The sequence below is a fragment of the Equus przewalskii genome, chromosome 3 (genome assembly GCF_037783145.1).
Source record: "Equus przewalskii isolate Varuska chromosome 3, EquPr2, whole genome shotgun sequence".
In the NCBI taxonomy this organism is placed as follows: domain Eukaryota; kingdom Metazoa; phylum Chordata; class Mammalia; order Perissodactyla; family Equidae; genus Equus; species Equus przewalskii.
The window spans coordinates 114,821,431-115,950,682 of NC_091833.1; the positions used below are offsets into that span (position 1 = coordinate 114,821,431).

Genomic DNA, 1,129,252 nt, shown 5'->3' on the forward strand with positions numbered 1-1,129,252 from the left:
AAAATCATCTAAGATGCCGAAGTAATTGTATCATTAAAGGAAACAAATTGCCATAGATAGCTAGAATCATGCTCTAGACATGTAAACTTTTAGTATCTTGCACTCTTGGGGAACTTAGGAATTTAAAAAATTGGGATTTTTTTCCCCTAATTAAATGCATGTTCATTATATAAAATTTGGAAATACAGAAAAGCACAAAGAAAATAAAAATCACAATTTCGCCACCCAGAGAGAACTTTTCTCATATTCTGACATTTTCTTCTATAAAATAAACGTGTCCCCATTTTACAAGTAAGTACATTGAAGCTTAGAAAGTTGAAGTGTTTATCCCAGGTCACAATCAGAAGAGAACTGAATCCAGGTTCGCCTGATTCCAGAGTCTTTGTTCTCGAGCACTACACTGTGTCTTCTCCTTCTAGATACCTGTTTGTATTCATCCTTGGCATCCTTGGAGAGAAATATTAGAAAACTCCATCAATTAAAAAATTGGGGAGGGTGTACATTTATTCACTAAAATATGCACATATTTAATCATTGGTTATTTAAATAAAAACTAAACCTTTTGAAAGGAGTATTACATGGGAGGTAGGAGACAGGAATTCAGCAGTGTTCTTCCTGCCAGTCCTGGCTCTGCCAGCTTCCCTGATGTGTTGCGCTACATGACGGAAGTCATCTCCTGGAGTCCTGTACATTCATACCATTTGCATGATGTCTCACTTTGACATTGACTATTGGAAAGTTTAGAACATAAAAAGCACTAAATTAGGGGGCTGGCCCCATGGCTGAGCACTTGGGTTTGCGAGTTCTGCTTCAGCGGCCCAGGGTTTCACCGGTTCAGATCCCATGTGCAGACATGGCATCGCTCATCGGGCCATGCTGAGGCGGCATCCCACAGAGCAGAGGCAGAAGGACCTACAACTAGAATATACAACTATGTGCTGGGGGGCTTTGGGGAAAAGAGGAAAAAACAGAAGAAAAAAAGAAGATTGGCAACAGTTGTTAGCTCAGGTGCCAATCTTTAAAAAAAACTAAATTGGAGTGCATTAATTCTGATATTATTTTTTGGACAGGCACCCCCCACCAATGGCAAAAATCTAAATTATGGCTGCAGATGAAGTTATGAAAAAAGAAACCATATTTTTATTTCCACGTATATAATTTAAAAATCTCAAAAGAAGGAAGTCACCAAAAGTGATTTTCCTTTACCAATGAGAAAATGTTTCTTTTTCAGATGCCTCAGGCTCCATCCAGGTAGCGCTGGATTCAGTCCTGCCAACGGTGCCAAAAACACAAAATTTTACCTCCTGTAACGTCGAAGGGGACACTTCGATTCAGACTAATTTTTAAAAAGTCTAGTTTCATGTAACATCTCACTCAGATTTTATTGTGCCTACATTTTTCAGGTCCTGTACTTTTTGACGAGATGAAAAAATCTTTATCCTTTGATTTTAGCGTTCATAAAATAATGTGTTTTAGAGGCTTCTCGCAGTCTCCAGCGTTACTGGAGAAATCCCCCTTGAGGGAGGGAGGATGCCTGGAGGCAGTCCCTGCTGGGAGGGACAGCTGGGCTCTCTCTGCAGCGCTGTCCTGGCGACTACAAGCCGGCCTCCCTGTCATTGCCCTCATTGGTCCCACTTAGAGATCCTCTTTCTACCTGAAACTATTTTTTAATCCAACAAAGGACTTCTCAGTGCCTGAGATATAATAGGCATTCAAGTAACACTTATTTTCAGAAAATGAGAATGGGATTATATTTATGTATTAATCCAACAAATTTATTGAGCACCAATTACATGCTTGGCACCATGCTGGCTGAGAGGGATGATAAGCCAAGGGTCCCTGCCTCCCCGGGCCTTTGTCTCACTGGGCACAGAGAACCAAGCAGACAGTCACAAAGCACTGGGTCCGAGGCAGGGACGGGGCACATGCAGGCTGCTGTGGGGCACAAAGAGCACGTCCACAAACCTGGGCAGAAGGTGCGTTAGAGTTTGTGGCATTCTTCCTCAGAAGCAATCTCTCTTAAGAAACAATCTGAATGTGCTGCTATTTCATGATTAAAGAGCTCTTCTGTAATCTGATTAGAAGCCTGTTAGGAAGTAACCAACAGCAGATTATCTATCTTCTAGTTAGTTGTAACATCTCCAGCATGAGGTAATATAATTTGAGAGAACATGGGTGACTTTGCAGCTGAAAGTAATGCCAGCCTCATCAATCTCTGAATCTTTGTGCTCAGAGACCTGCTTGACACACGGGTCAAGGCCGACGAGGGATTTTGGTTCTATCTGGGTAACTGCCAACAGGTCAAAATCAGCTGAACATACAAGTTCGTTCTCCCTCTAGTGAACGGAAGGGCTGGCAGCGCTCCTAATGGAGGCTGCTCGCTTGGTGAAGGCACCCAGCGTACTGCCCGTTTCCCTTTGAAGCCTCCCCACCGCAGAAGAACCCAGTGGGCCTGTGCTGCTTTTAGTTTGAGGCACAAAGAAAACAAAGCTGTATTTGCCAGTGATTTACTACTTCACTTTGGCCTGACAAACAGGGTGGAGGGAAGGAGAATTGTAGAGGATAAGGAGAGTGGAAGCTGGAAGTCACATTTTTACTCCCCTCGTTGTTAACGGTTGTATGGTTTGATAAGTACAGTATTATAACAAAGCGTATTCAAGCTGTGGAAGTTAGAAAAGGAATTTTAATCAACCTTTGTTGGCTTCAAAGGGAACACACTTTAGAAAACAAAATCATGTCATCAAAAGATATTTTGACATTCTTATGACCAACCAAGTCATCTGCCTAGAGTGGGGTTTCCACCACTCTTTAAAGGTATTTAGCACCCCAAAACAGATCGCTCTCCATATGATCCACTTAAGCTTAGGGGTGGGAGAATACTTTTAATCCTAAATCTGCACATCTCAAAATTCAACCTAAGATTAATAAAACCAAGCTCCTAGCTCCAAAAACATCAAAGGAAACTGAAAACGTTCATCACTGATTAAGGAGAGAGACCTACCAGGTATTTCTTTCTTACATTAACACAAGGAGTAACAGACGTTTTAATATTTGATAGAGTAAAATCATATGCATAACAAGGGTCCTATTGCTAAGATCCAAAAATATCTCGCTGAAAACAAAAGGCTGTGGACAGTCCGCAGTCATCACTCCATAGATTGTGCACCTGGCAAAACACACAATACAATCATCGTTTTGTTTTCACTGGAAAACAAAATTTCATTTTTTGTCAAGATGAATGCTTTTCTTTAGTGGATCCGAGAAAACGTCTCATTAGAATTGACGATTGTCCTTGAGCCAGAAACAAACATGTAACGGTTAAGCAGACTGAGCCTCCTTTCACTGAGAAAGGAAAGATGAAGGAACTTCAGCTCCTGTTCCTATTTATCATTTCTCCTGTTTCCTGGATATTTTTTATTATCCCAGAAGCTAGTGCTACTTACATACAAAACAATTTTAATCTAAAAGGGAATCAGTGAGCCTTGAATTGAGACAGTGACTCAGGACTACACAGTTTAATAAATTCGAAGGGGGTTTAATAATTAGCTTAATGCACAGGAATTTTTTTGGTACCCTGCCCATCTGTTAAACTCTCCTCCATATGGAAAAGGAACAGTTCTCCTCAGTATCAGGTTACTGAAATTATGGAATTGCTCAGATATAAAAAGGCTTTTGACAGCGTTTTATGAGTCCGGTACATTAAATCACCCTCCGTTGGTTTCTCTAGACGTATTTTCCTTCGCCCCACATAACACTGACTGCTGACCCAATTTTGTGCTCCGCACTAATTTGGAAACTGAAAAATTATGAGATAAATACAAAATGTAGTTCCATCCTAAATATCATTGGCCTTTTACGGAATAGTAACAAATGGAGAATAAAAGTTAATGGATAGAATTCGCCAAGATTGAAGACATTCTGCTCACTCTTCTCATTCGCATCAAGAGGGGAGAAAGGCTTTGGCCTCCCTGATCTTCTGCTTCACGCCTCTGCAGGACAGAGTGAGGCCAGCATGATGGCGCTTCAGGGACTCTAAGCGCTGGTTGAGCAGTTCTGTCTTATCCACCTTCTCTTCCATGTCCCGAAGGAGTGACTCCTTGCCCAGAAGCCCACACTTCTGATTCAGCTTGATGTTGTCAGTCCGCAGGTTGTCCCGGACTTGCTTAATCTTGGTCAAGAGGTCCCTCCTCAGGGCCACCCGAGCTTCAATTTCCAAAAGTTTTGACTTTTTGTATGAATTTTCTATATCCACAAAGTGTAACTTTTCCTTCACATGGGTTATGATTTGCACATTGTTGGTCACCTTGTTGCGCAATTTTAAAAGCTCCTCATTTCGCTCCTCCACTTTCTCATTGAAAGTCTGGTTCTCAATCTTAAGCTGTTCAAAATCGATGAGGAGAAGCCCCTCGGTCATGTCCTCCTGGGCCCTCATCCTGGTTTCAAAATGCACCAAGCTCTGCTTCAGTTGCACGTTTTCCAGCCTCACAGCACTCATCTCCTTCTCCTTCTTAGCCTCCAACGCCTGGATCTGCTCCACTTCTCGCAGAGCGGCCTGGCGACCACCCTTCATCCAACAGCTGCCCATGGCCTGCATCACCACCTGCTTCTTGAGCGCCTGGAAGCGCTGCCATTCCTTCTCCACCCTGGCGAGCTTCTCCTTGCATTGCTGCTTCAGCTGCTCCAGCTCCTGGTGATACCAGTCCAGGTCGTCTGCCTGTTGCTTCTTCAGCTCCTCCAGCAAGGCCAGATAGCGTATGTATGCTTGCTCTTTCTCGGGGGCTTCAGGCTCCATGCCCTTGTCGGGCAGCTCGGCTGCATCCAGGCCCTTCTTCTTGCGCAGCGCCTCGAAGATCTTGTGCTGCAGGTAGACGTTGTAGCGCTGGTAGCGGCTCCGCTCCACCGTCAGGGAGCGGTACTGCTCCAGGAGCTCCGAGCGCAGCTGCTGCTCCTGCAGCTTCTGCACCTCCTCAGTCCACTCATAATCCTCATCCCCGAGCTCCTCCAGACCTCTCAGCTCTTCCTCGCTTTTCCCCCGGCGTCCTTCCGCGTCCTCGCCCTGGCTCTCCTCGCCCTCTTCCTCCCGCTCCCGTTCCTCCGGCTCAGCGTCCCGGGCTGGCGCAGCCTCTGCCTGTCTTCCCGTGGTGGACGGCGCCAGAGAGACCTGCGACGGGGCTTCCTTCCTCCTCCTCCGTTCCGGCGCCCTCTCCTCCTTCTCCTCGTCCTCGTCCTCCTCGTCCTCGTCCTCCTCCTTCTCCTCCTCCTTTTCCTCTACCTCCTCGGGTTCCTCGGGCCCGCCTTTGGACTCCGGCTTGTCTGGCTCCTCAGGCCCGGCCTCGGCTGGCTCCCCTGGCTCCGCCTCGGCCGACCCCTCCGGCTCTCGGGGCCCCTCCTCGCCCGCAGCGGCGGCGGCCGCCAGCCCTTCCCGGGTCTCGGCGGGCTCGGCGGGCTCGGCCGGCTCATCGGGCCCGGCCGCGGCGGCTCCTCTCTCCGAAGGCTCCACATCCTCCGGCTGCGGCTCCGACTCCGCGGCGTCCGCGGGTTCGGGCGGGGACTGGGGGCCAGAGCTGGCCTTGATGCCGGACAGTCTCGAGGCCAGGCTCGTCACATCTTCGAAGTCCCCCTCCGGGTCCACACTGTGCTCGGAGTGGCCGTTCATCTCCCTCCGGTTCGGCCAGCACCAGGGACTGCGGCCTACGGCTGTTAGGTTTCCAGGGGCAACCAGGGGCGCGCGCGGTGGGCCAGGCGATTGGCCAGGCGTCAGCCCGACGCCCTGCCCCTTCTCCCCGCCTCCCGGTAAGAGCAGGCCAATGGGCGGCCGCGAGTGGACGACGGGCGGCGTTGATTGGAGGAGGGCGAAGGCTTGCGCCGCGAGGGGCGTGGCGCGCCCGCCGCGCCCGCTTTTCGCCCGCTTCCAAGCGCCGGGTCTGGGGCGGGGCCTCCAGGAGGCGCTGGCCCCACGGGCGGCCGGCGCGAGGGGCGCGCAGGCGCAGAGCGGCGGGCCGGGCCCCCGCGCGGGGGCGCGCGCGGGGCGCCTGCGCGATGCGGCGGGGCGACGGCGGCGGCGGCGGCGGCCGGGCCGGGCCCGAGGGCGCCTGCGTGCTGAGGCGGGACGCGGCCCGCCTGGCCGGCTCCGGCGGCGCCTGGGCGGGGCGGCGCGGTGGCGGCGGGCGCGGCGGCGGGCGCGGCGGCGGCCGGCGGTTGCCCGAGCGCGGCGGCGGGCCGGGGCGGCGGCGCGCTGTCGGCGGCGGCGGCGGCGGGCCCGGGCGGCGGGCGGGGGAAGATGGCGGAGCTCGGTAAGAAGTACTGCGTGTACTGCCTGGCCGAGGTGAGCCCGCTGCGCTTCCGCTGCACCGAGTGCCAGGACATCGAACTGTGCCCCGAGTGCTTCTCGGCCGGCGCCGAGATCGGCCACCACCGCCGCTACCACGGCTACCAGCTGGTGGACGGCGGGCGCTTCACGCTGTGGGGGCCCGAGGCCGAGGGCGGCTGGACCAGCCGCGAGGAGCAGCTGCTGCTGGACGCCATCGAGCAGTTCGGCTTCGGAAACTGGGTGAGCGGCCACGGCGGCTCTGCGCGGCCGGCGGGAGGGCCGCCCGGGGCTGCGTGCCCTCGTCGGTGAGGGCGAACGCGACCTGCACCTGCTCGCTCGGGCGCTGCACGGAGGGCCGGTGGGGCGGGGACTGTGAGCACTCCCGGTGTGTGCACGGGAAACCGAGCGCAGAGAGGGTAAGCTGCATGCCAAGGTCACACAGCCAGGAAGTAGCAAAGCGGGGGGTTGCACTGTGGCCTTCTGACAGCACAGCCGTTTTCCTAACCTTTAGGAGTACCTGAAATAGGTGGTTGCTGAGTGCAGACTTTGGCAAGACCGGCCTTACCTGAGCAGGAGTTGGCAGACATAGGCGGGGCAGCAGACTTGACCCGGAGCACTGAGGAAGCAGGTGGTTTTGCGTGGAGAGCGCGATGGTGAAGGCCAGACCAGCTTCACACGCCCTGCGCTTCTCTCGCCGTCTCTGATGCTTCCTCTGTGCTCAGGGCCGCTTGCTCGGTGGTGTTGCCTGTGCGTGTGCCCTGTGTCCCCTGCCAGGGACTTGTTTATCCTGGGGTCCCCACAACAGCCAGGACGTTGTCAGAGGCCTACTCAGTACCAAACAGGGGAGCGTGAACCAGGATGCATTGTCCTGGGCTTGCTCGCTCTCTCCATCAGAAGGTTTCTGCAGAGACGTTGATCTGAGAAGAGAAGGTGGGAGCTGGCCTGGTTACTTGGCCAGAGCGGGACAGTGTGCAGGGCTCCTGGAGGGAGGAGCGCGCTCGCCCTCTCCACCCTGAAGGGGAAGCTTTCATCTGCGTTAGAGGGGAAAACCTGGCCGTGTTCTGGTCCTTAACCACCAGAGATATGTGGCACCTCCAGGCATTATGAAAAGTAGGGAGAAGAGACAGGACCCCAGCTCCCTGATCTTTCCAGACCCTTCCACATGATGGTCCCCTACTCCCTGGACCTGTCTGTCATCGTGCTGCCACTTCTCTGGCAGCACTGCCTTCCCGCTGGGCTTACTGGTGGAAGACATTCCACACCTCTCCCCTCGGTCCCAAAGCGGTCCTGCTTTTATTTCCTTTTGCTTTCCTTTCCATAAAGTGAACCAGTCTTCAGGAATCAGGACCCATTCCGCAGCCCTGAGATCTTGATTCTCCCAGCTCCTTAGGGACCCAGCTCCCCTCGTGCCAGCATCGTGATCACCACCCTCCAGAAACCTCCATCTCACTTTGTCCCACAATGCTGTTCACTGGTGTGTACTGAGCATCTGCTCTGATGGTGAAGGACTCTGAAGGAAAGAAAGGCTTCGCCCTTGTCTTTAAGGGGCTTAAAGTGTTGTAATCATTTGGTCCTGAGCCTGCAGCTCTTCCCTGAGCTCCAGCCGTCAGTGTCAAACCTCTGCCTGACGTCCTCACTGCTCACCTTACGGACGTCTCCACTCTAGTGACCCAGATCTCTCGTCGCCTCACGCAGTCACTGAGGCCGCAAACTAAGAGCTATCCTCAGGTTCTTCCAGGTTCAGTCAGCAGCAGCCCTATCTTCCAGATCTTTCCAGATCTTAACTGCTTCTCACAACCTTAGTCCAGGCTGATGTTTATCTCTTGCTTTGACCACTTCTGGAGCCTCCCACCTGGTCTTGCTGCCTCATTCCTGTGCCCTGCAGCCCATTCCGTCCACCATAGTCACAGTGGTCTTTGAAGACACCTCACGTCGCATTGGCCTTCAGTGGCTCCCAGGTCTACTTAGATTAAAACTTCCCGGCCTGCAGGGCCTTACCGTGTTGACTGACTGAGGGGATCGCAGCTGCTACGCCCTTGATCATTTTTCATCTCTTCTGCCTAGAGTGCTCTTCCCCCCAGATTGTGGCTCGTGCCTGGCCTTTGTATGTACATAGCAGTACCCCAGAGACATTTCCCTTCCCCGCTGCACTCTGACAGCACTTATCTCTATGGGAGCAGCTAAAGGTAGCCGACGTGGACCGCGGGCGTTGCCGCGCGCCAGGCACTGTGTGACCTCCTCGTGCATTTCTCCTGAAATCCTCCCAGCAGCCCTGTGCAGCAGGTTTTGAACTGAATAGTTTGACTTCAGAGTTTGTGCTCCTAGCTGCACTGTCTACACTGCCTTCCGGGCAGCACTGTGAAAAATACACCAGAAACAAGCCCGGGGACTAAAATGTGTAGTGCGTTGGAAGAAGCATGGGGCTGGAAGGGGGCATTCTCTAAAGCCGGACTTTTCAAACTTTGCTGTGCATGTGACTCCCCTGGGGAGCTTGTTACATGCAGGTTCCAACTCAAAGCAGTCAGCACGCAGCTCTGTGAGGATGGGGCTGGAGGAGGGGCCTGGGCCTGGGCCTGGGCGCGGGGGACCTTCTTGCTGAGCGGTGGTGGGTCCGGGAGGCTAAAAGCCTGCGCGCTGAGCACACCTGGGGCACTGCCGGGCGCGCTGTGAGCGGGCGGCTCTCTGGCTCTCGAGCCGTGCTCTCGGGCTGGCTGCTCTGCCCCCTGGACTGCCGGTGCTTCATCGGAGGCTCTTCTGCAGCTCTGAGACGTGCAGACTCCAAATGCGTGCACACAGCGCTGTCCCACGTCTGCCATATGTAGCATGTGCCAGTTCTGGACGAGGCTCTTCCCATACGTATCTCCTGTGCTCGCCACAGCAGCCCCGTGGGGCAGGCTCTTAGTTTACAGCTGAAGAACAGCGACTCAGAACTTAAAGTACTTGTCCAGGCTGCCCCGGCCTTTCACGTCGTAAAGGCAGGGTTTAGATGCAGGCCTGTCTGGTTCCCAAGTCTGGGCCTTCACCTCTCGGTGTAAGAGCATTAACTGTTGAGGCTCAGAGCCTGGGAGCTTATTGCTGCAGCTGAAGGTGTGGCTGGGCTGCAAGGGCTTTTGGGAGGAGCTGAGTCCTGACTGGTTCAGCGGGCGGTTAGAGTGTGGGAGGGGAACGGGGAAGGTGCCGGTGCGCACAGGAGCCGGGTTTCCCAGGTTGGGTATGGAGCTTAGAGAAGGGCGGTCTGCGCATCGGGGACAGTGCTGTGGAGGAAGCTGAGACTGTTCATTCTAGTTTCTCAGATGGCACGTGCAACCTGTGACCTCAGGGTTGTACTGCTTTGTGTGGGGTTTGTGGGGAGGGAGCAATTTCAGGAGCCCTGGGGGAGAGGCTGTTGCTGAAGTGTGGGGCTGTTTGCTCACATTTTGTCCCAGGGCTCAGGCATGGGGACCGATGGGGTTGGACGTGTCTGAGGGATACTAACAGTGAGGCCAGGAGGGTTTGGGGACAAGCAGTGTGGCCAGGCTGCATGCCCATGTGTTTGATGATGAGCAGCAGAGAGGGTGAGTGGGAGATGCCTGTGATATGAGGCCAGGGTAGGGCTGGCAGGCGGACAGTGACCCACAGAGTCATATCACCAGGGCTATTGAGAGCCTCGAAGCAGCTCGTTACGTGGTGGGCGCTGTGCAGATCAGTTGGAAGATGCAGATCCTGCTGGAGCGCAGACGCAGACGTAGACACACAGGTGAAATGCTTTATGACCATTAGAGACTGTGGTACGTGAGCCCTGCGTCTGTTGGTTGGTTTTGCCGGAGGAGATGAACAGTTTGAGGAAGACCCGAGTCCTTGGCAGATGGTGGTGAGGATGACTTCTGGGGGAAGGAAGCTTCCAACTAGCTTTGGAGGTAGATGTCGAAGAAAGTGCGTGCGGTTCCCTGTGGACTGTGCGGGGCCTTGTGTGTGGGTACGCACATTCAGGCGAGTTACTGGAGGCAGGTGGCATGCCGTGAATACAGAGGTCTGCTTCTGTAGCTGATAGACATCCAGAAGGCTGGGTAATACCAGATAAGTAGTACGCATTGCATTGTGCATTCATTCACTGATGCATTCATTCACCCAGACCCGTTATATGTCAGCCCCTGTGTCAGAGGCACAGAATGTCCCTCAGCATGTGGTTTGTGGTGAAAACATGGATAGAGTGAGACAGCTGCCTAACCGTGTATGGTGTTATATAGTCACGTGGAGTGCAGGACCTCCTGGTGTGGGACGGTCACGTGGAGCGCAGGGCCTCCTGGCGCAGGACGGTCATGTGGAGCTCGGGGCCTCCTGGTATGGGACGGTCACGTGGAACGCCAGGCCTTCTTGGGTGGAAAGGAGAGGAGAAGGCTTTCCGGGTGGAAGGATAGTGTGGCTAAGGGAGGTTTTTCACGTTGGAGGAGTCTGGTGTGTTCAGGAGCCGGGCAAAAGCCAGCTTGCCCGAAGTGGAGCATTTGGGTTGGGGGCAGGTGGGTAAGGTTGTGTGGGGTCACATTTTGAAGAGCCTTGAGCACCAGGCCATGAGGACATAATGGGATTTTGAACTGGTTCTGACTCAGTGGGCGCTGAGTGCGCGCCGACTGCCGGCCCGAAGCTGGGTGGATGCTTTGACATCCTCTCTCAGTCCTCCGCGCGCCCCCAGCCCCTCGTTTACCAGTGAGGAGGCGGCTTTGGGTGATGAAGGAACATGGCCGAGCTGGAATTGGGCCCAGGTCTTCTGACTCCATGCCTAGGACCATCTACTTCATTGCTTTCCTGACTGCGTGGCAGAATCAGCCGAGGGTTCCCAGGGACGCCACCCTGGGCCCTCTGAGTCGGCCTCTCTCTGGGTGAGTCCTGGAAGTAGTATTTACAGGAAGATTCCCGGGGAGTTGTGATGCAGTGGGTCCCCGGAGCCGCGTTTGGGGGCCGTGAGAACTGTCCCCTTCTCACCAAGGCAGGAGTCTCCTCTGTGTGGTGGTGGGTCTTCCCGGGAATAGTCGGTCCCATGAGCGTCCTGACAGCGTGGTGTTTTGGAATTGCCATCAAGGATGGGGTGGAGGAGGGAAAGCCTGGATAGAGCAGCCAGCTAGCATGAATGGGGTTCTGCAGAGCAGGGGTTCTCAAACTTCGGATCAGAGCACCCACGGGTCTGTTCAAACACAGGTCATGCCACCCACCACCCCGGGTTCTGAGTCAGTAGGTCTGGAGTGAGGCCTGAGAATGTGCATTTCTGACAGCTTCCCAGGGGGCACTGATGCTTCTGGCCCAGGGACCCCGCTTTAAGCACTGCTCATGTAGAGTAGGGCCTGCCACTCTAAAAACTGTTGAAATTTTTATTGTGGTAAAATACACATAACATCAAATTTACCACCTTAACCGTTTTTAAGAGTCCAGTTCAGTGGCATGAAGCACATTCACATTATTCTCCACCCGTCACCACCATCCATCTCCGGAACTTTTTCATCTTCCCAAAGAGAAACCCTGTCCCCATTAAACAACTCCCCGATCCCCTCCCCAGCCCCTGGCACCTGCTGTCCTGCTGTGTGTCTCTATGGATTCGATTACTCTAGGGACCTCCTATAAGTGAAACTCTACAGTGTCCTTTTGTGACCGGCTTATTTCTGAGCATGACATCCTCAGGGTTCGTCCGTGTGGTGGCGTGTGACAGGATTTCCTTCCTTTCTGGGGCTGAATGGTGCCCGTGTCTGTCTGTGTACCCTCCCACCCGCTGCTGTGCGCTGGCATGCCCCCGCTGGCTGTTGTGGACGTTGCTGCAGGAGCACAGGGGTGAGCATATCTGTGGGAGTGGCCGCTGTCAGCTCTCCTGGGGAAATGCCTAGAGGGGAGTTGCTGGGTCTGATTCTGTGGAGTTTTCGGAGGCCCGCTGTGCTGTTCTCCACAGCCAGGGGCTAGCTTTTCACAGCTCTTGCACAGGCAGCATTATCTGACCTGAGAAGCCGTAGTGGCCTCGGGGGGCGAGTCCCAGCTGCTGAAGTGTGAAGCGGGAGATCTCTGCGTGTGAAGCGGGAGATGTCTGCGCGAGTGTAGAGAGGAGGAGAGGGAGCCTAGGACTGAGGCTTACGGAGTTCCGTCTACACAAACCCAACTAACGGGAGCAGTGGCCAAGGGGAATAGGGCCCCTGGAATGGCCGAGGACCTGGAAGGACAGACAAAAAGCCAGCATTAGTCATTGCCCTCTCGTGTCAGTGGTGGCACCGAGGACCAGTGTGTTCTGCAGCAGAGGGCTCGGCTGGTGAGTGGGAAGGAACAGGGCAGGCAGGAGAGAGGGTGTGGATGCGGGGCGGGGCCGCCCAGGGCCAGCAGGTGTGCAGAGTCCGCCCGGCCCCTGCAGGGCAGGCAGGCTGTTCTCTCCACTTTGAAGATGACAGAAGGAGGCTAGAAGAGGAGTGAATGTACCCAAGGGCCCACCATGTGAGTGAGCTGGGGTTCCAGCCCAGGTGGGCTGTGCGAAGCCTGCCCCGGGAAGCCTGGGCCCGTGGGTCTCGAAGGCCAGTGTCTGAGGAGGCACCCTGAGGTGGTGGTGTTGGTGTGAGCGCTGGGGTCATGACAGCAGTGCAGAATGAGAGGCCGAGGGCCGAAGAAGGAGCAGGTGGATCTGTCAGGCCCGGGAGCCTGCGTCCAAAGCCCGTGTTTAGAATATTGGAGATGGTGTAAGGGGCGACTAGGAGATACATTGGGTCTGTCACAGCGCCGTCCCCTGGGAGGCCATGTGCCCAAGGGGGCTGGTGTGGACCCGCCCGGCTCTCCTACTCACATGGCTCTCACTTGCTCCTCACAGTGAGCTTTTGAGGTGGCCAGTGACAGGTCAGACGAGATTGTGCCCAGCTGGTGTGTGTCATGGAACTCACAAGAGACAGGCCCATCCCCTGGCGTGTTCAGTCAGCAGACCTCGCCTGAGCACCCTTAGGGGACCGGGCTGAAGTGAGCCACACAGGCTCCTTCCCGGGCCTGTGTCTGACGGCCTGGCAGGCACCCTGCACCTGCTTCCTCTTCTGCCCGGGCCCAGGCGCAGGCCCAAGACGCCCCGCACTCCTGCGCCCCTTACCTCCTCCTTTCCTTTGGGCCGGGATGATTTCTGCTTGCGTTTAGGGCACAGCATGTCCCTTGGATTCCTTGTTCCCTCCTGGCCCTGCAGGCCTCTGCTCCCCCTCTGCTGCCTTAGGGGCTGCCGCTGTGTCCCCTGCTGCTCCTGGGCTCTCGCCTCACAGGGCGGCCCTGCCCTTAGGCCCAGCTTCCCCGGGAGCAGGTTCATTTGGTGGGCCTTTGGGTTGCTTCTGTCCCTTTGGAGCTTCTTCCCTTGAAGAAAAAGGAAGCTGGAGCCCAGGCTCCCTCGGGAGACGCAGCATGTGCCCCTCCCCGCAAGCCTGGCTCCCCAGCACCTGGGGATAAAGCTCTGCCCCCGGGCCTCGGCCGGCCTCGTGCTTCACCATCCAGGTGCTGCTGGTCGAGACAGGATGTGACAGGGTGATTGCAGTGGCATTCAGAAGGCTCCAAAGCGAACCCACCAGCCTGCACAGGAAGGAGGTTTTGTGAAGCTGAAGATAGTAGTTGTTTTCGTGAAGGTTCTAGTTTGTACAAGTTACTTCTCTGCACAGGGAAGAAGTAGGTACCAGAGTGTCCCTCACACGGATCCAGAGGTTAGAGTTGAGCCAGCCGAGTGAGAGACACGGCCGCGCTTCTGTGATGCGCTTGGTCTAGAAAGGAGAGTGGAAGCCCCATGTGCTGGCCTTGCCCTGCCTTTTAAAGGCTCAGGAAGCTTCTGGGGGCAAAGACTCCTCTCTGTGTGCTGCATCACTGCCCCGCGAGAGGCAGTGTGGTGACAGGGCCGTGCGCACTGGGGTGAGACTGCCTGCCTTGGAAAGGGCTCAGCCTCCCCTGGCCTGTGCCCTCGGGGCAGCTGAGCCTAAAGTTTATTCTCCTCCTCTGTCAGATGTGCGAATTGATAGGAGGATGAAATGAGATGTTATCTGTAAGAGTGCTTACATGTTAACTGTTACCATGATGATGATTCAGATTTTTATTTTATCCTGACAAAGAAGAGGGATTTTACCCCTTTAAGAGGAGTGATTACAGATTAAGAAGCAGAAGTTGAAAGCTAGTAAGTGAGCCAGCATCTGAACCCAGCCCGGGGCTCACTGAAGGCTTCCTGGAGGAGATGGCCTGGGTCTTGAGGGATAAAAACAAGTTGTGGAAGTGAAGCTCACAGCTTCTTAGTAGTCCTAATTGCCACCGTTGGTGGAGTGCAAACTGTGCCTGACACCGGCCTGAGCACGCTACATGTCACCTCGTTTCATCCTCGTCACCGTCCTGCGAGGTCGGCAGCGTTACTCCCTCCATAATCCAGGTGAGGAGACCGAGGCACAGAGAGCTGAAGGAATTTGTCCAAGTTCCACAGCTAATAAGGGGTGGAGCCAGAGTGGAGCCCCGAAGCCTGGCCCCAGAGTCCGAGCAGGTAGAGAAAGGGGCGTTTCCAGCAGGTGGGTGGTGTCTGGCTGGGGCCGAGGACAGATCTGAAAGGGCCTTGCAAAGCACACTGAGGAGTTTGGCTGACCCTGACGTTGTGCTGCCCAGACCTTCAGAGTCCGCAGACCAGTCCTAGTGAAAGGAAGTGTTTCGAAAGCTGACATAGAGGTGCTGACTCCGAGTTTGCCAAGTAAGGGTATTCATGTGTCTAAAGATCCAGTTAATAATCTGTCACCATTTCACGAAAAGAAAGGTTATCTCATTGCTCCCCAGATAGGAAGGACATTATCTTGGGATGACGGCCCCTCCTTTAAATGGAAAATTTAGCTTTCAGGAAAACCCCTACGTCTCATGTTTTTCGATCTCACCCTTGATCATGAGCCAGCCGTGTCTGAGAGGCGGTGGATTCGCCGATGGGAGCCTCTAAAGGGTTGTCCTCTGCGGGAGTGACCCCACTGGGGTTGCGTTTGTCTGGAGGTGAGTGGCAGAGCAGCCAGCAGGAGTGTGCGAGCCCGAGCATGGGGAGAGAAACCCTGTGTGAGCTCCATAGGCGGGAGCTGGCTGACCCGCACTGCCAACAGTTTCTCAGGACTCCTCTCTTCCTTTCCTTGCTCAGGTCCTGGAGGCCATCAAGAGTGAGCCATGAACAGGCCAGAAAGAGGCTAGACCAGCCCTAGAACCCAGTGGAGGCATCACTCACTGGCTTGCTTACTGGCTGCTGGAGAGGCAGCATCCTGACCTGAGTCTGGGATCTGGGAAAGTAGACCTGTCGGGCCCAGTTCCGTGTCTTAAAGGCACGTTCTCCTTTATTCTTTTTTATTTTTGTTTTTTCAGATTGGCCCTGAGCGAAATCTGTTGCCAATCTTTTTTTTTCCTTCTGCTCAAAGCCCCCCAGTACATAGTTGTATATCCTAGTTGGCTCTGCTCTGTGGGATGCCGCCTCAGCCTGGCTTGATGAGCGGTGCTAGGTCTGCGCCCAGGATCTGAACTGGCGAGACCCTGGGCCGCCAAAACGGAGCGCACAAACTTAACCACTCGGCCACAGGGCTGGTCTCTCCTTTGTTTTTCAAAGGACTTTAAGGAGGCAGCATACCTATCTCTCCTTATCTTTTCCCAAAGATGGGAGTTTTGTTTTGTTTTTTTTTAAAATGTAAGCATAAAGGAAGAAAAACCTGGAATTCTGTTTCCACAGACTTTGGGCTACTGACCATGTGTTACGTGTGCTGTGGTGGGGAAAAACCAGTTTCAGTATACAGCTGTGTTCCTTGTTTGATTTTAGTTGTGCTTGAGTTGAACTTTCTCTCCAAATCTTGTGCCCTAAACCCCTTTGTGTTGCTTCTGCCTGCCCACCCATCCACCCCACCTATCCATCCATCCACCCACCCATCCATCCAGCCAGCCAGCCAGCCTTCTGTCCGTCTATCCATCCATCCTTCTGTTCATCCATCTCTTCATCCATCCATCCATCCTTCAGTCCATCCATCCATTTGTCCATCCACCTGTCCATCCATCTGGATTAAGCAAAACTTTGACCTTGAACATAGGAGAGAACGAACTGCCCTGCCAGTCACTCTGCTGCTGTCATATGTGATGCTGTAATGCAGTGACAGGACAGTTCTTTCACTGGCAGAAGGTAGGCAAGTCTCGCGTGACCACTGACCTGTGAAGATTGGAGAAAACATTTAGAATGTGACGGGCAGAATGCTGGCATGTGGCAGGAGTTCAGGAGCTGTTGCTGTTTTTAATCAACTTTTTGAACATGTTCCTTTCTATATAATTTAGCTTCGCTGAACCTGTCTGCCCTCTGTGGACTCTTGTTAGAATCAGAGAGCTATGTCACTGCTTTCGTTTAGACTGCTTGGTATGACCCTTTCTCTCAGTTTCAAAGTCCTTGAGAATTAGGGTCTCATGTGTTTTCCTGGGCTTTTCTCACTGATCATTCAACTAATATGGTGGCCCTGAGGAACGATTCTCTTTCAGCAGGAGCTGACAGTCACTGGCTCTTCTAGCGATGGCCTTTGAGCTGTCCTTAGGCAGTGGCTCGGGTTGATTGATGATGGGGGGGTGACAAGGCTCCTCTGATTTGTGGCTTGATAAATACCCACAACCTGGGTCCAGCTGAGAGCCAGAGCCCCTCTTTGTTACCTAAAGAGGACCCGGACGACCGAGGTGGCAGCGCAGTGCCCACACTGGCTGACCTGCCTGCCTGGCCCTGAGAGTGAACGAGCATGTGGCCACGGAACACTGAGCGGGGAGGGTGGAGGCTCCGTGCGCTGGCCCACTGCTCCAAGCCTGCCTTGCTGCCTCCGTCCTCTGCTTTCTGTTCCAGAGTGCTGAAGCTGACGGAAATGAATAAAAACACCAACAAACAGATCAATATCAGTTTGATCAGATGCAACTCTATTACTCAGAATCCTTCCAGGATTTAAATTTTATCTAAAATGTGGTGCACTGAGCAGCTGAAGCTTTACAGAGGGCAGGTTGCTGAGGTTCTGGTGAACAGCAGACCTTTGTTGGGAGGGCAGCTGGCGCTCCCTGTGCACTCGCCGGGGAGGCTCTCACTGCAGGTCTTCTAACTGGGCCAGGGATGGGGCCAAGGCCTGGGGCCCAAATTCCTAACCATGCAACCGTGGGTTTGCAACCTAGCCCCTTCGAGCCTCTGGAGAAGCGGCCGCCCGCTCCCCCGCCTGGGAGGCTGCCCGAGACTTGACTGAATCTGTATCGGCTGTGGCCTTGGACAGGGCATTGGTGGCGGGTGCAGATGCCATTGTGCAAGGCTCGCAGTGCCTCTGGCTGCCCGCCCTGCGCTGGAAGCTCAGACTAGGCGCGGGTGGGCCATTTCCGCTCTCCAGACACCTGGTGAGCACGTCCTTTCCTCCCGAAAGGGCCATGTCGGAGACGGTATTTTTCCAGCATAGCTCATCGGGGGCTTCCTGGCCGCAAGGTGGGGTGTGTGGAAGAGCATTACTGCTCCCCAGCGCCTCACTGGCTGTCCGTGGGGGCTGCTGTTGGGCCCCTCACTTAGAGCCCACCCCAGTGTGAAAAGCCTTCCCACATGCATTTTGATTGTGCTCTGGGCAGATGTCGGGGCAGGGGGCAGACTCCTGCTCCTTCCCTGGAAGGGACTCGAGGCTCAGAGACGGGAAGTGGCGAGCCTGGGCCACCTGGAGTGGCAGCTGATGCTGAGGACAGTTGTGACTTGGTTTTGTTCTGGATTTTTTTGGACAAAATGCTTCCTGGGGAAATAAAATGAAAAGATTTGATGCTCATAGTAATTTTTTAAAGAAGAAATCATGTAAATAACTCATCCCCATAAGATGAGAATCTAGTTTTAGTTCTAATCTTCCCTTTTCTCTTTGCGGTTCTCAGAAAGAGGCCTCGCTTTTTGGTCCCAGCATTGCCTTCTTGGGTCTCGTGCTGTTAACCCCGTCCTCAGCACTCCGGCACCTCTGGGAAGCACACATCTGCTCCGTGCGCCCGAGATGAAGCCCGGTGTGCAGGGCTGGTCACTGCTTCCCTCCCCCAGTGCCCAGTTGGTTATTAGAATGGATTGGCTCCTTTCATAGGTTCCAGTTTGGCCTTCGGGGGTGCAGAGGCCATCCCGATCGGGCAGGGGTGAGCGTTGCTGGGGCAGAAGGCAGCTTGTGCTGCGCCCTGGCAGCTGCCAGAGGCCGAGAGCAGAGTGAAGGGGCGAGTGGAAGCTGGGGGTGGGGTGCTGAGTGGCTGCTGGTGAATGAGTGCGCATTTCAGGCATTACTTTCTGAAGTGGCTTTAGCGGTTGACTTGAAGGAAGAGGCCTCTCGGCAGAAGGAAAGGATTGAGGGAGTTGTACAATTTCCTCCCGTTAATAACCCTCGTGTTCACGTTACCTTGTAGGAGTGAGCGCTTGTAGCCCGTGGCAGATTTTCAGCTAGCTCCCTAACTGTGGAGGCCGTCATAAATGAAGTCCCCCCACCCCTTAAAAGGCGCTTTCCTAGTCATCTGCCTGGCCACCTAGGAAAGGGACAGGCCGAGGCCCTTTCTGTGTGGGGAGGCAGGCAGCACGGTAGACAGGGGTCTCTCCTGTAGTTAGGAGACCTGGGCTGTGAACTCCGATGACTCTCCTGTCTGTGAATGGAGAGGTTGGACTGCGCTCTGTGGCCCTGCCCACCTGTGTCCCGTTACACTCAGACAGACAGCCGCCCCCAGTCCCAGGTTTGTGGTGGTACAAAATGGCCAATACCAGGCGGACTCTGCTCGTCCTATTTAAGGAACGAGGAGAACAAAGTCCAGACCTCAGACATCGGTTCTGGTCTCAGCTGCGCCGCCAGCTCATGCCATGACCCCAGCGAGTTTGCACCTCTCTGGATCTTCGCTTTCTCATGTACAGAATCACCGAAGGTTCCTTCTAGCATTGACATCCAGGTGATAAACCCAGCCCAAGAGAACATGCCATCGAGTGTCTTAGGAGGGGGGTAATGATGTCTATAGGAGGTAGTCCGCGTAAACCTTTGCAGAAATAGTAAGGGAATTTGCCTGACCCTGAGTGTGACACTCTGACTTTGGAAATAACTTCTGACCGTTGTCGTTGTAGGAAGATATGGCTGCTCACGTTGGGGCTTCCCGGACTCCCCAGGAAGTGATGGAGCATTATGTAAGCATGTACATCCACGGAAACCTGGGGAAAGCCTGCATCCCTGACACCATCCCCAATCGGGTGACAGACCACACCTGCCCCAGTGGAGGCCCCCTCTCTCCCAGCCTCACTACCCCCTTGCCTCCCCTAGACATCTCGGTGGCCGAGCAGCAGCAGCTGGGCTACATGCCGCTGCGGGACGACTATGAGATCGAGTATGACCAGGACGCCGAGACGCTCATCAGCGGGCTCTCGGTGAACTACGACGATGACGACGTGGAGATCGAGCTGAAACGTGCCCACGTGGACATGTACGTGCGGAAGCTCAAGGAGAGGCAGAGGCGGAAGAACATCGCCCGTGACTACAACCTGGTGCCGGCCTTTCTGGGGAAGGACAAGAAGGAGAAGGAGAAGACGGCCAAGCGCAAGATCACCAAGGAGGAGAAGGAGCTGCGGCTGAAGCTGAGGCCGCTCTACCAGTTCATGTCCTGTAAGGAGTTTGATGACTTGTTTGAAAACATGCACAAAGAGAAGATGCTGCGGGCAAAAATCAGAGAATTGCAGAGGTACCGGCGCAACGGAATCACGAAGATGGAAGAGTCGGCAGAGTACGAGGCGGCCAGGCATAAGCGCGAGAAGCGGAAGGAGAACAAAACCACCGCGGGCTCCAAGAGGGGGAAGGAGGACGGCAAAGAGAGCGAGTTTGCCGCCATCGAGAACCTTCCTGGCTTTGAGCTCTTGTCGGACCGCGAGAAGGTACTCTGCAGCTCTTTAAATTTGAGTCCCGCTCGCTATGTGACTGTGAAGACCATTATCATTAAAGACCACCTCCAGAAGCGACAAGGGATTCCCTCCAAAAGTCGCCTTCCGAGTTATCTGGACAAAGTCCTCAAGAAAAGGATTCTGACCTTCCTCACGGAAAGCGGCTGGATATCCAGGGATGCTTCCTGAAGCCGAGTCTCCCTGAAGCTGGAATGATGCTAAAACAGCTTGTGAGCCAAAAGGACTTGGGGGGCGGGGGGACAGGAAATGCTTTTTTTCCCTATTATTGCTCTTTTTAAAACAAATTTGGGTTCCCTTTTTAGGATATAAATTCTCTTCATGGTCCTCTGAAAGAAGCAATAGTAACAATCTTATATTGGATCGTGGGGGAAACAAATATGTGTGTATTTTAACTTAGTTCTAAAGGTAATTCTTTAAGATGACGATTTGCCCTTATGTGTTCAGTTGGGAGAATATTATGAGATTGGCTATTTCCTTCTCTGAGTTTCTTCCCTTTGGTACACAACAATTGTGCTGTGGGTAAAAGGAACAACTTTCCCTGCTGGGCCTGCCAGCTGCCAGCTTTCCCCTGTGACACAAGCTCTAGCTGGTTGCCGGGGGTCCCCTGGGGACACAGCCAAAACACGTGGCACTTTAGATGGGGGCCGGGCAGGGCAGGTGGGAAGTGAGGCCCAGGGACAGGGTGTCTTCCTTAGGAAATTTAGAGGAAGAAGCCGGTGCTGAGCAGTGACCGGATGAGCCTCCCCTCGCTGTCGGCAGGAGGGGAGTCTGCGCCCTCGCCTCATTTCCTGTGGGCAGAGCCCGCTGGCTCGCTTTGGGAAAGAGCAGTGCCCGGCAGGCTCCCTGGCGTCCCAAGGGGTGCTCTGGGGGGACACAGGAAGACTAGCATAGACTGCCAGAACCCTGAGCCAGCTCTCCTAGGGGGGCTGCTTCTCACTGCTGATTACTTGCAGTACATTTTTTTGGGAAGAACGTTTTAGAAAGTTCAAGGCTGAGAGCTGTGAGATCTGGCATTAGCTGCCTCCGGCATTTTCATCACAGTTGCAAGTACCTTTTTCACTGAACTCTGACCATGCTAGCCTGGCTAAGCGTCTGTCTTCAGGTGGTGTCGCGCTCTGCAGACCAGCCAGGGAGAGCAGGTGGCTCCTGAGCAGGCTCCCGCAGAGCAGAAGGGAGGGGCCTCGAGGCCGTGCGCTGCTCTCTGGCTCACGTCTTGGACGTCTCGGCCGTGGCTTCTGCCCAGCCCTACCCAGAAGTTTTTCCAGGGGCCCTGTTTCACGGACGTACACGGTACCTTCCTTCTGGAACTTGAGGAAGTCCTTTGTCTTCCGGCTGCCCAGGGTTCTCCTGTCCGAGACCCTGCTTAGAGTCGGCGGAGTGACCGCAGACCCAGCGCTCCATGCCCCCAGGAGCTAGTCCTGCTGCTCCTGTCCCCACAGCCACCAAGAGACTGTTTACCTCCCAGTGTTGGGGCTTGAAGTTACATTAAAGCGAAGTTATTTGAAAGGAAAAAAACCTCATTGTTTCCAAGGATGACTTACTTACGGTGCCTTTTCTTTTTACATCCTTCTGTCCCCTTGGGTAGACTTTTCAGCATTAAACATTTCAAATACGTTGTATATGGCTTTAGTTGTAAAATACATTGCATGCTGGCAGAGAAGCGCTCCCCGTTAACTCAGCCTGGGACTTCTCTCTGACAATAGACAATTGTGAGCAGTGGTACTACTCCTGAGGGCCGCCTCCACATTGTCCCCTGCAGGACAACTACGGCTGACAGAGCGCCGCTGCTGTCTACCACTGAGCAGTGAGGGAGATGGTGCTAAGTTTTTACAGGTATCTTAGCCAGTGCTGCTCACCTGGGGCTCCTGGACCAGCAGCGCCAGCATGCCCCGCGCACCGGCTGGCAGCGCCCTTGGGCCTCCCCCAGTCCTCCAGAAGCTCGGGGGCGGGGCTGGGGGAGCTGTTTCCACAGGCCTTCCGAGACTGGACGCGAGCTGCAGTCGGAGAGCCACTGGCGTCAGCTCCTCGGAATGAAATCACCACCGATTTTCTACATCAGATTCCTAGTTTGGTGAGGTTTTAAATTTAGTCTTATTTTTATATAAAATGATTGCCAGACTTTCATTAAGCTTAAGAAGCAAAAGGTCCCTGTAAATGTGCGTGGCTCAGGCCAAGAGCTGTCAAATGAAAACCTTTGTGCTTAAGCAGGTTTTTAGTATGTATATCTTTTTGATGGTATGAAGAATTTATTTAGGCTTGACTGTTTAAAACACCATAATGAATGTATAATTAATTTATGTTAAAGTATTAACACTTTGTTACAAGGGAAAGGTAATCTTATGCTCAGTTGCCTCGTACCCATCAATTCCAGCTGTTAGGGTCACATTAGCTCTTACCTCTGCTGTTAGCTCAGAGCCTTTACATTTCTGCATTTAATTCTCATGATAAGTTAGTCACCAGAATCTCATGGAATTAGGTCTTTTCGAAATTAAAACTGTAACTTTGTGTCAAGTTCGGTAATTCAGCTATTCAAAATAATGCTCTCTGGATGGCCCACATTCCAGGAATGTATTAAACCGAAACTGACCACCGCTGTTACTCCCCTTTTACACATTAAACAAGTTGAGAACAAAACAGCGTCGCGCTTGCTTCTTACCACCTGCCCCTCGAGCCTTGGACGACTTCTCAGAGCCACGTATGGTGTGAGCCAGCTTTCAAAAACAGGATGGGGACAGCGTGCGATGTCTTAGCTGAGCACTTTGGTGTCAAACCAGTTTCCCCTCTAAACTATTAGCTAAAACTGCCTTCTGTTAAGCAGAAAACGTTTCACGCCAGCCCTCCTTCCCGGAAAGAGCGCCAGGCCCAGAGAACGGTGTGTCGTCCTGGCGCTGGGCTGCGCAGGTCTATCGACTGTGTATGCTGGACAGCGTATCCAGGATGCAGTCAGCAAAACCCAAAACTTGACCAGAGTGCAGTTAACAGGCCTAATTTCCAGCATAAGTGTGAACAATGTTTTCCTACTGGCGGTGACTGAGACTGCAGTAAAGCAGTCACTGCCACATGCCGCTGCCCTGTCTCGGCCTTAGGGCCTTTTAGCAGCTGCGGCTCGGCTCTGGCTGAAGTGGGAGGGGACTGCATACTGCCAGAAAGTAGTGTGAACTCAGCCCTCAGCCTAGACGATGGCGGGGGGGGGGGGGGGGGGCGGGGGGCGGGAAATGCTCTCCTCGCAGCTGCACAGTACAGAAGCAGAACTGTGGGTCCCGGTCGGCCGTTTCCTCAGTATACTATGCTGCCTTTAGTTCTGGGTATGTCTTTCACCAAATAGTCTAAGGCAGCTTCAAGGAGAATCCAAGGAATGGATTCACGAGTACTGACCTTCGATCCTAGAGGCCCCGCTCGGAAGCAAAGGCAGTGGAAGGCGGCTTTTCCCTCGTGTCTAACAGATACCTCACCACTCACCTTCCCCCGACGCACCCGAGGGAGGGAGGTCACGCGCGTGCAGGAGCTGGCTTCTGCAGGCGCCTGTGTGCTTGCTGCAGCTCCTGAGGGGCTGCGGTCCCCTCCATGGTCTGTGGGCAGACACTTCTGCCCGCGGAGGCCCCATCAGAGGCCAGCCTGCGAGTGCACTAGAGGGAGGCCGCTGTCCCTTCTGGCATGGAAGCTGACGCGTGCTGCCTGTGCGTGTCAAGTACACAGCTTCGGGATCTGAGCAGAGAACAGGAAAGCTTTCACGCTCTCCTCAGTACGCATCTCCACCGAAGTACACAAAGGAGGTACCAGGATGTAGGAAAATAAACATGAGGGCTTTAATCCTCTTAAATAAAATTTAAAAATTAAACATTTAACATTTAAATTATACCAAGCGTGCAGTCCTCAGATTTTGAGAAAGTCCATCTCACTAGGGAAAATACCTTCAGGTCATCAGTAACTAGTTGAGTATAGATTTAAACATTTCTACAAATATGTGAACATGACAAGGCAAAAGTAACTGATTTTGTCAAAGTCAGTTACTGGCAAAATAAGGAGGTGAGAACTGTTAAGGTTCATGTCCTCATTTCACATCTCAAAGAAAAGCCAGAAGTTGATCATTTCTAGCAGCTAGCTAGTAACTAATTAATTGTAAATGAACTCACATATGTTCTCCACCAAGGGGGGCACCATCAAATCTTTCTGAGCAAGGTTTACACGCGCGCCTTTCCTTCGATGGATGAGCTGTGACGGGCCCAGGGTCCCGGAAACCCGCATGCTACCGGGAGACAGAGACACAGGCTGCAGCTGGGCGCAGCCAGCCAGCCAAACGGCAGGCTTCCCGAAGACCTTTCCTTCATTTCAGACGCTCAGACGTCAGCAGTCTGAGCAGGTACAGCATTATTCATGATACTCGAGGGTCCGGCAGTGTCCCGTCGGCCTGTCCTGCAAGCGTGTGGAACTATTCGACGTGTACTGAAAATCAACGAACAGACTCCCGAATTAAGAGTTCATTAACGCAACTGTGCAACTGGCTTATTTTCTGTTTATCCCACTGGTTACTACAGCTTTCCCAAAAGGTTTCGGAGGAGGTCACATATTCACAGACAAGAAAGGACGAACCAGCCTTTAAGCGTTATAGCAAGAGATTACCAAAAACCCACTAGAACCCTGCAGAGGCGGCTACGCTTCCTTCACCACCCCCACCAGGGCGGGTCTCAGGGTGCGCCCGTGCAGCTTGTACCCCACTTTGTTAACTAGCGCCACCGTGCCCGGCTCTTTCCCCTCCACCGGGGTGTGGAACAAGGCCTCGTGTTCGTAAGGGTCGAACTTGGCCCCCAGCGGGTTCAGCCTGAGCAAGCCGTGCTTCGTGAACACCTTCTGGATCTGGACCTCGGTCATCACGAGCCCCTCGTAGAGGTTCTTCAGGTGAGGGTTGTCATCTTTAATCTCTTCTTTGGGAACACACTGTGTTGCCTTCTCCAAAATGTCTGCAACCTCTAACAAGTCCTTGCAGAAGCCCTGGATGCCTAAATGAAGGTAAAGAAGAGCATCACTCGCATTCCATGTCAACTGCGGGAGGCACTTCAGAAGCGGACGCCCTGCGTACTTTGTGCACAGGCTGTTTAATGGTAACTTTTCAAATCATTCGTTCACCCTAGAATTTCAACAGATTCAAACAAAAAACTTGTGACAAGAATAATTAGGTATGAAAACAGGCAGCTGAAAATGTGCAGAACCGCCTCACACAGCAACCCTGCTCCAGCCTGAGAAACTGCAAACTCAGGAGAGCGCGTCATCCCCGCGGATGTGACGGCTACCCGGCGGAAGCCGGCAGGCTGCAGGAGGGGGCGCAGCCGCGGCACGGGAGCCACCGAGCACGGAGCCTGGGGCCCATCCCCGGCTGTTACTTAACTGCTGTGGGATCTTGGTCAATCTCGCTGGGTCTCAGCTCCTTCAGTTATAAAGCGAGGATCACGACAGCACCTGACACACGGTGTGGTTATGATCGAAAGGTTATACACCTTCGAGTGCCCGGCACACCGTGAGTACTCAATAAATGCCAGCAGTTATTAGGCACTGGGGGGTAAGTTGCTAAGACACACCCCAAGCCTTAACTTTAACCTGCGTTATCCTCAGTCCAACAGAAGAAATAACGTACTAGAAAGTCATTCAAAATTCAAGGCAGTGTATTACAAAATTTAGAGGGTTTGAGGCTTCAGGAAAACGCTTTAGATGCTGAACGGAAGTGAGGGATGACAAGCGCTCGAGCTGGCGTCTGTGCCCCAGGCCCCAGCAGCGCAGCAAGTACTGTCTCAAGGGCGCTAGCGGGGCCTCATTGAGTCTTCACAAGTTTCAAAGACTCCACTTTGCAGGAGGCAACGCTTGTTTACAACTTTACTCCCTTTCACGATATTTTGACCCTCCTGAAATTAAAAAATTTCAACCTATCCAATAAAAACATGAGCATCTACTATGGGTTAACACTGGTGCCAGTTGCTAGGGAACTGTCTGCTCCTCATGGAGTGTAAGTCATCAATGTCTAATCACACAAGTGACAACACAATTACAAATCACACACTTAGGTGAAGGAGCATTTGTGAACGCGGAGAGGACTGTACACCATGTGTTTATAAGGGCCTTCGCTTAGACGGGAGAGCCAGGGAAGGGTTCTGGGAACCAAGGCCTGAAGAGTTAGGAGCTATCCAAGCATTCAAGCAACAGAGGGGCAGGCAGGCCACAGGGAAGAGGCAGACCCACAGAGTAGCTGAGGGTTCTAGATGGGGCAGTGGAAATGGGTGAAGGTGGGATGTGTCAAACTGTCCTTTAAAATCACTTTGGCCTGGGGTGTGGGGCAGGGATGCAAGAGCTGAAGCTGGCTTGGACCCGCGTGGCAGCAGCAGAGGGAAGTGGATGAAGGAAGAGATCAGCCACTCACCACTCACTGGATGGTATGGATGTGGGGCTGAGCGAGACAAAAGGATAACTTCAGATTACTGACCTAAGCACCTGGGTGGATAACAGGTATCCCTTACTAAAATGAGTAGAGAGGAAGCAATTAAGTTTCAAATACCTGTGAGACATCCAGGTAAAGATGCCAAGTAAATAATAGGACGTGTGGGACTAGAACTCCGAAGAGATGTCTGAGCTGAAAAGAGAACCTGGGTATGGACGCCATTTAGACCCATCAGAGAGGGCAAATCATCTGGGAGCACAGCGAGGAGAGGGGAGGCCTGGCCCCGAGCCCTCAAGCACCCAGATATTTGGAGGTCAGACAGACAAGGAGCCAACGAGGGCATTACCAGAAAGAGGCAGAAAACCCGGAGTTGAGGTGATAGCATCCAGGAACCAAAAGTGTTTCAAGATGTTTGTTATCTGTGTTGAATGTGGCGGCTTCACAAGATGTACACCTTGGTTCCCACTTGGCCACAGACCCAGTTCGTCCTTGTGCAAAGTATTTACCCCCGCCCGGTGAGCCTCAGGGTCTTCACTATAACTCGGGGCAATAATGCCCGCCTGACAGTTCCCTAAGTACTCAAATGGTAGCCTTATGTTTAGTAAACAACACAAGCAGAGATGGAGTCAGGAGCACTGGCCTTGGCGCCGGTGCCGTTAGCTACTAGCTTTGTGATGAGAGACAAGTCATTTAAGCCTCAATGATCTTGACTGTAAAATGGGAAGCACAGTGACAAATATATCCAAAGGCGACAATGCTGACAGCGTTTTCGGAGATCTTAAGTGATGTCACTGTTATTGCTGGTATGGCTTAGGAAGTGAGCAGAGAGGCTGACCTGCTAGAAGTGTCTGCAGGTTCACACCTTCATGTGGAAGACCGTGTGAAGAGCAGTGAACACGCTCCTCACCGAGAGAATTACGCTAACCAGCCTCAATGCTAGTCACGACGCAATTCTGGCTCCTTACAGACAACTGTGCCGCTGACCCATCTTAAAAACTGGAGGAATGCAGCCAGCGGGCTCGCGCTGCCCACCTGCTCCATCCTGCTGTTTGATAATCACGTTCGCACCCCACCCCCACCTTCCCCGCCCGGTATTTTTCCAGGATCAACATCATATAACATTTAAAGTTACCATATAATTTTGCCTCCTCCACCAATTTTTGGCTCCTCTGCCGCAAGTTCTCAGTATCTGCCAGAGCTCGCTTATATTTTTCCTAAAAAAAAAAGAAACAAAACATAGGAAAGCAAATCTGACATAAACTCCAAGCCAAAATACAAGTAACATCTGTTATTTTGGACTACAGACAGTGCAGCTTAATACGGAGAAATAAGTTACAACTGTGTCACTATTTCCAACAAGTAGGGAATAAGATGTCAAGGTGTCACATATTTATACAGCCCCAAGGCCATCCTTACTCAAGCACACAGCCACGGAAAGGACAAGAAAACATTTCTACTTTCTCGTGGTTCTGATGGTCTCGTCACCCCTCAGGGAAGGACCATTCATTTCCTCAGCAGAATTTCCAACTTGAGGGAAGCCTAGAGCCCTAGGAGGGGCTGACCCACCTCGGTTCCTACCCCGAGAAGTTGAGAACAGCGAGCCTGGGTCAACAGTCCAGGCCTCTATCCCATCAGATAGAGAAAAGCCCATCAACGAACTTCTGCTCTTTTTCACGTTGCCCAGATGTAGCTCAGTTCAAACACTTATTGTGTAATAATCATCTGAATTCTGGTACTTTCCTCATTTCTCACACTGCTTTTCCTGTAATCGCACTCATCTGAGCATTTCTATTTTTAACTAAATTACTCCGGGGGGGGGGGTGCTCCACACTCCACCTGTCTCCCAGGTGATTACAGTGCAGTGCTGAGAGCAAGGCCTCCAAGACTCAAACCCTAGCTCTGCCGCTCAGCGGCTAGATGACCTTAAGAAGTTTACTCAACCTCTCTGGGCCTCAGTTGCTTCATCAACAGGGAGATTAACAGCTGGCTCACTGGGCTGTCGTGAGGATTACTACAGATGAAGAGGTCAGAACAGTGCCAGCACAGAGTGAGGGTTTGACGGTGCCGTTCTTAAGTCCTCACAGAATTTGACTTGTGCCACCTACGCTTTTTCACACAGAGTAACCATCCGCGTCACTACTCCTACCTCCGCACGAGCCAGCATCACATAACCACACCCCTGGCCCCAACCCTTGACCTTCCCTAAGGCCCAGCTTAAACAGCCACACGGAGCGGTCCTCATCTACAAAGACCACTGCAAGTCTTAATTCAATATACAGTGTAGTGCGTAGAGATGATTCCCATGACAGAACCTGAGCCACACACGATTTGGGTTCTACTCCCTTCTTCAGCAGTAATTTGCTATATGACCCAACCATAATCCTTAGACAAACGACTGAATTCCTCTGGCCTCGGTCTCTGTTGTCAATAAAGCACGGAGGCTGGACAGACAGCCTCCAAAGAACCTGGAGTTCACCACACGTTTCCCCACTCGAGCCTGTGCGGCCTTACCATCGTCTCCTTCAGCTGCTCCTCTAACCTGACCTTCTCTTCCATGAGCATCTTCTCTGTAGAGGGAGGATCTGTCTTCTGTTCGTTGTGACCCACATCCTCTTCCAAGTTCTGGCCATTGTTCTTTTGTTTAGTTGCTGTGCACAAGAGCCGGGGAGATGGCCTGAAGAAAAGCCCACATGCAAGAAATTAAGACTATGTGTGTTTTTCCTTGTTAAAGTCAGATGGATGATATTAGAAATCTGAGACAACTTAAAACTATTTGCTATTGGCTCGTGAGGGAGAAAGGATTTATCTTAGTCTAGTAAGGGCAAATTGTATACAACGTGTAGAAGCTGTTTATTCATAGAAAATCTTCTGCAATACACGCCTAAACGATCGTCAGCGTACCAAGGCTACAGAACTAACCTCCTCTCCTCGCCATTCTGAACTCCTGCCTCTGAGATACGGGCATCCAGACCCCACCACATCTTTATGGAGTAGCTCCTATTAAAGGCGAGGCCCCGGGCCGATGCTGATTACACAGACCCACCCAGCAGAGATCTCGCCCACGGGGTACTTACCATCATGCAAAACAGATATCTACACACAGAAAGCTATATTCTTGGGTTTAAAAGCAATAGAGAGGAACCGTGCTCTGGGAGGCTCAGCGCAGGTTTCCAGCTTTGGGGAAATGGAAGACCCTGAAGGCTGTGGCAGAGGGGCTCTGCAGGACAGGCAGGAGTTACTCCTAAGGAGTCAGGAGTGGGCCAGACAGACCCACCCGGGAAGAGGGAACTGCCTGGCAAAGGTGTGGAGGTAGAAAACCACGGGGGTATGTCCAGGGGAAACACAGCGAGGACCAAAGCTAACCCTGGAAGTGACTGACAATATTATCTGATCTGATCCCCACGTGGAAAAGGTTAGGCGATAAGCCCAAGGTCGCAAAGCCATTACTGAATGATAGAATAGTCTTATTTCTTCACCAGGGCCAGTGGAGCTCTTCTTAACTATGTCATCGTCCAATCTGAAAATAAACTGTGCTTACTTTTCTTCCCAGATTAAAGAAAAGTGCCTCGAGGAACAGAAGAGCTCTTAGTACGCAGAGTGCACGCACAAGGGTGCTCATGGCAGCACCGTCCAGTGACAGCCGGAAACAGAATGCTCAGCAGCAAGGACGTAATGACTGAATGAGCTGTTGCTTCTGTCGTCTGAAATATTGTGCAGCTACCAAAAGAACGTGTGAACTGTCATCTCCCGGCTACACTACAAGTGTGCTGTGCAGCAGGAAACGCAGTTTAGAGAAACATGAAACATGACCCCATTTTTGTCAAGACAAACCAAACCAGAAACCCTGTCACCAGTCTTGGGCCTGTGGAGAGGAGCAGCGGAGCCACCAGTGTGATGCTGCAGGGGTGGGGAGCAATAGCTGTCCACTGTATTTTTATTTCGGTGACTTAAAAAAGGCGAGTAAGGTAAACACGGAGCGTGCTGTCGTGACCCGTCTTCCTTCCCCGTCGTCCTGACACAGCCTGCCCGCAGACCCCTTTCCCAAGCGCAGCCAGCAGAGCGCTGGGCAGCAGCACAAGCGTGGAGAGGGACGCACCAGGGCCGGGGCGGGAAACTGAGTCTCAGAGAGCTGGGCTCTTCCAAGAGCGAGGACCACCATTCAGCTCTCCTGCCTCCCCCACCGGAGCCTCCTTCCGCGAAACCAGTTCTCAGAGGCAGAAATTAATGCTGACTTGGGGATCACTTTCCCGGGAACCAATTCCAGATACAAACCCCCAAACTACTCGAGCGAAAAGTTTCTTCACTCAGGTATTCCGGGCGGTCCCTGCTCTGTACCCGGATCTCCCTGCACGTAACTTCCCAGGCTGCGATCACACCTCGCCCCGCGTCACCGCCCGGCGCCCCTCCACGCGGCCAGCGACCCCTGCAGGCAGAGACCGGCCTGCCAGCTCCGCGCGCCGGCGGCCCGAGCGGCTGCTCCGCATTAACTCGGCTCGGGGCAGCTCCTCCAACAGAGCAGAGGCTGGGTCCCGCCCCACCGACGCAGGAGGAGGCCTTCCGAAGAGGGGGAGCCGCGGGCTCGAGAGAAGACAGCAGACGGACACGGGGAGCGGAGCGGGCCGGCCGGGAACTCGGCTCCAGCAGGCTGTCCGCGCCGACGGCCCGCGCCCGGCGCCCGGCCCCCGCTTCCCGCCCGCGCCCGCGGCAGCGCGGCCCCGCTCCCTCGGACCCCGGCCCCGCCGCAGAGCGGCCCCGCCGCACAGCAGCCCCGCAGGGCAGCCCGGGCGGTGGTGCACGCCCCGCCGGGAACTGCCGCCCACGACGCCCGCTCCGGGGAGCCCAGGAGGCCCGGGGCGGCCTCGCCGAGTCGGAGCGGGAGGCGGCGGGCCCGGCAGCGGCACCGAGGACCGCGCCCCTTCTCAGCCGAGGCGCCGGGCGCCCTCACCTCAGAGACAACGCCAAGGCCGGGAGGCTGCGCCGCGCCAACCTCACGCACCGAACCGCCATGACTGCCGCCGCCGCCGGCCCTGCGCACGCACCGGGCATGCGCAGATGCCGCTGCAACCCCCTCCCCGCGACCGGGGCACAGGCCACGGCGCAGACTCTGTGGCTGCCTTCCCGCCCAACTGCTTTCCCTCAGCCAATCCGCCACCTCCTCTCTTCTAATGGACAGACAATAGTCACCAATAATTGCGGGCCATGGCGGAGCGCTTTCCCCAACCCTCGGTGGGCGGGGTCTGAAGCCTTTTGGAGACCCAGAAGGTGAGGTGAAAGGGGAAGGGGACAGTGGGAGGAGACTGCCCGTGGGCGGGGCGTGGTCAAGTGAGGGACCAATGGGGAGTGAGCATGGGGCGGGGCGGGACGCCGGAAGTGCGGGTGTTCGGCGCCTGCAGGACTTGGCGGCCGGTTTCCAGTAGAACGTGTCTTCACGTTTCGGGCCGCCGTTGGCTCCAGGAGTCGGCTTGGGTCCGGGCAGGCGTTTGTCCCGTCCTCCGTCACGGCCCCGGCTCCTGGGACTGCGCTGGTTCAGTGCACCTGGGCCGAGGGCAGAGCACGGGGGCGCGCTTGTGCAGGTCCTTTAGGAGACGGCGGTCAGCGGCCTCTGGGAGGCTCCGCCCTGGGCTGGCTGCCCTGCGGCGGCGACGGACGGGGAGGAGGAGCAAGGCGGTGGTTGGGGGCTCCAACAAAAAAACACCCCGGAAGAAAATGGGACAAAACGTTAGCAGTGTTGATGTTGGGTGCTGGGAATGTGGGTGCTTGTTGGTTTTGCTTGCACTTTTCTATCCCCTTCAGTTTGCTCTGAATAAAACACAGAACAACAAAATGAGAGCAGCACCTAGGAAGACTTTAGGGACCAAGCTAAAGCTCACAAATACAAACGTATTCTTTATATGACGAAGGTCAGCGATAGTATATCACGTGGCACGAAGAAGCCGAGGCGCTGGAAGAGGAGCTGCCATTTGTTCTTATGTCCCGTGGCTTCTGTCCCTCCAGCGAGGGGCCCCGAGGAGCTCTGGTCTGGCTCCTGCTTCAACTGTTTGGCCTGCAGTCCTCACCACCAAGATGGAGGGCTGGAGCCTGTGGGCTCCCCAAGATCCCAGGGCTGGAGCCTGTGGTCTCCCCAAGATGCCGGGGCTGGAGCCTGTGGTCTCCCCAAGATCCCAGGGCTGGAGCCTGTGGGCTCCCCAAGATGGAGGGCTGGAGCCTGTGGTCTCCCCAAGATCCCAGGGCTGGAGCCTGTGGTCTCCCCAAGATGCCGGGGCTGGAGCCTGTGGTCTCCCCAAGATCCCGGGGCTGGAGCCTGTGGGCTCCCCACGATCCCATGGCTGGAGCTTGTGGCCCCTCAAGTGGAGTGCTGCCTACCTATCACACTTGTGAGGACCACACCTCTGTTCTTTCTCTTTGCTCCCCTTAACAGGATTTGTAATGTTGAATGAACACCTGCTCTGTGCCAGGCCCTGTGCCACCTGCAGGAGGAGGCAAACAGCCAAATCCAGAATGTGGGATGTTATACCAGACAAATGGCCTAGTTTATTCATTAACGAAGGGCCTCGAGAAAAAAAGAAAGGACGACTGTTTGAGAATAAAACTGCTTAAAAGACAGGACCAAATGGAGTGTGTGGACCTTATTTGGATCAGACAGAACAGACCAGCTGTCAAAAAGACATTTGTGAAAGGGGGAGGAAATTTGAATATAAGCAGTATTAGATGATAATAAGGAGTTATTGATACTTTTATTAGGGAGAGATAATGGCCTGGTGGTTAGGTAAAATGTTCTAATTGTTTAGAGGTGCAAATGGAAGTATTTACAGTAAATTGCCACAGGGTCTGGAATTTGCTTTATAAATGCTCTGGTAAAAAAAAAAATGAGGATAGGAGAAAAATAAGTGGCAAAATGTTGATAGTGGTTGAAACTGGATGATAAATACTGTGGGAGTTACGGATATTTTCTTCTGTATATGTTTGAAAATTTCTGTAATAAAATTTAAAGTAGTGTCATATTCCTCATTGGCTGTGACCTGGAGCCAGTCACTTAATTACTGTCGCCCTTGATCTGGTCACCTGTAAAACTGGGATCATATCATTTATTGTGAGATTTAAGACGTACAAATATTCCTTTCCTAACCATTCTTGGGGCTCAGAGGGAATCAGATGGGCATCCTGCTGTAAATGGCTCAGGGTGCAGCATGAAGACAGTCAACAGAGAGTTATAGCCTCTGTGTCCCGAGACAGAGACAGACACTGGTCCTGGCAGTGGTGATGCCACCCTTGGGACGCTCAACCACCAGCCTGGAGGCCATGCCCTGGATCCCTGAGGAAACGATGGGCTTGCCCTGAACAGAGGCCTGCTGTGCTGCCACCTCGTGGCCATATTGAGAACTGCTCCAAAGGGAGCTGGGGCTGGGCGTGCAGAGGTGTCATTTTGCCACCGCTCTTTGGAGCCTGCTCGGGTAGTTCCCTGAGGTCTGCAACTTCATCACCTCAGTGCGCATCATCTCCACATGGAGAAGAAGCTGCCTGTATGGGAAGACTCCTGGATCATCCTGCAGAACGCACTTCTGGCAAAGGGCATGGGTGGCCGGTGCAGGGGGTACGGGAAGAACAAGCTAAATAGCACGTGCTGCCCCCAACAAGGATGGAGTGGCATTCGAAAAGGAAGACATCCTCGGGAGAAGGTCGTGCAGATAGCTCGACAGCATGTCAGCGTGGGTGAGATGCTGAGTGCCGGCCGTTTCCGGGCTCTGTGGATCCTCTCGCAGGTCAGCCCACAGTGTGGTGGGTGAGGAGAGGACAGGGCCAGCCAGGTTAGGTGACTTGCTCAAGGTCACACAGGTGGGAAAAGGCAGAACTTTTGCATATTTTTCCCAACTAACCTCAGCTTCCATGTGACTGTCAGGGCTGAAGCCAGAACCTGAGTCTGTCTACTCCAGTGTTGGCTGCTTCCGCGAGCTGCATCATCATCATCATCATTATTATTATCATCGTTCTCAGCAGGGCCATGGATTTTCATCCTTTTATCCAACTCTGAAATAACAAATTTAAAAAATATACATAGGTCTGATGGGTGTGGTAGACAGAATTCTAACGATGGGCCCGGAGAGACCCGCTCTCTGGTTATTCAGCCACACCAGGTGCTGGCCGGAAGGGACGTTGCAGATGTAATTAAGGTCCCGAGCCAGCTGATCGTAGTGGAGATTGTCTGGTGGGCTTGACCTTGGTGAGCCCTTTCAAAGCAGCGAGTTCCCTCCAGCAGGAAAAGTCAGCTTCAAAGCAGGAGAAAGACTCGGGTCACCACTGCTGGTGTGACGATGAGGGGTCGTGTGAGAAGGCGCGCAGCGGCCTCTAGAGGCGGAGAGTGGCCCCCAGCTGACCACCAGCATGGACTGAGGACCGAGGACCTGCTCTTGCAAGGAGCTGGACTCCACTAGCAACCTGAAGGAGCCCCCAGATAGGGGCCCAGCCCGGCCAGCACCTCGATTGTGGCCTCGTGGACCCGGAGGGGAGAACCCAGTCTAATCACTAAGCCACTTAAGAACCCCGAGAGCAGGCGTTACCTCCATTCTCTCCATTTTCTTTTATCTTTATTTGGGATATCAGGACTGAACGGATTCATCATAACCTTGTTGCCGTTCTCACCATCGTGGCTCATTCGCAGCCCCTTTCGTTAGTTTGTTTCAGTGCAGCAGGAGACACCCCTGAGCCCCCCGCCCGGAGGAAACTGGGGTTCCCAGGTAAGAGGCGTACCTGGAAGAGGGACCTGACGACCCAGCAGCAAATTTTGCCGCCATCCTCCCTAGCCCTCCGGCCCCAAAGCGGAAAGGTATTCTTGGTAAGAAAATGCCACCAGAAGGGGCCACAGACATCTGAGTTGAAATAACTTTCTGCAAAAAGAGCCACATCAGTTGTATGGGGAAGAAGCGAACGCAACATTAGTGGACGGCCATTTCCCCGAGGACATCTGGAGGATGGCTATAGCTGTCTGGAACCAGTGGACTCAGGAGTAGCTCTGGTGCCCGCCGTGGGCATGGCCCTCTCTCCCCGCAGAGGTGGGCATGAGGGTGGCCTTGACCTGCCCAAAGGACAGAGGAGGTGAGAGGAGGCAGTGAACTCCTGGAATCCCGAGCAGAACTTCTTAAAAACCCCATGGGCATGAGAGAGAATTGGAATCCAAGGCCGATGAAATTGTTCATCACAAGCCCACTGTGATTTGAACTCTCCTGTGTGTTGGTCGAATCAGTCATCAGCCAGAAAAAAGTCAGAACTGTGAAAAGCAGGAGGTGAGGATTGGCGGGAGAGACAGTTCCTCATTATAAAAATGATGGATGCTTGTTACAGAAATACTGGAAAATGTAAATGGGATAATGGAGGAAGCTTTGCCTCCGCCACCTGAGTTCCTTTCTCTCGTCCCTGTTAGGAAGCTGGGTGCCTCCACTCTCTGTCTCCCCTCGACTCTGTCCTTGGATTGATCGCAAACCCAGAACTGGAGCCAGAGGCATCTTGAGGTGACAGCTGTGACTCAATGGGACCTTGGTGAGCAGAGAGAAGTGGGCCTCTCTGAATCTTGGTCTCTTCCCCTGTATCATGAGGCTAATGATGCTTACGTTACTGTGAAAAGCACGTGGCTCTGTCGCACATTCCCCAGATGGTGAGCAGCATCCGCCACAGCGGCTGCGATCAGTGAGGGCACGCAGGAGGTGGGTGCCGTGACGGACACGGGGTGTGGGGCACCTTCTTGTGAGCAGTGCCGGAGGGCAGAGGGGCTCCCGGCAGCTCTGGCTGAAGCTGGGGTGCTTAAGAACCTGCCGATCCACTGCCCCTTCTCCTGCCACTGGTAGTCTGGGGCAGCTGTCAGGAAACACGGATGCTGAGTCAGGGCCCACACAGGATGGCCATGGGAGCAGAGATGCACCTGCCGCTGCTCTTGTTCCCGAGCCCTCCTGGATCAGAGAATCAAAACGATAGTAGCTTAAACCAGAGAAGTTTATTTCCCCCATAGGCAAAGGTCCAGGGGCAGGCACTCCATGGCTCTCATGGTAGCTTGGTGGTCCCAGGTCCTCAGGGGCCCAGGCTCCTTCCCACTCACTGCTCTGCCTTCCCCAGGGCCCAGCCCTTGCCCTCACAGTGAGGATGGAGCTCCTGACATCACAGCAACATCCCAAACAGCAGGCCAGAGGAGTTGGGGGAAAGGAAAGGCCACTCAGCAGCATTCTCTTAAGGAGGTTCCCAGGGTGCCAGCTAACATATCAGCGTATATCCTATTGATGAAAACTTAGTTCAAGGCCACACCTAGCTGCAGAGGACTCTAGGAAATGTAGTCTTTATTTCTCATGATCCACTTCCGCTAAAAATTTTCCTCTGGCAGACGGAGGAGTAAAGATGTTTGGGGACGCCAGCAACAGCTCTGCCCAGGGTCTTCCACGACCCTCCACTTACTCTGGCTGTTGGGGGACCCCACCTCCCCTGACCTCCCAAGGGCTGGATCAAACCCCTCCTGCATGCCAGGCCGTCACTTCCTGGTCTCCGTGCATGCTCAGAGCAGCCCGTGAGGCGGGTTCGTCTGTTTACTCACTAGACCTCCATCTTCTAGGCTCTGCTCGGCTGCCTGTGCTCACCCTCCCCCCACCCCGTCCACCCGCTGCACGTTATTCCTGCTTCTCCACCTCGTTTTCCACGGGCCTCCCCTGAGGAGGACGGAAGGTCCGGGAGGGCAGCAGAGGGCGTGTTTGATGCGCTATTGATCTCAACAGCCCGCGACAGCCCGGCGCTCAGTGCAGGCCCCGCGGTCACGTGGTGGGGGGCATAGGGAGGGCCTCTTGGGAGTCCGAGTAGGAAAGTCCCCACCACGACCCAGTCTCGTCCCCTCCGTGACACCATAAGTTGCAGCTGCTTCCCGATTCCACTGCTTTTCCCTCAGGGGTGGAAACCTGGAGAACGCTTTCTCTAAAGGGAGTTTTCAAAACTGGAGATTTTCCTTTCAAGAGCAACAAAGCCAGTGTCCCAAGGCAGCAGCTCGCACATCAGAGTCTGTCTGGGCCAGGCCCCGGACGGGGGGGTGGGGAGCCCGCCCGCCACCGGCTTACCCGCCCTCCTGCCGGCCAGGCCGTCTGTATCCCAGGAGCCCCGCTTTGTGCTTTGTAGACAGCCAGTCTGAGCTCCACTTAGGGAACCAGAGCATCCTCAGTGCAAAGCAAATGCATTTCGGTCCAGATGCCGTTTCTCAAAAACCGGGTTTGAGTGCCGGCCCGGTGGCGCAGCAGTTAAGTGCACACATTCTGTTTCTCGGCGGCCCGGGGTTCGCCAGTTCGGATCCCGGGTGTGGACATGGCACCACTTGACAAAAACCATACTGTGGTAGGCGTCCCACGTATAAAGTGGAGGAAGATGGGCACGGATGTTAGCTCAGGGCCAGTCTTCCTCAGCAAAAAGAGGAGGATTGGCAGCAGTTAGCTCAGGGCTAATCTTCCTCAAAAAAAAAACAAAACCAAAAACTGGGTTTGAAAAACATGCATAATGTTTGAAAGCGTTTTTTAGGACGGCTCAGTGCCAGCGAGTGGTGGCAGTGGTGGCTGGGGGCAGGGAATGTCAGTGGCCTGTTCTCCACCCAGACAGCAGCTGTCCATGCTGAGGGTCCCTATGTGCCAGGGGCTCTTCCAGGGTGTCACATAACCTTCACTCACTGAATCCCGCAGCCACCGTGGTGGTTTCATCTTGTTTTGTCGTCGTTCTGCGTTTTTTTGGGACCCAGGCTTACACAGAATCCCATTCTTTTGGCAACCATGATTGGTCCATGGCCTGGGCGTGTGACCCAGGCAGGGCCCATCAGATCATTCCCTGGAAATGCTGTCTGCAGCCAGGGGCAGCAGCCGTGTCCCTGCCAGGGTCCACGTGCTGGGAGACGGGTCCCTGGAGCCTGTGTTCCCTGCCCCCACCCCTCCCCAGAGGAACCTGCTGTGGCCCGAAGACCAGCAGAGGCATGGGGAGATGGCGGGTGGGGAACACAGGACTGAGCGTCGAGTCCCCGTGCCAGTGCCTCAATCCTCACTCTGGCCGCCCTTTCTTCCCTCCTGGGGCCCTTCAGCATCCGTCCCAGCGCTGGAAACCAGCTGCAGATGAGCTCCCTTTGCTCAAGTTGGCTTGAGTTGGTCTTCTGTCACTTACAGCTGAGGTCCTCACTAAAGTCCTTCCAACAATCACACCTGAGGCAGGCGTCGTGGCCACCCCAGCGGACAGATAAGCGAGCATGCGGTGGGCCCACTCTCTCACACTCTGGACCTCATGCTCTTTCAGTCCACACTGTCCCACCTCCCGTGCGATACATCATCACACCCACAGTGTGACGATTTCCCCACAACCCCACCAGAGTCTTCGGGGGCCCTGGGGCCTAAGCCAGAGGTTGCACCGTTGTAGGCGCAGAGCTTGGGCTGGCCCCCGCCACGGCGCCACCCACTGCCCCCCGCTGCGCATCACGCCAGCAGGAGGGCGCTCAAGCAGATGCGCGAGTGGCTGAGCACGGTGCGCAACGAGAGAGATCAGAACACCACAAACGCAGCCCGAGTCAGGGCACTGCCTGTGGCCTGCTTCCTGGAATCCTCACAGTTGTCTCGTCAATGTGATCATAGCGGCTTCAGCAACGGCAGTGGCACTAAGGAGAGAGGAGCTCCACCCCTCTCCTGCTTTCCTCGCTTGCCAGCCTCGCGTGCCAGGCCTGGCCTGGTCACTCCTGATCTTGGCCCGCAGCATCTCTGTAAGTTGGGGCTCGTTCTGTCCTGCGGACCAGGGATAGAGCATCCGAGAGCTCAAGGGGAAGAGGTGGGGAGAGAACGGCATCTGTCGGCCTGGTGCTCAGGGCTGTAGAGAGACCAGTCGCGTGAGGGTCAGGGTCAAATCCACCTCACTACCAAAAAAATTATTATTAATTATTTTTTGAGGAAGATCAGCCCTGAGCTAACATCTGCTGCCAATCCTCCTCTTTTTGCTGAGGAAGACTGGCCCTGAGCTAACATCCATGCCCATCTTCCTCTACTTTATATGTGGGACGCCTGCCACAGCATGGCTTGATGAGCGGCGCCATGTCTGCAACGGGGATCCGAACCAGCAGACCCTGGGCTGCCATAGTGGAACGTGTGCACTTAACTGCTGCGCCACCGGGCCGGCCCATAAAAAAAAATTATTTTGATTACACAAGCAGTCAATGAACACCTTCTTGTAAAAACCCAAGTAATGCAGAATGAAAGTCTGTGTGCCCGAAACAGTCAACTACTTTTAAAGGTTGTTATGTACCCTTCCAGATGTGTTCCTAGCCATTTCCATAAGTACAACACTATGTATGTATGTGTGTGTCTATCGAGATAGATGATAGGTAGATAAATAAATAGATTTGGTTTTATGAAAATGAGTTCATCATATTATTTCTATGTTCTACAATTGCATTTAAAAAAAACTTATTTCTGTGCCAGTAAATATATTCTTTTGGTGGTGTATGGTTAAGATTCGGGGCTCTCACTGCTGCGGCCCTGGTTCGTTTCCTGGTCAGGGAACCACACCTCCCATCTGTCGGTTGTCACACCGTGGTGACTGTGTGTTGCTGTGATGCTGAAGGCTGTGCCCCTGGGAGTTCAAATACCAGCAGATCACGCATGGTGGACCGATTTCAGCAGAGCTTCCACACTAGACAGACTAGCAGGACCTGGCCACTTCAGAAAAAAATTGGCCATGAAAACCCTGCAAATAGCAGAAGAGCATTTTCTGACACAGCACTGCAAGGTGAAAGGATGGAGCAAAGAAAGACTGGGCAGGGTTCCCCTCTGCTGTCCACAGGGCGCCGGGAGTCGGAGTCCACTCGAGGGCACTGACCACACAAAGCCTAGGCATTACTTGAGTTTGGTTTCTTCTGTGAATGGGCTGTCCCATTACCTCTCACGTTGGCTGTTGACACGTAGAGAGTCTTCTTGTGTTCACGTGTTGATCTTATATCTAGACGCCTCATGTTGTATACATGGGCTAAAGATGGCGCCATATTGGCTCTGGCTTGGTTACTGCTTCATAGCAGCCTGAGTCTGTTAGCTCAACGCCTACTGGCACCAAACTCAAATTTTTACACATCCAGTTGCCTTAAATATATGCCAAATAGCCATATTTTTAGCCATGAGAGCCTGCTGCTTTGCACACCTGACATCTGTGAGCTGTAGAAAAGATGAACTCTGGGCCTACAGGAGATCGCAGGTGGTGGCTGCCCTTCAGAGTTCTCTGGCCCAGACATTCCCCTCATGCTGCTGAGCGACATTACTGATTCCTCTGGGGGGGTCCCTCCCCTGGGGAGTCTGTAGTCACTGGAAGGTTTTGTGCTGTGAGGGACCCCCCTTCCCCCAATCCATACCTGTCAAAAGGTAGCCCTAAGGATGATCACCCTGTGCTCCTGCCACCTTGTGGTCATCTCTTTTTCCTTAACTAGCCCTGAAATCCTCAACCTTATGACAACTCACTGAACTCTTTATTATTTAGAATTTTTTTCAGTTGCTTAACTTTATTTTCAAGTAACTGTATGGTCAGCTACGACTTCTCTATTGTTCCTTTCCGTTATTTATATCTCATTTGGTTTTCCTGTCATATTGCATTTGCCTTGACTTGATTAATGTTGAATTTCCTCCGTGATGGTGGGCATTCTATCCTTGTTTCTGGCTTTAACGAGGTTGCTTTGAAAGCTTTGCTACAGGCTCCTGGTATGTAAGGGTGCCCTGGTCCAAACATATTCAGGACACATTCACGGCTATGACCTGACACCAAACCACCACTATATCTCATTGGATGAGTGCATCAAACGCCAAAGTCTCCCCCAACTTCCACATGTGACAACTGCCCCCACTCCCAATCTATGCCCCAAGAAAGCAGCTCAAGTTGTCCTGCAAAAATCACAGGTCAGATCATGGCTCTCCCTTGCTCAGAAGCTGCCAGTGTGGGCCAACCCTGATGGCCTTGTGGTTCAAGTTCTGTGCGCTCCACTTCAGCAGCCCGGGTTCAGTTCCCGGGCACGGAACCACACCACTCGTCTGTCAGCAGCCATGCTGCGGCAGTGGCTCACACAGAAGAACTAGAAGGATGTACAACTAGAATATACAACTATGTACTGGGGCTTTGGGGAAGAAAAGAAAAGAGAGAGAGGAAGATTGGCAACAGATGTTAGCTCAGGGCAAATCTTTCTCTGCAAAACCCCCAAAAAACGAAAAGCCCCCCCGCTGGTAGCTTTGCCTCACACTGAGGATAAAATCCAGATTCCTCTGACTAAGGACTCAACCACATGGCTGTGTGTTGCTGTGATGCTGAAAGCTGTACCACTGGTGTCCCACTGGGGTTCTTGGAGGTGGATGCTGAGATGGAGTTTGGGATGCGTGCTGTTATTAAGGATTGTCCACTGCGAAGGGAGGGGAACTGGAGCAAGTTTACACGGAGGGAGGAGTTAAAATGACAAAGCTCCCACCCGCCTGGGGAGAGAAAAGAGCTCTGGAGTGAAGACTGCCCGTCAGCGTCCCTCGTGAGACTGGGCTGCCTGGCCTCTGCCTCCCGCCTCACTCGGCCACCAGGTTCCAGCTGCTTTGGAAAGAGCGTGCTGACCGTGCAGCTGGGGCAATTACAGGCTCCCTGTTATTCCATACATTTCACTGTTCCCTCCTAGATTTAATTCCTTCTTGCTGGAGTGTGATAGCAGTCTCTTGCCTGAGGTCTGTGGGTAGTACCCTCTTTGGATGTCTGAGAATGGCTTTCCTTCACCCCTCCCCTGGAATGCCAATTTAACTTCATCTAAAACTCTAGATCAGAGGTTGGCAAAAGTGTCCTATAAAGGGCAGAGGTAACTATTTCAGTCTTTTCAGGCCTTGTGGTCTCTGTCACAGTTGCTCAGCTCCGCTGTGACAGCACAAGAACATCCAGAGACAATACCTAAACGGGTGACGTGCTGTGTCCCAATAAAGCTTTATTTACAAAACAGGTGGAGGGCCGATTTGGCCCACGGCCGTATTTTGCTGCCCCTCACTCTGTATTTTAGTTACTTTTTCTCTGATGCCTGCTTCTAGGCTGTGTCCTGGGTCCTGGTGGAGCTGCGCTTGTCACAGGCTGCTGGACATTCGCGCTAACTCACTGCTGGAACTTGGCATCTGCTCTTCATTCCTGGAACCCAGATGCTTTCCCTGCACACTTTCGGTTGTGTAAGAAGCACACATGCTTAGTTGTCAGTATTCTGTGTGTCTGCAACAGGAGGGTGCTTCCCACAGCTGCTCCATGTGTCACCTTCATGGGAAGTCCCACCAGCTGTCTCTTTTCTAGTGTGGTTGGAGCACAGAGAACAAAGAAGACTTGAGGTCCAAGGGGGAGGTGAGGGCTGGACAGGTTGGCCAGCAGGCAGTGGGGATGGCGCCCATCTGTGATTCTGATGCCCCACGCGGGTGCTGGCCCTTTGGGAGTCCTGCTGGGGCTGTCTGGACGGCCGTGCAGGTCAGTGTGACTATCCCAAAACCTGCCAAAATGCATCAAGGGCCTCACAGGTGTGCATTTCCGCTTTCTGAAGTACACGGAGGAAATGCTCAGAAGCTGGTCGAAAATACTCCTCAGAGCGCTGTTAGTTACAGCCAAGATTTGAAGCAGCCAGCTATCACAAGGCAGGCCTGGGAGGCCGTTCGATGACACAGAAGTCCCTTGAAATGATATTGTGTAAATGTGGGGGTGAAACATTGTTCCTCCACTGTGCTTTCAATACGTAAAACGTCCTGGGGGAAAAGACACCAAGAAGTTCTCAGTGGTCACCTGGGGGTAGTGGGATTAGGGGCAAATTTTATTTTCGTCTTTGGACTTCTCTTTTGTCCATTTTTTAAAATAGTGGACATATACTAAGCTTTTAAGAAGTTGATCTTTCTTTTCTTTTTTTTTTTTGAGGAAGGTTAGCCCTGAGCTAACATCAGCGGCCAATCCTCCTCTTTTTGCTGAGGAAGACTGGCCCTGAGCTAACATCCATGTCCATCTTCCTCTACTTTATATGTGGGACGCCTGCCACAGCATGGTGTGCCAAGCGGTGCCATGTCTGCACCTGGGATCTGAACCGGCGAACCCCGGGCCACCAAGAAGCGGAATGTGCGAACCTAACCGCTGTGCTGCCAGGCCGGCCCCTATCTAACTTTATTTTTAAATTAAAGGTTATTTTAATACGTAATACATACACATTCTAAGAAGTAATTCAAACTGTATAAAACTACGCTTGGCAAACAGTTCCTCTCCTCTGCCATCTCCCCATCGCCTCCCGGCGTGGCCGCCCCTGTCGTTCCCCGTGGGTGCCAGTGGGGCTGTTTATACACGGCCAGGCAGCACGTGTACACAACACCTACTCACCGCCCTAATGTCGGATTTTATTCACACTCTTCTGCTCCTCATTTTCTTCCATGTAACATACACGCTTCGAGCCCATCCGCGTCAGCGCACACGGATCTACTCCAGCCTTTTCAGTGGCTCGGTGGCGGGCTGTTATCTGCGTGTAGTCATGAATGGTTTAATCTGACCCCCGAAGGAGGGCATCTGAACTGTTTCTAATCTTTTGAACAATTATTAATATTGTCATATGTACACATCTAAATTACAAGATGATATAATATCGTTGTAATTACTTCTAACAATCCAGAATGTATAAAAGACAAGAAAGAGAAGCCCATTGCATGGGGGGACGCGATCTTTCCGTTAACAATTCTGGGTGAACTGGGCATTCACATGGGAAAAACGTATTGCGACCTGTGCCTCCCACGAGGCATGAAAATCCATTCCCTGTGGATTGCAGATCTAAGTGTGAAAGGTGAAAAAAACCGGGCTTTTAGAGGTAAAGATTTCCTGAAACAGTGCTCAAGAAGTGCTAACCATAAAATGAGAAATTGGTCACCGGGACTGTATTGAAAATAGGAACGTGGTCCGTCCAAAGCTGCCGTCGACAGGCTGTAAAGGAAAGCCCTGTGGCAGTTCTCAGAGTCCATGTCGTGCCCCTCGCTTGAACTGGGTTCTCTGTAGCGGTCCTGAGGCCCACTGCGCTTGGCTGAGGCCCGCCTGGCCCTGAGCTTCAAGTTTCCTTCCAGCTCCAGTAAACTTTTTAGCAATTCTGGATAATCGCCTCTCCGGTGCTGCTGCATCCAATTCTAAGAGAGGAAATAAATTCATCTGAGAAAAAGCTTGCTCGCAATAGAAGGTGACGCTAGCACGTGGTAAAGACTCCGGGCGGGCTCGCCCTTCAGAGCCCACCCCAGGAAGTCACACCTGGGTCAACAAGGCGCCTGGCGGGGACGTGGGAGCAGGCTCCCACACCGAGCTGCTCGTCAGGCCAGGTCTCCGGCCGGCTGCTCCCCAAGGTGGGCGGCCACTGTCCCGGGCACACTGAAGGGGTCGTCCTCGCCCAGTGTGCAGAGCTGTGTGCGGCTCAGCAGTGACTGCAGCGGGCAGAAAGGGAAGAAACGTGGCAGGTGTCTGCTCCCTGCCGGCCCCTGGCCTTCAGCCCCCTCCTTTGCCCCAGCCTGGTGAGGATGACCACCCTCGCTTTCAGACAAGGAAGAGGACGCTCCTGTGGGTGAAGCGATGTGCCCAGCATACTGGTCAGATAATTGATGCTTGCTGCCACCCTAGACAGGCGCCTAGGTCTTCACACACCATGCAGGGGTAGTTCCTGCTCATGCCCATGTCCCAGGAGTTGGGGCTCTTCTCCCCCCATCATCCAGCAGCCCAGGACAGAGGGTCTGCCTTCTTGCGGTAGCACTGTCTGGGACACGTGGCCTCTGAGGGGAAGAGGCTCCCTTGGGAGGAGCACAGTCTCCTGGGCAGCCTGACCACGTCCCCACTCCGACTGTCTGGAGCCCAGGGCTGGCTGACTGTCCCTGTCCCCCCAGGTGTGGCGGCGGCCTTTGGACTTGGTGGCATCCCCCAGTAGACCGGGAGCTCCTTGAGGGCAGAGACGCCGTGCTCGTCTTCTCTCCTCAGCACCTAGAATCCTGCCAGCTGGGGAGGACTCCAAGAAAGACAGGGTGTGGCCCAGGGAGCAGAGGCATGGAAAGTTGGAGGAGCTTACGAGGGTAGTCAGGGGGCAGCTATACGGACCCAGTGTCAGCTGCCTCAGGGGCTTGGTTCGCTGCTGCTGGAGGCGATGTTCATCAGCCTGCCACCGCGAGGCTACCTCCGCCTCCCCCGTCTCTGCTCTGTCACTCCTGTCACTGCCCACCATGTCCTTCACGGGCCCCAGGGGAGCCTCAGGTTTCTCTGACTCGTATCTCCACGGCTCTGCTGCTCGCCTGCACACCGGGGGCTCCCACCCCAAGGGGCCCCTTCTAAATGTGTGTGTGTGTGTGTGTGTGTGTGTGTATCTCGCTGTGTGTCTGTCTCTATGAGTGTATCTGTTTGTACCTCTGCGTATCTGTGCGTCCGTGTGTGTCTGTGCATGTATCTGTGTGTCTGTATGTGTGTGTCTCTGTATGTGTGTGCGTGTGGCCTGGCTCTGGGAGCCTCAGTTCCGGTGTTATTTTACTTTTCGAATATAACAGACGACTGATTCCCTCTGTGGCTTTTGCTGCCCCTTTTCCGCCCCAGAACCCTTGCCCGGCAGTTCTCCTGCTGGGCTTTTACTCTGTCTGAGTTCCGCCCCCGCTCCGGCAGTGTGAGCGAGTCCTAACATGGGCCTGACAGTTGATTGTGAACCTGCGGCGTGGAAATCTCAAGTCCACCCCAAAGCACCCCAGAGTTGCCTCGTCTGGGGCCATCCGGGTCGCCGGCATTTTCACCCTGTTCCCTGACGGAGCAGACAGGGTTGAGTCAGGCTGCTCGGAGACCCCCGTCCTCACCTCCCTCCCCCGGGAGACAGGGTGAGTTCCCCGGAGACTCAGATCGGAAATTCATGGGGAACTTTCCACTTTCTTTTTTTTTTCTTCTTTTTCCTATTTCTACTAACTTCTTAGACAGTCGGTGAGAGCCCAGTGCACAGTCCTAAGGATTTTTGAAAGTTAGACACATCTGGGCTGAGCAATTCCACTCCTTGGTATGCACCCAAACAATTAAAAGCAAAGAGCGAAGAGATGTTTGTGACTCATGTTCGTAACAGCAGTATTTCTAACAGCCAAAAGGTGGGAACGCCCCAAATGTCCACTGATGGAGGCACAGATAAGCACAATGCAGCATATACAGGCAATGGAATATTAGTCAGCCTTACAGAGGAAGAAAATTCTGGCACAGGCTACAACACGGATGAAATTGAAAACATTATGCTCAGTGAAATAAGCCAGGCGACAAAAGGACAGATTCTGTATGATTCCACTTATAGGAAATACCCAGAATAGGCAGATCCACGGAGACAGAGAGTAGAACAGTAGTTACCAGGGGCCAAGGGGAGAGGGATTGTTTATGGGGACAGAGTTTCTGTTTGGAAAGGTTCTGGAGATGAGGGTGGCAATGGGTGCACAACAACGTGAAGGTGCTTAACGCCACTGAACGGTACACTTAGAGCAGCAAATTTTATACACATTATAAATTTCATATATGTATTTTACCACAACTTAAAAAATTAATAATGTAAAAAAAAAAAGCGCCTGGAATCGGTTTGGGAAAGTTTTGCTGGAAGCAGGAATGGACGTGCTGAGGAAAATCCTGGCTGAATATCAGGAATGGAAGCCCATCAACCCTCTTGCAGCCTCTCGCACAGGCAACTTTAATCTCTTCTGTGGATTAAAACACACAAGACCAACACATTAAATACTTCTCGCAAAAACCAGATGGATACATTCTATGGTCCGTTTACACTGTAAATCCACAATTGAGATGAGAAAGAAGGGGTCAGCCCGGTGGTGCAGCGGTTGAGTGTGCACGTTCTGCTTCAGCGGCCTGGGGTTCACAGGTTCGGATCCCAGGTGCAGACATGGCACCACTTGGCACCCATGCTGTGGTAGGCGTCCCACATATAAAGTAGAGGAAGATGGGCACAGATGTGAGCTCAGGGCCAGTCTTCCTCAGCAAAAAGAGGAGGATTGGCGACAGATGTTAGCTCAGGGCTGATCTTCCTCAAAAAAAAAAAAAAACGATGAGAACTAAATCAATTCTGGAAGCTTGAACAGGTGTTATGAATTAAATTGTGTTCCCTCAAAAGTCATATGTTGGAGTCTTAGCCCCAGTACTTCCGAATGTGGCCTTATTTGGAGAGAGGGTCTTGACAGACGAATCAAGTTACAGTGAGGTCATCAGGGTGGGCCGAATCCACTATGACCATGTCCTCATAAAAAGGGGAAGTTTGGGGATAGACAGACGGACAGGGAGAACGCCATGTGAAGATGGAGGCAGACATCCGGGTGATGCTTCCACGAGGCAAGGAATGCCAAAGACGGCCCGCAAACCCCCAGACGCTGGGAGAGAGGCAGGGAGCAGACTCTCCCTCAGAGCCTCGGAAGGGACCAGCCCTGCTGGCCCCTCGATCTCAGACTTCCAGCGTCCAGAACTGTGAGAGGATGGACTTCAACCGTCTAAGCCCCTGGTCTGTGGTGCTTTCTTATGGCCGACCCAGGAAACTAACACGAGCGGTTTAAGACGACAGACAGCGTTTCTCCCCTCTGTGTCTGTGTTCACACTTCCCTCTTCCGAGGACACAAGTCCTGTCGGATGAGAGCCCACTGTGCTGCATTCTGATCTCAGCATAACTAATGATGTCTGCAGAGCCCTCGCTCCCCAGTAAGGTCAGTGACAGGCCCTGGGAGTTAGGGCTTCAGCATGTCTTTTGAGGGGACACAATTCAACCCATAACAGCCTGCCCTCCGGCCCCTCCCCCCGAAATTCATGTCCTTCCCGTGTGCAAAATGCATTCACGCTATCCCAATGTCCCCCAAAGGTGGAACATCCCAGCATCAGCTCGAAACCCCAAATCTCACCTAAATACTGTGAGTCAAAGCCTCGATGTCTGCTCCCCTCTGTCCTAGGCCGGGCACGGGGGAGGCGCCGCGCGAGCGTCCAGGAGAAGACAGCACCCACGCCGACTCCAGGTGCCGACTTCTGCGCGTGCCCTGCTCCCCGCGCAAAGGAGAACAGTGATCACTACCACAACCGTTTATTCACTCACCAGCTGTTTACTGCACACCCACTGCGGGCCGGCCCTGGGGACCCTGCCGTGCATCCATCACACAGAACCCCTGAGTCTGGTGGGGAAGAATAAGACATAAACACGTAATCAGCATAAAATGCGATCCTTGGCTTCTTCTGTCACGGTGCTTGTCTCCTAAATCAATCCAAAAAATGCACAAGATTGCATTCTGTAAAACAAAGCAAAACGGTTTCTACTGACTTTCGTTGCTTCTTCCTGAGACTTCACGTCTCTAGACAGACCTGAAAAGTGTTTTTCACTCAAAGGTTGAGATTCTGATTTCACTGATTTTCTCTATGGTTTTCTGTTTTCTATTTCATTGATTTCCACTCTGATTTTTTTTTTTTTGAGCAAGATTAGCCCTGAGCTGACATCTGCCACCAATCCTCCTCCTTTTGCTGAGGAAGACTGGCCCTGAGCTAACATCTGTGCCCATCTTCCTCTATTTTATATGTGGGACGCCCACCACAGCATGGCTTGCCAAGCAATGCCATGTCCGCACCCGGGATCCGAATCAGCGAGGCCTGGGCTGCCGAAGTGGAACGTGTGCACTTAACCGCCGCGCCACCAGGCCAGCCTCTCCACTCTGATTTTTATTTCTGTTCTTCTGCTTATTTTGAGTTTCATTTGTTTCTTTTTTTCTTCCTGCTTTTTCTCCCCAAATCTCCCCAGTACATAGTTGTATATTCTTAGTTGTGGGTCCTTCTAGTTGTGGCATGTGGGACGCCGCCTCAGCGTGGCCTGATGAGCAGTGCCATATCCGTGCCTGGGATCTGAACCAGCGAAACCCTGGGCCGCTGTGGTGGAGCCCACGAACTTAACCACTTGGCCCCGGGGCTGGCCCCTCATTTGTTCTTATATTTCTAGTTTCTTATGATGGAAGCTGAAGTCAATAATTTACCTTTCTTTCTTTCTCTAAAAGATTTTTAAAAACCAGCTTTATTGAGCTATAATTCATACCATACAAGTCACTCCTTTACGCGATTCAGTGGTTTTAGTATATTCACAGATGTGTACAACCGCCACTGCAATTAGTTCAGAACATGATCATCACCCCAAAAAGAAACCCGCGCCCATAAGCTGTCATTCCCCATTTCCCCCCTCCCCCAGCCCCTGGCAACACTAACCGACTTTTTGTCTCTGTAGACTTCCCTATTCTGGACACTTCTTATAAACGGAATCATATAATATGAGTCTTTCGTGACTGGCTTCTTTCCCTTAGCATAATGTTTTAAAGGTTCATCCATATCATAGTGCGTATCAGTATTTCATCCTTTTATATGGCTGAATAATATTCTCTAATCTTCCATTGTTGGATGTAGCCCATTTTGTTTATCCATTCATCAGTCAATGGACATTTGCGTTGTTTCCACTTTTTGCTATTATGAACAATGCTGCTATAAACACTCGCCTGCACATTTTTATGTGGACTTACGTTTTCATTTCTCTTGGGTACATACCTAGGAGTGGAATTGCTAGGTCATACGGTAATGCTATGTTTAACTGTTGAGGAACAGGCTTCAAGGGGCAGCTGAAAGGTCAGCCACGGGGTGCACTCCCCCTCGAGGGGCCTGTGATGGGAAGGAGAAAGGAGGCGGGGTCTCCGGGTAGGGGACGGCTTGTTGTCCTATGGAGAGTTCACACTGAGGCTGGCACAGAAGGGTCCTTCCGAACCCTCACCTCTCAGGGGCAGAAGCTGAACCATCTCCTGCCCCACTGGGTGGAGCTGAACTGGGGTGGCCTGGGCCACGCCTGGAGGGAGGAGCTGGTGTGGGTGGGATGAGGGGCCACTGGTGAGTTGGATTGAGATCAGCAGGCCCACAAGGTTGGGTGGAGAGAGAAAAGAGGCCCCGAGGAGGATGACCTGGGCGGACAGGTGACTCCCAGGGGGCTCACAAGGAGGGCTGTGCTGGGCCCGTCCTCAGGCTCCAGGGCAGGCTCTCCATCGTCCCTCAGGAAGACGCTCCCCGTAGGGAGCTCACCCTTCTGCCTTCCAAAACCTCAGGGCACTGCTCAGGAGCTGCCCAGAGCAACAGCTCACACGGCAGCCACCGAGGCTGTTTGAAAGCACGGGCCGGTACGTGTCATGTCTTCATCTTTTTTTTTTTTTTTAAAATTGGCCCTGAGCCAACGTCTGTTGCCAATCTTCCTCTTTCTTTTTTCCCTTCTCCCCAAGCCCCCCAGTACATAGTTGTGGATTCTAGTTGCAGGTCCTTCTGGCTGTGCTCTGTGGGACGCCGCCTCAACATGGCTTGATGAGCGATGCTAGGTCTGCGCCAAGGATCCGAAGAGATGAACCCCTGGGCCGCTGAAGCAGAGCACCCAAACTTAACCACTCGGCCACGGGGCGGCCTGTCTTCCATCTTTTCAGTGCTGCCCCTACAGCTCCTGCAGCGACCCCTGTTCTGAGCCTCCCCTTTCCTCTCCAGATGCCTGGTCCTCACTGGGGACCTTCCCTCTCCTTGCCCTCAAGGATCACGCCAAACCTCTCAGCCCTTATCATGAGCTGTGAATGCCCAGAGAGCTGGTAGAAGGTTATTTTCCGGGCTGGCTGTGAGGGTGTTTCTGGAAGAGACCAGCAGTCACGTCAGCGCACCGAGAGCAGACCCGCTGGCCGGGTGGGGGGGGAAGGGCGACTGTGCTCTCTGACAGCGCTAGCTGAGACTCCGTGTCCTCCCGCCCTCGGAAGTCACGGCTCCTGGTTCTCCAGCCTTCAGATTCAGACCAGGATGTGCACCAGCTGGCCCCTGGTTCTCAGGCTTTTGGACTTAGACTGAATGACACCACCAGCTTCCCGGGGTCTCCGGCTTGCAGATGGCAGATGATGGGACTTCTTGGCCCCGTAACCCCATGAGCCGATTCCTACCATAAATCTCCTCTGATCTACATCCACACACACCCTATGGGCTCCACTTCTCTGAGAATCCTGCCTAACACGCACCTGGACCCCTGCTTCTGGGCTGGGCGTTGCCCGCAGCACCTGGCCCCAAGCTGATGACAGGACTGGCCGGAAAGTCCCACCCGCCTCCAGGGCATCTTACACACAGGACTCGGGGTGCAGGCATCCCCTTGGTGCCTTGGGTCGCCGGCCAGGATGCCCGGCCCTCTGTGGCCAGCCTCTTCTGCCCCGTTTGTAAAGGGGGCTCAGGCGAGATGCTGACAGCATCCAACACACCAGGACGCCTGTGGGGGACGGTCTCCCGCTGGCAGGACCTGGACGTGCAGATGGTGTGAAAGTAGCTCATGAGCAGGGGCTGTGTGCACAAGCCTCCAGTGAGGGCAAGTCCTCGGAGGCACCGTGCAAGTGGAAAGTGCTGGGGGGCACCGAGGCGTGGGCGAGGAGTCAGGGGACCCAGTTCCAGGCCGGCCCTGTCCCTAACTCGCTATGTGACAAGAAAGAGGTCTGTTTCTCTCTGGGCCTCAGTTTCCTGTGCTCTAAAACAGCCCTGGATTACATGGTGGCTGGGGCCCATTTCGGCTCTTGACAACACGTGAGCCCCAAGCACAGTGGGGCAGACGCGCCCCCACTGCCCTCCTCAGGCCTCGGTCCTACGGAGCAGCTGTCCCGTGGGCTGGCACGGTTCTGGGCCTCTGTTCTCCCAAACCGTCTACTCAGCCCAGCCTGGGAGCTCTGCCGGGCCCGGCATATGATGTCACCTCTTCCACTGAGGACGGGGCTCCTCCAGCACGTGCCACCAGCCTCCCTCCCTCTCCTCTCTGGGGAAGAGAGCTGATACGGGAGGTCTGCCAGCAGGGACCCCACATGCTTCTCTTGGCCCCGTGATGAAAGACGTCTGCCCACTCGGGGGGGGGGGGGGCAGGGGCTCAGTGTCAGGAGAGCCACCGGCCCGCAGATAATGGCCACATTCTCCAAAACCAACTGCCACAGCAATAAAGGGAGTTCTTTGGTTTCCCATCTGCCATGTCATTTTCCTGGTCCCTCCCCTTGTTGAGAACACAGGAGAGGAGCTATCGGCTGGGCCCGCAAACATCTGATGAGAAGGGTCCTTCTCACCACCCCAGATCGCTCGTCACTGACAAAGCTCGCATCCCTAGCATGGCTGGCCCCAGGTACCCCTGACCTCTGGTCTCTACTCCCTGCCTGCCCCCCGAGTCCCCACCAGCACAGTGAGCATCTTGCAGACCCTCTGTTCTCTAGAGACTCAGCCTGGAACATTCCCTCCTCCTTCTTGAACCACCCAGCCCAAGTTACCTTGGCCTGGCTAATAGCTATCTTTCAACTCAGGTCCCAACCTGGCTGTCACCTCCTCCAGGAAGCATTCCTGGATTGCCCAAGCTGCTTTAAGTGTCTCTTCTGTGCCTTTTTCCATCTGGGCCCTGGCCACACAGGGAGGTCTTTGCTGTTGTCTTAGCTGAGGACGTGGGCTGTGCTTGACTTCTCTCAGGGCTGTTGAGCGGAACAGAATGACCCAGAGCTGGCAGCTGCCCTGGCAGTCCTGAAGGAACTGTTTTTCCCTCCTGTCCTTCCCCCGTCACTGCCCCCTCCTTGTCCCTTCCTTCCTCGTCCGGTTCATTTTGTCTTCCTTCACTCTGTTGATTCCCTCACGTGCTGGGATACTGACAGAGCTGCAAAGGGGCCTCCTTGGGAGGCTGATGCCCCCCCTCCACGTCCAGCCTTCTCTCTGGGCCGCGCCTGCCTTCAGTTCCCCACGTCAGCCTTAGTTTATAGACAAGTCAGGCCAGATTGCCAGGTGTCTGGCCCCGTCTGGAAGCTAGCGGTTTGCTTTGAGTGATAAATGGGCTCAAGGGGGCTCGGCCCCGAGCCAGCACACCCGGTCAGTCCCGGGCCGCCTCGCTGGTTTCCCCAATTCTGCAGAGTTCAGCCAGGAGAAATGATTTAAATAAGTTCCTCCCAATTTTCCTTTGTTCCTGGAAACATCTCGCTCATGCTGTTCATGTTTTGAAAAATCACTGCAACAAATGGCATTCAGAACCCTCCTCTGCTGGGGACGACGGAATTCTTCTGTCCCTGTGTTTTTATTCCTGCCAGCAGGGAAGGCATCTGCGGCAGATAAATACCCACCACGAGTGAGTGGAGCCTTTGGAATTCGTCTTCGGAAAGCCAAGGAGGAGCAGGCGTTCTGACTGCTTTGTGCAATCGGAGGAAATATTCGTACCCCTGGGCTCAGGAGTGTTTTGAGTGAAAAATGTGAACGTTTATGTCCCCAGAATCCTGCCTCTCTCCAGGACCCCGAGTTCAGGGGCCAGGATGTTCCCCTGTGCCACAAAGCCCCTCAGCAGGGAAGCCCACTGTGGCAGAAACGAAACCAAAGACACCTGAGCCACAGCCACAGAAAAGCAGCCAAGCGCGTCCCGCAGCCCCACCAGGGAATTGTCTCTGTTAGACAGGGCACACGGCAGGAGACGGTTCTCTACAGGCAGAATGTGAGACAGTTTACATAGCAGAATTCTAACTCTGTAGAAAATCGTCTAACGAGGTGGAGCCACAACCTTTCACAAGCTGCTCGAGGCGTGGAGCAGAGGGTGCGTCCTTCTGTAAGCCCCAGGGCCCCGGCATGTCGCCCTGTGCCGGCCCGACTTCCAGCCTCCTGCACTCGTGTCTCTGCCAGGCCCGCCCAGGGGCTTCCACGCACACAGTGGCTGCAGGCGCCTGGGAAGTGGCCCAAGCTGGGGTGGCCCTGAACCGGTGCCCACGCCCAGTGAACAGACGTGCGACGGGGCCGAGGAGGCGGTAAGATGCCCTGCTCCATTCTCAGAGCGCCCACAGTCCATGCGTGAGACCGCTGGAAAAGTGACTCATACATAAGAACCCTCCCCAGGACACCCTCCACGGAGGCATCCATCGCGTGCAGGGCCAGCCCTTTCTGTGGTTCAACACCCCCTCACCCCTCCAACCCCAGACCACAGGCTCCTTGAGGCCACCGACTCGGTCTCATTCCCTGCGTGTCCCAAAACCCAGCACAGCCCCCGGAAGGTGCACACGGATGAGGGTCGAGTCGAGCTGACTTAATGAGAGCTGGCGTCCACACAGTCAGGGAGGCGGGCTGCCTGCCCTGGCAAGGGCACCCTCTGGGTGTGCAGCCAGGAGCCGGGACCCAGTGGAGCTCCTGAAGCGCCGCCGAGGTTGAGGGCCTTGAGGGAGAAGCAGGGAGGGGAGCTCCAGCCAGGGGCATCCGGCTCCTCTCTGTCCGCTCGGTAACCCCAGCCGGGTTCCCTCACTGCCATCGGAGGTGCACCCCGGGCTTTGTTCCCTGCAGAAGCTTCTCTGGGATGCCTGCAGCAGGGGTGAGGGCGTGAGTGTTGGAATTTGATGGACCCAAGTTTCAACCCACCCCCACCCTCTGGCACATTGCTTCCCCGCACTGAGGGTCCACTTCCTCACCTAAAAGCACAGGGGACACCACCAGCCCCACAGCGTGCTGTGTTGGTTCAGGGAGATGGCACGTTGACAGCACTGCACAGGGCTCAGAGCAAGTGCTCAATGCTAGCAGTGGTCACAGTTGCAGGTACTGGCCCTGAAGGGCCGTGTTTGGGGGTGAAGCCGCAGACACACTGCTCCAGAAACGTGCGCCCTCTGAGAAGTTTGGGCGCTGGCCTCTGATCCCGACCCTCCCGCTGGCATCTCTGGGCTCTGTAGGATGAAGCGTTGCAATCTCAAATGCTTCACCTGCCAGGTGTAAGACTCTGGGGCGTGGTGGGGTCTGTGGCCACCAGAATGGAGCCTGTGACCCTGTCGAAAGGCAAGACTGATAAGCAGCCTGTCGGTACTGATACCACCACACCAGCTGTCCGAACGACCAAATACTTCCATCCTGGTTGGTGAGAAGCTGATGCCCTGGCCACCATGGCCCCTGTCCTGGGACCCCTGGGAGCTCTGCAGGATTCAGCACCTGCAGGGCCAGCCTGGGGCTGGCCAGGGCCTCTGGGACCTGTGTCCATTCTGATTGGTCGGTGCAGGGGCTGTACCAATTATAAGTATTTTCTATTTCACCCCTGACTAAAGATGCTCAAATTGACACAGATGTAAAACCATGGTGCCGACTCCGTGAAACGCCTTCGGCTTGACCTGCCGCAGCTGGGCCCTCCAGTGTCGGGGCAGGGGACATGGACGATGGGGCTTGGACTCCCAGCCCCATCCTGGCCAGGGGCTGGGAGTGTAAGCACATCCCTTCTCCCCACGATGCCTCTTCCTCATTCTTGGGGGCAGCAGTCGAGGCTCCAAGCTCCTCCCTCCAACCTTTGTCACTGAGGCCACTCGGGTCATCTCTAGAGCTTATCCCCCCAAAGTTGTGACCAGGCTTCCCCCAGATTGCCGCTCTACATCCAGACCCCAAAAAGGAGGGTAACCATCCACGCGACCCTCTTCTCCACCCCTCCCTCCCCACCAACAGCCCACCTCCCGGTGGACCCACCTCCAGCCTCGAACACGATAAGCAGCGTATAACGCTCTGGTTTGCTCTCTGTGTGGAACGCTCACTGCTTTTGCTTGGGTGCCTTACTCATCCTCTAAGCTTTGGCTCTGGCACCACCCCCTCCAGGAAGCCTCTCTTGACAAGCCCCATATGGCTCAGGTGCCTGCTGGGCCTCCACAGACCGCGTGCTTCTCCCCATCACAACCTCGTCAACCTTTATCAATGTTGTCTTGCTGCATTTCTGTTTCTACTGGACTGAGCTTCTTGAGGATGGCTCCCAGCACAGAGGAGGTGCTTAGGGGTAAACGCTTGTGGAGAGAACGGTTGGTGGACAGAAGGATGGAGGGGTGGAGGGACATATGGGTGGATGGATGATGGTGGATGGATGGGTGGACAGAGGGATGCATAGATGAATGCATGGCCGTATGGATAAATGGATGGAAGGATGCTTGAACCCGGCAGGGTTTGCTGGCAAGTTTTTGGGGGAACACGCTCTCTCCAACCTCAGGTTTACACTGTAAAGCATTCTATGCCTCCCTTACCTCTGCTCCTCTCTTCTTTTGAATGTCTGAGTCACGGTCTCTTGGGGGCTTCCTGGCTGCCCCCAGTCCTCCTCACCATTTTCCCTGGAGGCCTCAGGGCTCTTATGCCCACTCGACTCCTCTGTAGGCCCGGCATTCTCAGGGTGGGCAAGTAGGTCTACCGCCAGACTCCTGCCACCCTTCCAGCTCTGAAATCGGGCAACTTATTGAGTCTGCGGAGACGTTACAGGTGGTCAGAAGCCTGGCCTGGTTAGTTTATTTGAAGTAGGCTCTGTCCCTTCCTAACTGTATGGCATTGGACAAACTGCTTAACCGCTCTGAGCATCAGTTTCCTCATCTGTAGCATGGAGTTATCTTGAGGTTGTATGAGAGAAGGGTGCAAGCACAGACCATAGTGATGTGTCAGAGATGCTGTTCCCATGGCAGACGGAGAGGGGGCTGTTCTAAAGTGGGGTCTTTCCTCTGGAAAGTTCCGCTTCTGCCGATCTTCCCAGGGCTGCAGTTGAGTGGTCCCCAGATGTGGGGCACGTCAGGCTCTCTGCCTCAGTGATGGAGAGGACAATTGCATGCAATGATCATTCGGATTGTTCCAGCCCTTAGCTTTTATTCTCTGAGGGTTAGCAGCTGTGGAGTGTGACCCAGGCTCATTTCACAAATGGCGGTAATCAGGGCCCAGAGGCGCTGCAGCCCGGAGAGGAAGGCACTCCTCAAGGAGGGAAGCGAACCCACGTGGATCAGTCCTTCAGAGAGCTGAAGTCAGGCCCGGACGCCGAGGGCCGGGAGATGCTGAGGGACCCGGCAGGGCCTCCCACCCACAGCGTGCATGGCGATCTGTCAACGTGGCGGCTCCCTACAGTAGCCCTGTTGTAAGCAAATGGCGTGTCTGCCACATTTGGGGACCGCGGGATTGGGTTCCTGGGGCCTTTGCTTATTATGGGCTGTGGTTGAGCCTGGGGGCGGGGGAGAGGAGGCGATGGGCCTGTGAGATCGCTCATCAGGTCTCGGGGTGGAGTGAGCTGGCCGAAGCAGGAGCGAGGCCCAGAAGGAGAAAAGAAGGAAGTACGATGACGCGAGGCTGAGGAGCAGACGGGCCGTCCAGTACCCGCTCCAGTGTCTTGTGGGGCAAGGTGCCTGGGTAGACGGGAGGTGGGCGTGGTCACCGGGTCTGAGCAGACATCCCCTCAGCAGGAAAGTCAGGAATGAGTTTAGCTCCAAGTCCGAAAACCTGACTACCAGAGACTTGGAACAGTTAGGAGTTTACATTCCTTCTGCAAGGAACATAACAAGATGTCCAGAGGGAGTGGCCCCCGGCCTGGAGTCGGCTGCCGCATGACGCTGCCATGGCCGAGGCTGCTGTGTCTCGGACATCACATGCACGTCCCAGGCAGGAAGATGGAGGACTGGAAAGGGCCTTTTTCCTCACGTGGTCCTTGCTTTTGTGGTGAGGAAGGGAAGCTCCGCCCAGCAGACTTCCCTTTACCTCTCATTGGTTACCACCAGGTCATATGCCCACCCTTTGACCAATCGCAGGCCAGGAGAATGGGGTGCCAGGACGGCCGTGGACCAATCACGACTCACCCCTTTCCCGCGGAGGACTTACCTAGCCCCAGAGTCAGAAGGCTGCGCGTGCGGCCCAGGCCTCGGGGCGTGGAGGGCAGGGCAGGGTCAGCGTGGTGGCCGCGGTGGGGGCGAAGGCGGTGCAAAGGCCGTGCACGCGTGACCTTGCTTAAGGAGGAGCCAGTTCCTGTCCCTTGTAAAGACGGAGGAACGAGACTGGGGCGATGCAGTCCCGCATCCAGGGTCACACCCGCAGAGGCTCGCTGCAGGCTGCCGCTGTCCCCGCCTGCTCACGTTCCCCTTGCAGATGCTCCAGCCGAGACCCTGGGCACGGAGGGATCCCGGCTGCCAGGTTACTTAGGCAACCCCCGCCGGATGCCAAGGCACTTTGAACCAGGTGGCATCCTTGGCTTGCATACCTCCAGTGATGGGGAGCTCTCCACCTATCCAGGCCTGACGGCTCTTGCCAGGCAGTGTGGGCACAGGGAGGACCTCTCAGTTCCTGGGGGTGACTGGAAGGCAAACAGACAGTGAAAACCCAGCCAGGAAAGTTCTAGTCACCATCCATGCTCTGGTGTATAGAGAAAGAGCTTAGAACAATGCGGCCTGGGAGCCCCATGCAGGGATCAGGGGTTCGACTTGTCCGGCCCTGGCTCTGCTTTCAAGCTGTTATCTGGGAAATCGCTTCAGTCCTCCCCCACTCCCAAGCTTGTCCTTGTCCCCATGGCTGTGAGGGATGACTCAGATCCAAGAAGGTCCTCAGAAAGTCTTTCTCTCTCTCTTTCTCTGTTAAAGCTATAAAAATACTTAACAAAAATACCTTGAGAGTTTCCAGGGCCGGCACTGAGCTGCCAAGAAAACGGCAGACTCTGGAAAACAAACAGTTGGCAGTGATCCTTGGGCCCAGCTTAGGGGGACCGAGGAAAGATTCACCCTCTGTCTCCCTCCGACTCCCCCCAGAGTCAGAACCCGGCTCCCAGGAAGGTCCCACAAGGCCGTTCTCAGTGGGTACTAGGTGCAGAAGCTGGTCACTCCCTGCCACCCTCCCAAGGTCGGGGAGAAAGGCTGCTGCTCTGCTGGGGAGAAATGACACCAGGGGAAACTCATTTTTTCCAGACCCTGGGCCCACATGTGTGCTGTTCCCAAGGTCTGATTGCAGGGGCAAAAACGGCTGCTGGTGGGTGAAGGAGGTGACAGAAAGGTGAGCAGAGGCCAACAGGATGTTGGAGAGCAGGAAGGAACCTGAGAGCCCTTGGCTGGCTCACCGTGCATGGGAGCCCTGGGCGGCAGCATGGTCCCTGCTGGTCCTTTAAGGCCAGTGGGGTCACCTTCCTCCTCTACTTTCCGCCTCCCGCCCCCTCCTCCCTCCAGCCCACAGTGGGAGGTTGAGAGCAGTGTTCTGGAGCCAGGGGCTCTGCCGGCCAGCTCTAGTCTGCCCCTTACTCCCTGAGCCTCATGTCCTCATCTCCAGGAGCTCGGCCAGATTATGCTGCTGTGACAGACGGCTCCCCAACCCCAGGGGCTTGAAGCAAAGGCTTATTTCATGCTCAAATCCCATGCCCTTCATGGACCAGCTGAGAGCTCTGCCAGAAGTCTTTCTCATCTGGTGTCTGAGGCTGGGTTCCCCCAAAGCTGGCCTCAAGATAAAGCTCTGCATGCAGGCAGTTTATTTGGGGCACAATCCCGGGAGGTGCTAGTAGGAGAGTGAAGTTGAGAGGGAGGGAGGTTGCATTATATGGAGCAGGCGACCCCTGTGGGCAATGGGCTCCATCGCATGGGGGGACCCTGGGAAATGGTGTAGAACCACCCACCGTCCCCCTGCCAGCCCCGGGGCAGGGTTGTCCCGCCAAGGGCAAGGATGCTGGGGATAGTCCCGTCCAGCACTGGCTGGGGCTGACCCTGAGATGGCAGCTCCCTGCACTTCACCTGCCTGGCACAGAAACACAGGCCAAGCCCCCAGAGACAGAGTTGGGGCTCATGGAAGGAAGCCCAGCATCTGTGTGCAAGGCCGGCCCTGCTGAGGAGCTGGAGGCTGGGCACCAGCTGTGCCCATGCTGCTCCGGAACCCAGGCGGGTGGGGAGGCCTCTCTCAGAACTGCTGCCAGGGATCTCCCAGGAGGAAAAGAGGACGAGAGCTCACGCACTGCTGTTAGAGCTTCCACTGGAAGCGACCATGCTACTTGCGCTCATATTTCACTGGCCGGCAGGTCCCTGAATTCTCCAAGGAGGGCATGATAATCCTCGCATGGGGAGGGGAGGCTGGGGGAGGAGAAGGAGGGTTCTGTTCACCGTGATCACAAGGGAGAGAGCCTGTAGCTTAAGGGTCTGACAGCAAGTAGGAGCTAAGTCATGTGGGTTTCTTTCCTTTTGCATTAATCCGGCAGACGTTTCTGAGCCCGTCTGAGGGACCAGGCACGGAGCAGGTGCCGGTTCCTGCCCTCCCTGAGCTCCTTCTGGAGAAGGTGGGCCATGGAGCAGATCATTGCAGGGCCGCGGGACGAGCTGGGTCTGAGGTTTATCCTCTGGAATCCCATGGGGAGGAGCCTCGATGGTCCTCCCAGAGGAGGGATGTTGGGGGGCCTTTGTAGGATGGCTACGAGCTCTTCCAGTAGAGAAGGGGGTCAGCCTTCCTTGTGAAGGGAAATGCTGTCTGACAACTCACGGATGTCTAGAACTTTGCAATTTACAGCAGTGTTTCACCTATGTAATTTCGTTTAAATGTCGAAACAGATCTTTCTGGTAAATATTACTATCCCCATCTTACAGATGGGTAAGACTGAGTTCAGAGGGTAGGTCAGTTTCCTGTGACACAGTTAGAGGGTAAATTAGGGTCTCATGTTCTCCAACAAGTGTCTTCTACAAGGGGTATCTCTGCCCGTGAGTAGCTGTGTGACTCGGCCCATGTCACCTGTTCCCTCTGAGCTTCAGGTTCTATCTGCAAATGGGGGCAGAAATCTTCCGCCGGACCTGGCCCACCAGGTTGTGCACCTGGAAGTCAGAAACGGAGTGTGGACCGGAAGGGCCTCTGCCAGCGTCCAGGCTGCTGTGGTCACGCCTGCCTTGGTCAGCTCGGGCTGCCACAACAAAGGGCCACAGGCTGGGAGCTTGGGCAGCACGAGTTGCTTTTCTCTCAGTTCTGGGGACCGGGAGTCCAAGGTCAGGGTGCCAGCATGGTCGGGTCCTGTGAGGCTGTCCTCCTGACCGAAGGATGGCCGCCCTCTCACTGCGTCCTCGTGTCTTAGAGCGCGCATCCTGCTGGCTCCTCTCTTCCCATAAGGACACTCGAACCATCCTGGGGCCCCCCCCCATGACCTCACGACCTAATGACCTGCCCAAGGCCCCACCTCCATACACCATCCCATTGGGGTGAGGACGTCAACACATGAATTTGGGGGGACACAAACATTCAGTCGCAGCAGACCCCTTTTCTTTCTGGGCTCAGCGCCGAGCGCCAGCGTGCTGGGAGCCCTGCCGGCCTGCGGCCGTCGTTGGTTGACCTGAACCACACGCTGCTCTGCTTCCTCTGCTGGTGGGAAGCTGTGTGGTTCATTGGTCACCGGTGACGGGCCGAGGGGCAGAGAGTCAGAGCTGGGAGCCTGCTGTGCGGACATGGGGAACTATGGGGGGTGCAGCTTCTGGGGTCACCAGGACGTCTCCAGCGTGGTCTGCCTGTCTGTCCACTTCTGTCCAGCCTCACGGCCGCTATCCTGCTCATCCCGGATGGCTCCCACCTACCTCAGTCTCCTCTCTAACCCGCCTTCCCTGTGATGGCCAGAGGTGTCTTTCTAAAAGGCAGATGTGACCTTGGCCCTCGCCTGCCTACACCCTGCCACGCCTCCCCGCTGCCTCTAGGGTGCAATGCCTCTGCCCAAGGCGGGTGACGGGCTGCGGGCCTGGCCTCCTTCTCTCGAGCTCACCTCTTCCCTGCCTTACTCCCTGCAAGTCAGGCGATGGATGGCTTTCCGCTCTGGACGCTGCCCTGCTCTGGACCCCATCTGAAAACTCGTCTCCTCCCCCCGACCTCTGTCTCAGGGCCGCCCGACCTCTGTCTCAGGGCCGCCCGGCGGCCTCCCTGCCTGGCTGGCTCAGGGCCCTCTGGGTGCTGGCTCTTGTGTGTCCTGCATGCCCAGGAGAGATGACATGAGACGGAGGGCTTCAGAGCTGGGCTGCCTGGGTTCAAATTCCAGCTCTGCTGCAACCCAGCCAGACGTCAGCAAGGTCTTAACATCCCCGCTCCTCAGCTTCTGCCTCTGTAAAAAGGAGATGGGCCTCGTCCCCATCTGATGGGGGGGGTTGTGGGGATTAAGAGAGATGACGATGCATACGAGGGCCTGGGCACCCACGCGTGAGCGGAGTGTGGCCTCGCGTGGTCGATCAAGGAACGTTCGTAGTCACTTGGCATGTCTAGTTCCTACAGACCTTGAGCTCGCAGAGGCAAGGCTGTGACTCATCTATTCCCATGGTGTCGCTGGAGCTGGGGCCCAGGATGTGTGTGCAGAACGAATAGGAAACCATGTTGTCCACACTGCAGCGTCGTCGTGGCTGCCTTGGGGAGGAGGATGCCCTGTGTGAAGACACCCACTTCCTTTCCGCTCCCCTGTCGAAGTACTTTTGATGACGACTTTATTTTGCCTAAAGGACTAGCAACTAGTGATTTATGTGCAGAGCCTTTGCTGGGGTTCCCCAGCCCGGTCTCTCCTGGGTCAGTCCTGTGCTGACAATGGTCCCCCTAATCTTCCTCCTGTCTCCCTGCCCCCTCCCCTTCCTCCCATCCTCCCTTCCTTACACATTTATTTAAGCCCCTGGTTTTGGTGTTAGGAGTTCAGGGTTCAGGGGTGAATGAGCTGCCGCCCTGTCCTTGTGTTAGGGTCCTAGGGGTCGGTCCCGCTCGCCCCACTGCAGCCCCAGCGGTGGTGTGATGACCCAGGGGTGGGAGGAGCTGGAGACTGAAAAGGTGAGAGGCAGTCAGGAGGCAGACGGCCGGCCTGTGGATGAGGAGGCGCAGCTGTGAACGGGCCCCAGAGGCCCCGGGGTCGGGCCAAGTTCATTTCTTTCTGGTTGGACAGTGAGCGGAATCTCATCGACACCCCCTCGGCATCTCTAGAGTGGGCTAATATGCGCCTCCCGGGGTCGTTCTGAAGACCAGATAAACTGGCTGTGTCAGACCTCTGCGAGGACAGAGTACGGAACGAACTGCGATCTAGGGGTCCTGCCTTCCACGTAAGTGAAATCTGCTTGTTTAAGCATTTTTTTAAATCGCAAAACCAAAATATGTGCGTCGAAAAAAGTCGAGCCACATGCAAGCTGATAAAATAAAATATGAAAGGTTTCTCCCTGAATCCAAGATTCACTGCTGCTAACAGTGTATGTGCTGTAAATGCAGAAACATCTAGAAGGTCAGAAGGCCCAGGCCAGAGAGGCGGGGCGTGGCCTAGTTTGGCTGTGCTCCCGGCTGTGTGTTCTTGGCAAGTTACAGGCGCTCTCGGAACCTCGGTTTCACCAAGTTTACAACGGGCTGAGATCGTCTCTCCCTGACCGCATTTGCTCGGGGATTAAACGATTACCAGGCATGGCCTGATCGCAAGCAATGTCTGCTTGTTCCACGACCGTGGTTTCAAAGCCAGGGGACGTGTTTATCTGAACAATGGTGACTGGTGACTAGTGCTTTGCAAAGGCCAAAAAAATCTTGACGCCTGTCGTGATTCCAAGAACCATTTTCGAGGCGGACAAGCTGTGCTGGGCTTCTCTGCTGTGTTTGCTGAAGTCACTGAATGCGTCCCATTCAATGTGTTTCAAGCCATGCTTTCCAGGTTTTTAAAAAAGTTGTGGTAAAATACATATAACGTAAAACCATCTTAGCCATTGTTAAATGCACAGTCCTGGGGCATTGAGTACGTTCACATTGTTGGGCAACCATCACGACCGTCCGTCTCCAGAACTCTCCCATCTTTCCAAACTGAAACTCTGTGCCCATTAAACGACTCCCCATTCCTCCTCCGGCCCCTGGTAACTGCTGGTCTGTGTCTGTCTCTGTGAATCTGACTGCTCTGGGGAGCTCATATACGTGGAATCATACAGGATTTGTCCTTTTGTGCTTGCTTATTTCACTGAGCGTGATGTCCTCAAGGTTCATCCATGTTGTAGCAGGTGTCAGAATGTCCTTCCTTTTTAAGATTGAATGCCATTCTGTTGTACAGATGGACCGCATTGCATTCATCCATCCATCCATTGCTGGGCGTGTGGTTGCTTCCGCCTCTTGGCCACTGTGCACAGTGCTGCTATGGGAGAGTGGATATTGGTTCTGGTCCCTGATTTCCCTTCTTTTAGATATATACCCATCCGGGTTTTTAAAGCATCTTTTAGCTCAGGTATTGTGTATAAAGAGATGAGGAGGATGGGTTCCTGTTCTCAAGGAGCTGCAGTCTGGAGGGAGTGCCGGAAGTGGACAGGAAATGCCCTGGGTGTGGGGGCCGCCAGCACATTCCACGACAAGCGCCTTGCCTTCTACCACACGCTCACATCTGCTGTTTCGTCCCTCACTCCTGGGAGCTGAGCAGCCACTGTGAATGCCAGCTCTGTCCACAGGAGGGAACCGAGTCGTGGAACTGGCTGCCTTGGCTGAGGTCACCTGGGTGGTTAGCCGTGGAGCTAGTGCCAGAATTCAGGTCTGCGGAGCCCAATCCACTGAACTGTTCTCAAAAATCCCCTGTGGGCCGGCCTAGTGGCTTAGCGGTTAAGTGTGCATGTCCTGCTTCAGCGCCCAGGGTTCGCTGGTTCGGATCTCAGGTGCGCACATGGCACTGCTTGGCACATCATGCTGTGGTAGGCGTCCCACACATAAAGTAGAGGAAGATGGGCACAGATGTTAGCTCAGGGCTAATCTTCCTCGCAAAAAGAGGAGGATTGGCAGCAGATGTTAGCTCAGGGCTAATCTTCCACAGAAAAAACAAAAACAAAAGAAAGAGAACTCAAAAATCCCCCATGTAGCTAGTTTTTGACATATTTGGCTGCAGTTGCAGGTGACAGAAACCCAGCTCACACTAGCTCCAGTCGAGAGGGAGTTGATGGCTCGTGTAATTAGGAAGCCCAGGTGTTGGGCTTGCTCCGGGCTCGGCTGAGTCTGGGCCCACGGGAGCTATCTCTGTTTCTCTCTCCACCTGCTGGGCCTGCTCTCCCCCGGGCCCTGGCTTCATTTTGCAGGCCTTCCATGCAGCTGGGGGAGCTGAGCGCCAGCAACCCAGGCTTCCGTGGTCCTCAGAACTCCAAGCCCAGAGCAAGAGAGCTCCCCTACCCGTCCTGGGCCCAGGCAGCCAGTCTTTGGACACCCTCTCTCTGGCCCAGTTTGGTGCCCAGGCCCAGGCTGGAGCCCGTTATGGGGCAAGAAGACAGAGATTGGATTGGCGGGTCCAGCCCCATGAAGGGCAGCCCAGCGGGACCCAGGAGCAAGGGAGGAGGAGCAGGTGGGCAGGAAAGGGTGTCCCCACTGGCAGGGAGAGCTTTGACGGCAGAGCCCAGACGAGAATGGAAACCAAGTGAAAAACGCAGAAGTCTACCCTGGGCAGCAGAGGCCCCAAAGGCTGTTCGTCTTCATTGTAGGTGAACCCACTCTGCCAACAGATTGCGGTAAAACTAGCCATCCTTTCCAGCACCTTGCTAGTTTCTCATCCAAAGGGGTGTCTGCATGGAAACCTTTCACGTTTTTTGGTACAATATTTTAACTTTTCTTCTTCAGCATCGGGTACAGACTTCTGCCAACCTCCTCCCGAGCAGAAGGGCCTCCCAGCTCCTTTCCTGAGCATCACACGCAGGCTGTGCTGGCCACATTCATCCCAGCAAACGTGCTGCCCGGGCCCCGAGCCAGAGGCCTGGACAGGGCTGCTGGTCCGTGCGCAGCCTCCCACGCTCACCTCTGACGTGGAGACCAGTGTCCACACTTTCCTGGGTGAGGTTGAAATAGAACAACGCCAACAAGAGCACTTTACAACCTAGGAAGACAAAGGAAAAGTGGAGGAATGAAATCATCTTTTCCTTTTCTCTCGCGCACTCTTCAGCAGGGAGTCAGGACCCCCAGGGTCTCCGGGGCTGAGACTTCAGCAGAGCTGCTGGCTGGCAGGCGCTTTCCTCAGCTTCTGCAAAAGCTTAAACTCATCAGAGAGACGATTCTGGCCTGGGTGGTGGCAGCAGCGATGGGGGATGGGTGAGGGAGGTCTGATTTGGGGATAGCATGTTAGGGTTTCGATGGCTCAGGGCGGGGAGTGAGGCAGAACCTGGGTGGGCGATGGTGCCGTGGGGAGGGGGAAACCAGTGCAGGGCAGGGAACAGACTTGCCTTTCTGCCAGAGCTGGATGCCTGTGGGAGGCCAAGGGGACCGTCTGATCTACAAGCCCCTCTGTTTTATTTCTGGGGCTCTCGGACATTTCTAGTCCTTGCCCCACTTCTTTTGGGGGGCTCAGGAACCTCACTTCTGTTCCTGCCACCCCACCTCCAATCTTCTCCATTTCCCAAATAGATTTTAAGCTCCAATTAGGTACCCGGCTCTGTCTTAGGTGCTGGGGATACAGCCGCAAAAGCCCGGCCACGTGGTGCTCACATCCCAGTGCAAAGTGAGAGCGAACTGCAGTGAAAGCGAGTGAGCACATTGTGTCGTGTGTGAGAAGATGCAGGGAACGTGGAGGGGAGGGGGCTCTGAGGCCCCACCGAGAGGGGCTGTCAGAAAGAGAGGAGGTGCGGGAGCTGGCCGTCTGGGGAGGAGGGTTCCAGGAGGAGGACGGGCGGTGGGAGACAGGAAGGGGCGGCCAGACCACACAGAGCTTCTGCCTTTTCTCCGAGTGGAACAGGGACCATGGCATCTTTAAAAAAATTTTAACAGCTTTATTGAGATAAAATTCTCCTATCGTATAATCCCCTCATTTAATAGACAATTAAATAGATTTTAGTATTCACGGAGTTGTGCAGCCATCACCAAAGTCAACTTTAGGAAATTTTCATCACGTAAAAACCCTGTACCCTTTAGCCGCCACCCCATCCCTCCCACCACGCCACCCCCGCCCTAAGCACCCACTCGTCTACTTTCTGTCTCTATAGATTTGCCTTTTCTGGACATTTCGCGTGAAAGGAATCACACAATATGTGGCCTTTGGTGACCTACTTCTTTCACTTAGCATCACATTCTCAAGTTTCACCCATGTTGTAGCATGTGTCAGTGCTTCCTTCCTTTTTATGGCTGAATAATATTCCATTCTGTTCATGGATTCATCCATCGATGGGCACTTGGGTTATTCCCACCACGTGGCTATTGTAAATAGTGCTGCTGTGAACATGCGGGTACAAATCATTGTGTGGACATGTGTTTTCATTCATGGCATCATGTTGAGTGGAGGAGAGACGTGATCTGGGTCACATCAGTGGTTCTTGTTAAAGTTCATATTGTCATCACTTTGGTGGAGGAGAAATAGCAAGTGTTGGCCCTAAACTGGAAAACAGAGCTGAGGCAGCCACCGTGCTTGGAAGAGCGTGCCTTCAAGTTCTGCACACACTCGCCGTGTGCGCTCGGGCACACTCGACCCGTGCCGAGTCCTCCCTCTCTCCTTCTATGTTTAACTTTGAAATAGTTTTAGAAGAACTGAACATTAACATCACCTAATGTTAACATCGAGTCTCATTTTTAGAATAATTATTTAAAAAATTAAATCAGTAACTCAAATACATAGTGCAGAATTCAAAGTGCACCAGAGGTGTGCACCGAGAAGTCCGTCGCCCTCGCAGCCTGCCCTCAGCCCCGGATGTCTTCCTGGGGGCACTGCGGTCAGTATCAGGTCTCTGTCCCATCCTGCGGTCACCCACCCAGCACCTCTTGCTGTTGCCTAGAATAGGGCTGAATTCCAGGTAAACAGTGAATACTTTTTAGTATAAGTATGTCCCAAATAAGGTATGGGACATACTTACACTAAAAAATTATTTGCTCTTTAATCTGAAATTCAAATTTAACTGGACGTCCTGTATTTTTATTTGCTAAAACTAGCAGCCCTGCTGAGGAGAGCAAGGCCGTGAGCGAGATTCGGCCTCGAGAATAGAAGAGTGGATCACTTGCAAGGGCTGGCGTAGGTCAGCTGCTTCCAGGCTGCAGCTGTGTTCCTGACCATGGATGTGCGGGTTATTTTATTCATATCTAGCAAACCGGTTCTACTTAGCTCATCTTATTTTCCATTCGTTCATTCATTTGTTCAGCCCAGGGCACCCCCTGTGTGCTGGCCGCAGGAAAGGCGGATGACGGGCTGGCACCTGCGCTTCCCAAGGTGCTGGGAGAACAGGGAACAGCAGCCCCTCCCCCGCACGGCCTGCACGGTTTTCCCCTGGAACATCAGCCCCGTGAGACGCCGGCCCGTGTGCCCCAGTCACTGCTGTCTGGCCAGTGCCTGGAGCAGGGTGTAGGACACGGCAAGCTTTCACCCAATATTTTTTAAGTGAATGGCTCTGAACATGTGTACCAAGCATTAACAATTCCGCGTGAGACAGCTTGGCGATGGGCAATGTCATTACAGTTAAAGCGCCCCTTTCTTGGGTAATTTTGTAGGAAATCCTTGCAGGGAAATGGGTTTCTGCTAGATTGCATCTTTCAATTATTGCCTATGACAACAGCTCCCTTTCCCTTGTCGTTTTATCAAAGAACGTTGTCTGCTGTGCCTGGGGTTCCAGAATCTCTCCCAGGCAGATGCGCTGTTGTGGGGACCCCTGTAAGCTCTGTGCCCCTGGCTTCTCCCCTCTCTCCCTCCCAAGGTTCGGCGGTCTCCTGCGAGTTTGGGTCCTGGAGCCTAGAGGAAGCCCTTGCCTCAGCTCTGTGAGGTGTGCGGGTCGTAGAGAAAGGCAGGGTGGAGAGGGGAAGCTGGAGTGACCTTTGCACATGCACCGAGTGTGTGACACGGTGGATATGGGACTCTGCTCCCGCATGCGGAAGATGCACAGCTGTGCGCACAGGACGAGATCACGGAGACGGAGGGCCAACCCTGAGCAGGTGCGTGAGCATCAGCTCCAGGCTGACCCACTCTCCTTAGCCAGGTGCCCGCCCCGCACTGAGTGCTCTGCTCACCTGGCGTGTCCTCAGCTGGCACGTGGCCATGCATGTGTCACCTTGCGGTGCGCGCACGAGGGGGAGTGTTTGGGGGAGATGAGAATTTGGCAGGAATGCGGCCAAGTGGGATTTTTATAGGGTATCTCTTGCTTTGGGGCCCCTGCCTGCACCTTCTGCCCACCAGCGAGCTTCCATCCCGGGCCCATCTCCCCCCAGCTGGTGCCCGCCTCCTCCAGACCCGGGGCCAGGAGCCAGTCCTCCTGGAGCTTCAGTTAAAGCAGCAGTTTCCAGCTGGCAGCCAGCCTGGGCCCGGCAAGGTTTTCATCTGGGAGGGTGGCTGCTGTTCCCGCAGAAAAGCCCACGACGAGCTCAAGGGGTGCTCCCAGTCTCGCTTCAGAGGGAGGGAGCCCCGCTCAGACACCAACTCGCTGGTCCTCACGACTCTGTACCCGGACACAGAGGCACAGGGGCACCTGTTGTCAGTCCAGCTTCCCTGACTTTGGGAACTCTCTCGCCCTTCCTTGTCCCTCCAGCGAGGCTGTCAATCCAGGAACCATGACTTCCCTACCACAGAGTGGGCACAAGACCCCGATAGGCAGGGCAGAGTGCCCTGTACCCCTGCATGCAGTGACTGGGCCAAGGCTGGGGGCAGGACCGAAGCAGGACCCAGTGTCCCTGTGCTAAGATGTGGCTATTGAGGCTCAGAGAGGTTAAGTGACCTGCCTTAAGGCACACAGCTGAACTAGAACCAGGGAGTCCCCCACGGCTGTGGCACCCACAGGGGAAGGGCAGGAGGCTGAACCCTGGGGCCACGAGCAGGGAGGGAGGCTTGGTGGTGTTCTGACCCTGACCTGAGAAGGACCCTGGGGGTGGGAGATGGGGGGGTGGCAGTGGGACCTCCAAACAAAGCCAGAACCTTCAGTCAGAGACGGAGGCGGCTGTGCAGCTCCTGACCTGCCGCCAGAGGCTCTGGCCCCCGGGCTGCACTGGGATTGCTGGAGAGGAGTGAGGGCCTGAGGCCTGCTGGGTCCCTGGCCAGGACCACATGCCCGCACAGAGGGAAGAGCCCATGGAGGGGGGCACAGCAGAAGACAGCGAGGCCACCCTGCCCTGCCCATGCGAGGAGAAGGGCTCCAAGAGCAGCAGCGTGGCGGCCGCAGCAGGGCGCTGGGCCAGGCCCAGGATGTCCCAGCCGGGTGGGGGTGGGCTGTGGTGGGCCTGGGAGCGTGTGGGGAAGACAGGGTGTGTGTGTGCATCTGTGTGTGTGTGTATATGTGTGTGCATATGTGCGAGTCTGTATATGTGTGAGTGTGTGTAGTGTGTGCAGTGTGCAAGTGTGTAGCATGTATATGTGTGCATGTGTGAGTGTATGTGTACACATGTACGTGTGAGTGTGTGCATCCGTGTGTGTATATATGTGTGTGCATATGCACAGCTTGTGTGTGTGCGAGTGTGTGTATACATGTATATGTGTGTGAGTGTATGTGTGCCTATGTGCGAGTGTGTATGTATGCATCCATGTGTGCATGTGTGTGAGTGTGTGTGTACATGTGCATATGAGTGTGAGTTGCATGTGATGTGAGTGTGTGTGGACGTGTGTCCTCTCGGGACTGGGACTTGTGCAGGTGGCAAAGATGGAGGCGCTGACAGGGCGGGGCTGTGGGGGAGCTCCTCCAGAAGTAATGATGGGCGGGCAGCGGGGGGGAAACTGAGGCAGGCTTCAGGCAAACGCCAGTGTTAGGGTCTTGCTGATGCTGACACAGAGGGGCAGGTGAGGAAAGGGAGGAGAGGGGAGCCAGTCAGCAGAGAGAGGAGTCTAGCCCTGGCGGGCACTGTGGGGAGCTCTAGAGATAAAAGGCCCTCCAGGGTGGCGACAGGTTGGGTGGAAATGGTCGGTCCTTCTGTCCCAGCCTGGACCGTCCTTGAACGTGGGCTGCCCTTGGAAGGGCGTGGCCTTGGGTGCAGTGCCCTCTGCAGCTGAGGCCTCCCCTGGGGAGTGAAGGCCATCTGCCCCTGCCCTGATGGGGAGTCTGGGAGGTGCAGCTCCATCCCACCCTATGGGGTTGCTTCCCAAGGTGTAGTTCTTGAAACCCCACCCTCTGGCCATGTCAGAACATCCACATATGCCCCCAGTCCCCTCCCAAGGGCCTGTCTTCCTCCCAGGGAGTGTCCCAAGTGCCCGCGGGTGTCGAGCGGGGGCAGTGCCCAGCATAGCTGAGGCCTGTCTTGGGGCTCTGACTGTGACAAACAAGGTTGCCATTATATGCAGCAAAATGAAACCTGACTGAAGCAGATTTTGGTGCCCAGAAGCAGGACACCCTAAGGAACAAAACCAAAAATGTGGACTTGTCTGAATGGAAAAGGGAGGCGGGGGGATGTTTGGGCAGACTCCTTGCAGGTTGGAGAGCTGTGCCCCATGTTATGCGGTGGTGAAATATTTTATCAAACTGTCCTGTGCTGGCCTTCAGAACAGGACCACGTGCTGCCTGGGGTTGTATTGTGAAGAAAAGGCTCAGAATATTGGCATGCACTGGCTCCTTGGGGCTTTCAGGAAACTCCTACAGAGAGATGTGAACTGAGACTAGAGCCAGCCAGTCTCCAAGGAGAGACGGAGGAGAGCAAGGCTGTGCGGGAGAGGCCGTGCTGGCGGTCCGTGCTGACCACGCGCCCTACAGCTCGGGGCCTTCCAGAGCTGGACGAGTTGATGCTTTTCTACCCGACACTGAAACTGCTGTGCGCAGCCGTCGGGGGAGCGGGGGGGCCGGGAGTGTGGGAGGAAATGGGTCTGACGCCCCAGCCCTTTGCCAGATCTCTTGAGAGGACCCCCCAGTGACAATCCAGTTGAGGGTGGTGTTTCCCTCTGGAACTTGGTGTCCTCAATAACCTCAAGACAGATGGGGCAATGGGCAGAGCACAGGTGGGAGACCCTCAGGTCTGCAGGCTTTGAGCCTAAGCTTAGACAAGAATGTCGACTGAGGACACGTGCACATGGGATGGACGGGGAGCTTTCTAGATTTTTGAGGGAATTAGATGGCTAAGGAAGCCCTGGACCTGTCCGTTCACCCCTAAGGCCATCCCCAGGCTCCTCGAGTCGCACGAGCGGGAGGTGGGCCAGGAAGGGGCTGGCCCCAGGCATGAACAGTATGCTTTCCAATGCCCGACTCAGAGGTGCCGTGGACACTCAGGGACCAGCAGACTCCCCTCCCCATGGAGAACTGGACCAGGGCTGTGGAGGACGCTGGACAATGGGACGTCTCCCGGGGCAAATGGGGGTGGCCAGATTGCTAACCAAGGAAGTATTCCTGCTCAGGCTTGGCAGGTGCCATGGGCCGTGTGGGCTTCCTGTTCTGCCGTGTTCCAGCTGGGCTGGTGTTGTGATGGTCACGTCCCACACGCTCTGGTTAGACTGAGTGTCTTGTGGCGCAGCTTCCCTCGCAAGCCCGTGCTCTGCCCTGCCTTTGTTCCTTTTCCGTGGTTACTCCATCTGCCTGGAATGTCTTCTGACTCTCCTCTCGTCCTTATCCTTCACGGCTCAGTCCACATGCCACCACCTCCCAGAAGCCTTCTCTAACTCCTCAGGGCTTCCTCGGAGCTCTGGGTCCACCTCCAACCAAGTAATTATTGTACTATGTTGTTGTTATGTATCAGTCAGCTATTGCTGCAATAATGCTGTGTAACAAATTACCCCCCAAATTTGGTGGCTTATTACAGGAAGCACTGATTTTCTCACTCAGGGGTCTTCAGGGTGGCTGCAGCAAGTCTGGCGAAGGCTTTGGGTCAGCAGGGTTTGGTTCCTGGCCTTGGGTTGGTTTCAGATCTCCACATGTCTCATTCCGGTGGCCAGGCTCCTGGTGGATCACCAGAGCACAAGAGGCTGAGATCACAGTGCAGGTGCACTTAGGGCCTCTGCTTGCACCATGTCCTCTGACACACCATCGTGTGGGGCAGAGGAGCGTCCTCCACACACGCTGTCCATGTTGTCTCCTCCACTGGGCTGTGAGCTTCCCATGGCCTATGTCTGTGTCTTGCATGGCCCCAGCACCAGGGAAGAGGGGGTGCTCAGATCGTTGAAGAAGTGGACCCGCCCCCGGGGCCGCCTGCCCCCGCCCCACCCCGCTGCCGCAGGCATGCATTTAATTAGTGCCGTCTCTTCCCGGTGTCTTGGTTGCTGCTTGTCCCCCTGCACTAACTGCCCTTCCAATCCATCTGGAAAGTGAATTCCCTCTCCAATGGGGAAGGAGACCCTGCGCTGGTGGCGCCGTGCACCTAGCAGGTGCACCATCAAGGGTGGCCAGCGGAAAGCCAGCCTGGGAGGTAAGACGCCGTCTAGCAGCAGTGCGGCGCGCATGCGCCTGGAGGGCACTCAGCGGGCGTCCCTTCCCTTCCCTCTGTTTGGTGCCCTCCCGCCCCCCCCGCCCCCCCGCCCGAACCCCTCATAGGCCTCCTGTCTTCCTCTTCCTTCTCTGCCCCCGCCTGTCGGGTGGACGCCGCCTGCCTTTTTTTGAGCGCATTGTGCCTCCTGAATGCCAAGAGGCTTGGGGAACGAGGTTGCCAAAAATGCAGCCTTGAAACCGGAGATGTTTTTTCAAGAGGAAGAGAATTTTAAAATCCCGGAGTAGGAGTTTTGTTCCAAGGAGAAAGTGAATACCAGATCTTCCTGTGGGACTCTGCTTCTCTCCAGCTCCCCGTTTTGAAATGAGTTTAAAAGGGAAATTCGTAGGGGCCTTAACCGGACGCGTTTTGACCTGCAGCTTTTGCCCTCTTGGCTGCTCTCCTCTGTGCCTTAGCTCATACTTTTCCCTTTCTGGAAAAGGCCTTTCCCTGCTCCACTGCCCCCCAACTCAGCCTTCAGTGCTCAGTGCAAATGCCTCCTCCTCCATGAAGCCTGCCTGGTGTCTTCAGCCTCCCCCTGTACTCTGTGCTCATGCAGTGAGGGGTAGGTGAATGAACCTGGACTCAGAATCAGATAACCCTGGGTTCAAATGCAGGCCCTGCCAGCTGTGGGAGCTGGAACCGGTCCCCCAGCACCCCTGGGCCTGTTTCCCACCTGCACAATGCGGGTGGTAAGGGCAGCACTTAGCTTAGGGGTGACAGGGAGAGTCAAAGAGCATCTCTCCCCAGAGAGCCAGGCCCCCATAGGTGGTGGGAACCATTGCTCCCCCGTCACTGTCCCTGGGCTTCTATAGAAGCCTCTAAACTTGCATGCCCTGTGCAACCTGCTCAGGCCGAGAGGACTCTTGCAGTGTGCTCACCTCGGGGTCCTGGCTGGCTCCCTGCATCGCAGCCACCAGCACAGGCAGGGCAGTTTCTGGCCTCTGCCACATGGCCGGGGTCTAAGATCCGCCCGTGGTTCCCGGAGACCCTGGCAAAGTCCGACCTTTCTCTCTTTCTGAGCCCTCAGAGCTGTAGGACTTTTCAGCTTACTTCGTTACACACAGACAGGGATGGTCATCCGGTAAAGGCTTTATTTAAATTAATGTAGCCTAAAAAGATGGAACGTCACTTATCAGCCTCAGCAGCTGTGAGACAAGACAGCCTGAAAGCTAGTGACCTGGTCACTGGGTTTCCAGAATTACAGAAACATTTTGCTGATCAGTGTAGAGATTTCTTCCTTCCTAGAGGAGCAGACAATTTTGGCAAGGTCAGACCCGGGGTGCCACTCTCTTCTAACGCGTGGGGAGGCAGCAGGCTGAAGGGGGAAGCAGCAGGATAAGGTTGAAAAAGCCTGGTCTGGTATCTGTCTGAATTCCTGCTGTGCCCCTGACCAGCTGGGGGCCCATTCATGCCCCAGGCCGCTCATCTGGGAAAAGAGAATAATCTCTCCTTCAGAGGGGGCTGTGTGGATCAGCCGAGATGGTGTGGGGACCTGACCGGCCCACAGTGGGAGCTCAGAGGGTGCCAGAGCCCTCCTAGGCCCCTAAAATGTAAATTTCAGTAGGTGATTGTCTTGGTCAAAATCTCGTGACTTTAAGAATAATGTCAGGGGCCGGCCAGGTGGCACAGCGGTTAAGTTCGCACATTTCACTTTGGCGGCCCAGGGTTCTCCGGTTCAGATCCCGGGTGTGGACATGGCACCACTCGGCACACCATGCTGTGGCAGGTGTCCCACATATAAAGCAGAGGAAGATGGGCACGGATGTTAGCTCAGGGCCAGTCTTCCTCAGCAAAAAGAGGAGGGTTGGCAGCAGATGGTAGCTCAGGGCTAATCTTCCTAAAAAAAAAAAAAACAACAGTCAACTCACAACTCAGAACCACCGCACGAGAGCTTTCCTGGCGATAGCCTTGGTGCTTCTCTGTGCGGCAGAAACCTTCACGCCGTGCTTGCCGTTCCTCACGTAGAAGATGGAAAAGATGTGTACTCAGGGTCAAGAATAATCAGGATTGGTTTTAAAAAAACAAAGAAGAATGTCAACATTCTTGTCCTTGGCCTTCAAGTCCCTCCAGGGTCTGACGCCTGCTGTGTTCTTGCTGTGCCCTTTGGGGTCCCCACTCAAGAGGGCGTGGGTGACTCTTGGAGTTCTAGCCTACGCTCCACCTCCTCTCGAATCTCCGTCTCCAGACACACTCCCTGGTCCCTGTCTTGGCACCTCTGCTCGTTGGCAGACGGGCCCGAGTTCAGACTCTCCTCTGCATCATCAGGGTTATAAGAGGTGAGGAACAGAATCCACTCCGGCTGATTTAAGCAGAAGAAGAATTTGCTAAACAGGAGAGTGAGTCACATGGAATGGCTGGAGAATGAGTCTGGGAGGCAGTCGGAGCACATTTGGCTGAAAGTAACAGCAAACCCAGCTCAGAATGACTGAAACAAGGAGGAAATTCACAGCTCCCTGGAACAGGCTGAAGCCCAAAGGCAGGGCAGCCCCAGGGGCGTTAATTCAAGGGCTCCGTGATGGGCGCCTAGGACCCAGGTTTTCCACCTCTCTGCTCTGCTGGAGCATCATGTCCACACACAGAGGAGAGCCTGTCTCTCCCTGTGAGTCAGGATTAGAATCAGGATTAGGGTTAGGGTTAGGATCAGTCATTACTGGGATTAAGGGAATTTCCCAGTATCCCCTGGGCAGCCCTCTCCTCACTCTCATTGGCCAGATGGACATCACATGCCTACACATCAACCAATCATTGGCAGGGATATGGACTGATCAGATGGCTTGTCTGTAGCAGGTGGGATGGCAGATTGGTGCCACCCCTTTGGAAACAGGATGGCATGACCTCCTACAGGTGGGCATTCACGTGCCTGATGACAGAGCAGTTCCGTTGGCACAGCAAGAGCCACGTGGCACAGTGTTCAGAGCAGCTCTTGGCTTGCTCGCAGAGCCTGGAAACCACCCCAGTGCCTATTAGCCAGAGAGGAGAAGAGTCAACCATGGGATATTCACCCTGTGGAATGCTATGCAGCAGGCAAAAGGAAGCGCTCAGCTCTGCTCAACTGAATGGATCATCTTAACGAGATGGGGTAAGAGAGAAGGCAGGTCTAGAAGATTATGGAGTAAATAAGCGTGTATACTTCCTACAGATCTGAAAACAAGTGAAGGACGTGCCTTTTGGTAATGCGTGTGGATGGCAAGTCTACCTATGCAGGAAATCGAGGGAGCGACGCAGCTGGATCCAGACCGGGTTACCCTGGGGTGAGGGGGGCGCTGGTCTTTCATTTTATGTTTGTAAAATGGAGCTACCCGTCCTGGCCATGGGGTTGTGAGGATGCAGTGAGGAAGGAGGGTGAGGGACGTGGGGCGGAGCTGGCGACTGCAGTGTCCCCTCTGTCCCTCCGTTCTGGGTTGGGCCAGACTCTCAGAGCTCCCCTTCCTGACACTCCACTGTCTGTGATCCCCACCCCTTTGAGGAGTCGTGATGCCTCCTCGCTCTCTCCTCCGTGTCAGCTCTCAGAGGCCTTCCGGCTGGGCCTCCATCCATCCGCCCTGCCTCTCCCACAGGGCTCCCTCCAGCCACACAGGACCCATCTGCCTGGAGGGGCCTCCCTCCCTCCAGTTGACAACCCCCTACTCATCCTCAAGGCCCAGCTCAAAGACCTTGTTCTCTGTGACGTCATCAGTGACTGCGCAGAGGCCTGAAGGGGGTTGGAGCAAAGCCTGGAGTGCTGGTGGGAGTGGATTCCTGGTAGAGGGGACAGCAGGTACAAAGGCTCTGATGCAGGGTGTGCCAGCAGTGTTTCTGGAACAGCAAGGAGGCCAGTGTGGCCAGAGCAGAGGGGCCGAGGGGGAGGGCGGGGGAGGGGCTCACGGGATGAGGTCTGAGTGGCGCAGGTCAAGGCCTCTTGTAAGGAGGCGGCTTGGGCTCTGCCTGCAATGTGGGGAGGCTCTGACCTTGGGTTCTAAGGGACCCCTTTGGCTGCTGACTCGAGAACAGGCTGTCAGTGGCAGTTAGGAGGCCAGGATGAGGTCAAGCCCCAGGTCTGTCAATCATGGCCCCAGGCCCTCTCCAGTGTCATCTCTTGCCTCGTCCCTGCTTGTCCCTCAGTGTCTCCACACGCGTCTCCCGCTGCACCCCAGTGAGGCCCACCCAGTGGGACGTCTCCCCTTCCTTCCTCATCTATTGACCTGGTGAACTTCAGCCTTCGAGACCCGAGCTGTGCCCCTTCCCCAGTGAAGCCTCTCTGGGCTCCTTTGCCTCTCAATGGCATGCTCACCACTCCCTCCTCTCGGTGTTCCAGAACCTTCCATGTCCCCCCACCGCTGTGTGGACCATGATTGAACACTTCCCACGCCAGGTCCCATTTGACCCTGAAACAGTCACACAAGGTAGGTGCCAACACTGTCCCTGTTTTACATATGGGAGAACCGAGGCTCAGAGAGAGGGTCAGGCCACCTGCCGAGGAGCCACAGCCCACGGGGGCCAGGGCCCCAGTCCACCAGTGGACTGCATCCCTGCCCTCCACCCACCAGATGCCAGTAGCACTCCCACCACCAGGGTTATGAAAACCAAAACTGTCTCCAGGGGCCGGCCTGTTGGCACAGCGGTTAAGTTCACATGTTCCACTTCAGCGGCCTGGGGTTCAGCAATTGGTATCTTGGGCGTGGACCTAGCACCACTCATCAAGCCATGCTGTGGCAGGCGTCCCACAAATAAACTAGAAGAAGATGGGCGCGGATGTTAGCTCAGGGCCAGTCTTCCTCAGCAAAAAGAGGAGGATTGACAGCAATTAGCTCAGGGCTAATCTTCCTCAAAAAAAACCAAAACAACAAAACCTGTCTCCAGAAATGGCCAGGTGTCCTCTGGGGAACAAGACAGCCCCTCGCTGAGGACCGGTGTCCAGGAACATCAGCTCCGCGGAGGCAGGGAGACTGGTCCGTTTTGTTCACTGTGGTGTCCACCCCTGCCCCCGCCACCCTCAGACAGGGCCTGGAATGCAGGAGGCGCTAAATAAATACTTGCTGTGTGAATTGGATGCTTCCTAGATGAGATGCAGGCACGTGCCAGGTCCCTGCGGCAGGTCACGTTGTTCCCATCTCGCAGGTGAGGAAAACGAGGCTCGGGGAGGGGAGCGACTCCCAGAGGCATGAGTGGATGGAAGGCGCCGGGGGCCGGCCACGCCGTGCGGCCGCAGTGTTGTGGGTGTCCCAGTGCCGGCTGAGGCGGCAGTCAGCCATGCCAGGCGGGGGGTGGGCCACGGGATCAGGCGAAGTCATGAAGAGTGGACGAGTGAGTCTTATCTTGGTTCCCTAGCAGACAAATGGTGGCAGATGGCAAAGTTCAGCAAAGTTAATGGGAAGAAGCCGCATCCAAATATTATTCAGCCGCGAGAAAGGACATCCTGTCATTTGTGACGACAGGGACGGACCTTGAGGGCATTGCGCTGAGTGAGATAAGCCAGACTGAGAGAGACAAATGCCGCATGATGTCACTTACATGTGAAATCTAAAAGAGTCACTCACAGGAGCAAAGAGTAGAAAGCTGGGTGCGGGGGGCTGGGGGCGGGGAAACAGGGACAGGTGGGTCAAAGGGTACGGGCTCCAGCCGTAGGGTGAGTAAGTTCTGAGGGGCGATGCAGAGCACGGGGACGATGGTTGATAACTCTGTACTGTTCAACTGAAATCTGCCGAGACAGAACTTAAACGTTCTCACAAAAACAGATAAATATGTGAGACGGTGGATCTGCTAATTAACCAGGTGGGGGGAATCCTTTCATGATGCACGCGTGTATCAGGTCATCACGACGTGCACTTTAAGTATCCTAGTGTTGTCAATTACACCTGAATCAAGCTGGAAAAAATCCACCCCACATCAAACTGGAGAATTTTGTGGGGAGGGCTGGTGTGGAAACCAGGGGGGCGGGGTGGCCTGGCCTGCAGAGGCAGGGCCCAGGCGACATCGCTGGCCTGTCTTGCTACAAACCCTCGCACCCGGTCTGGGTGCACTGAGCTGTGCTGCACCACAGACCAGGCGGGCTGCCGCGGGGACCGGGCGTTGATTGACGGCCCAGGAGACAGGCTGCAGTCAATCTGAATCGGCTCAGGGCCTGATTTGAGATCCAGATCCTGGCTAAACAGAAAATTAATATGAATTTCCTATTTTGCTATTCTCGCAGACCCATCGGGGTCTCTCCCAGCAGGGCGGGGGCTGCAGGCTTCTGGGGAGGATGCCCACCTGTCGGTGCCCCGCCCCCGCAGCCTTGGGCCAGGACTGAGGGCGCCCAGGGAAACGCCTCCTCCCTTTGGATATGTCACCTGCAGGGAAACAACAGAATAGGCCGCCTAAGCGACTGGTGCCAGCCTCCCCCAGCGAAGGGAAGATGGGGACTTCCAAAAACAGGGCATCCTGAGTCACCCCTCCGATATCGCTGCATTTCCAAGCATCCGAAGGCTGCCTTTGAACCTTTGAGGGGAGCACAGGCAGAGCAGGAGGTGCAGGGGGACCCCAGGGGCCACCCGACCTGTGATGAAGGCGTGGGAAGCGCCTGTCGGAGGAGGCTCGGGGACCTGCTCATCTCAGGGTCGCCCATCTGCTGCCATCACCGCAGAACCCAGAGTGTGGCGCCGGGTCTCCACCTCCATCCTCATCCTCCAACTCTTCGTCACTCAGCCCCACGCAGAATGACCGGGCCACTCCTGCTCTCCGTAGCCTTCAGTGGCTCCCTGTTGCCACCGTTCACTGTTGTGAAGCTCTAAGGCATGGGCTTCAGGCGTCGGATCCTGGCTCAGTGGATGTCTTAGCTGAGAGCCCTGGACGAGTTTCTTAGCCTCTTTGTGCCTTGGTTTCCTCCGTAAACCGCGTAACTGCTGGCCAGCCAGGCGCAGTGCTGGGGCTCCGGCGGGGTTGCTGACAGCTGCTGCGGGGAGAGCGGTGGCTGGCCCGCCATCTGTTGCTGCCTTGTCTCTGGGGTGGCACCTCCTTCCGGCTCCAGCACTTTATTTATGGCCGACCAGAGGGCCTTGCTAAATCCTTTCTGGACTTGGCTCCATCTGTCAGCCTCTCCTGACTGCGCTGATCACGGCCTCATCGCTCTCCTGTCCTCCCGCCGCCCCGCCTGCCTTTTCCAGCCTTTCCGGGGAGGGCGGGGCGCACGACGGGAAGGGAAGTCATTTTTATTAATGGTTGTGATGACAGTGACTTCTTCAGCACTCACTGCACATCTTTTATGCATCATCCGTTTCACCCCCCAACAGTTCTACAAGGAGGGCACAAGGGCACCCATCCCCATTTACAGTGCAGGAACAGAGAGGCTGAGAGGGCCACCTGATGTCACACAGCGGGGAGTCAGCGGAGGGCTGGGATGTGAACCCAGGCAGCCTGGCTCTGGAGTCTGTGTTCCTCAGCCTCCACCTTGCTGCTTGGCCACTGTGTTATTACCAGATAGGGGACAAGGCAAGGTCACAGGAAGGCAAAGTCCTCTGCCCAGTCAGTCAGTCATTCAACAAGTGTTTCCCAGACCCTAAGCACTGGGGGCACAGAGATGCTAACTGTCAATAACGTTTTCTGGGCACCCATTCAGTTAATCTTCTCAAGTAAAATGCATACAAGTCAGGTGCTATTATTAACCCTGTTTTACAAATAAGGAACAGGCACAGGGGCGTTAAGCGACTGCGTAAGGTCACACAGCGCATAAGTGGGTAAAACAAGGTTTGTTTGGGCCCAGCTGTCCCGGCCTTAGAGATGCTCAGAGCCTAGTTGGGGAGATGAAAGGAGTCTGGCTGTCACCACACAGTGCTGGAGGATCCCGAGGGAGCCCTGGGGAATCGGAACCTGGGCAGGAGGCTGACAGGCAGACGTGTGGGGAGCGGCCCTCCCTGGAGGTGGGGTGGGGAGCTCTGTGTGCAGAGGCCTGAGGGTGCCCAGTCTCCACCAGCCCCCCACTCACCCGGCAGACATGCCCCACTGCTGCTGTGCTGGCCTCTGGGGACACGGTGTGAACGGGCTTGGCTGTTGCCCCGGGGGGGCACTGAGTCCTCCATCCCGGGGGCCACCTGGTTCCCGGGTGGGGTGGGCCAGGAGCCAGGACCCTTGCTCCTGGGGACACGAATGCCTTGACGGTGGAGCCTGGGACTGAGGTCAAGAGGTGGCCGAGGCTGCGATGGTCTCAGCCCGGCACCTCCTCCAGGCCAGGGGCTTTCCCATGATTTCATTTCTGCTGCTCCAGCCTCCAAGGATTCACTGCCTCTATTACCTCGTCTGATAGGATTTAGATTTCCCGTTGGAGGCCTTGTTTCATGGATCCATTTAAAAGTCGTCCTTAAAAGATTTCTACATTCGCCTCCCCTCATTATCATCTATACATTTCCAGGGCTCTGGGCTGAAGAAAAAGGCCGGGAAGAGGAGTTCACAACTGGGGGGAAGTGTTTATGGAGGGGCACAGTGAGGGGGTCTGTGGATGTGGAGGGACAGAGTTTTTGGGACTTCTGCCTCCCATGTGCTGTGTGACTCTGGGCACATAACTTAACCTCTCTGTGTATCAGGGCTCAGGGTTGGAGAAACCTATGGGTGTGGGGAAGACTGTTGGCCCCACTATACAAAAACGTCCAACTCCTCTGTGCCTGAGAAGCTGTTAGTTTTTATCCATTGGGATCACATTAGTGGAACCTCTCCATCTGTCCTGTCCTCTGTCACCACTGACCCTGCTCCCTAGCTCAGCCCCTTGGTACAGGACAGTGCTTTGCTGGTTGTCGCACACATTCCCCTGGGAACACAGGACGCTGGGCCCACGACGACAGCTTCAGGGGCACAAGGGAACTTTTTGGGGTGGTGGAAATGCGCTCTATCCTGAAGGTGGTGGTGGCTACGTGGCTGTAGGCTTTTATTAAGACTTAGAAGTGTACCCTGCAAAGGGCGAGTTTCACTGAACACACGTTAGACCTCAACTAAAAATATGCAGCCACAAAAGTCTTGCACATATTTATTAGGTTTACTTGTGGATAGTTAATATTTCTGTTGGTATTATATGTGGCATCTTTTTAAAATTATCCTTTCTGTTTGTTGCTGATGTACAGAAATGTGATTGATTTTACTACACAGAGCTTAAGTCCAAAAACCGTTCTGAATTCTCCTAGTACTTCTAATGATTTGATTGTAGATCTCTTTGGGGTTTTCTATGTAGATATGTGGTTTGTGAACGAGACACTTTAGTACCCTCTTACACTTTTATTTCTTTTTCTTGCCTTATTGCACTAGCTGGGATCTCTAGGGCGGTGTTAGACAGAAGCGGAGCGAATGCCTTCTTGTCTTGACCCCTGTTGGAGGGGATGCTTCTGAAGGTTTCATCCAGGAGGTGTTACATTTGTTGTCGGCTTTCGGTAGATATACTTTTTGAAGTTAAGAAAAATGTCTTTCCATTCCTTGTTTGCTGAAAGTTTTTGTTCTGTTTCGTTTAACATTGTGGTTGCTGAGTTTTTACCAGAATCTTTTCTTCCTTTAGTCTGAAAATGTGTGAATCACGCTTAGGAATCTCCAATGTCATGTCACCCTTGCATTCCCAGGATAAACCCATCTTGGTCCTGATGTATTTACATTTCACTTGTACGTTTACTTTATGTATATGGCTGGATGCTGCTTGCTAATATTTTGTTCAGGACTTTTCCATCTTTTTTTTCTTCTTTTTTTTGAGGAAGTTTAGCCCTGAGCTAACTACTGCCAGTCCTCCTCTTTTTGCTAAGGAAGACTGGCCCTGAGCTAACATCCATGCCCATCTTCCTCTACCTATTCTGAGACACCTGCCACAGCATGGCGTGCCAAGTGGTGCCATGTCTGCACCCAGGATCCAAACCATTGAACCCTGGGCCGCCGAGAAGCAGAACATGTGCACTTAACCACTGCGACACCAGGCTGGCCCAGGACTTTTCCGTCTTTGTGAGTGAGGTAAGCTATAATTTCTCATGCAGTCTGTCTCTGGTTTCGGCATCAGTGCTACACCAGTCTCACAGGATGCAAGAGTTTGGATAAAATTAGAAAGATCCAGGCTTGGAGCTTTCTTTAGGAGGAAGTGTTGACTCACATGTCTTATTTTAAACTGTGGGGCTCTTCAAGTTTTTAATTTCTTCCTCAGTAACTTCAATTATTATAGTTATTTTTAAGAATTTGTCTCATTTCAAAATGTATCGTCACTAACGTGATAATAACGTCTCATCATGTTATTTTATCAGCATTTTAATCTGTAATATATCTATAGTCATACTCGTTCTTTATTCCAAATACTGTCAATTTATGAATCCTTTTTTCCTTGATCATTCCTGCAGAGATTAGTACACACATTTCATTAGCCGTCCCAGTGAACAAACTTTGGCTTTGTTGAATGTTTCTATGGTTTCTTTGTTTTCTGTTTCATTCATTTATCCTCTTCTTTCTACTTTCTTTGGGTTTATTTAGTTGTTATTTTTATATCTTAAGTGATGCAGGGGTGCAGGTGACGCAGGTGGTGCAGGGGGTGCAGGTGGTGCAGGTGACGCAGGTGACGCAGGTGACGCAGGGGGTGCAGAGGGGTGCAGGGGGTGCAGAGGGTGCAGGGGGTGCAGGTGGTGCAGGGGGTGCAGGGGGTGCAGGGGTGAAGGTGATGCAGGTGGTGCAGGTGACGCAGGGGGTGCAGGGGGTGCAGGTGGTGCAGAGGGTGCAGGGGGTGCCGGGGGTGCAGGGGGTGAAGGTGATGCAGGTGGCGCAGGTGACGCAGGGGGTGCAGGGGTTGCAGGGGGTGCAGGTGGTGCAGAGGGTGCAGGGGGTGCAAGGGGTGAAGGTGATGCAGGTGGTGCAGGTGGTGCAGGTGGCGAAGGTGATGCAGGTGGCGCAGGTGGCGCAGGTGATGCAGGTGGCGCAGGTGGTGCAGGTGGTGCAGGTCCTGCCGGGGCCTTTCAGAGGCCTCGATGGCGGTGTATTTGTTTTGTTTTGTGTCTTGTCTGGATCAGCGCAACACTGGGCAGGAGCAAGTTCCGGAATTATGCTGTACATCGTTTGTGTACCTTTTAAAAACACAAAACAACTCTCTGTTTTCTTCATGGACACGAAACTAGTGAAAGTGAAAACGCCGGATGGTTATGTGCCAGCGTCCCCGTGGTTGTCGCTCCGGGAGAGGCAGGGAGGACAGGCCCTGGCAGGAGTGTGAAGGAGGCCAGGTGTGCCGGGGTTTATTTCTTATAGTAAAACGATCTCAAGCAATGACTGCAAGGAACTACGAGAACTTAAGAACTGTAGGCACTTTCTTCAAGGAGGAAAAGCGATCGTTTGTTAATTCTGAAAGGCGCCTTCCCAGCTGTGCGCTGTCCTGCTCTGCCTGTGATGGAAAATTCACACAACTTTGTGGGAGCTGCACAAACGGGAAATGAAGAAGAGATCAGGACCAGGGCCGAGAGTCGCCCCTGAAACGCACACGGCAGGTCCCGAGAAGCTGGACGGGCGGCCGCGCCCCGGCTTTTAGGAGGCCGAATTAAGACGAGCTTTTGGAAGGAATTTGTCACTCTTCCTCGAGAACCTTCCTATTTGGCTTAGGAATTCCACTTTGGGGAATTAACGGAGGAAAAAAAATTCGGACAAGGAAATAAACAGGCGAGAAGATGTTTATCAAAATCGTTTGCAACAGTAAAAACTGGAAAACTATGGAGTATAATAAATGTTATCATACATTTACATGCTAGAAGATTAGGTATTGTTTTAACAAAAATGGTGGTAATGAAAAATTTTAATAAGATAGGAAAACACTTCTGCTTACATTTTAAGAGAAAAAAAGCAAAATGCAGAATTATTCAGACCATATGATACATGTGTGGAAAAAACAAATTAAAAACATCCAGAAGGAATAGACCAAAATGTTATCAGAGAAATCTCCAACTGGAAATAGTCTGTATATTTCCCAATATAGGATATTCTAGATCTAATTTAAGACAAGGGAAACCCTGCCACGGGTGGCCTGGTAACGAAACAGCGCGAGGTAGCGCGTAGGCAGCTAGGTGACGTTCTGATCCCACTGGAGCCACGAGATGCCCCTGTTGGTGGGTACTGTTATTGTCCCCATTCACAGATGAGGACACTGAGGCCCACAGGAGGGCGATGGCTCACCCAAGGTCACACCCCTGCTAAGTGGCAGAGCTGGGGCCCAAGCCCAGTGTCAGGGGGAGAGGGCCGTCAGGTGACCTGTCCCCACCCTGGAGCCCCGATTCTCCTGGACCGGCCACTCCCGCTGGTCCCGGGGTCTGCCTGCTGGGGGAGGACTTTCTCCCACTTCCCACAGTCTACCTTGTCCTGATGAGTCTCTTGTCTCAGTCTCCAACCCTCCTGCTCCCGTCTTTGCTGCCCCCGAGGGAGCCCTGGGTCGTCACTGCTGTGGGAGTCCCCTCTGCCTCCCTGTGTGGACACACCTGGCTCCCCCTCCACCCCAACACAGCCCGTGGTCCAGGAGGAAGGTGCCGGCCTTTCCCCACCCTCCCGTCATCCTCCATCCTTTGGCAGTTTGGGACAAGAGAGCCTTGTCTGGCCCCAGTGCTTCTATAGCACAAAGACCTATGCTGTGGCAGCCCTGAGCTCCCCAGGGGCAGGCATGTGGCTCGCTCCACGTTGAGGGGGGATCCTTACTCCCATTTGACAGGTGAAGAAACTGAGGACCCGCCCTTCCCCACGAGGGCTCTCCAGTCCCCAGCCCGTCTCCTCTGCTGGGCAGCCCCCGCTGGTCCTTCAGGGCTCCGCAAGCGGCTCAGAGGTCACTCCCTCCTCACCAGGCAGCCGATCTGCTTTCCCGGCCTCCCAGAATCCGAGGTGCCTCCCTCTCGTCTCGTCACCTGGCTGTGGTCCTGGCGTGCGCCTCCTGCACCTGTCTGTGTCAGCACCCGCCGAGATGGGGCCCAGTGTGGAGGGGGAGCGATGGATGAGGTACCACCTGGGACTCCTTCCCCGACAGCCTTCCCTGCGGGCAGGGACTCCTCCCGGGCTCCTTCTGGCGGACACCGTGACCACAGCGCGTGTCACTGCAGGGCAGGAGCGCAGCCCACGCGCCACTGCGTCCACGTGGAGGGAACGCAGGTGCCGAGGCTCTGAAGGCTTAACCAGGAAAACACAGGACTCCCAGCTCACTTCGAATTTCAGAAAACAAAGAATTACGACTTTCAGTAGAAGGATGTCCCACGTTAGATTTGGGATATAGTTATACTAAAGAATTATTCTTTGCTTGCCTGAAACTCAAATTTACCCAGACATCCTGTGCTTGATTTGGCAGCCCTGCGCCGGCCTCGCTCCCCAGCCCTCCTTCACGCCCCCGGGAGCAGCTGATTCCCAGACGAGCCTGGGAGGAGGGAACAGCCGCAGCCTCTCCTCTCTTCCTCTTGAAAGGTGGCGTGTGGGGCTGGGGCCGAGCGCCCGACAGCCAGTGTCCAAATCCCGGCCGGGCCGCCTGCCGTGACCCCGGGCACCCTCCTTACCCTCTCCACCTCGCTGTACTTAGCTGTTGGAGCTAGGAGCCTAAACCCTGCTTCCAGCTCTCAACTGGGCTGTTTACTGACCTGCGCGTCTGCATCCCACGCCATCATGGGCTCTGTGAGGGCCGGGACTGTGTTCTCTGCCACCACATCCCCAACCAGGGCCAGGCACACAGGGGCCCTTAAGAACATGTGTACACCCACAGGAACCCTGTGACAGTTAATGTTATGTGTCCACTCTGCTGGGCCACAGTGCCCATATATTCAGTCAAACACCGGTCTAGATGTCACTTTGAAGATGTTTTTTGGATGAGAATAACATTTTAGTCAGTGGACTCTGAGTAAAGCAGATGACCCTCCATAATGTGGGTGGTCCTCACTCAAGCAGTTGAAGGCTTTAGCGAAAAAACCTGAGATCTGAGGCCGGCCCGGTGGCACAGTAGTTAAGTTTGCGTGCTCCGCTTCAGTGGCCTGGGGTTCACTGGTTCTGATCCCAGGCATGGACCTATGCGTCGCTTATCAAGCCATACTGTGGCAGGCGTCTCACGTATAAAGTAGAGGAAGGTGGGCAGGGATGTTAGCTCAGGGCCAATTTTCCTCAAAAAAACCCCCAACAAAACCTGAGGTCACCGGAGGAAGAGGGAATTCTGCCAACAGTCAGCCTTTGGACTGGAGCTTCAGCATCAGCTCTTCCCTGGGTCTGCAGCCTGCTGGCTTGCCCTACAGATTTTGGACTTGCCCGCCCCCACGGTTGCACAAGCCAATTCCTTGCCGTAGATCCCCCCTCTCTCTGTGCGCACACATGCACACACACACTTCCTGTTGGCTCTGTTTCTCTGGAGAACCCCGACTGCTACAGGCCTCTTTGAGGGCCGGATCCGAGAACCGCCCATCACCTCTGTTGGGATGTAAGTCCTGCGTCTCCCCTGCATATGCTCGTTCTGGAAGCCCAGGTCCTGGCTTCCCACGCCAGAAGAGCATGTGGGCCATCCTCGTGCTGGACGTGCAGGGTGTGGGCCGCTGGTCTGCCTCCCGGGGACATTTCTCTGCTGCCCGGCAGGAGATCCACCTCAATATTGGAAAGTCTTTTCTTGCTTTCAAACTGCGTGTTCATCTGTCAGCCTTGCACCGGGTCTTACCCTGTGGATCAGCCCCGAGTGGTATTTCTTAGTGCTCGTGTTTCTACGCTCCCCGTCCCTTGGTTCTGACACCCTCTACCCTCTCTGGCTGTCTAGATCTGGTTTTTCTAATCTCCCTTCATAAATCAAAACCCCTGGCTATTAATCATATTTGTCTCTCGGAGGGGGTTTTTTACTGCTTTCATGTGGGTAACGATGCTTATCCCCTTTTCCTAACCCAAATGGAGATTGATTATCTTCCTCGTCTGTGGGGAGATAAGAATCTTTGTGCCGTGCGCTCGGGCGGGGCCGCCCGGGATTGAGGGCTCAGTCAGGAGTCTGGCTGCCAACATCCAGCTCCCAGTGTCCTTGGCCAACCAGTGACCTCGTGTGTCAGGGTCTGAGCTCATCCAGAATTGTGGGAACCCCACATGGGCGTGGCAGTGGACGTGGCATGTCCCCGTCACAGAGGCCCATGTCGTGTCCATGGTCACGGTCTGCTCGTGGCTGCATGCTGCTGCCCTTGGAGGCATTCTGGACCTTTCTGATTCCTGACTATGGAGAAGAAGGCAGCTTCTCCAGGTGGGGGAAGAACCTTGGGACACGGCCAGCATCCATCTGGGGGGGAGGCAGGGCCAGTGTGGGGGGGCTTGGTGTCTGTGCACAGGGACCTCCAAGGGCCACGTTCCACCCTCTATGTGTCACACTCAGCCTGGCTCTCTGCACCCACCGGCACCCCTGGCCCCACCCCTCCCCCCCCACAGCCCGCACTGTGCACTGCCCTGGGCTGCTGTGTAGACCGATTAGTTGACGTCCATGTGTACTCACTGAGGACGCCAGCGCACAGCGGGACACAAGCTTGTTAGAGGAACGGATGGTGAATGGCTGGGCTGTGCTGACTGTTAACGCTCTGGTGTGTGAGTTGAGCTTCCTTGAGCAGGAATGGCATGGAAATTGGCTGAGCCGTGGAGACCCGGCGTGTGCTGGGTGGGGGGCCAGTGTCAGACAAACAGAGTGGACACTGGTTAAAGTGACAAGGACAGATTTTAATCAGTAACATCTACTGCAGTCGGGAAGAGCCCAGCATGCCCGGGACTCCACTTCCATTCGTGCACAGGTGACTGGCGTTTTCAAGGGAGAGAAATGGAGGAAGGAGGTGGGGGCTCAGTGAAACCAGGGAGGTGAAAATTAACAAACAACCAAAAAGGGGGGGTCAGTCCATGAGACACCCGTCTGGGTTGGCCTCCTGGTGCTTTTGGAGTTTGGCTCCTCCCCTCCCACAGAGACCAGCAGACAATACCACCTTCAGGTGTGGCTGGAACAAGCAGTCAGTTCTTTTGCAGCCTGAGCTTCTCAGTTGGGCACTTTCACAGGGACTGGGGTCACCTAGGGATGTGGCCTTGAGCTCTTAGGAGCTGTGTTAGTGTTTGCTCAAGTCCTTATGGGCCTAGTTGAGAAGGACTCAGAGGAGGCTGTCTCGAGTTGGGGAGCAGAGGGGATCTTTGTCACTGGCCAGATCAGGGCTTGGGACTGAGCCACGGTGGAGGAGGGGGCTTCTGTAGGCAGCAGAGTCCGTCTTTGTCTCGATCCCCAGGGGCTGCCATGCACTGGACCAAATGTCAAAGATGGAGCCCTAAGAGGCCTTGGGGTTGGCTAAACACACAGGGGGGACACAGCCACCTGCAATGGGCTGAATTGTCTCCCCCAAATACGTATGTTGGAGCCCCAACCCCCAATGTGAGTGTATGTGGAGCCGGGGCCTTTGTGGGGGTGACAAAGGTTAAACGAGGTCGTGAGGGTAGAACCCCCATCCCGTAGGGTTAGTGCCCTTACAAGAAGAGAGCACAGCTCCCTCTCTCTCCACCTCGTGGGTCACGGCGAGAAGGCGGTCGTCTGCAGGCCAGGAAGAGGGCCCTCCCCAGAGCCCCACCCTGCTGGCAACTTGACCTCGGACTCACGGCCTCCAGGACGGTGGAGAATAAATTTCTGTAGTCTAAGCCCTGGTCTGTGATGTTTGTTACGACAGGCTGAGCTGGCTACGACAGTGACTAAAAAGCAAACTGACAGGAAGGAAAAAGGCAAGAATCCGAAATTGGCCAGATGCAGGAGCTCCAGCTGTATTTCCCCCTGACAAGGAAACCCCTGCAGAACGTTTCCTTCTGCCAAATGGTGGTGTGTCTCCAGATGCTGCTTCCTGCTGTTCTGAGCCGCTGAAAGATGATGGGGAAACTGGAGACGCCAGGATGGATGTCTCACACGAGGCCCCGGCATCCACCCGCACGCCGAGTTCTGGCCACGGCGACGTGCCCCAGAGCTGCAAGGAGAGGCTGCTCAGAACCCAGCGGGGTGGGGATGATGGTCATTGAACAGCTGCTCCAGAAACTGGCCCCCGGTCTTAGCCACACGATTCCGTGGGCCTCCCTGGAAGCGGCTTGAGCAGGGCTGTCATCCCACCCTGGGCAAAGCGTGGACACTGTCTATAAATCTGAGACAAATCCTCAGACCCCCTCGTTTCTTCCCATCCTGCAGTGCCTTCACCCTCGGGACAGGTCCTGTTGAGCTGCCTGTGTCTGTCGTCTCCCGTGCTGGCAGCAGCTTGGGGGAAGCGAGACTTGTGGGATGCTCAAGGCTGCTGTGATTTCTCCTGGGACGAAGTGTCCAGTGCAGAGGAGGCCAGCAGCCTCTCTTCCTTGTTCCTGTGGTCACCAGGGTCACAGAGGGTGCCTTAGTGTCCTTGGGCTGGAGAAACAAGTCACCACAAACTGAGTGCCTTAAACCAACAGGCATTTGTCCTCCCACAGCTCAGGAGGCCAGAGGTGGGACATCGAGGGGTTGACAGGGTTGGTTCCTTCCAGAAACTCTGAGGGAGAATCTCTTCCAGGCTCCCTCTCAGTTTCCAGCAGTTTCCAGCCATCCTGGGTGTCCCTGGGCTTGTGGCCGCGTCCCTCCAGTCTCTGCCTCCATCCTCACGTGGCCTCTTCTCTGTGTCTCAAATCTCCCCCTTTCTCTTATGAGGACACCAGTCACTGGTTTAGGGCCCGCCTTAAACTCAGGATGCCCTCTGCTCAAGATCACTAACTCAGTTGCATCCGTGAAGAGCCTGTTTCCAAAGGTCATAGGTTCCAGGGTTAGGACGTGGGCCCATCCTTTGGGGGCCACCATTTAACCCACTCCAGAGTGGGTTGACTGAAAAGGGACTAATGAAGGCTCTGTTTATAGAGACATACTGGGATGAGGGGACCACCAGGCAGGTGAGGCACCAGGCAGCAGGGAGCCGTCTGCCCCTTGGCCTGCAGGGGCCGGGGTAGGAGGCTGGGACCAGAGCAGCTGGTGGCTGTGGCCACAACACAAGGGCCGCCCCTCGCCCACCCGGCAGGAGCTGAGGCCGTTGAGAGAGGAGTGCGGTGACTGTGACCCACAGCCCGTTGCGGGAGGGGGTGGAGTAAATCCCCCACCTGGCTATCCTCCCTCCAATCCCCCATTGCTTGAGCCCACCCAGAAGCCAGTGGGCAGGGGAGGCGGGGATGGGGTCCTTGGAGGAGGTCCGGTCCCCGTGCACAGGACAGGGCAGAAAGGAGGCTGAGGGGCAACTGGGGACCAACTGGCAGAGGCTTAGAGTAAAGTGGGACAGTGAAGGGGGAGAGCTCACCACTGCCACTGCCCTTGTCCTTACCTGTCAGGTGACCTCCTCTCCCTTTCTCCCCCTCCCACCTCCTTTCCTCTCCTCCCCCTTCCCTCCCCCTCCTCCCTCCCTCTCTCCTTTCTTTCAATAACCACATCTGAACATCAGGATAAGGAGATGAATTGACACCACTACCAACCTTGGTGGCCCCCTGACCCACAGGTATAACCGACAAGTGATCAACGATGAGCCAGATGTGTAAGGGCTGGAGGGATGTCTGTGGGTGGCGGCAGGCTCCCACACCCACCACAGGGCTGTCTGCGCTGAGTTCTGACGGTGAGGAGGTGTCCGCTAGCAAGAAGGGGCAGGAGGTAGGACTGGGGTGTGTTCTGGACCCAGAGGGGAGCTGCCCCGCCAGGGCCAGAAGCAGGAAACCAAAGAGCCTGTTCCTCCCGCTCAGCGAGGCGAGTTCACCCGCCCAGCGCCTCCCGCACCCTCCCCCGTGCTCTCCGAGGTCCATGGACTGCAGGCAGATGTGCAACCACAGGCCTTCTGAGGCTGGACTGCAGGTTGGAAGGGGGGAGTGGTGGGGGTGAGCTGGGGAGGTAGCCAGGGATGGGGTAACTGTTGGAAGAAGGTTCTGGAAGGGAAGTTGGAAATGATCTTGTCCAGCTCCCACAGCTGCAGTCTGCCAGCAAGCCTGGTGCCGGGGAGGCAGTGGCTGGGTCGTGTTCACACCAAGGGACGAGAGACCACCTCTGTGCTCCCAGCCCACGTCTCCTCCTAATGTCCGAATAAAACTCAGGCCGTGAAGTGTTTGCTAGAGCCCTTTCTCATAACAAGGAGCTGGAATGTCCCGCTCAACTGACCCACGGATGCTGGCCATATGGGGAAGCCTTTACCCCCAGATTTCATTTTAAATCACAGAAGTGGTGCATGCCTGTCGTAAGGAAGGCAAACATTAGGTGGGTGCAGAGGGAAAGCCCCCTGTCCCCCGTGCCACCCCAGCGGTGACCGCTCTGGACAGCTTGTCAAGTCTCTCCGATTGTGGGGAATGCATAAATAGACTGAAATGCATCTCTGTTCCAGAAGTGGGCTGCTTGCACCTCGTGCCTCGCCCCCGCTCTCTCGCTGGCTCTGGCTCTGCCCTGGGCCTTCGCTCTGGCCAGCCTGCGCCATGCCACCTCGCCGTGGGGCCAGGAGCCAACCACCATCTGCGCCTGGCCCTCCACTCATGTCCCAAGGAGAATGTGGAGAGACATTCGATGCTGCAATGACTGTTTAGTACACACATGCTTGTGCCTCCTGCGAGCCTCTCAACCACGTATTTTTCTAGAAGTGGAACCGCAAGGTCACAGAGGTCACATATTGAAAGCTTTGGTTGAGATCGCCTAAGGACCCTCCAGGTAGGGTTCCACCACACTTTCACAGCTCCTAATGTTGGCAAACCTTTTAAATTCGCGTTGTCTGAGGAGTGAAGGCCATTGCTCTGGATACAACACAGCGTGGTGGTGATAGCCCGGAGGCCGTTCCTGTGGCCTGGCTGCCCCTTACTCCCTCAGCCCCTGATTCTCTGCATGTCCTCAGCCACCTGGAGAGGGGCTTATCCTCGGCTCCCAGCCCACGACCCCTGGTCCCTGCAAGGCCTCTCTCGTGTCTGTTGTCTATTTATTCCTCTCTGTCCCCATTCCCCACTCTCATTCCTGCCCCTCCCAGACCGCTAGTCTAGGTGTTTAATGCGTGTCTTTGCTTTTATAAAGTGTGTGTCCATCTTTTCTGGGCATGGATTTCAAGCAAACTTTTCGCTGAAGAATAACGTACATATAGAAAGTGCACAGATCGTAAGGGCACAGCCAGGAGGATTTCCGGCACATTTACTAACCTGTATAATCAGCACCCAGATCAAGAAAAAGAAGGACCCAGGGTCCCGTTGTTCGCCTCCATGTTCTGCAGAGTCTGCTGTGTGGGCTGTTCCTGGTTTGGGCTGTCCGGCCTGGCGCTTACAGCTTACGCCTACCACACTTACAGCTGTGGCTTTGATGAACACACATACGTGTGTGTGAGCTGAATTCATGTAAATGAGGGTGTGATATACAGCTTACAGTTTCCGCTAAGTTGTGTGTTTTTAAAGCTTTGTCCCTATTCTCTGTGCACTGTGGAAATAAAGCACTCCCACCCCCACTGGAAAGGCAGGGGCCGTGTCCTCGGCGCTGCTGGAGCAGGGCCTCGGCCACCGTCCCCTGCGTTTGGCAGAGACTCAGAGGCAGACAGAGGAGTGGGTGCACTTCAAAGAGGAGAAAAGGGGGCGCAGGGGGGCCCTGACGGGGGCTGGGGGCCTGGGGAGGGTGGGTCCCAGGTGACTGTGAGGGGGCGGGCCTGGCTCTGTCAGGTTGGTCTGAGGTGGCCGTGGGGACAGAAATTGGGGACGCTGTCGGTTACTGCTGGAGTCCTGACTGTTGGTACGGGTTATCGTTTGGCTCCTAGAGTGTCGCTGGAGACAGGGTCCGACCCCCTGCATGTCCGACTGACCCCACCAGCTTCCTGGGCGGCCGCTGCGGATAAGGTCTGGTCTCATGGGCAGGCTGCTGCTGGCAGTGGGTCAGAGTGCTATTTCTGTTTTTGTACCTGATTATGTTGTTTGCAAACAAGTTGGGTTTTATTTCTTCTTTGTAAAACGTGTATGCTATTCATTCTTTGCTTTTTTTTTTTTTCCTTTTTTCCACGCTGGCTTGGTGTGCTAGTAAAAGGTAGAAGAGAAGTGGTGAGAACAGACATTTTTGCCTTTTTCCCTATCTCGTGGGGTATATATTTATTCTTTCACCATTAAGTATGTTGTCAGTTGTAGGAGTTTGTTTTTCTTTTAAAATTTTTTCAAGGTAAAATTGGTATATAACATCAGTTTCAAGTGTACAACAGTGTAATTCAGTATTTGTATACACTACAAAGCGATCACCACAAGACGTCTAGTTAGCATCCATCACCATACGATTGGCCGCCTTCACTCATTTCCACCAGCTTGCGTTCCCTCCCACCCACAGCGCGCGTGGCTCCCTTTCCTCCACAGCCTCGCCAACACTTATTATTTCTTGTCTTTTTGACAACAGTTATCCTGAGGTGTGAGGTGCTGTCTCGTAGTGGTGTTGATTTGCATTTCCTTGATGATTAGTGATGTTGAGCATCTTTTCATGTACCTGTTGGCTATCTGTGTGTCTTCTTTGGAAAAATGTGTATTCAGATCCTCTGCCCATCTTTTAATCGGATTTTTTTTTTTTTGCTATTGGGTTGAGTTCTTTATGTATTTTGGGTATTAACCCCTTATCAAATATACGCAATTATTTTCTCCCGTTCGGTAGGTTGCCTTTTCATTTTGTTTATGTCAAGGAGCTTGCCACCTGTTTTCTTCAAGGAGTTTCATGTCTTACATTCACATTTTTAATCCATTTTGAGTTAATTTTTGTGTACGGTGTAAGATAGGGGTCCAGTTTCATTCTTTTGCATGTGGCTGTCCAGTTTTTCCAACACCATATATTGAATAGACTGTCCTTTCCCCATTGTATATTCTTGGCTCCTTTGTTGTAAATTAATTGCCCATATACGTGTGGGTCTATTTCTGGGCTCACTATTCTGTTCCATTGGTCTATGTGTCTGTTTTTATGCCAACATCATACTGTTTTGACTACTACAGCATAATTTGAAATCTGGGAGTGTGATACCTCTGGCTTTGTTCTTCTTTCTCAAGATTGCTTTGGCTGTTTGAGGTCTTTTGTGGTTCCATATAAATTTTAGAATTATTTGTTCTAGTTCTATGAAAAATGTCATTGGAATTTTGAAAGGGATTGCGTTGAATCTGTAGATTGCTTTGGGTAGTATGGACATTTTAATAATGTGAGTTCTTCCAATCTATGAGCACGAAATCTCTTTTCATTTCTTTGTGTCTTCTTCAATTTCTTTCATCAACGTCTTATAGTTTTCAGTGCACAGGTCTTCCATCTCCTTGGTTGAATTTATTCCTAGGTATTTTATTCTTTTTGGTGCAGTTGTAAATGGAATTGTTTTCTTAATTTCTCTTTATGATAATTCGTTATTAGTGTATAGAAATGCAACAGATTTCTGTACGTTGATTTTGTTTTCTGCGACTTTACTGGATTCATTTATTAGTTCTGGCAGTTTTTTGGTGGGGTCTTTAGGTTTTTCCATATACAGTATCATGTCGTCTGCAAATAGTGAGAGTTTCACTCCTTCCTTTCCAATTTGGATGCCTTTTATTTCTTTTTCTTGCCTAATTGCTCTGGCTGGGACTTACAGTACTATGTTGAATACAAGTGGCGAGAATGGGTGTCCTTGTCTTGTTCCTGATCTTAGAGGAAAAGCTTTCGGCTTTTCACCATCCAGTATGACGTTAGCTGTACTAACATCGTACATATATGGCCATGGCTCATATATGGCCTTTATTATGTTGACGTAATAATAAATAAATAAGACCCACTTTGCTGAGAGTTTTATCATAAATGGATGTTGGATTTTGTCAAATGCTTTTCCTGCGTCTGTTGAGATGGTCATATGATTTTTATCCTTCGTTTTGTTAATGTGGCGTGTCGTGTTGATTGATCTGAGTTCTGTTGTCGTGTGTGGACTGGCTGTCGTCTGTTTGTGCATCCAGTCTCTCAAAGTCCTCTCTGCTGCTTCTCCCTGCTGCATCGTACTCTGTGGTCTAATGCACCATGCGCCCCAGGGAGCGAGTCTCCATGTCACCTCCCACTCCCACCACTGCAAACAGCGCTGTGAGGAGCAGGCTCACGCCGTCCCCTCGTGGTCCAGTGTGAGAGTTGCTTTGGCCCATGGCACCAGGGTTGGGCTGCTGGTCACAGCGTAGCCCCTTGGCTGCTTGGAATGATGCGGAGGTCCCAGTGGCTCCAGCAGCAAGTCCCCCTCAGAGCCCCCGTGCCCACGCCACAGGTGCTGGACACAGCGTTTCCCAGCGTCGGAGCTGGAGCCCCAAGAGGAGGCCAAAGACTATCAGGATTCCAGAGAGAGGCATCAGCAGCTGGGCCAGACTCGTGGGAACACGGCCTCACCTCCAGGGAGGGACCCTGGTGTAGCAGGTGTGTTCATTTGGCCCTGATGTCAATTGACACGCATGTCACAGCTGTCTGCAGCTGTCTCTATGTTTCTAGTTTGACCCTCCTGCTTGTTTTAGCCAGGGTTGTGGAGGCGGTGCGGGGGGAGAGGGGCGCGGTTTGCTGTGCCAAAGTTAGCGAGTTTTCTGTGCCCAAGTGGACACCATGCAGGGTGGTGGGGCTCGAGCCACTTGGCTGGCCGCCTTCCCCAGACGGCTGTCCACCAGGCAAGGGCACCACCAGCAGCGCCTGGGGAGCTGTGGGGCTGTGGGAGAGGGGAGTACCCCTGTGCAGGTGGCTCGCAGCCCTCAGAGAGCAGGCGAGAGAGGCAGGGAGCGTTAAGTAAGGTGGCCATGGTGGGTCTGGGCTGCCGGCAGCCCAGGAAGGAGCAGACCACGGAGCACAGGTGGGCGAGTCCGTGTGAGCCGGACAGAAACCTTCGTCGGGGCGCACCCACACCTGGCCCTGGCCTCATGGAGGACGGGGGTGGAGGGCTCACCTGTGAGTTGACTGACTCTCTTTGGTCCACGTTTCTTGATACCGACAGTCCGGGCGTTGGGGGAGTCCTCGGGCGTGCTCTCCTTCCTGCTCCACCTGGACCAGCGACCCAGGAAGGCGAACCGACTCTGCAGACCCAGACTTTCCCCACGTGGGCTGTTCTGAGTCCAGGCTGGAAGCAGGGCTCCCTCGTGGCTCTCACCAGGCCATTCCTTCCAACCCAGCATCATCGATCATCAATGACTGAGCTGATATTTTGTTTCCTATCTGCCAACTCCTTTGTCTTCTTTCTCATTTGGCTTGGAACCAGGGTAAGGAAGTCGGCTGCTGCTTGTTTGGCCCCCAATGCCCACAGCCTCCCAGAATATGCTAGGAGTCTGGACTTAACCCAAAGGTAATGGGAAGACATCAAAAGATTCCCCCTCCCCGCCCCAAATGTTTATTTTAAACATTTAAAACCTATAGAAAGATTGAAAGAATAGAGCAATGTAAATCTGTGCTGTTCCCTGGGTCCACCGGTGGTTAACATTTAGCCACAGCTGCACGCGCTCTCTCTCTCTCTCTCTGTATACACACGCACACATGAAAAGACCAGCCTCGTTGAGCAAGAGGGAATTCTCCGGAAGACTGCCCTCAGACTCCATCCGCACCATCGACTCTCCTGGGTCTCCAGCCTGCAGGCTCATGCTGCAGATTTTGGATTTGCCAGCCTCCATAATCCCGTGAGCCATAATATATATATATATACCCACACGGGACATGTATACACAGAATATCTATACAGAATATATGTCTCACACACTCTCCCTCCGACTTGTTCGTTTGCTGAGCCATTTGGGAGTAAGTTGCATACGTCATGCTGCTTCACTCCTAGATGCTTTAGCCTGCATCTCCTAGGAACAAGGATGTTTTCCTACACAACCACAGCCTAACGGTATTAGTCAGGGTTATATCGATATGAAGAGACCTCCTCCCAGCAGCTTACATATCCGTCCACAGTCCTTGCCTGGATCAGTGACTACAGTGATGGTTGCAAAATGGTGATTTCCTAATTATATTATTCTGTCTCCATTCAATAGTAACCATTACTCTGAAAATAGTTTTTTTCTCCCCCACCCCACACTCAATGTATGGATTCTTTTTTCCCCCAATGTACTATAATCCATCATTGTCATTATTCTTTTTAATGTTCAACTTATCCCAGAGTTGGCCACTGGGAGCCCCTCCTGTCCTTTTGACATCTCTCCATCATTTTGAATTCTTCATTAGCTAGTCTTTGTCACACCAGCAAGATGTTGGAGATCCACACTATACCTTCTTTGCCCCAGATCTGGAACCAGCCATTTGTCCTAGGAGCTCTGGTTCCTTTTAGAGGATGTTTTTAGAAACTAGGATCTGGCTATTAGGTGAACTCATTTATCAGAAGTTTTTAAGCTGCAATGATTGATCCGTTATTGATGGATTCCTTCTTTCCCACACTAAGCAGTGGAATGGAGCACATAGATGAGTCATTCCCAACAGCTATTTCTATCAGGCTGTGACCTGGGGAATAACACTCTCTCTCCCAGGAATTCTTCTTCCTGACAGCAGATCTCCTGTCCTGGCAGGGATGTTGCTGGATTAAACACAGTCGAGTCGTTCATCGTTTTCCCGTCTACCCTGCTGCTGTCCCAGCAAGCAGAGACTCTCCTTGGTTAGGCTGATGTTTTCTTTTGTGACACCACACTTGGGGCCCCTGGATTGAGTCTGGAGACTTCCAGGACTCCAGACCACATGGCCGCCTTGTCTCTGTCCCTGGGCAGGTCACCTCCCCCTTACTGGGGGGAGGGGGTTTGTGTGAGCCAAGTTTTCTGGAAACCCTGGGAAGGAACAAGTCTCTCTTGGACATGGGTTGAACAGGTCTTGTTTCCAAGTTCTAAGACCCCGTTCCTGACTCACCTGGGCCAGAGAAAGCATTTTAAAAGGGAAAGAACTGGAACAGGAAGAGGCAGGATTTGAAATGAGATGGCCTGGCTCCCCACCTCCCCCTGCTCTCTGTGCCGCATCCTTCAAGCCTCTCACAGGTCTGCCCTTGTAGACCCAGCATGAGGAAGCATCAGGGCTCTTGAGGCAGAAATATTTGTGTTCAAAGTGTCAGCTTGCACCTCACTGACTGTGCAACCCTGGGCAGGCTGTCCATGCTCGCCGAGCCTGCTTCTCCTTCTCATGCTGCTGACGGTGGTCCTCACGCTGCAGGCTTAGTGTGAGTGTTAAAAGCGAGGATAATTCGGAAAGTGCTTCCCTAGACTCTCGCACATGGCTTGTAATTAATAAATAGTGGCTATAAATATTACTAATGGAATAATTAATATGAACCCGAAAGTGCTCTAAAATTATGAGGAGTTGATAATTTAAAAAGAAAGGTCAAGGAAATTATGACTTTATTATCAATGCTGGCATGAAGAAAAATCTGACCCCCAGCCCTCACCTGGGGCCTGAGCCCTGCCCATTGTCACTTCATCATAGAAGGATCGTGGTGAACTGTTTCCTAGAAGGGTGAGGGGGACTAACCCTCCCACCAAGGACAACTAGAAAATGCCACAATGTCAACAATGGGGCAGGAACTTGGGGAGGACACAGGCTCAGGGAGGGGAGCAGAGCATCCTGGAGTGCGCTTTCTGAGATGCCGAGTTGTGCCTTGTTAGCTTCACATGGCGAGGGGACAAGAGCTGGAGTCCAGGGCCCTAATCAGCTGAAAAATGTCCCCAAAGGTATCGGGTCCTAGTCTCTGTAACCTGAGAAAGTTACCATCCATGGTAAGGGGACTTTGCAGATGCGAGATAGTTCTAAGCAGTAACACGTGCCCTTCTAGGAGGGAGGCAGAGGGAGCAGACACAGACAGGGTGAAGGCAGTGTGACTATGGAAGCATGATGTTGGCTGTTGGCTTTGAAGATGGAGGATGGTGCCATGAGCCAAAGGATGTGGGAAGCTGCTAGAAGCTAGAAAAGACAAGGAAACGGACACTCCCCTGGAGCCTCCGGAGGGAGTGCAACCCTGACAGCAACTTGACTTTGTCCCAGTGAAACCGATTTCAGACTTCCGGCCTCTAGAATCGTAAAAAATAAATGCTTGTTGTTTTGAGCCACCGAGTTTGTGGTAATTTGTTACAGCAGCCACAGGAAACTAATATAAGGGCCACCAGGGGAACCTGACCTGGTAAATCTGCGTTGTTTTAAGTTAGGACTCAAAGGGCTGCACCTTATTGGTGAGGGTGAACCAGAAGTAGATGGACATGGGCAGACCCTGCACTTTAGCTTCACATGATCTTAATCCCCAACATTGTGGTGAGATCGTCCTGGGTGGCTGGTGCCCTGGACAAGCTGCAGACACAAATGTGAGTCCTTTCTGGACAGACATAACATCATCCTAAACCTCGATTTTGTAAATACAGCATTCAGACACAATAACAGATTAGTAGGCACATAAGGAGACAAGGCAATATGAAAAAAAACCTACAGAAACAACAGACTGTAGGAACAGACCTACAGGGAATCCAGATAAAGGAGTTATCAGATGAGAGCTTTAAAATAACTATGTTTTCTATGTTCAAAGAGATAAAAAACAGGATTGAGAATTTCAGTAAAGAGGTGGAAACTATAAAAAAAGAGCTAACTGGAAATGACAGAACTCAAAAGTACAATAAATGAAATTAGGAACCGAAAGGATGACTTCAACAGCAGACTGAAGACAGCTGCGGAGGGAATTGGTGACTCTGAAGAAGCGTCAAAAGAAAACAACCAGAATGAGGCACAGAGTCAAAGGACAGAACACTCCTGAAAGAGGGTAGGAAACATAGAAGATAGGGTACTGTTGGAAATCTGTCATATGTATAGTTGGAATTCCAGAAGAAAAGGAAAGAAATGGGGCAGGAGCAATATTTGAAGCACTGCGATAGCAAAATGCCACAGACTCGGTGGCTCAAGCAGGAGAAATTATTTTCTCTTGGTTCTGGAGGCTGGAAGTCCAAGATCAAGGTGCTGGCAGGGTTGGTTTCTCCTGAGGCCTCTCTCCCTGTCTTGCAGACAGTTGCCTTCTCACTGTGTCCTCATGCAGCTGCTGTCTTTGTCCTGATCTCCTCTTGGACACCAGCCATATTGGATCAGGGCCCACCCTAACAGCCTCATTTTAACTTAATTGTCTCTTTAAAGGTCCTGTCTCCAAATACAGTCACATTTGGAGGTCCTGGGGTTAGAGCTTCAACATCAGAATTTTTTTTGACAACAGGGATAATTCAGCTCATAACAAAGACAGTACACCATAGATTCAGGAATCTCTATGAACCCCAAGCAGGATAAGTAAAAGAAAACCACATCTCTCTACCCTATGGTAAAACTGCCAACACTGCAGACTCTGGGCTGGAGAAGGTGTGGTTCAGCTGCCGGACAGCAGAGGAGTTGGCTGGGTCTTCTAGACTGGAGCCAGTCTGGAGTCTTTGGGCAAGCAGCAGAAGCCCTCTGGAGGGCAGGCGGGCAGAGCCAGCAGCACAGGTGGCAGAAGTGGGGGCTGGGCTGCAGGCGAACTGTGGAGAGAGCCGGGGCTGGGTGAGCACTCTCTGGAGTTAGACGAGTCACTCAGGGCTGCAGAGAGCGGATCAGTGGTTTCCCAGGGATAAGAGGGGCTGGGAGGAGGGAGAGACACAGAGTATGCAGAGTCCAAACTTACCGATTTTACACCTTAAATAAGTACAGTCTGTCATCTGTCAATTATACCGCAGTAAGTGTTTAGGGACGCTGGCTTGGATGGCAAATCTACAAAGCAGAGGAAGGAGGTGGGTGACATACAAATCAGGATAGGGAGTTACCTTCTGGTAGGGGCTGTCCTGGGAGGAGGGCCTGGCGTGGAGAGGGGGCTTCCGGAGGTCTTGGCTCTGACCTATTTCTTGACTGGGCAGTGGTTACTTTGTGTTTACTTTGAGTGTTTACTTTGTGATAAATTGTTGATAAATTGTTCAATAAATTATCCAGTTAGTGATCAATTATTCTTCAAAAAAGGAAAAAGTAAGGGCCTGGTGTTGGAATAGAGATGTCCGTGTTCGATTCCCTTCTCAGCTGCTCCCTGAGTGGGGACCTGGGCGCTGCAAGCGACCCCTGGCAGCGCTGCACCCCTCCACCCCCCGAGTTAGACACTGAAGTCGGGAAGAATGTGACCTGAGAACAGAGGAGGGCAGCTGAATTAGCCTCACCCAAATGAGGGCCTGATGCGCGGTGGGGAGCCAGGGTCTCAGTGCCACGGCGGGTCACGCGGAGCAGCGTGGGCATCCCCCTGAGGGGCAGTGGTGTCCGAGGTCAGGGGTGCTGGCCCTGGAGAGGGTGCTGCCCAGTCAGGTGGATGCGTTTAGTGGCTGAGAACGATGGGAAGTGGGCAAGTGAGAAGGGAGGTGACCTTCTGAACGCCACTGAACTTCTCCGAGCTTCAGCGTCCTCGTCTTTAAAGTGAGGATAATGAAAGTTACAGCACAGATAAGGGACCATATGTCTCCGTGGCCTGAGACAGCCCTGGCTTATGTGTGTGTTGATATTGCTTGCTTTCATCTCAACAGTGTCCCTGTTTGGTTCGGACAATAAATTTCACAGTCATCCTAGTCATAGGGGCTTTGTGGAGACTAGCAATGCGATGTGTGCCAAGTGTCTTGCACAGCGCCTTCCATGCAGTTAGTGCTCAACTGATGGAGGCTTCCGAGCCGTCGAACTGCCTCCTGGCCCGTTCCCTGAAGGCAGGCCTGGGCTCCTAACCTGGTCCCCTTTCTTCTCAAAAATAGCTTCCCAACTACGAGACATTTTCATTCAGAGACATGAGGCTGACAAATGATCTTTCGTGGACACTTGCATTTTAAGAGCTTAAAGCATTTTGAAAATTCCCAGAAGAACCGCCCATTCATCTATTCATGGATCCACCCCATCATCCATATCCAACAGGTGTCTGTGCATTAAAACACCCATCCCACAAAGTCCACTTATTTTAACACCTGTCCATGCATCCATCTGTCTAACAAATACCCATGCATTCATCCATCTACCTATCTATTCGTTTATACGTCTGTTTGACAAATATCCATCCATTCTAATATCCATCCACCCACCTGCCCACCCATCCACCCATCCACCCATCTGTCCATCCACCCACCCACCAACCCAGCCATCCAGTTCTCAGACTCTTCTCATATTAATCTATGCTTTTTATCTTGCATTGTTATCTAGTCTCGAAGCATTTACTTCCTATAAACACAGGCCCTCACATGTCTATCTTCATCCTCGGTCCCTCCCTCAACTCCAGTCTTGTGTGTCCAGCTGCCTATGTGACCTTCCCTCTTGGATGTATAATAGATACCCAGCCTTACCGTATCTAAACACAAACTTCTGCCCTTTGCCCCCACACTGCTCCTCCCTCTTTTTTTCCATCTTAGTTGATCTTAGTCCTTTCAGCTGCTCAGACTGAAAGTCCTGGGGTAATCCTTGAGTCGGATCTTCCTCTCATGTCCCACATCCAGTGTGTCAGCACAGCCTGTTCACTGTACCATCCGGACGTATCCAGAATACCTCTTCTAGTCTTTCCTTTCCCTCCATCTTGCATCCTGATTCAAGCCATCACCCTCTGACACCTGGATCACGGAAACAGCCTCCTGTCTGGTCTCCCTGCCTCCACCCTTGCCTCCCATGGTCTATTTTCAACTGAGCGGCCAGAGTGACCTTTTTAAAACTTTAGGTCAGATCGTGTTGCCCCACAGTCAAAGACCTCCAGTGGCTCCCACTTCACTCAGACTTTGCCTTCCTGCTTCCTCTCTGATTGCATCTCTGACTCCTCTTCTCCTGGCTCACTTGTTCTCGCCACCCTGGCCTCTTTGCTGTTCTTAGAAACCACCAGAAATGCTCCTTCCTCAGGGCCTTTGCACTGGCTGTTTCCTCTGCCTAGAATGCTCTTTCCTGGAATATCCACATGGCTTCTCCTCTCAGCTCTTTGAGGTTTTTGTCAAATGCTCTTTCTTAGTGAGGACGGTACCTTTTGGAGTGTTTAAAATTGCATCTTGCTTGAGCTGTGGTCCTCTGGAAAGCAGAGTCTGAGGCTAGGATTCAGATAGGATTAATGCTGCGTTTGGGAGGTGTAAGCCCAGGGTGCTGAGGACGAGGAGAAGGGAACCACTGTCACCAGTTTCACAGTGAATTGTGATGCACAGGAGGCCGCTCAGTGACCATGTTTGCGTGGCACACAGGAATTCTCCAGAAAGTTTTCGGGAAGGAGTCATATTTTGGAAGAGTCCATGGGTGGGAGCGTGGAGGGGAGACGTATCCGCTGACCTCTCTCTCATCCCATTTCTCATCGGTCAGGGTTCACACCCAGGGAGCTGATTCCCTCATGGGTCCACACTGTTTCATCCAGCCCCTTGCTGGCCGTTCGGGGAGCCAGATCCCAGCTCCGGGTGTGATATCTTCTCCATCCGGAAAGTGCAGGGGCCTGGGGACAGGTGGGTGCCGACCGAGAGAGAGGGGTGAGGCGGCCAGGAGACCGGGCAGCGGCCAGGGTCTGGTCAGACACCCTCTCCCGCTGCCTTGCTCCCTTCCCTACCTTGTTTTCTCCTTGGAACTCAGTGCCCAACATACTCCAGAGTTTTATTTATTTCTCTGTTTATTTTCTCCCTCCCTCCACTAGAAAATAAGCTCAAGAGGGTGGGAATTAGTGCTGGTCACTGCTTATTCCCAGTGGTTCCAGTGGTGCTGCTCCGTAATGGGTTCTCAATAAATGTTTGTTGAATGAAAGAACGAAAGAGGTTGCTCTTTCATTGGCCCAAATAGATTCTCTTTTGAGCGGTCGTTTTAATGCCTAGGGTTACATTTTTTCTCTGGGTTTTATACCGTTTCTTGTCTCTGGGCAGTGGATAATATTTACTTAACCACATCATTGCAAATGCTGTGTATCAGATTCTGTGTTTTAGACTCGACTTCTAGACGAAGCACACAGGGCTTCATGGGGATTAGAGGACAGAATGGAGGGTTTAATCCAGGTGTCGTGAGATAAATAGATGTGGGGGTGGGGAGGCAACATCTGGAAGCATCAACACGCCACTGTTCTCCGTGCTGGGCTGGGGGTGGATGGCGCGTCAGCTTCTCACTTTGTGTCCCTCAACTGTCGGGGTTCTTCTTCGCAACAAACATGAATTACTTCTACATTAAAAATTTTCTTTCTACCTTTAAAAAAAGTCCAACTTGAGGATCTGGAAAAATGACCCTGAGTTCCAAGTCCAGGCCAGGCGCTGAGTCCGAGGCTACAGGGGGCCCTGGGCAGAGTGGCCACACTGCCCCTCTCAGGGCCTGGGCGTCCTGGCCCAGGGACGCCGGCTGGAGCCAGAGCTCTGGTTCCCTCGGGAAGAGGCATCTTGGAGGCCGGCTTCTTTCCAGTTTGCCTGGGCTGACCACTGGCCGGCCTCTCCACCATGCCTGAGGCTCCTGCAGAGGGTGCTGGGCCGGGGGCTAACACAGGGTCGGAGAACGTGGCACGTAGACAGTTCAGGACGTCTGCTCAGGAGGAGCTGGCATATGTTTATTGCACCGGCACCGGGAGGGTGGTGAGATGTGCTAATCAGGAGTTCGGGCTCTGCCATCAGCCGTGCATACGGCCTTGGACAAGTCACTTCCCTCATTTGTTCATTCATTCATTCCTCATTCCTTGAGGGTCTGTTTTGCACTGAGCCCTGAGCATGATGAATAAGTCGTGGCCACTGCCCTCAGGGAGCTCATAGGCTAGTAGGAGAGACAGCCACACAAATGGGCCATGGTAAGAGTCATTCATTCGATGCTTGTCTCCCACAGAGCAGGCAATGTGTAGGTGCTGTTCTAGAGGGGAGGGGCCCAGAGTCCCACACTTGAGGATCAGGGCAGGCTTCCTGGAGGAGGTGGCACCTGAGCTGAGTCTTCGAAGCCTTAGCCAGGCAAATGGCAGAGGAGGGGAGTGGGGTAGGGGGGTCAGGAGGTGTTCCAGAAGCAGATGGGAGGCTGAGTATGGGGTGACTTTATCACTGGTGAGAGAAAGTGGGAAGGGAGAGGGCAAATAGACATGTGGAAAAACCGGCCCATGGTGGGGCTCAGCACATGGAACCCCAACCCCTGGTGGGAGAGTTGGGGCTGGGGTGGGGTCTCTGACCTTGATCTTGCCCTATGGACGACCTCGATGAGGTAGGCAGGACCCCTCCATCCATGAGAACAGCCAACAGTGCTCGCAATCATCACAGGCCGTCCCATAAGCCGTGCCACATAAACCTCACGAAACCCCCTGAGGCAGCGTTACGTGTCAGCGCCTGACTCTCAGGGAAATCCGGGACTCTGTGCTTCACGAGGAGAACCTTCCAGGACTCTGTGGTCCGTGAGGAGGACCTCGAGCGTGACAGGTGACGCGTGAGTGACGGGGGCAGCGGGAGGGAGAGGCGGCGGGCGCGGAGAGCCATGACGGCTGGACTGATGGAGGGAGGGAGGGACCGACCTGTAAGTCAGCAGACTGGCAGGAACGAGTCCTACAAGACGTTGGGAGATTTCCTCAAAGTTTGGTCAAAATCCTTGGATTTTAAATGTCAGGCCAAAGGTATTCCAACCAATTGAAAAAATTTTTAAACATTTAAAATGTGCATAAAAAGTGAGAAAATAACTAAAAAGCGCAATGCACCCACCATCGACACAGTGTATGTTTTCAGATTTCTGTCTCTCCAAAGCAAACAGGTGACTTGAACGTGGCCGACACAGAATGGGTGCTAAGCCGTTCTCCCCACTCCTTCCCTCACCGGAAGTCACCAGTGTCCCCAGGTTGCTGATGTCATTCCCACGAGGTTTGGTACTTACATTACACTGCACTGTTGTCTGTAAGGATACATAGTGTCATCCCGTATTTACATAAAGGGTTGCACTCTCATTCCTTTAGCGACTTGCTCAGCTCACGGCGCGCGATGTTTGTGGAGACTGACCTGTGTTGATGCACGTGGATCCGTGCAGTCATTTCAACCATGTTCTCCAGGAGGGGGCCATCATTTCTCCCATCCCCTGCGAGGAGGGGCCTTGCTCTCCTTCCATACTATCCCACACTGTGTTACTTTGCTATTGCTGCATAACAGATTACCACACTTGGCAGCTTAAAACACCACTTTGTTCTCTCACGGTTTCCACAGGTCAGGGGGCTGCAGGGGGCTCCACTGGACTCTCTGCTCCAGGTCCCAGTGACATCTCGAGTGGCCACACCTCAGACCTCCTGTTGCATGAGGCTAAGCCTTTTCATGATCGTTTAAGCCATTTTGAGTTGAGAGGTAAGAATTTGCTGTGATGGCAGCCTTAGCCCGCAAAGCCTGGATTGCAGAGCGGTTGGGAGCCCCAGCCGTGGGCACGCGGCCAGCAGGGAGTGGCCCACATTTGGACTGCAGCCTAAAGCTCAAGGCTCACCCTTGCTGAGCGAAGGGCAGTGCGTCGGTGTCCTGGGGCTGCTGTAACAGGGACCCTGAACGGCTGGCTGATACACGGAAATAGAGCCCGTTCCAGTTCTGGAGGCTGCAAGTCTGAGCTGAGGGCCCTGCAGGGTTAGTTCCTCATGAGGCTCTGAGGGAGTCTGCTCCACGCCTCTCTCCCCTGGCTTCTGGGGGTTTGCTGGCAATCTCTGGTGTTCTTTGGCTTCTAGAAGCATCACCTCCATCTCTGCCTCCATCTTTACTTGGTGTTCTCCTCGTGTGTGAGTCTGTCTTCAAATTTCCCCTTTTATGAGGACACCAGTCATATTGCATTAGGGCCCATTCTGCTCAGGCATGACCTCATCTTGACTAATTACTCCTGCAACAATATTTCCAAATAAGGCCCTGTTCTGAGGCCCTGGGGGTTAGGACTTCAGTGTATGAATTTTGGGAGGCCACAGTTTAACCCATCACAGGCAGTTATTGTTATTAACCTCGCGGCTCCATTAGCATTTCCTCCCCAGCACGCCAGTCCCCGTCGGAAAGGGGAACGAGGATCCTTGGTGCCGGGACGAGAGAGCTCAGAGGAGGGAGGGGGAAGGGAAGGGGAGGCCCAGCCCCGGCCCTACGGTTAACTGTGCCTGGAGCCACTTGGCCGGTAGCTCAGCTTGCTCATCTGTAAACGGGAGTCCCTGGCTGCCCCCTCATCCCCAGGGGGCCCCACAGGTCCCCTCACGGCGAATGGGCTTTGCAACCGGACTAGTGCTGGCTGCTGGGAACTTACTCCGAATTGGAAGCTGCCGGACAGGGCCTGGCCATGGAGCAGTCCAGGCCTGTGCCACAAAGACAAACATGGCTGATGTCCAGAGTTTACCAGGGAGCTGAAACCGGAGCGTCTCTGGTGGGTTCTGTTTCGGGTTAATCGTCGGTGCATTTCACCGCCCGGAGCGGTTCTGAGAATCACCGCGTGAGAGATGATCAGGAAGGCAGGGCGCCAAGCCCGGGTTCCCGCTCTGAATAAAGTCGCTGAACTCTCTCTGAAGTCTCTTCAAAGGTTTCCAGAAACAGAGTCTGGTCCGCTTGCTAAGCAGACCAGAAAGAACTTCCGTAGCTGCCCCTCCGTGGACGTGCTTGCCGGGGCTGCCCGGCCGGGCTTTCTCAGCGGCCTCATCTATGAATCATGAAGCACAAAGCACATTAAACAGCCCTGAGGTTTTAACACATCTGGGGCAGCGTGTTGGACTCAGAACATGGCTTCCCGATGTCCAGTTGCTAATAGTGTGAGGGATTCAGGGCTAGAGGACGAAGTGATGTTCGGCCTGTGGAGGGCGTGTCCATCCGTCCCCGGTGCTTCCTTCTCGGTTTACTCCGGGAACTGGAGCGTTAGGTGGCAGCCTTCTCTCCGCATCTGCTTCTGTGCACTTCCCTCACGTGTAAACGCGTGCAGGGTTTAGAGTTGGACAGGCCTGAGTTCCCATCTCAGATCTGCTGTGCGACTTTGGACGAGTCACTCAACCTCTCATCTCTCACCTGTGAAGTGTGACATTTGGACAGCGTCATTCAGGGCGTTAGGAGATGAAGCCAGGTACAGGTGACAATGCCTGGCACAGAGACGGCGCCCAGAAATGGCCAGCCCTCCCGGGAAGGCTGGAAACCACGCTCTTAGAACAAACTTAGAAGTTTGACTTCCTCCCGATGCTCCCTTCCATTCTCTACCCGAAACTAGCCTTCGGTCGGTGTTACCACTTGGGAAAATAGTGGCCATTCTCCAGGAAAGCCTACTTTTGGCGAGTCCCTCTGTATTCGTTTCCTGTGACTGTGTAAGAAAGTACCACAGACCCAGGGCTTACATGGCAGAAGTGAATTTTCTCACAGTTCTGGAGGCTGGACGTCCCAGATCAAGGTGCGGGCAGGGTTGGTTTCTCCTGAGGCCTCTCTCCTTCATTTGGAGATGGCCGTGTCCTCCCTGTGTCCTCACCTGGTCATCCCTCCACGTGTGTCTGTGTTGTAATCTCCTCTTCTTACAAGGACGCCAGACAGATTGGATCAGAGCCCACCCTGATGACCTCATTTTACCTTCATCAGCTCTTTAAAGGCCAGTCTCCAAGGACAGTTTCCTTCTGAGGCGCTGGAGTTAGGAACTGAGAGTGTAAATTTTGCAGGGACACAATTCAGCCCATAACTCCTTCCCCTCTGGAAGCTGTAGTTTGTGGGGTTGTAAAATGACAGAAGAGTTGTATCCATGTCCTCAGGGTGTCATGAGGACCAAATGCAATCCTTGTCTTGTACCTCTAGTGCCTGGGAAAGGGCACACTCTCCCCAGCGTGCAGGCCATTGTCTGTTCGACACCCTCAGATCCCTTCACTGCCCATCCCGCCCTGCTCCGGGCCCAGAAGTCACCTCTACAGATGTGCCACCCAGGCAGTTGGCCTCTGCGTTCCTGTTGGGTCCAGCCAACGGGAGGCACCAGCAGGAGAATTGATGGCGGGGCCAGAGAGAGGCCGGGGTATTTCTCCCTTTGCTTCCTTCCTGCCTGGACTTGGTTCAGCAAGCGGCTGTGCCCTCCTCCTGGGGCCACAGCTCCTGCCCTGAGGCCCTTCCCTCAGCTTCAGATTGCACTGTTCCCCACTGGCAGCCCCGCCCTTCAGCCCTTCAGACCCAGGAGTGGCGACATCTCCTGCCCTTGACCCTGGAGAGCCACACCTTCCCTTGCGGCTTCCTCAGACCCAGCCCACGCCTGTGCAGAAGCCCGTTCACTGAGCCCCCATCCTTAGCCCTCTGAGTGAGGCACCCACACAGCGGCTCGCAGATCTTTCCAGAATGCTGGATGATTCTGGCATTACCCAGTGCCTAGCTTAGAGAGGAAGGGTTTAGCAAATGTTCCCTGAATCAAATTTATGATCTTCAAAGGGGCCAAAGCCCTTGGAGTAGGCCCAAAGTTATATGATTATTCATATAAAAGTGCGAAGTTATATGATTATTCATATATTATTCATCCAGGGAGTCTTGGAATCGCTGCCAGCGTAAGCTCCCTGGCTTTCGGGGGCCTCATTTGTTTTTGTAATGAAAGCAAGTGCCCTTTCACGTCCTGGCCTGTTTTCTTTCCCCCTCATTTTCTGTATCACCAAACTGAATGAGGAGGGCGGGGGAGAGGGCGCCTGAGGGGAAGTAAGAAAGCCTGGGAACCGGGGGAGGGCAGGCGAGTCCAGGTCTGTGTCCCAGGAGGCTGCGGTTGGGGGGACCGTGCTCGGCTCCTCCTGGCACGGCCCCAGGGGCTGACGCTTCTTGGAGAGAAGAGGTGCCAGCTAGTAATCACACAGTCGAGTCACAGAATCACCTGCCAGTCCACCAGCTGGGCAGCCGCAAGCGGGTGCTTTCTGAAGGGCAATAGGGGCGGAACCCTCTCTGTCTCAAGATCCCACAGCGACTCCCAGGCCCATAGAGCAAGATCTGAAGCCCTTCAGAGCTCTGCCCCCACCCCGTTTCCAGCCTCAGGCCGGCCGTGCAGTTGCCCTGCCCACTGCGCTGCAGATCCCCCCTGAATTATTTATAGCTTCCTAAATTTATTATGCTGATCCACACCTCCGTGCCTTTGCCCGTCCTGTGCCCTTAGCCTGGGATGCTGTCACTTGTAATTAAAAATAATCTCGACATAAAAGCGTCAAGGGTGGAAAGAAAGAAAAGCTCACTCCTGTGTGAGCCAGTGAGAGCTTTTGCAGAGAAGCTGCTGGTCCTGGGACCCGAGTTCCAGAACAAGGGACAATGCCTGGCTATTTTTGGCCGTGGCCCCACTCCCTTCTGCCACGGACCCAGCTGCCTTCGTGGTGGTCCAGACACTGGGTAGGAACCTCTGGCTTTGGAGTCAGACAGATGTGGGATCCAATCCCAGCTCTGCCACTTGCTAGCCAGGGGGCCTGGGCAGGTTCCTCTGGGAGCCTCAGTTTCTTCATCTGTGAAATGGGATGACAATGCTTGTCACCCAAGACCGAAGGCAGTGATGCATGTAGAGGGCGGCAAGTGGGCTGGCACATGGGACATGCTCAGAAACGGTCCTGGCTGTGATTTTAGGGCTGGGGCTCGGGGTGGATCTGGACCCTGGTACCCATGTGGGGGCAGGTTTGGGGTGGGGACTTGATTTATAAAGTCATGGTAGTAGGATCCTTGAACCAGAAGCTGGGCTGTGAACTAATGACCAGCCACCTAGCATGGATTCCAGGCTCCTCAAATCCCCCCAGATTTGGAGGACGGTCTGTTCCCATCTGTTCCCAGAGCCTGTGATAGGGCTGGGCTTGCAGGCAGTGACCAGCGAGGCCCAGGCTGAGCTCAGGTCTGCAAGCATCTATGAGCCTGTTCTGCGCTGGATGCTGGGACACAAAGGGGATAACTCCCAGGCTCCTCCCTGGACAGCTCTCAGTCCAGTGGAGGATGCTGACGTGCAGACACTGACAACACAGAGCGATGGGGCCTGCGGGAGGCTGCAGGAGGATGGGGGACCACCACCCTCCTGAGAGTGTGGGTCGTTAGGGCAGGCTTCCTGGAGGAGGCGATGTTGAACAAGCATCAGTTTAAAAGGAGGGTAGGCAGGAATTAGCCTGGGCGGAGGGGCAGAGGAATGAGCGCAGAGGAATTGCCTGAAAACTAGGGGAGGATGTGGGGGTGGTGGGAGAAGAGGGGTGGGAATGGCGAGCAGTTGGTGTCAGGCAGATCACTTCCTTTTGCCCATATGACTTCCAGGTGGGCAAACCAGAGAGAGAGCAGTGGTCTCCAGCGAGAGGGGAGGTGTCCCGAGGCCACCCATGGTCAGCGCAGCCTGAGAGTGGAAGCCAAGCAAGGCCCAACTCAAACCTCAGAGAAAAGACGGTCCCTTAGCCGCCTTGGCTGCCAAAACAAAACGCCACAGACGGGCGCTTAAACAGCAGACATTTATTTCTCACAGTTCTGATGTTGGGAAGTCCAAGATCAAGGTGCCAGTAGTTTCTGTGTCTGCCGAGTGCTCTCTCCCGGGCTTTGTCGATGGTCGCCTTCTCGCTGTGTCCTCACGCGGCCGAGGGAGAGAGGACTCTGGGGTCTCTTCTCCTCATAGGGGCACAAATCCCATCCAGGGGGGCCCCTCTCACGGCCTCATTTAACCTAGTCACCCAGAGGCCCCTCCTCTGAATACCATCCCCCTGGGACTTAGGGCTTCAGCGTACCAGCGCATCACAATTCAGCCCGTGACAGAAAGGAAGACCCAGCTTCTAGCCCCTGTGTCTTCAGGCCTCAGAGCACCTGAAATCGGCTTTCTTGTGTATGTGAAATTCGCTGATTTTACCAAATGCGATCAGCCGCTGGACACTCTTGGCCTCAGCTCCCCCCCTTTCTGTGCCTGTCACCTTGCTGTAGGAATGAGGGCAATGGTACACCGCAGAAGATCTGTGCTTTGGAGAGGATAAAACACCCTCTAAATGGGCATTATTGTTATTTTTATTACAGGCATCAGAGCAAAACCACCCGTTTGAAAGAGCTAATTTAGTTAGATCAGGCGTAAGTGCCACTTGAGTTGAAAACTCGTTCTCCTTTGCGATATTTTCTTTTGGATATAAATCAAGAGAAGGGCTTTTAAAACATTTTTAGCACAAGTGTATTTCAATCATATGGTCAGTCACCTCCTCGCATGCTCCCCTGACGGGATCGCCGTGTGATTACTGAAATCAACTTGCTTTGACAGCCTGCCATATTTGATTTCATCCATTTGAAGAGGGAGACTTTAAAATCCCCCACGACTCTGCACAGAAAATCAGATGTCCTGCAGAGGGGTGGAAGGTTCCATGGTAGACCTGACCTCTGTGTGGAATTGGAAACCACTCTCGTAGTTTCACGTGGGGCTCCATGAAACTTCCCTCTCCTTTCTCGTTTCCCTCCCCCAAATGGCTTCTCCCATCATACATGTGCTGGAAATTCCAGCATTTAACATGCGGCTCTCAAATCCTCCTGTTAAAGTTAAACATCCCTGGGAGGCAAAACAGCTTAATAAAAGACTAGTAAACAAGCCACACAGCTGCTGACATTCCCTGAGCCGTGGCAGACATCACTAATCGATCAGGTGCAGTTTCCATTAAGCCTTGATCTCGAGGGATGAGCTCCAGGTGGCCGGCCCCAGAGGATCAGAATCACCATGTGGGTGGGCACTGTGAGCCGTCTAAGCCCGAATCCATGATGGGGATGAAGACGAGGATAAGAAAGATAGGAAAGAAGATGAAGGCGGTGAGAATCCACTGCGTTTAAAAAAATTTGTAGTAAAACACACATCACATAAAATGTGCCCTCTTAACCATTTGTAAGTGTGTAGTGCAATAGCAGTAAGTGCACTCACATCGTCGTGCAGCCTTCACCTCCGTCCGTCTCCGGAGCTCTGTTCGTCTCGCAAATCTGAGACTCTTTCCCCATTAAACAATAACTCCCCATTTTCCCCCTCTCCAGCCCCTGGCCCCCACCATTCTACTGTCTGCCTCTATGAATTTGACTACTCTAGGGACCTCATATAAGTGGAATCATACAGTATTTGTCCTATGGGACTGGTTTATTTCACTGAGCACAACGTTCTCCAGGTTCACCCATGTCGTAGCATGTGTCAGAATTTCCTTCCTTTTCTAAGGCTGAATAATATTCCATTGTGTGGTGGACTACATCTTGTTCATCTATACATCCATCGATGGACGCTTGGTCCATTATGGTTTTATGCTTTATTTTTCACTCCTTACAAAGCTCCCTTAGGTTACATTTAGTCCCACAACAGCCTATTGGGTCGCTATTAGGAGTAACAGTGGTTGGGTTTTGATGCTATTAAATAGTCAGGGACCCAGAAATGCACAATTCTGGCCTTGCCAAGCCCTTCTCCTCCTCTTGGGGCTCCTGAGGGAGCTGTGCCCGCTTCATCATTGTGACACAAACGCCCAACGCCAGAATGTGGGATCCCCATAAATGCTGGGGTAGTGCACGTGTCTCGGCTTCAAGGACCCTGAGAGACCTTCTTCGTCTTGAACCTGTGTCTTGGACTCACCACCTATGGATGGCCGCTGGAGAAAGAAGTGGACACGGGGAAGCCAAGTCATGAGCCATTTGTCCACTGGCCTCTAAGAGCAGAATCCAGGTAGATTTTCATGAAATTGATGCTCTGGGTGCCGCCCACCTGTCCACATGGCCCAGTCACCTGTCAGGGCCGTGACTACCTGTGGGGAGTGGTTGGAGGGGCTGAGCAGAGGAGAACATCCCTTCCTGCACAGTGGACATGACAGGGAGCCGGAGGCTCATCCTTGAGAGCGTGGGCTGAGATTCCGAGATGTTCCGTGACTTCGTGAAAATCATGCAACAAGTAAGAGATTGAGCGGCGGGGGGAATCATTCCGTTCTCAGCGTGGATTAGCTCGTCCCTGAGCAGGGCACAGGGCCCAGGGCACAAGGCTGCGGGGCATGGGCGGTTGGTTGATCAGAGGAGGAAGAGAGGCCTGACAGACATGAGGTGGGCTCCAGGAACTGGGGAGAGCCAGGAGCAGGGGGTGGCTGGGGGGGAGGTGAAGGTGGCTGCGAGAGGTAGAATAGTGGCCCCCAAGGATGTCCACTCTCTAGTCCCCGGACCTTGTGAATATTTGTCTCCGATGGCAAAAGGGACTTTGCTGATTTGAAAAAGTTAAAGATGGAGATGGAGAGATGATCCTGGAATAGCCAGGTGGCCCAAGGTAATCACAAGGGTCCTTATGAGAAGGAGGCGGGAGGTCTGAGAAGGAGATGCGACGATGAAAGCAGAGGCCAGAGACAGGGAGATTGGAAGGTGCCAGGCTTCCGGCTTTGAGGATGGGTGAAGGGGCCACAAGCCAAGGAATGCAGGCAGCCTCTAGAAGCTGGAAGAGGCTGGGAAGTGGATTCTTCTCTAGAGCTTCCAAAAGGACCTGCCAACAGCTTGATTTTGGATTTCTGGCTTCCAGAACTGAGAGAGAATAAATTTTGTTGTTTACCCAGTTTGGGGTAATTTGTTAAGGCTGCCCTAGGAATCCAGAACAACTGACACTTATGAGCTGGTCCCCAGTCACCACCCTGATGTCTGAACAGGAGGATCTCTCTCACCTGTCGAGTCGGGGTTGCCAGTGTCCCTCTGATGTCTGGATTCTGTGAACTTTCTCTAAAATCAGGCAAACACAGTGCAGACGGACGGCAAGGGAAGCTGTGACTCTTAGCAAAGGTGCGGGGTTTCCTGAAGCCGGGGAGCTGCTTCGGTCACAAGCAAGTGGCAAAGGAGAGCCTGGTGGTGGACGAAAAGCAACGGAAGAACAAGGAATCGGCAAGATGAGCACGAGGCTCCCGAAAAGAATGACCTGCTATGGCGAAGCCCCAAGGTGTGCTCGAGAAGGAGCCCTCCGTCTGGTTCTCTCCTTCGGGGTCCTCAGAGAAACAGAAGCAGCAGGAGAGATGGAGAGACGTGACGTCCTGTGAGCCCCTGCCTCGTAACAGGTCTCGTTCTAGGTGTCGGCTCCTGCGATCGCGGGCGCTGAGAGGTCCTGCAGTCTGCTGTCTGAAGCTGGAGACCCGGCGAGGCGGGTGGTGAAGGCTCTAGTCTGGGTCTGAAGGCGGGAGAACCAGGGGCATCCTGAGCTTCTTGCACTACTGTTTCACCCTTGTGTGCCCAGCCGCTAACAGAGGTGGCACAGTGAAGACCCTCAAGAAACGGTAGTTGAACGAATGAATGATGAAAGCCCGACACACATTTCTTTCTTTAAACCAGTTTTATTGAGGTACAGTTTACACACCGCAAAATCCACCCATTTTACATGTACCATTCACTGATTTTTGGTGCATTTATAGATTTGTGCAGCCAGCCCTCAATCCCGCTTTAGAACGTAGCCATCACCCCAGCCTGTGCCCATTTGCAGCCCACTCCCACCCCCAGCCCCACCCCCAGCCCTGGGCAGCCACCACTCTGCTTTCTGTTTCAATACATTTGCCTTTCCTGCACATTTCAAATAAAGGGAATCATACAACATGTAGCATTTTGAGTCTGGCTTTCTTCCACTTGGCATGATGTTTTTGAGCTTTGTCCGTATTGTAGCATGCATCAGTTATTCTTTCCTTTTTATTGATAAATAGCACTTTTTTGCGTGCATCTGCCACCTTTTGTTTATCCGTTCCCCAGTTGATGGACATCTGGATTGTTTCCAGTTTGGGGCTATTACGGATGATAGTGCTATGAACATCGACACACGTGACCGTGGGGGCGTATGTTTTCTTTCTCTTGGGTGGGTTCCTTGGAGTGGAATTGCTCTCACATCCCCGTGAGGTGGGCACTGTTATTGTCATTGCTGCTTTACAGATGAGCGGAGTAAGGCTCCGGGGCACTGAGTGTGTCATGCAGAGTTTTATGTGAACTTTTTAAGAAACTAGCAACTTTTTTCCAAAGCAGCTGTGCCGTTCATTGTACATTCCACCCCAGCCACGTATGCAGTTCTAGATTCTCCATATCTTTCTCACATCTGTCTTTTTTATTAGAGTCAGTTTAGTGGGTGTGTAGTAGAATCTCATGGTGGTTTTAATTTGCATTTCCCTAATGACTAATGATATCGAATGTCTTTTTATTTGCGTATTTGCATACACTCTTTGGTGGAATGTCTATTCAATTCTTTTGCTCATGTTTAAATTGCTTGCTTTATTTTTTTTGGTGTTCTTCTTAAGTTCGAGAGTTCTTTATATATTCCGGACACAAGCCTATCCTTTCCCCAATTGAATTGTCTCGGCACCTTTGTCAAAAATTAATTACTCATAGACATAAGGGTTCGTTTCTGCACTCTTAATTCTGTTCCATTGATCTATAAATCTCTCCTTCCACGAATGCCCCAATGTCTTAATTACTGAGGCTTAATAGTAAGTTTAAAATCAGGTAGTATTGGTCTTCCAACTTTGTTCTCTTTAAAAATTGTTTTGGTCATTCTAAACCTTTTGCATTTCCATGTAAAATTTAGGATCAGCTTAGAAATTTCTGCAAAAAACCCTAGTGAGAATTTGGTGGGGATTGCATTGTATTTGTAGCTTAGTTTGTGGAGAACTGCCCTCTTGATGATGTTGTGTCTCCCAATCCACGAACTGGGATGTTTCTCCATTTGTTTAGAGCATCTTTCATTTCTCTCAGCAGAGTTTGGTAGATGTCATTGCAGGTCTTGCACTTCTTTTGTTAACTTTATTCCTAAGCATTTTGTTTCTTTTGATGCTATTATGAATGAAATGGTTTTCTTAATTTCGTTTTTGGATTGTTTGTTGCTGGTATATAGAAATACAATTGATTTTTGTATATTGATCTTGTCTTGTGCAGACTTCCTAAGCTTGACTATTAGTTCTAATAGTGTTTTTATGGATCCCTGGGGATTTCCTACATAAAGGATCGTGTCGTCTGTGAATAAAGATAGTTTAATGTCTTCATTCTGAATCTGAATGCTTTTGACTATTTATGTTGCTTTATTGCTCTGGTTAGAACCTCCAGGAAAATGTTGAATAAAAGTGGTGAGAGCAGAAATTCTTGCCTTGTTTCTGATCTTAAAGGGGAAAACATTCAGTTGTGTTTTTTTTTTCCCCCGGTAAGTATGATGTTAGCTGTGGAGTTATAGAGATGTCCTTTATCAGCTTCAAGAGGTTCCTTCTATTTCTAGTTGGTCGAGAGTTTTTATCATCAATGGGCGCTGGATTTTTCCAAATGCTTTTTCTGCAGGATAATCATGTGATTTTACCCCCTTTGTTCTGTTAATATGGAGTATTACACTAATTGATATTTGGATGTTCAACTAACCCTGCATTCCTAGGATAAATCCCACTGGGTCATGGTACAGAATCCTTTTTACATGTTGTGGGACTCAGTTTGCTGATATTTTATGAAGAATTTTTGTATGAATTTAATGAGGGATAAACTGAGGAACAAATGAATTGGGAAGCGTTCCCTCCTCCATTTTCTGAAAGAATTTGTGAAGGACTGGTATTATTTCTTCTTTAAATATTTGGTGGAATTATCCAGTGAAGCCTTGTGGGTCTGGGCTTTTCTTGTGGGAAGATTTTAAGTTATTAACTCAGTTTCTTTGTTACAGCCCCATTCAGATTTTATGTTTCATCTTGAGTCAGTTCTGGAACTTGTGTATTTCTAGGACTGTGTCCCTTTCTCCAAGTTGTTTAATTTGTTAGCATTAAGCTGTTTGTAGTATTTCTTTATAATCTGTTTAACTTCTACATGGTTGGTAATGATGCCCCCTTTCCCATGCTTGATTTTGGTAATTTAGTGTCTTTTCTCTGACTTTTCTTTGTCTGTCTAGTTAAACGTTTGTCAATTTTGTTAATGTTTAAAGAACCAGCTTTTGGCTTCTTTGATTTTCTCGCTGTTTTTCGGTTTTCTATTTCCTTGATTGCTCTGCTCATCTTTCTTGTTTCCTTTCTTCTGTTTTTGGTTTAGTTTACTCTTCTGTTTCTAGCCTCTTTAGGTAGAAGCTTACGTTATTTAAGACCTATCTTTTTTCTGACAAGGTATCTAAAGCTATAAATTCCCCTTTAAGCACTGCTTTTGCCACTTGCCATCCGTTTTCATATATTGTGGGGATTTTTCATCCATTTCACAACATTTTCTAAGTCTCTTGTGATTTCTTCTTTGACCCTTGAGTTATTTAGAAGTGTATTATTCAGGTTGGAAATATTTTGGGCTTTCACCAATCCTTCTATTGTTAATACCTAACTTAATTCCATTGTGGTCAGAGATCACACTTCACATGATTTCAGTCTTTTTACATTTATCGAGACTCATGTTAGGGCTCATTTCACGGCCTACCATGTGGTCCATTGTGGAGAATGCTCTAGGTGTGCTTGGAAAGAACATGTGTCCTGAAGTCCTGGGGTCAGTTGGATTCTGTTGGTCAATAGTGTATTCAAGTCTATACCCTTGCTGATTTTGAAAATCTAGTTTTTCAGTCAATTATTGAGTGAGATATTGACATCTCCAGCTATTATTGTTGAATTCTCTATTTTTCCTTTCACTTCTGTTAGCTTTTGCTTCATGTATTTTGGCTCTGTTATGAGGGATGTATACATTTATAATTTTTGCATCTTCCCAATATAGTGACCCTTTTATCGTGATGAAGTGTCCCTCTTTGTCTCTGGTAATATTTCCTGTCTTAGAATTTATTTTGTTTGATATTAAAATAATCACCTCCAGCTCTCTTATGGTTCTTGTTTTTATGGTATATTATTGTTCCATCTTTTTACTTTCAACCTATTTTTATTTTGAATCTAAGATAAGTCTCTTATAGATAATACGTAGTTATAACTTGCTATTTATCCTGTCTGACAATCTCTGCCTTTTGACTGAGATATTTAGACTATTCACATTTAATGTAACTTGTATTACATTTCATTACTTTGGCCATTTTTCTGTTTTCTCTATTTCTCCTGTTTTTTTTTTTTTGTTGCTGTTGCTATTGTCTGGTCCTCTGTTCCTCCTTTATTGCTTTCTTTTGTGTTAAATAAATATTTTTAGTGTTCCATTTTAATTCCTTTTTAAAAAATCATATATTTTGAATTATTTTCTTAGTGGTTTCTCTAGGGACTACAAAATACATTTTAATTTGTCACAATCTACTTCAGATTGATACTAACTTACTTGCAATCAAATGTGGAAACTCTGTTCCAGTATAACTTTATTCTTTCCCTTTCTTCGTGCTACGATTGTCACACATATATTGTCTTTTCAAGAATTTAAGAGAGTATTTATAGAGTATTTTATATTAACCCTCATATTTACCATTTCTAGGGCTTTTTATTTCTTCTGTGGATGTCAGTTACCATCTGGCATCATTTCCTTTCAGCCAGAGGGACTTCCTTTGGTATTTCTCGTCAGGCAAGTCTGCTAGCAATGAATTCTATCAATCCATATTTATCTGGGGACATCTTTATTTCATCTGCATTTTTGGAGGATGTTTTTGCTGGATGTAGAATTCTTGGTGGCAGTTTTTATTCTTTTGGTGCTTAGAATATTTCATTGCACTGCCTTCCGTCCTTTTTTCTGATGAAAAGGCAGCTGTTAGTCATATGTTCCCCAGCATATGATGAGTTGGTTTTCTTTGCTTCCTTCATGATTTTCTCTGTCTTTCAACAGCTCGATTATGGTGTGTCTACGTGCATATCTCTCTATATTCAATCAACTTGAGGTTTGTTGAGTTTTTTGGATGTTTAAAGTTTTCATCATTCTTGGAAACTTCTTGGCCATTATTCCTCAAGTATTTTTTCAGCCCCTGTCTCTCCTCTTCTCTGAGACTCACATCATGTACAGGTTGGTGTGCTTGGTGTTTTCCTACAGGTCTTTGAGGCTCTCTTCATTTTTCTTCAATTTTTTCTCTCTGTTCTTCAAGTTCACTGTTTCTTCTGCTATCTCAAATCTGCTGTTGAGCCTGTCTAGTGAAGTTTCCTCATTATTGCATTCTTCGAGTCCAGAATTTCCATTTGGTTCTTTTATCTTATTTCCTCCTCCTTATTGAGACTCTGTTTACTGATTTACTATTGTCACATTTTCTTTTAATTCCTTGATCATATTTATAATAGCTGCCTTGAAGTCTTTCACTACAAAATCCTGCTTCTGGAGACCTCCAAAGACAGCTCACCCCTCACCCCCGAGTGTGGGCCATATTTTCCTGTTGCTTTGCATTTCTCATGAGAATTTTTTGTTGAAAACTGGACATTTTAGGTTACATACTGTATCAACTCTGGATTTCGATTTCCCCCAGGAGGTTGTTGCTATTTCTTTGCTTGTTCATTTGGTTGGTTGTTTAGTAACCTGTCTGTGCTAAATCTCTGAAATCTGTTCCCCTTGCTGTGTGCAGCTGCTGATGCTGCTTTTTTATTTAACTTCTAATTTGTATTTTTAAGCCTGGCTTTTGTGTCCCTGTGTCTGCATAGTTTAGAATTCAGTCCTTATTTGATCAGAGGTCTTTCTGAAATGCCTTGAGCTAATAAGCCTTCTGTCCTCAGAGTCCTGTGTGTGGGTAGAGGAGCATCTTCAAAATTCCGGCATTTTCAAGTCTGCCTTGCCTTTGCTTTTTACTAGGCCTCTCGTGTTTTGTGCGTGCGCACGCACGGCCTTAGCATCAGCCGCGAGCCTGTGGCTGGCTTGGGCTCTTTTCAGAGGCACACGGCCAGTCTTATTCTACACAGTGTCCAAGGCGGTCATTTCCATTGACTGTGCCATGAGGCATGGGCATCGCCCACTGTTCCAAACTGTGTGGTTTGCTTCCCCAGTGGCATTGCAGCTGCTTGTCCCCATGGCCTGCCCCACCCCGCAGAATCTCTGAGTCCCCCCAGCCGGGAGGTGTGGGAGCAGCCCTGGGTCAGAACGCTGCAGACTCCCCGTTTCTACCCGAAATTCAGCCGTTTTCAAGCATAAACACTTCTCAGATTGTTGCATGCTCTCGGATGATTTCCAGAGTGTGGAAATGGTTGTTTTTGTCAATTTATGCAGTTTCATAATTGATTTTTTGAGAGAGGATTTGCCAACCTCTTCACTTGGCGAAAAGTGGAAGTTCTGCCTCCCTGAAGTGGTTTTCCGACTGCGAATGTTGTGGGCCAAGTTCAGGGTCCTTGGAAGGATGGGGGTAGGGAAGAAGTGGCTGGATGGGAGGCTATAAAGGTTGGCTGGGGTGGATGAGACCTCATTTAGCAGAGGAGGAAAACGGCAGTGCCCACGGGGGAAGGGATCTCCAGAGTTCTCAGAGCTCAGGCAGAGAGCTGACACTGCAACCTGGATCTCCTGACTCCCAGTCCAGTGCTCTTTCCCTTCCACCAAATTGCTGTTCACTTCAGCAGTTGCAGTTTAGAAGTCTGAATCTCTAGGAGTTTTCAATGCAGTGATTCCATCTATCCATCCACCCATCCATCCACCTATCCATCCATCCATCCACCTATCCATCCATCCATCCACCCACCCACCCATCCATCCATCCTTCCATCCATCCATCCATCCTTCCATCCATCCATCCTTCCATCCATCCATTTATCCTTCCATCCTTCCATCCATCCTTCCATCCATCCATCCTTCCATCCACCCATCTATCCATCCATCCATCCATCCACCTATCCTTCCATCTATTTATCCTTTCATCCATCCATCCATCCGTCCTTCCATCCATCCATCTATCCACCTATCCTTCCATCCATCCATCCAACCTTTCATCCATCCATCCATACGTCCTTCCATCCATCCATCGATCCATCCATTCATCCACCTATCCTTCCATCCATCCATCTATCCTTCCATCCACCCATCTATCCATCCATCCGTCCTTCCATCCACCCATCTATCCATCCATCCATCCACCTATCCTTCCATCCAACCATCCATCCATCCATCCATCCATCCATCCAGCCAGCCTTCCATCCATCCATCCATCCACCCATCCATCCATCCATCTAGCCTTCCATCCACCCGTCTATCCATCTACCTATCCTTCCATCCATCCATCCATCCATTCATCCATCCATCCATCCACCCATCCATTCATCCATCCATTCTTCCACCCATCCACCCACCCACCCACCCATCCATTCATCCATCCATCCATCCATCCTTCCACCCATCCATCCTTCCATCCACCCATTCATCCTTCCATCCAGCCTTCCATCCATCCATCCATCCATGCATCCTTCCATCCACCCAACTATCCATCTATCTATCCATCCACCTATCCTTCCATCCATCCATCCTTTCATCCATCCATCCTTTCATCCATCCATCCATCCATCCTTCTATCCATCCATCCCTCCTTCCATCCATCCATCCATCCATCCATCCATCCACCTGTCCTTCCATCCACCCATCTATCCATCCATCCATCCATCTATCCACCTATCCTTCCATCCATCCATCCATCCATCCTCCATCCACTCCTCCCTCCATCCAACTATCCATCCACCCACCCATCCCTCCTTCCAGCCTTCCATCCATCCATCCATCCATCCATCCATCCTGAGTGCCTACTGTGTGCCCAGTACTGTGCTGGACCATCAGGATAAGTGGAGAACAAAAACTGACATAGTCTCAGCGTCATGACCCTTAGTCTCAGAGTGGGGACAGTAGCCTCAGGAGAGGGCCTTGCAAGACTCACTTTGAAGAAGCATCCCATACTCTGTCAGTCTTGATTAAGGCAGGAGCCCTTTCCAGGGAAAACAGTGGCTTTTAGTTAACCTCCAACCTGAAATCCCTCAAACTATGATTTTCAACCAAAATTTATTTGTGTAAAGTTTTATTTGTGAAAAAAATTGTAAGTTTACCAAGCATTTAAATAGAAAATCAATTTCATATCCAATAGTTTGGTAGCAAAAATTTTGATTTCTGAAATGAATCTTAAAGGCAAGAATACAGTGAGTTCTCTTTCCAAATGTTTATTAAAATTGAAAGCTGTGAAAACCTGTCCTCCAGACAGATCTATAATCGTGAGGCCCTCGGCCTTACACGGAGAGAGCATTGTGGAGCCACACTTAAATGCTCGCTAACTGCTTTTGGCTGCCTATGAGATCCCAAGGAACTGTATAGAAACTGAAAAATTCAAGAAAAAAACCTGAATACCTTGTCTATGTGACAACAAGTAATCGGATATTTGGAAACAAAGATTTTGGACTAAATCTTGAGTCATCCTCTGGAAATTTCTAAACACAACCTCAGAGGAAACAATGGTGTGACGACCCATTTTATCTCCTCCTCCTCCGTGTTTTTTCCTGGGTGATCTCATTCAGTGGTCGTGCCCAAATCTGTGTCTCAGGCCCTCACGCTCTCCTGGTCACCATTTTCAGAGGCCTCCAAAGCCTCCTTGCCAGTGTGACAGTGACGAGTTGGGCTCGCCAGATGTCCACGTGCTCCCACAGTGCCAGCCTCCCTTGCAGACAGGTTGAGGCCATGAACCTGGGCTCTGGCCAATGGGGTGTGAGTGATGGAGGGGCTCCGAGGTCTGACCCCTGCAAAACATCCCATGTGGTTTTCTGGCTCTCTCTTCCTGCCACTGTGATCTTGGAGGCCACGTGTTCCAGAGGACAGGGCTACCAGAGGGAGGAGAGTTGCCTGACCTGCGTCAGCTTTGTGAATGAACGAAATGTACCTTTCTTGGGTCACCCCACTGAGATTTGGGGCTCATTTGTTACTGCAGCCCAGCCCAGCCTAGCCCAGCCTGACTGGTACCTCCAGGGTGTCCCACAGACACCTGTGAGGCAACATGTCCAATGCGTCACCTCCTTCAGATTTGTCCCTTCACTAGAGAAGCGGTGTCACTGTTCTTCCAAATACCTCCGAGTCTCTTTTGACTCCTCCCTCTTTCTCACCTGGCGCAACCACAGGATCTGGGGACCCGCCTCCATTTCCTCCTCTCCACCCCTCCCCACTGCTCTTGTTCAGATCTCGTCATCTCACCTGGACCAAGGCCATGGCCCCCCAGCTGGCCTCCCTGCCTCTCTTCCGAGCTCCAGCTTTCAGAAGCTGCCAGAATTAACTTTCTGAGACACAAATCTGATCACATCACTCTTTTTCTTGAAAACCCGAGAAGGCTCTCTTTGACCTCCGAAGGCACAAACCTGTACCCTCTGGGCCTGCTTTCTCCTCCAGTCTTAGAGCCACCGCTCTGTCCTGCGCAGCCGGGCCGTTCACCACTCCCTGTGGGGACCGTGTCCCCGTCATTCCTTTGTCCTGTGTGTGCTGCACTCTCTGTTTTACTCCAGCCGCCTCCCGACTCATCTTTCAAGACCTGCTCAAATGTGTGTTTCTCTGACGCCAACGCCTTAGGCAGAATAAATCCTTCCCTCTTTTTCTCCGGCCGTACTCAGCACGCATTTCCACAACGGCCCGTGTTCTCCAGGGTGTTCGTGCGGTTAAGCAGAAGTAAAGGACTACGGGGTCGAAAGTTGGGGGAAAAACGGAATTAATCAAAGTCAAACAGATTTCTAAATTGCAGAACTTTTCAGCCCTTAACATGCAAGTGTCACTCGATTCTCTGAGAGAGAAGATGGAGTTGGAGCATTTCCTGAATCCCAGGGCCGTTCTGGAGAGTGCCTCCTGGGCTCGTGCACCGTGGAAGGTCTAGTGTCGGCCACCCTCTCGTTCTACAGACAGGGCGACGGGGACGGGCCCAGAGCTCGCGGCTAGTGAACAGCCGGGCCGAGACGGCTGCAAGACAACACTGCTGGAGACAGAGAAGCGTGCTCACAGGGGTGGCCGCTGGCAGAGGGTGGCACCTCCCGTCAGGGCCACCTGCCACCCAGCATCTGCGCAGCTCACTGCCCAGCCCCGGCCTTGGGAAATGCTTCCCTGATGAGTGGCTTCGCATTGTACCCCAGCCTGGGCGTCTGGGGGATTGGACGGGACACTTCAGAGTGGACGGTCATGGACCATTGGTCATTACGTAGATGCCAGGGGACTTCCTCTGGGTTATCCTGTCATTGTCCCACATGAAGGCCTTTTCTGCAGCACGTGCCGATCAGCACGTTCTGGGTGCCCTTCTGAGCCTTTGACACACACTCATTTATCTGCACGACCACCTTCGATACAAGGCCGTTACCGTCCTCACTGAACACATGAGGAGACTGAGGCACAAGGACGTTTGGTGACTTACCCAGGGACCTGCAGGGCCAGGACCTGAGTTCAGGCTCCAGCCTCACTCTTGACTGCCACTGTGAGCTTGTTTTCTCCCGGCCAACACTGATGACACACAAGTGTGATGAGCGCTTTCAAATACAGAGCAGCCACCTCCGCTGCGGGTGCTGTTAATGCCCTCTCAACCACTTCTGAATCAGTTATTAGTGCCCTTGTCCTGAAGATCTGCCACTCTCCAGCTGTGTGAGCCCAGGCAGGTTACTTAGCCTCTCTGGGCCTCAGATCCCTTGAGGCAATCAACAAGTACCGATCCCTCCCCCAATTCCAGTGCACCCCTGCCAACCTGTGTGGAGCCCGGGGGGTGGTGGGGGGACTTGCCTTCAGTCATGAGAGCAAGACTGAGGAGGAGCCAGGCCCACCCAGGGATGGTCTCTGGTTGGTTGTACCTCACTCCTGGTCCAGCCCTCTGCCCCTCTGCCCTGCCCGCCAGAGTGACCAAGCCAGCTCTGGCCCCAGATGGACTGACAGGGAGTCCCCACACCCAAGGCCCATGTGGGCCACTTTCCCAGACCTCCCCTGGGGCCCCAGGAGATGCCCATGGGCTGTACTGCTCTGAGGAGCTGAGGGTTCCCTTCTAAGCCACGTTCCAACCCCGTAAGAAAGGGGCATCTGGGGCAGTGTGGAGAGGGAATCACCCCCCCCCCCAGCCTGCACTGGTCAGAGCAGGTCACTGTCCCCAGAGTGCTTTGCGTGCAGACAGGGAGAGGTGGGGAGCCATGGGGCTTGGGCAGGCCTGGCTCAGGCCCCGCTGCCCGCACTCTCCTGCTGCTTGGGTTGGCAGGTCACTGTCATGCTGGGATCCTCGGTCTCCCCGGGCGTCAATGGAGTTGAGGATCCTTCCAGGCCCACAGGGTGGGGAGGACTGAGGCACATGGAAGCCTAGGCAAGGGGCCTGGCACGGAGGAGCCACCCGGGCCCACCCTACCCCTTGGAGCGCACAGTGCCCGGGCAAGCACATGTTCTTCAGCTGGATGCTCGGGGTCACGGCTCGCTGCCCCTTGCTTCTAGTGGAAATGGGCGAGCCCCTCGGCCTTTTTCGTGCCGTGCCTCAGTTTCTTCTTTGTGAAAAGGCGATGCTGATGGAGCCCATCCCCCAGTCATGGCGGGGGCAGGCAAGCTAACCCTGCAAAGTGCCTGGGGCAGAGTTGGTACAACGGGCCCCGGGCAGGCATTGCATCTCTGCTGCCACGCTGCCATGTCATTGACCACCTGTCCCCATCACTGGTGCTGATCTTCCTGAGCCCGGGCGCTGGTTCTGGTCATCACCCCGTCCCCTGACACTGCAGTGGATGCTCAAGGGCTGGGGAGCCTGAGTCTTGCTGGCCCTGCCCGCCCTGCCCTGCATCCTGCCTCCGGGAAGCTCTTCCTCCAGCTCCTCAAACGCCCCCTGTGCTGTCTTCCTCCAGGTCGTTGCACGTGCTGGGTCCTCTGCCGGGAGCACCCTTCCTGGTTGCTCCATCTGTTCATGCTTCTGGATGTTGGTCGGATTCGTTCCCTGCTCCGTCCTCGGGGCCTAGAACCACGCCAGGCACGTGGAAGATGCCCGGTAACATTTGATGGAGGAAGACAGGAACCCACGCGTGGGCAGTGCATTAACTGTGCAGGGTCTGCGATTAGAGAGGACCCAGGTGGCCGGGAATGGTTGATCGTCATCTGGTCTCTGCCTGGCGGGGGCCTCCTGCTCGTCGGCCTCTCACACACGGAGCTTGGCCGGCCCACAGTGGCAGTGCTCCAGGGATGGAGAGCCCCGCCTCCACCAAAAAGCAACCGCAACAACCACCCCCTCCACCCCTTTAAAACGCGCCACCCAAAGATCTGCCTGCCGACACCTGCCTCCCTGTCTCCCTGCCTCTTTGGATGGGAGCAGACGGCCCCTGGCTGTCCCACTGCGGCGCCTTTCTTCCTCCTCTGTCTGGACACGTTTCCCTTCAGCCTCCGTATCAGACTTGTGCTCCTGCCCGAGTTAATGTCCCCACTGCCTTGCTCCGTTCCCCTTGACAACCTGATAATGAGATGAAGTGCTTGATCCTTCTCCTCAAACCCTCCTCGAACCCGTGTCACTTGCTGGCAGTCATCAGACTTCTCTGCACGTCCCCGCAGCCCCCTGGCCCCTCGAGCAGGGACAGAACTTCTTAGACTCGCTGGAGGCTGAGCCGGGGTGGCTGAGGGAGCACTGGGGGCCCCCCTCAGTGGAGCCTGGCACCCCAACAGCCTGTCCCCTCAGCTTCCCTCCTGCCAGGTGCTTGGCATCTCTTCTGTGGAATCCTTATGAAAAGCTGTGCCAGGGCGGTGGCTCACGGCTGGCTGCACATTCGAGTCACCTGGGGAGCTTAGAGACCACCGGACTCTGCCCGCAGAGGCAGAGAGTCAGGAACGGGCTTGGGCATCGGGGTTTTTCCAGTTCCCCACGATTCCAGTGTGCAGCGTGGGCCTAGACCGCTGGGTTGGCAGGGCACTTCTCAAACTTGGGGCTGGACCATCCAGAGGGCAGGTTAGAGCACAGATCCCGGGGCCTCCCCACAGCTTCGGGTTCAGAAGGCCTGGGGTGGGCCCAGGAAGCAGCATTTCTAAGCAGTTCCCATTAGTGCTCATGCTGCTGGTCCAGGGACAACTCGTTGAGAAGCACCGAGTCAGGGCAGTGATGGTCTCATTTTACAGTGGAGGCAATTTAAGAAAGAGAGAGGTGAGGTGTCTCTGTGAGGACACTCGGCTGGGACATGGGGACGTGGGCCATTGAATCCTCTGGGTAAATTACTGAAACCCTGTGTGCCTTTACCTTCCCCATCTTTAAATTGGGGACAATAGTATCTACCCTCCATAGGGGCTATATAGGGGCTATGTAGATGTCACGAGGTTCGGTGAGTTCTTCCAACTAGAACAGTGCGTGGCTCCGAGCAGGCGCTCAACAAGTTGTAATCTTGGTGATTACTGTCACCTGGAAGGACCCGGTGAAGGGCCTCCCCTCTGAGCAGTCTTCCTCCCTCAGCCCCAGACGTCGCTCCCCCTTCCTTAGGCCCCCTGGCACCTCTCTCGGAGCACCTGCTTCGCTGATGTCGCTGTTTGCCTGCGTGCCTCCCCCGGCAGACTGTGAGCTCTCCGGGAGCAGGGCCCAGGTCTGTTTCGGCCTGGAGCCCAGTGCCCTGCAGGGAGCCGGGAAGGAGGAGGCGATGGGAGGATGGCTGGGGCTGTCTCCCTGTCTTAGGATCTGAGTGTTGCAGATAATCAGGTGTTGCAGACCCTGAGGGTGTTGAATGTTACGTGATGCACCCCGAGGGCCGGATGCTGGATCCAAGGTGTTGCAGACCCTGAGGGTGTTGAATATTACGTGATGCACCCCGAGGGCCGGATGCTGGATCCAAGGTGTTGCAGACCCTGAGGGTGTTGAATATTACGTGATGCACCCCGAGGGCCGGATGCTGGATCCAAGGTGTTGCAGACCCTGAGGGTGTTGAATATTACGTGATGCACCCCGAGGGCCGGATGCTGGATCCAAGGTGTTGCAGACCCTGAGGGTGTTGAATATTACGTGATGCACCCCGAGGGCCGGATGCTGGATCCAAGGTGTTGCAGACCCTGAGGGTGTTGAATATTACGTGATGCACCCCGAGGGCCGGATGCTGGATCCAAGGTGTTGCAGACCCTGAGGGTGTTGAATATTACGTGATGCACCCCGAGGGCCGGATGCTGGATGCAAGGTGTTGCAGACCCTGAGGGTGTTGAATATTACGTGATGCACCCCGAGGGCCGGATGCTGGATGCAAGGTGTTGCAGACCCTGAGGGTGTTGAATATTACGTGATGCACCCCGAGGGCCGGATGCTGGATCCAAGGTGTTGCAGACCCTGAGGGTGTTGAATATTACGTGATGCACCCCGAGGGCCGGATGCTGGATCCAAGGTGTTGCAGACCCTGAGGGTGTTGAATATTACGTGATGCACCCCGAGGGCCGGATGCTGGATGCAAGGTGTTGCAGACCCTGAGGGTGTTGAATGTTACGTGATGCACCCCGAGGGCCGGATGCTGGATGCAAGGTGTTGCAGACCCTGAGGGTGTTGAATGTTACGTGATGCACCCCGAGGGCCGGATGCTGGATCCAAGGTGTTGCAGACCCTGAGGGTGTTGAATGTTACGTGATGCACCCCGAGGGCCGGATGCTGGATCCAAGGTGTTGCAGACCCTGAGGGTGTTGAATGTTACGTGATGCACCCCGAGGGCCGGATGCTGGATGCAAGGTGTTGCAGACCCTGAGGGTGTTGAATGTTACGTGATGCACCCCGAGGGCCGGATGCTGGATGCAAGGTGTTGCAGACCCTGAGGGTGTTGAATGTTACGTGATGCACCCCGAGGGCCGGATGCTGGATGCAAGGTGTTGCAGACCCTGAGGGTGTTGAATGTTACGTGATGCACCCCGAGGGCCGGATGCTGGATGCAAGGTGTTGCAGACCCTGAGGGTGTTGAATGTTACGTGATGCACCCCGAGGGCCGGATGCTGGATCCAAGGTGTTGCAGACCCTGAGGGTGTTGAATGTTACGTGATGCACCCCGAGGGCCGGACGCTGAATCCAAGCATCGCTCAGGCCGGCCTTGCAGCGCCCACAGCGGCCCCACGAGCATTGCCTCCAGCGGCCTTCACGCCTGACGCCTGCTGAGCCGTGGGCTGCCTGGGGGGGCACAGCCGGCACCGCCTCTGTGGTCTCCGGAGGGTGGCAGACAGGATGCCTCATTGCAACCAGCAATCCCTTGCTTTCTACACGTCCCCATGTCTCTCTCTTGCACCCGCGTCCCGGAGTCCCTGATGTGGATCACTAAGGAGGGTGAGCACAGCGGGGAGGGAGGGCCCAGAGGTGGGCTTCCCTCCGTTCTCCCCTCCTGCGTGTGCCCGGCCACCACGGCCTCTCTCTGGACCTGGACAGGAGGCTCCAGAGTAGCTTCTTGCACCTGTCCTCGCAGCGGCCAGCGTGATGGCTGTAGAAATGCTGCTGGTCTCACTCCCCTGCTTAAAACCCTCCAGCGACTTCGCATCCATCCGTGAATACAAATCAAGCCCAGCGCCTTCCGTCCCTGAACACGCCGCTCTGGCTGGGATGCTCGCTCACGGCTCCTCCCTCTGCTGGGTTGGCTCTGCCCGCCACACCCACGGCCGCTGCTCCGAGTAAGCTGACCCCTCAGGGACCCCTTCATCTCCAGCGGATGACGCCTATTTTCTGGGGTATTTGCTACTGTCTGCAGTGAGTTTCCTTGGGATCTGTCTGTCCGCGATGGGACGGAAGCTCCTCACCAGCACAGGGGCTTGTCTGTCCCCTTCATCGATTTGCCCCTGTGTCCAGCAACGTTTGTGAACCGAGTGATCTGGGGGAGTCACCACGTCTCTGAGCTTTGGATTCAGAGAAGGGACAAGTCAATCCTGCTCTTCTGAAAGCCTTGCAGCCTCATTAGGGCAGAGGCTGATTGTTCTGGAAAAAGCACTGGTGAGGCGTCCCACCACTTGCATTCCAGGTCTGGACCCTCCCCCCCGGTTTGTCGTGGACCTTAACCAAGTCACTGTCGACGTGCGCCTCAGTCTGAGCCTGGGGTGGCGGTGGGGATGTGCTCCTATGTGCTCCCTGCCTGGCTGAGCCGCTCCTTGAGCCTGGGAGGAGCAACGTGCCCGAATGCCTTAGTGCCCTACACACACAGGTGACAAGGAACCTGGGGGGGTGGAGGGAGCGCCATCCTGGGGCCAGGAAGCCTGAGCTGGAGTCTGGCCTCTGACGCGTTCTGGCCGGCTGAACTTGGCTGGTCACCGCTCTGAGTCTGTTTCCTCGACTGTAAAATGGGGACAGTCTTACCCACCTCACAGCCTGGTGGTAAGAATGACATAAGATAGCCTGCTACGTCACCCCCAGGAGCAGAGACCCTGTCTTCTTTTCCAGGATGCACCCAGCCCCTAAGAAAGTGCCTGCACGGACAGGTGCTCAATGCTGTGTCACGGTCAGTTTTCTTGAGGATAGCACTTTGAGGCTTTCTTCTGTTAAAGCCAAGGAACACGGGAACCGGCCTTGGAGACCTGGGAGCCCCTTCCGGCACAGCTGGGGAGATGGGGACTCAGAGAGTTGGAAAGGCCTGTGGGATGTGTGTCCGAGCAGGGACAGCCCCGTCCCTCTTCTAACTGCCAGGCAGCGTCTTTCCCGCCAGCTGGTCTGTGGCGTAGGCTGGTTGGTCAGCCTCTTTCTGGGCCCCCGCTTTGCCTCATCTCCCCTCCCATTAGCCCTGCACTGACCCCGTGTTCTCTGCTCCCTGTTCTAGACGAGATGTTCCCCCTGCTGCCGGCTGCTCCGTCCCTCTCTGCCCCTGGGCCTGAGCTGGAGCTTTAGAATCTGACAGGTTGGGAATTTACACCAGGGAGGGGGTGAGGGCACATTCCAAGGGAGGAGACTTCTCAGATATCCAGGCCCCCGCCCCGTATCCCCCAGCACTGGGCACAGGGCAGCCCTGGTGACCGCTGTCTGTTATTGGATATGACTTGTGGTTGAGCCTGGGGTGGGGGGCGGGGCAAGCAAGTAGGAGAAGACAGGGTGCTGGGAGCTTCAACTCTTTGGGGGCTGGAGGGAACCCCCACTCTCTCTTTTTCCTGAAAGTTCGAGACTTTCCTCCTCTGCCTGTTAGGTTCGCTCTCTCTGGAGCAAGGAGACCCAGCTGGGAGGCAGATGTGACAGGGACCTGAGCCTGAAGATTTTCACCTAATGCAGGGGCCTCTGGGGGAAGGATGGGGGCAGGGTGATCCCCAGCCTGGCAGAGGATGACGCAAAGCTGACTCTGACCCTGGCCTTGCCTCGGAGAAGCTCCGGCTCCTGTCTATTTTCCCTGGGGCCAATGGGGAGCACAGGGTGGGTGCTCAACGAACTGATATCGAAATCTGTGGTAGCCTGTGACCTTGGGTGGGGGCTTTCTGTGCTCTGAGCCTCGGTTTCCACACTGTTCACTGTGGCCTGCCATGTGGGACCTGGGTGGGACATCACCCCCTACTCTTTCCCTCTGGATGCTCCATCCACCCAGGTGTCTGTCCTCCTGTTCAGGGGCTGCCCCCTTGGTGGCCCCTGGGGTTGGGACATAAAGCCACTGTCTGCAAGTCCTGAAGCCTAGCCACAGGCTTGGCTGCAAGGACCAGGTTCGGCTGGGGGCACCTCGGGGCCTTTGCTCTGCCCTCCTGCTGCCTAGAAGGCCCCTTCCTGGATCTTCGTGGCACTGTGTTCTGTCTCTTCTGTCACCTCTTCAGAGGCCCCTACAGGAGAAGCCGTCCCCACTTACCGTCTGCCCAAATGGTGGCTCTCTGGGGTTATTTTGTCTATGCAGGTGTCCACATGGGTATGGGCTGTCTCGCTCATCAGACTGTCAGCTCCAGGGCCTGGCACCTGGCACTTGTTCACCCCTCTGTGCCTGGAACAGTGGCTGGCCCCCAGTAGGTGCTCAGTCAATACAGGAAGAAAGGAAGAGAGGAAGGAAAGAGGGCGGGAGAGGAGGGAGGGCGCAGGGGGGGAACAGGAAGGGAGGAAAGGGCTCTGTGGCCATGGAGGGTGGGGACCTTCCCCGGGACCTGGCCCCTGGGCCCTGAGCCTTTGGCGCTCGCGCGGCGGGCGCGGGGCCGGCCGGCAGGTGGCGGTGCGTCCTCAGCCGCGCGGCGGCGGCGGCGGAGCGGCGAGTCCCCTCCTCCCGCCGGCTCCCTCCCCTCGCCGGCTCCTTTCTCTGCGCTCTCGCTCGCGCTCCCCAGCGCCCTCCCGCTCTCCCGGCCGCGGTCTCGCTCGCCCGCGCCGCCCCGCCGCCGCCCCTCGGCGACCATGGCGCACCGGGGATCCCCGCGCGCCCCGAAGGGCCCCGGCCTCGCCGCCGGAGCCCCGAGCCCCGGGGCGCCGCCGCCGCCGCTCTCGCCGCGCTCGCGGCCGCTCCTGCTGCTGCTGCTGCTGCTGCTGGTCGCCTGCGGGGCGGCGGGGCGCTCCCCCGAGCCCGGGCGCCTGGGTCCCCGCGTCCGGCTGGTCCGGGCGATGCCGAGCCCGCCCGCGGGGCGCGCGCTGCCCGGCCGCGGCGAAGACGGACAGGCGCGCGGCGCGGAGCCCGGCGCTCCGGTTCCCGGTCCCGCTCCCGGTCCCGGCGAGAACGGCGCCCCTGCCGCGGGCCAGAGGCGCTGGGCGCGGGCGGCGCCGGTGGCCGGAGCGGCTTCGCGGGCGCAGGTCTCGCTCATCAGCACGTCGTTCGTGCTCAAGGGGGACGCGACGCACAACCAGGCGATGGTGCACTGGACGGGCGAGAACAGCAGCGTAAGTGACCTCCGCGCGCCCCCCGCGGCCCCTGGCCCGGACTCCTGGGAGCCCCCCCACTTCTGGACCTCTCCGGGGTCACCCCGAGCGTTCTCGGCCACTTGGGGACGCGAGTCACCTCGGCGGCGCCCCTACTGGCCTCTGGCCACCGTTTACTTGGGGAGAGGTCCCTGGATATGTGAGCGCCCTGCCTCACATCGGAGGACATTCCCACCGATTTCCGGGACCCTGAGCCACCTCAGGGGCGCCCCCACTGGCCTCCAGATCCCAGGTTACGGGTTGGGGGATCTCCAGAGGCTTTGGAACCCTGGCCACTTTGGGGCGCCTCCAGGCCCTTTAGGATTACCCCCAACTCGGTGTTGCGCCTTGATCGCCTTCAGACTCCACCCGGTCCGCTCAGCTTGGGAGTTTGTCTCCAGGACCCCCTCCACCCTGGTCTGCCCCGGACCCAGCTCGTGGCAGGTCCGCGTCTGATTCTGGAGCCACCCCTCTCCCCGGATTCTCCTAGGGTGACCGGCGCCTATCTTGAGGTGCCGCCGCCTGGCGCACCTGGATGCGCCGGGATCTGCGTATTCACTGAGTTGGGCGCCACGCCGCGCTCCGGACCCGCGAGCGGCGAACTCCCTGCCCTCCCTCCTCCTTCCCCGCGACTTTGGCCTCGTTCCAGCTGGGAGCTCGACCCCGACTCCCCCCTGCCCGGCAAGGCCACTTCTTTTCGGGTCCTCCGGCGCCTCCTTCCACCAGCGCTGTGGTTCCTACCCCTCCGAGATCCCGCTCCATCCTTTTCGGTGGTCCATCCCCGGGGCATGGGGATACCCTCATATTCTTCCCCTGGGGTGCCTCAGCCTCGCTTCCCTCCCTCCCCCCGCCCCCCGCCTGATCAGATGACCGGTGGTCATGCTGGGGTCACCTCCAGGCAGCCCTAGGCGGGTCATCTCCAGTTTCAGGAGGGGGAGTGCTGTAGGGAGGTGACAGTTGTGTGTGCGTGTGGGGACGGGCTGTGTTGGGAAAAGAGATGGGAATCTGCCCTCCCTCCCTTCCATCAGTGTCTGCTCCCTGTGCAATGGCTGACCCCTGGCTGTTCTCCTTGACCACTGCTCCCCAAAGTCCTGAGAAAGCAGCGGAGGGCCGGAGCCCCTGCATCCATTGGGAGAGGAGGGGCGGGCATCCAGCACTTCCCTAGCCAGAAAAGGGGTGTACCTGGGGCTGGGTGACACTGTCTAGCCCTGCTGGGGTCCTCTGAGGTGGGGGAGTCTTCTGGAGAAGGGAGAGATGGTGGATGGACATGTCAGGGTAGGGTGGGCACTGGATGGGCGTGATTTGTCCAGAGCCCACTGCCCTGCCGGCCCCCTCCCCAACCAGCTGGGGGCTGCTGGGGTGCAGATGCCAAGCCTCAGGTCTCTGGTCATTTCTGCCATCTCCAGTCACACTAGAGCCCGGGGCGGGGGGCCAGGGATGGAGCTGACTCCCTGGTCAGTCGGGGCACGGAGGGGGTGCTTTACAGAAGGCAGCAAGGAGCCCCTCCCTAGGAGAGCACTGGGGGCCATCCCCGTCTGCATCTTGAGAGAGGGGTCAGACCCCAGAGGTGCAGCTGGGCCCAGTGCTTCAGTACCCCCCCATCCTCCTGAGCAAAGCGTGTCCCATAGCTTATAACTGCAGCTGTAACTCAGGGCCCGAAACCCAGGAACCCGTAACTCAAGGAACAAGCGCTGAAAATCAATTTTGTGGAGCCAGAATATCTAAACCAAGCCCCCACCCCACCTCCACCTGCTGAGGGTGTTGATCCAGCAGCTTACTCCAGTCCCTTTGTCATTTTAGCTTCATGAGGGGAGGTAGGGGTGAAAAAAGGGAGAGAGAGACACTGAGAGGTGGGACCAGCCTCCGAGGTGGGGCCAGTGTCTTCAGGACTCCCGGACACCCCACCCACTCGCCTCATTCTGAGCTCAGCTTCCTTGGAGGGAGTGAGCCGGGAGCATGGGCCAGCAGGGCTGGGGCCCTGGGGGGTCTGTCAGAGGAGCCCACCTGGCTTTGCTCCTTGGAGGCGGTGGCTGGGTTGAGCGACTGGCTGGGCTTGTATCCTGACTGCTGGCAGGTGAATGCTAGGAGAGGGGACTTGGGAGTGGGGCATGGGAGGGGTGCTGGCCTCTCTTTAGCGGGGGTAGGAAGTCCAGAACTGGAGCGGAACTTTGGGAGGTGCCTCTCTCCTCTGGCCACGGGGAGATGGGAGGGCAGAGATGACTTGTGGGAACCAGGGCGTGGCCTGGCACCTAGCAGACACTTAGGAGGTGGAGCCAGAAGGACCTCATTACTGTTAGTGAGGGTCAGCGTCTGTGGGGTGAAGGGAAGGCAGATAGCATAGGAGTGCTGACCCAGGCACTTGGCTTAAACCCCTTCCCACTCCTACTCCGCCCCCTCCCCCCCCCCCCCCCCACTATTCTCTGGAATGGGAAGTCGAGGGAGGCTGGAGTTCTCTCTGGAGACACAGAGCATCCTTGGGCTTGGGAAGCGGGTGGTGCTTTAGGAGTTTCACCTTGCCTGGGGAAACTCAAGAGGAGTGAAAGCTGGAACCGGGCGCTCAGTAAAACCTTTTTCTAACAGTTATTTCTCAGTGCTCGACGCATGGGTGGCACTGTGTCTCGGCACACCAAGTGTCTTAGAAATGCGCTTTGCTCCCTCTGTTCTCAGCCGGCAGCCACAGGGCCAAAGATTTTAGCCAGGATTCTGCACTTGGTTTCACCTTCGCTTGAAAGCACCGTCTTTGAAAGCTACAACCAGAAAGAAACTCACTTGAGGCCAATTTGCTGAGTGGAGTCTTTTAAAATTTTTATCTCATTTCATCTGCCCAGGTAGAGAAACCCAAGAAACTTCGCTCTGCAGATGTGGTCAACGTGAGCAGAGAAAGCGTTTGCCTTACCCTGTCAGGTGTTTTCAAAATTAAAAAAAGCATTGGATGAGAGGGATAGACTTTTTTGAATGGTATTTTAGGCATCCGCAGAAAGGAATCGTGGGATTCAGGCGGGTTCCGAGACAAGCCCGTGTGGCCGCAGCCCTGGGAACATCTGTGCATCTTCCCTCCGAGGCTTGATTTCTTCCCGCTCCCGGGGAGATGTGGAAGGGGCCTCCTAGGAAGTTCAAACACTGCCTTTCTGTCTGCCGTTTCGCTGTAGAAACAAATTGTTAGGTGCGAAATTAATGTTTCACTGAAACCAACCGGCGTCACCTTTGATGGATCCAGAGCGGGTTCTGCGCCTTCCGAGCCGCGCTCAGAAGCAGGGGTGTGATCTGAAGGGGATCAATAGCACAGAGCGCTGGGCTCTGCTTCCGGGGTCGCGGTTTCAAGTGACCCCAATGGGACTGCGGTGTGCCCAGCCCCAATTTTACCGTTGGTGGCAAGTTGCGGTTTATTATGCTTATTTTAAGCACAGCTCACCTGTGCTCCTCCCCCCACGGCGCTTGAACTTCAGCTTTGATGCCTTAGTGGACTTGACCGTGAGCTTCCACCGGGCAGCCTTGTCGCTATTCATCAGCAGATCGCCTCTCTCCCCTCCCCTCCCTACCCCTCCCGCTCCGTCTCTGCTCTGTGCTGTGTCTGCAAGGTTGGGGATGTCCAGGCGAGTGGTTGGCAGGGGTAATTCTGAGCCGATTCTCCACCTTCTCTGCTCCGGGGTCTTGAGGAACCTGCTATTTGTGCATATCTTGCACCCAGAGAGCCAGGCTCCGCATCGGAAGTCTGGAGCTGCTGAAGGTGGGAACTGAGTCGTGACACCTGGCAGATGTCAGGCTCCTGGAAGGCAGGTGCATGAGCTTCCGGGGTCCCATAACACAGGGCCTGAGATGGGTGGGGCGCAGACACAGACACGGATGTCCTCGAAGGTCTGGGGGCTGGAGTCCAAGATCCAGGTGTCGTTAGGTTCTTCCTCTTGAGGCCTCTCTCCTTGGCTCGTAGGTGGCCGTCATCTCCCTGGGTCCTCACATGGTCTTCTTCTCCCTGTGTCTGTGTCCTGATCTCCTCCTCTTTGAGGACACTAGTCATGTTGAATCGGGGCTCACCCCAGTGAGCTCATCTTACCTTAACCCCTTTTTAAAAACCAGTCTCCGAATACAGTCACATTCTGAGGTCCTGGGCTTAGGACTTCAACATGTGGTTTTTTTGGGGGAGGGCTCAATTCAGCCCATAACAGCAGGGAAGTGGTCTCAGTTACCTTTGTGTCCCCGAGCTCAGAGTAGTCCTGTGGGGAGAGAAGGATGGACACGAACAGCTAAGATAGGTGAGCACTCTCTGCCCCAGTGGGGAAATCGGGAAGACTGCATGGAAGAGGGGGTATCAGGGTGGGTCTATAGAATGAGCAAGGGGAGCATATGGGAGACGGGGAGGAATTCCAGGGGGCAGGAACAGCTTGAGAGAAGTCTGGGAGATGGGAATCTGAAAGTGCATATGTGTCGTATAAGGAGACAGTGACTGCATTGTGTGTGGAGAGAAATCAGAACAAAGAAGTTTGGAAAAAACTGGTTGAAGTCGGCTCCTCATGGATCCCAAACATGAGGCTGGAGAGCCCAACGTGGCAGTATGGGGTGGTGGTTATTAACGCCTAAGCCTTGGAGCCCGCTTGTCTGGGTGTGTGTCCTGGCCCTGCTCTTTGCCGGCTCTGAGATCCTGGACAAATTGACTCAGCGCTCTGGCCTTGGTGTCTTGGAACTGGGGGAGTGAAGGCTCCTAGGTTGGTTGTGCAGGTTAAGTAGGATAATCCACGTAAAGTGCTTAGACGGGAGCCAGGCCCATGTCAAGAGCTCAGTGAATGCTATCAGGGTCGGGCCTGAGTTTCAGCGAGCGCCCCAGGGGCAGTGTGCAGGGGGGGGTTGGTGAGGGGCTGCAGAGGTGAGACCTCAGATGGAGGCTCGGAGAGGAGGCTGTGATGATGGCCAGGCCCGGATCAGGACCCTGGAGGGGGCAGTGGGACAGGAGAGTGGGTCTGAGAGAAGATTCCATGCGGGGCGGGCAGGCCGTGGCCGCCCCTGCCTGGCGGGCCTCTCTCTTTCCCGCGTGGCTCACGGCCAGCCTCCGGCGGCGCGGAGACCGTGAGGCCTCTTACAAAGCACTTCAGGTTCTTGAGTGAACCGGTCCAAATCTGGCGACGGAGCAGATTTGTAGCCTTGCGTCTGACGGCTGTGGTTTCGTGATGACAGCTCCGTTCCACTCTCGGAGGCGAGCCTGGTGGCCCCAGCCCCCCGGGCTCTTGTGTTTAAGTCTGCTGAACTTCCCGTGTGATATTCTGGAATTCCACACCGTGGGGGCCTCCCGGCATGTTGGTGGCGGGGGGAACTGGCCTGGAGAGAGGGGTCTGGTTCTCGGGTGGCTGAGCTGTGACTGGTCAGTGTCTAGATGGGGGGCATCCACCCAGAGGAAGTACCTCTCTGTCCTGGCAGCTTCCACCAGCGGCCACCCAGAGGGGACAGAGGCAGACAGAGGTCAAGGGATGCGGTGATCAGTGCTGAGTACCTGTCATGTTTGCTGGCAGGAAGCTGGCTGTGCAAGCCTGTCGGGGACCCTGGGCTTGGCAGCTGGATCGAGAATGATGAGAGAGCGAGGGAAGCCTGCGCTGTGGGACAGGTGACAGTGAGTGGAGATGTGCGCTGGGCGGGCAGAGTCAGGGAACGTCCTGGTGTGCCAGCCGGAGGCCTCAGGCTCAGGGGGACGCCTGTCCTGTGCCGAGGGGCACCCAGGGTCTTCTGCATTCTCTCTGTGCTGGGGGCACCACATGAAGGCCTCACATTAGCCCTCAAATCAGCTGCTGTCTAGAGGGTCTGGGGAGCCAGTGATGGCGCTGGGGATCCAGTGACAAGCAAAATCAGTCACGGCTCCTGCCCTGGTGAAACCTTTGATCTGGACTGGACTTCATGACAGAGTGTCTTGGTGCTATGTGAATCCAGAGGTCGGGGAGGACTTCCTGGAGGAGGTGATGTTCAAGCAGCTCTGAAGGGTGACTGGAGTCGGTGTCACCTGGGCTGAGGAGGGGGTTGGGATGGTGAGAGCATTAACGCCTAGGGAAAGGCACGGGGTTCTGAAAAGCCCAGAGCACCATGGGCACAGAAAGGACACACCCTCAGTCAAGAAGCCTGGCAGAAGGCATAGAAACAGCCCCGTTAATAAAGTTCCTGAGCACGTTGGCACAGGTCTACTTTTACTTTAATAAAGTGGCTATTTAATTTGTAGCCGCACGAGGGTTCCTGAGAGTATTTTAAAGAGGTCATAAATTAACTTCATTCTTCTGCACGCCCCTTCAGACTCGAACGCGGCCCTGTGCGTGCACAGGCCTCCTGAAGAGTGGCCAGTATTTTAATTCTGATTGTATTACTATTTGTGAGAGGCAGGCCGAGACTCTCGACATGACGCCAGGGAGTACAGAGTTGGAGCAATTAGAAAATAAGCCGGGCTCGTGCCGCGGGTCCCTGTGCCCTTCCCCGTGTAGGAAAACACGACAGGGAGCTGGAAAATTGCCTTCCATTTGGGGGCTTCCTCATTTGTGTTTTTTCAGCCTCCAAAGAGTGAGTTATGTATAGATTCTTACGAACGGCCCATCCGCCCTCCCCCTCCTGCTCCCGAGTTTGCACCGGTGCTTTGTGGAGTGGGGAGAAGCCGGGCTGCGGCCACTCTTCCCGGCCATCCTCCCCCCACCCCGCTTTGGAAGGCCAGGGGACCCTGCTCTCATCGCTGGGGCGGCAAGGCCTCCATCCACGGCCTGTGTGCGGGTCTCTTCAAACAGCCTGCTTTCGCTATGGCGGTCCTTCGAAAGCCTCATCCTGAGTGTGAGCTTGGATTCCATGCATAAAAGAAATGCTTTGTAAACACAAAACTCATCCCCTATGGATGAGACTGCTGGCTTGCACGCGGAGACTTTCCTAGAGGCCCCACCACCCCCACCCCTGCTCCTCCGGTTCTGCCTCGTGGCTGGGGGGGCGGGTTGTGGTGCCTGCACCGCCCACCCCTCGCCACTGCAGGTTCCCGCAGGTGCAGACAGACCCTGACCTGCTCGCGGGGTTGTAAACTTAGGTGACTGCCCTCAGCCTCCCCGTGAAGCTGCGACGACAGACTGACTGACATACAGCCCGTTGAGAACAGCAACAAAACCCTTTCTGCTGAAGCCCCACTATTTGGGGACACTTCACAGAGCACATATTGTGCTCATCATCTTTATGTCGATTAAGCTCCCTTTGTCGTTTTAAACCTTTAATAGGGACGCTAGAACGTGAGCTCTCACTGGAGAACTGAAAAAAAATTTAACTCCGATGTTCTTTTGAGGCGGAAAAGTTCCTTCTCATTTTGCATCTCTGCAGCAGTTACTGTTTGCACAGAAAATTACAATCATTTAATTAGTTTCTTCTCACACCAGCTCGAAGATCTTAAAATAACGGCACTCTCTTTCCTTAGTAATTTTCCCGCAAAAGCAGATAATTTCCTGCAATGTTGAGCTCAACTCCAGCAGGGCACGTGGGTTGCAGGGTGCCATTTCCTGATGCTCAGAGATAAATTAAGTTCAAATTAAAGTAAGAAAAGAGCCGGGCCGAGTGTGGCTGCTTCTATTCAGATCAATTTTAATTCAGAAGGCCTGCTGTGTGAGTGTCTGTGCCCTGGTATTTCTGAAGTGCCAGGAATAGAGATAGCATCTCTCAGGCCTCAGCGACAAGACAGCGGGGTCACCTCGCTGCCTCTGCTTCTGGGGTCATTTTATCTTATAATAACAACTGCTCATCATTTACATAGTGCTCCTGATTAGTAACAGTAACGTTCATCATCACAGCCCCCATTGACGTGCCCATTGCTGTGTCAAGCACATCCATGCGTTATCTCGTTTGGTCCTGGAAACTGCGCAAGGTGGTACGATCTTATATTCACTTTACAGATAAGTCAGGTTCGCAGCGTCGAGCGGACTTGCCTGAAGTCACGCAGCTAATAAGAGATGGGGTTCGAACTCCTTCACTCTTGAGTGCTTTTTTTTTTTTAGTGCAAGAAATATTGTTATTCCTTTTTCTTTATTATTATTGTTTAATTGGGGTAAAATGCAAATAGCATAAAATTTATCATCTTAACCATTTTTAAGTGTACACTTCAGTGGCATTAAGCACACTCATCTTGTTGTGCAGCTGTCGCCACCATCCGTCTCCAGAACTTTTTCGTCTTCTCAAATGGACACTGTCCCCATTAAACAACAACTCTCCATCCCACCTCCCCCAGCCCCTGGCCCCCGCCATCCTACTTTCTGCTTCTAAAAAGGTGATGACTCTGCGGACCTCATGTAAGTGGAGTCGTGCAGTATCTGTCTTTTTGTGACTGCCTTATTTCACTGAGCATAATGTCCTGGAAGTCCGTCCGTGTTGTGGCACGTGTCAGAACGTCCTTCCTTTGTAAGGCCGAGTACTGTTCCGATGTGTGGACGCATCACATTTTCTTGGTCCATCTGTGCAACGAGGGATGCTGGGCTGCTCCCGCCTCTCGGCTGTTGTGAGCAACGCAGTTGTGAACACGTGCAGGGTGCGCAGATGTCGTTCAAGCCCCTGCTTTCAGTTCTTTGGGGCGCATCCCCTGGAGCGGGGTTGCTGGATCGCCTGGGGATTCTCTGTTAATCTTCTGATTGAGCCTGAGGTTTTAACCACAGCAGAGATCGCTCTTGTGTCTGCCTCGAGTTTTGCCTGCTTGCTGGTTGGTTGCGCGGTTGCAATCCCCAAAGAAACCCCCGCCCCGTGTTTTTGGAGGAGAAATACTCACGGCGTTAAAGGGGGTCCTGTAGGTGGAGAGGACACAGCAGCGAGTCCGTGCAGTGGGAGTGGCTCTGGTTTGTTTTTTCTTCTGATAACCCCGGGATTCTGCCATGTGTGACCCAAGAGAGGGGGCTGTGCTCGGAGCCCTGGAAATCCAGACCCGCCAACGTTGGAAAGTCGGAAGTGGGCTGCGGGACCCGATGTCCGGCTGGGGGTGGGATCAGACTCCTCCGGGAGGTGCCATCTGGGAGCGGCCACTTTCCTAAGGTCAGCAGCTTGCATTTCAAGTTCCAGCACCTTTCGCCTCCTCCCTGCTTTGCGGCTCTTTTCCCCATTGACCACCTCATTGACCTGTTAAGTAATTCAATTTTCACTCCGTAAAAATAAAGCACTCAATAAAAAATCCTGTGTTTTTCTCAATTTATTCCCATCAATACCACTTAACCCATCCAAGTTTATTCTCTGATTTATCATTTGACCGTTGAGTGCGGCTTCAGGGTGTTTATTTTGATCCCCGCAGCTGCCCTCCGTCCGTGATTTGTGGCGGCTGCTGTCTGCCTCGCTCGGGGGCAGGCACTGCGGGCCACCAGGACGCACACAGAGGGGTTTCCAGGCTCTGAGACCCCCAACCTGGCACAGGGGTTCTTGGCTCTCTCTGTGGCAAACACTTCCCTCCCACCCCAAGTCAGGAGAAGCCCATGGAACTTTCTCAGAATGTAGTTTTTATAATGAACATAGAATAAAATATATAGGGTTAAAAGGAAATCAATTCTATGGCAATCAAGTTATGAAAATACGAAAACTAATTTCTCTAGAAAGACATCAACGAGAGGCAGCAGCCGGCGTGGTAACTGACAGTTTTGAAGTTGTGACGAGCGTAAACGACATTTCGAGATCAGCAACAACTGTGACGTGCCACGGAAATAGCTGTGGTTCCTGTCGGTGACAAAGCCCCAGGCCCTGGTGACACCATTGTGACTTGTCGCTTACTTTATGATGGAAGGAAATGCCCAGTTGCAGTTGGGGCTGGTGTAAAGAAAGAGGTCATTGTTTTCCATCCAGCTTCTTGGGCCCCTGAATTCTGTGGTCCTCAGGAGCCGGCAGAAGGAATCGCAGGCATGTGGAAATGATGATAATTCGATGTAGCATATGGCTCGTGGGAAAGAGAAGGGACGGACAGACCCCGTGGGAATGATTCTCTGCCGCCCCTGCCCCCCATACCCCCAGCCCCTGCTCCCAGCGTCCTGTCTCCCCCAGACCCTTGCCCTTCCTTCACCTTCACAAGCCCCTAAGGGTATGGATTCCAGGGGATGGGGGCGTTTGTCCATCTGTCCTCCCCTGTCCCCAGTGCCTGGTGCTTAGTAGATGCTCAGTGAACATTTGACAACTTATGGAATGAGTAGGATAGGAAGTGACCGTGGGTTGAAGGGCAGTCAGAGCTCAGAGGCCCAGCCACTTCCCTCTCTGCTGAGGAATCTGGGAAAGACCAGAGCATGGTCACCCCTGTCAGTCACGGTCAGCAATTAGTCCCCACCCCTGTGCAAAGAGGATCACAATGCCTTCTCTGCAGAGCTGGGAGCCGCTGGAGTCTCGAGATCTGCTTCCTGCCCGAGAGGAGGCAGACAGAGGGACAGCAGTCCAGAAGCTTCTGACTCATGGTGGTGGCTGTGCAGCTGGCCCTGGTGCCCCCATGCATCCCGCTGGCCAGGCCCCTGCCCCTCGGCCCCAGTGGGTTTGCCAGGAGCCAGGGCGCGCGGTGGTGAGAAAGCACCAGTTCCAGAATTAAGTGGGGGCTTTTAAATAGCATCCCTGGCCCCAGCCTCATTTCACTTACAAAAAACAAAACAGAAAAGGCAAGAGATGGTTTGGTCTGCTTTTCAACACAGACAGACGACTCTGGGCTGGTTTAGACACGAGGACCTTTCAGGGAGAGCAGCTGGGGAGAGCCGGGAAGTCGGGGTCTGGAGAAAGGGTCCTTCTGGACATGATTTGCCCGCTTCTTCATCCATCGTCAAAGCCCCCTGAGCATGTCCTGTGGCCAGCCTCCCAGAGGAGAGACCAGGCTCCGGCAGGTCCCGGAGACCCCTTGGGAGGGAGCCCCCCCAAACCGCCGTTGTCCGTGTCGCCTTGGTTCCATGTCCATGAATGTCTTTTCTTCACAGTCCCATGAGCATGTTCCCTTTAAAAAGATGGAAAAGGTGCTGTTTTGGGGCTGGGGCCATGGTGTTGCGGGCTCCCCTTACGCCCACTCCTGCCCAAGAGGGTGAGCTGGCCCTCGGGGTTCCCCCTGCGCCTCCAGGGCTGCTGATGTGCCGGTGTGAGGGCCCGGGCTGCACAGGGAGCTCTGATCTGGGGCGTGTGCCCTGGGCCTGCTGTGCCTCGGTTTCCTGATCCCCAAAGGGGCTGCCAGCACCTGCCCCTCCCCCCTCATCAAAGGGAGGGTGCAGGGGCGCCTGGCACGGAGGGCGGACGCCCTGCCTCAGTCCCCACGGCCGCAGAGGTGGTCTGCCGGGCAGCTCCTGCCGTGCCGGGGAGATGGCAGTGGGGACCGGAGCTTGCCCCCTCTCTTTAGGGGAATTTTACGTGGTTCCGTTTTCTCCTCATTTCCTGAATAGTTTGCTAAAGTGGAGCAGAGCCCAGCAGCGTTTTGTGAAACGTTCGGCTCCGAGAGTCCACTTTTAGAGAAAGTATTTCTCGCTGACATCTGGTTTTTCACAAGTTTCCTGATGTGAATAATGGCCTGGAATGCTCACCTCTTGAGATCGAGTCAGACTTTCTTTCCGTCTCGCCTGAGGCTGAGCAGAGGCCTGGGCGGTCACGAGAAAATCGCAAACCTGCGGTCTTTCGGGGCTGGTCTAGCGGGACAGGGGCTTCGGGGCTCTCTCCCCAGAACCCCACCTCCGGCAGCTTGCCTGAACCGTCCCCAGGGCCCTCCCTGGCACAGAAAAAGCAGGGAGGACGAGCCCTGGACGCTGAGGTGGCCCCTCCCTGCCTGGCCGCCTCCCTGCTCTGGGAGGGGGAGGAGGAAGACTTGGCTGGGTTGGGCGCTGGTCACCTTGACCTCCGAGCTGGGAGAAGGGAGGGGGCTGGGGGCCGTCCATGTGGCATGTTGGGGAAGGAAGCAAATTGCCCTCAGTTCTCCAGGCTGCTCCAGATTCCTGCTTTCCAGAGCGTTTCCAAATGACCTCTCAGCGACACTGTCCACTGAGAGATTCGGGGAATGACTGCAGGGCAGGGCTTGGCAGAGGGACTGGAGGCAGGCTGGTCTTCTGCTCTGCCCCTCCCTGCGCCTCTGCAGACACATTTCCTGCGCCCCCTCCCCGTGGGCCAGGCTTCGTTGTAGGCACACTGGGCACGGAGAAGCAGAAGGCCCGCCCGGCCTGCCCGGCGCCCTCGGCCTCTCCGGGAGATGGGCAGGGACACCAGCGATGGGAGTGTGGTGGGCACAGCCGGGGAGGGGGCAGCACAGGGGCCCTGGGAATGGGGCATTTGCGTTTAGGAATGCTCTGAAGCCCTCGTCTTGGGACAAGGCTCTCCAGCTTCTAGCACGAGACCCCTGCCCTGCTCCCTCCATCCCCGAGGCTGCTCCCCTGGATGGCTATGCCATGTCAGCACAGCCATCAGACACTGACCCAACGTCCTCCAGCTTCACATTCCTTCTGCAGGAAGCCCCAGTGCACTGCCCGTCCATGTGCTGGGCACCTGTCGCCTGACCGGGGCAGAGGCCTGCCTGCCACCCGCATGCCGTGTGGAGTTCGTGCAGACATGATTCCCTGAGCCCTCGCGGCTCCCCAGCAGGACTTGCTGCGGCTGGTTTAAGGACGAGAGGCTGTGGCTCTCTCCTCTTCCGCCTCAGTCTAGGTCCCAGCAGGGCCCCAGGGCTGCTTGATCTCGCCCTGTGTCTCCCTCCAGGTCCCCAGAGTTTGTTGTGGGCTCATCAGTGCCCTCTCTCTCGTCCCATAGCTGAGCCTGCAGCCCTGCCCCAGTCTGGGGTCTTGTGAGCGCTGAGAGGGGCTCTGAGAGGCCGGCTGGGTGTGTGAGGCCTCCTGGCTCCCCTGCCCTGGCTTCCGAAGGGCAGAGTGTAGAGGTGGCCCTATCTTCCCCATCTGTCCCCAACACAGACAGCCGGCCCCCGCCTAACCCCGGGACCCCAGCCTGCCCCATGCCACTCTCACACCCCTCCTCATACCCACAACCCTCCAGTGGGGCGTCCGTTCTGCTCTGCCACCTCCTAGCTGCGTGTGGCCCCGGCCACCTGCTAAGCTCTCAGAATTTCGTCTCTCTCTTTCTTAGGGCGGTAATGAGACCACCCCTGGCCTTGCCGTGACTGAAAGCGCCTGCATGTAACAGGCTTGGCTCGGTGCTGGCAGCCCGCTTCTGCTCAGGGGGCCCCTGCTCACTCCGCCACCCTCCCCATCCTTTAGGGGTGTGTTCCCTCGCCCAGGTCTCGCTGACCTCCCTCTCCAAGGCCTCTGACTCCCTCCCACCTTCTGGGCTCAGCTGGCCCACCCTGGGGTGTTCTCTGGGGTGGGAGAGCTGGGAGCCTGTGCTGAGCATCGGGCCAGATGCCCCTCTCTGTAGGAAACCCTGGGCCTCATCTGCTGGAACGCACCTGCCGGGAAGTCAGAGTGGGGAGGCCGTGTGGCCGGCACGTGTGCTGAAACGTGCCCCTCCTGGGGGACATTCTCGGCGGGCTCACCCCGGTACCTGTGTGCTTGGAGAAGTGGAGGCAGCGCTCCCTAACTGTGGCGGCCAGGCTTCCCCCTGGCTGACAGGCAGGCCCTGACCCCTAAGCTTGGATCGGCCTCAGGCTGGTGTTCCCTGTGTGAGGCCAGGAGTCACCGGGCCGAATGCCAGGATGACCCCGCTCCTCAATGGGAGTCTGTGAGTTTTTGTTGACACCCACGGGGTCTTGGCCCAAATTTGCATTTGCCCCAGAGGGCGGTTCAGCGAGATGTCTTGTGTAGTTGATTTGTTTGTTTGACAGTGAGTCACTGAGAACCTGCTCCAGCCGGACCCTCTGCCAGGTGGAAGCGGTGACGTGGTCCAGACCAAACAGGGTGCCTGCCCAGTGAGGGGGGCAGACAATCACCCAGGGACACCAGGGCAGCAGCAGGTGGGAGGGACGCTGTGAAGGAATGCACAGGTGATGGGGTCTCTAACTGGGGTGGGGGAAGCCAGGCCTGTGTGGCCCAGCGGTCAGGGAGGGTCCCTGGAGGAGGGGTGGCATTTCCCGTGTCATCTGGAGGGTGACCTCGGGCTGTGCTTGTAGGGCTGCAGCCGGGCAGCGCTCAGGGCCAGTGCCCAGGCTGGCCTCATCCTCCGTGCTTGTCCACCACTTCCTCTGTTGGCTGGGCACCCACGTCCTGCTCTGGACATGGGAGGGCCTGGCATGGTGGCTCTGTGGCTCACGGCTGCCTGGGCCCTCCCAGTCAAGTCCTCCCCTGTAAGAAGGGGGTACACGGTGCCCCTCCCAGCACACCGTCGTGGCTGTGGGGTGAGGATTCCAGTCAAGTGCTGGTTACCACGCCTGGCACCCACTGCACGTCAGCCCCTCTTATGACAGGAAGGGGGCCCAGGGGTCCACCGCCCGCCGCCCCATGTCTGTCATCCCTGAGCCTACGAGAGGGAGGCTTTGGGGAGGCGGAGGGGGTGGTGGTCAGCTGGCTGCCAGCACCTTGGTGCCCACGGGGCTCTTCCGGGAGCTCCGTCTGCTCCTCAGGACGTCTGAATGTTTAGAGCAGGGCTGAGTCAGGCCTCGCACTCGCCTGTGTGAGAGAGTCACCTGTCTGTGCTTTTCCTTAAGTCAGTAAATTCTGCCTTTGGGTCCCATCCTCCTGCAGGGTGAAACCTTCGCCCTGAGCCTCCCCGCCTGGAGAAATTTGGGAGAGCTTCCCGGAGGTGGAGGCAGGAAAAGGAGAGGAGGACGGAGGACATCCAGGTGGCGGGAACAACGGCAGGGCGACGACCAGGCCTGGGGGCGGCTCGCGAGCGTGGGAACGGGCGGGTCCACAGGTGGGAAGGTCGCTTGCCTGGCGTTTGTTATGGGGCCTTTTAAAAGGCATGGATCGTCCACTTGAAACTCAGCCAGGTGCGTCCCTGTCCCAGCCGACCATCGAGAGGGAAGCGGGCGTGACGAGGCGGAGGGGGCGCCAGTGAGTGGCTGAGACTGTCAGCTAATCCTTAATCCCCTTTCTTCTCGCTCCACCTGGAAGAAAATGTAATGGCAGCTTTTTTGTAGTGGTGCAAGTAGACAATGAATGTTATCTGGTGTCTGTTTCTGCCTAATTCTATCAAAAATGTTCCCAGTCGCTCGTGTGGGTAAAGCCCCTCAGCGGCCTGAGTTGCAGAGCTCCGGTGCCCTCAGTGCGGGAGGAGGGGTTCTTGTGGACAGAAAAGACGGGGCCCAGTGCAGGGGCCTCCAGGAGAGACACCTCCTGGGGTTCCTGTCTCCTGGAAGCTGGCTCCTCTCACACAGCCCTCAGGGGTGTTCCTCTCTCCCCAGCGCCTACTGGGTGCCCCCTGGCTGTGTTCTGGCCAGTCAGTCAGATCTCTCTGGTTGGGTGAAGGTTACTTGAGGGTGGGGTGCGTGATCCCATTCCTTGCCTTTCCCATAGCTCCTGTGATGCTGTGCAGAGGGGGCGTGTTAAGCAGGACTCTTGGTTACAAGTCACAGAAACCTGACTCCAACCAGCTTAAGTGAAAAACTGGAATCATAGGCTCACAGAACCAGAAAGTCTAGGGTGCTGACTTCAGGCATGGCTGGCACCAGGCTTGGTCCCTCAGTCTCTGTCTGGATTCTGCTTCCCGGGGTGTTGGTGTCCTTTTCCTACAGCCCTCCCGGGTCAGGAATCCATGGGAAACGGAGGCCGAAGATGGCTACTGCCTGCCAGGGCTTCTCAACAGAGGTCCAGAGCTGAGACCCAGCAGCCTCTGTGGGTCATGTGCCTACCCTGAGCCCGTCCTCTTGGCCAGAGGGCTGAAATGCTCTGATTGCCAGGCCAGACCTCCGTGCCCAGCCCTGGTCCCATGCGGCCTGAGCCTGAGCGGGAGCCAGTTGTGGGCAGGACCCTCCAGAAGGCAGTGCGGGGACTTGGAAGAGGGCTGAGCGGCGACCTTGAATGTCTCCTGGCTTTGTCATCAGAGGGTGACCCTGTGGGAGAACGCCTGCCCCCCTCCCCCCACGGCCCTGGGCTCCCCCAGGGGGTCACTTCTGGGGCTGTATGATTTCTGTTGGAAAAGGTGGCAGAGCCATTGCCGTTCTTGCTGGCAAGGCCAGACCAGCTCCCTCACTTCTGCTTTTTATGGTTTGCCCTCTGGTGAAGCCAGTCGGCTGGGCTGCTCGGCTCTGTGCGGGGCCAAGTCCACATCCACACGCTCACGGGTGGAGGAGGCCCCTGGCCTGCGGCCCCCGCTGCATCACACCCCTGGCCTGCGGCCCCAGCTGCATCGCACCCCTGGCCTGCGGCCCCCGCTGCATCATACCCCTGGCCTGCGGCCTCCGCTGCATCGCACCCCTGGCCTGTGGCTGTCCTCTGCAGGTGCCTGTGCTGTCCATTGGTCAGCATGCCCTGTGGATTCACTGGGACGAGGCTGGCGGATGGAGCTTTGTGGTGACAGGTCCTGGGGTGAGGTGCAGGGGGTGGTGGACGCTGCCCCAGCAAGGTGAGCATCTCCTGGGACACCGAGGTCTTTGTGCCCTGGACATGGACCACAGGACGGCCCGGGCAGGGCTGGTGACAGCCCTGTCAGGTGGTGACGGGGACCGAGGTGGTCAGGAGTGGGGCAGTGACTGTGTGCTTGTCCCGGCCTGGACTCGAGGCTCCCATGGTCTCGCTCGTTAGCCGTGATTTGAATCTTTCGGTGCCTTTAAGCCAAAATCTCAACCCAAAGATTGAGAACCTCTGAGTTGGATCAGGGAACGGGGGTGTTTCGAGGACTCTGGGAGCCTGGCGACTGCGTTTCGCAGACGAGGAAACAGCCTGGGAGGGTGAGTGGTTTGAGCAGGGTCCAAGGCTGGGAACTTGCTGGGGTCTGCACATTCTCAGGCTGGGGCCCTTCCTGGTAGAGATGACCCAGCCATGGCTGGGATCTCCAGGCAGTGGGGTGCAGGACAGGCGTCCCGGGGCTTTTATTCCTGCCTCTAACTCTCGGCCGTGAAGTCCCTGCAGCAGGGGCACGGGCCGCGCCTGGACGCCCTCTGCAGGGTGACCGCGAGTCCACGTCAGTGCCTTTGCCTCCGGGCTGCCACCCTGGGTGTCTGGCAGGACTCGCAGGAGAAGGTGAATCACAGACGGTCCCCTCCTGCCTCCCCAGGAGGAAGCCAGCCCTGCTCACGGCTCCTTCTGCCGAAAGCACAGCTGCTGGGTGGGAAGGCTCTCCAGGTGGATCCTTTCAGCAGACACCATGTGGGCACCTACTGTGTGCAGGATGGCTGCCAAGGAGGAGTCTCAGAGCTTCCAGGGCGCGCGGAGGTCACCGCGTCCCAGCTGGGATTCCCTCCAGCAGTGGGAGGCTCACCCCCTTCCTGAGACAGCACATTCCAGCATGTCTGGTCTCTGCAGAGAGTGGCTGAGGTCAGCAGTGAGTTGAGGTTGTGGCAAGAAGACGATGCTGCCAGCAGAGCGAGTCATCCGATGGGCGTGGAGGATGCCTGTGCTTGCTGGTGGGCTCCCAGGCCCGAGTCTGTTCTACTTGTGAAGGTCGGGGAATTTGGGGGTGGCGCCAAGTGCTGCTGAGTGGCCCCAGCTTTGCCCCCATTTGATGGCAAAGCCTGGAAAGCAGAGATGAGGGAGAGATCAGCTCGCCTTGTCTTTGTGAATGGTGAGCACTGCCACCCAGCCCAGCACTGGTCCACCTGGGGGCCAGCGATGGGGGGCCGTGGGGTGGGTCCTACGGCTGGGGCCCATTCACTCAAGGCTGCTGTGACAAATCGCCGCAAACTTGGTGGCTGAAAACAACACAGATGTATTCTCCTGCGGTTCTGGAGGTCAGGGGTCCAAAGTTGTGTCACTGGCTGAAGTCAAGGTGTTGCAGGGCTGGTTCCTTCTGGAGGCTCCAGGGGAGCATCTGTTTCCTGGTCTTTTCCAGCTTCTAGGTGCTGTCTGCATTCCTTGGCTCCTGGCCCCTTCCTTGCATCACCGCAGTCTCTGCACTGTCATCGCATCTCTATCTCCTTCTCTGACTCCGTCCGGCACTCCGTGGCTCATGGTTGCATCACCCCAAGCTCTGCTTCCATCATCACATGGCTTCCCCCTACGTCAGGTCTCCCTCTGCCTGCCTCTGTCTAAGGGCCCTTGCGATTACATTGGGCCCACCCGGGGAGTCCAGGATAACCTCCCCATCTTAGTCACATCTGCAAAGTCCCTTATAAGGTAACACATGCACAGATTGTGGGCGTTAGGACGTGGGCATCTTTGGGGGGCTATCAGCCTGCCACTGCCCTCTTCTCTCCCCCACTCCCCCAGCCTTCATGCTGCAGCCCTTACCCACCGTTCTCAGGTCCCTCCCCTCCTCTTCTTTCTCTGGCCTTTGCACCTGCGGTCCCCTCTGCCTGGCCTCCCCTGCTCTGCCCCACCCCAGCCCCCCACAAGGCCACACAGGAGACCGAAGTGTTCTGCCCTCGCTCGTCTTCCCGGAACAGCACAATTAATTAGTTTGCCTGATGCTGGGGCTCTTGGTCCCTCCTTCTGTATGTAGACCTGCTTGGTGGCTCCATGGGACAGATGGCCCGTATCAGCAGACTCTGAGTCTGGGTGCTTTTACTTAGGACGAAGGTTTTTAAGCCACTTGGAGGCATAATTTGGCCAACTTTGAACGATATCAAATCAGCAGGTAGTTATTGAGCATCTAGAATGGAAGGTGGTCCCCAGGGTGGGGGCAGAGCGTGGCCTCCACACCCATGACAAAGGCCGCTCAGGGCCTGCGGCTTCTGCTCCCGAGTTACTTATTATTTAGTTGCGTGTGGGTGTGTGTGACAACAATGCATAAACGAATGAAAAGGAAAAATACCCAACGGTTAAATAATGAGCAAGAAAAGAGGCCCCGAGGAAGGCTGGTTGGGTGGGTAGCTCTGGGCTGGGGCAGCTGGGAGCTCGTCGGCAGGGTTTCCCGGGGCCAGGGTCTTGAATGGGTCCCTATTGTTTTAGGATGGCGAGGGTTGAGGGATTCAGGGATGGTTGAAATCTCTGGAGAGGGGACAGCTAGGCCAAGATGGGGTCATGGTGAAGGGGTCCCAGGCCTGCCTCTCGCACTGGTTAGCTAAGTGATGTTGGGCACATCTTCGCAGCTCTTGGTGGCCTGGCTTCCCCGGGTGCGTGTGAGTGGATGGCCGTGTGGGCCAAGCTGCTGGACGGGCGGCCGGTCAGGAGGGCCCCTCCAGAGGCGGAGTTCATCTTTGGAGGTTTGTGAGCCATTTGACTTGGCTGAAATAGAAAATCGGAATAAACAATTAAAGAAACCCCAAATAAGGAGATTCTGTGCTCCTAATTGCACTTGGCCGGCTCGCCTCCCATTCGGCCAGGTGTTACCTCCCATTTGCGCTCCTTAAATGGATTCTAACCGCTTTCTTCTCCTCCATCACTCCAAGAATGGCCTCGGTAGCCAAAAAGGAAATTACTTTCAGGTGGAAGCCTATTTTTACCGAGGTGGAGACCCAACTGTTAATTACCTAGAAATCACATGAGGATTTTTAGCCTGAAAAAGTTTTTTTCTTGGGTTCAACTTTTCATAGATATTAATTATAGATATCAGCTTCAGCCCAGTGAAATAATGCCTCTCCCTAGAGATTAAACACATTTAAAACACTGTGCCTTGTTAAACATAGTGCATGTTCTTTTTCTCTGTTTCTTCTCGGTGTTTGCGATGGAAATATGAGACTGGGGAATTTAAAAATGATTTGATACCTTTTCTGTATTTAACTGAGTGTTGATTTCATACTCCGTGTGTGTGTTTAATTCTCTGCAGCCCGTGGGAATTTGATGATAAAGGTCAAGAAGGCAATGCTTTGATATTGTGAATATTAATCCCAATAGGAAAGTCATGGCTCATCTGTCAGACGGGTCCGTCCACCATGTTCATGTCCGTGAGAAACCATCCTGGGCTCCCCTGTGCCCCTGGGATGAAATCCACTTACCTGCCCACCACACCTGCACCATCTCCCCTCCCGCTGCTCTCTGCCGCGCCGTGTTCACTCGGTTTCTGGAACGTGCCAGGCCCTGCCTGCCTCGGAGCCTGTGTCGAGGCGATTCCCTCTGCCTGGAATGAGTGGCTGGGTCCTTCTCACTTTGGGGACCTCCTTGGTAAAGGCTTCACGGTCCCTCTCTTAAGTGTGTCCTCATTCTTTTCTCTGCCTGCGCCTCTTGTTTCCTTAATTATGTTACACAGTTTGTATTTGGTTTATCTTTTCATCTGTTTGTCTGCGTGTGTGCATGTGCGTGTCTGTTTTCTGTCTCTATCAGAAATAGTAGCTTCCCAAAGACAGGGATGGTGTCAGGTGGTGTCACGTGGGACAGCCAGATGCCAGAGTCCTGCAGATCCTGGGTTCTCTTATTTGGCTTTAGCGTGTCTGCTGCCTGGTGTAATTGGGCTGGGCTGAGGCCTGGGCACCTGGATGATTGCAGCGTGAGAATGCTGTCACGGGCTGGGAATTTGGAGGGAACTTGGGGGGCCCTACAGGGCAGACGGGCCGGCTGTGGAGGCAGGAGCTGCCCCCCCCACAGCAGCTGCCCCAGCCCAGGTCCTCGTGTGACCACACTGTGCGCACAGCGGCACCTCCCGTCCGTGGGAAAATAGAGGGGGTTTGGCTCAGTCGATTCAAGAAGCCAGAGGCTCGTGGACTGGATTTCAGTCCTAGATCCATTGGACGTAGTCACAGGTTAGGACACCAGGCGCCACAGGCTGCGCAGAGCAGCGGGCTGTGTGTTGCCGGAACGGAGCAGAGGCTGTGGACTCCGAGGCCCGGCTTCTTCCCACCTGCCTTGGCTGCAGTGCCGACGGGGGGAGGCCGCCCTGCAGCGAAGGAGAGCCTGCTCCGTGCAGTGGGTTCGCCCAGCAACTGAGGCAGAGACCAAGGCTTGGGGACGATAGGTGACCCGGCCACGCTCTCTCGGTGTGTGGCGTTGGTTATGGCGCGGCCTCCCGCGTTCGGGGATGCAGTATTGGGAACGGGGCCTCGTCTGACTCATCTCTGCACACTAATACCTAATTTAAGGCCTGGTGCATAGTAGGACCTCAGGAAATAACTGAAGAAAAGAAATGAGTGGATGAAGGAGTGGCAGAGGGACAGGAAGAGGCCTGTTTTCAGAATTCCTAGACCCAAGTGGGGCCACGGGCGTGTCCTGGGCAGGCCAAGACTTCGCTGTCCCTTCCAACTGGTTTCCTGGGAGGATCTGTTCAGTGTTCACTTTGATGGGTGGGATCGAATCAGGCAAGGGTGGGTTGCTGCCTGCTCGGAGGGGGTGGGGCCGATGGATGCTCCCCAGGTCTGGAAAGTCCCTGAGTCACGCGCTCGCTGGCCCCTGCTCGCGTGGAGGGGCCTCGCTGGGCTGGTCCCCAGGTGCTGCTCTGTTTGCAGGCTCTTTCGCACGTGCTCGCTTGGTCGCTGTGCCATGGGAAGCGATGAGGGGTGAGTCGGTGTGAAATATCCCACAAACTGTTTCAGCACGCTGCGCTGCACGTTTAGTTTCTTTTATGTTTCCAAGTTGCTATAGAAAGTAAATGATTAATTAAGCAGCACCCACACAGGATTTTTAAAAAGGAAGGATTTTTTCAAAACAAAGCAATGGCCCAATGATTCGTCAGAGAGAGGGAAGAAAGCTTTAATAAGCAGAATGCTGTTTAATAAATCACAATTACTTATGTGGGCAAAAGCATCAGCTCTGTGGAGGCGTCCAATTAAACCTCTAATCACATTGACTTTCTCCTTCACACTTGCAGGGCAGGCTACACGCCCTGGGGTCACAGATGTCCCCAAGTCCTCACCGGCAAATATTTCACCCCTTTTGTTTTTCATTTTCCCTGAGTTGCTGAACTGATGTCCCTGAGGAGTGGTTCCCGGACTTTGGTGTGTACCAGATTCTCCGGGGGAGCTTGTCCCCCCTCAGCTGTCCTGCAAGGACTCCGTGGTGGGCCCGGCGCTTGCATTTTGAATAAGCTCTCCAGGTGTCTGATGGTGGGAGAGCAGCGCGAGCAGAGGAATCAGAGAAGCCGATAGTGTCTCCCCGTGTGTCTGGGTTACCCTTGACCTTCCAGGTCCAGGTGTGCGAGGGCATGAATTGGATCGGAGGGTAGGCGAGAATCACCCAGTTCTCTGAGCTGTGTGAGCCATTGTGAGGTGGAGCGATGTCGGTGCACCAGTGCTTTGGCAAAACTCATGGGGCATCTACTGCGCACCAGGCCTGCGTGGGCACGTGGGACACAGGGAGAGACACAAGCCCTGCCGTCCAGAACCGCCCAGTCCAGTGAACAGACAGATAAGTAAACACCCACCAGGCAGCTGGAGTAGGAGCAGGCAGCTCGTTCTGGATGGGAGTCCGGGCAGGCTTCCTGGAGGAGGAGCTGCTTCACTGAGACTTGGGGAATTAACTCGAAGTACATTAAATTAAGCATATTTGTATCGCGTATCCTGTGACCGTCTGGGCCCGTGCTGGGTGGTGGCACTTCAGTGATGATCACGTCAGACAGATTCCAGCCTTCGTGAGGCTTATCTTTTAGCAGAGGAGACAGACACAAACCCCAAAAACAGTAAAATAAGTTCAGATAGTGATCAGTGCTATGGAGAACGTCAAACAAATAGTTCCCTGCAGGGGGCAGGGCAGTCGGGCGGCTGAGGAGCCTGTGATGCGACCAGGGCTGAGCTGGGAGTGAGTGTGGCTGGTCCGGGGACAGAAGGATGGGCAGTGCCACATGACCCAGCAGGCTCACTCTGAGGTTTGTATTCGTACTCAAGAGAAATGAAAACCTAAGTCCTAACAAAAACTTGTACAGGGATGTTCGTAGCAGCTTTTTCACAATAGCTCAAAGTGGAAGCAACACCCTGTCCGTCAGCTGATGCGTGGATAAGCAACATACGGTCCATCCGCACGATGGAGTGTTATTCAGCCATAGAAAGGAATGGAGCACTGACGCACGCTACAATGTGGACGAGCTTTGAAAACATGATGCCAAGTGAAAGAAGCGGGACACAAAAGACCCCATGGTGTGTGGTTCCATTTGTGTGAAATGTCCAGAAGAGGCAAATCCGTCAAGACAGAAAGCAGATTAGTGGTTGCCAGGGGCTGGGGGAGACCCAGGCACGGAGGGCTGATAGCCAGGGGCTATGAGGTGTCCTTCTGAGGTGATGAAATGAATGTGGTGATGTTTGCACAACTCTGTGAATGTACCAAGAACCATTGAATTGTACACTTTAAATAGATGCATTGTATGGTGTGTGAATTTGATCGCAATAGAGCTGTTAAAAAAAGAAGGGTGGTCTGGCTGGAGCAGAGGGCGGGGAGGGGGAAGGAAGCCGTGCGCTGCGGTTCGGGGGAGCGGTGGGGGGAGAGGAGGTGAGGAAGGGCACCCAGGCAGTGGCTGGAATGCTGGAGCACCAGGAGGGGTGTCTGTGGCTCGGGTGCTGGAAGCAGGTGTGGGCAGGGGGCGATCGTGGGTGTGGATCTGCACAGGTGGGCGGGGCAGTCCTGGCAGGTGTGGTCTCGCGAGGGTGGCCCAGGGGCAGGCCCAGGGAGGTTTTCTGCAGAGGGACCAAGTGGAGGTTGGAAGCCGTCCCTCCTCTCTGGCCACTCCGCCTGGCCGAGTTTGCTAGTTACGCTGCAGGGCTGCCTTCTGTCTCCTATTCGGGCAGGCCCCAGCGGGCAGTGGAGGGGGCTCCTCTTCGTGGGCCCTGCTCCCTAATGGGACCCCGGAAGGCCAAACGTCCTAGACTTCCAGAGCGCTGAATTGACCAAGATTTGTACTTTATTAAAAACGAACCTCTAACCAAACAGCACAAAACCCAGAGTCGTGTTCTGACTAAAGGCGTAACCCGTGTCATTTTTTAACCTTGCAAGAAGGTCTAAGAAAAAAGAAACCTAAAATTACCGATAATTCCATACCTCAGAGATAGCAGTGTCCAACCTTTGGGTCATTCTCTTCCCATTTTTCTTCTGTGCAGAGGTTGGAACCCTGCGATACAGTTTGTAGTTCTCTGTGCACTCAACCTCATATTGCCTAGCATTTTCCTCTGTCAGTGAAAATCCTTTGAAAACTACAGGTGACTGTACTGTCATTTCTTTATCATTTTCCTATTGCTGTATCCTTGAAGGATGCTCATTTTTTTATCATAATTGATCCTGTTGACGCACATTCACCAGTCAGCACCCTTGGATGTAACTCTCTGTCCCTGTGTCTGATGGTTTCCTAGGACACATTTGCTGAAAGAGTCACCAGGTCAAAGGTCACAAACCTTGAACACACTAGCTGCCTAATTATGCAGATGTTTTCCAGAAAGATGTGCTGACGTGTCCCAGAATCACAGTGTGGCTAGTGTGTTGCACGGCCCTTCTGGTCCCTTCCTGGGAAGGCCTGGGCTTGGGAAGGGCTTCTTGAAGGGTGTGTGGCCTGCTAATGGCCCACTCTGGAATGTAAGGGGGGGATCAGCTGTGCAAAGTCTCGACGGCTGGAACGTAGGCACCTTTATCTGGGGAAGGCGAGGGAGCCCAGGGTCCACAGCCAAGATGCCCCCCAGGGGATCGAAAGATCAGGGGAACTGGGCCCCTCGCTTCTCCCTGCCCAGCATCCCTGCTCAACCTCCAGCCTCACGTGCGTGGGGCCTGCTGACCGCGGCCTCGGGCTCCTGTGGGGCCTGGATCTGCACAGTTGCTTCCTCATGTGGGCTAGGCTGCTCAGCTGTGGCCGGCATTCATTAGAGGCCGTTCTTTGGGGAACTGAAGCCAGCCCAGAAATGTTTGCCTGTGATCTCATAGCAGCTGCGGCCACCTAACCCCTCACCCCCTCACTGCCAGAGTTTTATTGGAAGATTAAAAAAGAAAACCAGGAATCTTTGCTTAATGAAGGCTTTGGCCCAGCTGAGCCTGCACGCTGCTGTCGTCCCTGTTGTGGAGGGTTCCGAGCGCCGGGCAGCGAGCCGCCTGGCTCCATTCAGGACTGACTTATATGTCACCCGTTGGTCAGCACAGGAGGATGTGGGTTACCGTCAGGGTTCCCGGGGCCCCGGGACACACGTGCCCACGCGGCCCGCCCCGGGTGCACGAGGCTGCCGCGTCTTACCTGCTGGCTCAAGCAGGCTGCGGTCACTCTGTGTCCTGGGAGGTCGGTGGTTCTGGGGGACCGAAGGGCTCCCCTGTGTGGGTCCTGGTTTCCACGGGTAACTCAACTCAGTTTCACGGTCAATAAGAGGCAGGTGGATTGTTGTTGGCCGTGAGCCCATCACCTCTGCCCCAGCGCTCGTACCTGCCGGCTAGGGAAGGGGGAGGCTGGGGTGCAGTGGTGGCCTGGGCTTCTGCGTGTCTGATGCCAGCTGTGACCTCGGACAGGACAAGCTCTTTAACTGGCAGGCTCCTGCTTGAAACGCTTGCTGGAGCGAAGGTCGGGATCCTCCAAGAGGGGGCTTGGTGCGAGGAGCGGAGAGAGTCTGCCCTCAGCCCAGCCTGTGCAGACGACCCCTGCGAGGGTGCTAGGACCGTGGGCGTCCGCAGGGGGAGGGACTTGAGCTGCTGCTGCAGGGGCTGCTGGGAGGCGCCCAAGGAAGGAGGTAGACCAGGACTCCAGGGGTGACGGGGGTGGCCTGGCAGAGCTGGGGCTCTTGCCCCACCCCCACAGACACTCACCCAGTGCTTTACTGCCCCAGGTCTGTGCTGGGGCTTTACCTGAAGGAACCCAACCAATCCTCACAGCCATCCTACGAGGCAGGTGTTGCTCTCACCCATTTGCAGATAGAAGAGCCAAGGCACAGAGGAGTAAAGTAACTTGCCCCGGGTCACACAGCTTGGTGGCCACCCCTGGAATGTGAACCTGGCCACCTCACTCTGGAGTTCCTGTTCTTAACCGTGTGTGGGGTGGGTAAGTCTCTGGGCCTCTGTTTTCTCATCGGTTCCATGGGATTGCTGGTGCCTTCCAGGCACAGAGTAGGAACTCAATGGCTGTTTGATCTTATTATGGTTAATTGTATCAGCATATTGATAGAGATGTGCCAAGACAGTGTGGCTGCCACAGGAGCTGGGATCCCTGGGCGGGGGTGGTGGGGGGTCGGTAAGGCTGCCGAGGCCTCGTGCAGTGATCTCCAGGGCCCCCCAGGCACCCCGGCAGGAAGCGGATTCAGACCCTCCTGCTGGGAGGATGGACGGAGGCTCCGGAGCAGCTCGGCTCTGGCCAGGTGGTCCTGGAACCTCGCAGGATTCAGCCCTGGGGGCACCCCAGGATCCTGGCTGTGCGGGCGGGAGGCAGGGCTGACAGCATCTAATTTTCTCCTCTGAATCTGCCTCCTGCAGGCTAGTCCTCCTCGCATGTGGAGGCAAAGGCACCATTAAACAGGGGACATGGAGTCACTTTTTAATCATTTGTGATTAGTGGAAGGGGTGGGCGTGGCGTGGGGCTGTGACCACAGATGGAGGGAAGCTGCATCAGCAGGCATGAGCTGCTGGCTTTTCTGGCCTGAAAAACCTTGCCTTTGGGCCTTTGGCTTGGTCAGCTCTTTCTTCTGCCCACGCCGCGTGATCGTGGTGGGCCGTGGCTGGGGGAGGCGGAAGCGAGAAATCGGGAGGGGCTGAGGTCATCCCGTGTGTCCCTCCCTTCTCCTTCCAGGATGACCCTGAGGCTGTGGTCCTGTCCCGCCAGCTTGTGGGGGGCCGGGCGGCTCATGGAGCGCCCTGAGCTTCGTTGCCCGTCATGTTCACCAAGGGTGTTTTATCTCGGGCAGGACATTTGACCACCTCACTTTGGTGCTTCCCTTAAATGAGGGTACACAGACCAGTCTCCCCTCCACCTTATGGGGAGGGGTGTATGAATTCTGCATTCCACAGAACGCTTCAAAGAGAGGGAGGGAGGGAGGGAGGGAGGGAAAGAGAGAATATGATCCAGTTATACAAAATGTGTTGGCAGACTCCTCTTTGTCCTTCAGAACCCTAATGAGGTATTGCCTCCTCTGTGAAGCCTTTTCTGATTCCCGTGGACAGAGTTACTCACACCAGTTGCTCACACCAGTGCTTTGCTGACACACGTTTTTGTCACTGATGGGCCCTACCCAACCATTGTTATGGTTCCTTGACATCTGTGTCTACCTTGCTGGACGGGAACTCTGGATAGCAGGGACTGAGACATCTTCATCTTTGTGTGTTGCACACGTGGCGCTGCTCTTGGCTCAGAACCGGCCCCGGCCACGGTTAAAGTGAAAGGAACGCTGACAACAGCATTGGGCCACATACAAAGCATGGCGGGAATGTTGTATCATCTCCTTGAACTCTTCCTCTGGCTTCTCCTCTCTCAGTTGTTGGAAGCGGTGTGGCCTGGCCAGCCCGGGAGTCGTTGGGGTGGGACCGTGCGTGTGCTGGCAAGGTCCAGTCCTGGCAAGGGGCAGAAATGGGGTGCCCCTTGGACCCCTTATTATCCGGGAACAGCTGGGTTGGCAGCCTTGGCTTCTGCTCCCGCACGTGGTTGCAAGCAGCTGGGGGCTGGGGGGGCTGGGGCAGTGCAGACGTCTCTCCTCATGAGCTCTCAGGGCTTCTCTGTGTGTTCTTTGCCCGGGGACCAGTCTGAGCTTCCTCCCAGCGTGGTGGCCTCAGAGCAGTGGGATTGTTTATGTGGTACCCTGGGCTCCAGCGCGGGGCTCCTGCAGAGAAGGGGAGACCCCGTGGCCTTGATGTGGCCTCGGAAGTCATGGGGCATCACTTCCATCACCAACCTGTCAGAAGCCTGTCCGGGTTCAAAGGGAGGGAGCATGGACCACACCTATCCATGGGAGCAAAGTCCCAGAATCAGAGGCTGTGTTTTGGAACGACCATGGTGAGAAATCATGGTTGTGACCGGTCCAAACCACTGGCACCACCTCCACAGCCCGGGACCCCTGACGCTTCCGTAATGGCTCCATTTTGCTGGGACGGTCCGAAGCCACAATGTCACTGTTTATGGAGTATGTCCTGCGTCAGGCACCGTGCATGCATGACCGTCCCCGCTCCGCAGCCCCGGGAGGCCACACCACTCACCCGATCATGTCCGAGGCGCAGGGGGCGCCACGTGGCCGAGATCACAAAGCCCAAGGGGCGGAGCCTGGATCTGAACACAGGCCCATCTGACCATAAGCCTGGCCTTGCTCGGCCCCGACATGTCCCCCCAGCAAAGGGGTCCAGGGTAAGAGGAGACGGAGCCATGTGGAAGGCAGCACACGCCCCATCACTCCTGGCCTGGGCCGTCGTGTTTGCTGAAGGGTTTAGTCTGACGTCTGTGTCAGGCCCGGGAGGGAAGTTTATGACGGGATTTGTTCCGAACAGGTGGAGGGCACCATTCCGCAGGGACACTGCCTGCCTGCTCGATGCCGTGCAAGATAACGAAAGGCCATGGCCCTTCCCCCGAGACCCACTAATCCAGACCGCCATCTGTCCCCACTGTCACAGGCCACCTCCTGCCCGGAGTCACCAGTCAGGCTCTGACACAGCGGCTTCGCCGTGGGAGGGGGTCTTGCGGTCAGGAGTTCACGGCCAGGCCCTGCTCTGATTCCGGGGCTGGCACACCTGCTCCACATCTTGGGGGGGCCTCCCGGGGGAGTCAGGGAGGGGCTGTTTCTGTTTGGTTTTCTCGCTTCTGAGTCTCCTTATTGCCCAGATCTCAAGCGTCCTGACTGAGTGACTCGCTGTTCGCCAGCAAGTCAGTTCATGGACTCGTCGGGCGGGAGCTGGGAGAGCCGGGTGTCACGGACGGTGGACAGCGTCACCGTGGGCAGTGACCGCCGGCTGTGATGAGCGTGCCCTCGCATTACACACACACAGCCCACTGCCCATGCACATGCTCACGCCCTCTCAGGATACCGGCCAGCAGGTCTCTGTGTCATCTTGAGCAGTCATGAGATGTGACCGGGACACCGGCTGTGGCTCTCCTGCCCCTTGACCTTTAGACAAGATCTGCTCAAATGCCGAGTGCGCCCGCTGTGCAGTCCGAAGCCCTCCCGGGATGCCTGTGCACGTCCGTCCCCCTCTTGGTAGCATGGCCCCCGGTGCAGAATTCCTGCCAGCCTGTCGCCCCAGGAGCTGGGCCAGCCTCCCAGGGTCTGGTGCTGCTTCCCCCCACCCCCTCCTTCCTCTCCCTCCTCGGTCTTGTCCCTGGGCCTCGACAGCAATACCACAGACCCTCTCGTGTCCCTGTGCAGAGTGCCTCACCCACCCCTTCTGGCACTGTGGCATCTTGCCCCATATTCCAAAACCTCCTGGTCCAGGGATTTGCTCCAAGGAAGACGGTTCCCTGCCTCGAGGCAGCGATGGCTCAGCGGGGCAGGGAGCATGTTGGGGAGGGTGTGAGGTTTCGTTTCCTCCTTCTCTGGGGCCCACAGTCCAGCGGGGAGGTAGGGTGACAGAGGGCACTGGAGACGACCAGGACGTGGGCAGAGGAGGAGGGGAGCTGACAAGTTGACATTTATGGGTCAGTGTATTGGTTTGCAGGGGCCGCCATGATGAAATACCAGGGACTGGGGCCTTAAAAAGCAAAGATGTGTTCTCCCAGCCCTGGAGGCTGGACGGACGTCCCAGATTCAGGAGTGGGCGGGGCTGGTTCCTCTGAGCCTCTCTCCTTGGCTTGCAGATGGCCGTCCTCTCCCTGTGTCCCCAGCTGGTCGTCCCATTATGCGTGTCTTCTTATAAGGCCACCAGTCAAATTGTGTTAGAACCACCTGTATGATCTCATTGTGCGTTACTCACCTCTTTAAATACCCAAAGTAACAATGCAGAAGCGGACTGTCTTGCTGAAGGGGCCAGGCAGCGTCTGGTGGAGACACGGAGCGGGATAGGGTCATTCCTTCTAGGGGGGAGAATCTGGAAGCCTTCATGGTGGAGGTGGCCTTTGTACCTTAAAAATGAGCAGAATTCCCACGATTCGGGTGGTCAGCAGAGAAGGCATTCTGGGCCAAGGGCTCAGCCTGGGCGACAATGAGGACATGCCCGTGTGGGGCACTGGGGATGGGGAGAGACCCAGGCCAGCAGAGTGTGGGCGTGCAGGGTTCTGTGGGGTGGGGTGTGGCTGGACCGTGGAGGGCTGAGGTGCCTGGTCCTCTGCAGCCGCTCCTCACAGGGCGTCTGTGGACCCACAGTGCCAGTAGCCCCTGGGAGCTATTGGAGGTGGGATGCTCGGCCGTCCCAGACCTGCCCCTGACGAGGCCCCGTGTCTGGCAGGCACGGAGAAGTCTGAGAAGCAGTGTGTAGGTGACGGGGCCGCAGACGGCCGTGCGGTGGGTGGTGAGAGGGTTCACTGTCCTGCACGGCCCTGACGCACAGAGCGGAGGGGGGTGAGAGGGCAGAGGCTGCAGGACTTTGGGGGACCATGGGGGCTGTGCGGATAGCCTGGGGGGCAGGAAGGAGGTCTGGGCTCCAGTGGGACTGGTGAGGAGGAGGAAGGGACTGTGGGAAAGCCGTGCCAGCAGTGGAGAGGCAGGCAGGACACCGGGGATGCTGCTGAGGTCTGAGCCAGCGCAGGTCCCATCCTCTGGTGAGCTCCTCTCTGGGTGCCGCCCAGACCCCGGGGGGCCCTGGGGCCCGGCGCTCGGACACCGGAGAGTGCTAGTTAGCCAGCGAGGCGTGGCATGCCGGCCTCATTATGTCACTCCCCATGGCAGCCCAGGACTGCGGATTTATTCTTTTCATCATCTCTACAGCCCCCCGGGGTTCTGGTCTCGAGCTCTTAATTTGCTTCCCCACCAAGCCTCGTGGTCCGTGACCTTTAGACTCCCGCTCTGCTCCGACATTTCAATCCGAGCCCTGGGCGGTGGGGCTTTGCATAATGTTGGGGCGGGGGGGGGGGGGGGGGCTCCTGCCTGCGCCAGCTGCTGCCATTTCTGTGGGAGGTGCCATGCTGTGTAGACCCCTGCCCTGCCTCCATCCCACCGGGGGGCACTGTGGGTCCCCCATCTGTAGCAGGGACACCTTGGGTGAGCCCGGGGTGCTCAGCTCATTTCCACTTAACGGGCTCTCAGGCACCAGTGGGGGACTGGGCCCTGGGCATCAAGGTCAAGGCTGGGCAAGGCCCTGGGGAGCACCGAGTCCCACGGGGACACTGCCGCATGGCCTTGGGGAGCAGAAACGGCGGTAACAGTCACCAAAGCTCGTCGCCGCTCTGCCAGGTGCCGCTCTGGTGCTTTTCATGGTCCAGGTCGGTGCGTCTTCATGACAGCCCTGCGAGGTCAGCACTGTTGTCATCGTCACCTGTTTACAGATGGGGAGGCTGGGGAGCTGAGAGTGTGGCCTCCATCCGAGGTCACACGTCTGGAGAGGGACAGGCGCAGGCTTTGAACCCAGGAGCCTGACTTTAGGCCTGCACACTTCGCCACTGCTCCCTGGTGGAGGCGCAGGCTTGCGACAGGGGTGGCCCCACCCTGGGAGCCGAGAGGCCTTCCCCCCGGGCCCGCAGGACGGGAGGCACCCCAGGCAGTAGGAAGCATGTGGCAAAGGTCCAGGAATGTGCTGGAGCGGGGAGAGGTGAGACCCGCTGGAGAGCTGGAGGGACAGGCCTCAAGCTGGCACGCCTGCGGTTGACTTGGGGCTTAATCTGCAGAAGCCACGAAGGGAGGGGAGCCCTGTGAGTGCATTCGGGGTGACCATGGCTGAGTCTTCTGGCCGTCACTGAGCACCGCACCTGGTGCGTGGTGGACGGAACCTCTCCGTGCATCACCTGTGACCTCCACCGACCCCCACGCCAGCCTGGTAAGGATGTTAGGTCACTTGCACCCACAGGCTGGGGCTCTGGGCGCCAGTAAGGTGTGTAGCCCGCTGGGTTCAGAGTGTGAGCACCCCGCCTGCCATGGGGGTGGGTGCACAAGGTGGGGGCTCGGAGGAAGACTTGGGAATGAGGCTGGTGGTTGCTTCTCAAACAAGGCATCATAAAGTCCCCACACTGTCACATGTGCCACACGTGTAACACACTGTCCTGGCCCCTTCTTAGCCCCAGTTTACTCATCTGTAAAATAGGCTGTTGGACCCGAGGGGCAGGGTGGAAAGAGGCGGTGGAGGGCCACACTGCCCACTCGAGCCTGTGCCGTGGCCGCGTGCTTTCAGTAGGGGGGCCTGTGCACCTGCTGTCCTGGGCGCAGGGAAGGGAGAGCCGGGATAACAGACTGGGCACTCCTGCTGAGCCCCAGCCTTGCGGCCCTGTCTCCCCAGGTGCTGGGGTTCTGGGGATGGGGACTCAGATTTCCAGCAAGAAGGATGACCTAGGATCTGGACTGTCACCAGCGGCAGGTTCGTCCGTCACCCTTAAATGTGTTGATTCCTTTGCTAACTTGACCTGCTTTCCCTCTGCCCGGGCCGAGGGCGGCAGCGCTGGCTTCCCTGGTGCAGGGACGTGGTCTTCCCCGCTCCCTCCGCCAGCCGGCCTGTTTTGCTGCTGCAGAAAGGGAGGCCCCGAGTTCCCCAAGCTGACAGCCATTGTCAATTTATTGGTCTGTTTCTTAGGAAGAAAGCGTGACTCTGAGTCATGGCCTGTGCTGTTGCGGGCTGCTGGTCCGAGGACTCCCAGCGCTTCTGCCCGGGGGCCTCTCCTGGGTGTCCCCAGGTGGGGATGCGGCTGAGGGGGCTTAGACAACTCGCCGCCCCCGGGGCCTCTGAAGCTTGGGGGAGACCCCAGCTTCACCCTCCAGCCATGGGCTCCTGGTGGCCACCTGGGCCATTGTCCTTTATGATCTGTCCTCTGGGTGCCTCCTGAGCCCTCAGGGGCAGGGTCCCGGTCTGGTTCTCACGGTGCCTGGCGCAGTAGGAGCTCAATTCACGCTCCTTGAACTCTGCTGCACTCACGTCCCGTCTGTGCGGCCTGCGCCCTCTCCAGCAACCGATAAAGGGCTGCCCAGACTCTGGCCCTGGAGGCAGCCTGCACAGGGCAGCCCCAGGTCAGGTGACAAGCTCAGGGGCAGTGGCTGCTCTGGGCGGGGCTGGGGCAGGCCTTGCAAGGAGACGGGTGTAGGCGGGAGCTGGAGGCTCCTTGAGGGGATGCTGGGAGTTTGGCCTGGGCTGGGCAGAGCAGGGCGGCCGAGCACAGGGTGGGAGCTGGGTGGCCGAGTGCTGGGGGCCGGGCTCCTCCGGCAGAGCCTCATGTGTGTCCCCACTCTGCTGCCCGCTGCCTCCCTCCTGTACTTCGCTCTCAGAGCTTCCGTGTCCTGCCTGCGGGTTCCGTTCCACAGCAGGGCAGGTGGGAGGAGGGCATCCGTCCTGGGGACACCAGCCACCACGCCGGCTGGGGACAGGGTGCCCGTGTGTTCACGTGCCTGGCATGATTCGCGCCTCTCCCGCATGGGGCCGGGCCATCCTGGTGCCAGGGCTGTCTGCTGCGTTCTCGGCGGGGGAGGGGCCCAAGTGTCTTCTCTGCCGGGGTCCTTCCTCCTTGCGGATGCTTCGGTAACCCTCAGAGCAGACCTCTGGGGAGGAACTGCACGAGGCTCTCGCTTTTCAGAAGAAGCGGGGAGGCTCAGAGAGGAGTGGCCACTTGCCCACCCTCACAGAGCGTCCAGTCATGGTCCCCTTGACCTCGAGGCCTGAGTCTTGGCTCCGGACCAGCAGCATTTCTGCAGGAGCCGTCTCGGGTGCTGTGAACACAGGGCGGGTGGATGGGAGCCCCTCGCTGGGGGCAGTTGGGTTTGGGGAGCTAGGCCCCTGGGGGGCAGCTTCCTGGGCAGGGTGGCCTGAGCCCCTGGGAGCCCCCAGTGCCACTGGGACCCATTCTGATGCTTGAGTGGCCGATGGGAGGCCAGGCCCTGACTGGTCGTGGGGACTGACCGTGCCCCTTGGGGTCCGTCACGGCCATGTGGATGAGCACTCTCTGGGTGGAGACGCTTGGAGGGGCCGGCCCAGATCCACCATAGGTGGGATGCCTCCTGTCTGCGTTCCGAGGGCAGCTTCCCACGGTAGGCCAGTCCTGTGCCTCCATGTTGCTAGCGCTGAAGCTGAACTTGCAGACAGGTGTGAGCACCTGTGAGGCGTCAGCTGTAAGTCCTGCCAGCCCTGAGGGAGCAGCCGCCGTTCAGTCTTCACTGAGCATTTCCCGTGTGCAGGCCCCGTTGTAAGTGCTGATGATGCAGCAGAAACCAAAAACTCTCCCAGCATCCTAGTGGGCCTACTGCCATACAGAAACGGTGAACACACACCTGGGAACACTCATGCACGCGTCCATCCACCCGTGTGAGGGCGCGCAGTGTGCAAGGAGAAAATACGATGGGAGGGTAGGAGCATGAAATGTCTGGCTGATGTCTTAGGCAGGGTGGCCAGAGGAGGTCTCACTGTAGGGGTGACTTCTGAGAAATTCTGGGAGAGAGGTGAGGGAATGAGCCAGGTAGGTGTTTGGGGCCCGAGCATCCCAGGCAGGGAGAAGAGCAGGTGCAAAGGCCCTGAGGCAGGATTGTGTCACTGTGTGAGGACCAGCAGAGTACCAGTTGGTGGAAGGGGAGTGACCGAGGGGCTGAGACGATAGGAGATGAGGCCAGGAGGAGGTAAGGGGAACAGATGGTGTGGGTGAGGGGGGCGTTGGAGCTCATGTTCTCAGCCCCCTCGAGCTGTCGCCCAGCAGGTGGTCATTGTGAACAGCTCGAGAACCGTGGTTTTAACTTTTTAACTCAGTCTCCCGTCTCACAGGAGTGAGAAGCAGCTGTTATTTCCTAGATGGAGACCCCGAGCCTTGGGGGAGTCCGAGGGCTCCCCTGGGAGCGCGTGGGGGCAGTGCTGTCGTTCAGCCGGCCTGACGACCCTGGGTCTGTGACTGGCCCCTCGCTTGCTGGTGGCTGTTTTCACTCACCGGCAGGAGCACAGGAGGAGTATGGGGCCTCGAGTCCAGCCAGGAACGGAGACAGAAATGTGGGGTTTCTGATGAGCGGCAGATAACGCGGGCGGTTTCCATCTTCTTTAGTAAATCCAACTTTAATGAAATTGATTGCAGTAAAAGTAGATGGCTTTTCCAGGGCCCAGTGAAAGCACATAGTCCAGAGGGACTCCCGCTTAAAACAATCTTTATCTTATCAGAAAAAAAGGCCTCGTTCTCCGGTGGCTTCCCGGTCACGCCTGCAGAGCTCTTCTTCGGAAGAGCCCCAACTGTCGGGCGTCCTTGGCGAGCCCCGTGTTCCCCTGAGACGCCCCGCACACATCGGCTCAGTAGAGCCGCGGACAGGGAGCAGCTGGGGTGGAGCCCGAGGCCCGGGACTGGGTCTGACTCGGGCATTTCATAGTTTTCTGTTTCCACTGATTTCTTCAGCAATTTCATTGAGCACCTCCTGTGGGCAGGGTCGTGCTGGGCGCCCCGGAAGCCGCTGTGAGGAGGACAGACACGATTGTCTGTCCTGAGCATCCACCTCATGCATCAGTCTCCCTGAGCCTCTGCGGTCCTATCCGTAACGTGGGAGGAATGGCAGCAGCTCGGGCACTGGGAGAGTTCTCCTTGGACATGGGTCATGTGTAAGGAAGTGCTGCGGGACCAGCAGAGTGCCGGCCTGAGGGTGGGACGTCCCTCTTTCTCCTCCACGCGCCGTCACGGATGTGCCGCAGAGCTGGATTGCTCTAAGTTTGGCACCAGCATCCACCTGAAATGTGGTCATTTTTGCCTCTTCTGCTTCTAAATTAGAGAATAGCAAGGAAGCGCTCAGGAGCTTTAAAGATCCGAGTGGACTGCCGGCCAAGGGTGGTGGTGAATGTCTGTCGTCTGAAACATGGACGCGTTTTCTCTCATCATCAGCGCTCTTCCCGATGCACCGGTGACAGAGACAGGATTCCGTTCACCTCGAGGTGGGAAGGAAGGGTGATGTCTGCAGAAGCAAAATGAGGTCATTGTACTGCGGCTGTTCAGTGAACTGGAGGTGCTCGGAAGAGCAGACGAGGGTTTCATTAACTTTGGACGCTGGTGCTTGAGGAGACCCGGCTTCCTGAGAGGAGCGGTGGAGGTGGAGGAGGGTCTGTGAGCATCCCGGGGACTCGGGTACCGAAGAGGCTTAGATGGGGCCGACGATGTTCTCTGCTGCGCGTAAAGCCAAATCCAGACTGAGGCCATCTTTTTAAAAAAAATATCAGTATGTAGCCACGCTGCTGTGAGGTTTCATAGGCCCACGTGGGAAGACAGCCGGGTGCCCAGGAGGCTTCCTGTCCTGTGGTTCTTGTGGCCACTGAGTGGTGCTGTCCGCCCAGAACAGCTTGGTTGCTCTCAGGAGGGAGGGAACTGTGTGTCTGTGTGTGGTTGTGTCTGTGTGTGTCTGTGTGTCTGTGTGTCTGTGTTTCCATGTGTCTGTGTGGCTGAGTTTCCTCCTCTAGCTCCACAGGCCGACGCCCGCCACTCGTCGCCACCTCCTCCTCTTGGGCCTTCTCCTGGCGGGTCGCCCACCCCAGCTCCTGCAGTGTGGAGCTGTATGCCGTGTCCTTGTTGGGTGCACCAGGGAGCGGGACACAGTTCATTCCTTTCCTGGGCAGGGGCCTTGTCACTCTCTCCACCTTGGTGGCCCTTCCCGTGCTCACTGGAGAGTCTCGCCTGATGGATGTCATGTCCCCCCTTTCCTTCCTCTCCTCTGTCCCTGCCCCCAGTTTTCTGTGCTCAGCCTGGTGCGGTCAGGGTAAGGGACCCTTTCTCTTCCCCACCTGCAGGCGCCCGACAAGGACACAGTGGCAAATTCTGGGCTTCTGCAGAGGGGACTGGATGTGGCTGTGGCCTGAGGTGCCCCCACCTTCTTTCAGCAAGGGAGCCCTGCCAGGAATGGCTGCCCTGCTGACCACGGGCCTCACTGGACCCTCAGGGCCCTGACAGGCCATCCTGTGACCCTCCCAAACTGCATTCTCTTCCTGCCCCTCTCCTGACCGTTTTCCTGGAGGGCTTCAGTTTCCCATTTTGAATCTTCCGGACCCGGTGCCTCCCCCAGACGCATGTTGGCCCCAGGCAGCCGTCCTGCGGGCTGGCCCTTCGTGACTCTCCCAGTTACAGCTTCTGACTGTGAGCCTGGGACCTGGTGAAGGGACGTGAAGAGGACGGAGGTGCCATGGGAGGGACCTTCTGGGGGCTGGGGCCGCGCCTGACCAGCCTCGGGCAGGACCGACCTCGGCAGCGGGTCAGGCCCTTTGTGGCGTTTCCTTCCCCTGAAGCAGAAGCTGAGGTTCCGGGTGAGCAGTCCCAGAGGCCACCTCGCCCTTTGGGTGTTAGCAAAGGCAACAGGCGAGGAAAGAAACAACCCTTTGATTTCTTTGTCTTTGAACATAAAAGCCCGAGAATTTGCCAAGGAGGGCATACGCCGCATGCCGCCCTGCTCCGGCTCCCGGAACTGCTTTGGGCAGATGGGCCCTGTCCTGGCAGGTCGGCCCGGGGTCGCTGTAGGGGTTTTCCGGCTGTGGGCAGGATGGAGTGCTGGTGGGCAGAAGGGAGTCCAGGCTTCACGCTGTGGATGTGGGTTCTGGTCTCAGTGCCCGCCCCTCCACCCTCTGAGGTGGGGGGACTAGACAGGAGGCCTGACCTCACTGAGCCTCTGCCTGGGGCTGTGATAGCAACCCCCGTGCCATAGGGTGGTCGTGACATGCAGACGATGGCGTCATGGTGAGCTTGATGGAAGAGCCAAGAGCAACGTAGTGGGTGTGCGCCAGGCTCATTCAGGTGCCCACGTACATCGTGGGCTGGTGGGGATGAGCCTCCCGCGTCCTTGGGAACCGGCTCTGGTCGCCCAGTGCTGGGCCCCGGACCGCAGCGCTAGCGTTTCACCTGCTCTGGAGGAAGGCAGGCAGGAAGGAGAGGGGGACACCAGCGAGCTTCCTTCTAATCAGGTTTTACTTCTGCAAAAAATGTTTTACCAGCAAATTACGGCGAGGAGCCCTTCCTGGGGATTCGTAATTTGTTTGATACGTAATGCGCTGCCATCCACGGTGTCAGCTGGAATGAAAGATAAACTCTAATTTGCTGGGGAGCACGGAGGCTGGAGTGATGGTAATTAGAAGTGATTATCTGCTCTTGATTCTGCCAAATCATGCTCCCTTCCCGCTGTCGGGGTGGAGTGGAGTGGAGGTTGGACGCGTTGGGCCTGCTCTGGCCTTGCCACCTGACCAGCTGGGTCCATCCTGTTCTTGTTTCCGGGGCTGGGTTGTGCTGGATCACAGCGGTGCTGTCTTTTTAAGGGGTCTCCCCTTCCCAGCCCTGGACCCTGTTAGAATCCTGAAACCAATAAACTTCTCCCTGAAGAGGCTGCGAGAATGACCACACAGTAGCCACGAGAGCCCTGGGCACCGTGCTGTTCACAGACAGAGTCTGGCACGGATGCGCAGGTATGAGACCCAGCCTGACCTCAGTTGAGGTGGACAGATAACACACAGGATGCCCAGTTACATTTGAATTTCAGATACACAACGAATAATTTTTTAGTGTAAGTTATGTCCGATGTAGTGTTTCGGATGTACTTATACTAGAAAAATTGTTGTGTATGTGAACTCCAAATTCAAATATTGCATGGGACATGCTTATCCTAAGAAACGGTCCGAGGGGCCGGCCTGGTGGAGTAGTGGTTAAATTGACGTGCTCTGCTTCGGGTCCAGGGTTTGAAGGCTCCTATCCTGGGCCCGGACCTATGGACCGCTCATCAAGCCATGCTGAGATGGCGTCCCACATCAAAAATAGAGGAGGGTTGGCATAGGTGTTAACTCAGTGACAATCCTCCTCAAGTAAAAAGAGGAAGATTGGCAACAGATGTTAGCTCAGGGCCAATCTTCCTGGAAGGAAGGAAGGGAGGGAGGGAGGGAGGGAGGAAGAAAGGAAGGAAGGAAGGAACTGTCTGAATACTCTGTTGTTTATCTGAAATTCGGATTTAACTGTGGGTCCTGTATTTTTATTTGTTAAATCTCAGTCTACCCTTAGCATCCTTGGACCGTGGCTCTTTGCCTATCGGCCCTGGGTCTCTGCCTCTCCTCCTTGTGGTGGGGATGGTACTCCTGGTTGCCTTCACTGCCCAGGGTGGCTGGAAGCAGAGAGGCAATGTGAGCCCGGCTCCCAATGCCCATGTGCTCCCACTTGCCCTTCATGAGCCCTCGTCGACTTTGGAGCTCTCTCCAGAAGTCCCCATTTCACACTGTGAGGGAGGTAGAGAGGACGTGTTGGGCTTGGCTGCTGGGCCGAGGTCACCCAGTTTTGTAAGGTCCTGGCTTCTGCCCTTTGTCCAGGCCTTGCTACTCCCTGTGTCCCCTATTGGACCCTAGCCACTGCTGTGGAGAAGGGACCAGACAATGGCCCAGGAGCCAGGCCCTGGTTGCCATCTGGTCCACGCTATGTGGTCCTGGACAGGCCATCTTTATGCCCACTTTCCTCACCTTAAAATGGGAGCAAGGGGCTGGCCTGGGTTCCTCTCATCCGCTCAGACATCTTGAGCCACTCTCCCACGTCAGGCACTGTGACGGGCTCTGGGGACATGGTGGTGACCCCCCAGACACCTCCCTCCCTGCCCTGCTGGAGCGAATGTTCTGGTCAGAGGAGGCGGTTCATGGAAACAGAGAATTCAGAGGAGACTGAAAGCCACAGAGCTTGTGCTGCTCCCGTCTTCCCCCGTCACCCTGGTCTTTATCTTCTGCTCGTCTTGGAGGCGGCTCTCGGAATGCTGCGACTCCCCTGCCCAGGTGCTGAGGAGTAAATGCCTGGGCATGGATGGGCCAACGGAACTCTCTCTGTGTGTCCGGTAGTTTGGGCCGCCCACCCTGGGCCGTGTGGTTCTTTGGTTGACTGTGCTGAGGGCCTTCTCTGTGCCAGGTGTCAGGGATGCCAACACGGGCAGAGGACCTCTAGCTGCGACCAAGTGCAGCTTCACGGCGGTGGCACCAGGGCGAGCTGCCATGTGGTTGACGAGGAAGTCCCCTCTCTGATGTCTCTCCGGGCTATTCCATCCCTTAGTGGGCTTCAGCCTCCCCAACCACCCTGGCCGCCACATGGGTTTAGCTGGGCTCCCTGCTGCCCTCCGTGGGCAGCCAGTCAGGCTCGGCCCTGTGGAGGCTGCTGTGTGAGGGGTGCCTGGATGTCCGCTCTGGAACCTCAGGGTCCCATTGCTTCTGAGTCAGCCCCTGGATCTCCAGCCCGACCTGCGTCATCCATCCTTCGGGCCCCAGCTCCACCTTCCTCTTTACCTTTGCCAGCCACTGGGCTTTCACGTCCCCCGTTCTCTCTTCCTAGAGTGAATTTCTCCATCTCCATCCTGTTTCCAAAACCAGCGCATACTTCAGGACCCAGCGCGGACGTCGGCTCTTGGCTGAAGCTTTGCCCGGGCCCAGCCTCCAGCCAAAATGCCTCTCCCATCCCCCAGACTCCACTGCCCACCACTCCGCCCCAGAATTTGAGCGGGCACTTTATTGATCTTGTACCAGACTTAAGTGTGAACGTGTCCCTGTGCCCGCGCCTTGTCAGCCCCACATCACATAGCCCAGGGCTTGGTGTCTGGAACATACTGGGCGAACGGGATGCTCCCAGGGAGCCTGGCAGCAGGCTGGCCAGGGACGTTGGCCCTGCTCCTGTTGGTGCATCGTCCGCCGGAGTTCCCTGCCGTCCGTTTGCAGCTCTGGCCCTGTATCTGTTCCCCAGGGGTTTTCTTTCACCGTGAGGGGCTGAGGGTCAGGCTGCCAGGGCCCCACCAGCACGCTCACTCTCCCATACAAATTCTGGGGGTTGTACTCTGGGTTATTGCATGGAATGTCCTGGTCTCACCAGCACTGAGGTTGCTCTCTGAGCTATAGAGGTCAGTAGGGGCTGGATTTTGGTCTTAGGTCTTGGATTTTGGGCAAAGTTCGAGCTAGAGGTGAGGCCTCTAGCCTGACCATCTTCCTCCCTGTTAGGCCTTGCTGGAGAACTGGGGTTCAGAGAAAGGGCTCCCCAAGACCACCCCAAGTTCGGTGACACACTAGGAGGACTGAGCAGCGATTTATGGCAGCGAAGGATCTAAAGCCGAGGCAGAAGGTGCAGGGGCGGCGTCTGGAGGAAACCAGACACGAGCTCCCGAGCGCCCCCTCCCAGGGGAGGCACACGGGACGTGCTCACTTCCTCCTGCATCTGATATGACAACACGTGTGGAGTGTTGTCCACCAGGCAAGCCCATTAGAGACTCAGTGCCCAGGGTGTTTTCTGGGGGCTGGTCACGTGGGCACCTTCTCTCTGGCACTTTCCCAAATTCCAGACTCCCGCCAGGAGAGTGGGTGTTGGCACAGTCCACATGGTAGGCCCGTGAGCTGAGCTCATCAGTTGGGGTGCTGGAACCCTCCTGACCTCAAGTTCCTGGACGCTGTCCAGTCCGTGCCAGCCTCTCTCTCTCAGGGAGCAGGCGGCCGGCTGTGCTGACACTCCTGAAGGAGCAGAGCAGACCTTGCGCCCGCTCCTCCGTCTCCCGTGCACAATGCACTCCCCTTTCACTGGCACGTAGGCGGCCTGGCTGGAGGTGGCCATCTGGTGGAACTGGAGTGGACTAGGGGGCCAGGAGGCCCCAGGCCAGAAGGAAAATACTCGCCTTCTGAATGGTCACCTCCCTGCCCTGTGGAGTCACCTCTGCCAGCTGCCTCCGTTCATCCCTCACTCACTCCTGCCTTTCCCTCATGGAACGGAACGGGAAGGAGAGTTCGTATTTCCGAAGCAGTCCGGGAGGGACGGCTCTGCCAGGGAGTGGGCACCGTCTTCCCTGCCTTCCAGAACCTGCCGTCCTCCACCTCCTGCTAGCCCTTCGTTCTTGGAGCCGAGAATGCCCAGCGCGGCCACGACGCCTCCTCAGCGTGGAAGGAGTACAGGCTGAGCGTTCTCCGAGCGCAGGCGCTGGTTTATCTCCAGGGTCATTCTGGAGGGTCATGTGCAAAGGCTTTAAGCTGCGGCCTCATCTTTCCCCGCCGAGGCTGGTCTACTGCTTTATCACGATGCTGTTCCTCCAGGAGCTGATGCCATCCCGTCGGGTGTGATGTGGCTGCTGTCCCGCCCCGCCCCCTTGGCTGCCCGCCGCTGCATATTAAGTGTAGGGTGCCCGCAGGCCTGCCAAGGCCCTTTCCAGGCCCGTGCGTTCTCAGGGGTGATGAAAAGAGAAGCAGGCAGCGCGAATTGGGCCTTGGCACCACGCCCCTGGTTCTGAGCACTTGGGGCCCCGCTGAGCCCCTGGGAAGCCTGCTAGCCCCACAGACCCGCCTTGAGCTGCTGCCCCTGCGCCCCCACCCACATCCACCCCGGCCCCCTCCTGCCTCCCCAAACTCTTGTCTAAACGATTAGGGGAAATCCTTTTCAGACAATAAGGAAAAGGCAGTTGCAGCCCCAACAGGCTTCTCCACTCGTTTTTGTTCTGCCGCACGGAAGGTTCCAGAATGTTGGTGAGGGAACCGCCGTGCCTTAGTATTCAAGTCAGTGAGGCTGGGACGCTGAGGCCTGCCCACCCAGCCCGCCCTCGGCCTCTCCTTGCCCAAGTGCGTTGGAGGGTGCAGGAAGCAGCCATGGGAACCCAAGGTGGCCACCCACCCTGGGCCCTGGGAGCTTGGGCCCAGCAGGTGTGGACGGGGATGGAGGGCGCGAGGGCCTGTGCCCTGGAGAACCCGAGGGTGTGTGGGCGCTGGGAGCAGGGCGAGGAGGTCCCATCTTCCCCTTCCTCTGGAATTCTGCAGGAGCCTGGAAGCAAGTCCCTTCTGGTCCCAGTCGTCACCCCACCCTTCCAGCTGGCAGACTGCATAGATGGGTCTCCTTGATCAGAAAAGGGCTGAATCGTGGCAGCGCCTCCCCGGGCGATGGGAGAGTGCTTGGCATGGCTGGCCCAGCACTCGGTGAACGTGCCGATTCTTGTCACTGTGTGTCGGAGGCGGCCCGGTGTTCCTCTGGGCCAGCCTCAGGACAGGTGTGGGGTTTGCTGTGGAACAAATCCGTTAGCCCCGCCTGGCTCATTTCCCTCTGAACTGACTCAAGCTCCAGACTCAGAAAGACCCGGATCCAGCTCTGGCCATCACCCTATCGCGGGCGTGGCTTATTCCCTGGGGCCTCTGTTTGCCCATCTGTAAAGTGGGAGCGATGGTAGTGCCGCCGTGCAGCTGGGGCAGGATTCCACACGTGCACAGAATGCTCAGAGAGCTCCTGGCTGCGATGCAGTGAGAGTCAGCTGTTGTTGTTGGTGGTATTATTATTTTCTCCCACCCCCAGCACCCTGGGGCAAGACCTGTTGTGGGGCTGGAGTGAGTGACTGACCCTGTGCTGAGTGGAGACATATGTCCCAGCAGGGAGTTGAGGAGCCTGGGTGCAGCCTCTGTGGTGGGTGAGGCCTGAAGGGTGGGCAGGATCACCCTGCTTTACGCATGAGGAAACTGATGATCAGAGACAGTGAGTAACTTGTCCAGGGTCACAGAGCTGGGCTCCCAGTGCTCAGGATGAAATGAGATGATGCACACAGCATCGTCTGACAGTGTTCGGCACCCAGAGGGTGTGCTCAGCGGATAGTGAATAAATGGATGAGCAAACTGTTATTACCAGTTATTGCCTCCGTGGCTGTGTGACAGCTCCCCGATTTAGCCATCGTGCATGGTGTGTATGAAATAATGTAGTTAAGATCCCCAAAAGCCACTGACTCCGAGACGGGCTCAGACTTTCCCGGCTGTGACTGGGCAAAGGGTGGCCCAGAACGGCCTCTTCTTCTGTTTTGGAAACCATTTGCAACCCCTGTCAGTTTAATGGAAACCAAAGATCTGGTTCTGGCTTTCATGTGGGCCCGAACGTTTTCTCTGCATGGGACCGTGGGGACAGTTACCATGTCACAGTGGGGAGAGGTGCTGGAGCCAGGGCTCCGAGGTTACCCTGCAGTGCCAGCCCCAGCCTGTCAGGGGCAAGGCCTGAGGCTGTGCGAGGCCGGAAGGCTAGCTCTGACCAGGCAGCCGTGTGGGGCAGATGGAGGGGCCGGGGAGGCGGCCGCAGGTCCAGGCCCTGGTGGGGTGGGGTTCAGCTTGGAAGCGACCCAGCACTGAGAGGAAGGTCCCTTGGGACCCACGAGGAGCTCAGAGAGTCTTGAGGCAACCCTGCCATCTTCATGGTTCTGTGGCCCCCAGAACCCTCCTTTCTGAGGGTCTCCCCAAATCCCAGAGACTTGGGAGCCCTGCCATCCCACCACGGCCTCTCCCACGGGTGGGTATTTTCCTTTCATTGCTCTGGAAGATGCACCCAAAGGCCACCAGGTTGCTGGATTTGGTGGCATAAAAGGGACGAGGCGCTATTCTTTGAACTCCGGCTTTTGGTGCCTCTGGGGAACCCTGGAACTCGATGGGCTGAGGGATGGAGGATGGGCTGGCCTGGAGAGGGCGCCGTCTCTTGAAGGCGGTCCGTTGGATCCAGAAATACATGACTTAATTCGGAAAAGAGGGCAGACTGAGGATGCCCACCGAGCTCCCCAGAGCAGGGCCCGTCAGCGCATGGAACCCGTTACGGGGACCTGGGAGGCTCCCGCAGGGAAGGGAGTCTGCTGTGTTTCTGGGGACGGGGACTTGAGACCCCCAGCGAGGGGGCAGGGAGTGGATTACGATGCTTTAGTGGCATGAGCCGGTCTGCCTGGTAGAACTTTCTGGCTCCCGAGTTCGCTGGTGCCCGGAGCCCGGCCAGGATGTGGGAAGACGCCAAGCGTGGGCTCGGAGCCCGGCCCTGACCCCAGGCCCTGATCCCCCCTCCCAGGCGTAGAGCCTCCCGGCTTTGGCCAAGAACAAGGACCTCACTTAGAGATTCACGTGGAGCCGCTGGGGGCTCAGGGGAGGGTGGGGGCTTCAGGTCCCTCATCGTAAGCAGACTCGTTTTTAAAAAAGGCTTTGGAAAATCAACCTGTAAATGCACTCTGATCCCTAGTCGTGTGCTCAGCACAGGCCACTAAACATCAGGTCAGGGTCTCATTCAGTCCTCAGGCTAAATGAGGACTAAAGGTGCAAGAGGTGACCCACTTACTGATGAGGGAGCCGAGGTTCTGAGAGGCGGAGTCCTCAGTCAGGGTCACACAAGCTGAACCGTCCATATTACACGGACGTCAGGAAGGGCTGGGGCAATCAGGGAGGGCTTCCTGGAGCCCCCAGGGTGCGCAGTACAGATAAAGACCCTGCTCTCCGGGTGCAGTGTTACCACAAACACCAGACGTGGGAGAATGCCTGCCTGGTACTTCCTCGTGCCGGGTGGGGTGCTGGGAGCAACGGGAGTAGTTGCTCGCCTGTTTTCACAGTAGCCCAGCCCGACAGGAACTGTTACTGTCCGCATTTACAGATTGGGAAACTGAGGCTCCCCTGCCCAGACATGCAGGTGGTAAGTGGTGGAGCAGGACTTGAACTCGGGATGTGATGAGGGCGTCTTCCCCGGCTGTGGAAGATGTGCAGAGAGTTGAAGGGTCCTCGCCATCCTCGGAGCTGTGATTCTTGAGTGGAACCACCACCAGCATGTCAGGGAAAAGCCCTTGTCCCAGGGCCAGGGCCCTCCTGCCAGCTGTAGTTCCCTAGCTCCTGAGGGACTGGGGCATCAGCCACAGCACCCAGTGGTCCTCTAAGGAAATGCCAGTGTCTGGCAGTGGTCATAGTTGAGGGGTTGCCCATGGGCCAGGCAGGGGATTTAAATGAGTGAAGAGCACCAAGGGGAGAACAATAGAGAGTGCTGGGGAGTGGGGCAAATGAGAGAACACACCCCACCTGGAGGTATTCCAACCTAAATTTAAGACCCAGCATCGGCCAAACAAAACCCAACAGGGGCCAGGTTTGGCCTGCAGGGCCTGGTTTGTGACCTCTGACTGTCGGGGAGACCTCTGTCCCTGGAAGACCCCCGTTAGGGCCTTGTGCTGGGAGGGGGGTGGGGAGAATGTGTTGAAAGCAGGACACTGGGCCCCAGTTTGGCCACAGTAGTTTTGCATCTGAGCTGTCCACAGGGAGGCCAGGCCTCGGATGTGGGGGCCTGACTCCCAGTCCTGGGGCCCGGTAGCCTGCTCTTAGCACCTGGAGTGTTAGCTGAGGCCCAAGACGCTGACCCCGCCCTGGTCTCCTAAACGTGGCTCGGGTGCTCCAGCTCGCTGGATGGAATGCTGTCCTGGGTTTGGGTGAAAGCGGTCGGTTTGTGCCCTGGGCCTCCTTGTGGTTCCCCCAGCGTGCGTGTCACCTGCTGCCTGGTTCTGTTGGTCAGAAAGGCATCGTGCAAATCCCTGGGTATCCGGGGATTCCCTGAAACTCACTGTAAGAGGCACCGAGCAACCCGTCAGCGATTCCACACTGTGAGGTCTCAGTCTTGGGCGAGTACCGATAGCAGCCACAGCAACAGCCACACAGGAAATGCCGGGATAAAGTGCCGGAAGGTTCCATGTCCGCATCCTCCGTGCCACAGCACGCACCCGGGTTGCAGGGTACCCGACCACATCCATGCAGGAAGCCCCCACCCCCTCTTGTCCTCTTTTCCTAATTGGAACTACATTCTTGTATCTAATCTGTAGGTTTCAGGGTTCAGAGGTTGAAGGTCACATGGCACCACCCCGCTCACCAGCTCTTCCCTGCTCCTCTTTGGCACTATGACCAGATACTTATGAGTTCCTCCAGAATGTCATTAGGAAATGACCCCACAGGCCCGTCAGTGGCTCTAAGCTGAAGCGGGGGTGCCTGGGGACGGGGCTGTTCAGGCGGCAAGGGGTGACGGTGGCGCTCAGCAGCGTAAGGGCCGGGGCTGGCCAGGCGGCGGGGGGAGCCTGTGACTCTGCCATTCGAGATCCCTGTGGAGCGCCCCGCCTCCCTACGAGATGCCCGCAGTGCGGTGTTACCCCGTCCCCTGATGTCGGCGTGTGGTGTTGTGCATGGAGTGTCCACGTGGCCACGGTGATGAGCGTCCAGTGCTCTTTCTGTTCCCACCAGCAGTGCTGTCCACCTCCCACCCCTTCCCAGGCAGGCCCTCCCATCCTCTGGGCTCTGCCCACTTGCCTCCTCCTCCAGGGAGGCTGCTCTGATCTCCCCTCGGCTGATCCTCCTCTGCCTTCCCTGGGGTAGCCTCAGGTGCTCGGGAGGTGTGTGCGAAGGAGCAGAGGCAGGAGCCTGCTCCAGCCCGGGGTCCTGGGTGAGGGCAGTGGGGGGCCCACTCTGCCCCTGCCTCCGGGTTTGCGCGTGCCCGTTGACCTCTGAGAGCCCCTGTCCCTGGGGGAGCCACGGCCAGGCCGAGCCCTGCGTGCGGAGGTGGGGCTTCTTGGCGGCGTTTCCCGGCGGAGGGATGCGCCCGCTGAGCGTCCCACGCCACCAGCATGGCTCTGTTGTCAGCACTTTTGCATTTCTTGGAAACTTCACCGTTTCTGGGTAATGACATCATTATCTGGTTTTCAGTGGACTACTTAGAAAACTATTGCAATGAATGAACAATGCAATATTTGCACCCAAACGTTCCTTTAAAATATGATGAAAACCATTTCTTCAGCACTTGAGCGCTTGGCCGGCCCTGAACGGCGTCGTGGACAGAGCGGAGGGGCAGGAGGCAGTCCGCGAGGGGACGTTTCCTATGTTTCCTCTGGAGGATGGGGGACGTGGACACAGAGGGTGGACCAGCGGGGGCTGCCTGGCTGCTCTCTCTGGACGGCCGTGCGCCCAGGCCCGGGGTGCTGGAGGCACAAGCGAGGGCTGGCCTGGAGGGAGCGCGTCCGTCTGGCCTTGCCACCTACCGCCGAAGGGTCGTGGCCAAGTTTCCTCCCTCGCTGGGCCTTGGTCTCCAGTGTCCTCATCTCAAAATGGGGGACGCCAGCGACGTCAGCGGGGAGCTCACCTGAGGACTGTTTCCGGGTCAGCTGTGCTTTGAAGCCCTTCTAGAGTCTCTTCTCCTAACTGGAATCCAGATCCCAGGAGGGCGTGATGCCGTCTTGGCCCCCAGGCCCCCACTCCATCGCCACAAAGCCAAACTCCTCAGTCCACGTGCTACATGAAGAGGCCCCCCTAGGGAATGGGGGGCGCTGGGGGCAGTATAAGGAGACCCCGGATGTGAGCCCCGGCTCTCAAGTACCTGGGAGGCCATGGGCTGCGTGCTCAGATGCCAGCTCAGCTGGTCACTGTGTGTGCCGCAGGCCCCTGAGCCTCCCCAAGCCAGGGCTGCTCGTCTGTTAATCTGGGTGACCCCGTGACCGCACGGGTCTTGGTAGGGCTGGATGGCGAGATAGGGCGTGGAGGAGGTTTTGCCAGTTGGAGAGCGTTCTGCCCTGTGAGTTGGTGATGGACAGGGCAGTGTGGGCCAGTGGGATGGATTCAGACTTTATAATCGCCACACCAGGGGTGTGGCCTAGCTGTGTGACTTTGAACAGGTGCCTTAACCTCTCTGGGCCTTCATTCTTGATTTGTGAAAAAGAGGATGATGACCTTTCCTTGGTGCTTTCTAATGAGAATTAAAGACTGCATCCTGAAGGCCTGGCATGCGAAAAACATTTTTTAAATGGTGGTAATTATCAATATCGCTAGCTCTGTGACCTCAGCTGGGCCCCTGGCTTGTCTCCTTCTCAGTTTTCTCGTCTGATAAAGGACAGGACTGGAGCAGCCGATTTTTAAAGGTCCCCGTCTTCTGTTTCATTTTATTCCTCTCTCCACGGGTATGAGTCTCGGTAGTATTTATAACATTGGAAGCCTTACACTTCCGTCAGATCTTGTGAAAACCCTCCGTCACCTTGAGAGATACGGGGGCTCCTCTCACGGTCTCAGGGGAGGGGCTGGCCTCTGTGTCGGGTGGGACCCCTGAGAGCGTGTGTCTGGGACAGGAGGGGTGATGGCAGGGGGCCGGCAGGTCTAGCCACATCCTTCCGCGACGCCCCGCCCCTATTTTCATCGTGGGTGGCTCTGGCAGCAGTGGGCAGGATCCTGAGGTTTATCAGTCAGGACACCTGGATATGCTGCATGACAAACGGCCCCAGATCTCAGTGGTGTAGCAGCCTTTTATTATTACCACTCACGGTCGTTTGGGTTCCCTGGGCCGCCGGCACAGCCCTCGCCTGGCTGTGGTCAGGTGGTGGTGGGGCTGGGCCGTCCGCCTCTTTGCTCAGGTCTTGGGTCTCTGGGCCTGAGCGGACGCGGCTGTGGTGGTCTCTGGTGTGGTCGGCCTCCTTGCAGGCAGCGGCCCCGAGAGCACGTGTCACGTGTTCCTGGAGACAAACAGGGGGAGCCACCGGCCTCTGAGGGCCAGGAGCCAGACCCGGGCAGTGTCCCTCCAGCTGCCGTCGGAGAAGTCACAAGCTGGCCGGGGTCCAAGGGTGGGACCAGGTCTCTCCTCCTGCTGGGAGGAGGGTCAGGATTCCTGGCTTCCTTGCTCCTCCACAGGCGCCGTTTGTGACGGCCTAGCGCATTCCGGGCCCGGTCGGAGGGCTGGTCACCTTATGGAAGCTGCGAAGCATCAGGAGGCAGGTGCTGCTACGGCCCCATCTACAGACTGGAATAGAGGCGGAGGCTGGGACTCGCTCCAGCCCGCAGGGGCCCACGGTCCCTCCTCCATAAGGACCAGGCTCGTGAGGGACGTTTGTGGCCCATCCTGGGAGGCCTTCAGCAGGCTCAGCACGACATCCCATGTGGGGAGGGGCAAAGGCGTGGGGCCGGCCACCACGGCCACCGCCGGGCCTCTGGGCGAGGGCTTGCCTCCCGGAGCTGCTTGTCCGTGATTGAAGCGGCCCCGTCCCTCAAGGGGGTCGCGCCAGCGCTCCTGGTGCAGCGTAACACGTGCTGGCCGCCTCCGGAGACCATCGTGGTGAGTATTAATAAAAACCACATGCCTCTTCGTGTGTTTCCATAGAGACTTCCCGAGGTTTATGTCCGCGAGACACATCTTTGGATTCTGTGGAATAATCGTCTTCAAACGTCCCCATAGTCTGCAGGCTCCCGGCCGAGCGGATGCCGAGGACGTCCGCACGAAATGGGGATGGGAGGGGCGCAGCCGCGGGGTCCTTCACGCACTCAGGGAGCGCGAGGTGTTGGGGTGGAGAGCCGGACTGCAGGCCTCTGGGCGCGGGGCTGTCGCCTCCCCAGGTGGGGCTGGTTAGGAGTGGATGAGGGTCTGCCCGGCACAGTGGGGTTCCTTCTGCTTTGCTGCCATAGAAGAGAAGCTTTCGCTGACGGCGAAAACAACGGGGCCTTTTAATGCACACTCACTGCCTGGACCGCCTCGGCCCGGGCAGGCTGGCCAGTGGGCCGAGAGTGGGGCCACAGGCTGCATGAGACACTGGTGGGGATGCTGGGGCGGGGTCAGGAGAGCAGAGTTCTCGCCTCTGCTTTGCCACAAGAAGACTGAGTGACACAGGATGAGACAGCTCTTTGGATCTCAGTCTCTTCATCTGTAAAATGGGTGCATTAGGGTGATGTCCTTTCCCTTACAGATGACGGAAGCCCAGTTCAAGCTAAGAAAAAAAACGAAAAAGAAAAACATTGCATGATGGAAAATTCTAGGGGTAGAACTCTAGCTTCAGGCATGGCTTGATCCAGGGGCTTAAACAAGGTCTTCTGAGCTCTCTTCTTTTGTTGTGCTCTGTCTCTGGGCTCTGCTAAGTGAAGGAACAAATCCTGGAGGAATTTGTTTTGTGAAGAGTCATCATAAAATTTTCCTAGGGTATTGAACAGACAGGAGTGTGTGTGTGTGTGTGTGTGTGTGTGTGAAGGACATATACACACCTCTGTTAACAGCATGGAGGGTGGCTGGGGGCCGGAATTACTTTCCCTTGTCTGCTGGTTAGAGGATCTCGCCTCATGGCTACAGGAGGTGTCACCTGAGTCATAACGTGCTGTTCTCAGGACCAGGGGGGTTATAACAGGAGAGAGAAAAAATTTCTGAACCAGAATGAGCAGGTGCTGAGCTGGGCTCTGGTACTTTCTCAGCGTCTGTGCCTCTGGGTGGAGACCTTCTGCTCTGAGCCTCATGTCCTCTTCTGTAAGTGAGTGTGACAGTGTCTATGGTGCCTTGATGGGCAGTTGTGGTGCCTGGGTGTGGCAAGTGCTCCTAGAACGTTACGTCTCTCCCTGGCGTCCTTCAGAGCTCTCTTGGGCCCTTTGGCATCAGTTTCCAGCTGCCTCTTGGCCACCCGATTGGAATTCAGTTCAGCCCCTTGCCCTGGGGAGCAGTTGGCCACTGGTGGTTTACCTGGTTAGGAGTGTATTTGTCCCACACTAGATAATGTCTGGGGTGAGCCAGCCAGTGCTAGGGTGGCAGCTTCTGTCCCAGGGCCTTCCTGTGCTGCTGTCCTCAACATGTGGTTTCATCCTTAGGTTTACAAGATGGCTGCCACACCTCCAGGCATCACGTTGCATTCCAGGCAGGAAGGAGGGGATAGGGAAGTGAGGAACAAAGGGAAGCCTCTAGAGAGCCTAGCTCTTTTAAAAAGCTGTCGCAGAAGCCCCACCCGGTGACTTCCGCTTATGTCTCGTTGCTCAGAACTGGGTCGCATGGCCACTCCTAGAGCCGTGGTGTTTCGGAGGCCTGTATCTCAGCAGCATCTCCCCTCCCAGGACAGAATCGGGTTAGGCTGGTAAGGAGGAAGGGGAGGGCGGGTCCTAGGTAGCCCACATTCTGGGGGCAGAGAATGTATTTATCAAACGGGTCCCATGGGGCCAGGCCCTGTGTCACATATTGTGCTTGTCATCTCGCTCTAGGGTCAGAGAAGAGGCAGGGAAGGTCACAGGTCACCTGTCTCCCCGCCCCCACAGCACCATCCCCCTCCAAGACTCAAGACCACCTTTCAGAGCTGAGACCCTTGCTCCTGTGACGGCCATGGGCCCTGGGGCCATGGGTGGGGCCAACTCAACCAGCACTGATGGGGCCCCTGGCAAGCGGTGGTGTCCATGGCAGGCCCTGTGGGGGTGCAGCCGTGGTGCCCCTCCTGAGGTCAGGCCGGCCCTGCAGACCCCGAGCTCTGCATTGCACTGGCTGTGTGAGCCTGAAATCTTTGGGGCTCAGTTTCCCCATCTGTGCCATGGGAAGGACTTGGGGGGTGTGTGCAAATTAGCTGTCAGCAGTAGGCCTCTGACTTGGGGCGTGAGGCTGCGCTCTGTGCAGGGCTGCAGTCCTGAGCTCCCACGCTCTGCGCTCGGCCGTGAAGGCCCCGTCGCTGGCTCCTTCTGCAGCAAGTTGCTGCCGAGGTGGAGCTGGGCTCCCGGGTGCAGGCTCATTGTTGTGGGATGGAACAGGCAAAGGAGGAAGAGAGGTGACAGGAGCTGGAGGAAGGCCCCACCCAAGTCCCCTTGAGACGCCCAGCAGCAAGGAGAGGATGGGGGCTGTGGCCCCTGGGGAAGGCCCGGTTCCTCCGAGCCCACGGGGGTCACACCCAGCTTCCGTCACGGGCATGTGGGCCCTCGAGGCTGAGGACATCGTCACCTGCCACTGTTGTCTGGACGGGCAGGCTGGCCGACGTGTGGCTGGTGGAAGCGCCACCAGGAAGCGAGAAGGGCGTCCCTGAGTCCCAGGCCAGGCCGCTGGGTGAGCCTTCCCTGTCGGGGGCCTCTGATTCCTTTGAGAACTCGCCACAAGCGGCAGCTCCCTCTCGCATTCTGGCCACAGCATCAGGGGTCCAGGACGGGGCGAGGCCCAGTGATGGGCCCGTGACTCCAGGGCAAGCCTGGGTTACAGGGTATGTCCAGACCCCCTCCTACACTCGGACAGAAGCTGTCAAGGTCATGAAGGTCTTCCAAGCAGCACAGCTGGGCCAGAGACCAAGTGTCCGTAGGTGGGAACGCGCCTCTCGCCATTGCTTCTAATGGTGAACGGCTGGAAATGACTGAGTGGCTCCCGCAGGGGCTGGTTAAGAAGTGACGTCCGTGCACCCGCTAGTCCAGCACAGGCAACGTTCTGCCCCAGGGAGCGGGCCTCAGCATGGTGCTGAGCCTGAAGCCACTGCATGGCATCAGGTTTAGTTTGGTTCTAGGTAGATAAAATCATGTCAAGCTTGTGCGTGAGTGTGTGTGAGTGTGAGCATGTGTGTATGAATGTGTGAGCATCTGAGTGTCCGTGTATGAGTGTGAGTGTGAGCATGTGTGTGTGAGTGTGTGTGAGAGTATGTGCCATTAGCCCCTCCAAACATCACGTTCCTTGGGAAAGGAACCCCATAAGCTGCTCTGCGTGAAAAAGGGTTCCTGGTCACTCAGGTGTGGGGTTGGCGTCCTGTGGCCCCTTTGGGATGAGCACTGGCCACTCAAGGCCCTGAGAAGTCCTGCGAAGAAACAGCTTGCCTCACCCTAACACACTGTGTCCCAAGCTCATGTGACAGTGGGACCCTTTTCCAGTCCCCAGCCCGTTCCCTCTGGTGGAACGTACCCTGAGAAGTCCTGGCACCGTGTCTGCTCTGCCCACAGACACTTACTGACCCCTTTGCTGGGCGCTGTGCCCGTCCTGGGGAGACCAGTGGTGACCAAGACAGACGCAGCCCAGGCCGCACAGAGCTCCAGGCAGCTGATGAGTTACGGCCGTGGTCTGGCAGAGTGGAGGGCTGCGAGGGCCCGAGCCCCGTCACTGCGCCTCTGTTATGGTACAGAAGTGCAGAGGGTGGCAGGAAAGCTTGCCAGGCCACCAGTTCTCAAAGTGGGGTTCCCTGGGCCAGCAGCAGCCTTCGCATCACCTGGGAACCTGCTGGGAGTGCAGATTCTTGGGCCCTGCCTCTGGCCTGCTGAATCAGAAACTCTGGGTTGGAGGTGAGCAGTGATGTGTTTCCACTGCCCTCAGGGGGTGCTGACGCTCCTGGAGTTTGAGAACCACTGCTCTGCAGGAGGCTGGGCTGGCCAGGTGAGGCAGGAGGGCAGGAGGGGCAAGGGCCTTCTGGGCAGAGGGTGCTGCCGAGCAAAGGCCCTGAGGTAGGAAAGGATGGGGAGCTGGGAGACAGGAAGTGTTGGGGAAGTGGTGCAGGGGTTGCTGGCTGGGGCGGGGCGGAGCTCTCGGGGCTGTGGCCCCCAGAACATGCATCTCCTGTAAAACGTCCCATCGGAGGCGGGTCAGGAGGATGCTCCTCATCCTCCTTGTCTTCAATGTTCCTGTGTAGGTGGACTGTTTTCATCGCGCTGGGATGATGGGCGTGAACAAGGACACTGCAGGAACGAGTGTTTCTCCCCAGCTAAACTCCAAATAGATGAGATTTCTAAAAATTATCAGACAGAAATCTCCAGCCGGCGTGGTTTCTCAAGGGTGGCCATCCGAAATAGTTTCTGTATTTCGTTTGGAAATATTTGAAACAGAGGAGTGGAAAATGCCCCGGGCAGATGGCAGGGCGGCCTGGCGTTATCTCTGCTTCCCAGATGGAGGCTCAGGAGGCCGCGTGGCTGGTCCCGGTGCAGCGCCAGCGTTCTGGGTGGAGGCCCCAGCCTGGACCCCCTGCACTGCCCAGATTCAGCCCCTGCCCACCGGGCTCAGCCCGCCTAGGCTGGGTGTTCTCTAGCCTAGAGGCATCTGGGAGACCAAGGTGTCAGGACAATTAGGCGTTTAAATAGCAAAGCCTCTGGCCTTCTTGGGCTGTGAGCTTTCCTGAGCAGCCTCTTGGCAGCCCCAAATCCAACTCCGTGGTCCCAGGAGCCCTCCCACCAAGGATTGCGGTAGACACCCAGGCCCTGGGGGGAGGAGCAACCCTAGGGTGGCTCTGGGGTGCAGGCCCTAAGTTCCATCCTGTGTCCTGCCTTCTGCCGGCCCCTGGAAGTGACCTGTTCAGTGTGCACTGGGCAGGGGCACCTGCTGTCCTGTCCCCACCGGGGGTCTGAGGCTCATCCCAGAGCAGGTAGGGACCCTTTTCCTGCAGGGCCGCTGGCCCTTGGGCTCACGAGGCCCATGTTTCCTGTGTTCTGTTGTTCTAAGGGAGTGTGTTGAGCCCCCAATGAGTGCTGGAGGCCGAGGAAGCCAGGCAAGGCACGAGCACTCTTGTCCAGGGGACAGACGACATGACAGGTCACAGCAGGGCACAAGCCAGGGGCTTCAGGGGGCCTTCAAGGACGCTGGAAGGAGGTGACACTGGAGCTGGGCTGTGGAGGCAGTGCTATAGGGTGACGGGGCTCAGCTCCTGAGACCCAATGAGGCAGTGCTGGGAGGGGGCCCCTCTGTGCTGGAAGGAGCCCGCGCCCCGAACTGCCCGTTACAGGCATCCCTGGATGGCGGGCGTCAGCCCCTCCCGCAGCCTGGTGCTGTTTCCTTGTGACCCAGGCCCAGGCGGCTTTGTCTCCAGGGTGAGCCTTGGGACGGACAGCGGCTGGGCCTGGGGCGTTCTGGGCCCTCAGCTCCAGATGCCCAGAGCCAGCACGGGCTCCACAGGCTTGGAGCAGTGACTGGGCCCCTTGGACCTCAGCTTCTGCAAAGTGGAGACAACAATTATAGAGACTTGGTGGCATTGTTGAGGGCAGCTGTTTGCGTCTCAGATTTCCAGCACGCACCCTCGGGGGGCCTTCTTAGAATGCAGGCTCTGACTCGGGGTCGGCTCCCTGGGGATCTGATGCCACTTGTCTGCAGGACAAGTGTGGGTAACAGGGCTTAGCGTGGGGTGGGAAGACGTCTGCCTGGGACTCGGTGGGCGTGTATGAGCGTGCAAATGTGCGTGTGTGTGTGTGAACACCCCCGGGCAGGTCGTGCTCTCTCCCTGGGCCTTGGCCTCCCCTCGCCCAGAGGCCACAGTCTCCCACCTCCTCGTGGTCCAGGCGGGCCTTGGGCGTGTCAGGAAAACGCCAGAGCAGGTGTGCGGCAAATAGCACCCAAGTGTGGTCCCGAGGTGGCCCCTGAGGTGGTAGTTTGCAGCCTCTGGGCAGGAGCTCTCAGCTGTGGGGTATATCTGTTCATTCATTCATTCATTGAACACCCACCAACGCGAGGCTGAATTAAAAGCTGGATCAGAAGTGGATCGTGCCCTCCAGCGTGGAGTCCTCTTGGGGGGAGAGGGACAAGGCGTGAAGACCCCAGAACCTCTGATTCGAAGAGAACGTGGTCACGGCATGAATAGGGAGAGTTTCGGCGGCTGAGAAAGGGGAGACGGCCCCGCTGCGGGGGGAAGCCTTCCTCCCAGCTGAATCCTGCAGAGCGGTCGGAGCTGCGGGTGGCGGGAGAGATGGGAGGCCCAGGAGGAGCAGACGCTCAGTTTGGTGGGAGAGCGTGGGGGGGGGGGTCAGTCTGGGCGGAAGAGGGGGTGAGTCCAGGTCATAGTGGGGGTCTGGGCAGGTCAGGGGCTGGGTGGCGACTGGAGGCTGCTCCATTCAGAGCTGGAAAGCCTGGACCTTCGCCGGGGACTGATTTCTGTCCCGTGCGGCTCCCCTCGGCCGCAGAGACCAGGGCTCCCGAGATTCCAGGCCGTGGGTTTGGGGCACGTTGGGCTCTGCTCAGTGGGGCTGTCCTTTGGAGAGACTCGGCTCAAAAACACCCAGACCGGGGAGCAGACACCCCACCCCTGCAGGAGAATTCCCGATAACGTGTGTGGACGCCCTGCGCTCCACAAGGGGAGCCCCCCCACTCCTCAGGGCTGGGCTGTGCCCCGGGACCTCCTCTCAGGGGACCGTGTGGGAGGGGAAGAGAGAGGAACTTTCCAGTGGAGACGCCTGGCCAGCACGACCTCGGCCAGGGGTCAAGGTCAACATCACGGTGAGGGGTCATGTGGACGGCAGGTGCTCTTGACGTGACGGGGGAGAAGACATTCACCTCTGCGGTCCTCCTCAGAGAACCAGGACCTCAATCCAGTCACGAGAACATCAGACGGACCCCAACTGAGGGACGCTCCACAGAACACCTGAGGGGGATTCCTCAGAAACCGCCAAGGTCACGAAAAACCAGGAGAGGCTGAGAAACTGTCACCACCCGAGGGGCCTGAGGAGGCCGAATGTAACGTGGTGTTCTGGACGGAGCCGGGGACAGAAAAAGGCACTGGGTAGAAATGGTGACGTCTGAATAAGGTGTGGCGTTTGGATCATAGTAATGTGGTGACGTCCTGTAGTCTCGCAAGATGTTGGCAGTCGGAGAGACGGCGTGTGGGATGTACGGGAATTCTCTATACTATCTTTGCAACTTTCCTTTAAATCTAAAATGATTCTAACGTGAAGAGTTTATTGAAGACAAACAGCCCCAATCCATCCCTTTTCACGCTTGGTGCAAGGATGCAGCAAAAACATCTGCACTGCCCGCTCCCCCAACACAGAGTTCCCCGGACCACATTGTCGGTGGGGCCAAAGCTGAGGACCCCTGTTCCAGAAGGACGCACGCAGGCAGACTTCCGGTCTTGGCTGGGAAGTACCTCTCTGGGTGCTGACATTCCACGCCAGCAACTGGATCTGTCTAGCAGACTTCCGCTTTGCCCGCACTTATAGCAAGCTTAGGGGAAAAGATGATACCGACGCTACCACTTACTGAGTGCTTAACGTGCGGCAGGCCCATGGTAGATGGCCTCGCCTCGTCCTCACACCACCTCAGTGGGGCAGGTGCTGTGATGATTATGCTCATTGTACAGATGGAGAAACTGAGGCACAGAGAGATGAAGTGAGTTGCTTGAAGTCACACAGCTAGCAAGAGGCAAGCTTTGAACCTGGGCCGTCTGGTTCTAGAAGCTGTGGTTGTGCCCAGTGTGCCTGCTGACCTTTCCTGCAGGGACCCCCACGGTTTCGAATAACTGTAGGCAGATGCCACTTCACAGGGCTGTGCGCCTGCAGGGGGGCAGAGGGAAGGGCTGTGCCGTGGGAACAAGCCACGGAAGTGCCCGACTGGCCCCCCAGGCTGTGCCTTCCCTGGGAGATGCTCAGTGCTGCTCCCCAGATGCTGCCTGGGCTCCGCGCTGCCTCTCCGCATTGGTGGGCCGAGCGCGGGCACCAGCCCCGGCCACTCGTTCCATTGCCCTGCGGACGTGGGTGTCCTGGGTGCCATGGAGACAGCCTGGGTCTGTCGCCCGTCACAGGCAGCAGCATCATTAATTCACGGCTCCGGGGCATTCGCTGGTGGTTTGAGAAGCTCGGGGAGCTCAGCCCTGGAATAGAGCAGTTTTGATGGTTGCCATCTGGGGACCTTCCGGGCAGGAGGGGGAGCGGGATAACGTCAGAACGTGCGAGTCATCGGCACTCTCGCTCAGCCCTGGAGGCGGGCAGCTGGCCAGAGGACAGCACCGTGTGCTCGGGTGGAGGAGCGCTGTCCCCATTCGCTTACACACGGCCGTCACCTACCGGCAGGACGGACCCAGAGGTGGGGCCGCGCGTCCCGGGCCCGGGGCACCCAGCAGGCAGAACCACATCCGGAAGTGGGAGGAGGGTCGGTTTGCTCAGCACTGTCCAGAGAGCGGGCCTCCGAGCCAGGGAGGCCGGGCGGCGTCCTGCTCCCCTCCTGACCGGGAGGGGGTGTGCCCTTGGAGGTCTCTTAACCGCCCTCAGCTTCAGGTTTGTCACTGCCAAAGGAGGTGACAGTCAGGGAAGCGGTCATGTTGGGAGGTCCTGTGAGGTGCCAGGTGCTCTGCACTCTGTGTGGGTCACCCTCCCTCGCCTCACCTAAACCCACACACACGCCCTTCCCTGCGCTGCTCGCGCCCTGGGAGGCGGCTGCGCTTGCTCACCTGGGCCCCTGGGAGGAGAGGGAGGACGGGTATTCATTCCCGAGACACCCTCCCTGCTGGCCGTGGTGACTGTTCACTCCAGTCCTCTGGCCACAGCTCCGCTGGGTGGCCCTCTCCCACGGCCGCAGTTCCGGCCCCTCCAGGGCCTACTGCTCGGGCCTCCTGCCCCTTCAGTGCTGGGGTGGTGATGGCCGCTGGCTCTGGTGCTTCCGTGGCCCCTGCTGCTCACCTGGCCGCCCCCCTCCATGACTCCTCCTGGTGCTCAGTCCTCTTCTCTTACCCCCTTGATGAGGCCTGTGCTGCCCTGTGTGCACCGGGCTGATGCAGATGTGGATCTTGTTTCATCTTCACAACGTCCATGCAAAAGCACTGTGGTCACCTATTTCGTAGATGTGGACCCTGAGGTCTGGGTGTTCTGTTCCTTGCACAGGCTTTGAACAGAGGCTGCCGCTGGGATGTCCTCAGAGCCGTGTCCGCGCCCGCGGGTGGAGGTGCTTCACAAGGCTCACCGCGGGTGGAGGTTCTCAGAAGGTGGATGCTGCCATGCACTCCTCCGGGAAGCGGGGGCCTTCTCTGTGACCGGCGCCATCCCTGCCCTTGGTCCTGGGGTGGCCCTGTGTTCTTGGTGCTGCCCCTCCCAGAAGCCCACCTGCTCCTTGGGCCCCGCCCAGGCCTGTCTGTCTTTGAGGTCGAAGTTCACCCTGCATCTGGATTACATGCCTGGGTCAGGCCCGGCCTCTGAGCTCCCACAGCCTCTGTCTCTGCCTCCCTCCACTGTCGCAGCCCTGATCACAGCACTATGCGCGCTGCCTCCCAACTTGTCTGGCACCCCTTATACGGGCACCCTTGGAGGAGGTGTAGGCGGCACCATCCAGCCCAGGCTGGGCCCTGGGTGGGCTCCCTTGGTTGATCCAGAGCGTGGCCTCCCCAGCAGGGGAGCCCGGGGCTGGCTCTATATCTCTGCGTCCGTGGCGGGTTTCCCGGGGTTGGCGGCTGCATGCCCTTCCCGCCCTCCGAGGGGCTGGCCTCAGGGGGACCCCCGCTCAGGTCGGCCCTGTGATGCCTGACTCACCCCGGGGCCCCGCTGGCCGGGTCCAGGGGACACGGAGCTTCCTGGCTTGGCTCTGCCGCCAGACCCTCCTCCTTGGTGAGCACTCTTGTGCTCCGATTCGGTCAGCACTGCCTGCCCTCCCAGCGCGGCCTGTGCTCTGGGCAGAGAGGAGAGGCTGTCACGAAGGGCGTCCTTTGGATTGGGGAGATGGGTCCTTGGTGGCTCCCAGTCTTTCAGCAGCATTTTCTGAGCTGAGATTCAGGGAACAGCAGGTCTGGGGTCTCCCAGCAGGGGTTGGGAAAGGGAAGAGGAGGGGCTGGGTCAGTGTCCCTTAGCCTCAGCTTGCGCAGCAGCCTTTAAAGGCTCTGACAAGTCCTGTATGAAGAAATTGATTAACAGAATGTTCCCAAACTGACTTGATCATGGAATCCTGGTTTTTTGCTTTTTCTTTCTCTCAGGGCACCTATTAACATCTATAGGACACGACAGTTTGGGAAAAGCTGCCTTATAGAATAAAGGCCTAACTTACCTTCCCTGCCCATCCCCCGCTGCATGTGCCTGGCACCATGGCAGGTGCTGGGACCCGCTGGGGCTGTCTTGCATTCTGTCCCCTTATGATCTCACATAATTGGTGAACGGGACCTGCTCTGTCTAATGTCGTAGTTTGAAGGGGGGGGGGTGCGTGATCCAGCCCATGACGGGCCGTGGCGGCTGGCGAGTCCCGTGGGGAGGACTTCAGCTGGTGGAATTTGGAGGTCCCTCAAAGGGAAGGGACCTGGCTCCCGGGGCAGCTCAGGCAGGGCCATCGATGAGCCGTGTCTGGCTTTCGGGCCCAGGCCGACTTCCTGAGCAAACGTGCTGTGTGTGCGCCCCGGCCACGCGGCCACGGCCTCAGGGAGTGTTCATCGAATGCAGATCACGTGCAGAGATTTATTGTCTTGTCCTGCTGTCACCCCTCCCTGCTCCACATCCCAGATTTATGAAACATATGGATCTTCTCTTTAAACAATCCCTCAACAGCTCTGACTTGCAAATTAGTTCCTTGAATCATCGGCTGTATATATTCTGCATTTAATAAATTCTGCATTTAATGAATTCAGTTATTAAGGAAGTGGCAATTGATTATTCACTTACAGCAGACCAGCACCAGGCTCCTCAGCAAACTGCCTGAGACCCTGGGGTGAGAAACAAGAAAAGGAAGGAAACACCCGGTGACCAGCCTTTCAGCAGGGTTCCCCAGTGGTGACAGAGGGCACAGAGGCTGTGCTCAGGCCGGGATCCCGTGGGCGCGGCCCCGGACTTGTCCTGACGTTGTAAAGAAATTGGCCAACCAGGCAACCCAGATCCTTTTCATTTGATTTGTGTGGATTGAAGAGAATTTGCATTATGTATGAAATGCAATTTGCATTCCATTCCAGGAAAAACCCAAACAATATTGATAAATACATTTTCTGTGTGTACAGAATAGATTAGAGCAAGATATAGGGGTCCTTGGAGGGGAGGTGGATGTGAAGAAATTAGCTGTATAAGACGGTCTTAATGCCGTGGGAAGAAGTTGGTGAAAACTCCAGGAGGCCCAGCAGAAATGCTGGATCTGATTGCACCTTCCCCCTCTCCAGCCAGCCAGTCTGTCTCCAGCATTCAGGGGATATCTCAAAGGCTGCCTCCTCCAAGAAGCTCTCCTGATTTCCCTCTCTTCCTTTTGAAACTATACCCTACTGTCGTCTTTAGAAAGAGTGGCAGGATGTTACTTTCCTTCCTTCTAATCATTCGTTCATTCTTCCATCCATCCATCTGCTCATCCACCCATCCTGTTCATTCATCCATCTGTCCATCCATCCGTCATCTGTCCACTACCTCTTTCTCTGTCCGTCTCTCTGTCTATGATCCATCCGTCCACCACTCATCATCCATCCACCTACCCACCCATCCATCCATTCATCCATCCATCACCCACTCGTCCACCCACCCATCTGTCTGTCCGTCTGTCCATCCATCCATCCATCCATCCATCCATCCATCCATCCGTGCTACCATCTATCCTACCACCCATCTATGCACTCATGCACCCATCCATCTACTCATCCATCCATCTGTCTTACCATCCATCCACCCATCCGTATGTCTACGGTGCCTACTCCTGTGGCCACTGTCTAGGCAGTGGGATAGAGGAAAACAACATAGACACAGGTCCCTGTCTTCTCAGAGCTTCCTGTCTGGTATGAAGGACACAAAACAAGAATCAAACCCACAGATAGGATTCCAGGCAACTGGTAGGGGTGGTTTTAGTAAGGAAATAAATACAAGGTGATAGGCTGGATGGTGACTGGGGCATTTTGGAGGGGTGGTCAAGGAAGGTCTCTGAGGAGGAGGCTGGGCACGTGCGGCCATCCTTCTGAGGGTTCTCAAGGGGCACCACTGGGCACATTGGGGCGGTGACCTGCAGGATGCCCCTCAGTAGCTGTGGCCACAGGAGCTGATGGCTGCAGCTCAGCATGTCCCTCCCGTGGGTGGACTGGCCAAGCGCGAGTCAGCAGAGGGATGGAGAGAGCAAATGAGAGACGGTCTGGCCGCCCGCTCTGTGCGCTCAGGCCAAGGCTGGGGGAGATCAGCAGTGGGGCGGGAGCCGCCCCGGTACTGTGGCTGTGGGGAGGAGCCCTCTTGGATCCCTTGGCCAAGAAGAAGGCTCTGGATTGTCCTCAGCCTGTCAGTTTGGAATATCTTCCCTCCCCGAGGGCTGCCCCTGGAGGCCACGCTGTGTGGAGGAAGCATGGCCTGCCTCCAGCCCCTCCATTCCCTGACTGGTGACCGGGGACGTGTTCTGGAACCTTCCTGAACTTCAGCGTCCCTGTCAGTGAGATGATCCAGGGATTCTGATGGTGGATCAGGCGTGCGTCCTCCCCATGGCTCCTCCTCTGCCTGCCCCAGCCCAGCCGTGGGCCTCTTCTGCCCCGATGCTCAGCCCTATGGGCCATTGCTCTGGCCGGTCCTGCAACCTGGCCTTCCTGTGCAGGCTTCCTGGGACACCCCCTCCCAGTAAGCGAGAAAGTGATTACCACCCCCCCCCCCCAGCCTGAAATAGGGGCCATAGCGGGGCTCCCTGCTCCTGCTCCACAGCAGCCAGTCACTGATGGTCCTCCTTGTTCTGCTAGAGATGGTCCTCCTGCAGCCAGGTGCCCCTCTGTGCCCAGGGGCTGTCTCCTCAAAGGAGGTGTGCCAAGCTGTTGGAGGGCGGTGTTGGCAGACCAGGAGAGGGGCGAGCAGGGGACCCCCGGCCATCTGCGGGGTAACTTGCCCCTCCCTGGGCTTCGGGGTCTTCACCCCTAAGATGGCGAATGAGGAGCCTCACGTACAGGGACTCTGGAGGGCGTGCCGAGCCCCGGTTCATGTGTCTGTGTGACTCCTGCATGAGGTAGCCAGATAGGACTGCACAATGCCCCCATTTCACAGGTGCGGAGCTTGAGGCCCAGCCCATGCGGCTTGCAGGCGGGAGAGCTGTGCTCAGAACCCGGGCTTCCTGCTGCCGGGCCCTGGGGGGCTTCCCCGGAGACCCCTGAGGCTTAGTGGTCGCCGTTCACTTTTGCATTTCCCACATGTCAGTGCGGACGTGACCTCTACCTGCAGGGACATCCAGGACTAGGGTCTGGGGCCTGGTTCCTGGGCCCCTGAGGGTGAGACAGAAGGGCCTTTTTCCCACCCTGCTCCCATCCTAGGAGACTTGGCTGCCTGGACATCCTCGTCCCACGGGGGCAGAGCTGGCTCCCCACTGTGCATTTGGGGTCTTGTTCTGCCTGCCAGCCAGGATTTGGGGCACTGCTTTCCTCGCCCAGGCTGTGTCTGGGGAGGTGAAGGCAGTCAGACGTGCCTTCGGACCTGGGGACCCCACCCGGGGTCTTGGGGAGGTCTCTGTGGAGCTCAGCCAGCCGACGTGGGGTTGTCGTCCGGGTTGGCGGCGCCCCAGGAGGCACTGTCGCTGGAGCCTTTGCCCCTTGATTCCAGGGACTCGTCCTAACAGTTCACACCCTGACCTGCTGTTCCCAGAGCTCTGCAGAGGGCAGAACGGGGCCTGGGAACCAGACATTCCGGACCCAGGGTTGGAGCGGATCGAGTCACATCACCCCAGTGAGCCTCGGTCTCCTTATCCTTGAAGTGGGCGCAAGAACCCCGAGGGGGCAAGTGCGTGTGTGGGAAGCACCCAGACTGTTCTGTGCGCTCAGCATGAGCCGCGTCAGCGGTCAGAGAAGTGCCCGTCGTCTTTGCAGTGAGGTGGCCTTTGGGGTAACAGCGGGAGAAGTGGGGCCAGGAATCGGGAGCCCGGGGACTGACTGTGAGGCCCTGGGGAGCCACGTCCCCTCCCTGGCCACTGCATCCTCACCTGTGGGAAGCTGGGCACAGAGGGGTGGGCAGGACCCTGCGAGGAAAGCACTTGTCCTCTTGTTCCGTGTTAGAAGTTGGGCCGGATGCCGACCCTGGGGTTCGTCATCCTCCCCTCGGTCCTGAGCTGCTGTGTGTGTGACCTCAGCGTGGAGTTCACGTGGATACCCCTAGTCTCGAAGATTCTCCCACGTTTGGCCAAGGAGGCTTGTGGACAGCCAGGGTCACTAAATCCGTCTTCTCCACTAACTGGGCTTCCAGGCAGCATGGCCCAGGGCTGCCCAGCAAGTCCAGTAAGTGTCCTGGGGCTGCCACTTGTCAGGCCCCTCCCCTGTGCTGGGGTCCTCGGGCTGGCAAGATCCACACTGGACACCCACCTCACCGTGTCCCCAAACCAGGGCTGGACGGGGCCAGGGCTGGACAGGGGGCCTCGTGATCAGGTTCCACCTGGCCATTGAGGCAGGACGTCCATCGAGCCTGCCGGGGACTCCTGGACCTTGTTCTTTTTCATCCACACTGTTGGCAGGGATGTCAGTGAGCTGCAGAGAGCGTCATTCGTGCACTCATTCATTCATTCTCTGTACATGACCTGAGGACCATTATGTACCAGGTCTAAAGCAGGGTCCTTGGGGGCTCCAGGTTGGTGGAGGACAGACAAGTAACAGACAGACCACCCAGGGTAACCAGCTGAGATGAAGAGACGCGATGGAGGCTGTGGGACCCGGATTGGAGTGGGGATATCCCCTGCCCAGGGACCGGTGTTGGAGGTGACCTCAAGCTGCCATTGTTGCTGGTGAGCAGGGGTTTCTGTAGCAGAGAAAGAGGGAGCAGCCCGGCTCCACGTGCGGCCCATGTCCTGTGGTGCCTCGACACCCAGCCGTCTGGGGAGTGAGGGGTTGGATGCGCTGACCCATGGCCCCCGCCCTCTCACCTTGTCCAGGGCCATGGGGTGTGCGACTGTGCAGGTGTGGGTGCCGGGCCCCCAGCTGGCCCTGGCCTCCAGTGTCCCCCAGAGCACGAGCTGCTGCCGCTGTCACCTGGATCATGTCTTCATCTCTGGCGGCGTCTCCTGCTGACCGGCTGTGCAGAGAGTGGAGCGCAGGCAGCCCTCCTCCCTGGGAAAGTGGCACACTTTGTGCTTACAGATGGCGAGGGTGCCCTCGCTGGTGACTGGGGGCAGCAGGCTGTGGCCCATGTGACTTTGGGTTCTGTTGGGAGGTGTGTGCATTTCTTGGGGCGGCCGTAACAAATTACCACCAACTGGGGGCTTAAAGCAAGAGACACGTGCTCTCCCACAGGCTGGAGGCCAGAAGTCTGGAATCAAGGTGTGGGTGGGCCGTGCTCCCTCCGGAGGCTCCAGGGGAGGGTGCTTCCTTCCTCTCCCAGCTCCTGGGGGCCCCAGGCGTCCCTGGGCTTGTGGCCACATCCCCCCAGTCTCTGCCTCCACCCTCACCCAGCCTCCTCTCCTGTCTTTCCTCTTCTCTGTCACTTACTAGGATACTTGTCCATTGGATTTATGGTCCACCCGGGGGATCCAGGATGATCTCACCCGGAAATCCCTAATCACATCTGCCAAGACTCCTTTTCCAAATAAGGTCCTGGACATTGCAGGGTCCGAGTGTTAGGACCTGGACATACGTCGTTGGGGCTGCCATTTGCCCACTCCAGGGCCTCATTTCCTCCCCGCCAGGGTGGGGGCTGCTTCTGTTCTGTCTTTGCACCCCCCAAGTTCAGCCCAGGACCAGGGCCAAGGCTGCACCTGTATGGAAAACAGACTCCTCCCCCTCCTCCTCCTGCCCCTCCTCCTCCCTTTCCTCCCTCTCCTCCTCTACCTCCCTTTTCTCCTCCTCTTTCTTCTCCCCCTCCCCCCCCTCCCCCTTCCTCCTTTTCCTCCTCCTCTAGCCCCAACTTCCACGGGACTGTGGTCTCAGGGGGCCCACCCTGCATACTCCCCTTTACTGGAGCCCTGTGCCTTGCTCATCTGAGGGTCCTGCTGCAGCATTGCTGAGGGGGGGGTTCCTGCCATCGACCAGTTGGGTCTCCCTTGCCCCCAAGTGTGAGCTCTCCTGGGCTCCCGCTGTCTCATGGCTGCGGAGGAGCTGGGGGCCTGGCCTGGGTGGGGCGGCTGGTGGCTCACTGTCCTCAGTGGAAGACGGGGGGAGACTCTGAGCCCCTCGGCTGGTGTCTGCCGGCCTTCCTGCCCGAGGTCTGGCCTCGCTCGTGGGAATGGCAGTGAGTGAAGCCGGGGCTGGACCTCCCCTCCTCCCACCTCCTTCCTTCTGTAGGAAGCCTCAGTTCAGCACCTTCCGTGTGGGCACCTCGTGCCCTGAGCTTTCTCAGTAGCATCGCAGGCCGCCTCCTGGGATGTGTCTAAGGATGACTTAGAAATGGTGATTCCTACCCAAAGCAGCGTTAGGACTCTTTTCTGTCTCCACAGCCAGTCAGCCGTGATGCATGCATTCACTCAACAAACACTCACTGTGCACCGGTTGTATGCCAGGCCCTGGCCTGGTTTCCCAGGGTTGGAGATGAACCAGACCTGCCCCTCAGCAGGTCTCAATCCTGTCCCTGCGAGGCCAGCTTGGATGCCACCTCCCCCAGGAGGCCTTCTCTGATTGCCCAGGACCTCTGGGAACGCTGGATCTCAATTAAGACACTGGTCTTGTTCTGCCTCAGTTTGTGCAATATTTCTATGTAAACCTGAAACGCTGGAGCCGGGCTGTCTGCACGCAAGTCCCAGGTGGCAGGCACCAGGCAAGGTCACGACCTGTTCCGAACCTCACTCTCCCCTGCAGACAGTGGCTTGTCACCATGGCCGGCTTGCCAGGTGTCCTGAAGAGTCGGTGGCCCGGCTGCCCTGGGGAAGGCTGGTGCCCCCACAAAGCACTTAACGGTTTCTCAATAAATGTGTGCTGAACGAATGAATGAATGACACAGGCTCCTGCTTCCCAAATCAGCTGGAAAATTATTACCACAGGGCGAAGAGAGCGGCTGTTAGGACTGAGCGGGTTTTCCTTTCCCTTACGCATTTTAAATTTCGTTGTTCTTCTAGTTTACGCAGCGGCTAACGTTTTCCCTCTTTTCACCTAAGAGTGGTGTATAAAGTTCATGGATGTATATTTTCAATTCTTTGCACAAAACACCTGCTGAATCAAGGGCAGAGCCTGGGTCCTCGGAGAAGCCCCCAGTGGTGGTGGGGCTGACGACCAGCCAGCTCTGAGGGTCCGTTTCCCCAGCGGGAGCCCAGGGGGGCAATGCTTCCCTGGGCCTGGTCTTGGCAGCCCCTTGGCCCTGGCCCGTGGCTGGCACTTGTTGGATAAAGGAAGGGGAGACTGAATGGATGGAAGGTCAGCTTGTCCTGGGCCCTGGGGGCCGTCCGTCCGTCATCAGTAAGGAGCGAGAAGAGCAGGTGCTGCTGGTGAAGGTTGGCACCTGCGACAGCTCCACAGGTGGGCGACCTTTATGCTCACCACCTGCCTCGGGCGAGTCTGAGCCAGCTGGTGCCAGCCGTGGGGAGAAGGGGCTTTTCAGGAGGCATCCTCGTCATCTACACAGCCTGAAGCATGAACTGAGTAATGGGCCTGGCCCCCTAGAGTGTCCCAAGTCGAGCCTCCTGTTCCACAGGGCTTCTCCCGCTGTGGGGCGCCCATGGCCTTGGGGTCCCCTCGATGGGGCTGAATTCCCTGCATCTCTGAAGGGAGCTATAAATGGGGCTGACCCAGTGCCAGCTTGGTGTCCTTTAGCAACACCCTAGTGGACCCTGCACATGTGTAAAGGATGCTTTCTTCAGTTTTTACACCCCTACCTTAGTGCGGAGCTTGTGGGGGAGCTGGTGAAGCTCACTATTCAGGAAGGAGACGGTAATTTGTTCAGATAGACAGCTCCCGATCGGCCGCGTAACAGCCTGTCTGTCACTCTCCCCTTCCCGCCCTCCCACCAGCAGTGGTGGCTGAAGAAGTGAATTAGAGGCCTCGGCACCAAGGGCACGCAGGGCCACGTGTTATTGTTGCTGGTAGGAAGAGTGATGGCTGAGGGCCCATGTCAGGGACATCCTTGCTGCCAGTCAGTGGGGCTGTGCAGTGAATGAGCCCAGTGCTGGACTCAGGGCCTCCCCCATGGAGGATGGGGGACCGGCTGTGAGTGAAGGAAGCTTAGAAGGTGGAGGAAGCACAAAGGAGGTGCCAACCCAGCCTGGGGGGTGGAGGAGGATCGAGAAAGGCTCCCAGGAGGAAGTGATGCTGGAGCTGAGTCTTAAAGCATGTGCAGAGGGTAGCACACCCATGGGCTCCCCAGGCTCAGAGGGTAGCGTGAGGCAAGGCCTGGAGGAGACCCCAGCCTGGGGTGTGGGGCGGGGCAGTTGATTGCTGAGTTAGAGGCCAGTGGGGGAGGAAGGGTGGATGAGGCCAATAATCAGGGCATTTTAAGATCCAGGGGTGATCAGTGAGGGACAGGGAAGGAGGGGCGTGGCAGGATTGAGGTGAGGATGCTAGGGAGAGGCTGAGTACAGGGACCCTGGCAGAGACGAGGAGTCCTGGCCTGGCGGGGAGACTTTTGGAAGCAAAGAGGTCGGAAGGGAGCTGCGGTTGATTCAGCATCCAGGTTCTGGAGCCCCGCCCGTACCAGGCCGTGTATCGGGCTTGGTGAGAGCCCCGAGGGCTGCTGGCCTTGTGGAGCTGGTGTCCGAGGCCTTGGCCAAGGACCGGATGACACCAGGATGCTGGCGGTGTCCTGGGAGGACGGCCCTGTTATTCTCTGAAACAGCGAAGGTCCTGAGGAGGCGGGATAGGCGAGTGGCCAGTGGCAGAGGGAGCTGTGGGGACCGTGCAAGGGGCCTGGACGCGCTGCCGCTGCGGGGGGTTGCCCCACGGCGTGCCAGCCTGATGGCGGGTGTAGTGGGTTGAATGATGAGTTCCCGTCCTCGGCCCCTGGACCCATGAATGTGGGCTGCTTTGGAACTGGGTCTTTGCAGAGTGATCGAGTTCAGGATCTCAGGATGAGATCACTCTGGATTATCCGCCTGGGCCCTTCATCCCCTGTCGGGTGTCCTTAGACGAGAAAGGAGAGGGAGATATGAGATGCGGAGACACACAGGGAGAGGCCCATGTGAGGATGGAGGCAGAGACTGGAGTGATGCAGCCACGAGCCAAGCAAATGCCAGAGGTTGCTGGGGACCAGCAGCGGGGAGGCCAGAGGCCTGGGACGGCCTCCCTCACGGCCCCCGGAAGGAACCAACCTGCCGGCACCTGGATGTCGGCTCGTGACGCTGATGTCAGACTCCTGCCCTCCAGAACTGGGAGGAAAATAAGTTTGTGTTGTTCCAAGCCACCCGGTTTGTGGTAATTTGTACGAAAGCCCCAGGGGACTAATATAATGTGGATTTTAAATCTGATAGTCTCATCCAGAGACGTCTGTGGTGCTTGGGGACCCCACCTGCCCATGGCAGTCGCAGAGCAGGCTGCCCGGGAGCCAAGGGTGCTTTCGTGTGGGTGGGGGCACCGTGCAAGCACACCGTGTCCCAGAAATAATTGTGGCTCCCTCCTGGCACGTTCACCCTTACACGGTCAGCTGAGCGGGTGTCGTCTGAACTCCAGCAGGAGGGGCGGCTGGAAGCCACCTGTGCGGGTCCCTCTGTCTGCATCGCATGATGCCACGTGATTACAACGTGGCCTGGCGTCCGGTCCCCTCCAGCGTGGGACCCCGATCCCGCCCTCCCTCCCTCTGACCCACATCTCGGTGGTCCTGCCCACTCACTCACAGTTTCCAGCCCCACATCTCTTCGCCGTTGGATGTTTTTAAAGTCAAGTCTAGGGACTAATTGTTGCTAAGAAAATTGTTGCCTAGAACACTTAACCTAAAATTAAAATGTGCCTTTCCACTAAAAAAAGATCCTTCCTGGATCCAGCAGTTCTTAAAGCCACTGTCGAGGAGGTGAAGACCGGAATAGAGATTCGGTTTTCTTTCTGTGAAGCGTTTTACCAAATGCAAAATGAGGAGAAAGAAATTTCAGGACCTAAAAGACGTCAAGGAAAAAAAGACTTTCTTTGCTGGGTTAAAACCGTACACCCCACTGGGGAATGAAGATCATGGTGAGAAGCCCAGCCCCTCTGCGCCGGCCATGCCCGCCCAGCCCAGCCGCCGTCCTGTTAACCCAGGGAGGACCAGAGGGCTGTTTATAATAATTATGTCCTCTCCAGTGTCCGTTCATTCGTTCCCCAGTCCATTCATTCGTTGATGCCTGTGCCCTGACACTATCGTACGCACTGGGCAGCCACAGAGACTGAAGCACCGTTCTTGCTGAGGGAACTGGGCGTTTCCATGACGACAACAGGCTGAACCCGGAAGGATGAGACTTTGGTAGGAAGTGCTGTAATGGAGGTGGGCGGCACCCTAACAGCATCCTGGCTGGCCTCCCTGCTCCTGCCCTGGCCCCTTCCTTCTACTCTGCACTCAGCAGCCAAAGGGATCCTGTGACAACATCATCCTGTGCTCTGAGGGCATCACTCCTCTGCTCTGAGCCCTCCCTGGACTCCCAAGCCCTGTCAGAGAAAGAGTCACATGATCCCAGTGGACCACAAGGCCCTCCAGCATCCAGTCCGCGTTTCTCTTCGATCTCATCTCTTGTTCCTCTCCGTCCCAGCCACACTGGCCTCCTCACTGCTGCTTCTTGAGTCCGCCAGGCATGATCCAGCCTCAGGCCTTTGCACGTGCTGTTCCCCCAGGCTGAACACCCTTCCTCAGATGGCTGCACGCCTCCCCTCCTCCACCTGCTTCAGGTCTATGCTTTAAGGTCACATTCTCAGCCTTTAAGGTCACCACAGTGCCTTCTGTGCTCCTCCCCGGTGGTTTGACTCCAGAGCCCTTGTTTACTTTACGGGGTCGTCTCCTGTATCTCGGGGGTCCCACCCCACCCCCCTGCCCGGAACGCAGACTCCACGAGGGCAGGCCTGCTGGTTTGTGTGCTGCGGCTTCCTCCGTGCCTGGGCCAGGGCTTGGCGTGTGGTAGGTGCCGAATAAGTGATTGCATGATGGTTGCTGAGGTCTTGAAGGGTGAATGTGGGTGTCCCGGCGGGATAAGAGCTGGGAGAACGGGGGGGCTGGGCCCTGGTGGGGCCTGAGGGTGCAGACTCAGGTCAAGGGGGGCGGTGGGCCCTGGGTGTTCGCTGAGGAGTCTTCACCTTACCCAGAGGCAGCAGGGAGGGCAATAAGATTGGCACGTGGGAAGCGTGTGTGTGTATACACACGTGTGGACGTGCTCATGCATGAGATAATATGGACAGGGCTGGATGGGGGGGCTGTGACAATTTGCCAAAGTGGTCTTGGCTGCCTTTTATTAACCATTAAGCACCGTTTCTTATTGCCGGTGCAAGTCCATTTTAAAGGACTCTGTTCTCGTTACCAAGAGTAAAGAGTATTAAAAGCCTGCGGTGAGCTGAGAGGTAGGATGTCAGCAATAAAAAGAGGGGCAATCCTTGCCTCGCTGTATTTAAACACTTCAGATGCTACATTTCATCCGGTCTGAAGACTCCCTTAGAGGCCCTGTAGGTTACATCGTTATTTTATTCACCACGAAGGAATGTCATTGATTATAAGCCACATTCCAGTTCCAAACATGTTAAAATGTGAAAAAAAAAATTCAGGTCTTAGACTCAATAAAATACCGTAATAATGGAATGTTCGGATATACGGTATAGCGTGCCAGTTTCTTTTCATAAAAGCATCCCGTCAAATTTATGTTCTGCAGAACCCAGCGAAACAAGCTGGGACGAGCCATAAATCCCTCGGCACGGGCGGGAGCAGGCTTCCTGGGAGGTGAGCCTTCTGGCACATTCCACAGAGCTGGCTTGCGCAGGGTCTCACAGGGAGGAGCGGGGCCCCCATCGGTGTGGACCAGGGCTTGGGGATTTCCAGGGGATGGACAATTTAAGGAGTGATACCATGCCATCAGATCCTGTGCTTAGGGGCGTAAGCCGAACTCCCCTGGAGGTGGGAAGGAATGCTCCAGGAGAAGCCTGCAGAAGTTTCCAGAGCATTTCTGCTCCCACTTTCCCCACTGGCCCAGGCTCTCCAGAACCCCCTTTGCTCTGTAATCATTTCTGTTCACCCCTGAGGGCTGGTATTTCCTACACAGGGAGGCTGGGACCAAGGTGGCAGAGTGCAGGTGTGGGGGGTGCCATGTGGCACAGAGCCGGGGAGCCGAGGCTCCGGAGTCCCATCCAGGGAGGCGGGACAAGCTGTGTTCCCAGTGTCGTCCTAACTGGCTTTTAGACCCGGGGCTTTGGGAAGTGGAGAGGAGGTTATTTAAAATGGCATCTGGCTAGCAGCTTCCGATGTAATCTCCCAGGAATGTTCAGGAAGACACAAAACAGACACAAATGGGAACAATGATAACAAAGACCAAGGGACAGAATTACCTGGATCTGGGAGACTCGAGCTTTCAGGGAGAGGCTGGCTGGTGGATGGAGGGAGAAAATGAGCGCCCTTGGCCTGGTGTGACCTGCCTCCCGCCTTGTCCTGCCCCGCCTCAGGAACCCGCATCGGAACCCAGCTGAGAACTGCGTATCTGTGGTCCCATCTCTACCCCATTGTGGTTCGCTTCCCCTGGAAGCGGACCTGAGACGGGGACCGTCCTTTATTTAGGGGGATGGGGAATGAGCGGGGGGCCGTGCCCGCAGTGTGCACTGTAGAGCCCGTCTCCACCATGGACACTGGGGGCTCTGTCCCTCTGGGGACTCGGAGACAGTGTGGACAGGCGTTGGCCTTCTCATGCGTGTCCGGTCAGCAGCCTTCAGCGTTGGGGGGACGCCCAGGGGACGTGAGTGGGACATCAGCGCCCTGTTCGTCTGTCTTTGCGTCTTCACCGAGAGACGTGTGGACGCACAAACTTTGACAGTGTGAGACGTAGTTTGTGAATGTCACATCTTGCTAATACTGTCATAACTGAGTCTCGAACAGCTGGGAGCCACCTGGCCTCCTGGACCCCCACTTAGCCATCTGTGAAATGGGGAGATTAAATCCGATATTGACCGTGGCTGTGCTGTGTGAAGTGGAGAGGGCTTCGTGCAAATGGCAGGGCTGTGCACGTGGAAAAGGGGGTGTCAGCCCCCCGAGGATTCCTCTCTCACCTGCCACTGTATGCCAGGCTGCAGGGGGCTGCCGGGCAGAACCAGGGGTGTATCACCCTTGAGGGGCAAAGCGAGGGGAGCTGAGAGGCTCAGAAGCCACCAACAAGACACGGGGGTGGGGGTGGGGCAAAGTTCTCCGACTAAAATGTTCTCCCTGGCATCGAATTGGAAGTCAGGCTGTCCTGGCTGTTCCAGGGCTCCTGTGTGGACCACAAGGGAGTAGGCAGCAGTCCATCAAAGGGTTAAGAATGCAGCTTTGGAACCTGACATCTGGGGGCAAAATCTGGCTCTGTCACTTGGAAGCTGTGTGACCTTGGGCACGGTCCCAGCCTCTCTGAGCCTCAGTGTCCCGTTTGTGAGCAGAGCTCGGGCACGTGACTGTTCCAGTGCCCCAGCTGGTTGGGAAGATTGGATGTATTTAGTGCCCTGAGTGCTTGGTCACCGGTAAGCTCAGTGCCTGGGGTAGGGGGGAAGGGACCTCGTGGAAGTGCTCTGGTCTCCCCTGCTCGCAAGCCTGTCCTCAAACAGGCCCCTCTCAGGCTGCACAGACCCCCAGCCCCGACATCTCGGACGCTGTGTTTTAATATCCTACATTCCAGGTTTCCAGACAAAAGGGATCTTTCTCTCCCGCCCTGCGGCCCGGCTTTTATTAACCCGCAGTCTTCCCCGCCGTGACCTTTCGCCCGCTCCCTCGTCTCTTGCTGGCGTCCAGTTGCTGCCCAGTCGGCCTGAAAACAGCTTGATTACTTGGTGCCCTTTCCCGCAGGCGGTGGCTGTGAAATGCTGAACCTCAGGGACACGGTTCTGAATTGTTGGAATGTGGTTCCACTTCGCTTACCTGTCGTGGGGGAGGCAGGGCCGTTCCTTCGTTCACTCACTCATTCGTGCGTTCTAAAACTTTGCGTGTGGAGCCTGCTCTGTATGACACACATCATTGTCCTCCGGAGTGAGCAGTGCCTCGCGCACTGGACCCGTCCCTGCTGTGCCTTCGACGTCACGCTCACCTCCTCCCAGAGCGCGGCTCCCCGTCTCTGAAGTGGGGGCGCTGCCTCGGTTTCTCGGGGTTGCTGGGTGTTGGAATGAGACAATGATGTACACGTGCCTGATGCGCGGGGCGTGCTCGGTGAACCCCAGCCGCCCAAGGGGACCCCTTCAGGGCCAACACTGTTTCTTTTAGTGATTTTTGATGAGAATCTTTCCAAAATGCGTCACGTGATTTTCTGGGAGTGATGGGCAGCCTCGTCGGTTGCCGAGTGTGTCTGGTGGACCCGCCGTGTCGGGTGGCGGTTTCTCAGCTGCAGGGTGAGGACGGGGTCTCCGGTGTGTGGGTTCTTGTGAGCATTCAGTGGGCAGCGTGACCTGGGACCCAGCAGGTGCCTGGGACACAAATCACAGCGGATGATTCTTTCTCCGTGGCTCAGGGTCTGTATGAAGAGCACAAGGACCGGGATGTCAGGATAAGGGACTCTGCAGACGGGTCGGACCACAGGGCACTTTTTGACCAAAAGGATCCAAATAAAGCTGAACGGTGAATTTATCAGCAGCCATTTATTGAACAACCGCGGTGTGTTAGGCACCGTACTGGGCATTGGAGGTGCCGGAGCCCCCGGGTTTCCGCTCCGCGATACTGGCGGCTGACTGGGCTGCAGAGAGGCTGCTCTGTGGAAGCCGCACGCCCCGGACTGCCAGGCATCGGGTCCTCATGGGCGCAGTTTACAGATCCTCTCTCCCTTGGAGTTAAGTGTCAGGCTCTCCTGTCACTTCCCGTGCTGTTCAGGTAAATGCCTCTGGAATTTCTCCCCCTCGCCGTCCTGTGCTTCTGTCTCCTGTGGTCTAGAAACCTGGATTGCTAACCTTACAGGGTTTCGAGCAAACGAAGAGGAAATAGGCTCCGAGTGAGGGATTGAGGAGTTCTCCAGGGGTGAGGTGCATAAGCTCAGCTCGGCTGTGGAATATTGTGATGTGCACTGTGACAGAAATTGGGCTTCCATCCAGGGTCTGCTACTGCGTCCTGTCTCATTCATTCACTCATCAAACTTGCATTGAGCACCCTATACAGGAATGGAAGATCAGGTGCGTCTAGACGAGCGGCCAAACCCGTGGTTTGGAGAGTGTAGGCGCCACCTTGAAACCCCCCATTAGGGAGAAACAGGTCTGCTCACATCGCACCACTGAGGGAGTTTCTGTCCGTTACCGGAAGTTACCACTGTGGCTCCGTGTGAGCTGAGCCGTGACTGTTCCAGGGTCTCTTCCAGCTGCTGGACCCTCTTGAACCTTCTACTGCTCCTCAGAGGCAAATCCTGCTTTGCAAGGCTGTGTGGAGAATTTTCTAGAATGCTGCTGAAGTGTCCTAGGCCACTGGAAAGGCTGTTGCTGCCCTCCCCGGCTTCACGAGGCCGCCTGGCTGTGCCGAGTGCGGGAGGCCCTGGAGCCCAGGGGCCTGGGACCCACATCTGACACTGCCCGTCGGGCAGACGCAGGCGAGGGTGAGTCCCCAGCTCCAGCTGGGAGCCGAGTCCTCCCCCCGACCAGAGGGGCTTCGTGTTCTGTTGGGCACAGTTCACCCCCCACACCAGTCACTTCCGACTTGCTCGTGTTTCTCAAAGCCGGCTCCTCCATGCCAGCCCCCTGGGCTCGAGGTGGACGAGGCCCCTGCATCCGGTGGGGAGCTCCTGCCTCAGGCTTCCTGCTGGTTCCTGGCCTCGCCTCCCTCTGGGGCCCAGAGACACGCCAGGGGGGAAACGGGGGGCTTGGTCCTCGCCCACAGAGCTTACTCTGCACCCAAGGAAACCACTTCCCTGCCTGGAACCTCCCAGCCCCCTGACTCCGGATGAAGTCCGGGCTCCTGAACACGGCGGGGAAGGTGCCAGAGCTGACCTCATCTCCGTCTACCTCCCCTCCGGAACTTTCTCTCCAGCCCCGCCCAGCAGAGGAGAAGAGCTTTCATTCACTGTGTGCCAGACACTGTTCTCAGTATTGACGTGTGTGGGTGTGTTCAATCCTCATACTATCCCCATGGGGAAACTGAGGCACGGAGAGGTGGAATACCCACCCAAGGTCACCCAGCCTGTCGGAGGCAGGGCTGGGATTGGAAGTGAAGCCACGTGGCTTTGAGTCCCGTGACTTCTGGGTTGCACTGTCCAGACCCGAGTGACCACGTGCCTGGGCCCGGCGTTGAGTCTTACATACCTTAGCCAGGTTAACGGCTCCTCCTCCAGACCCGGCTCAGATGTCCTCTCCTTCTCTGCCCCCCTAGGCCTGGCGAAGGCCTCCCTGGGCTCCCTCACTGTGCGGAGGGCGGGTGGTGGGGTGGATGGGGATGAGTGGTCGGCGCCTGGGTGGGTGGAGGCCTTCATTTGCTTCCAAAAACTCAGCTTAAGCTTGGCTGCCATGAGGAGGTTTCTGTAACCCTGGCCGAAAGGGTTGTCATCACCCCCAGCACAAGGCAGCTGACACGCACGTGGGTGTGCGGGTGGGCCCTGCCCCCCACAGGTAGGTTGTAAATGAAGAAGACAAAAAAACAGCCCCAAAAAGGTAACCAGGAGTCTCACGGAGAACGTGGAGTCCGAGGACCTGAAATGCCTGTTGGGTTTTGGAATTCCTGGGGTGAGCCATGGTCTCGTTATCTGTCTGTGGAAACTGTTGACTTGCTCGAAGGTCAGAGGGAGAGACCGCTAGATTAAATTAGAGGAGTGGATCCCTGCCTGCGCTCCGGCCTCTCCGCTCAGTGCTGAGCTTCTGGAAGCAAAATGCTCCCATCTGCTGTCTACCCGCTCCCCGCCCCCTCCCACCGGGAGGCGGTGTGGGGCTGGGCCTGGCCGTGCACAGAGTCAGGGCCCATCCTGGGGGACCCTGCTGCCCGGTCTCCTACCCGCCATGCCTCGCGGCCTTCTCGCACCAGGAAGAAATCCTGTCCCAGAGTAGAGTTTGTCCTCTGAGATGTCCTTCTCTGTAGAAGATGGCTCTTGATCTGGAGGCTGGCTGTGAGCAGAGCTGTCTCACTGAGACCCCCACCCTGCCGAGCGCTCCCCCTGCCCTCAGGTTCTAGTGTCATCCCGCTTCGCCAGGAGGGGACTGAGTCTGGGGAGGGAAAGCAGCTGTGCCTGCGGGCACCAGGACGTAAGTGCTCCGGGCAGGACGTGACTGCAGGCGCCTGACCCCATCGTGGCTGCGACTTCCCTGAACTCACGTGGCGGTACGAGCCAGCCCTCACGCCCTTGGTCATACTTGTTCTCATGGCCGCCTGGGAGAGCCGCACAGGCCTGGTTTACAGGTGAGCAGCTGAGGCTCCCTAAGCCTGAAGGTGGCAGGTGGCTCTCTCCTGCTCAGGGCCGCTCTCTCCCCTGTGGCCTCAGAGCTCTCACACCCTCCTCTGAGCACCTGCATCCCCCCAGAGGCACTGACTGCGGCCCCAAAGCAATCAAGCTCCCTTGTGGTGACTCAGGTTAGCATCTTGGTGGGCATCGCGGCTGCCCTGGCTCCAGGGGCTGCAGGCATGTCATCCTCTGGGCCAGGTCTGCAGCCGGGTGGCCTGTCCTGGGAAGCTCTGCGCCCACTTGCCACCCTGGCAGCCCCTCCCGCGGAGCGACCTGTAAGGTGCTTCCTCGGGGCCGCTGTCCTGGTCTGTGTCCTGGGGCTCTGGACCCCACAGTGGCTGGGAGCCTCTAGCACTCAGAAACGTTCTTCAGCTCTAGAGTTTCTGGAATGGGGCTGTGAAAGGCAGCCCCCACCCACTGGAGCTGCTGTGCGCAGGAACGTGTTAGCACAACTGGGTTAACTCATTTATTCCTCACCGTGGGCTGGAGGGCCCCATCACCATGCTCATGTGACGGATGAAGAAACCAAGCCTCAAGGAGCTTCTGCAACTCATTGAACGTTGTGCAGACATGGTGGAGCTGGGTTCCCACCCAGGAGCCCTGGGGCCGGCGCCCTTGGCCACAGCGCTGTCCTGCCTCTTCCAGGTGCCTGTCTTCCTCATCTGCAGCCCCGAGCTGCATCCTGGGCTGGGCGGGAGCGTGGCCTGCCAGCCGTGAATGACTCCCCGTGGCTCGGAGGCTCGCCACAGCCCTCGCGCCATGAGCAGCCTGGGGTCTAAGCGCTTTGCCAATACTGGTATTTATCTGGTTGGAATTAATTCCCTGAACACGACGGGGTCTTCATCATCATAAACTTCTCAGGCATCACGCTGGCTGTGCATCTGTTTTAAAGAGAGAGAGGCCAGGACTATCGCTGTGCCCCAAGCGAGCTGTTCATGAGGAAGGCGATTTCCAAGTGGTGCCAACCACCCAGGGTCCCCTCAGCCCTGGCTCTCCACAGATCTAGTCTGCAGGACAGTGTTTGGAAGAGGGCGAGGTGCTGGGTTGACAGCATCCGAGGCTGCAGAGCACGGCTGTTTCACAGAGGCGGGGACGTCCTCCGTCCTTCCTTCAACAGGCATTCTCGAGTGTCTCTGCTGTGCGGGCCCGGCGTTCACATTCCTGCCAGCTGAAAGGACCCCTGTGGCCGTTGGGGTGGTGCGGTATCCTTTCTGTAAATGCAGGGGTCAGTTTCATTCAGCTGTGACCCATAATGGCTCAAAGTGCAGTTTGGTGGCTCGTCCCTGATCCTGGTTCACTAGGGTGGCTGCGTGAGAAACCAAGACCACCAGTTCGAGGGCATCTGCACTGCCAAGGGTGATGAGGGCGTTCTCCGTTGTCCAGCACGGGAAATGCAGGTTGGGGCTGTCCAGCGCCTGCATCCCAGGGAGCCACACCTGGAGGAGGGTGGAATAGATGCCGAGGGAGCCATATCTGTGGATACGGACCTGCTGCTTTTCGAGAACAGATGAAGGGAGCGTGCTGCGTGCTCAAACACCTGTTGTGGGTAACGTCTGTATTTATAGTTAACAGGACAAACTAAAAATAAAAATTTGGTTAAAAAATGTCTAGTTCTGCCTCCCCACCCCCACCAATGTTAGTTCGCCGTTTTGCATTCTTGCAGCTCTCAGCTCAAACGTGCGGTTTCTGCCTGGGGGACCGTGCAGTTACAGCCATACTCCCGACAGACCTTAGCTTTCAAACCTCAACCTTCCTCTCTGAACACGGGCTGGACTCAGGTCGGACGGCTGTCCCTGCAGCGTCTGGCACCTTTGGGACATTGCTGGTCCCATGAAGTTATCAGTCTGGAATTCAGGCCTCTCTCTTTCTTTTTGGGTGGTGTCACTGGTATTCCCTAAGGACAAAGACCTCAAGACGCAGGCAGAGAGCAGGTGGTGCACCTGGCCACACCCTCTGCTGCCGTTTCATCTCCGCACCCACAGGAAAATGGGGACTCCACGTGCACAAGGTCACCCTTTTATTCCGTGTCACTTTAGGATGGGGGACTATGACCCTAGGAGGTGAAAACATATCTTTACAAATGACTGTATTCCTAAGAGGTGAAGATGGAAGGACTGGGCCAAAGTCAGCCTTTGGAAAATTCCAGAGCTTGGGAACTGTGGTTGACATCTCCAGAATTTATGTGAAAGAGTATCTTTATGCTTAGTTAAGCTGTGGTATGATGGGCATTTGGGGACCCCGTCTTTTACTTCTTGAAGCAGGATAACACCATTATCTTCCTTTCATTGCCTCTCTTTTGTCCTAGGTGGGAGGAAATGCTGCTTGTAATTCTGGGAGGGCTGCCGTTGAGCGTGACATTTGGGTCTGATTCGACGTGGCAGTATGTCTGGGAGCATCCAGGGGTGTGTTAGGAGGGCAGATGCTGGCATCCAGTCCAACTTGAATAAGTCACTCAACCTCTCGGTGCCTCGGTTTCCCGTTTTGTAAAATGCAGGGATGACAGGTACCGACTGTGTACCACTGTGCTGAGAAATGAATGATTTAACCGAGTGCAGCGCTCAGCCCAGCTCCTGGCACCAGGAAGGGCTCACGAAGTATCATTAGCAGGCACGCAGCGGACGTCGACAAGAGCTATGTGGATGAATTGGCCGTCGCTAAGTGATCAAGGCCCTTCCTCCCATCTCCCGAAGGGCCTGGTTGCGAGAGCTTACTTAGTTCAGTGTGAACCCAGAATGGCTGTCTACACCACAAGTGCGAGCCGCCCCGTTGAAATGCGCCCCGTCCAGAAGATCTCCACGTTTCGATGCGCAGCCCTGTGGACGGAGCAACGTCACGAAGCCCAGCAGAGAAGCCCGGAGCCCATCAGCGTTCTACACGCTGCACAAGACTATTTTTACTTGTCAGTCTCGCTGACGGAGTCGGAGCACAGGGGTCACTCTCGTGACAGCCTGCGCCCTGCTCTTGAGATGCAGCTGCTGTTTCGGCGAGAAATCATTATCGTTCTGGCGGACCGTTTCGCCTGTCTCTGCTTGTCAGCCGAGTGCTGGCTGGCATGTTTGCAAACCTCTCTGATTTCTTTGCAGCCCATCTCCCCCCCTCCTCTTGTGAGATTTGGGTGTCATTTAACTCGCAAAGGCCTGAATTCAGCGCCTGCCCACTGGAAGCCTCTGTGCCCCCTTCCTGTCCCCTGCCGTCCCCACAGCCTCCGAGGACAAGGGCTTTCTCTGGGGTCTTTCCAGCCTCTGGCCTCCAGGCTGCTTGTTGGTCTGGTTGTCTCGCTCTTAGTCTAGAGCCGAATGAGACCGTCCCCTCCTCTCTTCCAGACAGACCCACTGCTGGGCACGCTTATTTCCTGCCACCCAGTTCTTGCAAACCTGGAGGATTTGCCAGCCTCCTTGGGCCGTTTGTGTGGGCAGAGTGGCCAGACCGTGGTGCTGGCAGCCTGGTGGGTCCCTGGTGGGTGCCTGGCAGGTTCTACTGTTGGGAATAATTGTGTGGTTCCTCCCTCGGCTCACCTCTCGTCCCCTCCCTTCTGGCTCGTGTACTTATCATGGCCGTGACCTCTGAGGTTTCAGTGCCGTCACTTAGGGGCTCAGGCATTTGCTTCCTCCTTATTCCTTTCCTTCCCGGAAGTTGGTGCAGAGGATCCCTGTCCTCGAGGACGCACCGTGACTTGGTGGCCGGTGTCCACTCCAGGCCGAGCCAGCACGTTCCCACTGCTGCAGAGTCTCCCACACCCACCCCTGATGGTGCCTTCTCCCTCTGCCCAGGGGCTCCCGTCAGCAGGGTAGCCAGACCAGGCCCCACCTTCGCTCCCCACTCACTCTCATCACGGATCTGGTTTCACTACTCGGTCCCTCCCACGTCACTCAGCCCCTGACCACCTTCATGGCTCCGTGCCCAGGCCTGGCCGATGGCTCAGAGATGGCGGTCGTTGCCAACAGGTAGATGTTATCACCGCAGGCTGTGGCTGCATCTACTCTGGTGGGGGGCGGAGGGGACCTTTGCCTCCCAATGCATGTTTGAACATCAATCTGCAATTATTCACGCACTTTCTGGAGGGCTTAGAGTGACCCCAGAACCATGGGCACGTTTACGAAGCAGAGTCTACCCTGCCACCCCTTTTAAACAGTAGATCACCCTATGATATGTGGGTAGGAATAGCAAGGTCTGAATGCAGAAGCCCATATAATACCTTGTTAATTCTGAATGCAAAGAACTTGGGATCTCAGGGTGTAAATTAGCTCGGTTCGCGTTATTGGATTGTCGGTGCCGTATACTATTTTGACTTAATGAGCCTGGGGCTGTATATCACAGAGATCGCCATGGCAGCCTGCATCTGAGAGTCTATTCTTGGCTCCTCCACTAATTACGGGGTGAGCCAGGGCAAAAGCTGGCGGTTGAGGGCAGGGGTGCTGGTCTGTGGGCAGTGCCAGTGATGTCAGTGGCTTGGGCCCCCAGATTGGAGGCGTTTTGGTCCCCAGTGTACAGAAGAGGAAACTGAGGCTAAGAGAGATGAACTAATCCCACTGCCAGGCTCGCCCAGCATCAGGTGGTGGAGTCGGGGTCACATGCAGCTGAGTCTGTCCCAGGGCCTCTGTTCCCGGCCCCTGGCTGCGCTGGCCCGGTCTTCATCGCAAACAAAGTGGGCCTGACCCTGCCAGGACAGGCAAGAGGGAGGGAGGGTTGAAACACCTGGGCGGAAAGTCAAGGTAAGATTTCAGTCACTGACTCATGCATTCATTCATTCCCTCACTCATTTGTTCACTCACTCATTCATTCATTTGCTCACTCCTGCATTCCTTCACTCACTCAGTCACTCATTCATTCATTTGGAACGTGGAGCATCCACTGTGTTCCAGGTGCTGTTCTAGGACACGGTGATGAAGGTGACAAGGTCCCTGCCTCTTTGGCTTTGTGTCCTAGGAGAGAGATGGCTGCTGAACAAGGGCAGGGATGATACCACGTCAGGCAGCTGTGGGTTGTTAGGAGTGTGAATGCAGACGCCCAATGGGAGCGGGTCGGGGAGGAAGTGGAGTGAGGACGTGGAGACGGCGGTGGAGACAGTGCTTTTCTGGGTCTGCTATGAGGGGGAGCAGAGAGTGGGTGTTAGCTGGAAGGGGAAGGGGGACAGAATGCCTGGCACTTAGTGGGCCCTCAGTAAACGTCTGTGTATTGAATGGATGAATGGGGGGTTTGTTGAGTGAACGAGTGGAGGGCACTGTCTTAGTCTGTTCAGGCTGCATAACAAAATACCATGGGCCAGATGGCTTATAAACAACAGCAATTCATTTGCTCACAGTTCTGGAGGCTGCAAGTCTGAGGCCGTGGTGCCAGCATGGCTGGGTTCTGATGAGGACCCTCTTCTGGGTTGCAGACGACTGACTTCTCTTTGTGCCCTCACATGGTGAGAAAGAGGTGAGCTGGCTTTCTGGCCTCTTCTTATAAAAGCAGTAATTCGTGAGGGCTCCATCCTCATGACCTGATTACCGCCCCAAGGCCCCACCTCCTAACACCATCACATTGGGGATGAGATTTCAACATAGGAATTTGAGGGGGACACAAACATTCAGACCAGAACGGGCATGATGAATGAATGAATGGAGGGCATGTTGAATGAATGAACGGAGGCTGTGTGGAATGACTGCTGGAGGCCATGAGGAATGAATGCTGCAGGCCATGGGGAATGAATGCTGGAGGCCATGGGGGATGAATGCTGGAGGCCATGGGGGATGAATGCTGGAGGCCATGAGGAATGAATGCTGGAGGCCATGGGGAATGAATGCTGGAGGCCATGAGGAATGAATGCTGGAGGCCATGGGGAATGAATGCTGGAGGCCATGAGGAATGAATGCTGGAGGCCATGGGGAATGAATGCTGGAGGCCATGAGGAATGAATGCTGGAGGCCATGGGGAATGAATGCTGGAGGCCATGAGGAATGAATGCTGGAGGCCATGGGGGATGAATGCTGGAGGCTGTGCGTGGAATGAATGCTGGAGGCCATGGGGAATGAATGCTGGAGGCTGTGTGTGGAATGAATGCTGGAGGCCATGAGGAATGAATGCTGGAGGCCATGAGGAATGAATACTGGAGGCCATGGGGGATGAATGCTGGAGGCTGTGTGGAATGAATGCTGGAGGCCATGGGGGATGAATGCTGGAGGCCATTGGGGGATGAATGCATGGAGCCCGTGTGGAATGAGTGCATGGAGGCTGAGTGGAATGAATGCATGGAGCCCGTGTGGCATGAATGCATGGAGGCCATGTGGAATGAATGCTGGAGGCCATGGGGAATGAATGCATGGAGGCCATGTGGAATGAATGAATGGGCGGCACTGTGAAGCTGTGCCACATAGTCTCAGGTGGCAGGTGGAGGGGCTGGAAGGATGATCCAAGTTCCCTCCCTCCTGGATGGGGCGTCTCTTGGGCATTCGCTCAGGGAAGGATCCCTACCCTCGAGTCATTTCGTTGGGCTGTTGCCTGGACTTGCAGAGTGGCTTCTTTTCCTCTCGGCCACGCCCATCTGTGGGTCCATGCTGGGTCAAAGGCCATGTTTGAAGCCCAGGGGCTCAGGCGGGTGATGTCCACCCATCTTTCTCTCCAGGGTTTGTCCACCAGACGGAGGTGGTGACACTGGGTGTTGGGACGTCAGTCTGGCTGGAGCATCCAGGTTGGGAGGGGGGAGGTGGGAGAGGCTGGCAGGGCTGGAATGTGGGGAACCTTGAGGCCAGTCTTGGCCTCTGTCAGTACTGGGGAGCCAGTGAAGGCCGTGGGCCACTGAAGCGAGAGCTTTGCCCTGTGGAGTTCATCCTTTGGCCTCAGGCATCTGATTTTGTAGGATCCTCGCTGGCGGCCCCGATGGGGGTCACCAGAGGTGGGGACATGTGGTGCTGCTGACTGAGCTGGGGAGACCCGAGGGTGCAATTTCGGGCATCTCAGAGTCAAATGGGTGCCATGCATAGTCCTGCCGGGTGGTCTGTGCACAGCTACAGGAAGGGGGCAGGCCAGCACCCCGTAACTCAAGCCTGAGGCCTCTGGGCCCAGCTGTTTTCATCTGGGACGAGGCAGGAGGGGGTCATGGCCAAGGGCCGACCTCCGATTTCCCCAGAGAATTGTTTCCTTTGGCAGGTAGCATGAAGGGGAGGAGCACTGGCGTGGGTCAGACGTCCTGCATCTAGGTCCCAGCCCCCCTGCACACTGGCCGGGTGACCTTGCACACCCTCAGCCGCTCCCTGAGTCTCCGTTTCCATGCCTGTAGGACGGGGTGGTTGTGTTTCGAGGATGGAGGGAGGTAAGGTGTGCACGGCATTCAGTGCTGCACCTGCAGCCGTGGGTGCTCGAGACGGCTGTGCTCCCTCCATGGAAACCCAGTTGCTCTCGCTGAGTGGACTTGGGAGGCTCCAGGTTGTCACCTGGCAGGTGGATGATGGTCATTTTATCTTGTGGTGGGAGGGTAGGGACCACGTTTGATGCAGAGTTTTCAGAGGTGGAACCACTGAAGGGTCACGTCTTCCAAATGCAGAATCTGGGGTCCAGAGAGTGCCGTGCCTTGTGAGGTCGCGTGCCTTGTGAGGTCGCACGGTGCATTTGTGGCAAAGATGGTTCTAGAACCCAGGTCCTCTGGTTCCCGGCTGCGTTGGTCTGTGAGGCTGCTGTAACAAATTACCACAAACTTAGTGTCTTAAAACAAGAATTTCTTCTCTCATGGTCGGGGGGCCAGAAGTCCCAAGTCAGGGTGTGGGCAGGGCTGCCTCCCTCCCGAGGCTCCAGTGGAGGCTCCTTCCTGCCTCTCCCAGCATCTGGGGGCTCCAGGCATCCCTGGGCTTGTGGCCGCGTCCCCTAGTCTCTCGTTTGTTGTCACACGGCCTTCTCCTCCTGTCTTCTCTGTGTGTCTCTTATTAGGACACTTGTCATCAGATTTAGTGCCCACTTGGATAATCCGGGATGATCTCACCTTGAGATCCTTAACTAAAGTCTTAATATCTGCAAAGATCCGTTGTCCAAATACGGTCACATCGCAGGGTCTGGGTATTAGGACGTGGATGTATCTTTTGGGGGCCACCATCAGCCTTCCTCACCGGCCACCACCTCATTCACCCTCCGAGAGCTCCATGGAGGGCCTGGCTGTGGGTGGTGGTTGATGCTAGTTTTCTGTCGAGGGCACAGTTCTGGAGCAGTCCGTCCTTCCCGGCGCTTTCTCCGAGTTCTGCAGCTGGCCCTCTGGGGCCCTGCAAGCAGGCTACGTGGGGGGAGGGCGCGAAGCAGCTGAGGCCTGGAGGGTGATTGGTGATGGGTGGGGGCTGTGCTTGGGTGAGGGGGGCACTCACCTGGGGGCTTGGTCCTTCCTTCCTCAGGGGGAGACCAGACCCACAGCAGAGCCTTCCAGAGCATTCTGAACATGAGTCAAATCCCTTTTTCTTTGGGTCTGGCTCAGGCTGCAGAGTCCCAAGGGGGCTGGGAGCACGTGGGCCTCTGGCTATTAAAGCCGAGCTGAGAGCAAATTAAAGATTCTCCCTCAGAGGTGGCGAGTGTCTCAGAGGTGCCGCGCGGTCCTGATTTAGGAGCCTGGGTGGCGTGGGCGGCACTCGCGGGACCCAGACCTGAGGGTTCTGGTGCTGGGACCGGCTCCACCATCAATCGTGCCATGAGCAGGTGCCCTTGTTGGTGCCCTGCCAAGAGCCAGCTGCCCCATCGGAGGTCCTCCTCCTGTCTCCCGTCCGTCCACCCTCGCCACCGCCTCTCCAACCATGATGAGCTTGTAGTCAGTTTCCTGGGGTGACCAGCTGGGTCACCCAGGCCTGTGTTTGTCCTCGCTCCATGACGCAGACCTTTGGTCTCCTGTCTGAAGGGCGGCAGCATTGGGTGGCCTCCCCGGGAGGCATGGGGACGGGAGACACTGCAGGAGGGAACAGGCCCCGTGTGAGCAGCAGAACCAGCCTGGGCCGGGACCAGGCGAGGCAGCCCGCTCGCTCAGGCCTGGCCAGGAAGGCAGGTGCTGCGGGGAACAGAGGGGTAGGGGGCAAGAGACAGGAGATGGCCTGGAGGGCCCTCCGAGATGCCTGAGGTTTGAGATGCACCCTCTGCCAAGATGGGTTCTTTTCTTCTCCCGTGGGGCCCCAGGGCTGGACAGGACAAAGGGTGACAGGCTGGCCTGGCTAGGAGCTGGGGCTGGTTCCAGGGCTAGAAGGGGGCATGGCCACCACTGGTCCCGGGCCAGCCCCGACACTGTCCTGGCGGAGGACCCAGGCCCACAGAGGGCTTGCTCATGCAAAGGTCCCAGACAGAGTTGGGACTCGAACTCAAGTCTCTTGCCTTCTGAGCTGGCACGTGTTCACGGGCCTCGGGTGACCAGAACAGGCGGGCCTGGGCGGAGCAGATGATAATTTGGGGAGACTGGGAGGGGCCTTGGGTCCCAGACTGTACACACTAGGCTTTGCTTTTCAGGCACTTGGAGCCATGAGAGGCTGAGAGGGGAGAGTGTTCGGAGCAAGCTCGGGGAACTTGGCGGCTGGAAATAGGTCTGATTGAAGAGAGACTGCTCAGTGCGGGCGGGAAATGGAGTCAGGGGGCCTGCTTGCTTGAGGCAGCTGTGCCCTGGCCTGGGGGCTGCCTCCTCCAGTAAGCCTTCCCCTCTCTGCTCTGGTCACTGCCTTCTGTGCTCACTTCATCTGCACACTCCCTGAGGGCAGGAATTGGAGTCTCCTTGGCAGTTTCGTGCCTTGCCCAGCAGTGGCTTCAAAGCCTCCTCAACGACTGGCCACCTAGAAGAAGGGGAAAATTCCAGATGAGAAAAAACAAAGACCCCCTGAAAGAAGTGCAGGCTGTGGATGCGAGGCCAGGGACCATCAGGCCTCAGTGGCTGATCGGACACCCTGGGTAGCGTAGGCTGTCCAAGAGGCTCTGAGGCTCCTGGGCAGCTAGACCTTGACCCTTCCAGATACTTCTCTTGGTGAACTCCCTAGTGGGTTCTCAGGCTGGCATTCTTGCCCAGAAAGGGAAAAGTCAGGAATGGAGACTGTTTCTCAGCTGGAAGCTGGTGTCAGGAAGGTGGGGGCAGGGGGCACATGGTCCTTGGACGGGTGGGGAGCTACAAACCTTTTCTCTCTGGGGTTTTCCTGCTGCCGTGAAGGGTGGAGCAGGCACCCCTAATTCATGCCCACTTGCATTGAGCGGGAGAGAGAACATGCAGGCTCGGAGGCAGGAGAAAGTCTGATTTACGGGTTTAGAGTTCATCCAATAGATTGTTCCTCTCTCTCTCTTTTTAAGAAAGATACTACAATAGTAGTATTGACTGTCTTTAATTTGGCACTTGATTGAGAGGAAAAACAATAATTTCTCAGGAAGTCGGGAGTATGGATGCGGTGCGGCGGCTGGAGGCCGGGCTCCGTCCCCGGGAATCCAGGGGCGGCGGACGTGGCAGCTTTGTCTAACATGGTTTCCCTGTGATGGCTTGGCTCTTCTTGAACGCGGTTTCTTGTTTGGAGGGAAGTATTCCACTGGCCGCGTCGGAGCCCCATCAGATGCCTCCCCGAGCCTCTCCAAGGGCTGTGCCCGCTGCTCTGGCCGCGCGGGGGTGGAGAGGGGGCTGGCTCACTAAGCCGGCTCAGGCAGGCAGGGGGCCTTTGTGGAAACCAGTTCAGGCCGTTGGGCTCCATCTGCCGATTTCAGACAGCCGTCTCTGGAGTTCTGATTCAGCGCTCAAAAATTCAGAAGTGCAGTGTATTAATGAACGAGTTAATCCGCGGCAAACCTCGATGAATTCACCAGAATTGTCTCTCACGTTCTCAAGCCGGGCACCTGGAGGAAAAGGCCGGCTGGACCGTGAGAACTGGAACCCTCTGCCTCTGGCAGGGGGATGCCGCCTCCACCTGCGTGCTGGGGTCTGTGAGCAGGGCCCTCCCCCCGCCCCGCTGGGCCTTGGCTCCATTGCCACCGCCCTCCCCCCTGTTGCTTTCGAGACTCCTTTTGTTTGGGAGACAACTGGAGGCAGAGAAGGGGTAAGGGGGTCTGTCTCTGTCAGCTGGGGCTGCTGTGACAGAATCCCATAGAGCCAGGGCTTAAACCACAGACAGTTGTTTCTCACAGTTCTGGAGGCTGGACGTCCAGGATCAAGGTGCCGGCCAACTCTGTTGCTGGTGAGGGCTCTCTTCCTGACGTGCACACGGCCGCCTTCTGGCTGTGTGCTCACATGGCAGAGAGAGAGAGCTCTTCCTCTTATAAAGGCCTCAGTCCAGTGGGTTAGGGCCTGCCCCTAATGACCTCATTTAACCTCAGTTACCTCCTACAGTCACATTGAGGGTCAGGTCTTCAACATATGAATTTTTGGGGGACACAGTTCAGTCCGTAGCAGAGTGGTTGGCATGAGCCCTTCTTGCTTGAGGTGGCTGCTGCCCAGCCCAGGTGCCACCTCCTCCAGGAAGGCTTCCCTTCCCTCCTCTGGGTCTCCAGGGTGCCCTGTGCTGTCCTGGGTCGTGGCCGTCTGTGTCCACTTTATTGGTCATTTACTCCTTTACCCTCTGGGCTTGGCACTAAGGTTACACTTTGGGGGGCTAACAATGGGCAAACACCCTCCACCCGGTGTGGGTGATAGAGCAGTGGTTCCCATCCGGGGAGCCCAGGTACAGTTTGGGGAGGATTGCTGGAGATTTTAGGTGCTTTCAGGATTAGTGATCCAACTGATCTGATTCTGTGACTCTCTGGACACGCTTTGAGGTTCCATCCCTCTGGGCCTTTGTCTCTCTGCCTGGAATGCCCTCCTTCCCCTCTCTTTGGCTTGGTGTCTCCTCCTCCGGGAAGCCTTCCGGAGTGCATGGCTCCAGAGCCCACCGTGCTGTCTTCAGTGCCTTGCAGGCAATGCCTGGCGCTCGTCCCCATTGTTGTTTCCTGCCTGCCACCGAGTGGGGTGCTCAATAAATATTTGCTGATGGGCTGGAGCTCCCCCCACGCCTGGTGCAGTGCCTGACACCTAGCGGGCACTCAATAAATCTTTGATGAATTGAATTCCTTGAAGTCAAAAGGCGGATCAGCAGCCACTGCCGTAAAGACTGAGCCGCAGTTAATAAAGCCCTCCCAGACCTGGGACATTAGTAAAATACCACAATTTATGTAAAGCTTTTCATTATAACTCTGCCGGGACTTTCCTCCCGTATTAGCATTTTTCAGACTCTCTTATCAGCGGCACTTCAAGGATAAAAGCCGTGAGCTGCAGAAGGCGGTTGTGGGAGAACAAACACGGGCTATTTGCACATCCCCAATAGAGATGGAAGTCGGGGCACATGGCCATCCTCCCCAGATGCTGCGGGGCTGCGCCTGCTCCGGCCTGCGAAGGACCCTTAGCGCATTCCTCGTCGCCCTTGTTCCCTGGAGCCACCCTGACTGCGCTGGGGGAGAAGGACAAGGCTCCCCTTCCGATCGCCAGAAAAGCAGCCATCAGAGTCAGCCCGACGCCCCTGAGAGCCTGGGGGAGGGCACGGGGGTGGGGTGGGGGCTGCCTGTGCCCCCGAGGGGCTCTGCACCAGGCCGAGGTGGGGCCTGTAGGCAGCTGCATGACCCTGGGCTGGTGGGAAGCAAAGGCTGACCCCAGGGGAGGCGGGTCAACTCCATCCCAGCCCAGCCTTCTTACCTGCATCTCTGGGATTTGGTGGGAATCACTGGGGACCCTCGCAAGGCTTTCATCGCCAGCCGTCCCCGGGAACAAGATTAGCAGGAGCACAGACCCGCGGCCGGGGAGCCAGCACCAAGACTTAACCCTCTCCCCAGACCCCGCCAGCGACAGTCTTCTTACCGTTCTGCTGTCGTTAGAATAATCGTAGATGCTCCCTGCAGAAAACCAGGAAGCACGGACTCTCACCAAGAGCGAGCAGTTATCTTTCGGTCCCAGTACGCTGAGGCCACCACTCTTAACACCTGGGCACCCCGCCCTTCCAGTCCTTTGCTATCGGTGTTTGGGTGAGAGGGGGCATGTCACATTTTGCTGCCAAATGGGTTTTGGCTCCAAACTTGGGCCAGACTTCTAGGTTGTCAAAGGACTTCTGACGCTGGGCTGATGGTGACGGGCTGGGGCCGGCCCCGCCTTGCAGGCCGTGCTAGGTGGCGTGGCTCACACACCGAGAGCTCCTGGCCAGGCCTGCCCCGTGGGACCTGCTCACGTGTATTGGCGAGGGGGAGAGTGTGACACGCCACTGCCATTGTTTCCAACCTTCCTTGAACCCGGTTGTTCTTGAGAGCCTGGGCTCCTGCTCTGTACAATGTCCACGCTTGTCTTATGAGCCTGAGAGTCGTCCTACCCGTGCCCAGACGGGGAGCAAAGTGGGCAGAGGAGGAGAGGTCCATGCTCCCACGCGTCCTCAGCGAGCCACCTACCCTCTCCGAGCCTCGGTTTCCCCATTTGTGAGGCGGAGCTGAGAGCCTCTACTTGGGAAGGCTGTCGTCAGAGTTGCATGCGGGGCAGCCGCGTGCGTGGCAGGCCCACGGAAGGGCCCCCTTGGGTGGGGCTCACTGCCCTTTGTTTCCCATTAGTCAGGGTGACCGGCGATGGCTGCTGTCACAAACACGCCTCGGTGTGTTGACGCAGCAACCGTTGGCTGTGCGCGCACGTGGGGTGGGCCGTGACCAGCAGCCTGGACCCCTTCTGTCTCGTGGCCCCGCCGTCTTGTATCTTTAACTTTAGCCATCGGGACGGGGCGGGGCCTCACCTGGATGTTCCCCGCCACCCCTGGGTGCTGTGTGCCGGGTCACATGGTCCCGCTTCCCTGCAGGTCCATCTCTCACTGCCGGGGGACCCCTCTTCCTCTTCTCCACCCTGCTGACAGGTGGGCCCAGCGGGGCCAAGGGCCAGGCCTGGAGCGGGGGACTTGGCTGCGGGCCTCCGTTCACATCTCAGTTTCCTCATCTATCAACTGGGTCGTCTAGCGGCGCTCACCTCCCTGGGTCGGTGGGGTCTCCTCATTGACTCTCTCCTCGCCCAGCCCCTGTGCTGCCCCACCCCGTGCCTACTTCCTGCGGGGACCATTGGGCTCTGAGCTCCTGGAGGACAGGGTGTGCCTTCCACGCCTCTGGGGTCCCCTGAGCCTTGCATGGGCTTTTTAGCATCGTTGATGGAAGCTTACTGCCTGGAGGCCCTTGGGGGTCCCCCAGTCCATACACCCACTGGCCAGATGGGGAAACTGAGGCCTGGAAAGGAAAACGACTTGCTGCAAACCACGGTGACTCAGTGGGAGGATGGAGACTTGAACCCATGTCTGTGGACTCCCAGGCCAGTGCTCCCCCCGTGCTGTGATGTGTGCGTGTGCGTGTGTGTGCTGGGGAGTGGAGGGCAGGGGCTGGCTCTCTGAGTTGACTTGTGACTGAAGCGACTGTGTGGGACAGCATTCATTCGTTCATTTGGATGAATGCATGAAGGCCAAGGGCCTGCTCTGGCCCCACGGTGCTGAAGAGACGACGAGGGACAAGGCAGACCCGGCCTGCTTGGCAGGGGACACCACATTAAAGATCTGATTGTGCAGTTAGTTATTTAGTGTCACCAACCACGAGCACTGCTGGAAAGGTGCACAGGTACGAGGAGACTGTTCCCCCTGGGGGTCAGGGAGGGCCTGTCTGAGGCGGTGACGTTTTAGCAGAGATCCACAGCATAGACAGGAGACGGCCGAGTGAATGTGGGAGGTGGGGGAGTGTTCCAGGCAGAGGGCACAGCATATGCAAAGGTCCTGAGGTGGGAACGACCCTGGCTGTTCAGGGCGGAGGTGGCTGGGACACAAATAGAGTAGGGTGAGGGGCTCGGATGGGGAGGGGAAGGGGATGCAGAGCCTGGGGGCCACGTAGCCTGGGAGAGGGGTTTTGAGCAAAAGCAGCTGGAAGCCAGGAGAGGGTTTAAAGCAGGATGGGCTGTGGTCAGACTTGCTTTTCATAGGATCCCTCTGGCTGCAGGGTGCAGAGCGGGTGAAATGGAACGTGGGAGGGAGCCCAATCCTGGGCATGAGGCAGCCGCTGCTGTCCAGCCAGTGCTGGTGCTTGGGCTGGCCTGCAGCCTGGGGGTCTGGGGAGAGGGGGCTGGGGTTGAGAGTCCTGGGGACTGGGGATGGGCTGGAGGGCGCCATGAGGGAGGGGCTTCCAGAACGACTCCCAGGTTTCTCACTGGACGCTGGGTACATGGTGGTGCCTCTCCTGGGAAAGAAGAGCCAGGTTTGAGGCCCTGGGCTCCTGGGGATCCGGGCCAGTGTTCTTTGCACGGCAGCGGAAACGCCCCAGCATGAGCGTCAGTGGTCAGTGGACTGAGCCCTGAAGGAGTACGAGCTGGTATGTCACAGAGTCTCCGGGGAGGCAGAAACAAAGGAGCGTGACTGAGATGCTGAGGGTCCTGTGTCCCCATCATCGTCACGTGTCACACGTGGGGTGTGAGTCCCACCAGAGCTCAGAGGAAGCAACCTTAAATTGCGTCTTTCTGACGAGGAAGCTGATAGGCAGAGAGGAAGGCTGCGTGGGTCATCCAGGGTCATGTAACATGAGGGGGACAAGCCCTCAACCCTCAACACGTCCGCACAAAGTTGGGGACGTGTCCACGCTGGTCTCACAGGGCCAAGGAAAGGGGGCAGGAGATGGCACGTGGGGAGAGGGTGCTCACCATGGTGGGGTGGGCTTGGGAGGACGTCCCCTGGGGCTGGGACTTTCATGGAAAACCGGACCAACTTTGCAGGCTGAGTGAGGCCTGGGGCTCAGCCTTCTCAGCTCCCGGTGTGTGCCAGGTCCACTGATCTCCTGCAGAGACAAGGGAGCCGAGTCCCCTCTTTGTGGCAAATGCGCCAGGTCCCCTCCCTCTCGCATCTCCCATCAACTCAGCACCTAAGCGCTGGGATAGAAAAACCGAGGGGGCCGTGTGGGCGCCAGGATTACAGACAGACTCCCCAGGGGGAGTCAGTGTGTCTTCAGGGTGCGCGGGAGAGAAGGGTTGTGTGTGTTCGTGCTTCTCCTTATTTATTTTCTCTCACATTTGATGCAGATCGTAAAGGGAGAGGGGAGCTGGGCCTCCGATAAAATGAGCTGATGAAAGGAGGGGTTTGGGACTTTGGTACCATCTGTCTGGTGCCCAGTGGAGTCTTGCTGGCCTGGCCAGAGTTGGGAAGGGCTGGGTGGGGGTCCTGGGCCTGCAGTCTCCAATTCTTCCTGAAGAAGCTATCCTGGGGCCATCAAGGGAGATGGAGGTGCTGTAGAACCCACGCCTGGCCACGAAATTCGGCAGCATGCTGAGTTTTTTTTTCAGAAGACACTTATTAATTAAAAAAGAAAAATAGTGCATAATCATTGGAAAAGAGAAAAGCAGAAAGAAGGAGGAGTCCCATGGTTACTGCAAGCAGAGGCCACTGGCGGGTTATCCTTGGTGAATTTCCTTTCAGTCTTTTTTCTTTTTAGGAGTCTGTGGCTTTAAAAACGATGGTTGAGGTTTTCCTGACCACACACATTTGTGTCCTGGTTTATTTTTCACTTAGCTTGATATCATACCTGTTCCCCGCAGTCTTCCACAGTCCTTGCGGGTACTGCGTTTCATGGCGGTCTAAATTCACTTTGAGTGGATATTCCCAAATTTATTCAGCTGTTCCTTTGCTGTTGATGATTTTCAGTTCTCTGTGAGTAGGGATAGACCATTTTTGGGGTTTAGGATTCTTTCCTCAGGAGAGATTGCTGGAGGTGGAACCACTTGTCAGAGGCGGTGACATGTTGGGGGGGGTCTCTGTAAAGCTAGCCACTTGCTTCCTTAGGGCTCTGCCCAGGGGACAGATGTCCCCCCAGGCCGCTGGGGGCAGCCGCCACACAGGACTCCCAGCCCTGCTTACAGGAGCGACAGGGAATGGCACTCTCTGAGTGACCACTGGGCCTGGGACGCGATACTGTCTGTGGCTGAGAAGGACAGGCTGGGCGCATCTCTCGACACGGGCTCATTTCCAGCAGACGTCTCATGAGCAGTTCCGGTGCTAACCTTTTAGTCAGGTCTTAGCCATGCTGAGGGCCTGGCCCCCTGGGGTCTTTCCTTCCTTCCTTCCAGGTGTGTCAGCCTAGCCTGATTATTGCTGCTCACTTTCCACATCACCGTTGTCCCTGCTCTCTCAAACTCTCCACGGCACAGTGCACAGTCCTGCCTTTCTGTCGGGCCCCACTGTCGTCACATCCGCTCGTCCGTGAGGAAGGTTGGCTGCGGTTAATTTCAGTTCTCACTAACCGAGAGGTTCTGAGCATTGCACACACACATATACACATGCATATGCACACATGTGCACACACATGTCATTGACATGTGGCAACTAGCAATGATCCGACGGAGGCTGTTGGGGTGTGGGAAGGGGTGATGGGGCAGGAGGACTTGTGTGGGCAGATATGGGGTGAGGGTTCTTACAGAGGGAGAATCTGGAGTGAAGGCCTGTGAGGGGCTGACAGATGTGAGAACTGAGTGTCCTCTGGAGTAAGCGGGCGGGGGGCTGGGAGCTGCAGGGGTGGAGGGACGAGGAGGCGGGAGCAGGGTTGGGACCAGACTGGAAGGGCCTCGGATGCCAAGGGCAGGGGTTGAATTTTATCCCATAGGGAATGGGGAGCCCTTGATGGTTTCTGGACAGAGCTGTCTCTGAATTCAACTGCAGATGTCAGAGAAGCTATCAGTGAGCTCTCTGGTCTGATTCGATTTCATGTCCCGGAAGTTCATGTGAAAAATAAAACCCTCACCCTGTTTCTTTGTTAATTATCCTCTAAAACCACTGTGGTTCTTTGAGCTTCCCGGCGGTCTGGATTCCGGATGAATGGGAGTCGCTTTGGTTTTGAATCCTTGAGCTGTCCTGGACCATGCTGTTTGCACATGAACCTGGTCAGGGCTAGAACCGGGTCCCTCGCCCCCAGGATGGAGACCCAGGGCTACCACTGAGGCCTTCTGGAGAGCTTCAGATCGTCTTGTGGCCTGTGACAGAGCGCAGGGAGCACCTTTGTCAGGGAGCACCGTCACCCCACCCTCAGCAGTGGAGGGGCGCAGGGTCTGGAGCTGGGAGGGGAGAGTCCTTTCTGCCCTCTGGGCCCAGCCGGCACCTCCCTCGGGGAAAGCTTCCGGCTGGCTCTTCCCTCCTCTTCCCCCTTCCTTCTCCTGCTGCCTCCCTACCCCGTCTCTTCCTCCTGTCCTTTGTCCTCCCTTTCCCTCCCTCTCTTTCTTTTTCCTCTCCTCCTTCCTCCCATCTCTCCCTCTCTGGGGGTGATTAACCACAATTTAAAGTTAAGTGTAGAATGGGTGAGCTCTCCTGCTGCCCCTCCTCTCTCCTCTCCCCCACATTCTTCCCCCCTCCTCTCCTCCTCTCTCACCCTCTCTCCTCCTGCCCCTCAGAGACACCATTATGGCCGCCCGCACAATGAGCTGATTGTGAAGCCAGCCCGGCTGAAAGCCCAGGAACATGGCGGAGGCCTGGCTTCCATGAATAATCAGCCTCCCAGCCAGGGCCGCCCGGGCAGCAACCTGAGCTGGGGCGGCCGGCCGGGCGGTTTGCGCTGGGGCTTTGTCTGAGGATGAAGAGCCCCTGGCCGGGCGCCACGTTGCCTTGGCAGTGGGGGTGGAGCCGAGGCAGCCTGTGGCCAGATGCCCAGCAGAGGCGCAGCCGCCTGGCCTCGGGGGGTCAGGAGGGGCTGGGCGCCCTCCATCAGGGATCTTTGGGGGCAAGTGTGGACGGGAGCTGGACTGATGCTCGCGTGTTAAAGTCTGCCTGCTCAGGCCCCATGAGTGAGGGCGCCCAGAGAGCAGCTGGTTACATGCTGTCAGCAGGGTGACAGTGTAGACAGGACAATGCCATCATCCTGCTGGGGGGCACACCCACCATTCGAGTGAACACTTTCCGGGACGGAGCCTCAGTTTCCTCACTTGTCAAGTGGGCATCCTGACACGTCCCCAACTGGGTTGTGGTGCGACCAGCCAGGATGATGGATGCAAGGTGCCCAGCGCACAGCAGGTGCTGCACGACAAGACTTTAAGGCAGAGATGACAAGCCTCCCATGGCCAGCGGGCTCCCGGCTTGCTGATGGAGTATGTCTGAGCCCCATGGGCACGGCCCCTCAGGCATCCGCACCAGGGAATTGGAACCCAGCACCCAGCCCTGCAGCTGCAGTGACGTCTGCTGGCCAGCCCCAGGCCGACTTTTTGCCAGGCCTCCTGGGGGGTTGCTCCCTCCTACGTGCCCGCCACCTCCCCAGGCCCCCAGGAATCCCTTGCAGGGCCCTATGCTCTCATAGGGTCTAAGAGCCAGAAGTCTCTTTTCCTGCGTGTTGTTAGTGGGGTTTATGAGCCAAGATTGGGCTCACTGGTGGCCTCTTCTCCAAAGGCCCTGAAGGAGGGCTCCCGAGGGCCCTGGGGTCATGGTCTGAATCACAGAGAGGGTCCTGGGATCCTGCACGGACCCCCTCTTTTGCCCCCTGGGGACGCTGCACTGATGGAAAGGTGGTGGTTACTGGCATGGACCTTGGGCTGGTGACAGAATCTTTCTGAGCCTCAGTTTCCCCACCTGTGAAATGGGAATCAGTATCATGCCACTCAGGGCTGTGGGCAAGAGTTAAGGAGTTCCTATCTGCAGACGCCAGCCCTGGCCAGGCCACTCCCTGCAGGTCAGCAGCAGAAAACAGCTACCTCTCTGTAGAAAGGAGAGCCGCCCCCATGTGCCTGCAGCCGGCTTCTCTTTTGTCACTGGTAGCCCCTGTCTGTCAGGGACAAGCGGGGCTTGGCTGCCTCCACTTCTCAGTCCCGGCTGGGTAAAGTCCACCTGCCTGGCCTGGTGTCCGAGGTGCCCGGGTCCAGCTTTGTGGCCAGCGCCTCCCCGGACGTCAGCATCCTCAGGGCTCTGGATTTGCACGTGCAGCTGACCCTCTGGGGCAACCCCGCTCCATCAGCTTCTGCCTTCAAGGCTCAGCTCTCTTCCTCTGGGGCTCTGGGGGGTTGTCCCACTCCCTGGATGCCCGTGGGCTCCCTCTCTGGGCCTCTGCTTTGCACTCAGTGGAGATGCTCTGCTTCCTGGAGAGCGGAGGCCCTGTCTCAGTCACCCTGGCCCCCCCAGTGCCTGTCACGGGGTCCCGCGCTGCGCTCAGCCGCTGTGGGAGGAATCGGTGAATGACCCCCAGAGCCGGGCTGGCAGGAGCAGCCAGGCGGCCCTCTCTCCTGCCTCGGTGCGGCCCTGTTCGCTGCATGAATGCTGCTTTTGTGCTTGTCCTGCTGCCCCTGCCCGCTCCTGGCCCCTCAGCCGCCCCGTCCCCTCCCGGGGACATTACTGGGTGGGAGCTCTGGCTTGGGGTCAGGGGCCTGACTCTGCTCCTGCTGCCGCCCAACGGCCCTGGGACCCTGGGCAAGCCGCTGCCCCTTTCTGAGTGGTGGGCGGGGTGGGGGGTGCTAAGTGACTTGAGGTCCCTTCTGGCTCTGGTGTTCATGGGCCCGTTTCCCCAGGTCCATGTCTGGGCTTCTGGAGGATTAGAGTCTAGGGTTCGAATCCAGCAGCAGGAGAGCTTCCGAGAAGGGGACTTAGAGGCATTCTGTGACCCCACGAGCTGGGCCGCCTGGACGCAGGCCAGTCTAAGGAGCACCTTGGGACCCCAGTGCTGCTCAGGGCCCTACCTGGCCCCACACTTCAGAGGGCCCAGCTCTGGCTTCCCGAGGGCCGACCCTCTCTGAGGCCCAGAGAGTCTGCGGGGCCAAGGAAACGAGCCTCCTGGAGGTGGTGTCTCCCTTCCAGGCCACATTCCCGATACCTGGGACCCTGTGATTCTTTGCCCAAATGGCCCAAGCTTGCTTTCAGGGCCTGGGAAACCTCTTCTCTAGGTCTGTCCTCCCAGAGTGGACTATGGGGCCAGTGCGTGCACCCCGAAGGGCTGGCCAAGGGGTCCACATGCGTGCGTGCAAGGTCCCCGGGGTCCGGAGTGGGACTGTGGCAGGAAGACAAGGGGGCCATTTGCCGGCATCCATTTGTCCTCGAATCCTGGGCTCTGCCTGTGTTAGGGGGAGGCAGGGGTGAGTTCTGGGCATGGAGGGGCTCCAGCAGGGATGAATGAGGAAGGCGTCCGCAGTGATGTGGGGGTCATGGGGAAGGAGGGAGGAGGCCAACCCGCTGGGACGCAGGGGAACTGGGCCCGTGTCTTCATTAACCAGAGACTGAGTTGGGGCCAGAAGCAAACGTCTGTGAGCTGCAGAAGCCGGGCCCCAGCTCTGTCCCCCTCGCTGTGTGGACCCTGGCCCTGCATCCAGCCCCTGCCGCGAGGCTCCGGAGGAATCAGGCTGCGGTACGGCTTCTGCAGCCTGCCTCCCTTCACACGAGTGTGTGTTCTCCTCCGGGATGGGCTGGGTGGGAAGAGAATTAAAAATGACCCAGCGTCGCAGAGTTGTGCAATTGAGGATTAGTGGGGCATGAGCTGGAAGCCGCACAAAAGGGCCCCTGCCCTCCCCCCCCCCCACCCCGCGTCCCCAGCCCCCTAGCTCAGCGCAGAAAGCCCCGAATGGTGGTGAGAGGGATCTGGGAGGGAAGCAGACAAGAGAGCAGGAAGAATTGACAGTGCGGTGGGGAATTCACTCCCCGGTGGCTGCAGAGATGAATAGGGACACTTTGCAAAGTGGGCGGCCGGCCGAGGGTGGGGGCTGCCTGGCAGCTGGAAGCCAGGCGAGGGGGAGGCTGGGCTGTGCGTCTGAGCGGATGGCAGGCTGTGCCCTAATGAGGAATTGGTGTTGCCAATCAGGCCTGGCCCACCACGCAGCTGCCGGGCCGCGGATCCCAATCAACTCGCTGCTGCCTTTTTTCCCTCTAGAGATGTTCACCTCGGCTGGCTCTCCCTCTCAGCGGTGCTGAGTTCCTTTCGGTGTGGATTGCATGGCCCTGAATAAATCTCTCCGAGACCATCTGGCCTGGAACATCAAAGAACAGCTGGAGATAACTTTTTTCCCTTCCTTTTAAAACAAGGCAAAGGCACCCACATGTGTGTCTGTGAAGTGAGAGCGTGTTAGATCCTGGAGAATTTTCTGCTCGGTTGATTTCGTTGTGCTTTCTTCTTAAAGGCGTATAGGAGAGGTGCTGGGGGTCTTAGACAACCCTCATGGTCTAATCATCTGAAAACAGGAGATGGGAAGCGACATTTGGGGCTTCTGTTCGAGGCGGCCCCTCCCTCCAGCATCCCATCGCATTCTTCTGGGCCCGGTGGGCAGGTCCAGCTGCCTGTGGTGCGTTTCTGTTGCCTAGGACTCAAGGCACACCCATCCCTGAGCTCTCTGTGTGTCCCGTCTCACCACCCAGCCAGGCACACGGGCCAGAGAGTTGGTGTTGACATTGCCTTGTCCTTCTCCCGGAGCCCCCAGACACCCACCCTGGCCTGACTCCTGCACCCTCTGAGCTGAGGCCAGCGTGTCGGGCTTGGGCAGCAAGGTGGATCCTGGAGACCCCACTGAGCTGGAAGGGTAGGAGCTGGGGCCTGATGGTGCTGGCTTTTCTTGTGGAAGCTGATAAGACTGCTAAAGGCTGGCAGAATCAGGACAAGAGAGAATGACTTGCCCTTCACTGGACCCGTGGATGGAGAGATGGAGAAGGCATTGGCTCACCCTTCGGAGCCACTGATAAACTCCAAAACGAGTGCTCCTGGTTGAGCAGGAGCTGCGCTGGATTCTTGGGGTGAGGGTGCAGCGAGGGCATAGTCACTGCCCTGAGAGCTTCCTGGAGGAGGGGACCCAGGAGTGGGAAGACTGGAGGGAGGAGAGGGTCCTCTGCAAGGGATGGAGCAGGAAGCACCTGGGTGGAAAGTGGGGGCACCTTTCCCGAGGCAGGCCCTGGCTGGGTCACCCCTGGGTCCCAACACGTAGCCCAGAGCCCGGCATTCGGTGTCCTTCCCCTCTCCTCATTCATTCATTCTACAAATGTTTGTTTACTACCTATCACGAGCCAGGCGTCAAAAATACAGCAGCTGTCAAAGCAGAACCCCGCCCCCATGGACCCTACATTCTGGAGCGGGAGTCAGGAAGGAAGTGCTGAATGCGCCATCCTTAGTATTCGCCCAGGGGGTGGGGGGGCCGTGGAGACAGGTGGCTAACACACCTGTGTGAATGAATGAGTGAGTGAGAGAATGGGCCACGGATCAACGTGGCACAAGGTTCTCGGAGCTGGTCTCTGCACCAGAGGGCCGAGTCAGGGGCTCCGAGGCCAGGCTGACGCCTGAGTTGTGGTCCCAGGCCATGGCGGGGATACTCGCTGGCCTGGCCTGGGGAGCAGTGTGGACAGAGAATGCCGGCCCCTCCTCCGCACTGGACAAAGGCCTGGGCTGGCCCTGGCTGCCAGGGGCAGGCCGAAATCCTGCCAGCTGCCTCCGCCACCCGGTCTGAGGGTCGTGACTCCTCTGGGCTCCAGAGGAGAGCACCTTTCCTGAATCACCACCAAAAGGAGGTGAAAATGAGCAGTTTTCCTTCTTTTTGCATTAGCTGTGCTGACCTCCCAAATCGTCTGTCACCCTGCGCGTTTCTGGATTGCGTTCTCGCTGATCTGAGAGGATGTGGTTAACATTCATAATTCTTTTTCCTGCTGATTCTCTCGGACGAGCCCAGTATACTGTCAGTGGCTGTGGTACGTCTCCTCGCCTCCATCGCTGGCCTCTCCCCTCTCCACTGCAGTGGGCGGGCAGGCCAACCGTCTACACCAGCAGCCCATCTTTCCCGGCTCAGCACTTAATTACGTGGCATTTTGTCCCATTCCCTATTTCTCGTCTCCAAGGCCCTATTGCGGGCACCATCCCGTATCCCTGGTATTCGTGAGGCAGACATTTGCAGGGTACCAGATGGAGACGGGGGTCTGTCATGGTCCCAGCCCTCAAAGAGCTTGCACGTTGCTGGAGAAAAGACACAGAAATGACTAATCGCTGTGCAGTGGCTCCCATCTCACTCAGAAAAGCCAGGTTCATTTCCGGGGCCTCCGAGATCTGCACCACCCCTTGTCCCCACCTCCCCTCCTATTCTGACTTGCTCCACCGTGCAGGCCTCCTGGCTGTGCTTCGGTCTTGCTGGGAACACTCCTGCCTCAGGCCCTTTGCACTTGTCATTTCGTCCCCCAAACGCCCTACCTGCAGCCTAACATCTGCCTGGCTCTCTGCTCCCCCTTCGGGCCCTGCACAGCCCTCACTTCTCAGCGAGGTCTCCCTGGCCTCCTTACTTGAAATTGCAGCCTTGGGCCTGCCCCACATGCTCTGTGCCCATCCCAGGTTTTAGTGTTCCCCCTGGCATTTACACGGGCAGACATAACCACGTCCTATTTATCTGTTTACTGTCTGTCTCCCCCAGTAAGTGTAAGCTCGTTTTGTCCATCTTGTTCTCTATTGTATCTGCACCTTCTAGAACAGTGCCTGGCACATGGTAGGCAATCAATGAAAACGTGTGTGTGTGTGTGCCTGTATGTGTGCATGTGTGCCTATATGTGTGCGTGTGTGCCTGTCTGTGTGACTGATTGTGTGTGTGTGCCTGTCTGTGTGCCTGTATGTGTGTGTGTGCCTATATGTGTGTGTGTGCCTGTATGTGTGTGTGCACGCTTATATGTGTGCATGTGTGTGCGTGCCTATATGTGTGTGTATGCCTGTATGTGTGCATGTGTGCCTATGTGTGTGTGTGTGCCTGTCTGTGCGTGCGCCTGTATGTGTGTGTTCACCTGTATGTGTGCGTGTGTGCCTGTATGTGTGTGTATGTGTGCCTGTACGTGTGTGTGCCTGTATGTTTGCATGTGTGCGCCTGTATGTGTACGTGTGTGCCTGTATGTGTGCGTGTGTGCCTGTATGTATGTGTGCCTGTATGTGTGTGTGCACCTGTATGTGTGCGTGTGTGCCTGTATGTGTGTGTCTGTATGTGTGCATGTGTGCACCTGTATGTGTGCGTGTGTGCCTGTATGTGTGCCTGTATGTGTGTGTCTGTATGTGTGCATGTGTGCGCCTGTATGTGTACGTGTGCACCTGTATGTGTGCGTGTGTGCCTGTATGTGTGCGTGTGTATGTGTGCCTGTATGTGTGTGTGCACCTGTATGTGTGCGTGTGTGCCTGTATCCTTTGAAACACCACAACAGGGATATTGAACAGCATTCTGTGGCTTTGATAAACGTAAGAACATCGTCTGATTAGCACTTGAGTCTCCCTCAGCGTGCGTTAATAGCTTCAGTCTGCACGTCCCTCGCTGTGTGAGGGCCCAGCCAGGCGCGGATTTCCTGCTCAAACCTCTGTGGTCGGGGGCATCCCTGGACCTGGTGCCACGTTCGTGACGGAATGTTAACATGGCCCATACTCCCGGCCACTCCTCCCCGTGCACAGAACCCAGCTCAGACAGGATAATAAAAAGCAAATCTAATTTGATTTTCCAAAATTAGTGCCCCCTGGAGGACCTGTTCCAGAAGGAGCGGGCGCAGGGTCGGGGGAAGACAGGCGCAGCGCGGGAAGAGAATTCCCCCGGGAAACGCAATTTCCAGATCAACGAGGCATCTCCAACTTCATTAAGTAAAAGACGGCAACTTTTAATTGTGGGGAGCTCAGGTTCCAGGCAGTTGTCCGTGGGTCTTCTCTGTTGGCAACGGTGACATCTTTTATGCTTTCTCCAGTTCTTCCTCTTCCACGAAGAAAGCAGCGGCGTCACTTTTTGTTGCTTCCTAATTCCTTGGTGCCTCTTTCCGGGTCTTGAAATGCACTCCTTGTGCATTGGCACCAGACTAGATGTGATCAGATTCTCTTGGCCACTTCTTGTTTTTCTTCTTTGTGTTTGTTTGGTTTTGTTTTTTCATCCAAGCTGGGTGATCTAATGCCACTGCCGTGTTTAATGAGACTTTTTAAAGGAAGAGTTCACTTCGGCATTTGGGGTGGCCTCGGTACCCCACAGACTTGGGAACTGAGGGTTTATGGTGCTGAGTCCAGCTAGTCCTTTAGTCTCCGAGGTGCCCACTGGCCTGCTCCCTGTTTCTGGGCCTCGAATGGGGCCAGCACACAGTAGGTGCTTAGCCATCATTGGCTGAATCACGGATGAAGGAAAATACTGTCTCAAACCAGCCAGAGCGCCAGGCACAACCTCAGCAGGTTCCTGTCCAGCTGCCACAGGACTTACCGTCCAGGTGAGTGACGGTGACATTCGCTGTGGGACCCGTCATGAGAGTCCTGAGAGGAGGAGGCTGGAGTCAGGAGGGTGATGGGGTCACCACAGCTGAGCGCTCTGGGCTCGCCAGGCCTGTACGCATGTGATGTCGTGGCATTCTCCCAGGAACTCCAGGAGGTAAATGCAGCTGTCAGCCTCAGCTTGCACATGGAAAACCAACACACAGTTTCTTTCTGAGACTTCATATCGTTCATTGTTCACCAGATACTGATCCAGTGCCTACTGTGTGCCAGGTGTGGCCCCAGTGCTGGAGAGAGCAGCAAAGAGCAAAGGCCAGACTGTGACGGTTTTGTTCTTTTGGCCATATGTTCTCCTCTGGAGGTAGGGGACACAGAGGAAAAACGGAGGCAAATAGAGAAACAATAGCTGAAAGGAGGATCCGTCAGACTCCAAACCCTCTTTCTGGTTAGGAATAGGGTAGGTTACGGTCGATGCACTGGGGAGAGAAGACGCCCTTCCTCCGTCCCTCCATTCTTCCCTCTCTCCCTCTCTCCTCCCTTTCTTCCTTCATGCATTGATTCACACACATCCATTTTGCATCTCTCCTAGGGGCTGGAGGCAACAGAGTTGGTGGAGGAGAGGTGGACTATGGGGGGATGGGCGGCCCTCCTTTCTCCCATCCATCCAGTGTGTTCGTTGAACAAGTGTTTCTTGAGGCCAAGCTGTCACACGGGCCTCGTTCCTGTCCTCCAGGATTGTGCAGGCCACGTGGAAGACGTGGCCCGTGAGTGCTTGATAAATGCTGCCCCTCTTAGCTGTCTTTTCTTCTTCAAAGAGCTGGACCTTTGGTGGTGCAGATAGAGCAGTGAGCCTGGGAGGGGAGCAGGGCTGCAATTCTCGTGGGTGGCACCGGGGAGCAGGAGCTCGGAGCAGGCCTGTGGCTGCGGTCTGCGGAGGACAGGGAGGTCCCCGGCTGCAGCAAGGACTCCAGCTGCAAACGAAACATGGCCCATGGCTTCTTAGGAAGAAACTCTGGGTGAAACAGCAGGTTTCAGCGGTCTTGGGGCGGGGATGTCCTGCAGCCGAGGCATCCTGCTGGACAAGCCTTGGGTTCCTGCCCCTGGGAATGCTCCTGGCTAGGTAATGTCACCCTCCTGGTGGCATGGCAGTCACTTCTTAAGCAGGCTGACTTACGGGTCTTTCTTGGACCCATTTCTACTTTGATCTTTTCTTTTCTCTGCACATTCTTCTGATGGAGTACAATCCCGCTAAGGAGGGATGCTGGGCCCATCTGAAAATAGATGCGGCCAGGCCCTCAGCCGGCCGCCCACACACTCTCACTGCTGGGGGCCCTGCCTTCCTCTCTGTTCCCTGCATTCGCACAGCAGGTGGTGGATGAAGCTGGGGCTGCGTTCCTGACGCTCCCCATCCTCTCAGGAGCTTAGCACAATAGAGGTTTCTTTCTGGCTCATGTAAATGGCCCAGAGTGGGTGTTCAGCTGGTGGCTTCCACAGGTGGTTCAGGGCCCCAGGCTCCATCCAACCCGCAGGTCCTGGGGTCCTTCTCAATGCATTTGTGAGGCACAAAGATGGACGGGGGTGAGGCTGAGGCAGGGAGTCCAGCTGGAGCCTGTGTGTGACAAATGATGACAAGGAAGTTCCCGTCACCCTGTGTGCTCATGCACGCCCCCTGTTTCAGGATGGCAGAGTGGCTGGTGCAGGGCCTCCTGGGGACACATTGGTCCCTCCCTGGTATGGTCACTCCCCACAGTGACTCACATTCCCAGGTTTGCCTTGAAGTTCGGAGAGGCTGGTGGCCCGGTCCCTTGGCACCCTGCTCCAGCCCTGTCACTGTCAAACGCTCCCTGAGTCTGAGTGACATTAATCAGCCAGCTGATGGCACGTGGGGCAGGGAGCAGGAGTTGTGGGTGTGAGTGGGGGACACGGACCCACTGGCCTGGGCTCTGCCCTCTGGGAGCCACAGTTGGCTGGCTGGGCCGGGGCTGTGTGCCCAGGGGCTGTGGGCTGTGGGGCAGGGGTGCCCATCGCTGTCAGCCTGGAGGGAGATGCTGGGCTTGTCGACTGTCTGGTGGGGGAAGGAGAGGGAGGCATCTCCGGTGAAGGCCACGGTGCTGGCTTCTGGGACGGATGGGCTGGCGGTGGGCTCGGCTCTGAGGGAGAGTGCCAGAAGCGGGGGAAGGGGAGAGGAGGGGAGGAGGGCGGCTTTGGCCGTCCTGCTGAGTCTGAGGGAGCAGGGACATGCCGTGACCGCTGTGTCCCGTTCTGGAGATGACGTAGTTGGAGCAGAGTGGGTTCAGGGCAGAAGGGCTGGATGTGGGCATTTGACCCTGTTGCCTGAGAAACACTCCAAGGACTGTGGCTCCTAGCCCACAGGAGGGGGCTCCCGGGGCTGGGGGCACACATGGGAGTCACCTTGTGGGAGGTGGGTAAGACGTGTCCTGTGCTGGCCTGGGGCCAGATGGGTGGTTCCTGCGACAGCTCTCTGCTCACCGCAATGTGCAGAGCTGCTGGGAGGTCGTGGCAGGCCTTGTCCCTGGAGGGGTGAGGCACGGAGGCAAGCAACAAGTGACCGCTTGTGGGGTCAGTGGGACAGCAGGCAAGAGAGCTTGTAGGGGACGCCTAAGATGGGGCGGGGGCTGGGCTGGGGGGCTCCCCAATGCCCAGCACCTGGAGTTAGTTCTTTGCGAAAGAAGGAGGTTGCGCTCTCCAGCGGCTCGGAGGTGTGTTGGCGCCTGGGAGAGTCTGAAAGGTCACGCTGTCCCACTCTTGGCTTTCCTGACACAGCCCAGTTCTCGGGGGTCTGCTGCTCTGGGGAGACTGAGGCTCGGTGTCAGACCAGAGAGTCCCGGGAAGGGCAGAGAAGCCGGGCTCACCAAGGGGGAGGTGACGTCAGCGGCGCAGCCACCCCTCCCCCCCAAACCACTGTCAGGGCCGGACAAAGGCAGCACTGTGCCTGGGAAGGAGGCTCGAGGCTCCGGGAGGGGATTCCGGAAGATTCCGTGCACAACTCTCCTCTCCTTCACTTTCAGGCAGTCTGGAAGTTTCTCTCATAGCTAATTCATCCAGAAAAGAAGAAAGACAGCCCCCCGGATGTGCATGACTTCCTGTGCATGCTCACGCTACTCCCGGGTAAACCCAGGGTGGGGACAGCCTTCCCTCCTCTTACAGACGAGGAAATGAAGGCTCCAGAGCGAAATGCCTGCCCTGGCCACCCGGGGGCTAGGACCCAGGCTGCGCCACCAGGCTCTGCCTGACTTCTCCCTCTGTGCCAAGCTGTTCATTGTTTCTGCATTTTCCTTGGAGGGAAACGGCTGAGGGCGGGGGCTGCCAGCTGTTCTGTAAACATGGGGGAGGAGAAGAGAGCTTCAGCCCCGGGGGCTGCAGGGGCAGGCAAGAAGCTGTGCACAGGGCGTGGCTGTGTGTGTACGTGTGTGCATGTGCAGGTGAGAAGCTGTGCACAGGGTATGGCTATGTGCATGTGTGTGCATGTGCAGGTGAGAAGCCGTGCACAGGGCATGGCTGTGTGTGCGTGTGTGTACATGTGCAGGCGAGAAGCCATGCACAGGGTGTGGCTGTGTGCATGTGTGTTCATGTGTGTCTGTGCATCGGTAGTGGGGGGCTCTGCCTTTTTCTTTATTCCCAGGCCCTCTTTGGCCTCTTAGGCCCCTCTGTCCATGCAGCTGGTACAGCTAGGCCGTGTGGACCTGGCTGCAGGTCAGGGTGTGGGGGTGTTCCCCACCCAGGATGCTTCCTCAGCCACCCTCTCAGACCCCCTCGCGGGCCCAGAGCCCCCACCCAGGATGGTGGTGAAAGCTTGGCACCCTGTGCCCCGCCTATCCTCTCCCCTCCTCTGTGCCGGCTCACCTGGTGACCTCAGGCTCTGCCTGAGCAGCTTCCCCTCCTGTCAGCGTCTCTGGTCACCTTCCCGGGGCGGGAGAGGGCTCTTCTGACCCACATGCTTGGGGTTAAAGAGGTTAAGCCTGCCCATCTGAGGCAGGGAAGCCGGCCCCTGGTTGGGCCTGGTTCAGCATTTGGGGCAGGCGCTGCTCCTCTCTTGTGCACCAGGTTGGTCCTTGTGGGAACCCTACCCCCTTCTTGGGTTTCTAGAATAACGTCAGCCTGGCCTGTCACGGGGAGCATTGGTGAGTTGGTGACTTACTCAGGAGGGGCGTGCTCTTGGGTTGTATGTTGCAGGCACACCAGCAACCCTGGGGGGCTGTTGGCATCTCGGTTCCTAAAGGGGTCTGTCGGCTGCTCCGCCTCGGCAGCCTCGGCTCCTTGCCGCCCCCAGCACATCTCGTCCTCACGCCCCCCACCCCCCCACCCCCCGCCCTCCTCTCTCTGCTCTTCCTTCTGCCTCTCCAGCAGAAACCCGGCCTGGTCCACAAAGAGGAGCTCCGTCCACACGTGCCCGTGGTGTTACGCCTCCCATGCCAAGGGCTCCTGTCCCCCCAGATTCCTCCCGAGTCCTGGGGTCCGCTGTTCACATGGCTGTTTGCTCCTCCTCCTTACACGAGGCTCACCTGGTGGTTTCCTCCATCATGGGGCTTTTCTGGAGCAGCCTGCGAATCCTCCTTCCCTCTGCCACCCTCTGTCCATCCCGGCCCTGCACGCTGGACTGTGGGTGTCTGGGTCCAGCGCCCTGCCAGCCTGGAGGCCCTTGATGGCACACTTGCTGGCACTGGTGGGGGCTAAAGGACTGGGCACGCTCTGGTGCACAGCCGCACCTCCTTGGCCAGTGGGTGTTGATCTCCTGTGTGCTGACGTGGAGCAGCCCCAGAGAGGTCAATGACGCACCCCAGGTCGCCTAGCGAATAGGAGGCCCCTGGGGATGGAGGTTAGGGCTCTGACTCTGGCTTGTCTCCTAGCAATGGGGACTCAGGGATTCAGAGCACTCTTTATGCAGCTGGAAACCACGCGGGAGCCGCCACCCTCGGGGCGGCCGAAGGTGGGGCCTTCCCCTCGCGTGATGTTGTTCCACTCAGGAGCTGGCTTGGACTTCACAGTGATACCAGGACAGAGACAGGGGCTTGTTTCCTGAAGCCTTTGAAGTGGGAGCCCTCCACGCAGGCGTGGCTTCGGCTTGCTGCTAAAAGTTTTGAGCTATTTTTCCCGTTTTTAGTTCTTCTGAAATGGAGCTGCAAAGCAGCGGGGACTGAATTCAGTTCACTCCCTGGAGATGAGGCCTCTCCTCTCAGCTCAGGGAGAGGGGTCCTGGGGGCAGTCAGCCCGCCCGCTTGCAGCTCGTAGTCCAGGCTGCACAACCTGGCCATGAGCATCACCATGTCCGAGCTCGGCAGGCACCAGGCAGGCCTTTCCGTGTCCCCGCCTGTTCCCTCTGGGCAGCTCTGCAGGCCACGAGGTCACTCCCACAGAGCAGAGGAGGGCACTGGCTTCGGGGAGGGGGCCGAATTGTTGAAGATCATGGCATTTAGGAATGGTGGGATTGGGGGCTGGCCTGGTGGTGCAGCAGTTAGGTTCGCACGTTCCACTTTGGCAGCGGGGGATTCGCTGGTTTGGATCCCGGGTGCGGACATGGCACCGCTTGGCAAGCCATGCTGTGGTAGGCATCCCACATATAAAGTAGGAGAAGATGGGCATGGGTGTTAGCTCAGGGCCAGTCTTCCTCAGCAGAAAGAAGAGGATTGGCATCAGTTAGCTAAGGGCTAATCTTCCTCAAAAAAAAAAGAAAAGAAATGGTGGGATTGGAACTCAAAACCAATGAATTTTCCACTCTTTGCAGGGAGGAAGGCTTCCTAGAGAAGGTTAGAGGATGGGAGGTTAGACGACGGGTCGATCTGGGGAACTTAGAGCTGGGGAGAAAGGCCTTGAGGAACAGGGGCGGCATTGAGGACCACCAGAGGCAGGGGGCTGGAGATATCCCCGTGTGAAGAGCTGATGGCTGGGCCTTGGCTCGCAGGGCGCCTGTACCATTATGTTGGGTCTCCTCAGCATCTCATGGATTGGGTACCACTGTCATCCCCATTTTAGAGATGAGGGAACCGAGTCACAGAGAGGTTAAGCAGTTGTTGGAGGTCACACAGCTACTAAGTGGTGGACGGAGATTGGAACCCTCGCCGCTGGCTCCAGAGCCTGGTGGGTCGGCTTGGCTGGAGCAGCGGGGTCTGGCTGCGTGAGTGCAGGCAGTGTTTTTTGCAGCGTAGCCCTTCCTCCTGACTTGATGAGCAGGCCGTGAGTTGGGGAGCAACAAGGAAGGGCCCCAGGTGTCCTTCCAGGGCCAGGTTACTTCCTGTTCCTGCTGCCAGAGCATAGGGTGGGTCCCTGGGGAAGGCACGCCTCTCCAGGCCTTAGCTGCCCATTAACAAAACGGGATGTCAGGATGAAACGTGGGTTCTGAAGCTCGGGGCTCCTTGTCAGGACTTCCAGGGTGCCACCGACGTTTGATTGGAATTTCAGTTGGAAAGTCGTTAGACTGTTTAAACGCTAATGAAGATGTGTGCACCCAGCCTGAGCCCTGGGGCCCGGACACCTTCCCCGGCTGGTGGCCTACCTTTTTTGAACAGGGACCACGTGTGAAAGTGCCCCAGCATTGGGTATGCGTGCATCTGAGCCCCGCGAGCATGTCGCGCTGCACACTCACAGATGGTAGAATTCAGGCCTGTGTGCGCCTCCGGGGGGCGGGTTCTGCAGGGGACACACCCTTCCTGTCTGGACCTGGATTCCCCTGTAGGCATATCAGGGCGCCCCGACTGATCTCTCAGGCAGCCCCGCCCACAGTGATTGGCTGTTGAAATGGACATTATTAAATACATTTGCATACTAATAAGGCACAGCTTCTGTCTGCTTTAAGAGTTGGCTTTTGCAAAAGATTTCGTTCTGCACGTCGTTTGTGGACCCCTGGGCCAGGAGTCCTGCGAGGGCCCCCCACCTGAGCAGTTCCTGTTCCAGAAACGCAGAGACATGGGCCCTGGGGCCCCCTGGGCCTCCTGCTCACTTGCAGGGTTGGGAGGGGGGGTCTCCCATGGCCTTCACCTTCGATGTGAGTTTGTCCTGCCCCGATCTGTGAAGATTTTAGGCTGCAAAGATGGATTTTTAACAGGAAACCCTGACAAATCTACAACGAGAAGACGTGAATGGACCTACTGCTATGACTCAGTCATGCTGCTCAGTGTCTCCAGAGCGACAGCTCAGCGTGAGCTCGTGGGATGTGCCAGCCCTGGGCAGGGTTTAAGAAAGGTGGTATTGAGGTTGATTGACAAGCAAGAAATAGCACATATTTGACGTGTACAGTCTGATAACTGACATCTGTGTGCCCCATGAAACATCACCACAGTGGGGAACGTGTTCGTCAGCCCCCTGGTTTCCTCGTGCCTCCCATCATCCCTCACCTGCCCCCGTAACCACCGTTCCTGCCACCAGGGACCAGTTGCCCTCCCCGACTCTGCTGTCAGCGGCATCACACGGGGTGCATGCTCCTGTCTTCCTCGTCTACTCAGCACGGTTATTTTGAGATTGATCCGTGTTGTCACATGTATCGGTCAACCATCTGTCCCTTCCACCCTGCTATCTGTTGATCGATTTGCCATTGATGGACATTTGGTTTGTTTCCAGTTTTTGGCTATTACAGATACAGCTGCTATGAACATTCCATACCAGTCTTTTTGGGGACATATGCTTTCATTTCTCTCCGGTAAATATGTAGGAGTACAATGGCTGAATCATGTCTAACTTTTGAAAAAACCACCAGACTGTTGTACTGTCTTACATGGCTACCAACAATGAAAATGAGTGAGAGTTTCAGTTCCTCTCCATCCTCACCAGCACTTGGTGTGGTGCATCTTTTTAACTTTCACCATTCTAATCAGTGTGTGGTGCTATCTCACTGTGGTTTAGATTTGCATTTCCCTCATGACTGATGACGTCCAGCATCTCTTTTTGTGCTCACTGGCCATGCCTATGTCTGTCTTCTTTGGGGAAGTGTCTGTTAGAACCCCGTGTCCATTCTTTAAGTTATTGCTTTTGTCCTTGTTCCTGTGTTCTGAGAGTCCTTTATACATGCAGGATGCAAGGCCTTTATCATATATATATGATTTGCAAATATTTTCTCGCCATCTGTGGCTTGTCTTTTTAAAAAGTTCTCTTTATAGTGTCTTTTGAAGAGCAGAAGTGTTTAAATTTGACCAAGTGCAACTTATCAATTTTGTCTTTTTTGCGTTGTGCTTTTGGTGGCATAGCTAAGAAGCCTGTCCCCAAGCTCAGGCTCTGATCAGGACTCAGCTGGGTACTGAGAAATGCCTGCTCTGGCCTGTTCGTTTTGGTCCTGCTCCGCACCATACCTGGCTGCCCATGCAGACTTCCCCTGGGATGGGGGAGAATGAACCCTCAGACGCCCTCTGCCCTTCGCTCCCTTGGCCCCTTCTGTCCTCTATCTCACCCCTCCTCCTCTTCCTCCCGCCTGCACCTGCCTCAGGTGTCACATGCTCCCCAGCAAGGGCCACCGCCCCTGGAGTTTGTCCTCCTGCCTGTGCCACGAGGAGGGCGTTTGTGGGGCCGGGTTATGCAGAGGGGGTCCCCACCCTCGCCGCAGCCTGTGGCCTGGCCGATGGGGTCTTCTCGTTTCCATGCAGTGTCTGTCTTTAGTCCTTCGCAGGAAGAACTTGCTGTAACTGAGCTTGTGTCCCTGGGTGTTGGGGCTCCCAAGATCGCCCCAAATCCTTGGGCCCACCTGGGAGACTCCAGAACCTTCGTGTCTGTGGGAGCCACGGAAAGGTCAGCCAGAGGCCACGGCTCGGGTCTGATGGGGCCTCGCAGAGTTGGCCCGGCCCCGGCCATGAGTTGTAGCTCCCCGAGGAGAGTGATGGCTGTGAGCAACTCCCTCCTTGGCCAGGAGCCTCCCCGCCAGATGTCCTGGAAAGTTCCAGATGCATGGGGACCTGGTGGAAATGGATGCTGCTGAGAGTCGCCCGCTCTCCACATGAAAACACGTGACCTCCAGAAAGGAGGCCTGTGGAGCCCCGAGCTCCAGGAGGGAACAGACGGAAAGTTTTTGTGGGGCGGCCGTCAAGCGTGACCGACATGAGCTCACAGCCGTGTGCCGCCTCCGTTCTCCCCGCGAGCGGGGCGTCTCTGCCGGGTTTGCTGGGAAGTTCAGGGAAGCCACGTGTGGGGAAGGAGGCACCGTGGGATCTGGAGTTGGCTTAATGGTGCCCCCCAAAGTCATGCCCACCTGGGACCTGTGACTGTGACCTTAGCCAGAAATAGAGCCTTTGCAGGTGTCGTGTAGTTGAGAGAATGTCCAGCTGGAGTAGGGTGGCCCCAAGCCAATGCCTGGTGTCTTTACAAAGGAGGGGAGGTCGGAGACACAGAGGAGGCCGTGTGAAGATGGGGGCAGAGACTGGGGCAAGGCGGCCACAAGGCCAGGGACCCCTGCAGCCCCCAGACACTGAAGAGGCAGGAAGGACCCTCCCCTGGAGCCCCGGAGGGAGGCCAGCCCCACCCCCTCCTTGATTCAGACTTCTGGCCTCCAGACTGGGGGAGGGGAAATCTTGGTTGTTTTAAGTGCCCTGGTTTGTGGTGTTTTGGCCCGACAGCCCCCGGACACTAAGACTGTGCTAAAGCCAGGCTCGCAGCAGCCACGTCTTGCCTGCATGTCCCTGTGCAGGTGGCCTCCTGTTTCTGAGCCTCTGTTTTCTAAAATTGGGATGGTGACACCAGCCCTGTGCAGATGCTGAGAGACTCAAATAAGCTGACACAGGCACAGTTGGTGCTCAGCCAGCACCAGTCGCCCCTCCTCCCGGACTTTCCTGAGTTTGTGGGGGACGAGGACTATTCGACAGAACAGAAAGCTGTGGAACGGGCCTCCTACTGTGTGCTGCAGCCTTCGCTGAGCACGCCCCACTTGGCTCGCGCCGTCCAGGCCCTGTGAGGCGGCTGCTCTGCGGATCAGGGCCTTTGTCTTCAGCGTGAAGCGCGTTCTGCGTAACTGGGCATCGGGAGACTTCCAGCGCCAGGAGAGGTCCCAGGCGTCTCCAGGCCTCGGGCCCAGCCAGAGTCAGCTGAGCTCTAGAGACCGTGTCCAGCTGGGCCCCGGGGCTGCCGACCCTCCCAGGTCTCGGGAACGGGACGCCCAGCTGGCGGAGGCCTGCCGGGCGTGAGGGGCCTCCCGGCCGCCTCCCGGGGTGCTGCGGTGGCCAGGCTGCCCTGTGTCTGTGGAGCCCTACTGTGCGCAGGGCCTGGGCTTTGAGAGGATAGGACAGTTAATTTCACTGAAGCAAATGGGCTGCCTTGATGGTGGACTCAGTCTCTGATGCGTTAATCGAGCACCAAGGTGTGGGGAAACGATGGGACTCCACAGATGGTTCAGCTAAATGTGCTCTGTGGCCGATCTGGGGTGGGGGGGGGGTGCTCGTACTTCTTTCATTCAGCTGCTAGAAAACCATGGAGGCCCCTACTGTGGGCCAGGCCGTGGGGATGCAAAGGCCTGGTCTTGGCCATTCTTTTCTAACAGCCTCACCACTGGCCTTGCTGCCTCTAGTGTCCCTGACAGTCACGCCGCTCCGAGTGACATCTCCAAAGATGCATCTGATGAGGTCACTGCTTTGCTCCACAGCCTTTCGTGGCTACCCAGGGCTGGGGGATCCAGTGCAAGCCCAGTCTTGCTTTCATGACATCTCCCCCTCAGCCCCTCCGAGGCGCCAGGTGCCCTGGCCGATCCCCACATGCCTCCCTTTGAGGTGCCGTCCCCGTAGCCTGCAAGGCCCTTCTTTTCCTCCTCAGTCCAGCAAACTTCAGCGGGTCTTTCCAGACCTGGCTGCAGCATCGCCTCCTCTCTGGGGCACCCTGGGCCCTCCCACACAGCTGGGTCCGCTCCCCGGGGCCCCAGCAGTGAGTCCACACACCTGTCACCCGGGCCGGCTGTGGGTCTCTGAGTCCTCGCCTGCCCCACCGACCTGGACCTCTGCTGCGGACTCAATGTCTGTGGGGGCCCCCGACACCCCACATTCATGTGTGGATGAATCTTGATGACTGATGACTTAATCCCCAATGTGATGGCATTTGGAGGGGGGCCCTCGGGAGATGATTAGGTCATGAGGGTGGAGCCCCCACGAATGGGGTTAGTGTCCTTGTAAAAGAGACCCCAGACAGCTCCCTGCCCCTTCCTCCCCGTGAGGACACGGTGAGAAGGCTGGCTATGAGGAAGCAGGTCCCCGCCAGACTCTGGATGAGCCAGCACCTTGGTTGGACGTCCAGCCTCCGGAACTGTGAGAAATAAACGTCTGTCGTTTAAGCCCCAGTGATGGTGTCTTTGTCACAGCAGCTGGGATGGACGAAGACGCCTCCTTGGGAGCAGGAGCAGCATTTCACCTCCTCCAGACCCCAGAGCCGGCCGCCCTGGGCTCAACGCTGCCTCTGCCAGCCCCTGGCGGTGTGACCCTGGGCAGCTCGGTCTCCCCATTTGTGAGCACGGCCACGTTGTTTTGAGGGCTCCTGAGATCGTTCGTGTCAGGGACCCGACGTGTGGTAGGTGCTCAATATTTGCGTGTTCCTGTTTTCATTCGTGTTACCACATCCTGGGCTCTGGCCAAGTAGACACGTGGAATGAGCTGAATGAGTCAAAGCAGTGCGTGCTGGCTACCTGTCTGCTCTGCGTCAGGCCAGCGCTGCTGCTGCCGGGGGAGGGAGGGACGTGACCTGCCCCTGACTTACAGGAGCCCAGGGTCTGGGGACGGAGCCAGATGAAGAGGTTGGTGACTCCAAGGTGGCACAGTGCCTCTCTCACCTTGTCACTTTGCCCATGCCTCCTTCCTTCCAGGAGGACCCTTCCCCTACATCTCCCACGGTAATTTTTATAGGTGCAGCCCAAAGGCCACCTCTCCCAGGAAGCCTTTCTTTCTCCCTAGTGAGGACTCTCTCTCTCCTCTGGAGGCCCTTGGCTCTTCATGTCCCTTAGGTCCCGCAGCTGCTTCTGTCCTCTGTTCCAGTTATTCCTGCCCATAGTTTCTCTGCCCCAAAACTTGCTGCAGGCTTTGTGTCTCCACAAAGGGGACTAGGTTGGGAATCCATCCACCCATCCATACATCCATCCATCTGTCACTTCATCCATCCATCCGTCTATCCATCATCCGTCCATCCATCCATCCATCCATCCATCCTTCCTTCCATCCACCCTTCCATCATCCATTCACCTGTCCATCCATCCATTCACCTGTCCATCCATCCATTCACCTGTCCATCCATCTTTCACTTCATCCATCCATCTATCATCCATCCATCCTTCTGTTCTTCCACCCATTCTTCCATCCATCCATCCGTCCATCATCCTTTCATCTTTCCTCCCTTCCTTCTTTCCTTCATTCCTTCATTCCTCCATCCACTCAAACAGCAACTACTTATTGAGCATCTCCAGTGCTAAGTGTCTTGGATACAGAAAAGATACAGAAAACAACATTCAGTAAACTTTTGTCAAGCACCTGCTATATGCCAGTGTAGCCCCAGCCCCAAGCACAAAGTGTCTGGGATAAATATGGAAATGTAAACTACAGGCTTAGGACACTACCTAGTAATTGCTCTGGAAGAGCTGGCGTCGTTAGTACTTGCAACACGACCCTGGACAAGTTACCCTACCTTCCTGAGCCTTTACATGGATGAAATGAGATAACGAATATGAAGAGCTTAGCTTAGACAATGTTAACTCTTATTATTAGCTATTAAAGATGACAGGGTGAATTATGGGAGAGCGCTGAAATATTCTGTTCGTACAAGAAATAATGGGGACCAAAAGGCAGCTTTCTTGTGCAGTTCCCGGCCATTCTGAAGGTGTTACGGGAAGCCCCAGCCCCCAGCCCCCCGCAGAGGAATCCCAGCTGAGTAAGAGGGCACCCACCTCCTGTGGAAGGAGGCGAGACCTCAGGGCTGGTGATGCCCCTGACTCCTGAGCCTTTGAATGAGGGAATTTGGGTCTCTTCCAGCTTCCATTTTCATCACTAGAACCAGCTCTCCCTGAGGCACACAGACTTCTGCGAGCCTTTTGCGCGAGCCCCAGGGGTCAGGAGGTTGCACGGAGACCCCTTGTCATTCTCCCTGGGCAGCCACGGAGTCAGAGGCCCTTAGGGGCACCAGAGCAAAGCTTCAGGGTACTCAGTGCCCTGGGGAAACTGTGTTTACAGATCAGATCAACAGCCTCATTCAACAAATGTTAGCACACCTACTATGTGCCTGGTGCAGTGCTGGGGGCTGGGGATCCAGCAGTGACAAAGCTGCTTGTGGCAGCAGTAACATACGGAGTACTGGATGCACGGGGGCTGGGGAGCTCGGAAGAGGGGTCCAGCCTGTGGACAAGGGAGGACCTCCAAACTGAGATCTGATGGATGAATAGGAGTTGGCAGGGGCAGGTGGGAGCAGGAAAGGGTCCCCCTGGTGGGGGTGGGGGAGCAGCACGCAGGGAAGGCTGGGTGTGCTTGCATAGGGCGTGTCTACACAGACCTGTGTCTTATTCCGAGCCTGGGTGGTGACTGGTATTGGGGACGCGGGCGGCAGCGTGCTGCGTGGTGTCCATGTGTCCAGGCGGGCCTACTCTGTGCAGGCCCGAATGTGGACCAGCATTTTTGCCCCTGCCTGGTTGCCCCGCAGCCCCGCTTTGGGCTCCCTCCGCATCAGCCCTTCCTCTCCTGGTGGGTGAGTGTGGGGTGCCTCTCTGGGTCTGCCTGTCTCCCTGACACGCTGCGGGACCGTGGCTTCTTCACCCCTGTTTCCAGGGATGAGGGTTAGGACTTGGAGGCCCGTCTCCCCTTTGTCTTAAACCAGCTAGAAGGCAGTGAAATGTGCATTTTATCTGTATCCTTTCTGGGCTGCCAGGTGCACCCTTCTGAAGGCGAGAAGGGGCTCTCACAGTCATGGGACCATCACCCGCCCACCCCTCCGCCATTCAGCTGCTTAAACTGACCTACAGAAATGCAAGAACCCGGTGGGGCCCTGGGGGAAGTGCTGAGCGAGTGCCTGGGTGTATGGGGGGACTGGGTCCCCGGTCCACATGTCGAAGCCTTAACGCCAGGACCTCAGCATGTGACCTTATTTGAAGATCAGGTCTTCGTGGAGGTAATCAAGTCAAAACGAGGTCATTAGGGTGGGCCCCATCCAATCTGACTGGTGTCCTTACGAGAAGAGGGGACTAGGACACCGACGCACAAAGGGACGACCATGTGAGGACCCAGGGAGAGGAGGGTCGTCTGCACGCCAAGGGGAGGGGCCTCAGAAGGAACCAGCCCACCCATACCTGGACCTGGGACTCCCAACCTCCGGAACTCTGAGAGAATGCGTTTCTGTCGTTGAAGCCCCCTGGTCTATGGGACTTGGTTCCAGCAGTTCTGCAGACTAATACACCAGGCCCCCCAGCCATGCTGTCTGGTGACAGTGGGGCCAGAGCCACAGTTTACCTGGGACTGAGGTGGGACCTGCCAGGAGCAGCTGACTTTAATGCTGCGTAACTGTGCGCCGGCCTCTCGTCTAAGAGCCTAACCGTGATTCTCTCTATCTTCCATTGGAGAAACTGAGGCACAGAGAAGTTGAGTCACTTGCCTAAGGCTACCCAGCCGGTAGACAGGGGAGCTAGGATTAGAGCCCGCTGCCCCAGGTTCTGCCCTGCTGCCCTCCACCTCACCCACACTGCTGAGTCCAAGATGGCCTGGCCCTCAGAGCAGGCCTGGTCTGATATCCTCACACGGATGCGTGGACGAGACCCTTCTTGGGTGGGTCTGGGGCTTCCCCTCCCCTCCTTTTGTGCTGTGATGAGGTGTGAAGTGTTCCAGGGAGTGCCCGAGAGCCCCCTCGCCTTCAGGACGGTGCTCTGCGACCTGTGAGTGACACAGGTGGAGCTCAACATCTGGTCCCACACAAGCTCTGGGCGGAGGAGGATGCAGGTACCTGGTGGAGAAGGGGGTCCCCGCACACGTGGCGTGTGTCCCGCATCCGCCCATTGGCCCGGATCAAGCCATCTTGCTGCCGGCCACAACCCGGTGCTCGTTACTGCTGTCTGCACACACGCAGGGCTGCACGCGGTCACCTGTCTGGGGTGATGGAGGCCGTGGTGGTGCTCAGAGTGCAGGTCCTGGCTGTCCAGCATGACTCTGCTGTCTTTCAGCTTCTCCCCATCTCAGCCCTTACAGGAAATTAACCCTCTGTCCCCACCCGAGTCGTTGATGTTTTGGGACCTTGGGCTTCAGTTGTTTGGAACTTTTGTGTCTGTAGAAAGTCCAGGAGCCTCGGTTGGCATAGACACCCAGCGAATCCAAATGCAGAAGTTGGGGAACCAGCCACTCATTCAGCAAGAATGTATGGAGTGCCTACTGTGTGCCGGACACTGCTAGGCTCTGGGAACCCAGCAACGAATGAATCGGAAACCCCTGCCCTGCCGGGGCTGGTGTTCTGGGGGGGAGGCAGGGTGTCAACAGACAAGCGTAAAAAATATGTAGTTAGTGACATGGCGAGTGCCTGAAGGGAATTCTGGAAGGAGTGGGGTGGACAGGTTGGGGGGGCGTGAGCACAGGCGGGGGGGCGTGAGCACAGGTGAGGGATGTGAGGACAGGTGGGGGGGGATCCTGAGGACAGGCAGAGGGCAGCAGGTGGGGGTCCAGCAGGCGGCCATGGGCCTGGAGGGCAGGAGGGCATTCAGGTGGCGCTGTGAATACTGCTTTCCTACCCAGGGTCTTAATTTGGGATGCAGCTCACACTGCACGTGGGAAGGAGCCTCCTGAGAAGACTCCACAGGCTGCATGGGCCCCCTGTGAGGGTGGCAGAGTCAGGACTCGAACCCAGATCTGCCGGGGCCCAGGCCAGAGCTGGAGGGGCAGGGGTGGGGTGCTTTCTCCTAGCGTCTTGCAACTGCAGACGGCAGGTGGGGACAGACCCAGCTGTCTCTCACCGGTGGCCGACTCTTCGCTGTGGCCTGCCTCCCAAGGCTGCTGGCCCCGGGGCTGGGGAAGGCTTTCGTGCTGTAGTCGTTGCTTGGGGTTAGGATTTCCTGGGGGTCCAAGAGTGCGTGTGGGGGCCTGGTGGTAGCCGTGAAGACAGCACAGAGCCTCTGTCAGATTTCTGGGGCCCGGGGTTCCTTTCCTGCTCCCCTAGTTGGCTCGCTGGGTGTGATGGTCAAGATCTGCCCGGCACAGGCCCCCTCGCCCCCCACACCCCTCCTTGGCCTTACTGTAGAGTCAGTTTCAGCCAGGAGAAGGTTTTTTGGGGCTGGCCTTGAAGCTGGCAGCGGAACTAGAGAAGGTGATGGCACAGCACAGTGAGGGCAAGAAGCTTCCAGCACAGGCCTGAGGCAGGAGCAGTGAACATGTGTTCAGAGAAGTGTCCGGACTGTTGGGTGTGAAGAATGCTGGGAGGACAAGGAGGCCGGTGCTGTGCCAGACGTAACAGCAGCAGCACCGAGACCCGTTTATTCCGTGCCCACTGTGTGCCACACGTGGCCGGTCACTTAGATTATAGTTTTTGTTTGGTCCTCAAGTGATCCTCTCAGGAGTTTCATCTGCGTTTTATAGACAGGGAAACTGAGGCTTGGGGAGGTAGGTCACTGAGGGCCGTGCGGCTAGGAGGTGACTAAGCCCTGCCCTGTGGTCTCCTGGTTCCTGGGTGCTGGTGCTCAAAGGGCTGTTGGGTGTTGACCCCTCACAGGATCAGGGCAGTGCTGGTGTCCAAGACTCGGTGGGAAGCCCTGGCCTGCCCTCGGGCTCACAGACCTCTCATTCAAGCGCCAGGGCCTGGTGTCGCTCACCACGGGCACGCACCGGGCAGTCAGACGTGCGTGGAACAGCCCCAGCTCTGCTGCTCGCCGCTGTGTGAGGGCACACAAGTCATCTCGGCTCTTTAGTGCCCGGTTTGGTCTAAAATGTAGGTGGAATCTACCATTTGGGTTGAGAAGGGTCAAATGAGATGAACCATTTGTTCAGTAACTGGTTCGTGACTAGTGCTTGCTCAGTGGCTGCGATTATTAAGCTGTTCCTGCAGAGCCCTCATCCATGGCCTGACCACTCTTTGTTATTGAGGTAGAATTTACATACCGTGAAATGGACCCTTCAGGTGCACGATACTATGGATCTGGACAAACGTATATAGTCCCGTCAACACCACCGCAGCCAAGATGGAGAACAATTCTATCGCCCCCTCAATCTCCTGTGTCCCTTTGTAGTCAGTCTCTTTCTCTCTCCACCCCCTGGCAATCACTGGTTTGGTTTTGTCCTGATGGTTTTGCCTTTTCCAGAATGCCGTGTAAGTGATGCCATGGTTATGTGTATGATTATAGTATGTAGCCCTTTGTGTCTGGCTTCTTTCCCCAGCACGCCGTGTAAGTGATGCCATGGTTATGTGTATGATTATAGTATGTAGCCCTTTGTGTCTGGCTTCTTTCCCCAGCACGCCGTGTAAGTGATGCCATGGTTATGTGTATGATTATAGTATGTAGCCCTTTGTGTCTGGCTTCTTTCCCCAGCACGTGCATTTCCGATGCATCCGGTTGTGACACCTGTCGGTTGTCTCTTCCTTTTATTGCTGAGTGGTATTCCATCGAATGGACAGACCAGTTTGTGCTTTTCTCTCCACCATTTGGGTTGTTTTTAGTTTTTTATTATGTATCTTGTGATTTTTGGTTGACTCCTAGACATTGTGTACAGCCTAGAGGTAGGCGGTACTGTGCCTGGAAACGGGCCTGCCTCCTCTTTTATCAGGCCGCTGGTGGGGAGGCACCTGTCCTCTGAGCTATGAATTGAGCTGGGTTTGGGTTTTGGGTTTGCCTTTGAGCTGAGTTTCCAAATCAAGCGAGCTTCTGCCCTTCTGCTCCACGGGAGGCTTCTGTCCTCCCCGAGCTTGCCTTAAGACACCTGTGTGACCATTGGACAGGTGTACCACCCCGGTCAAACACCCCACCTGGCACTGCCCCCCGGGCAGACCAAACTGTGGCTTAAGGACCAAACTGGACCCTCTGACTTGTCTTACTTGGCACGCACAGCATTTTCCAGCATTTAAAAAGCACGAAATTTAACATAAAAATCTAGAAGTCTGGCTTCTCTTGAAAAATCAAAGTTTTGAGAACACTGGTCCTGCGTTACCACACGTTGATGATGGGCCTGTGCTCTCGGCTTTGCTGCAGGCCTCCCCACTCCCTACTGCCTCCCCCCACCCTGCTTCTCCTTTCTGTTGTCTTTCTGGTTCTCGCAGGTGGTTGAGTTTTTGGTGTCAGATACCGAATGGTCTTCAGTGCACTCTTTTTAAAAAGGTAGGGAAATATATGCATCACTGGAAAATAGATTTCCACCCCACTGGTTAGAATTAAAGTGTCGATCAAAGCTTGTTAGAGAACGAACTGCAGGGAGCCCTCTTTCCGTACGCGTGGTGGCTCCAGGAGAGGCTCCCCTTTCCTGATTCCCTTTGCGCCCGTTTGGCGCACTGCACAGGTGATGGCGCACCTCTGCCATCCAGAGCTGTGGTTTTCGGGGTGAACGCTGGATCCCCACAGAGGAGGGGGCTTCTGCTCGTGTCTGGAAACAGCGAACATGGAGACGGCTGGGCGTTTCACCTCCGCCCGAGGTGTGCGGTCTCACCTCCTGGGAAATCCGCAGCTGACAGTTTGTTTAGAGGACGCGGCTTTCCGAGCCGGCTGCCAGATGGCTGGAGCGCCAGCTGACGTCCGCCAGACGGCCGCTGGGGGATTAGGAAACACAAACACGTCCGCACGTTTGGAGGAGCTGCTGTTTCCGGGCGGCTTTGCTGATGTGGGCCAGAGTCCCCCTGAGCTCCACGGCGGTGGGGCCCCCGTGTCACTGCCACTCGCTCATGGAGGGCTGGGAAAGGTCGCGGCGGACGGATAGAGTGCTGTTCTGTCACTCCAGTTTCACCTGGAGAAAGCGCCTGGTCCTTGCTGTTCCTTCATAGCCGCGAACGCAACAGAGACCAGACACTGGTCCTCAGCGGCAGGGCTGGACGCGGGCGCACAGGCCAGGAGTGGGAGCAGAGGAGGCTGAGGGCGAAGAAGCTGGTACGATGGACTTGGGGCTGGCGCGCCAGAGGGCAGTGTGCCAAGGGGCAGCCGAGAGATGGGGAGGCACGGAGCTGAGAAGGCGCTGGGCAGTGCAGAGGTCTGGGAGCCCCTCTGAGGCGGCCCTGCAAGGCGAGCCCACGGGCCAGGCCTTCTCATAACTGGCCTCGACTGGGAGTAATTCTGATCACGTCGCTTATCTGCTTAAACTGTGGCTTTCCGTCACCTACAGAGTAAAGCTCCCGTCCCCTGGAATGGCCCGCCCGGCCCGGCCCCTCTCCCTGCTGCCCTGTCCCTGAGCCCGTCGCTCCCTCCTCTGTCCGTGGCCTTGGCACCTGCTGTTCCCTCTGGATGACGTGTTCCCTTCCCTTCCTCTTTGCACCTCGCCTCACTGATCCGCAGGCCCCAGCTCCTGTCTGCTGAGGCCTCGCCCCCACCTTCTTGCTCTCGCGGCGTCGGAGTCGGTGATGTGCCCGGCTGCCAGGGTGGGCCGTGTCTGGTTCATCCAGCTCTGTGCCTGTGAGGGCTCATTGAAGGGCTAACACGGAGAGGAAGTTAGAAACGCAGGAGGAGGGGGCGGGATGCCCTGGGAGAGGCTTGTGCAGCCCCTCGGCCCCGCCCCAGTCTGCACGTCCTCTTGGCAGAGATTTCCTTCTCAGGAGAACTCGTGCTTTGGATCCAGATGGCGGCGGACCTGGCCTGACTTTCAGATAAGGTGCTCAGAGGAGCAACTGGGACTCCAGTGCCCTCTGCAGGGAGCGCCACGGGCTCCGAGGGCGCTGACCAGCTGCGGCAGTCACCCCCCCCCAACCCTGTGGCCGCCTCCCACCCTCACTCCACCCTAGGGGCCGAGGGCACAGTTGCTCTGGAAATCTGCCACGACGTTGAGGACTCCTCTGCCTTTTTTCCACAATGTTCTGGTGGTTCTAGTTCCCATAACTGTGTTTGCTGAGTTGTAACATGTAGGAAAAGTCTTTATAGATTTTGCATTATTGCACAATTGTCACTTAGCATCATGTCGAATATTGATAGTGTATTCATAACTGCCTCCTTCCAGAATAGCTTTAGGCAGTTTACTTATGTATTTATATTTAACTAAAATAACAAATAGTTGAGGGAAGCAGAATAAAGGGCACATAATGGTAAGAAAAGAATAAAACTAAATGTAAGATGAGCTTCCTAGCAGCCAAAGCAGAAAGGGAAACTGGATTGGTTATAACAGTCCTGGGACCCATAGATAAAGCTGTTGTTGTTTGAAGGACTGTACTCTTGATCTAGATATGCACCACACATCCTGTGGGACTGAGGTTTACCAGGGACCCACTGTGTACCACGTGCATTCCCTATGTCCTGTCATCTGAGGCTCATACCTCCTTGTGTGAGGTATCTCCCATGGCAGTCTCCTGTTTTGCAGATGGGGTGCTCCAGTCTCAGAGAAGTGGGTGCTTGGACCCCACAGCCAGCAGCTGGTGGGGTGGGGATTCAAACCCAGGCAGTCTGTCTTCGAAGCCCACCTTCTCTCCACAAAGCCAGGCTTCCCCGACAGGGTCCCTGTGAGATGGCTTTGGGTTTGCTGTGCTCCATCTCCCACCCGGTGTCACTGCAATGACGGCCTGTCACAAGGCCTATGGGGGTGAGGCAGGAAGCTGCAGGGGGCCTGGGCGGGACTGCAGGGCCCAGCGATTCAGAAGTACGGCAGCCTCCTGGGGTGGGTGGGCAGGACTCATAAACACATCTAGCGGGGCCCTGGCAGGTGGGGGAGGGAGGGCTGTGTGCCAGTGTCACCACCCCCGCTCAGCTGTCATGAGAGGCTGTCAGCTTGGAGCCTCAGGGGAGCCCTTGACAAGTGGATCTTGATTCACCTCCCCCCTCCTTCTCTCCGTCCCTCCCTCTCCCCTCCGTTCTCTCCCTCTCTCTCTTCCTCTTCTTCCCTCCCTCTCTCTCTCTCCCTTTCTCTCTCTCTCCCTTTCTCTCTCTCTCTCTCCCTCTTTCTCGCTCTCTTGACAAATCATAATTACAGTGAATAAGGAGAGGAGAGTGACAGGCTGGCCCTGGGCCCGTCCTCTGGGCCCTCCAGCCTGGGTGCCCAGGACACCGGGCGGGTGGCTGGTTCATTTCTGGGGTCTCCCTTCTCCCCTAAAAAACAAGCCCAATTGAGTTTCATTTGCTTTTAAAGGCAGCCTGAAAGCGAGGGCGTAGGGTGGGGACATTGGGGGTTAAAAAGGCACAAAACTTGTCATGTGTGAATGACAAGTGCAAGAGCTGTCACTTTCCTCTTAAACAGAAGGGTGGTTTTGTCACTTTCCTAGGCCCAGGCCTTTGTCCCTGTTCTTCAGTGGCCAGGCGCTGGGGTCCCTCTCCGGGGTTTGAATGTGGCTCTGCTGAGCTTCCTGGCCCGGGGGCGGGGGTTCAATCTCTCGGAAGGTGGGAGAGGGACAGGATGCGCTCTGGCTGCATCAGAGGAAGCAGGTGGGCTCTGGCAGAGCGTGGGGTGGCCGCACAGGTGTGGCTCCTGGGACCCTGTCACCCATCTGGGGGGCGGGCGGGCGTTAGCTCCACTTACAGAGGAGCTGGCACAGGATGTCCCTGGGACGAAGGCCGTCGATGGGTGGAGGATGGGGGCACGGGGAGTAGCAGGGGATTCAGGTGTGACACCTACCAGTCAGGTGGCCCGCTTCACCTCCGTGAGCTCCAGTGTCCCCATCCGTAAAACAGGACTTGTCACTGTTGTGAGGTTTAAGATTAGATGATGTGGCGAAAACACCTCTCATGGTACCCAGCCCCCAGGAAATGAATGAATGAATGAATGAACGAATGAGTGAAGGCAGGCAGGAAGGAAGAGCTGAAGAAATCATGTGTCCTCCATTTCTCGGGACGGGAAATCCTGGGACTCCTGTTGGCCTCACGTATCTGCAGGGCTCTCGAGGGGCCTCTGCTGGGCGCCCCGAGGGCCGAAGTGAGGCTGACGGGGACAGCTCCCGTGAACAAGATTTCAGGTTTTAACTGTATGGATGTGGCCCGGGCTTTCCCAGGGAGAGTGTGAGGTCCCTGTTCCTGGGGGCATGCAAACGGTTCTGGAAGGTGGCTGGGCAGGGCTTTTCCAGGTACATTCCTTCTGGGATCAGGGGATCGAGTGAGCTCGGTTTCCTCCCAGCCTGAGCTCTGGGGCTTCTCCCGGCGCTTCCCTGCTCCCCAGGCACAGATATGTGGATGTGCTGCCGTGCCACCGTCACATTCTGCAGGCATCCACTGATCGCCTGCTGGGTGCCAGGCTGCCCTCAGGGGGCTCACCCTGCGGGTGGCAGATAAGAGTGGGAGCCCCACCGCCCCGGAGTAGAGGGCGTGAGAGTGAGCAGGGAGTGCTTCTCAGAGGAGGCAGCTTTGATAGCCAAATAGACTTCATAGGCTGGGGAAGCAGGGAAGGGTGTTGTGCATAGAGGGATCAGCACCTGCTGAGGCTCAGAGGCAGGTGCTGAGTATCTGTGTTCTGGAGCTCCTGGTGCGGGCCTGGGCTGAGTCACGAGATAAACAGTAGGAGCTGGAGGCTTCAGGAAGCTTAGGGCCACACGACTGGGGGCCTCAGACAAGGGGGTCTTGTCCCGAAGGCAGGAGTGTGTCACGGGGGTCCGGAGCAGGGGTGTCAAGTCCGCTTCAGAGCGCTTCCTGAGCAGAGCCCGGCAAAGACCTCCTTGTCTCAGTTTCCTCACCTGCACAATAGGGACAGCAGGATCCCATTGATGTGAGACTCAGGGAGCCCAGAGCCGGTGGCTATCGATTTCCCTCCCTTCCGCATGCCTGAGCTTGAAACATCACGGCCGCTGACCCGGCTGCGTGGGCTGACCGTGTGCGGGTCTGTTTTCTTCAGCAAACCTGTCACCTGCAGGAGCGTCAGAGTCTCTTTGTCGAGGTCCCTTTGGATCTGCTGTCAATCACCTGAGTGGCATTGAGGCTCAGAGGGCCCGCCGCCCTGAGCTGGGTGCAGATGTGGCCTCCCCGCCCGGCCCTGGCTCCCGCAGCTCTGAGACGCCATGTGGGTGGCTGAATGGGGCCTGCTTTGCCTCTGGTGGGAGTGGAGGGGCTGAGTAAGGGGGTGCAGATGCCAGGCTGGGCCATTGGGCTCCTGGGCCTGCTCCCCTCAGCACTCGAGGCTTCAGAGCTGGGTGCCCACAGACACTGCTGTGCCCCGTTACTCTTGTCACCACGGCCTCCTCCTCAGGGGCTGAAGCATCAAACCTTCACCGGACACAAGGACTGGCCCCTGGTGGCGAGCCCCTCTGCCATGGGGGGCTGGGATTGGGGCTCTTGTGGTGGTCGTTTCTGCCTGAAACACAGAAATCACGGTTCTCAGCATCCGGCAGCTGCTTTCCAGACAGTGAAGGTCGGCGACACAGCGCACGTGAGCCTGTGCCTTCTGGAACTGAGAGCCGGACAGCGACCACGGGCCATCATGCAGCCCCCTCCACTTGAGTTTTACAAATAAAGAAACTGAGGCACAAGGGGGCGAGAGTGAGGCCTCCTGCATGCGGGACTCCAGATGCCCTGCACTTATGCTGCCTTGTCTAGTCCTAGGAAACCCCTCAGGGAGGAATTATTCTCTCCACTACCCCGGGGAGGAAGCTGAGTGCAGGCCCCTCAGCTGGGGGACCCCTGCCCTCCACTCTCCACCGCCCCGAGGCCTGACCCCAGCTTTATTCATTTTTCCCACCAGCCGCTTCTAGACCCTCACACTGTGGTACCCTGGCAGATCAGGGGTCACATGGGGCCAGGAGCCCACAGTGATGAGACTGATGTCCTTGTCACTCTTGTCACCCTCCCAGCCTGGGACAGTGGGAGACTGAGGTGCCGTCCCACTGGGCCTGGCCAGAGGCCAGCCGACCTTCCGTGGGCCCAGTGTCAGGGGACAGGAAGGCCAGCTTGCGGAAGGGCAGGGTGGCTGGGGGTCAGGGAGGGGCTGGCGTGGGGCCAGCACGCCCTCGCTGTGAAGGGCCCCATTGATGGGCGGCCGGCCGGCAGTCAGGATGCAGCGGCCTTCCTGCTGTCCCCTGGTCCCCCGCTGTCGAGGGGCCTCCGGGCCTCCGCCCTGCTCACAGCTGCTTGGCAAGTGTTCCCGGGCTGCGTCATCTCGACACGCAGCCAGCAATTCCCTGTCCCGTTATGATCGGCGTCGCTTGAGAGCTGGGGCCCGCGGAGCTGGTGCTGCACCGAGCGCGAGTTTCCTAGGGCTGCGCCACCAAGTGCCACAACTGGGGTCTTAAGACAACAGAAGTCCATGCTCTCACGGTTCCAGAGGCCGCAAGTCTGAGACCCAGGTGCCAGAGGCTGGCCCTCCCTCTGAGGCTCCGGGAGAGCATCCTTCTGCCTCTTCCAGCTCTGGCGGTCCTGGCGGTCCGTGGCATGCCTTGTCTTGTAGCTGCGTCGTGGCCTCCTCCCTGTGGCTGTGTCGAGATCCCCTCTCCTTTCTCCTGTGAGACACCAGTCATTGGCTTTAGGGCCCACCCTAATCCAGTGTGGCCTCCTCTTCCCTTGATCACATCTGCAAAGACCCTATTTCCAAACAAGGTCACGCTCTGGGGTGCCAGGTGGACGTGAGTGGTGGTGCAGGTCCCACCCCTCCCTCGGCATCCTGGCCCAGGCCCAGCTTCATCGCTCTTCCTGCTGCCCCAGAACCCTTCCTGCTCTGAACCACCTGAGTTCTCTGCCTCCTCCCGCCTTCGCCCGTGCGCGCCTCCCCGACGTCGTCTCTCTCTCGTGTCGGCCCGTTGCAACCTCTCCCGCTCTTCAAGGCTCAGGCTCCATGTAGCCTCCTCCTCGAAGTCTCCTTCCTTCCCAGGCACGTGAGCTCCACCTTGTGTGGGCTCGTCTCCCCTGGACCACAGGCGCCTGAGGCAGGGGCTCCGCCACGGTGTCCTCAGTGACTTCCTTCTCCGATACGAGGCTTTGACGTATGGTCATCGTTGAGTCCCATGGCCACCCTAGGAGGCAGGTGCACTAGCAGTCCCACTTCACAGGTGAAGAGACGGAGGCTCTGAGAGGTTAAGGCACTTGCCCAAGGCTTCGTGGGCAAGTGGCTTCCCCATGCTTCCCCCGTGCATGGGAAGACTTCCCAGCTTCCAAGGCTGGCATGGAGGCTCAGATCTCCTCCTGTACAGGCTTGTTCAGTGGTGATCCCTGCGAGCTGTCCCAGGGCCGGCCCTCGGCAGAGTGTCCAGGGTTGGTTCATTCATTCAGAAATCGCTTCTTGAGCCCCTCCCGTGTGCTCTGCATCAGGGACCCAGCAGGCAGCAGGCGCCCCTGCCCTCGAGGACTTCCCGTCGTGAAGACAGGGTGACGAACTCCTTATGGTTATCCACACTGTGAAGGGCACTGGTTTTGCCACTGACTTCTTCTGTGGCCTTGGCCAAGGGCAGCCCTCTTAGGCCTCAATTTCCCCACATATAGCTAGCCGATCTCTACAGGCCCTCCCAGCCTGAGAAGGAGCCTTCTGTGTCCGGCAGCCTGGCTTGCTCAGCATACCCTCAGTGAGCGTGGGGTGGGGGGTCCTGAGTCCTGAGTCCTGAGAGGCCTGGACGGACCACCCTTGGCCAACCACAGCTGGTCAGGTGGGGTGCGTTCTCCCTGAGTCCCAGGCAGCCTCGGGCACAAAGGCCCTGTTGGAGTGGAGCGGCTCTGGGCGCCCTCCTGGCCTGTGTGCCGCCGGGGAAGAATGGGGAGGCTCTTTCCAGGTCCTGTGACTCAGAGGTCCCGCGCAGGGGCACCGGGTCGAGCTCCGCCACTCAATAGGGGCTTTGAGAGGCTGGCAGAGCTGGCCTGCGGCGGCCGGGCGTGGAGGGGCCAGTCCTCCGGCCGCCCACACAGGGAAAGCAGGGTCAGCGCTTGGCTACCTGGGGAGACCCACCAGGGCTGGAGCTGAGGGAGCCAGGAGGGCTTCAGGCAGGGCCGCAGACCGGAAAGACCACTCCTCCCCCACTGAGGGCGGCCCATGCCAGGCACACTGAGCCCCGGGAGGACCGGCCAGCGTCTGCGGGGCTGGATGTGTGTGCAGCAGAGGGTCTTCTGCACCCCTGGACACGAGGCCCCCCGAACACGCAGCAGCGTCTGGGAGTTCAGCCTGCGGGAGGGGCCCAATTCACACTGGGTTTTCTTTAGTGAAAACTTTCCACCCAGATTCTTGTGTCCAACTCATTTCAGGCGAGCAGCCCGAAAAAGAGCGTGTGAGTTTCTTGTGGCTGCGGTAACAAATGACCACAAACGTAGTGACTATGAACAAGACAGATCTATTCTCTTCTGGTTCTAGAGGCCGGAGGTATGAGATGAGTGCTATGGGCTCCGATAAAGGTGTGGCAGGGCCGCTTCCTCCTGGAGGCTCAGGGAGGATCCATTCTCTTCCTTTTCCAGCTTCTAGAGGCCACGCACGTTCCTGACCCCTTCCTCACAGCACTCCAGCCCCCTGCCTCCCCGCCACACGGCCGGTTTCCTCCTTGGTGGTCAGGTCTGCCTCCGCCTGGCTCTCGTAAGGGCCCTTGTGATTGCACTGGGCCCACCTGGTCAATCCAGCAGCGTCCACCTTCTCAAGGTCCTTGACTTATCTGCAAAATCCTTTTTGCCACGTAGGGTGAGATATTCACAGGTCTAGGGGATTGGGACGTGGACAGCTTTGGGGGGCCGTTTGTCAGCTGACCACAGAGAGCCTCCTGGCCAGTTCCAGGTCAGGGAAGCTCTGCCAGAGGCGTGGACGTTCTCCCTGGAGGACGGGACTCCAGTCGAGCTGCCATTCCACGTGTCCGCCACCACTCGCACCCCCGGCCTGTGGGGCGTCCGTGTTGGAATGTCTGGTCCTACGCCATCTTGCCGAGGGGGAGACAGCAGGTAGTGTCCCAGCCAGGCCTTGTACCCGGGTCTCCTGGCTCCCTCTACTTGGCCTAGTGCCCACGAATTTGGAAACGAAATGAGAATTTAGAAATACAATGTAGAATTTGGATGTGAAAATAAAGCTGCCCTGTTAGCCATCTGCGCCCTGTGCTGCAGTCACGCCCTGCCTACGTTGGAGCCCTGCCCCTGCCCCGAGAAGCAATTCCCTTTGTCCCGTGTTATTGAGGAAAGAGAGTCAGAGGGAAGGAATGTTCTGGAGACCTCCTGGTAAGCCCACACCAGCCAGGGTGCTCGCACACGCCCTCACCAGGGCTCCCTTACCGTGTTTATTCTGCAAGTGTGGACTCAGAGGGCATGATGGATGCGCAGACCCCGTGCAGGGGAGTCCGTGCCTGGCGTATTCCAGGGACAGGAGAGGCCAGGGGCTGGATGGTGGGGGACAGGGTGGAGGAGGGGTGAAGAGGGGCCAGATCACACGGTGGGGATTCACCCACACGGAGGCTTCTGGATTTCATTCTGCTTGGTCTGGAAACCGCGGGGGTGGGGGGGGGTCAGCATAAAAGTCATGTGACATGAGCCTTATTACCCTCCCCAAGCCTTGGGCTTGAGAATGTTCTTCAGGCAGAACAGGAGTGGGCCAGGGTCTTGCTTTTGAAGCCCTAGCTGCCCAGGGCCGGGGGCTGGTTGGGTGATGCTGGGAGCTGGGGCCAGGGGTGCCCAGTGGGGGCCAGGCTGCTTGTATAAACCGCAGTGTGGGTCTTTGTGAAGCTGGGGAGTGGCAGAACCGACAGGTAAGGGAGGTGGGGACCAGGGGACTCTGGGAGAGGGTCAGTCCAAGCACAGGTGGGAGGAGGGGCCTTTGGAGCCAGAGCAAGTCAGGGATGGATTTAGAAACCGAGCGGCATAGGGGAGGGAGGGCCCGCCCTTTCAGATCCTCTAAAGCAGCACTTCTCAGATTTTCATCCGCCCACAGTCCCCTGGGATCTTGTTAAAATGCAGGTTCTGATTCAGTGGGTCCGGTGGAGCCAGAGACTGTTTCTAACGAGCTCCCTGCTGATGGTGAAGCTGGCCTGTGGAGCGGTGTGAGAGGCAGAGGGTCAAATGGCTTAAATCCTTCACCTGGTGTAAACCTCCAGACCCCTGCTGGGTGGACGTTGGGAGCCCCATGTGACAGAGGAGGACACTGAGGCTCCCAGAGGGGAAGTGAGTTGCCTGGGACTCACAGGAACTGGGGGTAGGGGCTTCAACGAGTGGCGCATCACCCATGTCCACCCTCCACCAGGCCGTCCTGAGGGTGGGTGCCTGCCCAAGTCGCCCAGGGTGACCAAGTGTCCCAGGGCCAGGTGGGAAGCCCAGCAAAGGCTCCTCCCTGGCAGGGGTGCAGCCTCTTGGTGAACGAGCATCTGCAGGCTTAGCATGCGCAGGAGAAGAGAGAGGAGGACCCGCATCTGATGAGCACCCACTATGTGCAGCGCTGTATGCGTTCCCGCCATGGTCCTCGTTACAGGAACAGCATCTTGCTCTCAGCTCCTTCAGCACCCAGCGCACAGTCAGAGCTCAGGACAGGCCTGTCTCGCTGACGTGGGTGTCTCCCCACCAGGCCCCAGATGGCCAGGAGCGCCTGCTGGACGTGGTGGGAGCCGGCAACCCTGTCCAGATGCCTCCCTCGCCTCTTGGCTTCTCTGGGGTGATCAGCTCCCCGTGAGGCAGTGCCACGTGGGTGCCCGCAGCCTGCTGCAGATGGGTGGTCTTCCCAGGGAGATGCTGGTGCCCACGGTGGGGCGAGGCAGCCAGTGCCATGCGAAACCTGCCTCCATTTGGGCTCAAGGTGACAGCGTAGGAGCCTCAAGCAATCGGCTTCCCCTCCAGCCCAGGCCCGGATGCTGGAAAACACGTCTGCGATGTGCCATGGCTCTCCAGGCGGGCACCTGAGGCGGATTGGAGCCCACAAAGGGTCTAGAAGGATGGAGGCAGTGGAGAAGTCACTCATGGGTGGTCCCAGAATAGAACCCCCATCAGAACGTGGAGTTGGAAACACCACACCTAGTCAGCCCGCCCTCCGCTCCCCTGCTGTCTGTGGATCGTGGCCCTGCCTTTGCTGGAGCACCGGCTGGCCCTGGGAGAGTGGGGAGGTGGGGGCCAGGCTCAGAGAGAAGGGGCTTCGGTTCTGAGGCACTAGGTTCAAGCCCAGCTGTGCCTTTTACTGTCCGTGCCCGTGGACCAGACTTGGCATCCGCATCAGGAAAGGGGAGAGAGCCAGACGCAGGCGGCAGCGTGGCACCGGTGGTGAAATGACGTGACCCACGTGGGGAGCTGGGCAGTGGGCGTTACTCACACGGTGGTCGTCATGCCAGGATGGGAAGCAGAGGGCATGAGCCTGTCCCACGGCCTCCCCCAGCCTGGGACCCTGCCAGGGGCTCCTGTTCCCGACTTGCCTTGGGTTTAGAAGGCGCAGCCAGGCCAGGACCTGGGGCCCACACCTGCCTCTGGATCGGGTGTCAGCTCCCTCTGCCCCAGGGGTGGAGTTAATTTACTATCTGGGTCCCCACCCTCTGCCTCTTCTTTGATCTGATACGGCTCTCAGCCAGGCCTGCAGGGCCCTGCTCCAGTTACCAGCTCATTTGCTACAGGTGTTAAGTGAGTTCCTCTGTGCGATGCCAGCTTTCCTGAGTTGCCGGGGCCTCCACACGCTGGCTGGTGCTCCAGCCCTGGGTGGGAAGTCCTCCTCTGCTCTGTTGTGGGGCTGCTGGCACCCCTGGCCCAGTGTCTGCATGGGAGGCACTCCCCGGACTGCGCAGGGCCTGGTGCATCAGGGCCCCTGACTGTGCCCACACTTACCTGAGACCCGGGTCCAGCCCCACCTCTCAGCCCTCCCCTGCGGCCCAGGTTTCCCCACCAGGGGCTCCAAGCTGGCTATTTCAGACCATCGGAACGTGACGAGGATGCAGCTTGTGGATGAAGTACCTTCGGCGTGAAGTTGTACCCTGTAGTCAGTGCTTCTTTCTGTTAAAGCGTCTCCTTGCTGAGCTGGGCTGGGGGAGGGGGCTGAGGAAACTGCTCTCCAGCCTGAAACTGACAGAGGAGCCAGCTCCCCGCCTCATGGGGCAGAAATGGTGGGATTGGTCTTTGGTCTCCTGTCCCCTGTCTCTGCCCCTTTGGTTCACAGCCAACGGAGCTTCCTAAAACCAGAGCTGATGACATAGCCCAGCTCCAACACCTTCTGTGGCTCCCCCTTGTCTTTGGACTGACATCTAAGTCCCCCATCATTCTATTCCTGCCAGACCCCCACCCAGGGCTGACCTGGGTGAGGCATCTGGGGCACAGGGTCTGGGGACGTCCTCACTCAGGTTTCTGCGGGCGCAGGGATGGTGCCTGGGGGAGGCTTTCCTTAAACCTGGTGCCCTAGCTGCCTCACTTCCCCCCCCCCCCCAGTCCTGGCCCTGCTCCTTCCCCTACCCCCTCCACAGCCGCCCTGGGGTTCCTTGCACGCCCAGCCTTCCTCTGTGCTGGCTCCTTCACCTGGAACCCCCTCCTCCCCTTTCCCTTAGCCAATCACGACCCCTGCTGCTGATTCCCCGGGCCCCACCGGCCTCCCACAGCCCTCAGGTGCCCCTGTCAGCCCCTCATCTCACCCTCGAATTCCTTGTTCAGTGTCGGTCAAACCCTTGAGACCGTGAGCTTTGTGAAGGCCAGGCCTCAGCTGCTGTGTTTATTGCTGTGTCCCAGGCCTAGCCCAGAGCCTGGCATCTAGTAGGTGGTCAAGAAATATGTGTTGGATGGATGAGTGGGTGGATGAAAGGATGGGTGGGTAGATGGGTGGGTAGATGGATGGATGGGTGGGTAGATGGATGGATGGGTGGATGGATGGAGGCATGGGTGGATGGATGGAGGTATAGCTGGATGGATGGATCAGTGGATGGATGGATGGATGGATGGATGAGTGGTTGGAAGGTTGGATGGGTGGGTGGATGGATGGGTGGGCAGATGAGTGGATGTATGGTGGGTGGGTGGGTGAATGGATGGATGGGTGGGCGGAATGAATGGAGGTATGGTGGGTGGGTGGATGGATGGATGGATGGGTGGGTGGATGGATGGGTGGATGGATGGAGGGGTAGGTGGATGGATGGATCAGTGGATGGATGGATGGGTGGATGGATGAGTGGTTGGAAGGTTGGGTGGGTGGGTGGATGGATGGATGGGTGGGTAGATGGATGGATGGGTGGGCGGAATGAGTGGATGGATGGGCAGAATGAGTGGATGTATGGTGGGTGGGTGAATGGATGGATGGGTGGATGGATGGAGGGGTAGGTGGACGGATGGATGAGAGGATGGAAGGATGGGTGGGTGGGTAGATGGATGGAGGGGGTGGATGGGTGAATGAGTGACAGCCTCATGGCTAAGCATTTATTTATGGGTAATTGGAAGCCTTTTGCAGATGCACATGAGTCCTGGGCTCAGCCAGGTAGGGTGACCTGGACCTTGTTGCAGGAGGCCACGTGGCCCAGGGCCACAACCAAGGGATTCAAAACTGAGGAGATGTGGTCAAGGCACTGGGACACAGAGCAGAGTTGGATGGGGTGCCTTCCCTCTTGGAGCTCACTGTCCACTGTGGGAGGTGGGACAGAAACAGACCCACTGTGATCAGGTAGTGATGGTGGCATGGATGAAGCTCCCTGGGACACAGAGAAGGAGGGACCCATTCTTCTGGAAGAGGTGACATTTGAGCAGGCCCTGTAGGATGAGTAGGTCTTGGCCAGTGGAGCTGGCAGGGGTGGGAATTCTTGACAGAGGGAGCAGCATGGGTGGAGCATTTTCTGGGAATAGAGGGAAGTGCTCTATGGCTGGAGGTTAGGAGCATGGGGGTGGCACAGGAGGGAATAAAGCTCAGGAGTTGCACTGAGATGCAATCCGCTAGGCCAGAGACTTTGAGCTTGATCTTGGTGGCAGTGGGGAGCCATGGAGGGTTTTACACAGACAGCACCTTCATCCCTTCAGCTCTGATTCTGCAGCACCCAGCCCAGAGCTGGTAAATAGTGGCAACGTCAGATCCAAGTTCATGCTTGAAATTCCAAAATTCCTGGAAATTCTTTTCTAAGACCACCCCCCTCCCCCAGCAGTTCTCATTTCTATCCTCTTTGAGTTTTAGCCCCTGGAAGTTCCAACAACAGGGCAAGAGATGTCTTGTTTTCAGTGGTCTTTGTGCAGGTCTCCACTTAGTCTGGGAAAGAAAAAAAAGACGTGTTTTTGTTCTGCATGCTCCCTCGGGAGCGAGGGAATCTGGGAGGGGCGAGCCTGCTTTGATAACCCAAACATTCCGCAGAGAACTGAAACATGGGAGAGGAATTCCTCCTCCGGGCTCCACACACCCCAAACCTGCCGAGAGCCGCGTTCCCGGGGGACGCGCTTTCTCCCCCGCGTCGGCCCCCTCTCTGCCTTCCTCCTGTTGGCACCTCCTCCCTGTCCTCCTGCATGCAGGAGGCTGGCTGTTTCAGGACGGCGACAGTGTCATGCCGGAGGCACCCAAGGCAGACTTTCTAGGACTGTTTGTCACCGGCCATCGTCCTTAAACACAGGCAGCGGCCCCTCCTGCTTTCTGAGCCCACCCGGCTCTCGGGCCTGGCGTGAGCCCATTTCACATACCAGGAGGCTGAGGCTCAGAGAGGGGAGCCTCGCTCGGGTTCCCAGCTGGGAGGGCCCAGCCGGGCGGCTCTTCTGCAGCAAGTCCAGATGCCTGCTGTGGTGGAGGGGCCTGCGCTGGGGACCTGGGCTGCTGGGGTCTAGGGGCCGACCTGGCTCCTGTCTCAGCTCTGCCCCCTCCTGGCTGGGGTTGGCGACTGCGCCTGGCTTTCTCGCTTGTGACCTGGGGCGGAGATAACTGATATCAGCGACTTCTCCCCTGGGCTGTGCAGGGGGGTCCACTTTGTAACCCAGAGTCTCAGACGGGTGACAGTTGCCTGTTCCGTGTCCCAGTTTGTGCTGTCCTCCGAGGGTGCACACAGCCGGTCTCTGAAGCTGAAGGCGCCCCCGTCCGGGAGGGACAGACTCACCCACCTCCGCAGGGGAGAGACTTGAAGAGCTCGAGGGGGCGTCTTTTTGTGAATTCCCTTGCTCTGTTGATGGAAGGGAGGGGACAGTGTATCCCACGGGTGGTTTAGGGACACTCATTGGCATCGACTGGGTGGGGGGCTCCCCCGGGGGAGGTGTGAGCCTGCCTCCCTCTGACGGCTGTGCTCCCCAGGGAGGCCCTGACCTCTGGTAGTCCTCCGTCAGCAGGGGCGGGGCTTGCAGGGCCTTGCAGGTGCTGACGGGGAGGGACGTGTCCGGCGGGTCTGGAATGTGCAGTCTGGTGGCAGAGAGACACTAAGCAAATAATTGCACAGGTAACTGGAGACAATGGTGGGTAGTGCTATGGGGGGGGAAGGGGCTGGGGCTGGACGGGCAAGCTTGCCTGGGAAGGTGACCTTCGCCCTGACCCTGACCTACGTCGGGCAGAGCCGGGAGGGGCATTTGGGGCAGCGGGACCTCAGGTGCGGAGACCCTGCAGGCCAGCGTGAAGCCTGGCTCCTTGGAGGAACAGGCAGGAGGCCAGGGGCTGTGAGGGGTGGTGGGCAGCCCACGCGCCTTCCGGCCACAGGCAGGGGCTTGGACTTTGAAGGCAGTGGGGAGCCCTGAAGGGCTGTAGGGGCAGGGCTGGCTTGGCACCCTGCTGCAACGTGGGGACTCATTGCCGGAGTCTAAAACCCGGTAGAAGCTCAGGGGCCTGGCGCCCTCCGCCGGCATGGGCGGCAAAGTCCACCCTCCTTAGCAGGGTTTGCGTGGCCGCCCGTCAGCTGGCCCCGCAGCCATCTCTCCCACCCTCCCCTCCAGTGGCTCTGGGCTCCTTTGAGTTTCCAGAGCAAGCATAGTCTCTCCCGTGTCTGCATTTGCATATGCTGTTCCCCGGCTGGGAACACCCTTCCCTGACCTGTGAGCTCAGCGCTCACCTCCTGACCCCTCTGCCCCTCGGTGGGGTCAGGTTTGAGGGTCCTTGCAGATGTTCTGCAGCTGCCTTTGCACCCCCATCACCTTGTAATCAGATCCTTGCTGGGTTTTGAGCTCACGAGCTATAGCACAGAGCCTGGCACCTAGCAGGTGCACCATGCATGATGGCTGATGGAATGAATGAATGAATGAATGAATGAACATCATCCTGTGCTGTCTGACCCATCCATAACAAAGCTCATGGACTAAGAGGTCTTCTGTTTCAAGTCCCTCTGTACTGGTGGGGAAACTGAGGCCCAGAGTCATCCAGCAGGGCTGAGGTGGGGCCAGATGAGAGGCTCTGGGACTCCAGGTCCAGTGCTCCTTCCGTAGCACTCTCCTGCTCCCCCTCCCCCTGCTGCCGTCTCCATCCCTCAGATAGCACATAAAATGTTAATGTGCTCATTTATTCTTTAAAAATTAATTTAAAAATATTTTATGCGCCGCCTCAATCACAGTTGGAAACCACTTAATTAATCCCAAGTGGCAGGACAGCAGACAGCTGCCGTAATTGCTCACGATTCCTCCCGCCCGCACCGCCTGCTTCGAAGCCACCATTCCTGGGTGTGGAAGCCACCGTTCCCGGGTGTGGAAGGCTCCATGAGCAAAACCGGCAGCCGTGGTCCACAGCACCTCTGAAGGTGCGTGGCTGGCGCTGGGGCCGCGAAGCCGTCACTCACCAGCAGCCGTTTGTCTCCATGAGAAACACGCGGAAACCCAGCACGGCCTCAGCAGGCTTTCTGCAGGGCGGCCTGCCAGTGACGCCCGCAACACCCTTGGCTTGTTATGAAGTGAATAATTCAGTGCATTAAGTGCATTCACAATGTTGTGCAATCACCACCTCTATCTAGTTCCAGAAGGTTCTCATCTCCCCAAAAGGAGACCCCATGTGCATCCAGCAGTCACTTCCCCTGTCTCCTTTGCTGTGGACTGAATTGCGTCCCCCCAGTTCATCTGCTGAAGCCCTAACTCACAGGGGATGGGGTTTGGAGGTGGGGCCTTTGAGAGAGAATTAGTTCAGACGAGGTCGTGAGGGTGCGGCCCCCAGTATGGGATTAGTGTCCTCATAAGAAGAGGAAGAGACACTCCCCCTGGACATTCCGTGTACGTGGAGCGATACAGTGTGTGGCCTTTTGTGACCGGCTGCTTTCCCTGGACATCACGTCCTCACGGTTCCCCCACCTTGTTGCTGTGTGTCAGGACTCCATTCCTTTTTAAGGCTGAGTAATATTCCATCATGTGGATGTGCCACATGCTGCTTGTCCACTCATCCACTGGTGGCATTTGGGCTGTTTACAGCTTTTGGCTACTGTGATGCAGCTTTTTTCTTTAAACAAAGAAGAGAACGAAGTCAGAGAATTTAGTGACCCATCCAAGGTCAGTGGCCGAGCTGGGATCCATCTCCTGCGTGTGACTGAGCTGGTGTGCCTGCCACCACGTGGCGCCGTCCTCTGAGCCTTTCCGTTCTTGTCATCAGTGAGCTCACAGGCTTTGTCAGCTCCTGCTGTATCCTCGCCGGGCACTGTGGTGGCTGAGAGGGGGCGTGTGGTCTCTGGGGCTGCGGGCCTGTGGCGGGTGGAGCCCAAGGCGGGGGACTGAGCACATTGGCCAAGGGGGTGGATGCCGGAATGGATGGCCTTGAGAAAGTACTGGATATCTTGGAACCTCAGTTTCCCAAACTGTAAAATAGGACTGGAGCCTGTTCTCACAGGGGTGGCGTGGGGGGTCCGTAAAACAGTGAGAGCTTCGTGTGGCTCCTGTGCGGAGGGTGTGTCTCTAACCGTCAGCTTCTGTGACGCCTGTTTGGGAAGCCGAGAGCTGGGTTTGTGGTCTGTGAGGCTGGCAGTTGTGCGTCGTTCCCAGCTGGGGCTGGGCCCAGTGGGTCTGACACTGAGTCTGGGGTGTCCCGGATGAGTGCATGATGGCTCAGGTCCTGAAGAGTGAGAGCCGCTCCAGCTCTTGCTGAGGGAGCCCGGGACCCGGGGAGGCCTGGGAGCCATGGGGACATGCGCGGGTCTGGCCTGTGGGCCGGGCCCTGTGAGCTCCGGCCCCGAGGGTCTGTGCCTGTTTCCTCTTTAGAGTTGCCAAGCCGAGGCTCTGGGGGTGACCCGCCAGCGCCACACGGCCGGGGCGGAAGACCCGAGATTCTGCTCTCCTGCTCCTCCTCCACATGGTCTCGAACCCAGAGCCCATGGGCTGAGATGCCCACTCCTTGCTCCACTGCCCCTCCTTTGGAAGGACCCCCGCTTTCAGGGCTGCAGAGTCATTTCAAAAACTAAAAAACAAAGGACCCACTGAGGGGTCTCGGGTGGGTGTTCTGGCAGCTCAGACATGGGTGTTGACCGCCCAGCTCCGGCCCAGGCAGCCACATCCTGAGAGCCACTGGGCAGACTTCTAGTCAAGGCCTGACTGTGCACCAGGCACAGGCCTGGGGGCCGGCAGTGTGGCCGAGCAGAGGGAGTGGGGCCTGGGGTTACTGAGCGGCCAGTGGAAACCCTGATCAGAATACGAACTCCTGCTCGTGGGCGCCTGGTCTCTGCCCGGGCCTCACACGGGTTCTCTCACTGAACCCACACCACGTCCCCCAGAGGCAGGGGGCAGAGTTCTGCTGGCTGGGCAGGCAAAGGGCCTGTGAAGGGTCCCGGGGCTAGGAGGGCAGAGCTGGGATCTGGGGACCAAGTAGGGCCAGGGAAAGGGAGATGGCCGTCTCCATCTGGGGGATCGGGGAGGCCTTGTCCCTTCATGGACTCAGTGTCCACCATGGTCCGGGCCAGCTGGTGCTGGGAGCAGAGTGGTCACTGCCCTCAGGGGGGCCGACAGCAGTGATGGGGAGGTGCCTTTCCCTGTGATGCTCTCTCCCATCCTGTCCTTCTGTCCGTGGAAAGCTTCCTGGGTTCACCGTCTGAGTGGCCTCTCCCCTCAGCAGAGCCCCGCTTCCCATCCCTGTGGTCCAGTGTCTGAGCATCGCTATGATTTTCAAAAGACTTTCTCCAGGCTAGGGATGGGCAGGGCCGAGTGATCATCTTTCAAAAGTGTGTCCCGAAGCTTTTGTTTCAGGTGACCCAGCCTCCAGGGGGCGCTTCCTGTTCCGTTGGCAGGGCGCTTCCACCGTCTGTGGACAGGCTGTCGCACAGGGCCCCACGCTTGGCAGGGCCTTGTGGTCAGAGGAGCCCCGTGCTTAGGGGGGCCCGCATGTGGTCCATTGCTGCTGGTGCCATCTTGAATTTCTTAATTATTTTTTAACAAGGGGCCCCATATTTTCATTTTGCATTTGGCCTCAAAAATTACATGGCTGTCCCTGGCTGAATCCAGTGGGGGAACATGACCGCCTCCATCTCTTTTGTCTTCATTTAGTAAACAAGAGCTGAACGCCGAGTGGTGGTCTTTGGTGGGGACGCACGGAGGGGCTGTCACGAAGGCCACAATGTGTCCCGTTGCCCTCTGAGACAGCGGTCCAAGGCGAGGGGTCCAGGGCCCTGCCCGCTGGGCGTTCCTGAGCCCGGTGCCTGGAAGCAGGCCATTCAAGTCTTTTCTCCTTCTCCCTTTCCCAGGCTGCCCCCCTTCAGGATTTCCAAAGCCAGGGTAATGAAGTGTCCCCTATAAAGTTTCCTGTAAAATAATCTGCCTTGAAGAATGGCCCAGGTGGGTAATTGGCGCTGGCGTGGGCAGTCATCCTGATGGTCGTCAGGCCTCGGAGCCGTGAGCGGGGCGTGGAGCTAATTGAATGTCTTCAGCTGTAAATTGCAGTCGCCAAGGTGGAAAGAAGAGGCAGTTACCTTGAAGGTGGCGATGCCTGCCTCCTTGGGAGCTGGCCCAGGTCTTGGCCGGGGCCGTGTGCAAAAGGGGATAGTGAGGAAGGAACAGAATGACCTTTGCGAGCCCCCATGCATGCGACCCTCTTCCAGCCATGTGACTGTGCCCTTAGGACAAAGTGACACAGAGCTGAGAAAGCCGGGAGTCCGGGCAGGGATCAGCCGGCCAATACGCCGCCCAGGCTTGCCCTTGGGTCTGACTGCAACCCCCACACACATGCCCACCCGCCCTCAGGAACCCGGAGGGTGGGTCGACGGCGGGCTCTGGGGGGGGCTCCCGCAGGCCTGGCAGCTCCTGCATGGCAGGATGTGTGACCCACGGACTTGGCAGCTGGAGGGTCTAGTTTTGGCTCCCGGCGTGTCCACTCTCTCAGCTGGGTGGCACTAGGTGAAGCAGGTGACACGTGTGGCCTCAGCCTCTATGCATATGGGGCAGATGTCGTGGTCCGGGTACCTGGCACCAGGTGGGTGTGACGTGGTGTGGCCTGCGCAGTGTTGCACCTGGCGAGTGCGGGCTGTCAGGGAGGGGGTCTCCTCTGGGCTGCTTGCCCACCCTGGAGAAAGACTTGGTCTGCAGAGTGGCAGGCGGCAGAATACTGGGAGTGAGCGCTCTGGCCCCAGCCGTGAAGGCCAGCGTGGCTCTTTCTCTTTGAGGGACCCTGGGTGCGTTCTCAACCTGCCTGCCTGTTCCCCTCTCCCCGGAAAAGAGGGCCAATAATGATAGTAATAAGGCCAAAATCCTAGGGTTGTGAGAGGATTCAGTGAGTTAACACGCAGCACAGAGTCAGCATCCGGGACCGAGGCTGAGCGCCTCTTCACACAGCCCCTCGCTTTGCCAGCTGTGCCCCACGAGGGGCAGACAGGTCTCGTTAGGGGAGCCCAAGGTTTCCAGGTCCAGTGACTGGTCCCAGGCCTGTAGCTGGGAAGTGGCCCTTCCAGGATGCTCCCAGTGCCTTCTGTGACATCCAGGGTGCTCCCAGTGCCCTCTGTGACATCCAGGGTGCTCCCAGTGCCCTCTGTGACATCCAGGGTGCTCCCAGTGCCTTCTGTGACATCCAGGATGCTCCCAGTGCCTTCTGTGACATCCAGGGTGCTCCCAGTGCCTTCTGTGACATCCAGGATGCTCCCAGTGCCCTCTGTGACATCCAGGGTGTCCCCTCTCCCAGTGCCTTCTGTGACATCCAGGGTGCTCCCAGTGCCTTCTGTGACATCCAGGGTGCTCCCAGTGCCCTCTGTGACATCCAGGGTGCTCCCAGTGCCCTCTGTGACATCCAGGGTGCTCCCAGTGCCCTCTGTGACATCCAGGGTGCTCCCAGTGCCCTCTGTGATATCCAGGGTCCTCCCAGGGGCCCTCCGTGATGTCCAGGGTGCTCCCAGGGGCCCTCTGTGATGTCCAGGGTGCTCCCTGTGCCCTCTGTGACGTCCAGGGTTCTCCCAGGGCCCTCTGTGATGTCCAGGGTCCTCCTCGGGGCCCTCTGTGACGTCCAGAGTGCTCCTAGGGGCCCTCTGTGATGTCCAGGTGTGATGTGTCTTTCCCAGCCACTGGGGAGGACTTAGGGAGCCTCTGGGCAGCCGTCCACGGTGTTCATTTCCCTGGGCCTGCCAGTGAAGACTGCCATGGAGGGTTGGGCACAGTGTGGTTTGGAGGCGGGGTCCTGACGCCCCCTGCCCTGTCCAGCAGGTAAAGGCAGCTGCCCGTGTCCACAGTGGTTTGGGCTCAGTCAACGATCGGGCAAGTGCCATTGCTCCGGCCCGGCCCCAGCCCAGGGCCTGGGGTCTGAGTCTCAGTAAGCTCCCTCTGCTGAGCCCCGAGTCATCGGGCCCTCCGAGTAGACACTGAGCATCCTCCAGTGGACGTAGTACAAGGAGGGCCACGGGCCCCCAGGAGGCTGGGCCTCACTTCTCCCATGGAACCTTCTAGAAATGGAGGAAAACAAGGCGACCTGCCCAGCACCCCCTGCTGGTGGAAAGGGAGGTTAGACAGAGTCAGGGTCAGCGTGCTGTCTGATACAGCAGTAGCCGGTCTCTGGTCCCCTGGGGGCCAGAGCAGCTCTGGTGGAGGCACAGGCTGGCAGTGCCCCCTCCCTCGGGGAGGACCCCAGAGACAGGTGTCCCCAACTCTCCTTGCACGGGGAGAGGGAAGAGCAGTTTGAGTGGTGTCTGCCACCCAGTGGGCAGAGGGGGAAGTATGGGGAGGGGGCAGAAACGCGCCTTGCTCATGGAGCCCTTTCCAGACAGGGCAGGGGGGAAGAGCAGGCACTGTGCCAGACGGATCAGTGGGTTCAGGTGTAGAAGTGAGGCTGAAATGGCAAAGCTAACAAGACGTCCTTCCACCTGTGCCCGGCCCCCCACATCCTGCCTCCTGGTCCATCCTCACAAACAGGATTCAGGCTTTGGGATGCTTTGCGGGAGGAGCTCCGCTGAACTGGAGGTGGGCCCGGGATTCTGGGGGGGTCGAGGGGTTGCAAGCTTTCTGCTGTGCCTTCCAGCTCTGGGGGCTGCCCAGACCCCCCAACAGGCCGACACCGGGGGAGGTAGGTGGCACCGTGGCCCTCCTTCTTGGGACCCCTCCAGGCTGCTCTTGGGTCTTGGGGGCCTGGAGCCCCAGCCTGTCCTTCCTGTGGTTGGCAGGAGAGTGGGCTGTGCGCCGTGGCTTTCCTCCAGGGATCTGGATGGATTCGATGGGGCTGGGTGGGGATTTTGTCTGTGATACAAATGTCACTCAGACCATACTGGGACCTGATTTTCAGAGGAAAGCTTGGAAGCTGTAGAAGCGTGTTCCAGAGAGCAGAGACCGTGGCATTTATTTCTGCTTGGAATCTGTTTTGAAACCTCAAAACTTCATAATATGCGACACAGGAAGGTTGAGTGCTGTTCTCATAAGACCAATATAAAGTAAAAAACACAGATTAGACACGATTTCAGGATAGCGGAACTTTGTCATTCTGCCGTTGTTGGAAGGGGCTGTGGGAGCTTTTTGCCAACAGCCCCATCAATTGACCACAGCTCCTGGTGACGGGTGGTGACTTGGGTTTCCTGACAGCCCCTCTAGTGCTCTGTCCAGGATTATTTGATGGAAATAGCTGACAACATGCTCCAGCAATGCTGCTGGCTAGCTGCATGACCTTAGGCAAGTCCCAAGACCTCTCCAAGCCTCAGTTTCCCCTCTGTGAGATGCAATGACTCTAAAAACCTCTGACCGTGGTGTCTCTTTTCTGCTTTAGACCTTTGAGTGATGGCTTTTTGCTCCTGGGGTGGAGCCTGAGCTCTCTGATAAAGCCTACAAGACCTTTGGCGACCAGGGTCCAGCTGCAGACCCAGCCTTCTCCGAGAGCCCGTGCTTCCATTTCTGGAGTGTCTCCATGTTCCCCATCCTCTCTTGTCTCCGCGTTTTCACTCTGGTTGGTCCCTCTGCCTGAAACACTTTCTTCCTCTCCTGCCATCTCTTCTCTGGCCAATTGCTTCTCTTTCTTCCCGGTCAGCCCAGCTAAAGGTTTATCCTTTCTGTTGGTTTTCTCAAAGAACCAACTTTTGGTTTCATTGATTTTCTCCATTGTTTTCCTGCCATCTATTTCATTTATTTCTTCTCTCATCTTTATTATTTCCTTCCTTCTATTTATTTTGAGTTTGATTTGGTCTTCTTTGTCTAAATTCTTGAGGTGGAGCATAGGTGATTAATTTTAGATTTTTCTTCCTTTCTAATACAAGCATTTAAAGCTATAAATTTCCCTGTTCATGCTGCTTTGGCTGTGTCCCATACATAATGATATGTTGTGTTTCATTTTCATTCAGTCCAACATCTTTTCTAATTTGCCTTGTGATTTCTCCTTTGTTCTGTGGGTTATTTGGAAATGTGTTGTTAATTTTTCAAATATTTGAGAGTTTCCCAAATTTCTTTCTGTTGTGATTTCTAATTTAGTTCCTTCGTGGTCAAAGAACATATTTTGTATGATTTCAACCCTTTTATACGTGTTGAGACTTATTTTACAGCCTAGCATGTGATCCGTCCTGGAGAATGTTCCATGTGCCCTGGAGGAGAGTGTTTCCTGCTGTTGTTGGATGAAGGGTCCTATAAAGGTTAATGAGGTCAGGTTGGTTGATAATGCTGCTCAGGCATTCTATATCCTTGCTGATGTTCCATCTCGTTGTTCTAGCCGTTACTGAGAGTGGAGTATGGAAACTCTAACTGTAATTGTTGCACTTTTTCTCCTTTCACTTCTGTCAGTTTTGCTTTATGTATTTTGGGGCTGTGTTGCCAGGTGCTTATTCATTTTTACTTGTCATCTTCCTGAAGGATTGACCCTCCTTCTCTTCGTTCAGCCTTACTTCAATATCCCTTGTCCTGGGAGGTCTTCCCAGATCTCACATGGCACTGGGTTCCCTGCCGCTCGTTTCTATGACTGCTTGTATTTTTTCCATCATAACAGTCATCAAATTTTATTATAATTGCTTGAAACTTCCATTGATGGTGCGCTTCCCCTGGGCCATGCCTTGTGCCAAGGTGTCAAGGACGTGATGGTGAATAAGAATAAAAAGCACCTACTGTGTGCCAGCCATTCTGCTGGGCTTTCTGTAGACCTGTTTCAGCCTCACGATGATGTAATGAAGCAGGGGTTTCCACAGCCCTTTGTAGACGAGCAACTCAAGTTTCAGGGGGCTTTAGCAGTTTGCCCAGAGTCACACAGCACTTAAACACAGAGCTAAAAAACTCACCTGGATGGTTCCCAATCCCATGCTCATTTCCGCTCCTCCCTTCTCCCCTGAGAATTGAGGAACGCCACTCCCATACTGTGGTTTGTGTGGACACTTTCCTCCCAGATCAAAAGCACCATGTGTTTAATAAAATGGAGATGAAAAATTATGTAGTAACTATATTTTAAGGCAAATTAACCTTGATAAGATCCTTAATGTCACGTATGAGAGTATTTTCCCTTAGTAATGCATTAAAACTGTCAAACCCGATATGATCGCACAATTAATGAGATTACACATGATGTAAATTTCAATTCATTATTGCAGCGTCTGTGCTAATAGACTCGCGATTAACACCCGCAAACACGCCAGTTCAAAAGGACAGCTCTTTGTGAATCGCGTGAAATGAACAGCCAGAGACAACCGCAGTTTTGACTAAGCAAAGTGAGGGTGATTTCTGCCATCGTCTGGTGATTTACTAAGATCAGCTGTAAAGAGGGAGTCCACTGAGAGGGTGCTTCGCGTGGGGCCGAGGAGCCTGAGGAGCTGACAGACACGAGCCATCGTGCGGACGCGTCCGCGGGTCACCCTTCTGGGGTTCCTGGGCAGATGGCGCACCCTGAACCTCACGTCCCTCCAGCGCCTCCTTCTTGCAACACCGCTGGCTTTCTCACAAGAATTATGAAATTGGAGCTCCTTCAGAGAAAGCGTGTTGTGTGGGGAAATTCTGTGAACGTCAGGAGTAACAAAAATAGCCCGTTTCTTGAGTTCTTACGCTGCGTCAGGCACCGTGATGAGAGGCTTGTCACGCATTCATTTATTTAACCCCCTCAGTAGCCTGCCTCCTGCCATCAAAGCCCGCTTTACAGATGGTGACGCTGAGGTCTCCAGATGCTAAGTAACTGGACCAAGACCAGGTGGCTAACTGGGATCGGATTCTAAGCCCATCGTTTTCGGGAGGCGAGCCGTCCTTGTGTGGAAGGCCTCACACTGTGGGAAACGCCTTTGGATATGATGCTAGCATGCTCCTTGGTTACAGGCAGATAGTATGGAGATGCGCCCCCACACCACGTATATGGCATTTATCAGCCGCTACAAAGGGGAACCCAACCTTGTGGAACACCTGTCTCACGCGCCAGCTACGGAGTTCAGTGCTTGAAAGACATTTGCACACTCAGTTCTTACCATAAGTGTTATGCACGCGAGGAAGCTGAGGCGGGGGGCGGCACGGCTGAGGGGATTGCCGGGATTGGAGAGAGTCCCGTCTCTTTGTGGGTGTCTCAGGATTTCTATTTTAAACGTCTTGACTGGGGACCTTTGCAAGCCCACTGCACGTCTCTTTGCCTGCCCCATGTGCATTTTGTAAACCCGTTTTCCTTTCCTTCGATGCCTTGGCAGCAGCGTCGCGCGTATCCTTCCCTCCCTGCCTCCGGGAGCATTTCCTGAGCCGCTGCTTCTCACAGGACCCTGAAGAGATGAGTTGTGGACGGAGGTGTGGGGCCACGCCACGGGGGAGGAGTGGATTCTCCTGGGGCCCAGGAGGGCTGGGGAGGGGCAGACAAGGCCTCGCGATGCAGGAGGAGGGCGTAACTGAGTGAGTCTGGCCCCCAGGAAGCTGGTCCCTGGGTGGACAGCAGCGGCGGCCGAGTCAAGGTGTGGGGCCTCCCAGAGACTGCAGCTGGCTCCGCGGGGCTGAGCTGACACAGGCTTTATTTCCATTGACCCAGGCGGGCAGGGCGGGGTGGTAGAAGGAGCATTAAGGTGGGATTCAGAAGGCAAGCTCCTTTGCCTGCGCCCACCCTGAGTCTCTCCCAAATGAGGGCTTGGACGGGGAGTAGACCTCGGGCCAGATGGACAGGGGGCTCGCTCCTCGGGCAGCTTTGGGAACACATCCGCGCCCCGGCCTGGCCTTTCAGTAACATTCCTGGGTGGACCCAGCAGACTGTCAGTGGGAACCCGAAGGCCAGACACCCAGGAGGCAGGCGGGGATAGGGCCTGTGCCCACAGGGCCTGGTCCACTGGGAGGCTGGGCTACAGAGACAGTCACCAAGGCCACGCGGCCCCCTTTCCTCCTGCCTTACTGGTATAATACCATCGGCCACAGTTGCGTTTTTAATTGGCTCTGAATAATTCACTGCTATTAATTGCTACTGTGATCGCTCATCTGCCTGTTGGAGTCTGGCCCACTTTGAAGTGTACCCAGGGGTTGGCTCCCTCACCTGCTCTTCCCAGCTTCTGTTTCTCGCTCTCCGCTGAGCACTAGGGGCACAAAGAGTGGGGCTGGAGGGCTGGGCCCGCCCAGGACTGCCTGTGGTCCAAATGGGGGTGTCCTAGGCTGGTGTTTACAAATTGGGGTGCCCGTATTGTTTTGCTGTGCTTGCTGTAACATGTTGCCCTGCCCCTTGGACCAGGCTGCCAGCAAGGGTGGGTGGGCCCAACCACGCTGACCCCTGCCCCCGTGGCTGGCCCCCGCTGCCCCCACCCGCCCTCAGCCTCTCGCAGCCCCTTGCCCTTTGGCTGGGGGAGAAGCCCCCTGCTGCTCAGTCACCAACACCCACAGTGTAACTGTCCGCACAGGATGACATATTTACTGTTTCCTGACGGATCTTCATAAAACAGCGTGACAGCCGCCTGCTGAGTGTCACCTGGTGATCAGCCGGTGTTCTGGGTTATCGTCTTGTTAATCACGTCGACTGTGGACTGCTTCCTCCCCCCGCCCCCCGAGCTGGCACTGCCCTCTCTCTGCTTTCCTTCCATCTCTGTCTGTCTGTCTTCCATCATGTTCTCCAGCCCTGCTTCCCTTTGTCACTTCCTCTCCATCGCTCTCTCTTTCTTCTCTTTCTTTCTTCTCTCTTCTTTCCTACTCACTTTGGCTTATCTGTCTCTTCTCTTATCTCTGTCTGTCTGTCTGTCTGTCTTGTTAAAAGGGTTCTGGACAACCGTTCTCTGGGCTGGACCCTTGCTGAGTGAGCTTCTGTGGGGCCACAGAGGAGGGGCCAGCTCATGTCCTCTGAAAGGTCACAGAGGCCCCTGTCCATCCTTCCGTCCATCTTCTCACCTACCCTCTCTCCCACCCATCATGCACCATCCCCCCACCCACCCGCACTTCCTGAGCCTGCTGTGCTCTGGGTGCTGGGGACACAGCGGTGGACGAGTCAGATGGAGTCAGTTACTTCCTTTGCGTGGTCCCTGAAGCCCCCGTGTCCATGTTTCACAATCCTGGGCGCTGTCAATTGTGAGGTGTTCTGTGCAGCTCTGTCTCCCTCACCGCGTCGTGAGCACTCGCAGAGCCTGGGCCGGATCCTGTGTGTGTCCTCGCCCCCAGCACCAAGCGCAGAGGCACCTGGCGTGTCACAGGCTTTGATAAATTCTAGCTCGAGTGAATGAGCGAGGCAAGGATCTGGTCCCGCTGCTCGGTTTCACAAGTGAGGATGTGAGCTCAGCGTGTGGTGGGCCTCAGCCAGGGCCTCACAGCAGGTTTGGGATGGGCCCAGGACTCGCCCCCTGAATCCCATTCTGGTGCTTTCCTCGCATCTTGCTCTCTCTTTCATTGTGCACTGGGGGTGGGTGTGTACTGTGTGTTGTGGGGGCGCTTTGCTTGGGCTTGGTTTCTGGAGAGAAAGCCGGTGGGCGGAGCTCCTGGGAGGAGCCTGCGGTGGGACTCTGGGGGGTGGGCAGGGAGGCAGCCCCGGGCTCCTGGGCTCTGCCCTGGTGCCCAGCTCAGCCGTGCATGTGGTTTGGTGAGGCTGGGACAGGTGAGCTCACATGGTGGCACGGCCCCACAGGCCACCTTGAAGACTCCCGGCTGCCCCAGTTGGAGTCGGGAAGGGAAGTCTCAGGGATCTGTTGACACGAGAGAAGGCCAACATCCTCGCAGGCCAGGGGCTCCGCGTGTTTCAAAGACAGAGCTTTGGTGAAGGCGGGGCCTTTGTCTTGGGGGTGTGGGGGGCTCACAGGCTGATCACCTGTAGGTGCTGAACCTGGGGCCACGGCTCCTCGCAGGCTTCCAGCTCCCAGGACAGGGCAGGGAAGCCATCGCTATGCCATCCTGTTCCAGACTGGGGAACGGCGGGCTCTCCTGCTCCAGCAGTTTGTCTGAATCCATCCTGCCCTGATTCTAGACTTCCTTACCCAGCACATGACAGAGGGACTGTTCCTGGAGTCTGGAGTGGGGCGGAGGGGGTGGGATGATCGTGAGAGGCGGGAGCAAGGGACCCAGAGGGTGCCACAGCAGCTGGGTGGGCATTTGGGTCATCTGAGCAGGGAAGTTCCCACAGGTGTATTGGTGCAGAACGAGAAGGGGCTGAGCGACCACCGGCTAGGACAGTGAGGTGGGGAGTCTCAGAGCAGGTACCCACTGCACGGGGGCTGGAACAAGGAGGGCCACAGGGCTTTTCACGGGGCCCAGAGGGGATCCCACAGGCAGCCTGGGCCCCAGGTGGGACCTCCAAGTCAGCCATTAGGAGGGCGTGGTGTCCCCGCTGGGCCGACAGGCAGCTTGGGGTTGGGGGCTCAGCCTGGTGTGCAGATCCCTGTGCTTCGGGTCTGGAGGGGTCTGGGAGTGGGGCATGCAGTGGGGTCTGCCCCGACCATCCGCTGCCCAGCACGAGACCCTGCTCAGTAGTTGTTGAGGACTGAGGAGCAGAAGGTGGGCAGTGAGGGCGCAGCCCAGCTCCGTGCCGGGCCTCCCTGCCCTGGGCTGCCCCCGCCCTGAGAGTCTGCTCTTTACCGCGATCATACTGGTGAAACCAGGCCTGGGTGGCTTTGGGAGGGCAGGCTGCTGCGCTGTGTCCCCCGGGGGCCATGATTGTCGGGGACCCGTGGAGCTGGCAGGGGGTGGGGTCAGGCTGGGGCTTGGTGTTTCCTCTGCTTTGGGCAGTTTAAGTTATTTTAACCGCTATTTTAACAGAACTTTCGGCAATGAATTTTTTATGAGCAGGGAGGCCTGGCGGCTGCGAGGTCTCCTTGGGAAGGCCTCGTGATTGCACCAGATCAATATTTAAAACCCGGCCAAGCCCCTCACCGCGGCCTGGGAAACCACATCACGCTCGCTGCTGGCGGCCCATTCACGTGCGCCCCCCGGCCCTCCCTCTGTCCACTTCTGGAATCTCCAGCTCCAAGTGGCCATGTCTCCACTTTGCAGGTGGAAACACGGTTCTAGGCACAGCTTTGTGGGGAGTTACTAGTGCGAGCAGAGGCCCGTGTTCTGTTTTACTCTCTGCACGGCTGCCCCCCGCCCCCCCCAGTGGCCTTGCAGGGACCTTCAGTGGAGCCCCGATCCCCACCCAGCCTGCCCGGATCCAGAGACCCCAGGCACCAGAGGGCAAAGCCTGCCTCCTGCCCCAGGCCTGGCTGCAGAGGGGAGAGCCCATCAGCTTGGGGCAGGAGGAGGCGGCCAGAGGACATGCCCCTCTTGATGGAGGGCAAACCTTGACCGTCCCACCCGTGGCAAGCAGGACCTGATTTCCATCCGGGGAACCTCCACAGAGGCATCCGCATCCAGGGCATTTTTACAAACCACAGCAGGGAGGAAACTGCACTGATTAAATAAGAATGCGTGCCTAACCTGGGTTGAAAAGCGAGTGAGAGGGAGCGAGCGAGGTTGTGAGACCCAGGGGGCTGGGTCCCCACATGTGTGGAACCCCAAGGTCAGAGTGGAAAATCCGACCAAGAAAACAGGCGAGTGCCGGGCTGGACCTCACTAACCGGCCAAGCTACTGGCTTACTCTTCTTACGTCTCGGGGAGGTTGATCAAGGACGCTGTGGTGTGTCTCATAGATCCTGCAATGCAATGTGGCTTTGTGTTTTGTTTATCCCAATCTCATCTTTTGTTTCCAAACAATATCACGTGATAGAAAAGCACCCACACACAGAAAAAAACCCCACGTTTTACTGACAATGCTCAATCTGGTCTATTTATCCATCCAGCTAATGAAGTTTTCACTCGTTTGCATAATTCCAGAATTGTGGAAGGAACCCTGGGCTCATCGGGAGGACCCCGAGCCGGGGCCCCAGCTCTTCGCTCTCCCCTCTCCTCCTCCTCAGCCTGACTTTCCAGTTAACGCCTTCGTGCCCCTCTGGGTTTGTGGGGTCCCCAGTCCTTCCCCAACCTCAGGACCTTCCTTCTGACTTAGGACGATCTTAGAACATCTTTGGACAAATAGCTCTGACACACAGTCTGTACCTATCAGGGGAGGCTTACAGCTGTGACAAAAAGCTCCCCAAAGTTAACACTAGAAATGTTTATTCTTTTTCGTTCATGCATGAACCAGACTGGGTGGTCCTGGTGGGGTGGATCTCCTACAGGCGGTGACGTGGGGACCCGGGCGCCTGCACCTGGCGGCTCGGCCGTCTCCTCCGGCCTCGGAGCCCTTCTTTTCCCTGCTGTATGGGAGCAGGGCCCACAGGGCTGTGGAGCTTTGTCATAGGGAGTGGACGAGCCCAAGGAGGGCCGCTGTGAAACCCACGGGCTGGCCCCCAGAGCTCAGGGAGCCTCAGGCTAAATGTGGAAAATATGAACGCCAAGGTGGGTGAAAAGCTCCTTCCTGGCCTGTCTGCCCCGGGGGCTCGACTTGACCTCAGAGGCACTGGAAATGCCGCCTTAGGAGGTGGCCTTTAGTGAACACTGGGCATTTCTCAGTTCCCTGTCAGCTGTTCTTGTGTGCGTGAGACCAAGAAATCAAGGGACTGCCAGGCTTCCCGGCTGACATGCCAGACATTTCACATGCATCACCTCATCTGATCTTTCCAACCGACTGGGAAGAAGCAATTCTGAGCCCATTTGTAGAGAGGAGGGAACTGGGGCGAGGGCTGGAGCTGGCCTGGACCCTGCCCCGACCCCCGTCTGCCCCGGGTCTGGCGGGAGCCCTTGCTGGCCCAGAGGCTGCCGCTGAGCTCCCTCCGTGCGTGATCCTGGGCCTTCCTTTGTCCCCTCCAGCTGGGGGGATGTCTCCAGCTGTTTCTCTACTGCCTGCCCCTGGGACTTGGGAAGGTGCCAGCTCAAATCTGCTTTCAAGGCTCACCTTTGCTCTTTTATTTGAAAAATCTAATTAAAAAATAGGAAACATGACCATATTGATGTGACTACTGGTTCCTAATGCTAGACGGGAAAATTTCCATTGTGCAGTTGTCCCCCCTTATCTGGAAGGGTAGGTTCCAAGACCCCTGGTGATACTGAAACCACGGAGAGTACGGGCCCCTATCTGTATAGACGATGTTTTTTCCTATGTGTACAAACCTGTGATAAAGTTTAATTTATAAATTAGGCACAATAAGAGATTAACAGCAATAACTAGTAATAAAATAGAGCAATTATAACAACGTTTGGTAGTCAAAGTTGCGTGAACGTGGTCTCTCTCTCTCAAAATATCGTACTGCACGTCCTCACGTCCTCTGGTGCTGTGAGATGAGAGAATGTGCGCGTGACGAGATGAAGTGAGGGGAATGACGCAGGCATCGTGACGTAACGTAATTCAGCCCTTGATTGACCATGGTGACTGACACCGCAATCAGGGGGACAACTGTATGTGAAGGGAGAGAGTGGGGGACCAACCCGTGTCCTGGAAGCTTGTCTGACTTCAGCTGATGGTGACGTTTGCTCAGAGGTCCCTGAGTCGGTCGTTGAGAGTCTGGCTGCCGCCAACCCCGGGGAGGAGGGACAGTTGGTAATGAACTGAACACAAGGAGGAGCTTCAGGTTTAATAACCGCTGACTCGACAGTGCTGAGTGAGTGATAACTTTGTCCTTTCAAGGTGACTTAACCTTTCCGAGACGTGGGTTCTTAGGGAGATGACAAGAGAGAAGACACGCTCGGCTGGGGGAAAGCGGAGAGAAATAAACATCCTTTTTTGGTTTGGAACCAGAGGCTCACTGTTCGGTCCCTTAGCTCCAGGCCTGGCCGGGGGGAGGCGGGGGACTCCTGTTGCAGTCGTGGGCAGCCCCTTGGCCTGCTCCCTGGGCCTGCTCTGCTCCTGGGGGTGGGCACGGGCCTTCCGCGGACTGTGCTGTCTGCATGCATCGAGTTCAGACAGAATCTAACAGGAATGTGGCTCCTCTGCTTAGGGACCATTGAGAGGGGGGTCCTGGGGATTCTGCTTGCCCTGCACAAACTTCCTACGGAGAACACTTGTGTACCCCCGTTCCCAAGGAGGAGAGCAGGCAGGACAGGTTCCCGAGCAGCTCATAGGGAACACACCAGCTCTCACGGGTGCGGGATCTGTGCTTGGGAAGGTCCCAGAGACGAAGTTTTCTCAACATCAGTGCGATTTCAGATCCGCTGGGAGTGCACGGTAGTAGCGTGGGGAGGAGGCCGATTGGTGAGACCTGGTTAAGGTGAGGGGTCACCAGTTGACATTTACAGAGCGCCTGCTGCCTGCCAGGCACTTGGTTTCCGTTCTTGCTAATCCTTACAAGAGCCTCTGGGTTGATATTAGTATTACCGTTAACCCCATTTTACAGAAGAAGGCGTTGAGGCTCAGAGGGGTTAACTGTCCCAAGGTCACAATCCTGAGGGGCTGGCGTCATTTGTGGTTATAATTACTCCCATTGCACAGAAGAGTAGATTGAAGCACAGAGAGTAACGGGTTTGCCAGTTCCACCCCTCATAAGCTCCTGGGGCTGTGCCCCTTACTCTTTATGAGGTTGATTCTCGATTTAATTTTAAACTATTTACTTTCCAGCCTTTAACCATATGCATTGACTCACGCCCCCCAAGAGGCCCCTGTGTTTGTTAAGTTATAGATGTAGATCTCAGCGTGAGCGTGCAGCGGTGAGCGTGAAGACAGTGAAATTAATTTCTCTAAAGGAATTTCTGTAATGTATCAAGGTTTACTTCATGGCCCAGTATATGGCCGATTTTTGTGAATATCCCATGGGCAATAGAAAAGACAGTTTAATTTGCCTTATGTTGTAAGATAACACTATGTTTTAAGTAATATCGTTTAGGTCTTTAGGTATTTTTCCTTTTCTTCATCTGTCGAGAACTGAGACCAGGAAGTTAAAAGTCCCACTGCTAAGGCATGTCTGTGTCTCCTTGCTTCATCTCTTGTGGTTTCTGCTTCCTGCCTCTTGATGCTGTGTTATTTGGTGACAAAATATTCATAACTCTTGTTCCTTCCTTGTGAATCACACACGTTAGCATCTTGCAATGCACTTAGCGTGCCGACCACGTGCCAGGCCCTGGGCTTCATGCTTATTTTCTGCATATAGAAGCAGTAGGGGTCCATGGCAGAACATTTGGAAAATGCATAAACATGCACAAAATAAAGTAAAATGGACACATCTGTGTCTTGGCACCGTTGTCACAATCCTACAAGGCAGGTGACATCAGGTGCAGGCGCCTCCTTTCATTATAAGGAGGAGGAGGCATCTGAGACCCAGAGAGGGGAAGTGGCTTTTCAGAGCTCAGGAGCCTAGAAGTGGCAGTGCTGTCGTGGCCCCGGAGCTTGAGAGGGTCTTTCTCTCAGGACTGTGCAGGTTTAAGCATCAGAGGTCCAGGACTGGGGTGCCCCCATCCGAACGAGGCCCTGACTCGGGAGGGACCTGGCTGTGTTCTCTGACAGTCTCTCTGTCCTCCGTGTAGAGGGTGACTTCACTGTCACGCCAGGACTCCACACGGCAGGTCAGTGCAGGACGGGGGCCGCAAAGCCGTGGCCCGAAGACCCCGTCCGGACCGCAGCGCTGCTGTCTGCCACCCTGTGTGCTTCAAACATTTGAGAATGAGATACTTTATCAGTCTGCCGGGGCTGCTATGGCAAAGTGCCACAGACTGGCGGCTTAGACAGCGGGCGATTCATCCTCTCACCGTTCTGGAGGTGGGAGGTCTGAGATCAAGGTGTGGCAGGGCTGGTGTCCTCTGAGGGCCATGAGGGCGGGAGCCGTTCCAGCCTCTCCTCACCGTCTTCTCTCCGTGTCTCTGTGCATTGTCGTCCCTCTGTGCGTGTCTCTTTCTTGTCGCACGGCTGCCTCTTTTTTATAGACATGTCAGATTGGATCAGGGCCCGCCCTCTGTCAGGATGACCTCTTCGCTAATCACACCCGCGACAGCTTGCGTCCAAATAAGGTCACATTCTGAGGGGCTGCGCACTAGTGAAATTCAAACATACGAATTTTCAACCCATAATAGTTACCAATCTTTAAAAAGTGGGAGCTGTTGCTTCAGAATCCAAACTTTAGGTTTCTCTTGAAAAACTGGAAGCCACTCTGGGCTTCATCTCAGAGCCGTCACTGGTCCCAAGACCCGGCCACCTTGCCCGTGGTGTCTTCCTGCCCCTCCATGCATCACTCTTTGGGACCTTTGGGGATAGGTTGAAGGCACAGGCTCTGGGGTCCACCAGATCTGGATTTGAGTCCCAGCTGACCCATGTCACAGCTGGGCAACCTTGAACACGTCCCAGAACTCCCAGAGGCTGCTTGCTGCGTCAGTCACGTTCACAGAATCTCCGCTCACGAAGTTGTGATGGGGACACAGGAGCTCCTGCTGGGGGAGCGTGGAACTTGACAGAGCACCGCACGCACTCAGTGGCACCGTTATCATTGATAATCATAGTATGTCCCGTCCCAGGGTGCGGAGGGAGAATCAGAGCATCGAGCTCAGACTCAAGACACTCCGCTGAAGAGTCCCCTTTGGCAAACGCACAGGTTGACACTCCTGTCCCGAGATATTTACCCGCCAACCGCCCGCGCTCGCCAGCGCCAAGTTCACAAGGCCGGGTGGTTTATTTTTAGGACGAGCCGCTCAGGAAGTGTGCTCAGGGAAGCTGGTGTTTGTTTAATTGGCTTTGTGTGAGTGGGGCCGTGGCAGGATCTAAAAATACCCAGGCTGAGTTCCCCGTCTGCGCTCCGCATCGAGAGGACCCATCGAGTCTCTGAGGGCCCGCGCCGGATTCCAACAGCGGGCAGCAAATGCGTTCCTAGGCTGCCCTTTGCCGCCGCTGCTGGAGCGGCGTTCAGGGAGAATGAACTTATTTTCCCACTGAATGTGCTCCATTCGATGGCTGTAGGCGTTAATGTGGCTGGGACTAAAATCAGGTCAACAGGATTGAGAATAAATAGCGCTTTAACCTGAAGAATACAAATGGGCTACTAAGGGGCCAGCCTTGGCCGAGAGGCAGCTCTTCTGAGGTCAAGATGGTGTCCCCAAGAGACTCCTACCGCAGGAGGTGACACAGGAACAAGCGAAGAGACCAACCTGGGGGCAGGGAGGGTTTGCTATCGTCCCATCACTGGGAAAGGAGCCAGCAATAATACAAATTGCAAGAGTGGTAGTCACAGTACCGTCGTTTCAAGAGCTTAGCCTGTAACAACCAGTGTATTAAAACTATTACAGGCATTATTTTAATTAATCCTCACAGTATTTTATTATTGTAACTAGTGCCCCATGAGGCAGATAATCATCTTTTTAATATTCCTGCCATCGATCGGATATTAAACACCATCGATCTGCCTACTCTTTGCCCGACACAATACGGGGCATTATTTTTCCTGCATTAGCTTACGCAATTCTCATATTATTATATTGTTGCCTTGGTAACGTTACTTCCATTTTACAGCTGAGGGAACTGAGGATCAGAGAGGTGAGATGACGTGGCCCAAATTCCCAGCAGGACGTGGCAGGGACAGGATTCCGGCCCTGCCTGACATGAGCCCCCATGCGTCTCCTGGGGGGTCCTGTGCGGCACCCCTTCCCCTGCAAGCTCTGCTCCAGCCCGGGGCGGCTCTCACTCCGAGTCCCAGCCCCGGCCTCCTGAAGCCCTGCAGACTATGCAGGACTGTGACTGTGGTTGCCCCGCCCTGGCTCCTTTGATCCTTCAGGGCATCCTCCTGGAGACCCGGGGAGGGCAAGCACAGCGCCGAAGGGCCCTGGGCATGGTCTGACCGGGCCAAGAGGAGCAGGACCGTTCCCTCCCTCGGCCCGGCATCATCCCTCTGGAGCCACAGGGAGTCCGTTGGACTGTCTGATGCCTGACATTCTCTCACGCCCACAGCAAGGCCATGCAACCCTGCCCTGGCCCACGGCCAGCACTGGGACCTGGTTGACATTATCCTCATGGGTCAGCTGTGGCTCCAGCTTGCCTGGATGATGGGGCTCGAGAGGGGCATGTGGCACATTTGCTGCTGTCTTCCTCTGGTGTGATGGGCATGGGCCCTCTGTGTCCTCCGAGGGCCTGACAGACGGCCTGAAGGCTCATGGGGGCAGTGTGGTGGGGTCTTTCTTATGGAAGAGCTGCCCACATCCTGGAGGGCCCGTGTCACCAGCTGGTGCAGGCCACAGTGGAGGAGCAATGCAGCAGTGTCCCTTTTGTTTATGATGTGACCTGCAGCCCCGTGGGAAGGGATCCTGCCACTTGGCGATTGGGTGGTAGGTGTCAGACCACAGGATATGGAAACTTACCACGTCTGATGTGTCGAGCGAGACTTTAGCCAAAGGCTCTCCAAGGCTCCATATCGCAAGGATGCGGTCAGGCCCCCATAGGTGTCTGTAGACAGTGGGTGTCAGGAGTGGGAACACACTCTCCCCTCTGAAACTGAACAGTGAGGCTGCGTTTCATGAATTGTTTGTGGGTTATAAAAACAGCAAAAAGAAGAAAGACAGTAAAAGTCTTTGAGGGTCTACAATATGCCAGACTCTGTTCCAGAGATATTGTCATCTCCATTTTAGGATGAGGAATTTGAGGCTCAGAGAAGTTAAGGGGTTCACCCAAGGTCACCCAGCCAACAAGCAATAAGTGGATGAACAGGCCAGTGAATGAGGTTCCAAAGCTGGGATCTGAACTCAGGTGTGCTGAGCCACATATGCTGTGTTCATTCTGGGATTTGCCTCTGATTGCCAAGCGGTAGATACAGGGATGGCACAGTCCCCGTGGACAGGAATCCACAATAATACTGCGCCCGTTTCGTTAATCTCCTGGTGTCTTTTGGCTTCTTCACTCTAAGGCGGCACTTGGTGTAACGGATTTTTCTGGGACTCCCGTGTTGCGCGAGGTGCAGTGTGATGAACACAGGTGGCAGAGCTGAGGGGAGAGAGCTGTGCCCGAGCGGTCCTGGCACAGGCCATGCACAGGGCCTGTGGGTGTGGTTCCGAGGACTCTGGCATCTCTGACTCTGTGTGTCTGACAGCCGCTCAGCCCCTGGTCCCCTGACTCACTCTTGGGGTCAGGATATGTTCTCGATGAATCCATGTTGGCGTCTACTGGTGTTGCTCTCAGAAGCTGTTTTAAATTGGTTCCATTATTTTGCTGGAATTGATGCTAAACTTGCTAGACTATTCTTTCTGGATTCAGATGTTTCCTCTCTTTAAAAAAAAAAATGGGGACATTTACCTCTCTCAGGCCCCTGGGAGCACTGGGAGCATGTGACGCAGCCAGAGTCAGCCAGACGCGTGGGAGTCCCACATGAGCCTCCAGTCGTCTGGTTTTGGACTGAGATCCCCGAGGCTCAGTTTCCCTGTCTGTGGAGTGGGTACGACAGCAACTCCCTCAGGGGGTGGTTGCTGGGAGCTCAGTGAGTAACTCTGGGGAAGCGAGGGCTCGTATGCACGGGTTCTCCCCCACCGTGCCCCTCTTCCCACGTGGTTCATCATGGCTCTGCATGCTGCCCTAGCCTGTCGGGGTGAGTCCTGTGTCCCTGGAGGCTGATGGTCCTCGACAGTCATTGCTTACCCGTCCTGCTGGGAGACCTTGGCCCCAGGCGGATGGAAGTTGGGGACATCCGGGAGTCATGCTTGCTCCCTAGACTCCTCCTGGTCCGTCCTTCATGCCTCTTCTTGCTCTCGGGGCTGTTAAATGTCCTCTGGTTTGGAGATGAGCGCAGATCTTGGCCCCCCCTCCCCGTTCTGTTTGCCTGTCTCTTCCCCTGGTCCCAGCCTGGGGCTCCGTGCCCATCTCTTCTCCCCTTTGCAGCTCAGAGCTTGCCGGATGGCTTCCTCGCAGCCACATGGGCTTTAGGAAACCTCTTCCGTTTCATTCCCCCTAGCGTTTGTATCAGACTTCAGGGTGGCCTCACCCCCTCCCCACCCGCCCCACACAGTCCCCACCAGTAGCTTCATTATTATAGTGGGCAAAATACACAATTTGGAGGTGACTCCATTATGCCTGATTGTACCACATGGATGCCACAGAGAGTTTAAAAACGATGAGCGCTTATGAGTTTCCTCTTGGAAATGTTGTCAACACAAAGACCTCGGAAATGAGCCTGTGTCTCCGGTGGCTGCCGCCCCCGTTGCCGTCCTCCTCAGCCAGCAGCAGAGCGGCGAGGCTCTGGGCTGAAAGGGGCGCCTACTGCTGTTCCCCAAGCAGCCGCGCCTCCTCGGGAGCGCGCTCGGGCCCTGCGGGCAGAGCGCATTGGCCACCCCATGCGCCTGGACGGTGTGACCGCAGCGGGGGCCCCGCCTGTTAGCAGAGTCCCAGGGAATCAGTGACTGTGAATCACGTGATTTATGACGGGCAAAATAGAGCCTGCCTGCCCGGCTCCCAGACAGCAGGGCCATCCCGTGTGGAGGGGGCCCGGTTAGGGCGCTGGGCCACTGCGGGCCCTGGTGAGACTTCCAGCAGACTGAGCTGCGTATGCGGCGGAGGAAGGACAGGGGAGCCCAGGACGAAGGCCAGCGAGCGAGGACCTTGCTTTAGAGCCCAGGCTGCAGACTTCGGGCCCCTCAGGCTCCCAGGCTCCTGGGGCTTCTGCTGGTAACCCCGCAGGCCGGGCCTGGGGCAGAGCCCAAGCCAGCTTGGCCCCACCCCGGGGCAGGGGAGAGGGGGGACAGGCTCCAGTCCTCTCTTGGTCCTGTACTTTCTCACCTTCTGAGACGTGGGGGTGGGGCTAAAAGGACTGTGACCTTGGAGTCAGGAAGCCTGGGTTGGAGTCCTCACCCCTGGGACCCACTCTGTGTTCTTGGGTCGGGGAGACAGAGCGTGGAAGGGCAGAGGGAACAGCCTGTGCAAAGGCAGGCAGCTATGAGAGAACAAGATGGCAAGATGTGATTCGAGGCGGAACAGACTCGTGTCCCAACTGTGGGTACCTGTGGGCCTGATAGTCGCCCCCTCTGATGCTGTTGCAGCCTGGTGGGCTAAGGAGAGCTGGCGTTCTAATCGGGGAGCTCATGGCTTGTTGAGACATGGGTGTCCCGTGCGCTAGAGCCCTGATGTGCCGCGTCCCTCTTCACCCGGGTGGATCATCTTCCCGGCTGAGTAGATCAGAGACACTGGCTGCCGGCCCTGGAGAAGCCGCAATCAGCGTCTTTTGCTTTATTTGGCTTTTCGCGATGGGACAGTTGACAGACCCTCACGGAGCTGGGTCTATGTGTTCAACACCCATCCAGCCACTGGACCGGCGCCCAGGCTTCGGGAGCGAGCTTGTCTGTGCTGGCGTCTGAGACCAGGCCCAGGGAGAGCGCCCTGCCCCGAGGAGCTGCGGCTCCAGGTGGAGGCGGACCACGGAGGCTGACCTCGCCCGTGGTGTGGGCACTGCCGACCGCAGCCATCTGCTGCTGGCTCCCCACTGCCTGGCCAGGACATCCGAGCCCCCTGGCCTGGACTTCAAAACTCTGTGCTAGCCTCATCTTCTGCCCCTGAAGCCCCCACACTAAGCCTCTGCTAGGGACCTTCCTGAGGTTCTCCTAACACGTCGGGACTTTCCGTGACTCCCTGTAAACGCACTTCTCCCTCTGCCCCAACTCCTCATCCTGCCTGTTCCACCAGCAGACCTTGGTGGCTACCTGCAGGTGGGCTCTGGCATCAGAGAGATCTGAGAACAAATGCCAACTCTGCTAATTAGGGACGTGACCTTGAGGAAGACACCCAGTCCCCTGGGGCTCAGTTTCTCCATCTGTGAAATGGGAATAATGACAGTATCCACTACCTCATAGGGTTGCTGTGAGAAGTAAGTGGGACAAAGCATTTATAGCCCTTAGTACAACGCAAAGGGCTCAGTAGGTGTTAGCGGTTGCCATCATCATCATCATCATCACCCCCATCACCATTATCACCACTACGATTGTTATCACCACCACCATCATCACCATCACCACCACATCATCACCATCACCGCCACCATAACCATTATCATCACCATCATCATCATCACCACCATCACCATTATCACCACTACCATTGTTATCACCACCACCACCATCACCACCACCATTACGATTATCATCACCATCATCACCATCACTACCACCGTCCCCACATCATCACCACCACCACCATCACCATCACTGCCGCCATAACCATTATCATCACCATCATCATCATCATCACCACGTCATCACCACCCGCACCACCATCATCACCATCACTACCACCATCACCGCATCATCACCACCACCGCCAGCATCCGCCTAGCTTGGAGAGCCGTATGCACAGGCCGGGCCTTACAGTCCGGGTCCAGCCCGGGTCCTTCGGCACTAGGTACCTCCTCCACCCTCACTAGCCAGAGCGGAGCAGAGTCCATTTCTGGGCATCTTTCTTTCCATGTGGGAATGTGCCAGGCCGTCTTTGGATAAGGAATGCACCTGTCTTCATGGTGACACTCTGTTCTTGTTTCCCTCAATGTGATAAAGCAATGTGACTGACTGTTTCTCTCTGGGCTGGATCCAGAGTCCTTGTCAACAAGGCGTGCTGTCAGGTGGCTGCTGGGCGGGGGAGTGTCTGCCACAGCAGGTGCTCTGTCTCCTGAGCTGTCTCCTCCTCCTGCTGGGGCCACGCATGGGATTTGGCACAGGTCAGCCCAGGGGAAGGACTCTCGGCAATCACATTTGCTCTCCCTTTGAGAATGGTCTTGTTTGATTCCTTCTACAAAACAGAACGAAAGTCGGGGCGGTGAACTGACGGTGGCCCACGCACCTGTGCCAGCCCCTGTGTGGCGACTGCGTGTGCCTGTCCATCAGACCTGCAGTGACTGCGAGGGCCAGCGTTGTTCACTCCATTTTACAGAAGAGAAACCGCAGACTCGGGGCTCCGGAACCTCAGCTGACGTTGCACAGTGTGTGAGTGACAGACAGGGTTCAGAGAGCACTCACGCATCCCGAGCTCCTGCTGCCCTCTAGCTCCCATGAACAAGGAGGGTGCAAGAGCCCCCCCGGAGCCAGCTGGCCTGGTTCAAGCCCCAGCCATGCCACATCCTAGCCGCACGCCTCACCATCTGTCTGGGCTCCGAGATCTCGGCAGTGGCGTGGGTCAGGCTCGCCCTGCCTCAGGGAGTTGCTCTCAGGCCTAAACCTGGAACTTGGTACCGTCGGCTGTGATTGGTGCTGTCGCAGCAGAGGGGAGAGGTGAGTGGGAAGCTGGCAGCAGGGCTTCACCAGCTGGGACAGAAGCGGTGAGCGGCCCTGGAGGGAGAAGGGGCCTGAGAGGTTGGCGTCTGAAAGTATGGCCCTGGCTGGAGTGTGGAGGCCGGGGAAGGCGGGCCCGGGGGGCCGTGAGAGGCTCCGGCTTGATGCCTTGGGCAGAACGGGCAGGAAGTGGGGGGTGAGCACGTCAGGGGATCACAGGACTCCGTGGTAACTTGGCGTGGGGGCAGGGTCGGGTGTGTGTCGGAGGAGCCCTGGACTTTTCTTTGGGGCTCCCTGATGGAGGGGTTGCAGCCTGAGAGGGCGGTCTGGACAGGGGCTAGGTTTGGGGTGTCTGGTGCCATCAGGAGTTCCCTTTGAACGTGGCAGTTAGTGGCTTTCCAACATTCTGAAGGTCCGGAACCATTTCTCCTCAAGGATCTCAAGCAGCACCCCGAGACATAAAGCAGACTGGCCGAATCCCCTGGGGGGCATGCAGTGAGAGACGCCGCCCCACAGCCCACCCTGGCGAACTGGGGCTGGGGCAGAAGCCCAGGCGCCCCGGGGTCGAGGGGGAAGCCCTGTGGGCAGCCTTGTGCCCGGGGCCCACGTGCCTGCTCCTTATTAACACGTGGCAGCCAGGGCTGCTGGGGAGCAAACGACAAGTGCGCCATTCCACTGGGACTCCCCGGGAGAGACAGCCAGTCACCTCCTTCACAGAGCGTCACGTGCGTTCACAGCCACCCCCTTGTCTGCCTTACTTGGCAGCCACCACAGATGCCACTGCCAGGGCTGTCCCCACACCCGCCATCAGACAAAACGACGCCCACGGAACAAACCCGGGCGTCAGTGTGGTTTGCCATCTGCAGGGGTGAGGCGCGGGCTCTCTGTTCCTTGTCACTTGTCACCATGACACGCACCAGCGCGGACGCACGTCTGTGCCAGAGACACACGGAGAGGGTCAGAGGGTCGGGCTGCGCGGGCTCCTCCGAGCATCCTGCACCCTCGTCCTCCTCGGCCTCTCCTGTCCTTCTGTGGATGCCGAAGAAAGGAGGGGAGGCTTCCTGTGTTTCTCTCTCTCCTTCCCTTCCTTCCTCGCCTCCTCTCCCCTCCCCACTCCCTTCCCTCTCCCCTCTTCTACCCCCCTTCCCCTCCCCTCCCCATGCTCATCCTCTCCCCTCTCCTCACCCCCCTCCCCTCCTCTCCCCCTCCTCCTCCCTCCCTCTCCCTTCCTGCCTCCTTCTCCCCCCCCCCTTCCTCCTTGTCTCTGAGAGACCTTCCCTGCCCCTCACCCTGTCTCCTCCGTGGCGTTTGTCCCCATCACTGGCCTGTGTGCTCGCCCGTCTGTGCTTGTTGTGACTCTCCACAGGGTCGGCTCCGTGGGGCGGGGAGCGTCTGTCTGTCCACTGCTGTGTCCCAGCACAGAGCTGGGTGCAGCCGGCCCTCAGGAGATGCTGTTGACGACAGTCTCCTTCCTTCATCTGTTCATTTGTTCTCTGAGCACGTACTGGGCACCCACCCCTGAGAGGCCATGGTGGGCAGCCCTCGGGCGAGCCCTCGGATCTCTTTCTATAGTTGAGGAAACCGTGGCTCAGGCTGTTGGGAGACGAGGGGAGGACCCGGCTCGTTCGTGGACAGGTTAATGCAGAGCCTCGCCTGGCTGGAGGGAAGGACTTAAAGTCACAGGGCAATCTTAGAGGCAGGGATGTAGTTTGTGCGTTGAGCTCCCTAACCAGCTGCCCCAGGAGCAGGAGGCAGTCCCTTTCCTAGCAGCAATGGATGTTAAAGAGCCCCAGGGTCACCGTGGAGTACAGTCTCCCCAAAGGGGAGCCATGTGACATGGCCCAGCAATGACAGTACCACCTCAGGCTGCATTAACAGGAGTATAGGATCTACAGCAAAGGAGGTGATAGTCCGTTGTACTTTGCAATGACCTGACCAAACCTTGAATACTCTGAGTGAGGTCATGCTTTAAGAGGGGTGGTAACAGTCTTCCGTGTGTCCGGAGCACAGTGGCCAGAATGGAGAACTGGAAAATTTACAGTTGAACACAGCAGTGAAGTGCAGAGTATTGGACTTTGACAGCCCGGGCTTGAGTTTCTGCTCTGCCACTTACTAGCTGTGTGAACTTGGGCAAGTTCCTTAACCTCTCTGAGCCTCAAGTTTGTCATCTGTAAAATGAGAATGATCTTATCTGTGCTGCAGAGTTCTTGGGAGAATTAAACATTAGCCTTTGTCAAGGTGGCTGACACAGTAACAGTGGCCAGGACACAGTAGAAAATGGTCCTTCCTGGGCATGCCCTCAGAGGGGACCCCCACTGCCCTTCTCGCTTTGGGGGCTGGTTGTTCAGGCCGACCACGGGCCGAGTCTGCGATCCGCTGGCAGGCCCGGGTGTGGCACGTGCTCAGGATTCGGCGTTGGCTCCGACACTCGCTGGGAAATTGCTTATTATGGGGCTGTAAGAGTGTGCATTGAATTCACGCAGTTTATTTTTAAATAAATTTGGGGGAGTGGGAAAACAAAAAGAGACGATTTAAAAAGAACATTCTGCAAGCATAATGAAGGGCTTGGCAGGGACCCAATCCTGACCCCAAAGCCCAGCTCTGGAGCCACCCCGCCCGCCCCGGCCCTCCCACGCCGCCTGGGCTGTGTGTCAGCTGGAGTTTCAGCTTTGCCTCTGAATGGCTGCGTGTCCCGTGGCCCTAAATGTGCGGCTCTGGGCTGCAGGACAACCTGCGGGGTGTGGAGAGCAGCTCAAATACCCGCAGGATCCTTCCTTCTGCAAAGGGCTTGGGAGGTTACATGTCCCGGTTCACATGGGGGAGGGGCGTGCAGGGGGATGCTCTCTAAAGCAGGGGCCGGGCCTCCCGGGGAAGATTTTGGACTCAGCTTCAGGGCTCCATCCTGCTGACGCCCTCGGGGCTGCCCCACTGAGGACCACCCCTTGGCTCTTAGTGACTGGTCAAGTCATATCCCCCAGGTGGTTTGGAAAATGGAGCAACTTTTAAGGATGAAGTTGGCCAAGTTCAAGTGAATCTTTCTCTCCGAGCTTCAGTTTCCTCATCTATAAAATGGGGATAATAATAATGATAATAATTGACAGGAGACCTGGGAGAATGTTGGAAAGCCTCGCACACCCACCGTCCAGGTCGCTTCTCGGCTCAGGGGTGGCGTCTGCTGTGTGCCTGGTCCGAGTGGGGCGCCCAGGATGTTCAGGCTGGATCCGCCTTTCAGTTTAGCCTGTTCAGCCCCCAGGATGGGGCTGGGAAAGACTGTGCCCAGAGAGGGTGTAAGCCTTCCTTGAGGTCACCAGCTTCTAAGGCCTGAGCTGGCCGGGGAGTCCCTGACCTCTGTTCACGGCACCAAAAGGGCCGAGAAACGCATAGGATTTCTGCAGCTTTTTCTTCCATTTTGGTGGTTGAGCCTGGGCAGAGGGACGGGGCGTCAGGTCCCTGCCGTGCCGGCTCTGAGTGCACGGGTCGATGCTGAGCAAGGAGGAGAAGGCAAGAAGTTTGCATCCAGAGGACAGACCGTCCATCTGGGATCTTCATCCTTACGGTTCTCCACAATTAGTTGTAATGAAGCTGAGAATAGAATTAACTTGAGTCAAACTATTTAAAATTAGGGTCCTGGGCAGCTTGGCTGACTAATTTTTTATTGATAAATTATACATCGACACTAACAAAGCTTTTTGAAAAAGAAATAAGGTCGTCTGTCCTCGTGACTCGGCTCTTCTCCTCTGTGCGCGGCCCCCTGCAGCACATGTGCAGACCCAGGCCCTGCGGTTAGACACCTGGGCCTCCTCCTGCCTGTCCATTTTCTCAGCGCCTGCCCCCCCACGCTGCTCCACAGCCCCAGCAATGGTCATGATATGCCCCGACCTCTGCGATAGTTCTCTGTGAAGCCGCCGTACTCCATTTGCTGGTCCCTCTGGCTGGACCCTGGGGTGGCCTCCTTTTCTGCTCCGTTTTACGCAAAGATGAGTCCCTGCCTTTGTGCACGCTGGCCCATGGCCTCCTCTGCTCATTGTCCCATGCCTTGTTCTTTCTTCCTCGGTCCACCTGCCTGGTGCGGCCCCCGCCTGGTCCCCTAAGCAGCTGCTGCTGCTCCTCCGAGCCTCTCCCAAGGGGTCCCACCTCCTGGAACCTGCCCTGGACCTCCGTCTGCCTTGGGGGCCTCCGCTGGGCCTCGTGGCATAGGAGTCACCCCCATCTTTCTCCCTCCCGGCTCCGAGGGCTCCTGGAGGGCAGGGCCCGAGGTTTCTCCAGCATCAAGTAGGGGCCGGGTGTGTCGAAGGTTTGCAGAGTGCTTCGTGCCCAGAGTCGGGCAGGGGGGCTCGTCCAGAGGTACATGGAGCTCCCTTTTGACGCTTTTGCGGCGTTTCTGCAGAGGTTTGCAGGGGGTCGTGCCCACGTATGAAGCAACTGCAGGTTCTGAGGCATGAGGGTCCCTGTGCTGGGTCTGGAGAGGGTGCCCCTTCCCGCCGTGGTGGGTAGACGCTGGCCAGATTCTGAGGCCACCAAGGCCCCGTCCTGGCACCTGCCTGTGCCGGGCGTGGGGGCCGACGCTCACTGTCCCGAGCTGGAGCCTATCTAAAAAGGCTCTTCTCTGTCCTCCTCAAGAAGCTCACGACACTTCCTTGGTTTCCATGGCGACGGTGGCTTCCCATTCCGCCTGCTCTTCAGTGGGATTATAAATTCATTATTTCATACTTAGGTCTTGCATTCCACTTGTTCTGGTTCCAGATTCTGACATCTTGGTAGCACTCTATTCATTTACTATCTGATGAAAAAACATCACTGGAGTTGGAGCCCGGTCATTTCCTTCCCGGAGCCCAGCGATGGCTGCATTCTCGGAGGAGCTGGCACACCTCAGGGTGCGGGTTGGGAGCTGGAGCTCCCGGAGGGGCATGTGCGCAGGGGGCCTCGGGTTTTAATCACCTGTGGATGAACGGAGCTGCCGTGTCGTCACCTCCACACGGACCCCGGGGCCTCGGGAGGTGGGCTGGAGCCATCAGCGCACAGTGGGTCCCAGTCCCGGCTCATCACTTGGCAGCTGCAGCCTCTTGGACAAGCCGAGGCAGCGTCTGAGCCTCAGTTTCCTCACCTTTGGAAGAAAGTCTACTTTGCAGGGCTGTGGAAAGGACTGGAGAACGTGCGGGCAGGGCCCTAGCACAGGGGCGGCCTCTAAGGGGCGTGTTGCACGGCAGCTGCTGAACTGATTTATGGCCTGATTTTCTCGTAGGAAGCCCCCCTACGCCCTCCTGGAGTTTCTACGCCCCGGCCGTGGGTTTCTCGACCTTGGCCCCCGTGGACATTTTGGACCAGATCTTTTTCTGTCCTGGCTGTGGTAGCCGGCCTGTGCATTGTGGGGTATCTAGCAGCATTGCCGGCCTCTTCCCGCTAGACACCAATAACGACAATCGAAAAAGTCCCCAGTCGTTGCAAATGCCCCCTGTTTGAGAACCACTACCCTGGCCTCCGGGGGCCCACCCTGAGGAATGTCTGCGTGAGACCCTCTCCGTGACCCTCTGGCTTCTCCTGCTGCCACGCAGACTGTCCATTCCGCATTCCAGCCACGTGTGCTGCTCAGTAATAATCGACGTGTCTGCCATGTCTCCAGGGAACAAGAATGTCTGTGCGCAGTCTTCCTGTGGACGTGCGCTTGCATTTCTCCTGGATAGATACCCAGGAGTGGGAGGGCTGGGCTGCAGGATAAGTGCATGTTTAACTTTATAAGCAAATTTTTTCCAAAGCAGCTGCACCATTTTCATTCCCTCCACGAGGTGAGTGCTAGTTGCTCTTCATCCTCGTCAGCACTTGATACTGTCAACTTTAAGATTTTAGCCATCCTAATAAGCGTGCTCTATCTTGTGATGTAATTTGCATTTCTCTAACAGCTAATGCCATTGAGCATCTTTTCATGTGCTTATTTGACATGAGTATCTTTTCTTTCGTAAAGTGAATGTTCAAGTTTTTTGGCCATTTTTATTGCATTGATATCTTTGTATTATGGAATTGTTACAGACTTTTATATGTTCTGGATTCAAATCCTTTGTTGGATATATTTCGCAAACATTTTTCTCCCAGTCTGTGGCTTCTCTTTGCCATTTGAGCAGAAGTGTTTAGTATTGATGAAGTCCAATTCATCCGTATATATATTGTGCCCCATGCTTTTATGTCTTATCTAAGATTCTTTGACCAACCCAAAGTACAAAGATTTTCTTCCTTCTTTTCTTCTATGAGTTTTATAGTTTTAGAGTTGACATTTAGGTCTAGGATCCATTTTGAGTTGAGTTTTAAAGCACCATAATGATTAATTTTAAAGGAAAAGAAAGAGATCTGGGGAATTTCTTGGCAGAGGGATGGGTTGGGCCATCAAGTGTGGCATGGACATAATCTTAACCGAGCTGAGGGAAGAAGAAAGAGAGGCAGTGCAAGGCTGAGCTCTCGCTGCCTCAGTCTGAACGTGGCCGGCTCGCTTTAGTCGGATCCTCCCATTGCAATGGGGCTTGGCTGCCACGTTGGCAGCAGCGATGGGACGCCTCCCAGAGCCCTGGGCGTTGGTTTTCCAGATGAAGGAGGTCCTGCCCTGCCCCCTTTCTACCCCTTCATTCACACCGTCTGTCCAAATTCACCCCTGGCCATACCCGGCCCAGAGCCTGCTGAACCAAGGCCGGTGTCTCAGTGGCCGTCAAGGGCTGAGGCCCGTAATCACTGAGAAGCCCACACATTTGCAGGAAGTATTCCGAGGCGGTCCCTGCAGTGCTGGGTCAGCTCCCTGACAGGGACACAGGCTCGGGTCATGCGGTGTCACCCCAACTCTGCAGCTGCCTCCTGTTCCCACCTGCGTCTCTGCCTGGGTGGATGTGCTGGGGGAGGAAAGGCCTTGAGCTGTGACACCCCAACCACAGCTCACCTCTGTGGAGGGGACTTTGCATTTGGTTGCAGATGAAAATCCCAGATCTGGAGTGGGATTGGAGCGATCCTCAGCAGGAAACGTCTGACCTCATCCGTCCATCACTGGGGCCCCCGGCAGAGGGATGAGGAGGGGAGATGGGCAGGATAAGCCATAGCCATCTCCTCTGGCTCGGGCCTGCAGGAACCCCTGCCACATTCCGTCTAGATTGTCCCCAGGTGCCTGCTTGCATGCTCCCGGTGATGAGGAGCTCGCTGCTCTGATCAAGGGGAAACTGAGTCTCAGGTGGAAGGTCTATGGCTTTTCCTACCCCTGATTCATGCGTGGGGATGCAGAATGATTGCATACGGGTGTCGGCATTTATATCACTGTCTCATTCAGATGATAAATGGAAAATTCCAGAAACATCAAGGCCATCTCCAAGGGCTCTTATCTCAGGGCTTGAAAACTCTCGCATTTTCACCTCCTGTATTGCGTGAGGGATCTGTTTCCCGGGTCTGGCAGCATCGCGGGGCCATTGACAGGGCACCGCTGTGGGATTCTGAAGCCAGGTCTCTCCAGGGCCAGCCTGTGAACAAGTGGCAAGCGTGAGTTTGTTTGCACGGAGGAACGGCTCAGGTCAGGCTGGGCTGCCCAGAAACAGCCGGGGCCTCCGGCAGGAGTGGTCAGAGCAGGCGGACCAAAACCACACACATGAAACCGTGTATGCCGTGCTGCAAGAAACATCCCCCGCCCAAGATCCCTTGGAAATAACCACGAGGACCACGGGCTGCCGGAACCATCCGCAGAGGGCGGACGGGAACAAATGTGTCTGATTTTGAGTCGGGGAGACCTGGCCCCTCCGTCCAGCTCATTCAAGCCCCTTTCTCTGTCATCAGCTGCTTGTTGTCTGTGTGCACATGACTTAACTTCTCTGAGCATCAGCTGTAAATGGGGATATAGTACCTAATCTCAGCGTTGTTATGAAGATTAAAGCAGGTGAAGGCTTATAGCTTAGAAAGTTCCAGATCAGTGCTTATGATGTAAACACACAAGCTGGGGGATCTCAGCTTTACTACGAGCGCAGTCGGAGACAGCTGACCCTCGTCTCTGGCCCCCTTGAAGCCCAGACGTCCGGATAGAGCTGTGTAAGTGCGCACAGCTGAGACAAACACGACCTCTTCTGTCACAGAGTTTTCCTCCATGTTGTAACTACAAAGCGTGCTTATTCTAGAAAAACCTGCAAGTGTGCAAAACAGAAAGGAAAACATTTCCCTACACCCAGAGGGCACAATGTTGACACTCAGACACATTTCCGTCTGGCTCCTTTTCTGCGCGTGTGTCTGTGTATATGCCCGTGCCTGTGTGGGTTCGTATGTTGGGGTGTGTGTGTAATATTTACAGGAAAGAGACCAGGAGCGACCTTCCAGGTCAGTTTACCAGGTGTCGGCTGCTCATCCGCTGGGCACTGGCCCAGCCCCAGGGCAGGGGGTGTGAACACGGGTTCGAGTCAGGGTTGTTGCCTTCAAAGACTTTAGTCTCATGGAGGAAACAGACAGACACACACAGATTTTCAGTGTGCAGGCAGGACCTGCTGTGGATAGAATTTCAAATTTTTTGTGTCATATTGCGTCATGAGTATTTTCTCGGATCGTTGTTTGTCTTTTTCGCACGGTTTGTGTTTGCTGATTGAGTCGAACGGCTGTGCTGCAGTTTTTGGAACCATTCACCCACAGGCGTCATTTCTGGCTTGTTGTTATGAGTAACTAGTGCCAAGACGAGCACAGAGCTCCAGCTCCGAATGTTGACACGCAGATGTGTTAGCCCAGCCCCAGAACTGGGGACAATGATGGGGTGACAGATTGGATTGTCTGCCAAGGCTCGGATTCCAGTGGAAGGTGGAATCTCATAAAGCCACGTGGCTGTGGTCTCAGCTGGGTCTGAACAGACATTTATCACTTCAGCTTCCCATCTGAAAGCCGGGACCACATCGTGATGCATGTTGAAACAGCTCTGCCAAATTTGCCCCATCATTAACTTTCAATCACTGTTAATTTTAGACGGGGCTCTTAATTCAAGTGTTCTGTCTTTGTCAAGTTGATGGAGTTGGGCCTGTTTTTAGCGCGGCTGCGATGGTGGCAGGGCGCCCCTTCAGCCAGGACAGAAGAATGCCCTCCGCCACAGCTGGTACTGAGATGCCAGGCTTGTGATTTAGCTAAAGCGTCTCAGGGAAGTTACTTGTGGAGCTTGATTTGACAGGTCTGTTTTCTAACAAGTCATTCCTGTGAAGGGAGCGTCCCCTCTCGTAGGCTTAAGGCACGATTCAGCCATGTTTGGGTCCCAGCAGAATCGCTCCCATCCCCATCCTTTGGAGGAAGACACAGTGACTTCACCCCGGCGAGAGCTCGTAAAGGAGAGTTCAAAAATAGAGATCTTGGTTTTTGTCCAGGAACCCATCCCTTCTGCCATTTTCTTCTCTCCACACAAGTTACAAATATACCCCAGTTTTCATGATGAAGGATGTATATTTTTTTCCTCTGCTTTGACCTAGAATTCCTTAGACTAACCCGAAATATTTAGAGAAGCCAGCGTCACGTTTATTTACTGCAGGTATGTTTATATCAAATACAAATGCGGGAAGGTGGTAACTCTTCATGGCCGTGAAAGTGAAACCAATTTGGTTGATGAAAGTAACCTTGCACGAATCTGTCGAAATTTACTGGCTCGCCTCTCTCCTGGCTAATGTTTGCTCCTGGAGGTGTCCATTCAGATAATTTAATGCACCTTTCTGGGGTGCCTTCCCTTCCCCACTGCGCAGAGAGCACCTGTGTGCCGGCTTTGCCCATGGCCCCCCGCGCTGCCGCTGGTCCCCACCGCCCCCTGCAGCCCGCTCCCCACTCACATGCGCACCGGCAGCTGAGAGTTAAGCCCGTCTGGCCCACCCAAGCTTGCGCCTGTTCTGTGACGGCCTCAGTTAGAGGAACGCTCACCGTTCTCTTCTTGTCCGTTGTCCACCGTGGATGCAGGTTAATTCTCGACATTTTTCATTGACCCCGGCTGAGACAGGCAGCAAAGGAGAGCCTCTTATCAGATCCCTCACGTCTCCAGTGGCATCCATAGCCCATCCTCGTCTAGTCAGTGTGATCAGTGTGTCGATCACACCCATTTAAAACAGACGTGTACAAGCGTCCTGGAATTCTGTTGCCCTCTGGACGCCGTGCCTGCGAGGGTGGCTGACGATACTGGGTGGGAGGGAAGCAGATTTGAGAAGGGGCCAGCTCTCCGTGTGGACTTGCTTTGAAAACAAGGATTCTTTCAGAAAGCCCGCTTGGCTGTGGTTCACTGCCCGGTTTATCGGTTTGCAGCGAGTCACCAGGAGCGGCCTCGTGAGCCGTGGGCAGGAAGAGGGAGGTCAGGATTGTGTCTATAGGGTGGCCGTGGGGAGCGGGCGCAGCATGTGCGGTCCCACCAGGCACAGCTGGGACTGACGGGTGGAAGCTCAGGGAGACAGGTTCAGCTGAACACGAGGAGGGGCTTTGTAAGGTGGGGAGCACCCCGTCACGTGAGGCATGCAAGCTGAAAGGCCGCTTCGCTGGGGTGCTGCAATATAGTGACGTGTGAATGAGGCTTCACCGTACGCAGGAGAGATTTACGCGGCGTAAGCTCCCCTCTGAACATTCTCCCCACAGTCGGCACGCAGATATTACTGGTGTCCCATTTTACAGAGGAGGTGTCCCAGGCTTCGAGAGAGGGGCAGCTTGCCAAAGCCGCTGAGCTAGAATGGGGCAGAACCTTCCAGATCCTGAGTTTTTCTGGGCTCTTTTTCTAAGCAGAGGCTGGGCCTCACTGGGAATGCGTCCCTTTGTTTGTAGGACTCGTGCTAAGACCTCTGTGAAAGTCCCCCGTTCCTTTAGGCTGCGGAATGCTTAGAAAACACGGTGAAGACAGCTGCAGAAATTTGCTTTTTAGAAATCGCCAAATGTTATTTTAAAAACACTTTTCTTAAAATACTTCATCTCAGACGTTCAAAGCATGACTGTGAAGATGTGTTTCTTCCTGGGCCCTGGCCGGCCTCCCTGTCTGCCGGCTGCATCCTGCCTTCCGGGGCCCAGAGCCCGGCTGGGGACAGGATTAGGAGAGGCGGGACATCTGAGTCACAGGCCCCTGAAGATTTCCAAATCCCGGCCACGTCCAGGAAAGTTGTGAGTGCCCTCGAGGCTCAGGGAAGTGGTTTCCGAAGACCGCCTCGGCCGCGGCTGCTCCATGTGGGAAAGCCCAGGTAAGGCCACTGGAGGCCGCCGTCGCTGTTCTCAAAGACATCTGCCATGCCAGCCTGGGATCTGGGGCTCAACCTGAGCCTCCACGCGACCCTGGCTCTGTCTGAGGAGAATGGCTGCCCACGGACGTGGATCCTGCCCCGAGCCCCCACTGCTTTTTGGCTTTACCTAGCACTCAGAGGGGCCGGGCATCTGTTGTCGGCCTGGTTTTGTACAGCAGCTGAAGTCGCTGAGAGTCATCAACACTCTCACAGATGTCGCCTATCCTGTTGCAGTCGCCTTTGTGAGGTAGTGAGCTCCCCGTCACTGGACTCCTGCATGGTCGTGGGGCTGTGGGGGGGAAATGGAGGTGGGGGATTCTGCATTCAGAGATGCTGGGTGTTTTTCAAAGTGGGGAGGGGCCATGACAGGAGCATCCGGTGACCCTGGAGGCTGGAAGAGGACGTCGGTCTCGTTCCCACCCTCCCCGACTCGGACACCAAGGAGAGCAGCCTGACCTGTGGTGAGCAGGCCCCTGACAGCTCTCTGCTTCCTTTAAACACAGCGAGGGCGGCCTAGGCCCTGGCTCATCTCAGGCAAATCGCGCGTGGTAGGAGAGAATGAACTGTCTTCACTGTGTTTGTTTGGTGGTGACCTTCTGTGAGACTTCCGTGTAGGTGAGGCTCGCCTTTGCATTTGTGGAAATGATGCGAAAGTTTCCTATTTAAGTAAAAGAAGTGGGTTAGTTAAAAAAACTTAATAACGTACCCTCCTGATGGGTGAGTCTGGTGCAGATTTGAAGGTGGTCCCTGAACGATCAGATAATGGGTTTCTTGAGCCTTTTGGCTGCTGGACGCTGACAATGACAAGACAGCCTGGCGGAGGCTGGTGAGTGAGTGGGGTCTGGATGCGGAAGGAAAGGCTCCTCCGGCTGCTCCCCCACTGTCTTTCTTATTCAAAGTATGGTTTAAATCTTCTTTTTGAAAGAATGTCCCAGAACAGTGGACATTGCTAATTCCAAGCCTCCTCATATGTCCCCAGGCAGGGGCAGGGTCATTCCTGCCCCCTTCTGCCGTGACAGCCATGCAGTCAGCAGTGATGATGAGGAGCAACCCCCCGACTGCCCCATCCCCTCCCGATGCCAGACCTGTGCCGGCACTGAGGCTCCGTGGGTGGGCATGAAGCCCGCCCTCGAGGAGGCTCCGGGGAGAAAACAGACAGATGCACCAGGGGCGGGGACGCTAGGGAGGGGGTGGCCCAGGTCAGAAGACAGAGCCCTTGGGAAGGTCTGAGACAGGAGAAGCTCGGGGCCTCTGGAGGACCCTGAAGGGCGGGTGGTGTCACTGGGCTGGGTGGGGTGGGGTTGGCAGGCATTTTAGGGTGAGGAGTAGGGTGAGCTAGGTCCCAAAGCAGGGCCAAGCTGAGGGTGCCTGGAGCTGAGTGGGGGAGTGATGGGGGGTTCATAGTCCCGCACGTCTTGACCTCCAGTGAGGGGATCTGGCAGCAGGCGACACTGATAGTGTTTGCATCTGGGAGTGGCAGCGTCCTCCTTCTCATCTGCCTTTATGTAGCAGCCCCAGTTACAAAGTGAGTTCCCAAGTGACACCTCTGGGCTGTCTGCAGATTCAGTGGCCCAGTGCTGCACAGAGCCCAGGACTCTATAGTGGCCCCGAGACTGGTCAAGACCACCAAGACCAGTTTGAAACGGATTTCTGCCTGCCCTGCCAGGGAAATGGAGGGACTTATTGGCCCCATAGACAGACAGGGCCCCAGACTGGTCTGGAAACCCTGAAATGGGGTGTAAAATCATGCACAGGCGCCCATATGTTTAAAGATGTCCTGAGATTCCTAACAGGGTCCCCCCGGAGGAAATGCGAAGTCCCTGTCCCGGGTGAGGGAGGGGCCTCCATCTGCATTTGAGAACCTGCGTGCAAGGGGACTTGTGGGGACAGGTGGCAGGTCCTGAGTGCAGGGCGGGTGCTGCCCAGGGTCGAGGCGGGAGGAAGGGCTGGGCTGTGGTGCTGGTGGCGGCGGCTGCAGGGCCCGCGTCTCCCATAGACATGGGGCTCTATGCCAGGGCCCATAAGACATTTAGGGACCCACGAAAAGGGTTTTAATTGCCTTTAAAATCAGAAGAAAAACAATTTTTTAGGTTAAGAAAATCTTTTGGTATGTAATGTGAATATATTTATTTTTACACCAACGCAGCTGTAAAATATAATTTTTAACATTTTTATGTGAAGGAAGGGGCCACAAAGCCCCAAATGCCTCAATCCCCCAGAAGTCCTCTTGCACCCGGCTGGCTGAGAGGAGCTGATTCTGGATACAGGGACACGATGTCATTGTTGGCCTCCCCACCGGCTTTCCTTAGAAGACGAATTAGCCTCTGCAGGTCTCAGATGGCCCCGGGTGGCTTCTTGCCGAGCTGGCATCTGAGCCACCAGGCCCCCTGCCTTCCTGACAGTCCTGAGACAGGCCTTCGGGGTGATGAGCCCATCTGGACGCCGTAAGGCCGAGGGGCACATTTTGGGGACCGCTGTGGCCAAGATCTCAGCCTTCCCAGGGCATGCAGCCAAGGGCTTCCGCCTCCCTCACCTGCCCCGTCCTTGTCCCGGCACCCTCTTCTGATGTGACAGCATCGTTTCCAAAGAGAGATTCTTGGAAGTAGTGACCACGTGTCTTTCTAGCTGGGGACTGGTCGGGAGGAGAAGGCGGGCGCTGCAGCCCGGGGCAGATTTCTGTTTTAACAACAGGATCAGCCATTTCCACCCACCCCCAGGAGCCGCCCGGGCACTCTTTAAGTCAGAGAAACCCAGCAGCAACATCACGGCTGATCCGAGTGCCTTTTATTGCCATAAATAGACCTGAAAAATGCCAGCTCTTCCAGGTAGAAGCACAAGGGCATCGCTGTGAATAGAAAGGGTAAAAAAAAAAAAAGAATCTTGTAATTTCATTAATAATGTTACAGTGACTGTTTAAAAAGAGTGATGGGTGAAATTAAAATTCAATCAGGTTATGAGGAATGGAGAGTAAATAATATTTCCAGAGGACAGCTGGGGTGGAAAAGTCTACCAAGACCCACACATTAAAATATACATTATCCCTTAAACAGATTTGATGTAAAAATGCCATTTTCCACAGATCAGTAATGTTCCCACATTTATTTTCTGCTGACTGGTTTTGATTCATAGGGGTCCTTTCAAAGCTTCGTTCTCAACCCTCTTTTTTTAAACACTGGGTTTCATGCGTGTGGACGGCGCCTGATGGATGGAGGGCGGGCTCGCCCCTGCTCTCTGCTCCCGCACCAGCTGAGGCAGGAGCCCCAAAGTTCCTGGGCGGAACTTGGGGAGCGAGTGAGTAGGCCACACTCCTGATTGCACCTTCCTGCTGGGGCCAGCTCATTGTGTGAACGAGTGCCGGGGGCAGAGGGTGTCCAGCTGTGGAGTCGAGCCGTCCCCGTGGAGACCAAGCCCTGCCAGGTCACAGCTGTGTCACTGCCAACAGGCTGAGCTTCAGTGTCCTCATTAGACGATGGGCACGTGCCTGTCTCAGTGTCCTGGGGCTGCCATAATGAAGCACCACAAACGGTGGTTCAAACAACAGACATTTACCCTCTCACAGTCCCGGAGGCCGGGAGTCTGAGATCAGGGCGTCAGCACGGCTGGTGCCTCCTGAGGCTCCGAGGGACAATCTGTTCCAGGCCTCTCCCCCAGCTTCTGGGGATTCACGGGCCGCCCTTGGTGTTCTTGGCTTGTAGAAACATACCCCGACCTCGGCCTCCGTCTGCACATGGCGTTCTCCCTGTGTACCGGCTCTCCTTCTTTTCTTTATAGGCACTCTTGTCATTGCGTTTGGGGCCCACTCACACACTGCAGGATGATCTCATCTCAAGATCCTTCATTACGTCTGCAGAGGCCCTTTTCCCAAATAAGGTCACGTTCACAGTTTCCAGGACATACTTTAGGGGGCTGCATTCAACTCACTGCAGCCAGGGTCTCTGGGGACCCAGGGGGGCACCAACCTTGCCTGGAAATGGGCAGAGGGTTTGGGAAGTCTTCCCAGACAGACGTGCCTGCGATGGGTCCCTGGGAGGAGAGGGGATGAGCCCAGGGAGGGGAGGAGGACAGGGGAGGCCAAGGATGTTACCGGAACGACAAGCTGCGGGTGGAGTAGAGGTAGAGCGGGATAAAGGCAAAGAACTACAGGTGTGAGGGGGCGGGGCCTGGTCAAGGTGAGCAGCTGTCCATCATGCCTGATTGGAACGTCCTGTACGCATTCATTCGTCCATTCATTCTTTCCCCTAACCCTGCCCAATGCTGCCGAGAACGCCAGCAGGGAGACCGGCCTGGGTCCGAGTGCACCGAGGAGTCAGGGCGCCCCTGGCCCGAGTGGGAGGCTCTGCACTCCTGCCCAGCCGGCTCCTCCGAGCCCGAGTAAGTGCCGTGGTTTAAGGCCTTGCACATAAATCCTTCTTGATGTAGCTTTTGTCTGGACGAGGGCTCTCAGAGGAGCGGTGATACATGGCCTCGCCGCGACCTGAAATCAGAGCTGTAAGACATCCTGTGGTCGGGTGGAGGGCCTAAGGGGCCCTCTCCGCATCTCAGTGAGCTCACCGTGAGCTCGGCCGGCAGCCGGCGGGACGGGAGCTGCGCCACCCTGGCAGCCCCTCGCGTGCCTGAGCCACAGGCTGTCTCCTGGGGCTGCACTCACGAAGGCCGAGGAAAGCCTGGCAGCGCGGAGTGTCCGGTGCTGAACATGTGACTCTGTCGGCCGCTGGCCAGCGCTGGGGTCCACCAGCCCCGGGCGTCCGTTGCGAGGGAGGCAGCTCTGAGCCTGTAGATTGGGCATCTCCAGGGCAGAAGCTCGGATGGGAGTTTGTTGCAGAGGGAAGCATGCAGCCCCATGCATCGTGCAGACCTGGGATGCAGGGGGCACCAGCCTCCTTTTTCCTAGCCCGTCCTCTGGAGGCCACTCCACTGAGGCCCAGGCCGGCGTTTGGAGCCAGACTGCTGAGCTTGAGGCCTAGCCCTACCTCTTCTGAGCTGTGTGACCCGGGGCAAGTAACTTCCCTCTCTGTGCCTCGATGTCCTCATCTGCAAAATGGGGACAAAACTAGTCCCAGGGACTAGGCTGTGGGGAGGATTAAATGAGATAATGTCCATCAAGTGCTTCGCTGGGGCCCTGGACAGAGTCGATCAGTATGAGTTTAATGAGACGGTGATGATAAACCGGAGATTTTCATGGCTTAGGCACACAGGTGACACATTTCACACCTGCCCACATCCTGTGGATTCTGTGGGCCAGAATTTAGTGTCAAAGCCACTCCTACCTGCGAGGGGGGGCTGGGCCAGCTGCACGAAGGAAAAGGGTTTTGGTGACACGTGTGCCTCTGCAGGTTTCTGCATTTCGACTGCTGAATGACAAGAGTTTCCCCAGTGTGGACACCACGGGGCCAGGACAGTACTTAGGCCCCTGCAGGACCCTACTTGTGGGACACTGCACTTTACTGGCCTCTCCCAGGGAGAAAGGGCCATGGCCACTAGTGGGTGGGGTCATGGGTTCAAGGCCATGGTTCATGTGAGTTGATCTCTTTCTCACTTCCTTTGTTCTGTTCTATTTCTTAAGGTCCTGGCCCATTTCTGGTCCCCATGGGCCCAGGACTCCTGGGCAGGACCTTCCCACCATGCGGAGGGCGCCTGTCGTTGCTGCTCTGATGGGCGTTGCTGGTGGGCCTTGGTCTCCGTCCACACAGCTGGCTGGAGATCCGGCTGGAGCGTGGCTGCGTCCCGGGGCCCCTCTGGGCGGGAGAGAGGCAGGCGGAGGCTCGCATGGTCTCCAACCATTTTTCCTTTTGCACCTGGTTGATGTGTCTCTCAAGTCTTTCTCTTATTATAACTTTTTATTTTAAAATAATCACAAGAAGTTACAGAAATAGCACCGAGCTCCACATGTCCCTCCCCCACCTTCCTCCCGTACTTGACACGGCGGCAGCATGTTGTCAGAACCAGGCAGCTGACAGCAGCCCGCTTTGGCAGAGGCCGCCCCGTCGGGGTTAAAGCTGGCTCGCAGATCCGAACGCCATCGCTCCCCATTGGCCAGCATCCTTTATGCACCTTCAATGTTGTTCCTCCCGGAAGAAGGAGTTGTGGGTGCCCTCCCACCCCAGATCCTTATCAGAAACCCTCCTTCCTCTCCCCCAGCCACCTCAACACCATCTTGGAGTTGCTTTGTTTTCTGGCAAAAGCTTCTGAAACAAGGGGCCGTTGGTGGCCTCATGCCTTCTGCCTTCACAGAAAGCAGCGGGAGTCCTCCCTTCCCGCGTCCTCCCACCCTCCCTGCTCCTGGAGCTGCAGCCTCTCCCTCCTCTCTTCCCTGTGTGCGGTGGGAGGTGGGAGGAGGGTGCACAGTTGCCACCAGCGAGATGGAGCCATGGCCGACTCGAGACTCGCTGGGTGGCCCCGACTTCTGTTCCTGCCGCTGGACTCCTGCCGGGCCCCCAGCTGCCAAAACAGAATGGCCAGATGAGGTCACGGCTTTGTGGGGAGAAAGGGATCCTATCTGAGGCCTGGGTGACTCAGAGCGTGGCGTGGCATCACCGAGGGCGGCTTGCCTGTTTCTCTCCGGCCAACAGCCGCAGCTCGCCTCTCACTCCACTTATGGAGGAGGGAAGGGACTGTCATTTGTCAAGCCCTCCTCGGTGTCAGGCAGGGTGCCAGGCTCTCTGCACATCTTATACTTCATCACCCCAGCCACTCGGGGACGTGTGACCATTCTCCTCCAGGGCTGCAGACGAGCAGGTGATGCTGGAGTGAGGAGGGACACAACAAAGCAATGAGGGGTCACATGCAGGCCAGGCCGCCTCCAAGGCTGTGCACCTTCCCCTGCAGTGAGCCTCCCCCTGGTGCTGGGCATCAGGGCAGAGCAGGGGGTGAGGGGACGGGGCCCAGCCCCAAAGGCATAATGCTGGAGCTCATCCTGCTGCGGGAAAAGCAGGCGAGATCAAGAGCCAGCATCTGGGCTGGAGACATCCTGGAAGGCTTCCTGAAGGAGGTGCATCCATGCTGACCCTGTAAGAAGGTCCATACCTGGGTGGGTAGAGAGGTGCAGGGGTCTGTGCCAGGGGAGAAAGGAGGACGGGCACAGAGGTGGGCAGGCATGCGCATGGTGGTGAGTAGGTGGGGTTGACCATTTATGCATTTAATCATTTAACAGACTTCTCACAGAGTATGTCAGCATACACGATAGCATCTCAGCTGGACCGCTGCACACAGTGGTGCTCGCCTGTGTCACTGGCAAGTACGGCCCACCCGTGAGATGCAGAGAGCAGTGGTTCATAGAGACAGGACAGGCCAAGGCCAACCCTGCCCCAACCTGAAAACCAGCCCTCGCTGTACCCCGTTCTTGCCTAGCCCTTAACCCCAACCCTAACCCCAACTCCAACAATAGCTGGTCCTGTGCTTAACCCTAACCCTACTCCACTCCTAACCCTAACCCTGACCCTAACCCTGAGTGGCGTGCTCACTGTGGGCACACTGAACTCATTTCATCTTTACTCCAGCCCTGGAAGCCCACATCATCAACCCATGTCACAGATGGGGACACTGAGGCCCCGAGAGGCTGAGCCCGGGAGCACACAGCTGGTACACTGCAGAGCCACGATGCAGACAGACGGGCTTCAGGAGCGTGGCCGTACCCTGTGGAGTCCTCCCGGCTCTGCAGGGCTCGGGGACACTGCGTCAGGAGGAGGGTCTGGCGGGGCCAGGCTCTCTGCTCTGCGGGAGGTTCCGTGGCAGGGAAGCGTCCTATGCTGACGGCAGCTGTCGCCAGTACTTTCTCGGCTACTTGGGGGTGAGAACCTCCAGGCAGGCTCCCCAAGCGTGTGGGGACCCCGCCAGTTCGGAGAATCAGGAGCGTTCGTGGAGTGGGGGAGAGGGTGGGTGAGGCTCCGGGGCGAGGCGAGGGCGGCCAGCAGCCCTGGTGTCTGCCAGGCGGCGGAGGGATTGACTGAGGCCTGCTCCATGTGGCCTAGCACTTGCCGTGGCTTCTGAGCCTGAGAGGATGCCCCCTTCCCCTCGGCGGGGGGTCTTCAGCAGAGAAACAGGATTCCTCTCCCCGGTAAATAAATGCAGGATCAATTTCTCTTAAATAGAGTCGATTTCTTCCGAGAGGCTGCAGCTCGGGCGAGGGTGCCCAGTGCTGAGCCCGGCTGCCTCCTGGGACCCCTCCTCTTGCTCAGGCTGTTGCTCTAGAAAGAGCCAAGGGGTCAACGGGCTTGTGACTTTGTTGGCTGTCGTGCATTCACCCCACAGTGGGTGCATCATTGACACCCCCACCAGCAGCGTGTCCAGGGATCCCAGAAAGAGGCTCCTTGCAAGTGAGTTCCGTTCCTGCCCACCCTGCCTGCAGCCCTTCTCCGTCCTGGTCCAGGCTTTATCCCCTGATCGCATCCTTCTGAGTACGGGCAGAGTGACACCAGGCCCACTTGTCGGGTGGGAGGTCTGCATCCCTAAGGTGTGGCCCCCTGAGAACAGCCCCTCCTGCCGAGTCCTGAGTCCCCCCCAGGACAGATGAGGCCTCCAGGGCTCAGAGAGGCCAAGGGACACGGTGACATGAGGCACGTCTAAGACGCAAGGCGGGGGGCTGCCTACGGGCTTCACCAGAGGGAAGCCCGCAAGTGGCCATCTCATGATGCGCTCCGGCCAGGCCAAGGCCGCCATCCCCAGCATCCTCCAGGAGGGACGTCCAGCACCAACTCCCGGGGGAGGGAGGTTGTCCCAATGTCCCTCACCTTCTCTCACCCCAAGCCCGCACGGAGAAACCACGTCCATCCTAGGGCAAGGTCATGGGCCCCGTTACATTTAACTAGGCGTGTCCAGTTCCCTGTGGCCGAGGGGAGCGTCCCTGAGAACGGGCAGTGCTGGGCCTCTCACACTCTCGAAGGAGACACTGCCGGCTTCACGATTCGCTGTGAATCTTTGGGGGATTTTTATTTTCAGTCAACAAAATCGAACCGATCCCCTCCAGGGTTCCTGATAATCAGGCCCTCCCCCGGGACAGCACTTCACACTTTCTAAGTCCTTTGACACCCACTCTCCAACGTGCCGTCACCTTTCAGTGAGGTTACAGTGGATGGAGCTGGGGCTTTTGTGCCCACTTTTTTAGGTGAGTAAACTGAGACTCAAGGGAACAGAGAATTTGCTCGAGCAGCGGGGCATGACCAGCCGTGGGGCAGGAGACACAAGCCGAGACCTTCTGCAACCTGAGGGATGCCCTGCTGGGGCCCGGCAGGAGCCCCCCGGCCTCCCCGTGCATCTCAGTTTCTCTGGATCAGGATGTGAGATGCCGTGGTTAGATCGGGAGGCACAGCCAGGAGGTGCCTTCTCACCGCTCGGTGGAGAAAGCATCCTTCTGTGTGGGTGTGCTCCACAGTCTCCCCTCGTCTCGTCTGTGAAGGTCCCCGACTGTGGGTGCCTCCCACCTGTCTGTATATGAATGTGTGTTTGCAGACAGCAAAACACGTGCCGACGCCTTGGCAGAGCTCCTCTGAGCATCCTGGAAGCCTATGTGCAGAGGGAGTGTCATCATCTACAGTGGGTGCCCGTGGGTGCTGGGGCCCTGGCTGCCTCCTCTCTGTGGATCCTCATTCCTGGCATGTTGAGAGATTAGACTGTTTGTTGAATGAATACTCAAAGTCACCATGAAGCTTCTTATTCTCTCTCTCTTTTTTTACCTCCCTTTTCTCTGTCTAACACTTGATTCCTGGTTTGTTTTACTCATTCCCACATCCAAGGCTCACCATGTACAAGCTGTATGACCTTGGGGCCGTTGTGTTATCTCCCTGATCCTCAGTCTGTTCATCTGTGTAATGGGGACAGTTGGTGTCTGTAAAGTGTGGAGTGGGTGGTGTGTAAGCATTTGCTGTTATCACTGTATCACTGAAGGTTTTGGTGAAAGGCCCCTGGCCTGCCTCCCAGCTGCAGCATCTCTCCTGTGGGGTCAGTGCATCGTGGTGCAGAGAGAGCGTTGGTTCCTGGAGGTGTCTTGTGGGGCACAGTATTGAAGTTCTCTCGGCTTTAGCATCTCTATCTGTCAGGTGGGGTAACAATAGGAGCTGCCTCTTAGGGTTCCTGGACATATAAAGAACGCTGGTGTCATAAACCACGCGACCCAGAGCCCAGCACGGCAGTCTCCAGGCTGACGTTGGTGAGTGTTGGCCGTGAGCGTGTGGGTCACTTCTCGGTTGCAGCTAAGTCCTTCATCCTTGTCCTCAGAGAGGGAGCTGGCTATCATCCCCTCGTTGTGGATCAGGAAGCTGAGGGGCATCGAGCTTGGAGGGTCTGACCCCAAAGCAGAGGGGTCCTTCCCGCTGCCAACTGCAGAGTCAGGGGTGCCGGCTGGGGCTCCCCCAGGGTGACCCCTCCCAGGTGGCTCCTTGTCCCAGCTCCGGGCAAGCTGGACCCCGGGACCCTGGCCTTGGAGCCCAGACTCTCATTCAGCTTAGTGGGCAGGGTGGCACCCGGAGACCGATTCCGTCCCCTGCACGAAGAACGGACGATGCGTCCTCTTGATGGAAGAGGGTGTCTTGTGAATGGCTGGCAGAGCAGGGCGGGGCCTGCCCAGGGCACTTACCTCTGCCTGGCTTCGTGGCCTTAATCGTTGTTCTTTGGGGCGAGGCCACCTGCATTTCTTTCAACACGTGGTGGCGTGCTCACTGTACAGCGCTGGGACCTAAAACAGGACACAATTTCCTCCCCAAAGGGCTTGCTGTCTAGTGGTGGAAACAGACTCTGCCAGCTGCACTGGGGTGCAGGAAGTGCAGGGTCTGAGGGAGTATGGTGGGGGCACCGAACCCAGGGGAGGGCTCTGGGAGACCTCCTGGAGGTGGTGTCAGCTGGACTGAGATCTGAAGGTTGAGTAGGAATTAGCCAAGGACTTAGGGGTGAGGGGCAGGGAAGAGGGTCCCGAAATGAGGAAGAGCTTGTGCGAAGGCCCAGAGTGGCCAGAGCTCACACCAGCGGGGGGTGGGCATGAGTGAGACCCTCGCCCGGAAGGGAGTGGGCCTGCCCAGTCATTGTCCACAGCGGCAGAACTAGGACATGCAGGCAGAAGTTACTGGAGGACAGAGCTCAGCCCCCGGAAGGACCCGAGCGCCGCTTTAGCAGATGAGCTCCCTGTCTCTCGAGGTGTGCGAGCAGAGCCCAGATGGCAGGTGCTTGATGAGGATATTGGGCTGAGGATTCCATCCTGGACGGGGCCAGATTAAACAGACGTTGAGGTTTCTTCCGGCTGTCACACTCTGGCTCCTCGAAATCCCCTCTGGGAGCAGCGAGACTATAAAATATAAATCAATAGGTTAAAAATATACTTGTCTCCTGTGCGTTCGGGCCCTGTCATTCTGCCTGCCTGCCTTCCTCCATCATCAGAGGATTCCGGCTTGACTCGGGTGGCCTGAGAGCCTTGCAGGAGAAAATCGCTTTGTTCCCGAGCGAGGCGAGGCCATCACGCCTCCACTGATGAGGTCTCGAGTTTTTATAATCGTCGCTGCCTCTAAAATGCACCCCATCTCGTCTCGGTTGACATCCCGCCCCATATCTTCCCTGCTTTAATTGCCAGGGTGAGAAAGATCGGCCAAACTGTGTCTGCAGCAGCCGCGCCCTCGAGGACCTGGAGGAGAGGTTCTGCTGGCATGAAGGAACCAAATTTAGGGATGGCCAGTGTGGTGACCCCAAATTAACCAGGCTAATGGCTCTGAAGGGGGCGTTCCCATTTTACCTCCCAGGGTTCCCATGGCAACGGGAGCATTAGGAGCCGCTAACAGGGCCTGGCAGTGAGTGAAATGGAGTTTGATGTACACGGAAGCACCGTGGCTGGTGGAGTCGTTGGGGGTGAGGCTCTTTTTCCCTCCGGGCTGGCGAATCTCTGTTTCCTTTTGTTGTTGTTCATACGTTTGTTTTGAAGAACTTTTGGGGGCTCTTAAACACGTTTATTTTCATTTTTGTAGACAGTTGCTTTTTCTGCCAGACATGCAAGGAAACAGCTCTGCAAAGTGGGGCCCGCCGCGTGCAGAGAATAGTTTAACAACAAAAAAAAGCGCGTGCGCCGTCGTTGACTTATGGACCACCTCTAGCTGGCCCAGCTGTTCTCGAGCATCTTTCCAACCCACTGTCATTGGCTCTGCCATCAGCCGCCCCTCTGAGGAAAGCAATGGCAGCACGTACTTGTGGGGTCTGCTCTTGTCTTGGGGGCGGCCTGAGCAGAGGCTTCTCATTGGGCTGTTCTCAAAGGCGCCATTGGAGACAAAGCAAAGCGCCATCTTTGGAAGCCTTGCTGATGGAGTCTGTACTCACCCCGGGACCACCGCCTCACTGTGCCTTTGACCACAGTTTGAGATTGTCCAGGGCTGAGTCTGAATTGTCCCCGCTGCATGGCAGCTGCTGGGTGGACCTCACAGGATTGGGACGTTCCCAAAGTCAGTCTGAAGAGTAGAAGCGAGTTTTCAGAACAGAACAAGCCCCATCTCTGGATTCTGGTGCGAGGTGGCTGGAGCCTCCCGGGGTGCCAACCGGGAGAGGCCCTGGGCCCTGATACTTGGGAGACCCTGAATCCTGGGGGCCGGGCGTGTGTCCTTATATTCCTCTTCGAGCACCTTGAAACCCACTGACTTCTGCCTCTTTCTTCCTATTGCCATCACAGGTGATCTTGATCCTGACGAAGTATTACCACGCAGACATGGGGAAGGTTCTGGAAAGTTCTCTGTGGCGGTAAGTCAGCCCGAGGGTGGGCTTTTCTCCTCACACACCTGCGCGTCTCCCAGGTCTGAGGCTGAGATCCAGATGCCAGCTGGAGCAGCCCCTGCAAGTTGGTGAACTTTTTTTGGCTGAAAAATGCACCCAGGAGAAGCTGAAAGCACATTAAGAGTTTCCTCGGTGGGTGCGGGCGGTGCCAGAGGGCTGACAGCGATGGGAAAGCATCTTGGCTTTCTTTTCCTTTTTCTTTTCTTTTCTTTCTGTTTTCCCCCCTCCCGCTTCTCTTTCCCGGAGGGAGGAAGAGGGTTTGCGTGTGAATTCAGGTCAGTGCACAATTTCCCTTGGCCTGTGCTCTGCGCTTCAGACGCAGCTCCGGTGCACCCGGTGCGCCGACCGCTCTCATTGTTCAGCCTTTCTCTTTCTTCCTGGCCCAGCCGCAGAGCTTGGAAATAACCAGCCGCAGACGACGGGAATCTCTCTTTATACGGGAAATGTGAACTCAGCCCAAGGACGCTAGCCAGCCACTTTGATGTTTTAAGTGAGGTGGGCGAGAAGGAGGGCTTGAGAAATCCTCTCGGTTATTGTCGTTCGGTATTTCCATCTGCTCACCCCGGAAGGGAAAGAGGGAAAGGTCCCAGCGTCTTGGGCTGGGGGCCCGAGATTTGCTCAGGCAAGGATTGTTTCCTCCAAGCCCCACTTGCCACTCCACGTTTTCTGGGCGTTGAACCATTTTGATTTCTAAGTTATGTTTCTCAAGTAATAATTAATTCATTTTTCTATTTGAAATCCATAAGAAACTCCGAGACCTGCTGATCAGGACTCCCAATCTGTGGGCAACCACCTTGAGTTGATTTATTTTTGGCTTTGCTTTTGGTGACAGGGCTTGAGGTTCCCTCTCTTGGTTCTTGTTGAGGGATTTCCGCCATGCTTGGGAGGCTGTGGACATGGCGTCTTCAGCTGGGTCCTTTCTTTGCTGTGTAAGGAAGAGTGTTGCCTTGCGGTCAGCCAGCTTGGTCACCATGGTGCTAATGACACCAGGGTTGGGGACGGAGCCCCTCATGCCGCCCTGGGTTTTTCTTACCCCTCCGACAAAAGCACCTGTCCCAGCCAGCCCCTCTTAGCTGTGGATTTGCCTCCCAGTTCCTTCCAGCCTGATTTCTAGTTCCTTCCAGTCTCAGGAGAAGGGGTCAGCCACAGGCCATATCCCTACAAAGGGAACTGAGGCTCTCGGCCAGGACTCCCCCATGACTGTGTCTTGGTAGACGGTAAGCTCGTGCCTTGAAGCAGGTCTTCCACCAAGGAGGCTAGGAGGGTTGCTCTCAAAAATGCCACTCCAGGCTTGGAGAAGGCCATTCGTAGTTCGGGGCGAAAGTGGAAAATGGCGTGAGTGTTGCAGTCCAGGGAAATGTCCTCAGCTGCTCCCTGAGGATTTACGTTCTGGGTCTCACGGTGAGGAAGGGCCAGCCCATGGGGGACACCCCCTCTTGCTGGGTGGCTGGTCCAAGGATGGGTCCCCTTGGCTACAAAGTGGACGGAGGCACCTGTGTTCTCTTCCTCTAAGCAGACATCCTCAGCCACCTCGCTTGCCCCAACCCCTGAGTGTCAGGTGAGCCCCAAAGGGCCAGCCATCCTGGGTAGCACTCGCTGACCTGTCCAGAATGCCAGCCTTCCTCCATTCCCCACAGTGTCTCCACGTAGCTGGAGAGGAGGACATGAGGATCTTTATATACGAAGGACCTGGTCTAGTCTTGCTTACAGGGACACAGTGGAGGGTGTAGTTAAAATTTGCTGGGGGTCCTCGTCGGGGTGGGGATGGGATTGGGGTGGGACTGACCTGGGCCAGCCCCATGGCCGGGGATGAGCACTCCTTGTGGGCGGGCTCCAGACTCAGAATTCCTCAGAAGCAGGGGGAGAAGCCCAGAGGCCAAACCGCCTACTTCAGAGCTGCTGTGAGGGGGCTCCTTCTCCCCAGAGCCTCAGGCTCCTTCTCTGAAAGGTGGGGACAACGTCCCCTGGAGAGGGAGGTTGTGAGGACCCTATGGTTTGCCATGTGAACAGTGCACGGTCTAAAGTTTTGTTTTTCTTGAAAGCAAATCCACAGATTTTAATTTTCTACTCTCTCATCACTGTCTCTGTGTCCAGACGTTTTCTCTCTGTTATCAAAAATGCCTGCAGATCTTTAGTCATTTCCAGAAAGCTCACCCCACCCCACGCGGGGCACGATTACTGCCTTTGTTCATCGCCTCTTCATGATGTGGACGTGTTTCTGTCCTTGGACGGTGTCTCGCCGTGCATCCTGCCTCTCGCATACCCCGCGCTCCCAGGTCTCTGTGTTGCGCCGGGGTCTGCATCATCATTTTTTTATGGCTGTGTGCTAGCCCCCAAGTTGATTCATTCTCATACTTAGACGTGATGCCACTAAAAAATTTAGGCATGTAGTTTTCCTCTCCATTTTGTTCCCTGGGCTGAGTCTTGGGGGGGGTCGCGTTCCTGAGCCCGGGAGCGTGAGTGGATTTATGGCTGCGGGGCTGCTGTGCCAGGTTCTCTCTCGGGAGGAGTATAAGCCCCACCTGGGCCCACGCCCTGCGGCCTGGCCGGCCGGCTTTCCATCTTACAGCTTTCCCACAGCTTCCTAATCTCAGGGCCCAGAAGGACGGGGGTGTCCTTGTCATCTGCATCCTGTTGGTTCCTAGTGAGAGGGAGCAGTTTCCGTGTTTAATTACTCATCACGTTTTCTCTTGAGAGCATTTTGTCCTCTCTGTTTGGGGAGTGGCGTGACTGTTGTTTAGAAGCCATTGGTCTTTTGTTGGGATGCCACCCACCTCCGCCTGCCGCGTAAGGCGCACGTGGGCGGGAGGGTGGCAGTGCCCGCCTGGAGAACATGGGTTAAATGGGGTTATTAAACATGCACACTGAACGTGCACTGAACCTCCCAAGAATTCTCCTGTGTAATCGCAATAAATACATTTTTAATGACAAGTATAGTATTTACATTCTGGAAATAGCTCTCTGAAATCTAAGCAGAATGCATTTTTAATTGTGCTGCATTTCATGAGCCACACGTTCTCGGCATCTCCCTCCCAGCTTTGAGGATGCGACCCTCTGACCGTTTCTTCTGGGTCAGGGGTGTTCTCTGCTCGGCCTCTGGGACCCTTGGAATTAGTGAGAGAGGCGGTGGAGAGGGGATGAGCCCCTTCCCGCTGGGAAAATCCCTCATTGGCATCAGGGGTTGGAAGTGCATGGAGCAGGTCCTGCACCCACCGCCCCTCCCGGAGCCTCCCGGGACCAGTAGGAACCAGAAGAGCAACTCACTCAGACCGCCCACCCTGCCCTTGCCTGCACGTCCAGTCTGTGCCAGTGTCCTGGGGCTGCTCGAACAAATGACCGCAGGCTACGGGCTTGTAACAACAGGAGTTGATTCTCTCGTGGTCCTGGAGGCTGGGAGTCTGAAATCAAGGTGTGGGCCGGGCTGCACTCCCTCTGAGGGTTCCAGGGCAGCATCCTCCTGCCTCTTCCAGCTTCTGGTGGTGGGGGGACATTCCCTGTGGCCGCATCGCTTCAGTCTCTGTCTCCACCTTCCCATGGCCTTCTCCTGTGTGTCTGTCCTCTGTTTGCTCCTTATAAGGATGCGTATCACTGGACTCAGGGCCCACCTGGGCAATCCAGGATGGTCTCTAACTTAATTACATCCACCAAGACCCCTTTCCACATAGGGTCACGCTCACGGTCTCTGGGGGTCAGAACATAGGCAGATCTTTTTGTCATCGCCATTCAGCTCACTGCCCAGTCCCTTAGCAAACTCTGCTGATGATACCACCCGGATCCGATTTCCTAACGGCTCTCGAGTCTGTTCCTGTCTCCCCATGCCCCCAGCCGGGCTCCCTGTCTGCCTCCCCATCCTTGGTCCTCAGTGGGGCCCCAGCAGCCTTTCCCAGCTCACCCCCCGCAGCCCCGTGCTCCTCTCCCAAGCCTCACTCCTTACAAGGCTCCGGGGACTGGAGACACCCACGCCTGCATTTCGTCCCGCTCTCTCTTCCTCGCTAGCTCCTCGTGGCTGACACCCGTGATCTTGAGCCTCCTGTCCAAGCCCAGGTGGGGGGAGTTCAGTGGGCAAAGCCAGGAGCTGCTGTGACAAGTCAGAAGAACGCGGGCGCTGGTGGCGTCTCTGAACAGTTCATGTGCAATTTGTGTCTGCTCCATGGTAGAGCCGTAACGATTTTAAGGCAAAGATAAATAGTGTTTGAAATGCGAAAATTAAGAACGAAATGATCTGTAAATGTCCCCTCTGCTTCCACCTCTGTCTTGCAGGAGGATGTCACTGGGTTCTTCCCTGGTCCAGGACACTCACTGCCAGGTGCTGGGGAAATCCAGACAGATCCAGTGACCCACAGGAGCCCAGGGGTTCTCAGGATGCCAGACTTTCAGTCTGAAATCCGGCACCAACTCTTTTTCCATTATCGCCCCAGCCCCTCCGGCCTTTTTAGACCTTGTTTTCCTAAGAGCTGCTCTGCCCATAATTGTATTTCTAAGTTCTGTATGTGGCATGTGCTTCATAGATAAAGCTTAAGATTTTTCACGCCCCTCAAGAACCAATTTTCACCCCCTTGAGGGCAATCTTGTCCCCAGTTGAAGATCCATATCTTTAAGAAGGGCCTCTCCCACCCACAGGTGCCTGTGAATCACGGGGGTCTGGTGACAATTCAGATGCTGCTCCCCAGGTCTGGGGCAGGTCTAAGACCCCGCATTTTTAACAAGGTCCAGGTGACGCTGCTGTTGCTGGTCCGGGGAGCACGCTTTGAGTGGGACTGAACGACGCCTGACGTCTGTGTCCCACCCCAGAGCCTCGCGTCCACTGGTCTGGGAGACAGCCGGGACACAGCTTCACGAGCTGCAGGGTGCTGCCAGCCGGCCGGGGCTGGGGTCCTGAGATGGGGTCCCATTTGATGTCTCCACAGCTGGATCCCAAATGGCCAGTGAGGCTCGGCTGCCTCATAAATGCTCTAAAAATGGTGAAAGCAAGCCATGGAGGGTTGAGCAGCCTGCACGCGTAGATGGCAGTGTCCTCAGCGGGAGGCAGCGAGAGTCTCTTGGCGAGCTCTTACAAACCGCGGCGGCTGGGGCTGCCTCGGAAGACGTGGGCTCAGTGTGGGATTTCTCCCAAGGCCCGTGGCGAGAGCAGCCGGTGAGGAGGGCTGAGTCAGAGCACTGTCTCAGACTTCCCTGGGGTCCAGTCCCCTGGCTGGCATTTCTGACAGGCTCCCCGGTGCTGCCCAGCTGCTGGTCCAGGGACCACACTGTGAGAGCCAGGAGTTGGGCTGGTTAGCAGTGAGGCTTCCCAGGGCACTTGGAATAACATCCAAGCCACACCCCCTGCAAAGAGGCTGTACCCTCTGGCTCCTACCCCGCCCCCATCCCAGCTCCTGCCACTTCCCGCCTCCTCTCCAGCCACACCGACCTGCTGGCTGAACCTTGGCCGTGCCCAGCTCTGTCCATGTGGGGCTGGGCCTGTGTGTCTGCCCTCCTGGAGTGCCCGTGGCCTTGACCTCAGGTTCTGGTTCCGTGGGGATGTTCGGTCTCAGCATAGACCTCTTTTCCTCAAAGAGGCCACTCCACCACTCAGTGCAAAGTGACCCCGTGGCGTTCTTGACCGCACCTCTGGTTGAGCGTGGGAGTTCTTGCGTGTGGTTTCCCCTGCACCCAGGACACACTCTGATTGAGGACGGGGATCTGTCAGGTCTGCCACGATGATCGCTCCTGCCTGGAACCCAGCACAGATCTGGCACAGGAGGTGGTGTTGGGCCCTGGATGGACGGATGGATAGACAGATGGACATACAGATGGGCAGATAGATGCACAGATGGACACATGACAGATGGATTGATGGATGGATGGATGGATGGAAGTATGGCGGTGTGCTTCTTGGGAAACTCCGCTGAGATCTGACCCTTTCCATCTATGGAGCCATCCTGGGGGATGTGTGGAGGCCAGGAGCATGGAGGTGGCTGTGATGCTGTCAGAACAGGAGGGTCTGGGAGCGTTCTGAGCCGGAGAGAAAGCTGACCTTAGTCCACTTTTCCATGCCCTGCCTCTCTCTGCCGTGATGCAGTCCCTGGGACTGTCTGCGACCCCACACTGAGCATGACTGTCAGGCAAAACAGATTTGAAGTGGCAGCCTCAGTCCCACAGCCCAGTCGGCGCTGTGCCTGTACCACCTCTGAACCAGGACGGCATGAAAGCCACACCAGCCCCACCGTTCCATCCGCACATATGACCTCGGGCAGGACCTTCAGCCAGGGCAACCTCGGAGTATTGGGGGTGGGGTGGGTCACAGGTTTCCCTCAGAGTGTCTGGGGGGATCCCATCCCTTCTGTTGGGGTTGGGGTGGGGTCTCTGCTTTGATCATGACATCTTCAACACATACAGGAAGTACAGAATGTAGTCGATGCCTAGGTACCCGGATGTCCGAGACAAGCTAGGGCTCACCGGATAATCCAAGCACCTCCTCCCTTCCCGCCCTTTTGCGGTCATGTTGGGGTCGTTTGATCAGTTTGGGCCAGTGGATGGTGAGCAGGGATAATGTGAGTTAAGCCACTGGAATTTAGGGCTTCGGCTGTCACCACAGCAGAGCCTAGTCTAGCCCAACACGGCTCTCCAGCTGCCACAGCTTCTGGACAAGCCCAGCTCTCTCCCGACTCCCATCCTCCCCACCCCAGCTGTCACTACCCAGCAGTAAGCACCCCAAGTATGCCTGATATGTTAAGTACACATGTGTGTCTATCTACAATCAGTATTTTCTGGTGTTTAGCGTGTTTTAAACATTGATGCAAATGGCACCAGGCTGCCTTTGGGAACTGGATTCATCCTCCCACTTTGCTTTGCTCGTTTATCCACAGAGCGCACGGAAGCTGCTGGATTCACGCATTCTCCTGCTGCGGGAGCGCCAGGGTCTGTATCCCCCAGATTTGGCTGTTCGCGTCAGGGCTGCAGGAGCATCCGCACCTGTGTCTCCAGCTTCCTCTTTCTCTCCCTATCGCCAGTGTCTCTCGAGTGACTCGTGCTCCAGATCTTTGGCGTCATCAGACTTTCCATGTCTGCAGCCAAGTGGACGTGAGCGTGTAGCTCAGTGCTGTTTTCTTTTGCATTTTCATGATTCCTCACAAGACTGAACATACTTTCCTTTGTTTATTGACCGTTCAGCTCTTCTCTTGCTGGAATTTCCCCATTCATATCTTGTGCTCGTCTTTCTCTGTTGGGTTGGTTAGCTATCTCTTAAACCCTGCCTCTCCATCGTGAAGAGCTTGTCCTCTCTAGGACCCTTCATTTGAAGACACATGTCCTCCAGATGGGTCTCGAGCTCCTACCACATGCCATTCATTCTTTCCCAGCACCTTCTAAGAATGGTTCTTCCTAAGAATGTTTTTTATGCCTCAAAGTGTGATTCTTAGAAGAGTATTTCTGTAGGAAGGTGTATCAGTCAGCCATTGTGACAATAATGCCGTGTAACAGCCACCCCCAAACTCGATGGCATACACAACACCCTGGTTCTCACCCCTCTGCTCGGCTGTGGTTTGGTGGCCCTGGGATGGGCTGGGCTGGGCAGCTGCACTTCAGGCTGTAGGGTGGTGGCCTGGGTCTGCTCCATGTGTGTTTGTTCTGGGGCCCAGACCCCACGGGGCAGAGCCCACCAGGACGCGTTCTTCTCATGCACAACAGCAGAGCTCCAGAGCCAAGCCCAACCACACAAGCACGTTTAGGGCTTCTGCTCACTTTGCACCTGCTAGAATTCCGTCCGCCAAAGCAAGGCACACGGTGGAGCCCGACACCAGTGGGGTTGGGGGTAGAGTCGGGGGGGTTGGGGGAGGGGGTGAACGTTTGCTGAATGACAGTTGAATGGATCACAGCTGGTCATAGGTGTTTCCAGAAAATGCATGTTTTGGAGTCATGTAAGTTTGGTAAACATACTGAGACTGAGAAAACCGATCAGGTTTCTTTGCAGAAGGACTTACTGGGGCCCTAACACACCAGCGCACATCGCTCCTCTCCGGGAGAAGCTTGTGTGCGTTCTCCATCTTGGCTGAGGCCATCATCTTTCATGTTTATTTTATTTAAATTTTACTTCATTTTAAATTTTGATTTAATTTTTGTTTGCTTAATTTAATTTTATTTATAACTTCTTTCTTTTTTAAAAAGAAGCCCCTAAGCTAACAATGGTTGCCAATCTTTTTTTTTTCTCCTGCTTTTTCTCCCCCAATCCCCCCAGACATAGTTGTATACTATTTAGTTGTAGGTCCTTCTAGTTGTGGCATGTGGGATGCCGCCTCAGCGTGGCCTGCTGAATGGTGTCGTCTGCGCCCGGGATCCGTACTGGCGAAACCTTGGGCCGCCAAACCAGAGCGCGAGAACTTAACCACTCAGCCACCAGGCTGGCCCCTATTTATAACTTTTAATATTGAAGTATGTTTATTTTTGTTCCACTGAGCATTTCCTGGGATTGGTTCTCCATGCAACAAACTTTGGGAAACTCTCTTTTGTACACTTTGTATTCCAGCGGAGCTGGCATTTGAGATTTTCAGATTGCTTCTGTTTGCCTATGATGTTGCTGGGTTCTCCACCACTCTATTTAACATCAGATTTGGGTCTATGTTGCTATCGTGTCTCCCTCTCTCTCCACTTTTTAATATGTGGAATTTCAGTGTTGTGTGCTGCAAATGTGGCGTGTGAGGAATTTGAGCCATCAGACCAAGGCCATGCACAGCCCCTCTGGACATTCACTAATGTAAAGAAGCATCAAGTCCTTCTCCATGGAGGCGATGACCACACAGGTGGGGATGTCCGAACAGCTCAACCGTCCTGAGGGTGAGACGGACAGAGCCCAGCCGTGTGCAGAGCGTTTCATGAGCCAAGGGGCAGCCCCAGTGGGTGCATCACAGCGTGCCCCTCAGTGGCCCGAACGTCAGGACCAACAGAGGACTGTTGTGCTAATAGGGGTCTTATAGCTGGAAAATGCCGAGGGCTCACAGCCGCACTTCCCAGATGGAAATGGAAGAGACGACATGCTTTGCCCTCTGGCGGCCCAGCAAGAGCGGGGACTTGAGAGAGAAAGTCCCCGACCGTCATGAGCTTTTCCCGTAGGCTGTTGCAGGCGCTGGGGCTCCTCTGTGGGCCAGGCTGCTGCGTGGTCCGTGCACCACAGATCTGGGTTTCAGTTCTGGCTTGGTAACTTCCCTGCTCCGTGACCTCCCAGGCCTCGTCCGCGCAACGAGCCTGAGCACACACCTCGCAGGTTGTTGTGAAGATGACAACAGACGATGCCTGTAAAACGCTCGGCGCTTAGTAGGTGTCAGAGGTCCGCTTCCACTTCCTTCCTCAGCCCATTACCTTAAAGCGTCCGGCTGGCTTCTCCCCAGCCGCCGCCTCCCTCCACGGCCAGCCTCACTCTGTGTTTGCTTTAACATCGCATGGAGATCTGAGTTTGATTTAAACAAGACTTGGAGCAGACGGGGATCGAGAGAGGCGCTGACTTAAAAGCTTCCGGGGTTTGAGTCTATCCAATAAATAATTCAATTTGAAGCAACAGTTTGACGGGGTCAGGCTCTGAGGCCTTGAGGGGCCTGGGAAACGCTGGGGGATGAGATCTGGGCTGCTGGGAGGTCACAGGCAGTTTGAGGACATCTCTCAGTGTCCCCAGCCCCCAAGCCTCTTCTCCCTCCATCTTGACTCCAATACCTGCCCTTCCTCAGGTCCTGGCTCCCTCTGTCCCGTGCTCCAAGGACCGCTTCCTGTCGCTGCAGCGACTTTCTTCTCTGCCCACTCACCTTCCTCCCTTTCCCCCTTCCCTTTCCCCTTCCCGTCTTCCCTCAGTCTCTCCCACTCATCCATCCACCCATCCACCTCCTAGCTATCCACTCATCCATCCATCCATCTACCCATCCATCCATTCCCTATCCACCCATTCATCAGCTATCATCCATCCATTATCCATTTATTCATCCATCCACCTATCCATCCATCCACCATCCATCCCCTAGCCACCCATTCGTCATTCGTCATCCATCCATCCATCCATCATCCATCCATCCATCCACCTATCCATCTATCCGCTCATCCATCCATCCATCCATCCCCCATCCATCCATCCCCCAGCCACCCATTCATCATTCATCATCCATCCATCCATCATCCATCATCCATCCATCTATCCACCTATGCATCCATCCATCTGAGCTCCATCCATCCATCTAGGCTCTGGGTTTGAGTAAACTATGATAAATGACCCCCAAGTCTCGGAGTTTAGTAAGAGGTACAGATAAGCAAATGACCTATGATGATGGCACGTAATCCACACTGTGATGGGGCTGAGAGAACCAGGGAAGCACTAGCCAGCCCCTCTCTGGTGAGCAGAGGAAGTGGTAGTCAGGGAAGACTTTCTGGAAGAAGATCCAGCCCTGGTCCTCCGGCATCACAGAGTCCCTCTCTTCCAGGGCATCTCTCCCTACCCAGTACCTTTTGTGTTGCTATGGCTACAGTGGCTTCTCTGATGTGCTCGTCTTCACCACCCCCAGCATCCGTCCCACAAAGCTTTGTCAAATCCATGTGCAGAGATACCAAGAACCCTTCTGTAACCCAAGGCTGCATTGCAGAAGCACAGCTGCTGACCTTGGCAGGTGGTGGGCGCATCCTGGCTTCACCGTCCTCGTCAGGCCACGGTCCTGGCTTCCTGTGTGGGACACCCCCCCAGGGAGCAAAGTCCCACCTCCACTCACACACGTGCTGTGTGCCGCCTGTGGTTCCCTGCATCCTGCTCCTCCGACCCCATTGCTGCAGGCCGGAAAGTCCACCCCGAGGCTCTGGAGGAGTTCTCAGGTAGAAACTGACCCGAGCAGAGAGTCCTCGGGCTCCTGGCTCTTCCAAACAGCCCTGGCGGCTTCCGCCCTGAGCGGAGCGTTTGTTCTGAATTCAGCTTCTGCCTGTTTGCAGGGGGATCTGGTTTCTCTCGCAGAGATGATGCCGGCCCAGCCCACGCAGGCAACCCTGGGCATTCTGACAGCACGGCTTCCCATCCATATCATCATCTCAGATGCTTTTTTGAGAAATGGGAGACAGATGCCCAGTGGGGAGGGCAGCCTGTGAATTTAGAGGTGATGGTCTGATGCTCAGGCCTGCATTTAGCTGAGAACCAAATTGTTGGTTCTTCGGACACTACAGTTCTGCCCCGACCCCGCCATTGGCAGGGGATCCCCTTGTGGGCCTCTGTACCCCCCGGTCCTCGGCAGCAGTCCCCAAAACAGGAAGACGTAAAGCGCATTAACCCTTTTTAGAGATGTTCTTGATAAGGGCATTGCTAAACTCCTCTCCAGAAAATTCTCCCTAAAACACACCTTCTTTTTAAAAACTGTATTACATGAGGGGGCTGGCCCCGTGGCCGAGTGGTTAAGTTCTCGGCGCTGCGCTGCAGGCGGCCCAGTGTTTCGTTGGTTCGAATCCTGGGTGCGGACATGGCACTGCTCATCAAACCATGCTGAGGCAGCGTCCCACATGCCACAACTAGAAGGACCCACAACGAAGGATATACAACTATGTATCGGGGGCTTTGGGGAGAAAAAGGAAAAAAATAAAATCTTTAAAACAAAACAAAACAAAAAAACTATATTACATGAGTATCATAGAAATTTTGGAAACTATGAAATAAATGAGGTGTAAAAGCACCCCCCCATGCTAACCCACCTTATGAGATCACCACTGTTAGTGTTCGGGAGGAATATTCTCACCAGTCTTTTTATGATGCAAATAAATACATGTTTTATAAATACTGGATCCCAATTTAATATTATGTGTTCAACATTTTCCTATGCGCCCAAGTATTTTCAAACCACTATTTTCAGCGGCCGCCTCATGCGCTCTCGCTGGAGGAGGTGTTATTTATTTAACCCAGTCCTTGTTTCAGACATCCGTGTCATTTTCGGTTTTCGCTGATGTGAAGGAAGCCGTGCTGAACGGCCTTGTATGTACGTTGCCCCCTCTCTGATCGTTTTCTCAGGATACATTCTGGAGCACAGACCTTTTCTCTTGTGCATCAGCTTCCCGGGCATCTAGATCTCGAGGTGTGTGGAGGGTTTGTCTCTGAGCCTGTCACTGATGGTGCTGGGGAGCGGGGAAGTTACAGAGCCACTCAGGCAAGAGGAAAGGAGATAAATGCGAGGAGATCCACCTCCTCTCCTGGTGCGAGTCACCTGCAGCTAAGGGAGAGACTGCGGCTGCAGGATGGGGGTGCACCCGCTGTTGTATGAATCCCGGGAGTGGATGGAGGCCTCCGCCATTGACCACCCCCAGCCCGTCGTTTACAGTGGCTTCCAGAGGTCCTGCCATGTGTCAGGCGTGCTCCAGACATCAGAGATTCAGAATGAACAGAACCCGGGCACTTGCCATTCCCGATTGTGCCAACCTGTGGGAGAAGAGAGAATCTAAGACGGCGCCCTACGATGTGTGCGCTGTGAGGCACGGCTGAGCCGCTGAGGGTGTGGTGCCCTGGCCTACCCCAGGGCATGCTGGGACAGGGTCCTGTAAGAGGAACCTTGGAAATGGGTTCTGAAGGATGAATAGAAGTTCACCAGGCTGAGAAGAGCAGGTGGAGCAAGGGAAGGCAATCTAGGCAATGGGAGCAGTGGGGCAGTGGTACAGAGGCCGGGAAATGCCCAGGGTTGGGAGAAGCCCATCGTCAGCAGTCAGGCTGGGACACAGGGTGCGTTCATTTTCTCTGGCTGCTGAAACAATTCACCACAAACTTAGTGGCTTAAGACAACACGAAATTATTAGCGCTTCGTTCTGGAGGGCGGAAGTCTGTTGTGGGTCCCACAGGCTAAGTCAAGGTGTGGACAGGCCGGGTTCCTTTCCTGAGACTCTGGGCAAGTTCTGCTCCTGGCCTTTTCCAGGTTCGGGAGCCGCCTGCTTTCCTTGGCTCGTGGCCCCTCCTCCGTCTTCAAGGCCAGCAGTGTTGCTTCTCCTGCCTCTTCTTTTGTCTTCCGTCTCTTTCTCTGACCACAGTTTGGAAAAGCTCCCCCTTTTAAGGACCCTTGAGGTTAAACTGGGTTCGTTCAGATAATCCAGGATAATATTCCATGTCACAGTTCTTAACTTGCTCACATCAGCCAAGTCCCCTTTTCCCGTAGGTGACACATGAACAAGCCCCGGGCTTTGGGATGTGGCCACGTTTGTGGGTCCGCTATTCTGTTGACCATGCAGAGCCTGAAGGCTTCCAGAGATGGTGGCCTTTAGTTTGTTGCCGTGTCTTTGGTCAATTGAAGGCCTGACCGGGGTGCCAAGATCGAACACGAGATGTTAAGACACTTTTTCAGATAGTCGAATTCCGTAAGCGTTTCTTGAGACGCCTCTTTGTGCTGACACTTTGCCAGGTCTTAGGATTGGCCATGAATGAGATGCCAACCTTGTCAGAGAGGAAGAGACTGATGGGGACCCACATCTGGTGCTGAGGAACCCAAAGGAGAGGGAAATTGGGCATTTCAGGGGAGGTGATGTCTGAACTGGGCTTTGAAGGATGAATAGGAGTTTTCCAGGCAGACAAGCAGGGAAAAGCATTCTAGACGGAGGAAACATTATGTGCAGAAGCACAGATGCATGAACCAGCTGGTGTGGGAGGAATCCTGAGAAGCTTGGAGTGGCTAAAATGTGAGGTGGACAGAGGATGGTGGGAGAGTGCTGGTGAGTCCAGCCGGAGTTGGACCAAGGAGGCTTTGTGTGTCAGCCCAGGAGGATCGAACTCTGTCCTATAGGCCGTGGGGAGCTATGCTTGGGTTTATGGATCAAGCAAGCACATGGCTGAGCGTGCGGAGGGAACAGTGAGGACGCAATCCCAGGGTGTTGGGAGGCACAATTTAGGCCAACGGGCAAAGCGGAGCGTGGAGGGGGGAAGAGCTACCCACAGGCTGCTTGGCGGCCTCGTTCCTCCTCGCCCCCAGGATCCACTGAGAGCAGAGTCCCATCCCCTGTGGCTCCTGGGAGGGGCTGAGTCTGGGGGACCCCAAATGTTACATTCTCCCCGATTCATGTCCTGTGCCCCTCCCGTCTTCCCTGCCGCCTCGGAAGACTCGAGCTGGGTCTCCTGCCCTTCGCGGTCAGGTCCCACTCCACCCTGGAGACTGGCGGCATTTTAATACAGCTCCCCGCGTGGGAGACGCACGGGAAAGCTGTCTTTGTTTTCTATCGGGTAATAAACCTCGCCTGAGTGTGCTTTGAAGCATGGAGCCATAAACCTGTTTACGGGGCCAGCAGCACCCAGGAGGCACCACGACTGAGCGCCACCGAGGGTCCCCGCGGCTGGTCGTCAGCCGGTGCGGTCCCCTGAGCCCCGGTTCCTCGCTGCAGAAGTGGGCTGCGGCCGGGATGCCGTCTTCTCTTGGTGAAGTTCGCTAGGCACAGGGGACCAAGACGCGTAGCTGTTTTTATTGTGCTATGAATGTTATTTTGGGGTAAAAACTATGGTTTGTTATATTTGGGAGAATTATAGGCACCTACTCTGGGTGTCCCAGCTCTGCCATTTATTTTATTTATTTATTTTTTGGTGAGGAAGATTGGCCCTGAGGTAATGTCCATGCCCATCTTCCTCTATTTTATGTGGGATGCCACCACTGCATGGCTTGACAAGTGGTACTAGGTCCGCACCGGGGATATGAACCTGTGAACCCCAGGCCGCCAAAGCGCACGAACTTAGCCACTAGGCCACCAGGCCGATGACCCCTAGCTCTGCTATTTATGGGTGACCTGAGGGAAGTCCCTCGCTGTTTCTGAGCCCGTTTGCCCTCCTGAGAAGGGGCCTGTTCCTCCCAGAGCTCTGCAGAGGAGGGGCAACAGGACTGGGGGGCGCTGTGCGAGGAGCCTGCTCTTCTCGGGTGTGACCTCCGTCACTGCTCCTGACCTCTGCTCCCTGTGGTCCCTGCCCTCAGGCCACTCCCAGTCCTGGAGGACTCAGAGAACACTGGCCCTTGCAGTTCAGTGGGAGTGAGCGGGAGCAGACCCCGGAGCCAGCCTTGGGGCAGAGGCGCCAGTGGAGAAGGGCCCTGGGGAAGGATGGGGGCTCGGGGGCTCTGGGGCTCGGTGCATCTGCAGCTGAGAGCACAGGCACGTCGGAATAAGTGAGTAGGGGGTTGGAAGGACCCCGGAGAAGCTGAGCTTAGGGCAGTTTCACATAGTCAGACATGTATGAAGCACGTACTGGGTGCTCTGCGGGCGCCATCAGCGGAAGCCCTTACCCCTCTGAGACATTGTCGCTCCTCCCTTCCGTCCTTCAGCAAGTTTCCCTGAGCACTGGGCCATCCCAGCTTCCCTCCTAGACCTGGGGATTCAGCGTCGAAGGAGAGAGACCCGGCCGCTGCTCCCTGGGGCTGACGTTCTAGCGGAGCGATGCCAGCATGGTGACAGGGGGGCTGTCCCTCGTGGGGGGAGTGCCTGGGAGTGCCCCGAGGGAGCAGAGCTGGACTAGGGTTAGCCTGGCTGCCCGGGACCTCAGAGTGGACCCCAGTGAGTGGAAGATTTCAGACAGAACGGGACCCGTGCAAAGTCCTGGGGGGCGGGGGGGAGGCTGAGACACAGAGTGTGCTGGACGTTGAGTGCGCGGCGGGGCGCAGAGGCCAGCAGGGGCTGGGATCTGGGACTCCACCCAGGGATGACCTTTCTGCGGTGGAGTCTCTCATGGGGACTGGTGGCCGTGGACACCGCGCGTATCGGAGACTGTGTGAGCCTTGTTGGGGAGGAGGTGCAGGGCCCAGGTGCCAGAGAAAGAGAGGCCTCTGAGGCCACGCGTGAGCATCTGTGGGAGGGTGCAGGGGGGTCAGAGTCACGTGGTCCTGGGGCCTCTTCTCAGACCCCGTCTGTCATCTGTTGTACCCCACCACCCAAACAGAGCTGAAGTGGGTCTGCGGCCCGAGCCACCCGCCCACCAGGGGAGGGGCTGGCTCCCGGCATGCCTTTAGCATCACTGCTGTCAGCCTCGCTCTCCTCCTGGACAGGGAGCGTCAGGCCGGTTCCAGTTCCCTTGAGCTTGGGGGCCCTACCTCTGCTCTGCCCCTTCCCTGGCTCGCGCGGTATTCAAGATCCTGCCGGGCCCCATGCAGGCTGTTGGCTGAAGGCGTGTGGGGGGCGCTGGGGCCCTGTGCCACCTTGTCACGTGTTTCCCAAGAGATCGCCTGTTCTCACAGCTACTCCATCACTTTCTCTCTTTTCCTGAAGACAGCACAAGAAGGGGCTGAGAGCGCCGGCCTTCAGACTGGAGATGAGTTCCAGTCCTGGTTCTGTCTCTTTAGCTGTGTGGCCTCAGGGCAGTCATTTCCCCTCTCTGAGCCCAGGTTACCCCATCTGTAAAATGGGGATAGTAGTATGGCCTGGGTTGTTGGGTCCAGTGAGGTGATGGGTGGAACATGCAACCCAGCGCCTGGCTCACAGGAGCATCAGGAGGCGTGGGCTGTGACATCATCGTCATCCCTCTACAGCAGCGTCGTTGCCCTTGGTGACGCGGAGTGGCGGGGGTGGACCACCGAATCGGGCCTGCGTCCTCTGTGCAGCGAATGTGGTCTCCACAGCATCTCTCCGCACTGGACACTGGAGACAGCCGAGTGACTCTGCCACAGTCCCGGCCCTCGAGGGGTCCGGAGGCTCTGTCACCATCTCCTGTCCCCACCTGGATGATGGTCGGTGCTGCCCTCGTCTCTCTCCTGGGTGACGTGCCAGGCTCCAATTAGTCAGAGGTCAGCTTAACGCCACCTCCTCAGAGCCACCATCCCTGACTGCCCACCTCAGGTAGCCCTTCCCGCTGGACGCCACACTACCGGCTATCAGCTCTTTGCTGCATTTATCATCATCTCTCAGGATTTAAATGCATTCTTTGTAATGATGCTACTTTGGTGAAATTTTCGTTTCTAAACATTAGTATAGTTTTCTAAGATATGACTTGTCTGTCCACGCCGTTAGGCCACAGGCTCAAGGGAGCAGCATCCTTGCCTGTGTGGTTCGTTCTTGTGTCCCAGTGCCTAGAACAGTGCCTGGCACACAGTAGGTCTTCTTGTGGGGTTGAAAGCGGAGAGACTGGAGGTTTTGTCGGGCTGGCCTGTGAGCCGCTCTGGGGGGCAGGTCTGCTTCCTGCCTGGGACGAGCACCCCGCTCACCCGGCACCCGGCGTGACTTCCGGCAGAGTCGGTGCTCAGGGAGGCCCAGGCTGCCTGGTGGGCATCTCAGGGGGTGTAAGACTTTCTTCAGCTCCCTGGATTCTGGAGCTTTAGGAACAGTGGTGTGCTGGTAAATGTTTAACAAGCAGCACGCCAGGAAAAAGCCCTGCTTTGTAGTGCTTGCCAGCGTCTGTGGTGTAAACCCTCCCACTGTGGCCAATTTCAAGCCCCCACCATGAGAGCGGGGAGGAGCTGTGCCCCATCAGCTCCAGCCAGCTGAGGTGAGCTGGTGCCTGCTGCCGCCCGCACACCATTGTTTAGGAAGATTCCAGAGTCCTCCAGCCTCCTAGGAGTTTGCAGGTCTACGAACAGCGGCTGGGAGGATGCTGCTGGCCCAGCAGAGCAGACGGCACGTTGCCGGCTTTTCCCAGGAACCTTGGCTCTCGGTAGCCCTGGCTCCCCCGTTTCTCCTGGTTGGGTGTGAGGAGGAGGTCGTGGGGGCAGACTGGGCCTCTGGTTCCTCTGAACATGGGGTAATAATTGCATCTCTTTTCCAAAAACCCTTTGACAGCGAGAGTGCCAAGGATGAGTTGGGGTTGGAGAGCTCCCTGCCTTCAGGACATCCGGGACATCCAGGCCTGTGCGCCATGCGACCCCGGGATGTCCCTTTGCCTCTCGGCCTCGCTGTCTTTGTCTGCCCAGTGTGGATGCTAGCTCTGCCTCTTGGCTGTAAAATCCTCGTCTACACAGCCCTCTGAACTAAGTGGGGAGACAGAGGCCCGGAAAGGCCTATCGCTCCCACCTCCTGGAGGCATGGATACTCTCCCAGGAGAGCTGTCCGGGGCGCTGTTTCCCCATGGGGAGTGTGGCATCAGCAGGAGGGTGGAACAGACCCGCCGTCCCCTGACCTTGGCCCCGTTTGTGGGCTGGCTTAGGGCCTGGCTGCTGGGGGATACGTGGGCAGGTGAAGTTGAGACCCGTGGGGCGGGATTCCCAGGGCTGCCGTGACCCTCTCCTGCCTCCTTCCTTCATTCACATGCCAGAGTGTCAGATTCTTCTAAACTAAAACCGCCTGGAGTCCACACGGTGATGCAAGAGCCTTGCATTTTCAATTTTTCCCCATGCCCCCCATCCCTGTCCCTCGGTGGCTGTGGAGTGGCCGTTGGCTGCGGAGTCCCGCAGGACTGGCCTGAGTGGCCTCAGCTTCTCTCCATCTCCATCAGCATCGGTGACATTTAAACCAGACAGCCTGTGGGAGGCGCCTCTCTCCCTTTCAGCTGTGCGTCTTTCCTACTCTCATCCCTCCCTGGGGCAAGGTCCACCTGAGAAACTGGTCTGGGAGTGGGGACACTCTCTCTTACTTTGTGCCACTCCCATTGCCCTGAATAGATGGCTCCCTGATCCGTAACTCCTCCCGATCGGGAGCCTGGCTCCACAGGGATTCCGGCCCCTTCCTGGGCTTGGGGAGGAATCAGAAAGAAACACCCTAGGCTTCTGAGGCATGAAATGGTCGCCACGACCTGGCCTGGGCCCGCAGCGGTCCAGCAGGGACTCAAGCCATAGAGGTCCTGCTGGTGGCCCGTGGGCCAGGCCCCATCTCAGGCCTGTTTGGATTGGCCAGAAGAGGACTTTAAAACAGTGTCACTGAGCTGTCAGCATTCAGGAATCTCTCGATCTCCCATGAGCTGCCGGGGGTCCTGACCTCTGGAGGAATGGAAGGGAGGGGGGGCCGTGGTCCGCATTCTCCCGGGGCCACCACGCTGCCCCCTAGAAAGGGCCTGGGTTTGACCATTGTCCACGACCCCTGGGCCCTGGGGCTGTTTGTGCTGTGTCCCTATCTAGTCCACCCTCTTCCCGTTACAGAAGGGAAACTGAGGCACGGACAGGGGGTGGTCCAGCCCTGTAGGGTCAGGCCCGGCGCCTAGGCCTCCAGAGGGGGAGCCCCTTGGCCCTTTCCCCATGGCCTCGGGAACAGAGACTTTTGTGGTTTCAGTCTCCACAGCTTGTCAGTCGTCTCGTCTTCTCCCCGAGGGAGAATCTCGCTGCGGCCTCTGCCGGGTGCAGACCCAGTACGGACGGTTGAGGGCCAGGGCATGTGCGAATCTTAGCGACAACCCTCTGGGTTGAGGTCTGCTGTTCCCGAGACGTCTTTTCCCACATTTGCAAGCAAACAGCTCGCTCCTGAGGCTGGCTGGTGGCCCTGAGCCGGGTGGAGAGCCCGGATGGCTGCGCTGGCCTGACTGGCCAGGGGTCGCATCTAGCTCCTGAAGGGAACTTCGCAGCACACACCGCTTCCCCGAGGGGAGCTTGTGTTTGCAAAGTGCCATGATGCCACTTTCTGGAGGGAAAACTCGGAAATACTTCATCAGCGAAGGCAAGATTCCTCGTGTCTCCTTTTTCACTCTCTCCTCTTTCTCTCCCTCCCTCCATTACCCCGCTCCTCCTTCCCTCTAGCCCCCACCCCGTGTCTCTCAGATTCTCCCAGTCAGCTCAGAATTTAGATTTGACTCAGCAGGCAGGCGATGATGGGACGATCCAGGACAGGCCGCCTGTGGTCACCTGACCAACAGTCTCTTTCAGGCCAATCTGGTGACCTCAGGCCATGTGGGCGGTGGGCCTGGGCCGGTTTCCAGTGTTCTCCGAGCTGCAGGAGGCCGCAGAGGGTCGGTTCAGGGAGGAGGCTGGCATCAGCTTGAAGGGCTGACAAATGTTGGGCAGCGTGGGTGTGCCAGCCCCGGGGGCTCGGACGCGGTGACCTCACTAACCTTCCCACAGATCCCGTAGGAGGGGGCCTGTTATCCACACTATACTCACAGGGCAACTGGGGCTCAGAGTTGTTCACTAACTTGCCCAAGGGCACACAGCTATGAGTGGCAAAGCCAGGCTGGGACGTGCCCTTCCTCAGGACCTGCGCTCTCTCTGCTCTGCTGCGTGCCTCCCAAGAGTCGCTGTCTGCTCCAGAAATGTCCCATCATGCCGAATCAGGCCCAGCCCCCAATGACAGTGGGGACACAATGAATCTGGGGGGTTTCAGAGCAACAGGGCAATGCGGGCAGCCTTCCTGGGGCGGGCCGTGGAAGCTGGGCATCTGGACAAGGAAGGTCTCCGTGGTGACAGGAGCTGGGGAGGTGGGGCCATTCCTGGGCCCAGCGTGATCCGTGTAATGAGCCTCTGATACTGGCTGCCTCCAGCATGGCCTCCCCAGCTAGAGCCTGGCTTTGGAGAGTTCTAGATGTCCTGAGGACAATTCCAGCACAGTCCAAGTCTCGAGGGGAGTGTTACGGGTGACCATATCGTGTAGGGTGTATGAGGCTCTACTGAGGGGCCTCTTGCTCAGGCCTGAGTGATCGAATGGGGCTGTGCTTCTCCCCATCCCTTGCGTTGGAGCCAGACCCTAAATGCAATCTAGCTTGGGCTGGGGGCCTGAACCCCACAGCAGGGTTCCCTCTCTGGGCCACAGAGGTTTGGCACGTCCATGAGTGTGCTGGGCTGGGTGTCTCTAACGTCCCGTCCTCACCAGGGTTTGAGGATCCGTAAGTGAGTGAAGCAGAAAGAAGGTGACGTGAGGCGGGGTCCTGGCCTCCTGCCCACTCTGCCCACCCCGCCCCCCGAGCTCCTGTGGGGGCCGGTTGGGCCAGAGCACCCTAGTTGGGAAGGTGGGGGTGGGCAGGAGCTGGATTGCGCCCACGATTCAGGGACTGGGCGATGCTGCCTTTGACAGCTGACCATCGTGGGCGGTACAGATGCTGGCAGAGAGGGACAAGCGTTCACTCACGGAGGGTCTGCTTGGAGGGCTGTTTGGGGAGGAAAGCTGTGCACAGCAGGCCCAGGCCAGGTGTGACTGTGGGTCCCCAGGATGCAGCCCATCCGGCCATGGCTCCACCCAGGCCTGGAGGGTGCGCTCGCCTGCACAGCATCCCTGAGGAGGCAGGAGACACTAGCAGAACCCATTCGCTTCATTCACTGGGGGATGGAGTGGCCGTATTTTATACCTAGGAGGCCCAGCGTGGCTTGGACTTCTCACAAACATCTGACCCCGTGGAGACGTCCAGCCTGGATGGTCCTGCCCTCGAAGGGCAGACCAGAGGGAGGTTTAGGCTGAAGATGACGTCACACAGAGCCGGTGTCCACTAATTCATCTGATAAACACTCGCAGAGCCCCGTTCTAAGCGGGCTCTGTCCCAGGAGATGGGAAGACAGTGAGGACCTGCCCTCCTGGAGTTCACAGTACACCAGAGGGGACAGACCACAAACGAGATAAACAGGTGACATCAAGAGAGTGTCCCACAGTGCCAGCGGCTAATGGAGAGACAGAGAAGCCAGGAGCAGGGGTGGAGGTGTCGGGCGGGGACCAAACCTGACCTGACCTCCCTGGGAGGGACGTGGGGGCAAAGTTCTGCAGGGAGGAGCGAGCCTCCGAGAGGACTGGGTGGCGGCAATGGAGACAGACTGGGGAAGAGGAGCGGGGCAGGACCCCAGTGAGTGCCTACTGCACTAGTCCGAGTGAGCCAGGGGCTGGTTTCTAAGTGCTTCCACTCCAGGAGTTGTTTTTGGGGTTGCTGGGGCCATTTCACAGGTGTGGAGACTGAGGCTGAAACAGAATGTGAGGGCTTGCCCGTTTCATCACGCCTGCCTTGGCAGGGTTGGGATTGGCCTGGCCCTGACTTGGGGCTTTGCACAAAGCCGTCTGTGCAGATGTGAGGGTGTGCACAAAGCGATGTGCCAGCCGTCCACCAAGGCCTAGAGGTCTGGGGAAGATGGTGACGTGATGAGCATCCGCGGGAGCGAGCGTGCGCTTCCCTGATGCCCTCTGTTCCCTGGTGGAGACCTCGGCGGGCGGGGCCCCCGCGGCTGGGCCTCCCAGCCCCCGCAGGGTCTCCCACGGCTTCAGCATCAGCAGTCAGCTAATTTTCCCACCCTCCAGTTTTCTAATCCAAAAGGAATTTGATGAGGGAGATGATAAGAAAAACAGCAGCTGAGAGCAGTGGAGCCACCCGGGGAAAGTCAACCGGCCAGGTCCGACCGCAAAGTCTCAGCGTCTTCGGGGCACGATCGGCATGAAGGAAGCAGCCAGAGCACATTTTCAGAGCCAGGCTGCAGGTGCCGGAAGAGAGACCGGTGTCTAAGGAGAGCCCCCTCCCTGACTGCACGTGCATCGAGCTGGCCCGTCCCGCACGTCATCATCAGTCCCGCGAGGACCCTGGAATGTGGGGATTGTCCCATTTAGGAATGGGGAAACTGAGGCAGAAGCCGTGGAATGGTGGACTCAGGACTTGAACTCCGGCCTCAGGTGCAGCGAGTGTGAGGATCAGGAGCACAGGCCTCGGAGCCTCATCCTGCCTGGGCTGGACTCCTGGCTCCATCGCTTGCTGGCTGTGTGACTTTGGGCCAGTTACTGAACCTCTCTGTTTTCTGTTTCTGCCTCAGGGAAATGGAATGATAATGGTGCCTGCCTCATGGTGGCTGTGGAGGGCGAGGAGTGAAGCCAGGCGGAGCTCTGGGGAGGAACTGGGCCGGGGCAGGTGGGAAACCCTCCTTGGTGACCAGTGGTCGCTGCCCTTGTTCCCGTGGTGCTCACGTGGGCTTGGGAAGCTGCCAGGCTCCCCTCCCAGCATGAGGGGTATGATTTGAATTTCATGCCTGGAGGTAAAAGAGAGAGTCCAGGGAGAGGAGCGAGCAGGCTGCTTGGGTCTTCCTGGACCCGGGACTCAAGCTGTCTGCCTGGACTACTGTTCCAGGTGTTTTGGAAGAGCCCGAGTTTGCATAAATTACGTCTTCTCATTTGGTTCGATGTTCCTACCAATATGTCACTTTTCTTCTAAGAAAAGTCTCAAACGAACAGGAAACAACCAAATCCCTCTCCACCGCCAGACCCGTTTACCCTCGATTTGATGGGAAAGCATGAGGGCCCGTTTGCGGGGTTTCTGGAGGATCTGGGGCCTCTAAGTCGCTACGGCATCTGGAGGGCACCGAGTACCTGCCTGGTGAGGGACGGTGTCCATCCTCCTGGGCGGCCCGGGAGGAAGCTGCCTCGCTCATTGGGGCAGAGCGCTGCCTCTTAACCCTAACCCTAACCCGGGGGATCCAGGCACCGCGGTGTCTGTGTGGGCTCTTGGGAGGGGGAGGAGGGTGATAACATAAGAGAGGGAGGCCTCGCGTGTGGCCGAGCGCCTGGTGGAGGGGTGGGGTGCACGGAGCTGGGACTAGGTCCCCAGGCCCAGGCTGGCGCTGGAGCTGGAGCTGTGGGGTCATGGCCAGGTGTGCTCCACGGCCTGCCCGTCACGGGCGATCACCATGCATGGGCGTGTTGGATGGGCTTACGTGTGGTCCAGCCTGCACTGGGTCAGTGGGAGCAGTGGGTCCCAGGCCTGGGAGCGGGGTGGGCAGAGGGAAAGGATGTGTGGAGACCCCGCCCCTCCTGCTGCAGTCGCTGTGGGCAGGGGAAGCTGGACAAGCTCCCGGCCGGAGGGTCTGGGATAACGTCTCAGCTCTGCCTGGGTGGGCCCCTGGTTGTGTGTGACTAGTGACGTCCCAGGAACCTATGACCTGGCACACAGCGCCAGCAGGTGTCCCCCTTGGGCCAGGGCAGGGGCCAGAGCTCCGTCCTGCCCCAGAGCAGTGAGCCTCGGGCCCCAGGTGGGGACACCTGCTGGTGGACCGGCAGCCTCTAGGGCCATTCCTAGAGGCCGTGGCCCACGCACAGGCCATCAGAGGCAAGCACCTGTGTTTTGGAATCTGACAACGAGCTGCCTTCCTGCGGCCGTGTCCGGGCCCTCAGGTCGGTGGGTGGGCACGATTGCCCACTCCTTGCCATCCTAATCTTGGGCAGGGCTGACCGGTGGGCCCACGCCTGCCCAGCCAACAGGTGCCAGCAATGAGGAGTCCAGAAACTCAGGCCAAGCAGGCCTGTCTTCCTGGGGCATTGGCCGGGGCCCAGGACACTTGCCTGAGAGCTCAGGCGCAGCTTCTCGCAAAAGAGCTCCCCCTCGGCTCCTGCCAGCCCAGGCCTGGGCACTTCTCTTGTTCCAGAGGAATTCGTCTGAGGGTGACCACCAGGCCTCACCAGGCCAGGACTCGTGTGAAATACATGTGTGTGTGTGTCCCACAAAAGTTTGAGCACCTCCTGTGTGCTGGCCCTGTGCCAGGCATGAGACACAGAGGGGTCACGTCCTGTGGCTGTCCCCAAAGGACCCCTGCTGTGCCAGGGAGACGGATGATGACAGCATAGCATGAGAGGAACCACAGCGGGTGCCTGAACTAGGCCGAGAGCCCCCAGGAGGGCTGCCCGCAGGAGGGGCCCCGGGCGGCCAGGGGTCGGGGGCAGGCGCCACGGCAGCTCCCGGGAGTGAGCACACAGCACACTCCATCCGGAGAGCCTGCGTTTATTCAGTCCTTGCACAGCCCGATTCTTCGGGGAACCCTGCGATGGGCTTTGCTGGTCCCAGCAGACCGAGGGATGCTGGTTTCTGGGGAAGAGGCTCTGGATGTCTCCTTGAATTGTCTCAACATCCCCACAAGCAGGTATGGTCACGCCTATTCTACAGATCAGGAGACGGAGGCTCCGACAGGTGAAGGGACCTGCTCCCCCTCGCACACGCTGCTCCACAGCCCCCGGCACCCGCTCCAGACCCCTGGGCTGTCCCAGTGGGCTCTTACCCCTCACGTTGTCTCCTCATTTAGAGCACAGCACAGGCCTTCCTCCCGCCTATTCCCAGGGTGGCCAAGAATCTGGAGTGCAAGGAGGGGTCCCCACAACGGGCAGAGGCATTGGAAGGATTGCTCTGAAGCCCCAGCACCCCTTGGAGATGTTGTCAAAGCCCCAGCCTCCTCCCCAAAATGGTCCACAGACACTCATACCTTTGGGACCAGCCTCAGAAACCCCGGTGGAGAAGCTCTGGCCTGAGCAAGTGACGGTAGCTGTGGATCAGGCCCCGTTCCCCAGCTGTTTGACAAGACGGATCGGCCCCCATCGGTAACAGCCCCTCTCAGCTACCCTCTGCCCCCACCATTGCTTCCCCCGGCCAGGACCCCAGCCTAGCTCACAGCTGGGCTATTCATCACGGGGGCACCAAGGCCACTGCCGGCTGCCCCACCACCCCATCAGCAACATCGCAGCGATGAGACTAAGGGGCGGTCGGCTGGGATGGGTGGCACACATCAGTTTGTTCCAGTCCATCAGAGGCGCTCGCAGGAGTACAGCCGCGTGGCATAGTCGTTAGGACAGAGCTCTGTGGGGTCGTCAGGACTTCAGCTCGGCTCTTCCCAGCCTCCCCACCCGGAGCCTCACTTTCTCACCTGTGGGGGGGATGGGGAGAGCGCCCACCTCGTAGGGTCCCTGTGGGATTCAAGGAGATAAGGGCCTCCTGGGGGACATGGGTCTCTGGTGGTCATGATCACGCGTGCTCTCCAGCGCGGAAGGGTGTCACTTTCCACATGTGCCGCTGGCAGTGTTCCACAGCACCGCACAGCTCGGCTGCCTCCCAGCTCTTGCACCAGAAGTTGGGCCCCATGACGCACTGGTCCGTGCCCAGCAACGGGGTCCTGGGGGCGTGGCAGGCACCCATCTTCATGCACAGGGCCTCGGGGTCCATCATTTCCATGAGGCTCTCCACGAGCACGGGCTCGTACTCGGTGACAAAGCGTTTGCACTGGATCATGTAGGTCAGCGGCAGGATGCTACAGCCGCCCTGGAAGGCCATCAGGATGTTGCGCTTGGTGCTCTTACGCTCCAGGTTGCGGGCAGACACGCCGAACAGCCTCTTGCACCCATTGCAGAAGCTGACCCTGTTTTCCTGGCCCAGCACTGGGGATGGCACGGTTGCCAGGTCCTCGTGGACTGCCCGGGCCCGCCTCTGGCTCCTGCACAGCCGGATGGCCTTGCATACCTTTTCTGGGGCGACACTGGCCACGAGCTGCACCAAGGAGGGGCTGTAGGTGTCCACCAGGATGACGCACTGCTGGACTATGGGAGCCGGCATCTTCGAACACACACGCTCCAGGGTGTGTCTGATCACGGTCTCCGTGCTGTTGGATTCCAGCCACTGGTCCAGCTCCTGGACCACTTCCAGACACACCTCACAGGTCAGGCCGGATTTCATCTGGATCTCGCTCTTCTTCCTTGGGGACACCGGCTCCAGGGAGGGGATGTCATCGTGCCCAGCTGCCGTGTGAGCCAGGAGGGCGGGTTCCCTCAGCTCCTCACAGAAGCCCCGCTTCCTGCAGATCTCCTTCGGGGGGGCGAGCCTCAGCGTCTGCTCAGTGGGGGCAAAAAACTGGCGGATGTAGTTCTTGCAGAGGAGGGCCAGGCCCGGCCCCAGGGACTCACACTGCTCCTGTGTGATCGTTTCTGCCAAGTGGGACAGGTTGGACCCAACAGCAACCTGGAGCTGGGTGACCAGCTGGACACAGTCCTGGCACACAGCGTCCCCTGCAATCTGTGGAGGGTGGAAGCTGAGGGGCCCATTGGCCATGAATGGGGCCACCACTTCAGATATGTCCTCCTCCGAGAGCGGCCCCGGGCTGGCCGGGTGCCTTGGTAGCGGCTGGCAGAGGGTGAGCGCGGCACACAGCTGTGCTGGGGCCCCGCCAAGCATGCTCAGGATGATAGAGTGATGGGCGTCCACCATCCCCTTGCATTGGGCTGAAGACGCCTGGCTGGGGAGCCACTCACAGGTCTTTATCATCAAGGCCAGGATGTCGGTCTCTGTGGCGTCGGGGTTCAGCCCATGGCTGGAGGCAGCAGCCACGTCCAGGCACACGTCGCAGGGCAGGGTCTTGGCAGTGGGCTTGCTCCAGATGGCACTTTGGCAGTGCCCCACGGCCCCGCACCTTGTTGCTGCCTGCAGGTCCTGACACCACACTGCTGGACCCTTTGCACACTCCTGGGGGACAGAGACGGGGCTGGTCAGGGTGGCGCCCAGGAAGCCGAGCAGGGGAAGCAGGGCCAGGAGCATGCTGCCTGGTGCCTCAGTGCTCCGATGTGCCTGTCAGCCTGGCTGCTGCTATAAACCCCGCATGCTCGCCTGGCCCTGAGCCTTTGCACCAGGGTGCCCCACCCTGGGCCGCCTCCCGGCCTGACTCATAACCTGGCTCCACACACAACACAAGCCTCCGCTCTGGGTCCTTTGGCTTCCTTGCCTCTGCTCTCGAGTGCCCTCTGCCTACTGCACCATTCCTCCCTCCTCCCTGGAGACACTCGTCTTGCAAAACCCAGCTTGTATTTGAAGGAAGCGCAAGGCAAAGACCCATTTCCTGGGAAGTCCTCCTGCCCGCCTCCAGGGCTCACTGACCCTCCTGACTTGTTGGCCTGGCTGGGTCCCCTCCTAGAATATGAGACCCTGGCGGAATTTCTGCCGCCCTCTGGGAGGTACGTAAATACATTCTATCCTGTTTTGCTAGCAGATTAAGTGAATTTAATGACTAGCCAACCGCTGAAGCTGCTGTTTTCTGCATTGGCCTTACAGTGGGTGCCTGGCGGGCTCTGCTCCTGCCTCTGGCCCTGGCCGGCTGTGCCATCTTGGGGCGGTGGCTTTGTGGAGCGTCCTGTCTTCATCTGGGATGAGAGCACCCATCCACCTTCCAGGACAAGCCGCCTACGGGAAAGCCACTAGCAAATGGTTCCTGGGCCCAGTTTCTTCCTTCTGGAAGCTTGGCCAAGCCTGGGCTGGTCCACAGTCACTATGAAGGTGTGGGTTGAAAGTACACATACGTGAAAGGGTTTGTTTCATTCTGGTGTCATTTGTTATCTTATTTTTCTTCCTTTGTTTTCAGAAGAGCTCTCAGGCACGACCGGCAGGATCAGCGCTGGACAGGTGCACATGGCTGTCCAGAGTTGGATCCTGCTCATGAAATAGAGAATTCTGGAGCTGGCCCGCCTTTGGCCTGATTTCCCAGGGGTGGGTGGGTCAGGGGCCCTGTGGTAGGGGGCTCCCCCTGGGCTGCCTGCATGCCTTGCTGGGTGTGAGCCCCTCAGGTGGTGCCCTCGCTCCGATTCGGGGCTCTGAGCGCTCAGCGGGAACATTCTGCACCCCCAGCTCTGTGGGCCGGGCGTCCTGGCCTGAGGCTGCAGCAGCCTCGGTGGAGGAATGTGGACAGGGCTGTGCATGCGCCTTCCGTCTGGGGTGCTGGGCTGGGGACAGCATGTGGAAACACGGGATTTGCTCAGCTCTTCCCCCCGCTCCCAAAGACCGTGCTTCCTTGGGGCCAGAGGAGGGGACGGCCCTGGGGCTGAAGTGAGACTGGACTCTCAGCTGTGGGGATGGCAGTCAGCCGGCTCCTGGACCGCAGTCGCAAAGGTGGGGCTGGAGACGTGGGCGCCCTAATCTAGATTTGCCGGGGGCAGGCAGGTGTGGGTTCATTTCAACACACTTTCTGTCCGCCTGCTCTTCATTCCTGATATTGTGGAGCAACCACTCTCATCCTACGGGGACTGGGGACGCAGGGCTGAGCAGGCAGAAGGCCATGGCCGTGGCGTGAACGGGCCTGTGCCAGCGCCCCGGCCGGGCAGCCCTGGCCCCCTGCTCGCCCCTCACCATCCAGCCCCACGTCGCTGCCTTGATCTCCTTCCACCAATGCTGTGCTTCCCAGAGGCCCAGAACATTCTCCTCATCTTTCCACCCCTCGGCCTAGCGCAGTGCCCCACTGGTGAAATACTGAATGTGTTTTTTCTTTAAAAAAGAATTTGGAGCCTTTTCTTCAGTACTTTCTAATTTTTGACTTTTTATTGAAATATTTCATGTACGCAGGAAAAGGCACAAATTATAAATGTTCAGCTCAATGAAGCTCTGCTGACTGAGCCAGCACCCAGACCACGCGGGACAGCCACAGTGCCGGGCAGTCGCCCCCGGGCCCCGCCCCTGCCTGGCAACCGCGACCCTGACTATTTTGTGTCTAACTCTTTGGCGCAACATTATGTCTGTGAGATGCGTCCACGCTGCGGTGTGGGTCGGGCATTCTCGTTTCTCTGTGGATTCCACTAGGGGAATTTGCCCCAGTGTATTCATCTATTCTTTGTGCTGGGCACTGGAGTCGTTTCCCGTTTGGGGCCAGTGTGGCCGATGCTGCCCTGAGTGTGTCCGTGCAGGTCTCAGGATGCAGGTGTCTCCCGTCTCTGTTTCATCCAGGGGCGGAATTGCTCGGCGTGCCGTGCAGGTGTCCGGTGGAGACCGACAGACGGTTTCCCACCCTCAGCCGTGTTGGGGAGTTCTGGCTGCTCCACATCTGTTTTGTTTGAGGGGATTACATTTTATTTTGATATAATTTCAAACTTAGAGAACAGTTGAAACAACAGTGTGGAGGACGCCTGCCTGACCTTTATTCAGATACCTTTGTCCCATTTGCTTTGTGGTCCTCCCGCTCCTGCCCCCCTCCTTTCCTCTCATCTGTCCATCTGTCCACACTCAGGCACATTTACATATGCTTTCTTCCTGATCTGTTGAGAGGCAGTTGGAGACATCGTGTCCCTATTCAGTGTGTATTTCCTAAGGCCAAGGACATTCTCTCGGATGATCACAGTGCATTTGTCAACATCAAGAGCTGTAATGTTGACACCGTACGATCGTCTCACCCACAGCCCCGGTTCTGACTTCACAGCGGCCCCAGGGCTGCCCTGTGTTGTGTTTCACTTTCCAGGCCAAGCTCCCACCCAGGATCGCACGCTGCGCGCACCCACATGGCTCCGGACCCGCTCGTCTGTCTTTGTGACGCCGAGTGCAGGCCGTTCTTTGGTGGACGGCCCTCACCTTGGGTCTTTCTGGGGTCTCCTCATGGTGAGGTGCAGTCATGTGTTTTGCAGGAAGTCCTCCAAGGTGCTCTCGTGTCCTTCTTGGTGCGCCGTATCAGGACGGTGTGGGGTCAGCCCAGGAGTGCGGATCTGGGGTCCCCTGCTGAGGGTCTGCCTGTTTCCTCCTCTGGGAAGTTCCTGTTTTCTCCGCGTAATTAATAAGTACTATTTAGAAAGGCACTTTGACAATATGCAAGTATTCTGGCCTCATCAGATGTTCACTCGCTCCTTTTAGCATCCGCTGATCATTTGGTAACCCGTTTCCTTCTGTATTTATTAGTTGGCATTCTTCTGTAAAATAGAGCTTTCTCTCCCTCCCTCCCTCCCTTCTTCCTTCCTTCCTTTCTATCAATGTGGATTCAGGAACTTTTATTTTATTTAGTAGGTTATAATCCACTGCTACCAATTGTCTTGATGCTTAAATTGTTCCAGACCTGCCCAGTGGGAGCCCCTTCGGGCTGCGCTTGGGTCCCGCTATTCTTCTGTACTTTCTGCCACAAGATTTGCTGCAGGCTCATCTTGTGCTTTCCTGAACCAGCCCTGGAATCAGCCTTCTCTCCAAGGAAAACGGTATTTAGAAACCAAGATCCGAACACCAGCTGTGCCCATGGTTACTGTGGTGTCGTTCCTTCTGGGCTGTCTTGGTGAACAGAGCAGTGAAATGTCCCCTCGTTGTATCAGGGGCTAAAGGAGGAGGACGTGGACACAGAACAGAAACAAACGTGTGCAGACACACAGACATGTGTGCACGTGGAGCCTGTCCATCCGTCCATCCGTCTTCATAAGACTATGAGTTCACACTGATACTTCCAACACCTCAGAAAACATTCTAGTTTTTTCCCTTTCCGTGTTTATAACTCCCCTGCCCAACAGTGAGGAGCCTGGCTCCCATGATTCTTAATCTATTTACTGATTTGCAGAACCCTAAAATACAGAGATAGTTTCAGAAATGCTAACTCCTACCACTGTGAAAGCAAAACCTGGTCACCAGACTTCTGTGTTTGCATATATGCCTCTTTATTCTATTGAGATAAAATTTACACATAGCCAAATGCACACGTCTTGGCAAACATGTGAACTTGTGTAAACCACACCCCATCCACATGCGGGAGGTTCCCGGTTGCTCCCCATCGCTGTCTGATTTTCTTTCACTGTAGATTAATTTGGCCTGGTTTTGAACCTGATGTCAGTGGACTCGAGCAGTCTGTTCTCCTGTGTCGGCAGCTTCCGCTAGACTGTACGAGGTCCATCCATGCTGTGGCTGTCGCTGCCTTGTGCCTTCACTGCTGGGTACTGTTCTGTTGTGTGACCATGTTGCAGTCATTCACCCACTGTGGCTGTCACTGGGCAGCTTTCACTTGGGGTTGTTCAGATATTGCTGCTCTGTACTTTCTGGGTGAGGTTGTACGCTGGGCAGAATGTGTTCCTGTTCAGTGGACGCCTGGGGAGGGATTGCTGGGCATGTGGTCTGTAGGCACTGAGCAGATGCCCCAAAAGACTTTTCTAAAGTGGTGGCACCAGGTACTGTCACCCAACAGCTTTGCTCCACGTTGCTCTGATTTCGATCCTATAGAAAATGCTGGAAATGATATGATAAACATTCACTCACTGGCCACAATTTAACAAATGGCAGTGTTTGCTGTATTTTTTATATATTCCATTTGTTTAAAAGTTTATCTGGAAATTATTTACATTTTCTTCCCAAGTAAAGACAAGCCCGGCCACAATGGGATTAAGGAGGCTGATTTGTGGGTGGGACCCTCACCTGGAGCCCGGGACCTGGGAGGGGAAGCAGAGGAGATGGGCACAGAGCTTGCTTATCGCTCGCTTCTAGGGGGCCTAGCTTTCAGAGGGAATCAGGAAGTTTTTGAGGCCCTTTGAGGGGAGGACAGGAAATACTCTCCTCCCGTCTCTCCGTGCTTTGCCTGCCCTCTCGCCTCCACTTCATCATCAGGCCCCTTGGGCCCCTGCCGGCCGGGTGGGAAGGAGCTGCCCCTGTGTGCACAGTGGCTCTCACTCACTCTTCTTCCCACGCAGGGTGACAGAGACGTCCAGCCCCAGCCCTGTGGGACTTGCCTGCCAGGTTCTGAGGGTCTGACCACGGAAACTCTGGCTTCTTGTCCTTCCAACCCGTCCGCTGTGGCCATGCCTGGCGCTGCCCCTGCCCACTCCCAGGGCTGCCTCTCTTCCTCTCTGCCCTCCGTCCTCATCTGGCTGACACTCCCATCCCCTGCCCAGGACCCACCTGCACCGTCCGGCCACGATGGGACCCTAGGGTGGGATTCACACCGTGACTCATTTCACACGTGCTGCTGTGGCTTCTGCGTGAGCTGGGGCTCATCAGGGAAGAAGACAGACGAGCAGTGGATATTCCCCTCCAGGGACAGACTGTGAACGTGTGGATACCAAGTGGTCATTCTAACACCGAGGGAAAGGAGCTGCCTGGAGTAAAAGGAGAGAGAAGGGCTAAGAGGGGGTGGGGAGGTGGGCGCGCTTGCAGCTGGGTGGCCTGTGCAGCCCCTCTGTGAAGGTGACCTGGGTGCAGCCCTTGGATAAAATGGGTGCCTAGGGAAGGCACCCCAGGAGGGAGGCACGGCCGGGGGCAAAGGCCCTGGTGGGGGGTGCATGCTGCCCTTGATGCAGGGCGAGGAGGGCAGGCAGGCATGAGCCCCCATGAAAGTGATAGCCCTCCTGAACCCCCTAGATGAGGCGTTGGTTGCTTCTGAGAAGGCTGACGTCAGACTTATTGAAGTACCATCTTTGTGAGGTCTGGGAGAGGGGCGGCCCAGGTGAGGGTCATGGCCCAGGTGTGGGGCATGGAGAGGCAGCTCAAGGCTGGTGTCAAGGCCTACTCCAGGAGAGCACCCCGGCCCACCAGAAAGCCCCCAGAAGGCGGAGCGCAGGCCCTGCAGCCAGGCCTGGGCTCTGCAGCGCGGAAGCTGAGTGTGGCCTGGCAGAGCTGGCAGCCAGTGGAGGCGACCAGGACGAGGTGAGGCCTGTCAGGGAGCTGTGTGGGAGGCCTCACTCCTACCTGAGCCAACAGGTGTGTGTCGCATGGGTGAGCCGGGCAGAGCTAAGGGACAGGAGCAGGGATGGTGGGATTCCTGAGCAGGGCTGAGATGAGGGGGATGCTGGGAGCGCCCTATCAGAGCATGTTCCCAGCACGGGGTTGGTGGGACTGGATTTCACCAAGCCCCAGGTAGGAGCTGGACCGGCGAGTCGGCTGAACCCAGGTTAGCATGGTCCACCCTCCTCCCATGGACAGGAGACACTTGTGCTCCCTGAGGGATGGAGTCGGGGCGTTTGCAGGGAGTTAGAGGCTGCAGGGGGCCTTGCTGTTTCCCAGATGAGCACTATGTATGAGGCAGACGGGGCCCCTCCTTATTCCCCCAGGGTCCCCCTGGCATCTCCCACTCCGGCTGAACCTGATGCCCCCACCTGGGCCTGGCCGGCCTCGGAGGTCAACCTTGAGGTCTTGGTTTCTACTGATGGCCTCCTCGTTTCACCATGACAGTAGAGGAAAGAGACCCTGCCCCCAGCCGACCAAGCCAGCGCCCGGCCTCGGCAGGTGCAGCTGGTGCTGGTGGAATGCTGAATGGAGGGATGCATGCATTTCCTGGGGCTGCGGCAACAAATGAGCACGCCGAGGCTTCAGACACAGACAGCTCTCCCACAGTGTGGAGGCTGGAGCCTGAGATCGAGGAGTCAGCAGGGCCCAGCTCCCTCCGGAGGCTCTGGGGAGGGTCCTTCCTCGTCTCTTCTGCTCCTGATGGTTCCAGGCGTTCCTTAGCTTGTGGCTGCGTCACTCCAGTCTCTGCCTCTGTCGTCACACTATCTTCTCCCCGTGTATCTGTGTTCAAATTTCCATCTCATTATAGGGACATTAGGCATTGGATTTGGGCTCACCCTAATCCAGTGTGGCCTCATCTTAACTAGTTCCATCTGGAAGACGCTATTTCTGAAGTAAGGTTGTGTTTGCAGGTACCAGGCGTCCAGACTTCAACTTGTCTGTTAGGGAGCATCGTTCATTCCACGCACAATGGGAGGGCTCTGGGCACTGACCTTGACCTTAAATGCCGGCTGTGCTTTGGATCCAGCCTTGCGCTGGGCAGCCTGGCGGCAGACAGCCCACCCTCTGCGTGGACAGCATCTGGGGTTCGGGGCGGCACCTGGGTGTCGGTGGAGCACCTGCGACACGCCAGCCCCTGGACACTGTTTGTGAAGCTCTTCTTGGCACATGGCAAGTCTTGCAGGGTCGGAGCTCAGCTCCGGGACACACAGGCCTGAGAGGTGGGGACTTTGGAAGGCTGAGCCTAGTTCCTCAGTCCCTACAGCCCCAAAGCCTTGGGAGGCCCTGAGCCTTCCAGCCACAGGGCCCGAGGCACTGAGCAGCCCAGTCTTCAGACTGCGAAGGTGGGGAGCCCCAGGGTGGGTGGGGCACAAAGACTGGGGACTGGAGATGCTCAGGGGGTGAGACACAGGTCTCTGGGACCCTGGGGTCCAGGGTCTTAGACACACACACCTCCAAGCCCAGAGGGCTTCACTCAGGGTCTCAGGACGCTGATGTCGCCCGAGTGTCTCCCGCGTGCCCAGCAGCTCGGGACGGTCCTGTGCTGCCTTCCTCCTGAGTCCGAGGTCCCTCCCACACTGCTGGGCGCGCCCGCCTCCCTGGGCCCGGTGCAGCTCCAGGACCAGCTTAACATAACATGCCCCCCACCGCCGGCCTCCTCCACACCCGAGGCTGTCTGTGGGAAGCACCCGTGACAGCTGGCGGGCCGCACCTGCAGGTAAACTAGGTTGTCTCGTCCCCGCGGGCGGAGGGAGGTGGCAGGTGACCCGGGCAGAGTCCTCCTTGCTCTGGGGAAGAGGGAAGATAAGGAGACTGACAGCAGGTGGCCTGGGCCTTGTTTGTTCTGCTGTACCTTCCTGCGAATATTCAGCGGTCACTTATTGAGCGCCTACTCTGTGCTGAGCGGCTACTCTGTGCTGAGCGCCTACTCTGTGCTGAGCACCATGCCAGGTTCTGGGGATATTTGAGTTAACAAAACGGACAGAAGCCCCATGCTCCTGGAACTTGTGGGAGGAAGCAGAAATTAAACAACAAATATAACAAATAATTAGGTGCTGTAAACTGGAAAAAGTGAGTGAGGGGAAGAGAAATTACATAGGCGGGGGTTCAGGAGTGGGGTGGTCAGGGAAGGCCTCAATGACAACAATATTTGAGCAAAAACTTAGAGAAGGTAGAGGGGAGAGCCAGGTGGGTGTCTGGGGGAAGTGTGCCCCAAGCAGAGGGAGCAGCCTGTGCAAAGGTCCTGAGGAGGCGGGTGCAGTAGCAGCAAGGAGGCCAGGGTGGGAGCGGGGAGAGCTGGTCAGAAGGGGTTAGAGGCCACTTCAGGGACCCAGGTGAGAGGCGATGGGGGCCTGAGTGGCAGGGCTGGGAGGCTGGCCGTGGGTTCTGCATCTGTTTCAAGTTAGAGCCAACAGGATGTGCTGGGGTTTGAATGTGGGATGTGAGAGAGGAGTCAGGGACACACCAAGTGTTTGACCTGAGCAACTGGGAAGTGGCCAGGAGGAGGGGTGGGAGCAGGCAGACCTGTCAAGCTGTTGTTGTGACATCCAGGTGAAGGCAGCTGTCTGATCTGGGGAATGGCGAGGGAGACGGAAGAGGGACGCTGACAAGCAGGCCATCGCCGTGGGTGCTGAGAGAGAGGGAGGGGATGAGGGAAGCCCAGGCTTGTGCCATGGGGCCCCCAGCCCTCCTCCCAGGAGCAGAGGAGTGGGGTTGGGGAGGGCGAATGGTGGCCTCAGAATGGGGGTGAGCAGGCTGAGAGCCTCGGGGACTGGGCAGCTTCCACTGCAGACACTTATTCTCCTTCAGTCCTGGAGGCTGGGGGTCCGAGATAAAGACGTGGGCAGGGCTGGCTCCTTCTGAGGCTCTGAGGGGGAATCTGTCCCAGCCTCTCCCCTGGCTTCTGGGGGTCCGCTGGTGTCCTTGGTGTTCCTTGGCCTGTAGACGCATCACCCCGATCTCTGCTCCATCTTCACTCGGCGTCTCCCTGTGTCTCTGTGTCCAACTTTCTCCTTTCTAAAGGATGCCAGTCACACTGGATTAAAGGCCCACGCTGCCCCACGATGACCTCATCTTAACTAATTACGCCTGCAACTGCCGTGTTTCTAAGGCCACATCCTGAGGGACTGGGGGTTAGGGCCTCAGCGTCTGTATTTTGGGGGCATACACTCACCCCTTCGCAGTCATCCTTGCTGAGCATTTGTGGACACTGAGGTGCCTGCTGGGGATGCTGTAAGACTGTTCTGATGCACTCAGAATGCTGGCTCGTCCCCCTGGGGGTGTGCGGAGGGGCTCAAGGTCTGACAGCATCTTGATCCTCCGCTGGCCACGGCCACCGCCTCGTCCTCATGACCGAGGTCCCCCCCGTTTCAGCCCCGCCTCTCACCCCACACCTGGTGCTAATGACCCACCCACAGGTGTGCGGAGGGTCCACCTGTGCCAGGTTCTGTGTGAGACCCCCGCATGCCCATGGACTCCTCACCGTGGCCCTCAGGGAGGCACTGTCCCTGTCGCCTTTCAGGGTGAGCTCCGGGCGGTCACAGAGCTCGTGGCAGTTGGGGCCAGGGTTCGGACCAGCTGCCCTCTGAGTCCCCATGCCCTGCGGCTTTGGCTCTCTGGGGACGGTTTACCCTCCCCTCCCTCCACACCCTGTGGTCTCTGGGCCCTGCGGGAGCCCAGGGAGCGGGGACTGTGGTGGCCTCGTTCTGCTGTGAGGAGACCGGGGCCGAGTGCCCCTGGGCACGAGCCCCACTGTTCCCGACGCAGACCGTGTTCTCCTTCCTCCATCTGCAAGGCTCTCGGTGGGCAGCGGGGAGCCGTGGGCACCGCTGGAGCACAAAAGGGCCTTGCTCGGGTGGGGCTGGGCAGGCAGGCTTGGCTCGCCTGGAGGGTTGAAGCCGGCTGGGGATAGAGTCCCGCCCACCAGGGCACGGCCAGAGGAGCTGTCCTTGGAGGGGAGGCGAGCTGCCATTCGCCACTGGCCAAAGGGCCACTAGCCACTGTCCCTACCCCTCCCAGGGAGCTCCTGATTGCCCTCGCAACATGGCTTACTCCATATGCACCCACGAAGGGGACGGCATCGTGGGTTGGGTTCCCCAGAAGGGGACTTCGAGTCGAGGCATGAGAGCAGGTGGTTTGTGAGGCCAAGGAGACACTGAGGGGCGTGGGGCCGTTACTCCAGGAGGGGGAGGCAGCCAGCACAGTGCCTGTAATGAGGGGTTACCACCATGGGGCCGAGCTCAATCCCCTGAGCATTTGTCCCCCTACTCCTGCCTGCCATTGGTAAAGGGACAGGCCGCCCCTCCCACAGTATTCTGAGAATCTGGCTGTCAGGACTGGACAGTGAGTGACCAGGGCTCGTCACTGCATGGTGCTTGCAGCAGAGTGACCGACCTCAGCTGTCTGTCCTGAAGTCCTGATCTCATCAGTCCTCGGAGGGGGCGACATCCCTCGCTCTGAGAAGGATGCAATGAGAGTGCGGAGTGGGGCGAGTGGGCGGGGGGCATGCAGCCCACCCAGCTCGGGGTCACCCCCCCTGCCAAGAGGCCGGCAGCCTGCTCCTTCAGCGCCGTGGGAGGTTTCCTTTCATCTGGGGAGACTGAGGTGGGGGTCTCTGAATCAGCCAGGGTGCCTGGATGGATGGGCCGTGGGCCCCTGGGCTGGACAGGGCTCATTTTCGGGGCCTAATGTCACCGGGGCTCTGGCTCATGGGACTGACTGCGTGGTGGGTTGTCCTCCCTTTTATTGGTCGCTTACCACATGCAGGGTCCTGTTGCTACCTGCTCACCATTTAAATACCATCACTGCTTCTGCAGGACCTTCTGGGTACCTGGGTACCTTCTGTGATTCTGGGGCAGTATCACAGTATCCATTCTCACCCATTTCACAGATGAGAAGACTGAGGCTCGGAGAGGTCAAACCACTGTCCTCAAGTTAGGCAAGTGTGCGTACAGCCATTGTCTTAGTTCCTGTCACTTCTCTTTGTTAATCCCATCCTGGAAAGTGTTCTGTTTTCCATGGAGTGGATAGACACACAGTTCACAAATAAATCAATCCACATATTGGGAACGTGGACTTCAAAACATGGCAATCAGAGCCAGCATCTGGGGTCCTCCCGGCTCTGCAGCAGGGGTAGGGGGACAGGATCAGGACAGGAACCCCGGCTCCTGCCACCTGCCGGGAGCGTGCTGCGGCCCCTCAGAGATGAATCCCAGTGGTAAAAAATCGCAACTCTGAAGCAGTTCAAACCAGGAGAAACAATGTAACTGACCCCCCTACATCCAGGGATATTAGACAGATGTTAACATCTTGCATGTGTGTTTCAGATTTTTGAAAGAAGTGAAACATCACAGATACAGCAGAGGCATTTCCTCCCTCCCTCCTTCCCGCTCCCTCCCATGACGTGACCTCCACACTCACACTGATGTTATCCATTCTCATCCACATTTTCACAGTTTTGCCACATCTGTCTGTGTCTGTAAACAATGGACCTCATTGTGCGGTGCACTTTAAACCTACGTGAATGGTTCTGTACTGGACGTGTCTGTTTGCGGCTTGCTTTTCTGCACTCAATGTTGTGTTTATGAACTGGATCCCTGTGATTGGGGGAGTTCCACTGTATGGATAACTCCCAGTTTACCCCCATCCCTTCCCAGGGACACTATGTGTTTTGCTCCCCCACTTTTTTGCGGTTGTGGCCAGTCCCACAGCCAACAGCCACGTACAATCTCCTGGTGTATGTGCATGAGCCCGCCAGGGGCTCAGGTGTGCCCCTCTGCAAGCGGAACTGCTGTTGGAGCCCGGAGCATCTTCTGAGCCACTAGCTGTGGCCAAGGCATGCCCCAGAGTCCTGTGTCAGCCGGGTAGAGAGAAGGATGGGACTTCAAGTTCATGTTCTCAAAGGAAGATTTTTGTCTGTCTGTCTCCCTCCCTGCTCCCCGGGCACCTTCACAACAGCACAGTGTAGAATTCACACAGACTGATCAGGGGACAGATCCTTGCTTTGCCACCCACTTTGGGTGAACCGGGGCAAGTTACCCCATGACGTTGTGCCTCTGTCTCCTGCCTACAGACGGGGTGAGGATTCCCCTTGGCACGGTTGCTGTGCCCCTGAGTTTTGCTAATGGGTGACGCCCGTGGCATAGTGTTCAGTAAATGTTGGGCGCTGTCATTTGTTCGTTCATTGATTCATCCATCTATTCATGAAGCCTTTAGTAGTCACATGGGGGGCTGGCTCCCCTGGGACCCTCTGCAGCCTCGCCCGCGTCCTCTTCCTCATCCCCTTCCTCAGCTGGCCCTGCAGGTCAGGCTTCTCAGAGGAGGATGCTGTGTTATCTCCAGTCTTTGGCTTGGAAAATCGCTCTGGTTTCCCAGGAATCCGACGGCCGCCTCCCTGAGGAGCTTCCCCAGCCAGACATGCCTCCACCCAGGGTCCCGATGGGAGCGGGGGCCCTCTGCCCCAGAGGGAAGTTCATGAGAAAGGCCCTTGGGGCCAGGGAGGGAGGGGCCGGAACTGCGGAAACATCTGGAAATTCTTGGTCCTTGAAATTGTTAAACAAATACCACTTGCTCTCCTCCTTAGCCTTCAAACAACCCGAAGAAGGGGGCCCACGGGACGCTTGGGGCAGCCGCGCGTTCCAGTTCACAGCAAGGCTTCTCTGGTGATGGAGGGTCCCGCGGTGGATGTGGGCACGGCCTGCAGGGCCCGCGGGATCTGGGCTCTAATTCTCGTTCTGTGCACTGGCTGTGACCCCAGGCCTGTCTGCCCCTCCCCAGGCCTCAGTTTCCCCATCTGTGTCTGGGGGATTTGGTGAGAGGGTCTTCTCTGACTCATGAGGTCCACCTGGTGCAGTGGGCTCCCCGGTGTCATGCTGATCGGTGCTGCCCCCTGGTTGAGGGGAGGCATTCAGAAACCAGAGGAAACCTGTCCCCCGCCGCTGGGCTGGGGGGCGCCTCAGCCCCGCTCCCTTTCCCGGAACCCTGCGGCTCCTGGCAGTGGTCAGCTTCGGGAAGGAGCCTCTGGGGGAGACCTCGTCCTCTTTGTGCTTGTTCTGGAGCAGCTGGTCAACCGAACCTGCACACCAAGCTCTCCCACCAGGGGAGGGCCCCCCAAGACTCCAACCCGTTGCCCAATCTGGAAGCCCCTCACCCCGCTGCGTGGTGTGCACCACAGCTGTAAGGTCTTTGCTCAGTGATCCAGTCCACGGCTGCTTCTCCCCTGACGCGTGTGTCCCGGGCACCAGGGCTGTCCTGTCTTGTGTCCAGCACCTGGAGGGGACCCGGCATGTGGGAGGTGTTCATCAGCCCCACAATGAGGGAGTGAATGAATGAAGGACGAAGAAGTGATTGAGTGAATGACTGAATGAGTGAGTGACTGAATGAGTCAGGGAGTAAGTGAATGAGTGATAGAGTGAATGACTGAATGAGTGAGTGAGTGAATGAGTGAGGGAGTGAGTGAATGAGTGAGGGAGTGAATGACTGAATGAGTGAGTGAGTGAATGACTGAATGAGTAAGTGAGGGAGGGAGTGAATGAGTGAGGGAGTGAATGAGTGAGGGAGTGAATGAGTGAATGAGTGAGTGAATGAATGAAGTGACCTGAGGACCAGACTGGGCTCTTCAGCAGACGAGACAGTTGTACTTGGCTCCAGGGAGGCCCTGTCACAAATCAGCTGATCCAAGCCGCTGCCCACACTCAGCCTCAGTTTCCCCGCTGTGGGCAGGGGAGGTAGTCTCCACGTTCCACCCACTCGACATGTGACGGGTGTTTGCAGGGCACTCCTGCACGTGGCCCAGTGCCTGTGCTGGGTGTCCCAGCCCTCCGTGCTACCCCTCGCCCCCATGGAATAGGTGCTGCCGGTGCGCACAGAGCAGGAAGAAGAGCTCGGTGGTCTGGACGGATGAGGGGTGCACACAGCTGCTAGGTACCCAGCTGGGTTAGGAAGAGCCTGGCCTGTCGCTGCAGGGAGTGTGGACTTCATCCCCAGGGCAGTGGGAGCCACGGAGGGGCTGAGAGCAGGGGCATGTCCAGTGGCCCTGGCAGTCCCAGACCCCCCTGCTGCGGGAATGAAAGGGCCAGACTGAGGCAGGAAGCCCAGAGTGGTACTGGAGGTGGTCCGGGTGGAGGCCGGGGCCGTGGACCAGCAGGCAGCAGGCAGCAGGCAGCAAGCAGCAAGCTGCAAGCAGCAAGCAGCAAGCAGCAAGCTGGGCTGTGGACGGTCTGTGCTTGGGCCCTTCACTCTTCGTGACGGGAGGGCCTGCCACACAGCCTGAAGGCCTCGCTGGGTGTCTCAAGGGGGATGTGGATATGTGCATGTGACAGCGAGAGAGACTGAGAATTGGTGGCAGTCTCCCCTCCCCCGAGGGGGCTGGCTTTGCATGGAGCCATCCTAAGAAGCTCTGAGCTTTGCGAGCTCCGCAGATAAGACAGGTGAGGGCCCCAGTGGGTGCCCAGCGGTCCTGCCAGCCTGCAGGCGAGGTGGGCCTCCCCATTGTGCTCAGCAGGGGACAGGAGCGGGAGGCCATGAGGTCCGGGCTATCTGCCCCTGCCGGCTTGTCCCAGCTCACTCTCCCTCTGTCTGTCTCTTCCTTCCTCCCTTCCCTGGCTGTGTGACCTCAGGAGAACCCCTCGTCCCTCTGAGCTTCAACGGAGAAGAGCACGGCTGGGAAAATAAGACAGTAGACTAGACTAGGTAGGAAGCTGACACAGACCTGGCAGAGACCAGCACAGGTTCCTGTGTGCTCCCCGGGGTGGCCCTACTGCCCTCGCCACAGTCCCAGGCTGCGTAAGATTATTACCCCCCATTACAGGAGAGGAAATGAGGTCCAGGGAAGTTAAGGGACTTTCTCAAAAGCCCCCAGAGAGCTAGGAAGTGGCGGGGCAGAATTGCCGCCTGCCTCCTGACCCGGGCTCCCGGCCTCTCAGGAAGCCGTGGGTGCCATCCCCTCCCCGCCCCGTGCTCAGGGCAGCCGGGTGGGCTGTTATCAAGGCCTTTGTGGCGCTGGCCCTCACTTTGTCTTCAGTCAGTGGGCCGGTGTGCCTCCTTGCAGGTGTCTGTGGGAGACCCGAGCCTGGCCTGTCAGCAGGGCAACGATGCCCTCCGCAGGGGTGGGTGATGCCCCTCCACACATGGGCCGGCTCGGCTTCAGGCCAGCTCGCTCACTGCCCTGGGCCCAGAGTCCCGTCAGCCTGACCAACTGGTTTTGATCTGTTGTCTGGCTAAACCGGTTCCTCCTGCATCTTAGTTATCGGGAGTCCTGGGAATTGGGACCTAAAGGGCGTTTCCCAGGAGGGACAGCAAAGGGAGATGCTCTGTCTCCTGTTCGGCACTGAGGCTCACGGCGTCTAAAAGGAGCCCGGTCCACAACAGTTTCTGCCCAGAGCTGTCCCGGGTGGGAGTTTGTGACCATCCGTCCCAGCATGTCCCTGTGGACACGTAGCTGCCCTCAGTGGCAGCTGGGCCGTTGAGTATGTGTTTCCCGTCAGCCCACGCTCCCACTCCTTCAGACTGGCATGTGCCACCTCCGTTTACTCTCCCAAGGAGCAGCCCGGACTGACGGGCGGGGTGGTTAACTAGCAGCCCCATTCTCCCCCACAGGGCTGAGAACATTCCAGGCCTGCCGGTGGGGGTTTGGGGCAGGGCTTCAGGGAGGGGAAAGTCCCAGCCTCTAGATACCAGAGTGGGCAGCAGCGTGGATGGCATGGGGGATCCTGGGGGGTCTCTCCTTCCTTTCTTTGGAGAGAAGAGGCTTACCGAGGCAGCAGTGGGAAGGTCCCACTACCAAATGCTGTGTGACCTCCCACAGATGACTCAGCCTCTCTGGGCCTCCCATCCTGGCCTTGGAGGAGCTGGGGGGAAGGAGCCCCCTGCAGGCCCCCGCCAGCTCGGCAGTCTGCTCAACCCTCAGGAACCCACCCCTCTCCTCCTCCTCCCCTGCGTGGACCATGATGCCAGGTTACAGCCCAGGTGCCCTGGGCAGCGCCCCGCCCTCCTGCCTCCCCTCCATCGCAAAGTCAGTCCCTCCTTCCTCCCCTTGGTCTCTGAGTTGGGAATTAAGGTCGACAGCAGGGTTGGTTCCTTCTGAGGCCTCTCTCGTGGCGTGTAGACAGCCGAGTCCTCCCTGCGTCCTCACCTGTCGTCCCTCTGTGCGTGTGTGTCCTGATCTCCGCTTCTTGTAAGGACACCAGTCAGATGGGGTCAGGGCCCAGCCTAGAAGACCTTAATCGCCTCTTGAGAGACCCTATCTCTAGTTACAGTTACACTGTGAGGTGCTGGGGGTCAGGACTTAAACATATGGATTTCAGGGTTGGGGGACACAATTCGGCCGTGACAGGAGCTCGCTGGTATGTGTGAGGTGAACGAATGAATGGATGAATGAGTCAAGTTATGCAAATAAGACGCCCCCGCTCTACTCTGGCATCCGGATGCGCCAGAGAGCTGGTCTCTGTTTTGTATTCCAGACAAGCTGCAAACCTTCCTGTGTGTGCGTTCTTTTCCACGCGTTCCCCACCCATAAGCGGTTGGGGGGGGCCTCCTTCTGAGGAGGAGAGAGCGCTCCGTGGCGGAGCCAGGAGCTGGGGGACGGTGGTGTTCTTCCCCCTAGAATGAGGTTTCTGTGACGCTCGGCTCCATCCCTACCGGGGACACTAAGGGGAACAGGAAGGGGACTTCTGGGCAAGTGCATGGGTTTTGGCTCCTGCGCCTAGAGGACTTGGGGAGCTGGCGTTTGCGGGGTGGGGGCCTTCGCTCTGCTGAAGCTGCGTCCCTGCCACCCTGCCAGCTTCCCGGCGTCATCGCACATGGTTGAGCCCTGCGCCGCTCTGGCTCCTGGGGGCCCTGGAAGGGTGTGGGCCCTGGGTGGGGTGGGGAGGTGGGCGTGAGGGCTGAGCTGGAGACTGACAGCCACATCCCATGCCCCACAGGTGCTGGCCTTCCTGTCCATCCCTGCTCCTTGAGTCCCCTCCCTCGGCCTGGCTCCCAGTAGGGGTTCCTCAGTGTAACACAGAGTGGGGCCGCAGGGCGCTTTCCCACCCTCCGGCCCCTTTGACGGGTTTCTCATCCCGAGCTCCATTCTCAGCCTGGACTCCAGCCTCAGCTCTTGGCAGGCGCCATTGGCGTTGGGCCCGGTGGCTTACTCTGGACAGGATGGGGGCCAGGCCTGGAGGCGAGGCTGGCCGCACGTGGGAAGGGACCCCATTGCCCAGCCCCAGTGGCTCTCGGCCTGGGAGCGGTAACCTGGTGGCCGGGCCATGGCAAGAAGACAGACGTGGGCCTTGGGCGGCCAGTTCATGCAGGGACCACCCCAAATGCGGTTCCCTTTGGTGTCTGCACCCAATTGCTCAGCTTTCTCGGTCTCCAGGGGAGAGGCCAGAAAGAAAGGGCAACGGGGAGGTGCTGGTGTCTGAGTTTCAAGCTGCTGTGTTGGGGCCGTGGGCCAGGCCTCTGCAGAGGTCAGCTGGGCTGCAGGGGGCCGGAGCTGAGGCGGGGTCCCACGAGGGGTCCTGGAGCAGGTCTCTGGCCTGCAGATGCCGGGGGGGGGGGTGGTCTTGGTGAAGGGTACACTCAAATGAACCTGTGATGGACCTGGGAGAGTGGATGCCCTGCTCCCCTTGGGCCACCGTGGGTGGACGGCACTTCTGAGAAAAATTGGAAGAAGGGAAGAACTTTCAAGGAAGAGAGACACGAGCCGAGCCTGTGTGAAGGCAGGAGTCCCACAGGAGCATTGCTGGGCAGGGCATGTGGGGCCGAGGGTGGTGAGGGAGGACCCTGTGCTGTGGGTCCTGGGGAGACATTGAATGTTGTTGAGCACGGGAGGGCGTGTCAGCGGTGCGGGGTGTTGGACAGGTCCAGTGTGATGCGTTAGCCTTGGGGTTCCCCAGCTGTGCTTCCTGGAGCCCTTTGGGGCCCTGAGCTGAGGGAGATGCGGGAAGCTGGCTGAATTCATGCTCTCCCCAGCGTCTCTTTTGTCCCCTTCCCCAGGCCAAGCAGCTCACTTTCATTTGTTTCATTTCTGAAGCAAGTGCTTCTGGGTAAGACTTTATTTTGGACAAAAGGCCTTGCTGTTTAAAAGTTGTTAAAAGCCTTTCATAGCCGAGAACATACAGTGGAGAAAGGACTATCTCTTCAATAGATGGTGTGGGGAAAACCGGACAGCCACACACAAAAGAACGAAATGGGACACTATTGTACGCCTTAGACAAAAATTAACTCAAATGGATCAAAGATGTGAATGTAAGACCTGAAACCATAAAACTCCTAGAAGAAAACATACACAGTAATCTCCTTGACGTGAGACTTGGCTACGATTTTTTGGATTTGACACCAAAAGCCCAGGCAACAAAAGCAAAAATAAGCAACTGCGACTACGTCAGACTAAAAAGCTTCTGCACAGCAAAGGAAATAATCAACAAGATGAAAAGACAACCTACCAAATGGGAGGACATATTTTCAAATGATATCTGATAAGGGGTTAACATCCAAAATATATAAAGAACTCATACAACTCAATAGCAAAAAGACGAATGATGCAATTAAAAAATAAGTGGAGGATCTGAATAGACATTTCTCCAAAGAAGACACACAGACGGCCCACAGGTCCATGAAAAGATGCTCAATGTCACTAACCATCAGAGAAACACAAATGAAAACCACAGTGAGATATCACCTCACCCCTGTTAGAGTGGCTATTATAAAAAGGACAAGAAAGGACAAGTGTTGGCGAGGACGTTGAGGAAAGGGAACCCTGTGCACTGACGGTGGGAATGCAAACTGGCGCAGCCACTGTGGAGAACAGTATGGAGGCTCCTCAAAAAATGAGAAATAGAACTACCACGGGATCCAGCAATTCCACTTCCGGGTATTTACCCGAAGGGGATGAAAACACTAATTCAAAAAGATATATGGACCCCCATGTTCACTGCAGCATTATTCACAATAGGCAAGATATGGAAACAACCTAAGTGTCCGTTGGTAGATGATGGATAAAGAAGATGTGGTACACACACAGACACACATGCCTGCACACAATAGAATATTACTCAGCCATAAAAAAGAAGGACATCTTGCTATTTGCAACAACATGGATGGACTTTGAGGGCATTATGCTAAGTGAGTAAGTCAGACAGAGAAAGATGCTGTGTGATCTCACTTATATGTGGAATCTAAAAAAGCACAAAAGCGGCTGGCCCAGTGGCGTAGTGGTTAAGTTTGCATGCTCCACTTTGGTGGCTCAGGGTCTGCAGATTTGGATCCCAAGCATGGACCTACACACTGCTCATCAAGCCATGCTGTGGAGGCATCCCACATACAAAATAGAGGAAGATTGCCACAAATGTTAGCTCAGGGCCCATCTTCCTCAACAGCAAACAAAAAAGCACAAAATACTGAGCTCATATGTACAGAGAACAGATGGGTGGTTGCTAGAAGCTGGGGGTGGAGGATGGGCAAAATGGGTAAAAGGTCTCAAAAGATACAAATGTCTAATTATAAAATAAAGAAGTCCTGGGATGTAAGGTACAGCAGGGTGACTATAGTTAATAATACTGTGCTGTATATTTGAAAGTTGCTAGGAGAGTAGATCTTAAAAATCCTCATCACAGGAAAAAATTGTAATTATGTGTGGTGACCGATGTTAACCTGCCTTATTGTAGTGATCACTTTGCAATATATACAAGTATTGAACCATTATGTTGTACTCCTGAAACTAATACAATATTATATGTCAAGTATATCTCAATAAAAAAGTAATGTTTACTATTATTATTATTTTTTTGAGGCAGATTAGCCCTGAGCTGACATCCGTGCCCATCTTCCTCTACTTTATAGGTGGGATGCCTGCCACAGCATGGCTTGATTAGCGGTGCCACATCCGCCCCCGGGATCTGAACTGGTGAACCCCGGGCCGCCGAAGCAGAACGTGTGCACTTAACCGCTGCACCACTGGGCCGGCCCCTAAGTAATATTTTTAAAATGTAACAATGCAGAACTATGTAGGTGTGTAAGAAATGTCAAGGTCTCTCTCGCTCACCTCTCTTCCCGGTACTGATTCCCACTGCTACCTGCTCGGAACGCATCCCTCCAGACGTTATTCTGCACACGTCAACACTGACACGTGTGTGTACACATTGTTTTGTTCTGACAGTGAGATCATATTATGTGGTGAGCACAGTGGCATACAGCTCTGCCTCATTTTATCAAACAGGCCTCATTTTATCATGCAGGCTGCATAGTGTCCCTCCCCCGCCCCCAGCCCCCCATAAAAAACCTTTGCACAAGTGAGACTGATGTGGCATGTTTGATTTTCATTTATTCATTCATCAAATGTGACCTGAGCATCCTTCCTCCAAGGCTTGGACTGGGTGATGCTGGGGACTCAGATGACCCAACAAGGCCATGGCCTCAGAGGAGCCCCCTGTCCTGGGGGAGCAGGGCTCAGGGCTGGGCATGGGGAGTGGCACCATGAGCAGAGTAGTGGGCCTTGCCCGGAGTCAAGGGGGTCTTCTTGGTGGAGGAGATGCTTCCCCAAAGTGCTCCAGGATGAACAGGAGTTGGCCTTTGGGAGCAGAAAGAAGGGGCATAACCGGCCGAGGGACCCACGTGTGCAAAGGCGTGGAGACGGACAGAACAGCCTGCCAGTGGGAGGAGTCGGGCTCCGGCCTGGGGGAGGGCAGGGTCCGAGTGGGGCATCAGTAGTGGGTGTACAGCTGGGTCAGCGGAAGTCCTGGAGCCTCTAAGGCACGCAGCGAAGCCCTGGAACCTTCCCCAATGCGGCTCCCACGCTGGGCAGCGCGCTCCTGTTTGGCAAGTGGATGCCTTCCAGAGTCACACTTTGAAAGGCACAGTGTAGACAGTGCGGGTGTTGGACTTGGCCAGCCACACAGGTTCTGATCTGATCCCGCCTGAGCCCCGAGCTCACGATGACCATGCAGTGAGTGACACTGGGTCCCTGGGAACAAGGCGGTCACCTCTCCGTGCTCTGAGTCCCCCAGGGCGGCTGTCCTGCCCCATCCTGGAATGTCTGGCTTGCCGCTCCCTATGATCTCAGAATCTCTGGGAGGACTTCCCGGCATGGCGTCAAGTGTCCCACCTCTAGACAAGCCTCCCCAGGGCCAGCCACTCTCCTGTCACCCCCTGGGGCAGTGGAGGGGGGAGGACAGAGCTGGGGTGTTCAGGGACGTGGCCTGGTTGGGCTCAGGGGCCTTGGAGCTTGTATGATGCCAACTTGGTCACATCAAGGGCACTAGCCAGTGGCCGTCCCCTTGGGGAGACATACCCGGGCAGGTGGCCTCTGCCCCCAGTTGGCAGGGACAGAGAGGGGCGAGCAGCTAGGAGAACTGGGAATGTTGGTGGAGTGGGCAGAGGGGAGAGCACGTCCTCCGTCTGTGTCAGTGCCACCACTCGGGACCTCCCCTGCAGAACCTGGTGCCTTCACTGTCTCAGCTGGTGGCCGAGGGTCGTTGAGTGTGGACATGATTCTGTGGGGTGCCAGGTACGGTGCCTGGCACTCCTCTACCTTGTCAGGTGTGACCCAGCAGCCCTGCAGATACCCCGCTGGGTACTCAGTGAGATTGGGGGAGGAAGGTCTGAGCAGCTGGATGGGTGCGAGTGCCCCATTCACCAGGCAGCAGAATCCCAGGCTGGCCCCATGGGAGCTGAGCAGTGGCATCTCGAGGTCCCCATGTGGAGGGATGCAGTGACTTGAGCCCAAGAGGACCTGTCCCCGCAACCACCATCATCCTGCAGCTCCACAGCTCATGAGGGATGTTGGCACACAGTCTCGGCCGGATGCTCACAGGTGAGAAGCTGGGTGTAGGTGCCCAACTCTGAGATAGGGACAGACGCTCAAGAGGGACTGTGTCTTCTCAAGGTCAGGAGAGGCAGGGCCACCGTGAGGCCTGCCCATTCCAGCCCCAGGCCAGGCTGGCCTTGCGCTCCAGCCCCTCCAGGAGCGCGAGGCCCCCAGAACCCTGCCAGCAGCAGCGCCCTCCAGGCCTGGGTCTAAGGAGTCTTGCTTTCTCCTCCTTGAGTTCTGATACAGCAGGCTGACATCAGAGGACACTGATCACACCCTCAGCCATGTGTCCCAGCCCGGGGCTGCCTGCCGGCTCGCTGAGCAGGAGCCTTCTCCCCTGAGACCTTTCTATGAGAGTGAGGACCATTTTTCTTTCCATGACCAGCTGTTGGGAGTCTGGGGCTGTCCCAGCCTGCTCCCCGGGGCCTTCCAGCTGTACCACCAGTTCCCAGAACCTGCATCGCAGGAGGCTAAGCCACAGGCGTCTCTGTGCAGGTGTTTTCAGGAAGGTCCAACACACGTACGATTTGTACCCTAGGCAGATTTATTAAATTGCATCATATTATCTGTATTTATAGACGGAAAGACACAGACACAGACATACCCAGAGACTCACACAGACACGCCGGGCAGGGCACCAGCCTTTGGAACCAGCTCACCTCTCTCCTGACCGGCCCTTGCCCTCAGCTCTCGGGGCATCTGGCCTCGGAGAAGTGGGAGAGATTCCCAAGGAAGGATGAATCTGTCCGAACAGTCATGTCGACGTTCCTGCAGCCTCCTTGCCCACCACCCTCCCACATCCATGTTCAGCCGCACGGGTAAAGACTTACCCCCACCCACCTGCCCTTCACTCGGTAGTCGGCACAGAGCAGCTGACCCAGCAGAACCCTGAGCCAGAGGACTGAGGTCTGCGGGCCAGAGACCGTCCGTCCCCCAGCTCATCGTGGGGCACTCGCCTGGCCTGAGTTGCAGGCGGGAGTGGGTCCCTGCACCCAGCAGGGGTCAAGCACATGCCTTAGTTCATAGGACACGCTCAGCAGAAGCGTCTTATGCTGGTCACTGTAGATACTCTAGGCCCACTTGTGTGGAACCTTCCAGTTTAGGAAGCATGCTCTCATATCCGTTCTCCAGTTGTGGCTTGACTGCCATCTTTGATTGGAAATGTACCCTTTGGAGGCCAACTGTTTGGTTTCAAGGGTTTTTCCTGAGACCCATCTGCACCCCTGACCTAGTGAGCACAATGGCAGCCGCTCTGCATTGGGCCCTCCTGAGTCAGGCTCATCTGTAAGTTCACTTACTTCTGTAAGTGAGCCTTTTCTCCGATCCATCCAACGGTCATTCATTCATTCAACAAATGTCTGCTATGGTCTGCTGTGTGCCAGGCACTGTGCTGGGCACTGGAAACAAATTAGATGCATGGTTATTGCCCCCATTTTACCGAAGGGGCAACTGAGGCTCAGAGATGCTCCCTTGCATGTCCAGGAGGGTGGAAGGAAGGGCTGCTGGCTCCAGCATTTGCTGTCTGCTATGCAGCTGTGCTGAGCCACATGACTATCCTCTCTCAGAAAGCCTGCCCTCCCCCAACCTGGGTGACACACCCTCCTCGGGTCCCCAGAAGACAGCCTGGGTGGGTGGTGACACTTAGCGCTCTGGATCCTGCTTCTCGTTGGCTCTGCCTCCCCCACCACCCGGTGAAGCCTTCCCCTACCACCCAGTGAGGTCCAATTAATCTCAGGCCCCCAGAGGGGTGAGGCAGAGGCCGGGCGTTCCAGGGGACTGAATGCACTGAGCTCTGCTCGGCCAGGACCCCCCGGTGCGCCAGCCAGCAGACCCCAGCTTGTGGCGTGGGCAGCCTGGAGGGTCCCCGTGCACATGTCTGAGGCCCAGGCATTTGGGTGCCAGCCCCACCCTCTGGAGCTGCCGCATGGTGGAAAAGCCCCTTGAAGTTGCGGCATTAAGCTTCGCATAAAGGGTCCTGCTGCTATCAAATTACACACGACCTCGAAAGCATTTCTCCCTTTTTGGCTTTAACAAGCCCTGTCGTGCCGCCACATCCAGAGCCACTTGGCGGCTCTCTGGGCAGCTTAGACCACTCGGTGACTTTCCATGTCAACCGTGGAACGACCGCGGGCTCGTCTGAATGACATGCGGAGAGCTGTGTAATCGAGATTTGGGAAGATGAGTTTCTGTAGGTGGGGATTTGCTGGGGAGGGGAAGACGCCACGGCTGGCTGTTCAGACCTGGCGAGTAACTCCATGCGTTCCCCAGTCTCTGTCCAGCCAGATGTTGCGTTTTGACATCAGCGGCCGCGACCCCGCTGTGAACTCCCCGTTGCCCTCTCGAGGGCTAGGAGGATGGGACCATGGGACGGGGCCTTCAGTATCCGTGGCAAAGTTTGTTACTTAAATTTTTCATGGTTCCACGCTTGAGAAAAGGCACCACGTTTCAGCTAAGGTTTTGGTTTCTCTGCCTCCTCCTCTCCGCCTCCCTTCTGGCCGCCTCCCGCCGGGGCGGTGTCAGAAACACCCAGGCTGAAGGCAAATGTGAAGTTTGCCAGAAACTTCCTCAAAAAGCCCTGCCAGAAATGTCCAAAGAAACGAGAGACAAGGTGGCTGCCAGGCCCCAGGAAGTGGCCAGTCAGTCAGCGATGCAGTTTTTTCCCCCAAATTAAAGTATTCATCGTTTCCGGGTCCTTAATAAAATAGTGTCTGCCTCTGGTTCTCTCCCTACGGTAAAGGGACCTGCTTCCATGTCTGAATGGGAAGGAAGCTGGTCAGGAGCCCCAGCCCCTCGAGCCAGCCCCACCACCTCCTCCCTTCCTCTCCAGGTCTGCCCTGGCACCCCGCCTCTCTCCGCCCTGCTCCCGCCTCGCCTGCAGGTGGCTGAGCTTCCTCTCGGCCTCTGGGCTGGTGGCCTGGCCACACCAGTCCTTCCCTGTGCGAGGACCACAGACTCTCTGATCGGTGGGGAAAGTTAGAACGTCCCCTAGTGATGTATGCTCACTAATTCATGAGCCTCTGCGCTAGGGGTTTACATGCGTGATAAAATCCAGCCCCAAATAGAAGTTTTTGAAGGTGAGATAAAAAGTGAAATGGGGTTCTGATATTTCTGCGTGCCCAGAGGATGGGTGACGACCTCGCTGGTGGAGGAGCAAGCTCAGCAATGAGATGTCTGCTCAGGTCCTTCCCCACTTCTCTCGTCCCCTGGGGACAGAGCCACAGTGCTGGGCAGGGCATCCTGGGGCATCGCCTCTAGCCCTGCTTAACTCTCTGAACTCTGCTACCCCAGGTGTGGTCTGAGAATGAGCGGCGTCCTCGGTATTCTGGAGCCTTCTTTCTGGCCCTCGTCGGTGCCAGGTTAGGGGAGGCTGCTTCCGAGCTCCCTCTGGATGTGGTCAAATATACGTAAAAGTTACCGTCTGAACCATTTTTTGAAGTTGACTGTTCAGTGACATGAAGCACACTCACATTGCTGGGCCGCCGTCCCCACCATCCATCTCCAGAGCATTTTCATCTTCCCTAACTGAAACCCTGTCCCCATTAAAAATCTCCCCATCCCGTCTCCCCCAGCCCCTGGCGTCCACCATTCTACCGTCTCTCTGTGAATTTGACTCCACTAGGACCTCATAGGGGTGGAATCATACAGAATTTGTCCTTTTGTGACCGGCTTATTTCACTGAGCACAATGTCCTCAAGGTTCTTCCAGGTTGTAGCATGTGTCAGAACGTTCTTCCTTTTTCAGGCTGAGTAATAGTCCATTGCAGGGATGGACCACATTTCCTTTATCCATCCATCCATCAATGGACATTTGTGTCGCTTCCGTGTTTCAGCTGTTGTTGATAATGGTGCTGTAAGCATGGGTGTACAAGCTTTCAATTATTTTGGGTATATTCCCAGAAATGGAATTGCTGGATCATGTGGTAATGCCATCATTAATGTTTTGAGGACATCCATGCTGTTTTCCACAGTGGCTGTGCCATTTTATATCCCCAGGAACAGTGCACATGGGTTCCAGTTTCTCCGCATCCTCACCAGCATTGTTAGTTTCTGGGTTTTTGACAGAAGCCGTCCTCATGGGTGCGAGGTGGTGTCTCGTTGTGGTTTTGATTCGCATTTCCCTGATGATTAGTGATGCTGAGTGTCTTTTCATGCACCTCCTGGCCATTTGTGTATCTTTTTTTGGAGAAATGTCGATTCAAGTCTTTTGCCCATTTTTGAACCGGGTTGTTTCCAGTTGTTGGAGCCCTGCACGTTATAGTTTATGAAAGGACTTCTGCATCCTCAGATTATGTGCACAGTGGACAGGGCAGGAGATCCTGATTCCATTTCACAGGTGAGGATGCTGAACCAGGAGCCGAAGCACCTTGCTTGGGGCCACACACCCAGGTAAGCACCTTCCTCACATGCGCTGGGCCTGAACTCCCCCTGTCTCAGCTGAGCGAGAGCTGAGGGGCCAGTGGCCCTCTGTCCTCTTTATGAACAGGAGGGCCAGGGCTTGTCCCACCAGGCTGAGGGGCGGAGCGTTGCTGCGACTCGGTGGCAGGTGTTATCAGTTTGTCTCATTATAACAGATCGGTCGGATGGTCAACACCACCAAACACGTCCTCAAACGAGGACTAGCCAGAGCTGTCGTACGGGGCCGTGCTAACCCGCCGTGGTTCCGGTGTAGATCCCCGCCCGTCAACCCGCGAATTAGATGCCCGGAGGCTGGGCTGTGGGAGCGGCTGAGGGAAGACCCGTGAGGGGCCGTGGCTGGGCGGGAGCTTTAAGGTTGAACCCAAATGCCCTGCGTTCACATGCTGACTACTGCTTGCTAATGTGGGCCCTCCCCAGCCTCAGTTTCCCCATCTGTGAAGTGAGGGCTCACAAGCTCTCAGTGAAGAGGGTTTGCATGAGGACGGAATGCGATAATCAAGGCAAGGCCACTTGTCAGCACAGGGAGGGGGAATCTACATTTGGTGGATGTGAGCTGCTTTCTCTGTATCCCGATGCTTTGGGAGCATCAGGAAACGGCAAGGTGGAGTGCAAAGAGGGGGTTTCGGAATGAGGAAACTGTACCAGTTAGCTTGTGCTGTGTAACAACCACCCCCCAATAGGGAAGCTTTACACAAAAACTGTTTCTTTGGCCGGCCTGTGGGTCAGCACTTTGGGCCGGGCTCAGCTAGATGGCTCTTCTGCATGTCTCGTCCAGGCTGAGCTCACTCACAGCGTGCAGTCAGTGGCTGGTCAGCTAGGCAGCTCTGCTCCTGGGCCAGAGGCCTCTCAAAGACCAGAAAGCAGGTGGAGAACTAGACCAGGCCTTTCCATGTGAGGCCACAATGTCACACTGCAGAGGCGCGGGCACAGGGCAGGGAGAACGTGTGGCCATTTTCCATCCCATCTCTGTGGGTTTGACTCCTGCCTCAGCGCTGATGTGAATATGTTACCTTTTTTAAAGCATTTGTTTTTTGTGTGTAAATGTGAGGATAGTAACATGCTTCTAGCCAGAGCCCCGATGGCCATGACAGAGCCCGGCACTGGGTTCGTGCACAGGAGGTCGTCAGTTCTGCTCACCACTGATCCGTGGCCAGGCTCTGGGCCAGGGGCTGGAGGTCTGAAAGGGGCAGGGAGGGTCCATCTCGTCCTTCCTCCTGAGAGAAGAGGGACCGTGAGCGAGGAGAAACTACTCTGAGAGGTGTCCAGCAGAGACACAGGCATCTGAGTGGGCGCCAGTGAGAACATTCCAGAACATTGTTGAGCTCACTCCTCTCCCTTGGAGGTGGGGGGCGGGATCATGAAGAGGGGTTGGGTTTTAATGTTGGTCCTTTATAGAGATGGAGTGGAAATGGGCGTCCTGAGAAGGGCTCCGTGAAGCGGTGAAATGAAGGTCGCCTGGTCTCCAGGAGGAGGGAAGTGATGCGTCCTCAGCACCCATGTGTTCCCAGAAGGCGTGTGCGGGAGTGAGGTCGACCAGTTAGCGCTTCTGCGGGCTTTTCCCTTCCAGCACCTCCCAGCTGGGCTTCTTGCTGGACACATCCAGTCGGACTTTCCCCAGCCTGGTGGCGTGAGCTGAGGTCTCGTCACTTCCATCCGCCCGCTGCCCTGTGGACACGGCTGGCGTCCGACAGGCACCACATCAGACTTAGCTGTCTCTGGTCCCAAAGCTCCGAGGAATAAAACTGAACCTTCAAGAAGAGTCAGGGAGAGGATGTCCGGGCGACACCCGCAGAGCATCTGGACCTGTGCCCGCTGCTGGTCCTGGCTCCTGCCTGACTGTGAACCCACCGGAAGGGGAAGGGAGCTGGCGTCTGTTGAGGCTGCACCAGGCCAATCACTTACGTTCCTGAGCCTCAGTTTCTCCATCTGTAGAACAGGGAGAAGGGCAGCACAGCAATCTAGAGACAGGCTTTGGGAGGCAGGTAGGGGGACTGCGAACGCTGGCGTGTGTCCCATGCTTCTCACGGGCTGCGCAGCAGGTCAGGACCCCTGATGCGCAGGAAACCCAAAGAGAATAGGCAGATCGCTCACACTCCGAATCGTGCGTGTCGACTCGATCAAAATCCTGGGTCCCTCCCTCCCATGCTCATGACCTCACGGAGGAGGCCAGGCACCTTCTCAGCAGGTGCATGACTCTGATCTGCTTTTGGAGTGCCCTCTGCTGCTCGGTGGGTGGAGTCCAGTGACCCCAGGACCCAGCTCTGGGTCTGGCACACAGGAGGAGCTAAATGAATGCAGGGAGGGCAGCTGGTCCCCATGCCTACTACGTGTAGCGCATGGGAGGTGCCCGGTAAGCAGCTGTGGGCTGAAGGAATAGTGATTGCACAGACCCGGTGCTCACAATGTGCTCCTCACAGAGTCCTCACGACAGCCCTCCACGGAGGTCCCACTGTCTTTGTCACCAGTACACCCCATTGAATGGGTGTGGAAATGGAGTCCCTGACAGCGTGGGACCCTGGGAGCGAGGGGCAGAGGCAGGTGCCGGGCAGCCGGCGACCCCAAAGCCCAGTGCTGACTGCCGTGCTGGGGCCTCTCTGAGCGAACGGCTGCAGGAGTAAACGCGGGCTCTGACCAGTCCCACGGGAAGAGGATTTGCTCACAGCCTGTTGTCAATACAAAGAAAACAGAGCTCTGACGTCAGAGAGACCCCGTTCCGCCCGCACATGTTCCAGCTGTTTGACCCTGGGGTGGGAGGCGATGGCTGCTTGGCTTCTCTGGGGCTTAACTTCCAAATTTTGAAAAGGGAATTTAAAGAGGAGACCCCAGGGCTGGCCCTGTGGCGTAGTGGTTAAGTTTGAAGTGCTCTGCTTCGTTGGCTCAGGTTTGGACCCCATCGAGGACCTGCACCACTTGTCTGCCATGCTGTGGTGGTGACCCACATATAAAGTGGAGGAAGATTAGCACAGATGTTAGCTCAGGGCTAATCTTCCTCAGGAAAAAAAAAAAGGAGATCCCAGAGTACAGTAGGTGCTTAATAAATGTTACCTTCCCATAGTAGGGGTGTGAGTTTTGTCTGTTGGATCTCCCTGGATGGAGGGCCCTGGCTCAAGGGCCTCTGGGGACAAACCCAGATCCACTCATAAAAGGCCTTGCTGTTCTCCTCGTCCTGTTAAAATAACAGACGTTGGAGGCTGGCAAAGCAATTTGTTGTTTAACTTTGGGAAAAAATTAGATGAGTGATTTCCGCTTATTGAATCTGGAAATGGGGAGGATGGTTGGGCGGCTTGGGGAGATGGAAGTGCTGTGGTCCCATCACCACTTCGGAGCTCAGCGCGGTGCATACAAATGGCCCTGATTAACTTTTCAGCAGAGCCTGGCACCGCCTGCATACTGATGTGCACTGACTGGCACAAAATCGTTTTCCCGGTTGTCACACTGGGAGCCTAGAGACTGCGGTAGATACTGGGATGTGGGGTGGCTGGTGATTCCCAACAGGCAGCCCTGAGCCCCCATGCTGGTGGGCCGTGGGCTGTGGGATTGAGAAATGACAAGTGTCTTATGTCTTTCTTTGGCTTTTGGAACCAACTGTGAACCACAGAATTAATTAATTCCATCATCTACTTAAGAAGCATGCTCTGAGCTTCCACTCTGGGCCAAAAGTGAGCTAAGAGCTGGAGATGCCTCAGTGAATGGGACACATCCCTACTATCCAGGACTTTCCAGTAGTCTGGAGGAGCAAAACAGACCCAGACAGCTTCATTGTCGTGCTATATCATAGTGCTGGGACCCAACCCACAGAACCTGCCCCACGACCCATGGGTGAGCGGCTCACTAGCTGGGGGAGTCAGAGAAGGCTCCATGGGAGTGGGACAGGTGGGGTCCTTTGTGATGGACGTTGAGGGATGAATAAGAGTTAAACAGGAAGGAAAAGAGGGCACTACAGGAGAGGGCGCGGCCTGAGCGCAGGGTGCCCTGAGGGACTGTGGTGTATTCCGGGAAATGGGAGAAGCGTGTGGGCGAAGAGTTGGTTAGATGGGGTGGTGGAAGAGGCCTCGAATGCCATGTGAACGACCAGCTCAGGCGGAGTCCTTCGTGCGGGGGGAGCCCCGGCAGGATGTGAGTAGAGGAGCGCGTGGTCAGATCTGTCGTCTCGGAAGGTGGGTGTTGCCTCAAGAATGCATTATTTTAGGATGTTTGCACCCATTCAGTGGTGGAGAGGGGCAGGACTGGGGGGCCCTGCACTCCTGGGAACCCCAAGAAACAGTGCACTGTGACCATTTCCGTAGAAATCAATGGAAAATAGCATGAAGGGCCACCCTAAATGTACACAGTGATCCAGGCTTTCCGGACTCCGGCCCTATCGAACGTGCGGCTGTGCGCCCTGCCCGCGAGTAGGTCCTGGCCCCGAGCGGGGGGACCCCGAGAGTGTGAATGGGGGGTGCTGGCAGCCGGTTCCTTCCTCTAGAAGCCGCCCACTCCAGCCACGGGTCCCACAGCCCGCCGGGCCTCCCTGGCCTGCCTTACTCCCAGCTTTTCCCCAGGACCTGGGTGCCCCAGTGGAGTTACCCCTCCCCCCCGCTCGGTAGAAGGACTGAAAGTGCCCCCTTGCAGGACTTTGTGAGGGCAACATGAGGCCAGCTGTCGGTTTTGCCCAGGGCCCAGTAACACCTGGGTGATATGGGGGAGAGGAGAGACATCTGTGGACCCCGAGCAGGAAGGCGGCCACTGTGGGAGCCCCTCTGCTCAGCCGGAATGTTCTCCTGCCTGCAGCCCCGTAGATGCCCCGGCGTAGATATTTCGTCTCGGTGGCTGCGAGCCCCTTTGCCCTGCTAATGCTCTTTCTTTTACCTTCAGTGGAACCGTACAAACCTCCCAGCTCTCTTCACCGGGTAAGATCTGTGGTGTTCTGGCCTCGCTGTTCACTGTGTGTAACCCGGTCTGGGGAGGGCGTGCGGTGAGAGGGGACACTTCCCCATACCAGGCCCGGGGCCAGCCGAGGCCGGGCGGGGCTCAGCGGTACTGGCGTGTTCCCGTTTCTGCTGATTTTGATGTTTATGGTCACACCTCTGCCATCCTGGGCGGTGTGCTGCAGATAGGCATTCACTTTTTTTGCAAGTTTGTTTTTTTTCTCCTTTATAAAAAATAGAGTCTTAACGAAAAATGTAGAAAATGATGAAGAGAAAAAGATTTACACGTAATCCCACTCGCCAAGGATAAAGGGCTTCACCCCTTCTAATAGTGGGGCATGTTTAAATCAGGCTGATATGTAATCTCTGTGGACAAAAGTAGGAAACACGTCAGGCAGGAAGCGTGACGCGTTAGGAGCAACCGAAGGCACAGGGTCCCCCCATGACGGTCCTGAGAGGCGAGTCCTCTGCTATTCCCGTTTTGCACACGAAGGGACTGGGATTCAGAAAGGCCGAGGAACTCCTGCAAGAGCAACAGGCCGGGGGCAGAGCCAGGGCTGGAACACAGGCAGGCAGATGGCAGGGCCCAGGTGGATAGAAATTTTTTAAGAAATGGCTGCAATCTCACATCTCAAAGACTGCCACCGTCAAGATGGGGTGTCTTCCTCCAGATGTTTTCCATGCAAAGGGATACAAAGCCAGACATTCGCTCAGGGTGGTTAACCACTCTACCAACCAGCCCAAACTCGAGGTGTCTTCCTGGCCTTGTCGCTGTCTGATGGGGCCTCTGGGGTGGGTGCAGTGTCGGGCTCTACTCCCCACGGTCATTCAGGGGCCCAGGCTCCTTCCATCTGTGGCTCTGCCCTCCTCCAGGTCCTCTGTGTCCTGGGGACGGGGGAGGGGGAGGGATTTCACGTGGGAGGGTTCTATGGCCAGTCCAGGGTGGCACCCATCCTACTGCCCACGTTCCAGGCCAGGACTGAGTCACATGTCTGCACCTCATGCAAAGGAGTCTGGGAAATGTAGTCCAGTAGTGTGGTGGGTGGGAGGGCACAGCTCAGTGAACAGTTTAGAGAAATTGCGTCTTCTCTCACACACCCACCCATGTACCTACGCCACCTACTTCCAGATTTTAAGTCATGTCTGTAAAGTCCCTCTGGCTGCGGGTGGACAGCAGGTTGGAGGGCAAGTCTGAAGCATAGGGGTCTTCCTCTGGGAGGCTGTCACCTTGGATCAGGTTGGGAGCTGGTGAGGCCTGAACCAGGGGAGCAGGGAGCAGAGAGCAGAGAAGGGTGACATTCACGACCTGTTTAGGAGGCAGAACCAGTGGGCCACCCATTAGATACGGAGTAAGGGGAAGGGAGATTCCTGGTGGGCTCCTGGATTTCTAGCCTGGGCAATTCCTGAGGTTCCGCCCTAGGAGCAGGCTGTGGTCCTGGGGGGCAGGGGCCCCTGGGAGGGCTTAGGAGCCTGGCTTGTTCGCAGTGTGCCTGGACCTGGCTCTGACGGAGAGGAGCTGAGCAGTGAGGGGAGGCACACTGCGGCTGTTCTGTTTGGAGACACGTGGGCCTTGTGTATGTGGGTGCCAGTGGCTCCCTGGCTTGGAGTGAGCAGCCCACACAGGGCAGAGGGATGACACGGGAGTCCCTGCCCTGGCCAGCCCAAACTTGGTCCAGATGCTTGGTGGCTGTGGCCCCCTGGCCACAGCAGGTCACACAGTCCCCAGGTGTCCAGGCAACCTGTGCGGTCAACGAGGCCTGCGTGCTGCTGTTTGAAGCTGCCAGATGTGGCTGAGTGACATGTCACCCTTGGCCCCCCACAGTGCCACCTTCATCCAAGTGGACCTTGCCAGGGATGGCAGCAGTGGACTGGAATTTTCCCCGAGGCCCCCATTTGGATGTGTCCCCATTCAGATGTGTCGTTCTTTTTCCTCAGGCTCCTAAGATGAGGTGACCCCCATACCCTGGAGCCTTTCCCAGCTCTGGGATCCTTCTGCCACTTTCCTGAGGGACTTTCTACCACTTTCCGCTGGTGGGGCCCTGGGGTGCTCAAGCCCGTGGCCCCCATCACTGGAGATGGCTACAGTGTTCGTTAGGAGTGGGCTCCTCTCCAAGTGGCGGTCTCTGCCGTCCTGGCTTCAGAAGCGAGGTCCGTGCCCTCTGCCCTGAGAAGCCGCACCCAGCAGTGAGGATGGCAGCCACGCCCACCTACCCCTGCCCAGCTCCCACACCTGTGTCCATCTCAACTGTCCCTTGCAGGGCATGGTTCCTTGTGCCCAGATAACTCTGCCACTGTCTTGTGAACATGCTCTGGCTCTGTTTCTCCCCTAATCACTGATCACAAGCCTCCTGTGTGAATAGCCCAGGTCCAAGTGGAACTCCCCGCCCTCCTTCCAGCTACAGAGCTGCCTCTATTAACTCAGCCTCGGGTTGCAACCTTGTTTGTGGTGACCAAGTTCTGCGACTGTGTCGTGCTGGCCTTACTGTCCCACAGCCTCCAAAGCCTTTTGTGCGTGGCTGTCACTAAGCTCTTGCATCTCCCTCATCTCGCGCTTCAGTCAGTCCTATATCCCCAGGACCAGCCCAGGGCCTGGAAAATAGCAGGTGCTTGAGAACGATTTTAGAAGGCTGCTCTGAAAAAGATGTTTGTATAGGCGTCAAGGGTCAGAGTTACCCTCTGCCCACGTGACAGTCAGAGTGGCCTCCAGTTCTGGATGCGGGGGGCACTTGGGAAAGGTGAGGTGGATGCATTAATGCGTGAAGTGAATGAGTGAATGCTCTGGTCCTCACACAGTGCAGGAGCAGGAACTTCGTCATCTCTGCCAGTTGAAAGGCACTCCCTGGTCCCAGGTGGTTGTTTCGGGTTCTAATTGTGTCTTCTGCCCTGACAGATTCTCACTGCCGGCACTGTGGGGTAGATAAGATAACTGACAGGCAAGGCTGTTCCTGGACACTCAGGGGTTTGGGTCTTGACATTTGATTGATCTTTCCCGTCCCGTTAGAAGCACCAAATCTGGTGTCAGGCAGACCTGCATTCGAATCCCCACCTCACCATCTGGTGGCTGTGTGACCTTGGGCAAGTTATTTAACTGCTCTGAACTACGATGTATTCATTTGGAAAAAAGGGAAAATAAACCGCCTTCATTTAGAGTTGAAGAGTTGTTCTGAGGGAAGACATGAGTGATACCAATGAAGTGCTCAGCAGAGTCTGACAACAAATGTTAGACGCGGCAATGATGTCAGTGGTGACGAGGGTGGTGATGCTGGTGATGAGGACGGTGATGATGGTGATGAGGATGGTGGTGGTGATGAGAATGATGGTGATGCTGGTGATGAGGACGGTGATGCGCTGGTGATGAGGATGGTGGTGGTGGTGAGAATGATGGTGATGAGGGTGGTGATGAGAATGATGGTGCTGATGAGGATGGTGACAATAATGAAGGTCATGGCAAGGGGACTGAAAATAGAATGATAGAGACAGAGATCACGTGATTAATCTCATGGACAAGGATTGTTTCTCCAAGAAGTTCAGTGCCCTGAGCGCCCACAGTTGGCGTGGCGCACGCCCTGATTCCAGCTGTGTGGCTCATTTCTCTCCCCTCGGGCTCCCTGGCTGACTTAGAGCAGGAGGTGATATATCAGAAGAGGAAGGAGTCCTGTTTATCCAGACAGATCCTGCTCTCAAAAATTCCTGTCTAGTCTGAAGCTTTCTTCCTCCTGCGGAGGGCTGCCAAGTCCCTGGCCGACTGGTCCCCGGTCCTGGCTCTACGCGTCTCTTGGGGGGCTGAGAAAATATGAGCCTGGACCCCAGCCCCAGAGATTCTGATTCAGTTGCGCTGCAGTGGGGCCCCTGTGTCTGTTTACGAAGCTCCCCAGGTGGCTCCAGCCTGTAGCCAAGGCTGAGATCCCTGTAAGAAATTTCATTCCTCGTCATCGCAGGCTGTTCAAAACAGTCTCCCGCCTGGCATGCGGCGGGAAAGTGAGACCAGTGGCACAGCTAGAGTTTGTCCTCACGTTCAGCCGTACTGAAAAGAGAGAAGAGAGGAGGTCAGAGTCACAAAGGAACAGGACAAATGTACTGAAGTCATAAGACCGGGGGTCCCATTTTCCCCAGGCAGACTCATGGCCAAAGGAAAAAGTTTACTTCTCCTCCTTGAGACTTACCACCTCTTTTCCCCAATTCAATGGGGCTCAGATTGGCTAAGGAAGCTGCTCAGGGTCACACAGCAAGTCACTGTAGCTAGCCATCCATCTACCTACCCATCCATCCATCTATCCATCCTGCTATACATCCACCCACTCATTCAACCACCCATCCACCCATCCATCTATACTCCCATCCATCCATCTATCCCCCTATCCTCCACTCATCCTCCCACCCACCCTTCCACCCATCCATCCATTCGCCTGACCAGCCACCCAGCCATCTATCATCCATCCATCCATACCCCTATCCATGCATCCGTCTCCCCCATCCCTCCCTCTAGTCCATCCACCCATTCATGCATGCATCCATCCACACATCTACTGATCCATCCATACATTTATCCACCCATCCATTCATCCATCCATCCATACATCCACCATCCATCCATCCATCCATCCTCTCATTCATCCATCTTCCCATCCATCCATGCATTCAGCATATGTCTATTCTCCCATTCTCCCAACCATCCATACCTCTACCCAACCAACCATCCTCCCATCCATCCACTTTCCCACTCCAGCCTTGTTATAGGAGAACAAAATAAAGAAGAAAAGTTCTAGAGTGAGTGGGAGGCACTCTGTGTTCCAGCCCCTAAGGGCATCCCATTCATTGGCACATGCGCTCTATACTAACCCCTGGACAAGGCAGTGTTGGGATTTAAAAGGAGACTGAGACAGGGCACAGCCATCAGGGAGCTTACAGCTGTGGGCTGGGAAAGGGCAGACATCTACTGACAGGCGCAGAGTAGGTGGCGTCATGGTTGTTAGAGAGATGGAGAGCAGGAGGCATCCAGGCAGGGACCCAGGGAGGAGCGAGGCTGGGAGCAGACAGCCTCGGGGAGAGCCGCTCGCTCCTCAGGGCTGTGGCTCTAGGCACAAGCCCCGACTTCCCTGGGCCTCAGTTTCCTTGACCACATGCAGAGGTGCTGCCTCATACCTCCCTGGGGCCATCATGTGGATGGAAGTCCGTCCCTGGGGAATTCGGAGAGGGCGTGATTATTTTAGATGCTGACTAAGTGGCAGCTGAGTTTTTAAAGTAATTCTGCCTGTGTAAATCTCAGGGGTCACCATGGGTAGGTGGCATTTGAGCTAAGTTCTGAGATGTTTGCAGGAGGGCGATCTGGAAGGGACAGTGCGCAGGAGAGAGAAGACGAAGGGTTTGCGGTTGTCCCAAGTCCCGAGGGCGGCGGAGCAGAGGGCAGGTGGGGTGAGGCTGGACAGGTGCGTGGGTATCCATGGTGGCCTTGGCTGCGTGGGGGGAGGTTGGCTCTGCCTGGGGCTAAGGAAAGCCACAGGCTGCTTTAGGGGGGAGACACTTGTAATGGTTCAGGGAGAGATGCCTGGGGGGCACACACGGGGGCCCTGAGGCGGGAGGAGGGGCTTTCGGAAGAACCCAGGGCTGAACGTTTGAACAAAGAGCCCTGGCCGCGGAGCTCACATGCCGGCGCTGGGAACGGGCCAATGGAACAAGAACTACTTCCTGTTCACCCAGGTGGCCTCGCAGCTTCATCCCCGGAGCCCAGGACAGAGCTTGGCCCCGAGTGAGGTCTCCCTAAGCATTTCGCACATGAAGATATGAGCTGTCAGAGTGATGGGCGTAGGAAGCAGGTGACAGAGGGCGGGAGGAATGACCAGAGGTGCTGTTTCAGATGGGGCCTCTCCGAGGAGGAACAATTTGAGCTGAACCCCAAATGCGGGAGGAGGCCAGCCCCGAAGGATCAAAGGGAAGAGGTTTCCAGGCAGAGGGAGCAGCTGGGGCAAAGGCTGGGGGGCTCGGGACATCGTTCTGTGGCTCCAGACCTGGGTCCCACAGGGACAGCTGAGCTCGGAGGGGCCCCTCTGCCCTGTGTCCATCGAGCATCCTTCCCGCCAGCTCCCATCTCTCCCACTCCCCTCACCCTCCTGCACCCCCTGATCCATTTTGAGATTCCACAGAACACACTTCGGATTCCAGAGACAATTCTGTACCTTCCCCCGTCACCAGGAGAGCCTCCCTCCCTGTGATGACCTTTTCAATTAAAGCCCCGGACGCTCCCTGGGCTCCATGTATGACTCACGAGAAGACCCTGCAGACCCATGGCTGATGTCCAGGCCCTGGTTTGTTCTCAGTGGCACTTGTAAATGGTAGGACGGTCACCTTCATTCTGGGGAAGGGGAAGCTGTGCTCCCTGGGGAGGCTTAGTGGCTGCCCCCTGCCCCCTGCCCATCACACAGCAAGCTGACCAGGACCCTAAGGGGAGGTCAGGGGGTCCCATCCCCCACAGGCGGCTCCTGGGAGAAGGCGGTTCCTGGTGCAGGTGCGTGTAGACAGGCGGGTCTGCCGTGCTGCTGGCCCAGGCTGGCGACCCGGCTCCTTCCTCCGGGTCTGCAATCACATCTTGCTTCTCAGGTGCTGTTTGAGAAATGTGCCATTTCACATGCCCAGGTGGGATGACCTCTAATGGTGGCCTTTGCTGACATCAGTTGTGTTGGTCAAGGTCCAAGCAGTCGCAGCCCCAGCCCAAGCCCAGCGGGTGGGATCGCGCCTCTGGAGGAAGGCAGGGCGTCCGGTTCAGACCTCCTTGTTCACCAGCTCCTGGACCCTGCTGTCTCTGAGCTTCGGTTTCCTCCTGTACGGAGCAGGGTTGTGATCCCACCCTGGGTTACTGTGACACCAGCAGGTCTCCCGGGACATACAGGGATGTTCCTACCTCCAGCTCTGTACCATCCTAGGCTGGCTGCTGGAGGTGCAGAGGGGCCTCAGACTACGGGGGACAGACAGACCCAGAGACAGTGCCAGGACAGACGGAAGGGCGGGGGACCTCCCCCACCTGCTGGCTTGGGGACGGTTTGGGGAAGGTGTTGGGAGGAGGTAGTGGCTGAGTGGGAATTTGCGGGGAGGAAGGTAGAGGAGTGGGGGGCTGAGCAGGGTGGGTCCCCTCCTCAGGGGATGAAGGGACATGGAGCCTCCAGAGAGCCCACCACTGGCCAGGGGTCAGGCGCTGGGGTGCAGGTGGCAAGGAGGGAGGCCGGGTCAAGACAGGTTTGGAATGAGATGGTTGCTGCCTTCCGGGAGGGGGCTGCGAAGGAGCGGACTAGACCCTCCCCTCCCACCCCTCACCCCCAATCACGTTCTTTCACTTCCACCAGCTTCTAGAAGGACGCGGGAGGGGACTCACAAGCAGGGTGCCGTGTGGAGAGACAGCGCCCAGACACGTCTCCCCGCAGGTCCTATTAAGAATGTTTTCTGGGACTGGTCACCGCCGGGGCGGCCTCATTAGGTGTGGAATTAACGTCCCCCTGGGAGGCTCCCGCACCCCAGAACCTGCTTGGATTGTGGGGTTGGGCAGATTAACTGCACAGAACTTCATCCTCTTGGCTTGTGAAGAGGAGTGTGCACCTGAGTGGGGCCGCCGTGTTAATAAGAAAAGAACTCTTAATCCTCGAGGCCATTATTGTCAATTATGTATCTTATTTCTTTGATTCCATTCACAAAAGTGGCATGAGCCCCTGGCGTGTGTGGTTTTGTTTGCCAGACGAGGCAGAACTTGCTAGAGTAAATCCTTTAGGTTCGCGATGCCAGCCAACCTTTGTTCTGGACATTGATTATTAATTTTTGATGTTAAAGCGTCAAAAGAAGGAATGTTATTAGGAATGCAAGTGCTAATGAGTAAACATGAAAACTGCCTCCAGAACAAATATCCCATCAATCAAACATCGACAATATGTGTCTGCTTAAATCGAATGTGAGGGATTGGGTCAACAGTCAACAGCCTCCGGTGGAGGACCTGCCGTGTGCTGGGGACCAGCTTGCATCCCGAGAGGCAGGGGACAGTGTGTGTCCCCAAGGAGCCCAGAGGCCAGGGGGCTGGCTCAGATACCAAAAGGGACAGTGCTGTCCAACACAGGACTGATGGGCCCAGGAGGTACACATCGTAAGGGAGAGCCTGCCTCAGCCTGGGATGGCTCCAGAAGATGGGGTTCAACCCCTGGGCTCAAGTAGGGCTGGAGTGGCAGCTGCTCCAGATAGGGCCAGCAGCAGGTGCAAAGGTTCAGAAGCAGGATGCCCATGGAATCTTCTAGAACCTTGGTAGGCAGAAATCTAAAGGTCATAGTATGAGGGTCCTGGTGGGATGAAGCTGGAAACCCAAGATGAGATCAGGTCACAAAGGGCCCTGAATGCACACACATGTGTACATGCACACCCTCACACACACACACACACACACTCACCTGGCTCCCGGCTCAGACTGGGCACTGCAGTTCAGGGACTGGCCCAGGCCTTCAGCAAACAGCTTGTCCAGTGATGGACTCTTCCACACCACTCAGAGAGAAGGTCAGACAAGGGTCAGCTCTGAAAACACTCATCAGAAGGACGGACCGGATCCCCGGGCCTGGGGGCCACCGCCATCTTGGCATCCTTGACCCCGCCTCAGGCAGGGCTTCAGCCAAGGACCCAGTCCCCCTGGCTGGGGTCAGGGGCTTCCCGCTGCTGCCTGGGAGAGTAAATAAGGCAATGCAGAAGGTGCCGTGGCCGGTGCCACAAGGAGGAACAAGCGGGGGCTAAGGGCAGGCTCTGGTGACGTCCAGTCGGTTCTCCTTCCTGAGGGTCTCTGCAGGCTGCGGGTCAGCCCGAGAAAGAGAGAATAGGAGAAGACAGGTGGGCGGCTAGGTAGATGGATGTGGATATGAATATAGATTCAGATGTAGATACGGTTATAGGCACAGGCACAGGCTTTGGTTAACAGGTTTACTTTGAGGACATGGCCCACGCCATGGCGGGGTTAGCAAGTCAGAAATCTGGGGGCAGGCCTGTAGGCCCTCAGGCAGGAGCTCATGCTGCAGTCCTGAGCAGAACTGCTTCTCTGGGAAACGTCAGTGTTTGCTCTTAACTTCAGAGGATTGGCTGAGGTCCCCAAGATTATTGAGCTTAATCTCCCTCACTTAAAGTCGACTCATCACCGTGTCAACCATGGCTACAAAATACCTTTGATCGAATCACCGGGACGCTGGCCTGGCCCCGTTAACACTCTCCCTCCCAACCAAGCCAGGGGATGGGGGCCTTTCTGAAAAGCAGAATGGGAAATGTCCCAGCGAAGCCAAAATGTCGGGCGGCAGCACCCCAGTCGCCAGGGCTGGCCGCTCCTCTGCCCGTGCATCCTGCCTCTGCTGTATTTGTTCTCACAGCAGAGCTCCATGGAGCCTGGCCCCGTGCTCCCACTGCACTCCGTTTTCCCCATGACCCTGCCGTGGTTAGCATCTATTCCCGGCTGCTGGCCTGTTGTCTGCGTCCCTTTCTGGAAGGGCAGGCCTTTCTCACATAGCCAGCTCAGAAAGTCTATCTTAGAGCCGGGTCAGGGAAATGCACACTGCTCCCTTGGCATCCGAGAAAATACCCTGAGATGCTGTGAAAATATCTGTCTTTTTAGTCACCCTCAGAACCCAGGGCCCAGATGGGGACCTAGCTGGTGCTCTGACGTCCCCATCCCAAGGCCTTGTGGGCAACAGTGACCAGGATGGATTGGAAACGGCCCTCAGGGTCCCCTCCGGGTGTAGGTCTGGGTCCGAGGCAGCACTGGTATTCGGGTGCGAGTCTCTATAGGAGATACGGCCTTGATGTGGGGGGGGGGGTGGAGCTGCTGTCAGGGGTGCTTAAGTCTGTGGGAAAATAGAGCGGATGCCCTGGGGCAGAGGCCTCTGCAGAAAGAAGGGTCTGTGGGTAGAGGCAGGTGTCAGCAGCAGGTGACAGGGCCACTGGGCCAGGCCTGGGTGTCCTGTTGGATCCTTTCTGTTTCCTCTCCCCCGGTCACCAGTGCTGTTCAGACCTCCTTCCCTGCTAAGAACCACTTTGCTGTTGTACCAGAGAGAAAAGTAGCCCCCCAAATTCATGTCCCCCCAGAAGTCCCAGGTATGACCGGATTTGGAAATGGGGTCTCTGCTGATATAATTAAGATGAGGTCACACTGGAGTAGGCTGAACCCTAATCCCATGACTGGTGTCCTTACAAGAAGAGGAGGGACATAGGGGAGAAGGCTGTGTGACAGTGGAGGCAGCTTGGACTGATGTGTCTACAAACCAAGGATGCCAGGCACGCCAGCAGCCCCCAGGAGCTGGCAGAGGCAGGAAGGACCCCCTGGAGTCTCCGGGGGAGCGTGGCCTGCCCACACTTCTCTCGGACTCCTGGCCTCCAGACTGGGAGAAGCAAACCCGTGTGTGTGAAGCCCCGGGCTGTGGCCCTGGCCGCAGCAGTCCCGACACCAATCTGCTTGTCGTAGGAGCCGAGCTGTCACGGGCACTTCCTCCCGGCGTCTGCACCTTGCTGGAAGCTCAGTTTCTCACCAACGTTCCTTATTGAATAAGACTGTACTAATGCCCGTGGTGCCGAGCCCCTGACCCAGGGGCCGGGGGAGGCAGAGGGCCAGCCTGGCCTGCTTCTCCTCAATGACATCGACCGCCCTCAACACCCCCAGCCCCGTCATTGTTAGGATGCTGTGCCGGAGTTTGTCCCCCGAGAATCTGCCGGAGCGGGACTTGCAAAGTGCGTGCTGGTGTGTGCCGGTGGAGGGCTGCTCCCTTCACCGGGTCTGCATCGCGTGGCCGGGGCCCGCCACATCACATTGGGTCGGTGTTGGTACCAGCGTACCTGGCAAGCTGAGTGGTGCCCGACCTTTGCAAGGAGGTCTCAGAAATGGGGCGTCTTGGTTGGACCTAGTGTTCGGTATTCTCGCGGCGGGGGTCTGGCTTGCTCCGTGTTGAATGGAAGACACCACCTCGCTTGTGCTGTGTAATGGAATCAGAAGTTGCCTCGGGAGTAGTGGAGGGATAGGATGCTTAAACCACGCCAGCAGTGAAGCAGATGCCGGGGAGGTGGGCGGGAGGCTGCTCCCGCATCGGGGGCTCTGCCCTGGCCCAGACCTTCCTGGGAAAGGCGGGCTGGACCCAGGCTGCAGACTTCAACCTCAGTTTCTCCTCCTCCACTGAGCGCTTTCCCGGAACCGTGCGGCTCGGCAGCTGAGAGAGCGATTTCATCAGGGGCGTGGAGGCTGGAAGTGAAGGGCCGGTGTTTGGTAAGGCTGTTGGCCTGTTGTCCGGGTGTGGTGGTGCTGGCCGTAGGCGGTGAGGCCTGGAAGGAAGATTGAGGTCGTGTTAGGAGAGGCCTGCATTCCAGTCTAGGGAGGTGGAGTTGATCCTGAGGTGTGGTGGGAAGTATGCAAGCTGGGGAGGGACAGGAATGGTCAGGTGGGCCCCCCGAGAGTGGCGGGGTGAGAGGACGTGGGTGGCTGGGGCCTAGGGAGGAGGCAGCAGCTGTGACCTGGTGACAAGCTCTGAGGCCGGGGCAGAGGAGTGGAAGGCGTGAGGGTCTTCTGGGTTTGCTGATCTCAGCCCTGGGGATTGAAGGAGGAGGAGCCTCAGAGGGCTCTTGCTCGTCCTGGGTGAGTGGGTGCTGCCAGCCAGTCACGGGGGCCACAGGAGGGACCCCATGACGATGGGCTCATAACAGCACGGACTTGCCACTTAGCAGGTGTGAAATCAGGTAACCCGGCAAGAGGACCAGGGACGGGAGGAAGCAGACCCACCGCCTACCCTGAGGTCCTGCCCTCCCAGTCCCCCTCTCTCCCTCCTGTAGCAGAGCTCCGCTGTGGGCGTCTGGGAGCAGAAAGAGCCGGTTTGAGTCCTGGAGCTGCCGTCGAGTCCTGGTTAGGGCTCTGCGGGCTGCCACCCAGACGCTGACTCCAGTTGACTTCAGCAGAGCGAGATCCATTGTGGGAAGTCAGACTCCTCCCGAACCCGAGAGCAGAAGGCGGTGGTGGGCGAGCGTCAGGAAGCACGGAGCTGGGTTGGACCTGTCCATTCTCTCTCCTTCTCTCTCTCCCTCATCAAAGGCTGCTCCTCTCTGCTTCCCTTTGGGGAATTCTCTCTTCTCCTGCAGCCCCCGCAGCCAGGCTGAATGCCTGCCCCATGGACGTGCATCAACCTGGCAGCCTGGGACCGTGAGTCCGTATCACGGTCTAGTCCAGCGACCCGCTCAGCCACCTTCTCCAGACCTAACTCCGAATTCCTAGGAGGGAGAATCCAATGGACTCACCCACGGTCAGTGTCTGTGCCTGGCCCAGCCGGCTGTGGCCAGATGGGCGGGGTCCTGTAGCTTGTGCTCACTCAGCTGGAGCCGCAGGAGGGGAACGGAGAAGATTGCTTGTGTCTCAGTGGTACTTGGGCATGGTCCGTAAGAGCTCTGAGCCTCAGCTTCCTGTCCGTGGGACACGGGGACGGGTGCCTAGGCCCCTCTCGCGCGTGGAGGGTGTGAAATGAGATATTCTGTCAAAGCCCCAACACAGGGGACAGCACTCCCAGTGCCCCGCAGGTTTGTCTCTGTTTTCTGTCGCAGTCCTTACAGTGTGCTGTCCCAGCGGCAAATACAGCCCGGGGACTCGAGTCAGGATGGCCCATCTCGGCCCCCCACTAATTTGCCCTGTGGCCTCAGGGCAGCCTGCTGACTTCTTAGGGCCTCTTGTGCCCCTTGAAATTACCTGAGCTGCCCTGCTGCCTCTCAACAGCCTTAGAAGGGTCCACCGAAATAGGGTTGCAAAGCACCCCGCATATAGTAGGTCTCTGATGTAGATATATATACTTTTTTCTTTTTTAAATAAGCCAGTGAATGAGAACTAAGAAATTTTCGGTAACGTTTTCAACTAAGGTAAATATGAAAATAACTTTTGAGATCAAGCCTCAGCAGAATTTTTTCCACCTGGGTTCTTAGAATTTGGGGACTTTGAGATAATCTAAGTTGGACCTTTTGTTTATAGGAGGTGGGGCTGACGCGGAGGAGAGTGGGAAAGCCACATGTATGGAGCAGTCACCGTGCGCCAGGCCCAGGCCAGCGCTGGCCCTCACAGCTTCTCTCTTAGGGGCTCACAGCACCCCCGGTGAGCGTTACCTGGTCCCCAGACTTTTTTTGGGAAACTGAAGCCAAAACGGTTGAAGTTGTGCCGACTTAGGAAGTAGAAGATCTGGAACTCAAAACCCAGGCTCCTCCGTATCTCCAAATGTTATTTTCCAACTGATTTTTTCAAGCATCTAAATGCTTTTACCTTTCTTTGCTTTCCTGGCGTTTCCTAGAGAACACAGTGCTGTGAAAACCAGCACGTGATGAGGGGCATCCTGAAGTTATCCTCCCCAGAGGCCCGGGAACCCAGGCCGCCCGCAGCCCGCTGCTGCCTGGAATGCATTTTCCGAGGGGATAGATTTAGTGTGTTGGGAATTACGTCTCCATCCTCCCGATGCAGGGCCGCTGTGTCTATCCTCCGGCTCACGCCACGTTTCTGGAGTCGGGGGACCAAAGTGACCCTTGCTGAGTTTATCTTCCTCCTATTTATGAATTCTCTTCCTAATGGAGCCGAGGTGGCAGCTGGGCAGGATTAGGGCTGTTGTGCCGGGGGTAGGGCTGCTGTCTCGGGGGAAGCCATGGGTCAGCAAGATTTGTGGAGCAGAAAGCCCGGGCCCCTGAGGACATAGAAGGCTTTGGCTGGAGAGCTGCCGCTGACGTGGAAATCGCCGGGCTTAGTCCTGCACGCTCCCTTCCCTGTGGGGCTTCGTCTCCTTTTCCCTCCTCCACGCTGACCTTATTTAAGGGGGAAAAACAACATGAGCCTAGCCTTCAGTGAGAGAGTCCTGAGCTGGAAGGGGTGCCGCAGGCTAACTGTCACCCCGAGAGCCACCTTCTCAGCGTTAGACCCTGTCCCTCTGGCCGTCCCCTCTTCCTTTCTCACCCCTCTGTTTGCGTCTGTGTGTGTGTGTGTGTGTGTGTGTGTGTGTTGCCTGGCGCTCCTGCTGGAAGGGGATCCTCCCCTCCCCGAGTGTCAGGATCTGGCTGGCTGGTTCCCGCAGGGACTCAAAGTTGGTGCTCAAGGGGTGTTTGTTGAATGAATGAGTGAATGAGCGATGAAGGATTCTGATCCCCAGGTCTGACCTTTCTGCGCACATGGGCCCCTCTGAGAGTCCCCCAGAAACCTGTGCACAGTCCCACTGTTTCCTTCATAGTGCCTCCCGGCCCTCCTGAGGCTGCCTGTGGCCCGTGGTCTCCAGATGAGATTGGCACACCCTTTTGTCACCATGGACAGCTGTGTCCTGCTGCCCCACGGACTCAGGGTATCGGGAGCATGGCTGCTTTGGGCAGGACAGGCTCCAGGCAGAGGACCTGGGACACCCCAGCCGGGGCCCCTAGAAGCTGCCGCTTGGCTTCTCCGTCATCCAGGGTCCTGCTTTGGCCCTTCTGAGGTCACTCTGCCCACAGCAGGCTGGCTCTGCGGCCTCTCACCTGCCCGAGGCCCCCTGTCTGGCTCGCGAGCCCCTGGGCAGCACCCTCTTCCAGCATGCTCTCTCGGTATTTTTCCTCATGGTGGAAAACACCAGATGAGAAACCGAGGCCACGGGGCCATAGTGTGAACCCAGCAGAGGGCAGGAGCTGAGGCACAGGTGGGCACCCAGGGCTGGCTACCCCTGGAAGGACAGCTTCCACAGGCCAGCTTGTGAGACTGAGGGAGACAGAAGAAGCATCTAGAAGGGAGCCTACCCTGGGCTCAGGGGCAGCCGGACAACGTTGGACCCAGAGGAGGGAGGAAGGGATGCACGGGGGAGGGTGCCGGGTTGAAGGCCGGGAACCAGGATGGACAGAGGAGGGGGTGGCTCAGAGCCTCTCAGGACGGCTTCACAGGCCCTGGGTTTGCGGTCCCAGAGTTCCTCTTTGCAGCTTGCCCCAGGCGAATTCCTTAAACAAAGGGAGTCAGCGAGGGCCCAGCTGGCCCCTAGCCATGTCACCACTGCCTGCATCACTGTCACCCCCACCAGCGTGGCCCCCATCAGAGAGAGAGAGCTGGGTGCCAGGCACTGCGACTACTGTCACTTCACCCTCCTCATGGCCTGGACCCCATCCACGGGGAGAAACCTCTCTTAATTTCCCACGAATTGTTGGAGCTCCTCATACCCATAAGAGCGGCAACTCCAGCTTTCCTGGGGCTTTGTCAAATGTTCTCCCCTTCGGTGGGAAGGAGCCCGGCCCGGTGGCCAGTCCACCTAGCCACCCTGCTCTCACTGGCCCATGCCTGTCCTGCAGGCTGCCCTTTGGCCAGCGAGGCTCCGACAGCTGGGTGCAGAGGGTCTTCCAGCCTCAGCTGCACACTAGGCTGGACTTCGCCTCCTCCTCCCAGACCCCTGACCCCGGGCAGGGTCACCAGGCTGGAGTCCCCTTTCCCACAAGGAGGTCCCATTCAGGGCCCTTGATGCCCACACCCGCCAGGGGACCTGAGACAGAACTGTCTCCTCCTGGCCTAGCCGAGAACCTCCTGACAACTTTGAGCCCTGTGTCAATGTCCTGGGGCCGGCGTGACAAGTTACTGCAAACTGGGCACTTAAAACAGCAGATTTCTTCTCTCGGAGCGTGGAGCCCAGAAGTCTGAAATCGGGGAGTGGGTGGGGCCAGGTTCCCCCCAGAGGCTCCAGGGGAGGGTCCGTCCTTGCTTCTTCCTGCTTCTGGGGGCTCCAGGCGTCCCTGGGCTTGTGGCCACATAGGCCTCAGTCTGCCTCTGTCTTCACGTGTCCTCTCCCTGTGTGTCTGTGTCTGGTCTCCCCTTCTGTCTCTCATAAGGACACCTGCCGTTGGAATGAAGGCCCACTCAGATAATCCAGGATGATCTCACTTTGAGATCCTCACTTGCTTACGTCTGCAAAGGCCTTTTTCCAATAGGGTTGCCTTCGCAGGTTCCCGGGGTTCGGATGCGGACGTATCTTGGAAGGTCACGATTCAACCCACTGCAGACCCTGAAGGGAAGGGGCCGAGGGTGCTCTCTGTTGGGTGCTCTCTGTCTCCTGCCTCCCCAAGGTCCAGCTCGGAGGGCACAAAGCCCCACGGCCCTCAGGTGTGTGTGGGGGGGTGAGTCACCCTCCACATGTGTGCACAGGGGCCCCTCGTGACCGCCCCCTGAACCAAGGGGCCTGACATCGAGAAGCTGCAGGAGCCTCATCTCTTGAGCATAGACTGAGTTCTGCTCCCCAGGCTCTCTGTGACATTTGCCCGCTCTCCTCAGTCATCAGAAGGACCTTCAGCTGTGGGCCGAGCCACCCCATCTTACAGGGGAGGAGGTGGCCCTGGAAAAGCAGTGACTTGCCCAGGATTCCCGCTGGGGAGGCGGAGCGTGGCCTTGAACCTGGAGCCACGGCCCTTGTCCGGGCTACCCTGAGACTCACCTCCAGCACCCACACCTCGTGGGCTGTAATCTCAGTTGCACAGGAAAACGTGAGAATCGAGCCATTCAAATTCCCTCCTCTTCACCCGTGCTGGAGCACAGGCCTCATCCTCGGCCTCTGCCCTTCCCGCTGTCTGGGGATCCCCCGCATGTGGGAGACCGCGTGCGAATACTACCGGCTTCCCATAGCCTCACGGATGGGATAGACCCGCCCATTGCAGGAGCTCAGAGCACCTCGGTGGGGCTCAGCTCCCCGGCCCTGACCCCATGCTCCTCACCGTCTGCTTCTCTGCGCCTCCTCCTCTCAGTTAAGCCCTGGTGGCGACAGCAGCGAGTGGTTCTGGCTGTGCGTTCCCTGCGCCTTAATCAGGGGTCACTGCGATTACTGTTGTTCCCAGGCTTAGTGGTGAGTCCAGCCGCTGTGTTCTTTAAAAAAATTCCTTTTTATGATTTTACTAGTAATACATGTCCGTTGTATGAAATTTATATAATACCCCCCAAAGACCAGTAAAGACAAGTGAATTGCCGCTGGACATAAGCTCTTTCAGTTAACATCGACTGTTTACATCCAATACCCTCAAACGCAACATGCATGTACCTGTGTCTACATGCACACATATGTACACACGCACGCATTGACAGACATGTGTGCATGAGTGTGTTTCCACAGTTGAGATCTTATTCCAAATGCAGTTTTGTATCCTGCTTCTTCCCGTGTGATGACAGACTTTCCGTACTCTGCCCGCTGAGGCTGATCCACACTGCCACCATGGGCTCTGCTGCCCCCCGTGCCTGATGCCGGGCTGGTTTCCATTCTTCACTCCTGTAGGCGACCCCCTGCCGAGGGGCTTAGTCTCTCGGGTCTCCATGACAAAACCCCACAGACGGGGATCTTAAACCGCAGACATTATCTCTACAGTTTGGAGGCTGGACGTCCAAGGTCCAGGTGGCAGGTGGTGGCTCTGGTGAGGACCGTCTCACTCGGGAGTGGAGCTGGGCTGCCGCATGCGAGTGTCTGGGGATCGCAGACCGCATGCCCAGGCCTGGCTCGCCCCTCTGCGCCCAGGAGAGCAGTTGTGAACAGTGCTGTTTTCTCCTGGTCCCTCGGGCTGGGCTGGTTGTGGCGAGGAGGAAATGAAGGAAGAGCCAGAGCCGGCCCGCCCGCCTTGAAATGGAAGCGGCTTGGAGGCCCTGCGTGGGCTCTTGGACGTAACTCCCGCCTCAGCACCGTGACCTTCCTTGCCCTCACGAGATGCTGGGCAAGGCGGAACCTGCCAGAACTCTGTCTCCCCTGGGAGCTGCGTCACTTCAGGCTCTGAATTCAGGTCTTGGGATCTGCTTGGACTAAAGGGGGACGCAGCAGAAAGCAGGGACGTGGGAGCGAGCAGGGCTGGGTTCGAATCCTCGCCCACCTGCTTCCAGCTGTGGGGCCCCGCACCAGTCTGCGTGCTTTTGTGGGACTCAGTTTCATCCCCTGCAAAGCGGGGCAGTGGCATCTTGCTCACAGGGGTGTCTGAGTGCCCCGTGGGGGACGCCCAGCACATGCTTTGGGCTCGGTCGGTGTTACCTCTTCTCCTCTTCACACGCAAACTCACTGCCCCCATACTCGTGTCTTTTAAAGATGATCTCCCCCAAGTCGGGGGTGGGGCTGGCAGTCAGCGGAGGCCTGGGGAGGGGGTTCCATGTTGGCGCCGCCCCCTGTGACCGGCTTCCCAGCGGGGCAGGCGTGGCGGGTGGGGCAGGTCTGTTGCGCTGTGGCCCCTCCAGCTTGCTCTGAGGCTGTCCCCTCCAGCGACCCCTTCCTCCCCCGGTGCCCTCCCCTGCTCCAGCTTTCCCCGGGGATGTGCTCACCGGCCCTGGACGGCCGGGCTCAGAGCCTAAGCCCTGAGCACCCGGGGGCCTGGGCAAGTCCCTGCCCCTCTGAACCTCAGGATCTTCATCTGTAGAGCAGGATTAATCCCGACGGCCCTGCCTTCCTCATAGGGGAGCTGGTGTGTGTGGACGCGTCCCGTGGGCTGGAAAGTGGGGGACACCTGGTGACCACATGGTGCACCCATCCTGCAGGGGGCTCCCACTTCCAGGGCCAATGAAGGAAACGCCGGCTTCTGCAGGACGGTGGATGCTGCTGGCAATACCGTTCACTGAGCACCTTGTCTGTGCCAAGCACCGTGCCGATGTGATCACGTTTTACCCTTGGCGACAGCCCCTTGAGGAGTTGGAGAAGGGCACTTTTGTGGCTGTGAACCTAGGCCACACCAAGCCCTAAAGGGTGCCACCTCCCTTCAGCCTCCAAGAAATCTCATAAGGCTGTGATGGAGTCCCCATTGTACAGCGGGGAACTCGAGGCTCAGAGAGGGTGAGTGACTTGCCCAAGGTCACACAGCTGTCTAATGGCAGAACTAGGATTCAAATCACAGTCAGCCTGGCTCGAGCATGGTGCTGGTCCTGGGACCCCAGGCTGCTTGCTCAGGTCGGGCCGTTAATGATGCGAAATGGCCTTCCCTCGAGGACTTCTGAGTGCAGTCGACCAGCAAACGCAGTAACTCCACATCCAAAACAAACAAAACAGTGGAGCCTGCCCTGGCTGTGCTTGGAGTGGAGAGAGCTCGGAGCCCACGCCCCAGGCGCCGGGCCTTGCGGCCAGTCCACAGCGGTTTGGGAAGCTCCCATCTCATGAATCACACACGATCGCACGGGGCGAACCCTGCAGGCTTGAGCCAACAAAAGCAGAAAATGAGAAACACATGCTCGTGGAAGTCGGGAGGACGCCGTGGGCCGGGAGCCGTGGTAGCCAGCACGGGGCCCTGCAGGGCAGCATCCAGGCTGCCTTTCAAACGTCCCGCTTAATCCACGGAGCCGAGGCAGACCTGGGTGCGTGTCTCTGCCCCGACCAGCTGCCGTCCCTTGGCAGCCCTCCCACTTCCTCTGGGCCTCGATTTCCTCAGCCGTCAAGTGGGAACAGCGGTCCTCGCCCAGAGCCTTGTTGTGGGGTCAAGTGTTGTTCCCAGCACGAAGGACAGTTCCCTCCTCGCCCACCCCAAGCCCGAGTGCTCGCTGTTCATCATGGAAGTAAGTGGCTGTCCCGAGGCCCATCAGCTCACAGGGTCTCATAGCTGGGCGGGTCTGCTAGACCACAGACATCAGCCACCTCATTGTGCAGACAGGGAAACTGAGGCACGGGAGGGAGGGGAGCAGCCTCAAACCACATGGCCTCTCATCTCTGCAGTCCTGATATGTGGGAAACGTGAGCTCGTTGCTCTCAGTTTCCTTATTCCATCTGAGCCGCACGACAACCCTGTGAAGGAGTTCCACACCAAGGGACATTGCCCCACGTGCTGGGGGAGACACTGAGACCCAGAGAGCTCAGGTGCTTTACCCGGGGTCACCCAGAAAATCAGGGCATGACGGATTCAGAACTTTGATTGTAAAACAGCTGGCGTAGCAGCTGGCACATAACAGGTCCTCTGTAGCTGTGGCTCCCTTTACCATCCCCAACACATCCAACGAGCACCGTCATCACCATGACGGTCATCACCATTGTCAAAACCACTACCGCCGCCATCATCACCATCACCATCATCACCATCACCATTACCATCATCATCATTACCGCCATCACCATCACCACCATCATCACCATCATCACCATCACAATCACCACCATCATCACCATCATCATCATCATCACCATCACCACTACCATCACCATCACCACCATCATCACCATCATCACCATCATCATCATCATCACCATCACCGCCATCACCATCACCACCATCATCACCATCATCACCATCACAATCACCACCATCATCACCATCATCATCATCATCACCATCATCACCATCATCACCACCATCATCATCATCACCATCACCACCATCATCACCATCATCATCATCATCACCATCACCACTACCATCACCATCACCACCATCACCATCACCACCATCATCACCATCATCACCATCACCGCCATCACCATCACCACCATCATCACCATCATCACCATCACCGCCATCACCATCACCACCATCATCACCATCATCACCATCACAATCATCACCATCATCATCATCATCACCATCACCACCATCATCACCATCATCACCATCACAATCACCACCATCATCGCCATCATCATCATCATCACCATCACCACTACCATCACCATCACCACCATCACCACCATCACCATCACCACCATCATCACCATCATCATCATCATCACCATCACCGTCATTACCATCACCATCATCACCATCACCATCATCACCATCACCGTCATCACCATCACCACCATCACCATCACCGTCATCACCATCACCACCATCACCATCACCGTCATCACCATCATCACCACCATCATCATCACCACTACCATCACCATCACCACCATCACCACCATCACCATCACCACCATCATCACCATCATCACCATCACCGCCATCACCATCACCACCATCATCACCATCATCACCATCACCATCATCACCATCATCATCATCATCACCATCACCACCATCACCATCACCACCATCATCACCATCATCATCATCATCACCATCACCATCATCACCATCACCATCATCACCACTACCATCATCATCATCACCATCACCGTCATTACCATCACCATCATCACCATCACCATCATCACCATCACCGTCATCACCATCACCACCATCACCATCACCGTCATCACCATCATCACCACCATCATCATCATCACCATCGCCATCACCACCATCATCACCATCATCATCATCATCACCATCACCACTACCATCACCATCACCACCATCACCATCACCACCATCATCACCATCATCACCATCACCGCCATCACCATCACCACCATCACCATCACAATCACCACCATCATCACCATCATCATCATCATCACCATCACCACCATCATCACCATCATCACCATCACAATCACCACCATCATCGCCATCATCATCATCATCACCATCACCACTACCATCACCATCACCACCATCACCACCATCACCATCACCACCATCATCACCATCATCATCATCATCACCATCACCATCATCACCATCACCATCATCACCACTACCATCATCATCATCACCATCACCGTCATTACCATCACCATCATCACCATCACCGTCATCACCATCACCACCATCACCATCACCGTCATCACCACTACCATCATCATGATCACCATAATCATTATCACCATCACCAGCGCCAGCACCACCATCACCATCACTGTCACTACCGTTGCCATCGTCATCATCACTACCATCATCACCATCACCATTATCACCGTTACCATCACCACCATCACCATAATCATCATCACCATCATCATCACCACCATCACCATCATCATCAGCAGCAGCAGCAGCAGCAGCAGCATTGTCCTAGCAGTCTCCCTTTACTAAGCACTCACCCTGTGCTAATTCTTTCATGTGTGTTATTTCATTGAATACTCACAGAGAAGCCCTTTGAAGCAGGTTATCTTATTATCTTGTATTCTCTACATTTTGCAGACGAGGAAACTGAGGCGCAGAGGGGCTAAGTGACTTGTGAGGGCTACCCAGCTGGTTAGACGTGGGATTGGGTTGGAGTGGAGAGCTGCAGTCCTGGCCACAGCGTGGCATGGCCTCTGGTAGGCACGTGGGGCCCAGCCGGCCAGGTCTTCAGGGTATCAGGTTCATTGTTCATCTCCTCATCCACTCACTCATTCGTTCATCCATCCATCCGCTCACTCATTCATTCATTAGCCTGTTCCTTCGTTTGTTCACGCAGGCCTCCTACTGGCCAGGAGCCATGCTGAGCACTGAGCATAAGCTCTCCAGGAGGACCTGGTTGGGGCTGGTGGTGAGGCATGAGGCCGGGCCTAGTTCTTGAGAACCTTGGAGCCCAGGTGGATGGCAGTGGCGGGAGGGGAGTGTGTGGGTGTGTGAGGGAGCTGAGAACATTGCAGGGCACTGTGGATGGTGTAACTACTGCTTGGCTGGGACGAGAAGGGCCGGGGCCTAAATGAACGAGAGGTCCGTCACCAGGAGAGGGCTGCTGGGGAGGGTGACCTTGAGCTGACCTCGAAAGAAGATGGGACTTGAGGCAGGAGAGAGGAACCCCGGCCAGCGAAGGGGGTTGGGTCCATGCCCCTTGCAGCTCAGGGCTTTGCGACTTTCAGGGCACCCCCACTGGTTGTCACCATCCCCACAGGACTGAGAAGCTCCTGGAAGGCAGGCCCACGTCTATCCTTTTCCTGTGTCCTGGCCACCTGCCCCGGCCTGGCAGACCGAAGTGTTGGAAAGGGACAGGGGGTGAGGCCTGGCCACAGAGGGAGTGCGCCAGACTCGGAGGGACTTGAGAAGAGCACGTCAGCTCTGAAGTCTCACAGAGGAGAGTGCGTGGGGGAGGGAATTTGGAGCTTTCTGGAGAATGTTCCGGAAGGTTCTTCTTGTGCCTTAAGAAGTCCGTTGCAAGCAGGGAGGGAGGAGGCAGAAGAACAGGGCCCTCTTCGTGCCAGCCTGGCTGCCCATCTCTGCATCCTCAGTCACAAAACCCTCCCAGGAAGCTTGCGAAGAGCATCCTCCCCTTTCTGTTGCTCAGATACAAGACCAGCAGACCCGAGAAGGAGACACTTGCCCCGTTGCAGGGGGCAAGGATTCCCACCTTGGGTCTGACTCTAAGGCCCAGGTGCTTCCCACCACACCCGGCACCCAGGAATTAGAACTTTCTGGAAAGCTGCTGGATCCCGCCCACCCCTTCCCTGACCTCCACTCGGGGGGCGAGCCAGTGGCACTTTGCACGCAGGCTATAAAATTAGCAACTTAATTTTGGTTGTCAAGTAATCAGTTGAGGGAAAACCATTTTCAGGGGGTTCGCTTTCTTACAAGCCAGCATGATAAAAATAAAGAGGAAGGCCGAGCCGCGGGGAGAAAGGGCGTTTTCTCAGTTTATAACGGGACTCATTCTCCGTGGGCCACACTTGGAAAGGCCAGAGCCCCTGAGAGGAGCTAGGCTGTGCGGCTGCACAAGGAGAGCTCCCCCCGATGCCAGCCCTGGTGCAAGCCAAGTCGAGGGCCGGCTGTCCTGCTATCCTTCCTGCCAGGAGTAAAGACTGACCCTGTGAGACTCATCGCCAGGCTGGGTCCCAGCCAAGGGTCGTGAAAATCACGCGGTCACCTCCGAAGAACCCCACAACTCAGATTTCTCCATCAGCTGTACTCCTTGTCCCCGCCGTGTGTGTGCGCTCGCTCTGTGCGGGCCCTCAGCGGGCAACTGACACATTTCCTCCTTGCATGGCCCCAGTGCAGGTGCTCTCATGACCCCACTGCACAGGTGGGGAACTGAGGACCAGGGGCAGGGTCAGGGGGCCCCAGGTCACGCACGGCCTAGTGGGAGAGCCAGGTCCCGACCCCATGCCATCCTCTTTCCAGAAAGTTTATTGCCGTGAAATACCGAAGCCAGAGGGCCACCAGGAACTTTGTGAAAAAGGCGGATAACTGTACACAGCTGGGACAGTTTTAAGAGATGATTTTCTGCGATGGTTCATCTCCTGCCGTTTGACCCAGCCCTGCTTTCGGGGCCCCTCTGCGCGGCATCATCAGTGCAGCCCCATTTCAAATGGCTGCACTTCCCTGGGGGTGGGGACATGCGTGGAGTCCTGGAAGGGAAGATTGGGGCTCCCTGTCAGCTTTCCCACGCCTGAGCTGACATAATGACAGAGGTGAGATGTGGCGATTCTCCGTGACTCGGTGACCCAGGCCCCCACCTTGACTGATGTGTCATGTGGGCGTCACGACCCCGGGTCACAGGCGAGGGGGAGGCGCAGGTGCTCTGTCCACTGCTGGCCTCTGTAAACCGGCGCTGGGGACACACTGCGTTCTGCTTCCTGATGACCCTGGGAGCCAAAGGGTGGAGATCCCGCTCCTTCCCTGTTCCGGAAGGGGTGTTCAAGGCACGGGCAGAGCCGCATAGAAGAGCCTGCCCCCATCTGGGGGTGGCCACAAGACTTGGCTGGAGTGGGCAGGTGACTGGCCATGTGCATGCGCCACCTGCCCACTGACCCCTGAGGTCTTTGCACAGAGGAAGTGAAATAACGTGGACACGGCATGTGCCAGACAGCGCAGGCCTTGTTCAGCACAGAGCGCCTGCCAGGAGCTCGAATGCAGACGTGATCGCACGCTGGTCCTCGCTTGGGTGGGGCCTTGGAAGGCAGCATGTTCCTGTGAAGGGACAAGTGCCCGGGGAACGGGAAGCGGAGGCCCGTCCACCCCGAGCGAGCAGGCGGCGTGTGCAGCTAGGCTGGGAGTGGCTTCCTGGGGGACAGCTCCCTGGCCGGGGTCCCGCAGGCTGAGGAAAGGACACAGGCAAGGATAGGACAGGTGCTGTCAGGAGAGGGGGCAGCAGAACAGGGACAGAGAGCAGGGATGAGGCACAGGGCGAGTGTGCAAGTGTGACTGTGCACGAATGTGTGCATGCAGATGTGTGAGTGTGAGCATGTGTGCATGAGTGTGTATGCACGTGTGGCTCCAGGAGCCGCCTGTCTGCAGTGTGCACTGTGGGGGCAGATGGGGGAGAGTGGGACCCCGCAGGCTCCGGTGGCTCGGTGGGGAGGTGTGCCCGGGGCCATGAGGAGCCGTGGAGGGCGCTTGAGCAGGGCAGGACACAGGCAGACTGGCTCCCCCGGACACGCTGGGGGCTGCAGGCAGGGGAGGCTCCAGGGCTGCGACTGCAGGGGGCACGGCTAGGAGGCCAGCCCTCGGGGGAGTCTGGGCAGGAGTGGGGGCTCCGGGCAGGCAGAACGGGAGAGATAAGGGGCATGCGGCAGGCAGAATGGGGACCTGGCCCGCTGGGGTTAGGGGACAGGGGCGGGGGACAGGCTGGGGGGGCTGGGGGCTGTTCTCCAAGATGGGAACACAGACGCGGGGGGCTTTGTCACCCTCCCTTCTTTCACAAACCCCACTAAGAAGCCCCCCGAGAGACCCTCCCCTGAACTGTCCCCCGTCTGCCTTCTCTTCCCTTTGAACGTTGGGAAGAAAACACAGAGGGTAATTAAATCTCTGCTGGCCGGGTCAGGGTGCAGCGAGGCTGACAGAGGACGGAGAGGCCCCAGCCGCACAGGTAAGCACACACGTGGGCAGTGGCCATGCAGGGGGCAACACACAGGGGCAGGCAGGGAGGTGCAGGGGCAGCACACAGGTACAGACAGGGCCGTGCAGGGGCAGCATGCAGGCACAGACAGGGAGGTGCAGGGGGCAGCCTAGGGTGAGAGGGGAGCTAGCCGCCAGTGCTTGGTGTGATCCTGGTTTTCAGGTCATGTTACTCAATCACTTGTTCATTAGGCAAATAGTCCTGAATGTCCAGGGTGTGCCAAGCACTGTGCGGGGCCCTGGGCGGGACAAGATGGACATGACCCCTGACCTCTTGGTGCTTTCATTCCAGCCACTAGTACTTCCTCCCCATAGTCCCCCGTCACCCCCTACCCCAGCGTGCACCACTCCCCCTGTCCTCACCTTGGGCTCCTTCGCCTCCTGAGGGCTCTGCTCAGCCTGCAGGTGGGGCGGGAGAGGTGCCAGAGGTCGTCCTGGGGAAGCCCCCCACCCAAGTGGACGGGACCTGGGGGCACACCCAGCCTGCTAGCTCCCGGGCGTGCTGTGTGCCGTCTTCCCAAGGCCCCGCAGGCCTGAGCCGCTCTGCCCGCAGCTGGGACATACCCTTCCCGTGTCCCTGCTTCCTGCTCCTCTGCGGGCGCCTCCTGGGATCGCCTCCCAAAGAAGCTTCCCACACTCGAGTCCTCGTCTGCTTCTGGGGTCCCAGCCTCAGACTCGGGGAGACAGGCTGTGTTCAAGTAAAGAAATGGAAACAGAAGGTACAGGTGGTGCTGAGGGAACACCGAGCTTGTGACAGAGACGAGCTGACTTTCCCATGGAGTCTCTCCAAGGCCTGGGGAGGGACTTCTGGGCTGAGCTGGGGTCCTCGGTGTGTCCTGGTGACGCAGGGAAGACCTGGCAGCTGGAGGACAGTGGTGGAGGTGGAGGGAGGGGGTCCCCGGTGAGGGCAGGGGTGGGAGGCCCCCGTGTCCTCCCGTGGACCACCCGTGGGCTTCCACGGGCACAGGAACATGCAGGAGGCAGCCTAGGATGGGTGGGGAGCCAGCCGTGGGCCACCAAGGGCTTCAGTTGGAGGCGCCAAAGAGCCTCCAGCCTCAATGCTCGGCGTCCACCCTGTGGCAGCCTGGGCAGAATGAAACCCAGGACAAACCCTCAGGGTCCCTCAGGCCTGACTCCAGCGGTTAGCTGGGGGCTTTGGTCTTCCAGGGAACTCTGTCTAAACTCCCGCAGGCCCTGCCCACGTCTGACCTGCGCCTGACCTGCCCGGGAGCTTTGCGTCAGGTCAGCTCTTGGGACCCTCGTCTCCTCGTGCGAATACTGGGAAAGTCACCGCATCTTTCTCAGGGGTGCTGAGGTCGGTGCCCATAGGGGGACTGCCCTCCTCCCACCCCTGCATCAGGCGTCTGTCTCCGCAGGTGTCATCTACACCCTGTGTGGCTTCTCCTGCAGGGTCTGCCCACTCCCCAACCCGGCCCCGGCCCCGGGTGCCCCTCGCAGACCCCAGCCCTGCAGCTACAGCCTGGCTCCGTTCTCGTGCTGGTTGCTCAGTTGCAGCTGATCTTCTTGGTATTTTTGTCTTTCTTGGAGGGAAAGGCATAAGCAGGGACGCGTCGGTGGGGATGGTGTTGGTCGTTCGCGAGAGCACGGTTCCCTTGAGTTGTCGCCCCATGTGCTGCAGGACGTGGAGCCTGGGGTGGGACTTGGGTGTTGTGTGATGAGCGGGCTTTTGGGCAAAGGCAGGAGTGGTTGGGACCAAAAATGAGCCTCGTGTGGCCATGGCTTGTGCACTGTCCTCGGAGCCCGAGAGGCCCATTTGGACCCAGGCGAGGCGGGAGACTCCTCTGTGCCCAGTGTCGCCATCTGGAAAGGGCATGAAGACCTTCCTTCCCTGACTCTCGGTTGGTCTCATTGCAGCTCTGTGCCTCGAGACGGAAGGAATCTGGGGGCGAGTTTCCCTTCTTCCTCTCTCTCTTTTTAGAGCACGTCTCGACCAGGGAGATCCTCCCCCACTAAGGTACAACTAAGTTTCTCAGATTAGCTACTCCCCTGACAGCAGGGTGAGTGATTATCTTAATCTCCACTGTGATTACATCGGAAGAGCCGTCGCCCCTGACCTCCCAGGGAGGAGGCGTGGACTGCAGCGTGAGCACGGGGTCCAAGGAGCCTGGAATTGTACACCTCATCTGTGGATGCAAGATGGACGCGGGCCCAGGGTACTTCGTGTGTCCTTGCTCCGTCCCTCACGAGGCAGCCTGGGGTGGCTGGGGTTGACATCCTCCCAGTTCACAGGTGGCCATTGGAAGTGCAGAAATGGCGTCTAGGCTGTCTCTGGCTCTCGAGGTCTATGTGTCCATCGAGACAAGGCACATGTGAGGCGAACCAGACGGGCTTACTGGGGAAAGAGTTCTTGGGAGGCCAGAGCAAGGCCTCACGGGGCTCAGCAGACCGTACCTAGCCCACTGTCTGAGATTGACTTCTCCCTGGTGGCGAAGAGGATGCTGTGGTCATGGTGATCCCCATGGGGCTGATGATTCTGAACCCTGAGCTGGGCAGTGATTTCTGTTCTCAGAGGGATAATTTGTGTGGATGCAAAAGAAGGCCATCAAAAGGTGGAGAGGGGACGTTCCAGGGTGTGGCCAGAATGGCTGCTACTGTTTCCTAGAAGGGGCTGCAGGGGACTGGATTGGTCTGTCTGTGGCCATCACCCCAGGCAGGCTTTGAGGTCCCTCTTTTGTCCTGGCCCCCATCACCTCATCCCTCCCTATGACTCCCACTCTCAGATCTGTCTCCCCTCTGGCCTGTGACTCCCTGAGGCCAGGGAGCCCACTCCAGGTGCAGAGAAGGGAAGCGACCTGTCCAGGGTCACATGGCCACATGTGGTACCGATAGAAGCTGAAGCTGGGTCTCATGACTCTCCGTTTACTGATAGGACCTTTGTGTTGGAAAAACGCTGTGCGAGGAGAAAGGGAGGCTGGCCTTGCACACTGAGGCACGCCTTTGACACACTTCACTGTGAGATCCATCTCATCTGCCATGGGCATCAGGGGAGAAAAGAATATTATAAAACCATTAGGGTGTTGTTGATGCATGGGAAGTGCGGCCTATTTAAATGCTATTTCATTTTTTTTTAAGAATCTGGCTACTCCTTTATCTCTCAGTGCATTTATTGGACAAGTTCCACCAGATTTCATGTTTTAAAATTAAATAGCCGAGCAGAGAGACACTGCCAATAATAGCATCCTGGCACTTAGAGCAGAGGCACAGCTCCCTGCTTGTGAGCCCAGACTCATCTGAGCAGTGGGGATTCAAGAAATAATAATAAATTAAAACATGTAGATAGAGAGAGAGATCTCTCTCCATATATATAGAGAGATGGATAAATATATCTCGCTACCTACGTATAATGTATGTTTATATCTTTGTCATCTTTTCAGAAGCCTCAAATAGGAAAATTGTTACTTAGAGTAGGGAAAATCCAAACTCAAAGGGACAAAAACCACACATACATACGTCACCCATATTCATGGCCTTGGAATTCCTGGCCTCAAAGAAAGTGGTGAGGCTACGTGCTTAGAAAGAAGGTAACAGAGGGGTTTTTTGGGTACAAATTTTAGTATCTCCTGGAAATACACAGTTGATATTCACCTCAACTTGAAGCTGGTCCATGCAGACCCTTAGCCCCACCTCCAGGGAGATGAGATGGAGATGGAGATGGAGACGGACGCACAGATGGAACCGGAGCTGGAGCTAGAGATGGAGGTGGAGATAGACACGGCTGGAGGGAGAGATACAACTGGAGATTCAGATACAGATACACCTACGGATACAGTAGCAGATGGAGACGGAGACACAGGGAGAGACGCGGTACAGACGGAGATGGATGCAGGTGCAGATACAGGTGGAGACGGAGACACAGGGAGAGACACGGTACAGACGGAGATGGATGCAGGTGCAGATACAGGTGGAGACGGAGACACAGGGAGAGACACGGTACAGACGGAGATGGATGCAGGTGCAGATACAGGTGGAGGCGGAGGTGGTTGTAACTATAGATTCAGACAGAAACGCTGTGTGTTCCCCAGTGGCCAACGCAGGCCCAGCCCAGAATGGATGCGCACACAGCGTGCATTGACCTAAGCAGACTGGCCTGGCCCCCCCGCTTGCTGGATATCACGTTTCAATATTTCTTGTTTAAAACTTCACCAAGAGCCACAGGCTGGAGGCCAGGTGTCAGCGGCTTCTCAGTTGGCAGCAGGGGGTGGTTCTGAGGCCCAAGCTCGTTCTAGGGTCCTGGAAGAGAACATCTTCCTCTGCAGCCCCTCCCTCTCTGACTCGGAACCATGTGGTGCACCCCTGCTCCCCAGACCAGGGGCAGAGAGGAGGAGCTGGCACTGCTCCCAGCTCCCACCACTGGCCTCGCCCCTCACAGGCTCACCCCTGGTCCTGCCTAGCTCATGTCGCTGCTCTCTGTATGGTAGGGGCGAGGGGTGGGCGCCGCGTTGCAGTGCGGCCTCTGTCCTGACGCACGGCCTAAGCCCTCTGGCACTCAGCCGTCAGGAGGGGGTTGGGAATGACACGTGGGGCTTCTGACTCCTGCTTGAGGCTCTTCCACTCGCATCTGCGGTGGCCGTGGATGTGCCTTTGCCGAAAGGCGCCGGCGTGCAGGACTCGGGCTGTTTCCAAGTGGCTGCGATGCTCGGCTCAGAACTCCTCTGGTTCGTGTGACTTTGCTGGGGTCAGAGAGGGGAGGGCGTGGAGATGTATTCAGTGTCTATTGGGTGCTGGGCTTGCACTGGCTCCTTTGGTATCTATCAATTCATTTCATCTTAGTAATAATCCTCAAGTATTGTTCGTTTTATAAACTGGGAAACCAAACTGAGTCAGGGTAAGTGGCTGCTGGCCTCATTCAGTTAATGAGTGGCTGTGCTGGGATTTGTACGCACACCCATCTACCTCCTGGCCCCAGGGCTGGCCACCTGTGCAGGCGCCTGGGCCCCACACTCAGATGGGCTCCGAGCTTGCTAACTGCTCTCCTGTCGCCGTCATAAAATTCCTGATAAGTTTGAACAAGGGGCCGGGCGTTTTCTTTTTGCCCTGGGCCCTGTACCTTGCAGCCAGTCCTGCCTGGACAGTCCTGCCTGTGATATTTCTCTCACAACTTGCCACCTCCTTGCTCTGGTCTAGCTGGGGCCCGACCGTCAAGGCTGAGGAGAGGCCAGTGATGGGAAGGGAAGCTCAGAGCCGTCTGATGGCCGGGTGGCCAGTTTCTCCTGCAAACCTGTCATGCACTTCCCCTTCTAGAAGTGGAAACATCCCACCCCAGAGCCAGTCAAAGGACAAGAACCCCACCCTCTCACCTGAAGCAAAGTAGACAGGGTTCAAAAAGACAGGAATCTGGGGTAAAAGTGGGACTGGGAATCGTGAGTGTGAACCCATGGCAGAAACTCGGGGAATCAAACGTGCCAAGAAAGACTAATATCCCGGGGCCTTCGAGGGGAGAGGTGGACGGTCCGGTTTCCTCTCCCTGAGAGCTCCTTCACTTACAAAGGGGGTGCGAGCGTGAGAGGGAAGTGCTGCTTTCTGGGAGGGAGTGGTACTGGGGATGTGGTCCAGCATGGCCGCCCAAGGGCCACTGAGGGAAAGGAGGGGAGGGCTGCCATCTGTCTCTCGCCTGCTGGGTGCCGGCCCTGGGCTGGGCCTATCCACAGGGGTCTCATCAAATCGTCTTGTCAATGCAAATAATCCATAATCAATCTATAGATGAAAATTGGGGTGAGTTTATTCTGAGCTAAATGTGAGGACCAAAGCCCAGGGCCTTCCTTCCCCAAGGAAGAAAGGGCACCAAAGAAGTGGGGTATACAGGGTGGTTATATACCCTCAAAGAGGACGTTTCACATATGATTGGAATGTCCCTTTTACCATAGTCGGGAGGCTGCTCTGTCGGCACAGCGATTGATGGACACATGAGGTAGGCCTGCTGTGTCGGGGGACACAGCAGGGTGGCAGGTCTGTTGTCTCCAGCTGGGCGGTTACAGGTGGGCGCAGCAATCAATTCCTAGCCTAGGGAGAGATGCTCATCCTTAAGGAAATGCTAACTTGGGGGACGTTGCACCTTTATCTTAAGGCCATTTGTTCTTGTCTTTGGGACATAGCAAATGCTTAAGCAGATATACAATGCATGCTCAAAGGTCGGGCCCTTTTGGAAAAACAAAGTCAGGCTGAATTAGGTTTATACCAACTGGCTTCCTCCCATACTCCAATATATCCTATTGCTTGCCATTTCTATTTGTCAGTCTCATCAGCCCCAGAAACAGGCCATATCACCCCCTGTCCCCATGAAGACAGCGTGGTCCACTGAACACCAGGAAGGGCCAGCCGCGCGCTCATGCTGGATTCCAGCCTGGCCTCTTCTCTTCAGGAGCCTCAGCTCCCCCTGTCCCTCTGTGGGTCTGACCCTGCAGGCACCGCTGACCCCAGAATCTCCCCTCCCACCTTGTGCTAGTCCCAAGGGCAGCTCCTGGCCCCAAAGGGCTCCTGGGCCCGCTGTTCTCCTCCCCTGCTTGCTTAACTGACCCCCCATGGCCAGTGCTCCACTCCACGCCCCACACCCGCCACCTGGGGCGTCCTGGCCCACCCCGTGAGACTCGAATGGTCGGTGTAGACCAGCCTGCCTTGCTGGGGTTGGGAGAGGAAGAAAAAGCCCCACACAGAAGCAGTCAGCCCCAGGGCTTGCCCTGGTGAGGACACTCAAATGAGCAGCATCTCTCCCTGCGGGCAGGACAGCGAGGGTTCAGCTGTAGCCCTGGAGCGAGGCTCCATGAGGTAGGAGCCCGGCTCTGCTGTGCGACCTTCGTGAGTCAATACCTTCCAGAGCCTCAGTTTTCTCATAGGGAAAATGGGGGTGACTAGAGCGCCGTCCTCCTAGAGCCAGAGTGAAGGTTAGGGGGTGGCACACAGACCACACTTAGACCAGAGCCTGCCACGGGACAGGACCCATGCCTGAGTCCTCTGTGCCTCCGTTTCCCCATCTGTGGAATAGGCGGGACAGCACCCGCCTCCCCGAGTCGTCGAGAGGACGCCGGGGGGGCGCAGCACGGCCATGCAGCGCCCTGGCCGGGTTCAATCTGCGCTCCCAGCCAGGTGTTAATTTGGGATGGGAGGCTGCTGGAAGCCAGCAGGGCAGTCGGGGACGGCCCGGGATCTGCGGCTGCTGACTGCCACAGCATCTTACTTGCATGAATCCCAGGAAGCAGGTGTGGGAAAAGGAACTTTTTTTAATGAGACTAAACCGCCGCCATCAAAGCGCGGGGGATGCGACGCTCTGGACTTAATGAGGCACAAACCTGTCAGCAGCGGAGGCTGTTTCTGCGGGAGGCGTTTGACATCAGCTCCGTCTGACATGGTTGTATTTGCTTTGTTGCGGGGGAGTTAACTCCCTGTTTCCCACGACAGTGGATTTGTATTTCTCCACTTAGAAGTTTCCAACAGCTACAGATAGAATAGCTTTATCTGTCTGTCCATCCATCCATCCATCCATCCATGCACTCATCAGCTGACCTTACTGAGCTCTTACTCTGTCACGGCAGCAAGAGGAACAGTGGAGAAGATGAGCCCCTGGCTGTGTGGCCTTGGGTTGGCCATTTCCCCTCTCTGAGCCTCAGTGCTCCTACCTCTAAAGGCTGAGTCCTTATATCTGACCTCATAGGGCCATTGGAAGCGTGAATTAAAATAGTTAAAGTGCATGGTCTGTGCATTGAGTTGGAGCCCAGTAAACATCCCTGAGACTTGGGGTGGTCAGGGAGGACTTCCTGGAGGCAGCAGAGCCTGAAACAGATCTTAGGAGATAAACAGATGCTCGTCCCCAACATCCGGTTACAAAACAAAACAAACAAATGAAACAAAGCAGTTTAGGTAAGTGCCATGAGTTTAAAACATTAACCTACATGTATAAAGGCTCTTGGAATATTTCCTCCAAGATTAGCTGGTTTTGACTGGATTCCTTGAGCCAATGAGCACCAGAATCTAATGGTCAAAAGAAACCCCAGTGATAATTGGCTGACGTTGTGACCGTTAGAATTAAATACTGTGTGTTTCTGAGCATTTGCGGCTTAGTCAAGAATTATGGCATTTTAGACCCAAAATTTATTTAACTTTAGGATTAGACTTTTACTGTACACTAGTGAAAGTGGATAAAATTCTCTTAAAGTTTATGTTGAAGGATAACTGTTCAAGAATAGTAGAAATTGCTAAAAATAGAACTGAAACCAAAGAAAGGGAACTTGTTTAGAAGCGATTAAACTTACTCCGGGGCTGGCCCGGTGGTGCAGTGGTTAAGTTTGTGCGCTCTGCTTCAGCAGCCCAGGCTTCTCAGGTTCAGATCCCGGGTGAGGACCTAACACTGCTCATCGAGCCACGCTGTGGTGGCGTCCCACATAAAATAGAGGAAGATTGGCACAGATGTGAGCTCAGGGCCAATCTTCCTCACACACACACACAAAAACCTTACCCTGGGGTTGACATCCTCAAACCTAAGGGGCAGAAAGAGACAAGTCTCTCAGTGAGTGTGCGAGCTCCACTGCACAGGCTCAGCGACACTCACACCCTGAGAGACACGAGGATTACTCATGAGGAAGGTAGTTTTTCAAGTCAGTGGGAAAAAGATGTCACTGACCCATTTGGTGCCTCCAATGGGGAAAACAATTAAGCTGTGCCCTATCTTTGCTGAAGGACTAGGCGGGGACGCACGGTTGGGACTTTGGGTTGAAGCCACGTGCCAAAATAAATTTCAGACACTTCAAAGGAATAAAAGTTAAAAAAAATCCAAATATTGTAACAAAAGGTAGGAGAATGTATACAATCATTTAAGCAGGACAGGAAACCCAGAATTTATAAGAGAAAATGTGGACACATTTGATATATAAAACATAAATGTGTGTAAGGCAGAAACGCTGTAAACTAAAACCAACAGATGAAATGGGTTGATGAGGAATTAACACATCTGCCAAGGACAGGATTAATACCAAGTGATAACCATCTCTGAGATGTTTCCAGAAAGCTCTGAGAGCAGAAGGATGCAAAGAAGAGAGGAGCAGAGCTGAGGAGGTGGGCGCATGCTCACTGAATAGCAGATCCCAAAACCAGTTAACTGGTGGGAGACGCTCGGCCCCCACCACCAGGAGGACGCAAAGCTTTGCCACTTTCTACTCACCCACCACAGACACACAAATCCGAGAGAGAGAGTCTCTTCTCAGTGAGCTCCGGCAAAGGGTCTGAGTGGGCAGGGGAGCATCCCTGAGTGCTCCTGGCGTGGAGAGCCCGCTAGCGACATCCACCGAGGGGAAGAGACACCTGTCTTCAGTCCCATCCTGCTGTCTCTCCGGGAGCAGGAAAGGCAGTGGCATTTGAGGTGCTATTGGCGGGGACTTTTCTTAAATCCAGCACTGCTGATAGTGACAAAAACAAACACGGATGCAATGGGGAGCAAGGTGGATGCCAGTGGATGGGGTGCCTCGGGGGAGCACATCCATGCCTGGGACCCTTGGGCAGGCACAGGGGGACACTCTCAGTCGACGTGGAGGGGTTTCATGTTGCATTATTAAGTGAGAAAAACAGAGAGCCTCACGGTGTTTACATTTGTGTGAGCATGTAGGTGAGCTCGCAGGAAGACCTAGGGGCGTCCTGGCCGGGAGGCTTGGTTCCAATGTCTGGGAGCGGGTGGAGGGAATTTCTGCATAGGGGCAGGGGGTACTGAATTTTATAAAGCATGTATAAAGAGGGAGGGGCGTAAAGGGGGGATGCTGGTCCCCACTGCCCAGCTCGCCTGCAGTGCACTCACATCAAGGTGCTGAGGTTTCAAACTGTTTACACCTCTGGTCTCATCTGTGTTTGCGTCACTCGGGCTTCTGCAGTGCACAAGTGTGATCTGTATAATGCAAAGTAAAAGAACAAAGCTGCTTTCATTGCATGAAGAAAATGGCTGTATCATGTGTTAGAGCTCTGAGAGAGACCCAAAGGATCAAAGTTGAACCCAATATTGACAAAAAGGGACAGAGAATATCATAGAAAGAAAATAAAGTGGACTAGGAAAGACCGAGCTCAAGTATAGTAGGAGTGACCGGAAGTCTGGACGTGACCCTTCGGGAAACCACGATCACTGGGAAGAGCGTCTCGTGGGAAGTGCGCGTCATACCATGAGCAGGGCAGTGAAGGAGCGGGGGGCCACGGCGGACACGCCGAATACGCGCAATAACACGTCACAGGTCACCGTTATTTTCTGTGGAGACAGCTCACGTCCAGGCCCAGACAGGAGGTGGGCACCTGCTTGAAGCATGTGGAACAGAGAATTGGTTACAGGCGATGGGTGGGGCCGCGAGCCGCCAAGGACAGTGAGGCGGCCCAGTGATGAGGACGGTGGGGCACGCTCCGCCTCTGGAACAGAGGGACGAAGGGCGGTGGCTGCGGCCCTGCAGCTCAGGAGCAGAATCAGGGCATGCCTGTCCCTTGGGAGCTGGAGCCACAGCCTACGCCAGAGACACAACTGGACGCAGAGGGGAGAGGGCGAGACACCCCGCTGCCCACTTCCTCCAGCCTCCAGCCTCCCCTAGCCCTGGAGCCTCCGAGCCCGACTGGGGGTCGCTGGCAGCAGGCCTGGGACAGGCGGCCCGGGATGGGGTGGGGCTCCCAAGCTCGGAGCAGGGATGGTCTGGGGGAAGCAGCCAGGAAGCTCCCAGAGGCCCATGAGCCTGCAGGCGGGGAGGCGCTGCACGTAGCAGGAGGGGAGGAGAGGGCGCGTGGGGAGGGGGGCGAGAGCGCTGGCCTCCTGGCTGGGACCCCCGGGGCTCTGGGGAGAAGGCTCCGCCCGGTTCAGCCTCCTGGGGACAGCAGCTGAGGCCTGCACGGGACAGACTGTCCCAGGAGGGAGCCGGGCAGGCAGGCACTGATCTAGCGCATGGGGAGGGGGGGCCCTGGCAGTCCAGCCTCGCCTCCCAACCGCAAACCCCGGCGAGGCAGCCGCCACCACTTCAGGGACCGCAGAATTACATGTCTCTCAAAACGCCCCTTTCTTGTTCTTTTTTCTTTTTCAATTGCCATGACTAGAATATCCCGGTTTATCTTCTGTTTCACCCCTGACGGTCGCTGCGGTGCCTCTGATGTTTAAATGCCATGTTTATTTGCCTTCTTAGTGGGGAGGTGAGGTCTGAAGAAAGCGTGGAGATGTCGTGTGACGTGGTTTCAGCCAGGGTGTTGCTGTGTCTGCCGTCGCTGATGGAAACTGACCTGGACGCAGAGGCCTCTCACTCCCCTGGGGTCGCAGGACCCCACCAGGTGTGGGAATGACGGGGGAGGTCATGGGCGGTCGAGTCCGACAGACCTGGGTCCACCTGCCTCTCCACCTGCTCACGGGGTTCTCAGCAAGTCACTTCAGCCCTCGGAGCCGTGCCTTTCTAGTCTCTAAAACAGACCCTACGAGGTCACAGTAGGACCGCAGTGTGTGGGACGTGACTTCTATAAATGGTTTTGCTGTGGACCAGTGGGAGTGCCAGCCACAACCTCCTGGCCAACGGCTGGCAGAGCCCCCATGGCCCACCCTGCTGGGATGGTGCTGCTGGTGGAAGCGCTTCCAGACCTGGGAGCACAGCCTCAGCTTTGTTCTAGCAGGGGGGTGTGGACGACGGGTCCCTTCTCCCTTCACAGGGCCTGCAGTTTAGGAAGTCCACTTGGAGCCCGGCCAGGACACTTGGCTCTGAGGCTGCCAGAGCTGGGCTGCTGGCCCCGTCAGGCTAGTGACCCTGGGCACAGGGAAGCTGGCTCACAGCTGGGTGCTGGGGAGCCCAAGCGAGATGCAGTGTAGGGGGAGCCAGGCCCTGCTGGTGGGATGAGACTCCTCAGCCCCCGCTGACCCCCACGTGCCTCCGAGGAGATGGATCCCGGCCTGACCCCACGTCCTGCAGCCCTCGATCCCCGCCTGCCCTGGCTGCTCAGCCCCGTGGTTGGAACAATCAATTCTGCATGCTTGCTGAATGACGCGCCTGCTCTGGGAATGCGTCCCTCATAATTTTCAAGCGCTTAAAGGCATCTTGTCATTATTTAACTCTCAAATGGGAGTCTTAAGAATTGGAGAAATATGTTCTGCCAATTTCTCCTCACTTTGGTTTCCTTGCCCGGAGACCGAAGTGCGCTGTTATTACGGGGTGCCCGTTGGGGGCGGGGGGTATGATGAGGCCATGCAGAGACTGCATTAAGGTGGTGGGAATGCGGGCTGTCTCCTCACCATGTTTTTACTGTCATTTATTGCCATTATGGAAATTGTTTGGGCATCCTTCGTTTCGGCAAACTTTCACTGACTGTCTGCTCGGCCTGGAAGCGAGGGACACAGAGTTGGGGCCACAGTCTTGCAGCTTTCACAGCATTGCAGGGGCCGGGGGGACAGACCCACAAGAAGCAGGTTGTAGCTGGTGTCTGCGGCTGGGCCCAAAGTGAGCCCAATAAATCAACAAAATGCATGCATAATGTCAGAGAGCAATATGTATTATGGATAAAAGTCGAACAGAATAAGGGAAAGAGACTTATGGGGGAGGGGCTATTTCAGCCAGAGTGGCTCAGGACGTTCTCTTCAATGAGGCAACATTTGGACAAAGCCTGGAATGCAGTGACAATTTTATCCTTGTGGGTGTCTGGGAAGGAGAACAGCATGTGCAAAGGCCCTGAGGTGGGACTCCACACTCAGGTTGCTTTTCCTAGACCACATGGACAGTGCTTAATTCTTTAAGCAATGATGTGTGACAACACATATGCAGTATTGCCAACCACGGAAACCACCCAAACCTTGGTGTCCAGAGTTTTTATTGGGGGTCAGCCATGTAGCCTTGAGGCTGACCTTAGTCTCCAGCCCCTCCAGAAGGAAAGCTGACCTGCTGCCCAAGACTCCCACCATAAATCATGTTGTTAGCATAGATTATCTGGCTAGCCCAAGGCCCCAGGAAACAAACACACTCTTTTTTTTTTTTTTTTTTTTGCTGAGGAAGATTTGCCCTGAGCTGATGTCTATGCCAATCTTCCTTTATTTTGGATGTGGGTCACTGCCACAGCATGGCTGCTGACAAGTGGCGTAGGTCTGTGCCCAGGAACCAAACCCGGACCACCAAAGTGGAGCATGCGGAACTTAACCACTTGGCCGCAGGGCCAGCCCCAACAAAGACACTCTTAACAGGCAGGACCTGCCAGGGACTCAGAGATGACCTTCCAGGACCAACCTTTGGTCAAGGATCCAAGCTTTCTTTGGCATGTGCAGGGTGTGGACAACCCAGACCTGCTGGGTTAACCCTTTACTGCACAGCAGCCAAACACCTTCTGCTTCAAGGTGGGCCAGGCAGGGAGCAGAGGAGGGGGCAGGCACTGGCTGCATCCCCGGCCAGGCGCTGTGCTGGGAGGTCCCTGTTTGCCACTTCATTTAACCCTGTGACGACCCTGGGTGGAAGGCATGTCCCCATTGTTCAGAAGGGATGTCTGAGGTCTAGTGAGCTGAGTGCCCATCTCAAAGTCACATGGCCTGTGGCATCAGCCTGGCCCAGTGCCCTCTCCACGTGGGCCTGACAGAGGCCACGGCTGCAGACTGCTCTCTTGGAATGTTGCTGTAACCACGGAGGCCTCTGCAGGAGATCGCCTTTTGGGGAGATGTGGCCCTCCCCAGGGCTTGCCACCTGCTTGGCCTAGAAAGGCCCTGGGGTAGGTCAGAGAGCTCTGCAGGGAATGCTCTGCTGTGTGGCCTTGGCTCAGCCACTCACCTTCTCGGAGCCATTGCCTCAGCCCGCAGGACCCCCTCTGTCAGTGTGCCTGGGGCAGTGGGCTCAGTGGGGTGTGTCAGGTGGACGTGGAGCTGCCTCCTCTGCGGGTTGACAGCTGGACCCCTGGATGCCTGTCTGTCCCGCCGGCTCCCAGGGGCTGTGGGGACGGATGCTGCTGCTGCAGACTGTGTGTGCTCTGCAGACATGGCCCTCATTTATTGTTTGCTTATAATCTCCAAAAACATTCCCCCGCTGCATTTCCAAGAAGCCTCTGGCCCTCGAAGGCGTGAGGGGTTCGGTTCTGTTTGCCCATAGGCCAGAGTGGGGATGATCTAACATCTGCCTTGCAGCTGTCTGCCTGAGACTGCTTGGAGGAGCCTGGATAAGAAACACTGTCCTTGGGGCCAGCAGACCTCAGTCAAAGCCACTCCCTCGGCCGCTCAGCTGCTGTGTGACCTCGAGCAAGTGACTGCCCTTCTCTGGCCCTGTGTCTTACTCACGGGAGGGATGTGGTGGAGGCCCAGAGGTCTCGAGGGTCCTCTTGGCTCTCATGTGGGGCTGGGTGCTGAGAGCTCACGTGGGGCATCAGCAATAGTGTCTGGGTGAGAACCGAGTCATTCATTCATTCGTTCATTCATTCATGCATGCACTCATTCAAGCAACATTTCCTGTCACTCACTTCATACGGGCCTTTGGGCCCAAAAGCTGGGCAGACCCAGTCCTGGCCTTCAAGGAGCTCTCTGCTGCATCAAGGGAACAGAAATCCTCTTCTGGTGGGACAGGTGTCACAGGGGGCTGTGGGCGTGCAGAGGGGGAGCGGGAGACCCACGTGGGGAGTGGGCAGGGTCGGTGGGTGTCTTGCGTCTGGTCTCCCCTTCCGTGAGTGAGGCCCTGCCGTGGGTGAGTGAGGCTGTCCTCTCTGAGCCCCGCTTCCCTCTTACGCAGAATGGGACTGACGACACGCACTGCCGGTGGGCTTCCCCAGGCCTGCCCGCTGCCAGCGGTTGCTGCGGACTCTGGCTTTATCCCGAAGGTCTAGGGGCGCATCGGAGGCTGTTGAGAGGGTGACTGGCATGATTTGGAAAAGAGGAAACTAGCGTAGGTTGAAGGAACAGAGAGAGCCTTGGGCCTCTGGCTCACTCCCTTCCGCAGGTTTCATCAGCGTGGAAAACACAGGCTTTGCGGGCGCGCCCCGGGAAGTCCTTGTTCTCCTCCTAGGACGGGCCCCACACAAGCATGATTGTGGGAGGAGGGCGCCTCCCGGGAGGACTGCGTGCCCCCTTGAAGGACCTGGGACACGCTTCTCTCTGGCTCCCAGCCAAACAGTGAAGGGCAGATTCCCAGTTCGTGCGGGCCCTTGGCCTTCTTGTCTGGGTGGTCCTGGCTCGCTGTTGACCCCACCCCCACTGTCACATTTGCAGGTACAGACTGGGGGAGTCTCCCCTCACCCCCTGCTGCCCGGGAAGTGGCCGCTGCTGTGGAGTGGGGGCCACATGTGAGGGGGTGAAGTGCACGGGCTGGGAGCCGGGCTGCTGGGGCTCACTCAGCTCCTCCACCTCCGGCTTCGCCTCTCTGTGCCTCAGTCTCCTCCTCTGGAAAACGGGGTGCTGGTCCTTACCTTGTAGGGGTGTTGGGAGGATTAAGTGAGCCAATCCATGCAAAGCACTTAGGATGGGACTTGACTCATGGGGAAATAATGATGGTGAGTTATTAACGTTATTTATTATTATTTTTGCCACCTGATATCACAGAGAAACAAGTTAACTCTCACAGATAGTGACTGAGTTGTCCAAGGTCCAAAATCTGAAGAGGATGGAGGCAGCCGCAAGCCCAGATCGCCCACCTTCAGCCGAGGGCGGGTCTCACGGGGCCTCCTGCTGGTGGAGGAGAGGCCGGGCGTCTGGAGGGACCCAGGTGCAGGGCGGAGAGGCTGTCGTGAAGGACACTGGAAACGGGAAGCTGTAGGTCACTGACTTTTCAGTTTTGTCATTGAATCAACCTTTGTCTTGTGTTCCAGGAGCATTCTGCCATTAAAATTGCCGCCTGGGTATCCGCCGTCTCATAACGCAGAGCATTTCTTGGAGGTTCCTGAGACGGGGCTCTCGGTGTTCGTCGTGTCTTATTTCCTGCCTGGTCTCTGTGCTTTGTACTGGCAGACTCCTCTGAACATTTTAAAATAGAATTCCCTTCCTGATCGCCCAGATCTCGTCTGCTGATGTCTCTTTACGCTTTTCCTCTTCTTTAAAAACGTTCAATATATCATTTGGCCCGCCTTTGGCAGAGACTGGATATAGTCAACAGTGACTCAAAAAAATCAATTTAGAGTGTCAGATTCTGTAATCTGGGAATTGGCATAGAAAAATGTTATCATTTTGTGCCAGGACCCCCTAAGAATAAATGAGGACCTTCGTTTTTAAAATAGTGAGTTGTAAGAGTTTCTCGGATCTAAGAATACATTTTTTAAAAGCCAGGCAGAAGCTTCGAGCTTCCCGGAGGAGCCCAGCTTCTGCGACTTAACCGTATAGGAATGATCCAGGATGTGTTAAAGTAACGAAAATGTTGTTTGTGAAGGGCAGAGGGGTTTGTAATTGCAATAGATGGAAAAAAAAGTGCATTTCCAAAATGCCCAGCACATAGTAGGCCCTCGATGTTTGTAGAAAGGCTTTAAAGAATTTCAGCCTAACAAATGATCCATCCACAATGCCGCATGCACCGGATGGAATAGTGCACAGCAAGCGGGAAACGCCAACCGTTCGGTGATGAAATCAGAACCAAGTTGGTGCACAGGTTGTAACCGCAGTGCTGTCAGCGTGTTCACGTACGGACGGGGCTGGACAGGCGCGGAGGGGAAAGGGCCCGGCCGATGGCTGAAGTAGAAGCTTCTTTTCTTCTTGTCACTGTTGTAGGTGTTAGCGCTTCTTGTTCTGTTATTTATTAATGATTCCAAGAAGAGTCGAGGATGCGTAGGCACATCCAGAAGGAAATTTTATTGTATGGGGATTGCTACATTTCAGGAATTTGCCTCAGGAGAGATCCCAGGCCTAACCTGGCCCAGCCCCGAAGCAGCTTTGAGGCCAAGCCTCGGCCCTGACCTTGTGGCTCACACGCCCCCGGCCCCGGCTCTCTTCCAGTTCCCCTGCCCCCTCCGCTCCTGCCCGGGATGCCCAGCCGCCCTCTTCTGCCCCGAGGCGGCTGCTCCCCAGGAAGCTCTGCAGAGCTGCGTCATCTGGTCCGCAGCTGGTCTGTTTGTGTTGTTGTTTGTGTTACTCTGTTTGGGTCCTTCCTACTTGAAATGACGCTTCTGGGCTGTAGAGGGGCCTGCCTGGCATCCTCCCAGATTGGTTAGTTCCCTGGGGGAGCGTGTGCATCAGTGTGCCTCACCCTGGGCAGCGGGAGAAGGAAGTTGCACGTGGGCAGGGCCCGTTCCTGCGCACTGACTGGCCTGTCCCATCCGTAGGAGGTGCTTGTGTGTCCTTCCCGATAGAATCCACAGCAATGTGCGCTGCTTCCTCCGGCCCCTCCGCTCCCCCACTGCATCGGGATCACCAGAGACTCACCTCCACCTGGGCATAAACCCAACCTGGCTCTGCTGACCTCCCATCAGATACAATTTCCCCAATTAACCCAGAAGACACAGCTGCGTCCCGGCTGGGCCCTGGGCTGCTTCTCAGTGAGCTACAACAGGGTGTCAAGTGCACTGGTGGCCTCTGGCCTGTAGCCTGAGGAAACTCTGGGGTCACTGATGCCTGCCCCCCCTGCCCTTGCCACTGCTAATGGCCCAGCCATCTCCTGGCTGGGGGCACAGGCTGGGAGCAGCTCAGTCACCCACCTCGGCCCTTGGAAGTGTGCCCGGCTGAGAGCTTGCAGAGCAACTGTGCAAGTGAGGACCTGCTGGAGGCTGATGCGGCCCCATGTGCCAGGGTGAGCAGCAGGCAGCTCTGCCCGCTCCAGTGAGCCCTGCCCCTGCCAGGAGAGTGACCAGGGGCACTTCCAGGAACATGGGCCTTATTTAGCCCTGATGGCTATAAACCGATTCTACAGACCCCACCAGCTGGAAAAAGAGCCAGTGCCAAGGTGCTGCCTAGTGCCATTTGAAAACCTCCAGAAATAAAATAAGCTAGAGCCACAGTGCCCCCTCCTCTCCATAGAGCCGGAAGCTGGTAGACGGTGCACAGTTTAGAACCCCGTCAGACGCAGGGGAGGTCCTTTATGAGGCTGGGCAAGTGACTTTATCTGCTGGAGCCTCAGTTTCCTCATCGGCACAGCGAGAGCCGTTGGTTGGGATAGAGATCAGATAAGCTGACCCACGAAGGCTCTTCACCCTGAGCCTGCGGGAGCGGGGCGCAGCGGCCCAGTCGTGGCGGAGGCTGCTGTGTCTCAGGGTGTCTGCCCTGGGCTCCCTCGTCTGGTTCTGGGCCTTGGCCCCTCTGTCACCTCTGCCTGGAACTAGGCCCCGTTCCTTCACTGCAGCCGCATGGAGCAACGGGCTTCCCAGCCAGATCTCGGGGCACTTCCTGAACACCCGCGCCGTTTGTCCCATGCCCTCTTCCTCCTCCTTCCCCTCCCAGCTCCTTCAGCTCCTCCTGAGGCTCCACAGATCCCCAGGCACACTGAGGGGCTTCTCCTGTGATGCTCAGGTAGCACCTTCCTGAGGCTCCGTGGAAGCTCCTAGACCATTCCACAGGCTGCATGGGAGCTCCTAGCACCTTCCCCAGGCTCCAGAGGCTCCCTGGGAGCTCCTAAAGCTGTCCCCAGATTCTGAGCACTCATCCCTGGGCTGCGTCTCTGTGGTCCATTTGCTTGCTTCTGCTTTCGCACACTGGGTCTGAGCTCCCCAAAGGCGGCACCCTGTCCTTTCCACACCAGATGTGGCCGGAGCATGGCTCACTCTGAGTGGACACTGACACCGCCCAGAACAGGGTCTTGCCAGCCCCCCGCGGAGCTGCTTTACCCCTGTCCTGCTGGCCATGAGGAGGTCTTGGCAGGGTAGTGCCTGGCAGGGCCGGCGGCACGGCTCGCCCTGCACACAGCCTGCACGCACAGGTGCTCAGGACAGGTTTGGTGAAAGGAACTCTTGAACTGAAGGAGTTCACTTGTCTCGGGAATTTTTAAAAATAGTGCAGGAATCATTAGAAAGGACCGGATCCTCGTCATGAAGTAGACGGGATGCGGCTGGCCAGGAGCCAGCGCGAGCAGGCGCACCCTGTGATCTGCCTTGCGGTACCATCTGGTCACGGGTCGTGCACCAATTTCTGTCCCTAAGGGGTGGGGAGAGCTGCCGGCAGGGGTGCTGGGGCAACTGCTGGGACCAGAGCCTGCCTGGCCAGCACGTTAGAGACCGTTGCCCACCAGACCCTGCAAGAGTGAGAAACGGAGTCAGAAAGTCCAGACTCGCGGGGTGGGTGCCATGCCACCGACCTCCATGGACAGTGATGCACCGCTTGGGGGACAGCCTGGGGTACCGCAGAAAAGACAGACTTGGAACCTGACAGCCGGGCTTAAAATGAGTTTTCTGTAGTTGTGGTGTGATCCTGAGCAAGTCACTTAATACTCCTCGAGACTCGGTTTCCTCCTCTGTCGAGCGGGAAGGCAAACTCCTGTTCCAATGTGATCGTCCTGGCTCAGTGAGTCCGTGCTCTCCACCCCAAGCATGGTGTCCAGCGCATGGTGAGCACGAGTTTTTATTAATCCCCACCCCCAGGCCTTTCACGTTGGGAGGAGACCGCCCTCTCGGATCCTGCCCCAGCTGCTCCAGGATATTGGGGTGACTGGCTGGCATCCTCCTCCATTGCCGTCGTGTGTGCCCTTGAGGCCATGGCTGTGATTTCTCCCCTCAGCTCACCCACCCAGCTGGCGCCCAACTCCCCACTCACACTCAGAATCCCAAGCCACGTTCCAGAATGTCCTGGAATGCTGATCGGCCCTAGAAGTGCCCCTGCCGCCCTAACTCTTTTCCTCGCTGATCCCGAAAAGGATTATCAGACAGTCCGGGCAGCAGATCAAAGCCTCCTCTTTCCAGGCCCCACGGAGTCATCGGTTCCTGAGAACAAGAGTGGTCCTTGTGTGGTGTCTGCTCAGCATCCGTTCCTTCTCCTGTCACATCGCAGACGTCACGTGCGGCTGGAATCCCGCCAAAGCTCAGAACCTCTTCAGCTGGAAAACACGTCTTTAACATCTCCTTCTCTGGTGGGAGAACCCAAGGTGGGCGCCAGGAGACCGGAGTTCAAGTCCCCACTCTGCCATCGGATCCCCATAGGACTCTAGACAAGTCCCTTTCCTAGCCAGGCCTCAGTTTCCCCGTGCGTAAAGTGCAGATGGTAATTCTGACCCTCTGGAGTGTCGGCGGGGGTTTGCTCAGGATGCTCTGCAAACTATCAGGTGCAGAACAAGTGCTGGTCCTCAGAATCGTAATCATTCAGGTGCATAAGGTGTGTCCACACACAGCCGCACCTTGGACCAGAGACACGTCCACGGCTAGCGGTGTGACCTCAGCGCCCCTCAGGCGGCACAGTGATGCAGAGACCGCTACGCCGTCTTCATCTCATTAGCCCCTTTACAGATGAAGGAACAGAGTCTCACGGAGGCCCGGCCTTGCCTAGGACACACACTTGCAGGTGGCACAGCCACGCAGGTGGGCGCTGCCTTTGACACCTGTGGGCTTTCAAGGTAGCCAGTGGGAAGCGGGTGGGATGCGGGCCCCTCTGCACGAGGGGAGGGGACAGGAGCTGAACGTATGTCGCTGCCAATGAAATAATTATATAGAGTATGAAAATGGCTTAATTAAATCATTTTTAAAAAGTGAATATGTACAAACACTCAGCAGTTAAGCAGCCGATGTACAAATAGCAATTTTCCAACTGCGCTGCCTTCCATGTTTCTATCTGCCCGTTTTTAGACTCCGGCTTTTTGTTTTTAATTTGAATAAGTGTAGATTGGAGTGATCACTCTCTGAGTGCTGGATGCTGTTAGAAGAACTTACAGATGGTGAGGATGCTGAGCGCTGTGAAGGTCGGGGCGGGGGCACAGACGAGCCGCTCAGGGGCTACTGTTTCCCTCCACCCCCTCCTCCCTCCTACCTCCCTCCTCCTTTCCACTTCCCTCTTTCCCTCCCTCCTCCCTCCTTTCCTCCTCCCTCCTTCCCTTCTCCGTCCTCCCTTCTTCCCTCCCTCCTCCTTCCCTCTGGACACCCTGGCCTCTCGCAGGAACGTTGACGCTGTGCTGAGATGAGAGGGGAGTTTCTCCTCGGCAGGCAGGTCCAGGGCTCACTTGGTGCTTAGACATAATCAAATCCAATTTCCACATTTTCTGGGGAAACTGCTGCCCAGAGAGGGAAAGCTGTTCACTTGAGGTCACTCAGCCTCTGGGTCTGGAACCCAGAGCCTCTCTGTAGGAATCCAACAAGCATTTATTGAGGACTAGCTGTGTGCCTGGCTGTGGATCCTTGGATGATCTTGGTGGCTGCTGTCCTCACTCCGACCAGGTGACCTGTACCGGCTTCAGGAGGAGGTGGCGTCAGATTCAGGGGTGGAAACCCGGGGCCGTGGGGAGATTTGAACAAGAATCAGGAACGTAAGGCGCCTGATTCAGTTCGTCCTTGTATAGAACAGGTGCTCAGTAAATGCCGTGGCCTGTAGTGGGTTGAAGAGGGTCCCCCCGAAATCTGTGTCCACCAGAACCTCAGAAGATGACCTTTTTTGGATATGCAGTTTTGCAGATGTAATTAGTTAAAGATTGAGATGAAGTTGTTCTGGATTTAAGGTGGGCCCTGATCTGATGACTGCTGTCCTGATGGGCACATGTGGAGGAGGCCGTGTGATGATGGAGGCAGAGGTTGGGCGAGGCGGCCACAAGCCCAGGGACACCTGGGGCCCCCAGGAGCTGGAAGAGGCAGGAAGGACCCTCCCCAGAGCCTCCAGAGGGGCCCGGGCCACTGACCTCTCGGTGTGGACTCGGCCTCCAGGACTGGAAGAGTGAGCGCCTGCAGTCCGAAGCCCCGGTCTGCAGAGCTTGCTGCAGCCGCCCTGGGAACCCAGCTCAGGACTCCAGCCTCACCCAGCCAGCCTTGATTTCTCCCTGCCGGGTGCCAGCATTACCTGGTCTGTGGGGTCCTGCTACTTACGAGGCACTGCAAATACACAGGAAGTAGTCAGCACGGTTTTTTTTAAAATGTTCTTTAAAGGAAAGAGCTTTTGGAGTTTAAAATAACGATCAGCTGAGAAGCAAGACAGTGTGACATGGCGACATCACGTAAACCTCATTCTCTCTCCTCGTGCGGGAGTTCTGGGGTCCTTCCCACCCACCCCCTTTCTCCCTCGGCGTCCATGCCCACAGTGCCAGGCCAAGAGCTGCCTGCTAGAATCAGGTCCATTCCCCTGACCTTCGCTGCCCCCCGCCTGCAGGTGTTTTAACCACGATGCTGGGTTGACCTCTCTCAGAGGCTCAAGCTTGGTGAGTGCACAACAGAGTTGACCATACTCCCGGGGAAGAGACAAGACCATCCGTCCAGTCTCCCCTGGGGCCGCTGGATTTGTAGCAGAAATGTCGCACATTCTGAAGAGCGAGGTGCTCACCTTAGTCCCTCCCTCAGACACACAGGGAGAACCAGAGACCGCATGAAACCATCAGTGGTTTTCCAGTTTTGTTTCTTGGAATGAATCTTCATAATACAGATATATCATCACTGCTAGACTTATTCATTTATTTGAATTTAGGAAACAGTGGCCTGAGGAAATAATGAGATGAAACATAGACATTTACGTGGCCCACCAGGAAAACGAGGTCCAGCAAAACGTTTCCTGAGAACCGGCCTCTGAGAGCCAGATCCACGGCTCACAAGGGATGCTGGGAGGCCAAGTGACAGGCAGGGCAAGTGCAGGTTAGGGGTGTGCGGCCAGCCTTGTCCATGGATGGGGGCTCCAGGGACCCCTGACTCCCACCTCTGATGCCTCAGAGGGGAAACGGATGCCCTCACCCTGAGTTGGCGCCTGGGGAGCTCAGTACATCAGTAGCAGCGAGGGGGCCCAGACCCACTGACCGCCGGCCCCTGGCTCCAGCGAGCCTGACTCATGGCAGCCTCACAGGGTCACATGGTTCCTCTGACTGCTGCCAGGTGAGCTGGTGACACAGGGGACAATGTGCGGCTCCGAACTCGCCCATCTTCGAGCCCCGCCTCGTCCCAGGCTTAGTGGGTGCCGGGTGAGCGAGCCTCACTGAGGCACCGTCCTGTCTCCCAGCCCGACCCTCCACCTCCCCATGCTGTGCCCCCCTGAGCAGCATCACCCTGTTCTCCAGGTCACGTGGCGTCACCCCCTCTCGCCCCTCAGCCCAACATCTTGCCCATCCCCGAGTGGTGCTGATTCCACCTGCGGGCATGTGTCCTGCCCTTCCTTCCTGCTCCTCTCACTGCCACGCCCATCCACCTCGGTCCCCTGTCCCACCTGCAGTCACAGAAGTTTCCTAAAATAGCAGCGATGGCAAGCTCCTACGGCATGTGCTTTGACTCCGGCACCGTCTAACGCCGCCATGCCATCACTCGGCTAATCCGCTGAGACGGCACTTTCCAGATGAGGACACAGGCCTGTCCCTGCACAACCTGCTTACCCTCTTTAGAGGCCGCCCACGGCCTCAGCCTGTGTCCACGCCAGCGAGTCCATGAGAAATAGGACGTGAGCCATGCGTAGAAATGTTCATTAAAAAGTAGAAGGAAACAGTTGACATGAAAAGACCTGGAGGAACCTTAAACACATGTTACTAAGTGACAGACGCCAGTCTGAGAAGGCCACACACTATATGATTTCAGTGTATGACATTCTGGAAAAGGCCGAACTATGGAGAGAGCAAAAAGAGCCGTGGTCACCCAGGGTGGGGTTGGGGGAGCCGGTGGGGGATGACTAGATGGAGCACAGAGGAGTCCTAGGGAGTGAAACTGCTCTGTGCGAGGCTGGCATGGTGGGCGCACGTTGGCACCCATTTGTCCAAACCCACAGCATGTGCACCCCCAGGAGGGAACCCTAATGGAAACTGTGGACTTCGGCGGTAATGACATGTCCGTGTGGGTTCATCACTGGTAACAAATGTACCATCAGGAGGGGGATGCAGATGTGGGGGATGTGTGCGTGCGTGGGGACTGGGGCTATATGGGAAATCTCTGTACCTTCCTCTCAATTCTTCTGTGAACCTAAAACTGATCTAAAAAAATATTAATTATAAAAAGAAACAGATGAAATTAATCTTAATAGATTTCACTTAACTAAGTATATCCAAAGTACTATGTCAACATGTAACCAATATAAAATTGTAATGAAGTATCTTACATCCGTTTTTATACCCTAAGTCTTTGAGATGGGTATAGGTTTTACCTTCCAGCCCATCTCAGTTTGGACGACTTCGCCACGTTCCCAGTGATCCGCAGCCTCCCGCGCCGAGCGGGTGCTGGACTGCAGAGCAGGCCCCATCTCTCTGTAGCTCAGGGACCCTCAGGCCCCGCCCCTGCCCACCTCCCCACCTCTGGGCCTGTCATCTCTCTCGGCCCCCTGCAGCCCTCCTGCTGCCCTCTGCTCCCGTTGCACCTGGCACCTGGCTCACGTGCCCACCTGGGGAAGGCAGAAGGACACCCCCAGAGATATCAGGTCCTAACCCTGGAGCCTGGGAGGAAGTCACCGTACAAGGCAAAGGGGCCTCTGCAGATGTGGTTACGTTAGGGATTTGAAATGGATGGTCCTGGATGGGTACTCAGAAGGGTCCCTGCAGGAGGGAGCCCGAGGGAGATCTGCCTGCAGGTGAGGACATGCGACGGATGATGGAAGCAGACATTGGAGGGATGCACATTGAAGATGGAGGAGGGGCCGCAAGCCAAGGAGCGCAGGAGGCCGCTAGAAGCTGGAGAAGCCAAGGAAATGGCTTTTTCCTAGAGCTCCCAGAGGTGCAGACACCTTGATTTTAGCCCATGAGACCCATTTCACCCTTTGACCTCCAGAACCATATGATAGTAACTTTGTCTCATTTTAAGCTACTAATTTGCAACAGCACAGGAAACTGACACCACTCCCAGATGGAGTCCACCCAGCCGGCATCAGCGTCCCTCCCCTCTGAGCCTGTAACCCACTGGGAGCCCCGAGGCCAGGCGGGAGATGAGGAGGGCCCGGCTGAAGACGGGTGGAGATGCTGGGACGGACTGTGAACGACTGGGGAGGGACAGTCAGCGAGAGGGGTGCTGGATTAGACCGGCGGCGGGGGCAGTGTGGGGCGGGGGAGCCGAGGACGTCCCCTTAGTCTCCCAGGGCTCTCTGGACATGTCCCTTGGTGTCATTGCTTACCTGGAATTATCTGTCTGCTTGCTCTCTCTCACCAGCCAGCCTGTCATCCCCACGGGCAGGACGGCGTCTGTCCTGCTCACCGTGGGATCCCCACCCTCTGTGAAGTGGCTGGCTCATAGAAGGTCCTCAGTAAACACACGTGGCATGAAAGAATTTGAACGAATGAAGGAACTTGAACTCCCGGTCCTTAGTGTGGGGCTTAAAGCATAAAAGAGCTGAAGAAATATTGAAGGAAGCAGTGAATGAGTGGATGAATGAACTGGTGTTCCCAGTCCCTGGCAGGAGGCTGGGAACTTGGGGCGAATGGATATTTGAAGGGTTGGATTTGCACTGTCCTGCAGGGTGAGGGTTTTTGATGCCTCGATGGCTGCTAAAGCAGTGGCAGGACTTTGGTTTAAACAGATCCCTCCTTCGCTCTCCCCAGAGAAGAAGGGAGGGCCATCCTCAGGGCCTTTGCACATGCTGTTCCCTCTACTTGGACCACTGTATTAGTTTCCCAGGGCTGCCCTAACAAAGGACCACAAACTGGCTGGCTTAAAACAATGGAAAGTTATTGTCCACAGTCTGGAGGCTGGAAGTTCAGGGTCAAAGTGCCAGCAGGGTTAGTTCTTCCTAGAGGACCTGAGGGACACTGTGTTCCAGGCCTCTCTCCTAGCTTCCAGTCGTGGCCCGAAATCCTTAGCGTCTCTTGTCTGTCTCTGTTGCCACATGGCGTTCTCCCTGTGTCTGTGTCTAAATTTCCCACTTCTTATGGCACCAGTCACTGGATAAGGGCCAACTCTACTCCTGTATGACCTCGTCTTAACTTGATGACGTCTGCAAAGACTCTATTTGCAAATAAGGTCACATTCTCAGGTTCTGGGCAGACATGAATTTGAGGGGACATTACTCAACCTGGTACAGATGGCTTCCCCCAGCCAGGCACTCAGCACTCGCTCTTCCTTCCTGTCTCTGCCCCAAGGTCCCTGTGTCCCAGGGGCCTTCCCGGCCCCTCTCTCTGAGACAGCAGTCCCACGGCCCCGCCAGACCCCTGCACTGTGGATTCTTCCCGCCCTGTCGCACCTGACGCTGTGACATTGGTGCTTGTTTGTCTGTCCCTCTTCCCACCTTGCCCCACTACAACGGGGCCCCTGGGCAGCAGGGCTGTGGTGGATGCGCTCGCTGCTGCGGGCCCACACCGGTAAGTGGCCTCGGGTGCGAGATGTGAGCAGGCTCCTCTAGCCACAGGGACACACACACATATACACGCACACACGGAGCTGGCAAACACAGCCATCTGTTTCTGAGGGGCTCTGGAATTTCCTGGGGCGCTGGATCGATCCTCTGCTAATGGGCCTCTGGCTCCCTCCTTCCCAAAGAAAATCAATTCTCTGCGGTTTGGAGAGTAAGTGCTGCCCTAATTATACCTCCTGGGCTCCTTGGCTCGCTCCAGCAGGTCCTCCCCGGGGAGGCCCAGGGCAGTCTGAGGCCCAGAGGGTCCTCTCCTGCCACCTGGGGAGGGGCTGCTGGACTCCCCGGGGATCCGGGGGCAGGGGTTGCCCTCTGCCCTGGCCCAGGAGGGACCTTGTGACCCTGAGGCTTGGGAGGGACCCAACCTCTGGGGACACATGGCCTCTGAACCCCGAGGCGATAAACAGGGGGAAGATAGGGAGGCTCTAGGCGAGCCCTGGGACCCGAGCATCTCTGGAACGCCGCACTTCGGATTCAGGATGCGAGGGACAGTGCTGCCCGAGGACCTGGCCATCCCTCCCACTTGCAGCTGGGCGCACTCTGCAATCCCAGCACATTTTCACGGGGTGATAATAGGGAGCGTTGGTTTCAGGGTCACGAGGCCTCTAAGCTTCCACATGGAGTTAATTCCACGTCCTGGTGTAGCCACTGCTTCCAAACCACAGATGTAAAGTGGCCCTGAGGACTTCTCTCCTGTCCTTGCTGCTGGGCTGGTGGCTTTAGAGCTCAGAGAGCCCTCAGAGATCCTAGCCTGCACCCTCCCGGTGTAGACCAGGAAAGGGTGTCCCAGGCAGGGAGGGACTGGCCCGGGTCATCCTGTGCGGTGAGCAGGTCTCCCGACGTTGAGCCTGGGGGTGGCCCTCAGAGCCAACACAGGGCCTGGGGTCCCATTTCCAGCAGCGCCTTGAGCTCCGGTACCTGCCGGGTCCCCTGCATCCTGTGGGCACACGTGGTCAGGTGCGGCTCCCTGGAGGAGTTCAGGGTCCGGAGTGGGAAACGGACAAGCGGACAGGCCACCATGGGGCCTGGGCACAGTGGGCGGACATTCTGTAGAGCACACCGGACGCCACCTCTGCAGGGGACGGGCCAGCGTCCACATCCTGATTCGGCCACTTGCTGGCTGACGGATTGAAAGCTGGAATTTGTCTCCTCTGAGCCTCTTCCTCATCCTCTGGTCATCTGCCAGACAGACGTGGTGACATAGTCTGTCAGAGTTTTGCAGGGAATCAGAGACACAGGGACCTAGAGGTGCCGGCACGTATGAGGCCCCCTCCTAAACATGAGACCAGCTACAGCACAGCTAATACACGTGTGGACAGGGCGGGACGCCGAGGATGGGGCTCCATGGGGAGACTGGCTGGCATTCACAGTCAGAGGACCTGACTCCACATCGGGGCTCCAGCCCTGAGCGCATGCTCAGTGTCCCCCAGGGAGCCCTGGTCCCCTCCCCTGCCACCTGGGGTGCACTGCTCCCGGGCGGGAGAGGACTCCACGTCTCCATGTGAGGGTGCCTGGGGCTCTGTGCCCACACTCACGCGTGGCCTGTGCTGGATCCGTGGGCTCCTGGAGGGGCATGTCGCTGACAGCTGTCGTCCTGTTCCCCCAGGTCGTCGGACTTCGGGACGACCTACACCAAGCTCACCCTGCAGCCTGGCGTCACCACCGTCATCGACAACTTCTACATTTGCCCGACCAACAAGAGAAAGGTACGTGCTGTGCGGCCGGTTCAGGCTTTCACCCTTCCCAGGTCCACGCACCGTGTTGATGAACGTGTTTTAAAGGACCAGCTGGGCCTTTGGCGAAAGACTCTGCCCGCTCATCAGGGTGCATGTGTCCTCCCCGCCCTGGAGGCGGCATCCGTGGGGGGCAGAGCAGGAGGAGTCAGGGGCACCGTAGAGGGGAGGAAGACTCTGGTGCTGTGCCCTTGGAAGGCAGAGATGAGCAGGCCCCATCTTCTGCAGGCCTTTTTGTTTATCTGGTTTTGATTTGCCTTTGATTTTTCCTGAGCTTTACTTTGCTTTCTTGGTCTGAGCGTGTCTCCTAACTGTGCTGTCCACTGGCTGCCGAACAGGGAACTTTGTCGCTTTGAGGCTACCACCACTCCCGCCAGGCTCCATGGGAGGACCCGTCTGCAAGCCCGTGGTCGCCCCTGGCCACCCTGTGGCCCCAGAACGAGGTCAGAGGGGGTGCCCAGGCAGAGCCGTCCTGCCTTCTCCACTCCATCCAGAGAAGCAGTTCAGTGCTTCAGAAAGGGACTCGGGCAGAGCAGGTTCCTCACGAGAAATGGGATGCAGCCCTATCTTGCACAGCGAACTGTGACATTGGGAGTTAGATCCCAGAGCCTGGTGCGGGCTTGGCGCGAGGCCGGCCCACAGGCACCGAGAGTTCCTCTGGGGACTCTAAAGGAAAGGTTGGAGCAGCGCAGAGCCCGTGGAACCCTCTGTAAACCAGGGAGCGTCTTGGAGAGGGGGTTGGCGATGCCCGACGGCAGGACAAGGGGCACTCGAGGGCCTGATGGCTCTGCTGAGGGCAGACAACGGGCTCAGGGAGTCGGTGTGTGCGTGTGCTGGCAGGTTCTGCGAAGACCAAGGGCCTGTCGCAGAGGGTGATGGCCGCAGGGACTGGGGTGGGCAGTGCCGCTCACCAGGCCTGTCCAGGTAACCTCAGGGGCACTTTTTAATGGGATGTCGTCTTTCTAAAGGGTGTCCCCCTTTCCCCGACTTGTACTGCTGTGATAGCTTCCTGATGACAGAGTTGGAATGCAGAGGTGGGGAGGGCTGCTGGTGTGTGGAGATGGGGGACCTTCCCCTGGGGACGCCAGTGCCCGCCTGGAGGGGAAGGACTTGGGAACGCAGGGAGGGAGTGTGGCAGTCCCTGCGGCTTCCTGGACCCCACCCTGGGGCTTCACACGTGTGATCGCTCTCCGTTCCACAGGGCCAGGGAAGGAGATCTTGTTATCCCATTTTCCAGGGCAGAAGACTGAGGCGGGGAGGTGAGAGAATCACAAGGCTGGTGGAGGGAGGCCTGGATTCGAACCCAGCTCCACGTGGCCCAGAGCCGAGGGTCCTTCCTATGGAGGAGTGAGAGCGAGTGTGAGGGAGTGAACCCCCCGCCACACACACAGCATCCACACCTCAGCCCCGCTGCTCCCCGAGCTGTCCCCCTCCCGCGTCAGGCTCTGCTCCATCCTGGTCGTCGCCCCAGCCAGGGGTTGGCAAGGAGACGGAGCTGGAGTGGAACCCTCGCTCTGCCGTGATCTCCACGCCTTCCACGGGTGCCACCCACCCTCTGAGCCACAGCGTTCTGTTCTGTGGGGAGCAAGTGAATGGCCAAGCAGTGCCCCTGGCCCAGGGCCTGGCACAGCAGCGTGAGCAGAGCACGGAGGCCCTCGTTGCTGGGAGGCCTGAATGCTTGGAGGGGCGCAAGGACGGACCTCTAGTCTCCCTGCCCACTGCCACCATTCTCCAGGGAGTTTCTATGATTCTAACTCGAGACAAGGGCTGGTCACTGGGGCCTGGTGCTGACCCAGGCAAGAGGCCCCTCTGTCAACCCCAGGCTCCACCCAGCAGTGGACAGAGGAGGCTGTGCCATCCCCTGATTTCTGTCTGTCCAGCCAGCCTGGTGCTGGTGGCCTTCCCCTGGCTGCTGTTCACTCCAGGCAAACTGTCCCTGTGAGGAGACCCCAGGATGTGATGGTGGTTCTGGGGTCAGCCCCACAGGCCGCGGCAGCTTCTGGAAATGCAAAGGGCAGAGGCGGCGGCGGCAGTCACAGGACTGGGAATTTCTGGGGCTGTGAGTTCAGGGCCGGCTTCGCACAGAGGCTGGCTGGACAGTGGTGAGGGCAGACAGACCCAGCTCCTGCATGGAGCAGCCTGGGACACGTGCTCCCCTCCTCAGAGCCTCGGTTTCCTGCCTGTAAAGGGGTAGGAGGGCTAATGAGAGATGCAAGTAATGGGCAGGGGCTCAGCAAAGGGGTTTCCATGGGGCAGGGGCTTCTGGGGAGAATAAAGGGCCCAGGAGCCAGGCGTCAGCGTCCGCCACCTTGGGGCCGGGGCAGACGGAGTGCTGGGGGGCGCTTGGTGGAGCCTCCTCTGCAGGCAGTGCTGGGAGGGGAAGCAGGCAGGGAGAATCTGCATCTTTAAAGACAGAGAGGACCACCTGATGGGCAAAGGCCTGTGAGAGGTGATTTGACAATTTGGACGTTTAGCCTGGAAATATCACTGAGGGGAGAAGACGGGGTGTGGTAGGGGCCGGCGTTAGAGGACTGGAAGGAGTGAATGAATGAATGAATGAGTGCCACCACAGCAGCAGGTCCTGCTGAATGAATGCTGTTGCCGCCTCGCCCAGCTGATCCCCAGATGTCCGGTGCAGCTGGGAGAACAGGGGCAGAGGGCCCGAGGCCGCGCTGGGCGGTGAGCCCCCACCCCACCTGGATGGGGCCTGGGTGCGCCTGGCGCTCAGGGCTCCTGCCTGGGGTTGCTCAGGGCACCCTGCATTTGCAGGGGTACCTGGGGGACAGCGCCTGGGCTGCGGAGCCCCAGCTCTGCCATAACCCCCAGTGAGGGGACGTGAGGGAGGTCCTGGGTGTCCACCTGTAACTGAGGGTGACGACTGAGGGGAGACTTGACAGCTAAGTGCCGACTGCAGTTCACTTGTAGCTGCCACTTAGGGTAGAATAGTGGCTCCCAGAGGTCCCCCTTCCCCATCCCTGGAACCTATGAATTGTCACCTATGTGGCAAAAGGGACTTCACAGCTGTGATTAAGTTAAGGATCTTGAGACCAAGAGATGATCCTGGATTCTCCGGGTGGGCCCCAGGTGCTCCCAGGGTCCGGGGCAGCAGAGGGCGGGGCCGAGAGTGTGGCAGCTGGGAGGGCCCGGGAAGGGGAAGGACGTCGGGGACGCAGCGGGTTGGGCGTGAGGGCAGCCTGGAGGCTGACCCCTCTGTTTCTCTTGCTGGAGCATCGGGGGCTCAGCCTGGGTCTGGATCTGGCTCCGCAGCTCACTTGCTCTGCGATTTTGCCCGAGTTCTGAACTGGTGACCAGCACCCGCGCGGCCCCCCAGGCCTGTGTGCACCTCTCTGTGTGGAGAGAACAAGTTCAGTGTTAGTGAGAAGAACAAGGGGGCGATTCGTTCTCCAACTGACAAGGCAGCCGACCCTTCAGGGCAACGCTCCCGGCGGCCTGAGCTTCTGCCTCTGGAGAAGGAAACGCCACCTCCTCTGTCTGAAGAGGTGGGACAGGCGCTGAGTGGGGCTGGGGACAGATCCCGCTCCCTGGAGGGCAGGACCCACTGGAGGCTCCTGATGATGGCGGGTCAGGGAGGCCGAGGCAAGCAGAGGCCTGAGATCCGGGCTGCAGGCTCCACCACTCACCAGCAGGACAACCGTGGCCATTGCTTCAGCTCCCCGTGCCTCAGTTTCCTCGTCTGTAAAGTAGGGTCCTAACAGTTGAATGAGGATTGCATGACTTGACGCCCGTGCACTACTTAGAACAGGGCCTGGGACACCGTGAGGCTGTGCCCCCAGAGCTGGCCCTGCAGCAGAGGCCTCCGTGGGTGGGGGCTTGCTTTGATTTGGTTTTAAATGCATTTAGAGGCAGACAAGTCACTGTTACAGAAAAAAAACTGATATAAGACCATGTCACGCAAGGAACGGGGAAGCCATGGGGGCTGGTGAAGGTGGAGGCAGGACTCGGGGCCACGGGCTGGTCTTCAGACTTTGGAAGGGTGGTCCTAGGGAGCAGGGAGCAGCCCAGGCAGACCGCTCGGCAGAGACCGTTATTTCATTCCGCTCCATCTCCTCAACCGTGCACTGCCCTCAGCACTCGGCCGGTACTCGAGAAACATGCGTGCGGTGGGCTGGGGAGGGGGTGCGACCCTTCAGGGCAAGAGATTTCCATTTAATATAAAGCAAACGTGTCCTTCCATTGTTGCATCAATATATGCAGTCGTTCCTGATTCCTGGGTCCCCCTCTGGTGATCATTCACGATGTGCACGCCCTGGGCCAGAACGTCGATCATATCCATTTATTTGGGGGGAGGTGGGTTTGCATCATCACCTCCATTACCCAGATGAGAAGACAGAGGCTCAGGGAAGCTGGAAGATTCATCCAAGGTCCTCCAGCTGGTAGGCAGCAGAGTGTTCACTGATGCAAATAAATATATCGAGTGTCTCTCTGCCCTTGGCATTGGGCAAGGATTCGAACCCGGGTCTGCCAGACGCTGGAGCACCCTCTGTCATACCCTGAGCTCACCAGGCAGCCCCCCAGCAAAGTTCTAGGGAGCAGGTGGGGCTCCCCATGTCTATGCCAGCACAGCCCAGCCCACTTCACCGGAGGTTGGAAATCCATGGCTCTTTAATGTGCTATGGCTGCACTAGGCCCCGTCTGACCACAGCTGGGCTGGGCAGGATCTCATCTGGGCAGACTGTGTTTCTTCTTCAGTCCTCAGTTTCCCTATCGTAAGATGAGGAGGTTGAACTGGAGCTTCTCCAAAGCCCCTTCTAGCTCGGACATTCTGGACTCCTCTGGCCCCCTCCCAGCAGAGGAGCAGCACCTGGGGAATGAGATGCGTGTGAGCAGAAGCCAGACTCCCCTGTCTCGTGTTGTGCCTCGGCTTTCTCCCCTCGAGAAGGCAAGTCCACTTGATCTCCAAGCTCCCTGGCACCACCGATGCCCATCCACTTGGCAGCCGCGGATCGGGGCCCTACAGAAGCTGGCAGCTGCACGCTCGCTGCTGGGGAGAAAGAACTCTTCAATCTCACAGACAATAAATTGGGATTAAGCACCTACTATGTTCCGGGGTCCCTTACTGGGCACTGGGATGCAGAGGTGAAGTGGACAAACCACTCCAGCCTTCTAGAACCTTTGAGGGTCTGGTGGAGCCCTGAGAAACTGAACCTCTCCTGCTGCATTTTGGTGGGAGGAATAAGAAAAGAGGATGTAGTCGGCCTCCAGGAGAGGATTCACCGGGGCTGCGTCTGATCTGGGAAAAGATGGGCCCTCATTTGCAGGGGTGTCTGCATGAGTGTGTGCCCGGCGGGTCCACCTCCCCTGTTATCGGGTAATGGACAGGCTTTGCAGGAAGACGTGAAGACTATTAGGAGTTCATTTAGCAATAATTACAGGCCAAGCAGCACTTTATAGCTTCTTAAGAGACCACTTTGCAACCTGTCTTACAAAATGAATTCCCTTTCATTTTTGTCTCTCCTGCGGTACAATCAGAGCTCCCAGCCTTCTTGCCCATGGGCAGGGCATTGTACTATTGTCATGGCATGACCCGAGACCCCAGGGCCCTGACAGTCCCCAAACATCCCCGTAGGCCTTCCGTGCTGTCTGCAATTCCTACGTGAGCTTTGGATCAGAGCACCTCTCTGACTTGACCGTGAAAACACCACGTACCGGGAGAGGGTGTGAAAGCGTGGCCCGGGGGAGCTGGCCCGGGCATGGAATTGCTTTCAAGTGTCGTGGTTAATATTAAAAGTTCATGTGAATTTTCATTTTACTTCATGATACATCAGCGTTGGTTTGAATACTAAAATCCACACACACATACACTCACTGAAGCACATTTTCAACAAAAAGCCTTTGTCAACCTGCTGACCCACGGAACGCTCCCATTTTAAGCCCCATGAGCTGCTGGCTCTGCCACCACCATGGACGCTCCAGGGCGCAGGACTCCTCATTGGAGAGGCACAGGGCAAGATCTCCATCAGTTAACCTATTCCTTCATTCTGCTCGCTCACCCAAGACGTTTTGAGCAATCGCCATGAGCCAAACGCTCAGGATGGCGAAATGAACCAAACCAAAATCTTGCCTTCGAGAAGCTCCAAGTGTCACAGAGAGCGAGACATCCTCTTGGAAGAGGCCGCTCTGACTGTGATGACGACCGGTCCAAGTTCCCAAAGACCCTTTATTAATCAGGCTCTGTACTAGGAGCTTCGCGTGTGTTGTCTCTAATCCTTGCAACGCCCCTGCAAGGTGAGGGTCCGTGTGCCGTCTCATGTACGGGTGACAGGAAGAGAGGCCCAGAAAGGTCCAGTTGCTTCCCTAAAGCCACACGGCCAGGGTCAGCCAAGCCAGGATTTGTGCCCAGGCCCAAGCGACCCATCATCACGGCCCTTTCTACTGCCCCTGACCCCTTTGAGCAGCTCTGTACCGACACGGAGTGGCCTGTCCTCAGGGTCACCACAGCCTCCCCCCTCCGGTGGGTGGGAAACCGAAAGGAGAGGGCACAGGCCTGGGAGCCGAGTTCAAATCCAGGTGCTGCATTTAGCCAAGCTCTCTGGACCTCACAACCCTGGCCGGGAAGACGGGAGCCCCTACCTCCTGCCTGGGCTGCCCCATGTGGGCGCCTGTGTCCTGCAGCAAAGGGAGACCCGGGCTCCGTAATTATTCCACAGCCTGTGCCACGTCTGCCTCCTCGGGACTCTCACAGTGTTTCCGGAAAGACAAAAGGACGCACTTTGTTCTGCCCTTTGTCTCTGGATGTTTTTCTCCTCCATGTGTGTAGTTCAGCCCTTCTTGCTTTGATCTCAGATTTGGCTCCAGGTGCTCTCTCTGTCTCCACCTCTCCTCCACTCAATTACCCACCTTCTATCCTATAGACCTGGTCTCCAACCCTGACCCGTCTTCCTGCTGCAGAGGCCCCGCCCCTCCCTGGCATGGAGACCACCCCCTCCCTGCTGCCGAGGCCCCGCCCCCTCCCCTCCAGCAGCTGACCTCTTGGCCCACCCCTGTCTGCTTCCCTCATCTGGGCCCAGGCAGCACATGGTGGTGGTCGGCCCTCAGGAGGGAGCTGAGGTTAGCCCAGGTCCCATGCACGTGGCCACCGCAGACCCCCTTCTGTGCTCAGAAAGCCTGGGCGGGGCGGTCTCTGGCCACGCCAGTCCAGATGGAGAGCCTGCGGTGGTCTTGCTGCCGGCTGCGTCCTGCGGGATCCCCTAACGCCCTCGTCGAGGAGCCTGGGAGCCTGGGGTCTGCTCGTGTGCTAAAATGTGTTCTGGGCAGCGGGAGTGAGTTCTGGCTGTTTCTCCTCGTGCTGAAATGCTTATGGGGCCCTGTTCCGTTTTGCTTTGGAATCATTCCTCCAAGTGCTGACCGGCGTTCCCTGCTCCCAGGCCCCAGCGTCTGACAAAGAACGTGTGGTGAGGAAGGGGCCGAGGGACAGTGGGGAGAACTGGGCCTTGAGGGGGTCGGGTCCCCGAGTCCCTCCCTCCTGGCTCTCTGAGGTGTAAGATGGAGGTTAGATGCGAGGATGCTGAGCAGCACCGGCCCTGGTGGCTGAGATGAAGCGTCAGTGTTATGAGCACCAAAGGGGGCCAGTGCCTCCGTGCCCCTGAGCCAGGCCCAGGGCATATGACATTCAGGACACAGTCCTGGCATGCAACTGGGACTCTAAGAGGACCAAACCCGCCCACTGCATGTCTTTCCCAGGGCATGCTGTTCCCGGTGAGCCTGAGCCATGCTGGGGAAAACAAACCCGTCCTTTTCACCACCCTGGGAGGACTCGCTCTCTCCCTGTGTTTGGGGAATGGGTTTGAGGTGCACATTTAACTCCAGGAGGTGAGCCGAAGGGTCCCCACGCCTGGTCTGGGGCTGCTGCAGACCTGGCCACACCTGCATCTGCGGCCTTCCGAGGTACAGGGGCGTGGGCACCGGGGTGTGGCACCTTCACACACGGTGCTCACGCTCAGGATGCCTCGCCGGCCCAGGACCTAGGCTGAGGCGGGGGCTGCCACCTATATGAGAAACCCTCAGCCAGGCCTCTGACACACCCTCGTGGTGTGCGCTCCACTGGCGTAAGGGGAGGCCGGGCGCAGCAGGGCCATTCCCCGGCGTGGAGGTGGACAGCTCTTGCTGATTTTCATTTCTGCTGTGGGTTTTTGACTACCAGGGAGCACTCACGGTGAAGCACAGTTGCAAACTGAGGTCTTCTCGAGTGATGTTCTCCAGGCAAGATGCGTGCAGGCCACCAGCGGGGGGGTCCCAGCCCTCCCTGGGAGAGGCGAGCCTGAGTGGGCTGTTCTCATGGGAGGTGGGCTCGTGCAGTCCCCCGGATGAGATCAGATGTGCAGGTTGGCTTGTCTTTTAAGAAAGCCCTTTTGCTTGGTGGGGAGACTGGCGTGGACTGAGGGAGAGCCACTCTCCTTCCATCTATCACCCATCCACTCATTCATGCAGCCATACTGATCCCACGGCATCTGTGCCACTCCAACACCTGTGAGGTGGCGTCCAAGGGAGAGAGGATGAGTCTGCACCTGGTGGGCGGGGACACAGGGAGGGCAGGACAGGACTGGAACATTGTGTGAGTAGATGATGCCCCAGCCTTCTGGCATGAGCAGCGGGTGAACAAGGGTGCTGTTCTGTGAGAAGGGGACTGTGGAGAGGCAGCCGGCCTCAGGGGGAGCATGAAGGGCCCAGGACGGGATATGTGTGTCCACCGGCCTGGGGCATCCAGGGGCAGCACCTTGGGGTGGCCTGGCTGGAGCAGGAGGCAGCGGTGGGGTCTGGCGGTATGGAGGAGCCACGTGGGCCTGCTGCCATTCTGATCCCGTGGGACAGGCTCTCAGAGAGTCCCCTCAGCCCGGGACAGGCCCCCCGGCCTCTGTCCTGCTCTGGAGTTCTCTGGTCAGCCATGGCACACAAGAGGAGGCAGACGGGGTGGGTTCTCGAGTCCCCTGCTGGGGGAGGGAGCGCCCCAGCTCCCTGAGAATAAAGCCAGGGCCCGTGGACACCCCTGTTGCCCCCGGCCTCCCCCACCCCTCCGGCCAGGCTCGGCACTCAGGGCTGTCAGTTACCAGCCTGGTAACCTGCCTGGTGGGAAGACAGGCTGAGAGGAGCCTTCGGGGGCTGGGAAACAGACCTTGGGCTAAACGGGCCTCCCCCTCGAGTCAGCCGTGTGCTCCACTTCCCTGGCAGGCTGGGCAGCATCTCCCGTCCAGGAGAAAAGTGGCTCAGTTGGGTCTACAGCCTTTCTGTCTCAGAAACAGACTGAGCCCCTTAAAGCTCCAGCCTAACGCACGGGAAATACTCCCTCATAAAGCAATAGGTGATTGTAGGAGAAAGGAGAGCAAGGCAGCAGTCCTGGCTGCTCGGAAAATGTGTCTCCTGGGCCTCTGCCGCCAGAACCAAGGAAACGTGGAGGGGAAGAGACTGGATTTACTCTCCCTTCTGAAGACAGTGTGGAATCTTACACCCCGAGACCACAACCAAAAAGCAAGTACAAGTGGAAAGGCCACCCTGCATCTCAGGGGCCGCCCACCTGTGGGGACTCCAGTCCTGTTCCTGCAGGGTCCCTGGGATGACCTGATGACACCTACTGCGTGTCAGACACTGTGGTCGGTGCTCTGCACATATGGATGTCCGTCCATTGGGGCTGGAGGGAGTGAGGGGCAGAGAGGCCAGGCTGGGCAGGGCCCTGAGACCACAGAGAGCCACCCTAGGGCACAAGCAGCAGCCCCAGGCAGTGAGGACAGGCACCTCGTCAGAGACCAGAGGCTTAGGAACCAGCGAGGGGCTGGGGTGGTGAGCGGGCTCGGGACCCATGTCTGTCTGGGGCTCACACCCTGTTCACTGCAGCCCACTCCTCTGTCCTCTGCAGGCCCTGGGAAGCCCTGGCATTTGCTGGGACCTGCCTGCCCTCCCTTGACCCATAATTAAACCCTTCGCAGGCTGTCTCCAGGGCGAACCAGGGTGTGCCTCCTCCATCCAGAACCCCCTTTGCCCCATCACAACAATGCGGGGAGGTGGGTGGTCCCCATCCTGCAGAGCTCAGACACGTTGAGGGGCTTGGTCTCGGCCCCCAGGCTGGCTCGTGATAGAGTGGAGCTCAAACCCAGCCCCAAGTCCCTGTCCGTTTTGCTTTTTCTCCCCCGGCCCTGGCTGCCTGCAGGGGCTCACTCAGCTGTATCACCAGCCTGCCCACAGGGAGGGCCTGGTGCTGGGGGGGCTCCTAGGTCTTCACATCTGGACCACCCACCTCCCGGCCATCATGGCCCCATCTCAGTATGAAATGTGGCCTCCGTCTTGGTGACCAAGCCCAGGCTGCTCCATATGCGGTAAATAATGAATGGTGCTGTGCTTTGGGCCAGAGAGCAGGAGACGGGTTTATTTCCCTGGTGCCTGAGGGCAGCTGAGGGGACCCACACGTGCAGGGTGACCACGTCACGTGGCACTGAAGGTCAGCAGCTGTGTCCTGTGTAGCCGCTGATGGAGGGCGAAGGAGCCTGGGGGCGGGGCCTCTGCCTCCTGGACGGGGACGCTGCCCCAGCCTCCTGAAAAGCGGCCCCTTCTTGTTCCCCACAGCATAGCCCCCTTGGCTTCCCCAGTAAGTGAGAATTGGGATTTAAGAAAACTTCTGACAAGCTGTTTGCCGCAGCCTGAATTTCATTCCTCTTCCCTTCAAAGACAAGGCCTTAGAAAATAGTGGCAGATGATGTGTTTGTCCCTTGTGCAGTGGGGGCTCCCATGAAGCTGGAAGGACCACAGCCAGGTAAAAGCAGCTTAAATTTGAAATGATGTCCGCAGTGGAGGACCAGCGGACCCCCGAAGAGCCTCTGCCACTTTTTTTTTTTTTGCATTAGCATCTGTTCTCTTTCCCACGGCCTCCACCCCAAGGCTGCAGAATCCACTCCTGCCGTGTCTGTGTAAGCTGGTCTTAGCCAGGCCTTTGATGTGGATGGTGCCACGTCCCCACGGGTGCACAGGCAGGAACCCAGGTGTCGGCTCAGCTCTGCCCTCTTCCTCGCCCTCCAGATCCCGCCTATCGCGGACTCCTGCGAGTGCCCTGGACCTCTCTCCGTCTCCTCTGCCTCCCTATCCGAGCTGCCCTTCCTCTCGCCCGGCTCACCCCAGCGGGCTCCTCACCAACACCGGCTCCCTCCATCCCTAACCTGCCTCCCTCGGCTTTCAGAGCCAGCTCTGCGTGGTCCGCCCAGCCTTCTGCTGTTCTCAGCGTGAAGTCCAGGCTGTCTGCTGCGGCCCGGCCCCCTCCCCAGCCCCATCTCAGCCCTGCAGGCCCGTGCCTGCTGACCACTGGCCGTCAGAGTCGGTGCTCCCTTCCAGCCCAGGCCCTTCCCTGTGTCCCCCGGGACACACCGCCCTGCCTCCCAAAGGCACTTAGGACAGACGGTGCCTCTCCAGCTGTGGTTGGCCACAGAATGGCCCCCAAAGACGTCCACAATCCGCAGAACCTGTGAATATGTCCCCTCGCGTGGCAAAGGGGGCCGTGTAGATGTGATTACGCTAAGATCTTAAGATGGGAGATCATCCTGGATTATCCATTGTCCAGTGTAGTCACAGTAATCTCTGTAAGAGGGAGACAGGAGGGTCGGAGAAGGCCGTGTGAGGATGGGGGAGGCGGTTGGAGAGACAGCGAAGGACGGGAGAGAGAGAGGGAGGGAGACTGGAAGGGGCTACTCTGCGGGCTTTGAAGGTGGAAGGGGCCGTGAGCCGAGGAGCGTGGGCGCCTCTGGAAGCTGGAACAGGCAAGACTGGAATCTCCCCGGAGCCTTCAGAAGGAAGCAGCCCAGCCAAGACCTTGACCTCAGCCAGGAGGCTGGTTTTAGCCCTTCAGCCCTGCAGAACTGAGAGAGAATAAATGTGTGTGGTTTGAAGCCCTGAAGTTTGCAGTAATCTACCACAGCCACCACAGGAAGCTCACGCCCTCCCTGAGGCACCCAGGGTCGCAGAGACGGCGGGGACCCGAGAATGCACGGCGTCTGTGGCTCTGGAGAGCCAGCCACCATCGGGTTCCTCCGAGGCCCGGGTCGCCGCTTGCTTGTTTGGTCCCATCCACAGCCAGAAAAACGCCTAGGGCTGGAGGGCCTCTCCTCGGAACGGAACTCTGCAGCGTGAGGGCCTGGCCCCGCACAGTGGGGCGGGCGTGTGCTGGGGGGTGACAGCCCTCCACTCGTGACAGTGACGGCACAGTAGTGCTGGCTCCGGCAGCGAGCGCTTACAGTGGCCCCGGGAGTGGAAGGTGGGGCTCACAGCGCGGCCGCCTGGTACCGCCTCTCCAGTGTCGCAGCGGTGGAGACGCGGGTCCAGAATGAGGCAGAATCGGCACTGGGGGAAATCTCTGGAGCCCTCAGAGCCTTGTTGGTAAAATGGGCGCCCTGGGCACGGGGCTTCTGTGAAGGTTGAGCGAGATGTCCCGTCCACAGTGCTGGGCACTGAGCCATTGACGAATCTGTGACGAGTGTCATCGCTGCTGACGTTACTGATCCCCATCCCACTGAACCCACAGGGGTCCTCGTCCTGCAGGGGAGCTGCCTGAGGCTCGGAGAGATGGCTGGGGCGGTGCGGGCTGTGTGGTGGGTCCGGGCCCCCACCCTGCACTGTGCCCACCCTGTAGCCCTGGCTCTTTGGGGGCTTGTGGCTGGTGAGGCAGAGGGAAGCCCCAGAAAGTGCTTTGTACGTATATTCACAGCATGTGTACGTCACCCAACTTTGGCAGTTGTATTCTTCAATTTAAAAAGGTGCTGATGGTGCCCCCTCCTCCCCTCGTATACACGTTCCCCAATATCCAGGAATTTGGCAAGTCAGATGGCTTATCCCAGAGGTGTGGCTGTCCATACCAGGAGAGATCATCGGATATTAGGGAAAGCCTAAGTCAAGGGGCAGTATCGTCTCGTGTGCTTACGGGAGTTAGCAGGGACGCTGGGACGCGCCACTTCGCCTCCCTCTGAATTAGAGTTTGGTTGAAAACAGGTTTATCTCCATCTACCTCCTCCAGCCAGTTGGAGGTCATGGGAAGGACTTGGGGGCCATGTTAGTGCTGTGGAAATGAGCGGCCTGATGGATCAGTGGTGGCAGTCTTGGGTGTCAGGGGGATAGAGTGGCAGCCCCCATGTCACATAGCGGCTGTCTGTACGTGACCTTGGAAGGGCCTTCCATTTCTAGTGTTCTCTGTTCTAGTTGTTTTCCTTTGACAAACCAAGTAAATACCTGGCGTCACCCCCCACCCCCACTCTGTTAGTCAGGACTCATTTGATTACAAGTAATATGAAACCACTCAAACAAGAAGAGTAATACATTGGTTTATGTAACTGGGGAGACTAGGGGATAGATCTTCCTTCAGGCACAGCTTGATCCAGGACCTCCAATAGTGACATCAGGACTCAGTCTCTCTTTCCCTCCATCTCTCAGTTCTGCTCTCCTCGGGCTTGGCTTCAGTTTCAGGCCCATTTTTGCTGTTTGGTGGAAAAGATGACCTCTGGCAGCTCCAGATACACATGATCCTCCGCACCTTCAGAGCAGCAAGGTCCAATTCCCGACGGTTTCAGCACAGGTCCCAGGGAAGACTCCCTTTGGCCAGGCTGGGGTCGTGTGCCCTGTTCCTAAAGCAGTCAGTGTGGCCAGCGTGAGCTGACGCTCTGATTGGCAAGCCTGGTCCCGTGTCCTCTGAGGGTCAGAGTCGGCCCCCACAATTGAATGGAGTGAGGGGAGGATGGTTCCCCACACCAGGCAACAAGGTTCCAAGAGCAACAGCGGGCGGACAAAAGCAGGAGCCGCCTGCAGGCTGCGTGCACCAGCGTGCACAGGGACGCCATCAGCTGATGCTGCTACTGTTGTCTCTTCTAACTCTACTGTTGACAAATAACAAGATCCTCCCTTACTTTAGAAGGTTTTTCTTTGAATCTCAAACTCCGTCTCCCTGCCTGTTTCAACTCAGTAGCTAGTGTATCTTTTTAGCCTGAAAGGAGGGCCTCGCAGCCCCCAGCTTTCTGTGGAGGTGCCCTGCCCTGACAGAGTTCCGGATGGGGCCCCAGAGGGCTGTGGGGAGCTTTGGGGGAGGAGCTGGGGGGTTCCCGTGCCAGAAGGTCCTGGACCAGGCCAGCCCTGGGGCGTTGATAATCTGCCGGTCACTGGTCCCTTCCGGCCGTGGGGTGAGCTTTGGCAGGCACTGGGCCCCTCTGAGACCCTGCCTCCTCACTGGGGTGCAGGCACTCTGCACAGGAAGGAAAATATGCAGTAATGCCTATGAAGGGCCCAGGATCGCCCGAGTGTGCAGTAGGTACTCAATTAATGCCTGTTCCATCTGTGCCGCCCACAGCCCGCTGCATGCACAGAGCTCTTCTTCAGTGCGTGGCTCACTGATTCTCTCCCCATCGGGTGGGGGTCCTTGAGGGCCAGCACCACGTCTTATTCATGTGTGCCCCCAAGGCCCACCCAGGGCGACCACATTACGGCCCCGGGCACTGACTAGAACGGACCGCACCAGCTCACAGCGCCAGGGGGCACGTGAAAGCCGGCCCGGATAGGGGGCTGGGCCTGGGCGGGGAGGGAGATGAGCTCTCATATTCGTTCCCAAAGGCTGGACTGAATACGATGGAGCTCATACGTGAAGCCCCCGGTGGACAGTTGGGGCAGGGCTGGGGGAGGGCAGGTGGCCATGGGGCCCGGCAGCTCCTCCTTGCACCTCGGGAGCCGGCGCGTCTTTGTTCCTTGTGTGTGTTTTATTTCACGCAGCGGAGGCTGAGAATGTTTGAGCACCAACCACGGCCTCCCTGGCTGTGAACCGCCGCAGACTGTGCCGTGGGGAGCCCTCTCCCCGGGCCAGGGTGCCTGAGGGCAGGTGGGGACCCGAGTTCCGGGCCTCCTGCTACCCCATCCTGGCCTGTCCAGCTGCTCTCTGGGCCTCAGCTGCTGCACCAGCAACAGGAAGTGTGGCCCTCCCGCAGCTCCGAGGCCCTCCCGCACCGCTGTCACTGGCTGTGGTCAAAGTACAGCGGGTGGCAGCCAGGGGCCTTGGTGGCAATCGACAGAAACCAAAGCAGGCCAGCAGCAGCAGCGGGGTCTTTACTGGAAAGATGTCAGGTAGGATCAAGAATGACCAGAAGGCGTCTGGCAAAGGCAGGAGGCAGGGGACCGCAAGCTGCTCCTGCCCGGCCAGCCTCGCGTTTGTTCCCACCTGGGGCTGTGAATCAGGCTGCACTCTGCTTTCCTGTGGCCTCTCTTCTGTTTAGAGCAACTTTTTCAAGATTGCGCTTTGTGGATTGTGCAAACAGGTCCAGTGACTGCCGGTGACTTGGCCCCCCTCTCCAGCTACTTCATTCCTGGGAGTTTTGGTCACCGCATTATTGCTTTTAGCTTGCCATGCAAGATACGCTGGATGGAGCTTTAAAAATGTGGTTGAAATTCTCAAGGGAAAATAACCTCGGTATCACCGGTCTGAATCTCTCAGCGCATCCTCCCCTCCTGCCTGCCCCAACTGAAAGCATTGCTTTTATAAATGGGACTCTGTCTTGGGACAAAGCTCGGAGGGGCCCGTCCTCCCTGCCTGGCTCCGCAGGTGTGGACCGATCCCCTACTCCCACTCGACATTCACCCCTTCGTGCTACCAATACAAATAAGGGCCCTCCTAGAGTCCCGCCGTTGCGAGTCTCAAAGTCCTGGAGAGAAGACAGATGAGAAAACGCCTGGTCCTAACACAGGGGGTCGTGCGTGCCGGGCCACAGCCGCCGAGGTCTGTGACAAGCAGAGAGGCCCGGCGCTGAGGCCGCTGCCCGCCAGGGCTCCCCATGGGCTGGGGGCTGGGTGGGCTTGCCGGCCTGCATCGGCCTCAGGCATGAACTCCACTCCCTTCCCCAGACCTTCTCTGAGCTTTTCATCAGATGCCTTTTCTGTTGTTTAAAAAAATTGATCAGTGCCTCCTGGGCCGGGTCCTGGTTTGTGAAAGAAGACTGTGATTAGGTATATGAATAAATTGTAATACACAAATAATACCACCGTGTAATTACTCGGGTATAAGAGAATAATTACACGGGTGATTATGCTCCGTAATCGTCTGGGCTGCACGCTCCGCAGACTGTCGCTTTCTTAATGGCTGCGGGCTCGATGACTGCTCCTCACAGCCCATAAATAGACACCTAAGGACTGGCCACGGCGTGAATCCTAATTGTCATGTAATTAGAGAGCAATTAGAGAGTTATTTGTCCCATATAAATTAGCCCGTTCTGTGTCCTCTGAAGTCCTGCTGTACTTTTAACAAGACGTGGTCGCCTCCCTCTCTTTGGGGAAAGGAACGCCTGCTCTCCTGAGAGCCAGGCCCCTGCGGGATGGGGCAGGTGGCCTTGCCGCGGGTCCTCAGCAGCGTGTGCCATATCACTGTTCTTTCCCCGCTGTTGTGTGAAAGATAAAGATCCCCAGGAAGGCGTCTTTGCACCCCCCGCCCCTGGCGCTTTCACCAAGGCAGAGGGTGATCCTGTGCTGACAGCTCTACCCGGATGGGGGGGCGGCCAGAGCGGGGGCTTCTCTGGGGGACGACACTGATTCCTCAGACAAAACAGTGTCAGCCCTGCCCAGAGCTCCCACAGGTTCCCTCTAAACTGACTGTGTAGACAGAGCGTCCATACTGCCAGAGACAGAGAGACCAGGCTAGGAACTGAGACCTTGCACCAAGTGGAGAGCTCAGGAAACAGAGCCCCCTGCCCACCTGCAGGACGCTGGGAGACCCCCATCCAGGCCTCTCCACAAAGGCCCACCACTCCTGGGGCGACATGCTGGCTCTCCCTTCACACCTGCCCGCCTCCCCCTCCAACACCCCAACCTCTGCATGCGCGCAGTCTCCAGGCGGGAAGGGAGGCCGGGCACCACCACGGGGAGATGCCGTCCTGCGACGTGCAGTCCCTGTAGAAGCACGGTCGTTGTGCGTGGAAGATGGGCTTTAGGAGAAAGAACTGCGATGAAACGCAGCTCCCCGGGAGAAGGCAGAGCTAGGAAGGGAGCTGGTCGGATCAAAGAACACCTGTAGGACAAGAGAAACGTCAGTGACAGAACCGGAGGGATTTTGGAGTATGAAAGAACAGAATGAACTTGGCAGGAAAGATGAGTCAGTGATGTGGAGGATAAACTTAGCAAGTTCTCACAAAGGAAGAGGCCCTAGCAAAAGGATGGCGGGAAGACGGAAGATGCCAGGCAGGGGAGGAGAGAGCACCCGCCCGAGGACCACCGGCGCTTCCAGACAAGGATCCAGGGCGGCCAGAGCAGAAGTGGTCATGCAAGGGCGGGGGCGAGTCCTTCAGTGAAACAAAAGCCTTTGTCACGCCTATCCTCACACTCTGGATTTTTCCTTTAACTATGAAGGAAAAGAATAACGTAATTTTTCTGAAAAAGGAAAATTATTTACAAAAATCTCTCCATTACAGACATGTTTTCAGTATAAATTTCAAAATAATAAGCGAGACTTCAGCATCTGCAGATAAGTGCGGGAAAGACAGGATCTCAGGATTTCGAGCCCGACTCGAAATCAGCCGGCGTTATAGGTTTCGGGCACCAAGAGGCGTCCTCGGGAGCAGAGCCTCCTAACTGATGCAGCCGGTGCCTGTCTGGGGAGGAAATGCCTGGAGGGGATATTCTGGCCGCAGGTAGATGGGTTAAGGAGTGCAGTGCTGGGGAGGCAGAGCAGGTCTGTGGAGAAGCAGACGGGAGGACCCAGCCAGGCGAACGCCAGATTCAGCTAAAAGTGTTGTTGTTTTTGTAAAATGGATTGTTGTGTAAAATGGATAGAAACCAAGTGCACATGTCTAAAATATACTTATTTTGGAAAGGAAAGCTGTCGTCCAAAATCTGGTTAATATTATCGAAGGCTGTAACGTTGGGAAAGGGGAGGAAGAAGACAAAGGTGGGGAGAGGAGAAGCTTGAGGACTCCTCTCCTGACATGGAGGGAAGTCAGAAGAGGCCACCTCAGTCCTTACTTTAGTGATCGGAAAAATATAAGTTGGAGATATTTTTTAGGAACTTTAAGTAACCTGTAGTTGAATCCAGTCCGGAGGTCCCTGGCCCACATCGCTGGAGAAGATGAAACGGTCATGTGGCCAGAGACACGAACACGCGAAACACAGACACGTACGAAGAGAAGTTCATAGAACGAAGTCGTAAGTACGAGACACGGAGCGCTCATGACCGTGAGGGTGGCGTCGACTCCACACCCTTCATCTCCTAAAGGAGACTCCACCTCCTGGGGAGGGAGGGACCAGGGACGAAGGGCGCCAAAGGGGGAACCACATCTGCTGTAGCATCTTCCGGGGTCTCACCTGATGTCTCCTGGTGCTGAGGACTGAGTGCCGGGGCCCCGAAAGTGCTGCATAGACCGTAAACTGTGAAAGTTGTTTGTCATCGTGGAAGAATAGGGCCACGTGGCCGGATGGGTACATCGGTGAATGACGCTGTGATATTATTTGAGGGACTAGAAGGGACCCACCCCCCCACCATGTCCTCTCCAGGCTGACCCACCCGACCCACCCCCCTCTCGGGGAACGTCTTTCCTAGGAGGTGACTTTGGTGCTAGGAATTGCACCATTAAGGTTTTAAGTCGTAAAGTAAATTGAGCAAACGCCCTTGAAGTGGTCAGAGGTGGAGGATTTGAAATATGTAGAGGCAGGAAGATGAAAAAGACCCCTGTCATCCTCAGGGCACTTTTTTAAGGGCAAATTATTAAACGTTAGTGAAACATCTAAGAAGATGCGGGTAAATGAAGCATATGCTGTGTTAATGGGTGGGGAACAAACCACTGAGCAGAGAAGTCGATTCTTCTCAATCCGTCTACAGACAACGCAGCTCTGCATTAAACGCCAGCGGATTTGGGGTTGTTTTGTTTTGTTTGAACTTGATGAGCTTCCTTGAAAATTTATATCAAAGAGCAAAGGACCGAGAATAGCTAAAACCCTCCTGAAGAGCAAGCCTTCCTGACCCGGAACACATCAAGAATGAGTTCACGACTGGCATCCTTGGGCAAACAAAGGGACCCGTGGGACGGCGACTTGCGCGCGGGGACAGGCCCAGGTGACACGGAGACGGGAAAGGGAGGGACTAACATGGTGCCAGGGCAATGGCGAGTCACGTGAAAAAACGCACCTGAAGCCCTTCCCTCACGGCACAGCCATCCGTTCCTGACGGATTGAACACTCACATGTGCAAGGCAAACCCGGAAAACTGTTGGGAGCCGGAGCCGGAGAAGGCCTGCGAGAACTGTTCTGAGGGAGAGTTTCCTCAGCAGGCGACCATCAGACTTGCAGAGGAGAGGGCACAGCTTGCACTGCTTGTGGATGCCTCAGGGCTCTTTCCACACCCGGCAGAGACACGAAGACCTAAGTCCAGTGCCAGGGAGAGATTTGCAGAGAGAGTTGTGGGAGCCCCGAGGAAGGACAGCTGCCTAAGAGACGAGCCGAGTGGGCTGAGCGGGCGCCCCAGGGAGGCAGGGGGCGCAGCAGTGCTCCCGAAGGGAAGGGCGTGCAGCAAAACACATGGTGTGAGGGATGGTGTGAGGGACTGGGGTGAGGGATGGGGTGAGGGACTGGGGTGAGGGATGGGGTGAGGGACTGGGGTGAGGGATGGGGTGAGGGATGGTGTGAGGGGATGGGGTGAGGGATGGGGTGAGGGATGGGGTGAGGGATGGTGTGAGGGATGGAGTGAGGGACTCGGGTGAGGGACTCGGGTGAGGGATGGGGTGAGGGATGGGGTGAGGGATGGGGTGAGGGATGGTGTGAGGGGCTGGGGTGAGGGATGGGGTGAGGGATGGAGTGAGGGACTCGGGTGAGGGACTCGGGTGAGGGATGGGGTGAGGGACTGGGGTGAGGGGTGGGGTGAGGGATGGTGTGAGGGATGGGGTGAGGGATGGGGTGAGGGATGGTGTGAGGGATGGTGTGGGGGATGGGGTGAGAGATGGGGTGAGGGATGGGGTGAGGGATGGGGTGAGGGATGGTGTGGGGGATGGGGTGAGGGATGGTGTGGGGGATGGGGTGAGGGATGGGGTGAGGGATGGTGTGAGGGATGGTGTGAGGGACTGGGGTGAGGGATGGTGTGAGGGGCTGGGGTGAGGGATGGGGTGAGGGATGGGGTGAGGGATGGGGTGAGGGATGGTGTGAGGGGATGGGGTGAGGGATGGAGTGAGGGACTCGGGTGAGGGACTCGGGTGAGGGATGGGGTGAGGGACTGGGGTGAGGGGTGGGGTGAGGGATGGTGTGAGGGATGGGGTGAGGGATGGTGTGAGGGATGGTGTGGGGGATGGGGTGAGAGATGGGGTGAGGGATGGGGTGAGGGATGGGGTGAGGGATGGTGTGGGGGATGGGGTGAGGGATGGTGTGGGGGATGGGGTGAGGGATGGGGTGAGGGATGGTGTGAGGGATGGTGTGAGGGACTGGGGTGAGGGATGGTGTGAGGGGCTGGGTTGAGGTGCGGTGTGAGGAACTGGTGTGCAGGCACTGGTGTGGGGTGACACAAGCTGAGTTATGGGGGAGCTGAGGTGCTGAGGCTCGGGTACAATGTGCAGAAGTCGTCACGGTCAATGACTGCCCGCATCCGCCACTCGGACTGACCACCTCTAGCACCCAGTGGGGACAGGAGCAGCACCGTGCAGCTCGTGTCCTTGTTTAGGCCTCTCCTGGAAACGGGATTTCAGACATAAAATACACAGGTGACCTGCCAGGACCCAGTCAGGGTAAACACTCCCTGTGTATGAAAGTGATGGTAATTGCATGAGACGGATCATTCCAGAACCTCCGGCTGTGTGAGTGGGTCGCTATTAAACTGTCTCGTTTTAATGGCCACTTTCCGCAGGAGCCGTTAGGTGCAATCCCCTTCAAAATTGTCTGTGAATGACTTAGAGCGGGCGGCATTCTGATGGCACTTTCCAGCAGGGGCTTGGTCCAAAGCACCCCCAGCCACAACTCCCTGCCCACCGCGTGAGCCTGCAGGGCCCAGAGCACACACGCCAGGCCCCTCAGCCCGTGCAGGCAAGTGAGGGATGAGGCTCTGAAGATGAGTTATTCGGGGTGCCTCGGCCAATCTCTCCACCCACTGCCAACAACTATTTACTGCTGGAGATGGAGAGGGAAGAAAGCAGACGCCACCCTCGCTCTCATTCTCCTGAGGGAAACTGACCTTGAATCAAATACACGCATTGAGTTGTAAACCCTGGTGGGTGGAGGAAATGTACTGGGTGTTGGAGAGCTCTGCTCTAGGAGAGGGTCGTGGGGAGTTTCCCTGCAAAAGTGGCACTTGAGCCTGCATCTGAAGGTAGGAGTTACATGAGTGAAAAGGTGGGGAGGGAACAGCAGGTGCAAAGGTCCTGAGGCTGAGAGACCTGGAGAAAGGCCAGTGTGGTGGCAGACAGCTGAGGCAGAGCCCTCTGGGGAAACTGGTCAAAGGGAATAGATGAGAAAGTTTCATAATTAGCACAGCAGTTGCTCACCACTAAAGCGTGTTTCTGACATGGTTAAGGGGTCCTGGAAACAGTCTGTATGTTACACACTCCCCTGATGTCTTAACAATCATTGACTCCTGAGAGAGAAATCTGAAGAGGAGACCAAGGCCCAGACCTACGCTGAAGGGAAATCTACACAAAGTCCAGGTTTCACAGGGAAAGAGTAAAGTTCAAGAACATGTAGTCACGCAACTGGGTTCCAGAATCTGCTGTCCACCCATCTATCTACCCACCCACCCACCCGCCCAACCACCCATCCATCATCCATCCATCCATCCATCCACCCACCCACCCACCCCTCCATCCATCCACCCACCCCCCCTCCATCCACCCCCCTCTCCATCCACCCACCCTCCATCCATCCACCCCTCTGTCCACCCAACAATCCTTCCACTCACCCACCCACCCATCCACCTGCTCAACCACCCATCCACCCACCCATCCACCCACTCAACCACCTTCCATCCATCCATCCACCCACCCATCCATCCATCCATCCACCCACCCACCCATCCACCCACTCAACCACCCACCCATTAACACAGCATATGCTTCATTTACCCGCATCTTCTTAGATGTTTCACTAACGTTTGATAATTTGCCTTTAAAAAAGTGTCCTGAGGATGACAGGGGTCTTTTTCATCTTCCTGCCTCTACATATTTCAAATCCTCCACCTCTGACCACTTCAAGGGCGTTTGCTCAATTTACTTTACGACTTAAAACCTTAATGGTGCAATTCCCAGCACCAAAGTCACCTCCTAGGAAAGACGTTCCCCGAGAGGGGGGTGGGCCGGGTGGGTCAGCCTGGAGAGGACATGGTGGGGGTGGATCCCTTCTAGTCCCTCAAATAATATCACAGCGTCATTCACCGATGTACCCATCCGGCCACGTGGCCCTATTCTTCCACGATGACAAACAACTTTCACAGTTTACGGTCTATGCAGCACTTTCGGGGCCCCGGCACTCAGTCCTCAGCACCAGGAGACATCAGGTGAGACCCCGGAAGATGCTACAGCAGATGTGGTTCCCCCTTTGGCGCCCTTCGTCCCTGGTCCCTCCCTCCCCAGGAGGTGGAGTCTCCTTTAGGAGATGAAGGGTGTGGAGTCGACGCCACCCTCACGGTCATGAGCGCTCCGTGTCTCGTACTTACGACTTCGTTCTATGAACTTCTCTTCGTACGTGTCTGTGTTTCGCGTGTTCGTGTCTCTGGCCACATGACCGTTTCATCTTCTCCAGCGATGTGGGCCAGGGACCTCCGGACTGGATTCAACTACAGGTTACTTAAAGTTCCTAAAAAATATCTCCAACTTATATTTTTCCGATCACTGAAGTAAGGACTGAGGTGGCCTCTTCTGACTTCCCTCCATGTCAGGAGAGGAGTCCTCAAGCTTCTCCTCTCCCCACCTTTGTCTTCTTCCTCCCCTTTCCCAACATTACAGCCTTCGATAATATTAACCAGATTTTGGACGACAGCTTTCCTTTCCAAAATAAGTATATTTTAGACATGTGCACTTGGTTTCTATCCATTTTACACAACAATCCATTTTACAAAAACAACAACACTTTTAGCTGAATCTGGCGATCGCCTGGCTGGGTCCTCCCGTCTGCTTCTCCGCAGACCTGCTCTGCCTCCCCAGCACTGCACTCCTTAACCCATCTCCCTGCGGCCATCCATCATACACCCATCCATCCACCTATCATCTATCCACCCACCCACCCACCCACTCAACCACCCATCCATCCTTCTCCCCATCCATCCATCCATCCCTCACTTCACCCACTTCCCCTCCATCGAGGCACTCTTTGCTCAGCAGAGAGACAAGTGTGCAAACATCACATAGGAGGAGGGCAGTTGTTGTCCCAGTGCAAATGCCTCTGGTGGGGACACAGAGGAGGGGGCAGTTTAATCTTCCTTGTCTGTAGGGGAAAGGGATTGTGTGAAAGGCTTTCCAGAAAGAGGATAACTTATGAGGGTTGTGAAGGGTCAGTAGGAGGCTGAGAAGAAGAGGGACTCGGTGTCCCATGGAGGACACTGCTTGTGCAAAGCCTCTGAGGTGCGAGCGCTCGGCGTGGGTCTGGCTGGCCGTGGGTGGGGCGGCAGCAGTGAGTAGGTGAGAATGGTCTGTCATTGGCTTCTCACTTGTTCATGAGTGACTGGTGCTTCTGGAGGGCTTCAGGGACTTGGAACATCTGTAGATTAAACTGATCAATCCTCACCGTCACCGAATTCGTTCATTATTTCAATCAATCAATTGATCCTTCTTCCCAGAAAGAGCCCGAGGTCTTTCCATCTTCCTTCCTCTTACAATGATCTTGGGGCGGGGTGGGGGGGGATGCAAATTTCTTCTCCTGTCTGAGCCTCAGTTACTGTCAGTTGGGGGTGGGGGCACTGTTCTGGCTTCTAGCTATTGTCAGATCCAAATGATAAAGAGATGAGAACAGGCTTTGAAGACAGTGCGTGCTTTACAGACTTACAGTGTCCTAACGAGCAAGGACTGTTCTCTTTATCACACTTATTAAGTAGACAGAGATTAATAACCAGGCACAGAGACTAAGAATTGTATTAACTGCTCTGGGCTAGTGTACATTCTGTTATCATAGTGGTAATCATTTGTTCACCCCATGAATACTTACCCAGTGCTGCTTCTGTGTCACGCCCCTTTAAAAGGGTCGGTCCTCGTATGTCTGAGCCATTTGAGGCAGCCTACTTTGCAAATGCCTCTGGGAAAAGCATGCAGGGTACCCGCGGGACCTCTGAAGGACACAGTGGTCGGAGCTGAGACTCAGCGTGTGGGATGCTTCCCGGGGAAGCGCTGGATCTGGGAGCACAGAGGCTGGTGCCTCGGTGAAGAGCCACTCCTGTCTATCACTGTCTAAGCGCTTTGTATCCATTAGCACATTTCATGGTCCACACCCGTTCTGCAGGCGAGGAAAATGAGGCTCAGAGAGGCAGGGTAACTTTCCTGCAGACACAGAGGAGGTAGGAAACCGAGCTGGGTCCAGCCAGATCCATCCCATGGCAAAGGCTTCCGGGTTGTTTGCAGCATTAGAGCAGGAGGGGGTGTGTGGGGGGACTGCCCTCCACCTCCCCAGGGCTGCCTTCTTCAGCCAGCCAAGGCCACCAAAAACACGGAAATGGGAGAGGGGTGGATTAACAGCTGCATTTGGGAAACACTTCCTTTAGGCTGGCTCTCCCAACCCTGGCACTGGCGACACTGGGGCTGGGAGGGTCTGTGCTGCAGGAAGGGGCTGTACTGGGCATTGGGGGTGTTCAGCAGCATCCCTGGCCTCCACCCCACAGGTTCCAGCACCACCCCCCCCAGTTGTGACAACCGAAATGTCTCCAAACATTGCCAAGTGTCCCCTGGGGGCCAAACCACCCCCAGTTGGAACCTCTGCTTTAGACTGAGGAAGACCCAGATGGATCCCAGTCAACAAAGGAAGAACCAGCTCTCAGACCAGAGCTACAGCGGGGATCCCAGCTCCCTTGGGCTGGGCCGTGACCTTGGGCGTTTGACAATGCAATGTGGGCACGAGCTTACCTAAGTGTGGCAGCCCCTGTGCCTGCACTCATCACACTGTCAGCTAGGGGCTGCATGGGCATTGGGGCCCTCCCTTGGCACCTTAGGACTGGCTCGCACACCCACTCAGATTCCGGAGGGGAGTCCTCTGGGCCCCACGCCTCATCCTGGGGCCTCTGGCTTCCTGCCTGCCCCCAGAGCCCATCCCCTGAGATCCCTGGGTTACCCCTGGCCCCCCGACCTGGGCAGATCCCACGGTCCCCTTCCGTGCTCCTCTGACCCACCCTGCCCTCAGCCTTTGATCAGCAGTGTCGCTGCCCCACATCCAGACATCGGTTGTCCTGGTCTCTCTGTATGTTTGGGACCGTTTCTTCCTCTGTGTCTTCTGCTCTTCTGGTAGCACTGTGGGCAAGTGAGCCTCTGGGGCCCTCACTCTCCCGGGCAGGGCCTCCCCCTTCTCCCCCGCTGAGCACCGCTCTGCCCTCCTCCAGCGGGCCCCTCCTCCCAGAGGGCCTGTGGTCCCTGTGCCAACGCGGTGCCCCCAGCTCCCAGCTCTCTGTACAGGAGCCCGTCCTGCAGCCCTGTGAGCTCCGCACAGACCCAGCCAGCCCTGCTTTATCTCTGACCCCGGTGAGAGTGTCGAGGGCTTGGCCCAGCGCTGTGAAGCCAGACTGAAGCCACTGCAGGAGATCGACAAGGCGGGGAACCTTGAAAGGGGCAGATGGAGGGCAGGGCATGCCCAGAGGATGCCAGAGCCCTCACAGCCAAGGAGCCATGCAGGACTTCATGGAGGCCAGGCCCTGAGTGGTGGTGGGCACCCTGGGATGGGCAGAGGCCCTGAGGATGGCATCAGAGAAGGCCGGGTTGGGTGATCGCCACCTGCACTGGGCACTGCAGTTTCCTGAGCAGCTCCCCTGGCTGGGGTCAAGGGGCCGCAGGAGGTGGCACAGTACGAAGGGCCTGGGTTCGACTCCAGCATGTGATCTTGGATAAGTTTCTGTGCCTCAGTTTTCTTATCTGTAAAATGGGGTGACAGTAGTTCCCCGCCCCCCCCCCCCCGAGCTTGTATGAGATGAATGGGCTGCCCCGCAAGGGCTGAGCCCAGCGGCTGGTACTCAGAGACCTCCCACAAATATCCATCGCCACGTCTCTGGTGAGGAGCCATGACCCATGGCCACCCTGAAGGCTGGGAGGAATTCTGGGGACACGTAATGGTCCCCCCCCTTGCAGCTTAGAAGCACAGGAAAAATACTGGCAGCCGAGCCCACCAAAATGGCTTGTAATTGCCTTTATTGGTCTGTTTGTTCTGTTTCACTCCTCCCTGTCTGAGGGGGCCGGGCGGGGTCCTGCAGACCATCGGCTTTGGCCGTCTTTATTTACTCGGCTCGTATAAAGAGCCATGAAGGACACACCAGGGGTGCTGCAGGGGCCTGCAAGTGGAGAGGGATGAATTGGTTTCCACCCGAGAGGTAATTTCTGAGGAATTCTCTGGTGGAGGCAGGGTGGCAGGTGGCAGGAAGAAGGCAGAGCCCGCTGGTGGACTTCCCTCCCCGATGGCCTGGCTGGCGGCTCAGTCTCCCAGCTATAAGGAGATTGCAGAGCGTATTCCGGGAGCGAAGGTGAGACGTGTGGGCGGCATCTGAGACGGTGCTGGACACACCTCGAGCACCCAGATCCTGGGTTCCTCCCCGGCCCCGTCCCCGGTCCTGCCCAGTTCAGGGGATGGGGGCACAGCTGGGCTCTGCGCGTGTGCAGCTGGACCAAAGCTGCGCCTGGAACCCTTGGCTGCTGTCTTCTCACAGCTCTTGCACAAGTCTGCTCAGAGGGGGCAGAAATATTTGCATGGCGTTCCATTCTTCTTTGGGCCTTGGTCCTTTTGAGACGTACACGTGGTCCCCATTAGCATGTTGATAGTCTGTGAGATTTGGACCCTTCCTTCCCTCTGGGTGGAGGCTGGTGCACATTAAAATGCAGCCTTGGCAGCTGGAGAAACCGAGGTTTGCCAAGAAGATGGAAGTGGAGCACTCCTGTTAGTGGCTGCGAGAAGTGGCACACAGTTAGCTTTGGGGTCAGTAGCTAGTAAGTGGCGGTGGTGCTGTGGGTACCCAGACTCTCTGCTTCTACATGCAGCCTTCTTCCCAGCCTAACCCATGAGCAACTTGAATGTCACCTCCTCCCCAAAGCCTTCCCAGATTGCCTCAGGCCGTTCGAGCCGCGTCCCCCAGACCTTGCCCAGGGCAGGTGGTTTAAGACGTGCCTCCTGACCAACAGCTGGTGTCCAGTCAGTGTTTCCTCTGGGCTCCCACAGGGCTTCTCCACGGTGATGTAGGCCCAGAGGGGGCCTGGGCCACTTTGTTCAAGCCCATCCTGTTTTCACATAGTCACGCAGGGCCACCTGCATGGGAACTAGAGCACCTCGTGGCCCCTGAATCTGAGGTCCAGGTGGGCCTGCAGGCCAGGGGGAAGCCAGGGCTGAGTCCGCACACACAGAGCTCATAGCGTTAGGTTCCTTCCTTCCTTCATCTGACACCTATTTCCAGAGGACTCTCTTGCTCTGCACCAAGCCCTGTGGTGGGTACTGGAGACTTAGCCCCTACCCGGTGGCGTTGACAACCTAGTGTGGGAGCAGGCATTGAGGGAATAATCATCCAATTAATTACAATTAGCTATTGGTTTTAATTAGTTATCACTCACTATTAATTGTACTCAATTACTCCTGTGATAGTATTGGGAGAGGGGGTCAGGGTCTTCTGAAAGGGTCTAACAAAGCACTTGATCCTGTCTAGCAGCTGTGGGGGAGAGAGGGCTGCTCTGAGAAGGTGGTACATGAGCTGTCATCAATAGCATGTACAAAGGTCCTGGGGCCAGAGAGGAGGTGATAGACTGGCATGAGACTGGGAGGACAGCTGAAGCTGTGGTGGTGATAGGGAGTTTATTTTTACTCAAGAATAGGAGTCGGCAAACTTTTTCTGTAGAGGGCCAGGTAGTAAGGGCTTTGTGGGCCACATGCTGTCTCTGCTGCATATTTTCCTCTGTTTTTTGTTTTGTTTTGTGCTGTTTTAATATATAACCTATAGTAATTTCCCGTCACTGCTGTAACAGACTACCCCCAGCTAGGCCGCTTCAACAACAGGACATTTATTCTCTCGCGATTCTGGAGGCCAGCAGTCTGAAATCACGGTGTTGGCAGGGCCAGGCTCTCTCGCTCAGGGCTCCAGGGGAGGAGACTTCCCGCCTCTTCCTGCTTCTGGTCGTGTCAGCAGACCTTGGCTTGCGGCCATATCGCTCCGCTCTCTGCCTCTGTCCTCACAAGGGCTTCTCCTCCTCTGTGTCTGTGTCCAAATCCGCCTCTTATAAGGACACAGTCCTGGGATTTAGGGCCCACCCTACTCCAGTGTGACCCCATCTTGACTAGTCACACCTGTAAAGACTCTATTTCCAAATCAGGTCACATTCTGAGGTTGCAGAAAGGGCGTGAGTTTGGGGGACACTATTCAACCCCATACATAGCCCTTTAAAAGCATGAGAAGAATCCTGAGTTCCCCAGCCGTGCAAAACCAGGCCGCAGGCGAGCGTCATCTTCCTTCTGCATGCAGTCTGCCCACCTCTGGTCCAGAGTAACGGGACGTGGCGGGGCAGGCCTCCCTTCTGTGCTGACAGGGTGCTGGGCATGAGGCTGTGGGGGCCCACGCAGGGTGAGCTCTGATGTGCACGACCCCTCCTCGGCCCCTCTATTCAGGGATGGTGCAGACAGCTGCTGTGTGCCACCCAGGCCAGCGCTTGCCCTTAGGCTTGGAATATGGCAGTCAACACCGTGGACAACAGCCCCTCCAGGAGCCTTCGTCCTGTGTTTCCATTTTACTCACAGGAAAACTGAGTCTCAGGGCCATCAGTGACCTGCCTGGAGCAAGCCTGGCACAGCAGCTGGTGCAGGGGGTGACTGGGGCTGGCCCAGGTGCGTCTCTCACTGAAGTCTGTGCGCCCGGGTCCCCTCCACCTGGCGCCGCGTCCTCATCAGCCAGAATGTTTTCCGTTCTCCTGCTGAGCAAAGTCTTGTGGGGGATTATTTCCTCTGCAACTAGGGCTCTTCCCCTTCTGCTGGGGGCGCATCCCTGCTGACCGAGATGAGGCGCACGCGCCCAGGACTCTGGGGTTGGGGAGGGAGCCCCCTTCCTAAGAGGACTCTCCTTGAATAGACGCCACCTGCCTCTGCTTACATACTTCCCCCGATGGAGGACTCAGTGCCTCTCCCTCGCACGGCTGGGAGCTCAGTGCCGCAGGTTGCAGTGTGCACGGAGCGAGCTCTTTCCCTCTCCCCCACGAGCACAGACTCAGGCTTGTTTATCTGATGTGCGGGCTGGTGTTCTTGGATCCAAAACGGCCTCGTCATTTATTTAACTGTTGCCAATGCAGACGGCCTTGTTGCTTTTGACTATCGCTAAGCAACACAAGTGGGAACAATTTGGCTAAAATGTAAACAACCTAATTCCAGCGAAATGGTACTTGTTAGAAATTACTTTATGAAACGTAAAATGTCAGGTTAATTTATTTGATAACATGTTTCTCCTTTGCTTTCTTCCAAGTTGGGTGTTTTTTCATTAGCACAAAAGCAGCCTGGCAGAGAGGCTGCACAAGATGTTAGCTCAGCTCAGAGGATGCTTCTGAGTGGGGGTGGAGAGACCGTCATGTCCCTGCTTCGCTGAGAACTCGGTGACCGGACAGGGTCCTGTCCGGGGTGGGCCGTGGGGCTGCAGACCCAGTTTCAGGTTTCTGCCCTCCTCCTGTCCGGCTGGGGTCGGGGGGCGTTGGACAAGTCCCACACTGGAGGCACTTGCCCATCCGTGAAACGGGGAGCATCCTGCCCACTTCTCGGGGCAGCTCAAGGATGAAAAGGGACCAGTGTACGGAGAACCACACGGTGCGGCTCCTTAAGCAGAGTCAGGGCTCGGCAAGTGCTTGCCTTAAAAATTTGTTTTTGCTTTTGTGGATTACTAGCTTTTGCAGGGTAGGAACAATGGTTTTTCATTCCTGGGCCTGGGGAACATGGAGCCATCCTTAGCGTGAAGGAGGTGCTCAGCGAATCCCGCTGAGCGAGTGAACGCGGCGCTCACCGGAGCACTGTGGAAAAACCGCCAGACGTCAGAAACACGGTGCCCATGCGCAGAGCCCTCGCTGGTCTCGCGGGCGTTTCCTCAGTGATCAAACCACACCCCTGCTGACCCTCACAGCCCCGTCACTCCAGGAGTCCAAGGAGGGGCTCTGCCACATCGGCGTGACGGTGCACAGCCTCCTCAAGGATGCCCCAGCCCCGGTCACCTCCCCCTGCCTCTGGACTGATGCCCCATGGCAATGAGCCACATGCCACGTGCAGAGCCCTCTCTGGGGTCCTCCCAGGCAGGGGCACCCACACTTAAATGGCCGGGTGCTGCTGGTGGTGCCTTCTCTCACCCCCTCATGTCTCCACCATTCAGATAAGAAAGCCAGGGCTCAGAGAGGTGAGGTGACTGGCCGAAAGGCACACAGCTAGAAAGTGGCAGAGCCACAGAGAAGCTCATAGACATTTTCCATCTGTGCAAGCCCCCATCAAGGGAAAGGTTTAACCCCTCCACTGCCCCACCCAAGATGAAATAGTCTCCCTCCCATTGACACTCCCCCAACCCGCCCACTCAAGGGGTCCAGGGACTCCCTGGGGGTCAGAGCTGAAAAAGGCTTATGTATCACCAAGAGAAGTAGGGCTCTCTGGGAACAGTAGCTCTGTGAGGGCTCCAGTTGGTGACAAAGCAGAGCCAAGGTGGAGACACAGCCATCTGAGGGTCAGAGGAAGGAACCCCACACAGGGGGAGGGAAAGCGTTGCCGGGCAGAGCCGCTTGGGTGAGTGAGAGAGATGGAGCAGGCGCCAGACCAGCGAGGGCAGCGGGGAGCGGCCCAGGCCTGGCAGGTGTGCATGACTCCCAAGCGTGGCTGGGGCTCGGGGTGCGTGCCAGGACCGCCAGCTCCTCCTGGCTCCCACACCCTGCCCGCCAGCTCTGGCCCCAAGCAGGGGTTATGGTGAGCTGAGTGCCTGGGCCCCGATTCCTGGACCCTGTCACCGCCAACTCCATTTCAAGATAGAATCCCCTCTTCAATCTCCCTCTTGAGGCTGGCATGGCCAACTCTTGCAGCCAACTCCAGTTCCTGGTTCCCAGGTCCTGCCCGTGTCTTTCTCATCCATCTCCCGCTTCACATCTTGGGGGATGCACTGTCCGGAGGATGCAGAGCTGCCCCGTGCCCATCAGCCCCTGCCGGCAGCTGCCTCTCCCGGCCCCCACACCTCACTGTAAACGCCGGGACGCTGCCATTCCACCTGCCCCGAGAACAGCCTCGTTAAAGGATGTCACTCACCACTGTATGACATGAGGGCCCTCCGTGGGTTCCTCTGGAGAGGAGAAGGGCCTTCATTCTGCAGAACGGCTGTGCGTGGCCGGGGCTGGAGGGGACCAGCCCAGGAGACAGTGTCGCAGGTCTTCTCTGTTTTCTCTCACCGCCCTCGGGTTTGGCGCTGGTCCTGGGAGTCTCTCCTCAGCTCTCTCCGGGTCACCAGAGGATGTCCAAGCCTTGCCCCTCGAGTGGCTCCTGAGGCCCTGAGGACTGGCTCCCAAGACACTCTCCAGCCCCTCGATCCTCACTCCGTCGGGCTCCAGCCCCACCAGTGTCCTCATGGTTCCAGAGCCATCCTTCTCTTTCTGCTCCATCCTTCCCATGGGCTCCCCTCCCACCTGTCTCCTGCCCTCGGCCTGGCAGGCTCCCGCCTCACCTCCTCCAGGAAGCCTCCCTCTTGCCAGGACATTCGGGACCCTGAGGCCTGTGGCCTGTCTGTGGATCGGCCTCCCCTTGGAGAGTAGATGCGCGAATAGATGGGGAAGCAAGCATTTACCCTGTCCCTGCGTCTGTCGTGGTGGCCGAGGTACCGCGCCCCCGCAGCACTGCCGGCTCATAGGTATAGTCCCGGTGGGGAGAAAAAGAAAGCAGGGGGCGGGAGTGGTAGCGGGCGGGGGGAGTCTGCCGGCCGCAGACCCACCCATGGTTTGGGGTTAGGACCCCGTGTCGGTGTCCTGGGGCTGCCCTATACCCCACCACTCACTGGGGCCCTAAAACGGCAGACGTGTGCTCTCAGTTCTTGAGGCCAGAGGTCCGAAACCCAGGTGTGGGCGGGCCGTGCTGCTCTGGGGCTCTTGGGTTGGGGGGAGGGGGTCCTCCCGCTTCTCCCGGCTCCTGCGGTCTTGCTGGCCGTCCTTGGCTTCCTTGACTTACAGAAGCGTCACCCTGACCCCTGCCTTCCTCTTCCCGTGGCGTCTCGCTGTGGCCATGTCTGTGCCCAAACCCCACTTTGGATGGGGACACCAGTTGTGTTAGGGCCCACCCTGGTGACTCCCCTTTAACTCGGTCGCCTCTGTAAAGACCCTGTCTCCACAGAAGGTCCGTCCTGAGGTACGGGGGCTAGACTCCCATGTGTGAATTCGGGCCCACCACTCAGAGTGTCACAGTCCCAGGGTGCAGTCTTCCCACTTCACATTTGAGGAAACCAGACCTCTGGGAGACGAGGGGGCTGCCTGCGCTGGCCAGGGGACGTGGCACTGAGCGGGGGGCAAGCACAGCCCCGCCCGCCTCTGTCCTGTGCTCGTTCCCAGCAGGCCGCACAGAGTGCCTCGTAGCAGGGCAGCCCGGGCCACGGCAACTATTGTGGTGAGTGTCGCAAACATTGTATTCTGGAAGAAGATGTAAGTGGTCCCAACAATTAAGAGAAAAATGCCCCAATTTTCTGACGCTTGTCTGGCCAACTTCGGGTGCTGCTTGCCTGAGTTATAGTCGATGAGCTCACGTGTCCCCAGCCTTAATTGTGAGAGGGGACCTTCGGGAGTGGCCCCTGGGCTCCCTCTGGCGAGACGCGGTGCACCGGCAGCTTGTCGAAATTAATTTCCCCTCCTCTGTGCTCCTGCTCCCGTCACTGTGGTGCCTTATCTGTTAGCTGCCCCAGTCCGAGGTGCTCAGAGGGAGGGGGAGCAGGGGCCGCCTGACACTGCTGGATTCCGGGGGGACTCCACTCGCTCAGGCCGCATTTGTTTCCCCTGACTGAGAATCGATGAGACATGATTTTAAAAATAAATAACTGGTCCCTGAAGAAGTGCTGTTTCCAAGCAGCTCCCTGGACTGCCCCCGCGACGGAACTCCCACCCTCCTCCTCGCTGACAGACAGGCGGGAGGCTTGCCCTGCCCTCGGGATAATGGCTGTGTCTGCCTCCTCATCAAGGCCATGATGGTGGTGATGGAGATGACAGTGTTGTGATGATGATGATGAAGATGAAGAAGAGGATGAGGGAATTGTGGTAATGAGGAAGAAGATGATGGAGATGACGAGAAAGAAGATGATGATAGGATGTTAGGATGATGAAGATAGAAGAAGATGATGGTAGTGCTGCTGCTGCTGAAGATGAAGCTGATGGTGTGACGATGATGAAGACCGAGATGGCCATCGGTCATCCTTTCTGAGTCTCTACTGGGGGCCACCTAACACTCCCATCTTTACCATCACTTTACTGATGAGGAAACTGACCAGCAGAGGTTGCCCAGCGGGTAGGGCTGGAGTAGTTCACACCAGCTGCTGTAGTAGACAAACAGCCAAATCATTAACACAACACAAGATCACTTCTCCCCTGGGAGCCCAAGGCCTGCTGGCAGCTCTGCTCCATCCTGGGGAAGGTGCTTGGTTCTTTGCTCCCTGAGTCATGAAGTGATGTGCATGCTCTTGCTCCCAGTCAGTTGTCTGGAGCCAGTCACATGGGCCACTCCCCTCCAGGAGACTGGGACACGTAGGGGGACATGGGTGTCTGGCGAGCGCTGACTTTCTCTGCCACCAGCTAGGAAGTGCCTGAGCTGAGATTCAGACACAGCACACGGGACTTCAACACCCATATTTGTTTTTCAATTTTTTTAGGGTTTTAAGTTTTGTAACAGTTTCGGATTTACAGAAGAATCATAGAGATGGTATAGGGGGTTCCTCCGTGCCTCACGGCCATGTTCCCCTCTTAGTAATATGTTGCATTAGTGTGGGACATTTGTCACAAATAAGGAACCAGTACTGATGCATTTCTGTTAACTGAACTCCATCCTGAATTCAGATTTCCTTGGTTTTTACCAAATGTCCTTATTCTGTTCCAGGATCCCCCCAGGACGCCGCATCACATTTAGTTGTCACATCCCCGTAGGCTTCTGCAGAGTGTGACAGCTCCTCCGACTTCCCTTGTTTTTGATGCCCTTGCTATTTCTGAGGAGTACTGGTTAGGTGTTTTTCAGAATGTCCCTCAGGATTTGTCTGACGCTTTCCTAGTGTCAGACTTGGGGTTATGGATTCTGGGGAGAAAGATCACAGAGGTAAGGTGCCTTTCTCATCCCCTCGTAGTGAAGGTAGGTACTGGACACGACCTCTCACTGTGGATGTCGACCTGGATCACCTGCTGAAGTGCTGTTTGTCAGGTTTCTCCACTGGAAAGTGACGTTTTCCCCTCCCTTTCCATGCTGCCCTCTTTCGAAGGAAGTCACGATGGGCAGCCACACGTGAGCAGTGGGAGGTACGGCCTCTGCCTTGAGGGCAGAGTGTCTAAATAAATTATTTAGAATTCTTCTTCACAAGAGATTTGTGTCTTCTCTCATTTATTTATTTATTCACTCATTTGTTTATATGCGGATGGACGCATGGGTATTTATTTTATCCTTTGGGTTATAATCCAGTACTGTTTTGTTTGTTTTCTTGCTCTCATGGTCCAGCTTTGGTCCCGGGAGCTCTTTCAGTTGGCGCCTGTCCTTTGACATGCTCCACAGTGTGACTTTAATTTCATTTTGAGCACGTCCTCCCTTTCTGGTGTCACAGATGCTCCAGGCGCCTTCTGCGTTCCCTCCCCAGTCCTGGAATCGGCCGTTTCTCAAGGAGCCCCAGACCCTCCTGCTGAAGACCGACGTTAGAAACCAAGATCAGAGCACTGGGCAGCACTCATGATTTTCCCACCGTACCAGCGGGTCCCAAACTTTCCCTGCTGGTGGGGCCGCTAGTGTCCCAGTGGCTTTTCACGGCATGCCTAGACTGAAACAAACACGCAAAACGAAACCCAGAAAACCTGAAGCTTCTACTTAGAACTAAAGTTCTAGTTAGGTCCAAACAACTTCATAAGTATATGTGTCCTGATCACGTAGCAATCATTTAGAATAATACACACAAATTGAAAGAAAGAATAACATTTTGTTCTGTTCCTCACCGTACCTCCCGGTGGGACACGTGGGCCTGTGGGCACTGCGCGCCTTCTCAGACCCGGAATCGCATCCCAGTCAGATGCCACCGCTCTCCTGTCCTGTCCCACGTTGATTTTCCTTTTTATCACAGCACCCGCCAGAAATGCCAACTTTGCAAAGATACGGTGTCATCGAAAGGGACTTGGCACGATCTAATGTGGAAACTGTGAACAACCCCCAGGTGGAACTTGGTGCGGCATCCAAAAGATGCTGGACGTCACTGTTTCCCTCGAAAACCTAAAATAGCCCACTGCGTTCCTGTGAGTTCACTGTGGCACCCTAGGGTGCCTCGGCCCACAGTCTGGGAACCATGGCACTGGACAGTGGAAGTCTTCTGCTGTGACAAGGGGCGGGGGAAATTCTGACAGTGGCTAATGTGGCTCATGTCTGCCCACAGGGCTCAAGGACAAGCAGCACCCAGACTTTGCAAACCCCTCCCAGGCTTGTTTAGACGGCTCTCTGGGGGGTCGTATGGGGATGGCTCATGAAGGCCGGGCTCCGCCGTGGCTCAGAGCCCACACCTCCTGCATCTTGGATGTATGTGGGCTGTGGCACCCCGCCGTCCCGTGGGGGACCTTGTGTTTCTCGTCGGTGTCTGCGTCTGTAGCTCCAGCATGGGCAGAGGAGCCCTGGTGGCTGCCCAGGTCCCAGAGTGTTTTTGAGGACAGCACTGTCCCTGCCCCCAACACCCCCTGGCTGCCCCGCAGGTGACAGTGATTACAGGAGGAGGAAGGGGTCTCGAGGCCTGTATCTGGGCTCAGCACGTGCGGGGTGGGTGGCCCCTTTCCACAAGCTGCCTGAGCATCCACCCAAGAAAGGAGCAGGCTGGGGCACGGATGGGGACACGCCCCTTGTGTGGTCCTTTGTGGTGTGCAGGGCTCACAGCGGGCCAGGGACCGGGCCAGCTTCAGAGTGATTCTTCAATGTCCCCAGAACTGGCATCTGGGAGAAACAGCAGAGGGACAAAGGTACACGAAGGCCGGGCATCTTTGGTGCTTTCTGGGCTGACTTCCACCTGCCCGTCTTCCAGCAGGTGTGACTGTCCCTTCTGGAGGGTGGGGGTGTCCAGGCTCCCCTGCGCTGGGAGGCGGCTTCTCCTGGCCAACTTGGACCTGAGGGGCCACGGCCTTCAGATGCTTCCAGAGGGAAGAGGCCGATTGGGAGGCCTGGCTAGAGCTGGGGTCCGCCTTTGGTGCCACCCACCCTGCCTACCACCCAGGAGGATGATGTCATGCCCTGAGCTGTCCCCTGCCTCAGTGGTGTCTGTGAGCCTCAGACTGGAGCCCATAACTGACCAGCGTGCTTGCGCCCAGCACCCTCCCCACCCCAACCCTGGGCGGGCACTATCCTTCACCCCCACCGCCCATCTGGGTACGTCCTCACCTCTTCTCCTCTGCCTGCTCTGCATTGGTCCTCAAGACCCCATCCTAGGCCACCCCTCCTTTCTCCCTCTTAGGGACCTCAACCCCACAGATCCCCGCCTCCAGGCACCTCTGACCCCAAGCTCCACAGAGCCCGTCCTGTGGGTCTTCTCCTCCAGGATGTCCCACAAAGCTCACCCTGCCCCCGCCCTGGTGTTTTGGAGTGGGGCCAGAACTCCCTTTTCTCCATCAGACCTCCTCTCAGAATATGGCGTTACCACCCACCCAGTCACCTGAGCTGGCATTCTTGACCTCAGCCCAGACACCCCTTGCTCCCACTTCCATGGCTAAGGATGGCCCACCCTAGGGACCATGTCTCCAGCATGTCCCCCATCTCCCAGCCTCTACCCAGCAGTTCCTCTCCCTGCCTGCAGCCACGGGGACTGGTCCCCAGGGCCCCCAGCACTTTCGCCTCCTCTTTGCTTCAAGCACAGCCCGAGAGGCAGGCCAGCCGAAATGGAATTCCTCAGCCTTTGGCACATGCCAGCCTTATGGGTCTGTCCTCATCTTCCTGGGATGTTTCTGTTGTCTGATGTGCTGAGCATGTGGACAGATAGCGTGAATCTTTGCCACCATGTAAATGAGTCAATAGCAAGTGGCCTGATGCAGAGCCCTACGGCATGGCTCCTTCATTTAGCACCTCCAGCTTGAGCCTGGGGTAGCGGCAGAGCCGGAGGCCATCGAGGGAAGTGAGTGTCACTGCGAAGGGCTGGGAGCTGGGAGAGGGCCAGTGTGGAGTCCTTGGTCAGGGCTGGGCTCTGCCACTTTGTAACTGAGTGACCTTGGGCAAGGTGGCCACATAGTTCCTCAGAGCCTTAGTTTACTTCTCTGCAGAATGGGCAGAAGGAAAACAAGATAGGTGAGTGGCATGGTACATGTATTCAACCCACAGGGACTCAAGTGGTGCCCATGGGTGGGGGGGGATGTGAGAGCAAATGTGGCGTGCAGGGGTTCTGCCCAGCACCGTGGCAGGGACAGGTGCCCCAGGGCGTGGACAAGCTGCCCTCAGAGCCTCTCCTGGGGTCACTGTCCCTCTGGGGTCCCCACTCTGCTGAGCGTGAGGCAGGAGCTTAAAGAACCGGTGCTGTAAGGTTGTTTATACAAAAGAAGCTTTATTTTCTTCTGTCACTGCACGCATCACCTCGTGTCTGTGCGTGCACATATACAGTGTTATACGGTCTGTGACACCTGCACATGCGTGTTATAGACAGATATGATACACCATTTGTAGAACTTGCATGTCTCGCGCACATACAACACTACGCTGCCCTTTCGTGGATATTTGTAAAGGCTCTCAGGGTCATTTTGACTGTCTCGAGCCCACCCCGTGGGGCGTGAGGACTCACTCCACGCCTGGCTATGGCCGGGGGAAGCAGGCGGTACAGGACAGAGGCTTGAAAACTGCAAGGTGCCATCTAACTGCCCTCAGCCCAAACAAATTGTCCTTTCTGAGCCTCTGGATGGAGGTGGCTGCCCTGGAACTTCATTCTCTACCCTGAGGGATGCAGCTCTTAGAGACAATCGGGGTGATCTGTTAGTGGGGGACAAGGTGCTTTGTCCTCCAGCTCTGCTGGGCAGGGGCCAGAGCAAACAGCCTGTTTCCAAGAGAGAGGAGCGCAATCCACTGCAGCAGGAGATGAGCCCAGGCCGCCCCGCACCCCCGACCCCATCCCATCCTGGCTCCACATGCTAATTGTTTGGGCTAGGGTGTTATTGATAGAGCAGAGAAGCAGCCGGGAAATTCATTATTTTGGGTTTTGATGGCTGCAGAGGAGATGGCAGTGAGTAATGGATTAGAAGGCAGCCTGCATCTGTGGAGCCCCGATTTATGGGCCCATAAAGCATCAGCTGGTGGGGCCCGGGGACAGGTGGGTGTCCCCACAACGTGCGGGAGTCCTGGACCATCTCCAGGCATGGCCAGCGTGCTCTCGTCAGGCCATCCTGAGACTCAGATCCTTCAACATTGCCACTGGAGGCCACTCCAGCACCCTGCCTGTCCCCAGTCAATAGGGGTGCAGACCTGGTCCCGTCCTCTGAGACCGCCCTTCTGTGCAGGCCGGGACACCACCTGAAAGCCAGCGGGCCCTGCATGTCCTCCACAGTTTACTGTTTTTAGGGGGAAGTGAATTTGTTCCCATGAGCCTCCCACACTGCCCTGTGGATCAGCCTCCCTTTACTGAGGCTAGGGAGGGAGGTGGGGGCCCAGGGATGCAGGATGGGGAGGGCACTCAGAGGCACGTGACTGGGACAGTGGCTTCCTGGCACTGATTTAGTCCCCTTTCCTCTGTGCCAGACCTCATCTGCCGTGCCGCCACCCCAAACCTCCTGGTCTCCAGGAAGCCCCAGCTTTCTTCCAGAAGGGGAGGTTTTCGTCACTGCAGGAAGCCACAGTCCAGCATTCAAATAAGTGCAGCATGGCCGGGGGGGCGGAGGGACAATGACATGAAACAAAATTCCTGCCAGGTATTATTTTGAGTAAACCATGCAGTGAGTTTATTTGCACTGTGAAAGGGCTGGCTGGGCAGAGCGACCGTGTCCGCTGGCTGCAGGCTGTCCCTCTTTCATCCCGAGGCAGCCCAGGAAGACTTCAGAGGCGAGGCCTGGCACTGCTCTCCGTGGGAATCTGCACTTGCGGCTTTAATGAGAATCTTGTCACGGTGTCCCCGTCTCCCAAGCTGGAGCATTCTGTATTTATTAAAATAATGAATCGTGTGACCGCAGCCCCCAGCCCCAGATATCTCTTATGCCAGTGTTTGTTCAAGAGCAGATAATGGCAACGAGCTTTTCTGTATTTGCTTGTTTGGTTTTTCAGCAAATGATCTCTGAGCATTGCCTCTGGGCCAAGCCTGGAGCTGGGGGCTGCGACACGGCGCTGGGCCAGAGAGGCCGCGTGAGAGGCGGATCAGGGCCGAGGTCTCTGCTGGCTGGAGAAGCCTTGAAAGGCTGCCTTTAAGATGGACCAGGAAGGAGGAGACTGTGCCAGGTTGGGGGTGAGGGAAGGGCACCCCAGGCGTGCAGGGCAGGGGCAGAGGCGCCAGGTGGGAAACAACATGGCAGCTCGCCGGCCCAGCCTGGACGGACCTTCTGCTCAGCTCCAGTGTTTGCTGGCTGCGGCTCTGGGCCTGGCCTGGTGGAGGTGGATGGGCTGGACTCTGGGATGGATGAGATGAGACAGGAGACACTGGGACCCATCAGGGCTGTCTGCTGTGATTTGGAAGGAGGAAAGAAAGAGGCGGTGCTGGGGGAGCACAGAGGAGGGTGGGTCAAGGAAGGCTTCTTGGAGGAGGTGACAGGGAATGGGAAGAGATGGTCAGAGTGACTGAGCAACAGGTGGGGTGGTGTCTGTGCCAGCAGGACACGTCATGGGGAAAAGGGCCTGAGGCAGGCCGCTTCAAACCCTCAGCCCCCAAGCGTATCTCGGCATTAGATGATGAGCATCACCCGGTGTTAATAACGGTGATTGTCATCAGTAATGGCAAGGGACAAATATATCCTGTCAACAAGTCCAGCTGGTTGGCTTCCTGGGACCTGCCAAGCCCTGCGTGGTGATGGAGCTGATACTTACTGCTCTTTGGAAGGCCCCATGGGTCCTCAGCCTTACTCACTCAGGGCCGTGAGCTGGCTGCCATCAGGCACTGGACATGGCCCAGGCCCCAGTGGGAAGGACTCGGCAGTCTGTATCTTACATGTTCAGATGCAGATCTCAGTATGTGTCACTGCTGGGCTGCGAACCCTGCCGTGGCTCCCCACTGCACCCACTGCACCCACTGCGCCCACTGCGCCCCACCTCAAGCCCTGCTGCCTCTGGAGCCCCACCCCCCCACCCTCTGAGTTCCAGTCTCTGTTCTTCAGTCCCACCTTGATGGGATCAGGCCTGTGCAGGGGCCAGGAGCCCTGCATCCTCCCTTCTCTTAGCTTCCTCTTCACATCTTGAACTATCCTTTCAGAAAGAACCACTTCCTCCAGGCAGCCTTCTGGAGCCCGACCAGACCGGGCCTCCTCTCCGGGCCCTGTGTGCTCTTTCCTGGGCCACCCTCGTGTCCCGTCTCTTGATGGGACAATGAGACTCTTTTCTGTGCCCTCTCCAGCCCGTTTCTCCCCGAGGGCAGGATCTGTGTTGGTCCGATTCAGTCTGTACCCAGTCCTTGCTGGTGCCTGGAGCCTAAGTACATGTCCATCAGTGACTGTGGCTGCACGGGTGGATGGCAGGGGGGCCAGGGCATCCCCCCGATGCTGGCAGAGGGAAAGCCCGAGCAGTGTCCCCCGACAGCCCCGAGCTGGGAGTGGACACCCCCTCCTCCCTCTGTGCAGCAAACTCACTGAAAAGTATTGCATTTTTAACGTTTCTAACAAATCGCTAAAAAACATACTGAACCCCTTTGGAAGACTTTTAAACAGGCTCGAAATTTTGTTTCCAATATTTTAAGGTCTGCACGTTTGAGAGATCTCATAAGCAAAACACATCATTTCATAACATTGGAAATATTGCCAAACACCCGTTTTCAAAGTTCTCCCTCCGCAGCCTAAGTCTGTCTGGAAAGGAGAGATTGTCTCACTTCTTATTAAAGCAGCTCGCGATTCGAAAGGACGAGTGGCACGTGTTGATTCTTCTTGAAAACATGAGCTGAGTAGCACACGAGTGATAACAGGCCGCCTTCAGTTCCCATTTGGAACTTGTGTGTTTCGGTAAAAGAAAAAATGCATAATTCATCTTCAAATTCAACAGCTCTCGAAAGCACGTCGTTTATGAGACAATCATCCAGCTTCAGCGAGTTCGCGAGGTCTCCACGGCCGTGCCCCATCGTTACCGAAGCCTTCCGCAGAGGGGTGTTGTCTTTATAAAGCTGACCACTCCAGGGACACCCCTTGGCAGGGAAATGTCTACCGGCCACAGCGGCAAGACCTTGGTTACTGCGTGTGACGAGGCAGGTAGAGGGCGGGTGCAAGTGTCAAGCCAGTTATTAAGAAAAAGGGAAGCCAGTTTCTCCCTTATTTCTCAGACCAAACAGAAGCAGAAACAGAGCTCTTCCAGTTTTGCCCTGCACCCCACCCCGAGCTTTAAGGACTTAGAGGACAAAGGAAAGTCCACGCAAAGCGTCAGACGGGAGTTCCTGCCGGGCTGCAAGGAGCTCGGGCTCTTTAGGGCAAACAGGTTTCTGGTGGTTCCAGGCTTCTGAACCCTGAGCTTGCGTGGTGCCCACATGCGTAGGTTGAACCTGAAACTGCTGTCCTGGAGCCCGAGGCCAGGCGCCCCCTGCTCACCGCGTCCCTGCCTCCTGGCTGCTCTGGGAAAGTGGCAGGCCTGCTCCTGCCCTCCCACCCACCCTGCCAGGCGCTCTGTCCCAGACGTCCCCGGGCCCCGCGCCCGGCCCTCTCCCTGTCTTCCCGCATGTCACCTTCTCAGAAAGCTGTCTTCGTGGCACCCTGCCCTCCCCAGGTTGCTCCAGCCCTTCTCCCTCGCTTTCTTTTCTTTATTTTGGAAATCATCTTTTTTGTGTGTTGACCTGTTCTCAGCCGGCTTTCCCTCCCGAGGGCCCAGCTCCGTCCTGTGTTCTCCCCAGTGACAGGACTCACCCTGCGGCTCTTGGCTTCCCCATGGCAGAGAAGGGGCTGCGGGAAGAGGGGCCCTCCCGGAACGACAGCGTGAGTTTGTGGGTTCAGAGCCAAATGCGAACTTTACTCAGAGAGCTGTGAGCTGTTTGTATCCGGGTCTTCAAGTGGGAGATGAAATTCTGCTCCAACACCCCTGCCCCCTGCTGGAATCGCTCCGACAGTTGTTGCCATTTCTGACACCTGCAAGTTGATGCCAGGGCAGGGCCCCAGATGGGACCATGCCTCATCAAAGGGGAGGGGCAGGGAAGAGGGAGAGGAGGAGAGGGGAGTGAGGGAGGGAGGCAGGCCACTTACTGAGGAAGCAGAGCGCCCCATTCCCCCGGGGCAGGGCTTTTGAAGGTCAGCCCACATCAGCAAGAGACCCTGTAGCCTCCTGGGCTGGATCCACGGAGACAGCTGTGACCGTGTGAAAGATGCAGCATGCCATGCCGGCATTGGTTGTCCTCAAGGATGCCCTGAGTGTCTGATCCCGTCCTAATAGACTTTCTTGTCTGCTAGCCCGTCTCATCTTCACATCCTCCCCTTCTCTGGTGGAGAACGGCCATCTCCAGACTGTGGAGAGCTCTCTTCCTAGCCTGGGCTGACCCGCCGTGCATGTTCCAGGTGCTTGAGAGTCCTGCCGTCTGACCTGCAAGCCAAGGAGACAGCGAGATGAGTCAGGGTTCTCCACTGCGACGTCACGTGGTCAGGGTGCTGGGGCTGCAGGTGGGAGACCCAGGGGTCTGCTGGAGACCACGGGAGAGGGAGGTGGTCCCTCGGGTCGGCTTCAGTCTCTCTCTTGTTAAGTGAAGAGTCTATGAGAAGATCTCCTTGCACCTCTGCCATCCCAGTGCTGTGCCAGCACAGTCCATAGGAGGATCATGTGAGCCACACGTGTAATTTCAAAGTTTCCAATGGCTGCAGTCGGAAAGTAAGGAGGAACAGTGTCGTTATTTGATTTGATTTGATTTTTTTAAAGATTGGCGCCTGAGCCAACGTCTGTTGCCCATCATCTTGTTTTCCCTTCTTCCTCTTCTCCCCAAAACCCCCCAGCACATAGCTGCATATTCTAGTTGTGGGTCCTTCTGCCTCTGATCTGTGGGACGCCGCCTCAGCATGGCCTGATGAGCGGTGCCATGTCCGCATGTGGGATCTGAACCAGTGAAACCCTGGGCCGCTGAAGTGGAGCTCGCAAACCCAACCCCTCGGCCACAGGGCCGGCCCCTGAAGTTGATTTTAATAGAATATTTTATTTAAGGCAATATTATCATGTCAAGAGAAAACTGAGGTAACAATTACCAGTGAGATCCTTTACACTCTTTTTCACGCTGTGTCTTTGAAATCCAGTTTATATTTTGTTCTTACAGCACGTCTCAATCCAGCCACTAAATTCTCATTGGAAGTACTTCACCTATGTTGAGAGTTCATGAAATTTACAGTTGAAAATGTGGACTCATGCCCAAGTTGTTCCAAAGATACGAAAGTTTTCCAGTAACCGAATCAAGCATCGGTTTTGAAAATTAAATTTAAATTAATTAAAATTAAATTAAAATTGTGGTTCCTCAGTCACACTGGCGCATTTCAAGCGCTCAGCTCGCAGTCCCCGCATTGGCCAGCACCGTCCTGGCTCCTGTGTATCCACGGTCTTAGCGTGTTTACACACTGTGACGGGGAGGTGAACCCCTGCTGCCCTCCTGTTCTCTCTCCAAGTTGAATCCAGCAGAAGCGCCTGTCTGACCCAGGAGGCGTTGATGGTCCAGGGTTCAGAGGGGCGAGGAAGGTAAATTCCCCGTGTTTCTGTCTCTGCTCAGTAATCTCACAAATGAATGATCTCAGTTCATAATTAAGAAATTAGTTTTTCGAAAAGCTCCATTGGCTTGTGAATTGATGAAGTTGAGACTGTCACATTTCTGGGGGGGAGTTGCATCTCAGTGAACAAACAAGATTTTAATGACGGTCTCGCAGCTGTGTGTCAGGATGTGGCGAGCTGGGGAGGACAAGGATGAGCTCCACATCAGAGTATTCTCCCTAGAGAGAGGATTGTTGTTCTTTTTGGAGGAAGATTAGCCCTGAGCTAACTACTGCCAATCTTCCTTTTTTTTGCTGAGGAAGACTAGCCCTGAGCTAACATCCGTGCCCATCTTCCTCTACTTTATATGTGGGACGCCTGCCACAGAATGGCTTTTGCCAAGTGGTGCCATGTCTGCACCCGGGATCCGAACCAGCGAACCCCTGGTCACCAAGAAGCGGAATGTGTGCACTTAACTGCTGCAACACCAGGCCGGTCCCTAGAGAGAGGATTAATCAGCACCAGAGGGCCATCCACACCGCAGCCTTCCCTTTCTGACCAAGGCCACGCGCTCGGCTAAAATGCTATGGCGGCAAAGACAGACTGCATTTCCCGGGCCCCTGGGTCCTCAGGAGGGACTGGGTCCTCCATGCAGTAATAAGTCAGTAGGGATCTAGCAATGAGTAATTTCATCCTAAAATATGAACTTACTTCCAGTGAGCCTTTTTTGAAGACCTTTTTAAAAAATGAGTTGATTCCATCAGCTAATACTAGCATCTCCTTGGATTTGGCAAAAGAAGGCAGTGGGGAAGGGCCAGTCAGGTAAGAACAGCCACTGAGTGCCTGCAGGGTGCCGACCCCTGTGGGACCGAGCAGGGGTCGGATTCAGCCTTGGGTGCGTCTTGCTACAGAGGTGACGTTTGTGCTGGGTGTTGAGGGATGAGTAGGAGCTGGCCGGAAGAAGATGTGAAGAGCTTGTGTTCAAAGGCCTGCTTATTTGGGGAGTGGTGACAGAGGGGCACATTTGTAGGATCTGGTTGTGGAGGGGTGGAGAGAGAGAGAGCAAAATCTGGAAAATGAAGCTACTGTCAGAGAGGAAGTTCCTGGAAGACCAAGGTAAGGAGTTGAGGCTCTGTCATGGAGAGTGAGAAGCTGCCAACTCAAGTGGCTACAGGGGCCTGGCAGGTGATGCATCCATGCTGTGGGTCCGGCTTAGGGCACTAGCTGGGCTCGTGGCATTGGAGCGTGCATGCCCCGCTGGGGAGGCAGCAGCTGCTCAGTTCTGTTCAATTCTTACCATCTGGGAATGGGGTCCGGTTGCCACAGTCTTCTGAGATTTCCAGAGAAATTAGAAGTATGGCTGTTCATGTGAAATTTCACAATTGTTGAAACCCCACGGGGGCAGATGTGGTCTTCTGGCAGCCTGTTGGCCCTCTGTCAGAGTCCAGCAAGGCGAGGCTCAGGCAGGGTCAGGCTCCTGCCTTAGAGAGAGCTCGTCTCGGCTGTTGCCGTGAGAAGGCTCAGGTGGAGGGAGTGAACTGCAGGTGGGTCCAGGTGACAGATCGTTGTGTTTGTCCAGAGCAGAAAGGGGAGAGAGAAGGGGACAGGTGAAAGTAAGGAGGACAGGGTGCCTCAAGCTGGGGCACCTTACATCTCCTGGCATTAGCTTTCTGGTGGGCGGACACGTAAAGTCAGGTGGGCAGACAGGTGAGGTCAGGTGGGCAGACAGGTAAAGTCAGGTGGGCAGACAGGTGAAGTTAGGTGGGCAGACAGGTGAAGTCAGGTGGGCAGACAGGTGAGGTCAGGTGGGCAGACAGGTGAGGTCAGGTGGGCAGACAGATGAAGTCAGGTGGACAGACAGGTGAGTTCAGGTGGGCAGACAGGTGAGGTCAGGTGGGCAGACAGGTGAGGTCAGGTGGGCAGACAGGTGAGGTCAAGTGGGCAGACAGGTGAAGGGGCTTTTGACCTACAGTACTTTGAAAGTTTTTCTAGTAAACTGCCAGCCCCTGTGAATTATGACCAAATTATCTATCACAATTACTTCCAGTTAATTTGTCCTGCTAAGCTGGAGCCGGCTGATGGATTTTCTTCATTTGCATCATATGCTCGAGAGACTGTTTCACTCCTCTCTATGGAGTGTGTCCAAAGGCAGACAGCCAAGTGAGCGCCAGCTGCCTCAGAGCTGGGGGCCAGCTGGGTTCCAGCTCCAGCCCCGTGACGGGCTGATTACCTTGGGCAAGACCTGTAACCTCTCTGGGTCTCAGCTTCCCCCTCTATAAAATGGCACGAGTGGGATACCTGGTCTCAAAATTTCTGCAGTTCTGGAATTCTGCTCCATTTCATACCTCCTGCAGCATGTTGGTGATCTACACGTCACGTTTCTGATCGCTGGAGGTAAGCCCACCCCAGCCCTAGGGGAACTTCTCGCTGCTCCTCAAGTCCAGCTGGGAGCGTGTGTGATGGTGCTTTGGGACTGACTTTCTGCCATTCCATCCCCACACAAGTCTCTCCATCTCTCCCAGGCTGGAGAGACAAAATGAATGTATGAACGAAGGAATGCATGGATGGGTCCACAGTGGTCATTTCATTGCAGTGTTTATGGAGTCTGAGCGTGTCCACATGTCCCTTCCCAGCTACCCCCAAGGCAAACCCACCAACCCCTTAGCTCACGCCACACGGGGCTCCCCCAGACTCCAGACTGTACCACGTGCTTTTGTGTCCCCTCAGTGAGGAATTCTTTGGCTCTCCCCTTACTTTTCCTATGAATAATGGTGCATGGTGGTTCTCATGTTTACTTGTATTATTACGATTATTTTTATTTTATCTTATCGTGGTGACCATGCACTGAGCACCTGCATTATTCTTTGCACTTGGCCAGGCCACACCCACACCTGCACCCACACACATATATGGTGTCATTATGTTCTCGCAGCGTCTGGGAGTGGGCGTTATCCCCACGGTCTGGCTGAGCACACTGAGACCCGGAGAACTTCTGTTCCCAACAACCAATCTGGGAGGAGCTGGAATTAGGGCACTGGTCTTGGTTCTTTCAACTTACTCCAGCTGCTCCCTTGGGTCATGCTCGTCTTTTGGGACCTGCCCCAAGTATTGCCAGGGCCACATGGCCAGGAGGACACTGGTCAGGCTCCTCATTATGTCGTCTACATCACGTTGGCCTCAATCAAAGGCACTTCTGATGAGCAGTTGTCCTGCTCTGGGCCTGAGTGAAGCACTGAATATGCAGAGACAAATGAGGCGTAGCCTGTGTTGGGAGCTCGCCTTCTAGTGGGGGAGACAAACACATGCATATCTGGGACCCCCAGAAGCTGGAGATACAAAGAGTCAGGATTGCATCCAACTGGAGGGATCCAGGAAGGCTTCCTGGGAGAGGAGGCAACTGCGCTCATAGTTAGGAGCTGCGTATGATTTGTTCATGCAGGAGCTGAGCCGGGGAGAGGGCATGAGCAGAGGCAGGCAGGTGGAACGTGCAATTAGATGTGTGTGCTTATGAAAGTATGTAAACGGGTGTTTGGCTAAACCAATTTACCCTCTGGGCTGTGTGGCCAAAACCCAGGCCGGATGCACATCTTTCCAATTCTTGACATGTAGGCCGAACTTGTCATTTTCTAAACAAATAGACAGAGCAACACCTTTTTAGCTGATAGAAATCACTTTGCACAGTTATCGACTTTTTTACAAAATTATTTCTTAGTCTTTTTTAATTTCCCCCGTAGAAAGTCTCAAGGAGGACCTGATGGTTTGTACTCTCTGCCCCTTTGGGAGCTGTTCGGGGCAGCAGGAGACATCCCCGCACAGCCGTGGGGCTTGGGGAGATGTGGGGAGAGCTGCGACAGTGTCTGGGGCGGGGAGCCAAGCGTGGCGAGGGTTGAATTCTGACTTCCTGAGCAGGGAGCGCTCCTCACGTTGTGCGGAAGTTAGAGATCTGCGGGCCACAACGTGGACCTGCGTTTAGGGTTTAGGAGGGGCAGAACAGCGAGGGTGGAGGACCCTGACAGCAGCTCCCTGAAGAGCGCCCCCAGATCACATGCAGCTTTGTTCCGGGTTCTATAGTCGCTGTTTTATCCTCAAATCCTCGAAACAACCTTTCAAGGAAGACAGGTCACCATCTCACAGACAGGGAAACTGAGGCTCAGAGAAGAGAGGTGATTTGCCCCAGTTTACCCAGCGAGAGAGGGTGGACCTGAGAATCGAACCCAGATCTGTCTAACAGAAAAGACTTTTGGCCTTCTTATGTCCTTAATTTTTTTAAAGAGTTACAGTAAGTATTTTTAAGGAAAAAGAGAAAAATACATTAAAACAATGTACAGTAAAATAAATTCTAATACAAATTCTAATAACCATATGAAAAGATGTTCAGCCTCTTGATGAAAAGCAAACGAAACAACTAGATGCCCCTTTTACTTCTTACATTGGCAAAAAGCTGAGAGAACAGCAGTAAGAGTCTGGGGGGGACACAAGGGAACAGGGACTCTGGTAGTTCGTGGGTCTGTTCACCTGCTGCATGTGTTGCTAATGACTTAGTGTTGGAACAAAGCCGGTGCCCTTTCCATCAAAGACCATAGCAGACCCTGTGCTAAAGAAAACCAAGGCCTCTGTCGTCTCCTCGGCTGCCCTGAAGTTGGGGCTGGAGGAGACTCCCCTGTCAAAGTGAGGGAGCCTGCCTGATGGTGGCCGGGCCTGTTCATTTGAGACCCAGCAAAACCCCCAGGCTGGGAGCCCCCACCCACACCAGGGCGTGGGCTGTCCTGGGCGCTGTCCGTGGTGCTGACCCAACTAATCCTCTCTGGCCACTTGGTTGGGACCCTTGGGAGCTCCAGCCAGGCCCCCCGTGCCCAGATGGACTCCTGCTGCCAGAACCCTGCCCAGAATCTGCGTCCTGGACTCCCGCCTCTGAGTAATGCTTGCTCACTGTCAGAGACTCAAACCTGGAAAATACTGTTCCTCACCTGGGAATCCCCCCCAGTAATGGTCTCTGGTAATGTTCTGATATATTTCCTTCTTGTCTTTTTTCTGTGAATCTTTATGATATAGTTGAGATGCTTTTATACTCTGAGTTTTCATCATATAAATATTTCCCCACGTTATTAAGAACGCTTTGCAAGCATCTTTTTAATGCCTTCAAGTAGCGTGTGATTTAGATGAGGATGAGGTAGCCATTTTTGCAGTTAGCTACCATTTATTGGAGCTGTACTGTGTTCTCAGCATGACATTAAGGTATTTACAGACATTCATTCTAATCCGCAAAAGAACTTCGAGATGAAGGCGTTATTAGCCCCAATTTTACAGATGTTGAAATTGATGCTCAGAGAGAGTAAGTAATTTGCCCGAGACCACACAGCTCAGTAAGGGGCAGAGAGAGTTTTGAGTTAGTGGATGTCTGAGGGCAAATACCAGGATCTTGCCCTTGCACCACACTGACCCCTGCAGTCCTTAGATGAAACGGCCGAGTAAACTGTGCGTATCTCACAATTCGCTTACCCGTCAGTAGGGAGCTGGACATCTTGATGGTTTTACGTTGTCAAACAGAAGGTTGTTAAAGATGAAAGAGTCACAGCAGATTGAGATTGGGAGACCCCTGGGGCACAGTTGATGTCTTCAACCGCCCCCTCTAGGGGTATGCCACGTCCAGCAGGAGAACACGCAGCCTCTAGAACACCGCCTTCCGCTGAAAACCCACTTCCTCGGCCCGTCAGCTCCATCAGCAACTATAGCCGTGGCTTTAGCCAAGGAGCAGTGTGAGTGGCCCAGCCGATCACGGCTCCCCACATCCCACGTCACTGTCCCCCTGCTGCTGGGCTCCCCTTGGACCAGGTCTCCACCCACCCTGGGCTCATTGTTGAATATGGGGCTGTGGCTTCAGGACCTGGCACACAGTAGGTGCTCAATACATGTTTGCTGACGTGAAGACAATTGGCTCCAGGTTCCTTAGGAAGCTGGTAAACTTACTCCAACTCCAGAAAATTCTCCAGAAACGGTTCTGCCCAGATCAGGCTGGGACAGCAGCTGTCTGTGTGGGAAGATGCAGGGACTGCAGAAAACCCCAGCACCCCGTCCCTCGTCGTTCTGACGCCTCCTCAGGCACTTCCTCGTGCTCGAGACTCTTCCTTTCCTCCTGATCTGAGAGGTGCCCTGGAGCGCTTGCCTTCGCGAGAGGGCAGCATCACGGACGGTTTGCTCTGGATAAGACATCAGGTCATGTATCCCAACCTCCCTCTCCCTTCTCTAGAGACTTAAACTAAACAGATTAAAACAAGGGACTTAATTTGCGCAAGTCACCCAACTGCGTAACAGCCAAGCAGGGCTACAAGCCGGCCTTCACCCCCAGATCCGGTCTCTCTGCACCCCAGGAGGCCCAAGTGCGGTCCATTTCGTTCTCAGCCCTGGCGCGGCACAGAGAACGTGGGTTCTGGGGTCGGGAGACCCAATTCTGCCTCCACTGTGCTGTGTCTCATGTGCAGCTCTTAGCGCTCATCATCTTCACCTTTTCATCAGTAAAATAGGATTAGTAAGACCTGCTCCAGACGCTAGACACTTGGGACTGCGATAGTGTCTGGGGACACATCTGACGTAAGCATCTTCATCTTCTTTGTTCGCAACCCATGTGCTGCCTCCTACCTTGGTGTCTGTCATATGGCAGGTGTTCCAGAAATGCCGGGGGAGTAAACTGTCATTATTAATCGGAATGAATAAGTGTCACTGCTAAGAAAGAACGGGAATTCCTTGTTGTCGGCAACAAGAGACGGGGAGGAGATGGGAATTGCAGTGACCCCTGAGTGCAGCCCGGAGGGGCTGGGAGAGTTAGGTGTCCTGGAGGCACGTCTCCTGACGCCGCAGCTGGGTCTGTGTCCAGCCAGGACTTGTGTCCAGTCACACTTTAGAAACCGAAAGAGTACATTTAAGAAAAAGATGCTGCCATGCCATGGTGGGCTGAAAGAGAGAAACCTAACAGACATTCTCTCCTAGACGAGAACTTAGACTCTCTCTAGTGTCACCCCTCCAACTTACAGGAGGCAAAACAGGTCTCGAAAATGTAAGGGACTCGCCCCAGGTGATACAATGACAGAAATGGGGGAAATTCAGATTTTGCTAGTGACAAGTCAGTCTCTCTGCCAGTCTCGGTCCAGGGAACGAGTTGCCTCCACGGTAGATACAAAAGGCGCCGATGAGACCCTGCGCCTGCCTCCCCTCCCAGGACAGGCTGAAAGCAAGGCTGGGCTCGGCGGGGGGAGCGTACCCAGCCTGGGCAGGTTTGCAGGCAGAGCTCCAAGAGCATCGTAATTCTGAGCCCTCGACAGACTGTGTGAGATTTCCACAGTGAAATAAATGCTGCCATTACCCAGTTGAACTGAGAATATCGATTTCATTAGCCTAATTATGTGGGCTCTGTTTATAGACTCTGATGCTAGGCGCCAAGGGATGTCAAAATAAGGAGAGCACGTCGCAAAACACGAAGGGAGGTGCAACTCGTGTGGTAAACATCTTGTTGTGATGCTTGGTGCCACTTTGTGTCTCAGTGTGCCCACACGGAGAGGGAGAGAAATGACAGCATTCTCGTCTGACTTGTAATAGGTCCCCAAAATGGTTTTGTTTGATGAACGAGAAGAAGAGAGGGAGGGAGGAAAGGAAAGATGTGAGAATATAAAACTGAGGAAGGTAATTTCTCCTTTGGGCTGTATTTTCTTCAGTAGAAAATAGACATAATGGGCTGTGAAGGCTGCTGCGTCTCCCTGACGCACCTCCCGATGTGGGGGCGCCGGTTCTCGCAGGAAGCAGGAGAGTTTGGCCGAATGGTTCCCCCCTCGTGTGGTCTGCATTCCCGCCCCAGCACCTCAAAGCCCGCGGACTTCAAAGCAGGGGGCTGGCCGGGCCTATGGGAGAACAGCACTGATCCCTGCAGCCCCCGAGACAGAAGAGCATCGCGAGGCCACCTCTCCGGCCCCCGTGGAGACCAGGGGCAGCCCTGCTGCCCGAGGCGAATGGTTTCTCCCCTCTTTCTGTGTGCCCCGTGTCCCCGCGCTACAGAACCCCAGACAGAATCCAGGAATCCCAGGGTTCTGTTTCTTCCCCGTCCTGCAGGTACTGTAGACACAATTTACAGATTATGGTCATTAAGTTGTTCCTTTTCCATCGTCTATCTTCATGTTCAGGAATCAACTGCAGCCTGTTGGTTGTTTCACAGCTGTAGTTGCTCCAGTTGCTCAGACAGCCTCCCACGCGGTCGCTTTCTCGCCGCGGTTTGTCCGTGTCCTCTCCCCATCCTCAGCTGCTCGGCTGCCTCTCTTGTCACCTAGAGCACATCTTAAGGACCGTTTTGAGGATGAGTGTCGGGGCAGGACAGTGACAAGGTACGGTGACAGAAATGGGACAAAGCCAGGTTTTTCCGACTTTGGGTGTCAGCCTTGCCTCCTGGGATTTCTTTAAGGGGCTCGGCCACAGTTGGGTGACAGCGTGACTGAGCACACGGTTTTGGCGTCTCCCCCTTTGCTCTCGAGCCTCTGAAGTGGGTGCTCTGTTTGGTTAATTTTGGGCGTGATAGGGGTGCCTTCGCCAAGCTGACGGTTCGTTCCCTCTGCCTGGCGTTCTCCCCCCGCGGGCACGGGGCTTTGCCAGGACGGGACAGGACTGACCTTCTTGGGACATGTGGACCTGCTCATCTACAGGCGTCGCTCTTCATCCCTGGTGACCCCTGGGCTGCAGCTGTCCTGGCGCCTTCCTCCTTGCGGACTCCTACACCTCTGAGCATGGATGCCTGGGCTCTGCTCTTTAAGGCCATTCTTTTCCTCTGTAAATTATATTTATCTGTCTTCTTCACTGCCCCCTGGGAGAGTTTCACGGCATTTCTGTCACAGCCCTGATTCCTTCTCTGCGTTTAAATTCTGCCTTTCGATGCCTCCCCTCTGTGACCATTTTAATTCTCCTCTTGCTGCGAGATTTCCCCTTCAGGCTTCTCTCTCTAAAGCCCGTATCTTCTTACATCCCACCCAGGGTGCCAGCCAGAAGTTTCCTTACGTTTTATTTGGGTCCTTTTCAGAGAGAATGTCTTTCCCTCGATCATCAGGGTAATGTCCCTTCCAGCTCGGCTGTGGTCTTTCACAAGCACCGTGCTGGGTTTTTCTTTTCTTTTTCCATTTACCCATCTTTGACAAAGGAGACCGCTGCCCGCAGCCGATGGAGGTGTGGGTTTTCTTGGCCCTGCTGCTGTCCGCTCAGGTTCTCAGCTGCTCCCCTCCCCATGACCCCGGCAGGATGGTCTCAGCAGGTGGGGCTCGCCCACGTGGCATGCGCAGCTCTGCCGGACGGACGGGTCAGCACCTCGTCCTTGAGGGATCCCTCCCTCTCTGGTCTCAGAGAATCCGTGAGAAGTTAACAAACCCAGCTGCTCTGCCCCTGGGGCTGCAAAGGGCCCCTTACCAGAGTCCCCCACCCCTCCTGTCACATGCCCATGGAGGGGCTTTGTCACTGAAGAGATGTAGCAAGAGCGAGTCTGCTGGGAGGTGCCTGGAGCCCCGCTCAGGTCTCGTCTAAGCAGCCCCCACAGGAGCAGAGTGGCCACCTCGTTGCTGATGGGAATGCATTTGACAACGTCTTAGTGTTCCGAGGCCCCGTCCACACAGGCTGTGAAAGCCGCCACAGAGCGCGGCTCCACGCCCACGGAGGCCGATCATGGCGCCGGGTCCACGGCGCCGGATGATGTCAAAGGGGTTCACAGCACGGGGTGGTGTTTTCCCGACCGTGGCAGCCCCTGGGGCTGCCGCGGAGATGGAGACCCAGGGACGGTCGCACCTACGAAAGAGCCAGCCGGGGCTGGAAGTCGAGCGCCTCGTTCTTGGCGCTTGCTCTTTTCCCTGCAAAAAAACACGGGAAACAAGACCAGCGTCGCCCGTCAGCCTGGCTCTGCTCGTTGTTTCATGCTGTTCCACAGACAATTGCAGGCAGTTAAGAAGTCCCAGAGCCTCTCCTTTACGCACAGTGTCATGCTCCCATCACGGCGATGACAGGGAAGACTAGAACCAGGCGCGGCCCGCTGGCATCCAGAAAGCCTATCTGGCAGTATTTGAGCCCAAAATGCAGCAGTCTGCTTTGATTCCCCATGGTGGCTGTCAGTGTTCGTGGAGTCGGGGGAGGCTGGGAACTCAGGGAGCCCTGGGCCCACAGGGTTAGCACCGTGCCATGGAGGGTGAAGGACACAGCAGTGTAGCAAGATGGACTCGCATGCGATTTGGCTCTGCTGTGTGACCTTGGGCAAGTCACTTCACCTCTCTGTGCCTCAGATTCCTTGTCTGTAAAATGTGACTGATGGTGGTTGCTACCTCACAGGGTTGTGGTGGGAATTCTATTGGGCAATCCCTTAGAACAAAGCCCCAACACCTCAAGCACTGCATGTATAAAGCCAGTACAGTGTTATTAGGATAAATCGTAGAAATCACTGTTCAGAACCCAAAGCGGGGGTGGGAGTCTCTTCCCCAGTTATGCTGGGCACAGAGTAGGGCCTCCTTTACCCCCCACCATGTGGCCCCACTGTTTTCCCCCTGCAAGAACCACAACGCACACCCCACCCCCATTCCTCCATGGGCCGCTCTGCTGATGTCCCAAAGCTGGTCTGGGTTAGAAGAGGAGGAGGAGTGAGGGTTTTTAGGTAGTCATTGGGCCACAGCCTCATCACCACCTGCTCCGCGGCTCTGTGACCTTGGGCTGAGGCTGGGTCTCCTCTCCTGACAAGCGAGGACCATGGCGCCTAAGAGGCCAGGTTGCTCCAGTCATTCAGCCCACAAACAAACGTGCCAGCTCCTTCCTGGGGACACAGGGAGACAAGCCAGCAAGAGCTCCACCCCTGGAGTTTCGGCTCTCTTGGAGCATTATTGTCAGGGTTAGGATTGCCCCTGACAAAGGGCCGGCCTGGAGCAGGTGCTCATCCACAGGTGGTGGGTTGATGAAGCCCAAGGATGTTGCCCGTGGACCCCGCGATGCCTCGACTGTCTCCATTGGGCACCCCACTCTGGTGCTCCTAGGAGGAGAGACCTTGGGGGCGGCTGCAGGCTGGGCTCCTGCGTGTTTGCCTGTCTCCCCATCACTTTGAAAACATGGAGTGGCCGATCTGTCCCGCCGCCCCTCCCCGCTGCAGGGGCTCTCAGGCGGGCGCTGTGTCAGCCGTGGCCCCCACCCCAGCCGCCCAGCTGGGGCTCCTTCGAGCAGGGCTGGCCCCGTGCTGAGAGCGCCGCCCGCACCCCTCTTAGGGTGCCGTATGCCCACCCCCCACCTATCCACAGGGAGACGGGGCAGAGAGTTTTTTTAAAGAAAATTTGTCTTCTCGGTAGCAACAACAAGAAAGATGGATCGCTTTTCTGTAACAACAGAATGCACTTCATCGGGCCTTTAAAACCAATTTCTTTAACCGTAAAAAGTGGCCCCCAGGATTTGTCCGAGCCCTTGGGGAAGGAATGTCTCTATCCGTCTGACAGCCCGCTGTGTCCTTCGTCCTCTGTCTCGGGTCCCCAGAGAGAGAAGAGCGGGCAGGAGAGTGAGAACCGGGCGTCCGCGTCTCAACACGAACGCCGCTGGTCAACGAGGCCATCTCCTGCGTGGGCGGACCCCTGCTTCTCTCAGCGGCCAACTGTCCTCAGGTCCCGTTTCCCAGGTGTTGCGTTGGAGACGGCTTTGGGCACAGCTGGCCTCGGGCTTGGTGACAGTGATGGAACACCACCGCTGGTTTGTTTTCACTGGAAGGAGAGGCTGTATTTTCACCTGGGCTTGGAGCAGCGGCCTCTCGCACGTACAGTTTCTGTGTGTCGCCCGGGGTCGCTGGGCTCGGGGAGCAGGCCTGGGGTCCGCCGCGGCCCCTGCTCGGGTGAGGACCACCTGAAGGCCGAGCTGGTGTGAAAGGAGCTGCAGCTGGAAGCTGCTTGGAATCGTTAATGGTGCCCCGAGGACAGAGGCTGCGTCCGTGGTTGGAGGCCCCCTCGACCGCAGCAAAACCCGGGGACCTGTGGGGCTCGCCTCGTCACAGACACACGGCAGCAACGGGGGTTTCGAAGTTTCTGTTGTCCATCTTGGAAAGCGGGGGTGTCCATGCCTTCCGGGAAAAGCTAGTCGGGGCTCCTGTCCTGGAGGAGGACTGACCTGTCTGTTTGTCCATCTGTTCATCCGTTCACGGCGCTGCGTGTTGGACGCTCAGTCATGCAGCCGAGACCTTTGTGGGGCGTTGCGTTTTTGCCTTCGTTTTGTTCTGTCCCTTTTCTCTTGAGCACAGAGGAGCTGGCTGCTACCTCAGCCCAGGTTGGGACACTTCACAGAGGACGTGGAAATGGAGTTGGTTTTCTACAGGTCGCCGGTAATTCAGAGCAAAGTGGATAAGCATTGTGGGCCCAGGGAACAGCACGTGCAAAGGCACAGAGGACTGAAACAGTGTTTGGGAGATGGTGAGCCTCCCCGTGAGCCTGGTGCACCGTGGGTGTGGGGTGGAGCCGTCGGCAGGGTGGGGTGAGATCGTGAGGGCCCCGAATGCCACGTCAAAGAGTCCGGGCTCCTCTTGGTAGGAGCCCACAAACGCCATCTGGGAGGCCAGTTAGGAGGCCATTGCAGTAGCCCAGGGGTGAAATACGACTTGACAGTGAAGACGGAGAGATTGAGAGAGACCGAGGGCACGGAGCACACGGTGGCTGTTGTGTTAGCAGTAACAACACTAGCCGTGAGGGCAATAAGAGCCGACCTTTACGACTGTGTGCCCTTGCGATAAGCACCCTTCTCAGCACTTGCATGAAATGATACTCATGGTGAGCTTTGCGGTGGGAACTATTCTTATCCTCATTCTACAGATGAGGAAACTGAGGCTCAGAGAGGTTAAGTATCATGGCTAAGGTCACACAGCTGGAAAAATGGCAGAGCCCAGACTCTCTGGATTCATTTGCTGTCTAGACCACCACAAATACGGAGATTCGGCAGATCTGTGCCTGAACCGGGGCTGAGTAACGAGGCTGCTGGAGGATCAGGGAGACACGGGAGGGAGAGGGCTGGAGGCGGCATCTGTAAAGGAACACGGGAGGGGGAGTGGCTGGGTACCTCTGCTCAAGGGCGCATCTCTTCAACATGAGCAGAATGAGAAGAAGAAACGACGTGGGGCTTGAGGACCCTGCCGGGAGTCAGCCTCGCTTATTAGGGAAAAAACATTAAACCGAAAACATGACCGTCTCCAGCGATTTGTCCCAACATTAAATAATGACTAATTTGAATTTAAATCTGTGGCGGAAAATTATGCTCGGATCCCTTCTTCTGGAAAGGATCCTGGGTGTTTGATTACTGAATGAGTCATGCATATTCATAGCCTCGTCTTAATCTTGCCAATTGGATTCTCTTTGTTATTCACCAACTTTCAGAAGGAAAGGCCTTGTGAAAACTGAAGGGAGCTGGGGAGCATTGGGTCATCTCCCAGGGACACAGGGAAAGGACTCCCCCAGGGCGAGAAGGAACACTGGCTGGGGAGTCCAGAGACCTACTTCTCTCCGGAGCTGGCGGGGGGACGTCGGCACGTTGTGAAGCATTTTCATACGCTTTGTCACGTCGGATCCACACGAAACACTGTGGAGGAAAGAGGAGGACAAAAGTCACCATTCGTGGAAACCGAGGCCCAGAGAGAAACTGGCGAGGTCACACCACTCAGAGCAAAGGGGGCTGAGCTCAGCATCGCCTCGTCCCAGGGTCCCCTCGCTGCCCCTGGAGACCGCTGTTCCTTGTAAGATTCGCAGATACCGCTAGACTCCCCTGAGGTGCTGGGCACGGGACGGTGGTGGCCTGACTGCTGGTACAGAGGCCCGCGGCGAATGTTTGTGGAGGTGCGTTGAGTGGATTTTAAGTGGGTTCTAAACCTCCATTTCCCCACCTGCAAGGAGGGGATGGCCCAGATGGACTGTATCCACACCCTTTTCCATCCTGGTTTGGGAGCAGACAGCCAGCCTAAGCTGAGCGGCAGCCAGTTGGCATTTGGCTTCATATTTGTTTACTGTTTGTAGAGCGCACTGTGGAAGGCAGAGTGACGGCCCCAAAGAAGCGCATGTCCCGATCCCTGGAACCCGCCATGTGTTACCTGACACGGCAGGAGGGTGATCCCAGGTGACCCTGGGGCCAGTCCCATCACGGGGGTTGTTGAAGCGGGGAACCACTCTGGACCTCTGTGACCAGGAGACGTGACTTTGTCAGAGCGGCAGAGACGTGCAACACTGCTGGCTTGGGGACGGAGGAGGGCCACGAGCCAGGGAGTGCAGGCAGCCTCTAGAAGCCGGGAAAGGCCAGGACACGGGTTCTCCCCGTGCTGTCCAGAAGGAGCAGGACCCTGCAGACACACTGGTTTTAGCCCAGTGAGACCCCTGTGGGACTTGTGACCTCCAGAAGTATACGATAATAAACTTGTCTTGTTTTGAGCCCCTCGGTTTGTGGTGATCGGTTATGGAAGCAGAAGAAAACTAATGCAGCCCTGTAGTTTTGTCGCAGTTAGCTATCTTCACTTTAAATGTAGTAAATACCTTCTTTGCAGCCTGCTGGCAGATTGAAATCAAGAAATAGGTTTGCAGAGGGGCCAGCCAGGTGGCGTAGTGGTTAAGTTTGCTCACTCTGCTTTGGCAGCCTGGGTTCATGGGTTTGGATCCCTGGTGCGGACCTACACCACTCGTCAGCCACGCTGTGGTGGCATCCCACATATAAAGTGGAGGAAGATTGGCACAGCTTAGCTCAGAGCTACTCTTCCTCAGCAAAAAAAAAACAAAGTAGGTTTGCAGAAATGGTGTCAGCATGGCCATGGTCTCTGACCCCCGGTGTGCTCGGTGATGTGTCATGTCCACGTGCCCCCCCCCCTCAGCTGGGGAAACTGAAGCTCAAAGAGCCCCCAGGTGCACGTGTGAAGCCAGGACTGGACCAGGCCCTCTGGGTCCACACCCCACCCTTTCTGTCCTTCCTCCATCCTTCTCCTTCCAATGGCTCTCCCACCGCCTACCTTCTCTTTCTCCTCTCTGCCTCTTCCCAGCCCCTCTCAAGTTTCTTCCCACCCTCCCCCTTCCTGTCTCCCCCTTCCTTCCTAACACTTGGGCCTTTCCACAGCCCGAGGCTTCAAACCATCCCAACCCGTCAGAGCATCCTCCCAGTTAGAGCTAGGCCTGCAAAGCGGGAGCAGAGGCTCGCAGGACCTGTGAGCACCCAGAGTCCCTGAGCTGGGACAGGCTGTCTCCCTCCAAGGCCGGCGGCTGCTCTGCTCCATCTGGCGGTCCAGCGGGGAGCCTGTGGGGAGACTGTGGAAGGTTTTTGGGGAGTTCAGCATGGCTCAAGGGGCCCGAGTTCAGCCTGCCCCATTAAAAGGGAGACTTGAGCTCCTGCGAGGGGAGAAGCAGACACTCGGCCTGAGGTGCTGGGGCTGCTGTGGGGCTGCCCATGCAGCCTGGTCAGCCCCGGCCACTCTGTCAGGCTCTTGCCCGCAGCCCTTTGGACGTCTGGCCCAAGAGGATTAAGGATGAATGTGGGGGACGGGGTTACCTTTGGAGGAAAACTTCCAGGCCCCACCCCGCCCTGTGGGGCTTTCTGGAGCAGCCCGGGGCGCTGATGAAACCCCGGAGACCTCCCACCTGGGCGCCTGCCAAGCAGATGGACGGATGGGTGAGTTTCCCGCAGATGCCCGCTGTCCTTCCTGGACGTGTCTGTGTTTATCTGGGGCGCTTGTGAACAGAGATTCTGTTCCTCTGTGCTTCTGTGTCAGCCCCCCGGGGACATTCAAGCCAGTCTCAAAGGACTGTGTGGGGCCATCTCCGCCGACGGACAGGAAACGCCAGTGGGCCGGGGATGAGAAGAAAGTCCCCTTTTCAACCGGCAAAGCAACCAGAAAACCGCATTCCTGCTGGGGCTTTTAAGCGCCGCATGCAGCCTTGAGCTTCTCCCTTTATGGTTGAAAGAGATCAGCGTCTGGTTCAGAGCCCTCCGCAAGGCCGGCTCCCTTCTCGGGGCGCCGCTGTTCACAGCAGCCCTTCCTGCTCGTTAGTTTTGTGGGCTCCGCCAACGCCACCTTCATCCCACAGTTGCTGCACAAATGATTATTTTTTTAAAAAACAGTGCAGGCTGCGCCGGATGCGCTGGTGGATTTGGAGCCGCACAGGTCACTTCTGCAGATGACTTGCAAGCCCTGGGACCACAGCAGTGAACTCGGGGTCCCCAGCCTGGGTGTCCTCACGCATAAAGTGGGAGAAGGGGGGAAGGTGTTACGTGTGCCCAGCCGCACCCACCCCTCCTTTCCTTCTGGCCACGGGGAACACTGCGCCCCCAGCCCCTCACGGCAGGTGTGGCCACGTGGCAGAGGAAGTGGGAGGCTCCCTTCGAGGCTGGGACCCTGAGAAGCCCAGCTGCAAATCTGCAGTCTGCCTCCCATCTCGACAACCGAGGAGGTCACGGGCTCCAGGGCGCAGAGCCTCTGTCCGCCTGGCTCCCTGCGTGTCGGGGTGGAGCAGAGCGCTGGCCAGCCCACTGCAGACAAATGGCGTGAGTGAGACATCGACTGTGTGTGTCAGGTTGTTGGAGCTGTGGGGTGAATTTGCAGCAAAACCTAGCCTAAGCCTTCTAAAATATAATCCCTATTTCATAATATTGTGAGGTTTGTTGAATGGATGAATGAGTGACATAAGTCACCGAGCAGAATGTCTGGCTCCTGGTAGATATACAACAAATGCTAGTAATTTCCCTGCTTGAAAGGAAATGGCAGTGAGGGGCTGCCTGGGTTATCCACCACTGCTTCAGAAAGCACCCTGAAACTTACTGGCTTAAAACACCAATTTATCGTTATCTCATATGTACTGTGGTTGACCGGACTCAGCGGGGAGGCTCTTGCCTGGTCTCCCACATGGTTGTGGTCGGATGCTGGCTGGGCTGCTGTCATGTGAAGGCTTGGCTGGGCTGGTCGTCCAAGTGGTCACTCAGTTGATGCTGGCAGTTGGCTGAGGGCTTGGCTGGGGCTCCGCTGGAGCATCTATCTGCCTACATGTGGCCTCTGCATGTGACTTGGGCGTCACGGTGGCTGGGTTCTAAGAGGGAGCATCGCAAGAAGTCCAGATAAAAGTGCAAGGCTTCTTACGACTGAGCCTCAGAGGTCCCAGAACGTCACTTCTGCTGCATTTCTGTGGCAAGGAAGTCACCGAGACCAGCCCAGAATAGGGGAGGGGAAATAGACTCTCCACTTAGTGGGGAACATTCCAGAAAAGCAGAGGAGATGGGAGATATGGCTGCCATCCTCGCGGAAAATGCCTATAATCAAAGGGCAGGAATACCTGTTGAAGTCACAGCGAATGGCCTCTTCATCGGGGGGCCATACGAGAACTCAGGTATCCTGGGCTCTGGGCCCTCCCTTCCCTTGTCCCCACCCTTTCGCCCTCCACATGTCGGCTCTGCCGTCTCCATGCCTGGCCAAGCCTCAGCGGCCCTCTAAAGACCGGCTCAGCTCCAGGTGACGCTGCTGCTGCTCAGAGCCCTGGCCCAAGCGTGGGCGCCTGGGAGCCGGGGTGGCCCCGGGCAGACAATGAAAAGCGAGAGCAGATGCTGCAGGAACAGGCACGGATGCTGTTTGCCAATTAGTTCAGGAGCGCGGCAGCCGAGCAGTTGTAACTTATTTTACAGAAATTGTCCAATTTTAAGTGAATGATTTTGCCATTATTGTTAGACGCGTCGACTCCAACGATGCCTCTGTCCCTCTCGGGAGCCTGTGCAGAGGAAGGTGCGATCGGAGACTCGTTGCTCATAAACCAAGCGCTCTCGTTGTGGGAACAGACCACGTGGGCGTTGACTGGCCTGCGTCCTGACAGTCTCCACTTGGAGGCCGATCTGAGTTCACTTATTCAGCATCTCTCGAGCTTGTGTGTCTGCCAGGACCGGGCAATATCTGCTGATACCAAAATAAAGACACTCAGCTCCTGCCTTCAAAATGTCCCCGGTCTCTAGGGAAATAAAACAAGAATGCAGAGAGAGGTGATTTGTATCAAGAGCAGGGGTGCTGGACCCCAGCCCAGCGCGGACACCACCAGCACGTTAGCCTCTGAGCCTCAGTTTCCCGTCTCTAAACAGGGACGGTTGTCTACCTGGGTGGCTGGGGAAGTTTCTCTCTCACACATGCTTGTCACCTGCCGCAGTGTCTGCACGTGGCCTTGAGTGGGAGTAAACGTGGATGCATTTTCAGAAATCACGGAACAGGTGGAGGCCTGCCCTTCTCTCTCAGTCCACGCGCCAGCCGACTGCCGAGGAAGGCAGAGGTCTTGGTTGCCTTGAAGCCCCAGGCTGGGCCTTCTTTCCTCACGTGGCTCAGCCCGGCCTGCTTCCAGAAGGGGCTCTGGGGGGGTCGAGAAATCAGAGATGAGTGGCGTGGGATGTAACTGACCTCCCTTTGGCAGGAAATAGACCTACCTGGGGTGGCATCCTGGGTCCACGATCAGAGGCTCCGTGACTTTGGGCAGGTTACTCTCCTCCACTCTCTCCTCCCTCCCTCTCTCCCTCCCTTGCTTCAGCGTCAATGTGCAGAGTGCTCTCGGTGTGCCAGGCACGGGAAGAGGATAAAGATGACCTCTGACCCCAGGAGCTTTCATTACATAGAGAGAGACAAATGAGGACCTCGAGAATGCCTCCCACAAGACACAAAGGAAGCCCCTGATTTGGGGTGTTGGGGTTCCTTCCTCGGCCCTGGCCCTGCACGGGGATTGGAGCTAGAGTTCTGAGTGTCTAAGAGTGTGTGCCTGGGACCCGACGTTCACTCAACGCTTATCACTGGGCAAGGGCTGCAACGGCCGTGTGCCTCCATTTCCCCATCTGCAAAACCAGGACAATGACACTGGCAATGTCACTGAGCTGATATGAGGATTAAGGACTCTATGAATGGGACCAGATCAACACCTCTGACACCAAGTGCGTGCATCTTCTCCACCGCCACCCCTCAGCTCCCCAGTGCCATCCCGCAGCTCTCCACCGCCACCCCTCAGCTCTCCACCCCTCAGCCCTCCACCACCACCTCTCAGCCCTCCACCGCCACCCCTTAGCTCTCCACCGCCACCCCCAGCTCTCCACCCCTCAGCTCTCCACCCCTCAGCCCTCCACTGCCACCTCTCAGCCCTCCACCGCCACCCCTTAGCTCTCCACCGCCACCCCCAGCTCTCCACCCCTCAGCTCTCCACCCCTCAGCCCTCCACCGCCACCCCTTAGCTCTCCACCGCCACCCCTCAGCTCTCCACCCCTCAGCTCTCCACCCCTCAGCCCTCCACCACCACCCCTTAGCTCTCCACCGCCACCCCTCAGCTCTCCACCCCTCAGCTCTCCACCCCTCAGCCCTCCACCGCCACCCCTCAGCTCTCCACCCCTCAGCCCTCCACCCCTCAGCCCTCCACTGCCACCCCTCAGCCCTCCACCGCCACCCCTCAGCTCTCCACCACTTCAATTCAGTTCCGAGACTATCTGCCCGAGTCAGCGTCAGACCCCACAGGGGCGGGCTCAGTCCCACAAAACTGCCCCCACTTCAGGCGCCAGTCACAGGCCCGGGTTGTCACCTGTGCTTCTCACAGATGGGCTATAGATGCAGAGGTTCCCACAGCCCTCCCTGGTTTGGTCATTTCCTGGAATGACTCACAGAGTCAGGACTGCACTTGACCGACTATTACATTTATTATAAAGGGTCGAGTCGGGAACAGCCAGATGGACGAGCCGCACAGGGAAGGCATGTGGGCGGCGTCAGGAGCTTCCACACCCTCTCTAAGGGCACCGTCCTCTCCGCACCTCAATGTCCCCCAACCCCAAAGCTCTTGAGACCCGTTGTTTAGAGGTTTTATGGGGTTTCATTGCATAGGCATGACTGACTAAATCCTTGGTCGTTGGTGGTTGAACTTGAGCTCCAGCCCTCTCTCCTCCTGGAGGAAGGGGCCTGGGGCCGAAAGCTCCACCCTCTAAGCATGCCCTAGTCTTTCTGGGGACCAGCCCCCATCCTGAAGCTGTCTCAGGGCCCCCAGCCACCAGCCGTCTCAACAGCATACAAAAGACACTCTTATCTCTCTAGAGAGTCCAAGGGTTTTAGGAGCTGTGTGCCAGGAGCCAGGGACAAGGACCACATCTGTATTTCTCGTTATGCCACAGCGGACGAATGCCCTCTGCACGGGGCCTGGCACCTGCTGCTGAGCATCCACCCCACTCGCTGCCGTGCCTCTGCTCTTCCTCCTTTCTTCCTTGTCCCCTCTGGCGGGCGTGGTGCTGTTTCTCTAGGACTCGTGCCCTCGCAGGTGTGCACGGAGCACTTCCTGGGGGCAGGCAGCGCGCCACACCCGGGTCTTCCACGGTGGGCCAGCTCGCCAGTCATTGCCCTCAAGGGGGTCACGGTCTGCGTTCCCCTGGGCCTGTGGGGGCCTGGAAATGCCCAGCAGCTGCCCCCTCCTTCTCCTGCACCACACGTTCCTGCTGCAGAAACTGGCAGTTGTTCAGGAAGCCAGCACTCTCACAAATGAGGTTTTAATTGGCGTGAGGCAGTGTTCCTCCTCGCAGATTCGACTCGGTGGCACGTGGCACCTTTGATGGGGTTGAAGAGACTGAATAGCTCCGTATCGGAGTAAGCAGGCGTAAGAATATGAAAGCATGGATCTGTGAGCCTCGCACAGACATGTGCACCATAAGAAGTTCAAGTCTTCCTTCAGGCTGGACAAGAGGATGTCGGCTCCGGGGAGACGCGTGCTGGCCGGCGTAGCTGGCGTGGCGGATGCCTGGTTAGCATCAGCTCTCCGTGAACTCTCCGTGAAAACGAGAGCTGCGTTTTCTGGTTGACGCACAGACAGCATGCTTTTGACTCGTGTTGCTTTTTATAGGGACTTGCCAGACCTGCGTGTCAGATTCTGTCTGCAAAGGGCCCTTGGCTGCCAAGACTCAGTTCTTTGACTCAGGGAAAATGATGTTTAATTAGCAGGCTCAAAAAGATACCCAATTCTGACTAAATTGGGCTGGAAGAACGTGTTCTTTCAAATGTTGGCTCCTCTGCTGAAACCCATTTCCCTCCCCCTTAGAGAAGCTTGTTAACTTTTTTAAGTGTAATTTTAAAAGGATGTTCTAGGAGGAATCCTCGTTCTTTAGGAAATCAACTGAAAGACAGGCTTGCTTCAGCACCTCGCAGCTCACTGGGGAGGGAGGTGCCTGCATCGGGGGTTGCAGGCTGTGGTGGGTTTTGCTGAGGCCCACCGGGTCCCGGCGCTGTGCTGGTCTCTGCTGTCCGCACTCACTCGATCCGGTGTTCTGGGAGCCCAGCCTCCACCCAGGTTTGGCTAATGCTGTTGGAAGCATGGCCTGCCTGCCTCCATCGAGCCCTCTTTTGGTTTAGGGAAGGCTGAAGAAGGCCCCCTCGGGGCTGGAGCGAGGAAGACTACATTCTCAGAAGGTACCCAGGAAGGAACCATGGCCTCCAGCCTTCATGGAAAGAGCCCCCGAGTCACTGTCCCCTCCCTCGGTCTACCGGGCACCACCTGGCGCCATGCACCACCCCCTGGCAGCTGAGTAGACAGGTGTGGGGCGGAGAGGCCGGCCAGCAGCTGCCCATGGCGGATCGGCAGGGAGTCACCAGCTAAGTGAAGAGACCCAGTGAGCAGCCATATGCAGGTGGCAGGGCCTCACAAGACACCTGGGGATTTTAGAAGAGTTAGGGGCTCAGCTTTTAACCCAGCAGGAAATCCCAACAGGAGACCCAGAGGAGCCATGACACCTGTCACACAGTGTGGGGCCCTGATCCCTCCACCACAATAAAACGAGTCTGACAATGAAGGGAGATAGAAAGACTGTTGCAATGGGGGAGGGGCTGCCCCCATGCGGGGGGGCTCTGGCTGTGAGATCTGGAGCTTCTCGAAGGGCTTCCTTTTCTGGGAGGAGTGAACACGTGGGAAGGCCTGGAATGGGGAGAGCGAGCAGGCAGTGTCCGCCTTGCTCAGCTGATTCTCAGGAGGGCCCTGAAGGTGGCCTCTGTGTCTCAGGGTTTGCTGACCCCAGGCGAGTCACAGGTCAGCCACGGAGGGGAGAGAAGCCCGCCTGGAGTCGGCCAAGACACATCATCGGCATTTTGTCCAGCCTGGTCACTGGAGTCACAGTTTAACCTTTTATAAGCAAAGAGCAGGAGCTTGGGGGCCTGGGTCTGGCCTGTCCCAAGTCAACAAGGGGTTCTCTAAGTCACATGGTCACATGGGCAGGGGCTCTTGTAGTGACTCAGCTGGGGCACAAGGGTAGGGACTTAACTGTTGGTGTTTCCAGGAGCCCGGGCTCACATGCAGTTCAACACTGTCGCCCTGGAGGAGGCCGTGGCCACTGCTGTCCTGGCTCATGGTCAAGCTGGGTCCTTGGTCCAAAGGGAGAGAGGTGCATTCTCACCTGAGGCTGCCACCGATACAGGCGCCATCCGTCCAGACCCCTCCTGAGTTCTCTGTGTCTGCAAGGAGGGGCCTTCTAAGGGGCTCACCTGGCAGCCAGTCCAATAAGACCACAGAAGGGGCCCTGGGTCCGAGACGCCCTCTGCATCGGCTCCTCCCCAGATCAATCTGGGAACTGATCAGTGTCGGGCCGACTGGAACCAAGCCTGGTCCAAACCCGATGGGCAGCAGATGCCCAGTGCTGGGCGAGGAAAGCACCTACTGTGTGCAAGGCGCGGCCGGCTGGTGGAGGGGTGGGGAGAAGCGTTGTGGAGGGTGAGAGGCCGACAGGAGCTAAGATTCCCCTCACTTCTGCTTTTCGGGCACTGAAAACTTCTTCCTGCCAAGCTTGCTTAAGGTCTGGCCATGAAAACCCATGCGGTGGGTTCTTCTACCAGACGCGATACTCTTAAACTTCTCCGAAGTGAGTGTGGAAGCCACAGCAAGTCCGCCCAGATGGTGACAGCCTTGGGAGGGATGGGGGACGGGGCTGCATTCTTCCCAAGCCATGCTGATGTTGCCCAGCCCTGTGTCCCACAGTTACCGTGTCATTGCTGCAGCACGTCGAACCCCCCCGACGTGGGCGGCCACAGCCCTCTTGTTGGTTTTGGCGTTGCCCAGCAGCGATGCTCTTGCAGGTGGCGGGACTGAAGCGATGGCTCTTGAGGAAGGCAGCCAGGAGAAGTGGGGCAAGGAGAGGCTGCTTACCCCAGGGGAGCCCTGCTGAGACCGTCCTCCAGGAACACAGGCTGTTAAGTCAAGAGGGGACGAAACCTTGCAGAGCAATTCTCACGGCCGCCCTGGCAGCCTTGGGGTCTGGCTCATCCCAGGCCCTCACAGCTCTTGAGTGGCTGAGCAGAGTCAGCCGGACTCCAGGATGTACCCCCTTAGCCTTCAGCCACTGCCTCCCCAGGCAGCCGGGGCTGGGAGGGGACTGGGGTGGCCTCCAAGTGGTACATGTGAGGATGGAAGGACCACTGTCCCTGTGCCAGGCATGGAGCAAAGTACTCGCCACAGGTGATTCCTCGGAAATGGCCCCATCCTCACCCCAGCCTGCGACCTTGTGGCTCTTGGGGGACGGGTCCATCTGGAGGAGGTGCTGTCAGGCACCAGGCGGAGACAGGTGTGCTGCTGGGGTCTCCACTGGCAAAGTGGATAACTCCTTCCCCCACACCATGCACCACGAGGGCCCCAGGACTGGCTTCCTCTGTTGCTCCTGCTTCTGTGCCAGGCTGCCCCGCCCATGGCACACGGCTCCATTTGGAATCTCTCGCTGTGATTCTCGGAGCAGAGCATCACGGAGATGAGAGGCCGGGCGGGTCCTGGAGGGAGTGGGCCCCTTGCTCTACACCTTAGACGTTATTCTGAGAACAGCGGTGAGAGCCAGGGAAGGCTTTCTGAATGCATGAATGTATGAGGGTTCCTGTGTAACCTTCTTTCTTTACTGTTTCTTATTTGATTGCATGTTGTTTAGTTGCCAGTTGCTGCTATGACAAATTAATACAAACTTGGTGGCTCAAAACACCGGAAATCTGTTTTCCCACAGTGCTGGGGGTCAGAGTCTGAAAGGGGTTTCACGGAGCAGAGGTCAAGGTGTCTGCAGGGCCGCGCTCCTGCTGGGGCTCTGGGGAGAGTCTGTTCCTCGCTTTCCCCGCTTCTAGATCAGTGCTTGGCTTGTGGCTCCTTCCCCGTCTTCAAAACCAGCAGCGAAGCCCCTTCAGTCTGCCCCCTGGCTCAGAGCCTCCACTTCCCTCCTCACATGTCCTTTTCTCCCTCTGACCGTCACGCCTCCCTCTTATAAGAGCCCTTGTGATTACATCAGGCCCACCCGGGTCATCCAGGATGATTTCCATCTCGAGATCTTTAATTTAATCACACCTGCACATCCCCTTAGGCCATGTAAAGTAACACAGTCACCAGTTCGAGGATTAGCCATGGCCACCTTTGGGGCGTGATTACTTTCCATCAGTAGGAGCTTGCTCTTTGACGTGGTGTGTGGTGCGCCATCCTGAATTTCCCCTAAGTGCCCGAAAAAACTATGTGTTCTCCAGTTGTTGATTAGAATAGAATGCCCCAAACATGTCCTTGGTCAAGCTTGTCAAAACTGTGGTTCAGACCATCTATATTCTCACCAATTTTTGTCTGCTTGATTATTAGCTGTTGAGAAAGGTGTTAAAATTTCTACACTGAATGCAGGCTTGTGAATTTTTTGCTCATAGTTCTGTCAATTTTTGGTTTATTGATTGTGAGGCTACATTCTGTTACAAGATTAGAGTCCTATATATTGTTATATCTTTCTCGTAAGTTGAGCCTTTTATCATAAAATTAGCAGACTTTCCTCCACCTAGCAATGGGTGTGCCTCTTGCCTGTATGACTGTTGTGTGTGTGTGCTTTTTTCCTTTCCCGGGATGAGGTGAAGATGGGCAGGTTTCCTTCCGTGTCGTGGTTTTCTCTCTGGTTCCCTTTCCCAGCACAGACGTGGCCCTCAGGCTCTCAGCTTTAGACGGACTTCTTATTAGTCTTCCTTTCTTGGCTTGGTCTCCTGACCCCCACCTCTCAAGCAGCCTCCAAACAGAGATCTAAGATCTTCCGCTGTATTAGAATTAGTTTCAGCCATGAATGACATAAAAACCCAAAGCAGAGGGACTTAAGGTAGAGAAGTTCATTAGTTTATTTCTCTCTTATGACCAGTAAATCTGGAGGTGGTCCGTGCGGGGCTGGCTTGATGCTCCTCAGCATGAGGGATCCAGGTTTCTTCTTTATGCTTCACTCTACATGGCTTCTGTTTCCAAGGTCCCTCACAGCCCAGAATGACTGCTGCTGTACCAGCCATTGTGTGTATATTCCAGTTATTGAGAAGGAGAAAGGAGGTGAAGAACAGTGTGCTGTCGTTTTTAAGGACACTTCCCAGTTGCTTCACACAGTACTTACGTTCACATACTTGGACCAAACTTGGTCACCCAAGTTTCAGGGGCATCTTAGAAGTGTAGTCTCTATTCTGTGTGGTCATATGTCCAGCTGAAAATTGAGGATGCCACTGCCAAGAAGAGGAGGATGGCTGCTGGGGGACGACTTTGGAGCCTCCACTCTAGGATGTGGTGGACGTGCTGAGGGGCAGCCCGTCAGAGCTGGCCCACTGCTCTGGATTTCCATGACCACTTTGGGTTTTGACTAGAAAGATTCCTATTTCCTTGCCAGCTCAACAAGGCCCTTTAAAATATTTCAAGATGCATTTAATCATTTAGTCAAGCTTCGTTGTTGTTTCAGGAGAAGGATGTCAACGTTATTTAGTCCGCCATCTTCCCGTGAAAGGATGTCTCCGCAGGTGGAGGACGCGCCGTGTCACACCCGCCTCTGCTCTCCGTGTGGTCCCAGCCCTCACGCGTTCGTCAGGCACATGTTCTTGTGGACGAAAATAATCCATAACCAACCTATAAATGAAAATTTGGGAGAGTTTATTCTGAGCTGTAATCTGAGGACCATGGCCTGGGGCCTTTCTTCCCGAAGGAAGAAAGGGCACCAAAGAAGTGAGGTATACAGAGTGGTTATATACCCCCATACAGGACATTTCACATATGATTGAAATGTCCCTCCCACAATAGTCACAAGATTGCACAGCGCTTGAGGGACACAGCAGGTAGTGGGTCTACTCTCTCAGAGGGCACAGCAGGAGGCAAGCCTATTGTCTCGAGCTGGGCGGTCACAGGTGAGCTCAGCAATCAGTTCCTAGCCTAGGGTAAGATGCTTAATCCTTAAGGGAATGCCAGTGTTGGGAGGGGGAGGGAAGTTGCATCTTTATCTAAAGGGCCTTTGCTCTTGCCATAGGGAATGTCTAAAGCAGATATACAATGCATGCTCAACGGCTGCGGTCAGGCCCTTTTGGAAAGACAAGGTCAGGCCGAATTAGGTTTATACCAAATGGCTTCCTCATATTCTCCAATATATCCTATTGCTTGCCATTTTTGTTTGTCATGCTTCTCGGTGTCAGTCCTGGTGGGGCCTACGTCAGCGTGGGGAGCGGGGGCATACAGCTGGATGGCACAGACCCGCCCAGGGTGGGAGGCTGCCGCTCGAGGATGACCAGGTGGTGAAACAACCTGGGAAGCCCACAGGCAGGCCTCCGGGCGGGGTCTTGGTGGAGACGGTCGGGCCCCACAGCAGCACAGTCACACGTGCTGAAAGGGCACACGGCGGGCGCGAGGGTGGGGGGGGTGCGCTGGAGCTGGGGAGGGGGTGGTGGTGAGCAGCGTCGCTCAGGCTTGGCGGGCTGAGCATGCGGGAGGCTCTTTACGTCCAAGCTCTTGACCTCGGCCCGGCGCATCTGTGTTCCCGCGAACCATCCCTTCTGGATAATAATTCACTCTTTAAACCTGCGTCTCAGTGCCGTGGGTCTAAAGATCTTATAACTCCCGAGGCGAGCGGCGGGCGGGGGATTCCAGGGAGGAGCTGCTTTCAATCGCAGGACGGTTTGCTCTTTAGGGCCTGTGAAGAGAGGTGCGGGTCTCTTTAGCGGTGGATAATATCTATTCAAACCCATTTGACTGTGGATTGCGTTTTTTTAATATTTATTAAATGATTGTCTCTGTGGCCTTGAAACCCCAGCGATTCTAATTCAAGCACTGAAACGGTTCCATCGTTCTCACTCCTGGCTCTTGGCTTTTTGCTGGGAATGGTTGTGTCCCAAACCTGTAAGATCCCTTTGCCCCTCTGGGAATTTTCCAGCATGCCTCTTCCCGGTGGCGGGCCTCTGAGAAGGCATGGCTTCTTCAACTTCTCCACCTTCTCCAGAACAGGGAGGTGTGTCCTCTGGGTTCAGGGTCTGTCTCCTTGGGCCCCAGCTGGACCTGCCCCATTTGTGCCCAAACCAACCTGCCTTCTGCAAAGGCCAAGTTCTCACTTGCCGTCTATTGTTTGTTATTTCATTTGTTCATGTAAACATTTGGATCGGAGACATCACCGCACAGACAGTCAGCGTCCCTCCAGAGGGCCAACCCCAGGAAGTCGGGACATGGACAGTTTTTCTCTAAAGGGTTGGACCAAAATTTAAGTGGTCGAAAAAACTGAAAGAATCATAACCCTTCAGGACACGCGAACGGATGTGGAATTCGGTCTCAGTGCGCGTCTCCTTCAGTGTAAGTCAGTGACCAGACTGCACAGTCAAATAAAATCCCCAAAGTCAAAGCTACCGGCAGGGCTTTCCGTCAGTAACCAGGCGGCAGGAAGGCGGATTCTGGTGTTGAGGGTCTGGGGCTCCGAGCTCAGCGCTCGCAGTTAAAGATCCTCAAAGGAAGACTCACTGTAAAGCGTCTGATTCACGAGGGGCCAAAGCGCAGAGGCAGCCAGCGCAGCCCCAGCCCTACCTGTTTATTCAGGAACGCGGTCAGGGATCCCAACAGCCCTGGGGTCCCCAGAACACTCTGATGCAAAGTGTGACTGCAGACGCCATCAGCTCCAATTGTGTGCCAGCGGATGCTACACTTGGGGTCATTGTCAACAGCTTGGCCCTCGCCTCCCCAGGGGCATTGCCACATGCTGTGCACGTTCACGGGTGCACCCCACACCCCTTTGTCCGTGTGCTGCCTGTGGCTGCTCGTCACCCGGTGGCTGAGTTGAGCAGTTAGGACAGGACGGAGGCTGTGTGGCCTGCAGGCTAGAGGGTGGTCCTTCCAGAGCGGAGATGCCCAGCCTGGTCCCGGGCTTAGTGAGCACCAGTGGGACGAGGGAGGGGAGGCCGGAGCAGGGCCCACTCTGCACCGGCTCCAGGCCCTGCTCTGGTTCTGCCTTTCGTCTGTCACATCAGGAGCACATGGAGAACAGAAGGGGGAACAGGAAGGTGACACCTTTAGCTTTGCAGGCACCATCTGGGGGAGATGTGGGGCGTGGCTGGCGAGGGGGCGGCGGGAGCAGGTGCCGGAGGGCTGGCGGGCTGCGGTCCAGAGTTCAGGGAGGGCTGTCTAGAGGCCCGTGTGGGCAGCGGCGGCCAGGGCGTTGGAGCTTTGTCATGAAACAATGAGCTCATCCAGACAGGACGGAACAGGAATCCAAGACGGCTTCATGGAGGTCGTGGGGTGAAGGCAAGGTGGCCCAGGCTGGGGGGCGGGGCGTGGGGACAGTGGGTGGGCAGCTCTCCAGGCGCCCCCTCCTCCTGCCCATCCCGAGAGCTCTGCGGGCCATGCCCTCCGGCTGCCCTGCTGCCTTGTCCACAGGCATGCGGGGAGGGGGGAGCGGCTGGCTGTCTCTATCTCAACGGCAGGCCTCTGCCCCAGTCCCCTCGACGTCCCCAGCAGTGTGGCCCTGCACTGGGCATGCTGGGCAGGGAAGGGGTTGCCGTCTGTAGCCCACCCGAGGTCCCACTTGAATCTCCCCAGAGCCCCCCCTCCACCCCATCCTCCCCTCATGAACCCTGCAGAGGAGTGACTGGGCAGGCGGGTTCAGGTCCTGGCAGCAGCTCTCTCTCCCCGCGCCCGCCTCTCCATCCTCAGCCTGCTCTGCTGGAAGAAAGCGCGTCAGGAAGAACCCTTCGCATCACTACAGCCATTTCCAATTTGCCGTGTACTCTCACATCCATTATGCCGTTTAATCCTACCCCACGGGTAGCCGCCAGGACCAGGGAGATAATAATACAAGCTAAGCCCTGGTACAGGCCTGCCCCACAGCAGGCACTGAAAAAAAGAGAGTTGTTAACTCTAGGAGCCAGGAGGGGAGGGGAGGAAGGAGGAAAGGGATGGGGGAGGGGAGGGGAGGAGGGGAGGGAGGTGCTGTTCTTCAAGCTGGGCTAGGACCAAGGCCAGCAGCACTGACTCTCAGGCCAGTGCTCAGTGCGCCCTGACCATAGGGCCCTCCCTCCCCTCCCTCTTCCTGGAGAGGAGCCACAGGCTCTGCCTACTGGGATCGCAGGGCCCCAGGGCCAGCCAAGCCAGGTAGACACTAGGGCCGCCACACTGCGAAGGAGAACCCAGCGTTCCAAGCCATAGGAGTGTTTGTTGACTGAATGAACAAGCATCAGGGAACCAAGGCTGGATTAGCTACCTTCAAAGTAGCTCTTTATTCCAATTGAGAAATTCGACTACATTTATTGACTCCACCTCTGCGAACGAAACAATGCCAGGGGGTTTCTCAGATGAGCTAAATAGCCTGATGTGCAAGACAGATAGAAAGACCAGAAAGGACTGAGCAAGAGAAAGGCAGCCAGCAGCTGCTCAGTGGGCCACCTAAATCCAGTGATCTCTGTGTGGGGTCCCTCGGAGGCCCTTCAACCTGATGCCAGGGAGCCGCGGGCACTGCAGGGACCCGGCTGAGCATGTCATGTGCAGCAGGGCAAGCCCAGGCCACCCCAGCATAGAGGCCATGTGTCCTCACTCACAGAAGTGTGGGAAGTCACATCCAGCAACTAAGGGATGCTCTAGCCCTGATGTAAGGGTAACCATGAGGTTAGCCTCACAGAAGGAGCCTGTTAAAGATGAAAGGAGCACCGGTATCCCACCCAGTTGCCAGGAATGACCCTCAAGAATGCTGCTTGTGGAAATATCTCAGGCACTGAACAACTGAGAGTCCGTCCAATTCCACACCCTTTCATTGGTTTCCTAGTGCAAGCTGCTCAGCGCCCAGGTGTGAAACCCTACCATCTGGAAACTCACAGTTCATTGTCCATCCACCACCCACAGATCCATCCATTCACCCACTTATCCACTCGTCTATCCATCCATCCATCCATCCATCCATCCATCCATCATCCATCCATCCAACCATCCATCCATCCATCCATCCACTTATCCACTCATCTATCCATCCAACCATCCATCCATCCACTTATCCACTCGTCTATCCATCCATCCATCCATCCATCCATCCATCCATCCATCATCCATCCATCCATCCATCCATCATCCATCCATCATCCATCCATCCATCCATCCAACCATCCATCCATCCACTTATCCACTCGTCTATCCATCCATCCATCCATCCATCCATCCATCCAACCATCCATTCACCCACTTATCCACTCGTCTATCCATCCATCCATCATCCATCCATCCATCAGCCATCCATCCATCCATCCAACCATCCATTCACCCACTTATCCACTCATCTATCCATCCATCCATCCATACATCCATCCATCCATCATCCATCCATCCATCCATCCATCCATCATCCATCCATCCATCCATCCATCCATCCATCCAACCATCCATTCACCCACTTATCCACTCGTCTATCCATCCATCCATCCATCCATCCATCCATCATCCATCCATCCATCCATCCAACCATCCATCCATCCACTTATCCACTCATCTATCCATCCATCCTTCCATCCACTTATCCACTCATCTATCCATCCATCCATCCATCCATCCATCATCCATCCATCCATCCATCCATCCAGCCAGCCATCCACCCACCCATCATCCATCCATCCATCCATTCATTCACCCACCCATCTACCCACTCATCCATCCAACTTCTCACCCTCCCCGACTCAATACTGATTTATCAGACATTTACCTGGCACTGCTATAGGTTCTGGGGATACAGCAGTAAGAGAGAGAGACAAGGACTCAGCCATCTGGAGCTTAAAATTAGGGCCCCCACACACCATTGGGCAAGTTGCGCACTGCACAAGGGCGCTTAGCTGAGGGTGAACAGGGCTGGCATCACTTGCCAGGCTATGTACCCTGGAGTGGGCTGCCTTGTCCTGAAAGAAGGAGAATCTTTTTCCTGCTATAAAGGGGCCAACCATTTTCCAAGGCGTGTGCCCTGGGGGCTCCTTCACCCAGAAGCGGGCACCTTTTTAAACGTGCATCAAGTCTTTGAGCGGGCAGCAGCAGCCCTATTGCACCCTGGGCAATCTTAGAGGCAGGTGTTATATATGCCCTCCCTCAGTCCCATTGCCCCCGACCTTCCCGCTTAGCAATCAAGTGTCCTGTGCATACAATGTTGCTTTTCCAGCACCTGAAATAACTTTCTCCCAAAATAACTTTCCCCCGCTAACTCTTATTCATCCTTCAAGTGACACCTCTTCCAGGAAGCTCTCCTTAACTACCCCAGAGACACTAGGTGGCTCCTCTGAGCTCCCACAGATCCAAAGAATTGTCCTGCATCATGGTGGTTGTCACTCACTGTAGGCAACGAGGAGCTACTGCTGGCCTCAAGCCTGGCTGGAGGTGACCAGCAGGCCTGCATCGTTCACTACAGTGGCTCAAGTCCTTTGTAGGGTTTGTCAGATTTAGCAAAATAAAGGGAGATGGTTAAATTTAAATTTCACATAAGTGGCAAAGTATTTTCAGTAAATATTGCATACTTATCCTAAAAATATGCAATATTTGGGAAATCTTTATACTAAAAGTTTGTTTATCAGAAATTCAAATTTAAGTGGGCATCCTATATTTTCTGTGACCCTAGCTTCAGCTTGATCCCAGCCTCCAGGAACAAGTTTCCCGGATGGGGTCAAGCCTGCTGAATGACCCCAAAACCACTGTCACTGAAGTCCTGTCACTTTGCCCCACAGCCGGAGAATCGCCTTCATCCAGGGCCTTCCACGGCTCTCCCCTCCGGGCTGGGAGAGATGCCCCCTGTGAACGCGCCCCCTGCACACCTGCATGCATACACACGTGTGCACACACACATGCACGCATACACACACGCACATACACATGCACACACACACACAGCCCCGGCCCCTGGGCTTCCCCCATCCTAGCTGGGCTGACCTGTGTCCTCTACAGGCACCCTCTACACTGCGAACCCCCAACAAGGCTCCCGCGTGTGCCGGGTCCTGAGGACGCCCCATCGCTGTGGATTGGTTGAGTCACACCACGCCAAAAAGTGAGACCAATAAAGTGGCCTCAGCCCCGGATAGGTTCCTTTCTTCCTAATTATAAAATCCATTGCAATAGGAATCACAAAACAGAACAACTTGGCTATTGTAAGGGCATGCTTTATCCTCATAACTTAAAGAGCTGGTTTTAAAAATTGACTGTAAAACCGCTTAATTGCTTGGTTTTAAAACCAGCCATGTGGAAATTATGTTCCCTCGATGTACGTTTTGGAGGTGATTTCTGGCAGAGAGAACTCCGTGGTGGTGCCGACTGTGCCCGGCTCCCCAGGGCTGCCTTCCATGTGCGTGGCCCCGCGCCATCCCTGAGCCACTCTCACAGCCACGCTGAGCCTCGAGAGTCTCTACCCTCATGAGCAGAGAACCGGTCACCCTTCCCCACGTTAAAGACCAGGAGCCCAGGTCCCAGCAATAGGGATCTCATGGTGCCCGCCAGGCAGCTGGTGAGAGTGAGGCCAGGACAAAACTGAATATTTTGACTACAAATCTTCTTGTCTTTCCACCTTGCCTACCTGCTGTCCATCCATCCATCTATCCATCCAACCACAACCCACCCATTCAAGTGACATTCCTCTGCATATTTATCTATCTATTGATTGTCCCATCCATCCATACACCTACCCCCGTATCCATATATCCATCTATCCATAGATATACACACACACTCATCCATGTATCCAGTCGTCTGCCCTTCCATGCCCATTTATCTATATAGTTACTTATCCATTGATTTTCCATCAATATATACATTCACTCATCCACCCACCTACCCATCCACTCACCAATCCATATATCCATCCATCCACCATCCACCATCCATCTATCCATCCATCCATCCACCATCCACTCACCCATGCATTCATCCACCATTAAAACTGCCCATTCATCCACCTGAACACCTATCCACTCATTCACCCACCCACTCACCCATCCCTCCATCCATTTATCCATTCAGCAAGCCTGCATAGAGCTCCTCATATGCTGAATTTCTGGGCAAGCAGGAGGTGGGTGGGGTGTGGGAATAGAACCCATTCTCTGACCTCATGGAGCTCATAGCTCAGTGAGATCATAAACCAGTATCCTAAGGTGGAATAAGTTCTGAAGCGGAGGTGTGTGTAAACTTCTAAGGAGCCGTGATGGGAGCTCGGGCACCAGAATGGGGCAAGGAGTGTTTCATAGAGGAGAGGACATTCGAGTCGGCCTTTGAAGGATGTGTGGGTGTTGACCGTGTGGAAGAGGACTGGCATTCTAAGCAACACTTTTAGTTCTGAAGTTCAAGGTCAAGAACCTTGAGTTCAAAATCTGCCTCCAGCATCCCTGGCTGTGTTCTGGGGACAAGTCTCCGTGTCTTTTGAACTCGATTTCCCCCCTGTAAGGGGGAGAGTCGTGCTACTCTGTGTCTCCCACTGGCCCTCCGCACGGGCTCTGCCTCACGCCTCAGCCCACACGTTCTCTCTAGGATTCACAGCGGTGGGGGTGGGGTGTCCACCAGTCCCCCAGTTTCCCCTCTCTCTTCATGATCCTACCCAATCTCGTGGCAGCAGATACCCCATACGCACCCCTATTGATCCCCCAGCCCTGATGTCTCCCTCAGACTCCACACTCAGATCTCCCACAGTCTCCACGACACCTGATGTCATTACTGACGGCCTTGCACACCCATCCTGCCACGGCCAGGGCTCTCCTATCTGCATCTCCAGAAGAAGCCCCACAGTTAGCACCTGGTCCAAGCCCCCCGGCTCCCCCCTCCTCCCCACAGGCACTTTCCTTAAAATAGCCCGGGAGCCTTCTGGGCGGCACAGCCTCACTCTGACCGGTCGCCTCTTTAGTCCACGCTCAGGGATGGGAGGAATAGTTTCCGTTTGGGAAAGGTCTCCTGTCCTGGCATCAGCCGCGGGTGCCAGCTGGGTCCCTGTGGGCCGTGGACCGTGGACAGGTGGCCGTCCCTCCCTGGTCACCGGTGTCCCCAGCTGTGAAGCACGGTGTTTGGACTAGATGCTGTGCCCGCCCTGTTCCAGGTCCTCCCGTGATGACATCTGCCTGCTCTCCCACGGGAGTCAGGCTGACACTTGTCCGTCACCAGACACCCATGTTAGGGGATGCGTGTGTGTGCGTATCTGAGTGTGTGGGTGTCCGTGTGTCCGTGTGTGTATGACTTAAAGCACATCAGGGTGTTGCACCTTGAAAAATAAAAATGGTCTTGGCACAGACTTTGTCACCCCCCCCCCCCCGCCCCGTCCCCCGACATTTAGTTTCTTCTCGCTCTGGAAACAGAGCTGCGTGTCTGTGAGCCCCTCGCCTGCTCCTGCCTCCTGCCTCCTGCCTCCTCTTTGTGTCTTGGGCTGGGGACCACTGGGCATTTCTCCACCCCAGCGCCTCTCTTGCTGCCGAAGGCTTTGGTCCTGTTGGAGAAGAACAATCCAGCATCACCTGCTTTCCCAGACCAGCCCCTCCCACAATGTCACTGTTTATTGTTTTTCTCTGTCTTAAAAATGTGAGACAAACGGCCTGGGCTTTTGCTGAGAGCAGGGTCTGCTTTATCACACAGCATGGCCCAGGGTGTGGCCGCTGGTCTCTGGTGCTTTCTCAGCCTTTTATGGACCCGACTTTCACAGTGGGTCTTCACTCATTCCCACGGCCCACACCCATGGAGTCCTATCTGCCGTGTGCCGGACCTCAGAGACACAGCCGTGGCTGAGACAGCCAGAGCCACTGCTCTCCAGATGCTTCCCACGCCCTTGGGAGACGATCACCCTGAGAAAATGAAGCAGCCTGAGGTCAGGTTCCTGGGAAGCAGAGCCTGAGGCAGGTATTTGGTGCATGTGATGCATTGAGGGTGAGCTCTCAGGAGAAGCCCGAGGGAGAGAAAGGGCTGAGGAAGCATGGGCTCTCACGTGGAGTCTGACCTGGGCCTGATGCACAGTGAGCTCAGGAGCATAAACCACAGAGCCGCCCCTCCTCAAGGCAAGAGGGTTGGCCTTTTCACCCCCTCTCCAACAGGCACTGTCTGTGGACCACCAGGGGGAGGTGTAACTTCCCTAGTGAGGGACTTTCGTCGGCCAAGGGCAGTTTTCTAGGAAAGGGGTCGGCGGTGAGCTGTTGGCAGCGAGCACTGACAGTGCAGCGGTCTGGGAATTGCCGCAGTGTCGGCCACGAGGCAGATGGCGTCATCGAGGCAGGCGTTGATGACTCAAGCTGGACGCTGCTGGCAAAGCTGCGTGTGCCTTGGTTTCATAGGTTGGCCGGGCAGGTTATTCGCTCTCTTCTTACAGATTAGAAACTGAACTGCAGGCTGGACGTTGGTCAGTGGAAGGGCCAGGACCCTGGGTCCCCAGGGCAGGGGCCCCCTCCCCGTGCTCCGTTGCTGTCTCCTGCCTGGACAGGCGGCAGGTCAGTCTCCCAGGCTCTCCTGCTTCTCGGCCAGGAGGACTGCCCAAGGCTTCCAGACCCTGAGTGGTCCACCTCTGCCATCCCTCTCCTGTTGGCCACCCTATAATTAACCTACCACCAAGAGACCCCCGGGGGGCAGTGGCTGGCAGAGAAGGGAGGTCACTGGCTGTGAATAAGACAGGAACAAGGATCTGGGTCCCCTCCAGCTCTGGGGACCCCTACATCCTCTTTGAACCTCAGGCAGCCCCCCACTGCGTGGGCTTATGTTTGCCCTGGGCAGGGCTGCCAGGCCCAGCGGGGGTGCAGGCAGCCTGCCCAGCCCAGAGCCAGCCCAAGGGCAGTGCTGGATAAACAGGGGCAGAAGAGCTTCTCCTTGGCTCTCTCAGCCTTCCAGGAACACTCTTCCCCCTCACCTGCGAAATGCAGGGGTGTTTGTGTGTGTGTGTGTGTGTGTGTGTGTGTGTGTGTGTGTGTGTGTGTTTGTGTGTGTGTGTGTGTTGGGAGTGGCAGTACTAGGACAAAATCAAAGGTGGTGAAATATGTTTTTTTAACATCAAAACCCTTTTGCCGAATAAATCTTTTGCAGAAACCCAGTCAATAAATCAGATCAAAGAAATGCCATTTGCCTAGGTTCCTGAAGCTTCCCGGTCACCAGCTCAGACTCACATGAGCTGGGGGACCTCTGGGCACTGTGTTAACCTCTCTGAAAAGTGGGGATCGTAATGGACTAGCCTCTTGGGGAGGAGCCAGCGAGCGAGCACACACACGGCTCTCAGAGCAGCGTCCGCCCCGGGCGGGAGCCCCAGCGCTGCCCCCGTTATGGCTGTGACTCCTGTTATGGCTGCTCTTATTCTTACTGCTACGATTATTGCCTGGCTGGGTGAGTTCTGCATGTTGTCACATCTGCGCAAACTCACGCACCCCTGTGAGTTATTAATCAGTATAATCAGGGACGATGTGGGATTTTAACGATATTCTGGTCTGAGTAGGGCCCAGAAATACCCACATCCTGTCCCAGAGTGAAGCCCCTCACCCAGGCTGACTCCCGAGGGAGAGATGCTCACAGAGCAGCCATGGAGGAAAGCCAGGGACCACCGTGCTCCTCGCCAGGCCCCAGGGGCCACCCCCTCCCACCACCCACCCCCTGCCCACCTCCACCTGAGACTTGAGTAGAAGGAAGAAACCAGAGAGGGGAGCAAGAAGGGTGGAGGGTGTCCCACTGCTTCTCAGAGTGGGATCAAGGCTCCTGGGCCACTGAACTGACTCAAGCAGACACAGCTGTGCACGCGTGGCCAGAATTCAGCGTAGGTCTGCTGATTCCCAAGCTCTTTGTCCTGTGGCCCCCAGGGCTGAGCTTGTTATTAAACAAACTCACACAGTCAGCGAGGTAGTGAGCCCCTCATCACAGGAGGTATCCAAGCAGAGGAGGGGGGACACTATTGTGGCGATCCCAGCGTTAGAAAGTATGCTAGTGCAGCTCACTCCACAGCCAGCTCTGAGGCTCTGCAATTTGGCCTGCCTCCTGCTGCTGGGTGTCACTGTGTCTTGAGTGACAGGAGGGGGCTGGCACCACCCCCCTCCTCCCCCTCCCCCTTCTCTTTGGTGTGTGCCTGGGGGAGGGAGTACGGCAGGCCCCCACCTTGAGTGCCGTGGAGTGGGGTCCTGGGAGCCTTCCTGGAGGGCACGTGTCCCTACTTCTCCATCCAGAAACAGGGGCACTGAGGGTTCCCACAGAAACCAGAGCCTCGGTCCACATGGTGTCCACGTGGTCTCCAAGAGCCCTCGGGAAATCTCCCACCTCAGAGCACTTTCTCCAAGAACTTTAATTAGATCATCACTCATTTGTGGTTGGAAGGATGGAAGAGATTGACAAAACAGAGGACTTGCCTCTCCCATTATCGCCTGTATTTGTTTAATTCACCCACCACTTATGAGGCATCTGTTCTGGAATGAGCCCTGGGCCAGACCATGGGGCCCCTCCCTGCCACCAAAGAGTGGAAGCCACAGGATGCACTGGGGACATGGTTAAGAGGACAGAAATAAGGGATGGAAGATAGCACCATCTCTCACACCATCCCTCCCCAGGGACGCCAGTGCCCCACCATTGACAATCAATGGCACATAGGCGACTCCAGTGTCCTACCTGTGACAGTCAGTGGTATTCGCTCAATCCTCACCCTCTTTGAGCTCTTTGTGGTGCTGCCCCTATGTCTGGTCCCTCTGGCCCATGACTTCCCTGGCAATGTCCTCTCTGGTCCTCATTCCACTCTCTGCCCACTCTTTCTCAGTCTCTTCTCCCTGAAAGACTGTAAGTGCTACCAGGGAGGCCCTGGGTTGATTTGGGCCACTTCTTTCCTACCAACACCCCAGGCCAGAGCCTGGGGGCTTCCAGACGTCCAATGGGCCTCCAGTCCCGCCACTTCTCCCTTCTTCCCATCTCCTGGGTGCCACCTTCTCCCCATCCCTTCCTGCTGGACCTGGCCAGTCTCGCTCTGTCTGGGGTTTGGCCGGTGCCCTCCTGCACACACCACCCCCGTGTGACATGGCGGGCCCTCCTTGCGGTGCATAAGTGCCCATTCACATGCTCCTTTAGTCCTTGTGTGTCTGACCACCAGGCCGTGTGCTCCAGGTAGCCAAGGGCAAGCAGGTGCCCTCGCTCCGTCCCCAGCACCGGCTGATGTCAGTTCTGTAAACACACCAGTGAAGAGTGAGGGCAAGAGCAGAGTGCGCCCCCCTCACCCGCCTCTGCTGTGCGAGAAAGAACTCGGCGGCCGTGCTTGCCTCCTGGTTCCAGCTCACGCCGTGTGACCGGTGGGCACTGCCCGCTCCGGGAGCTGCTTCCTTCCTCCATCGCTCAGGGGTGACAACAGGAACCACCTCCTCGGAGGGTTGTCGAAAATACATATAAAGCACTTTAATGCAGGGCCTGGCGGACAGCAAGTGCTCAATAAATGCTATGTATGTTTGTTTCGTTACCAGCGCTGTTCTCTACTCTTAGTAACGCAAAAGTGTTTCCTGCAGGCACACCAGGGCTCGAGTCGCTATCAGCTATGAGACCTCGACGGAGGTGTCTCCAGGGGGAGACTCAGTTTCCTCCCCAAATATAAGTTGCCTCTCAGTTCTGCCCCTACCTGATTAGCGAGGAGCATGGCTGCTCGTTGAAGCTCATGCAACGTTTTAACCAACTTGACCAGGAGTGGCAATAGAAGCTTGGTCTCTAATGGCGAATATTTGAAGAGGAAGCCTTCGGAGAGTCCACGGTTACTCCTGGTAAAGCTGCCGTCTTTCCCCAGGGGGCTGCGCGGCCCTCTGAGACGGCACAGCACGGAGGGGCTGAGAGGCATCCCCTGCCTTCTGCTGTTCAATCAGGGCAGACAAATGAACAAATTGTTCACAGATCTAATCATACATAGTTAATACAACCGTCCTGATAAAAGACAATCTTCCAAAACACAGTTACTCCAGAGAATTCGCCGTCCGCCACACTGCCCGAGCAAGCAAGCTTTTCAGCTTTGTCTGCAAAGTGTCTCAGACAGGCAAACAAAACACAGTTCACCCACTTCTGCCCCAGAGCCTCCGCGGAAGCCACTTTAGAGAACTGAGATCATCAGTAACTATGGGGGGGGGGGGGGCGCTCGTTTCACAAATGCTACAGACGAGATTGTTAATAAACCCAGCCTATGAAACACTAGTGACGAGTGATTTTTGTGTCCTGATATGTTTGCCTCATCGAGTTGCTATCGACGAGGCACATCCTCTTCCCAGGCAGCCTCTGGCCGAAAGGGAGGGTTTGCCTCTCCGTTAAATTTACAGATGTTCTTGGGGACGTTTCCTGGCATTTCAGCGATTGTCAGGCCGGTGATTAAAACTGAACCAGCCCTTTCCTGACAATCAATTCTGTAATTGTGTTTGAGTGGATGTTTTACTAAATTGTGTTGGATGCTTGTGAGCTCAAGGCTCGACCTCGAGGCAGGATGAGGTTTTCCGCGCTGCCGGGCACACAGGTGTGTGGGCTGGGAGGCTCCTCTCACCCCTGTAGGCTCCTGGGCTTTTGTCTATAAAATAGAGACAAGAACATCTCTCACCTCATCGCTATTGGGAAAATAAAATCAGAATTCCTGTGCCAGTTCCTCGCACATGGCCAGGCACACAGTAGGTACTCAGTAAACAGGATTTCCCTCTCAACGCCCCACCCCTGCTTGAGGGAGTTCAAATCTATGCAGAGACAAGACTGGGAGACACAAGCCACTGGTACCCACACGAAGGAGGGTGGGATTGGGGCAGGGTTGCATGGTGATGATTACAGCAGGTGACTGAATTGTGCACTGCTCAAAGTGTGCAGCACTTCACTCTCCTTCTTGTGAATTCTTACATTCACTCTCCAAAGCAATTTTCAGTGGATTGGTGGATGAGAAATGAATGAATGAATAGGGAGAAGGAGGAAGGTAGAGATAAAGGGAGGGCGTGTAGGAGGGAGGGAGGAAGGGAAGGAAGGTTGGATGAGTGGATGGTAGATGGATGGATAGATGCATGGATAGGTGGATGGATAGATGGGTGGATAGATGGGTGGATAGATGATGGATGACTGGGTGATGGATGGATGAATAATGGGTGGATGGATGGATGGATGGATGGATGGATGGATGACCGGGTGATGGATGGATGGTTGGGTGACTGGATGAGTGGATGATGGATGGATGGATGGATGGGTGGATGAGTGGGTGATGGATGGACAGATGGATGATGGATGGATGGATGGATGATGGGTGGTGGGTGGTGGATAGATGGATGGATGATCGATGGATGGAGATAGTGAAGGAAATACAGTTGAATTTAAAATATTAATATTTATTCATAGATTATCTAAAAGTAAACCTTCATTTTTACAAAGTTTTCTTACTATCTTGTCTACTCAATAGAGAACTGAATATACGTTATTAGGCCTTTGCTCACAAGCAAATTTCTCTTTTCATAAAAATATATTACTTTTTTCTGATTACACATTTCACACATTTCATCTTCAAATAGCAATTTATAAAAATGTATTTATTCATTCCACAAATACGTATGGAGTCCCTCTCCCCTGCTAGGAAATGCATTACAGACTAAGAACAGAACCAGAAACACACTCTAGAGAAAGAGAGAACTTAATACCCAAAGTATCGTCAGCCAGAAACAAATAGGGTTTTTAACCTCTAGACTGTGTCATCCATTCTCTTTCTACATATATGCATACAGATATGCGTGTATCTCTTTGTGTGTACATATACGGAAGCATGCATCATGTCTGTGTGTGACTATGTCCATGGAAACATACAGCCACTTAATCACCCGCTTCCACTCTTCCCCCAGTGCCCCTCACCACCTGAAGTCACTGATTGTCATTGGTGTCACTCCTGTCTCTCCCACTCAGGTCTCAGGTCCCTGAGAAGGGGCTTTGTCCTCTCCTGTTCACCAGTGTCTCCTCAAGACTCAACACAGTCCCCGGGGCTCAATGAACACGCATTGACTTAATCAGTGAAGGAAGAGTGGGCATCTCATGTGTGTCCTCCCTCCACCTCCTCCTCCGTGATAGCTGCCTTTTGGGCATATCTCTTCTGACCTTCCTCCTTCAAGGTTCGTACGGATTCCCCCAGCTGAGTGAAGCACAGTGGGGGGCATCCTGTGAGAAGGACAGGCTATAAACAGCCCTGCTCCAGGCTGGATGGCAATACCACGCACCCAGCCCCTGGCGTTGGTCTGCTCAGCTCGCATTAAATCTCTGAGGAGGGTTCATGGATAGCGTGCCATCGGGCGTGGATGGGGCCTCGCCGTCCTAGTTCAATATGTTTTGCGAGTCTCTTTTAGGAACCATGTTTTGAACGAATGTCAAGAGGTCTCTCCATTTTAGCCCTGCAATTTATGGTTCGCCAAGAGATCTTATGAATGTCTTAGTTGAAACACCAAGCGCTCCTTAACTTGTGACGTGGCTCCATCGGTTGGGGAGCTCCTGGAGGGATCTTAGCCAAACTGGAGCTTGAGAGGCAGGAGCTGAGAAGTCTCCACCCTTTGGTAGGAGCGAGCCAAACAAACGTTCTGAAGAGACTGCAGCTCAACGGAAGGCTGCCGTCGGTTGGCATGAGAGAAAGGGACTTGGGGTCAGCTCGCTGTGTTTGGTGAAAGAGTTCTAGATACATCCACTGGTCAGGGCTTCGGTGTCTGGAGCAGGCAGGGATTTCATCCTGGGCCTCAGAGGCTGACACCGTTAATGGGGGGCGCTGGGGGTGAAGGTCAGAAGGCGCTGCTGACGTCAAGTCAGGCAGGCAGGAACCTCAGGAACTGCTGCCAAGGCTCTCAGCCGCCCACTGCAGCCAAGGGGGCGCTCCCCAGGTGGACACTGGAGAGCTGCGACTTTCTTGTCCCTGTCGGCCCTCACATGAAGGCTGCTCACTGGCAGAATCTAAGGGAGGCTGGGAATGTGGTCCCCATGCGTCTGGATCCTGGGGTCGGGGGCTCAGAAGGGCTGAGATGGTCTGAATGTCAGCAGGCAGAAGCCGGCACAAATGGAACGCCCCCTCCCTTCTATGTTAAGTGTTTGCCGAGAATGAGACGTAAGTATATTCTGTCAACAGTGCTCAACAGATAGTGAGTGCGCACCTACTGTGCGCCAGGTGAGGGCTCGGGGTTCAGCGAACAGGAAGATGATATGTTCCTGCCAGCCTGGTCTTGGGGGGTGCGGACAGTAGGTTACTGGACGCAGAATATGGAAGGAGGGATGGGGAGTTAGTGTTTCATGGGGCAGAGTTCCAGCTGAGGATGATGGAAAGTTCTGGAGAAGGATGGTAGCAATGATTGCACAACAATGTGGTATCTAACGCTGCTAAACTTTATTCTCAAAAGGATTAAAATGGTAAATTTTATGCTATGTCTATTTTGCCACGGTGAAAAAAAAATAACGTAAATGTATATTTTCAATTTCCATAACAGAGTGTTAATAATTGCTTTTAAGACAGTAAAAGAGTAACTTGCTGTCAGGGCCTCTGTAGAGGGGGCGAGAGCTGCAGGCAGCCTTGGGGGAGGAAGCCAGGGCGAAGGGCCTGAGGCTGGGCCACAGCAAAGGGAGCGAGAGCGTCGGTGGGGATGAAACGAAGCCAGAGGCCGCGGAGTCAGGCACACAGGCTGAGGGCAGAGGGAGTTCTGTCCGGGGGTGGCAGCAGAGCCAGGAGAGGTGAGGGGGGGTGGAGAGGTGGGGGCCTTGGGCACGGGCACGCTCGCCTCGTTGCCTGCAGGAGCTCCGCACACCTCTCCAGCAACCCCTCCTCGCTCTGTTCTTTGTGAGGTCCCTCTGGTGGAGATCCCAGGCCAGTTCCTTTCTCACTCACACAATCCCTCGGTGGGCCCAGGCTCTCCAAGACCCCCGGCCACATCCCGTGCATGTGAGTTCCCAGTGCCTGCCCCCCCAGGGCAGATTTCTTTGCTGAGCTCACCCATATCTCAAATCCTGACCCCCTATCTGCACCTGGGTGCCCCTCAGGAGCCTCAGCCCCAAAGGGAGGCTCAAACTGAACTCACCTTCCTCTGCCCTAAGCCAGCGCCTCCTCCTGCGTCCTCACCTCCATCCGCGGGACCTCCGTCCACCCACCTGCCCAAGCCAGAGAGAGGCGTGTTCCCACATTTGTCAGTTCTAGTTGATTCCCACCAAATCCACTGAACTCTAACTCTGACATGTCGTTGGCATCTGCCGTCTCCTCTCCAGACCCATGACCTCCCCAGGCTGTGTCACCTGGAGACCACCACGGCCTCCTAATCGGCCTCTGGTCTGCCCCCTCCAGGGTCCAGCCTCTCTGCAGCCAGAGGAGAGATGGCCAGATTATCCCAGGGGAGTGAGAAATGTTCCAAAGCAGAGCACGAGGGCGCAGCAGCATGTGGGGGTCTGGGGGCAGTGCAGGACGGCTGGAACTCCGGCTGTGCAGGGGCAGGGTCAGCGGAGTAAGGTCAGGGGACAGCGTCATGGCTGCCAGACTCAGGAGACTCAGGAGCAGAGGGGGAGAGACCCCGGAGGTTTCGAGCAGTGACACGATACTGCAGCTTTGCGGTAATATAAACTTAGATTATCTGTGACTTCCCCAAGAACAGATCTTTCTGGTTTAAGAAAGAGTAAAAATATCAATGAGCCTGTCTATTTCCACAACAGTGTCCAACATTGTGCCCAATTTGGAACCTCAACACAAAGAGATTATTGGCTCCAACTGAAAGTGGAGGAGAGTGACTTGCCCAAGGTCATTGAACACAGAGATGGCAAAGCCACGTCTTGGTCAGACTCTGTGTCCTGTGACCTCTCCGGTGCTCATGGTCACCCAAACCTAAAGCCAGCACATGGAGCGATTTTCTCCTCACACTCTGGGTCACGAGTCTGAGTGTGGGCTGAACATCCCAGCAAGGTGCTCGCATCAGGGCTGGCCCGGTGGCGCAGCGGTTAAGTTCACACATTCTGCTTCAGCCGCCTGGGGTTCACCGGTTGGGATCCCGGGTGTGGACATGGCACTGCTTGGCAAGCCATGCTGTGGCAGGCGTCCCACATGTAAAGTAGAGGAAGATGGGCACGGAGGTTAGCTCAGGGTCAGTCTTCCTCAGCAAAAAGAGGAGGATTGGCAGCAGATGTTAGCTCAGGGCTAATCTTCCTCAAAAAAAAAAAAGTTCTCATCAGATGCGCTCATCTACAGGGTGAAGCGTTGGGAGGGAGAGTTATTTTTGCTACTCATGACTCACACGGGCCTGTGTAGACACTCCACACCAATTCTAATTTGAGACGTGGGGGTGGACGCCGCTGTATTTGTCTTTCTCTGCTGTCTGCCTCTCCTGGTGTCAGAGCCAAGGCTTCTGTGTCCCCAGCTGGGCACATCTATCTGGCCAGGAATAGACTGGGTGATTGGGTTTAAAATAGGAAGGTAACTCCAGATGACACGGATCCCGGGGGCTGGGGCGGGGACCCCTCCAGGGCTAACCTTGGGAAAGGGCAGACTAAAATAAAACATCGTCTGCTTGTTGGAGTTCTCAATGGAAAACAAAGCTCCGTTGCACATTCATCCAGAGCTGGAGCAGAGGCAAGAAATCGTTTCTGGATGCTGTTTGTTTTCCCTTTGAGCCTGGAGGTCTGTGAGCTGGGAGCCGCGCGAGCTCCCCGCGGCGAGGCAGGCTGGCACAATGGCGCCCCCTCTCGGAGGAGACGGGCCGGAACCCGGCCGTGGGAGGCCCCGGCCTGGGGAAGTAACTTGACGGTCCTGAACGGGGTGCGGTGGAGCCGCGTGTGGTTCCACACGGGTGGTCGGACAGGCAGGTCCGAGCAGCAGCCCGGGGGACATGGTCCAGGCGGGCAGGGAGGTGTAGGCCCACGTTGAAGGGTCGGAGAAAGGCCTTGAGGGCGTCAGGTTCAGGCAGATGTCCTGAGCCAGCAGAGAGGGAGGCAAGAGCCCCACGTTGGCCGCTTACACAGTGTGCCCTGCGTCTTCCTGGCCAGCTCGGACCCCTCCCCGCAGGGGCACGCAGCTCGTCCTCTGTGGAAACTTCCCGTGTAGCCCTGTCCAGCCCGGGCGAGGGGCCCTCCCGACTCGGGTCGCCTGTACCACACTTCTCACTCCGTTAGGTGACTTCCTCATGGGCCGCGCTCCCCTGGGGGCAGGGATCGGGGGCTCCTCTCCCAGCGCCGGGCCCGGGCCCGACTGCAGTCCAATGCGTCAGGTGATGATCTCAGAGCCGCCGACAGCAGACCACGGGGAAGAGTCAAGGACTGAGAGGAGCAGAAAGCCTCTTCATGTGTCGGATATCCACCCCCAGGGCTCTGGGCCGACCTGCCTGCTCCTGGAGGCCACCCCTGGCGGTCTTTGGCGTGGGAGGGGTCTCTGCAGACTCTCCACGTCTGCTGCACCAGGACCCAGCGTTGGTTGCCGCTTTGTGGGCAGACGCAGTCGCATCGCCGGACGCGCCGTGTGTTGGGGGTGGTGCAGGGAGCGGCGCGCAGAGAGAAGAGCCGGGCTGGACCCCGCGGCTGGCTGGCAGGGTGATCTCCCACGGCACTTGGCCTCTCTGGCCTCAGTTTCCCCGTCTGAGAAATGGGGATGTCGCACCTACCAGCAGGTATGCAGAGAATTTAATACAATAAGTGCCTCGCCTGACCCCAAACCCACCCCTGCCTGTCGTCGGCGAGCCGCGCCAGAGCTGCCCTGCGAGTATTTCCTTCATCTCCCCAAGCAGATGCTGGCGGGGCCCTGGCGATGGCTGCCGGCACGGACGGGAGAGGGCAGAGGGTTACCGTGAACAGGTGCGCCTCCACTCGCAGGCTTCCCACCCAGCACGTCCCGGCAGAGGGAGTTAAGCAGACTCGTCTCCACCACGGGCCCCGGGTTCCAGGACAGCGCAGATGCTGGGGAAACAGGACCTGTAGGCCCAGCCGCCCAGGCTGTTCCAGGGAGCGCCCCCGCCCCGCCCCGGCCTTGGGGGCACCTTGGGGAGCTCTGTCTCCGCCCCGACTCGTGCTATCTGGCACCTCTACGGTGCCTCTTGTCACTCCATGTCACAGAGACCTGCCGCCACATTTGTGTGCCTCACTGGGCTGGCCCAACGTGGGGCCTCCCCTGACCCGTTTCCACCGTAGTTACTTCATTGCCGTCTCACGGGAGAAACTGATCTCGTCTACACCCTGACCAGGCAGCCAGACAGACTTTGGAGTCGGTGAAGCACATCCCGTAAACGCGTCAGTAATAAGATCTGCGCAAAAACCCCAAGCGCGTGCCTTTCTTTGGAAGAAGGTGGGTCCCGCCCCGCCACGCCCACCTCAGAAGCCATGTTGTGGTCACACTGAACTCCACCGTTACTGGCTTCCCCTAGGGAGCTCCTCTTCGTCCTTCCAGGCCGGGCTCAGGTGACACCCCCTCCGGGAAGCCCCCAGCCCAAGGCCCGGCCTCAAGTGAGGCAGGTGAGGCCCTGGGGCACAAAGTCAGGGACTCAGTCCCCCCGTGCTGAGAGTGAGCAGCTCTGGCCGTGCCAGCCCAGTGCCCGGGGAGAGGGGTCAGCCCCACCGGGGCAGCGTCTCCACCCTCTGCCCGTGTCTGTCCTAGGACCCGATGGTGCAAGGGGCCACATGTTCGGTCCCTCTCCCCGCTGCCTTTGAGCTGCCTCAAGTCAGTGACCCTGACCCGACAAGGGGCTTGGTAACCTCTCATTGAACTCAGCTGAACCAAACTTCTTTAGAAACAACAGAAATGCCACAATGATAAGCCTGGCTGTCATCTACGGCGTGGTCGCCGTGTCCCGGGGCCTGGGCTAGGTCCGTTATACACATTGTCTCATTTAACCCTTCCAATCTTCTCTGCAGTGGGAATTGCCATCTTCATCTTACAGATGAAGAAACTGAGTCTCAGAGATGCCAAGTAACTTGCCCAAGGTTGCACAGCTCACAGGGGCCAAATGAAGACTGGAGCCCGGCTCCACATTCCTCCAGAGCTGCACTGTCCTCCTGCGCTTATGTTGTGGGCTATGTGCTTCAGCAGCAGCGTGACCTCCCTGGATTCCTGGGGCTCAGCAGTGTTGTCTCCATCCTGCAGAGCATCGTCAGGGTGGCTCAGAGTGGGGGACAGGTGCCAGAGCCTGGGTTCCCATCCGGGTTCTCCCACCTGATTGCCGCCAGGTTGCACCCTCCCTGGGCTTCCTGTCTTCAACTGGCAAGTGAAACAGAGACGATGACAGAACCTCCTCCTGGGGAGAGTAAGGTGTCAGGAGCAGGCCTGGTGTGGGATGGGCTGTTGTGCGCCTTTGTCATTTCATTACTGTCACTCGGGGCAGCTAGCAGAGGCCGGGGTCGGCCGGCACGATCAGAGTCACAGGGCCAGCAGGCACAAGACTGACAACCAGCAGGAGATACAGCCTGGCACAGCCCTGCACCTGGAGGGAGCTCGGGCCTCACCGGGACCCTCGAGAAAGTGCTGGTTCTGATCCCGCAGGTCCGGGGTGAGGCCAGGACGCTGTGTGCCGCACAGGCCCCTATGATGCTGGTCCCAGAGTTTGAGGTGCCTTGCAGTGAGCAGGGCCTGCATCTGCACGTTGTTCTGGGCCCCTCAAGTGCCGTCGCGGGTCCTGGGGCTCGCGCTTCCAGTGGGCCAGCCGTCAACCCGATGGATCTGTCCAACGGGTCTGTGTGACGTGTTGCCCCTGGTTTGAAACCCCCAGCCTCACGGAGCCCCGGAGCTGAGCCCCGGAGCTGAGCACAGGTACCATATGTTTCCCCCGGAATAGTAAGCAGTAAAAATACACTGTTGAAAATAGCCTGGTTCCCAATTTGGGAGAACAATCTGCCAGCCTCCGCTCGGTGCGATGCTAATTGGTTTGTTTTCTTTGCTCCAATAATCCCTTCCTTGTCAGCACTTTCTTCTTCCCCCCTCTTTCCTGGCTCACTCGTCCCACTCGGAGGCCAAAAATAGCCCACGATCCAGATTGCTGGGCCCCTGGCCAGAATCGCTTCCTCGGCCTCTTTCTCGTACCACCTCGGGGCTGACACTGTCAGAGCCTCGGCCCCAACCGAGGGCTGTGGTGGAGAGGCGACCCCTGTACCCAGAGCCCACTCTGCGTGGGAAGAGCACCAACACTCATTTATTGGCAACGTGGCGCCTACTCGGTGGCAGGCCCTTTGCCCCAGCTGGAGATGTGGCGATGACAAAGACATGGGCCCTGCCAGGCCACAGAGCCTCCTGACTGGAGGGAAAGGCAGACTCACAAAGAGAACCCTGGGGAACGTTGGACTGGAGCTAATGAATGCACAAGATGCTGGGGGAGGGGGCAGGGAGGTACTAGAGTAACTCTGTTGGAGGAGGTGTATCATGAAGGGCTTCCTGGAGGAGCTGACCTTGGAAGTGAGCTTCGGTGGATGAGGAGGTATTTGACTAGAAGAGACCAAGGAGAAGGGTGTCCCATCATAAAAACAGGCTGAACTCATGCTGGGGGCACCTGCAAAGCAGGGCCTCCAAAAGTAAATGTGCAACATTCAGCTTTGCTGAAGTTGTCCAGAATTTGGGGTTCTGAAAGTTCGAAAGAGGTTGTTTTTGTTACACCTGGATTTTGTGTCATTCTGAAATTTTAAGATTTGATTCTGAATTACCAGCGGTGGGATTGGTCCCATGTGCAGTTCAGCCGTAAGAACTGAGCACGCAGCGGTGGTCAGGATGCAAATGGGCTCTGTGGCCTGGAGAAAGCCACCAGGAGCTTGATGTGGCTGACGCCAGGAGCGTGCAGGTGGGAGAGGGGAAGCCGGAGCTAGAGGCAGGGCAGGGACCCTCGTCTGCGTGCCTTTGTCATGCTGTCTTCTCTGCCTGAAACACCCTCCCCCAGGTACACCAATCAAATTTCCATCCGTTCTTCGAGGCCCCTCTGGGTGTTATCTCTTCCAGGAAGCCCTCCGTCTTGCCCTCAGACCTGCCCTGCACCTGGATGCTAGTTTCTTTCCCCCCTGCTCTTCCCCTACAAGCCCTATGCAGACCTAAATCCTTGCTTGACCCTGTGGCTTTTGCAACTGTGCAAGAATGAAGGATGAATGAATGAATGAATGAGCTTTTATTGCTTTGTGGAACTTTGAGTGGTGAAGAGGAGTCAGTGAATGAGGTTTTTTTATGCCTTCTGCTTTCTAGGCTACTTAACATCCCTAGGAATGTTTTCCTCCCAAAGGAGAAAAAGCAAACAGTTCCCTTGGGAGTCTCAAACAGCGATGGACTTGCTCATTCATTCGTTCATGCATGCATGGATTAACTGACAGCTCCGTGTCAGGCCTGTGCTGATGCTCGAGGCACAAAGGCGTGAAGTCATTATCCCGGGCTCCAGGGGCACAGTCTAATGGAAGAGGTGGACAAGTACATAGTTGCATGTAAGAACATTTTGAAAAATGCTCTATGTGAAAAGCTCTTTACCGAGGGGAATCGAGGCTTCCTGGGGGAATGGCTCAGGCGGAGCGGGGGGTGGGGGTCGCTGCCCTGGGCCTGGAGCACGGAGCCCGGCCCGGGTTGCTGAGCGGACGTTGAGTGAACTGTGTTGTTTCCAGCGAGACGTGTGAGAAATCTCGGTGACCCATTTGGTTTTTCCTGATTGTCCAGGAAAGCCAGCGGCCATGTAGAGCGTTCAGAAGCAGAAGGACGGTGGGGTTATGTTGGGGAGACGCAGGAGCCAAAAAGAGCTTTCAGTAGTCAGAGCTGGAGCAGTTTGGGCAACAAAATAACGAAGTAGTATTGAATTACAACTCAAAGCATAAAATAAATATTCATGAGTTCTTGGTGATATAAATAAATAGTTGAATAAATAAATAAATGAGGGAGAAGAGACACATCTCCGTGCAGAAGAATTCCCCATAATGCAGGTAGACACTCCGCCTCCAGGAGGGGAGCCCCCCTCCCCTCCCCCTCCCACTGGTGGGCTGTGAACCGTGACCTCCTCCCAAAGGGAGGGCGTAGGAACCGGGAGGAAACGAGGAACGTTACAGTGGAGAACCTGGCCAGCACGAGCCCCAGCGAGGGCGGCATCAGCAGCGATGAGTCATGTCCCTGGATGTGCTGTGACAAGGACGACAAGCCACCTCTGTGCTCTTCCTCCCGAAAACCCGCCCCCAACCCCGGTATCGCCAGAGAAAAACATCAGACAAACAGCCACGGAGAGGCAATCTACAAAATGCCTGAGCAGTCCCCCGAGAAGACCGAGAAGACCGAGGGGCGTCTGAGAAAGTGTCGCCGCCCGGAGGAGCCTGAGGAGACGCAATGACTGAACATCCTGTGGAACGCTGGATGGGGGCAGCGGGGAACAGAAAAAGGGTAGTAGGGGAAAAACTAGTGAAATCTGAGCCGAGTGGAGTTCTGATAATGCTGACTAGCTCCCACTGGTCATGACAAATGTCTGAAATCCGTGTAAGATGTTAGTCACAGAGGAAACCGTGTGTGGGGTGTGGGCACTCTCTCTACCACCTTGCTGTAAATCTAAAACTATTCTAGAATAAAAAGTTTATTTAAAATAAAAAAAAAATTTCTTTTAACCCCACAGCTTAAAACCAACCACTATTAACGTCCTCCTGCGTTTCCTTCCATTCTTTTTTTTTTTTTATTAAGGTAGAATTGACATACATTATGTTACTTTCAGATGCACAACATAATAATTTGATATTTGCATATATTACAAAATGATCACCACAACAAGTCTCGTTAACATCTGTCACCACACATAATTACAAATTTTTATTCTCGCGATGAGAACTTATAGTACCTACTCTCTTAGCTACTTTCAAGTACACAACACAGAGTTGTTAACTACCGTCGGCATGCTGTGCATTGCATGCCAGGCCTCATTTATTTTATCACCGGAAGTTTGTGCTTTTTGACCCCCTTCACCCGTTGTGCCCACCCCCACCCCAGCCTGTTCTCTGTATCTATGAGCTCGTTTTTTTTTTTTTATTCCACATATAAGTGAGATCATACAGCATTTGTCTTTCTCTGTCTGACTTTTTTCACTTAGCATAATGCCTATAAGGTCCATCTGTGTTGTTGCAAATGGCAAGATTTCATTCTTTTTTATGGCTGAATAATAATCCTTCCATTCTTATTTCTATGCATTTCCCACTGACAAAATTATGCCTACTTTTATACACTTAGCATTGGCAAAATTATAATAGACTTCTTTATTATAATATGGTTGTCAATGTGAAATGTACAGAAATTATACTTGCATGTAATTTTGCACCCTGCCTTATTGCACGAGCGCATAAGCTCCCTCGTCATTAAACATCCTCTGCAAACATTTTGACCCCCTCGCCGTTCTTCAGTTCCCTCCCATTTTTCCTGCATATAAACCACACCACGAGGAACATCTCCAAGCGCGTCTCTGTCCGCCTTTCACGGAGCAAAGTCCCCGAGGACTCAGGCTGCATGAGTGCCGTGTTGGTCTCCTTCAGACCCTCGGTTTGCTGGGAGAGAAGGGTTTTGTCCTAGAGGAGACTAGTAACAAGCTGGGGAGCTCGTTAAGGTTTCCCTGGAAAGAAAGAACCTACCGGGTTATCGCTTGTTCCTGTAAAGACAGGAGATTTGCGCGGCTCATGGATTCCCGCTCCGTGTGCTTAGTTGCCTTCTAGAGGAATGTCGGGGTTTGGGAGGCCATCACAGTGGGGCATCCATGCAGAAGGGGTCTCATGGCCCCACATGCCCCCCCCCAAGAAAGCCAGGCCCGTCTCCAGCCAGGCTAGTCCCATACCCGCCCCACCAGCTCCAGGCCTGGCTCAAATACCCCATCCTGCGTGGACTCACCCCAGAGAGCGTGGCTAAGAGTGGGGTTCTGGAGTCACCCTCAGATCTGAACCCTGGCTCTATCCTGCATGGTATGTGACCTCAGCAGTTTGCCTCCCCTCTCTGTGCCTCAGTTTCCCCATCTGCCACGCAGAGGCAACAATGGCACGAGGAGAACGGCCTCAGAGTTCTAATGAGGACAACCTGACCACACACATGCTACCCCTTCACTGTAAGCTCCCTCTGTGCCTGGCACCACGTTATTTTCCCCATTTTATAGACAGGGAAACTGAGGCACGGAATGGTAAGTAAGCTTGTCTGAGGTCACACAGATACAGAATTTGAACTAGGTTGTCTAGGAGACTTACTGGGTATCCCTGGCCCCCTCTTCTACTAGCACATATGTACGTTCATTCATTCATTCATTCATTCCCTCATTCATTTGTTCCCTAATTCAACAAATGTGCAACGTGCCCAGGCCCTGCAGGGGTAGGGGCAGTGAGAGGGGACAGCCATGAACTCCACAGACATGGCCCCTGGCCAGAGGGCCACAGTCCCTGGGGTAGAGGACACCTCCGTGAAATGTGGTGGACGTGGGGTAGGCAAGTCTGGGTCCCCTGCAGCCTTGAAGCAGGAGTGATGCCCGTCCCCTGGCCCCGGGTTAGGGAGGCCCAAGTGAGGTCAGGAGGCTGAGGTGGTAACGGAGGGCACAGCCGAGGAGGGGTCTCATGTGGCATGGACCAAGCCGGACTTGGCCGGGGCATAAGCGGGACACAAGAAGGATGGGAGCCCAGGAAGGGCCTAGGGACCCGGCCACCGAGATGAGAGGCTCCTTGGGGCTGTGAGGAGCCCTGAGGTTCCACGAGGCCTGTGTGCAGGAGAGCCGCCCCAGCTCCCTGTGTGGGGACTGGCCCTTCCCATGAGGTTGGAGGTGGAGACGGGAGCTCAGCCGGCCGAGAGGCTCCTGCGCTGCAGTGGGGTGGACCACATGGCTCAGGGTCCAGGGGACCTGGATGCGGATGCTCAGAGCTCCTGTCCCTCTCTCATCCTCCAGGCTGGCCGGCCCTCTCTGGCCGCCAGGGAGTGGGCGCCCTCTCACACGCCCCTTTTCTCCACCTCGGACGGTCTCTGTCATTCCACGGTGTGGCAGCAGGGCTGCCCTGTTCTGACCCTGGGCTGGCCTTTCCTGACCTTTCTGTAGGACAGAGGGAAACCCCAGCCCAGCAGGGCTTGTCCCTGTGTGCACTCAGCCAGGAACAGGAAGCCGAGTGAAGGCAGGACCTGAAAGGCACACGGGCCGACTCCCTGAGCGTGAGGGGCCGCAGTCCTGGGGGCCTTCCCTGACCCCCCAGGAGCCCCGCAGCCCTGCACGACTCGCCACGGGGCCCCGCAGAAGCGATGCGCACGGTGGTGTGGGGGCAGAGCTGTCCCTCGTCCTCTCCGGGGTACGCTGTCTGCCCATTTCAAAACAGAGCCGAGCTGGGGGCCTCCCTGAGCTGTCTGCCTCTCCTGTCATTTCCGACGTGCTCCGGGGACGTCTGGTGTGTGAGGGCAGTTGGGGAGTCGCGGACGTCCCAGATCTGACCGAACCACCCAGGCCTCCAGCCAGGACCGGGCAGCAGCCCCCTGAGTGGCCCCCTCTCCTGTGCAGACCCCTCAACGGCCAAGAGGCTGGACGCCGTGCAAACACAGTCAGCTCACACCCCCTCCTGTAGCCTCCCCGGAGGCCACCGCGGCCCCTGACAACAAGGTCCCATTGGCCGAGCTCCCGGCAGGTCCGGTGAGTGTCCAAGGACCACAAACTAGATGACCTGAAACGGCAGGAATTCGTTCCCTCACGGTGCCGCAGGCCACAGGCCCGAAGCCGAGGTGTTGGCAGGGCTGGTTCCCTCTCCCGCGGCTTCTGGCAGCTCCAGCGACTCTCGGCACTCCTGGGCTTGTAGACACATCACCCCATCCCCGTCCCGTGTTCGTATCTCCAGCTTCTCTGTGTCTGTGTCTCCATCCTCTGATGAGGATGCATCGTAGGCTGGAGGCCCACCCAAATCCAGGCTGATCACATCCTGACATCATTGACTTTCACTTCTGCAAAGACCCTGTTCCCAGCAAGGTCACGTTCTCAGCTGCCACGGGTTGGGATGTGGACTTATTTTTGGGGGGGACACATTCAGCCCAGTACAGTGCCCCCAAAGGCCTCCAGAGCCTGACCCTCTGTTACTTCAGTCCAACCTCCCCCTCAGCTGCCTCCCATCTGAGTTCCCTCTCCCCAGCGCCCGCTGTCCGGGTTGTCCCCATCTGGCTCAGTGCTCTCCTCCTGAAGGCATCCCCCACCCCATCCACCCCGTTGTCCTGCTTTCTTTCCTTGGGGCTTCAATCATTGTCCCTGAAACAGCACTTAAGACACAACTGTCGATGGGCTGCCCTGTCTCGCGTGCCCTGCAGACACATCCTTGTCCGCACAAATGCCAGGAGCCTCAGAATCACGGGCGCCGGGGCTCGTGAGCATCTGTGGGATGAGTGACCGGATGCGTGGATGAGTGACCCTGGTTGCCGCCGAGCCACCAGGCAGGCGGGAGGCAGCTAGCGGTTCCTGCCTTGCCCTCCCCGGTGTGCAGAGGGCGAGGCCTCATGTCCCCCTGGCTTTTTATGTTTCAGATCATCCTTGTGAGCTCCTCACTCAGCGACCGGGACCAGAGCCTGTTCCTCAGCACGGACGAGGGCGCCACCTTCCAGAAGCAGCTCATTCCCTTCTCTGTGGAAACGCTGATTTTCCACCCCAAGGAGGAGGACAAGGTCCTGGCCTACAGCAAGGAGAGCAGGGTAAGCAGGGTCCGGGCCTCTGGGACGGGGTCTAGGCCTGAGGAGCTGGGGTTTGAGTCTGTGGGCATGGCGGCTGCTCCTTCAGATGATGTCACAAAGAAATGACAGAGTTTCAATCACATGGGACCCAGAAGCCCTCAGCTGGCTGGGAGGAACTCCGCTGGGGCTGGGGGCACTGGACCCCACATCATCTTCTCCCTGAGGCCCTAGTGGTCCTGGAGCCAGCCACCAGGAGCACACTGGCTTTGCCGAGTCATGTGAAAACTGAGTGGGATGGAGGTGAGAGGCGCACGTGGCACAAACAGGCGCTTGACGCGGGATCAATAGATGGTAGATAATTGTTAGGGTTGTTCCACTCTGCCTCCCCTCTCTGCACACCAGCCACAAGGGCCTTCTTCCGCTTCCGGAACATTCCACACTCCTCCCACGCCAGGCTTCACCAGGCCTTTCCTTCAGCCTGGAATGCTCTTCCACCTTCACCAAGAGGAGTGAATCATCCTTCAGATCGCAAATCAGGTCCCCTCCTGCAGGGGCTGTGTCCACCAGGCCCCCGCAGGGACCCAAGGGCCCCTTCATGGGGCAAAGAGGAGAGCGTGGTAATGGAGGGCTCTTTCCACGGCCTGCGTGGGGTGGGAGGGACCCCGGGACTGGCACAGGCAGGGAGCTGGCCCCACCCCAGGCCCTGAGAGCTGAAGAAGGAGAGTGCCCTAGGGCTGGAAAGGCCCAGAAGGCGACGCAGCCACAATCGTTGTGGGAAAGGCCTGAATTCAGTTCCTGCGGCCACTGAAACAAATGACCCCAGACCTGATAGCTGAAAACAGCAGGAGCTCCTTCTCCCACCGTTTTGGAGACCAGAAGTCCAAAGTCAGTTTCACTGAGCCAAAATCAGTGTGTCTGCAGGGCCACGCCGCCTCTGGAGGCGCTGGGAGGATCCACTCCTCGCCTCTCTGGCTTCTGGCATCCTGTGGCTTGTGAACGAATCGCTCCAATCTTCGAAGGCTGGCTCTTCAACCCTCTCTCTGCTCCGTCTTCACATAGCCGTGTGTGTGTGGAGGTGACATCTCCTCCACCCACCCTGACAATCCAGGGTAACCTCCCCATCTAGAGATCTTCATTGAATCGTATCTGCTAAGTCCTTTTTTGCTCCATAGTGTCACATCCACAGGTTCCAGGATTAGGACTTGGATATATTTTGGGGGCCATTTTTCAGCCCGCCACTCTGCCCAATAGAAGGCAGGGCCCCCAGAGTTGTAGGAAAGGGCCCAGGAGGAGGCCTGGCCCTGGGCGGGGTGACACAGCCCCTCCCACCCGCAGTTGTGCAGTCGGAGAACAGGGGCGGTGCCACCCCAGCCTCTCTCTCCTCCGCCCTCCGGTCTTCAGCTGGTGCCTCCAGTGGGTCGAATCCAGTCAGAGGCCAGAGGGAAGGAGCCTGTGGATGCTGTCTACACAGGCCAGCCCCAGGGCAGAGGAGGGTAGAGAAGGGTGGAGTGTGGGTCTGAGGCAGAGGGAAGCTGTCCAGATCAGGAGCCTTCCTCTGCAGCCCTCCGCCTGTTGGGGCCCCACGTTCCCCACGCCTCCAGATCCCAGTGCCTTTCTTTCCCAAGACTGATCACGATGTGTAATTATACATTTGTGCGATTATTTGATTATTGTCTGCACCCTGCACACACCCTTGGGGTGAGCTCCTTGAGGACGGGGGCTATGTCTGTTTTTTTCACCATTTTATCTCAAGTTCCTGGCTGAAAATATTTGTTGGCTGCATGAATTGAGGATGGGTGGATGGATGGGTGGATCGATGGATGGTGGAAGGATGGGTGGATGGGCGGATGAATGGATGGGTGGGTAAGTGAATGGATGGATGATGGATGGATGGATGATGGATGGATGGATGGGTGGGTAAGTGAATGGATGGATGATGGATGGATGGTGGGTGGATGGGTGGATGGGTGGGTGGGTGGGTGAGTGGATGGATAGATGATGGATGGATGGGTGGATGGATGATGGATGGATGATGGATGGATGGATGGATGAATGAATGCATGGGTTGGGGGTGGATGGATGGTGGAGATGGATGGATGGCAGTTGGGTGAATGAATAAGTGAATGAATGAATGATGAATTTCTATCAACAGGGACCACCCAGGTCAGGGACCTCCAGATGGAGACTTCTGGCTGGCCTGAGCCATGGCTCCCTATAGCACCTGGCCTCCTTGCTGGTCCTTGCTTTAGTGTGTCTGCTCTGACCTGGAATATCCGTTCACACACCATTGGTCAAAACATGTCACGTGCCAAGGCCTGGTCCTCACTGACTGAAGGATGTCCCCGAAATTCCCTGGCCTCACCGGCTGCCTCTGTGCTCCCGGCGCCTTCCTCTGGGACAGCACGTGCTTCTGGGCATTAATACGCTACTTAGCCTTCCGTGTAATTAGACTAAAGCACAATCACAGAGACTTATTTTCCTGCAGAAGTTGACTGCATTGCAATTGCTCCTTAATTTATGGTGCCCTGAAAAGTTAATGGAGCTGAAATCTCGGTTCTTTTCCTTGGTTCTCTTCTGTGACTATAAGGAAAGAAAAAAGAGAGAGAAAAGGCTTAGTTGTGGTTGCAAAACGAATGAGGAATTTGAGGAAATTCATAACAATGATGGGAGGCCTCTCGTTTTTTTGGGCTTTATGGTTTTCAGAGCTCTCTAACTTCCGAGCAGCAGGACGACGTGGCAGGACACTGGCTTGGCTTCCAGCAGACCTGGCGTAGTGGGCAGGCCTCTGCTGCCACAGCGCTGAGTGACACCAGCCCCAAATCCCAAAGGCTCACAGTGACGAGCGTCGTTTCTTGTCCCTGGGTCTGAGTTGGCTGGGGCTCTGCCGGGACTGGCCAGACGTGGCTCCTGGCTCCTGATGGGTTTCAGGTCTCCACTGGTCTCTTATTCTGGAACCAGGGGTTACTGGGGACATGCTGTTCCTACAATGGAGGGCAGGGGCTCCGGGGGGCAGAGGAGCCACACAAGCAGCTGTGGCATGTCTGCTTTGACCTAGAATATGTCAGAGCGAGTCACCTGCCAGCCCCAGAGTCAACAGGGTGGGAGTAAATGCCCGCTCACAGGACTGGCAGGTTTGTACAGAACCAGTGGCCCCTCTCTTTTCTCCCCAGATGCCTGCCCCTTCCTCTAGCAGACAGACCCCACCCCCACCCCCAGACTGCCCCATCCCTACTCTCAGTTCCCTCCTTTATGGCATCGTTATAATTCAGGGCACTCTGAATACCTTATTTGGAGCCTGGACAGCCTTTCCTGGGGGAAAGCCTAACGTGGTGGCCTTTTTTCAAGGCCTGGAAAAGTGCAGTAGGCTCCTGGGATCACAGGATTGGAGGGCCGGGCAGTCCCTTCCTACCCCAGCTCACCGGGGACCACGGGCATGAAATTGACCAACCTGCTTCCCTGTGCTCAAACCTCAGACCTGCTCACAGGCAGGGCCTGGCACTGACCTCTGAAATGTCAACAGACCCACTGTTACGTTTGGTTCTGCCCCCTCAAGAGCCTCCTCTGTTTCCCAGCACTGTGAGGAACTGAGCTGAGCCTGGGACTGCCTTCCAGAAATTTAGAAGGCAAGAAGAAACACCCTGGGAAGCCAATCATGGAAGCCTTCCTGGAGGAGGAGGTTTGAACAGGGGTGGGGTGTATGTCTACTTTTTAATACAACTTCAGAACAACAAAGATGATGGCAAAAGAAAAGCAAGTGCACCTCCACAATCCTCCGCCCTGGTAAAACTGTCTGCGTGTACCCACGCTGAAGGGAAGGGACAGCGCTGTCTGGGGGGCAGGGGTGGGGTGGGACAGCAAGCGGTCTCACGGGAAGGGCCACAGGGAATGTGGCCGTTGCAATGGATGCTGTGAGAGGAGCGGGCAGGTGAGCTGCCCACGGGGCTGTGAGCTTCAGCACCCGGCTTTCCCTCTCTGACCGCAGACCGCTGAAGGGGGAAACTGGGCTTCTCTGAGCAACAGAAAGCCTTGTGAGTCTGAGAATCTTACCCCGCGGCGTGTGTTTCCTTCTTGCTCCGCCCTCCTGTGTCTGACAGAGTCAGGGAAGCACAGGACATTACTCTGGATGTTTCAAGCAGAAAAAGACTCAGCGTGGGGGTTGCGTGCTCTGCATCCTGCTGGGAGGCTGGGAGAGGGGGCTTCAGGCCGGGGCCCCCAGGGTCCTCCCAGAAGCCTGTGGAGCTGTCCCCCGTGGGGAGCTTCTACCTCTGCCCGTGGGGAAGGTGGGGGGCCAGGACCCCCAGTGGACTTACCAAGGTCAGGAATACACGGCTGATGTCGAGGTCCAGGCATCTGAAGTCACCACTCCTGCAGTCCACACTGCTTGGCAATGTCCACAGAGCCACGCTGGACACTGGCCTGCAGCGTCCATCTGCTGCCTCCACCATGACCGCCCCTTCCCTGTCCAGAATGAGAGGAGAGATGCCGGAGCAAGTCCCCGTGAGCTTGCTGGCCGGCAGAAATGGCCCAGGGTGGCAGGAAACGCCTCCACATGGCTTTCGCCTTCCAAACCTCACACAGGTGTGCCTGTCTGACTGGTGCTCTAGCTGCAAGGGAGCCTGAGCAATGTTGATTCGGCTTTCCAGCCTCTGCAGTACGCCGGGGCACCCTGGTGAGGGACGGAAGGATGCTGGGTGCCAACCCCCACCCCCCACACTTGGCTGAGAGCCCAGTGGAGCTGCAGCGCCTCCAGTGGCTGCGTAAGCCCTCCGGGCACGTGATTCTGTGGGTGCACCTCCCCTGACCTCGTCCTACTCCTCTACCTCTCTCCCCCTTGCTCTGACTTCTGATCATTTCTCCTTGTGTCAGAGTGGCCCATGTGTCCTGCGTCACTGCCTCCACTCCTTGCTAGGAGGAGGCATCCTGAGTCGATCAGCCATCTGCTGGAGCGGCCGGCAGTTTTCAGCTGTGGTAACGTGGGTGCCCCTGCAGTGTTTGTTCTGGTTTATTTGCTGGTGTTTGTCCTTTATTAGGCAGAAGTGGTCTATTTCTGTAGCAATTGGCAGTGCACTATGAAATCCCCTCCCCAGAGAGTGGATCGGAAGGGCTCCACACAGTCCTGGGGCAGGCGTCATAGGTGCCCGCGCGTCGGCAATGATGGCGGTGATAATGCCATCCATTAATGCAGAGTTTTATTACTGGCTCCCGGAAACTAACAGCTACAGACTCACTCTTTATTCACTTATTGCCTGAGGATATGGGCAGTGCTCTCCCGATTCGCAGATGGGTAAACTGAGGCATGAAGTGGAAGAGGCTCCAGCCTGGTCACTCAAATGGCCCAGAGAAAGGACTAGAGGTGACCAGCCATCCTTCCCGGAGGGACTCCTCAACCACTGGTACATTATGCTCAGGTCTACAAGATGGGAATTCCTTCTGTAAGTGAACACTGTGTGACCTTGGGCAACTTACTTAACGTCTCTGAGCTTCAGGTCTTTCATCTGTAAAGGGGAAAATTACCGATTGCATGGTGGGGTGTGTGTGTGTGTGTGTGTGTGTTAAATGAAGTAGCGTTTAACAAGCTCTTAGCTCACTGCCTGGCTCCATGAAAGGCCACAGCTGCTGCCAGTGTCACCATTGAGGCCCTAAGGGAAATTCAGTACAGTCAGTGGCTCCAGCCACAGATCTTTACGGAGCACCTCCTATGGGCCCAGGCGCAACTCCACATTCTTAATAAGGTGGGCGAGTTCCTTGCCCTCCTGAAGCATATCTTCTAAGAGATGAGAACTTTTCCAAAATCCCCTTATTTAAATATTAAAGGTGATGATTTCTTATCACGTACCCTAGAGCAGGTGTCAGCTGATGACGGCCATCACCTGCTTTTTTGAATAAAGTTTTATCGGCCCACACCCACGCCCATTTGTTTACAAGCTGTCTCTGGCTGCTTTCCTGCTCCAAAGGCAGAGATGAGTAGTTTCAGCAGAGACCGCATGGCCCACAAAGCTGAAAACATTTACTAGCTGGCCTTTTCCAGAAAAGTTTGCCAGCCCTGCCCTGGAGTCAAATTTGTTCATGCATTCAGCATGCCCAGCAGCGGTGGGTCCCAGGCTAGGCGTGGTGAGAGAGAGGTGACAGGTAGGCTGTGCCCATGAGCAGCTCGTGCTTTGCAGAGAAGCAGGAAATAAAATTCCCAAGACGTGGAGGAAACAAAGCGAATGGCTGTGAGCTTCAGAGGGCATGAGCCCTTCTCTCAGCGGGTGCAGGGCTGTGGGTCAGGAAAAGCTCCCAGAGACGCAGGCAGCCGAGCTAGGCCTGCACCGGGAGGACGTCAGAGGCGGAGGCAGTGGAAGCTAGGCTTCTATTATGGGCTGAATTGTGTCCCCCTAAATCCATAGGTTGAAGTCCCAACCCCCAGCACGGCAGAATGTGACCGTATTTGGAGAAGGCCTTTAAAGAGACAATTTAAGGTAAAATGATGTCATTTGGGTGGGCCCTGACCCAGTCTGGATGGCGTCCTTGTAAGAGGAGGCAATAAAGACACAGACATACAGAGGGATGACCAGGTGAGGACACAGACAGAAGAGGGAGTCAACTTAAAAAGCAAATTTGCCGATTTTATCCTCAAAATGAGTCTATTCAGGACTAGCCAAAAGAATTCCAATCGGGATGTGCATGCTCTGGGGAAATCCACAGAACAAGGAGGGAGCTGCTTTACGAAGAAAAGGGGAGAGGGAGGGAAGTCCACTGGGGGAAGAGTAGCAGGTCCGGGCCACAACCGCTTCTCATTGGCTGAGCTGCAATGTTTCTCATTGGCTGAGCTGCAGCATTTCTCATTGGCTGAGCTGCAGCTTTTCTCATTGGCTGAGCTGAGGCGTTTCTCATTGGCTGAGCTGTGACATTTCTCATTGGCTGAACTGCAGCATTTCTCGTTGGCTGAGCAGTGGCATTTCTCATTGGCTGAGCTGTGACGTTTCTCGTTGGCTGAGCTGTGGCGTTTCTCATTGGCTGAACTGCAGCATTTCTCATTGGCTGAGCAGTGGCATTTCTCATTGGCTGAGCTGTGACGTTTCTCATTGGCTGAGCTGAGGCGTTTCTCATTGGCTGAGCTGTGACGTTTCTCATTGGCTGAACTGCAGCATTTCTCGTTGGCTGAGCTGTGGCGTTTCTCATTGGCTGAACTGCAGCATTTCTCATTGGCTGAGCAGTGGCATTTCTCATTGGCTGAGCTGTGACGTTTCTCATTGGCTGAGCTGTGGCGTTTCTCATTGGCTGGGCTGTTGCCGGTGGGGAGAGAAATCTTCCTTCACAGTAAAGTGGTTGTACTTCCCGTGGGGATGCAGCTCCATCTCCTCCTGGCTGTTGTTCCTGAGGATGTGTGATGGGGTGAGTGCTCCCCCTGCAGCCCTCCCAACTCCAGTTTCGTGAAGGTTTCTTATTAATTTCCATGATGGCTGTCTGCAGGCCAAGGGGAGAGGCCTCAAAAGGAAGCAGCCCTGCCCACACCTTGGTCTCGGACGTCCGGCCTCCAGGGCTGGGAGGAAATAAGTCTGTGCTGTTTAAGCCCCATCCGTGGCACTTTGTTGTGACCGCCCTGGCTGACTAACACACTGTCCCATCAGAGAGAACAGCCGGAAGGGAAGCCTGGGGTGGGGCGGGGAATGCGTGCACCCTGGGGGATGGGAGCTTCCTCTCTGCAGAGCGTGTGGCTTACACCACTCCAGAGGGAGGGCTGGTGCAGAAGGACCCAGGGCAACCACTCCACGCCTTGAATGTCAGGCTGGGGGACTTGAACTCTCGCCTGCAGAGATGTAGACTTGTGTAGCCAGGCTGCCCAGAAAGACAGGAGCTGGCTAGGTCGCGGGGGAGAGGAGGAGGGCTGTTCCAGGCAGAGGGAACAGCATGTGCAAAGGCCCAGAGGCAAGAGAGAGAGAGGAAAAAGTGGGTTCAGAAAACAGCAAACAGTTGAGTGTGGCTAGAGCCTGGGACGTGAGGGAGCTGGAGAAGGGGCACCCGTTCTATGTGGATGGGGCTTGGGGAGCCCTGGAGGGGTTCAGCTGGGCAGGGGCCTGGCGCCGGGTGAAGACGGGCTGAGGGAGATGCAGACTCTGCCTCCTTGAGTAAGGAAATGTAGCAGTTGTGGGTGTTTCTCGTACAGGGGAGAGCACGGAGAGTGGCTTAGCAAAGAAAACTCTCACGGTGGTTTAAGGAAAAGGGACACTGATTTCACTGTTATCACCAGGGTCACAAAGTATCAAGTCAGACAACCATTCAGAATGACTTTCCTTCTAGAGGCTGCGGTGAGCCTGACAGGCGGGAACAGCCGTCCTGAAGGGGGGTACCTTCCCACAAGGCCCGAGGTCAGGAGACAATGTCTGCACAGGGGCTGCTGAGCAGGGCTTCTCAGGTCCGCTCCTGCAGGGCCGAGCGCTCGGATGCTGTTCGCTGGCAACAGGGAAAGGAGGTTCTGACACTGCGAGTTACAGCATGGAAGGGGGCGGGACCGACAGGAGCGCCAGCCCGCGGCGTCACCCTTCGCATCCTCAGTCTCCCTCTTCCCCGTGCTCCCTGAGGCAACACTCCATCTAGGATGACAGCCAGAGTGACGTTCGGCCTGGGGACTTCAGATCTCCCCTTCCAGCTGGCTCCCTGCGGTGTGAAGCCTGCAGGAAAGAGCCCCTGGTGGGTGTTGTCTGAGCCTCTGGCTCCGGAAGGACTCAGCAGGGTTTTCAGGCTTCTAACATTGCGACAGCATCTTGTAAGCTGCCTCATCTCTAGATTCCCTGAGACGGCCCAGCCTGTGTGGCGGGATCCGTAGGAAGTGTGGGTCATGGGTGCCTGGCGGCCTGCCCTTCCCTCAGGAATACAGTGCCGACTGTCCCCATCAGCCCCACCCACTGAGGGGGGAAGCTGGCAAAAAGCCCTCGAAAGAACACAGATGAAAGTGAAAGGTGAACTGGGGACATCCATCATAGGATCTATAGAATTGCCCGCCCCCACATCCAAGTCTGTGTTTACTCACCACCTGAGAGTCAGGAATGAATGAAATGTCTGGAATGCAGCTGAGCACAGAGCCAAACTCACATGTGATCCAGTTGACCCCCCGAGCTTCTGACAGAGCGTCATCCCATTTTACAGCTGGGGAGAAGTGAGGCTCGCTGCAGAGAGAGCAGGGGTTTGAGCCCAGGTCAGCTGACCGCACAGTTGCAAGACGTGGTCCTGGGCGTCCTGGTCTTGCTGTTGGGGGAGTGCCCGGCCATCTGGAGAGGGGCCGAGGCCGGACAACCTCAGCAGGGCCCCGGTCCACATCTCATTCGCCTCCCCCAAACAGGGCAGACAGGGGACCACCTGTGAGCGAAGCTATCAACGCCTGCTTAAAACTCTTCCCTGAGCCCCCACCCCTGAGAAAGGAAGTCACATGTGTGCCCGTCCTCCAGTGTCCGGCAGTGACAGTGGCCTTCACATTGCCTGAGGCCCGGGCCGGGAGCCAGACCTGCTGTTGGCTGAGCACCCCCCACCTCTGGCTTTGGGGCTGTGCGTAGGCGCTACCTCCCCTTGGATGGCCTCTGCCTTGTCTGCCTGCAGACGTCCCCATGACCCTCAGAATGGTCTGATGCCAGGCCACAGTCGGAGTGCAGTGAGGGAACAGGAGCCCTCCAGAGATCTCATGGGGCCTGTGACCTGGGGAATCGCTCACAACAGCACTTGGTAGGGCTGAGGCCAGGGGGCACCTTTACTGGGGAGCAGAGCAGTGGTGGCAGACACCACCGCGACCCCAGGCCGGAAGGGAGAGAGACGGTGGCCTCTGAGAACCCCGTGCCTGAGCTGAGAAACTGCTCTGGGAGCTAAATTCCCAGAGCAGGACCCTGGGGTCCCTCCCTCGTGGCCTCTGTGGACATGGCTAACGGGCCCCCGAAGGTGGGGTGGGGGAGGCCTTCTTCCCTCCTCTGCTTCCGGTCTCTGTGTGTTCTTCAGGGCGGCCGCCAGGCGCTGCTGGAGGCGGGATGTGCTTCCCAGCTCCCCACTCACCCTTGGGCCCCGGGGTAGACTGGAGGGTCCAGGGGAGCGAGTGAGAGTATGTGTTTGAACATATGTGGGTTGCGAGTGTCTGTGTCTGGATGTGTCTCTGTGTATGTGTGATGCCTATGTGTGAGTGTGTTCACATGTGTGTGCATATGTCTGTGTAAGCCTGTGTGTACAGATCTGTCTGTGTCTGGGGGTGCATATGCTTGTGTTTCTCTGTGCATGTGTGTTTGTGTGTGTGCATACACATGTATCTGTGTGTAAGTGTGTATGCACATGCAGGTCTGTGTGTGTCTGTCTCCTGTGTGCATGGGTGTACACATCTCTGCCCCCGTGTGTGCATGTCTCCATGTACGTGTATGCATTGTATGAGTGTGTGCATATGTGTATCTGTGTGTGTATTGTATGTGTGTGTGCATGTGCACATGCACGTGTGTGTGTGTAGCTTCCTCTGGCTTCCCAGGCCCGAGGCATGGGTCCACCCCACTCTCTCAGTGTGCAAGGATGTCCGTCCTCACGCGCAGCTCCTTGCTCTCCATCTGTCGTTCCTCCTCTCCGACTGGGAGCCCTGCAGACACAGGCCAGGCAGGCTTCTGGGGATAGCCCAGAAGCACAGCAAGGTCCGGGGAGAAACAGCCACCCCACAGGCCCTCAGGCCTCTGCTCCTACTGGCCAAGACTCTCCCGTGTCCAGTGACACTTGGAGTCCAGGCTTGTCTCGGCCTCCGGGGCATGATGGCTGCCCAAGGAGGCGGGTCTGGGAACGCATCAGGCTGTGACACACAGCGTGCCAGCTGTGCACATCCTGCTGGCTCCCTGAACCTCGGTTTCCCATGGGAGAAAGGAGGTCCTGAGTCCCACCCAGTGCAGGGGGCTGGTGCAGCGTGGGGGAGCTGTGACATGGCTGCCCCTCCCACCGCCCTACCTGCGATCCCCAGGGGGCTGCCTTCCCTCCTCCCCCTCACCCCTGGTGGCTCTCGTGTCCCTCAGGCCTGTCTTGTCCCCTGAGGGGGGTTGGGACCCACTCACAGCGGCAGAGGTGGAGGAGCAGCCTTAGCTCCTGCCTTGTGGGTCACCACGACTCCACTTGGTGTTACCAAACCCGCTCTGTTTGCTCAAGGACCATCCCCACAGGGCCTCCTAGGCGGAGCCTCCCCAGGCCTCCTCCCCGCGCCTTTGCAGCTCCCTGAACGGGCCTCTCCTGAAGCCCCTGCCTCCTCCCGAGAGCCTGCTGCCCTTGGCTCCACCCAGGCCCGGCCTCCTCAGGGCCTCCCCGCCTGCCCGCAGCCCGGCCTCGTCCTCCCCAGCACCCGTCTCATCCGGCCTGCCTGGCAGCCTCAGGAGGGCTGACTGTGAACTCTGCGGGGTCCAGGGCAGAATGAGAAATGTTCAGACACCAGTACACACCCCTTCCCTTCCTCAGCCGTTCCTCTCAACCTACCGGGCTGTTTATTGACTTCCTGCTCCCTGGCGCAGGGGGACACAGGCAGGGTGAGTGCAGGCCCCCAGGCACCCGGGGGCTCAGTGCACGGGGCACTCAACCCTGACCCTCCCAGCCCAGGCCCCCCTGGGGGTGGAGGACGGTGGCCACTGCAGGGTGGAGATGGGCACGGGTCATGGAACCACTTAGAGTCTGTCCTGGGAGGTGGCCAGAGGGAGGACCGCACGAGGGCCCAGGCTCCGAGCCCCAGTGAGCTTACGCTCCATCGGCTCCACTTACAGAACTCGAATTCAAAGGTGAAGTTATTAGGAAGTCCGAGTCGGCTCCAGGCCACAGACGGGTAAACCCTGGGCTCAGGGCCCGTGTGAGCGCAGGCCCCGTGCCGCTGCAGTGGTCACAGACCCACAAGGCCACCTGGTGTTCGGCCCCCAACCAGCCTACACAGAGGGGACCCTGCTGGTTCCTGCGCTCACCCTCTTGCACATTTCCAGCCCTTTGCAGACTCCTCCTCTGGGAAGCCTCCCTGGATTTCTCCCTGGAGAACCTTATCTCTCAGCTCCTACCACCTGCCCTGGGGTCAGGAATGACTCTTGATGGAGCCCCCACACCTGGCCTTCAGCCTCTTGGGGGTCGGTGCTCCCATGGGGGCGCAGGGCCTGCCACCAGCAGGCCCTCTGCCAGGGCTGGACAAGACCGACTTCCCCTGGGCATCCATCGTGGAGGAGAGATCGCCGTCTCTGGGAAAAGGCCTGTTCCACATGTCATGAGCAAACTTTCATTTCTCTTCTTTCTGCCCTGAAGCTCTATGTGACCTCTGACCTGGGGAAGAAGTGGACGCTTCTGCAGGAGCGAGTGACCAAAGACCACGTGTTCTGGTGAGAGCACCCCTGGGGGCCTCAAGCCCCCCACTGCTCAGGGCTCCCCACCTCTCCTGCTCTGGCCCCTGCCCTGCCCCTCCGCACCCAGGGGGCCTCCAGGGGTCCTTTCTACTCTGCTGGGGCAATGCAGGAAATGGTTAGGAGTCCAGGCCATGCACGCACACGTGAACCAGCTGTGCAGCTTTGCACACTCGATAGTCCCTCTCTGAGCCTCCGTCTCCTCCAGGATAGGAAAAAGTGCTAATGTACACAAAGCCGGCACAGTGTCCCGCACTCTGCCACTCCCTTTTCTCCTCCTCACTGCCCCTCCCTGCCCTCCTCCCCCTGCCCCTCCCTGCCCTCCTGCCCCTGCCTCTCCCTGCCCTCCTGCCCCTTCCCCGGGTCCTGACCTGGCCCCTGACTGCCCTCCCTGTGGTGCAGCCTCCTCTGCCCCACAGCTTCCGAGGCCCCTGCCCACCTCGGCCCTGCTCTCTGCCCCATTTGACGCCTGGGCCCCTCTCCTGCGGCCAGCGGGTCACCCAGCTCGGCCCCTGTTGGGTGCCAGTGAGAGGAGAAAGCTCGGGAACATGCCCCTGACATGCCATGCAGGGGGAGGAGGGAGCTGCAGAGGCTCCGCACAGGCAGAGGGCGAGCTGGGGACCCGCGTGGAGGCCGCACGTGCTGGCTCCTCTCTCTGTTCACTTGGGAGCCACTCAGCAACTCCCTCCAGCAACATCCTAGTCTCACTGCACCGCCGAGGAAACTGGTGCTCAAGAAAAGCTTGTGGGATGAACCAGTGAGACCCACGGAGGAGGATAAGGACCCGGCCGAGGGCGGAAGGCCGGGCGGCAGAGGGGCTGGAAGGCGAGAGCTGACTCGGAGCCCACCCCAGCCCACCGGCCTCGCCAAGACCCAGCCTTCTGCTTAAACTGCCTTTGGAGCTGCGTGCAGCCACACACGTGTCCTTTCCACCACATTGCTCTGTCTTGTGTGCACACGCACATGCACACATGCAACATGCATTCATATCCTTTCCCTTCCTTCTCTCATTTGCACAACTAACTATGGCACAGGCCTCCTCGTCTGCCACAGTCCTGTCTCTCTGGTCGGGGAGCACCGTGGAAATAGCGCCCTATCCCTCTCTGGCCCCGTGTGCGCTCCTGCTAATCCCGCAGGAGCCAGCTTCCTGCCTTATCCCCAAGGCTGAAGGGAAGCTGTGTCTCGGCTGAAATATTGGCTCCTGGTCAGCTGCTTTTCACTGGTGGGAGAGTGACAGCTCTCTCTCCACGTGGCCACCCCTGGGAGGGCCAGGTTCCTTCCTCAGAAACTGGAGCCCCGCCATCAATCACTGGCCTTGCCATTGATGTCAACTGCTGTCCCCAAGGGCTCACAGGAGGTGGGGAGGGGGCAGGAAGGGGGGACTTCCGAGCCGCCACGGTGGCCTGCGGAATTGGCAGAGTGGCCGAGCTGCTGTGGGGTGTCCAGTCCCTGGCCGGGCTCGCGGGAGACCCTCCAGCCAGAGAGAAGCCAGCCCGCAGATGCTGGAAGGTAGTTGGTACGAATTCGAACATGCTGTTATCCTGGGCAAACCACATTGTTTCTTCCCCTGAGTTTCTCAGATGGCTCCGAGTTGTCGTGGGTGCGAATAGTCATGCCGGACACTTGGCCCCTGGGGCCAGAACCTCTCCTGGAGTGTGGTGACAGTATGGCGATGGGGCCCCCTTGTAAGCAGTGAATAATGCTGTCTTGACAGCATCTCCAAGGTGCTCTTTGTCCTTCAACTGACAGTGGGAATTGTCAAAGCTCCGTGTTCTGTCTGAAGCTCGGCTGTTTATGTTTTGAGAAGCTGTACAACGAGTGAGCCCACTGGGGTGGCCTTGCGGGCATGGCCACTCAGAGGGACGTCCTGTGCTCTGTCCGGGCCCACAGTGAGCTCTTCACTTCACCCTCCCATTAGTCTCACAGTGGCCCCAGGACAAAATCTACTAAGGGCTGCCCAGTGGCTGCCATGTTGTGCGTGCTGACCGTCACCGGGCTCCAGGCTGAGAGTGTGAACGCGTCCTCTTGTGGAGTCCACACAACACAACCTGAGAGTCTTCTCCTCAGGTTACAGAGGGGAAACTGAGGCTCAGAGAGGTGAAGGCACTGTCCTAGGTCAGGCTGCTGGTAAGAAGGGCCGTGGCGTCCTCTGCTCAGGGCGGGTGGCCATGCTGTGGACCACTCTGCTGGGCAGTCCAGCTGCCTGCATGTCCCCAGGCGTTGCCGTGTCTGCCTCTCCGCTCAGCCCTGCATTGGCCCCCGGAAAGCCTCGGCCTCCTGCTCCGTCAGCACGGATGCCTGCCCTGGTGGGTGGACGGCGGCAGGGCCTCTGGACTGTCCCACTGCAGGCTTGGTCGGGTGCCTGCAAGGACTTATCAGAACCATCTGCACCAGAGCCTCCCTTAGCATCCAGCAGGAGGACGAATCAGCTCCCTGTGGCCCCAGTGCACTGCCCTCTCCAGAGATGGGCTCGCCCGCGGGTTGTTTCATGTGACTGCTGTTCCTGAACAGTGCTCTGGAGCCAGGCCCGGGACCTTCCCCAAATGCCCCATCTGGGGACCTTGACAGACAAGAAGGCGCAGGGGTCAATGCTTGTGGTTTCCTGCAGGGGGCCAGGCTGCAAATGCAGAGTCTCTCGTGGTTTTCAAAACCCACGGCCAGTGGTCTCTGGGGCAGGGACCTCAGGCCCACTGTGCTCCCATGCCTAGTGAGGACCTGGCACAGCCATGCCAGGAAAGGAGGGTGGGAGACCCTTGGATGGGAGAGTGAGGGATGGGAGGGGGGCGTGGATGAACCTATGGAAAGAGCAAATGGATGGATGAGTGGGTGAAGGAGTGAGGGAGTGAAGGAGTGAAGGAGTGAAGGAGTGCATGAATGAATTAGTGAGTGAGGGCATGAGGGAGGGAATGCGTGAATGAATGAGTGTGAATGAATTAATGAATGAGTGAGTGAATGAATGAATTGGCGAATAAGGGAGTGACTGAATGAGTGTTGGATGAGTGAATGAATGAATGAAGGCATGAATTAATGAGTGAATGAGAGAATGACCGAAGGCATGAATGAGGGAGTGCATGAATGAGTGAATGAATGAATTAGTGTGAGAGTGAATGAAGGTACGAATGAATTAGTGAAGGAGTGAGTAAATGAATGAATTAGTAAGTGAGTGAGTGAGTGGTGCACAGGCGGTGTCGTTTCCCCACTCTACAGATGATGGATTGTCAGACTGAAATTCCATCTGCCCTGCTGAGGACCCGCCAGTGCTCCTGGAAAGGGAACAATGTCCGTCTTTATTCAGAAAAGAGAGGAAAGCGTCAGGCAGGAGCGCTCCTTCCACGGAGCTCACAAACGGCCTATTCACAAAGCCTGAATCCACCTTCACCTTGAAATCCAGCCTCCCCGCCTGGGTCAGAGAGGCTGACGCGGGTGCCCACGGTTTGAAACGTCAGTGGGCTGCGGGGGCTCCAACCTGCTCCCAGCACAGAGCACCCGCAGGGGCCGTGGTTCTCAGACCCGCTGTGAATCGCCCCCGTCCACCTGGGGACACAGGGGTCACCTGGTCCTTGGTGGGGTGAAGCAGGCAGAGCCCTCCGGGAGGCAGATCGAGAAGTGAAAGGGGCTGAGTCCGGGCTGGGACTGTCCGTGATGGGGGAGGGGCCAGCGGAGACCCTGCGCTCTGCCGGGATGTCTGGAAGGGGCCGTGGGGCCGCCCTGCAGGGAGGACAGCACGCCTGCCCTGGGCGCAGAGTGACCGTGGGAAGTGACCTTCGTGTCCTGACCCTCGGTTTGCTCTTGGGCAAAGTAAACACGCTGCATCAGGTCAGCGTCCCTGGGGGGCGGTTACATGGGTGGGTTTGTAACAGTCGTATGGCTTGAAGGTAGATTATAGCAAAGCTCAGCAGCTCGTCGGACCCCGATGTCCCACGTGTTCTTGCTTAGGAGGAGGGTGAAGATGGAAGGTTTCCGAGGGAGTCCGTGTGGGTAGATGACCGTCCGGGTGACAGATGGGTACAGTGAATCTGGAAGACCCTGGACCAGGTCATCTCTGAGGTTCCTCCCTGGGGGACACAGCCCACGGAGCTGGACCCTGGAACGCGTCTTTGCTCACCCTCCTCTGGCCCCGTCCAATGCCCCATCAGCAGCCACGGTCCCCTCTGTGCTCCAGGTGCTGCCGGAGCCCATGAGCGACACCATCGTTCTAACCCCTGCAGGGAGGCAGTGCGCCGCGAGACGGGGGTCGCGGCCGGTAAAGCAGAGGGCTCCTGTGTGAGCCCTGGCTCTGCGGCTGACAGCTGGGCACCGTCACCCTTGGGGGAGCTGTCCTGCCCCTCCAAGCCTCAGTTTCCTAATTTGCAAAATTGCAGTGATGTTCCCAGGCCTGTCCCTGCCTCCTAAGGTTGTTTCGATCATCAAACAAAAAACCACACAAGGGGTGTGAAGTCTTTCGTGGACAATGCTATAAACAGAAGAATGCCAAGCTAGCCCGGGCCCTGCAAGGCAGAAGCAGGGGCTCCGGCTTCTCCCTTGTCCTCTGACCCCCCCGGGCAAGGGTGACCTCACACCCAGGAAACTGCGTGGCTACGTGGGGTGTGGGGATTGACACAGGCGCCGTGAGGGGCTGCGGCCCTCCCTTCCTGACGCCAACCTCAGCCCTTCTTTTGCAGGGCTGTGTCTGGGGTGGATGCCAACCCTGACTTGGTCCACATGGAAGCCCAGGACCTCGGAGGAGGTAAGCCGGGAGGGATCCGTGCACCAGGTGTCCCCGAGCGTCCTCACCCATAGCCAGGCTCACGTGGCCACGTTCACTCCCGCGTCCTCGGTGGCTGGCCCTGCACAGCTGACCTTGCTGTGTTATGATGTGGCATAGTTTTAAGTGGGCTTGTTTTCCAGCTGGGGCTAAATTGAAGTCAGGTGCTCCGCTCCAGCGGAAAAGTCTGTTAAGAGGGCGATTTGTTCTGGCCCCTGAGCACTGAGTGTTTTCCCCTCGCTCAGCTCCCCCGCCAGCACTGGCTGAGTGCTGAGCGGGGCAGGGGCCTCTGATGACCTCCCCTCCAGTGGGCAGGGCCCTGGCCACCCCAACCCAGCCGGCTTCATGCCAGAGCAAGCCCAGGTGCCTTGCATGCTACGAGAAAGGCTCTCTGTGCTCCGGAGGGAAGAATATTGGCTGAAGAACATGGAATGTTCTGGAACTATGGTATGTTCTAGAACCATGGGGTTTTGTAGAACATCGGAGCCGAGAGGACCCATAGATTGTGCCTTCATTCAACAAACACTTGCTGAGTCTCCTGTGGGCCAGGCCGAGTGCTGACCCTGCTGGGGACGCAGAGCTGAACAAGACACAGCCCTGCCCCTCGCGTGGTGAGGACAGCAGACACAGTCGACCGCAGCAGGAGCCGTGGGACCCGGTGCAGCAGGGAGGGAGGAGAGTGGCCGGGTGCCTCCTGCGTGCCCGTCAAGGTCCTGACTGCACGCCCCTGCAGACGCCAGGGTCGTGGCCTCCTCCTGCTGGTCTCTCTTCCAGGGAAGACCTGGGCAGACTCACGTTTAACAAATAGAGGGAGCTGACAGGTACAGAGCAGGGGCATTCCCTGCATGGGACACACTGTGTGACAGACAGTTCAGTGCCAGGCAACAGAGAGTCACGGCTGAGAACAGGAGCGCTGGCGTCAGCTCCCAGCCAGCGTGTGCCAGGGTGACCCTGGGCAGGTCCCCTCACCTCCGTGCACCTCGGCCTTTCCTTCTGTGAAATGGGTCAGCACACACGAGCGCTCAGCATGGGCACGTCACAGGTGAGCTCGTGGTGGACGGAGCTGCTTCAGGCTCCCTTTACTGTTTCCAAGCCCTCAGCTCTGTCCTGGACCCACCATCCTGTGGGGAGATGGGGCAGGCGCTATTGTCACTAACCAGAACAAAGCTCAGAGTGGCCCCTGGGTTGCCCTCAGGGTCACAGGCCAGTACAGACCCCTGCTGCCACCTTCCTCCATGCACAAATCCAGAAACATCCAGGCCTCACATGGGTCACACAGGGAACTCCCAGTGGGCTCAGCGGAGCAGCTGCAGGGCGCTCGTGTCTCGTGATTCCCTTCCTCCAGCTGGGCCTGAGTTCCTGTCCTTGGCCCACGCACCCTGCCCACAGCCTCCTTTGGGCTCCACGGCGTCCAGCTGCCCTGTCACAGCTTGGCACACTCCCCTGGGCTCGGAGCTCCTTGAGGACAGGGCACGGTCTGACTGATTCACCTCTGTGTCCCCCACAGAGCTGCCAGTGAATCAGCACATGGTCAGATGCCAGTCACCCAGGGCGGGTGCTGGGCCACCATGAGGGAGCGAGTGAGTGAATGAGTGAGTGAGTGAGTGAATGAGTGGGTGAGTGAGTGAGTGAATGAATGAGTGAATGAATGAGCGAGTGAGTGGATGAGTGTGTGAGTGAATGGATGAATGAGCGAGTAAATGAATGCGTACAGCAGGAAATCCCGTGGGGGCCACGGAGGAGGGGACACAACCAGGCGGTGTAGAGGGGACGTGGACGTGGCAGAGGAGGGGTGGGCCGTGGGCTGTGGCTGCCGTGCGGCTGTGTCCACCGTCTCACTGGGTCCTCGGCAGTGCTTGGCGGGGTCAGCAAGGTCCATCTCGCAGGGGAGGGACTGAAACTGAGGTCACCCTGCCGGTGAAGGATGAAGCGGTCGCCTAAAATTCGGGGAAAAGAACCCTTGGGTCCCACCCCTGTTTGGGCAGGAGACCCCAGGAGGGCAGGAGGGGTGCCGTGCCATGGTGGGCGCTGCGGGTCCCACTGTGGCCCTGTGCAGCCCCTTCCCACGTGTGACCACACGCACCCAGAGAAGGCCAGTCAGGTGGGGATGCGTGGGGGTCTCCTGCCCACAGTCCCCTTGGGTCAGTCTGAGGTCCCTCTCCCAGAGGGACGGATCCGGGTGGCGGCATATGTGCAGGTGTGGCCCCGGGTGGGGGCGGCACAGAGCGGCGGGCAGAAGGTGGTTGGGGTCCCGCACTCACGTCCCGGCACTGCCCTGCCCAGCTCTAGCCCAGGGTCTGCGAACGCTTCCCGTCGGGGCCGGCCCATGGGTATTTCCCGGCTGAAATCCTCAGCGTGCCGGCTCCCGTCCCCTGCAGGTTTCCGGTACGTCACCTGCCACATCCACAACTGCTCCGACAAGACGCTGGCGGCCCCGTTCGCAGGCCCTGTGGACCGCAGCTCTCTGACCGTGCAGGACGATTACATCTTCTTTAAGGTGAGGCTGCTCCGGGGGCTTTGGGAAGTGGCGACAGGTGACATGGTGTCTGAGCCACTCTGGGAAGATGGGAGCACCCAGACAGGAGGCAATAAAATGGCTACTTTCCTCTCAACTGCTGCTTTGCTCACAGTGTCCCCCCACCCACGGCAGTGGCCACAGGCACCCCCAAAGGCCCCACAAATCCAGAACCCTGGCTCGGGGACACTGTCTGCTCCTCCTCCCTTCTGCCCACCAGGAAACCCCCACAGCTCAGGGTCCTCAAGCCCAAACCCATTTTGCCCCCTTTGGTTTCAGTGATTTTGGAACTGCTAGGGGCTGCCTCTGGTCATTGCTCTTGGCTGCCGGGCACGTGCTGTCCATGCCCAGAAACCCTTAGGGCCCTGCTGCCTGTGACACAAGTACTCAGGTCACAGGTGGGACCACCCTCAGAAACCATTCAGCAACTCCAGTGAACAACTGGTCCTACTGCTTCTTGATTACCTCCATTGATGAGGACCTCACCCCTTCCAAAACAGCCTAGCCCTCTCCCAGGTAGCCCAAATCTCCAGAAAGGTCATTCCAGCCCTGAGACAAAGTGTTTCCTCTACTCCCATCTGGTGGCCCCTCTGTCTCTGGGACCCCGTGAGAAATCCAAAGGCTCCTACAGAGAAAGCCCCTGGAGGGCAGCCGCTGGCTGCCCAGAAGGCCCCTCTGTGCTCCCCAACCTCCTCTTTGCCCTGTCTCGGGAACGCTCGTCACCCCAGCTGCCCCACTCCACACACATGTGCCAGGGACCCTTGTGGGCCTAGGGGGCTGGAACTGGCATGTCCAGCTCCCGGCCTGAGTCGCTCTGGTCTCCATTGGACGGGACAGCGGGTGTCTGGCGTGCCCTCGGCCCACGGCCACATCTGCCATCCGCTCTGGGAGAAGGAGCCCGGGCTCGGGAGGGAGCAGAGAATCCAGACCCTGTGCCAAAGGGCGGGTGGCCCCGGCAAGCCTGGGTGCCAGGCGGGGCCTCGGGGCACGGCAGACACTGTCACCTCCTTGCAGGCCTGCAGCGTCGCCTGTGGAAGCACCTGCAGGAGGCCCGGCCTGGAGGAGGCGTCCTTGGAATGGTGGACCCTCTGAGGCTGTGGAGCGCCTGCGCAGGTCGCGGAGTCAGGCACAGAGCGCCTGTGGGTGCTGAGTCAAGGTGCTGAGTGGCTCTTGGCACTGGTTCCTTCGCTGCAGGCGCGCTGTGGGGCGTGACAGGGGCCCTGCGAGGCCCTGGGCCTCAGGGACGGTTCATCAGACACAGTGGGGGGTCTGAGCCTGACAGGGCCACTGTCCAGCTTTGGACAGAGCTGTGGTCCCCCAGAGCTTGTTTGCTAATCGGTGAAATGGGTGTGACAGTTGCTGTCTGCCGGGAGGCCTCCGACAACGCCGGCAGTGTTCACTGCTCGGAGAGGCCCCCCTGGAGCCGCCGGATGGCCGTGGCCTTCAGAGCGGAGATGCTCAGTTGAGCCCGCTCTGCCAGGTCCTGCCGTGCTCCCCAAAGCCCGCAGAAGTCACATTGCATCTCCCAGGTGGCGGCCGGTTCTGCCTGGCCCGCAGCCTTGGCTGCACCACCAGCCGCTCCTCCGGGAGGCCTGTGGGAGAGGAGGGGCAGCGGCCTCGAAGGCTCTTTTGAGCTCCAGCAGTGCCGGGCACGAGGCCCGGCTGTCTCCCCACCAGCTCCTGGCAGGAGTGGGACCAGTCATGCCCTCATTTCCTGAGCATCCGCCCCCGCGTGAGATGCCTAGTTCTCGAGGGGCTGAAGGCCGGGGCAGCCAGCCCACCTTCACCCACCCCTCTCTGCAGCTCTGCGGTGGGGCAGACGGACTCTGGGACAGGCAGAGGCTTCTCTTGGCCACGACCTCGGCATCCTCCCCGCCTGCTGAGTGGATCCTCTGTACCTGGGCTGCATGCTCTTCCCTCTGAGAAAGCAGGCTGCCACCTCCTCCAGGAAGTCTGCTCAGCCTTGCTCACCCCAGGGCCCTTTCTCTGAGCCCCCAGGACTCCTGAGCCCCCCCCATGACAACACTTGTGCTCAGGGGGCCTGAGGGCTGGACCACCACAAGCCCTCACAGCTTCTGCCCTCGTGCATGGAATTGTCTCGCAAGATCTTGTCATCATTGCAGTCATGGTGCCCTGCGCGTCACAGGCCTGTCGTAGGGGTGGCTGTGCGTGTCGGTTTGTAGTGACAGCTATCTCCAGCCCCTGTGCGATTCCTGCAGGGGCCACGCTGCCTGGCGCACTTCACAGCCATTCATCCCCACAGCTGCCCGCCAGGTAGCTGTGATCTTGCCATCCCCACTTTACAGGGGGAAACTGAGGCCCTGAAGAGTTAGGGAGCTCTCCCAAGGCCACGTGGCTCAGAGGTGGAAGAGCTGGAATTTGACCCCGGGCCGTGATGCACCATGGCCTATGCCCTTAAGCACTGCGCTATGTCACCATATACACGTGCACGCAAACACACACACGGGCTGCGAACCCACACACGTGCACACACAAACCGAGAACACGTGCAGATGTGGGAGCACACATGTTCATGCTCTCACAAACGTGTGCGCATAAACAGGGAGAGCGTGCACCCAGATGCACCTGCACACACGTGCACACACAGGGAACACATGCTCACACACGCACACATGCTCACACACGCACACACCTAGTGCGGCCCCAGGAGACCATCTCCCCTGCACCCCGCACCTGCTCCCCTTCCCCTGCCCTCTTCCTGCCCCGTCCCCGTGGAGGCGCACACCTCCCTCTTCCTGGCTCTTCTGTCGTCTCCCGGGGGAGACGAGTCCCACTCTCTGTCTCGGTTTCCTCACCTGTGAAATGGAAATGGCCACCGTTCCTGGAGCTGTTCGTTACAAGACCAGATGAGCTGCTCTGAGGACAGCACCAGCCCATCCACGGTCTCAGGAAGCATCACCTCTCATTGCGTTTCTCATGCCTCGTGGTTTGGTGGCATCTTTTGTGGCTTGAGCTCACCCTTGGCCTGTATCTTCCCAGTGGCTCACCGAAGCACTCTCCCTAGGAGAAATTCTGAGGAGCAGAACTTTCTCCACCTTGCTCCGTGACTTGGATGCAAGGAGACAAGGGGCTGAGAGCAGGTGGGGAAAAAGGTTAGTTCCAACTGAGGGAGGTGGAGGAAGACTTCCCAGAGGAGGGCATTTGATCTGGGGCTTTGAAGGATGAATAGAAGTCTGTGTATTTCAGGCAGAGCAGTATAAGCAAAGTAAAATTTCACCCGCTGAAATACAATGTGTAGTTTTTCATTCATGACGCTCTGGCTTCACAGGAAACCAAGCTCCTTAAAACCTGTTTCTCTCCTCCTGTCAGGCAACCTCAACAAACCGGACCAAATACTATGTCTCTTATCGTCGCAGTGAATTTGTCCTGATGAAGCTGCCGAAGTACGCGCTGCCGAAGGTAAGCACAGCTTCCGGGTCCCCCTCCCCTGAGGCCACATCCCGAGCCTGCACCGACTCAGGGGCACAGGCCGTGTGCACGGGTGCTGAGTGGTCCCCAGGTCGGGACGGACTCAGGGCCCCACCCTGCCCTTCCCTCTGCCTGCTCTGCCTTTTCCCAAAGCTCCCGCACATGTGATGTTCCAGAGAAATGTTCCAGGCTACTCCCAGCCTCGGTTTCCCATTCGTGCCCCACCCTTCTCCTTCCTGACACCAGGGCACTGGGACCCCCTGTGTCGTCCCCTGCTTTTATGAGGAGTGTCCTTGGAGGCAGGGGGTGGGGGTAGTTCCCATGTCACTCTTTTCTGCATTCCAACTGCCTGTGGGTGTCCGGTACACAGGAGGTGCTCAATCAAAGCCACTGTCTTCCCTCTGCCTGGATGTGGGGGCTGCCGGGCCCCTGCCCCAGCCCCGCCCCAGGACCGAAGTCCACAGTCCCCTCCCTGCTGATAGATTTTTCCCATTTTACGGAGGAGGTGATTGACATTCACAGAGGCTGAGTAACCTGTCTGAGGTCACACAGCTTGTAAGAAACCAAACAGGGCTCAAAACCAGGTCTGGGATAGTCTGGGTCCAGCCTGATGCCACACGTCCCTGCAGGGGCGCGGCACGGCCTGCCTCACAGAGCTCCATCCCACATGCTGAGTTTGGAAGCACAGAAGGCAGCAGCCCTTCCTGCCACACGTGTTGATTGAGCCTCAAGTATAAGCTGGGAACTGCCGGTGCCTGATGCTGCTGCTGAATCAGATGCCCCAGGTTCCTGCTCTCGTGGGGTTTTCAGAGATGAAACAGGCAGAAAATCAAGTAGACAAACAAATGTGTAAAATAATTGCAAGGTGTGTATTGTGCTGTGAAGGGAGCGAGGGGCAGAGACAGAGTGATGGAGGGTGGGGAAGCTTCCCTGACAGGGATATTTCCTCTGAAGCCCAAAGGTTACAGAAAAGCTGTTCAGGTGGAGGGCAGTGCCTGTGCAAAGGCCCTGGGGCAGGAGCCAGCCTGGCTGAGGGCAGCAAGTGTGGTGGGGTGAGAGGAGACAGGTGGTCTGGGCCCCGAGAGCCTGGGCCATGGACTGCTGTGGAGTCCCAGACGTTCAAGCTGCTGCCTGGCCCCATCACACCATCCTGAGCTGAAATGGTTTGAAAAGTACATGAGGCTTTTAAAAACTTCTCAAATTTTCTCTTTAAAAAAGGAAAGGAAAGGAAAGGAGAAGAGAGAAAAATGGAAAGGAAATAAAAAAAGGAGCAAGTGTAGTAGATTGAGTCCAGGCGTGGCTGAGTCAGGAAACTGGAAACTGATGGTTTCATTTAGGGCAAAGGCAGGGGGTGTCCCTGGGGGGAAGGGGACCTTTCCTCCACCCTGGGGGCTGCAGCCTCCGAAGCGTCCTTTGATCCTTTGTCTGTGTGTGGGGAGGGGGACATGTGGCGAGGAGGAGCTAGGCAGACACCGGGGTCCCTCCCCGCTCCTCTCTGGCACTGGGACCTGGGCAGCTGCCGCCCCTCTGCAGGGACAGGGGTGGCGGGACCAGCGGCCAGGCTGCTTCTGAGAGTGTTCTCGGGAGCCCACGGCCTCAAGTGGTGACCTCATGACCTTGAGTGCCAGCTGACCTCCCTGGACCTCAGAGTCCTCGTCTGCAGGTGCAAGGGCGGCGTGGGTTCCTCGGTTGTCAGTGGGTTTGCAGGAAGCGCCCCATGTGCGTCCTGCTGCACGCCCTCGGCGGTGTGCATTCTGTGCCAGCCGCCTGTGCCCTGTTCCTGTGGAAATGAGGAGTTACTTAAAGGACTCTGATAGAAGATACAGCCCCCACATCGTAAGTGGTGACAGAAATGAGACACATACATGCCCCTCGTGTCATCCAGTGTCAAGAGAAGACCAGGGACCCATTCAGATCAGTGACATTTGCATTGGTCCTAAATGTCCTCGCTCGGGGGCCCCTACCCAAGACACGGAGATGGGCGGGTGAAGATGATGAGCGAGGAACAGGCCCCCACCGCCACCCCCGCCCGGAGCCCCTCCCTTGAGGATCTTGAATCCTCAAGACCACGTGTCACCTTGCCGAGAACTTTGCCCAGCCCAGAGCCGGCCTGCTTCCCCGTCACGAAATCCAGGAGAGCAGCCAGAATCCAGCATCTCCCACCAGCATCTTGTAGAACCGGCTGATTGAATTTCCTAATCAGATTTTGTGTTTTATGGTAAATTTGTAGTCTTGCCTGTTTCTTCCCCCCAAACCACATTCCATCTCTTTTTTCTTTAATTGCCCAAGTAACAGGAAAACAATGGAAATCGGAGCAGAGGGGACTCGCCCACAGCCGCCCTCAGTCCCGGGGACCCCCGTTTGGTTTCCCCACAGTCCCTGCCAGATGCCACAGCACCTTCCATGTAGCAGGATTGTAGCCGGCCCGGGGCTGCAGCCGGCTCTCATGCGACATTGTATCACGAGAAATTTTCCAGAACGATACATGGTATCCCTTTAAATGACTGCAAAACTGTCAATAGGGCCGCGCCTCCTTCTCCAGCTGGGCCCAGTTCAGTCCTCTGCATGCTTGGGCGGCTTCCATTTTTCATAATTATAAACAGGCCACAATGAATATACTTATGCCTGCAGGTGTTTCTTTTTTTAAAATTTATTTTCTCAAGTTAAAATCTAAGAAGAACTTCTGGACAACAGATATAAATATTTGCGTAGCTTAGTTGCTTTCTGAAAGGGCTCTGCCTTGCCGCTGGCAAAGTTAGAACAGACCGGTTTCCACACAGCTTTGCCGAATTTTGTGTTGTGTCATTTCTTTCTGTTTTCTTTCTACTTGAAAAGGGATAAATGGTACTATTCTGCTACTTTAATTCACCTGTCTGTGAACACTCTCAAGGGTGGACAGTTTCTATTATATTTGCCAGCATCCTTTGCTTGAATTGTTTACTTTGTAATGATTAAAAAAAAAACCAAACTCATGTTCCCTAACAGAAAAAAACAGGCATAGGCTATAAATAGACAAAAGAGGAGAAAAATTCAAATGACTATCAACTGTATAAAAACATTCATAAGAATAAAGTAAAGGTAAATTGACTTTCAAGTGAAATATTTCTTTATTTGTAATAAATTTACATAAAGTAAAACAGAATTCAGGAAGCACGAGAACAAAGCGGGAAGTGACCGCAGGGAGGTGGTGGAGGAGAAGCACCAGGGCTGACTCGGTCTAGACGACAGGTGCGCCAGAGGGCCTTTTGGATGGAACCCTGGAGTCCGTTCAAAGGCTCACAGTCCCCCAGGGAAGCTTGGATGCTAAACCGAGGTTGGTGTCCACGAGTTCAGCTCTGACCACGGCAGCAGCCTCCCACCCCTCACCTCCAGCCCCGTGGCCGGCAGCTGGGCCCCTGTGCCTGGAGCCGCATGCACGCAGCTCGTGAGAGGCAGGGTGGACAGCAAGGACCTTATCCGGCAAACGTTGGGGGCCTGTGCTCTGATTGTTGACTGCTGTTTCTGATCATGGGGGTGCAGACACCCAGGGGCAGCCATCATTGCAGCCACTACTGACTTAAGCAGATTCCAAGGGGATTTAAGGGGCCAAAGTCTGTTTTTCCGCCCATATTTTCCTTCTTTTCCCCTTTGGGAGCCAGACATTTGAGGACTAGGGCATTTAAAAGCAACCACATATATGGAGGAATTTAGAAGGTCACCATGCATGCTCAGGGAAAAGCACAGGCTCAGAAAAGACCTAGAAGAGCTTAAGTTTACACCTCAGGCTGATCCCTGGCACAGAGACAGCCTGCAACAAATAAAAGCAAAAGTGGAAAACAGCAAACTCTGGGGAAAGGGGAGAATCTGATTTCCAGAGATACTGTACTATCTCCAGTTTTCAACAACAAAAACAAATCACAAACAATACAAAGAAAGGATGACCCATTTGGGAAAAAAACCCAGAAATTGTTCCTGAGAAAAAAACAGATGACAGACCTCCTAGACAGAGACTTTACAACAATTGTCTTAAAGATGCTCAAAGAACTAAAGAAAAGCGCAGAGGAAGTCGGTAAAGTGATATTTGAAGAAAATAGAAATACCAAGAAATAGGCAGAAAACATGAAAAGGAACCAAAAAGAAACTCTGGAGCTAAAAAGAACAGGAATTGGAATGGAAAATTCACAAGAGGAATTCAAAAGTAGATCTGAACAGACTGAAGAAAGAATCGGAGAACTTGAAGATAGTTCAGTGGAAATGATCAAGTCTGAGGATCAGAAAGAAAGAAGACTGAGGAAAAGTGAACACCGTCTCAGAGACGTGTGAGGCAGCATCAAGTGGACCAACATACGCATTGTGGGAATCCAAGGGGCGAACAGAGAGAGAAAGGGGCAGAGAGATTATCTGAAGAAATAATGGCCAAAAACTTCCCCAAATTGATGAAAGATGTGAATGTAAATATCTAAGAAAGCTTGATGACCTCCAAGTCCTGTAAACACAGAGAGACCTGCACCAAGACGCATTGTAATCCAGCTGTTGAAAGACAAAGGGAGAACCTTGAAGGCAGCAAGGGAGAAGCAACTCGTCACATCCCGGGCTCCTCAATGAGATCAGGAACAGGTTTCTCCTCGGAAAGCTGGGAGACGGAAGGCAGCGAGGTGATATATTCGAAATGCTGAAAGAATCTGGTGAAAGTGTTGGTTCATTAGAATGTTCCATGAATTTTATATAGAGATCTGTGGGGAAATTTACCCCATGACGCTCATTAAAAATGTTTTTAAACTTTCCTCAATTACTTCTTTAAAATGTATTCACTACAACTAATGGAATAATACAGATATCTTCATTCCTCCTCTCCAGGGCCATCTCCCTCCCTCATTCCTCAAGCTGACTGTTGTAGAAACCCTTGGAGACCTCTCAATAGTCACTCTCCCTTCATCTTAGTTTAACTAACTGCAAATTTTAGCTGGCACATTGATTTCCAGCTAAAAAACTACATTTCCCAGTTTCCCTTCAGCTAAATGTGGTCATGTTTCTAAAATCCGACCAATGAGATGTAAGTGGAATTGTCATGGGAGACTTCTCAGAACCCTCCTTTAAAGGCAAGCCTTTCTCTCCCTCTTCCCTTCCTCCTTCCTGTTGCCTTGTATGTCGACATGATGGCTGGAGCTCTAGCAATCATTTTGGCCCAGGAGGATAAGGGCTATATCATGGGGCAGTAAAAAGGTGGCCCAGAAGGAGCCTCTGTTCCTGGTGACTTTCTAGAGCTTTCATACTGGACAGTCTACTTCTGGACTTTAACATATGGGAGATATAACTTCTATCTTGTTTAAGTCACTTTTTCCCCCCAGTTTCTGTTGCTTTCAATCAAACCTGATAACAAATATCGGCAACCTTGGTCTTTCCTTCCACGTATTTCTCCAGGGCAGACAAATAGACACATACAAACACATAGACATATTTTTGATTGTTTTCCATATGCTTTCTTTAAAAATGGAGTCAATAAGTGTCCCTACTTCTAACTTTTCTTTAAAAAAAAAAGAATAATGGAAATGCAAATTTAAGCAAAAATCGCATATTATTTATCACTTGTTAATCAGCAAAGGTTTTTGAAAGACCATTCTCAGTGTCGGAATGCATGAAGCGAGATGAGTGGGCTCCGCACCTGCCGGTGGGGAGAGAAGTGGTCTAAACTCTCGGGACAGTGATGATGTAACTCGAACTTTAGAAATGCCCCGACTCTCAATGCAGCCACTTCCCTTCTTAGAACTTATGTCCAGGAAATAAGCAGAGAGGCAGAGCTCTGCCTGGGAACATTCACGGCTGTTTTGCACGTAGTGTTGGAAATGGTAAAGGCTCACCAGTCGGGAAACCGTTCAATGAAATATGGAACGTCCACCGAGTGGGCTATCGCACGGGCGTTAAAAGGGGTGTTTACACAGAGTTTCAATGACAGAGGAAAATGCTCCCCATATAATGCGAAAGAGCAGGCTACAACCATATGCGAAAAAATACGTGAATCACACTTGGGAAAAGCCCAAAAGTAAACAGTTTAAAATGTTAAAATCAGGTCTCTCTGGGGGTGGCGTTGTAGGCAACTCTTAGTTGCTTTGTACACTTTTCCTTGTTTCCTAGATTATAGTAAACATCTACCCAGGTGCGGAGGGGACGACGTCTGAATGTATGCAGAGGCAGCGAATAGCGAATGCTTACTGTGCAATTGGCACTGGGCGCACCCTGAGCTGGGGGCCACCCTGGCGCGGCCAATGGGATGCCCCTCCCTGCCGAGGCCGCCGAGTGCCCGGTGGACACAGTGCAGTTGGGCCTGTGGCCGAGCGTGCAGAACTAGGAGGGGGAGGTGGGAGAGAAGAGATCCCCCTGCTCCGTGGGTCGGGGTTCGCAGCATCCCCCGGACCCCCACCTTCCCATTGCACAGACGGGGACTGCCAGGCCCTGTGTCCCGACCTCTGTAACCCTTCCCTCATCACGAGCGTCTTCATTCTAGTCAGTCCTGTATGTTCGATTTACATCCAGAGACAAAAGGCCGGGCTCGTGCTGCTGGGGTCCCCCGATTGGGAGGTGCGCAGTGGGGGCTTCATGACACGGTCCCTTCTCTGCAAAGCCCGTCTCTGGCCACACAGCAGGGGTCTGGGCCGGGCGGGAGGGGACGGGGCCCAGGCAGCCTCGTCTTCACTCTGACTAGAAGGCCACACCGGAATGGACAGAACAGGGACCCAGTCTGTTATTAGAGGGGAAAACACGCCCTTCTCTAGGCCCTACCATCAGAGGACAGTGGAAAGGTGAGCATATCCCAAAACTGCACCAGCCCCACCCCCCAGGGTCGGAGGGTCTGTGTCTGCAGGCTGTGGCTGCTGGCCCACCTCTGCCGTCATCCGTCTGTCTTCAGCTTCTGGGTCCTGGCAGCTCTGTTGCCAGAGGGGCAGGAAAAGCTTCCAAGTGATGGACGGCAGGGTCGTAGACGCAGGGAAGGAAAGCTCACTGAGGCTTCTCCCAGGGCCTGTGCAGACGCCCTTCCCCGTGGCTCCAGGCCACATGGGGCCCAGGCTGGGGGCGAAAGAGAAATGAGAAACCCAGTTAGCCCTCAGTTTCTTTTCCTGCCTTGTGATTTCTTGGGGTTTGTTTCGTTTCTGAATTGTAAAATCTGGGACTGAAACCTGAGATGACTGTGGTTGGCCCGCTCAGGAGCTGCCCAGGCCTCCTGCTCCCAGAGGGAAACTGAGGCTGGAGCCTTGGTCTTTGCTGGTCGCCCCCTCCGGGCAGCCCGCCTAGCCCTTCTGCTGGGGGTGGGGCCTGCCCTCAGCTCAGCAGCACCCCGGGCTGCCCCCTCCTGCCGCGGACCACCCTATGGGGGCTTGTGGACTATGAGCCCAGTGGAGGCGGAGGTTAGGGGCCACCCACACTCTGGCCCCGGCGCTCCGCATGGGCTGGCACGGAGGAGCAGCGGCAAAGGGCAACTCACACAACAGCCTGCTGATGAAGTCTGGGCACGTGAGGCTGGAGCGAATTAGTCCATTCCTCCTGCCCAGTGTACATTCCCAGGGAGCAGAGACCACACGTGGCTCCCCACTGGGCCCCAGTGCCTACAGCAGTGCCTGGCACACAGTAGTTGCTTAATGACTACGTGTTGAATGGATGAACTGACAGGTGACTTGTCTGATCCCAGGATGGGACAGGGCGGGGCCCAGGGAGGACACCCACCCTCCCCTCGCAGAGGAGCGTCTGGGGTGCATTCTGAGCATCTGGGTGCTTGGAGGTCTCCGCTGCTCTGCAGGGCAGACAGGCGGCAGCCTGAGGGGGGCCGGGGGAGGAGGCATCACTGCCCCCCTCCCTGGGCCTGGGCCTCCCTCCCACAACCCAGTACAGAGGGTCAGAATGTCACCTCCATTTTGGAGATGGGAAAATGGAGGCCCAGGGCGGTAATGGACTAGCCCAAGGTCACAGAGCTGAGGATGCAGAGCCAGGATGAAAATCCACATCAGCCTGACTCCAAGAGCATTCGAGCCCTGCCTACTACCCCCCAGGGCTGCCCACTCCCCACGGCCCTGGGCTGCCTTCACTCTCCCACACTGGCCCCCAGCCCCCCTGACCCTGTGCTCCCCCCGTGTCCCCCAGCCCCCCTGACCCTGTGCTCCCCCCCGTGTCCCCCAGCCCCCCTGACCCTGTGCTCCCCCGTGTCCCCCAGCCCCCCTGACCCTGTGCTCCCCCGTGTCCCCCAGCCCCCCTGACCCTGTGCTCCCCCGTGTCCCCCAGCCCCCCTGACCCTGTGCTCCCCCGTGTCCCCCAGCCCCCCTGACCCTGTGCTCCCCCGTGTCCCCCAGCCCCCCTGACCCTGTGCTCCCCCGTGTCCCCCAGCCCCCCTGACCCTGTGCTCCCCCGTGTCCCCCAGCCCCCCTGACCCTGTGCTCCCCCCGTGTCCCCCAGCCCCCCTGACCCTGTGCCCCCCCGTGTCCCCCAGCCCCCCTGACCCTGTGCTCCCCCGTGTCCCCCAGCCCCCCTGACCCTGTGCCCCCCCGTGTCCCCCAGGATCTGCAGATCGTCAGCACGGACGAGGACCAGGTGCTGGTGGCCGTGCAGGAGTGGCACCAGACGGACACCTACACCCTGTACCAGTCGGACCCGCGCGGCGAGCGCTACTCGCTGGTGCTGGAGGCCGTGCGCAGCTCCCGGCAGGCGGGGGAGAGCGTGGTCATCGACATCCTCGAGGTGGGACGCGCGGAGGGAGGGGCCGGGGCGGGCGGCCGGGCGTCGGGGGCCAGGTCTCCCCCTTCTCTCTCCCTCCCCCCTTCCCTCGAATGCTCTATGTCAGATCCACAGATGTTTCTATAAAGTGCCAAATGTTTTGGGCTTTGCAGGCCAAGAGGATACTCTGTAGGGACTTAGCGCAAGAGAGAAAACTCGCTCTTTTTGATGAAATTCAAGATATAGTGATGGAGCTCACCTTTTCGTAACACAGGTCTACGAATGAGAAAACAAAGTCTTTTGGGGGATAACATTTTGCTGAATTGGGGTTCAGCATTAGTGGTCCATATCATCAGCTTGACCCCAAGCGATCATCTGTAAAGCCACTCCTGGCCCCCACTCTGTCTCAGGCCTCTGCACATCCTGCCACCCTCCGTGCCTCTCTCTCTCCCCTCAGCCCCTGGTCTCCTCTTCCTTCTCCCCTCTGTCTGTGTAGCTGATTTCTGTCTGGCTCTTTCTCATTCTGTCTCTCTCTCCTGCCTCTCCTCTTTCCAAAAATGGGGCCAGGGCCTCCCTGTGTGCTGTTCGGACACAGTGGTAGCCTCTCCTCCCTGCGCCCTGCCTGGGGTCCTGCCCTCGTCTGTCTCCCCTCGAAGCCTCCACTTGACACCTCCTAACATGACACCGAGGGCTCATGGCTCCCGCTGGGCTCTCTCTGCTGTCTGAGGATGCCGGGGCACGGGAGCCTGCTGTATCGGCTTCCACAAATGTCGATCGCCTGCACGGGACGGGCCCGGCCTGGACCAGGACTTTCCCTGTCACCTCCTCTGTTCTTGTCCACACCAGAGCCAGGGAGGGGGGTCCCTCAGCCCACTTATAGGTAAGGAACCTGAGGCTCAAAGAAGGCAGGCAACCTGCCCAGACAGAGCCGGAAGCAAGTGAGAAAACTAGAACAGCCCCTGTCTGTCTGCCCCAAGCTGGGCCCATCCTTCTGGCCAGCACTCCCTCTCTTGGTCATTCACCCCAAGCTCCTCTCTTGTGCCCTGCCCTCGGGGAGCCCCTGGGCCGGTGAGGACACCGTAAGTGTCTGGGTGATGTAGCGTGTTTCCATAGTGAGCTCCGGATGGTGGGTGTGGCAGGTCCCACACAGGCACACGTGGCCTCCTGACCCTGTGGGGCTGGGAGGTTATCCCCTGGGTGGCCAGCAGAGTGGGGAGACAGCGGGGTTTATCAGCGTGGGAGGCGGCCTCCCAGACAGAGCGGGGGCTGCAGCGTTTCTCTCTCATTGTCGACGGTGGCACGGGAACCGTTTCCCCCCAAAGAGATGAAGTGGTCATTTGTCCACAGTGAGAACCCATCCGTCAGGGTTACTCCCCAAGCCGGATGGTGCCGATGAATGAGCTGCGGCTTGCTGCCCTTTATGGAAAGCTGCGCCTTGGCGGCCCCAGAAAGCCCTGTACCGTGGGCCCTCCGAGGAGCCCACTGGGCACGCCACCGACCCGGCTCTGGAAGGGGCTGTCGCAGCTGCGGCCTGACACCAGCTGGGAGAACAGAAAGGGCACCCAGGACAGGAGCGCTGCAGACTGTTCGCTCCATTCTGTTCTGTCCATGGGTATCTGTAATGTTCATACCGCACGCCCGGCTCCGGGCCCCACCCTGGGGACACAGGGAGGAACAGACCAGCCCGCATGGAGCTCCGGCCTCTGCAGGAAGACCAGCTCCCACAGACCTTCCGACTCAGCGTGCCAGTGCCAGCAGGACACAGTGAGGGGCGACAGGCCAGCCTGCAGGGCAGTCAGGGTGTGCTTCCTGGAGGAGGGGGTACAGACTGAGTTGAGGTCAAGCAGAAATTAGCTGGTTGAGGAACTGGGAAACAGCAATCCATGCACACAGACCACAAAGTGAGAGGACATGGGGAACCAAAGGAGGTTCTCGGTGGCCGGGTCCAAAGCTGGGCTCCCTCGCTTCTCTGAAATCCGCCGAGCAGGGGTCACAGGTGGTGGTTACAGGCACGACTCTGGAGGCTGACTGCCTGGGCTCAAATCCCAGTTCTGGTACATATTTACTGTGTCACCTTAGGTGGTTACTGAACCCCTCTGTGCTTCCGTTTCCCCACTGTGAGATGAGGATGAGAGTGGTACCTTCCTCACAGCGTTGCCCTCAGGATCCAAGGACATCTTTCCCCTTAAACACGTGGAGCAGCGTCTGGCGCCAAGTCAGTGCTCAGGGAGCTCTGGCTATTTTCACAGCAGTCGCCTTTTCCGGGCATTCGAGATAACGCATGGGAAGGGCCTGGCCTAGAGTCCAGCTGGTGGGTCCCACGCATGCGCCAGTTCCGCTGTTGTCACGGTTGTCCTTCGTCCAGCGGTGTAACCAGGACAAGTGCTCTGTCCCAGACATCACAGGCAAACATGCCTCAGAGGCCTGGGCTCACCATGCCACAAGGGGTCACCTCGGCAGGCACCCCGGGTGCGGACAAGATAGCAGAGGTTTCTGGGTGCCTCTGTGCCAGAGCTTGGGTTAAGTAAGGGGTCTCGGGGGGGTGTCCCGGTCTTGTCCTCTGCCCCTGAGGAGCCCTGGTCACAGCTGGACGACAACCATCGTAGTGGGCTGAATGGGGACCCCAAAGTAAACCGCCACGTCCCATCCCTGCACCCCGTGACTGCGACCTTATTTGGAAAGAGGATTTATGCAGCTGTCATCAAGTGAGGGGCCCGGAGGCGAGGTCGGCTGGACTATGGGGGCGGGCCCTGAATGCGGTGACGAGCATCCTCTCAGGATCAGAAGACACAGACGCCCGGGGAGGAGGCCATGGGAAGAGGGGGGAGACATCGGGTGATGTGGCCACAAGCCCAGGGACGCGTGGAGGCAGCAGACGCTGGGCGAGACGAGGAAGGACCCTCCCCTAGAGCCTTCGGAGGGGCGCAGCCCTGCCAGCCCTTCGTTGTGGACTTCTGGCCTCCAGAACTGTGAGAGAACAAGTTTTTGTTGTTTTCAGCCGCCAAGTTTGTGGTAGTTTGTTCCGGCAGCCCCAGGAAATGAATACAGCCACCAAAGGGGAGTTATGTGGGCACATGGATGCTGGGAGCTGACACTCAGCTGAGCAGACCCAGCCCAGGGGCCACGCAGCCGTGTCCGCCCCGTCTCTGGAGCGTGAGGGCTCTATGGCCTTTCTCGCCGAATGTGTTCACGGAGACCGGCAGGATGTAGAATATCGATTACCAAATGACGCCAGGCACCGCTGGGCAAATCAGCATCCCGTCTGCCCTGGGGCATGGCGAGGGGGCATCGCAACCCAGCGCTCACAGGCCGGACGCGCCAGGTGATGTCTCAGGTGAGCAGGGACAGAATCTCGTCTCCGTGCGGAGGGAAGGGGCTGTGGTCCTCATGCCCTGGGCTGCCACCCCAGGAGGACCAGCCCAGAGCTTCGTCTGTGGAGAGGGACCTGGTCTCCCCCACCAAAAGCAGCGTTTTACACAGACGCCGCACAGCAAAGGGGAACTGAGGGTGCTTATCAGCAGACAAGGACGTTACCCGGGTGGGCCCGCTGTCACTACAAGGCTCCTTGAAAGTGGAGGGGGCGGAGGAGGAGGGTCAGAGAGATGCTGAGCTGGCTTTGAAGATGGAGGAGGGGCCACGTGCCAAGAAACGGAGGAGCTTCTAGAAGCTGGAAGAGGCCAGGAGACAGGTTCTCCCCCGGAGCCTCCAGGAGGAACCAGCCCTGTGGATGCCCTGTCTTTAGCCAGCGAGCCCCGTGTTGGACTTCTGGGCTCCAGAACCGCAGCATCATAAATGGGCGTGGCTTTAGGTCACTGAGTCGGTGTTAATCTGTGACAGCAGCCGCAGGACGCTCAGCCACCATTCACTCGGCCCCTGCTTGCTCCAGCGTCGTCGGTGGTGTGCTCCCCTCGTGGCAGGCTCTTGGCCTCCCTGGGCATCGAGGATAGTGAAGCACCAGCCTCCTGGAGTTGTGGGAATCTAGTGGGCTGGCCCTTTCGCCCACCACATAAATGGCACCTAGCAACTGTGTTATGACCGTGATGCTTGTCGTTAAGTACAAGCATAACCCCCGGCTCAGGAACCTCGGGTAAACTCTATGACTCTCTGAGCCTCGGTTTTCTCGGGGTCACTGTGAGAAATAGGGACACGGTGCGTAAAGAGGAGCAGGAGCAGCTTCGGGGGCACAGGAGGCTCCGAGGAGCTCAGGCCACACCACTGGGCTCCACCACTGGGTTGGAGGCCTCTGTGCAGCAAGGAACTTGCAGAGAAAGCGCATCTCTATGTAAACAGGGGGTTGAACTATGGGGAATTGCTGATATTTGACGATTTCTTAGAAGCAACCTTAGTAACTAACTGTGGGATGTATTTCGCTCACATCTCAGGAAACCTTGAGAAAGGGGGCAAGGCGAACCTTGACCCCTGTCCAAGGCAGGCTGGGATAAGCACGGACCCCCACCCTCGCTGTGTTGTACGGGGTTGAGCTGACAGAGTCCCAGAGGAAATCCCAGAGCGATCCCTCGGCCCAGGCCTGTGGGTCCACCGGGAGAGAGGCGAGGGGAGAGGGCTCTGAATCAGGAGCTTTGGGCTGGAGACAGGTGACGTGACGCACAGGTGTCGGGACCAGAGCTCTGCTCGCTGTCTGACGGCCGCAGTCTGAGCCTGGGAGGACAGCTCGGTGTCATGAAAAGCGCCCGGGCTTCAGGGTCAGACAGAACCAGCTTCCCATCAAAGCTCGGAGAGTCTGGATCCCTTACCCCTGCGCCCCACTGGCCTCCAGGGTGCACACAGTTGGCCTCAGCCCCAGGGCCGTCGGGGTGAAACAGGGCTCTCAGAAGGGGCGGGCGCACAGGACCCTGGCTCCCCAGAGGGCTCTGGGAACGTTTTTACCATCTGTCTGTGATTCTGTCCCAGGTCCGAGGGGTGAAAGGAGTCTTCTTGGCGAACCAGAAGGTCGATGGGAAGGTGGTGACGCTGATAACCTACAACAAGGGCCGCGACTGGGACCGCCTGAGGCCGCCCAGCACAGACATGAACGGAAAACCCACCAACTGTAAGCCTGTGAGTGCCTCCGCTCAGGTCACACGCCTCCTGGGGGGCGGGCGCAGGACGCTGCTGCAGGAGCCGGAGGGTCGGGCGTCTGAGCAGGGCCACCCAAGAGGCACGGACCCCCGATTTCTCTGTGCACAGGGGAGAGGGTCCCGTGAGGCTCCTTGCTTTACGGAAGAGTTCACTGGAGTCCGAGAGGGAAGTGTATCAGTCAGCTCTTGCCACAACAGTGCTGTGTAACGACCCTCCCCAAACACAGTCACTTACCCTGCAGCTCTGCGGCTGGACTGGCTCACATGCCTGGGGGTTGGCTGATGTCGGAGGGGATCTGCTCTGCGTGCCTGGCGTCTCCCTCCTGGGACCAGCCCAGGCATGTTCTCATGGTGACAGCAGAGGTGGAGCAGAGACAGGCAGGCACACTGCAAGTCTGCTCTCCTGCTGGCCAACATCAAGGGCCAGACGCACGCTCTGCCTGTGGAGGCGGGCAGCTGGGCCACAGCCCAAACGTCGTGAGCTCCGGGCCGGCCCTGCTCACCCAGGGCTGCCTTTCCCCATGAATACGAGTGTAGGCTGCCCCAGTGCCTTGGCTGCCTTGGGGGCAGGGAGGGCCCCCTCTGGCCCTTGCATGGCCCCCAGGAGGTCGGGGTGGCCTGCAGGCCCCAGCCGCTCAGGATGGAAAGACAGGGGTCAGGGAGCGGCAGCTGTGAGGGAGGAAGAGGCTGCAGGCTCAGCTCCAGTGCCCCTGTGATCTCGGCCGAGTCAGTCACTGCTTCTCTGCAAAAGGAAGGGAGACGGTCAGAATCCCCTGAGGCATTGTGAGGATGATATGAAATAGTTCTCAGATGTGCCCAGTACAGGCCCCGGCACAGAGCCAGCAGGCGAGGAAGAGCAAGTCCCTTCCTTTTTGGGTTGCCCCCACTTCCCATGCTGCCCAGTAGCCTGGAATGCCCTTTCCTGCTTCTTCATCCACCAAACTCCTACTGACACCTGAAAACCCAGCCCAGATGCCCCCTCCACTGAGAAGCCTTCACTGGGCTTGCTTGCTTCTGTCTGTTTCTCACTGGCCTCGAACGAAGCCCCTCACAGGCAGGGCCTGCCATGGGGGATGCCCAAATCCATCCGTCACTCTGCCTCTCTGGAAATAAAAAGAATAACAGTGCCTATTTTAGAGAGACATTCATTCAACAAATAGTACAAGCACCTACTGTGTGTGAGGCACTGTTCTGGGAGTTCAGAGTACACCAACACACAACACAGAGAACAGTCTTGCCCCCGTGGGGTGCTGCCTGTGTCTCTGCAGGGCCTCTGAAAGGGCCCGCCACTGACCCCCAGAGCCAGGGGGGCCTCTGTGCCCTCCGGCAGGGCCAACACTTGCTCCCGGAGGGAGCCCGAGGCCTGAGCTGGCCTCCCACTGAGAGCTGCCTTGTGGCCTCTGCAGGAGCCCCTCCCATTGACGAGGGCGGGTAGTCACGCCTGTCGGCCTCCGGGGAGAATTAATTACCTGCCACTGGTGAAAACCCCACCGAGAACAGGATTGCCGTGAAAGGGCTAATTTGTATCATCGTCAGCAAAGTTAAGCCGTATTAATCTGTCAAAGCAAGTTTTTGCTAAGAATAGATTCTTGTCTGCAATCACGCAGCTCAGTGAGGAGATAACCTTTGCGAGATTTGTGTCCCGGCCTCACGATAAGGAGGAGCAGAGTGGTGGAGCGGGCGGGCCGAGACCCCAGTGAGCATGAAGGAAAGAGGGAACCAGCCCTTGGGAGACCCCCGCCCTGGGCACAGAGGACAGGAAATGAAAGCCAGCAGGGGCCCAGGGCTCCCCTGGCTGTCGTCCCTGACCATCCTCCGCTCAGCCCCGCATCGTCTCAAGGAGCGGAGCGAATGCCCTCAGAGTTTACTTCTCATCGGAAGGTGGTTCCTGCTTCCTGCAGAACCCTCGGGAAATACAGAAACAAATGAGAAGGGAGATGAGGTGTGCCTGTGATGGTATCGCCCAAAACTAACGATAACTGGGTGTCTTTCTTTCTAACCTCTCCGCTTATCTGCACCTTCCATGTCATGATTGGGATCCTGACCCGTGTGAGTCCGCAGTCTTCCGTTTTTCCTGTAACTCTGGGTCGTGAATGTTCTCCCGGCTATTGGACCAGCCCAGGCCTGCGGAGGTCTCCTTCGGGCAGTGGGAAACACATGGGTGGTGGGATCAGATCTGTTTTAGGAGGACAAATCAGACGGGAAGATGGTCTCGAATCTGTTTACCTCTTCGTTCAGAATGAAAACCCGTTGGTTTTGCAGCCTGAGGTCTCTCTTCTTAGACAGGGGCTGAGTCAAGAAGTAGGGTGTCCAGGCGGGCGGCCTCCTCGCTCCCCAGGCCGGCGCCCCACAGTCTTTCATGATTTGGGGGACACTTCTTTAGAGCACCAGCCAGCTCCTGTATGCAGAGGGGCCACAAAGGGGGAGCCCTGGGGCAGCATGGCCCCCACCTGGCCCACTCACCCCGCCCAGCCCTGCAGTTACCCAGGCCCACCTCCTTCAGGACTGGGTGTTCAGCACCCACTCCCGGGGCCCCAGCCTGCCCATGGGGTCTCCCCGCCATGGCCAGGGGGGCCTCAGAGGACCCCTTCATCCCTGACTGCACGCACTCCACCAAGGGCCGCCCTGTCATATCTGCAGGGTGCGCAGGTGCCCTGGGGTCGGCACCCTCAGGCCCACCCAGCCTGCCCTGCCCTTCGTCAGCTTGGCCCAGACTCGGCTGGGAGGGCGTTTGTAAGGCCCCCCTCAAGCTGGCAGGCACCAGCCGAGCACCTGCCCCCAGCAGCTACACACATTTGTGTGGCTGTCAGCAGGCCCTCCATGAGCCGCCTCTATCTGCCAGTGACCTGTGGGCCACAACTGACCACAGGGAGCCCTGAGAAGTGTTCCGCCTCTGGCCCAAACAGGTACCCGGTGGCCAAGACAGACCACCAGTGGGCCGGGGCTGGAAGGCAGCCGGGTCCTACCATGCGGTGCTCACCGCGCACATAGACAGTGGTATCGTGTGCACAGTGCGTCAGAGGACGCGGAAAAGGCTGGCTGCGGCCCAACATGCCCAGCCTGGGAGCTCCGGCTGCTGCGGGCCCCACCCGGCCCACCAAGAAACCTGGGACTCCAAAGCAGGGCTGTGCCACCAATCTCTGCTCTGGAGCATGCCACTGTAGGACTTGAGGGCCACATCCCTGGCGGGGCTCCTTTTTCTCCTATCTTAGAGTTCTCTTCTGCAGCTGGAAGCTGCCCTCTCCCACACAGGTCATGGCACCCCTCCCCGGGAGCCAGCCCTGCCCACAGGGGTCATGGCACCCCTCCCCAGGACACTCCTCCCATTAGTGTCTGGTCACCAGGTGGGCAGGGGCTGAGGACTGACGGTCTTTCCAGAGGTATTAACTCCCAACCTTCTTTTCAATCATAGGAAATCAGGAGAAATCCCAAACAGGCCGTGTCTTATCATCCCTCAGGGTTCAGTGGGGCGGGTCATCCCGCTCCATCCAAGGTTCCTGGATGGGGTCCCCCCCTGGGGTGACTCAGTGACCAGGCCCCCCCAGAGGTCCTGCCATCTTCAGCAAGGGGCTCCCCAGGTTGCCCAGGGAGGGTCTCCCGCCCACCGAGTCTGCTTCAAAAGCATGCCTCTGCAGAGGGCGCAGGGCTTCTCTCAGCTGACTTTGGCACCTTTTATTTCTTTGTTGTTTTGACAGCTTTATCGAGGTGTTACTCACACACCGTACGATTCTCTCCTTTAAAGGGTACAGTTCAGTGGTTGGTAGTGTATTCACAGAATTGTGAGACCACCTCTACAGCCCATCTTAGAGCATTTCATCCCCTCGGAAAGAACCCCCGTCCCCTTCTGCCATCACCCCATCTCCCCATCCCGCCCTGGCCCCTGGCAGCCACTCGTATACGTCCTATGGGTCTCCTTGCTCTGGACGTTTCGTCTGAATGGAATCACACATGTGATGCGACTAATACATTTTCAAAAACCCTGGTGCAGATGGATAAGGCTCGTCTCCAGCCGCATCAGGCCCGGGGCTGCCACCCAGTGCCGTCAGACCCAGATCAATATCCAATCCACTAAAGGGTTTCAGTTTTAACGTAGGATAATCCATCTAAAGTGTACTCAGTCCACAGACCAGAAGAAAGTGGGATAAAAACATAAAACAAAGAGAAAAGATGTCACTCAGATAGATTTCATTCGACGGTATGTTGTGGTAATGACCGTGGGATTCTGGAGTGACCCCACCGTTCTCCCCATACCACTGTGAGGTGTGGGCGGCAGCACCCCTGTCTCCATTTCCCAAATCAGGAAACCGAGGCCCAAAGTTTCCCATAAAATGAGTAGCCCCTCCTAAGTTCGAATTTGGATCTCTGGGTGTTCAATTCTACAGTATTTCTAAACTGGAGAGTTTTCCAGAAAAAAAAAAAGGGGAGACAAGGAAATTATTCCTTTTCTTATGATTAGGCAGTACCTTGTCCAGGGGTTGCTGGACACTGACTTTATCTCCAGAAGCTGTGCTGTGTTAACCCAGCAATCTTGTGAAGCAGAAGTTTTTGTCCCATTTCACAGAGAAAGAAACTGAGACTCAGAGATGCTAAGCATTCTTCTCAGAGTCACACAGCATTAGGAGGGTAGTACAGGATTCCAGCCTTGCCCTTTCCGTGACCCTATTCTGCCCACACTCCAGGACTGTGGAATTCCCCGAACTGGGGACTCCAGAAAGACTGACCCCAAAGTTGTCACCCTCAAAACACCTTTGACCTCCTTTGGCGTTGTGGTCTCTCTGGTGGCCCTCCTGCTCCCCTGTCCAGCGGAGGCAGGAAGTTCTACATTGTCCAGGTGGCTCAGCCAGCCAGGCCTCGGACCCGGCCCCTCAGGCTCCGGGAGGGAGGGGAGAAGGACCAGGCCTCCTGCGGCCAGTGCGGGCCCCTGGCTGATGCTGACCGGTCACTGCCCAGTGCAGTCTCTGGCACCCTGGAGGGAGCTGTGCAGAGACCTTGGACCTCATCTGGTGTCCCATGCTTTTGTGTTCTCTCAAGGATGTGACAGAGGGGTACAGGCAGGATTGTGGCTTTGAGCCACTGAGGCCTGGGTGGTACTCAGGGAGGCCTCAGTCTACAGGATGCATCCTTCTCAGCTCGTCTGTTCCCCCTGCACCCCCCAGTCCCACCCAGGGGTGAGCTGGGGTGCGGGCGGCCAGGAGGAGACGGGCAAGGGGTCTGTTCCTGCCAAGTGGCTGGACAGGAGGCTGCTCGTGCTGCCTCATACTGGGAGGCTGCTGGCCCAGCTTGGCCTGGAAGAGTGTTCCCTGCAGGGACAGACACCCGCGGGGCTCAGAGCATGGTCATCGGATCTGTAGCCCCAGCCCCACTCCTGCCTCTGAGCAGGTCGCTTAAATGCTCTCTGCCTCAGTTTCCCCATTGGTAACTGGAAATGCTAGTAGGGACGTTGAGAGCACTCAGTGACAAGCCTTGTAAAGGGCTTAGCTCAGTGCTGGCACAGACGCAGCCATCAGTCAATGTGAGCTTCCCCAGAAATGATTGTTACAACTGGCATTTCTGCCCCTCCAGGCAGGGCACCGGCCAGGGCTGCCATCAGGGCGTGCGCTGAGGCTGGCGAGTCAACTGGGCTGCAGCACCGCCACCTGCCCCCCACCTCTCATGGAGGGCACAGGGCCCACAGGGTGTCCCACAGCCATTCCCTGAGGCCCAGGCTGCAGTGTTCACATGAGAGGCCCCAGGAAAGGTTCCGGATGAATGAATGAATGAATGAATGTGAGCAGGGGCTATGCAGGCCCCAGGAACCACGTCCGGTGGCCCAGCATGGCACGTGGGCATGCCCACTGCAATTTGGGAGGCCCCCCGCCAGCACCGGTGCTGGGAGAACCCTCCCGCTGGCTTCATCCGTGAGCAGTCACCTGGCCCAGGCCTGATGGCCTTCACCTCGGGCCAGCCTCAGAGCCTCCCTCCCACCCTCCTTCCACTCCTCCGAGGCGCTCCTGGCCCTACCTGCCCACCCAGAAACTGCAAGGCTGGATTCGCCTCAGTCCTGCCTTTCCTAGGGGCATTCCTCTTTTCCAGATGTTGACCACAGCTCGCTCTCTCCCCTTGCAGCCAGACTGCCACCTCCACCTGCACCTGCGCTGGGCAGACAACCCCTACGTGTCGGGCACCGTGCACACCAAGGACACTGCTCCGGGCCTCATCATGGGTGCAGGTAGGAGGCTGCCATCACTGGTGGGTGGCAAGAGCCATCACTGCATGAGAGACGCTCCATTCTCGAGGGTAAAACTTGCTGGCCACGGGCCTGGGCCATGGTGCGTCCATTAGGGTGCGTGGCACAGCATCTCCCAGAAGCTCAGCTGGCATGGCAGACCTTGAGGGGTGATGCATGGCTCAGATGGGCACGTGGTATGTGTTGACTGAATGGAAGGGTGCATGGATGCATGGATGACCAGTTGAAGGATGGAGGAGTGGGTGAACAGGCGGGAGGATGACTGAAAGGCTAGCTGAATAGTCGAGAGAGTGGATGGTTAGATGGCCAGATGGAAGGATGGATGACAAAGTGGGGGATGAATAAACTGAAGGATGGATGGGTGGGAGAATGATTCGTATCATGGTTGACATTTATTGGTCCAGGAAGAAGGTTCTAGTTCAGGGGGAAGAGAGACACATATACAACTATCATGAGAAAAAAAATCAGAGATGTTAGTTGCATACGTCTCTGTCTACCCCGTGAAACTAGAACTTCCTTCAGGGATCGTTAAGTGTGTGCTGATCGAATAAAACCTTAAAATAAGGTTTGAGTTAGAAGAATCGTTCAAAATTAAAAGTATGTGTTTGAAAAGTGTATCGCAGTGGCTGGCGTCTGGTTTTCCTGTTCATCTTCAGCATTGTGAGCCCCTCCTCGGCCCGCTGTCGGCCGGCCTCTGTTGCTCTGGCTGGCTCTCAGTCCAGGGGAGGGCCCTGGCCAGCACCGAGGAAGAGGAGGGGATGGTGGCGAGGACAAGCCCTCCCTCCCCACCAGGCAGGGAGCTCTTCTAACCGCCACTGCACCCCCGACAGGTTGAAGGCCCCACTCGACAGACCAGACGGGGAGTCTGAAGCTCGGGGAGTGCAAGGCGTTAGGAAGTTGAAACACAGCCAAGGCTCCTTGTGGGGGGACGCCCGGCAGAGTGCTTGCCACCTCCCAGTCCCTTGAGGCCCCAGGCCTGGGAGGGGGCGACGGTGCCCCTTGAAAATCTGTAGAAACTGAGGTTCCACCAGCAGCAGGGCCGCCCGTCCCAGGCCGCTCGGCCCGTGTGAGGAAGGGCCAGTCAAGGCTCTGCATGCCCTCTGTGCAGATGGGGTGGGTGACCGTCCGAGGGACACTGACTCCTGCCCCATCACAGAGCAGGGACAGCTGATGCCTGGCCAGGGCTCACGGCTCCCTGAACCCAGACCCCCATCCCTCTCTTTGCCCAGCACCATCTGACACAGAGGGGTGGATTTGGGCCACATCCCAGCCCTGAGCCCCGGGCCGGGCCTAGGTGGCTCTAAGAGGCTGTTTGTGAATGAGTGAATGAATGCACAAATGAATGCGTGAATGGCCGTGCTGAGACGGCAGGAATGGCCTTCTAGGCAGATGAGGGAACGCGTGGATTCAGAATGACGGAATCAGAGACGAAGAGGAAGAGGCCGGGGAGGTGGAAGCCCATCAGCCTGCTGCGTTTCCATCACAGGAGCCCCTGGCTGCTTGGCGTTTTGGTATCTCCCTGGGGAGGATGAGCCTGCGGGAGGGGAGGGACACGTTCAGGACAGAGAAGACTACAAGTAAAAGCCCTTAGCTCCTGAGCTGCCTTTCATTCCTACGCTCCTGGGTCCTCGTCAATGACAGACTGTTTCGTCAGTGTCTGCCTGCCTGGGACGTGGGTCAGTCGATGAGAAATTACACATCAGCGTCGCTTCTGACGCAGCTCATCGCATACGCGGTCCACGCACGGACAGGCTGGCCCACCTGTGTTGGGCGCCCCCATCCTTGTGGGCTTGGTTTTCTGGTTTGAAAGTGACCGCTTTTTTAAAATGCGCTGTCCTGATTGGCCGAGTCCCCAAATTCTTGACCAAAATACAAAGGCACAATTTTAAATGTTTCCATGGTCAGAGGCCTTGAGAACCCAGCATGAGTGTTCCGGCCTCTGGAGAATGCTGTGAGGATGGGCAGGTGTGTCACTTAATTGTGCCTTAGTCACACGGAGAGCAGGGAGCTGGCAGGGAGTCTGGGGAGGGTGGACCGTGGCAGCCTCCTTTGCTCCAGGCCTCCCTCTGGCCGTCCCCACGAGGGCAGGGCGCTACGTTTATATTTCTCTCTGCTGCCTTTTGCTCTGACCACAGCCTTGGAGGTGGATCCATCCGTGCGATGTGGGTCAATTGATGTGTAAATCTTTTACGTCCTCCACTCCGGCCCTGAGTGTCTGCTGGGAGCAGGAGGGGAAGGTGAAATGAGCCGGGCTCTCTGATCACCACCGCAGCCGCGGAGCAGGGACCAGCTTCTCACTCGCTGGCCCTGGCCATGGACGGGGGTCCAGGTGACGGCTGAGCTGCCGAGGCAGCTGGGGGTGACGGCTGCTGTCTCCACAGGGTCACTCCCGGCCTCACCCTGGGGCAGGCGGCTGGGGGTTACGAGACCCAGGTCCTGCCGCCTCCCAGCTTCACGGCCTTGGGCATTCCACTGGGCCCTGTGAGCCTCAGTTCCCTCCTCTGCAGGAGAGGATGAAACCTCCATCCTAAGGCTGGTGCGGGGCTCAGGTAGCAAGCGGCAAAGCCATGTGTGTTTCCACAGCTCATCCTGTCATTTGCGTAGAGGCTGGAGGGCCCCGCCCCAATTCTGGGCACGGAGCAGGGGCTCTAGGTGATGTTGAGCCCTCTCCTCACCCCACTGACCTTCGTTGTCCTGGGCTTGTCACGCACGCTCTGGGTACCGGCCTGCTTCTCAGCTGCTCGCCCACACGTGAGTCCTCAAGACCCAACACACACCCGCGGCCAGCAAACGCGGCCTGACACCGCCCCGACAGAGTTGATTAGCTGGGAAAACCCTGAGGGGCCGTGTGGGGGAGCTCCTCTCTGTGCCGGGAAAGACCTCAGGGCTCCCGGGGAGGAGCGGCCCCTCCCCAGGCCTCCCACCCCGTCCCTTCCTCTGGGACTTGGCCATTCAGGGGCCCACAGCCACAGGGTCGTGTCCAGATGTGAGGCCCAGGGGCCTGAGTGGGCTGAGAGCTGACCAGAGTCCCGCCAGCCCTGGGGGGGTCCTAGGCCCCTCTGGAGCTGGGACCTCAGATGGCAACAGGAGGACCAGAGGGGCGGTCCCCTCGCTCCAGCTCCAGCTGTAGTTCAGTAACGCAGGCGTTCGCTCTGGCGCACAGGGGGCCGCCGGGCGCCAGGTCATGAGTCCTCCTCCGTCAAGTGCGGGATAGGAGGATTTTGTGTGGTTGGTTTGCTCTGCTCTTCTGGCCCCTGGTCTTAGCCACTCTGAAACCTGGGGGCGGCCGAGCAAGGACAGAGAGGAAGTGCACACTGAGTGAGCGCTTACTGTATACCAGGCTGTGAGCAGGGAAGTAGGGCGGAGAGGCCAGGGTATGGGGGGAGGAGGCCTGAGGAAACGCTGGAACGGCAGGGAGGAGACACAGCAGGGAAGCCTCTCTTAGTCATGTCCCCCTGGGCCTCAGTTTCCCCATCTGCAAAATGAGGGCACCAGCAGGCCCTTCTGCCCTGACAGCCTGAGGGCACACTCCGTGAATTTCCCCTTATTTTCCCAGTGCCCATGACTGGCAGCCTGACAGCCTTGGTAGACAGGAAAGGAAAACAGGGCGTCACTTAAAAGGCAGCACGTGCACCGCTGAAATTACAGGCTGCACGCTTGCCGGCTGAGTCGGCCAACGCCCCTGCACTCACTGCCTGGCCTCCACCTAGGATGCTCGCGTCCCAGGTGTCTGGCGTCTGGAATGACAGGGAGATAAGGGCGCCCCTGCCTTCCTCCGCCCCTCCCCCCAGACATTCCTCTCACTCCTTCACTGCCTTCCATTTGTTGAGTAGCCGCTGCTTGCACCCTTGTCTTTGCAGGCGGGTGGAAGGATACCCAGTTCGGCACCTGCCCCTCAGCCCTGCCCTCCCCTGGACGACCCTCCCTCTATCGTCATGCTCCCACCTCCACGCCAGCGCCTGGCTGTTCCCTCCACTTGGCATGCTCTTTCCCTGTTCCCTCGGCCGGTTCACATTTGTCCTTCAAGGCGCAGCTCAGAGGTTGCTTCCTGGAGGAATCTCACCCTGATCACCCTCCCCACGGCCCATTAGCCTTCCCTCCTCTGCTTTCACAATTCCTTGGGCTTCCAGATGTCCTAGCTCTGTGTGCAATTGATGGGCACCCGTCTTCTTCTCCTGCTCGATAGAGAACCCTCTGGAGCAGGGGCCGCAGTTTATTCGGCTCGAATTCCCCACAGCTGAGCACAGGGCTGGGCAGAGAGCAGGCGCTCAGCACAGCTGATGAACAGGTGCAGGAATGAGTGAGGGGTGGAGTGAGGAAGAAGAGATGAAAGGACGGATGGGGGGATGATGGATGGGTGGGTGAATGGATAATTGATGTGTGGATAGGTAACAAACTAATGAAGGATGGATGGACGGATGGAGAATGGATGGATGGATGGAGAATGGATGGATGGATGGAGAATGGATGGATGGATGGAGAATGGATGGATGTATGGAGAATGGATGGATGGATGGATGGAGAATGGATGGGGGTATGGATAGATAAATTAATGAAGGATGGTTGGGTAGATGGATAATGGATAGGTGGGTAGATAGACAATAAACTAATGAAGGATGGATGGATAGAGAATGGGTGGATGGACAGATGGATGGATAATGAATGGCGGATGGATAGATCAATTAATGAAGGATGGATGGGTAGATAAACTAATGAAGGAGGGATGGGTAGATGGATAGATGGAGAATGGATGGACGGATGGATATATTAATAAAGGATGGATGGCTTGGTGGTTGGTTGGGCCTCAAAAAAAAGGAGGCAGGCACACAAACACTCTGCTTGAAATTCCCTTTGACTCCTCTGATCAAGAAAAATCCATCTCCTTTGGAATTTTCCAGTGACATCTAAACTTGACTCTGGGTGAGAGACCCCTGTGAGTGCCGCATAAACAAGGCTTCAAATGGCAAGGGATGCACAGGTCACCCAGGGCAGGGGCCTCGGGGGCTCCAGGCCAGAGTCCAGAATGGCTTCAGTGTCCTCATCACAGGTCCCCATCATCCAGGCGGCTCGGACCCCTGATCCCTGCCGTGACCATGGGGCACATCAGAAACCTGCCAAGTCCAGCTTATGGGAAAATCCCACTGTTCAAGGTCCTCCCCAGGAGGCCATTTGGGGCAGCAGGGCCCAGCTCCGGGGGCCACGGTGATCTCCTGGAGCCAACGTCCTTCTAGGTGGCCACTGTTCTGCGTGTGGGAGCCCATGTTGGCTCAGCTTCCTCATCTGTGGAGTTGGCTTGGACACGGGGTGGGGCTCTGGTCCCACCCCAGGATTCAATCTGAGCCCTGTAGAGCGGCCTTCGAGCCAGCCGGGTAGGGGCTCAAGTGAGGTCTGACCGAGGAGGAGCCTCCTGGTTTGGCGCCCACCTCCCCGTCCTGCACGTCTCCTCCAGGCGCTTCCTGAGCACCTGCCCCTCGCCTGGACCTCCCATCATGCCCTGGACCTGCCTCTGGTCTCCCCTGCACCAGCCCCAGGGAGCCGCCACCACCTGCAAAGCCAGCCCTGTCCTCCCCCACTTTAAAGCCTGTCAGGGGCTGCCACCTGCCGGAGGCCCCTCTGACCTGTCCCTGACCACTACACCACACTTCCTGTTCTTGAACCACACGCATCACCCGTGGGTGCCCTGAAGCTCTCGAGCTCTGCCCGCACCTGGGCCTCGCCCGGAGCCCCTGAGGCTGGCTGTCTGTGGAAGGCTCGTCCTTCCCTGCACAGACTCAGACCCAGGGCCCAAGCGTCGTGGTTACAGCAGGCCCGTCACTGTATGAGGTGTGCTGAGAGGGGCACGCGTGGCTTTGGTGGTGGGACACGTTGACCCAGGCACACTCAGCACTTGCTGGGGTCTGTCTGGGCTCAGGCCCTGTAATAGGGAAGTGGCTGATCCTGAGAGCAACCCGCCCTCTCCTTCTGGACCAGGCAACCTGGGCTCACAGCTGGTGGAGTACAAGGAGGAGATGTACATCACGTCCGATTGCGGGCACAGCTGGCGACAGGTAAGGGGGCGGGGAGGGCCTGGCACCCGCCCCACGCCCACCCACCCAGAGATCCCGGGAGGGCCGTCTGTTCCAGCACACCCCCGCTCCCGGGGTTCTGAGGCTCGGTTCTTCCTCTTCCCCGGCCCGAGTGGCTGGACGCAGCTCCCGTTAGCAGACTTTACGTCCACCGTCCACAAAGAGCAAGTCCAGGCCGGGCTGGCCCGAGCCACCCAGCATTCCTTCCGTGGCCACAGCTGGAGGATTACAGATCTCACGCACATCTTCACGTGGCCAGACACAGACACGTTACCATGAGGGTCGAAGCAGAGGCCATAAATGCCAGGGACGGGGTGGAGGTGCCGTCCTGGCAGGAAGCCACCCGGGGACTCCAGGGCCTGGGCTAAGCTCTTCTGGGAGCCCAGAGGCCAGGAGGTGGGGGGCCGCGGACGACTCCTGTGTCCTGGCAGGATGGCCGCTGGGTGGATGGCAGAGCGATGGAAGAGAAAGAGAACGTGGGGGAAGGGCAGGTTGGGAGGCCACGCTGAGTCTGGGTTGGGGCATCCAGGAGACATCCGGGGACGACGATCTGACATCCAGTGTGGCCCAGGAAAAGAAGGAAAGGGAAGCAGTTACGCAGGAGATGGTCCCCATGCCAGGTTCCGAGCGCACCTTCTCAGCCCAGAGGGGTCGTGCTGCTGGCGGGAGACCCGGGGACAACACGGGGCGGCCGAGGGCGGGACGGCTGACAGGTCCCATGCACCCTGTGAAGGAGCTGAACCCGAACGCGCCACCACAGGAGGGGCCAGCTCCCTCTGCACTTGCTGTTTTTTTCCAGAAAAGGAAACAGTCCTCCTCTGCTCTGCCAGCCGCGTGGAGTGCCAGTTTCTGCTTTAAAGGCTTGAGAAAGTACTCTGGGCTCTCAGGGGCCTCTCCCCTGCCCGACAGTGTAGGAAGCCCTGTTTTAGGGTCATTTTTTGCGCGTCTGCATACACCACCTCCAGCCCCCTCCCAGGTAACGCTCCGGACAAATATTTACTCCCAAAGCGTGAAGCTCACCTGCAGCCTGGTGCAAGGCCCCGACATTTTTAATGATATGCGAGAAACAAGGAATTTTGAAAAGGGCAAAAGAGATTTATTGTGTTACAACATTTCTATTTCACTAAAACCAGTGAAACATGTCCAAAGTTTGTTAAAGGTCACCGCCTGTCCATTTGTCAGAGACACGCCCCCCCCTTTATTAGACTAGATGGTCCGGGGTGACAGAGCAGAGGTCTCCTGTGATGGAGACGGGCTGTGGGGTATCCACAGGGTGCTTCTGGCGAGCAGTCTGCTTGGGCTTCATATTGGGAATGTCGGGGGTAAATCGGAGACGTCTGCTCAGGTGCTGAGCGGGGCCTGGCGTTGGGGTACTTGTTCCCCAATGATGGGGGGGGCGCCAGATGAGCGGGGCTGTGGTGCGTGGGGGAGGAGAGGAGGGGCGCCGTGTGCGTGTGCGTGTCAGGGAGGGGGAGACGCTCGAGCTGGGTTTTGGAGTTTGTCGGGGAGGAGGGGGCAGAGAGGGTGCCCAGGCAGAGGACAGGGTGGGACAGAGGCTCAGAGGACAAGACGACCCCGTGAGCTCAGGCCAGGTGGTCAAGGATGTAGTGAGACGTGGCTGAGCGGTGAACTCTCAGAATAGGAATTACGACGGCGGCGGGTGTGCTGTTGAATGGACGTGACCTTTGAAGAACACGAGCTCCTGGGATGATTGAAAAACAATGGCCAGAAAACACTCCGGGAGCCCCCTGCCTCACTCCGGAGCCCAGGGTGCGGGGAGGCAGGGAACGGGGCGGTCAAGGCGCAGAAGAGCAGTCCTGCTGTGGGGCAGGAGAGCCGGGGCTGAAGAGGCGGAACTGTCTGTGGGGCTCCTGGGATGCCCGGAGGCGCCCCGTCTCCCAGTGGGTGGACATGGCGGACGCACCTGCCCGTCCTGGAGGGAGGAGCCGGCGTCTGGTGTGGTCCCCCTCACCCCCCATCCGGCAGGCAGCCTGGTCCCCAGGGAGGTCCTGCCAGAGCACTGGCCCGAGAACCCACTCAGGCTTCCCCCTCACTCACCGGGCCCTGTTGTGCGGCAGCCTGACATCCCCATGAAAGGGAGAAGGTTAGGTCCCCAGGGGAGCGGGGACTGAGAGCGCCCCCCGCACAGGCAGAGGCACGTGTGTGGAGGTGGTCTGCCTCCTTAGAGGTCTCTCCCCAAGCTGTGAATTCCTGGGATCCAGACTTTCATCTCTAGCTCTGGATCCCAGCACCCAGACAGAGAGGGCCTGGAACACTGGGTCTGTTAGATGGGTGGATGGATGGGGAAGAGAATTGTGAAAAGTTCTTCCTCACAGTATCCTAAAGTCAGCAGGCCGTCACCTCCCTTGTCCAGGAAACTCTACCTCTGTTAATGTAATCTTATCCCAAGCATCTTCCTGAGCTAATTGTTGGGACAAAGGACATCAGGCACGCTGACTCCCTGATGCCCTGCAGACACAGCCCTGGAATCCAGTGGGACCCGGTGCTGCAGGGGTGTGTCTGGGGAGCCTCTGAGTTATTGCTCTGAGCTCCCCTCCAGCCTGCGACCTCATCGCTCACGAGATGCAGCTCTTCCTCCCTGTCCTGCTTGTGGGATGGGTGCCCAGGGACTAAGAGTCGAGGTGGAAGGGGCGAGGGGTTGGGTCAGAGACCTGGGGTCTAAAGGGCTCTGCCAGTTACCAGCTGTGTGGCCTCAGGCGAGTCAGTGTGTGTCTCTGAACCTCCAGCGTCTCCTTGAAATAACCCCCAAGTGGCTGACCTTAACCAGGACCTGTGTGAGCAGGGGGCTGCTGCCCACCGCCCCCCCCCCCGCCGCCCCCCGCAGCGTGTTCACCGGCTCACAGACACCAGGTCCCCTGGTTTCTCCTGGAGAAGCTGCCCTGTTGCAGCAGAGCGCTATGAGCCATCCCGCCACCCCGCACCCAACCCACTCACGAAGGCGCCTGCGGGGGCCCTGGAGGCCCCTGATAGGCAGCAGCTGTCACCCAGCAGGACCGCCCACTGTGGCTGGTCCTGTCGGTCCCCCTTCTCTGTGTCATTTTACCAGACCTGCCAGCCTCCCGCTCTAAATGTCAAGGGAGAGAAGGAGGGAGGAAGGGAGGGTGGGCTCTGGGAGTCTTCTGCCCACTTCCCACCATTTTTCGTCAGGGGCCTCTCCATTATTCAAGCCAGAAGTGTTTCCCGGAGAATTCCCAAGAGCAGTGGGAAATGCCAGCAAGGCTGAGGAGAAGGTGCAAGTATCTGGGGAAGAGCTTTGCAGGCAAGGGACAGTGTGTGCAAAGGGCCTGAGGCATGTTCCAGGAGAGGAGGCGAGCTGGCTGGTGTAGGGAGGGTGGGAGACAGATGGACAGGGCAGCTGCTACAGAGCCCCAGAGGCCATGGGAGGGTTTGGCATGGTTCTAAGAGCCCTGGGAGGCCACCGGAAGGTTCTGGTGGGGTTGAGGGGTGTGGGAGTGATGGGCTGTCAGGCCTGGCCGGGAGGCACCCACGCAGCTCTGCTGAGGTCTTATATTCCTAAGATGTGGGGCCTCTGCCCTGTGTCCTCCCCGTGCATCCTGCTGGCCCCTCCTGGAAAATCCAACACTGAGACACAGAAAAGGCTCCAGATGGCGGAGCAACGAGAAGACCCACTGGCGGTTTTTTACAACATTCCCGCTGGCTCAGTGTCCTGGAACAGTCCCCCGGAGTTGGGGAGCTTTCCCTGCTCGTCCTGTGGGGCCAGGCAGGGCAGGGCGGGGTTTGGTCAACATCTGCTGGAGGGAGCCCACTCCCCACCGGGCTCAGCCCCGGGGGCCGCGTCCCCGCTGGCCCGGCAGCAGCTGCCCCGCCCAGCCCAGGAGAGCAGGAGGCTCGGCCAGGCCCCGGGTCTGGACAGGCGGAGAGGGAAGAGGAGCCAGCGGGGGCCGGGCTGCTGGCTCTCTCCTCTCTCCTCCTGGGAGCCGGGAGCCGGAGACAGCCGGGCAGAAAGGGTGGGAGGTAGCAGGGCCTGGACCACTCCCGCCTCGGGGCCATCATTGAGAGCAGAGGTGCAGGGCACCTGCATCCCTCTCTGGGCGGGCAGGACACATGCTCCCATCTGGGCGCTTGTGGTCACGAAGACCCAGTGAGCCCGGTGTCCTGGTGTGACTTAGGAGCCACGCTCGGCTCTGCCAGCTGCAGCTGTGCCCCCAGTGCTGCGAGCCTCGGCTCCCTCACCTGGAAAAGGGGCCCCTGGCTGTCTGCAGACACGTGAGGCCACAGAGCCATCTCCTCCTGCATGAGCCCTGTCCCACCACTTGACCTTCTGTTCCGTGAAGACTCGGTGGCCGTTCATTCATTCACTCACTTACTCATTCATTCATTCATCCCACACACACTCCCTGAGCACAGGCACCCCAGCTCTGAGCAGAGCCGTGCTGGGCCACAAAGAGGACTCTGATGCAGGCCCAGCCTTTGAGGAGGTCCCTGGCTGGAAGAAACAGCAATGAATTAGTGTAGTAAGTGCTGGGGCGGGGGCCCAGAGGCACTCCCCAGGCAGCCTGGCGTCAGGGAGGGCTTCCTGGAGGAGGCGGCACTTGAGTTGAGTCTTGATGTCAAGTAGGGGTGTGCTTTTACTGAGGCTGCCTATCCCAAGTTCCATTCTTTCTTTCTGGTCTCATGCTGTCTGCCTTCCCGGGACATGAGTTTCTCCTGTCGAGAGCACCGTCTCTCAGTGGTCTTGAAATGGCACCGTCATCCATTTGTCCCACGTGTCCTGGGTCCGGGTGCTGTGGAAGGGCTCAGCGATGGCCTGGGGGACTCGGGGAGCCCTGACCAGCCCTGCCTCAGGGAGCTGGCCTCTGCCGGCGCCCCCCAGCCTGTGTGTTGTCAGTTCTGCCCCTGGCGAGTGACCCTTGACCCTGAACGACCTCTGACCCTCTCAGGGTCCTGCCCTCAGCGCCGTCTGCCTCTCTGCAGGTGTTCGAGGAAGAGCACCACATCCTCTACCTGGACCACGGCGGCGTGATCGTGGCCATCAAGGACACCTCCATCCCCCTGAAGATCCTCAAGTAATGAGGGGCCAGCGCCGTGGTGCAGGGCGGGCGGGCTCTTCTCTCCTCCTGGGAGCCCCTCGGGCTAGTCCCGGAACAGCTCCCTGTGGGCCCAGGGCAGCGGCCCAAAGCCCTCCTAGCAGAGGGTAGCAGCGAGCCCAGCCGGGCCTCCCCCAGCGCTGCCCCGGGCCGGGCGTGGGGAGATGAGGAAACAGGGAATGACAGAGCAGCGGGGTCAGGTTAGCCAGAGACCTCAGTCTAGGGGAGCATGGAGGGCTTCCCAGAAGAGGTGACTCTCAAGCATCAACAGGAACTAGATAAGTGGAGGAAGTGGGGCCAGACAGGGAAGCCAGCAGCCTGTGCCTGGGTGAGAGTGGGCTTGGCATCAGCTTCAGACATCTGAAGGACAGTTGTGGGGAAGTAAGGGCAGGTATGTGCTCTGGACCCAGAAGGCAGAGCTGGGAGAGTTGCCAGGAAGTCAGTATCACTTTAGTCTGAAAAAGAGCTGTCTACACTTGGAGCTGGTGGCGCTGTAATATGCCACTGCATTGGGAGACAGTAAGCTGCTGTCTCTGGCTTGGCAACCCCTGGGCCGGGCTCAGGCATTGGGGGAGGCTGAGCTGGATGTTTCTAAGGCCCAGATAACTCTGCAATCAGGGACTACAAAGCATCTTTGTGGTACCCAGACAGCACACCCAGGAGTCCTTGGCTGTGGTGGTGTTAAGCAGATGTGGACACCACTTGGTGATGGGGGTGGCCACTGTGGCCTCCCAGGAGAGAGTGAGGTCGGGATCCAGTTGTGGTCCAAATGCTGGGCTGGCCCCAGGCATGGCCACTGCTCCCGCCTGTTCTCCAGCAGCCTCAGCTGGACAGTGCTTGTCCCTGGCTGCGAGCCGGGCTGGATCCAGTGGAGCAGACGCCCTGGACACGGGGAGGGCCCTCGCGGGCCCTGCAGATGGTGACCCCTTCTCCTGCAGGTTCAGCGTGGACGAGGGCCTCACCTGGAGCACGCACAACTTCACCAGCACCTCTGTGTTTGTGGACGGGCTGCTGAGTGAGCCGGGGGACGAGACGCTGGTCATGACGTGAGTGCCCGCGGGATGGGGCAGGCGGGCTGTGGCAGAGGGTCACCTCGGCCCTTGCTGCTCTGAAACCCACCCCCACTCTCACCCCGGTCTCCGCAGCTGCCTCCGTGTCTCTTTCTGTCCACTGTTTCCTCCATGCCCAGCCACGGGGCGGTGGCCACTCTGTCTGGGACACCCACCGCGGGCTGGTGAGGGGTGGACCCAAGAGTCGAGGGCCGGCTCTGGACCACTGCCCCTTCCACCTCCCGAGTTGATTATTATCTTTGTTGTCGTTATTTTCCTGTGGCACCTGTAAAAGACGCGTAGGCCCGTTGCAGAGTGAGGACCTGAGGCCCAGACGGGCCAGTGCAGGCGGAGCCAGGCTGGGTCCGGCCCCAGGGCCCCACCGCGGGTCAGGCTGGGCTCTGGGCTGCAGCTCACGGCCCTGAGTCGCCATCTTTTTCCAACCCGCCAGCCCACTTTGGGCCAGATGCTGCACGAGGCCCCGGGAGGGGGCAAAGGGCATCAGGAGCCCTGTTCAGAGCCACTCACAGCCCAGGACCAAGAGTGTGGGGGACTGAAGAAGAGCACAGAGGGCTTGAAGGGCCCCAGCCGTGCCTGGCAGGAGGGCACTCACCCGGCCCGGGGACTCGAGGGGCCATCGGAGGGCCCGACTTGTTCTGGCAGAGCCGAGTCAGGCGGGCTGGGCCGAGACGCTGCACTCCTGCAGCTCCAGGATCCGCCGATGCCATGCATGCCCACCCCGCCTGGAGCACCGAGCCGAGGGGGCCCCCGCCTTCTTCTGGCCTTTCGTCGATGGCACCTGTCTTGGGGAGAACAGTGTCCGCCAAAGTTCACAGCCACCCAGAACCCGTGGCCGTGACCTTGTCTGGAAACAGAGTCTTGCAGGTGTAATCAGGCTCCTGTGAGGGCGTGCGGGGTGAGCCTGGGGCCTACCCGAGGACCGGTGTCCTCGTGGAAGAGGAGAGGACCCCGAGACGCACAGACACAGGGAGAGGCCACGTGACAACTGGGGCACAGACTGGGCGATGCGGCCACAACCCAGGGATGCCCGGAGCCCCCCGGGAGCTGGGAGAGGCAGGAAGGACCCTCCCGGAGTGTCCGAGGGGCCCAGGCCCGTGAGGCCTTCGTCTCAGACTTCTCCAGAGCGTGAGGGAGTTGGTCTCTGTTGATGGAAGGCCCAGCCATGGCAGTTTGTTGCGGCAGCCTGGCCACCACTGCGGCGCCCACAGCTCTCCCCGGCGCAGTGCTGAGCTCGGGGCCAGGGCTGCGGCCCCCGGGACTGGACGCCTGTGCTGTGACCCCTGGGGCCCTGCACCGGCCTCCCCAGCTGCTCCCTCTCTTCCTCCCCGGCGGACTTGAGGAAGCTTCCTGAGGGCGTGGCCAGGGGCAGGCGGTCCGGGTGGAAGGGAGATGCGCCTCCTCCTGCCATCTGAGTCCACTGGGCTCCACACCACAGGGAAGCCGTGGGGGCTGGCCCTTCCCTGGTCACTCCAGCCTGGCCAGCAATGTGCCGCCCACCATCCTGGGCACCAAGGCCCCCGAGGTGACCCAGAGCTGGCAGTCGAGTGGACAGACAGGTCAAACACCAATTCCTCATTTATGTGACAGATGCTGACATAACAGGGTGAGCTGGGGGTGGGGAGGGACTGCCGTTGGGGTCAGGTGGTGGTCAAAGGCATCTTGGAGCAGCTGACCTTTGACCTGGGCTGGATGGATGGGACACAGGCCCAAGGATGAGCTGCGGGCCAAGAAGCCCACACTGTCCTGCGCGAAGATTTTTACTGTCCTTCAGCTCTGGCTCGGTCCCTCCTGGAGCAGAGGGGCCAGCTCTGCCTGCTCCCAGTGGAGTGGCCGGGCCGCGTGCCCCCAACCCTGCACACTCGGCCTGGGTGGCGTGGATTCATCACCCGGAGGGCCCCCCTGGCACAGCCCCGTGGGAAGCGCCGGTCGTTACCCCGTCACACTCGCCTGCTGGCACTTCCAGCTCGTGGGGGCTTCGAGCCCGAGGCCCTGTCCACTTTCCCATCAGCCGTGAAGGGCTGGCACCCCCACTTGCCAATTCCCCAAGGAGACCGCCTTGGATAAGCCCCCACGGCGCCTAACCCCCAGCCCCCAACCTCTCTGTGTGCCCCGTCCCCTCGGAGGCCCCATCCTGGGGCCCTCGGACAGCCGTGCTGTGGGGAGCAGGCCAACCAGGCAGAAACCGCCCAACACGGATGACCCTGCCGGATGTGCCGGTGCCTCTGCCCTTCTGCAGGCCCAGCACGCCCCCTTTGTCTGTGAGGAGGCTATGCGAGCAGCCCCTGCCTCCTCCGGCTGGAGCACAGCCCTGGAGGTCCACCCACTGATGGCCACCACCTCGGAGCCCACACCCAGGCTCAGGGAACCGCAGGCGGGGTGGGGTGGGGGGGCGTGGGATCCGTGACGAGGACCCCTTGTCAGGGCGTTAGAGATGGCAGACAGGTAGTGGTCTGAATTCCTACCAGACTTAAATTCAGCTCCGGTGACCCTGCTGGGGGCCCCCCGTATCTTTGCCAGTGTGGGCTCTTGCGCCGCGGCTGCACGTTATGGGGCCGCTTTTACAAGTTTTCTCATTCTGTTCTCGTAAGAAGTCAGTCTCCGCGGGAGGACTTCTTCCCCCCTTTTAGAGGTGCTGCCATCCCGCCAGCAATCCTGCGCTGAGGAAGTGGTGGGCAGGACCCCTCTGGGGTCAGCTCTGCATGGCCCGGGTAGCCAGAGACGGGGGGACCTGCGATGCTGCCCTGTGTCCCGGGGAGGACAGTCATGCCCGACTGTGTGTGTCCACGCTCCTTCTTGCTGGGGGCAGCTCGGGTCAGGACAGGAGTGGGCAGCTGGGGTCCCAGGCAGGGCTCTCTTGGGTGTGGCGGGCAGGCGGCCAGGCCCCTTCGCATGGTTGAGCAGCTTCCCAGGGTCAGAGGCCACGGAGTGGAAGGGGGGACTCAGAAACACAGGGGACTGTTGGCCCTTGCTGTCTTTGCAGAGGGTGCCCGTCAGCTGGGTCTCGGGCCTCAGCGTCCCCCACCCGGAAGTGGGAGCACTTTCTGCCCCCAGGGCGCTGAACTCGGGGCTGCAGGAGGCCAGCCCTCCGCCCGCGTGTCAGGGCATCAGGGCCGGGTCGGCCCCAGAGATAGCACAGTTTTCCTCTCCCACCGACAGACAGCCTTTCATCCCCGGACATTCTAATGAATGTGGATTCTAACGGCAGAATTCACAGCCAGGCTCTTTCAAATTCTTTTCAAAACACCGGAACGGCACCCACAGGCCTCCCGTTTCACCCCCTCCAAACACCCTTCAAACGCCGGTCGACACAGAAATGATGCAGACGGTGAAGGAGGGAACGTGCCAGCGCATCAGAGTGAAAAGTTGGGCTCCCGGACTGCCGGACCGTCATAGAGCCCTCGGTCAGACCAGTCTCTGTCTCCCTCTTCCCTCTCTCTCTCTGTCTCTGTCTCTCTGTCCTTTTCTCTCTCTCTCTCTGTCCCGTGTGTCCCCCCGCCCACTCCCCCACCCCCGCTCCTGTTTCTTACACAGTTGAGAGCATTTTCCACGTCGTTTCTTTACCCACATGTGTCCCAAGGTCTCGTCCAAGCTGACCATAGTCATCTTTCCCCAGCCCTGCTCGCCTTTGCCTGCCCTCCCGTCCCCACCAGGCCTGCCTGGGCCTCGGAGGGGTGAGGGCCCCCAGGCTGCCCCCCGGGGGGGAGGGCCCCCAGGCTGCACCCTGGGGGGGAGGGAGGGAGCTGTTTAAAGGGCATGGATTCCTCGCCGACTGCCTGCCCCACCGTCCCTTTTTCCTAGGCTCCCTTTGGCACCCACTTCCTAAAACTCAGAATGACCCTGATGACGGGTGCTCCTGGCAGGATCAGCTGAGGTTCTAGGTTTCACAGAAGGCAGGACTTCAGAGACCCAGTGGGGACTAATGAGACCAACCAAACCCGGCTTTCCCGCTCACACGGGGCACCCGGGGAGACCGAGGCTTCCTCGGGGAGGGGGGCCACCGTGTCTGCCACTTGGTCCAGTGCTGACGGCGTTTCCTGGAGTCACCAGCCCCGGGTCGTCCGGGAGGGGGGCTGCGGCCGTGCGTCCCGTGGGTCCCTGGCCTCAGGTTCCTCACCTGTGAGCTGGATGATAACAGGTCACCTTGCGGGGTCTGGGGAGGACTGAAGGAGAGATGCACCAGCACCGTACGCGTCAGCAGTCACGCCACTGTCACCGTCATAAGAACATGGCTTTCAGGGCAGCAGAGCCCCGCCTCACGCCACGGGAGGACACTGGCGAGGACCTGAGTTTCTCCCTCTAAGAGCGTCCCTTAGGCGAGAGAAGACCCTCACACTCTAAGTGACCAACCAGCAGGCTTCGTCTGCGAGAGGGAGATGGCCTGGCAGAGAACGTCCCCCACGAGTGACACTCTCCAGCGAGAGAGCTGTGGATGGAAGGACGGCATCAGGACAGGTGCAGGCAGGACACCTTCGCGGCGCGGTCACCACTGTGCGGGCCTCCCACCACCATCGTGTCGGAAGCAGTGGCTCAGGGGCAGGAAGAGGCAGAGGGCAAGCGGGGTCGGTCCTCGCTGGGCCGCGTCCACCAGCCGCAGGAGAGTCCCCGCCCGCCGGCTCCGCCCGCCCGCTCCAGGACTTGCCCAGAGGACAGAAGCACAAAGGGACTGTTGGTGACAGAAAGACAGAACGCATGCACGCAGAAGGCCAGAGTTGGCAGGGGACCCTGTGGTGTCTCCAGACCCCAAGTCTGTGGGCGGACGGGGAGGAAGGAGGGCACAGGATGTGGAGAGCGATCGGCCCAGGACGGGGGACAGGGACACTGACCCCAGATGAAGGTCAAGGCCGAGACGGGGGCTCAGGGGCCGTGAGGGCCAGAGGAGGTCCCGGCGCCCGTGGAGGCTCGAGATCTTCTCTGTAAAAGAAAGATAATAGGAGCCAGCCCGGTGGCGCAGCGGTTAAGTTCACACGTTCCGCTTCTTGGCGGCCCGGGGTTTGCTGGTTCGGATTCCGGGTGTGGACATGGCACCGCTTGGCAGCCATGCTGTGGTAGGCGTCCCACATGTAAAGTAGAGGAAGATGGGCACGGATGTTAGCTCAGGGCCAGTCTTCCTCAGCAAGAAGAGGAGGACTGGCAGTAGTTAGCTCAGGGCTAATCTTTCTCAAAAAAAAAAAAGAAAGATAATAGTATCTACTTTGTGGGAGTGTTCTGGGGAGTAGAGGTCATGTGTGAGCATATGTGCACACGAGTGTGAGTGTGTGGGCACATGAGTGTGTATAGGTGCACACACGAGCGTGTGCATGTGTGTAAAGCTCCTACTGTGTGCCAGCATCCTACACAAACCATCACTAATCCACCATCGATCTTGAAAGGGCAGTTACACCCCCATTTTCAAGCCAAGGAAACTGAGGTACGCAGATGGAGATAGACCTGCCCAAGGTCGCAGATGTGGTAAACGGGCGTCATCTCAGGCCTGCCTGGCTCAGAAGTGTCCTATGGAGCCAAAACTCCTTGTCAAATATCAGCCTAGGACCTTCAGATCCAGCCACCATGTCCCCAATAAAACCCTCCAAGACCTTTCTCAACTACTATCCTAGAACGGGGTTTGCATCCTTTCACATGGTGACTGGCCTCCCCCAAGTATCCAGCCCATCGGTGTGCTTGGAAGGGGACCAAGACCAGAGAAGGGTGCATCACCTCCCTCATTCAGATGCTTGACCTCTGGTAATATGGCCCAAGTGCTGCAGGCTGGACTAGAGAAGGACCAGAAGTGCAGGCTGGGCTTCTCTTCTGTGGTGTTTGGAGCCCAAGTGTGAAGTATCCGGAGCAGCAGGTGAAAACTCTTTAAGCAGCAGCCTTCTCAGAGAGGGAGGAATCTGGGCCCATGGAAGTCACTCAGCAGATGACTGGTGACGGACAAGAAATGGCACAAACAAACTGTGTGACCTTGGGCAAGCTACTGAACCTCTCTGTGCCTCAGTTTTCCTTTCTATAAAATGGGGGTGGACTCATCTCACTGAGCTGTAATGTGGATTAGACCAGACAGCACATCATGGACGGGAGGAGAGGCATGGTGGGGCCCACTGCGCAGGTAGGAACTGAGGCCGAGGGAAGCGGTTTGCACTGTGGGGACAGGGCCCAAGTAAGGTGGCCTCCTCCCCTGCCTCCGCCCGCAGCGTCTTCGGCCACATCAGCTTCCGCTCTGACTGGGAGCTGGTCAAGGTGGACTTCCGGCCCTCGTTCTCCAGGCCGTGCAGCGAGGAGGACTACAGCTCCTGGGACCTCGCCAACCTGCAGGTGGGCGGGTGCAGGGGGTGGGCGCTGGTGGGCCAGGTGCAGGTGGGCGGGCACAGGGGAGCCGGTGCAGGTGGGCAGGCACTGGTGGGCCGGGTGCAGGTGGCCGGGCGCAGGTGGCTGGTGCAGGTGTCCCGACGCACCCCCTCTGCCTGCCAGAGTCCCCATCCTGCGAGGCCACCAGGCCTCCCCTCCTCTAAGAGGCCTACCCAGAACCCCGACCGCCCTGAGGTGTCCGGTCCTTCTGCAGGGTTTCCTGCCCTTCCTGGCGCCCGGGGCTGCTTGGGGCTGGGTCCCGGTCACACGCAGGGGCAGGCCCCAGGCCCCACTGCGGCCGTGGAGTCTTGTGCCTGGGGGCCAGGATCGTCCTGACCTTAGGAAGGTGGGGCGGGGCGTGTGTCTGTATCCTAACCCGGCAGCGGGTCGGGCAGCCCCACCCATCACTCAGACACGCAAACGTCTCTCCAGCACAGTGTGTGCTCCCCACACGGAGCGAGGAGACAAGGGCTCAGTGGCCCCCGCCAGGGTCAGAGCAGGTCATGCTACCCCAGGTGGGATGGGGGAGGTCGGGATTTCAGGGGGGGTGCTCTGGAATTGTTGGGGGGACCCTGCACCTGTTACTGCCACAGTGCCTGTTAGGATCGTCCACTGAGGACCTACTGTGTGTCCACATGCGCCCCCGGGGCCGTGGCTCCTGCGTGGGGCCTCGTTCCCAGCAGCCCTGTGACCCCCAGGCCCCCATGGAGTTTGCACGCAGTGGGTGCTCAATGAATGCTTGTGGCTGGGGTGGGAGGGAGGCTGCCCAGCTTGACCTCGGGCACGTGCCTCCCCTTCTGGGCCTCGGTTTACCCCTCTGTAAAAGGGGACAACCCCCGTCCCGGCGGCTGCTAGGGGGTGGAGGATGCGGCCGTTTTCGGGGCGGGTGAGGTCAGCAGACAAGCCGATGCGGAGCGTCGCCCCCTCGGGCAGCCCCTCACCCGACCTTCCTGCGCAGGGTGACCGCTGCATCATGGGCCAGCAGAGAAGCTTCCGGAAGAGGAAGCCCTCGTCCTGGTGCATCAAGGGGAGGGCCTTCACGTCTGCGCTGGCGTCCCGCGTGTGCGCCTGCCGGGCCTCTGACTTCCTCTGGTGAGGCTCCGCCCGCCGCCATCAGGGCCACCCTGGAGTGGCCTCATGGAGTGGCGGCCGCTGTCCCCGGGGTGGTGCACCTGGGCTGTGACCGGGTCTCGGCGCTGCCCCTCTTGCCTCTGCCTTCTGCCGTGCATCAGAACCAAGTCACTGGGTCCACTCGCCCTGCCCTAGGGGGCTACAGAATTCACTGGCGTGTGGTTCAGACCCCCACCAGCGCCCGCTCATGGCAGGTGGGGAGAAAGTGGGAACAGGGAGGGTGTCTCGGGACCAGCCGGGCCAGCCGGACCCTTCCCTGGTCCAGGAGCTCTGCCGAGAGCCCCTGACCACTCCCTGCCCTGCTCAGAACCCCTGTGGCTGCTCACCGCCCACGGGAGAATGTTCGCGTTCCAGCTCACCCGCCTGCCCCCAGCTGTCCTCACCCCCATCCTGCTCCCCTCACGTTCCAGTCGCCTCCACCTCTACCCCCTGCACCAGCACTGAGGGGAGCTTGTAGTGCCCTCTCCTCTCTTTCTCTGACTATCTCCTGCTCATCCTTTGAGAGTCAGCTCACCTCCTCCAGGCAGCCCTCCAGGACACCAGGCTGGACTTAACTCTGTCCTGTGCATTCCCAGAATCCCCTTTGTATCCCTTCTCACCTGGAACGCAACTGTCAGCTTTCAGGCCCACCACCTACTGGGAGAGGGCCATGTGGATTCTCCTGGGTGTCCCCACAAATGGGTGCCTAGTCGGCCCTCAATGTGAGGCCCCTGCCGGAGCCTGGCTCCTGACCACAGTTCTTCCCTCCCGCAGCGACTACGGATTTGAGCGCTCCCCGTCCTCAGACTCTGAGGCCAACAAGTGCTTTGCCAACTTCTGGTTTAACCCTCTGGCCCCCCCCGACGACTGTGTCCTGGGCCAGACCTACACCAGCAGTCTCGGGTGAGTGCGGCTGGGGCAGGGCCACGAGCACCCCCAGCCTCCTGCCTGCCTGGCGCCCGCGGCTCCCCACATGGAATCAGGAAAGAGAAGTCAGGGCTGAAGACGTCCTGATTGCGGGGTCCTGAGGGTCACTGGCCCCACAGGCTTCTCTAGTCTGAGCCCGTGGGGCAAGTGCTGGGGGGAGGCGGTGTCTTCAGCCGGCTCTGAGCAGAGAGCAAAGGGCCGAGAAGGCCCAGGGGGCCTCAGGGCTCACACCTGCATGGGGGCTGAGCCGACCCAGGGAAATGATGCCCCCTCCTGGTCCTCTGAGCCCCTGCAGGGCCAGGACCATTCCCCATTTGCCACCCTGGAACGAGCCAGCCCTGAGCTGGGCCGGAGGAGCTCACACTCCCTTTTGGTCTCACCTTGAATGGCACTTCCTCCAAGAAGCCCTCCCTGACCATGCGCCCTGAGCCCTGAGCTTACTTCTGTCGTAGCACTTGTCCGGGTCATTGTCGTCACTCAGCCAGTTGTCCTCCGTGGTGGACTGTAAGCTCCATGGCGCATAGTAGGCGTCCCTTCAGCGTGTGGGGTGGTGAACACCAGCTGTGCGTGAGGGTGAAGAGCAATCATGATACTTTTTCTCCCCTAGAGGCTGAGGGATTGTTTTTAAATGAGTCACTTCATACAAAAACCTTAGGTACACAAAAGCTGTGAGCTGCAGCTGGAAGAGGCCCCAAGCATGCTCCATCTTAAGGTCCCCATTTCCCTTTAAAGAAGTGTTGAGACAGAGGAAAAAGCCTATGGGCTTATTAGAGAATCCCGTTACTAACCCTGCGCATGCGGCGGGGCAGAGCCTGAGGAGCCAGCACCGAAATCGCAGGCTTGGCCTCAGCGGCACAAACCCCACCAGCCAGCCATCCACCCGCCCACCATGCATCCATCATCCATCCGTCTGTCCATCCATCCAGTCACCCATCTCTCCATTTAATTCTCCATCCATCCACCCGTCCATCCATCATCCACCCATCCATCCATCTGTCATCCATTCATCATCCATCCATCCATCACCCATTCATCTGTCCATCTATCATCCATCTGTCATCCATCATCCATCCATCCACCCATTTATCTGTCATCCATCATCCATCCATCCATCATCCATCCATCCCTCCATCGTCCATCCATCCCTCCATCATCCGTCCATCTGTCCATCATCCATCATCCATCCATCCCTCCATCAGGCAGCCACAGCAGCCACTCTGGTGCGCCCACCAGGGCTTGGCAAGCAGGTATTCTTGTCTAAAGGGTCAGAGCCAGGATCCATCTTGACGGCAAAGAGTTTCATTTCGTGCCATCTGCACACTCTGGGCACCAAGGTGCTGTGGGTGGGTAGCTCTTAGTACATTTTCTTTCAAACTAATCAAAGGTGTTTTTGCATGATGAGCTTCTGAATGTTCAGTGGCTGAGCTGTGAGGGAAGGCCAGGCACGAGGCTCGGGGAGGCAGGCAGGCCCAGCCAGTTGGGCAGTGAGCTAGCTTCCCAGACCCAGAGACCCAGTGTAGCCTGCAGGAACCTCTCAGGGGGAAGTGAGCTGACACTGCCTGAGCTTTCCCGTGGTCTCCCAAAGAGCTTCCCAGGGCCCATTGGGCTCTGCCCACCAGCCCCTCCCAGCCTCATCCCACACCTGCTCCCCACACTGGCTCAGGCCACCCACCACAGGACCTTTGCACATGCTGATCCTGCTGTCTGGATGTTCCTTCCTCTCTTGCCCCCCTTTCTCGTCTCAGCAGAAAGCCCTTTTCTCAGGGACCAGATACCCAGGTGCTGCCCCATCCCAGCGTTTGTCACAGTCATGACTGTACCTCGATGTGGGGGACGGTTTGCTGAGGTCTGGCTCCCCCATTGGACAGTCCACTGTGCAAGGGCAGGACCATGTGATTGGCCCTCACCTCAGTCCCTGGCACACAGTAGCTGCTCAGTAAGCACATGCCACATGCATGAGTCGATGACTCAGGCATCATCCGGTCCAGCTCTCTCAAGGGAATGGGGACGGAGCCCCGGGAGGGTACGCTTGCCCACAGCCACAGGGCACCTCAGCGGCAAGGCCAAGGTTGAACCCGGCCCCTCTCGGGCTGTCCTCCCACGTTTCTTAGCAAGGCCACGAAATCCAGACTGGCCCCCTTCCTCAGCCCCTCGGCACCAATAACCACAGGTATGATCTTTATTATAAGTAATATGATCAGACCCGGGACACGCGGGGTGACCCAGCAGGTCCTGTCATTCCTGGTCATTCCACCCGAGCCAGTCGTCTCGTCTCTAACCTGGGGCCGTAAGAGCAGTCAGGTGGAGTCAGAGGAGGCTGGGAGGCAGAGCATGGAGGTCACCAGCCAGCCCGGCCCTGCCCATCTGTGCAACCCTGACCCGTTCTCTGACCGCAGGTACCGGAAGGTCGTGTCCAACACGTGTGAGGGTGGCGTGGACCTGCAGCAGAGCCCCACGCCGCTGCAGTGCCCCCTGACGCCGCCCCGGGGCCTGCAGGTGCGCGTCCGCGGCCAGGCGGTGGCCGTGCGGCCCGGAGAGGATGTCCTGTTCGAGGTGCGGCAGGAGCAGGTGAGCGGGGCGGCCTCCCGCAGTGCCGGGCCTCTGGGTGGTGGGGGGACCGGTGTGCGGGCAGGGGCTCCCCGTGCCTCCAGCAGTTCAGAGCAGCGCGTCCCAAACTGCTGGGGGGGGACCGCGGCCGGAAGCCCCTTCCTAGTCCAGGCCACCCTGAAAAAGCAAGAGAAAAACAGACAAGCGCAGAGCAGGGCGTGAGGAGACGTCCGAGCGCAGCAGTGCGGCCATGGGAGGCAGGTTCCACCTCCACGCGTGGTAGTGTGTGGGGGGGGTACAGGGGTGTGTGTGTGCATGTGTGCGGGAGTGTGTGTTTACTGGACTGTGACGTCAGGTTGACTCACCCCTGTGGGGGCAATAACATTTTTTAAACTTCCAGTTACATTGATTTAGTTAATTTGGAATCTTAAGAAAAGCAGAAAGCTTAAAAAAATCTATTACTTATAATCCCACAATCAAAAATAAATCCTGTTGATAGATAAATTGACAGATAGATGATGGATGACGCATGCATACATACATGGATAACATACAGCTGTAGATATGGGTGGATAGATATGGACAGATAATGTGTGTATATGGACATATACACACTCAAATGTACATATATATAAATTTCCTCCCAGTCTCCTAATCTTTCTCTTTTCTACTTTAAGCACAAGTGTTGTTTTCTTCTGATTTTGAAAATAATCGATACTCATTGTAGAACATTTGAAACACATATAAAAAATATCAAGAATACAAATATCACCAAAATTCCTGTTCCCCTGGGGTAACAGCTGTGAACTTTTTGCTGTATGGCCACATGTGCTTTATTTAGAGGATGTCATTCAAGATACGGTGCGGAGGCGGGGCAGGGAGATGATGACACAGGTCTTGGGGTTGGAAAGCAGGGCTCTCGTCTAGTGCAAACAGGGAAACTGAGGCCACAGAGGACGCAGAGCTGTCCGCGTGAGCGTCCACGAGTCGGCGCCTCCTTCCTCCTCCCCCAGCTGCACAGGGTGTGCTCCTGGCAACGCTCCTGATAGCTGGGGAAACCGAGGCTCAGCCAGGTGCAGTCACTCACCCCAGGCCACACAGTAGCAGGTGACAGAGCTGGCATTGGGTCGCAGGCCTGGGGGCTCCATGTGACAGTGCCTGGTCTGCGGCCCCCAGACCTGAGCCGGTCCCAGGGCAGGCTCTGGGTCCCTCCTGTCCAGGTCCCTGTGCCAGTTGAGCCTGGCCCTGAGATTCTCGCTCTGGACCTTGGGAGCAGCCCTGGGAGAGGGGTGGGCACCTCTGTTCACAACCGTGTCTTGGGGCGGCAGTAGGACGAAGCCCCCTGCACCTCCTGGGGCCACCTGGGCCCTCAGAGTGAACCCAGCTGCTGCCCTCAGTTACGGGACCGACTTCCAGGAAAAATGGCCGTCTGCTGCCCCCTACAGCCTGGCATCTCAGCAACTCAGTGGCAGCCGTGGATTCCTTCAACTGGAGCCAAGAGGGGCAAGCCTGCCAATGCCACCACCCCAGGGGGCCGGACCCTTGAGTGCAGCAGGCATGCAGCTCGGGTCGGCCAGAGGTGAGGGAGCCACTGAACGACGCTCTTGGAATAGAGAGTTCTCCCGCGCATACCGCTGCCGGGAAGACGCCTGGCTTCCTCCTCAGATCCTGGGGAAGGAGTGTGGGAACAGGGCTGTGGGAGGGTACACACACCGTGCACGCTCACACACATTCTACACCGACACACACATACAGTCACACACGCGCCCTCACACACAGACCAAGCCGGGCGTGGAAACAGTGCTGGATTGAGGGGGGCCCAGGTTCTGTGAATACCTGAGAATTGACAGTAAGAGCTGACGGAGAGCCCAGAAGCAGACACACTGGAACACGCCGCTGATTTTGATGCGGGGGCGAAAGCTGCTCGTGGAGGAGGATGATCTTCAGGAAATGAGCAGCCAGTAAAAACCAGCCTCGACCAGAACCTCAGCCCTGAGACCAGCTCGACACGGACCACACACTGAAATGGAAAACGGAAAACTAAAGCTTTCAGAGAAAAGATAGGGGAGAATATTTGGGATCTGGCGCTGGGCAGAGTCCTTAGGGTTGACACCAAAAGCACTGTCCATAAAGGAAATTTGATAAACCGCACTTCACGAAAATTGGACACTCCTGCTGTGAGAAAGACCCTGTTAAGAGAATGAAAAAGCCGAGTACAGAGGAAATGTGCACAAACCTCGTCTCCAGTGAGGACGAGCTCCTAGAATGTGGAAAGAACACTCAGAACTCACCAGGGAGAAAACAAACGGTCCAGGCAGAAGATGGGCAGAAGATATGAAGACGCGTTTCATCAAAGAGGGTGTTCAGATGGGAGATGAGGAGGTAAAACGGTGCTCAACGTCATGAGCCACCAGGGAGATGCAAATTAAACCACAATGAGGGATCACTGCACACCTGTGAGAACGGCTAAAATAAAAAACAGGGCCACCACCAAACGCTGGCGAGGAGGCGGGGGCCTGGATCCTTCACACGTGCTGGTGGGAAGGGGAAATGGTGCAGCCGCTCTGGAAGACAGTTTGGCAGTTTTTTGAAAAATGAAACGTGCAACCACCGTGGGACTCTATGGTCACTCCTGGGCGGTTCGTCCCGGAGAAATGACAGCTTGTGCTCACACACAAACCCGTGCACGACGTTCATGGCAGCTGTCTTCATGATAGCCAGAAACCGGAAACAACCTGGATGCCCTTCCAGGGGTGAGTGGTTCAACACGCCGCGGTCCATCCGTGCCCTGGACGCCACTCTGCAAGGACGAGGAGCAGATCGCCGACGCAGCCGCGACCTGGGGGACTCTCGTGAATTGTCTGATCGCAGCCGCTCCCTGCTGTCTGAGTCCCTGGATGGGACAGCTCGAAGTGACGCAGTTATAGACGTGGAGGACAGATTGGTGGGCCAGGGAGCCGGGGGTGTGATGGGGAGGTGGGTGTGGCCGTCAAGGGGCAGCAGGAGGGGCCTGTGGTGACTCAGTGGTTCTGTGTCCCACTGGGTTGAGGGCGATATCTGAGCGGTGATAGTACCATTTTTTGAGATGTAGGCACTGGGGGAGCTGGGTACAGTGGACACGGGTCTCTCTGTAAGATTCCGTATGATTATATGTGAATTGACAATTGTCACAGAATAAAGGGTTTAAGTTTTCTAAGTGCTTGGTGGGAAACAAGTGCTCAGAGGCAGGTCTGCGTGCCGCCCACCCCAGGCTGCGGCGGTGTCACGGACCACAGGCTCTTCCTTTCTTTCTCCTCCTCCTCTTTGAACTCCAGTTTTTTGACATTGAGGATGTACGGCAGATGAGGATGTACTTCCTGAAGGGATGAGTGATTTTGACTAAATAAAATGTTTCAATAGTTCAGTGTACATCAGACAGGAACACGGGGCCCCAGAGGTGCGGTGTGGCACCCTGCCCGAGGTGGCCACGTCTTGACACCAGTCGAAGGCGCCCTCTGCCTCCGAGGAAGCAGGCGGAAAACCCCTCCGTCCGTCCAGGAGCCTGTGGGACCGGAGACCCCCCTCCTCCCTGCACCCTGGGAGGCCTTTAAATTGAGCGACCGCAGACGGCGAGCCATCACACCAAGCGCTGGACTCACACAGCCTCCGCCCTCTGCCCCACGAAGTGGAGACAACAGAATGCCACCCGTGGAAGGTTCCTGAGGTTGTCGGAGCAAATGCTCGCACGCCGTGGGTGTCAAACAGCCCAGCTCACTTCTCCCACGGTCGGGAGCCTGGCGCTGGCAACCGGGCTCCCTCTGGGGCACCAGGGAGGGTCCCTCCTGCCTCTCCAGCTCCTGGGGGCTCCGGTGCGCCTGGGCTTGTGGCCACACCACCCCGGCCTCTGCTCCGTCTTTGCACGGCTTCTCCTCTGCATTTTGTATCTCCCCATCCTTTATAAAGATGGCAGTCACGGGATTAGGGCCCGTCTACTCCAGGGTGACCTCATCTTAACTGATTACACCTGCCCAGACCCGGCTTCCAAAGGAAGTCCCCTTCTGAGGTTCCGGGTGGACACGAATTCCGGGGGTGGGGGAGGACACTATTCAACGCATGATACTACATTTGTGGAGAAAGTTAAATGAACGTAATTTATGTTAAAGGGTTCTGTCAGGTTTAAGGCTTGACAGGTGCAAGGTAAGAGGATCGCTAAACAGTCAGCCAGGGTCCTGTTCCCTCCTGACCCCTAAGGTATGGTCTCTGCGTGGTCCTGATGCAGGATAGGAAGGGTTGACAGGAGAGGAGAGGAGAGAGGGAGAGAGGAAGGGAGGGAGGATCTGAGACTGAAATGAGAACTCTTTCTTGCTATAAAGTTGAAAAAGTTATTGTTTCCCTGACTCGATTTCCCACAACCCTACGAGGAAAATACGGCCATTTGAAGGCGAATGCTCCGGCAGGGTAGCACACGTGCCGTAAAGGGCTCAGGCGGGTGACTCTGCCGGGAAGAGGTGGCGGCGGTGGAGCTCCTCCGTGCGCAGGCCCTGCAACCCAGCGTCATTGCTGGCACCGCACAGAATGGGATGAGAGAAACACTCAGGAACCCAGCGTCACGGAGGAGAAATCACAGTCTCTTCCTGGGACGGGCTTGAGTCTTCCTATGTTCATCTTCCTAGGCCTGTTACTGCAGCATGCTGCCCTCCCGGCTCCCGGCCCAGGCCTCGGCCGTCTCCCTGGGCAGTAGTTAGCTCAGGGCTAATCTTCCTCTAAATAAATAAATAAATAAATAGTAACAAACAAACAAACCAAATGTAACCCCGACCTCCCACTTCAACCCTCCTGGCAGAGCACGCTGGAAGCCCCCAGGGCAGAACCCGATCTGCTGACCTGGGGTCCCCAGGTCCATTCACTTGACAAAGGAGTGAGGGAATGAATGAGAGAGTGACCCACCGCTGGCCCCTCAGCTTTGCGGTCCACTCCTAAGTAGCCTCACGGTGTCTCCTGCAGGGCGATGTCCTGACCACCAAGTACCAGGTGGACCTGGGGGACGGCTTCAAGGCCATGTACGTGAACCTCACGTTGACCGGGGAGCCCATCCGGCACCGCTACGAGAGCCCCGGCATCTACCGTGTGTCTGTCAGGGCGGAGAACACGGCAGGGCACGACGAGGCGGTGCTCTTTGTCCAGGTCAACTGTAAGTCCATCACCCCTTCGAGGCTGAGCGTGTCTCCCTGTGGCTGAGAGAACCTGGTCCTCGGGAAGTTCAGGGGGCCCTCGGGCTGCCACAGGTCCCTGTCCTCGGGATGGCAGGCTCAAGGGCAGTGAGGCAGGAAGGCAGGAAGGCTGGGCTCAAATCCACTCTCCTGGTGGTCTGCACAGCAGTAGGGTTGGTGGTAACGATGCTGATGGTCATGATGGAGGTGGTGGTGCTAGTGGAGGGGATAGTGATGGTGCTGCTGATGATGGTAATGGTCATGGTGATGGTGATGGTGGTCATGGTTATGGTGGTGATGGTGGTGGTGGTGTTGGTGGTAATGATGACAGTGATGGCCCCGGTGGTGGTGGGGATGGTGGTGATAATGATGGTGGTGGTGCTGGTACTGATGATGTTGGTGATGGTCATGGCGATAGTGATGATGGTAGTGATGGTGGTGTTGGTGGCGATGATGCTAATGAAGGTGGGGGTGGCAGTGGTAATGATGAAGTCAATGGTGACAGTGACCAATAAGCAGCCTCTGAAACGCCCACTGCCCTGATGCGCTCTGACCCCTGACCTTGTTCTGGACCCTGCAGCCCCCCTGCAGGCCCTCTACCTCGAAGTGGTTCCTGTCATTGGTATCAACCAGGAGGTGAACCTCACAGCCGTGCTGCTGCCTCCGAACCCCAACCTCACCGTCTTCTACTGGTGGATCGGCCACAGCCTGCAGGTTCGCTGGCCCTGGACGCCTCGCAGCCCCTCCTTCCTGCAGGCTCCCATCCGGGGTGGAGCGTGAGGACGGGACACTGGTCCGGGTACTGGGCAGGACACAGTGTGGCGCAGTGGAACTGAGGCAGGAGCACACCATCCTTTCCTGCCTCCCTGAGCATCTGCTCTGCGTCAGCCGTGTCCGAGTGTGGTGGACACAGAATCAATCAGACCAGACCCTGCCTTTTCCCCTGGGAAAGAGATGTGAACAGAGTAGGTGACCAGAGTAAGGGTGTGACAAGTGTCATAGGAAGTGGGCAGGCAAGGTGTCCGAGAGCTCTAGGAGACACGAGGCCGTTTCTAGGCTGGGTGAAGGCGTGGCCAGGGAAGGCTTCCTGGAGGCGGGGTCACTGGTACTGGACCCAATCTCTGGAGCCTCATTCAGAGCCCACAGGAAGGATGCTGGCGGGAGGTCCTGAGGCCTTTGCGGGCCAGGCTGCCCACCCATAAGCTGGGGGGGGCCTCAAGACCCAAGGAGGGGCATCCTCCTTCAGCAAACTACAGCCCTGCACCCTAAGCAGAAAGACCCCAAACACAGCTGAGGGCCCAGAACAGAGGCCCGGGCGAGGGAGTTTCGTAGGCTCTGGAGGGTGTTTCGCTGGAGCGGGGAGCGTCAAGGCGGGGGCTCCGGCTCTGGGTTTGAATCTCAGCTCAGCCACAGCTGCCGGCCCAGCTCTTTGGGCAGGGGCCTGCACCTCCCCGAGCCTCTGTCTCCCCATCTGCAAGATCAAAGGTCATACTGCCCCCCAATCCTGAGGAGCGTGCTCCACCCCTGGGATGGGTGCTGAGCCGGGCAGGGGGGTCCAAGGATGAGGGGGTCGCGGCTCTCACAGCAGCCACAGCTGAGTGTGGTGCTGGGGAGACCACCTGGGATGGGGTGTGGAGGCCCAGCCGGCAGCCACGGCAGGCCTTATAACCGTCCACGCGGAAGGAGGGGCTCGGGACGGCCATGTGCGGGGACCTGTGACCCTGCCGTGTGTCAGCTTAGATCTGCTGTCTGCACCCTCCCTCCCAGAGGGCTGCCCCTATCTCTCCAGAGAGCAAGGGAGTGCCGAGGTCCCCGGGCGGCCTGGGCAGCAGGTGGCCACGGCCCATCACCCCGGCCTGGCCCTGACCCCCCGTGCCCCCGCAGCCCTTGCTCTCCCTGGACAACTCTGTGGCAACACGGTTTGCGGACACGGGAGACGTGCGCGTGACGGTGCAGGCTGCCTGCGGGAACTCGGTGCTGCAGGACTCCACGGTGGTCCGCGTGCTGGGTGAGTCCCCGGGACGACAACCTTCTCCCGCTCCCCCACCCACCTCCGTCCACGGGCCGGGCTGCGCGGGGTGTGAGCCGTGTGCCCTGGTCACTGGGGGAGGCCCTTGCTGAGCATCCTGTTCTGAATCGTGTCCCATTCACCGGTGCTCCCTGGGGGCTCTGAGCCCCTCGAAGGAGACATTTACAGAAGACAATTAGTCCTAAGAATGGGGGAGACCCCCGCCTGCTGCTGCTCTCATCGTCGCACCAGTGAAAACTCCTTTTGCGTTAAGAATGGCCTCTCCTGTGGACAGCAGCTGTCAGTTCAACGTTCAGTGGGATCGCCTGTGGCCGTCCCTTCTTTCGCGAACTGTGCCCAGGCCCTGCGCCCGAGCTCTGAGATAGTCCTCGTCCCCTTGGAAGGTGCCGAGTTCAGCTGCCAGAGCACTGGGGCCCCGAGTGGCTCATCCCTGAAAAGCCTCTGCCCATGTTGCAAGTGGGAAAAACCAGGCTTGAGAGAGCCACGGGGAGGCCACAAGGAGGCTGCTGGGGCTGGTGCTTCTCACTGGCACTTCTCACTCCTGCGGCTCTAGAATAGGTCTCTGAGTTGGGGACCCTGGGAAATGAAAGAAAGAGGAGGAGGGGCCTCTGCTCTCAGGGGACTCTTACTCTGGTGGGGGGACCATCCCAGTCGAAGTCCGTGGATCCCTGGGGGATGGGAGGCCAACCTTGTGAGGTGTGTATGTCCTCGTGAGTTAATGGGATGAATCTCAGAGGGCAGGCTGGGCACGCGGCAGGCCCTCCCTCCCGGTCAGTGTGGCTGTCTTCATCATCATCTTTGTCATTGTTGTGGTTATTAGATGGCAGCCAGTGAAGTGGGCGCTGCCCAGGACAGCTGTTGACACACAAAGTGGGCTCTTGTTTTCCAAAAGTGGGCCACAGGATCCAACCGAGGGGCAGTCCCAGACCACCCAAGGCGCGTGGCCCCTCCTCGGAGGGAGCCGAGCCGGGCCGCCCCGGGCTGACCCGCTGTCTCGTCTGCCTCTTTCCAGATCAGTTCCAGGTGGTGCCTCTGCAGTTTTCCAGGGCCCTGGACGCTCACAACCCCAACACCCCTGAGTGGAGAGAGGACGTCGGCCTGGTGGTCACCCGGCTCCTCTCCAAGGTGCCCCCAGCCCTCTAATGCCAGCGCCTCCCCGGTTCCCGCGGGGGCCCCAGGACCCCCAGATAAGGGGGATGGAGTGGGCCTTCCAGGAGACAGGGGCCCGCGTGGGCTGAACTTTGTGGGTTGAGGGAGGCGTATGGTCGGGAGCCCTGACATCTGGGAGGACGTTAGCCAGGGAGAGACCTGCTCAGCGTGGCCACGGTGTGAGGAATGGAGCAGAGGCGGCAGGCCTGGCAGAGTAGAGGCTGGTGTGGGGAGAGCAGGAGAGCTGGGCTGCAGGGGGCAGAGCAGGGCGCCGTAGGATTCGGGGCCATCCCCTTGGTGCACAGGGCTCAGGAATGGCTTGCAGGATGGGTGGCCAGGACTCGGACAGGCCAAGACGGGAGAGAGGGTGTTCCTGGGGGCCCCAGAGTGCGGAGGGAACCCGGAAGGCATGAGGACCAGAGCGGCTCGTCTGCGTCCCCACAGGAGACCGGCGTCCCCGAGGAGCTACTGGTGACCGTGGTGAGGCCAGGGCTGCCCACCTTGGCTGACCTGTACGTGCTCCTGCCCTCTCCGAGGCCCACGAGGAAGAGGAGCATCACCAGTGACAAGGTGTGTCCTGCGGCCACCAGCCCGGGTCCTCCCTGCACGGCCGAGGGTGTGCTGGCAATTCACGACAAGCCCCAAACCTCAGTGGCTCCACATTGCGTAAAGACTCCTTTCTCACCAATCACTGTCCGACTCTGGCAGCTGGCCCTCCCCTGCCTTGTGGCTTCACCCTCTGGGACCCACGTGGCCTCCAAGGTCACTGTGATGGGAGAGGGAGGGGGGGATGGAGGCCCCAGAACTGGACCACCTCCCAGGGAGGTACGTGCCACCTCCTCTCCCATTTCATTGGCTGGAGCTGGTCACATCATCCCAACCTACATGTTGGGGCCCCAGAGATGCAGGTGAGCAGCGTCTGGGGACAGTCAGGGCACGGGTTTCAGGACAGAGCAGAAATCAGCCCCTATCCAGTTAGAAACATTTGTATCACGCAGGACAGCTTCCAAATACGGCCCTCATCCAGGGCATAGAAGCCCTGCCACCTGACAGGCCTGGGACAGGCACTCAAAGATGACTCAGAGCCTCTTCCCTCCCTCGAGGGTGGCTCTAAACCTTTGACAAAAGCAGGCGTTGGAGCCATCCCTGGTGGCCTAGCAGTTAAAGTTTGGTGCGCTCTGCCTCAGTGGCCTGGGTTCAGTTCCCGGGCACAGAACCACGCTGCTCATCTGTCAGTAGCCATGCTGTGGCAGTGGCTCACACAGAAGAATTTACAACTGTACACAACCACGTCCCGGGCCTTTGGGGAGAAGAGCAAGAGGACAGAGGAAGACTGGCAACAGATGTTAGCTCAGAGCGAACCATTCCCAGCAAAGAAACACAAACAAAAACCGGACAATGACTAGAGCTGATGAGGGCGTGGAGGAAGGGAAGCCCCTGCACCGCGGGGCAGGCTGTAAATGTGGAAGACAGTCCGCTGGCCCCTCAGAAAGTTCCACACAGAGGACATGGCAGCTCCACCCCAGGTACGTGCCCAGGAGAACTGAAAACGCACGTCCACGCAAAACTTGCACACGGCCGTCCACAGCAGCCTCGCTCACAACAGCCCCAAGTGGAGACGACCCAGACGTCCCTCCACAGATGAATGAGCAGAATGTGGTCGGTCCAGAGAATGGAATATTGCTCAGCCATGAAGAGGAACGACGTGCTGACACGCTACAACATGGATGAACCTTGAAAGCATCCTCCTAAATGAGAGGAGCCAGCACAGCAGGTCACAGTGTGTGGCTCCATGTAGCTGGAACGTCCAGAATGATCCATAGAGACAGAAAGCAGATGAGGGGTTGCTGGGGGTGGGGGAGGGGGAGTGACGGCTGACAGGTATGGGGCTTCCTTTGGGATGATAGGAATGTTCTGGAATTAGATGGTGTGGTGGTTGCAGGACACAGGGAAGAACAGGAACGGGAACCCTACTGTGCGCCAGGTGCCTGCCAGCAAGCCCCCGCCCGTGTTTGTCACCGTCTCACGGATCCTGAAGGAATAGGAGCGTGCCTGTAGTCCACGGGCTGGCGGCCCTCCGGGCCACTGTCCTCTCCAGCCCCAACTGCGCCCACCCCTGACCCACCCCACGATCCAGCGACATGGCCTCCTGGATTTCCCTCCCCCAGGTGTGGGGTCACCCCCGGGCCTGGGTCACCACCTCGTCCTCTTCTTGGTGTTCTGCCTCCGAGAAGCCTCCCCTGACCACCGCTGGGGCTGGGGGCCTCCGGGAGCTCCCCGCGTTTCCCCTGCTTTACCGCATCCCGTGTCCGACTGGAAGAAGAGCCCTTCAGGGCGGGGCCGGTCTGGGTCGCGTGGGTCCATCAGAGGCTACTGGTGAAGCCGGCCGGGGGCTAGTGTCCCATTTTACAGACGTGGAGGCTGAGGCTCAGAGAGGCAGGGGGTCAGAGCGGCCCTCTGCCCAGCTCTCCCACCCCCTCTGGCGGGTTCCGGAAGACCCCTCCTCACTGTCCCCTCTGTGCTTGCAGAGACTCATGGCCATCCGGCAGGTGCTGAATGCACAGAAGATCAGCTTCCTCCTGCGGGGCGGGGTCCGCGTCCTGGTGGCTGTGAGGGACGTGGACACAGGTGAGAGGCCAGGAGCCTCCCCGGCCTGGTCTGAGCTCCCCTGCAGGGAGGGGTGGGCATGCGGCCAGGCCCTCAGACAGGGAAGGGGGACAGAGGGGCCCCGCAGCTGCCACGTACTCCTCCCAGCGGGGCCGTCGCCTGGATTAAACCCAGGTCAGAGCTAATGGCCTGGAACTCCTCTCTGAAGATGCTGCACAGAGCTCTGACTGTAATTTATGGAAACATTTGGGGGCTCAGATGATCTCTGCCCCTTGCCCCACCGTGGGTCTGTCCCCTCCAGTCAGGCGTGTCCCTTCCCCTCTTGGGCAGAAATCTGTGCAGAAGCTAGAGCTTCTCTCTGCTCTGTAAAGACGGCCCATTGGGAGACAGCGGGTTCACACCAGGGCAGCATAAATATGGACAGAGGGGTACTGTCCACTTTCCAGAAGGAAGGACCAGCCGCATTACACAGCGGGAGGCCCGGGGGCGCAGGGGTGGGGGTCCTCCAAGGCCCAGAGCTGAGCTCCTCGTCCTGCGTAGCCTGCCCGCCCCTCCCAGCTGCACCCAGAGAACCTGCCAGAGGACGTGACCCATCTCCCCCTGCAAGGAGGCTGCACGGTGCCCAGGCGCCCGCCGGGGACAGGCATGTGCCCATGCCGACCGCTGACCGGCTGCTTTACCTGCAGATTCCCAGAGGCCGGGAGGAGGCGGTGGCTACTGGGCGGTGGCGGTCCTCTTTGTCATCGGACTCTTTGCGGTGGGAGCCTTCATCCTCTACAAGTTCAAAAGGCAAGGCCACCTGGCCTCCCTCGGCAGGCCAAGCGTGATGGCAGGGCTGCGGGCTTTTAGGGGGCGCCTGGGAGGGGTATGAGTTTGTGCCTGCGGTGGGCTGCAGGGGCCGGTGCTCCTCTGGGCCCCCTCCCCGGTCCTGAGTCCCCTCAGTCCCGGAGGGAGACAGCTCACAGCCCAACGAGCGTCCCCCCCACCCCCACCATCGTTCCCTCTGGTCCACCCACATCAGAGGGAGGCCGCTGCCCACTGTACAGATGAGGAAACCCAGGCTCAGAGAGGTTAAGTAACGTGCCTGGGCCGCACAGCTGGGAAGCGAGGAGTGAGGAGTTGCCCAGGCCCGTCCCTCTGTCCCACGCTTCCTCCAGCACTGGTGCGTCCCCTCCCTCAGCAAGCGTGATTGAAAGCTGTCGTGTGCAGGTGCTCCGCTGGGAGAGCGCTCCAGGGTCCAGACGAGGAGGGGTTGGGGGCCTTTAACGGGGAACATTCAGGGCAGGAGTGGGCAGGGGCCTCCTGCTGAGGCTGGCAGGTCTGAGGAGTCTGGACTCACCTGGGTTCTGGGCCTGGGAACCGGCAAAATGACGGAGAGGTGTCAGCAGACTCGTTTCCTGCAAAAGGCGGCTTCGAGATGCGACCCTGTAGTTTCTCCCCAACTTGCCTGGTCAGCTCAGCGACCTCAGGGTCTCCCTGGTCAGGGTCACCCTCAGAGACAGTCTGAAGATACAGCTCACCCTTTCCTTCTTGTTGATCTGAAGCCAAGGGTCCATTGGTCCAGCCCCACCCTTGCCCCAGGCCCTGGACCCCACCTGACCCCTCTCTAGACCCCTCCCAGCTGGCCTTTGTGCACCTTGGGTCTTTTCAGTTGTAGTTAGGTGCACGCCCTTCCTCCTCCGTGCGGGACACTTGTCCAGGTACTGGGGATGCAGTGCTGACTGAGGCAGATGCAGCTCCTGCCCTCAGGGAGCTGTGTCCTTGCTGGGAGTGTGTCAGCAGCTTGTCACCTGCCTTGTGATTCCATTCCAACTGAAGGGGCCACCTGAGGTGCTCTGAGAGTGTGTAACAGGGACCTGAGCTGGTCTGGAGAATCTGGGAGGACTTCCCTGAGGAGGTGATTTCTGCATGGGGATCCTGAGGGATGTGTAGGAGTTTGCTGAGCAATGAGGCTGGACCCTTCCAGAGACTGTGGCCTCTCCTGATTTCTAAACTTGTAGAGGCACTGGTTTCCTGACAGGTCCACCTGGGTGTTCCACAGACACCTCGAATTCAAATCAAATCGGCATCCTTCCTCCCAAAAGCCCCTCCTGGGTGAAGGACATGGGCCTCTGCTGGGAGTCGAGACCAGGAATGCCACCTCCTGCCATCTGCTCCCTCCCCTCTGCCTGGACAACATTGCTTGATCCCCACAGCCCCCCTGGAATTTGTCAGCCAGGAAGTGGCATCGGGGCCCAGGATTTCCGGTACTGAAGCCAGGCCCCCTCCCTACCCTGAGGACAGAGCAGGTTGAAGTCGGTGTCCACAGAGCCCCAGGGGCCGTAACTCCGGGAATTCCCTGGGCTTGAGCAGAGGCCCCCTCACTGGCCGAGGCCCCTTCTGGGCCCCCGAGCAGCCCTGCCTTCGGATGGATGACAGGTGCCCGTGACCCAGCCAGGGACAGGCTCGCGCTCCCTCTGCCTCCGCGGCGATGCTGCATCTCCGTCCACGGCCGGCCTAGGCTTCTTCCCTTCCACCGCGAGCTGCCGACGGCTTTATTCGGATTGGCGCTGGGGTCCCACTGATGCCCGTTGCAGGAGTTTGTTCTCAGCCTCCAGGCTCTGCCCCCTCCTCCTGCCCCTGACGCCAGCCCCCCGCCTGCACGTCCACACGGGTGTCGGGCGGATTCCCACACTTGGGACAACGCAGGCCCGGCCCAGAGAGGGTCCAGAATGTACCCAGAAACACAGGCCCGCCTCCCACCCCCAGGGAGGGGCTTCCGGCTCCCCCAGCCTTCTCACTCTCCCCCCGCGGTTCAAAGCACTGCCGTATTCAGTTCCCTCAAAAAAGCCACGGAGCTGTGGCCGTGCCGGGTGGATGCTGGCCTGAGAGCCGCAGCTTCCTCACCTGTGCGATGGGCGCGCCGGTTCTCCTGGGGGTGTTGGGAGCAAGGGTCCTGTCAGCACCCCCTCTGCCATATGGGTGTGGGGGAGCCTGGGGTCCCGCGTACCTGCAGGGGCCAAACGAAGAAGGACAGGCTCCCAGCCATCTCTGCCCCTTCCGAGTCTCTGCGCTCGAGCGCCCTTCACACCGAGCGCACAGCCCTGTCCGAGCTGCCAGGCGACATGATCCTGCCCTGCCGCTGACCAGCTCTGCGGCTCGGGCCAGTCACTTCTCCTCCCTGAGCCTCAGTTTCCTCATCTGTCAAAGGGGACTAAGAAGCGGGGGATGGGAAAAGGAATGAAGAAGGAGGAGGAAGAAGGAGAGGCAGGGGAGGAGAAAGAAGAGTGGGAGGAAGTGGAGGGGGTGAGGAAGAATGGGGGAGGAGAGTGAAGGAGGCTGAGCAGGAGGGGAGAGGAGGGCAAGGAGGAGGATTGGGGAGGGGGTGGGGGGATGAGAAGCAGGACCACCAGCTCCGGCAGGCAGTCTCCTGTGCACTCTCCCCTCGTCACCCCGACCTGTTGAATGGAGACCTTCTGAGCACCGCCCAGGGCGGCCGGCTCCCATGGGGCGCGGGTGTGGGTGTCTTGAGAGCAGATGGAGAAGACCGGTGAGACGCCTCTCTGAGCCAGATGCGCTAGAGGCCGGTGGCTGGAGTCTCCCCAGCTCTTCCTCTTTCCGCTCGGCCTCAGTTTGGGTGCAGATGCTCCTTTGGGTTCTGTCCAAGCGTGCCAGCGGCACGGGAACTGCATGGGGAGCGGAGGGCAGGGCTGGCCCTTTAGCCCGTGGAAGGATGGAATCTGCTCTCTCTAAATTTCATCCTTCAGACCCCCGAGGCACAGACTGCAGCTCCCACAAAATGCCCCAGATTTGTTGCACACTGTGCAAAGGGTCCAGAAGGACCTGCCCCTGTGGCACCCAGAGGAGCAGAGAGGGAGGAGGAGGAAGAGGGGGACCTGGAGCCCAGCCGGCGCCCCAAAGAGAGGCCAGGGTGTAAGAGCCGGCCTGGCGCCTGGCACACAGGGCTTCTCACTGGATTAATCATGCCGTTGGGGGAGGGGTTGCCGTGGAAACAGTGGAGCACAGTGATGGGGTCCAGCGTGCTCCCCAGAGTGCTTGGCCCACCCGGGAGGAGAGCAGAACAGCTCAGAGTGGGCAGCAGAGAGAAATGCCCAGTCCACCTGCAGCCATCCTGGGCTTTAAGCCGCAGCACAGCCTGTGGGAGCCCAGGGAGGGTGGCTCCGTTCCTGGCCAGTGTGGCGGTCAGCAAGGGCTGGGCTCGGCTGCTGTGACAAACAGCCCCAAAGTCTCAGAGACTCACAGCCACCAAAGGTTGGTTTCTCATTCTCATTGAGTTCACCGGGGCTGGCAGGGGCGTGTGCCTCGCCACATGCGCCTAGAAGGACAGAGTGGGGCCGTTTGTTCTGGAGAGACTCAAGTCGGCATTCACATGTTCCAGCCTGCAAGCAACACACGCCACCTTTGCTCACCCTCAGTGGACAGAGCTGGTCACACAGTCCAGCCCACCCAGGGGCCTGGACGTGCGCCTGCCACCTGAAGCTTCCCGAGGCCTGGCAGCACGCGGTCGGCAGCGTCTGAGAAAGCCGCTCTCCTGCTGAATCTCGGTTCCGTCTGTGGACCGGGACCGGGCCATTTCGGAGCTTTGCTGGGACTAACTGGGGAAATGAACACGAGGGAGCTGGGCCCAGGCCCAGTGGAGGCTCAGGCAGCTGTGCCTGCGCTCTCCTCTCCTGCCCCTGGAGGAATGGGAAAGCGAGGACAGCACAGCCTGGGAACCTGCGTGGTGCCCAGCAGGCCCCTCTTGGAGCCGGGTCGGCACTGTGTGTGGCATGGAATGCATGCCCTCCAAGCCCGTCAGAGCCCAGGATGCTGCTGTCCCAGAGAAGCTGGGCTATGGGGAAATGAGAGAGGGAAATGCCGTCTCCTGCAGTGCACCCCGGTCTAGTCACAAGGAGCACCCCAGTGCTGGGGCAGAGGGAACCCAGGGCTGCAGGAGCTAACTAACGGGAGGGAGGGCTTCCTGGAAGAGGCGGCTTGGTGCAGACATGGGGCGGTAGATGAGACCCAGGAGCATTGTGTGCACCACACGTGGGGGTGGTCTGGGGCCCAGCTGTGGGCTTCTGGTGGCAGGCGGCCTGGGCGGTGGCCTCAGCCCCCGCCTCTGTCCTGCAGGAAACGCCCCGGCAGGACCGTGTACGCCCAGATGCACAACGAGAAAGAGCAGGAGATGACGAGCCCTGTGAGCCACAGCCAGGGCGCGCAGAGCCCCATCCAGGGTGAGGGGTTTATAGACGGCGATCTGGACTCGCAGACTCTAGGTAACGCCCGCCCCGAAAACCCGCCTCCCCACCCTCCCCAGCCACCCCCTTCCCAGCCGCCTCGATGGGCACAGTGCACAGGACCCAGGGCCAGGCAGGGCGTGGTGGTTGTCCCTCCCTCTGACAAGGTGATGACAGGAGCCTTGGGCTGCCCAGGGACTGTCAGGACCCGTGGACACTGGCACATCACGTCCAGCGGCCCCCGAAGGCCCGGTCCGGCCCTCAGAGGGTGGGGCAGGACAGACGGAGGGCTGAGGTCCACAGGGGAGCCGGCTGTTCTTAGGATGTCGGGGGCCTCTCCCCAGAGCACCCCTCAACACTCCCAGACCTCTTGCTCCCCGGAAGTGATGATTTCGTGGCCATCGCGCACACGGACATAACCACCTGTGCACAGCACTTTACAGTTTACAAAGTGTCCTTGTGACCGTGCCCAACGGGGAGCATCCCAGGGCCCCCCGGCTGGACAGCCAAAGCCTCGACTCAGTATGTCGCAGCATGGTTTATCACCGCTTCCTCCATGGTTGTGGGGCTGACCGGGCCCAGGCAGGTGGTCCTCTCAGGGTCGCAGCCGAGGATCATCTCACTCCCCGCTCGGGCGTGTGGCAGCTAAGGGGCCATCAGCCAAGCCCTCGGCTGGGGCCGTCCCCTGACCGCCTGCCATGGCCCCTCTGTGTGGCTTGGGCTTCCTCCCCACGTGGCGGCCGAGTCGCCAGAGCAGCCAGAGAGGACAGCCAGCCAGCGGCCACCGCACCGCCACCCACGACAGGCCCCACGGTCCTGCTCAGTCACTAAGTCTGTCCATCCTCAGGGGGAGGGGACACGGACTCGGCCCCCGGTGGGGGAGGGCCAGGCCACGCTGGGCGAGGAGCAGGATAGGACCCAGCTCAGGTGCACAGTACAGCCCCTCCTTTCGACAAGTGGGGAAACCGAGGCTCCAGGAGGAGCCTCTGAGGTTGGCGGTTGGAGCCTGTGCTGATGGGCTGGGACCCCACTCGGCCGCGTCTGTGAGCACCCGCCAGGGATCCCAGCTGTGCCCTGTGTTCCGGGGTTCCTGTCCCTTCACCGAGCGCAGGGGTGGGCACCTCTTCAGAGCTGAGGACGTCGAGGCAAGAGATGAGCTTCCCTGGGCCACAGCCGGTGGGGGGCCAGACCTCGGAGTCACCTCATCCCTCCCAGAACAGTTCCCCTCTGTCCCTCGTTCCACACGGACCAGCCCCACCTCCCCAGACGAGCAGCCACGCAGAGAGTGGCGCGAGGGAGCCCCATGAGCGTGTCCTTGTCATCTCGGCTGCTGACATCATTGTTGTGACTGTTCTCTCACACGCTGTAGCTGGTTATCCTCAGAACCATGAGAAGAAGAAATCGTTGTCTTCACTTTTTAAGTGCTTGAAAGTGAGGCTCAGAGAGGTGAAGTCACTCTCCCAGGACAGCACAGCCGACAAGTGGCTGACCTTGAATCCAAACCCAGGTCGCTCCTTGTCCTCCTCCCTTTCTCCAGCTCCCCATCCTTGGTGGGGGTCCCTCACTGTGTGCACAACAGGCCCCATCTCGCCCACACCCTCTGGACAGATGTGCTCATGCACACAGATGTGTCTGCAGCCTCCAGGGACATGATAATAAGCACTTTAATTTCCTGAGTGCTCGCCCCGTGCTGGGCTCAGTGCTTCCGGACGTAGTCTGACCCCCGTGAGGCGGGTACCGGTAGTGTGTCCATTTGATAGACAAGAACGCAGGTTCAGAGGGGTCACTCCACGCCCCAGCTCACTTAGCTGATGAGAGGCGGAGCTGCATTCCAGCCCAGCTCTGAGGCTCAGAGCCTGTGGGCTCGCACCGCTGCAGCCGCCCAGCTTGGGGAGAGCACCCCACAACCCAAAGACTGCCTCCGCCAGGGCCCTCCCCGCCAGGGCTTGGGGCTCCATGCTGCCCCGACACGGCCCGGCCTCCACCTCCGTGCAGGTGACAGAGGTGGCTGCAGAGGCTCAAGTGACCCCCGGCTTCCCAAGCTTGGAGGGAGGGTGTGGGTGTCCCGGGAAGACGAGAGCTTGGCTCCCGCCTCTGGCGGTGGTCTGCCGTCAAGCCCTGAGAACACAGCCGTGTAAGAATAATAGCTCTTGCAGTCGAGCGCGTGGGAGGCGCCAGGCACCGCGCGGGTACATCAGGTGTGCTTTTCCTATGGTGCCCGCTACGACCCCTTCTGCAAGGCACTGTGATCATCCCCATGCTACAGATGACAAAACCGAGGCCAGGGGGTGACCGACCTTGAAGGTCTCACACAGTCGGCTGGGCTCATAGCCCCACGCGCCTGCGGCCTAGCTGGACTGAGGAGCCCTCGGTCACTTTTTCCACTCTGTGCCCGTGAGGTGGGGGAGGGACAGCTCGCAGGAGCAGCTCCAGGTCCCCCAGCTCCTTTCCCCGGGCCAGGCCTCTGTCCCTTGGTGTCACCTCGTGGCCCCCAGGACTGCCAACCAGCCCCCGCGTTTCTGACCAAGCTGTGGCCTTCTCTCCTGCCGCCTCGGCCTCGCCGCCCGTGCCCTGCAGCGTCCCCCGCCAGGAGGGGACACCGCCCCTCCTGCATCCCCCTGCTGCCAGTGCCAGGGCCCGCCCCGCTGCAGGTCAGTGGGCAGTGGGAGGTCCCATGGGGTCCGCCGTTTGCGCCGGCACCGGGAGAACCCATGCCCAGTCACCCCCCAGGAAACAAGGACCCCCACCACCTCCGCACGGCGCCCAGGCACGACCTGCACGGCTGAAGGACCCTCGGGACGCCCACTGCACGTTGACTCCGTGGCCGCGGCTGAGGCCACCTGTCCTGCATGGCCCTCCATCTCTTTGCCCTGTGCAGCCCGTGGGCCTGAGCTCATGGGCGTCTCTCTGTCTCCTAGGGAACCACTCTGGTGTGGTCCTGAGCATCAACTCGAGAGAGATGCACAGCTACCTGGTGAGCTGATGCCGATGGAGGCCCGTGCCCAGAACACTCTCCTGTCTGTCGTTTCACCCCCCATGGAGGGCACAGAACCACAAACGCAGCCGGCACCGGAGCTGGGCCGAGCGTCCCCCCAGAGACCTGTGGAAAAGCCACCTTCTCGGGCCATGCCCACCCAAGGCGACAGATGCCCCTCCCTGTGTTCGGTTCAAGCCCGCCCACCCCACAGGACACACGGGCCTGCCGACCCCCGCCCTCCCTGGACACCAGGGCCACTCACCGCCTGCCGCCCCTGCCTGACTCTGGGCACTTCGTGTGCCTGGACCCCACGCAGCTACCCAGCGGCTCCACGCCTGCCGCCCAGCTCGAGGCCTGACTTCTTGGGCCGAGGCTGGTCCCCCAGAGACCGGGGAGGTAAGCCTGCCCGGCCGCCCGAGCTCCCAGAACTGCAGACACACTCAGTCGCTCTGCACAGGGACGCTGCACTGGGACACTGCACAGGGACGTGGGGTCCTTCCTGACTTGCTTTCGTCTCCAGACCTGCCCCAAGGGAGGGAGCTCCTGCCTCCACGGCTGCCCCTCTGCAGGGGGTCCACCCCCTCCAGCATCGGCAAGTCTGCGACCCAGGCCCCACGCCCATCCCAGGCCCTCCCAACACCACCCTCCATGCCTCCCGCTGTCCCTCCTCTGCTAAAGTGGGGATCGTGTAAATACCTCTCTAGGTAGCTGTTTGCATTTGGGGGTTTGTTCAACTTTCGAAAGCTGTCTGGGTTGCTTGGTCAGAGCCCCATTCTCGGGAGCCCCTTTTCCAGAAGGCCCAGGGCTGCTTCTCTGCCTCTCCTGGCACCATTCTCCCCGTGGGGCGAAAGCTTTCCCCGGCTTCCCCGAGGGATCCACAGGGGCCCCCCCGGGGTCCAGTGCCTGCATTGCTGCAGCCAGCCAGCAGGCGGCGCCCTCCTGCACGCCTTCCCAGCGCCCGGCGGGACAGCCCGGAGATGCACCAAGTGTCCCAGCTTCCTTATAGCTTAAGGGACCAATGTGAAAACCCAGGAACCAGCAGATGTTTAGGATGCCAGAGCCAGAAGGGCCATCCAGCAGTGTGCCCCTCATTTTGAAGATGGAGAAACTGAGGCCAAAGGAGAGGGTGACTTTCCCAAGGTCACACAGCAAGATGGTAGCAGAGGTGTCCCGGGAACCAGCCCCCTGCTCCCCATGCAGTGTGGTCCACTCAGTCACCGATGCCCAGAACCAGGGATGCTAGCTGAAGTCTACACACATGAGTACATGGGGGAGGTTGTCCCCTTTTGCCTTGAAACCGGAAGGCAGTATCCCCTCCCCTCCTCCCCATCCTTCTCACCGCCCCCCCCCCGCCCCCCGCCCCCCGCCCCGGGCGGGGTCTTCAGGGGGCAGGGCCTTTCCCTCCAAGGGGAGGAGCACGGAGCCAGGCCAGGAAGCGCTGGCAGGTGGTGAGTCCACGATGAGGCCCGGGGGCATGAGCCCATTTGCCCTGGAAAAGAAGCTCAGCCTGCAGGAGGGGGGCCTAGGGATGGCCCTTCACACCCAGAACAGCCCCCGGCTCACGGGGGCCCCTCAGTCTTTGTGGGTGACCCCAGCGCCCTCATGTCACAAACGGGCACTCTGAGACCACAGGGAGGAAGGGGTCACTGTGGGTTACACGGCCAGGCTGGGGAGGCGTCCTTCTCCCGGCCCCGCCTGCCCACGGGCTGGGGCTCCTGGCTACCACCTCAGAGGTCACCCTGCAAGTGGTCGTCCAGCCCCTCCTGGGGGAAGGGCGGGCCAGGGCCCCAGGCCACGGACCTGGCGAAGTTGGTGTGGGAAGACGCTGGGATTCTGGGGACCTTTGCCCCCAGCCTGCTTGCAGTCCCAAAGACACCTCAGGGGGCCCTGCGTCCTGCCATCCCCACCCGGCCTGTCCTGTGAGGGTCAGACACACAGGGGCCAACACTGGTCAGCACCGTGCAGGTCCAAGGTCAGGGTCAGCATGGAGCCCCTGGACGCAGCCCCCAGCTCATCAGTGCCTGCAGGTCCCCTCGTGACCCCTCAACTTCTTCTCTCCGCTGTTTGGGTAGGGTTTTTTTTCCCCTTAGTTATTTGTGTTTTTCTTGTATCTTATGTTATTTCTATTATGAGTGTTTTGGGTGTGTGGGCCCAAGAAGCTGGGAATAAGTTGGCACCTGCTAGAACCTTCTACTTTCCATCCGCATAACGTGTAGACCGACGTGCAGGGCTGTGGGTCATCTGGCTAGACACTGAGGCTCTCTGTAACTGATGGCCAGGTCTATACAGGCGCCGGAACGGGAGGCGACCTGCCGTGGGCAGCCCCGTCTCGCTCAACCAGACTGTGCCCGTACTTGGCATATGCACTTAACAAAGACGCGAGAAATTCTTTCTTATTTTTCCTTTTTAAAAATCAATAAATCATTTGTGATGCTTTTAACAAAGATTAAATGAATATGATCAGCTTTTGTCTTATTATGAAGCTATTTTTCAACATTTACCTAGATACACGCGCACACACACCGGCCCCTAGAATGGTGGTCCCAGAGGCAGCATGGCCAGGGCCCCGAGCGAGGAACCAGGAGGTGTTCCTGACCCTGGGGGCGAATGCTGTGACATTAACCTTCTCAGTCACGCGGAACCTGCCACCGGCAAAGCCGTAATGTCACCCTGTCGGCTTTCAAAGTCCTCACACAGGTGTGGGCTCGCTGCCTCCTGCCAAGGCCGGCAGAAGGGCCCAGAAGCATCAGCCTGTTTCCAGATGAGGAGCAGAGGCCGGGGGTTGAGGGCCTGGGAGTGCCCGGCCGACAGAGCGCGCACGGAGCCGGATGCCGTCTCTTCGTCTCTGCAGGCCCTTCGGCGTGGTCCTTGAGTTCGTGGAGGGAGGCCGGACTCGTGATGTGGGTCCATGCTCTGGCCTCAAAAACCGCCTTTACTTCCCCTGGTGGCTGGGTGTCCACGACATCTGAAATTTCAGCTGTGCGGTCCTCTCCAGAAGGCTCTTATTTCTGATCCTCCGTGGTCACAGGTGGGGACAAAGAAATACGCACGGACACACTTCACACGCGTGTGCATTTGCCAGTGGCTCCCAACCCACTTCCAGAGGGAGATGAGGCTGGAGCTGCGTCGTGGCGGCTCCAGGAGGACAAGAGGCCCCACCGGGAGCTGACAGCGCCACGAGGAGGCCCCCCGGGAACACCTGCCCTGGACACAGAAAGCTCGCAGGCAAAATATTTTCAGTGGCTTAATAAAAACATGAGGCATTCTTTTCACCAGAGGGACCGGTGACGATTCCACTTCTGGCTTCACACTTTGTGTCTGAGAAGGATGTCACATGCCCATGCAGGCTTACCGGGTGGCACTCGGAAGCCGCCCCAGCTGTGATGGTTGACATGCATCCTCCGTGGCCCTTGCGGGGGAATAAAGCAGACAGGTCTCGGGAGGTGGAGACTGGAACAATGTCCCTATGCTTGTGCACACTCACACATTCACACTCACATTCACAGGCATACACACACACACTCACTCTCATGCACATATTCTCACCCACACACACCCCTTCTCTGTGCCATCAAGCACCCTCGTGGAGTTCAGCATCAGCATCCTCAAAAACTTCCCCCCAGATCTCCTGCCCTTTGAACGGGGACCAGGCTCTGGGCTGGGCGCTGGGCTGGAGCAATAAGTGACTGACACAGAGCTGCTGGACGTCGAAGGAGACCCCGGGGGGACCACAGGATTCAACAGGGAGGTGTGGGGGGGCACACAGTGGCCGCGACCCAATCTTCCGTAAGAGGCCGTGTTGGAGCTGGGCCAGCAGCTGAGCAGAAGGAGGGGTGAAGCAGTGCAGGGGTGGGGCCGTCTCCGGCAGGGGGCCTGTGCGGAGGCCGGAGAGGGGCACACGTGTGTGTGTGTGTGTGTGAGCAAATGTGAGTGCCTTTGTGTGCCTGTGTCTATGTGTGTGTGGCTGTGGCCATGTGTGTGTGCCTGTGTCTGTGTGTGTGTGTCTGTGCGCGCAGACAGACAGAGACAGACAGGGGGAGCAGGAGCGCACCCCGACTGCGCCCTGGAGAGCTTCGGGGCCTGGCGCTCCCCTCCAAGCTCTCACTGTGGGACCCCGGAGGCTGTGAGCATCCAAGTCTGCTGTGTGCGCTTCTGTCCCCACTTCAGGGTCAGGGCTCCATGGGGCTTCTCCCTGGACAGGCTGACGGTGTGACAAGTGTGCCCGGCCCCACACCCATCCAGCTGGAAGCTCTTCCTGCGACCATCGCCCAGAGGGGGCAGGGCCACGCTTTGCCAGTGGCGCTCTGGGGGCCCGTCAGAGCCGGCGAAGGCGTGGGGTCGGGATGACCCGCTAGAAAGCACGCCCGCAGGACCCGCATTTGTAACCCTCTCCAAACACAGCCACCCATTGTCACACCTGAACTCGCATGAGGGGCGGGTGTGGGCGTCCCCAGGTCACAGAGGAGGGCACCGAGGCCTCGCAGGGCAGTGGGGAAGGGGGGCAGCTGTTTTTAGCCCAAATATGAGGCATTGCCTTAAAGCTCCAGCTAAACCCCTAACTCCAGGCAGCCTCGGGTGTGGGTCTCACCCATGACCCCCAAGCTTGGTGTCCAGAGAATCAGGTCGCAGTCGATCCCGAAGGAGCAGACGGAAACGTGCATCGCTGGAGTTAGAGTAGAAGAAACACTCACCTTGAACAGCCACTGGCGGCGCCCCGTCTATTTTGCTGCATGACAGAGACGGCCGGCTCCTGAGGAAACTAAAACGGGTTTCTGTCGTCAGTAACACAGGCCACCCCTGAGGGCCTGGTGGCCTCGTTCCGGCAGGTGAGCTGGCCACCAAGCCAGTGGGGCGACACTTGGGGGCCAGAGGAGCATCCTGTGTCCACAGCAACCCCCCAAGAAGAAGCAGTCACCTCCCCTCGCGGTGACGTGGCCCAAGCCCTGTGTGTGCGGCACATCCCAGCAGAGCACGCCCCAGCGGTCTGAGTGCCACCATCAGGTGACATGTCCCCCGGAAAGCACCGTGGGGGACACGCCGCTGAGGCCGGAGTCCAGACCGGCTCCCATTTCAGTGGGGATTCGCGGACAGTCAGGGTCCAGGCCCTTCTGCAAACATCCCCACGGAGCTGAGACAGAGAAAAGTGGCCCCTGACGGCCGGACCTGGCTGGGCGCTCACTGCAGGCTGGGCATTCCACTGTCCAACATAAACTGTGTCACTGAACACCAACGTCAGACAGGCCACTCAGGGGCAAAGACACACCATGATCATGTCTGAACACAGACAGACAGAACCACAAAAATGACTGCCGCCCCATCTGGCCAAGCCGGGGGAGGGCAGAGTCTGTGCCACATGGCCCAGCCTCGTGGAGCCCCCTCCTTCCAGATAAGCTTTACTGCGATGCCCAATCATAGTGCCCCTGCTTCCTGACAGCACCCCATCCCTGGGTGCTCCCACCACCTTCCACGGCCCACCCTGCAGCCAGGCCGCTCCAGCCCCCTCTGCCTGTGCCCCACGCTTCCCCATGCGCACACTCTCCATCACTGCGCCGAGGACTAGCCCAGCCTCTGCAGCCACAGGGGGGCCCCTGGGTCTCAGACTGGGGCACCCGCAGCACCCCCACCCTCAAGTGGGTCAGGGGTGGCCCTGGGGGTGCGACCAGCCTCTGGCTTGGACAGTCACTGACTGCTCAGCAGGACCAGCCGGACGAGAGACTCACGTCCCGTGAGCTCTGTTCCAGCGATGGTCGGTGAGGCGCACCCACCCTGATTATGCTGGGGGCAGGTGGGGGTCTCTGGCAGCTGCACCCAGCCCCTGCACGTCCGGATTTCACTGGACGAGAAAACAGCGCATGACCCTGGGCCTGCTGGAAGCATGGCCAAGCGCTGCCGTCTCCAAAGGGACCGTGGCGAGGGCTCTGCACGACCCCTGCCAGCCTCTCTGGGGCGGTGGCACTGCCGAACCATCTGGATGTGTTTCCACAACTCTCCGCCTGGGAGGCCTGCAGGCTTTTCACAGCCCGGTGACTCCCACTGGCCAGTTCCAGGCGCTGCGAGCCCCAGCCCGGCGCGGGCATCCCGTGCGCTCACAGCCCGCCGGCGTTTGCATGATGTTGCGGTTGGGTTCTTCCCCCCCGGCAGCCCAGCCCAGCAGATGCCCACTGTGCTCGGTCCAGCACCCGCCTGGCTCGGCGCTGCGGACACGGCTCCTTCCTGCACTGGTGGCTCACGTGCTTATGGCCCAAACTGTCAGCTCTGCTAAGGATCCAGCAGATTCCGGCCTCGGAGTCCAAGGAGGGGCCGTGCCTGCCAGCAGAGTGACAAGGACGCCGACAGCAGTGACAATGACAGCTCCCACTTAGTCTCCACCACACGCCAAGTCTCAAGCAGTTCCATAAAGCGGGCTGGCAGCAGTGTGGAGCAGGGGCCACCGTCCCCATCCCGCAGTCAGGGGCGGCCAGGTGTGATGAAATGGAGAGTCGGGATGCAAGTGAACTCTGAGCATCACTAGGCCCTCCCGGTGACCATGTGGCTTCGCCAGCAGGAGAGGAATGCTGTGCCCAGGAAGTGAGGGACACCGCAAAGCTGAGGGCTGGTCAGCCGCTCCGGGGGCTGCTGGGAGGGCGAGATGATGAGGACAGAGCCTGGCGGGTGGAACTGGTCTCCAGGCGAGTGTGAGGGCCAGGCCTCCTAGAAGCCGGTCGAGGAAATCACGGGAGGTGAGGAACTGGATAGCCGGTGTTCATTCTGATGCTTTCTAGAACGTTCGTGTCACTCGAGAGTAGAGAATTGGTGCAGTAGCCAGGTGAAGGCGAGGCTGGGTGGTGTCGTGAAGATGGCGGCGTGTGGACGGGCTCAAGCAGAAGAGGTGGAGGACAGATGGTGCAGGAGGGAGTGGAGGCAACACCCAAGAGCAAGTCCTCGAGGGGAGCAGGACGGAGCCCCAAGTCTGAGCAGAAGGCTGGGCCGTGTGGGAGCGGGGACCACTCACCCTGGGAGCAGAGGGCACAGAAGCACCTGGGCTGGGAGCTTCTCATCCAGCTGCTGTGTGTTCCTGGGGAATCAACAGGCAAGGTCATTGCTGAAAGCGAGGTGGGGGAGGGGCCCAGGGAAGCGGGAGAAGGTGGGACATTGGCATCCGGGAGAGTGAGAAAGGGGTTGGCTAAGGAAGTTAATAAATTGGCCGGAAGAGTGGGGGTTTCACTGGAGATTTGGGGCACAGAGTTACACAGTGGCCTTTAGTGTGGCTCTTGCTCTCCAGCCGCAGTCCACTGCTCGGGTGCAGGAGCACACGGGCGTCCTCAGGTCACAAAATGGCGGCAGCTCTAGACTTGGCATCTTCCTCTCAAAAAGTCTGGAGGCTCTGATCAGGTCACACGGCCCTACCAGAAGGAATCCTTGCAGCTCACTCACTGTCTTAGTCTTGAGCCCCCTGCTCCCTCACCCTCGCTCCAAGCCAGAGGCGGGGCCACCACGTGTCCCTGCATGTGGGGCAAAGAACAGTCACAGAGTGCTGCAGATGAGGCAGAAGTAAACGCTCTGCCTGCAGTCTTAACGTCGGACCACGGGGTCAGGGAGGACCCCATCTCAGTTCCGGAGGTGCACAACAGCGACAGCCTGCTGGATGCCCGCGATCTGTCTAGGGGCTGTGCACATCACACTGCCTTCAAGATAGCGTGGAAAGAAGGACTCCATCAGCATCTGCGACGCAGCGAGGGGGAGACGGGACGCAGCGAGGGGGAGAGGGGATGCAGTGATGGGGAGACAGGACACAGCTCGGAACGGAAAACACTTGGCCTGGAGGGCACTCTCCCCAGTCGAGGATGAGTCACCTGAGGGAGAGCACGCAGCAGCCTGGGGCCAGGAGAGGAAGCCCACCGGCGGAGATGGCCAGAGGACTGCCTGTGGATTCAGAGAAAAGGTGTATTTTGTGGATAGGAGTTTACTAAAGGAGCTGGAGAGAACCGTAGAAATCGTGTGCATTGTGTCTCGATGTGAAATGCAAGAAAAGGCGCCTTCCAGAAGCAGGACAGTGCCCGTGCCAGGCTGAGCAGAAGGGGGTCCCTGGGGTGAGACAAGCGAGGAGACGGAGGATATGGTGACCGCTCAGACATCTGCTCAAAGATCACGAAGAGCAGGACGCGGACTGGACGAAACGGGGTCCCCACTGAATGGACAGATTAAACATCTCTAAAAGTAACACAGGAACGAGGAATAGAGAAAATAGAAGACATCGACAGGCCGAGCGAGCTGAGCACACACCGCAGCCATCCCTCAGGCATCGAGCCGCACGGAGCCGGGAACTCCGTGCCTGGGGGTCAGAACCCTCCACGGGAACGGGCAAAGCCGGGCGTGTGGAAACTTCCAAATTCCAACGATACAGACTAAAAAGGCCTGCAAGCTTCTAGACGGAAGACGTCCAAGCAGAAAGTCGGTGTGGGGGCTTTTCTGCTCCAAAGGCCAGGAGATGAGGGGCGCTGGCACGTGTTGCCGGGAAAAGCCAGACTGGGCTTCCGTCCAGGTGTCACTCATTTGTAAAGGAAGCAGAAGGAGATTCTTAGATTTGAAAGCATTCAAAACAGTGTGATTTATGCACTTTTCACGAAGGAAAAAAACCCTCCAAATATCCTCTTATTAACTGAGGGGTGATTGGAAAGCAAGGCTCCCATAATTGGTCCTTCAGGGAGGGTGAAAGGATGGGGAGGCATCGATACCCACTAACAATATTCAAAGAAATACACGTGATAACGAAATCGAGTGAGAAGTTAAAAATCCCCACGCGCCCACCTGGAACCAAAGGTTGGTGTCTTTTTGAGCAACTTTTTTTGAGCAAATGCGATCTTGGTAATTAAACTGGCTCCGTGTGACTTCTGTTCTGGCGTCACGACCAGGAATGCCCCACGAGATTCCTGCAGCGTTACTGTCCTTTACTTGTTCTGCTATTTTACGTGGACGTGCTGCGTTGTCTGTTGTCCCCTCAGCATCACGAATGTCCCCCTGGAAGGTCTCCTCCGAAAGGCAGAGAAAAGCTGAGACAGGAGCAGCTCCTGCGTGACTCGTGCGCGCAGTGGGCGGAGCAGGGGCGGAGGGGGCTCCGGGAGGGCCCGGCGAGGCTTCGCGGCTCCAGACGGAGGCCGTGACTCGGGATTTCCAAGAGGGTCCTGGGCTGGCAGCAGCTCCTGGTCACATTCCCGAGAGCTGCCCTCTTTGGTGCCAAACGCTGAGGCATGCTGGGCAGCGTTCCCCGCCTTCACCCGGCCCACGCTCCCGGGAGCTGCGGAAGCCCCTAAACCCCTTTAGGAAACTTCTGTGTGTGGCATAGAGACCTGGAGCAGCTTCTGTTTTCCTGGCCAAGCCTGACGAACACAGAATTTGGGATCCAGCACATTTGTGTCCTCCCAAATCTTCTAGAGAACTTGCTGTTTTCTCCTCCCCAGCCCCAATCAGCGTGATGCAGCACGATGTTCTGTGGGAGACAAACCTCCCCGGGGACTCTGGGGTAGGGGGGGCGGCGGGAGAGTTTAGGTAAGCCCGGGAAGACCCATAAGGGGGCACTGCTGCCCGGGGGAAGCTGCACGCTCCTGGTGGGCTCCACGCGCAGGTGCAGAATAGGGTGCTCACCTGGCTGTCCGCACGCCAGGCGCTGGGAGCTGGGCTCATTCCCGTAAAAGCACCATGTCTGGAAGAGCAGCTGAATGTACCCACCGCCTCCTGGGTTCACGCTCCATCTGTCACGCATGGAAAATAAGGATGGGATGGAGCTGTGAGCGAACCTGCATGTTCGGGTGTCGGACAGTGGCACTTTCTCTGCTGTTCCCCAGGGATGCGAGGGTTCTTTGTTTACTACTTTAGTGGCAAGGGGATTCTCAGAGGCTCCCGGAGGCCCTTCCTCCTCAGCCGTCCCATCGCTAAGGATGCCATCCACCTGCGCATCCAGGAGCTGCAGACCCACTGTGACCTCCCCAGCGCGTGAGAACTTCTCTCTCCCCAGTGCACAGCCCTTCCACTCGGTAGCTTCGGGCGCAGTTAGGAAGAAGTCTGCATTTCAGATTCGGGTCAGCATCAGTCCTCAAGGGATGCAGCAGCCCCTGGACACAGGGCCTCCGGCAGCGGGAAGGGTCCTCACTACGTGGGGACTTGAGTCGGTCTCAAACCACATGGTCTAGAGCGTGTCTGCTGCTTGTTCTCTGAAGGCCGGGCCAAGGCGTCGGCGGGCTGCCCATCTACTCCAGCCCTAGGGACACCATGATCATTAGTGACGCTGAGCATCTCTGTGGGTCCAACCACCACGATGAGTGAAAAGACCTTGACCTTGGATCCCATCACAACGACCAGGCCCACTTGTCTCTGGAAATTGCCAGCTGTCACCTTGGCCCTCCTGCTCCAGGATCCCGTTATCCCACGGAATTCAGGGCCAAGCTCAGTGGTGACAGCCTCTATTCTCAGCTCTGACTTGCAAAAAGCAGCTGCCTCAGAGCTTTTCACGAACGCTCCCTGTACCGACGACTGTGTTCCAGCATGTGGGTGAGGCCCGTTTCCCCTGGACCCACTGGGTTCCTGAGGACGGAGAGGGTGGGAACCAGCACACGATGACCCCCTCTAACCTCCACCTCCCTGGCCTGTGGATCTCCCCTCATTGTGTCCGGTGGAGCATTGTTCTGGAGTCCCGTCTGTCACAACTGGAAGCCGACGTCACTCTTCACAGCTTTTCACGATTACAATTACACGGCCATTAGTGAGGTCACCTGCCTAACACCCGCCTCCACTTCGGGACAGACGCCTCGGAGAGGCGGGTTCTGACGGGCTTGTTTCCTGTCGTGTCTGCAGCGCCCGGACACAGCAGGTGCGCCGTGAATGTTTCCCCAGGGAGCAGATGAATGGCTGATTAGGAATGATTGAGGAGACCAGGAGTGTTTATCCTGCTGAAAAGATAACTCACAGAGGAGAGGATTTCAGCTCAATTAAAGTCTTAGGGGTGCTGCGGGACATTTCACGGCTCGGTGGGCTCCTGTCATTTGATGTGTGAGTCACGCACTTGACACTCAGCCTGGGAATGTCGAGACCAGGCCTGGCGCAGGGACGCCAGCATGCAACGGTTAGCGTTACAATATCACTGTTGGGCTTGGCAGCAAAGGGCCTGACCTGAAAGGGCCCCCAGGCAGGTGGGAACACGGCACATGTTCAAACCAGCCATAATATGGTAGAGAGCTACACCGGGTAGGATTTTCCTGATGGATGTGTCCTGAGATGGGATGGAAAAGCCACGTGCATGATGTTTGTGGAAGCAGTACACACCATGTGCACCATGGGAGGCGTGGGACACACACCTGTGCAGCACACCTGTGCACACAGTGTAGGGACACATCTGTGAGGCACACCTGTACACAGAGAGTGTAGGAACTTGCCCCTGTGAGGCACACCTGTGCATGGAGGTCTATGCAGGGACCCCTGTGAGGCACACCTGCACACAGAGAGTGTAGGGACACGCCCCTGTGAGGCACACCTGTGCATGGAGGGAGGTGTTAAGACATGACCACTGAGGCCCCAGTACAGACAGATCACAGGATTTTCCTGGGAACGCCGATCCTTAGTGGGGGGAAAGGGACAGGGGCAAACGTAAGGAAAACCCACAGTGACACACGTTTCCTCCTACGTGAGGCAGGGTGAGCAGGTGTGGCCTTGGCCAGTCTCAATCATTCCAGTGGGCTCTGGGGCAGAGAGGCTGTGCCCCGCTGTCTGGGCTCTGCCCTTGGGGGATTCAGGCCAGGACAGTGGCCCTGAGTGTGAGAGCCCCCAGCAGGGCCAGGCGTGGACTCTGGACTGGCCAGGTTGCACGGGAAAGGCAGGCTCACCGGCCACCCTTCACTATCTCCAGGAACTGGCTCCTGGCCCCTCCAGGGTCAGCGAGGTCCCAGGTGTCAAAGTCTCAGAATAAAGATGGGGTTGGACACAGGGCAGCCCCCCTGGTCAGAGGCCGCCCAGGAAGGACAGCCAGCTCACAGCTCTGCGGGCCCCACCCCTGCGGGCGGTTCCAGGATAGACCAAGCCTCTCGGCGTCCAGGACCAGCTTGAGCTAGCCCCAGGTCAGGGGGCGAGTCCACCCGACCACTCGACTGAGTCATTGCCCCTGGTGCGTTTCCTATCCCATGTTTTGACTAATTTGTCCCTTTGGAGGAAGAGAGAGCCATGTTTAACAGCATCATAAAACTGATGAAGTTTGTGTCATAAAACTGCTGGGTCACAGACACATGCCAACGTCCTCCCTGCTTCCCGTTAAGGAGCGGGGCTCCTGATTTATGCTGGGGAGGCTGCGTGTCCCCTGCTCCCAAAATTACAGCGCGCATGATGAATATGCCCGAGTCATCGGCGAGGCTTTGAGAAGCAAAGCCAGGAGCTGCAGTGTCCTCGTGCCAAGTGTTAAGGAAATCAGAGGCAGCTCCCCTCCTTCCGCAGCCCACCAGGACGGGCCCTGTGCTCAGGAGCCCAGGATGAGCTGTCACAAACAGGCTTAACAAAGCCGCCACCGGGCCCCAGGGAGAGGGTGACCCCGCTGCGCGGCGAGCGCTCCGCACAGAAGACTATGCTCCCTCGATGGTGCGCGGGGCGCCGCTCTGAGGCACGAGGCCCAGGGAGCCACGGCCGTCATCTGAGGCCGACGGGCAGCTCCTCGCACCTCCCTCCTTCGATGTGGCGGCTTCAAGCGATGAGAGAAGGGGACCCTTCGTTATCTGTGACGGGACTGGCCAACACCCCACCCCATACTGCAGGGGGCATAGAATTGGGGAGAAGGAGGCACCGCTGGGTCATCTGACCCTACACCTTTGAACTGTGGGTCCAGGTAGGCAATCTGTCGCCAGGCCGTCCCTGGGTCCCACAGACGTGCCTGTGCACTGACTCCAGGCCCACCTTCTCTGGTGATCAGGCTCAGCCTCACCTGCCTGCTGAGCGGGCATCCCGCGGGCCCAGACGCCCCCTCTCACCTGTGCAGCCCTCACTAAGCTGCTCCCCGCACCCTCACGCCGGCGACAGTCAGCCGTTCCAGCCACGGCCTGTGCAGGTGCTGCCAGCAGGGCCAGCCCAGGGCGAGTTCTGGGGAAGCCAGCCCCCGGGGGTCCTCCGCGCCTGCCCCACCTGCCGTCTCCATCCCTGTGGGCATGAGCACCCTTGGTGGCACCAGCACACCTGCGGGCGGGGTGCACTCCACAGCCACCTGCTGCAGAGGGGCTGTGGGCCTGCCTCAGGCTCCTCGTCACCCTGACTCAGTCTGTCCCGGTGGGCAGTGCTCTTCCTAAAAACCGGAACCTGGCTGTCCCTCCCATGCGAGAAGCTGTGACACACTCCCGGGGGACCCCCTCCTCCACCGACGCGAGGCCGTCCAGCGCAACTCCACCCGCTCTCTGAGCCGCCCCTGCCCTCTCCCTCCCGGCCCGTGTGCAGCCCCCACGGTGCCTGCCTTCCTCCAGGGGCTCACACTCTCACTCTCCACCCTCTGCTCCTGAGGGCGCCTCCCAGAGGAATGTCCTCCTTTGCCCCCCGCTCCTTGCTGAGCTCCCATTTAAACACCATGACCGAGCTCAAATGCTACCCCCACCCCACAAACCCGACCCCCTGCCTCAAAGGGGCTGCTCCATTCTGTGATTCCAGACGTCGCCACAGTCCTGCCCTCACAGAGCGCACCAGTTATCTTTCTATACGGGAGAGCCGGCTGAGAGCGGGGTCATAGCTGATGCATTCCTACCTCAGCACCTGGCACAGCGCTGGCACTTAGCAGGTGCACAAACGTTCCTTGAATGGAATATTGTGGTCCCAGGGACTAAAAGCCACTGGGGAAAAAACCAACTATGGCTTAAACTGAGGTTCTTTGATGAAAGAGGCTTCTTGTTAACAGAAACAAGACACATCCCACACCTCCTCCCTCACCATGACTTCTCACCCCCTCGCCCACCCGTCAAGGGACCAGCAGCGCCTGGAAGTCCAGCCTTGAGCACCCGGGCCCCTCCCGCCTGCGCTGCAGAGCCCGTCGGGAAGACACGGAGGCTGGGTGGAGAGCACGGTTTTATTAGTAATATACACACGGTCACGCCGGAGGCGCCAGTCTGCGGGCTGCACTGTGTCAAACAGCAGAAAAGTCAATTAGTAAAGCTGGCGATTCAAGTGAGGCTCTACAGAATGGGGCAAATGGGCTGAAAACTTCCATTTCCATCGCGAGTTTCTTTTGGTAAAAGTTTTTACTTTATGAATTAAATACATTGAGAAACACAGTGAAAATCTATTTACAGTCATTTAAAATGGGCACTGCCAACATATTTAATTTAAAAAATCCTTCCTGTTTCTTGTCTGCTTCTTTCAAAGAGAATTTTAAATATGACTTTAGTTTTTAAAAAATACAATAAGGAAATAATTACATTCTCAATATGAAAACATTTTACAACTTATAGCCACGGTCAATCGATGAATATCTATAATTTAAAAGGTGATGTTTAAAGTTAATAATTCCTTTCTCATTAGAAAATCAAATACAAAGATTATCTTATTAAAAACACCTTTGGTCCCTAAGAATTATGATCAGATGATCCCGTTTCAAAAATATCTTTCATGGCAACAATGAAAAATACCTGATAATACTTGTACATTGTGAAGTCGAGCTTTTCTGGAAGAATGAACAGGAAACATTTCACAAAAGATGGGCAAAAGGATGCATCTGAAGCCAACAGCTCCCGGGGGTGAGGTCTCCTCCTCCACAGATGGCAGCAGTCCCCCCACAACTTGGGGGGCCACTGAGAGGTGGCTCTGCTTGTATTGTGATGCTGTGTGTGTAGACGGCACAGAATCTTTCTTTATTTTTAGTTTATTTCACAGTATCAACCCGACCCATCGTGGGGATAAGAAGACAACAGTAATAAAAACAGGAACAAATAATTACCCTCTTTAAAACTATGCCATGGCTTGAAATTATTTTTCCTATTAAAAAAGTTATTTTAGAAAAAAGAGGAAGGCAATAGTTTCACATTTCACTGTTGCCGGGCCCCTTCTGCGAACTGGGGAGACCGTGAACGCGCTGCAGCGGGGCTGGCCAGGTCCGGGCTCCTGGGAGAGGCCGTCAGTCAGGCCCTGCCAGCCGTAGGCTGGGCTGCAGCCAAGCCCGAGCAGAGAGGCAGAGGACACCGCCTGGTGAGCCAGGTCTGTGGGCAAAACTTACACTTCCCCCAGGGAAGCATGTTGACAGAGATAATATTCTCTTCTGGAAGGAAAAGATGTGACCGCAAACAAAGGAGTTTTGCCCACGCTCCCTGTGCCCACCCGCAGCTTCAAAGCCGTCCCCTTGGAAACGTGTACACCAACTCCAACTGTTGGCACGATTGAAACAAATCTGAGACTCCTTCCTCAGGGTGGCCTTCGGGACCCAGGACACAAACTTTCTGAAACAGACTTTGCAAAAGACGGCAAATCTCCAACGTCTCCGAGTCGAGCGGGGCTTTTGGAAATAGCTGAAAATCCTTCAGGGACAAGTGAAATGAACAAGGTGGAAGACGAGGCGTGGCAACACCAGGGTGTAGGAATGGAGGGGACAAGACCGGAGTCACACACACGGCGGGCAACCGGTCCCCAGAGTCAGTCCCAAGAGAATAGCTCTGGAAAGATCCGCGTTTGGGAGGCCACGCCCATCTGACGGGAGAGTCCCGGCATCTGGGGCCACTCCCCAGACCGGCTACCCTGCAGTGGACCCAGCCTGAGGCCGGCGAGGGCGCTGCTGGCTTCTCTGATGCACACAGATGGGCCCTGCCTGACCCTCCACGGACTCTGGGCAGAGGAGGGCGATTGCCTCCACGTGTCCCCGCTCAGTGGTGACACAGCAAGCACCATGACCATCGCTTTGTTTCTGTGCAAAAGGTTGGTGAGTAAATAAAAAACATTATAAAAATACAAAAACGGAGGGGATTTTGAAGGTTGATGACACAAAATATAGTCAGAAGCAGACCCTGAGGCTGACAACGTGGCCTCAGCTTCTAAGGGAGCCCGTGAGCTGCAGAGGTGGCCACTTCACGCCAGCCCCTCCGTGTGGCCACCGCATGCCTCTCCTTGGGTCAGGATCCTGGTACAGTCTGGCCAGCACTCTGTGGACATGGCCATCTATTAAAGGGATGGGTGACGTTTCTAACGGACTCTGACTCCCGCCCGTGGCACGTGCCCTGCCCGCAGTGAGGGCCGGGGTTGGGCTCCCACCCGCCTGGCCGGCCTCCTCACAGTCGTCCCTCGGCCGCCCAGAGGCCACAGGGCTGCGCTGGGAGGGTAAGAAAATGAGATCACTGTCAGAACTGCGACAAGATGTCTAACGTGTGTCTAATATGTACAGATATAAATTAAAAACTATATTTATTGAACATATACAAATAAATAACTTATTTTGAAGCAAATGCTTTAAACTAACTTTCTGATCAAATCTAAGAACCTCGAGGGGACGCAGGCTGTCACAGTAGCCAGCGTCGGCAGCCTCGTCTCCCCGGGACCCATTTTAAATGGCTCTGTGGAACACAACGGGACTCGTTTAAGTTCACCATTCTCTTTAAAAGGCTTACGGTTATGAGAGTGAGTTAGAATGAACTAAAAACTGGGGTTTTTTAAACACAAAATACGTGCACCCAGAGTCTGAGGACCAGGGCCCAAATCCTGCCTCCGGCACCAACTGGCCATTATCAGGGGCGGCCCGTGGAGGTGGTCGGGGTGCCGTGGAGGGGACGCTCTGCCAGTGGTCCGCCGCCAGCCCAGCAGTGCCCACCCTGCCGGGCCAGGGTCGGGAGCGCAGGCTACTCGTGCTTTCCCTTCGTAACGACGACGGAAGCCCGGCAGTCATCTGGGCAGAGGAGGCTGACAATCAGAATGACCCAGGAGGCTCAAGGGGAGAAACTTTGGCTGGAAGGCAGCAAAAACCTACGGTGATCAAACTTTTTGCCCTTTACAGGAAATGAGCTCCACACAATGCAGAGCGGCCCAGCTTCCTATGGTGACAGGAGAACCACGGGCCGGGGAAGATGGGCCCGAGGGCGGGCTCCCTCCTCCCGCCTTCCCCCTGTGATCTCCCGGGCTATCGGCGGTGCTGGTGGACGCGCCTCAGCTGCTCAGCTGCGAGGAAAGGGGCTGTGGAGCGAGAGCGCCAGCCGACCGCCCACGAGCCCAAACGCTCCTGGCAGATGGCTTTGCAGTCAATTCAAGTGTCGCGGGACGCCTCTTAAACAGCTGCCAATTCCGGCTGTCAAACTTCCTTGTGCGCTGGAGGCCGGCTTCCTGCCCTAGTGGGTCAGATCAAACACAGCCCCCCCAGGGCTCGGGGACCCGGTCATCAACCGTGACCCCTAACCAGGAAGGCCTGCGGATGGCATGGCAACCCAGCACGTGCGGAAAGGCCGCCCGGGGGAGGCACCGGGAGAATGTTTCCCGTCTCCTCCTGTATTTGCCAAGAACGCTCCAGGGAGGGACGAAACGGCACTACCGGGCAGTCCTTGCTTCGGCAGGAAGAGCTCTCCACGTGTGGCCTCGCTCCCCTGGGCCAGTCTGCAGAGCCTCCTGGGGCCTGACTCACGTCCTCAGCGGTGGCTACCCTTCCCGTAACCAGAACTCCGGAGGCGGGTCCCTCTGGAGACAAAGGAGAGTTAGGCTGGCTCTTGGACCCCCAGGGTAGGAACCAGCTCCACCTAGGAGCCCCGTCCGTCCCCTCCACGCCTGGGCGTCTGATCGCTCCAAGACACACACAGAGCGGGCAGACAAGGACTGCAGGAGAGCCCGCCCCGCTGTACGGAGAGAACGCCGCTCGGATCTGCGCGGAGAGGCAGCAGGCGGGGCCCTGCTCTTGCTCCAGGATGTTACGTTCTGCAGTTTCCAGAACCTGCTTCCTTTTCAAAGGATTGACAACCCAATTGGTACACGGCCTGCAGATGTAAGTCTAACCACGACCGCTGTGCGGCTGCCCAGTTCTGGAGGGCCACCCGCTGGCTGGGAAGGGGAAGAAAGGGTTTGGGATTTGGGGAAAAGCAGAAGGACACACATCAGTGGAGTATCAAAAGCACACGGCTGCCTTTCAGAAGCAGTATAAATCATCCACAAAATACGACACAGAATCTCCGAAAACCCTTGGAGCTAAGTGCGACACACAATAAAAAAGAGATCTTTAAAAACTTCAGAAAGATTGGCAGCTTTTCATGTCCTGATGACAAAGGCATCTGTCCAGAAGGAAAAAACGAAAAGGTAAAAAATGCTTCACAGCGTGATTTTCTCGTCCTTTTACCTCTAGTGACGAGGGGGACAGGCACGTGGGGAGGAGGCGCTGGGACACGAGTTCCTCCTGTTCACGTCGCAGTGACAAGTCCCGGGCGCCCGGCGGACGAGCGATCCCAGAGCCACGGGTCACGATCTGCCCGAGAGGCTGCCCCGGGCACTCGGGCCCACACCCCTCCACGCCCGTCCGGGTCTCGGCCAGGGCTGCTGCCCCATTCGGCTTCAGCCTGGGGCTGCGCTGGGCTGGTTAGAGAGCTCACTTCACTGGGTAGAGAGACGTCACTTCTCCGTCCGCTGCAGGTTCTTTCACAATACCTTTTCATCCCTTTTGTTTTTGAACAGATACAGTTGGAAACCAAAGTGTTACCAGTAAATTTCTTTAAGGGCACCATTACACAGTAGAAGGGATACACGTGGGCCGGGGCCGGGGAGGGCGTCCGAGCCGGTCAGGAACGCCCGGCCCGCTGCCGAGCCCTCGGCGTCCCGCGCTCGCCGGTGTCGGGTGGGGCGGCGCCGGCCCGCGCTGCAGCCGTCCTGCGGTCCTCTACGTCCCGTTCTTCAGCTCCCACTCCTAACAAGTGAAGCAGAGAAGTGGGGTACAGATCAAAGCAGTAGGGGGTCAGGCCACATCCCACAGATGTCTGTGACCCAAAAAGTGTGGGCACTCAGCTGCTGTGCAAAACAGCATGGTGGTTCCTCAAATAATCAAATAGAGTTACCATGTGATCCAGAAATCAGATCGACCTGAGTCCCACCAAGGACTCTGAAGGGCTGCCGAGCATCAAAGGAGAAGACGTGTGTGGAAGTTCCCGCCACAGGGCCTGGACCGTGCAGCCTGGTCACCGCGCAGGGACTGTCCCCCTTGGTGGCACTGTGTGCAGCAGGGCTGATCTAAGCAAACGCCTGACGCCCATTGTCTTCCCAGGGCTTTATTAACTGGGCCGTGAGTACACTGCACACCTTTGCATAGTGCACAAAACTACCAATTCCTCACCTTTTCTAGAACCAAAGGTTCAAGCTTAATTAATGGTTAAAAACACAGCATTAGCAAACGTGGCAGAAACAAAACCAAAACTGAGCTACTGTCCACAAGAAACCACACGTGAGCGCCTTCAGGCACCTGACGTTCCAGCCCACCGAACCGCTCAGGCACGGCGGCTCTGAACCGCAGGACCGCGGCCACCGCGCCCGGGCTTCCGGAGCTGTGCACGCAGCTTCCCCGGCTGAGGGCCCGGAGCAGCCACTTCTGAGCCCCCTTCTGAGCTAGGAAGTCCTGTGACAGGGGCCTTGAAAGCGTCCGACTTTCCGGACTCGCGCTCCCATGTTCAGAGCGCTCCTCATTGGGATCTGGGGGTTGTCATAGGAACACCTCCTGGCACGACACTTCCCGGGCCCAGAATGAGTCACACTCCTCCGGTCCTCAGAGAAAGGCGGGGCCGGCCGACAAGACCACATGTGTGATGCCCCTGCAAGTGGGCTGATGCTCCCAGAGTGGAACGGCCAGGCCACCACCCCCTCCCTGAGTTGTGGGTGCCTTGTCACCTTTCTCAAGAATCCCAGAAAAGCCCTGCTCCATCCTATTCTCTTAGTGAGGCTGCGGGCAAGGCTCCTGGATGCCTCCACGGTGTGACTGGACCCGTGAGCAGGGACAGCCACTTCCCCATGAGTGTGGGCCACTCTCAGAGGCCGGCGGTGCATCTGAGTGGGCTGTAAACACACATTTCACATCTACACCAAGAGCTGGCAGGAGTGAAGACCACCCACGTCTCTGGACAGTGCGAGCTGCCCCGAGCTGCCCCGGAACTCGAGCCCCTTCGAGGCTGGAGTGGCATCATTGTAAACCTGATTTCTTTGACAGTAAACAAAGCAAATAAATGAAATGCTTTTACTGCCTTTCTCATCTGCAAATAATTAGGGGGACTTTATTGGACAGCTCAATCCTAAATAGCTCTCAGCAAAACACACTCCTCTGTGAACAGAGCCTAACAGTTACAAGCTGACAGCACCTGATGGATGCTAATGAAAGGAACGGAAACGACACACACTAATTCCTCTTTCCCCCCAGCCTACCCACACGCAGTCTGCCGTCAAATGCACTGGCTGCGAAGGACGGACATCCTGGGACGCTGCCCATCACCACGGCCACCGGGGACCTTCCTGCGAACGCGCCAGACACAGCAAGCGGGGAGCACTCATGCTCTTCTCTAACACCAGACCTGCTTTCAGAAAACAGTGCATTTCTAGCCAATTTGGAACGGGTTCCAATGCTGCCAAAGAACAAAGTAGCGACAGCATTCGAGGCCCCGGAGACCAGGAGGGTGGACGCCTGGCCTCCAGGTGCGTCAGGCCCATGAACTTCATCGGGACGAATGAGCGCACTTGTGCCAAGTACGGATGTTTGTGTGAGACACTTTCAGTGACCCCAGTCAACAACGTTTGGTCTCATAAACTAGAAATCGGTCTTTAAATTTTCTGAAGTTTTTAAGATTAGCATCAAAAATTGATAGTGGCTGGGGGTTGGCCCAGTGCGCACGTTCCGCTTTGGTGGCCTGGGGTTCACCGGTTCGATCCTGGATGTGGACTTGGCACTGCTTGGCACGCCATGCTGTGGGAGGCATCCCACGTATAAAGTAGAGGAAGAGAGGCACGGATGTGAGCTCAGGGCCAGTCTTCCTCAAAAAACAAAAATAAAAACAAAATTGTTAGTGGCCAGTCCCATCAGAAGCCCAGAAGATACCACAGGATGGACCCAAGAGGGACCCTACTGCAGCCTCAGATGGCGGATTTATAATGCCGGGCATGGGGAGGGGCTGGAGAGGGGCTTATGCCTGGACATTTTTTTTAAAGGATCTTAGTGGTCACCTGGTCCAATCTCTACTCCACCAATAAGAATTCAAGCCAGGGGGCCAGCCCTGTGGCACAGCAGTTAAGTTCAGTGCACTCCGCTTCAGCAGCCCAGGTTCACCGGTTTGGATTCCAGGTACGGACCTAGCACCGCTTATCAGCCATGCTGTGGCAGCGTCCCACATACAACGTGGAGGAAGATGGGCACGGATGTTAGCTCAGGGTTAATCTTCCTCAAGCAAAAAAAGAGCAAGATGGGCAACAGATGTTCACTCAGGGCTAATCTTCCTCAAGAAAAAAAATAATCAAGTCAGGAGAAGCCAGGAGTCCTGCCCCTTCTGAGACGGAAGCAGAGCTGCTGGTTTTCCTGGCACCAGACGACAAATGCCTCTAAGGTTCTGGTCTTTTTTGCCTTTGAATTCCCAAAGGAGGCAGTTCCTAAAGGAGCATCTGCTGTGGGAAGAGCTTGGTAAACAGTCCTGAGATGCATCTAACAGCAGGCTGTCCCAACTGGAACGGGAAGACAGCGCAGCTCCCCCATCCCTCCCACAAAAGCCTGAAGCGGGAGAACGGCCGGGCCGCCTGAACCCCTACCCAGGGAGGGGCGGGGCTCACCTTGGCCTTCCGAAGCACGTGCCCCCGGCAGGGCGAGCTGCTGGCGGCCGGCTGGCTCTTCTTGAGGATGGCCGCGCTATTCACCGGCACGGGACCCTCTGCATCGCTGGTTTCGCAGCTGGACATGGGCGAGTTCTCCAGAGTCCGATGCCTAAAAACCGGAGACTGTTAATGGAAAGAGAAGACTCATGTGAGGTATGATTTCCAGGTCATCAGTATTTTCCAGAAGGAAAGTAGCTTAAAGAAAAAATGGGTTTTGGAAATAGAAAAAAAAATAACCACAATAATAAGGACCACCATGTAGTCAGTGCCTGATTTGGAGAGCACCTTCGAAACGTCCACTTTACAGACAGAAAGACCGAGGCTCAGAGCGATGCTCTAACCTGCCAGTCACGGCTGGGACAGGGGAAGGAGCGACTCCATCCATGTCTTTTGTATTCACTGTGGCTCTTCCAGCCGTATCACGCAGCCTCCGAGGTCGAGGTCTTTCTAATTTCTACAGCTCTCACATCTGAAACACCCAGGCTGCAGAGCCGCTGGCGACCAGGGCCAGCGGCAGCGTGGAGCGCGAGCTTACAAACCAGCCGCACAGGCAGTGGCTGGCGGGGCCCCCCGAGCAGACTACCACCACGGCTCTCTGATTGTCACAGCAGAGTCTGTATGTCAGGGGAAGGCGTTTTCAGCAAGACTTAAAATGGAACAAACGCGTCTTCAGTGGCCCAGACCGCCCCCTGGTTCTTCCCTACAAGACTGCAAGCTGCTCTGTGGGAAGAGCGTTGGCGATTAGCTGCCCACCCAAGTGGAGTCTCTGAGGAGCAGGGCTCCCTGTTGCTACTGGGTAATCGTAACTCAAAAACCTGGGTTCGCTGAGACACATGTTGCTTTAGGGGAACAGTGTTTCCATGGCCATTAAAATAGGTCACTGAGCATCCCCTTGAGGGCTACTGACTACAGACCCCACGCAGCCGCCGTACTCGGGTTCTCTTTACTTGGGAATGCTTTTGAAAGGCAGCGTGGGCCTGAGGGCATGGGGGTCGGAGGGTTTGGGAAACAGGCCAGAACACCACCATCCGTCTCTGGCAGAGGCCAGGCCACCTCCTGAGCAGGTGGCACCGACATGCCTTTGGGACAATGCGTCCAACGCACCACCATGCCAAGGATGCGGTCAGGCCGGAAGAGCATGCACAGCTGCGACACCGGGCAGGTGATGGCAACCAAAGTCCAAGGAGACGTTCTCGGGAGACAGGAGCAGCCGAGCCCCAGGGTCTGCGGGCAGGCAGCTCAAGGAGACCGGCCCTGCGCCTGCAGAAGGACGAGCTGGGCCATTTGGGCTGAAAGAAAGAAGGAAGAGCTGACAAAAGGGGCCAAGAGGGAAGCCTTGGGAGAGGGCGAAACCCAGGGGGGTGTGGGGTCGCCACAGACAGGAAGCCACTAGCCAGGCCCAGACGTCTGACCCGAGAGGTAAGGATTTAGGTTCAGAGGCCAACCTCGGCGAAGGCAGGTTCAGGCAGGAGCCAGACCTTAGCGAGCCAAGGATGAGTGGGTGAACTGGGCACTGTGGGTGGCGACAACTGTTTCCAGCAGTTCACTCTGGATGGGAAGGTGTGAAGCACAGGGCAGTGACCGGAGGGGAATGTGGGGCCAAGGCGGAATGGCTTTTTTAAGCCGGAACATGGCAGAGAATCTTTAAATGCTTTGAAGGGAGCCGGCCAGGCTGAAGATAGAGGAGGAAGTCAGGAGAGACTGGCGCCAGAGCCCAGCACCTGTACTCCAGGGGGGCCCGGGGTGACGATGCTGGCAGCTTCTCAGACGCCCTCCAGGGAGCTCAAGAGGCCCAGGGGTCCGAGAGGTGTCCTGCCTCCAGACCACCTCTGACGAGGGTCACCAGGGCCCACAAGTCTGTATGCCGCGAGGAAGGACCCCGCCCACCGGGGGGAGCCCACAGCCTTACCACCTCTGTCCAGGTGGCACTGGCTGCTTATGCCCTTGGTCCCAGTTTCTGCTGGACAGAGATGCCCCTGGATTCTGTTTTCCACTACGCCCCCCCGCCCCACTGCTGTGCTGCCTTCAGAGCACATAGCAACATCTGACAGCACACACTTTACTGTCCAGGTCCTTCACTGGAACACGAGCTCCACAAAGACGCACTCGCATGGTCACACTGGCTGCCGTGTGCCTACGGCAGTTCCTGGCACACAGGAACACAGCATGTGTGCATAAATATGAAACCTATGGAATGGATGACTGAGTATACAAACTAACGAACACATGAGTGGACGAACACTTTCTCTGGCTGGGCGCTGCGACAGGAGTGTTCACACACACGCCCCACATGGTCAGCAATATGATGATGCCTGTTTCACAGATGGAAAGCATCGAGGCCCAGAGAAGGTGCAGAACCCCGCAGCCTGGCCTGTTTGAGCCTAGAGTCTGCTTTCCCAAACGCTGCCCTGCCGCGGCCAAAGGAAGGGCGGCCCAGCTGGCGGCGGGGGACCGGTGCAGCTCCACCTCGCGGCTTGATTATTACTCTGCAAGTGCAAGGAGGCCATCTTCTGAAGTGGGAGGCCGCCCGGTGGAGGGGCCGGGGCACTGGGGTTTGCAGGAGAAGGGAGGAGTTCTGAGACAGCGTCTGTGGAGGACAGCAGCATGAGGCGAGGACGGCGAGGCAGCTGGGCTGCTGGGCGAGGTGAGGGGAGGCCGGGACTCGGCGGTGCTGCACGTCCGTAAACCCATCCAGGACTCCTGGGAGGGGCCTTGGGGACCTCAGCCAGGCTGGGTATTTTGCCAAGGGGGTTGGAAAGAAGGACCCGACATGCCAGCATTTGGGGTGCTGGTGGGGTGCGGGGGAGGGGAGACATCTGGGACTTCAGCAGAGAAGGAAGGGGCTCAGTTCAGGTCTGTGCTGGGGCAGCTGTGTGCTCTCAGGCACTTCACTGTACTTGTCTGGGCCTCAGCTTCCTCATGTGTAAAATGGAAGCAATTACATCAGACTCACAGGTAGAGAGAATTTGATGGAATAATCCCGTGAAAAAGACCACAGTAAATTCTCAGATGAGAGGGAACGGTAAACCACTGAGGGTGCTAATTCATGTCTGAAGAGCGATCTCCATCCGTCCTGTTAGATTCTAAGAGGGTACAGACTGTGTTTTGAAACATTCATTCCCACTTCCCCAGCACCTGGCAGAGTTCTCAAGACTCGCTGGACATTTTATAAGAATCTGCTACATTGAATTAGTTTCTCTAATGAACTGGCATCAAATTAGGATGTGATTCCAAGGAGATAAAAAGAGTTGCACCAATTATAATCAGACTCTGCGAAGGGGAGGAAAACAGACTCAGTGTTCCCACCACCTTTTAAAAAGTTCAGAGAAAGAGAGTGGGAGGAGCAAAATGGCGGGGTGAGCTGACCTGGGAGTCTCTCCCCTCCAAAATACAACAAAAGATTGGAAGAACTGAATTTCAGAGAATAAACATAATGCCAGCTCGTTAGAGACCTACAGTACCAAGAAGGCGGAGATCATAAACCTTGCTTACACCTTCGGAGGCGCTGGAACAGTAGGAGAGAACGTCGCTCCCTCCCCTAGACTCTGCGATCGCTGCGGCGGGGTCAGGAAGGAGCGGGGGAGGGGCCGCGCGACCTGGGGATCATCCAGGACTCCTGCCCCTGATTCAGTGGAGACCCGCTGACGGGGGGAAAGCTTCCGTCCGCGGGGACCCTATAAATCAAGGGCCTTGGGAGACCAGAGAACAGAACTGATCTGAATCCAGACCCACGCGTGTGAGTAACAGCCCCTCCCCCCCAGCAAAGCCTGTGGGCGCAGCCATCTTGCCCCGAAGGCGGAGCGCTCATAACACGCCGCTCTCGACCCCCATCTAGTGGCGACAGGCTGTACCTGCAACTGAACTCTACCACCATGAGAAAAAACCGCTCCTCTACCATCCAGCAATTTATAAAAGCCCCAGACCAGAAGGAAAACAATAAAAACACAGAATTAAGTCCTGAGGACTTGGAATTAGGTAAACGAAGTGATAATGAATTCAGAGCAGCTATAATAAAAAAACTCAATGAGGTAGAGAGAAAGATAGAGAAACAAGCCGAGTTCTGGAGTTACTTCACAAAAGAGATTGAAATCATAAAGAAGAATCAAACAGAATTACTTGAGATGAAAAACACAATGGGCCAGATAAAACAGAATACGGATTCCCTGAATGCCCGTGTAGACAACACAGAGGAGAAAATTAGCATAATCGAGGACAGACAGGCTGAATGGCGCCAGACAGAGGAAGAAAGAGAACTAAGAATTTAAAAAAATGAGGAAAATCTCTGAGAGATAATGGATTCAATGAGGAGTAAGAACATAAGGATCATAGGAATTCCCAAGAATATGGAAAAGGAAAATGGAGCAGAAAGTGTGCTTAACGAAATTATTGAAGAGAACTTCCCAAATCTAGGGATCAACGGAGAAATGTGTGTAGAGGAGGGTTTTAGATCTCCTAGATTTGTCAATGTAAAAAGACCCACCGCACGGCACATAGTAGTAAAGTTGGCAAATAGGAAAGAATACTCAGGGAAGTAAGAAAAAAAAAGAGAATAACCTATAAAGGAGCCCCTATCAGACTGTCAGCGGATTTCTCTACAGAAACCCTACAAGCTAGGAGAGAATGGAGTGATATATTCAAAGCTTTAAAGGATAAAAACCTTCAGCCAAGAATACTCTATCCAGCAAGAATTTGCTTCATATATGAGGGAGAAATTAAATCTTTTCCAGACAAACAAAAGTTAAGGGAATTTCTAACTAAAAGCCCTCCATTACAAGAAATCCTCAAGAAGGCTCTCATACTTGAAAAAAGAAAAAAGGGAGAAAGGGGACACAATCCACAGACTAGGGAGACCGATGGATAGAACCAGAACAGGATAGCAAATATTCAACTATAGCATTAGGGTAAAAATAAGGAAACTACCAAAACAAGGACGATCTTAGCACTCTAACTACAAATTAATAAGACGAGTTGGAATAAAAAATGAAAATAACTATTTAGGAGGGGAAGAGCAAAGGGTCTAAATCAGTATTGGTCGAGTAAGTAAGAGACCACCAGAGAATAGACTATATTATACACGAGATTCTAAATACAAACTTCAAGGTAGACACTAAAATAAAGTACAGAACAGAGTCACAAATCATAGATAAGGAAAAATCTAAGAAACCCAGCATAAGAAATTGCAGTATTAAATGGGTAGTCTAAAGCACACAGGAAAGGACATGCAGGAAAACAAGATAATGAGCGACAGATTGACAGCATTAAGTCCACATGCATCAATAATCACTCTCAATGTGAACGGATTGAACTCTCCAATAAAAAGACACAGAGTGGCAAAATGGATTAAAGAACAAGATCCAACAATTTGTTGCCTCCAGGAAACACACCTCAGCCCCAAGGACAAACACAGACTGAGGGTGAAGGGGTGGAGGACAATACTTCAAGCAAATAGCAAGGAAAAAAAGGCAGGGGTTGCAATTCTCATATCAGACCAAGTGGATTTCAAAATAAGACAGGTAAAGAGAGACACAGAGGGACAATATATAATGATCAAAGGGACACTTCATCAAGAAGAAATAACGCTTATAAATATCTATGCACCCAACACAGGAGCACCAAGATTCATAAAGCAACTATTAACAGACCTGAAGGAAGATGTTAATAACAACACAATAATAGTAGGGGACCTCAACACCCCACTCACATCAATGGACAGATCATCCAGACAGAAAATCAACAAGGAAATAGTGGAGCTGAATGAAAAACTAAAACAATTGGACTTAATAGACATATATAGATCACTCCACCCTGAAGGAGCTGAATACACATTCTTCTCAAGTGCACATGGAACATTCTCTAGGATAGACCATATGTTGGGAAACAAGGCAAGCCTCTACAAATTTAAAAAAATTGAAATAATAACAAGCATCTTCTGAGATCATAGTGCTATAAGGCTAGAAATTAATTACAAGAAAAAAGCTGAGAAAGGCACAAAGATGTGGAGACTAAACAACACACTACTGAACAAGCAATGGATCATTGAAGAAATTAAAGAAGAAATAAAAAAATACCTGGAAACAAATGAAAATGATAGCATGCCATACCAACTCATATGGGATACAGCAAAAGCTGTATTAAGAGGAAAATTCATCGCAATACAGGCACATCTTAACAAACAAGAAAAATCCCAAATAAGCAACCTTAAAGCACACCTAACTGAACTAGAGAAAAAAGAACAAATGAAGCCCAAAGTCAGAAGAAGGAGAGAAATAATAAAAATCAGAGCAGAAATAAATACTATTGAAACGAAAAAGGCAGTAGAAAGGATCAATGAGACAAAGAGCTGGTTTTTTGAGAAGATAAATAAAATTGACAAACCACTAGCCAGACTTACAAAGAAAAAAAGGGAGAAAGCTCAAATAAACAAAATCAGAAATGAGCGAGGAGAAATAACAACAGACTCTGCAGAAATACAACAGATTATAAGAGAATACTACAAAAAACTATATGCCAACAGAATGGATAACCTAGAGGAAATGGATAAATTCTTGGACTCCTACAATCTCCCAAAGCTCACTCAAGAAGAGGCAGACACTTTGAACAGACCAATCACAAGGAAAGAGATTGAAACAGCAATCAAAAACATCCCAAAGAATAAAACCCCAGGACCAGATGGCTTTCCTGGGGAATTCTACCAAACTTTCAAAGAGGATTTAATACCTATCCTTTTCAAGCTATTCCAAAAAATTAGGGAAGATGGAACACTTCCTAACACATTCTGTGAGGCCAACATCACGCTGATACCAAAACCTGGCAAGGACACCACGAAAAAAGAGAACTACAGGCCAATATCACTGATGAACATAGATGCAAAAATTCTAAACAAAAGTTTGGCAACCAGAATTCAGCAATTCATCAAAAGGATCATACATCAGGATCAGGTGGGATTCATACCAGGGACACAGGGATGGTTCAACATCCGCAAATCAATCAACGTGATACACCACATCAACAAACTGAGGAATAAAAACCACATGATCATCTCAATAGATGCAGAGAAGGCATTTGACAAGATCCAACAGCCATTTATGATAAAAACTCTGAACAAAATGGGCATAGAAGGAAACTACCTCAACATAATAAAGGCCATATACGACAAACCCATAGCCAACATCATACTCAATGGGCAAAAACTGAACCCCATCCCCCTGAAAACAGGAACGAGACAAGGATGCCCTCTATCACCACTCTTATTTAACATAGTACTGGAGGTCCTGGCCAGAGCAATCAGGCAAGAAAAAGGAATAAAAGGAATCCAAATAGGGAGGGAAGAAGTGAAACTCTCGTTGTTTGCAGACAACATGATCTTATATATAGAAAACCCCAAAGAATCCATTGGAAAACTGTTAGAAGTAATCAACAACTACAGCAAAGTTGCAGGGTATAAAATCAATTTGCATAAATCAGTAGCATTTCTATACTCCAGTAATGAACCAACAGAAAAAGAACTCAAGAATACAATACCATTCACAATCGCAACAAAAAGAATAAAATACCTTGGGGTAAATTTAACTAAGGAAGTGAAGGACATATATAATGAAAATTACAAGGCGTTTCTGAGAGAATTGGATGACGACATAAGGAGATGGAAAGACATTCCATGTACATGGATTGGAAGAATAAACATAGTTAAAATGTCCATTCTACCTAAAGCAATCTACAGATTCAATGCCATCCCAATCAGAGTCCCAATGACATTCTTTACAGAATTAGAACAAAGAATCCTGAAATTCATATGGGGCAACAAAAGACCCTGAATTGCTAAAGCAATCCTGAGAAAAAAGAACAAAACGGGAGGCATCACAATCCCTGACTTCAAAACATACTACAAAGCTACAGTAATCAAAACAGCATGGTACTGGTACAAAAACAGGTGCACAGATCAATGGAACAGAATTGAAAGCCCAGAAATAAAACCACACATCTATGGACAGCTTATCTTTGACAAAGGAGCTGAGGGCATACAATGGAGAAAAGAAAGTCTTTTCAACAAATGGTGCTGGGAAAACTGGAAAGCCACATGTAAAAGAATGAAAATTGACCATTCTTTTTCACCATTCACCAAAATAAACTCAAAATGGATTAAAGACCTAAAGGTGAGACCTGAAACCATAAGGCTTCTAGAAGAAAATGTAGGCAGTACACTCTTTGACATCAGTATTAAAAGGATCTTTTCGGACACCATGCCTTCTCAGAGAAGGGAAACAATAGAAAGAATAAACAAATGGGACTTCATCAGATTAAAGAGCTTCTTCAAGGCAAATGAAAACAGGATTGAAACAAAAAAACAACCCACTAACTGGGAAAAAATATTTGCAAGTCATATATCTGACAAAGGCTTAATATCCTTAATATATAAAGAACTCTCACAACTCAACCACAAAACATCAAACAACCCAATCAAAAAATGGGCTGGAGACATGAACAGACATTTCTCCAAAGAAGATATACGGATGGCCAATAGGCACATGAAAAGATGCTCATCATCGCTGATCATCAGGGAAATGCAAATCAAAACTACACTAAGATATCACCTTACACCCGTTAGAACGACAAAAATATCTAAAACTAATAGCAACAAATGTTGGAGAGGTTGCGGAGAAAAAGGAACCCTCATACACTGCTGGTGGGAATGCAAACTGGTGCAGCCACTATGGAAAACAGTATGGAGATTCCTCAAAAAACTAAAAATAGAACTACCATACGATCCAGCCATTCCACTACTGGGTATTTATCCAAAGAGCCTGAAGTCAGCAATCCCAAAAGTCCTGTGCACCCCAATGTTTATTGCAGCACTGTTTACAATAGCCAAGACGTGGAAGCAACCTAAGTGCCCATCAACAGACGAATGGATAAAGAAGATGTGGTACATATATACAATGGAATACTACTCAGCTGTAAAACAGAACAAAATCATTCCATTTGCAATAACATGGATGGACCTTGAGGGAATTATGTTAAGTGAAATAAGCCAGCGAGAGAAAGATAATCTGTGTATGACTCCACTCATATGAGGAATTTAAAACTATGGACCAAGAACAGTTTAGTGGATACCAGGGGAAAGGTGGGGTGGGGGGTGGGCAGAAAGGGTGAAGTGGTGCACCTACAACACGACTGACAAACATTAATGTACAATTGAAATTTCACAAGATTGTAACCTATCAATAACTCAATAAAAAAAAAATGTTCAGAGAAAGAGAGAAGAAAATTCAGTGTCAGTGAACTGAAAGCACAGCTGAGGAAAGTTCTGGAAGCTGACAGATGAACTGTGCATCTGCTGTGCTGACACCAGGCGATGATGAGCAGCCACTTCAGAAAATGAGTTGAGCATTTTCTCTGGACGCCCATGACCACACAGCTGCTAGGAGAGCTGGCAGGACATTACCTGTGGACTCGATGTCCCCGATCTGGGCTCGATGGCCAGCCCCAGAGTAATGCCGCCTGCCAGGGCCTTCTTCAGGCTCTCCTTGACCTCTGTCAGCTCCAGCTCCAAGTTCACGCGCTCCGTCTCCTTCTGCTTACACTCCTCCTCCAGCCTCTTCAACTTATCCTCCAGAATCACCTGGGTCTTCCTACCTGAAAGCCCAGAGAGAGGCCATTGCTCCAACCGCAGGCAAGGATTTCAAAACAAGGGAGGACACTGGTGCCCCTAAAGGGAGCGTGTGGAACTTGCAGCTTGAGCTCCCTGACTTGGGTCCTTTCTACAGAACTCAAATTCAGCTGTTCTTTAAAGGAACAGAGTCCCTTTCTAATCACTTTCCTTGGCTGCAGCTGGAAGAATACGGACCAGGAAGCGCACGACGCAGATTCTCACAAAGCTGAGGAGTTCTGCGTCTGGGCTTCCGTGCACTCATTTAAAAATGGGGGCTCAATCCACTTGGCTTCCAAAGGTGCCACTCACTTGGAAAGTCTGGGTATTCTTCCGTTCTAATTCTTCTGCCCATTATTCTTGACTCATCTTACTGTTGGATGGTCAAACTATACCACAGCTTGCGTCTCTACAGAACATGGAATATGTTTTTTAAGGCACATTTGCTTATTTATTTTATTTGCAATGTGTTACAGTGACATACGAAGGCAGGTAATGTACCCATTGGACAGATAAGAAAACTGATTCCAAGAGCTTAACTGACTTGAGTGCGTGGCCCTGGTCTAGTGCTCGGGAGCACGTGAAGGCCTCTTTTTTGAGGCCAAAAGCTCGTCTAATCTTTCCGCATCTTCGCTATGTGGCAAAATGGAAACAACAGAAGGAAGGAATTCTACTTCTGTCATCTTGACGTAAAAACTCCTATCCAATTCTCTAACAAGCCCTGGATTCCTCCCAGGCGGCCTGTGCCACAGGTCACATCTTGCCTCCTCCTTATCTCAAATCCACCCTGCCTACACCTAGCCTCCCATTCTGTATACTCCAAAAGCACTTCCTTTCACAAAAGTCCTTTACGCACAAAGCCAGGACAGGCTCCAAGTGCTGACGGGCTGTTTCATGTGCTTGCAGGCCCCTCCGCCCCGCACGGTGAGCTGCCCGCAAGCAGGAGTCTTCCTGGTTGCTTCCCCGCTTGGCACTCCTCCCTGCTTCCCGCCCCTCACCAAGGCCAGCAAAAGCCAACTCTGAAGGGTCAGCCTCACCCCCGGATAAGAACCGGCCCTGAGCTGAGGCAATTTAGACTGAAGCAGTTCCAGCCCCAGAGCCGGGAACCACTGGCCTGGCTCCCGACGGCAGGAAGAAACGAGCCTGGCCCGGAGACACCCTCCCGGCTCCCGGCTCCCAGCTCCCGGCTTGGTTCTCTCGACCCCTTTACTCCACCTTCGTCTTTGGGGGTCGTTTCCACTAACTTGGTGTCTCCCCTTGATCCCTCCCAAGGAGTCAGACACTGTCTTGCTCTCACTAGCCCCTTCTCAGGGCATGGACGGCTCCTTCCACCATGCAGAGACCTCTCACCCGGGTCTGTGGATGTCACCCGTCCCTGTGGACTGTGCTCCTGCCGGGAAACCCAGCCGCCTCACTGTGCACAGTGAGCAGATACTCTTGAGCCCTGAGGCTGGAGGGCTGTGCTGCAGACAACCTGAGCTGTCAGCACCCGGGGCGGGGACAGCTCCCTGGCACCCCCTGCCTCAGTGAGCCGGGCCAGGGCCAGTCCTGGCCTCCTGCTGTTCCGTCACTCCACCACCGTGGCACCTGCCTGGGCTTCCAGGCTCCAAGCAGCTCTGCATGGAAGGACGCAGCCTTACACTAAGATGACAGCTGGATGAGCCACAGACCCTGCGGGCAGAGTAGGAGGAAATGTAGCCAGTGGCAACCAGCCCGCGTACCCGCGTTCACTTCGATGGCAGCCCGCAGGTCTCTCCTTTCCTTCCGGAGCTGCGCCAGCCTGTTCCGCAGGCCCTCCTTCCTCTTCAGCAGCTCCTCCTCTTTGGTCTGCAACCGCTTGGCGTCTGCTTCGACTCGGTTCTTGCCATATTTGTACTGGTCAGCATCTTTAAAAAAAAAGCAACAATAGGAAATCAGGTTTCAAAAAGCTGATAATAGGGTAATTCATAAAGCCTGTCTAATCAGCCAGCTCAGTGAAATCAACTCAAAGCTAGTTATTTTGCTAACTCAACAAGAAAAAGAACAGACCCGTTTGAACCAAATAGAAAAGTGACTGGTTCAAATTAACCAATGCTCTTCTAATCTAATTTAAAAAACAGAAAACAGAACATCAGGACATTCCTTTAATTCACTTCCCTTTGAGGGCTGCAGCTTACAACCCTCCGCAGGGCTGAGAGCAAATGTTCTATAATCTGAAAGTAGACAGCCTGTCGGCATCAACCCAATCTCTCGAATGTGCGTGGTGCCCTGGACTCTTCAGAACACTGCACGGCGCTGTCACATCTGACCCTTACGAGGGTGTTGTCCGACCGTTCTGCTGACCTGATGGCAGCCATTCCCTCCGCGGAGACCAGCAGCCGGCACGGACTGAGCACACAGTAAACGTCGGCTGAGAGAAGGAAGGGACAAATGGGTGTCCGAGAGGCAGCCCCCGAGGAGCGTGTGGAGCCCAGCTGGCTAGGTTTGAGTCCCAGCTTCCCACTGTGGCTGCAGGACGTTGAACAAGAGACTTGCCCTCTCTGTGCCTCAGTTTCCTCAACCGTGAAATGCGGACGCTAAGAGCAGGGACTGTGTAGGGCTGTCAGGAGGATTAAATTCAAACTTACAAAGCACTCAGAACAAGCACAAAATGAGCACTACATATACGCTCATTCAACAAGATGAATGGATGGACGAATGAAGAGGAAATTAGTCTCAGGGAAAATTTAGAGACGTGGCCAACATCACACGACTAGTTAATATCACATTAAAATCCTGACCCTGTGCTCTTTCCCTCTGATTACACTGGCTTTTTGATAATAATAACTTAGAAAAAAACCTTTCTGCAAAAACACATGGAAGAGATGAAGAAACGCGGTGGCCAACAAGACTGCTCAAGGACCCCGACTTCAAAGCCCCCAGTGTCTCCCGATTGCCTCTAACAGCCAGTCCCTCCCACCCGGTCAGGGCCCAAGGCTGCCCAGATGGCCCGGCCCACAGTGCTCCACGGCTGTCCATTTGCACGTCCGGCTCCCTCGCTAGACTAGAAACTCCTTCCGGGTAGAAGACGTGGAGCGTGGCGTGACGCTGATGACAAAGGCCCTGGACAGCGAGCTGGCCCTGACTCTGGGCAGGCAAGTCATCTCCCTGAGCCTTAGCTTCATCCTCTATGCAGCACACACACGCCTCCCTGTGGGTTTTTAAAGAAATCTGACACATGACCCTAAAACCCTAACAAAACCACGTGACGCATGGGACACGGGGGACACTCACTGGCGGCTCTAATCACTGTGAGTGAGAACAGAGTCCCCAAGCCCTGTCCATCAGTGACAACGTGAGCCATCTCTAGCGCCAGTGCAAAGGCTGGATTCGTGAGTTCTTGCAATGCCCCCATTGTGATTGCAATGAAGGGCTGCACTTATCAAGGCGGGTACAAAGTCACCACTTCCCGCTCAATTTCCTCTCACCAAAAACCAGAAGAAAGCACACAGAGAATGACATTCAAAGGATGGCATCGTGGGGCTAACCAAATCAACAATCTGAAACAGAAGCCCGGCTAGTGGCGGCCAGGGTAACAACACGTTCTGCCAACAGGCAAAGTCCAGACTCTATCCACTCGCTTCCAATCTGCCAAGTTTCCTCAGCAAACCCGCATGCCATAACCTACACATTTCCCCATCTTTTGGTCCCCATGCAATAAACGCCATCCAGTCTATGATGCAACTGGCTACATTCAGCAAAAACACAGAATGTAAGTTTTTCTCTTTTGTCACCATTAGATGTCACCAAAGTTAACAAAAATCCCCTACAGAAAGTCTCATAAAATAAAGGAATAAGCCCTCCAGGAAATTAAACAAGCGGGGGTCCTGAGAGAGAAGGCTCTGGGAGCAGAGGTTTCGTGTGGTTCAGGCCCTGCTCAACGAAGCTCTCAGGCACAGGTTAGCCCTCCCTCCCCTCCCCAAGTGAACCAAACTAAAAATGGACGCAGATAGAAACATACACAACTGCCTTAGGGAAATAAGATTTGCAGAAAGCTAAGGTCGAAACTGAATGAATTAGGACGACGGCGACCTGACAGAGCCGGCTCCCCGTCTGCTTGAACTGTGCACCTGAGGAGGGCGGGGGTGTGGAGGAGCTCGTGTGGGGAACACTGGTCTCCGTGGGGCCGAGGCAGCCCGGTACCGCTGGGCAGGTCCGAGCCTCGTGCACGCACAGGGCCAAGGACGAAGCCGGCCTCTCCACCCGCCGTGCGTCCTCTCTAACTCTGAGATTGAATCACAGTGCAAACACAGGGAGGTCCGCAATTTAGGGACCAAGAACACCTGGCGTAGAGGTCACTAAGTGACCAGCTGGCCTTGTCTTCATGAACGTGGAGACTGGTCCACCAGTTACTCTGAGCCAGATTTGTCACTTCCTGAGTGACCATATCAAACTCACCACTGGAGCCTAACGCACATTTTCCTCCCTGGAAAGCTGCCCTGACGTGCCCAGGCCGACTTCAGAGCCCCTGACCTTGGTGAAAGCCCGTGCTGCAGCTTGGACGCCTGCCTCCCCGCCTCTGTGTGTCTCTCCGAGGCCGGAGCAGCTCCTCTGTCTGACTGCTGCACCGCAGCAAGGGGCAGCGTGCCCTGATGCTGACGCTGCCTGGCGCGCTGGGTGAGCAGGGCTCTGCACCACAGGGCCGAGGCAGACAGACACAGACAACAGCAGCCCCGACCCGGCCCTCTGCACACAGGGGCGGCTGAGTCTGTCCTTGTGTCTTACCGCTTCTCTGCTCAGTCTGTCCCCTGCCAGATCTGGAGTCTGAAAACCTGGTTCTCACTCTGGTTCTGCTATGTGCCAGCTGTGCGACCTTGGGGAAGACACTGAATGTCTCAGAGTTTATTTCCACGTTTGTACGATGGGCTGGATGATAATGCCTGCTCTTATAAAACTGGCTATGGGAATTAAACAGGAGTACATAACAACAGCTTCCTGTCGAATACAGAGCACTGCAGGAACGAGGACTCCTTAGAAATCCTTACATTTCTCTAGTGCTTTGAGGTACGATTGTCACCTCAACTATTTCTAACAAGAAACCACAGTGGCCACTGGTCTACACCTCTAACGTCTAGAAACTGAGTTTAGAGAGTTTATGTAGCTTGACCAAAGTCACTAAGTCACCAACTGATCAGGGACACAAACCGCGGTGTCCTGACCCACAGTCCAGGGCCGCCTGAACCTGCAGTCGCCTCACACTTCAATATGCTCAACCGGTTAACAGTTAACAAACCGGCACTTAACTAGGCTCAACCAATTCCACAGGTAACAAACCAGCTTTGATTTCCCTTTTATATCACAGACATAAAAGCTGGGTTATGAAAATCGCTGCCACTCTTTTTTTTTTTTTAAAGATTGGCACCTGAGCTAACAACTGTTGCCACTCTTTTTTTTTTTTTCCTGCTTTATCTCCCCAAATCCCCCCGGTACATAGTTGTATATCCTAGTTGCAGGTCCTTCTAGTTGTGGCATGCGGGACACTGCCTCAGTGTGGCCTGATGAGCGGTGCCATGTCTGTGCCCAGGATCCGAACCGGCAAAACCCTGGGCCACCGAAGTGGAGCGCGTGAACTTAACTACTTGCCCACGGGGCCGGCCCCGTCGCCACTGTTCAGTCCAGCCAATGAGGCAGGATGACAGTGCAGAGTTCCATCTCTCTGACACACCCTCACCGCCGGCATCCTCTACCCGGGCAGGTGAGGAGAGAAGATGGCTCAGACAGCACCAACTCTGCAAATGCACCTAAACCCAGGACGCAGGAAACCAAAGGATCCACTTACTCGACGGCGTGCGCTTCACGCTGGCTGCCGAATCGGCTTTCTTCTGCTGGTTGCTCAGAGTCTTCCCTTTTCCTGTAACCCCGCTGGACACTAGTGGGGGCTTTTTACCCCTCAACTGTTGAAACAAACATACAACAAAATTAAAAACAAACAATAAAGACAACTTGGGCATCTTTTGCAGTAAATTTTTTCAGTCTCTGATTCCTTAAATAAAACCTAGCATAGACAGAAAAAAACGAAGGTAGGAGAAAACCAACTTGGTTTCCAAACATCGGACTGCTGTGACTTTCCTGGGCTGGCTAAGAAGGCTTAGCACTGAGCTTCAGAAGAAATGAGGAACTCTGGGCTGTCTCAGTTGGAACGCAATAAAAGTTATGTATTTCTACTGGGAGATCACAAATGCTACTCAAGAAACGGGCACGGGCAGTTGAGCATCCAAGAGCATTCAGGTGAGATCGCCAAAATTTGTGTTTCTAAAGATAGACAGCTTTTATTTGGGTGGAACGCCCGTCAGGAGTTCGATTTCTGCTACGAGGGCGCTTCCACTGACTGACGTCCTCACAGGATAAACTACCACCTTCTGGCTCATTGACAGGGTCTGGGGGAGGAAGCCGGAGAAGCATGGGAGAGAGCAGTAGGCCCTGAATCTTAACTGACCGCAGGCTTTAGCAAGTGCAGTCTCCCCTGCCATCTTTGACTGCTGCAAGCCAGCGCATGCTTAATCCGCTGAAGTCACGCACATGCATTTCAGTCGCCTAACAAATCCAGCTTTCTTACGCTGGACCGCCATCACAGACGGCAAAGGTTAACTCCATGTGTCTGAGCTCAGGCCTTCCCACTCCACGGCCCTGCTGCCAGGGGCTGGGGTTTTGGGAGAAGACACATTGGCTTCAAATTCTGGCTCCATCATTTAGGAGATGCTGAGCAAGTCACTAAAACTTTCTGAGCCTCCGGGGGCTCATTTAAAAATATGAAGATATCAGTTCCTCCTCATAGGGTTCCTAAAAAGGTTGAAGGACACACCATATGCATGCAAGCACATGGCACACTGCAGCTGTTCAACGAGCAAAAGATCTCTCCATCAAATAGAAGGTCCCCTTCAAAACGACCAAACGAGGACAGGAAAATTAAATGTACCATAATTCAACCTGCAAATGTGTTTCCTACTTAAAGCAAAATAACAATGAACAAAAACAAAGCACACGGAAACCGTGCATCCTATGATTTCAAACGAAGCTGGGAACAATCCAGTGAGCAGGATAGCATGTCCCGTCTTAAGGTTCTTTCCCCAAAGAACTCTAACACCAACAAAAAGGCAGATAAACAGAGAGATACACGTTTGCTCAGTAACCCACTAGACATCTGACAGAAAGAGTCCTACAAAACTAGAGGCCAGCGGCTTCCACGGCCGACTGCAATGGTCTGCGCCCTCGGACTCGCTGACTCACCATCAGGGATGGAATCTGAGCAATTGTCGATAACCATCAAAAACAAACAAAACCTCGCATGTGATCTGACGGACTCAGAGGCCGGGAGGAGCCACTGTGAGCCACCACTCTCTGAACATCTAGGACCTCACCTGGCACTCATCACTTTTTTTAAGATTATACACAAAACAGAGGGAAAAGAAAAGAACTTAAAACATGCCCATCTGCTTTGTGTTTGTAGAGTACTCTTATACGTGGTGATTAGATCTTTATGCAAAGCATAGAAAATTCTTAGGTTGAAAATGCATGAAAACATAAAATCAGTATTTACCCTGAAATATTACCATTTGCCATAAATACGAGGTGTGAGATGGACAACAGTCCCATGTGGAGGTTATTTATCACTCAATGATAACCTCAAATCCTTACTATCATCTACTTAGGTTTTCGGGAATACACTTTTATGCTCATTACAGAAAAATACTGCAGTACTCCGAATAATCCTATTTAACGTTTGAAGATCAAAAAGCAATTTAGTACATGGAGTCTACCATTCCTCATGTGTAATGCAAACATAGTAAAGAAACCTGCCGCTCAAGAATCTTCTGGAAACTTTTATTGTCCTTGTCCTTCTCCAGTCTTTGCTTTAGTTGGCATAATTCACAAAATTCACTGGGGAATTTTCCAAGAACAGAGAGAGCCAGATGTGAGCAAAGAAATCCAATGTCTAAACATTGAACCAGTTAAGAATATTTCATCAGTTCCTGGGTAGGCAAACGTTGATCGTATTTGCAAATTATATTCTAGTTGAGGGAAAAAAATTACGTTTTACCCTTGGCGAGTCTCATTTACTACAAGCTGGTGAATATACCATCATTGCAAAACTGTGGGAGGACTGTGACTTAAGACGATTCTAGAACATAACAACGAGATGCTGTACCTGGGAGTTGAGCCCGAGAGACGCCCTCCCCAGAGAAGAGGTGTTAGTGACAGACTGAGCGGAAGGCGGGCTGCAGGAGGTGGGGTGTTTGTAATGGTTACAGGACAGTGTGTCAGTGGACAACCTAGAAGCCTTTCTGCCAGCGGGCGGGTAGCGTGCAAAGATTTTCGGAGACGGCAAGTTATCGTAGAGAACCGCGTTATCGTAAAGCACCTCTTCTCCCGGGCCGCGGCCGCCGGGGGCAGGAAAGCCATCGTCGGGTTCCCACTGCAACACACACAGCGTTGTTAGTGCCTCGGCCACAGAAAGCACAGCGGGGGTTAGCACACTGAGACGTTACTAGCACCCCCAAAACACATCCATGTACCCCCTGCTGTTATCAGTATCACACACACGTAGGTGGACGGATTCAAAAGAACTTCCCTACTTTTGGGGACTTAAAGGTTTCTTTTTTCCTTAAATCGTTCCCAGGGTCATTGGCTTATGAAGTTTTTGTTTTGTTCTGTTTTTGAAAGTCGAAAGAAAAATACTGATTTGACATTTCTTTCCTCAAAGAACCAGATTTCAGAAGGCGTCCTGATCCAGAAAGCAGGAGCGACGTGACGTAAGGAAAGGGATGCTGGACTGCAGTCCAGGCCCCTGGAGCTCTGGCTCCAGCGAGAAAACACGTTACCATCTCAGCAGGGCACTTTGGTTTATTTCACAGGAATTACTACGTTCTAGACCTTGTTTTAAGTGCTTGACGATATCCACTATGTAATTCTCATGGGAATCTTACAGTGTAGGAGGAAACTGAGGCAGAGAGACATCGCGGTAAGAGGCGGAGCTGGCTTTAAGAGCTGTGCTCAGAACCCCACACGCTGCTGCCTCTATACCTCAGGCTGCCCCATGGTGGGGGGACCTCCCCGGGCTCTCCTGCGTCTGCCCTGCAGGCATCGGCGTGCCTGTCAGCAGGCACCTCTGGGCCACACTTTTTCGTGCCTGAAGAAGGGGCCGTAAACAAAACAGTCTGTTAAAAGACAGAAATCAAATCATCACAGAAAACAAGATGTTTCAAAATGCAACTGACATAATGGCATTATTTTAGGGGGAAATCTTTTTACAAAGGACTAAAATAGCTACAAGCCACTTTAGAACGTGGGCATTAAAGTACAAATTAAAACCAAAAACTACGACCACAGCCAGATCCTTTTAAGTTTTAAAGGTCTTCATAAACTGTTCCGCATTTACAAAAAAAAGAGCAATATTAATTCATATCTCATGCTCATTTTACCCTATTTTTATATCCTTCTTGCAGAGTTTCTTTCTGCCAGACTATAATTACAGCCTTTTGTTACAAAAATAGAAAAGGTTTAAAATTTCATAGGAGGAATGTTTTTATTCCTTTGCAATCACTTCAATGTGCCTATTTTTGTGATGCTGGGGACCCATCTATAATTTAAAAATAATGGTAGACGCAGATAAACTGGGATGTGAGCATTTCATAATTGCAGCCCAGCACATATTTGTCCAGAGTTATTAAAATGGTCTAGACTAGACTATCATTTTCCTAAAATACCAAAGGATTAAGTCACATGGTAGACTTAGAAAACAGAAACTCCGTAGAAGTTTCTAGATTAAAAGTGTGTGTGTGCATGCACTTGTGCACATCAGAAGATCCTTTTTGAGATTCACTTTCATCTTGCTTTAGGCGTTGGGGGAACACTGACTGGGTAAGAATTAACTGAAGTTGAAACACTGCTAAAATGTCAGGTATTGGGTCAAAAACTTTATAAAAGTGAGCAATGAAGGCTTCCAAAAAAGAGATTATGTGGTAATGGAGCCCAGCACGTAGAAAAATAGTTCAAGAGAGGCCCGAGCTTCAAGGAAGCCCTTGATAAGCAAAGAGCGACAAACCCTGCAGAGCACGTTAGGTCCTAAATGCCGCATCGCCCGCCCAGCAATGCACCGGCAGAAACAGTTCCCAAACGCAGAGCCCGTTAGGAAGGGCAGATGGTTATTTCCAAGGCAGATGAAGCTGTGAGTGTAGCGAGAGCTCACTCCTGGGGAAGGCCTGGATCCACATAACACAAACTGCAACAGAAGGGGACAGGGAACTAGCTAGCTGGACTGGTACTTGTGCAGGTCCGTGGTTTCTCCAAGCCCCTCGGCTCGCCTGACACTCTCGGGTGGAAGGTGTGCATGTGGGGAAACCCCTTTGAGGAAAAGCTGTGAGAAGGGGCCTCAGGGCAGGAAGGTCTAGAGAAAGGTTTGTGTGTATCTTTCAAAAAAAGTTGGTGGCTGAGATGGAAGGCTGAGAGCAGACCCTCCTGTGAGGGGGAGTTTGGCAGCGGGGGCTCCTAGGGGGGCTAAGGCTGCTCTGTCAAGAGTTGCTGGTGTCTGCACAGAACGGAGGCAGGGAGAGCCAGGGCACCTTGACAACGGCACTGTGACTACGATGAGGCTGGACTGAGACCCTGCTCCTGTAAGGGTCGCCACGGGGCCTTTCCCTCAGAGGGTGGGCCTGCATGAGCTCCTCCACAGGGGTGGGGGGCTACGGTATAATGGGCACCAGGATCCCTCAAACCCTGCACTCCCCAGTGGCAATGGTGGTGGTGGGAATGGGGAGCAAGGAGACTCAGTGGGCCTTGCGTTTTCTCACTGCGGGGCACAACTCGTCTGCCATCCCACTCCAGACCACCGCAGACTCAGACAGGACTCCATCTGATGGACTTTGCAGCCAGCGAGGGATTTCCAGTGGCTCTGCTCACAGCGCAGCACCCACGTCCTAACACGGAACCTGATGTGCATCTGAATCTGCATTTGAACAAGTCCCTGCCACGCCCAGGGCCCCGGTCAGCTCTTCCTCTCCACCCTCCTTCTTCCACTCCACTAGCCTAGGAGGTCCTTTGCGGATGAGGGCAGTCTCTTAGCCATTTTGTTTTCAATCCCTAGCACAGAGCCTAGACACTAGGAGACACCCGGAAAATAAGGAAGGAGAGAGAGGGAGGAGTTAGGAGGGAAGGAAGGAGAGAGAGGATGGGAAGGAAGGAGAGAGGTGGGAAGGAGGACGGACTCTGTGAGGAAGCTCCTTTTCAGATGCATGTGAGGAGCCATGGACGGACTGCTCCCCTGGCCAGAACCCCAGGGCAGGCTTGACGGGGTGGGAGGGGGTGTCTGACAGCAGGAAGGCCCACAGCAAGACATCCAAGAGCCCAGGGACAGAAGACATCCCAGTTCTTGATTAGCTGGCTGGCCACCTCTGACCCAGACCACAATAACCTTATTTTCAGTTTGCTTATATTCCTGAGCTCTGGGAGTCGTGACTCCCTCACCCCTTCAGGAAGGCAGTGGTCTCCTGGTTCCCGCCTCGGGCAGGTGAGTGTTTTATGATGATGGATAACAGGGAGCTGACTGATGACATCCATCAAAATACCGAGAAAAGAATGGGCTGAGCAAAACAGTAGGAAAAAATAATCTAAAATACCTTCTAAGGTTGAAAAAATAACAAACATACTCTATGCCAACCTTTGAAACCTATCTTAACATAGATGCCAATTTTAAACCCACCCGACAGTGGGAGACAAATGGTAGAATGGTTTTTTGAGCGCCTTCCAAGAGTCTGCTGGCCCTGAAGGCCTCCGCTCTGATGGCCCAGAGGATGGCACAGGCCTGGCCCCGGGAAGACGCCCCATAAATGCTGTCAGATAAATAATATGGAGACATGGTATTTATGGCTGAGTGCCACTAACTATACATAAGACAAAAGACTGAGAACAAATCAAAACACTCCTAAGGCCAGAGAGGCCAGGAGGCTAGTTCTCACGCAGAGCCGTCAGCGACCCTCTCCAGTGTCTGCACACAGGGAGACACGTGGCACCAGTCAGGAGCTCAGTCCACGGAGGCCACAGGAGGGCACGCGGCTCGAGTCTCAGGGTGGTCATCGCTCAGCGGCAACACCTCCTCCCTGACGGGGATTTCTCAGCATTTGATCACACCGGGAGACAACTATTCGTTGGTAACTTCTACTGTGCTGTATTTTGATCCGTCCACGTTACAGACTCGAATGTGCTGTCCTTTGTCAGTCTTCCAGCGTGTGCAGAACTGTTCAATTATGACACTGACACTGACTGACGGACTGTCCCCCGCTGTCAAACCACCTACGTGTTCAAATGCAGATCAAGACGGGCAGCCTGCCAGACCCCAGGCGGGCAGAGGGGACGCAGCTTCCATCAGCCTGCGTGGGGAGCGAGCCCTCCCTCCCCCGGACTGAAGCAGGGCGCTGCGCCACAGCCCTTCACCGCGCCCCTGCCTGCCGCCACGGACGAGCACTTCCTCCCCAGGATGGCACACTCACCGAGCCGTCTATGCACGGGACGTCGTCGTAGTGCAGCGCTGTCCCACTGGGGTGGGCGTAGCCGCTGGAGGTGCCCCCTAGATAGGGATTAGTAGATAGAAGTCGCCTGTTCACGAAACTGAAAGAAAGGAAATGGATTAGGACCCTCCAATCAATCAACAAGGCTCGCAGGAGCTCGGCCCTGAGGCTCAGGGCCGCCAGAGGCCGCGGCGTGGGAATATCAGGACCAGGAGAGACGGGGTGTCCGGCTAAAGCCATCGGGAGAGCTTCCTCACCCACAAAACAGGCCCCTGCCGCCCTGCAGAACCGGGGCAGCGCTGGTGCCAACGCGAGCTGGGTGCAGAAAGCAACGTCCGGCATGTAACCGGCGTCCCAGAAACAACCCCCATCCCTGTCATCAGCCGTCTGTAGCAGGGGGCTCCTGCCACCGCCTGCTTCGGTGAACATGGCTTCCCTGGGGCAGCGCTGTGACCCTCGTTTCCGCACCTCTGTGGCTGCTCTGAGACTCTAGGCGCCTCTTTCACGAGCCTGGAAACTCGCAAACGCAGAGACCACGTGGTCCTCACAACTGAAACGTTCGCTATCTGGCCCTTTTCGGGAAAAGCTCGTGGACCCCTCAGCCCTTGAGAACGTTTCCTCAACAAGCATTTCTCGAGTTCTCAGTGTCACTCAGTGTCACTACCACCTCAGTGCAGCGCGTCCTCCCCTCTAATCCCCGCTTCCCTGAACTTCTGGAAGCCTCTGACAGCGGCCAGTGCTGTCCTCCAGGAGGCCAGCCAGACCACGTCACTCCTCCGCTCAGAACTGCGGGTGGCTACCGAAGTGGCTCCTAGAGCAATCCTGAGGGCTGCCATGTGGCCCGCAGGACTCTGAGCACCCGAGCGCCCGGCCCTGCCACCTGCCCGCACGTCTCCCCCTGCGGGCCCCACTCACCAGGCCCCGCCTCAGGGCCCTGCTGTCCCCACTGCCGGCAGCTCGTCTCCTGAGGAGCCCTCACTCCCTTCAGTCCCAGTGGGAATGTCACTTTATTAGGAACCCCCTGAGCACCTGAAACAAGCAGCACACCGCCCACCTGGGCACCCCTCGCCTCTCCCCTACTCCTTCCTCCCACTACCAGCCACACCTCACAGCTCATAGCATTCTGCGTTTCCTGGCCATCTTCCCCACCAGGACAGGAGCTTCAGGAGAACAGGGCCGTCGTCACTATGGTCCAGCCCCACGTCCCGAGTGTCCAGGACGTGCTGGTGCACATGGGGCTCAGCAAACACTTGCTGAGTGCGTGCACGGTGCACTCCTGGAGCGATGCTGCTCACAGGCAAGGATGGAAAGGCCGAGGGAGAAGTAACCTAGACAGCTGCCTCTCCTAATTAGGGAAAGGAAAAGAGCCTGGAGTAAAAAAATGATTTTTTTTTCCAAATTTTGTTTCTTTGCAGGATCTTACCTTTCCATGGTAACTAGATGCATAAAAAAGAGAGGGAAGAAAGTGAGGGCAGTACAGGGGCCAGTGAACACGGCCTCTCCGACAAGAGGTCTTGCAACAAAGCTAAGCCGGCTCCTGGTTCAGGAAAGGGAGAGAGGAACCGGTGGGCAAGGAGGAGTCCGGGCACGGGCGGCCCTTCAGGGCGCACACTGCCCTCTGCTGGGAGAAGACGGCTGTGCACGCCCAGGTCCACCTGAGATGCACCACTCTTTAATTCCAACTCTTCTCGCTTGTTTCTGATAAAAAATGTATATGATTATTCCATACTTAAAATGCATAAAAGTATATGTAGGACAAGAAAATGTATAGGAAAAGAAAAAATTCAAGAATGAGAAGTTTAATTTGTTGTTAAATATATATTTGAGGTTTTCTAATGTAAATGTCTCATTGGAGGGTATTTTGGGAGTCAGGCACTCTGTACACTTTTTGTCAGTGAAAGCAGTAAATGGAATGAATGAAAAACCCTGGCCACATGGACCACTCCTTCCTCGTGCGGGGGACCCGCGACAACGCCCCACCACTGCACAGTGATGGGTGCCACACGAGTCTGTTCCGTGTCCTGGCTGAGGGAGGCCCGGCCGGCAGAGACTGTCTCCTGCGTGGTCTGCATCTCCAGTGTCTGGAGCTGTAACTAGCCCTTACACTGGTGTGCAGATGCCAGGAGGGCGTGGGGGCCACCAGGGGGCAGGACAGAAGCTTGCCTGTGTGGAACAGACAGCAGCAGGACGCTTCTGACTCAGGACGTGAGAATGAGAGGCACGCAGTGTGTCCCAGCCGAAGAGGCCTTAGCCACCGGTCAGTGTGCCCCTCACCTCACAGAGAGGACCCAAAACCAAAGAGGTCCCAAAGAGCAAGCGGAGCCAAGACTAAGGGTTAGGCCTGTCTTCTGCCTTGACGCTCTTCCTACAACAGGGCTTTTAGCTGAACAGAAAAGTGGAAATGAGATAAGGACCGTTTGTTAAACCAAAAACATAAGACACATACGAAATATGTATGCTGTGGTAAAGTGCACATAACATTTACCATCTCAACCACTTTTAAGTGCACGGTCCTGGGGCATTAAGTATATTTATGTTGAGCAACCATCCCCACCGTCCATCTCTAGAACTTTTTCCTCTCCCCAAACTGAAACTCTGTCCCCATTCAACATGGATTCCCATCCCCTCCCCCAGCCCCAGGCAACCACTATTCCACTTTCTGTCTCTATGAATTTGATGGCTCTGGGGACCTCATAGAAGTGGAATCATACAGTATTTGTCTTTTTGTGACTGGCTTTTTTCACTGAGCACAATGTCCTCAAGGTTCATCCATGTTTTAAGTAAATATATTTTAAAATACTTTCCCAGGGATTCAAATGAGGGGGTGACTCAAGGTGACAGTTTCCCGTCCGTCTGTTCCCCTCTCCGTCCACACTGATCCCCTGCTTTGATCATCATCATTATTATTATAACTTTCTCAAGGGTCTCCCACTGAGCGTGACTTCAAAAGAGTCACATGAGAAAAACTCAGAACACTTCCCTTGCATCATATAATTTATATATCTCATTTAAAAACAGGTCTCAAGAAAATATATTAACTGCTTACCATTATTAATATTCCTAAATATATCACTCGTCCTGGGAGAATTTATATAACTATTTGTCTTTTACTGTCCTTTTCCCAAAATATACTATTGCCCTTTCTCCCTCAGATACATCCAACGCACAGATAATTTCCCTAATAACCTTAAAAACATTCATTAACCGGCTGCCAATTTACATAAAGGCAAGAAATTAATTTACTCTTAGAATATTTATCACATTGGCTAGATACCATATTTTATATTTCGAACAATGTTTCCTTGTTAAATCTCTTCTCAAGTTTTAAAAGAATGTTGAGATAGAAAACTGAAAAATGAAAATAAACATCACTGCTAAGTGACATCTATAAATATTTCAATGAAGTAGCCAAGACTCTCGCAGCCATAAACTGATGACATGCATATTTTTAACAAACAATTTTTAAATATTGTGATCTACATTCCTTTCTCAAGAATGCAACCTTCCCACGTTTGGTTTCGACCCTATTCCACTCATTTAGAATGCAGAAGCCAAGTTGCATTCCAGGGGAAACATCCGGGTTTCTCTGAAACGAGGTTGTCAGTTGGCTGATTATGGCTGAAGTCACATGTGGACTTAGGAGAAGCATTGGGAAATCCAGTAACTTCCAAACAGCCAGTTAACAATCATAAACTCTTTCCTTTTATGTCACTGTAGATGTGTAGATTTTGCAAACCTGACTTATGGGCACTATGTCTCTTAAAACAGCCACTTTAAATGTGCGTTATGCACTGCGTGGTACTGAGTGATCAGGAGAGTCACTATAATTTTGCTGATTAGATAGAACGTTATACGGAAAAATAATGAACATAAACAGAACAGTCAGTATTTGACTATGTCATCCTGATTTTTACACAAAAGAACAGTGGTAACAACAGGTAGTTTATACTTTAAAAACCTTCTAGCATTACTGGAGATTTTGTACAAGATGAATTCATTTTGTCAAGGCCATTTACCTTAGTCAGGGAGAACACGGTGGCTTGAATCCTAATATGGGCCAGTCATCTTTTCTTTACTTAGCCCCGGAATTTCCTAGTCAAGCACTAAATAAATATTCATTCTCAAATGTTTATGTTCAAAGGAAGACTGCTCAAGTGCCCCAGAAACACCACTTGTTGGAAAACCTAAACGGTGGTGTTCACATTAAACAGGCAAATAATGGTGTAAACGTCTGAGTTCACCCTCTTGGTACTCAGAGGGTTTGACGGTCTCAGAGGGCGCGGGCGGGTCTGCCAGCAGGTGCTGGTGTGTTCACTGTCAATGCTGATCGTACAATTCCAGCACCGGTTTTGTTTCAACCCACCTCTCCTCGGCCCCAAATCCAGACTGTCTAAGGACAAGGGAGAAAGAAGCGGGAGGCCAGGGAACAGAGAGAACAGAGGCAGAGGCTGCGTTGGACGCCGCCTTCTCTAACCCTCCATTTCCTACCCCAGGCAGCCGAGGCACTGAGAGGCCGGGAATGGCTTGTCCAAACTTTGCCTCTCAGTCAATACCACAGCAGAAGCAGACCCGATTTCCTCCTCCTAGTCCAACACTCTTCCCCTCGTACCCACGGCACACCTTTAGACCGACGGTCTGCGGGCTCCTGCCAAGCACAGCCCCTTCCACTGGTTCAGGATTGTCTGGCTGCCTTTGCGCGACAACGCAGAGTTGGGCAGTCGCGACAAAGAGGAGTGGTTACGATCTGCAAAGCTGGAAGGACCCGCCATCCTGCCCTCTACAGGGAAAGCTGGCCGCCCCCTGCTGGAGACAGCGGGGAGCACGGGGCACCAACCAGCCATTTCTTAACTGCTCTAATTTGTTCCTATAAATCAGTGATCCGCAAATGTTTTAGTCTTTACATCCTTAAAAATTATTGAAGACCCCCAAAAGCTTTTGTTTATGCGGTTGTCAATTAGCAATATTTACTGTATTTGAAGTTAAACCTCAGAAATGCATTCACTTTTATTCATTTTAGAATAACAGGAAAAAATCCATCATATTTCAACATAATATATTTTAAGAAAACTGTATTTCTAAAATTAAAAAAAAGTAGTGAGAAAATGCGGCACCATTTTACAGGTTTGTAATCCATTCAATGCTGCCTGGCCTAACAGAAGACGGCTGGATCCTCGCACTTGCTCTGCATTCAGACCGTTACACTGCGCTGTTTGGCTGAAGTGCTTGAAGGACCCAGCCTCACGCAGAGGTGCAGCTGGAAGGTGAGGAGCATTTTAACACCCTTTCCAGACAGCTGTAGTTACTGCTTCTGCATTACTACACCAACACTCAACAAGCGGCGGTCTCCTAATGATTACTTGCAATGCACTCTCTGAAATTCTATCAGTGAACCTTTTGTACTCTCTCACGTAACACCCATTAGCTTATCTTGCACGTGGAATGGATCTTTGACCCACGCATGACTTACACATCTTTCAAATGTTGACATACTTCCTTATACAATATAAAAAAAAAATCATACTCATTAGTGTCACCACTGATCTAATCAGAAAAGTCTGTAAGGGAGCCGGCCCTGTGGCGTAGTGGTTGAGTTTGGCATGATCCACTTTGGCGGCCTGGGTTCAGGGGTTTGGATCCTGGGCACGGACCTACTGCTAGTCAGCAATGCTCAGACAGTGACCCACATACAAAGTCGAGGAGGAGTGGCACAGATGGAGCTCAGGGCTAATCTTCCTCAAGCAAAGAAAGAGGAAGATTGGTAACAGATGTTAGCTCCAGGCAAGTCTTCCTCACCAAGGAAGAAAAGAAAAAAAAAAAAAAAGACAAGAAAACTCTGCAAGTATTAGGAAGCTATCGGTTCACAGTGGCAGATACAAATTTTCCAAAATTCTAGTTTCTGAGCGAAAGTTCAACTGTATCACAGGCAACGAGGCTGCCAACCGTCTTCCTCGAGATGAGAGACTCAGTTCACGTTCAAAAATATGTCTGCAAACACCGAAGTCTGAATAACCACAGTTTGCCTGCCATTGTTTTTCAAGTAAAAGTGAAAAAATGGAGGGAAAAAATTTTCAGTTAGCAACTCAACTGTACATATGCTTTCCCTCAAGACAACACTCCAGTTCAGTAAGGGCTTATGTGTCCTCATTATTACGTCACACAAATACTAAAAAGACATACTCAAGAAATTTAACAAAAATATCTACAATCTGGCCCTTTACAGAACAGTAGTAATTTTTACTGCTTCCTCAGAGACATCTTAAGTGAACGCGGCATCTTCCTTGACCACACGCACGTGGCGGTGAGGAACACGGTGATTACAGCACAGTGTGGTGCGGCCGCTATCCGTGCCAAGTCGCCAGCCGATGCACCCACCATTGCTTTTGCACCACTGATGCAAACGTCACAACAGGGAAGAAGGAAAATCATTTCTTAGTACTATTAGGAAAGCAGTTTTGACCTCTGGACTCTGAAAGGGTCTTGACCACCCCATGGTGTGGGCCACACGTCGAGAACTGCTGCTGTAATCATTTTTGCCATCATTATGCTGAAGAAATGCCCACAGTTCAAGAGAGCGTTTTCAAACATAACAATGTTTTTAAAGAAGATCACAATTTAAGTTTTAAAAGTACAGATTGATAGCTTTGAAAAGTCAGCCCTCACTGCAGCAATAGGTGGGGTTGTCCTGTCTCACAGAACCGTTCCCCTAACACGGGGGCCAGCAAACCACAGCCCGCTGGCCACAGCTGGCCCACGGCCTATCTTTGCAAATCAAGTTTCACTGGAGCATGGCCATGTCCACTCATTTACGTATTGTGTACGACTGCAATGGCGGAGCTGAGTAGTTACGACAGAGAACATCTGGCCCCAAAAGCCAAAAATATTTCCTATCTTGTCTTTTACAGAAAAAGTCTGCCAACCCCTGCTCTGACAAAAAAAAAAAAAAAACCAGAGGGTTGAAATGATAAATATTTCAGCAAAATTCAGATTAATATAAAAGGGAGAGTCTTTAGTTGTTTTCCCCCCCTGAGGCTATATGCTCAAACAAAAAGTAAAAAAATTAGGGAAAAAATAAAGTTGCATAACTTTAGCATCATTTCACAGGGAACAGATCTTACCAGAAGGTCTGTTTCGCTGTCTGAATGACGTTCGCAGACATCTCCACGTCTATATAGTCGTAGTGCAGAGCCCCGGGGTCTGTCGAGGACCCCGTCTCAGCCAGCAAAATCCCAATCCATCTGCCCATGTCTTCAGAAGAAGATGCCTGTTGAGGTGAAGGGAAAAAAGGTACGTTTTAGTTAAGTAAGGGCAAAGAGCGTCAACACTTTCATACCTCAGCAAACAGAAGACACAGGAGGAAGGCGCTGGTGCGGGAAGCACATGAGGAGTATAGACAGGAAAGGGGCACAGTCATGGCCCGAGTAATGGGATGGACACCACACGCACAGCGAGCCTTAATGGGGAAGCTACATAATGATCATAGCCAAGGAAATAAAAATCTGAGGCCCCAAAATGCCTTCCTATTATTCTGGGGAAAGGCACTAGAGCGTAAGACATGGAAATTAACGTGATTAGTTAAGGCTCAGCTAAAGAATTTGTTTCGGGAGCCTCTTTCACTCGGCAAGAAAAGTGGCCAGAAAAAGGAGTCCCTCCACCGTGGCTGGCCTAACAGGGAAGCGCATCGGGTCTGGCCTCTGTGGGTCTCAAACTCTGGTTTGAGCCCCTGCCGTGGTCTCCCATGGGCCTGAAATGGCCATTTTATTTCCCTTGATTAGATGGTATAAAAAATTAACTTACTTTGTATTGTTGTGTTTATACAGGTGTAGTAATGTTTTACACGCGTTGGGCTGCTTGGTGCATGATACTTTTTAAGATGTTTGAAATGCTCCTCCACCCCAAATTGGATCTGCTTAATTTGCAAGTCTGAAACACATCTTTGAGACTCTGTTCATTAAGCTTTTAAGCCATCCTTGTTATGTGATTTAGAAACTCAATTACGTTACATTTATAACGGTATTTTAAATGTCTAAAGACATTTGACTAATCAAATATGTAAATAATGTTTAAAGTTCAGGGTAAATTGAACTATCAAATGTACGAGTTAACTGAATGTCAAAGAAAAAATAAATTTTTATTTTTTGTAAAAATTGCAAATTTTTTGTATAAAGAGCTGTAAGTTTAGCTTCAAGACATAAAGAAAATTGGGTTTTATCATTGTAACCTTGACAAGTTGAACACTGATCAGAATACAAGTAACTGTAAACAGTCCAAGAGCCGTTAACAAGGGAGAAGCTGGTTTTCGCATGTTGATAAAATTGGCTAGCAACATTGCGCAAGTGACAAACCGTTCCTAACCAGCACGAACGAGGCCGTCGGGGCAAAGGGAATGGATTCCAATTACGTGCCTTGCAGAAAGTAAGAATGCAACCAACGTTTGCTAACTTACAATGAATCGATTTGAATACTCGGATTAAAAAAAACATCACAAATGCATTCTCTTCTCTGGTCTTTGTGCTTCCTAAAGCAAAGTCTGTATTGAGAATGTATCTATGACTGAATCTGTACTGCTGCATCTACAACCATTTCATCCAAGCATGTTTTAAAGGGTTTGAGCACAACATGTACGGCGTGACTAACACAACCGCGCGGAGCTTACTGACTGTTGTCTTCACGGTTCATTTTAGGAAATTCCCTCATAGTTTTTTTTTAAAGAACCCTTGGTGTTGGACTGAAATTAGAGTATTAGTTATGATCTTGTGGCTTTTAATATAGAAACAGATATAGGTGTGGGTGTATACATATGTATATAAACACATAAATATGTGTCATGTATAACATATAAACATGCGTGAATATGTGTATGTACACACACACACACACACACACACACACCCCTACTTCCTATGTTTGACCACTGAAATGCCCAGAAGCAATGACTATGAGCATGCCTTCCGCCCAGATCCTGGTTTCTAAATACCATTATCCGTTAGGAGGAATCCACTAAGAGCTCTTTGGAGAAATGGCTGACTCCGCGAGGCCGGGGGCAGGGAAAAGTGTAAGATAAGCCTGGGACATCTCATTGTACCACAACATAAGGAAAGTGCTCAAAGAACGATGGGGACTGTGGTGTCTTTACTACATGGACACAGCAAAGGACACAAGAGCCAGCTCAAAGGGCCTTCTGCTGACCAAATCTGATAATGTGACCGAAATAAATCATGACAATAAAGGACTATATTCACTGATTAAAATAAGAATCTATGCATCCTCACTGATACACACACATAAGTGAATGAATAATCAATTAAACGGAGGAAGGGAAAATCTTCCTCTCAGCCTCCAGACTCAAGTCCTCACTCTGGTCCGGCGTCCAGTGTGTGCCAGCTCCTGCCTTCTCACCTCGCGCCTGCACCCAGACCTGCGCCCGAGCTCCCGAGACCTGTGTTGTTTCACGTCCAGAGCAGTTTCCTGGTCTGCCTTTTCAGCTTTCCTCCACTGCCAACCGCCCAGGAAACGCTACAAAGCACACTGACTCCAGCCCAGCGTCCACGCTTTACAGGTGAATAAAGAAGCCAAGGGAGGAGCAAAGGTGCGGTGTGATCAAAGTGTGAGACAGAACCCTGACCAGGACCCAATGTCCCGCCTCCAGTGGGAGTGTGTCTTTCTGTGAAATCACATGCTCCAAAGTCAGCACGGGGGGGGGGGGGGGGGGGGGGAGCAGCGGCCAGTGCTGCTGACCGTGAACACAATCTATTGGGCCATGAGCCCTGTGGGAGGAAGAAACATACTGTTAATCTTCTTCTGCTCACAACAGAAAAAGTAACTTCTCTGAAAACAGTCTCTGAAGCAAACTCCTATCTCCTATGGTGACCTCTGGCTCACCTGACCGGGCCCCCTTGATCCTGGTCACAAGCCCCAGGCTCGTTCCTCCACTGACCAGCACCACCACAGTCATTGAGAACGTGGCTCTACGTCTGACGAACTCACAACGCATACCAGCCATTCCGCCAAAGCTAGTGCGTCCTCGTTTCTGTCAACTACACACTGTCAATACGCTTCTAAGTACTCTGGAAATCCTGCCGCCGGATATCTGTGCAGGCATGGACATATGTGTGTGTGCGCCTCTTTGCATCCTAATCATGATAATGCTAAGTGGAAAAAAAAGTCTGAATTAACATTGGGTAGAAAATAAATTAATAATATAACAGATAAAAAATAAAAACTAAAACTTCCAAAAATAAAAGTTTTAAGTATGCAGCTAAGAAATTAGTTTTAATCCCCTTTTCTGCTGTAGTGAATTAGAAGTCCAAGAAAAGGAGCCGAACAAATAATGAAATGCATGCAAAGCCAAGGGCTCTTAAAAACCAAAGGTGTTCTTTTTGCTTCCATGTAATCTGGCTCCCTGGCCGCTGTCTGTAAGGCAATGTTGGTCTAAAAACACCTGTTCCATCTGTAAAGAAGTCAAGAACATTCCGAAGGAAGAGTTACAGGAAACACCAACATTTCAAAGGTGGACCACATTAGGGAAAAAAGTTTTACTGGGAATTTTAAACAAGTTATTTTCTGGCCACTTTTAAAAAGCAATCTTCTGGGGCCTGGCTCAGTGGCGTAGTGGTTGAGTTCTGTGCACTCCGCTTTAGTGGCCCAGGTTCACCGGTTGGGATCCTGGGCAAGGACCTACACCGCTTGTCAAGCCATGCTGTGGTGGCATCCTACACACAAAATAGAGGAAGACTGGCCAGAGATGTTAGCTCAGGGCCAATCTTCCTCACCAAACAAAAAAACAAAAAAGAGCCATCTACTGTATGGAAATGTGTATTTAATTTTCATGCAAACCTGTATAGAGAGGAAATGAAGCAAGGAGGTAATCTGGCAGACAAGTCTGATGCGTACAATTTAGTAAAAATGGGCACTATGCTGTCTGCACTGTCAGAACTCTTCAGAAGAGGAGGTGACAGAAGGAAAGCAGAGACGGACAAAATGGGCAAAGCGGGAGAGACGGACACCGCTGGAGACAGACGTGCGCTCAGCAAGGCGTGAGAACTCTGAGAGGAGCCGGACCCGACTTGCAGAAGGAGCCTCTGGGTGCGTCCGCGCGGCGTGGCCCCTGGCGGCACCCTACCTCCAGCGCGGCGACCTCCTGTCCGTGGCGGAGCAGCCGGAACGTCAGGGGGTGCTTGGAATCCAGACCCGGGATGACCTCGCAGCCGCGGAGTGGGATGGAAGCAATGTGGGTCTTCAGGTCAGCCCTGTCCTTGTGGAAAACCAGCTTGTTGTCCTTCACCCGGCACCAGCGCTCGCGCCAGCGGTTGTTGGAGAGCACGTTCAGGTAGCCTGCAAAGGGACGGACGCCGGCCGTCAGCCCCGGGGGACCAGGCGCTGGCGGGGCGTCATGGAGGCAGCTCCGGTCTCATCAGGGAGCCGGTGATGGCAGCATGTTCGAGGCAGCCTCACACAACAGTTTAAATGCAAGTTCCCACAAACCAGAAGAGCCACCACCACAACAGCCTAGTCTCCACAGACGCGTGCGGGTTTTTCCTACGACAGCACAGACCCTATCAGAAGGCCCTAATGTGACACGACGGGGAGAGTGAGCGCTAAGAACCAGTTACCCGACGCCTAACGTTTCTGTGGGCACCTGGAGCTCGTCCGGAGAGTGCGAAAGGTCACCAGCCCACAGAGGACAGGACAGCTGTCCTCAAATGACCGAAGGGCCGTCACACAGAAAAGGAGGCAGATTCATGCTGAGTAGCCGCAAAGGACACAAGTAGGACAAAAGTCACAGAAAGGCAGATTTTGGCTTAACAGGAGAAAAAAACTCCCCCAAAATGAAAGCTTTCCAAGAAATAGGAAGCCTTGGGAGGTGACGAGTTGCGCCCTGCTGGAAGTATTCCAGCAAATGATGGAAGATCCTCGGTGTGAGTCCCACTCAGAGGCCAAAGGTGCACACAGAGACCCTCGCTGCAGCCTCTGACCTGAGGATTGGTCCCGCTGGCCATCCTGCCCACACGAATTCTGAACTCCCGAGTCTGAACGTACTCGAAACCGTCATTCATTTCTCTGATACGACATGGTATCTTCAGTCTATTAAAGAGATATACATATATCTCCACGTGATGGAATTTTAAAAACAGGAAATTTCCTCAATTACAGGAAATTGATCATTTTCATGCCACAAACATAAAACACATTTCTCTAGAAATAACAAGGCTTGAGAAACAGATTTCAGAGGGTGGCTGTGACCTCTAACCATCCCATAATGCTGGCAACTTACCACCCCCGTCCTTTAAGATTTCGAAAGTGAGTCAAACAACATAAAACGCAGTCAAAAAGGAAGAAATAAAACAGGGACTCCTTAAGTAATTCAGCTACTTTTTCAATTCATGCACACACGAGGCTTGAAAACAAAACAACACAGGCCAGCCCCGGGGGCCTAACGGTTACCTTCAGCACGCTCCACTTTGGAGGCCGGGTTCAGTTCCCAGGTGTGGACCTACACTACTTGTCTGTCAGCGGCCAGGCTGTGAAGGCAGCTCACACACAAAAAGAGGAATATTGGTAGCAGATATTAGCTCAGGGCGAATCTTCCTCAACAAAAGAAACCAAAAAAAACCACGTAAAACAAAATAAATCCTTTCCAATCATGATTTTTAAAAATGCCTTTCCAAAAGGGTTTTGGTGGATGTTTTCTGCTTATTTTTGTTCTAAGTCTTACATGCTGTATTAGCAATAGATAAATGCTATAAAGAAAAAAAAAATCCCAAGCAAACAGGTGTGTTAAAGGGCCCAGAATAATGCTTTATATATTACATATAAATATCTGCTCAACGAATTTACTAGGTCAACACTTAGAAAGTTTAAATTTTCGTTTGGCTAAATGTGACATCGGCTCTGCCAATACACCCTCAACAAAAGGCTACACTGGTTCTCCTGGAACGAAAACATGAGTTCGGGGCATGAGGTGGGGTATCTGTGAAAGAACAGAGAAAGCGGAGAAGTAAGCCCCTCGCTGGAGTGCCGGGGACTGGCAGCTCCTTGCATGTTCCACAGTGAGGAGGCACTGGAGGGAGGGAGGAGGAGACGGAGCGTCAGAGTCAAAGGACTCATGCCACGAAGGAGGAAGCTCGCCCCGTTACAGGAATGTCTTGTTCAAGAACACCCAGCAAAGCCTGGCCCGAGGTTCTTCTGAGAATTAAAGATGGCAGCGAAAGAGCTGTTATTTGGATCAGAGCTGTGGATCTCACATTATGATTTCCATTCTGTAAAATACTATTTGTAAATGACATAGTGCTGATACATTTATTGTTTAAAAAAAAAGCAAGCTCTACTTAAAAACATATAGTCAATCAACTATAATATCTGAACATCTGAGTACCGGCTACCAGAGCCACTTAACAGCTATGACTCTGGCAGAAATTAATCATGCTGGAAGTCCACTTTTCTTGGACTTCAGGAAATGACCATGGACTGCATGCTTCCTACGACTCATGGAGCATGAATCGACACACGTGGCCCAGAGACAATCGCAGTGGTGCACCTAAAATGAATGGGAGGCCACGGCCCTGCTCTCAAGGAACTGGATCTCCTTGGGCACACAGGTCAACACACAGAAAACAATTCCCACCAGCACTGGGCCCCAGGGCGCCAGGCGGCGTTCCAACTGGAGCCAGTCGAGGGAAGCCCGTGCGTCACCTGGAGTGGTAAGGGGGGCCTGAGAGGCGGGGGTCCCACAGCCTGCAGCAGGAAGGCAGCCACGGGAGAAGAGGGCAGCAGCAGACGCTGAGCCTGAAGCATCCAGTGACCTGATTCCAGGGAACTTGGACACTCTCGTAGGAAGCCGGCCTGACACGGAAGACGACAGGGACCGTGCTGGGGAGGTGAGATGCCACAATATCCATCGAGGACTCGAAGCACCAAGTGGAGGTTAATGGCACATCTGCCTCCTCAACAGCGAGCACGTTCCTTCTAAACTCCCAGCGCCTCCGAACTGGAGACCGCCACGTGGCGTGCTCTCTCCAGCGCACCCCTGCGCTGTGGGAACGCAGCTGCCGAGTCCGCTCACAACCGTGAATGACACACGTCCTGAAGAGGCGCAGGCACGCCCGGGACACCTTCTCCCCGACCGAGCGAATCCGGCCACGAGTCACCAAGCGCTAGGAATTTCTTGACATTTGAGTCACAAAAAGAATGATTACATCGGGCAGACTCACGTTTTATTTAGAGTATGACTTCATATGAAATTACCATATCTTAAGGGCTTCCTCAGACTTATTTACAGTTCCCCAAAGGGGGAGCAAGAAGAGAGTCACAGCGGACAGAGCAGACTGCTTCTGTGGACAATCAACTCCACAGGACCGAGTCCACATGCGGCAGCCTCTCCTGCCAGGCTCCCCGCTCTCTGCTCTTCCCAAAAAGGGGCGGCCTGAAATTCCCACTTCCTGTAGAGACCATGGAGATGGGGGAGAGGCCCTCCCAGCCCCACACCCCTAGTCTGGCTGATGGAAGGAAGCAGCGCTGACCGGGTCCCCCCCATCAATGAACCGTCCAGCTGGAGCAGACACCACCACCAGGTGGCGCCACAGTGCAGCCCAGCCCCGCGGGACCCGGATCCCTCGGCAAGCACCTGGCTGAGGATGCTCACAGCCCACCTGGTTCATTTCCACGACGTGCACAGTAAGGCAATTCCACGTGTAATTCCATTTCAATTTTTTGGGTCCTACTTATTGCATCATGGCGGGATATTATTGTACCTTAACAATCTGAGAATTCCAGTTTGATGTTTGAGACTATTTCCACTCCGAATTCTGAAGAAAGAACTCTAAGGTTTCTCACAAAACCATTGAAACTAGCTTTACCAACAAACAAAAACACAAAGGGAGGGCCTGAGATTAAACCAATAAACAAAAACACAGAGGGAGAGGACAGCCGCTCCCGCCTCAGCTGTTCACCTCCGGCTTCCCCCGGCGCCAGCTGGCCCTCAGACCCCGGCAGCGCAGAGGGGCAGGCAGGGGGACCCAGTGTAAGCGGGCCAAGCGCCACTGATCTCTCCTCTTTAGGACGAGAAACAGCGGTGTCTGCCTGAGCGGCGCCTGTGCGTCGGTCCCAGTCTTGAGGGGACGCTCACCCCAGCGCATGCTCGCTTCATCTTAGCATGTCTTGGTCTGCAAGGAGCTGAGAGCAGATGCCTGGGGAAGGGGCTTCCGGCCAGCAGCAAAGGGTGCTGTGGGAAGGGGGTACCAAAAGCAGAGAGGCTGCCAACAGCGGACCCCAGGCCCGCTGACACCAAAGCACCTCCCTTCCCACGTGGGCACATCTCCTCCGATGGCATACACGCCAAGGAGCCCGTGTGCCAACACCCCTGACATGGGGACCCGCACCCAGAATGCTTTCCTCCCCTTGCTTAACCATCACCTGATGTTTTGTGGGTGGATTCTGAGAGACAGCGAGAGGTACACAAGTTCCGTGTGTGCACGAGAGTCCTACCGCTGGAGACCTCACCCCGTCACAGAGCACCAGGGCTCGAAGGGACCCTAGAAATACCAGTCAGCCCTCACACTCCTCAGGCTGCCCTGACTCCATGAAGGCCCCACCCTAGCGCCTGGGGACCGCTTCTTTCTCTCAGCTTCTGTGCCATTCACCTGGCACCGCGCTTACGTTGCTGTGAGCATGTCTGGTATGTTTAGGTTTTTTACAAAGAAAAGCAGGCCAGGCAGACAAATGAATAATGATAGTGACCATTTACTGAGCAGCAAGTGTGAGCTACACGTTGAGCTGAGGGTTTCACGTATTTTATCTTCAGTTTTTAGAAAGCAAAGCAATTTAAGTATTGAGCCCACTTCACAGACGGAGAAGCCGAGGCTCAGAGAGGACATGCAACTTGCTTGAGGTCATTCATTCGGTCAACAAGTGTTCGCTGAGTTGCTATTATCAGCGAGGCTCTGCTAGGTGCTGGGGACCTGACTGGGGAGGAAATTGGACCCAAATCTTAATTCAGTAATGGAGGAGAAGAAGTTGGAAAACTAAGTTGAAACAAGATTATCGGAGGCCCTGAATCGAGCCGCAAGAGAGACCTTTTTGACAGAGGATGATGTGACCAGTGTACGGTTTCAGAACTTCCCCCTGCTGGTGTGGACGGTACAGAACAGAAGGCAGGCCGGTCAAGAGGCTTAAGTCCTGGTCCAAACAAGAGACAGAAATGAGGATAAAAAGAGGAAAAAGCTGAAATGCATTCCCTGAGGACAACAGCTGAATCGACACAGTGACAATAATTTCAGGCCTTGTAAGCACCAGAGAAGGGTAAATAAAGGGTCCTTGTTTGCTTAGGGGTCTGTGGGCGTGTCCCGACCGCCCCCTCCAAGGGCCTCCCTGGAGAGCTGACCCAGCTGATGCTGAACGCAGCGCTCCTGCATTTCATGGGTGGCTGCTGGGAGCCCTTGGGTCTGCGGGGCTGAGCTCGCCGGCCGTCCGCTCGGCACGTCCCCTCCCTGCGGCGAAGGGCAGCAGATGCAGAGACTCCGCCTGGCAGGGCTGGTAGCTTGGGCCTTTTTCCAGCTCCTTTTTCTGCCTGAAACTTTGCAGCTGTACCAAGTAATCGAAAATAGTCATTTCCCCCCTTTATTTCTCCACAGACTTCTCCCCATCACCTGGTCCCAGCAAAGCAGACGACAATTTAAAATCTTGTAGACAGGAGATGTTCTCTTAACAGAGGCAAGAGATGCCCAGGAGCAGTTTGACAGGAATGCTCACGGGGAGCATGGCAGGCAGATAGCGCATTCCCGCTCTCTGAGGGAGCAGCTGTGTCTCCAAGAAAGCGCCCGACGGGATTCACGGCAGCAGCTGATCCCCGAGACGAACAAGGCTGCTCAGTGCGAATCACGAACTGGGAAGCCCTCGGTGCATGTGCTACAGGGATCGACGGCGCTGGGTGAGCGGGCCGGGCTCCGCCCTCAACGGGCTGTGGGCCTCAGAGCAAGTCTCACAACCCCTCTGAGTTCCGTGTTCTCATCTGGAAAACGAGAGGTCTGGACTACAGTCTCGAAGTCGTCTTCCACGTGAATGTTTAATTGTTTTTCATGAAAGAATCTCTATTTCCTCCACTGACCAAGAGCAGTTCAAAACACAAAAACAAAGCTTTTAAGGAGTTGGGTCTTTGTTGGATAATTCCCTCTTTCCATCTTTAATTGCTAGCTCCTATCTCCTCTCCAGGGCAAATGCAAGAGAGGAAACAACCCCACGGCACCGAGCGCTTCTCCTTGCTCCAAGAAAGGCAGAGGCTGAGAGGAGACAGCACCATGGCATCAACAGATCCACCTTCCCCTCGCCCCTCCACGCTACACCCGTTCCACTGGGTTTGATTTCAGCCAGGCAGTTGTCTCTCCTTCGGTTTAGGGATGGAACCTAGGGCAGTGCAAAGAGCATCAGTCAGCCACTTCTGTGCCCCAACTGCCATCTGACGAGGGACAGGACCAGGGACCTCTGAGTGCACGGGGCCCAGGGGCTTGGTCTCCTTTTGGTGTCATCATTTTCCCTCCTAACTCAACCCAACACAGGCAGCCGCTTCAATGAGACCTCTCCAAGACACCCTCAACCACGCACGCCTTTACTGCTGTCTGCTCAGCCACCTCCATTCCACACACACGTCTACACAACCACCCCAGGGCCGCCAAGGAGTGACAGAGGACATCACTTTGTTGTGTCCACCAAGAAGCTCTATCACGCAAGCTCCTACAATCACTGTGAGAGCTGGAAGGAAGCTAAGACGCCCCGGGCTTCCCCTGCAGGGTGCAGCACAAAGCCGGCTCCTCCGAGCTCGGCCCTCCGCAGCCCCACCCCACCCCCCAACCACCACGGCTCCTCCTCCTCGTCTTTTCCCTCGAGCATAAGCTCACGCGCTGGGACCTGATAGCTGATGAATGAATCTACCTTCGTGTCTACGGCCCAACTTAGGCCCACCGACCGGGCGGCGCCTAAACGAGAGAGCTTTTGGCATCTCCCCAGTAAAACCCAAGACCTTGGACAGAATGAATGCTCAATAAGAGAGAGAATGAGCAAGAGGTGAATAGAGCGACTCTACAAACAAAAGAACCTCTGGGATCCACACTGACGCAAAGCTGACTGTGCAGCTGTAGAAGGCAAGGGACATTACAGCCCATCCTTAGTCTTTAAAAACAAGGTAAATATCCATCTTTCAGCTTCTAAAGTTTTTCTCCTTAAAAGGGCTACATGGTTAAAACTGGCTGCTCAGGAACCATCCCGTGGAAAATCTCTCTGGTCCACAGAGGCCGTCCCTGACCGGCCCTGTCTATCTCAGGCCCCCATCGGGCTCTCTCGCCACAGCGAGCAGTCAGTCACCACACCTGATCTCTGGGGCTCCTTGTGCCAGAACTATCCTGTGCCACGAGCCTGGCAGCGCTGGGAGGGCAGGACCATCCTGGCCACCACTGCACGCCATGTGTTAACCCAGGTCTGACAGACAGCAGCTGCTCAGAAAACACTTACTGGGTGACAGACTGATGAGGGCAGATGGTCACTCAGTTAGGGTGGATCTGAAACTTAAGTTTGAGAAATGGAGCATTACAAGAAAGTGTGGTTTTATTACTTTAGCCCAAGGGAAAGACTGGACTTAATGACCCTAAATGTCCTGCTGGAATTTGTCCCCCTGCCCAGCCCCCCGCCACTGGCCAACACACATGCACACGTTCCGGTTTAAAAACTCTTTAAAGGAATTTGAGAGAACTTCATGGGATGGAAGACAGAATTTGTTTTTCATCTTGAAAGGCCTCAGAGACATCTCAAACCCCTGCAAAGTCTTTCACTAATAAACAGTAAAAACGTAAAAATGCAATACATTTCCCACAATTCAAATGAGCACAAACCCGTTTCAAGAGAGCCCAAATTAACGAGGCTGAGCTGAGCCTGACAAGAGTCGCCGGCAGGGAGAGCAGCATGCGCAGCGGGCATCACCGTCTAACCCTTGCTTACCACACGTGGGAACGTCCTCCTCGGCGGAGGAGGTCTGCTCATCCGTTGACGGCTTTTTCTTTCCCAAACCGATGATCTTGGTGATTTTTTTCCCAGTGACTTTAGAAACGGTTCCCTTAGCCTCTGATTTGGAACTTTTTTTCCTCTTAACTGTGAAGAATAATGACAACAGCAAAAAAGCATGTTACAGACTTTAATTGAAAAAAACATCAAAATAAGGCATAAGTTGCAACCAATTTTCTTTCCCCCAAGTTCCATTTATCGATCACCTGCTACGTGCCAGCTATCAGTTAGACACCAGACAACAGACCAGAAAACAGAGATGTTCTTAGGAAGCTCGTATTCTAGAGTAGGCTGAGAATACACATGTACACACACGCATTTACGCAAGCATACACACATGTACACAAGCACACATGCACGCATGCACACCAAGGAGGGCAAACGGTGGTAAGGCCCATGTAGAGATGAAAGGAGGGTCACACGGTCGGGTGACTGGGTGGTCAGAGAAAGCCTCATGGAGGGGTTGACTTTACGCAGAGCTAAGTAACGAGGAAGCAGCTGTGTAGATACCAGAGGGAAGAGCCGTCCAGGCCACAAGAGCATCAGCTGACGCAAAGGCTGCGCCCCTGGAGGAAGCCAGATGAGTCTGAGGCACAGAAGGCAGGCTAGTATGGCCACAGCCTGGTCAGCTTGGGGAGGGAATACGGTGATCGACAGGGGGCAGAGGGTCCCCTTGGCAAGCCCTCCACCAGCCCCCTGCCAGTCCACTGCACACAGGTGCAGTTCTGCCCTCTCCAGAGCTATCAGACCAGCCGCCTGCATTCCAGCCCATTAGGTCCTACTTAGCCTGCAAAGTGTTAAATTACAAACTGTCAATACATAAAACTCAAAAAACTTTTGTGTAACAATGACTTCTGGGGGCCAGTCCAGTGGTGTAGTGGTTAAGTGCACGTGCTCTGCTTTGGTGGCTCGGAATTCATGCATTCAGATCCTGAGTGCGGACCTAAACACTGCTCATCAAGCCATGCTGTGGTGGCGTCCCACATACAAAATAGAGGAAGATTGGCACAGATGTTAGCTCAGGGCTAATCTTCCTCACCAAAAAGAAAAAAGGAATGATTTCTGGCTTCCTTTGCAAAACTGGAAGATCTGGTAACTCTGGAGCCACATCTGGGCAAGCAGCGGCAGGCAGGGTCAGAGGAGCAGCGTCCATGTGCATGGACCTATGTGCCCAGACTACGATGGTCCCATGGCAGAGACCGAGCACCAGCTGCCAGCTGCTCTCCTGTGTCCGGCCATCTCGGCCAGCTGCACTCTCCTCCAGCTCCTGCAGGCTTTGTCTGCGAACTCCCGTGAATTACAGGGGCAGGATGGAGCAAGGAATCAGAACGCACACGTGAGAACACATCTAGGACTGAGGGAGAAGACCTTCCCACCAGAGCACCTCTCAGGAAAGGCGAGCTGTCTGCTCATCCAGTCACCTGGGGCATCTTACGTGCCTAGTGCTCGAGCCAAGGGCAAAGGGCACCTTTCCAGAGGCCTCATAGGACACTGAGCCGCAGGGGGTCAAGTACAGCTTCACCGGGCATGGGACATGCTGGGAGAGCCCACAGGATCCAAGAGAGCCCTGAGGGACTCCACAGTGCCCCCAACAACCCTTTCCCAGTCACCTCCAGGATGATCCCTCAGCCCTCTGTCTGTAACCTACAGGGGCCACAAACCCTTTTGAAAATGTAATGAAGGTCAAGATTCCCTCCACTCCTCCTCCCCGCATGAACACAAGAACACACACACACAAAACATCACAAAGATCACTTCAGAGAAAGAGGCTCAGGCACGCGAGACACAAACTACAGGCCTAATTCCTCGTGCTAGAAACGTATACGCTCACACACATTTCCTCCTCTCTCCCCCACGTCTGCCTCTCTGGGGAACAGGGAGCTGGGCCCCTCTTCTATTTCCACTCTGCCACCAGCACCACGCCCAGCTGAATGGCGCCACGCCGTATCGGCCCACACGTCGCCCGCCTCATCTCTGCTCTCCGCTCTCCTCACCACCCCCCTGAACTCAGTGAGATCCCATCACATTGGTCACTGTTTTAACTCTTATTTCTTCTCCAGAAAGAAATGACAGTTAACGATGTCTCAGGCAAGAGGGGCTACGTTACAGTTTAAAAAGACGCTGTTAGGAAGCTGTGTTCAGGGTAAACAGTGTTACAGACTGAACATTTGTGTCTCCCCAGAACTCGTCGGTTAAAGCACTAAAGCCCAGGGTGGCTGTATTGGGTGCCGGGGCCCCTAGGGAAGGAATGAAGGTTAAATGAGGTCATCAGGGTGGGGCCCTGATTGACAGGATCGGTGTCCTCCTAAGAAGAGACTCCGAGCACAGAGGAGAGGCCATGTGAGGACACTCAAGGAGCTGGCCGCCTACAAGCCAGTAGGAGAGTCCTCACCAGGAACCCTGCCAGCAATGGGCCTCGGGCTTCTGGCCTCCAGAACGATGAGGAATCAATGTCTGTCGTTTAAGGCACCCAGTCCGTGGCATCTTGTCAGGGCAGCCTGAACTGACTAATACAACACAGATCAAGCACTTTCGTGCTATTTTAAATAAATCAGATTCAGGGCTCATGTGAGATTAGAAACATGGAACACACGAACGCCACTCCCACCCCCTCCTCACACTCTCCCAACACACACACCCTCCTTCAAAACAAAGCGCCGAGAATCTCTTCTAATCCCTTAGTCTGAAGGCACCTCCCTCTGGGTCTCTTACCCTGAGACACGGGTCTGTGGCGGGGATGGCCGTATCATTCTGATTTAGTTCAACCACACCAAAAGTGAAAGCAACAATGGATGACCCCTCTTAGCTGTTTCTAAGGAGCCTGAAGACGAGCTTTGACCATAGTCCCATCCCAGCTGAGCTTTATAGAGAAGACACGGCCAGTGAGGACAATCAGTGCCCAGAAGGCACCCTTTTGCAAAGCTCAGGGAACACAAGTCAGTTCTTCCTTGATCTCAAATTAAAGGAGTGAGATGGGCTGGGTCGTGAGATTTACTCCCAATTCTACTAGGAAAGTACTTACTGGACTCTAACTATGAAGAAAAGAGAAAATAAATACTTTTAATTCCTTAAATGCCCACTGATTAGTTTTTTGCAAAAGCAGAAGTGAGGTAGTCCTTGGAAAAGAAAGCCAAAGTAAGTAGAAACATGACACAGAAACCACCAAGAATATGTTGATGCTATGTATTAAACAAAAGGCAGAATTCAGCACATATAATAGAATTATGAAGAAAAACCTAAAAACTCAGAACTCTCAACTCACTAAAGTTAGAAAGTAAAAAAGGTGCAGAGTCCGAGCCGCACATTCTGTCCACATTGGGGGGTGGTGAAGGACTGACAAGGAAGCCAAGCTAACTCTCAGCATTTTTAAAGCTGTAAATATCATAAACCCAGACAGTTCCCTATCATCCTACATAAATGGGAGTCTGGATGTTTTTTATTTAGGCTAGTGGGGGAAATAAGGACACGGGGTTAATATTATCAGACTATTTAATAAATCTACCAATGGATCCATTAACATGATTAAATCTTAAATGTGTGCAATGCTAGTTGGGGACAATCGTAGCTTCCACATAGATTGGTGCCAGGATCTTAATTCTCTCTTCACACATCAGCTACAGTATCAACAAAACGTGAACTAAATCACCAAAAATCATACTGTATTGGTCTGTTAAATACTAGGGATTGTCTCCTTGAAAGAAGAAACAGGAGTTTGAGAGTCATTCTGCGGCCCCAGCCACATGGAGTCGGGATTGCTTCTCTGTTCAACTAAAAGTTTGACATTTCGGAGAAGCTGTATGAGTTCAGGATTTTCTCTCTGCAGCCAGCGGAGAAATTTGTCTGAGTCACAACATGGCCGGGATAAAGGGAGCTTTGCTGAAATCTCTCAAGTGCAAATGGGTCAAGAGTGAGCAGCAAGAATAAGAGGTAAGCTCGAAGGTCGGAATGTATTTAAACGATTAACTTCCTTCAGTAACTGTTCATTGAGTGTCTGCTGTATGCAAAGCACCAGCCAGGCAAAAAAACGTCTGAACCAAGGTCAATTTACAAGGTGGAGAAGGCTGCTCTTTTTAAAAGGAAACAGGAGAATCTTAGATACGACGTACTCGCTTATATGTACATCCAGACATACATATGTTTCTGTAGAACCTAATTTTATACAGGGACACTGGGAGAAGAAATAGCAGATGAGAAAAGAGACGAACCAGAGCAACGTCTGCCATGCCCAACATCTCCGCAGGAGCCCCGAGATTGTATGTTATTCTATTTCAGGGCAAAACTTAAAGAGAGCTGTCCCGGCTCTGATTACACATAATGTGCCCTGTGGAAGACACAGATAATACCTTCCACTGAACAACTTCCGATGGAGAGAACTAAAATTACACTCAGACACGACTGAGCTAGAAAATGACACAGGCAAGGCAGAGATCATGACCTTTTGGCATGAACCTTGTAATATCACAATAGTGTAGATTATGTGGGTTCCAAGATTCTTAATGGCCTGGATTGCTATTTGGTTTAAGGTGACTTCATTTCAGAACTAGGAGATGCCCATCCCACAGCAGCGACGGAACGCAGGTTAGCTGGGGGTCAGACTGCTCACCAGGGCAGCCGAGGTCACAGGTTCAACAAGCACGTCGGCGGCTGGCTTTGCACAGGGAAAATGTCCCCCTACGCACCAATCCATGCCTCCTCTCAGCCCACACACTGGGCAGGAAGAGACGTGCCAAACACGTCTGGTAAAGAGCTCGTATTCAGAACAGATAAAGAACTCTGGGAAGTCAATAATCAGAACAAAAACTCCAACAAAAATATGGGTAAAATATTTGAATAGACATTTCACCAAAGATGATACATGGGTGGCAAATTAGCACATTAAAAAAAGTTCAATGTCGTTAGTTACTAAGAAAATGCAAGTTAAAGCCACAATTACATAGCATTACGCACCTATTAAAATGGCCAAAATAAAAAGAACAAAACAAAGCAGAAACAGCAATACTAAGGCTGGTGAGAGTGCACACGAATGCATGAGACAGAGGAATCCCACTCCTGGGTATTTATCCAAGAGAAATCAAAACGTGTTCACACAAACACCTCTTTGCGAATGTCTGGAACAGCTTCATTGACAATCGCTCAAATCTGGAAGCAACCCAGTTGTCCTTCAATAGGCAAACGGTTAGCCTAACTGAGCTGCATTCACACACTGAACACTGCTCAGCCACGTGAAAGGAACAGGGCGCTGATGCTCGCTACATCAGGGACATCTCCAGCGCACGTGCTAAGTGAAAGAAGCCAGACCCCAAAGGCTGCGTACTATATGATTCCACTTATAGGATGTCCTGGTAAAGGACGGAAAACAGGTCAGTGGTTGCCAAGGGCACAAAGGGACAATTTGGAGTGATAGAAATGTTATACATCTTGATTGTGGTGAGAGTTACACACCTGCAAGTGTCTGTTATAACTCAAAGAACTGTATGCCAAAACGGGAATGTTACTGTATGTAATTTATACCGCTATAAAGCTGACTTTAAAAAAAGAATTTAGGGGGTTGGCCCTGTGGCCAAGTGGTTAAGTTCATGGGCTCCGCTTCAGCGGCCCAGGGTTTCACTGGTTCGGATCCTGGGCATGGACCCAGCACCACTCATCAGGCCATGCTGAGGCGGCGTCCCACATAGCAGAGCCAGAAGGACCTACAACTAGAATACACAACTATGTACTGGGGGGCTTTGGGGAGAAGAAAAAAAAACAAGGAAAATTGGCAACAGATGTTAGCTCAGGTGCCAATCTTTAAGGGAAAAAAAAGAATTTAACATCTGTACACCCATGTTCATAGTAGCCTTATTCACAATAGCCAAGAGGAAGAAACCCAAGTCTCCATCAATGGATAAATGGATAACAAGATGTTATATACACATAGAGTGGAATATTATTCAGCCCTGAAAAGGAAGGAAATTCTGACATAAGCTACAATGCAGACAAACCTTGAGAACATTATGCTGAGTGAAATAAGCCAATCACAAAAGAATAAATCCTGTACGATTCCACTTATTTGAGGTTCCTAGAGTTGTTAAAAATTCAAGACATAAAATAGGATGGTGGCTGTCAGGGGCTGGGGGCAGGGAATGGGGAGCTGTTGTTTAATGGGGACAGAGGCTCAGTTTTACAAGATGAAAAGAGCTCCGGAGATCACTGGTGGTGAAGGCTGCACAACAAAGTGAATGTGCTTAACGCTGCTAAATTGGACACTTAAAAATGGCTACAATGGTAAATTTTATGTTACGTATATTTTACCACAACTGAAAAAAAATTTTTTTTAAATGAAAGTGAAATAAAGACATTTCCAGAAAATCTTTTTTAAAAGGACCAGAAATCTTCGAGTCTGGCCTTCTCACTTTCAAGAGGAAGAAAGTGGGGATCCGGGGGGAGCCTGCTCCTGGTCTCATGGCAAAGTAAAGGCAGAGCCGGGCTGGCAATGCAGGTGTCCTGTCTCATCGCCTGGGAATCCCGTCTCCCGGCAGGATGCCTGCAGCCCCCACTGCACTCATCTCAGCGATAAATCCAGTTAGAAACAACCTGCAGTGAGGCACACATTTAAAATACATGCAGGGCACATATCAAGACAATCGGAAGAAGGCTTGGCCAAGGCTGGGTGGGAGGGCACGTGGAGACCTGTGGGGCTTGTATCGATCGAAGGCCTTCCCTGCATCTCTGGCAGCCCACGGTCGGGTGACGTGGGCTTTGTCTGTTTGTTTAGTTTATATATTTTGGCCATGAGCAGAACTCACCTTGTTCTTTTCCATTACACATCGTAATTCCATTTTCTATAACACCCTCTCCATCTGAGCTTGGTCTCTCTGAAGACAGTTTCTGTAAGATAAAAAGGATTAAGCTATTCTGACAATGGTCACACTGGCAATGGTATCACAGATCATTGAAAAGTTATCCCAAAGTGAAAGAAAGTGTGGGCCAAATTCACAACAATCCAGAGACAGTTAGGGCCCAACCATAACACAGACTAGCTGGTTGGCTTGTTACAAGAGCTTGAAAAACATCAAAAGAACAAAGGAAAAACTCACTGAGGTTATACTAACACATGGATAGTACCATACCTATTTCATTCAAATCACTTTTTCTCGTAAATAATTTTGAAAAAATATTAGGATTAAAAAAATATTTCCCTCACACCAAGCCACGTTATCCTTCCAGAAATAAATACCGTCGTCCATTTAATTTCCTTCCATCATTCACCAATAATTGGGCAAGTATCAAACATCTGCTCATAACAAATACACTCAGAATATACACATAAACATTGTAACATACACTCAGAATGCACACACAGAGAAACACTGTAACAATACACTCAGAATGCACACAGAAACACTAACACATACACTCAGAATGCACACATAGAGAAACACTATAATACATATACTCAGAATGCACAGAGAAACACTGTAACACATACACTCAGAATGCACACAGAGAAACACTAACACGTACACTCAAAATGCACACATAGAGAAACACTATAATACATACACTCAGAATGCACACAGAGAAACACTATAACACATATACTCAGAATGCACAGAGAAACACTGTAACACATACACTCAGAATGCACACAGAGAACCATTGTGACACACTCAGAATGCACACAGAGAAACACTGTAACACATACACTCAGAATGCACACAAACACTGTAACACATACACTCAGAATGCACACACAGAGAACCATTGTGACACACTCAGAATGCACACAGAGAAACACTGTAACACATACACTCAGAATGCACACAGAGAAACACTGTAACACATACACTCAGAATGCACACACAGAGAACCATTGTGACATACACTCAGAATGCACACACAGAGAAACACTGGAATCCTGGTAATTATTTCAGTCCTAACATCTGGATGTGAGGAGCATGATTAGGACTGAAAGCGAGTATCTGAACAAGAGAGTGTAGAGCTGGAATCCCCCCATTGCAACCAGAACACCTGTGGAGTCAGGGATATTACACCCCAGTGCCACAGAGATGGCCAGTCAGGAGGCAAACAAAACATCTGGACAATACCAGGACACAGGGGACACACACGCTCCTCTTGCAAGGAGAGGTCCAGGCAATGCTGGCCAGGCTGGCAGACAGAGACAGGTGCCTGCAGTCCTGTAGGGCAGGGGGCGGGGGCAAAGCCGCAGTGAAGGAATTATGGCCTTTACTGGAAACTGGTGTGTGCCAAGTTCCAGCAAGGAACGACCGAAAGCCAGGCTGCCCCAGCTCTCACGCCAGGGAGCACCCCTGGGACCCAGGCCAGGAGGTCCAGCCAGGCACTCACAGCACAGCCTGAGAAACCAAAGATAAGGAACGGTGAGGAGGGGCTCTGATGCCAGGCTCTTGGGATGGGAAGCAGGACCAACCTTCTGCGAAGCAATTTGCTAGGCAACATGAATCAAAACCTGTAAAAAGAATTCTATCCTTTGGTAATGAAGTAATCCAGCTTTCAGGAGTCTATTCTCAGGTGAAAGTCAGAGAAGCAGCAAAGACTTATGTGAAAGACGCCAAATACCATGTTATTTTAAACTGCCTAAAAAGAAAAAGAGCCAGACTGGGGTGGGGGAGGAGTAACACAAAAGATATTAGAGTCATACAAATTTGCTATTAGTCAGCTGATGAAAATGCCAAAATGCTTGTTATTTGTTATGAGTTTTCAAAACCTAGAAAATTGTTAATAATATATAGGTAGGTGAAAAAAAGCAGCACAAGAAATTCTATGCGTCAGATTATCTAAACTACAGAGAAACACGTGAATAGGAAAAAACTAAAGACATGCAGAGTGTCGAGAGGAGTGGCCTCATCTAGGCGGCTGACTCCTGAGAGACATTATTCCTCTTACTTCTGTTTCTCCCAACTGTCTCAATTTCCTACACTGAGCAGGTATTAGTTTTATAACCAGGACAAAAGGCAGCAAGGCCGCTATGTCACAATGTCAGAATGAGGGCTGTGAGGCTCCCCGCATGTGTCAGCTCAGAGCGGGCTGTAGATGGACTAACATTTAAATTGGTGGACTGTGTCTGAGTAAGCAGACTGAACTCCCTACTGCGTGTGGGCCTCACCCAATCAGTTGAGGATCTGAACAGAACTAAAAGAGCAGCCTCTGTGAGCAAGAGGGAATTCTTCGGAAGACTGCCTTCAGACTCCATCCGCACCAGCGACTCTCCTGGGTCTCCAGCGTGCAGGCCCACACTGCAGATTTCGGACTTGCCAGCATCCATAATCATAGGAACCAATTCCCTATAATAAATCTCTTCACATACATACATGTGTGTGTGTGTGTGTGTTATGTGCATATAGATATATGTACATGTATGTGTGTTTATATCTATATATACATATGTACATCATCTTATAATACATTTTATGTTTATATTTTATAACATATAAAATGTATATGCATACACACATATATTATACACACACACATCCCCCCCCACCCCATTGGTTCTGTTTCTCTGGAGAACCCTGACTAAAACAAAAACAGACAAAGAAGGATCTGTTTATCGGTGGAGGGTGCTAAACGGAGGACTGAGAAAGGTCCTAGCACACAGGCCGCCTACAGAACTGCGCGGCAGGAGGCCAGGGCTCTCCAGGGAAACGGGAACTCGCACGTCCAGACAAAGCACGAGCAGTGAGAGCTGGGCGTGTGGCATGACAGTGACGGGTTTATACACTTCTGGCAAGAAGGGCTCATCCCCGCACCCCCTCCCACCCCGCACTGCTGTGCTCTCATTGTGCCTTCCAACAAGCAAATGAGCACCAAGCAGAGGGGGACCAGTACCTGGGCTGCTGGGAATAAACCTTTGGGCAAGTATACTTATGCAGCGCCTGCTGTATTCCAGGAGTCCACAGACCTGGTGCAGATTTCAACTCTGCCATGTCACAGCAGGGGACCTTGAACACCTTCAATCCATTAGCCCATTCAAACCCCCTCCTGCATCTACAGCTGGGAATAATGAAACTAACATGCAGTCTGTACAAGGACAAACTCAAGCTTCGCACGCAGTAGGCCCTGAAAATGCACAGGAAGCAGGATTACATGCTTTTTTCTTTTTCTTTTTTCCAACTAGCAGTGCTAAAATTCTCAGAGAATGTTGTCGAAACTTTGAGGGAGGCCTAAGGTTACTATTCCCAGAAAGAAACAGGCCCCTTACCTTCTCCAGTTCTGCCTTGTGCACCGGGGAGCTGGACGGCGGGGGACATTCCGGGTCCGCGGGCCCACTGCAGCCGCTGTAGACTTCTCTGATCACCTGGAGTGAGTGCAGACACTTCTGAGTGCGCGCAGAGGCAGAGGCCCCGCATCAGGGACGCGCGCCCGAGGTGCACCGACAGGAGCTGCTGTGGTAGGAAACCCGTCGGATCGACGCACCCGGCTTTCAGCTCCAGGATGCCAGACGCTCATTTTCATTCACTCCCTCATCACTCATTCCTTCAGCACAGGTCTGTTCAGCCCGGGCACTGACACAGGTTCTGGGATACGGGGGGAACAGCACACACAACTGTCCTGCTCTCCTGGGGCTTCCATTCCAGCCAATGCAGATAGCACTGTAGACAAGGACCATCTCCCTTCAATGAAGGTAAGCAACGTAAGACAGCAGTAAGTGCTGCGAAGAACAAAAGGTGGCCTTTAACAAAAACGGGGTGGCTGATTTAGATCAAGAGAGCCCTTACTGGGATGACATTTAAGCTGCGAGCTGAAGAGCCAGAAGGACCCGGCCACACGAAGAACTGCTGGAAACAGTCCTAGGCAGGGGGAACCACTGGTGCAAAGGCCCTGTGGCGGATGTGAGGTGGGAAGGACAACCCAGAGTGCTGTGTGAAGCAGGAGATGGGGTAGGAGAGGCCAGCAGGAGCCAGGCCACATAGTGCCTTCAGGCCCAGCGAGGAGGCTGGATTTCACATAAGCGCAATGAGCAACCTCAAGAGCTCCTCAAGGACAGGAGTGACAGGAGTCACTTTCTGGAAGCAGCATAGCACAGAAGTCAGGAGGACAGGCTCCAGAGCCTGGCTGTCTGTGTTTTCATCCTGGCCGTAACTCTGGGCGTGTTAGTTAACGGCCCGTGCTGCAGTCCCCATGTGGAAGTGCAGAGGCAGCAGTCCCACCTTCTAACAGTAAACGCCTGAAGCAGCGCCTAAAACGCCCGAGCGCCCTGTCATCACAGCCGGCAGACGGCGCTCACTGCGGTGGGAAGACGCAGCGACACAGGAGTAAGAAAGAAGTACAGGAAAATGGGTTAGAGGCCACCGCTGCAGCGGTTCACATGAAAGACGGTGGCCGTGCAGGCTGGAGCGACCGCAGGGAGACAGAGAGAAGTGAACGGCTTCAGGACGGATTCCAGAGGAAGAAGCCACACGCCCTGCTGATGGACAAGATAGGGGCTTGAGAGAAACGGCCAACTCCAAGATGACTCCTGGGGCTCTGTCCTCAGTGACAGTGACGCTGCTGATTCAGATGCAGGAGACGGAGAGAGACAGGTCGGGTGGAAGAGAAGTGAGGTGGATAAGTTTGGAGGCAAGGGCAAATTTCCAGTCAGAGCTAGAAAAAACTAGAGAGTTCCTGGCAAAGAGCTGACGCTCACGGCATCACCAAGGATGGGGGAGTCGGTGGGCGGACGGCGAGACAGAGCAGATGGAGAGCCAAGAGGAAGACGCAGAGCCGGTCCGCACGGGAGTAGACTCAGAGGGGCGAGGCTGGTGAGAGTCTGAGCTGGAACGGACGGGGGAGCAGGCAGCACACCAGGAAAGCGCACGTCCAGGGAGAAGGGAGGAGGAGGTAGGGCTGGGAGGGCGTCCGACACATGAGGCTTCTGACAAGGTTCTTGTAAGGGAGGCGGAGAGTTTGGGGGGCAGGGACATGACTGGAGGGGACACCTAGGGAGGAGATGAGCAAAGGAAGACTTTTCAGATTTTCAGAGACAGCAGAGGGGACCGGGATCCAGAGAGGGCAGGGGAGGATGCAGAAACACACCTGGTGGTGGGAGTTTGCGAACGCTCCTGTCTGACCAACTCTATCTGCTCAGTGAACTGTGAGGCAAGAACAACTGTCACTAGCTCAAAGTTGTCACCTCTCTGTGCCTCAGTTTCCTCGCTAGCAAAGGACAGAGTGTGAAGATGATCTGTCTTGCTATTTAACTACAGTTAAGAGAAAATGAGACCCTACATGCAAAATGCCTCCGCCAGCATCTGGCATACGTACATTCAAAACCCGGCGGCCGCTAGCATCATGGACATTGTCACTACTGTGAGCCTCCTTATGACTTAATGCTGAGAGCTCAGAAAATGACCCGGCCTGGACTGAGAGGTGTGGGGATCGGCAGTGTGTCACTATCGATCCTCGGCACCACGCTGTTCACAGCCTCCCCTGCGCTCAGCCACCGTCCCTTCCATTGTCACTGAGCTCCTACAATGAGCTGGGCGTGGTTCTGCTGGCCGGGCATAAGCAGTAAACAAAACAGACAAGGTCCCCAGGTTGGTGCAACTTACATTCTTGCAATGGAAAAGTTAGCAGGCAAATCTTTCAAAATGTCTTCTATTCTTTTTGAAACGAAATTGTGCTTTGAGTTCAACCCAAGCGCCTTCTGGGCAGAAATGGCATGCCCCGGTCCCAGATATCTGTGCAGTAATTCTGCAACATGATCTCAGCAGACATATCCAAATGCTCTTGGCTTCCACTGGTCCCGGGATTCCAGCCAGAACCGACAGGAGACCAGGATAGTGTTTCCAGCCATTTTGCTGCTCAGCTGTTTTATGAAAAAACAATGGAGCGATGTCCACACTTGAGACTAAAACAGGATAAAAGGAAAGAAAAAACCCAGCGAGCTTGCCGCCATGTTTTTCTCGTTGTTGATTCTGAGGGGTGAAAGCACACCCAAAGGTGACATCCACTCACTGACCCCCGCCTTCCACGTCTGGAAGGGAGGGTGTCAGCTGCTCTCCCAGCTGCTCTGGCCTCGCTGCTTTCACGGTGGCTTCTTCTGTAACAGGTATGTAGGCCTCACCTCCCCAATGTGTTTATTCAATCTTCAGTTGGTGAGACAAATTTTTATTTAAGGACAAGATTTTGCCTTTTCTCTAGGGAAAGAGTATAATACAATGGAAAACTCCTGGGCTTTTGTGTCAAACAGAAATGGGGTTTAAACCCCAATTCAATGACATGCTACACATGTGAGGTGAGCAATGGAGACTTGGAGCCTGACTCGCTCCTCCAGGACGTGCACAAAAGGACGCCTAGGGGCACTGAGAAAACTCCAAGATGAAGCCAATGTGCAGCACCCAGCCCAGCACTTCTCCCAGAAGAGGCATTCAGGAACCTTGAGCTCTTTTCCGTGATTAGAGTGTTAAATAAATGGAAATAGGTTCAGTTATCCAGACAAAGCTGAAGTTCACAAGTCCTGCATTTCGCACTAAAAGCTGAGCCCCACAAGACACAACGGACAGACACCTCTCTCTGGCAAGAGGTTTACTCAGAAGACAGCTGTCTTTCTTCTCTCTCCTTTTTCTTTTGTTTTAAAGGGGGAAGGAGCCACAAAGCCCCTTGGCAGTCCTGCTCCAGTCGTCCCTACCAGCCACTCAGGTGTGGCCGCTGAACGCTGTCTTTCGGGGGAGGGGGTTTTTTTCTCATAGCTAAACAGGACTGTCCTCCAAAATTCTGCCCAGGTGACCAGAAAGCCTGCTCCGACCCTCACATGGGGTACATGGTGTGGCTGCGCCTCGACACGGCCAGAGACAGCATGCAGTCCTGTCAGACGCTGGTCACACGCATCATGTATTCACAGGTCTGTTCCTTCTATCAAGCTGTGCTCATTTTCATGGAAGGGGTCCCGCCTTGCTTATTTCAGTATTCCCAATGCCTAGCACATAACAGCAACTGAAGAGAGTTTGATTAAAGAAAAGGAGGGAATGAGGAAATAAACTGGACTAGAAATTTTCTATGGAGAAAAGAAAAGAATGAATGAAAAACAGAAGGAAAGAACCCAGGCAGTTACGTAAAATAAGTAAACCCTCATAAAGTCCCCAGTCCTCTGCACAGATTTCTGAAATCCTCAGGGGAAAAATTGTTTTTAGAAAAACAAGGGCAAGCAGACGAAAGCCGTGCCTGAGCACCAGCACCCACCCTCGCTGATCCCACATGCTGGGTCCTGGCCACCAGACCACCCCCTTCTCTCCTCCCTGTTCCAAATCCGGCTCCATTCTGCCAGCAAACAGAGGTTTGGGGAACCGAGTAATCGCTGAAGTGGCCCGATGCGGTCACCTGTCCGTGGAAGCTGACGCACGCGACCACCTTCCCTGAGAAGCCTTTCCCAATAAACCCACCCACACACCTGCAGGCTTAGAAGACTGTGCGGACAGACCGCGCAGCTCTATTCTCTATTCATCTCCCCCTGCTAGAACTTACATTCCTCGCGGAGAGTGTGGTGTCCCCACAGTGCTTACGAAAGAGATGGGCATTCGGCAGACCAGAGGAGACCCAGACATACCAGGGCCAGGCTGCGGGCTACTCATGGCACCCTGACACCACGAGATTATTTAAGTTCCCTGAACTGAACAATAATTATGTCCCGGCACAGAGGAAGGCAGTGTTGAGAAGAGCAATAAGCACAAGCCAGTCTTTACCTCCACGGTTTCTACCACCAGCCAGTTGGATTATTTCAGAAACTGATGGGGCAGGCCCGGTGGCGCAGTGGTTAAGTGCGCACGTTCCACTTCGGCGGCCCAGGGTTGGCTGGTTTGGATCCTAGGTGCGGACATGGCACCGGTTGGCAAGCCATGCTGTGGTAGGCGTCCCACGTATAAAGTAGAGGAAGATAGGCATGGATGTTAGCTCAGGGCCGGTCTTCCTCAGCAAAAAGAGGAGGACTGGCAGCAGTTAGCACAGGGCCAATCTTCCTCAAAAAAAAAAAAGAAAGAAAAAAAAGAAATGGTCTTTCTACTCCGATCTGTATGTATGGCCAAAGTGCCCCTGCAGATTAACTTAGAGGTAACAAATAAAGAGTTTATCACCCAAATTCTTTGAACAGCCACAAATGAGGTTTTTGCAATAATATGTTTGTTTTTAAAGTGCCATGTTCTATGAGAAGTTCAATATGTATTTAAGAGAATTGAAACCAAATTCAGAATCAGAAATCCTTCAAAAAACAAATTGTTATATGTTCTGTGGTATTTTTGTTTGCTTTCGACTTGAGCCCTCAACTCCAGAAACACAATCTCTGCACATTTTTTAAGGAAACCTGACCACTCTGCTTCTGGGAACGTTGGCTCGTGTCTTCTGACTGACCCCTGCAAACTGGCTCATGTTTTCAGGAGCTGTACACATTCTCACACACAAGCACACACACACACAGTCAGCTAATTTTGGCAAGAGCTGCTGGTAATGGAAGTTGCAGAGCAAAAGGAGAGGAACAAAGGCGGCAGCGACTCTTGACGAAGCATGTGTCTAGTCGTGTCCCGGCCAAACGGGCCTCATGCCTTTCATACCTGACCAAGGGTGTGCGTGACCGACAGAAAAGGTCTCTAATGGGTACATGAAAGCCGTGTTTCAAAATACTGAGAGTCTGGATAATAAGTTGAGGACAATATGGGATAAGAGGAGTTTATATTAACGAGAGACTTGGCGTTTGTTTCATGACACAATTCATGTTAGTTGTTAGAGTTTTTACAGAGACCCCTAAGGGATGACACTAATAAATCACTTATATTTCAACCGTTTCGTACAGTTCCAAGGGTGCATGTATGTGGCTTTTTCATTCTGCCTTTTTGATTAATTCTGATCAGTATTATTTCCATTTGATAGGTTAACGGGAAAGAGTTTGGTGATCTGAAATATCGTAATCAGTTAAAGGCATTCCTGGACTACACTCCAGATTCCCAGACCCTCCATCCGCTCTCCCCCACTCTCACAGGCTCTCATCCAGACGGATACGGCTTATTCCTTTCATGAGAGTTCTTTAATTTAAAAAAAACCTACTTCAATCATAAAGAGGTGGCCTTTACAAGTTGAAATAAAAAGCCATGATGACAGCATTGACTTATTTCACATAAAACTATGATTTCAAAGTTTTACATCATTTAGAAAAAATAGAACAAAGTTGGAAGACACATACTAGCTGAGCTTAAGACTATAAAGTTGCAGCAATTGAGACAATGTGCCTTCGATATGAGGGTCTAAAAACTGCCTAAAGAAACCAAACAAGGAGCCCAGAAAAGAACCCACATGCACGATCATCTGATTCCTACGGTGATGAAACAAATGACTGTCTACATGGAAGAAAATGAATCTTGACCCTACATCTCATCCTATACACGAAAGTCACTATGGATGAGTCAGAGACCTATGTGTGAAGACAGAGCCACAAAACTTCCAGAAGGAAACACAAGCACTATCTTGGTGACTTGAAATATGTTAAGACTTTTCGGGCAGAAGTCAAAAAGCAGTGACTACAGAAGCAAAGACTGAAATACTGGATTTTGGATTTAACAATTTCTGCTCACCAAAAGGCACCATGAAGGAGGATAATTTATATATTAATCAGAGAGTCATTCTTTAAGGCAAGAAATATGTAGAGAAAAAGGGACATTTCATATTCTTGAAAATGTTTTAACTACCATTAAGACATGACCATTTAACATTTGTATGTGGGGCCGGCCTGGTGGCATAGTGGTTAAGCTTATGCGCTCTGCTTCAGCGGCCCAGGGTTCTCAGGTTCGGATCTCAGATGCGGACCCAGCACCACTCATCCAGCTACGCTGTGGCAGCGCCCACATAAAAAGAAATTGAGGAAGACGGGCACAGACGTTAGCTCAGGGCCAATCTTCCTCACAAAAAAAATAAATTAATTAAATAAAATAAAATTTGTATGCAACAAATAACATAGTTTCAAAACATACTAAGCAAAAACTGACAGAAATAAAAAAAAAAATAGATAAATCCATAACCAAAGTGGTAGATATTCCCCCATCTCTCCCTTTGAATAAGTGATAAAACAAGCAAATTATAAAAGACGTAGAAGATTTGAACACAAGAAAGACTGTAACAAAAATAAACAGACTGGCACACCAAGCAACTGCAAAGTACACACCCTTTACCAGCAAAATGGGGCATTCACCAAAACTGACTGCACGCTGAGCAATAAATCAAGTCCACAAACTTCTGTGCTGTGAAATCAAGGAAATCTAGGACCACAGGGGAAGTGAGCTAGGAATGAACAACAAATAGATAACTTTTAAAAATCACTAAATATTTGGAAGGTAAGCAATACAGTCCCAAATAAATCATTAGGAAATCACAACAGAAATTAGAAAATGTTTTGAACTGAATGATAATAAAAACACAAAAGAATGTAACTTAGAGGATGCAGCTAAAACTGTGCTTAGAGGGGAATTTACACTTTTAAATGCGTATGTAAGAGAAAAGGTTAAAATCAATTATCTAAGTATACATTTCAAGAAGTGGGAATAATTACAGAAAATTAAGCCAAAAGAAAGTAGAAGGGAACGAGAGGAGAACTTCATACAATAAAAATAATAGAGAAAAAGCAATACAGACAAAACGTGCAGGGGGTTTTCTGGGGTTTTTTTTAAAGATTTTATTTTCCCTTTTTCTCCCCAAAGCCCCCCAGTACATAGTTGTATATTTTCAGTTGTGGGTCCTTCTAGTTGTGGCGTGTGGGATGCCACCTCAGCATGGCCTGGTGAGCGGTGCCATGTCTGCACCCAGGATTCGAACTGGCGAAACCCCAGGCAGCTGAAGCGGAACACACAAACTTAACCACTAGACCATGGGGCTGGCCCCTAAAATTTGTTTTTTTGAGAGAATAAAATGGATAAACTTCTGGCAACACTGATGAAGAAGAAAAGACGGCACAGGGTATTTCAACTTTTGTTTTCTGAGGAAGATTAGCCCTGAGCTAACATCTGCCAATCCTCCTCTTTTTGCTGAGGAAGACTGGCTCTGAGCTAACATCCGTGCCCATCTTCCTCTACTTTATATGTGGGATGCCTACCACAGCATGGCTTTGCCAAGCGGTGCCATGTCTGCACCCGGGATCCGAACCCGCGAACCCCGGGCCGCCGAGAAGCGGAACGTGCGCACTTAACTGCTGCGCCACCAGGCCGGCCCCTCAACTTCTGATTACCATACAGAAAGGCACACAAGGCTATCACTCTCACCCTGATAAATAAAACAAAGTGCATAAGCTTAAAAAAAATCACAGCGTTTTTTAACTCATCAGAGCAGTGAGGATGCAAAGAAACTTAAATGAACTGAACTCCCACAAGTGAGGAGGCCTTCACAGAAAAGAAGTGCCCACAGCTGCCTCCTAACTGGCAGGATGGCGGGGGATGCCAGCTGAATCTCTAGCACCACACGTGGGCCAGCACATCGGTTTAGAACTCAAGGAACCTCAGTGAGAGTGAGTCCACACGCACGGCCCTCTCCTTTCCCTGCACCTGTCCTGAGTGCATGGGAACAGCCAGGAAGCACAGAGCCAAGGAAGCTGAGTTCAGGGACGTCCCCCCGAGACACAAAGGACTTGGCCCAAATGCAAAGCAGCTGCTCTGCAGAGGACGGCAGCAGAGCGGAGGGGATCCCCCCCGGGAGGTCCCGGCCTTTCAGAGGATAAGGCAGCCAACCTGCAAAAGCAAGAGACACGTCAGGGCAGGGGGATTTCTCCCAAGGCACAGAAAGCAGAGGCAAGAGTGCAGAGGACAGAGAACGGCCAAGCAAACCAACGAGCTGGCCGTCCAGCAGGCCAAAAAGTGAGCTGGCCCAGAAAGCTGGCCTCTTGTCTGTAGCACACCGAGATCTCCAGATTTTCACCACAGCGCAGACCCCAAGCTGTGCGGATGGCAAACTCCCGACCCAGCCCTCAGGTCCTCTGACGGCAGCAGTGAGGGGGATCAAAGTTAGGCCGTGGCACAGGCCGGCTCTGCCCAGCCACAGGGGAGACTGAGGCAGCTGGCCCACGAGCAGCATGACAGAGGAAGGGACACACCCTTTTCTGGAGGGAATCTGAGTTGCCTCAGGCCCTGGTGTTCTTTTCCACAAAGCGGGTGGCATATAACAGACACTCATGAGACCAATTCAACAGACACAGACCCAGAGATGATCCAATGTTAGAATTATCAGAGACTTTAAAACAACCACGATGGGAACGCTAAAATAGCTAACGAAAAAGGCAGACAACATGTGTGCAGAGATGGGGAGCTGCAGAAGAGACATAAAAACTATAACAAAAAGAAAAAGAAAAATGCCAGAAATGAGAAATGGGATACCATGAAAGAAGAATTGATTAGATGGGCTCACCAGTACCCTGGACACGGAGAAGGAAAGGACAGGTCAACGTGAGGACGGGTCAACTGAAAGTATTCACCCAAACTGAAGTCACAAAAGAATGAAGGAAAACAGAACAGAGAACCCACAGTCTATGGGAATACACCAAATGACCCAACATATATACATATGTACAAATGGAATTTCTAAAGGAGGAGAGAAAAATGAGGCAGAAAAATGTTTGAGGAGATAATGGCCAAAAAGATTGTAAAACTGATGAAAGACATCAACTCACAGAACAAAGAAGCTCGACAAACGCTGAGAGAGATAAAGACCAAGAAACCACACCAGACACATCAGAGCCAACCGCTGACAACCAGAGAGAAGCAGCACACCTTAACAGGAGCCATGAAAACACGACTCGGGAACACGACACCAGCAATGCTAACGTCTCCTCAACAGTGAAGGCGAAATAAAGACATTTCTAGACAGTCAAAGCTGAAAGGACTTATTTCCAGAAGGTCTGCTCTACAAGAAACAACTTATTAAAAATGTTTTAATCACTTCTGTAGGGTGAAGGGAAATGACCGTGCCTGGAGGCCGGATCTTCAGGGAGGAACGGAGAGCACCAGGCAGGGCCAGTGTCTGGGTGGATACGAAAGACCTTCCTTAAAACACACACGGGACTCGGGTTCTACAGGGAGGACGCACGCAGTAAACTTGCTGAGGATTCCTCCTGGAGGACGCTGGCGAAACCACGATGATACTTTCACAGCACATTAAAATCACCTTGAAAGCTCTCCTCCACTGTATTCACTAAAGCTGCTTGAAACCACGAGATGCTGTCAAACCCCTACTCTGTGACCCCCTGCAGGGAGTGGGGAAAGAGCAGGAAAAAGGTGGACGGAGTTTATCAAGGTCAGCACCAGGGGAAACTGGTGTCTTGCAGCATACAGCCAATTTCCCTTAAACGCTCCCCGCGGCACAAACTCAGAGAGCTGTTTTCGGATGTTTACTAATTCATTTTGCAATAGGGGTTACGGCAGACAACCCGCCATGCCGTTTCTTCTCTGCGGGCACACAGGAGGATGAGTCCTAGCCTCCCGAGGTCTGGACAAAGGCAATGGGAAGACGTGATGCCAACACTTGCAGCTCTGGCCCCTAAGAACATCCTGCTGTCGTCCTGATTTCCAAAACGTCTTCAGCAGGAAGTTGCAAGTTTACTGAGATGCAGAAGCAGCAGCGTAGTAATAACAGGACAAAAGCAGCAACAGTAACAGCAGCTCACGCTGACACGTGTGCTCACTACACACAGGGGCTGCTCCACACGCTTACAGCTTAACTGAATATTACTGTATCTTCACAACAACTCCAGAAAGCAGATACTATTATTAACCCCTCCATTTTACAGATGAGAAAACTGAGGCACAGGGAAGTTAAGTAGCTCATCCAAGACACACAGTCAAAAACTGGTGGGGCTGAGGTCAGAACCTAGGGTCCGACTCCAGTCTGTGCTCTAGCGATAGTTTCTCTACGCAGACCTGGCTCACGGCCTCCTCCTGGCTTGTTTATATTTATTACACTGAATTTCAGAAGCAATTATAAAAATCAAGTAAAACTTTACTCAAGATGGCTTTGGAAGGCCATTTCCCTTAACTGCCTGCGTGACCGCAGAGCCAGTCGGACGAGGTATCTTAAACCCTGCCTCTCCCGGGAGGCCATCCATCACCGGATAATGAGAGGCTGCACCAGAGTGGCACCCACTGAACCTGGCTCTGCCTCAGCCCACCGGGAGGCTCCTGAAAAAGAGGTCTCTGAGCAAAGAACGTGTACGAAAAGGGCAAAGGACAGAAACAGACGTTCACAGAAACAGCGATACAACTGTAGGCTCTTACACCCCATAAAAAGATACTCAGTGCCAGTCATAATAAGAGAAATGCAACTAAAACTAGACTAAGATACATTCTTCCCCCATCAGACTGGCAAAAACTCAGTTTGATGACACACTCTGCTGGCCAGACCATCGGGGAAAGACATCGATACACTGATGGAGGGAGTGCAAACTGGAAAACCTCTTCTGAAGAGTGACTTGGCCATACATCAAAACGACAGATGCTTGAGGGCCTACAATGGAAAAAAGAAAGTCTCTTCAACAAATGGTGTTGGGAAAACTGGACAGCCACATGTAAAAGAATGAAGATCGATCATTCTTTTTCACCATTCACAAAAATAAATTCAAAATGGATCAAAGACTTAAAGATTAGGCCTGAAACAATAAGTCTTCTAGAAGAGAATATAGGCAGTACACTCTTTGACATCAGTTTCAAAAGAACCTTTTCGGACACTATAACTCCTCAGTTGAGGGAAACAATAGAAAGAATAAACAAATGGGACTTCATCAGACTAAAGAGTTTCTTCAAGGCAAGGGAAAACAGGATTGAAACAAAAAAACAGCCCACTAATTGGGAAAAAATATTTACAAGCTACTTATCCGACAAAGGATTAATATCCATAATATACAAAGAACTCACACAGCTTAACAACAAAAAAACAAACAACCCGATCAAAAAATGGGCAGAGGACATGAACAGACATTTCTCCAAAGAAGATATAAGTATGGCCAAGAGACAGATGAAAAGATGTTCATCATTGCTAATCATCAGGGAAATGCAAATCAAAACTACACTAAGATATCACCTTACACCCGTTAGATTGGCAAAAATATCCAAAACCAAAAGTGACAAATGTTGGAGAGGTTGTGGAGAAAAAGGAACCCGCATACACTGTTGGTGGGAATGCAAACTAGTGCAGCCACTATGGAAAACAGTATGGAGATTTCTCAAAAAGTTAAAAATAGAAATACCCTATGACCCAGCCATCCCACTACTAGGTATCTACCCTAAGAATCTGAAATGAATCCCAAGAATCCCATGCACCCTATGTTCATCGCAGCATTATTTACAATAGCCAAGACATGGAACCAACCTAAGTGCCCAGTAACTGATGATTGGATAAAGAAGATATAGTATATATACACAATGGAATACTACTCAGCCATAAAAAAGGACCAAATTGTTCCATTCGCATCAACATGGATGGACCTGGAGGGTATTATGTTAAGCAAAATAAGCCAGACAGAGAAAGACGAACTCTGTATGACCCCACTTATAGGTGGAAGTTAGCATATAGACATGGAGAACCGATCAGTGGTTACCAGGGAAAGGGGGGGGGGGTGGGGGGAGGGCACAAAGGGTGAAATGGTGTGCCCACAACATTACTAACAATAATGTACAACTGAAATCTCACAAGGTTGTAATCTATCATAATCTTAATAAAAAAAAAAAATGACAGATGCTTATAACCTTCATGTAAGCAATTACTCTTCCTGGGAATTTAGCCCACAGACTAGCAAAAGTGTGAGATGATGTATGCACAGGGTTAATCATTATAGAACTGTCTGTCACATTAAAAGATTGAAAACAACGCAATAGCCACAAATAGGAGACAGGTGTTTTTTTTAAGTATGGTCTGTTTATACAATGAAATGCTACGTACTGTAAAAAAGAAAAAGGAAACGCTCTATTCTCTAAATTGGAAAGATTTCCAAGATACTTTGTTTAGGCAAAAAAAGGCAAGGCGCAGAACACCAAACCTCTTCTGAGAGCTGGGGTGGGGGTGGGGGGGGTGTGATGGTAATTAAAATCTGCATTTCTATTTGCCTGCATGTACACAAAGAAATTCTGAAAGGATTCACACAAAATGATTACTCACATACATTGCTGGTAGAAGGATAATTGTACAAGCAAACTTGGAAAACAAATTGTCGAGACCTAGTAACACTGAAGACAGGCGCGTTGCAAACCCAGCCATTCCAGGGTGAGGTCTCCATCCCAGAGAGACGACAGCAGATGAGCCCGGGGATGAGAATGCTCACGCAAACACGGCCCGCGATCGTGAGAGAGCGCCAACACACTCAACGCCGTCAACAGGAGAACAGACATGAACAAACCGGTGGGAAGAGCAGCTGCAGGACCCGTGCGGTGTGAAGCCGTTTACACGGGAATTTTAACCCATGAAAAACAGTATCATTTCTCGTTTCTGAGTACATAACATATGCAAGAAAAAGCACTTTTTTAAAGCATACCTAGATAACAATAAAGACCAAATTCAGGATAAAATTTACCTTTGAGGAGGGAGAGAGAATCAAATAGGGGAGGCAGGTTTTAATTGCATCTGTAGCATTTTAGATCTTGAAAAGAATAAAAGATACATAGTTTAAAAAAAAGTGATTCTTAGGTCCTTAATGAATCTGAATCACTGGGAATCTATGTTTTTAAATCTCTAGGTGATCTGATAAGGCAGCCCCGATCCAATGACAGCATCTGGAAGAAACTAAACTAGGCCATCTCAGGTCTCTGCCGGTTTTAATTTCTTTCTTTTTTTTTTTTAAAGATTTTATTTTTTTTCCTTTTTCTCCCCAAAGCCCCCCGGTGCATAGTTGTATATTCTTCGTTGTGGGTCCTTCTAGTTGTGGCATGTGGGACGCTGCCTCAGCGTGGTTTGATGAGCAGTGCCATGTCCGCGCCCAGGACTCGAACCAACGAAACACTGGGCCGCCTGCAGCGGAGCGCGCAAACTTAACCACTCGGCCACGGGGCCAGCCCCTCTGCTGATTTTAAAAAATTAAACTTCCATAACTGATTGACTAAAACTAGCTCTGTCATCTGACGTTCATTTCTAGTCAAGCCTTCTTAGCTTCTTGTACTGTAATGTATAATGAAAGTAAAGCACAAACATTAAAAAAAGTAATTAATTTAACTCCTTAGGAAAAGATAATTTACCATGTATTATTTACTTCCCTTTTAAGAAATACCAGCAAATGCTAAAGAAGGTTCTTGCAATTAAGCTCCCTCAACAAATGGAGCATCGGTCTATAATGAGCCGAGTGCCTCTGATCTGTAAGTGTCTCACATCTGGGAAATAAGATGTAAGATTATTTCACTCCAACAGCATCCAGCATCTTGAAAACATTTTGTCTTTGTCTATTTGTGAGCTTTACTGTCAGGTCCACGCCATTTCCCAATGAAATAGTAAAATCCAATGACACTCTAAATGACTTCACGTTAGGCCAACGTCATTAAGAAGGGAGCTGTTCTTTAGCATGCATGAAATACTCAATACACTCTAAGAGTAGAGGGAAAAGAGAAGAGAGCCCAGGTTTCTGAGTGGACTTCTTGGTTCCCCAGTAGAGACAGACAAACACAAGAATGCAGAAGGCTGGGTACAGGTGACCAAGAGTGGGGCCAGGTGAAGGAAGCAGACCATGAAGAAAGCTCCTCGTTTGTCTCATCCTTCTTTCCTTCCTTACTGAAGGGATGGCGCTAAGACCAGAGAAGTGAGGAGTAAAAGAGAAAGTGTCAGCTGGCTCAGCAGAATGAATATGAAGTGTGAAGCCGGCCCCCTCTGAGGTCAAGCCCCAGCTCCATCACCCATGGTCTCTGCATCACCCCACCCGCCGAGCCTCGGTCTCTCACTTGTAAAATGAAACAGCTCATAGCAACACCGTTCTCAGGCCGCTGCTCTGAGGATCAAGAGAGAAGGATGGTGGAAAGGAACTCTGGGAACACTAGTGGTTTACATGTAACATGTGAGAGTTCTGTGTCTGGAAGGCTAAGCAAGCTCAGCAGGAGAAATTCCCCATCACAGGATTCCTACTGAAAAAAGAAATGCTCTGCTCAGTCTCCCAGGACACGGATACGAGAAAAGCCACGTCTAGGTATTCTGACCGGCCGACAGACACAATATTGTTATCATCAGTCTGCCCTTTATATTTCCCTCGGGAATAAGAGGGAAGTGAAGCTTTGAATTTTTTTTTTGAGGAAGATTAGCCCTGAGCTAACATCTGCCCCCAATCCTCCTCTTTTTGCTAAGGAAGACTGGCCCTGAGCTAACATCCGTGCCCATTTTCTTCTACTTTATATGTGGGATGCCTGCCACAGCATGGCTTGACAAGCGGTACAGAGGGTCACGCCCAGGACCCAAACTGGGGAACTCCGGGTTGCTGGAGCAGAGAGCGCAAACTTCACCACTGTGCCACCGGGCTGGCCCAAGGCTCGAGGTTTAATGGACACTTGCACATCATGAGAACCATTGGTATAAAATGTTTCATCAGGTTCCCCACCTCCTCCCAATCCTCTTTTCAAAGCAGGTACTAGCAAGCAACGATGGACTAGACGGTTTGGCCCAATCTGCCTGATGAAGACAATTAGGGAAGTAACATAAAATGCACACAGCATCTTCCCAAGAGCGTGAAAGAGCTATTATCACAGCCAGGAATCACTGGGCCATGATCCAGAAGAAGATGGGAATCCAGAGAGGTCGCCTGGCAGCTGGGGCTGCCTTTGCCACCCCAGAGGAGGCAGCTAAGGGCCCAGGCAGCACCGCTAACAGCTCCAGGGGACTAGGGATGAAAGCTGGAGTGCAGGGCATGCCGAGAACGAGGTCTCTGACAAAACACCCACAACTACGATTCGAACCTCAAGGACTGTATCTTGGAGTAAGAGTGAAATTTAAATACAAACCTGCCCTCGAATGGGCTGCAGGCTGAGCTCAAGTTACCTGGGGGCTCTGAGATCTCAAGCCCTGAAATTAGATTAAACTCACTTTGGAGAGCTAATGCCCCCCAACCATGTGGCAGAGGCAAATGGCATGCTCTCTGACAGAGGAAAGCACAGGGCTGAGAACCAAGTTATTCCTATAGGGACAACTGGATACCCGCAAGAGAAAGAATGAAACTGGACCGCTACCTCACACTACCTGCAAAAATTAAATCAAAAGGGATCACAGACTAAGTTTAAGAGGTAACGCTATAAACTATTAGAAGAAAAAAATAAGTGTCAATCTTCAAGATCTTGGATTGAGCAATGGTTTCTTAGATACAACACAAAAGGCAATAAAAAGGAATGAACACTGACACATGCCATGATGTGGACGAGGCTTGAGACCATTGTGCTAAGTGGAAGAAGTCAGTCATGAAAGACCACGCAGTGTATGAGCACATCTCCATGAAATGCTGAGAACCGGTGAAGCAATGGAGGCAGAAAGAAAGCAGAGGAGTGGTTGTTCGGGGCTGGGAGTGGGGGGTGGGGATGGGGCAGTGACTGTTAGCGCACTGAGCAGGGCATTTCTCTTTGAGGCAATGAAAATGTCCTGAAATCAGATTATGGTGATGGTGGCACAACTCTGTGAACATACTAAAAACCACTGAATCATGAGGGGAACGGCATGGGATGTGAAGTACACCTCAGTAAAGCTGTTCTAAGAAAACTGTTGAAACAATTTTTTCCCAACTGTAACGACCAGCATGACCATCAGAGAACCTGGCACACAAGAAGACAAAATGACGTGAACCAGAACAAGCACAACAGATAACAGAAGCAGACCCAGCAAACTCCACCGAAACCACGGTCCAAACAGCCGTGCCTGTTATGTGCTTGTTATGGAGACGAAAGCCAAACAAACGTTCCCAAAAGAAACAACCAGAAACTCTAGAGTTGAAAACTACCACAGTCAGAACTGAGAACCCCGTGAACGGGAACAAACTTAACAGCAGATTCGACACAGCTAAAGATAGAAATAGAGAGCTGGAAAGTAACAAGAAAAAATTAACCCGACTAAAGGGAAAAAAAAGGATATTAAATACAAAGATAAGAAGTAGAATATAGTGAAAAAGTCTAGCATATATTTAAATGTAGTCAGAGGGAAGGGAGGAAGCAGGGCAAAGTTAGACTCTAAGAAAAATGGCTGAAAATTTTTCCTAAAACTTAGAAAGATAACAATCGACAGATTTAAGCAGCCCAGGGAATCCTAAGCAAAATAAATAAAAAAGAATCTACATCCAGACACAATAGAGTGAAACTAGAAAATCAAAGTAAGAGAGAAGGTTCTAAAAGCAGCCTGCAAACAGGAGGCAGACCGCCTCTTGAAGACAAGAGTCACAGTAATGACTGAGAATACTCTGCTATCAAAAACAAAGCATTCAGGTTAATCCATGTTTGCCTGTGCTTGAAGAAAATACAAATTAAAACAAAAACAGATCTCAGAAAAAGCTTTGGCAATAAACAAGGCTCAGAAACAAAACCAACGGCTTACCTTCAGCCACTGTTCGGCCTGCTCCTTGCTCTGGACTGCAAGAACAAGCGGGTCTGTGCCTTGCTGAGTAATTTTCAACTCGTGTTTCTTCTTTTTGCTGTCCTTTGGGATATATGTAATGTTGCACCCTTGGAGCGGCAGTTCCATCTGAGGCTGCTGGTCCTTGGAACTTTTATAGCACTGCATTTAACATGACAAAACAAAGTTGGGTTACGAGGAAGTCCAAACAGGACACTGAGAGGACTCCAGAATAATGAAAACAGGAGCGCTGTCAAGGCATCTGGAGGTCCTTGAACAGTGAGATGCTCGGAGATTGGAAAATGGACCTGCAGACGCTCAGGTATCGCACACAGAGCACTGCTCCTCCCTGACGCTCCACCTCCACGTTCGTGAAGATACGTCGACCCAATCAGCTGAGCAGTTGACTGAGCATCTGTGACCTGGCTCAGCAGGAAATAAAACGTCCCTGCTCTGATGGAGCTTCTGTTCTGGTGAAGCATCTTTGTTAAGGTCCACGAATACAACAGATTAGGTTTGTTGAAACAGCGCAGCCCTCACGCGGGCGGACAATTTGGATACTTTATTCTACAACCTATGTCGTTTGGTATCCGTCTATCTCATCTCTACCCTCTTTCCGAAAGACAAATGAACGATTTTACTAAGAATATAAATATCAACGCATAATAAACAAAAATGCCTGCAAAGGTTTGTTTTCTGGTTGAGCAGAGGATCCAGAACTCATGCTGTTCCATTTATGCACCGACATTCACTCTGAAGATTTCAGTGCGACCATCCCTGCTTAGCCTAGGTAGGTCTGCAAAACCTACAAACAAATCCTGTGCAGAGGTTTCCCCTGCCCTCTGGTTTAACTGTACTGGTGGGGACCAAAATCTTACCTCCTAATGGAAATATGCGGTCTACGAGTTCAGATATCCGGGTCCCAGCTCTGTTACTAATTTATCTGGGTTTCCGGAAGTTTCTTAAGCTTTCTGAGACTGTTTCCTCATTTGTAACATAGTTATTGCTGTTATTTTACTGAATTACATTAAATTATTAGTAATAACAACATCTGCTACCCATCCCTGAGTGTCAACATTCTATGAGGGGTTTCATGCATCTCATTTAACCCTCACAGACACCCGTTTGGAAGATTAGGAAACTGAGGCTCAGCTGGTGAAATAACCTGCCCCAGGCCAGGCAACGGGAAGAGCGGCGGCGCCAGGACCCCTGCCCCAGGCTGCACGAGGGCGAAGCCTGCACCGCGACTCCAGACCCTCTGCTGACGGGGGAACTAATGAACAGAACCTACTTCCAGAAAGGATTATTCTAGAGCCCTTTCCTTTCACAGTTCCAAAACCATGGCTCCTGAGTGGCACATGTATGGAACACACACACTTTTTTTTTAAATTCAACCAATGGTTGCCCTGTCTAAAAAGGAAACAACACACCAAAACCAGTTAACTTCAGATTGTTATGAATGTCCACTGTTCATCAGATTTTTTACAGTCTCAGCAAGTACCAAAAAAAGAAAAAGAAAACTGACAATACTGTGGAAGGAATGAGAAATTTTATAGCTTATAGTTTTCCTCGGGTTAAGTGTCTCCAAATGGATATGTTATCAGCAGTACGGTAACCTGCAGTCTGGAGGGCCCTGCGGGTGGACCCCCAGGAGGCTGACAATACGACAGAGTAGCGTGCCGGGTTTACTAAGGTGCGCCCCTCAGAGCCACACCTGTAGGGCCGGGGAGGCAGCACGACCAGCAGAGGAAGAAGCATGGCTGCAAGGGAGTTCAAACAAAAGGCCCCACCAGGCCTGTGCGGGAGCTTGACGGCGCCAGCAGGATTGTGCCAGGAGGCTGGGCCTTCACGTCCCGGCACCGCATGGAACACAGACCCCCTGGGAAGGGCGCACGATCTCGGGTGAGCTGTCTGCAGGCAGCCATCCCTGCAAGGGTGGGACAAATCCTTCAGTCCTGAAGGGGGATCTGGGGACATCACAGTGTCCAGCACAGAGCTGCCAGGCACGGAGAGGAACAGGTTCTGGAAGTATACACACAAAGGCCACTAATGGTGGTGCCTGTGGGAAGACAGGCAGGGAACATTGTGGGGAGAGCCTGGCTTTCCGTTTTCTACTTATAGTTTTCTGTACCATTTAAACCTAGAAAGGACTTGCTTTATCACTGTTAACTTTTCTTTTTTTTTTTTGAGGAAGATTAGCCCTGAACTAACATTTGTTGCCAATCCTCCTCTTTTTGCTAAGGAAGACTGGCCCTGAGCTAACATGTGTGCCCATCTTCCTCTACTTTATATGTGGGACACCTGCCACAGCCTGGCTTGACAAATGGTGTTAGGTTCACACCCGGGATCCAAACCAGCGAACCCTGGGCCACTGAAGCAGAACGCATGAACTTAACCTCTGCACCACAGGGCTGGCCCCTTCTTCATGTTTTTAATTCTTTTTATTTTTTTAAAATGTCAACAGGAGTCATCTGGGCAGTTGGATCATAGGTCATTTTTTAACAAAAAAAGCTCATAATAACAATAACTAACTTGGATTCTGTGTTTTATCGGAGAGCTCGCTCTCACACGGTTTTCCACTAATTTCTTCATAACTATTTACAACTGCTCTAAACAGCAGGTGTTATCATCCTGGTTTTGAAGGTGGGGAATCTGGTGGGAGACGGAGGCAAAGGGAGGGAAAGCCGTGGAAGGGAAGACAGCAGCGGGCGAGGAGGGAGCGCTGGCGGGGAGCGAGGACGGGCACCCCACGCACAACGGGCTTCCCTTGGTGCATTTTCAAACTGCTCTTTGAAATGGGAGCCGACTGTATATTTTTAAAACATTCATATAATATATCCACATCTTGTAGCCATTATGTCGGATTATAAATAAGGACCATATTAATCTTTTAAACCTTTTTTTTTTCATTCTTTAAAATTCCCCCACAGCATCATTTTTGGCATATTCTAAATTTGGGAGAAATTCAGGCCACACATGTGGAAAAAATATGTACTCTCATTGTTAAAAAAAAAAAAAGAACAAAACCATTAATTAAAAAATATGCAGTGTCCTAAGAATCTAGTAAAATAAAATTCCCACAATTCACAGATGAAACTATAAAAAAAGGGTTCTCTGTCATCCGCTCCAGTAAAGTGTGATATATAACATCATAAATTCTCATGTGTTCTGTTTTAATGATACAATTTTTTTTCCTGAGGTTAATCTGAAGAAAAAGCAAAAAGCAAAAACATACTCTAGAATTCCTAATTCCGACAATGAAGCAGGGTTTCTAAAGCTGGAGAGGAAGGAAGGAGGGGGAGGGTGGGCTGACGTCCCACCAGCCTCCCGGGACAGGCCCCGCGGGAATAACACCTACAGCAAAGGGTCTGCGTGCTCCCATCCCCGCTCCTCTGCCACTTACCCCATCGCCCTTCCACCTCTCAGATTTAAGGGAAAAAAAAGAATCAGCCTGCAGCTTTCCAAAAGAATTTCCCTTCCTGGCCACTCTTTCCCTCCAAACCTCGCCCGGCCTGCCTGTCCCACTTCCATGACCTGGCTTTGAGGAATCCACTGACTCACGACAAATGAGAAAATCCATCTGACGACGCCTGGCAAGTCCGAGCATGTGCATTTCCACGGACACAAACCGCAGACACTGGCGGGGAACGATTTCGCCCGCTGCCTGCTGTAGGGGGCTGACGAAACCAGCGGCATGAAAGATGCCGTCACCTCGGCCAGCGCTCGCCGGCGGCCTATTTCGGGCCAGCGCCTGACCGCCGTGAGCTCTCCGGGAGGCGCTGGGGGCTGAGCGCCTCCCTTTCCTCCTCACTGAGGTCAGCGTTGCCTGGATGCAAACGCCATCAAGCCAGACCGCCGACAAAATCCTACGGGCTTTACCCCAGGGCAACCAATTCACAGCGCTTTACCAGCAGCTTGGCGTCTTTGATGACGCAGAGCAGCTTGGTCCACTGGCCAAAACGCTTCTTCCGCAGCAGGAAGGCGCAGATCTTGGCGTCCTTCACCAGGTCCATGGAAGCCTCTTCGGACGGCCACTGGTGTCGCGTTTTCTTCCCCTTTCCATCCTCCTCCTCTTCATCATACGATTCGTAGGAGCTACTCATCGCATCTGAGTCATAATCTGTAGGCAGGAAGGAAGGAACAGGGCCAGGTTACAAAAATCTTATCTGCACGCTTACCTGCGGGCTCAAGGGCACATTATTACATCATTCAGTGAGGAAGGGCTTTCTGCATTCAGTGTGCTGGGGGAACGTTAATTAGTAAAAATGGGAAAAAATAACAGACTTGGGAAGTGGAAACTCAACACAATTTCTACACTGAAGTCACTAGGAATTCTGTATTTACAAAGACCATTTAGACTGCTGAACCCGGGCTGGGCCTCTGCAGACACGGCCTTGTGGAACCCTTGCCACGTTCTCGCGGGGGAACATCATCCCCGTCCTGCAGCGCCTTCCACCAAAGGGAACCCTGGCCCAGAGAAGCGCCCAGCTCTCCACGCCCACACCTTCATGTCACAGTTCTTCCTAGTCAGCACTGTCCTTGTCCCTGGGGCATCGCCACACGCACAAGCCCTTCCTAAGGTCCGAGAGCCAACCCTAGGCCGCCCGTCCCCTTCAGCCATCCTTGGGACGTTCGGAAACATTTACACCCATCTTTCTCGTTCTGTGGTGCATTAACACCCACATACCAGGTTATTTTTGGTTTCCCCAATATATCGCTTTCTCTCTACCTCCAGCTCTTGGCACCTGCTGCTCCCTCACACCGGCCTCCCGCTCATCGCACTCGCGCTCCTGCCCGTGCCTCAACAGATGCTCTCATCTTTCGCGACCCCACTTACCGTCACCTCCTCCACAAGCCCCCCTGAATCACAACATGTGCTGCACTGGACTGAGCTGTGCCCCCAACTTCACGTGTGGAAGCTCTACCCGCGGTGCGACCGCATCTGGAGATCAGACTGTTAGGAGGTACTTACAGTCAAATGGGGTTATATGGGCGGGGTCTTAATCGGATAGGACTGGTGGCCTAGAAGAGGAAGAGAGAGAACTCTCGCTCTCTCCTGGCCACGCGAGGACACAGGGAGACGGTGCCTGTCTGTAAGCCAGGAAGAGAGCCCTCACCAGAACTGGACCTTGCTGGCACCCGAATCTTGCATCCAGCCCCCAGAACTGTGAGGAAATAAACGTGTATTCTTGCGCCACCCAGTCTGCGGGATTTTGTCATGGCAGTCTGAGCCGGCTAGACCCGGGTGAAATGCTGCTCCTCTGTGCATCCATGCCACCCGAGAACAAACGCACCCAGTGTACTGCCATCACCGTTTGCCATCTGTCCCCAACACCATGCCATAAGCCCCTGAGGGGAGGGAGACCACCTTGCTGGATGTGATTGTCCCAGAATGTAACTAATCACACAGGGCAGGTGCACAAATATTTGTAAAAGGAGGAACTATTAGATAAGCTTGTACTCACAAAGGCCTCAGAAAGATGGCTGGCAAATTAAAAGTGTTTAAAATGAATACCAGTGACTGTCAGTATTATTGCTAATTTCAGCCCTGCTGGATGATAAGCTCCTTCAGGCAGAGTCTGATTCACCTTGCATTCCCCTCAACCCCAGGACACATATGGAATACGTTCGCTTTTCAAAACATATTTGAGGAATGAACACCTAAACGACGAATGAATGATAGCTAAGAAGAAACTACCGCTAAAGCAGTTGGTTGCATAACAGCAGAAGCGGCAGGAATGGCAGACCTCATACAGAACAGAGTTCACATTTTCTCACTCATGGCATGCTAGGCTATAACTTGTACTCAATGGTCACTTTAATTTTCTCTCAAAGAGTCACTACTAAGAGGGTGGAATAGAAAGATTGGAAGTTTAAGTTAAATTTTAAACCATGAAAAAGAGGTCAATGAAGGATCTTAAGCAAGAGACTACAGCGACTGAAGAGATAACTCTGGCAACAGCATTGAGAATGGGCTGAAGTTGGGGTGACAGAGAGACGGGGAGCAGTTAAGAGGCGTCTGCGATAAGGTTGACTAGGATGCTGACTGTGCCAAGAGGAACATGAGGAGGGGTGACTGGAGCAGTGGCTACGGACCTCGGTTACGGATCACTGGGGAGTGACTAAGACAGAACAGTCCAGATTCCCCTTCTGTGCTGCTGCACTTGCACCCTCGCACCCCACAGCCAGGCTGCTCTTGTCATCTCCACACCCTCCCCAATCCCAACGCGCAGGCACGCACGCACACGCCCCACACACCAGCATCTACGTCCACCCAACGCTCCCGTTTAATGTGGTAGCCACGGGTGGGCATTTAATTTCAAATTCGAATTAAAGTTAAAGAAAACTAAATATCCAGTTCCTCAGTTGCACTGACCACATTTCAAGTCCTCAGCAGTCCCTGGTGGCCACGTGGATGCTGTACTGGAGAACTCAGACAGACAGCAAGTCCATCGTTGCAGAAGTTCTATCAGACGGCGCTGGAGGCGACTAACACGCACAATGCAGTGAGACATGCCACAGAGAGACAGGCCGAGGAGCAGAGCATGCGTGGGACACAGCAAAGACTGAAGAGACCACTTCTGATCTACAGCTTTTATGAGTCATTGCCAACCAGGCAGAAAAGTCTAGAACGAGGAAGATAATGAGCAAAAGCACTGGAAAACATCGAAACATTTAAAAATAGAGTGGATCCTTTCATTTTTCAATAGTATTTACGTGACGGCCACAGAAGCCAAGTCAGTGGCTACCTCTGAGGGGAGGGGAGCTGTGATGAGGAGGGGACGCCGGGGGCTTGAGGGGCTGACAACGTTCTATTCTTGACCTGGGTCATGGGTCACAGATGTTTCGCTTTCTGATAAGTCATTAAGCGTACATTCACATTGTATGCATTTTTTGGCAAATACATTATATTTCACAATAAAAGAGTTTAGCATGGCTGGAATGGAGGTATGTGGAGGGAAGTGGTCGAACATGACACTGAAAACACAGGTGGTGGCCAGACTGTGAAAGGTGAGGTGCTACCCTCTGACCCCATGTAAGCAGAGACTTAAGATGGGCAACGGACAAAACCGTATTTTTTTAGGAAGATCCTGTTCACGGTAGCTTGGAGGACCATGAATCCCTCAGTGCTTAGCTCGCTTTCTAAAACAACAAGTTCAGTAAATATTTAATGAACAAGTGAACAAAAGCATTAACGAATAAATTGGTTATAAATTGGAGAACCACCTTTGATTTCATCGATTCAACAAATATTTATTGAGCACTTACTGTGTGTCACGCAATATTGTTTATTCTTATATCTATATGCCGGGATCTGAGATCAAGCTTTGAAAAGCCGGGGGCTGCTTCCAATTTACAAAGGGCTTTCACAGCCATCGTCCTGCTGGGCCTCTCAGTCACCCAGAGATGGACGCAGAGCAGCATCCTTATTTCAGGGGAAAGGAAGAATGCTGCTGGAAGACCAAGTAACTCACGCCCGACCACATCCCTGACGAGTGACAGAGCCAAAACGTGACTTCAAATTGACAAAGGAGACCATGCCCCCAGCCGCCCTTTGCCTCCTCGGGAACGGGCTGAGATGCACAGCTGAGAATGACAGCAAGTCCACGTTCCGCCTTCTTCTGAGAGAGCAGGACTGACGGGTTCACTTTCGGAAGAACGTCAGCCATCTGAACAGGAGACAGAGCAGTCAGGAGGCACAGCCGGGCCTGCAGGAGACCAGCTCTCTGACAGGTCGCTTCAGCGGTTACCCAACAGAGGAGCAGAACCCCTCATTCCTCGTGCCGTGTACCTCCTGGGGGCTCCACCAGAACTTCATGGAGTTTACTGTCTGGGGTGGGGGTTTGGATTACATTAGGGGGTGATGAGGGCGCTGTGAAAAATTAAGACAGACGGAACGGGGAGGAGGGGAAACAATCGCTGAGGCCTTCAGCCCGTGCAGTAGGCGTACAGGCGATCTCGGGGAGAAGGACGGAGGGCACGGGCGGAGAGGGTGTTGACTAGAAAGTGGCAGCCCGTGGCATATCCTGGCGTCCGTGCACACGTCCACACCTCACGTGGAATGAGGAAGCAGAACAAAGAGCCAGCGAGAGAACTGGGGGGATCCTTCTAAGTGACGCTGCCGGTTAGGAAATGCGCTTCTCCACCAGGAACTATTCTCGTGGGCAAGAAGTGCTACCATCGTGCGGTTCTGATGAACTAAAGAACGTTCCCATCGACTATCACAGGTCTCCCTCGCGATCCCAAAGTTCACTTTACGCCGCTTCACTTTCACAAAAGACCCACATTAGGGCCTGCTTTCGGTAACCGAAAGAAACCCAATGAGGATTTTCACTTCTTCGAAAATGGCATCCAGCGTTTGTTTTGTAGCCAGCCATTATAGAGACGAAGCCCCAAGCATACTGTCATACTTCAAGGCTTCCACAGCAGCCACGACAGACGACGGACCTTGACCTTTGACATGGAGGCAGGGAGACATGGAAGAAGGTGTAGACATCAGAGACCCGCCTGCCCGGCTGGATTCAGACATGATGAGATGTCAACAGAGGACACTCCTCCTCTCTCCTACAGCCCCGTCTCCTGTGCCTCCCACCGCCCCAACCTCCGACGACGCAGCGTAACACGTCACCACCACCACCACCTCTCAGCCTCCCAGGGAGCCCACCGCCTTCCTGACCCTGGGAAGTGAAACCTCATTTCACCTTTCTAGGGGCTGTGCAGTCATCGAACCGCTGCTGCGTCTACACTAGGTCAGCGTGACTTCAGCATTTACTTGTTATTCGGTATGACTCGGAAGGTTATTTTTGGGTCTGGGAACACCTGAAAATTTTTCCCACATAAATTAATGGTAATTGCTTCTTTGTTTTACACCATTTTGGCTTACGAAGGGGTTCATAGACACACTACTTTGAGATAGTGGGAGAAACCTGTATTTTTAACTATAAAACATTAAAATTTTTATTTTAGACATATACCATACCCCATGAAGTGAGAAATGGCATTTCACCCAGTTACCCTTGAGGAGAGAGAGGGCAAAGGACAAAGAAAGAGTGAAACTAGAAAACTGAAAATGAGATGAAACATAAACCTGAATCCAAAAAACTCAACAAGGGCTGCATCGACTTTGTCTGCGTCAACGTAGCTGAGCGGGAAGCACGGTCCGCAGAATTCCCGAGCTGTGCAGCCCGCGTTAGGCCAGCCACAAGAGAACCCTGGGAGAGGCCGGAAGGGGCGGCAGCGTCACGCTCTGAGGATCGGCGGAGGGCAGAGGCGCTGCCGATGCTCGGGCGTGTTTCCACCATCTGTCGGCCCGCCCTGCTGGCCCGGAGCTGCCCGACCTGCTGCTGGACCTCCGCCTTTGGTGGCTCAGACCCTGTACAGGTACACGTACAAGTCCATCGCCAGGAGCACCAGCATCTGCTGCAAGTCGCCGAGTGTGGAGGGAGTCCAGGATGGACAGGCTGCAGTTTGTCCTTGCAGATCTGTGCATCCTTGACCTCACCCCACTTCAAGTCCAGCTTTTCATCCAGGCTGCCCTTCCAACCAGATCCACAGGCAGGAGCCTTCCACCGACTTCTTCAACAGCTCCCATAATTGTCTGAGGTCTAACCCCCATGATAAGCCTTCTATTCCACCTCAGAGTGGTTCTGCTGCTCTGATCAAACTTGTTATAGAAATCGGTAATGAAGGCCTTTGACAGGCCTTTATACGTGAAGCACAGAGCAGACCCTTAGGATAGCGGAGCACAGCTATGCCAGCCTCTGACGGTAACTATTTTACTTTTGAGAAACTGCTCTTGGCTCACGGATGCCCTCACAGAGTCTAAAGGCTTGAGCATGGGGCAGCAAGTTATGACGCAACCTGAGCTGCCCACATGGACCCCAGGCTGTCTGATCCATCAGGGAGCATTCAGCCAGCACATCAACACAGTCTGCATCTCCACCGGGCCCAGAAGACGTAAGGAAGGTAGAGAAGCAAGCAGTTCAGATGCCCACGGCCCCTCCTCCTCTCAACTCTGACTCATGGCCTAACAGTTCAGTTGGACGGTCAACACTTGAGAGGAAGCAGTAGCAAGGAGGTCTGCAAAAGAGGTTGTGAGCAGACCTCCACACAGGCTCTGGATGTAAGTATCTGCACATCAGCTGAGCGCTGAGCAAAGAGCCCTCTCAGCAGAAGATCTTCAAACGCAGGTGAGAAACACGACCCATTATATAGATGTGGGTCAGCTTCTTTCCCCAGACTTCTTGTCAAACGGACTCGTACAACGGCCACAGCGGCACGGATGGAGGTCACGCACGGGACTCAGCAGCATGGACTTCAGCCACGAAGCATCACCTGGCTCCCGCACTTGGAGCGTTTTCCCAGCACATGATGCTGCTCCTTGGGGAAGCAGCCAGCCACCTAATAACAGGTGGTTCCCACTGGACCACAGCACCTGATTCTCACTGGAGGCGATAACTCAAGTAAATTCGCCTCCGCTGTCCACAATGCTCCTGCCAAAAGCACCGTCCGTGGTCTCACAAAACACCCTATTCACCATCATGGGAGCCCACGTCACATTGTTTTTGACCAAGGAACTCGTTTTATAGCAAACGAAGTTTACCGCAAAGGGTTTACGCTCATGAAACCCCCTGGCCTTGCCATGTCCCGGTCACCCTGAAGCAGCTGACGCAACAGGCTGGTGGAATGTCCTTTTGAACGTTCAGTTTCAGGACCAGCTTGACTGGGAACACCTTGTGGGGCTGGAGGTGGTATCTTCCAGCAGATGCTCTGACGGAGCGGGCTGTTTCTCCCACAGCCGGCATTCGCAGGTCTGGGAATCCAGGGGCAAATACGGTAGCGCTCCTCTCACTATTACCCCTAGGGATCCGCTGACAGAATTTTACCGCCCTTCCTTGAAACGTTGGCCCTGCTGGCCCACAGGTCTTCGTTTCTACGGGCAGAATGCTCCCTCCTGAGGACAGCATAATTGCTCCATTTAACTGGAAGGGGCGACAACAGGCAAAGAAGGGGTTACTGCAGTGACCGGGATGCCTGGTCCCGACCACCAACAAGCTGTGACCACACACTGGGGAAGGAAGACATGCCCGGATCCAGGAGATCCCTCAGGACGCCCCGCCCTGTGACTACAGTCAGTGGAAAAGCACAACCGTCCAATGCAGGCGGTCCTGCCGTGGCCCAGACCTTCCAGGAAGGAAAGCTGAGTCATCTTATTGGACAACCCACCAAGGTGCTTGCTGCAAAGGGAATATGAAGCCAGCCATAAATAACAGCTATGACCACTGACCGGCTGTAGAAATGAGGACTGAACCAGTGACCAACCTTCTCCCTTGTTTTGATATGGACATATTTGTGGATGTATAAACGACTTCTTTTCTTCTCTTCCCCTCTCCTGTTCCCCGAGCATCTAACATGAGAAGTGCTAACAGCAGTTAGCCTTAGATCCCCATATTTGAGTTACAGGCTCTCAAAGGGGAGAGCATGACTCAGCTAGAAGAGAATGGACATCACCCCAAAGTGGAGAAAAGGACTCTGTACCCTCTCGGGGAGTTAGGGAGTTTCTGTGTGGGCGATAGTCGAATCCTGTAATGCTGCAGCATGATTCTGCTATTGTCTTTATTTGGAAATTCAATGTGGTTAAAAGAGGTGTGTGTGGATGCCAAATTGACACAAGATAAATGGTGGTGGTTTTACACTGTATCAACTCAGCAAGGCTGGAATTACATTTCCCAAAATTCCCTTTCTTGGATGATTCTGGGTTCGGGCTGGCCATGAGAGCAATTTGTGAGCAATTTGGAAGGCAGACGGGAAGCAGCTGCCAGTACATGCTGAAGGTCAGCGCGGGGTGCCAGGCGCTGCTGCGGCTCACACACATTGTCCCTGGTCTGCTGGCCCCCTGTCGGTGTGGGGCAGCCGCTGGGCCGCAGCTCCTGCAGCTCCTGAGGGGTCTCTTCTGAGTCCTGGGCCGGGAGGCGCGTTCCAGCTCCCCTGGCTGGCCGCCGGTGTGGCCAGGTCTGGAGGACGTGGAGACAGACGTGGGTTCCGGTGGCTCTTCTCTCCCTCAGTCCTCCCCGCTCGTGGTCTCAGCGGCCAGCCCCAGTCCACAGGCTTCTTCACTGCTTCCCACGGTCCCCACAATAAACCCTTCATCCCACAACCCTCACAAGGGTTCTGCTTCTCCGATAAGCCCATCTCTGATACACAACTCAACTAAGCCGTCACGCAGTCTGCAAGCACCTGGTCCGATCTGCAAGGCAGCTCACGCCGCTGTCCCTCGGGGTGGGCGGGGGCCCCGGCCGTCCACTCTACAGCCACAGCCAGCAACAGACAGGGAGCTGCAGCGCGCTCTCACTGCTGACTCGCCGTTCCTGAGTGTGAGGCCTGCTCCTGCTCTCCCGTCTGGAACCTGTGCCACGAAGGTTACCCACCCGTCAGTAGCGAAGGAGGGGCTTCTCCGAGGACAGGATGGGACACGTGAGCTGTGCGGGGCTTCTCGGACGGAAACTACCGAGGCCCCCAAAGTCAGACACAATTATTGTCAGTCTGTAGCCCCGAAAGTGTGTTGGGGGAGAGAAGGAAGGTGGGAGAAGCTAGGACCAAGCGTTCCAAATGCTGGGAAATACCCTCAACAAAAAATTCTTTTCTTTACTCGTTGCTATTAGAAAGAAAGGAATCCAATGAAGTTTTGAATTACCTCAAGCCATTTAATTTTTTGTTTTCTAATTAATCTACTAATTTCTGAAATAGTGGACACTAAGAAATTACCAGAACGCATTTTTCCTGAATAGTTCTTAAATGAAAGAGAAAGCATTTAACTTATGATCTCAAAACCCAGTATGTCCTAACTTCCTTCCCAGAACCATCCCTTTTCTCATCCAGAATGCAACAAATATTTATTGATGTGGGGCCTAGTCTGTGTCGTGACTATTCCAGAAGCGGAGAAAACAGGCACGAGTGAGCCAGCAGAGGCCCCTTACCCTCCAGGGGCTTAGAGCCCAGCGCGGCCGGGTTCTCCATCTCCTCATGCTCAGTGAATACACCAGGGGAATTTCCTGAAACGATCAAGTTAGATTCTGCTTTGCTGAAATGGTCTGCTGGATTTTTGCCCGGGGAGAGAAAGACCAGAAAACTCAAGCCTCTGTGTCGCAGAGACCACAGGTGATGTGGAGACAACACAACACAGGGATGAAGGAGAGCATCTCCCCAGGGAGACAGCCGAGGCGGGTGACATGTCACAGATCGATGGACCACAAGCCTCCAGGTCAAAATGGGCAATCAGTCACTCACTTCCCATTTTTTCTATCTTTTATAAGAAAAGCAAGACTCTATGAGTCAACAAGCACTCAGACACTGCCCCCACTTCAAGAAGAGACATGAGCAGCCTGCCCGACCGAACAGTGAGAGGAGAAACAAGGCCAGTGATGCAAAAATAAATTCCAGAGACAGTTAGAAGGCGGCTTTGACGTCAGCGTGCCGTTCTTGACGTGAATTTGAAAGCTGGGTACTAACAGAGAGGGACTTCTGAGAGTCACCAAGCAGAGTGGAGTCATGTCATGACAACTCTAACTGGGGCAGAAATTTTCTGGTAAGACCTGTATGAACAAAGAAAGATAAAACCAAAAAGAAAGACAAGCCAATGATCGAGATGCCTATTTGTTTTGTCCCCAGTGATTTTTAGCCCAGTCGACAGCCACCACCTCGTGGCACAATGAACGCAGCCTAAGAGGGACAGGCTCCCGTCAGAGTGGGGGGCCCATACACACACCTATAAAAAGGCACCACGAAAGTCGTTTCCCTTTTGACCAAAGGGAGCACACCTCCTTGGACACACGTTTCCACAAGGAGCTCTCACCAGCTGTGAGTCCTGGGAGACAGAATCCGGATCCCAAGGGCACCGTGAGGCACGGGGGACACTGCAAAGCCCCTCCGGTGTTTACCTCTTTGGGTCAAAGCTGACTTAAGTCCACATGTCCCCGGTGTTGTGTGATGGGCCCCTCCCCTTCAGACCAGCAAGGGGGCAGGCTCTCCGCGTCCCGAAATCCGAGAGGCACTCACTTGAGGTGATGTACTCCGGAGCTTTCCCAGGACTCAGGGGCACAGCCTCCTCGTAGTAGCCTTCTGGGAGGGAGGACGTCGGCAACGGCGGCGGCCCGCTGTCCGGCGGCTGAGGAGCAGAAGGAGCAAACAACGCACGTGACCATCAGAAGGACATTCTGCATTTTCAACGAACAGGTGTCGCCCAGCTCTCTCCTCCGCCCCCCGTAAAGTCCCTGGGGAGAGAGCCCGCCCGCGGAGCGGCTCTGCTGGTCAGCTCCGACCGGACCCCGACGGCGCTCCTGCCGGCCCTCGCCCCAGCCAGCAGCCGTGCGTCAGGCAGCATGGCTCCTGCTCCGGGCAGAGGGCGTCCCCAGGGCAGAGACAGTGTCTGTCCCTCTCTTCATGCCCACGACTCTCCCCTCACCGCCACCCCTCTGCATCTCCATGGCCCACCCCACCGTGGGGAGCCCGGGAGCACAGGCACCGCTGATCCACCCGGCGCCCACCGCAGCAGAAGCACTGGAGACACGGGGCTGGCTGCACGGGCCGGTGCCCACGGTCTCACCACACTCCCAACGTGCACCAGGGACACGCCGAACAAAGGAAGCCACCTATCAGCTACCCTCTGAAAGAAACTGGAAATGACTCTCTGGAGAAGGAAGCTGCTCATTACTGAAACCAACTGCATCACAGCTGCTTCGGGCTCCGAGGCTGAGGCCGTCGGCTCTGAAGCCGTCACTTTCGAACACAGAGGAGCCGGCAGGCTCAGGACTATCCAAATTCTACCTGGCCTTCAAGACCTGCCGAGGCCCCCTTCCTCTCTCAAATCCTCCTGCTGACCCTAACACAGGCCACCCTCCGCTTCCTACGAGCATCTCTGGGTTTGCTGCAGAAATCACTCACTAGTCCTCACGCAACAAAAAGGGCGAGGGGGAGGAGAGCCAACATCTGCCAGACGCCTGCTAATTGCCCGGCACTGTACTAGGTGCTTCTGCAGTGGTCACGGGTTGCATCGGTCAGTCCACACAGGAACCCTGCACGGTACATGTTACATTACCTTACAGTTTGCAGACATGGCGAGGGAGGCCCTGCCTCTGAAACGGCCCGCTCAAAATCAGATGCTAGGAAATGACAGAGCTGGAGTTTTCTAACACCAGGCCTGTCTGCTAAAGGCCTTTTTTATATTCATATTCTCTCTCTTTTCCTTTGTTTGGTTTTTTATGAGGAAGATTGGCCCTGAGCTAACATCTGTTGCCAATCTTCCTCTTTTTGCTTGAGGAAGATTGTGGCTGAGCTAACATGTGTGCCCATCTTATATTTTATGTGGGATGCCTCCACAGCATGGCTCCATGAGCAGTGCTAGGGCCATGCCTGGGATCTGAACCTGTGAACCCCGGGCTGCTGAAGCAGAGCGCACAAACTTAACCCCTCTGCCACGGGGCCGGCCCCCCTCTTTTCCTTTTGTAAAAGGAAAACAAACTGTAAACAAACTGAAAAGATGTCACCAAGAATGACACAGAACAGAGGCCCCAAGTGGAAGATCTCCTAAGTTAACTTTCCAAGTAGAACAATGTTCCAAAGAAATCCTAGGGGTTTTTTTTAATATAAACTCTCTAGAATGTGAAACTGCACCACTTCCCATGTAACTCAGCTCTGAATCCAGAAGTCCGCTGGGTGACTCACCACCCACTGTGCTTCACCCACTCCTTCCTCGCCAGATGAAGACTGATACCTCCCTCAGGACCTCTGCACAATGTGCCCTCAGACGCTTGAAGGCCTTATCTCCCTCCCCCAATCCCGGTCCCTGTTCCCTAAAGAACTCAGATGCCTCTGCGCTCAGGGCTGCCTTCCCGGACGGACGGTCGTCATGCTGTGCCCCCATCTGGACGGCATCCACGTCCCTCCTATCTTCCTGAAGAGGCAGCGCTGAAAATAGACCCTGCTCCACGGACGCGGCCCCAGGCACGGTCTGAACAAGAGCCCACCCTGAGCTGAAACCTCTGCTTGCTGCTTTGGGGAAAAAGCTGTTGGATCCACTGAGTGTCTTTATCCATGAAATGGAGGGTGTTTCAACTTCCTCTGAGTATGTTGAAACATACAAATTATTCATGTCCTGGGAAAGCATTACAAACAGCTGAGTCAAACAAATGCTGATGAAACGGCAGCGACTCCCGTTCGAGAGCCGCAGTCAGGCGCAGTGTGAGGGGAGCAGCTTCTCTCTGGCCCATGGGATTCCTCAACAGAGACCTTCCAACCCCACTGGAGGTCCTGCACTTGGCACAACCTTCGGCAACTCGACAATAATTCCACTTCTAGAAATTTATGCCGAGAAGATCAATTGGTCTTGTGAGCAAAAGTGGATAAGGATGTTCCATAACAGTTTTTTTAGCAAAATCTAAAACAATCTAAATGTTCATGGAGAGAGGAATGCTTACAAATACTGACACATCCACGTGCAGACGTTTAAAAGGAGAGTGCGTATCTATCGTCATTTACTTGAAAAATCTCTACTAGATACTGTTAAGCGAAAGAAAACAGCTACACTAGGAGCCCTTTATATAACATTTGCGTGTTTATGCTTTCATACATACAAAAACAGGAGGTCATTCACCATGTTAACAAATAGTTACCTCATTTTTAACCATTGTCTGTATAGCTCCGATTTTCTACACAGTATTTGCCGTTTTTAAAATGAAAAAAAATTATACTATTTTCACTTTGAAGTAATACTCCCCCAAAAATAATCTTTCTAGAGGAGCACCCACTCTCTCCAAAAAGGATCAGTACTTCACTCCCAAATACCACTCAACCTTGAAATTCCACCACAGGGGTTTCAGGGCCTCAAACAGGGGAATTACAGTTTGTTAAAGGGCAAGGGGAGGAGAGCCTGAGAAGTCCCTGAACTGTAATTTAGCACCACTTTTTTGGAGCAAAAACTTCTTTCAGATCCTTTCCAACAGGTAAGATTTCCCTGAAATCACAAATAGCAGGAATTTTAAATGGCGCAAATTTAAAGGCAGATTTCCAAAAGTAATCACGGAAAACCAGAGGACAGGCAGGAAACAGGAAGGCAGCATGACAACGAGGAACGCTCCAACACTCGGCACGCATCAGAGCTGGGCCGGCTCCGTCCTCAGGCCACGCCACCTTCCCGTGACTCTGAGTCCAATCTCCCCACCTGGAAAGGAGGGCACTGGAGCGCGATCATCTCTCACGCCCACCCGGTTCTAAGATTCCCATTCTATGTTCTTATAACGTTGCAGGTCGAGAGGCCATGAAGCCAACTTTACCTACTTCAAATTTTCATGAGAGTTGCCCTCGGGTCCTGACTAAATGATCAAGGACATCATAAACTCTGGCCAGAGCAGGTCTTCAAATGCACCTTCTAACAATAACACTGCACACCAGCGTGGCAGAACCCCAGTGAACCTGACGACCTGCGCTCAGGACCAGAGGAGCCCCAGGCTGTGCGCAAAGCTCCAACACCGCCTTCCACCTGTCAGCAGGGCTCTCCTGGCGGCCCTCACAGACACATGCTAATGAAATAAGGGACTGAGGTCCAAGCACCACAGCCTCCTCAGGGACTTCCAGAGAAAGACGAGAGACCGTTTTCCTCAGCGTGACTGATCTTTTGCTTTTGTTGCGCTCTAGACATAAGACAAAAATGGCACAGAGCCAGTTACTAGATAACTTTTAAACTCACCGGATTATTTCTCCTTCAAATTAATACTTAAGTGAAAGTTACATTTTAACTTAGGAAATCTTATCTGCCTTAAGGTACTGTAAATTTCTCCTTTGAGGTCTCCACATCTTATTAGAGAAAACCAGTACTTACAGATGGACAGGAATATGATCTATAGGCTGCTTGGCTCACAATATTGGCCATAGTTTATTTTCCATCTTTTTGGAAAGAAAAGGCCATTAGTATTTGCCTTTGCTACTTTAAGGAAAAGCCTCACAGAGAATTCTTTTCCATTAGTAATAAATATTATGTTTATATAATTGTATGGTACAATATAATTATTTTCATTCTCATTATTACTATTCTTTCAACAATATAACAATAATAAATACTGTTTACCGTTTGCCTACTACGTGTCAGACATTATTCTGGGATATTTTAGATATAGTTTATCCTGTTCAGAAAATAACACTGAGATGGTGGTATTTTGATTACAATTTTAAAATGAGGAAACTGAGGCTCCAGGGATGAAAGGCCTTGCCCAGGGTCACACATGCCCAGAGCTGATTAGTGGAGATGGCAGAAGCCAGCAGAGTCTGGGACTGACGGCTGACCCAGAAGCTACAGAAGGGCAGGGACGGCATCTCTGCGCCCGTGCCCACACTGCACGTAGTGAGCGGCGTGGGAGCAGAGAAGGAACTCCCGACCCAGCACGGCTGCGGCTGCCCACCCGCCCGCCTCCAGATGCTGCAACACACCCAGACCCACTGCTTCCCGAGGAAGGCGCGTTCCACATGCCTACGTCAGGCCCAACACCGTGAGGCTTCCCCACCCCTCCTACCCGGCACTCCTCAGCACCATCCCCTCCTCCTACCCCAAGTGACTGATTAGTGCTTTAGACTAGAAAGACCAATAAACCACGAGACCCAATCCTAGCAGAGGAAAGCATCAGCCTGTAATTCGGAATCACTTCCTGACTTGAATTCTATACATATAGTGGTGTGTCCAGATTCTGCTTTTCAGTTACAGTGATTAAAATCTGTTGAGAGCAACAGTCAAAACGCTAGGATCTAACATAAGAAAATTAGGGTTCATATTCTAGTTCTGTCACATATCAGCAAAACCCTTCTCTAAGGACGTGAATATTTTAGCAGCTCTCTACAGAGCGTGCAGTCCGTGGCGCATCCTTCAGGAAGGTATTAACACTGCTGAAGGAAACTGGAGATCGGAGTAAAGGAGTTTTTGATGGATAACAAGTTTACGGTCTACACTGCAAAAACGTTTTCAATCCTAACATCAAGAATTAAGTAGTAGTCTTCTTGGCAAAACAAAAGTTTTTGTCCAAATTACATCCCATTCCATTCTGATCACTATTTAATTTGCATTTCACAGAGCACTTGAGTAAACACTGAGAAATTACTCACATATTTTCTTAAGTTTTCTCCAGTTTTATTTATGCACGACAAAGAATGAGAGCCACGTGGGGCCATGTTGTCTTCACTTCCTTCTCCAGCAGTAGGACGGCTTCCACAGGGAAGGCCAACCGTCCAGTAGGGTGGAGACAGGATACAGATCTGAAGTGCAGCCAGGGAGCAGATTTAAGATAAAGAGGCCACAGGAATTACACATGAGACTGAACTCTAAGATTCTCGAAAGTCATGGGAGAAAGGAACAAGATGGAAGTGCTTTAGACAGGGTGAAGGGCAATCAACAGGCACCGGCAAGGGCTGGTGTCAAACTCCCTCGCTTCACAGAGACAGGAAGTAGAACAAGGGTCACCAGGGGCGGGGGGGAACGTGGGGTTGTTGTAGAACGGGGTAGAGACTCAGTTTGGAAGATGAAAAGTTCTGGAGACGGATGGTGGTAATGGTTGCACAACAATGCGAATGTGCTTCATGCCACTGAACTGGACACTTAAAAATGGCTAAAATGGTAAAAGTTTTTATTATGTATATTTTACCACAACAAAAGACTTCATTGTTATCTGCTGGTATACTAAGGCATCACATTTACATGAGCTCTGGCCCTAAAGCATCAAAGAATTGAATTACTCTCCTCTACCCCCTCTAAACACGATATAAGCCCCTGCTGTCTAAGTTATGGAATAAAAATACTTCTAGACAGCGATTTGCCTGGGGATCACACATATCCTACAGAGCCCCCAGAGGCGTCTCCCTTGCTCTTTTCTCTCTCTCGGCCAGGAAGATCCGAGACACCCCTGTTTGTAGACCCAGTGCTATTCTGGAGCAGAAGAGGAGGAAACGAGGCACAGTTGGTGCTTGTCTGGATCGACCTGCTCAGCGAGGCGGGTGCTTGGAGCCGGGTGGTGGGTCCTGGCAGCCAATGTCAACACAGATGGGATCCATTTCCGGCTGCACCGGGCCTGCCTTTCCAAAGGCTCTCTCAGCCCTTGCTGTATACTAAGTACCATCAGCTTGATGGCTGCGCAACTCTCAGCACAAAACAAAAACAAAAATCTGTTGAAAAGCACACGTCTTCCCAGAAACGTTTTTATTACACAGATGCATGTTCTGGTCTCTCCTGAAGGTGAGGGCGCTGAGTGGGACTGCTCACCATGCTGTGTGCCACACTCGCGATCGCAGAGACCTAGGAGTTCGGAATTTCCACGTGGCGCACACCCCTATATTCTTACGAGCCCTCCAGAGCAACAGGAGCCACACTGACGGGATCACCAGCTCACGCAGGGCACCTTGGGAGCGCCACATCGACTCCGTGGATTGAACAGAAACACTGTGGCGTTCCCTTCTTGTGCAGAAGCATCGTCAACGTCACAATGCCGACTTTGCGACATGCTCCCTGACCTCGAGCAGTCACGGGCACTTCCTACTATGCAACGTGACAAACACAAATACAGAAACAAACACCATCTCCAATTCAGTTTAATTAAAAGACAATCGAAGCGAGGCATGGCTGTTCAATGGGTATAAAGTTTCAGTTATGCCAGATGAGTACATTTTAGAGATCTGCTGGAAGCAAAAAGAATGTCAAGAGATAGTTAATAACAACTGCATGAAGACTGGTAGGCACTAAAGGGACAGAAAGGTAAAAGGTTGGTCATTTTGTAGCATTTATAACACAAAGAACTGTGATAAAAGGCAGTATTCATTCAACACACGCCACAAAAGAGGTAAAAACGCAACAGTGGTTCAAATGAATGAGAAATAATACCTGAGGGGAGTATCATAAATCTTACCTAAAAACATCCTTCAGTCATTCACAGTTGCTTTGATGATAATTCCAAATGGCCCACGGCCCTTCATGCCATCACTCCTGTGGAGCGCTCCAGCCTCGTCTGCAGACTGCCCACCCAAATGGGGTTATCCAGCCACGCAGACGGGCCTGCAGTGCTGCAGTCCAGTGGGGTCTTTCTCTGGCTTGTGCCTTAATCTGTGGCACACCCTCTGCCTGGCGCAGCTTCCTACCGGCTCCATCTTTACCCCACAATAAGCTAATTCTCCTGAGAGTCACTGTGCCCAGAGCAAATGACCAACGGGCCACCAATTCACCAAAGGCAGAAATTATTAACAATCTATCCTAGGTATAGATTATGCAGAAGGACAAACAGAATCCAGCACGCAGCCCAGACTCAAAGAACATAGCTGTTGGCCCTACATCCAAACCCCAGTGGTTGGACAGCAGCTAACAGCACGGCTTGGGCGCTGAGGGAGACTCTCTGGACCCCCAGGGACGAGGCACCACCAGGGAGAAAGTACCCACTGGTCAAACTCCTACTCAAAAATTATTTGTCTAAACTTAAAATATTTAAAGCATATGTATACCTTCCTTAGAATTTTTCACTTCGACCGACATGTTTGATTAACCAACCACCAGTTCTGATTCCATCAGCAGGAGGGCTTCTCATACCTTAAAGCAGGCAATTTGCCATGATGCAGCCAAAGGCGGGGGCAGAGCGTGAGTCGGGGAGAGTGACAGACAAAGAGAAAAGAGAGAGAGCATCCCGGCTCAGCAGCAGACTTATAGTTCCTAACCCGATCTTCTCCCACCCACCAGCCACGCCTGCACTGGCTTTGCTGTCACACCTCCCAAAATAGTATTGTTGAGAAAACAGTGGATTTGAAGTCAAAAGAATACATTACAATTTTGCCTTTCCTGCTTATTCTCTGACCTTGAGCTGATCACATACATTCACTGAACCTAACTTTACTTTTCTGGAAATGGATATATACACTATTCACATGCTTAGAGATATTTTAGGGGTTCTTTGAGGTCAATTTGCGAGGAATGAATGAAATCATGAGTGAAACAATAACAAGCATGATCTGAGATGTGTGGTAGGAACCTGGTGAGTACTAATTTCCTCTGTCCCCTCTAGACTGATGATTACTGAGTGTGTGCTGCACACCAGCCACCATGTGGGGCCAGGCAGGACACACAGTAAGGAAGCACGCCCCACTTTCCTGCAGGGCGTACCCCGGTGGAGAGAGAATCAGATGATTCACTCAGAAAGTGAACATTAGAAAGAGAACTGCTAAGTAACTGATTTTGCTCTAATTCCAAATGGAAGTCTAATTTGATTTCCCTGAGTAAGCAAATCAGAAAACAGCAAAAGGCAGAAAAGCTGAACGGTAGTGAAAACTGCCTATGTGAGCCTCTCCAGACTGCAGAAATGGCAAACTCCCAAACGAATTCTGAATGCATAAAATCAAAGAAAACACACATTCCTGGAAGATGACACATCCTTTTCTGGAATAAAAATTAGCTTGTTATCCCAGAAGAAGCATAACAATGAAGATTAAAGTTTCAGACTAAGGTATCCAAATGCAGAGTTAACCCAGAAAGAGGGTCAGGTTGCCAGGCTCTAAGTCATTGTTTTGCCTGCTAAATCCTCTGATTTTTTTAAAAATCTGCCTTAAGAACAGAGTTCCATGGACCTGTGCCTCCAGCAATATTCAGAGAAACACCAGCCTCCTAAGGGAAGGCTACGTTTACAGCCTCCCACTTAGCTATTACAGCAGCCCCACAAACACACTCAAAAGAGTGCCGCGAGCAAAATGAGGCCCCCTTTCTTCCAGAACTGGGCTATCAGCACCTGCCCCAGAACCACAAGTAACCCAGGCGTCCAGCGATTCTTGCCGTGATGGTGGGACATGAACTCACCAGCCACGGCTGCGGGATCTCCGGCAGAGGCAGCTGGGGCGGGGCTGGCAGGCTGTTGGGGGTCTCTTGCTTCTGAGCATGATCTTTCACTTCAAAACCTGTAAAGTATCAACCAAAACCACAGAACTGGATGAGAAGGAGGAGGATGAAGATGGTACTGTTTACAGCTATCATTTTCTCAGCACCATACTGAACATTTTGCAAAGATTTATCTTCTCTAATCCTTCTCAATAATTTTATAAGGTAGGTATTAATTCTCTATTTTACAGGTCAAAAATCTATGGTTAAAAAGGTTTCAAAAAAAGGTTAAAGGACTAATCAAAACATTAACAGGTAGAAATGATAGAGCTGGCACAAAGCTGACGTTCTTCCCAATGCCAAACGGCCTCTCAAAGGCAAGTGGCTTCATCTGAACTTCTACTCAGGTTAGTACTTACCCACGCAGTAAGGGGACAGACGCCTTCCTGGGAATCAGGGAATCTGTATTAAGTTCCCTCTTAAAGTCAGACACTATGAGAGACATACTTTACAGATGGCATGACTGACATAAGCTCATACCCTCAGGGCACTCAACTCAAGTTGCGAAGACAAGTAGACATACAAGTGACTCAGAAAATGTGGTGAGCGCTTACCAGTGAAGGCAAGAAAGAGGAAGAAACTAGTTTCAATTTGGGCATAGTACTATTTACATGCCAAGAGCTCACCTGGAAAGACCCAGAAAAACAATCACTCAACAATGATCACTTGTAACGGGTCAAGCACGATGCCACAGGTTAAGAAAAGAGGTGTTAAATGATAAAGCCGCTGACCTCGAAAAGCTGCAACGGAGATCAGAATTTTGGCAGAAAACTGGAAATAATAAAAAAGGAAAGAGAGAAAAAGAACAAATGGAAAGTCTACCACTAAAAAAAATTAGCAGATGGGTTTTAAGCAAATTAAAGAGCTGAAGAGAGAATTAGTGAATTGGAAAATATCAGAAGATACATTCAGAATGAAGCATGAAGAGACAAAGGGTTGGAACTCATTGGACAGAGGAAGAGAGGAAGGGAAATAGGGGAAAAGCAAACAGCAACTCCTGAGGCAAGAGGCCCAACACTGTGGTGTGTTCACACGAGTGGTCTGGAATGGCTGAGAGAAGGGTACACACAGAGAAGATGGGGTTGAAAAGAAAGGCCACATCTGCTAATAAAAGCAATAGTAGAAAATAATAGACAATAGTGACTAGGTGTCTACCATGTGTCAGGCACTGTTCAGAAATATTTTATATTATCTCCTTCAATCCTCACAATGTCCCTCTGAGGTAAACGCTACTACTGGCCCTTTTCACAGTGAAGAGACTGAAGCATAAAGAGATGAAGTAACAGGTGCAAGGTCACGTGCTTGGTAACAGGCAGGGCGGGGAGTCAAAGCCAGCTTGACGTTGGAGCAGATATGCACGGGCACGTTATCCATGGGCAATGGAGCCCAATGAGAGAGTCCAGGCAGGAAAGCAATGACCTCATTTCAAAAGTGAACATTTCATAGTTGCCCCCAAAATGCAGACCTCATCTTGTGCGCCTATCTCAGTGACTGGCCCAGAGCCTCATGGGGCTCGCTTTCAATCTGCTATCAAACCTTTCAACCCGCTGTTCAGAATGACAAGGTGAGCTTTCCAGAACACAAATCGAACTGTGTCATGCCCTGGCCTCATACACTAAAAGCCAAGGGATTATACACTTCAGATGGATGAAGTGTACGGGATGTGAATTATATCTCAATAAAGCTGCTACAGGAAAACTCCCTACACCTCATCCAGCCATCTCCTCTGAGCCTTCAAGATCCTAACAATGTGCCCTCCAAGAACTGCCCCCAGCCCCTCCCCACCCACCCTCTCTCTAAACTGCCTTGGATTCTCCTCTCACGTGCTCTCCTAACACTCTGATACTCGCTACAACAGTACTTACCAGGCTTATTATTACCTGCTTTTCCATCTTACCCACTGTGCACAAGAGTTAACACAGCAGGCTTGAGGCTGCGGTCCCTACAAGGGTCTACTTGCAAGGCTGGCCCTTGGCCGGCATCTGGAAATGTGGATTTCAGACATTTTCCCATCATGCCCTAGTTGATAAGGTTGATTTACTGTGTCTAGACTGTGCAAACAGCACGGTTTACGCTAAATACCTGCTGTGATGGACAAGTTTATGTGTCGACTTGACTGGGCCACACAGGGCTCAGATAGCTGGGGCAACATTATTTCTGGATGTGCCCGCGAGGCTGTTTCTGGAAGAGACTAGCATTTGAATCGGTGGGCTCAGTAAAATACACTGCCCTCCTCCATGTAGGCAGGCATCTCCCCCACGTAGGCGGGCATCTCCTCCACGTAGGCGGGCATCTCCCCCATGTAGGCAGGCATCATCCAATCCGTTGAGGGCCCAAATAGAACAAAAAGGAGGAGGAAAGGCAAATTTGCTCTCTCCGCTTGAGCTGAGACATCCACCTTCTGCCCTCGGACGTCTGGGCTCCTGATCCACGGGATGTGGCACTCAGAAAGACACTTACAGTATCACCCTCGGTTCTCAGGCCTTCGGGCTGGCACTGAATGCCAGCACCAGCTCTCCTGGGTCTCCAGCTCGCAGAGGGCAGGCGGTGGGACTTCTCAGTCTCCATAACCACACAAGCCAATTCCCGTAATCAGCCTCCTCTTCTGTCTGTCTATCTATCCTATTGGTTCTGTTTCTCTGGAGAACCCTGACTAATAAACTTGCTTTTCTGGGAGTCTGCAGTGTTGGTACCCGCCAGGCGGAGGGGGCCTCCACGACCAGCCCCAGCGAAATCCTGGAGCACTCAGTCTCTGACGAGCTTCCCTGAACAGAAACATCGCACACCCCTTGCTGCACTGTCCTCGCTGAGGAGAGTGTGCTCTGTGTGGCCCTCGGGGGAGGGAGCGCACGAGGAAGCCTGCACTGGGTTCCTGAAGACTCCGCCCGTGTCTTTTTCCCTTACAGTCTGGCTGTGTGCCCTCACTGCCACTGTCCCAAATTCCGGGCATGAGAAAGTACAACTGTATGCTGAGTCCTTCTAGTGATTGTCCGAACGGTGGGTTGCTCACGGGGACCCCCAACACACCCACTCTTCCACTAGCTCCTTAAAGCCTTTATCTTTTTACACCTAGAGACTAACACAGTGCCTGGCACATACATAGTAGGGCCTTCGATGACAACTTGGTGAATAAACAAATTCACAAGTTTATGAACAAATGAGCGTTTTAGAAAGATGGTGGAATTAAAGACGGTTTAGAGGCAGAGAGACTGGAGGAGAGAGCACGGTGTGGAGGCGCCGCACCTTTGGCTGACTGCACCCTCAGCAGGATGTCGGCGATGGCCGCCTTCTTCTCTCTGACGGTCGATGTCAGATATTCGTGGTCCAGGAGTTCAAGGAAGAGTCGAAGTTCAACTATTAACTCTTCCATTGCTGAAAACGAAGGAGAGAGGAAGGGTACTATTAGACACATCGCTTGCAAACTGCAAAATATGAACGCTAAGTTTTACTCAAAGCAATTCATTTTTAGCTTGATGACGGAATACAGTATTCCAGCATGAAAAACCAGGTCGAGTAACAGATTCACACATCCCTTCTAGGCCAATGTGCTGCTCCTTCACTTTTGCTCTGAGGCAACAATACCCAGCTGGGAGGAGCTCCAAAGCCAGGCTGCCAACAGAGGGAGTCGCGACCCAAAGCCTGGCGTCGCCATTTGGTGTCAACCGCATGATATGAATGTCAACGCTGAGGAGGAGACAGGCGTTTACAACGCCAAACAGTTTTCCAATAACCACCAGGACATGGTTGCAGAAACTCAACTCCCAGCGCTCTGCTTCTGTGGGCCTGGCTCCATCCCCAGGAAGACTGTGAGAACGTACATATGGTCACAACAAAGGATGCTGGATGCTGAGGACTCAGATGTCCATGGATGGATGGATGGATAAAGTGTGGTCTTACATACAGCGATACAGTATCCAGCCTACAAAGGAAGTAAGTTCTGACAGGTGCCACAGTGTGGATGAACCTTGAGGACATTATGCTCAGTGAAAGAAGCCAGACACAACAGGACAAATACTGTGTGACTCACTCATATGAGGCCCTAAAGGAGTCAAAACCATAGAGACAGACTGTAGAGTGGGGGGGCCCGGCGGGGGGAGTCCGGGGTGGGGACTCAGTGTTTAATGTGGACGGAGTTACAGTTCAGGAAGATTAAAGCTTTGGAGATGGATCGTGGTGATGGTTGCACGACAATGTGAATGCACTTAATGCCATTGAACTGTATATTCAAAAAGGGTTGAAATGGTAAAATCTATGCTATACATATTTTACCAGAGTTAAAAAGAAATCAACCTGGTCCCAAAATTGCAGGGCTGCTAAAAGCTATAAGCAAAATGTTAAACACGTTTATGGGTCTATGTTAAACTTCCAGCACCTCCATTTTCCATCTTCATTCGTATATTCTCTTATCAAAAATACCCCTCTTGCATGAGAGAGAAAGATAATCTGTGTATGACTCCACTCATATGAGGAATTTAAAACTATGGACCAAGAACAGTTCAGTGGATACCAGGGGAAGGTGGGGTGGGGGGGGGCACAAAGGGTGAAGTGGTGCACCTACAACATGACTGACAAACATTAATGTACAATTGAAATTTCACAAGATTGTAACCTATCAATAACTCAATAAAAAAAAAAAGAAAAAAAAAATACCCCTCTTACATGAGGTCCTTCATCCCAGTGTGTCTAGTCTGGAAGCTCCACTGAGACCTGTCCACCACGGGGGACCCTGCTGCTATTTGAAATCCCAGTGGCACAGCCTTCAGCATCACAGCAACACACAGTCACCACAGGGGGACACCTGACCAGAGGAGCGGTGTGGTTCCCTGACGGGGAAACGGACGCAGGCCGGGCCAGTGAGAGTGCCGGATCTTAACGACAAGACCACCAGGGCTCCCTCTAGGGCATCACAATATCTGGAGAGGACTAAAGCTGCATCTGCCCTAACTCGTTTTAAACCTCGGCTCCCTGGACAGAGCTCCTGGCGAGGACATTACGCAGACCCCTCCAGGCCTGGGAGTTTGCCGTGTCGGGCGGGTTCCTGCCCAGCCCATCCTCCTCAGAGAGCAGCACCCTCAACCACACGGTGGACTCTTGGCAGCCACAGCGACACTACAGGGCCCTGCACTCCCCGCCCCCCCAACCCTGCTCCCAGGTTATAGTTAACGGACCACCCTACCCCAGGCTGGCCAATCAGGTTCTCTTTCCTCCAGAGTTTGCCTGGGGACTAGGAACTCTCTTAGTTGGCATCTCTTGATCTGAAGACACACAAAGTCAGGAGCTGTGGAGCAGCCGCGTTTAAGCGTGGGCGTGCCAGAGGAGGAAAGCCGTTAACAGAGGAAGAGAAAATGAAGTCAGCACACTCAGGAGCACAAGCAGATACACTGAGAGGCCAGGGAGCACGTGAGGGAGAGGAAGAGCCAGACAGCCAGCCACCGGCTGGACTCCTGAGAAGCCCCTGGACATGTTTTAATTACCTGTGGAACTGGGCTCCACTTGATTCCATGAGGTGTCTGCATCCCTCTGATAAATTTCCATTGCACTGTTTTTCATTTAGCTACTCTGTGTGGTTTTCTTTTCAGGTGAAATTACAACCAAAAGATTCTCAAAGCAAAGGTTGGCGGCCGGCCCCATGGTATAGTGGTTAAAATTTGGCATGCTCTGCTTCAGCGGCCTGGGTTCATGCGTTCAGATCTCAGGTGTGGACCTACACCACTCATCAGCCGTGCTCTGGAGGCATCCCACATATAAAGAGGAGGAAGACTGGCACAGATGTTAGCTCAGGGCTAGTCTTCCTCAAGCAAAACAAGAGGAAGATTGGCAAAGGATGTTAGCTCAAGACTAATCTTCCTCAGCAAAAATTAAAAAAAAAAAAAAATCATAACTCTTTGCACCTCAGAATGCAAAACATTCCCAAATCAGACAGTTGTGATTGTTAGAAAAGTTCCTCCTTTTCAGGATTTTCACAGACTAAACAAACCATATTTTACCCTTATATATTTACCCTTTAAACAGTTAAAACAAACTCACATCCCCTTTCCCCTAGCCTTCTCTAACTAAACACCCCAACTGGCTCCTCCTCACGAAAGTCCTCCTTAATTACCAACATTCGCTCATCTTTTAGCAGCTATACCGATAACTGGATACTTAGTGATCTTAAGGTCTGTTTTTCTCTCTCAAAAGAGCTGGCCAGCTGGTTAAGAGCAGGTTGTACGCTTTGCTTATCTCTGACCACCTTACAACAAACAGCCTGGCGCACAGTCCACCGAGAAAGCACGCGAGCATTTTTGGGGAGTGAAGGAATGACGACTTATAAAGTAAGAGATTTAACATTTTCTGAGAAGCTATTACGTGAAAGGCATAGCGCTAGGCATCTACACACGACGTTTCATTTAATTCTCACAATAATGCTGCAAAGAGACCATCGTCCCCATAAACAGGGGGAAGAAAAAGCCGCTTACACAGCAACCCCCAGGATGGGGCGCTGTTGCAGCCCCTTCTATGTGTATGAATTTGCTTGTGTTCCCAACAACCCCGTGCGGTCTGTTGGTAATGACACTACATTCTACCACTCCACAGGTGAGGAAACTGAGGCACAGAGAGGCAGCCTAAGGTCACTAAGCAAATAAGTGGCTGAGCCTCTGCAGTTAGTAACTTGCTCACACGCCCAGAGCTAGACCATCACAGTAACAATCTGGACGCAGTCTGACTCCAAAGGCGCTGTTTGGCCATTTCATGATAACCGTCCACGGACGGTTTCTGAGATAACCCTGGCCTGGGGAGTTGCTAAGGCCATTTCTTTAAGGGCGATAGCATCAAATAACAACACTCATCCTAGAAAAAGTGAGGAAGATGAAGACAGTTTCACCAGAGTCTACACCGTGTCCTACAAAGTACCATAATTACGTAGGGCGCCGGCCAGCTCCCTGCTGGACAGCCAGACCCTGCCGTGCAGGTCCAGCGTCTCGGCCATCGCTGGGCTCCCTTCGGTGCCCAGGAGTTTCCAACATGAAGCACACACTCAGCAGAGGCCTGTTGAAGGAACAGGCACGAACTCCCATAGCTACTGGACGTGACGTTACCCAAGGCCCACCCGGACACCAAAGCAAGGAAGGAAGAAGTTCCCGCAGCCGGTTTTCAGTGTAAAGCTCTCACTAAGAGCGTGCCTTTTCCGTTAAGATCAACAGGTGGGAGCCAACAAGAGCTCCAGAGATTTCCATAAAAAGGAAGCTCTGAGGAAACCTGGGCACCTAAGCAGGGAGTGGCCTCTACAGCTTAAGTCTGCAGGATGTCGAGAAAGCATGAAGAGCCCATCACTTCCCTTGTGCCCCCCAGAACTGTCACTTTCTTACCAGCTGTCAGCCAGCTCTCTGCGGGACAGGCAGAGCAACCGGAGCCCAGGGCTTCAGCTGAGATTGGCACAGACGTATCGAGTGGCCTTCTCCATCCGATACCCGACTCACTGACGGGTACCGAGCGTCTCCACCACCTGACACACGCCCTCCCCCCACCAGCAGGGGCCACTCCTGCAGGGTCAGGGTGGACTCCCCCGTGCTCCTGACCTCCCCCAGCGCCACCCGTCCAGGTCTCCCTTCATGATACAGGCTTTCCCACTTTCCCTACAAGTACCACAGCCTCCATCACTCCTTACAGGGGCTTAAGAGAGAATTACAGCCACATCTAGTGCTCACCACGTGCCAGGCAACCTGCAAGGTGCTTCAGACACATGATGACTGACTTTCACAATAACTCTCAAGACAGGCATTATTATTACCATTTTACAGATGGAGAAGTTGAGCCTGAGAAAGGTTATATTCTTCCCTAAAGTCATATAATTTAAAAAAAAGAGTCAGAATGCAAATCAGAACCAGGTCTGGTTGGTTTTAATGTCTCTAGTTTTTTTTTTTTTTTTTTTTACAGGGGAAGATTTGCCCTGAGCTAACATCTGTTACCAATCTTCCTCTATTTTGTATGTGGGTCACCGCCACAGCATGGCCACTGCCAAGTGGTGTAGGCCCACGTCCAGGAACCAAACCTGGGCTGCTGAAGCGGAGCACACTGAACTTAACCACTAGGCCACGGCCTCTGTCTCTACTCTTTATACCATCTCTTTGACTGTAAAGTGCACTCATAGTGGACGTTAATGCCTCTTAGGTTACATTCCCCACAGTTTACATTGAAATAACTTGTTTCCCGTGACATGGAACCGGCTACCCACACAATTACATCCTCAAGGTCATGGCTCAAATTGTGCTTTGCATTACTATTTTATTAATATTTCCTATATTAAAAAGCAGAATCTTACAACTGGAACCAGAGTTGTAGATAATTCATCCAACTCTCTCGATTTACTGATGGAAAAATGGAGGCTCAGAGAGTGGGAGAGACTTGCCCCAGGGCGCAGACCAGCACAGCTCTCGACGTGGCCCCAAACGCAGGCCAAGGGCTCTGCATCCAGAATGACAACTAGCTATGCTCTAATATACAAAACACTCTTAACATATTTTACCTCATTTGATCCTTACAATCACATTATATTTGACATATCTCTGATGGCAGAAATAGGACTAAGAAAACTGAAGGGGAGCCAGCCCTGGGGTCCTCGTGGTTCAAGTTTGGCACGCTCTGCTTCAGCAGCCCAGGTTTGGTTCCCAGGCACAGAACCACACCACCCGTCTGTCAGTAGCCATGCTGTGAAAGCGGCTCACACAAAAGAACTAGAACAACCCACAACTAGAATATACAACTATGTACTGGGGCTTTGGGGAGGAAAAAAAAAAAAAAGAGGAAGATTGGCAACAGATGTTAGCTCAGGGCAAATGTTTCCCAGCAACACAGAAAGATGAAGGGACTCGTCCACGTCAGCAAGCTGAGTGGGGACACATCCCCACGAGAACCAAGGCCCCTCCTCCCTCGCTCGACACCCTGACCCTCGCATCTGTTATCCGGCTCTGAGCAGAACGGCAAAGTCGCTGAACACAGATGGAGATCAGGAGACGGGGGTAAATAACCAACTGCCAGAAAACTACCTTTCCCCCAAATGCCCAACCACACAAAAGACCTGGCCACAGAATGTATTATTCCCAAGGCAACAGCGAAATCCTCCGGAGGCATTTCTGGATAAATTCTGTGCATCTGAAAAGCAAAATTCCCTTCTCCCTGGCAAAAGGCTCCTTTGCACTAATAATTGACTGCTGTCTCTCACTCGGTTAGTGTCTTCCTTGGTCCTAAACAAACATGGAAGGAATGAACAAAGAGTAGACAGCACGTGAGACAAAGAACTCACAGCGAGTGTGCTTCCCCCATAATCAAGCCTCTACTCCTGAAACTAAGGCTCTGGCTCGGGTTTGACAGTGAGTTATTTTATTTCGACAAAATTACAGAAGTGGGTTATGGTTTGTGGATCCCAAAAACCACTTTAAAGGAATTTTATTCACCTTAATGCCTAAATCATAGAATTTGAAAGCCAGAAGGGACCCTGGACTCAGTGTCTTCATTTCACAAGTGAGGAAACTGAGGCCCAGAGAAGGGAAGTGACCAGCTGAGGTTACACAGCGTTTGGTAAACAAGCCAGAATGAGGAGCCAGGCAATCTGACCACCAGGTCAAAGTGCCTTGTTCTGCACGGAGCTGTCATCCGCACACACTTCCACGGGAGCGAGGACAGAATTCCTAGGATCCACCCACAGTTTCTCAGGAAACTAAACCACTCTTTGTGAACAAATGCTACAAACAACCAGGAAGAATGCCGACTGTTACTGGCTCTAAGAAAATCCAGTTAACTACCCCAGAACGTCCCGCTTCCTTTTCAGAAAAGGCAAGGAACACTGCACTTCTTTATGTCACTCGATTTGTCCTGGGCAACAGACTGCACACGTGTTGCCACACCCACGTCCTCCTCAGTCTTCAAGCTTCAGCAATGTCTGCGACACACCTAGACCAGTCCGCACGCTCAGTCACGGTCAAGTGTCCCGTGCAGCCAAGCCGGGTGCTGGGGGTGTTTTTACTTATTTTATATTTTTCCCAAGATCCTTCCCGTACAGCTCTTCCCTTCAAAATTCCAACCTAGCGCAGAAACTAGACCCGGGAAACAACTTCCACTGTGTAGTCTCAGTTGAAGAACTGCCTGCTTCTTATTCCCCCAAGCCCCTCGCTCCCCTCCCCTTCCAGACCACCCAGCCAGAGGGGCACCCGACCCACCAGCTCCACCTGCCTTCTGCCTGTGGGAACCTCTGGCAGCTCCCGTCCGCCTCGGCCAGGGTCACCTCCCACTGCCAGGCTCCCCACCCAGGACCACCTCCCTGCCTCTGCCCCACCCTAAATGCTGCCCGTGCTCCCGAGTGGAGACCACACCCCACCCCCCTGGGGGAGACGTCCTGCTCATTCTACCCATGCGGATCCCTCTGCCCAGAAGCTCTTCTGTCTGTGCCTCTCATCATCCACTGCTGCTTAGAAACAGCCCAGCCTCGGCTGTCACACAAATCACATTCAACCCCAGTTCTGAGTCTTCCTACTTGTGTGACCTTGAGGAAGTGAGTAATTCCCGCAAATTATCTCATCCTTGAAATGAGATGAGGGTTATGTCTCTCAGTCTGGTAGTGAGGATGGAATGAGCTGACAGACACACAGAGCCGAGCATTCACAAACGGCAGCGAGGATCATTATTACAGCTTATGCTCGTCTTACTAAAACCTCACTTTAAGACCTGGGATCCTTGAGCACAGTGAGTGGACACCACCCACACTCTTCGTCACTTCTAAAACCGTAAAGTCCTTAAAGGAAAGTCAGGAAACATTGTTCCGTCCAGCTCTATGCGAATGTATTTGAAACTGGGCGAAACATAATTTCACAGAAAAAAAATACAATTTAACAAATTGTTTCAGAACGCTTACACAGACTAATTTCCATAGAAGAAGCAAAGAAAGCTATCAAAGAATTATCCTCACACAAAAGGCGCTGGATCCAGATGACTTTACAGAGGATTTCTCCAAACTTTGAATACCAACGCCCTTGCATAAACTGTTCCAGAGGAGAGAAACAGAAAAATGTTCAAATTCTTTATCTTCTAGAAGTAGGTATAAAAATGATGCCTAAACCCAATAGAGATACACACACAAAAAAAACGTAGACCAGTCTTACAAATAGCAATCTTACAAACGTTAATGCAAAAATGCTAAATCAAATACCGGCAAACAGAAACCAACACAATACATTAATAACACACGACGACCCAATGGGATTCATTCCAAGAACGCAAGGATGACTCAACCTTAGAAAATCTAATATAATTCATCATATTAATAGATCTAACGAGAAGATACGATTCTCTCCACAGATCAAGAAAAACCCTTCAACGAAATTCAATACCCATTCCTGATTTTTTTTTTAAAGTCAATAAAATGGGAATTGATACATCCTTCCCCAGCTTGCTAAATACATCACTAACTGCCTTAGGCTGAATGTTTGTGTCCCCCAAAGCCCATATGCTGAACCCTAACACCCAACATGATAGGAGGAGGGGCCTTTGGGCGTGACTAGGTCCTGAGGACGGAGCCCTGGTGAGTGGGAGTAGAGCCCGTGACAAAGACGCCTGGAGAGCACCAGGCCCCTCCTCCAGGTGAGGACACAGTAGTCCTCCCTACCCTTGGTTTCAATTTTTGAGGTTTCAGTTATGCGTGGCCAACTGCAGTCCGAAAATATTAATTGGAAAATTCCAGAAATAAACAATTCATGTTTTTACATCGCGCATTGTCCTGAGTAGCAGGATGAGATCTCACGCAGTCCCCTCCATCTCGCCCAGCACGTGCATCGCTCCTTCGTCCGGCAGATCCGCGCTGTGCACGCTACCCGCCTGCTAGTCACCGGGTAGCCGCCAGGTGATCAGATAACTGTCGTGGTGTCACCGTGCTCAAGTCACCCTCGTTTCACGGAACGATGCCTCAAAGCGCAAGAGCAGTGACGCTGGCAATTCGGCTATGACAAAGAGAAGCCGTAAAACACTTTCTTTAAGTGAAAAAGGGAAAGTAAGGAAAGAAAGGAAAGGTGAAAGAAGGAAAGAAAAATCATATGCTGAGGCTGCTAAGATTTACAGCAAGTTTATGACAGCACATTGTCACAACGGTTCTATTTTATTAGCAGTTACTGTCGTCTCTTACTGTGCCGAATCTATAAGTTAAACTTCATCATAGGCACGTTCGTATAGGAAAAAACATAGTACATTCAGGGCTCAGTACTCCCCGTGGTTTCAGGCATCCCTGGGGCCTTGGAGCATATCCCCTGTGGATAAGGGGGGACCTCTGCACAGTGAAAAGTCAACAGTCTGCAACCCAGGGGAGGGCCCTGGTCACCGGAACCCCGCACACTGGCACCCTCATCTTGGACTTCCAGCGTCCAAAACTGCGATAAATAAATTTCTGTTATTTACAAGCCACCCAGTCTGTGGTATTCTGCTACAGCAGCCAGACAGACAAAGACACTGACATAAAACAAAACCGGTGTCTCAATTCACGAGGACACACTCCAGGCATTCCCAGGAAGGCCGGAAACAAGTCAAGGAGGCCTGTGTTCTCCACTACACTGGAAGTATGAGCCAACACAATCAGAAAAGAGAAAACAATTAGAAACGGAAGAAAACAATAAAATCACCTCTATTTGCACTGATGCGAAAATATACCCAGAAAACCCAAGAGAACCAATGATAAAACTACTAAGAAGAATAAAAATTTGAATAAAGTAGAAAATACATTAAAACTATTGCTTTTTGTGTATTAATTTTATACCAAACAGGAAACAGCTAGAAGATATAACAGAAGATTCCATTTCAAAAAGCAAGAAAAAGTAAAATACTTAAAATAATTTAGCAAGAAATATGCAAAACTTATGTAAGGAAAACATAAGACACTCCTGGAAGACCAAGCAGCGAATCCAACAAACGGAGAAGTGTCCCTTGCCTTTGGAAGGACAGCTTAATGCCAAGAAGACGTCAATTCTCTCCAAGTTAACAAATTTAACACAAGCCCAATAAACAGACCCACGAGCACGCAGGATGTCTAAAAACAGCAAAGCAGGACTAGCCCTGTCATCTATTAAAACACAATATAAAGGCCCCGTCATTAAAAAAGTGCAATACTGGCACACAAATTCCCAGTTGGATCAATAAAACAGAGTAGAAAGTCCAGAAACAGACCCACACACATATAGATATACAGGCATACTTCGTTTTATTGTACTTCTCAGATACGGCACTTTCTTCCAGATCCTCCACCAGCAAAAGATGATGGCTCGCTGAAGGCTCAGATGGTTAGCATTTTTTAGTAATAAAGTTTTTTTGTGTGTTTTCTTTTGTTTTTTTTTTGTTTTTTTTTTTTTGGTGAGGAAGATTGGCCCTGAGCTAACATCTGTGCCAATCCTCCTCTGTTTTATATGTGGGATGCTGCCACAGGATGGCTGATGAATGGTGTGTAGGTCCATGCCTGGGATCTGAACCCGCAAACCCCGGGCCACCAAAGCGGAGCATACAAACTTAACCACTACACCACCAGACCGGCCCCTAAAGTAATTTTTAATTTAGGTATGTACATTGTTTTTAAGACGCAATGCTACTACACACTTAACAGACTACAGTATAGTGTAAATATAACTTTTATATGCACCAGGAAACCCAAAAATTCATGTGATTCACTTTATTGCAATATTCACTTTACTGCAGTGGTCTGGACCCGAACCCACAGTGTCTCTGAGGGGCGCCTGACTAGCATAAGACAAAGACGTCGCAAACCAACGGTATCGCAAACCAGTGGGGAAAAGAGGGACCTCTCAATAACTGGAGTCAGCACAACTGGCAACCATTTGGGAGGAAAAAAAAAGATAAAATTGAATACTTATCTTACATCATACACCAGAAAAAAGTCCAAAGATACTTGAGAATCAAAATATAAAAAGTCAAACCATTCAAGTCCTTGAAGAAATACGGGGTGAATTCTTTTATAACTTTGGTGTAGAAAACATTTTCTAATGACGACTCAAAATCAGACGTGAAAAGAAAAGACTGACCAAGGAGACTCCGTGGAAACAGAAGCACGAGGCCCTGGGGAGGAAGGCCTGAATCGTGGACTTGGGGCCCTCCGGCCTCGCACAGAACTCACACGCGCAGCGCCTTCCGCAGCCCCGGGCACCCCCGTGCTGCTCGGCCCCGAGGCTGGGGCGCTGGGGGCGGGGTCACGAAAGCCCGTCTCCGCCCGCTCACTGAGGACACTGTGCTCCATCTGGGGCTCCAGCTAAGAAACTGTGTCTGAGCCACGCTGGCCCCCAGACCAACCTGCTCCTCAGAAAGCTGCCCTTGTCCCCTACGCGCTTCTTTTCAGTGACTTTTCCTGACCTCGCCCCTCTTTCTCCCGCGTGTTCACACTGCAGCTCTCCTGACGACCCAGCTCCCCGCATGCACCCGCGGACCCTGGCACGCCGCTGCTCTCTGCAGGTGTGCCTCAGCCCTCGTGTCCTCGCACCCCTGCCATGTCCCTGACACACACGCCACACCGCTCTCACCTGGCTCCCTCCTACCCATGGCCCCTCGAGACAGCTCAGTGATGGCCACCCCCACCCCCTCAGCAGCCCAGTCCTCACGCTGTGCCGCAATGATGGGCTGGCTGGTCTGTCTCCTCCACCCGTCAGGAGGCAGCCTGCAGTCACCACCCCCATTTCACCAGTCCCTGGAGCTAGCAGGCCTGGCACCACGCCTGACGTGGGAGCTGAACACAAGATACTCAATCATGTTTGGTGAATTCACTCACTTGTTTGTTGCTAGAGCTCCATAACAGACAAAATTCCTGACATTGGTTTTGAAGGGAAAGTTGCAGAAAAAATCCCATGGCTCGTCCTCTCATAGTAACTATGTCTCCTGTGACATCCTGACAACACACACCAAAAGTGGCAAAGGGACGAGTCTGACGAGCTCACTTTCTCAAACAGGCGATGACCCTCCAGCCAGGGCCCCTGGCCGCTAAGCCAGCAGGGCCACCATCCGAGCATATTGAGGAGCCCGCCGGGGAGAGGGCGCTTGTGTGGCACTGAAGCAACGCGGCCGTGACTCAAGCAAGGCACTTGCATAGTTTCCCTTATAGGGTCACAGTCAAGACTCTTACAAACATTTCCACGGGCCTCTGCAGATAACCTAAATGGGCTGCCTAAAGGTTGATCGAGAAGTCTCAGAAAAAGCAGCACAGTGTTGGACGCTGCCTGGCAGGGAAGTTTCTCTCGGCTGGACTGCATCTAAACTTCCTTAATCTCCAGATGACCGTTACCTGAATGACCGATGACTTGGAGCACAGCCACCAAACTTCTCTGACTCCCAGCGCCCTCGCCTGTAACGTGGGCTTAAGAACAGAGAGCCGCCCGGCAGGACCAGGGTGGAGGGCCCAGAGAGGGGCCGCCAGGAACAGCCTCTGCCTGCAGGGCTGCTCAGTGCCTCTGCAATCTGAATCTGGAAAGAGAAAGCAAAGAGGGTCTCCACTTGTCACTCTAGGTGTCTGAACAGGACCTGTGATGGCCACAGCTCAATTTCATCACCGACTCTGAAAGCTGAGTCTTTAAAAGATTGATCAGTATCCCCAGGGAAAGTCTGGGCTTCCAAGAGGATATGTGCATATATGTATGTTCGGAGTCCTGAGAACCTCCCCATCCGGGTTACACAGAGCTAGCAAGGAGCCCCCAAAGGACTGGTGTAAAAATCCACTGAACACGTTCTTTCAGGAAATCGCCATGATTCTTAAAGGTCAGATTAATACATGGATGAGTGATGTAAGCCCCAACAGAAAATCTCCTCCCGTTGTTTTGTAGAAAGCACAAGACGAACCCTAGATCTGGACATGTCTTGTACCAATCATAACAATATATGTGACCTGACACCACCACAGGAGCCAGACTCCCCGACTCCTGAAGCCTGGCTCCTAGGCTGGCAGGAGAAGACTATGGATAAAAACCAAGCAGGTTGCTAACAAAAGTGTTAAACAGAATATTGAGAGCATAGTATTTCCATTCCGTTTACATCAGTTCAATTTAATTCAGTAACAAGTTGTCATACACCGACCATGTTCAGGACTGGTACTCAACGTTTAAAGGCAAGTTAAGGACATCCAAGAGTTCACAATCTGGAGCTGCAGATAAACATTTGGGGTTTTCAGAAAAAGCGGCATTGATGGATCTCCTTTTTTGTTTTTTTGTGGATCTCCATTTCTGAACAGACCATTGCAGCAGCAGCATTAAGGATGCACCAGTGCAGCGAGAGGCTGGAGCGGGAACAGGCGCACCCAGTGAAGAGAACAGGAGGAAGGACAGCACAGGAGCGTGGAAAAGCAAAATGCAAACGCACGCTCTATTTATTGTAAGATATTTTTAAATTTTACTAAAAAAAAACCCAATGCACCAATATCTGGGTACTTAAGTGTGGGGTATACAATGATGAGTAAAACAAACATGATCTCTTACATTCAAGTTAGAGAGACAAACAGTATGCAAGTAAATTAAAACAGCCAGCAATTACGATGGATGCTATGAAAAAAGCATCTAGCCAAAAATTTCATGTCAAATTTTCTAGCTCAAATCCCTACTTCATCTCTGAGGTCTCTGCCCTTAAGAATGACTCTATAGTCACAACAGCCAAAAGGTGGAAGCAACCCAAGAGTCCACTCGCAGACGAATGGATAAGTGAAATGTGGTGCATCCCCACAACGGAATATTACTGAGCCTTAAAAAGGAAGGAAATCCTGTCACAGGCTACAGTGTGGAGGAACCTTGAAGACACTGTGCTAAGTGAAATAAGCCAGTCACAAAAGGACAAATCCTGTATGATTCTCTTACATGAGGTCCCCAGAGCAGTCACATTCACGGAGACACACAGTAGAACGGTGGGGCCAGGGGTGGGGGTTGGGGGGTAGGGAGTTGTTCAACGGGAAAGAGCTTCAGTTTGGGAAACCCAAAGAGTTATGGGGATGGATGGGGTTGATGTACAACAAGGTGAATGTGCTCGATGCCACTGAACTATGTACTTAAAAGTGGTTAAAACGGTAATTTTTGTTATAAATATTTTCCCACAATTTTTTAAAATACAAAATAAATGCAAAAAAAAAAAGACAGGCTCCATTTCCCTGGCTCATAAACACGAGGGCTCCCGAGCAGCCACTGAATAAAGTTCTAACCTTGCCCAGCAGTAAATGCCGTGTCGATCTGGGCCCAAAGCCTTTATAAACCCATCACCTTCCACATGCCACCTCTGATGTTTCAGTGTGGCCTGAGCCAGCGGCCACTCATTCTTTTCAGAACATTCCTCGTGTTCCTGCCTGACCTGAGCTCACGCTCTCGGAAATACCTTTGGCTTGGCACTCATCTTCTCTACCATCAAGCTTTCTCCAGGAATGATAATCACACGCCACCTCCTCTGCACAGCCTTCCCAAACCAACTCATTAAAGATTGAATGTCCCTTGTCTACTCTTCGGTCCCTTATCTGTCTTCTTACTTACCAATTTCTCTATAAAACTGTAAGCTCCTTACTAGCAAGGAACTATTGAAAAGTGAAAGAAAAAGAAAAACCAGTACTGGGGCCGGCCCCCGCGGCTGACTGGTTAAGTTGGTGCACTCCGCTTCGGCAGCCCAGGCTTTCACTGGTTCGGATCCTGGGCGCGGACATGGCACCCCTTGTCAAGCCATGCTGAGGCGGTGTCCCACATGCTACAGCTAGAAGGACCCACAACTAGAATATACAACTCTGTACTGGGGGGCTTTGGGAGAAAAAGGAAAAATAAAAATCTTAAAAAAAAAAAAGAAAAATCAGTACCATTTACAACAGCATTAAAATATATGAAATACTTAAGGATAACTTTAACAAAGTATGTAAAAGGCCTATGAACTAACAACTATGAAGCGTTGCTGGGAAAATTTAACAAAGATTTAAATAAAAGGAGAGATACCATAGTCACGGATTGGAAGATTCCTCATTGCTAAGACAGCAATCTCCCCCCAAAAGGACCTACACACACAACACAATCCCAATCAAGATACCAGCAGCTTCTTTTTTCAAAAACAAATTGACAAGCTGATTCTAAAATATATGAAAATGAAATGAACTTGAATAGCCAAACACTGGGGAGAAGAATGAACAACACCATAGGACTTAAACGGCCTATTTCAAAGCTTACCACAAAGCCACAATGACCACTCCAGGGTGGTGCTGGCGTGGGGGGAGATCAGTGAAACAGAACGACGTCCAGAAATGAACCCACTCATAAACGGCTAACTGATTCTTTGACAAAGATGTGGAGGCAATTCAGCGGGGAAAGAAGAGTCTTTGGAACAAATGGTGCTGAACGAGGGGGTATGGATATGGGAAAAACTGAATCACCCCTTGCATCACACCATACACAAAAATTAACTCAAACGGGTCAAACAGATCGAAATCTAAGGAGTAAAACTATAAAAATGTCTAGAAGAAAACATAGGAGAAATTGTTTATGACTTTGAAGTAGGCCAAGATTTCTTAAACAGCAGACACTGTATATTTTATCTGGTAACGCCAGATAAATGGAACTTTAAGAAAATCTAGGTAAACGGAATTTTAAGAAAAGACTTTGCCACACGACAGCAATAAACAGGGAATAAGAGATCGCAGTGGTAGGCTAAGAGCTAACTGGGTTTTTATAAGGAAGAAAGCAGGGCTCCCAGCTGCAGGCACAGAGCACCAGTGGCCTGTGTTCTCCCCATTACCATGAAGCTGCACTGCACCTTTATTCATGAATGGGCTTTTCTTCTAATCAAAGGAAGGAATAAAAACAAACAAAAGGGAAAGGAAAGGAAGACTGCACTTAGAAACTCGGTCTCTGAAACAACAACAGGCTTCGTTCTCCTGCTATTGGTGAGGCAGAGAAGTCGAGAGGGGTAACGGCCCACATGGCTGGAGAGGGCAGCAGCAAACTTCAACAAACCATTCAGTCTTCTTCCAGAGGTGAAAAGATCGTGCTGAAGGGCAAAGCCCCCCCAGCGGCCAGGTCAAGGGGAGATCTCTGCCTACGTGAAAAGCACCGCATCTCTAGCTCACAGCCCCTCTCCACAAGCACAGAGAGAGGCCATGAGCACCCCCTGGGTCTCCTACAGACCTGGCAAGAGGGAGGGAGGACCAGGCAGGCTGCAGAGAGCAGGAGGAGCTTCCCTGGACACGCAGGCCTGTCTCCGCATTCGGCCCTGGCAGTGACTTTTCCACAGACGCAGTGAGGAGCTGAAGTGCACACCCTCTCTGTGAACACAGCTATCATTCTACCGACTCAACTCTGTTCAGGACAAAGGCTTCTAACGTCAAGGAAACCTTAGGCAGTACCGTATCTGACGATCTGGTGATAGAAACGTAGATGCTGAAGCACGAGGAGGAGCGTGGACTGTCAGGCCACGAGTCCCGTTAGTGGCACAGAAAGGATTCACACCAAGTCCAGTTGTCCAGCAGGTGCTCTTTCTTTGACGCCAGCTGCCTCGAAAGCCCTCAGGGATGGTGCTAATTCAAGGAGTGGGGCACAAGGGGGCCCTGGCACCATCTCAAATGGAGAAGCATCACTTAAAAACACCTTGAGGCCTCTCCACACAGAATGAAAGATTACCCTGCCAGGCAACGCTGCGGCCACCAGCTGCCCAGCCAGAACACCCGAGGCCCTGCAGATGTCCAGAGTGACTACAGGGACAGCAGGCTTTGTGGAGGAGGAAGCACTAAGAGATTCCAGAATGAGAAAGCTGTCCACAGACCCCTGCACTCCCCAGGGAGATGTGGGGGGGAGAAGGGAGGAGGGAGGAAGAGGCAGGCCCCGGATCATTAGGATGCGCTGCCAGCTGTAAGAGGCCACATTTCCCGTCACTGAGACAACAGATATTTCCTCTTAACACCATCATTTCAGCCTTCCAACTAGAGTATATTCATCTCTCCGGCCACGATTTTATTTGAATTAAAAAGCCTCACCTAATGAAGTCGTCTGAAATTATACCTGTGGATCTGGAGGAGAAAGTGAAGGAAGAGGCTCCAGGAGGCAGCGGACAACAGCCTCCGAGAGTTTGGACTTTCCCCACGAACAAATCTCAGCCGTCTCTAACTCCCCAAACTATTTCACAACAACAAACTCCGAAACGGCATCTCCTCAGCATTCTGGCTCTTCTTTTCTACAATTCTGAAGCTCGACAATGGCAATGCATGTTAGACTGCTCCCCCGACCCTGCCAGTCATTGAAACTGCAGCCCGGCAGTCCAAAGTGGGATGGGGAAGGGGTCACCTGCGAGAATGGGGAATAAAAATATCCTCCTTGAGAGGGCGGGGGCAGAGGAGAGGATCAAAGCACACGGCCTGAAAAAGATGGAACAGAACACTCGTAGAAACATCCCCCATCAGATAAGAGACGCCAAGGCACAAAGAGACCAAGGGCTTTGCCGGGTCACACTGCAAGAGGCAGGAGCCCCAGTCTGGTATCTTTAACTAGTCTAGAACTTCTTACACGACCCCACGTTAGTGGACTGGAACACACCCTTTCTGTCAGGAAAATAACCTTCCATGATGAGTCTTCTGAGACGTGCGAAAAGACACGAAACTGCCTTCCCAGCTCTCAAGTTGCATTGTTATCCTTTCAATATTAAAAAGCTGAAGATAAAAGGATTTTTTAAATGCTTCCTCTCTGTCCTCCAGACCGGAACACCCTAAACCAGCACTTCTCAAGCTTTCACGGGAGCACAACCCACCTGGTGGTCTCGTTAAAACGCAGGCGCTGAGTCAACGGGTCTGGGGCGGGCCTGGGGGTCTGCACTTCTAACACATCCCTGAGGATGCCACGCTGCTGCCCCATGGTCACACTTTGAGAAGCTGGGCCCTACGCCACTCTGAGTCTGACATACTGAGGAAAGGATAGTTCAAATGGAGAAGTGGACTAGCCACAGAGCTCCTTAAAGAAATAGTAAAAATGCTTCTGCCATCGCTCACCCCCCCACACAACCTCAGAGGGCACCAGGGGCCTTCAACAGCAGCTGCATTCAAACCACCAGCAAAGCGCTCAGCAGAGGAGACAGCCAAGTAAGTCACAACACTCTGAAAGACACGCTCGGCACCTGGCTGGTGGTCCCAAAAGGTCAGGTTCAACCGGATCTAAGACGACTTGGTACCAGGGTTCAACCCGTGCGTGAGCTTCTCCGCACCTTCATCCCTCTAAGTGGGGGGCAAAACACAGCCCATGAGCCCCATCTGTCCCGAAGCCTATTTTTGTAAATGTGGGTTTTCTGGGACACAGCCATGTCCATTCATTTATTTATTGTCTGCAGCTGCTTTCACACCACGAGAGCACAATAAAGCAGTTGCAACAGAGACCCACAGCCTAAAATATTCACTCTCTGGCCCTTTACAAAAAAAAGTTTGCTCAGCTCTGTTCTGGGCATCCAGGGAAATAAACTCCAAAAGGAAAACCTGAAACCTAAGACAGCGGACACGCTTCTAACGTTGTAGAAGCAGTTAGGACACTGTAAACACAGACACAGATAACAACTATTTTAAGGCAAGGCCGGTAAAAGCTGAAAAAACAGAGGCCTCAGCTAGAAATGAGGGGCCTAGTCCACTGTGTAAGCATCTCCATTTTCCTGCTAATAATGCTGAGTCTGCACCACAGGGAGACAAAACTAACACGATCCGGGTTTGAATCCACCAGCCTCCCTAACTGTCTCCACTCCCGGTGTAAATCTGATCCACCCTCCTTTTCTGCACTGGCCCCTTTTGGTGCGATGGCACCAAAAGAGAAGGCTGAGAGTGGGCTTCTGAGCGAATGTGGTTCCCAGCATCTGTCATCATGAAGTGCTGAGGCCCCAGGGCTTCACTTCCATCCAAGGCTCCCGGGACGTCCCAGCAGCAGCAGCAAACCCTCTGGGCTCTGACAGCAGGCACAGAATGAGGCTGGAACTGAGGGGAAGGAGGTGTGGACGGGCTCGCCTCCAGGCATGGCAGGCTGACCTGCCGTCTGTCTCTCTGTCCTGGCTCCCCGGGCAGATGGGGCCCACCGCTGTGCATGTGTGGATGGGGAGTGCGGCAGACACCAAGGTCTGGGTGACATATGTCAATGTGTTACTGGAGGCCAATTAAAGGAGCGGTTGGTCTCACAACAGCGTGTCAGGGTTTGGCGCTGCCACGCTCACAGAACGAATGAGATCCAGCTTGCACGAAAACGTGTCTTGATACAATGAACGGGCACAGACTCTGGTGTTGAAGAGACTGGGTTGAAATTCTGTTCCACCACTTTCTAGATGTGGCCTTGAGCACTCTCTCTACAAAACAAGAATGAGCAGGGCCTCGTCAACAGGGTTTTTAAAAATGTCCTGATGTGACACACTTAGCATAGAAGTTCTCAATAAATTTTGACTATACCATCATCATCAGTATAATTACTATCTGTAAAAAAAAAAAAAACTTTTTAAGGATAATCTCCACCTTAAAGGGTAGTTATAAGGATTAAATAAGATGATAGGCAACTTGCCTAATGCAGGGCATCACACATGGTAAGCACTGGATAAATTGTAGTTTTTATTCCCCAGAGAAACCAAATCTAGTCTCCCTGGTATATTTCATGAGACACCAATAAACCCCAAATACAGCATAACCCACAATTAAAAGAGGTTTTTCATACATATTTAGTTTTCCAGCTAAAGGATGTTAATCTGCTTCCCAGGATAAAGACCAGAGGTTACAAGACAAACTGAATAATACGCCACACCATCATGACTAACCATCTAAAATAAACCTTATTCAACCAACCACCTACCTCCCAAGAGAGGGCTGGATGGCTCCCCAACTTCCCTCCTTCTCACCCTCTGTCTGGCTCCGTCATCCCTTTGTCCCCACTGTCCTCTGACACAGCTCTTGCAGAGGCACCAACGGCCTCTGCTGGAAGCCCCAACAGTAAGTACGAGCCCTCAGTTCATCCACTGGGCAGCGGCTGACACAGAGTATCTATCAGCCACTCCGCTGGAAACAGTTTCCTCGCTCAGCTTCCAGAACACATTTCCTTTCCTTTGCTCGCTGGTCTCTGCTGTTTTCCTCTCTCTTTCCAATCTCTACGTGTGGAAGTGCCCCAGGCTGGGACCACAGGCTTCTTCCCTCTCCTAATGACACTCATTCCCAAGGCGACGTCCTCCAGTGCCGAGGTTTTAACCCCCATCTCTACAGCGAGCACCCCTAATTTCTATCTTCAGTTTAGACCTCTGCCCTCAACTCCACACTCATATTTCCCACCGACTTCTGCGGGGAAACTGAACTTGGTCTAACTTTACCGAGGAATGCTGAAGGAGACGATGGGTCACATGAGCCAGACATACTTTGGGGACAAATGACAGGAGGCAGTGATAAAGAATTATGAAAACAAAATGTGAGAGGAAACTGATGACGAATCATGAGAAACAGGAGGTCAGAGTGAGCTCCGTGTAACTGCTGATGCACACTGAGTATCTGCCGCTATGACTGACGGTAAGAAAATGTGTTGCCACCGCAGGTTCAATTCTACACAAATAGAGCTGAAAAGACCCTGCAGCTTTGTAGCCATTTTGCCTGCACGGTATTTGCTTTGCTTAATGATGAAATCAGCAAATTCCATCTTTATGAATTGCTCGTTCTTTAGGGTCTTGCTTTCTGCTTTTCCTCCCCAACACTTCTCAGCCTCTGCCCTGGGACCCCAGATTTAGCGTGCCCCAAACCAGCCAAAACCCGCCCCTCCCAGTCTGCACCACTTAATAAGGGCATCTCTAGTCTTCCAGTTACTCAGGCCAAAATCTTGAAGCCATCATTAAAACTTCTTTTTCTGACTCCTGTCATCCAACCCATCAGCAAATCCTGCAGGGTCTCCTTTCAAAATATGTACCAGACCTAAATATGTACCACTTCTCACCTCCCTCATTGTCTCCAACCAGGCCAAGCCATCACCATGTCCCACCCAGGTTACTGTCAAACCCACCTCTTCCCTTCTGCCTCTTCACCCCACCCCTGCAACCTGGCCTTTACTCCCAAACATTCCAGAAAAAAATTACATACAGAGAAATAGAGAAAGTGTAAATAACACAAACCGTTTGGGGAATCTGGGTGAAGGGCACACAGGAACTCTTGGTACTACTTTTGCAATTTTTCCATAAGTCTGAATTATTTCAAATGAAAACGTTGAAAAACAAAAACCAAAAACCACCATCTGGCTCTGTGAGCCTGTCCTTCTCCCCCAGGCCAACCTGGGGGCTCCCTCCCTTAAGCCCATCTATGTTTTCATGAAACACTAAAGAGACCTTGCCTATCTTTTGTCTTACTATGCTTCTCAATGAGAATATCAAAAAAAAAAGAAAAGAATACATAACCCACACCCTGTCCTTGGAGAGCTCTCACCTTAATGGGAAAGACAGATAATAAGCAGAGAATTTCAAGATAACGTGAGAGTACTGTCGACGAAAATAATCCATATCCAATCTATAAAAGAAAATTTGGGTGAGTTTATTCTGAGCTTAAATCTGAGGATTATAACCCGGGAGAGTCTTTCCACAAAGGAACAGAGCACTCCAAAGAAGTCGGGGTATAAGGGTGGTTATATACCCTCAAAGAGGATGTTTCACATAGGATTGAAATGTCCCTTTTACAATAGTCGCGAGACTGCTCTGTCGGCACAGCGATTGATGGAAATAGCAGGTAGGTCTGCTGTCTCGGTGAACACAGCAGGGTGGCAGTCTGTTGTCTCCAGCTGGGTGGTCACAGGTGAGCTGGGAGGTGAGTGCAGCAATCAGTTCCTAGCCTAAGGAAAAATGCTTATCCCTAAGGAAATGCTAATGCGGGGGAAAGTTGCACCTTTATCTCAAGGGCCTTTGTTCTGGCCATAGGAAATGTCTAAGTAGATATGCAATGCGTGCTCAATAGCCACAGTCAGGCCCTTTTGAAAAAAAAAGTCAGGCCGAATTAGGTTTATACCAAATGGCTTCCTCATATACTCCAATATATCCTATTGCTTGCCATTTTTATTTGTCAGTACTTTGACAGAGGGATGCAGAGCAAGGAACATGCTGATCAGACATGTAACCTCCTCCAAGGGTGAGGCACGAACTGAGTCTGCACCTCCGGGCATCGCCATCAGAGCACAGACAAAACTCTGACGGTGACACATCACTGCCTCAAGGGTGAGTGCCAGGGGCCAGTGGAGGACCTGCCACAGCAGGAACACACACACTGCTCAATAAACGGAGGCTGAGTGAATGACGGGGTTAAGAACAGTTTGTCAGTGGATACTCGATAATACAAAATGCGCTGATAAGCAAATCACGTTTTTCTCGCTGGAAGCAAGGGCGGGTTCACACACTCTCAAAGGCGCAGGAGTCAAACGTTCTTTACCCACTAGGCACACTGCAGCTTCCTTGTACAGAAGAAACCCATCCTTTCAAACGGCCTCCACACCTAATGAGCCTCAGCCTCTGCCAACATCTCTCTCATCCCCAGAGCTGGAGAAAACGAGGCTGGAAAATCTCGGTAGTGGTGAAGACGGCTCCCAGCCCCAGCGGTCTAGAGTGGAGGACACACAGCAGAAGGCAGGCTGACGGGACAAGAGGTGACTGGGGACAACAGATGAAAGCAGCAGTGGATCTGGAATACGTTTGAACCAGAGATGGCAACAGGGATCTGCGTGAGAGTGGCCACCCGAGGGGCTGCAGTCTTAAAAAGAAAAGGGTGTGTATCCGTGAGTGTGTGTGTGTGTGTGTGTGTGTGCTGTGAGTGTGTGTCTGTGAGTGTGTGTGTGTGTATGTGCAGGATGGCTCAAGAGTTCGTCGGGCCTAACTGAGAAGTATACCAGTGACTAAGAAATGATACAGCCAAAAGCACCTGCTAGGCTTCGGGTATTCATCGTTTAAACTGATTCAAACTCATATCCTTCCCATAAGTCTGAGCCACAGCAAACACGTCCAACAATCCTGCCAGGAGAACCTCTAACTTACATATCCGGCTAGGAATAAAGCCGTCACTATCAAATTAACAGTGAATAAATCCTGACTTCTCAGAACCTGCAAGAACGACATTCTCCATTATCACTGAATCCTCCAAAAATCTGTAATGCTGGAAGGAGGAACTGAAAGAACATGCCACCAATTCAGAATGCTTCCTTCCCACCCAGCCCGTTAAAGAATAAAAGAAGTAACGTCTATGGAAACGTCTCCACTCAAGTTTACTTGGCCTCCATGAGTATCTCTATGCTGAAACGGCCATTCTTTCTCACAGCCTTAAATTATACGCTAAAAAATAAGGGGCCTCAGATAAGACCCAAAATGTGCCGATGCCAGGAAACCAACACAAACTGAACAAGCTAGAGAGGGCGGTAACAAGGATGGCAAAGCAGGTCACTGCTCAGGAAATGATGACGTCATCTCTGCCCGTGACGCAGGCAGCTGTCGTGACCGTCACTGTCCCCCCCACCACCGATTTATTCTAAGTAGGTTCTAACCAAAGTAGCCTTTAAACATAAATACATGTACCACACACAACTCACTTCTGAAAGGACGTCTTGCAACCAACAAGAAATTGTAAGCACAACTTTTAAAACTGTCCAACTGAACACCTAGGAAGTCTGTCGACACTGCCACACGTTGACTGGAGTCTGTTACATGGCAATGATGCAATAACTCACCAAAACGAATGAACAATGGAGTAAATTTACATAGGAGTCAGAGGAAGCACGACCTACAGTTTAGAGAAATGGATCAAGAAACTGCTTGGTTCAAATGCTACAGTGAAACATCAGGGTCTTATGCAAATTCGCCTCTCTGGTCCTGTCTCTGCGCTCATCGAAAAAGAAACCAGTTTGCACTAGGTGATCTCTGTTACTTTCCAACTCCATCGTTCTACGCCGCCCGCCCAGACTGTAGTACAGATCTCCCACTTGGTACAAAAAGTATCTTGTATGTAGCAAGAGAATATTTCTGTGTTGAATGCAGTTTGAGGCCCACTATACAAGGAAGAGCATAATCCTAAAACTTTACACAAAATTACAAAGCAAATTCATAAATACCACGCAGGATGCAGACAGCGTCTGTGCGTGCCTAGCAGGGAGATGTAGGAAGTACGCATTAACAGACAGAGCGTACCTGTCACATCTGACCTTTTTTCCGTTATTATTCCCTGACTTCCTTCTGACATCAAATTTCAGGAATCACATACTTTTCCATGGCTTTCCACCCATGATTAACATACCCAGAGCATCCTGAGGGAGACATCTCTATTACCATCATTTTCATCTCTCTCCACAGAACCACCTCCTTCTGGTGCTATACCATGGCCAGAAGCAGCGGCCGGCAGCATCAGTGTCCACGTGACGGCGGGCACGCAGCAGTGCCACTCTCGTTCTACAGCCCTGCCCATTCCCTCCGAGGAGAGGGCAGGGCAGCAGGGAAAGGCACGCAGGAGGAGGGGAGCGCAGCCAGGAAAGGACTGCGATGACCAAAGCCATCCAATTCAGAGAAAGACGGGATGAACGGTCCCCGTGAGCACCCTGGATTTCACGAAACTATGAGCGGGGGGCTGGACTGGTCTATTGCGGATTTTCCAAATAATGGTGTAAAATCTGAACTCACAGCAAATAGAAGGAGCTCTCTTTAACAAATGTACCTCTCTGGTGCTCAGTGTCACGCCTGGATAATCATTTAGAAAATCCAATTTATGTTCTAAAGTTCACATCTTTGTGTGAACAAAGTCCCAGGGACTTTGCAGTGGAGTATGCCTCCTATTCACATCAATAATATACACAATTAACTATTAAAGAAGACTTTAATTTGCTTATGTAATTTTAAGAAAACACCACCCAGATTTGAACTACAATAGAGAAGACAACATTTTGACAGCTCTGCTTCAGAATTCTGAGTGATGTAAATAAACTTTCATGATTTCAAAACCATCAGCAATCTATGCCTACTGACTGCAACAGGAGCAATCCTGGGCCCCGTATGAAACGAAAAAGAACCCAGATGGTGAGGGGGCAGATCGTAATCAGCTCTCCACAGACTTCGCCAGTCTCAAATCCCAACGTAATACATGGAAGTAAAAAGCTATCAATGACCAAACATCTAAACGCACCCCGCCTTGCCATCTGTTTCTCCTGCCATTCAAATTTAAAATTAATAAGGCCACTATTAGAGGGGAGAGTTGGTGCTGCATCTGCTGTCTTAAAATTCTGGATAAGGGCTGGCTACACAATGGCTCCTAACCAGACCCGAGCCGGACCTTGGACAGGAGCCTAAAGCGCTTAATTTCTACACTGAGAATAAAAGAGAGACTGCAATTCTCTCGTTTGATTTTTTCGTTTCCTTTTTCTAGAGTTGCTGTTCCCCAAACTCCTTCTATTGTCTTATTTCTTTTATAAATTTTTGAGAAAATTAAAGGTATTGTGAAAAACTGCCACTTTCTCTAGATAAAAAACTTGTGAACCTTATTCTAAGCTGCTGGGTTTTTCTCTGCACCTGTGACAGCTGAGCCCATTTTCTCCCTCACTGTCACATATTCACATCAAGGACGAAGGCTTTAGCAGTGAAGAGGGCAGTGTGGGGAGCAGTTCAAAGGCCCTGGGAAGACAGATGGAAATCCTGGTCCCAACTCTACCTAGGGGACCTTGGGCAAATCACTGTCTGGTGCTCAGGCCTTATTTTCCATGTACAACGGATTTAAAAGCCTGGGACCCCAGGCGACAGCAGCTCCTCACACAGGCACATCCGGCAGCATCACACGTCTACGTGGAAAGCTGTGAGACTTAGCTGATTTCCTGGAGTAGCTATCTGTGTGCACTCAAGCACTACACCTTTCTCTAGGGTACATATCTGGGATGACAAGCCATCCTGCAGCAACCTGTGCAACCTCAAATGCTTACAATCCTCCGTTCTCTATTCATACCACTTTTTCCAAAAGAATTTTTATAATGTGGCAGAAGGAAGGAGAAGAAGAGTTTTTTCAGCCCATTCATTCAACAAACATCTATATTCTACACGCCAGGAACCGACGATCCAGCAGGGAACACAACAGACAGTAATCTCGGCCTTCAGAGGGCCCACATTTTCATAGGTGGAGACAGACAAATCAAAAGGTATGTCAAAGAGTGATAAATGCTATAGAAAGAAATGCAGCAGGAAAAGGGAAGAAAGAGTGTCTCTACTGACACAGGGGGATGCTAACATTATGAAATGCAAACAGGGAACAGGATACCAAGAGGAAGAAGGTAAAGATTAACTGTGACAAAAGCCTTTGTAAACTGCTGCTCTCCTCCACTCGATTCTTCTCTCCTCATAATGGGGGGGGGGATGGGGGGGCATAAAAATTACAGCAATGTCCTAAGATACTTCCGGTTTCAGCTGTCCAATAGTCAAACTCACGCATTTCAAGAAGTCTACAAGCCATATGGCCAATGGGTGAATGTCTTTTTGTAAAAGACACTTTTAAATACGGGCAAGTGTTTGTTTATCTGAACGCTTTGTGCCTGCACACATGCAAACCGTGCTAACAGATTGGTCCATGTTTTGCTGAATTCGCCAGCTTGCCATAAACAGGGTTCCAAGCGTTTTCTAATTATTTATAAATAGCACAAACACCAATATGCAAATCACGGCAAGCTGTCCCTCCAACTGCCACTGCCGTGATGACAGCAAATGACAACTGGCCAAACCCACACGGGCAGATGGGAGCCGTCAGACGGATTCCACAAGGCTGACGCGTCTTCCTGTGACACGTGGAGAAACGATGAGGAACCAGCTCTCCACGCCAGACACGCTGCACTTGCTCTTCGGGTAAACACGACTGGCTATATTGTTTCGCTCTCTCCTGTTCAAGTGATTTTCACGTTTGCTGCATGTCCTGCAGCATCAAAATGCTACTGCTCCCATTTTACAGACGAGAGAGATGAGGAGCAGAGAACAGGGCAGCTGCTCAGCACCACACAGCTCAGGAGAGAGCCCAGTCGACAGCCGACGTCTCTCGACGTCCACAACAATGCTCCTTCCATCGCACTATTTACACGCCATTGCGTTCGAGTTCTTTCCAATACAAGCTCAGTGATATTTAGACTACAGAAACCATAATTCTTTCTCCTCTAAAATGGTGAAATAATAACAACATTTATTAAACACGTACCAGGTGCCAGGCTCTGAGTTTTCTCTCACCTAATTCTCGTCACACCCCTATAAAATTGGTGCCATGTTACTCCCCACCTTATCAATGAGGAAGCTGAGGCACAGTGGGGGGAAGTAACTTGTCCTTGGCCACACGTTATTAGTAATTTTTTCAGATTTTCAAAAGTATATATTGCTTTAATTATAAATGTTATTAAAACTGAAAAGTAATTAGGAATCATGAAACAATAAAATAGCAAAAATAAAAATTCAGAATTATATGAAATGGTGAAATTCTCCCTTCACTATAATCTCCAAACCCAACCCGCTCCTCTGAGGCAGCCGACGCTAAGGTCTGCTCCGCGTCCCTCCAGAGCTTCTGCTGGGCGTTTAGAAATGGCCGCGCGCACACGCACACACAGGCACGCACACGCACACACACAGATGAACACTGTAGGTTACTGCTGCATCACCAAGGGACTGGAGAGGGCTTCAGCCACTGCACCCTCTAACCCACGAGACACCCCTCAAACCACCTCAAATAAACAGTCAAAGGAAAGACCACCAGCTTGTGACACAAACACAGCTTCCAAACGCACCTCCCAGCCACCAGCCCCACCACGCCCTAGAAATAAGTGGCAGTCATCTGTGGTAGACACACGCGCCTCCCGGACTCCTCTTCAGCAAGGACGTGCTGCCCACTGTGGGCTCCCGCAGGGTCGCCTCCACTGCAGGGGGTAAGGCCCTTCCCACAGTAGCCTGCACCCTGAAAGGGGGTAGAAGGCCCAGCCCCTCGGGGTGAAAGAGGACGCTCCAACAGGCGCCCGTGCTCCTGAGCCCCTCGCTGGGCGGCGGAGGCGGCAGGCCTGTGTCGCAGTCATCCTTCCTCTCCGGAGCCCGCCTCCCCCGCCTCCCCCGCCCCCGCCTCCCGGTGCTGATCCTCAGGGACGACACGTCCCCTCAACACCCGCCCCGGCAGAGGCCAGCTGCAGCGGGATCTCCACTCCGCCTAACGACGCCTCAGCACAATCCTCTCTCCCCCTGTGTCCCCACTACCATCTCCTGAGTTGTTTTCACAATTATGTGGGATTAGTTAGTGATTAACTAGTACATCCTGGTAGAGAGTTACATCATTACAGCAAGCAGTAAACATACAGAGGGCGACCTCACTTCCACTCTCCTCCACAGAAGCAGCTGCTGCTATCATAGCTTTCACAGGATTTCACTGGATCTTTCCGTGGCTAATGCTAACTGCAATGCATACATCAGTACCTTTTTTTAAAGGATGCACCTTATCGATGAGCAACAGACATTGTGCTTTCCATCCTACGCAGAGCCTGCTTCTTAAGCACGTACCGTGGATGTACGGCCTGTGCGGGCCTATGGCAGGCACAGTGGAGTGGTGACACACAGCCTTTCCCTCTGGGATCTCTCTCCCAGCCCAGAATAACACCCACAAAATACCTCCGCAAAAGGTGAAAAACTCCCCATTATCTCATCCAAAAGATACGAAGAGACAAGTGAAAAAAGAAAAAATCAATGAACACATGGCAAATCATTCAACCGCACTAATACTCAGAAATGCAAATTAAAATGCTACCATCTCTGGTTTATCAAACTGACAAATAATTGCTTTAACTAATGCTTCATATCAGTGATGGCACTGCGCTCATGCACTGCTGGTGACCGTGAGCGGAAACCATTCCAACTGACCGTGTCTATCAAGATGGCACAGATGATCACGCCCTTCCACCACCTCGCTCCGAGAACCGTCTAGCCTAAGAAAATCTCGGGACGCACACCAAGCTCCACAAACAAGAACCTTCCTGCCGCAGCAGGAATACAAACTGTAAACTCAGAGCCAACATTTCAGAGACATTTAAGATGCAATTTGAGATCATTATAAATCACATTTTGAAAGAACATGACAAATGTTCATTGATATTTGAATGAACGAGATCTCAAAAAGATATAATACCCATTTTATTAAAAATATATACATATTTATTTATGCTCAGAAAAAGGCCCAGGCCCCTGTCAGGGTCCCCGACGGCCCCAGGCTGGAGGGCTCGCCGGGCAGACTCGCAGAGCGCAGCGGGCAGGCATCCTCGAGCTCCGACGCTGCAGTGGCAAGGCCCAGAGCAGAATCAGCGAGGGAGAGGCGCGTGGGGCAGCGTCCAGAGGAACCAGCGCGAGCTTGCAGAGTCCCCTCCAGAGAAGTCACACAGGATGCACTAAACTCCGCCAGCATCAAGCTGGGACGACAGGTGAAGTGTCGTCCACCAGGAAAGCTCGTTAGAGACCCCATCAGTGTCAGCATTTTTATCGGGGTCAGTCCCATGGGCACCCTCTGCCTGGCACGTCCCAAACTCCAGACTCCCAGAGGGAGAGCAGGTGTCTAGGCACAAGCCACACTGTTGGCACAGAGGCCACCCTGTCAGCACAGACAGCTCAGGCACAGGAGCCGCGCTCCTCAGCGGGGTGCTGGGCGCCCTCCCGACACCCAAGTGCCCGGGGCCAACCCTGCAGGGGCCTCGCACAGCACAGCAGTCTCAGGCCCGCTGTGCCAACATCTTTCTGCACCAGACTGAAACGCTAACAGCAGTCCTATCTGTTTGTGGGACTTATTTTCCTCTTTATCCTCTTTTATTTCCAAATTTTCTCCATTGAACATGTCTTTCCTTTGTAATCAGGAGAAATGTTCACTCTTTAAAAGTTCTGTTTCATCTGTTTTGTCTAGATGAGGTCAATTTTCAGGTTACACAGAGGAAGATATTAACTTCTCTGATATTTGGAGATAACCTAAGAAGACAGACATCAGAGACCAGGCCTTAGATAAAGGGAGAGCACAAAGAGGAGAGCTGGCAAGGAGGTCAAAGAGCCACAAAGGGGTTGAAGGTTAAAGGTGAAGAACAGAGACAAAAACCCGACGGGTGTCACCGTGATTTCCGACTCCACCCCCAATAGAACAGGCCATTACAAAGCCACCTACGGACGGTCAGACATCCCCCCAGAGACAGCGATGAGTCGGGACTCATGTTTTTAATACAAAGAATTCTATTCCGAGGACCCATCATGCACCGTGCAATAATTCTAGTTGTCAACATAATTGATTCTTTTTGATCCCACCGAATTTGAAGATCATAAAACTTCTCACCTGTGCTTCCTTCCGATGCCCCTCACCAAAGTACAGAATCTTAGAAGAACCTAAAAGTTAAAAAAAAAAACCCACAAAAAAATGTATGGACTCGGGATACGGAACCCAGAGTTGGATCCATGAATCTGCCAGACACGATTCACATGGATGAGGCTGCATCCACTCCCTGATCTCTGGAGGCGAGGAAAGCACCGCCCGCCTCACGGTGTGGGGTCGATGGGCAACAGATGGACGAGAATTCCGTTTAACGACAAGATATTAATATTAGAACATCTTCACGCAGTTATTCAACAAACGCCTGCCTGCCATGTGCTAGGCGTTACGTCCGGCACGGGGATACGCTGGGAAAGCAGACAGACAGGGGCACAAAGAGCCAACGCGCTCACTGCTCACTAGAGGATGAACCCGGTCAACGCCACGCGGTGGTGACGGGGCGGCCTCTCAGCTGTGGACAGAAGGACTCTGGGACAGACACCTGGGCTGCGAACTGGGAACTGCTGCTCAGGAGTGCGGTGACCTTGGGCGACTTGCTTAACTCCTGTGCCTCAGTTTCCCTATCTGTAAGATAAGGATCGAAACAGTAGGGTTACAATCCTCATGGGGTTGTGATGAGAATTAAGTGAGTTAATCTCTGTAACATTCTCAGAACCATGTTTGCCATAGCACACACTGTCATTGCGGAGATGATTTCTGTAGAATGACCATATGAACCCAAGGTGCTATGAGAAGATGGAAATGAGACGCCAGTCTATATAGGGTGAGGTTAGCGACACTCTCCCTGAACCAAACACTCCTCTCTCTTTCTGAGCAAATCTAGTAAAGCTGGTTTCTGTGGTGTTCACAAGTAATTAAGGCTTTAAATCCTACATCCTGGCAGAATTAAAATAGTGCCAAACGCCCAGTAAATGACTATGTTAAATATATTTCAAAAATAATTATGTTTCAAAAATACAGATAGGCTTGAAATTTTCCAAAATTTAAAAGTACAAGGCACATTCACATCCATCACCTCACTGACTCTTGCAAAGACCATTCCACAAACGCACAACAGGAAAGGAAGGTGGTTCAGCCCGCCCCTGTGACTCGTCCCGAGTCCGGGAGCTGGTCGGCAGGGAGAGAGCAGAGGCGCGGGCCGAGCGTTCCGGCTGTGGGGCCATCACTGCTCCTCCACACGGGGACGTGCAGCCGCTCAGCTCCCAGAAGCCACACGCGCCACCAGCTCAGAGACGCACAGCAGCTGAGCGCGGCCCGCATGCAGAGACGTCTGGTTTCCCAGCTTCCTCCACTTCTTTCCCTTCGGCTGCAAAGGCAGAAAGCAGACTCCGGCCCCTCAGCCGAGAGCAGTGTGTTTGGTTCTTGGCAGGTAATCTTTCGGGTTAAACGAGCAGGAGATCATCCCATAAAAATACTGTTGCACTTCTCAAAAAGGAAGTGTGACTTTTATAGAAAAATCTATTCCATTTGGGAGAAAGGTCCAATAAAGCCACAAAAGGATAATACATTCATACAACAACAAATTAAATTCATCTGTCACAAAGCAAAACCCCACAGCCCTCGGGCACACAGCTGCTGTTCTGAGCTGACATTAAACTCCAGCTGAGAAACAGGTCAACTTTTCTAAAAAGATTTCTTTTGCAAATGTCTAAGTAAAAGTTCCTTTAGCTCACTTGTCATTTTCTAGGTTTAATACCTCTGCTGGCCTTACTTTCATTTAGGCAACAAACATGGATTACACGTTGACCAGGGCTCAGACACCGAGCTGGGCACTGTGGTGACGACACAGATAAATATGGCCCGACCGCACCCTCAAGGAGCTCACACTGGGCAAGAGAAGGTTATACAACCACAATTGTGAATAGTGTGCTGACTGCCATCACCGATTTCAGCTTCAGCCCCAACTAGCTGGAATTTAAAAGAAAAGAAAATGAACGCAGCACACAGGGCCCATTCCATGTGCACAGCGAGAGCGGCGCTCAGAGCAGCAGCAGACCCTGCACAGGACAGCCCCGCTGGGAGCGTGCAGGCGGGCGGATCCCTTCCGGGGACAGCTCCTGCAGAAGGGCTAACTTACACACAGCGTGCGGGTGGAGAAGGCCCCACGCACAAGGGTCAAGCCGGGGCCTTCAGGAATGCCCAGGCACCTGGGAGGAGGAGACAAGACCGGAAGTCAAAGGCTCCGAAATGAACAGAAACCTCCCAAGAACTCCTCCTCAAATGGTGAGGGATTTATAAGACAAACATGAACATACGTTGCTCTGAGCACCGAGCACTGGTGTGACAGCCAGGAAGAAACAGGGTCACCACAAGCCCGGGAGGCTATGCCCAGCTCTGCTACCAACTCAGGCCATGACCCCGGGTGAGGCTCTTCGCTTCTTTTTTTTTAAATGGAGGTATAACTGACACATAATATTATTAGTTTCAGGTGTACAACATAATGATGTAATATTTGTATATACTGCAAAATGATCACCAAAATAAGGCTAGTTAACATCCATCGTCGAACAGAGCTACAAAACTTTTTTTCCTTGCGATGAGAACTTTTAAGATCTACTCTCCCAGTAACTTTCAAACATGCACTACAGTATTATTAACTATAGTCACCATGCTGGACCTTATCTCCCCTTGGTTAACGCTCTGAACTTCTATGAGCCACAGCAAAAGCATCAGAAAAACAAAAGATATGAAAACTGACCTGCCTTTTTCACAGAACTCCTGAGAGGATGAAACGAGATAACGGATTTTAAAATTCTTTGCGAACTTTCGAAGCAAAATCTAAATGCAAGAAATCATTATGACCCTGAAGAACACCCGCGTAAAACTGAGCTAAGACCAAAGCATCTTCCTCCCACCTTCTCCCAACCAAAAGCAACCTAGAGGGCAGCCGATGGATCTGGGCAACCCCAGGATCACGGGCCAGGGGTGCCTCCAACAGCTCACGACCCACACTGCCTGCCTCCCTCCGAGCGTCATGAGGTCCTCTGAGGGAGAGAAGCACACCGACACGCAAGCCCACAGTTCTCTTCCTCAGGCGGCTCGAAGCCACGAGACTCTCAGCACAGCTCAGTGGGGAAGGGCTTCTCTCCCCCGAGACTCAAGGCTGGCCTTCGCACACTCCCACACAGGTCAAAGAGCATTCGAATGCCACAGGATGACACCAAATTCCCCATGCTCACACCAGAGAAATCGCACCAAGTTGGAATGCCCAAAAGATGCATTCACAGAAAAGATTCAGTGCATTCTGCTCCAAACACACCCAGCCTCACCTGGAGCCCTTAGCTCTCCGCCTCTTTCCAGCTGACGCCACTGACGTTCTGACCTTACCAGTGCTTTTAAAAATACCAAGAAAAATTAACACGGCGGCGGACCCCTCACAGCTGAGCACCAAACGGACCACCAATCCTTCTCCCTGGCCTCACCAAAGATGACCTGCACCCAAAACGAGGCTGCAAAGTCTCCGTAAATGGAAGTAAAAGATCCCCAAATCGCCCTGTTCTTTCTCCATTCCTGAGGAAGTGGGTTGAAATGATGAGTCTCAAAGTCGGAACTAAAAGAAGCCTTAAATATTACACAGCGCAGCTCCTCCTTCCACAGCTGAGGGCTCCAACACCCAGACAATGGAAGTAAAGAGCCTGGTTTAGCGACAGAGCCCAAACCAAGACCTACCCATCTAACCTCTGGTCCAGAATTCCCGCAGCAGTACCGCCCTGGACTTTTCTTTTTCCTAAGGAAGGAAAGGAAAATGAAGCCCAGGTAAAAGCCATCCAATTTGTACGGAAGCCATTCAAGAGTTGATTTAGCACCTGTTTAAAGAGAGGCGCTTCCTAGAAAACACAAGCATGAGGGCGTAACGAGTCATTTCGATTGTTTGACTTGTTGCCGAGGTTCAGGAAGCACAGGCTCTGCTCTGCGCTCCGAGTGCACAAAGGGGACCCAGCGCTTCAGCCTAACCCTCACCAGACTGACAGCACAGCATGCGTCCGTGTGTCTGTCCACCCCGCTGGACTGCATGTTCACGAGGGCACGGATCAGATATTGTCATCTTTCTACCCCCAATGCCTAGCCTATAAGACACTCAATAAACGATTACTGAACTAAGTTAGCTATAGAACATTTTAAACTTGCATCAACAAAATCAATTGACTAAGTTTTGTCAATGTGGATTTCGTACCACACAGCTGAAATCTTAACTGTGGATTTACCCTGGGTTCTGCTAGATTACCATGCGCTAAATAGCCAGTGAGCACCTGATACACGCTAGACATCGCTGAGTGCAGAGGACGGGCAGCGACAAGAACGAGAGTCCTTGCCCAAACAGAACCTAGAGTCTAATGGGAAACAGAGGAAAAGAATATATATCAGACTGCTGAGAGAGCGAAGAAGAAAGAGCAGAGGCTGCCATGGGAAGCACCTCACTCTGGCTGGATCGCTACGACACAAACGACACAATGAATCTCCCAGCGTAAGATCCCACCCCCTAGGACTGCAAATGCAGCTGCAATGAAGCGACCCCCTCAGTGCCAGAAGTCCCCGGAGAGCAGCACTCAGGAAAAGAAGACAAGGAAAGAAAGAAAGCTCCAGGACTGTTCATTCACACAGATTAAAATCAGCTTTGAGGGGCAATGAGCCGATTATGAAACCCCCTGGCTACAACCATGTGAAATTCAAGGTACTCAGGAGGCCCATATTTAAGAGGTGAATTAACCCTACTCGTTAAAACCAAAGCAATCTCTGGTTCAAGGGCTAAGGATGATCTTAGACCAATTTATTAGCTCTCAATATTTACATTAAAAATCATGATGATGACATAGCAATGGCAACTTCACTGAGCACCTACCACGCGCTAGGAAGAGGCGCTAAGTTACACCTTCATATACGTGTTGGATTTAAACCTCAGAACAACCCTGTGAGATGGAAATGGCTCCGTCATCCCATTTGAGAGACGAAGAAAGTGAGGTTTAGACAAGTTAAAAGCTTGTCCAAAATTGCACTGCTAGTGGCTAAAATCTTGGCAGCCCAACTCCCCAGCCCTTGCTTAGAGAGGTCAGGTTTATACGCCGTCCGTCACAGTGTTGGTACAAACGAGGGCACAATAAATGCCCACAGAGCACTTCACACCCAGGAGCGTGCCCTGCCAATCAAACACCCTGCCAATCAAACGACGCTTACTGTGGTTCTGCAGTAGTAACTGTCAAATAGCTGTTCCACGAAGAAAAAGTAGGATGGGGAGACATCAGAATAAACTGAACGATGGGTAAATACAGTCCCAGTAGTTATGAGCAGGAGGTGGCATGAATGTAATTTCCACAACTGTCTGCACAGCATTCTCGAATCAAACAGCACGCAGAGCCACTCTCAGCGGACGAAAGCAGAAGACACTCCCGTTACCTGGAACTCCCACTCACCCTGGACAGTGGTCCTCAACCCTCATTGCCCATCAGAATCACTGGGACCTTCTCAAACGCAGAGAGGCCCAGGTCCATCCCAGAAGCTTCTGTTTCAGGCGGTGTGGAGTGAACGCACACGCTCTTCTCAAAGCCCCCTGACGCAGCCAGGGGTGCGAACCACTGTTCCAGCGCTCGTACACTTGGGTGCCATTCACCAAATCCGCACTGGGAGACTAAGCACAGGAATCCAGCCGAGTAGGACCAGTCAGCCTCCACCCCCAGAAGCGTGTTTACAGTTCTCTCTGCTTTTAGGATAAAGCAACTAACGTCAGAGGTTTACCCCAGTCCAAACCAAATAAACTCCCAGGTGAAAAAATACTCTTGTCTGAGTTTACATACAAAACAACTTCCTTCATCGTTCCGGTCAGCTGCCCGGGGAAAAGTCTGCAGGAGAGAAAAAGTCAGGCCCTGGCCACTCGCCATACTTAAAGTGCACCCTCCCCTCAAGAGAGGCGCACAGCTCCATTTCAGATGCACTGTTTCAGCAAGGATGGAAACAGAAAACCGAGCTCTGCTCAGAGTCGGGGCTGGGACCCCAGTCCTGCCCACGGCCATGAGCAGTGTCGCCTCAGGGCAGTCTCTTTCCTCTCTGCTCTTCAATTGCCTAACAGTTTAATGAGAGGGTAGAGTATAAAATACAGGTGTTACTTCAAGCTCCAGGGTCTGACAGCAAGTAAAATGAATTGCTGCCATCAGCAACTGAAGTGCCCTCTTCCCATTCTCCAGAACCCTAAAGTGGAAGCAGAGAATTCTCCAGAATCCTAAAGTGGAAGTAGAGGGCTGGGCAATCACCATGCCGAGCAGACCGGGAGAGCAGAACGCACACACGCTAACTCCGTTCACAACAGCTGAGGGACGCAACCAAAACGAGGCTGCAGACGATCATTCATTCACTCATCATTCCGCAAATATTTGAAGCACCTTCTACACTACTCAGTCCGCCAGTTTCAAGCTTTGTTTACTGCAGCCTCCTAGGCTGCCACATCCCATTGGGTTGTCTTATCTAACCCTCATGGAAACCCTTTGCTGTAGGTCACTATGTCGCAGATGAAAACACCTGCAGCCTAGAGAGGTTGAGAAAGGCATCTGAGGGACCCCACTGCCTGCGTCCCTCCGCGTCTCCTTCAGCAGTCACTCCCTGACCGGGCAGCGGGGGAGACTCTCCTCCTCACTGTGCCAGTCCCACGGCTGACCTGGCATTCCCCAGAAAGCTATCGTGTTCTGGCAGCTGCAGCAAGGGCTGTCCTGCGACCACAAAAGCCATCAATGTACTGGACAGATGCAGTCCATCTGTCCCTAACACACCTTGTGCTTGTTATGCTGGTCACTTCTGTGAGCAGATGGGTTAAGAAAGACCTTGGCAAGTCCCCAGAGAATGCCTCCCCTGGGTGCCTCCTGCAGGAGTGCAGACTGAGGAGCTGGCCGTGAGCGCGGCTTTCTTCCCTGTGGCTCCCTGCGCATCCCCACCCTACAGCACTGAGACCACGCCACCAAACATAGGCAAGAACAGGCCTCCTCCCTCCGAGGCGAAGGTGGGGGAGGGTGGCCCCTCAGCATCTCTAACTCTGCAGTAAACAGGCTGTGAGTGGTAACTGGCCTTGCCCCACTGATAAGGATTTTAGACTGGTTAATTTTAAAACTGCAGATGAGAAGCAGGCTCGGAGGACTGGAATTTCCTTGCCCTTTCAGAGACGTGTGCATTTGTGAAGGAAGTCTCCATCTGTGGGGGGTGTCTCCCTCTGCACCAGGAGGAAGGTGGGATGGCCTTATCTCTGGAAACTCTTAATGGGGACGGCAAGGACTTAAGTTGGTTACTGTCTGGCAACCTCATGTAACTGACCCCCCCCCACCAACATCCTCCTTTGTCTTTAGCTGAAGATAATATTTAAGCAGTGGCTTCTGCCATTTACTTAACCGGGTTTGATTCTTATCTAAAAGTTATAGGACCACCCAATAACCAGACCCCACCTGCACTGATAACATTTTAACAACTCTTTTTACATATTCTTTCCTTTGTCGTGTAAAGAGATAACTCACATACCTATGCCTTAAATTTAGCCTTACTCTCCACCCATGTTTGCAGCAGCTCTGACTGCCCATGGGTCCTGTCCCCATGCAGCAGCAGCTCTGACTGCCCATGGGTCCTGTCCCCATGCTATTCCACACTATTCTCTAAATAAAAGAGCACTACTGCCAGATCTTGAGAGTCCAAGAAATCTTTCTTTGACTCCTCCGCTCACCGACCGCACATCACATCTCTAACTCTGCAGTAAACAGACTGTGAGTGGTACCCGGCCTCGCCCCACCAAAGGATATACCACAGGCACACACTGGTGGCAGAAGGCAGCACCTTCAAAGAGTTTCATCCAGTCATTCCAGAAATGCTGTTTACCCAGCGTCGCTCCTCACATGCATGTCACGCTCCACAGACTGCAGAGCATTTCCACACACAGTCATCTGCTCCTCCCGGCAACTTGTGTGCCATGCTGAGTGTGTTTCATTATACCCACTTTTTAGATAACGAAACCAAAACTCAGAGAAATTAAGTGACTTTTCCAAAGATATCCAGCTGGTATTAGAACCAGGACCTGAGGCCTCTTGATTCTAGAACCAATACTGTTGCCAACATCCCACATGGTCCCTCCAGGGAGTCTTACCTTCTGAGAAATAGAGAGCAGCTTTGTCTCTCTAGTCCTTGGACCATCTAGAGACAAGTAATAGAATGTCTAACAGAAAGCATACACTTATTTGAGAAGGTGATGGAAATGTTCTGTATGTTGAATATCTCAACGTCAATATCCTGGTGGGATACTGTACTCTGGTTTTGCGAGACACCACCACTGGGAGAAAGTGGGTCAAGAGTACATGGATCTCTCTGTACTAGCTCCTCATGCTGCCCTTTCACGGTCACTCCCTCTTCCCTCCTGCCTCCTCCCAGGCCCACCAATCTGTCCTCCACGTCTATAAATGCATCATTTGCAGGCTGTCCCATCAAGGGACTCAGACAGTAGGGAGCGGCTGCGATCAGACGATTCACGAGAGTCCGCCAGGTCGCGGCTGTGTCAGCGATCTGCTCTCGTCCTTGCAGAGTGGGATCCAGGGCACAGATGGACTGCGGCGTGTTGAACCGCTCACCCCTGGAAGGGCATCCAGGTTGTTTCCGGTTTCTGGCTATCATGAAGACAGCTGCCATGAATGTCGTGCACAGGTTTGTGTGTGAGCACAAGCTGTCATTTCTCCGGATGAACCTACCCAGGGGTGCAACCGCAGAGTCCCATGGTGGTTGCACGTTTCATTTTTTTAAAAATTGCCAAACTGTTTTCTAGAGTGGCTGTACCATTTTCCCTTCCCACCAGCACGCATGAAGGATCCAGGTTCCCTGCCTCCTCGCCAGCTTTTGATGGTTCATGCGGGCTCGGTGAGTCGAGGAGTCAAAAGAAAGATTTCTTGGACTCTCAAGGTCTGGTAGTAGTGCTCTTTTATTCAGAGAATAGTGGGGAATAGCATGGGGACAGGACGCATGGGCAGTAAAGAGCTGTAGGCATGGGGACAGGACCCATGGGCAGGAAGAGCTGCAGGCGTGGGGACAGGACCCATGGCAGAAAGAGCTGCAGGCATGGGGACAGGACCCATGGGCAGTGAAGAGCTGTAGGCATGGGGACAGGACCCATGGGCAGGGAGAGCTGCAGCATGGGGACAGGACCCGTGGGCAGGGAGAGCTGCAGCATGGGGACAGGACCCATGGCAGGGAGAGCTGCAGGCATGGGGACAGGACCCATGGCAGGGAGAGCTGCAGGCATGGGGACAGGACCCATGGCAGGGAGAGCTGCAGGCATGGGGACAGGACCTGCGGGCAGTGAAGAGCTGCAAACATGGGTTGAGGGCTGGGCTAAATTTAAGGCATAGGTATGTGAGTTATCTCTTTACAAGACAAAGGAAAGAATATGTAAAAAAAAAAAGTCATTAAAATGGTATCAGTGCAGGTGGGGTCTGGTTATTGGATGGTCCTATAACTTTAGATAAGAATCAGAGTAGATAAAGTAAATGGCTGAAGCCACCACCTTAAATATTATCTTCAACTAAAGACAAACGAGGATGTTGGGGTTGGGGGGGAGGGTCAGTTACATGAGGTTACCAGACAAGCACAGTAAACAAGAGTAAGTTTATTATGCAGACTTAAGTCCTTGCCTCCCCATTAAGAGTTTCTAGAGATAAGGTCAGCCCCTTCCTGCTGGTGCAGAGGGAGACACCCCACAGATGGAGACTTCCTCCACAGATGCAAAGGTCTCTCATCAAAGGGCCAGTAAATTCCACTTTTCAGAGCCTCTTTCCTGTCTGCAGTTTTCAAAAGTAACCAGCCCAAAATAATCCTCATCAATGGTGTCCCTATTTTTCATGTCAGCCATTCTCACAGGTGTGCAGTGATCCCTCATTGGGGGTTTAATTTGCATCTCCCTGATGGCTCATGACGTTGAGCACCGTTTCACCTGCTTATCTGCCATCTGAACATCCTCTTTGATGAAACACATCTTCATGTCTTCTGCCCATTTTCTAATTGGATTGTTTGTTTTAGTGTTGAATTACTATTTCACTGTGTGAGTTTTTTATATATTCTAGATACTGGTCCTTTATCATATATGTGGCTTGTAAATATTTTCTCCCTGCCTGTAGCTTACCTTTTCATCCTCTTAACAGAGTCTTTAGGAGAGCAAAAGTTTTTAATTTTGATAAAGTCCAATTGATCAGTTTTTCCTTTTACAGAGTATGCTTTCAGTGTGGAGCCTAAGAAAGAACTCTTTGCTTACCCTTAAATCTGGAAGATTTCCTGTTTTCTTCTCAAAGTTTTATAGTTTCACATTTTACATTTAAGTCTGTGATCCATTTTGAGCTAATTTTTATATGAGGCGTGAGATTTAGGTCAAGGTTTCATTGTTTTGCTTATGGATGTCTAATTGCTCCAGGAAACCAGCTCCATTTTTTAATGGAATGAAAAATACGCTAGTACACCACCCATCTTAAAGGCAAGCATTGTTTTGTGAATCTTTAATTCCAATTATAAACCAGACAATGTAAAAACGTCCAGTTTAAAAGTTTGAAAAACCTAGCTCTAAATATTCTTACCTTAAAATTCTGATTTCTACCTATGATATCAGATACTGTTTACATGAGTATCACAAATAGAGCCTGAACAACTAAAAATGCATAATAAGAAAAACAATTGGCACGTGTGTCTGTCAACTAGGGTTTTATTTCCCATTTATTGTGGTAAAAAAGGTTATCATTTGACAAACAGAAATAGCAAGAAATAGGATATATTGGAGTACATGAGGAAGCCATTTGGTGTAAACCTAATTCGGCCTGACTTTGTTTTTTTTCCCAAAAGGGCCTGACGTGGCCATTGAGCATGCCTTGTATATCTGCTTTAAACATTTCCTAAGGCAAGAACAAATGGCCTTAAGATAAAGGTGCAACTTCCCCCATATTGGCATTTCCTTAGAGATTAGCATCTTTCCTTAGGCTAGGAACTGATTGCTGTGCTCACCTTTGACCACCCAGCTCACCTGTGACCACCCAGCTTGAGACAACAGACCTGCCACCCTGCTGTTCACCGAGACAGCCGATTACCTGCTGTGTCCATCAATCGCTGTGCCGACAGAGCAGTCTTGCGACTATTGTAAAAGGACATTTCAATCCTATGTGAAACATCCTGTTTGGGGGTATATAACCACTCTGTGCACCCCACTTCTTTGGCGCCCTTTCTTCCTTCGGGAAGGAAGGCCCCGGGCCAAGGTCCTCACATTTTAGCTCAGAATAAACTCACCCCAATTTTCATTTATAGATTGGTTATGGATTATTTTTGTCGACACATTGTAAAACCCTGCAACTGGATAATCGATGTTTGTATCTAAAGCTAACCTAAAGTGTTACTTCTCTGTATTGTAAAATGCAAGGCTGAAATTTAAATATTCAAATGGTTCGCATTCACTAAAGGCAGGACAGTTTAGTTCAGATAAAAGTCTAGGGTCAATAACAAAGTTGTGAAAGGCTGGCTACAGTGTGGCCCTGCAACCCAAGCTCAGCTTCCTCACCTCCAGGAGTTAAGAGCCCATTTTGGAACCAGACCATCTGTAGCAGAAAGAGGAGGGAGAAGGGTTTAGCGCATCACAAATAGCAGGACAGCGGACAGCGCTGGGATGGGCCTTCTCTGGGCAGTCACCAGACACCACCAAACGGAGACGGAGCTTCCTCCCAGCTGGTTTCCTCTACTCGGAACACTGTCTCCCAAGGTGTTCTGAGACCCTAACACCTTGAACGGGTGGCCTGCTTTGGGTAGGAGAGCTACAATTTCCTTAAAGAAACCACAGCACAAAAAGGGACCCACATAGGAGGTACCAGCTGCTATAAATACTTGGTGGCAAAAGCTGATGTCATGCCTTCTGTACAGGAGACACCCAAATAAACCTCGCCAAAATAGCAGAGAAAGCATATAGCAGAAACCCAATGCCGTTGTGTACAAGTCTGCGGACCGCAGACATTTATAACCCAGCGACGGACGACCTCTTGCCTCAGCTCCACTGCACTCTGGGCTATTTCTTCCACATTTCACAAAGCTTTCTGACTGCACTTGCATAACATGTGTATCAACCGACAAACTGCTGGGCCCTGCTCTGGTCCCAGAGGCCCTCAACAACCCCCAAAGACGAGTGAACATTTTTCTTCCAAGTGGGAGACAGCAGGAAAGTCTCCACCGTCACCAGCATCAAATCCACTTACGAAGAGAAACCCACTTAGCGGCTTGTAGGCAAAGCCCTCTAGCCCCTGGGTGACTGCCCTCCCAGAGAAGCTGCGAGGTGACAGCACGCCAACTGGAGGGGCGTTAGCACCGACCTTCGAGGCCATGACTCAGGCGGTTTGAAATAACGGTCGCTCAGTCTCAGGGGAGCCATAATAAAAATCAAAACCAAATAACTCTTAAAAGTGTACGTACAAGAACTGGACCGAGGGCCAGATGTGGCTAAATGGATATGGCAAGGACTGTCCAACGACCTCCTCACTGCGTCCCCTTCCCCCACGGGGCCCCTCCCTCCCTGCACAAGCGGGGCCCCTCCCTCCCTGCACAAGCGGGGCCCAGGGCCTGTGGACCACCGCCCTTTACCCCATTCCATACATGGTTTCAGGAACAGCTTCCAGGGCAGCACCCAACACAGAATGCATTCGATAAATATTTCCTGAAATGAGTGAATGTAAATTACCTTAATTATTTTAAATGTGTTCTCTCTCTTGGAAATGATGCCATGAGCTTGAGCCAGCAGCTATCATTGCAAAATGCTAGACTAACAGAATTCACCCATAGGGTTGAGAAAAATCCTAAGACCAATTTACCCGAGGAGCTTTAGCACACAGAACCTGGCACACGGCAAATGCTCAGGAAATGTCAGTAATCGTTAGCGGTACCAGCACCTACAGCACTATACCAGTACCTGGTACCATCAGTACCCAGCAGTGCAAGGGCAAAGGCGTCTATTAGATCTGGATGTATCATCATGAAAGGATGTCCACCTGTACTGTGTGGGCAACAGGGGGTGTCATGGAACAGCGTGTACCAACAGGCCAGGGCTTGATCAGTAACTAACAGCATCCCTAATGTTTGTCCCTGCTTCCAACTGGCCATCAACCCAACAGAGCCAAACCTGCCCCCTCACAGTCACCTGGGACGCCCCCTCCTGGCCCCCAGCCCCCGTCAGGGGCCCCCTGAGCCCCCTTTCCTCCTCTTTGAAGTGCACCCACTCTTCTGTCCGCCTCTGAGTCTCTGCCAAACGCAGGAGACAGTGGCCGAGGCCCTGCTCCAGCAGTGCCGAGTCAACAGTCTCTGCCTTCTGGGGTTGGGGGAGCGGGGGGGGGGGGGGTCTGTCTATTTCCACAAAGAAAAGTCCTAAACCAGGGCCTGCTCTCCTGAAGGTCCGTCTGTAATTCAGAAGCCCAGCGCAGCAGATTCCACGTGTGGAGAGAGCCCCGTGTCCCCGAGGTCTCGTCCACAAAGCCCCACTCATCTGGGTTCTCAGTCTCCCCCCATCGTCCAGGGAAGTAACCGAGGATGAAGGAGAGATCAAGGGCTTGGAGTCAAACCCCAGGGTTCATCACGCATTTCATGTTTTCACTCACAAGTACGTGACCTTGAGCAACCTTCTCCACCTCTCTAAGCCCCCTCTTCATCTTCAATAACAATATTTACTCCAGGATGGTACATGGAAAGCAGCCAACCAACACGGGGTGCTCAACAGCTGTGAGACCCTTCCTCCTGGCCCCTCCTCCAGGGAGACGACGGCGCTGGGGAAAAGGCTGATGGCCGGCACCCGGGCACCTCTGATCCACACGAGATGCCACGGCATCCAGACTGACGGAGCGTTAGCCGAAGACAAGATCTGTTTCCACTTTTCAACTCAGCTAGGGGTGGCTTCTAACTCGCACATTAAGTGACCCATAATCAGGAAGTCGCTTTTCTGCACCACCCCACACTTCTGTTTTCAGCAGACTGAGACGTGCCGCATTACCTCTCTCTTAAACCCTCTTCACCACCAAAAACACGACTTTAATGTGTAGCACTGTTATAAGCAGAAAAGGCACCTATGAGTCAAACTGAACTTTGGTCCAAAACAAAGAGCTGTGTGGGAACATTTGGGCTGGCTGTGATTGTGTGACCTGCATCCAGATAGGGACAGACACACACCTGCCCCACCCTGGCTGGGTCAGACGCTGCACCGGCAGCCCCCAGGGGAGAACGCTCCAACACGATTACTCCAGGAGAGCGGAAGGGAGCGGGCAGCCCTCCGGCATGCGGACGGTCCAGCGTTTCATTTTTGCAGCCTACGTCACCCAGCACAGGTAAAGCCCTTCCTTCTCCCCCCCCATGCAGGTGGCCTCGTCACAGGCAGCTGCAGGGCCTCTTCCCTCAGAGTTAGAGCAAGCCCAGGCATCTTGGCCTTTTTTTCTGACAAAGTTATTCTCTCCTACTTCCATTCCAAGTAGCCAGATCAGCCGGGAGAGTCGCTCTTTCCATTCAGCCCTCAAGAGGGCCTAGCCACCAATAAGTCCAAGATTTAGGTTTAAGGAAACCTCATGTATACTATTCTGACAAATATCAAGTGAACTCTTGTTGGAGGCTTGGTTTGCAAGGCAGTCATGAGGTTTCGATAGGCAATCCAGAATAAGTGTTAAGAGCTCTGGGGCTAGACTGCCTGGGCTCCTACCCTAACTGCAATATTTACTGGCTGTGCGATGTTGGACAAGGCCCCCAACCTCTCTGTTCCTCAGTTAGCTCACTGTAAAATGGCCACAATAATAGAAGTGCTCTACAAACAAAATGATTTGGCACAAAGGGGGAGTTCAATAAATGTGTTGACTAAATGTATAAATGTTAGATATTATTAAATATATACGTACAGGCGAATTATATGTAGGATGCACAAAAAACATCCAGACCACATGCTTAACTACTAACAATGGTTACCTCTAGAGGAGGAGAGGCGACCTTCAGCTTTTACTCTACACTTATATTTCTAAATCATCCAAAATATTTAAATAAGCATGTATATATAAATTTGCTCCAAAACAGGTAGCTGGACAATGAGACTCAAAAACCTTCAAATCATGCACTTGTTCCAGGAAGGTAAAGTCACAGAAATTACAGAAATCAAAGTCTTCTTCCAGGGCCAGCCTGCAGCCTAGGGGTTAAGTTCAGCGTGCTCTGCTTTGGTGGCCCGGGGTCGGTTCCTGGGCACAGACCTACACCACTTTTCAGCAGCCAAGCTGTGGTAGTGACACACATACAAAGCAGAGGAAGATTGGCACAGATGTTAGCTCAGGGCCAATCTTCCTCAGCAAAAACCAAAGGTTGTCTTCCAGTCTAAATTCTTCAGGATCATTTTTTTTTTTCTTTTGAGGAAGATTAGCCCTGAGCGAACTGCTGCCAATGCCTCTTTTTTCTGAGGAAGACTGGCCCTGAGCTAACATCTGTGCCCATCTTTCTCTACTTTATATATGGGATGCCTGCCACAGCATGGCTTTGCCAAGCGGTGCCGTGTCCGCACCCGGGACCCAAACCGGTGAACCCCAGGCCGCCGAGAAGCGGAATGTGCACACCTAACCACTGAGCCACTGGGCCGGCCCCTCCTTCAGGAGCACTTTAAATGAACTATAACATACAAACCAATGCAGACACCTCAATCCTTTCCTTACGATAACAGTAAAGATTTTTAAGTTACACATCCCTGCCTTTATATACTACATCACACTTCAAGTTACAGAGCCAGAATCTGGGTTCAGTTCTGCTTCACGGTCCAAGGCTTCCCACATAATATCAACATACTTTCAACCAGCAGCTTTAGCTGAATTTAAACTGCCACCCATCCCACTCCAGCACAGTCACCCGAGCTCTCTTTTACATGACTCAGAGAGTCCTGAGATAAAGTGGCATCTGGTTATAAACAAATGACCCAAATTCCACCTACTCGGTAATAACAAATCCCGCCCCTTCCCTCCGCAGTGTCCCTCGAGCCACCGCTCCTACGCTCTTCCATCCGCTTCCAGCACAAGCAGCCAGGCTAGGTGACAACTTCACCAGCTTCTCCCCGAGTAAAAGCCGTGTTACCATCAATCACGCCAACCAGTGTGCTTTCACGCAGTGCTCACTGTAAGCCTGACACACAGAGCACTTCGTTTATTCTCTTGGTCACCTGTTTACCTTTACAAAACAGGTATAATATTTCCCATTTTATATAAGAAACGCAGAGGAAGTTAAATGACTCGCCCAGGATTCCACAGTGCTAAAGCAGAGCGACAGAGCCAGAAGGCCAGTCCAGGTCTGGTGGGCCCTGCGTCTCTGCCAGCACACCGGGCTGCTCCCCCGAAGGCTCGATGGACAGCTGGTGGACCACCAGTATTTCAGAGGCTTGAGAAATGCCTTCCACTGTGGCACGAAGGATGGTTCAGTCCCCAGGAGGAGGCGGGGTGGGAGTGAGTAAAAGCCCTTTTGTTCTGGGAGGTTATTTCATGCAGGGACCAGACTAAGGACTCTGCGTGTCTGTCCAGGCACAAAGTCCCCCACTCTGTGCCCAGCCTCTTTCCACCCTCCAGCCTGCGCACGCAGCCGGAGTCATGCAGTCACCACCGGGTACCGCTTCTCTGCATCACGCCTGACCAAGCCCCACGAGCCACAGACACGGCTCTTCACAGTCCAGGATGCTCCATCTGCCAGACACCGATGACCAGACACAGGACTTGCAGAACATGAATGACAGACAGAGGACTCCTTGACGACAACTCATGGCACGGCACTGAAAAATAAAGAGAATTCAGGCAAAGCCATCCCAGGGAGACGGGCTGGCTGGGATCCTCTGAGAGCCAAGAGAGCCTCGGCGGCCCAAGTCCACGTGGAAATGCAACTCCTCCTCCAGAGGCCGGCCCAGAGCCACCACCTCCGGGGTGCCTCCCTGCTCTCTTTCAGAAGCACACTCTCCCTCTGAAGTCCTGATGCATTGTGTTCAGGCCTCCCTGATAGCACCTGTCAAAGCCTACACAGTCAACAGCATCCACACCCGCCTCCCTTACTGCGTGTGCCCTCGGCACCCCCCGGGCTGGGACTCCTCCACACGTGCAGATGAGGGCCTGGACAACTACTGAACGAAGGCGTGCGTGCAGGCAGGAGGGGACAGACACTGAAGACCGGCCAGCACTACAAGGAGCGCCCCGCAGGTCAACAGCTGGAGCAGCGACTGCGCTGCCCATCAGGATTGCTGGCCCTGTTCGCAGCTGTGCCGTGGAAAGCCCCATCATAGCAGTTCTTGGGCGTCAAGACACCAGAAAGTTCTAACAAATAAAGAGGGCACGCAGCAGGCTAGTCACCAGCTCAGGCTTTGCAGGTAGGGTTTGAATTCCTCTCACTATGTGATCTTGAGAAGTTACGCAATGTTTCTCCATCTCACTTTTTAAAATTGAGACATAATTGACATACAACATATTACTAGTATGTAATGATTTGATGCATGTACACACTGTGACACGATCACCACAACAAGTCTAGTCAACATCCATCACCACATCTAGACACAAAGTGTTTTTCTTGTCATGGGAACTTTGAGGATCTACTCTCTTAGCAACTTTCAAATACACAGTACAGTATTATTAACTATCGTCACCAGGAGTCTTTCATCTCATTCTGTCACCTGCAAAATGGGGACATTACCAACTCCACGGAGTTGCTGAAAAGATCAAAAGAGAGAGAGATGGAAAGTGTCTGGCACAGCGCCTGGGGCACAGCAAGTACTCGGCCCTCGACAAGCAGTGCCGATGATGACGGTGACGGTGGTGTGACAGAAAACTCTGAGACTTTAATATTCACACTATCGTCTTCTTTTTGAACCATTTAGTCTCCCTTATCATAAAGACACAGCACATCTGAACTTCTTCGAGGGTCCCACAGACTGAATGTTTGCGTCCCCTCAAAATACACATGTTGAAACCTAGTCCCCGATGTGACAGTACGAGGAGGTGGGGCCTTTGGGAGGTGACTAGGTCCTGAGGGTGAGACCCCCATAAATGGGATCAGTGCCCTTATGAGAGACCCCTGAGGACTCCCTTGTCCCTTCCACCATGTGAGGACACAGCAAGAAGACAGCCATCCTTGAACCAGGGAGAGGCCCACTGACCCTGCCGGTGCCTGATCCCAGACTTCTAGCCTCCAGAGCTGAGAGAAATACATTTCTGTTGTTTATGAGCCACCCAGGCTACGGTCTTCCGTTATAGCAGCCTGAAGAAACCAAGCCAGAGGATCATTCTTCAAGAACAGGAAATTCAAGTAATTAACCCATCAGGAGAAAAATCTCAAGTAACTTCCGACATCCCAATACACAAATTTGAATTAAGTGGGAGGAGGGGACTTGAAGGAAAACATCATGCCACGTGTCCTCCAGATTCACCCTGCTCGTCACTTTCCCTGTGTCTCCACATCTGAGCGTTAAAGTAACGAAGAAACGTATGCTGTGAAGGTTTGAGAAAACCCTCTACAGGTTTCAAAAGTCATTCAAATGATTTTCATGTCTCCCTCTTTCCTCTTGAGACACCTGTTGCAAATCTCATCAAACAGCCCCTAGGAGGCACTGTGTCCTGCACCCAGGAAGCCCTTTCTACAAACCACTTCTTTTTTTAAAGATTTTATTTTTTTTCCTTTTTCTCCCCAAAGGCCCCCGATACATAGTTGTATGTTCTTTGTTGTGGGTCCTTCTAGTTGTGGCATGTGGGACACTGCCTCAGCATGGTTTGATGAGCGGTGCCATGTCCGCACCCAGGATTCAAACCAGCGAAACCCTGGGCCGCCTGCAGCAGAGCGCGCGAACTTAACCACTCGGCCACGGGGCCAGCCCCTACAAACCACTTCTGACAGCAAGTTCCACACAGGAGGTCAGCCCCCACACCTAGCTCCACCCACGGGGCTTAAAAATACCCGGGGTTTGTCACCCATTATCTAACGTCCAGAACAAGAATCCGTCATCATCACCACTTCTATTTCCTTTCTTAACCATTTTTATGATTAAAAAATGACCCAAAAAAGGAGCTTTCTCAATGCTCCTGCCTCCAGCAACACTGCACAGCACCATCGCCTACGAGCGTGCTGGCAAAGGAAGAATTTCCAAACTCTGAACTGGCCGACGGCAGCACCGCCCAGAACGCTGGACGGACAAGCTTCAGTGTGCAAAGGAGAAGGTGAAATTTAGCTGCAACGTGACTATGGATGGAAAAGAAATGTTCTAAACAGAGGTGTTCAGGACACACAAAGGCTATCTTCTGATACCCCCAAAGACGGAAAGTTGTCTTTTTTTCTATACTAGAGAACGGATCATGGGTTGAAAGGTAATTTTCCTTTCACATTAGTGGTGTCATGAAGGCACTATCAGATACTTCAGGCTTTATTAGATAGTCAAGCCAAAAAGCCATTAAAAAGTAAACCTTTCCTGGGGGCTGGCCCCGTGGCCCAGTGGTTAAGTTCAGTATGCTCTGCTTTCGTGGCCCAGGTTTGGTTCCTGGGTGTGGACCTACACCACATGCAGGTGGCCATGCTGTGGCGGTGACCCACATACAAAATAGAGGAAGACTGGCACGGATGTTAGCTCAGAGTGAATCTTCCTCAGCAAAAAAATAAGTAAATAAATAAACCTTTCCTCCAAGATAGGGAGCGCAATAAAACCACATCTGACCACATCTTTGAAACAAGAAAGGATGGCATTTGAAAAAATATATTTTCAGGAACTATAAAGGAGTTCTTGAAATTTAAAAAAATTACAGCAATAAAAAATTCAAAGTAGGGTTTAGAGAAAAAGTTGAAGAAATCTCCCAAAAAGGAAAACAAAAAGACAAAGGAATGAAATAGAAGAAAACAGAAGACATTTAGGAGAACTCCTGCTCAGAACAGAGGACAGGAGTCTACAGAGGGAACAGGCCCACCAAGTGCCCAGCACAATGAACGAAAACAAGACCCACATCATGGACCACCAGCACAAACTTTCCGAACCCCAGGCAAGCAAGAAGAGCCTAAAACATTAAGTAGAGGAAAATGCAGGTCGCACACAAGGAGTAGCTTTGGACACATTGACCCACTGTCACATTCGAAGTTTGAAGTAACTGAGCAGTGTCTTCAAAATTCTGCAGGAAAGTGATTTCTAATCCAGAGTTCCATACTTAGCCAAACTATCAATTAAATGAGAGTAAAATATTCAAACATTATACAAGATCGCAAAATAATTATTTCTTAGAAAGCTACTGGTGAACATACTAAACCAAAGAGAAAAAAAGTTAAAAAGGAGGCATCTTACCCAAGAAAGAGGCGAAAGGAACTCTCAGGGTGAAATGGACGATCTAAGAGGAAAGATGGGAGCCGGCCTAGAAAGCAACCAATTTAGAGGAAAGCAGGCAGAACGAGAAGTGGGGGAAGAATTATCCTAATAAAAGGATGAAATGGATGATTCCCTGATGTGTGTGAATGTAATGGGGGGTGAGGGGTGCCAACCAGAGGACAGATATAAAGAAAACCAAGCAAAACAACGCAGGGCAATTATCAACTCAAGGAAAAAGAAAAAAACTATGAAAGAAAGGAAATGTAATCAAAATAACTAAATATCTCAGCTGTGAATCATATTTCCATAATCGTCCTAAGTACTGCTGAATATTTAACCAAAACGTTTAACATAATTATCCTGAGAGCACAGGGAGAAAGCGGGCGGTGGGGGAGGGCACAGGATAAGGGACCCAAACCGTCTTCTTCCTAGTAGGATGTCTCTCACACACAAAATCTGGAAGAAATAGCTAAAACATGACAAGGGGTGGCCTCCGGGGAGCAGGAATCAGGGTGGAGAAGGGTGGGGTAGGTAATTGCTGGTTTTTTGTTCTAAGCTTTGTAGAACTTTTGACTCTTAAAACTATGCGCCTGTATAACTTTCTTAAAAACGGGTATTTAATTTTTAAACAAAATCTGATACTTGACCAGCAAGAATATCATATAAAGCAGTGTGTTCTTAAACTTTTTGGAATCCAACCCCAAAACGAACGGAAAGCCATAAATCCTTGCCGCAGTAAACACACGCAGAGGCACAGACGCAGAACTTTCGCACAGGGTTTCAGGCAGTTCATAAATTCCTGAAGGCCGGGTTAAAAGCCTTAGGATCAGAGATTCTGGTTTCTTTCAGGAAGTTTATTTCAAATCAGAGCTTGTCATTTATTGTAAAGGAAAAAAATCCTAACGAACAACTATTTAAAACGCCTCCACGATCAAATGAGGTCACGCCTGGCCTTCAGGACCTGGTGACCATCACCAGCTGTCTCCGTGACCACAGGTCACCTCATTCCTAACACCAGGGAAGGTACAAACTTTGTTTACTGGGCTTTGCTTCAGCCTTGAAACAGATTCTCTCAAGCTCAGGAATGCGAGTCCCTGTTGGGTTGACTCAGCTGTTTCCATTCTAGAAACGGACATGGAACCATGCACTCTTCACCCCGTGAAGAAAGGGTCCTTCATACAAACCTTGGAAAGGGAAGGTCCCAAATTCTCCACGTGGGTGTTTTTTCTAATAGTGGAATTACCCTAACGACTTCCTGGCAAAACTTCTGTAATCAGAGAGGACCATTTAAATACTCCAAAACACAAAATTGAGCTCTGCCTCTGACCGACTGGTTTTGCTGCAGGAAGTCTTGCCGTCAGCTCCAGAGCGAGTCAGAACAGCTTTGGTCCTTTCATAGAGATCTTAACGGTCCTGCCAATGTGTTTAAAATTTTGGTGCCTTACTTTATTTATTTGTTAACTGAGGGTAACAATAACTTCATCAGATGTTGTCATAAGTGGACTGGGTAACTGTGGAAGGCAGAACGGCCCCCAAAGAGGCCCATGCCCCAATCCCTGGGACCTGTGAGGAGGCTGCATTACATGGCAAAGGGACCCTGCGACAGACCTCAGACAGGGAGATTGTCCTGGGTTATCTAAGTGGGTCTAACTGCACAAGCCCTTAATAGCAAGACCTTTCCCCAGGTAGAAGAGAGATGCAGCAGAAGGGCAAGTCAGAGAACAGGAGCAGGATTCAACGGTCCTTGCCGGTTCTGTGATCGGGGGTTATGTGCAAGGACCAGAAAGGAGCCTCTAGGAGCTGAGGGTGGCCCCCAGCTGATAGCCAGCAAGGAAACAGGGACCTAACTGCCAGGAACAGGCCAACAATCTGAACGAGCTTGCAAGCGATTCTCCCCCATAGTCTAGAGTAAGGAACACAGCCCTGATGACGCCTGTTGGCCTGGTGAGACTCGAGTCAGACTTCTAACCTACAGAACTGTGAGATGACATATCTGTTTTTTTTAAGCCACTAAGTTTGTGGCAATTTGTTACAGTAGCCATAGGAAACTCACACAGCGATACATGTGACAACACCCAGCAGAGTGTCTGTCACATTGTCAGAGTTCAACAAGAGTCAACTGGCTTCCTTAAATCAAAAGGCAGGGATGGCCATACTCCACCCAAAAAGACAGATTATAGACTTGTTCTGATAAACGCAGATTTGAGGAATTATAAACTTCCAAATTCAGGTAATTCAGCACCCTTCCTTGCACTCATACACCTACCAACACCTGTCTCGTCTGGAAGCTCTAAGAAGCCTGTGGGAGAAGAAATGCTGGACTGTGTTCACCAACCCGCCCCCCAAACTCCGCTGCGTGCCTCCGGTGGCGCCGACAGCACTGCGCCGCCATTGCACCCAGGTCCGCTCCTCCTGCCGGACTGTGAGCCCCAGCTCTTCACCGATGAGTCACTGCGGCCCATCTTCCTAACGCCATATCTGGCACGGAACTCGGGCACATCGCAGGTAACCCATCTACACAAACGTTTGTTGACCTATGACAGTATTACTCAACACCTGTGCATAAAACGCAAATTCTTTGAGGCCCAGAGCTGTATTTTATCTCATTCGTCTTTGTATTCCTCTCACTGCCAGCGCCTGGAAGATGCTGGTGGAGAGGAGGAAGAGGCAGGAGGGGGAAAAAGGGAAAAGCAGAGCTGCCTGTGGATGGGAAACACTCTGCGCGAACAGCTTCCCAAGAGGCCTGAGGGGAGGAGGGCTAGAAACGGCCCTGGTGCTGAAGCTGGGTTCCCTGTGCTTGCTGCCGGCTCCTGCTGGGTACTTCAGATGGCCCTGGTGCTGAAGCTGGGTTCCCTGTGCTTGCTGCCCGCTCTGCTAGGTACTTCAGACGGCCCTGGTGCTGAAGCTGGGTTCCCTGTGCTTGCTGCCCGCTCCTGCTGGGTACTTCAGACGGCCCTGGTGCTGAAGCTGGGTTCCCTGTGCTTGCTGCCCGCTCCTGCTGGGTACTTCAGACGTGAACAGGCAATGCTCTGCTGACCTTGACCTCAGAGTGCCTCCTGCCTTTCCCAACCTCAAGACAGGCCACTTAGGGACTGAAATGTTGAGAAATTATGCTTCATTAAAGGACGGTGCACGGGAACATACGGAACTGGAGAGACGTTAAAGACTAAATTAGGCACATTCAGTCGTCTCGCTTAACGGTAACTGAAACTTGAATTTGATGTTTCCCCCAAATGCTAAAATATCAAACATTATTGGCTAATTAAAGACAGAAAACAACCCTAAAAGAAGTTGCCTAACATATCTCAAATTAAGGATCATCTGCATATTAAACATTTTGAGTTTTAAAGAGAAACCCAGATTCATTCAATTCTTTTTTTTGTTAAAGTGCAATTTGTTTTTTTTAACATTTTATTTTTCCTTTTTCTCCCCAAAGCCCCCCCCGGTACATAGTTGTATACTCTTAGTTGTGGGTCCTTCTAGTTGTGGCATGTGGGACGCCACCTCAAGGTGGTTTAATGAGCAGTGCCATGTCTACGCCCAGGATTCAAACCAACGAAACACTGGGCCGCCTGCAGTGGAGCGCGCGAACTTAACCACTCGGCCACGGGGCCAGCCCCCACATTAAATTCCTAATGAAGCATTTTTTAAAAATCCTTGGCAACATGCTATTTTACAACTTACAAAATTCCATTCCATTCATTATTTCATTTCATCCTCAATACAATCTCTTGAGCGAGACAGAACAGGCATTACTAACAACTCCATCTTACAGATGAGGGGACTGAAGCTCAGAGAGGAGCCCGGACTTAACAAGAGCCCTGACAGGCCGGTTACTAATGCAAGTCTCCTGTCCACAGGAACTGGACTAAGTGACCTTTACTCTACTGTTTATATTCACATCCTGTCAACATCCAAAAAGGCTCTGAGGTGGCCTACAGTAACAGACATGTATAAAATAAGGAACAGGTGAGGGGTGGGGAGAGGGCGCTAATACCAAAAACTCAGATTCATGGTCTAAGAATTTATCTCCGAACTTCCAGTTCCAGGTAAATAATACGCAAAGGAAAAAGGTGATTTATAGAAGATCACAATCTTAAAAAAGAGGAAAGCACCACCAGTTCTTTAGAGTGTGGGTGTGCTAACAGCCACATCAAACCTCTAGGCCACCACACCGATGACATTACACCAAGGGGCACTGCAGTGACGGAGGAATGAAGCTCTCTGTTTGGGCCCTGGGGAAGAGCAAGGTTTACTGTCTTCCTTCAGTGAAGAGCAAGAAGACAATCTGGAGATGCAGAATTCAAGCTCTGTCTTCCCTATGCCCAGGCATTCCCTCCCATGAAAGACCCCTTTTCATTTAGTCCCTATAAAAGTCAGGCCTGCTCCAACTGAAACAAGACCCTCGATGCAGAGCAAGCATTAACTAGTGAAGTCTCACTGAAAACATTAACACAATCTAAGAAAACCACAAAGAAAATCCAACTGAGTTTCTAAAGTCCCCTCCTAAAATGAGATCCCTAACAAAACAGACCACTGGAACATGTAACAAAGCATTTTTAAAAAAATTAAGAAAAGACTGGAAACCAAAATAAAGGCAAAAACCCTACTGCGTTAAGTAAAAATTGTAGTTCAGTAGCATCAGTACTTGACCAAACAGCTATCCTCTATTTTTAATCCCTGTGATCACCCAGATAAGAATAGCAGACAAAATAGCAGACAAAATAGCAGGTGAGTGGCCGCTCACCGCAGACAGAGACGCGTGGCTCAAAGAAGATCGGCACACCAAATGCCCATCTCACCAACAGACCAATTAGAAGGGAGATTCATATTTTGACGGATTAATTCCTGTATTCCTTAGAAGTGGAGCTTCCTTATAGACCATTCAACGTATGATGCAATTTTTTGCAAGTAATCATTTTACACTGTGCTTTAAACCCCCGTACGAAGCCGTGAACACCTACTCAAGGCACTCGCGAAGCTCTCATTTCAGACTTCCCAGAATAAAACCTCTGTCAGAGCCCGGGACGGACAGAAGCCCACAGTTGGCTGACTTCACATGACACTCAAAAGATCAGTGACACGCCCCCGACGAGAGCTCTGTACCCAACGACTTCATTAAGGAAAACATCAAGCCAATGTGATACAGTACAGATGTTGCAAGTAAGACATAATGACGAAGAATATGCAAGACACCATCAAAAGCTTGCTTAAGTTTCCATCATGGAGTCTGGTCTTTAACTGAGACAAAGTACACACCCACACAAATAAACTTTTTGAAAAGAAAAAAGAACTTTCACTTTAGAATCTACATTTTCAAAAACCTCCAGTATTCATACCACGGACACTAAAAGAACTTTCCTCTGCTACATTTGGTTGAAAGAATTGAAAGTTTAGGACTGCAAAGGTTCTTACCTAGGTAAGAACCTCAAAGGCGAGAAAATTAAACCCCAGAAGGGGTGGCACTGCAGAAACAAAGAATAAGTTAATTCCAGAGGCAGAATGAGACCCAACAAATCCTAACCAAGTACTCTACACTGTGCAGCAAGCACAGGGGGTGAGAGCAAATATTAATCTAAAATCCCTCAGGAGAAGAGAAGGACTGCAGATTTTAAATCACACGAAACGCCTGGATCCGTGGTACAGAAAAAGCACCTCATTCAGATACACCTTCCTGGCTCTCAGCTCAACTGTGCCCACGTCCACCAGAGTATTTATCAAGCTGGACCACAGCTGACCACTCAGTCCTGAAGACCACGGCTCTGAGAGGGCAGGACAGAAGGATTTCAGGGAAGGCTCCAGAGAGAGTGTCACCTAAACTGAGACCACAGGAATGGGAAAGCGGAGCTGGAATGACAGGAGCTGGGCGTGGGGGAAGAGCCAGGGGAGAAGGCAGATAAGGCAGGGCGGCAGGCTCAGTCTGGACTTCATAACAGCGACAGCTGTGCTCCTCACGCATTCCTGTCTGTGCTCCTGTTACGTACACTCCATCTTGTTCCCCAAAAATTTCAGTCTGGATGTTAGAGCTACTTGTGCCTACAGCTCAGTCGTCTGTCTTGGACCAGAACACTTGTAAAAGGGAAAGACTGTCTTGTTCCAATTAGCATCCCTCAGGGAAGAGAATCATCCTGGGACATAATAAGTGTTTTAAAAAGTTGGATGAAAGGGCAAACGAATGATTCCACTTTATTGAAGTGGCTGAGAGATCCACAGGCTGCAGAGCGCACCGGGTCCTGACTTCAGGCTGCAATCGGACTTTCCCCACCCACAACCTCACCCTTGCTGTCCCCTCATAGAGCTGACCTCTCACTCTAACTGCCTTGGCCTCATAGCGTGGGTGTGGATTCTCCTCCTTCAAACGCATTTTCCAGCCCGCCAAATTCTTGGGAGAGTTTCCTCCACTCTCCAGGCGCCGAGAGCTGCAAAGTTAAATCTGGCTTTCCAGATTTTTTTTTCCTCCAGATCCTAACGGAAGAAATCAAGAAGCGCCGGGCAGCGGAGCTGGGCGCCCTCCAATCGGCGCCGGCTCCCGCCGCGAGCCTCGCGCCGGAGCAGGAAACGCGGCGGCCGGACGCGCGCTCCCCGGGCGCGGTGACAGCCCCGCGCTCCCCGGGGACCCGAGGACGGGCCGGGGCGAGGGGCGGGGTCCAGGGGAAGCGCAGCCCGGCGGCACCGCTCCCCGCTTCTGCTCACTCGGCAGACAAGACAAGAAATAAAAGAGCGGGTCGGCGTTCCTCCCAGGCCAACTGCGCCCCCGGCACAGCCCGCTACCCCTCGACGGGCGCACGACCCGCACAAGGACCCCCACACATGGAACCCCCCAACACACACACACGGTGGGGGGACCAGGACGGGGTCACACCCCGCCACGCCAAGAGGGGAGGACCGGGGCAGAGCCCCCCACTCGCAGAGTGGCCAGGACACCACGCGCGCGGGCCCCGCAGAGCCACCCTCGGTGACACACCACACTCAGTGGCCCAGTCAGGGCGGGAGTGGCGAGAAAGAGCCCCCCTCTCAGGGTGACCAGGACCCCACGATCGAGGGGCCACGCAGTCACCTCCGTGAGACACAAGGAACCAGCCACACCGTGGGGAGAGCGGGGACAGACAGTCTCCCACTCGCAGGGTGTCCGGGAGTCCCCACGCGCGAGGGCCCACGCAGAGCCACCCCGGCGACACGCTGAACCAGCCACACCACGGGGGGGTGGGGACAGAGGCAGTGGCCCCCTCTCAGGGTGGCCAGGAGTCGTTCACGCCGAGTGGCAGCAGGCGCGGAGCCCCCTCGGTGCCACCCCAGGCCGAGACAATGCCCGGGCGCCGGCGGGCGCTCAGCCCCGGCCCTGCCCGGCCCGCTGGCGCTTGGGGCGGTGGCCGTCACCTCGGGCAGCGACCCCGCGGCGCCCCCTCGGACTGCCAACCCGGCGGGGACCCCCACCCCGGCCCCTGGAACTCCCATCCGACCCCGGGATCCCCATCCGGCCGGAAACCTCGCCGGCCCCCGAACCCCTGCCCGTCGTGGACCCCCGTCCGGCCCCTTGGCCGCACCCGGCCCCGGGACCCCCGTCCGGCCCCGACCTCGCCGGGGACCCCCGCCCGGCCCCGCCGCCGCCGCCTCACCTCCCCGCCTCTGCGGCAGCGCTCGCTCCCTGCCGGCGGCGCCGGGACCGTGGAGCGGAGCCGAGAGCCGGCAGAGCCGCGGCCGCCGCAACAATGGAACCCCGGGGCGGGGCCGCCTCGCCGCCGCCTCGGCCCGTCGCAGTCCCGCTCCGGCTCGGGTCCGCGCGGAGCAGCCGCCGGCGCAGGGCTGCGGCCGGGCTCGGGCACCGCGCAGGCGCACTCGCCCCGCCCCGCCCCCTCCGCCCCGCCCCCGGCGGCGCCCGGAGCTCAGGGCCCGCCCCCCGACCAATGGGGAGGGAGCTGCGCGCAGGGGGCGGGGCCGGGGAAACAAAGGGAGGTGGGGCGGGGCCGCGCCGGGGCGGGGCGGGGAGGGGCGGGGCGGGGCCGGGGCTCCTCAGGGAGGCGGGACTGATAGCCGCCTCATCCGCGGTCCAATCGGGGCCCATCTGGGAAGGGCGAGCGTAAGGACCACATGCGATCTAGCCAGCAGGGCGTGCTCCTTCCAAACCCAGGACTCAGGTTTGCAGGGTTGGCCTGCTTTACAGAAAGGGGAAACTGAGGCCCAAGGAGCGAGATCACCTGTAGCTCCAAGTCAGATAGTCCCATTCACTTGTTCATCTTTTATTCATTCAACAAACACTTTCGCAGCACGTACGGTGTGGGTTAGGAGTGGAGTAGAGGCAAACTTGGCAGTCCCTTAAGGAGCTGGGTCAAGCAGGACAGGAGATTCCTCGGGGTCACTAACGCATGATAAAGGAGCCCAGAATCGGGCTGTTTCCCCTTCCTACCTCAAAGCTTTTGTGGTTTTGCTGTTCCCAACCTGAAATGCCCTCCTGTCACCCCCATATACCCAAGCACCAATCATCTTTAAAACCTCTGTCCTCATCGTAGGTGATCTTTCGGCATCGTCTGACCCGGCAGTCAGGGTTTTTCTCTGTCTCACTAGCTGCTCCTCTTCAAGTGCCCAGCATCCACCCCTTCTCTGCCTCTCCTGTTGGGGTGTTAGGGTGGCCCATGGCTCTGGCCAGATGTGCTTCTATTCGACAGACGCTCTCCCAGTCATGCTCTCCCAGGCTTTAAGCAGCATCCACATACTGGAGTGACTGCCAGATCCGTATTTCCAGGCCAGACCTCGCCCAGGAGGCATCGCAAACCTCTCGGGAAAACAAAGTGCTTTATTCACCGCCCCCCAACCTGCTCCTCCACATTCTTCTCTTTCTCAGTAAATGGCCACTCTATCCACGGGGCTGCTCAGGCGGAAAGCGTCCTTGAGTGCGTCCTTTCCCTCGCCCCCTTGTGCAGTCCTTCCCTGCACTCCCCCAGCACGCACTGCCTCCCCTTTACAGCGTCAGCTGGAGTTTTCCGTCTGAGTGGCTGTCCCCCACCCCTGGTGAAGTGTGACCCTTCTAGGACAAGGCAGGGGCCTGACTGATTCATTTCTGTGTGCAGAACAGGGCCTGGCGCCCTGAAGGCACTCGGGGAAAGCTGGTAGAGGGATGGATGAATGGGTAAGGTCTTGACGGTGACCGGGGCGGACCCAAGCCCCATCTCCCTGCACACACACACGCACACACATGCACTAACACACACACACACACACACACACACACACCCCACTGAAAGCCTGGCTTCCAATCTGACTTGCCAAACAAATTCCTGCATGAACATAAGAAGCCTCCCCACGTCTCCCCAGCCAGGCCCCAGTGTGGTTGGGGCATGTACTCAGAGCTCAGGAAATCAGAATCTCAGGGACGGAAGTAGTTAGGACAAAGGACAGCACTCCAGGCTGCCGGCTTTGGACCGTTGCCCTCTGCCTGACATGCTTTTCTCCCTGTGCCTGGCCAACTCCTACTGACCCTTCAAGTCCCACCCTAAAGGTCACTTTCCCCAGGAAGGCTTCAGAGCCACCCCTGCACCAAGTACAGCTATGGCAGACACACATCAAGGCGACCCCCAATGAGTCACGCCCTCGTGCCATCCCCTCGACCTTGAGCGCAGGCTGAGCCTGTGGCAGCTCCTAGCCGGTAGAATGTGGCAGAGGTGACGGGCTGTCACTCCCATGGACACGTTACACAGCATAAGAATTCATCTTAACACACCAGAGAGAGAGGTTCTGCTTACAGACTGAGGAGCAGTCGCCTGCGTGCCGTCAGGGGGCCTTTGGAGAAGCCCACCTGGCGGAGGGTCTGTAGGACCTAAGGGCAGCCTCTGGTGGACAACCAGCAAAAAGCTGGGCCTGCAATCACGCGGGCCCATAGAATTGAATCCTGGCGTCAACTGGAACCAGCTTGGAAGTGAACTCCTTCCTAGTCGAGCCTCCAGGTGAGAATGCAGCCCGGCCAAAACATTGATGAAGCCTGGGGGGCCCTGAGCAGAGGACCCAGCTAAAATATGCCAGAGACAAAGCACAGAAACTGAGTTAAGAAATGTGTGTGTTGTGTTAAGCTGCTACGCTTGTGGTTATTTGTTATGAAAAAATAAAAATCTAACACTAGGTTCCCTCCCCAGTTGACCCATTCTTAGCACCCTGTACTTCTTTCTGGCATTCATCACAATTATACTTATTTGTTTAAAATCTCTCTCTTGCCAATAGTGTGGAAGCCCCATGAGAAGAGAAATGGAGCCTGTCTTTCTCATCGCTGTGCCCAGCACGTTTTTGTTCGAGGGCAACTGGTTGCAGGCAGACCGGTCAGTCCTTCCAGGCCCCCTCTGCCCTGGCCATGTTCCATTACAGAGCCCCGAATAGTTTCTTGCCTTCCCATCCTCCCATATAGCCCAAGGTGGCCATGTGACCGTGTCCTGGCCAGTGAGACATAGTGGAAGGTGGCTGCAAGGTTTCTGGCATTTGTGTCCCGGAGCTGATTTGGACCAGACCGTGAGAGCTGATTGCTCTTTGTTCAGAAATTTTGCAAGTAAGTTGTTAAACACAGTCATTACTTAAAAATTAAATTACGTAAACTTACAATTAAAAGTTATATTAAAAAAAGATGATAAATACTCATAATTCATTCCTTCCTGATTATTTTCCTACAGTTTACAATTACCCATGCTACCGAGGATTTTGCATCTACTGTAACTGGATGCTGGAAGGACTGTAGAATGGGGTGCTGCTGGCGTCTCCTCCCGTTTCCAAAGCCAGCGATGTCACGTTGGCAGCTGGAGATCAGAGGTGGTAGCACAATTTGTGCCACAGAAATTGGCAACTGCTACAAGTCAGGACTTCCTTCCTCCTGTCCGCCAGAATGCCAGGAATTGAAGATTTGCCAGCACATCGCTCGTCTCTAGGGACGACTTTCCTCTCTGGGAAAAGAAATAGACACAGCTGATACTGTTTCTTCTCAGCAGCAGGGATTATTACCTTGAACACATGTGATGTCTGGAGCTGTGGCAGCCATCTCACCACCACGAGCAAAGTCAGAATCAGAGAGATTCTGACTCTTCCACCCTTGAGCCACTGAATCAAGACCAAGAATCACCAACCTCCAGATTGTCTGTTAGGTAGGAAAAACAAGTTCCTTATTTGTATAAGCCTCTGTTAGCCAATTTTTCTGTAACTTACAGAATTCCTAGCTGAAGCGTAGAGGCATTCGACAAATGTTTGTCAAATTAACAAACTTGGCCTGACTCTCCTTCCTCATCAGTGGTCACTGTATTTGGGCTTATGTCCACTAACAAGAAACTCACCACCCAGTGAGCCGGTCCAGGCGTGGTTTCATGGCTCTGATTAGTTTCTCCCTAAATGAAACTGAAATGTTGGGACTTCTTGGAACCTCGGAAAATAAGTCCAACCCCTCTTTGCCACCACAGCCCTCCTGCTGTAAGGAGCCTTCACTCCACAGGAAAATAAATCAGGGTTTGCTGAGCCGAAAGTTGGGCCAACGCTCTTTGTGGAAACTCCTGACCTCGTCTGATACCGTGAAGGGCTGGGCAGTGGGGTTAGTGGCCCGAGAGCTCTTCCAGTAACAAGTTCTCTTGTGGAGAAAAATTAATTGCAAGCTATTTATATGCTAAGTGAAGCTGCATTTCCATGACACTTTTGACGCGGTCTGCCTAGATTCTGGGGCCTACAGGGAGCAAAGATCATCTATGGCAACTGGGCACCTGCGGGAAATCTGGGCCCAGATTAGGCTGTGATGTCAGCACACCGACACAATGAAAGCCCACAGGGCCGCCGCGTTAGCCATCCATTTCTATGTAACAAATTACCCCAAACCCAGCAGCCTAGAACAACTTGCATTTATCATCTTGCAGTCTTTGTGGGTCAGCAATCCAACACAGCTGAACTGGGGCATCTGGCCCAAGGTCTCTCGCAGGCTACAATCAAACTGCGGGCCAGGGTGGCGGTCTCATGCGAAGACTTAACCGGGGGGGGCCGCCCATTGCCAAGCTCACTCATATTGCTGTCCACAGGCCACAGTTCCTCCCTGGCTGTTGGGCTCCCTCCATAGCTTACTACGTGAGCCCTACCCAGGACACCTCACAGTACACAGCTGACTTTCCTCAGGGCAAGTGAGTGGGAGAACGCTTGAGATGGAAGCCACAGTTTTTTTGCAACCCAGTACCAAAAGTGACATTCCATCACTTTTACTGTCTTCTATTAAAAGTGAGTCAGTAGGTCCAGCCCACACTCAAGGGGAGGGGACCACGCAAGGGAGAGAACTCCAGGAAGCAGGGGTCGTTGGAGGTCAGCTCAGAGGCTGCCTATCACGGCTGCCGAAAACCAATGGTTTAAAAAAAAAATCGTCCAAGCAGCCATAGAAAATGAACATCATATTCCGGGGAATAGTAAGAATTACAGATGACTTCTTACCAGAGAAAATGGAAGTCAAAAGGCGACGGGATAGCAGTCTGATAAGCTTGAAAGAGGGGGAAAAAACTGTCAACCCATCTCCTCTGAAACAAACAACCACTTCCGTGGACCGTCTCTCCCACCATGTACATGCACTGTCTTCTGTCTCCTTCATGCACGGGGTGTAATATGAAAAACACCACTTCCCAGCTGGCCCCAAGCATGTCGTTCTCTTGCTCTGCTTGGTGCCTTTGCAAACACGGTGGTGTAGTGTCCTGGAGAAAGCATAAGTTTGACAGCAAAACAGTCTCTTGAAACTCAGCACTAACCCCTGTGTGACAGTGGGCAAGTCTCTTAGCTTCTCTGAGCCTCCGTAGCCACAATAGTAAAGTATGGATAGTGCCTACTATGCTGGATTTTTCTGAGAATTAAATGGACAGCATATGTAAATTGCCTAGCACATGGTAAGTGCCCAGTAGATGTAAGTGGTTTTCCCGCTCAAGCCCCCACCTGGCAAACTCCTACCCATTCTTCAAGACCCAGTTCAAACATCACCTCCCTGAAGCTGCCTCGGCTCTCTGGGAAGACATCTTTGCCTCCTGCATGATCGAACCGTTGCTTGAACAACCCACCCTGGACAGCTACACCTCACCCTCTCACACTCATGGTCTGTTTCCAGCTCCGTCTCCCCCACGCGACAACCAGTTCCTCCAGGGCGGGACGTCTGATTCCCACTATCTCCCCCGCACCCGCGAGGCACCTGGCTCCACGGTATCCGCTCGCTGAGCAGTTGCTATCTGACTGGAAACAATTCAGGGTTAAAACAAGTTGTCCAGACCTTGCTCTTCCACAAACTAAACAGCATCCCCGTCTTCCTTTCCTCCTTCCTTCCCTGTCACCATGAGAGAAGCGACTTCCCATGCCCCAGGATTGACTCAGTCGTCACCTTCGCTGACCAGCCTGTACAGAACAGCACTGTGTCCTGTCGCTCTCTCCCCTTGTCCTGTGTGATGTTTTTTCTTTAGCATTTATCCCCCCGCGACGCATGCGTGGTCTGTCTGCTCCGCCCACGCCAAACTGAAGACAAGTTCCAGATTTTTATCGATCTCGTTCACTGCTGTATCTCGAGGTCCCCAAAGAGTGCTTGCACACAGTAGGCACTCAGTAACTGTTTGTTGAATTACTCAATCTCATGGGGCTGTCAAGAGATTCAAATCAGACCACGGTGCCTGGCGGGCATTGTGCTCTCAGTCCATCTTGGCTTTTCTTCCTCTTCTCCCTCCCTCCCCTGCCTCTTTCCCGTTGGCATTTCCATGCTCAGGTCTCTCTCATTAAAAGAATAACACCCCCCACTCTCAGTCCCCAGGTCCTGGTGAGTCTCTCCTGGGAACCCCTGTCCTCCCAGCCTCCTGCCGCAGCCTCCCCCAGCCTTTGCATCTCTCCCCAGAATTATGGCAAAGCATCCACATCAGCCTCCCTGCCTGCGGGCCTGGCCCCTCCCACCCTTGTCCACGGGGTGGAGACAGCGCTATAAGAGCAAACCACCAGACTCCTTTCCAAGGGAAAACACATGTACTGGTCTGCGAAGCCACCTTGAACCGTAGGTTTGATTATAAAGACCCTCCAGCCATAGGTGGAGGGGCTGAGGCAGAGATACAAGTGGACCTGAGCCACTCTGGACGCGAAGGGCTTGGCAGCTACGTGTGGGAGCCCCCAGAGCAGGGGCAAGATGAAGGCAGTAGGGGTGAGGGGACTCAAGGAGAGAAGAGGAAAAGGGCTGCAGGGGAAACCCGGCTGGTGGGAGACGCCTTGTGACAACCATGGCCCAGGCTGTTCTTTTGTGTGTGTGTGAGGAAGATTAGCTCTGAGCTAACATCTGTGCCAATCTTCTTCTATTTTGTCTGTGGGACCCCTGTCACAGCATGGCTTGCTGAGCGCTGCGTAGGCCCGCAGCCAGGACCCGAACCTGTGAACCCCGGGCCTCCAAAGCGGAGCATGTGAACTTGACCGCTCCACCACCGGGCTGGCCCCTTAAGAAACATTTTTAAAGGAACATGTCACTGTGGAGGCTGGGCAGCTGCCATGTATGAAGTCACCGCAAGGCGGAAGAGTCCTTGCCACGGGAATGTTTGAACAGTGTGGCCTGGAGCCCTTGGGGACCTCCAGCCAGTGCCTCCTCCGGCAGTTGGAGAACCGGAGGTTTGGTGAGGTCACTGACTTGCCTGAGGGCACACCCTTAGTGAACATCAGAGCCAGGTCCTCGAACTCAGGCCCGGACACTTTACACCGATCACTCGATCTGGACCGTTCTATGATGAAAGCGCAGGCCTCCCTTTCCCCCCTACGTTCTGAAAAGATATAAATCTGCAACTTTTATGAGTGCCTACTCTGTGCCAGGCACTGGGCAGGATGCTGTGGACGGAAATTACTAAGACTCTGGGTTTGCTGGTTTGTGGCTCCTTAACCTAGGGCCCTGCCATGTCCTTCTCCACTTCTCCCATTTCCTTATCCATGCATCTCAGTTTCAGAGGAAGACTCTGGCCAGTTAGTCACCGTTTCTCCTGTTGGACAGGACTGCTGTGTCAGACCACCCACGGGCTGCTGGTCAACCTGCCCGTTAGCTGCCTTTGGATCTGGTGCCACCTCTGGTCCAATCTGAGGTGTCCAGGAGGGCAGAGCCAGGGCCCCAGAAGGCGACCTCTGGACTATAAGGCAACTAAGGGCTGCCCCTCAGCAGAGCTGAGGGGGTGGGGCCACGGCTGGTCAGTGTTGAAAGAGGTGAATAGACAGATGCAATGGGTTTGGCCCAACCTCACCCCCAGAAGTGGTGGGAGAGTCCTCCCCAATCCCCACCGTGTCGTCTTTGGACTGTGGGAGAATATCTGAGTCCAGAGGATGACTGCAAACCCCTTCGATCTACTTTTTTCTAGGGGAAAAAACGTCTTGGAAACATTTGCAGGACCACAGAGCTTTTAGAGTCGAGGAGAGTGACAAACATTTTGGCAAGTGAGAAGTGCGGCTGTGCTGGCAGCTGATGAAGGTAGGCAGCCTGGTCTCCAACACATCGTGGGACTTTGGGGGAGCATCCTGACTGGTGGGGCTCCCCGGGGGAAAGTAAAGCAGGTGTCTGGCAGACCTCAAAGGCATGGGGCCTCAAAGTGCTGAGGAAGGAACTGCAGGGTGGCAAACCGACTAGGGTCTGCACATCCTCACACTTGCTGATGGCTGGTGACCGAGGGCAGCTGGAGGAAGCCCACCACGAGGGAGGGTGGGCCAGATGGAGCCCAGGCAGGAGGTCAACGGGAGCAGTGATGTCAGACAGGACAGAGGCTGTGCCCACTCCTCCCCCAGCTCTGGGCTGCCCCCTCCCTCCAGAGGACTCAAGAGAGAGCTGCAGGTCCCTACAGCCCAGTGGCTTCCTCTGGGCCCTCCGGAAGAATCTGTTATGAGATGCAGAAAGCATGTTCTGTAGGCTGGAGAGAGAAGAGCTCTGGGTGTCAGTGCTCCTGGGATCAGCAGTGGAGTGTGACCATGGGCTAGGGACCTTGCCTTATTACAGGAGCAGTGGCAGCCGTCGACCACCCTCCACGGCCCTGGACAGTTGTGCCAGACGGTTATATTTATCCCTGGAGGGCAGGAGCACTGGGGCCACCGTAAGAGTAACACATGGCTACCCCTGGCAGGTGAGGCCAGGGGAAAGGCGGGTGTCCCCAAAAGAGACCCAGAAACCAGGACTGAGTACATCCCAGGGGGCACCATGGTGGAGACAGAAGGGTTGAGGAAGGGAGGAGAGGAGCCCAGAGAGGGGTGTCCATGAGCAGGTGGCCGCCGTGGGCAGCAGGGTCAGTCCCAGGGCTGTCCCACCTGGCGGGGGAGGAGCTGGGGAGCCTCATTGGTTGCGGGCTGCTGCCAGACGTGCATAAACTCCCTGGCCTCGGGCCAGGCCCTCAGGCCATCTGAGCAGGTGCCAGGGCCAGAATGCAGCTGTGTGCAGACTGACCTGCAAATTCCAGGGGATGTTGCAAGCCAGGGGGCTCCAGCCAGGCACGGTGGTGTCTCCCTGGCAGGGTTTGAAGATTGCTACGAGCTGATGTGGAAAGTGTGCAAACCAAGGTACAGCTGGGCTCTGGTGGAGCACAGAGAAGGGAATGCCCCTTCCCCGGCCGGCCCGGCCATGCTGGGCGGCTCCTGGGGCCAACAGGCAGCTTCCTGTCCTCAGGCCTTTGCCTGGTCTGTGTCCTCAGCCTGCAATACCCACTCCTCCTTCCTTCACTTGGCCTTCACTCGCTGGTCCTGCCCGCCTTCTGGACTCAGCTCCAAGGAGCTCAGTGTGGGACGCCTTCCCAGACACCCCACCCTGCCCTCTGCCCCAGCATGCGCTGCCTCTGCTGCCCGGGCCTGTTCCTCTGACCATCTTGTATCAGTCAGCTTGGGCTGCATAACAAAATGCCACAGACCTGGGGCTTAACCAACAGGCAGTTATTCTCATTGTTTTGGAAGCTGGGGAGTCTGAGATCATGAGGTTCCTGGTGAAGGCCATCTTCCTGGCTTGTAGCTGGCCGCTTTCTCGCTGTGTGCTCATAGGGCCTTCCCTCGGGGCACGTGCAAGGAAACTGTCTTCCTCTTCATATGAGGCACCAGCCAGGACCCCACCCTTATGACCTCATTCAGCCTCAGTGACCTCCTTCTAGGCCCCGTCTCCAAATACAGTCACATTGGGGGTTTGGGCTTCAACATGTGGATTTGGGGGGACATAATTCAGCCCATAGCACATCTCCTCTGTGGGTTCGTGATCAGTTCTTGAGGTCAGGGCAGTGTCTCCTTCACCTCTTTTTTTGTCATTCCCAGCTCAGTAAACATTTGTCAATGAGCTGGGTTGTATGGATGGAAGGAAGGGTGGTAACAGTTTGGGGAGGGGGGTTCCATCATGGACGTCTTTGCAAAGGAGATAGCATCTCAGCTGGGTATTGAAGGTTGAATAGGAGTTTGGCAGGTGGGGCATTCCAGGGAGAGGGAGGAGCCTTTGCAAAGGGCACAGTGTTTGGGAGAGAGATGAGAAGATGTTCCTCAAGAAATGAGGGCACAAGAGGTAAGGAGCAAAGAAGAGTCTGGAGAGGGAGTCAGTGACCAGGTGAGGCCTGTGAAGGAGTGAGGGCAGAGGTCACGGAGGTCCCCCAGTGAGGTCTCCAGGCGGGGGATGGCACCATCAAGTGTGCACTACAGACGGATTGCTTGGGCTGCTGAGCACAGGACAGGCGAGGGAACGCAGGGGTGTGTGAGTGCTAGAACAGAGAGATCGCCAGGGCGCTGGGGGCTGGAGGAGCGGTGCGGGCAGGGCTAGCTAACCGGAGCTATCAAAAGGCGTGAGGGTGTCCCCCGGGCCTCACGATTCAGACAGGAGCAAAGGGAGCCTCTGTTAGTCATGAAACCTTGCTCAGTGACAGCCTGGCCACCTCTGATCGTCACCAGGAAGGCACCATCTCCCTTCTCGTTTAACTTGTCAGAAGTGCTCTCATGCTGGGGCAGGCGCCTCCCAGCCCAGAGCTCGGGGACCTGGCCGGGTCACAGAGTGCCCAGCACGGGTGCATCACTTACCCCACACCAGAGTTCCTTCCACTCTGGACGGTGGGGACCAGCTTCTGGAATGATCCAGTGTTCACCTGTGTAATGATAGGTTTCTGCTGTGGAGGGGCAGCCTGGGAGCCAAGAGAGACGACAGCAAGGAGCGGAGGTGACCTGGTAGCACGGAAAATGAGGTGGGGCAGGGGCCTCGGGAGGAGCAGCGGGAGGTTTTGGGACGACTGCCTGGTCTCGGGTGACCTGCACGCCAGCTCTGCTCCTGGCTCCCCAGGCAGGCTTGTCGGGGAGCACACATGGGACGGTCCTTCTTCTCCAAACCCAGAGTGTGGGCTGTGGGTCTTCACTCTGACAGTCACAGCTCGGTGATCCTGGGCAAGATCCATAAAGTGGGCTTCAGAAGGATCTGCCCCATAGCATCATTGTGAGGACCCCAGGTGCTCAGATGGGGCGAAGAGCTCAGGGAGGAAGAGCTGAGAAATGCACACCGCAACGATGCCCTTCACCTCCCAGTGACTGTGCCAGGGCGGGTGCCTGGCCTGGGTGCCGGGGGCCTGAAGCCCCTGTCTGTGTTCCCCAGGGAAGGCGGCTGGCAAGCAGGTTCCCTGCTGCTCGCCGCTGGCTGTAGGGTGCCTCTGCTTCACACTGCACCACCCACTTTCACCCTGCTGACCCCGGGTCCAGGCTTGGGGCGGGGGCGGGGGGACCACCCTGTAGATTTTTCTCATGTAAAACAACTAAGCAACATCTTCTAACTCAGTTGTTCCCGGAAGTGCTGCATTTTGGGTTTTGGGGTCTGGTGCGTGAAGGAAACTGATACAGTCCCTGGTTCCGCATCGTCTCCTGTTGGTTCTCAGCTGGCTCAGAACCCGGGGTGGGGAGGGTTAAGGACAGCCCCAAACGGTCCACAGGCCCAGTCACTCGGGACGTCGTGCTTGCGACTCGCTCCTCCAGCTCCGTCTCCCTCCCTGCTGTTCCCTCCCGTCTCCCTCCTGGCTCCCTCTCCCCTCTCTCCACCCAACTCTTCCGCTGGCTCATGGCTCTGGCTCAGCACCCCCTCTTTTTGCCCACCTTCCTGTCACTCCTTGTGTGTCTCAAAGGCCAGCCCCTGAGGCTTCTGACTGAGTGGAGCATCTCCATGCAGAACAGAGTACCTCTGGGGCAGAGCTGTTGCACGGGGTCACCAGGGAGTCCACACTGCAGGTGGCTCAGGAGCATCCTCGGTCCGCTATCCTGTGCTGGTCATGAGCAGAACCTGGTGCCTTGTGGGTAAAGCACCTTCGGCGGGGCTCCGAGCATGGCAAGGACTCGGATGGTGTGGGGACCATGCAGTGGGTGGGCAGGATGGCAAGATGAGTGAGGGCCGCTCACCGGCAGAGGATGGTGACCAGGGCAGCTGGGCCTCCGGACAATTCATACAAGGAGCCACAGAAGGCACTGGGGATTGCAGGTGGGGACAGGAAGACCTCGGGAAGCCTCGGCTGCAGCATCAGGAGTGCTCGCCAGTAGGCTGGTCTCCCCTTCTTGCACACATGGGTGCCCCTGTTTCCCAGATGACTTTGCAGTTGGGTGGGGTCATGTGACTAGTTCTGGCTGATGGGCCTGACTGGAGGTGACACTTCTGAGCCAAACCCTGCCATCGGCAGACATGAGGCCGGCATGGAGAACTGAGCCCGACTCAGCTTGGGGCTTGGGGTGGGCAGGTCCTCAGAACCTGGGGCAGCTGAGGCTCAGATGGGGCCATGAGCTCTGGAGGGTAGGGACTGTGCCACGCACACCGCCAGCACCCAGGGCACTGCCAGATGCAGGGGTGCCCAGATGAGTTGACCCTGCATACCGGCCACCAAATGAACACTTATCACTAGACAGAAGGACAGACCCCAGGGCCTCCTATGGGTGTCCACCTCTCGGGTGAGAGCAGAAGTTTCTAATCTTCTAGAGCCCCAGGGGCCAATCTGTAGCCCTAGCCACGTGTGGCTACTTAACTTTAATTAAAAAGAATTTAGTTTCCTAGTCCCTCTAGCCACATTCCAAGCACTAGGGGCTACTGCGCTGGACAGTGTGGATATAGGCCATTTCCATCATCGCGGAAAGCTGTCTTGCGCTGTGCTGTTCTGGAAGCACTGATGCCTTGAGAAACTTTGGGTTAGCGCAGTGTCCACATGGGCCCCTGTCTCAATACTAAATATTCCTGTGACACTCCCAGGTCACAGAGCACTATTGCAAAATGGCCAGCCCCCTTGGGTTTCCAGTCTGCTGGAGGGAAGGAGTCAGTAAACAGCTAAAGAAGAAAGTGGAGCCTCGCGGGCAGGCTTGGTGAATTCCAGGCACAGGCGGGGAGCTTCCTAGCGCCAGCACGGGCCTGTCTGAGGCGGGAACTTCGGGGCTGAACCGAGAAGGGAGAGAAGGGCTTGCCTTGAGCAGAAGCCAAGGCCATGCGGAGGGAGGAGAGCATATGTGAGCTCGAGGCCTGCGGCCCAAGGAACTCAAAGAAAGACAGCGTGGCTGCGACCTGCGGGACAGACACCAGGACCCCATGTGGAGTGGGGGCCATAGAAGGCAGCCATGGGGGGCATGGCTCGATCCAGCTGACATTTTCAAAGTGTCACTCTGGCTGTTGGGTGGGACTCGACCTGTCTGGAGGCAAGAGTGGGGACAGCTGAGGGTGGCCTGGAGGACAGTCAGGGTGACCACATGTCTGGTTCATCTGGGACAGGCGAGGTGAATGCCTGCGTCCCAGGATCGTTGGTAACAGTGCCACCTTCCCCTCTCAGAATGTTCTCCGGTCTGGATAATTCCATGACGGTGTCTGCTGAGATACAGAGAAACATCTGGAGGGTGGAACTGGGACTTCTGACGGGTCATCCTCGGGGGCTGAGGGAAATCCCGTTTCTGACCTGCATAACTGGGTTTACGGTCATGCCATTTACTAAGATGGGACAGCTTGTGTACAGGTGGACATGCTTTTGGGGCAAAAACCCAAAGTTCACAAGAGTCATTAATGTGGCTGGAATAAGATCAGAGAGTGCTATGGACTGAATGTCTGTGTCCCCAAATTCCTATGCTGATGCCCTCATCCCCAGTGTGACGGATCGGGAGGTGGGCCTTTGGGAAGCGATTAGTCTTGAGGGTGGGGCCCTCACGATGAGATCAGTGCCCTCATAAGAAGATGAGCTGGAGGAGAAGAGAGTTGCTCTCGCTCTCTCTCTCTCTCTCTGCCTTGTGAGGACACGGCAAGAAGGCGGCCACCTGTAAGCGAGGAAGCAGGCTCTCACCAGAACCGGGTCATGCCGGCACCTAGATCTTGGACTTCCAGACTCCAGAACTATGAGAAATAAATGCTCATCGTTTAAACCGCCCAGCCTGTGGTGTTCTGTTATAGCAGCCCAAGCTGACTAGAATAGAGACTATGAAACATTGATCCCAGGACAGCAGTGGCCGATGGTAGGTGGGACAGGCCTGCTGGGCCTTCCCACGGGGGAGCTCTGCCTGCACTCTCTTTCTTTCTTCAGCCATGTGCTCCGGTCATAACAACTACGGAAGTTTCCAGAAACTGCCAGGCTGTCTCCAGCCTCAGTGCATCTCCTCTTGCTGTTCCCTCAGCTCGGAACGCCCTTCCTTTCATTGGCCTCCTCATCTGTCAAGACTTAGCTTGGGCAGCAGCTTCTCAGAGAGCCTCACCTGGCCTCTGGGTGTGGTGGGGGCCTCCTTGAGAGGGCAGCGGTCAGTCTTGTGGTCACTGTCTGTGTGCTGGTCCGTCTCCCCAACCTGACCAGGGCAGACATCGGCTCTGACGCACTTCTCTACCATCGGCACCTGTGCCCGGCTGAGATGTGCTTCTGAGAGCAGAGATCCAAATCCCTCTGACAGGGGTGCCCCGGGGCGTTGGGGTGCCCACACTGGGCCCCACCCTTCATGGCATCGCCCCTACTCGGTGCACACACCTGGTGCCACCACTCTCGGTGGATGCCCGCTCCAAGCTCTACCAGCAGAAGGTGGCCCGGGCTGTTAGAAACGACGTGCATTTATAAGAAGTGGCTTTGTACTAGCACAAGTTAGAATATATCATCCTTTATTGTTCCAGGCCTCCCTGGGACCCGACGTGACAGAGCACTAATGAGGACACTGGGTTCCAGTTGCTCAGGCTCAGATTACCAAATGGGAGGAAGCACATTAGGGGCTAGACATGCCCCTCCCTGGCCAAGCCGGGCTGGTGGGAAGCCAGGTGTGCAAGGGACGTGGCGTGGGACAGGGCTGGAAGGAAGCTGAGTGATGTGGACTCGCGGGTGGGAACATCCAGGACACACGAGAAGATGCAGCTCCAGAGAAGAGTGGGAAGCAGACTGTGGTGACATCTTTATAGTGTTTTATAAGCCTCTCAGCGCACATGGTGAACATTTGGTGACAGGCAGCCCCCCTTAAGCCACACCTCCTTACAGACACGGACGCCTCGCAGGGGGACCGGGCCGGCTCCTGCTGCAGGACGCTCGGCTAACTTCGCAGATGGCAGCATCCCCCAGCCCTCCCTCCCCGGGTGTCTGTCTCAGGACCACGCACCAGCCGTCACTCCCAGGCATGTCTCTGTTTTACTGTGGGACAGGTGGGACGCCACTGGCTATGTCACAAGAGGGCACACCAACAGCTACGTGGGGATCAGGCTGGGTGTGAGGAACTCCTTCGTTCTGGGGCTTTGGGCGTCAGAGGAGGGGGTTTGTCTCCAAGACATGGAAAATACCAGCAGGAAAACAGTGGTGGCTGTCCTTGGCGCACGCTTACAAACAGAATCATTTAGGGGGTCTGCCTTTACGGGGACCCGTGTGACAGGTGAGAAAGAAAAAATGCAACAATCAAACAGACAAGGGGCCCTATGTATAAGGACCCCCACCAGGAACAGAAACCACACAGATCAGAACAGTGGAGAGTAAGGCTGGGGGCGCCCCCCTTCCGTGGGACCGCAAAACTAGACTCTTCATATATGTCGTCTTATACTTAAGTAGGCTATACTTTTTAATAAAATAAAAACTTCTGTGTTACTTTAAAGATATCATTTAGGCATCTAGGGGATGATTTGGAAGAAAGATGCAGTGCACGGAGGGCCCTGCTGGAAGGTGCCCCTTCAAGGTGACGTTCGTCCCTAAAAACAGGCTCGTCACAAATGGCTGCACGAGCCGTGACCCCTCGCTCCACGCGGCCCTCTCCCTGCCCTGGCCTGTGGGCACCGAGAGCCAGACGCTGTGTGCCAGGCCAGCCTCCGGGGGCTAAGCGGGCGGGCGCTGGGACCCAAGTGCCCCACCGTGATTGTGTCGGCGCCCTTCACTGACGAGCCTCCTTGAATCCCAAGTCTGGGTCACCTCTGTGCCCCAGGGGCCTAGTGCGGGGGCCGGGGCAGCGCACGGGGGCCGTGTAAATGTCCCTCCGTCTCCTGGGACAGCTACTTTGCAGCATCTCCCTGATGAGAAGCAACAACGGGAAGGAGCAGCGCAAAGCCAGGCGCCTGGGCCCTAAGCTAGGCGGGAGGTCACTGGCAGGAACAGGGGCTGCCCCGCTGGGGGTCCTCCTCCCGCCCCAGCCCAGCCCAGCCCATCCGCCCGGGTGCCCACCGCCACCCGTCGACACAGAGAAGCCAGAGCCAGGTGCAACAGGAGGGGTTTGCATGGTTCCCGCCAGGTGTCCGGCGGATCTGCCATCGGCACGCGTGGTCGGGAGCCTCAGTGGCCATCAAAACAACAGGGCTTTCTTCTTGAGGTCGTTCCTCTTCCAGAGGGCCAGGCGGTCAAACTCTTCCATGCCCATCCCAAACACTTCCCGGAACTCCTCCGGCGACAAGTGTCTCTTCAAATAAAAAGGAAAAACCAGAGGGGAGCAGTTAGCAGCTTTGCAAAGCCCCGTGGGCCACCAGAGGCAGGATGGGTGGCACTGGTCCCCCACAGCGTGCCCAGGGCCCTCCAGTTGCCCGGGTCCCTCTGCATCCCCACCCTTCCTGCTCTGCAGCCAACAGAACCAAGCCCAGAGGAAGGAGTCTGGGTCAGGGTCCCATGGTGACCAGCGGCCCAGCTGGGGCCGCAGCCCTGACTCCTGACGTCTGCAAATTCATCTCCCGTTGCAGATCAAGTTCCTAAACACGGCCAGGATGAGGCCTTCCACCTGCCTGGGAACTGCTGAGGTTTCGGAGGATTGGCTCATGTGGTCACGTCTACTATTTCATTTAATTTCAATTTCATCTAATTTGCGAGCAGGAGGTGGATGGCTTATTACAACCCATTTCACAGACGAGGAAGCTGAGGTGTGGAAAGTGAGCAAAGAAGCCAGCCAGGCCCAGGCCTGAGTTCGAATCCTCCCCCGTCCCCAGCGTCTGCTGTGGGATCATGACGGGCTCTTTGGTCTCCCAGTCCCACGCCTCGTCTGGGGGTACATGGAGAGGCTGCACAGCGTGGCAGTCAAGGGCACGAACGCCAGCGCCTCTGGGATGCTGGGTGAGCAGCTGGCCTCCCGGAGCCTCAGTCTACCCACTTGTATGATGGGTTCGCCCTAGGACCACCTCCTGGAGGTGCGGGGATGAATAACAGACACGGCCAGTGGGTTTGTTATGATCGGAGACTGTCAGCAACCTCTGCAGAGCCTGCCCTAACTGCCCCTCGGATCCGAGCTTGGCCCTGCACGTGTCTGCTCCCATCCCCTCCCGTCCGTCTTCCGCACAGGCCCTGAGGAACAGCTCCTCGTCCTTGGAGCCCTGGCTCAGTGGGCACCGGTGCACACCCAGCAACATCCCACCGTAGAATATTTCTCCCATACAGATCCAACAGATGGACGCGACCTCAAGACATCGACGGCAGTAAAATGCAATGAAGAAGGTAGGAAGGAATGAGTTTTGAGTGTTTATTACTTTTGCTTTAACTATAATTTATGTCATTGTCAAGTTTACGTTTGGTTTTCAGTAACGGCTGTGTTTGACAACCAGCGTGCAAAATCCCTAAAAATTCAACAGCAGGAGCAGCTTCAGCAGCCGCTGAACCCTCAGCGAGCTGTGTTCTGGTTCCCTCAGGAACGAGCACCAGAGGGCAGGGACAGGAGGACCTCACCGCCCCCGTGCCCCGGAACCAGCACGGGGTGTGACAGCTGGCAGCATGGGGAGCAGCGAGCGCCAGCCTTGAGGATTACTGGAGAGACGGGGTGTGAAGGGCCGTGCTCTACTCGTGCCCTCGGCTCTCTCCTTTAGTCCCCTGTGGGTACCCGGTGCTGCGACACAGAAATAAACCAGACCAGGCCGCCCCCCCCTCACAGAGATCCCACACCTGATGGGGAGGCAGGTCAGAAAGCAATTAGTATGGACATTTTAACTGTGTTTATTCTTCCAACGCATGAGCATGGAGTATCTTCCATTTCTTAGTGAAAACGTCCATATTATCTAAAGCAATCTACAGATTCAATGCAATCTCAATCAGAATCCCAATGACATTCTTCCAGGAAACGTAACAAAGAATCTAATATTTATATGGAACAACAAAAGACCCCAAATAGCCAAAATGATCCTGAGAAAAAAGAACAAAGCCGGAGGCATCACAATCCCTGACTTCAAAACATACTACAAAGCTACAGTAATCAAAACTGCATGGTACTGGCAGAAAAACAGACACACAGATCAATGGAACAGAATTGAAAGCCGAGAAATAAAACCACACATCTATAGACAGCTAATCTTTGACAAAGGAGCCAAGAATATACAATGGAGAAAGGAAAGTCTCTTCAGCTGGGAAAACTGGACAGTCACATGCAAAAAGAAGGAAAGTAGACCATTATCTTACATGATACACAAAATTTAATAACTCAAAATGGATTAAAGAGTTGAATATGAGACCTGAAACCATAAAACTCCTAGAAGAAAACATAGGCAGTACCCTCCTCGACACGCGTCTTAGCAGTAGCTTTTTGAATACCATGTCTCCTTAGGTAAGGAAAAAAAATAAACAAATGGGACTTCATGAGACTGAAAAGCTTCTGCAAGGCAAAGGAAACCATCAACAAAATGAAAAGGTAACTCACCAACTGGGAGAAAATATTTGCAAATCATATACCTGACAAGGGGTTAATCTCCATAATATATAAGGAACTCACACAACTGAACAACAAAGAAACAAACAGCCTGATCAAAAAAGGGGCAGAGGATCTGAACAGACATTTTTCCAAAGAGGATACACAGATGGCCAATAAACACATGAAAAGATGCTCAACATCACTAATCATCAGGGAAATGCAAATCAAAACTACACTGAGATATCACCTGACACCGTCAGAATGGCCATAACTAACAAGACAAGAAAAACAAGGGTTGGAGAGGATGTGGAGAGACGGGAACCCTCATCCACTGCTGGTGGGAGTGCAAACTGGTGCAGCCACTGTGGAAAACAGTATGGAGATTCCTCAAAATACTGCAAATAGGAAAACCATACGATCCAGCTATCCCACTACTGGGTGTTTATCCAAAGAACACCCTCCCCTGTCTTTGGTGAGTTTTCTGAGCGTCTCCCGCGCATAAGCACGCGTGCACGCTTGGTTAGATGCTCGCCCGTTACTTTGTCTCGTGTCGATTTAATTTGTAGCCCAACCAGAAGGACCAGAGGGTAGAGGGTGTCTTCTTCCCCGACGCCTCCCCAGAGCCTGCAACGCTCTTTCTCCACTTCACACAGTGGCGCCCCCTCATCCTACAGGTCCCTCCTCCAGGGGACCCTCCTGGATTGCCCTAGACAAACAGGCCCCACGGAGGGCAGGGCATGCCGTGCTCCTCAGAGCTGGGTCCCTGCTGACCTTGTCTGGCTCCCAGCTCCGTGAGGGCAGGCACAAGCCTGTCTGTTCACCCCGGTCTCCCACCCTTCTCCAGGGACAGTCTGTGTTGTCCGTGTGTGTGCCTTCCCTGTCACCCTGCCTCCCAGCTTCCTCCCTCCTCTGTCGAGGCCTGAGTGGCAGGAGTGGATCCCACCTGCCTGCCCTGCTCCCACTGCAGCTGCCCCTCCCTCCCCATCCCTGCCACTTGGCCTGGGACTGCTCCCCTTTGTCCTCCGAGCCTGGGCAGGGAGGCCCTGGAGTCCTGGCTTCTGGTGCATACCCATCTCTCAGACACACGTGGCTGGGAAGCTGCACCGTCACCCGCAGTCTAGCAGGTTCTCATCAGACAAGACGGAGGAGTTTGAACAAAGGAGGTATTCTTTAACTGCGGGCCTCATTTCTCAGGCGCATTCCAACAGAGCGCTCTTACTGCTGGAGCAGACGCAGGTGTGCGCGTTTAGCCCCAGGGTCTGGTGGAGGCTGCTCAGGAAACCACAAGATGCCACTGCAAGGAGCCACTCCCTTCCCGCAGTCAGCCCTGCCTCAGAAAGGTCTGGAGTGTTGAATCAAGAAGGATTCACCACACCACAGCCCGGCGACTCCCCCGGACACTGCCTCCAGGCCCCAGGCCGAACCAGCAGCTCCTCTCGCACCTGCTCACCCGCAGCCCTTGCTTCCTGTGACGGCTACACTTCATGTGTCAGCCTGGCCGGGCCACGGTGCCTGGCTGTTTGGCCAAACACTAGTCTAGGGGTTGCTGTGAATGTGGTCTGCAGACACGGTTCCCAAGTCAGTTGACTTTAAGTAAAGATCACCCTCAATAATGGGGGGCAGGGGGGTGCAGGGGCATCCACGCTGTTGGGGGCCTTCAAAGCAAAAACTGAGGCTTCCTTCCCAGAGAAGAAACTCTGCCTCAGAGCATCCACTCCTCCCTGCAGATTGCCGACTTGCCATCCCAGTTATGTGAGCCAGTTCCTTAAAGTAAATTTCTTAATATACCTCTGTCTCTGTCCGTCTGTACCTATCTGGCCATCTGTCTGTCTACCTATTTATCTCCTGTAGGTTCCGTTCTCTGGGGGACCCTGGCTACTGTACCCTCGTAAGGGGCAGAATGTCCCCATGTGTGCATTGGGAAGTGGGGCATGGAAGAGGGTTAGAAATTCATCTTGCAGACTGTAATTTGTCCGGGAGGCAGCAGCGTGCAGGGGCTCCGAGCGACGCCTCAGCCTGAAGCCCAGCTCTGCCTCTGGCGAGCCGCGGGCCCAGGGGAGCCCTCCAGCTTCCGCACCTCCTGGGGCTCCTTTGGAGCTCCTGCATCGAGCTGTGAAAACCACGTGTGCTGACATGTCCAGGGCTGGAACAGGCTGGCGCGTAGTCAGCGGGATGAGTACTTGTAAATAAGCCAAACTTGAGAAGTTTGCAAGCGTTCTGCTTAGTCCCAGTATCGAGCATCAGGAAGGGGTCTCCGTCCTCCTCCTGGTGGCAGAGCCCCGTGGCGGACTCTGCCTCCATTCACACAGGGCCACCTGCCATTAAGTTCTCAGCCATTGTTGTGTTTGGCCGTCCCCCAGCCCCCCAGCACCCCAGCTCCATGGAAAGCTTTTCCTGATCCACAGTCATCTACTCGGTTCTCTCTCGGCTGGTAAAGTGGGAGTGACATGAACAAAACAACTGAGTGGTCAAGCAACTTGTCCGTGGCCACACAGCTAGACATGATGGAGACTGGATTCCTAACCTGGTCACAGCCTGACCCGAAGTGCTCTCCCTCCACCAGGATGCCGCCCTTGGAAGGCGAGAGGATGAAGCATGAACAAAAGGGTGATGCCTCTGGCAAGTGCTGGGCAGAGGTGGGCAGGGAGTGGCCTCAAGTGAGAGGACACTTGAGTTGGCCTGGGGACAGACAAGGCTCCCCTGCCAGACTGGAAGCCCCTGGCAGTGCAGGCCCTCAGAAGGTAACTGCAAATGCAGGACGGGCCCGGGATCCTCCAAGGCACGGCCCTGGGCTCCCAAGGGCAGGGCGGACCCAGACCCCCGGGACAGACAGCACTGAGTCTCAGGAAGGGCCTCACACTGGGCCCCAAATGGGCCTGCTGATCCTTGCTCTGCCCATTGAGGTGACAGGAGTCACCTGACCGCCTTCCACGTGCCCGCACTTCCAGAGCCACAAGCAGAGGCCTGTCACATCACCTCTAAGCCCCCAACATGGACCGAGCCCCTCCCAGGCGCCACAGGCACCCATGTACTCCCTTCACTGGCCAGGCCGAGCATCCTGACTCCCCTTGGCCACATCCCGTCTGCCAGAATGTCAGTCACCGTCAGAGTCTGGGCTCATCCTGCCCCGCCGAGTGACCACCACTACCCCTGCCCCCCAACCGATGCCCTGAGCCCTCCGGGGCAGGTCCCTGCCCCTCACCACACTACACCTTCTGTCACCAAGTCCTGCCCCCTCGACCTCCCCAGTACTTCCTGAATCCACCCACTTCTCGTCCCGGCACTGCCACCACCCCATCCAAGATGCCATCATTTCCTGCCCGGACAACCTTATTGCCTCCTAAACAGCCTGCCTGCATCCACACGGCCACCCCAGGCCTCACAATGCAGCCTGGGAGGTGTTCTACGTCACCATCCTAATCAGGCTGTCCCCCAGCTTAAAAGGCATTGCTTGTAGACTGAAAACCAAACTGCTTAATGTGGCCCAGGGCCCGGGGAGGACTGGCCCCTCCTCACTGTCACCCTGCTCAAGCACAGCCACCTCTGCCTTCTTACAGGCAAATGGCCCATGCTTCCTCCTGCCCCAGGGCTTTTGCACGTGCAGTGTGCTCTTCCTGGAATTCTCTCCCCACTGGCCATCCCTCACCTTACACACACACACATGTGCACGCACACTTACTGTACCCAGTTAATTGTCACTCTCAGGCCCATGTTCCTCCCCTTTAGAGCCCTGATCTTGGTGTATAATTATACACACTCATCTGGGTTATCAGGTGATTGATGCCTGCCTCCCCTGTCAGACTGAGTCTGTGAGGGAGAGCGCATGCTGGTTTTTGCTCCTCACGCAGCCCCAGGACCCGGCTCTGTGCCTGGCACACGTGCACCAAGTGAACGGAAGACCCAGCTAACACTGGCAGGAAGGATCGACAACGCGCCTCGCGCACTCCATGGGGCAGTCCTCCTTCCGGGGACCCACCCGGCAGGGATGTGGGGGCCCCAGCAGCTGCCCACCCGGATCCCTCTTCTCCTCCCACTGGGCGGGCACACAGCAGACCAGCCTGCCTTGCATGTGGCTTTGCCATGTGACCAGGCTCCAGCCAATGGGGCGTGAGCAGAATCGTGGTGGCTCCAGCACAGCCTTGCCTCCTGGCCCCTCCCGCGTGTGGAACACGGACACGGGGCCACCACACAGCCGTTTAAAAGGATTGGCGGAGCCGCATTAGCTGGCGTGGAAAATGTTCACGAGAATTTAAAAGACAAAAGCAGACATCAGATTGCACAAATGACCTGCGTCCCCTCATCCAAAACAGGATTCTATCTGTGGGTCTGTGCACAGAGACTTCCGGAAGCATGTCCACCACGGAGCTCACAGGAGTCGCGACTCTGTGGGGGGAATTCCAGGCAATGCTTACATTCTTCTTCATATTTTTCTGGAGTTTTACAAGAGTTATGAATTGTTTTTATATTAAAAATAAAGCTCTCTCCCCTGAAATAAAAACACCAGGTGCCTCCTCTCCCGCCGGATGTGGCTGCTCCTGAGCCCCTCCTGGCTCCCAGCCCAGCCCCAGGCCCTGAAGAACGTGGGACGGGCCCCTGTGTGGCAACATTTCCAGTCAGCCCCCTGGCTTGGCTGAGCCAAGGAGGAGAACATCACAAAGAGACGCACCCTTGGGTGTGCTCCTGGAGATCTGAATGACTAAACCCATGACCTCGTGGGTCGTCACAGTTTTTTTAAAGGGAACGTTTGCACGTATTAACCAAGTGATATTTTGCATCTTTCATTCTGTACTGTAGCAAAAAAAAAAGAGGGGATGGGAGTCATTTAGAGAGCCCCCAGTCCCAAGAAGGAAGCAGCAAGTTCCCCGGGCTCCCGCTGAGGCCGCTGCCGTGCCAGGCACACTGGGCGTCCGGTTCTGAGCTCACCTCTTGTGGGGAGAGCAGTTAGCCCACAGGGCACGTGCCCTTTAAGGAACAAAGACACAACAAATAGGAGCCCTCCAGGCGGTTCTTGACTGGGCGGCCACCCAGCTGGCTGGAAGCACCCCATTTTACAGTAGTGGCATTAGTCCTTGGGACACATAGCAGACACATAGCACAATTAACAAGGATCCGACTTCAGCAAGAGCCAAGGAGAAAGCACGGCTGTCACACGTGAGGCCCAGGCAGAGGCCGCCCAGGACTCGGTTGTCTGGACCACACGGCGGGCACCCCCCAAGCATGAGTCGCCCTAATAGATTCTGGGCCTGCTCTGTGCCTCTCTGAGTGCCTCCATGGGCCAGGCTGCACCGGGGGCTGGAGGTCATACCTGGGGCTTCCTGTTCCCCGAGACTCACACAGCAGCTCCCCAGCTGGCCCCTGACACCCTGCCCACGGGTGACCCGTGCTTATCCTAACAGGTCAGAACTTTTCAGTGGTCTTTCCTCTTCTGTAGGGTGAGGTCCAGATGTCCTGCTAGACTGAGCACCTTCTGAGCAGGGCCCTTGTGTCATTGGTCTCTGTGGCCCTTCGCCTGGTGCAATGCCTCACATGTCCTGGGTGACTGCGGGATTTGGCGGGTTGGCCGCACCGGTGGGCTGCAGCACCCTTGGACTTACAGGGCTCTGCTGCCCGCCCGCGCCCCCCCCTCAGCCTCAGCACCTCGCCTCCCTGCAGCTGGACGCTGGCTGACTGCGTGTGGCCCAGCACCCTCCTCCCTGTCTTTAGGGACCACTCCCAGAGCTCTGAGCTACCCCTGGGCCCATTCAGCTCAGGTGGTCTCAGCTGTTCTCTAGCTCTAGCGGTAGGGCTGTGGCTGAGCCGGCCAGCGGGGGCATGGCAGGCCCCGGGTCAAGCTGGTTAATTCAGGGCTGGTCAGATTACCCACCACGAAGTGAAGATGAGGCTGTGGCTGGGACTACTGAGAGAGACAGAGATAGAGAGAGAACTAGAGAGAGAGAGGGAGGGAGGGAGGGAGGGACAGAGGGAGGGAGGGAGGGAAGCTGGGTCTCCTCCCTGCAGACTCTGAGGCTGGGAGAGGCGAGGTGAGAATCTGTCTATCAGCCAGGCCAACACACACAAAGGCATCACCGTTAAGAGATGGAAGGAAAGAAACTGGGTCCTGAGACATGATCAAGCCACACCTGAAGGAATCTGTCAGTCACGTGAGCTAGTAATTCCCTTTTTGCTTAAGTCACTTTGGGTCAGACTCCTATCATTTGCAACAGAAAGGGTCAAAATGGATTGCCTCCCCGCAGTGCCACGGCCACACCAGTGTCCCCATTCCCCTCCTGGCCAACACTACTCCGGTGCCCTGGCCCAGAGGCTCCACGTGATCTCCCGTGTGCACAGCGTCCCTGCCAGGGGATGTCAGTATCCTCATCTTAAAGATGTGGGACTCGAGGCTCCAGAGCACACGGCCAGCGAGCACAGGGAGGCCGGCACATGCTCCGTGGCATCGGGCAGGCCTCCCTTCTTGTCCAGGGCACGTCCCGCAGGCCCCTCTTGAAGGCTTTACTCCCTGGGTCCCCTGGCCTGAATGACCCTTCCAGGCTCTCCCCTCTCTGCTCATCAGTCTGGTCCCTCCTTCAAGGGCCACCTGGGCGCTTCCTCCTGAGCCCGGACGGGCCCCACCCCTCCTTAGATGTTGGCACTCGGTCTGTCCCACCTTAGATGGCAATTCTTTACAGATCCAACTGCCTCCTGGCAGCGCTCTGGAGCTGCTGGTGCCCCTCGGCTGCATCCTTGCCTGTGCTCCCCGCTTCCTGCAGCTGCCCGGGCCCCCGCTGGGTGGGCAGGCAGGCCGGGTCCGGCGCTGGCTGGACACACACCATGCCTCAGATGCTCCCAGCACCTGCTGTGTGCCCAGCCCTGGGGCACAGGTGGGGCAGGGCGGCCTCGTGCCTTGAGGCCTCCAGACCCCTGACCCCAGCAAAACAGTCATTAAAAGGCAGAGAAACATTCACAACCCGGCTCAGGAGGGGACGTCCATCGTCTGGATGCTGACTACTCTGTAGGATGACCGTGAGGATTAAGTCAAATATTCGGATCTCGGGTCACAGGAGGTGTCAGCAAGGTCAGTCCCTTCAGTCAACAAACCTTATCCAAATACTGACTCTGTGCTGACGTCCTGTGGGGTCTTCAAACATGCACTCGCTCTGCACAGATCAGTTTACTGTTCTAGTTTTTTGGGAACATGGTCAAATGAGAAATCTTGAGCTGTGACAATTTTCTGAAAGTCGGTACTCAGGGAACAGACGAATCCTACTGAGTCAAGCACTGATACGGAGCCTCTCCTGCTCGAGCTGCCAATGGCTGTGCCCCTCTTTGCAAAGCCACCCTGGGTGGGCACAGGACCACATTCTCCAGCCTTTGAAGTGCTGCACATCCCTGACCCAAGCCCGGCGCTGGGCCCTGTGCTGGCCCCTACGGCGACACTCGGGGTGGTGAGTGTTGACGCCGTGGAAGAGGCGCCTGCAGAGACTCACTCAGCTGGAATGACCCCCTCCCCCAGCCCCAGAACCCCCTTCTCACCTCCAGTCTCGTCCGGTCCACATCTTTGGGCAGTTTCACGCGGATTCGGTTTGTCACGATGAGAGAGTCATAAGGATAGATCTGCAGGGAGAAGAAACCACGGGTCGGCCTGGGAAGCGCGCGCCCGGGCCAAAGGGCTGAGCGCACACCAGCGGAGGGGGACACACTTGCGTCTGTGTCTGACACACACATTCACGGGCAAAGACAACAAAAGGAACTGTTCACCTGGCAGGTGGGCGGCGCGGGGTCAGCGTGGGCGCGGGCGGCCCCTCTTACCTTGTACTCTGTAAGAGAAAGAGCGAGACCACAGGGGTCCTTTAGAACGTGCAGGAACTTGTCCCAAAGGCGGAAGTGATCCTGTCCTGGGGACACCCACGCCCCATCCCCCGCAGTGGCTGGTCCCCCGACCCACAGCGGCCTGCACGGGCTCTAATCCTCAGAGCCACAGAGGGAGGGGCTCCGAGGGGCTCCAGTGGAAACCGAGAGCAGGAGGCATGGTCAGGAGGCTGCAGGCCAGACTGGGAGCCGGAGGCGGCAGTGTGTTCCCGGGCTGCAGTACTGTCTCCCCTGGTGGTCCGGGTCACCCTGAGAAAGCTGCCTGCCTCAGTTTACCCCCCTGTGGAGTGGGCATTCCCGCCGACCTCTTGGGCATGCGTGGAGACTGACAGCCTCAGAGGGCGTAACCGCCAGCCTCTTACTGTCCTACCTTCTTAACTCTTTAGTTCCTCCTTTTAAATTCCTGAGCCCTGCCTGCTAGCTTTTTAAGAGGTTTTCCTCCAGACTGAAAGCATCTTGTGAGAAAATGAAATCATAGGGATGGAAGAGCCTCCGTGAGCCGCAGAACCAGAACCCTCGGAGGGCGGGGTCCCCAGAACCTTGAGGGAAGCCTGTCTCGGGGGGGAGACCCTGGCGCGTGGCCCAGGTGATGGGGACCGGTCCCCGAATGTCCCCACGTGCCATCGAGATGCCCACGAGAGCAAGGCTTCCCCGTCACCCTTGAGGTGACAGTGGATGAGCGAGCATTGCACCTGCCACGTGACCAGCGTCACTCCGTAACCCCGACCTCTCGACAGGTCACCCTCCGGGTTTGGAGCCCTGGGCAGCCGCGCGGCCAGTCAGGGTGGAAGGCGAGATCGCAGCCAGCTTCCCTCGGCTCTGACCCTGGGGGCTTTTCGCCCGTGACTCTGCTTCCTGTATTGTCACAAAGTTTAGCAGCGGGCGATAGGCTGGCCTCTGCCCTGGTGTGGGACGGTGATTCAAGCACAGAGCTCCCTCCCCATGTGGCCTGGAGTGATGAATAAGTCAGGACGGTTGGCTGCCCTCCAGGAGGGGACCGGAGGGAGCACCCGAGGTCAGAGGGAAGGGAGCGCATCAGGTAACGTCAGAAGGGAAGTAAACTGATCCTCGACTGGAAGAGGAGGGGAAATGAGTGCCCCCAAGCCCCCTCCACTCCGCGGTGCTTGGTGCTCGGAGCCCTCTGCCAGCCGGCCCCAGAGGAGGTGGTTCCAGAACGAGACTTGTGGAAACGTGTTAGCAACCCCTGCCCCAGCCAGAGACCCACAGGGGGTCCCCGCTTTGTACCTCGCGTGCCCCAGCTGGCATCCAGGTCTGCTCCACAAGGGGCCAGATTGGCATTCTGGAAAAGAAAGAGAGAGGGCGGCGGGAGGCAGGTTGCAGGGCAGCCCGGGGGAGGGAGGGCGGTGCCACCGTGCCTTGGGTGCCCGGCTCTGGAGGGGGTGTGCCCACCTCACACCTGGCAGGTTTGCTCACAGGCCTCCGGATGCCTTCCAGGCCACCACTGACCCTGCCTCTCCAGGCAAATCCTACCCGCCTTTAAAGTCGGCTCTCAGGTGCCTGGTCCCTCAGCTCTGCTGCTGGCATGGACCCCAGTGGGCGGTTCACTAGGTGGGGGCTCCAGCACAGTGCTGGGGCCATCCATGGGGGCCTCTGCTCCCCTCCAGACCCAGCCATCCCCAGGTGCTCGGGGGTCCCACAGGACAGAGCCTGGAGTGTCATGAGCACTCCACACAGAGTGGTTGTGACTGATGATGACACTCAGGAGGCAACCCTCCGAGGGACGTGGACCTGAGAGCCCCCCACCAGTCTCAGTGCCTCCCTCACCTGCCCACAGCACCATCAGCGAACTTTGCCATCTTAGCGCATCACGACCGTTAACGTCTGCGATTCTCTTTCCCTTCTGCCCAGCTGACAAAACCCCGCAAACCTCCCGAAGGGTCCTTGCCCCGGGAGGCGCGCTCTGAGGCCCTCGGGGGTCGTGGATCCCTCCCCTGTCTACCTCCTGCCCCTGGTGTTGGTACCCTGAGTTGAGCTCTGGCTCGGCCGGACGTCCGCTGCCCACAGGGGACTGATGCCCTGCAAGCACAGTTCTCTTGGCGCCTGTATCCCCGGCACTTGGGACCGGGTCACATACAGACTCGCCGCTCTTGGCCGGCGCTTCCGAAATGGGGCGCAGGGATTAAATTTCAAGGGAGACAGTTGGGCAGTTCAAGGGAGGTGATATTCTTCACCACTGGGTTTCAGCACTAGTTCATCACGACAGGCGGTGAGTGAGGAGCTGGTCACGGGGCTAGAGAGCCAGGGGTCAGACAGACCCTAGAAAGCCCCGGGTCCAAAGTCCTGCATCGTAAATACGGGAAACTGAGGCCCCGAGAAGAGCCTGGACTAGGGTGGTGAGTGGGGTGAACATGGAAGTGGAGGAAATTAAAAAAAAATTATTTAAATTTTTGATATTTGGTTCATCATGGCGTTTTTGCATTCATTTGGATTTTTGAAAACACTGCATTCAAACATCGTTTCTCATGATTGCTGAGTCTTTGGTTAGAGCCTCGCTCGCCTCCCCTAGTCCCGGCCCTGGGGCCCTGAGCCAGGCGTCCTGGTGCCCGCCCGGGCTGCTCGGGGACCCTCCTCCACGGCACTGAGTGCTTCTCCTTGGGAACTGTCAGGAACCACCCTCTGAGGCGCTTTCTCAGGACACTGACAAGCACCCACTTGGCCGCCTGGCGGGGACCCTCCTCCCGCACACAGCAAGGTGGCAGGCACCCGCTCGCCTTCTCGGCCGGCCTGTCTGTGATGGGAAGAGAAACGCCGCCTCCCAGCGCCCGCCGCTCTGCATCACAGGCCATCAGAACGCCGGGCCCCACTGCTGCCTCGGACACGTGGAAACCTGCTTTCTAGCAGCAACACCAGCTCTCGCTCGTCCGCCAGGCTCTGAGCCAAGACGGAGGCTCCCGGGAGGGCGGGAGGGCGGGCGGCCACCTTCTGGGTGGAGACAGGAGCACCTGATCCATGCAGGGCAGGGAAAGGGCAGTCTGTCTACTCCTGGTCCTCTAAGTGCCATGTGGGGCTGCGATCTTCAAGACCCCTCTGGCGTAGGGGAGCCTTAAGTCCCTGCCTCAACGTGGAAGCTGGCAGGAGAGCTAAGGGACCAGGGGAACCCCACAGAGGCAGCGCCAACAGGCACACGCCTGTCTGATCCCCTGTGGTTCTCAGCAGAGGCACTAGAGAATTTAAAAGCAACAAACTGTTTACCTCTCCCATTTGTTTGGCGTTATTACGTGCCAGCTTCTCCACAGACATATTCACTAATCTTCACTGCAAACCCCAGGAGGTGGGCATGATCGCCATTTTATGGATGAGGCTCAGAAAGGTTAAGCAACCTGCCCAAGATGACACAGCTAATACTTGGAGCTGTAAAAATCTTAACTCGTGCTTTTTACTTTCCAAAAATTTACGCTGGGATTGATAATAGAGAGAATAAAATTGTGGCCATTCACCACGGGCCGTTGTTCTTTTCTTGCTAAGGCTCATGCTGGAATGTGCTGTTCACTCAGCAGCTGCTGAAGCGGAAGTAAGAAGAGGGAAGGACCTGCTTTCATAATCATTACACCCGTGAGAGCCATGCTACAGAGCTCACGAGAAGATCGCACAAAATAACGTGGTCTGTCTTCTCAAGAACCTTAAGAGGTAAGGATAATTTTTTAAAGACTAGAAAATAGAGGCTCAGAAAATTTAAGTAACTTGCCCAAACACACAGCCGGTCAGTGGCAGAGCCGGGATGCGAACTCCGGGCTGTCTGATACGAATGCACGTGTCCTTTCCAGGATTATCGGTGGAAGATATCAAACTTGTAAAATTTGTTAGGTTTTCTTTGTAGTCACATGACTGTTCACCACTGTTCGCCATGAGCATTTCTGTAAACGCTTTATGGACATGTGAAACCCTGGTTCAAAAGATACGAATTGTTTTCGGATACCTATTAGACTGCTGTTTTCACTATTCAATTGCCCTTTATACTTTTCATTATTTTTTTCTTCACTAGATCCCTATGGCTCATTTCAAAGTGCTTGCATTTTATCAAGGTCTCCGGCATTGCCATGGCGCGCGGTGCCTTTAAATTCATGAATGCTGTGCCCGCTTTATAACGCGTCCCCGTGGACCAGCGCTCTCTCTTCGCGCCGTAATGCTATTACTTCCCTTTAATCTTAAGCTTCCACCTTCGTGGAAGCACCTCATGCTTTCCTCCTGTTTGTGATTTTGGTATCTCTTTCCCACCCTTTGACTTCTAATCCTTTAAAAAATAACTTTTGTGTTGATCTTGACACATGTTTTCCTTCTTCTCTTTCTTTTTCATAACCTAATCTGACAGTCTCCACCTGCCAGTAGGAGAGCTCAGTCTGTTCATATCTGGCATCAGGGTCCTTCCAAGGGGCCACCACAAGGATCCGTCAGCAGCCAGTGGTCCTTCTCTTACAGGCGGCACAGGGGGACACCTGTGCTGTGCCACCCACAGGAAAGGCTGCAGCAGGTGGCCGTTCCCCTACCCATCCCACGAGAGGTGAGAGCCTCTACCACGTGTCAGGCTCTGGGGCGGGCTGTCAGCAGGACATTTGAACAAGCTTTGGGACACACGGTGCTGGCCCCGCATGACAGATCCCTTCCAGAGCGAGAGCCAGCAAAGCCTGTGCCTCCCCTGATAACTGCTTCCTCCTTCCATCGCAGTGAGGGCTACGCACAGTCCCGTCCGCCTCTGCGCCCCGCCTCGCAGGAAGCTCGCAGCTGAGCCTCGACGGTTCGTCTCACACAGTGTTCTTTTGCTCGTTTTGGATGGAATTTCCCCTACGACTTCCTCCTCTCCTCCTTGGTGACTTGTGTTAGTGGGTTTTTGGTCTCACTGCATCTGTGCTTTTACTTTAGGCCACCAAGGGCGAAGCCTTTCTGGAAGTAGAAACAAACCAAAGAACAACTTAATGGGTGACCCGGGAGCACCGCAGGCCAGGGACAACAGTGGGTGGAGGTGCGCTCCCGGGGGACCTCCAGGGCGAAGGGGGACAGTCCAGGTGTCAGCACAGCTGCTCAGTAAAAGGCTGGTCGTTTGAAAGATCAATTATCTGGCCTTCCCGCTGAGAAAAGGGCATAAAATTGCATAAGAGTCTTAGGAAGAGGGAAAAAAAGACGGGAGAGAACGTTAGCAGGGAAGAAAGACTCCCAAAGCAAAGTCACCAGTAATTTCCACCAATCGGCCACACAAGCAAGGTGAAAAGCCGAAAATCTTCACGTGACGATGAATTCCGCCTAGGCTAAGTCCCCAAGCACATGCAGGACGCAGAGGATCCGAACAGTCTGCCCGCCGCCTGCAGGCCAGCAGGAGAAACTCTCCCCGAGGGTTTAGCTCTGAATTCTGTAAAGCTCCAGATTCTGCTCTCTGTTCTAGGAGAGGCGTGAAGACGGTGCCTCCGCGGAGTGTCTGCATCAGCTGCTCCCGAACTCTTTCAGGGGCTGGAGCGTCTGGAGGCCGTGGCCTCCTCTGCAGCTGTGGGGAGGCCTCAGCCCAGGCCATGCCAGCACGTGAACCACGAAGGGCCCCCCCCCCAGAAGATGAGCGCCCCAGACACCACTGACGCAGGACTAGAAGCCAGAGAATTCTCCTCCCGTCCGCCACACACTGAGGAAAAAAGCCCAGGGTTTGGTTTGAGGGGTATAACCCCTTAGCATGTCCCAGTCCTTGGCCAATGCCCTCCTTGGGCCCCTGAGTCAGAGAACAGCTATTCCAGGTGAGCAGAGAACATTCTAGACAGTTTCCCCACTGCCCTCAGGACTGCCATCACCGAGCCTAAGGATTTAAACTTCCTGCACTGTGGGAGTCCTGTGGACACTGGTGGAGCTTCCTCACGCTCCCGCCCCCCCGGCCCCGCCCCTGGCTTTCCATGGAAGACGTGGAGTGGAGCAAGAAGAAAATGCAGAGAAGCATGCTGCGTGCGCATTCCCCGACTGGCCCATTCCGGAACAAACGGGAGAGCGGTTAGTGGGGGGGCTCACTAGGGTCACACTGTGTGGAGGTGCCTGGGCTCAGGACAGACACAGCAGCAGGTCCTGCAGAGCCTGAGGGACAGAGAGAAAACCGAGTACGCCAGCGGCTTCTGGTGAGCGTGTCCTGCTCTTAGATGTGTCCCTGTGGCCTGGCCCTGGACGTGAGGCCTGCCCTGCTCTGCGGGAGGCTGTCCCCTGCATTACACACTTATTGCCAAGACCACTGCAGTGCAACAAACGGGGCCCCAACTCTTGAGGGCTGAACTGCCTCAGCTAATGGACAGACTTCCTCAGACCGGGAAGGGCTGCCTGGCGATGGTAGGTCCCCGGGGCGGTGTGTGCGTGAGTGCGTGTGTGTGCGTGTGTGTGTGTGTCTCTGGGGCCATCATGCCCACCCCACCTGAGAAGTCCTCACTGGAGACCTAGCGAAGCAGGGGGAAGAGGGGCAAAAACGGGCTTAGCCCTTCCAGGGGAACAAGCCGGTCACCAAACTATCTGGGCTCACATTCGGATGTCCCAAGATTCTGAAAACTCGGGAGAGGAAGGCAAACAGCCTTCAACTGGGAGCAGCCAGAGAAAGCCAACCACCGCGTAGGCTCCAGAATCATCATAGGTGCCAACGGCGCCATGAGTAGTGATAATGGTGACAGTAAACATCATAGGTGCTAATGACGCCATCAGTTGTGATAAGGGTGACAGTCATAATAATAGATACCAATGACACCATGAGTAGTGACGATGGTGACAGTAATCATCATAGGTGCTAATGACACCATCAGTGGGGATAATGGTGACAGTAATGATCACAGATGCCAATGACACCATCAGTGCTGATAATGGTGACAGTAATAATACACGCTAATAACATTATGGGTGGTGATGATGGTGACAGTAATCATCACAGGTGCCAACGACACTATCAGCAGGGATAGTGGTGACAGTAACAATCATAGGTGTCAATGATACCATCAATGGTGACAATGGTGACAGTAATCATTATAGATTCTAACGACACCATCAGTGGTGATAACAGTGACAGTAAGACTAGTGGAGGGCCAATGGCATTCCAGGAACGGAAGTGGACCCTTGGCTCACATTGCTCACGAAACACAACGATCCTCATTAGGCTCTGGGTGACAGAAGAAGGATGGTCAGGAGGGAGCTGAGACAGGGTCTGATTATTCTGGGTGGCCCCCCTCCCCGCCCCCACACACTGAGATCCTTGGGGGCTGGGGGCCTGGCGTGGAGGGGAGGAAGTGACGTTGCCCAGTTCTGGTCTGGCCCTGGTCTGGAGAAGCAGCAGCACGGCCCTGGGGGGAGCAGGGAGGAGTAGCAGGCAGAGGCGGCCGGTGAGCAGGGTCCCCGGGCCCCTCCTCCTGGCTGCATGGTCAGGAAGCCGTGGGAACGCGCTCAGGCTCACGGCGATCGTTAGTACACTGCGTGCTGGGGAGCGGTCGAGTACCTACCCGGTGGTCCAAGCCATTCTTTCCATGTCCTGGGAGAGGGTCAGATTTGGAATAGGGGCATCCTGAAACAGACACAGCACAGCTCTGTCATGCACGGAGGCAGGCTCGGCCAGGCACGGGCGGGGCTCAGCCCAGGTCAGCGGGGAGGGCTAGTGACACACAGAGGGCCCTGAAGATCACGCCCTGCCTCAGTCGTGACCTACGTCCCCAGAGAGCTGACCAAGGAAGAAGTCAGGGAGGGGTGACGTCCCCATGCCCACCCATGACGCCTGAAATACCACGGAGCCCGACCCATGCCCCGGAGGGTGCCTGTGTTGTCTCACAGCCACAGGCCTTGGTGTCGTCTGTCACCCACGCCAGTCTCCTCACTAGACAGGCCAGGAGAGCTGGGGAGGGAGTCAGGGAGGGCCCCCCGTGCTGGGGTACAACTGTGCCATCCTGTGCCAGAGGCGCCAAATGGAGGCCACCACCAACCGAAGGTGTCCTGCAGACTATTTCATTAAAACAAATCTTGAGCTGTTTGCAATTGAGGGATTTCACTTTAAAATCCTAATTTCTAGCTTCTCTTGAAATAACAAAGGGCTGGTCTGAGCACTGGGCCCTGGCTTCCCCCTGGGAGTCCCACCACCTGATCTGCCTGTGTCGCTCACAGCCCTGGCGGCCATGGGTGGGCCCAGGAGCCTGAGAGCTCCCGCTCCACCTCTTCAATGCCACGCTGGAGACAGCAGAGTGGAAGCTCTCTGCACCGCCCTCCTGGCTCAGAGGTGAGCGTGGGATGCATCCTGGAGGGGAGGACACGTGGCAGAGCCTGGACCACCCGGACGAGGTGGGGGCCTCCTGCTCCAGGGAAGCACCTTTAGGAGTCCTGTCCCGTCTTCCCATGGCCTGTGGGCTGGTAAAGAGCAGGGGCCACATCTTCTGCATCTGGAGGTCCCTGCCCCTAGCACCGGGCCAGCAGCTCAGGCAACAATGCATAGGGCCAAACGCCAGCACTCATTCCTGGGAGCCACCGGGCTGCCCGCGAGGGCTTGGGGGGTGGCAGGTCACGTCCCTAGGTGTTCACGAGGCCATGTGAGTATGCAGCACACAGGACCGAGGACCATGCCTCCAAAGGTGAGGTGGGGGCCATGCAGTGCACGTCCCACCCACCCACTCCAGGAAGGCCTCGCTTCTGAGCAACGATGCTAATCCGGGTGCCTTTTTCATCTCTGGGCTTCCTCATGAACTCAGTGAGGACAGAGAAGAAGTTCTGTGTCACCCTTGGACGCTGCCTCAGCTGGAGGACCTGCCTTGGGGACTTGTTTGCCCACAGGCGGCCCACGGGAAGGTTCCAGATGTGGGTCAGGAAGGGCCTTTTACAGCATCAGGATCAGAATTCTCCAACTTCTTTGAGCAGAGGAACCCTCTTGTCACGTGAAACTTATGTGAACTCTGATATAAAACAGATGAAGCGGAGCTGGGGCGACAGAAGCCAGGGAGAGGCTTGGGGCCAGACCTGCTGCTCCATCCCTCGTTCCTCCCAGTGTCCCAAGGCTCCTCCAAGAAAATGGCCTAGCCAATCTCCCCATTTCACAGATGGGGAATTGAGGCCCAGAGACACAGAGGGACCTGCCCAAGGTCACCCAGCCCCGGAATGTGAGACGAGGCCTCCTGACTTACGTGCACTCCTGGCCCCTGGGACTCACCTCCTTCTTGATTACACACAGTTCCAGGCACACCCGGGGATGTGAGGCTGCTGGGTTGAGGATCCGAGGGACCCTCCGCTGAGACACATAATGAGTTCCTTATCAGCCAGAGATGCTGGCGCAGTGGTTCTCAAGGTAGGGTCTCTGACTAGCAGCATTAGCCTCACCTGGGAAGTTGCTAGAAAGGCAAATTCTCAGGTCCTACCCCAGACCTCTTGCATTGGAATTCTGGGGCTGGGGTCCAGCCATCTGGGTTTTCATAAGCCTTCCCAGGCATTTTGATGCCCACTAAGGCTTGGGAACCACTGCCTCAGGGCCTCAGGAACAGCAACCTCTGTTCCTAACCGCTCTTAAGCCAGCAGTTCTCTGCCTGAACGCAGGGCGATCCCTGGACAGCGGTTCAAATCCTCCGTGCTCGGGCTGCCGGCTGCGGGCCTCATGGCTCAGCACGTCCTGTGATGCGTAGGGGATTACCCTGGGCTTATCCTATTTGGGGTCCACTCAGTTTCTCGAACCTGTACGCTTATGTCTTTTGCCAAATTTGGTAAGTTTTCAGCCATTATTTCTTTGAATACTTTTTCAGACCCACTCTTTCCCTCTCTTTCTGGGACTCCAATAATACAAATATTGTCCCACGGGTCTCTGAGGCTCCGTTCATTTTTTTTTCTATTTTCTCTCTGTCGTTCAGAACGGATAATTTCTGATGTTCCATCTTCCAGTTCACGGATTCTCTCCTCTGTCGTATTCTGCTATCCTGTGGTTGAACCCATCCAGTGAATTTTTAAATTTTGGCTATTTTACTTTTCAGTTCTATCATTTCCATTTGATTCCTTTTTACAGCTTGTATTTCTTCAGTGAGATTTTCTTTTTCAGTTGTTTTGAGAGTATTTGTAATTGTCTGTTGAAGCATTTTTGTGAGGACTGTCTTAAAAATCCTTCTCAGATAATTCCAACATCTGAATCTTTGTGGTCTTGGTATCTGTTGTCTTTTATCATGCATATCGCTATCTTCACAGCTCTCGGTGTGAGCAGTAACTCTCTTGTCCCCTGGACACTGTGGATGCTGTTCCAGGAGACTCCGGAGCCTAGCCAAGTTTTCCACCTCAGCAGGCTGCCACCCTGTTTAGGGTTAGCACGTAGGGCCTGGCTTATTATGGGCGGTGGTTCCAATGACAATTGAGTTTTCAGAATGCTTGTGGACGTGCTCCTCCGGTCTGCTGAGTCCACCTGGTGTCGCTGGTACTGCCTGTGGGGTGAACTGTGCTTCCCTGGCTGTGCTGTGCCCCGAGATGGGCTGGGGACACTGGCCGTGGACGGGGAGTGTGTCCCTGGGCCCCCTCTCCAGGCTGCCATGTGCCAGAGGGCCTCCTGCTCAACCCCTGCTGGTGTGGCCAAGGGAGGCAAACATCCACCGGTCACCTCGTGCCACCGCACGGGAGTTGGGAGACACGAGCTCCTCCAGTCCTGAGGTCCCTGGCCCGGCCCCCTTCTCTCCACCTTCAGAGCTCTGTGATCGTCTGCTGCACTGTCGGTGGGTTTTCTCAGTAGTACTTAGTGGGGCAGAGCAGGGAGAGAGGGGTCTCCACTCTCATCCCCTAGGCTGCTATCTAGACCCATTAAAATTGGTCTCTCTTGGGGTGGGACCAGCCATCCTTAGATTTTGGAGGTCCCAGCGATCCCATGTGCAGCCAGGGCTGAGAACTACTGGTGTAAAAAGTCCCTCCGCACATCCAGAGACTTTACTTGACCCCCACGAGCCTACGCATTACACACGAGCCCATTTTACAGGTGATGAAGCTGAGGCCTAATGAGACTAAGTGACCCATAGGAGGTCCCATGGTTACTCACGAGGCTGGAATAACAGCCCAGGACTTCTGGCTCTGGGAACCGGTCACCCCAACTGCTCCGGCAGCCCTGCCCTGCTGGGGGTTTGCAGGTGTGAGGGTCTCCTAGGGACCTGCCTGTCAGACGGCGGCAGATGGCCTTAAGAGTGCGCGGCTCTGTGTGTGCAGTGGAGAGAGACAAGGCACCCAGAAAGAAGGCAAGTGCGCTTGACCTGGATCAGGGTGGCAGCTGGATAAACACGACCTTGAGTCTCATTGGGCCCTAAGCGCTGGACACCCACCCAGTCCCCATGTCCAAGCTCAGCCTAATCAGACTCTGCTGCCACCTCCTCCTAGAAGCCCACCTGTGGCAACCGTGCACTCAGCATTATGCTGGGACTGCTCTTGGCCCTGAGCATGGTCTCCTTGGGTCCGTACCTCTTCTAGGCTGGCTCATCAGAGGTTAGAGTAACTGCTGGACACGCCAAGAGAGGGCCCTGCTGGGTGGGTGACTGTTCCAGACGCAGCCAGAGACACGCAGCTCATCACCACAGCGTCTAGGGACACTCTGAGGACAGCCCCTCGGTAAGCCGGTCCCCTGGGCAGATCTTCGTAGGTTTCAACAGAACCATGAACGGTTTTGGGGTCACAGAGGCATGGATGATGCATAACTCTGCAGTGTGTGGCCCTGCACAGGTTTGGGTCCCCTCTCTGACGCTTCAGTGTCCCCATCTGAGGAAGGAGGGGGCTGCGACCCCATCAGCCTCGAATCACTTTGAACAGGAGGCCCCTTGGACGGTCTGAGCTTCAGGCTTCGGAAGGAACAAGAGAGGGCTGCTGAGGGCTCATGGTGCCCAGGCTTGTGGACTTGACCGTGCTCTGCCAGGACAGCCCCCAGGGCTCAGGCCATAGGATGACAGGATGCTCACGGTGAGCCCCAAAGCCCAGATACTTCCTGCCAGGAGGACTGGCTCATCCCCATTTTTACAGATGACACCATTTCAAACTCAGAGGTTGGCTCTGCTGCCCCAGGTCACACAGTGAGACACACTGGGATTCAACCCTGGGTGGACCAGGACCCAGACCTAGCACTCTCTGCCAACCCCTCGTGCGATCTCGTGCACACCGTCACTGCCTTGTGTTAGCCACGGCCTGCTTCATCTCCCCCACCAACCAGGAGGAACGAGGGGTCCCACGAAGGAGGGGAGGCTCTGCCCCGACAAGCCCTGGACACCCCCCGCCCCGACGAGCATGCAGTGAGTAGCTACTACAAGCACGCAGGGGACACACGGGGGTCCTCCTGGGCTCTGCTCCCCAGGAGCTCGCCGCCTGCAGGGGAGGAAGCACGCAGAGCGCTGCAGGTAAAGCGCTCCGGCTGGGGCTGCGGGAGGGGAGGCAGAGCTTCAGCCGGGTGGGGGCGTCCCGACACCCCAAGGCAGAGTTGGAGGGGGACAGAGGAGGCCCTGAGAGATGTGACCTGAGATGTCGGCTCTGCATCGTGAACGCCTGAGGGAGGTGGGCACTGCCTGTGGCTTGTGCCCCCTGCCCCACAAATCAGAGGCCACACCCTGTCCAGGGCCTGGGCTTGTGGGCAAGGCTGCCAGGCACACGGGCACAGGGATTTTTGCTAAAAGTAGAGTTCCCCAGCCAACCCCCAGTGAATAGCAGTGGGCTCTGCGCAGGGGTGCCCCCCTCTTGTACTTGGGGGTGGTCTCTACCAGTGAGGGGCCAACAATGGATTCTCCTGGGCCAAGGATCTTCTCCCTGACATCTGGAGGTCCCACTGCTCTCCCTGGGGCGGGATATGAGCAGGGGGCAGAGGGCACGCTGTCCTTCCAGCTGGAGGCCAAGTCCTCGCAGAAAGGCCCACTGGCCATCCCCTCCCCAGCAGTGTCTGCACCAGGCGAGCACCCAGCCACCTGCTGGACGCCAGAGTGGTCAGAGCTGAGCCCTCCAGCTCCTTCAGGCCTCTCCCTCCCTGCCCCACCTCCTCGCATCCTCGCAGTCCAGCCCGCGACTGGCCAGTCCCTCTCGCCACCCCGCTGGCTCCCTGCTTCTCAGCGGCCACCCTGCTTCTTGCCTCCAAACCTTTGTATGTGCTGTTTGTGCTGCTCAGAACGCCCTTCCCCAGCACAACCCCAAGGACGCTCCTAGAAGACACACTCCCCAGGATATGTCCCACAGGACACAGCCCCCCAGGATGCCCTCCCATGATCTGGATGATGGCAATTGCCTCCTACTGCCTCTCCTTCAAGTCTGGCTCAGACGTCGTCTTCCTTCCCTGACCGCCCCCAGCATCTCCTGGCCTCCTTCCCTGCAGGGCACCAATACAGCGTGCTTTTTAACTGCTTTGTGTGTTCCCATCCACTAGAATGTCAGCCCCTTGGGGCAGGGATGTTGTCTGTTTTGGGCTCTGCTCTACCCCCCCGCACCTGGGAGATGCTGGCACAGGGAAGGCGCTCACAAAGTGTTAGCTGAAGGCTGGGCAGGTCACGCCCTCTCTCTGGGCCTTGTCTCATCTGTCGTGACATGAGGAAATGGCACTGATGCTCTTCCAGCGTGATGTCTGCAGATTCTACCCTGGGGTCCTCAGGTCACAACACCCACACTAGGCATGTTGCCCACCCTGCCGGATATTCTCATGAGACTGGCAGAAAGCACATCGGGCGCCTGTTTTGTTCAACTATGCACTAAGAGACGTGAGAACGGCTTTTTCTCAGCCTGAAACTCCAGAGGAATAAATAACGGGGGACAGGAGACAGGCTGTTTCTGACCAAGCCTCACACCACTTGCCTCCTGCCGGCAGGGAAAGGAAAATGGAACCCTCACTCCAGGGGGCACTGGGAGGGACCCAGGGAGGCAATCTCTGGGCAGGGGTGCGTGACGGGCAAAGACAGGGATGTCCCATCCAACATGGGGCTCCACAGAGAGGGGCACGTGGAGGGTGACACAAGATGCCAAAGCCACAGGCAGGGTCGGGGACGCGCTGGGACCCCCGTCTGTGCTGCCTGGGTCTCTAAGTCCGAGCTCTTCTCACCCCCATCTCCAAGCTCCCTCCTCCCACGTCCCACGGGCTGCGATTTCAGGAAAGGGCCTGCTCCCCTCAGAAGTGCACGGTCCTTTCTAGGGGTCACTGTCCCCTCGTGGGGCCTCCAGCCAGCCAGGGGGTTTGTCTTACACTGACACACCTCTGACCACCCAGCGGGGCACCTCAAAAGAGAGGATAGGACCTGAAGGGTGAGAAAGGTGGGACCCAGAGGAGCAGCAGGCCCGGCCTCAGGGTCCAGGAAGGGGAGGGGGCCCACACCGCCTCGTGTCCTTCTGGGGGCATGGAGCCTCATCCTATAAGGCTCAAGACCCTCTTCTCCTGACAAAAAATCAACACCATCCCTTTCCTGTGCAGAAATCAGGTTCATGGATAATATAACCTTCTGCATGCACAGTCCAGATAATGCCCTCTGTGCAGAATAGTGGGGAGTAACAGCAGTCCATCACACAGTACGTATTTCAATATGAGGCCCCCTTTGGAGGGGCTGGCAGTGCTGGCTGGGAGCCACTGCCGTAGAGGAGAGGGATGTCACACTGGTTTGCCACTGCTGCTCGGTCGTCGACCTCTCTGCTGGGGAACGGGGATAGGGCCATATTCACCACTGCCTCTCCGCTGCCTTGCACCGTGTCCAGCACATAGTAGGTGCTCAATAAATGTTTGGTGGCGGGACGGATGGGTGACCGAGTGATGAATCCAGCCCCAGGTGAGATGTGCTGATGGTGTCATGAGTGGGATGAGGTTGTGACCCACCCCCGCAACCTCTCGGAGGACCCCACGCCGGCAATGGTGGGACGCACATGCGCTTGCTCCCATCGGCGTCCCTGCCTCTCCCGGCTCCCGCATGTTTCTCCGGAGCAGGGGCTGCTCTTGTCTTCGTGGTCTCCCCCTCGGCGCCCCGCACAGCGTCTGGCACAGAGTGGTTGCTCAATAAAGACCCGTTGAATTTAACGCATCTCAATTCAACAAACATTTATTGAGCGCCCACTGTGTTGAGCGTCACAATCCTACCTTCCTCGGGCGCGCTACAGCCGGACGTCCCATGGATGCAGGCGGGCGTGCCTTGCTACGGGCAAACGCTTCGTCCAATAACGGTTGTTTGCAAATGGAACTGGTGTGAAAGGACTCACACTTGGGGGCCACTTGGTGAGGTTCAAAGGAACCCCAAGAAGAGGGTGGGAACCTTCCGTTTATGAGTGCTGCCCACCCCCCCAAACTGTCCAAGAGGCTGTCAGACAGCAAGGCATGCCAGGTCTAGGCATCACCAGCAGCCTGGTCCCTCACTGCTATTTCCATGCATGTCAGGAAGCAAGGCAATGTCATCAGGACAGAAACAAAGGCACAGTGGCAATGGTTAGACACAGTGGGTTTCCCAGCACAGGAATCGATGTCAGATCACCAGTAGAAAGCGAAGGCATGACAGAATCGTTATTATGGTCATCGTAAGCAAGCATCCGTAACAGGGAGGGCCACACACACGTTGTTTGCACCTGGGGGGAATCTCCCAGGTTAGAGCATGAACTCTGGCACAGGCATTGGATTCCTGCAGGCCAGCTGCGGCCTGGGTGCGAGGCGGCCGCATTCCCCTCTGCGTTGTGGGTGCAGCTGGTGATGGGAAGGCAACAGCGAGGGGCGGAGCTGACAAACAAGCCCCGGCAGCTGTGTGGTCAGCTGATCAAAACAGCTGGCACAGCCTGTGGGCCTCGCAGGGTCTCTCACCTGTGCCACACCTGGGAGGACCCCAGGGCACCTCCTTGGGGCATGTGCAGATGAGGAGGCGGGGCACACAGGTGAAGGCAGCATGCTCAGGAGGGTCAGTGGCACAGTGAGGTCCCCACGGGGCTGCCAGCCTCCTGCCCGGGTTTCCCCCCAACAAGTGCCCCATCTTCCCTCAGCCCTGAGCCACAGGCAGGCCGCAAACACAAGCGGGCATCCCTGGGGCAGCCGCTGGCCTCCCCTGAGGGTCCGGGGGAGGGGATGGGCCTGGCAGCAGCCTTGCAGAGGAAAGCCCGCCCACCATCCAGCAGGGAGGGACTGAAAGCAGGAAAAGACCACCCTGAGACCCCCAGTACTGTTCCCGAGAGCTCTTGGGCCTCGGGGCTGCTGCCTTGCTGCCCCCAAGGCACGGGAGGGCTGCTGGGGTGCTATTGAGCTGTGCGGCAGGAGTTTATCACCTTCCAAACACAACTGCCCTTAGAAAAATGGGACCACAAAGCAGCGAGGCCCACAGTCCAGACAAGGGGCCAGGGTCCACGTGCAAGTCCTTCCTGTGCTTCGGGGGCCAGTGGGCACCTGGGAGCAGACGGGCTGGAGGACCGGCGGCCACTGCCCCATCAGGAGTCTGCCCACGGCCCCGGGACCAGCCCTGTACCCTTGCCCTGCCTGTGGTGGGGTGGGCAGCCTGCCACATCCCTTCCAGATCCGCTCCAGGAGGAGTCTGCCACCATCTTAGACGAGTCCCTCTGGGGGATTTTTTTGGTGTGGCCTCCCATGGTGACATCAGCCCTGTGCGCCAGCACAGAGATCCCGACATTTAGACAGCTGCCCCTAGGTGGGCGCGGGGTGGGGTACAGACACCTGCTTACAAAGATCATACACAAAACAATATACCTTTCTTCGTTTAGAGTTATTCTTTAACAAATGACAATTTCCAATTCTTCGCTCTTTCCTCTCACAACAGAACGCTTTCCCCTTCCATCTGTGAGACGGTTTACAGTTTAGAGTCATGAGGATGGTGATGACGATGATAACAGTGTGTTGGCTGAGCATCTACTATGGGCCAGGCAGGGCACTGGCTGTGTACATGTGTCACCTCCTCTGGGTCTCTCACGACCTGGCCAGGCAGACAGGTGAACCGAGGCCCGGCAACGGGTGTAACTGGACCCCCGCCCACTCGGCCGGTCAGGGGCGAGCCCGGATCTGCACTTGGGTTTGTCTCACAGCAAAGCCAGCCTCTCTCCTCTGCTTCCTCATGCCCTCATCCACCCCCTCTTGGCCTCTGCTTCCAAGCTCAGCCTCAAGCTTGCCCAGGGAAAACCAGCCTGAGCCCGCTGGGACCCAGCGACTGCGTCGGGGGCCTGCGGAGTCCATCAGAACGCGGCTTGCCCCTGTTTTCTCCTGCGATTTACAGCCTCTGGGAACGAAGAAGCTAATCTGGAGTTTTGCCCTACAACTGAAGGTCCCTCCTAATTCAGGCGCCATGACCCCCAGGGTCAGACAGATGTCACTTCGTCTCCCGGACTCCCCAAGGAGGTACAGTCCCAGCTCTGGGTCCCTTGCTCAAGACAAGCACAGGAGATGGGACAATGCCGTCATGGCTCCGAGTCTGGACTCGCCCGCCTGGACCATGCTCACGTCTGCTCTGGAGGGAGATGGGCCCTCCCCTGCCAGCCTGGCAGCCCAGGAAGCCCTTTTTCCAAGAACCCAGGAGCCAGAATTGGGTTTGTGCCCTCTTGCCAGCTCCGGAGTGTCCTGGAGACACACTGGCACGGCCCGCACACAGCACACTAGCTAAGGAGCGTATGTCCAAGGGAAAGGAGCCAACGGCCCCAGGGGCCTCCCTCCTACCTGGTGTGCTCTTCTGCTTTGTAACAAGCAAGGCTTAGGCCTGGGGGGTTGGCTTCAAGTGGTGGGCCCCTGTGCTGCCAGGCCTCTGGCCACACTGACAGCTCTGCGCTCAAAAGAACCACTCACGTGAGTAAAAGCTGTCGCCTTGCACAGTTTGGAGGGCGTCTCTGTCCGTCCCGCTGCTGTGGGATAAGGACTGGCTGTCCAGGTCTGGAGAGGTAGTCCTCGTGTCTGCATCCCCCTTGAGAATCAGCCAGCTGGTCTTCTGCTGAGGGAAAGAAACGTCACGTGAATTTCAAGGTCATTCTGCGAGGGTGGAAACATCTCATCAGAACCTTCCAGCAGGTTCCTTAATTCTAAGCTACAAGCTGAACCTACCACGAGACACTTTAATATGTGAAAAATCCAGCTTTCAAGAAAAATCTCACCATTTAGTGTGAGCTGTCGAGACGCTCTACAGGCACGTAAAGCATTGGGGGAAACGGCATTGCCCCATTTTATAGATGAGGAAACTGAGGCTCAGGGAGGCCAGGGCCCCAAATGGCTTCACACGGGGAGAGCCAGGTGACCCAGCCTTGGGGTCTTTCCACACACACCCACCTTCCTTAAAGACAAGCGAAGCGGGGCTTAGCTCTCCAGCCGGGGCAGGAAACTCACCTGTGGGCCGAACCCTGCCCACAGCCTGCTTTTGCAATTAAAGTGTCGTTGGGACCCAGCTGTGCCCTTTCCCTGTGTCTCGACTCTGGCTGCTTTCAGAGCGGAGTAGCTGCCCCAGAGACGGTATGGCCCCCAAAGCCGACGATATTTACTCTCTGGCCCTTTACAGAAAGTGGGTGCCGCGCCTGTTCCAGAATGCTCGTCCCAGACGCCCCGAGAACGCACTGTGATTTACTTCCCTTTCGTTTCAGACACGGCCTCAGCTACAGAACCACAGCCAAAGTGCACGGGCACATCGCAAGGCCTTGGGCAGCTGATGTGCTAGTCCTGAGTGTAAGAAGGAGGCCGCTGGAACCAGCTTATAAATTCAGTTCCTGCTCCATGTGGCCCTGCTGGGCCCTTAAGGAGTAGAACCTAACAGGAGGAGCCTGAGTTTCAAACTGGAGAAGCCCCCACAAACCAGCTGTCTTTCCGACCGAGGCTGTTCTGATCCAGATTGCCCCCTGCATTACCTTCCTGTTGTCCTGGTCGAAACTCCCATCCTCGCCATCCGACCTCCTTGCAGCTGGAAGGGAAAAGTCAACTTGTCAAGGCCACACACCAGTTATTCTGGGTTTTAACGTCACAGTTCCCACTTTACAGTTACGCTCAAAAATGGAAAATCATCAAAGACAAGGTCACCAGGAGAGTGCCTTTTAAGGGCTGAGGCACGAGACCAGCTGGAGGAAGCTGCCTGGGGGGGTGGCTGTGTGCCTTTGCACGTGACAGTGCTTGGAATCAAGAGCAGGGGTGTGAAGGGAGGCCTAATTCAAATTCCGGCCAAGCCCCCACCCAGAGAGCTGGAGTCACGTGTTTAGATGCAGCCACCGGCATTTTGAAGAACGCACTTTCTACCTCCGGAGTTTAACTCTAAAGCAAGAAAAGGTCTCAGTCATCCGGCCCCTGCCGTGTCAGACTCAGCCAGGTGCTTCTGAACATCACCGCTTATCCCCACACACCCATTTCACAGATCAGGAGACTGAGGCTCAGAGAGATGCTGTGCCTCGCTCAAGATTAGGATTAACTGGTGGCAGAGGCTGACACCTGAACCCAGGTGCTCTGGCTCCACAGTCCTTCCCTGTCTGGCCCACCTCACGGCCTGCCACAGCAGAACACAGACCGTGGGTGAGCCACACCATCGGAGAAGGTCCCTGAAGAAGAGTAAAGAGGGTGCAACACACAACCAGCGAGGAACTCACTGCGATAGAACAAAAACTCATCCACCGAGAATACCACCAGGAGCTGAGCAAGGAGGCGTCTCTGTTCTCCATGTTTTTTGGGGGGGGTGGTGTCACCCAGCCGGGCTGACATTATCCCCAAGCAAATATGATCCGACAAATCACACAAGGGCACGCCGACAGCTCTCAGCCCCGGTCCAGTACGTAAACACCCATCCCGGGCATCCTGTGCTAATACACTGACCCCGTGCATGGAAAAATTAAAGGAAGACCCCCAGTGTCCTTCCCACTGGCCACGGAGACCGAGGCCGTAGTAAGGACATGCCGACGTGGCTCCTTACCTGCAGCCTGCGGAGGGCTCGGACCGGCTAGCCTTTTGGAGTACCCTGCCTCATGCGCCACCAAGGACAAGACTGACATCAGGCCCGAGAGCTTGGAAATTGGGGATCGGCTTACGAGACCTTGACAAGATAAGGCCACAGTCGAAGACCATTCGGGTACACCGACATTTCGTCACTCCCGATGGCTACCTGCTTCTTCTCCTTCCAGGAGAGATGGTGATTTTCAATGTGAAAATAAAAGCCCCGCTCTCCGCGCTCACAGAGGCAGGTTAATGACGAGCCTGCATGAGGAGCGCAGCGATGGAGGGAGGCGGGGTGGGGAGGCAGGCAGCTTAGGGTGGACGCATGCCCACCAGCATGCGCTCTCCTGTTGCCCAGACAACGGCTGTTGTGGGCAGCGGAGCCCTGGAGTATCAGCCATACATCAGCTGTGACTCCTGGTGGCCGCCTCGCCAGCTCCAGGGTCACTCAGGCCAGCAGCGACTTGGAGCTCTAAGAGCAGTGCCATTGTCCAGCCCAGAGCAGGCCTCCAAACTGGGCCTGCTGGTGAGGGTGAGGGAGCCACATCCTTGAACCCTCGGGGGCCCCCTAACGGAGCCGCACTGGGGGTACTTCGCAAGAGCAAAGACAACCAAGTGGCTCTAACCACAGGCTTTATGGGGTGTGAGATCCCAGCCCTTGGGGTTCAGGCCACGGGGACCAGAGGCCGCTCTGGGTTTCATGACGTCCCACAGCCAAGGACGGCAGGCCGGGGCAGACACACTACGGCTACAGAGCTATCTCAGGGCTCAGAAAACCGCCTCGCCGTCTGACGACGGGAGATTCCGCCAAGAGTGAGCAGGTTGCCTCCTCAGACGCTGCCGGCCCCGCCGGGTGTGCACAGCTCGGCCAGCGTCAGACCAAGGGCCTCGCAGAGCCCAAGTCTTCCAGCCCGCAAGACACACGGCAGATTCTCCTGAGAAACGGGAGCCCGGGGAGGAAGGCACGGGACCACGGCACTTCGTATTATCTGCAGCCCGCTTCCTTAACAGCTCTGAGCCTCAGTTTCCCGATCTGTAAAATGGGCAAGTGACGGCCACTCCTCCAAGTTGTGAGGATCACATGAGATAACACGTGGATGGTGTAACGGAATGGGGAGCTCAGCTCTGGGTTTGAAACATTAGCAACAAAAGGCTAACTTTGAGGCTATTTTGTAACATGCTGTTTCAGAGTGTCGGGAAAACACAGATCAACTTGGGACAACCAGAGAAACTGAGGTTAGCGTGTCTTTCCTATCCTACAAGGCAGCTCCTTCTGAGCCGGGGAATGTATCGGCCATGAGGACCCCTCGGGAAGGGCTGACATCCTCCTCCCTGTGTCTCTCAGGGAAACACTGTTGGAAGCATCTCAGTGGAAGTAGGAGTCTCTCGTTTTCTTTCTAGACACAGAACCAGCTTGCCTTCCCTCCCTCCCACACCCCACCTTACAATTCATTCATATCTGGGCATACAAGTCTGCATGTACGCATCCCTTTACCCATTTATCCACTTCCATCCACTTATTCACCCACCCCTTTAACTACCCATCCGTCTGCTCACTCCTTTAACTCTCCATCCATCCATCCACCCACCCACCTACCCGTCTATCCGTCTGCTCATCCATCCACTTATCTTGCTATTCCTCCATCCAGCTATGTGCTTATCCACTTACCCACCCACCCTTCCTTTCTGCCTCTGTCCATTCACGCGTCCACTCAGCCATGCACCTTTATCCATCTATCTCTGCCTCATCTGCCCTCCATTCTCCACTGAGCCTTCCCACCTCTCCCGCCTCCCTTCCCTGGGTGCCCAGTGTGCACGCATGCTGGACGCGGGATGCAGAAATGACTCCCGTGCGCCCCCGTCTTTCAGAAGCTCTGGACAGTTCCCACAGGGGGTTGGGGGCCCTCTCTCCTGTATCCTCCACACTTGCCTACTACCCCTCAGAAGCCCCATTTTTCTTATTCTTCTCAGGAGAAGGCCTGCAATGGACTGAATGTTTGTGTCACCACAAATTCAGATGCTGAAACCCCGACTCCCAAGGTGACGGTGTCAGGAGATGCAGCCTCTGGGAGGTGATGAGGCCATGCACGTGGACCCCCGTGATGGGCTCAGTGCCCTAGTAAAGGGGGCCTCAGAGAGCTCTCTCCCCACCGTGAGGACACAGGAGGACGGCCGCCTGCACCCAGCAGGGAGCTCTCAGCAGAGCCCACCGTGCTGAGACCTGATCTCAGACTAACAGCCTCCAGAGCCGAGAGCAACACGCCTGTTGTATAGAAGCCGCCCGTCAGTGCCATCCTGCCACAGCAGCCCGAGCAGACGAAGGGAACCGTCTCGACAGTTCAGATCCTATTGGAATTATACTGGGGGGGGGGGGTGAGTGTGTATGTGTGTGCAAGAGTGTATATGTGTGTAAGTGAGCTTAAGTGTGTGAGTGTAAGCATGTGTGTATGTCTGTATGAGTGTGTATGTGTGTGGCTATCAGTGTGTGAGAGTATAAGAGCGTGAGTGTGAGACTGTGTGTGAGAGTGAATGTGTGTGAGCATGAGTGTGAGCATGTGTATGTGAGAGCGAATGTGTGAGCGTGAGTGTGAGACTGAGTGTGAGAGTGCTGTGTGAGAGTGAATGTGTGTATGTGTAAGCGTGAATGTGTGTGTGAGTGTGAGACTGAGTGTGTATGTGTGTGTGTGCGTGAGTGTGAGACTGTGTGAGTGTGTACGTGAGAGTGAATGTGCGTATGCAGGTGAGTGTGTGTAAGTGCATGTGGTGTCGAGAGCATGGGCACCGGAAGCTGGAGGCCTGCGGCTCAGCGTATCCTCAACCACCTGCCCATGGTCGAGCCACGAGAATGTCTGCTCCAGGGAGTGAGGCCGTTTGGTGACCCGGGCGGCCAGCACTGGGACACAGTGGGTGCCCCCAAAATAGTCCTTGGATAAACCCACACAGGCACGTGAAGCCCACACTGGGCTTCCTCACGCGCTGAGTCGGGAGGACACCACGGCTCCCGCTACCTCCGGCCTGGAAATGACCCCAGAGGAAGGACAGCGCCATGTGGCTGGGGTGGCTCTGGGGCTGGGAGGGTGGGAGCGAGCGGCGCCCGGCGCCGCCTGATGGCTCGCATTCGCTCGCTGATGGAACCAAACATTTGGTGGCATTCAGGTTTTGTCCCTGCATCTGGACAGTCAACTTCCTGGGAAATTTGGGAGAGGCATTATTTTTTTCTCTTGAATCCATTTTAAACAGTTGAAAAGTCAGGCCCAGCTCCACTCTGCAGAGAGGATCCACCGCCAGATGCCTCCGGCCCTGGGCCAAGCATCAGCGTGGCCCCACTCAAATGCCCTGGAAGCCCAGGAGCGAGGTGGCCTCGAGGCCCGCGGTCCCGAGGAGGACACGGGCTCTGAGAGGGGAAGGGGTCGCAGCACTGTCGTGGACGAGCAGCGGCTGCGGCGAGGGTCCCGTCCGCCTCAGAAAGGTGACTGTCTATTTAAACACCGCGAGTGATGCCAGACGGCTCAGGAGAGCTCCAAACCGTGCCCGGCGGCATCTGAGGCTGAGTCCCGGCTGTGGGAGGCCCCCTTGGCCACCCCGCCCGCCCCGCCGAGCCTACTCCACGTCTGTCTCTGACTCTGCAGGGGCACTCTGCCTCCCTTTTCCAAGCATTTCCCCTTGCTTCCTTTCTTCTCTTATTCTTTAAAAAAGAGCCATTAAATCGCACCTAAGTAGAGTTGGAACCAACGTAGCACAAGAAAATACCATTGAGCCCAATGCTGGAAGTGAGAGCAGTAGGGTCAGGGGTCGGGGGTCAGGCAGACCTGGCTGTAAACACCAGCTTGGCCAGTGAGCTGTCGCCTCACTGCCCCAGCCTTAGTTTCCTCATCTATAGTAATAATAGCAGCCTCCGCGGGAGTCAAGGTGTCAAGATGAAATGAGCTGTCATTTATCGAGCACCCAGCACCCAGAAGTGACGCATTCGATGGCAGCTATGCAAATACTATCATCCTTGTCCTCAGCACGAGTGTCCCCACCTGGGTCACCCTCACGGCTGGAGGCTCATTTCCCAAAAACAGGAATGGGACTCGAGCATCAGAAAACAGTGATGCTAATTAAAAAAAGAAAAAAAACTTTCCATGAGTTGGTAATAGAGAATTGAAAAGTAAATACATTAGTTAAAAAGCATAATTCTTGACTTGTTGAATATCTTATGTTAGACTAATTAAATGGCCCAGTGATTCAATGCCGCCACCCGGAGTTTGTTTCAGGAAAGTGTGGAGATTAGAATGATGGCTTCTCACGTCTGAGCTGTGTTCCTCTCTCTCCTGAGATGACGGGATGGTCAACTTGCTGGCGTTGGGGGGCTGCATGTGGGCTTCAAACACACACATGCATGTCCACACACATGCATGTCCACACACATGCATGTCCACACGTGCATGCTCACACACATGCACACACACCACCCAACAGGACGTATTCTATGTGGATGGGGGAAATCTTGTAAAACCAAAGCATCTCAAATCTTGTAAAAACAAGCATCTCAAAAGCGTATTGGAAACCAAACGCACCCTAATGCATCCATTATTTTCTGGGGGTGGCCTAAGGAGACCTGATCCAGAAGGTCCCACTGCAAGCTAAGCCCTCAGTTCACGGCCCCCATTATATTCATGCAGGGACAGACTTTATTCATATTTATCCCCAGAATGTGGCTGGATGCTAGGCAGAGAGTAGGCGCTCTATAAAATTTATTTTATAAAAAAATCAATACGCCAAAATTCCAGGCAAAATTCTGATAAAAGGGTTTGGGTCACCGCTCAGGGTTCAGTCAAACACAACTTGGCTTGCCTTTGGGTAGGAGAGGCCTTTATATCCAGATTAAAATAGAAACCAACACAAAGACCAACATGGGTAACAGTCAAACTGACTCTCTGCGCTGGACGATTCAGGGAACGCTGGTCTTAGATCCGGCTGCTCAGAGGTTGGGGAGCAAGGTCATAATCTGATTTGCAGCCCCTCCTAAGGGGTCGACCCCTCCTACACCATGTGTGTAAATTACACGCCTGAGGTTAGTAAAAGCCCAAGATGGACAATCCCACTTGCGGGACGAGGACAGCACACACGGCCTCCACACAACCTTGAACCTGGGCGCCCTGACGGAAAGACAGCACTGAACGTGACTGCTCCTTCCTCCGGCTGGGCCACAGTTTCCCCACTTGGAACAAGAGGGAGCTGGTCTGGACAATCTCTAAGGGCCTGGAGGCTAACTGGTCCCCACCCAGAGGATCTGTGCTCTAAGCTTTCCTGCTTGAGAGGCAATGGCAAAAGTCATCACCTTCTGGAAACCCAAGAGTTTTAATTCATTTTTTTCTTTCTCGAGAAGAGGAAGAAATATACAAAGCACAGGCCCTATTGCAATCAAGGAGAAAATTTTAAAAACTCTGTTGTGTAACTAGACCACTGATTTGTCAGTGAGCCACAGAAAGCACACTTTTACAGGTTCCATCTACATCTGTCCATCTAGCTGTGAATACGGTAGTGGCTGTTTTCTTTGGGTGCCACCGAACAAGAACTTTACACACGGAAACCCCTCTTCCTATCTCTCCAGCGACTTGATAACAATCCTCCCCATGTGCACAGCACTTTACAGTTTAGAACGTGTCACCACGTTCATTATCCCCTCCGATGCTCACAACCCGCCTGGGAGAAGGGCAGGGTGGAGGGACCGGTCCTATTTTGCAGTTGAGGGAACAGAGGCTCAGGATGGGGAAGCAACGTGCCCCAAATCACCCAGAGATTCCCTGAAGCAGCTGAGGGGAGACCCTGAGCCCTCTGCTTCCCGCTTCATCACCCAGCCATCTGCTCCCTGTGCACCTGTCCCTGGCAGGCTCAGGCGGAACAGAGGTGGGTGGTGACCTCTGAGAGGGGAACTAGGGTGCCGAGAGACACCCAGGCCGCCAGACATCTCCAGCCCCTATTTGCTGATGCAAGAAATCCATTCAGCTGAAGCCTGAGTCATTCATTCTATCGTCAGAAATCCTCAAAACACAGGACTTAAATTCTCATGAAGGAAGGAATGACTGATTCTGGTTTGTTCTGTTTTTCAGTGACTGGTCTGGGTTGGTTGAGGTCTAAGAAGCGTCGGTCCCTCACCATCTTGGCTGAAGTCAGTCTGGCTGCTTCCCTTAAAGTTGCATTATCAGAGCCATTGAAACCAGCTCTGGGCTAGGAGCTCCCTTCCCAGCCCCATGGGTGCGTATCAGCTCAGGCCTATAACGGCAGCGCTGTCCTTACGCAGAGCGACCCTCCACTGTGATCCACGAGGGGCCTCTCAGGAGCCCGCTAGTGCACCTGCATTTAACATTCAGCGGCTGCCCTCCCATCGAGGATCAGAACACAACAAAAGGAAGCGCTCAGAAGCAAACGGTATTGACAGGCATGCAGGGAAATGCAGCAAAGGAAATCCGACTGTACCATGCTGTTTGTAGATGGGGGGTTTCCTATAGATGTTATCTTTTACGCCCGTGTCTGGGAAAGAAGAAAGAAACAGGAGAGAAGAGCAGGGTGAGCGGCACATTGTGATGGTCTCCATCGTCAGCAGCAAGCATCGCCCACAGGCAGAGTCACCGCAGAGGCTCCGGTACCCGCAGGACCCCCGCACCCCATGGAGCCTCCCTCGGCCGGACAGCACCCCGGCTTGAAGGGGGCAGAGGGAGAGAGGAGGCTGGAGTGGGGGCGAGCGACAGCCACCCAGAAGCCCCTTCTCTGCAGCCCATTCCCAGGAGGGCAAAACCAACTCCATGGTGTTTGTGGGGCTTTGGGGAAACTCAAACACACACTAATTTGGGGACGTGCAAACCCATTTGCTGACTTTGAAGGAATCTCAGGATTTGGCGAGGGGGAATGGAGAGGCTTGGGAATCAGGGAACAACGCAGGCACGAACAGGCGGTCGGCGCGGCTAGCCCGCCCACCCGCGCGTCCTGGGAGCCTACCTGGGACGTGGAAGTGGCGAGGAGCCTGCTGGTAGGTGGAGGGGGGAGGCTTGCTGTCTGAGAGCACCGAGAGGCTGGGGGTGCTCCGGCCACTTTCACTGCCTCCAGACGGAAGAGCAGAGACAGCAGACAGAAGGAGCAAGAGGGAAAAGCAGAGTATTTCAAGCATGAAAGCTAATTCGCAGTAAGCCCCGTCTCACTGCCTGAGCCGCCCAAACCCTCTGCCCAGGAAGGGAGTGTGGCCCCCACTGACATTTCCAGACTGGGCCCAACGGCTTGTTAATCCAACCTCTGGCCAACCCCTCCTGGCATGGGGAAGGGACAGCAGCGCTGAGGGCAAAGACCTTGTCTGTTCCTGGGTCCCAGAAAGGTTGGCCCGGCCGTCTGGGCAGAACCCCCTCTCCCAGGGCCGCACAGCCGGGCTGCTGCTCTGCCGGGGCTGGTGTCTGAACCCAGCACATCGCGAATTCACCAAAACTAAGGCCTCCTTTCCTAAGTATCCTTGTATAAAAAGATGCTGCTTTCTTGGAGAACCCACAAATTAGCCATTCAGATTAGGATTAAAGGGCTAGAATTCACTGAAATCTGTCCTTAAAATCCACTGAATGAAATTTTACTAGCTATAGGAGAATACAAGAAAGTCAGTATTAATCAGCTGCCACATTCCTAAATAAAGGTATTTTTTGCCAGATTAAATGGAAAGAATCCTCTGATTCTGGATCCAATTTCTTATCCCACCTGGATTTGTAATTTCTGCTTTACCAATGAGGTTGGATTATCAAGTCACAAATTTAGACAGCCGGAATTACCTGGGCGACCCTCCCCCAGCCACACAGACCTACTTAGGAATGCTGTGACCAACAGGATGCAATGTGCGGTGGACACTTTGGATGATGAGGTAAGACACTCATAAGGCACAACTCATGTCCTCTCCCGTCAGCCTCAGGACACCCTCTGCCATGTTAGATGACAGCGTGGCAGGGAAAAGGGGTGCCCTGGACTGGAAAATACCCCCTCCAAGTTGCAGCTGCTCAAAGCCACGGGACCCTGAGGTGACATGGTGGTGACACAGTACTTCCCAGCAGGTGAGCGCTGTGCCTGACCAGGAGGTGAACCACCGGGGCCTGGGAGCGGGGCTGACGAGGAAGGCACGGCAGACGTGGCTCAGAGAGAGCTGTTGACTGGGGCGGGGGCACACAGGGCAGGGTGGGCTCAGCCCGAGCAGACCACAACCCATGGCCCAAACGGGGCTGAGGCCACAAGTGGAGCTGCTGACCACAGCTTCGAGCATCTTCCCGCACCTGGGCGCGAGGATCACCTGTCAGGGCTGACGGCACTCCAGGGAGATGACTGGCCTCCCCTCATCGCGTGGACCCGGCTTTGCCCATAGCTGCCCCTCCAGAGCAGCACAGAGCCTTCCGGAGCCGAGCTTCACCCCAGTCCAGAGTCCTGCACCTCCCTGGGGAGAAGGCTGTTCTGGAGCCCCCAGGGAGACCACACCCACGTTCATGGAAAGGAAACTGCGGATCCCTTCCACCAACCGTGGCTGTGACTCGTCCATCCCCAGGCACAGCAACATGTGGTGGAAGCAGGGGCTTTAAAAACCTCATCTGCGTGGACTCTGGAACAGCCGAGGAGTGCTCACTTAGGGCGGAGCCTGTTCAGTCCAGGCCTCCAACGGCTCACTTCCCTCTGCCCAGAATTCATGACCCCTCATCCACCCAGCTCCTGTCCAGGGGGCTGCAGACTCTAACACGTCACAAGACTCCCCTCCCCCACAGTCCCCAAGCCTGCAGAGCCGTGTCCTCCTGCGTCACCAGCAAGATTCTGTGTGCACATACGCATATTTATCTGCACCCCACAGCTTCCATCAGGTGCTCGGGGGCCCGAGACCCAGGGGCAGCAGGGGACACGGATGTGGTGGTCCGTCACGCCTACCTCACTCCTGCCATCCAGGGGCCTCTACAGCAGTCACCCAACCCTGCCATCTTGGTCCCAGCCCAGGACACCTCTGCTCCCATCCCCTCCTCCTGGCCTCTCCTCCTCCTCCCTCCCCACCCAGAACCCCCTTTCCAGTCTCCCCACTTGTCCGGACCCTTTCTGGGTTGAGGCTCAGGTGCAAAGCCTTCCCGGAGGACACAGCCCACCGCTGACCATTCTCTTCTCTGGACTCAGGCCTTGCCAGTTCACTGTGTGGCTTCATCACAATACAATGCACGGCTGCCACCCACCCTGCACGCGGCCACTCGGGGCGCTCTGCCTGCCCCAGCTCACAGAATGCCCATGACAGCCCCGCAGGGCACGCACCACCATGGCCACCTTCTGCAGGACGGACACGGCTGGGAGGGCTCGGGGCCAGTGTCCCGGTGAGGCCCAGCTCCAGCCGGGTCACCGTGCAGCCTGCAAGCCTCCGGTCACTGCTCTAGGGGCCAGCTTCCCTCGTGGGCCTTAGTGGTAAAAATCCCAAACAGCTGATGCCACCATGGATGTGAGGAAACCAGAGGAGAGCCTGGCTGTGTGGTGACTCTGAAAGGGCGGAGACACCCCTTCTGACGAGGCTCCTGGCTTCTCCTGGAGGTGGTTCAGGACTGAGGCGGCTTCTGACCTCCGCTGGGGAGGGGTCTCCAGCATCCTCCAGCAAGAAGGCAAAGATGCCCCGGAGGGTGCCTGCTGGCGGAGGGGAGCCTGGCCTTTGAAAAGCACCTTCTTCCTTTAGGTTAAGTAAATGACTTATTTCAGAGCAGTTTTAGGCATTAGAGAAAGTTCTTGCCTGCGCCACACCCAGTCCCCCCGACTGCTAACATCTTGTGAGACTACAGGGCGTCACCACGTTGCTATGATCCAAACGCCACACCTTATTCAGACGTCACCATTTCTACCAAACACCTTTTTCTGTCCCTGGCTTCGTCCAGGACACCACGTTACATTGGGCCTCCTCGGGCCCCTCAGGTGGTGACAGTTTCTCAGCCTCTCCTGGTTTTTCGTGACCTTGGCGTTTTCTGAGGAATCCCCCTCAGGTGTTCTGTGGAACATCCCTCAGTTGAGGTCCGTCTGATGTTCTTGTGACTGGATTGAGGCCCTGGTTCTCTGAGGAGGACCACAGAGGTGAATGTCTTCTCCCCCGTCTCGTCAAGGGCACCTGCCGTCCACATGACCCCTCACCGTGATGTTGACCTTGACCCCTGGCCGAGGTCGTGCTGGCCAGGCATCTCCACTGGAAAGTTCCTCTCTCTTCCCCTCCCACACGGTCCCCTGGGAGGAGGTCCCGGGGCACAGCCCAGCCCTGAGGAGTAGGGGCCCCTCCTGGAGGGCGGAGGGTTCACACACATTATTGGGAATTCCTCCGTACACAGGTTTGTCTCTTCTCCCCCGTTTGTTTATTTGCTCAGTCATTTGTTTACATCAGTGTGGACTCATGAATATTTACTTTAACTGTGGCTCACAATCCAATACTACATTATTCATTTTGTCGTTCAGTTGTTCCAGCTTTGGCCCTCGGGCGCTCTCTCAGTTGCCTCCTGTTGAATCTTCTCAAGACGACCAGAAGCAAGCCCAGCTCCCAGCCCTGTGAAAGGGCCCGTGAGGACAATGACCAAGACACGTGCAGGGGTTCACATTGTGCAGCTCACATGCTGGCGGAGGCGTCCACCACAACCACCCAGTAAGGTTGGCAGCCCAGGGATTGGGGCCAGAAGAAGAGACGCCCATGGTGCACAGTGAGTGGGTGGGGACGCGGGTCGTGACCTGGGGCTCTGCACCTGGTGACCCCCAATTTCACTCCCTGTTGGGGGAGGCTCACTAGTCAGCAGACTGTAGCTGTCCAGTGAAGGGGTCTCAGCAGCATTGCCCCCCCCGCCCCCACCCCGGGCACTCCACACCGGCCTGTCTTGCAGCCTGTTCCTCGACAGGTGAGAGGGCAAGCTGACCTTACTCCGCCCCCGGAGATCACCGGGGACTGAAATTCATGCTAAAGTGGAAATGATGGCCACCAGCACCTACGTTGCATGCAGGTCTTGGTAGGAGGGTGGCCCTGGGCACTGAGAAATGGTGGGAGGTGTGTATAAACGTGGGGAGAAAGGAGGAAAGCAAGGGGCCTCTGTCAGCACCTGGCCAGGTCAGGGGAACACTGGCTGGGGTGAGGACATGGCTCTCCTAGAGGAGCCCTCCACCCACAGCGTCAGTCAAGGGAAAATCACCGCCTGGAGGAGCTCCACATGCTAAGGATGCCGTGAGGAGAGACCAGGAGAGACGTTTGCTGAGAGTGTGGGTGAACGCTGGCCGCACGACCAGCTGAGAGGAGGGCAGGTGGCCCTTGGCGCAGCTGAACACCAAAGTGACCACAGGCCAAGATATACTGGAGCCCACGGGGCTGAATGAGAGGCGCTGAGGAGGAGAGGACGGGCTCCCTCACTGGTGACCTCAGAGGTGGACCCAGGACCCGCGATGGACGTGACTCCTGGACGAAGGCCGGACTCTGGGCGCTGGCCACAGAGCTTTGGGATCTCAGGCCAGCAGCTGCTTCCTGAGGCCCAGGCTCTTCTGGGGGGAGTTCTGGAAAGAGGCTGGATGCTCCCAAGCTCACAGACAGCCCTGGAAGTTGCACAGGGCACAGAGCCGTGGTGCCGGCTCCCTTGCGTCCCACACCAGAGAGCAGGGCAGGAGGCTCTGTCTGATTTCTGGACAAAGGGAACTGGTGGCCAGAGCCACCAGGAGGAAACCAGGGCAGAGAGCAGCATCGCAGGCAGCTGGACCCACCACGGGGCCAGCACCTGTGCCCACCCAGAGCAGATCGCATGGGCACTGTGCCCCCAACTTCGGGGATGCCCTTGGACAGGCTCTGACACAGGCAGTTTCTGAACGACGTCTTGGTGGGCAGTGGGTGGGGGCCGGTCTGCATTGTCTCCCCCATGGGATGGAAGGAAGGGCCACGCTGCTCCCACGCAAGAAGAGCAGAGCTGCCTTTCCCTCGGCCCCCCTCCCTGGCCCTCTCTCGTGTGGCTGAGGACGGGGCGCTGCAGGCCTGGGGCTGCCGCCCAGGGGGCCTGCCCATGGCTGAGGTCCTGTCCCGGCCTCTTCTCACTCTGGAGTGGTGACAACTCTAGGGTAGAGACTCAGAAGGGGCAGAGGAGGAATGGGTCAGAGGGTCTGCTCTGACCCCAGGCCCCAACCTGGATGGTCTCTGCCAAAGGGGCTCCCAGGCAGTCAGCCCAGCTCACGGGGGGCTGCCTGGGGAGTGAGGCCGGAGCAGCCCAGACAGCGCGTGTCCCACTGCCTGGTGTCGTCTCTGGGCCACACCTCTACCAGGGACCCCCCAGGGGGACCAGCCCCACCAGAGCAAGACCACAGCAAGCAGAAAGAGAGCTGCGTGTCCGGGGCCTTCTGACGATTCAGCAAAGGGTGGGCACCTCCTGGGGGGACCTGCATGACTTGTCTAATAGTCCAGTTCACCCCACTTTATGGGGAGCCTTGTCTGCCTCTGAGTGACAGCACATTCTGGTCACACGATGCCCATGTGCCACGCAGAAGTCCAGAAGGACCACAAGCTGTAAGGACAGGTCCATGAAGAGGAGTGGAAGGCGGTCGCCACGGCCAGGGCTCTCTTCTCAAGACAACGGGGCTCATGCAGAGCACGTGATGATGATGGGCATGGGAGAGCTGCACGAGTTCCAGGGAGCCCGTGTGACGAGCGGCAAATGACGGCGTGACCCCATGGAGCTCGCCTTGCCGCCCAGGGCCTTTGGGACAGAAGTTCCCCTGAGACGTTCTCCACTCAGCAGCTCTTAGGAACGGGGAACCGAATGCGTTTCTCGGGGAATCGGCAAGAACGTGGTCGCTGCTTCCTCTCTCGCCCTGAGCGTCTTTCTACGGTGTATGACTCAGCGGGGGCTGCGTGACAAAGAGCCACAGGCTGGGCGGTTGAAACAACAGACATTTATTCCTCACAGTTCTGCAGGCTGGACGTCCACCATCAAGGTCTGGCAGGCCGGGTTTCTGACGAGAGCCCTCGTCCTGGCTTGTGGACAGCTGCTCTGTCCTCAGGTGGCCCTTCCTCTGAGCGCACGCGGAGACAGTGAGAGACATCCTCTGGGGTCTCTCCCTCTTCCTATAAGGCCACCAGTCCTGCTGGATGAGGGCTCCACTTTTATGACTTCAGGAAACCCTAAAAACCTCCCGGAGACCCTTTCTCCAAATAGAGTCACACTGGGGGACAGAACCTCAATATATGAATTTGGGGGGACACAATTCAGTCCATGGAATTTGGGAAAACAGGAGCTTGGCCATTTTCCTGGTGCAATGCACGTGCACATGTCCGTGCGGGGATGTGGATGGTGGGCAGGTCTGCACCCTGGGAAGAGGCAGGTGTCAGAGGATGCAGGGTGCGCATCCTGGCCCGGCCACCACGACCGCTGAGGCCGTGGACATGTCATGGCCCTTTGTAGGCCTCTGCTTCTGCTGTGATAACCTCGGCCGCAGTCCCCACGCCCCACAGAGCTGACGCGGGAAATAAATGAGCTGACTCAGGCAAAGTCTCTCAGGACAGAGCCCCAGGGCGGCGCTGGGGACGTCCTAGCCTCCTCTCCCTGCAGCTTTTCACCCGACTCCTCGCCGCCGGCTCCTTGACACAAGTTACCTACGTTTTCCTCCCAGGAACATTTACACACCAACAGAAACGGAGCTGGACTCACGAGACACACAGCGAGGGGCACGGGCGTGAGACACAGGGCTCGGGCAGCCATGCTGCGGACACAGGACAGCAAGACACAGACACATGGCCGGACGCCCTGCGAGCGCCCGCGGCCGCAGCTCTGCGCGCCTTACCTCGGAAGTAGGGGATGTAATGATGTCTGAACACGGATGTAGGGCTTGGGTGTTGGGGCAGGGACAGGCAGCTACTGGTACCGACACTCAGAGTACCAGCTGCAGGGGCAACAGAGAGCACGTCAGAGTCCGCCCCGCGCTCGCCGCCACAAAGCCACAAAATATTCCTAGGTGCCACTCTGCTAGGAACATTTGGGCTTCCTCTCCTGAGGAACGCACACCTTTTTGAGGCACTGAAGGGGAGTCACCAGATACGCTTTAGGCCAGCCTGCTCCGGGTTCCCAGTGAGGAAGCCCTGCCCTCCGGGGGACAGGGTGGCGGCCCCCAGGGCTGCTGGACGGGAGCTGCTGGCCCCCTGAGCCTTGCCCGCCGCCCCACTTGGGGGGCTCCTTGGGATCAAGAAGCCAGGTGAGAGCAGCTGGCCAGCCCGGGGAGCAGCCTGTCACCTGAGCATCGCAGGGCCTTGCCCAGCTGAGATACAGGTCTTGGCTCTCTGGGGCTACCACCCGCCAGGCACAGCCGACAGGCCCAGGTGACCCAAACTGTGGTGGTCAGGGGTCAGCAGAGGGGCGCTCAGAGAGACCAAGTGCCCTTCACTCCATGACTCCCCTGCTCACCTGCTCACTCACTCACTAATTCATTCATTCATTCACTCACTCATTCATTCAGTAATTCATTCATCCGCTCACTCACTAATTCATTCATTCACTCACTCTGCCACTCATTCTCTAATTCATTCATTCACCCAATCCCTCATTCATCCCTTCACTTATTAGCTCACACACTCATTCACTCATGCACTCATCCACTTTCCAAACATCTGTTGAGCAGGATGTACTGAGTACATGGCCATGAATCAATGAAAATAACTTTGCAAATGAGTGAGTTTTGATTTTTCTGCAAAGACTGCAAAAATAAGAGCTACAGTCCATGGATGTGAAATGGAGTCATGCAACAGCTGGCCAAGGAGTAATCAGCTTGGGGAAATCCCTCAAAAAGGCAGCGTCTGTGGGGAGCATCCCTGTGGCATTGACACTCTGAGGGCGACAAGGAGTTTGAGAAGCTCAGGGAGAGCAATACACAGCTGGGCACCAGGCAGAGAATGAGGGGGGACGGGGTAGACAGGACCCTCCACGGGCTTCTCCCTGGGAGAGCCTGGCAGTGGCCTCTTGCCAATTTTCCCATGGGGACAGTGTCTTTGGGGCCACCAGCCCAGCCACAGGTGCAGTGTCAATGGATATTCTGAGTCTATGTTTTGGCCATTGATTTTGCCTTCACAGTAGACCCCCTGCCAGACCCACGTGAGCTGGGAACTGACTGACTTTGGTCCCCCACTGTTGACGCTCTTTTGTCTTCCTCACGTCTCTTGCCGCGGGAACATTAGCTAGATTCTAAGTCTCAGTGCTGCCTTGTGTGTTTCACAGGACGCCTCTTCTAACCAGCAGGTTAATCAGCTGCCCCTGCAGTTAATCTCCCCACCCAGACAAGACAGAGCCTTTTCTTCATGGGGCTAAACGGACAGCTTCTCCATCACCCACTGGCAATCCCACGCCCGTCTGCCATTTTTCCAGTTGCATCAAGTAAGAGACAGATGCCTAGAGGAAAACCCACAAGAAGTGCGGCTTCGCCAGGGGTGAAGGAAGCCCTGGGGGCTGAGTACCTGGACGGCTGTAGTGCTGGGGCGACCGCGAGGTCGGGGTGTAACGCCCGAGGCTGACCGAGCCCGTGGAGCTCGGGCTGGAGGTCCGGCACTGCTTGTAGGAGCGGTCGTCCTGATCGCCCTGGGAGGGAAGACAGCAGGGTGAGCGCCGGAACCGAGAGCTCTGCCCGCCCCCTCCCACCCACCCCCTTCCACCTGACCCAAGAGGCTGACCCAGCATGGCCCCAAGATGAAATCCTGGGCACCTGCCAGGGCACATGGCAAGAGTCAGATGGGGGCCTGGCTTGGTGCTGACCCTCCCCTTGGCCTGAGCATGGTCCCTGTGCTGCCAGGCAGCAGAGTGCAGGGTCCCGCCCCACCCCTCCATCAGCCCCTCCTTGTGGCTGGGGCTCCCACAGAGGAGGTGGAGCCACCTGGCCCCACCTACATCCTTCAGTTCCTTTCCTGCCCTCCTGCCTGGCATCCAGGGTTCCTCGGAACACATCTGAGAACCACGGAGATTCTGTCTCCCCCTACACTCGATGAGGGCTTCCCAGGTGTGGGAGGAAGGAAGGTGCCCCTCCCAGGCCCAGAAGCCCAAGTGACGCAGACAAGCACTGACAGCTCAGACCGTTCAAGCAGGATGGGCAACTGGAGTGGTCACAGCGGGCACTGTTGGCGTGAGATGGCATGGCACGTCACTCACGGAAGAGCAGGCTGCCAGGCCCACCACAGCTCGGCATGTCGGCTGAGTCAGGACGCAGCCCAGCCCAGCGTCCTGCCGTGGGGTGGACCTTGCTGCTTTGCCCCTGGAGGCCAGCGTGGGGATGAGCAGGGCGAGAGTCTGGCTCTGGTGCTCATGCTCCCATGCCTTTCTGAGCGTCCCTGCCACCTCCTAGGGCTCACTCTTCAGCCAAACTGGCCCAGCCACTGCCCGTAACGCTGGCCTCTGCAGCGGCCTCCACGCTTTGCCAGGCCAGCCCTCGTACTGGTGTCGCCCCTGCAAGATCCCCTCCTGTGCTTCACCCTGTGCCTCTCGCCTGTCCCACCCACAGCGATGGGCACTCTCTCTCCAGGGACGGCTAGAGCCTGCTGTCTGGTCTCCATCTCTCGGTACACAGCCCTGTGGCCAGTTGGCATCCTGCCTCCTCGCCCAGCCTGGACAGCAGGCTCCCTGGCCGCACGTGGGTTGGAAGCTCAGTGTGAGTTGGCCACTTGCGTGGTTTGGTTGCTGCATTCCTGGATGCAAGGCTCTGACACCCATGCAGCCTGGAGTCTGATCTATATGGCTGATTAATTTTGAGAAACAGGAAAAAAAATCGGGCTGCTAATTATAAATGCTATTTGAAAGAGAGATGCTTTCGGAGTACTTATCTGAGAGGACCTGGGCGTTTCCTGTATGGACCACGCAAAGCTGCATGAGGTGGGCCCTGGAGGACCAGCCTCCTGGGTTTTTTCTCTGAAGGAAGCCGTGATCCCGAGCGCACGGGCCCTGTGTCCAGGTGTCCGCGTCGGCAGGGCCGGCAGACGCACGAGGGAAGCATGCAGATGAGACCGGATTATGAAAATAACCAACCCGAGGAGGGCACCCCAGCCATGGAGGGCCACGGCCCCAGACGCCAAGCCAAGAGCCACGGAGGCCCTGCTGGGGGTGCCACGGGGGGTTATTTTTATAACCTGGGTGGCGGCATCATGAGCAAACTGGGGGCGGGCTGGGGGCGGGCGGTTACCTCTGTCGGTGTTGGCGAGAGCAACTGAAGGGACTGTGGACACAGCACAGAATAGCCGTTAGTGCCTTGGCACCAGGCGGTCACTTGGGGAGAAGACAACACAGGACACGGACACATTCGCACGACAGGACCCCCCCCCCTCCTCCAAATGGGAAAGGAACCCACCACGAGACTCGACACGGGATTCCAGAGACTTTTAGGAGAAATACGGTCAATAGCACCCCAAGAAAGAGGTCTCCAGGACACTTTTTTGTGCGGACGAGCCTGGAGCCTGTCTCCATCTTGGCTCGAGGCCCCACTGCTCTCCCACGAAGATATATTTTTCCAAAAGGAAGGCTGTCGGCTCAGGGTGTGGGTGGCGCATCCTGTGAGCCCAGCACCCTCGGTTTTCTCCAGAAAAGAGAGAGGAGGGACCCAGAGAGAGAGGGTGGTCCGGAGCCTCGGGGCTTGGGGTGAGCTCTGCCAGTGGGGGCCTCGGGGCCCTGGGGCACAGTGACCACCCTCCCAGCCAGGCGCCTCCCGCTGAAGCAGGTGGGCCCCATCTGCCCCCCACAGACGTGTCGCCAAGACCCAGAGAGGCAGCGCAGAGCAGAAGAGGCTCCAGAAACCAGGCTGTTGGGCAGAAAAGCTCCCTGCCTAAGGTTTCTCCCACACACACCTGGGAGGTCCACAGGTGCTGTGGGGTTTCCGTCGAGGAGCCCCGAGTGACCCAGGACCTTCTCTCATGCCCATTTCCCTCCCCCTAGAATGGGAAGGGGACTGTTTCCCAGTCCGCCCATTTTACAGAAGGCGAGACTGAAGCTAGAGGGGCAAAGCCAGGTCCGTGCTTCTAGCCTACTGCTCTCTTCTCAGCTGGATTCCTGCACTGTGATAAACGCCAGGAGGCCACCGTTCCAGAGAAGCATGTCCCGCCCTGAGGCCAGTTTCTGCTCAGCTCAGTCCCCTGACCCACGGTCCTGTGGCTTCCCGGTCCCCACTCCATCATTTGCCCACAGAAGAGCCCCTGTGAAGATCACCACCAAGCAGGCACCCAGCCGAGGCAGGGCAGGACTCAGACAGCAGGCAGCCCTCGGGGTCCCATGAGACAGGGAGGGAGGGGCCTCTGGCGCCTCTGGGCAATGGCAGAAGCTGGCCTGGAGATGGCAGTGACAGAGTCGGCACCTGGGCCCAAGGCCCCGCTCTGCCTCTGTGAGCACACGCTCTGGGCTGGGCACTCCCCTCAGCCTCGTCATCTCATCCACATCAGGGACATCATTCCCAGAGTGCTGGGCCCCGGGAAGCAGAGAAGCATACGTGCCCAGCATCAGTGCAGAGGGAGAGCAGGCCTGAGGGTGGGTGGTGACAGTGACACTTGTGACACTGATCAGCCACTGTGGCGTGACCCATGGGTGCACTGAGAATTTCTGTCCCCCTGGGCTGCCCTGGCCTGGGCAGGACAGCTGACCCAGGACCACCTGGAGGGCAGGTGATCCCCCTGCAGGCCCCTCGGGGAGGGAGCCCAGCTGACGATTGGCTGCGGATCTTAAACAGAAGCACAAATTTGCAGCTGAGCTGAGAGGCACACCCAGGTACCCGAGAGGGTGACTCCTAGGCCACGTGCACAGCCCTCCCTTCCCGCTGCACCTCTCCTGGGGGACAGGAATCATCCATGGTTCACAGACAATGGGCCGAGTGAGGGGTGTGACTTCAGGTGACAGCTCAGACTCCGTGTCCACTGGCCGTGTGAAGCTGTGCTCTGTTCACGTGACATCCACGTGACAGTGGCCCTGTGCATGGTTGAGGTCCCCACGACCAGTTCTCCCAGAAATACCTGGGCTCCAATAAGGGGGCTGGCCCGCATCCCTGGGCTGGGAGGAGGTGGAACGGGACTTGATCCCAGCCCTCTAGATCTGGGTCCCGGGTCACAGTGGAAGCATGAGGGAGAGTACAGGAAACAGCCAGCACGTGGTCTTTGGGGCAGAAAGGCCTGGATTCTGGTCTTGGTCCTGCAGTTCACTGTCTGGGCTCCACGACCAGGTCACCTGCCCTCTTTGACTCTCTTCCAGCACATTTTGCCTGGGCTAAGACTCGACGCGGCTCGGACTAGATGCTGGAAGATGAGGCGCCACCCCCATCGAGCCTGGCGCCCCTGAGCCGCAGGCTCACTCCCCAAGAAGCCCTTGGCTGGAAAGTCCAACAGGAAGGTTCAGGGGAGATGAGCGGAGGGGCTGAGCTCTCCTGCCCCCGGGGAGAGCCTTGCTGGCTCATCCTCATGCAAACAGCACATACACTCACTCAACGAGGGCCTGGCGGACGCTCTTCCCGTCTATCCTAGACACCCCCAGTCACAACAAAATCTCCAAACCACCAAACGGAAAGTGAAAACCAACAGCAAAGCCCACATTAAATGGGGAAAGGAGCCAGGAACAAGAAGTCACCAGTAAAGGACACTGCCCACAGGGTCGCCAGGGAATAAACCACCTGTGGTTCAACCAGGTGGGCAAACCAGCTTACGGAACTCATGGGATCGACGCGGAGCATGGCACAGCCGGGGAGGGCAGAGCACGGCCAGGAATGTGCCGGATAAAGAGAACAAAACATTAATCCTGAACTTAAGAAAACAGAGAGACTCTCACTCATCCTGTCATTTTCCTAAATGTCGGCGTGCTCCTGCCTTCTGCCCCGTGAAGGCGCTTTCCAGACCTGCTCCTTCAGTGTGCGGCCCGCAGCCTGCTGCGAAAGGGTGGGGCCAGAGCAGACCGGGAAGTCTTTGGAGAGGATGCGCGCGCAAGCTTATCTGGGCAGTAAAGGAGGCTGAGCGTCCCCAGAGAGCAGTGAGCACGGAGCGGATGGACCTGTGCCCCGGCGACGCGGCGGGCCGTACCTCACTGCAGCTCTGCCTGTCTCCCACCGAGTGGCTGATGTAGGGCGAGTAGGAGATCATGTCAGGGCGGTCGATGTTGTAGATGGCTTTGTTTTTAGGAAGAGCAGCCAAGTCTCTGTAGTCGAGGATCTCATCGCCCAGCTTCGCCTGCAAGAGGAAGGAACGAGCAGAGGGAGGACGGTTAGACCCCCAGAGGGCAGCAGCCCCAAGGCCAGCGGGAGCCGGGGCTCCCCAGCTCCCAGCCCGGGCGAAGCGGGGCAAAGACACGGAGGTGGAGAGGCCTTGCGGTCATGTGCGCCTAGGTCCCGAGGTGCAGCCACGGAAGAGCCACGCCACTGGCCTTGAGAAAGTGTCCCCTCTGAGCCTCCGCTTTCCTCTCCACAAAGTGGGGGAGATCATCCCGGAGGACAGCCCTGGGGTTGAAGAGGTTGAATCTGCGACAGGCCTGGCAGGGACCTGGCAGACAGTGAGACTCAGCTTGTGGCCTAAACACAAACACACATCTGTGTGTGCACACATGCAAACAGCACACACATGTATATGCATACACTCATGTGTGCACACATGTGAACACACATTTGTGCATAATGCAAACACACGAACGCACATGCATACACACATACAGGCATACAGACACACGGACACAAGCACCCATGTGAATACATGCAAGTACACAATAAATGCAAATATGCCCATGCATGTACACATACACATGCACAATACACACTTACCTGCACACACACAAAACACACATATACAATACATGCATGCACACATAAACACACATATGTGCCTACACAAATACATCTGTGTAGGCACATAAAATACACATATATGTACACAAATGCACACATGTGTGCAGACACAATATATGCATGCATGCACATAAATGCACACACATACATTGTGCACACACAAAACATACACATATAAAAGACATGCACACGCATGCATTCAAACACATGTATGGTGCATGCAGACATGTCTGCTTACATGCAAACACAATATATACACACGCATGCATACACAAATATATACACATATGCATATGTGTTTATACGCATACACAGAGTATGTGCCTTCTAAGATGTATACGTGTGGATGTATACATGCTTAGCACTCACACACCTCCACCCACTCACACCCATGCCCACATACTAACACACACTAGCAAAGATACTTGCACAACTTGTACATGCCTATATACTCTCACACACCTACACTTGCAGAAACACTCACCCACACTCACTCCTACACACTCTTTCTCACACACACCTGCACACTAGCACACATGCTTGCACACACAGTCACACCCAGACTCACACTAGAGCATTCACACTTACGCATGCTCACATACTCACTTATTCACACTTACGTTGACATACATACTCATACCCATACACTAGCACACATACTCACACCCCCATACACACACCCACACAGTTGCACACACACAGTCCCATGCACTAGCATGCACCCTTGCATACACAATCACACCCACCCACTCAAGTACACACTTACACACATCCACACGCACACGCTTGCACACACACACTCAGCACTTTTGAGCACTTGCAGTATGGCAGCAGAGTGCCTGACACTTGACAGGCCAGCTGGGGTGTGACCTCCGTGGGGTCGAGGACCGCACCTGGCCCACGAGGGCGCTCGTGCGCGTTGACACCCAGGGATGCACGGCACTTGCTCAGGTGAGGTGTGCCTGGCCGCTGTTCCCAGCAGTTCAGCCCAGGCTTCCTCTGCACACCCCACGGCCCCCAGGCTTGTTGCCCCTGCGGCCCCTCCTCCCTGTCTCCGGGGACCCCGGGGGCTGCCTGGGGCACGTGGTGTGCTCACACAGGTCCAAAGACCGGTGTCCTCCAGCCGAACCGTAGCCTCAGCCAAACCACACACACGACCCTCAGCTCTCCCAGCGGCGACGAGGCCGGTCCCCCAAACATGCCCCAGTTTCTGCCGCACTCTTCCAGTGCTGAGCGACCGTCTACGGTGCAGGATCTCAACGGATGAGGGAAACCTGCCTTCCCAGCCTCACCCACCACGACCCAGCTCCCCGCTGGGCGGACATCACGGCTCCCGGACCTCCTGGAGCTGCCACACGGGGTGGCCTCCTTCCCCTGACGTGTCCCCCTCTGCGGTGGACTGATCTCAGCCTGGCATTGCCAGCCACATGCGAAGCTGGCCAGTCAGGCTGTCCCCACTAGCTCGGCTCCACCCCAAACCCAGTGAGAACCCTCGTTCCAACCCTGGCCTCCGGTAGTGTCCCCGGCCAGGGCCAGTGTGGACCTCCCCGCCCTCTGCCATGGGACTTGCTCTCCCCTTCCAGTCCCAGGTCCTCACTGCCCACACCTAGATCTGGCAGCAGCCTCCTGGGGGCTGTCCAGCCAGCATGCACTCCTAACAAACATCACCACCAGCAGCTGTGATGCTATGACTCCACCCTGGGACAGCACTGGCCTAGGCCCTTTAGGACTCGCTCATGAAATACAACAAGCCCATAAAGAGAGCACTCATAGTAACTGTGCTACACAGAGGAAGAAATCAGGCCCAGAGAGGTTGGGTAACTCACCCAGAGTCACACAGCCAGGGAAGCAGGTGTGGGGTGGGACAGGATCCAGGCTCTCTGACTCCAGAGCCCTGCTCCCCCGCCCCAGACCCCCACCATCACTCTCTTCTCTGCCAGCATGATATCTCTCATGCTCCAGCTACACCACGTTACCCTCCAGCTCACATCTTCCAGCAGCCCCCTTCTCGGATGGATGACGCAAACCCTCGCTGTGATCCCCAAACTTGGTCTCCACGTTCCCAGGCTGTTTACCCTAACACGTCTCCTCCTGTGCCCCCAGTGTACCAGGCTCAGCCCCCACACTCTAGCTTTCCTGCACCCTCCAGGGTCCAGCAACCCCAGCCCACCTCCCCCAGGAAGGCCTCCCTGACCACTCAACTCCAAGGTTCTCATGAGTCCTTGGGTGCCCGTGGGGTGAACCCAGCCATTTGGGACACAGGCTGAGAGTGAACGTCTGAGGATTCCCTCTGGAGCCCTGGGCAGCGTTCAGAAGATCTGAGTTCAAATCCAGAGTCTGCCATTTGCCATCAGCATGGTTCCCTGATGAGAATTTTTCAGCTGCATCTCTCTGCCTTCAGGGGAATTGTGAGCTGGGGCCCCCGGGGATCTGGCCCTTGTGCACCTGCTTATCCTAGCCTCTCACTGCCCCAGCCCATGCCACTGGCCACACTGAACCCTTTACAGTTTCCCAATCACCCAGAGCAGAGGGCTTGGCACATGCTGTTCCCTCTCTCAGACATGCCGTTCCCAGGCCTCCCGGCTCCTGGGGACCGTCCCTGCTTCCCCTCCGCCATCTGCATTAGATGCTTTTCCCCTTCAGAAAAAGGTGCTGATCCTTGTGTGTTGGTGCATCTGTCCCCTTCCTCTGGACTGTGGCTCCTGGGGGTCCGGGACCCCGAGTCAGCACGGAGGCCTCAGGGCACGCTTGCCGAACTGAGTCAAAATCAATGGGCATGTGACAAAGTCAAGAGGACTCCCTGGGCCTCCGTCTCCTCCTGCACCACGGGAATGCCACCTGCGTCTCGTCCGTCCACCTGCTGGATGTCGTGAGCATCAGACCTGGACCGAGGGCTGGGAGAGACCTGCACCCACAGGTCACGGTGGAGGCTGGGCTGCCCTCTCTCACCTCTGTCTCTGCCACCATCACAGCACTCAGCTGCCCACTGGCTTTCCCAGCCCCACGGTGCTTACGTCAGCAAGGCCGGCCTCGCCAGGGTCAGCCCCCAACAGCAGGGATCAGAGAGACAGCCTGGCGATGCCAACGGCCTCCGACACGGCTCAGAGAGAGGCTGCTCCACCCCGACTGCTGGCTAAGCGGCTGTGCTCCCAGCTCCTGGGCCCCCATCCTGCCCGGTGGGGCTCACAGACCCATCTCTTCCTGTGCCAAAGCCTTGGTGTGGTCGCCGTGACAACAGGCTACGCTAACTGGCAGAGGCCACTGGGGGGGGGGGGGTGTGTCTACAAGAGTTATCTCTTTGCTTTCTTCCCTCCTATATTCTTCCCAGTATAACAAATAATAACAATAATATGGCCACATATGACGTTATAATCACAATATAATCCTGTCGATAATAATGTATTACAGTGTAACGATGCTGTTTTTATGCTACGCCGCCTCCCTGCTTTATCGCCATGGTGAAGAAAGGGTACCAAACTAGATATTCAGTGTGACGGGTTTTGTGAAAAAAAAAATACAGACAGAAAGAGAGAAAAAAAAGACCTGAAGGGCACCCTCCAAAATATAAACAGTGGCTACCCTGGCTGGGAGGATAATAAATGGCATTCATTTTCTCTTTTGCACTGATTACTATTTTTTTCTTTTAAAGGCGAACTACTTTTGTTATAAAGAAAAAACCCAGTAAAAGAGATTATTTAAAAATCCCACAATTTATTGAGTACCTACTGTGTGTACATGTTATCCCTGACACTGAGACAAACGAGGCACAGTCCCTGTCCGCCAGGCGCTCACAGCCCACGGGGGGCACGGCCACCTCACCATGAATTCCATTCTGTTCCTGCAGACAGGGACATCGCGGGGACCCATCGCCCCCTGCCTGGGCCGGGCTGGGCTGTGAGGGGTGAGGAAGCTGCATCTGATGGCACCATCCCCCAGCAGGCGGGGTCCCAGGCGCTGGCATCCTTTGAAGCACGCTGAGCTGGTGCATGGACTGGGCCACCCTCCGAGGTCCTGGGGGCCCAGCACTGAGCACACGGTGAGGCCCACAGTTGGGTGACAAGATACCAGCAGAGAGGAAGGAAAAGCAGGGCAGAGCCCTGAGATGACAGGGCTTGCTTCACCGGACTCATGTCTCCCTGGTGAAGCAATTCCAAGGACGCGCACCGCCTACTGGGTGCTGACACCAGCCCTGACTTGGGACGGACAATCAGGGTACTCTGGCCTGTGGCCTGTCTGGTCCCTGGGAGGGCCGGTTGTGTCCAGACTGGACGCTGGCCGTGGTGCTGGGAGCCCACGTGTAGGAACTGGACGCATGTGTCCTTGGATGGTGGCTCCATGGCTTAGAGGCTGTGACACAAACCGGCCCCTGCACCTCTCTGAGCTGCATCTAAGAAGCGAGTGATGCTGGGAGGCTGGAGGGGGCAGCAGGAGGCGCTCCTCGGCACCCTGCACTCAAGGCACCTCCAGTGGGTCAAACCAAGAACTGGCAGGTCAGATTCAAGAGACTGGATGAAATTAACTTGCTCAGGGCCCTCTGCTTAAAACTGGAATCCAGTGTCCACGTGTTTGCTGAGCAGGAAGCTGATCTGAGCTGAGACGGCACAACAAGGTGCAGTCTACCAGTGCATGCACACCCAGCTGGGGGGACCTTCTGTGCCCACCTACAGCCTGCACTGCGCCTTGTAGCCTCGGGTTCAGGGTCTGCCCAGAAGCTCCCTAGGGGCAGGCGTGCCGTCTGACCTGATCAAGGGGCGTGGCACCCGGCTGTGCTCAGAACTGCCTGCTGGAGGAAGGGACCCACCACAGCTGGTTTTCAGTGCCGAGCAGCGGGTCTCCCCAGAAAGAACCCACACTCTGGGACGGCAGACACCTGCGTTCAAAACCCAGCTCCACTGCTTCCTGTCGTATGACCCTTAAGTAACCATGACAATAGAGACCGGGGTCACTGCCCATCCCACGGTCACACGGTCACCACAGTGCCTGAGCCCTCTGCGAACACCAGCTTGTTCAAGACAACGAGCGCCCCCATTTCTGAGCGGTCGCCGTGTCAGGTATGGCAGCCGCAGCAGCATCTGCGAGCACTGCCCCGGCCGGGCCCCCGGAGAAGCGTTTACGAACACCGTCTCATCTAAATCACACGTCATGATGATTATCACTCATGACACTGATGGTGCTATGGGCTGAATTGTGTCCCCTCAAATCCATATTGAAGCCCTAACCCCCAGCACCTCAGAATGTGGCTGTATTTGGAGAGGGGTCTTTACAGAGGTGACGGAGGGGAGATGAGGTCATATGGGTGGCCCTGATCCGATCTGACAGGTGTCCTTGTAACAAGAGGGGAGCAGGACACACACACACACAGAGGGACGACAGGTGAGGACACAGGGAGGAGACGGCCATCTACAAGCCAAGGGGGGAGGCCTCAGAAGGAACCAACCATCAGATTGCAGCCCCCAGGCCTGTGAGAAGATGCATTTCTGTGGTCAAGGCGCCCTGTGTGCGGTATTTTGTGACGGCGGCCCCAGCAAACGGACATGGATGTACCAACTGTAATCGCAGCCAGCGTTTCCTAAGTCCTCTCTCTGGGCCTGGGGCTGTGCTCAGTGGGCCCTGGACAGCAGGTGCAGTGGGTCTCCCACGGTTCAGACGAGCTCCTGGAGGCTCAGAGAGGTTAACGCCTCACCCAAGGACACACAGCTGATCTGATGACCTCACACTGCCTTTCCCAGCCTCCGAGCACACACCCGCAAACGGCTACGCTGCAATTCACTGCGCGGGCTAGTGACGGTCGCCTTCAGCAAGGACTAAGCACTCGTCGTTAGCACCCGTCAGAATCAGGGAAGGAGCAACTCTGCGTCCTACTAGTAGGAGAGATTTGGGGCTGAGAAGAAGTGTCTGGAAGAGCGGATCTGACGCACAGGGTGTTATAACAAACAGAGGCCCTGGCCGGCTGGCTATGGGGATGGGATAAGTGATGAGTTCCCCGTCACCAGCCGTCCCTTCCAGCGGGGGAGCCAGGCTGGGATGCCCAGGCCAAGGCTCGTCCTCCCGACCTCGCACTGGTGCCCGGGGGCTGTGTCCCAGACAGTGGATCCTGGTGCTTACACGAGTAAATGAGCAAATGATGACAGCCATAAGCCCCATTTCTAATCTCCCCACCACCTGGAGGTAACGGCTATTACCAACTAGTTAAAATGTTCCCAGTCATTCTTTCTTTCTTTTTTTTTTTTTTGAGGAAGATTAGCCCTGAGCTAACATCCGCTGCCAATCCTCCTCTTTTTGCTGAGGAAGACCGGCCCTGAGCTAACATCCATGCCCATCTTCCTCTACTTTATATGTAGGACGCCTGGCACAGCATGGTTTGCCAAGCGGTGCCATGTCCGCACCCAGGACCAGAACCGGTGAACCCTGGGCCGCCGAGAAGCAGAACATGTGAACTTAACCGCTGTGCCACCGGGCCAGCCCCGCCAGTCATTCTTATACTCGTATGTGCACACACACACACCCCCATACACACACACCTACACATACACCCATATGCACACATATACGCATACCATATGTATGTGCACATACACATCCCCCTTACACCCCCCATACACACACCCATACGCACATACACACACACACACGCACACGCACATCATATGCACATACACACATACCCACACGCACACACACACCTATATGCACACACACCACGTTCACACACACAAATACCCACCTACCCACACACACATGTGCACACATACTACATGCACACACACACGCCCATACACACACCTGTATATACACAAACATACACTCTTTTGGAAACAGGATCACATAACATACATTATCCTTAACATGGTTCTCCTAGGAACACGTCCCCCTTAAGAGGCACAGGTCTGCCCTGCTATTCGCGGTGACCATCCGGTCCTGCATGTCCTGGGTCCTATTTATTCAGGCGAGCCCTCGGGGCTGGGCGGGGCAGCTCTGAGCACCCTCTCTGTGCGCCTGTCCCACACACCCGGGGAGTCGCTGGGTCCCACGCACGTCTACACTGAAGCTCTGAGTCAGCCTCACAAGGTCTGCACGGATCTCCGCCCCCCACCCCCAGTGATGGGAGCGCAGCCGCACACCCCAATGCCCCCGCAAGGACTCCCCAGCCCCTGGGCCATGCTCAGCAGTGACCCCAGGGCCCTTGTCCCTCCACACCTCCACAGAAACATAAAACCTCCAACTTACATAAATGGCGCGGCTCGGAGACCCCGAGGCGCTGGAAGCAGGGCCCGAAATGATGCTCTCTGAGGAAGTTCTGGTTTCCTGGAAAAGGAGAGGGGAGGAGACGGAAAGCAGAATATGTCAACGCCAAGAACCTTCCAGAGCAACTATCACAAGTCATACTCCAGCAGAAACACCGGCTCACAAGGTATTTTTTTAATGTGCAGCTTGAAAGAATTCTTAAAATCAACACGCACGTTTGAACAAGCGACTGGGAGGCTGGCGTCAGACAGACACGGCGGGTGACACGGGCCAGCAGAGCGGCAGCCGCTCCAGCATGGCCGGAAATGCTCCAAGGACCACTGAGCTCTCAAGTTGCAGAAATTATCTGGTTTTCGGAGGATGACAGCAAGCAATGCATTTTCAAATGATTCTGTGAGCTCCAACGGCAGAGGCCGCCTCTTTCACCCAGTTTTGCTGCTCAGAGATGTTATTTTCCTCTTAGATTATGGTGGATGTGTTCCAGCTTATTCTACCAGCCAAGGCCTCTCTGTCAGACTCCAGGACGGTCTCAGTGACCCTAAAGCCCATCTCCAGCCTGACCCCACGGCTCCATCCTTCACGCCCCCTGACTCTCGCAAATCTTTCTCGGCATCAGCAGCACTTGCAATAACCCTGCTTTTGGTCCCACATCCCAGGTAAGTCTTAGAAACGGCCCTCTGAGGTCACCGCTGACCACTCCCACCATCACGTCCTTCGTCTTGGCCTGGGTGCCTTTTTGCTGCGGTCACATCTGAGACCTGCTCCTCGAATGCTCACCGCTCTTTGGAGCCACTCCTGCCCTTCCTCTGTCCCCAACCACATGGAGTGCATCCCCCGAGGTGAGGGTTCCCCTGACTGTCTATCTCCTCCACTCCAGGGCGTCAGGCCCGCCCCATCTCTGCGTGGGCATGCTCTTTCTTCAGCTCCCGCTCCACTCACTACACCTGTGTCCACCCCACCTGCAGGGCATGACCTGGCGGCTCCACATCCCTCTCCCGGTCCAGCCCCCACCCCTGCCTGGACTACCCAGCAACTTAGCCTTCCCACATCTCCCACTTGCCCCATCTAAATGGAGCCCGTCTCCACAAAGGGCCTTCCCACTTCCCAGCCCAGAACTCGGCCGCCTCTCTGAACCCCACTCACAGCTCCTGCTGCCTCCTTCCTTGTTTTCTAAGCAGGTCCCTCCCTCCCCATCATTCCGTCCAGCCCCTCTCAGTGCTCCATACCCGCTGTGGTGGCAGCAGCAGCCTAGGACGGGCCCTGATCCAGTCTGACTGGTGTCCTTGTAAGAAGAGGGGATCGGGACACAGACACACACAGAGGGACGACCAGGTGGGGACACAAGGAGAAGACGGCCGCCACGCCAAGGGGAGAGGCCTCAGAAGGAAGCAACCCGCCCACACCTCATCTTGGACTCCCAGCCTCCAGATCTGTGAGAGAATACATTTCCGCTGTTTAAGCTGCTCAGTCTGTGCCACTAACAGGGGCCCTGGAGCACCTCCCCTCCATGGGTGACACCCAGCTCCTCCTACACTCAGCAGGACACCAGCGAGGACAGGACAACACCAGGACCAGACGTGAGGCCACCCGCGGCAGCGGCGCCGGGGCACAAACCTGTAAGGCATGGGGGGCGGAGCCCCGGGGAACCTGACTGCAGCCCTGGGTCTGCATCTAGAAAGGAAGAGAAGACGGAGAGGCAGTGACGCTGGGGGTTGTCTCTCACCAGCTCCCTCGTCAGCGCCAGGCCGTGCCCTCTCCGCGGCCCTGGTCATCGCCCTGGCATCCTTCAGGACTAAGCTTGGGGACACCTCTCCCTCTTCCTGGAGGCCGGTCCTCCTTCCCGGGCCCCACGGCCCCAGCTCTGCCCGCTGGACAGCGTGTCGACCCCGGGGTCTGCCTGCCCCTCAGGCCATGGGCTTCCGGAGGCCGGCCGGGGCGGGGGTCTCCTTGCAGAGCTCAGCCCGACCCCACAGTGCAGTCCTGGGTGCTCAGCCACCCCCGGGGAAGACAGAAGGTCACGGGCTGTTTGCAAAGCTGCTGGCTCCACAGCAGGCAGGTAACACAGGTCTGTTTTGCTTGCTGTCCCCGAGGTCAGCTCGCCTATTTTAGCGGCCAAAAGTGAGCTACACATACATTTGACACATTTGAAAAACCCTTTGGGTCTCAGCTTCCTTCTCTACAAATTGGAAAACTCCCTAAAAGGGGCTTCCCGTTTCTGAGGATCCGGCAGAGATGTGGCTGGATGTGCTCGGCCCTGGTATGTCATCCTCACCGCTTTCCAGTTCAAGCCGGGCTCGTGACTGAAGCCCCTTCTTTGCAAAGCAGACCAACTCTGGGGGTTTGAAAAGAAAGGGTCCTCGGAGCTGCGGCAGCACCCCAGGCCCCGAAGGATATGTCCGGCACGGGGCGGGGGGGGGGGTGAGCGGCACTGGGTTCGCATCAGCACAGCCACGCGGAGGGCTGGGGCGGTTACAGCCCGGCGTCTGGGTTTGTCCCAGCTCATCGAAGGCACCCGAGCAAGCAGCTGGGGCATGTGCTTCCTCCCCTCTCTGTCAGTCCCAGCCCTGCTGAGAGGGGAGAGGAGTGGAGTGCCCAGCCCCCTGAGCCCAGATGGGAGCGATGAGTGGAGATGTTTCCCGCCGAGTCAGGAGACTGCGGCTTTCTCTCACTTTCTCCTCCGCTGCCTCCTATTCCCCCAAGGAGCCTCACAGTCAAACTCAGGACCCAGGTGTGTTCTCCGGGGCTGTGTTCACACCTGCAGAGATGGAAGGGGCCGGCAGCCTGGCCTGGGGGCGTGCAGTCCTACAACAGTGCCTGGGCCCCTGGTTTTCATTAAGGTCACACACAGGTCACACTGACCCACAGGAGGGGTCTGACCCCCACTCATCTCCATGTTAAAGTGGCCCAGAGAGGGCCAGGAATTTGCCCAAGGTCACACAACTGGGCAGAAGCAGAGCTGGACTCCAAACCAAGACTTGCTCTACCCCCCTTGGCTGCGGCTAGGAGTTCAGCCAGAATGTCCTTGCGTCTGGGCCTCTCGGGCAGTCTCAGGAAAGAAGCCTGTTTTCTCCCTACTCAGCAGCCCCACAGTAAGCGCAGGTGCTCTCGCTTCCTCCCAGGTCCCATGCAGTGAGCAGCGCAGACCTCTGTGCCCTGGGGTGGGGAAGGGGCACTGCCTCTAAAAACTGCAACCACGGAAATTGGCAGCCTGCAGGACCAGCCTCCCGCCGGGTCAGCCAGCCCCCGGCCAGCCCCCGGCCCCTTCACCACGCACCAGGCTCCTCCCCAGCTACTCAGTAGGCGCAGCCCCCTCCCCTTGGCTCTGAAACCCGCATTCAATGCCCCGCAGATCCCTGGCGCCTCAGACACGGGACCCAGAGCCAGGACAGGGCCAGGCCTGCGAGCCCTCCCACACACCTGCCAAGTCCCAGCTCTGGGAAGCCGTCCTCTCCCTGCCCTACATCCCAGGCCCCACCCTGGGGTCTGTCCCTCCCTTGTCACAGGTGGAGCACCCTGCACTCTGGAGCCTGCCCATCCCACGTGTGTCTCCCTCACCGGATGGGGAGCTCATCGAGGGCAGGGACCCCATTGGTCATATTCATCTCTGTGTTCCCTGTACCCAACCCAGAAGGCACACAGTAGGTGTTCAGTGGCTGTGTGTTGAATGACCATATGATCCAATGCCCAAGGAGGCACGGGGGATGGGCAGCTAGGACCACAGCCTTCTGACGGGGTTTTCCCCAGGCACCTTTGGCAGACACCCAGGAGTCGTCCTTGTCCTGGGGGGCACCCATCCCCCTGGGGGGGCAGGCAGTCACGGAGACCTTCCAGCCTGTGAGGAGAGAGCACCTCCCCCAGCCCCAGCGCGTCCTAGCACAGACCCGGTGCTGGCCTCTCTTGCTGGACAACAACCTGGAGGGAGGGACGGGGCTGTCTCCCTGGGGTTCCGGGAGCCCCTGTGGGCCTGGCAGGGAGGGGTACTTGTTAAATGTCTGCTGAGCACACCCCCGACACGCTGAGCGAGCTCCCGTCTGGATTACCAGTTAACAGTGGCGCCCCTCCATCTGGGGCTGGTTTCAGAGGGAGTGAGCGATGCCCATGCCACCTCTGCTGTTTCTCAGGGACTGATGGTCCCCCAGAGCTCACCCCACCGAGCTGACCCGGAGCTGCCCAGAGCCGGCTGGCTCATGCTCACTGACTGGTTCCCACGCAATGAACAATACAGAAAGAACAACCGTCTCCTGCAACCCAGGCCAAGCGGCCAGCCTGGCCGGCAGATCCGTGTCCAAGGGGCCTGAAGGCCCAGGGAAAATCATCTGTGTCTGCCCTGTCCACCCACTAGCCGGCCCCACATGGCCCGGTCCAGGCCCCGGCGTTTATCCTCATTCCTCTGGTGAGACAGAAGAGGCTCTGAGGGGCTGGGGTGGGGCTGGGACGTGGGGAAGGTGAAACTAGGGACAAACAGGGCCTGACCGGGGCCTGGATCCTGTCCCAGGACACAGAGGGGTGGCGCAAGCCACACCAGCCCTAGGGTGCGGTGCTAAGGGGACAGCTGTTCTCAGGCTGCTGGCCTCGGCCTCAAATGTTCCCAAAGCATCTGTGGAGACACAGCCCAGGAAGCCAACTCTGTCTGTGCAGCCCCCAAGGCAACGGCCCTGCCTCCTTCCTGGTCCTGCCAGCATCCTGCCAGGTTTCAGAGGCCTCCCGTCCCCTGGGCCGTGGCCCACGGTTCTCACGGGCTGGCCTCGAGGCTGAGAGCAGAGGCAGATAGTGCTATCAGGCCTGGCTGGAGCTGGGCTCCCTGTGGGCCCCGAGGCCAGCTCCACAGCTGAGTCCAGAATTCGGGAGCCGGCGATGGCCATCCTGACCTGTCCTTGAGTGGGCCTGCCGTGGTCCTAGGTCCCCTTTCTAGCCCCGGTCAGACTCCAGGGACGGGCCGATGGCCAGCTGCTCACGCACACGCACGTGTGTGGTCTGGAGGCCTCTCGACGTGCAGGCTGACTCCATCAGGTCCCTCTGGCAGGCCCTCGGGTCAGGATGGAGGTGTCCAACGGACAGAGGTCAGGAGCCTGTGGTCACTTCAGGGTCACGGATCGTGGCTCTGTGAGGGCAGGGTGCCACCTGGCTCATCGCCGAGGCCCGGGTGGCACAGGGGCTGTCTGTAGAGTGAGCTGTGGGCCATATCAGCCATGTGAGAGGACGACGGGCCGTTGCAGTGTGCCGGCCGCTCACTGTGACCCGGCCACGTACAGGACAAACCATGACTGTATATTCTCTAACTGTGGGAGGCAGAATAAGGTCCCCAAGGATGCCCATGTCCTAATTCCCAAACCTGTGACTGTGTGACCGTGTGGCCACACTCACTCTGCAGACGTGGTTAAGGAGTGCGAGACGGAGGCCACCCTGGGCTCTCTGGCTGGCCCCCGGGAACCACAAGGGTCCTTATGAGAGGGAGGTAGGGGGTGAGAGGAGACGTGGCGAGGGAGGCGGGTGCCTGAGCGGCGTGGGGCTGTAAGCGGGAACGCGGGCACCTCTAGAGCCTGGAAAGGGCAGGAACGGACCCTCCTCCGGAGCCTCCGGAAGGAGCGCATCCCGGCCACCCCATTCTAAACTTCCGATCTCGAGAACCGTAAGGTAACACATCTGTGGTTTTTTCAAACCACTAAGTTTGTGGTAATTCGTCACAGCAGCCACAGGAAACGTACACAGTCACCAACTTCCTCCCACGGCCTCCCCGCCCTGTGTCCCCGGAGCTGGGAGAAGGGCTGTCATGTGGCTCTGTCCCCTTCCTCACCGCCACACGCCCCTCAGGTGCTGGGCCTGGGGACAGGCGCTGTCCTGGGTCACCTGGAGGTGGGGGACCACAGGGCGGGGCAAGGGCAGGCAGCAGCGGTCCCCAAGGTTGAGGAGCAGGTGGGAGGGAGAAGGTGGGGCAGCCCCACCAAATCCCAGTGATCTGTATTTCGAGCCACAGTTCCGGGAATTCAGCCAAATGGTGATGGGTGTCACCTTTGGCACGTGGGGAGTGGTGGGCCCAGCCACTGAAGCCCCAGGGTCCCTTCCCAGACCATGGGCTTCCTTTGTCCCTGGCTCCTTTCTGTGCAGTTGTCACCCCCCTGACCTTGTCCACGGCTCTCGGGCTGTCACTCCAGAATGTGCACTTTGAGTTCGAGAGGACACTTGGGGCGACAGAGGAACAGACATGGGTGGTGGCCCAGGCAGGCTGCCAACCCTGGGGTCACAGTGGCTAGGGGGACAGGCCAGCTCCTGCTGTTCCCTTTGCCCCAGGGCAAGGACCCCTGGTCCTCCAGCCCCTCACCAGAATCCCTCCCTCTCTCCACCCAGCCCTGAGGTTTGAACAGCGGCCACACAGAGGTCCGTGCCCACCAGCACCCAGCTCAGGGGCTCTCCAAGTGAGAGTGTCTCATGTCTGTGCGTATCAAAGGCAATCATCCGAATCTGGATGAAACTGGAGGCCTATATCGACACTTCGAGGCAGACTCTGAGCAAAGCAGCTGGCATCATTTTAAAAGCTGGGAAGACGAGACCATAAATGAAAGGGGTGCCTGCCTGAGGGCAAGAGCCAAGGGACACAATGGTGCCTTCCAGCTGGCCCGGGGTCCCGCAAGGGCGTGGAGCAATTACGCGGCCGACACGCGAGGCTGTCGGGGGACACGGGGAGGAGGTGCGTCTCCTGCATGGAGCCTGGCCCCAGCCCAGGCCTCCTCTCCCCGGTCCATGTGGCATGCTGGGCATCCCTGGGGCCACCAGACACGACGTGCACTGACCACCGTTCCCACCTCTTTCAGGAGCATCTTGGGGCAGGACTGGCGATTCAGTCCCCTCTGTGCCCCAGGCCAAGAAAAGAGCTCGGCACAACCAGACCCTTGGTGAAAGTTTGCTGAGTGAATGAATGACAACTGACTGAATGAGGACACACAGTGAGCGAAGGCATGAAGCGCAGGGGAGAACGCAAAAACATGGGAGAAGTCCCCTCTGCTCGCTTCTTTCAGAGTGGGCTTGGCAAGCCTTTGCTGAACTGGGGGGGGGTCTCCCACCCTGAAGGGCGGTATAGGAGGGTCTCCTCCACCAGCCAACAGCCCTGCACGTCTTAGAGGCCGACGTCCAGGGGGTCTCTGTCCAGCCCCATGAGAAACTCCCAAAGCCCAGAGCCTGCTAGTTCCGGGGGTGGGGCCAGCTGCGTCCCAGCTGCAGAGCTAAGGGTGGGGGGACCCCGTGCACCCTGATTCCCCTTGCTCCCCTGGCAGGAAGTCCTTCAGGACACAAGGACCACAGAACCAGTGTTCTCAGTAAAGAGCTCTGCCATAGGGGCCAGCCCCGTGGCCGAGTGGTTAAGTTTGTGCACTCCGCTGCGGCGCCCCAGGGTTCGGATCCTGGGCGCAGAGGTGGCACCGCTCGTCAGGCCACATTGAGGCAGCGTCCCACATCCCACAACTAGAAGGACGTGCAACTAAGATATACAACTGTGTATGGGGGGGTTTGGGGAGATAAAGCAGAAAAAAAAAAAAAGAAAGATTGGCAACAGTTGTTAGACCAGGTGCCAATCTTGGGGAAAAAACAGAAAAAAAAGGAAGATTGGCAACAGTTGTTAGCCCAGGTGCCAATCTTTAAAAAAAAAAAAAAGAGCTCTGCCATGGGTCTGCCCCGCGTCTCATGGGGCGGACTTCACTGGCATGAGCCCTCCCTGCTGAAGGCAGCGCTGGCCAGGGGTCTCCGGGAACAGGCAGCCGCCTCCCACCCTCCAGGCCTGGGCTTCACGCTCTCCCCAGGGGTCCCTGCCTGGTACTCCACCACTCCACTCCGGCCATCCCGACCGATCCTCTCAGCTGCCCTTGGACTTGGTTTGCCTCGATGTCTTAACTGGCCTGGAGATGCCACCAGCATAGGAAGCCCCCGCCTCCCAGGCGGTGTTCTGGGCATCACGTTGACTTGGCTCAGAGAGGCTGGGTCCGAATTCTGTCCCTCATCCCATCTCTTACTCTGCTCCTGCCACTCTGTCCCCGCAGGCACCGAGGCTGTTTCCTGTCCGTCTCTCACACGGGGACGCAGACGCACAGCCACGAGACGTCTGAGTACCCAGGATCGCCAAGGGCCCACTGCAAGGGCTCCTCGGGAGCCTGCTTGGTGGGGGTGTGAAAAGGGTTGGAGAGGCCTGCGACAGCCGTGTGGCGGAGGGAGTGGAAGGCCAGGGGTTGCTGTGGTCCAGGGGCTGACCAGGACATGGCCTGCCCTGCAGGTGGCAGGAGTGTCCTGTGGGTCACATACCACTCTCCACAAGGGGCTCTGCCCCTCTGCACTGTCCTGGTGCCCTTGGGGCCACGGCTCCTGGTGGGGTCCCGCTGGGGTACTCCCTGGCACAGGCCTGGCGCACACAGTGCCTGGTGAAGCAGAGCGGCCGATGCGCCTGTCCCCCGAGGGCTGTGGCCCCCGGGCTGCCATCCAGCCTAGACCCGCTTCCTTCTTTCCTTCAGCAAACACTCGCCGAGTCTCTGTCACGTGCCAGGACTCGTGCGGGGAGCCGGGAACTTGGAACACAGAGAGCGAGCCTTCCTCCAGGCTCCAGCGGAATGGAGTGGAGTGGAGGAAGCGGGCGTCCCCCAATGGGAGACGGCGTGCAGGTGGTTTGTGGACACAGAGGTGGAGGGAGCCCCCCGCCTGGCCAGGCCTGGGGGGCAGTGAGGACTGGGGCAGTGGGAGGGGTCAGCAAAGTCTTCAAGGGGTGACATTCATGGTGAATCTTAAAAGACCTACAATAGGAGTTCATTGGGATGCAAGGGCACAAGAGGGCGTTCCTGGCAGAAGGAAGATGTTTGCGAAGGTGCAGAGGCCAGAAAGGGCACGGAGCTGGGAAGACGCGTCAGCTTGGCTGGAGCGGGGCTGGGGGTGAGGGGGCAATGGGAACTCCTCCCTGCTCACCACACCGCCACCCCAGCCTCCTCTCAGCTCCCGGAGCTTGCCGGCTAGTTCCTGCCTCGGGGCCTTTGCAGAGGCTGCACACCCAGCCCAGAATCCTCCTCCCACTCCCTCTCATCAGGGCTGATGCTGTCTTATCCATCAGTCCTCGCTCCAGGCTCATGCCCTCTGGAGGCCTCCCCGGGCCAGCCCGTGCACAGTCGGTTCCTCCCCGTTGTCCTGCCTCCAGCTCCCATGGGCTTCCTTAGTGCACCTGCCCCAGCAGCTATTCTTGCCTGATTTGTTGCATTATTTGCTAGTTTAGGTATTGGTTTTTTTCTCTCTGGAACATCAGCCAGGGGAGGGCAGGGTCCACTTCCACCTTCCTCCCCCTGTCCCACCTCCTGCCCGGCGCCCAGCAGGGCCTCTGAGTGGGCCAGAATCTGGCCTCTGCCCTCCTTTCCGGGAGGTGATCTGTCACATCTGTGGGGGTCTTTATTTAGGGAGGGGGTTAACCACACCCAACACCCTTTGGGTGGTGCTGGCCATGCCAGAATGGCCCACGTGTGACTCAGCGTGGTCTTGGGTCAGGCCCCCTGGAGAGTGAACTCAGCCACGTGGCAAAGCATCAGGGAGTCAATCGAGCTGGCCTACACGAGGCCCTGTAAGGTGTCTGGACATGGAGCTGCCTGGGTTGGCAGTACTCCTCGGGAGCTGTCCCCGCTGACGCTGGAGGGTGCTGTGTCCTGTCCTGACTCCAGGAGAGGGGACCCCTCCCGGACCCTGCCCCAGGCACCTCTTTCTTTGGCTGATTTCACTGCATCCCCCCTCTAATAAACCGTCACCGTGGCTACAGTAGTTTGCACTGAGCTCTGTGAGTCCCTTCTAACGGACTATTGAACCCGAGGGCAGTTTGGGGGACCTCTCGAACTTGCAGTTGGCGTCAGAAGTGCAGGCAGTCCCAGGGGTTGTTTGGGGACCCGCTAACTTTGCAGTTGTCCCCACACTTTCACGGCCATTGGCGTCTACTGAAGGAGTGAAGGGGTCAGCGGGACCCGGGTGGGGAGGCCCCGGGGTGCCCTCCACTCCCCTCGCATCGCCCCTGAGCTCGTCTACCTGTTTACAGCTCCACGCCGTCCCGGCCTCGTGCCACCTGCCCCACAGCCTGGGGGACTGGCCAGTGAGCCTGCCGAAGCTGGTCAGCATCCTCTTAACTATGGGACGATCCCACAAATGCAGGTAAGAGTACATCGGGGAAAATAATGAATTCCACCAACCTTGTTTTTGTCTTCAGTTCTGGCTGCCTGCCGACACGCCGGGTGCCAGATGGAGGAGCCTGCGGACAGATTCCCGAGAGGGAAGTGGTGAGCGCTATTTCCCGAGACGCAGGGGCCCGAGGGAGAGTCAGGACGAGGGGGCCCACGGGCCCTACATGGCAGTCCCTCCCCCGCCCGTCTTCTGAGCCAGAGGGCGCCAGGCCAGCACGTGTGGATCACAGGCCCGACCCCAGGGGGCTCGCAGTCCCATTGGTGGATGTGAAATAAACGGGAAAACACACTGCCGGGTGCTCACTGCTCCCACAGGGCCTGCCCCGCGTCCCGAGGATCCTGGGGAGGGCACCTGGCCCAGCCTGGGGCATCCAGGCGAGGCTCCTCAGAGGACGGGGCTTCAAGTTCAGCAGCAGAGGAGAAGGAAGGGGGAGCCTCAGGTGTGGGGTGAGGAGCAGGATGGGGGCAGGGGCCGGGCTTGAGGCTGGGATGCTGGGCAGACCCCATCACTAATTCACTGGCTCTCTGAGCCTTCTCGTGCCTCAGTTTCTTCGCCTGTCAGCTCTACCTGGCCACCCATGTCAACAGCCACCACATCAAGGTAACAAGGTCACCACATGCCCCACGCGTCTGGCGCTCTGCCCTTTCCCAATTCAAACTCGGCCTCCCCAAGTCTCAGATTTTTCCCACCTGCAAACAGGACCAACAATAATCCTAGCTCGTCAGGCCAACAGGAGAATTTCATAAAATTAAGTAGGGGTCATGACATATTGGAAAGGTGCCTTGTGAATCGTTGTGTACACATGTTAGCTTTATTATCACGACATTTCTTGAACGGGGGATGGGGTGTCAGCTCTTCCTGCCCCCGTCCGTCAGGGCCCAGAGCACCTGCGGCCCCCTCAGGGCCTCCTGAACCTCAGCCTGACCCCGCTTCCTCCATGGAGCCGCCCTCCACTCACGCCTTCTGCCTGTGGTCGCGGCTGATTCTGGGTTCCTGCCCCACGGGTGCCAGGCCAGCCCACGCCCCCCCCCTTGGAGGTGGGGCCGTGTCCATCCCACACTCAAATCCCCCACACAAGGCCCACAGGGCCTGGCACATAGTAGGGGCCTAAAGATGTGTGTGGAAGGAATAGCTGCATCCTCTCCTGCCAGCAAAGCCTCCAGGAGACCCGACACCCGGGAGGGGAATTCTCACTGCTCCTCCATCTCCAACAGCCCGACTCCCAGAGACACCAGATTTGATGGGGGGGTGGGGTGTAAACGTTTCTTTAAAAAAAATTGTTTCTGATTACAAAGGTAATAGATGTTCCCTATTAAAAATTAAAGGAACCCAAAAAAGTATACATAAGGAAATTAAAATCATCTACCATCTCTTCCCCCTTCTGGCTGGCTGCCCCCAGTGTACACGCACGTAGCAAATAGCACGTGGGTCAGGCTGCACACACACGGTTTGACAACCTGCGATTTTTGCTTAAAGATGTCTTGAACATTTTCCCATACCACTAAATATCAAAAATGTAACTTTAAGGGGTACGTGGCAACATTCTACTGCACAGAAAGATGAGTGAATTTATCTGATCCTCGCCTGCGGGCTCCCGTGGTTTATTTCTAAACAATGTCATGGGGGCGCCCAGCTGCACGCGAGTGCCAGCACTCCTCATTTACTTAAGGACCTCCTGGAAGTGGAGTCTTGGCTCAAAGGGTGTGGATATTTTTAAGGCTCTTGATGCATATTGGCAATTTCCCAACGTCTGCCCCCACCAGCCAGGTAAGAGGCCCATTTCCTCGGATTCTTGCAACATGGGGACACGTCCTTCCTTTTCTCTTTGTCAACCCAATGAGAAAAAATAGCATCTAGTCATTTTAATCTGGGTCTCCCTGATAACTAGTGACGGTCAGCACCTCCTCCCCACGTTTGCTGGAAAGAGTCCACTGCTGGGAGGTGTGTCCGGTGGGAGGCGGTGGTGGTGCTGGGTGTGGCTGCCCCATCAACCTCGAAGGCATAGGGCTCGCTGGGAGCACTGCCCTTCACAGCTTGATTACACAGGATCCACCTGTCTGATAACACCCTCACGGAGCCCCAACGTCCAGGCAGACCAGGCAGAGGGTCTCAGGGGGTGCAGGCAGGGTGGGGCCAGAGCTCCCATGGGACTCTGGTGCTCCGTGGGGTGGAGCTTGAAAACCACCAGCTGGTCTGACCCCTCATCATGTAGACTGGGAGATGTGAGGCCAGGAGAGGGCATGGGACTGGCTTTAACATCCCACAGAAAGCCACAGCAGGTCCTGCTTTAGAAACGGGGTGCCAGCCTCAGCCCAGTGCCGTGAAGACTGTCTTTGTTCCTCGAGACTGGGTCCCCCTTGATGGTGAGCTCGCGTCCCCGAGCAGCCGTCCCAGAGCCATTGTGCTCGACATCAGGAGGGCCTGAGAGCACCATTCACAGGGGGGTGGCCGCCTCGGGCCGGGGGACCACTCCCGGCCCAGACAGCCCAGCGCTGCTGGGGGCGCAAAGGACCCCTTTCATGTGCTCTTGAGTGGAGACTCAAGAGACAACACGGAACCCTGGGGACCAGGCCATCCTAGCTGATGTCACCCCACGAGTTTGGCCTCAGAAAGGGAGGCCTGTCTGACACACAGCCCCAAGATGACGCCGCATGAGGTCACTAAACAGCCCGTCTATGGGACAGTGTGTGGCTCTCCCACCTGCCTGCCTCTGGGGTCACTGGAGACAGACACGTTGTTGAGAAGAGACTGTGGGCTAAAGAGACAAGGTCTCGATGTCACCCATCCTTCCCCAGTCCGCCCCCCAGGAAGTTCCCAGCAGCATCTGGCCCATCTCCCCACGTCCAGGCCACCCGCAGGTCCCATGGGCTCTGCCTCCCATACTGCCCACTGCCCACCAGAGCCCCCCGCCCCACCCACTACGGCTGCTCGGGTCCTGTTCCCCCAGCTCCCGGCATGGCAGGGCTTCCTGACTAGTGAGATGACGCGTGACCCACCGGTTCACACCCAGCACATGGTGTGGGCCCCAGAGATGTCCATCTCTTGCCCTAGGGGACCGAGCAGCACATTCTTAATCTCACCTTGAAGGTACATCTCCTCGCCTTCGGCAAACATCCGGCCGCACCTGACGCATAGTGCGCACAGAGGGTGGTAGTGTTTCTCCCCTGCCTGTGGAAAGAACAAAGCAGAGGTGTCCCTACCACAGGTGGAGGGGTCCCTGGACCGCAGCACTGAGCTCATGGCACAGCCCACACGCCGGCACCCAGGTGATGCTGGGAGGTGCGCCGGGCGGCAGAGAGCCCACAACCATCCGGGAGGACGGGACCAAGGACAGAGGCCAGATCCTGTGGGTGCCCCCAGGCTGTCCAGGGTGCCCTGTGTGAACGCTGGGCCCCAGCCCACCGGGGCCTTGGTTGGGGAGCAGAGACCTGGCCACACTCCCCGACCTCTAGGAGAGCAGGCGTGTCACCAGCTCCTCCGCTCAGCAGTTGACATGTCTGCCGCCCCCATGAGGCAGAGGGGGCGGGGTCCCACCATCTCTGTACGGGGGGAGGACAGGGGGACGAGGAGAAGGGGGAGGAGGGGGGGGACGAAGCTAACCTTATTTCTTCAGGTGGAGGGACTGGAGGGGTGGGGTGAAAAATAATGAATAATTTTCTTTTTGTATCTCTGTCTCGCTCAATTTTCTCAATTAGCATTTATTATTTTTATAGTTCTTAAAAATCCATTAAATTAAATTAAAATATTAATATTGAAATAACCTAAACAAATCACATTGGCTGGTTTGGCTAGTTGTACATGGTGCAAAAAAAAATCACCCCAAATACCTCCCCCGGCATTACTTTATAGGGACTATTTCTCAGCTGCGGGGAGGGCGGAGCTGTAGCCGCTGCCAAACTTGGATGCGGGTCCCCTGCTCCACTCTCTCCTGAAACGGGAGGAGGTGCAGTCATCACCTCCTGAGTCTGAATTAGTACTAATCAAGCTCAAGAGTAAGGAAGTAACGGGGTAGAAGTTCCTTACAGGCATCTCGTTTTTCTTTCCCTTACGCACGGATGCCTTCGGGAAGAATTGGGCCCAAGGCGACCCTGTGTACAGGGAGGAAGAATCTAAGACAAGCTCCTCTCTGTGTGGGGCGGGATGTGCCAGTCGACGCGGCCCACCAACGTCCTCAGCAAAGGGGTTCTTCCCGGGAAGTGCAAGGATGCTGGGTCCCCGGTCCTGCCAGCTCTGCAGCCTCCGGGCCTTTGCACAAGCTCTTCCTTCCTCCTGGAGTGTCCTTCCCCACTCTCCCCTCCAGGCCACCGGAAGGTTCCTTATCTCATCTCAGATGCCACCTCCTCTTGGAAGCTTTTCCTGAACATTTCCCTAATGTGGGCTCCCATTTTCACAGGGTTTGGCAATTTCTTCCCCACTAGGCAGGGAGTCTCTGAGGGCAGGTCCCAGCACGGGGCCACTTCAGGAACTGCCAGCTGCAGGGCTCTATCTGGGCAGCAGGTCACCCCACGGCGGTCCCAGGCAGAAGGAGGTGGAGCTGTCACTTTAGTGATTAAAAGCATAAAAATGCCAAGTGATCAGAGCAGCTCTCTTTCCGAGGCGTCAACAGGGGGTGGAAACTGCTCCATCTTCAGAAGCAGGATCACCTGTCATCAATGTCACAGCTCTCAACTGATGACGCACGCATTTTAAACATTGTGACCTCTGACCTGTCCTCATGCCACCTCATCCAGGCGCCCCCTCCACACTGGGGGGTCAACCCCCCATGACTTCAAAGAGAAGTTCTGTGACAGCCACTTGGGGGAAAAAGCTCACGTGGAAGGGAAACAGATCCTGGCGTCTACACAGCACGTCCACACTCACGTCTACACGTGAGTCAGGAGGAGAGGGAGGCCTGTGGGCACAGTTTCTAAGACGACAGGCGTGAAACACCAACCCAACGACGAGAATCAATGCTGAGCGGAGACACAGCCCACAGCCACCGTGAGGGGCCGGCCCTGTGTCCACACTCTTCCCCCCATCTGGAAAGCCCCTCCCACCCCGGGCACCCGGCAAACTCCCCCACCTCCAAAAATCACGGCAAGGTGGGCACCGTTTCTGCGGCTGGAAATGAGAAGCCCTTGACACACACTAACTCGTCTTCATCCTCGCAACAGCCCTTTGAGGTGCATTATTATCCTTGTTTTCCATAAGGGGCACAGAGAGGTGGAGGAACCTGAGCAAGGTCACACAGCAGGGTGGTGGTGGAGCCAGCATTAGAGCCCAGGAATCTGACGTTTCTCTTCTTGATCTGGGTTCGTGTCTCACTTGTGAAAACTCATCAGGCGGCACGTGTTGATTCATGCGCTCCTCTGCATGCATTACACACCAACAAAAGAGTTTCCCACAAAACTGACCAATGGCCTAAATGTAAGAGCTAAAAGTATAAAACTCTTAGAAGAAAACACACGGGCACATGTTGATGAGCTCAGATTTGGCAAAGGATCCTCGGGTTTGACAGCAAACGCGCGAGCAACAACAGCAGGAAAATAGATCGATGGGGCTTCGCAAAAGTTAAAAACCTTTGTGCCTCAAAGGATGTTATCAAGAAAGTGGAAAGCCAACCTACAGGACGGGAGAAAAATATCTGCAAATCACAGATTTCATAAGGGCTTAGTATCTAGAATATATAAAGAACACCTTTAGCTCAACAACAACAAGACAAAAAGTCCAATTAAAAGATGGGCAAAGGAGTTGAACAGACATTTCTCCAAAGAAGATACACAAATGGCCAAGAAGCACATGAAAGATACTCAACATTGTTGTCATTAAGGAAACGCAGATCTGAACCACGAGGTACCACTTTCCACTCGGGTGACTTGGATTAAAATGAAAGAAAACAAAACATGGAAAACAACAGGTGTTGGCGAGAATGTGGAGAAATAGGAGCGCTCGTACCTCGACGGAAGGAATGCAAAAAGGTATGGCCACTGTGGAAAAGTTTGTCAGTGCATTCATAAAGTACAGAATGACCACACGACCCAGCAATTCCACTCTGGGACACAAGAAAAATGACAAGGACAGAACAAGAGAAATGAAAACACAGGTCCACACAAACGCTTGTGCGTGAATGTTCACAGCAGCATCATTCTCAACAGCCAAAAGGTGGAAACAACCCAGATGTCCCTCAAAGGGAGAGTGCATAAAAAAATTGTGGTCTATCCATCCAGCGAAATATCATTTGGCCGTGAAGGGAAGGAAGCCCTGACACGTGGGGCCCCCGTGAAGTCTCACAGGGACGTTAGCGTCCTTACAAGAAGAGACACCAGAGCTTGCTCTCTGCCATGTGAGGACGCAGGACAGGCAGCCGTCTGCAAGGCAGGAAGGGGGCCCTCACCAGGAACCGAACGGGCTGGCGGCTGGATCTTGGACGTCCAGCCTCCAGAACTGTGAGGACTGCTGCTTAAGCCCCTCAGCCTATAGTGCTCGCTACGGCAGCCCAACCAACTAAGTCGGGCTCCCAGAGTCAAAAACAGAAGTGCCCTCGCCTGTTGTATCAATCTCATTGTCACTCCTGTCCTCTGTCACAGTGGCCACAGTGATGGGCCCCACGTCACTAGGACACTGCTGCACTCCCCTGCTCTTCCAGGGCCCTTTCCTCCCAATCACCGTCCAAGAAGGGCCTCAAAAATCAGCAGCTGGCAGTGTCATCTGTGCAGCCACCCCAGCCCCCAGCCCAGCAGATGGCCCAGCCCCCAGCCCAGCAGATGGCTCAGATTTTAAAAGTGTATTAAAAGCCCATGAGATTTTATAGTGCATGGTTTTAAAAAGACGTCTCGTGCCTTCTGACAAGCGGCTGCCGTCTTTAATAAGACAGACAGGCCTCTTTAGTTACACAGGAATGCAGCCTCCAGGGGCCCGGCACAGAGTCAGAGCCGGGCCAGCGCCGAGAAGATGGGTCAGTGTGTCTGGGCTCCAGCAGCTCCCCGCCTCCCTGCAGGGCGGAGCCGGCAATCCCTTCCTCAGCGGCCGCTGGAAGCACAGAGGGACCGGCCCCAGACTGTGACAGCCTCGCATACCCCAGGCAGGAGTCCCTGTCCTCCCCAGACCCATCCACGGCCTCCTCCACTCCCTGGAGAGCAGGCCGCGCCTCCGCCTGCTTTCCGAGCCCTCGCCAGGACTCCAGGCTGCAGAGGGCCCAGCCCACAGCCACACATCTCCCCAGCTGGGACTGGCCGTTTCCCAGTGGGGACGCACGGTGCATTCACCAGCCCCATTCGAAGCTTTAGTTTCCTTTTCGAAGGACCAGAATGGAATCCAGATCTCAAAAAAGCTAATCATCAGGGTGTGCCGATACAACCAAACTTACTGAGAAGCTAATCCAGACCTTCAGCAGGAGCAACGCAGCCACGTGCGGTCCCCAGAGGGGCCCTGCACGCTAAGACCCTCAGGGGCTGCTTCGCCCTGAAAAGTAGAGCCCACTCCTTGCTGGCCAGCAATGCCCATGCCACCTGCAGCCCCTCAGAGCCCTGACCTCGCCCCCACGCTCCCCACCGCTCCCCTACCCGCCCCTGGTCCAGGACACGCTCACTCCCGGCTTGGGGTCTCTGCTGGGAACGCGGGGTTGCAGGCTGGCACGGCTCTCACTCTCGTGCCCTCTCCTTCCTCTCAATCTAGCATCATCTGACCGTTGTCCCTCCCTCTCCACTGTCCCCCAGACCCCGGAGCAGAGCCGCGCGCAGAGGCGGTGTTCCCTAAAGACGTTCTGAACGCGGAGACCGTGCCACCAGTTGTTCCCAAGTGGCCCCCAGAGGACAGCGAGTCTGGGAAAGGTGGGTCACTTATCCCACCTGGGGCGCTCACCTGCACGGCGGTGCGTGCAGCTGGAAGGAGCCCCTGCACGGTGTCTGCCTGGCGCCATCACCAGCATCCCCAAACCCAGATAACCGGGGGGCACGGGGACGCCACTGTCGACCACATTACAGACCACACTCCAGGACGAGGACCAGAGGCGCAGACTCCTTGTTGGGGGGAGAAGCAGGGATGCGACAGCAGGCTCCATGCAAGTCAGCCCATGTCTGTGTGTGTCTGTGTCTGTGTGTCTGAGTGTATGAGTGTGTGTGTCTGTGTTCGTGTGTGTCTGTGTGTGTGCCTGTGTGAGTTCGTCTGTGTGTGTCTGTGTGTATGTCTATTGTGTATCTGTGTGTCTGTGTGTGTCTATGAGCGTATCTGCTTATCTGTGTGTCTGCATGTGTGTCTGTGTGTCTGTGTGTACCATCTAAAAGGATGATTTCTCAATGCTAACAGTAGTTAGTCTGGGTGATGGCTTCATTATGGATGATGTTTTGGTTTATTTTATAATAAACAGCTATTCCTTCTGAATGTGCTTTTTAAATACACACATTCATTAAATTAAAAGAGAGAGAGAGAAACTGGGGCCTCTGGAAGCCAGCTTCACCTCTGCCCCGAGGAAACGCTTTTGTTTGTTTGGAACATGTGGTTTGTTCTCTCCCAGTGATGGTCACACCTGCTTATGAGGGCACACAGAAAGTGCCGACAGAAGGAAGGAGGGGAAAACAGCCAGTGTCCCTGAGTGGCAGGAGACGGTTTATTTGAAATGGAGAGCAGTTTAACTGGCCGCCTGACGCAGGGCCCGAGTGCGCCTGGGCGGCCCCTTCTCCCTCCAGGGTTCCTCTAGGGCAGCAGGGGGACCCCATCACCGTCACCTCTGAGCACCCAGTCCCAGCCAGGGGTGGGACTCTGTGAGTGCTCTGGGGGGTCTGTAAGGTGAGTGATGGATTGAGGAAGGAAGGGAGGGAGGGAGGAAGAAATAAAGGAGGAATTAATTACTGCTCCCAGAGGGGCCCTGGGCTTCTCGTTACCATGGAGACAAGCAGGCAGCACAGGCAGGTGGGGCTCAGAGAGGGCACGGCCGGGTTAAGGAGGGTGGGGCTAAACCAGAAGCACCCGCACCCCCGCCCCGCCCCCGCCCCACAGGGGAGCATTCCAGCTACTACCGTGACAACAAGGCAGGTGGGCGCCGGCAAGCCTGAGCCGGGGCCTCCCCCTCACTCAGCACCTCCTCCCCCTCATCAAACTCAGGTTTAGTTGGTCTGGTGACACTGCTGTCCCTGATGATTCACGAGTCACCTTCCAGCTCTCTCCATCCCCAGGAGCCAGCACGGCAGTATGGCTGCTCCAGGCACGCAGCTCTGCTCTCACGCCCAACCCCTCCCCACGCGCCCAGGGTGGGGGCAGCTGTCAGCCCCTCCCAGGTCCCCACTGGACCCTGAGGCTCCTCCACCCGCACCCCAGCATAGAGCAGGTTCATCAAGACAGACACCCAAGACAGGCAGAGGCAGGAAAATACGCAGTAGAGGATGCTATAGATTTAGGAGCAACTGCGGGGGGGGGGGGACAAACCCCACCGCCACCACCAAATGCACATTTCATGGGCAGGCAGGCACCAGCGTTAAGATGGCACTCCGCCCGGCCGCACGCAGACGTGGCACAGATCGAGGGCTCCTGCAGGCAGGGAAGGGGGCCCAGCTGCTCCCCCACTCGGGCTCTGGGGAGAGGAAAGCCCTGGGTGCCGACAGGCACCTTAGGGCCCAAATGAGGATGACAGGTGCCTTGAGGGGGCTCACACCTCGCTGACCTGTCCCGTCTCCCTGCCAGCCCACCCACCTGCAACCCCTCATGGCACCTTCGGCCTCCCCATCAGCCCTCAGAAGCACCTGGCCAGGCTTCCTACCTGCACAGGGTCCCGGCACCAGAGCCCAGTCCGATCGGCTGGCCCTCACAGCCCCTCTCCAGTGCCCACTCCCTGGACAGGACAGCTGGAACGGGCAGCGTGACGGTGAAGATGGACACCCTCACCCTCCAGCCAGTGGTCTGGATCCTTTTCCTTCTCTTTCAGATCCTGCCACCTGCCACCTGCTCCCCCGAGAGCCCACTGCCTGCCCCCCTGGGCGCCGGCACGCTCCAGGCCAAGCTCAGGCGGTGCCACGGCGGCGGCGGCTCCCCTTCTGCGGAGCCAGGCTCATCTCTGCCCGCCCGCGGCTGCCGCCTCTCCGAGGAGGATGCTCAGAGCTTTGCAGAGCCCGCCGACTCAGCCACGCCACGGAACTTGCCGGCAGAGGCGAAAACAAAAGCATTAATCTTCCCTGGGAGGCCCTTTATCCTCCACCGCAGACGAGGAGGAGAAACCCAGACCTGTTTTTCTCCTGCTCCTCACAATTAAGACGGGCCCTTCCTGATAACCGGGAGTGCACCAGAGGGACCCCATTCACGGGCCCCCCCCCAATTCTGTATTTGGCCCAGCATTAACTCTCAGGGATGCTGACACTGCAGACGGGGCCACTCCTGCCCTCCCTGTCCATTAGGGGAGGCCTGCTGATTGCCCCAGGACGATGATGAAGGCTCTCCACCCTCAACAGTTACCACGGGCCAGCACTGAGCTGGGGACACTCCACAGATGTGTCTCGCTGAACCCAAGGAGGTTACTGAGCTGTCTGTTGACAGGTGCGGCGCTGGCTCAGGGCCGGGAGAGGCGGGGCCGACTGCAGGCTTTGGGTCAGGTCTCTGCCCCCGTTCTCCCAGGCTGCAGGGCCCACGGTCATCAGGAAGCAGGTCAGGCTAGACTCACACACCTGCAGCAGCAACAGCTCAGCCTGAGCTGAAGACGCACCGCACTTTAGCCATGAGGTATTAGGACGTGGCACAAGGCTAAAACGAGGACGCAGGCCAACGTCTACGCACTGGGAGAGGCCGAGTGGTGTGCAAAGACCAAGTGCAGGAGCCTGGGCACTCTGCCTTCACCGTGGGCTTGGCCACCTGCTGGGGGCTGGCTGATGGCCCAGCACGTGGTCTCCCTGGGGTGGAGGCCAGCCCGACGCCAGGTGCCAGAGGGGTGGCACCAGGTGGTGCAGCTCCCTGAGAGAGGCAGGTGGCCGGGGCGGGGGCGGGGGGGAGTTGTTCCCAAATTTGGTGATGACCTGGCCAAGCTTTAGAGCCACCTGCACTTCAGAGGAGGAATATGGGTCAGAGGGACAAAGGTGAGTCAGCCAGGTAACTCAAGAGAGGAGGAGCAAGGTGCCTGGGAGACTTCTGGGAGGAGAGGTAGGCCCAGCAGGTGCCCCCACGGGAAACCCAGAAGTGTGGGCATGGAGGCCCCACAGGCAGGGAGGGGCGGTGAAGGGGCTGACAGGGGTCCCCAGCCAGGGGCCTGGGGCCTGCGGGAGGCAGGCGGAGAAGGCCCGAGTGCACCGAGGAGAGAGGCTGGTGGCTGAGAGGCAGTGGGGCGGCCGTTGGATGGAGCCCTCGGCTGCGCAGGGACAAGGGGACAGCAGCGGGTAGAGGGGCCCTGATGCGAGGTTGGCAGGGTTTTTTTTAATGGGGGAGACTTGAGCCGTTTAGAAACCTACTGGGGAGGACGCCCTTTGAGGGGGGGTGTGCACCCAGGGAGGGAAGGAGACGGCAGGGTGAGGGAGGGGTCTGGACCAAGCACAGGCAGGGGCCATGGGTGGGAGGAGGGACAGCGCCTTTATCAGAAAGGGCAGGCGAGGGCGTAGGGGTGGCAATGGGGAGCTTCTCGGTGAGCTGACAAGGACGGTCCTGAGTGACACTGGCCCTTTCCCTCTGTCCTGTCCAAGACAAGGTCACTGTGGGGGAGCAGCCTGCAAGAGAGGGGATGATCTGGAATATCTTTTGGGGGAACAGAGACAAACACGGTTTGAACTGCTGGGCTTGCGGGAGCCTCCAGAAGCTGATGCAGGGGACAGGGGGCAGACGCCCACAGAGCTGGGTTTGCAGCAAAGGGAGAGGGGTGAGGGAGCCACCAGGAGACAGGAGAGGGCCCGGGGAGGCTTCGCCCCGGGGTCCTGGGAGAGGGTGTGTGTGTAAATATCAGGCATGTTCGCCACCTGGGAAAATACCTATAAGACGTTGGGCAGACAATAGCAACACTCATCACGTGACCACTCGCACAGTCGGGTCAGGAAGACGTGAAGACCCCAATGGATAAACAGGGGAAGTCTATGAAACGAAACTGAAATGCAAGAACTAGGATTGGCTTAAAACGACGAAAAGCCCCAGCATCAGAAGGGACGGAAGAGAGGCGCGCTAAAGCGAGGTCCCGAGTCCGCACCCGTCACACTGGCCAGGACGTCATAAAGGTCACACCCGCGGGAGGAGACGGGGAATACCATACTCTGGTAATGAGAGTGTAAATTAGAATAATCTTTCTGGAAGGCGATTTAAGAGTGTTAAGAATCCTGAAAAAGTTCACAGCTGTTGGCTCGGTTTCTACATTTCTGTGAATTAATCTTAAGGAAAACTAGAGATGCAGTTGAGAAAAGATGTTCATCTCAGTGTTATTTACTGTAGTAAAAAAAACCCCGAAAGCGGTGTTATGTCCGACAGTAAATGATGGACTTAAATTCCGGGGCAGACCTACGATGGGATACGATGCAATACTGAAACATGCTGGGGGAAGGATGAGCCTCAAAAACGTTACCCTGCGAGACAGAAGGCAGACACGGAGGACCACGTATTGCATGATTCCATTTACACAAAATGCCCAGGACAGGGAAACCTAGAGACCAAAAGTCGACTGGAGGTGGCCGGGGCGCTGGGGTCCAGTGGAGTCACAGCTAAAGGGCACAGCATCTTCGTGAGGTGAGGAAGGAAGATGCTCTAAAAGGCATGGCGGGGCGGCCGCACGGCTCTGTGAAGATGCCAAAAACCGCTGACACACGCTTTAAACGGGGGAATGGTGTGGTCGGTGAACTCTGCTCCAATAAAGCCATCTTTAAAAAGACCCATAATACGAAAAACAAAAACATAGGAATCTGTTAAACAGGAAACGTGAGCTGAAAAAATCAGGCGTGATGTTGTACAAACAGTTTGATCCCAACTATGATTACGTGCAGAGAGGAAAAAACTGGAAGGAACCAGCCAAAAAGGTGAGCTAACTAGGATCATTGATCAGTGATTTTTCTTCCCCCTTACTTGTGCTTTGCGAACTCTCTACAATCAGTGAGCGCGGAATCGCATCCTTCCTCAGAGGCCACTCAGCAGAGGAGGGCAGAGCTCCACACAGACCCAGGACCACTCCCGCTGTGACGCTGACACCCCGGGTTTACCAGGAAATGAGGGGAGGTGAGTTGGGGGCAGCCTCAGGCAGCACTGATGTCTAGGGTGGGTGCAACTACCGCTTTCGCCTCCCCCCGTCCCCTCCAAGCCCAGGTGACAGTGAGAGAGGGTTAGAAAGGTGGAGCTGAGGCCTGTGTAACTCTGTCCCTGTGGCTCGGATGTCAAGCGTAATTTCAAGAAAAGCAACTGGCCCTTCAATGTCCAGTTCCACTAAAGCATCCTGCACCCCCGTTACGTGCTGGCCACGAGCTGCGGGCAGGGTGGGCGGGAGTCCTTGGGGATGCAGGGAAAGCCGTCCCACGCCCCTCCCCCTCCTGGCCAGCTTCTCAGCTCCGGCCTCCGGTCCAGCTTAGCAGCAGCCTGAGGGAGCTCAAAAGCCCTGGTCAGCGATGGCGGCGGGGGCCCCCAGCCTCATTCCCCCACCTATCCTCCCACTCACAGAGGCTGCTCTGCGACCTCCGCGGACAGGGCTCCCACGCCCCCCCGGCTGGGTCCAGGCGCCCTCCCCTCCCAGCGCTCAGCCCCCTCCCATTCCCTGAGGTTCTCTGCCACCTGCCCTCCCCCAGGGACCACAGGCAGGCCCAGGGACAGTCCATCTTCCCGCCCCTGCACAGAGCCAAGGTAGGGCGGCCGAGGGGGGTTGGGGCTGGGCTGGGCCCCAGAATCCCGTGATGGGGTCGACCCCGGCCGCCCCATGGGATTGATCTTACTGAGCAAATGTAGAAAAACTCATAATACCTGTTATTTTCACAAAGGGACACACCCATGTGACTACGGCCCGGATCAGAAACTCAGCGTCAGCACCCCACAAGTCCCCCCACCCTGGAAGTGCTGTTTGACCTCCCCCGCCAGGTGACCCCTCAGCCTCCTACGGGGACACAGTCCTGCTTCCCGGGCTAACTTTAAACCCTCCGGGCCTCAGTCTCCCCATTTGGACTCGAAATGCTGGACGGAGAATCAAGTTCTCACCCTCCCCAACCCTACCTACTTGTAAAGGGCCCAGGACAGAGAGCGTCACAGGGAAGCCTTCCTGGAGGAGGTGACACTCACAGAGAGGCCCTGGGAGGTGTCCTCTAGCAGAGCTGGCAGGAAGGGGGTGGCGAAGGCTCGGGGTACGGCTTCTTGCACAAACACACACGAACGTGGGGCACCCCGAGAGGCCATTTTGATCCTCTTGGGAAACCCCCAGGGGGCAGGTAGGCCCCGGGGCCCAGCGCAGGGCTTAGCTCGGGCCGCCTCACTCACCTCCAGCACGTGCCCCGTGATGTACTTCTCGCAGCCGTCGCAGCGGATGCCGAACTCGCTGTGGTAGTCGGCCTCACAGTAGGGCAGCCCGTCCCTGCAACGAGACGGGCAGTCAGGACGGGCGGGGTTCACCTAAGGGCCCCAAACCCAGCAGCCTGCGCCAGGGAGAGGGACCCGGCCAAAGGCGGAGACACCCGCTTCCACCTGCCCCGAACAACAGCACCGCCGACAGACGCGTTTACGGGGCGCTCGTGGGCGCCAGCGCAGTGTCCCCTGTCATCACCCAGCCCCACGAGCAACATCACCCAGACCACCCCGTTTCACAGGTGGAGAAACCGAGGGGCCCAGGGGTGCGGCCGCCTGCCCAGCGGGCCAGGGAGGGGCTGGCAGCCACCTCTAGAGGCTGAGCGGAGGGAGTGACAGCCACGTCTGGGAAAGCAAAGATGTTTCCACAGGCGCGGCCCTTCCTTCCGGTTCACTCTGTGCCACGTTCAACATCTGGGGTGGGAAACGGCCTACTGAACCCTCAGGAGGCTGCCCAGGGCGTCCTGGAAAAATGGGAACCAGAAGAGGTGTGTGACAAAGGTGCCTGCATCGGAGACCAGGCCTGAGGGGTGACATGAGACCAGGCGGCCCAGGCGGTGGTTGGGACCAGACCTCACTGGCCCAGGCGTGGCCGGGAGCTTCCTGCTCGTGGGATCACAGAGCGGCAGAGGGTCTGGCGGGCGGGAAGGAACGGGGGCCCTGTGCTGAGGCTTCCACTCTGCACCCGTGCTCCCGGCTGGCCTGCCATGTGCTGGGCGCCGTCTGTGGCACTGGGGACCAGTGACGGGCGAGACAGGGTCATGGTGCTGCTCCTAGACATTGGGGCAGCCGTGGGCGAGCGGCCTAAACACTGAGCCCCAGCAAATGAGCTGTGAGGACAACAGCCGGCTTGCAGGGTGGCTGACGGCAGACGACGCAGGCACATGCCAGGTACAGCATCTGGCACAGGCCAGGAGCCCGTTCAAAGGTGACTGTTATTATTATCCAGAGGTCACCACAACAGGACAAGTGGCAGCGTGGAGGGGGCGGGGAGGCTCAGAGGCGGTGCCGAGGTTTCTGGGTGGCCACGCTCCACGTGGGGAACACGCTTGTGCTTAAATGCCACGCCCCAGCTGTGTGACCCTGGGCAAGTCACTTAACCTCTCCGGGCCTTAGCTCTCCATCAGTAAAATGGGAGACACAATAGTAAGATCTACATAAGAGAAGGTGTGGCTAGCACCTGCACAGGGTAGGCACTTGCCAATTGGTGGCTGAGGCCACTGTCATTGCTACCATGGCCATCCCCTCGGCCCCAGGCCCGGCCCAGCAGGAGCTGGGTGTGGAGGTGACTGGATCACCGGGGCAGCCGCTCTCCAGGGCATGTCCCTTCCCCAGCATCGTTGAACTCGCCGTGTTATTTCCAATTTGGTTTTGATTTCATGCAGGCCAACCGAAGGGAAGACGTCTCGCACTGTGGGGAGACCCGAGTTAACGTCGCCTCTCTTCCTCAACACCTGGGCCTTGGGTAGGTCACGCAGACGCCCGGTGGGGGAGGGCCTGGTGTGGGGTGACACGGCCCTGGGCTGCAGCAGCTGCCGGGCGCCCCTCTGCCATGCTCGCAGAGAGGAAGTCCCTCCTTCGTGTGGCAGGAGGAAGACGTCAACCGTCAACCGGGCCTCGGGGTGCGCTCCCCATCGCCGCTGACCTCGGCCCATTATTCCCCACCAACGACAGGCAGCAAACCCAGGAGGCTCAAAGACAACGTCTCCATGGCAACACCACGCGGCCCTCGACAGTTCTGGGACGGTCGTGCAGGTTGCTAAGTGCTGCGCAGCGTGGGCGAGCGCTCACCGCCGGTGAGGGCCGCGATGCGGGGGCAGGCGCACTTGTTTCACTGTCAAGCGCTGTGTCAGCCGGGCTGGCGGCCTGCGAACCACTCACACTTCCCTCCACTGTGACAGAGGCAACAGCCCCCCCCGCCCCCGTGGCCAGAGGCTCACCCGCCTGACCAGCCTGGACAGAGGCTCACCTTGGTTTGCGGATGCTTTATTTTGACATAAATCTAGAGTCACACATGATTGTAAGAAACAATACAGATAAACCCCACTTCCCACAACGGTGACGCTTTGCAGACTGAAAGAGTACGTCACCCAGGAAATTGAGCTGATTAGGCCCCCCAGTGTGACATGCACTCGTTCGTGTGTCCTTTGTGTATATGTGTGTGTGCATGTGCTCGTGTATGTGTGCATGCCTGTGTATGTATGCACACATGCATGTGTATACATGTGTGCACGTGCTTGTGTATGTGAATGTCTGTGTATATATGTGCATGCATGTTTGTGTGTACGTGCATGTGTGTGTGCGCATGTGTGTTTGCATGCCTGTGTGTATGTATGTGCGTGGGTGTGCGTATGTGCATGTGTGTGCATGTGCGTGTGTTTCCTTCTGTGCGGCTTTATCGCACAGGATTCCTTTTAACTAGGCGTTCCTGTGATGGCTCTGTTCCAGCCGGACGTCAAGAACTAGCAGAGCCCTGGATGGAAGCTGCCCAGAGGCCCTCTCCCGCAGGCAGGAGCCGCTCTGCCCCCAGAGAAACTGCCCCTCCCAGCTCCTTCCTGACTTGTCTCCCCTCACCGCCCGCCCCACCCATGCAGTCTGGGGCTTACCTTCTCAGTTCCCCACCCTCTGGGGACTGAAGTGCGTCCCTCCCTCAGTCCCGCTCTCCTGCCCCGGGCCGTGATCCCAACCCCTCCTTTGCCTTCCAATAACACTTGCTCCCCACCTCCCCACAAAGCAGCCATCATCGCATCCTGACCGTGAGCCTGGGGACACTGTGTCGGCCAGCGGGAGCTGCCCGATGGCCCCTCAGTGCCGAAGTCGGAGCATGGGGTTGCACTGTCACATCCGTGACAACTGACACCGGTCAGCCCTTCTCCTCGCTCTGTTGCTGGCATCAGCTGAGGTCCGCTTTGCATTCAGCAGGAGATCTGGTGCCAGCAATGGGGGAAGGTGACACCAGGGACAGGTGAGGGGAGGTGTCCTACAAAGTCAAAGATGGGAGCGCTAATATCTGTTTCAATCGACAAAACCGGAACTGGAGTCTGCACACCGCTTTAAGGCGGCCGGCAGTGGGGACAAACACGCCAGGGCCCCGAGGGCTCTCCTCACCTAACTAGGGGACAGGAGCAGCTGGCAGCAGGGAGAGGAGAAGCGCAGAGGGCGGCCGCGTGGAGCGGACGCAGGAGGACCACAGGGCCCCGGAGCCCCGCCACTCACTTGCTGATGTACTCCGCGTTCAGCTGCTTCCCACAAGTCTTGCACTTAAAACAGCCCAGATGCCAGTGCTTGTCCAAGGCCACCAGGGACTGGCCGTTCTTGATTTCTGTGCCGCAGCCCCCGCAACCTGGAAAAAGAACGGGACAGCAGACGTCGTTGCGGGCCAGGAGGAGTGCACCGCTGGGTCAACAGACACCACAAAAACACCTCGAGCGGCCCAGGGGAGGGGCCTGTCCCGCTGGCTGTGCTCGAAGGACCCTGTTACTGCACGGCCGGTGGGAGCGTGAAGGAAACAAATCGTGAAGGGCATCCCTGCACGCACTGAGCTCTGACTGCATGCAGCCTGGGCTGGATCCCGAGATGAGCGTGATGCAGGGGACAGAAGGCCTGCCTTCCAGGGGACATGCAGCGGAACGAGAGCACCCTGCAGGGGGGCTGCCCCGAGGAGGCAGGGGCCCAGGTGGCAGGTGCCACGATGGCGGCAGGCCTGGGTGGCCCCACCTGTTCCCCTCTGGCGGAAGGTAGACTTTGAACCCAACTGTGACCCAACCAACATGACCACCCAAGAAAATGGGCCACCTGAGGGCGGTCTGACCCCCAACCCCCGCCCTGTCCACCAGGTTCTGGCCGGCCTGGATGCCCCTCCAGGAAGCCTCCTGCCCCACCTCTTGGAGCTCCTTCTGTGGCCATCTGGGCCTCATCCCAGACAATGCTCAGTGCCCCTGCCCGTGTTCCTGCTCTGAGTCCCAGCCAGGACCCAGGCAGCTGGCCTGGGGATTCCGCCCTTGGCAGCCCAACCAGCCAGGCCCCAGCGTCTGTCTTCTAACTGCCCTCAGGGGACCAGTGCTCTCCGCCCTGTGGCCCCCGGCCTGGTTAGGCCCCTGACCAGACTCCCACACCCCCTCTGCCCCTTCCAGCCATGCGCATCCCTGCTCTAGCCCCCTCACCCTCTAGAGGCCCAGGTCCTTGCCAGAGTCGGGGAGCAAGACAAGGACTGGCCTCTGGGTCCCAGCACGACCCTGCTGACCCGGCCACCGCTCAGTCCCTCCAGCCATGAGCAGACACACCAGGGGCTCTCACACTCAGTGCCACATGTGCTGAAGGACCAGGGGTGGAGCAGAGACTGACCTGCCTGGGATGTGTGTGTGCATCTGTGTGAGTATGTATATGTGTATCTCGTGTGAGTGTGGTGTGTATGTGCACTTGTATCTTTGTGTGAATGTTGTGCCTATGTGTGCAAGTGAGTGTGTCTGTGTGTGCATGAGTGTGCCTATGTGTATGTCTGTGTGTGTATGCATGTGTGTCTCTGTGTGAATGTGTGTCCCTGTGTGACCATGTCTGTGTGTGTGTGTCTCTGTGTGAGTATGTCTGTGTGTCTTGTATGTCTCTGTGTGTGTGTGTGTGTATCTGTGTTTGTCGGGAGCAAGACACGGACAGGGCCTTGGGGACCCCCTCAGAGTCCCGATGAGCAGGGACGAGGGGGGCATCTGACAGATGCCCCCTGCCTGCAGGAGCCCCTGAGCCACTCGGCAGGTCCTGGCTCTGCGGAAGGGCTCCAGGCAGCATGGGGCCCCGTGCCCAAGACAGAAGGCCTTGGCCTGGCTGCTAATCCTGGCCCCGCCACTGCCATCATACTGAGCCAGTCCCGCTTCCTCACGGCGGGCGGCCACAATAAATGACAAATGCACACGGGAGTCAGGCCTGCGCACAGCTCGGCACTTGGCCCCGCGGCCCCACAGCTGCCATGCTTGCCCGGGCCACCTCCATCCCCCCGGGGCAGAGACCGGCGCCATGCTATTTCTAAGAATAAAAAGTAGTTAACGCCCACAAAACTGTTGGTCAAGCCCTGGCCTTGCTAAATTGTCACCCCGTTCAAAGCTGCACGCAACTTTGGAAAGGACCCCAAGAAAGGCTTGAGCGCCGAGACCCCGTGTGGGAGGCGGCCTCCCTCCATCTCAGGGCCGGGAGCCGCTGGGCGAATGAGTGTAGGCGTGCATGAATGAATGGATGGATGGATGGGAAGCGAGAGAACGCCCCCCTCCTCAGGTTCAGAGGCACCCAGACCCCCGGCCCAACCACTCCCCGGCCCCCAGCAGAACAGACATGACTGGCTCATTCAGGATTCCGCTCTGAGCTCTCACCTATGAGTGACCAGGGGCACTTTTGGGGAGCTCAACATCAGTCCCTGTCACCAGAGGGTGATTTTGCTCCCAGGGGCATTTGGCAATATCTGGAGATACTTGACTGGCACAAGCGTGGGCAGGGGCACGCTCCAGGCACCAGTGGAGTCGAGGCCAGGGACGCGGCACAGCATGCTCCAGTGCGCAGGACGGCCCCCACAGCAAAGAATCATCCGGCCCCAAACCTCACAGTGTCAAAGTCGAGAGACCCTGCTCTGAGCCTTAGCTGGCTTCTCTGTCATGGGCAAAGGAAGGAGCACACCCCACAGGATCATGCAGAGCACTGGAAGAGAGGCAGGGCAGAGCAGGGGTGAGAAGCACAGCCCTTGGAGCCAGGCTGCCCCCACCAGCTGTGTGACTATGGCAAGTCACTTCACCTCTCTGTGCTGGGATGTGTTTTATGGCGATAATCATGGCAGCAGTCTCGCAGAGCTGTGGTGAGGCTAAGGAGAGCTGATGGAGCTACAGGCCCCCAGGTGTGAGGGACGTGTCTGATACATGAGTAAAGGCATGTGAGGCAGGACACGCTAATGATGACTGCTGTGTCACGAGAGGACGAGGTGCCGAGAGGCCCGGTGCCCTGGGGGGGCCGTCCAGAGAGCTCTGCCTCCTGCTGTGTCAGCGGTGTGTCCTCCCGGGAACAGTCCAGAGGCTCTGGCGACTGTGCCGTCTGCAGCTGCAGGGCACGTGGCCTCCCAGCAGCCCCCTCACTCGCGCCCCTCAACTGGGGGCAGAGTCAGGAACAGTGAGCAGTGGAGGCGGAGGCGGGAGCGAGGTGCAGAAAGGACGGTTGTCATGGGAACGGCAGTCATCACCTTCCAAACACACCTGGAGCTCAGCAGAGCTTTGCAAATGACAGCACAGCACCGCGTGACGCCCACTGCTGACAGCAGGTGCCAACAGGCCGACGTCCTCGAGGGAGTGTCCCCACTGCCCGGGGCAGAGGTCGCTGGGAAGGGCCAAAGCCAGTCGTCCACTCGCCTGTGCACCTGGGCCTGGCTTGGCCATCACAGCATCGGGCCAGGCCTGGGCCTCTTCCCCAGAACGACCCTTCTAGAACTTTCCAGTTTCCTTGTTTCTCCCAAAGTGTTCCCTGCTCCAGCAGACGTGGTCATGGGTTCAGGGCCTGGCTCTGGCACTAACTCACGTGGGACACAGGACATGCCAGGGCGCCTTTCTGAGCCCCAGTTGTGAAGTCGGGGGGCAGGGTCAGCCCTACCCCCGCCCACTGCCCCCCCAGGCCTGACCGGGGTCGGGGAGCGGAGGAGAGCTCTGAGTCGAATCTGAGATTGACCTTTGAAAATGAGGAATCGACTGAGTTCTAAAACTGGAAAATGCCTGAAAAGTTACGGGCTTGGCCTGCGGTTTCTCGGAGGAGCCCTGTGTGCCCGCTCCTGCCACGAGGCCCGGTCCCTCCTCATCTCTCCACGTGTCCTCATTTAACCTCACAGCCTCCATGCAGGACGGGCTCACCCCATTTCCCAGAAGGGGCTCCAGGGCCTCAGGTCCCCGTCCCCCACCCCTGAGCGCCCGAGGGGTGCAGCCTCACCTGGGCAGACGACACAGAGGCTGCCAGGCTGCAGCCCGGGCGGTGAGGGCTCGGCTCGGAGGTCAGGCTGAGGGCTCCGGGCTGGGTCAGGCCCGGCCCTGTCTGCACACGCCCGGGGCAGTGTGCACCTTCACTCCTGACTCGGGTGGGGCCTCCAGGTCCCGGCTCTGAGCATGACCCCAGATTCCAGGTGTGCCCCATCCACACCCCGGCCAGGCTGGGCCCCAGCCAGCGGAGTGCAGACCTGGGACGGGGGGCGTGGCCAAGCCCAAGAACTGGCTGCCCCCAGTCGGAGCCCCCATCTTCCCACCTCCTGGCAGCCCCTGCCCCAGGCTGGCCTCCAGGCCACCGCCCACACCCACTGCTGACCCCACGCCCAGTCCCAAAGCCCAGAGAGGGGACACTGCTTGCCCAGGGCACACAGGTGGTGAGTGGTGGGGTCCACCCTGGGCAGCGGGCTCAGAGACGCCCCAACTGGCACAGGCTGGGTCTGCCCTGGACGGGCTCTGACCAGTACCCAGTGCAGAACCAGAGAACCGGGAGGAGCCTGGGGAATGGGGCCTGTACAGGGGCAAGGGGGCTCTCGGGGAGGGGACCCTCACCCGGGGGCAGGGGGGAGGCATCCGGGACAGAAAGGGCTGTGGAAGGTCCAGGCCTGACCGCTGTGCTGGCCACCCAGAAGCAGTGGTGCTCCTCCGGGAAGGCGTGGGCGCCTGCTCAGCCCTCACCCTGTCACCAAGCAACAGGCTCAGGGCCGGAGAGCGGAAGGGGAGCGCAAGGCCCTGGGCTCAGGCTGACTCAGCCTAAACAGCTGGCCACTCTCCACGTCCCCAGGGAAGGGCAGCCCACTAAGGCTGCCCTCTGCAGCTTTCCACCCGTCTGCAGAAGGCTGCATGCCCTCCCTCGGCCCCACAACCCTGTCAGGCAGACCGTTCCTGACTCACCTATTACTCCCCAGCAACTGGGCACTACCTCACTCAACAGCCACCTATGGCTCCTCGCTGCCTCCAGGATGCAGCTGGAACGCCTTGGCACGGCTTTGCCTCTGGTTTCGGTTCTCCTGCTTCATTCCCTCCTCCACACCGCAGCCCCCTTGTCTCCCATGGGTCTGCTCCTAGCACATCCCACACGTGTCCAGTCTCTGCGCCCTGCTCTCGTCCGTGGTGCCCTCCCTCCAATGCCCACCTACTGAAACCCGTGTTTCAAGTTTCAGAACAAAGGCCGCCTCCTCCAAAAGCCTCTGGTCACAGCTGGGCCGGCTTTCCTGCTCTGGGATTTGAAGGCCTTAGCTCAAGCCTCAGCCGCACCACGCCCTCGCTGGATGCCAGGCACCCGCACGGCCCCACTCCCCACCAGGCTCAGGCACTTCTGCATCTGCAGATGGAGAGAGGGAGTCCTGTCTGCTGGGGCTGCTCTGGGGACAGAAGGAGGCAGGAGATGGGAAGACTCTGCAGACACCTGCACAGGAGTCAAGAGCTGGTGACGAATGTTTAACACTTCCTAGGCACAAAACAGGCTCTAAGCTGGGGATTCTCACCACGTACTGCGAGAAAGGGTAGGTTATATTATTAGGTTATATTATATTGGAAAGAGTAGAGCCTTTCTGCCCATGACACTTTTAAAAATCTCAAAAAAGTCTGAGACAATGAGCCTGTGGTTGGGCATATTTCCCTTTTTACTCTGGCTGCCAGGAAGCTCTAGACAAACTGTTCAAACTCATCCCCTGCTTTTTTATTTTGCTGTAGAATCTTTGATGACTATTTCAGATTTAATTATAATAGTACTACTGTTTGTGAAGCAAATTCTTACAAACCCAATAAGCCAGCCCTCACAAGGAGAGTAATTTTTGAATGGAGGACTCTCCTAGCAAGCCCGGAAGCAACCGCGGCTGCCAGCACGCCTCCCCAGGTGATGCAGACTTCATTTCCCAGAGTCGAAGGATTATCAGCCTCCCAGCCAACACTGCACCCCTGGGAGCCTGAGGTGCAAGCCCCTCTGTGGAGACTCCAGCACAGCAGACAAGGAGGGTGTGCGCGTGGGCTCCAAAAACGCCGCTCCTGCAGCGGGACCCTGGCAGCAGCAGCCCTGGAGCGCTTGGCTCCCCTTCCCGTCTGTGCATCCCATCTCTGGCCCTGGAGGAGCCACCCACCGGGTAAAGCCAGCGCTGCCTGCTCCCACCATGCTCCACTCTGCCCTACAGCCCCAGGCCGGCGACACTCCAGCTGGCACCAGTTCTTTCAAGGTAACAATTTCCTGCCTCTACATCCAAGAAGCATGTATTGAGCACCCACTGCATACACACCCTGGCCCAGCTCCTGGGGGTGGAGCAGTTGCCCAAGGGCCCCTGACCACAGGAGCCCAGAGTTCAATGCTCCCCTAACGGCTCTCCCAAAGGGCCCCTGGAGGGTCTGGAATTATTTGGGAGCTGAGAGTGTGTTGGAGGAGAGGAGCAGGAGGAGGCAGGAGGCTTCCTGGAGGCGGGCAGGCAGAGTGGGGCCGAAAGCAGGAGTGGGAGTTGGACGTAAAAGCAGGAGCAGCCCACGGGGGCGGTGCAGGGGCACAACCAGTGCAAAGGCCCAGCGCCACGAGCATCTGGAGGCTTCCGTGCTGTTTCCCTCCTTACGCTCATGCAGTTACGGACTTGGGCCGCTTCTGCAGCGGCTCCAGTGCTGTCAGGCCCCCTCCCCCGGCGCTGCGGGCCCCCCCCCCCTCAGTGCCCACTTACTCCAGAGGCCCTGGGACAGGGGCGCGCTGCTGCCCGCCGCCACCGGGGGCAGGGAGCATTTCTGGCACACGCATTCCTTCCCGTTGAAGGTCACTCGGTCCCCAGGGGGGAAGGGCAGCCTGAAACGAGAGAGCATGTTACCGCCTTCCGGCTCTCCTCTGGGGGCCCCCTCCCCAAACGCCACACCACCGCCTCCCTGGATCCCATGGGGACGGGCGTCACGGGCCTGGGACATGCTGCCCTGTGTCTGCTGTGTGACCTCGGGCTAGTCACCAACATCTCAGCCTCAGTTTCTCTTCTGTACCTGCAGGCAGAACGACCGTGTCTAAGGCTGTGGCGGGGAGCAGCGAGGGCCGGCCCGGAGCCTGGCACGAGGCGCTCAACCCCGCAGTCCACAACCACTGGCCTCCGCCCTACAACCCTGCCTCCTCTGACTGCCCAGGGTGCTTTGTCCCGATCAGGTCAATGACACTGGGAACAGGTGCCTGGTACCATGAGAGACGCCTTAAATACCTGCCTCACTTCCCAACTGTAGGACATTAGTCCAAGTTGGTATTCGCTTCATTTTTCTCTATAGAAAACTGAGGTTCAGAGAGGATAGTTAACTTTTCCAAGGACACACAGCTGGTACATGTCTAAACCAGAGTCCAGCTATGACCCATTTGGCTCCAAACTTGATGATTTACCTGCTGCTAAAAGCACGGCTTGTGGACACCAAGGTACCATGGGGTGGATCCCTTCCTTATTTAAAAATTCGGCATTTTGTTTATCATGAATTTTTTTGCATTAATTTCATTTTTTAAAATATCACATTAAAATGCCTTTCACCTTGATTCCTGAGTTTGTTGGCACCCCTTAAATCCTGCATCAAAGCGAGTGCCTCCCTCGCTGCACCCCCAGCCCAGCCCTGGTGGGAGGGAAGGTTGTAGCCCTGGGGCCACTCAGAGTGAGGCCGGCTTGGGGCAGCAGGGAGCCGGCTCACCCCTGGGCAGCCCCAAGGACCTCTCCCTCGGTCACTGAAAGATGGCGGAGGCGGCTGTCGTCTGGCGAGCTCGGGCCAGGTCGTCTGCGCACAGGGGCTGGAAGCCGGCCTGAGGGTCCTGCCCGCATCTGTCCCCACCACCTGCCACCACTGAGCTCCCAGCTGCCACTGGGCCACCTCCTCCCCAGCTCGGCCTGCCAGGGAACCCGCGCTGCATGGGCAGCAGCCTGATCTGGACCAGGACACGCCCCTTCCTCCGGCTTAAGCCATCCTGGTCTCCCTTCTGCCTTCTTCAGGGCTGGCCAATACGTGGCTCACCCCAGGCTCCCAACAGGTGATCATTACATGGATGAATGAATGAATGAGTGAACAAGTGAAGGACTGAAGGTCCCCGGGAGGCCCAGCTCAGCAGCCCTCTCCTGCCTTCTCCCCAGGGGCCTGCCCAGTCACACCCGCTCCAGTCCAGTCTGGACCCTGCAGCCAGAGGAGCTCTCCTGCCCACCCGCCTGCTGTGCCTTCGCCCCTGTGAAGCCCTGCGTTGTCCCCCACCCTGTGGGGCTGGTCCTCAGGCCCTAGGTTCATTCGTCGGGTGTGTCCTCAGGTCCCCACCCAGCCAGTGCCTGCTCTTGGGGACCAAGGACACATAAGGCTGAGCTGGCCCACCTCCCTAGACTCCTGAGACAGTTCTCACTCTGGCTCTTGGGCTGCCCCAGAGCCTGCGCAGCTGTCTGACACCTTGGCTGTGTCGCCTGTGTCATGCTGTGGTCTGCCTCCGTCTGTCTTAGCGTCTAGCAGCTGCCCTGGGAGTGGGGGATCTTGGGACAGAGTAGGAGTCCCTCACCATCCCTGGATGTGCTCTGAGCGAATCTCTGGCTGTGTAATCCGGAGCAGGTTACTGAACCTCTCTGAGTTCCTGTTTCCCATCTGTAAAATGGGACTAACAACACCCGTGTCATGAGACTGTTATTTATCCATCCATCTCTCCATCCATCCATCCATCCGTCCATCCATCCATCTCTCCATCCATCTCTCCATCCATCCATCCGTCCATCCATCCATCCGTCCATCACATCCCTCCATCCATCCGTCCATCCGTCCGTCCATCCATCCGTCCATCCATCCATGCGCCCATCCATCCATCCATCCATCCATCCACCCATGGGACATAATGCATGGAAAGCTCTAGCATACTGACTGGGACCGGTGGGGGCTGAATAAATGGCAGCCCTTATTCTATGAATTCAGCCTTATCGAAGCACATTTTGTCAAATGTACACATTCATGTAAGCAACACCACAGTCATGATATGGGACATTCTGTCCACTGCAAAAACTCCCCTGTGACCGTCTACAATCACCCCCCACACCACCACCCCAGCCCCAGGAACCAGGATGGCGTTCTGTCGCCATGATTTAGCTTTGACTTTCTGGAAGTGCACATGAACAGAATCACAGGGTGCGCAGTCTCGCATGTCCTGTGCAGCACCACGTTTCTGAGGGGCCTTCGCACTGCTGCACGTGGCAATACTTTCTTCCTTTGATTGCCAAGCAGTGTCCCATGGCGGGGACGAGCCAGCACGTGTTCCATCCACTGCTGAAGGACATTTGGGACTGCCACAAACACAGCTGCTAAGCACATCCGTAGACATGTCTTCGTGTGGACACGTGCTTTCATTTCTCTCGGGTGAACACCTGGGAGTGGAATGGCAGGGTCATATGCTGTTTGTGCCAAACTGGCTTCTGTAAAGCCTGCACCACTTTGCTTTGCCACCAGCAATGTCAGCGAGCTCCCTCTGTGTCACATCCCCAGCAGCACCCGACATCGTCCATCCTTTTAGTTCTAGGCATTCTAGTGGATGTATTTTATGGTATTTCATCATAGTTTTTTAATAAAAAATTGGCACCCGAGCTAACATCTGTTGCCAATCTTTTTTCTTCTTCTTCTTCTTCTCCCCGAAGCCCCCAGTACATGTTGTATACTCTAGTTCTAGGTCCTTCTGGTTGCTATGTGGGATGCCGCCTCAGCACGGCTCGATGAGCGGTGCCAGGTGTGTGCCCAGGATCCAAACCGGCAAAACCCTGGGCCGCCAAAGAGGAACTTAAGTTAAGCATGACCTTAACCACTTGGCCACGGGGCCAGCCCCTCATCATGGTTTTAATTTGCATTCCCCCGATGACTTACGACGTTAAGTACTGTCTTACGTGTTTATTGCTCATTCATACATATTCTGTGGAGTATCTGTTAAACTCTTTCGCCCATTTTCAATAGGGTGGTTTTTTCATCATCTTATTATTGAGTTGCAGAAGGTCTTTATATATTTTGCATACTACTCCTTCATCAGATGTAACTTATCTACCAGCTGACGGCTTGCTTTTACATTATCTTGATGTCTTTTGACATGATTTTTCTTCAGGTTGCAAAATTTCTTTTAACTTTACTGTAGCCCAGATTTGCTGGCAACAAATTCTTTTAGCTTTCGTGTGTCTACAAACGTCTTTATTTTGCCTTTGTTTTTTTGGGTGAAGCCTTATTGACGCTATCCACATACTCTCTAACATTCATACATCGTCAGTGTGTACGTTTCAATGGTTCCAGTTTATTCAGAGTTGTGCATCTATCCTCACAATCAATTTGAGGACATTTTTCACCACCCAAAAAGAAACGCCGCACCCATTAGCAGTCTCGCCTTCACTTTTGAAAGTTTAGTTTTGTTTTGGGGTAGAACTGTGGGATGGGTTTTTCCAGCTCTTTACAGGTGCCGTTCTCTCGGCGTCTGGTGAGCGCAGCCTCAGGAGAGAAGTCGGCATCACCCTTCTGTTCCGTTGTACGTAATGAGGTTTTTTCCTCTTGCTGCTTTTTTCTTATTATTGTTCCTCAGAAACTTGATTCTGATGGGCTTGGTAGGTTTTCATTGTGTTTATTCTGCTTGGGGTTCCTTGAGATTCTTGGAGCCATGGGTTTATAGTTTTCATCAAATTTGGACATTTTTCAGCCACTATTTCTTCAAATATTTTCAGTCTTCTCCCACCCCCTTGGTCTCCCCGTCTCAGCCTAGACAGACAGACAGACAGATCTGTATCCGCAGGTCCCTGAGCCTCTCTGCATATTCTCCAGTCTTCTCTCCTCTTTGCTTTCGTTCGCGCGGTTTCCACAGTCACGTCTTTCAGTCCAGCAACGCCTAACCCACTGCCAATTCCTGTCAGGGAATTTTTCATGTCAGAAATTGTAATTTTGGTTTCTAGAATTTCCACTTGGCTTCTTTTTCTATCTTCCATAACGCTCCCGCTTACGTTCCCCTTTTCCTTTAGATACTTAAACGCGGTCACAGCAGCTGCTCGACACTCCTCTTCACCGCTGCTCTCACTTTGGGGTCTCTCGCTGTTGGTGCATTTTCCCTCCGGCTTGGGTCACACTTGCCCGCCTCCTCCTAGGACTAGTCCTATGGGATTGATGTTGGCCACTGTGGACTTAAGTTGCTGACCACTGACCGCGGGACTTTCCCACCTTCCTGTGAGGAGCGCTGCTTCACTCCGGCAGGCAGGGCGCTCACCTGCAGGGCGACGCCATCTCTCCGAGCCCTGTGCTTGCCCCTCGTCAGAGCAGGTTCACGGGAGCCTTCCCTCCAGGGCTATTTCAGCCCCACTAGTAAGGCCTGGCCCTCCTGGTGCCCCTGCTGCCTGCCGGGGTCTTCAACAAGGAGCCCGCCGGCCTGAACTCGGATGCCTCCCGGCCCTGGGGACGGCTCAGCTCACAGCAACCTGTCGTCCCTTGTCCCACCTTGTGATATTCACTCTGCATCTGCCTTTAGCCAAAGGCCCTGCGCAGCTCCCCGGAGCTCCCGTGCTGCACAGCTCCCTCCCCTCGGGGACTTGCTTCTGTCTCTCTGTCACCGTCCCCTACCTGAGCCACGCTCTGCTTGGCTCCCCTCCTTGGACTGTGGGTCCAGAAGCTGCCTCCAGGCGGAAGCTGGGCAGCCACAGGGCTCTCTTCACTTGTCTTCCTTCCCTCAGTCCCGAGCTGCCCAGGCCCCAGTGATGGGAGACAGTTGTTTGGGATGTTTTGTCCTGTTTTCTTCTTGTTTATAGCAGGTGGATGAGTCCAGGCCAGTTGCCGCAGCATGCCAGAGCTGTCCGCTGTTATTTCTAAAATAGCACATCACCCAAAGGTAATCTTTCCAGCCCCTGTGATTAGGCCAGAACTCGTCTCTAAGCTACGCACACAGAGATCAGACATTCCGATGGCCCTTGGGCAACCCGGGCCTATGCACACTGCAGTGACACCGGTGACCCTTTCGTTAGAAGCGTTCCCTGTCATTGTTCTTCTCCCCCCTGACAACAGCTCTGTGTCTGTCTAGCACATGGGCCATAACTACAGACAACAACTTTGGGAACAACACTCAAAAAGTCCCCTTGGAACTGGGTGTGGTGAGACAGAGCAGAGCGGAAAACAAACTCTGGGGTTTTTATCGTCTGTTTTCTAGAAATGAATGGAACATTCTCGCTGGGAGCTATGTGTGTGGGGGCAGGGAGGATGCCCACGTGGGAAGGCTGCCTGCCCGCCTCCCTGCGGTGCCCCTGGAGATGCAGGCAGAGGAGGAGCCGGTGTGGCCCTGCTGCGGGGCTCTGATCTCAGCCCATCTCAGGTGACCGCTCGCGGCACAGCTGCTCTGCGCCAGGTGCCGGGGACCAGAGGGGAACCCGACTCAGCCCCCACCGGCACGGTGCTCGCATCCGGCAGCTCCAGGGCCATGTCGCTGGAGAGGTGCCGTGAGCCCGGAGAGCATGGGGACAGGATGCGGGGCCATGCAGAGGGGAGGCGGGAGCTGCTGTCTGGGTGGGAGAGGCTCTAGGGGAGGCCCACCTTGTCCCGCCGTGTCTCTAGCGTTGAACCCTGTAGGGTCTGGGCTAAGGCATCTCCAAATCGCCAGTGCTGGCCTGGGGCCTGGCCCGTGCAGGTGCTTAGAAAAGCCTGGTCAAATGGATGAAGGGATGAACTGGAACAGACTGAAGCTCCTCTCAGCCAGACGGAGGAGCCAGGACTCTCTCTTGGAGGCCAAGTGGAGGAGCGACAGGGAGAGGGGAGGCGGGGACCCCAGCATGGAGGCCATGAGCGGACCCCAGGCAGGTGAGTTTTGAGGCCTGAGTGGGGCCAGTGGCCGGGCAGATTTTGGGAGGGGAGGGACCTTTAGAAGACATCTGTGCTTGGGGCTCATGCGCCTGGTGGGTTGGGTGGTGATGCCACCCACAGATCAGGGACACGGGGAGAGAGAGGTGGGTGAGCAGGTGGGGCACAACAGGACAGCCAAAGAGTGGCGGTGGGGGGAAAAGGAGGGGCTGAAGCAGGGACCCCGAGGGCGCCAACGTGAGGAAGACACTTGAGGAGGGTGTGGACACGGAGAGGAGCTGACCAGGGGCCGAGGAGGGGATGGGGAGGGGTGCCCTGCCCAGGAGCCAGAGGAGGCCACGAGCCAGCCGCCCCAGAACCTGCTGGCCTCCGCGCCCGGGAAAGAGGGCCTGGCCCTGTGTTGCAGGAAGCGGTGCAGGCCTGCCGTCCTGCCCAGGGCCCGCCTGCCATCCCACGGCCCGGTCCTGACCCTTCTCCCCGGCTGCGACCCAGTGGGATGGAGGACGGAAGGGAGGATGGATGGAAGGATGGATGGAGCGGAGGGAGGCAGGGAGGAGGGGTCGCCCAGGGGGAGAGGCCGGGGCTGCACTCACCGGCAGACGGCACACACGAAGCAGTCAGGGTGGTAGGTCTTGCCCAGCGCCGACACCACCTCGCCCTCGATGAACTGGTCGCAGCTGAAGCAGCGGGTCCCGTACAGCCGCTGGTAGTCCCGTGTGCAGATGTACTCGCCCTGCCGCACGAAGAAGCCGCCCTCGGCCAGGTCACAGCCACAAGCTGAGGAGACAGGCGGCAAGGCCGAGTCAGCAGCCGGTGACCACCTCCTGGGTCCCGACGGGCCCACTGGACCCCCCACCACACACAGATCTTGGAGTGACTTGCTGAACCCTTGGGGCCCAGGTTCCAGGCACAGACTCCACTCCGGCCCCTCAGCCTGGAGTCGAGTAGACTTTCTTGTGGAAGCTTCTAGAAAGGGGCACCGACCTGGGATGAGAACCCCCTCATGAAGGCCTGGAGGAAGCCCCTGCAGCCCCAGCCCCGCCGGCCGGGTCAGCGCCGGGTCCTCCTGAGTCACAGCCGTCGTGGAAAACCACGCAGCCCTCATGGTTCTGAATTGACACCTAGAAGTTTCCATCAAAACATTAACTGATTGCAAAAGATGTAGTTTCTGGCAAATTCTAAGTATTGGCCTCTTGAAATTTCACTGTCACCTCGTCCTTTTGAGCACATCCAGATGCCAAAGTGAGACCAGCGACGTCTATTCCCAAAACCCACAGCCAGGCTCTTACTGAAAGCTCTCTGGTCCTCTGCGCCCTCATCTGGAACACAGGGCCTCTTTCACAGGTGAAGTGGGCCGCGCAGAAGAGTGTCCTATGGGGAGCACGATGTGAGCCCCCCGTTGAGCTGCCTCGTCCCGGCCGCTGCTGTGCTAGCTTCACTCACCCTGAGAGGCCCGAGGCAGCTCCCTGTTCTGGATCTTTCTCAGCACCGAGCCTGAGAGTGAAACCCTTGGTTTGATCCCGCAGCACGCGCAGCCACGTGGACGCCCGGCTTGCGAGGGGTGGGCTCCTGGGCTGAGGGGGAGGACTATCGTCTTTTCAGGACCTGCCACCCAGGAGGATCCCGCCCTGAGCAACAGGTGCTCACAGACGCCCACTCCGGGGTTTGCCGACCTTCCGGAACCTTCCGAATCGTCGTAAAGACGTGGTGCACCGACTGCTCCAGAAGGAGGGAAACGTGAAGACAGGCCTGGGGCCATCGAGACACCTGAGTCTCCCCGTGGGGGCGCCGAGAGGGACGGCCCGGCTCCCAGCCAGGCAGCCATGTGAGCCGGCTGTGCCCCTGCCCCCTGGGGGCCCCGCTACTGAGGCCAGCGCCAGGCAGTAGCCCCTGACCTGCGCCTGCTAAAAATGACTGGTCCAAACTCGTTAGTGAGTTTAAAACGCTAATCCAGGCAGTAGATCGCTGTGAGTCTATCTTCCTTCGAATCAGCCCAGCCAGCAAAGGGGGGGGCAGCCGAGGGCGACCCGTGTGTCGCTCCCTGGACGTCATAAGGTCATTTATGAGAAACTCACAGAGCGCTGGGAAGTGGTGGGAAGACACTTCCTGGAACACCATTTGGCACTGACTCCAAAGAAGGTTAAAACTGCTCCTACCCTTTGACCAGCAATCTCTCTTCTGGACCTCTCGCCCGAGGAAATGGCCAGGAATGGCCACAAAAGTGAGCTGCCCCGTGTTGGCTGCCGCGTCACTATAACAGAATGTCGTAAAGAAACACGGGGCTATAGAGTCAGGAAGCCTGGGTCTGAATCCTCGCTCCTGCGGCTTCCCAGCTGTGTGACCTTGGGCAAGTCACTTAACCTCTCTGAACCTTGGAGTTCTCATCTGTGAAATAGGGTTAACTGCACCGATCTCACATGGCTGCACAAGAAATCAATGAGATGAGGTGTTGGAAACCGACGAGCCCAGCGCCAGGCTGGAACTGATGAAAAGGTCCAACAGCAGAGCCATGGCCACGTTCACCAGGGGCCTTGCATTTGTGGGAATCGGGCAGATGCTGAAGAACTGACACGACGGGGAAAGGACGCACACAGGCACTCAAAGTGGACACGTCAGGATATGACAGTACGCACACGACATGAGTGCATGTTAAAAACAGACCCAGACAAAGATCAGGGTTGGCAGGACGGCCGCCCAGCCCCGGTGGGAGCTCCCGGGCGGGCAGGTGGGGATGCTCCCCGGTGCTCCCTCGGCGTCTCTGCACCGGCGGCGGTGGACACGGCGGTCAACTTTAACGCGCAGCCATGACAGGGCCCTCCAGGCGTCCTGGCTCACACCGGCCGGCTGGTGCAGCTCGGCCACCCCAGCCCCGGGCTCAGTCTAGCTCCGCTGGGCCTCCCGGCTGTGAATAACGGCCCGGGTCACCAGAGTCCTTCCAGCGGGACTCTCCACGGCACGCCCCATGACCCCGGTCCCGGCGGCCCTGCGTGGCCAGGTGGTGCCCTCGTCCGGCCGGCACACCTGTCCCAGCTTCCCTTTGGTTATGAAGCCCTCGGTGGGTTTCCCATAAACACCCTGGAACCCTCAAATGCAGGTGCAAGAACGCAGGCACTTGGCGCCCCTCCTTGTCACCCCTGGTCCCCCCCGAGTAGCTCTCGGTGTGGCTATTTATAGTCCCCGGCGGATGTGTCCCGTGGACGCCCCCACCCGCCGTTACCAAGCGACAGGCAGGCCGGCGGCTCTCCTCCCCGTGCGCACACCGCGCGGCCTCCCTCCGAGTCCTTGTCTCCCACATCAGGGATGCGCTCAGGCCGGCTGCGCCGCGGGTCAGAACACGCCAGCCTTCTCGAGGTCACGCGGGGTGTGGCCTCCTCCATTCCTCATTTCCGCATCGGCCCGTGTTCCCAGGGCACCCCGAGCAGGGCTACAAAGATCACAGCCCCAAATGAACGTTCTAGAAGCACAGAACTCGGTCAGGAGCACCAGGCTCGTTTTCCCAGGCAACTTTCAAGCTGCTTGTCAAAGTGCCAAAGCTTTCACTTTTCCTGGAGGACCTACTGTGTGCTGGAGTTTGAGCTTTGGTATCTCCCACGTGTTCCCATTTTGTAGCACGAAGCTCCGGCCACTGGATTTCAAGATAACCCAGAACCCAAGCTCCTCTCACGCTCCCCTGCACCAGCACCCAGGGGTCCATGGAAAAGAAGGTGGACCAGGACCCTCCTCTGGCTTTGTCCCTGGGTGTCACAGCCAAGGTCCTCACAAGGGCCGCCTCATCCCCTCCCCCTCGCTCACTCTGCTCCAGTCACACCGGCCTCCTGCTGTTCCCGAACCCGCCAGGCACCCTCTCTGCTGGAGTGTCATTGGACAGGCTGTTCCCTCTGGCCACAACACTCTTCCCTCACCTCCCTCAAGTCTTCACTCAAAGGTCACCTCCTCTGTGAAGCCCACTCTGATTTCCCAGATGAAAACAGTAAGCCCCGGCTCCCCTCGCCCCTTGCCTGGCACCTCACTTTGAGCACATGATGAGGTTTCCTTATTTACTCTATCTGCGCTGGCTCTCCGTCTCCCCGCACGAGAACGCGACCCCACGAAGACACGGGTGTCTTGCTCACGCACGCATCCGGGGCAGCCGGCATGGGACCCACATGCAGCAGGTGCCCAGCACACAGCTGTGGAACGGACACGGAGGCTCAGAAACGTGTCTAAGACGCTCATGAGTGGGGGCGGCAGAACCTCAGGCGTCAGAGCCCAAGCCTGGGGCAGCCGTGAAGGAGAGGAAATTAGGTAATTTCTTCATGGATTTTCCCAGGTAAACTGAGGCATGTCCAACAAGTGCCAAGGCGGCAGGAACCCCACCCACTGGGGCCTCTTAGAGCAGAATCAGACGGCGGCACAATCGTCTTCTGCTCTAACAGACCCGGCTGTGGTTCGACTGGCAACATGCACCCAGGGACGGACACGGCCCGTGTCAGTCAGTCACCATCCTCCCGCTCCCCTCTGCCCGTGGGAGCGGACGTATGACCCAGGTCCGGCCAATGAATCCTCTGAGAAGTCTGTGGGGACCTCAGGGAAAGGGCTCTCCTCCCTGATCACATGAGGAGAGGGTTCCTTCACCCGTGCACATCTCCCCGAACCCCTTCCCCGGGGCTGAGGGCCACCCTGTGAGGATGTGATGCTTGGAGCTACAGCAGCCATCTTGAGACCATGAGGAAAGGCACTGCCGACGTGCACAGGATGAGAGGGGGAGAGGAGACAGTGGAGGGTGGGGAAGCTGAGCAAGAACTCCCATCTCTGATGATCTTGTTGAGCTGTTGAATGAACCAGCTCTGGGGGGGAGGGCGCTACCTCCAGGCTTCGTGTCAAGATGATGAACATCCGCATTGTTTAAGGCACGATGAGGTGGGTGTTCTTTTTGATTCTCCCAAAGCCCCTCAATGACTCATCGACTCCGCATTTCCATGAGAGCCTGGATAAAAGATCAATCAGCATGCCTGAATAAACGCAGCTTCCTTAAGGCCGCAGGAACTCTCAGCTGCCCCACGTCCTTCTCCAGCAGGTGAAGCAAGATGCTGCCTACCCGGGCTGCGTGAGACCCTGTCACTGGCTGGGGGTGGGTTGGCGGGGTCTTGGAACTGGGCCCGAATGCCCACAGGCTCCATCACCACCGCCACTCCTGTAGCAACCCTCCCCGGGCAGCAGCATGTGCAGAGAGAGGGAGTCCCAGGTGCCCGTCCGTGCTGGCGCATCTCAGCCCCCGCAGGCCCGTGAGGAGGGGGCTGCACTGTCCCCACGTCTGCTCAGGGGGCTGCAGCTCGAGGCAGAAGCGATCTTCCCCACGGGGAGGAGGGACCTGGGGCCGTTCCCACCTCCTCCCAAACCCGAGGGTCACAGCAGGGGACGGGGGACGCCCACCGCAGGGGCCTGATGCCTCTGACTGCCTCCTAAGGTCAGCGCCCACCCACAGGCCTTCATGCCGTGTGCCCCCCGTCGCCTAAAACGAGCTTCTAAAAAGAGCAATCGGGTGGGCTCTGCTTTGCAGAAACGTAGCAAACGCATCTTCACGGAGAGCAGAGAAAACAGACAGACAAACCCCAGGCCGAGGCCGGCAGGCTCAGAGGAAGGGAGGGGAAGCTTCGGGGGCGGGGACACTGACCAGGGGGGCACTGACCACAGGGGGGCACTGACCAGGGCGGGGGGCACCGGCCAAGGGGGCACTGATGGGGCAGCTGTCGCCTCCTCCATAGGAGAGATTTTGCGGGTGCTGACGCACTGCCTCCACCTGGAGCCTGGCGGCGGGTGTGGGGTCGTGGCAAAGGCAGGGGATGTGCTCTGGTTTACAGAAACGCAGGGGCTCTCCATTCCCACTCCACGACCCGCGCTGCTTCATCTTTTCCAGACCCTCCCAGGCTGTGCCCTGGGGCGCACCCCTTGCTTCATGTCAAGCAGCCGTCCTGGGGGTGCCCCGTGTCCCCCTGGCAAGGACTCTGGCAGCCTTTGCCAGGTAGTAGTAATGAAGTACCCCGGAGGACGGAGTCAGGGGGAGAACTCACAGGGGTCAAGCCAGGCTGCGGACGTGAGGGGGACCCCTGGATCCAGGCGAATCTGGGGGTATCAAGTGACCCCTAGGGACGTCCCTGATTGCCCCCAGGCCCATGGACGGAGCCGCAGCACCTCTGAGGGGCAGGGGCAGGGTCAGCCTCAGACGGAGGGTCCCAGGGCCCCCCTGCCCCTGCCAGCAATGGCGCAGCCCCCCTGGGGTCCCCACGTTGGGCAGCGCTGGCAGCACTCATGGTCTTCCCTACATCGTCGGCCCCCTGCCCGGCCCCCCGTGTCTCCCCCGTTGCACTCAGACCTCCTCCAGGGCCAGGACGCATCAGGGCCATTTCTGGGGTGCTCTCCTCCTGCAGCTGAAGAGTCTGGGCCGGTGGTTCTCAAGTTTTCTTTTCAAACAGCAGGACTCAGCGCCGTCTTCACATGGAGCCTGAGGCCCCGACGCAGCTGCAGGCAGAGCCCTCTGGGGACGGGGGCTGAACTGCTGCCTCGCTCACCCCCCGTCTCCCCCGTGGAGGCGCCTCCACAGAAGGCCCTCATGCAGGGGCCACGTGCAGGCCTGGGATCAAGCCCCGGACAGGCTCCTACGTCTCAGGCCGCAGCTGCCCCCTCGAGTGGACAGTCATCCGTCCCTCACTGCGCTGCCGGCTCGGGCGGGGGTCCGGCCCAGTCACACCAGCGAGCCCCTGTGCAGGCTGCCGCACGCCCTGTCCCGCATGCTCGCTGCCCCTACCCCTGTGACGGCCTGGCACCCCCTCTGACTGCTGGAGCCCTCCCATTTCCAAGTTAGAGCCTGAACCCCACCTCCTCTGCGAAGCCATCTCCGGAAGCTTCCAAGCCCTTCCTGCGCCCCCCTGGCCCTGGGTTTTACCACTAAAAGCGAACTTTCAAGTTGTGTTGCACACCTTGGCTGGTATATTTATCTCCTCACCAGCCAAAGCTAAGCCTTCTTACTCTTTAGTGCTCCCCAGAGCCCTCTGCCCGGGCCCGGCGCACAGTAGGGCCACCGAGTCCCTGAGTGGAGCCGGTGAATGCAGCTGCAGTAACTTGACAGGGCCACCCAATGTCGGCAAAAATCATGTCCCCCAACCACCTACGTGCGGCATATTTCCCAGCTTTGCCCATAAACAAGCAAACCCTCACTGCTCCTTGAGCTCAGGAAGGTCCTCATGGCTAAGGCCGCGCGCATCTCTGAACGGCCAGAGGACGTCACATCAAGCCGCCAGGAAGGCAGGTGGTGAGGACCCGCCCGCCGTGTGTGTGGGGCGGTGTGTCTAGTACCCTTAATATAATTTCTGTAAAACTGCAAACCTTTTGGGTGTGGATACTGTGTCAGATTGGTTTGACTTGCTCATTCCTTCCCCAAAATGCTATTTTTCATATACTTTTAGGAAACGAGATGCAAGTGCATGTCACCCCATTTGTGCACCTGGAGCAGGTGTTAACTCCAGAGTAGGAAGGAGGAGAGGGCAGGGGGGGCGCTCGCAGCCAAGCCCCTCCCCCACAGAGGGTTCCCCAGGACTGCTCTGTTTTAGTTTCTTCTCATCTTTTCGGTATTAAATTTAGTATATTATTCCTGTTATTTCCAACAATCAGAGAAAGATCAAAGCATCTGCACGTGGAGTGAATGGTAAAGTCCTGCTCTGGGCGGGGCTCCCGAGGGTGTGTGGCCCAGCGTAGGTCCTGTGCACCTGCACTGCCGAGGTCACGCCGTCAACAATGACCATTTACCTTCTGGCTACGGGGCCCAGGCGGCCACTGTGCCCTGGCCACTGGCTCTGCGTCCTCGGACGCTGCAGCAGCCGTATGAGGACAGTCCTTGACACCTGGACCTCATCCTCTGACCCTCCCGACTCGGGCCGATTCCTCATCATGCCCACCAGGGAGGCAGGCCACACTGAGAAGACCAGTGTTGCACGCAGATTCTGGACTCTGAGGATCTTCCAGCATCCCAGATCTAACAGGATTCCCAGAGACGCCCTGGGGCCCAGAGTCACAGCGGGGAGGCCTGGTCTGGAGGCCACGCTGCAGGGCCATCCCTGTGGCCGCGGCAAGCGGGGCAGGGGTCAGAGGTGCTCACCTTTGCAGACGAAGCACTTGATGTGGAAGTGCTTGTTCTGGACGCGCAGCACCTCCCCCTTGCACACGTTCCCGCAGGTGTGGCACAGAATTGCCGTGCCGGGCGGCTTCTCCACGGGGCTGTGCGCAGCCTGGGGCTCCGACACTGTGGGGAGAAAGGGGCCGGTTACGGCGTGGGATGCACCAGGAACAGGGGAGCAAAGCAGCAACAACACCAGGACTCCGGCCCACCCACCCCAGCACAGGTCCCATAGGACGTCAGGGGACAGACTCGTCTTCTTCCTTGGTGACCCGTGGATGATGTGAGAGGCCATCTGGCCAACCCCTTGCATCACTCGATCATCTCTATGTGGCTTATCTCCCAATCTGTCCACAGCAGCCCCACCCAATGAGCGGGGCCTGGCCCTCGTCGCTGTCTGCACACCAGCTCCGATGGAGTGGTCACACCCCCCACCCCGCAGAGCGGCAGATTCCTCTGCTGCCTCGACCTGGAACGAGCTCAGCCCTCCAGGGCCTCGGGAACCAGGTTCCCCTGGTGAGCTCACAGCCCTTCTGCAGCCAGGAGACCCAGAGCCATCTCTTCTGCAAGCACAGCCCTCCTGTGACGTGGCTTCAAACTCCCTCTGCATCCTGGGGACACTGACCTGAAATTGTCTCTGTCCCCTTTTAAGCCAGCCACGACCCAGGACGTTTGAGGCGCTGGAAACCCACGGAGGGACGAGTCCGGGCGATGGTTAAATACACACGCAGGCACACACACACATATTTACACAACTGCCTCATACTAGCGTTGACCAAGCATCGGGCCTCATCTCTGTTGTAAAAATCGAGGAGGTGGACGTCAGGCAGAGGAGGGCATTTCTCCATCCAGTTTCCGACCTGCCTCCCGTCCTCCCCAGCCCCCAATCTGCCGGAGTGGAGCCCCTCTCCTCCTCTGCGGTGCCTGCCCACCATGGGAGTCGACCGTGGGCAGCACAGAGGGGGGCCTGGCTCCTGCTGGGGACAGTAGGCCTTCTGGGGAGGAGGGCTCCGCACACCCCAAGGGCAGCGGGGTGTCTGCTGTCTGGGGACAAGAAGCCACACTGCCTGGAGACGCAGGAACAGGAGAGAAGCCGAGCGGCACGAAAAATAACCGGGTGTTGCCCTGGTCACCCCAGGCCCCCGTCATTGCCTGCCTCACGTTTCCAGAGGAGTCAGGAAACCAAACAGCAGGCTGGACGGCGCAGAGGCCACGAGGGCTCCATGAGTTAGTCTGTTGTCCTGGGAGCCACGGTGACATTTCCTGCTCTGGTTAAATGTCAACAGCAGGTTGGCCTTCGCTCCTTTTCCCTAGAGAATAATTGCAGAAACTGCTTCATCTATTATTTAATAAAGTTACCAGGAGGAGGCAGAGAGTGAGGTTCCCCTGGGCTTGAAGTTAAGACTCCTCAGGCGGAACAAGCCGCTGGAGTCGAGGTTTGAAACCCACGCACAGGCCTGGGGATGCCTGGGGCTGACGTGGGGCTGACGGGCTCCTGAGTCACCCTGGTCCACGTCTGAGGCTAAACTGAGATTGCAGGGGCTGGGGGCGTAGACCTTCCACTCTGCGATCTTCTCATCTTCTCATCTGTTAGGCATACAGAGAACAATACGCCATCATCTCTCCACAAGCAGACAAGGCACGTTTGTATACTACTGGAATCTGGCTCAAATCCCGGATGAGGGAAACATCAAACCAAGCACGCTGGGGATCCATGTCAGAGTCCTGGGGGCTGCCTGGGCTGTGGGGGCAGACGGCCCCGTGCTGCTCCAGCCTCCTCTCCTACGTGCTGTGATCTCAGGTGAGTCCCGGGAACTCCCAGCCTTCCGTCTGTCTGTCCGTCCATCCGCCCTCTGCTCACATCACCTGTCCCCGGGGGATGCTAGGAGGATGGGCAGAAATGTTTGCCTAGCAAGCAGCCTGGGGCCCAGCAAACCGTAAGTCCTCAGTACAGAATAGCTATTGTCAGTTTCAAGAACACACAGCCTGACATCACCAGTTTCCCGGTTACTGGAGATAGATTTGGTTTGGGGCAAAAGCTACTTTAAGATATCATTTTTGCTGGGAGCACCCAAGCCCTCCCACCTGGAGCATCCTCAAAAGCCTCGGGGCCTCTGGGCGGTGGCAGGTGGGAGGGGGTGCTGCCCTCTGGTGGCAGGAAGCAGACACTGCACTGTGACCAAGGACGCCAGCCTGCTGCGCGGGTACCAACGCACAGGTGGTCCCTGCCGCCCGCGTCTGCCCGCTTGGCCCTGGCCTCATGTCTGTGAATCTTGTGGATTTGTGGCGTGGACCTTTTTGCGCCCCCATCCGGACTCTTTCCTCGCACCTCCCGCTGTGGTCGCTGCTGCCGCTGCTGAGCGAGCAGACCCAGATGAGGGGAGCAGGGGAGCGGGGCCGCACTGGGCAACGCCCCAGATTTTCTCCAGGCGGCCCCAAGACAGGGATGGGGCCGTTCGCACCAGGACTTGTGTCTGCTGCTCCGATGTCACATAAAGAAAAGAACTATCAAGAAATGAGCTCTCAAGCCAGACATGAAAGAAAAGGCATGAAGGAAACTCACACGCATATTACTAGGTGTCAGAAGCCCATCTGAAACGTCTACATGACATTCTGGAAAACGCAAAACTATGCGACAGTAAAAGGATCCGGGGTTGCCAGGGGCCGGGGGGAAGGGGGTGAACAGGTGGAGCACAGGGGACGTTTAGGCCAGTGAAATACTCTACGATATGATATGAAAATACGGTACTGTCACAGTGGACGCGTGTCATCATGCATCTGTGCAAACCCACAGGACTTACGACACCAAGAGTGGGCCCTGGTGTCAACCATGGACGTCAGTTCATAAGAATATATCAAAATCGGTTCCTCAGTTATAAGAATTGTGCCACGCCAATGCAGGAGGTTCACAGGGGAAGCTGGGAGTGTGGGTGGCACGTATGTGGGAACTCTCACTCTCTGCTTTCTGTTCAATTGTTCTGTAAACTGAAAACTGCTCTAAGAAATAAAGTCTGATAAAAACTTTAAAAGAGAGAGAGAAACAGAGAAAGGGAGAGAACAGCCACGCCCCGAGACCTAACAGCAAATGCGGCAGGTTCGTTTTCCCCAGCGCCAAGAGCGGCTCTAAGGTTTGGTTTAACAAGTCTCTGACTGTGATAATAACAGAAAACACGAAATGGAGCGGTAAGGATCAATCACACAAGGGCTGTGATTATTTAATTCCCTGTGCTAATGGAAGCCCAGCATGGGGGGCCCGCCGGGAATAGAAAGGGTCATTGCAGTAACGTGGACACATAACGCTCAGGCTCAGCATGGCGGGCGCGGCTCAGGGCTGAGGAGGACCCGCTGACTGCCATCCCTCTCCTACATCCCCTCAGGCACAATCCTGCTGCGTCCCCAGGAACGGCCGGAGGAGCGGGACAGCAGCCAGCAAGGCCAGGTTTGCACCCACGGCAGGGGTGCAGGGGCAGCTGTGTGACCTCGGATGGCATACTGAACATGGAAGAGCCTCAGTTTGCACATCTGGGAATTGGAGCTGGGTCTCATGAGGCACTTTTTAGAATCTGCAGAAGCAGAGCAAGACCCTGGCCCAACAGCTGAGAGTGTCGTGAACAACAGCTTAGTCCTCTCCAGTCTCAGAGGCGGACCTGCCACTCAGGCTGGGGATGGGGGTGGAGGCTGTGGGGACGGGGGTCTGGGGTTCCCCAAGGGCCACACCTTTGTTCACACATCAGCCTCATCAGCGGATGTCCTGACTTTGCCTGCGAGCTTCGGCCCACCTCAACATGTGGCAGGGCGGCAAGCCCGCAGGGAGACAGTCCTGTACCAATCCCTGCTACACTCTCCCTGGCTGTGTCCCCCGGGCAGGTCACACGACCTCTTGGGGCCCCAGCTTTCTCCTCGATAAAATGGGGACAAGTCTTCCCAAACATGGGACCCTTGTGTGGAGCAGAAGAGAGAGCACGTGTGAGGCGGTGACCCAGCTGGGCGCCGGCTGCATTGTTGGGGCGCAGGAGGTGGGCACTATGATTGGGGTTAGGGGTGGAACAGCAGCTGCCCCCACAGATGGTCCGATGGCCATCCAGGTAGCTGGGGGCTCCCCAACACTGACCTCTGCGCCAAGCGCCTTGCCCAGTCCTGGTGCTCTGAGCGGGACCAACCCAGAGCCAGCACCAGGCCTCGCTGGCCCTTGGCTTGGGGAGCAGGCACGGTGGCTGAACCCCACAAATGCCATGGCCACTGTCAAGGCCAAGCCCTCGGCTCCGCTGTTTCAGCTGGCGGAGCCCCAGAACCGGGGTGATGGCATCCTCACACTGATCACTCGGATCTCGGGCGTCCTGTGCCCGCAGAGCCGGGCAGCACGCCTCCGGCCAACTTACCACCCAACACTGCTCTCCACTCCTTGGCCCAGACCTGACCGGGGCGACTCCCCACTCTGTTCACAGACATTCACCGAGCTGACTTCATTCCAGACACCAGGAGCAAATGTGCCACGCTTCCTCCAGTCATCAAACCTGGAAGCCAGCTGTGAGGCCACCTGGAACACAGGCTCTGCACTGTCTCCTTTCCCTTCCACGTGATCCCAATTCGTGCAGGTGACACTGCAGCCCTGCCTCCTCCAGCTGTGGAGCATCTGCCCAGATCCTTCACGGCGCCCTAGGCCGCTGGACACCACGCAAGTCACCACGACTCCGGCCTGCAGCTCGGCCGAAGGCCACTCGACTCCAACTGCGAAAACAGCAAAGCTACTCTTCCTGTTGCTGTTTGCTGGCTCATTCATTCATTCACCCACCCAACAAATGTTTGAGGACCTACTATGCGCCCCATTCCCAGGCCTGACAGACCGAGTCCCAGCCCGTGCATTCTCTCATTTGGTCCACACCGTGCCCCACAGGAACAGTCTATCACCCTGCTTTATGGAAGAGGACACTGAGGCTGGGAGATGGCAGAGGACTTTCCCAAAGCCACACGCCTAGGGAAGGGCCTCACCGAGGGTCCCAGCTCAGCTGTCTGATGCCCCACCGTCCCCTCAGCCAGCTGCTGGTGCGCAGGTCCCCTATCATGTGCTCACTCGCTCAACAAACAGAGGAACAGGAGGCTGTGGGCATCGGGGGAGGTGGCTGTGCACACTGGCCACCACACCAGTGTGGCAGACGGCGGGAGAGGGGACACGCCGGGCCAAGGGAGCACAGGGAGGGCCAGACGCCTCGCTCGTTCCGGCGACTCACCTCTCGCCTTCCACGATCCTTGGGGATGTTTCAACTGTCTGTCTCCGCCCCTTCTCCACGGCTCTGCACTTAGTGTGTCCCTCCTCCAGGGCCCCCGACGCGGGACCCCAGCAGGCGTCCTGGCCTGGCCAGAGACGCACAGTCAGCTTGTTTTCCAGGGTTGTCCTGGAGGTAAACCCCCCTGATGTCAGGAGCCCGCTGTGTACTCGGGGTGCTGACTAGAGCCCATGCCGCAGCTGTGACGATGTGTAGAGCTCTCTGCTCTGCTGTGTGTGTTATGAAGGCAACTGGCTTGGGGTTTCCAAATTTTATGACTACGTGCGGACACTGAACAAGCTTTATAAGACCATGCGTGCACATCCACTCCTGAGATTCCGATACACCCAGAGCGGGTCCCGGGATGCACAGCTCTCGCCCTCCCTCTCAGGCTTTCCTTCTAACCGTGACAATGAGCAGAGGACTACGGAGGGACACACAGGGCTGTGGGCACGCACAGAAAGGAGATGAACCTGTGTGCAGTCAGGGAGGGCTTCTAGGAGGAGGTGACACAAGGTGGACAGCAGCAAGTATACGTGACTGTGCTCCTCTCCATCACAGCACTGACCATGCTGGGTGGCCTTTGTCCACTGGCCTGTGTGCCTCCCCTGGCCTGGAAGCCCCCCAGGGCCAGGGGCCAGGTCTGAGGAGTGTGTCTCCCTAGGGCCTGGTCGTGGGGGAGACCCAGGCTTGGCTGGGAGACGGCTCTCACATGCCACGTGTCCATAAGCATCCTCTAGCATGGGCATTTCTGTAGGCTGGTTCTCTAAGCACAGTTACTGGCACAAATGCATGTATGCTCTGAATTTTCACACATCCTGCCAGACTGCCCTCTGTCACCCCCTGCCCGCCTTGGAGGGTCTGTCTCCCCGCCCTCAGAACCCTCTCCTTATAGGTCATGTCTCGGTTCGGGAACAGGTCCAGGCCTCTGCCGCTGCCCTCCCCAGCATTACGTGCTGGAAAATCACGCCAAGTGGCACGCGAGCTCTCCCTCCCTAACCTACTTAAGGGCTGGCTGCTAATTATAGTCGTGAACCGGGAAGCTGATCTCTGGAACCCACCCACTGCCGCCAAGGCCATCGCAGCCTGGGCCCAGCGAGTGGGCTCCGTGGGCCTCGGGCTGCCCCCCACGGCCAGAGAGGCCATCCCGTCTGACTCTTCTGTGGTTCATCTGGTACTCCACCAGGTGAAGATGCAGTGGGTGCCCACTCGCCGCCAAGCTCGGGCTGACACAGGGCCCGGGGCAAAGCAGACACGGTCCCTGCCCCATGGAGCTGGCACTCGAGGGTGCAAAGACGGGGACACACATGGAAACGCCCCCTGCAGGAAGATCATGGCACCGGACGCCCGGGCTCTGGGCACAGGGACATTCCTCCGGGGATCTGCCCCCACCCCTGTTTGAATAATCACATGATCCTGCTGGGGTGCCACCTCCATGTGAAGCTGCTCCCTTGCCACCCCGAAGCGACCCGGCCCTCTTCCGATTCCCACAAGCGTGGGTTCTGGTCTCTTCCAGAGAGCCGCATGTGCTCATCCGAGCCCTTGACCTGCCCCACGGCGGACTGCGGCTCCCCAGGTCAGCGACCGGCTCTGCCCTGTCTCGGGGTTCTAAGAACTGAACTCAGGGCTTGAGCACAAATGTTTGCAGACAGAACCGAGTATGTGCAAAGGCCTCATATTCCAAAACCAGCCAACTTCTATGCACCTCTCAGCACCCTGTCAGCCCCAGACCCTGCGCTCCTGGGCGCTGAGCCACCGGTGTCCTCTGCGCCCTGCCCAGGGCTGGCCCAGGGGCGGCAGTGAACAGGTGTCAGGTGAGTGAGCCGACACTCCTGCCGCATTGAACGTCCTTCTGACGTCTGTCCCCTCTGAAGGAGGTGTAGGCCCCATGCCTGCAGCTCCATGCTGCCCAGGGAGGCCCAGCTCCCGGGCCTGTGCCTGGTACCCAGCAGGCGCTCGGTGAATGGGCTGAGTCAACTGTATCACCCTGGAGCACAACCTTTCCGTACAGGTGTCTGTCTCCCCCTCCCCACAGCATGCACCAACCACACCTACACATTCCAGCACCTCAGGATGTGTCTCCCGCTCCTTCTGGAAGTCTTTCTCTTATCCCCTCCGAGCTCCTTGGGGGCCTCTGAACCACCCCTGTGGCAGACTGTATTTTCAAAGACGGCTACACGACAGCCCCATCCCACATGCTCTTCTCCAATACCACACTGACACCTCTCCCACCAGGCGGTGGGGTCTGAGACCCCTCCCCTTGAACCTGGGTGGGCCTTTGCAACGGCCTCAGCCAACAGAACACGGAAATGACACCAAGTGCCATCCAAGCTAGATCGTAATGCCACCACCTTCTGCCTTCTTCGTAGGATGCTCATTCTCGGGGCCCAGCGGCCACGCTATGAGGAAGTCCAGCTACCCCAGACGGAGCGACCACATGCAGAGGGCACGCGGAGCCATGCGGGCTGACAGCCAGCAGCGACCTCCAGATGTGTGAGCAAAGACACCTCCAGAGACTCCAGTCCCCGGCTCTCAAGTCACCCCAGCCTGCTAGTCTTCCCAGATGAAACCTCAGACACTGTGGGGAAGAGACAAACATCCCTGCCAGGCCCGTTCTGAGCTTCTGACCCTCAGGACCATGAGTGTAACCAAACCATTGTCTGATGCCATTAAGGTTTGGGGTGGTTTGTTACACAGCCACAGAAAACCTGAATGCCACCATAACTACGACCCCAGAATCCTTTCCCCATGTCCGTACATGGCCTTCCTCCCACCTCTGCACGTGGCCTGCTGGCAGCTCGCTCCAGACCTCTCCAGAGACAGTTGCATCACCTCCTTCAAGGCCAAAAGCCCCACGGGGAGGTGCTTGCTGTTTTGGTCCAGAGGAAATGCCCGAAGTCTGGCATGACCTTGCTGGAATCTTCACAGCCACCCCAGGAGATACTCTTAGGCCCATTTGGCAGTTAGAAACTGAGCTCAGAGAGGTAAAATAACCAGCCCAGAGCCACACAGCCAGGAAGGGCAGAGCCAGGATTCAGCCCCAGGTCTGTCTCCCTCCTGCTCACCCACCTTGGCTCTCCAGGTGGCTGCAGCCCATTTCCAGCCTCCTGACACCACCTGCTGCAGCTCCACCCACTGAAGCCCTACCCACTGCGGCTCCGCCCAGCACAGCCCCGCCCAGCACAGGCTCCACCCATTGATGTCCCTGCCCCCCCACAGCTCCAACCCCCCCCCACCCAAGCCTTGCCCACCGCAGGCTGCACTCACCCATAGCTCCACCGGCCCTGGCTCCACTCACTGAAGCCCCGCGCACTGCAGCTCTGTTCACCACAGGCTCCCCCCACCACAGCCTAAGCCACTGAAGCCCCGCCCACTGCAGCCCAGCCCCTACAGCCTCCCATCCTGGGGTCCCCCACTCCAGCTGGGTTCCACCCACCTGCTCCTCTGAGAAGAGGCCACTTTGCTCTCTGCGGGCATGACCCAGCAGCTCTGAGCTCTCTCTGCATTGAGAAGAGTTTATTACCTTCTGCACTTAATTCCGGAAACTGGCCCTGCCTGCTCCGAATTCCACCAAGGTCGTCCTCACTGAGCCCCATGTGGGCATCTCTCCTAACTCTCCTGCAGGCGTCCCGGGGCCTAGCTGGTCACCCAGGGAAGAGACTGCTCCAGCTGTCCCCGGCCCCAGTGATCAAGGGCACAGATCAGGCTGAGCCAAATGGAGTAGAGTCTTAGATTCCTGCTTCACGCAGGGACCCCACAGCCAGACGCGATGACCCCACAGTATCAGGAAGAGGGACCACCGTGGTTTCTCCAAGAGGCTGGTTAAGGTCCAGCCAGTGAGGGTGATGGGACGGCCAACTGTGCCGGCTCCAGGCCAAGGGCTCTGGACAGCTCATCTGTGCAGGGCGGTCACAGCTGTGCCCTGCTCTCAGTGATGTCGTGGGGGTCAGAGGAGACAGTGCAGGGGGGCTGGACACTGAGCCGGGCACACAGCAGGAGCTCACCACACGGTTCTGGGGGCTCAGGGAGTCCTTGGACACTGAACTGATGGCCAGGTCTCGGGGGATGGGGGCACCCAGCTACAGAAAAGCACCCTGACACTCATGTCTGGAGGCCCCCTGGGACCCTGAGCAGGAGCTGGCCACTGGGAGGCTAGTCCTACAGTCCCAGGGAGGCCTGTCCTGCTGGGCAACTTGGGGCAGGCCCCTGGCCCCCCAGCCCCGTGTCTAATCTGAGGTGGCCTCTAAAGTGCCAGGTGTCTGAGAAGTTCTCCATTTGACCCGGCAAGCTCACAGCAAGGGACAGTCAGGAGGACGGAGCCCCCAGGACAGGCTCTCATGCTGGCAAGGTGGCAGGATCAGGGAGGGGGGCCTTGAGCACAGCACATGCAGTACCCTCTGCTCAGGTCCCTCCCCTGCTCAATAACCTCCCACGGCTCCCCACAGCCAACAGAACACAGCTCAGCCCCCGGAGCCACCTGTTCCCTGACTTATCTCCCACCGCCCCATGATCCCAGACTCTCTCAAGTTGTCCTCCATGATCCCGGCACCAGCAGTGGCCCCTACCATCCCCTCTCCTGGAATGCTGCTCCTGCCCATCTCCACCCGTGAAAACCGGACTCGTCCTTCAAGGCCCATGTCCACCGCCTCCTCCATGCTGACAGTGCGTTGACAGAGGACACTGTGTGCTGAGCTCCGTGCTGGAGGCTCTGAGCACCGAGCATCTCTCATCACCACATTAGCCCTGTAAGAACACTGTACCCATCTTACAGATGTGAAAACTGAGGCTCAGCAGGTGAGAGATTTGCCCATTGTCCCCCCAGGCCACTGACTCTGCGACCTTGAACAAGTCATGACACCCCTCTAAAACAGCCAGTGACCTCTGCCCTTCAGAGGCTTCTCCAGGCTCCCCAGCTGGAGACCCCACTGGAGGCTCCTGTCTGCTCTCCAGGGCCCCCTAAGGATCAGCACCAGGCGGGGGGAAAATGACCCAGTTCACTTCCTGGGTGATGCTCACTGTCGCAGCATAATTATCCTCTCCAATGTGCCTCGGTTTGGGTACTGAACCCAGGGTCACCCGCCCACAGGGGGCCTCTGCTCCAGGGGGAGTGATGCTCCGGTCCTTTCCAGGCAGGTCAGGACCCCAAGGCCCGCCTGTGAGCCACAGTCAAACTCCACTCGCCCGGGGAGGCCGACGAGTCAGGGAAGGGATCCCCAGCTAAGCGAGAAGAGCCTGGCCTCTGGATCCCAGCCAACCAGCTCAGACCCAGGTGCCCCCTGAGGTGGGGCCGAGTCCCGGGAGTCGCATGTTTGTCCCGTCCTGAGGCAGGAGCGCATTCAGACAAAGTCATTCTCGGCCACAAAATGGGCTCAGCTCACCGAGCGACGGCCATATACATAGGGCCCTGGGGTCACCAGGCAGCCCCATCGAGCCTGCAAAGAGCCTCTTCCGCGGGAGGTTGGGGATGGGGGGCAGGAAAAGGAAAACCGCCGTGCCGGCCACATTCTCCCTTCCTCTCGGGCAGTGTGGGATGGGAGAAACGGGGGTCCTAGGAGGCCACAAAAAGAACCCATCTCTGGTGGGTTTGTGTCCCCCAGATCCGTATGTTGGCGTCCTAACCCCCAGGACCTCAGAACATGACCTGATTTGGGGAAGGGGTCTTTACAGAGGTGATGAAGTTAAGGTGAGGCCATTAGGGTGGGCCTGATCCATATGGCTGTGTCCTTATAAACAGGGATAATTAGGGCACAGAGACAGACGCAGAGAGGGAGCAAAATGTGAAGACACAGCGAGAGGACGGCCACCTGCAGCCCCAGGAGAGATCCATCCGTCACAGGCCTCGGAAGGAACCCACCCTGGCGACACCTCGAGACTGGACTGTGGCCTCCAAACCTATATGAGCCTAAACCTCTGGAGTCAGAGCCCCCAGGCCGTGGCACTTTGTCACAGCGGCCCCAGGGCACAAACCCACTATCCTTGCGGGTGGAAAGAGCCGGAGGCTGGGCCTGGGTCTTGCCAGCTCGCTGCTCCCTGCTCCGAGCCTGTTTTCCATCTGCAGATGGGCCGACCTGGGCTTCTTGGGGATGGAGACGTGGCAGTCACCGAGCAGGGCTGGCCTGTAGTGGGGGCTCAGCAGGAGTCTGAGTGTGCGTGCAGGGGTCCCTTCCAGAAGCAGAAGCTGGGAGAGACGGGGCAGTGAGCAGCCCCCTGGAAGTTCAAGCTGGCCACGGGGGCTCCCAGTAGACTTCGGCTTGAGCTTCTCGCAATTTCCGGGACTCTTTAAGCTTCAAGCAGCTGGTCCAGGCGCCCTCACCACCCACGTCCCTGGAGGGTGTTATTTCATTCCGGGAAGAGCAGCCCTTCCTGACCGGAGAGGCATCTGAGGATCTCAAGGGTGGCATTCCGGAAGGTCAGGGCTTAGCGGTCATCTGGGCCCATCCCCGCCACCCCCCCACTCCTGCACACACAGGGGAAGCCACCAAAAGGCAGAGAGGGACAGACCCTACCCAGGTCTCACAGAAAGTCTTCAGCCGGGCCAGGACCAGGGCTCAGGGCTCTGGTGCCCCCAGGCCAGTGGTTGTCCCCCACATCACACTGCTATGGGCCAGGGTGGCCACTGCTGAACCAACAAGTGACCCCGTCTGTGTCTTCCATGCATGCCCAGGGCCAGCATACAGCAGATGCCCAGCTAATGTTCCTTAAATCTAATGCGACACAGGAAGTGCCTCTGGTGATTCAAGCACTGGACAGTGGATCGGCAGGGTGACAATTAATAACTGAGTGACAATGTCATCTTTCAGTTCTTGTGCCCGGACTGAGTGCCAGGCACTGCACTGGGCGATTTCTGTCGATGACCTGGGTCGCAGAGCTGAAAATAGGCAAACGGCACAGCTGGGGTTCAAACTCAGGCCCGCAGGACCCCAAGCCCTGGCTGTCAGCTCCCACGGAGAGGATCTGTGAGGGCTGAGCTAAACCCACCAGGGCCCCTCACTCCCCATGCCGTCTGCCCTGGGACACTCCCAGTGGGGGCCCAGTCGGCTGGAGGACCTGCCAATATGCCCCCAGTGCACCCTGGCCAGCTCAGAATCACCAGCTGCCCCCCCTGCCCAGGCCTCTGAAGATGGGGCTGCAGCCTTGACCTGGAGGCACCCCCCACTGGGTGTGGGGCCCAGCTGCCCCACAGGGCACCGTCGGTTAAGTCCAAATGGCCTGGAAAAGTCCCTGGCTTTGAATGCAGCAGGGACGGCCACAGGGGTGCGAGAGGTCACAGTCCTCCCCCTCGACCTCTCCTCCTATCCTGTTTCCCGGGGGGGACACCATCCACCATCTAGATCCTGCGATGCACCTGTCACTTTTAGTCCCATTATCTGGTTCATTCCGCACATTTGGGAACCGTCCCCTCTTGACTGTTTTACAGAAGGGCACAGAGGTTCCAAGAAGCCAGGCGCTTGCCCGGGCCAGGACTGGACCCCACTTCTCTTGGGCCCTGCTCTTCACGCGGCCACACTGGGCTGGCGAGAGGGGCAGGAGAGGGAGGCAGGGAGGGTGAGGAGGGAGCCAGCTCTGGGGAGGCAAGTCCATCTGGGCTACGATTCTGCGTGTGGCATCTTCCTGGCCGCACCTCCCTCCGCTGGTGTCCCTGCTCGGCAAACCTCCTCCCACCTGGGGCTGTTCACACTGACTACGGGCAGTCGGGCACCGGGCAGGCTGGCAGCATTGGTAGGGCGCCCACTGCCTCTGCCCGCAAGGCCCAGGTCTGTCTCCCCACGCGGCTGCCAGGACCCTCCTTTCCTGAGTCTGGAACTAGCGCCCTCTGCATTCTTCCCGGCCAGCTGGCAGCCCTCACTTGGGGTCTTATCCCTGCCTGACCCTCCCCCAGGGCCTGGGGCCCCAGACACTTGCACGGTGCACGGAGACCCTGGTCTCCCACGTCATAAAGCGGCCACTGGTGTCTAAGCCTGCAAAACCCACAGCGAAACGCCGGCTTGAGGCCAAAGTTCAATTTAGAATTCCCCCAGCCTGCTCCCGGGGCTCGATACCATGACCCCCTGTCCACGCGCGCTCATCACGATGCCCGAGCAGCAGAGAGGCCAAGCACGATCGTCACATTTTCTCCACAAAACGAGAACAGTAAGAGCCGGTTTAGTGATGGGTGTCATTAATGAAGGGGCCTCAGGTTGGGTCTGGAAGGCCTTGGACAGAATCCTCCATCGCTGCAGACGCCACGGGCCGGGAAGCCAGTACTGCTGGGACACAGGGGCGGGTGCCCAGAGGGAGTGGGGGCCTGTGGGTGAGCCAGCTTCCAGGCCCCATCCCGCCTCTGTGGGCAGCCCGCACCTCTCTGAGCCTTGCTCGGCGGGACTGTGAGGGCCGGGGAGGGTAACAGCGGATACCAGAGGTGCGGGGCTGGCCCGTGGCTTTGGATGAAGGCCCGGGGCAGACGTCTGTCCCCAGCGTCCACCCAGAAACAGCCATGCTTCTCTCGTCCGCGCTGCCTGTCTGCTCCCCACGACGGCCCCCACCCTCCATTTCTGAGGCCCACGTGTGCCGTGTCGGTGAGAATGTGCATGGCCAAGACCCCCCAAGGCGACGGGGCCCAGCTCAGCCTGTAACTGTGCGGCTCCCGGCACACGTGCAGGCCTCGGGCCGCATCTCCAGGCATCCGTGCATGCTTCCCCCAAGGGAAACACCCGTGAGCTTCCTGTACAAAGATGTCTCCTTCCTGAGGCACAGGTGTCACGCCCAGCCAGGCAGGTGTTCTGGGGTGAGGCTGGCCATCCCGGGCGGGATGTTGCCACCAGGCTGAGCTGGAAGTGGCCCTGGCTGCTGCTGGGACAGAGGCCGTGCCATTTGGTGGCTCTGAGAGCAAATGAGCAGACACAGGTCGGTACCTACGCAGGTGGGTTCAGGTGGATGTGACGTTTTCAAATGCCCTTCATCCCCATGTGGGCAAGTGTAGGCCCATTGTCTCCAGTCCCGTCACCAACCTGCATGAGAGACATTGTCACTTCACACGGCAGATAAGGAAACCGAGGTTCAGAGATGCTCAGTAACTTTGGCAGGGTCACACAGCCCGGTAGCAGCAGAGCGGGAACTCGAACCCAGGTCTCCATGGGATGGGACTGGCTTCTGCCCCTTCTGGCCTTTCTTCCCTCTGTCACTTTCTGGCTCTTTCCATGTTCCCCTCCAAATCGGCTGGTCCAAGGAAGGCCAGCGGGAGAGAAGCATGTCCGGAGTGTCCAGTTAAAACTGGGCATCCGATTGCTGGCCTGGAGCCCAGGGAAAACCGAGCTATGCAGGAGGGCCGCACACGGGCTGCGGTTCCGCGGCATCGGGGCGACATGCACACAAGAGCACAGCCCTTCCAGTTAAAGCCAGTCTCGGGGTGGGGGTAGGGTTGGGGGGGGGGGGCGGCATCTCATTTATCCCAACAGGGCCCAGCGCACACACCAGCCTCCAAAGGTCACAGCCAGAGGCTAAACTCAGGCGGGCCGGGCTCACTTACGCCTGGTCACACAGCCTGTCTGCCTGGACAGGTCCTGGCCCAACCCGGACAGGCTAAAAGGTGTGGCCCCCTGACGGCACACAGTGCTGTGTTGGAGCCCCTGCCGGGCCCCCGAAAGGAGGGTTCCTTTGGTTTCAACGACAAAAATCACTTCTTTCCGGGGCCGCCTCCATGGCCGAGTGGTTAAGTTCGCGTGCTCTGCTGCGGCGGCCCAGGGTTCGCATCCTGGGCACGGACATGGCACCACTCGTCAGGCCACGTTGAGGCGGCGTCCCACATCCCACAACTAGAAGAACCTGCAACTAAGATACACAACTGTGTACAGGCAGGGTTTGGGGAGACAAAGCAGGAAAAAAAAAAAAAGATTGGCAACAGTTGTTAGCCCAGGTGCCAATCTTTAAAAAAAAAAAAAATCACTTCTTTCTGATCTGATTATATTCATAAGACTATTCACTGTCAGCAACCCAAAGAGTACATAAAAGTTGAAGAAAAATTAAAAGCCCTGGGGCCGGCCCCATGGCCGAGTGGTTAAGTTCGCGCGCTCCACTGCAGGTGGCCCAGTGTTTCATCGGTTCGAATCCTGGGCGTGGACATGGCACTGCTCATCAAACCACGCTGAGGCGGCGTCCCACATGCCACAACTAGAAGGACCCACAACTAAGAATATACAACTGTGTACCAGGGGGCTTTGGGGAGAAAAAGGAAAAAAAAAATCTTTAAAAAAGAAAAAAAAAGCCCTGATAACCTTTTGCTCAGAGATACCCACTCAGCATCTTGGTGGCCATTCTACCATTGACTTCCATCAGCCACAACTATCTTCATCTCCACACAGACACACCCAGGATATGATACATGATATAACACGGGACAGGATATAATAATGGAATGTAATTAGCACATTTTCTCAGGGGCAGAACCGACGCCTGGCCCTTGGGCGTCCCGGATGTGACCCCTTAAAAATGAGCACCCTGAACATCTCCAGAACCTGCCCCGCCTGCCAGGTGCTCGGCGCGCACCTTAAGAGAATAACAGCTTTACTGAGAGAGAATTCACATACCGCACAATTCAATGGTCTCTGGGATGTTCACAGAGTTGTGTGGTCCATCCCCATAATCAGTTTTAGAACATTTGATCATCCCCAAAAGGAGACCCCTACCCACGACCGTCCCTCCCCACCCCGGGCAACTGCTAATCTCCTTCCTGTCTCTGTAGATTTGTCTAGTCTGGACAGGCCACACGAATGAATCACACACTGTGCGATCTTTTGTGTCTGGCTTCTTTCACTGAGCATAATGCAGGGTTCATCCATGTTGGAGCATGTGTCAGGACTCCATTCCTTTTTACGTCCAGATAATATTCCGTTCTGTGAACGTGCCACGTGTATCCGTCCACCAGTCGAAAGAGTCAGGGGTCGTTTCCCGTTTTTGGCTTTTAGGAATAAGCTGCCCTGCCCATTCACGTACAAGCCCTTTGTGTGGACAGGTTTCCATCTCTCTTGGGTACACAGCTAGAGTGAATCGCCGGAGCCTATGGGAACTCTGTGTTTAACCATTTGAAGACCTGCCGGGCCACTTTCCTAAGTGGCTGCAGCATTTGACATTCCACCTGCAGCCGCATCCAAGCGCTCCACGTCCTTGTCAGCACCGGCTATTGCTGGTCTTTGTGCTTACAATCATCCTGGTGGGTGCGACCTGCTACCCACTGTGGTTTTGATTCACGTTTCCCTGATGGCTAATGACATCGAGCATCTTTTCTTGGGTTTATTCACTATCTTCTCTGGTGAAATGTCTATTCAGACCCTTTGTGCATTTAACGTGCTTGTCTTTTTATGATTGAGTTTATAAGAGTTGTTCATATGTTCTAGATATGAGTCCCTTTTCAGATCTATGATTGGCCAATATTGTCTCCAGTTCTGTGGGTTGTTTTCACTTTCTTCATAACGTTCTTTGCAGCGTAAAAAGTTTTAATTTGATGAAATCCAATTCGTCTGTTTTTTCTTGTTGCTTGTGCTCTCAACGTCATTTCTAAGAAACTAGGGAGCACAAAGGTTTGCTTCTAAGATGTTTTCTTCTAAGAGTTTCAGAGTTTTTAGTCTGTGCTCTCACAATAATTTCACATGAAGAGAACCCCATTTCCCCGACTGCTATTTTTAACCCAAGATGCCATTCCTTCATCTGGGAATCAGGAACAATAGTGCTTATTTCACTGGGTTTGTGCCATTTTTAACATTACTATTGTTTGCTCTCGGCCATCAGCAGGATTGCCCATCCTCTGGCGAAAGCACAACAGGGCGTGAAGGACACCGTGTACTCAGCCGAGTGGGGGACCCGCCCGTCCTCCGGCATGGAAATTCCATTTGAGAAATGGACATCGTCACGTGTCTCAGCTCTCGGGATCCGCCAGTATTTTCAGGACAGTCCAGTACACCACCCAGGCTGGGGACGTTACCTGACCCCAAGCCAACTGGTCTTGTAAGGCCGGGAGTGAGAACTGCACCCAGGGCGGAGTCTGGCCAGCCGGGGGGCGGGGGCGGCCACAGCTGCTCGTTTTGGGGGAAAGAAACATCCAGTGTCTGCTATGCTCGCTCCCGACCCCCGGGAAGGAAGAACCATAACCAACCCCATTTTACAGACGGGCTCCTTGAGACCCCCAGGAGCAGTGAAGCGTCCTGCCGAGGACACACAGAGGGCAGGCCAGAGTCCGGGTGTGAAGCTCATTGGTCTGACTTCTAGGCCATTGGGCTGCCCCTGCCCAGAGCCGCTCCCTTCAATAAAAACCTTGGAGCACGAGGAGCTGACGGGGAGATAACGGATGAGGCGTCCTGGTCCTCACCCCTGGGCAGACCCTCGCAGGCCAGAAAGGAGGACACCTTTGATGGGAAGGCTCTGTCCCAGCTGCCCAGAGAGGAGGCACCCACTGGGCACCCAGTCTCCTGCTGGGCAGAGGCCTGAGGGCCCGGGGGTGGGAGCACTTTGGGACGGAGGCGAGGAGCCGGCAGGAGGCAGGACCCTGGCTGGAGCCGGCAGGCCCTGAAGCCCCTGTGCCCCTCCGGCTCCCGAGGCTCTGTCCTGCTCACTGCGGCCTCTCTCTGCTTCTGGAGTCCCAGCACCCCTGCCCCACTCCATCTCACTCTCCCTCCCTTTGTCTCCTCTCCTCCAGCCCCCCGCAGCTTTCTCTTCCTGTCGTCCTGCGAGGGCCACCTCGTCAGCCGTGGGGCTGGGAGGACTGGAAGATGCTCATTGTTTCTCTCTCAGTAGCAGACGGTCCGTCCTCACGTCAGCACCGGGAGAAGAGAAGTCTCCAGCACCCTCTTTGAGGCGGCTTCCTCAGCCTCCACGCAGGCGACATTCTGGGCTGGACACCTCTGTGCTGTGAGGCCGTCCCGTGCACTTGGGATGTTGACCAGCATCCCTGCCTCGACCCCAGGTGCCACTAGCACCCAGCCCCAAGTTGTGACACTCAGAAATGCCTCCAGACATTGCCAAATGGCCCCTGGGGGGCAAAATCGCCCTCGGGTGAGAACCACGGCCTTAAAGGAAAGAAGGAAGGAAGGGAGGGAGGGAGGGAGGAGGTGTAGAGACACTGTGGGCCCAGCGACTCCAGCCCAGACAATGTGGTCAGAGAGCCCTGGAGCCTGGTCTCAGCTCTGATGCCCACCGCTGTGTGACGGTGGACCAGAACCTCCCCTTCCCCAAGTCACAGCTTATTCATCTGTGCAGCGGGGTCACTCTGCAGGGCTGTCACCAAGGCTGACACAAGGATGTCCGCAAAGCCTGGCATACAGTAGGCGCTCACAAGTGCCGGCCTCACCACCTTCATAAAATGGCAGAGACAGTCAGACTGCCCCCTTTCAGGCGAGGTCCCCAAAGCTTATTTGTGGGACTCTAGACTTCTAGCTAGAAAAACAGGCCTTCCTCCCCGCCCGGGTGGTCTGAGGGAAAAGGGCAGTGTGGAGCTGTACCTGTCTCTCCTCCGGGCATCCCCATGGAGCGTGGCCTCCTCGCGAAGGGCCGGCACCCGGGGAGGCTGCGGGCGGCGCCGGGCCAGTGCAAGAGCCTCTGTGGCCAGCATGTCCCTGGAGGGACATGCCAGAGGGTCACGTGGCAGCTGCCACCCTCATGCCGGAGGAGGGGCAGGGCCAACCCCTTCCCGGCACACTGAAATAGACTCCCACCACGCTCCAAAGACGCACCTGTCTCCCAGGCGTCCGGGAAAGGGACTTTGGAGAGGCGCCCAGGGGGAGGGGCCGGGGAGGGCCAGGACCCTTCAGTGCCCTGCCGTGTGCCACGTGCAGCGTGAGCGGGCTCACACAACCCTCCAGCAACACAGTGCGGGGGAGTCAGCCTGTACAGTGTCCTGGGGCCGCCTAGCAAAGCTCACAAAGGGGGCTTCACAGGCAGACATTTCTGCTCTCAGCCTGCAGACCAGGAGCCCGAAATCAGGGCGTCACGGGGCCGGGCCCCTCCGGACGCTCTGGGGAAGGTCCTTGCTGCCTCTTTCAGCTCCTGGGGTCCCCAGGCATCCCTGGGCCTGTGGCCACATTGCCCAGTCTCTGCACCTGTCATCACATGGCCTCTCCCTGTGTGTCTGTGTGTCCTTTTCCGTCTCTTATAAGGACATCATATACATTGGATTTAGGGCCCACCCTAATCCAGGATGACCTCATCTCTATCCTTATCTTAATTATATCTGCAAAGACCCTTATTCCAAATGAGGTTACAAGCTAAGATTCTGGGTAGACACGAATTTTGGGGGGACCTACTTAACCCAGCATACAGCCCCAATGTGCCTGAGGGGACACTGAGGCTGGGGAGGCTCAGCAGACTGAAGGGAGGCCCCTGGGCATGACAGGCAGCCTTGCGGCCCTGCCTGGGTCTGGCTGACTGCGTGGGCCTGAGGCACCCCTGTCCCGCCTGGCGCCCCTCGGCTAGTTTTGGCTTTAAGATCCGCAGAGGCAGAAATGCTATCTGACTCCCCAGCCACGTGAGCAGTACACGCAGCCGTGGACCCCAAATGTGGCCGCGGAGACCCCTCGGGCGTCATCCCGCTGAATCAAGCTAGTGATGTGTGCGAACCTGTCATTAGATCTCGGGGCCGGGACCCCACAGTGAAGAGCCTCTGGGGCAACACCGTTAAGCACAAGTCACATTTACACCACTCAGCCGTTGGAGCAGCTCTGGGTGGGCCGAACCCCCTTCACCAGCCCCCGGCAGAGCACACCCCGTCCATCAGCTCTGAAGAGTCAGAGCAGGTGCCGCAGCCCGCGGGGCCTCTCCTCGCTGCCCGGCACGCCTAGCCTGACCTTCAGTCAGCACCAGCGGACGGGGGACGGCAACGAGCTGGTCACCACGCCAACCCCAGGGCATTACCGCTGGGGCCACGGGATCTGCCCAGGGGTACAAATTATGCACCAAGGCTGAGAACTGTAACCCCTTCTGCTTACAAATGAGAAGCGTTCCCAGGTCATTTATTCTGCACCTATCCGTGCCCTGCAGCCCTGCGCCCAGCTTGGGCCAGAAACCATGGTCCAGTGAGACAAGGACAGCTGTCCCCCGCTGAGCGCCCAGTGAGGCCCACATGCTGTGCCACACCCGAGGCAGGAGCCATCCTGTCACTGCTTCCATGATGACGAAACTCAGGCGGGAAGACACGTGGCGTGGGCCAGCTCTGTTGAACAAGAGAGGGTGGCCGGCTTTGAGCCTGAGAGTCCAGCAGGGATGAGGGGCCCCCGTGTGTGACCGGTGCCAGCCCGAGGGTAAGACAGCAGGCTGTGGGAGCTCCTGGGGCTCAAGGAGGGGCACCCTGGAGGAGAGAACTCGGGGAGATGCAGACACCAAGGAGCAGCTAGTCACTCAACATCGGGAAGAGCATGCCAGGCAGAGGGAACAGCGTGCGCAAGGTTGGAGAGGCCTGTGGCAAGTTGACGTTCCTGGAGGACGGACCACCTCGGCTGCAAGGCTGGGGCATTCGGTGGGTGGGAAGGTGGGTAGGGGCCAGGGCACCCCGCACCCCATCAAAGAATGGGTTTCACCCTGAGAACCAGGGATGGCGCTGGTGGTTTTGCTCAGGTGTTGGAGAGAGAGCTGTCGCGTGAGGAGCTGTGGGTGATAGTTCATTTGGCAAGCGTTGCACTGACCTGAACACAGTACAGAGCTGGACAGTTCACTAGGCCCCTTGGAGTGGCGAGGGTCCCATGAGCACCAAACCCTCGGAAGGACCCTCCTCCCTCCCCTACAAGGCAAGAACCTGGGGCTCCTCAAGGTGAAGAAACGTGAGCCGAGGCTGAAGACACAGTGCGGGAATGAACCCACAGCCCGCTGGCTCCCGGTGGGGACGGCGCCCAGCAGGGGCTAGCTCTCTGCCTTCAGGCTCTCCCAGAGCCTCACAGCCTCAGGCTGTTCTCCCCAAGCCCGACACCCTCCTCACCAGGGTCCCCCAAGGGCCCAACACCTCCTGTCCATCTGGGCTGAAGGCCAGAACTCCTGGTACAGGGAGAGACCCCTGCCCAGGGCTGCAAGTCAGCCTCCTAGGAGAGAATGGCTCAAAGGGGGCTTCTTGGACCCCGGGACCCCTAGGCAGAAGTCACGGCACAGGGCCTGGCTCGGCAGTACCTTCCTGCACCCCATTCTTGTCCAGCTGCCTGCCTGGGCCCCGGCGCCCTCACCCCCGCACCAAGCACCCTGTGGAGCCCCAGCCCCACTGCACTGTGCTGCACCATCTGCAGTGCCTGCCAGGCCCCTAGGAGGCCACCCCTGGCTCATGCGGACATTGAGGGTGGGGGCATCCCCTACCCACAGAGGTCCAGGGACCCATGGCCTCAGGTGTTCCCAGGGCCGAGGAGTATGGGGGGGTGCCTGCGCCCTGCCTCGTTCCCATCAGCTCTGGATGGGGTAGCAGGGCCAGCACCCATGGGGAAGAAAGGCCACGGCTCCCCAGCCTCATGGGAGAGTCCCGCCCCATGGCCTGGGCTGCAGAGCATCTCCAAGGTCACCAGTGTGGTCCGAAGGCTGAGGACCAGGACCTTGATGGGCTTCAGCTAATTTGTAACTCCCACCCGGGGCCACGATTGGTGGGGCATTGGGGGAGCAGCAGCCCCCTGCCCAGACCCTGCAGGATGAGCCCCTCCTTTTCCCTGAGGATGCGGGGCGAGGAGATGAGGTGAGAACGCTGTGGCACTGTTCCTCCCTCAATGGGAACCTTCCAGGTTGACGCTCTGGAAGAGTCGCAGAGAGGCAGAGCTGGCCCTGAAAACCCATGAACCTCGGGGCCAGGCACTTTGAGCCGGGTTCTCTGTCACCGGCCAGTGGCTTCCAAACTATTCCGACATCGGCACAGAGAGAGAGAGATACACCCGACAGTGGCCCGCACGCACAGCTCTGCGCATCTGGGGGTGGACTGAGCTTTGGGCTCTCCCTGCATCCTCACCCTCGCTCGGGGCTCATCTCGGGGAGAGGGCATCCTCCTGAGCTCCTGTGACTGGTTTGGGCCAGTGGCACGTGGCAGAAGAGACAATGTACCAGCTCTGAGTCTAGGCCTCATGCGTTTCTGCTGCTCTGTGCGCTTCTGCCTTTGTAGGAGGAGAACCTCCCCCAGCCAGCCTGCTGGTCCCAGGAGGATGAGAGATAGCGCAGAACCACCCTACCGAGCCCAGCCTGGTCAGCTGAGCCCCGGCCAGCCCGCAGGCCCCGAGCGAGGCTGACCCATGGTGGATTTCCGCCTCTCCCCACTGGGGTTGTTTGTTTGCAACATATTAGTTTCCTGCAGCTGCTGTCACAAACTACCACAAACAGGGTAGCTTAAAACAGAAATTTATTCTTTCCCAGTTCTGGAGGCCAGAAGGCCAAAGCCAGCATCACCGGGCTGAAGGAGGTGTCGGCTGGGCTGCCTCCCTCTGGAGGCTCCGGGGAGAACCCATTCCTTGTCTCTTCCAACTGCTGGTGGCTGCCGGCACCCTGGGCTTATGGCCGCGTCGCCCCCACCCCTGCCTCCGTGGTCACATCGTCTTCTTTTCTGTGTGTCTGTCTGTAACCTCCTTCTGCCTCCCTCTTCTAATAGGTGTGACTGCATTTGGGGCTCACCCAGATAGTCCAGGACAATCGCCCATCTCAGCATCCTTAACTCAGTCCCACCTGCAGAAACTCCTTTTTCCCAATAAGGCGGCGCCGGCAGGTTCCAGGGACAAGGACCTGATATATTTCGGAGGGTTCGTTCTTCAGGGTACCATATGCAGCAACAGGTTGTACGACACGTAAACATAGAACAATTTTTTTCACCAGACCATACTCAGCCTCAGTCTCTGTGATGTGCTCTGTTATTTTTCACTTCAGTTCAACTTATATAACAAACGCTGCTGTGACCCACTAAACTGATTTCGTGCCCACAAGTGGGTCGCCACCTGCAGTGTGGAAAGTTCTGTCCTAACCTCCACTCCTGCAGCCCCGCCGGGGTGGGGGACCCCAGCGAAAACGAGGATGATTTAAAGGAGAAAGAGGTGTGCTCTCCCTGCACACCGAGAGCAGGCAGGACGGACAGGTGCCTGCAAGGACTCCCCCACCTCGAGGACGGGCTCCTGGCCGCCTGGCCTCCCGGGTGGTCCTTGCCCTGCCGCCTCTGCAGCAGCCCGCAGCCCGCAGCAGCCTGGCTCAGCAGGCGGCTGGGGAAGGTGCTCTGACCAGAAAGGGAAGGGAGAGTGCGATCCCGGGCGGCCCCACTTGCTTCCCCGAGCTCCCCGCTTCGTCAGATCCCCTCCTGACTCACCTCCTCCTGGCACAGCCCCTGCTCCACATTCTCCACGACTCTTCCCTCCCTGACAGCCCCGCGCGGCTCCCACGAGTCCCTGTACCATCGGCACTCATGCTCAGTCACACCTTCATTTCTGAACACCGATTAAAAGATAAGAAACCAACGAGATGGAGGCTTGAAAACTTGACAGATGGCAGACACTTTCAAGGTGACTCTAAGGCAGGGAAGACGCCAACACTTTCTCAGGGGCATAAAAATTGAGGTCTGGAGGGATCTGAGACATCGTTCAGTCCCCTGGGCAAGGATTCCTAAGGGCCAGCCCTGGCCTCTCCTGAGCACTCAACCCCAGCGCCAGCTGAGTGCCACACACCTCCGTTTGGAACCCCCCCAAGGCACCTCACAGTTGGAAAAGAGAATGCCTCGCTCATTGCTTCGGCCCTCACCTACCACTTCCCGCCCCCCGGGCAGTGCCACACATCATACACGTCACACCCACACCCAGCTGGCTCCCCTTCTGCAACTCAGGCTGACTTGGGTTTGCAACCAGCTCCATAGCTCAGCCACTGTGTGACCCTGGTCCTTTACCTCTCTGAGCCTCAGTTTCCTCGTCTGTAAAATGGGATGCCTACCTCCTGGGTTGCAGGGAGGGAAAATGAGATGTTATTTGTGAAAGTGCTGCACCCACCTGGTACACGGTGGGCCCCTGGTAATCGGTGTCTTTCTCACCCAGTTCCTGGCTGTATCAGTTTCCTGGGGCTGCCATAAGTGACCCTGGACTGGGGGGCCTAAAGAACAACATCCATTCTCTCACAGCTCTGGAGGCCAGAAGTCCTAACCCCAGGGGTCCACAGGGCCGCGCTCCCTCTAACATCCGTGGGGAGGGAACGCTTCCAAGCTCCCTCCAGCTTCTGGTGCTGGCTGGCGATCCTCCGCGTTCCTCGGCTGGCAGCTGCAGCACTTCAGTCTCTGCCTCTGTTGTCACCTGGCCTTCCTCTGTGTGTCTCTGTTCCTCTTCTTATAAGGACACCAGGCATATTGGATTGGGGCCCACCCTACTCCATATGACCTCATCTTAACTAGTTACATCTAAAACAACCCTATTTCCAAATAAGGTCACATTCACAGGGACCAGGGATAGTACTTCAACAACACTTTCTCTCTCGCTCTCTCTCTTTTTTTTTTTGGTGAGAAAGATTGGCCCTGAGCTAATATCTGTGCATATCTTCCTCTATTTTGTATGTGGGACGCCGCCATAGCGTGGTTTGACGAGCGGTGCTAGGTCCATGCCTGGGATTCAAACCCGTGAACCCTGGGCCACCAAAGCGGAGTGCACGAACCTGACCACTATGCCACTGGGCTGGCCCCTCATCATATCTCTTTGGGGAACACAATTCCACGCAGAATGCTGACTTTCCCATTTCCATCAAAATCCCATTTGGAGCCGCCCGCACACACGTCAGCACCGATGCTGCGCTTCCTCCCCTGCCACTGATCAGCATCCTGCTCTCTCCTCCCCGTCCTGCTCGCCCCTCTCCTCCCGGTAGAGACACTGCCCACCCTCTCGGGCTCTCCCCTCCTGCCAACCTGACCTCCGGGTCCCCAGCACCGAGCACCACCTTCGCGGACTCACCAGGCCTCCCAGATTGAGACCAAACTCCGCATTCCGGAGCCCCAGATGCCCAGCCCAGCCGGTGCCTCCATCTTTCAGCTCCCCACCCTGCACCCACCCCACCCAGTTCTGTCCTCTGCACGCCCGGGGCTGCCCACCTCCACCTTTGCGTGTGAATGCTAAGGCCCGCGCTGCAGCACCTCTCCACAGCGGCTGCAGGACTGGCCTTGACGTGCATGGCCCTGGGACAGTGAGTCCTGGACCCCTAAGGTAAAGGACATGCAGGGACCCCCAGGCTATCAACCAGCAGCTGGCTGCAGGGGGAACCACCCAGATGTCCGAGGTTGGGCTAGTTGGCAGATGATCCATCAGCAGGACAAGCAGTGAGTGCCACTGAACACCGGGCATTCCAGCCCAGGGCGGGCCTGCTGGGCAAGGTGCTCGGTGCCTGCCAGCGACAAGCATAAACAGGGAAACAAATTGCCATGCGGGTGTCACCTGTGATCAGTGTCACAGGGAAAGAAGCAGCGGCTGTGGGGGGCGGGGAGCTCAGAGGGCCTCTGGGGAGATGACACTGGCACTGAACCTTGAGGACTGAGAGAAAGCTTAACAGGGGCCAGGATGAGCCCAGCAGAGGGTCAGCAGGTGTGAAGACGCTGAAGCCAGGAGGAGCTGGGAGCAAGAGGAGGCTGTGCTGGGGCCCGAGGGAGGGTCTTGCTGGTGGAGACGAGGCATTTGGATCTCATTCTTGGGGTCCCAGGCGGCCCCGTGAGCCGGTGAGCAGGGCAATCCAGCCAGCAAGAAGGGGGCTGGAGGTGGTGAGTTTCTGTCTCCTCGTTTGGAAACCCCTCCTCTGCCACCACCTGCCTTCCATGCCCAAAAACACAGCCACACGCTGCCTCCTGGGGCCCCTGCCCTCTCTGTGGCCCCTAACATCCCCTCCCAGACCCCCTCGGCGATACCAGCCCATGCTAAGGGCAAGAGAGATTCGTCTCCCGGCCTGACAAAATGCAGTCCACACACCCATCCGCCCCTCGAGTCAGCACAGATGGATGAGCACCCCCAGAGAAAAACAAGGAAGGAGGGAACAGGAAATTCACAGAAACACAAGCGGCCGGAAGCAGGGAGCATGCTCCCCAGCGCCCTAGCCCCCGGGAAGCAGATCAAGGCAGGGAGGCGCCCTTCCCACTAGTTTGCCAACATGAACAGCCCGACCCTGTCCTGGGTCGGGCTAGGAGAGGGGCCCTTTTGGTGAAGGCATAAACCAGGACAGCCACTGGGGAGAGTCGTCCAGCAGCAGATCCCCCACTTAACTTCGAGATCCCCCACTTCCAGGAATATCTCCGACAGGTCTATTTGCACATGGTGCAAAGATGAACGTGGGAGAATTCTCACCTCCGCTGGGTGTGCACCGGGTACACTAAAACTCTGAAAGCACATGGGGCCAACGGGCCCTGTGGGCCTCCTGAGGGGGCGCAATTTCCCCCGGAATGCTCAGCCCGAATCCTGATACCAAGAAGCAGAGCGATCTGGATCGGGGGATCGTCCACAGTGCAACAGGTCTGGACTCTTCCTAAACACTCAGTGGCACGGAAGAAAAACAAAGAAAAAAGGGGGGAAGAACATTCTGGAATAAAGGAGACTACAGACACAGAGACACGCTAACCAAATGCAGGGCGTGACCCTAGGGGTCCTGGAGGAGGAAAGGTAAAGAGACCCCTGCGGAGGGCGCCTGGGGGTGAGGGGAAGTGGAATGGCTGGCCGTGCAGTGTCAGGATGCAACTAAGTTTCAAATGGTTCAGGAAAGAGAGAGAGAGAAGGCAAAGTGTAGCAAAGTGTTAGTAGTTGACGAAAGGACTACAAGGTGTTTATTGGATGGTTCTTTGCTTCAACTTTTCTATACGCTTGAAATTTTTCAGAATAAAAAGCCGGAGGGAAAATTGAAGAAGAAAACAAGTCCACTGGAAAGGGATAGGCCATGACTTGCTAACTTTACCTCCAAAGCTCACGGGAAGCAACTGCAGCGACAGAGACAGACCCGGGCACAGAACACCTGGCTTTGCAATGAAGGAAACCTCTCCTCTCCTGGTCTCAGTTTCCCCCTCCGTAGCAGAGGTGGCAAATGCACGGTTTGCACACATACCCCCACTTCTGGCCCCCGTGGCAGACATGGACGGTCGATCGCCTGTTCTTTGCTCTATGCGAGTCAGTCCCCTCATCCTGCGAGCTGGGGGATGGGAATGGAGCCCGATGCGTCTCGTTTGGCCCAGCCCAGGGCAGGGCGGACAGTGGACCCACTCGGTGTTTGACGAACGAACGAATGACGAAGAGAAGGGACGAATGTACACAGGTGATCGGACGCTCCGCAGGGAAGGCGAGGGCATGGGTTCCAAATGTTGAAAACCCGCCACCCGGCGTCCCAGCCCCCAGCCCAGAGGCAAGCCATCTTACCTCGCTGGCCTCAGTTTCCTCATCTGTACATCTGGGACATAGGAAGAACCAATGAAGTACCACATATAACGGGCTCTGCGTGGGTCTGGGCCCCGGTCCCTGCTTGTGGCGGGACCACGGGACAGTGTGAGGTCACCTGCCACCGAGCTGCTGAGGGGACCTTGAACGTCCAAACCGTGAATTTGCACACGTGTGTTCATAACAACACTGTTCACAGCAGCCAAAGGTGGGAGCAACCCATGCGTCCACTGACGGATGGACGGAGGAACAAAACGTGGTCCAGCCACACAACGGAATATTATCCAGCCTTAAAAAGGAAGGAAATGCCGACACAGCTACAACATGGATGGACCTTGAGGACACTGTGCGGAGCGAAATGAGCCAGTCACAAAAGGACGGATACTGTATGAGTCCACTTCTATGAGGCCCCTAGAAGAGTCAAATTCGCAGAGACGGGCAGTAGGATGGGGGTTGTCAGGGGCTGGGGGAGGGGGATGGGGAGACAGTATTTAAGGGGAACAGAGTTTCAATTTGGGAAGACGAGAAAGTTCTGGAGACGGATGGTGGTGACGGCAGCCCAGCAATGTGAACGTGCTTAATGCCACTGAACTGCACACTTGAAAATGGTTAAAACAGTAAACTTTATGTTGTGCTTATTTTGCCACAATAAAACAATGAGCCAAGAGATGCTCTCTGTGCCCAGGGCAGAAAACGCCAAAGCCGCAGGGGCGGGGGGACCCTGGCTGAGCCTGGAGTGGGGGAGCTTCACCCGCTGACTCTATCTGTCCGCTTTGTGGGTCAGGGGTCCATCACCACCGGCATCCCTGGGTCACCAGACAGTAGGGTGGTCTGAGGGCGACGTTACAACAATGGCCGCCCTCTGAGTCATGTTCCCAGGGGCTAAGGAAGTGGAGGAAGGAAGGTGGGGGACATTTTCCAATCAGTGCGGCTAAATTTATAGCTCCCTGCCCAGGGGAGTGTCCTGCACCGTGGCCTTGGGGCCAAGTGCAACGTTCCAATTGGGCCGTGTCTCTGGCGCAGGCCTCAGGGAGCCCAGGCTGTCCTGCTCTCAAGAAGCTGCCTCCCAGGTCCTGGGCATCATGGTCCAGGTCACCAACCCCCACACAGCTCAGGCATTCAGGCCCCAGCATGTGCTGGGCATGTGCCTCAGCAGGGGCAAGGGGTCAGGGAGAGGCAGCAGGACATCCACCCATGGAAAGGACACTGGCTGGCGGGGGGGGGGGGGGCGGTGGGAAGGGGCCGGGGAAGGAAGGCATCCCAACAGGTGGACCAGCCTGTGCAAAGACACGGGGGCGGGAGGAGTGTGGTCCGGTTGGGGACCCTTCAGGAGCTCAGCGCGGCCGGGACACAGCAACTGCGCAGTGAGGACGGGAGGGGGCAGGATCTCAGCCCCTCAGCCAGGCGGATGAGTCCGTCCCATGCATGGCGGGCTCTGAGGCCAACCTGATGAGGTCCTGCCCTCAAAACACTGCGCCTCGAAGGAGAAGCGGCACAGACACCGTGGGGAACGGCGTGGCGGCTCCTCGAGAAACGAAACTCAGAATCCCTTGATCCAGCAATTCGCTTCTGGATATGCGCACAAAAGAAATGAGAACAGGGATGCGAACAGGTGTTTGTACCCCCTGCTCACACAGCTTCACTCGCAAAGGGTGAGAGCAGCCCAAGGTCCCTCACAGGATGAACAGAAAAACAAAGTGTGGTCCATCCACACAGCGGCTTAAAAAGGAAGAACGTTCTGATGCATGCTACACCATGGACGAACCCTGAGAACACTGTGCTCGGTGAGATAAGCCAGTCACAAAAGGACAGATGCTGTATGACTCCACTTATATGAGGCCCCCAGAGGAGTCACATTCACAGAGACAGAAAGTAGAACAGTGGGGGCCAGGGGCTGGGGGCGGAGTGGGGAGGGAGCGGTTTAATGGGGACAGAGTTTCAGTTTGGGATGATGAAAAAGTTCTGGAGATGGATGGTGCTGAAGGTTTCACATCAATGTGAATGTACTGGATGCCAGTGAATTGTACATTTAAAAATGGTTAAAATTGTATTTTTTTTGTTTGTTTTGTTTTGAGGAAGATTAGCCCTGAGCTAACATCTGCTGCTAATCCTCCTCTTTTTGCTGAGGAAGACTGGCCCTGAGCTAACATCTGTGCCCGTCTTCCTCTACTTTATACATGGGATGCCTACCACAGCATGGTGTGCCAAGCGGTGCCATGTCCGCATCTGGGATCTGAACCAGGGAACCCCGGGCTGCCGAAGCGGAACATGCGCACTTAACCGCTGCACCACGGGGCTGGCCCCAATGGTGTGTTTTATGTTACATATATTTTACCACAACAAAAAAAAATTTTAATACAAAAAAGAACAAAAAACACTCCCCATCTAGTGAAGGAAAGAGAATGTGGTCGAACTACCCACAGAAACCCACTCACAGAATCCCATGCAGCCGCTGGTCAAGTCGCTGCTGAAGAGCCTGTGGGGCTGTGGGGGAACTTCACGGGACGGGGCTCAGGCAGGAGGGCGCAGTACACTCCCGGGGGCTTCGAAAGGCAGGTCCACGCCAAGGGAGACGCCAGCAGGTATGGCCTCGGGCCCGTGGTCGATTTTTCTCTGTGCTCATCACTCTCGCAAAAGTGGACTCGTGCCTTGTTTGCAAAACCATTCCTCCTCGTGCTGCTCCTGCTGTTAACACTAAAATCGACTGCAGAGAATTCAAGCAAGAGTGACAGCGCTGGAAGAGGTAGGGGTCCCCCTCTCTAAGGTCCTGAGTAGCCAGAGGGTGGCACCCAGATGTGTGTGGCAGGAAGGAAAGATCTAGTGATGGAGTTTAGATGAGAGATGCACACGCTCCAGCTCGTCTCTTCGGTGGGGGTTGGGACAGCTGAGGAGAGCCTTGAAGGGCGAGTAAAGTCTGAATCAATGCAGCTGAGGCCTGAGCGTGTGGGCAGCATCTTTCTAAGATTCTTTTCTCATTAAAATCAGTGACAGTGCCTGTGTCCTTGGACACCTCTCCTCCAAGGTCATTACACGTGTTCTGAATACCACTCGTCTCCAGCCCTCGCCTGCACATCCTGTTCTCCTGCGACGTCTCAGGGTGGGGGGAGGGCCTGGGATGGGCTCAGACAGGCCCAGGTTCAAATTTAAGCTTTGCCTCTCTCTGGCCCTGTGACTCAGCCACTCCCGACCCCAACCGCGAGAGCTGTAAGGATTTCTGAGCATTCCGGGAAAACTCTAATGAGGTCACAAACATCTGAGTGCTCAGAGCAGTAACGGGCCCCGGCGAACCGAAGCTATAACCTTACGGGCACAAGCACTGGAAAGACCCACAAGTCCGGGCCCCAGACGAGCCCGGCAGTTAATTAGCCCTCTCCCTTCTCAGCAAGACCACAGGCTGTGCTCAGAGCTTTCCCCGCCATCCATTGTCCTTCACAGAAGCTCGTGGGCACCCAGGAAGCAGCCTCTGCAAATACTAACGTGATCAGGTCTGCTTATTCAAGCAGAATCAATTAATCAATATCCGAATAATTCAACTTCCAAAAATGGGAGGAGGTGGCCTCCGCCATGCTCCGTGTCCCGGGCAGACCTGGATGCAGGTCTGCGCACAGGAGACCTGCTCGTGAGGGCGACTCTGAGCTCTAGGCAGAAGGAGAATTTGCGACAATGTGCTGACTGCCCTGGCTTGCCAAGCCATGTTGAGGGCTCCATCTCGAAACTTCCTGGGTCCACCTGCTTGGGGCTAAGCGTTCCAAACTTCTGCACGTGCAGCCCGAGCGTGGATGGTCCTGTCGTCTGGGACAGAGGAGGAGGGTCTGCCTGAGCAAGAGCTTCTGCTCACGGGCTCCCAGCAGGAAACCGTACAAACAGCCCTGCACAGTCCGCCCAGCTCCCTGCTCACAGCCGGGGGCCTCCGGGGCTGGAGCCGACGGGAGGAAGCGGCGGCTGGTGCAGGGGGATGCTCTGCTGGGCAACAACGTCCTGACGCTGCCCAGCCGGCCAGTGACCGTCCCACCTACCTCAAGGCACAGACCTCAGCCGCTGGTGGCGTTTGCTGTGCCGCCCAAAGTCAGGTGGTGCCCCGGGAAATAAGAGGTTCTATTCCTGGGTAAGCCTCTTCCCCGGAACAGGGACAGGGAGGGCCGGGCCGCTGCCAGGGTCTCTGTGCTGGCCTGAGACCCCGCTCTGAGTCTCTGGGTCTCGCTGGTCCACACGGCACTGATGCCCCACGGCTGTGACTGCCCCCAGGCCAGCCTCCCTGGCCGGACTGCACTTCTGGAGGGCACGGCCCCAGCATTGCCAGCCCGGCCGGGCAGAGGGCCCCGGCCCCCAGGGTGAGCACGGCAGCCGTCTCCACCTCATCTGCAGCGGGCTTCACGGGTCACCCTTGCCATCCCAGAGCCTGAAGAGCCATCAGATTCAACAAGATGCTGTGAAGCCTCAGAAGAGGCCACTTCTGTCCCAGCTGTCTGCTATCCCTCGATGAAGGGACACCAAGGGCTGCGTCTGGGCTGCGGAGCAGAGGGTCGCGGCTGTCCCCACCACATGTCCCCGATTCAAGACCAGGAGACTCACCGGGACCCCAAGCCCTCTCTCCTGCCTCGGGCCCCTCACCTCCTCGAGGACAGTGCCACCTTTCCTGGTCAAGCTGAGAGGGGCCCTGCCCCCCCTGCGAGGAAGTGGGCCCAACGTGGCCCTTGAGGAAGCTTGGGTCCAGGGACGGTGAGGGGCCAATGAAGAAGCTCAGCAGACAGGGAGGGGGCCAGGCAGGGGCCCTCATACCCTCTCCCCTCCGTGGGCCCTGCCCTCCCTCTCCCACCCATCATGACGAAGGAGGAAGTCCCCCCGACCCCTGGCCGCACCAGCTCCTGGGCTCTTTCTCTCTCCTTCCATGGCTAGACGTCTGGAGAGGGCTGTGACGCCAACAGTCCCCAACTCCGGCTATGCCTGGGATCAGCCGGTGCTGAAAACACATGTTCCTGGCCCCCTGCTCTCGCTTGCAGCACACCCAGAAGCCTGCATTTTTCAGAGCCACCAGGCTCCAGCTCCCTCTGTCCTCACCTCTCCTCTCCGGATGCTGTGACTCATCGGCTCCCGCGGCCATGCTCCTCACGTTGTGTGAGGTGCCAGAAGGCCCCAGTGCAGGAGAGGCAGGCAGGGTGGTGGGGCCCCTGCCACGTGCCCAGCACCTTACCAGGGCCTGGCCTGGGACAGGGACACAGATGAAGTTCCTCAAACACGCTTCCCTCCCACCTCTGGGGCTCTGCATGTCCTGCCGGATGCCCTTCTCCCACTGTTTTGTCTGGCTAACTCCTACTTGGTGGGATGTCACCTCCTTCAGGAAGCCTGCCAGGATTTCTCACAGCAGTTTCCTTAACTGCCTTCTCTATGGCCCCACAGCCCCCCGAGAAGTGCTTCCTCATGGCATGTTTTCATCATGTACTCATCCGGGAGCTCCTGGAGGGGAGAACTGCCTGAGGGTCCCCCCCGGTGCCTGGAGAGTGGATCAATACACTCAAGTGGAACCACCACCTCCGCCTGCCCCCGCCCCCATGGTTGCTGGGTCGGTCGGCTGCATGTGAGAGGATGCAGCTGTGCATGAGACCAGAATGGGGTTCTGCCTTTGGGGCAGGGGCTGGGTCTCTGGGGCAGGATGTCGGTGTCCTTCTGTGTCAGTTCCCTGAGGGAGAGGCAGGTTCTCACAGAGGAAACAGGAACTTGGGAGACAGGTCCAGGGGGAAGCCACCCCCGTCCCCACAGGCTGCCTCTCAGGGGCTCCCAGGAGGCGCCACAGCTACGAGGCAGGCTGAGGCCTGGCTGTCACCCCCAAATCCAGAGCAAATCTGCTGAGTCTCCTGCCGGGCTGCCGGGTGCCCCTCAGAGTCAGGGGAAGGCAGGCGTCAAGGCTCAGAGCAGGACATCAGCAGCGGAGTAGCCCCCGTGCCCTTGGGTGGGGGGCAGAATGGACCCCTGAGACCCCAATTTCCAGAAAAATGTTCTTTCCGAGGTGCCCATTTGAAGGCTGTGGGTCATATTTTGAGTAAAGAAAGGGACGGTTTCTTTAGAAGTCGCTTTCAGAATGCTGCCCCCGCCCATGGGTCCCTGTGAAGCCACCATCCCGTCAGGCCCCAGCCCAGCAGGCAGAGGAGCAGGAGCCGACCGCTCTGCAAGGTGAGGGGTGGAGAGAACGACAAATACGTGGTCGGCCTGTAAAACAGCCCCCTGGGCTGGGAGCTGCCCCCCATCCAACACCGACGACGAGGGAGGGGACACGCGGTCCAGCAGAAGCCCAGAGGCTGGAAGGAGGCCGCCTGAGTCCACAGGCGGGTTCTACCACCAGCAGCTGGGGACTCCGCCAGGCTGCTGCACGACGCCTGCCCACCGTGTCACCACCCATAAAACGGGCATCACGGTGACCCCCACGGTTCCAGAGCACTGAGTGAGTGACACTTGCCGGATGCTGTTACTGCTATTGCTGCTGCCACTCTGCACCACCTGCGAGGCACCTTTATCAGGAAGGGCGAGTTCCTGGGAAAGCGCACCAGCTCCTCAGTGCGGAGGACCCCAATGGGGAGACACACGCTCTGGGGAGGCGGCCCTGGGGCTGCTCCAAGCGCCGGGCAGGCCTGTCTGAACCCCGCCTCTCCCCTTCACCAGCCCTGTGACCTTGGACAAGTCATGCCTCCTGTCTGACTCCTCTGCAAATCGGGAGCAATAATCGCACCCCCCCCACACACACACACAGGGATGTGCGGCGTTGGCAGCCGAGCTGCACCACCACTCCCCCGTGCCCAGCCTTCCCAGACGCTCCACAATGGCAGATGGGGATTTTCATTAGACAAATCGATCGCTCCCTGGGGCTCTGGCCCGGGCTGGGTGGGGGCCGGGCTCCGGAGGCTGCCAGCACACACCCAGGATATATTTAGTTCTCTGCCGGAGCCCTGCCGAGGCCAGGAATTCCAGCCGAGGACGCAGAGTTTCAGGCCAGCTCCTAAGTCCACAGCAGCAGCCGTGGGATTTGCTCCAGAGCAGAACCCCCTCTCGTTTGTAAGTGCAGACCAAATCATCACAGGAGTGCAGACCCACGCACGCACACGCACACACACACACGTGAAATTCCTGTGCTTGCAACACGTCGATGCCACTCACAGCCCCAGTTCCACGTTGAAAGTGCGCCTCCCAAAATAGCGCGTGCCGTCCCCGGAGCCGGGGCTGCGGGTGCCAGCGAGGCAGACAGCTGCTCTCTAATCAAGGTTCCTGCACAGAACCCGGGGCCTCGGAATGAATCAGCAGGAAAAAAATAAAGCAGCAAAGCACCCGGAAAGAAGGAAAAGTTGCCCACAATCCTACTGCATTTGGATGGATTTTCTTCTAGTGTGTTTTTTCCTGCATATTTTGCAGAGATGAAAACTGTGTATCAGACTCTGTATCCTGTATTCATTTCTCACCGGCACTGACACGTCTTTTAAAGATTTTATTTTTCCTTTTTCTCCCCAAATCCCCCCAGAACACTGTTGTATATTCTAGCTGTAGGTCCCACTAGCTGTGGCATGTGGGACACCGCCTCAGCGTGGCTTGATGAGTGCTGCCATGTCTGCATCCAGGATCCGAACCGGCAAAACCCTGGGCCACCAAAGCAGAGCGTGCTAACTTAAGCACTAGGCCACGGGGCCGGCCCCTGACACATGTATTTACTAATCCTTCTTAATCATTCTAATGACCGCTGAATACTTCACCTTTATCAGCATTCTGAAAGTGGGGTCAAGGGATCCCTAGGGATTCCCAAGACCCCAGCAAGGGGGTGGCAGGGTTAAAACCATCTTCATAATACGATTAAATGTTATTTTCCTTCCTCACTTCCACTCTCTCCTGAGCGTGCAAAGGAGTTTTCCAGAGGCTGCATGACGTGAGACATCACAGCTGACTGAAGACAGGCCGGACGTGAGAACCCAGCTGTTGTCCATTAAGCCAGATATTAATGAGATTTGCAAACCTTTAAAGCAATGCCTCTCGGTTCACTAAAAATACTCACGTTAACGTACAAAGGGCTATTATTCCTATTCAACAAATCAACAAATATTTCGGAATTTTCTCCATTTTAATTCCTAAAACAGTAAATAACACATATAACCCACTTAAACAAAAGTTCTTTGTGGTCCTTGGTAACTGTGAGTTGAAGGCGTCCGGAGACCTGGAAGTCTGAGGCTGGCCGCTGAGGCCGGATACCTTGCTCCCCAGCGCCCTACGGCTAGCCACCTCACGGCCGCGTGGCGACCCAGCCACGGACGCCTTTTCACGCATAAATGCCCGTCTGCGTTTCAGTGCCTTTCTTCTGAAAAGATTCCGGGCAGCAGCCCGCTTCTATCAAAGCGCATGAAAGTATTTAAGGCTCGATACATTTAGCCAACGGCTCCCCTAAAGATGGCAGCAATGGATACGCCAGCCCGCAGTCTGCGACAGTATCCAGCTCCCGGGATCTGCGGATGTTTAAATTCAGCTGAGTTAAGAGTAACATTGTTTCTCCTGTGAGAAGTCATCCTCTTAAACCCTCAGCTATTCTAGAGACCCCACAGAGGGAAGAAGGTGTCAGACTCAGGAACCAAAGGCTCAAGCCGCCGCCTGCAGTATGCTGGATAACGCCCCCACCCCGAGATATCCATGTCCTAATCCTGGGACCTGTGAGTGTGACCTCATGTGGTTAAAAAGGGGGAGGGGGCCCATCTTCGCAGATGTGATTAATTTAAGGATCTTGAGATGAGGGAGCATCCTGGGTTGTCCCAGTGGGTCACAAGGGTCCTTAGGGGAGGGCGGCAGAGGGAGATTGGACACACAGAGGGGAAGGCAATGTGGAGACGGCACGGAGAGAGATCTGAGGACACTGGTCTTGAAGCCTGGAGTGATGCGGCCGCAAGCCAAGAAGTGCCAGCAGCCGCCGGAAGATGGAAGAGGCAAGGAGTGGACTCTCCGCAGACTACACCTTGACTTCAGCCCAGTGACACCGATTCTGGACTTCTGGCCTCCAGCACGGGGAGAGAGCAGCCTTCTGTTGTTTCGAGCCCTGAAGTTTGTGGAACTCTGTGACAGCAACCACCCTCCCGTTGGCGGTGCGTCCCCCTCCAGTGCTGGGGGCTGACCCCCTGCTTTGCCAGCCCCATCTCCTCTCCGACAGCATCACCTGTTAGAAAGCCCTCCTCAGGGGCGCCCCACTGCCCCCCCCCCCAGTTAGGGGCTCAGGTGTGTACGTCACCAAGTTTTCTAATTGCTCTTAGTTCCTTCAAAGGCTGCTGGCTGGCTCCTCCTGCTGGGATCCAAGCGAGCTGCTCCCCCAGACACAGGCAGAGAGGGATTTGGGGTGGTGGGAGATGGGGGCCGTGGCAAGAAGGGAAGTGGCAGCATGGCTGGCAGAACGAAGCTCTCGTGTGGCAGCCCCAGGCCTCACAGGGCTTCCGAGAGGCCCAGCAGGGACAGAATTAGCTGGAGGATGAGAAAGCCGGCAGGGAAGGGCGATCAAGGCAACTCTGAGGTCTGGGGAGACCAGTGGTTTCCGCAGGCGGCCTGGGGAGCACTGGCAGCGCTACCCTTCGTCCCTCAGTACTTGGAGCCCCTGCCTGCTCGCAATGCACCCCACACCCACGCCGTACCCCAGGCCCACAATGCACCCCACACCCTCCTCGTCAGAGGCAGGCAAGGAGGCCCCTGGCTGGGTGCTGAGCTCCTTGCACACATATCACATTTCCTGATTTCTGCAGCACATCAGGACGTGTGCAAGGGAACGGATGCTTGTAATTCTGCACCCACAACTCCTCCCTGAGCACTTGGCAGAGGAGGCCCAGTTTCAGAGCTGGAGGCGAACCACTGGATCAGAACCGCAAACAAGACGTCACGTCGGAGGGTCTGGAAGGCCAGGAGCCCATTTGGCCCTGAACAGAGGAGCATCAGGAACTGCCACGGGCCGCAAGCGCTGGCCACGGCTCTGCGCCCACCGTTAGGGTTCACAGCCACTCGCCCAGCCTGACTCAGCCCTGCCTGGCTCCTCCAGTGGCTCGTCCACTCCGGTCACCCCGGATGGTCTGCTGGCCCTCGTACGCCCTCGTGTCCCCACCTCTCTGCCTTTGCTTGTGCTGGGCCTTCTGCCTCCCCGGTCACCAGTCTCAGGACTCGGCTCCAATGCCACCTCCTCCAGGGAGCATTCTGTGGTGCCCCATGAAAGTGACTGCTCTTGTCCTCATGCTGCCTCCCGTCACGTTCTGGTAACACAAGCTGCCTGTCCGCCTGGGTTATGACCTCCACGGGGAGATGTCCGTGCTGTCCTGGTCTCCTCAGCACCTTCTGCTTGTCCAGCACAGGGTTCCACATCCAGAAACATTTTACACCCCTGTCAGACCAGACGCGGCTTCACCTGGGGCGGGTGGGTGGGAGGGGCAGCTAAGAACCCAGAGAAGTGAACACTGCCTAAGAGGCCTCACGGGAAAGAGGCCTCAACTAACGCAGGGCAGGGAGGGGTGCTCGAGGATGCTGGGGTGCCCCAGGGCTCCCCAGCTGGAAGCTGGCTTCTGGAGTCGGTGCTCTGCTCACCAGCTGCACGGTCCCGGGTGAGTTCCCAAATTCCTTGGGCTCGGTTTGCTCACCCATGAGGAGGGGATGGAGACCCTGCCTAAGGCGGGGATGTGATGTAAGGCTTAAGGGTTAATGTGCGTGGTGGCACAGGGCCCCGGGAGAGCACTGGGGTCCCAGATGGGGAACAGCATACGCCCTGGCTCTTACAACGTGCAGCCGCCTGCCTGAGAGCAAATTCTGTGTCCCAAGGTGCCCACACACCAGCTCAGGGCTGGAAGGACCCCCAGGACAGCCCCAACCCCAGCTGTAGATGGGGCGGCCCAGGATCAGAGCAGGGAGGGTCCTGCTGAGGGCACATGGCCAGGGCTGGAACCTGGTCTCCTGGCTCTCCAATGGACCAGCCTGCATCTTCCCTCCCTCCCCTGGGCTCACACACCAGGAGACAAGGGCTCACTCAGGACTGGCGAAAATCAGACCGAGCTGGACCCAGCTCACCACTCACCAGGGGGACGAGACTGAGCTGGACCCGGGCAACCACTCAGCACGGGGATGAGACTGAGCTGGACTCAGGCAACCACTCAGCATGGGGACGAGACTGAGCTGGACCCAGGCAACCACTCAGCATGGGGACGAGACCGAGCTGGACCCAGGCAACTGCTCAGCATGGGGACAAGACCGAGCTGGACCCAGGCAACCACTCAGCATGGGGACGAGACCGAGCTGGACCCAGGCAACCACTCAGCACGGGGATGAGACCGAGCTGGACCCAGGCACCACTCACCAGGGGGTCTCTGACCCTGCCACCAGAGCTCTGGAAGTCATGGCCCCAGAACCTGCAGATGTGGATGATTCAAAGTCCCACAGAAGTTTGGGGTTCAAGCGCTGACACCGACCATGACAGAGGGATGCTGACCGACGTCCAGGAGGGCTGTCTCAGCAGGAGGCCGTGTGTTTTGGATCAGGGAGCTGCCAGGCTAGATTCGCAGCTGGCAGGTTACCAACATACCACTCCATGTCCAGCCTCAGTTTCCTTGTTGGTAAACTGGGAAGAAGCAGGAGTAACATCCAGAACATTTACCAAGGGTCCGTGCAGGCCCCACCCAAGCAGAAGGGTGCAGCATGTGTCATGCACCCCTACGGGGTGTCCTGAGCCCCGGGGATGACCCCACACCCTGGGCCATCTGTGGCCCGAGTGAGCTGCCGTACGGAGTGGGGATGTTCCCAGCAACTGCCGGGTCCTCTCTGCCCCCCTCCTCAGTGGGCCATCCTCATTCGCTCACTGTGCACCCGCAGGTGCTCAGGAAACACCTCTCCAGGCAGAGGCGGCTGCAGGAGCAGGGCCCAGGCTGCGCGCACGCACCGAAACCCCGCACCACACCACTGAGTCGTTCCAGGACAATCTTCAGTTTGCAATGTTGCCACCTTGCTCTCCCTCAGCCTCCCTTACCTGGTGGGGAAGGAGGGGTGACGGTCACCTGTCTGAGTGTCCCGTGGCTGCTGTGACACATGGCCACAGACTTGGAATCTTAGAGCAACACAAACATTGCTCAGCTCGGGAGGGCGGAATGCGAGACGGGGCTGCAGGGCTGGCTCCTCCTGGAGGCTCTGGCAGCATCCGTTCCCAGCCTGTTCCAGGCGCTAGCACCGCCCGAGCTCCTTGGCTCCTGGCACCTCCTCCATCCTCAGAGCCACAGTGCAGCGTCCTCCCTTCTCCCACTCTGCTTCCATGAACCCAGCTCCCCGTCTCCTCCGACCCTCCAGCCTCCCTCTCATGAGGACCCTTGAGATGACATGGGCCCCACCCAGGTAATCTCCCCATTGCGAGACCTTTAACTTCATCCCATCTGCAAAGTCCCTTTTGCCATGTATGGTGACAGATTCACAGGTTCTGGGGATGAGGACAGCAACATCTTTGGGGTGCTGTTATTCAGCTGCCCCATACCAACAGAGATGAGGCATTTCAGAGAGGGGCAGTGCCTAGCCCTGGGTCACACAGCAGCCGGGACCAGACCTAAGTCCTGAGCAGGAAACCCTGGCTCTATCTACTGCCCACGAGCTCCGAGGAGGGAGGGTGGGAAGGCCCTAAAAGGGTGGAGGAAAGCATCATAGAAATTCTGGAGTTCTGGTGGAAGCCTGGAAGATTGAGGAGGAGAAATTCCAGGATCTGGGGCCAGGGGGCAGATGGGAGAAAGTGGCACGAAAAACACAAGCAAGGGTGTTTGGGGATCAGTAGCAAGGACAGCGCTTTGCACACAGTAGGTGCTCAATAAATAGTTGTTGAAAGACTAAACGAGCATTCTGGAATAGCTTTGAGCCCTTGAGGGGCTGCTGATGGCTGGGAACAGAGGTGGCCCCGATCCAGGCAGAGGCTGGACCATATCTGGGCCCCTGTGGGAGCCACTGTGGGTGCGGGGCTGCACAGTGATGCCTCGTCTCACTTCTAGATTGCCCTTCAGTGGCCACGGACAGTTGCCCACGGACCCCTGAGGCCTTCTCCAGCCTGTGGAAGCTTGCTCAGCTGGCCCAGGATGGTATGAGTTCACACTCCCAGGACCAGCCCTCTGCCCAGGAGGATAAAGACCCCAGTGACCCACCCCTCTGTGGGACAGTTCTGAGGAGTGTCCTGCATGGCCCCCTAGCAGGACTGAGCCCCTGTGGCCCACACCGGCTGCAGCCCCATCCAGGTGCCCCTGGCTCCCCCTCCCTCCCCGTCTCAGCCTCCTCACTCTCTCTTGTGCTCCCTGGGATCGCCTCCCGGGTCAGCCACCTGCACCCGAGTCCTCGTCACTCATCACTCGGGAACCTAAACTGAGAGAGCTGCAGGGCAAAGGGAGTGGGTCATCTGAGGCCTTGAGTCTCAGCTGCCAAGCTGAAGTGGGGACACGCGATGGTCCTCGCCATTCTTCTCTCTTGGAACTTCACACCCAACGGCAGCACCAACTGGGACCTTGGAGATGTCGTTTTCCAATAAGATCCTGGGGCCACTCAAGTCCGAGGAGAAGAAGAGGGCCAGAGAGAGGCCTGCTGTGACCCTTGACCCGGAATGGCAGCACAGAGACGAGGACGCCACGTGTGACGGGGACTCAAGCTCCAGAACCACCCATCCTTCACTGGACAGTTGTTCACAGAATACGTGTCATGAGGCAGCACATGCGGATCCCCCGAGGGGAGCGAGTCCCGGTCCCAGGGGACAGAAGCCACGTGCTGTGCAGCGCAGTGACACTGGGTGTTGGTTTCTTGGTTTGCTGGCTGGAGTCATGTTGCCGGATCATCTCTCCAACCCCTCATTCTGCGCACGAAGAAGCCCAAGCCCCGGGAAGGACAGCGCGTGCTGCATGTGGGAGGCAGGTGGATGGCTGCTGGTACGGGGCGTGAGGACGGCCCGGCAGGATGCAGCCACAGCGAAGCTCGGAGCTGGGACTGACGACCCCGAACACCGCGCCTCATGAGGAGGATGCCACTGCTAATAACCTTGGAGCTGGGTGGCTCTCTGGGGACTGCGCTTCTCCTGGCATGGGCCACGGGCAGGAGGTGTAAACAGGACTGGGTCGGGCCGGGCAGGGGAGGGAGCAGAACCAGCGAGAGGAAGATGAGGTGCAAGCCCGGCAGATGGTGCAAATTGATGCCACCGTGGACCACGCAGGGTACAACCCCAGGTTTGCCCCGAGCTCTGGCGGGTCTGCACAGCTGTGATAAAGACCACTCTCCCCACCTCCTGGTGTCCGCTGCGCCCCAGGGCCTTGACACCACAGCCCATGAGCAATCCCAAAAAGCAGGTACTATTATCTCACTTTATAGGCGGGGAAATTGAGGCAAAGAGTAGTTAAGCAACCTGGTCGCAGGGACACAAGTAGCAGGTGACAAGTGGGACAGAGCCAGGTGTGCCCGACCCCAAAGCCACTGACTGTACTTTCCAAGGCATGAAGACTGCCACCCTCGTTGCTTAGAAATCTTCAGCCGACGCAAAATGGCGCATGAAACCCCAAGTACATCATCTTGCAACAGGACCTGTTTAGCATATGCCTGCTAACCACCAGCCTGAAGGCCACCGAGGGCAGAAAGTGGCCAGGCCCAGCCCCGGCGCCTGCTGTGGCTGACTCAAAGGAGAAGCGAGCGTCACAGAATTCACAGCACACCTTCCACCGCCACAGCCGTTCCCCAGACACGAAGGACTCAGTCGCTCTCCTGGCTCAGGTATCGGGCAGACATCCACAGATGAGGCGTCCCTGGCAGGCTGCCGAGAAGCCCCCTCACTTCAGGGAGCCCTGGCCTAAAGGCCAAGGTGCTTCCTGCCGTGGAAATGTCAGTGAGGTCTTCATGGTAGAGAAGGCGGATGCGAGACCTCACAGCTAACAAAGGCTCAGCCTCAAGCCCAGACAATGTCTCTGGGTCAGTGGAGGGGACAGTGTTGTCAGAAGAAAGCAGGTCACACCCCTGAGCATGCTGGTGGCCCCCATTTTTACAGATGGGTACACTGAGGCCCAGAGAGGGAAGCAGGCTCGCCCAAGGTCCCACCGAGGTCCGGCGGGTGGGGCTGAGAGTCCAGGGAGTTCAGACACTGATGGGGCTGGTTGAGGCCGTGAGGCTGGGCTGGGAGCTGGAGGGGAGGCCGAGGAGCACCAGGAGGGCGGCCTTCCAGCAGGAACAGACAGCCCTGAGAGGCTCCGAGGACATGGGGAGGGGTGGAGGGGGGGCCTGGGGCCAGAGGGTCCGGGGAGCCATATGGACTCCACAAGGTGACTCTCTCATGGTCAGAGGTGGGTTCCTGGGACCTCGCCATGACCCCAGGCAGGAGGCCCTGCAGGAGGCAGGGGAAGAGCACACGCCCCCAGGGCAGACAGCGCTGGGTTTGGGTCTGGCTCTGCCTTCCTGGTCATGTGCAGGCAGGGGCCACACCTGGAGAATGGGAGCAATGCTTCACGGCCCAGGTGAGAAGACTCATTGTGTAAACCGTCCCACACACTACGAAGCATTATCATGATGCCCCAAAGGGGTCAAGCCTTAGCCATACCAAACACTCTGCCACACATTAAGGGGGCAGTAAGCCACTGGCTAATGCGGGTGGGGACAGGGACGGGCAGCCCAGCCCACCCAGTCAGGAAGACGCGTGTCCAGGCACTCCGGGGTTCAATTCCAGCTCTGCCATTTACAAATGGTGTGATGCTGGCAACTGACGGGCCCTCCGGGGCATCCGTTTCCCATCTGTAAGTGGGGACACCCCTAACAGTCCCAAGAAGTGCTGTGAGGATCTCAGAGCATCTGGCCCGGGTGCGGGGCCCAAGGGAGCGCCCCATGAGCCGTGGCTGCTGTGACACCGAAGCAGGGCGCTGCCCGACACCCTAGAGACCACGGCAATGGAAACATCCCCGAGTAAATGGAGACACCCCACTCAGGTTGCTCTGCCCGGTGTACCGGCAGCCTCGAGGCGTGTGCTTCAGGGCAGCCCGTCGTGGTTAGCACACATCTGGCTGGTCCCCTGAGCAGCTTGCAAGGTCGTCATCAAAAGATAGGAGCTGCTACTGAACACCTCTCATGTTCTCCTGTTGCAACCACTTTAACTGCCTTCTTGAGCCTCTTCCACGAGCCAGGCACTTGCACCCTCCGTCCCTAGGGAGGCCCAGGGGGTGGTGGCAATGGAAGCCCAGAGATGTTCGAGCGTTGATGATGCTAGCTGGTGACAGAGCTGGGGTTTGAGCCCAAGAGCCCCGGCTTCAGGGGATGCCTTACCATGTCCTGCCGAGGCAGGGGCAGAGAGACGGGTGCAGGGAAGCCCCCGTGTCTGCACAGAGAAGGGGCCATGCAGTCTGGGCTCTGGGGTCAGGCGTCTGGCCAGTAGCCCAGAGTTCCAGCAGCTGCTGCTGTTGGCAACTGCAGCTGGCCTGGCCCTGAGGACCAGTGGCAGGACAGACCCCTCCACAGGCTGGAGCCCTCCCCACCTTCTGATGTCATCACCTGGACTTGCCAATTTCCTCGCGCCAGCTCACAAGTCTCCCATGACCCAGATGATGCTCTGGAGGGTCAGGGTGTCAGACAGGCGACTTCTCCGTAAATGAGGACCACACTCCCTTTTCTGGGACAGTAAGGCTGGACTTTCCAGGAGCCTTCAAAGTCAAGACTTGATTCTAGAAAATATACCACCTACCCCCTTACCGACAGAAGCCATAAAGAATCGAGGGGTCTTGGGTGGCAGGTCTGGAAGTAACCCCGAATATCAGGGAAAACCAGCTCAGAGCTCAGTGGGGCCCGTGCTGAGCCAGAGAGCTTGGATGACTATTGTCCCTTTCAGATGCAATTTCGATGAATTTCTGGGTCAGGATGTTTGCCTTGGGCTGCACCTAATTCAGACCGAGTCACGCAGGGAAACCCAGCACCAGGGCCCTTGCCTGTGCGAACCTCCATAACGCTGGCAACTGGACAGCTCCATTCCGAGCAAAAGGACAGCAGCCCCCGCGGAACGGAATCATCTGGACTCCTTGCCGAGTCAGGGACTTCTGAACTAGAGTGTGCCCTCCTTAGACCTGGAAGTGATGCTTGCCTGTTTTCACTGATTTTTCATTGCAAAAGAAAAGCACGATGCAGATGGGGGAAACCTGGCCCTTCGTCCTACCCGCAACAGACGAGGACCTCTGTCGACGTCGTGATGAATTTCCTGCTAGCCTTTTCTCCTCCGTTGTTTCTGTAGAGTTGAGATCATATACGACGCAGTTTTTGCTCTCAGCTGTTTTCTAAATTAAACTTGTTTTCTTAAGCCTCTTCTCCTGACATTAAAAACTCCACTCATACTATTAACTAGAATGCTTTCCCCGCCCCCCAAACGTAAGGAGCTTCAGGAGGATGTGGAGTTTTGCTTGTTCTTGTCCATCGATGAAGCCAGGGCCTGGGCAGAGCCTGGCACACGGCAGGTGTTCAGTAAACGTTTGTTGACAGAATGACTGATTGCAGGGCTGACTGACAATCCCATCGCTACCCCCCACATTTAGGTGGTCTTTAAGCTTCTGCTGTTCCTAGAGATGCTGAGGCGAACATCTTTGGGGCTCCGTCACTGCCCACACTTGTGTTAGGTGAAGGCCTGTGTCTCTCTGTTCCTGATACCGGGATCTTCGCCAACCACAGCAGGGGACTAGGGCTCAGCTTCTGGCTCAGCCACACACTCTCCTTGACCGTGGACAGCTGCTTTTCCTTCTCTGGGCCTCAGTTTCCCCTCTGTTTGGGTGGGCAGGTTTGGACTGGAGCGTTCTCCAGGCCCATTCCGGCTCCGTGATCCTAACCCAGCAGCCATGGGAACAGAAGATGCTGAGCCAGCCACCCCTGCTCTCCACCTGGCCCTGCACCCCTGCCGTGGGCTGGATTGTGTCTGTCTCCCCCTGATTCATATGGCACCTCCGAACAGGAACGTATTTGGAGAGGGGTCTTTACAGGGCTGACTAAGGTAAAATGAGGTCGTGCAGGTGGGCCCTGATCCAATAGGAGGGGTGTCCTTATACGAAGAGGAAACGTGGACACAGACATGTACAGAAAGAAACCCTTGTGAGGACACAGGGAGAAAATGGCCATTTATAAGCCAAGGAGAGAGGCCTCAGAAGACACCAACCCTGCCCACACCTTGATCTGGACTTGCAGCATCCAGAAGTGGGGAAGACAAATTTCTGCCGTTTAAGGCCCCTGGCCCGCGGTACTTCACTATGGCCCTGGCAGACCAACCCAACTCTCAGAAACCTGCAAGCACCTGGGGGCTCCTGCCTGCCAGGCCTGCAGCTGCCCAGGAAGGACACCTAGGCTCAGAGAGAGCACGGGTTTTGCTCAAGGATTCGGCGTTCACTGGCGGCAGAGCTGGCCCCAGAACCCCCTCCCAGCTCAGGTACTCTCCTCTGCCCCACCTTGCCCGGATGTGACCACGTGGGCTGTGATGTTATAAAGCCACCACAGACTCATCATCATCTACCGGGCCCCACCACAGGTGGGCCAGCACTGCATGCAGAGCTAAGGGCATTCTTTCCATACAAGGGGAAACTGAGGCACAGGGAACCCACAGCTAGCGCACTGGATTTGGATCCAGGCCTGTCTGACGCAGAATGCCATCTCCTACAATTTCCCTGGCCACCGGAGATCAATACACAACAAAACTAGTAGGCAAATGCCCTGGGGCCTTGATGCCACCCCTGAGCCATCTCAAAGGCGCCCTCGTAATCAGACTGAAAGAAGACACACCTGCATGGCCCGGCATAAAGGAGAGGGGAGTCTCCGAGCTGAGGAGGCTGGACAGGCTGCCTGAGGCTTTGACAATCCTGCCCATCGGAGCACCTGGAGACCAGACCCAGCGATGCCCAGCCACACCTGCTGGTGCCAAGCTCGCAATGATGCCAACCTTCCATAGGGAGGGCCGTGGGGACCTCCCTTGATGATGGAAGCCCCTGACCTGCCAGATGTGCACATGGCCAGACACTGGAGCCAAGTGCCGTGCACAAGGAGCCAGACTGCTCTCCCCCACCGTGGGCGTGGGTGAAAATTAGTGCTGTGCAAATAATGGGCTGATGGGCTGGGGACAGGTCTGAGCGACAGGTGGACGGGAGAGCTCACTCGCTGCCAGTTCCAAAGGGCTGGAGTAACTCAGGGAGACAGGTGAACCCGACCACCCAGCAACGGCCATCTCGAGCTATTGAGGACCTACTGTGTGTGGGGTTTCTCACTCGAATCTCACCCCCTCCACGTAACCAGCAGCACTGCCTTTGCATCAGGAGGCCAAGCTTAGGAAGGTGCCACGATGTGCCCAAGACCACAGTTCAGCCACCGTCAGACCCCAAGCCCCTCACCCTTTCAAATCATGACCTCCCACGGCTCCCCGGTGCCCACATACCCCTTCTCCCAGGATAATCAGGAAAGGGGAGGAGCGGGGCAAATGCCAGCGCTCCTTCCAGGGTTCTCCCTGATTACAGGAGCAACTGGAGGTATCAATTATGGTCACAGAAAGCCTAAAATTACCCTGTGTGCATCCTGGCATTATCCCCACCTGCCATTAGATAAATGTGTCTGGAGGTTCTGCCAAGTCTCGGGGTGCCCCGCTCCCCAGCCACCTCCAGATAACAGGCTGGCCATTTCAGAAATCCTCTTCTAGAGAATTCTGCCTCTCACCGCCTGCCACTTGCTCTCAGCCACTCTCCCAACGCCCACTGCCAGTGTGGTCCCTCCTTCTTTGGTTGAGAAGGGGAGGGGACTGTTTCCCCTGGGAGGGGGGTCCTTGGAAACACAGCCTCCTCCACCAGGCCGAGAGCACACAGTAAGTGCTCATTAAATGCACAATCCCTCCCCAGTCCAATTTCCCCCCTGGGAAAGCAGCTGTCCCCACTGGTTTCTGCACCATGGCCAAGGACCATACTGCAGTCTGTGGTGAGACAGGCTCAGAGGAACCAGCACAGGAGTCAGGAAGCGCCAGGTTCGAATCCCGCCCCACTGGACCAGCTGAGCAAGTGACACAAGCCTGGTGAGCCAAGCCTGGTGAGCCTCGGTCGCACCCTGAAAAATGGAGCGACGGCCCCTCCCTGCCAGGGAATGTACCGACAAGCTCTGGCCCAGTGCCGAGGCTCAGGGGACTTCAAAACAGGGGCTCTCGGGTGCACTCCAGTCTCTCATCCGCCGAGGCCTCCCCCCTGTAGATCTCAGTTTCCCCAAGCGCACTAGGCGCGGCTGGCTGGTGGCGATGTGGGATTTTCCAGCGCCGCACAGAGGCTGTCAGATCCAGTGGGTGCGGCGGGAGAGGCAGCAGTGGGGATGCGCAGGGGTGAGGGGCCTGAGACCAGGCGCGGAGATCCGGGCGGGGCCCACACACCTGCTGGCTCCGTGTCCCCAAACCTGCCGCGGGCGAGCCAAGGGCCCGGGGGTCTGCTTGACGCCCCTCATCCAGGCGCTGGGGGAGCCTCCAAGGGCGGAGCCCCCTGCCGCAAAGCCCCCATGTCATCCCACTTCTCCGTGGCAGGGTCTGGGCGGCTCCGCGCCCATCGGCCGGACCGGGGCCGCCTCCTGCAGCCTGCGGCGACCCCCGACCCCAGTGAGAAGCTAAGGAGTGACGCGTTCCAGACAGCGCACGCAGCCACCTTCGGCCGGCGCAGTAGAAAGGGGTCCCCAGCCCGCGCTGCAGAGCTACGCGTTTGGAGCGCAGGGGCAGGGGGCTGCGCCGGACCCTCGGGACTGCCAGACCCTGGAGCAAAAGTTGGGTGGAGCCGCTGCGCGATTCTCCGCTGTGCTGCAGGTGCAGCACCCCCAGCCCTTGCTGCGCCGCGATCCTGCTTGGGGACGCGCCGGTCTCTCGGTCCCCGCACTCACCTGCACTCATCTCAGCGACAGCTCGGAGTCGGGCCGTCCGGCGCTGCTGCCGCCCGTCGCTCCTGCCCGCAGGTGCACGCCTGCCCGCGCGATCTTCCGCCCGCCAGCCCGCGGGTCGGCAGGTCCGCGCCCGCCCGCAGCGCCGCCGCAGCCCCTGTGCGCGCCGGCCCCGCCCCGCCAGCCCCGCCCCCGCCTGCCCCGCCCCCAGGGCGGCCCCGCCCCGCCCGGCCCCCGCCGGGCTGCGGGCGGGGCGCACCCTGGGAAGTGTAGGCGCCGCGCCCCCGCCGCTCCGCCTTCGCGCCCCAGCCGCCCCATGGACGGACTACAAGTCCCAGCAGGTTGTGCGGCCCGCGCAAGCGCGGGAGGGCCACGCCGCTCCGGCCCCCCGCAGCCGCTCGTGGGTCCCTGCGGAGCTGTCGCCGCGGCCTGGCTGGCGGCCTGGGGCTCTCGGGAGCTCTGGAGCGGAGAGGAAGGCGGCCGAGGGAAAAGCGAGCTTAGTGCAGCTCTTGTTGAGGCGTGGAGCTACAGGCGGCTGCAAGACCCTCTGGGCCAACCCTCTGTTTGCCCGGTTTGCAGAGGGAAACTGAGGCGGGGGCAAGGGCGCGCAGGATTGCCTTTCCCCTCGTGAGCAGGGTAGGATTCGGGCACGGGGCTCCTGACTCCAGGTCTAAGGCCGCACACCCCAGGCTCTGGCGCGCCGCCCCGGCTGGCGCCTTGGTCTGGCTCGACTGGCGCCCGGGGAGGGGGCGCGTCCCACGCCAGGGCAGTCCGGGCCCAGCCCCCGCTGTGACCGACTGCCCTCTGTGACGTCAGGTGCCCAGCACAGGGCGTGGGTCCGGGTACACGAGAGGGAAGGCCCCTGGGTGGGAGCAGGCTGATCCCCCTGGGTGCCTGGTACTGACAAATGCTGGGCTGTAGGGGTGCAGAGGGCCTGGCTGGAGGAGCATTCAGGAGGCAGAATCTCCCCGACCTGGTGCTGCATAGGGAGGAGGGGCCGGGGCTATTTGGAGATGCTGTCAACAGGGACGAGGGCTGGCGGCAGAAAATGTGGAGTCTGCATGGAATACTGAGGTAGGGGCAAATATTCTACCCTGGCCCCTAGCAGCGTCCCTCTACCCTGAAGAGCGGCCAGGAGCGAGGCCAGAGGACAGTGGCTCCTGGGGAGAGCTGAAGTCTTGGAGAAGTAGCCATGGGCAAGGCCAGTCGGCCTCAGCCACACGGTCTCAGCCACACACACCCTAGAAACCCAGAAGCCTTGGCTGGGTGGCTGGTCTGCAGCTGCAGGGTTCCAACGCCTGCCCACTGGGGCCTTGTGCCCAGAACGCAGGTGTTATATGATGGAAGGAGCACTAGAAGGGGTCAGATATCCTGTTTCCCACCCAGCTCCCGCTCTCAGCCGTGGGACCTTGAGCAAATCCCTTTGTCTGTGGGCATGGGGGCCCCATCTGTGACGTGGCTGGGTGAAGGATCCACAGCTGGCGGAGAGCATTCAATTTGGGTTGTTAGTCCTGGCAGGGCAGATGGGACCAGTAGGGGTAGAGGCCCTAGGGGTCTGACCGCCTGCCTGGTGGGGAGCCTGGTTTCTCCATCTGCTGGTGCAAGAAACCTCTGTCTCAGTGCTCAGTGTTGAGGATTGCACCAGCTGATGCATGCTGTGCCCCAGCGTGAGCTGAGATCAATAAATATTTTTGATGTTATCCTGCTATTAGTATTACTCTCAGTGCCTTACATAGGGCCTGGCACAGAGTGGGTGCGATACAAATACCTGTTGAGTAAAAGAAGAGAAGGTTGGAGGGAAGGAGAGAGGGGCTGACACTCAGCACCTGGCCCCTCCGGACCATCACCCTGGGAGGCAGGCCTGAGCACCTCTGGGACCCTTTGTCCTCTTTAGGAAGCTCCCCACAGGGAGGTGGGGACCGGCACTTGCTTCCGAGTCCCTGTGAGTCAGAGGGTGGACATAGTGGCCCAGTTCCTGGCCGGTCCCAGAGCTTAGCCTGCTGTGTGGCCGCCTAGGCCTCCCTGTGGAGCCAGTCCCGCCTCTCCGAGCAACCACCTTCAAATGGGGCGGGCGCTGGGGAGTCACAGCAGTCCTCGGCTTGGAGGGACCTCAGGGTCATGTGGTTCCAGCACATTCTTTCATGAGGGCAGAACCTAAGGCCGAAGGAGGTCCTGCCCAGAGTCACCAGGCAGGTTAGTGGCAAGGGAGGGGCTCCAGCCGGGTGTCCTGTAGCCGAGCCACCACCCCTCTGCCCTCACTCGGCCGGCTCCCAGCAGGGTGAACTGCCAGTGGGCCGGGCTGCTCGCTGCTTCCTCCCGGGCGTCTGTTGAGGGGCGTCGATTTGGGGAGACTGAGCCAGACTTTGGTTCCCACCCCAGTGCTGCAAAAGGGGTGACCTTGGGCAACTAGCCTGCTCTCTCTGTGCCTATTTCCTTATCCTTCCAACCCCAGCACCTGCCCCATAGGGCTGTTAGAGGACTGAATGGGTGATGCGAGTAAACCCTGCAGAGCGCCCGACGAGAAGTGAGGGCTCCGGAAGTGATGGCTATTATTATAATGTTGTTATTGAAACCGACCAGGGAGCAAGATGTGCCCTTGCTTCCCCTCGGAGACTGCTGCCTTTTCTCACTGGTCTTTCATTTATCCATCCATCAACATTTACAGAACATCCCCAGTGTACTGGGCACTGTTCTTGTGAAGAAAACAGACAAGAATTTGTTTCGCGAGTCACAGGATCCATTGTAGAAAATGCTGCCACCTGCTTTTCGAGCAGACCCTGGGGGAGGGGGTGTCAGAGGGCCTTCGAGGAGCCCCTTGACACAAGGAGGCCCCAGACAGGCTAACAGTCAAACCAAGATCCTTTCAGTGTTTGTTAAGAGTGCGTTCAGGAGAGCTGGCTGGCTGGTCCAGGTGCAGGAGGAGGAGCAGGAGGCGGGGAGGGGCGGCCCTTGCTGCCTCCCACCATCGTCCTCCTGCCCGGGCCACACCTGCAGACAGAGGGGACACCCTGCATCACCCAGGCCTCTCCTGCAGACAGGGCTCCTCAGGGTGCCCCATACCTAAAGCACTCATCAAACGGTCCCGTTGGGTTATCCCCCATCTCCTTTCACTGGGGGTTCCCTTCAAGCCCCTCACAGGTGGGTGCCCCAGGCAGCGGCCCTGCTGGCCCCTCCACCCGGCTCCATGCCCGCCCTGGATGCACATGCCTCTGCCTTATGTCCTGCCAAATGTTTCAATTGGTTTAATCCTGACGCCCCTGGAAGTAGGGCAGTGGGCTTCTACCCTACAGGCTTGGAGAGGGGCCGAGACTGGGCCAGGCCCTACTTGGGAAGCACAGAGGGGTGGAGCTTTCCACGGGACCTGCACACTAGGACCCTGGCTGGCAGGAGCCTCCAGCCTGCAGCGCTGGCGGCCTTCCTCCCTCTGGGCACAGGCCTTGGGCGCTGGGCCTGCCTCCTGTGCTCCCCGGCCACCTTTGGGATTAGGAGGCCCTCAGAGCGGGGCACCTCCACCTTCCCCCTGCTTTGTGGCCTGTGCTCTCCGTGTCCAAACCTGGGCACCGGGGGGAGAGTGGTGTAACGGGGCTGAGATGCCCAAGCGCCTGGGTCATAAAGGAGGACGTGCCCTGTGCCAGCAGGCAGGGGCCAGAAGCTCAGGAGGCCAGGAGAGGAGGGTGGGACCTGGGGGAAACACGGGGCTCCACCCCACCCACCTCTTCTAAGTGTCCTCAGCACTTGTTATGGGATGTGGGTTGTTCCAGTGATGGAGGGAGCGGAGGATGGGGAGGCAGATCCAGACCCGTGGCCAGCTTGGTTCCAGGGTCTGTCTTCCTCAGCTGCGCTCTGCTCTCCCGTGGGCACCGAGGTGTACATGTGGGGCTCCTTTCCTGGTAACTCAGAGGTGATCATAAAACACAAAAAAGGAAATAAATGGAAATATGAGCTTTCGCAAACGTGTGCTAAGTATATACCCACCTGCTCAGGTTAAATGCACCGCCGTTCATGGTGGGTCTCTGGGGCTATTTTTCCCGTGGGGGCTGCACCAGGTGAGGAGTCCTAAGAAATGAGTCCAGTGACCTGCAGGGAAAGACTCTTCTTGTGATAAATGCCCCCGTGACAAGGACAAGCCCCTGTCACTGCTCTGTGGGCCTGCAAATTGCTTCAAAATTAGGGTCATTTGTCCTAAAAATGTCTCTTGCCGTTGTGGGGGCATGAAGGCCTTGGGAAGTGTTGAACGGTGCGGTGGGACCGGGAGGGCAGGGGCGGGCCCCGTGCCGACCCCTCACGTTCTGGCTCAGGCGGGGATTTATGTCAGGTTTCTTGAGGCTGGCGCAGGAGGAGCTGGGAGGGGGAGGGACCAGCGACCCAGGTGTCAGGGGCCTGCTCATCTGGGGCAGAAGAGCCTGGATGGGGGGTTAGGCTAACCCCCAGTGGGGCTGCCCTCACGTTCCAGTGGAGGGAGCCAAGGGCAAGCGTGGAACTGCTCCCGAGGAGGATGCACGGCCAGGGCCAAGCCAGGTGAGGCAAGCAGGCACCTCCAGGGCTGCCGTGTCCTGGGGCCGCCCTGTGCCAGAGCACCCTCTGTTATTATCATTATGATTATCATCGTCATCATCATCCCCATTGTACAGATGGGAAATTAAGGCATCAGCTTACCCAAACGCAATCTACGCCCCAGAGGAAGAGCCACAGGCGCCCCCAGGCCCTTCTGCAGGGAGAGCCCATGGGCTTTGGCACAATGGCCCTCCTGGATCTGTCGTCACCTCCTGGGAGCACGGGGAGGCCAAGTGAGGAGGCTGAGGGCTGAGCCGAGAATGAGGAGCACAGCTCAGAGGAACCCACCCCACTAGATCCAAACCCTGCTGGGCCCTCTGCCCCCGCCCCCCAAACCTGGATAGCTCAGCCTCCACCTCAGGACTCCACTCCAGAGTCCCTCCTTGGAGAAGCCCCCGCTCCAACCCCTCAGCTCAGCCGGGCACCACCTTTGCTCCCAAGGCCTTGACTGTCACTGCCACATCACTCTATACTCTCTCCATTTGTCTCTTGCCTGGCTCCCTCAGCAGATGTCAGCCCTCCCAGGCAAGGCTAGATCCAGCTCATCAAGGGGCCTCCAGCACATCTCGGGGTCTCCAGCAAATCCCAGGGTCTCCAGGGCATCCTGGGGCCTCCAGCGCATCCTAGGGTCTCCAGGGCATCCTGGGGCCTCCAGCGCTTCCTAGGGTCTCCAGGGCATCCTGGGGTCTCCTTGGCATCCTGGCATCTCCAGTGCATTCTAAGGTCTCCAGTGCATCTCAGGGTCTCCAGCGCAGAGGAGAGTAGCCCCTGAACTGTGGGGTCAGCGTGCACCCCGCCAATGTTCCCTTTGACCCTTCTCACTCAGAAAACCAAAAGGAAGAAGGTCAGACCCTTGAGCCCCTTCCCAACATTCCTGACCTCACCCTGGGACCGCTCAGTTGTCCTAGAAATTGCTTCTACTACAGAGAGTGCACAGTGTGGCTGGGCTCACCTGGGACCTGATCTAGAAAGGTGTCGCCCTGAAAACCCAGCGTGCAGAAGCCCGCAGTCGCAGGCACGCTGTGGCCCGTGGCAGCAGACACATCCAGAGGCCCTGGGTGACCCCTGGGCACCTCCAGGCATCCTCTCACCAAAGCTGCAGGTTTCTTTGTCCTTCCTTCACCTCCAAATACAGCCTGGGAATTGATTTCTTTCACAGCCAAATGGAGAAACAAATGAAATATGATTTCATTGTGAGATCTTTCCAACTACTCAATAATTTAAAACTATGCCATATGAAACCAGGCGTAAAAATAACATGAGACTCACATCCCAGAGCCTCGCGCTCTCCAGTGCAGGTCCACACACCTGGGTGATTCGCTGATTCAGAGCCAGCCTCACCGCCACACCCTGGCAGCGCACTTGAGCTCCCCAGGCAGATGGGAAGGGCGACTGGGCTGGCCCAGGCTGGACGCGCGTGGGTCCTGTGTAGCAGCCGCGCCTGTTCCGTAATCTCAGCTACCCCGTTGCCTCTAAGTGGTCTGCAGACTTGGCAACGTTTTGCCATCACAGAAAAATCCCGAGAGATGGTTCATTACAGGAGATGGAGAACCTCACCCGCAGAACGCACAGGCCCGACTTTGGAAGGGGCTTGCTCTGTGTAAGACGCGGACTTTTGGCTCGTGACCAGAAAGCCTTTCCTCTGATTAAATTTTGTGCCTGTGCAGCAGAAGCAGACAAGGAGAGCCAGGAGGATGTGAGAGAAATAGACAGCAAGGGAGAAGAGCAGGCTGGGAGGTGGAGTGATTCATTTATTGAGCACCTACTGTATACCAGGCCCTGTGGGAAACAAGAGATGAAGAAGAGCTGGTCTGAGCCCTCGAGGAGCGACAAGAGCATGCAGGTGGAATAGGGTCCTGGGGCCGCATAGCAAAGTACCACAAACTGGGGGCTTAAACGTCAGAAATTTGTTCTCCTGCTGTTTTGGAGGCCAGACATCTGGAATTAAAGTGCTGGCAGGGCGGGGCACCCCGAGTACCTAGGGGGACCCTGCCTTGTCTCTCTCCCAGCTTCTGGGGGCTCCCAGCCGGTCTTGGTGTTCCTGGACCCGTGGCTGCTTCACTCCAAACCCTGTCACTGTGGTCACGTGAATGCTCCTCCCTGTGTCTCTCTCCTCTCTCATCAGGACACCAGTCCTTGGATTTAGGGCCCGTCCCACTCCAGCATGACCTCATCTCAACTGGTTACCTCTAAGAAGACCCCGTTTCCCATTCAGGTCACCTTCACGGGTCCGGGGGTTGGGACTTGAGCGTATTCTTTTAGGGGCGCAATTCAACCCAGTATCCCCACCTCCCCAGGGCCTGGGAGGAAAGCTGTAGGTCCTGGGGCTCCCGGGTGGAGAGAAGAAAACGGAGGCCCAGAGAGACAGGGTCACACAGGGAACCAGGTCCCCAGCCGGCTGGAATCCACTGGACTCTCCCAGCCACCTGACCCCAATTCCCCATGTCCCCACTTGTCCATGACAATGTGGGCACCCAGCCCCACAGTGCACTCAGAGGCAGTCGCCCCTGACAGTGAGACCAGCTCTTGTCCTGGGCGGATGGAAGGGTCCTGTCTGAAGCCCCATGCCGTGGTTCCAAGCCTCTGGTCCCCTGTGGCCACCAGACGCCCAGGCCCGTCAAGGCCAGGCAGCTGTCACCCCTGAACACTTTATGGACCCGCTTTGCGTGTGTGCACAGTTGCGTCTCCTGGGGTGGGGAGAGGTCCCGCACGAGAAGTGCGCTCCCTGAAGCTGTGTGGTAAAGGGATGCACTTTGAGGAAGATTAATCATGAGCCCCGCCTTCCTAATTTACCAGGTGCTTTTCCCATGGCGCCTCTTGTCCCAGCGTGGCTTTGAGGACCTGCCAGTGAGTACCACCTGGTTTTATGGACGAGGGACCTTAGACTGACTAAGGCTAAGCGACGTGCAGAAGTCAGCGGGTGAGGAGAGGCTGGCTGCGGAGGGCCGGGTCCCTCTGATGACTAGCACACGGCAGTCTCCACGGGAATCCCTTGCTGGGGCTGTGACCAAGCTGCTGGGAGCAGAGAGCAGGACTGCGTGGGTCAATGGTAATGCCAACACCACGGGCCGGGGGAAGCTAGAAGATGCATGTTCTAGCATCTCCACGTTAAAAACAAAACAGTGCCCCCAAGACTAACCCTGCCCTTCACCCCAAGACCTTCTCAGTCATGTTTCTTGAAAGAAGAGTCTACGCTGGCTGTCTGTGTGACCTTGCCTCTCGTTCACTCAGAAGCATTCAGTTAGGCCTGCTGCCTCCCACCCCCGCCCACGGCTGCTGGTCACACCTTGAGACCCGCTGTGTGACTCTGTCCAGCGGATGATCCTCTGCATTTAGCCGATTCGCTGTCTCCGCAGGTCCCACGTGAACCACCTTCCTGAGCCTCCCCCGTCTCCTGCTCGGACCTCTCCCAGTGCCTTCATTGGCTTCTCCCTCCCTGATCCCGTCTTCGGGGGTCTTGGGATCCTCTCTGTGGAGCTGTCCCCCTTCCCGGGTAAACCGACACCCTCACAGTGAGGAAGCCACTTCTGTGCTGACCACTTCTGCCATGGTCAGCTTCATGTGTCAACTCGGCCAGGCTGCAGTCCCCAGGCAATCAACAAACGCTGTCTCAATGTTGCTCTGAGGTCCTTTCTGGATGTGGTGAGCATCCGTTATCAGTTGACTTGAGTAGGGCAGGTTACCTTCTAACGTGGGGGCCTCATCCAGTCCTTTAAAGGCCTTAAGACCAAAAATGAGTTTTCCCAGAGAAGGAAGTCTGCCTCAAGATGGCAGTGTCAGCTCCTGCCTGAGCCTCCAGCCTGGCCCCTGCCCTACAGATGTCAGACTTGACAGACCCCGCAATCCCATAAGCCGATTCCTTAAAATAAACCCTATCTACCCACCCACCCACTCACCTACCTACCTCCCTCTCTGTCCGTCCATCCTTCCATTCATTCTTCCTTCTGTCCTTCTGTCATCCATCTACCATCCATCGTCTGTCCATTATCCGTCCTTCCATCCTCCATCCATCCTACTGGCTCTGTTCCTCTGGAGAACCCAGACTGATACAACTTCCAAAGCCATAACTTCCCTAGGCTTCCAGGCACCGCGACCACAGACCTCGAGCCAATTTGGTCCTCAGCAACTCCCAGCTTCTCCCGGTTCCGGAAATGGCCCCTCCAGCCACCGCACTGTTCTCCCTGACAAGAATGCCTCTGGGGCCTCCCTCCCTGCCCCTTCATGTCTGTCCAGCACCAGGTCCTGCCTCCAAATCCTCCTGTTTATGCCCAGCTCCTCCGAGAGGCCCTGGCCTGAGCCCTCTCTCACCTGGACAGTCACAGCTGTCTCCTCCTGCTCTTCCTGCTCCTGGCCCCCACTCAGTCCCTTCCCCCCCAGCCAGGGGCATCTGCTAAATCCAAGCAAACGAGACCCTGGCGCTCCCCTGCTCGAACCCTCGCGGGCGGCTTCCCGCTGCTCTCATTGTAGCATCCTCAGCACACCCTCCGTGACCTCGCAGCCCTACGTGGCTGCCCTGCACCTCCTTGCCAGCCAATCTCCCTCCAGTCTCCTCCGCTCTCAGTCCCCCTTCAGACCCTTGAACTCAGCCAGCTTGCTGCTGCCTCGGCCTTTCCACATCTGTCTCCCTGCCTGGAATCTCTGACCCCATCCTTCACCTGACGGGTCCCCCTGTTCCTTCAGATCTCAGATTATCATTGCTTTACTTGGAGGGGCTCTGTGGGACCCCACACTCCCATCTGAATTAGAGTTCCCCGTCATAATCTTTCCTCCCGTCCTCACCCTTCCTTGATCCCACTTCGGACACGTAATTGTGTGTGTGCATGTGCATGTTTGTATATGTGCGCATGCATGTGTGTGTGCTGTGTGTATGCATGTGTATATTTTATGTGTGCACGCACATGCAAGTGTGTGCGACACCCCCCCCCCCCCCAGCGGACTGCAGGCTCTATGAGGACAGGGACTCCGTGCATCTTGTTTGCCGGCTTCATAGACCCAGACGCAGTGTTTGGCATCTAGGTGTTCAATAAATACTTCCCGAGTGAGCGAGGAGCCAGCGCTCCTGCAAAAAGAGAGGGTGCAGGCGCGGGAGTCAGGACAGCTCAGGGTGTCTCCACGGCAGGCTGGTGCCAGGGAAGTGACGGGCCTTGTGTCTACCTTCGTGGAGGCAGAGAGGGAAAGGGCTCGGCTCTGTTCCTGAGCAGTGTACCCAACCCCTCGTGGGGCAGCCCCTTTGCCTCGGGCCCCAGTGGGTCACGGGTCCAGCAGAGAGTCTGGAAATGCTCCACAGCCCGCCTGACTCACCCCCCGGCCCTGCGCCCATCCCCCGCCTCTCACCTCTGGACCTGGGGCCCTGCTCCTCCACTCAAAGGCCTCCCCCCGCTCCTCTGCCTGCCCAACGCCTTCCTGAACCTGGAGAATCAGTCCAGGCATCGCCTCTTCTGGGAAGCCCTCCCTCACCCCTGAGCTGAGCTGGGTATTCCCCTGGGTTCCTCCGGGTCCTGGGCTCCCCCTGATTGCAGGCCTGGTCCCATGGGAATGTGGTTACTGTGTCGTTGTCCATCTCCCTCACTAGATGGTGAGCTTTGGACACTGTGGGCTCCTCGGAGAAAAGCTGAGATCCAGAGGGAGCGGAGGAAGGGGACAGTGGAGGAGGGGGCCCGACAATCCAGGCAGGGGACCATGCTTGATCTAACGTTTTAACTCCGTTCCTGGACCATTAGAAAATCGAATGGTACAACCTTTCCTGTTCGAAAGAGTATTCGGGGTGTCTTACAAAGAAAACCTTAGTGCAGAAAGATTTGGAAAACAGCAAATGAGAAAGTGGGGGATAAGGAGATCTTCGCAGAGAAGAGTCCAAGGAAGCTGGGGCTGAGGTCAAGCTCCCAATTCCCACCATGGTGGGGACCCAGCGGAGGGCAGCCCCTCGGCGCCAGCAGGGAGAGGACTGGTCAGTGACATGATGCCCTGTATCCACAGCGTTAAATGAAGTCAGTCATTCTGAACCCTGAGACTCAGGAACCTGCCTCTCTGGGTCCCATGTGGGAGGCGAGCCTGGCTTCCCCTGCAGCCCACAGCGAACGCAGGGAGCATCCCGGGGGCGGCTTCTCCCACCCTCCCTCCCATTCTGTCCCTTTGTGTGGCTGGACTCAGGGGCCTGGTGGCTTCCTGTGGGTCCAGGGCACAGGGGACCTGGCACGAGGTAGGTGATGAGCAAATGTTTCCTAGAAGGAACTTAGTTGTATCAATGAAGAAGCACGTTTTTTAACAGAAAGGTGACACATAATTTCACAGAAAAAGGTGCTGTCGTCCATGCGTCTCAGGACCATCAGTCTCTTCACTGCACCGCCCCCTGGTGGTGGGGTACTCTCCCTGCGGGCACACACCAAGGAGCGCTAAATCCTCCACCGCCCCAGCCTGGACGCCCAGCCCAGGACAGGCGGCCAGAGGATGCCCTCAGCAAAGAGCACCCCAGCACCTGCCTTCAGCCAGCGCCAAGGGAGAGGAAGGAGGGGACGACTCCGTACGCCGTCTCTAACCATCCCCCGCCCCTTCCTGGTATTTGAGGTATTTGAGGCTGTATGGTTTGTAGTCATGATCTAATTAAGCATGTGAGAGTGGAGGGGGGGCGCAGCCAGTCAGGGACTCCTTAGTCTCTGTGTCCTGATAGGTGTCTGCCTAACTCCCATTTCCCTTGCTTCCTGCTTTTGCACAGCATCCGAGTTTCCGTTCAGAGGCCACCATCCCTCCGCCATGTGGCCCCAGTAAGAAGTCCCCCACGGACTTCCCAGTAAGCTGGCCCCAGCTCCGAAGGTTCTGACGGGTCTAAGGGTGACCCCATCCCCCTGGAGACAAAGATCAGCTACACCAGACAGCAGCCAGCATTCCCTGGACACAGGACTTTCTCCAGGAACGGCATACGACCCAGTTCAGAGCAATGGGATGTGAGTGGTGGCTTGCTGAGGAATGCTGGAGAGGATGCTCCTCCCGTTTAGGAGAGAAGATCCCCTGTCTCCTGGTCTGGATGTACACCACTGACAGCTGTTGCAATTTTGTTTCCACACTGACAACCTGAGAAGGAAGCCAGCACCGAGAGGAAATCGTGGAGAAGTGGGGCCAGAGCCCCTGGATCGAGCCAAACCTGAGGCCCATCTACCTCTGGACTTCCAGGTCCATGAGCCAAAGAAGCCCTTATTTGAGCCACTTGGACTTGAGTTTTTTGTTGTTTATGACACCCTAAAACCCCCAAGCCGTCAGTGTTGGGAGGCCTCCTGAGGAAGAGGTCTCAGACCAAGGGTCCCATTTTGCATCAAGGAATGTGTGACATTGACCCCCAGACCATGGGTTCTGCTTGTCCTGCCACAAACCACATCTCTGGGAAGCTGCCAGCTGACAGAATGCCGCCCCCCCCCCCCCCAAGCCTCAGCACAGGGACTGTCCACTGCGGGTCTGGGCTGTTTTCCAGGATGCAGCATGTGCACTGAACCAACGGGCAGTGCGCCGAGTCCAGAACAAGGGGTCAAAGCGCCATAGATCTCCGGGGGAGCAAGCCCCAGGAGTCTGCAGGGGTGGCCCACTCGATAATGCCACCGTCGTCGCTGCCCTCCGCCTGCGGCCCTCTCCTCTGCCCCACTCCTGTCCCTGGGGTCACTTTCACAGTCGACTTCCTCCTCAAAGCCCTGTCTGCCTTTCCGGAGTGAGTGGGGCTGGGGAGGGAGACCGGGCCACGACAGGGAGGGTCAGGGAGCCAGCAGAAGGAGAGGGGGCTGCCAAGGCTGGTGGGGCCCGTCCTGAGGAGCCGTGAATGCCAGGCACAGATCCGGCAGCTGGGCTTCTTGGAATGCTAGCCAAGCAAGAGGCTGAGTCTCAGGCCTGAGCCATTCGAGGAACTGCAGCTGTGGACTGGACCTGAGAGAGACAGAGACGACAGAGACCCCGGCCATCACACAGGCACAGGGAGAGAGAGAGGGAGGGAGGGAGAGAGGTGGAGGAGAGGAGATACAGAAACAGAGAGAGAGAGACAGAGACGACAGAGACCCCGGCCATCACACAGGCACAGGGAGAGAGAGAGAGAGGGAGGGAGGGAGATGGAGGAGGGGAGATACAGAAACAGAGAGAGAGAGACAGAGACGACAGAGACCCCGGCCATCACACAGGCACAGGGAGAGAGAGAGGGAGGGAGGGAGAGAGGTGGGGGAGAGGAGATACAGAAACAGAGAGAGAGAGACAGAGACGACAGAGACCCCGGCCATCACACAGGCACAGGGAGAGAGAGAGGGAGGGAGGGAGAGAGGTGGGGGAGGGGAGATACAGAAACAGAGAGAGAGACGGAGAGACCAGAGACTTAGAGAGATCACGGAGGGCGAGCTGGGGTGGGAGGGAGAACAGAGGCGCTGGAAGGACGTGCAAGATGAACCCAGCAGCCTTTCTCAAGCCGAGTTCTGAACTACAGGACCCAGAAAAGGATCGAGGGGCTGTTTTCTGGGTTCTCTTGGGGATGCTCAGGGCTGGAACATGCTAAGTGCCCGGGATGGGGGGAGGGGCAGTTAATTCGTTAGAACTGGGGATGCATGAGGGCATGAGGGTTCCATTTCTCATGGAATCCTTGATGAGAAAGGCTGAAGGAAGAGAAAGGCAGGAGACGTTCCGTGGACACTAGAATCCTGCACCTTGATTATTGTTTTTTCCTTTTTTTCCAGGCCTGTCCCAGGCTGTGGTGAAGGACAAATGGGAGGGTTTGGGAATCTCGCTGATAATGAGTAATCCGACCTTCTCTCCACACAGCAGGCTATCTGCTTTCCTGCTCTCAGCTAGGGGGAGGGAGAGAGGGAGAGACAGGTGGAGAGACAGACGGACGCTAGCGAGCCCTCAGCCTGGGCCTTCCAATCAAGGACAGTCCCGCATGTTGGTTTTCCAGAAGACCAGCTGCAAAGGAAACCTGGTGCTGCCATTCCCTCTCCGGGCCTCACTCTTCTCATCCTTAAAATGGGGACGTGGGGACCGCCCCATGGCCGAGTGGTTAAGTTTGCACGCTCCACTTGGGTGGCCCAGGGTTTTGCTGGTTCAGATCCTGGGTGCAAACATGGTACTGCTCATCAAGCCATGCTGAGGCGGCGGCCCACATGCCACAACTAGAAGGACCCACAACTAAAACATACAGCTACGTACTGGGGGGCTTTGGGGAGAAGAAGAAAATTAAAAAAAAAAAAGAAGATTGGCAACAGACATTGGCTCAGGTGCCAATCTTTAAAGAAAAAATGGGGCTACCCATGTGCACCCCGCAGCTGGCTGGGACCATCTGATGAGGCGACACAGGTGCTCCGTAACGGGGGTGAGAGGCCCCGTCAGAGCCCTCGGCTCTATCAGGCTTCAACAATTCTGGCCCGCGTGGACCTCCCGCCACGCACCACCCTGCTGGCAGAACCGCCACCTCTGCTGGGTGAGGCGCCCCTGCCCACTCCCGTGCCTGGGAGATGAAGGAGCGGGCAGATCTCCCCAGAGCGGTGCGAGTGTTAGGGTCTGACCCTGACGAGGCTACTGGGTGGTGCTGGTCATTGAAAATCCAGAGCCAGTGGTGGTTAAAGCAGGCTGTATTCGGGACTGTTGTGACAGGGAGAGACGTGAGGGCAGAACCGGGCTCGGTTCCGAATACAGCACGGACGAGCGGGGTTTACAGCCAAGGAGCAGGTGGGATCGTGGGTGGAAATTACGGGGAGAAATCATCAGGGGTGACGGGCTGTGAGTAAACCAGCTGACGGGCTCCCTGCTGAGCCGCGGGCGACGGGACATCCGGGGTGGGGAGGCCACGGTCTGGTCAAGGAGGGTCTTGTTCATGCACCCGCGGGTTGGAGCCACACAGCACCAAAGGCTCCGGAAGCTGAACTGACGGAGGAACCAAGACGCGAGGCCCCAGCCCAGAGGACGCCCCGCCTCCTGGGGAAGACCCGACGTCGCGGCTCAGACCTTGCTGAAGAGAGGTGGGATTGTTCTGTATTTTCGGGGGGCGATTACACGAATCCACATGAGGGGTAAAACTTGCACAACTGTACATACACCAAAATAAAGTAAACTTTACGGTACGTAAAATTTTTAGAAATAATGAAAACAACGAGAAGTAAGTGCCCTCCCTGTGCTGGGCACGCGGCACCCCCACTTCATTCGCTGTCCTTCCCCACTCCTTGCCCCAGGAACCCCCGCCCAGGTGTGGAAACCGAGGCTGACGAAGGAAGGCCGCCCAGGGTCACTTTGTTGGAGGTGCTGGGACAGGGGACCCAGGTCAACATGGCACCATGTAGGGGGCCACAGAGGGGACGCACGGACCGGTCTGGGGTCTGGACCGTCGGCCGAGCCCGTCCTGTCCGTCACAGGGTAAGGGCTGGCCGGCAAGCCAGGAGCACACACTCGTGCCTCCATCCTCCTGGGAAGCCCCTCCCCGGACTTGTTAACCGGGCTCTCCTGCCACAGAGCTGCCCCGGCCGTGACTGTTGCTGCCCACGCTGCCCAGTGCCCAGAGGACCACGCTACCGCGGCACTGAGCCAGCCTGGCAGAGGCTGCCCTGGGAGGCCAGGCAGAAAGGCAGAGTGGCCAGCACACCCCGGGGGTCCTCCCTCCCCTTCCTCTCTCTGGTCTCCTGGGCCCCACCTCGCCTGTGGCCCTGTCTTGCTGCATTTCCTGGGTCCCTAAGGAGGTGGTGCTTGGGAGAGCCAGAGGCCCAGGCTGGAGCCTGGCTGGGTCACTGCCCAGCCGTGTGACCCAGGCAGGTTTCCTCGTCCCGCAGAGCCTCGATTTCCTCTTCTGTAAAATGGGGTGATGATGTTGGCCTTATATATTGGGGGATGGAGGGGTGAGTGAGAGAGAGGAAGGGAAATCTGCAGGGAGTCGTGTGGGCAGACAGGGCCTGTCCTTAGGAGCAGGATTTGGAGGTTTTGTATTGATTGATGACTGATTCAAGAAAGTCTAGGACTCCGATGAAAAGGCAGACTAGGGAAACCGAGGACTCCCGGCTGGACTCCCAGGGCAGGCAGGGGTGGGGAGGGGAGAACAAGGCAGAGCCACAACAGTCCGTGTGTCATCTGGTCCACATAGGATCCACTCACAGCTCGGGACACCCGGGCTCAGAGAGAGTGAGCTCCCTCCCTGAGGTCAAACAGCCAGCCCTCAGCAGAGCCAAGAACACCACCAAGATCAGTGCTTTCTAACCCCAGCTGCAGTTCAGGGAGTTGTAGGGACAGAGAGCCTGCCAGAGCATTTGCCAGATCACTCTCACCCTCGTCCTTCCAGAAGATCAGGCCCCCTTTATCGTTTGCTCTCCCCACGTGCAGCCAGACCCACCACCTCTGGTGTTTCTTTCTCCAAAGAAGGAGCTGACTCTCCAGGGACGGCCGGGAAAGGGAGTGGACGCTAACGAAGCAACTACTAGGTGCCAAAGGCTCTGCCCCAGGACAACGCACCGCTGTCCCCAAGGGCATTTTCTGCACTTCACCTGTGTGACCTCATTCAGTCCTGGAGGTTGCATTTCACAGATGAGGAAACTGAGGCACAGAGAGGCTGTGCCCTCCCCAGGGTTGACCCGAAGCCAGCAAATGGTGAGGTAGATGCAGAGACCCGAGGGGGCCTGACGCCACGGCCCCCAGTCTGCACCACCTGGTGTACCTTCCCCCATTTCGTCACCAGCAGTCCTTCCACGGGGCGGGGGTCCCTGCGGACTTTAGTGCCTACAGCAACAAACTGCTCCTATCACGCAGGATCTGTGGCCCCAGGGCTCTGGTGAGGCTGCAGCGGGGTGTTGGCTGGGCTGCGGGGTAGGATCACTTCTGAGCTTGCTTGTGGGTGAGCCCCACTGTTGAGATGAAAAAACTGAGGCTTAGCGAGGTTAAGTGTCTGACTCAGAAAACACAGCCTGAAGTGTCAGAGCCAGGTGAGTCTGTCTACCCCGACGCCCCCACCTCCTCTGAAAGGTGGGTGCAGCCGAGGGGCAGCCTGTGCCTTTCCAGGTGGGACGGCACTTGTGATTTGCAGGGGAAGGGTGCCTGATCTGTCCTGGGTGGCAGCTGCCACTGCTGGGGGCCCACACAGGCCCTGGAGATGTTGCCGTGCCGAGTCCTGACATGGCCAGCTCTTCCTGCGTTCCTGCCCTGGCTTCACGGATGTTACTTAGGCTGGACGGGGCATCTGCCCAGGACTCCCGCTGGCCTCTGGTAGAGGTGAGACTCAAACCAGGTCTGCTGGCTGGAAGCCCCTGTTCCTCCTTTGCCGGCATTCAACTCCCTGTCTGAAGTGGCGGAGACAGCAAAGGGCTGGCACAGAGCTCTCACCTTGACATGGTCAGCCGCTGACTCTGGTAATCCCAAACATGGCACCACAGGTGGAAGCCACTTTGTGACTGGCCGTAAGTCCTGCCTGTGGGGCCAGAGCCCTGGGCTGTATCAGCGCTCGTCCACTTATCAGCTGTGTGACCTTGTCTCACTCCGGCCCCTCTGAGCTCCTTGCTCTAAGCCAGTGACCCAGAACCCCTACCTCCTAGGGTTGCTCTGGTGACCAGATGAGGTGACCCATATGAGGGGTAACTAAAGTTAGCACACTCTGGGGACAATGCTGGGTCATTATAAGCGCCCTACATGCTACCTATCATTAAATTATTAATACTATTGTATGATTAAGATTCGGGGATCCAACAGGTGGACAGAACCGGGCGAACTCCAGCTCACCACTTCCTGGGGAAGCCACGTCCCTCTCATCTGTGGAGGGGGTGATCGTGGGAACACGGCCTGGGGCTCCGACCGAGGTCGCGCACGGGGGCCTTAGCCCCAGCCTGTCCCAGAGCGAGATCAATTCGGGACTTCGTGGTCAGTCTTCCGGCTTTCTGCTAGAGGGCGGTGGTGGGTGGCGGCAGATGCTCTGAGCGGAGGGACCTGCTCCAAGCTCCTCAGGGAGAGGACCCTGGGCTCATCCACACCTGTGTTCACAGTCGGGGCTGGGGGTCATAACACCAGCAGGTGATGGCACACTAATGAGTCGCAAACTGGGGGGGGGGGAATCAGGGGATCCCAACCTCCAGCCGAGGCTCCAGGAGTCCCCGTTACCGGGGCCTGAGCCCCGTGTGCCGTGCCGGGGCTCGTCAACTTGCTCAGAAACGCCTTCATTTACGGACTTCACCCAAAAGAGGGTTTTTATGATCACACTAAGTGCATTTTTTCTGACTATAAAAACAACCCTCTTCTGATTATAAAAATGCTATGGAAAATACAGAAAGGGTGTAATGAACATTTAATCGCCTGACCTCGTCACTCTGATGACCACAGCAAACGTTTTCACATTCTTCTGTCCAGTTTTTTTTCCCTCTAAAGAGCATTTTCAAAAGCAAAAATGGGCTCCATTTCAAAAGCACAAAAAAACCCAACAAACCATCCATGATGTTTTGAAATCCTTTCCCCAGCCTTGGAGACGCTGTTGAGAATATTTTCACGCGAGCACTATCTATTCTGCAGCCGTCAGCACCTTCCTCCTGCCCCGGGCTGGGGTGGACCCCGCACCCTGCAGGGAGCCCCCGTGATCTGACAGGGGTGTGGCGAGGTCGGCCCCTGTGACCTTGTCAGGAGAACCCAGCCCCAGTCTGCTCGCCGTGGGGCGGCGCCTGACCTCCCGTTCAAGCCCGAAGCTGTGATTGCCCCTAGTGGGGTCACACCCATCCCCTTCCAAGCGGGTCGCAGCCTTTCTTTGCCCCGGTTCCGCTTATCCCAGAAGGAAACAGACCAGCACCGCCCATTCCCATGGACATTTGCTCCCTGGCCGCGGGGTCTGGGCCCAACACACAGGGACCTCCTGCGGCCGTGGAGGACTGGACAGCCCCAGTCAGGTCATGCTCCCTCTCAGGGTTGATGGGGCGGGACGGCCTGGCCAGGCCTTTAGGGTCATGGCTGGTGGAAGGAAGGGACACTTGGCTTTACGTCTTTTTAAGCAAGATTTTTTAAATGGTCTTTAAAAGATGAGACAATAAGTTTAGGACAATACATTTAGGACCAGATGATTTGTTTGTAAGTGAATTCTGGGCTCCATAGCGCCCGTCCCAAGGCGAGATCGGCCCAGACACTTCCTGTGTTCCAATGAGGAAACTGAGGCCCAGAGAGAGGTGTGTCTTGTCTGCAACGGCACCGGGATTAAAAATACGGGGCCCCTGACACAGCTCGGCACCATGAGAGGCTGTGCCGGGCTTGGGGAGGGCAGAGGACCGAATCTCCAGCACAAGAGAGCTTCTAGACTCCGAGACTTTGGTGGTGGGAAATCCCGCAGTGGACCCCGGCTCGGGGACTCAGGGTGCGATTCTGTCCAAGCTGCTGGCGGCTTGGGAACTCGGTCTCCACACCTGGAAACAGGGACACTCTGCAGACCTGGCCGGGCAGCTGAAGCCCTGGAAATCGAAGGTCTCAGGGCAAGGCTGAGCCCGGAGCCCGGCCGGCTGCAGGCCCTCCACCTGCGAGAGGACCCCTGGAGGAGAGAGGCCCAGGACTTGGCCATTTCTAAGGCCCAGGCCTGGCCTCACTTGGTCTAGTGACCGGCATACTCCCCTGGAAGCCACCATTAGGGCAGGCCGGAGGTGAGGCAGAATCTGAGAGCCTGGGGCCCCCCAGACATTCCAGGACTCTGGGCAGGTTGCTGGGGACTGAGCCACCAGGGCTTGGCTGCTGGGCTCCAACTAGGCCAAGTGGGTCACAGCTCAGTCCTTACAGGGCACCAGCTAGTGAACCAGCGGCGCCCCCAGTGTGGCTGTGGGCCTTGGAGAGCTCGCCTCCATGAAGGGGCAGCAGGCCCTCAGCTCCTACCAAGTGGGCCGGGTGGGATGCTGCCCTGCATGGCCAGGCTCCCTGGACTTTCCGGAACAGCAGACGTCTGGGTTTATTGTGAAACCTCTACCCTTTTAATTGTTGAAAACGAATTCAGAAGTCCTTAAGGCCCACAGCGGCAGGGCGAGAGCAGTCACCCTCACAGGGACGTGGGCTCCAAAGACCAGGCCGTCCCCCTGCAGGACCCCGGGTCCTGGGACAGCGCCAGACACCTGGCAAGCTCAGGAGGGTTTGTGGAAAGATGGCCCAGGTCTCTGGACTAGAGGGACCGTGCCAGGGATTCCATGGCCAACCGTGACCAGAGATCAGCCAGCAGGGCAGCGTATTTGTGCTCTCATCGTTAAAAGCAAAGAAAAATGTCAGACATTTCGTCCCTAATTCATTCATTCCTCATAAATACGGAGAACAGAGTGGATAGCATTTCCTGCCTCCCCCCTGAGCCAGCTCTCCCCCCAAGACAGCACGAGTCACCCTGGGGTTATGGCTTAGAGTCAGGATCAGCAGGGTGCCTAATGACAAGACACATCTGGGCCGTGTGTGTGTGTGTGTGTGTGTGTGTGTGTGTGTGTGTGTGTGTAGGGCATTGTTCTGAACCCTCAACTCTTACCAACTTGTTTATTCCTCACAAACACAGAAGAGGTAGGCCAAGTATCTACTGTTCTTCTGTTTCAAAGATAAGGAAAGGGAGGCACAGAGAGGTTAAGAAACTTGCCTGAAGTCACACAGTCAGCCGTGTGGTTCCGGGGTGTGCGGAGGGGCAGGGGAGGCAGTGACTGTCACGGGCCTCAGGTGACCCTGCCCACCTGTCTGAACATCCGAGAGCAGAAGCGCCATTTGGGATGGGGAGCTCAGACTCACCCGGTGACAAGGATTACTTGGGAACTTGTTAAAAATCCAGATTTCTGGACCCTGCTCCAGGAGATCCTGACACCATGGGTCTGGAGTGGACAATCTGAAATTTAAGGATGCCTCAGATGACTGATCATGAGCAAATTTGGGAACCAGTCTTTGGACAATCACGAGAGACCCTGCCCACCTTCTTGGACCCCCTGCTGGCCTCACACTGGGTCCAGCACACAGTAGGCGCTCAATAAGTGCTTGCCAAACTCCCCACCAGCTGCCCTCGAGGCCCAGCTACAGGAGCCAGGCTCCATCAGAGTGGTGAGTTCTCTTCAGCTCAGCTAAGGGGTGGCCCTAGCACCTGTCAAGGGCCCAGCTGCCCTCCTCTCCAAGGCACGGGGTCCAGGGAGGTGGCACTTGTCCCTCAGCGTCCCCAAAGCCCCAGGCCGGGTCTGGGAGCCAGGCTTCTGTTTTTCGTCCCGCCCCGATCGGGAATGCAGCTCTGGGATTGCTGACACTTCCGATGGCCGATAAGGAGGGGAAGGTCATGAGGAGGCCGGCCCCTTCCCGGGTCGGGGCGGGCCACACAGGCGCAGCCAATGCCCGGGCCGGCTACTCAGGCCACCTGATTGGAGCCTGGAGGGCCGGGCGGGCTGAGAATGTGCGCCTTCCTGCCCTGGCCAGGCGCCACGGTGGGAAGCCTCCGGAGGGGCGGGGGACAGGAACGACGGTGGCAGGTGAGGGGCCTGGGGGGCCTCCCTCCCCCACTCCTTCCCTTCCTTGGCAGCGTCTGCCCCCAGCAGGGTAAGTTCCAGACCACGGGGCCAGGTGTGCCCAGAGGAGCCGCCCCCACGCCGCAGCCCCAGCCCCGCGCTCAGGGTCACCTGACAGCTGGGGCCACGAAAGGGTGTGTGTGAGGGGGTCCACCCCTAAATCAGCCCTCCAGAGAGTGGGCGAGTGAGCCCCACTGCAGGCTGAGATTCCGGGGGCCGAGGAAGCGCCAGGCTGGCGTCCCCACGTCTGGGAAAGGCCGAGCGCTGGACTGGCGGAGCCAGATATTGTCAGGGTGGGACTTGTGAGGTGGGGGCACCTCCCCGCCGTCCGGGGCCTCCTGAGGGCCCAGGCCCAGGAGGCCCTGGTCCCCCGGGTTCTGATCCTGGCTGAGAGCCTGCGAGCAAGTGACTCCGCCCCTCTGAGCCTCAGTTTCCCTGTTTGCAAGGTGGGAGTGCTTGTGTTGGGGGCCGGGCGTCCACACGTGGTCACAGCTGCGGTGGGTGCCGATGACCCTGCAGAGGAGCAGGAGTCCTGGGCTGGGGCCTTCCCTTGTCTCCAGTGCTCCCAGTGCCACAGCCCAGGGGACGACCCCTCCTTCCCTGGGGGAGGGCCTGAGGGTGGGTTTTGCATGGGGAGGTGGCAGTGAGGAGGGCGCCGGGGCCTGACGTGGAGGGTGGAGGAGTGCTCTGCCCCCGTGCTTCTAGGACACTCACAGTGGACTTCGCACAGGCTGCGCCGGGGTGAGGGGGCAGCTCTGTGGCCCCGGGCGGCCCGCTGCACCTCCTTGAGCCTCAGTTTCTCCACGCCTCAGTGAGCTGGTGACCCTCCCTCCCTCTCCCTCAGGGGCAGCCCCAGGCAGTTTTGTTTATGAGATTCTCAGGTGACCTGTGGTGGGACCGTCCTCTTCCTCAATTTGCAGAGGGGACAGGGGGCTCAAGGGGGCAAAACTTGCCCCAGATCACTGACAGGCAGCAGCTGGAACTGGAGGGGCCCTGCCTCCGTCCCCTGGGGTTCCCCAGGTGCTTCGGGTGCAGTAAGGAGAGCCGGGTTCTGCCCCAGGCATCCTATCTGCACAGCTAAGGGAGGCGTGGCACAGAGAGGTCCCGGGGCTGGCCCAAGACCACACAGCACATGCACAGGGACATCGCCCGGGGCAGACAGCTCCAGGCCTGGGTCCCGCACGGTGCGCGCTGTGCCCTTGGTGTCTCTGGACAATGCTGGTTCCCTCTGCGCACACCTCAGTATGTGCCGCCTTGCTGAGGACTTTGACACACTTGATTCTTTAGACCAGGTCTCTGTTTACAAAACAGCTGCCAAGATGGTGTAGAGAGTTCTCACAGCCCCCTCCCATGGCCCATCACCAACCCCTGGCCTGCCCGCCGGACACTCGCTACAGCTGGTGAGCTGATGTTGAGCCGTTCTCGCTAAGTCAGGTCCACGCTTCATTCAGACGTCACCTTTTCACCCAGTGCCGTTTTCTGTCCCCAGCGCCCGTCCAGGACACCACGTTACGTTCAGCCTCCTCGGGCCCCTTGGCTGGTGACAGTTTCTCAGCCTCTCCTGGTTTTTCGTGACCTTGGCGTTTTCTGAGGAATCCCCCTCAGGTGTTTTGTGGAGCGTCCCTCAGTTGGGGTCCGTCTGATGTTCTCGTGACTGGATTGAGGTCCTGGTTCTCTGAGGAGGACCGCAGAGGTGAATGTCTTCTCCCCCGTCGCGTCAAGGGCACCTGCCGTCCACATGACCCCTCACCGTGATGTTGACCTTGTCCCCTGGCTGAGGTGGTGCTGGCCAGGTGTCTCCACTGGAAAGTTCCTCTCTCTCCCCCTCCCACATGGTCCCCTGGGAGGAGGTCCCGTCGCACAGCCCAGCCCTGAGGAGTGGGGGCTCCCCTCGTGGAGGGTGGGGCGTCCACACACATTATCGGGAATTCTCCTGCACGGGGCGTGCGTCTGCTCCCCATTTGTTTATTTACCCAATCGTTTATTTATATGTTAGACTCACGGGTGTTTATTTTGCACTTAGGTCTAATACTAATATAATAGTAATTAATCCAGTACTAATTAATTTTGCTGCTCAAATTGCTCCAGCTTTGGCCCTTGGGAGCTCTCTCTCTTGCCCCTGTGTCCCTTTGACATGACCCATCATGGTGGGATTTCATTCATTCCTTCACTCATTCACCGCCTCACTGTTCTGGCACCACGCGCCAGGCTCATCTTGTGCATTTCCTGGCTCGGTCCCAGACTCAGGCGTTCCTCCAGGAGTCTTGGCCCCTTTGGTTGGAGAATGGGCTTAGAAACCGAACCTGTCTGTGCTCTGGGTGTGCTTGTTGCTACCTGGGTGGCTTTTCTTTTAGGACTTCTCGGCTGGCAGAGCATTGAGACATATATATGGATGCTAACCTGTGTATATGCACATAAGTATACTCACTCATGTACATACACGTATCTACAAGTACACTCACCCATGTGTATACACGTGTCTATAAGGACACTCACCCGTGTGTATACACGTATCTATAAGTATACTAACCTAACCCGTGTATATACATGTATCTATAAATATACTCACCCTGTATATACACGTATCTATAAGTGTATTCACCCGTGTGTATACACATATCTATAAGTATGCTCACCTGAGTGTATACACGTATCTATAAGTATACTAACCTAACCCTTGTGTATACACATATCTATAAATATACTTACCTGTGTGTATACACTTATCTGTAAGTATAAGTATACTAACCCATGTATATACATGTATTTGTAAGTATAAGTATACTAACCGTGTCTATACATGTATCTATAAATATAAATATACTCACCTGTGCATATGCACGTATCTATAAGGACACTCACCCGTGTGTATACACGTATCTATACCCATGTATATACACACATCCTTAAGTTAGTACATATGTGTATTAACTCACGTAGAGAGACATCTCTAACCAGTACTTCCATATGTACCATGTGTATCTGTATTAACTGACACGTGAATTCACACTGTGTCACCAACTCTAATCCATCACCACATGGGTCACTCCAGCTTCTTCCACTAAGTTTGCTGTGACTTCCACGCCAACGGTGAGAAAACTGGCTTTCACCATCACCACCCACTCACTCAATTTTTCACATTTCAGCTCTTCAATACACATACAGAAGTGTGAGAATTTGAGAGCCCTGCCCCCTGGGGAGCAAGGTGGTCAGCTAGAGCCCAGTGCCTGTGAGCGGCTACTGCAGGCCCAGCTCATCACCAGGACCTCAGAGGGCGGCCGTGTCCCTGTGCTTCAGCGCGGCTGTCAAGCCTTTGTAATGCAGCGCTCTGTTTGGCACACCGGCCTCCACCCTGGGATTCCGTCCCACTACAATTGTTTTCTTTGCATACACTAAGTTTCGAGCTCTGTGCTGTAGAGTTTAACGTCTTTTGACAAGTGGGGAGTGTCGTGTATCCACCGTCGCGGTGTGGCAAAGGAGCGTCTCCCCAGCCTGACCAGGCCCCGTGCCACACCTACTCAGCCCGCACTGCTGTGAATTTATGTATCCTGCCGCAGCCTCTTCTCACGAAGGAAACCAGATGCGAAGGCATCCTCACCTCTCATAACACAGAAGGTGGCACAACACGCGGATCCCTCTGCGTCTTGCTTTTCCCCCTTAACGTGTCTCAGAGATCTCTGCCTGCTTGCGGGCAGGGACGTCCTTATCCTTTGTCACAGCTGCGTGCCATTTGGCGCACGGATGGAGTGTGATGTGTTTGACACCTGGGTGACTCCCAAGGTGTTGCTGCTATAAAAGCCATTTGCACCTTGTGGCCCTGCCATCTCAGAGGCTGGCCAGCGTCTGTGCAGTGAATTCCCAGAGGTGGGGCTCCGGTCAGAGGGTGAGCACAGTGCGGGATCAGCACGCGGTTGGTAACCTGCCCTCGGATTGGTCTGAACACAGCATCCCAAGCAAGTCTCTCTGTCTCCTTTTTTTTTTGGTGAGGAAGATTGGCCCTGAGCTAACATCTGTGCCCATCTTCCTCTATTTTGTATGTGGGGTGCTGCCACAGCGTGGCTTGACGAGCGGTGTAGGCCCACACCTGGGATCTGAACCTGTGAACCCTGGGCTGCCAAAGCAGAGCGCACAAACTTAACCACTGTGCCACTGGGCCAGCCCCCAAACAAGTCTCTTGAACCAGCCATGTGCACCTACGCCCTCGTTTGAAACCTCGGCACTATCCTGTGGACGAGACTGTTGTCCCATCTCGTGGGCGGGGTGAGTGAGGCTGAGAGAGGGACAACAATCACCCTGTTAGCAAGAGACCAATCTGGAATCGGGGCAAGTGAATGGGATGTCGGCTGGGCACCCGCCATGTGCCAGGCACCAGGTTATTGGGCAGAGCTCCTGTCTGCGCAGTGCTGGCTCTGACGAAGGGGCCGGAAAGCCTGGGAGGTACAGTGAGGGGCATCTGGGAGAGGGTCAGCGGGGCCCAAGTGAGGCCCAGAGCAAAAGAAGAAGCAGTTCCCTCCCCTCCTCCCCCAACCCCTCCCAGAAGTGGGAGCAATCCAGGAGGGCTCCCAGAGGAAGTGATGGCCGAGCAGGGTTGGAAGGATGCATAAGAGTTTGCCAATGAGGAAAGAAGGCATTCCAGGCCTGGGGGCAGCCCGAGCAGGGCCCTTCCCGTGTGGCACGGCTGGGTTTGGTGATGTGTGGACAGCTCCCTGTTTTCCCTGACCAGCTGGTGGGGCCGGCAATGATGGGAGACCCAGAGGCAGAGGCCCAGCTGAGGAGATCCTGAGACCTCTCCCTCTGTCCATGCCGTGCTCACAGCCACCCCCCAGACCCCGCCTGCTTGTCCCAGTGGTTCATGATCAGAATCTAAAACCCAGAGATGGGGGGCCGACCTGGTGGCACAGCGGTTAAGTTTGCACGTTCCGCTTCTTGGCGTCCCGGGGTTCGCCGGTTTGGATCCCAGGTACGGACATGGCACCGCTTATCACGCCATGCTGTGGCAGGCGTCCCACCTATAAAGTAGAGGAAGATGGGCACGGATGTTAGCTCAGGGCCAGTCTTCCTCAGCAAAAAGAGGAGGATTGGCAGTAGTTAGCTCAGGGCTAATCTTCCTCAAAAAAGTAAAATAAAACCCGGAGATAGGCTGGGGTGGGGGTCGACTTTGGCAGAAGCCTGGTCAGCTGCACAGAGCCCACCACCTGCGGCCTGGGTCCTGAGCTCTGGTCACCGGGGCCCCCAGCCTGGAGTGCTCTGTCTTCCTTGGTCACTTTTGGCCAAACGTTGGTGCCCTGGTGAGCTCTGTCACCCCGTCCTGTCACGCGGCCCCCTCCGTGGGCCACGTTCCTTCTCCTTTCTGGTAAGGGAGGGCCGGGGGCTGGCGGTGCAGACCCTCTCGCCGTGGCTCCCCCCACACCCTACCCTCTGCTCCTTTGCCTGCGCTGAGCCTTCTGCCTGAACCTCCCTTGCCCTCTCTGATACCTGCCCATCCTTCAAGGCCCTGTTCAAACATCGTCGCCTCCAGGAAGCTCTCCATGACTTCTCAGCAGAGTTAATGCCCTCCCTCGTCTCCCTGCCGCCCTCCCCCACCCCCCTTACACTCAGTCTGTGTTTGTCTGACGTTTTTCTCGGGGTGACACTGGGGTTACGGGTTTTGGGAGGAAGACCGCAGAGGTTAAGTGCCTGTCTCCTCGTATCACACCGAGGGCACGTGCTATGGACATGACCTATCACTGGCGTTGACCTTGGTCACTGGGCTGAGCTGGTGTGTGTGGGGCTCCCACCCTGGAAAACGGCGCTTTCCCTCCCTCCACTCGGTACTCCTGAGCAGGACGGACCGCGCACAGCCCGCCCGAGGGGTGTGGGGGGGTCTCCCTCTGGGGGCGGGGCGGCTGCTTCCATCATTTGGGATTCTGCACCGGGCACTCGTCTCTTCTGCATTTCCGCGGTTATTCCTCACTGATTTACGCTGGTGTGCGTCACGGAGGTTTGGTCTACACATTGGGTTATAATCTAATACTGCTTTATTTTGTTGTCAAATTGTTCCTACTTTGGCCACTGGGAGCTCGTTCAGTTGGCCCCGGTGTCCCTTCGACATAGTCTCCTCTTTGTGGGGATCTATCTGTCTGTCTGTGCATCCGTCCATTCATCCATCCATCTATCTTTCTCTCATCTGTCTATCTGCCTATCTGTCTATCATTATCTATGTATCTATCATCTATCTGCCTATCATCTGTCTGTCTATCTATGTATCCATCTATCTATCTGTCATCTATCAGTCTATCTATCCATCTATCTATCTATCTTCTATTTTTCTATTAATCACCTATCTGCCTATCTATCTATCATCTATCTATCTATTATCTATCTATCTATCCATCCCACTTCCTACTTTCTGGCACCAGAAGATGCTCCAGGCTCTTTGAGTATATTTTAAGCCAGGAAATATATTTCACATGCCAAGCCCTGGCTCAGAGCCCCTCCTCCAGGCAGCCTCCCTGGCTGTCTCCAGGCAGGACCGGGGCCTGTCTGGTGGCCCTGTCCTCTCTGCCTGTCCTCCGTCACAGTTCCTCTGGCTGTGCTGTCTTGTCTCCATCGTTTCCTTGGCTGTTGTTGCCACTAGGCTGAGAGCTCTGGAGGGTGGGCCGTCTGCTTCATCCACGTCCCTGGTGCCCGGCACTGGGCCAGACACAGAGTAGGGCCAGCAAGTTTGGAGCTGGGCAATGCTGCTGGCCCCCTGATCTGGCCCCCATTGAATAATAATGGTAATAATTGCTCTCCTTTGTGGAACCCCCTTCTCCACACCGGGCGGGAGCTGGGCCTGGGCAGACAACGAGACGAGAGCACCAGAATCCACGCTCTTCATCGCCCTGTCACCCCTGGGCACGTACTGCAGGGTCAGCGTGGGGGTGAACAGGAGTGGGTGTGCAAGGTGCCTGGACCATGGAGCTGTCCTTTGTGAAGGAGGAAGGTTATGCCAAGGAGAGGAGGGGGATGTGCCCATCCTGCAGCGGGTGGGGGGAGGGCATCCTAGCGGTGGAGGCTCTGACCACGCCCCCGAGACGTGCCTGTGAAACATGGTGGCGGGGTGAGCGGCCCAGGGGTGGGCGTCGCCCGCAGCGGAACCCTGGATGGGGCTGCAGCCCTCACCCTGTTCTCCAGCATCCCGGTCAGAGGGCAGAGAGTGCGGCGGCCGGGCCCCGCCAGGCGCTGTCTCACCAAAGGAGGATGGGAGAGGTCACGGGGCCCCCGCCAGGCTGGAGCCTGAGAGATTCCCCTGCCGGCTGTCTCCCTGGAGAGCCAGGAAGAGACCTAGTGACTGGAAAACAGGCAGGGAAGGGGGTCGGCGTCCCACACGACTCCACCTAGTCAGAGGCACGGGTCACTCATGTCAGGGAGAGACACATCTTGTGCACTCGGGCTCCTGTTCAGGGCCCTGCGTGGCTTGGGTGGCCCACTCCCCACATTGCTGGTGCCTGTTTGTTGGTCATTCAACAAACGCTTGTGGAGCACCCTATCAGCGCCCTTGAGGGACTCATAGTTGTGGGGTCCTCCCTTGTTAACCAAGTGACAGCCTACAGGGAGACCCTAGTTACAGCGTGGATGTGCTCAGGGCCTTGGGGCTGGGGAAGGGCTGGCTCGTCCTTGGGAGGAGGCAATGGGTGAGTGAGACATGTGGGAAACAGACAGGAGGCGCCTTCAGAGCCTGGAGGAGAAGGGGACCCGGGAGAGAGATGTGCAGATGCCAGGGGGCGTGGGGGGCACCGTGTGGTCAGGGAGCTGAGGACCCCAACTGTGTGGGGTGGGCTTGGATGCACACAGCGGGGGGAGTAAAGCAGCAGGCGCTGAGGGACGGAGGCTGGGAGGCAGGGTGGGGGGAGTGGCCATTTCCTGAGATGCGGGGGAAGGCGAGGGGGTGGTGGGCAGGGGGCAGCCGTCCAGTTCCACCGAGAGGAATGCCCCACAACGCTGGCTTGACCCCCAGGTGGAGTTGCCACCCTGGGTGGTCAGTGTGGGCAGACGGCTCTAGAAGTCCCCGACCTGTGCGCTCACACCTGAGGCCGAGTGTAGATGGAGGGCGGGGGGTGCGGGGGGAGGCGGGTAGGAGGAAGCATGGGGGCAGGAGGAGGGGTCTGGAAGTAGGTGTGGTCAGCTGCGCAGACAAGTGGCCGCTGAGAGGCCAGTGAGACGAGGACCGGGCGGTGACTATTGGATTCAGCAACGTGGAGGGTGCTGCTGCCTTGAGGGGGCGTCTGGGGGTGGGGCTGAGGCGAGGCTGAGAAGGGGGGCATAGACCCGGCAGGGGAGCCGCTCTGGAGGTTTCTCAGGAGGGAAGCAGAGAAGAGGAGTAGCCAAGCCAATAAACTGGGGGCTCCAGCCCCTGAACTGAGCCAGTGGCTGGGGATTGACAGCGTCCCCGCGCCTGCGTCCTTGCACAGCCGGGATGACGGGGAGGCCTGTGCGCGTTCCGGCCTGGGCCCCGGCCCGCCCGCCTGCAGTGACCTGGGCCTGGTTTCCAGGGAGACGGTCCTGGCTGGGACTCTCGCTCCCCGAGCGGCCTCCAGGCAGCGTGTGCTGGGCCAGGTTAATGTTTGCGTGAGTCCAGTCCAAGATCCACCCCTGGGTGACCGGGCTCCAGGTGTGTCCGGAATTCTGGGGGTGTCCCACACCCCAGTTCAGGAAAGTCGGGGCTCTGGGGAGTGAGGGCCGATCAGATCGAGGTGTCCCCGGGGTCTCCTCTGGAAGCTGGGTGACTTCCCCAGGATGCCAGGGAAACCGGCAGCCAAGAAGCACCCGCTGTGTGCCCCGCCATGCGCCCTGGCTGGGACCTCCTACTCCTGTCTCCTCTGCTCTGCCCTCCTGGTCACCCCACGACTCAGGGGCCAGACAGTCCAGGGGGTGGGACGTGCCTGTCTTATGTGGGAGAGGTGACAGTGGGACATGCTGGCCCTGGCCTTGCTCCCTATGGAGGCTATGAAAATAGCCTGAACGCCTGTCTGACCACCTTCCTCTGAGGGCCCGAGACGCATTATTTGGGGTGTTGAGGGGGCACCCCTCTTCTGAAACTCCGTCTGTAGAAACACCTTGCCTCCCTGACCGCCCTAGATGAAGGAGCACTGCTGGAGGAGTCCCTGGCATAAACCTGCCCCGGCACCTGGCCAGCTCGCCTGGCCGGCCCAGCCACCAAGGAGCCACGGGGGCCGCAGAGTCAGCAGTTCCCCTGGCTTGAGGGCGACACCAGCCCCAACAGAGCCGGACTGACCAAGGCCGAGGTGAGAGGGGGTGGGCATCTTCGTCCCGGCCCAGGCGCAGGAACTGCTGACCGCTTCCTGCAGGCCTGTGACCCAGGGCGGGGTGGCCATCGGTCATCAGGAAAGCCTGTTTGGCCCCGATATCCTTGTTTTGCAAAGAGGTGTTCCTGAAATTGCGGGGCCCTGCTCTGCTCATCCTTAATCGGGGCCAGAAATAACAAACACAGGCCGAGCCTAGCTGAGTACAGGCACAGTTCTAGCCCGTTCCGTGTGTCCAGTGCCAGCTGGGAGCCGGGCTCCAGGCTGGCAGCTGCTGTCTCTGTCCAGGGATGTTTCTGTTCTCAAACAGGAATCAACCCCTAGAGGCAGCTCCAGGCTGATTTCTGCCCTCACGTCCTCCAGGCCGGTTTCTGCCCGCGTGTCCAGCTCCTCAGACCTGGGTGGGGCTCAGGAATGCGGCACCTTGCGAGATGTGCCGCTGTGTCTTTGTCCGTTTGTCTTTCTAGGAAACTGCGTTAAGTTGGGTCCCATCTGCGTCCTCACAGACATGGCATCAGAGACCAGGAAAGACCAAGGGCTGCTGCCTGGTGAGGAGCCGGGTCAGCCGTGGGCGCATTCACCAGGCAGGGCGTGGGCTGGGGGCCACCTCCCTGGTACTTTTAATATGAAAGGACCTTGAGACCTTGGGTGAGGGGCTTTCTCTTCCTGAGCCTCAGTTTCCCCATTTGTAAGCCTGAGGAATCTGCTTTGCGACCTTGCTGTCCAGTGCCCTGTCTGAGTTTGGAGCTCATCTCCTATACTCCTAGTGTGGGTTCCCAGGAACGCTCCATCGTTGAAAGGCCTGTGTTTGTAGCTGCAGCATCACCAGTGGAGAAGGGAGGCAGGACTGGTTTCGTGTGGTGTATCCCGAGTCTGCTTCAGGCACTGGACGCCGTCAGCTCTGGGCGTTACTTCCCGTCCCACGTACCCCCACCTCTGCCCACTCCCTGCTGAGACGGCCTCGATGTGTTGGTCTTTGTGCGTCCCGGTTCCAGGGTGGCCGGGCACCTCTGCGCTGACTCCTTCTTGCATCCGTGGGGTGGTCCTGAGGTGCTTCTCCACTAACATGCCCCTCCCGAGGCCCAAACCAGCCCCCGTTTGTAAGTGAGGTTTCATTGGCACTCACCAGGCTCGCTCATTTGCTAATATGTCTGCTTTCACGCCGTGATGGCAGGGCTGTGGCAGAGACCCACTCGGTGGCCTGGAAGCCAGCTCTCTACCCTCAGGCCCTTTACAGAAGACATTTGCCGTCCTCTGCTTCGGGATCAGCCATGTGGCTCTGGCAGGCCTTGTTTCTACTACACACGACTGTTGGAAAGAACCAGAAGCCTGGTGGAGTGGAAAGGGGTCATATACCTCCCTCCCGGCCTGCATTCCTGAGATTCACCATTTAAGGCCTGTTGTAGATTAACCCTCAGGGCAACAGGGTGACCTGGGCCTCTCCAGGGCTCCCATTGTCCGCAGTCACCTGGAAATGGAGTTAGCAAGCCGCGTACCCACAGCAGGGTTGTCCTGGTGAGGCCAGGCTTAAGTGCTCTTCTGAGCTGACCCTGTCCCCTGGAAGGCCTTTATACCTAGCTCCCTGCCTAGTCCCTCTTCCTCCAAGACGCGGCCCGGGAGCCTCCAGCTCCAGGAAGACTTTCTGGATTTCACCCTCTTCTCCTTTCCCTCCCAGGCTTCCCTCTGTCACTGCATGGATCGCGCTTGGTCATCTCAGTCTGTCTCCACGTCTGTCTCCCCACTTGTCTGTGAGCCACCCGTGGGTGGGGACTGGAAGGTGGAGAGGGGTTGGTGGGGCCGCAGTCGCTGGGGGCAGGGGTGGCTCCGAACCCCAGGAGCAGAGCTGTCTAGAGGTGCAGTGCGGGCTCCAGCAAGAGGCCGGCGCACGTGCCAGGGAGGCTGTGCAGGGGACCCCAGCGTGGCGTGGGGGGCCTGGCCACCTTTCCAGCTCCAAGGTTCTGTGCGGGTACAGCTCCTCACCGTCCCAGAGAACTGAAAGTGCTCTAGAATGACATTACGTGAAGTTCAAAATCGCCTTTTGTCTTTATATGACCGCAATTCTTGCCGTTTCCCCATGAGCCAAAAAATTCAAAATAAGCAGAACCCGGAAGGCGGGGTGCCCCTCTGGTCCCTGTGATCCGGGAAAGGGCAGAGGCGAGTCATCACTTGACAGACTGAAATTGGGGTTGGGTTCCCCACAGAACCCCAGACTTGGACAGGACTTGCTTTCCAGGGGTTCCTGGGAATCGGGGTGCTTGCATTTAGCACCTTATTGGCAAGTGACAACTGGAATTTGTTACAACCGTGTCAGAGCTCAGAGCTGCTGAGCTGCGAGGGCACTTAGAGATCTCTAAGCTCTACTTTGTTTGAAACGGGGGAAACCGAGGCCCGGCAGGCGACATGCCCTCTCGGAAGGATCCCCAGATGGGCCTCTCTCAGGCGGGGCCGTGTGGGTCTGCCCCGTGCGCAGCCAGGAGGGCCCTGTTTGGAAAGCCCCCGACCTAGAAGCTCGTGCTCTTCCTGTGAAGGCTCTTGTGTGATCCAAGGAAAGTTGGGACGTGCTTGCAGAGCTGGGGTGCATTCTGTGGAGTCAAGGTGCAGTGTGCAGAATTGGGGTGCTCTGTGCAGAATTGAGGTACACTGGCAGAGTTGAGGAGCACTGGGCACGATTGGCATCCTCCTGGAAACCCCCCTGGCCTCGGGTCAAGGGCGCAGCTGCAGAGACAAACAGGATGCGGGGTCTCCGGCTGCAGTGGGGGACAATGGCCAGGATAGGAAATGTGTCCAGACCCTTTATGGATGTGGAGCCCGTCTGAGGCCCCTTTCAACACTGTTTCCAGAAAAACAAAGGGAGCAGGAGCCACACATCTCACATCCTGCACAATGTGGGGTTCCAGAGAGTGGGCTGGAAAACTGGGGCCTCTGCTCACAGGCGTGAGGGGCAGGGGGACGTGTCTAGGGCACACAGCAAGGGAGGGAGGGAGGTCTCAGTGCCCGGCCCAGCTTCTCTCCGCAGCCCCCGGGGCCTTACTGAGCAGTGGGACAGGCCAGCCCCGGGCTGCATGCAGGTGTACTGTGGGGTGGACGGCGGGGCCAGGGCCCTGGCCGGCGTGCCGACCTTCCAGACACGTTCCTCGTTCTTCACATGCCTGCAGCTCTGTCCCCTGCTCCTGGGGGTCCGAGGCCATGGGAGAGGACCAGTCACTGGCATTCGTAAGGAGAACAGACACCTAAGTTTGGCTGTGTTAGGCACTCTGTGCTTGGCCTGTTAGAGAATTCTCGAATCTAGTTTAATCCTCATAATGGCCCAGAGCAAGACCACAGGACAACCCCCAATCCCACGTGGGGCTTCTCTGAGGTCGTGTGACCAGCACAGCAGAGCTGGCCTTCAAGGCGGTGTCAGTGGACGTGGGAGCTGTTGGCTGGCCCAGGTCCTACCCAGAGTGACCGCCTGTCCTGGGGATGATGGGACCTAGAGCTTTACCCTCTGGTGAGAAGGCCAGGAAGGGGAGTCACAAGGCTAGAGGGGGTGCAGCAGGGGTGGGGAGAAAAGGACCCAGGCGGGGCTGGTATTGGCCCATCTGTGGGCATCCACAGGTCCTGGGGCCAGTGCAAAGGGGGCTTGAGTGCCTGTCTCTGGATGGGGGAGGCAGCTCGCCCAGGAGGTGGCCCCAGCAGAGGAGCAGCCGTTCTGTGAGCTCAGGGGGAGGTGCAGGAAAATCCACCCCCCCACGGTGCTGTGGACGTGGCTGAGGGACCTTTGCTGGGGCGGGCACCATCTGTGCCAAGGGCTGCGAAGGGGGAGGTGGAGGGAGCGGGACAGAGGCCCCCGACCACTGGGCTGGGCGGGATGGAAGCTGAACAGGAGCCCACAGGAGGGGTGGGGAGGTGGAGAGGCAGGTGTCCGTGAGGAGGAGGGGCGGCTGGACCTTGTTTGGGCCCAAAGGCCTGGGGCGTGGGCTGGGAGGACATGGGCAGTGAGGACTGAATGTCGCCGAGGCCCAGGGCAGCTTTGGCGGGAGGGCGCCGTGGCCAGGCAGGCGGGCGTTGGCGTGCACTGGCCCCCTGTCCTGGGCCTGCTTCACTCCCCCGTAGGGGTCTGGGTGTGCTGACCAGATGACGGCCCCACAGGGATGCCCAGCGGAACCTCGGAACATGACGTTGTTTGGAAAAAGGGTCTTTGCAGATGTAATTAAGGTGAAGATTTGAGACGAGATCATCCTGGATTATCCGCTGGGCCCTAAATATGGTGACGATGATGAGGGTCCTTGTAAGAGAGAAAAGAGGAGGTGCTCCGAGAAGGAGGCCATGTGACGAGGCAGGCGGAGGCTGGGGCGATGCAGCCACGAGGCCAGGGACGCCTGTAGCCCCCAGATGCTGGGAGAGGCAGGAACAACCCTCCCCTGGAGCCTCAGGGGGGAACGGCAGCCCCTCCCACACCCTGACTGGGGACTCCTGGCCCCCCGACTGAGACAGCATTTAATCTCTGTTGTTTTGAAGCCCCTAGGCTGTGGTGCTTTGTGTGGCAGCCCCAGGACACTGACATGGTGACCACGACAGCTATCCTTCCAGAGAGAGGCCTCTGTTCCCACTCCACAGAGTGGGCAGCCGGTGGGCAGAAGAGCTGCTGGTGGGAGCAGCTGCCCCTCTGCTCTCTGGCTCCCTGCTCCCCTGGGACCCACGGGACGGCATGAGATGCACAGCTGGCACTTAGCCTGTGGTCATGGGAGGACTGTGAAAATGCCTGCCTGGCCCCTCTGGCTCCCTCCACGTGGTCACTGAGCGTGTCGGTGGTGTGCAGGTGGGGCCTGGGCAGGTTGGGGGTGTGCGGACCCCAGGTGCTGGGCCCCTCACGGGAGTGGCTTGCCTGCTCCGGGATGCAGTGGCCCGCTCTGCCCAGGGAGGGGCTTGGGCCTCACGTTGGACCTCAGGAGTTTGTGACCTTGGGGGTGGCAGTGCAGAATTCCAAGAACTTGATTAGAGAAAAGATGGACGGGGTGGGAGGGTGAGGACCGAGCAGGCCCTGGGTGGGAGTGGTGTCACCCAGGAGTAGCGCAGCCTAGACCAGCGGTTCTCAGCCTGGGGTGATGTTGCCCTCAGGGGACAAGTGTCTAGAAATGTGTTGTTTGTCACAGCTGGGGTCGGCATCTAGTTCCTAGAGGTGAGGGATGATGCTAAAACCCTCAGTGCGCATGACAGGCCTCTTCCCACGACAAAAAGCAATCCCCCCAAATGTCAGCAGTGCTGGGTTAGAAACCCTGGTCTATGATGGGCTGCAGTGCCCATCACACCTGGTTCTGGGCTCGTCTTCTAGTTGTCACTAGCCTTGGTCGTGTCACTTGAACTCCCTGAACCTCAGTTTCCGCATCTGTAAAATGGGCACGTTACCACTTAATTTAGAGGTTATTCCTGGTGTTAACTCAGGCCGCGCGTGAAAGCCGGGCCTATCCCAAGCTCGGATGGAGAAGAATGTCACCCTCCTACTCTTGATTCCTGCGGCTGGGCTGCCCCAGCCAGGTCGTGAGAGCAAATGGGAGGGTGGGGCCACAGGGCCGACCCTAGTTCAGCTCCTGATTCTTGTCGGAGTCCCCAGGGGACCCAGTCCAGGCTCCCCAGTGAGCAAGGCTGAGATTCCTGCTCTCAAATCCAGGTCAGGCCTAGAGGCAGAGGGAAGGCAAAGAAGGCAGGAGAGCTTGTGGGCTGGTTCCCGCCTGTCCCCTGCACGTGTCTCCATTGGTTGGGCCAAGGGGCTGGGACAGCACCTGGGCAGAGGGAAGGAACTGCCTGTGTCTGTGTGTGTGAGTGCACATGTCTGTCTGTGTGTGCTCTCACGTGTGCTTGTGTGTGTGTGTGTGTGTGTACAGTAAGTGAAAGAGGAACAGAGAGCAGAGCTGAGATTGGCAGGGCGAGAAGGCTGGCAGCTGGTGGACTTCCGCAATCCCAGGGCCGAGGTGGGAGCCCGGGTGCCCCCTGGCTTCCTGCTCAGAGCTGGGGGCTGGGCTGTGGGCAGGCAGGACAGGGCCCGGAGCTGGTTGAGGAAGGAGCTAATAATCGATGGGCCTTGGCGGTGTCAGCGCAGCAGCACTGGGCCTGCCTCTCGCCGCCAGGCCCGGGCGCAGGGAGGAAGTGGGGCAGGAAGCCGGGGGCGGTAGTGCGCCATGCAGTCAGCCGGGCTGTGGGCGGCCGCCGCCTGCCCGGTCGGCAGAGATAGCCTGCCGGGCCAGCCAGCGAGGAGCCGGGAGCAGCCACCTGGGGCCTGCGGCCAGGCGGCCTGGGAGCTGCCTCTGAGGAGTGGGATGCAGGTACAGGGGCGCTGGGACGGGGGCACAGGGAAGGGGGAGCTGGGACAGGCGGGGCGTGGACTGGCCAGCAGGCGTTGTCCGCCGAGCTGGGTCCTGCCACAGTTGGATCTGAGAGTAGACTCTTGCCTCTCACTTTCTCGAAGACTTTTCTGACACTTTAGCATTGAGGGGAGCAGCACTGAGGAGAGGGGCGGCCTGGAAAGCGTGGGCACCAGGCAGATGACCCCGACCCGAGCTCCGGGAGTGTGGCCAGCACTGGCCAGCAGCGATGGTGTGGTAATGATGTCGGGTTTGATAAAGCACCAGAGCTTCTGTGGTCTCACTGGACTTCTCCTCCACGGGGCGCTCGGTGAGTGTGTCCCGAGGGTCTGGACAAGATGCAGGGATGCAGGCAGCAATAAGAGATTCCAGGTCTTGGGGGTCTCTCAGGTGGGACCCCACCCTGGGTTGGAGCCGCAGCAGGCAGACACCACAAGTCCCAGGCCAGGGGGACCCTGCAGCTGTGACCCGGCCACTCTGAGGTCACTGCTCCTGGGCCTCTTTTCCAGCAACAAAACGGGACAAGAGACCTGCCCAGGGGCACCAACCAGAAAGTTCCGGGAGGATGCAGACCCGGGCCTTCTAACGCGGGGTCCTGCCCTGGGCATGTGGTCCAGGCACACGGCTGTGACCTCTCTGGGAGCCCCGGCCCTGTCTCTGGGGTGTCTGACCTTTTGCAGTTGGCGGGTTCATAGAAATCACAGATGGCCAAGTGACAGCGGGGAGTTAGTGGTGCTGACCGGAGCCGGGGCCAGGGGCAGGGGCGGCCTGCACCCTTGCTCGAGGGGTGGCCTCCCAGTGCCCAAGTAGGGGGAGCTGTGGCTGGACTCGCTGTTGGAGGCAGCGTGAGAGCCCGAAGCGGGGTGCACCGTGCTGAAGGGTGGGTGCTTGAAAGCTGGACTCGGACCCACCGGGGTTCAAATCCCACCTGTGTCCCCGTGGCCAGGCCGAGTCACCCCAGCTGCTCCCTGAGCCTCAGAGTGCCCATCTGTGACACAGGCACGGTCATGCTTCCTCCTCCAGGCAGCCAGGAGGGTTAAAGGAAGGTGCTTAGTTAGCACCTCCGGGTGGGGGCTGTGCTTCTGTGATTGCCGACACAGCCGTCGAGAATGAGGATGCTTCCTGTGTGGGCGTGGTGCCGCGCTTGGGCGTTTGATAACCCTCACAAAAACACCCCGCTTCACAGCAGAGGAAGTCGAGTGCAGGGTTGCGGGGTGGACGAGTGTCCTGGGACGACAGTGACAAAGCATCTCCCCGGGGCCACCACAGCAGAGACGGATGCTCTCCAGTCCTGGAGGCCAGGAGGCCGAAGTCGAGGTGTGGGCCGGCTGGGCTCCCTCCAGGGCTCCGGGGAGCATCCTTCCTGCTTCTTCCAGCCTCTGGCATCTCCAGGCGTCCCTGGATGCGGCTGCACTCGCCGTCCCCGCCTGCGCCGTCACACAGCCTCTTCCCTCTGTGTCTGTCTGCGTGTCCCTCCCTTTCCTGTAAGGACACCAGTCACTGACTTGGGGCCCACCCTGCTCCAGTGTGACCTCATCTTACCTTCATCTGCAAAGACCCTATTTCCAAATAAGGTCCCCTCTGAGATTCTGGATGGATGAGAATTTGGGGGGCACTGTTCACCGTGGGACGGAGTGGCCAGACAACCCTCAGGAGGTGCTCCTTGGTGAGGTGGATGAGGTCCACAGGGGCCCTCAGAGTATTTGTTGGGCCTGAGCCCAGCGACAGCTCCAGCCAGAGCCCCCCAAGCCATCTCCTCCCTTCGTCCAGCCCCCATTTATTAAGTACCAATGGTTCCCGGGAGCACCATCCATTCAGTCCTTTGACCTCCGACCTCCGAGTGGGGCGGTGTTTTCAGTCTCAGTCTCGGGGGCAGGAGGCTGAGGCATGGAGAGGTCTCCCTGCCCACTGACCCCAGGTCTCCGGGTTCTGGTCCAAACTCCCGTCCCCCTGGGGTTGGGTGCTGGGCTGGGGCCTGGGGCCCGTTGCTGAGCCACCAGGCAGCCCACCTGGGTAAGCAAAGAGGATAAAGGCCGGAAGGGAGAAGAGTTTCTGGGGCTCCATGATGGTGGCCAGCAGGCTGCCCTTGGGGGCACCGGACGCCGCCTGGCTGGGGTCAGGGCAGCCCCTTCTACAGCTGGGAACCCACAGCCTGTTAGGCCCAGCAAGGCCATCTTAGGAACCAGTGGGGAGGGAGCCCTCCGTGGAAAGGACGCCCACTTCCTCTTTGCCAGCAGTGACTGGGAGCTCCACGCCTATGGTTGTCACCTTCTCACCGCAGCCTGCTTGGGCACGGCCAGCTGCAGGGCTGCGTGGCCCTCACTGAGAGGGTGGGCGGTTCCCCAGCGCTGGAGCCTCCCTTCTTCAGGAAACCGCCCCAGAGCTGCCCGGGGCAGGCCTGAGGGGGCCCGACACAGATGCAACGGGTTGGTTCTGGCCTGGGGACGGCAGGCGGGACTACAGGCAGACCCCTGGATGTGGCACCTGCTCCACTGGAGGGGGGACATTGGCCCTGAAGGACGAAGTGGCAGAGAGGGGAAGGCAGGACCCCGGGGAGGAGATGGGGGCAGGAACTGGAGGCTCCACAAAGAGGAGCCATGCAGGTCGATGGCTGGATGGTAGCGCCCCCCTGCTTCCCAGGCTGCTGAAGGGAGGAGCTGCCAGGAGGGCAGCTAGGGTCAAAGCCCTGCTTCCCCGTCCGACTCCGGCCTGGGGCCAGGCAGCGGGGCAGGTGCTGAGGGGCCGGATCGCAGGTCCCAAAGTGCGGAGGAGAAGAAGCAAACTCCCAGACGGGGCTTGCGGCCGTGGGGGGGCGGGCCGGGACAGGAACTGCATCCTGAAAGATAGACGCCCAGTGGTCTTCACCGTGACGAGGGCGGAGACGGCACCCCGGGACCAGGGACCAGGACATCCGGGGCACCAGGGCCTCAAATGACACACAGGCCGTTTAACTGAGGCTGTGTTGGGAATTCCGCAGCTGTGCCGCTCCTGCTCTCTGCGATCCCGGTATCCGGATTCTGCGTGTGGTTCTTCCTCTAGAAAAGCCAGCGGCCTCGGGCCTGCTCCCTCCTCCCTGGGCTGAGCAGCTTCCCTGGGGGGAGGGGCTGTCTAGAAGGGTGCCCCAGGTGCCCCTTGGGGTCAAGTGCCACGTTCACCCACCCCCAGTTTGTGTCCCTGCCCGTCAGAGGTGGTTGGGGGATGGGAAGCACAGTTGGGCTGGGGCGGGGTTGGAGGGGGCTCCTTGAGGCCACTTCCCGGCATTGGGCTGTCTCTTCTGCCCCACCCCAGGATCAAGGGGTTTGCAGCCTGGGGGGAGTCTGAGACCCAGTCATTACTCCGCAGCTGCCTGGCTGTGTGGCCACTCTGAGGTTCCCATGCTTCACCTGGTTGGTGCTGACCCCTTGGGACAGGCAGAGCTAAAGTGACCGCACAGGCGTCTGGCAGTCTCTCAGCTCTGCCTTGGACGCGTTGTCGTCTCTGTGGATGGCCACTCCTCCGCCCTCCCATTCCCTCCGTGCGCTTCTCCCTCACTCAGGGATCCCGCCTCCCCCAGGGAGCCTTCCTGACTGTCCGCCTCTCTTCTCTCCTCCTCTGGGGTCAGGAGAGCCTCTCTTCTCTCCTCTCACAGAACTTGCCACGGAACCATCGCTGCCCATTTCATTTCTGGACCCCCAACCACCACAGGCCTGCGCTGTCCTCCCTCTGTCCCCACTGCCCAGTGGGGAGCCAGCCGTGGGGTAAGGGTCGGTGGTGTTTGTTGAAACAACCAAAGACTTCAGAGCCTAGGGGCTTGCCTCCCCCATTCTGCAGACTGAGGCGGTGAGGGAGGTGCCCGGGCCCGGCCCTTGTGAGCTCGGGGTCAAGGCCAGTCCTCAGGGGAGAGCAGCGTCCATGGGGAAGTGGGCTCAGGCTGCACTGCCCCACTTCTGCCTGTCTCTGTTCCCCATCCAGGCTTCTGCACCCTGCCCTGAATGCCCCCGTGGGGTCGCCAGTGGTACCAGGGAGCGGTGTCCTGTGAAAGCCCCTTGCCATGGGGCGGTGGCCGGTCTCCCCAGCCGAGGACTGTGCTGGGCGGGAGGGAGGTCTGGGGGTGGACAGAGGGCGGGAGCTGGCACTTGGGTGGAGTTTCTGCATTTGCCCTTGTAAAGATAAGGGATGGCAGCACTGACGGGTGTGTGTGCATGAGTGTGTTAACGTGAGAGTGTCTGAATGGAGAGTGTGTGTGTGTTAATGTGAGAGAGAGGCCTCTGGTCTCTGTCTTCAGTGCTTTCTGCCCAGAGACTGGAATGAACTTTCCACAACATAGAACCCTTGCTCCAGGTTTAAAATGCTTCAAGGGGCTTGCATGGGGCGCTCGATGCGACAGGTCCCCCCCCTCATCCGTCACAGCCTGTGCCCGTGTCCTATACGCCTGACCCATGGTGTCTCTACAGCCGCCCCTGCCTGGCTCCCTGTCTGCCTGTTCCCCACCTCAGCACCAGGTGGAGCTGGGAGACAGGACTGCAGGGGCCATTGGGTGGTCCAGGCCTGGCCTACACATCTGAGCTTTGAGGCCCCGCTGCTGGCCCCGGCATTCTCTGGGTCTGCCCTGCTCCCCAGCATCCGCCACAAAGGGGGCAGGCCAGCAGGCGGCCAGACTTGCTTTTCGACTGCAGTTTTCTCCCCAGAAAGGGGGTTGGAGGTGTGCTTTCCTGTCTGTGCGCTCCACTCCACGCAGACAGAATTCCCGCTGGACTGTTCTGGGCTGAAATCTCACAGTTTGCGATCAGAGAACAGCGAGGCCCAAAATGTGGGCCTTCCCTGGCTCGTGCATCCCAGTCACGCTCTTACTGACCTTCCTCATGAGTGAGCATGGCCATTCCTCGTCTCCTCTGTCCCTGAGGCTGGACATGGCAGATCCTGGTCCCTGTGGCCACGGTGGGGGTCTGCCCTGGCTCCTCGGCCCTGGCCCAGGCTGCCCTGCCCGCCCTCCCCATCGCCCCAGGGATCAAGGACTGAAAGGGGACTCTGTGCTGTTCTGTGTCCTCTAATTGGGGACCAAGATGACCCCAGGAAAGAGTGAGGCACAATGACTGGCTCTTGGAGGGAGGCCTGAGCGCACCTGGGTTGGGAGCAGCTGCCAGTTCCGTCTCGGCCACTTCCTCCTTCCCCCCGCCTGCCAGCTGCTTTCTTCCCTCCCTCCCGGGCAACCTGGAACCTGGCCCGTGTCCTGACCAAGGGGACAGCGTTTTGGATACCCCGCTAGAGCGCAGGCCTCTTCCAGCTCGGAGTCCCCCAAGCCAGCTCAGGCCCCAGGGTTGTCAGGAACCACAGGGTCTCTTGGGACTCACATCGCAGCTGAAGCTTGTGCGAAACGAAACAAATAGTGGCATCTCGGGAGACGAGGTGTCTCTGGGGGAGTCTTCATTCCGGCCCTAGCTGGGCGGGATGTGTGGGGGCCTAGCTCAAAACCGCGGTGCCACGTGTCCAACCAGGGTGTCGGCTCTGCCCCGTTCCCACGCAGTCTTCATGGCTCACACGTCGTCCAGACATTGACAGTGACATTCTGGGCATGTCAGGCTCTGAGCTATGTCCTTGGGGTCTGTTGAGCAAGAACAGGTACCCCACCTGCCCACAAGGACATTCAACCCAGTGGGCTAGGTGGGCATGGGCCAAATCACCACGTAAATGTTGGCACGTGGCTCTGAAAGATTCTGTTCCAAGGAGAAGTGATGGGCAAGCAGAGCGCTGAAAGGATGCACCAGGCAGAGGGGAGCCATCCTCTCCTCTTGACCCCAACTCTGGTAGCAACATCTGTGTTGACCCCAGCGGCCGGTCTTCTCAGAGGCCATCACCGCTGACCACCAACCTCTCCTCTCTCCACAGGGGCCCGCTGGGCATGCCGAGCCCTTGGCGCCGAGGCCACTGATGGTCATGGAGGGCCCAGCCCAGGTGGCTGCTGTGGAGCCGGCCCCGATGAGGACGGGGCCTGCAGGGCCCTCGGGAGGCAGTGACAGTGGTGACAAGGTCCAGAGAGTGGCCATGAGCTTGTCGGTCAGCTGGGAGCGAGCAGGGCCTGAGGAGGCCGAGGCCCCCATCAGAGGCGGTGAGTTCGGGGTGCACGGTCCATCCCATCGTACAGCCTGCCCGTGGGTGGAGCGGGCATCTGTGCTGTCAGCGTGCGTGCTGACGGGGATACTGTCCAGTGAGCCATCCGCGAGAGAACTGAGGGCCGGTCGTGTTTTTCTGGGGGCGCGTCAGTGAGAGAAAGGGGAGGGCTTGGAGCCTCTGGAACGGCTCCCGGATGCATTTACAGCTCCCTCACAAAGCTTTGCACTCCCGCAGTCCTGCTTTGTCCTCAGGACATGAGCCCCAGGATTACTCAGGATGGGGCATCCCTCGTTCCCCCAGGAGGCAAACTAAGGCCCAGAGAGGGAAGGGACCAGTGGCCAGGCCAGGACTGGGGCAGGGCCACCTCCTGGATGGAGGAGGAGGGGCAGGTGTGATGTGGACATAGACACCTGCCAGCTGGCCAGCCCAGGTACCGCACAGGAGGGGCTGTGATGGGGAAGGAAGGCTGGGCTGGCTGCCATGGACCTGGTTCTAATCCTGATTGTTGCTGGGCCACTACTTGACTTGGGCCTCAGTTTCCCCACTTGGAAACCTGAGGGGTGGCCTAGGTGATTTCCAGGACCCCTCTTTCTACCTCCATGGGCCCTGGAGGACAGGAAGGAAAGATGGGGGAGACTGAGGTGCGCCCAGGGCCCTCCAAGGGCCAGGGACAGCCTGTGGCCCCTGTCCCTCCTCAGACGTCCCCATCGTTACATCGTCCACCCTCATCCCGGTCACCTGCCTAGCTGCCTGCTGGGCCTCTAGGGCTTGACACACAGTAGATGCTCAATAAATATTTGAATGATCAATGAATGATTGATGCATTGGAGAATGGGGACAAAACCTCACACAGGGCCTCACATGGTCCGTCCTTGGTGATTGGAGGTATTTTTACACCTGTTGCCTTGGTCCTTCCAGGCGTAAGTGGAGATGGGAAGGGCCTGGGTGGCCCTCCTGGGTGCCGACTCACAGCCGGAAGTGGTCCTGGGGTCCTGCCTGGCCAGGAGGAGGGGCTCGGAGGGGCAGTGGGCAGCCTGGGCTGGGGAGCCCACCGATGGCATGGCATCTGCCCCCTCTGGAGCACGCCAGGACGGGAAAGAAGGAGCTGGGGCCTACTGGACGCACGTGGGCTGGACCAGCCTCCCACAGGGCAGCCCAGCCCCGGGACGGGCAGCAAATCTTAGAGCCGGGGATCCTTGGTGTCTGGTACTGCGGCCTGAATGGGAAGCGTTCTGACCATGTCACCAGGCTTCCGGCCCTATCGGCCCCACAACACACATGGGCATCGGTATGGGTCTGAGAGCCCAGCCAGTGGGAGTCGGCGAACTTCGCTTTTCCTGGGAGGCTTGCCCGGTTGCCCCGAATCCACACAGAGCTCCTTCACCTTCCAGTTTGCTTTTGAGGATTTCGGACTGACAACAAAAATCACAATAAATAATACAAATAATTGGCACTTACCCTCACCCAGGTCCTCAGATGTTAACATTCTACTTCATCTGCTTTGTCTCTGTACTTATACATATTTTTCTGATCAGTTGCAGACAGGACGCCCTTTTTCCCCAAATACTTGGGCATGTGTATTTCCTAAAACCAGGAGATGCTCTTACTGAACCGCAGGGCAACCTGCTTCCAACATTAACTTCCTGGTTTGAATGGTACTGTTTCCTGATCTACAGACCTCATCCAGATCTTGCCATCTGTCCTGACAATGGCCTTGACCGTGAAAGAAACCCCCGGGGCAGGGCTTGGCTCTGTCGTGGTGTCTCTGTGGTGCCTTTAACCTGGAGGCTGACGGTTTGAAGAACGCGGGCCAGTTGTTCTGTAGAACGTCCCTCAGTGGGGCCTCAGCGGATGTGTCTCCCGGGTTACAGTTGGGTGCTCTGGGCAGGAATACCCAGAGGTCGTGTGTCCCCTCAGCACCGCGCACCAGCAGGCCCATGACGTCGCTTTGTGTCCATCCTGGTGACGTGCGATTTCATCACTCACTTTGACTGTTTTCTCCCCTGTAAAGTCATCATTCTCCCCTCTGTCGTTAGCAAGCAGCCTGTGCGAAGACCCTGTTCCTCTTCAAGCTCCTAGGGCCCTATTTTAATCATCCACGTGTGGTTCTTGGCTGAAGTGATAGCTATTATGATGGTTGATAAATGGGGACTTTTCACGCTTCGTTCCTCCTGCATCTACTGATTGACTTTCTACGATGGTGAAGAGCTGGCCTCCCCCCCCGTTTTTCACTTGTCCGTTTAGTGTGGGCTCGCAGGTCTGTATTCTATTCTCTGGGCTGCAGCAGCTGCCGTCATTATCAGGATTTACTTTGCTGTTCACGTTGCCCAGATCCCGTCTTCTGACGCGTCTCCACCATTCTGTAGCGTATCTACTTTCTGGGACCACGAGATGCTCAGGTCCCATCTTGCACTTCCCCTGCCCCAGCCCTGGGATTGGCCATCTCTCCAAGGAGCCTGGCTTCTGAATTGGAGGACGGTGCTTACAGCCAAGATCTGGGTGCCACACGTTTCTTTGCATTTGACAGGCATTTCTGAGCCCCTGCTGTGTGCCTGGCTCTGGGGAGAGGCCCTGGGGACGCAGAGCAAGCAAGGCCTGGATATGGGCTCTGACCACACAGGCAATGTCACGCCACGGGACTGGTAGACCATAGGTGGTCAACAGACGCTGGTGGGAAGAGAGCAGAAATGAGCATCACTGTGTTGCACAGTCCCAGGCCGATGTGGCAGCGTTGCACCCGCCCCTCTGAGGGGGACGTCCCCAAGATGATGAAGACCAGCTGCAGTGATGTTCAGCACCCCCAATGGAACCACAGGCCTCCCCAAGTCAGATCATCCTTGATCCTAAGGCCCCGATGGCTCATCCCATTTTACAGATGAGGACACCGAGCAAGGCAGAGGCGAGGTGCCCTGGCCAGGATGCAAACCGGGAGCTGGTCTCAAGGATAAGGGCTGGGGGATGGGTACGGCCAGTAGAGGACTGAGCTGCCCCTCCTCTGAGCCTGCACTTCGGGGTATCTCATTAACCTCACCAGGCTGTGAGCCACACCCTGCCAGCCTCAAAGGGCCTAGAGGGCACATGTCGCCCCCAGCGAGTGACTGGTGCAGCAGGATCTGGATACAGCTCTGTCTGCCCCAGACCACAAATTCCCCCTGGGCTGTCACCTCCCTGCTGTGGTCAGCAGAATGATGGCCCCCAGAGAACTGCATGTCTCCATGCCAGAACCTGTGCATGCTGTGTGACCTCCCACGGCAACAGAGACTTTGCAGATGGGGTTAAGGTAAGGATCTTGAGATGAAGGGATCATCCTGGGGTCAGAATCAGAGACTGAAGATGCTGCGCTGCTGGCTTTGAAGATGGAGGAAAGGCTACGAGCCATGGAGTGTGGGCACCTCTAGAAGCTGGAAAAGGCAAGGGAACAGATTCTCCCCTGGGACCTCCAGAAGGAACCGGCCCTGCGACACCTTGACTTTAGCCGGCGAGCCCCTTCTCAAACTCCAGAACAGCGGGATGAAACACTCGGGTTGTTTGCGGAAGCCACGAAGCTCGGGGTGACTTTGCAGCACAATAGGAAACCCCCGCACCTCCCTCCTTGTTGGGCTTCTGTGACGGTGGTTGGTAGGGGTGTGGACACAACTCTTTTCTGCCAGAAATTGCTGGGGGTCTGGGGCCTGCATAGCTGAGAGTTGCTCCTTTCACCATCACACAATCCTACTCTGTTCCAGAAGGCGCTCCTCATCCCGGCATCTCTCCGACGGCTGCCAGGACCCCTCCTGGCCGGATGGGAGCATACCCCACAGGTAGGCATCGGGGAGCATCCGTGGGCGCTACGTCGAGCGGCCGGGTTAAATCTGGCCTGGGGATGTGAACGTAGGGTCCCCGGCATCCCCTGTTCCCTCCAGCCTCGACTGTCCCACGGACTTTGAGTTTAGGAATGCCTAGCCCAGGGCTTCTCGGAGTGTGACCTCCAGACTTCCTGCCTTGAGATCACTGTGGGGGTGGGGAGGGGCTTGTTAAATGCAGGTGCCCGGGTCTTGCACCCAGGTTCTGACTCAGCCGGTCTGGGCTGGGCCCAGGACTCTCAGGGCTGGAAGGCCGGGGTTCCTGCAGTTGCAAAGGGCCCCCCTGGACTCTGTGTTTGCCCAGCCCAAAGAGGGGACATGGCCCTGGAGGCCACCTGCAGGGGAAGGGAGACCCCACGAGTGACACTCTGGGGAGGGGTCCCAGGTGGGATGTGGTGAAACTAGACCAAAGAGCCCCTGTGCTGTGGGGGGCTCAGAGGGAGGGGCAGGGACCTCGGGAGAGGCATCAGGGCTGGCTTCTGGGAGGGGGCTCTGAGGATAGGGGGGATTTCCACGGGGTGTGGATGGCGGAGGCAGCCCTGGGCCCTGGGGGCAGCATCCAGGCTCCAGAGGCCCTAAGAAGCCCTCCACCCTGGAGGCCCCCCACCTGACACTCAGCTTGGGGGTCACAGAGACCCCAGTGTTGTTGGCAGTCCACCTTTGTCTCGATGCCCATCTGTCCTCCACCTTCCTCTCGGGTGGTCAGCGCTGCCTGTGGTCACTTGGGATGACCAGGATGCATTGAGAAATGTGGCAGGTTTTTGGGTTGGACCATGCAACCCTACCCTCTTACGGGAGTGGGAGGGTCACATCTCAGAGCTGGTTGTGAAATACTGGCCAGCTGAGCTTCCGGCTGGGGGAGTGGGCCTGATTCCAGATCCCAGAAGTCTCTATACTGCTCTGCCATGGGCCCTGCCCCCACAGGAGGGGGACCCCGAGCCCAGCACCCCAGGGCTCTGGCGTTATGGCTGTGGGTGGGGGCTCATGGAGAAGGGACAGTACCCCTCAGATCTTGTGGCCTGGGCCGGGCAAACCGCCGCGCCTCGATCTGCCCCTCCCAGACCTGACCTTGCAGCTGCTGGCCGTGCGGAGGAAGAGCGGGCTGCCCGACCCCAGCCTGCAGCAGACCCTGCGGGGCCGGCTCCGCCTGCTGGAGAATGACAGCCGGGAGGTGGCCCGCGTCCTTGGGGTGAGCCTGTCTCTCTGGGGGTCCTGGGGAGGGGGGTGGGAAGAGCCTGGGTGAGTGAAGGTGCTGGGGCTCCTCCCTTGACAAGGGGAACAGAGGAGGACTGCGGGAGGTGGGAGGACCCGGGGGCTGGGGGGGGTCCCTGATGTACAGGCCTCTAGGGGCCAAAGCTGTCCTCTGACCTCGCCTCATGGTGGCACTGTGACCTGTCCCCCATCTGCTGTCCTGGATGCCTCACTCCAGGGACCACTGATCACACCCTACAGCCCCAGCCACACCTGGGCACCATGTTCCCAATGTCCCCCCATCCCTTTCTCCGTGTGCCCTCCACCCTCCTAGGACTTTTAAAGTCTCCTTTACGGGGGCTAAAAAGAACTGTATGAGCTGATCTTATTCTTTGATTCTGATGGAGTCACACCCCTGCTGGACTCTGCACAGAGCGACGGTCTGGCAGGAGGGTGGTGGAGGAGGGGGCTGGGCCGGGTGACTTCACTGCGGCAGAGGTCCTGGGCCTTCGGGCTGGATGGTCACTATCTGACCTTGCAGTCAACCTGGCCTGACCTTGGCCAATGCACTCAGCCTCTGTGAGCCCAGCTTCCTCAGCTGCATGTTGGGGACGCTTAGAATGATCACCCCATATCATGTGAGGGTCCTGCGAATAGCATGCATCGAGCACGGTGCCCAGCTGTGGGGGTGCCTTTTACTACACCAGGCAGGAGTGCTGTGGTTAAACGTGCTGCCCCCATGGCAGAATCCCGCTGTGCCACCCGCTGAGGGTCAGACCTCAGATGAGAAACGGGGCCTTATTCTTTAACCCTTCAAATGGAGACGACAGCTGTACCCGCTTCCCCAACACACACACTGTGTGATCTCCAAGGGCTCCAGGGTCAGCTGGTGTTATCTTTAGTGCCCCGTCACCACCAGGAGTGTTCACGGGAGGAATGTCAGAGGAGAGGGGATGCTGAAGTTAGAACTGAAAGCTGAGTGGATGCTGCAGGAGGGCCCCGAGGCGAGGTTGGGGTGCGCAGGGCTGAGAGGGCAGCCTAAGCGGGAGGACCCGCTGTCCCTGGTCGGTAGGAGCTGAGGCAGGTGGAGCAGTTGGAGGAATCACAGAGGGCACCGGGCCAGAGTGTGGAGGCCGTAGGAACTCTGGGAGAGAGCGGGGCTTGCTCCAGGCACTGGGGAGCCACAGCTGGCTTGAGAGCAGGAGAGCGGCAGCCTGGGCTGTAAAGGAATCAGCTCTGTGCTTGCCACCCCACCAGGGTCACTTCTGCAAGATGTTTCTGTCGTGTGGCCCCGTCCTCTGGGTGGTCAGATGCCCCAAAGCTGCTGGGACTGTTTCTAACTTCTGTTTCTTCCCCATAAGGAGCTATCGGCCAGGCTGCTGTCTATCCACAGTGACCAGGATCGGATTGTGGTGACATTTAAGACTTTCGAAGAAATCTGGAAGTTTTCCACCTACCATGCTCTCGGTAAAGTGGTGACCCTCCCAGCACAGGTTGCGAGGGCCTCAGAGTAAGCTAGCTCGCGTCGGCCTCTCCCACAGAACCTGGGGGCTAGTGTGCCCACGGCTCAGGGAGACAGGGCACGGTGCGGGCAGGGCTACAGGCACTCACGGTCTGTGCCGTGAGCAGGGACTGGGCCTAGTTTCTAACTTCCTTCCAACGCTGTGTCGCGGACTTGCGTGGCCAGCCCTCAAGGGAGCCTGAGCTCCACCGGCCGAGCACAGACCAGGAAACTTACTCCAACCTCGACCCAAGCGCTTTCTTTCTGAAACCTTCCCGTTCCGCAGGGAGGCACTCGCAGGGGCCACCTGCGTCTCCTTGGGAAGCTTGCCCCATCAGCTCCAGTGTGAGGCCCAAGGAAGCAGAAAGTGAGGATCATAGCAACAATGTCTTACACCCCTTGATCAGGGTCTGTGCCACCCCACAGCGTGCATAATCTCCTTGAATGCTCTTATCCCATCTCACGGACGAGGAAACTGAGGGTCCTAGAGGAAGTAACTTGTCTTCACCCAACCTTCCCAAGGCCCGGGGAGGTCAAAACAGTTGTCACGGTCATGGCTGGTCCACTCCCTGCCTGGATGGTCAGACAGGAGGCCTGCCCAGGTTGTGGACAATACCCTGAGTCCCCAGGGGCAGGGCGAGGAGTGTCCTTGTGCCTGGTCAGTGTGGGGTTCAGCCAATGCCCGGCCAAGAGAGCTTCCCTACCTTGCTTCGGGAGCCCGCTGGTGACCACGGCCCGTCTGGCTCCCCCAGGCTTCACCCATCACTGCCTGGAAAACTTGCTGGTGGACCAGGCCTTCTGGCTGCTCTCGCCCACTGAGGACGAGGAGACAGCCATCCAGGTCCACGTGGACGAGGCGGCCCTGAAGCTGACGCACGAGAGCCTGCTCCTGCAGGACGGTGAGTGCCAGGCAGCTGGCGGGACGCTGGCCAGCTGCACGCTATGCAGGGTGTCCAGGCCGTGGGTGGGCACACGAGACCTGAGTGGGCTTTGGGCAGGGAGGGGTACGTGGGTGACGCCGACAGTAAATGCCGGGCCCTGTCCCTTACTTGTAAAGACCCTGGTCAGCCCCCAAAGAAGTAATTGAACTCAGCTGTTAGTCAGAGCACCATGGTAGCCACATGGCTGGGCTCCAAGCCTGCAGCAGACAGCACAGAGCCCCTGTCCTGGCCTGGCCACGGAGAGGAAGAGGCAGCCGGTTATGGAAAGACACGCCCGAGGAGGTCCAGGCAGAAAGGGCCATTGGGATCCCCTCAGAGCTCAGATGGCGAAACTGAGGCCCCGAGAATCTGAGGCTGAATGAGGCTCACAGGGCAAGCCCGGCCAGAGCAGGGACCCAGCCCAGGTCCAGCCAGTCTGGGCCCCCTGGGCCTCCAGTGTCTGTGGGGGACGAGCCTGGCGTGGGGAGATTCCTGCAGAGGCCGCCATCACGTGTGCCTCCTGCTGGGGGATGGGCAGGTCCCACCTGGCAAAGCTACAGCTGCCCTGTGTCCAGCCATGCCGGGTGACCATGCTCTGTCTCTTCAAAGGGCCTTTCTTTGTCCTGTGTCCTGACCGCCACGTGAGAGCGACAACTGGCCCCTGGGGTACAGGGAGGGGCCCTCAGCCCCTCAGGCGGACTTCGGGGGCTCTGCAGGGAGAGGCCGTCCCGGCAGTGGGCTCGTCAGCCGCCAGCCCCAGCACGTCCTCCGAGGAGGCGGCAGCCACGGCCACTCCGGAAACTTTGATTCCATTTCATCAGTAGGTACCGACCTTCCTTTTGTTTCTCTGCTTCCTGCGTGTCCTGCACACTGTCAGGCTTCTCAAAGACCAAGCCCCCAGCCCCACCGACCCTGGTCTGTCACTCGGCCAAGGGAGGTGGATGGAGCCGCAGACAGACCCGGCCACAGTATCTTCTGCTGCTGCCCAGCGTGTGGCCTTGGCAAGTCGGGCCAACTCTCTGGGCCTCAGGACTGCCCCTGGCACGGCAGGACCCTGACCTCTCCCGGCAGGGCTGTCCTGGCATGACACGGCACAGGAGTGTGCGACATGCAGCTCTTGCTTCGTATTCTGGCTTATTCTGGAAAGCTTTCGAGGAAGCTACGTAATGTGTGTGCCCATAGCGAGGAGGCAGACAGGAATCTGTACAGATAACCAAGGCGAGAAAGCCTGGGGAGGCGAGGACAGGTGACACCTAAGCTCCTGCTCACGTGCTGAGCATGAGGCGTAAACCTGGCTTAGAGCTTCCTGGTAGTCAGAGCAAAGAGAGAAACTTGATCTCCTGATGTGCAGTGTCTGTGGAATAACCAGCCCGTGCCTCAGCTTCTCTGCCTGGCTGATGGAGGGAGGTCCCCAGGGATGCCAGCCTGAGGAAGGGCAGAGGCACCCGGGCTGGGGGCATGGGGCTCCCTGGAGGCAGGGCCACACACCTGAGCTTGAAGCCTGCACAGCTGGGCAGGTGTGTGCGTCTGTGTATGTGTGTGTAGTGGGGACAGATGTTGGAATCCGCAGGGGTCCCTGGGTGCTGCTGGCTCGTCCAGTCTACACACAGTTTCAATCGGCCCCAAATCTGAAATCCTGTCTCATTCCACTCCAGGTGGGCTCTTAGGGTCCCCTGGGACCCCATCGATGACTCCTTGGGTGGACCTGTGGCGCCGGACGCCCAGCTGATGGGTACGTGTTTCCACTGGCCTTCCTCCCCTGGGAAAGAGGTGGGTGAGGAGGGGCAGGCACCAATATTCTGGAAGTTTCTGCGCTCACCTCAATTCCTCCCCAAGCCGGAGGAAGGAGCTAGAATCGTCTCCAGTTTGGGAGTTGGTAAGTGAGGCTCAGAGAGGTCTGTTGGCTGGTCTAAACTCACACAGCGCACAGTGAAGCCGGACCTGGGTGCCTGGTCACTCAGCCTCAAAGAGCTCCCTGGTGCAGCTCCCACAGACCGTCGACAGGCGCTTCCTCAGTCTCCACGCTCTTTCCGGCACCACTTTAAGCACCTTGGAGGACCCCTGGCCCGGGGAGCTAGGCTCCGGCTGAATGCGCTGCGTGCACTAATGGGCCACCGTGAGGCATAGACAGCTTAGGTTCCCGGGCCCGTGCTTTTTGCTCTGCCCCAGGCTGGCTAGTGTTGGGATGACCTTGTGTACCTGTTAAAGGACTTGAGGCCCCATGGGAGGAGGGATGGGGGAGTTCAGCTTACAGCTGCATTCGCCCTGGTGGGCTCTGACTGGGCCTCGCCTGGGTCGGCTGGAGGAAAGAGCCCGGCCTTGAAAGCCAATGGCCCTAGACCAGGTTAATTAACATCTCTGGGCCTCGGTTTTTCATCCTCAGCATAAGGATAAAGCGCCCCCTCCGAGGACCACGTAGACGTCCAGCCTCTCGTGTTGGGGGCCAAGCTTCATTGCAACCCGACAGACACGAGACGAAGTCCTTAGCAGGACCGTCCCTGGCCAGGGACACTAACCATGTGGCTGAGGGCCATCCGTCTGCCCACCCCGGCCCCCAACCCCCAGCACTGACCATGTGACCTCCTTCCTGCAGCCACGGGCCTGGCCTCGGCGGTCACTGACTGCCAGGGCTCAGGGCCTGAAGAGATGACCTTCCAAGGCGGTGACCTCATCGAGATCCTCGGCGCCCAGGTGCCTGGCCTGCCTTGGTGCGTGGGCCGGCACGTGGCCTCGGGCCAGGTCGGGTTTGTGCGGACGAGTCTCATCAGCGTGCAGGGCCAAGTGTCTGAGTGAGTGGCTGAGGCCCCCCCTTTCTAGAGCCCGCCTCTCCGCCCCCGTGGAACCCTGCCCATCCCCAGATTCCCGGTGACAAACCTGGACGTTGTCCTAACGGGTTCCCCCACCCGTCCTCCTCGTCATCAGTGAGTGTGCTCCCACGTCTGTCCCCAGGGCTGGGCCCGGCCTGGGCTGCCATCCCCTTCTCCCAAGGCCCGACTTCAGCTTCGCATCTGGACTGCTCCTGTCCTTCCTCCAAGTACGGCCAGTGGTTGTTCTCAGAAATACCAAGTGGTCCGTGTGCACCAGTGTCCTGGGGCAGCTGTGACAAGGCACCATGCCCTGGGGCTTCAAACTACAGACGTGTGCTCTCTCACAGTCTGGAGGCCGGAAGTGCAAAATCAAGGCGTCAATAAGGCCGAGCTCCCTCCAGGCTCTAGGGGAGGGGCCTTCCTTGTCTCTTCGGTTTCTGGGGGGCTCCAGGCGCTGCTGGGCTTAGGGCTGTGTCCCCAGTCTCTGCCTCCATCTTCAGACGGCCTTCTCCCTGTGGGTCTGCGTGTCCCCCCCCTTCCTACAGAGACACCAGTTGTTGGGTTTAGGGCTTCAGTAGGACTTCATCTTAACTTAACTAATTACATCTGCAAAGGGCCCTTTTTTTAAAAAAAAAATTTTTTATTAAGATTATGATAGTTTACAACCTTGTGAAATTTCAGTTGTACATTATTGTTAGTCATGTTGTGGGTACACCACTTCACCCTTTGTGCCCTCCCCCACCCCCCTTTCCCCTGGTAACCACCAATCAGTTCTCTTTGTCTATGTTAACTTCCACCTATGAGTGGAGTCACACAGAGTTCATCTTTCTCTGTCTGGCTTATTTCACTTAACATAATACCCTCAAGGTCCATGCATCTTGTTGTGAATGAGACAACTTTGTCCTTTTTTATGCCTGAGTAGTATTCCATTGTGTATATATACCATATCTTCTTTATCCAATCATCAGTCTCTGGGCACTTAGGTTGGTTCCACATCTTGGCTATTGTAAATAATGCTGCGATGAACATAGGGGTGCATGGAACTTCTGGAATTGCTGATTTCAGTTTCTTAGGTTAGATACCCAGTAGTGGGATGGCTGGGTCATAAGGTATTTCTATTTTTAACTTTTTGAGAAATCTCCATACTGTTTTCCATAGTGGCTGCACCAGTTTGCATTCCCACCAACAGTGTATGAGGGTTCCTTTTTCTCCACAACCTCTCCAACATTTGTCACTTTTTGTTTTGGTTATTTTTGCCATTCTAACAGGTGTAAGGTGATATCTTAGTGTAGTTTTGATTTGCATTTCCCTGATGATTAGGGATGATGAGCATCTTTTCATGTGTCTACTGGCCATCCTTATATCTTCTTTGGGGAAATGTCTGTTTATGTCCCCTGACTGTTTTTTGATCAGGTTGTTTGATTTTTTGTTGTTGAGCTGTGTGAGTTCTTTATATATTATGGAGATTAACCCTTTGTTGGATAAGTAGCTTGTAAATATTTTTTCCCAATTAGTGGGCTGTTTTTTTGTTTCAATCCTGTTTTCCCTTGCCTTGAAGAAGCTCTTTAGTCTGATGAAGTCCCATTTGTTTATTCTTTCTATTGTTTCCCTCATCTGAGGAGTTATGGTGTCAGAAGATTCTTTTGAAACTGATGTCAAAGAGGGTACTGCCTATATTCTCTTCTAGAAGACTTATTGTTTCAGGCCTAATCTTTAGGTCTTTGATCCATTTTGAGTTTATTTTTGTGAATGGTGAAAAAGACTGGTCAATTTTCAATCTTTTGCATGTGGCTGTCCAGTTTTCCCAGCACTATTTGTTGAAGAGACTTTCTTTTCTCCACTGTATGCCCTCAGCTCCTTTGTCGAAGATAAGCTGTCCACAGATGTGTGGTTTTATTTCTGGGCTTTCAATTCTGTTCCATTGATCTGTGCACCTGTTTTTGTACCAGTACCATGCTGTTTTGATTACTGTAGCTTTGTAGTATGTTTTGAAGTCAGGGATTGTGATGCCTCCCGTTTTGTTCTTTTTTCTCAGGATTGCTTTAGCAATTCGGGGTCTTTTGTTGCCCCATATGAATTTTAGGATTCTTTGTTCAATTTCTGTAAAGAATGTCATTGGGATTCTGATTGGGATGGCGTTGAATCTGTAGATTGCTTTAGGTAGTACGGACATTTTAACTATGTTTATTCTTCCAATCCATGTACATGGAATGTCTTTCCATCTCCTTTGTCGTCATCAATTTCTTTCAAGAAAATCTTGTAGTTTTCATTGTATAAATCTTTCACTTCCTTGGTTAAATTTACCCCAGGGTATTTTATTCTTTTTGTTGTGATCGTGAATGGGATTGAGTTCTTGAGATCTTTTTCTGTTAGTTCATTGTTAGCATATAGAAATGCTACTGATTTATGTATGTTGATTTTATACCCTGCAACTTTGCTGTAGCTGTTGATTGTTTCTAATAGTTTTCCTATGGATTCTTTGGAGTTTTCTATATATAGGATCATGTCGTCTGCAAACAGTGAGAGTTTTACTTCTTCATTGCCTGTTTGGATTTGTTTTATTTCTTTTTCCTGCCGAATTGCTTTGGCCAACACCTCCAGTTCTATGTTGAATAAGAGTGGTGAAAGTGGGCACCCTTGTCTTGTTCTGTTCTCAGAGGGACGGCTTTCAGCTTTCGTCTGTTGAGTATGATGTTGGCTGTGGGCTTGTCATATATGGCCTTTATTATGTTGAGGTACTTTCCTTCTATACCCATTTTATTGAGGGTTTTTATCATAAATGGATGCTGGATCTTGTCAAATGCTTTCTCTGCATCTATTGAGATGATCATGTGGTTTTTGTTTCTCATTTTGTTGATGTAGTGTATCATGTTGATTGACTTGCGGATGTTGAACCATCCCTGTGTCCCTGGTATAAATCCCACTTGATCATGGTGTATAATCTTTTTGATGTATTGCTGTATTCGGTTTGCCAGAATTCTGTTGAGGATTTTTGCATCTATGTTCATCAGTGATAGTGGCCTGTAGTTTCCTTCTTTGTGTTGTGCTTGTCAGGTTTGGGGATCAGGGTGATGTTGGCTTCATAGAATGTGTTAGGGAGTGCTCCATCTTCCTCTATTTTCTGAAATAGTTTGAGAAGGATAGGTATTAAATCTTCTTTGAATGTTTGGTAGAATTCTCCAGAGAAGCCATCTGGTCCTGGGAGGTTTTTGATTACTGTTTCTATTTCTTTACTTGTGATTGGTCTATTCGGATTCTCTATTTCTTCCTGATTCAGTTTGGGGAGGTTGTAAGAGTCTAGGAATTTATCCATTTCTTCTAGGTTGTTCAATTTGTTGGCATATAGTTTTTCATAGTATTCTCTTATGATCCCTTGTATTTCTTTAGTATCCATTGTGATTTCTCCTCTCTCATTTCTAATTTTATTTATTTGAGACTTCTCTCTTTTTTTTAGTGAGTCTGGCTAAGGGTTTGTTGATTTTGTTAATTTTTTTGAAGAACCAACTCTTTGTTTCATTGATCCTTTCTACTGTCTTTTTTGTTTCAATATCGTTTATTTCTGCTCTAATTTTTATTATTTCCCTCCTTCTACTGACTTTGGGCTTTGTTTGTTCTTCTTTTTCTAATTCTGTTAGGTGTTGTTTGAGCTTGCTTATCTGACATTTTTCTTGTTTATTGAGGGGAGCCTGTATTGCAATGAATTTCCCTCTTAGGACTGCTTTTGCTGCCTCCCAAATGAGTTGGTATGGTGTGTTTTCATTTTCATTTGTCTCCAGGTAATATTTGATTTCTTCTTTAATTTCTTCAATAATCCATTGTTTGTTCAGTAGCATGTTATTTAGTCTCCACATTTTTGCCCCTTTCCCAGCTTTATTCTTGTAGTTTATTTCTAGTTTCATAGCATTATGATCAGAAAAGATGCTTGATATTATTTCAACCGTCTTGAATTTATTGATGCTTGCTTTGTTTCCCAAGATATGGTCTATCCTTGAGAATGTTCCATGTGTACTTGAGAAGAATGTGTAACCTGCTGTTTTTGGATGAAGTGTTCTCTATATATCTATTAAGTCCATCTGGTCTAATTTTTCATTTCATTCTATAATTTCCTTGCTGATTTTCTGTCTGGATGAGCTATCCATTGCTGTTAATGGGGTGTTGAGGTCCCCTATTATTATTGTATTGTTGTTGATGTCTCCTTTTAGTTTTGTTAAGAGTTGCTTTACAAATTTTGGTGCTCCTGTGTTGGGTGCGTATATATTTATAAGTCTTATGTCATCTTGGTGGAGTGTCCCTTTTATCATTATATACTGCCCCTCTTTGTCTTTCTTTATCTGTTTTACTTTGAAGTCTACTTTGTCTGATATTAGTATAGCGACACCTGCTTTCTTTTGTTCATTATTATCTTGGAGTATTGTCTTCCATCCCTTCACTCTGAGTCTGTGTTTGTCTTTGCGGCTGAGGTGTATTTCCTGGAGGCAGCATATTGTTGGGTCTTGTTCTTTGATCCATCCTGCCACTCTGTGTCTTTTGATTGGAGAGTTCAATCCATTTACATTTAGAATGATTATTGAAATGTGGGAGCCTACCACTGCCATTTTATTGCTTGTTTTCTATTCTCTTGCATTTCCTTTGTTTCTCGTCCCATGATTTTTGGATTCCTAATTCAGGTATGTAAATTTCTGTATTGGCTTTCTTCTTACTTGTAATTTGTGTCTTTATTCTTGTTATTTGTTTAGTGGTTACCAGGTGGTTTGTATAAAACGTGTCATAGATGAGATAGTCCATTTTCTGATAGCCTCTTATTTCCTTAAATTAAAATGTTCCATCCCTTTTCTCTTCCCCTTCTAGGTTGCTGTTGTCAGATTTTTTTTTCTCTTTTTTCTTGTGTTGTGAGTTTGTGGTTAAAATGACAGGGTTATATTTATTCTTGGTGTTTCCCTTCCTTTTATCTTTAAGGTTATATTTAACTTTTGCTAACCTGTTCTGATGTAGAGCTGCTACTGTCTGTTATTGTCCTTCTACTTATCTCCTTTGCTCTGGGTTTTGTAACCCCTTTCCTTTTTTTGATTTTTCAGGAATGAGGGTTTTCCTGAGCATTTCTTGAAGAGGAGGTCTTGTGGCAATGAACTCCCTTAACTTTTGTTTATCTGGGAAAGTTTTTATTTCTCCATCATATTTGAAGGTTATTTTTGCTGGGTGGAGTATTGGCTGCAGGTTTTTGTCCTTCAGAATTTTGAATATATCATTCCACTCTCTTCTAGCCTGTAAGGTATCTGCTGAGAAATCTGCTGATAGCCTTATGGGGGTTCCTTTGTAGGTTATTTTCTTCTGCCTGGCTGCCCTTAGTATTTTCTCTTTGTCGTTGACTTTTGCTAGCTTCACTACTGTATGCCTTGGGGTTTGTCTTCTTACATTGATAAAGTTTGGAGATGTATTGGCTTCTGTCACATGAAGTTCCATCTCTCTCCCCAGGTTTGGAAAATTCTCAGCCATTATTTCTTTGAACAGGCTTTCTGCCCCCTTCTCCTTCTCTTCTCCCTCTGGTATACCTATAATCCTTATGTTGCATCTCCTAATTGAGTCGGATAATTCTCGGAGAGTTTCTTCATTTCTTTTTAGTCTTAGTTCTCTCCCCTCCTCTGTCTGCAGCATTTCTATATTCCTATCCTCCAAATTGCTAATTCTGTCCTCCATATTATCGACCCTACTGTTCAGAGAGTCCAGATTTTTCTTAATCTCCTCCATTGTGTTCTTCATCTCCAGTATTTCTGATTGGTTCTTCTTTATAGTATCAAGCTCTTTTGTGACATTTCTCCTGAACTCGTTGAGTTGTCTATCTGTATTCTCTTTTAATTCGTTGAGTTTTTTAATAATGGCTGTTTTGAATTCATCATCATTTAGGTTATAGATTTCATTGTCTTTGGGATTGTTTTCTGGGTACTTGTCATTTTCCTTCTGTTCTGGAGATTTGATATATTTTTTCATACTGCTTGATGGCATGGATTTGTGCCTCCACATAGAGATAGAGTTTGGTTACTGCTTCCACTTGTTTCTACTGGTGTGGGGGAGGGAGCAGCTGTTTAGACTGCACCAACCAGGAACCCTGTCAGCTGTTGCTAACTGGACCTGGGCCCCTCCTCGTAGTCACAGTGGTCCTGTGGGGTCCCTCGTCAGCTGTGGGGGCAATCACAAGGGGGCTTCAGGCTACTGGTGCCTAGTGTTGCAGACCACCTAGACGTGCTCCCTCCTTGGGGTCTGCAGCAGTGTTACGGGCTTTCCCAGCAGCTGGGAGCGGGATCACCTATATTCACAGCTCTGTCACTGTCAGAGCCCACAAGATCTCCCTTGTCCACTATAGGTCACAGCAGAGCTATCGGTATCTTCTGCAGTCTGTGGTTAGCTCACCTAGCTGGGCTACTTTTGCCCCAGGGCCTTCCAGCTTTGTGGTTGCTAGGCGGGGCCTCTCCACTAGTGCTGTGCAGAGGCTTCGCTGAGGCTGCTGTGAGACTGTAGAGTTTCCCCCTGGGCCACGGAGCCGGGCTGCTGGAGCTCCACCAAGCCCCAGTCCTCTCCCCTGGGATCTCTGGGAGCCCCTTGTCTGCTCTGGGACACAGCCGGAGTCCGTGAGTCCAGTGGTGGCTGGCGGGCTGCTGCCCTGCCCGGGATTCTCCTCTTCGGGACCCTCCTGGCATTCTGAATGCTGGGCGGGGCCTCTCCACTAATGGCGAGTAGAGGCTTTCCCTGCTGCCAGTGCAGGACACTGGAGTTTCCCCCTGGGCCATGGAGCTGGGTTGCTGGAGCTCCACCCAGCCCCCGACCACGCCCACGGGATCTCTGGGTTGCAAAGGCCCCTTTTTGAACAAGATTACCTTCTGAGGTCCCAGGTGGACACGAGTTTTGGGGGACACTATTCTACCCAGTATACCATGCCACTCCCCTTGATAAATTCCTTCAAAGTTTCCGGGCCTGGCCTTCAAGGCCCCCCCACAACTCAGGCCCTGGTGACCCCCGATTTCAAGGGCCACCACTAGCTGTCAGTTCACTGTGTAAGTCCAGATATGTGGGTTGGCTCTATGCTTCTAGAATGACTCTGGGTTGACGTGTGCGCCCGCTGCATGAGATGTCCTCCATCCCGCTGGCCCGTTTTCCTAGGGGCTCTCACTGGCCCCTGAGTCCCGTCTCCAGCAGCTCATCCCCAGTGATGCTCTCCCTGGCCCTGGTCCTCTCCCCATGTGACCCCCCCTCACCCGCTGATGACATGCCTGCTCCTGTCCCATCGGTGGAATGCTGACGGAGGGCTGTCTGGGCACCGCCGTGTCCCCACTGCCCAGCCCTGGGCAGCAGCAGGCAGTCTTGGGAGAGTGGCCAGCGAGCACAGCTGTGTTCTGGACCCTCCGTTGGTAGGACCTCAATCAAGGAGCCTGGAGAACGTCAGTGTGTAGAACGGACCCTTTACTGGGCCAGCTCCCGCCCACGAGTGTGAAGCGCTCGTCCCCAGGGGCCTCTCCGGCATTGACGTCCTGCCTCGTTCTTGGCTGGCGCTGCAACAGACCAGCGCTTTCCGGACCACATCTCAGAGGCCGCTTTGGCCTCGTGACGCGTCCAGTGGTCATTTTGTTCCCTCGTTTAAGTGTCTCTGCCGGTGCCCCTTGCACCTGTTCGCAGTTTGAGGCTGGCTAGGCCTGGATGCTGAGAGCGGCAGTTAGGCCAGGGTTTCCCAAAGTGTGTTCCCTCCCAACCTCTGTCACAAACTTCATCATGCTCACGTGGGTGGAGAAGTGCTCTCCATGTGCCCTAGTTGGTGGTCCACAGGGATCCCAGTGCCAAGAAGGCATCTGACGTCTAAAACATCTTTTTTTCCCCTTGAAATGTGTTTCCACACTTACTCGACCTCCAGAATCCTTTTTTCACACAACCCTATTAGCTGGTGTTCTGTGGAACCCTCTTGGGGGATCCTCGGTCTAGGCAATTCCTCCATCTCCAGGGAGATCACCACTTCTCGGCAGATGGCTGGGGCCCATGTGACTTAAATATGTCTTGAAATCACCAAGGGTCTGAGCTGGAGTTGCTGTGGGTTGAGCTAGTCTGTTCCCCTCCCTTAACCCAGAAGGGTGACAGGGCCCAGTGCCACTGATCCTGCTGACAGCTGGGGAAGCCCTAACGGCTTCCCGCGTTCACTCAACAAACGTTTCCTCAACATCTTTCCTCTTTTAGACCCTGGGTCTTCGTCTTTTGTTTAATGAACAACCTGCTGGCTATTCTTTTTTCTTTAACTGTATTTTGACATAATTTCAGATGTAGGAAAATTTGCAAGAAGAGCCTAGAGTTCCTGTATATCCTTCACTCAGATTGCCCCAATGTTTGCATGTTGTGACATTTGGTTTCTCCTTTTTTCTCTTTGACTTCTATTTTTTTCTAAACCCTTTGACTGTAAGTTGCAAACATCATGCCCTTTTACCCCTAAATAACGCACTGTGTGTTTCCTAAAACCAGGATGTCCACTTGCACGACCACAGCACACCTGTCAAAATCAGGAAATTGACGTCGACACTGTGTTGTGGTCTGCAGACCTTTCTCAGATTTTGCCGGGGCCCCAGTGATACCCTCGACAGCCAAAGAAAAGTCCAGACCATGTTACCAGTTTCTTTAGTTTTGTCTCCTTAATCTGAAACAGTTCCTCAGTCTCTGTTTTTTCTGACACTGACATTTTTGAAGAAGACAGGTCTGTTGTTTTCTAGAATGTTGAATGCCACAAGCTGCCCTAAGATTTTCTTTAACTTCTCAAAATAGCTCCTCTAAGTTCCAAAGTACGTTTCAAAGTTCCCTGTTATGCTGGTGACTTAGTCCTGTGAGCGAAATTTGCCCCCTCCCTCCCTCCCTCCCTCTTCCCCACTGACCCTGCCTGTTTCCCCTCTCCCTCACTGTATGGAGCACGTGGGGGCCCTGTGTTCCTGTTGGGCGCCGGGGGAAGCAGAGGTTGTATGAGGAAACGGGATCTTACCGTGTCGTGGGATCGATTCTGCCTGCAGCTGCCACAGCCAGCCTCACATGGGAAGGGACATACGAGGTGGGGCTTTGCAGCCCACCCAGGAGCTCATCCTCCCAGGCTGCTGTGACCCACTGAGTCTGTCACAACCTCTCCCGCTCCTGGGCATCTGCCTTTGGCCAGACGAGGCCTCCTTGGGGGCAGGGTCTGGTGTTTTATTTGTTATCTTGGTGTTTTCGTTTCTGGGTACAGAGTGTGTGCACAGGGACTGTCTGTCAAACGAGGGAAGGGAAATGGTCTGACTGTGAATTATTTGCCCTGGAAACAAGCCATCTTAAATAATGCACTTTATCTTTCCAGGTTGGAAGATGCGATTTTTCTCAATGAGGAAGAAAGGTCATTCTTCAACAACGAAGGGCACTTTTCAGAGGAGGACGCCAGGCAGTTGCTGGGCAAGACGTCCAGCACGGACGTGTGCACTGTGTACAGCTTGGGTAGGTGTGGGGTGCTGTGGGTGGGTGGGAGGCCCTTGCGCCGGCTGTGGGGCATCCCAGGACCTGTGGCTGATCGCATCCTCAGCCGATTGTTCAGGACAGGTTGTTGGGCAGAGTCCTGGAGGACGACGAAAGGTTTGGAGCCAGCTGCTTTCCTGTGGGGTGAACCCACTGCTATTCCATCGACTCCATGAGGCCGCTGCCTCAGTCGGCCTCACCCACATGGGCTTCTGCGAGTTTTTGCTGCCTGGTCAGTGGGACGTGGACTAGTTTTGGCTTCCATCCACCATGCACAGCAGCCGCCCTTTCCCTTTGGGAACGCTCTGCTTCCTCCATCAGTCGACAGTAGTGAATGCCGGCCACTGGGCACTTGAAGGTCCTCTGACAGATGCTGTCGCTGCGTCCGGGGCATGGAGGGGGTGCAGACAGGCCAGACACAGCGAGAGGAGTAGGCAAGGGGCCAGGGAGACTCAGAAAGTGGCCCCAAGCCTCCCTGCTATCTGAGGATGGGGTCTTAGCACCGACTCCAGGCGCCAGCCTAAGACCATCTGCTCGGCCGGAGTGGTGGCGGGGTGGAGCTAGTGGTCCTGGTTCTGTGTCAATCAGCACGGGTGGGGCCTGCTCCGGCCTGGCCCAATGCCCATTGTGACAGCCTGGGTAAGAGTGACATTTCTCCCCGTCAAAGACGAGGACCCCGGGCCCCTGCAGCTGTGATCTGGCCTGGGTTGCCTGGCCACTAGGGGGCCAGGGCTGGCCCCCAGGGCTGCTACCTCCTAAAGACGATGCTGTTCCCTTTTCACCTCAACACCCCTGAACTCAGGAAGGAGCTCTCTGAGGGCTGCAGTGCAAAGCACCCGCGGGAGCATGTCCCTGTCCCCAGGGGGGTAGCAGCAGAAGCCGACCCTCTTGTGGGAGGAAGGAGTCTGACCTGGAGGCGGGAGGGTGGAGCAGACCCCGGCAGACGCGGCTTCCCAGACCTTCACTGCCCACTCGGCCCGGCCGCAGAGGGCACTGGCCAAGGGTGATGCCTTTCATCTCCCTCTTTTCAGACCAATTAGAAGAAGCTGAGTTTGAGCAGCCAGAAGAACACGGTAGGTTCCCCGACACAGGCGGGCTCCTCTGGCCACGGGACTGGGCCTCGGGGTGATGCTGGGCGAGGCGTCACTCTTCAGGGGGGAGGGCTTGGGGGGAGCCCACCTGGGAGGGGAGGTTGGGTGAGTGGAGATGAAGGTCCCCTCCCCAGCAGCAGTGGGTCTCCAGCAAATGTGCCAGCCTCCCGCACTGTCCCTGCTATGGTGGGCCATCCCCTCCATTACCTGAGCCTACGCCTGGTCCTGCACTGTCCCTGCTCAGGTGGGGCGTCCCCTCCATTACCTGAGCCCATGCCTTGCCCTGCACTGTCCCTGCTAAGGTGGGGCGTCCCCTCCATTACCTGAGCCCATGCCTTGCCCTGCACTGTCCCTGCTAAGGTGGGGCGTCCCCTCCATTACCTGAGCCCATGCCTTGCCCTGCACTGTCCCTGCTAAGGTGGGGTGTCCCCTCCATTACCTGAGCCCATGCCTTGCCCTGCACTGTCCCTGCTAAGGTGGGGCGTCCCCTCCATTACCTGAGCCCATGCCTTGCCCTGCACTGTCCCTGCTAAGGTGGGGTGTCCCCTCCATTACCTGAGCCCATGCCTTGCCCTGCACTGTCCCTGCTAAAGTGGGGCATCCCCTCCATTGCCCGAGCCCATGCCCGGCCTTGGGTTCCCGTCATGCAACCTAAAGCAGCGGAACTCTGCCTCATGCTCAGCTTTGGAGAGCTGAGGCTGGTGCAGGGGAGGCTGAATTTGGAGCCTTACGTTGGAGAACCCCCTGGAGGGTCTGCTCCTGCCCCCGGGTGCTGGTTCCAGGAGGCCCCTCCTCCTCCCTTCATACCTCCTTCTCTTCCTCCCACAGAGGGTCTGCATCGGGGAGGTCCTGGGGGTGAGAATCTCGAGGACTCTTTGAGATTCCCTGGGATGGGGTCCAGCTACGCACCAACAGGGGAGGCCACGTTGGGATGTCTGGGAGGAGGCCAGGAGAGGAGGCCTGGAACCCGCCTCCGGCCCCAGGGCTGTTCAGGGCCCTCCCCCCTCCCTGGCCCTCTGCTGGGTGGGGACAGGGAAGGACGCTGCAGGCTTGCCCCCGACCCCGAGAATTTCACACCCTGCCCAGTCCCCCAGCACAGGCTCCTCCTGGGGTCAGGCGGCTGCTTGACACCGGCAGCCTGGCCTGGAGAGGCACCTCAGCTGGTCTGACATGGGTCAAGTCGGACATGCACTGCTAAACCGTGTCTGATGTTTTTAATTCCCAGACTTTGCAGACTAATCAGGAGACAGTTCTGAACTTTTTTACATGTGAACTCGAAACAAGAGAGGCTTCAGATCCTGGCTCTTTCCTTCCAAACAAATTCCTTTTAGGCTCGTGTTTTCCCAGCAGGAAGTGTAGCTTGTTTGCTCCTCGAGGCTGGACCTACTTTTGGGGACAGACTCCAAGCAAAGCCAACAGTCGGGAAGCAGGCAGTGTGGACGGCACAGCACAGATGCCCCCAGATTCTCCAGCACTTTTTTTTAACGCTTTAGTAACCGTGGGCCTCAGATTCTCAAACCGGCCAGGAGGAGGGTGGAGACCGGGAGTCTGGGGACCATTCCCATTTCCCTGGAAAGGGCCCCAGGCCAGAGCTGGGCAGATGGACACCGCGTCATGTTCCTCCTCAGCGGCTGGTTTGACCCATTCTGTAGGGGGCTTTGCCGCTCAGGCTGATCAATAGCTCTGATTGGCTGTTGATGACGTCATGGGATCCTGCAGCTGGCTGGAGAGTGCCAGGTGCTGACGGTCAGACGTAGGCGGTGGTAGCAGTCAACGTGGACATGTCCCGTTAAGTGGCTTTGATTCTTTCTAAAGGGAAAAGGAATCTCAGAATGATCACTGAGCTGTGACACATAAGGTCCCCTGAAACTGTGCCTTCCACAGGGAAAGAATGGGGAAAGGAGGGGTGCTTGGTTATTTGGTCAAACTGACCTGTATTCTCCCAGACCCATAGTGACCAAGTTCCTGCCGTGTGCTGGGCATGGTGCTTGGCATTCAGATGATCAGGGCCCCCAGGAGGGCAGGTGGCACCCGCACAGTGCTCAGGGATGGATGTCCCCACTCCAGGCTGAACCAGGACTCACGTCAGACTCTAATTCATCTGGGGGTTTTGGTGACTTGCAGAAATGCCTCTGCCTTGCCTCACCCCGGAGCCACGTGAGACCCTGCAGAAGGTGAAGATTGTTCTAGAACAGTGCAAGTCCTGCCAGGGCCGCCCCAAGGAGCCAGAGTCCTGGGGTCTCCACACGGCATCCAGTGGTTCGAGCTCACCGGATGCCAAGGAGCCCTCCTTCCACCTGGACGCGGGGGACGACTGGGCCGACGTGGAGGCACTAAGCTCGCTGTTGCTGTTCCTGGACACGCCCGGGTACAAGGCCTGCTTCCGTGGCCTGTACGACCTCTCCCCGCCCGGCTTGAGCAGCATGTTCTGTGCCTTCTCCGACGAGGAGGAGCTGGCGGGGCACCTGGCACAGGCCCGGGCGGCAGCCAAGAAGGCCGGCCTCCCCATGGCCCTCGCCAGGCTCTGCTTCCTCCTGGGGCGGCTGTGCATGCGGAAGCTCAAGCTGTCCCAGGCCCGCGTCTACTTGGAGGAAGCCCTGGGGGCCCTGGGGGGCCGCTTCAGCGACCTCTTCCTGGTGGCGGCCGTGTACGTCAACCTGGCCACTGTCCACCTGAAGCAGAAGAACAGGGAGAAGTGTGCACAGCTGGTGCCCAAGGCGTCGGCCCTGCTCCTGGGCACGCCTGGCCTGCCCTGCAGCACCGAGGCCGAGGCCGCGCTCCTGAGGCACGCTCTGCGCAGGGCCATCAGCGGCCGCAGCCCGCAGGCCGAGGCCCGGGCCTGCTTCCTGCTGGCCAGGCACCATGCCCGCCTCAAGCAGCCCGAGGAGGCCCTGCCCTTCCTGGAGAGGCTGCTGCTCTTGCACGGGGCCCTGGGGTCCCCCGACGCCTCCTGGCCCACAGCCTGCTCCCTGCTCCTGGCGGACACCTACGGCCGGAAGTGCCTGCCACACCTGGCGCTGGGCTGCGTGCAGGCGGCCACGCTGCAGGCCCGGGGCTCGCTGGGCAGCTGGCTCCGGAGCGTGGACCTTGTCCTGCGGAACAGCCCCCAGCTCCTACGGCCCCCCGCCCAGATTGCCCACTACCTCAGGCGGGCGCTGGCCTTGGGCACGGGGCATGCGCTGCATGGCCCTCTCTGCGCCAGCCTGGCCCAGCTGCACAGCCACCACGGGCAGCACGGCAGGGCCATCTCCCTCATGACACGGGCTGCAGAAGCTGACGCTGAGGCCGGTGGCCACGTGGTCGTGGACCACCTGGTGGCCCTCGCCTGGTTGCACGTGCTCCACGGGCAGAGCCTGGTGGCCCTGGACATCCTGGAGTCTGTCCTGGATGCGGGGGTGGCCAGCGAGGACCAGCAGGGTGTGATTGCCAACATGGCGGCCATCGCCCTGCAGAGGACGGGCAGGACCCGGCAGGCAGCCGAGGCCTACTACCGCGCCCTGCGCGTTGCCCGCCGCCAGGGCCACCTGCGGAACCAGGCGGTGGGTTTGGCCAACTTCGGGGCGCTGTGCCTGCAGGCTGGTGCCAGCGGGCTGGCCCAGCACTACCTCCAGGAGGCCGCGAAGCTCTTCTCGCGGCTGCCAAGCAGGGAGTGTGGCCACGACTTCAGCCGGGTGCTCCTGCAGCTGGGCCACCTGTGCACCCGCACCTGTGGGGCCCGTGCCCGCCAGGGCAGGTGTTTCTACGAGTGGGCCTTTCTGGTCGCCATGGAGACGGACCACGTGGAGAGTAAGTGCGTTCCTCCCGCTCTGCGCCGCACGACTTCCCAGAAGGGACCTGTTTTCTTTTGGTCTCTGCGCCCAGCGTACCTGGCGTGTGCCACTTTGGAGCGAGGGGTGGCTTCTGCCGTGGAGAACGCTGAGTTTGGAAACCCGCAGAGGGTCTCGGGCACCGCTGAGCAGGTTCCCGTGCTGGGCCCGCACCACCTGGTGACCAAATGGGCCGCTTGAAGCCCTGCTCTGTGCCCTGAATGTCCCCCGGGCAAATGGGCAGTGGGTCGCCCTGGACAGAGCCCAGGCCAGGTGCGGGCGGCTGGGCTGAGAGGGGCCCTGAGCACGGGGCGCCGTAGCTGCTGTTTTCTCCTCAGCATCTCGCGACAGCCCTGCACACCAGACGCCTCCCGGCTGCACAGAGGGTGCAGAGGTGGCTGGTCCCCAGGGTCGCAGAGCATGAGCTCCATTCCACAGCGGCTTGCTGTGAGAGTGCACCAGGCTCGTGCAGGGCTCCACCTGCAAACGGAACCCGAGTGGTTTTTGCTGGGGGCTGGCAGCCAAGGGTGGGAAACAGATGCTGAGGTCACGAAAGCCACAAAAGGGGATGCTGGGCATGATGACAGGTGGCTCCTGGCCCTGACTTGTGGTCAGGGAAGTCTGTGGACCTGAGGGTTGAGGAGAGTTTAGCTATGCATAGAGTGGGGGGCCGGCAGAAGGTGGAGCCTGTGCAAAGGCCCTGGGGTGAGTGGGCTGGCCATGCAGGGAGGTGCAAAGTTTGGAGTGGGTGGGTCAGGTGGTGGGCTGTGAGAACCTCAGCTTGGGGGCTAGGCAGGGGCCAGGGAACCTGGGCCATGGTTTGGCATTTTCCCCAAGGGCACTGGGGAGCCAGTGAGGGATGGAGAACACTCACTGAGGCTGGAAGTGGACCCTCTAGACTCCCAGGAAGAAACAAGAGCTGTGTCCCCAGGCCTGTCCTGTGGCCTCAGGCAGGTCCTGGCAGTGCTCACCAGTGGCATGTGGCCCCCTGTGGGCCTCTGAGAAATCTCCTATGAGCCCCCCTCAGGGTGCTGGGGGAGTCAGACTTGGGAATGCCAAGCTGGGGGACCCAGGGCATCGTGTTGTTTCCCCCTCCCCCATATCAACTAAGGGCTGGGGTGACACTCCAGGGTCACCAGTGCTTGCTCTTGGTCATTTTTTAGTCCATTTCAGGAGTTTATGTCTTTTTAGGATTTATCCATTTCATCTAAATTATCTAATTTACTGGCGTATAATTGTTCATAGCATTCTCCTAAAACCCTTTTATTTCTGTAGGATCGGTAGTAATGTCTCCTCTTTCACTTATGATTTTAGTAATCTGCATCTTCTCTTTTTTTTCTTGGTCAATTTTGTTAATCTTTTTTTTTTTTTTAATTTTGCCTTTTTTCTCCCAAAGCCCCCCGGTACATAGTTGTATATTTTTAGTTGTGGGTCCTTCTAGTTGGGGCATGTGGGATGCTGCTTCAGCATGGCCTGGTGAGCGGTGCCATGTCTGCACCCAGGATTCGAACTGGCGAAACCCTGGGCCACCGAAGTGGAGCGCATGAACCCAACCACTAGGCCGTGGGCCGGCCCCCAATTTTGTTAATCTTTTCATTGAATTTTCTCTATTGTTTTTCCATTCTCTATTTTATTATTTTATCATTTCTGCTTGAATCTTTATTATTCCTTCCTTTTGCTTGCTTTGGGTCTAGTTAACTCCTCTTTTATTAGTTTGTTAAGGTGGAAGTGTAAGTTTTTGATTTGAAGTTTTCCTTCTTTTTCGGTGTAGGCATTTACAGCTATAACGCATTGCTTTCTCTGCATCCTGTAGGTTTTGGTGCGTGGTGCTTTTATTTCTGGTCATCTCAAAACACCTTCTAGCTTTCACTGTGATTTCTTCCTTGGCCCACTGGCTATTTAGGAGTATGTTGTTAACGTTCACTTACTTCCCTTTGCTGTTGATTTCTGATTTCATTCCACGGTAGCTGGAGAACACACTTGGTATGACTTCAATCCTTTTACGTTTATGAGAATTGTTTTCTGATCCAACCTCCGCTCTGTCCTGGAGAATGTTCCCTGGGGGCTCGAGAAGAACGTGTGTCCTGTTGTTGGGTGGCATCTGTTAGGTCTGGTGGGTTCACGGTGTCGTTCAAGTCTTTGCTCCCCTTCTTGATCTCAGGTCATTTTCGGCAGTGACAGCTCTCGCCTTGTCCCAGCCCCCTGGGTTCAGGAGAGGCAAGTGGGGCTGTGGGTTTGGACCCTGGCTTCATGAGGCAGCCCTGGCTCCAAATGCCAGAAACTAGACGCGCCGTGTGCTCTGGACTTGGTACTCAGCTTTGGGCTCAGTCTGCCCATCTGCAACCTGGGGATGCCAGTGCTCCCTTCTGCATCAGCTCGGTGTGCAGGCAGCCCCTGTCGGCTGGGTGGAGCTTTGTGAAGCAAAAGCAGGCAGCCTGGTGTGGTGGGAGAGCTTGGCCCGGACCCCCAGCCCCGGGGGATGTAAAAGTGATTGGTGCCATCCCTCAAGCATCTACAACATGCCCTGCCTGGCCCTGTCACGGTGTGCAGGTTGGCTGTGACCTGGAGCGGGACACTCAGGCTGTCTGGGCTCAGTTCCCCACTGAGATGACCCGGCTCACAGAGGCACGGAAGAGGCGGGCACACAGTGGGGGCCTTTGAGCCCTGTAGATGTCACTGTGATGTGATGGTGACGTCTTCTTTTTGTCTCCCTTGCAAGGCCAGCTGCGTGCGGTCCAGCGGCTGTGTCACTTCTACAGCACGGTCATGCCCAGCGAGGCCCAGTGCATCATCTACCTCGAGTTCCAGCTCTCGCTGGCCCGCAGGGTGGCCAACAAGGTGCTGGAGGGGCAGCTCCTGGAGACCATCAGCCAGCTCTACCTCTCCCTGGGGACTGAGCGGTGAGGGCCGGCTCCGCAGGGTGGGAGGGGGTGGCGAGGCTGCTGGGCCCTGTCCTGGGGCAGCCCCTCCTTGAGGCCATTTCCTCCCTCAGCACCAGATAAACTCAGAGCTGGCAGGTCTAGGGGTAGTCCCCACCGATGCTCGCGACATATGGGTCCCACGGCATGTGTCCTCCAGTCTCCACTCGCACACCTCCCCAACAGGCATCTCATGCCCAAGGGAGGCAGAACTGGCATTTCTGGGCTGTTCTTCCTGCCATGGTGCCTTTTGTAAGCTGACTGCTGCCCACCCTGAGTCTTTTCCCGCTGGCCCGGGTGTGGGCCAAGGCCATCTGGTCCTTGTCTGCCTGCTCAGATGTGAGGACAGTGGCCACGTGTGCCCAGAGGATCCTTGTCCACAGGAGACAGAGCTGGGTGTCCCGCCTGCTTCCCCAGGGGCAGGCCTTCAGGGTCGCATGTTCTGTGTGAGACCCACACTGAGCATCCCGGCCAGGTGCGGCAACAGATGGCCTGGGCCCTGCAGCCCGTGGGGCCCGGAAAAATCATGATCACAACTCCCTCCAACGTAGGGACTCACTGAGAGAGCAGGGAGGGGCTGGATTTCCACAAAGACTCGGAAAGTGGGCTAGTCCTGGCTTCCACCCCTCCCCCTTGGGCCTCGGTTTCATGGCAAAACCGATGGGCCAGTGCCCTAGATCAAAGCTTCTCAAAGTGGAGTCCCCAGACCAGCAAGCACCCACATCACCTGGGAGCTTGCTGGAAATGCACATTCTCGGGCCCTACCCCAGACCTGCTGAGTCAGAAACCCTGGGAGCAAGGCCCGGCAGGCTGCATCTAACAGCTCTCCGGGTGATCTGATTGCTCACTTGAATTTGAGAACCACCGGCCTAGGTAATCTCTGAATTTCTGCCCAGCGCTACTGTTTCCTACTGCCTCTGGAGAGGCCGTGTGCCCGCGTTTGGGGAGGTGGGCAGAGTGGACAGAGGCGGAATAGCGCGCTCTTCCCGGCCACATGGCTGTTGCCCTCTGACGGGCCTCCACGATCTTTGCTGGGCGAGCAGTGCTGTGTTCACCCTGTGTGCGCTGCTCGTCAGCCCGGAAGGGCAGGGTCTGTGCCCGCTCCCCGGGTCGCAGGTCCATCGTCTCCAGACCCACACTGGGAAGAGCTGGGTCCGCCCGCACGCAGCGGCTGCCCTGGGAGCGCTCGTCTGACCGCCCGCGTCTCGTTGCAGGGCCTACAGATCCGCCCTGGACTACACCAAACGCAGCCTGGGGATATTCATCGACCTGCAGAAGAAGGAGAAGGAGGCGCACGCCTGGCTGCAGGCCGGAAAGATCTACTATCTCCTCCAGCAGGACGAGCTGGTGGAGCTGTACATCCAGGTGCGAGGACCCGGCATGAGTGCACACCCACTGTCTCGCTCATTCGCTCACTCAGTCATTCATTCCTAAACCGTGTGGAGCACAGCTGCATGCCGGGTGCCCCTTCCCCCCCTGCCCTGGACCCCCCACTGCCAGCATCTTCCACAACAACCTGAGCTCTCAGGGGCCAGGTGTGTGCCGGTCACAGTGCCCTGCACTACCGTGGTGGTACACAGCAGGTGCTCAATAAATGTGCAGAGTTGACACTCAGTTGACACACAGAAGAACTTGCTTCTGCAGCATGTAGCACGTCTCCGTGAAAACGCATTTATCACAGAAGCTCCGTTTTTAGACGCTTTCCCAAACGTGAGATGATGTGGAAGAAACTGAGAGACCCGGGCGCTTTGTGAGCAGAGGGAAGCTGGCCGGGAGGTTCCCGCCAGTGGACAGGGCCACCTCGCCCTGCGGGCTCTGTGGGTCTCATGAGGGTCTCTGCATCCCACAGGTGGCACAGAACGCTGCCCTGTACACGGGGGACCCCAACCTGGGGCTGGAGCTGTTCGAGGCGGCCGGAGACATCTTCTTCAATGGGAGCCGGGAGCGGGAGAAAGCCGTGTCCTTCTACCGGGTGAGCCGGCCCCTGTGGGTTGACTCGGGTGGGCCTCAGGGGCCTCTCTAGAGACAGGCCATGGAGCAGGTATGGCGAGGCAGGCACCTCCCACCCAGAGGCAGGACTGCCCCGTGGACACGCCTAGTTTCCCAGTGGTTTCTCCTGGCATGGTCTTGATCTCCACCCCCAACCTGGGAAGGACAGAGAAAAGAAGGACCGTTTGAGGCCAGAGGCAGCCTGAGGCTTACAGTGTGCATCCTGATGCTCTCAAACAACCCTGGGATGCGAGTCCTGTCTCCATTTTACAGATGAGGAAACTGAGGCTCAGAGAGGCATAGGGGCATTTCAGAGGACACAGAGCATGTCAGCAAGAGGACAGGGCCCAGGGCCGAGGTCTGTACATGCCTCCCCGGAGAGTGGCTTCTCCCTTCCTCTGTCAGCCCCAGGGCACAGATAAACGTGGCATTTTGGGAGCACCAAGGGATATTGACCCTTTCGGTCAGGCCCACTTTGCCCAGGAGGGGAGGGGCTGGTCTAAGGTTAAGCAGGGTCACGGGGTGGGCTGCAGGTCACACCCCAGCTTGCTCATGGCCCGGTGGCCCTGGGGGTGTCACGACCTCTCTGAGCTGACCCTTCTAAATAAGGATCCCGCAGGACAGTGGGGGCGGGAAGCTCCCAGCATGCGTTTGGGGCCCTGAGGAGGGTACTGGGCTTGGGCTGGCAGCTGCGGGAGGAGGCCTGACCCCCGTCTGTGTGGGCAGGACCAGGCACTGCCCCTGGCTGTGACCACAGGGAACCAGGAGGCAGAGCTGCGGCTGTGCAACAAGCTGGTGGCGCTGCTGGCAGAACTGGAGGCGCCTGAGGAGGGCCTGGAGTTCGCCCACGTGGCCCTGGCACTCAGCATCACCCTGGGTAAGCCCCCCGCACTGCTGGCCCACCGGGCCTCCATTTGGAGATCCAGGGGTCAGGAGCAGAAGGCTAAAGACAGGCTGACCCAGGCCAGCTGCCAGCTGGCTCCTGCAGTCTGCAGGCCGCCCTCCCGTGAGGGCCGCACTCCCCTGTGGGCCCCCCTCCCGTGCAGGCCACCCTCCCGTGAGGGCCGCCCTCCTGCGCAGGCAGGCTGAGGTCTGCAGCGAGCCTGCGCAGTCCTGGCCCCAGGGGACGGCTGGGGGTCTCTCAGAAAGAACCTTGCTTGCTGTGTGGCTGGACTTTATCTGCCAGCCCTGTGGTTTCCTTTGCCTCCTCTTTCCCTTGCCGACCACGAGGGCCAGGTGACATGCCCTGCATCCAGATCCTCCTGGCTTCTCACTGGACCCTGGAGGTGCCAGCCTGAGTCCCCAGGCCTCTCTGCGGGCCCTTTCTTCCCTGCTCCCAGGCAGCGCCTGCTGTCCTCTGGCTGGTGAAATCCAAGCCCCCTTTCTGGAAGTGGGACCCGTGATGCTCGCACCCTCTGTGCCAGCACCTAACTGTGCTGTTCCAGGCTGTCCGTCTTCCCCCAGAGACAGGGAGCCCGGTGAGGGCCGGGCAGCACCGCACACCCCAGGCCCTGCACACAGTAGGTGCGCAGCAGGGTTTGCATGCAGGCCCCACTGTTCTGGCCCTGGAATGGGGGGAGCCTGGAGACAGGCTGGTCTGGCCTCTCCCTGAGGAAGGCACGGATGGACAACCGAGGATGTACCCGGGAGGGCCAGATGTCACGTGCACGGCTTGACCAGCGCTCTGGCACCTGGAAGTGCATAGGCTGAGTGACTTTTGGGGTCTCCTGGTCAAAACCAGTAACCAGAAGCAGCCCGTCTGGGCGGCTCTGCGCAGGCACCGAGCTGGGGCGTCCAAATCCACGACTTTGCCACATCCTCGAGGCGGGGCAGCAGGCGCTATTCAGTCCACTGCACAGACGGGAAAGTGCGGCTCGAGCCGGGCAGTGACCGCCTGGAGCTCTGAGACACTGTCGGTGCAGCTGCTCCCCACTGGCCTGCATCCCCTGCGCCTCCACAGCCGCATCCTCATGATGTCCCCCACACTGTGTCCCCAGGGGACCGGCTGAACGAGCGAGTGGCCTACCACCGGCTGGCCGCCCTGCACCACCGGCTGGGCCATGGCGAGCTGGCTGAGCACTTCTACCTCAAGGCCCTGTCGCTCTGCAGCTCGCCGCTGGAGTTCGAGGAAGAGACCCTGTATTACGTGAAGGTGTACCTGGTGCTTGGGGACATCATCCTCTACGACCTGAAGGTGGGGGGCGGGGCTCAGGGCGCTGGGGCGTGGGGGAGCCATTGCCGCGCCCTTGGAGTGGGACTACTGCCCAGGACCTCGGAGCCTGGGTCCAGGTCCTCTCCAGTGTCAGCCCCTGTGGTCTACCTGGCTGTGAGGAGCAGGCGTGGTCAGCAGACACTGTCCCAGCTCCCCCGTGGGCCAGGCCCTGTCCTCAAGAGCTCCGGGTCGGGGCAGTGGGAGAGGCTGCCCTTGGGTAAATGAGAAACAAGAGGGAGTGTAGTCAGGGAGGCCTCCTGGAGGAGGTGACTGCAAAGCTGAGTCTTGACAGTCCAGCAAGAGTTAGCCACCAAAAAGTGGGAGGGAGACGAGGACATTCCGAGGGGCAGGGGAAGGGTCACCGTGATCCCCAGAGACCTACACTGTAAGGCGCAACCCAAATCCTGGCCCCTCTTCCAGGAAGCCTGCCAGTCTGTGCAGTGCCCTTCCTTCCTGGAATCTTGAGATGCCTGTAGCCCTCACATCACCCGGGTGGCGCAGGCCGGCCCTGTCCTCATCCCACTTCACAGAGAGGGAAAGTGCGGCTGGGGGCTGCATGCGACAGGCAGCAGGTTTGTAGCTGGAACACCACTGCAGGCAGCCTGGCTGAGTCCCTGCCCTGTCGCGGCTGGAGGGGCGGGAGCTGGGGCCTCTTTTCCATCCACCTCAGAGCCCTGCAGTGGACGCAGACAGGCCTGGAGAGCGACCTCCATCGCACCCCTGCACAGGCGTCCCCACCTCAACCCACCCGGGTCTAGCGTTGCATCTGCACAGCATCCTTGATCTGGGTTGGCTGAGGGGCGAGGGCGCCACACCCCAGGGGCCGAGGTCTCCTCCTCCCCCCTCCACCGAATGACATCTAGGAGCTGGGGTGGCCCTGGAAGAAACCCACCCGGTCTGTATCCCCACTCCACTGCCTGGGGTGGCCCTGGCTGTGTGCTGGCAACACCTGGTGGTCAGAAGTGGTCACTGCAGCCTCCTGCAATGTCAGCCAGGCAGTTGTGGGGGAGCAACAGCGGGGACCCGGGCAACTGTGCCTCACCGCAGATAAGGCTCTGCAATGACCAGGTTCTTCATGGTCCAGGCTATGTGCATCGTCCAGGCTCTGTGCATGGTCCAGGCTCTGTGCATCGTCCAGGCTCTGTGCATCATCCAGGCTCTGCACGGTCCAGGCTCTGTGCATGGTCCAAGCTCTGTGCAATCCAGGCTCTGTGTGGTCCAGGCTCTGTGCATGGTCCAAGCTCTGTGCGGTCCAGGCTCTGTGCGGTCCAGGTTCTCTGAGGTCCAGGCTCTGTGCAGTCCAGGCTCTGTGCATGGTCCAGGCTCTGCACGGTCCAGGCTCTGCACGGTCCAGGCTCTGCGCGGTCCAGGCTCTGTGTATGGTCCAGGCTCTGTGCGGTCCAGGCTCTGTGCATGGTCCAGACTCGGTTCGGTCTAGGCTCTGTGCGATCCAGGCTCTGTGCATGGTCCAGGCTCTGTGCATGGTCCAGTTGCGATCTTGGTTCTCTGAGATCCAGGTTCTCTGAGGTCCAGGCTCTGTGCAGTCCAGGCTCTGTGCATGGTCCAGGCTCTGTGCATGGTCCAAGTTGTCTGACGTCCAGGCTCTGTGCATGGTCCAGGCTCTGTGCGGTCCAGGTTCTCTGAGGTCCAGGCTCTTTGTGGTCCAAGATCTGTGCGGTCCAGGTTCTGTGTGGTCCAGGCTCCTCATGGTCCAGGCTCTGCATGGTCCATCCTCTGGGTGGTTGGCTCTTCGCATGCTCTGCTGTTCTGGAGGAGCTGGTGTCCTCACAGGACAGGCAGGAGCCTGAGGCTAGGTGCGGTCAGCTCATTAGAGAAAGTTCAAGCAATGAGGTGGGGTTCCAGCACCTGGGACTCTGGGATCCCGTGACCTTCTGACCCGGGTCTGCGCCAGGTCCTCCTCTGTGTCCGGGACCATGGAGCCTGGTGGTGGAGCAGGGCTGTGGTCAACCTCACCTGAGCTGCATACACCCCAACCCCTCGGTGTCTGAGGATGGGGCCACATGGAGCTCGTACCACCGCAGCTTCTGTGTGATCAATTACCAAGCAGCTATAAGGGGAAACTGACGCTGCCTGGGGAAGCGAATAGACTTGCCCAGGATGAGGGGTGCGAGAGCCAAGCCAGCGGCAGCTCCAGGCCCCGAGGTCCCTGATCTGACACCCAGGCAGATCCTTGCTTGCTCACCTTTGACCCTGGGATGGGGTCCTGGGCACAGGGCCTCATGTCTCCACCATCACCTGGGAGGAAGGAAAGGGTGAGGCTGCAGCCAAGGGGCCGAGGACCTGGGCCAGGGTGGCTGCAACCAAGGGGCAGAGAACTCTGCCTCCTTCCAACCCACTTCCCAAGCCATGCTACCACCCCCAGGCGTGTGGCACTGTCGGCACCAGGCCTGCCTTTACCAGGACAAGGCCTCAGAAGTCCCTCAGGGCCACTGCTGACCTCACCCCCTCCCCCACGTGCCGGGAGGCAGAGAGGTCCCTTCATGCCCCTCGTGTGACTGGGGCTCCCTGCTCAGGACAGGGCTGGGAAGGAGACAGGGGGCGGGATGGGGCCTGTAAGTGCCACCCTGGTCTGGGGGTCTTCAGGCATCTCTGCTGCTGGTCTGTCTGAAGGGGTCAGCTTTAGCCTGCGCGTGGTGTGTCACAGCCCAAACTAGGAGACGTGGGATAGGACAAAGCTGGCTGTGAATCCTGGGTCTGCCACCCACTAGCTGTTACATGCACACGTGCAACACGCACACACATGCACACGAATACACACCACCACGGCCCCCAACCACCCACTTTGGCTGCTTCCTTCTGTTTTGTTTGGAGGATGCCCCCTCTTCCAGGAAGTCCTCCCATCCCACCCCAAGCTGAGTCAGGGCCCCCACAGGCTGCTGGGCTTCCCTCTGCCACAGCACCAGTTGTCCCTATGGTCAGCGTCACCCATCAGAATCCGCGTGGCTCCCACCCGGACAGGGTCCAGCACCTGGAAGGGGCTGCGGGAACGCTCGTCTGCTTTTATTTTCTTCTGGGTCCTTGCTCCACGTGGGGGCAGTGAGGAGCAAGGGCTGGTGAATTTGGACTTTGCCCTAGGTGCTGGGGAGCCGTCATGAGCAGGGGTAGGATGGCAGGTTTGGGTTTTCCAATGGTCCCTCAGGTAACCTCGGTGTGGAGGAGAGTGGGGGGAGCTGGGGGGAGATGGGGGCACCCTGGCCGGGAGGCGACTATAAGGCAGAGGCCTCTGAAATGGGAGCGGGCATCCGGGGGTTCACGCCCATCGAAGCTGCAGAGGATTCTGAGACGAGCCTGCGAGGGGCTTTGCACTGGGCCTGATGTGTGGAGGCGCCCGGCCAGGCTGGCTCCAGGGTGGACACAGGGTGAGGGAGACGGCCCTGGGCTGGGGTGGGCCCTGCAGGGGGCTCTGAGCCGTCCCTGGGGAGGGCCACAGCTGTCCTCTGGGACGCCTGGGGGGCGCAGGGAGGGGCTTTGGGACAAGGGGCCTCTGGAGGGGACGCGATGACAGGCCTGCTCCCGAGGGCGGGCCGCCGTGGGGTCTGGAGCACATGAAGACCGGGGCTGCCAAAACGCCAGGCCCACCCAGACCCCAGGTCCGACGGGACAGGAGCCCCCCGTGGAGGACAGTGGGAGCCGAGTCCAGGGGCGGCTCCACGGAGGCCTCGGCCCCTGGGGCGCGGCTGGGGTCCAGGGCGTGGGGGACAGCCTGCGGGGAGGCTCCCACCTGCGCCAGGGTTGGGATGACGTGGGAGCCAGGGCTGCGTCCATCGCCTGTCTCCCCCAGGACCCGCTCGACGCGGCCGGATACTACCAGCTGGCGCTGGCGGCGGCCGTGGACCTGGGCAACAAGAAGGCCCAGATGGAGATCTACTCGCGCCTGGCCACCGTCTACCACAACTCCCTGCGGGACCGCGAGAAGTCCCTCCTCTTCTACCAGAAGGCCCGCACCTTCGCAGCCGAGCTCAGCGTCCGCAGGGTCAACACGGCCCCCCAGCGGGGCTGCGGGCGGGTGCCCTGGCTCGTCCCTGGTCCCCCGCCCTGAGGCCCGTCTAGGGGGGTTCTCCCCCGGCCCGCTGTCTCTGGGCGGCTCACTCTCTGGGAAGTGGAGGCGCGAGGTGGGGGTCAAACAGCAATAAACGATGCAGTAACCTCCTGAAGTCTGCAGGGCCCCTTCCCTGGCCTGCCTCCCGGGGACAGTTGAGGGACCAGGGACCAGCCCTGTCCCCAGGCACCCGCCCCGCTGCTGGTCCTCAGGCCTGAGCCAGAAGGCTGTGAGTTCAGCAGACCCAGTGTGGCCTCGGGCAGGTCACTCCCCTCAGCGTCCAGTCTCTTGCCTGGCAGCGGGAGTCAGTCGTGGGGTTCCCTGGGCATCTTCTCCCTTCCCCGAGCCCTCGCCATGTGTCCAGCACTGGGCTCTGCCTTCCATCCTCAAACCGCCCTGCGAGGTCAGGACTGTTTCATCCCTGTTTATGGCTGAAGAAACGGAGGCACAGAGAGGTTAGGTGCCTTGCCCAGGGTCACACAGCAGGTAGGTAGGGGCAGAGTTCCTGGGTCTAGTGTGGTAACCGCCATACCACTCTGCCAGCCTGCCTGGAGGGACATGGCCCCATTAACACGCAAGGGCGGGTCCTGGAAGAAGGTCCCCCTGTCACTGTCCTGTCCCTCTCCACCCCTTGTGTGTGTCAAGAAAGCCACAGAGACAGGGGAAGGTGGCCCAAGTGTTCCCGCACTGGAGCGTCCTGGGGCCCAGCCTGGCCAGCCCCACCTGCAGCCCCCGGTCAGCCCTCAGGAAGAGTGGTGACAGGGCCTCTAGCCCCATGTGGAGTCCGCTGCTGAGTGTGTTTGAGCCTCGTCTGGGCCGCGCCCCTAGCCCTCCCGCCCCCTCCCTCCCCGCTCCCAGCAACCAGCCAAGGGCCAGAATCCCAGCCCTTCCGAGGTTGAAACCAGCGCCCTCCCCGATTCACAGCCGGGAAACCGAGGCTCAGAGAGGCCGTGGGCATCCTGCCTGGTTCTCCCCCTCGGCCCTGCTCCGAGCTCCTCGTCTTTGATTTATTTTGCTGATGAAGTGAGACTCACGTGACATAAAACTAACCGTTTGAAGCGAACAATTCCGTGGCATTTTTGTGCATCACAGTTTTGGGCGACCACTGCCTCTGTCTGGACCCCAAACCTTCCATCTCCCCAAAGGAACTCCTGTCCCCTGGAGCAGTCACTTCTCATCCCCCGGAGACCGTCATTTAACAGAAGGGGAAACCGAGGCCTGGAGAGGGGCCGGCTGGTGGGGTAGAGCCCGGATTCAGTCCTGGGTGTGGCTCTGCGTGTGCCCAGGAGAGGCAGCAGAGCCCGAAGGCCCCGTGGGGAGGGTGGGGCAGGGAGCTCCATCCATCCATCCGTCCATCCTCTGATCTCGGGGTGAGGGGGGGCCCCACCCCAGGCCTTCCCACCAGGGGGCAGCAGAGAGCTTTCCAGAACCGGGGGAACGGAGCACATCCCAGGAGAACAGCCGACAAGGCTTGACCCCAAACTGCCCTCTCCATGGGCTGGGTTTGGACAGCGGAGGTGGGGGCGCGGGAACGGAAAACACGAAGACTGATGGCCTGCGCCCACCGGACACAGCAGGTAGGGCGGGTCCCGGTTGCCCCCAGGTCACAGATCTCAGGGGGTCCACCCGCCGGGCTGCGCCCCGGGCCTGGCCTGCAGCCACTCCACGTGGGGGGACCAGCGGGCTGGCCGCTCTCCATCCACCACCTGCCTTGGAGGACGGGGCCCTGGGAGGCTGTGCCGTCCCTGACCCGCTACGAGCGGTCGTTGCCCTGGGGCCCCACCACCCCTGGTCCGCACTGGCGGCACCGACCTCCTGGGACCCCATTGCTCTCGGGAGCAGACCTGGAGGTCCAGAGGGGGGTTTGATCCGGCAACCCCTGGGTTCAAGTCCAGCCCCCGCTCACAGGCTGCGGGCTTCTCTGAGCCCCGGTTTGGTCACAATGACCGCGAGGCTGATAATCCTGGTGTTGGGGTCAAAGTGAGGATTGCAGAAGCAGGCTCAGCCCAGCGCCAGGGCCGGGCTACGAGTCGTCTGTTTCCTATTAGCAGAACTGATTGCTGCGGGAAGGGCTCCCACAACCACAGGCTGCGAGACGCTCAGCCAAAGGCTGAGTCACTCTGGCCAAGTTGCTTAACCTCTCAGACCCTCAGTCTCTTCTTCGTCTGTTACTGAAGACACCCTACCGCAGGGTTCTGAGAATGAAGAGAAAATGTGTCCCGGGCACAGAGTGGGCAGCACTGAGCAGGAGAGCTGGCGGGTGGAGGCCAGGGGGCTGGCTTGGGCCCCAGGCAGACAGCTCCGGTCCTGCTCTGCCCCCTGGAGGCCAGGGTCCAGGCAGCAGCCCCTTGAGACCCTCTCTCAGCAGAGTGGGTATGGGATGGGTGTGTGCTTGGCACATAGTAGGCACTCAGCCCTGTGCACTGAGTGGGTGCACAGCCCGGAAGCCCCACACTCTGGCTTCAGAAGAAGGTACTGGCATCAACACTGGGTCCCTTCAGTGGCTGTCCACACAGGTTCTCTGTGCACCTACCGTGCAAGCTTCATGATGGCCAGTTGCAGGCTGAGCTGTGTGGGGACCGAGGGGACAAAAGACCCCTCCTGGAGGAGCCCCTGGGGCTGGGAATGAAGTCATACTCCTTGCTGGGGGTCTCTGGAGACTCATCCACCTCCCCAAACAGAGAAGGAAAGCCACCTGCCCAGGGTCACACAGCCCCACCTCCTGACTGCCAGGTGCCGGAGCTCCACCCCAACACGGCTGTCTCTGCCCTCCTTTCTCTGCGTCGGCTTCATCCAAGGGGCAGATGTTGACCCAAGTCCAGGTCGGCCCCAGGTTTGGATGAGGAAACCAAGGCTCAGTGAGGGATAGTGACCATCCCAAGGATGCGCAGCATCTGTTGTCATCTTCATATCACTGTAGAGTCACTGCAGCCCCATCACCTCCAAACCACGGGCAGGAGCTGCGAGGAGGTGTGTGAGCCCAGCGTGAAGCTGAGCTCTCCCGGGCAGAGTTCTCCAGGGATGGGAGAGACTGCCCCGGGGAGAGGGGAGCTCCTCGTCAGCAGAGGGGTTCAAGCAGGCCCCGGAGCATCTTCCCTGTGAGCAGAGAGGTGAGTCTAGGCGACCCTGAGAGTCTGCTGGGGGCAGTGAGGTGCCCCTCGGACTCCGGTCTGCACCATCTGTGACCCGGCTGCCTTCCAGGAGCCTGGGGGCAGTCAGCGTGTGCTTCCCGGGCGTCCGGCGCCTGGCCTGGGCCACAGGATGTCGATCACGGGCAGTGTGGCTGGTGGGGCCTGTCTGCCGGCAGTGGGGTGGGGTCTGCAAGTTGAGGTTCCCATCCAGGCTTTGCCTCTCCAGCCAGTGCGGCCAGGAGCACCCAGCAGAGAGCGCTGTCCGCGTGCCGATGCTCCCCGGGCTGGGAGCCTCAGTCTTAGGGTGGGGAAAGGGGGAAGCGAGGTGGTCCCGCCAGACTGTTAGGAAGCTTAACAGCAGTGCATGGAAGGCCCAGCATTTCCCCCAGGGCTCTGAAGCTCCTCAGAACGGTGCGGAAATGCGGGTGGAAACAGCGGTGACGCACGGTCGCCCGATGGAGGCAGAATTCTATGATGGTCCAGTGCAATCCCCTCCCTTGAGTGAAACTGTGACTGTGACAGGATGTCACTCTCATACTTAGGTCAGGTTGTGTGGCAACGGCGGAGAGATTCTGCAGAAGTAATTAGGGTCTCTGATTATTTGACTTTGAGTTACCCAACGGGCAGATTATCCTGGGCGGGCCTGACCTAATCAGGTGAGCCCCTTGGGGCCCAGCCTTCTCTGCAGGGAGAGAATTGAAGCTGCAGAGATTCTCCTACAGCCTCGAAGAAGCAAACAGCCACGGGTGTGAACTTCCTATGGAGGGGCCCATGTGACGAGGAGCTGAGGGGCCTCTAGGAGTGGAGTGGTCCCCGGCCGGCAGCCCTCAAGAGCATGGGGACCTCAGTCCTGCAACCACAAGGCACTGAATTCTGCCAACAATCACATGGCTTGGAAGGGGTCCCTGATTCTCAGATGAGATCACAGCCAGTGACACCGTGATTACAGTCTGCTGAGACCCTGAGCAGAGAAGCGTGCTGACTCCTGACCCACAGAAACTGCGAGGCAGTAAACGGGTGTTGTTCTTAGCCTCTAAGTTTGCGACAATTTGTTACCAAGTGCAGACAACAAACACCAAAGCAGAGCCCCAGGTGTCCCTGCAGCCTGGATGCCCCCCTTGAAGGACCCTGTTAAGCAGCATGCTGGGACCCCTCCCCACAAGACCTCCCTCCCCACTTGCCCGCACTCCCCTGGCTCCACAGATCCCTGTGGGGGCGTGAGGTTTGGCTCCCGCAACAGGAGATAAAGATGCAGGGAAGGCAAGAGGGCCAGATGTCGGGACCCCAGGGTCTCAGCTACCCCCCCAGCACAGCCGCGGGGCCCCAGGCAGCCTGGGCTCAGGGCCCTTCTTCGCTGAACGGAGGGCAGCCTGCCTGGGCGGGCCACAATCCCCGGGAACAGGGGTTCTCCCCCAGTGACAGCCGTTCCAGCCATGAGCGTGGCCCTCATCCTCCGGCGCTGTGCTCACAAGGCCAGCCCTTTCCACCCAGCCAGACCCAAAAACATGATTTCACAACCTCTGTGGCTTCGGGCTGGGTGTGTACAGCGTCCCGGGAAGCGGGATCACAGGGTCAGGGGTGTCTGCAGAAGACAGGGACCTCCCTCCCAGGACATGCAGGGTCAGCTCCCCACGCCTGTGACGGCTCCAGCAAGCCTGCCTGCAGAGTGAGGGAACCCCTCAGGGGACCCACGGATCTGGGAAGACTGAGGCTGGGGGAGGGCGGGGCTGGGTTTCCAGAGAAGTCGAGGGAGGGAGGCGCAGACGTCTCAGGCCCGGGAGCAGGCCCGCCCCTCCGTGAGGGCAGCAGGGAGGCCCCGCGGAGTGCGGTCAGGACTCGCACTGAGTGCTTCTCGGTCCCACTTGAGCAGACACACCCGTCCCCACTGGGCCTGGATCCTAGAGCCGAGTGCGCGGCTGGGCGGGCCCTGACGGAGCCCAGCCAGGCTATCTAGGAATAACCCTAACCAAATACTTACTGTGTTCATGGGAGGAAAACTCGATATGGTAAAGATGACAGTTTTCTTTAAATTGATATGTAGCTTTGTGGCAATTCCCCCCCAAAAAATCCCAAGGGGTTTATGTAAAACTTCACAAACTGAAGAAAAAAAGGTCAGCGACAGCTATGGGGCGGCTGATGAAGAGAACTGTCGAGGGGCCTGGCCCCATCAGAGCCGACGGTTCATTACAAAATTAGTTCGTTAATATAGGGTAGTATTGGAACAGGGATAAATAAATAACTTTGGGGGAAAAAAGGCAGCCTGGCACTGAATTACCGAACACGGGACGCTCGCTGTGAGGAGGCGGACCCCCAGCGAGGAGCGGGATCCTGTGGGAACCGGGGCGGGAGCCCCTAGCACCGTGTAGGAAAGGGCAGGCCGGCCTCACGACCTCCTTGAAAATCCTCTCCTGCCAGAGGAGAAACCAAAGCATGGAAAGGAAAACGACAGTAACTTCTAAAAAAAAGGAGACTATCTGCATGAGCTAGGGTGAAGAACAACGTCTCCAACGAGACACAAATAGCACGAGAAGGGAAGACTGGGGAGTTTGACTACGTTAAAATCATAAACCACTATGCGCGAAAGACACCACAGACAAGGTGAAGAGACCAGCCACCAGCTCGGAGAAGATCATTGAACACGTGTCCACAGCAGCATAAACTGTGTGTGTGTGTGTGTGTGTGTACTCTACGCAATACACACAGTATGTAACATGTGCATATGGTGATATGTATGTAAAATCTCCAAACATCTTATATAACCACACACACACACACACACACACACACACACACACTCACACACAATCAAACAGTTATTTTAAATAAAGGGACAAAACTAGAAGCAGACAAAGTATGGGAACGGAAAGCAAATTGGCCAATAGCGCTTATGAAGCTGCCCACCTCGCCAGCAGTCAGGACAACGCCATCCAGCCACGGTGAGATGCCCGCTCGTCCCCAAGCCCGTGGAGCGCTGGCAAGCACGTGTCAGTGGGAGCTCCCGCACCCTGCAGCCGAGAGTGAGAACTGGCACAACCACTTCAGAGAACAACGTGGCGTCATCTTGAAAACTTAGAAGTGACTTCCCGGCCGCCCTGTGTGTGCACGCCCAGGGACACAGCAAACCTCCCACACGCACCCCAGGAGCTGTGGAGGATTGCCAGAAGCACCCTTTGCGGTGTAGACGTGGCAGGAGGGAAATGGACAGGGTTCTTCCCTCCCACCAGGAACCAGACTCTCCCTCCCCTGCCGCTGAATCCCCATTGGCCACGTGAGTGGCTTTGGCTGATGGACATGAGCACACGTGACACAAGCATCAGGGCTTGGCCCCTTCCTGTGCTTGGAACACTGAGTCCTCCTCCACGAGAGTAAGTGGAGCCTCCTGGAGGACAAGAGGCCAGCAGGAGGAGAACCGAGGTGCCCTCAACAACCGCTATCCACAAGGGCAAGGCCATCTGAGATCACGCAGTCACTCAGCCACCAACTGGGCGCAGTGCACAGGAGTGCTCAACGGCCATCAGCCAAGTGGCCCAGTCAGAGCTGCTCGGCGGGCTTGGGAGCTACATAAACTGGTTGTTGCTTAGACCCATAAGTACTGGGGAGGTTTGTTATGCAGCAAAAACTGACAGATACAACGAAAAATGGAAAACCCATCAATGTCCAACGGGAGAAATAAGTGCCTCGTGGTCTGTACAGCGAAACAGCGCCCAGCACTGAAAGCGGGTGAACTAGGACCGTACATAGACGAGTCTCCCGAATGCTGGGTAACTGTTAAGAAGCAAATTGTGCAGGATTACACAGTGTCCAGTACCACCAATACGCGGCTTGTCACCTTGAAGCTCCGATTCTGGTGGTGTGAACCCTGCATCCTGGCCAAGCTCCTGCCGCCCCCACGAGGTCCCTGAAGGCAACCCTGGGAGGGGATGCTCGTGCTGTGGTCCTGAGCCTGCACCAGCCCCTGTGGGACCCCCTGGTCACTTTGGGTGATGATGACGTGTCAGTGGAGGTTCTTCGATGCTAACAAGTGTACCATCTGGTGGGGATGTTGACAGTGAGGGGGGCTGTGGGGAGGCAGTCAGGTATGTGGGAACTCTCCGGACCTTCCCCTCAACTTTGCTGTGAGCCTAAAACTGCTCTAAAGAATAATCTATTTTTTTTCAAATGGACAAGGGGTCCGCCAAAGGCAGGCGGTGGGGGAGGACCAGAACAGGGCGACTGAGGTCTGAGAAGGGCCCCCAAGCCCTGTCCTCCGGAAATTTAATCCTGCTCTGGGGGCAGGGGGTGAGGGGAGGGCCTTTGGCTGGAAAAGAAGCCTTCTGCTCAGGGACCGCTGACCTCGCTCCGGGGCCTCAGAGCAGGGCCCAGAGAAGGTTGCCCAACCTGGCCTTGGCGGAGCAGCAGCGATGGCCCAGGGCGGTGTCACCCCGAGGGTCCCAGGCCCCAGTTTGGGGGGCAAGGAAGTATCGAGTCTGCAGGCACAAGACTTGAAGCCCCCCTGGGGAGGGTGAAAGCAGTGGCCCTCATGATGCAGACCTCAGCAGGACCGTGGCCATGAGCCGTGGGTGACAGCCCTTGGTGACATCCAGGACTGGTTGGGGGGGGTCTCCTCGGCCAGCAGCCAAGGTCCTCCCCTGACGCCAGAGCCCCTGTCAGCCCCTGGGAATGGAGGAAAGGGGCAGGGCCAAGTTCAATCCTAAAGTGACCGCGTTTATAACCCACAGTGATGGACTCACTGTGGATAGAAGAACAAGGTTTCTGCCGCCACTGGGCCTGAGCTCCTTGTTAATCGGTCCGAGGTGGAGACCTGGCATCATGGTTTCTAAAAGCTCCCCAGATGACACTGTGAGGCGCGGGAGTGAGAACCTCGATCTTTGTGGAGCATCTGTGGCAATGTCCCCCACACAGTGGGGACATGGAAATGTGAGTCCGAGCCCTTCTCCAGCCCTCTGCGGCCACATAGCTTGTCCAGCACCCACAGGTACACCGAGGGGTCTTCAGGGGTTGGTCCAAAGCAAGTTCTCCTCTGCAGGCTTCCAGTGCTCAAGGATCCTTCTGGAAAAGGGGAGGGCAAGGGAAACAAACCAGGTGGGTCTGGACGGCGAGTCAGTAGTTTTTAGAACTTTTATTCATTTATTCAAGTGTAAGACTGTGTTGGTTTCCTGTGGGAGCTGTAACAAATGACCACAAGCTGGACGGCTAAAAGAACAGACAGGTAACCCTTTAGTTCTGGACGCTGGAAGCCTGAAAGCCAGGTGTCTGCAGGGGCACCTTGCTCTGGGGCCTCCGGGGAGAATGGCTCCAGGCTTATTGCAGCTCTGGTGGCTGCCAGCATCCCTGGGCTTGTGGTGGCATCACTCCAACAATCAAGGGGAGCGTCTTGAAACCTCCCTCTGCTCCGTCCTCATGTCTCCATCTGTGGGCGTGTGGATCCCCTCTGCTCCGTCCTCACATCTCCATCTGTGAGTGTGTGGATCCCCTCTGCTCCGTCCTCACGTCTCCATCTGTGGGCATGTGGATCCCCTCTGCCTCCTCCCAAAAGACACTGTCATTGCACTTAGGGCCACCAGGTAATCCAGGACCATCCCCCGTCTCAAGCTCCTTCATTTAAGCACGTCGGCAGCATCCCTTTTTTGCTGTGCAATCTCACATTCTCAGGATCCCGGTTCAGCCATGGGCATCTTTGGGGACAGCCATCCCACTGCCCACCTGTCAAGGGCTATTCAAACCTCCTGCACTCCTCCCCCTCCTTCTTCTGTCTGTTCCCACCCTGGAGGAGGAGGCTGGCCTTCTCACATCGCTGCCTCTTCTCCGGAGAGTCCTGGGGCTCGGGGATGAGTTAACGGGCGGTGGTCCTTCATTCGCTCATTCCTGGGGTCACGCGCCCATCAGGCCTTCCTTCCTGCACTTGCTCGGTGGGAAGTGGTCTATCCCAGGCCCTGCTGGGTCAGCTCCCTGGAGGGGGTGGGAAGCCCTCTGGCCCCTGCCCTGATGGAGTTTCTGTGAAGATGGGAGACAGACAAGCAGACAGAGACATCGTGCACCATGGGCAGGGACCCAGGGCTGGGGCCACAGGGGGTAGGGCGCCCTCCCTCAGGCGGAGACCCCTGAACGGAGGCCTGATGACACGTGGGCTCACCAAGAGGAGCCGAGCGTTCCCGGCCCGCTCATTTGTCCACTAAGAAATCTCCACTGGGCACTTGGCTTGTCCTGGAATTGTTCTGGGGCCTCTGCCCTGGTGGGGCTGGCGTTCTGGCGGGGGAGTGGACCATAAAAAGTAAACATAATGAGTAAATTAGACAGTAGGTGAAGAGGCCGTGAGCCCTAGAGAGCGGCGTGAGGAAGGTGGGGATGCAGGTGCATTTTAAATAGCCCCGTGGCTGTGTGGACCCCCGAGCACCAGAGCGAAGCCGGCAGGGGGCGGCGGACCCCACACCAGCAGCCTGGGAGGGGCAGGCAGAGCCCCCCAGAGGAAGGGAAACGGGTGACCTGGAGCCTGGAAGGAGGCTGGCTTCCTGGGAAGGAACCGCCGGCCCCGCGGAGGGCAGGAGCCAGACAGCAGCTGGCGGGCTCCCCGGCGGAGCTGGAGGCACAGCACCTCCGGCCACTGTGCGTGAACCCCTCTGCCATTGAGGGCCGCCGCTTCCGGGTCTGGGTCCGGATTCTGAGAGCCGGGTTTCTTTTCCTCGGGAGGAGAATGTATGTGTGTATATGTGTGTGTGTGAGAGGGGGAGAGAGAGGTGTAGGGAGAGCAGCCGAGGGGAGGAAGAGAGCGTGGCAGAGCTGGTGAGCCCACTGCCTCCCTTCAGGGCCCTGAATTTAAGCTCTGACTCAGAAATTCGCATCCCTGAGAAATGCCAACCTCGAAGGCACAGACGACACACAAAAGGGGGCCATCAGGCATTTAGGGTGGGTGCCCCTTCCTCAGAGCACCCTCACGCCCACCTGGCACATTGCTAATCCCACCAGGCACAGGAGAGACCAAGGGCCACGATGGGGTGTGTCCAGGGCCACGCAGCCCAGAGGGGTCCCGGCTCCGCTGCTCAGAGCCACAGCCGTGGACAAGTAGGCCCCCTCGGAGTCTTGCTTTTCTCCTCTGTAAAGTGGGGTGATGTCGATCTCAGGGGCTCCTCGGAGGATCATGTGAGGGGGTTTTTGTAACGCACAACCCTCGGGAACGAGGCTGTTGCTATTGTTATCTTTTCACCAGAGAACGAATGCCTTGACAGGGACGACCACGTACAGGTAGTAATCTGTCCGTCACACCCCTGTGCACATACCATGCTCCCTCCTCTGCCCGGTGGGCTCCTACTCACCCTTCAGGACCCACTGTGAATAGTCCCCCTGGAAAGCCTGTCCTGGCTGTGCCTCCCCTCGCTGGGCCCCCACCTCTCTGTGTAGCACCCTTCACCCTAGATTCTTGCCTCCTGTTTCCCGCTGGCTCCTCCTGCTCCCCGGGAGCCCCTGGAGGCCCGGGGGGCTCCTTCACCCTCTGTGCCACGCCCAGCACTGGGCCGGCGCCCAGGAAGCTCGGCTCCGGGAGGAGTGACCAGGAGAGGATGGTCAGGAAGCAGGCAGCAGCCCTCCGTGGGGCCAGGGTTTTGGGGAGTGTCCCTGCCTGCCAGGACGCAGCAGCAGGTGTGCCCGCGAGGCTGGGGAAGAATGTCCCCGCCTGAAGGAAGGCTGGGGATTTCTGCACTCAGCAGAGCGTTCTTTTCTCTTCCCAGACGTCCCCGCAGCTCCTCCTTCCTGAGTCATGCTTCTTTTGCTGTGAGTTTTTGTATATTTTTTCCACCGAGGACGGGCCACGCGACTCCGGTTGATCTCCCGCTGCAGGCGGCTTCGCCAGGCAGCTACTGTCCACCATGCTGAGCAAGCGCGGGTTTCCGACCTCCCGCCTTGAGCCACACATGTTCTGAGGGGGAAGGCCAGGCCAGGTGCTTTCAGGACGAAGCAGAGTCCTCCTCGTGGCCGAGGCCCAGAGACAGGAAGTAGGTCGGGACGGGCAGAGCCCAGACCCCACCTGTGGCTCCCGGCCTCCCCCAGGGCCCCAGGGCTGGTCCACAGGTAGGTGGGGGCAGTTCCCCTGGCCAGAAGGCCGGCAGGAGCTGGAGCCCAGCCAGTGTTCAGGGGGTTGCTCGGCGACAGACCCTCTCATCCCCTGTGTCTGTTTGGCGGTCCCCTTATCTCACCAGTGGTTTCCTTATTTGACGTTGCATGAAGGCCCTTGGCCTGTAGCCAGGGAACAAAAGTGACCCTGGGATTCGGACGCAGTCAGTGGCAATCAGGTTTATTCACCTGTAGGCCAGGCTGAAGACCCAGCTCTGAGCCCAGGAGGCTGGGTGGCCCTGAGAAAGGTAGCGGGTCGGATAGTGTCCCCCAAGATTTTTGTCACCCAGAAGCTCAGAGTGAGTGTGACCTTGTTTGAAATAGGGTCTTTACAGGTGCAGTTAGTTAAGGGTCTGGAGCTGAGACCATCCTGGATTAGCCAGATGGGCCCTAAGCCCAGCGACCACTCCCTACAAGAGATGGAAGAGAAGACACACGAGGAGACAGAAGAGGTGAAGCTGGAGGAGCGGTTGGGGATGCAGCCACCGGCCCAGGGACGCGGGGCCCCCAGGGGCTGGGAGAGGCAGGAAGCATCCTCCCCTGGAGGCTCCGGAGGGGCCCAGACCGCCCACACCTTGATTTGGACTTCCGGCCTCCAGACTGGCAGAGAAGAAACTTCTGTCATTTTAAGGCCTCAGTTGGTGGCCATTGGTTCCTGCCGCCCTGGGAAGCCAGGCCAGGACAATCGCCATGTCTAGTCCACGTGGACTCCCCGGCCCAGGGGAGCCCCGCCAGCTGCGGTGGAGGAGACTGAGGGAGCCATCGGGTGCGGGATAGGTGATACCCCCATCCTACCGCAGGGGTGATGGCGGGGCTGGCCCTGCGCCCTCCCAGCGATCCTCCCACTCAGCTCTGTGCGGTTCGTGTCTGTCCGCACAGGAGGTGTTGGGCTGAGGCAGCAGTGGTGAAAGCAGCGGTGGTAGCAGAAACGTCCTTGGTAATTTTGCACACTGTTCTCCTCCTTCTTAAGAGGTGCCTCTGGCATTAGCAGTCGGAACATGGCGCCCTCACTAGGAGGGGCACAAGGGGCCCCTGGTGCTGGTCACTCCCTGATCTTGACCTGGCAGGTGACCTGGGAAGGTTGTTTGTGAAAATTCATCCAGCCGTCCACCTAGGACAGGCTTCCGGGGCTGCAGCGTGCTGCGTGTCAGTGAGAAGGTATTTTTTAGAAGAGCTTTTCACATCCGTGGATGGTTTCGCCCCCCCGTCTCCCACGCGCCTCCCTGTCAAACACGGGCACGGGGCCCTGACTCCACAGCGGCCGTGCCAGGGCCCTTTCCTCTTCTGAGCCTCAGTTTACACATCGGCCAAGTAGGAAGAGAAACAACCCCATCCCAGGGTGTGGAGAGGACCAGGAGTCTGAAATTGAGGTGCACATGGTCCCGGCTGGAACTCGGGGCAGGGTGTGTGTTTGTCGACTGCCCCTCGTGGGTGCCTCCAAGCTCTGACACCCTCCGGCTCAAAGCACAGCCTCCCCCACTCCTAGGGGGGCCCTTTGTGGTATGAAGAACCAAGGACATGCAGCCCAGTGCCCCCCGCACAGAATCTCGACCTCCTACAGCCGCGAGACGCAGGGTGGGCCCCCGGCTCTAACTCTAGGTTGATGGAGACAGTGGCTCGCTGTGGGACGGGGGAGGGGAGGGCAAGTCGCTCCCCCCTTGGAGCCTCAAGTCTCTCATCTGTGAAATGATGATGGGAGAATGGGATGAATGTGTTTCAGAGCACCAAGAAGTGGGTGGGCTCCAAAGAGTGCACCCGAGAGACCACCGTGTGTCACGTCGGTAAGATGGCAGGGGTCCCCACACCCCAGCTCAGGGAACCCTGGCCAGCTGCTGGATCTGGGGTCGGACTGGGCGAGGGTTCATGAAGGAGGTGGCAGTTCGGTGGGGCCTTAACTGTGTGACACTTTCATGTCTCCCACCTCCCTAGCCTCACTCAGCTCCCTGAGTATTGTCCACGCGTCCCTGCTCGGGCCTTGACCCACAGGAGGAGGGAGCCGTGACTGAGCCAGCAGCTGAGGAGGGAGGGGAGCAGAGGACTCGGGCGAGGCCCTGGACTGAGTTGGGGGCTGCGGGGAGGTCCCGTCAAGCAGGCTGCGGGGGGGCGGGATTTGAGTGTGAGCAGCTGCTGGCCAGAGCCCAGGGGTCATCCCGCAGCACGGGCGGCTCGCTGGCCTTCCGTCCTAGACACCCTCTGCACGGCCTCCCTTTGTGTCCTCAGAGGACACGCATCCCGAGCAGGGACCAGGCTGCAGGGAGGCACCGCGTGGCAAGTATCTTTTAAAGATAATCCCCAAGGGTGGCAAAGGCGTGCCGCGATAGGATCACCTGCGGGTGGAGGAATAAACCCACAGAACCTTGTAGAAAGCAGGTCGGCTCTGTGTCAAGTCTTAGAAGAGCTTATATTCATGGACCCTGCAACTGCTCCTTTCTCTGTTGTGTTGAGGTGCAATGACAGACGACACTGTGTTCGTTCAGGTGGACAATGTAGTGATCTGATATCATATATACTGTGAAATGATCACAAGTCTAGTTAACATACATCACCTCACAGGTACAAATGTTTTTTTGTGATGAGTACTTTTAAGATCTCCCCTCTTAACAGCTTTCAAACATACACTATTAACCGTCATCGCCACGCTGTACACGACGTCCCGGGACTTATTCCTTTCTTACTGGACGTTTGCACCTTTCCACATCTTCACCCATTTCACTCACCCTCCACTCCCGCCCACCAGTCTGTTCTCTCTGTCTCTGAGCTTGTTTTGTTTTTTTTAGGAAAGGTGTTTTTTTTCTTTTTGGTTTTTGTGTTTTTACATACCGCATATGAGTGAGACCGTTCAGTGTTTGTCTTTCTCTGTCTGACTTGTCTCACTTAGCATGATGTCCTCAAGGTCCATCCATGTTGTTGCAAATGGCAGGACGTCTTTCTTTTCTATGGCTGCGTAAAATTCCTGTGCGAGTGTGTGTGTGTGTGTGTGTGTGTCCCACATCTTTATCCCCTCATCCAGTGATGGGCACTTGGGTGCTCCCACGTCTTGGCTGTCGCAACTGCTCTTACTGGACTACGTCTCAAGAAATCCCCCCCGATGCCCACACGCAGTGACACCTAAGGACTCTCCTCCCGGCGTTACTAACGCTAGCACCGCATGCCACGACGTGGGGCTGACGGAATAGAGTGCAACACCTAGATGACGTCACCTACTTGAAGTGCACCCCGGAAAACGTTTAATGCAAGGACAAGAGGTCACTGTCCATGTGAGTCAATGAGCAGAATCCACGACCATAACATGAGCCCTGCTGCACACACCCACGGCACACCCACTGCACGCACCCACTGCATACATCCAATGCACACACCCACTGCACACACATGCTACACATACCCGCTGTACACCCGCTACACACCCACTGCACACCTGCTGCAAACACACGCTGCATACGCCTGCTGTACACACCTGCTGCACACACCTGCACATATCTGCTGCATACACCCACGGCACACCCACTGCACACAGCCAATGCACACACCTGCGTACACCCGCTGCACACACATGCTACACACACCCGCTGTGCACACCTGCTGTGTACCCACTGCATACCTGCTGCACACACCTGCTACACACCCACTACACACCCGTGGCACACACGTGCGGCACACACCCGCTGTTCATGGCCCTGGGCTCTCAACCCCCCTTTGCCTTCCCATCTGCTCTGTCTCCCAGAAGCCCTCTTCCAGGCTTCCTGGACAAGTGGCTTCCCGCTGGGCTCAGCAGGCTGCGGGAAGCAGTGGGGACGCCAGTGTCTCTGCACTCCGTGACCCCAGCCCTGGTGGGCAGACCCCAGGGCTCTGGGAACCCCAGCGCCCCTTCTCTCCCGGGGCAGCGGCCCACTGCTCTGCTTTTCTGTGCTTCTTTCGCCTCTGTGACCCGCATCCTGGGTCAAGTACCTGTTTGAAATGCTAGAGTAGTTTCTCGTTTCTATTTCATTCTTTTTTTTACTTTTTATTTTGAAATAATTACCGATTTACAAGAAGTTGCAGAGACAGCGCAGGAGGCCCCGTGCTCCCTTCACCGGTTCCCCTCGACGATGGCGTCTACTGTAACGACGACACCACGTTGAAACCGGGAACCTGACATAGGCACAGCACATGCGCAGATTCAGGTCATTTTATCATGGGTGCCGATTCACCCGACGACGGCTGCCCCCACCCATCTGGCCAGCACAGCCGCCTCCTGAGCCGCGCCCGCCTCCCCGGCCCTGACCCCTGCAAGCACGATCTGGTCTCCATCTCTACGACCTGTCATCCCAGGAAGGTTGAACAAAGGGATCCGACACCATGTGACGTTATGAGATTGACCGTCTGCCCTCAGCGCAGCGCCCTGGGCTCCGCCGGGACACTCCTGGGTCAGGAGTCTCCTCCTCTTGTCATGAGCGGCCTCACAGCAGGGACGGGGGATGGATACACGGAATGGCTGACTGTCCACCGAGGACGTTTGGGGGTTCCCAGCTTTGGGCTATCATCAAAGAAAGCCTCCACGAATGATGTTTGGATAAGTTCACTATCAAATCGTTTTCCAGAGCGGCTGCATCACTTCACACGTCCTGACAGGATTTTGACAAGGGCAGATGTTTAAAGGAAAAACACAAGAACGGTTGTTCTCTTCGGTTGGCACAGTCAAATATAGTTTTTGTTCCTTACGTGTATGTTTCTGTCTTCCAAATTTTGTGACATACACACATATTTTGTAATCAGAAAAAAGTAAATTCTGCAAGAATGATTCGATAGAATGAGAAAATTCTCTTGAAGTCATACATTTTTAAATGAAGATACTGCAATGTCTGTCAGTATGATCCTGTGTGACACACACTCGCACCCACGCACACTCGAGCTCACACACAACCATGTGCACACCCCAAGACTCAAGACCAGAGGACAGGAATCCGGACGTCAACAAGGACACCCCCTGACTGTAGGGTAGGGGTCAGGGTCAGTGTTAATGTCCTGGGGCCGCCATGCGAATTACTACAAACAGTGACTTAAAGTGACAGAAACGGATTCTCTGCCAGTCTGGAGGACGGGAGTCCAAATCCAGGTGGGGGCGGGCCGGGTTCCCTCCAGAGGCTCCGGGGGAGGGTCCTTCCTGCCTCGTCCACCTTCTGGTGGGTGCGGAATTTCCTGGCTTGTGGCCACGTCCCTCTAGCGTCTGCCTCCGCCTTCACATGGGGTCCTCCTCCTCCTCTGTGTGTCTCATGGAAGGACTCTCGTCACTGGCTTTAGGACCCATCTGGATAATCCAGGATGATCGCACGTTCAGATCCTTAACGCAGTGACATCTGCAAAGTCCCTTTTTCCAAATAAGTCTGTGTTCACGGGTTCTGGGCGTTAGGACGTGGACATATCTTTTTTGGAGCCACATTCAACCTACTGTGAGGGGACGACTTTGAAATAAAACGTCGGCATCCTCTTAGCTTCTTTCTGAATTATCCACAGTGAGAATGTATAGGTTTTGTTATCAGATGCAACGGGTAGTACATAACACTAATAAGAAGCGAGTTGCATTTAAAAAATAGCTATTTTTCTCAACTTGGGAGAGAGCCAGAAACAGGAAAGTTGACAAAGAGGGCGACAGAGTGGGCCAGCGCCCTCCTGGGTGCGCAGAAATGCCAGTCTCTCGCCCTCCCGCCTGTCACAGAGGCCTGGACGCTGCCCGAGTGAGCGGTTGTGTCAGCGCGTCGGGTGACATCACCACACAGGCATTTCTGGAGCCTGTGGTCACAGGCTGGGGGTCCGGTGGCCCCAGGCCCTTGGGGAGCAGTGGTGGGAAGGCCACGACCGACGTGTACCGAGCACTGTCGGGTCAGCACTGTGCAGACTGCCTCGCCAGTCACTTGGGGCCCCGCTGGGTGAGGTCAGCGCCCTCACCCCCACTTTACAGGCGAGGGAGCGGGGTCTCAGATGGTGGGATGGTTTGCTCGAGGCCCACAGCTGGTGAGTGGCAGAGCTGTGACCTGCGTGGGGGCACGTGGTCTCGAGGACACTGTCCAGTGCAGACTCTGGCTGAACATAGACTGAGAAATATGACCCTTTGCCTGTCCCGGGGGTATGCAGTGGTGCTCAATAAGCGTCCCTGGACCCTGTCTCCTTGAGGCAGGCCCCATGTCTACTTTGTTCCTGTGTGGCCGGCCTCCAGCACCGAGGAGGAGGGACCCCTCGGAGTGTTTTCTGAAGGGGCAGGGGGCAGGGCACGCTGCAGAGGCAGGCTGGGGTGGCAGCCGTGCTCTGAGCTGCAAACAAACTCATGCCCAATGGTGCTCGCTCTGTGATATGGGCACCTTTCATGCCCTCTCTGGGCCTCAGTATCCCCACCTGTACAATAGAGGTAATGCTTTCTCAGGCCCCGCCTAGCTCTGCTCCTCTGGTCTGTGGTGGCAAATGGAAAAGCAAGTTTAATTCCCCAAGGCTCCTTAGCGGCCCCAGCCTTCCGGATGCGGAGGTAAACATCCCAGCATCCCAGGCCCCAACCGGCGCCCAGCTGGAGGCGGCCAGCTTCCCCCCTCCCCCCTTCCCTCCGGAAAGAATCTCACAGCCACAAGTCTGGGAAGGACTCTCCTCCTGGCCCTGGGGACGGGCCTTGGGGACCAGGACTGTCTGGTGGGCAAGACCGTGCCTGGAGTGTAGACACTGCGTGCACCCAGGCAGAGCAAACTCGGCACACGCATACATGCAACGCACACATGTGAATGCATGTGCACACCACACACACACAACGCACACACCCGGGCATGCACTGTACAGACCGACAAAGCAACACATTCACCCCACACAAACATACACATACCACACGTAGGTACATGTGCACACGCATGCACGTGTGCACACACACACATTGCTCTAAAATAACTATTAAAAAAAGTTACACCCTCGATGTGTGTCAGTGTGGTGGAAGGTGATCAATAAAAGAAAAAGTCACCCAGAGCCCCACCCCCCGGGGTGCATTTTGGAGGATTTCCTTCCGGATTTCAACAGAAGGACGTATAGGATCCATTCTTCCTAGTTTTTATGAAAATGGCATCACACGGCCCCTCCAGGCTCGCACCCTCTCTTCTCACTCCCGGAGGCATGGCGACACCCTGTCTGGACACCGCGTGGGGACCGCGCTCCGCCCGCCCTGGCACCCAGCCGCCCCAGACAGCCCACTCCGCGGCGTTGTCGCTCCGTTTTTCCAGCGTCACAAACGCGCAGTTGGGGCTTCGGTGGCCGAGCGTTTGTGCGCGGCCTTGACTCCTTTCTTGGGAGAAACTCCCGGGGTCCTCGGAGCCCAGGGCAAGCGGCGTCTCTCCTGCTTGAGAATCTGCCCTGTCCCCCGGCCGTCCAGCTCCCCCGGCCCCCACTCTGAGGGCGTCTGGCGAGGTCAGAGCACAGAGGGGGCCCCTGGACGGGATGGGGACCGGCAGGGGACAGGGCCCTGAGGTGGCCCTGCGTTTTGTAAGCGGCCACGTGACTCCTCGCCCGCACAGTGCCGGCCGCTGGGCCCCCGCCGCTGTACTCGAGGACGGGTGGCCCCAGCACCCGTCGCCCTGGCCTGTACCGTGGTGTGAAGGGCTGCTCTGCTGGGGAAAAGCCCCCGAGGGCCACGGGCATGGACACGCTGGCTCACCATGTCATCCTTCCACTGGGTTCCAAGGAGAATCCCTCCCCACAGTGTGTCTGCAGTGCTGCTCTCGGAACACAGCTCTGGGCCATGGAAGGCCGAGGCCACCCAGGACATGGCCACGCCCCCAGGAGCGGGGACCCGAGGGAAGGCCCGGGAGACTGGACATGGGTCAGAAACGCTGGTGTCAGGCCCTACCCCGTGCACTCACCAGCCTGGTGACCCCAGGACGGACATGTGCCCACCTGGGGTCCTGAAGGGTAATCATGGACCAAAGACAGGACCTTGAGCCGAGCCCGCAGGGACGGTGGCGGGTGGAAGAAAGGGGTTGCACGCAGAGGGAACAGTGGGGGCAAGGCCTGGAGCTAGGAACGTGCTGACCAGAGCAGCTGGCCAAAGCCTTCGGAGCTGGGTGGGGAGGCAATGGAAACGGGGTGACAGAGGCTGATTTTGGTCATAGCATGAGTCCTTTATTGCCAGTAAAGGATGTTTGATTTTTTAAATTGTGGTAAAATATAGGTAACACAAAATTTACTTTTGTGTGTGTGTGTGAGGAAGATTGTCGCTGAGCTGACATCTGTGCCCATCCTTCTCTCTTCTGTATGTGGGACGCCGCCACAGCGTGGCTTGATGAGCAGAATGTAGGTCTGCACCGGGATCCGAACCTGCAAACACTGGGCCACCTAAGCAGAGCGTGCAACCTTGACCACTATACCACTGGGCCAGCCCCAGATTTACTTTTTAAACCATTGTTAAATGTACAGTTCAGTGGCTTTAGCACATTCACATCGCAGGGCAGACGTCCCCACCATCCATCTCTAGAACTTTTTCATCTTCCCAACTGAAACTCTGTGCCCATTAACCACGACCTCCCCATCCCCCCTCCCCCAGCCCCCGGCCCCCACCATTCTACTGTCTGTCTCTATGAATCTGACTATTCTGGGGGCCTCATAAGTGGACTCATACAGTATTTGTGCTTTTGTGACTGGCTTATTTCACTTGGTGTGATGTCCTCAAGGTCCATCCATGTTGTAGCTGTGCCAGAATGTCCTTCCTTTTTAAGGCTGACTAATATTCTGTTGTGTGGAAGGACCACATTTTCCTTATCCATTCATCTGTTGGTGGACACTTGGTTGCTTCCACGTTTCTGTTGTTATGAACAGTGTTGCTGTGAATGCGGGGGTACAAATATCCATTTGAGACTGTGCTTTCAAATTTGGGGGGCATATGCCCAGAAGTGGAATTCCTGGATCACACAGTAATTCTATGTTTAATATTTTGAGCAACTGCCACACTGTTTTCCACAGTGGCTGCACCCTTCACATTCCCACCAGCTGTGCACGAGGGTTCCCATTCTCCACATCCTCGCCAACGCTGCTTTTCCTGTTTTTTGATTTTGTGGTAGCCATCCTCAGGGGCGTGAGGCAGTATCTCCTCATGGATTTGATTCGCACCTCCCTGAGGGTTAGTGATGCTGAGCATCTTTCCTTGTGCCCGTCGGCCACCTGTGTAACTTTGGAGAAATGTCTCTTCGAGTTCTCCGCCCGGTTTTCAGTTGTGTTGGTTTTGCTGCTGTGAGTTGCAGGAGTTTTTCTACGTGTTCTGGGTGTCAATCCCTCACCAGACGTGTGATTAGCGAGTATTCCCTCCCCCTCCACGGGCTGGCTTTTCGCCCTGTTGATTTAGTCCTTTGATTACAAAAGATCTTCGTTCTCGTAAAGGCCTGTGCTTTTGGTGTCATATCCAAGAAATTGTCACCAAATGCAATGCCATGGCGCTTTTCTCCTGCATTTTCATCATGTTCGCTCTTACATTCAGGTCTTTGACCCATTTTGAGTTAATTTTTCTATATGGTATAAGGTGAGGGTCCAACTTCATTCTTTTGCTTGCGGGTGTAAGGTTTTTTTAAGGTAATTTAAAAATATGCGCTGATTAGAGCAGCAGTTAATAAACATTTCTTGTGGAAATGTGAGGAATATAGGAAACGGCTAAAAGAGAAAATTAAAACCACTGACTGCCTACTGAGAAATGAGAACTTAAACGTTTCCTTTCAGAAAAACACAGATGCAGGTGTATCTGTTATGTCGCCGGGACCGCACCCCGCACCCCGCATGGCACTCGAGTCCGCCTGCCTCACTTGCCCCCCGGGGCAGAGGTCGCCGGTCCCCGTGGTTCGCACCCCTCGCTCTGCTCGTCGCCCGAGCCCTTTGCCTCGGGCCACCCTCCCAGCTTCTTCCCGCGTCCCTTAGTGGTTCTGTGGGTTTCCTTCCTTTCCTTGTCCTGGCATTTTAGGCTGAGATAACTTGTCAGTTTATCATTGTTATTTTTTTCTCTGCTCTTTATAGCGAAACTGCGGGAGAGCGTCCTCTCTTCTCTCTGCTGCCTCTCCCGCCCCCGTCTCTCTCAGACCCCCGACAAGGCTGCGCCCCCACCGCTGCCGGAAGCAGCTCAGCCACCACCCACCCCCGTGTCGTGCAGCGAGCGGTCAGTGCTCAGTCCTCCCGTCCCGGCCCCAGGCCCAGCACCCCCGCTTCTCACTGGACCCCACCCCCCCCCCCCCGGCTGCTCCCTCGCCATGCCCTGTCCCTCTTTACCTGTCACGGGCTGAGCTGTGTCTCCCACATCCACGTGTTGAGGCTTCTTCCCCAGCACTCAGAATGTGGCTGTATTTGGAGAGGGGTCTTTACAGAGGGGATTAAGGTAAAATGAGGTCATATGGGTGGGCTCTGATCCAGTCTGACCAGGGTCCTCGTAAGAAGAGGGGATCAGGACACAGACACACACAGGGATGACAAGGGGGGGACACAGGGAGGAGATGGCTGCCCACGTGCCAGGGGGACGGGCCTCAGGAGAGACAACCTGCCCACACCTGGACCCCGGACTCTGGGAACAGGTCTCTGCTGTTCACGCCCTGGCTGTGGCGTCCCGGCTGACAGGGACACCTGCCTAGTCTCCACACAGTCCTTGAGGCTCTTCTCTTCTGCGTCTACACTCGCTCCTGGGAAAGTTCCTCCAGCCTCACGGATTCAAACGCCACCTCCACACCCAGGACTCCCCAGGTGACACACCCCCTTGGACGTCTCCCTCAACTCAGACCCACCACCTGCCTGCGTGACTCGGCACCTTCACCTGGATGCCGACAGGCTTTTTCTCTGAGTTACAGCCCCTCGACTCCTCCAGACGCTCAGGCACAGAACCTCCAAGTCAGCCTTGACTCCCTTCATTCTCTCACACCCCACAGCTTGAGTAGACCCAGAGCCCCACGATCTGTCACCCCCTCTGCAACTTAAACCTGGCCCAGGCCCCTGTCACCTCTTCTGGGACACTGCAATCGCCTCCTACACAGAAGCCAGAGTGATTCCTCCAACCGTTAAGTCAGATTGTCTGTCCTCTGCTCGGAATCCTCCAGTGACCCCAACTCCCTCAGAGTCAAAGCCACAGTCTGTAATGGCCCCTGAGGCCCTGTGACCTGACTGCACCCCTTCACCCATCTCAGCTGTCCTCTCGCTTGCTGGGTTCTGGAGCTCCTCAAATAGGGTCCTGCCTCAGGGCCTTTGCACATGCGCTTCCTGCTGCCCGGAGCCTTCCTCTCCAAAAAGCCGCAGGGCTTCTTCTCTTCACTTCCTTTGAGTCAGGGCTCAGATGTCCCCTCGACCTGGTCACCTCAGCATAAGGGCAACCTCAGCACAGCCCTCCCCCTGACCCGGCTTTACGTTCTCCATGCTTTATCACAGTTGACACCCCTTACAGCTACTGTCCATTCTCCACCTCCCCACCAGTGGACATCAGCACCACAGAGTGGGCACTCAGCTCTGGTCACTGCCACGGCCCCATGGCCACAACTGCCTCCTGTAAGACTGTACACGCATTTTTATTTAATGAATGAAAGAGTTACACATCTTCTCCTTTAAGAATAATGTTTGACATTCGTTATTTTATATCTAAACTTGGAATTATTCAGACCCGAGTTTGTGTTTATTCACCTTCGAAGTTTACTCCCTGGCCTTTATGCCGCGGCCTCCCGATTATTACACGAATAATTTAAATTGTCTCTCAGGCAACAGGAGTTCGTCCCTAAGGGGTCTTTGTACAGGAGAGCAAGTGGGCGGGTGTTTTCTGTGTCCCCAAAGACCCGATGAACAAAGGACTTGAATAGACGTTTTTCCAAAGAAGACGTACAGATGGCCCACAGGTCCATGAAGAGAGGCCCAATGTCACTACACATCAAGGAAATGCAAATGAAAACACAACGAGATGCGACCTCACACCTGTCAGGATGGCTGTCATCAAAGAGACGAGACAACGAGCGCGGCGAGGACGTGGAGGAAAGGCAAACCTGTGCACTGTCGATGGGAATGCAAACTGGTGCAGCCGCTGTGTGTAACAGTATGGAAGCGCCTCAAAAAATAAAAAATAGAACAGCCACGTGATCCAGCAATTCCACTTCTGGGTATTTATCCGAAGGAACTGAAATCAGGATCCCAAAAGATGTCCGCAGTCCGTGTTCCCTGCCGTGTCACTCACAATGGCCGAGAGTGGAATCGACCTGAGAGTCCAGCGGATGAATGGATGATGAGGATGTGGTATAGACACAATGGAACGCGATTCAGCCGTGAGGAAGAACAAAACCCTGCCGCGTGTGGCAACACGGGTGGGACTGGAGGGCGTAGCGCTAAGTGAAATAAGGGAGACAGAGAAAGACAAACCCTGTGTGATCTCACGTAGATGTGGGATCTAAAGAAGCCGACTCAGAGGAACAGAGTAGCGGGTGGTGAGCCGGGGCCGGGGGTGGGGAGGCGGGGAGAAGCCGGCGGGAAAGCACCGACGCGCTCTTGTAAGACAGGTAAGTTCTGGGGATCTGATGTGCACGGCGTGGTGACTAAAGATAACGGGACCGTATTATATACTTGAAAGATGCCAAGACAGTAGACCTTAAATGTTCTTACAAAAAAAGAGAAAGAAGAAAGAATGGTGCTTACGAGGCGCGCCGGAGGCCTTGGCTAACACGGCGCCTCCTGTGGTTTCTCGCTTGGGGCCGGCCGCTCTTTCTTCCTGGCGCCAAGTGGACGGCACAGACCCCACACGCTGGGCTGCAGTCTTGGCTCCGTGGTGTGGCCTCAAGTGAGACAGGGTGTCTGGCTTGTCCCTGAGCCCCAAGACACTTCCCGGAGACTTCCAGAAACACTCAGGAGTAGGGAAGATGCTGTGGGAGGAGGGCTGCGGCAGCAGGTGACATAAGCACCGGCAGACTGAGGATTGAGGGGTTCCTGACAACGGGGCTTGTTTGTAGCCCAGGCTGTGGTCCTGGAAGATGCAAGTGACACGGTCCACGTGGGGTGTCCAGGGGAAGCCCAGGGGACAGCATGACTCCAGGGGCGATGGCTGACCCAGTCGGGGGAGGCAATGCCTAAGCAGAATCTGGAAAGATGAGGAAGAATTTTTGATGAAAGAAGAGCAGACCGGGCGTCCCAGGGAGAGAGCAGAGGATGAGCAAAGGCCCGGGGCGCGGAGAGGACCTGTCACTGAGGGGCCTGCAGAGCTGGGACGTGGAGCACTGGGGCTGGGGAGCTCCGGGAGGCGAGAGGGAGAGGCCGGCCGAGCTCTGCCGCACATGGAGAGGGCTGAGCCGGGGGCCCTGGCACAGGCCTGCTGGGAAGGGGCTCGGGAAGGGGCATGCCTCGGGGCTGAGGTCACCGAGGACAGGACGGCTGCGGCTGGAGCAGGAGCAGAAGTGCTGCGTCTGCACAACCGGTGCGACCAGAGGCGGGCGGGTGCGGTGGGGCTTCTCGGGGCAGGACAGGGCCGCGGCTGCTGCTTCCTGCCGTCCTGCAGGAGAACCCTGGGGGTCCTCGCCACGTGCTGCGTGGGAACCCGCGTGGGAACCCGCCGCAGGCTCATGCACTCATCTGGGGTCTCCTGCGTCTTGCCTGGAGGGTTTCAGCGAGCATACCCACCCTGGAGTACTCAGGTTAAAGGCACAGAGTCTGCACCTCCAAGGACCACAGAAAGGCCAGCCCAATGCCAGGCACCGTGGGGACACAGCTGGGGCTCCGTCCCCTCCCAGCCACGGCCTCCCTTCCACCCGCACAGCGGCCAACACTCCTTCCGGGACACACTTGGCTCACCCTCAGCCCCACAGCAGCCCCGTCTCACCTGGATTCAGATGACGGCATCCTGGGCCAAGCCCACCTGTCCAGCCCCCTCTTTCCCACAGGCACTGCCCCCCGACTCCGCCACAGAGGGCCACCTTCACGCTGTTCAAGGCTGCTCGCCCTCCCTCCTGGGGTGTCCATCTCCCCTCTTCCAGGGAGTGGGACCTTGAGGACATGCTGAGTGCTGGTGGCTGGGCAGTCCACGCCCACCAGTGCCCTCTTGCTGGGCCTTCGAGGAGAATCCCACTCTGGACCTGTGTCCAGTCCAGGGCAGCACGGCCCTGGCCATGGGCGCTCTGCCGGGAGCCACCAACCGGCCGTGTCTTGGACAGCAGGCTCCATCTCTCTGTGCCTCAGCTCTCTGGCCAGACCATGCTGACAACTAACAGCCGCCCGGCAGCCAACAGGCACAAGAGCCGCTGGGGGGCCCTGGAAGGGGGGTGCAGGGGTGCGGGGCAGAGTCCTGCTCATCAGCCCGCCCGGTCGGGTTATGAACTGCAGACAGTGACATGAGGGGACGCTGCTCTCCCAGCTCTGTCCTGGGTCCATTGCGGGGAGCAGCACCTCTGTCGCCCCTGGAAGCCTCGAATGCAGAGTCGATGAAGAGCTGGCATCCTCGGTGGCAGCTGCAGTTGCAGAAATGTTGTGGATTTTCCTGGTTTCCCGGCTCTTTCCTGGGGCTGGTCCCTCAGCCTGTCTGACCTCTCACCTGCCCCCGGGTCCCCAAGAAGCAGCCCTGAGCCAGGCTTTGATAGTGGTGCGTGGATGTGCAGGACTGTCTCTGTCCTCAGCAAGCACACGCCGGGGGGGCTAAGGGCTTGAGGCATCGTGTCTGCAACTCAGCCCCCGACAGCCAGAAGAAAAGTGCGCGTGTGAGAGACACGGATACTCTGGGAACCGGGCAGGTGTATGGTATTCTCTGGGTTATTCTTGCAACTTTTCTCTAAGACTTTCATTATCTCAAAGTAGCAAGTTCAGACAACGTGGGAAAAGGTGGCCTCGCTGAGGAGGGATGCAGTGGGGAGTAGTGCCTGGGCACGGGCCCAGGACCCCGCCTCCGCGGTCCAGCAAGGGGAGCAGGAGGGCCGGGGCGTATGGAGCTGGGGGACCACGTGGCCAGCAGAGCCCCGGCCCTGCCGGCGGGTGAGGAGAGCGTCTGAGCTGCTCTGCAGTGGGGTGCCCGGTGGGTTTGGCATCGGAGGGGAAAGTTCTGGTGGAGCAGGGGGGTTGAGGGTGTAACGGGGTCGCCTTCGGCATGAGTCCCTGAGAAGGTGAGAGGGAGCATGGAGGACACAGCGGGGTTGGGTCCCCGAGACGGGGCACAGAGGGCTCCGAACGGCTTCTGAGTTCTGACTGCAGAACGTGGCGCGGGGCAGCTGTGCATGGGGGCAGGAGCCTGGGGTGAAGAGTTGGAGAAGACCCAGGCGGCTGCTGCACAGACAGGAAGGCACAGGGTGGGGCTGCCCCTGAGGACGGTGACCGTGGGAGGATCCCACTGTGACCCCTGCAACCCACAGTCTCCGGGTGAGACCGGGAGATAGGGGCCGACTGGCATTCCTCAGCACTGAGTTTATGGGATGACCGCGACAGAGAGAGAGACAGACAGATAGACAGACAGAGATGTGAGGAGAGGAGAGGGTTTGCAAGGACCTCTTGGACGCTGAGATCTGAGCTGCCGGCAGAAGGGAGCAGGGAAGCCGGGTGATGGCTGACGGTGGGGAAAGCAGGGGCCGGCCTGGTGGTCCCAGGAGGTCCGAGGATCGGAATTGTTGCAGGGGGGCCCTGGGGACAAAAGGCTGGACACCGAGTCTGGGGGCGCGGGCTGCCAAGGCCACTCAGTGGGGACGGAAGGGTCTTCTCAGCGAGGAGCTGGGACAGCTGCCATCCACACGCAGCTGAAGCGAGCTTGGTCCCTCACACACACACGAACTAACTCAGGGCGGCTCAGGCACCTAAAGGCAAGAGCCGAAACTATAGAACGCGTAGAAGAACACAGAGGAGTAAATCTTTGCGGCCCCGGGTCAGGCAAAGCCTCCTTAGATATGACACCCAAAGCACAAGCAACAAAGGAAAATATGGGCAAATTGAACTTCATCAAAATTCACCTTCTGTGCTCCAAAGGACGCCAGCAAAAGACAAGCCACGGAACGGAGGAAAGGATTTGCATCACCTGTGTGATGAGGGGCTTTATCCCGAATATACAAATAACTCTTCCCACTCAGTAATAAACAGACACCCCAATTTAGAAGTGGGTAGAGGACCTGGACAGACCTTCTCCGAGGAAGATTTTCAAACGGCCGGTAAGTGCACGCAAAGGTGCTCCCCGTCGTTAGCCGTTAGGGGAATGCAAATCAAACCGCGACAAGACACCACATCACATATATTAGGATGACCGTACTAACAATTTTTTAAAAGACGGACAGTAGGAGTTGGCAAGGATGTGGAGAAATTGTAGCTCATACACACGAGCCAGCAATCCCACTCCTGGGTCTTAACCCGAGAGAATTGTACACGTACGTCCACACAACTGCTCGTGACTGTTCATGGCATTTCTCCTAACAGCCAAAAAATGGCAGCAACCCAAATGTCCATCAACGGATGAGAGGATAAAGACAATGTGCTGTGTCCACGCCATGGCGTACTACTCGGCCATAAAAAGGCATGAAGCACTGACACATGCTATGACGCGGATGAACCTAGAAAACATGATGCTGAGTGAAAGAAGCCAGTCAGAAAAGGCCACATCTTTTTTAATTTTTTTAAATTTTTTTTTTGAGGAAGATTATCCCTGAGCTAATGTCTGCTGCCAATCCTCCTCTTTTTGCTGAGGAAGACTGGCCCTGAGCTAACATCCATGCCCATCTTCCTCTACTTTATATGTGGGACGCCTACCATAGCATAGCTTGCCAAGCGGTGCCATGTCCACACCCGGGCTCTGAACCAGTGAACCCCAGGCCACAGAAGCAGAACGTCTGAACTTAACCGCTGCGCCATCGGGCTGGCCCCAGGCCACATCTTGTATGACTGCATTTAAGTAAAATGTCCAGAATAAGCAAATCTACAGAGAGTAGATTATAGGTTGCCAGGGGCAGGGGGAAGGGGGCATGCGGAGTGACGATAGTGGGTACAGGGTTTCTTCTGGGGTGATGGAAGTGTTCTAAAATTGATTGCAGGAATGGCTGGATGCATCCGTTAACATAGGAAAACCATGGGGTCGGACACCTTACGAGGGTGGATTGTATGGCGTGTGAATGATATCTCAATAAAGCTGTTACATTTTTTAAAACCGGAAGGGGGGTTGTTGGAAGTGGAGCAGTTTCTGGCGATGCAGGAGCTGGGTGTGGAGTCCAGAGCGAGCGGGGCTGGAGGAGGAAGTCCCGTGGTGAGGAGTCCTGGGGACAGGGACACTGGATGTGCCGTCCACGCGGGTGTCCAGGTCTTGGGGGTCAGGGGAGCGGATGAGAGTCAAAGAGACGACCGCTGGGTGGAGGGTCCTGTGTTAACGACAGAGACCACGGTCCACAGGGATGGGAGGCGTGGGGCGCATTCAGTCCTGAGGGGCTTGGAGGGGGCGGCATCCAGGCTGAGAGGTTTGGGGGCCCTGCCTCTTTACCGCCTGTTCCCCTGGTCCCTGGCAGCAGCGAGAGAGATGTAGTGCACAAAAAGGGCAGGCACCAAGTGTGCCCATTTTAAGGAGGAGGAAACTGAGGGTCAGAGTGGTGAAGGGCACCAACAAGGTCGCACAGCAGGACGTGGCGGAGCCCAGGCACTGGGGTTTGGGGCGGCTGCATCCCGGAGCTGGCTCACGGCTACACCCTGTGCTCCCTCCCAGAGCACCAGGCGTCGGCCAGGCCCAGGCCTCCTGCCAGGACCCCCAGTGTCAACCAGATGCTCCCCAATCAGGTGTGGCCCGGAGAGTGCCAGTGGGCTCTCCTCAAAGCTGTGCCAGGCTGCAGAGTGGCCCCTGGCCTCCCCAGTCCTGGATGGTCCGCGTGACTTGGGCTCCAGAGCACATGCAGGGTCTGGGGAGAGGGAGCCACACAGGCTCTGGAGGGAGATGGACCCAAGTTCAAGCCGTAACCATGTGGGCTCAGGTGCGTCACTTCGCTTCTCTTGGTCTCACGTCCTCAGCTAAACTAGGGACCTTGTTGTGTGGGCATGAGGAGACGGTGCCCAGCACACAGTGGGCACTCTATAAATAGTAGGTGCATAACCCCCACCACTCAGCTGAGTTATGGTGAATCTTATTTATTGTCAGGGTCTGGCTGGGCACGGCCCCTGTACGACAATCTAAGTCTCAGGTAGCCACTGGAAACCTGAGTCCAGATGACTTCAACATTATAGAGGACCTACTGGCTCACTCAGCTGATAGGGAGGAATAACAGCTTCAGGCATGGCGTGATCCAGGGTCGAGACCATCTTGCTTTCTCTCCTTCTTTGGTTCTGCTCCTCAGGTGCCTCCATTCCAAGGCAGACTTCCCCCTCAAGGTCACAGGTGACTACCAGTCGTGGATTTTCCTGGTTCTCACACGGAGGGAAGAAAGAGCCTTTCTGGGCAGGAGGAAGAAACACGTCTTCCCAACAGCTCTGGCAAGTGGCCCTTCACGTGGACTCGGCTCTCGTTGCTTAAAGGACCCACCTTGAACCCTCCACCGTGGAAGAGGGGCAGGCTCAGCCAATCAGGGCCCCCCTTTGAGGTTCAGTCCCACCTGAGTTTCAAGGTCAAGGACAGGAGATCAGGCTCCTGTTGATCATAAAAATGGGGAGCGTTTCCAGAGAGGCACCAGGATCTGCCCCAGCATGGGTGTTGGGAGGTCGGCCCTGGGTCTAGGCTGAGAGGCTGAGGCGGCCGTGGGGGCCCAGGCGGCAGGGGAAACGTGAGGTGAGGGCCCACCAACAGAAGCAGAGACGTCCATGCAACCGGCCGGGCAGCTGCCCTGGCGGGTGTGTGGGAAGGGGTCCTGTCATTGAAGGGGTGCACACCCATCGGGAGGACGCTGGGTGGGGCCCCCAGCCCCTCGTGGGGCTCCCTTCTAGCCCAGAGCATCTCATCTTCGTGACCATGTGATCCCAGCCTCCCACTGGGCACCTTTGCGATTTCCACCCCCGACCCCCACTCCACAACCCAGGGCCTGGTTGTGTGGTTCCGTGATCAGCACCCAGGTCTACCGCATGGCTGTGTGACCTTGGGAGGGTTGCTTCACCTCTCTGAGCCCCAGTGATCTCCCCTGTAATGTGGGGATGGTAGGAATTCCTCCACACAGGCACCGTGGGGACTAACAGAGCATCGTGGGGGCCAGTGAAAGGGCAGGCATTGGGACTGTTGAGCACCAGTGTCCCATTAGCAGCGTTAAAGCTTTGAGCGGAGCCCCAGAGGGCCATTAGGAGGCCTCCTTGCCCCTGAGTTCTGGAGCACTTCCTCTCTGGCTCACCTTCAGTCCACCAGGCCCCTGAGGCCCTATGGACACAGCTGAGGGGGCGGGCAGAGCAGCATGGCCTGGGGGGGAGTGGCTCCAGAGCCCCGCCCATCACTGCTGACCAGCTTGGCCATTGCTGACACCCTGGGCTGCCAGAGCGACTGTTTCAGGGTATTGACTCCCCACTCCAGCCAAGGACGCAGAAGTGCCTTGAGGACAGAGAAGGGCCTGGAGGATGGAGAAGGGCCTGGAGGATGGAGAAAGGCCTGGAGGATGGAGAAGGGCCTGGAGGATGCAGAAGGGCCTGGAGGACGGAGAAGGGCCTGGAGGACGGAGAAGGGCCTGGAGGACGGAGAAGGGCCTGGAGGATGGAGAAGGGCCTGGAGGACGGAGGACGGAGAAAGGCCTGGAGGATGCAGAAGGGCCTGGAGGACGGAGAAGGGCCTGGAGGACGGAGAAGGGCCTGGAGGACGCAGAAGGGCCTGGAGGACGCAGAAGGGCCTGGAGGACGCAGAAGGGCCTGGAGGACGGAGAAGGGCCTGGAGGACGCAGAAGGGCCTGGAGGACGCAGAAGGGCCTGGAGGATGCAGAAGGGCCTGGAGGATGCAGAAGGGCCTGGAGGACGGAGAAGGGCCTGGAGGACGGAGAAGGGCCTGGAGGATGGAGAAGGGCCTGGAGGACGGAGAAGGGCCTGGAGGACGGAGAAGGGCCTGGAGGATGCAGAAGGGCCTGGAGGACGGAGAAGGGCCTGGAGGATGCAGAAGGGCCTGGAGGACGGAGAAGGGCCTGGAGGATGGAGAAGGGCCTGGAGGACGGAGAAGGGCCTGGAGGATGCAGAAGGGCCTGGAGGATGGAGAAGGGCCTGGAGGACGGAGAAGGGCCTGGAGGACGGAGAAGGGCCTGGAGGATGGAGAAAGGCCTGGAGGACGGAGAAGGGCCTGGAGGACGGAGAAGGGCCTGGAGGACGCAGAAGGGCCTGGAGGATGCAGAAGGGCCTGGAGGACGGAGAAGGGCCTGGAGGACGGAGAAGGGCCTGGAGGACGGAGAAGGGCCTGGAGGATGGAGAAGGGCCTGGAGGACGGAGAAGGGCCTGGAGGACGGAGAAGGGCCTGGAGGATGGAGAAAGGCCTGGAGGATGCAGAAGGGCCTTGGAGGCTGAAGGACTGGCAGCTCCTCCGAGGGCTGGCGCACAGCCTGCAGGACAGCTGTGCGGTCAGCTGGGTGGGGGCTGGCCGTCCTGGGCAGGCTGCCTTGCAGACAGGGTGGGCAGGACACGCCCTCCCCAGCCAGGGGAGGCAGCTGCAGTCCAGGAGAGGCCCAGGTCCAGCTCCTCCTGTCGGGGCTGGGTGGGCCAGGGTGGTTTCCAAGAAGAGCCTGGGCTATGGCAGTCAAAGCAGAGGGTGCTTGTCTTACGAAAAAGGAAAAAGGCCAACCCCGCTCGGCCAGTGACCCTGATGTCGTCATTTCAGTCTGCCAGGGCCCCCCCCATGCCACGACCCGCTCCTTGCCGCCATCTCGTCCCGCTCCTCGTAGGAGCCTCGGTGTCAGCTGGTTCACACCGGCTTTGTACGAGGGCACGAGTCCTACTGGCTGGGCTCCGATTCCGACCCTGTGGCTCACTTGCTGTGTGAGTTTGGGTGAGTTATGGAACCTCTCTGTGCTTGCTTTCTTCGTCTGTGAAATGGGCACATCAGCATCAGTACCTTGGCCGGAGGATGGGGTAAGAATCAGACACGGTTTGTGCCCGATGCTTAGTAGCAACTCGATCGACGCAACCAGTTGTCATCAATTAGCCTGGTTGTCTCAGCAGCCCGCCCTGGGCCTCAGTTTTCCCTTCTGTAAAATGGATATGGAACAGGAGTATGGTGCTGGGGAAAGAGCATGGACTTTGGGGTCAGATCCAACTGTTTTCTAATCCTGGGTCCATCAGCTAACAGCTTAGGGTCTGAGAAAGCCACTTGAACTCTGCCAGCTCAGTGTCCCCACCCACGGGCTGGGTCTAAACAGCAGCCCCTCGTGGTGGTGTTCCCAGAATTTAAGGGAACACCCGAGACAGGGCAGAGCTCGAGATGGCCTGTCTCCAGGGCCTCGACTCCACCCCAAAGTGCAAGGGTCCCCCTTCTCGGGGCCTGCTCCCACCTCATCAGACCACCACCCCCCACCCCTCCAGCTGCCTCCCTGACCTGCTTCCTCAGCCCCGCAGTTGGCCGCTGTCGCTCAGCCCTCACCTCCTGTGTTTGCTTTCTGTGCCCCGTAACAAACTGACGCAAACCTAGTGGCTTAAACCCACACGCATTTGCTGTCTCCCGCTTTCTGTGGATCCAGAGCCCGGGCCAGTCTAGCTGGTCCTTGCTCAGCGTCTCACAAGGAGTCGGCCAGCTGCAGCCCTGCTGTTGGCTCAGTGAGGGGGGTGTCTTCAGGCCCTTCCAGTTGTGGCCGAATTCATCTCCTTGAGGTTGTAGGACTGAGGTCCCTGTTTTCTTGTGGGCGTCAGCCGTGGACCACTCAGCTCCTAGAGGTTGTTCCCAGGTCCTTGCCTCCTGCCCGCTCAGTGCGCCCCCTCAGGCTTCCAGGCTCTTTACACTTTAAGCCTCTGACCTCAGGAAGGGCCCAGTCCCTTTTAAGGGCTCGCCTGATTGGGGCAGGCCCACCCACACTCGGGGGGGGAAGGGAACTATGCAGGGTGCGTACACAAGGGGGCAGGAATTTTGGGGGACATCTTGGAGCTCTGCCTCCGCCTCCTTTGGCCCTGAGGAACCCCAGGAGGAAGTTTCAGGCCTCTCATTCTCCAGCTAGATAGGAACGCAAGGCCCAAGGTCACACTGGTAACTACCAGAGAAGACACACTGGGGACCAGCCTGAGATGTTTGCAGGCAAGTGACTGATGCATTCCCGACAGCCTTCTGGGGGCCAGCAAAGTCCACGGGGGGGAGTTAGAGGAGCAGAATTTAGCTCAATCGAAGGGAAAACATTCCAGCAATGGAAGGGATGGTTTTGACGGGTGGTGAGCTCCCCAGCACCAGAGGTGTGCAAGCAGAGGCCGGCTGGCCCTGCCAGGGAGCTTGTGAAGGGAGTGCCCAGCTCTGCTTCCTCAGCTTCTTTCAGCTCCGTCTCTGAGGCCTCCCCTCCTGCCCGCTGGGACCACCATCTGTTCAGAAGGTGCTGAGCCCAGCAGGAGGTGATCACAGCCAGTCTGGAGGCAGCTCACGACTCCACGAGCTCCGAGACGCGGTCAGGGGAGGATGCGGGAACCGTCAGAGCCAGCAAGACACTCTGAGACTTCGCTGTGACTGCAGGGGAAAGGCCCCCAGGAAGATGGGGTCTGGTTCTGCTCGCGGCAGTCCTGCAGACACTGGAGGCTGAGAAGGCAACCAGCGCCGTGGAGAGAACAGCCCAGATGGACTGGCAGACACTGGGAGGCCCTGGATCAGGCCACACATGATGGCAGCTCAACCGTGGACCTATCAGGAAGGGGCACCAATAAATCCCATTTTGCTGAAGCCAGTTTGAGCTGAGCTTTCTGTCGCTTGTCCCCAGATAACAGGGCAGGGCTGTCATCTTACACCCGGACCCCCTCAGCATCCTCCCCAGCTTGCCCACCTTCCACACAGCCCGTTCTGGCCAGCCCATGCCTTCACGCGGCCGGAGCAAACCGTCTAAACAGCTGGCCACGTCAGGCCGCCGCTCTTCTCCTCCAGGGGGCCCCACGGCTTGGCCGGCCTCTTCTGCTCCCCTGCACCCTCTCCTTGCGTTCCCCATCCTCCTGCTCTGCCCAGCAAACGTCTTCTCAGTGGTCAGAGCCCCTCACAAATACCCTCCACTCAGGGATTCCCTCTGCCCCAGCATCTTCCATGCATGCTGTCACGGTATGGTTGCCCTGAGACAGCCTGGTCCATGTGCTCTGGAGCCAGACAGCCTGGGTCCAAATCTAGGCTCTGCCTTGGCAGGCTGTGTAACCTTGGGCACGTTACTCCACCTCTCTGTGCCTTGGCTGCCTCGAACGCAAAATAGGGGTCATAGTAGCACGTGTTTCGCAGGGTTCTCACGAGCATTCACGAGTGCTGGCCACTCTCCCCCTCGAGGCCGGGGACCCCGCCCAGCCTGGCACAGAGAGGGTATTCAGAGAAAGCCGCAGCAAGGAAGCCAGGGCGAGGCAGGGGTGAGGAGGAGGGCTCCCTCTCAAGGACTCGCTTCCTCTAAGCGTCATGGGTGCCAAGGGGAGGGGGCTGCAGACAGAGTGTGTCCCACGTCACCACCCCTCCCCACCCCTACCCTGAGTGGGGGCCCACCCTCTGAGTCACCCACTAACGGGCTGACAAGTCTTATCGCAGGGCGAGGTGTGGCCCGGGGATGGCCTTGGAAGTCCCCAAAGTGACACAAGCTCTGACCTCATCCAGTGTGAAGCCCAGGCCTGGACAAGGGTCAGGTCAAAGGGCAGAGCCTGCCCAGAGATGGAGAGCCCGGCCTGAGGACCGGGACGCGGCCCCGTTGTCCAGCTCTGTGCAGAGGTGGCCGCATGGGCTGGGGGCGCCGCGGGGAGGCAGACCCGGCCCCGCCCAGGTCCAGCCTGGAGGGACTCAACTCCATTCCGATCAGTGTAAGTAACGGCGGCCGACGCCCGGCGCACCAGCCTGGGGAGATGAGACACTGTCCCCCTCGGCAGGGGCGGCCATCTGGAGGAGTCAGGCACGACCCAGACGGAGGTCACATTAGAATTGCAACCTGGAGCGAGGTCACTTTTCACAGCAGGAGCCCCCACCTGCAGGCAGAGGACCCTCCCCACGGAAAGTGTCCTCTTTCCCCAAGAATTTCTCCGTGTCCCTGAGGGGCGCTTCCCACCAGCCCACAAACCAGGCAGAGTCTGCGGGGGTCACCACTGCGTTCGGCCCACCGCTGCTCTGCTGGCCGGTCGGGAATGCCCCGTCCTCCCACGCCAGCGCTATGGGCTGCGCAGCCCGCGGAGCCGGCCCAGGGGAGGATGGCTCGTCCCCCGGGCCATGTTTCGTTAGAGGGTCCCAAAGCAGAGTATCTGGGGTCCTCGTTGACACACTTCTGAAGGCCTTCAGTCCTCACAGCCTCTCTCTTCTTCTAGAACCTTCTCTCCCTGTTGTGTAGCGTGCCATGTGAGCTGACCCAAGTCCACTGGTTTAATGAAGGTCCACGGGCTCGTTGCCATGGTGATGAGTCAGGTGGGGAGGACCAGTTGGACAGGCAGGCTCGCCAGTGCGCGGGTCAGGACAGTCCTAATGCACTTCAGTATCACATGCGCCTTGCTCCAGAATTAGCTTCTAGAACTTTCTGCCAACCTTGGACACTAGTTGCTCCCCCTGCCCCCCAGGAAAATCCAAATTACACCTGCTGACTAACGGAGCTTCTTGAAGGATCCCTGGGCTATCTTGTCCCTGGCCCCCACTGAGGAATATTTTCTGAGGAGCCCCACGAGACTCACTGTCAGGACATCCTCAGCATCCTCTTTCTGAGGCTTCCTGGGGAATCCCTTTCTCCTCTAGATAGTGAAAAGAGTTAGGCTGCTTTGGAGCAATGGGCCTGTTTTCATCACATGCACATCATGTTTCCCTCTTTGCCCTGGCTACCAGGAAGCTCAGAGCCAAATTTATGAGCACACACTAAAAAACAGCATCTCACGACAAGAAATTGTATATTAACCTCGCCTCTGACTCTCCATTATATTTCTACCACCCTTTTTTGTTTTACTCTATTTCTCTCTCCTCCCTTTTATCCTATTCTTGGTTATACAGATTCTTAAATATTAGGGGGAGGACTAAAGGGGAGCAAATACAAACGACTGAATGAATGATAAATTTATGTTAATAACACAAGCCTCCCAGCATTTGATGGAGAGTGGATTGCAACGACATGCGAGAGAGGGCCTGGCATGGTGGCTGGACATGCCCGCAGAGCCAAGTCTGGAAGCCTGGACTGACGACAATGCCTCGTGTGCCCCGTAAGTCCTGATGGAGAAGCAGGGCCCACCTTCCCTGGAGGGCCAGCTGGTGCCTCCTGGGCCTTCCAGGAATGCTCACCCACAGGGGGGCCGGGCTCTGGGAAACTCAAACCCTGGGGTCCCTGGCAGATGGGGAAGCCCCTGAGGGTGTCCCGCTTTGCTGATCCGGTGGCGAGAAGGAGGGGAGCAGCAGGGGGCGCTCCTCCCACCGTCTCTCCCACAGCCGCCTGGGGACCCTGGGCCTGCCCACAGCAGGGGAGAACCAGTGCGACCCCAGGGGTCGGCACCCCAGCTCCCAAGTGGAGAGGGAACCACTACGTGTCCTTTCATTCTGGGCCTCAGTTTCCCCATCCGTATGGGAATAAATGTCCCCTTTGCAAGGTGGTTGTAAAGGTCAAGTCAAGTGACCGCTGGGGGCAGTGTGATCTCAAGGAAAGAGCCTGCACTTGGCTGGCAGAAAGACCGGGACCTGAGTGCCAGCCTGCCACACGCTGTGACCACCGCCGTCCAGAATCCCCTCCGAGGGACCGTAACCCCACTCCCCGGGCGGCAGTGAGGACTGAGCCAGACCACCTGGCAGAGCGTGGGAACGGCCTCAGCCCAAGAAGCAGCTGTCAGCACTTGAAAACTATAGAGGGCAGTGCAGGCTCTGGTCTGCAGCAGCAGCCAGCCCTGGGAAGCTGGGGACCTCCCTGAGACTCAGTTTCCCCATCTGCGGACAAAAGGTCTCTCCTGACCCTGCCCAGGTCTCTGCTTTTCTGTGCCTGGGGGACTCCAGGACGCAGAAGTGTTGCCCTGAGGGTGGCGTTTGCAGCACAGTGTGGCCCCGAGGAGTCTGCTCTGGGCCACGACGCCCCCAGGACAGCCTGGCCCTGCGGGTCCCTCCCCCGGCCCCTCAGGCCTGAGCTGCCCTGCAGGAGATGCGAGCCAGGAGCACTGGCCAGGATTGGGGGAGGCCCAGCCCAGCCCAGTCCAGCCCAGGGCCCCCAACCCTGGGATTCTGGCTTGTTCCAAGGAAAGGCCGGAAGTGCCCCACATCTTCACAGCAAAATCCCCTTCGAGTTTTTTGAGACAGAAACGCATGTCCTACTGCCCTTTGTCGAGGGCCTTTTAGAAGGGGGGTCCCAGCCCCTCACACCCGATTCCCCTGTGGGGCTGCAGCCCCACGCTCACGGCCACTGTCCCTCTGCCTCCTGTGGGTGCTCACGCCCGGGACTCCAGCTCCTCCCTCCTGTGTCCTCCCCAGCCCGAGCCACTCCCTCCAACACACTGTCTGATGGGCCACGCCCCCACCTCACCCCTCAGCAGGGCCCAGTCCTTCAAGGACCCCAGGGCCCTCAGGGGTTGGACCCACCCCTATCCCTCAGCTGCCCCTCCCTCCTCTGAGCCACGGCCCCTAGCCCGGGTGCCCGTAAACTTGGAGAAAAACAGACAACATCTTCACGTCACCGACACCTGCCCTGAGGCCCAGCATTTCCTTCAGTGGTGAAGCAGGTCTGAGCCACGGCTCCCTGTGACCCGTCACCCAGAGCAAACACAGGCGTCTCCACAGCAGACTGTGTGGCTGCAGCCCCTCCGGATCCCCGTCTGCTCAGCTGCCCGGGGATCCCGGCCAGTGTCCCGGCGCCGGAGGGGGGCGGTGTTTCACTGCTCACGACACAGCCCCGCATAGACCGTGGAGTTGCCTGTTGTCTTACATGTCCTACTGACTGTATTTTAATGGCATCGTTTCCTTTTGTAATGCCATGCAGGTTGTTTTACGCATTTAAAAATCACCGTTCTGAGCTGAGCTCCCCAGACCTCACCAGGCGGAAAAGGGGCTCGTGACAAAGAGGGTGAGACCCCAGCTCTGGGCTTGCACACGACGTTTTCCCCTACTCAGCGAGTCGCTGCTCAGATTTCCCTCTGCCCAGGCGGTGACTGGCTCCTGGTTTGTCCCCTGCCCGCCCCCCACCCCGGCCGCCCAGTGCTGGTGCACAAAGCCTCCCCACCTTGAAGTTCACCTCCCAAGGGGGTTCGGCCCCTTCCTCTGACCCCCACAGCCCTTGTCACCCTGGCTTGACATTGTCACCAGGCTCTGGTTCCCGAGCAGGGCCCGGGTCTCAAGTGGCCCTTCAGAGAACGGTGTGGAATAATGAGAATGGAGACAGCTCCCAGGTGCTGCGGGCTGACTGTGTGCCAAGCATGAAGCGCTTGGGAGCTTCACTCCTTCACTTACGGCATGTGGGCCCCCAACCATCCTAGGAGGCAGCGAAGCGCTAGTCATTCCCGTTTCATGGAGGGGGAAACCGAGGCACAGGACCACTCCCAGGGCCACAGAGCACGAGAGCTGGGACTGGAGCTTGGACAGACCCCGCCCAAAGCCTGGGAGAGTGTTGGGGGGGGTGGGGTACAACAAGCAGGTGACGAGCCAGCAGGAGACAGAAAGCAGGGTAGCAAGTACCTGTTATTTATAAGGTGGTTGGGGTGGAGGTCACTAACTCTTCGTGGGCTCAGCTCTAAGTGGTCATTTTTAAAGATGCCCCAGGAAAAGCAAAACGGGAACTTACGGTGGGCACCCTAAGCTCAGGGCCTTCTCTAAATGTCCACACTCAGTGCAAGCAGGTTGTCACACTCTGAGATGCCGAGGCAGCAACTCAGAAAAACAAAGCTGCTGCTTTTCTCCTCACCGAGCGCATCCTCCAAGCTCTAAAGACCGAGGAGGGGAGTCGGGGCACAAGGCGGTTGCTTCCTGGAGGTCTGTCTCCAGTGGAGGTGGGGAGTGAGCGAGGAGGGGTGACATCCATCCACACCCCTCCTGGGGACGGTGCCAGTCCCTGTGCTGAGGGCTCCCACGCTGGGGAGGGGGAGCTGGGGAGATCTGGACTTGCCAGCGTCCTTAGGGAGAGGGGACCAGCTCGGATCCCTGGGTCCCTGGACACAGACACGGACACAGCTGGTGCTGGGATCCAGGGTTGTCGCAGGCCTGCGCCCTGGAGGCCCCGTCTCTGCATGGCCCCCATCCCTCGAGGCCCGCAGCATACCCGTCGCCGGGGTTCCCAGACTAGGCAGGCCTAGTGCCGCTGCCGGCCGGGTGGGTCCGGGCCCAGAAGGCGGGGCGGGGGCCAGCTGGGGCCTGGGCGGGGCTGGCGGAGGGGCCGGGCCGCCCCCTTCCAGCGAGGGCAGGCGGGGCCGCGCCTTTAAATGCGGCCGGGCCCGCCGCCCGCAGACCGTTGGCCCGGAGGGAGCGGGCGCCTCTCCCGTCGCCGAGCCCCGGGCATGCCCCTGCGGTCCCGGCGCCCGCCCGCCTGAGCCGCCGGCGCATGTGGCCACGCGCCCGCCCGCGTCCCCTCCGTCGGCCCCCCGCGCCCGGCCCCCGCGCCGCCTCGGCGTCCCCGCTCGCCCAGGGCCGGTCCCCCGCGCTGCCGCCCGCCGCCATGGCCATGCAGGCGCGCGCGCTGCTCCTGGCCGCGCTGGCCGCGCTGGCGCTGGCCCGGGAGCCCCCGGCGGCGCCGTGCCCCGCGCGCTGCGACGTGTCGCGGTGCCCGAGTCCGCGCTGCCCCGGCGGCTACGTGCCGGACCTCTGCAACTGCTGCCTGGTGTGCGCCGCCGGCGAGGGCGAGCCGTGCGGCCGCCCCCTCGACTCGCCGTGCGGGGAGAGCCTGGAGTGCGCGCGCGGCGTGTGCCGGTGCCGCTGGGCGCATGCCGTGTGCGGCACGGACGGGCACACCTACGCCAACGTGTGCGCGCTGCAGGCGGCCAGCCGCCGCGCGCTGCAGCTCTCGGGGACGCCCGTGCGCCAGCTGCAGAAGGGCGCGTGCCCGTCGGGTAAGCGCTCGGCCCCGGGCGGACCGGCGTGGGTGGGGGTAAGGGAGTGAAGCTTTCTCCTGGGGGAAGCTGAGGCTCAGCGCTAGAGCGGAGCCTCGAGGTCCACACTCCCTGGGAGCAAGTGGAAGGCTCTGTAGAAATCATTTAGCCAGCCCTCTGGTCTTCCAGGTGGGGAAACTGAGGCCCAGAGAGGTAAACTCCTGTCCCTGAGGTCACAAAAGTCGTGAAAGTGAACCCCGGGGCTCTCCTGACTAGAGAGGGTCCTTGTCCGGCTCTGGCATGTGCCGACCTACCTGTCTGCGCCTGGTTTTCGCCATCCGTGTGTCCCTGCTCTGGCTGGGTGCTCGGTGGGAGGCAGTCCCGAATGGCCGTACATCTCCGGTCTGGGTACTGTCTTCAGTGGCATCCAGTGTTCTCTTTCTTCTTAACTACACTTAAAACGCGTGTCTCCAGAGGGCTGTTGGGGAGTGCCGGGCGAGCTGTGGGGTTCCTGGGCTGCTCAGGGCTCCCTGGGGAGAGGCTCTTGGGGTAGAGAGCTTCTGAGCCCCTCCAAACCCCAGAACAGCCCCTCCTGGCATGGACTTGGCTCTGGATTGCTTCTTGCCACACAGGTTAATGCTGTGCACGGAAGAACATGCTAGAAAACCCTGCAGCCCCCTTATTTTTGGGGGGCACTTCTTGGTAATGCAGGCTCCCGTGTGGGTTCAGTAAGTCCTTGTGGACGCCCTGTGCTGGGCCCTGAGTGCCCTCAGCCTCCATCTGTAGGGGAGGGATGCTGACCGCCGGGGCAGGCTCTCGGCCCCCATGCGGGGGCGCCACAGGGCGCACAGCCCGGCAGCCCTCAGGAAGCGGGGTCCGACGCTGAGTCTTACGGGACGGACAAGGCTTCCAGGTAGCCGGAGGCACAGGCTCTGTGGGAAAAGGGGCTGGCACAATCGCCACGTGGAGGCTTGCTGTGTGTGGGGAGCCGTGCTGGGGGAGCAAAGAGCCCAGAGCAGCACGTGTGTGGGGGCGTGTGGGGTGTGGGGGCGTGTGGGGTGTGCGTGCGTGCGTGTGTGACACCTGAGGCTGGGCAGGTCGGCAGGCTTGGGCTGACAGTGGCCATAAGCATCGGGCCAATGGCTTAGACTTCATCCGGTTGGCCAGGGCTTCCCACATTGTGTCGGGTATTCTGAAATAAGTGCCCTGTGACCCAAAAAGGTTGGGAAAGTAAGTGCCGGCCCTGCAGTGGGGATTCACGCCACACTGGAGTCTGTCAGAGGTTCTGAGAAAGCTCGTAGTGAGAACACACGCGCACGCACGCACGGTGATAACGCCCAGGGCCTCCCGAGAGAATTCCAGCAGAGCTCTTCTTTCCTGGCACACTGGGGTTCCGGGGAGCCCCGTTTGGGAAGCACTGAGTGGGGTTCACTATGAGTATACGGGAGGGGCGTGGAGGGGCTTTAAGGGAAGTGAGGGTGGCGAGGTCAGCTTGTGTTTAGATTGTGCCCAGGAGACCAAGGGGCGAGGGCGTGTGCCCCTCGACGTCTCAGAGATGGGCATTTTCACTCAGCAAGTGCCTGCCGCCCCCCCGGGGTGGCCCGTCGGGTTTGGGGCTCGGTACCCGCAGGCCCAGCTCGGGCCGCACTGAAGGGTCTGAGAGGAGGAGGGCTCAGGGGGCCTGGCGCCTGCCCGCTGAGCTTGCTCGTGCCTGTGGCCTCCCCGACCCCGACCATGCGGTGGACGCTGTTTGAATAAGGCACCAGGGCCCGGGGCGGGCCGGGAGGCTGGAGGCGGTCCAGGTTTGTGAAGCACCTTCTCTGTGTGTTCTGCTGGCCCTGGGCTGGTGACAAGGGCTCTGCGCTGAGGAAGACCCCGTCCATGCCCTCGAGAAACTTAGATGAATCTGAGACTGGGAGGCAGCGCGGTGAGCACAGACAGGTGCAGACGGCGCTCAGCGGGCAGGAGGCCTGGGCAGGAGGGCGTGGGCGGGGTGTCCCGGCACTTGGTACTGACGGCATGGCCTTGGGTCCTTGCCCCAGTTTCCTGGTCGGTCCGGTGGGGGTGACGGCGGCGCCGTCTGGGGAGAACTGTTGCTGGGTGAGGGAGCTGAGGCGCGTGCCTCCGTGAGCATCCTTAGACCGGTCGCTATTCCGTGTGCTGTTCTCTGGGCCACGGCTGCCGCCACCGTCTCTGTGTCACCTGCCAAGGTCAGGGCTGCCTCTGTGCTGAGCGTGGAAGGTGAGCGGGAGGGCTCAGCCAAGGTGGGGAGCACGGCGGGGGGCGGGCAGAGCGGAGGCGGAGGGACCGGCCTCAGAGGCGCAGGATCCCGTCTGAGCCAAGGAGGTTGGGACGTGGGGCGGGGACCCTCGGTGCGGGAGGCAGGGCTGGACGGCTCCGGTCTGCGAGCACCTTCACTCTGTGGTCTGTTGCTGCTGCTCTTGGGCCTCGTGCGAGCGCTGTCACCCCAGTGCACGGGGACCTCAGACACCCGGGTCTCCGCAGGGCCTCAGTGCAGGATCACGTCCTCGTGGAAGGCTTGCTGGCGCAGGGTCTCTCGCCAGCGCCGTCTCACCTGCTCCACGAATCTGGTCCCCGCTCTCCACCGCGGATGCGCTCACTGGGCCCAGCCGGGATCTGGCTGGCTTTGAAAGCCCCCTCTCGCTGGCCCCAGGCTTCCACGCGGGCCGGGACAACAGGCTCCCTGAGGTGTGGAGTCGGGTCCGTCTGGCCCCCTGGCTCCATCGGGCTCAGCCCCGAGAGCATCACGGGCAGGGTCCCCTCTCTACGCTCCCCAGAGCCCGGCCAGAAGTCACTGGGTGACGTCCACACATAGTGGCCTCAGGGCATTTCCACACGGAAGTCCTGCCAGCTCTCCCCTCACCTGGGCCGGCCACGTACCCTTTTGCCCCTGGTGGAGGGTCCCTACCTTCTCCTGTCCCCTGGAGTGCCCCTCCCTCCCCTTCTCCGCCCTCGGCTCCTCCCCTCCTCCTGGCTCCCTTCAGCCCCGGGAGAGCCGTCCAGTCCCTCCTCCAGATGCTCCCAGGTGCTGATGACTCAGGGTCCTGTCTCCAGCCTGTCTCTTCCCTGAGCTGGACTCCTCCGTCCGCTGGCTAACCGTACTGACAGGAGGACCACCCCAGGCTAGTCCTGGGCTCAACCTTGAAATGTCCCCCCAGCCAGCCATGGCTCCTTCTTGCTCTGGCAACACAGTCTCCACAGGCTTCCCCACCTCCCTCATCCTCCCTCTGGTCACTTCTCCACACAGCAGCCAGCATAACCTTGATAAATCCGTCCTGCTCGTCACTGGTGGGGCCCCCTCGGAAGCTCCCCAACTCTTGCCGTGACCCACAAGGCCCTGTGCCATCCGGCCCCCTCACACCCCTGTAAGGCCATCTCATCCTCTATACTCCAGCCACTCTGGTCTCTTTCGTACCTCAGGGTCTTTGCACATGCTTTCCCCAATGCTGGAATTCCCATTGTCTCACCATCCTCTCCCCTCATCCTGCCTTGGCCTGGGTGACCCACCACCGCTGAGCTGCCTTCCCTGCCCGCCATGTCCACGTCCTCCCTTCACTAGCCTCACGAGGGCCCCTGGGGTCTCCTCCAGACCCCTCACACCACCTATTGATGCCATGCCTTGTCTCCATCTCTACCGGGCTCTGAGCCCCACAGGGTGGCGCCCTGGTCCAGTGCCTGGCGCACAGTCAGTGCTGTGGAATGAATAGATGGCCCCTGTGATGTGTGAGTGTCCTATGACCCTCCCCACGCTCCTTGCACATCCCCCAGGGCCAGGGGCTCACCACCTCTCCAGGGAGCCCTTGCCTGGTGCCGCCTCTGCCTTAGGGATAGCGTGGCTCCCTGTCTGTCAGTGGGGTGAAAGAGGGAGAGAAGGGGTTCGGGGGCTCTGTGCAGGGGAGAGGGTCCCTTGCACTTAACCGGAGCTCTGGCTCCTCGGGCCTCTCGGCCTGCAGCTGCCGACTAGACAGCCTGGGAGTGCGCAGTCGTGGGGCTGGGAGCCCAGCGGCTTCACGAGGCGGCGTCTAATAGCTCGGGTTGTGCGCCCACGGCAGGTTCCGACGGCGCCCTCGGCTTGACTTACTCAAGAGCTTTGCTTGGCTTTTGACTTTTAATCCTCTGAGTGGCTTCCTGGGGCTGCGCCTGTCTTGGAATTCAGCCTTTGGGCCTAAGCAGCGGGATGACGCCTGCCCTCCTCTCTGCGCCCCTCCCCGCGCGGGGACAGCAGAGCGGAGGGCACATCTGACTGTCCAGGGACTCTGAGCCCTCGGCGCCCAGGGGTTGGGAGCCTGGAGTGCAGCCCGGGAGGAGCTTCGGGGCCCAGGCCCTGTGCAGCTGGCCTTTCCCGCCAGGGCTTGGCCCAGGGAGCACCCTCGCCCTCTGCACCCCACCTGCCGGCCTCGGGCTACGGCTGGGACCCCACGGCACCCCTGGGGGTCTGCCTGTGAGGCCTCTCCCTGTGCCATGCACCTCCACACAAGAGCCCGAGGGGGAATTATGAGACTCCATCTTCCCGCCCCGGAAGCCTGGCTGTGGCTCCCCCTGCCTTCAGGATCAAGCACAGACTTCTGCGGCGGCCTGCAGGCTCGGTGCACTCTGGCCTCTGCTCTCTGCCCCCCATCGCCACCACCCAGCACAGCCCCATGAAATCCCCGATCCCACGTTGTGAGGGACAGACGTATAGAACCCAGGCAAGGAAGAAACCACCTCCAGGATGGGGAGAGGCGTAGGTCAGGGAGGGCAACCTGGAGGAGGTGGCATCTAAACAGCCACAGGAGGTGGGCACAAAGGGAGGACAGCAGGAGACGCCAAGTACGGGCTCGTGCCCGATGCAGGGCCAGGAGGGTGACCCAACCTGGGAGGTGAGGACCCTGGAAGGTTGACGAGTAACCGGCATGCAGAGTGGGTGTGGGGGCTCAGCTCGAGGGGGCCAGTGCCCTGGGCAGGGTGAGCTGATGAGGCCTGAGCCAGGGAGGTGGCCGAGGGGGCGGGCTCCAGAGGCACTAGGATCTCAGGGCTCGGGGCAGGGGGGTGTCAGGGTGGGTGGAGGGCCCCCCTGGAGGGGTAGGTGAGAGGACGGGTTCAGATTAGGTCCCGGCGGGGGTCTGGCGTGGATGATGTCCAGTGGGGGACAGCCTTCTGTGGCGCAAGCCTGGCTGGCGAGTGGCGCCGTGTGCGTCGGTGGCCATGGGGCTGCGTCTCTGCGTCACCGGGAGCGCGAACCAGGGCTTGGGACCGGGCAGCAGGCCCATCCTCCCCAGCAGGCCCGTGGAGCCCGCCCCGCCCAGCCCACACACAGGTCCCAGTCTCACCTCCAGGTCCACTTCCAAGGGGGCCCGGAGGGGACCGCCAGCCCCTTGGGGATGAGCAGCGCTGCCCCAATGTGGTCAGACCGTGAGCACTGTGCTGGGACAGCTGGGCCCGAGTGTGCCAGGGTCCACCCGCTGGCTTCTCTGCCTGGCCTGGTGTGCACCCTCGCCGTCCGCCAGCTCACCGGCCAGCAGCTTGGGGGAAACGAGGCCGGGCGGTGACTCGCTTGGCCTCCTGGAGGCCTGGGGTTCATGTGGACCGGACAAGGGCGTGGGGGGTGGCTGGCCGGGAGAGCCGACCTGTCCCGCCCGAGAGTTTGAACGCCGCCACCTCCCAGAGCTGCTTTGAAGGACAGGAGCCAGCGGGGTCACAGGGTCAAGGGTGGACCCCAGGCTTGCGCTCTGGGCTCACGAAACCTTGAACACTCGTCGTTGGGGTGTTTGTGTCATGGCCCTTCTTAAGAAAAGGCTCAGCTAGGGCAGGGAGCTGCCCCAGGTCCCTCAGGTGGGGAGAGACAGCTCTGCCCTGAGCCCGGGTCCCCTGATTTTCCCTGATTTTCCCACTATGAGGGCTCTGCTCGCTGGGCTGGCCTCCAGCACCTTGAGGAAGTGGCCTCTCTGCTTGGTTTTGTTAAGGGTGTTGAACAGGTGGGTAAGAAAGAGAGTGAATCACAGACCCTTGTCCTCAGCGCATGAAGACGTGTATGTGAGTGTCCCAAACCGAATGCCAGGTCTAATGCAGGGGGAGCAGGTGGCCCCCTGGAGTTGTGCAGTGCACAACCTGCCCTACTGTATGCTTTAGCCCCTCTAGTGCGTAACCGGCAGAGCCAGGACGGAGACCCAGTTCTGTTCCCCACGTCTGGCTGCTCAGGCGTGCGTCCCAGCTCCACTGCTTCTTGTGGCGAGACCTGGCATGTCTCCTAATCTCGCTGCATCTCAGTGTCCTTGTCTGTGAAGTGAGGGTAAGAGCGGTTCCCTCCTCACGGGGTCAGCGGACAGTCAACTAGTTAATGAACTGAAAGTACTTTGCACAGCGTGCGAACAGACCTGAGTGTTGACAGGTGGAGTCAGGGAGAGGAAGGAAAGGAGGAGAGGCAGCGAGAGGGGAGGGAGCTGGAAGGGGAGCTCCACGGGCCCCATCCAGTCCCCATGTCACAGCAGAGGACCCTGAGCCCAGGGGGTCAGCCGATGGACCAGTCAAGGCAGGGAGGGCTTCCTGTAAGCGGCAGGCTAGGGGCTGGCCCCAGCGTGGCATCCATGGCTCGGGCGGCCCTGGAGGTGGCCCGGAGCCCCCGTGGCCTGCGGGACCCCTTTGATAAAGCACAGCAAGCTGGTGGCAGGGCCTCCTCCACGGGGCTGGCTGCAGCCCCAGCCGAGTGTCACAGCCAGAGGAGCCAGGCTGGCCCCAAGCCGAGGGCTGGCCGAGGCTGGGCTCCCCTGGGGGCCGCACAGCCAGTCACGCTGGCCGAGGACCAGCACGGAGTAGGGGAAGTGACAGAGGTCGGGGGTCAAGGGAGCTGGCCGCGGGCCTTGGGTGGGTCTTGTGACCCCCCTGAGCCTGTTCCCCGCTCTGCAAAGTGGGCTGACCGCTCCCGCCTTGCAGAGTTGCTGCGAGGATTCGGCCCTGGACCCTGGCAGAGGAGGCGGCGTGACGCTCGGCCTGGGCTGCAGCCCTCGGCCCTGCCTTCCAGGGACGGGAGCCTGGGGCCCGAGGGCTGCAGACAGCAGCACGGCCCCCCCGGGAGCCACCGCGGGATCTGAAGCCACCATCCGCGGCTGGGGAAGATGGGTCACTTGGGGACAGGCGAGTCTTCAAGAGAAAGAAAAACACAAGGAGCCAGCCTCGGAGCTAATTAGACCGGAGGCGGCCTGGGGCTTCAAAGCCCGCCCCTCGTGGGCGCTGGGCCTGGGGCTGGAGGCCGTGAAGGCAGCCCCCCCACCCCCCCAGGACCACTCCTCTGACCCCACAGGACATTCACACCCCTGCTCGCTCACTCGCTCATGTTCCTGCTGCTCGCAGCGCCCAGGCCGCGGGACAGTCCAGAGGGACAAGCCTTGGGGGCTTACGAGGTGCTGTGGGAGGCAGAGGCAGAGAGCGGTCGCAGCCTGTCGGGTCAGGGCAGCGCCCGGAGGAGGTGTGCTGTCTGGGCGTGCAGGGGGACTTGACTATGCAAAGGCACGGGGACGCTTAGGAGCACGTGCTTAGGGAACGGGAGCCGAGGGCACCGAGGGGAGAATGGCAGTAGATGAGGCTCCAGGTGTCAGTGGGACCCGGACACCCAGGTCCTTCCTGCGCTGCTAAGAAGGTGCCGTCTGGTCTGCAGGCTGTGGTCAGCATTGTAGACAGATGGACGCAGCCTGGGACCTCGCGGTCATCCGCTGACGGCCCCTCCTCCCCAGCTCATAGCTAACCACTGGGTGACAGAGGGGCTTCAGATTGCAGGGGGCAATAGAAGAAGGGGCAATGACCTTGGAGTTAGAGGAACAGAACTGGGTCTCGGTCCTGGTTCTCCCCACTATGAGCTGGAGGGGCACTGCATAGAGTTGAGCCGGCTGTGCACTGTACAACCCCAGGGGAAGCCAGTCACGCTGTGATCTTTGCTAATAATGCTCCTGGAGTTGTGCAGTACGCCACCTGTGCAGCAGTACAGAGCAGCCCCATGGGGTGTCCAGGCCAGTCGCTTTCCTGCTCTGGGCTTCCATTTCCCCCTCTGTTCCATGGCAGTCGTGACTGTCCAGAGCTGGCACATGGTGGTCCCCTTGCAGGACTGTCACTGTCCCCAGCCCTCTGGAAGCCCTGTCAGGATGCAGGAACGCTGGTGGTGGAGCCCCAGCCCCACTCCTCTCCCAGCTGGCTCCTGTCCAGTGTCCCTGTCCTGGCTGCGCCCCTTCCTCTCCCTGGAGGCCCCGCCGGACACCTGGCCCCCAGTGCTTTGCTCTGTGTCAAGCTCCTCCCGACTGAAACTTCCGAGGCCTGTGGATTTCAGTTTATTTTTGAAAAACAAAAAAAAATGCTCCCAGCTGCATCTGGCCGAGGCTGACTGTTGACTTCAGAGCTTTGGCTCGAGGACGAGGTGGGGGTGGGGTTGTCAAAACCCCCAAATAAACAGAGTCTGCTTCCCAGCCCTGGGCCGAGGTTTTCGTGTGGAAGGAGGCGGTGGGAAGGCCTCCCTGCCCACTGATTCAGGGGTGACTCATCTCCTGTGGAGGGCCAGGAAACGGCCCCCCAGCCCCACCCCCCACCCCCCACCCACCACCCACCACGGCGGCTTAAAGGGACAGAGCCTGGCAGGCCCCGTGGCATCAGCGGCCCACCCTGGGGGGCCCCAGGCCCCAGGGTCAGGGAGGGCGCGGGCTCTGAAGTCCACAGGACCTGGGGCCAGTGGGCAGGCCTGCCCCCCCCCCCCCCATCACAACAACCTCCGCTGCCAGCCTTAGTTTCCTGGGACCTAAGATGGGCCACTGATGCCACTCTTATGAGGCTGCTCCTCACGGGACTTGTTAATAGGCTGAACAGTGTTCTTTGTGGTGGAGTTTGTAGACCTACTGTGTGCTGCATCAGAGAGGGTCAGGGCAGCATCCTTGTCCCCTCTCCCTCCCTCCCTCGATCCTCTTCTCCTCCCTCCCTCCTTCCATCTCTCCTTCCCTCTCTCTCTCCCTCCTTCCTGTCCTCCCTGAGGCTGCTGGGCTCCCCTGTGCTGGTTGCTGCTCAGCTGTGGGAGGAGCCAGACCTGTCTCTGTCCCGAAGGAGCTGGTGTCTGGGCTGGAGGTGAGGCAGGCGGGCTTCTCCTCGGAGCCCACACTAGAAAGGGAAGCCTTGGGGCAGAGGCCGTCGGGTCGGGACCTCAGCTGCCTGCGTGGAGCCGGGGTCTGTACTCGCCCTGCGGCCCTGGGCCAGGCGGAGGGCCGCGCAGAGCCTTCCAGCGCCCTGTGGAAGGCTGAGTCCCGGCTCAGGACTCCCTCATCAGGCACGTCCTCCCTCCGCCTGTGTTTTCCGGCTGGGCCCAGTTTGGAGCCTGCCAGGTCCATCTGCAGCTGCCTTCATGCGTGACGCTGCCTTTGCACACACTGTTCCAGGCCCGGGTTGGGGACACTGCTGGTTTCCCTCTGTCCCCTCGCTGGTTACACCGTGCTGTGCCTGGCCGGTCACTGGCCTGGACCTGGCGCAGGGTGCGCCCGGAAGGCCCTTGGCACGCGTGGACGGAATACACTCCCACAAAGCGAGTGCTGTGGGCCAGGCCCGGTGCTGGGAGCCCCGAGAGGGAGAGGCCCGCACTCCCTGACGGGGAGAAGCCTATGGGGGCTGCCTGGAGGAGGCGGGACTTGGGCTGGGACGACAGAGTGTGGCTGATGGAGCAGAAACTCAACAGGTTGCACAGTGGGGAGGGGTGACACCCGCCCGCATGCGTGCCCAGCACAGCATGGGGTGGGGGCACGAGCCTCAGCCGGGCTGGGCCTGGTGTCTGTGGGGGAGCCGCCGACCTGCCAGCCCTCCCTCCGAAGGAGGGGCCGTGGGGTGGGGCCTCGGGGGTCGGGGCTGTGGGGACGGCCTGGCGGGCGCGTGTCCTGTCCCAGAACCAGGCTGGCACCGCAGGCTTGGTGCCCACCTTCCTCCCCCGCCTGGAGGCCCGACAGGATGGCACAGCGCCCCCCTTGGGGCGCACAGCCGGGCTCAGCCCACCGCTGCCCGGCCTCACCTGCTGAGCTTCCAGGAGGACCTGCAATCCTGTGTGGGGGCACACATACCCAGAGGGGCTTGCCCCTGACCGTGACCTCTGAACCTTGAACCCTGCCCGGCCTGGGCTTTTCCTCCCGAAGAGGCCCCGCAGTTTGCCGGCTCCCGGCTAGGCTCGGGCGGCCCCGGCAGGCAGCCCTCGACTCCACTGACCACAGCAGGCTGGCCTCCACGGCCGGGTGGGTGCACCCTCCTTGCCACCCTGACCCCGCAGAGCCTGCAGCCAGCTCTCCTGTGGGCCCCAAGTCCCAGCTCAGGCTGAAGGGACACTCAGGGCCTTGCGGGGTCCGCGGGGGGAGGCAAGGGCCCCAAAGCAATGGAGCCCTGGGCGGCCGGTGGTCCTCCTCTGCCAGGCATGTGTCTTGGTTCGAGGGACTGTGTCTCCCTGAGCCTCAGTTTCCCCCCTTTAGAGTGGAGACAGTGGCCTCGGCCAGCAGGAGGTTGGTGGGGCTGCAGGTCAGGCTGCGTTGGCCCGCAGTGCGTGCGGCCCTGACCACGGGCCCAGGCTGCCCCGTGGCTGCTCTCCACATTGGCCTCCTCTCCCTCCGGACAATCCAGAGAACCAGATTTCCTCCCCTCCTGATGTTCAGTCGCTTCCCAGAGATCAGCAAGAAAAGCAGTGCCTGCAACATTGGCCACCTCAGGCCGGGCCCTCCTTGCTCACACCTGGCAGGGTGGCAGGGTGGGTGGTGGGTCCCCCTGGGCAGGGAGCTTCACAGTTTGCAGGTCATGTTCATCCCCGGTTCCCTCAGGCTGGGGTGGGGGTCCAGGAAGGGGATCTTCAGTCTCATTTTTCCGATGAGCTGTTGGGGCTCAGAGAGGGTAAGTGATTTGCCTGAAGCCACACAGCTGGAGGGCAGCGGTGCTCAGCCCAGCCCAGGGTGCTCGACTCTCATTCCAACGCTGCTTCCAGGCCCCAGGAGCCCCTTACAAGGTGCGCTGGGCAGCGTGGGTTCCAGGTGGCGCCCGCCTCTTGCAGGGACCTGGGAGACCTCAGTGCATGCCTGAGCAGGGAGACCAAAGGGCTCTGGGCCTCGTGCCACCCACACGTCTGTGGTCGCGGCAGGCAGCAGCCCCCGCTGCTGACAGCAGCAGAAATCTGAGGCCTGGCAAGTCGGACTGGGGCGTGGCCAAGTGAGGTGCAGATTGGGGGCCCTGGCAACTCGGACCTTGGCAGCCCAGAGTGGCCCGGGAGGAGGCCACACTGTGGCCAGGCGAGGACAGCTCAGAAGGGACCACCTGGGGCTTCTGCTGTACCCTTATCCGTCACTGCACCAGCCCAAGGGCTGGAGGGCTGGACCAGAGCCAGCAAGGGGAGGGGACCGTGTTCTTGTGCCAGGACATGGCTGTTTATGAGAGAAAGGCAAGGGCCCAGGGGGACCGGCTCAGATCCAGCCCGAGCATGACGTCACTGCTGTGCAGCCTCAGGGCGAGTGTCCTAACCTCTCTGGGCCTCCTGCCAGCCTGGGGATGTCAGGAAGCTCAGCTTTAACCGTTCTTGAGGCAAGCACGCCCTCCTTCCCAAATGTTTGGGTGTCACTGCGTCGCGGAGCATGGGGTGTCCCAAGGGTTCTGAACCCTGTGGGGTCTCAGGTGGGGCCTCCTCGTCCCTCACCCTGGGCGGGGTTCAGGGTGGTGTCTGGGTCTCCCTCACGCACCTGGTTCTTCCTGCCAGTGTAGGTCTCCACCAGCTGACCAGCCCGCGGTACAAGTTCAACTTCATCGCGGACGTGGTGGAGAAGATCGCGCCGGCCGTGGTCCACATAGAGCTCTTCCTGAGGTGCGTGAGCCCCGCGAGGCGTCCCCTCATCTGCTGGGCCCAGACTAGGCTCGATTCTAGCACTGGGGGGGGGCGTTGAAACCAGGGTGGCTTGGGGTGAGGCGGAGCTCACGCAGACCCCCGTGCCCCTGGGGAGGACGCGCCCTCTCTGACTCGGGTATCCTCGCCTGGGGAAACGACAGGCGCCTCGTGCCTCACGGAGCTGTGGGCGCTGAGCAGGTGCAGAGCGGGTGGCGGCTGTGGGTCTCATCCATCCTCCTTCATCCATCCATCCGACCAGTTCCATCGGGCACCTGCTGTGTGACTGTTCCAGAGGGGCCGCGGGGTAAAGCGCAGAGAACAAATAACCACGTTATGGACGACGATGGAAGGGCTGAGCCGTGGAGAAGAGCGGTCATGCAGGAGGGCGGGCCATCAGAATGCTGGGGAAGGGGCGCCCTGCTCAACTGGGGTTCAGGGAGGCCCCACTGATCCAAGTTGGAGCAGACACCGGGGGAGGTACCCAGAGGATGTGTAGAGTCGGGGGCGGCCCAGCTCGCAGCAAGGTGCCAAAGTCTGCCTGTTCCAGGTCAGGAATAAGGCCAGTGTGGCCGGAGCGGGGGACAAGGTGGATGATGACCACCCCTCCAGCCTCAGTCTCCTCATCCGGGCCCTCCTGGGCTCTGGTGACACCCCAAGAGGGACTAGCGTGCTGTGGAGGACCTGTCCACGCATTTTTCCCTCTCCTGCTGTTCCCGTGGCCTGGACACCCTCTGCCCACCGCGTTGTCCAGGACCTCTTCGGTTGGACTAGCTGTAGGCATCCAAAGCTGCATGTCATGGAAAGGTGAGGCCGCCAGCTGAGAGCAGGGCGGGCGGCCAGGGCCACACGTTGCTGAGCAGCAGTCGGGCCACATCTGGCCTCAGGGCTCTGCTCCACGGCGCGACCTCCCTCAGCCTCGCTCAGACGCTCGCCGCATCCCCGGCCCTCCCCTGTTGGCCAGCTGGGACGGGCGGCCCCCAGTGACACAGGACGAGAACCTGAGTGAGGAGGTTCTTGGTTTCCCACCAGACAGACCTCTTCCGGGCAGGGACTGCATCAAAGTCGTCCCGAAGTCCCCAGAGCCCAGGGTCTGCCCCAGAGTGGTGGCTCAGTGAGGGAGTGGGCATGCGAATGGATGAGTGGGTGTGTGAATGGATGAGTGTGTGAGTGTGTGTGTGAATGGATGAGTGTGTGAGTGAGTGGGTGTGTGAATGGATGAGTGTGAGTGTGTGTGAATGGATGAGTGTGTGAGTGACTGAATGGATGATTGAATGAATGTGTGTGAGTGTGTGAATGGATGAGTATGTGAATGGATGAGTGAGTGAGTGTGTGTGTGAATGGATGAGTGTGCGAGTGTGTGTGTGAATGAATGTGTGTGAGTGTGTGAATGGATGAGTGTGAGTGTGTGTGAATGGATGAGTGTGTGAGTGACTGAATGGATGATTGAATGAGTGAGTGGGTGTGTGAATGGATGAGTATGTGAATGGATGAGTGAGTGAGTGTGTGTGTGAATGGATGAGTGTGCGAGTGTGTGTGTGAATGAATGTGTGTGAGTGTGTGAATGGATGAGTGTGGGAGTGAGTGAGTGGGTGTGTGAATGGATGAGTGTGGGAGTGAGTGGGTGTGTGAATGGATGAGTGTGGGAGTGAGTGTGTGTGTGAATGGATGAGTGTGCGAGTGTGTGTGTGAATGAATGTGTGTGAGTGTGTGAATGGATGAGTGTGGGAGTGAGTGAGTGGGTGTGTGAATGGATGAGTGTGGGAGTGAGTGGGTGTGTGAATGGATGAGCGTGTGAGTGAGTGAATGGATGAAGGGATGGATGACTGGAGGAGCGAACGAGCAAATGAGTACATGAACGTACTGTGGAGGAATGCATGAATGAGGGAATTGACAATAGACAGAATGAATGAGTGGATGAGTGAATGAATGGTGAAGGAATGAATCAGAAGGGAAGCAGTGAGCAGTGCAAGCTACCCCCTTGCAGAGACAGGGCCCAGACCCCTCCTTCCGCCCCTGGTCCCCCCGCCCCCATGCACCCAACCCCCTCCTCCCCTGATCACAGGGCCTGTCTGAGGGACCCTGAAGGCTGCTGCCCTGCAGACTGGTGGCCCCGGAATCCTGGGGTCTCTTCCCAAGTCGACTTCAACACTCTACAGAGAAGACGTTGACAGCGTGGCCTTGCCAGTTCAGAGTGTTTCTTGCGTCCGTCTGTCTTCCCTTTGGCCCGTGTGTGGGAGGGGCCCGCACACAGCCCAGATGAGGCTCGCAGGGTCAGAACCCCTTTCCACCCTGAGGGCTCGGAGGGAGCTGGCTCGTGTGCGCCGTTCCACTGGAGGGGACAGTCACCACAGGCCGCGACTCCAGGGCCTTGTTTGTCCTCACAGCACCTTCCCCGAGGGCTGGGGGCCGGCCAGAGCCACTATGCTGACCCCGAGGCATGGAGGCCCGTGGAGGTCCCCGGGAGTGGGCAGAGCTGGCTACACCCTGATTCCTGGTCCCGGCACAGGGCCCTCTGCCTGCTGGGTGTGGAGCTTGCCCAGTGGGAGCCCTTGTCACAGGCATCTCTGTCCCCCATCTCTGGAGGCCAAGGACTGAGCTCCCCATGGACGCTGCTCCCTGGGGGCGAGTGGACCAATGGCCTGCGTGCACTGTCAAAACACCTACTGTGTCCTGGCCCTGTCTGCTGCTTTGCCCACATTTTTCAAAACAGCCCCGGTGCACGCCCACCTCACAGAGGCCCAGCTCCCCCCCCCAGCGCTGACGGATCGTGTGTGCAGGCACCGCGCCCCGAGGCCCTTCCACTCTGGTGCCCTCAGCATCTTCCTGTGAACCCCAGAAGGCAGGCTTTCCTGTTCCGGTTTTCTGGATGTGGAAGCAGAGGCCTGGAAACTTCCCCAGGCTCACAGAGCCCCTGAGTGCTGGGTTGGGGGGCCCCCAGGTCTCTCAGACCCCAGAGCCGAGCCCGTCCTTCTGCAGCACGCTGACCCCTCACGGCCCTCGCCTCGGGCACAGACCCTGAGACGGAGTCACAACCGGACGTGAGAAGTGGCACGCCCCTGGCCTTGCAGGTGGCTCGGACAGGGGCAGTATCTCTCCAGAGGCCCTGGGCGCCAGGCTCCAGCCAGCTAGTTGCCAACTGCGGCCCGGCCGGGCGGCAGCGACACAGTGTCCCGTCAGCCTCGGAGGCAGATGTCTGAGCCGGTGGGCGGGTGAGGCTGAGGCAGGCTGATCCCAGATGCAAATGATGACCACTGACCACGGCCCCGGGGGTGACCCTGACCCAGGCGAGGAGGCCTCTGGGCGGCCTGGACCCTTCCGCAGATAGGCGCCGAATGCTACACGCGTCAGGCCAGGTTTCTGGAGGCACTGGGGGCAGCTCCCGCCCAGGGCCCACGCGGACTTGGGTGGAAAGATGCTGTGGTCGCCTTGCAAGGGAGCCGAGTGGCCGGGCCGCTTGCTTCAAACCCCTGCTCTGCCCTTTGCCTGCCCAACCCAGGCAAGTGGTTCACGTCGCTAGGCCTGTTTCCCTGCTTGTAAACTGGAAACCTGCCTGCCTCGTAGGGTGGCCATGGGTGGGAAACGAGTTCGTCCCTGGCTCAGAGGCAGCTCTTGGTGCTGTTAGCCACTGTCACCTGTCCTGTCGGCCGAGGCAGGGCTTCTGGGCCCGCAGAGACTCACCTCCCTGGGGGACGCCGCCCCTCTGTGCCTCCTCTCCCGCACGACTGCCAGCCCCTTCGGCCCGTTTGTCTCTCTCCTCTCTGCTGAGCAGCCTCAGACACTGAGCTCCTGCTCCGTCCAGGCCTGTGCTGGGATCCCAGAGGTGTCCTGCCCGGGAGAAGGTCCTGAGCTGTGTCCGTCCCCGGAGGGGGCTGTGACTCCTCCCCAGAGGGCTCCAGCGAGGGTTGAGCATTGTCCCCGTCAGGGAATACTGACCTCGGGCTCCACGCCAGCTTCATCGCCCATTCAGTCCCATTTCACGGAGGCACATGCCAAGGCTGGGTGTCACCTTATGTCTGTGGGCACTTGTCCCATCCTGCCACATCTAGTGCTCCCCGTCCCCCTGTGTCCTCGGAAGCATGGCGCCTCGTGTGGCGTTTGCTGAGCAGAGCCCAGCACCAGCTCTGCTTGTCCACCATTAGGGGCTTCCAGGCAGGCATCCCGAGGGGAGGGGCCAGCGGGAGGTGGGAGCCTGTCCCCTCAGTGCTTACCCTCTCTGCCTAGTCAGAGATCTGGAAACTGGCATCCTCTGGGCTTTGTGACAGTCCCAGTGGATGCTGTGTGCACCTCAGTCATTTTCCTTTGTGCCAGTGACAGCCGTGTTTGTTGAGTGTATTCTGGGTGTCACTCAGCGGGGTGGGTGCTATTGTTCCATTTCCTGGATGGGGAGACCGAGGCTCAGAGATTAAACGACCCGCCTGTGGTCAGGCAGACAGGGAGTGGGGCCTGGACCTGAGACTGGAACCTGGGCTGTCTGGCTCTGGTGCTCTGATGTTGGGGTGGCTGTGCCTGCTGCTGGCATCACAGGCCCAACATTTATGGGGCTCACATCCAACCGGCAAACTGCAAGTCAGAGATTATCATCCCCTCCTTACAGCTGTGAAATGGGTCTAGACCTAAGCAACCCGGCGAAGGCCACAGCAGTAAGTGTGGGCCCAGTGGCCTCCAAGCCCATGTCCTCTACCCCCACCCTGGCTCTGCTCCTTGCCTGCTGGCCCACGGCTGTGTGACCCCTGTCCGAGTGCACACCCACCCTGAACGCCCGCCATGCTCATCTCCCCGCAGACACCCCCTGTTCGGCCGCAACGTGCCCCTGTCCAGCGGCTCGGGCTTCATCATGTCGGAGGCCGGCTTGATCGTCACCAACGCCCACGTGGTGTCCAGCACCAACTCCGTCTCAGGCCGGCAGCAGCTCAAGGTGCAGCTGCAGAACGGCGACACCTACGAGGCCACCATCCAAGACATCGACAAGAAGTCGGACATCGCCACCATCAAGATCCACCCCAAAGTGAGTGGGCTGCCGGGTGGGGGGCATCTTCCCAGACCCCAGAGCTCAGAGATGCACCAGCCCAACCTTCCCACTGGACACTTGGAGGACTGAGGCCCAGGGGGGACCAGCTGCTTGTCCCCCGTCATGGGTCAAGTCAGACTGGGACTCTGGGTGCCTGCCCTGTGCTTCCCTGAGCCGTGGGGCGCGGCAAAGGGAGGCTGCCGTCCAGGCAACGTGCCGCCACAGTCACTCCCACACAGAGGTCCGCCAAGGTGCAGGGACACTTCCATTGTCCCTCCCAGGCCCACTCCAGGAGACACAGCTGCCCCCACAGGAGTGGTGGAGGCCAGTGGGGAGCACTTGGGACACGTACCCCAGTCCCTCCACCTGCACATCCGGGCCCCCCATAGCTGACCAAGCAGACTTACCCTGCAGCCACATTGATGCTGCCGTCACCACCACCGTGTGTCCGGGAGGCCTGCTGTGCACACTCTCCTCTCACCACAGCCCTTGGTGGAGGGGCATCAGTGCCCTGCTGTCTCAGAGGGGAAACTGAGGGCAAGAGGGTCCAGGGAGCTGCTCGACACGACCCCAAGCGAGGGCAGGGCTGGCCCGCTCGGCTCCGTCTGGCCTTCCTGGCCTTCCTGAGTGGTTTCTTCCTGTCCAGTGTCGCAGTGATGACTCAGAGCTGCCGCGGGTCCCTGCGGGTCCCTGCGCCCTGCTGCGCGTGAGCTCCGGGTGGTGGGGCCGCCTGTGCTGGCCGGGCCGGCTGGGCCAGGTTGGACCTGGCTTCTCTCTCTGAGTGACAGTCGACAGCGTCTGTGGGGAGAGGTCTCCTTCGAGGAGGCCTCCTCTTGCCCAGTGGAGGGCGAGGAGACAATGGCGCCACGAAATCGTCCTGTCGTGGACCCTTCCCCAATTTTGAGCCCTTTCACGGTTGTTATTGAGTCTGGGGGCGCCACCTCCATTTTAAAGAGGGGGAAACTGAGGCTGGGGGATGAGGGTGTGCTTGAGGACGGAGGTTGGCAGACTTTTCCCATAAAGCAACGATAGTAAATAATTTAGGCTTTTGGGGCCCCGTGTCCTTATGGCAGCCCCTCAACTCTGCACTGAGGCCAGAGAGTGGCCAGAGGTGACACAACGGGTGTGGCTGTGTCCAGTAGAACTTTACAGAACAGGCAGCCGGCCGGATTTGGTCCGAGGACCACAGTGCGACCCCTGCCCAGAGACCCCTTTTGGCTGCCGCTGGGTCTCTCCCCTTCCGGGCGCTGTGACGGAATCCCGCGGGCAGAGGGAACGCCCCAGCAGCCACCTGTGGCCAAAGTTGCTGGTGGAGGGCCGGGTGCCCGAGACCCCCCAGGGCCTGCAGGCTTGGTCAGTGCCCACTGCTTCCTCCCGACCATGGACGCCGGTTAACCTGACTCCCATGCGGGGTGTCAGATGGAGCTTTGGGGAGCCTGCTGGCCCGCAGCCCACCCAGGCACAGCAAGGAAGGGCTGAATGGACCCTTCCTGCTCACCTTGTCCTCGGACGTCGTTGTCCCCTACTCTATGGCCAGTGCGCCATGAAAAGGGTTGGCTCTCTAGTCCTCGCCCCTAAAATTGTTGGTCCAGTTCCTCCGCGTGAGACCCCCTGCGCCACTGACAGAGGCTGCTCCCACCCCAGCAGCGCAGAAAGCAGCGCAGCGAGGCCCCACGTGGGCAAGCACTGCGCCGGGTGGGCCGCAGCTCACTCCTGCTGACAGGCGTCCTCCTGTCTTCTTTTCCTGATAGTGTCAGCCTACGAAAGCAGAAACCGCTAAGAGGCAAAGCGTTTATTTGAGATCAAAGAATTGCAGTTCGGGGAGCACAGATTCAAGTAGCAACCCAAACAGCGTCCAGATTGCAGGAGAGAGGGGCAGGGTTTTTGTGGGAAAAGGGAGGAAGGTGAGGTGAGCTGTATTGGGGAAGAGTTCATTGGTGCTGGACGAGGCCAGGCTGGGTCTGTACCTCAGAGCTGGCGTGAGATTCGGTCATGGGGCAAAAGGCTAGACTTGTACTTCATTGATTGGTCAGTGATTAAGTCATCAGCAAAGCCCAATTTCGTCAGTTTTTACAAATGGGATATTCTTATCCTTATTAACTTCTTGGAATGTTGGCGGTTTGGTACAGTTTGGAAGATACAGAAAACAAGATGGGGGCTGGCCCGTGGCGTAGTGGTTAAGTTTGTGCGCTCCACGCCGCTTCCACCACCCAGGGTTCGTGGGTTTGGATCCCGGGCACGGACCTACACACCACTCGTCAGGCCATGCTGTGACGGTGTCCCATATACAAAGTGGAGGAAGATTGGCAACAGATGTTAGCTCAGGGCCAGTCTTCCTCACCAAGAAAAAAAGAGAGAGAGAGAAAAGAAAAGAAAAGAAGACGTGCAAGGCAATTCCTCTGAAACGCTTGCTCTGGCTCTATTTTAATATGGCTCCACTCGTGTCATCTTTCACAATAGCTGATAGGAGAGATGCCTCTTTAAAGAAACAATTCTGTATTTGACATGGAGAAGGGACAGCCGCTGAAACGGGAAGGAAGAGCAGCGGCAGGTGGAATCGGGCAGTCCAGTGGCCAGGTGGGTCCTGCCTGCCCGTCTCCAGATCTCTAGAGTGAGGGCCCTGGCAGCTGGGCATGGCCGTCTCCAGCACCTTGTTAGAAAGCTTTTTGTCTGGAAATAGTTCCAGACTCACAGGAAGCTGCAGCAGCCGTGCTGAGGGGTCCCCGTGCCCTCCTCCCGGCTGCTCCGAGGTGATGTCTGACATGGGTGGTGCAAAACCACAACCAGGAACTCAATGTGGGTGCAGGCACCGAGCCCCACTCCCACCTCCTGACACACGGGGACCCCTCCCCTGCGTGAGCTCCTGGCAGCTCCTGGGACGCGGAGGCAGGCAAGTCACAGCCCGCTCTCAGAGCCCCAGTCTGGTCACAGAGTCAAACGACAGACAGACGCTGCAACGGCTCCTGTGAAAACGAGAGGGCAGTGTGTGGTGTCTGGGTGTGCAGGGATGATGGTGGAGCTGGTTAAGTTGCTCTCTCTCTCTGCGCCTCAGTTTCCTCACGTGTCTATAGTGGGAGAGCAGGTTGTGTGCATCAGAGATTTCAAGACCGGGGTCCCAGGTCCCCAGCTGGGCCGGGACTCTGCAGATCTGTAGGCTGTGTGCGTCAGACTGGGGGGGCTGTGTTTTCTGGGTGGTGGTGTCCAGAGCTTCTGTCAGTTTTCAGAGGGACCTGTGCCCATTGAACCACTGAGCTCAGTGACCTCGGAGGCCGTGCCCAGCTGGACCCTCTGGCCGTCCTCCCCATGATGGACACCTGTGGCCTGCCCTGTGGGGACCTGTGGTCCCTGCTCCATGAGCACCAGCCCTGGGTCTCTTGCCCCACCATGGGTCAGCTGGAGGCCGGCCCGTTTTGTCTGCGTTGTTGACTTCCCATGGTCATCGCCCATGACCGCTCTATCCAGCTGCTCCTGGACCACCCCGCCGGGGGCCTGGCCGTGGTCAGAGCGCTGAGCCTCCCTCCTGTGTCCCCTGCCTTCCCCCTAGAAAAAGCTCCCTGCACTGCTGCTGGGCCACTCGGGGGACCTGCGGCCCGGGGAGTTTGTGGTGGCCATCGGCAGCCCCTTCGCCCTGCAGAACACCGTGACCACGGGCATCGTCAGCACGGCCCAGCGAGACGGCAAGGAGCTGGGCCTCCGTGACTCGGACATGGACTACATCCAGACGGATGCCATCATCAACGTGAGTTCTCCAACCACCATGGCGGCGCTTGCTCCCTGTCCCCCGAGCTCACCCCATCACTCGTCAGTCCTCTTGCTAGAAAGTCCTTCCTTTACATTAAGTGGGGTCTGACCCCTGTGACTTCCACCCATGGGTGCCGAGTGGGCCCTGGGAGTGAGAAACTGCAGCCCTGACCTGGGACAGCCCTTCAGAGAGGTAGGGCCATAGCCCAAGTTACACAGCCCGGTCGGCATTTCTTAGTTTTTGTTATTGTCACATTGGATGGCACCTTTTGCGTTCACAAAGCCCTTTGCGCAGACGCCCCCGCGCCCACCTCTGGGTCGGGCACTCTTCTGGAAAAGTCAGTCACTATAGAGGCTCCTTGGGGCCGGCAGGATGAGAATTAGGGCCCCGCCCTGCGTCCTCCCGGTGCCGCCCAGCCTGCACACGGTGGAGACAGCGAAGCGAGGCTGGAGCAAGGCTGTGAGCTCTGTGCGGACAGCACTGGCCGGGTCAGACCCGGTCCTCAGACAGCCGTCCCCTTGGCCCCTGTGAGTCTCGGCTTTCTCACCCGTGAAATGGGGACAGCAGCCAGGCCTTACGATGTTGTTGGAGATAAACTTCGATGACAAGTCTCTGCTGGTTAGAGTGATAGTTGGAGGAAGGCTCCAGAACCCGGGGACGGGGCTCCGGGCGCAGCTAATGTTGCCTTTCCTCCCCTTGCAGTACGGGAACTCCGGGGGACCTCTGGTGAACCTGGTGAGTGTGCCCTAGAGCAGGGGCCTCTAGTTTTCGTGGGGGGCACAGCCTCGAGGCAGGGATGGGGCCCGGAATGTGGCCCTCACACCTTCACGCCCGATGGTCAGGAACACACTGGGCTGGAGGCCCTGGAGGAGGATGTGCCCCAAGGGCCAGTGGTGCTGACAGAGGCATAAGGGATGACCCAAGACCGCAGCCCAGGCAGGGTCCGTGTGTCCATTAGGGACCTGGGGCAAGGGAGACGCAGTTGGGGGCCTGCCCCCCTCCGCCGGGCTCCCCGTCCACATGTTTACATGAGATGAGATGGGCATGCCACACGACTCAGCATCCAGGCCCCTGGGGTTGGTCCCTGAGTCTGGGCTCTGTAAGGGTGGACCGGGCCATGGGTGGGGACTTCTGGGGGCCACACAGCACAGCCAAGGTCCAGCCTGCTCCAGGACAGAGATGCTTCTTCCCCTGAAGCCAGAGCTCGTGGGAACTCCTAACCCTTGCCATCAGGCAGGGCCGGGGAGTCCAGGGCAGTCCCCGCCTGGACCAATGAGGGACTCTCCATCCCCTGGATCCCCCACTTGGCTGGTCCTCCCACGCCGCGAGCTCCCATGGGCCAGGCAGAGCAAGTGTGCCTTGATCCAAAGCTCGGCCCCAAAGGGGGCCCCTGGTGAGCTGAGTAGGCGGTGGCCTGAATGCTACGTGCAGACATCATTCTTGCTATGGCCGGGAAAGCCCATGCCAGGCTGTGAGGAGGAGCCCCACCCTACACATGTGCCCGGAGTGAGGTCCCCGGGGGCTGGGCAGATCCGGCCCAGGCTGCACCAGCCTCAGGGAGTGCAGAATAGGGGCAGTGAGGGAGCCCAGCTCCGAAGGGGCAGAGAAAGTGGGGGATGCTGGGGAACTGCCCTGGCCTCACTCGCCCCCACCCTGCTTCCAGAAGGAAGGGATAGAGCCCATCCCACAGGCCTCCACATCCTTCTTGGCTCGGCCCTTCACAGTGCTGCCTGGGGGTGCCCTCGGTCAGTGGGCACTGCCTCTGAGGGGCAGGCCGCAAGCTTCCCCGGCCAACACTCCCCAGCAATGAAGGGGGGCAGGTTCGGAGGCAAACGGTGGGGAGGTGGGGGTCCCTGACCCAGAAGTGAGCCCGAGGTGCCTTTCCAGGAAGCTCCAGGGCTGCCCCGGGAGCTGTGCAGGGAGGGGCTCTGACAGCCAGGTCAGCTCTGGGAACCGAGCCGCAGACACAGTGCTTTGCAGCTGAGGGCAGCGGTCACTTGGGCTCCCCCAGTGACGGCCCGCTCTGGTCTCCCGCCCAGGACGGTGAGGTCATTGGCATCAACACGCTCAAGGTTGCAGCTGGCATCTCCTTTGCCATCCCCTCGGACCGCATCACGCGCTTCCTCACAGAGTTCCAGGACAAGCACATCAAAGGTAAAGAGCTCCCTGAGGGGCTGGCTGAGCCGGGGGGCACTGTGCCAGGGCTGGGGCCCCTCCTTCCAGGCTGTGTGCCCTTGCTCACTCCCGACTGGGCCCCGAACTCCTGAGACCCCCAAGAGAGCTCAGCCTCAGCCCCTCTCACTCTTCCTCCCCGACCCTCGCTTCATGGCCACGGTCACCCCCTGCCCCTCCACACTGTCCCCTTCTGGCTGAGGATCTCCGCCTTCACCTCCCACCTCCAGCTGCTTGGGCTCTCGGGCTCCACTTGTCTAGGCTGCTCCATAGTTGTCAAAACCTGGTTCTTCCTTCCTTCCTTCCACCCACCCGTCCATCCACCCACTCACTCATCCACCCATCCATCTACCCATCCATCCATCCACCCACTCACCCACCCAACCGTCCATCCATCCACCCACTCACTCATCCACCCATCCATCTACCTATCCATCCATCCACCCACTCACCCACCCAACCGTCCATCCATCCACCCACTCACTCATCCACCCATCCATCTACCCGACCACTCACCCACCCACCCAGCGACCCACCCACCCACCCATCTTTCCTTCCATCCGTTCTTCTTTTCATCCATCTACTCATTCTTTCCTCTGTCTATCCTTCCTTCCTTCCTTCTGTTCGTCCACCCATCTGTCTACCCACCCTTTCTTCCATCCACCCATCCTTCCTTTCTTGCATCTGCCCGTCCCTAGGTACTCGCTCTTTCAGCCCTCTGGCCCTGCAGACTGCCCAGTAGCATAGCCTCTGCTTCAGGGGAGTGGAGCCCAGCCCCTGACCTTTGGCGGTCACTCTCCTCTCAGCCTGCATCTCCTCACCCCCACCCACACAGGGGAGTCCAGCCCACCCTGCCCACTCCTGGATGGCCATGAGCGTCCATCTGGGAGAGGCCGAGACAGGCATCGGTGGCTCTCCCTAGTGAGGGCATGCCAGTCACCTTCCTGAAGTCAGTGGAGGAGGGTCACACTTCTTCGGCTCTCAGGACCCTTCCTGGTGGCCTCCACCTTCCCACCTGTCTTTTCAACCCAAGTGAACTTCTCCCTTCCGCCATTTTGTCTCCCATGCTCACCTCCTGGCCATCACCCAGACCTGACTCAGCCCTGCTACTCACACCTTCAGATTGCTTCCCTGTCTCCTCCCAGCCCCCTCATCAGCAGTTCGTTGAGAGCAGGGGGCTTCTTCATGCTTTCCCTTTCCTCCACAACCCCGCCAGTCAAGCACAGGGACCCCGGTCTGGTGTAGCCAAGACCTGTGCCGTGAGGACTGGCCACAAGAAGAGATGCTGTCGAGGACTCCGTGTGGTTCCTCAGGTCCCTTCTGTGAAGACAGCCTGGAGCCAGGGCAGAGGCAGCCTGCCCTAAAGAAGCTGGAGGCTTCTGTTGCACAGGAGGACAATTAACCTCTTGAGCTTTTTTCCCCTTGGCTGCTAGGGAGCTCAGAACTTGACTCAGGGCTGCACCTTTGTACCAGTCATAGCCTTGATCCTTTCTCTGATAACCAAGCTTTTCCAGTGTAATTATCCTCTGCTTCAGGGGTGCCTTTGACTTGGGCCACCTTCCTGGAAATTGGTGGAGCTGCGCTTTGCACAGATTGAGCCATGTGGTGACTGTTTTGTTAGAAATGGGGTGACAGCATCCGCTTCCTTATTGCCTCTCAGATAAGAACCCACGGGGGCCGGCGTTTGCTCCTTTGCTGTCAGTGCTGACCTCACCCCAGATCCCTAGGAAACATTCACCCGTGTCCTCAGAGCTGTCATCTCCTCCCAGACACGCGGACCAATTGAAGAACCCCATCGATCTTAGCTGAATGACCGAATCAATAATTTAAAATCCTTCTGAAGTCGACTTGCATTCCCTTTTGCTTTTTTTTTTTTAATAAAAATACCAAATTATCCAAAACAGGTTAATCCAAATTTCTTTAAAACCAACCATCCTTTTATTAAACCCAGGAGGCGCTAGTCAAGGTGCGCATCTTGTCCCCATCCAGGAGTTGGGGTGGAGAGGCCCCTGGGATCTTTCAGGCTAAGAGGGACCACCATGCGGGGTCTGGGGGAACCTCGGCCTGGGGTCCAGGAGGCTCTGGGGGCTCAGCCAGTCCTAGGACCAGGGCACCCCTGCGGGGTGTTTGAGCTCAGTTACGGGTGTCTGTCCCTCTGTGAACGGTGGGAGACGGCTGCTCAGTGGTCATCTCCGGCCTGGGGAGTGGAAACCCTCCCTCATCTCTTGATCAGGGGGTCTCTGTGGGCTGGGAGCAGGGGAAGAGCTGCAGAAGGGGCTGGCGGGGGGGGGGGGGCAGTGGGAAAAAGGGGCCCAGACGCACATTCCCTGGCCTCAAGGTCACGGGCAGACTCGGGGTCCCAAACAGACGAGGACGAGGCGGGAGGCAGGAGCAGGGGCCGAGAGGTGGGGAGAAGGTTCTATGTTATGGAGCCCCGGCCCGGCCCAGCACCTGGATGGTGCCCTTTGCCTCTCCGGTGTCCCTTCTTCCAGGTACAGAGGCTTAGTGTCCCTGCTGTGACGCAGTCTGGGCTCTCCCCCAGCTCTGCGTCGGGCCCCCTTAGGCCTCAGCTCTGTCACCTGCAGAGCGGGGCCCATTCAGCCCGAGAGCTGCCCGGGCCTGAGGCCCGCTCGGCACCGTGGACTCTTGCACAGCCGGGAGCCGGACTCACAGTCTCTGCCCCCAAGTTTTTGCACTAGTGGGGAGGAGGCCATGAGAGTGCCAACATGTAATGTGACATCAGAGTCGTGGCCCCGGGGGCCAGCGGGGCAGGGGGAGAGGGCCACAGGTGAGAGCGTGGGACGCTGGGCTCGTCGGGGGGCCGCGGAGGGTCTTGAGCGGGGTTGGGTGGGGAGTGCCAATTCCAAGAACCCCGCCAGCCCCGGTGCAGTGGGGGGAGGGGGACGGTGTGTCAGTTGCTGGAAGACAGAGGAGATGCCAGAGGCCGTGTGGGACCCAGGGCTGCCTTCCTGGTGGCTGACTTGGGGTGGTGGCAGCGTGGGGTCAGGAGTGCTTGGGTCCAGGATGGATGTTGCACTTTGAGCCAATGGGACTTGCCAGAAGGTGGGATGTAGGATGTGAGCGAGAGAAAGGAGCTGACGCAGCCAAGGCCGGAGCCCTGGGAGCTGGGAGGCCGTTTCCTGGGGTGGGGTCGGGGGCAAGTCAAGGACTAGCACTGACGCCCCAGAAGCCCCAGGCGTGGGCTTCCCTCTCGCTGTGGTCTGGGGTTTTCTCTCCAGGTGAAATTCACGTGATACACACGAAGCCCCCTCCAGGGCCCCCGCAGCAGCGATAGAGCGTTCACAGTGCTGTGCAGCCGTCCCCTCGCCAGCTCCCGGACTTTGTCAGTGTCCCAGAGAGCCCTCTGCGCCCCTTAAGCGGTCACCCCCATCCCCTTGCTGTTGTTTTGTTACCATCGTTGATGTTCTTGCCTCAGTCCGGTCCAGAGTGGTTCCATGACATGTTTAGAAGGACTCAGACCTCTAGCAGCCCTATGTCCAGTGCCGCATGGCGGGCACGGGTCGTTCAGGGGATTTCCCAACAAGGGTGGGAAGATGAAGGGCTGGTGCTTACAATTCTGCCGAGCGATAAGCTCCTCCTGACCGCCTGCACCCCGTGTTCCTGGAGAACCCCGTGTGGCCAGGCCTGCTGGCTCTGGGTTGGGGGAGGGGGCTCTCCTGCACAAGGGCTCCAGTGGGACGGCCGAGTGGCCTGGGCTGCACTCCGCCCCGCCAGGGCGCTGCTGCCGCACAAGCACCGGAAGCATAGGTTTCTTTCTCCTTGTAAGTGTGACCTTGGGGTTATGAGCAGAGCTGACCCGTGGCTGGACTCATGTCAGGAGCAGGATGGAGGGCCAAGGCCTCCGTCCCTAGGCCTTTCCACTTTCCTCTGAGGACCTCATCTAGTCTCACGGATTTAAACATCATCTAGAGAGTGACTCCCCCAAATTTACGTCTCCGGCCGCCCCTCTCCCCGGCCTCTGGACTCGGAGGCACAGCTTCTTGTTGGACATCTCCAGTCCCCGGCTGCCCATCACCATCCCTCTCAGTTATGGGCAGCCCCATCCTCCGGATTTCCCACCCCGCATTCAATCCGTCAGCCGGCCCTGTTGGCCCTACCTTGGGGATCTGTGCACCCCGCACCTGCCCTGTCGCCATCTCCAGCTCCACCACCGGGACCAGCCACCAGGGGCGCTCACCTGGGCTGTTGCCCCCTCCCTGGTCCTCTGTCCCCTCCCTGACCCCCACAGACTCTTCCTGCTGCTGGAGGGCTCCTTTCAAAATCTAAGGCGGACCATGGCATGTCTCTGCCCATTCCCTCCGGGCTCCATCTCATTTGGGGTAAAGACCAGAGCTTTCCGAAGCCCACCAGACCCAGGGGGCTGGGCCTCCTGCCCTGCTCTGACCTCAGCTCCCGCGTGGACCATCCCTTGCCATCCATCAGTCGCCTTTGGTGAAATGTCTGCTTAAATATTTTGCCCATTTAAAAGATTTAGGTTGCTTGTGTTCTTATTAAGTTTTGAGAGTTCTTTATACGTCTGGATGAGCCCTTTGTCAGATAAACGGATTGCAAATATTTTCTCCCATGGCCTGTCTTTTCATTCTCCTAACTGTCTTTAAAGAGCAGTTTTGTAAATTTTGATAAAGTCTAGTTCACCCATTTTTTAAAATGGGTTGTGGATCTGGTGTTGTATCTGAGAAATCTTTGCAACTGAAGTCAGAAAGATTTTCTCCTACGTTTTCTTCTGGAAGTTTTACTTTCTGACGTTTTAGATTTAGGGCTATGAAGTATTTTGAATTAACCTTTTTAAAATAGTACTAAGTATGAATCGAACTTTTTTGTTTTGGTTTTTTGCTCTGGATATTTAATTGTTCCAGCACCGTCTGTTGAAAAGACTATCCTTTCTGCACGGAATTGCTTTTGCTCCTTCCTTTTGTCAAAAACAAACGAGCGTGTTCTGTTCCCCTTGTCTCTCCGTCTCCGTTACGCCGTCCTGATTCCCGCGACTTTACGCTGTCTTGACGTCAGGCAACGTCCATCCTCTAGCTTTGTCCCTCCTTTTCAAAGCTGTTTTGCTTATTCTAGACCTTGGCTTTTCCATATGAATTTTAGAATCAGATTGTCAATTCCTACCCAAAAACCTCCCGCGGGCATTTTGACTGGGATTGTGTCGAATCCATAGGTGAATTTGGGGAGAATCGTCATTCTGACAATATTGAATCTTCTGACCCACGGACACAGAGTGTCTCCCCATTATTTACTCTCCTTGGCTTCTCTCAGCGGTGTTATCTGGCTCTCAGCGTACAGGTCTTACACTATCTTTCAGTAAAGTTATTAAGCATTTCATAATTTTGATGCTATTATAAATGGTCTATTCTTTTAAATTTAAATTTCTGATTGTTTGTTACTAGAATGTACAAATAAAATTGATTTTTGTATGTTGATCATAAGAGATCCTGCAACCTTGACAGCTCACTTGCAAGTTCTACTAGCTTTTTTCGTAGATTCCATCAGATTTTCTACATAGATGATTTTGTGGTTTGTGAATAAAGACGGTTTTACTTCTTTCTTTCCATTATGGATTCCTTTTCCTTTCCTGCCTGGCTAGACCCTCCCACAAAATACTGCATGCAAGTGGTGAGAGTGGACATCCCTGCCTCGTTCCTGATCTCAGGGAGAAATCTCTAGTCTCTCCCATTAAGTATGATGGTAACTAAAGGTTTTTCATAGGCACCCTTTATCAGGTTGAAAACGCTCCCTTTTATTTCTAGTTTTTATTCGGAATAGATGTGAGATTTTTGCCAGATACTTTTTCTGCATCTTTTGAGATGATGGTTTTCCTGTTTAGTCTGTTAATCGGGTAAATTGCATTTGTTGATTTTTGAGTGTGAACCATCCTTGCATTCCTGACATAAACCTCACTTCGTCATGATGTATCCTCCTTTTTGTGTATTGTTGGATTTTATTTGCTGAAAACATGTGAAGATTTTTTGTGTCTATCTTCATGAGGAATGTTGGTCTAGTTTTCTTTTCTGGTTTGGTGTTAGGATAATGAGTTGAGAAGTTGTTTAGGAAAGACACCCCTCTGCTGTCAGTTCTCTACTACACCACTTCACTTCCAACACTTGCGGTCACCAAATGTGTGAGGTTTTCCCACACCAAGCTGGGTGTCCCTCAATTTAACCCAATTCTGACACTGTGTACCTGGAGCTAGCATCAGGCCCCACAGGTTAAGGGCTCAGTCCCAAAGCCTTCCCCCAACCCACCTTCACATACATGGCATCACAAGTCCAGGTTGTCACCTGTGGCTATAAGTCAGAGTTTCCCATGATCCCCTCCTTGTCAGTCATTTGCTAGAGAGGCTCAAAGAACTCAGCAAATAGTTTACTTACTAGATTGCCAGTTTGTTATAAAAGTTTATGACTCAGGAACAGCCCAGTGGAAGAGACACACAGGTGGGGTACGGGGCCGGGGTGCAGAGCTTCCACGCGCTCTCCGGGGGCACCACTCTCACAGCACCTCCACATGGCCACCAACCCAGAAGCTCTTCCAACCTGTCCTTTTGGGGTTTTATGGAGGCCTCATTACGTAGGCGTGATTGATTAAATCATTGGCCATTGGTGATTGATTCAACATCCAGCCCCTCTCCCCTCCCCAGAGTTGGGGTAGGGAGGGCAAGCGCTGAAAGTTCCAAGCCTCTAATTACATGGTTGGTTCTCCTGGCGACCAGCCCCCATCCTTAGGAGCTTTCCAAAAGCCACCTCCTTCACATAAACGCACGTGTGGTTGAAAGGGACTTATTCTGAATAACAAAAACCCATTTCACCTTTATAGCTCTGGAGCTATTTCAGGGGCTGGGAGCAAAAGATGCCCCTTATAGCTTTTCTCACTTAGGAAATCACAAAAGTTTTAGGAACTAGGTGCTAGGAACCATGGATGAAGACCAAAATATCTATTTCTTATTATAAATTACAAGATCACAGAAGAATTCACTTATTTTTAGTTTTCTAGAGGAGTTTGGGTAGAATTGATACTATTTCTTCCTTAAACATGTATATAATTCTCCTGTGAGACCCTCTGGGCCTGAAGTTTCTCTATGGGAAGACTTTTAACACAATTTCAATTTCTTTAACAAATATAGGGCTATTCAGGTGCTCTATTTCTTCTTGATTGAACTTTGGTAGTTTGGAAATTTTGGGAAATTTGTCTGTTTTATGTAAGTTGTCAAATTTATTGGGATCAAATTGTTCTTAATAGTCTCTTATTATCCTTTTAATACCTGTAGAATTTGTAGTGATGTCACCACTCTCATTCCTATCAATATTTGTGTCTTTTCTCTTTTTTCCTCATAAGTCTGGCTAAAAGATTATCAATATTATTGATCTCAAAGAATCAGCTTTTGGTTTTTATTTTCTCTGTCATATTTCTCTTTCCTATTTCATTGATTTCTATGCTTTATTATTTCCTTTCTTCTGTTTACATTGGATTTCATTTTATCTTCTTTTTTCTAGTTTTTAAGGAGAAGGCTGAGGTCATTGATTTGAGAACTTTCTTCTTTTCTAGTGTTTAGGGCTATTAGTTTCCCTCTAAGTGCTGCTTTACCTAGATCTCACAAATTTTGATATGCTGTATATTCATTTTTATTTCATTTTAAATACTTTCTAATTCCCTTTTTGATTTCTTCTTTGAAGATGTGTTGTTTAGAAGTGTGTCATTTAGTTTTTAAGTTATTGGGAATCTTGTAAAGACCTTTCCATTATTGATTTCTAGTTTAATTCCAGTGCAGTCAGAGAGCATACTTTTATGCGATGAAATTTTAGAAGTGTGCTGAGACTTGTTTTATGGTTCAGAATATGCAAATGCTATTTCTGGGTCTAAGACATCAGCTAAGTCACAGTCTGGAGCAGTTGCGGGAGAGAGGTGAGCTGTGTGTATCACGCTCCAACTAAAGGACCGGCCGGGCACACGGGTGGTGCTCACTGGGCATCAAGGATTAATATTATTATTTATGGGAAGGTGGGGAGATGACGAGTCCAGATCTGAGCAAGGCAAGTTTGGGGAGACTGCGGGTGGCGGCTGGAGAGGGAGCCCTGCTGGCTGCTGGGGGCTGGGTGTGGAGCTCAGCAGGACAGTGGATATGGGAGTGATGTGGTTGATGGTGCCTGAGAGTGAGGGTGGCGTGGAGCTACCAGACCAGAGCGAGAACATCACCCAGCCCTTCAAGAGCAGCCGGGAGGACAGAAGTGGCTCTAGGCTCTGGGCGCCTGACCACAGGGGCTGGGTTGGCCCAGGCAGTGGCTCCTGCTGCCGTCTGCTCCTGGGGCATCTCCGCTCGATGATCTTCATGATGCTCTAACCGAGTCCTGTGGTCTTTGTTTCCAGACTGGAAGAAGCGCTTCATCGGCATACGCATGCGGACTATCACACCCAGGTGACTGTCTGCCCCCTGCTGCCCCTCCATTCTCCTCCCAGACCCCGGCCTGGCCTCTCCCGGCCACCTGCAGGGCTCCAGTGGGCCAGACGCACTTAGGCTTCTGAGCTTTGCTCTGGCCTGTCCCTCTGCCTGGGATGCCTTTCCCTCCTTTGCCTAATAGATTCCTTCGGCTCCTTCAGGACTCCATTCAGGTGCCCCCTCCCCCAGGAAGCCTCCTAGATTAGTTTCCTGTGGCTGCCATAACAAATTACTGCAAACGTGGTGGCTTGAAACAACAGAAATTTGTTCTCTCACAGTTCTAGAGGCCAGAGTCCAAAATGAAGGTGTCAGCAGGGCTGTGCTCCCACTGAAGGCCCGGGGGGGGGGGGGGTCCGCCCTGCCTCTCCCAGCTCCTGGTGGCTCTGGTTTCTTGGGTTGTAGTTGCGTCACTCCAGGCTCTGCCTCTGTTGTCATGTGGCTCCTCCCCGTGTGTCTGTGTCCAGCCCTCCCTCTCCTTTCTCTTATGAAAACGTCAGTCTTTGGATGTGGGGCCCACCTGAGTCAGGACGATGTCCTCTTGAGACCCTTAACCACTTGCATCTGCTAAGACCCTGTCTCCAAACAAGGTTACATTCTGAGGTCAGGGGTGGACACGAATTTTGGGGGACACTATCCTACCTCCCAGGCCACTCAAGCAGGAGGAGGTGCTTCCCTCCCCAGCACCACAGTGGTCCCATGGTCTTGGAACTGCCCGTCCGTGCCCCTCCACCTTGACCGTGCGCTCCTTGGGAGTGAGGACTGTGTCCTCCTCGTCCCTCTGCTCCGTCCCAGCACCAGCTGTAGGACAGAGTGGGCGCCTGGAAATCCTGAATGAGTGATCTAAAGAAGGGGGTGGGGAGGAGGAGGGAGAGCGAGGAGGGAAGGGAGGCAGGCAGGGAGGAAAATGCAAGGATTGAAAGGAGAAAGAGGTCACTGCACTGGGGAGCTCAGGGAAGAACGGTTCAACTGGCCACACGCTCAACCCCACACAGTCCCTGAAATGATCCTTCCTCCTGTTCCAGCAGCTCGTAATCTAGGGATTAAATCTGAAGGCAATTTGTAATCAAGACCAATATACCTTTTTTGTGCCGGTGTGTGTGAGGAAGATTGGCCCTGAGCTAACATCTGTGCCAATCTTCCTCTATTTTATGTGGGATGCCACCACAGCGTGGCTTGACAAGCAGTGCTAGGTCTGCACCCGAGATCCGAACCTGCGAACCCTGGGCCACCAAAGTGGAGCACACAAACTTAACCACTATGCCACTGGGCTGGCCCCCCAGTTTATCTTTTAAATGTGTCCTTTCTTTCTTTCATCCGGCCATGACACCAGCCATGACACCAGCCATGACACCATCCATCACACCAGCCATCACACCAGCCATCACATCATCCATCACACCAGCCATCACACCAGCCATCACACCAGCCATCACACCAGCCATCACACCAGCCATCACACCAGCCATCACACCAGCCATCACACCAGCCATGACACCATCCATCACACCAGCCATCACACCAGCCATCACACCAGCCATCACACCAGCCATCACACCAGCCATCACACCAGCCATCACACCAGCCATGACACCATCCATCACACCATCCATCACACCAGCCATCACACCAGCCATCACACCAGCCATGACACCATCCATCACACCAGCCATCACACCAGCCATCACACCAGCCATCACACCATCCATCACACCAGCCATGACACCAGCCATCACACCAGCCATCACACCAGCCATCACACCAGCCATCACACCAGCCATCACACCAGCCATCCAGCCTTCTATCCATTCCATCACTCATCCATTGTCTGTTCATCCCTCCTTCCAACTGTCCATTTATCCGTCATTCCTTCCTTCCATCCATCCATCTATCCCTCTTCCTTTCCTTCCTTGCTCTCATCCCTCCTCCCCCATCCTCCCGTGTGTCCATCGTCCTCCCCTGTCCACACTGCTAGCCACCCACCTTCACTGAGGTTTCTCTGGAGGAGCCGTGTCGAGTAGGGGACACAGACAAGAGCCAGTGACGACCCAGAGTGGTCCGAGGCAGGACGGCGGTGTGGGCGGCAGCCCGGAGGAGGCTCCTTGTCCAGCCTGGTGGTGGAGGGAGGAGGGGGCAGCTTCGTACCAAGGAGTCAGTTTAGAGGCAGAAGCTGCCCTTTAACAGCGGAACTGTCCTTTCAGTTTGCTGGAGGAACTAAAGGCCAGCAACCCAGACCTTCCGACGGTCAGCAGTGGCATTTATGTGCAAGAGGTTGTTCCAAATTCACCTTCTCAGAGGTAGGTGCCACCAGAGGACACAGAGAGCCCAGATGGGAGGAGGTCAGACATGCCGGCGGGCGGGGTGGGTGGGCATGGGGCCTGGGCTGGGCCTGCTTCACTGACCTTGAATGACCTTGATCTTCTTGGCAATGTGACGTGATGTGGAAGTGGCGGGTGAGATTCTGGCCTGTTCGCTAAGCCCGGGCCAGGCTGGAGGGATGAAATATGCTTTAGAGTCTTGGCCGTGCCCTTTCCTGGCCCAGAACATCCTTTCCGTCGGGTCTGGGGAGACAGAGCGGAGAGGCCCCGCCTGAGCGAAGCTGCTCCAGGCTGACTCTCCCCAGCCCAGCAGGCCAGCCTGTGTCTCCCTGGACCTGTTCCCTCTTCCACAAAGTGGGCATGACTCAGCCCTCTCTACCCTGGGGAGACTTGTCAAGATCAAATGAAATAAAGCATTGCTTTCTTTGAAACCGCCAAGAACTAGAGAAAGGTTGAAGTTGCGACCCAGGGAGCTGAGGCAGACCGTGCGGCAAGGTTACCACACGTGAGGGATCTGTCGGTCCCCTAGACGGCTCGGAGGAGGTCGCTTCCCTCCTGTGCGCTGGGTCTCCATCAGCATGGTGGGCGGGCTGCATTAGCTCAGTGCTTCTAACCTGTAATTCCTGAGCTGGAGGGAGTCCGTGCTGGGCTCTGGCTGCTGTTGGGGGCGAGGCAGGGCATGGGTGGGGAGGGGCCGGCCCCAGCCCGCACGGCCCCTTTGGCCAAACAGGACCCCTCTGCCTGTTTCATGAACTCTGCTGCTTCGGGAGGCCATGCGGAGGAGGCGGCCCCACATGCCCTTCTGTGATGAACACAGATAGCACCATGCTCAGCCTCCAGCGGCCGTAGGGGAAATGGTAGAAATACAGACCTGTGAAGCCACAGAAGAGCCACCAAACTCAGGTTGTCGATCGGGCTTGCTACACACTGCTGATTCTGCAGCGGTGGTTCCAGGAGCGGCCACACACAGGGCGCCCGAGAGCCGGGGAATGAGATCAGTGGGGACGGTGGCACCGCTGAGCCTGGCGGCGGCGTGAGCCAGGTGTCCCCCACGCGCTGTCTGCTTTATCCTCCCTGCAGCCCCTCAGGCTGCTACTCCATTTCCAGATGGAAACTGAGGCTTAGAGAAAGTACTCCTCCCAGGCCACACCGCCGGCACGTGTGGATCTTGGCACTGGCACCCACGTGTCTAACCACCACGCAACCTTGCTTTGTTCTGGGTGGAGGGGAAGGCGGCGGCGAGGCAGGTGCAGGAGGGAGGCCGGGCAGCGAGCTCTGCCTCTTCTGCACCCGTCTTAGTAATGGCAGCAACGTTAGGACCAAGGCCCTGGGCCTCATTGTAATTTGCAAAGTGTGTTCCCACGTAAGACTGCAGATGTGGAAACTGAGGCTCAAAGGGGCAAAGTGCCTGGCCCGAGGCCGCCCAGCTAGGAGGGCTGCAGGCAGAGCTTGAACCAGCCCTTCTGAGGTGTGGAAGAGCAGGCCGAGAAAGTGCTTGCCCATCTAGGACCCTGGTTTCCACCTGGTGCGAGAGCCTTGCTGTCAGGGCTCTGTCCTTACCTGTTGAGATGATTTCTGGTGAACCACTGCTGTTAAACTGGATCGTGCCCCGACCCAGGCCAGCCTCATGGGGCGTTGGGGTGACTCTGTGTCTCTCCTGTTGGCAGAGGGGGCATCCAAGATGGCGACATCATCGTCAAGGTCAACGGGCGCCCCCTGGCAGACTCCAGTGAGCTGCAGGAGGCCGTCCTCAACGAGTCCCCGCTGCTGCTGGAGGTGCGGAGGGGCAACGATGACCTGCTCTTCAGCATTGCACCCGAGGTGGTCGTGTGAAGGTGCGGCCGCCTGCCTCCATCGCCGAGCTCCAAAGCCTGCAGTCGAGGACGGGCGCCCGCCGAGCAGTTCCGTCCAGAACCACCGGCCACCGCAGGATCAGGACGAAGGACCGAGGTCGGTCCTCAGCAGAGCCAGCAGCCTCCTCCGGGCCGTCCAGGGGCAGAGCCACGGGCTGGGCTTGGCCAGGGGCCACATCTCAGCCTTTGCGGAGCGTTGGCTCCCACATCTTGGTGCCCAGGGGGCCAGCCCAATGTCTCTCTCATACAAATGCTCCTGAGGGCCACCTTCCAAGTTCTCGGGAGATCTAGAAAACTCCTCTGTAGTCCCTGGAAGTCCCAGCCCCTCTCCCACCTTCCTGTCTTTGCCCCTGTCGATCCCTCTGTCTGAAATGCCCACCATCCTCCTACCCCACCCTCCCCGCACCACCGACTCCCACCTGCTCAGGTCTCAGCTCTCAAGCCTCCTCCTCCCCTGGGAACACCTCCCAGGCCCCCGCCCCCGAGCCCAGTACCGCAGCGCCCACCACGTTGAATGCCCAGGGCTGTCTGCCCCGCCAGCCTGGAGCCCCCGGTGGGCAGGCCACTTCTGACCCCCCTTGAGGAGGCACTGAGGGGATGTTCCCCGGCTGCCCAGTCCAGCCCTGTGGCCGGTGCTGATGCTCCCCCTTCCCAGGCAGGAGCGAAGCTGGAGGAAAGCAGAGTGTGTCTGACATACTCTGGGAGGCAGGCGTGTCCTCCTGGAGGTGACTGTGGAGCAGAGCGGGGAGGAAGCTGGGACCTGCCAGGGGGAGGGGACTGCAAGGACTGAGCCAGCTTTGCCTCCCTGAGCTGTTCTGGATGGAGCAGCTGACTGCGGACTCGCCCCTGAGCGGCAGCGGGAGGCACCCAGCAGCCGGGTGCGTGTTTGTAGGTGTGGTCGTGAGCTTCGCTGTGCGTTGATTCCCCATGTTGCCTGTACTGTAAGTTTCTCTACTGTATGGAAATTAAAGTTTACAAGTGCGCAGTGCCGAGCCAGCAGGGTCTTTGGGGCTGCCCGACCCCCACCGGCCACAGCTTTTCCTGAGACCACAGCCATCAGGAGGCATGAAGACCTGGGAAACTGCCTCGAGCCCAAAGACAGCCCCACACACCAGCTGCCCGGCCGCTTGGCTCCTAGCTCCCCCACTTATTCCGGCTCCGTGGCCTCAGTCAAGACACCCCCTGCCCCTGCCCTGGCCTCTCCCCCTGTCCGGAGGGACACTGGGACCACCGATGTCCTGGTAGCTGGAGCAGCTGGTAAGGTGCCTGGCTTACAGAGAGCCCCAGCCGAGCGTGCCGGTGGCTGAGAGAGCTTTCCCTGTGTCTGCTCCGTGTCCCCCTCACCGAAAGCCGCCCAGCCTCGGGGAATGAGGCAGAAAGAGACAAAGCAGGGACACGGCCATGGCGGGGGTGGGGCTGCAAGCAGGGCGCTGAGAGCTAGGACTTGCCCAGGGCGAGCTCCTCGGGTAGAAGTGGAGGCGTTGGGACCAAGGCCGAGGGGCCCGGCCTGTGTTCTGGACCGCCGAGCCCAGAAGGATCGAGGTCCCCTGGGCCAGCCCTTGCTGAGGAGCACAGTCTGTCCTCAGCTGGCATCTGGGCAGCTGTGTGACCACAGGCCACCTTCTCTCGCTCGGGGTTGGGGGGTGAACTGCAGAACTTCAAGCCCCTCCAAGCTCTGAAAGTGTGAGAGTCAAGGGTCCAGATGACCCCGCCACGGGGCTGATCGTAGGAGATGCTTCAGGTGGCCATGGCAGCGGCCGGAATCCTATTTGTTACCTAGGAGTGACCTGCAGGAGATCCCTGGAGACTGGCTTGCCGGGCGTTGGTCACACTGGGTGTGGCTGGCTGTGAGCACTGCAGCCGGCCAGATGGGGGGCATCAGACCAAAGAGCAACAGCACCCGGTGCAGAAAAGGACCCGGAATGGTCCCCAGCAGCTCGTTAATGTGGACGCTGTGATCTTTTCACCATCTCAGAGTCGCAACCCCCAGGCTCAGATTGTCATGTGAACTGAGAACCCCCACTCTCCGGCCGCACCAGGCCCTGCTGGGGAAGCAGGGGGCCCGGCACAGAGGCGGCCCTGCCAGACGCCTCCCAATCCCACTGTGCCTCCGTCCATCCCCCCACCCCAGTCTATCCTGATCTGGCCTCAGACAGTGGAGCCCGTCCCACTGCCAGCATCTTCTAGAGAAGTCAGAGCCTAGCCAGGAGCCTGGTTCAGCCCACCCCGTGGGGCTGCCCACCTCCCAGCCCGCCCCCATCCCTCCGCTCCCACCCAGAGTGGGCCAAACCCAGCAGGCCGGGTGCCATCCCAACCCCACTTTGTCCCTGCCCACCCCCAATCTAGAACAGTCCTGATGCCCAAAGTCCGTCCACCCTCCCAGGCCTCTCCTGTCACTCCCACCGGGCTTTCCGCACACGCCCTGCAGGATGCTGCAGGAATGAGGCTGCAGACCAAGGCTCCTGAGAGTAAGGAGCCGGGGCGGGCGTGGGGCAGGAGTCTGGACGAGGCCGCCGGTGTGTGGGCCTGAACTCGGGAGAGGGTGAGCTGGAAGCTGGGCGTTGAGAGCCAAGCCGTGAACTTGTCCAGGGCCAGGCGGCTTAGAGGGATCTGGAAGATGGAGGCGGGGTCCATTCTGTCGCCAGGCAGGGTCCTGGCTGGCTGTAGTGTGCGCTCACACGGTGGGGGTGGGCTGGGGCCTCTCGCGTCGCTTCTTGTGAGGGCAGCAGCCTCGTCATGAAGCTGGCCCCCTTGCCTCGCCCTACTCACCTCCCAAAGGCCCCACCTCTGCATCACTGGGGTTATGGCTTGGGCATCCTGGGTGGACACAATCCAGTCCACAGCACGGAGACTGAGGCAGCGGGGAGAGCAGCCAGATGAGACACGTGGCCCTGAGCTGATGCCTCTGGAGATGCTCTGAGGAACCATGCAGATGAGCTGGGAGGCTACCCCCGGGCGTGGGGGGCCGGCCGTGTGCACCCACAGACACCTCCCTCTCTCCCTCCTGCATGCACGGGGCCTGCCCTGGGGGGTGTCAGGTCCCGGGCGTTCTGGCTGCCCTGCCCAAGGCTGAGCTAGTGTCTGTGGTGCTGGAGAGACCCTCGGGTGGAGGGGCAGAGGGATGCAGGCTCCATCCGACAGCCAGCCCAGAGCTGTCCCTCATGGCTGCAGGTGAGCTCGGAGGTGCTAGGGGCATGGTGGGGGCATGCACCTGCCCAGTGAATGCCCATCGGTCCACACATTTCCAGAGCCCCAGACAGGCCACTGGCTCCCACCCCAGGGCATTTCACAGACCTTCCTTAGCCCTGAGGTCTGGAGCAGCGGGGGAGGGGCAGGGGCAGGCTCAGGCCTCGGGGGGTGGCTGCTGCTCAGAGGGGGCCAGGTGGAAGCCAGGCCCTGTCTGCTGCAGTAAGCAGTGGACTAGATGTCACAAAGAAGGTTCCTGACTCAGGGTCTGCCCCGAAATGTCACTTCACATCCTCTCACTCCCCGCCACCAGCTCCCAGCTGACCATGGCCGACCCCCACTAGCCTCAGGTTGTCCATGTGTGAAATGGGTGGGTGGATATGGGGAGCTCTGGGCTCCAGAGTCAGCGGCCTGGGCAGTGGCCTCTGTCCCTCTCTGGCTGACCTCTGCGAGGCCCTCAGCTCCAAGCTTCTGCATCCAGCGGGGCCGGTGGTTGCACCCCCAGGAGGAGGGACCCTCACCCAACGCTGGGGGCTGCCCACTCGCTGGCCCCGGCTGGCCCTGCAGCCGTGGAAGTGGGCTCTGTGGTGTTCCAGGCCTCTGTCCTCTGCCAGCTGCTCGCCCCCGGCCAGGCAGAGCTGGCCTCCCGGCAGCTCCTCCAGCTGCACTTGGTGAAAAACAACTTTTTTGGAGCCGACCAGCTGCCGCCAGAGCTATCCATTGTGCAACCCTCCAGGCTCCTGGCGCAACCCCCACGGCTGGGCCCGCAGCCCACCCTCCACTGTCAGTCCTGGAAGCTGTAAACAGAGTGCTGATGAGGCCAGCTCCTGCAGGGAGCAGACCCCTGTTCCAGCCCAGCGTCCCACAGACTCCTGGAACTCCAGAAGGACAGGCCCGGAGGAGCGTCACAGCTCCCTGTGCCCAAACACCCCACTGGACAGAGGCGGAACCTGAGGCCCAGAAAGAAGGACTTGGGGGTCACACGTGAGCTCGCGGCTGCCTCCAGGGGCCCAGGGCCGAGCTCCTGGCTGCCCCTCAGGCTGGGCTGGAGCAGGCAGCTGTGGCTGAAGCTGCTGCAGGACCCACCTCCACTGCCCAAGCCGTGGGGCCGCGCCAGGATCTCCAGGAGGGGTGGCTGCTCCCCTCCAGAGTCCCTCCCTGGCCCCTCCAGGATTAGCGGATCCAGAGCATGGTGAACCAAGATGGAAATTCTGGAACGGGTCAGAGTCGAGGGAGACAGCAGGGGAGCTGGCACTGTTACCCCAGCCTGGAGCAGCGCCTGGGGTGCCCGGGGCTGGGGCCCGCCTGCCCACACCTGCCCCAGCTCTGCGTCTATACATAGCGTCCCGCCTCCAGTCACTTCCCTCCCCTCCCCCCAGAGGCAGCCAGACTCTCATCTCCCGGCTCAGCGGCTCTGCTCTTGGTTGGCGTTCACCAGGCCTTCCAGGATCCCCGGCTGCTCTCCTCCCCGTCCTCTCCACTCCTTTTCTCAGCCCCGGCCTTTGTGCCAGCTGCTCCCTCTCCTCTCCTGGGCTCCCCTGGGCCTGCTTCATTCCCAATGACCATCCCCTCTGTGGCTGGGCTGAAAAATGTCCCCACAGGTATCCACATCATAACCCCCGAAACCTGGGAGTGAAACCTCACGTGGCCAAAGGGACCGTGCAGCTGTGATCAAGTGAGGGCTCCTGAGATGGGAGGTGATCCTGGGTTCTCTGTTGGGCCCCAAGTCACCACAGAGTCCTTTTAAAGGGAGGCAGGAGGGTCAGAGCAGAAGATGTGACAGTGTGGTGGCAGGGGAAGGGGCTGAAGATACAGGGACTCCTGGAAGCAGGAGACACTGTCGTCTTGCTAAAGCTTTGCTGTCTTACATTCACGTTTAGACGCACAATCCAGCTGGAACTGACTTTTGTGGATGGTGCAAAGGAGAGGTTTTTCCATCTGGACATACGAATATCTAATTGCCCCCTAGAGTATTTAAAGGGCAATTCTCTCCTCCTTTGTCGTAAACCAAGCTCCCAGATATACATGTGTGTAGGTCTGCTTCTGGATGCCGTCGTCCTATTGACCTCTCTGTCCTTGCCCAGTGCCCCCGTCTTAATTGCTGGAGCTTTGTGAAACACTGCGTTATCTGCTACATGAAAGCAGCCACCTGGTACTTTTGCTCCAAGGCTGCTTGGCTGGTCTTGACTCTGCTTTTCTGCACAGGGGTTAGAACAAGTTTATCCAGCTCCACGTCTTGTCAATGTGATTAGAATGGCACTGAATCTCTAGGTCAGTTCCAGAGAGGTGACATGTTTATGACATTCAGGCTTCTAATACATGAACATGAGTATTCCCCCATTTATTTAAATTTTCCTTAATTTCTCCCAATAGTGTTGTATAGTTTTCTGTGTAGATATCTTATATTGGATATTGTATATAGCTCCACATTTTTAGTTTTCTAACTGTTGCTGATGTAAAGACTTGTTTTTATTATTTCTTCTTATTTTTAATGATTTTTTTATACTAACCTTATATCCAGCAACCTTGCCAAAGTCACCAGCTAATTCAAACAATGTATCTGTAGGTTATTTTGGAATTTCTATCTACTCAACCACGTCATTTATAAATAATGAGTTTTAATTCTTCCTTCCCAATCCTAACACCTTTTATTTCTTCTTCTTGCCATACTGCGCTGGCTAAAACCTCTCGTTCAATGTTGCAGAGAATTAACGATAACAGACTTCTTAATCTTGTTCCTGATCCCAAAGGAGACTTTCAGCATTATGCCATTGAATATGTTTGCTTTGGGTTTTTTGTAGTTACCCTTTATTAGCTTAAGTTCTCTTTTACTCCCAGTTTGCTAAGAGTTTTTCTTATTCAAGAAAACTGAATTTTAACAGAAGATTTTTCTGCTTCTACAAAAATGATTAAATTATTTCCTCCTTTGTTCTGTGGATGTAGTGAAATACATTGATAGAGAAATGGTTCACCAACGTTGCATTACTGGACGTTTTATTAGGATGTATTCTCCTTTTTAAATATTTTTGCTGAGATTTTGCCTGATATTTTTGTGTTCCTAGGTACAGCTGGCCTCTAATTTCCTTTTTCCTGATGGCCACGTTGGAGTGTGCTCAGGCTTGCTCTGACCTCATAGACTGACTCGGGCAGTGTTTACTCTTTTTCTGTCCTCTGGGAGAGTCCGTGTAAGACTGGCATTAGTTCTCTCTTAAATAGTGATAGAATTTAAAAATAGGCATCTATTCTTGGAGTTTTCCTTTGTTTAAATAGTGGATTCTATTTCTTTAATAGACACAGAACTGTTCATATTTTCTATTTCTTCTTGTGTCAGCTTAGCTAAGTTGTATTTCTATGGCAATGTGTTCATTTCATCTAAGTTTTCAAAATATTGACATAAAGTCGTTCGTAATTTCCTCTTTTTCTTTCTTTAACACTTTCCGTTCTCCAGTTATGTCCCATTTTCATTCTTGACATCACCATTTGTGCCCTCTCTCTTTTTGTCTTGATTAGTCTTGTTGGGAGCTTATAAATTTTATTCCTCTTAAAAACAACAGGGGTGGGCCCAGTGGCACAGCGGTTAAGTTCACCTGCTCCACTTCGGCAGCCCAGGGTTCGCCAGTTCAGATCCTGGGTGTGGACATGGCACTGCCTGTCAAGCCACACTGTGGTAGGCGTCCCACCTAAAGTAGAGGAAGATGGGCACGGATGTTGGCTCAGGGCCAGTCTTCCTCAGCAAAAAGAGGAGGATTGGCAGCAGATGTTAGCTCAGGGCTAATCTTCCTCAAAACAACAAGAAGAAGATTTGGCTTTGTTGATCCTTTCCATTGGATATTTGTTTTCTATGTCACTACTTTCTGCTCTTACCTTCGTTAGTTCTTTTCTTCTACTTCCTTCTTTGGGTTTAATCGGCCTCTCTTCTTTTTTAGCATATGCTCTTAAAGGTGTAAACTTCCCTCTGGCACGGCTCTGGCTGTATCATCCCGGTTGTTTTCTTCTGGAACTCTTGTTAGGCAGATGTTGCCTTCCTGGGTTGTTCCAGAAGCAATATAGCATTGTGTGTAGAGCACAGCATCCAGGATCAGACTACCCGCACTTGATTTCAGCTCTGCAACTTTCTAGCTGGGTGGCCACGGCCAGTTTACTTAACTTCTCCTTCCTCAGTTTCCTCATCTGAAAATGGAGATAATCGTACTGCCATCTGGGGATTAAATACTAAAGCGCTGACAGCGGTGCCTGGCATCCGACGTGCACTCGGAATATGCTATTAGCTGTTACCTCTTCATTGCTCCCAGCTTCCCATTTCTTTGGCTATATAAATTCAGGAAGATTTCCTTCTATTTATTCTGTTTAATTTGTCCACAAACTGTCTTGTTCTCAGACTGCTTCCTTTGTATGTGCTAACCTCTTCTTTTGTTATGGATGCAAATCTCTCTGGGACAGTGATCAGCCTGCTGTCAGTCAACTGTCTGGACAGAGAAGACTCTGCTGTCTCTGGAGTCGGCTGTTGGCCCCCTCAGCCTCCCCGCTGATTTGGCTTTGTCGATCCTTTCCATTGGATATTTGATTTGGTCCTCGCTGGCTGCCGCTGCTTCTCCTCTGGGGCCAGCCTGTCCTTGTTTGTGCCTGGGACGTATCACTTAGGGGCGTGGCTAATTAACTAAGTACCGTAGGACAGTGTGGGTTTCCTCTGATGTGTCCAGCCTGTCTGCTGAGAGAGAAGCTGCCTGTGATCCGTAGGTGCCGGGGCCTCACTCGGGTGGGCGGGGGCGGGGGCGGGGGGGCGGGGAGGCTGCCATCCTGTCCAAACGATGACAGGAAGAGGGCCACCCCCCACCACCCCCAGGAGACCAGGCGTCTACAGAGGACTAGAGAGCCGTTCTCCGCCACCAGGCTCGGCTCACCTGCAAATAGGACTCAAGCTCAGCTCCTGTTCTCTCTGCCTCTTCTCGCCGCACGCTCCACACCCGCAAACCCTGGGCGGCCCTGCAGGTGGTTCCCCTAGCGTCTGGAGTCTTCCTTTAGCCAGTTCTATCAGCTGGGGCCCCCTCTGCTCCCAGCTATTTGTCCCCCAGAAACTTTCCAGGAGCTTCAGTGGTTTGTAGGCCCTGTTCAGGCCTGAACAGCTTTTTGAGTTTTTCTCCTTGTGCCTCTCTGCTGTCATTTCAGTGGGACCGGGAACAGAGAGGGAGGCAGACGCACACACCTGGTCTGACGTCTTAAGAATGTCTTTCGTTTTGTTTCTAGATTTCTCACTGTGGCCCCTCTCCCCAGGCCGTGACACGAGGCCATGGAGGAAGGCTTGGCGCAGAGAAGGAGCATAGACTCCTCTGGTAAGACCTGGGTCCAAATCCTGGTTCTGTCAAGCTTGGTAAACTCTCTGAGCCTCAGTTTCCCTATCTGTACAATGGAGCTTTTAATCTGCATCTCACAGAGCTGCGACAACAATTGCCTGACCTCCCCGCTTCTAGCCTGAAGCGTGTGTTGGTGAAGTTAGAAAACGCTTCCCATTCCTCAAGACGCTTTACCGCCATTTCCCAGGAAGTGACAGTCACCGGCATACAAAAACTCTCTGACCTCGAATATGAACGACACGATCTAGAGGTAGCCAGCCTGTGATGTGACGTAATGCATCACACGTCTGAGTGTCCAGCTCAGAGGGGACACCCCAGAGCAGCCGCGCCCCTGCTCCTGGTTCAGAAGACGAACCCTCCAAACGACCTGCACTGCTCCTTGATGCTCTGTGGCCGACAGCTTCCCTGGAGTTCCTGGCCTCGGCAGGGCTGGGGACAGCGTCCCTTTGGCCTTGGTGGGATACCTCTGGGTCTCTGGGGGGCAAAGCTTGGGCACAGCTTATCCCTCACCACATGCAAATGCACTCGCAGGACGGGGGACATACCACCTGCAGGGCTGAGCTCTGAGCTGACCTCCTGACAAAGGACCATGCAGGCGAAGACCTCCACAAACCACGGGTCGCCCCAGTCCAGGGGCCGGCAAGGCCTTCGTGTATGTTTCCTTCGCTGAAATAAAAGAGAAAAAACCACCCTTTAGAGAAACAGAATGTCCCTGACCCAAAACCCAGGGGTGCTGAAGAGTGAGTCTGTCCTGTGTCCACCTTGCCTCCAGGTCAGACCTACCTGCAGCAGGTGACACAGCCACGAGGAAGCTTTGCGTCTGTGCTCATCCCACCCGACGTTCTGACCTGAACGCCCCCGCTCTGCACTCAGCCCCTGGGGCCCTGGGGGTCTCAAATGCTAGAGATGCGATGTGTAATCATTGAACAGTCAGCCCAGGGATGTGGCATCCCAACTGGGGCTGTGCCACCTTCCTGCCCAGACACCGGCCCCTCCTCCCGCACACGTGGCCTCCTCCACGCTTCAAGGACAAGGGCCCGGCCTGCTGCTGGGCTTCAGGAGGTCGGGCGGATTCTAGCAAACCCTGCTGGTCCCACCATCCCATCGGGATTCTCAGTGTCTGGCATCCTCTGAGTTCCGTCCCTCTATGTTCCGTCCCCTCAGAGTCCCGTCCCCTCAGAGTTCCGTCCCCTCGGAGTCCCATCCCCTCAGAGTCCTGTCCCCTCGGTGTTCCATCCCTCAGAGTCCCGTCCCTTCAGAGTCCCGTCCCCTCAGAGTCACGTCCCCTTGGAGTTCCATCCACTCTGAGTCCTGTCCCCTCGGTGTTCCGTCCCCTCAGAGTCCCGTCCCCTCAGAGTCCCGTCCCTTCAGAGTCCCGTCCCCTCAGAGTCACGTCCCCTCAGAGTCCCGTCCCCTCGGAGTCCCGTCCCCTCGGAGTCCCGTCCCCTCAGAGTCCCGTCCCCTCGGAGTCCCGTCCCCTCAGAGTCCCGTCCCCTCGGTGTTCCGTCCCCTCGGAGTCCCGTCCACTGGGAGTCCCGTCCCCTCGGAGTCCCATCCCTAGGAGTCCCGTCCCCTCAGAGTCCCGTCCCCTCGGTGTTCCATTCCTTGGAGTCCCATCCCCTCGGAGTCCCGTCCCCTCGGAGTCCCATCCCCTCGGTGTTCCATCCCTCAGAGTCCCGTCCCCTCAGAGTCCCGTCCCCTCGGGGTTCCGTCCCCTCGGAATTCCGTCCCCTCAGAGTCCCGTCCCACAGAGTCCCGTCCCCTCGGAGTCCCACCCCGTCGGAGTCCCGTCCACTCGGAGTCCCGTCCCCTCAGAGTCACGTCCCCTTGGAGTTCCGTTCCCTCGGAGTCCCATCCCTTCGGAGTCCCGTCCCCTCAGAGTCCCGCCCCGTTGGAGTCCTGTCCCCTCGGAGTCCCATCCCTCAGAGTCCCGTCCCCTCGGAGTCCTGCCCCGTCGGAGTCCCGTCCACTCAGAGTCCTGTCCCCTCGGAGTCCCGTCCCTTGGTGTTCTGTCCCCTCTGAGTTCCATCCCCCTGTGACCCTCTTTCCTGCTTATCCTCGTCAGTACTGACGCACTTGTCAGATGCCGGCACTGAAGTTCCTGTTGCCTGAACAGGTGTGGACACAAATACCGTCTCATGGAATTTTGTGCAGAGACCTGGGGACGGTGAGGGCTAGGTGCCTCCTGGTGGCGTTTATCCTCCACCTGCCTCCACGTGTCTGCAGCACCCGGAGCCTGACCCTGAGACAGGCAGGGGGCTGCTGGTTTCACGGGCTGCGACCCCCAGGGCCCTGCTGCCACGGGGCACTGAGATGGGACACAGAGCCCGCCGAGGGCCAGTGGGCCTGCTCCTGCTGCGGCCCTGGGCACCATGACCCGGAGCCCTGGGAGATGGGCCAGACACTGGGCCGCCCCGCCCACCCGAGGGGCCGAGGTGGGCCTTTATCCTCCACCCTTGTCACCGGCCCAGGGTCCTCCAGGATGCACCGCCTCCCATGTGTCCTGGGTGAGGGCGGAGTGACAGGTCACGGCCAGCGTGCCTGGGACGGTGATGAGGAGGCTGGTGTGTGGGCACCCGCCCATCCACGGCACACTGACACATCCCGGGACAGACAGACACAGGAGCTGCTGCCGTCGGTTAGGGATGTGGCAGCCCTTAAAACCTACGTTTTAAAACTTTTTGCTTTGCTCATATTTTTAACTTGAAAAATTTCAAATTATGAAATATTTCAAGCAGACAGCAAAGAACAGGAAATATAATTAAACTATGAACCTCCCCGGGGCCTGCCGCGCAATAGCATTCGACGCGTTCTTTCAGAGCTGCTTGTTTTAAACACACGGATCCCCCCACACTCCGTGGGCAGCCCCGGCCCTGAGGTGTGGCGCACACAGTCGGCTGTGCTGTGGGCTCTGTCGGTGCCGCGGGGCCGCGGGTTCTCAGTGTGGTGGTTGCTCCTCTGAGGGTCAGTGGTCTTTCTCTCTGGAGGCTTTTAAGCTCTCTATGTATTTGTTGTTTTGGAGGAGGAGGAAAGAGGAGGAAGATGAGAAAGAAGGAGCAGGAGGAGAAAGAGAAGGAG

At 56.1% G+C, this 1,129,252-nt stretch overlaps 9 protein-coding genes and 8 long non-coding RNA genes across 84 annotated transcripts; 10 read left to right on the top strand and 7 right to left on the bottom strand.

Moving 5' to 3' along the window:
- Nucleotides 1-2,663: 2,663 nt before the first annotated feature.
- On the bottom strand, nt 2,664-5,743 carry CFAP184 (cilia and flagella associated protein 184). Its single transcript, XM_008524655.2, has one exon. The coding sequence runs from the start codon at nt 5,654-5,656 to the stop codon at nt 3,941-3,943; it is 1,716 nt and encodes a 571-aa protein (XP_008522877.2). The 5' UTR covers nt 5,657-5,743; the 3' UTR covers nt 2,664-3,940.
- Nucleotides 5,744-6,203: 460 nt separating this feature from the next.
- Nucleotides 6,204-22,835, top strand: TADA2B (transcriptional adaptor 2B). The gene is made up of 2 exons (XM_008524652.2): nt 6,204-6,550; nt 19,377-22,835. The coding sequence occupies exons 1-2, from the start codon at nt 6,281-6,283 to the stop codon at nt 20,367-20,369; spliced, it is 1,263 nt and encodes a 420-aa protein (XP_008522874.1). The 5' UTR covers nt 6,204-6,280; the 3' UTR covers nt 20,370-22,835.
- A 1,150-nt stretch (nt 22,836-23,985) lies between these two features.
- On the bottom strand, nt 23,986-31,949 carry GRPEL1 (GrpE like 1, mitochondrial). The gene is made up of 4 exons (XM_008524653.2): nt 31,571-31,949; nt 29,137-29,299; nt 27,758-27,839; nt 23,986-25,198 (listed from the first exon to the last, which is right to left on the bottom strand). The coding sequence occupies exons 1-4, from the start codon at nt 31,669-31,671 to the stop codon at nt 24,852-24,854; spliced, it is 693 nt and encodes a 230-aa protein (XP_008522875.1). The 5' UTR covers nt 31,672-31,949; the 3' UTR covers nt 23,986-24,851.
- A 14,760-nt stretch (nt 31,950-46,709) lies between these two features.
- On the bottom strand, nt 46,710-58,886 carry LOC139082395 (uncharacterized). The gene is made up of 3 exons (XR_011538349.1): nt 56,685-58,886; nt 48,540-48,803; nt 46,710-47,342 (listed from the first exon to the last, which is right to left on the bottom strand). It is a non-coding gene; the product is annotated as an uncharacterized lncRNA (long non-coding RNA).
- Nucleotides 58,887-77,372: 18,486 nt separating this feature from the next.
- Nucleotides 77,373-78,707, top strand: LOC139082396 (uncharacterized). The gene is made up of 3 exons (XR_011538350.1): nt 77,373-77,440; nt 77,978-78,065; nt 78,523-78,707. It is a non-coding gene; the product is annotated as an uncharacterized lncRNA (long non-coding RNA).
- A 55,650-nt stretch (nt 78,708-134,357) lies between these two features.
- SORCS2 (sortilin related VPS10 domain containing receptor 2) lies at nt 134,358-620,143 on the top strand. Of its 2 annotated transcripts, XM_070613348.1 has the most exons (28): nt 134,358-134,920; nt 321,750-321,817; nt 433,402-433,501; nt 532,253-532,417; nt 544,652-544,725; nt 549,408-549,472; nt 551,869-551,987; nt 555,336-555,425; nt 563,955-564,134; nt 569,022-569,168; nt 575,294-575,396; nt 581,385-581,461; nt 586,436-586,527; nt 587,487-587,594; nt 593,792-593,912; nt 594,904-595,037; nt 595,830-595,958; nt 598,379-598,550; nt 603,513-603,699; nt 604,299-604,432; nt 605,603-605,726; nt 606,760-606,872; nt 607,341-607,466; nt 609,425-609,524; nt 610,190-610,292; nt 614,616-614,761; nt 617,300-617,373; nt 617,641-620,143. In XM_070613348.1, the coding sequence occupies exons 1-28, from the start codon at nt 134,444-134,446 to the stop codon at nt 617,662-617,664; spliced, it is 3,552 nt and encodes a 1,183-aa protein (XP_070469449.1). In that variant the 5' UTR covers nt 134,358-134,443; the 3' UTR covers nt 617,665-620,143. The 2 variants fall into 2 exon arrangements, with proteins under 2 accessions (XP_070469449.1, XP_070469448.1); XM_070613347.1 differs by lacking the exon at nt 617,300-617,373 and having other exon boundaries at nt 134,362-134,920.
- On the top strand, nt 277,427-281,976 carry LOC139082398 (uncharacterized). Its single transcript, XR_011538352.1, has 2 exons — nt 277,427-277,628; nt 280,967-281,976. It is a non-coding gene; the product is annotated as an uncharacterized lncRNA (long non-coding RNA).
- On the bottom strand, nt 346,340-349,178 carry PSAPL1 (prosaposin like 1). Its single transcript, XM_008524654.2, has one exon. The coding sequence runs from the start codon at nt 348,924-348,926 to the stop codon at nt 347,367-347,369; it is 1,560 nt and encodes a 519-aa protein (XP_008522876.1). The 5' UTR covers nt 348,927-349,178; the 3' UTR covers nt 346,340-347,366.
- Nucleotides 391,396-396,889, top strand: LOC139082397 (uncharacterized). The gene is made up of 3 exons (XR_011538351.1): nt 391,396-391,550; nt 392,048-392,208; nt 392,922-396,889. It is a non-coding gene; the product is annotated as an uncharacterized lncRNA (long non-coding RNA).
- An 11,598-nt stretch (nt 620,144-631,741) lies between the features above and the next one.
- On the bottom strand, nt 631,742-792,584 carry AFAP1 (actin filament associated protein 1). Of its 9 annotated transcripts, none has more exons than XR_011538357.1 (19): nt 792,359-792,579; nt 734,356-734,484; nt 731,035-731,132; nt 722,232-722,340; nt 712,085-712,296; nt 708,159-708,338; nt 690,895-690,990; nt 687,461-687,542; nt 680,613-680,762; nt 672,754-672,965; nt 668,750-668,895; nt 661,617-661,734; nt 657,281-657,547; nt 654,914-655,028; nt 650,838-651,002; nt 648,913-649,103; nt 640,575-640,759; nt 639,429-639,593; nt 631,742-636,540 (listed from the first exon to the last, which is right to left on the bottom strand). XR_011538357.1 is itself a non-coding variant. In XM_070613351.1 (18 exons), the coding sequence occupies exons 2-18, from the start codon at nt 734,480-734,482 to the stop codon at nt 636,514-636,516; spliced, it is 2,460 nt and encodes an 819-aa protein (XP_070469452.1). In that variant the 5' UTR covers nt 734,483-734,484; nt 792,359-792,578; the 3' UTR covers nt 631,742-636,513. The 9 variants fall into 9 exon arrangements, 4 of the variants coding, with proteins under 4 accessions (XP_070469452.1, XP_070469451.1, XP_070469454.1 ...); XR_011538354.1 differs by lacking the exon at nt 792,359-792,579 and adding an exon at nt 745,898-746,175; XR_011538355.1 differs by lacking the exon at nt 792,359-792,579 and adding an exon at nt 745,731-745,791.
- Nucleotides 792,585-792,719: 135 nt separating this feature from the next.
- LOC139082399 (uncharacterized) lies at nt 792,720-803,479 on the top strand. 3 transcript variants are annotated; one of them, XR_011538360.1, is made up of 5 exons: nt 792,720-794,680; nt 794,952-795,270; nt 795,392-795,856; nt 800,078-800,187; nt 801,215-803,479. It is a non-coding gene; the product is annotated as an uncharacterized lncRNA (long non-coding RNA). The 3 variants fall into 3 exon arrangements; XR_011538359.1 differs by lacking the exon at nt 794,952-795,270 and having other exon boundaries at nt 792,734-794,680; nt 801,215-801,619; XR_011538361.1 differs by lacking the exon at nt 801,215-803,479 and having other exon boundaries at nt 792,745-794,680; nt 794,952-795,046; nt 800,078-800,191.
- A 3,300-nt stretch (nt 803,480-806,779) lies between these two features.
- On the bottom strand, nt 806,780-963,642 carry ABLIM2 (actin binding LIM protein family member 2). Of its 50 annotated transcripts, none has more exons than XM_070613401.1 (24): nt 963,473-963,632; nt 914,995-915,138; nt 907,457-907,640; nt 900,758-900,876; nt 894,304-894,430; nt 891,004-891,097; nt 879,708-879,795; nt 876,636-876,694; nt 868,060-868,116; nt 866,428-866,505; nt 858,446-858,592; nt 855,583-855,615; nt 853,874-853,994; nt 852,214-852,312; nt 845,395-845,496; nt 844,876-844,929; nt 838,394-838,513; nt 837,348-837,400; nt 836,305-836,446; nt 826,058-826,119; nt 819,846-819,900; nt 818,490-818,548; nt 818,265-818,345; nt 806,780-808,556 (listed from the first exon to the last, which is right to left on the bottom strand). In XM_070613401.1, exons 1-24 carry the CDS (start codon nt 963,480-963,482, stop codon nt 808,443-808,445), a joined length of 2,202 nt encoding a protein of 733 aa, XP_070469502.1. In that variant the 5' UTR covers nt 963,483-963,632; the 3' UTR covers nt 806,780-808,442. The 50 variants fall into 50 exon arrangements, 48 of the variants coding, with proteins under 48 accessions (XP_070469502.1, XP_070469456.1, XP_070469455.1 ...); XM_070613355.1 differs by lacking the exon at nt 963,473-963,632 and adding an exon at nt 933,743-933,875 and having other exon boundaries at nt 836,305-836,443; XM_070613354.1 differs by lacking the exon at nt 963,473-963,632 and adding an exon at nt 933,743-933,875.
- Nucleotides 889,586-893,149, top strand: LOC139082400 (uncharacterized). Its single transcript, XR_011538364.1, has 3 exons — nt 889,586-889,764; nt 892,473-892,552; nt 892,762-893,149. It is a non-coding gene; the product is annotated as an uncharacterized lncRNA (long non-coding RNA).
- Nucleotides 906,356-922,998, top strand: LOC139082401 (uncharacterized). The gene is made up of 3 exons (XR_011538365.1): nt 906,356-906,863; nt 916,607-916,813; nt 922,646-922,998. It is a non-coding gene; the product is annotated as an uncharacterized lncRNA (long non-coding RNA).
- Nucleotides 963,643-984,300: 20,658 nt separating the features above from the next.
- SH3TC1 (SH3 domain and tetratricopeptide repeats 1) lies at nt 984,301-1,043,087 on the top strand. Of its 6 annotated transcripts, none has more exons than XM_070613409.1 (18): nt 984,301-984,438; nt 1,005,965-1,006,184; nt 1,009,915-1,009,989; nt 1,011,093-1,011,220; nt 1,012,584-1,012,689; nt 1,013,476-1,013,622; nt 1,014,253-1,014,463; nt 1,015,299-1,015,375; nt 1,016,237-1,016,432; nt 1,025,797-1,025,930; nt 1,026,980-1,027,021; nt 1,029,164-1,030,825; nt 1,033,565-1,033,745; nt 1,034,978-1,035,128; nt 1,035,613-1,035,735; nt 1,036,479-1,036,629; nt 1,037,750-1,037,946; nt 1,041,767-1,043,087. In XM_070613409.1, exons 1-18 carry the CDS (start codon nt 984,361-984,363, stop codon nt 1,042,022-1,042,024), a joined length of 4,137 nt encoding a protein of 1,378 aa, XP_070469510.1. In that variant the 5' UTR covers nt 984,301-984,360; the 3' UTR covers nt 1,042,025-1,043,087. The 6 variants fall into 6 exon arrangements, with proteins under 6 accessions (XP_070469510.1, XP_070469511.1, XP_070469513.1 ...); XM_070613410.1 differs by having other exon boundaries at nt 984,325-984,505; XM_070613412.1 differs by having other exon boundaries at nt 984,373-984,505; nt 1,007,725-1,009,989.
- A 38,572-nt stretch (nt 1,043,088-1,081,659) lies between these two features.
- HTRA3 (HtrA serine peptidase 3) lies at nt 1,081,660-1,118,622 on the top strand. Of its 3 annotated transcripts, XM_070613415.1 has the most exons (9): nt 1,081,660-1,082,253; nt 1,093,975-1,094,074; nt 1,098,878-1,099,100; nt 1,102,648-1,102,842; nt 1,103,548-1,103,580; nt 1,104,885-1,104,999; nt 1,113,400-1,113,448; nt 1,115,668-1,115,763; nt 1,117,452-1,118,622. In XM_070613415.1, exons 1-9 carry the CDS (start codon nt 1,081,749-1,081,751, stop codon nt 1,117,615-1,117,617), a joined length of 1,482 nt encoding a protein of 493 aa, XP_070469516.1. In that variant the 5' UTR covers nt 1,081,660-1,081,748; the 3' UTR covers nt 1,117,618-1,118,622. The 3 variants fall into 3 exon arrangements, with proteins under 3 accessions (XP_070469516.1, XP_070469518.1, XP_070469517.1); XM_070613417.1 differs by lacking the exons at nt 1,113,400-1,113,448; nt 1,115,668-1,115,763; nt 1,117,452-1,118,622 and adding an exon at nt 1,106,234-1,106,918; XM_070613416.1 differs by lacking the exons at nt 1,113,400-1,113,448; nt 1,115,668-1,115,763; nt 1,117,452-1,118,622 and adding an exon at nt 1,106,678-1,106,918.
- Nucleotides 1,112,777-1,117,485, bottom strand: LOC139082402 (uncharacterized). Its single transcript, XR_011538369.1, has 4 exons — nt 1,117,345-1,117,485; nt 1,115,869-1,116,027; nt 1,115,450-1,115,577; nt 1,112,777-1,114,309 (listed from the first exon to the last, which is right to left on the bottom strand). It is a non-coding gene; the product is annotated as an uncharacterized lncRNA (long non-coding RNA).
- Nucleotides 1,118,623-1,129,252: the final 10,630 nt, after the last annotated feature.

Coding starts and splice junctions, on each gene's coding strand:
- AFAP1 (XM_070613350.1), bottom strand. Junction 690,991..708,158: donor AGGCCGAACAGTGGCTGAAG/GTAAGCCGTTGG, acceptor CACTCACTCCAG/GTGATCAGAGAAGTCTACAG. Junction 636,541..639,428: donor ACGTGCTTCGGAAGGCCAAG/GTGAGCCCCGCC, acceptor TTCACTTGTTAG/GAGTGGGAGCTGAAGAACGG.
- SH3TC1 (XM_070613407.1), top strand. CDS start 999,917: ATGCAGTCAGCCGGGCTGTGGGCGGCCGCCGCCTGCCCGGTCGGCAGA. Junction 1,013,623..1,014,252: donor GAGCCTGCTCCTGCAGGACG/GTGAGTGCCAGG, acceptor GTCTCTTCAAAG/GGCCTTTCTTTGTCCTGTGT. Junction 1,037,947..1,041,766: donor TCATCCTCTACGACCTGAAG/GTGGGGGGCGGG, acceptor TGTCTCCCCCAG/GACCCGCTCGACGCGGCCGG.
- GRPEL1 (XM_008524653.2), bottom strand. CDS start 31,671: ATGCCCGGTGCGTGCGCAGGGCCGGCGGCGGCGGCAGTCATGGCGGTT. Junction 29,300..31,570: donor GCCTTGGCGTTGTCTCTGAG/GTGAGGGCGCCC, acceptor GCTTTTCTTCAG/GCCATCTCCCCGGCTCTTGT. Junction 27,840..29,136: donor AGCAGCTGAAGGAGACGATG/GTAAGGCCGCAC, acceptor TTTTTTTTTTAG/GAAAAATATAAGCGAGCTCT.
- HTRA3 (XM_070613415.1), top strand. CDS start 1,081,749: ATGTGGCCACGCGCCCGCCCGCGTCCCCTCCGTCGGCCCCCCGCGCCC. Junction 1,094,075..1,098,877: donor CACATAGAGCTCTTCCTGAG/GTGCGTGAGCCC, acceptor ATCTCCCCGCAG/ACACCCCCTGTTCGGCCGCA. Junction 1,115,764..1,117,451: donor CCAAATTCACCTTCTCAGAG/GTAGGTGCCACC, acceptor TCCTGTTGGCAG/AGGGGGCATCCAAGATGGCG.
- TADA2B (XM_008524652.2), top strand. CDS start 6,281: ATGGCGGAGCTCGGTAAGAAGTACTGCGTGTACTGCCTGGCCGAGGTG. Junction 6,551..19,376: donor AGTTCGGCTTCGGAAACTGG/GTGAGCGGCCAC, acceptor TTGTCGTTGTAG/GAAGATATGGCTGCTCACGT.
- CFAP184 (XM_008524655.2), bottom strand. CDS start 5,656: ATGAACGGCCACTCCGAGCACAGTGTGGACCCGGAGGGGGACTTCGAA.
- PSAPL1 (XM_008524654.2), bottom strand. CDS start 348,926: ATGCTCCTGGCCCTGCTTCCCCTGCTCGGCTTCCTGGGCGCCACCCTG.
- ABLIM2 (XM_070613354.1), bottom strand. CDS start 933,767: ATGGGGATGCCCGGAGGAGAGACAG. Junction 900,877..907,456: donor TTCGTGTGTGCCGTCTGCCG/GTGAGTGCAGCC, acceptor CTCTCGTTTCAG/GCTGCCCTTCCCCCCTGGGG. Junction 836,447..837,347: donor TCGACCAGGACAACAGGAAG/GTAATGCAGGGG, acceptor TCTTTCCCTCAG/CAGAAGACCAGCTGGCTGAT.
- SORCS2 (XM_070613348.1), top strand. CDS start 134,444: ATGGCGCACCGGGGATCCCCGCGCGCCCCGAAGGGCCCCGGCCTCGCC. Junction 433,502..532,252: donor GCCCGACCAACAAGAGAAAG/GTACGTGCTGTG, acceptor TTTATGTTTCAG/ATCATCCTTGTGAGCTCCTC. Junction 586,528..587,486: donor ATCCCCCTGAAGATCCTCAA/GTAATGAGGGGC, acceptor CTTCTCCTGCAG/GTTCAGCGTGGACGAGGGCC.